The sequence below is a fragment of the Ischnura elegans genome, chromosome 9, assembly GCF_921293095.1.
Source record: "Ischnura elegans chromosome 9, ioIscEleg1.1, whole genome shotgun sequence".
Lineage (NCBI taxonomy): Eukaryota > Metazoa > Arthropoda > Insecta > Odonata > Coenagrionidae > Ischnura > Ischnura elegans.
Genome location: NC_060254.1, coordinates 74,904,705 through 75,859,718, shown reverse-complemented (window position 1 = coordinate 75,859,718; position 955,014 = coordinate 74,904,705). Strand labels below are relative to the sequence as shown.

General features: G+C 38.1%; 4 protein-coding genes and 3 non-coding genes across 11 annotated transcripts in view; 3 read left to right on the top strand and 4 right to left on the bottom strand.

Moving 5' to 3' along the window:
• Window positions 1-6,810: 6,810 nt before the first annotated feature.
• LOC124164957 (protein no-on-transient A) lies at window positions 6,811-504,201 on the bottom strand. The gene is made up of 4 exons (XM_046542195.1): window positions 497,777-504,201; window positions 122,774-123,298; window positions 11,460-11,547; window positions 6,811-7,075 (listed from the first exon to the last, which is right to left on the bottom strand). Exons 1-4 carry the CDS (start codon window positions 497,898-497,900, stop codon window positions 6,811-6,813), a joined length of 1,002 nt encoding a protein of 333 aa, XP_046398151.1. The 5' UTR covers window positions 497,901-504,201.
• A 283,389-nt stretch (window positions 504,202-787,590) lies between these two features.
• Window positions 787,591-791,640, bottom strand: LOC124165303 (MAPK regulated corepressor interacting protein 2-like). Its single transcript, XM_046542655.1, has 5 exons — window positions 791,361-791,640; window positions 791,109-791,221; window positions 790,967-791,026; window positions 790,828-790,881; window positions 787,591-790,522 (listed from the first exon to the last, which is right to left on the bottom strand). Exons 1-5 carry the CDS (start codon window positions 791,363-791,365, stop codon window positions 790,446-790,448), a joined length of 309 nt encoding a protein of 102 aa, XP_046398611.1. The 5' UTR covers window positions 791,366-791,640; the 3' UTR covers window positions 787,591-790,445.
• Window positions 791,641-791,848: 208 nt separating this feature from the next.
• On the top strand, window positions 791,849-791,919 carry Trnag-ccc. Its single transcript has one exon. It is a non-coding gene; the product is annotated as a tRNA-Gly (tRNA).
• A 5,508-nt stretch (window positions 791,920-797,427) lies between these two features.
• On the bottom strand, window positions 797,428-826,186 carry LOC124165140 (mpv17-like protein). 2 transcript variants are annotated; one of them, XM_046542444.1, is made up of 7 exons: window positions 826,090-826,186; window positions 825,805-825,964; window positions 825,629-825,720; window positions 822,524-822,636; window positions 814,069-814,139; window positions 805,742-805,908; window positions 797,428-797,944 (listed from the first exon to the last, which is right to left on the bottom strand). In XM_046542444.1, the coding sequence occupies exons 2-6, from the start codon at window positions 825,928-825,930 to the stop codon at window positions 805,771-805,773; spliced, it is 540 nt and encodes a 179-aa protein (XP_046398400.1). In that variant the 5' UTR covers window positions 825,931-825,964; window positions 826,090-826,186; the 3' UTR covers window positions 797,428-797,944; window positions 805,742-805,770. The 2 variants fall into 2 exon arrangements, with proteins under 2 accessions (XP_046398400.1, XP_046398401.1); XM_046542445.1 differs by lacking the exon at window positions 825,629-825,720 and adding an exon at window positions 825,295-825,386.
• A 919-nt stretch (window positions 826,187-827,105) lies between these two features.
• LOC124165736 (rab11 family-interacting protein 4B) overlaps window positions 827,106-955,014 on the top strand; it is a 569,850-nt gene continuing 441,941 nt past the window's right edge. For all 4 annotated transcript variants that reach the window (XM_046543222.1, XM_046543223.1, XM_046543221.1 and 1 more), the window contains exon 1: window positions 827,106-827,243. In XM_046543222.1, coding sequence (XP_046399178.1) covers window positions 827,121-827,243 — 123 coding nt within the window. In that variant the 5' untranslated portion in view covers window positions 827,106-827,120. The remainder of the gene's footprint in view (window positions 827,244-955,014) is intronic.
• On the top strand, window positions 895,962-896,032 carry Trnag-gcc. Its single transcript has one exon. It is a non-coding gene; the product is annotated as a tRNA-Gly (tRNA).
• Window positions 896,613-896,683, bottom strand: Trnag-gcc. The gene has a single exon. It is a non-coding gene; the product is annotated as a tRNA-Gly (tRNA).

The following is a 955,014-nucleotide window of genomic DNA, read 5'->3' as shown; positions in this document are numbered from 1 at the left end:
TTTGAGTTGGTTGGTCCAGTGGTGTCAAGGCAAAATTAGAGGTTCACTTTCCCTAACTTTTTTACATGAGAATATTACTCTGAGTGTTTTTCATTGCGAGTTACATCTGCATATTTTAAAATGTGTATGCCTTTCTTTGATCAATATTTAAATTCTGGATATGATAATTTTTTGCTTATAATTAACACCATTCCGGCACCATGACACCACTGTTTGGTTGGAACTGGTTAAGTCCCAAATCAAAGCCACCATGGTTGTACCACCATGGAAGCGCCACCACGAAAGTCATTGAGCTATATGTACAACAGCACACTAGGCCACTTTGGTGGCTCGGTCACGCTCCTGATAGCGCGGCCAAATTTACGGTGGCCAGAGCCCCCGACTTTGCTCACCACCTCGAACGTGCCGCCAGCCGAAAAGCATTGAATCATTTGGAGCACTGCACACTAGCACTACTCTGTGGCGACACCAGTAGGTTCGTTTTGTTTTTCTTCAGTGTAACTTGTGATCATGGCGATGTTTGATGTGGAACGTTTTATCTTAGAAGTGCATACCATGCCAGCTTTGTGGGACATGAGTTGTGAAGTGTACTTGGACAGAGATGTAAAGCGTAAAAATGGGTGTATCCAGTATTTTCCTTTTTTTTCCTTTTACTCCGCAAGTAAAAAACGTATAAGCAAACCCACAAACTTCTTCCATATCCATCACGATTAATAGGAGTAAGTAAACTGAGCAAGCGTGGTGGCTGATGAAGTGGCTCACCACTCAAGGTTACTCGCCATCAAACGCGCTTCCAAAGTGGCGCTACTAAGGTGGCGCCACCATGGTGGCCTAGCGTGCAAAGGCACTAAGGCTAGGCTTAGGCCCGTTTCACATGGACGCGGACGGTCCGCGTTCCGCGCTCGGGGCGCGGAGAGCGGTCGCCGTCGTTCACACAGTCGCGGACAAAATCCCTCCGCGTCCGCCAAAATGTCAGCAGTGTGTATCCAAGGATTTGATCGCTGGGTTTTTCTCTTTAATAGGAAAATCCTCCAAAACGTTGGCACATTAATGGCTGATGCCGGGTTTCGCTAGTAAGCGGGCCCTTTCCGCTTCTATAGCGGTAAGGTGTTTTACCCCGTCCCTTTCCTTCCAACCCTATCCCTACCCCAGAGGCGTCATCGGGCTCCTATAGCGGCGGCGCCTCTTTCCTTGTTCCTTCCCATCCAAACCCCTCCCCGGGAGTGCGGGCTTATAAGTCTCGGACTTGGTTCCCGGCCCCGGTCTGTTGTATCCTCCAGAGGACCCACCTAGCAGGGGCGCAGCTAAGAATTAAGGCTAGGAGGGGTTTTAGGCGCAAGTAATACTTAGGAGTGTGGGGGTATTGCATACCCACCATGGTAAGCAGGATTTGCGGGGGCTCTTCTTTCGAAAAAAATTAAGAATAATGGTTCAAAATGGCGACTTTTACGGCTTTCTGAGGGATATTAGTAATACTGATCCAATTAAGTAAAATGGATCAAACTTTAAAATTTCTCTGAGCTCTGGGGGGGGGGGGTTTATCCCCCAAAACCACCCCTCGCTGCACCACTGCCACCTAGGAGTCCTGATCTCTTTGTCAGCTGTGTGTAGCTTGTCAACGCAGAAGTACGTCATACGGCCAAGTGCAATTCAAGCCATTGCTGTACATGCACCAGGTTAGAAAAACGGAAGAAAAGTGTCCGTCAAAGGAAGTTATGGGTGCACCCTATTGTGGCACGAAGAACATTAAAAGCCGCTTTAGTAACCTTATTTTCTGAACTACGCGCTGATGAGTATAAATTTTTCAATTATTTTCCAGGTCTCAATTTCACTATCCATGGCGAAAAGACGCACTCGCACTGATATATCTAAGCTCACTCTATTACTACAGTGAAACCTCGGTTAGCGAACGCCTCTGATAAGGAACAATTCGGATGACGACCAAAATTTTCGCTAAAATTTGCCTCGAATAGCGAACAGATGTGTAGCGGTCATGTTTGTGTTCAGTGCTGTGCGCTCTCAAATGGATACAACGTAATACAATGTCTACAATAGTAAGTCTATAAGTAATACAATATAATACAACACCTATATACCCTGTAACTTTCATATAATAGCTAGTCAGTAGGAGCTAGGAGCCAATTATTCCTATTACCTTTATTTCTTATGAGGAAAATTGTTTCGAATAGCGAACATTTCGGATAACGACCAACTTCCTGGGACGGATTGTGGTTGTTATCCGAGGTTCTACTGTACTGACAGATCTTCTGGGTCCGCATCAGCCGTCCGCGTTCATGTGTAAGCAGAAACCTGTCTCTGTGGCCCGTACGCGCGCGGATGATCCGCGGGGCGGAGGGGCCACGGGGATGGCTCCTCCGCGTGCAGATGGTCCACACTCATTGTAAGCTTCCATTTACGTCAATGGAACCTTTATCCGCACACGGAGCGCGGACCGTCCGCGTCCATGTGAAACGGGCCCAATGGAATTCCACCCCAAAAGAGAGCATCATAGAGAGATGTTTAAAATATTATTATGCCACTGTTAGCAGTGGCGCAGCGAGGGGGGCTTTGAGGGATAAAACCGCCCCAGAGCTCAGAAAATTTTTAAGTTTAATCCATTTTACTTAATTGGATTGATATTACTAATAGAATAGGGTAAGGATTAATAAAATATCCCTCAGAAAGACGAAAAACTCACCATTTTGAACCATTTATCTTAAAATTCCGTATTTTATTAATCTCGCGCCTACCGCTTATCCTGGTTGGTATTCCATACCCCCACACACCCCGGTATTAGTTGCACCTAAAACCCCCCCCCCCCCCAGCCTTAATTCCTAGCTGCGCCCCTGACTCTTAGCATGGAAAGCATTTTCCTCTTTTAGGCGCTGGCAGGAAATTACCCTTAAGGGTTAATATCCCATCCAATAGGCTGTATGCTATACTTGATGTGCCCTTCATGAAGGTCTACAACTGGGATGTGGCGGTCAGTGAAAAATCTCTACCATGCATGAGACTCGAACCTGGGCTTGCAGGGCTTAAGGCCCACACTCAAGACACCACAACAACTTGATCTGAATTGAATCATTTTTAGGCAACAAGCGATGCCATAGAAAATTCTCCAGCTCAAAAACTTGTAAATTATTAAGAGCTTTTTTCTTCGCTGCATAGAAAAATAGTACATGTGCTCCATAGAAAATGAGCATATATGCGCTCATTATGATATATGTGCTTCATAGAAACACTTTAAGTACCAAGATGAAATCAATGCATAAAAGAAGTACATAACAAAACACTTAGGGATTACTAAGTCACAGACGTTAAATGTACAATGAACCTCAATAGTTATCAGCAAATAGCCTATCACATTGATCTTCATGGAAGTGGAGGGGTGAAAAAAGAACGATTAATGCATGAAAATATGGCCACTATGGCCCAAAATATGACTATGGCCTCAGGAGGGAAGAGGTGAGTAATCTCATTTTTGGGGATTCAGTTACCAGATTTTGGGGTTTAAGCCATAAAACCAAGGGGTTTAGGCACCCCTGCTTCAAGGATAAAGAGAGAATTTTGAGTTTCATTGAGTAGTTATAGTTTAGAGATTAAAAAAACTTTGCAGATGGAGGTTGCAGAGAAGGCATTCATAAAAAATAGTTTCTCAGTAAAGGGTTTCCTTTATTCCACTTAAGTGAGGAACAAACACATTATAGAAACTTGTTTCATTCATTTTGATCTACAAAATCAACATGCATTAGAGTTTGCCAAATAATAATTTACAGATGGAAATTTGGTGTCTAAGACCCATTCACTTTTGAATAGTGCCATTACCTTTGAGACAACTTAGGTGGGATTCACATCACAACCTAACATAATTGCGATTACTTACAGTTTTATACTTGGACACACACATTACTGGTTATATAATCATAAGTTAACATGGATACATAAATGGTGTCCCCAACCAGTGGGATGATAAATAATTTACACACAGTTAATGTCATCTTGAGGCGATTTTTCAAACTTGCGCCACTTTCAAAATATGTGAGCGCCAATTTTTGATTTCGTATCTCAAAATTACCAAAAATAATTCGCCGGTATCCAAAAAAGCTGGAATTCATTAATTTTTCATTCGTCATCCACCGACATGGCGGACATTTTGGTTCTGTTCGTACAATTGATTGAACAACCAGCCACCTTCTTTCCACTCATCGAACCGGTCAAAAGTGATCGATTATGAAAATATATAACAAGATGAGCACCATTTCTTTCACTCACTTTTCGACCTCGAAGTCTTTTCAAGTCCGTACGTGGAGGATTAAATCAAAACACTTCCACAGGTATTTTCAAAGTTGAAATGACGAATAACTTAACACAAGCACTAGTTCTGCACATTCGGTATCCAATTCCCATTGAGATGGAAAATAATACCTTAATTATTAAGAATTAAGCTTCATCGATGCATAGGTATCTCAGGATTTTGACCAATCCAGCAACGGTTGTTTCCGTGGCAACAGTTTCATTTTCGTACGATCACATACGACTCCTTCAACACTAGAGAAAAGATTGAAAACAAAAAACGATCATATCTCCACACGATCGCCAGAAGGAAGGGCAAATTGCCCCGGTCCCCTGACTCTTGGAGGCCCCTGGGGATCTGAAAAGGGGCGAGGTAGGGCCCCACATTTCTCTGGGTAGCCCTGACGCCTTTATCTCCAACCCAACCGCTTCGTAAGCCACGATGATCTAAAAGAATACCTGTGATAAAGCATCAACTTTGATACCAAGATCTTTTAATAACATCGGACACATACAAGGAGTACTTTTTTATTTTCTTCTCCAAAACCCTGATTATCAATCCCATTGCCGAATAAAGTGTATACCGGGAGAGGGAAGGGAAATGTATGTTATTTCTCCTTTTCACTCTCACTACCGATATTCATGACCATTCCCCACCCTAACAGAGACTTGGGTGCCTTTTCTTTTTTCCCAAACAACCATGAATTCGCAAGCAAGGGTCAGTTGCGGGTCAGAAAAGGGTAAGAATTGATGATGAGCCGATGGTATCTGGGGAAATATCGACAGCACGAGGGCATCGGTGTCTTTCCCAAAGGGTTTTTTTTTCCCGTACGCCCTAAGGGAGCCTTGAGGAGAGTGATTTCCCTGGACACGGAATGCGTGCGAGTCCTTCGCCACCACTCTCGGCTGGAGAACTGTGCATGCGGTTCCCAATCAATCTTGCAACAGGCGAAAAAGGGTTTGCATGCATTTTTAATGTTAAAGAACACCCCAAGAAAAAAAGAAAACCGCGAATCCTGAACCGTAATGGGTCAGGCACACACGCCAGCTCCATCTCATCAAACATTCACAAGTAGGCCAAAGTTTCGAGGCACACAAATTTCTTTGCCCCATTGCCCCTAAATGGGTGGAATGGCCGTAAATACGCGGCAACGATCTTTCCTTCGACGAAAGTACACATTATTTCAATGTTTAACATTTTTTTAATCTTCTCTCCGCCCTCAAGGATACAATCCACCTCATTCAAGATGGTGTTGGTCTAAACCTCAGGTGACTTCTATATTCACATTGTATTCAACCGTGAGAGGTGATCATACATATGTACAAAGCTGTAACGAATGGGTGGGGAACTTAAGAAGTTCAAACCCTTCCGAAATTTTCGGAAATCGATCCTCCAAGATGGTATCCGCGGAAAATTTTAGTTATAAACGTCCACCTTGTTCAAGTTGGTTTCGGTCTAAGCCTCTCTTCCTTTCTATATTTACGCCGAACCCACGCGGGTGGGATGTTCACGTGCAAAGCCGTAGCTAGTGGGGTGGGACTCAAGAAGTTCAAACCTTTCCGAAATTTTGGAAACGCTTTCTCCACGATGGTTTCCGTGGACACTTCTAGTTAAAAATCGATAATCTTCCATGTGCCAACGGGTGGTATGACCTTTTTGTATTCGCCAAATTCACGCATGTGATTGCTCAACTGTTTTCTCTTTTCCATCTCCATGGCCAACCACGGTCGGAAGTGCAGCTTAACCCCACCAAATGAGCTCCCCCCCCCCGAAATTCACCACTGTCAATAAGAACCCCCTCGAAAAGAAGTTCAAACCTCATGTTATTTCTCCATCACTCTCACTGCGACGGGAGGGAACACCTTTAGATTCACCTAATTTTACGCATATAAAGGTTGAACCATTTTATTTTTTCCCCCTCTAAGAATACAATTCACCATCTCTAGGATGGTGTCGGCCATGTTATCCCCATAGCAACGGGTGGGTTGACTTTTTTTTCCACCAAGATAGTTTCGGCCCAGACCTCTAGTTATCTTTCGATATTCCCCCATACCAACAGTTGGACTAACATTAATTTGATTTACCCAACTTGAGCAACAGGAATGCTCACCTTTTTTTTAATTTTCCAATCCACAAGAATATACCATTCACCTACTCCATGATGGTTACGGCCCAGACCTCTACTTATCTCTCGATATTCCCCCATACCAACGGTTGGGCTGACATTTATTTTATTTACCCAACTTGAGCAACAGGAATGCTCAGCTATTTTTTTATTTTTCCAATCCACAAATATATATAAATCACCTCCTCTAGGATGGTTTCGGCCCAGACCTCTAGTTATCTCTCCATATTCCCCTACGGGTGGGGTGACCTATTTTCTTGGCCCGACCTAAGTATGTGAATAATCTACTATTTTCTCATTTTTCCAATCCTCCAGAATACAATTCACCTCCTCCACGCAACGGTTTCGGTCCAAATTCGGTTCGGTCCCTCTCTTGTTATTTTTCTCCGTCCTACAGTAAGAGCCTCTCGTGTTCCTCGGAGATGGCGTCCTCATCTCGATCGCCCTCCTCGTCGTCTTCGGACCAGGCCCCTCCGCCTCTGCCCGCCCCTCGCCCTCGGCCCCCCTTGCCCCCTCCGCCCCCCTTGGACCCAGCCGCTGCGTCGGAGCCGTCGTCCGTGAAGGCGGCTTCCTCCGTCTCCGACCAGTGGTCGAACTCCTCCTTGTGGTGTTCGAGGGCCATCAGGGACGGGAAGAGGCTGTCGCAAGCAGAGCATCTGTGCGGAGAGACGAAGAGAAAGGAGATATACTTCAGTGAAAACCCCACAGAGAGTTGTAAGAATGTCGGTGTCTAGCAACAGTGGTGCAGCGAGGGGGGTTTTGGGGATAAAACCCCCCTCAGAGCTCAGAGAAATTTTTTAAAGTTTAATCCATTTTACTTAATTAGGTTAATATTACTTATAGAATAATGTAAGGATTACAAAAATGTCCCTCAGAAGGCCGTAAAACTCACCGTTTTGAACCATTTATCTTAAAAATTTTCTGGAGGTGGGCCCCGCACCTCCAGCTTCCCCTGGCGGGTATTCCATACCCCATAACTCCCCAGTATTATTTGCGCCTAAGCCCCCCCTAGCCTTAATTCCTAGCTGCGCCCCTGTCTTACAAGACCCTAGCAAGAAAAAAAAATTCGGGTGGTGTAGGGCAGTGGCGGATCTATGGGGGGGGGGGGCTAATGGGGCTATGGCCCCTTTGGGTATCCAATTTACACTAGATAGAATGGTAATTTTTTCCGATCCCCGCTACTGCTGGAATTTTAACCCCCTCTTAGCCCCCTTGTCGCTATCCTGGATCCGCCACTGGTGTGGGGGTAGTTATGGCCAAATTACAAACGAAAGATTCCAAAAAAGCTAATTAGAATACATGTATACCGAAAAATTTTAGAATTGCACGCATATTTACTTCACTGCTTGGAATCATCAGGCTTCACAAAAGTTTTTAAGAAAGATATACTATAGCTATAACTGAGGACTAGACACGATGAATTTATCTGACTCTCGTTTCTTAAGTACAAGTGTAAAGGCAGTTTAACACGGGGCACGTCATTGCGCAATCTGACATACGTGCGAAGGTCCAGTCAAAATTGCGTCCTGGAAAGTGGTGAATTGCTAGAAACACGAATATTTCAAAAGAGTTACACGGGAAAATTTGGTATAATTAGGGGCGTCCAACGAAATTTACATTCATGACGATGGTATCAGTCAAATTCATAACTTATCAACACTATTCCTCGCAATTACAAACATTACAATGCTAAAAATTGGAAAAAAGTGGATCGCATTGCACTCATCACCACGGCTTTTTTGAAAGCCGATTAAAATGCGATCGAAGTGGTACAGAAATATACCTTCCATGGAATGGAATTGGGCCTCCTCAATGCAGTCCCCTTGACTTGAAAGCATACGATAATATATGGATACGAGGTGGTAAAATAGCCCATGCTATAATTCCGAGCTCTCATTCTCGCAATTTCAAAAATATTTTCAGTGCTAACCTGCGCAATGGCATTCCCTGTGTAAAGCGGCCTTAAGGGATAATGAAGCTCCTTATTACACCAATGCCATCCTTATTCCGTACTCGTCAAATACATCCTCTCTTTATAATACTAAAGCATGAGTAGCGATGGAAAATTTTTGGTCAAAATTGATTTTTCGAGGGATCGACTTTTTAAACCAAATGAGAAGCTCGACTTTTTAACAAAAATGGAATTTTGAACCAAAATATCGATAAATAGAAAGAAATGGACGGTTCTTATTTGAATACATACCGATTGAATAAAAACATGTTTATCATTCATTCGAAAAACAGACAAAATACACATGTGAGTGGGTTTCATAACATGATTACATCGTCACTGACGACTATATTATGACGCCCGGGTCGTGCTTCTTTTCCTAGTTAGCAGCTTTGCTAATGCAATTGCATCAGAAATCTTGTTACCATAGAGGAAATAAAACGCAAGGAATTATTCCACTATATTTCCATGATTCTTTCAAGGTCGAACCTCCAAATCAAACTCCCATCACAAGTCTGCGGTCAGTAGCGGATACAGAAAAAACTAAAGAGGGGGGAGCGCAAAAGATATCTTGAGTTACCTTTACTTTTATCGTAATAAAAAATAATCAAGTCACATGCAGAGCTTCAGAATTTTTTAATTAAAGTGATTATTCACATATTCAAGAGAATTATTTCCTCTGATATAAAAAAGCTACAATTGTGGTTCTGCTGTGTTTGGCAATACGGGGCCCGCGCCCGCTGCGACCCCCATTAGTATCCGCTACTGTCTGTGATGAAGGAATTATTGGCATGGCAGGAAGGCAAGCAGAGAAAGAAATCAAGAGGAACGCATAAAGCGCAAGATAGACTGAAAATAACATAAAAGTACAACGGAGTATAAATTAGATAGTTCGGAGGCAAAAATCGAAAAGGTAATTCCAGAAAAGGATTTTGAATCTAGTGATGTTCACGACGAGAAAATCATCCAACTGGACCACAGCGTTCGGATCCGAATTACTGGATTTTACGCCGGGCGGTTTTCAACCAGTCAGTTGAACTCATAAGCTCGACTCCATCCTCAAAAGCTCCATTGGGACATTCACAGCGGAAAGGAATTCGATTGGCTCAAAATCTCTCGAGAAATGTTACAGATTCGAATCATAGAGCAAGCTTATCTTTCTCTCAGTGATAATTGTGGACTAGAGAGGATGAATTTATCAATATCTCGCTTTATAAACACAAGTGCGAGAGATAATGAAGGTCCTTGTTACACCAACACCATTCTTATTCTGTACTCGCTTAATACATCAAGAACGAGCCGATACTAGCGATAATCATTGTGAAGAAATAATAGGCATTTATTAGAAAAACCTGACTATGAATTTCGGCATATTTTGGAGGACTATATTGAAAAAAAAAATTATCGGTATAATGGCCAAAAATTCATTTAACGGAACTAGAAATAAACATTTGTGTTTATAACAGTTAACAGTCCAATGCTACCATTTGGGAACAGATTTATAAAAATTCAAGAAAATCATAATTCGTACCAGTGAATAATTTCATAGCTTTTGTTATGCAACTAAAGTATATATTTATATTTTAAAGTGAATTGCATGACCTGTGTATACTTACATACTTGTGGTCGTCAATTGTACATTTTCAAGAGTGGTTATTTTCATCAACTCTGAGGTGCGTATGCGGTTTATTCGATATTTTTTCTCTACACCATTTAGTAACAAATGCTCATTTATTCAAAATATCAATAGATCAATAGATATTTTGAATAAATCAATAGATATTTTGAATAAATAATTAAAATTAGTTTATTAGTCATGTGTACATTTATTTTTCAAGTAATAACACATTTTGTGGTATGTTCCCATTTGGGAGCATGCTTAAAAACGCGTTTAAAATTTTTGGTCGGTTTTTTTTTCATAATATCCCTTAATTAGTTGTAAAAGAAATAGGATATGCCAAGAAATACTAAAAATCAGTTGGCAAGTTAGTTTGGTCTTTAAAGCGTTAAATTCTCCAAGGTCCGATAGTCAGTGTAAATTTTTACATCGCATAGTAATGTGCTCTAGATGATGTAATATGTTATATTCGCCTCCTGAGACAGGCGCGTATCGTAATCTAACATGTAGTATATCATCCATGACACATTTGACTTGCTTATACAAATTGACACAGTTTGCAGTCGTAAACACCTTTTTAGGTTAACAGTGGATTTATACTAAAGTTTTCAGCCAAGTTATCACAATCCGATCATGAAAAATTCAATTTGAAATCACTTTTCACTTCATCGATCACATCAAATCCACCATGCAGCCGTTTCTTTTATGATCGAAGACATCACGTTGAGAAACTTATGCGTTAGTTAAGATAAAGCGTGGAATTTTGATATTTAAAATCCTTTCAGTATGGAGGAATTCAAAATAATATCGCTAAGCTCAGCTTCGTTTTATTTTATTACCATACTCACGGATAGTATGAAAATATGCTTCAAAAATTGTACCAAATGAACAGTGGTGGAACAAGGAAAAGGGGGATGGGCCTCCTTAATTTCTGGAAAAAAATTAATAGATATCTTTAAGGTTGCTCTCCAACATAGGCGGATCTAGGGGGGAGTTACGGGGGCACGTGCCCCCCCCCCCCCAGACCCATAAAAATATGCAAGATTTTTAATACAGTCCCATAATCATTGCGTTCGTTTTGTATTAAGAGATATTCTTGTGCCCCCCAGAACAAAATCCTGGGTACGGCCTTGCTTGTACCCCCCCAGAAAGAAACCCTGGATCTGCTTCTGCTCTCCAATGAAAATATATCTGATAGCCAGCGTTATAGCGTTAACAAACAATGCTCAAAAATAATTGTTGAATATCTAAAAATCACTTGCATATCATAACAAATATGAAGTATCGCTGAGATTTCTTTCATACTACCAATGGGCAGCGGAAAGTAATGAAGCTCCCCTCCGTCCCCCTACCCCCCTAAAAATAAAACAACCGATAATCCGCCCATTCAAATATCACTCCACTAAGGGAGCGTAAAAATAAAAGAACATTTTCTGGGAGATATTTGCAAAATAAAAAGAAAGTAACTCACCCGAAATGCCTCTTCTTCTGCTGGTGCTGGGCAAGGAGCTTCATGGTGGGGAAGTACCTGTCGCAAACGTTGCACGTGAGGGATTCTTCTGCAAAGAAAAAAAAGATGTAAAATATAAGATAAGCATTTTGGGCTGAGCTGGCAACCAGAGTGAGGTCTACCCTTTCAAGTACGACCAAACCTGAAGTTGAGGCACTGAATGACTCACAATCAGTTGTATTGAGTCCACTGTGACTCAAAAGAGTCCACTGTGGATCCATCTAGAGTTAAAGTAATCTGGAGTATTGAGGCTTCTTAGAATAATTAAGAGGTATGATGCAAAAAACTAAACTCAATGGTGATCATAAAGTAAATAAAACTTATAAACATGATAAAGGGAACAAAGTATCACTTGAATCCCTAAACAATAAAAATTTTATGGCACTCCGGTTGAAATGAGTCAAAATCTAGTGTTATAGCATGATCATAGAGAGCGCCATTTGGCTTTTTAAAGACTTTATTCATTGTGCCAAGAATAAATCAACTAAGTAAGTACAATGAAACATTTTTCATCATACTTTATTTATCTATCGTTTGAAGTCTTTGCTTTCACACCAAAAATATTCTCACTAATCGTTTGACACAGGAAAAGAATCAGGTCCCCTACCTCGAATGTCTAATATACATGGGTGTACCCAGCGGGGGGCAGTAGGGGACATCTGTCCCCCCCCCTAGAAGCACGAGTATATTTAATACAAAATTAAAGTTTTGAACAAATTTTCTTTAAATCTAAGAAAAGTGACAAAGGTATAAAATATTTTATTAAAATGAAAATATTTTTTCACTAATAAAGCACTTACAATTTTCTTGATATTTTGATTTCCTTAACCTTTTCTGTGATACAACTTTAACAACCGCGGCTTGCCCCCCTCTAGTTTTGACCCTGGATATGTCCTTGCCAATATACACAAGTGCATGGCTTAGCTCTACTCACACTTATCCAACCAAACCTCAAGTTGAAACACTGCATTTATCAATTAATTTTTTTACACTAGTTTCAAAGCGCTAAATAATTGGATTCGGCAATGAACTTCTCATGGATTTGAAAGGGAAGGGATAGCCACTTCCCCTCCTCTCCCAGGACCACCCACTTAGTGTAACCCGATCGTTTTGACAGTTGAGATACGTCTAGTAATCTAATATGGGTGTTTTCCTCTAACCAGGCCAATTAGGAGGTTGAAACATGAGATTTTACGCAGCATAGTGATGCCTGGTTCAAAAAAAACATTTCAAGAACTCAAAACGCAGCTGCGTTGCCACCCGAGCTCATGTTCGTTCGAACGATGAAGCAACAATCCAAAACGCATTCTAAACGCCACTATACACGGTGAATGATCATGCGAATGATCATGCCATCATTCGCGGGATCATGCGAGCAAAATAGAACATGGTCTAATTTTCTCTGAATGATCATGCGCATTACGGTTCATCCGCTAATTTTCCTACTATACACGCCGAATGATTCAATTCGCATGATCGTTCAGCATGATGATTCACCGTGTATAGCCACGACCACCGAGAGAGAATCGCCTACTCTTCTCTTTCGGTGGTCGTGGTATTGCGGCCTTAAAATCCGACGCGGACTATGGTGGTGCGAACGAGACCATTTTGAATAGTGGGGTGCCAGACCTTATTAATGAGATTGGTCCTCGATACGTCATTTTCCTGACATTTTCCAAATGTATTATTCTAATTGTACCAAATAGATTAGAATTGTACCACTCGAATGTGCCTTACGAATTGTACCTATCGAATCGTACCTATCGAATCTTCGAGTTGTACCAAAAGGTCTCAAAATATAATATTTCAATGCCGTTATTTCTGGACATTGCAAGAAAAAATACGCAGTATTATACAGACCAAATGATGACCCAGAAAAATGATATTAGTATAAGACAGGGAACTGAAATAAAAATAATTATTTTTTCCAGCAAATAATTATAAAAAACTAATAAATTGCTGTCATAATTTCTTTAAAATTTTGGTTTTATTAACCTTTTCTGTGCAATAACTTGAATGACCACTGCCACCCCCCTCCCCCGCTAGCTAGTTTTGATTCTGTCAGGGATGCAAATAAATGTGCGTAGAGCCCTTGGATGCGTTCGTTCACGTGGACCATTTCTCGGGACACTCGAGCTACGACAATGTAAATCACGACTGACAGGAGAGGGGAAATGGAAGGCTTTAGAGTCGAGATAACGGAGGGCAAAATCACTCGCCCTTCCCTTACCTAGGTTGCGGGTCAATCGTTCGAAATGACGCCGGGCGAGAGAGGGCATCGGGCCGTTAAGATCGACGCTGATGCACACGGGAACACTTTGTGACAGGATCGATCGCAACCATGAACGCAAATATCGCATCCAACTTGGGCATTAAAGAGAAACGACAGAGCCCAAAGTGACTTACGAGTTTGTTCCGCACCTGAATATGTAATATGTCAGCCCGCGAGCAGGAAAAAAGTAGCATTTCCCGTTTCGGTGGTTGAAGCGGTGAATGATTACCTGCAGTAGCTCGCGTCCATAAAACGCTAGGTCCATGTTAGATGGAAGAACAGATAAGTGGACTTTGTGACTCATCGATCTCATATCAGCGGAAGGTAGAGAATAGTTTTATTATAATGTTTTTCTTCTTTAAATTATGGCTTTGATTACTAATGGCCAGTGGCGTCGGAAAGATAGCAAAAAACGTGTTTACCGTTAAATGCGATGGTGGGTGGCGTAATCTGGTGGAACTCCTTCATGATGCACAAAGGGTAAAAAAAAAAGACTTTGCTGTTCTACAAAATAAAATATATATTTGCGACCGGTTTCGATACGGCGATGACGATACACCGTATCGAAACCGGTCGCAAATCTATATTTTATTTTGTGGAACAGCAAAGTTTTTTTTTCTTACCCTCTGTGCATCATGCTTACCGATATATATTTAATCAGTAAGAATGAACTAGAACGATTAACCCATTATGACCCAATGTTGCTTCTAAGCAACATCAAAAATGTATACATCATATGTTCTATTTAGGAAATGTCTAAACCACGTATTATTTTGTGGTGTTAATTGTAATGACGAAATATTCAGCTGCCACGATTATTATGATTGATTGCAAAATTTTCAAGTTTTCATAATGAAAAATCTTGACACTTGAATTCTCCCAAAAGTAGCTCTGGGTTGGTAAGGGTTAAGGCGTGATATAGTGGAAGTTCGACATTTTAAAATAATTATGGAAAGGTGCAAATAAATTTCATTTTAATTAATCATTAAGGTTTATTGGTTTCTCTTCGAATGATTTTTCATTAAATTTCACGGATACTATGTTCCTAATACGAATACCTGCATGCTTTTCATTGAATTTTAAAATTATTTATATCAAGCTCCATGAGACCACCAGTAAAAACGCTAATGAAAATTCTTATATTCTTAAAAACTATCGTTCTAGTATTTTTTCACATTTACCCAGAGATATTACGAATTAAACTCGTGTGCCGAGTTTCACACAAATATGGAAACATATTGTAAAGAAAACGACTCTGTAAACCTACATCTACCAACCTAAGATATTTGCAAAAAATTGAATAAAATTAAAAATTGATTACTGGCAATAACCTTAACCGCGAGAATGATGAATGACGCGATTTTTTAAATCAAAGATTCACTTAATAATCGTGTTCCCTTTCGTTTATTAGGTTTTAAAGATTTTTATTTAAAGAGACAGAATAGATCCGAGGGAATATGTAAAAATATCGCGGAAAATTTGGTACCAGTACAAGAAAGCCGATCAAGCAAAGTTTTAAATAATCTTAGAAGTACCTTGCCCCCAGTTTCCTCCCCTTTGGCTTATCCAGCGGGGAGTAGGGGGGGGGGGTTACTGTCCCCCCAAGAAGCGAAAATAAATTTAGTGCAAAACAAAAGTTATGAACAAATTTTCCTTTTAGTATAAGATATGGTACTAAAATAAAAATCAATGTTTTTTCAAGCAAATAATTTAAAAAAATTATAAATTGATGTCATAATTTCCTTAAAATTTTGGTTTCATTAGCCTTTTCAGTGCAAAAAATTTACAACTATAACGACCACGGCTAGTTTGCCCCCCCCTCCCCCCACAGTTTTGATTCTGGGTACGCCCATGGGCCTTCCATCTGCTATTGTGAGTGCCCCGCCATTACGAGGACTTGAAACAGGCAACTGGGCTCACCATTATTTGAGCCCATGAAGATCAGAGATTTACACGTGGACGACCTGATATCCTTCAGCAAGGACATTGGGCTTTGCTGGTAATTAATTATAGGTGGAGGGCACCATGGACCAACTAGGTCTAATTGCTCTTGGCGACCTCCGCCCCTCTTTAAAATTCAATCAATCAAACCTTGCTCCCAAAGTGTTTTTTTCATTGCCATATGATAAAAAACTTGTCCCACTAAAGCGATTTAAAAAAAAGTATTGAAAATATATTGAAATAACGGGTATGAATGTTTATTGAATTTTGTTTTTACGTTTGAATATGTTACGCGGTACAAATTTTTCTTACAAATCATGGTTTTCTTATTATTTCATTGATAAAATTGTTAAATTTGTAAATACCCTATTATTGATGGTAAATACAATTTGAAATATGCGTATATTCGGAAGAAAGAGAAACCTGCGGTGACAGTTTATCAGCAGTTTGTCAACGACAAAAACATTCTGTCTAATGCGTTACTAAGCTATAACCGATGGTGATGCTGTCAGATAATGTAACGCGATAAAAGGATTGCCAAATTCTTATTTGTAAGATCGATTCACGGCGACTGATATTGTGTCAACAATGGAAGACGCAATTCAGACGCGCCAACGGAATAAACAGTGCAGTTTTTTTCGCAGCGAACAAATTAAAAAAATTCCACCCTGGCTTCACAATTCCATGCAGGCCGTTCTTTCCCTCAATCTTGGGCCGCACAATAAATTCAGTCATTCGTCTCCTTCTCAGCCATAAAAAAGTGCTATACTCCGTGGCTCGTACATCCAGCTTTGCGATAGAAGTGACAGATGAGATGTAGTATGGTACGTCAATACTTTCGGGCCTTCCTTAAGTGAATAATGAATGCCAAATATTTTTTGGCGCGAATAGTATAATGCTATGTGTCCTAATAAAAGATGGGTTTCCAGATTTCAGTACATAGGTATAGATTTATTTATAGATATATTTACTTACACATGAAATTATATGCATATGAATTTTTTCAATGAGGAAACCAAGTCAAACTTTGTCAAAGGCACATTACGCTTTTCAGCGTTTTCATGGCAACTGCGAAGTGCATCCAATAAAATGTTTGCGTTGCCATAGCTCAGTAACTAAGCGGTTGTGACCCCGTGTTTATAGAACAAAAAATTCTTAAAATTGTCTCCCTTATCACCTCTTGAAGTTTTGCATTTACCTCCGGAAACACCATGTTTATAAATTCATAATCAGAAGTATACAAATTAAATTAATTATGAAATAATAAATATCTGGTGAAACATTGCTATGGATAATTAAATCGGAAGCATACAAATGAAGAGGCACGCATTGGGATAGATAATGTTTTTCATGATAAATTTGCAAACTTCCGAGTGAAAAATGTTATGCAGGTCTGTGAGGTATTTTATTTGCCTGATTAATACAATAACGCAAGCGAAAAACAATTTCTCTTTTAAATTTGAATTTCGAGTTGGGGCCGGAGTAGGGGATCGTGGTACAAGCATTGATTTTCATGTTAAATGTACCTAAACTTCAAAATATGTTGGGCGGCGAGTACAAGCATACAATGTTGGAATAATGGCGTTCACGATGCTACCTTCATCAGGGCAGGATTTTCCTATAGGCTAACCAGGCCATTCAGCCTTTGGCCTCAAGAAAAGAGGGGCATACATTCAAATTGTTAGAGAAATCAAAATTACACCATTCTAAAAACAGGGAACACCATTATTTATTTTTATAAAAGTTTGTGCCAATCAAAACATTTTTCATGTAATATGGTGATGGATATCATAGTAATCCTATATTTCATCATCTTTCATATCACTATATTATCTTTACAATGAAACCAGTGCAATCACATACTATTAAAATAACGGAAAATCCAGATTGCATAAGCCAAGTTTTTCTCGGGTCCTACTCAAAATCGAAGCAAAAAATCACGCCCAAATCGAACAAATATGGTAAGGTGGTACCTAGAACTCCCAACAAAACTTTTAGGAAGCGCCATTTATTGGTTTCAAATTTAAAAGTCACGGCTTACGGAAACCCTTTACTAAATGTGAAATGGCCTGTGATAACATTAGATGGCTTCCAGAGAAATATCCTCTGGATTAAAAGACAAAATGAGATGGCCAACTATTCCCAAAAGCTATATTCATCCAGGTTTATTGCTTTCTTGACCTTTTGCAAGACCCAAGAAGAGGAAATATCTGCATTCGTAGGTATCAAAAGAAGGTTTGGAAGAGCTAGTGTACCCCGTCCGCCAACATTCATTCGCACGTCGTTCCTTTCAGCGGGAGCTTTTCTTCTCACGAGGAGGAAGATTAATCACACTTCAACCCTCGTGTCTAAAATGGAGGGTATCCTCGCGTGGGAAGAAACGCGCGTCATGCAAGCAGGCGAGGAATATTTTTGCGAAAACCATTCATTCATCTATCCGATGGCTCGTGTGACGTACGATGCAGTAAAATTGTGATACAACCCTTCTAGCTCTCTTCAAAGCAGATGTTGGTTACACACGCCACGAAAAAAAATGAGAATGGAAAGATATAATTCAGGGTAGCCACTCGAACATAGAGCTGAAATTCGTGATTTATTCAGGCTGCGTTCACAATTTTACAGACCACTCGATATTGCATATATTACCAAGTAACAGTGGCGGATCCAGAGAGGGGCAAGAGGGGGGCATCCAATTTACTCTCGATAAAACGGTAATGAACCTCTTATAATAAGGAAGAAAAACATAATGCTTAATAGAAAATTACTGTGAGGTAAAATTACTAAATATTTACAAAAATTTACGTTTAAAAAGTTAATTCTTTGGAAATTTATCAATGAGACAACCTTAAAGTGTTTTCACAAGCCTCAAAATTCTCAAATGTTCCATTTCAACCTGCGTTCAGGTTAACCTCTCAGCAATACAATTACTTATCGCAATCTGACTCGTTGATTTTTGGTGATGGGTGCGGTCGCGTTTCATCAACGCGGAAGTCTGAAATGAAAAGATTCTCCGCCGGGGGCGTGAAATGGGAGTTATCACCCTTATATCTCATTTATCAAGGCAATTTCTTTCCGACCCCTTCACTAGCAGTAGGATCTCAACATCTTCATGGTAAGGTATTTGGAGGAAGCGACCGATAGCTAGGGTCATTTGCCCTATGTGGCAGAGGCGTAGCGAGGGGAAAGGTCCGGGGTGCCCGGACCCCCCCTCCGAAATATAAAAACATAATTTATTTCCTTGATAAAAGAAAACAAAGTATTAAAAAATTATGAATTCACAAAAGATTTCGTCGACAAATTATGTTTTTCCGAATATGAAAAGTGTTAAAATTAGTTTAAAACCATCAGAACCCTGTTTTTTTTTAAAGTAGACCCCCCCGAACCAGGGGCGGATCCAGGATTTATTTCTGGGGGGCACAAGCAAGGCCGTATCCAAGATTTATTTCTGGGGGGGGCACAGGGATACCTCGTAATACAAAACGAACGCAATGTTAACGGAACCGTATTCAAAATCTAGCATATTTTTTAAAGGTCTGGGAGGGGCACGTGCCCCCGTGCCCCCCAAGATCCGCCTATGCCCCGAACGAAATTTCTGGCTAAGCCACTGCCATGTGGGAAGGATATAATACATATTAATTATGCTCTGGGCGTCATAATTGCAGCAAAACACAGTTTTCAATGATTGGCTCAGAAAAAAGCTGATTAAGTCCATGAAAAATCAAACATTTGTACTAACGATATCGCAGTACCTACGATTGCGTGGGATGGCTGCGTCATCAGTCAGCAATCCAAGGATTGGTTTGACGCAGTGGCGTGGCCAGGTATTTCGTTCGGGGGGTGAGGGTCCAAAACCAGGGGGGATAATTTTTGAAAAACAGGGTACTAAGTAATGGGTTTTAAATTAAATTTTAATAATTTTCATAATCGAAAAAAATTCATTTGATAAAGAAATATTTTGTTCACGATTACTAATTCACGATTTTTTTACATTATGTTTTCTTTTATGAAGGAAAATAATTATGTTTTGATATTTCGGGGGCGGGGCTGTCCGGACCCCCTGACTCCCCCTGGCTACGCCACTGACGCAGCCCTCAGCTTGATCCTCATTTTAGTAAATCTTTTAACACCCACATAATTCCCCTGCTTTACGTACTCCATCACCTGCCCTGTGTTTCATCGGAGATATAACTCTGTCGTTCTTCCCTTTCACCTTCAACGATAACTTTCATCAGACCACCGTGTCTCATTATGAGGCTGATTGAATTGGCCCGCCCTCTACCCAAAGTTTTCAAAAGACATCTCTTCTCCCAAACTCTTCTTGGAGTTTCCACATGGCTCACACCCACGCCTTGTTATAGGCATTTTGAGTATAAGCGAGCAACATCTCTCACAAATAATCTGAGAGATGATTTGGGATTCTCTCTGGATACATTTTAAAATAAGTTAGAATACTTTAGACGAATAATGGTGGAGACTTAAATATCAACGTGAATGTATAACGTGCCCGCTCATATACATCCATGGATCCATGAACTGCAAATTGACAATGTGTATGTATATGAATAGGCAGATCTAGGAGGGGAAGCACGTGCCCTCCACACTCTTAAAAATATGCGAGATTTTTAACACGGTCTCATTACCATTGCGTTCGTTTTGTATTACGAAGTATCCTCGTGCCCTCCCAGAACAAAATCCTGGATACGGCCCGGTGTATATGTGCATTACGCCACTCACTTAATCACCCTTTAAAAGCTTTTGGTTGGGGACATAAGTTTCCCTGATATTTCAAAACATATGATCTCTTACCCCCATTTTGACCTTCAGAGGTCAAAAAATCAACAATATGGATCCATAAACTGCGAAACTGACTTGGGCAGTGCCCAATGGGCATCCTTTAAAACCTATGGTTCCACACGTTGGTTGTCATGATGGCCCGACGTTTAACTCTATGACCTTTGACCTCCGTATTAGCCTTGGAAGTAAATGAATAGATAAGACGGGCATTTGGACAATACCAATGACTTGGGGACCCTTTAAAACCTAAGGATCGAAACCTTTGTTGGTATGCCATTCTTTTTGCCACCTCTGTGACCTTGACTGTGACCTTACAGGGTCAACGGATGAATTTTCGTAAATTAAAGTGTTATTTTCGGTTTTATCGTGTCAGAAAACCTAATAATTGATATCTTGGTCAAAGAAATTCAGACTTTTTTCTACCTCGATTTTTTGTAACATTGAAACCCCATAAGGCAAATTCAAAATTTTGGTTTGGACCCACATTGTGAGGTAAAAAGGTCAAAATTGTGCAATGTTGCTTACACTTAACAAAAATTAGGACCTTTCCCCATAAGTTTGCCAATTTTAATGAATATTGCTCGAGAAAAGTTACAAAAATGACACACGACCTGTGGGACAGTCTATACTGAATGTGATATTTTTGGGCTTAAAAACCAGCGCTTAGGCGACCCCTTTTGCTTGACACCTTACGCGGCTGCGTTCTTCGCTTGCAGCTTAAACCGGCCCTGCTCACACGACCTATCCATTGGACCTTCATCGTTCTTCTGTGACAGCACACTTGACTGCTACATGATGTGGGATAAGCGATTCTGGAAAAGTTCAACACATTCTGTAATCTTCTTCAACTTCGCAAACAATTTCTTCGAAGAATCCTACCAAGAGATACACTCGTAGTGTTCTATTCAAGGAAAAAGCGCAGAAAATGCACCGCGATCTCAATAGGCTAAGAAGTTTGAAAACTCAAGTAGGTTAGAACTTAAGGTCTAACTAAAGACACACTAAAGATTTTGTGAAGCATCCCAGCGAAGCCAAGAAGTTTGTGTGAACCGAACTTCAAGTTGCCGAATCCCCGCGGATAAGAAAAAAAACGATAGGTTCACGCCCGGAGAACTTATCTCGTCTTACTTTAGACGTTCACATCGAGCAGAGGTACTACAGGAGGTGTTGGTTTACTCTAAGTAGCACTACAGGGCGTGAGAGAGTAGTAACTTATGGAGTCTTCCCGGAGGAGGCATGAGCGGGAAGATGTAGTTAAAAAAGTAGATAGCATTTATACAAGGAATACTACAGTGTCTGGTTAATATAACCGTTTTTGTTATACGTGAAGACCAAATGGTTATACTCCGCTTTTTTAATATCTAGGAAATTATTCGTTTAAATTCTGCTAATATCCATAGGCGGTGGGCGTCAAGTTATACAGCTCCGCTATGATTCTATTTTATTATTTGTATATACTGGTGAAGGCATATCAACTTTAACTATATAAAAAGAATACCTATTTCTAAAGCATCTAATGCCTTGAACATTTCTCAGCCGCCTTCCAAATATAAGAACTTAATGATTCATATTTAAATCTGTTGATAACATAGTGACTTCCTGAGAAGGTAACGGGTTTAAAAAATCATATCATGTAAAAATGTTTTCCTATTAAAATTCTATTCGTTTATTGGATGAGGTGTGGATTATAAATTTATTAGAGTGAATGATATTCAGAGTTGATATTTTTTATCCTCTTTAATTTACCTTTATAAATAGAATATCATTCTGTTCGCCGATTTCCCATGGTTTACATCTCGCGGTCATGAGAATTGAAATATCATGTCAATTCCTGAAGGTAAGGTGTACTGGTAAGGTATTTCAATATAGATCCTTCATTAGGAAATTCCCCACGATTAATGTAAAGGTACAACAACTTGAAAATGCTACCTTAAGTATTTCTTTTATCCGAAGAATAGTCTCGTTAGAAAAGAGAGGTGAGAAATAAATTTTTGGAATAAATAACCTCCCACTGCTTTGCATTCTACAACAGCAGCAACAGTGACTTCTGACCTACGAATATCGTGCGCTGCTCGATGTAGACCCAATAAGGCAGGTCACCCGGGATACACCCAGGTTGCCTCACCACTGCATTTTGAATACCTGCCCACGTCTCTACACTGGGGGGGGGGACTTGATTTGCGACTTGGCACAACGCGACGGGTGGAGATCCGATTCAAACACACAGGGTTCCGGCGAAATATTCCAAAATTAACGGATCCACGGAAACTCAAATAAAAGGTCAAAAAACTTCACTACCTGAATCCAATGAGTGGTGATCGCGTTATTGGCGATTGCGTCGATAATGACTCACGCGATAGGCAGGCAAGTATTCTGTGGCGGGATTACAGGTCAAAAAACTTCACTACGCTGAATGTAATGCAGTGGTAACCGCGCTACAGGCGATTGCGTCAATTATGGCTCGCATGTCACGCGATAGGCAGGCAAGTATTCTGTGGTGGGATTGCAGTACTTACTACGTAACACCATAATTCTCGTCATACCCACTTTTTCTTTCACGGTTCCAGAAAAAGACAAAAAACTATAAAATTTCTTGAACATTTGCCTAATTCACATCGCTTTTCATAACCTCTATTCAATAAATAGCCCGACATCCTCTAATGGCTAAATAGAGGGTTAGCCCTGTGGTTCACAGGAACTTCACTGCAAGATGGTGACCAGCAGAATTGCTGCAGGAAATATTAGTAATTATAAGTATCTTGGAACTTTCACTATTACTTATACCACTGCTTTTTGAAATAACGCGACCCGGGTTTCATTGAGTTAGGTATCATCATTTTCAAGCGTACATCATGATCTATTTATTTTATCATTGTTACCTAGTTACCTAACGGAGGAAGAGATGAATATTAAAACGGAAGCCAGAATAGGGGATAAGGATGGGTAAAGATATTCGTTTATCAGAGTGCTGTCCTGACTTAAAACTTATAATGGAATACTACAAAGTTAATAATGAGTTAGAGAATTTTATAATAAATTGGTTGAATAACAATTACTAATAACTTATATACTTAAAGTTACATATGAATATATGCAATTTTAATGTAATATATTATTTATGTAATAATTTATAAACAGCTCGAGTAGCACTTTTAGCAAAACATTTTCCTTCGATATTCCTTACATGTAATTCTTTTTTCTAATTGATTTTCTAATGATGTAAAATTCATCTACAGTAATTTTCATAAATATTTAACCGTTAACTATATAAGACTTGGCGTTAACAGAAGTTGAAAAAAAAGCAATATTTTGTACGCAATACAATTCACGGTTCGAGAAAAATACTTTGAATTCAAGATAAATATTTATTGACGAATATCACCGAAGTAATCAAGGAATTCTGCATTTGTTGCCCGTTGAATTATGTAAAAAAAAATGTTCCTAGAAACAAGCCAATTTTTTTTAATAAGGAGTAAAATAAAAAATAAATCTTGACATTTTTCGAACATGTTCCCGATTTTTGACATTTTTGTGTCGCCAAACGGATACATGAGTCCTCATTTGGCACCTTTAAAAGGTAGCGAAAACTTCGAAGTCTAAGCTTCTTCGCCTTTATGCTCCAAGGATGAAATCTGCAGTGGCATCTAAACAATCGAACCTCGAACTTTGACTGCATTGTTACTTGGAGTATCATACAAGGTGTGTTAGAAAAGTAAGGGGACTGATTTTGCACTAACTTAAGTTTTTATCTATTTTTTTGCAAAAAATAGTGTTATCCCCTTTTAACTAGTTTCCTTAGGCAGCTATATACCGACGGAGGTGTTGTTCCCACTCTTGGTAGCAGCGCTGAAATTCTTTAAATGGCATAGCTTTTAACCGGTCGGTCACTTTCACGGTCACTGTCTTGTCAAAGTTCTCCATAGTTCCAAAATGATGGATGTCCTATGAGGACATTTTTCGATTTCAGGAAAAGGGAAAAGTCACAGGGACTCAAATAAGGTGAATAGGGAGGTTTAGAAACAACAGCAATGCATTTAGAGGTAAAAATTCACCTATGCAAATGTCTGTGTGGCACGGGGCATTGTCATGGTGAAGAATCCACTTGTCCGCAATGTCTTATGATGGGCTGCCCAAGCCACCCATCCAACGATTTGATCTATGGATTTTTCTCTTTTATAGAAAAATCTTCCAAAATCGTTGGCGCAACAAATTATGGCTACGCTAATAGTGGGCCCTGGTCGCTTTCATAGCGGCGAGGGTGTTCCCTCTCCCGCCCTTCCATTCCTATTCCTACCCCAGAGGCGTCGACGGGCTCCTATCGCGGCGGGGCCTCCATGCTTTTTCCCTCTCATTCCACTCCCCTCCCCGGGTGCACGGGCGTATCTGTTGAATTACTCGGTCCCGACCTCGGTGCGTTTTAACCATCTAAGGAACCCCCCTTAGGTCCTCATTCGTTGTCCAAACTACCCTTCTCCATTTACCGAAGTCTCCTATTTTGAAAGTGAACCTTTTTTTTTCCTTCGCGGCTTCTTCATAGTAAATACTGAAAACTTCAAAATATTTCGTCGTCTTTTTAATTTAATTTTGTCTAATGCAAATCTGATTCTTTAGATGTTTGAATATTTATTTTTCTTCCACAAGAAAAGCTTCTTTATTTTTACAATAAATATTTCACAGCTTATATTTATTCAGTTTTTAAGAGATTTTAAGTATTACTGGCGTTATTTGGGATATTTTTCCGCAACAAAGAAAGGCGTTTTAATATTCGCTAATATTCCATTCCTTTTATATATTCACACAATCCAAATTCATGCTATAATATTTCGAAAATGTTTTCCTCATTAAAATGTTTTTATGCCGACACAAGACTATGCAGTATTAATACGAAGGTACTTTTCAAGAGGAAACTGTTCACAAACAGTGCGGTGTACAGAATTTTCAGTGGTGTATTCGAGGATAGTTGCGTGATATGTTGCTTCATTAACTTATTCAAAGTTACGCAGAATAATTACCCATATAAAAAGTTATGAAAATTTGTTAGCACTATCTTCAATTTCGTATTCGGTGAAATAAGAACGGTAGCACAAAGGTCCTTGCGGTAATCCTATTTTGAGACAAAACTCGAGCGTTTTGTCCGTTAATATTTTAAATAGCACCCCTTCCGTTTTTATACTCGACCCGGTAATACCAGAATCGAGAAAAAACCTTTGAATCAATTTGCTAAAAAATATTTAATAACTTTTATTGAAAAATGCCCTATGCAACCGTTATTGGAGGGCTTTTCCCAGGAACATTACCTTTTCCCTCAGCAAGCGTGTAAAAAATTAAGTTTATCTTGTTAGCTTAATATTGATTAATAATAATTATAGAATAGCTTAATAATGGCTTTCCAGGAATTTTAAAGGACGAATTAAAAAGGATAAATATTAAAAATACTTTTAAAAACGGAAATAAGTTAGCTGTAAATGAAATTTCATCTTTTGTGAGCATTCAACTCTTTCATTTTGTAACCAATTAATTCAGATATGATGAAATTATCAAGGTGTGCAGTTGAACCTCGAGCATTCCTTAAAAATTAAATCCCATACCAAAGGGGTGCTCCGAAGAAATATATCGTTGGTCTAAGCACGTGGCGAATCTGTCAGTAGGTTTCACTGAATAGGTTTTCGCAGTTTTTTCACGTCCCCCTTCTTCTGTGGGCGTTTTCCTGGAGTGGTTTTTTTCACTGAAGGATACTACACCCTTTCCTCATGTTTTTTTGCTCAGACAGAAATCTTTTTACTTACACAAAATTTTCACATATACTTGTTTATCTTGTTTGATATTTCAAAATATTGTATATTTTTGTACTGTAAATGTTTATTTACCGGTTTTAAATATTTTTGCATTGACGCTATCGAGGGGTTAAGTGGAAGAGGGGACTTATTGGTCTCAACCTCGCCCGAATAAAGACATATTATTATTATTACTATTTTCCTTATTGCATTTTCCACAGAGCAAGGGTTTTCTAACAGAAAAAAAACTAATAAATAATAAAATAATACACAATAAGATGCGGGGGAAATATTCATGAAAGTTTCTCAATGTCATTGAACAGGTGGATAATAAAGATAAAACTACAACTTTAACGAATATTTAGGGAGTGTACAAAGAAAAAATAATTAAAGAATGAATAAATTATACATTAAGGACAAAACTGTGTCGAAACTCTGCGCGTACGAGTCGAATAGAGGACAGAGCGCGTAAAGGAATTTTAGATTTAAAAAAAACAATGCATAGTTAACGAAGGAGCTCATTACGTGATTCGCATTGTTATTGGGATAAAAAAACTACCTACTTTCGCAATTTCTCGTTCTAAGAACTAGAAAGGTCGCACTTACTGCTTCAAATTCCTCAGCTATGAAACTACGATAATATTCAGGTCGCTTCGCAAATACAAAGCCAATCGTATCTTCGCATGCTTCCTCGTGACATCAAACTGTGAACTACACGGAAAAACTAAGGCATTTTTCCCTTTGTAATACCATTTAGTTTTCGGCGCGAAATTTCGATAAAATTATATGCCAAGCACACGCATGCGTGAAAAATGTTTAGCTATTTATTTCACTGCCATTAAAACCAAAATTAATTAACTTTTATGGAAACTGGAAAATGAAAAACGACTAACGCCAAAGTACACCGTGTAATCTCCCATCTTCTGCGAATGGAGGGACAGAAAATTGAACCTGTCCTAATTTAATTTATGAATTTGTATATGCTCCGTTCCGATCGACAAAAATCGTTCCTGCAATCAGATATCTACTCATACGCGTTAATGTATCGTAGAAACAGACCTTAAGTCGTGATATCTAACAATTAACTCGGCAAACTAAAATCATAAACTCGTACATTAAATCAATGCTGAAACAAACACTTAATTACGGGTTTGGCCAACCCGTGTAGATTTTTGTACTCAAACACGTTAAAGTACCTATTACCAGTGTTTGTTTAAAAGTGAACCCATAATTCTCTCACAAAGCGACGCCAAAAACGATTTCCTATATTTTTGTATAAGAATTTAAATTGAAAGTACACAGGACGGAAATGAGAGACATTTTTTTTACATGTGCGGCACATAAGACAATTAGAATAATTAGAAACACTAAAATGAGCCGAACATCAAGTTTAATCAGTCCTTAATGTTTTAAAAGTCTAGGAAACCATGTTGCATGCATAATTGTATTTGTTTTTAATTGTATTTTGTAAAAAGAAACCGTTATTACCAGTTATAAATAGGGTCAATGGCTGTAAAACAGAGAAAAACCTTTAACCTATTAAAGATTTACTACGGAAAAGTAACTGACGCGATCCCCAGCAACGACCGTGTGCTAACAATGATAATTTTACGAGATCTACCACCTGAAATGTGCAACGACCAACGTATGTATCATATTGGTCAATATTTCGCTCAAAAAACGTGAGACCTCTTCAGCTTTTTCCCATGAAGCAAGAGTCAAATGACCCAAATGGCTTTACTTTACACCAAACAGTCCTGTATTTTTTTATTTGAAGGAGACAAACCCTCGCACAGGAGGTCTAGCACAAGGGAAGTGGTCCTCATTATAGTAGGTAAAAACGATGTCATTTTCAATAATACAACTTTAGGTGTAAGAATACTTGTGAAGCAATATTTTATTGTAGATTCTTGTTAAATAATGATTAATTAAACTTGATAATTTCGACCAATCATTCCATTTATCACACTCAATAAATGTGAGAATTAATCAGCCTTTTCCCTAGAGGCAAGAGTAACACTGACCTAGATGGCCATTCTTTAAATAACTATCCCAATTTTTTTATTTGAAAGGAGACAAATACACGCACAGGTCTTCCACAGGGGAAATGGTTCTCATTATAACAGATGAAAATGGTGTCATTTTCAAACAGTACAACTTTTGATGCAAGAATACTTGTAAAGTGATATGGTATTGTAGACTTTTACAAAATAATGGTTTAATAAAACTTGATTTTCCACCCTATTTATTATTACTAATTATTATCATTATCACACTATAAACGTGAGACCTCCTCAGCTTTTTTCCTAGGAGGCAAGATTCACACTGACTTAGATGGCCTTCCTTTACACCTAACTCTGTATTTTATTTATTTATTATTTCAAAGGAGGAAACTCCACGTACAGGGGGGTTCATCGGGTGTAGGAGAAAAAAAACAGAACTCGCCTAGGAGCCTTGAAGCGGAAGGTTACGTGAGCGTACAGTAGCTTTTAATTAAAATCCGAGATAAGTAAGTAGGTAACACACTCACACCCTACTAGGGCGCTAGCCTCGTGGTATCTGGCGCGTACTTAGTAGAACTCGCGGATCCTCCTGAACCCTGGGGCTTAATTGTGCCTCTTAAATCTTCCCGATGCGTAAGGGAGAGCCTGCGAGATGCTGCAGAATCTTCACTAGCCCTCTAACCACACGCTGCCGGGTGCATGGGACTATGTAAAGTATATTGTATTCCTACAAACGGAACCTCGTGGGGATTTGGTAGCATTTCCCAGCATTCATACTTAGCCGTCGCGTTTTCGCGCGCTTGAAAATATTCACTTTTAATTTGAACGCGAAAATAGATATCATTATTCAAAAATCTAAAAGCGCGAAATACGTACTGCAGGAGTAATAATCTTTCGATTTAGGCAAAGGAAACAACCCTATTCAAGCTCAACGCTCCGTCCGTCGGATGGGACGTTAAGCCGTGGTCCCCTTGGCGCCTTTCGTCAAGAGCAGGCTAATGCCAACGCCGGGTTTCTCTTCATCCTTCCTTCCTTCCTTACCCTTCCCTCACGGCGCAAATGACCTCAGTTGACGGTCTCCTCCTCCAAATACCATACCCAGCGAAACCTCGACTCTAACCTACAATCCCTGGCTTCAGTGGCGTAACTAGGAATATGCTTTGGAGAGGGGTGAGAGGGGATGGGGAAGGGCGACCTCCCACCCACCACCCCTCCCCCTTTTAGGAAAATTTTGGATAAAATAACATGCCTGCAAATACATTTTACATAACTTTAGCACTTAAAAATTTGGGTTTCATTTAAAGGTTACGTTAAAATTTACTATGAGTCAAAACTAGACAATAGTTTTGAATAGTATTTTTATTCTCTGAGGCTTTGGGGGGGATCTATCCCCTTCATCCCCCTATAGTCACGCCACTACCTGGATTGAAATTCCAGAACGAAATACCATAGGCAAATGAACGCACAAGATTATTTTTAACGACGTCCTTGATGGAGATCTCACATTCCATCAGCCTCGAAATCACAATATATTTTTAAAAATTGAGGATATAAGGGAAAGATGAGTTACGACAAAGAAAGAATCTTCCCTATTCTGTCACTCTCTCATTAATTTAAAATAAAAAATTGAAGTTGGAACACGGAAGCCTTTCGTTTAGAGCAGACTGTTTCTTCTCCACCCATCCTTTCCTTAAGCTTCTCTCTAGGTGCTAATGACCCCAGATGCGGTTCGCCTCGTCCAAATACTAAGCAACACCAACATTTATTACGCTCAGAATGAATTAGTGCCTTAAAGTTTTTATTTTATGAGAAATTAGGAAGTTTTCTACAACCCATCGCATAGAAATTTCATGAAATCACGCCGCAAATTCGTTTTCAAGTGGAATGGAGATGTGAGGAGGAGGAAATATACAAGAGAGAAAATGAAGCCGTGGACAAATACTGGGAGGCGAGGAAGGGCGAAGGAATAAAAAGCCTTCAATTACTGATGGAATTGTTGGTCAAAATCGATTTTTTCAATTCCAAATGAAAAAATCGATTTTTCAACAAAAATCGAATTTGGAACCAAAATTTCGATTTATCGCCAATTTCGACGGTTCGTATTTAAAGAAAGGGCGAAGGAATAAAATGCCTCCTATTACTGATGGAAAAAGTTTGGTCAAAATCGATTTTTAAAATCTATATGAAAAGATCGATTTTTCAGCAAAAATCGAAATTCCTGCCAAAATTTCGATTTATCACAAATTTCGACGGTTCGTCTTCGAAAAAACTACAGTTTTAACAAAAAAAGTTAATTATTCATTCGAAAAATACTCAAAATCATGTGTTTCGATCTCGAGTTCCTAGATCTTTGAATGTAAAGAGATGTGAGGAGGAAGAAATATACGACAGAGAAAATGAAGTCTGGTGGAGGGCGAGGAAGGGCGGAGGAATAAATAAGTCCCCAATATGCACCACCTCGGCCCATTGAGTCCTGAAACCCCTGGGGGAATTCCGCACGGTGCTAAAGGTTGAGGCACGGTGGGAGATGGCTGGGCGTCATGGGAACTGTGGGGGTAAAGGAAAGGCAGAATGGAAAAATGAAAAAAAAGAGCTTAATAAAAACAGAATTTGTGAGAAAAAGTAAAGGGGATTGAGAGGAATCGAAATGAAAGAAAAACGAGAAGAAATAACAAAATGAGATAAGCATGAAGATTAACTAAGTCCGCACAAGAAAAGCGAGATTAACTCAATCTAATTATATCTAAAAATGGTTAAATTTCAACACAAAAATAAATATTACACTCGTCCGACTATTTTAAACTCTTCAGTCCTACTGTTATTTCTGGCCTGAATTTCATATTTTCTAGTGAATTAGGTGTTAACGAACAGCAATAGCGATTTCTGTGAGCCATGCTTCTGTATTTTGCTGTCATCGGTCAGGAATCACTCAGCTAGCTGCAATAAAGACATTTCACTAGGTCCAGCGGGGAAAAATTAAACTTTGATGTAATGTATACAATACACCAAGACGTAGGAGGATAAAAATTCAGATAAAACACGTCATTTTTAACCCGGTAACTCCTAAATTAAAAATTTCACAGAAATATTTCGTAATATCCAATTTTAAAATCAATTAAATTCTGATTAATTAGCTTCAAATTTAAACTTTTAGCACTAATACTAGTGAAGATATAGTCTGATACCATGTGGTACCGCTTGGCCCTCAAGGGGATAAAAAACTGGAAATAAAATAAGCATTTCGGATTTCACATTTAAATGTCAAAATCGTTAAGTATTTTCCATTTTTCGCAAAAAGTAAGATTCATTTTCATCCAAAATTGCTCAAAAATGTCAAATCTTGCTTTTAAAAAAACAAACATTTCTGAAAAACGTAATTACAAATATGCTTAACCGGTTAAAGCTCACAATATGCCAAACAGATTACAATAAATAACAAAAAAAGGTACGTTTAGTATTGCACTACCAACTGCTACCATATGGTACCGCTAGGCCTTAAGGGGTTAACCGATTTTTAGAATTAAAAACGAGTAAAAATAGCGAGTAGTCACTGTTTAGGGCAATTCGGATAATATAGATTGCGCATTCACCTTTGAAATAGAATAAAAGGACATGGATGAGGAAAGGAACGCGAAAAACGATAGAGACTTCGGCAAGGGTGAAAAGAGAGGGCCGTAGTGATAAGGAGAAATTCGGAGGGGAAAAATGGAATAAATAAGAGTGGAGAGGGAAACGAATATAAAGGCCTTGGAGAAAATACGACACCTTCCCTCCGTAACAAAAGAAACGAATTTTTTTGGGAACGAAAAGGAAGATAGGCCATCCGCTTCGGAATGAAGAGCCAAGGGACGCTGAATAACTTTCCTTCCAAACGCAGAGGCGAAAAAAAACCATGCCGCGTAGATTCAACGCTTGAGAATTTTGTAATCAGCAATATTTGTAATGGGAAAAAGGAAATGTATTAGATAAATATTACCACTGAAGTTTTCTACCAATTATGGTAGAGTTCTATTGAGAATTTAGTAAGCATTCTGGTAGCCTCCCCTTCCTTCATGTGATTCCCTCTTAAAGTCACAATAAGGCCAACTCCCTAACATTTTATAAAAAAAAATCATATTCTCTACCTTCCTCTCCCTCGTTTACCCAACATTCCACTCTCTAACGCTGTTTTCAACATCCCCTTCCCACTAAGTACCCAATCCATCCATACCTTCTGTCTCCTCCGTATCTCATAAAGAAGTGTCTCTCCTCACCCACCATGTCCAGCACTTCGTCGCTCCTCCTCCTCTCCGTTCACTTCACCTCCACATGATATCAAACGAAAATGTGTTCAGCGGCAACGTTTTCTCGACTATATTTTACCTACATCTACAAATGGAGTATGTTTCTCTATGGAAGCAAAGCTTGGACGTTGACAGCAGCAGAGAAGTCAAGAGTGGAGGCATCCGAAATGTGGTGCTACCGAAGAATGATGAAGATAAAATGAATTTACCGTGTAAGTAACGAGGAAGTGCTAAGAAGAGTGGGAGAAAAGAGAAGCCTCCTAAAAACCTTAAGGAGAAGACGGGATAACTTAGTTGGCCACATTATGAGGAACGATGGCTTGATGAAGACTAGCGTATCATCATTAGCCAACAATCCTAAGATTGGTCTGACGCAGCTCTCCATTCCTCTCTCCTATCCGCTAACCTTTTGTCGCGACTGGACGACACTGCTACCTACTGGTAGGTCTTCTGCCTGGATAAGGTCCCGAAGGGAGAGCGAATCAAATGCTCATTGGGAGTAATTAACACAGCTTTTATTGTTCGTTCTTATTCAGTTCTTGCACTTGCACGGGGGGGGATTTGAGGCTGGCGCGCACGGAGGTGGAATGCTTGGGCAGAGAACTTACGTGGCGGCGAGTAGGGAGAGGCGGTGCCGATGTATGTGGACCTGGTTGTACCCGGTTCGATTCCCACTCGAGTCGTCGTTCGAGATCTACCGCAGCTCCCGCGTCAAGGTCCCGAAGAGTCCCCGGAGGAGAGTCGCAGCAGTCCCCGAACGACGAACTCGCTCTGCCCAAGCACTCCGCACTTGCTGTACTGCCACGAAAAACTGTCCACCGCGGGCCACAATTTCTGCCCTATATAGCTATTTTCTGGGGGTGCGGGTGGAGGGAAAGGGGTCGCAGCGGGAAAGGGTAGAGTACCCTCGGGCGTGGTCCGAATTCTAAGAAATGCTACTTGGACCCACGCACCCTAGGGCGGGAAAAGTAGCGTCCCGCCTCCTTTCCCGCCACGCAGAGTATCTTCCGATCACCACACTTTTCCTAGAGACGTATTTCTTCTCTTTTACATCCTTTATAACCTGTACTATGTAACTCATTCGGGGCCGTCCCTTACCCTTCTTCCCTTTCTTATAAGGTTGTTTTTTATCAGGCCATCATGTCTCTTAGCGGCGCAACTAGCAATATGCTTTGGGGATGGGATCGCCCATGCATTCGGGAAAAAGTTTGAAAAATGACATGCGTAAATAAACATTTTACATTATTTTGGCACAAAAAAATAAACTTTACGCAGATGCAGTTGTTATATTTCAAAACTGGACAATAGTTTAAAATAACTTGTTTATTTCTCTAAGGCTTTGCGTGGAACGAGATCTATCCCCTCATCCCCTCGCATAGTTAACGCCACTGATGTCTCATACATGTTTTGGATTAGATAAGTGGTTTAAAATATCCCACACGCGAAAATAATTTCAAATCGACTAATTCCAACGCTAACTTAATGTACAAGGCCGAGCACTAAAGGAGTGGAATTCTCTAGTAAATTTGAGCACCCATTCCACGAGGTTAACTCATGCCCTTGAAGCTGGTGAGAGGTAATGGAAAGGGAGGGAGGGGAGGAAGTAATTGCCCTAGCAATTTCACAATACGCGGCCGTCAACGTTGCGGGGACTACTCCCATTTCCCATTGATAATTCATGCAGTTGGCGGGATAAAGTTCAAACCGGAGTAATTTCGCCCCGGACAATCTAGCACGCCAGGGAATCTACGAAATGCCATTCCATACAGATGTGGAATTCGCACTTGGGCTCTTAAATGCCAGTCATAACAATTTGGGCGGTAGAGAATGCTTAGAGGAAAGTATATTCGTTCTCGGAGCAATTAGGTCCACGCCGCCGTGAAACCAGCAGCTGCTGCTGTGCATAGTCAGGTCGCTATCTCTCGTGATTTACATGGAAAGTAACTGCTTTGCGTCGACTTGACTTTGGGAATGCCAACTAACGACGACGAAAGACCAGGTTATCATAAAAAATGGCGCGGTTTTGACCATGGCTTAAATGAAAACAGAATTAATTACAGATTATTAGTTTTTTCGAATTAGTTGTATCAAACAGTTTTTTTACATAATTAATAAAATTATTTACGTGCGCCTTTAGTTACTTGACAAGAGAGATGGATCCGAAAGGAGTTGTTTAAAATAAATTTCCAAGGAAGACTGTGATTAATTAACAAATGTTTGTGCTTCTTAATATCTTCCATCAAATCTATGTTTGGAGTTGTAGAAGTGTTTGCTATAATTTCCCTGATCCATTTGTTTTTCAGGAGTATTTTCAAAATTTCTTCAGTGAAAGGCAGGGACAGAAGGTACCCCCATTTAAAATAGATTTTTTACATAATTAATAAAATTCTATGCATGCGCCCATCGTCGTTCGACATGAGAGAAAACTAGCGTCGACATTAGCCTACTATTACTAAAGGCGCCGAGCGGACCACGGCTTAACGTCCCATACGACGCGACGGACGGAGTGTAGTTTTTTTAAGTGTCCTCTTCAAGGAATTCAGGCAGATTTCGGGCAGCCGCAGTAAGATCTCTGGTACTACCGGGATTTGAACCCAGAACCAATGCGTGGGAATTCGGGAGTTCATGAGTAGGCTAATGCCGACGTCGGGTTTTCCTCTTGTCGACGACTGAGGGCGCATAAATTGAAATTTATTAATTATCCAAAAAAATGTTTTCGACGAAAAATTCGAAAAATTAAGTACGTACACTATAATTAATTCTTTTTTCATTTAAACCATGTTCAAAACCCCACCATTATCTTCCGATAACCCTGTACCAATAGTGTCATGGTGCCGCAACGCCGATCCGGCACTCGTTAAGAAAAGACACAATAGTCAAATAACACTTTCATCAATTTTGTTGCCTCAAAATATCATATACGAACAATCGCAACCAAATCAAAAAGTTTGTAACAAAATGTATATAATAACTTGTAATAAAAAAAACGCAAACGACAATATTTCACTCGTAAGAAAAGTTAAGGAAAGTGCGTTCCGGCACCGCTAATTTTTCCTTGACACCACTGAAATCCCGAATAGCATGCCACAGCATTCTTCCATTATCATAACTGACGTAAGAACGATTAAGCACATGCAGATTTTTGGAATTATCTTTGCGAGATACTTATTTCCAATCATATACTCATTCCAGCAGTTAATCACGAGAGATGCATATGTATCAGGAAAATGTATAATTTGCATGCAGCACAGCGGTCGGAGAAACTATGATTCCGTGATAAATTGATTTTCAAAACTGAGTCTTAGGTGGTATTCAGTGGCGCCGACTCCATGGGGCCTGAGGGGGCCCGAGCCCCCTCAAAAATTGGTTACGGGTGAGACGAAAAAATGTGTCAGGCTTGTCGATTTTCCCCGGAGTGTCCAGATATCGAGATTCGAGTTATCAGAGTTCTAATTTTGATCATATGGCTCTTCTAAAATGCTTAAAAAACTAAAAACTCACTACTTATAAAATTTCCTGGGGCAACATCCCCGGTTTGGGCCTCCCCAATATTTTTTGTAAGTCGGCACCCCTGGTGGTATTTACATTAGCCGACAACGTGCGCGTGAAACATTGTCACGGTAGAGTCACCTTGTTCTATTTGGATGCGAAAAACCCGGATACTGACGGATATTGCCTGAGATCACAACAGTCCATCGCCCTTCACCCGTTCCTCAGAACGATTAATTATTCCAAAAACGAGGTCGACCGCTCAATCTTTTTTTTTAATCACCGATTTTTTTTTGCTGGAGGTAAAAATGACAATGAAAACCCATCGCTGCTCACCAGACCCAAACAATGATTGATCTAAGCCGAGCATCTCGGTGACCATAACTGCTTTTGCGGTGACAACGCGGTCTCACGGATGTGCCGCCCTAAATGTAGATTGATGAGAGAGGCAGGAGTATGGGTGGGATGGGGGATACCGCAACACATGTGTGACACAGTCCGGTGCGACAGGTAGTCCAGGGCAAAGATTGATACTATTCGCCCAAGGTTCAAGATCGGCGTGGTAGAATATCCGGCTTGCAACGTGCAAACAAGAATACGGACTTATATATAGGGCGTTTAAAAAATATTTTAATAAAATGCAATACAGCGGCAAATTTCAATTAATAAACTTTGTAATTGTAACCCAAAGCTTAGCTGCTGTTCTTGTTATTAGATTTAAGTTTCTTATTCCACACAAATAACATATTACTCTGACAACCAGTGGCGCAGCGAGGGGGGGGGTTTTGAGTAGATAAACCCCTCCCCCCCCAGAGCTCAGAGAAATTTTTAAGTTTAATCCATTTCACTTAGTTGGATCAGTATTACTTACGGCATAATGTTAGGATTGATCAAATATCCCCCAAAAAGCCGTAAAACTCACCATTCTGAAGCATTAATCTTAATTTTTTTCTGGAGGAGGGCCCCCGCAACTCCTGCTTACCCTGGCGGGTATGCAACACCTCCATAACCCTAAGTATAGTTGTGTCTAAAACCCCCCTAGCCTTAATTCTTAGCTGCGCCCCTGCTGACAACGATACTTATGCGCCATTTTCATTTGCTTTTGTCAACTGCCTGGTTAGGGTGAGTTCTGACTCACCGTTGCAGCCAGAATATTCGCGGTGATTTCGTGACCAGAGGAATCTGCAATACTTCAGGAGGAGGTATGGGAGACGTTTTTAAGCATTTTTTGTCCTATAAACAAGCGGTCTCAGATCCTTAGTCACTGAGCTATGGTAACGTACACATTTTTTCGATACACCTTGCAGTTACCATTAAAACGGTTTTTCTTAGGTACCTATCCAGACTTTTCTAAATTTTATTTATACTGTGGATTTTTAAGAAGATTAAATAATTAGGATTGGTCCAAAATGTGCCATTATATACGTCTGAAATCTTTGAGCTTAATTAAGCGAGAGCTTTGAGCGAGTATCACCAATACGATTGCACAATCTCACTCATTTTGAGATGAATTGTTTCATACAATTACAATCAAACATTTTCGGCCACAGCAAATGGGTGCGGGCTGAGTTTAACGAAATAAAAGCAATTATATACGCATATTTTGCCTCTAAGTACTGAAAGATATTTTCCTCGAGTGTTCATTTATTAATGTACCATAAATATTATAAAACCTATGACTATGACGCTTCTTAGAAGATATTTTCTTCGTCGTTTGAGTAATTAGTTTATCTTGAATACTAAGAAACAGACCAAGAAAGGAATACTGTAACATGGATGCAGATTCTATTTTACAGAGCTGAATATAATTACAATGCAAATATTCGATAAGGAAATTGCAGTGTCAAGGCACTAAAAAGGTGGTAGGTCATACGGCTTTCAGCTCAGATCGAACAATTTTCTTTGAGGAAGAGTAATTTCCACACTGACTTCTTCCAAAGTAGGTAATTCCTTTACACCAGCCTGCAATGTAAGCTATCAGGAAGAGGAAGCTTCCAAAATGATTCATCTTACACCAACACACACGAAATGAAAGCTTCTACCAAACCAGCTCCGTAAGTCTGATGAAGAGGGCTTAAAAAGTTGGCTTCTATTAGATTTCGAAATCAAGAAATATAAGGAGATGAGTGGCCGAGAGAGCTGAAACTTCTCCGAGGGAATAAATTGAAACTTGGCGTAGTTGGAGCGGACGAATGAAGCACTAGCTGATTCGCACAAAATTGTAGGACTCGCAAGTTGCCTCTTCGCGAAATGCACGGAGCTCTTTTTTTGTACAATTTTATAGCAAATTCACTTAGCAGCACGATGTAACTTCTGAGTAAAAGGGAGCGAAATCGACGAAAATTGATTCCAGTTGCATATTTAATAAAATATCTCAGACTTCTGTGAACTTTGCCGATCTACTCGTCCAGTACTCCAATTTACACCGATGAATGTTTAAGTTTGGTTTTATATTCAGAAATAAATATGTAAAATCACTAAACGGATTCTTTTGGTCCAATGCGATTCATGAATCCCAGTTTAATATCAAATCACCTATGTACAGTCGAATGCAAAAGTATCGCAATGAATGAGCCTTTTCGCTTCAGTTCGAAAATTAAGTTTCGGTATTTTCTGGAATACCAGTAGGAGGGAAAATTTGAAAAACATTCCCATCTCCCGCAATATATTTTATTATTTCATCATTAAAGGGAAATAGTATATACGGTATATGTCCAGTATGTAATATCACATGAATTGTGCAGCTCCTGCTAGATAATGAATACACCTCTAGAACATCAATTATTTCCTTTCGTAAATTGGCCGATCCGTCGAAATGTATTTTCTTGCAATTATCGTTGTAGTATTTTGATAAGATATGACAAACGTAAATTACATAAAAAATCTACCGCAATACCACTCCAAATAATGCCATTATGTGTTAAATTCAGTTTCATTCAGTGACACTAGAAGGCTGGTTCGTTCTTGTGCATGATTCTTAACGAAGGAAACCCAAAACGAAGCACCTTCGACATAAATGAGTGAGTTGGCATAGTGGCAGAGCAGCGGCATTTCCAATTTTGCTCTACAAACATGTTGGTTCGAGTCTCCTTGAGGGAATGTTTTTTTCAAAGACACAAAGTTGCACAATTATGTATTTCTTATCCACTTTAATGCATGAACTCCACTGCTGCCGTAATAAAATTTGTACGGCGCAAATTCATTTTGTTGCCTCATGTACATATATTAGTGATGTACGAGTACTCGAAAATTCGAGTCGAGTCGAGTAGTTGGTACTCGACTCGAGTGCTTCGAGTAGTATTACGAATTTCCAGTCGAGCCGAGTAATTTCGGTTACAGAGCTGCCATTAAGTTCAGAAATCTCCATACAGGAGGCGCTATCAGAAAATTCATGTAATAATACTGTTTTTAAGGTCGATAAGTCGTTATAATCTCATCCTATGAGATTCAGCTTGTTATATGCGTAGCAATCAATCAATAGTTGTAGAAATGGGCACCGAATACTTTTTTGACAGACGCGGTGGCCGACTGTCTTCCGACCCGGCGCGGCGGCGTTATCGGAGTGGACCGGTGTATCGTTCATATTTTTCTATGCGATAAAATTGTATCCTATCATAATCTCTTTACTTTCCCAATTCTGACACGATTTACATAATCGTTCCTCCTTATCTTTTCCTTTTTACATCAAACAAAGCATTCAGAATATAAAATTGGGGATAGGAAAATGAGAATGTGTTGGAGCGTGATTTGCTGTATCGCCTGGTTCACAATTGCCGTACTCGACTCAATACTCGCGATTAATTTTCAACTCGACTTGAACTCAAAAATTACTACTCGCACATCCCTAATGTATATAATCAATCAATGGAAAATATTAATCATCACCCTGAACGATTTCTCTGCTACGGCAAAAATTCTATCCACCACCACTATTACGCATAAATATTTAACTTATTATTTTTAATGGAAACAGATGAAATACTGATGGATCACGTGGGAATACCATGACAACAAATGGGAGATTGAAGTAACTGTGAACACGGCAAACGGTGCGTTAGGTCCATGCCTCTCCACTTCCTTGACTTCCGTCGCCATGGCAACGAACCCTTGACAAGCGAAAGCCATTCCCCGATCCCTGACGCCGTCCCGTAATGCATTGCGGCTAATCAGGAAGACTTGGCCGGAGGAGAGATTGTGGGAAAACACGAAGAGGAAAAGAGTGGGCTATTGGACGAAAGATACGGTTAAAAGGGAATGAAAGAGGATTAAGGGAAGGGAAACTGCTATCCACCATGGATGGGCGCCAGATGGCCAAGGGAAAAAGGGACAGACACACAAGTGGGTGGCCAATTATTTTCCGAAAAGAAAATAGGATAGAAAATAAATCCCCGTAAGACGAATTACCCCCCTCCCCTCCCATATGGGAGGATGGGGACAAGATGATTGTTCCCGCAGACACAACAGGCTCCGCTCTTAACGCGTCATCCCACCAATCCTGACGCAAAAAAAGTTCTCCTCAGAGGCTACATAAAGCCTCTTGAGCTTTTAATCTCTCTGCGTTCGCCTGCGCTTTTTCGCACAAAAAATTTACAACAGCGAACGAATATGCGCCGTGTTTACTACATGCCAAAACAAAAGCACGGGATTAAAATGGTCTAAAACTATGATTTCCAACTCGTCCCATCACCCGAAGATTCTTCCCTCAATTCCACCTCGATTACGGAGACATTGGAAAATGTTAACGGTAGTTGCATTTCGCGAAAACAGTTTGTTTTTCTCTCTCTTTAGCATGCCAAGTCTATCTTTTAACCCTACTTCAATACCCGAAGCATATTTCTAATTCGTGGAATGGTTCCGACAAATATCCAATCCCAAGCATTTCCACTCGAGTAACGCGTTAAATAGTCAATTCGGTCGATCCAAAATCCTTGTTAATGTCATCAATATAGTGTTTTAGGTCATTAATGACTAGGTTCTGTGCTTAAAATGACGATTTTCAAGAATAAAGTTTCAAAAAACTTGAAACATCGACCTCGGTTACCGAGCCTCAGGGTCCCGCGGCGTGTAGCTCAGCCTTGACTCGCGATCGAAAAATCGCTCTCATTACCTTCGTCGCAGACTTTTTTCCAAGATTTCTGCTTAGTATTCTTGAGAAATCTCTACTTTACACCGTGATGTGAATTTCCTGAGTTATATATTTCGTAAACGTAAGATAATGTCTACTTTATGTCAAATTTCACGTGAAAAACGGGTCCGCCATTTTGCGTTGTAAAACCAGTCACATGAGAACCAAAATCTTCAAAATTCATGGAAAGTATAGGCAAAACATCAATTCATAGGAATATTGCGTTTTTTATTCCATAAAAATCATGCCAATGCAACACCACCTGCTTAAATTCAAAGGTTTCTGAAGAAAAACGAGACCGCGCGTGTTTTTAAAAAGTTGGTCATGTTTGGGCCACTGTATCTCAGTAACGGATCGTATTGATGTAAAATGGCACATAAATCTATAGTTGGTAATCATTTATACGTATTTAAACCAAGTTTGAAGTCTCTATCTCAAAAAACGTCATTTTGGACTTTTGTCCAGCTTTTTTCGATTTCAGCCCACTGTGCGCAGACGTTTACGATCCATTCCTGAGTTCGATTCAGTAAACTTAGGTGAGTAAAATTGTTTATACATTTGTGCAATCATTAATAGGTTACCATGGGTTCAGTAATGACTAATAAATTGGTACATAGCGTAAAAAAATTGTTTAATACTTGAAGGTGGTCAAATTTTCTACGGCAGCGATCACATATGATAATCAATCTAATAAATCTTCGGTCTACCTTGAGATTAGGGCGACTTTTCGTCCTAATTAATTCTCTCCCGACTGATACTGATCCCTATTCTTAAAAAATTTACTGACTGGCATCATCTCATTTAATGCAAAATTATTATATAACTCGCTAAATACTGTGATGGAGGCCAACGTGATCGGTTTGTTTTTATTCCCATTTGTTTTGTTATTGCTTTATTTGTGACTGTAGTCAGCTTCTTTTTTTTTTAATTTATGGTTATAAGTGCACTTTAAATAGGCATCCTTATGAGAGTACCAATTTTTGTGTTTTATTTAAAGAATAGAATAATAGAATTTTATTCCACTCATATTCAATACATTACATCGAGAAAAATAAACTCTGTAATAATTGTGGAATATATAGGTACCCCTTTGTGGAAAGGTTTTGGGGCTACCATCATACACTATTTAGAACATGACTGGTGCTAACATACATAAAAATACATTTATTTCGTTTAATTGAGTGATTTGTTTTCTTGACAATTGCATTCGATTGTGAGGTGTAAATATAAAGTAAAATATAGAAAATAAATAATTGCCCAAATTCACCGAAAATTGTGACTTCAGTGCATTTTATACAAGAGCCTACCTACCTCAATGGCACTTTCTCGGTTAGGGTTAAAGGGGAACCATTTCTTAGTTAGGTGTGAGATCTATCCATGCCTATCCAAACTTACATTTTAGACCGCAGAACCGAGTGATCGACAAATGAATCTCTAGCTGCATAAAGGCATGATGTCCGAGTGGACGATCTTTTTTCTTCATTTAAATTTTTGTTACGCGCAAGTCCCAACGTTCCTTCTAATAGGAAACATGCCATGCTAATAACACCGAGCTCACTTGTTTCATTTCAGTTGGAAACGTTGAGTCTTGCACCAAGTAACATTTTAAAGATAAAAAACTGAAAAATCGTTCAAATTGTACATGATGCCTTCCTGCAGTTAGCGATTCAAATATCGACGGTACTAATGCAGTGCCTTGGAGTGTAGATCTCGAAAATAAAAAATGCAATTTTTACCAATGCTTCGGATTATTTATACACCTTCAGCGAGGCTTTTTGCAATGCTAATTAATGGTAACAATAAGTATTGCAAAAAGCCTCGATGAAGGTACATAAATATAGCGAAACGTTGGCAAAATTTGCATTTAAAAATTGTTCAAGACTTGCACTCAAAGACGCCAGAATCAATATTATATATAGAGGTCAAGACAGAGAGAGGTAAAACTCAATAACTACGGTTAAATTACAGTTACATCCATATTTTCTCGTTCTCCTCTTCCGGATCTCAGTCGAATCATTTTCCCTTATCCGGGGAAGGTTCCTATTTCCCTCGAAATCCTTTTTTTCTTCTTCTTCCGAAAAATTTCCTTCGCATTTCTCCTCATTCCGTAGAAACCGTTGCGACGTCCTGCACATACGCTGAAAGCAGCTTCACGCATGTATATGAGGGGGTGGACCACCATTTGGACCGGCCGACGACGCGCCGAGGCAGTCATTTGCGTCACCCTACCAAATTCCCTTTCGCGCGCCATTTCCCGAAATCTGCGTGATTTATATAAATATATTTTTTTCGCTTCTTCCTATTCCCCAAGAAAGGGAAAGAAATCTGAATGCCTTAACCAGGGTTTACGGACGGTAACTGCGTTCAGCAGACTGTTAAGCTTTTCATTTCATTTCTCTGAGGAGAAAATTTTGCGTGAAGGCAACTTCTAGAGTGAGCGTATGAACTCGTTTCAGGTTGGACGTGGTAGAAAAGCGAAATATCCATATATACATGAAAGAGGAGGTATGCTTGTCTCTCCGCTATGCGTTTCCATACGACAGCGCGGATTGCAGCCAAATATTTAATCCAAATTTTACCCTTGATCGGTTAGACTTGGCCATTCTAAATTCCTAATTCATTCGATTACCCTAGCATTTGTCGTAACAATTTTCGGCATAAGTGAAATGGAATATTGTAGACCGTGATAGTAAAATTCACGCGTTGAAACCTTGTTCTGTCCAATAAGTTGAAAGTGCTTACATTCGACGTTCCTTTACTCTTGTTAGTCTAACTGACCTCTTAGATAAACTTGGATGGGAATCCCTGTAAGACCGTAGATTGAAAAATAGACTAAACCTATTAGATAAATTCAAGAGCCGAGTATTTTCTGACGAAGTTAGCCATCCTAGTAATACTAACGCCAACATACTACGGTAGATAAGGTCATATAAATAAAATAACAGAGATGGACTGTAGAATAGACAGATTCAGAATGTCTTTTTTTCCACGATCAATTAGAGGCTATAACGGCAGCGGTAGAACTCACAAATAGATTAGATTACTTGTATTGAAGCTTACTAACGTATATACACCTCAAGGCATGTTTCTGAATTTTCTTATTATTTCTAACAGCATATTTTGTGTGTTCTTGCTTTTTTGGCAGAAAACTTTAATGAGCAGTCGGCAAGTTTTGCCGTTAAATGAATGTGGTAGTATTATTTGTTAGCATTCTGAACATTTTTTGGACCCTGTGGTGTGCATGTGGGAATCCTATTGCATGCTGGTGATTGATCACTTCCTGCCAAACACTCTAGAAGTGGCTCGCACGGTATTATGGAGATATAGAGAAGCTAGTACGTAGGTGCATCTCATGCTTTCAAGCTCCGTAATGCTTCTGGTTGTCTAAGATGCGTCCTTTGCGTCGTCATCTAATTAGTAGTTTGTTGAGTCATGTGCTTAACTTCCGCATTTGGATGTACTGTTGGGTAGGTACACCTATTCACTCGCTCAAAGGGCGAACATAAATTATACTATTACAAATTATACTATTTTTATCTATTAATCCTCTCAGTCAAACCTATTTGCTGAGGTATGAGTTCACAAGACGCTTTTGGTCTGCACACATACCTGGTCCATTTGGTCCACTTTGGGTACAGACACACATAACGGTCAATGTTGTGGAGCTGGGTGTAAGGTGCACCCCTGCCCAATATACGGAAATCGTTTTTTTTCATTGATTGCTGTTCAGCGTGCCTAAAAATTCACTAATTCTTTGTTAACTTTGTGGCATTCCATTATAATTTTTCTTGGATATTTCACTATTAATTATACACTACTTTTAATAAATAATGAAATAAATAAATGAATTTTTGTAATAGTAAAATATCCAAGAAAAAATGTCGCTCAGAAAAAAAGAATAGCTCAGCCGAAGAGGCTGCAGGAAGCTGTGGTGCAGGGAGTGGGAGTTTTGGGGGATAAACCGCCCTCCAGAATCAGAGAAAGTTTAAAATTTAATACCACATTTCGAATGCTTCCACTCTTGACTTCTCTCTCGCTGTCAACATCCAAGCCTCGCTCACATAAGTAAACATGCACCATATAAAGCATATGGTTAACTGTTTCCTTACTTCTATGGTTGCATTCTCAGCTGAAAGAAGATTATTCTGTTTTATAGACAGCCTTCACCCGAGCTATCCTGTTGATTATTTCTTTCTTACTAATTTACTAAAAATACATGATGCAATAAATTCGAGAGACATGATTTTTCCACCGAGTTAATCGATTCAGATCTAGCAATAAGAGCTACATGCCATATAGACCGGGAGGGGAGACCTACCAGCGTTCATAAGAGTTTATTTCTACGCAGAAAAAATAAACTCATTTCCCGCCTCCAGTTGATTTGATATCGCGACACGGACCACCATGGACAGAAATTAAACGGTTCTGAGTTATTTATAAGCATGGAAACGAGGTCACATCAACTCAGCAGCCGAGATGGACCTTGTTAATAGGTAACTTCACACCGGGTTCGCGTCACACGATATTAACTACCAGAAGCAAGGGAATGGAGATTGCACGAAATATTTCATCGTCACGGTAGAAATGGATATCAAAGCGATTAATTTACGTAGGAACGTATGCCAATACCACGATGCGAGGAATACGCAATCAGATTCGGTCGAACGCACGGACTATAGCAAGGGGACAAATGTAAATTTTGTAGAAGTCTTGTTTTATAAATTTGAATTCGCATTATTTGCTAGCACCAAATATTTTTTTTGAAAACGAAAAATAATTAGGTGCTTGAAAATTTTGCGTGTTACTTTAGACGTATCCAGGGCTGGTTATTGATGTTTTTCTAGTGTAAGCGGACAATATTCGGGCAACCCCCTCAAAAATAACCTGAGAGGTAGTAAGGATTCTCTCTGGATATATTTAAAAATTAATTCAAATAATTCAGGAATAAGGGTCGCCACTTAAATATCAGCGCGAACTGATAACGTCCTGGCTGTTATATATTGAATGTGATATTTTTTTGAGGTTAAAAATCTATAATATATAAAATGTCAGAGTGAAAAATGCAAATAAATCAATAAAGAATCTCCTTATTTGACTCGCACTGAACAATGGACTGAGCGCTTAGGTGCCCCCATTTGCTCGGTACCATACGCGGCTGCGTACTTTGCTTAAACCGACCCTGGACGTTTCCAAATACCACCCAATACTGTTTATAACTCACGAATTTAAACCTCAATTTAAAAAATAATACAGTAGTCTGTCATGTAACAGGTATAATTTCAAATAGGCTGGAAATATAATTTAATACTAAACACGTGTTTGTGATACAAATCCGAAACATCAGACAAGTTTAAACCCACCGCAAATTCCAATCAACCTGTATTAACCACTAAATTTCCTGGGTGCGCCGCAAACACGTATTAATTAAGCCTAACTTGATGCCGCATAACGTGGTATCCTTGGTCTTCAATCTTCAGATTTTGTGATTTTTGTAAGTGCGGATTGTTGTAAGTTGAGATAGAGTGACTCACCGCATAAGGATGCAGGCTAATAAATAGAGGGAAAAAACAAGTTTTAAACACAAGGTAATGGAAAAAATACTCTAAATATAAACGGAGACACTGGAACTTTCCTTACTTTTACTCTCACACCAATCACCCGAGGATTGCATATAAGGAGAATAGGATATAGTTGATCAGTAGATCAGTATAGTTAATCAGATTGTATTTCAGCATGGATATTCAAGTTACAGCCGAGACAGTTCTGTTGATCAGAATCGTCGTTGAATCTTGGAATAGGGAGGAATAATAACGACGTATTCATTTTCATAAAACAGAAAATATGTTCCATCGACATAAATGAGCCAATATATCATGATAAAGGAATTGAGGAGCAACAGAAGAGTTGTACATGGGCTCACAGTAAAGTGGACCAGCGGGTCGTATGGAGAAACCAAAATACAATGACAAATGATCGCTTTATGACCGGTCCTATAGAAGGCATAAGCACAACGATGAATCATCAACTGAAAGCAGAAACAAAGACTTATGAGAACGTCGGGAAGAAAGAAATATCAGCATATCATGCTTTACTTCAACAATTCCGAATTACTCAACGCGATGAAACATATTCCAGGCTTCACCGTAAACGGCTTATGAAACATTTACATTAGGAAATTTTTATGGCTACGTGTAGCTACGTGAGATTCACCGCATAAGGATGTAGGCTTCTAAATAATCGGAATTATTAAGTTTACATTAGGCAATGAAACAAAAAAAGTCAAACTTAAAATAGAGACGCTGATACTATATTTAAATAAATGGAGCGGAGAGGGATGAAAATGGTGTATTATTGACTTCACAATTGGCTGATATTAGGAACTTTAAAAATATGTTACATAAATATTTTGATATCATGGACGACATTCATCGAGATTAAAAAGCAAAATAAATATGCAAATAATGTAGATTATTTTGTTGTTGTATTTTCCTACATATCGATTTATCGTTGATAGGACAATTTTCTTATAACTAATATCATTTGACTTCCAATTTACTACAGCATCAATTTGCGTACAACTCAAAAGGTAGGCCGGGGGCAAGCCAACGTTGCATGTTTTTAACGTGGTTCTTATGGAACAACGAATATTATAACACCTTCTTTCTCAGAACCACATCTATATTCTGGCGACAATGAAAATATTTCGAGAGGTTATGCAAGTTTTAATTCACTCAAAGGAAATGGAGATTTTGAAATAAATTTTTCAGAAGATATCCCATTGAGAACCTGCTCATTTTAGCTGCTGGGGAAAAGAGCTATAATTAGAAGAGCATGTATAAATTTTCAAGAAAAGACAGGTGCTTCGTTTTTCGGCCCAGCCAAATTGAATTAATTAGTTCTTACTTAGTCCAGTATTGCAGAAACAAATCCGTGAGAATTTTATATATTTTTCTAATATGAACAAGTGACTCATTACGTCATACTTAGGGGGGTTGTATTATTCTGTCCTTAAGAATGCTAATGTCCACATTCAGAGAACTGCTGGATCTTCAAATGAATCGTTCAATGAGTCATTTATTGCCAGAGGCAACATAGACGTCACTATGGAAATGAACGGTAACCGTGTGAGTCGTTACTCGCGTTTCGTTGGCTGCGAGCTTCCAAACAATGACCCGTTCTTGGCTAAATATGTGAAGTCATCTGAATTTGAGTCCAAAATCGGAAGTGCAGAATAACAACCATGTACGAAGCTTCCATTGCATGTAATTCTAAAACTACAACCCTCTCCACTCCACAGCTTGATCGTTGGATGGACCGAACATTGACGTCACCCTTTGCTAGGCAGAGGAAATATCTTTGCAGAGAAGTCTTCGATTAAATAAACACGCGAAATAGTAGGTCTTCATGGAAAAAGATAAACAAAAAAAGCATATTGAAACAGGTTTTCCTTCACAACGGAGTACAGCCCTTCGAATTCGATGGCAAATACTCACGTTTCCTCCACATATCCCTAAAAAATACAAAATCGCTTCCGATAGCAGGTGTATCGATGTATCGACCCATCCGGATTGCGTAATCTGTTTGCCGATTTTGAAAGGAACCAGGAAGGGGAATGTTTGCTTAAGGAGGCAGATGGAGAGAATGAAAGCATCTGAAAAAACGGTACTGGAAGAAAATGTAGCTAAAAACGATGACGGTGATTTTCCAATAATATTAAAGTGAAGCGATTCAAGTAGAAAAATACAATTATTTAGGCAAAACGATTGTATCAAATTTTTAACTTGGTGAACATAAATAGTATTAAAGACAGGCTACGAAAAATATCCTATCAAAAAATACGTTACTCCAAATTTCCTAAAAAAATGTGTCATATGCTTTGATTGAATCGATGATAAAATAATATGATCTGACAGTGTAGGTCAACACTACAAAAAGTACAAAAAATCTCTTATTAAATCCCTAAATAGAATAGTGAAAACAGTATGAAATTGCAAATACAATTCAGAGAACTACGCGGAGATACCAGATATTAATTTGGTATTTAAGAACAAATATGTACCTACTGCCCATACACAAACTTTTTGAATATCATAACGCCAAACTAATTTAATCCCAATCTCTTGTTCTGCCGCGCGGTAAACGGTTTTTTGGAAAATGGCGCATTTTCGTTCGCTGGTGTAACTTTTTTTTAAGTAAAAGTAAAGATGAATATTTGCTTTTAAAATGTTTGCTATGCTTTGGTTGAATCGGTGATAAGATAATATGATCTGACAGTGTGGGCCAACATTGCAAGAAATACAAAAAAAAATATCTAATTAATTCTCACAATAGAATAGTGAAAGCAGTTTCAATTTGTAAATACACTTTAGAGGACTATGTGGAGATACCAGATATTAATTTGGTCTTCAGGGACAAATGATCACTGCCTATAAAAAAACTTTTTGAATATCACGACGCTAGACTAATTTAATCCCAATCTCTTGTTCTGCCGCACAAAAAAAGTTTTTTGGAAGATGGCGCATTTTCGTGCGCTGGTGAAACTTTTTTTTTTAAGTAAAAGTAAATATGAAACGCTTTTTTGAAAAATAAAGCCATGGTGTGCCAACCAATCAATCACTCACCCATTAGGCTCTTCTACAGTCATTTCTAATGAACCTAATCTGAACCAACGGTATATTCTTCAAGTGATTTTTTTTACTATTTAGTATAGTGCATTTTTTATGGGGATGTGCGGGTAGTATTTTTTGATCTCGAGTCGAGTTGAAAAGTACTCGCCAGTGCCGATTCGAGTGGAGTCAGGCAATTCCTGAACTTGGAAATACAGCAATGCATGCTCCAACCAATTCTCTTTTTTCCTACACCCTTGTGAATTTTCTATTCTGAATGGTTACATTGGTGTAAAAGGAAAAGATAATAAGGAACGTAGTTGTTAATTGTTTCAGGATAAGGAGATGAATGAAAATTAATGTGTTCCATAAACAAAATTGAAATGAATTAACCTGTAGTAAAGTGTCGTCAATTTCATGTGTATTTAATTAATATATATATCCACTCTGCTCAGTAAAGCCCTCAGTAAAGGAATTTCCACTATTTTAATAAAGATTATATAAGTCAATGAATCATGTAACATTTGATTCTTTCAAATTCTCATGCGGAAAAACCAATTGTTCTACATGCTCAGGCAACAGGTTTTGATGCCTCCATGTCACAGCATTACCGCTAGCAGAAATTTGTCTTTCATAACACACTTGTGTGGTTGAAAAAGTACTTTCTTTCAAAAGTTGTGAGATTTTTAGAGCCTTGGGAATTTTTATTAAAAGATATATCAAAGATTTTTATGGATCTTGAATGAGTTTCATGATAGCGCCTCTATTCGGCTGTTTTCTTAACTTACTGGCCTCGACAGCTCTGTAACCGAATCTACTCGACTCGTCATTCGTAATACAACTCGAAGCACTTGAGTCGAATACCAACTACTCGACTCGACTCGAATTTTCGAGTAATCACACATCCCTAATTTTGCCTTTTATGATAATTATTTTTTTTCTTATCTTGACCTCGTTTAATTCATAGTAAAATAGTTCTCGGAGTAGGGGTCAATGTATGTGATGCAAAAACGTTTTAGCCAACGTTTTAGTTTATTTTAAACTATCATCAGGGCTATGAAATAAAACATGAGAACAATTTTTCTGATGCTTTCTTTCATAGCCCTGATGATAGGTTAAAAGAAACTGAAACGTTGGCTAAAACGTTTTTGCATCACATACATTGGCCTATACCCCGAGAACTATTATACCTTTTATGGAAAAAGCGTGTTTAAATTTTTTTACTTCATTTCTACGAAGTATTTCCATTTGGTTATAAAAACGCTATGGGAGATTTTCAGAGGTCGCAATATGGATTCAGGGTCGACTTAGACTCGCGTATATATTGCACTGCACGTGTACCGATTCACTGCTTTTATAAGAAGGGAGACATTTTCATCGCTTTTCCACACGCCAAAAGCAATGAAATCCCTCTCACATCTCCGTATAATTCAACAGCTAGATGCACATGGGATCCGATGGAGCACGCGCGAACTGTTTATGGTTCTCTCATTTTCTTCATCTCCAAAATGCCAGCCAGATTCCAAAGATGCGATAGTATAAACTATTTTCGCGTTTACTGCTTCGTGAAGTGAACTTTAAATGCTGTACGAGTCGCTTCTCCAGCTGGGAACATCCTCAGGTGGCTGAACGAGATAATAAACGAGGGCCATTTTTTTTAATCCTACGATATCTCAGAAAAAAACACCATACAAGCGACAGGCGGGTACTGCGCGGATAGGGCAACTGCGCGTCCTCCGCACCGCACGCTCAAGTCATATCTGACCGTAAGTTATCAGTTTATTGTTAGTAATAATCTCATTAACTACAATGCCTCAATCGATTCTCGCACGAAGTGTGCAGCGCGGAGGGACAGCCAGGAAACTCGTCGAATGGCTTCAGTCTTGACATGTCTTCACCTTAATGCCGATATAAGAGAATTTTTTACTGAAATGCGGCTAGAGTGTGAAACATTACGTCCATTACCATTTAAAACAAAGGAAGAGACATGCTGACTTCTGAAAGTGCTCTGATCCATGACAACGACCGTCATCTCAGCGCTGATGCAGTCCAACTGCTCCTTGAGCCATTTCAATGGGACATTTTCGATCACCCACCGTGGAATGCCGACCTAGTGCCGTGTGACTTCCATCTTTACGCTGAAATGAAGATTTCGCTTTGAGGGAAAAATTTTCAAACGGGCGATGAGCTTTAGGACAATGGCAGAATTCATTGGAAGTTATCGGCGGAAACATTCTATGAAGAAGGTATGGTAAAGCTTGTCCACAGGGACGACCAATTCCTCGATCTCGGAGGCGATTATGTCGAAAGGACACCACAAGTGTACTAAATATTTACCTATGAAATAATTTTTAATCAGTTATTTCGTCTTCTGCTCATGGCCCATCAGAGCTTGAAAAAAACATCCCTCGTATAATGTAGTACTTATTTATTTTTCCTTACATTTATACACTTAAATATCACACATAAAATAAAAATTGAGGAGAATTAGGTGACCCCAGAGGCCTGTTGGAGCGATCACTTTCAGAAATTACAACCGTAATGGTACTATATTATACAATAGAGATACATCAAATAAAAATCAGTGGCATTGAAATGAAACCGTTAACAATTTTTAACCTGTACGCACCATTGTCATTCCGACCATTGTTGTCTTGCATAAAAAATAATAAAACCCCAACTATAAAAATATCGAATATAAAATAAGGAAATGTGTCAATGATTGGTTATCATATGCATATAAAGGGAAAGGTATCTTTTCCACACGCTGTATAAATGATAACCATCATCACCATGAAAATATGAAGGCCGCTTTGAAAGGTATTTTGACTGCCTCTCTGATGAGTCGTGGATAAAACGGAGCAGATAATAATTCCGTCCCCTGACGACGCTCTCTATAATAGGAACGAAATATTGAGTATTTGCCGTTCGTTCCACGAGGCAGTAAACCCGAAAATTCTAAGATTCTAGTGTTATTTGATTCTGCGAAAATCAAAAGACAAAAATAAGATACCGAAAATGTTTTCATTTTCCTGGATGATAAAACTTCAACTCCATGCAGGTATTAACATTTCTCTAACTTTCATGAGCAGAATCTGGGACAGTGAATCAAAAGCTGTAGCAACTAAGACAACTTGAAAGTAAAAGACCCCAGACAATATGTATTTATGAGGAGAGATGGTATTAACATAGAAGGAAGAAAATACGTGTGAAAAAATAAAAAAGAACGATGATCAGCATATTCGCTCACATTTTCGAAAAAAATTGGAATTCCCGACGTATTTCCTAAAAAAACGCTTTTGCGACGTAAGGATATCCATGAGAAAACCTAATGCCACAAAAATGAAATTTTTTCGTGATGAATATTCACGTGAAAAACCGTGAACATTATTCCCAAAGTTTATTAAAAAACTGTAGTTAAAAATTGCATATCTGTTAAAATATTTAAACTGATATATTACAGTATTATAATAATTTACTTTCTCGAGATTAGACTAAATTGGTCTTATTTTTTTCAAATTTGCGTTCTTGTTATTATGGTTTCTTTTCTGCTGTACCATTTTTTTATTCGTTGAGTTCAAAATTAAACAGTTTTTTGTTTTATACCAATCCGGCTTGGTGTAAAGCTCCATTTTCCGTTTTTTTACCTATATATCATGCAGTTGCTATGTTTAGTTTAGTTATGAAATGGGAAAACATTATACATAGACATAAAAAAATAAAAAGTTTATCTTTTTTGAAATAATATATCTTTAATTAATGTGCCTGCAAACTACACTACATTAATTTTGTTCTTATGGATGTTTTCCTTAGCAATAAATATTTTTCTAGACATTTAAAAGTTGTGAAAAATTCATCGCCAAAAGTTTGGAAAAAAATTAGGAGCGTAGAAGATGGAATTTCGGTAAGGTTCTACATCATCAACTCAAGGTATAATGGGAGGAACAAAATGAGAGTACGGTGTACCCAGAGAAAAGCCTCGGGCACAGACTTTGCGAGGTAACCGCGCCTCAAGAGACGAGTACGCAGGAAAAAGGAAGGGTTTTCAGAGGAGGTCGCCGTTATTTATTCGATGACATCGCGGGAGTGTAAGGATATTGGGAAAGGAACGGTAGGGGTCTGTTGAGGGTTCCGCACAAAAAAAGAATAATAGATACATCTACATCTATATACTACCCCGCAAGCGGTCTAAAAACGGAGTGTGACATGGGGTGTTAGGACACCAGCCGTCTACATATTAAAAGCAAATGCTCAAGCCAAATTACGACTAGCATCTATTAAATTTTTTTGGTTTGGGGGAAAAACGATTTCCCATATCAAACCGTTCGGCAAAATATCTCTCTTAATTTATCGTCTCTTTCGGACCTGGAATAATAGTGGGGCTCCAAGATGATGTTCTCCGTGTCGCTCTTAAAGATATCTATTGTCAATTGCTTAAACAATCTAAGCCTAGCGCGCAGCCTCCGAATCACAAGCGGCTCCCAGCCTAACTCGCTTAACATCTGGGTTACGCTGTCTGTCCACCCGTAGTAGTTTTTGACGAATCGCGCAGCTTCCCAGCTTAACGAGAGGTGAAGTAAATACAGTCACTATATACTTTAGAGAGTGATCCAACTTTGAAGAGTGATCAAGGGGGCCTTTTTAGTTTTTCAGGTTGGCTACCTCTCGATGTAAGCAGTAGGAGTGCACATAGTGGCATCTATTGCTGCATCATGACACTATCTTCAAAGGGTAATGTTGATGCATTGCATTTTTTCTGTAGTCCACTTCTTCAGGTAACTGTTAAATTTTAATAAAAAACCTACATAATATATATTTCTTGGAGTTTAGGTCATTTATAAAATTTGTTTCAGCCAACGTTTGGATTTATTTTTTAAATCATCTTCAGGGCTATGTAAGAAAAAGTGTGAACAATATGAAATACAGAGAATAAAACGATACACAATATTTATACATAAAAAAGTTACAATCGGGTCGGGGTCGGGTTTCTGTATTATATATTGTTCACACTTTTTCTTACATAGCCCTGAAGATGATTTAAAAAATAAATCGACACGTTGGCTGAAACTTACTTTATAAATGACCTAAACTCCAAGAAATACTATATTATATATTAAACAAGGTCAAGAAAAGGGGGGAAAAAACCTACTCCAATGTCCCAAGTTTGGGTGCTTTAATTTTAACGTTGTACAGACCATTGACGTCGAGGCAAAAATAAGCAGTGCCGGAGCGCACTTTACCTTTCTCTTTAGAAGTGAAATTTTACTGCGTGTTTTTTATTACAAGTTATTATTTACATTTTATCACAAAATTTTTGGTATTGGTTCCGAATGTATTTATTAGAAAATTTGAAGTAGGAAAATTGATAAAAGCGTTACCTGACTATTATGTCTTGTCTCTTGTGCTAACTAATGCCGGAACGGCGTTCAAGCACCATGAAATCACTGGTACAGAAATTGTAAAACAAAGGTGTCCCAAGTAAGGGCGACTAATCCCTAACTTGGGACAACATAAAGAATATATAAATAAATAAAAAAGAATGGTGTGTTAGCAACTCCTTATTTTCAAAGTGCAAGCGCTCTTAAGATTTTTTGTTAACATTTACAGTTCGTGGTTATTTCCAACGGTATTTTTATTTCTGCTAGAACATAAATTCCGTACCAAGTATGGGCTACTGGCAGTACCTAGGGAACTGTACCTAATGTGTTGGATATAAAAGAAAAATGAGCTGATTGAAAAGCTTTTTCACTACGCGTGAGTGAGTTGAGGTGATGATTCATTGTTTCCAAAGTTGCTGGAGAAAGATAGAGCGCATATTTTCTCGTCGTTAAGTTATAGGCTACCCGTGAAACGTACGGGTCCCTATTAAAAATGCTAAAGCTACGTACTTCAATAATCAAATAATTTTAATGCCAGCATGGAGAAGACACGCAATTTAATGCCGAAGAGATGGGAAAAACCAGATATATTTCCTTAATTTTTCATACAATCATTTCAAAAATAAGAAATTTTCTTCATTATTTTAATAAAGAAAATATTTTTCAATGTCCACTTGGAATTTTAATTAAGTACGCTACCCTCTCATCATCAGGTACACTCTTTGAAACACGTCGTATCAATGTTGAAACTCGTACTCCATTAAAAGTACAAGTGGATATTGCAAAATCTTTCCCTTATTAATCCTCGTAACATGTTCCACGCGAAATATTGTCAGATACCGTTGAATTCATTCATTATTTTAATCAACCAAAGGTTTTCGGTACAGGAATTCTCTGCAAATTACTACACATGCCGGCCGAAATAAATGCAAGGTCAAGTAGTCTTGCATATTGACACTCCATGATATTTTATATTTAAGCGTGAAATTAACAAATAAGAACGTGCGTGTTATTATGGTAAGGAAGAAATACGACATTTCTAAGTAGCAGGAAGTCAACAGCTTAAACGACGCGACAGCCACTAATTTTTTCTCTATTTTCAAAATTTTCTAAATTTTGGGGTTGGCCAGGCTCCCTGATCCACCCCTCCATACATTCGCCTCTGGAGGGCATTAATGAAAATATATATTGACCAATTAAGTCCCGGTACGAACTAATGAACATCCCTTGAGACGAAGTTTGGCGAAGAGCCCATCCTTAACTGAAGCAGTAGGCATTACGCTACCTACAGGCGAGCCACCAACGATTCAAACTGAGAGTACTTATGCAAACTTCCAGCACCTGCTCGCCATGGGAAAACCTTCCCGGAGGATGCCGGGAATGGATAATAGAACCTAGTTGACCCCGCTTCCAAAACCCGAGGCTGCAAACTCCAGCGTTAGATGCAAGGGTCGGGTTGAAAAGTGTAACTACCCATGCTTTCAGTGCACCAATGGACGTTATGTAGACGGTCGAATGGGCATGTTGCAATTTTACACGTCGGTGATTTGCACACTATCGATTTGGACCCCGTGTTCATTCCACCGTGACGTCGAAAGTCTCGTATCGATCGCGCTATCTCGAACATTAGAGTGTAAACCTTGACTTCGGCCGGCAGAAAAATAAATAATGGAAAATGCAATAGTTTGTTGGATCTATATGCACGAGAATTTGTTCTGATAAAAACCTACGCGCTGATTGAGAAAGGTCCAATAAGCTCGTGAATAACTAGGAAACTAACTCTCGTCGCAGCTAATTAGAGAACTCCGTGATTGGCGCACACAACAATAGTGTTGCCAGGCCAACGACGCGTGGCAACGATTAAAAATGAAACGCGCGTTGATAAATAGCAATCGACATTTTTAAGCTATCCTTGCATGGAAAAATACTGCTGTTTCATGCCATACCGATAATAAAGCATAACTAGGGATAACTGGTTGTTGATAATGGGTTGGAGATATTTCAATTTTGACGTCAGGTGTTGGGTTCTATTGCCTTCTTCATTTATTTCACACGAGATACCACTTCGAGCTAGCAGTGTGACGACACACTTTTAATATATTACCTAAAATGCTCACAAAAGTATAATAATATTGTACAAAAAAAGAGACGAATTTGTTATTTTCCACACATTAAAAAGTTTTTCTCAACCGATTTCATCGCATTTCACCTCATCTCTAGAGAAGGCTAAATGACATAAGAAAAAGTATGAAAAAATTATCAAGTTTTTCCTTTGTTGCTGTTGAGATGAATTTCCACAGCGTAAACTCGTCGACTATAGAACTGACTACTATCAACGCAAAAAAGGTAGAACGCTGAACTTTAAGCATTGGTATAAAATCCAGCCTGAGCACCATAGGGTTGTGTAGTATATAGTTTTACTCATCGTTTATTCGACTACAGCAATAAATCATTAAACATTGTTTAAACTTAAACCTTTAGCTTTTACGGTCGAAAGAGTGAAGAAGAGCACGCGAAAAATCATGACAACGGCGAAACGATCGTCTCCTTCATCTCGTCACGGGCAAAATATTTGATTGGTGTATTTCATTGCATGTTTTATGGAGAGAACGGAATCTTCGCATTACTACAAATAGCTTTTTTAAATTAAATTTTACCAATTCTTTGATTTTTTAAATGGCCGAAAGGTAGATTTCAATTCCCGAAATTGATGGCGTTATTTTCTGCGCCGATAGTAGTCTAGATACCGAGACGACACGTGTCGCGACGGCTTTGCAGGATGAAAATGTAACGCGTGGTTCATGTGGATGGTTTATTTGAACGATTAAGTAGAATATAACATAAATGACAATTTAAGTTTGTTTTTATTTTATGCCACTGAATCTCGGTGGAAGTGAGGTATAGCACTCGTCTAGGAAGGCCATTGGATTGAACCAAGTTTATAAAGGTTATCCATGACACGGCTTTTGTTGTAATTGATAGAACATATTAGAATGAGAAGGAAGCTTTTAGTCTCAAATACGCTGTAATAAATTCGACGTATTCTTTATTATTATTACGTTAACTTAAATTACCACAACTCCACGTAAATAACACACCTAATTCATTAATCTCGCATTGAGCTGTTTATTCTCATCCAGTTAATTACGCAATAGAAGATGAAAACGATGAACTTTTCAAGGTTAAAATGCAGGAGCAACTCAATTAAAGAGATGAAATTAACACAGAAACCTGAAATCTAAGAGAGTCATCCACTGCGTACTCAATATTATTATTCCACTCCTCTTTGATACTCCGCAGTCAATCCATGCCGAATAAATCATTATATTACACTTAATTTTAACAAGTTAAACATTGAATGAAACGGATCAGGTAAAATATTGAAAATAAATGTGTGAAGAAATATGTAAACGGGCATTATTTCGGAAATTTTGAGAATGGAAAACTTAAATTTAATACTATTCCTGCTTGGTATATAAACGATTTTTTATGACAGTGTCACACCCGACCAATAAATATTTCTTGTAGCCGCGGTTTTCGTAAGCATTTACGTCATCATACGATCGTATTACATCGTGTGGAACAGTGACGTCATGGTTATTAGCAGTGCCGGAACGCACTTTCCCCAACTTTTTTTTAAGTGAAATATTACTCTATGTGTTTTTTTATTGCAAGTTATCATTAACATTTTACTATTTTTTGTTTTGGTTACGAAATTATATTTGAAAATTTGAGACAGCAAAATTGATGAAATTGTTATTTAACTATTACGTCTTCTGTTCACCAATGCCGGAACGGCGTTTCCGGCACCATGACACCACTGATCTACATCTGCATAATACCCTCCGAGCCACCTCTAGGGTGTTTTGCAGGGGGTGATCAATCAGCAGCATGCAATTGGATTCCCACATGCACACCACACGGTCCAAAAAACGTAACTCATGCGTAAAAATTATACTACCACATGCTGTTAGAAATAATAATAAAATTCGGAAAAATGCATTAAAGTAAACATAAGTTAGTAGGCTACACTACAAAGTCTGACACTGATGTGGACTCATCAACGGCCGGAAATATTCATCGGACCAACAAGAGTTAATACGCATCCTAAAACACTAATTTATTGAATTATATCCATTAAGAAAAAAGGCAAATAGCCAAATTAAATTTCAGTATCAACACAAAACAATATGGAAGTTTCCTTCTTCAAAGAAAACGAAAGGAATTGATTGCGATTCGTTACCCACCATTAGTGTATTCATAATATACAAATTATTTGGTTTTACAAATTCCAGTTTAGACGAATGGCAATGGTCAATTTTAACTGCATTTGAAAAAGGCCAGATTGGCGCCCAAGCGATGCCACTCCACGCGACGTCATAGGGACCTAGTTTCTATACGAGTAGATAGAAGTTTTACATCGTCTGAGATTACCAATGCATGCATGAGGCCAGGGGCGGATCCAGGATTTCTTTCTGGGAGGGGCACAAGCAAGGCCGTATCCAGGATTTTGTTCAGGGGGGGGCACAAGGATACCTCGTCATACAAAACGAACGAAATGATAATGGGACCGTATTTAAAATCTAGCATATTTTTTAGGGCCTGGGGGGGGCACGTGCCCCCGTGCCCCCCCCCTGGATCCGCCTATGCATGAGGCACAGAGCTCAGGGACACATCTCTTAATAATCACCAATTAAAACTGCCCATGGACAGAAAGTTTTCTGCGTTTGATAAGGCATTAATAATCCTTTTCTAAGCCAAGCGCTACCTGACAGCAGGGTACTCAGCTACGTGCTAGCAGCCTGCATCTCAGCGACGCACATACTCTCGCCCCAAGGTCACCTCACTTTGCGGCAGCGGGAACCAGAAATACGTCACACGGGCTTTTCCCATCATTCATACCTAGCCGTCGCGTTTTCGCGCGCTTGAAATTTTTCCCTTTTCATTTTATCGCGAAAAATAGATATCTTCATATAAAAATCTAAAAGCGTGAAATGCGTACTACAGGAGTAATAATCTTTCGATTTAGGCAATAAGAAAATATTTGGAAACCACCCTATTGTTTGCTCGTGAATAGTCCTCAACAAAGTTTCCTGAACGCGGTTGTTTTCTCCCTAATGGTTTAATACACCAACTGCAAGTAGTTGTATTCCTTGCACAGCGGGCGTCGAGCGGCTGGGCCTAGAGTTTCCATTGTGAACCAATAAAAGAAACTAAACAATGGCAACGGCGTGGAGGGGTTAGAGGATTTCAGTTAGTAATCAAAGTGGAGCCCTGAGGCAAGGCAAACGTTTAGCGGGGTCGCAAAGCGGTGGCTGTGTCTCCATGGGAACCAGTGGGACGTGAGAGGCAAGCAAGCCACTACGATAGCGCGGGAGAGTGGGTACACACACATCAAATGCAATTGACTGAGAAACGGTGGGACGGCCCGTGAATTGGGGAGGAGAGGAAGGAGGGGGTGGGAACTTGGGTATTTGCCGCTGTCACTCGCATTGAGGAAGCAGATCCTCGTCACTATAACGACGAGATCGAGGGGTCATTTTTGTACCCGGTGTGTGGGTTGAAACTAAACTGTTCGAAGATAAAGCACGTGGTCCCTCCGATGCGAAGCATTATCTTCGTTTCGTTTCGTCCCAGAGTTTTAGTTTAGTTTCGACCCTAAGTAGTTTTGACTCCCATTTCGCTTCGACCCTGAGGCATTTTTTGTCCTCTGAACATGGCGTCGCAACTCCTTAGTTACTCAGATATGGCAACATAAACAATCATTTTGATGCACTTTGCCATTACAATGAAAACTTTTTATCTTGGTTATCCAGAATTTTCGATATTTTATTTAATACTTTGGATATTTAAGGATATTACATTACTAAAGTTGGATGAAAATATGCGATCATAATTGTTGAGAATAATTTATCTTTGAGCTTAATTAAACGAGAGCTTTGATGGAGTATTAACGATACAATCTCAACCAAATAGAGATTAATTAGTTCAGACAATTACAGCAGCAAATTTTGGCCAAATGTTAATTATTTACTGCCCTTAAAAATCCAGAGTGTTAATGAAACGTAGAAAATGCTGGATATCCAATAAACACTGTTTTTAATGTAACTGTAAAGGGCATTCAAAAAAATTGTTCGCGTTTCCATAGCTCATCACTTAGGAGTGACGAGCTCAAATGGACATAATTTATGGGCAAAAAATTCTTAAAATTGTCTCCCCTACCACTTCCTGAAGTATTTCAGATCCCTCATGAAATACCCTGTATTTTGGAGGCATGCGAATATCACTCTGCTAAAACAAACAGTTTTACGGGTTATCTAATCTCATGAACTAACACATATATGTAAATAAATTGCATTTGCTATGGTGTTTACCCACAAAGAAATGCGCATGCAAGATAATAGTGACACATGGGTGACGTAGAGAGAAATATGTGGTCGCGTGCGCCAAAGTTCGTAAACCCTATGGCATATTAGAGATGAAGTTGCGACATAAGTTGGACACGCTTGTGAACCTGTCAGCCCCTGCCGTTTGAGAAGCGTCACGAACGACGCCTTTGACGTCAAGAGTGAGTGGGAACACCACATTTCTACCTAAATGAGTCAAGCGCGCTTCTAGCATGAAAGGAGACCTCTGCTAGTGGCCTCACAACTACGACTAAGAATGGTGCGTCTAAAATTGCCAATATAATTTCAAATGCACCTAAAGGCGTGGATGGGCCCGACACATGTCCGACGTCGCATGAGGATTTACGAGATTACATGCGGATTAAACGAAATAGTGGTAAACTCGGTACGTGACTTTCTCAGTGATCGTAAGCAAAAAGTAGTTCCTGACGGCATTAGCTCTGATATAGTAAAAGTTACATCAGGTGTTCCACAAGGACGCGTAATCGGCCCCCTTTTGTTCATTGTATACATTAATAATATCTGCTCCCAAATTAGCAGTAAAATACGTTTATTTGCTGACGACGCAGTCATCTATCGAGGAATTAGTATTCAGTCTGACTATGACATTCTATCATCGGACTTAACCATTTGTGCCCATTTGTGGAGCCATGAGTGGAGACTCGAACTTAATCTGAGCAAATGCATATCGGTACATTTCTTGCGGAATTCGTCCAACTATAACCATGTTTATGCTCTGGATGGTATTAACATAAATGCCACAGACGAATGAAGTATCTGGGAGTTACGATGACCTCGAACCTCTCGTGGGGAACACATATGAGGAATACTTGCGGCATTGCCCTGAAGAAATTAGGATTCGTCAAGCGTATTTTGGGAAGATTTTCGGATGAGAAAGTAAAAGAAAGGTGCTATTTCGCGCTCAACCGACCGCACCTTTAATATGCAGCGAGCGTATGGGATCCGGTGCAGAAAGACTTAATCCGCGGACTGAATAAAATGCTAAGTAAGGCTCTGCGTTTCGACAAAAACTGCTACGGGCGTACAGACAGTGTTACCCAGATGTTAAGCGAATTAGGCTGGGAGCCGCTGGAGACTCGGAGGCTGCACGCTAGGCTTAGATTGCTGGAACAATTCAGAATGGATATCTTTAAGAGCGACACGGAGAACATAACATTAGATCCACACTATATTTCCAGGCCCGATGTAAGCGATAAATTAAGAGAGATTTTTTGCCGAACGGATAGATATGGGAATTCGTTTTTCCCTCGAACCATAAAGGACTTTAATAAACGCTATTCCCAACTTCGTTAGAGCACGTCATTTTTAAACGCTAAAATAGAGCACGTTATTTTTATGTGCAAACGGCTGGTGTCCTAACACCTCCTGCAACACGCCTGTTAGGCGGTTTGAAGGGTTAATGTAGATGACTTGGAACAGAACTTAACCCTTCCAAATGCGCGACCGGTTTTCGGCAAATACCGCGAATCGCAAACCCCAGGGGTGGGTGATTGCATCCTCCCGAAGCGTTCGGATAGGTCATTAGGCACGCTTGGCTCGTGCCACTGTTTGCCTCCTGAATAGGCCGATTTGTGTACCCCGAATCAAGGCGTCTAGTACTGGGACAGAAGGGGAAACGGAAGAGGGGAGGGGCTGGGGATGGACTGGTAAAAGTCGTCAAGTCACAGATTGCTCTCCATTTGTTTATTTTTTTGTTTAAAAACAATCTTTCTCGGCCTCTCTTAACACATTTCCGTCCACCTTAGTCATATGGATACATCCTAACATACTGGCCATATGTATGAGGCTATTGATCCACACTACTTTTTACAGTCGAACCGTCACAAGTATGTTGTTGAAGCTTGCAATAACTTAATGCACTTGTTAGTTTAATTTTGAAGCCGTTCGAAATAGGCTCATCGACGGAATGAGACTGGTGCGAAACGGGAATTCAATATGACTGTAAATGGCATGGAAGTGCCATGAAAGTAAACAATAAATGGCATTGTATAGTAGTGTCATCATGGCAAAATTAGCAATCCTGGAACGCACTTTAACTAACTTTTTTTAGAAGTGACATATTACTATGTGTGCTTTTTCACATATTGTTATTTACATTTTATTATATTTTTTGGTTACGAATGCATACATCAGAAATTTTGTGGCAACAAAATTGATAAAAGTGTTATTTGACTAGTACGGCTTTTGTTACGTTTTGTCATGGCACCACTGCTGTATAGATTATTTATAATACCCCCAAAACCTCAGAGAAATAAAAAAATATTTGAAACTATTGTCTAGCTTTGATATACATAATAGCTGCATCGGCTTAAAGTTAAATGTTTAGAGCCAAAATGCTTCAAAATGCATTTCCAGGCATGTCTCTTTTCAAAAAATTTCTCGGACCCCGTTGCCTAAGAGGGGGGGGGGGGGCGCCACCCCAGGTCATCTCATCCCCCCCAAAGTATGTTCATAGTTACGCCATTGATGCGGATAGATATCTCTGAAAACATTTCTGGGAGGTTTGAATCCCTAAACAAACCCTCCTTTCTCCCTTCGCTCGCGAAGGCTTTTTATCCCAACGAAATTGTACGTTATGAGCCACACCTGAGGGAAGTGGAGCGGCCAAGAGGCGCCTGGCGCCAGCGCCAACCGTCCGTATCCCAAATGGGCCCGTATTTTCGGTCCGCTGCGGACCAAAGACCTTGTTTACTGCGCGTGGTGACAAGCGAGCGACAAAATGCGGGCTGTAGTAGTACTTCACGCCAGGCAGGGCCGACACAAACCCGCCGCAGGGGCAGGTAAAAGCGCCGAGGACGCGACGACACCTGCACGGGAGGGGACTATCAGCTAGAAATTCACCTCCGTCCACTTCCATATGTCCAAGTTCCGACTGCCTCGGGACAAACGCTCGCATTAATAACGCCTCCTCCCACTTCATAAGGGTCTCCCTGAAGAGTTATAGGTTGTCTGCCGTTTGATCAAAGCGATGCAGGAATTATTGTGCCATCGTCGCGTCACGGGCGCTGATGCGTTTGAAGACCGAAGATAACGCATCAAGTCACAGGATGTCCAGGCTTTTTTTCTTTGGTGTCCGACGTTGATGCGGAGAGTGTAGTTCAATTTGAGATGTGTTGGGGGAAGTGTATTCCGCAAAATGCTCCACGTGAGCTTACATTGACCTTTGAATTAGCTTTTAAGCCCTCTAGAATTAATTACACATGTCATTGGAAGTACTAGATGTTGCATCTACGCATCGAGACCCACGCTTATACATGTTGCAAAATTTGTTGCCAAAATCCCCTGTGTACCTGCACCGTACAGTGTGCATCTACCCATAGGCGGATACAGGGAGGAAAGACTTTCTAAATCCATCAGAACTACAGTCTATCTCTCTTATTTTTTTGATCTGATCTAACATAGTAAGTTGGTAATCGTAAAATATGGTTAACTTCTGAATATTTTATTCTGATTATTTGATATACTTCTGAATTTTTTACATGGTTAACTTCATTTGGAAAAAATATTGAATATCAACTTTAATCGTAAAATACGCCTTTGAAACCTTCCGTGATTCATAGCATATGCCATAGGAAATATTTGCTATCTAGTGTCAAATACCGGAGAAAAATTTAATTGTAGAGGGAATTTGGAGGGGGACTAGGCCGGGGTGTTTCCCTAAACCCTCCTTGTTAAAGTTTTAATATACTGGGACAAGCCGCGGTGATAACTTCACTTTATTACTATCCAGCCCACAATGCACAAATGTGCGATATTCTAGAGAAAAGAAAAATCATTCGCCTCGACCGGGATTCGAACCCAGATCAAACCAGTGAAGACTATAAATTGCCTCTGAGGGGATTGGCACCTCAGTAGCTCAAATGGCTCGCCCGGAAATAGAGGGATTCGCGTTCGAAACCCGGTCAAGGCGAATGACTTTTTCCTCCGTGTAATTTCGCACCTTATTATTAACTTACCCGAATCCGTAGACTTCCTTGAAATTCCTAAAACATTCATAGGGAATGGCGTGTCATTGGAAATATTTAATGTTGATTGAATGAAAATTGGCCATTCTTTAAGTGAATTTGAGAGGGAAGTTAAATGTGGGAGCGCAGGCATGCCGGGGTGGTTTTTTTAAAATTTTCTTGATTAAAACTACTTAAAGTGTGAGTAGAATCAATACGCTATAAAAATGAGACCGATGGTTTTGTTTTCAGGTACGAACGATTTCCTTCGTTTTGATCGATTTCAGGGTAGAATCATGATTCAACTCATTCGGTTCATCCTAATGAATCATTCAAAATGAACGAATCATTCATGAACGACGCAGTTCTAGTGCAATCATGGACGGCGAAAGGGTAAAACAAGCCGTAAAGAGAATAATTATGCAAACTTGAAAGTTTAGCATTATAATCGTAATAAGCGCTTTCAAAAAGCAAGTAATTAAGCAGAAGGTTTATTTTATTTGTAAATCATCTTCCCGATTTCAAACCTGATTTAAGTCCAACTCCAGACATCAACGAAAAAATTCCATTTCATACAAAAGCCTATTGGAATGGAATACAAGATGGCGATGTGACGAGATAATTTGAGAAATAAAAATAGAAAATCATCAGAGTGAACCCAATAAAAATAGTGGATAGTGAGCCACTGGTAAATAAATATTGTGATAAAGGTTAAGCAGAATATGAAAACTTACCAACGAAGTAGATTGTTGAATAGATGATGCGCCATTACCAGTGGCTGCCATAGTGTTCTGCACGCGAAATTATAACTGGACTGCGCTACGGTTCAGACTGTGTTGCACAGCAGCGAAAGATTAAATGAAGACAAAAATATCTTCTAACATGGACGGTTGCTACGTAAAATAATTGGTAAGTGAAGCTACTCAACCATACTCAACCCACTTACTCATCCACCTCAGTGGGAATCCCAGCAAATAGCAAATACAGTCGAGGAACTTGGAATTACCGGAATAACCGAAGCGGAAGAGATGATGATTGCAGAGAACGCCATCTAACGCCGACCAAAGGTACTCTTTGAAGGGCGATACACCTTGCGGCGGTGCCTGCCTATAAAGACATGCCGACTCCCGCGTTGATCTGATTTGGAATTAATTATCCTAAATGACCACAACCGTCTCAACGGCGTCTTTATCAGCCCATAAATTTTTCTAGCCGATTTTTATTTATAAATCACTGCCCTCATTCGGATAAGGGTTACTATAGAGCGTTCCACATTTAGTTTACAGTACGGGCCTTATGGATAACAGTGTTGCCAAGCTTCCGCTCCGCCGGCAGGCATCCTAACAGCGTATGCAACCACACATAATAATTGCGCCAAAATGGTTTAGTTCAAAAAGGAGTTAGGAATCGCACGAAAGACGGCGTAAATTAAGGAATATTTTAGCGTAAATTACAATACCATTGCTGCAATATAAAAGGAAAAGTCTTTTGTTCTTGTATGTATGTACTTATTCAATGCACAAGCTGAATAATGTATAATCTGTAATGTAAAAAATAGCAATAAATTGAAGGATAATAAAAATTATCGCCACTCCTGAATGAGACAAATTTCTATTCCTTCCATATTATGCAATATTTTTTGGCTCTGGCTAGTATTACATGAAAGGCGATGTTGTATAAGACATCATGAATCTTTAATTTTTCAAAATTGTCCCGTACTTGGTTTATTGTAAATCAAAGATCTCTTTTCAAGCTGACATCTTCAAAGCTAATTTCCTTAATGTTCTTTTTCCTCCACCTTGTAGTAGGCAAGAATTCCAATTTCCTTGAGTAATAAGAGGCATTATCTCCCACTATAATTGATCCTTCGGGTAAGTTTGCAAGAAGTGAGTACTCAAACCATCTCTCGTAACACTCGCCACTCACTTCTTCATGCTCATCCATTGAGTTCTTTTTGTACAGAAACACATGCGATGCTCCTTTTATGAACCCATTTTCCGTTCCTGCGTGTATAATTGCAAATCGTCCTCCTCGGGAAGTGGGGGCCAAGCCCAGTATTTATTCCAGCAAGGAAAGCTTGACGCGGATTTTCTAATTGTTTGTTTCGCAAACTAATGTTCACTTTTGTCCAACATTAATCCAACTTTCGCCTGTGAAGGCACTCGTCCTGTGTTCGCGACGATATTTTTTCAGCTGCCTTAAATAATTAATTGTGCCACCAACGAATAATATAATCCCTTTCGGTAAGGATGATTCTTTTCCCCCTGCGTTCGTACACGAAGCCTATGTCCAAAAGAAGACGATATAGTGTTGTCCTTTTGTAATCTGGTAGAATACTATCCATATTTACCAAGTTTAAGATGGATTTTAAAGCCGGAGGAATATTTTTCACGAAGAATTCATGTACCTTCCTTCTAATTCCCGATCTCACAACACCGTCGAAAATCACTGCTCTCGAATTTTTGTAAGGCTGTCTAATTTCTTTAGTTTTTGAAGTAGTAGTAATGGACCACGGGAGCTTTCCTTTCTCACTCTGTAAATAGTGGAATCCAAGCACCTAGTAGCCTTCGAACCTTCTCGGCAGGCCTCACTACTGCTGAGAGATTTCCTTAAGTAGGGGAAGACTTTGAGCACCAGCTCTGTCTTCGCGGCTTATGAGCTTCTCACCTTTTCTCCTCTTCTTTGTATCGCACATATTGATTAGGCGTGTTACAGCAGAGATAAGTGTAAAACACACTTCACAATTCTCAAATTCAGCAGACCACACAGTACTTGTTCACTCCAAAAAAATGCAATGACAAAGTGAACGCCTTCGTAAATTCTTCCCCCGGCCCCTTCGGCTAGGGGCGATTCTGGTGCAGGTTTTATGGTACCCTATGAAAGGAACTCAGGAAAAACCCAAGCCCCCTTTTGTAAAAGGCGTGCACTGGATGGGGTAGTGTTTCGCAGAGATTATGAGATATTCTCTTTCTTGGTTTCCGCGATGGGACCGAAACACCCAAGGCGAAAGCGTCTTATTTCCAAGCCGCTGGCTTACTTTCGTGTATCAATGTATTCAGATAAAAACACTGCTGTTACGACGTATGAGTATTCTCTGTTTAGGATATCAAACGAATAGATAAATACATTTCGTAGTATGCATTGACAAAAAACTCCTTTTCCGCTCGAGAATTTTCCCTCTGCGCGCAAGTAAAAGCAAGAAGCCCGGCCCAGCGGCGCCGTAATATTTTTTCTTAAGATCAAAACCTTGTAACTCGCTTCAGAATTAATTTAAGTTAATTATTTTTTCACCAAAAATAACCTTGTAGTTTTCTTCACATTTGATACGCAGCATATAGGGACCTACGACGTAATAAACGTAAGTTAGTAAGCAACTACTTTTTACCTTGCAAAAATCATAATTTTCTTGTCCCAAAGGGTGTTACGTCGGCATAACAACATTTTAACTCAATATTTGTACAATTGGTGAAGACCTTCAAAGAGAAAATAGTGTGAAGAATTTTGTGCAGAAGATTCAATTCAATACAGAAAACGGTCAGGTAGAAATCGCGAGAAGAAAATAAAGTAAAAAAATCCACGTTTCGGACGGAAATTTAAGGAAATGTTTTTTATAGCTTTTGTTATAATTTTTATCGAAAAACTATTGGCACCAATGAATGTAGCATCTTTTTCTACATTAGAATGCAATTTTTAATCAGTACATAACGCAACATTTATTTTCGTGCTGCTATTGACAACACCGCGCTCCTGGCCTTATGGAGATTAACATGGGAAACGATTCTCCATAAGAGCCCATACTGTCAACTAAATGTGGAACGCTCTATACAGTATCGTTCGTGATCGTTTGTGGTCGTTCGTTCACCGAACAAGTGGAACAATTATTCGGAAAAAGTTTCTAGTTATTAACCGTGAAGTGGAGGTTGCTCTGCAAGTATTACTATACAGAACATCACTCTTTGCCGATGAATCGGTGGGAGAGTGTTTCATTGCACGGAAAAAGACGAGACCGCCAATTCTGTCAAGCGTAAGGTTGATTACCTAGTGGATTTGTAACGAATGCTTCTTACCTCAGATCTTCGTGGACCTACAGGGAAAAGAGTGAAATCTTCGAGGCCAAATGTTGCTGTAGATCAATGCGTTTGGAACGAGTGCAAGTCTTTGCAAGCAAGTGCTTACCTGTTCACAGCCGAAGGTAGGGTGAGAATGGATTAAGTTGAATGATACGTGGGGAATTTATAGCTGCTTGTGTCATTCGTTATTTGAAAAAAAGTAATAGTTGTATGACTTGACTACGTGTGGAGGAACTGAGTTGAGTACAATTCAGCTTTTGAGTGCATTCTTATGTGAAAACAGAGTGATGACCATTTCTTTGTCAAATGCAAGGTTAAGGAGAGCTACTTCTTTTCCCTGGGCCAACTCGCTCTGCGAGAATTTTCTTTGGGGGTATGTTCAACCCGAGATCAACTCACCCTGAGAAGTTTGCTGGATATACCTTATCGTCATTTTTTCTTCGGTAAGTAGTGTGTCACGTCAAATGAAAGTGCTTGGTGTTATTATATTATCTTTGTCCGAACAAGAAATTGCATTGCGCGTGATCCCTTTGGTTAATGCGCTGTTAGTGGGTGGATTTTTGCTGTTTGTGCTTTCGTGAATCTTCTTCGGAGGCTTTACCTTCTGATCGCTCGCTTTCTAGATAAATTTGATGCGGATAATATGTGTGCAGACATTATTCATACGACTGCATTGAAATTAGTGCCTCTTCCAGGCGGAATGTGATTTCGCACGGCTATAAGGGATTTTTTTTGTATTCAGGTTGTCTTCGGTATTATTGCTTTTCTGTACATATTCTTTTCAGTTCAACATGGCGCCTTTTGGTTGATATTGGTTTCAATGGGGTTGTGGTGAACTTTGAAATCACAGTTGAGATTTGTAATTTATTTTATTTTTCAGGCAGCCTCTTGTTTGGAATATTATTTTATTGGTGTAAATTAGCATATTTTTATAGTGTAGTATGCGTACTTTAGTGAGGTAGTCTTAGGCTAGTTGGGGAAATTATATTGTTGTAATTTAATTTTGAATGAGGTTGCAGGATATGGCGCCATAACTTTATTATCCCTTCCCAGGAGGCCCCCGAAAGCGACCAATCAGATCGCGTCTCGCATTTTGAAATAAAGGAATCAGCAGTGGTCCTCATTGGTTGACGATCTGAGTTGATAACTTGGCGGTTTCAGTAGGCGCGCGCGTTCGGTAGGTGTAGGTGTGATAGTTTCACTTAGTTTTAGAGGGTATTTCAGATTATGCGTTTAGATGGATTTAAAGGCTCCCTGGTGTTATTTCAATTGAGATGCGATGAATTCTAGCCTTGGAGGTCTGGAATTTCTTCTTGGATGGATTTCTTCTGTAAGGTTGATTGCGATGGTTTTTCTATGGTTTCCCTTCTTTCTTATGGCTGGGGATCCTTGTCGTCCATACGTACAAAATACATTGCCTTAACGGTTGCTTCTTAAGTTATTTATTGCCGGTACGTACTCTGTTTCAATTAAAGTTGGAAAATCGACATTTTCCGTTGTTCATTAGCCAGTGATCCAAGTAGCTGAATCACCGTTACGAGTTGGGGTGTTGATAGTTGGGATTTAGCAGGTAGTTTTTATATGCGTTAGTTTTATAAATGGTTCATTCTTCCATCTATCCACCCTTTTTATTGCGTTGTATTACTTTTATAGGAATAGTTAATTGTATCGCTTATATGCACGGTGATTTTTCAGTTAGGTAGCTATTATTCTCATGTTGTTGTGGAATTTTTTCGATGCAGAGGGTTAATGAACGCAATTCATTGTGTATATATATCTTTTCTACCTTGCACTGAATATTTGAGATTAATCAAGATGTGTTTCTGGAATGAAATATGGTCCTCGTAGAGACGGGAAATGACAGTTGCCTCGTGTCAAGGTTGTGTCATGGCGCCTTTTGAAAATTGCCGTTACCATTGATTTTTTCGGTTGGGACCGATGATGTAACAGTTTGTACTTCGTCATTTTTACAAAATCTTCTTCAGATGCACATCATTGGTAATTGCTTTTACATTAATGTTGCACTGGCTCTTTCTGCACGAGAGAGCTGTTTCATTCAAATATTTTTTAAGCAGGGAACTATTTTTATGCATTACTGATTTTGATTTTCAAAAGTATTTTAATGACATTCTTTATGTATGGTGGTTTTTACAAATTCCAATCATGTGTCAAAAGATATTGGACTTATTAAGTAGCCTATTGCTCTTGCGTTGTTTTTTTTAGCTTAAGTGTGCATCATCTTCGAAGAAAGTGATTTGATATTGGTAATCTCTGTGCATCACTGATTTGAGAATTATTTTAATGTGTACGCGGTATCATAAGTTGTGGCGAAGCTGTTGTCAACAACAACAATGGACAACTGTTGACAACAACAACACCAAAACTGGACGCGCTATTTATTTATTGATGTTATAGTTTTCCCAACAATATTATTTATAATAATCCCAATAATTACGGGGAAAACACAATGAAACGAAAAAACCAAAATTTAAAAAAATTAAAACATTTAGTTTTTATTGATAAAATACCAATATTGGTCTATATTTATTTTATTTAACGAAAATAAAAAAATTTAAATTATAGAAACGGTAAATTCCAATTACTTATTGCCATTACGTATTTTATCACGTCACATTATTTTGATTCATTTTTTATCTTGCTGTTATTTTATTCCAGCGAACTTGGCTAAGTTTCGTAGACTTTTTGATCCAGAAGTGAGTGCTGTTGCTACGGACAACTTCCCATCAGGGGCCGGTTTAGGTGTTGTTGGTGAGTGAGCTGACCATATTTTTCATTTACCTGGTCTTGAATTAAATTTTTTCTTGTAACGGTAAAACTATTAGATCGGCAAATTTAGATGTCATAACAATTTTGAAAAACTAATAACTGATGGTTTATTTGGAAAAATTCTTTGATTTTTCATGCGCGAATACCTTCATATTTCATTTTCCCCAGGAGCTACTGAAATTTCATTGCTGTTGATAGGTTCTCGCAATATTCCTTTTTCCAGCGTGCGGTGTATACCGCGGTGGGAAAAATATTAAAACCCATTCTGTTCACGGTAATTGTCGACCGCTCATTCTTGCGAAATAAAATATCTTGGTACGTCCGCCAACTTGGTCATCGAGCGGGATTGTCCTGGCGTCCTTCCACTCGCGATGAAACGTTAATTTCTTGATAGAGACCATTTTTACATATTTTTTACGTATTTTGTTGTGGTCACCTCTTATGCCAAAACGCCTGGGAAACAAAAGAGTAACTACAGCGTGCTTAGCGAGACCGAAATTGATTTTATTTCCATTTTTTTTAAATGGGAAAATGCCTTCATTTGTGTTTCCAGCGCGACAAAATCTCAAAAGTTGCCAGCCACTGTTGCCCTTTCAAGAAAAAATTAGTTGCTTCGTTTTCTGTCGACAAAAAGGTTGGTGTTGAGGATTCATGGCCTGTTTAACACACATGTTTCCTGCGAACCTCTTCTCGATTTGGGGGAAATAACAATTATAAATGACGCACTTTGGGTTAATTGAAATTTAAGGTTAGTGCTTTTAAAATATGTTTCAATTACTGCTCTACCTTGATTGAATGGATCACTTGCTTCGCTAACTTTTCGTTTTTCTATGATTAAAAATTGGTGTTTATTGCATGGTAGCATGTTCGAGTCGTTAGCACTGGCTTAGTGTCTAGTCTGACTACGTGTCGTTGCCTTGTGTGCTTGGCCTGTGTACAGCAAGTGAGCGCGTTTCTGATTAAAGCAAGGATGAGTGCTGCGTTCCTGGTGTGAAATCACCCCGGGCTACAAACCCTTGTGCTAGTGTGCACGGTACCTCGTAGATGTAAATCCTCCTCTTTATTAATTAAAGTGATTGTTGTAGTATTAGTAAATGAAAGTAGATGGAGTAAGTTTCCGCTGATTTTTAAAATGAGATGTAGATTTGGCAAATAGCTAACGGGGCAGGAAGAGAATTCTTGCCATAAATAGCAGGGGCACAGCCAGGAATTAAGGCTGGGGGGGGTTAAGGTGCAACTAATACCGGGGAGTGTGGGGGTATGGAATACCCGCCAGGATAAGCGGTAGGTGCGAGATTTATAAAATTCTATTATTTTTACGATAAACGGTTCAAAATGGTGAGTTTTACGGCTTCCTGATGGATATTTCATTTATCCTTACACTATTCTACTAGTAATATCAATTCAATTAAGTAAAATGGATTAAAATTAAATATTTCTTTGAGCTCTGGGGGGGGGGGGGCTTAACCCCAGAAACCCCCCCTCGCTGCGCCACTGATGAATAGCATGATTGGCAATAGACCTTATTCAGTGGGGTAGCCAGGAATGTCATGAGGGGGGGGTCTAAAATCAGGGGGAAAAGTTTTGAAGAATAGGGTACAAAGTAGAGGGTTTTAAACTAATTTTAACACTTTTCATTGTCTGAAACACTTCATTCGTCAAGAAATCTTTCGCAAATTCATCATTTTTCAACATTTCCTTTTATTTAATGAAGGAAAGTTATTGTGTTTTCATATTCCGGGGGATCCGGACATCCCCCATCGCTACACCACGGACCTTATTCATATTGAGCCCATTTTTTTAAGAGAATGTCCTATTTTCGTTCCTCAGTGATTAGTTAAGATTGTACTGTTAACGTGCATTTACCGATAGAATACCTTTATAATGTTCTGCCATAGAATTAAAATCGAATGTACCCCTGGATGAATTACTCCATATGATCAGCATTTCCGCATTTACTAAGTAAATTAGTAGATTGAAACGATAAACAGAGAATTTAGGCCTGCGAACTGCACCTGATGTCTGTGAAGTTGCACATTATTTCCTCGAAGTCAGGGACATAAAACTGTTTAAATACAAATACCTCCTGTGTTGATGAATTCTCAACTCATTAATCACAGGAATATCTCCATGCAAAACTGATCTATAGTTTTTATATAGGATTCGTTTTATTTTAATTTTGCCCGATAACTGCTAATAGTGAATATATTTTCCTCGTTGTCCTGGATACCCTTAATCAAATCAATCTGAGCTGTGCCAACGCCACCTAAAGTAAACTTACTTAGGTAAGTTTCATTTCATAAATTATCATAAAGTTTCATTCCATTTCATAAAGTTTTATTCCATAATTTCAGTAAATTTCATTCACTTAAGTAAGTTAACTTTAGGTGGCGTTGGCAGTGCAATAAGACGTCATAACTGTTCAAATTACTCATATAAATCTATTGTGCTTGTTGCTTATAATTAATAATTTGATCCCTGACTTCCTCGTTGGAGGGATTTTAATTTTTAACTTAATCCCTTCCCAACCTGTCACGTGAATTTTCTGTTATGTAATGTTGGTGCTTATTGAGCTAATGTTTTGATGAATATCTTTTGGTTTCAACAGAAAAATTTCAGTATGGTTGGTCCAACATTTCCTTGAGTAATATTCCAATACTGGAGAAACGGCACTAAAGCCTCAAAAGCATGAAAGGAGAGACAAATTCTTTCGTTCTGTAAACATTGAATTTTTTTCAATTATTCGAAATTGTCGGTTAAGCGGGGGAAACGAACTGAAAAAATAATGTAATTTTAAGTATGAAATTAGAGCGTTACGTTTCTGGGTGAGGTCTTCTTTTATTTAGCTATCTATTATACTTATTATTTTCTGATACTTATAAGTTAATCATTATACAGCATAGAATAATGTTCATTATTAGTTTAATTTCGTTCATTATCAGTACCAAGTCATTCATTCGCAATGGTTTGACGCAACGCGATACTCGATCCCCCATCAGCTTATCTTTTAACTCATGCACAATTATTGTTTTTTTTTAAATCGGATGAAGCAGTTTATTTATGTGTAAATAAATGGTATTTATTTTTGTCGAACGAAACCACATTTGGTTGAGTGTATGTAGGAAAAAAATGAACAATTGGAAAGACGTGTTTATTCATTGAGTAACATGGTGTCCTTTCGTTGGGAATTAGCTGGGGATCTGGAGTAACGCTGGTGTGCTATCATGTTTCGAGTATGTCTGCGTGTTTCATAGCAACGCATCGCTTAGACCCGCTAACACTTCAGCGAAGAACACCTCTCGGTTTTCATCTCAATCTATCCTTTTATTTCCTTCGGAAGTCAAAGGGAAGCAAAACATGAATATATTCGTGACCCCGTTCATTACAGGTGGCTCGCGAAATGCGAGATTCCCCGTTATTCGTAGTGCAATGTTTTAACATACAAACACCCTCATTTTAATTCACTCCAGCGTCTATTCTAGCAACAACCTCAGGTTTCGGTCTTCTCCCCCGTGGTAGTGCTGCAAGCTGAAAGACTTAATCGGATGGTGGGGTTGGAGATGATTTTTTCATTTTCATTTTAAGTCTGGTATTACGGCGTGAGAAAGAGCCGGAGGTAGAATTGGCCGCTGGGTGATATAAATCCCTGCGCAATCTCCTCGCGTTTTGCATACGGGCCACTGGTTTCATTCCCCAACCTGGAGGAATATCCTACGTCTACGCGCGATTCCGGATGTAATGCTAGGGGAGCTCTAGCTCCCAGCAGAACTTGGGCGAAATCGATATTTTTGTCGGCCTCCAATATCCATCAGATTGAGCTAAACTTTCGGGTCAATTTACGGAATGTAACTCTTTACTGCATTTAGTTTAATTGCACAGATATTCCTCTACTGTCGTTCAATCGATAATTGCGAAACCAGAGAAGTAATTATTTTAAACAATATCTGTACTTCAAGATAGGCCATGTAGCATCAGAGGATTTCGATTTTTTTCGATAAATCGAACTTCAAAGGTCGATTTTTGTTGAAAAGTCGAGATTTTTATTTCGATTAATGATCGGTAGCTCAAAAAATCGATTTTGACCGACATTTTTCCCCTCAACACTTTTGTTGTTTTCTCTTTCTTGTTGACAATTATCAGATAGACTAACCTAGTCCACAATTAGATTTAATTACTTTCGCAATTTGATGTGCATTCGTTACGGACCAGTGGCGCCGACTCCATGGGGCCTGAGGGGGCCCGAGCCCCCTCAAAGATTCGTTTGGGGGGACGGATCCCCCTCAATAATTCAAGAAAATAATTAAGTTATATTATGCTTTGTGAAATCACAAAAATATATTGGTAATTTTTATTTCCCATGCTTGACGATAGTTACCTTTTAAAATAAATTCAACAATAGTTCAATTTTAAAATTTATCAGTCGCCGCCCCTGTTACGGACATGATACAGTGAACACCCGTGGTTGGTGAGTATATGGTAGTTGAATCGCGTAGTTGAAGTCTGCGCAATTATCCTCATGTTCGATATCTTTCTGTTGAATGGGAATTGGGGGTATGCGATACCCTTTACTAAACATGCTTCCTCACCCTCTTTAGCCCGCTCCATTCCTTCTTATTTAAGCCGTCGCGTCGCTCACGCCGCTGCCCTGCAATATCCACATGGCCGCTCTTTTTATCCCCTGGGTTGTTGGCCGTGTGTTTTCATTTGTGTATCCGAATGAGTAAATGAAAACGTATGCGAACGTACATCCCCCAACGCATGGACTATTTTCCATCAGGAGTGGAATTGTGCGGTCCTGGTCCCGTGGCAGGTTCGACTAGCATTGCAAGAATTACGAGAGGAAACTAGAATTTATTTTTGTGTGTAGGCAGTAATTCCGATTTAAGTTAAAATTTTCTATTGTTTATCTAGATCAGGGGTCTCCAGAGTATGACTCGCAGGCCACATCCGGCCCGCTAAACAAAATCCATGCGTGTTTACTTAAAATTCGTACAATTGGCTCATCTAATCTTGAACCTGATTTTAATGAATATTTGAAGTCAAAACGACTGTATCATCCGTCACACTAATTTGGTTGCATAAAAATAAAGGCAGGAATCTATTTAGCTCAGCCTGATTTTTTCCAACAAGACATTTTTATAATTTTTCCATGTTTATGCTCCATTTTGTTTGTGGAGATTAAAGCTTTGTTCGCGTCGAGTGCTCCATCTGCGACTTCTGCACCCGCGGGGGCAAGAGCGAACAGACGATGGCAGAAAGGTTCAACTCACGCGACGCAAACGCTTTTGAGGAAAAGATGGCGCGTAATGTGATTGCTAGAAATCTGCTCCAAGGACTTCCGACCACAACAATTTGGATGTTGCTGTCCAAAGATGAGCTGTATTTTTATTAAATCTTAAATCTATTATAATATTTAACCCTTAACCAGTGACGTGAAACATTTGTTACACTATCAGCGGCGTGCGGTCTGGGAGACCGCATTAAATGAAATATTCATAAAATGTTGCGACGGCATTTTATTGCTTAAGTTTATGTTTATCTTCTTAACTATTTCAAACTTTATATTTTATGCGTTACCAACACGAATAAATTTTTCGGTAAAAAAAGTAATTTGAAACAGGATCCAAAAACTGATATAAAAACACCTCAGTTATTATTAACTTTTTTAAGCGTCCATATCTCGCCATAATTCAAAACAAGGGCTTAAATGTCAAAGAAAGGTGGCTAACTAATAGGAAAAAATTGAATTTATCTCGTTTATTTATTTTCTTGATGCATTCTGCAGGGGTGGCGTGAGGTCTCTCAGACCGTTATTCGAATTAATTTGTAAATTTACAGTAAGTATTAAATAATAAAAACGTTTAATTTTAAAATTATAATATCCTTCTTACACAAAAATATGAAGCTAACGATGATTTTAGATATTTAAAACCAGCCAATTTGAAAACATTCATAATTTTTAAATCGCAGAGGTCTCTCAGACCGCACGTCACCGGTTAAAGGGCATGTGTTTATTGCAAAAAAACTAGCGGACAGTTTAATTTAACGTCCCTTAGTACGATATTAGTAAAGTTCATATAAACTTACATCTTAGTAGCGAGGATCAAAACCAAAATGTTACTTTGGTGAACAATAAATTTTTGGCCCAGGGGAGTTTGGATTTAATAAGTCGAACGGGGGTAAGGGTTTATAAATGATTCTTCACGCTCGGCCCCACCCATCCCGTATTCTAAACGTGATGCTATGAATATATTATTCTTTCAAACATCTGGGGGCGATAGGTTTAAATCAGAAGGCATTCATCGTCAATGCAGATGGTAGTGCGACAGGCAAAATTCCTCTAATTGTAGGAAGTGATTATTCATACAACGATAGATATTAAAATACCGTGTAACTCGGTGATATTTTTTCCTTGGAGAATGAAGTTCATTCAGAATCATTTTCTGTGGAAGTATATATTCATTATATTCGTCTTTGTTACGCTCAAACTGCAGATGAAAATGTTGAGATCGTCTGCTTCTTCAGTTCAGCTCGTCTGCTTTTTCCCATAATTCTCTCTGCTGCCCTCCGTGCCACTTTTGCCCTACCATCGACGAGGGCGCATAAGGGGCAGGCAGAAGGTGCAACTTTTGTACCCGTAACTGCGACGCGAACAGCGTTCTTCACTTGCGCCTTCTGCGACGGGAACGGAAAGGGGGGCAAGTAGTCGCACAAAAGTGCAGAGGTCGCAGCGACGCGTACAAAGCTTAAATTACTGGCACTGATTTGTTATTTTTTACGTGTAAATTCGATACCCAAAGGTGGGGATATAGCCCCCTTAGACCCACCTCCTCCCCATAGATCCGCCACTGCTAATCAGCAAACTCTCTTTATTTTCGGAGTGATGAAAAGGTTATTGAATGAATCACACGATTATTTTTTTTCGTCGCGAAAGTGATCTCTATCGCGATCACTAGAGTGATCACTCGTAAAATGATCGTCGCCGGCAATTGTTTTTCGCGATCGCGATGAGGATCCCATCGCTATTTTTCATCACTCGTCCGGTCGCTTTTTCCGTCGCTAAAACCGTCCCTAAAACCACATATCAGCCAATCAGAACGCATGACCGTAGGGTGTGATTGCAGCGCAGCGTTTGACTATTGTGGGAACGACATAGATAAACAAACGCGCTATATATTTTCGTGATGCGGGTCCTATGACAACGAGCTGTGATATCGGAAATGATGCGAAAAGCGACGGCGGGAGTGACCGTGAGATTCAGACAAATGATCACTAGAGCGATCGCTTTTCGCGACGGGAAAAGTGATCGCGATAGTGATCACTTTCGCGACGAAAAAAATGATTGTGTGATTCAGGCTTAACATGCATGTAAAAGTAAGCTCCGAGCTATAAAAGCGGTAGTATCAGCCCTCGTTCATCGGGAGTAACCGGAAAGAGGAAGTCGTAATCTCGCATCTGAAGAAATAGGGCACACTGCCACACTCATACCTCTCTACAGAACAGAATAACCCATCTTGATGTGAAGAATGCGAGTCATATTTGAGTACGAAACACATCCTGGAAAAGTGTGATAAATATCGCTCCCCCCGAGAGAAGCACAAAGTGAGCAGCGGTACCTTGAATCGTACCCTCGGCGATTCTCCGGAGCGTTTGTCACGAGTATTTGCCTTTTTAAAGGAAATCAACTTTAAAAAAACTATCAATTGATTTAAACAGGGTATCCACTCTACCGTGAAAACCTTAAAACCGTGAATAAGCCGTGAATTTTGTCTACCGTGAAAAAAAAACCTGGAAATAGCCGCGAATTTCGTCATAAAACCTTAAAAATATCTCAAACTTGATAGTAGATCTACGATTGACGGATAAAAAGAAAAATCGATATGTCGATCATATTTTAAGGTCAGTCACTCGCAGACACTGCCCACGCCTTTACCTGCACACGTCTCTTTCGGGTAATACACCGCGTGGGTCCATTGTTCTCGGACGACAGTTTCGCCGGCGTTACAGTCGGCTTCTTCAGGTCAGTGAAGTAATGATGCAGTGAATTGGCCGCCTTATATATCTGTCCGTAGAGGCTAGGTCATCTGTGATTGGCTGTCGCTGCTGTGTCTTTTTCCACGCCAAACTCGTTTCCAGGCATGCGGAAGGGGATAGCCGTCTTCCCCATTGAAATTATCTTGAGTCTTGCTTATTTCGATGGCTTCCCGTATCAGGCGTGGAAAATATCTCCTTTCTTCGGAAATAAGCTTCGCTTCGTCAAAATTGATGTTATGGGTAGGGCCTGTCCATATGTGCTCTGCTATGGCAGAAAGTCGAAATTGTCTGTTTTTAGTTGCCCTTTGATGCTCCATTAGGCGGCACTTGAGGGATCTGGAGGTCTGGCCTATGTAGCTACTCCCACAGCTGCACTTGACTTCATACACTCCGCTCTTCGACTGCGTAGGAACTCGGTCTTTTACTCTGACGAGAAGGCAAATTTGAAGCGCAAATATTGGTCCGTGTGCCATGACGACACAAAGACCTTAAGACTATGATTGGAAGACCGTTAGCCAAAGTGATCATTAACCCTGACGAGAAATCAGAAACCTCCTTACTTCCCTGTCACCATCCATTTTCTCACTCACAACCTTTAGCTGGCCCTAAATTTTGCCAACGATAGGCGACGTCATAAGTGCACTTTCATCGCTGTGTTTTGCATTCCTGGCGTTTATCGCTTTTGCTATATTTTTAGTTAACGTGCAGCCAGTGATTTTTATGTGATCAATATTTCTTCCTAAATGGCTTATCAACAGACCGTGAATTTGACGCAATTTAGACCGTGAAAACCTGGAAAAAACCGTTAATTTTATAATTCAGTTAGAGTGGGAACCCTGTTAAATAAATGCATGCATATTTTTTATTCGAAATATTAATACCCGTTATAATATGGCAGTAAACACTTAAAATCTGTTTTACATGAAGACGGTTGCGGTGCAAAATGTACTTTGCTGTCGACGCACCGAAAAAAAATAAAAAGACACTCATTTACAATAATGGGGAAGGATGCAATTTTCGATTTATCTAAGCCTTTCCCCAATAGGTAATTAATGGCTTCGTTATTTTATCTTTTATTATTATCGTTTTAGTTCTTACCAGTCGACGTCATTAAGAGTGTACCTGCCAGGTAACAGTTCTCTTTTTCGCAATATTGGTTTTGGCTTACATGTAAAATTTTATTATTCTTATCTCAATTGATTTTATTATACCGTGACGTAATGTTAATATATCAAAGTCTCATTTATGCCAATAAATTAATTGGTGCCTTTATAGGATTCATATCGTAATTCTTGTTAATGGGCAGCTCTGTCCAAGCGTTTAATTTATGGAGTGAAGGTGTTTTATGGCATAAATCATTAAGAGAAATGCGTCTCAAAAATATGTTTGCTCTCACAGTCGTAAATTATTGCTGCCCGTATTTTCAAATCAATTGGGAAGATTAACACCTTTTGCGTGAATTTGTGAAATGGACTGTAGGGATCCGCTTCCTGTCATTCTTTCGCTGTTAATGATCTATCTGGATTTAATGGTGTCATATTTCATCGCAGCGGATACTTTTTCCTTTTTTTTTGAGTAATATTAATTTGTAAAAGAAATTTTATTATGAGATAATGCAGCGGTTCGTTATTGATTTCCAATTTGTATAAACACGATGATTTGGTTTTTCAGTCAAACAATATTTGCACGCGAAGTATGGTATTTATAGGTGAGGGTAGAGCTCTTCCCCAGACGTAATCACACAGGCGTGAATCTCACTAATTTATTGAGGATAGTTGGGCCAGTTCTTTTCCTTGGGCCGCTCAGCACATTGAGGATCTAACATAAGTGGGGTCTGAAGACTTCATGAGTCATGTGACCCCATAATGATTTAGTCAGTGCAGAGGTCTTGTGGTAATCCGTTTGATATCGGATCAAAACTCAGCCTGATTACCGAAAGCGCCGATTTTTCTGGAAATCGCTAAAAATGACGCAATCAAAAGGCAGGAACTATCTTTTATTTCATGCATATATGTATTTAATTATTGTATTATACGCTACATTTGTACGTACTCGCAATAAGTTGCACATCTATGGGGGGGGGGTATTTTTACCCCTCCAACCCCAATTGGGTCGAAACCCACCCTAGATGAAATCGAAATTTTTGTAGGTGGTCACTTTGTACAAGTATTTACTTATATTTTCCTTTATATTTACTTACCGTATTTTCCGGCGTATAAGACGACTTTCTAGCACCTAAAATCTTTTTTAAAAAGTCGGGGTCGTCTTATACGCCGGGAATGTGGCAGCAAGGAGGAGGGGTGGCCGCACTGAACAAACACTTCACACATTTGCAGAACCCTAACCCTAACCCTAACCCAGTGCTGAGATCTAATATACCAGGCTTTGTGAACTTCCATGTTAAAAGGAGGCCAAGGGAGAACCAAGCAAGACAATTAAACCAACGGTCGGAGGCACTTCAACACAATCAGCAGAGGACAGTTGTGAATGCAATGCATTAACAGGCGCGTGAGCACGGAATATAAATCAGACAACTGGCTTTAACACTGACATACGAAGCAAAAGGCAGTATCAATATTTCTCTCAGATGGCGTTGGTGCAAGCTACCCGGAAGCCCCATAAGAGATCGCACTGGTTGTAATATACCGTATAAATGCCAAACAGTCAAGGCCCCAACATGGCTCCACTAACAAGAAGAAAGAAATATGAAGCCAGTTTCAAACTAAAAGTTGTAAACTTTGCCATGGAACATAATAACTGCGCTGCTGCAAGACATTATGGAGTAACAGAAAATATGGTTCGTGACTGGAAAGCAAACGAAAAAGCACTGAAGAATATGCCAAGGGGTAAGTGTGCATTAAGAAGAGGCACCCCACATTGGCCAGAACTCGAAAAACATGTAGCAGACATGGTGAATGAGCATCGCCAAAATGGTTACGTTGTAACACGCAATAAAATACGCTTGTTTGCACTTCAGTGGGCAAAATCTAATCCAGATCACAGCAACAGATTTAAGGCCACTGTATCCTGGTGTACTAGATTCTTAGAAAGGCACAATTTGGTACTGAGGCAAAAGACAAAAATTGCACAGAAATTACCTGCAGATCTTGATGCCAAATTAAATAACTTCCATCGATACGTAATAAAACAGCGCAATAAACATGGCTATGCGTTAAATAGTATCGGAAATATGGATGAAACCTCAATGAATTTTGATATGGTTGGAAATAAGACTGTCCATCTAAAAGGTGAAAAAACTATTTTAATTAAAACAACAGGACATGAGAAGTCCAGTTTTACAGTGGTACTAGCTTGCACAGCTGATGGCGCCAAACTGAGACCAATGGTTATTTTTAAAAGAAAAACAATGCCGAAACTCAAGTTCCCTGTTGGTTGTTTTGTACATGTGAATGAAAAAGGCTGGATGGATGAAGAAGGGGTAAAGCTATGGCTTGATAACGTATGGAGCAGGCGACCAGGTGGACTTATTAAAAAACGTAGCCTACTGGTGTGGGATATGTTCAGGGCTCATTTAACTCCCAGCACCAAGGAAAGGCTTGCGAGACTAAATACAGATTCAGCAGTTATTCCTGCAGGATTGACATCATTGGTACAGCCACTGGATGTGTGCCTAAACAAGCCGTTTAAAGATCGCATTCGAGAACAGTGGAATGAGTGGATGGTTAGCGGTGAGAAGTCATTCACAAAAGGAGGAAACATGCGTGCTCCACAGTTGGATGTTTTGTGCAAATTTGTTATAAAAGCCTGGAATGACATTGATGCAAAAACAGTAATCAAGTCTTTCAAAAAGTGTGGCATATCAAATTCGTTAGATGGTATGGAGGACGACTACTTGTGGCAAAATGAAGAGGAAGTCGAAGCTGAGGCCACACCATCTGATACGGAATTTGATCCATATGATGATTGCCTTACAAATGTAGAACAAGACGTTATTGATGTACTGATGATATCAAATGACGAACAGGAGGATTTTAAAGGTTTTTAAATGGAAACTGCGTTGCTGACTCGCAGTGACTTGCGAGCTCTCTCTATCGTTTGTTAACTTCCTTGTATCAGACTGCTTTAGGAAAAGTTTAATCCACTTGCACTGTTTTAGTTTTATATGTTTTATGAGGAACTGACTTATGTTTATTAGTGACCGTTTTCATGCTATCATGTCATGCCATGATGTCATAAGCATATTAATTAAAAATTTCTATATTGAAATCAAATCTGATGTTTTTTATTTACCGGTAGTGTGCGTTGGAAAAGGGGTAGTCTTATACGGAGAGTATAGCACGAATTATATATTTTAACAAAAAAGTTGGGGGTCGTCTTATACGCCCAGTCGTCTTATACGCCGGAAAATACGGTACTTTAACTAATTGAAATACAAATTAAATCCAAAGTTAGGGCCAATTTAACATGCTTTTGGTAAGTTGCAGTCTAGTGGCAGATCTAGAGAAGGGCTAGGAGGGATATAGCCCTTCCCTAAAGTATCTTATTTACACCAGATTTCTTTCGGATCCCCAATACTGCTGTGAGGTTACCCCCCACTTAACCCTCCCTCTTGTGTTATCTTGGATCCGCCACTGCACGTAGTTGAAGTGTTATCCTAAAGTTAAACTGTAATACTTCCCCATCCCTTTCCTTTTAAAATTAACTCTAAGCTGTTATTAAATTTCAAAACTAGACGATAGTTTTAAATAACATTTTTATTTCTTTGAGGCTTTGGTGGGGGGGATCTATCCCCTCTTCCCCCCCCCCCAACGTACGCCACTGGTTATTCCAATGATTTTAGAGAATACTCGTATTCTGTGTATCAGCGATACCGTTTGCATGATGAGCTACTTCATTCGATAAACTCCATATCTTTAATTAGATGCCTATTATTTCTTTTTAGTTAGTTTTTTTTGCCGTAAACCTCTATGTATTTCTTAGTAGATCAGCCCTTAAGTCCGTTATTCGATAATCGTTTTACCTAACGCCTTTCTGTCTTAGAATACACTTTATGGAATTATCAAGGATGTAGTCATTTTTTCTGCTTCCTCAATATTGTTAATGTATTCACTGAAAAAAATTATTATTTAGCTCCGCCGAGCAACTTGATCTTCAAAATCATTCTGCACGTCCATCATTCTAGAGCTTGCAGCAGTTTTCTTTCTTCTAGATTTGCCGTAATTTCCTCTGCCTTAAAGAGGAACACTCCATTTCATTGTACGTTCACTTTAAACGCATCCCAACCATCAAGGTTATCTTTCGGGCTTGTTATTTTATTTTGGTAGACTTCCCCACCTCAAAAGGACACGGGTATCCAATTTATGATGTCACTTTTTGTGACATTTTGGCTTTTCATCCAGATGACCACGGTTCAATTATCTCTGATGGGACACCCAATATATGAAACACCCGAGGTTTGAGTTTAAGTCGTCAAGAGCAGGCTTATGCCGACGCCGGGTTTTCCTCCACCTTTTTCTCCCTACCCTCCCTTATGGCGCTAATGAACTTAGCTGTCCGGTCGCCTCCTTCAAATGATACATATTCTGCATATGGCATTAATTTTACCCGTGAATCAGGCACAATTTTCGTTCCCCAGTACTAGCTCTTACCAAACCTATATTATCCATGCGGAAATGACTAAATTTCGTTTTTAATTTAATTTTTTCGACATAATTTTTGACCGATGCAATTTTTCCCCGGTAAATTTTAACACTTTTTTTCAATTTTGGGTGTTCCTTGAGGATTTGGCATAGGCTAGCTTGCCCTTTTAGCTAGAATGCGAGATTTTCACGGTTCTGGAATAATGGAATGGAAAATTTAACTCCAATCAGAGAACAGCGGTCACCTTTCACCTCAAACACATCGGACTCCCGGAATTTAAATGATGGATTCTGGCATGTCCTTATTATTCTAATTCACTCCGCCGTGAGAGTGGATTGGGATATCTCTCTTTCGCGCCCACGCCGCATGTATTTTCCTTCGTAGCTCTCTTGATTAAAAGCTGCACTTCCCGCCGAGTGAGGCGCCCTTCCACATCGCGAGGTTTTCGGCAACAATGACCCGATTCCAGGTCGCGGTGCGATGCTGTCTCCGTTGGAGAACTCCAAACATTCGCCCCATGGCATCTTTTCAAGAATGTACTTACATATTATACTTTGTTTTAGATAGATAGAAACTTTACTTGGTATGTACACATTTGTTATTCATGTACATCTAATGCTGCCACCAGGCAATAGCCTACTTGCAGCAATGTATAATAATAATGCAATAATATAATGGAAGTAATATAATAGATATAACAACAAAAATAATGATAATGGAAGTTGAAAGACGTCAGCATACATCCACTGATAATCTCTGCGGAGGGAGTCTTGTCTAAAAGATTCAAAAAAGAAGTCGAAGACCTGGGAATTAAAAAACAACTGATTAACCTCGGGGAAAAAAGCTGTTTTACTACAGACCTGCCAGATCGTGAGAAGATTCCTGGGTCGAGCTTGATCGGACAGTGTAGGATAGGGTGAATTCTCTTCCTTAACATCCGAGCCTAATCTTAAATTGACCTTGGGATAGGTGAATATTTCCAGCTGGTTTTAATCAGCTGAGAAAGTGCATAAACTCAAACAATAATAATAATAATAGTAATAATAATAATAATAATAATTGTTTGAGTTTATGCACTTTCTCAGCTGATTAAAACCAGCTGGAAATATTCACCTATCCCAAGGTCAATTTAAGATTAGGCTCGGATGTTAAGGAAGAGAATTCACCCTATCCTACACTGTCCGATCAAGCTCGACCCAGGAATCTTCTCACGATCTGGCAGGTCTGTAGTAAAACAGCTTAATAACAGCTACGGATAATAGTTCACATGACATAAGCACAGGAATGGGAAATCACCTTGAATGCGAGACAACAGGCGCGGCCGTCGGGGAGACCAACATCAGCGGCGAACAACAGGATAATATCGACACGGTTGTCATAGAACACCAAGCTTCAATTTGTGAAGAGGCACTGTACAAACGTGTGGAAGATGAGTTCAATACGTGCCTTATCAAGTATAGAGGACTAGACCCCACAGGCAAACCAGGAATACCCAAACAACAATCGTCTGTCAAGCTTGCAAAAATTATTAGTATAATAAATGAAAAACTATTACCGGTATATTTAAGTGATGAAAAAACATTTCAAGACCTACACGATTTTATATACTGCGGAGCAGCCACAGCTGTTTTGTGCAATGGTGGCAGGATTGTCCCGAATAGCAGTAATGGCAACAATGGGGAGGAGCCAAGACCGCCGATGGTCAATGGAGAACGCATTTGGCGCAAACCAAAATGGAAAGTCCGATTAGAACGGAAAGTGGATGCCTTAAGACAAGACCTTGCACGTTTAATCCAGTTTTCGACTGGTAATCCAAGTACATCATTAAAAAAAAAAGTTGAGAAGGCATTCATAAAATACCGTTCCCACACTCAATACGACAAGCCCAATGAAAATATAAAAGAAATTATTGACACCCTCAAGCAAAAACTTGCAGCCACAAAAATGAGACTCAACAGATATAATAAATGCACAAGAAGAAAACAACAGAATTCCCAATTTGAAAATAATCAACGAAATTTTTACAGAACATTGGGCAATAACAAACAGAAGAAATCTATTTCTTGTGAAAATAAAAACCAAAGTAATTCTAACTCTCAGGAAGTGGAGAAATTTTGGTCAAATATTTGGTCGAATGATACATCCCATAATGGAAATGCGCCTTGGATGAGAAATGAAAGAACAGCAGCGGAAAACATAGAAACTATGCTTCCCCCCATTATTACAATGGAAATTCTGGAAAAAATTCTTAGCCGAACCCATAACTGGAAAAGTCCAGGAAGTGATAATATACACAACTTTTGGTACAAAAAATTCACCAGCTGCCATAAGCATCTACTGAAATATATAAACGAATTTTTGAAGTTTCCAGAAAATATTCCAGTTTTTTTAATGGAAGGTAAAACATATTTATTGCCAAAAGAAGTCGCATGTAACGATCCATCAAAATATAGACCGATAACTTGTCTACAAACATTTTATAAAATTTTCACCTCTTGCATAACAGAAGTCATCAACAACCATATAGATGAGAACCACATTTTTACGGAAGAGCAAAAGGGGTGTCGCAGAGGAAGCAAAGGTTGCAAGGAACAGTTGATAATTGATTCAATTATTCTTAAACAAATACAAGAAAAGAATAGGAACCTACACAGTTGCTACATAGATTACAAAAAAGCTTTTGACTCTGTTCCCCATTCCTGGCTTATTGAAGTACTAAACATCTATAAAATTCACCCAGAAGTTATTAAATGTCTCCATACTGTGATGAAAAAATGGAGCACCATCTTGCACATAAAAACTGACGAGGGTCTTTTGCAGACGAATAATATCAAAATCAAACGGGGAATATTTCAAGGTGACTCTTTGAGTGCGTTATGGTTCTGCCTTGCGCTAAACCCTCTATCAAACCTCCTGAATAATACTCAATATGGAGTCAAAATAAAAGGAAAAGAACCAGGATGCCACACTCTATCGCATCTCTTCTATATGGACGATCTCAAGCTATATGCAGGATCTAATAATAATCTAAATCAATTAGTCCGTTTAACTGAAATATTTTCTAAGGATATAAACATGGAATTTGGAATAGATAAATGTAGAACTATCACAATATTCCGAGGTAAAGTACAAAGGAATGATATTCCACTACTGGATGGGCAAATAATAGAGGCCATGGATGAGGGAGATACCTATAAATACCTAGGATTCCAACAAGCAAGACGACTAGACCACTCTACGATAAAGCAAAAACTTTCGACTGAATTCCAAAATAGAATCAAGAAACTTGTTCGCACGGAATTGAACAGCAGAAACCTCACTAATTCAATTAATACCTTTGCCATCCCTCTCCTGACATACTCCTTTGGTATAATCAAATGGTCACAAACAGATCTAGACGACCTACAAAGAAAAATTCGATCCCAAATGACGGAGAAAAATATGCTCCATAAAAGCTCAAATATAGAGAGGAGCACGCTGCCCAGAAAATTTGGTGGAAGGGGTATCGTAGACATCAAGAATCAGCACAACTCACAACTTTCTCAGTTACGGAAATATTTTTTCAGCAAGAAATCTACCTCGGATCTCCTGAGAACTATCTGTGACGCAGACAATAAATACACACCGTTAAACCTATCTGACGAAAGTATGCAAGTTAGTGAAACCACTGTTACTATAGACAGTAAAATGTCAATATGGAAAGCTAAATCCCTTCACGGAAGACACCCTCATGCCCTGGAGGCCCCTGAAATCGATAAAGATGCATCGCACGCATGGCTCAGGCATGGGCAACTCTTCCCAGAAACAGAAGGATTTATGATCGCAATACAAGACCAGGTGGTGAAAACAAAAAATTATGAAAAATATATAATTAAAAACCCAAATTTGTTGGATGACAGATGCAGAAAATGTGATAATGCCTCTGAGACGATACAGCACATCACAAGTGGATGCACTAACTTATCTCAAAAAGACTACCTACACCGTCACAATCAAATATGCAACATCATACACCAGAAATTAGCTCTGAAGTATAAACTCATAGAAAATGGAGTTCCTTATTATAAGTACACACCTAAAACCATCCTTGAAAACGACCACTGTAAGATTTATTATGACCGTTCAATTATTACCGATAAAACAGTCCATAGCAATAGACCTGATCTAGTAGTACAAGATAAAACTCACAATGAAACGTACTTGATAGACATTACCGTACCTAATTCGCATAATATCACTACAGCCTACACCAGCAAAATGGAAAAGTATGAAGAACTTAAAAATGAAATCAAGAGATTGTGGAAATCAGATAAAGTACACATAATACCCATCATTATCTCCGCCACAGGAGTAGTGCCTCATTCACTCCATCAAGGTCTTCAAACTATTGGACTGCCGAAAAACTTGTTTATTACCATACAAAAAGCAGCAATTTTAAATACTTGCCGGATTGTCAGAAAATTTTTCAAAACAGAGTAAAGAGACGAGAGTACTTGGTGATACCCGTACCTCGCCTACAACCAGCAAAAATGCTGTGAAAACATAAAAAAATATATAATAATAATAATATAATCGGAATATACTATAGCTAGTACTGTAGTTGGGAAAAAATTTAGGCGGTACTCACCAAAAATTGCCAACAGCTAAACATATATAATACAACCGGCCGCGATTGAAATGTCAAACTCCAACTCTTATATAAGTTCTAAGTTTTGGCACGAGAAAACTCTGAACAAGTAAATAATCATTTCCGATTTTTCTTTCTGAAATCCATTGGACAATTTACAATAGGGATATTTTTTACAGATTTAAAAAAGGTACTTTAACCGCTACGGTTATAACGAGTTTGGATTTTAGGGGGTACGCCGTACCGGCCCAACTACAGCACTGACCATAGCTGGGTTTACTCGACGAAGGGTACCGGTGTGGAAGTCGAAGGTTAGGCTTGACTCGTCCGTGTGGACTCTTGGACATGGACTGCGAAGAGGGTACGAATCGATTGAGGTCTTATTCATTTAATGCAGTCCAAAAACAGCACGAGGCCAATTACAGAGGACTCACAATAACAAGAGAACAATTTACTAAGATCAAGCAAAACTTAGCTAGCAACGAGCGAAATAATATTCGACAGTATTTACAAATAAATAGCAAAGAATGGTAGACTTCATCGGGTGGTGCGGGGAATAGGGCAAAGTTACGAGAGAGATGGAGCAAAATGGATGAGGGATGAAAAGAAGGGTCAAAATCTGGAACACATTTGGAATTGGAGGTAATAGAAGAGGGGCTCAATTAGCGAAGTTGGAGGAAATTTATATGCAGTTGGAGTCGATAACTATGGATATATCGCAAGCGGAATTTGTTGGTTTAATTACGAAAGTAAATAATATAATAACAGACGAAGCTAGGTTTCTTGATTGTCCTCCGCTGATTCAACTATCAGTTGAATCGACGCGGAACAACTGGCCACGAAAGCGGAAAGAGATGGGTGCGAAATGGAAATTCTATAAGGACGTCCACTGTATGTATATTGCATGCATGAATTATAAAAGAAAACAGGAAATTGCGTTGAATGGATTACTTAATGTTCCTTTACAAAAAACATGCTTGCACTAAAGATTCGTCCTTTCTATAATGGTCACTCTTAGAAATTAAACAACATTAGATTCTGACCTCGTTACCAAACTTTATAGCTATATGACTTTTTGTCATTCTATATAAAAAAGTTGATGCATCAACAAATTTTTAACTGCATTGCTATAGACGACCATTATAGCAATGTATTCGAATATCTTCAATAAAAATTTTTGGGCGAATATTGGGTAAGTATTCTATCATAGAAACGTTGAAGGCTTTAAAACATCTCGTTGCGATATCTCTATTCCCTCTCATCTGTACCGCGTTTTCGCCACGCTGAAGTAGGTCTTCGCTACAAAATTATTGTTCATGTTATTCACTTCCTTTTGCTGTAATGGTGCCCTATATACTGTCTCGGGATGTGAAAAGCTTGCGCAATTAGTTTTGTTTATCCAAAATTGTTGTTATTGTCTCTTAAATTTAATTTGCTCCAAATATTATAGAGTGCTCTGCATTTTGTTCCCTTCATTTATCTTGCTTGCCATGACACATTTCAACTAGCGTTGCTCGTAGATGAAATATTTTGTTATCTTTCCATAAATTAATGTACTGTAAGATAATTAAGGGGCCAAAATTTACTAATCAAATGAGTTAATGGCTGGAATGGAGTTACCTTGGTAAACATTTCCGAGTCTCTAGGCCATGCATATATAGAATTTGCAACTTACAGTTCAATTTCAATGTAAAATTTTCCAGGTTCAGGCTCAACTGTTGTGACCATTTGTGTAGTGTAGTAGTTGTGACCAAGTGCTATTTTTGTGTAACTTTGAATGTGATGGAATTAATGTCTATTTTAATCTAAAACGACAGCAGCGTTTTAAGTGTTTGGCATAGCTCGAAAATAACTATATAAACGGCCTTCTCATTGGGACTTCCTTGCTTTAGTGTCTTACCTTAAATCTTCTACACCCATTTTTTCCACTGGAATCCAGACTCTACTCTGCTTCCTAATCATTGATAATATTTTCTGGGAAATGCCTTTTTGCAGAGCGATGTAGCTCTGAAATTAATTCCTCGGCGCAGTTTTTATTGTCTTGATAATAAATTCAATCTCCTGGAAAGCAAACCTTCCGCTTTCTCCCCTTAAAAAGGGGTGCGCAACAGGGGAAGAATATAAATTCCATCGAATTTCTTCCGGCAGAGGTCTGGATAACTCCACCGTCGCTACTCCAAAAAGTTTTCCTTTTTTTTCTCTCTAAATATTTTTCTTTCCCGGCGCAATGGGTGTTTTTCTTATCTTTTCTCCTGAAGTTATTTTCTCAAAAGCACTTTATCACCATCTAGGTGAATATTGTCTTGCCTTCCCCTTCAAATACTACTGTGGTGAGTGATTTTGAACAATGATTATTATCTTTGTAAGCGTTTTAACCTACTTTAAGTATATTATGGAAATTAATTGTTCTTCAACAAAATCCAGTCTACCCTGTAGACTCTCGTACTTTCCGCACTGTTTATATTACGCGTGCTTTACAACAGGACTTTTTGTAATATGTTTGAGACAAATAATGTTGAAAAATATTACTGCATTTTTACGAACCTTTGTAATTGAATGTTGAGGATAGGTTCTATCTCTAATAAGAGAAATTTAAGCATAGTTACTTATGATTAAATCCAGAGGACGAGTTTGACAGTGAGTTTCTTTTTCAGGCTATTTCTACGGTTATTTTGGCCAGTCAGTAATGGATAAATACGATATTTATTCAAGGTTTAAAATAGATTGTACGTGGAAATGTAGGCTACTTTGATTACTCAGTGATGGCATATTACTATGACAGGGTTCCCACTCAACCGCGAAAACCTTAAAACCGTGAATAAGGCGGGAATTTCGTATACCGTGAAAACACCTGGAGAAAGCCGTGAATTTCGCCATGAAACCTTGGAAATCTCTCAAACTTGATTGTTGAACTACGATTGGCAGATTTACCTTTTGCGCTGTTATAACGAGTCTAGCTCGTCATGAACTTTCGACGCCAAACCGCGCAATGACGAGTGTATCTCTTCATCGGATTTCCATAATTTTAGCACTATTTAGAGGAACAATAAAATTATTCTGAAAGCTTCATCATCATCATCATTAGTCAACAATCCTAAGATTGGTTTGACGCAGCTCTCCATTTCTCTCTCCTATCCGCTAATCTCTTCATAGCTACATCTTTATTCTCTTTTACGTCCTTTATAACCTGCCCTATATAACTCATTCGGGGCCGTCCCTTGCCCTTTTTCCCTTCCACTTGTCCTTCAACGATTGTCTTCATCAGACCATCGTGCCTCAAAATGTGGCCAACTAAGTTGTCCCTTCTTCTGCGTAATGCTTTTAGGAGGCTTCTCTTTTCTCCCACTCTCCTTAGCACTTCCTGGTTGCTCACACGGTCAATCCATTTTATCTTCATCATTCTTCGGTAGTACCACATTTCGAATGCTTCCACTCTTGACTTCTCTGCTGCTGTCAACGTCCAAGCCTCGCTTCCATAGAGATACATACTCCATAGCATCTGATGAATTGTTTCCTTACTTCTATGCTGGTATTTTCAGCTGTAAGAAGATTCTTCTTTTTGTAGAAAGCCCTCTTCGCCTGCGATATTCTACTGTGTATTTCTTTCTTGCTCCGTCCATCGCTGGTAATTCGGCTTCCCAGTTAAGAGAACTCGTTCACCTCTTCAAGCTTATGCTTTCTTAGGTTGATGTTTGTTTTAGCCTCCTCTCTTTTGCTGCAAAATAATATCTTAGTCTTTGTTGATTTTCAGCTGATATCTGGCCATTTTCCTTTCCATGTTTGTCAACGTCTTCTTCAAATCTTTCTCTGTCTCGGCTATGACTGCTATGTCGTCAGCAAATCGCAGCATACTAATTTTTTCTCCGTGGATACCCACATAGCATGTTAGCTTATGTCAAGCTTGATTTTTCCTTGCCATGTCAAAGTTGAATGTTTCAAGCCTGAGTCCAGCGTATGTCAAGCTGCCAAACTTGATTTTCCCTTGTCGTGTCAAGGTTGAAATATTTTCTGGTCAGAGCTTTTCAGAGATTCAAGCTTGAATCAAGCTAACAGGATTGTTTTTTCCAGGTTGCTGCAAGCTTGCAGCCTTGATCAGTCAAGCTTGAATCAAGCTAACAGGCTTGTTTTTTCCAGGTTGCTGCAAGCTTGCTGCCTTGATCAGTCAAGCTTGAATCAAGCTTGATTCCAGCTTGCATTGCTATCTGGGTATTGACACCCGAAGCTTTTGAAAGCTTAAAAATGTTAAAACATACATATTATACATCAATAATTCATATTTCACGAAACACGATTCATTGAAAGGATTAAAATTATTTTATTCGAGTAGCGATGGCTGTGTTCTCCATGTTTAATAATCACATTTTATTTCACGGTTCTTCGTTGATTACTAATTAAAAAATATAATTTCATTACCTACCATTTGATAAAGAACCACTGAAAAAATAAATAGAGAATAGGAGCACGATATTCGGAAAATAAATCGAAGTGGAAGGTTTTAAAAGAAAAATCGATATTTCGGACATGTTTCAAGGCCGAGTCACGTGCAGAAAATGTCCACTCATTTATCTGTGCACGTGTATTCGAAGCGCAATTATGCATTGGTCCGTGTGGCATGACAGCACATTGTCCTTAAGTCTGTGTTTGGAAGACATTAATCCTGTCAAAAAATGAGGCACTTCTTCACTTCCCTGCCACCCTGCTCCCTCCATTTCCCCACTCACAACCAGGCCCTGCATTTTGCTGACGATAGGTGACGTCATGAGAGATAGCACTTTGATTGCTGCGTTTGCGCTCAAGGCATCTGTCGCGTTTGTTATATTTTTAATTAACGTGCGGCCGATGATTGTTGCGTGATCAATATTTCTGTCTAAAATGCCCTATCTACAAACCGTGAATTTGATGACATTTAGACCGTGAAAACATGGAAAAAACCGTGAATTTTATAATTTAGTTAGAATGGGAACCCTGTATCACTTCTTGATAATCTTCATCCTTATATTTACCTGTTCCATGTATTTTGTTCGATGTCTTCATTTTCCGTACTTTCCATCCACTTGTCGCTCGACAATTGTCTTCATCAGGTCATCATGTCTCAAGATATGGCCTAAAAAGTTGTTCCGTCTTCTTATTAAGGTTTTCATGAGGTTTCTCTTCTCTTATACTCTTCTTAGGGCTTATTATTAAAATGAGACATTGCAATATTTCCACTTATATTTTTATTCTTACACAACGCGTTTCGTCGCTACAAAGGCTGTGGGGGGGAAGGGTCTTTTTTCCCTTGAATCTGAATTGGGAAGGGTCCCTAAAAAAGACCCTCCCCCCCCCCCCCCACAGCCTTCAATATCCTCACTTCTCGTCACCCAAATCCCATCCTCCACCTTACTCCCTCCCTTCAAGCACCAAGATTTATAAGGAGAAACCCTTTAAGACCTTTTCACACTTGATAGTGTCGTTTGTAACGAAGAAACGCGTTGTATAAGAATAAAACTATAAGTGGAAATATTGCAATGTCTCATTTTAATAATATTACGAACTTCCACCACATCGTGCCAAACATCATACAAGATATTCTTAGGACTTCCTTATTACTTACTCGGTCTATCCATTTGATCCTAATCATTTTTCTGTTGCACCACATTTGAAGCACTCTACCCTTAATTTCTCCGCCTCTGTCATGGCCCATACCTCTCTTCCATTAAGAAGCATGCTCCTAATGTAATTAATGATAAATAGCTTCCTTACTTCTATGTAAGCAGGTCGTTCTTTTGGTGGAATGCTCTCTTCGCTTTGCCTAATCTGCTGATAATTTATTTTCGATTTTCCCGTCGCTAGTTATCCAGATTCCCACACACTAGATTCATCAACCACTACCAATTTTTGTTTGCCTATCTTAACTTTAGTTTTTACTTCTTGTCTCCTGCTGCAAACTGATATCTTGGTTTTCATTCTGTTTATTTGCAGGCTGTTAGAAGGTTTGGATGGAGCAAGTACTTAGCGGGGAGGGAATGTTGAAAACGGTGTTAGAGGTTAGAGTGTTAGGTAAACGAGGGAAAGGAAGGAACAGAATAGGATTTTTACATAAGTAGATTGAAAGGGAGTAGGCCTTACTTTGAATTGAAGAAGGCAGTGATCGAAGGAATGGGAGGCTCCCAGTTTACTTCTTTAGTACTCTATGGAAACCTACCTTAATCGGTAGAACACTATAATAATAATATACACATTACCCTAACCACATTAACTCGAAAAGGTCCAGTGTGGAAAATTAATAACAGGAGTTAAGGTTTTCCTTCGTGTTGTTCTACTTTTTTCACACCCCTTTCATGCGCCTGTTTCCCTCTTTGTAGCATTATGGCACTCATTCTCTCCCGCAATGCGGTTTTCCTCGGCGTCGAGGTATCTTCCGTCCATCACGATGCTTTTAGCCATCCCGCCAATCACTCGGTCACGGAAGGACTGCGGCTTTCGAACTCTCTTCGAAGTGCATCCCATTATCACGCGTCTTGCGACAAACACGCCACCGTCGTTCGCTAAGCTCGGGCCCCTTCGAAGTGCACCAGCCATAGGTGTATCCAGAAATCCAGTTATTTCTGTACCAATGTCATGCGGATCAAGTGTTCAAACTTTAGGGAATGGAGTTCCTATTTGCAAGGGTCGCAGTTGTGCGATGACCGGCCTACCAGCGAAACATTATATTTTGAAGTAGTCAATCAAGTCGTAAAGCTTTTTCTGTTGCGTGTATTACCCCTTTTAGTGCCAAACGATTTTCTAGGTACTATGCTAAAAGTGCCAAGACATTTTTGCTGATTTTGAAGTAGGTTTCGAAAAAAATAGGCCTCAAAAACAACTCAACGTATATTTTCAAAAACTTGAAGAAATCTTTATTAAATGTGGCTTAACCTTTTAAGAGGCTGTAGAAAAAAAACAGGGGAAGATACGACCAACAAACCAATGGAAGAGAGTTGGAAAACCATTAGAAGTGGTCTGCAGGCAGCATCTGAGGAATTTCTTGGTAAAAGAAGAGTCGTTATGAAAAAACCATGGATCACGCAGGAAGTATTAGATCTCATTGAAGAAAGAAGAAAATACTAGGCTACGAAAACAGAGGAAGGACAGAATCGTTACAAGAGAATAAGGATCGGAATATGTCGTAAAGCGCGGAAGGCTAGAGAAACGTGGATGAAAAGTATTTGTGAAGACGTGCAAAACGATCTTAAACATGGAAAAGTAAGTGAGTGAGTAATTACCACCATTAGCCCTGAGGATGGAACCCGACTCGTGTTCCGAAACGTCGGCAGAATGGAGGGAGACCACCCGGCTGGAAGCCCGAATAGCCTTATTTGAATCCTAGGATTGTTGACCAGGGATGATGATGATGAACCTTTTTAAATTATCATTTGACAAATTTTTGGCATTATGAGTTGATTTTTGTAATTTAAAGAAAATAGTTAATGTGAAAATGGATTAAATATTGACTATTGAATGATTAGTGAACTATCAGCATCTAAGAGTGACATTGCAGGAGGAGCGCTATCGCGATCCTGGTTCTTTTCACGAGAGATAGGAGGAGAGCTATAGCGCTCCCCAGCACTCTAAGGGTTAAGTAATATATGCTGGTATGGTAGCAATATTTTCGAATCGATTTTGTATTATCAAAAACGTTCTCTGTGCGCTGGTATCAAACAATGGAAATGCTGCTGCTGGTATGAATTAAATAGGGTAAAAAAGTCTCTTAAGGACATCTTATTCCTTCAATATTGTTTTACCTGTTGTTTCCAAATATTTTTCAATCACTACTTTGCATAGGGTGACTTGCCATCTATTTATTTTGGATTTGACGTATTCATTTTATTTTTTACGTGAAAAAGTCATAAAAACCACACGGCGGCTCATTTAATTGACCAGCAAACAAATGCATTAAAGGAAATGACAAAATGTATGTATATAATTTACAGAAAATAGAAACAAGTAGAAATAACAATTTGGCGAGAAAATTCACGATACGATGAGGGGTTTGACGTGGAAAGTAAAGCACGTGAACATGAGGCAGGATTTGAAAACAGTTTGCGGAAAAGTAGAAATGGTGGACGCTGAGAATTTGAAAGCCAAATTTCAAGTAAGTATTTGGAGAATATATGTCGTAAGGATATGCTAAGCTACATATCGGTGCTGCAACAATGGCATACTCATATTTGCTGGAGAATATATCTTCCTAAGCAAGCACAATCACTTTCGCTATGACAGTATTAAGGCTCAAATCTACATGAATCGTAAACTATGGACTGGCAATGACAGATGAAATGTCTATCATCATCACTGGTCAACAATCCTAGGATTGGTTTGACGCAGCTCTCCACTCAATTCTTCTATCGGCTAATCTTTTCACATCTAAATATTTCTTCTCTTTTACATTTTTCTTTACCTGTTCCATACATTTTGTTCGATATGTCTTCCTTTTCCGTTCCTGCCATGAAATGTCTATAAAGACCTGTATTTCTATGAAACATATTATTCGGTAAATACGAGCAAGGAGTCGACAAAGGAACTGAACTAACGTAGGACTATGCGCTAAATCGCTGAGTAATTCCGTTGTTGTGGCTGTAATCAGTATTTTATTGCAATAAGTCTTATCACATATCATGTTCTTCAATGGCGTATATTTCATTGAATCAATGCATAAATCCGCATATGGCGTAAATAATGGCGCACATTATATATTCTTCACTGGCGTGTAATTCCTCGGCGATAATCCATTTTAATTTAATGAAATTCATACGCATAAGCCTCTAACCGCTCTTTTGGAAGTTCAGTGATTGTGGTGCTACTCATTTGTTTGAAAGTGCCTGGCGAAAATACAAAAGCGAAAGCTGTCGTCATAAAAAAAGCTTTTATGTGGCAGATTCATTTAATACCGTCCGATGGATTTGGCAATAATTAACCGCAGGGGCCAATGATCTCCGTCACTGATTAATTCTAGCTACGCATTCTTAAACGTATGGTGCTGATGAAGATGTAAGTATAGGTTTCTTTTATTTATCGTTGATAAAAATTGGCTTAACTATGTGAAACATTTCCACTATGGAAAATAAAAGAATAAAACGAAGTTACGTCCATGATTGAAGCACTAATGGTTAATTCCAAACTTTAATTAAAAAGTGAACTATGGACCATGGTTTCCCAATTTATGTTATGGTATTTGGAGGTGGCGACCGACAGCTAAGGCCTTTTGCGCCATGAGGGAAGGGTATGGAAGGAAGGGAAGGACACCCTTCTCTCTGGACAAAAAGTTATTTCGGGCGGTCTAGATAAATGGGACACCCTGTATAATTGCCATGCAGGTCGGAAAATAGTATAAATTGATGGTTTGAGGCCAAACTTTGTGAGAGCGATTCATTATGAAAAATGAAAAAGAAGAAACTTTGTGCTTTCCCATGAAATATTTATTCACACATCTACACGACCTCGGTTTCAACGTAAGACGTCATCATCAGGTCTTACGTTGAAACCAGGGTCGAGTAAATGTGTGAATAAATATTTCATGGGAAAGCACAATGGTACTTCTTTTTCGTTTTTCATGAGGAAAATAGTATATTATAAAACTCGGGTAAAGTCTATTTTTAAATATAAAAATAAACCTGACAAAGTTTAATTCTCTTATTTTCCATCGTTTATTTGGTATCCAAGACAATGGTGAGGAAGCCTCGGTTCGCAAACGTTCGGAACCTGCAGCTGTTCTACTGTTCCGAACTCAAAACATTCTGGAGTGTTATCCGTCCCTTTAGCGAAGAGAGGAGAGATGTGATGAAAGGGATGATGATGCAGTGAAAGTTAATACTCAGTACGGATGAGAGGGGATTGTCAAACACCGTTCATCCCTCCGTCGTTTCTGGGAAATTCACACGGAAACTGGAAAGTTTGCCACAGAGGACGAAGCAAGATATGAATGGTCGGTAGAATAGCGCAGGCGGAAAGGGGCTAAAAAAAAGAATCTTCTTATCCCATCATATCCCAATGTTCTAAGTAAATATGCTTCTTAGTAACTTCAACAAAATTAAAATTTCAGCCCGATATAAGAGAAATTTAAACTACGTGTTATTTTGTGCTGTAAAGTTTAATGGCGAAATATGTAGCTCCCACAATAATTATGATGGAGTAAAATTTTTTTAACTTTTTTGTAATGAGATTTCATGAAATTTAATTTCTCCCAGAAGCAGCTCTATGTTAGAGAGGGTCAAAGCTGAGAATACAAGCTTAGAAGTAAGAAAACTATTCGTCATATGCAACGTATGAAGCCAACAGTGGTCAAAATATGGTCCTACCGAAGAATTATAAATATAAGATGTATCCACCGTGTTACGAGGAAGTGCTAAGAGGAGTGGGAGAATAGAGAATTCTTCCAGAAACCTTGTAGGGAAGACAGGACATCTTAAAAGAACTCATTGTGAGGCATGATGGCCTGATGAAAACAATCGTAGAGGGACAAGTGGAAGGGAAGAAGGACAAGGCACGGCTTCGAACGAGTTGTACAGACTGTCCCAAGGGTCGTGTGTCATTTTTGACCTGTAATTTTAGTAACTTTGCATCGAGCAATATTCATGAAAATTGGCACACTTATGGGGAAAGGTCCTAAGTTTTGTTGAGTGTAAGCAAAATTATACAATTTTGACCTTTTGACGTCACAAAGTGGGTCCAAACCAAAAATTTGAATTTGCCTTATGAGGTTTCAATGTTAAAAAAATCGAGATAGACAAAAGTGTGAATTTCATTGACCAATATGTCAATTCTTAGGTTTTCGGACACGAAAAACCCGAAAATAACACTTTTATTTACGAAAATTCAACCGTTGACCCAGTGAGGTCACCGTCAAGGTCATAAGGGTGGCAAAAGGAATAGCATATCAACAAAGGTGTCGATCCATGGGTTTTATAGGGTGCCCTAGTCATTGGTATTGTCCAAATATGACAGTGTATAAAGATTTTTAAAGAAAAGAAATATAACGCTAAAAAAGAGGCAAGCAGATAGGAAAGAGGTATGGAGAGCTGCGTCAAACCTATCTTAGGATTGTTTACTAATGATGATGATGAAAGGGATGATGGAGCGGTGAAAGTTAATACTCAATACGGATAAGAGGGGATTGTCAAACGTTGTTCATCCCTCCCGTCGTTTCTCGGAATCTCGCGCGGAAACTGGAAAGTTTGCCACAATGGAGAGTGGCGCTGCTGAGGGTTATTTTCCCTTAGGCATTCAATCTCTGAGCACGTACTTGTCTTCCCCGTCGCTCTTCACTCCGGAATCCGTCATTAGTTCACATTTCATGTGCCTATCATGTCTTCCTACTTTGGATACCGTGTAGCGCCAGAATCGCTTCAGGTAGTGCGGTAGTAAACTCAATAAATATTTAGGCATTATTGTTGGAGATTTATTTTTAATTTTTTTAATTTTATAATGGCCTTTATTTGCATATACAAACTTGGTCCTTCTAAGCCATATGGCTTGTCAGAAGGTTCCAGTTATTCAATACAACATGCGACACACTGAGAGCATAGCATTTATATTATAAGTTTCAACTTCAACTTTAGGGGCTTTTAAACAGAACTATGATAATTTAATATATTTTTTACATTTCAGATTAAAAGAAAGAAATTACAAGTTTGCAATATCACTTACAAATCAATCTTTCACTTTTCTTTTAATGCCGGCCAAAGATGGCATATATATATATATTATAGGTATTAAATATTTCTAGATGAGTTGCTGAGGAGTCAGAAATAATGGGTAGAGGGGTACTTTGCGGGGAGGGGATGTTGAAAACGGTGTTAGAGGGTAGAATATGGGGTAAAACGAGGGAGAGGAAGGAAGAGAATAGGATTTTTAGATACAATGAAAGGGTGTGGGCCTGACCGTGCATTGAAGAGGAGGGAAGGCTCCCAGAATGCTTCTTAAGTACTCCATGGAAACTTACCTTAATCGGTAGAATAATTTAATAAAGTTTACACCCTCTTCATTTCTAGTGTATCTTATTTGATGCATGGTTTTTTGTCATTTCGATATCTAAGAGCTGTCTCCAAGTGCTGAGCTTTTATCGTATTCTGTAAATTCTGTAAGATTTCACAATCTTTTAAGGGGATTACTATTTTCAGTTCCATTTCAGTAGAAAAATGAGAAAACGCAAATTTTTTGCGGATTATACTCTTTGAGGTCTGAAGAAGATACAGAGAAAACGACGCTTATCCTCATTAGAATCGCTCGCTTGAAATGTGAAGAAATATTCGCCTCTAGAAAGTTGTGTACATGGTTGGCAGAGATAACAGTTAGTAAAGCAAAACTTTTCGTTTTTTTTTAATTTATTACGGTAACTCGCTGTTCACTATACCTCGGATTTTCAATGAGTTTGATTCCTAACATCACCATGTATAAAAAAAATCACGTCATCTCCACTTTCGCCGGAAATTTTGGGTTTCGCCATAAAGATTTCATCGCAATGTACACTTTCCCGTCGCTTTACAATTCGAAATCCGTCATTTTTTCGGATGTGCGAATCGTGCCTTCCAATTTTACGATATCAAGAAGCGCATTGTAGTTTGTGAAGATGCAATTATAGCCATGTCAAGGTGGCATTATAGTTTGTGAAAATTCAATTGAATATTTTATACTGCGTAAATATAATAATAATAATTTATTTACTCCCAAAATTTTGATTGTAAACACCGGTAATAACAAAGGAGATGGAGTTTAAGGTGATCTCAAAGATCATGAGATCAGAATTGAGCCACCAGCAAATAACTAAATGTATGCCAAAAATACATGTAGTAACTATTACATAAGTATTGTTACAATGAAGGTATATCTAAAATAAATGTTGAATTTTTATAGATATAAAAGCTTTTCTTTGGCAAGTTTTTATATTGTATTTGAGGATAATTTTTTTTTAATCCAACAGTACCGCGACTAATATCCTCCTCAGCATCAAGCTCTTCAAATGTGAAGCAATTTTTTGCGAAGTCGTGCATGTAATAGCCAGTACGCCAAAAACTTCTGTTTTTTTTTTAAATTTGAACTTCTTACTATGACTCACTAATCAATATTACTCGGATTTTCAATGAGTTTGAATGGTAACATCACCATTTTAAAAAATCACGCCCATTTCCCTTAAGAAATCGTCATTTGGTCACATTTAATATGCCTATCATGTCTTCCTACCTTAGCATACCGTGATACGCCATTCAAGCACCACATTCGCTACAGGTAGGGCAGTAATGAACTCCTTAAGGATTCAGGAATTATCGTTTGGATACGTAACATCTTCGAAACCGAGTCAAAGTCCGCGGGCCTTTACTCTTTTTCTTTGACTCTTTTTCCTAGTTGTGAAGTATTTTTTGGATTGTCGACTTTTTTCTAATTTTTCCGACTTGATTTCTCAGTTTGAATGTAAATCTTGGAATTATGGTATACTTTAACTGTAATATTGAATTCATTGGGATACTTTACAACGTGTGTATTGATAGCGCATTTTATAAGTGATATTTATAGTGTTTAATGAGTATTATTGTACGCAATAATATTCCTGTAGTTGAGTATTGATGGTCATGGGGTCAACTATTGGAAAGGGTCGGATATCTTAATAGTAATGGCTGCCTACTTAGTTAACATGCGATCCATATCAGTTACGCAGACGCGTCCGACATGGCGATAAATCGCCAAGGATGGATATTGAGTTTTTAGGAAAGGATAAATATCCTTTTTCGATAATATCAGAGTTAAGTTGTTATAATATCACTTTTATTCCTATTATTGAGAATATTTATATTTTATCTCGCGCAAGGGTTATGTTTCTCCAACGTAGGGGAGAGTTGCCTAAATCGCAACGCTTCCCAAATCGCACCACCATCCTAAAAAACCAATGTATTACATATATATATGCAATCTATTGGCTGAATTTAGAACTTCCTGCATCATTAAGCACACCACACTTCAATTTTGGCCACCAGTGTAGTGACAAGTCAGGAGCGTTAGGTATTAAGAAATGAAGCGTCTCTTCTGCCATTTATTTCGTCATTTTACGAGAATATTGAAAACAAATAAGTTTTATTCACATAGTTTTAGCTAAATATCATGTTTTAGAAGTTTTTTTTTGTTTCATTTAGTGCTGTTAATAGCATGATCACGTGTTAGGCAGTGGAAATGATTTCATATAAAATGGCGGTCGCTCCCAAATCGCACCACGTCTCTCTACACCTACGCAATGTAAGAAGTCTTAAAAAATCTGACGTGGAGAGACTATTCCAAAGTATAGGCACTTCTACAAAAGACTTGTAATTTTTGTTTCAATTATTGCATATTTTTATCACGCAAAAAAAACCACATCTATCATTAATGTCAATGATATGACTTATTTAACTTTTTCGTTCCTTATGTTACGGGTTATTTTAATGCACATGTTTGCTCAGATAAGGGATCTAAAAAATAACCTCAAATAACTTGGCTCATTGACTTTCATTGTTGTTGAAACATCATTTCCTAAATTTGACCTCCAGTGGTGCGATTCGGGAAATCGGTTGCCTAAAACGCACCGTTTGCAGAGGTTTGAAATGGAATTTATATATATGCGTTCAACTTGGAGTTGATTGTCCCCAAAAATTGTGAGAGAAGTAGACATTCCTCCTCAAATTAAGAAGCATTAAAAACTTATATTTCGTCACTTATTTTTGAGTTAATTCGTATTTTTCCAAAATTGGTGCGATTTAGGCAACCTTCCCCTATGTAATCTATTCAAACCATTACATACCTATAGTGGTGCGATAGTTTTATTAAATTACGTATAAATATATCCGATTAGATATACCAGGCCTACTGTCACCGTTTGCGGCGTCAGGACGCGTTTCCAAGGTAGCTCAATCTCATCAATCAAGGTGCTCGATCACGTCTTCTCTTCGCCCTCTCTTCGCGGAAATGGTTTTAAGTCATTCACAGGTGGAGGAAATGCGGTAAAATAAGACCAGATTCCGAGAAAATTTCAGCCGTGTTCCCCTCGATCTTCCTCCTGTAGCAGCGGTGTTTACCTTTCCTCTTCCGTAAGCTCTACGTAGGAGGCTACGGTATCCATTTGAATACATTACGCCCAGGTAGGGCACCTTGGTCAATTATTCCGTTGTGTTTCCTGCTTCCCTACTCGACCAGGACGGAGTGCATTAATTTCGCGTGTTTATACGGTGAGTTTGAAGCTTTTGTTATTAAGACACGTGGAGGCGCTTCGGTCAAGTTAAACAAAGTGTTCATGTCTTGAAATTTTGGGAAGAGGATCCCTTATATGATTTTATATTCTATAACAACACAGGTGCGTACACAAATGGGTGGGTTTTCTCTGGGGGTCGCCCCGTCCCCCCCGAAATGAGGGTATTATTTAATGCTCAAAGCCATCCACCGCCCCTCACTTAGAACTATCTTGGTAATTACTATTCATCTTCTAGTCTATCTTCTTCCATTAATTTTTAATATCACATATATTTTAGCTGTAAAATATCCAGAGATGTTCCTTTAAAATTACCCCATCGAACCTAAGATTGATCTTGGCGCCCAAAGATATGCATAAAAGCTATGCTGTTTCAGCTGTTTTTTGTGTTTGTTATGGTGACTTAGAAGTAAATACGCTGTTGTGACAATGAAGAAAATCATAAGAGGAACTAGCAACCAACTTCAATGATTTTCCTCTATATGCGTCTTTAAACTGAATTAAACCCTTTTAAAAGCGTTTTATACTTAATATTGAGGGATTATTATTTAGAATGCTTGTTGGAACTCAATTACGTTATGATATTCTGTTGGGAGCTTAATCTTTTTCCTCCAAATTCCTAACTTTGACTGCTTCCGCTTATTCTTCATGGAAAACTGTATAGTGTTTTTGTCAATAATCATTGGTGTTAGCATAACTATCCTTATTCATCTTATCTCTGGGTGTTAATTGCTTTGTTATTATTATTTGAAACGGTGAATGAAATTTTCCGTACTTGTTTTTCGCTGGTATCATTCGGATTTTCCTTCTCTACAATTAATTAAAATGAAACTGCCTCAACGAGCATCAGTTTTCCTCCTGTGTTCAATTTAAAGGGTTAGGTTATTGGGATGAATTTCCTGCTGTTTAGAGATACAGGACCAACGTTGGCTGCTGACTCTTTTTTATTAATTATCGCAAACCTTGCTATGTAGACTTCATTATCGGGGTATAGAACATGAATGGCAAAAAAATATTTGAGAGAAGCGGTTTGCAATTTATTCGTAACCGCTTCATATCGTTCATAATTATACCTTAAATATAAACGCATGTCATTTAAGAGCGGCATGCGTATATATTTATATTTTTTAGATACGAGGGCGGATTTTTTTTCAACCTCCGATCGCTCAGCAATAACACCATACAAGCGACAGGTGGGTACTGTGCGGATAGGGCAACTGCGCGTCATCCGTATCACACGCTCAAGTAATTTCGAACCGTAACTTTTTAGTTAAAAGTTAGTGACAATCTCACTAGTTACACTTCCTCAATTGTTTCTCCCGCCAAGTGTGTACTGCGGAGCGACAGCCAGAAAACTCACCAAATGGTTTCAGCATTCACTTGTCTTGACCTTTATGCCGATAAATAGAATTTTAACTTTAATACAGCTGCTCAATAACTCATCTCAGCTTCTCAGTATGAAACATTACGTCCATTTCCATTCAATTCAAAAGAAGAGACTTCTGGAAGTGCTCTGATACATGGCAACGCCCTTCAGCTCAGTACTGATGCAGTCCAACTGCTCCTTAAGCAATTTCAATGGGACTTATTAGACCTGGACTGCTAGTCGCATCATATGCTCAGCAGTCCATACCACCTTGTCCGGTATAGTCCACAAATTTCCACAGGGCAGAATGACGACTCGGTAGCTTAACTGGCTGAAGCAATCGGCCGGAAATCGAGGGATCCGGGTTCGAATCCCGGTCAAGGCGAATGATTTTTCCTCTGTGGATTTTTCGCAACACTTCAATGGGACATTTTCGATAATCCGCCGTGCAATGCCGACCTAGTGCCGTGTGACTTCCATCTCTACGCTGAAATGAAGATGTGGCCAGGAGGGAAGCGTTTTCTAATGGGCGGTGTGCTTCAAGACGAAGGCAAAATTCATTGAAAGTCATTGGCGGCAGCATCCTCTGAAGAAGGTGTAGAGAAGCTTGTCCACAGGCACGACCAAATCCACAATCACTGAGGCGATTAATTCAATAGGACTCGACAAGTGTGCACAATATTTACCGATGAAATAATTTTTAGTTCGAAATATTTCAAGATTCCTTGCGACCATCTTATGAAACTGAATATTAACTATATTTATTCCATACTGAATCGTTTTTCTTCTGGAAAATCTATACTTTTCTGAAGCTATTTATCATCTTTTCCTCCGATTAGCGGGTCTGAGACAATAGATGTTTCCATTTAATATTTTGTCCTATCGTTCATTTTTCGTGATTAAATTATCAATCGCTCTAAGAAGCTGCGTTTTTTTTTGCTTTGTAGCTAAATATATTAGATCTGGGGGAATTAACACCTCAAACAAAGTGTACTCTCCTGTATTATAACAATGTATATTCTACTACTTCATTGTAAAGGGACTGTCGGTTACTGCACTTGAATAATCAATTCCTTACATTTTTTACAGCAACATTCACCGTACGAGTATTGAAGGTGCAGTGGTAGAAAAAAACCAATTGTATAATAAAATAAAACTCAGAGAACGGGAGAGCAATTCAGTGTTTTAATAATTGGAATCCGTCCTCATTAACGTGCATTACAATAGATAGTTACGAAGTGCGTTCAGAAATTAACAGGTAATACGTTTTTCAATTTAACGCAAGTTTGGAGAATCCGATTATCAAATTCTTTTATTTTGATGGTGTGTCTGCCCCTGAAGTATCGTAAAAGTTTCAGCTGTATTCATCAATTACTTTACGTGTGGCAGCCGTTAAGGTTAGACGTGTTTTTATGAGCTCGGCGATTTTCAGCTCACACTTCACCGCTTTTTCGCGAATTTTTGGCCAAAAACAATGCTTCAGCAACGATGACTCAGCCTTCATATTCGCCAGGTATACGACCCAATATATTATAAGAAGTAACATTATTCCTTATACTTTGATAATCAATTTATTGATGAGTTAAATACTGATGAAGTGGGATCAAATACCGAAAATAAGTTTGTTGTCATTTTCAATTTATTGTCTTTTTAATAAAAGTTTTATCTTGTTCTCTATTTTGTAATTTGGGAATAAATAAATAATAATTAATTGTTATGATAATAATTAAAGATGAAGTAAATAATAAAAATAGAGTTAAACATCTTATTGGGGCTATTTGAGGAATCAAAGAATACTAAATATTTAGTAATTTTAGTTTGAAATTCTAATGTTATTATTTAACTAATTATTTTCACTAGGAGTATTTCGTTACTTTACTATTAAGATTTTTGTGACTTTTTCCTATTTCAAAAAATGAAGAGAACCATGAATTGCTGTCGTTTTACAGGGGTAGACACCATTAGAAAAATTGCTGACAGACCTACAGGCTATCACAAAGACCGAGTGTGAGAAGTGCCTGGAGGATTGGAAGAAGCGCTGGAATAAGTTCATAATACCTGCATCTAATGGGGAGTATTTCGAAAGCGACAGCATTAATGAAGACGAATATAAATATTGTGTGAAAACAACTAAAATTTTCGTTACCTATTTTCCAAACACACCGTGTAGCTGGTATCAGTTCAGTTAGCCAGTGTAGGGTTAGGAATAGAATGTTATGTGCTTTGAGAACTTTATTTGAGCTGAGTGTGTTTCCAAGTCATTGATACAAAAGTCTCGTCTAATCACCACTAGTATTTTCATTATCACCTGCGAAATTAGAAAACTGCGACTTGGGTACCAATGCTCCGCTTACACAAATAGGGGTGTGTCGCCTTGATCGGTATGTATCAAGAAGGTTGAACATATCTGGAGTCGCTATTTCCGAGTTTTTAGCGTGATCAAAGTTGCGCCGTCTTGGTTTGACAATTTTTGCACTTACAAGTCGGACACTTTGTACAGGTCTCCGACTGATACTTTGAGGAGGTTAAGTTTTGTTCTAAAAATGAACTACATTAAGTGGAAAATGCTACCATAATCATTAGTATTAGTATTAGCCGGCGATTTTCATCGGGTTTTTCCCATCATACTTCTAAAAATGTATAAAATCTGTATCTTTTAGCCGCTTTACTGGTTGGGATATCCTTGAAAATATACTTTTGTACAGTAATTTTTAGATTTACGTTGGCTATAATAAAATTAAATACCAGTATAAGTTCAGGCAAATGACTAGTTTACTCTCGTAAAATTTTATTTCGAGTTGAACTGGTTGTGGAACGTAACAGTGGTGATTGATAGTAATATTTCCCTGGGAAAAGATGTTTGAGTCATAAATTCGCGAAGCCTCCCAATAAAGTAAGAATAAAAGATTTTCGTTGTGGCTACCATAGGTTATTTTAAGGTATTTACGAGTTATGACCAAAAATTTCACCTAATAGTAAGCATTGACCCAAATTGAGATTGTCAATGTCTTGGTCAGAGTGGGTGTGGCTTGTCCTACCCAAGCAACCCCATTCCGGCCACTTTTCGCTCCACGGTCGAAACCAGTGGTTCCAAATATTTACAACCTCCTTGGTATTTATAGAATAAGGCGTCATTGTTGTCAGGAATTTTCCGGGATCTATGAATTAAAGGTGTGATAGAGCAAGATAAGGTATTCTTAGTTTCATTTTGACACTCATTGACTTCTTTCGGAGACAGCACGTCCATTTTTTTGCTTCGGTTTTATTGTAGAGACATTAGGCGCCTACGATTTGTGATGGTCGTGACCGTCGCAGTCCAGGCGCGGCGTAAATAATATATTTTTGGGGGTCCTATTGCGTGTTAAGAACTAACTTTTTGTCTGGTTGACTGGTTCATCGTAAATTGCTGTCCTTGACCTTTTCATCTCCATGAATAATAATTCTACTTGGCCAAATCATATGGGATGTCCTCTGATCATGTGATGAATTTTAGACTATCTTGTTTTCCAAGTTCCACTATTCCTGCCGCCGTGACCTTAGGTGACATTTCTAGCCAGGTGTTCCTGACGGCGCCTAAAATAGGAAAACGATTTCTGTGCTACAAGTAGCATAAGAATATTTGAAACCTCTTTCTCGGAAGTTTTTCTGGGTGGATTTACCCTGGTATTCTCGTCATTCCGATTTGGGACCCAACTCAACGGGGCGCCCGCCCTTTACCCCGACCACTGGACTAAACCGTCCAACCCTAACTCCACGAATCCATGGTCAGCTTAATGCGTTACCAGCGCTTTTTTTTCGACCAAATATTGCATTTGATTTCAATAATTTACCCTTCTTAAAGATTTACTAACATTTTTTCAAAGCATTGTGGAATTTTAAACGAATTTCAAGCGTTTATAACAACAAAGTTAGTGAAAACAAGGTACTAAGGTATAAATCCAGAAGTTCGTTATTTTAAACGAAAAATTTTCATTTAAAAGTTGCTAAGCACAAAAAAACGAAGAATTCATCCCAAAGTATAAACAATTGTAGTATATAACAAAATATATCATTGCAAAAACCAATGGTAATATAACCACTTCGCAACAGATTCCTGCGGTGAGGTTTATCGTTAATGAGTGAGAGGGTCGGGCTTAATTGCCGAGGGGTGGCCCTATGGTCTCGCTAAGGTCACCTGGGGTCTTAGGTCGGGCCTAAATGCATCCGAAAACTGCTACATCAGCGGTCACTTCCCTTCGCTCACGTCGGCTAGAGCCGACGTCCTTTCGTTTGCGATGAAAAATGTACGGCAGCTATACCCGACGTCAGGTCTTCTGCGTATGAAAATGCCCGTCGGCTTCACCCGACGTTCGTGGACGAAAGGGCGGGGAATGGCCTGGTCCTCAATTTTATTCATGAAACTCTAAATTACTGTGATGATGATATTTTTCTTTTGGGAGTGAATCAAAATAGCATGTTTTCCTACTTGAAAGCTGAAAAACCATTTGTTTTTAATCTACTTCTCGAAGAGACAACTCGGCTATTTCCACCGGAAGATTCATGCATGCAGCATGTACTGTCACCATTTTTTCTCTGATATTTTTAAAGTTTGTGCTTTCGTTACACAGTTTCAATCGAATGTGGTTACGAGAGCCAGTTGAAAATGCCTCAGCCTTAACAGTGCTGTAATGGAATATGGATATTTGATGCTTTTTCTAATTTTTGGTATTGTGACTTGGATCGCGAAACTTATCGTGGACAGTGGGAAAGATATCTCACAATTGTCAGGTTACAATAATATAAAAATTGGAGTATTATATCGTTGTAAAATTGGAGAAAATCATATTTCGCTTAGACTTCCCAGGAGTGGATGAAATTTAGACATGAGGTCTTGCACTGAATCGGAATAAAACATGAATCATTGTATCATTGGAGCCTGCGTTTTCGATGGACTGATATTTAATCTAGAAAAGGGATGAATGAAATTTAGACATGAGGACTTGCGCTGAATTGGAATAAAATTATTCTGATTGTGAACAATATTTGAGCCTGCGTTTTTGATGAAATTTTATTTAAGCTTGAGTACTGTGTTTGGTTTTCCTTCTCTTATCCGTAGGACGAGCAGCTCTCTGCTGTACTGGAGCCCCGAATATATTCCCGAACCAGTGAGTTCATTCTGCTGGAATGTTTTCGCTCAGTAGCTGGTTTACAATGGGCGTCTATCTGTTCTGGCGATAGCGGCATGTTTTCTGTCATCCGAACTCTCCGTCCTTGAGTTCCGAGTGTGCTGCCCTCAGTTGTGCATGCGGGCGGGAGTCCAAACGAATTGTGATGCGAAGCGGAATGTTTTCCTTTCCTTGTTGGACTATCGTACGATCACACGGCAATCGTTCCTCAAGAGATCTGGTATGTTTGTAGCCAGTGTGGTGTAAGTACCTTTTTTGCTCTGCAATTTACGGAGGAGTTGAAAAGTTAAACGTGACTGGAGGAGGAACAGAAGGCGTAGATGTATATCTCTGTTTTTCCTTACTTAAATATACGATGGGAAATTTTATTCCATGGTCGAGCTAATAATACTTCCTCCTCAGTTTTTGTCCATCAATTTTTTCACTATTTATTCTTAAAATTTAGAATAGAATAGAATAGAATAGGATTTTATTGTTCGAGGACTAGTGTCCTATGGAACAGGATTACAATTTACATACATATACACTTATATAAGTGCACTTTCTTATTAATACAAAAGGTAACACACATACCAGAGTATACCCAGGTAAACATTAACAAAAAATAAATTATACACGTCTTCAGAAAATGAATAGTTACAAAATATACCAACATAACATATATACACTTATTATTATACATTGGCCAATGAACCAGATGGTTTTTCATTAAGGCTTGCGCGGAAAATTTGATACAGGTAAGCTGTCATAAGCCTTTTAAACTGTTTAATGTTATTGGCCTTAACAATATAATCTGGGATATCATTCCATAATCTCATAGAAGTATTTAGAGGGGATTGCAGGAACGAGTTTGTTCTGCATTTAGGTATTTTAAAACGTCTCCGCGCCCTAACAACCCTATCACAATTGCTAATGTTGACCATTATTCTTTCATATAAATAATCAGGAGTCTTGCTTGACAATAAATTAAACATAAAAATAGAATACTGTAACTTTTTTCGTTCTTCAAGTTTTAGCCATTCGATCTTTAAGTAGTAAGGAGTAATGTGTTCATGTAATGCCACATTAAATATAAATCTTACACCAGCGTTTAACAATATTTGCATTTTATTAGACAATTCATTAGTTTGATCAGACATTACCAGCGAGCAATACTGAATATGAGGAAGGTACAACGATTGAATTAACTTTTTGCGCAATTCAAGAGGTATTAAATGCTTAAAATGCTTAAGCTGGGCCAACGTTATATAACACTTATTTGAAATATGTGCTACTTGTTCCTCCCAAGTGAGTACATTGTTAAGAGTAACTCCTAAGTTTTTAACAGACTGAGAGTATTGAATTTCAAAGCCATCAACACAAATTTTGGGTAATGCATCAAAATTAAGTTTATTAATAAATTGTGGGGCGCCAATTATAATCCCTTTCGTTTTTAGAGGATTAATTTTCAACAAATTTTCACGGGACCAATTACAAATACGGCTGATATCGTCATTTACTTTTTCAATGCCTTTAAGCAGGTGAATTGGATGGCAGCGGAGATATATTTGTAAATCATCCGCATATAATTGATACATAGAATGAATTAAGGAACAAGGCAAATCCTTAATAAAAATCGTGAAAAGTAGGGGGCCAAGGATTGACCCCTGCGGAACACCACAAGATACATTAGAAAAACTAGAGAGTTGGCCATCACTACCTTTAACTGCTTGTTTTCTCTCTGACAAATAAGATTTAAACCATTTTAGAACAGGTACAGAGAATCCAAGTTTTTTCATTTTGAGTAGGAGGAGGTCATGATTGACACAGTCGAAGGCCTTGCTAAAGTCAAAGAGTACCAAAATAGTAACTTCCTTATTATCTTTGCCGACACGGATATCTTCTGTTACTCTTATGAGAGCAGTTTGAGTACTGTGGGTGCTGCGAAAACCAGATTGATATTTATCGATAAGATTCCTTTCTGCTAAAAATGCAATTGTTGAGTTGTACACAAACCTTTCCAGAGGCTTAGATATGGTACACAACAAAGATATTGGGCGAAAGTGAGAGAGTTCAGAGGGATTGTGGTTTTTTTTTGATAGGTTTGATTACAGCCGTTTTCCAGCTGACGGGAAAGGATGAATAGTTTAGGGAACAATTGTAAATGTCTAATATCACTGGGAAAACTACTGGCAGAATATTTTTTAGCGTTTTGTTGTCTAACCCATCTATTCCGGCTGAATTTGATTTGATGCAATGAAAATAATTCAACATGAGTTCAGGAGTAAAATAAGGAAAATAAAAGATGTCATCACCGAACTCCTGATTATCTCTTGGGTTAGTATAGTTGGAAACAAGGGGGCATGGGCCTCTCCCTGACAGGCTGGAGGAGCTGGGGTTAAGTGAGTCAAGAAAATATGCGTTTAACTCCTCAGCAGAAAAATTCATTTTTTCATTTTCTTTACTAGTCTTAACAAGCCCTAGCCGTCGAATCTCATTCCAGATTGACCTTGAATCCCATTTACTGGAAAAGCATTGATTATAATACTCGCTCTTCTTTTTTTTCATAAGACCTAGGGTCGCATTCCTCAGGCTTTTATACTGATGATAAAGTTCTTCCGTTTTATTTCTTTTAAATTTACGCCTCGCTATGTCCCTTCTTTTCATCAAGTCCTTGATATCAGGAGTCACCCATGGAATAAGATTTCTCTTTGGTAGTGTCTTTCTTAAAGGGGCATGCTTTTCTAGCAGTTTATGCACATTGGCTATGAATATGCTCAATTTGCAATCAACTGTGTGGACAGACAGAAAATTGGCCCAAGAAAGACCATCAAAATCCTCTTGAAACTTCGTCAAATCGAAATTTCTGAAATCACGTAAGAATATAGCATTGGTTTTACCTTTAGGAATGTTAAATCTAAATTTAACATATATCAAGTCATGATTTGAAAGAAATGGAATAGAGTATTGACCATAATCAATAACTTTAGATAAGTCATCGACAATAAATAAATCTAATAAAGTGCTTGTGGAAGGGAGGTGATGGGTAGGTTGCAGCGGTACAATCGACATATTGCAACGGTAACAAATATCATTAATACATTTGCTATCATGCGTGACTTTAAGCAAGTCAGAGTTGAAGTCACCGCACACAATTACATTTTTATAATGAGGTAGTACACTGTACAACGTTGACTCGAAGTCGTCATTAAGATAACCAACTTTAGGAGGTCTATAGACAACTGCCACTACAACTTTTCCGAATTTACAAGATAATTCTACAAACAGGAATTCCGGTTTAAAATTTTCACTGCAGCTAGATAGCACTTTACAACTAAAGTGATTTCTTACAAATAAACATACACCACCACCGGTTCTGACTGAACGATCATTTCGAATCAATGAAAAATGGTCCAAGTTCACGTATTCATTCGGGATTGAAGGTTTTAGCCAGGTTTCAGATACTGCAATAACATGATAATTGCTGCATGAAAAATAACTTCGGAATTCATCAATATGAGCTGATAAAGATTGAGCGTTGACATGGCAAATATTCAAGGTCGAGCTTAAAAGACCTTCACGTGAGAAGCCTCTTGGCCCCATAGATTTTTGTCATTGGAAGACCATGAGATCATTTTTTTTTTCATGAGAGAGAAAATTTATCGCCAAGTTTGGGTTTAATTCTATTAACCCCTTCCACTTTAATTTATGTTATGAATATACTTAGTGCTCCTATCCTCTCTTTATTTTTTGTGGTTCTTTTTAAAAGGATTGGTAGGTAATGAAATGATAATTTTCAGTTTGTAATCAACGTAGAGTAGTGAAGTAAAAAGTGAAAAAGTAAACATCGCGAATGCAGAAATCACTACTCATATAAAATCATTTATTCCTACCAAAGCATCATGTTTCGTGAAATATGAGTTCTTTAGGTACATCATGGGTGTTTTAACATTTTTTGAATTTTCAAAGCATTTATGTTGTTCGTCTAAATAGTGCTAAAATGATGAAAATCTGATTACGAGATAAACTCGTGTGCATTGCCAAGGTTCCCACACAACCTTGACAACCTTAAAACCGTGAATTAGCCGTGAATTTCGTCATAAAACCTTAAAAATGTCAACGTCGGCGCTCTCATATTATCTTACCCGCGCGGTATCCCGAAAAGATTTTTCAAAAGTTTGGAGTTGACTTTTCGCTCGCCGCGAAAATTTTTGCGGATTCGCTATGATTTGATCCAAAAATGCATCCATCTGCGACCTCTCTCGTGGTCGCTTCCCTTCAAAACCGGGGATTCGATCGAAACTAATTGCAAAAAGAAACAAAAGTGCTTCCAACGGGATATAAAAGGCAGACTTTGGGGCGGATAACTTTGAGCTGTTGTTTTTACTGTGATTGGCGATCAGTTGGAATTCTGTTTGGTTGCACTGCCCGAGCTTTGACCCAACCTCATCCCAAAGGTGTTGATGTTCAGAGGCATGTCGGGCGGTGATTTATCACCGAATGAAATCTGAGCTTGCAGAACGAAGGAATTTAGGGGTAACAAGGCAGAGCATGGTTTTTATCCGAATATAGGATTCAGTTCCCTTTTAAGGGGTTCGAAAGTTGTCACTTGGGAGTTAATATAATTCAAAACTTCGCCAATGTAGAGTATGTTAGTATGAATCACGTTTTTATTAAAATATCCAATGAATATGCTACCGCTAGTGATCGAAAAATGTCTGTCGAAATCGATTTTTTCTAGCATTTTGTTTTGAATCGAACTAAAATTTTCGTCAAAAATCGAAATTTGAATCAAAAGTTCGATTAATCGACAGAATAGACGGTTCTTTAAAAAAGCAGATGGTAGAAAAACATTTTTATTTTTATTAATTAAAAAGTTTTGGGAAAGATCAACTGATTGAGATGCTTTCTAGATGATCGGGCCCGCCTTTCTAATTTTACCGGCCTTTGAGAAAAGTCTTTCACGAGGGACGGATGACGTTATCATAGGCCGGTCGTGACGTTACTGAGATCAATCGAAAAGGTGAAGATCGAATATGAAACTCAAATATTAGGCTCCATTTCGATTTCCTCGATCTTTCACTTTTGAAACTCGATTATCGATTACTATCGAAATTAATTTTTCCATCACAAATCACCGCTTGCGATTAATGATGTATTGATTTTCTGATAAACCCAGAGGAGAAAAGTAAATCTGGATACAGTTTACGTTCTGCTCAAAAATGCAATAATTATGAAAATATTTTAAAGCAATTAAGAGTGATTAAACACAAAGATCCAAACATAAATCAAATTAATCAATCCAAATATTCATACAACCCTAAACAACAGCCTTACGGTTTCAAATCCGCTTTAAGTTTTCTCATAGAAGATTTCGGGGTGGAAGAGCTTTTTATTGATGAGGGTAGTGAATTCATTGGATGTAGTAATCAGGAAGGCATCCAGGTATTGGTCACCTCGGGCTTGTAGTAATATGTGGAGAAGGTTAAGATCTGACCGTGTTTTCTGAGGGAAACACCACTCCTGTGGGTGATGAAGTTGTAAAATTATTCTGGCATTTGAGTATGAAAAATAATTATATAAAAAGTAATAGGATGTGAAAAAAATAATGTCTCATTGAAGGGGAAAGTTTCCCTAAAATTTCGTCTTATTATTACACTCATCAGTTCAGCTTTTTTTGATGCTATACCTTCGCCTGGCACATTTATAAATATTAACCCCTTTTGGAAAGGGTTAGGAAACTACTTATATAGATTCTGATCGTTTTTTTCTGCAGTAGCGTTTTACAAATCAAACTGCCTTTGATATATCCATTTCAAATCTGCAATTAGCGCTGGCAGCTGTTTAGGTAATTACTCACTAGCACCATAAATACATTTACCAATTAAGGCTATGATTTTCAAAATTTTAAATATATCTTTTAGTTATCTATTTACTCAAGTAATTAAGATCAATTTGGTGATACTGAACGAGGATAGCCGAATATCTATAGGACCTCATATCAATTGCTCGAACATCTGTGTTCCTTATTTGCAGTTACGTAATGTGAAATTGTTTTGTGTATAAATGGTGGGTTCAAAAATACCTTCTATATATTCCAAAACTATTTTCGGGAAGAAGTTCTTTTTTCCGAAGAGTTCGTGGAAATAAAAACGACAACAATGACCACATCGTCGTTGTCAAGAGAGTATGGGCGTCGTTGGTCACGGTCACTAACGACACCCGCGTTGCCAATCAAAGAAAAGCACGATCGGAAAAAAAAACAAAAACTTTTATCATCCCCAAAATTCTACGTTCCCCAAAAAATCCCAATTTTCGATAGGAAATGTGAATCAGAGGGGAAAAAATGAAAACCGCTCGGCGATAACAAGGAAGGTAGTTGGGAGGTTGACAAAGATCGTTCTGGGATGCGATTTTGATGCTCTTTTTTTCCGAAAATTCCGGAATGGAGAGAAGTCCGTTGATGATCATTCTGGGCTTGGCGAGTCGGAGTCAACATTTGTTACCCCTTTTCTCATTGCCTTTCCACCCTGCAATGCCTGCTACGACGGATCCAGGATAGGGACAAGGGGGGCTGCGTGGGAGGTTGGGGGGTAACCTCCCTGTAATAATGGGGGTCCGGGAGGTTACGAAAATTTTGATGCTTGTAACAACACTTAAGGGTTTTCTCGGGACTATACTGTTCTGTATATATTCGACAGCTGAATAAAATTAGCAGTTTATCTGGTATAAATTGGATACTACAGGGCAGGGGCTATAGCCAGTTGTAATCAATACATAGGTCGAGCGAATTATATATTATTCGAGGTCATCGCTGCCTATCTGACCGTGATTCGCCGTTCAACGTTCGCCAGTAGTTTTTTTGTTTTTCCCTTCCTACTTCCCGAATAATTTTTGGTGGTATGTATTAGGAAAATGCGGAATATATGTGGTAATCAGTTGTAAAATAATTTTAGGAGCTTAAATATCATATAATCCTTTAGTCATGTCAATTTCAGTAGGTACGTGTTCCAACACTTCTCATTATTAGGCATAAATAGTGATGACCCCATTAAGTTTGGAAATGCATATTTTACTTTAATAATGGAAGAAATTAAGTGTCTATTTTTAAAATTTTAGTTTAATGCCAGCTTTTAACGGTATATTTTCTTTATAATAATTGGATTCGCGGACCTTGTAGTGATCCGAACCCCTCCTACTCCTTTCTTCTCAAGTTCGCTGTTTCCCAGCACAGCCTTTATAAAAAATGATCGTGAAATTTAAAATAAATAATCGTGAACTTAAAAAAAATAATCGTGTATATAAAAAATAAAAAATGATTGTGTGCTCATAGGGGTGGCAGAAAAAAAGAGCGTGCTTTCATCCCTTCACCGCCATACATATCTGTATTAGAGTCATTGTGTCCACTCGAGTAAGATCATTATTTTTGTATCGACAGGACAGCTTTTTTTTTGTAATTCCGAACAAGTTAGAAAAAATGCATTGAGTATGCGGAAGCTGTGAATACGTCTGTGATGTATCCTCATAGTCATGACTTGACTTTAGGGGCTATATATGGTTTGTGGCTGAAGTCTAGTGTGTCCTTTTGCCCGCTATTTTGTAGGAATAAAGTTGTTTTCCTTATCATTTTTTATGAAATGAATCTCAAACCTTAGATAGGGGTTTACATCATCGAAATCTGTTTGACTTTGAAATATGAGTCGCTTCAATGAAGTTTTTGTTATTGTAGAACAACAAAGCAATGTCATTTAAAAGATGCATCGGTCCTATGAAGTCACGTCAGAAACCGTCAATTATTCCTTTAGATCACTTTCTAAACGAATTATAGATCAAGCGGTTGGACTCAGGAGACCATTCCGGCTCTATTTTTTTATTTTATTTTTTTCTTTCCCATTGGCCTAGATCGCTACCTATCTGACCGTGATTCGCCGCTCAACGCTCGCCTGTAGTTTTTTGTTTTTCCCTTCCTACCTCCCGAAGTCCTCACGCTCACGTGATTCTGGACTTTCCGAGGACTTGAAGCGCGCTGAAGAGCGAAGGACAACGCCGCATTGTCGATATTCCTTTGTTTTTTTAATCTTTTTTTTTACACCCCTTCACTGCCTCCCGATTCCGTCCATCCTTCCGTCGAACCGCGCTCTTCTTTCTTCATTTGTTTCCTGATTCATCGATCTGGGAGGGTACAAGAATAGGTTTGCGTTATCCTAGGGCGTTCTCCCATGCTGTTATTGCCCGCGGTGCCTCGCGAATGGGAAGTTCGAGTGCTCGCGTCCTCTGCTAGATCATCAAAGTAAACAGATATTACCTTCGCATACTTGCCGTGGTGGCATTTTGCTGCATTGGTTTGACGTAGGGTTGGATCGTAAGGGGGTTTGGGTTTCAAGCTCCTCATTGATAAGATATAAGTTTGATTGGGGTTGCAATCTCCCCATTCATAAATGTGTTTCGAAATATTTTGGAGCTAAAAATGCAATAGCTAAGCCATTTTCTTGGCTCTGACCACTCTCAAAACGTAATTTTTGATACGCATATTTTTCAAAATTCTCGGAACCCAGTTTTATATGGGCGGTATTTATTACTCCGCATTCTCCAATGTGTTGATATTAATGGAAGTGTTGACGCTTCTCTTTGCGCCTGTGATTTGACGTGGTAGCTGGCATATTTGTTTAAGGGGATCGGGTTGGTGTGGTGGTTAGAGTGTTGGCTTCCCACCCGGCGGGCTCGGGTTCAAATCCCGGCAGTGGCAGAGAATTTCGTTAAGAGCAGGCTGACGCCGACGCCGGGTTTCTCTCCACCGTTCCTTCCACACCCTTCCCTCATGGCGCAAATGACCTCAGCTGTCGGTCGCCTCCTCCAAATACCATACCATATTTGTTTAAAGATGATTTTATGTGAACTGCTATCTAAATGAATAATATGCCTTTCCTTGCGTACTGGCGAAATTATAAGGTACTATTAATGGTAGCAAAATTAGCCATAATTATAACAACAGCGAGAAATCAAACCCATTTTTGTCGAAATCAAGGTGGCTGCTGTTGGTACTTTGCCAAACCAGTGTAGCGAATATGGTCACAGCATCAACTAGGGAGGATTTTTCATATGACACTTTTAACAAGCATTATATAATTCTAAAATAGTGCATCTCAATATAGATGAGTTAGTTGGTGTAATTGTTAGCGTCGTCGACTACCACGAAGGGGGCCCGGGTCTAGGGCATCGTCACGGCATTATATTTTGTAGTCTTCGTTTTGATCATACGGCGACAAGTATTTCGTTAATTTTAATGGCAGCAAGCACATGCATGAGGTAAAATTTTTATCATCATAATGGGGTTCAGGTTGTTAATCGGTGTCGTTGCGAACGCGGAGATATGGCGACAACTCTAGCAAGGATTGTGCGCGCTAGAATGTTAATTTATGTTATTGTGATCAACGTCAAATTAAAAATTAAAACCACTTCTTTCGAGAGAACATGCCATTAAGGCTCGCAGCGAGCAGCAATATGCGTTCAGGTGTAATAAATTAGAACACAAAGCGGTATTCCAAAAACATTCTTTATGCCATTTTAAGACCGGACTTGTTCCCCTTTTGCAGTTTCAGTCGGGGCCTTAGCCGCCGACGCACCATAAAAAATAGGGTAGTTTCCTTCGTAAAAGAAAACGAAAGGCATTGATTGCGATTCGTTACCCACCATTAGTGTATTCATAATATACAAATTATTTGGTTTTAGAAATCCCAGTTAGGACGAATGTGAATGGTCAATTTCAAAATCATTTGAAAAAGGCCAGATTGGCGCCCATGCGATGCCCATCCACGTGACGTAAAAGGGACCCAGTTTCTAGACGAGTAGATATGAGTTTCTCAGTTCAGACACAGATCTCAGGGAAACATGTCTTAATAATCGCCTATTAAAACTGGCTAAGGTCGGAAAGTTTTCTTCGTTTGTTAAGGTATTAATAACCCTTATTTATGCCAAGCGCTACCAGCTAGCATGGTACTCTGCAACCTGCTAGCATCCTGCATCATATCAGCGCTCAAAGCCTCGCCCCAAGGTCGCCTCACTTGCGGCAGCGGGAACTAGAACGACGTCACACGGAGTTTTCCCGGCATTCATACTTACCCGTCATGCTTTCGCGCGCTTGAAAATTTTCACTTTTCATTTAATCGCGAAAAATAGATATCGCCATTTAAAAATCTAAGAGCGTAAAATACGTCCTCAAGGAGTAATAATCTTTCGATTAAGGCAATAAAAAAATAATAGGAAACCACCCTATTACCACTACTACAGGAAAGGTCGAGAGTATTGTTTCCCAAACTTTTTTGAACCACCGTCCCCATAATCTCAACTTACTTTTTACACTACATAATATAAGCGAGTACTCACCATAATCTGAGTCTTCCGATATCTCGTAGTCTGTGTAGCAGAGCGAATCGTTGGCCAGGTCGTCCTCATCGTCATCTTCGTCCTCGTCCTCTTCAAGAGATCCGTTCTGCTCCCTGTGCTGCTGCCTCAGGTGGTCGTGGTTCAGAAGCTGCTGAGTGGCCGTGCCCCCGTCTCCACCGCCCCCGTCCATACCGGGGGCCACCCCCACCACTCCACCCCCTGGCTCGTCCTCTCCGCCCCCGAGCAGGAGGCCACCAAAGTTTAGGGGCCCGCCCCCTCCAACGACCGGCATTCCTCCTCCCCCGGCCGCGTTGGTGCCTCCTCCGGCTATTGTTGACCTCTTCCCCTCGGCAGCAGCGGACCCAGCCGTGGATCTGTTGTGTTCCTCGTCCGGTCCACCCATGCTTACGTCTTCCTCCTCTACTCCGTCTTCCTCGTCTTTCTCTTCCTCATCATCTTCCTCGGGCTCCTCCGGTTCCTCGTCTCCCATCAGGGTGGACAGCTTGTTGTACCCCTTGCGGCTGACTGTAAAAATTAAGAAAATAGCAAAAGTTAATGAAGGTGACGTAACGTTGAAAGAGGACGAGAGAAGACTCGAGGCGTTCTAGATGTGTGTTTAGAGAAAAATTGAGAAGGTGAAGTAGACGGAATGGAGTTGGAACGTCGATGTGTTGGACATGGTGGGTGGTGAGAGGCAGCATCTAGATGAGGTTGAGTATGCAGCGTGTGACGATATATCGTATCACATATGGAGGAATAAAAACGGATGCAGTGGTAAGGACATCAGGAAGAGAAATGCGTTAGTAAAGGAAGCGTTCAAGAACAGATAGGAGCTAGTGAAAGGATCGTTATGTAAGAGTTTAGAGAAAAGGCTAGCGGAGAGTCTGATTTGGAGTGTAGCGCTTTATGGCGCGGAAACATGGGCTTTTAGGGAGGGGGATGAGAGGAGCCTGGAGGCGTTCGAGATGTGGGTCTTGAGAATACTGGAGAAGGTGAAGGGGACGGGAAGGAGGAGGAACGACGAAGTGCTGGACATTGTGGGTGAGGAGAGGCAACTTCAAGATGAGATACGGAGGAGACAGAAGGTTTGGACGGAGCGAGTACTGAGCGGGAAGGGGATGTTGACAACGGTTTTAAAGGGTACGATGTTGGGTAAAGGAGAGATAGGAAGGAAGAAAATAGGATTTTTAGATGGAAGGAAAGGGAGTAGACCTTATTGTGAATGGAAGAGGGAAGGAAGAGGAGACTGCCATAATAATTCTTAAGTACTCCATGGAAACGTACCTTAGTCGGTGGAATACTTGAAAAATAAAATTCATCAAATTGGGAGGAACCATGTGGTGCCCAAATAGAAATTCGTATATTTGAACATTAATCGTTCATGCTTAACGTATGGGAACCTTAAAACATAGACCTACTGAAAGGATGCAGTGAAGGGAATTACAACACAAGACTCAGTGGGATCTGAGGAAATTTTACATCTCTTTTATCATAATCTTTTAATCGTACGGAGAAATTATAGAATATAAATAGTCCTTATTGTGAATTGAAGTTGAAAGTCCTTGAAGGGAGGAGAGACTGCCAGAATTCTTCGTAAATACACCATGCAAACCCGCCTTAATCGGTTGAATACTCTGATAAATGAAGATGCTGTCGCTTCTCATTGTGAAAAGTCACCAGTAATTTTTTATTTTATTAATATTTATGAATTACACTGGAATTGGCTTAATAAAATTTCGCACTTCCTATAATATTCAGCACAGAATACCCGATTAAAGTGATACCCGATATATTTAGAGAATAAAAATATTCTATTTTTATTTCTAAACCTTTAACCTTTCTTGTCACTTATTAGAGGAGATAAAAATATGCGTGGTATGAACAGATATATCGAAATTGCATGAATTGTAAAATTAAAGAATTTTACAGTCGATATTAGCTTGACAATTAATTTATAGGAATAAAGATCAAGAACGCCGACGACGGAGCAGTTTGGAGCGTATCAGCTAAGTAAATCAATTAGGAAGGGAAGTGTATCCGATGATTTACATTTGAAAACATTTACATTTGAAACGAATTTCAGTCCGTGGTACGAGATTACTTCTAGAGTTCTGGTTAAAAAAAGGTGAACTGGGGATCAATCAGAATCACGATGGAGCTTTTACATGTTACCCTCCTCTGCCTGCCTTCTGTTAATTCAATTATCAACGGATCCTAGATTACGTTTGTAATTAAGTTTTCTCGTCCCTGGGGAATTGATTATATCATCCACTTCCGACTAGAGAGTGCTTTAATAGTAAAAGTCATACGATCCATGGAAGCGAAGAGTGCATCGGTTTTTCAAATAGAGTACTCATTCATTATTTTAAATGTTGATTTTTTTATTATCTCTTGTTGAAGGTTTTCTCATAGTTTTCTATCGGTCATAGTACGCCATCAAGTTGACGATAACGATGTATTTGTTGACTTACTGGCTCTACTAATTGGGATTTTTGTCGAATAAAATTCTGCATCTATGTATACTTCATTTGGCTAGATTTTTAAAAACTCGCAAATGCCATACGACTTATGTTGATTAAAAATAACGCTATTTGAGGAAAATTGATTTTGATAGATGTATTTCTGATAGTTAGCAGTTAGCTAGCCTCTATCTAATGCAGAGACTTAGCGATATTTAGATTTCCTTGAAGCCCTTGAATTAGTGATTCCGATTACTGCTTCTCTTTCTTTCATCAATTTTTAATTTTTTTAAAGAACTTGTCAACCATGATTGTCAACCATGTTGGATAGTTTTATCACAAAACCATTCAAATAAATTATTTTCCGCATGAGAATTCGGTCTCGTGAGAAGCCAGCATTCATTTGAAAACTTATGTATTTTTTTCTTTTCAGGAAAGTGATTTTGCTTTATTAGGCAAATAGTCGAAATTCTTTGAATATGTATGCAGTGAAATTGTATAATACTGCCAATGTTCCCTAACCATAACCATACCATCCGCCCATGGAATTTCTCTAGGAGTTGTAAATTTGGTTTGCGCGATGTTTTCCTATCCCTTTTTCTTGCATTTCTATCCTAACCGTAGAGCAGGACTTGGAAATCTACGGCTCGCGACCCTTCCCGCTCTTTCTATGTCAAATTGCGGCCTTCCAGTTCCTTTCGCAAAAAAATTATTATATTATTTTATGTTCACAACAAAAAAATTTCAAACGGGATAAAACCGTGGATGTAGGAAGGAGAGAGTATTATGCGTTCCTGTAACGAATATTTTGCCGGTAGTCAAATCAAAGCACTGTCAATATTGGCTGCGCAGTGTATATCAGCACAGATTACATAACGTTTGGCTCTTCTTTCTGAAAAGCATGCCCTAAAGGTATCTGTGGCCTCGCCATCGCAGAGATTTCTCTTACTTATTTGCCCTTCCCAACTCCATCCCCTTTTGATGTATCGCGCTTGAACACCTGGTTTCATGATTGTAGCCCCGCGTATTTCTTGCAGAGATAGTCTTCGATCTACCTGTCTGGCCATTGAGAAACGACGTAGACGTTGAATCTTCTATTTAGGCACTGATGAACTAGCAATATAGCTGTACAGACTACATGTACGCGCTCCGGGATGTTTAGCTATCCGTTTTAATTGAAGTCAACATTTTCCGGAGAGATATATCGTGGAACAGCATATCAAATGGTAAATAAAGATAATGTCCACTTAATTTTAATTTCAAAAACTCTACTACACCTATTTCGATTGGCTTGCAATGGTCATCAGGTACTGTCAGTATTAGTACCTGATTCGTTATCATACTGTACGTACCTCAGCGAATCATATTGATTACAAGCCAACCAGAACTCTTGTATTAGATTTTTTGGACATTATAATTAAGTGGACAATTTTATATATTTGTGTAACATCCTTTTTTATGATAATGTGGACTTCGTTTAGCTGATCTGTTCGAATCACAGGTTTTGAATTTCCCCATATAAATTTAATTAAAAATTTATATTTTCATTAAACAAACCATTTTTATTAACACTTCGTCGTTTGAAATTACACAGTGTTCTCTTGAAGTCAAAATGTGCTTGAAAAAATCAACTTAAAAAATATATGACGTCGCTCCATATATTAAGGTTTAAGTCGTCCTATGGAAACATGCGTGAAGAGTATTCCGTCTTGCGTCACCCACTCCATTGACACGTAAATAGTGCAATGCATAAGTGTGATTTCCTTTCCTTCCTGCGCCCTAAATTATCAACTTCACCTTGCCTCCGAGCCAGACACCACTGTGAGAGAACTTTCCACGAAGTTTTCGTTTTGAAATTCCGCGTACATCTCACGCGAAGTTTACGACATCACCGTCTACTTCTCGAAGTGTCAACTCATTCTCTAAAACTCATCCCTATTTCAGAGTCTGAGAAAGCGAAATATTGTTTTGGCGAAAGGGAATCCGTATTCAAGTCTTGCGCCATTGGTGAGGGTGTATATGAGTAATTCCACGTCAGATCATTCACTGAGTTTTAGAAATATCTCTGATTTTCACAAACTTTGGCGTGATGAGCACTTGCAACTATTTAAGCATGAACCTCAATTTCAATCAAAGTCTACTGTGGAAATTAGTAATAATTGAAACAGCTGTAGTAATTTTCCACACTTTTATAATCTTTCTCGACCGTTTTCAGTGCTTACGCATCATTTTCAAGAGCTTTTTCTTTAAGAATGACAGCTCTTAAAAATGATGCGTAAGCATTGAAACCGGTCGAGAAAGATTAAAAAAAGTGTGTAAAATTACTACAGCTGTTTCGATTATTACTATCTATGATCTTCCACAAAGTCAACTCGTCTACAATCAGCCTGATACTATGAAAATTGTCATGACATATTTGCTTTACGAAATACATATATATTTGTTAAAGAGCTTGTTAGAGTGCATACTTAGTCTGTAACTCTAGCTATAATTAAAAAGTAGCAATTCAAACGTTGTTTTAAAGCTAATTCATCGATGAATATACTGCTTAAACTTGTGCTTATACCTTCTCAACCTCTCCCTGTAACTTAAAAATTTAATTTGTCCAAACTTATCACATCAGATTTTCACGGAAAAAATATATATTTTATTGCTGCGTGCGTGATATTTGTGGGGTCCATGGAGGATCCATGGCTTCGACATCCATATTCCTATGCCAAAGTAGGTGTGGAAGAAATTGAGGTCGTAGAGCAAGTCAACTATTTTTCAGTACATTAGAGGAAAACGGACACTGCCGTAAGGACATCAGGAAGGGAATTGCGTTCACAAAGGAGGAGTTCATGAACATGAAGGAGCTCACGAGAGGATCGTTATGTAGGAGTTTAAAGGAAAGGTTAGCGAAGAGTCTGATCAGGAGTGTAGCGCTTTACGGTGCGGAGACATGGACACTCAGGATGATGGTTGGGATTGAGGAAGGGAAGGAAGAGAATAGGATTTTGAGATAGAACGAAAGGGAGTAGGCCTTATTGTGAATGAAGGGGTGGTAATCTGCTAGAATACTTACCTAAATAATAATAAAAATATTTTAATAATAATGATAGTTATATTTGGTAACCGTAAAATAACTCTTATACTTATTTTTCTACGTGTTTCGTAAATACCAAAAAGAGTTACAAAAATCAGTGACCGATCCGACATGAGATGACTCGTATGTAAATCTTTATATTTCCCTTTGCCTCCTTTAGCTTGAATTTGGTCAGCGTTTGAGGAAATTCCTTCAAAAGTGATTTAAAGTCGAATTATAGAACAAAGAGCATGTTACGAGCCTCATCCATATCATCGCTCTAAATTGCTGCAACGTTCTGCTTGGTATGTATGTATACTCGTTAAGTATAAATGGCTTCGGGTGGGGCATGCTCGACCTCTGACATGCAAATGCGTCCGCTACGTAGGTATTCGTAATCGTGGCAGATAGCCAGAATATGTGGAACACGCACACCGTTCACTCTTCCTTTAGGTACTTGTGTTGCTCGCTAACATTGGTGCGACTCTTTTGGAATTCCTGGAAATTCGTGGAATTTGAGTGACTGGAAAGTCACGGGATACCATGATGAATGTCGTACATATCGGGAAAAATCATATTTTCCGTGAAATTCATGCAGTAATTTTCGTTAAATGAGTTTTTTTATTTTCCTGAACTATTTATTTAACATCAAAAGTGAATCTTGGGATGTATAGGTCTTATATAAATTCAAATGCAAGATTTTCCATATTTTCGTTTATTGAACGATCATCAAGGCTCATAATGAAAGTACTATTGGCAGGACTATTTTTTGTTTCGGAAATATATACCATTCCTTTAAATAATCGTTTTCTCAGTTTATTTTCGGTCTAAAATTGTGATACTTATTTTTCGGAGGTATAGCTATTGTTTAAACTGTGGTTTTCAGTGATTTTGTTCATCAAGTTGTATAAAGGTGTATTTTATTTAATTAATTCGTGTTTCTAAAGCCGTTTTCGACTTTTTGTTAGCCCCTTAAGTGGTTAAATAAATGAATCTAAACGTTTGCGTAGAACATTCTTTGATCGTTCCATTAAAATATTAATAATTCTCGGTGTAAATGTATGTATAGGTATGTATATACCTGTCTGTATATCTATGACATCAGTACCGCCTATCCTCAGTATGAATTTTAGGTGGTGCTTACAATGGCAGTTAACATTTATTTTTATTTGGTGAATGTACTTAATCTCCTCTGATGTTACTAGTATACAACACTTAATCGAATTTTTATCTCTCATGAGTGTTCCGCAGAGTACATTCTATTCAATAGCTAGGAAATGAATTTCTGTGTGATATTGAAGAGGATACCTTGGGGTTTGGCTTTTATGACATGATATGAATCCACGCAACAGCCGTGAGCTTTTACATTTACATCCATGCTTGGCTAGATCGTGTTTTAAAGGCACTCAACTCGTTGTAGCTTTTTTAAGCCCTTTACTCGACGTCGTTTTTGGACAGTTACAAAAAATATCATTATTGAATGAATTTTTGTGAAATTGTATTGAGAACTTAGAATAGGGTGGTTTCCTATTATTTTTTTATTGCCTAAATCGAAAGATTATTACTCCTGGAGTACGTATTTCACGCATTTAGATTTTTAAATGACGATATCTATTTTTTGCGATTAAATGAAAAGTGGAAATTTTCAAGCGCGCGAAAACGCGACGGCTAAGTATGAATGCCGGGAAATCTCTCCGTGTGACGTATTTCTCGTTCCCGCTACCACCCTGTGAGGTGACCTTGAGGGGGGCTTGAGCGCTGATACGACGCAGGCTGCTAGCGGGTAGCCGAGTACCCTGCTAGCTGGTAGCGCTTGGCTTAAATAAGGATTATTAATACCTTATCAAACGAAGAAAACTTTCCGACATTAGCCAGTTTTAATAAGTGATTATTAAGACATGTTTCCCTGAGCTCTGCGCCTCATGCATCCATTGGTAATCTCAGACGATGTATAACTCCTATCTACTCGTATAGAAACTAGGTCCCTGTGACGTCACGTGGAGTGGCATCGCGTGGGCGCCAATCTGGCCGTTTTCAAATGAGGATAAAAATGGACCATTGCCATTCGTCTAAACCGGTATTTCTAAAACGAAATAATTTGTATATTATGAATACACTAATGGTGGGTAACGAGTCGCAATCAATGCCTTTCGTTTTCTTTGATGAAGGAAACTACCCTATTCTGCGTAGTGGTTGACTTAAATACCCTATTCAGTTAAATATTTTTTCAGTACGAGAAACATCCAACATTAAAATTTGTTTGCAGTTTAATTGAAGTAAAAATTAGCGTCCTAGGAAATGGACTACATTTGTGACAACATCAGAGATACAACCTTGCCGAGAGAATGTCTCGTTCTTCTAGAGGCTAAAAGTACCTTGCTGAATCGCTCGCGCTGAATTTATTTCAATCTTTTACATTTGTGTATTATCTACCTATGTCTCGTGTTTTTTTTTTCGATGCTAAGATGTCCTTGTTCAGTATAGTCTGTCCTTTTTTATTAAATGTTGGGAATCAAGAGAAACGATTTGGTATTACGATGATTGAATCGTTTATAATATATTTTTAAGTAAATCGGAATTGACTGTCTGATTTCGTCATGGAACAGGCACATGATAGCAGTTATTTAAAGTTTCCTTGTCGATTTTTTTTCAGTGTTTCTTACCTTCACTCCCAAGCATATAATTGAAGAATGATGGTTCTTGGTCTTTGAATAGGTCTGTACTAAAATTTTGACTGGGTCAGTAATTTGAAATTAATTAGATATCCTATGTGTCATACAATGTGTACTATGTAATTAATACATTCATTGTGAAACTACATATTTTGCACGCTTTAAAATAGTCGTTGATTGGGTGAATAGAGAAAAGGGAACTAAAATTACTTAGTTAAATATTTTTGGAGAATCCTGACCAGAATTGTTTTTTTGTCTTCGTTTTCGCACACAGGCACAAAATCGTAAATTGTCGCCCGATCTTTTATTCATTAAGAGGTCGTTATCATTCCAGTTTATCATTAAGCACTTCATAAATTGCTAGTGATACATAGCTCAAATAGTTAACATTGGTTCATTCATTGACTATAATTGGTTTCAGAAACCCTTATTGAATTATCCATGGTTAAAACACAAATGGTAATTTCCACACAATTTAATTTAACACTAAACGACCGACCATGGTTTCGACACTTTTTTTCATTTTCCTTCCTTGATTTCCATTTCCTTTCAAAGAAAACGACAAAGTGTTGAAACCATGGTCAGTACCAAACGGAAGATAGTGACAAGGCTGAAAGAGCATGAAAGGGCGCTGAAGGCAAGGCAATGGGAAACTTCAGTTGTCGCTGTTCATTTTATGTCGGGGCCAGGACACAAGATCCTCCTGGATGAGGCCAAAGCCATTGCAAGAAAATCTGCATATTATCCACGGCTTATTAGAGAGGCGATAGAAATTTCTAAACGACCTATGAATTTTAACAGGGATGATGGATATAATTTAAGCCATGTGTGGAAGAGATATATTTCGAAAATTTAATAACAATATTCCACTTTTCATCTTCCTTTTTTATAGTAGATGTTTTAAAGAAGTTGGCTTTTATTTTATTTTTATTTACTTTTTTAAATACCTTGACAACAATGGACCAGTTTTTCCAACGGTACGATAGATGTTTATATTTTCATTCTCCTGACGACGTTCCCAGTAAGTGGAATGAAACGTTGAGAAATATATTAAGCACGCAGACGTACACCCGAAAATGGATTATAATAGTGCATGGTCGGTCGTTAAGTGTCAAATTAAATTGTGTGGAAATAACCATTTGTGTTATTCCACAAAATTAAGCCTGAAACGATTATTGAATTTTTGATACATGTAATAACCTGACGCTGTGGACTCGTATTTATGGGATATCTTACAATTTTTCGATTTTACCAGGAGTTAAACGAAATTTTCTAAAACTTTTTTTTTAGTTTTTGGGAGCCCGTAGCCGTTGGAACTTCCGAACTAGAAAGGTTGGAATGCATATCCATTCATTCCTTTTTATGCATTGGTCAGTTCGTTTTAATAATGCTAATATTTCTTCCTTCTTGCGAGATTTTCTGTCATGTTTGTTCCGATGTTTTTCCTTTTAAGTCTCATTATCCCTTTAAATCGGGGGCTGTGTACCCTTTCGGGCATTTGCAAAACTTTTGGGCATGATAATAGGAAAAGCGGGTTTTTCTTCGGTTAAAAGCCTACTAAGCCCCACTCACGGGCGGCCTAAACCTAATAGCACGAGCGATCTCAGCTGCCGATGGCATCTACTAATGGCCATTACTGGGAAAGGCTTTCACGACCGACAGTGCTGCTCTTACTTGGTCTTTCCGTTAGAGAGAGAAGGTGAACCCTGGTCTGGAATCCGACAGGTGCCATTTGCACGTATAACCTTCGTGAGGAAAGATAAAAAGTATACCGCTTAAATACTTCGTCAAATGGGGATTTTGTTATCTCGTATTCATCTCATGTACGTTTTTTTGTCTCTCGTATGTATATTCGTGGGTATTTCAAAATTATAAAAATGGGGGAAAATATATGTATCCCTTAAGCCCTTGGTCTCTTACCTGCAACATCAATCAGCCTCGGCGTCAGTCAGCATCGAGGGTGATGGATAAGTATTCTATGGAAACGTCGACGAAAATGGGGACATTGACTCTATCATGTGGACTAAAATAACGTTGCGTTTTTAAAAATTAAAATCAAATGACACGTATAAAATCGACCGACCCTTGCCTCTGGTAGAGGACGCACGTGTGAGATTGGGTAGGAGAAGTATTTAAAGGATGTCGTTAGGCGGCACTACTTTTATATATCTTGACGAAACCTTAAGCACGCTACAAGTATCTTTCAATCTTTATACGATATGGAATAGGGTGGTTTCCTACAATTTTTTTACGGTCTAAATCGAAAGATTATTACTCCTGGAGTACGTATTTCACGTTTTTAGATTTTTAAATGACGATATCTATTTTTCGCGATTGAATGAAAACTGAAGATTTTCAAGCGCGCGAAAACGCGACGGCTAAGTATGAATGCCGGGAAAACTCCGTGTGACGTCGTTCTGGTTCCCGCTGCCGCAAGTGAGGTGACCTTGGGGCGAGGCTTTGAGCGCTGATACGACGCAGGATGCTAGCAGGTAGCAGAGTACCATGCTAGCTGGTAGCGCTTGGCTTAAATAAGGATCATTAATACCTTATCAAACGAAGAAAACTTTCCGACCTTAGGCAGTTTTAATAGGTGATTATTAAGACATGTTTCCCTGAGCTCTGTGCCTCATGCATACATTGGTAATCTCAGAAGATGCAAAACTCCTATCTACTCGTATAGAAACTACGTCCCTGTGACGTCACGTGGAGTGGCATCGCATGGGCGCCAATCTGACCTTTTTCAAATGCGGTTAAAATTGACCATTGCCATTCGTCTAAACCGGTGTTTCTAAAACCAAATAATTTGTATATTATGAATACATTAATGGTGGGTAATGAATCGCAATCAATGCCTTTCGTTTTCTTTGATGAAGGAAACTACCCTATTGTTGGTTATTTTAACGCAACAATTGAGATCTAAGAAATTTTAAATCCTGGTTTTATAGTAGAGTATAAAAGTATCTGAAATTCATGAAAAATGCAAAAGAATCTTCGACGCATTTCAAATATTAACTATCTGAATTCTATCAGTGAAGCCGATCAAGTATTTTACAGTTTAATATTTAGTGGAGCGAAAACTACAGTTAGCATAGATTTCATGGGAGTTAATTGGAGCAGTCATGCTATTTCAAACTTCAAACGTTTGATTCTTGGTTCCTCGAAGCGGTATGCAGTGACGAGTGAAAACGTACAAACTTCGTTTTAATTACGATGACTAGAGTATGAGCGAGATATAACGAATAATATATTATCTTGATCGTGTTAGTATATCTGTGCTGTGTACCCTGGATTTTCGTTGGGATAAATGTGTGAGCTAGAGGAATTACCTGTTTTAATGGGTCACTGAGTTGTTGAATCTCACGGTAGATGGAATATACTTCAACCTGTAGATTTTTATTGAAGTTTTCGACAAAGTTCGACGAGTCGGGTTTTTTTGCCTACAGTGTCTCATGAAGTTATTGCGACTACATCAGCCATTTATGAGCCTATACATAGCTTAGATAATTTAATACCACCGAAAGCCTCGTTGTACAAGATGTGTTCAGGAAGTAAAGGGAATTTTAGTTTTTTTTTAATATTTATTATATCGTCGACATAAGTCTTATCGTTGTCACCTCATTAAATATTCATGAAATTGGATATACATTTATTTCAATTTTCCTACGTTTTCATCGGTTGTTGATGTGCTGGTATGTTCATATTCAAAGTCTTTACAACCATCTTGGAAACGTTAACGCCAGTGGTAATTTTTTGTTTTACTCGTAGCAGACTCAACACGGTCCTTCATTTACACTTCACATCCTCATTTGTACTTAAATTGTTGTTAATTCTTTGCTTTGCAATCAATCTTTGGTTGATTTCTTCACCGAGCTCATATGAACCGCTAACTGTAGAAAGGCATCATACCCAATTTGGCAAATTTTTACAGTAGAGAGAAAAAAACTCAAGTAAAACCGTATACACCACGTACATAGCTGTTTACCGCAGAAAGGGAACTAGTCCTGGACTACATAATATTGAAGGCGTTGTCATGCTAATAAAACCGCGCGGACATATTTCATTTTTGTAGGAAACATTGAGTCTTCCATCTAGCAACAACTTTAATTAAAAAAAGAAACATGTTCCAACTTGGACATGATGCCTTTCCGCAATTGGCGATTCATATATTTACACGTCTAATCCTGCCACAGACAAAGTAAACAATGAATTTAGCGGAAACTTTTGTCATAGCACAGAGTAGGGATATACAGAGAGGACAAAACGGCTGAAGGCGGTAATCAGCTCATTGCGCATTTCACCATGTTCTAAATAAGGAAACGTGGCTTGAGTTGCTATTTGGTTGCTACCGTTGCTATCATTCGCGCTTGGCGCGGAGTGTTGTCGCACAAATATTTTTTTATTCCTCCACTCTTCAATGCTTTCACGTAGTGTGCTAGTGTTTTAAAGAAACGTGGAAAATAAGACGAGAAGAAAAGGTTTTGCTTGGTGTTCAGCCATTAACTGCAAAAACAATGCGGGCATGACGGAAGCAAAGTTGAGTTTCTTCAGTTTCCCTAAAGACCCTGTGAGGTAAGTAATTTCATATTTTTTCTGAGTTACATTGCTGATCGAAGAAACTAAACTTATATTCGAGTATTATTTTGCATGCGAAATGAAATTGTCGAAAAAGTTTAATAAGAACTTGTGGTGTTGGCGCAGGTCCAAGGAATGGGTGATTCGATGTCGTCGGTCGGATTTAGAAAACAAGACTGTCAGTTATTTACATAATAACTGCCGGATTAGTGCGTGCAATTTAGCGTTCCTTGCTCTACCTTTATTAGAAAAAAAAATAATTAGGCTACTTTGAATTTTAAACCCTCTTTTTTCGGTGCATGGTAAGTCGTTAGCACTATTTGGCTTGAATTTACCGCATAATTTTACTTATTTTCAATATGGCCGCGTGCGCATTTTTCATTACAGAGAAACCTATGGTATTCCAACCTAATGTCCCCTCTGTATATATCTACTCTGTGGTCATAGTACAGGGGCGTGTATACCAGCATATTAAAAATATTGACGATCGGGCTCTCTGAACTCTCGAAAACCCGTGATATGAAAAATGCGATATTTTCTGATCACACCTCGTATATGCCATGAAATGGTTACTGTCGAGAAAATATTTTTGGAGCTCTCTATGTATGCTCTTTTTATACCATAGGGCTTATTTAATATTTATAAAATTCTGGGAAAGAGGCAGAAATAATCATATTTTAATAAATATTTCTTTTAAATTTCAGAATTTACCTACAAGGAAAAATGAGATGATTGTCAGCTAGATCTAAACCCGAGGTTTTTCTTTTCTCATCGAAAGCTTTCTCTAAAATACGAATTTTATTATAGTCAAAAGAATATAAAAGTGTGCAGAACTTTTCAAAATGTTATCCGGAGTTTTTTCCATTGCACTAAATGATGTGCCATTTCGTCGCATTCTCTTATTTTTGTCAAGCACATTTCCGGAGGGACTTAAAAAAAATGCTTGGGACTAGGATTTTGAAAACAAAGGTTTGAACGTGCGTTGTCCATTGCATTTTCGTTGTGACGTCTGTCGTGGCAATGCATTAGCTTGCTTTTTAAAGTTTCAATGTGGGAGAAAATGTAACAAGATTATCATCCTGCATCCAAAAACGTATTAAATGAGAATATTCACGCATAGGTACTCGCTGCGAGCGTCTGTTTACCCTACTGAATTCGGTGGTCCATTAAAACGGGGTTGCTTAGCGCGGATGCATAACGACATTGTCTGCGCTAAAAGCTCTGGTTCGAAGGATGAGTCATCAATGGCGATAACGGTCCAGTGCTCTTGGGCTTAAGAGAGTAGGCCTTTTTTTCGGTTTTAAAGCATTGCATTTGTGTCCTAGAGGAAAAAAAATAAGAGAGAGGTGAAACTATCTCTGATGGAGGACCTCCTAGTGGAATCATGCTTTAAAATCTCAAGCACAAGCAGCGATTTATTATCTAATCGTATTCTATATTTTCTCCGTACGATTGATTTTGTACGAAGTTTTTGGATAATGATGAATGAGTTGCTGAAGTTCCTCTGACTTGACTGAGTCTTGTGCTATGATTTTTTCCCTTTGTTGCATCCTTTTAATAGGTGTATCCGTTAAGGTTCCTTCTAACCATAATCGGATAATTTTCACATATGATTTCGAATTGCTGTTAGGGAACCACTTGGCCTCTCTCTATTTAAAGAATTTTATTATTTAAGTAATCGATTTGCGTGGAGCATTTAAGAAGTTTTCTGTCAGTCCCATGGGCTCTCCACTTCAATTCTCAACAAGGTCTTCTCCGATTCACTCTATCTGAAAATCCTATTCTCTTCGTTCCACTCCCTCGTTTACGCAATATTCTCCCCTCTAACGCCGTTTTCAACATCCCCTCCCCGCTTAGTACCCACTCGCTCAATCTGTAACTTCTGTTCCTACTCCTCTCCGTCCACTTCACTTTCTCCATTCTTCTCCACAGCCACATCTCAAACGCCTCCAGTCTTTTCCCGCCCTCCTTCCTAAGCTTCCATGTTTCCGCACCTTAGCACTAGAATGCCGGGAGGGTGTCTATTCTGACACCCATGTTCTGTGTTATGTTGAGGATTATTTTTTTCTTAGTCGCTAGTCTTTTTACGCTTATGTTTTTTGTACGCCGTCGTGTGTAGTGTATAAAAAAATAAGTGTCGTCGCGGTAAAATGTGGCTGGTTTCAAAGAAAATCATTCGCAAATAGAGCGGAATATACTTGTCTCACTAACTAATAAATTTTCGAAAAAATGATGAACAGCGGATACCTATTTATTGAAATTATGTAAAACATAAACAATCACGAAGGTGTACCATGCTAAAATACTAATTTGGCTAGTGATAATCAAACTGCATCCCGCGATGCGCCTAAAACCGAACGAAGAAATGATAAAATATACTGGGTGTCAAAATGATACCGTCCGGCATCCAAGGTAAATTTGATTTTTTTAGGCCGGAAAAAAGAGAGGGAGGTATCCCACACACTGTCGTCTCATTGAGCCTTAAAAATGATTAAAAGTCCCGAAATATTTTATTCTACAACAATCTTTAAAAGCCAGCTTTGAAAAAAATGTTCGTGTAAGGTGTCAAAATGACACCCCTCGACATTCTAGTGTTAAAAAGATGAATGGATATTTGCGAATAATGCAAAATGAATTATAAGTCCATTCTGAAATGTAGAAAATTTCAACGTAAAAATGTATCATAAATATTATATTAAATAGCGAACTGAACAATAGATGGCGATAATTTGTGGAGCATTATAACACGTTACCATATGATGGAGAAACTGTATGGTTCTCAAATTTTTATGATTTACTGACTTAGGTTTCGTCAACTTATTTCGATCTTAAAAATAACTTCAGTTGTCGAAACTTAAGTCGGCAAATATTAAAAGTCTTTATTTTATCATTCGGGTAAAACCTATCTGAAATGGTAGCAAAGATTCACAAATGTATTAGCAGCATCGAAAAACGTGATATCAAAGCTGGTTGTGCACTGGAAGCGTTTTCAGGCGGTTTCGCGCTCACACGTCACAAGCGTAAACAAGCAGCTTCGCGCGGCAAATCCCAATACCCAGAATCAGGCATACCCGCGTCCGCTGCAGACACGGAGCGTGAGTACACCTGCGCGGAGCTTCAGGTGTACTCATGCTCGCGCTACACATCCTGTCTGGGTTGAATCCGTCGCTCGTAGACGCTTGAACTGAGACCTCTTTTATGTATAATTTTCTCTTTACCATTCAAAATGCAACGAAAAGTGCCCTGAGTCATCCGATGGTGGTAAAATAATATCAATTCAATTTCATTTCAAACCTCCAATTCTCCAAGCTTCGGAAGTGAGCGCTCATGCTCCGGGTACTACCAGCTGAGCTATTCTCTAAGAAAACTTTCGCGGATTAACCGCGCCGAAGGAGTGAATATTATGCTGTACTGGTGAGCCTCGGCTCACCCCAACCAGCCAGTTTACAATAAGCAATTAATGAATAGCGTATGTGTATCGTTGTTTGTGTAAAGTGTTGTCTGTTTGAAGTAGAAACTTAAAACTAGAATTTTGTGACGTGTTACAATAGCAGTTCAGAACAGCAGATAGTATACAATTTTTATTATTTTTGTTGGAATATTTATTATTAAAAAAAATGACCATTCTGGTAATAAGTAATTTTTCTTTTATGATTTTTTCCATTTTTGTTTCAAAGCATTATCTGCGATTTTTTTTCCTTTTTCCAATTATTACAATTTTTAGTATTGTTATTATTATTATTTTTTTAAACGATTTTTTAATATTATCTAAAAGAATGAATCTTAAAACCTTTGATTAGAAGGAGTTAAAGTCGCATAAAATACTCATAGAAGAGTGACTTAGTGAGGCAGTGTATGTGTGGTTGAATACATGGATCGTAATCCCTGGTGTCTGTAAGGAAAGTGTTATTAGTGACCTTCAGCCTGGACTTAAAGTTGAGAACTAGATGGGAAATAAAGTTATTTATACCGTGCCTCACTGTACGCTATCGGTCGAACAGCTTGGCGGGTGGTGAAATCCTCCGCCAAAAGGAAATGGCCTCCGGTCAGTAGGGGCCTAACATTGGTGGTGACAAATGGGCCCAAACCTATATAAAGGAATGCTTGTCATTATTTTTCAAGAATTCTTGTCGAGTGTTTGGCCCTGAGGAGAGCTGCTCCCGGGAGCCGACCAAAGGCACCTCTTTTTTGACCACCGCTACCTTGCTACTCTTGCTACCAAGGTAACAAACATCCCCGTTTCCTACCTCGCCTTTTCCCCGAGTCATTAATTTTATCGTCGCAACCACAGTTCAGTAAGGAGATTTTTTTGTTATTCGACCGCTTTTGTTTCTAATTAAATTTTTGGTACTCCGTTTCACCGTGCCTTTTTCTTTGAGCTTTACACTCCTACGCATCCCTCCGGGGCTCCAAGTACGTCTCAAAGTTATTCATGGGGGGGAGTTTGTGAATTGAAAGAACATCTGAAATTTTAGCTTCGGAGGTGAGGTTTAATGCTCCGTCTGCTGCCAAATGAAGATTCGTATTGTTGGGCTACTACTGTCGGCGTCAAAATGATGTGTCGCTGTACTTTGCGAATTTATATCTGGGATTCAGTGCGTGCTATAAAAATTTAATAATTAAACTAGATAATATTTAATGCTAGATAATTTAGTAATAGATAATATTTAAACATTTTCGTTGATTAACTACAAAATATGCGTTCAAACAATACTCAAAAGCCATTTTCTTGATCTACATAAATGTTTACAACTTATTTTTGGAAGTTGAATGCTGTAGACGTAGTAGTTTTCTCTACGTTGAGTTACGAAGTTCATGAAGTTGACAAAACGTCTAATTTTACGGTGCGCAGAGTCATTTAATGCGCTGGTGTGTCTACATGTTTGAAATTTTCATAAAGCAAAAAATAAATCTGAATTTAGAATAAAATTTTCTTTAAAGTGACGTATTAGTTATTATTATGGCATGCTCTGAAGTCCAGACATAAATTCGCAAAGTACAGCGGCACATCATTTTGACGCCCACAGTAGATGAGCGGATTTGATTCGGTAGGCGGTTGTTGAGCGTTGGTGCAGTGGAGGTATCGCTTTGCATTCTACCATTCATCATTGACTAGCAAACATTAGATGATTTTTCTCTGTGACATCTCATTTTGCATTCGACGCAGATTCTGAATTTGTAATTTAGCCGGCGGTCGAGTCAAGCCGTACTAACGATTAAGATGAGGATGAAAATCGTGTGCATTTGTTGCCATTTTACTAGAACTGTTTATGAAAAAATGGAAAATCATCGAGATTCATATCCCACTGCAGAATTTTTCTATTTGCACAGATAAATTATTCGTAAATAGATTTCCGAGTAGTGACTCCGCATTGAATGTTTCTCTGTGAAATTGCAGTTGATATTTTGGAAGTATACCCAGAGCGTAATTATCTGAGTGAGGAACGTAGTGCGTGGTGTCTTCTGGAATTTCTCTGAGCACTCAGGGTCGATCACTAATTTACATGGAGAGTGGTCGAGCATGAAAATTTGGCTGGCAAGCACCGTACTCGATGGATGAGCGGGTTCAAATTTGTTTTTAACGTCCGGGCGGAGATAAAATTAAAACATGTGAATTTAATGGTAAATCGAACATTTTTGAAGCTTTTTCGGTTGAAATTTTTTTAAAGTTTTTGAAGGGAACGTTTGAAACTCAGGAAATTTGGTATTCTAGTAGAGCTCAAATGAAAAATTTTGAACGCTCGTCTTTGTTGAGCTAAGATGAGAAATGAAGTGGAAATCCCGGAAAAAAATATTAAAGGATATGCTCGCTTTTAAAATTTGAAAAGCTCGTTCAAAATCCTATTTTAAGAGCCAAAGGAAAAGATATTAGGTTTCTTTTTATGGATTTACATGGAATATACAAGGACTGCAAAATATCAGCTTGTATTGTTAAAGCTACGAATTGTGCTATCGGTTATATTTTTATTAACTATTTTTTAGTTATCTGAAGTCATTATTGACATTCAGATTAATAAATGCATTGTTTCTAAGAGAAATTTATTTGATTGATTGAGGTCCATAATTTTTAGTAGCCCAATAAAACAGTTATTCTAAGATAAGTCATACCAATGGGATAAATATCGGATTAACGGAATTTTGTTGAAGGGCTAGTAGTGGTGAGAAAACCGAGTACGTAATGAACTTACTCTAGGGATATGCAATGACACTACGAGTAATTAATTTATTTATCTTGGGCGAAGGTTTATAATTGAGACTTCAGAGAGCTACAGACCTTGCTATTTACTTGTTCTAACTCAGGTTCATAATTTTTAGTAGGCCAATAAAACTGTTATTCATAGATAAGTCATGCCGAGAAGACAAAAATCATATGGAAAGAACGCTATTTTGTCGAAGGGCTAATACAGGTAAGGTAAAGGTGAACAAAAAGACGTATCCTAGTAGCAGGATATGCTATGGTACTTCGAGTTATGAAGTAATATATTAAGGGCGGAGAGTATATCTGTTTTTTTTTTCTTCAAATTAAGCCTTTCAGGATATCATAGGTCTTAATGGGCACCTTTATAGAGAAGCCATACCTTTTTTTCCAGCCTTGACCCAGCGGACCTACCGGTGTAATCCTTCTGCTCCTCCTACTCAATTTCTCCTTTTCGAAATACTGGTGAGCGTGTTTGTGGTCTTACATTTTCCTCTTTGAAGATCGTAGGTACACTTTTCTTCGCTCGAAAAGGCTTCTAGGGAGACGAGCGAAAAAAAAAGAAATTTCGCAAATTGGGTTTCATGGAGCTGAAACCGCAGCGACTGACTGCTTCTTATCTGCCCCATTAATAATTTCGTCTTTATCCCCGCAGTCAAAGGTGACTTAAGTGGTTTTTCCTGCTGAGCCATTGAAGTATCAACTGCTTTAAGTTAGTGGTTTTCTCTGCTCGTTTTCAGTTGAATATGAGGGATTAAATGCTCTTTTGGGGGAGTAATACTTAATGGTTACTTACGAACTCTACACATTTGCTATGTATAAAAATTTAAGTTGATTTTGACAATTTTCTCCTTTAAACGCACTGAGAACGAGATGATACTTGTGTTTAAAACAAGCACAGTAGAGCCTTGTTTATCCGGATAAAAACTGGATCCGGACCTGATCCGGATAAACGAAAATCCAAGTTTAGCATTTGTAAAAAGAAATAGCGACCATCATACATATTCGGCATATGGAAATCCACAATAGAAGAAATTATGTCCATTATTTCTGAACGATTCTCATTTTCAAGCCTCGTTATACATTCAATAAGTGATTATGATAGGGTGAAACCTCAGTACCATAGGAAATTATCATTGTAAATACGAGCCAGAGAGCGATTATATCACATTCGAGAACAGTGATTTCATTTACGTACCTAATTTAAGAAATAGTCTCAGTACTTAAAGGAAGTAGTTAATCTTCGTAATAAAACTCAATTGTAATGTCCACTCGTATTTTAATGCCTGCCGATCCGGGCTTTGGCAGCTCAGTGTTTTTAGGCCTAGAAAATGATACTGAGTTGAAATCTGTGACGATTTTTAAGTTACGAAAATTTAATATAAATGTGAAGTGTACCATTGCTTTTCGCTAGAAGATAGACATATCTAGAATCCTATTCGAAACACTTGCACTCGTTTCAAACGTTAAGAATGGGTGTTTAAATTAGGAGCTCCCGCCATAATTCCCTCATTCCCCAGGCGTAGCCATATAGTCCATTTTGGATCCGGCACACGTTACTACATGCATAATTTCTTTAAAAAAACAAATTTTGCCAAACAAATGGCTCGCGTATGTAACACCTAGCATAAAACAACACCTAATGAAACAAACTGTCGTTATTTCCATTTGAAAAAGTTGCAAAAACAATTATAAATTGGTCAGTTATTATCACAAAACCCTTTAATCGATTCATCTCAAAACGGTGTGTTTGTAGATACTTTTTTATATTCTAAATGGAAAGTTTTCCGTCTCGGCTGGGAATCATGGCAAAACCAGCGATCCATTGAAATTTGTCGCCGGGCAGCACGGTGATTTTTCTTTGTATGCAGCCAGTCCGTCAACATCGCCCGGCAACATTGTCTGGCAACATGTTTTTGGCGATTATCGCCCTGTGTGAATTTACAATTAGCTTTATGCATATGCCTGAATATACCGTATCAGAACAATTCTTGGTGCTTTAATCCGAAAAACTATTTACGTCCATTAATTCCGCGAGGTAATTTTGGCAATTTTTGAACCTCCTTAGTGAGATATCGCGAGATTTGCTCTACCCCCACCTCCTCCCTCTTATCTCATCTGAGATTGTTCAAAAAGCGTATTTTCAGTGTAGATACGATAAAATATGCTTGCTTTGCATTGCGTTTGATCAATAAAAAAAAAACAATTTTTTTAAATAATCCCCTCTATTTAACCCAGTTTTCTATCAATTTTACGATATTTATTGCGGAAAAAATGCTACGCGGTACTTACCAAGACCCTCCCACTCCCCCACGTGAGATTGATAGAGAATTGGCTTGGCCCCCTTCTACAGTCATGTAAAGAATGCATGTCCCCATTAAATCCTTCCCTACTCGGTCATATTATGAAGCTTTGTAATTTTTTAAATTTCTATATTTGTGGAGTGATACGAAGTAAGTATTTACCTGATCATCATTAAGTGTCAACCGTATAGTTTGACCCAACTGTCCATGTTGCTCTCCTAGTAGACTTAACTCTTGTAGATACAAATTGACTTATTTGTACTAACTTCAGTAGGTAATTTCACCACAAATATCTATATAAATTATAATGTGATTATTGTTTCACTAGTAATATCATGATTTGGTTTTCAAGCTGGCTGATATGGTTTATGTTAGAGTGCCTTTCGTTTCCCAAAGATAATTCTAAACATATCTATCAGCCTAATAGTATTTATATTTGCTTATTGCTATTGGCGGATTAATGGGGGGGGGGGACTAAGAGTTGGCCACACACTAGATAGAATTACAATTTTGTTCGGACCCCCAATACTGCTGGTAAATTAACCCCCACTTAGCCCACCCCCCCCCCTTTGTCCCTATCCTGGATCCGCCATTGCTTATTGCATGTCTAAAACAAGAACGTGTGTAATAATTGTAACGTTGGTCTTTGTGTATAATGTTTCGCTACTAAAGATTCAAAATCTAATGCAAAAAATAAATTAATGAGAGGTTTTGCCATAGGTGACGGCGTTTGATTCTTCCCAAAATGGCGTTAGCAGCGAAGAGACCCCGCCAACGCCCAGCGGTGCCATGTGGCACCGGCATGTAACTCTGGTTCTACGTAACATTTCGAGATAAAAATTAAGGAGCATTCTTCAATGGTAATATGCATCACATTTTATAAAAACGAACGATGTATGATTAAAGAAAACTATGGGCGTTGACGGGTTAATTTCTTGCAGCTTATTAAGTGTTGCCCGTTTATAACTAGGGAAAAAGGTATATTTTTAAGATGAATTTATCTTCACATATCGGTCACATTACCACGGACGTAATTGGGAGATCCTTTTTTTTTGTCATATTCTCCGCGAACGTTTTTTTTTTCTTCAGCTGAATTATCAGGGATGCCATTAATAGCCTACTTGGGTATTTTAGTCGCGAAAAAAATATCTTTTTATCCTCCAAAGTCTACGGAATTTATTTTATATTCTATACACTGCATGCACATATACTGCTTACGGCTTCTTTTCCTAATGCTTCTTCTGTGAATTGATGGTCAAAACTCATTCTGCATTAATTGGTCTTCATTATTGTAGTCGACGACCTGAGTGCATTGTGAGCGCAAGTCGTCTAACATTATTCTTCCTTCATGTTTTATTCATGTAAATTCTTCATTCTTTTTCGTGTTTTGACCTCAATTTTTGAAATTCCTGCGCCCTCTGCTATCCAAATCCCTCTAGTAAACAAGCTACATCTAATTCATATAAAGGCCATCAGTGTAGAGAAGTCATGCAGCCTAGTCTTCATTCATTTGGATTTCGAACTTCCATAGGTTAAGTATATACTTACTCTATGGTACTTCAATATACGTTAACTCAAGAACTACTTCAAAAAGTCTACTTTCTTACATGAACATACCAATTTGGCCATTTTTTTAAAATCCATTCCGTGAATGACTACATTAATTTCTTAAAGAATTTTGTACCGCGGACTATCAGCCCTCTACTTTTCTGATAAGGAAGTGCCTTGTTAAGCTTGCTGAGTAATGCGGCTTTTTCTGGTCTCTCTGCCAGTTCTGACATTTTTTAAAAACCCTACGACGCAACACTGTACCTACCTCCGCTGTTGAGGTAATAATTTATGAAAAAGATAAATTGCACGATTCGGCCAAAATTAAAAGTGCTCCGATTGGTCTAAACAAAGTTTATTTCCCGATGTGGTTAAGATTCGAAAAATGACATTTCTGAAAAATCGATTTCTTTTACCCCTAAATGCTCCCAAAAAGTAAAGGTAGTTGGCAACGCTGTCATAGATGGAAAATTTAGCCTTTTGACGTTTTTTCGTTATTTCCAGCGTTGTCATGGTAACAAAAGACAATAGTCAAATAACACTTTTATCAATTTTGTAGCCTCAAAATTTCTAACTACGCATACAACCAAAACAAAAATTTTTGTAATAAAATGTAAGTAATAAATTCTAATAAAAACTCTTCATTATTATTTCACTAATAAAAAAGATTAAGTTAAGTGCGTTCCGGCACTTCTAATTTTGCCGTGACGTCAGTGGTTATTTCCGTTTCTATTATATTTCCGTTTCCACAATTTTTACGTCGATTTAAGAGAAGGTCGATTCTACGAGATTTTTTTTGTATCTTGTCTCGTTCACTCCAACCATTTATGTGAATCAGTCAGCGGTCGGAAGTAGGTTTTATATTATTTAGATTAAGTATTGCAGCCAGGGAAAGTGGTAAAACTCGGTAATTTTTATTTTTACATACCGCACAGGATCCAATAAATGTGCCAAATTTTTTGATTGAGATATTAGGGGCTCAGGTTGGGGGTTCTTTTCAAATAATTAATAATATTTCATATGTAACACATTTAAATTACTGTCATACTCTAAAATTTCGGTATTTTCAAAGTCAAAGGTATGGAAATAGTTTACAATGTGGTTTCAAGGGCAGATAGTGTAATTCTATTTTTCGTGGATGATTTATTTTAGGAGTAATTTCATCAATTTTGAGAGGCAGGTAAATGTTGAACTGGGTCTACTGCATAAATAACTGATTTAAAGGTTTTTGAACAATTTATAAGAGAATAATCTATCACTAAAATAATCCCGTTCCGAACAAGGCCAACGGAGTCCCTAATATTTAATTGCGCATATAATTACTCTATAAGGTTTTGATTTTCTACTCAGCCTTGAATATTACGTGTTAAGTTTCTTAAACCATCTTTTCCAATACGAAGGGATTTTTAACCTTTTTTACCCGTGATTTTGAGGTTGGCACCGCCTTTGTGACGTCTTACTATGTCGTCTCATTCTCTCGTACCCCACGTTCATTTCGCTGTTATTAACACCATGCTCTACATAATGGTCCAAATTGTGTAGTTTCCTTCTAAGAACAGTTTAATGAGATGACGCATATACAGCATACCATATATTCTTAATATTCAGTTCCAGCTACAATAAAAAAACTGGTTAGGTAAAATGCAAAAATAAGAATAACATGGCAAACAGCAATTGCAAATTGCCATGCTTTTCTTATTTTTGCATCCTTATCTCCCACTATTTTTTGAAGATATGCTGGAATTTGAATTTTTTGTCAGTTTCTTTGGTACTTCAGGATAATTGTATTACAATCGAAACACGTGCAGCACTCGGTTAACAAATTGTGGAAAATAAGATATGTATCTACATTTATCATTATCATTAGTTGTGTTCCGCGACATCTCTCCTAAAAAAGTTGATTAATTTGCTATATTAACTCGGTGAAAACATTATAATAAACTTTCATGCCTTTATGTATCAACTTAATGTAATCATATTCATTCATAGCCATGGAGATGGTATTTAAATATACCGAAACTATAGCCAAAAACATTGCATTTGTTTATTAAAGACTCACATACACTCCAAGACGCCAGTCAACGTTAAAAATCGAAGTCTAGAAAAAGATAAAAATTCAATCTATAAAAACACCTCGGTATTAACAATGAAATACACTTTGTTACTTCCACAAAATTAACAGAGTTTCTATTTATTGCCGGTTTCGGCTATTACACCATTTTCAAGTACGGTATTTTTTTCGGTATTTGAAAATGGTGTAATAGCCGAAACCGGTAATAAATAGAAACTCTTTGAATTTCGTGGAAGTATCAAAGTGTATATCATTATTAATATGGAGCAGCTTCAAGTTTCGATTTAAATACACTTCGGAATATTCTAAGAATCAATTTCGCTATCGGAGAATCAACTCTCTCTTCCATTGCGAAGGAATTTTCCACCGCTATATCCATTTGTTTTGAGGCTGGCTACTCCTTTGTGCCTACTTATTAAGTCGTCTCTTTCTTGTGTGTCGTTCTCTTGCACCCTACGTCCTTTCCGCCCTGATTAACACCGTACTCTACCCTGGGAGGACGTTGCTGGCGCAATTTTCGAGACTGCGTAATTGACCTCTAGCCCTAGGTACACAGACTCTCTCTGTCCCTCTCCGATGTAATGTTCCTCATCCATCCTCCGAGACACCGCCAGTGCACTTATCCTTATTAGTAGAAGCTGCACTCCCCCAAGTTCGTGACGTGGATAAAGCGGGAAGGGATGGGGAGGAAATGGTTAGACCAACCACGGGGTTTTCGCGATGGGGCTGGCCTCTTAAGCCTTGGAAACGGCTTGACCTCCTCGCCACTGCCTTAACCACCACCGCTGACGCAATCGACTCCTCTCTACGAACCGCCCGCGCAAGATGTAGTCTTGCCTTTTCCTTTTCATCTTCCTCTCAGCCTATCCTGCGTCTTGGTTCATTTTCCTCCGACTTGCGTCAGCTATACGTATCATCGAGTGTGCCTCGTTTATCCCACCTCTTCACCATTATCCGCTGGTCTTATTTTCCTTGAGATTAAGAGAACGCGCACCGCCTGCTCTGCGGGATTATTTTGGCGATAGGTTTTTATCTTAAAACAAGTTAATTTAGCTTGAAATTATCGGTTTTTGACTTATGAGCTTTGTTAATTCGTAGGATAGAGATATCATAAGGGATTTCAATTCAGTGTATTAAACAAAATCAGGTTGCAATATTTTTATTTGTCGGAAATAAAAATTTAGTTCACGGAAACGTCTATGCAAGTAAAAAATTCTAAAAAAGATAATTAAAATTGCATTTATTTACCCAAGATACTGAATCAGAGAGCTTGGGGGCGATATGTTCTTGAACGAGCGCGTATGATACGACAGGAACCTTCAGTAGTAAGTTGATTAAGCAAAAATTGAGCGTAAGGGGTTTCACTTATTATGTAATAAAGAGGAAAATGTTTGGAGGTAAAAATCTCAAAGTCGAGTATTTTAAGTTACATTGATCATAGGGCATAATAGAATAGGATGAAATGTATTTTTTTAAGTATGAACGAAAACTACGGTTTTTTACAGATCGTGAAATCTCTCTTGAGCCACCCTAACGAAAAGTTTGAATTGAATAAAGAAAAACCTAATAATCTTACGGGAAGTACTTATCACCAAAAAAAGATGAGAGAGTCTGGCTGGAGTTACCGCCGTACGTCTCCTTCAGTCACAGATGAGAAAATTCAGCCGCTATAGAAAGCAAACTTGAACCCTTTTCTGGGACTTGTCTTGCGTGCGAGAAGAGGGAAGAGCGAGGGAAAGACGAATGACCGAAAATCTATGAATTGTAAATGACATCGATTACTGTAACCTCATTCAGCGGTTTGGATCTTGTGAAAGAGCAGTTTGAAAGTCATCATACTTATCGAGAGTGCTGTGCTAGTGGACATTATTCTTAGCGCTAAAAACGAATAGTTTAATGTCCACAGGCACGTTAAAATATTTCCCAAGTTGATCATTTTCATGGTTCAACAATCCTTAAATTGGTTTTAAGCAGCTATTCAATCTGCTCTACTATCCGCTAGCCTTTTCACTCATGACGTATTTCTTCTCTTTTACATCCTTTATAAACTGTCCTATGTAACTAATACGGGGCCGTCCTTTGCCCTTTTTCCCTTCCACCTGTCCTAATACGATTGTTTTCATCAGGCCATCATGTCTCATAATGTGGCCGACTGAGTTGTCCCGTCTCAGTTCGATGCGCTCTGTAAAAATGTCTAGGCTTTCGCCTGTTTTTCTAGGAGGTTTTTAATAAACACCGCACTAAAATAACTTTAATACCACACTAAAATTTACTAAAATAGGAGATTCGTGAAATATTGTGTAACACAGGGATTCCACTCAACTGTGAAAATCTTAAAACCGTGAATTAGCCGTGAATCCAGTCTACCGTGAAAAAAACCCCTGAAAATAGCCGTGAATTTCGTCATAAAACCTTAAAAAATCTCTCAAACTTGATTGTAGAACTACGACGAAAACTTTTTTCATATGGGCCATGAAGGAAGGGTGGAGAGAAACCCGGCGTCGGCATTGGCCTGATTTCAACGAGAGGCGCCGAGGGCACCACGGCTTAACGTCCTTTCCGACGGACGAAGTGTTGTGCTTGAAATGTCCTCCATACAACATTCAAACAGTGATCGGGCAGTCACTGAAAATTCTCTGCCACCGCCGGGATTCGAGCCCGAGCCCATGGGGTTGGAAGCCAACGTTTTAGCCACCACACGAACACAATCCCATGATATTTCCTCCCCTGCACAACCGTAGTAAGAGGCGTGGATGGTTTTAAATATATTATATTCGCCAATATTAGAAAAATCCTAGTGATTGGAGGAACCTGTTAAAATATTTTATTTGATAAATTGGTATTTTTCATTTTAGCATATGATTAGAGATACGTGAAAATCGCACTTTCATTTTTATTTTATCGCACTTTCAATAACAGTTTATCGCATTTTGAAGCGTATATTTTTTATTTTCATAATGAGGTGGATGACGGTAAAATGTAGTGAAACACAGTTGTATGACAAAATACAGAATATTTTAAATAATTATGTTGTAGCACAATAATAAATTAAGGAATAAGACATATAGCGGCGGAGGTGTAGCTTACCCGCGCCCTTTTGTAGTTCGCGGCCACGTAGAGTCCCAGCCCACTAGCAGCTGGCCAGTCGCTCACATGCTTTAAGCGGCGAGTGTCAGCGGAGCATTTAAACTGCGTATGGCACAAAATGCAGGAAATTTTCCCGTCGAAAAGGAAAATTTTCGTAAAAATATCATAGAAGTCCAGTCATCGCGTCTATATCGCATTTATTTGCGCACATCGCATGTAAATCGCATTTACGATTTTCACGCATCTCTACCCATGATTAAAGGCGACCAAAGGTTTAATAATGCTTGATTCAGATGCAAAGTTAGCTCATGTGGTCGAATAATTGGCCAGAGCCACCACCGTATGTTTCCATGAAAGACAGGGGAGAAAGGTCAGATGGTGTAGAAAGCAAAAATAAACCATGGGGAAGCGGAGAGTGGCTATAGAAGTAGAGAGGTTGGGATGCAAAATGGCGAGGCCTTGGGAGAGAGGCGGAAGCGACGTCCAGCGCTTAATGTGAGGCGTAGTAAAAAGCGAATCGAAGAGTGGAGCATGCAGGAGGGTGGTGGGGGTTGAATGGGGGTAGGTAGGGGTGGGGATGGAGGGTTGGTTCTTTTTTTTTTAATTTTTCCTCGGAGAATAGGACCGAGCACTCCACTTCCGAGATAGCAAGGCCACCGTGACCTTGTGTACTCCGTGCATTACACGAGCCTCGCCCTTCGACGAAAATGCTCACTAATACCTCCACCCATATCCCAGCCACACCCGCTAGCTTTGCATTTAAAATCAAGCGTTAACCCTTTTCCCTTCGTAACAAATGATTTTTTAACCATCACCGTCTCGAAAACAGAGTATTTAACACGTATCAAACCCAGCATTTTCAGTGAGGAAAATAAAATTTGAAAATTTAACTGCTATAAAAAACCTGTTATGAATTTACAGTGAAACCTTTGTTCGAGGACATCTCTGACTTACAGTCACATCTGACGCAAGGGTAATATTCAATTCCCTAACAGCAGGATTGAGTGCTGAATCGAGCTAAAAAGGCACCCATATCTTCAACGGCGGGCCATTAGATTTGATGTTGCTTAGAATTAGCAATGAGTTAGACTAAGTTAAGGCCTTTACAGTGAGGGAATCTAACGAACAACAACGTAGGACGATGGCAAGCATCCATGCCCTGGATTGGGCATTCCAACCCGGCGGGACTCAAACCCGCGATCATCGGTTCGGTAGACAGGAACTCAAACCTGCCGCTATTGGGGCCGGCAAAAATATCGTCACTCGGATTCGAACCTACGATCTTATGTCCAATACATGTCCACCGTTGACACTGGACCAGCTCAGTCAGATGAATCAACTTGACTAATACGTATTAGTAATATGTGTATGTTATGGTATGTGGAAGACGCGACCAACAGTTGATGTTGGACGTTCTTCATTCACTTCGCTATCGAAGTGGAATTAAGTATTTCATGTAAAAAAAATTGATTTATACGCGTAGTTATCAATACGTTTGCAACTTAACTACCTTTAAAGGCACCAGTTAGACCCGTGGTAATTAAAAAGAGAGATTAAAAAGTGAAGTGATTGCTGGATATGCTTTGCCGTAAGTGTAGTTCACGTTGTAACGTAGAAATTCAGTTCGCGTAAATGTAAACTGTTTTCAATCTATGTAATTCAATGTATAAAAGCTCTATGAATTCAAGTTCTCTCCGTTTGTTTCCAGATTTCTGATAGAATTTAGGTGGAATTGAGTATATTTTTTTCGTCTTTTATTAATTTTAGAATTATGATGCTTGCGTTTGCTTTTATTTAAAAATCTCTTTCTCCCTTTTTCTCAATACACCGCGACCTTGAGCTCTGTGCTTAACACGTGCCTCGGATTCCGCCGAAAACGTTATACCGACGCTAGTATCCCTGCCACATCCACTAAATCTTATCCCCATTTCTCCCGCGAAATTCTCCATTAGAGCTGCCAACTGCACGCGTCTGCGGGAACACTGTCCTCTCCGTGGCTCCATTGAGCTGGCCTTCGAAGCTCCCTTAACCACCCATTAGGACCGCATTTCGCTACATATTTCATTGGAATTTAAAATCCCAGACTGCGACCCACACGCTGAACTCACAGCACTGGTATCCTGGTTGCTATGTACCGCAAGTGGAAACAGTTGAAAGCAAGGCTGAAGCCAATCCTGGACTTCCAAACATGGACGACTACTGTGGGTGGTCATATTTTGTTGGGTTGTGTAACTGGAAACGTAATCACAGGTACACTAGTATTGTATTCTACACACATTTTTTAATTCTCTGACGCAGGTTTCGACAATATACTACTAGCCTAAACACTATGTCATTTATACGGTATGAATAAGCTCGCAAAAACATACTTTATATATACATACAAGGTGTAAATACTGTGTACGATAAATAACACGGTACTGTAAAACAGTATAAATTCTGTGTATGCTAGATGCGAATATACGTTAAATTGAAAATGAGGACAGTGCACTTCATGAATTACGTTCTGAGGTCTTAATATAAACAGCATGACGCTAATGATCCGCTTTGTACAAACATGATTTTCGGTTTATTTTTATGTCTGTTACAAGATTTTATAAGTTCTGTTTTTTTTTTATTTATTAGTCTCACTCATATGAAGTTAGATTGTATGAAATATTTTTCTATGAATTCTAGTTGTATTATTGCTTCTGAAAGTTAAAGGAAATAGCCATCGTATTTCAGATAGAGTAAACGTATTATTAGAATATTTCACTCTAATATTATAAAAATGATTGGCCTTTACTATACGTAGTCATATCGTGCCGACCTGGGAGCTTAGTATTCATCCCTTAAGAGCGTACATGTCGCGCTGCTCGCTTCCTTGAACTCTGTGGATGCATTGTGGCCGAAAATTCGTTTCTTCTTCCCTAAGTGTCTAATACCAGATAGGATTTTACTCTCGTGACTTTTATTTTATATTTCAGTCAAAACAATTTCTGTATAAAGTGTTGGAGTGATTTTTTCTAGTAAAACGTTATTTGAATGATATCAAAATGTATTAGCTTTCTGTTTAAAAAGCATGCCTTTACTCTCCATTCATGTATTCGCCCTGGATTTAATGTAAATTGGTGTATTAAGAAACAACGTTATTTAGAGTGGAATGAATGATTGAAATATCCTCCGAAACAACTTATCTGCCATTAGCCATAGGTTGATTTATAATTTCAAAAGATGGATACGGTAATAGTGATATTTAAAAAGAAAAAATCCTTTTTAATTAGGATATGAAATAACTTCTATCGGTAGGAAATCTTAAGTTGAATCATTTTGGGATAGTTTCCTCGGTGGAATCGTGGCGATACAACGACAGTGAAAACACGTTGCATTACAAAAAAATATTTGAGACAGTTTTGCTTTCTCTTGAAAATGCCCTGAAGAAAACGAAACCAGTGGAACATCTTAAATATATTTGGTTACGCTGTAATGTGTTTTCTTTTTCACTACGTCGGGAAAATCACTGGGTGGGCTAGTTCATGGAATCTCATCATGTACTGTGCACATGGCGTGTGTCCTTGGCTCTCGCTCAGCTGGCCGTAATACCGCTAACCCTCCTCTGTGGAATAGGTCCTTTGGAAACCGCCGCCCGCCGGGGTCAGTCCCAGGAAATGAGAGAGGTAGAAGGGATGAAGGCGCAGGGAGTTACTCGTGTGAGAAAACGAGGGAAAAAAACATAAAGTTGGACAAATTTGTGAATAAATGCGTTCCCTCGTGATAATCTCTAAGATGAGCTAGTCTAGCAGGAAAAAAATCAAATGGAAATAGAAATAAATGAAAAAAATAAACTTTTTCCAAAACAGTACAAAAAATCTTTGTAAAGAGCTGTTGTGTATAAGAAAGCGAATCCAGCGTCACTTCACGGAATTGCCTCATGGTTAACAAGTGTGCCGAGTAGTGGAATATGAACTAAAAAAGATAAAAATAAGCTTTTAAAGAAATATCAGTGTATAATTTGCTAAAAAGTATGAGATAACCATTTCATGACTCTGAAAATAATGCGTGAGTCATGATTTGGTATATCATAATAATGTGTGGAAGAGCCTGAGAAGTGAGTAAGGATTGGCACGCAATAGATATACAAAAATCTAATCAGCATTAAAGTCTCATTCTCTGATTGATGGATAGGATATTTTTTTAACTTTGAAGTTGATTTTATAACATTTTTGGAAAAAGTATGTTTTTTTATTGTTTACTTTTGAGTGGCGAATCGATTGAACCAAATCTGTCGAAAATATTTCCGCAAAAAAATTTACAACCTACGCAATGTATTGTGCAAAGTTTTAACTATATTTTCCACATGAAAATTTAGTTGATTAGAGCTCCAACAATATACAACAATAGAGAGTGGGGTAAAATTCAATTAAGACAAATCGTTTTATAAATAATAAATCCGGATACGGAGGAAAATAATGACGGAATTAGGATTGAGCTATGATAAAGATAATAATGGGTATATTTATTGTTCCGTAGTCACTCCCTCGTTTATAAAATCTGGTATATATGGTAGGCTAGTGAACATGGTTTGAACTACTAAGGGACGATATGAAAAACCAAAAACGCTGTTTGACAAACAAACGAAGATAACTAAGAAACTGTTCCGAAGTCCGAACAAACGGAGATAGCTGGTCCATACTTTTTCGCTCGGTACACTTGTTCGTCAGTTTCACGTGGTAACGCCCGAGACCGTGTCTTAATCAGAGATAAATTAGTGTGTAAGTTAAATTTGAGACAGCCAAATGTTAAGTATTAATAAAATTTATTGCAGGGATGAATAATTATTCTTTGCGTTACATAAAAATTATCCTAATTCGAAACGTGGTGTACACGCAGCTTGGAACGTGGCCTTCATCCTTTTATATTTTCCTAATTTATTGATCCATGCTGATGAATGGAACATGGAATTACTAATTAATTTTAATGATAACTTGTTGCTCTAACGGAGAAAACTTGGTGAATTACCTGGTCAACCTTGAAAAGTTACTTTGATTTATTTCGTTCCTCAATGCAGGCAAATGTTTTCGTCATTTAGTCTTTTCCTTTTTTTTGAGGGCTTAAACAAGCCTGGGTATGATTAATTAATCCATTAAGGCCATTTGCGTTTGAATAAAAGCTCTGCTCCATCTGGAATCCAGAAATTTTGTGTTGTATTCATTATCAATCACGTTTGCGTGTTAAACAAGCGTTATAAAAGCTAAAGATTCAATGTATTCCATGAATGCCAAAAAGAATGGAATAGATTGATATATGGAACGTATTAAAAAAATATCCTTATCCGACGAAACAATGAAATGACCCAGATATGATGGTGTATGCCTTTCCCTAGCTTTTAAATGTTATTGAATTGGTAACCAGACACATTTATTTCATAATTTAATCATGGAAACTGCCCGAGGTCTCAGAGAACAATAAGTTACGTATGGAAAATATTAGACAATGGTGGCCTTATTGAATTTGAATTCCATGTTCGTTTCGTAATAAAGGAAAAACTAATCTCGTTTTGTACTGCTTTCTCGCTGGCTCCAAAATCGAGGAAACTAATTTGTTTGGAAGGTATTTCGGGTATTCATGACTCTAACGCTTTCCATAATTAGTTCATTAGTATGTGCCACTTTGCATGTGTATACAAGCTTTTCAACTATGAGGAGCTCATAGAATTCTTATTGCTGAAATATCTCGGTCTGGAAAGGAATAATTTTGCGTGTTATGCGTATAGCTCCACGCTATATTTTAACCATACGGTTTTGATGATGGTCATATGCTAGTGTTTTTGAAATATTAATTTATAAATTGCTAGTGTGTCTTGTGCCCTATGGCTGCTAGAAGAGCTGGTTAGACTGACACATATGGGAAACTGCAGGAAGCTCAGATTACACAGAAGGTGGGAATTTCATTTTATAGAAGCTACATTTTTAAAATTTTATCTGGTAATAATATGTTTACTGTTGATTTAGAGTTGTTTTGAAGTTAAATGACCTTATTCTTTTTGAGTTTAAACAAGGAGCAATTGGTAATTCCGTCAAGGTAATTCCGTCACGTGTTTATTTATGACTGTGATAAACATATTATTAATTTGTAGTTTTGGCAAATTGTGCTATCATAAGCGATGACTCAAACATTGTTCTGAGCCTTATTAAAAGTTTTCAAATTCCACTTAGATTCACAGAGATTTGAAGATGTTTGACATCATTACACATAGGAGGTTGACAAGGGAGTAATTCCGTCACATTTTAATTTTGGGCATATTTAGAAGGTATTTCTATAATTTATTTCATTTCTGTATATGAAAATCACCTTCATAAATGGTTTTTGATCTTGCACTGATAGAATTTTTGCAATTATTATGTATTTTAAAATTTTATCGAAATATCCAATTGCATGTTTTTCTCTAAAAGTAATTCCGTCACAAATGGAATTGCCCTTATCTTAGTAGCTCATTTAGATATATTATTAACAGTTTCATTTAAGTATTCTTTTAGCATCCACATTTAAGCATCTTTCATTGCTGCTGCTCAGTATTATTTTTATTTTACAGCATGTTAAACTATGCTTTGTAGTGATTACCTGAATCTATTACGAGTGTTGCTCAATGAGAGTTTTTTATACGTCGAGAGTGTAGAGAAGTGCAGAATGCTACGCTATATTTTAACTCTTGCATTAGGTTTTTTTGTGTTTTCCTATTTCAGGCCTGTTATATCCGCTGCTCTTGGTAAATTACATTTCGCCATGGGTACACCAAATCTTTTAGGGTATTTATTTAATATTTGTTGCCACTGGTGAATTTGGCGTTAAATAATTGGTCAGGATGTAATAATAATGACAAAACGTAATTATTATTACATCCTGAAGTGTACGCAGCGTGTCCGACAGCGTTGGTAACCGGGTCACCTATCTCTAGGCGTTATGCGTTGGAGCGTTTTCAGCGACAATATGGTAATCTTAATGGGATTCTAAGCGGGTTAATCCTAATGTATGCTTGACCTTAGACGGCTAAATTACCTGTTTAATGTGAGGAATATGCCTTGAGAAATAGTTGTTATTATGATGCAGTTTCCTTAGCGCATTTTCGCCCATTATTTGTGAAGATTTCTCTTTCTTTTAGAGTAAAGATGATATCTACGTTTATCGAATTAATTTATTAGAGCTTATTATAAAATTCCCCCATGCGATTTCAGTCCATGCCTTAGTTAAATAGCATAAAAAATCAGCAAGACCTCCTTGGCAACAACATAAAAGATGATGGCACCATATACGGTCGCCACATATTTTTAGCGCAGTCATTTTTTTTAGAAATTTACTACTTAAAATTAATTGAGAAAAGACATCGTGTTCATAATTAAAGCCAGGTGTTATAAAAATCGTGTTGAACGTTCCCCTTTTGGAATTAGTAAAAAACTCTTCATGTGAAGTGGCTCGGGAAAAAGTAAAAAAAAAAAAATGAAATGGTATTTTATCGGTGCTAACAAATTTATTTCACTTTTATATCTTTTCATTTTGTCCTTGATTGTTTAAGTCAATTTGCATTGAACCACAGCTCTTGGTTAGATTAGGTGGACGCGTCAACACCGCTCATCACCTCCTTCTTCGCGATATTTTGCATGAAAGTTACACTATCACCTTGAAATTTTCAGGGCCCAAAGAGTATAATACTTTCTTTCACCATCCTCAATATTAAATAAGAAAAATCATAAGTGCTTTGTCAGCATATTGAAATGAAAGGTAGTTGCACTGTTCCAATAAAATGTGATACTTACGACGCGTGTCGGTTAAACTTATTTTCTAAGCAGCTAAATTCTTATGTAAAGAGTACTGGCACACGTTACCAAGTGTTTACTTCCTATTCGCCGAATATTTTTAAGGTGATGGGGAAATTTTTATGGTTTGATTCGTCGCAAAAAAAATTAAATGTGACCAATGTAGCGAGCGAGTGTGTGAGGAAGGACATGTGTCTAATAATTATTATAAAACGTATTTTGCGCGTTTTTGCTCAATATGGTGTACTCTGTAGCATATCAAACTTTCTCACCCAAATGTAAATTATTCTAAGTTTGTTCAGAAAATAACGGAGATTATAGTCCTGTGAAAAAATATTTATTTATCCATCTAGATTATTGTTGTCGTGTTCAAATTGTATCTATTAGATAGCCATTCGATTAGATACTCAATACCATTACTTTCACCTTTTCGGCGTTTTCATATGTTGGTGAGATGCTGGGGCGTCATGTTCAGGGTCTTCACAGTCATCTTGAGAAATCTTACACCACTAATAAATTCTTGTTTTACTTATAGCGGACTTACCATGAGCTTTTTTTCAACATTTCACAAACTTTTTTACTCTTTACCTTCTGATCATTCTTTGCTTTGCTATCATTCTTTGATCCATTTATTTTAAGAAACGAAGATCGTCGAGCTCATAAAAACACGTCTAATGTTAGCGGCTACCGCAGACAGAATAACAAAAAATGAATACAGCTGAAAATTGTATCGTAATTCAGGGGCATGCATGGCAACATGATAAAAAAATAACAATTGGACTCTCCAGACCCGATAAAATGAAAAGTTCCATGTATTTTCTGAACACACCACGCATTAATTATTTTGTAACGTGAATATATTCGCTGTCAGATGATCTAGCAGCGCAGCTAGCTGCGTGAGCAAGTTCATTCATGGTCCCCCTAAGCACCGGAAACAAGGAGGTGCATTCAAGCAGTTTATCGGAAATGTCTCCGGTGTTAGTTCTTCTTGTAAGATTTCAGGTTATTAAGCTTCACGTGGCACCGGTTTATTGGTGCCATAATTTCCCATTTCTCCAGTAGAGAACTTCCATATCAAGTTCATTGGTAAGCTGATGTGCTGAGTCAACGGAATATAAACTCAAGTTCTGCTGTTATAAGGTTAGCTACCAAATTTGTATTTCGTAACATCCATTCAATTCTTTTATAATCGTGGGCCTTTCCACCAGAAGTTGCACTACGGGCATAAAAAGGAAATGCTTAAACAAAATTATGCCGTTCGTTTATTAAAGTCCTACACTGTTCGAGGGAAAACAAATTTCCATATCCATCTGTTCGGCAAAATATCTCTCTTAATTTATCGCTTCTGTCGTACCTGGAAATATAGTGGGGTACCAAGATGGTGGTCTTCGTGTCTCTCCTAATGATATCTGTTCTCTATTGCTCAATCAATCTAAGCCCTGCGCGCAGCCTCCGAGTCTCTAGCGGATCCCAGCCTAATTCGATTAACATCTGCGTTTCGCTGTCTGTTCGACCGTAGTAGTTTTTGGCGAGCCGCGCAGCTGTCCTTTGAATTTTATACAGTTTACGGATTAAGTCTTTATGCACCGGATCTCATATGCTGTCTGCATAATATATGATCATCCAAGCACATGAAGAGAATTGCTGAAGATAGTTGGTAGGAAGTCATGGCTCCAGCAACAAGGACAGCCTTAGGAAGAAAAATGCGAGGCAGCCATGGAGAAGGAGTAGAAAACTATCCCTTGATGACCTTAACTCCTGCATGCCCGACCTATCCTAACACCCTTTTATGCCATAGTGGGTCAGTTTGACCCAATATGACCAGGTTTGCATATTTTACTCAAAATACTTAATTCCTTCCCAGTTTACTTATTAATGTTGTTCAGAAAGCATTTGGAGGGGTATGAGAAAATTTAATTCGACGAAAGATGTTAAAATTGTAGTTGTTCAACAATTTCTATGGTGTTATGCGAAAGTAACTTCCAAAATTTGTGAATTGTTATCACTTCTCCTCTGATGGGTTTGGGAGGTACAATGAATTTTAATGGTATCAGGTTAAAAAAATACGGCAACATTTGACAAAAAAATCAGTATAAAACACACCGTTACATTGAATACAAAGGAACAGTAGAAAAGGCTTCAATTTAATTTGATAGTTTGGATCAAAATGGCCCATCCTGGCGTGGCAAGTATAAGTGATGAGAAAAAATAGAAAAAATAATAATATCAGTCTTAACTTTTGCACTGTAGTAAACCAAACTAAATAATTAAAAGTCATAAAATATGAGTCTAAAGTTTTTCTTCCTTTCAAAATAATCAACATAAATATTCTCTTTTGGGTCAAATTGTCCCAACCGGACACTCTAGTGTTAAGGAGACAGAAATCCTTCTCACATTAAGATCGCATCACCTTGTCTCCTCCTCCGACGCCTTCCTTAATCCTTAATCGTCCCCCGCGCGTCGACACTTTCCTGCTTCTCCCGCTATAAGTGCGGGACCCCAAGAGGGGTGGTAGGTCGGAAAGGGTCCAGATGGGACCATTTCGCCACTTCTTACCCTCAACTTCTCTCTCTTGCTCCCTCTCTCCACCTTGCGCGCAAACTCCAGTAATCGATTTCATCCATAATTCAATCTCGGGACCTTAAGCCCCTCACCTTCCGTCACCCGTATCCCCTGCATGAAAAGTTCACGCCTTCAACTCCGTATGTGTGTCTTCCAACCCAACCCCCTTGGGCCTAATCCATCTCTTTGGAACAGGCCTCAACCTTCCCGTATATATTCGCATCCCATTGCGTAATATTTGGGCGCGGAAATGTGGAAATCCACTTCTGTTGGTAAACTTATGTTGAAAATGTTTAAAATAAAAAGTTAAAGCCATGACGAGGTAGAATGGATCTTCAAAGTACAGTAGGCATTAATCCGGAGCTCAGTGACTGCCACGGGTGTGGTTCTTAAATTTTATTTCTTAGGATATGCTCTTGTCTGATATTCGAAATGGCTTCGAAATGTGTTGCGGCAAAAGAATGATTAAAATTAAATGTATTGACCTTTGTAAGTAGTGAGGAAGTTAAAGTATACCGGGACTAGCCACGGTGATAAATTTTCAGAATCATGCGCAATGCAAAAATTGTACGAAAAATTCACCGAGGAAAAAAATAATTCGCCTTGACCGGGATTCGAACCTGGACCTTTCGATTTCCGGCCAAGTGACTTAGGAGAATAACGCCTCGGTAGCTTAACTGGTTAAAGCACTCAGCCGGAAATCGCGGGATCCGGGTTCGAATCCTGGTCAAGACAAATGATTTTTTTCTCTGCGTATTTTTCGCACAATATTGAGGAAGTGCTATGAAGAGTGGAAGAAAAGATAAGTCTTCTAATAACCTTAAACAGAAGACGGGACAACTTAGTTGGCCACATTATTGTTAGAATACGTTATTAACAAAATAAGCAGCGCCTGGGTGGAATTCGAATAGGCGTTGCCAAGGTATTGTTTATGTTGATGTAACTGTTTCTCTTGTTCGCAGTGGATGTGTACGTTATAACCTCTTATATATAAAAAGTGATTGTTGTGCGGCCTTGGGATATAGAAGACGAATAAAATAGTTTTTTGTAACGAAGACGTAAAGAAGATTTTTTCTTCCGTTTTTTGACAATTATGAGTCATGAAAACAAACGTGGAAGGAAAGGTGGAAGGGAAGATGGTCGAGGGACGGCCCCGAATGAGTTACATAGGACAGGTTATAGAGGATGTAAAAGAGAAGGAATACGTCGCTATGAAAAGGCTAGTGGATGGCAGAGAGGGATGGAGAGCTGCGTCAAACCGATCTTACGGTAGTTGACTATTGATGATGACTCTTGTCTGCAAGAAGGTTTATCAATAACCGATTATTTTGAAATTGAAACGGTGAAAGTCTCTACACTATTACTTATACCCAATTACTTATATTATATTTATGAAGTACACTCGGATATCTTAATTTCTCTTCTCTCAGCTCCACTGGCAATGTTTTTGCTAAGAAGTCATTTCGCTATAATTAACTGTCTCTACAGTCTATTTAATTATCATTATTAATATTATAGTCATGAATTACCCTTTAATATCTGAATTTCTCTTCCACTAGAGTGTACTGGTAATTATTTTACTCGAAATTAATTTCGCTATTCCGATCATATATCAAGCAGGATAATTCCGAAACAGATGACAAATTAATATTCTTACACTGTTAGATTAATAATAAAAATAGCCACCACGATTCAATGGCGGCGCTGCAGCTATTAAAAGGAGGAATAATTCTGGAAAATTACAACAAAATCTGCGTCAAACTGTGGTGAAAATATTATTTTAACTATCAATTTATATAAAAAATAAAAGCGAAAGAAAGATGGAAGAGGGAATGAAAGTGAAATAGGCTAGAAGTGGAAAAAATAAAATAGTGCAAAAGGCGAGGCAAGAAAAGAAGAAGACGATCAGAAATAATATTGCAAAATACAAATTAATTATCATAAAAACGTGTTTCACGCTAACTAAAAAGAATAAAATAATTGTTTTTTGAGCCTGACACTCTTCAATTAATTTGCATCGTATGCAACGAAAAAACGTTGGGCGCAGGTACTAGCACTCTATAGCGGCTATTATACGAGTATGTGCACACACCTTTCAGGTACCTCATCGATGCTAAGCATAAATTGAGTGTTATATTAGAACATGAACCCCACGTTTTTCGTTTTGTATGAAGCAATTTATTGAGAGACTCAGTGAAGCTCACAAAAGATGTCTTTTATTCTTATTAGTTCAGGTGAAAAACTTTTTCATAAATATATTTTCATGTTTGTAATATTATTTATCGCTATGTATTGATTCCCCCCGATTACCTTGCCTTTTTCTTGATTATGAAAACCGGAGTGTCGAAACCATTCCGTGCACATTAAATATTACAATTGTAATATTCGACGTTCCATTTTAATTTTTATTTCCATATGAATTTCCTATTAATGATAGACTGGTCGAACGTAATGATTTCATTCTTATATATTCCACCCTAAGCGTTATTGTATTCCAACGGGACAGGTGAATCACATAAGCACTGAAAGTTATCTGAGTGGGTTGGAAGCCAAGAGGTACAAGTGATTTCTTTTTTTCTATACAGAGTTGGGTACAGAAATTAGGTATAGAAGACAAACGAGATCGACTCGATATTTAGTAGTGCATTTGACTTTCCACTCCATGTCAGCACAGTACTGAGACTCACTCGTATCCCTTGGCAACAAATTTCTAGTCTTTTTCTTCTAACAATTTACTTCTACTAACTCTGTTAAGAAAAAAATCACTTGCATCCCTTGTCTTCTCACCCTTTCATTCGAAATCGGGTGTGTAAAAAATCTCATTTTTGTAGTTGCAGTATGCTAAACGGAGAAGCTATAACCATTTCACCATGGCTCTGTCATTCTGGATGGAAGAAAAATTGTATGTTTTATTTTGCTCTACCTGCTCGTTTACGGTGCTTAACTCAATTCTCCTCTTGTTCGGACGGGCGTTTATAATTTGGTGACCGTCGATTTTGGCCAGCGACTGATTAAAGCTTTAGAGCATGCAAGATTAACCACCCCTTTGACTTTTTTATTTCATGAGACTTGTTTTAAAAAGGAAGATATCCCTCGGTAAATTAATCGCGAGTACTAAAAAATTGCGTGTGGAATAATGTAGTCAGTCAGAACTTTTAACCTGGCAAAATTAGTTTCCATTGGTGCGTAAAACGAGAAGGGGAATTTTAAAATATTTATTCCTAGACAGAAATTTTCGGGCGGAATCGGTGTATTGGTTTGACAGCGACGAGTAGGTAGCATGCAGGAGATGAGTCCTTCATTATCAATCATTGAGTCTATAATTTTAGTTTCCCCTGCTCCTAACGTATGATTGTACAATGCAGCAGTTGAAGCGTGTCTCTGAGGCCAAAATGCGTGTGAAAAAATCATGAATATGTTAATTATCGCATGTTCGAGTTAGTAGGTTCGGTGTTGAGAGAACTCATTTGTAAAGCAAAGTGTCCTGACCGAGTGGTACAATTACGTTACTTTTCATCTTACGGCCCAAAGTACCTATTGAAGATACATCCGTGAAATTTTCTGGATTTCTTCCTTGTGTCATGTATTGGTGCACTAAGAAATTATTTTTGAGGAAATAATGTATGAGGATATTATTTCCCTATAAATATTTTATCTAAAACTCCCATATTAAATAATTGAAATTCGCGCTAAATATTTACCTAAGGTTTTTTTGTAGCACTCAAAATGTTTGTTTAAAGTTGGTATTGTTGCGTGGAACAAAAGATGACTGTAGTTAATTCTTTGTTCAGTTTTTCAGTAAGCTTCGTTTTCATCTGTTCATTGTATTTTTAGACATTATATAAATGTTTCTTCAATTTCCACAATAGAATTCGCCGTAGCAACCAGGGGAGAAAATGCGTTCAAAATAGTTAATCTGCTTTCCCTGCTACTAACAAAAAAGAGTAATCATTGCCGGTCCTTTTCATCGTAAATGTAGTTACTGTTTAAAATAAACAATCCCTGCTAACATTCCAAAAATGACATTTTTGAAAAATAGATTTTTTTGAATTCGAAATTCCGGAGAAAAGTAGAGGCATTGGCCATAGAGTCAGTTGGCAACATTGTAATATATATGAATATGTAAAAACTGTACGGATAGAAAATAGATATGAACATTGGAAACATTGTATAGAAATAAAAATTAAGTTTTTCTAGAATTTTTCCTTGGTTTTCAGACGATGTTAGAGGGATTGATTGTATGACTTTTTGTCGTATCTCGACCCGTTCAACCCAATCATTTGTACGGATCAGTGAGTCATTCAGTGCTTGAAAGTGGGTTTTGTGGTATATGGGTAACTACTACAATAACAGCACGAAAAATAATACAACAGAGAATAATAGCTCTGTAGAACGTGTTTGGAAAAATGGCCCACACGGGTCTTCCAGGGTAAAAATCTTTCAAAATCCATCAGATGTAAGTAAATAAATTTCGGCTCAACTGCACGGCACACAATTAAATCACGGAAGAACTTTTCTCTCTTAATTCCAACGTGAACGATGATAAAAAATGATTAGGGGGTCAAATTACTCTAGCGGTTTACTCAGTTTAATTGGTATTTGGTGAAAGTGACGCCATTGGGGCCTCCAGTATTAAATCGGTACATTTTCCCTGGAAGTTGGGGAAACTAATTCTTAATGAAGGCGTGATATCTGGGCACTGTGCTTGCACACCCGAAATAAATTTAATTTTAAGGTGAATTCAATCCCTTATCACGTCAGGTGTATTTTGCTTGCCTCTCGCTTATGCTCCAAATTGTTTTGCCTGCTTGAGTGGAAATTCGATAATGGTTGCCACTCTTAAAAAATCAAAAAAAGATTTACGGGCTGTAATGGAATAGAATTCATCCCATGAAATGCGATTCTCTCCCGTCGAAGTAATTGGAAACGGTGGACGGAAGAGCGCAATCCATTTGTTTCGAGTGTGCGACTCCAGGATCGCGGTGGAATTCTCTTCCATTGTCAATTGGTGCCTCGAGGGGAGATTCAACCGCATATCTTGTAATGGCCGTGTGTAGGAATGCCGTTCGATTTGCGGAGACACGTAAAAAGGAAGTGTGAAAGCAAACTCCCAAATTTCACAAGGTAAAAAATATATCGCGCAAATAAAAAAAGGAATCGAGAGGTCACGGGTCACCGCTTTTGATTGCGTTACCTCCTTTAATTAACGATCTTCACGCTGTTTTCCCTGTAATCAATGATATAACCGTGGCATTATGTTACTAATTACTTCCCGCATTAGTCAATCATATTGCCAACTCTATTCGTGCTCAGATAAAAGTGTTGAGATCACTATTTCTTCCTCACTCAACCGCCTCGCATCGTTCTCAACTTATGGGCGCACGTTGCGAGGACAATTGAAATATTTTTTCTTCTTTTTTTTAATTATTTCCCTAAGGTAAACTTAGCCTTCATCTTTGTCTTTCACTTTGTTAACCGTGGCTGACATGGATATCCGAGTTAGATGTAATCGCTTTATTTTCGTAATGATTTCGTCGCAATTTTCTGTTTAATCAATGATAATTCTCTTGTGATATCGGCTAATTAATTCCCACATTAGTCTATGATGATGCCACCTCTGTCGGTATGCGGCAGAAAGTGTTGAATTGCTACTTCTTCCTTACTCAAACCTATTTAATATTCCACAAATTTCTGGTTCACGTTCCTGCTTGATCCGTGTTTGATCTTATTGCTCTCAAATGACTTCGCAATTTGCTCTTATAATTCACGGCATTGAAGCTCCTCCTCCTCTAACCGTTGGCATAAGCATGTCATATCGAGTAACTTATTCCTTCATAGGCCTTTGATATTTCAACCTCAACCCGTGTTGGGAAAAATATCCTCATCCGATATCTATTCCTTTCAACTTCCTGGATCTAGTGGAATTATTGTACTACATGTGTTGCTGATTTTTTAGGTTAACTTGCCCTTTATCCAAATACATACGGGTCATTCTACCTCAAATCTACCAACCTTTTCCCTATACGGTCTCAGATTTTCATAACAAGGTCTGCATGGGTCTCTTTACACCTAAACCTAAATACCCCTACGCTTTTTTGTGAAAATAAAACTTTCTGCTTTTTATTCGCCACTAAATTTACTTTAACAATATTATAGATAGTTACGTGGCAGGGGTGTAAAAATTTGTCTCATTTCCAACATAGGATGACTGTTTTAACTAAGCCAGAAAAATAAATTTAGATAGTCTGATAAGGTGGGAGGAATAGGTTTTCCCGCAAAAAGTCTTATGCTTGGGGATTATTTCGGCACAAACCAACGCGACCCACGGCTTTTAACTTTTGTGTATCCGAGGAGTCTTCTATTTCTCCTTCGTTCCCTGTATTTTTCTCCAAAAGGAGGGAGCGTATCTTCTCTCTATCGATTCCTCGCTCCTTTTATAAATCATTGGCGCGACTTCATTCTAAGTCCTTTCAGAAAAAGGGACATTCATTTCGAAGCCAGACGGAAACCATGCCTTTGGCGCGGTGAATTAAATTTGGAGTTTGTTGATTTGGTCCCTTTTTCTCCCGCTGTGCTTTTTCCTTTATCGATGCCCCAGGTTTTCAGTGCCGCCTCTTATTTTGCGGAGCTGCCTTTTGTTGGTCGAAGAGCTTTAACTCAATTACTTATTTAGGTAGGTTTGCGTCTGCGCGATCCAAAATAAATCCAGTCTTTGTATGTTATTAATTTAATATCCCTCACAGAAAACATCGCTCGTGATTGAATATCAAAATATGGGTCCAGGTAATGGAAATAATTTAATTCTTTAAGTATTAACCGTCATAGTGCCTCCTTAGTGTGGAACTGGCGAACATTACCAAAGTTATTGAAATAAAATGTAACAACTTCGAGGGAAAAATGTCAGTTATGCCATTTTTTTGGTATATCAACATGTTTTTATTTTTTAAATTTTACTCTAACCATACGTTGTTTCAAGGTCTTGGAACATAGCTCTCGCAGGATTATAAGTGAAAAGTTATGCCAACGTTTTTGTATATTTATACACCTTCATCAGGGCTTTAATATGTACCAATGGTCCTCTTGGATTATTGATAAAATTTTACACGTCTGATGCTCTTAAAGACTCTTCTTATATTAATTGTTAAATTTTGTTAACCTCATTAATCCTGATTTTTTTATTCAAGATTTTAGTCGCTGTATAATGATTAATTTGAAACAATTAAAGCTACCTCAAAGCCAACATTTCCGTTCGCGGCACTTTTTGGCTGACAATGAGAAGCGAAGGCCCACATATCGGCCTGTGGCAATGGGAGGGGTAATATATTCGTAATTATCAATTTTTCAGAGTTAGACTATGGTACAATCATCAAGGTGAAAATGCCCAGATAAAAACTGAAATGTGTCGAATATTGGTTCCAGTAATCTAGTTGATAAAATTAAAATCAATTTGCTCATCTAATGCAATGAAACAGCACCAGCAAGCCATACGTCTACATTTCAGAGCTTTAAACAAACAGTTTTGCTCGGAAAGTGTTTATTATAGCTAAAATTAGTTTAAGTCATTTAATACATTCCACTCTTCATATGCAATAGAGCCGACTGGCGCCATTTTTATGCAACTTATACTATTTGACAGCAAGTTCATTTGTGCATAGGTAAAAAAAGTCAGTCGAAATTCATGCGACGAGGAGGTTTTCTTTTAATCAGGATTCTAATGATATTACGAATATAATATCAGCCTTTTTTCAAAACAGCACGTATCATTTTTTAAAAATTAGTGTTAATTAAAATTTATCTGTGATTGGCAAGCAATACCGTCATGCGAGCCTGTGTGGATTTGTGTGTTTTTTAACAGAATTACCATGGAAAAAAACAAAAGAATAAGATTTAAAAGGTACAAGAATACGAATCTCCCTGATGCTTACAAAAAGCACATTGACTTCAATCATAAAAGAAATACTAGCGCGGATGAAGTGTGAATTTTCAATTCTAACTTCTAGAATTTTTAGTCCGGAAAATTCTTTATGGCCATCGGTCGATTGGGTACAGTTATAATGCCATATTATGAAATGTTTACTAAATGAAAATGTTATTACTCATTACTTTATAAGTTTTTAGGTCAAAATTCGCATATCTAATTCCGGTTTGAGAATAATTCCGATTTAAAATGTTGAAAATTCAATTTAGGAACTTAATTCTCCTTCATATTAGTTTCATCTGCATAAAATGCAAAACGCCTCCATATGAAATCATAAATGATCCAACCGCTTTCATTTTGTAATGAAAAAATACAATTATGATTACACATAAAATATTTATAGTCGTCTAATTAAGACTGATGATATTTTCCTCAAGTTGTCTGAATTTTTCTAGCCTTCTCTGAAAGAGGAACCGATTTTCCCATGTATAACGTGGATCGTAAGTGCTAAAGAATTATACGTTAGTATTTCTTTTACGATTTAAGTCAACGCGCTTTTTGTAAGCATCAAGGGCATTCGTATATACCAGCACCTTTAAATCTTTTTCTTTCATTCGTTTCCATGGTCATTCTGTTAAATACTCTATCACTCGCTTTATCGAATGCCATGAAATTTAAGATCGTTGCATTGTTCAATCCTCCCATCACCATTTCAAATCGTACCACATTTCCTTCGGGATCCAGTTGCGGCAAGGCCTGGGATGTGAACACTACCGTGCAATGCACTATATTACACTGTCTCTGTGGGTCTATCCGTCGACGTTGCTAACTTTAACGGCCGCGAGAACACCTCGTTGGTATTTATTGGGTGCTGGAGAATTTTATGACCTCGGGGCAAGTGCAGGTATTCGCGCGAGTAAGGGGCCAAAAAACATATGTTTTGTCTTCTAATTCTTATGCAAGCATTAATGGTACCATTTCTATCATGAATTTAAGCTCTCCGGGTTACCCTCGTTTTAAACATTTTTTCAGGAGATACATTAGCGGCTTCCCGATAAAAAACTTACATTATTTAAAAAATATGGGTAGCCATAGAAGATGGCATCCACCGACGTTATAAAAGCAAAAGTAGGTTCTGGAAAGTGGGCATTATTCACAGCGGCGTAGCTAGGATTTTGAAAATTGGGGTGGGGGGGGTTTTACCGGAAATGTCCGGGATGCATCGAAAACACCCCAAGGGAATGGGGAGTCCTGGGATCCCTCCCTGGAAAATTTTTGGGATTTTTGATTTTTAAAACGTGATTTTTAGGACTCAAAAAAAAAGTTATTTTTAAAAACAGTAACATTTTGCTCGTTTTTAGTGCCTCTTTTAAAGAGTTAAGGGCGGGGGGAGGGAACTCCCCCCTGTGGCTGTTCCACTGATTGCTCATACCCTACGTGTTTAATTGTTTATCCAGCTACTTTATCCGAATGTAGGGTACATTTTACGTGAATAGGATTCAAATTGTAGCATTTACTAGCTAGGGAGTGAAACTTGTCCGTTTTCGCGCCAATCTCATGTTTAAAAAAAATCATACATCTGATGCTAAATTGAAAATTATACCATTTTTTGTCATGGATACAAATATATTTCACCGTACTGGTATTCGTGTAAGTAAGTAGTGGCTACTAGCCGAAAATATATTTGTTCCGTCCTCTCAATCTTTGGCGGACTTTAATGGTACCATTCCTTCTATTAAAATATGATCATGAATTTGATCTTTCCGGCTTGCCCTTCCTTTAATTATTTTTCAGGAACAATTTTAGAAAGTAATGCACGATTCAAAGCAATATTTTTCGCACATCTTATCAAAGTAAACGGTGAACGGCTACCTAAAACGGCATCCATAGATGTTTTAAAGGAAAATGAGGGCGCAGTAAATGCGGATAGTTTAATACAGGTATTTTATCTGCCCATGGTCCTCATTTTACTAGCCATTCCTCTTGTTTTAATTTTATTACGTGTTTACGCTCATCGATTAGCTTTTAAAGTTTTTTTATACTGCTGTCCCATTTATCCACGAGGCTGGTTTTTCATTGGCAATGCTTGTTTTCGTAGTCTCCCCTCTAATGATATCCGGTGCAAATTGGGATTATTCAATTATTTTTTGTAGACGCTGCGCAGTGTGGCGGATATTAACAATGTCCTTGTGGTCAAAATTGAAAAATAATCTGATTACCTTGCTATAAGTTGGAGTTCGTTGGAAAAACCTCACAAGTAATAGATTACGATATAGGTTCCATGTAAGTAAATTATTCACGTAACGGGCTGTAAAAGTGCTCGGTGAGGCGGATATTAACAATGTACTTGTGGTCAAAATTGAAATATAATCTGATTAGCTTGCTAAAAGCTGGAGTTAGTTGAAAAAACCTCACAAGTAATAGATTACGATATAGGTTCCATATACGTAAATTTTTCACGCAACGGGCTGTAAAAGTGCTCATTAGGCCTTTTTACACGGGGCGCGCCATTGCGCAGATAAACAAAGAATACGTGCTGAAAATGCGAGCTTGTAAAAGGAGCAGGGGCTATTTCGCCGTCTCGCATCCACGCATAATTGCATGTTTTGTGGCCGCTTTACACGACGAAAATATGATTGCGCCTTCGTACGTACCTCAGGATGCGCAGTGACGTGCCCGGTGTAAAACGACCTTCTGAATCTGAACAGCGTGAGAGTAGTATGCCTATCTCTTAAGCGCGCCAAGTATTTTTGACCTCTTCTAATCATAGGAATTGAAAGGAATTATCAGGTTACGTGAAGTGAGATCGTTAATTCCTAATTTTTTATTTCAATTTTTATTTCGCTAAATGTGTTGGCTCATTCATCCATGGAGAGCAATATCAATCTTTTCTTCCCTTTCTCGATTCACAACATTATTATTTTTCATCAGTTTTCTATTCCTTCAAAGAAGAGAGTGAACTCCGGCCGTCTGTTCTCAAGAACGAACTGTGGGGCAAATCGAAGAATGAAAAGAAAAGAAAGGCGTCCAACACGCGGTTGAAGCCGAACGGGTCAGGAACCCTTTATCGCGCCGTATTTCGTGGGCTCTCCACTCTCTATCTCCAGGACAACGGAACAAGTGAAGCGCGATATTGCGATCGAAAAAGTCTTTATGTATGTGCGCACCCGAGACGAAACCGCTATTGCATTTCCTTGCTTTAGTCAGGCCCGAAAGACTCTCGACAGGTGAAAGAAAGAAAAAGGGGCATGGTCGAGTTCCAAATGCTCCATGTACTCTAGGTCGTCGGAGGAAACACTTCTATTTCCATTTTGAAATGCCCTCCTCACCTACTTCTTCCTCTCCGGAACCCTTCCTTTTTTGACCCTCCGAGGATTCAAGGAACGTCCATCAATGAGAAGCATTAAAAAGGGCTCAAACCGCACTATTGGCCCGTGTTTTTCGGTGACGGGTTACTAGCTTAGAACTTCGCCTATCATCTTGAAATGTTAATGGTTGTTTGGCGTGGACAATGATCCCTGGTCAACAATGTGAAGACTGGGTTGACGCAGCTCTCCACTCAATTCTGCCATCAGCTAATCTTTTCACATCCAAGTATTTATTCTCTTTCATATCCTTCCATATCCTTCTTAGCCTGTTCCATATATTTTGTTCGAGGTCTTCCTTTTCCGTTTCTGGCATCTACTTGTCCCTCGATGAATGCCTTCATCAGGCCATCACGTCTCAAGATATGACCTACAATGTTGTTCCGTCTTCTGGTCAAGTTTTTCATGAGGCTTCTCTTCTTTCTCTTGTACAGTCTTCTCAATAATTTTCACGGCCGTAGAGTGTTCATTAATTTATTGAATTACTACGGTTTTTAGCTATGTGGTACCTACGTGTGGAGAGCAGAGAGGAGTATATCTCGATCGTGTAATCATTCATCAGAAAATCATCGTGGTAGAGTTCCCAATGCTCCGTGTACTCTGGATCGTTGGAGAGACCTCTATTTCCATATTGAAATGTCCACCTCAACTACTTTCTATTTTCTGTAACACTTTATTTTTTGCCTCTTCCAAGATTCAAGGAACGTCCACCAAAAGAGAAATATTAAAGGGACGCGTACCTCCCTCTCGACAGGGCTTCCATAGGTGACCGATTACTTGCAAAGAACTTCGCCCTTCATTTCAAATTTTCGTGATTGTGAGGCATGAACGATGGACAGCAGCGAAGAAATCAAGGGTCTTAGCCTTCGAAATAAGATGCAGAGAAGGATTTGAAAAAGATTGTGTTAAATATGAGTAGGGTAATGAGTAGATACCAGCTGGAAATATGCACAAACAAAACCAAGATACAAATATTTAAACTTTTCTCGGGTTTTCGCGCGGGTAAAATATTCGAAGAGTGCCAACGTTTCGGTTTTCAACTCGTCACCCATTCTCAAGGCTCATTCTTTAGTAGCCTTGGAAAAGTAGCCTTAGCTTCTTTAGTGGTCGCCGGGAAAGTGTAAAATCATACATAAGATACTAGTAATTAGCAGAAAAGAAGAAGTCAAGGCCAACATAAAAATAGGAATTAATAAAACTTTAAGAGGTGAATGAATTATTCTGTTATTTGGGAAGCGGAATAACTAGCGATGGAAATGGAAGAACAAAATAGAAATTTTCAGCTGAATAGCTTTGTCATAGAGAGCATACCTCCGAAAGAAATATATGCTTATTATACAGCAGGAAATTTAAGCATAAAAGTAAGGAAACTATTTATTAGAACTGACATAGGAGTATTCTTCTTTACGGAAGTGAGGCATGGACGATGGCAGCAGCAAAGAAATCAAGAGTGGATGGCTTTCCAAAAGTTGTGCTACATGAGAATGATGAGGGTCAAATGGATCGACCGAGTAAGTAATGAAGAAGTCCTCAGAAGGGAAGAAGAGAATAGAGGCCTCATGACAACCTTGATAAGAAGTCGTCTCGACCTTGAGCTGACCAAGCAAACCAAATCTTGAGACATGATGGCCAGATGAAGACAATCGTCGAGGGACAAGTAGATGGGAAGAACAGAAAAGGAAAACCTCGAACAAAATATATGGAACAGGTAAAGATAGGATGTTAAAGAGAAGATATGAGTAGGTGTGAAATGATTATCTGATAGGAGAATTGAGTGGAGAGCTGCGTCAAACCAATCTTAGAATTGCTGGACACTGATGATGATGAATTTCAAACGTTATATATGCAGAAAGGAGTTTGATTTGTTACAATCATGTTCACTTTATTAGATGAACTACGTTAGAAAGAGGGAATGCAGAAGAATTCCAATTATCCGAATTAATTGGGACCTTACTCCATTCGTATAGTTGGATTTTCCCGTAAATTGGGGCATTTTAGAGAAGAAGATATAATTTTTATTTATATAAATCAAAATAGAACATTTTTACGGGTCATATTGCACATACAAGTGTTTTATATAAGTTTTATAAAAGCAAACGCTTCACTAGCTGATGGTCCCGTGTCTGCTTCAACTTCCGCATTATCGTCGTATTCTGCCTCAACACTTTCTTCTCTCTCTTTTAGAAAAAGTTCGTCATCACTTACGCCTATACTAGCTTCGTGGAGGGAAGAGGAGGCAGAATCGTTAATTTGCGAATATAATTAGTTTTCGGGTTTAAAAATATTTTCTATGAGCGATTCGGATAATCTACGATTCGAGTGGTTGGAGTTCGGATAATTTGAATTCTGCTGTAAACTACTCTTCTTATCAACATTCTGTAGCCTAATGTTTTTTTGTTTTTAGAGTGCAGTGCGATTTTTAAATTTCCGGAGAAGGATTCGTAGGATACACGCGACTGGTTGAGGTACATGGGTGATAATGAAAAACGCTGTGAATGCAAGTCAGGATTGGCACCGGTTTGCGTTGTTCCGATCGGGGAGGGTATGTAAAGGGGTTTGGTCTTGTCTGGAATGGACAGTGATTTATTGAACGAAATGCTGTGCCTTCCCTTTTCTGGAGCCGTAATGGGGGTTCGAACACCGTGCACGGGTGGTGGGCAAGGTGAGTGGTGCACGAGGTGAAAATTGAAGTCTGGGAGGGAAAACCCTCAAGTTTCCTCAATGGGAGGATAGATATAGGTATTAGGAGAACTGCCATTAAAATGTAAGAGAACAAAATTCAAACAATAGACTCAGGTTATATTTCGTGGGATCAGGTTATATTTTCGTGGGTTATCATAACGATGGAGGTGCACGAAATCCTTGTAATTTTCTACCCTTAAAAGTGTATACGTTGATTTAATAAATTTTATTTGTGTTGTGAGAGATGCGATTTCCTGAGTTCGACTTATTGTTATTATTTATTAAAGCCGTTCATTGTTGCGGGGGAAACGAAATCAAATACCTTTCCGTTTTGAAAAATATTTTTCGCCTTTCTGGGAATTCTTTGCGATTCCCAGTTAATGTATCTCTGATTAGTATTGCTGAGATTAGTATCTACTCGTGATGGAGTCGGTCACTGCCACCCGAAATCGTAATTGATTACAAGAATTTGGTATATAGAGGGGCTGTAAACAGGCTTCGACGAAATGAATCTTCCTATTTTGGCCGTCCTCTCATAAATTTCAAATGAACGAAGGCAAAATCTGCAGTCCACTACTCACTAGTAAGTGATTCATTTATTTATTAAGCACAAAAACAGCACTATGTCCTTACATAGGGTTTTATAAACAAAATAAATTATGTAAGTATAATGTATGAAACAATTATAAAAATAATCTCATAAAAACAAATCATTTTTAACACGTACAAGACATACAAAAGATGGGCATCAAAAAGAAAGTCTTTGAAATAGCCTATTGAAATTGGTGAGGGAGGCAAAGCGGTCAAGAGAAGAATAAGTATTTGAGATGGAATTGAAAAGAGAAGGTAAGCGGTAAGAAAGGGATCTATGGGATATTGACAGTCGGAATTTGTGTAGAGTTTCAGAATTGCGGGTTTCGCGGATTTTTGATGGCGCACAGTGGGTTGAAACCGGAAAAATCTGGCCAAAAATATTTTTTTTCTCTTTGTATTTAAAAAATTGATATTTTCTAAGAATAGAATAATCATTGAAAACATTACTGAAAGAATTTTATTTTTTAGAGCTCCACCACAGTCGATACCGAAATAATTGGTGAATAAGACAGTTGATGATAGCAATCTGAAGCCGGGCATTGTCATAAAATCACTGTCGTCAAATTTAAAATTGTACTTATAGGATTTCGGTTTCTCTGCTAAGGTGTTCTCAGTATGCGACGTGGTTGCTTTCCACGGAAATTATAAGCCATGACTATCGGGAAACTCGCTTAGCGATTCCGCTTTCAAATAACCTTTAGTAAATTGGGGAAACTCGATCTCAGAACAAATTACATTAATACCATCGCCATTAATTACAAATAAGTTACATGTACAATAAATAAATAAAATGAATAATAACATATAACATTGTTACCATCGCCATTTGGGTAAATGTTCTGATGCTCACGTTTGATTAGCGGCGTTCACTACGCGTCTTGTTTCATTTCAAAGATAATGGCCTTCTCAGCTTGTCAAATTCACGTCATTGCAAATTTAATCAGGGCTGAATAAACTTGCAGGAATTTTCACGCGAGTCGCCTTTGTTTTAGCGGAATAACGTTAGCGTCTCCCTCCGAATGTTGAGGCTAGCAATATCCCCGAAATGTTTTGTCTGAAAACGTAATGAACTCGGTGTTGGTACCGAGGGAAAAGGAAGGCCTCGCAGAGACACTCTTGTTGGGCCGTGCGCTGCGAAAGAAAAAGAAGAGCTAAACATGAAGTAAGCACGTCGAATAGTGGATTGCACGTCTCAGGGGCGTCACAGAACAGGAGTCCCCCAAGGCGACGAACTGGGTCCCGAGAGTTTAAAGCAACGTGTCGAATTGAGGGTCCCTTTTTTTATTATCTTCTTTTCCTGCCGTTCATTCCGCTTGGTTGTTTACCTTCGTATTTCTTTGCCCACTTTTTCTTTTTTTGTACGGCCGCGAGCGTTTAAATTGTTATAAAAAAATCGAAAATAAAGGTCGTGTGACCCACCTTTGGGAATGTGTGTAAACTTGGGAGGTTTTTCTCTCCGCTGCTTGCTTCCAGAATTCTATTCCCTCTTATTTTCTGTGTCAAATTTTATTTCTCGATCAAGTTTGGTGGCGTAAACAGAAATTAGGATGAGAATATAAGTTTGAGACATGACTCGGAAACGATGGAAAGGCATCAGCTGGAAAACATAAGAAACTGAGGTAATTGATTAAAAAAATAGAATGCATTGAAAACACAAACTATTCAAGGGAATCTATTTCGCAAATGTTGTTATAAATTCAGTTATCATTGTCTTAACCAAATAATATAGCCCTTATCCCCCAATAAATGCCAATATTCCAACAAATAAATAAATCCATTAGTAGTAGAATATGAATAAATATATATCCTATCTCTACATCCACACGTTGATGGTGGTTAAATAGATGAAGGACATACATTAACATTTTTTGTCTGAATACCATCCCTACATTTATTTTTACACAGTTATAATTAAAAAAATTTCATTATGCATTTGGATAGTTCCAAGCACTTTTCCTTGTTGATTAACAATTGAATAAATTTTCTCGTTTTGAATTCAATTTCTCTATGATTAAGGGGTCAATTTGGCAAATAAATAGACCTTTTCGGCTTTGTATTAGTTAATTAAAAATGCTCAAGCCGTGATTATGTAAAAGCAGAATATCCAGCGTTGGCAAGATACATGTTTAGCTAAAAATAAATTGTTATCGACTCATCTCTGATACATCAAGGTATACGTCATCGTTAAGGTTTGATCAGCCCTTTTATGTACCTTTATTGTATCTATTTACTATTTTTTTTATAGCTTGTGAAACGCCACGAGTCTCCTTTGATAGTATGCGAAAGGATGGGATATGGACGAGGAAGACGGTGGAATGGGAATGAATTTAAAAGAAAAAAAACACTTACATGAAACGAATCAAGGTTGGATTGCTTCGGTCCAAATTGCATTCGGACGAAAGTCGAACACGTCGTAACGGAAGTCATGCGCATTCAATGAGAATTTTCAGCGACGTGCTAGTTTTCGCCATTCCTATTCCCCTTAATGCCTTTCCACTTCCATTTCAACCTTCTCCGCCTTTATCTCCGCGTCTGTCCTCTCTCTCAATGCTCGCCCTCCCGTCCCGTTCCATTTGCCTGGGTTCCTTTCTTTCAGGGAGGGAATAGAAAGAGAGTGGTAAAGGTAAGAGCTAGTACGGAGAGAGGAAGAGATTTTTTTCATCCGGAGAAAGGCCCGTTGTTGTCTGCGATCCCATGGTGATAAGGGCGCGGCAGAGCTAGTGTTGGAGGGAGGTTGAGGAGGTGGAAGGAGGCGGGCGCAAGCCTTTCATTAAGCTAATGAAATTGCCCGGGAATGGTGGAAGGGAAAACAAACTGTCGAAACACCAATAGTGGAGCAATGGAGGAGAAAAAAGGCGACACTTCCATCCCTATCCTCTGATACCGACGCCCTTTTCGCATAGATGACCAGGAATTTCACGTTCGAAATTTTTCTGAAAAGACCTTCCCCCCACCCTCTTTCAATATTTTATATTATTCCTCTCAAGCGTGTATAAAAAATGTTATTTAAATTGAAATTGAATTTTTTAAACATTTCTTTATTCAGCTTATTTAATGAAAGCGAGGACCGAAATTCTTAAAGTTACTAAAAAATTGAAACAAATTAGGAATCATTCAATTTTTGATGGAAATATTTCAGAAATATTAGTTTTTTTATTATTCCTCTAGAAATGACGGGGAATCATCATTTCAAATGGAATTGAATAAAGCATCAACTTTTATTTTCTCATGTCAGTTTAGTTTATGTCTTTGAGATGAAATTTAAGGATTAATGAACCGGTGAATTTTTGGTGGAAATATTGAAGCACCTAATCTTATTTTTTTTATTATTCCTCTCGGGAATACATAAAAAGAACATTTCCAATGGAATTGAATTAAATGAAAAATTTTCTTTTTATTTAATGTCTAGACATTTTAAGAATAGGAAAGAATTTATATACATAATTTGTTTAAAAATTTAAAGAAGCCATGAACCAATGAATTTATGGTGGAAATATTGAATTCATCTTCGTGGTTCTATTATTCCTCTCGTGAATGAAAAGAAAAGGTTATATGAAATGGAATTGAATTAGATTGTTACATTTAAAAAATATAGCTTAGTTAATTCTAATGCCGATCATGGAAGTAAATACCGAATATCATAACATTTAAAAAATTTAAATTTTTAAAATTTAATTCATGAACCAGTATATTATAAGTATTAAGAGCCACTGAATTTCTGGACGAAATATTAAAGCTATCTTCGTTGTGTTACTATATCTCTCTCAGGCATGAATAAAAAAGTTATTTAAAATGGAAATGAATTATATTTTAACATTTATTTAAATTCAGCTTGAATTATTGAAAATTTAAAAAGTTCATGAACCAGTGAATTTTTGGTAGAAATATTGAATTCAAATTATTTTTGTATTATTCCTTTAAGGCATCAACGAACATATTCCGCAAAAACTGAAATGTGATAATAAAGAACCTCGCTGGTACAATAACGATGTCAGAAGGGAACTTAGGAAACAGAGATAACTATACAACTTGTACAGAAAATCCATCACGTCACGTAATAAATCTAAGGAACTTGAAGCTAAAGAAAGTTACGCTGCACAACGCTCAATGACCAAGAAATCAATTCGAACGGCAATGCGAAAGTTTAAGAAAAAAGTACTCGGTGAATTACTCGAAGAAATTCCGAAATCCTTTTGGTCGTACGCGAGAGAGCTTCAGGGAAAACATTCAACCGTAGATTCTTTATTTGATAAAGATGGTAAACTTGTCACCGAAAATATTGACAAAGCTAACACTTTAAATTTCCACTTTGAAAGTGTATATACTACTGACGATACTCAGTTCAATTTAGATATCCCATATACTGAGGAATCGATGGAAGAAATATCTATACAACGTGATGGGATAACTAAACAACTACAATCGATTAAGAATAGTAAATCTCCGGGTCCGGAGGGAATACCCGCGCGTGTCCTCAGGGAGTTAGCTCCACAGATCGCACCTTATTTAGAGATCATATTCAAGAAGTCACTCTCCGAAGGGAAGTTACCGCCAGACTGGAAAATTGCAAGCGTTACACCCATATTCAAAAAGGGAGACAGGCATAACCCAGGCAACTACCGTCCGATTTCATTAACATCGATTATAGGCAAGATACTTGAGCATATCGTCGTTAGCAATATCATGACTTTCTTGGACAGACGTAACTTCCTCCATGACTGTCAGCACGGATTCCGAAAAGGTAGATCATGCGAAACACAGCTCGCGTTCTTTCTTCACGACATTATAAAATCTGGTGAATCGAAAAGACAAGTTGACGCACTGTTTCTAGATTTTAAGAAAGCTTTCGACACTGTACCTCACAACAAACTTTTATACAAATTACAGTCATGCGGATTAAACGAGACAGTTTTAAACTGGATACGCGACTTTCTCAGAGATCGTAAACAAAAAGTTGTTCTTGACGGAATTAGCTCCGATGTTGTAAACGTTACATCAGGTGTTCCACAAGGAAGCGTAATCGGCCCCCTGTTGTTCATTATATACATTAATGATCTCTGCTCCCGCATTAGCAGTAAAATACGTTTATTTGCTGACGACGCTGTCATCTATCGCGAAATTAGTGATCACTCTGACTATGAAATTCTATCATCTGACTTAAACAACGTTCATTTGTGGAGCCAAGAGTGGGGACTCAAACTTAATCTGAGCAAATGCATGGCGGTACATTTCTTGCGGAATTCGTCCAACTCTAACCACGTTTATGCAGTGGATGGCATTAATGTAAAGGCAACAGACGAAGTGAAGTACCTGGGAGTTACGATAACCTCGAACCTCACGTGGGGAACACATATAAAGAATATTTGCGGCACAGCCCTGAAGAAATTAGAATTCGTCAAGCGTATTGTGGGAAGATTTTCGGATGAGAAAGTAAAGGAAAGGTGCTATTTCGCTCTCGTCCGACCGCACCTTGAATATGCAGCGAGCATATGGGATCCGGTGCAGAAAGACTTAATCCGCGAACTGAATAAAATTCAAAGGAAGGCTGCGCGTTTCGTCAAAAACTGCTACGGGCGTACAGACAGTGTTACCCAGATGTTAAGCGAGTTAGGCTGGGAGCCATTGGAGACTCGGAGGCTGCGCACTAGGCTTAGATTGCTTGAACAATTGAGAATGGATATCTTTAAGAGCGACACAGAACATAATACTAGAGCCACACTATATTTCCAGGTCCGATAGAAGTGATAAATTAAGAGAGATGTTTTGCCGAACGGATAGATATGCGAATACGTTTTTCCCCCGAACCATAAAGGACTTTAATAAACGCTAGTCCCAACTTCGTTTGAGCACTTAATTTTTTCTTTTTTTTTTAAGCTGTAAACGGCTAGTGTCCTAACACCCCCTGCCACACGCCTGTTAGGCGGCTTGCGGGGTATTATGTAGATGTAGATGAAGGCATTTATGAAAAGTGTTTCAAACGAAAATGAATTAGATATAAAATGTTCTCTTCTCGATTTATTCATTGCATATTCCGCTCAAGAAAGGAAAAATTGTGGTATATACATTCACTAAAAAATTCATTGACCAGTCTACTTGAGTGAAATTATTGAATTATAATTCACTACCAATTCGTGTCGAATAGCAAAAATCTTAAAGAATTCAATAAACTCGTCTTTATGCAGTGGAAATATTGAAGTACATTTCTACTCCAAGTTCCCGCCGACTAGCATCCGCAGACTACCAATGTCAATGCTTACGGCATGAGGGTGAATTTAAGTATGGCTATCCTTGAGATATTATTTTGCTATTTCTCTCTCAGCGTGACCTTACACATGCGTGTTGTTTTAATCATGAGAACTTTTATCTTGGATTCATTGAAATTGCGTCAAACACTGCCTCAAGGGTTGGAGGGCAGCATATTCCCCCAAAATACTTCAATGTATATCGACTCAGCATGTGTATTTGATTCCATATCTGTAAGTTCTATATTTGCATTCAACCACGAAAGCCCTTCGCGCCATGAATGCAAAGAATTTATCGTATGGTATAGTCATTCCTACCATTAGTTTTTACATTTTGGTGTTATCATTCTCTCATCCGCAAAATTGTGAAAACTAATTTCTATGAGCATTTCTATGAACGAGGTGTTCTGATAACCAACAGCCATGGTCGTGAAAGTAGGAGACTTCAAATTCACTTCGGGAAATATTTCGGAAAAAAATGATAATTTTAATATATGCAACTATCCAATTTCCAAACTTTAATTTATCCTAATTCCGAAGTAAATTTTCAGTGCATAAATTTTATATGCGTAGGTGCATAAATAAATTGGTTTTCGGAAAGTCTCATTGTCATCCAGTTGAATTATTTTCTCTGAAGGAATCGCGAATGGAGTGACCTTTGAAAATGAAATTTCGACGCCATGATATCATCGCCATATCGACGACTAAGTTCTAGCTACACGTCATAACAAAGATTCGACCGGTTTGAGACAGGTAGATATCTTAAACAAAGTGTAATAACATTTAAAAAAATAAAAGAAAAGCAAAAAAAACAACTTTTTTTTTTGCAAATAAATGCCTCTTTTTCAGTTTTTTGAAATTTTGATTTTTGATTTCAGTGTACAAGTAAAAAGAAATAATTGTTTTTTTTCTCTACTTAAAAGTCGCTATTTTTGAGATATGTGTTGTTAGAACTTAGCCATCGATTTCCATTTTGATGGCTATTTCCCACACCTAATGTCGTGAAGATATAGCGTTCTTCATTCAGCAAATCAACGCCGTAATTTCCATCGCCACCATTCACGATGAAGTATGGTTTGAATACTTGAAATTCTACGGCTTGCGGATCAATTTTGCTTTGGGTTTCCGCGATTCTTAATTGGACAGCCAGTATCCAAAAGATTTGGCTCGGCCCTCGAGAGCGTAGTGCAATGATGATCGATGCGAATTGGATTCCCCGCATTGACTTATTGCTTTTTTTTCTTTCCCTTTTTTATCTTCTCATCACAGTTGTTTATGCTTTTCGACTACCTCTTCTTCATCGTTTTCCGAGACAAACCTACTTTAGAAGCTCACCGGTAAATCAATTTATCCTTGACCATCCCGAAGGTGGAAGAGGAATTGGGAAATGTTTCTGTAATAGGTAATACGGTTCGACCGGTTTAGTTCTTGTGTAAAATGAACGCATTCAACATGCAAGGTGGTTGATTCAAGGCCCTGTTCCAAATTAATTATTGTAAGTATGATAACATTCTTACAAGAACACGTCTATCATTTTTCATGGATATTGCAGCCACAATTCTGCAGTTTTCAACATGTTTTTCATAGCTTAGAGGAAAAATTCCTGATTAGGGTGTTAGCTTATGCGTTGAAGCAGATTATTAAAGGTTTTGATGGCCAAACTGTACACAACACAGTTTATTTGAGGTTATGTATTATATATGAATGGGGTAATATCTGGCGTAACCGTATTTTTTACTGTTTTTATGAACAACTTGTGAGGGTTTAAGTAAAATTAGATTCAATTTTCGTCCATTTGATTAAAACTCAATTTGTCACGGTTGGTTATTATTAAAATAAATTTGGAGAAATGGCGTCGGGAAACATAAGATGGAAGGAATCGCGGAAATTTTTATTCAAGCTGAGTCAAAATCCTATTATCATTATACCAGGTTATGCGGCTTTTAGTACCACTGGTATTAATTAGTTGAACCAACGTATGTTTAGACATTACCAATGTATGAAATTTTCGGAAATGATCTGTTCGAAATTTGAATTATGATATACTTAGCAGAAAGTTGCAGAAAATAGTAATTCCATCCCTGTAACGTCTTTTTTTGCTGTTGCAGTAGTATTTCCAGTACAGTGGCCAATATATATATAGTTTTATTCTCTACGTACTACTTCATTAAATAGTATTCTGTATAAAGAAATATAATAGTCGAAAATTCTTATTTGAATTTTTGTTTGTCTTATAAGTTGGGTAGCGGTTACGACCTATTGTAATGATTTTTAAGGTGCACAAAGTGCATTTCGTAAAGCCAATTATTTCTAGCTTCTTTGTCATAAATAAATTTGTCGAATTTTATTTAAACTTTTACCAAGGAGTTAAAACGTCATGTAAATATTATTTCTCTAAATCAAGAAAAGTCCGATGATTTCCCATGGAGAGTAGGTACTCAAGTATCAACTTTTCGATGTCTTTGTCGCGTGAGCAATTTTTTTCCTGGAATTTTCTGAAGTTGAAGGTGAAGTTAGTTTGCTGTTTTCATGATAGAGCCGATTAAAAAAATCATGCGGATGTACCAGAGGCAAAAGTCGTATTTCATAGTGTTATTTGCATCAATGCTTATTGTTTTAGGTGTAGATATTTTGATACAATGAATACTTAAGGCCCTTCAATAAAATACGGAGACCATAATTGTTTTGTTAATTCATTATGTTTGGATCTCCGATCGTAGGTGCGGCTTTACTCACTGAATATAGGAACATATCACCGGAGAAAATCCTCAGTCATACGATAGTTGCGTAATTCTCATCCGTGGAAGCCAGTTGATTACACGTACCTGAAAGTAAATAAAATCTTTATTAACTTACTTTCTTATTTATTATCTATTCTATGAGACATAAACTTGAAAATGAGAGTGGTAATGGCTTTTTAAAAATGTATATACGTTTTGAAGTGATAGGTAGGTAAATAGATAAACGTTCATACCAGGTGGCGAAAATGGAATATGTCAAACAGCTATCCCATAGCTATATACTATAGGAAACACATGCGGCTGCATTAAACACCGCTTTGCAGCTATGGATGGGCGTATAAATATTTACTACGGTTGTAGTAATAGATATTGGGTCAATTTTATTTACCTTCACTTAATTATGTATCTTAAAAATCGATAAAAATTGCCTGTTTAACAAAATTTCCGCGAAATCTTGTAACGAAAAGTACAACCGCTAATGGAGTATCCAATGTTCTTAAACGTGATATTGCTCATTGCGACACATACTCGGAGCTACGCGTTCTCATATTTCGGTGTAAAACTTCACAATGGCGACATAATTTAAACTCATGTCTGCTTTCAGTGCTTTTAAATTAGCAATCTCCATATTCAACCAATAGTTCTTTAAATGAATTCTATTCGACCTTATTGTGTATGTGATTAACATTCATATGACCTATATATTGAGTTCTAACGCCTATATTGTTTTTGTAATGTGATTATCCCATGCTCTGTAATTATCACAGGTGGGTAATATGGTGCTAGCTTCCAAGTACCTACTTCTACTTCGCTTTGTATGAAAAGAAGTTTTTTGGAGCCAATTAGCGGATAAATGGACTTAAAGGTGCCCAAGTTCGCCGTGTGGGCAGTGCTTGTCCTCCATCGTATTTGATTTCGTCACATACGCATATCCGCTTCTCAACAGCTGCTTCCATTCGAGAATACACTATTCATTCATTAATGTACAACTAAAAATTGTTCCGTTCGATAAAATTTATGTCTTGCTTGATTGAAAAAATTTCAAAATTTGTTCGTCAGTTTTAAAACTCGTCGTTCTCATCAACATCATGGTGTCATACGAATTGTACTCGTTAAAATAATCTCGTGCTACATTTATATATCATTTACTTGTGTATTTCATTGCTTCCTTTTGTTTTCAAGGAACAAAAGGATCATTCATTCGCTCCTGTCCGAATTCAATGGCAACGCAGCGTGTGGAAGGAAGTAACTGAGCCCTCCCAGGTGGCGCGATTTGTTCGTCTTTTTTTCAACTCTCGATTCATTCTTACCCTTCATTTCACATTGTTCCTCTGATCCCTCCGTCTCTCTTTTGTGTCATGAATTTTGCTTGATGTACCTGTCCGTGTGCAGCATGAGCGAACATGAATGGTCAAGTCTCCCTTAAAACCCCTGAATTCCTTACTGGAAGGCAGAGTGGTGTTTTGGATACGTCCGTCATTCCAAATGAAACGCCATCCCTTTTATATTGTTTCGTTGTCGTCCGGAATATTTTAAGGCTTATTATTTGATGTAGTGGTTGCAGTGTTCTACGCCGTCTATGGAGAATGTGAATTGAAGTTATCTTTCAAGCGTGTATTTATTCTATTCGTAGGTGGGTATTATTGGTTGTATTTGACTTTTAATGCGCTGCGATCTGGCCATTTTGGTTCGTATCTGGCGCGGTGGATAATCTGAAGAGGGCACCAAAGGGTTATTCATCGTAAAGCAGACCTTAAAGGTTATAGCTTAACATCACCCTTTACCACCTGACATTATTGAATTCTAGCTAAAATAATTTGCTGTGGCCGTAGTGTCCTTCCTCCTGGCTGGCTGTAATTATGATCGAATCTTTTCTAATTGCCGTCCGGGTTATATTCATAAAATAGCTCCATAAGAAAGGCTAATTAGACATTCATTTTTCCAAAAATCTAATAAAAAGAGAAAGAAGTAGAACTACTCAAAAGAGACAATACAAAATGGAATATGGATGCCTTTAAAAAAAGTAACTATGTAACGAGCCTATTCTTGACAAAGAATTTATTTTTTCCATCCCTCAAGGGTTACTGCCCGCTGGCAGAGGACAACAATAGATTCATCAAGAATTATGAGAGTGAAAGGATTAATGTTTTTCGGAAAAATCTATTTTAAGGGTGAACATTTCCGCCGAGGTATCTTTACCAAAAAGAAAGTTCAGCAATACAAGTCATTCAAGAGATTAGTTTCTCCGTCGAAGGTTCTCAATTACGCTGAGAGAGAGAGAGAGAGAGATGTCCGTGAACATATATAAAAAAGAACAAATACAAAAAGCTAAGGTGAGGCAATGGAGGGAAATACAGTCGTAAAAATCCGCGTGAATGAAATGGAGGAGAAAAGGCTTTTAGTGGCCTTTTATTTTATTTTTTTAATCACGTTGACTTTCCACTTGCATTATTTGCTGCCACTTCCTTTTATATATCTCGCGTGGAATATTTTCTCGGCTTTCGTTTTTATTTTATCTGTTTTTTTTTCGTGCACTACCCGATGTACTCGTGAAAAAAAGCCCGTGCAGCAATGCGGTTTTTTTAAATTATTTTAAATGCAATTTAATTCGGATTTTGAACAGCCCTATGCTCTTTTCTGTGTGATCTCTAGTGAATTTAGAAAAAAAAGGTTTTTAACGTACCCATGAAAGAGGAAAGTAGTAGTGAGGGAAGCTTGCATGTGGAAGCCATTACGATAGAATTTTATTATTTCGCTGCGAGCGCCTCTTGTTAAAGGGCTTCTCTTCTCTGGTCGATTTTTCAGTCAAATAATGACAGGCCTTGCATTGAAAAAATAAAGTGGGTAGCCGCTTACACGCGAGTGGTCGAACGGCCTCTATTTTATTTATAACTCCTTACTCAACTCAATCCATTCTGAAAAAAAATTAGTCTTTATGCATATTCAGTGAAATAACGGGGGCACAAAGGAGCTGATAATGTTTATTCTTGAATGACCAAAGGTCATATAAATTTAGCGTCGTAGGTATTGAGCGGAAAAAGTTTTAATGCCCAAAGTAGGCTGAACCTTGAGCAAATTATTGCATCTCTTACATCTCTGGGCACATTTTGCTTTGAAATTCTGATCGCTCATTTGTTACTTTTCTGAAATTTCAGGAAAAATGTCTTATGATTCAATGATGTTAATTTCTCGATTCCCACGAGCGTTTACTAAATTAGAAGGAATTTTTTTGTTTTATGGTTGCGAAGAAATTTTGTAGTGGGATTTTTTTGCTTACAAATCGGTCTTAGTTCTTGAATGTTTCCCGATAAATAATATTAAGGAATGGGGTTATTTTATTAAATGGAAATTCCTCGAAGTGTCGTTGTATTAATGTGGGAGCTTTTGAGACGGGTAAAGGAAAACCATAAATACTCTACACGTGATTCTCCACTCCCTTGGTTCCATTGATCCCGACCGGTCGCAAGAAATAGCGGCGCCCCAGTCGCTAGGATACCAGTCAACATACGTATTAGCCCGCAAGAGATACGCTACGTGTTGAATGTGATCGTTTATTGCTCAAAGTCAAGCTCATTTAATTAATATTAAGCTCTATTTCACATCTAATAGTTTATAAAACGCAATTAAACATTTACAAGTGAAACGTACTCCCTTCAAAACATCAATTAAGTACTTGAAAATGTGGCCCAGTGGCTATGGTCCCGGAATACCATTCTTAAGTTCTATGTTCGATCCCCGTTAGTGGTTAATTCTTTTTCATAATCTCATTCTACTTTTTATTTTGCTGAAACTTTCCATTCAAAATTATATTCTTGGTTTTCACGGAAAATGTCAATTCTGTGCGAGGAAATGATTTTGTGCACTTGCGACGTCTGATGGTTTTCAATTTTTTTTCACACGGAAGCTTCATTTCATTTCATTTTCGCCAAATACATTAGCAGCTACCGATCCTTGCGCCACCAGTGACTAAAATTGGAGTGCGGATTAATGCGCGGAGACCGGTTTCACAGTAACGCGGCAACTGCCCCCTGGTGGAGCCTCCTGTAGTAATATAAACTCTGTTAGGAATATCATCCTGGAGAAAATACAGGGAAATTTGCTTTCAAAGGCATATATATCCTTTGTGAATATTGTTCGAATGACTTGATCATGTCAATTTTTTAGTCTTCTTGGAGTGTTGACCAAAATATTTATCGATGACCTAAAATTCCTGCTACTTTGCGCTGTTTCAAATTGCTTTGAACAATAATATTAATGTTGCATCTGCATAGTTTGTTATGATTGCATAATATTTTATATTTAATGCTATATAAAATCCTAATGGAGGTAGCTCATTACGAACGATGCCATAAAAATTTTACCTTCCGATATTATTGTTTAATCCGGAATGAAAGAACTAAGTATGTACACACACTCCAATTATTTATATCCAAACACCTACGTGAGTGACGTAAAACCACCTCGAAATACCAGCGTAAAATCAAACTCAGAGAATGTGATTTTCAAATTTATTACGATAACTTCGAGCGTGAATGCTATTTTAAAATTAATGATAGATTCGTTGATATAGTAATTATCAAATAAAAGTCCTATAAGTAAACACTAACTCGGCAAAAAAGCATGAGCTTCCATTTCATTTTGACTCGCCAGTGATTCCCCAATGTTTCAGGTTTGTAATTCAAAAGGGAATTGACGAGATTAGGGAGTTCATCCTTCACCATACCTAATAATCTTCGTGAACATAATTTGAAATGTGTAAAATCAAAGTTACCGTAATGAAGCCGAATAAAAGCAGCTGAATCATCTTGGCTAAGCGAAGAAATTTAAATAAACATGTAGATAAAATGTAATTGAAATGTTTGCTATTACAAGAAAGCGGCGCTTGGTGAACTTGTTTAGAAATTGAATACTTGGATTTTTTATGATCAATACATTTTTTTGAACTCCGATACGTTTAAATAAGGTATCATTGGTTGCAGAGTATTTATCAAACAAATCATAGAGAAAACGTTTGATGTCCCGTTTGGTTATTTAACCATGAGGCAATCCCTTCCAGTTTTAATGCCCATCAAAAGCGTAATGTGATGGTTTTGACAGCTTCGAGAGAGTTGGTAATAATCCGCAGCCGTGCCTATTCACTCGGTAGATTCACATATAATTGGCAATCAAAGAGCAAATGGTCTTCAGTTTCAACAGTTTAATCTTATTTGATTGGAACTTTGCTCTGCTTGAGTTTCCAATTGCCCGTGGCTGTCAGTTACATGATAGGTTTTCGTTTCCGGGATAACATCTTTGTCCTTTTTCGCACAATGCAATGATGCGACGATTGTCCATTAGACCTGTATAGCTATTGCATTTGTCTCTTGGAGCGGCAGTGCTTATTGCGGTGGAAAAGATAAGCGTTGATATGCGACGTGGAACGCTCTCGAATGTCTATTATTTGTTATCATTTTCTAATTAAAGTGGACGTAAATGAAGATAGCAAAGAGTCGCATTGTGGTATTATTTGCACTGTCTGGTGGTAACTTAGTGTGTTCGCTGTACGCATTCGCCCTGATTCACGTATTATAACTTCAAATGAAAAGCTTCTCTAAGCAATCCTATACCTGATTGCTTGAGCCAGATAATAAACAAAAGGTTTATTTCGAGAAAATTAAGTTAAAATAAATGGAGAAAAGAGATAAAAAACGCATTTCATAAAAAAAAGCTTATTATCTTTACTAGAAATTAGTGTAAAATAGCCTGATAGATGTGTTAGGATTAGTACCAACGCTTTAGTCTCCGAGTGGCAAAAAGCTTATATTTTTACTATTTCGTGCATTTTTTACTACTTTTAATGCGTTTTTTTAATATTCTTAATTTCCATTTAATTTTAATTTTTTTTAACCGATTTTAATATTATTTCCATAATTTTACATAAGTGATTCCCATGAGGCTAACAAAAAATTCCTCATATAAAATGCGAAATGCAACTTGAAATAATTCCGTCGATTATTGCAGACAAACAAAACGAAGCAATTTGCGAATAATTATGTAAATAAAAAAATAGTTATTGCGCATCTAGAGGTATCTTCAACAATGGCTGCTGAACCTATTTGGAATATATTGTTGAAAAAAAGAAGACAATGTCTACTGTTAAATAGGAATAGGGGCGTCATAAGTACATATATGGAAATATCATTTTTGCGTTAATTTGTTTATTATCTGGTTCTTACCCTCATGTCTTCAATTATTTTCACTTGTGTTTACTTATTAAATTATTGTTCAATGCATAATAGAAATTATATGCCATTTTAACCATTATGTAGGATGAAAGGAAAAATATTTCCTAAGATGTATTTAGTAAATGATCTTGGTTCGTGAATTGTTATTACTGGTATCTTTTTCATTGTGGAATTGGGTTCTTTTCTCTCCTACCATCAATGAATTTGTCATTGAATGCCGCATAAAAAATATTTTACACGCAGCCTTGCACAAATATTTTCTAAGGGTGAAATTCGCCAGGAAAAAATATGTTTTTTGATTCGAAACGAACGAAATGGAATCGATGAAAATATAAGATTCGAACTCGGATATTAATGACGTGAATGAAGTCAATGAAACGATGTGGTATTACTGAATTAAATATATATTTTTTCCTGATCAACACGTTTTCTGCGAGAACTTATCTAAGGCCGAATAGTGGTTGACAATACACGGGATTATCATAAAAGAATCGTGCGGTTTCAGTAATTCATAGGAAGATAGTAGGGTAGGCAAGGCAGATATTTTTCAGCGGCTGGCCAATCCCTGCCCGAGTGCCTTGAGGAGGGCACTTCAAGCGCAGCACTCCGTCCATCGGATGGGACGTTAAGCCGTGGTCCCCTTGGCGTCTTTCGTCAGGAGTAGGCTAATGCCAACGCCGGGTTCCTCTCTTACCGTGCATTTAAGGGCGCACATATTGGACTTTATTAATTATGTATAAAAATCTGTTTGAGACGAAAAATTAGAAAAAAAAGGTATAAACTCTAAGTAAATGAGAGCCTTACTCAGAAATGCTGTACTGGAACAGTGGAGGGAGTCGTGGAGGACTCTGAATAATAACAAACTTCGTGGTATCTAGGGCGTAGCAGTAGCGTGGCCCTCCTCTTCACGGATCAGTCGGAGTGAGGGGGTAGTAATCACACGGTTGAGGATAGGCCATAGCCCTTTGACTCATGCGTATCCCTTTACCGAAGAGAAGGAACCACCCCAATGTGATGATTGTAGATGCCCGTTAAACATTCGACATTGTAACTTTTTTGAATATCCACTGCTAACTTAACAAATAATTTCAGTACAATTCAAAAACAAGCTCTATATTTTGAAACTTGGGGGCAAAAAAACAACATCAAAAAGCCACCATGACTATTACAATACCATTTGTACTACCCGTACTACCACTCACTGAGCTAATGCCATGAACTGCACCAGTGTGGGGGTCTTGAGCTCTTCGTATCCCTTTCCTCCGGTCTCTCTCTCTCTCGTAGACGCCTCCTTCTTCTCCGCGTCCTTTAATTCCTCCTGCCGATCCTGGGTTCTTCCGTATTTCTTCCTCCGGTCGCACAATACACCACTCTTTAATTTTTCTCCCGATTCTTTCTATCACGTCTATCTCTTCCTTCTCTCCATACACGACTCCCCTTTTTCCATTCACAACAATCTCCCCGTCCCTCACTACCATTGTTAGTTTTAAATTATTTACAAACAACATGGTGGCTTGTTTACATTGTGTTACAACATATCCTCATTGGTTGTGATAAGTACCGCGGCGCGCGCAGACGCATTAATCTAGCGAGAGACCTAGAATCCATCCTAGGAGACTACCCTACCAATTTAAAAAACACCATTATTAATATAATTAATAGTAGCGGGCGTAACTTTGAGGAAATCCTTAATCGTAGGAATGGATGGAATCCCACTTACTCATCCAACCCTCCACCCACAGTGACGCCTAACTCAGCTCCAAACCCAACTAACTCCACCTAACCAACAGCTCCCGGAAAATTCCCCCACCCAACCTCCTGCTATATATACTTGTCAATTTACATGTTATTCTTCACCTTCACAATGTTACGTTGTAACGAAACCGTTGTCGGTCTCAATAAATTACCATGTGGAAATAGAAAAGTTATTAATCCATTCATTCCTACAATTTCCTCAAGTAAATAAGTATTTTTAATAAAAATTAAGTTTAGTCACCCATTTTACGAAGTCAAAATGTACAGTGGCTATCTTTCTATTTTATTTCCATTGAAATATCGGAATTAAGTGATAAAGTAGCGGTGCGAAATGACCTAGCCGTCGACGCACCCTAAATCACAATAGTATTACTACTACTGTAAGTAATTTTGTTTTCATTTAAACCATGTTCAAAACCGCACCATTCTTTTATGATAACCCTGTATGATAATATCATGACGCAAATGATGGCAATTAGCCGTCGTGTGATTTCAAACGCGGAAATAAGGTACGAAAATATATATCCTTCCCAAAAATCGAGGAATCATTAGGGTCTAACCTTGGAAGTTCTTATCCGTGTTCGTACACCCATGAAATTCGCTTGCTTTTCGCGTGAGCGCCTCACCTACATTCACCGGAAGGTTCGATAACACCGCCACTGAAGCCGGAACTAGCGAGAATCCCTGAAAAAGGAGTTCTTCCATTTAAGACAGAAATGAGGAGAAGAGAGCAGGGATGGCACTAGTACAAAAAATATGTTAATGGCTTTAGTTATTTTAAAAAATCTTTTAATCGCATACTAATTTAACTTTACAATTTTCCTTTACAGCTAGACCCTCCAAAACAACTTCCAAGCACCGTAAAGTATACTTTCCGTCGTTAATGGGGGATATGCGATGGGAACGGTTTATTAAAGGTCGAAGTTTTGGGAACCCTTCCCGCGAAACCTAAGGGCCTTCATGAGGAGGTTAAATAAAATTGAATTATAAGGGTCTTTTCGTTTCCGTTTAGAAATGAAAATCAAAATTGTTTTTAGGATAATAAGAATCAAAAAATTCATTTAATGATGAACAGAATTTTTCTGAGAATCAAACGAAATGTACACGAGTGTGTAAATTTTATATTATATTTAAAAAAATCCAATTATTTCTAGAAAACAGAGCATATTGGTTTACAGTATTTATAAATCATCACAGATATTAATGGAGAGGTCCAAAACGAAAGTACTTTAATTAAAAGTAAAATTACAGTTACTTTTCGGACAATTTAAAACAATTTTTTATTTGACTATCATGTATTTTTTTAACTAATACACTGTGCCACTGATAAAAAATCTCACACGCACCACTGATATACAAACCATATTCATTGCAAAAAAGCTCTGATGACAATTTTAAAAATATTTCGACAGAATTGACGAATTGAAAAATGTTGACAGAATTTTTTATTCAATTCTTTAAGGACTACTCTCTAAGACACTGATCAACGTTGTGTATGTAAACAAAATGTATTCGTTACCGATAACCAAGTTACGTTCGCTCATTTACTCGCATGACTCTGGATACAATTCTTAAAGACCTGCACTCCAAAACTCTAATCGACGTTTATGTATATAAACGAAATACAGAGAAACTTCTGTTCACGGACACCTCTGACTTAAGGACAGCATTAAATTCCCAGGCATAAGGATATGCATTTTTTTAAGGAAAGAACCTCTAGTACACGTACTCTCCCACGTACGGACACTTTTTAGGGACATCTTTACTCTTTTACGGACATCATTACCATGCGTTTTCTGTCCAAACTGTCAAAAATTGAGTATTTTTAATAAAAGTATTTCATCCAGCCGGCTTAAATTCCTAAACTACAATACTTGCGGGCAGTGATGTCATGGAAAATTTAGCAGTGCCGGAACGCACTTTCCTTTACTTTTTTTACTAGTGAAATATTACTCCGAGTGTTTTTTAATAGGATACGTCTGTATATTTTAAATTAATTTTTGTGTTGGTTACGAATGTATGTATTTAAAACACTTTTTGAAGCACCAAAATTGATAAAAGTGTTACTAGACTTTTATCTTTTCTTACCCAGTGCTGGAACAGTGCTGCGGCACCATGACAACACTGCTTGTGGGTTAATACTAAGCGTAAAAATGACGTTTTCTTTGGGTCATTATTATACATTATAAATACATAGTATGTATACATAATAAATACATTTTTGAGGACCGTTTGTGTCCGTAAATGAGAAGTTTCACTGTATATTCGTTACTGATAACTATGTTACTTTCGCTTAGTCTCTCCACATCTCTGGGAAAGGGATCTCATCCCTTTTAACCCTTCCGTGGCTGTGCCTGGAAAACTTACGTGAACGACTATGTGAGGTATCTCATGTACCGCATTCATTATTCATAAATTAAATTTAGTATTTTAGTCTTCCCTGTAATTCAACACCATGGCTCTTTTTATGATATAATGTCTTGTTTTGCATAATTTATAAATGCATTGTGGGCTACATTTAGGTTTTTACATTGACATTTGGCGAAATTGCAGGAATATTTCATGTTTTGCTAATATTGTGCCTGTATGTGTACTTTGACTAACATGCTATGAAAAAAACAAGTAGGTACAAAAGGTGCCATCTTGTAGAATATTGGCGTTATTGAAGTTATAATATTATAAAATTTATTGCATTCAACTTTTATCCGTGCACTCAAGTAACAAACAATTTTTTATTCCTCTCGCCAACATCTGCGCGGGGTTGCTCAGTTTCCCCACCAATAAAACAATAATTGAAGTTTTCAAAAACAGTTTAAATGTAAGAAATATATTCGTCACTTAAATAACGACATAGTGGCAGAGCCCAAATACAAAAAAAAATATCAAAGTGACAAAGTAAAAAAAATTGTACCAAATTAACATAATTTGGGGTAACTTAGTTACCACACACAGTCACGGAAGGGTTAAAGCGAGAAAGAGCATCTTCCTGTCCCCAGACCCTTTTGCTTTTCCTCTTCCGTAAGCGAGCGTTTCCTTTAAACGGGAACCTCCAGGGGTTGAGTGGGGTGAGGGTGGAAGATAGGTTTCCCCTTGAGCATTAACCTTCCCTTCCTTCACACTGTGGGAGGAATGAGGGGGCGAAGCTCCCCACGTTATACTTCGTAAATTTTTAAACTCGTTCTAATGGCCTCTCTAAAGGCTGCTACCGTTTACCCTTCGCGGTCGTACCCTCGCTCTCCAGACCTCAAAAACCTCTCCTCCCATGCTTCTGCTCTTCCTCAAAACTGGAGTGGAAGGAAAAGTTAATAGTCCCCTCTTTGTGTGATGCCCTCAACTTTGCGAATTAATTACCCTGATAGATCTTGGTAGGTGTCGTTCCGACGCTGTTATTCAGTGACCCAAGACCATCTCGTCCGCCGGGTGCGATTCGTTCACTGGGGAGCAAAATTACGCACGAGAGATACATTTTCGTCAGGGCTATGAGTGAGGGGAAAAAAAGACTTTAAAAGGGTTAATTTAGTAGTGGGAGGGGCCTTCAATTTTTTTTCGCGATTCGCATCGACGAATTTTCGCATTCCCCAAATTCTCTTAGTAGGTTGACCTTAGATGGTTGTTTTTCATATGTGAGGGTAGAGTCCACCCTGGTCTAATCCACATGCCCCTTAATATATGCATTGAAAGTAGGTTGGTTTGCCACTTTCACTGGGATGCATACTATTTTGAGGGCTTCGTCAAATTTTCGTTTTTGTTGAGTTTACTAAAACCAAAGGTTGATATGCATACTCTATTTTTCTATTTGTATCCGGTGTGATAAAACTCTATACTACCAAATAAGGAGTTCTTGGATATTTGAGTATAAAACTAGAAACGAATACGGATATAAATTACCATTGATATTTATTTACGTCTGTACTAACTTACCTCACATGTCTTAAATATGATTTACCTTTTTATTGGACAATTTTAATCTTTAGTTGGTAATCAAAATTAGTTAGCAATCATCGTATATGTGGAATATAGGATTAAATTCGGGGGCATATGTAACTTGCAAATGATGTGAAAGCATCCCAACGCGTCGTGTTGAGTAGTGAATAATGTTTTTGGGTGAGACTTGCTAGATCTCTTTCATTTATGAACGGTTCCTCCTTTTATCACATTGAACTACCAGTTAAATTGAATGACGCTAACATTTCACGAATGATATTCTTATTTATCTGCAATTCCAATTTTTGATACTATGAGGAATTTCATCCGTTCCATTCTTCACATTTGAGGAAATGGGTAAAACTATAGAATCAATAGCTATCAAGAGATGAATGTTGTGAGCGATATTTTCTGAGAGCGGAATTTAGTTATTAATTTGGCTAGTTGAACGATATGAAAAGCTGAATAGCTTTACTAAATAGAGTATTGGATGGATAGTCATTATATCCATAAATACAACTCACGGTTTGAAAGACGAGTATACCGATCCGTAACTTGCAATCGTACTACACTCTTGGTAATAATACCAGGGACCTCATTCACATGAGTGCCAGGTATGAATGGGATGTTGCTATGGAGAAAGAGTCAATGGAATTTGTTTCAAAGCACCCCAAGGATTCATGAGGCGATATTTTCTTTCATTACCAAGCTTCGCTACTAGATTCAGCTCAGCCTATTGGTTCGGACGCTAATCATTAGCTCGCGGAGTGTATAATATGATATAACATGCGGGACGCATGTCATGATAGCATCTAGCTGCTAGTGTATTGCAGCTCGTCTTGTCTGAGAAATATAATATCATTTTTAAATACCTTACGATGGTACGTTTTCGGGGACTTAACAATACAGGAGTGACGCACTGTTGCTTCTTCAGCATGGAGACCCGCTAGGTGTTTATAACATAGGGCCGTATTCTTAGTCGACCCTGTAGGGTCAACCGACCCTGGATACGTCATCAGCCCCTACATAAAGCGATCTCGCCCTACATACGCCAAATCGAGCCCTACATATGGCCGTTTTTGGAACTAAACGGGCCCTACTTGATGTAGGGTACCCGAACCAACCCTACACCCTACAAAAACATGGCGGCCAAATATCGTCTGCTGATCACTTCGATTAAAGAATCTACGATACAATGGATATTAAGGGAGACGACCTCACACAAGCCATTTTAAAATGTACAGTAACACAGCGGAAAGGTAATAATACTACCACTTTATAACCACATAGTTAATTAAATTATAAAATTGGCTGAACTAATAAGAACGATATAGCGGTATACATCACCTTGTTTCTACGAATATATAATAATATTTTTCACGTTTGGCACTCGGTATACTTTAGGGAAACCAATACTTCGTTTACGTATATACATAGAAAACGTATTTTCATGCCACTATTTGCCACATAATAAACTTAACTACGGAAGGTGAAAACGAATGACGAACCTTGATGATGCAACGTAAGTTCCCACGTCAATGCTCATATTTGCTCCGTACTTATTACTGTCTTGTGCATACCGCTTTCGAAATAATTTAAAGACAATTAGGAACTACTTTTGGCTCCATATGAGAGTATTCGTAGCGATAATTAAGGTACCGACTCGACCTGGCGGACGACACCTATTGTTTATTTACCTTGAGCCGTTACCCTAACAATACGCCCGAAAATTATCGGACGTCTTTTCATAGTTTCATAGTTAGTTCCCATTACGCCACCAGTATGGAAAATTGGCGCTGCGCCATCATCTACGTCATTTCAGAGAACTTGACGACGGAATTACCCCCCACCACTTATGTAGGGTCGACTGAGAAACGCATGTAGGGGCCTTTTGTTATGTAGGGACGGATATGTAGGGTCGACTAAGAATACGGCCCATAGATTCAGTGAATTATTGATTATCAGTACCTTCTTGTAAATTGAAAAGTGATAAGATCTCCACGTCCATCAAATCTATTTATTGGAGCCTTTTCTAAGGCCCACTCTAATTTCGACTCTTTCAATAAAGGAACTAGCAAGGCCTATTTGGCAACAACTTTACATATGAAAGATGGTTTAACACCTTTTTATTACGGTCGCTACATTAACTCCGGCTAAGTTGTGGCGTCGATGGATATAGAAATCTTCTTCCGGACTTTGTCTTTTGTTCTTCGCTTGTCGTAGTTGAGAGATGAAGTGCACCCTTGTCTTTCGTAGCTGCAGGGTGGATTTAATTGGTTTTTAGGCCCCAAGAACATAACGTGGAATTTGTTGTAGGATTACATCACTGATACCCTATCGCTGAGCGATCACTTCAAATGTTAATTGTCAACAATCAGGGCTCCCACTCAGTGGCGTAGTCAGGGGAAGTCCGAGGGGGTCCGGACACCCCGAAATATAAAGACCGTTAAGACCTGGAAAAAACAGTGAATTTTATAATTTAGTTAGAGAGGGAATCCTGAAAATTGTAGCTCATACTGCTTCTGAAACTAGTGTAAAAATACTAGTGTAAAAATGCAATGCCATCTAGGTCTGACCTGCACTGAAAATTAAAGTCGATCCGACAATGGCAAGTGAGTTATGGATTTATTACAAGATTCCATGGATTAAAAAGAAAAACAGACGAAGCGAGTCCAGAAAAATCTTTCAAAAATATAACGTCCGTCATTAAGGCCGTTTTACACGGTAAACGGAATTGCGCAGTCTGACGTACGTGTGAAGGCGCAATCAAAATTGCGTCGTGTAAAGCGGTGAATTGCTAGAACACATGCGAGAATGCGTGGATGCGAGACGGCAAAATAGCCCCTGTTCTAATTTCGTTCATGCATTCGCGCAATTCCACGCCATTTTAGAAATTAATGCAGCTCTAACCTGCGCAATTCCGTGTACCGTGTAAAACGGCCTTTAGTGTTCGTCAACCGTTTTGTGACCTTCACAGCAATTGTACCGTTATAGCGCAAAAAGTTAAGATTTTCTTCAAATATTTCTATTTTCTGCTCTTTATACCTTAAAAACTTTTGGTAATTACTAACTGTATTCTAAACTATTGTGCTATTTCGCTGGAATCTTACTGACCATTTCCCCTTTGCGTTGTCTTTCATATAGTACGTATACATTTTAATTAGCGCATCATACTGTCTTCATTCTTGGGAATCATATGGTAGAAATACATAACATTTGGTATTTTTCATGATAAACTCTTTTAAAAGGTGTAAGTCGTTTTCATTTCTAGGTATTTAGCACAATAATTTTCCTCAGTATTTGACGTTAAGAATTATTAGGATATTAAGGAAACGTCAAATTAATATTTTACCTCTGAACTTCATAGGGACCTTTGATACTATCGCGCAGCGACTGGGGTTATTTTGCTGTGAACTTGGTGGCGTGGTCGTTGGTGCGGACCTAATGCAGCACTCTTGGCTTGTTATCGTGTTTCCTTGGAGGGCAACCTCATTTTGGCCTTGCTGCCTAGTTTACCTATCCACCCAAAGTTTACTACGACCTTAGGCCAGTCTCGACTCGCGACCTTGAAGTTAAACAAGAGAAGATGCGCCGCCAAGCGATCTAACTTGGCAGTTCGGAGTAACAAGGTTATTTCATCTCCCCGATATATATCTTCTCCCCAGAAAATAGTAGAATACATGCCATCGCGCCCAGTAATTCTTACGCTGTTGGTACCTACTTGAAAATTAATTGTCAAAGGGTGCTCAAATCATGCGCCAAGTAGACTAAAGCAGGAAATCCAGCTGAAGTGTTACGTTGTCACTTTGAATCAATGATCTCTAGAGCTCCGCATGTATGTCGTCGATTAAATTTAATTATTGCGTCACTATGGGTGACAAAGTTGGCGTCGGATCACGCAATTGCAGTTTGGAAACTTAAGAGTCAAGTTACCAGTGGCGTATGGAATCTACTTGAGCCCAATGGGGTAGGTTCCCAAGTGTCACCACGGCTATTCAAACTCCTAGGTGAATCTGCTCCGTGATGCAACAATGACACAATAAAATGGCAACATAACCACATTCACATCCATAGAGACTCTTCTTTCGTTGCCATTATGTTAGTACCTACTGCTGCATCGTGGGTTGCAAAATTCTAGGCAATTTTTTGTCTCTTTCTGTAGATAATAGCTCGAAAAATGAGATCCGTTGAACGCTTTAGAATTTAAAACAAGTGCTAGGAAAATGAAAACGCACTCAATAAAGTCACCACGAAAGATGTAGCTAAATATGATGGCGCCGTTGCAATAACATGAACTCTAAAAAATTAATTTACTAGTGAACTGAAACTTTCATGGCTATATTTATTTCAACATATTTATTTCTCTGATCAGAAACCTCGATTAAATAATAAATGCTTTACATTGAATTCCACATTATCATTATCATTATTCCACATTGAATAATTACGGTGGTGTAGCTTGTTTTTAGCTAAATAAATTAATTTGAATAAGCGATGGCTCAAAATAAAATGTGTCGCAGTCTAAGTTATGCAATACCTACTGTAACTCTTGGATTAAGTGGAAGTTGGATGAAAGGAAAAGATACATTTATCTTAAAAAGTAAAAATTTCGCTGAAGCTCATGTTTTCAATTACTCCGGCTTGTTGTCGTCACATTTTTTCTAACTACCCCGCCTTGGTGATGGTTATGAATTAACGTAAACGTTTACATAATCATTAACTTAAATAATCTTACATCTGTGACCTATAAACCTTGGAAGAAGAAAATATAAAAAGTGGATAGTTAAACGCAACGCGACCTTCGTCATTTTAAAACCTACTGGAATTCAAAAATTGTCTTGGAAATAATTTAATAAATAATAATTCTGTGACAATAAACCTTTACAAAAGCCGACCTGCTTGAAGTGACAAGCAAAGCCGAACTACCGTATTTTGCATTGATAGCTGCTCGGATAGCTACGAAAAAAATATCCAGGAGGTAATGCTGCGATAGAAACGCGTGGCGAGGAAATTATAATATCCTCAACAATAGGTCTTGTAGGAAATTAATGTGAAGAAATAATGATTCGTCATAACTCGTGTCGTAGTTTGGGTCGTGTAATGGATGAAGCTAATTATTATTAGTTGATGTGGTAACTAATTGTATACTTTATATTTTATTCTAAAAAAATAATTATATAACAATCCCATTTTTATAGAAAATTAAAATAGCATGCATAAAATTTCATACAGGTTAAATTAATTGTCACTTATTAAAAGACTTAATTTTTAGGTATAGGAAATTTTTTAGAAAATTTTAATAGGTATAGGAAAAAAAAGTTGCTAAAAACAATAAAGATTTCTCCTGAGGGTAGCGCTCATCTACGGGCTCCGGTGATACGTATCGGAACTCCAGGATTCATTAAAAATATCGCCTCAAGAATTTCGCTAACATCATGTTTCTAATTCTTCCGGCCTGCTTCCGTCACATTTTTTCCTGACTTCGCCTCGATGGTGGTTTATGACTTCAACTGAAACGTTGATGTGTGCTTTTATTTAAAAAAACATTTGACAGAAAACATCGAAGGAAACGTACGAAAACTACTCTATTATATTGCACCCCTTTATCTATCTTACAAAATTGACTTTAACTCGAAGTTTGCCTTGGAATGTATGTAAAGAATCATAATTTTGTGGCCTTAAACCTCGAAAGAAGCAACCAATCTTTAAATTTCATACTATGCAAAGCTGATTACCGTGATGTGAGCAAGAATGCTGTTTGGATAGCTGCGAAAAAATGCCTGGAAATAAAGACACGTGGCGAAGATGGTATGTTATCCTCAATGCCGGGTTGCGAAAGAAATTAATTTGAAGAAATGATGGCTAATCATAACTCGTGTCGCGGTCTGCGTCACGTAATGTATGAAGCTAATTATTAGCGACAGTATTAGCATATTATAGTATTTAAAAAAATAATAACAAAAAATCACATTTTTATATAATAATTAGAATGGCATTTACAAAACTTTTACAGGTTAAATTATTTGGGGCGAATTATAAGAAATAAAAAAAGAATCTTGAAAAAAATATGTAAAAACACATTAAAAATTTCTCCTGAGAGCAGTGCTCGTCAGAGGGTTTCGGTAATGCGCACAGGAACTCAAGGATTAATTTTAAAATCGGCTTAAGAATTTCGGCAATGCTCATGTTGCTAATTTTCGCGGCTTCCGGCTTGCCGCCGTCACTTTTTTTTCTGACTACGCCTCGATGGTGGTTTATGACTTTAACTGAAACGTTGATGCGGGCTTAATTTAAAAAAGTGAATCTTTTTTTAATTTAAAGAATTGTTATTCTATGAAGATAAACCTCGAAATGTGCAAACATGCTTGAATAGGCATCCCCTATAAAGTCGATTACCGTGATGTAAGTAAGAAAGGTGCTTGGATAGATGCAAAAGAAGATGTGTGTAAAATTCTGCATAGCAGTGTCCTTCTAAAATGTACTGGAAATCGGAGTGTGTCTAGGAATTTATTCAAAGAATTATAAATCCGTGACAAAAAAAAACTTGGAAAAAAAGGAACCATGCTTGAAATGTCATTCCATGCAAAGTCGGTTAACGTGATGTAAGTAAGAATGGTGCTTGGACTGCTGCAAAGAAAATGCCTTTAAATAAAGGCACGTGGCGAAGATATAAAGTTATCTTCAATACCAGGTCGTGGAAGAAATTAATGTGAAGAAATTATAGCTCATCATTACGCGGTCTACGTCGTGAAATACCTTACCGGAACTCTTGGATTTCTTTTATGAAAAACTGGACGAAGGGAAAGGATTAATAAAAAAAGAATTACGACGGAAGAATTTCGCTGATGCCCTTATTTCCAATCCTTCCGGCTTGCTGCCGTCACATTTTTTCTGCCTACGCCCGCGTTCTTCGTTCCTGCCGCCAACCCTCGCCTTCCCAACCTACCCCTCATTCAAAAAAATAGCCTGCCCTCTTCCTCCCCTTTCAAGGACAGGATGAGAGAAGCCTTGAACTATGACCTTCTCACTTCAACACTATAAGGAGATTGCATGCGGTGTTAAAAAATTAGTGAAACGATTAAGGTGTTCCTTGGTGACGCAGTATTTGCATAGATTGTTTCTATTCCCGTGTACGGAGTCGTTACAACCTAGCAAGTAATTATAACCGAGTCATGCCCGAAACGGCCTTTAAAGATAAAGTTAATTGTTCAATTATCTCAGGATTGGTGTTCAATTTTTCTAATTTCAAAAGGCATAGTTTAAAAAAATGATATTTGAGTAGTCTTTTTACAAAACGGTTTTTTTTATGTTCAGGGCGATTTTTCGAGGCTTATCGTCCCAGAATAATGATTCGTTATTTTACTTCCAAGACAATCTTCGATTTCCTGTAGGAGACGGAGCATTATTAAGTCATCCACTTTTGATATTTTCTTCTATCAAGGTTTATTAGTCACATTTTTTCTTTATCATATCATTATTCAATTCTGGCTACTGTACTATTTTGGTAACGTTGTTCATAACCTTTGATTTGACATTTAAATCCGGCAGGTACCTAATATGATGGACCTGTTATTCCTGTTTATCAGGAAAAATTCAATTAATAAATATTTCCACTTTTTCCTTATGAGTAATCTTGTAATTTTCTTTACGCATGATCTGTTATTTATTATATAGCTTTTAAAAAATTTGTTAAAATTTGTCGATTATTCACATCTATTTAGAAAAAATGGGGAAGTCTACGAGACTAGGATCTCGAGAGTTTTGTTCGAGAGCTGAATATCTCATTGATTTGTTTATCTTATGAAGTGTTATGAAGTCCATCTCCTAAACTTAGATGGAAAAATATGTTTAAGTTTCATTCGCTAATACAACTCATTATGATCTCGTTTCATTTTTTCTATATTTTCTTTCAGCGAAAGTAAATGTGACTATTTTTGTGGTGCAAAGCTTTCCGACGAAGACCGTCGCCACTCTGTCATAACAGGTGTATGTCAACGTGATGCAGGTTGGATCAGGACCTCGAAGGGCGTGAATGATCCTCAAATCCTATGCGGTGAGTACTGCAAATTTCGCTACTGATATTTTTTTGCCTAGATCCAATGTTATACCTACGGTTTTATTTATGACTAGGGGATTAGCTATTAGCATTAGTTCTTAGGCGTGCCATCGTGTTAGATAAATAGATTTCTATACATTACTTTTTTGACACTGTTGTAAGGGCTTCATTGCTTGACAATCACAAAAATGATTTCATTATTGTGAAAATGGGCTAATCCGCGTGAGAAACCCTAAAAGGTATCAGGAAGTAAAAATATGTTTCATTACATTCTGGAAATATTATCGTAGCGGTAACTTGTTGTAGCTCTCAGATTTTAACGAAAATGTCCGTATTGATTAAAATCCATCTCAAACTAAACTCCTCGATATAATCTTGCGACGAAAAAAAGTGTTCGTTTAATATGCATTTTAGTTTTCACATTTTTTTCTTATGATTTGATTCTTTGATTCCTTATATTTCATAACCAAACTATCGTAGAGCCGTGATTGGTAACTTATTTTAAAGCTAAGACGTAGAGTATAAGACATTGAGTGTGTAAAAAATCCATTAAATGGCCTTTCCTATTTTTTAATGCGTAAATGTGTAAAAAATTGCTTATAAAGTTTCCTCAAATACTCAATCACGGATCGCCCAAAATTTTACTTTATCATCTAAATACGTCTACCTTTTTATTAAAGAAAATAAAATTTATTGGCAAGTCATAAATGAATATTTGTTAAACATTCAAGCATTAATTTTTTTCTCACGGGCAGTGTTTCGGCTCGTCCATGAGAAAAACATAGCGTGGGCTTATAATTAAAGTATGTAGATGTGATAACTGCTCCAGACCATAGTAATTTGGCCCACAGCTTCAATTATAAACTATCAAATATCTCGTGGTTTTAGTTTGAGGTGCATATATGTCCATACAGAAATTTTCATCAAAATCTGAGACTCGTGGAAAAACGTTTTTTTTATGAGTTGGAATGACCCCTAGATTGATTGATGAACCGCGAAAACCCGTGACGTATTCCACCGTTCTGCTACCTGGAGTGAAGTAGACTACACGGCCATTTTTCCTGCGATCAAATTAAGTCATTTTTGGTCCCTTCCTGTATTCCTAGTTCATTGGAACATCCTGCATTGTTACCCCACATAGCGTTAAAAGATTCAAGCGTCTAAGGGAGTTAAGCCATCCGTGTATTTGTTGACCCTCCATCGTGGTCTTCCGGAAAGAATCTCGTTTAGAAAACTGCTCAGTTTGCGGGCAGTCTCATCTCGTGAGGATTTTTTACGGCTTGTGGTTCATGAAATATTCACCAAGTGCTTGCTGACTAGCGCGGGCAAAATATCAACTACTGGAAGAGTTAACCCCTGGTAGCCAGAGAAGATAGCTTTTGAGCTTCAGACGCGAGTTCGTGTTTATGCACCGACGTCGGTTAGACTCCACCTCTCGTAAACTCTTACAGCTGCGAAATTTATCAGTACAATCCCCAGGATGAAAAGAGACATACGCGGATGTCTAGGAGTGAATAGGAAGGACTTAGAGCCACTCGTGGGAGAATAAAGGTTTCGCAAAATTCCATTGCGATGGCTTCTGTTGCCTCACCTATGAAGATTGCGTTTCGCTCCTGAGGGTTTGAAAGGCGCCTCTCAACAACTCACCATGAAATTATTTACTCTATCAGTTTGTCTCCAGCAATAGTCGGCTTGAAGTGTATGAAAAAAATTAAAATCTACCAATCATAGTTTGCGATTTTATCTTGCAAAAAAGCTCGGGCCTCTGTCCCCGTCTGCCAACTTAAAGGTCGCGGGTTCAAATCCCGCCAGAGTGGATTTACCACCGTCCAGGGCTTGGTTTTATGTGACTTTCAAACAAGCAAATTGTAAGAAAGGACTTATTAGTGCTAAATTATCGTGCGACATTTCTTAGCGTCCCATACGACTGAAGGAGCGCTGCACTTGTCCCCGCCACAAAAAACACAATCAGGGTATTTCTTGAAAAATCTCTACCTATTCTATTAGTCTTAAATACTAAATCTATTAGTTTTAAATCGCTATATATTTGAAAATTGCTTCAAATCTAATATTTTATTGCTACGTATTAGTTCATTACTTAAGCGTAAGTTGTCCATCATAACTGCTCAGAAACATCCACGTTCTCACTGTATATCCCTATGGTTTTTGCCAACATTATCAATATATTTTTAATGGCTGTCCTATTAAATTTGAGATGCTTATATTACAGTTTGTATGCCCACCTTACTCAGGTATAATAATATTGACTTAACTGTGAGGAATTGACGTTACGTCATGCATTTATACGCTTTATTTTTATGCGTAAATAAATGTAAATTCTCAATACTTGTCCATTCAAACGTATTTATTACGAATAGAGTTGGCTTACTGGCGACCTTATTCCTTGTCTAGAAAATTATTACTTTTTCTTTTTTCATAATAACGATTATATCTCAAATTGGCCGTAAAAGTTTACTTCAATTTATGCTATATTAATTATTTGATTTTTTTTTCTAATTTTCTCACTCACTTTAGTATGTGCTGGGAGTGTCTGACCTTTTATTATCATTTTTTTTTTCGCAACTTCGTTCCAGATTTATTGCATTTGTACGTAACGTAGATTAGTGTCTTGGTGTATAGGTCTTGAAGGTTTTTTTATGCAAATTTTTGCCTACGTTTCGTTATAAATATACATCTTCATCAGGGTTATAAATGAATGTGAGTACAGAAAGGCATAAATATTACGGTATTACAATGTTTTTGGTATAATAAGATAAAAAGGAGGAAGAATTCAATTGTAAATTGATGAAAAAAGACGAGACTAAAATTTTGACAATAATCAACGTTAAGCATGGAGTTCAAGGGAAAGAAAAAGAAACTCAATTCATTCGAAACTAAACATTGGTTTGCACTGTTCTCCAATCCACGGGTATCGTTGGAGTGCCTAGCCTCACTCTGCTTATTCCATGCTATCATTCGTCCATGACCGTATATACGTGTCCATTCGAACATATTTATGGGCCAAAAGTTTCTTTTTATAGCCTAGGATCGTGTGACGAAACCTAATTTCCATCCTTTGCGAGAGGAAAATTTTCCTTCATTTCTCTTCAGTGTGCTGATGACGCCCGTAAATCAAACATGGGAAACACCCACGAAATAGGATACCAAACGTTCGCTCGCCCCTTGCAATTCTCCTAATGGAACGAACGGAGGAAGCGCCAATCAGAGGTTCAGGATCAAATTTTCCCTCCAAGGGATCGTTCGTCATCTCCTTTTGGGCGGAGGAAAAGAAATTGAAAAAAAAAACAGTAGTCCTGCTAATGACCTCAATTACCTGCGTAACATGCTCAACCATTGAGGGTCTCTTCATTTCTTCAATTAAGCTCTGTTTCTTCTTCGTCCGTTCATTTCGTTCTTGTATTCTCGAACCTTTGATTCGATGTCACCCTTCTTCCATTCACCGCGCGAAGATAGAAAATATCTCTCAGGGAAACCTTATTCACCATCTTCTCTGTTTGCCAGAAATGAGGTCTTCTCAAGGGAGAAGTAATACCGTGAAGAGAGAGATATATCCCTCCACTAATTGAGACACTCGGCTATGATAGGTGGAACGGAGTGCGTTTCATTCATTGACTTCGCTTTTCTCGTAACGAGGACTCTATAGACACTATTAGTCAGGGATGGCAAGTGAAACGAAACGACAATGTTTCGTTTCGACACGGAGGGAAACGAAAGTACGAGACCTGAGTTTAGTTTCGCTCCCGCGTGAAATTAAAATCACCAAGGAGTTCATTTTCGACCAGGGACGAAACTTTACTCCCGGAAACGAAACTAAATTAATCGAAACTCCGCTGCTCATAGTTTAGTTTCGATCCCAGAAGTTGAATGGAGGGGGATAAGGGGGAATACTTTCGACCCATTACGTTTGACATACGTGTGGTGAGGTTAAATCATTGAGCTTAAAAATCGAATGGCCAGTTTGCGTTCACCGTTCTCCTGTAAATGGTAAAAGTATGAGTGCCCCATGCATTTAGTGGGGGTAGGCCGAACCTTAACTTCATTCAACCACACTTCGCCCTCGGTGCCTGGGTCGAAACTAAACCGTTCGAAGGTGAAGCTCGTGGTCCCTCCGGCGCGAAACAGAATCTGTGTTTCGTTTCGTCTCAGAGTTTTACTTTAGTTTTGACCGGAAGTAGTTTTGACTACTATTTCGTTTCGACCCTGACAATGAGTTTAGGTCCCCGGGTTTAAATCCATTTCGTTTCTACAATTCGCTCCCGGGAACGAAACTATTCAACTTTTACTAGTTTTGACATTCGTTTATTTTCTATTGCCATCTCTGCTATTAATACCTTTCTCTGTGCTTTATCTATGCAATTGTTCTCACCTTGGCCTTTCATCTAAAGCTGTTAAGTCTTTAAAATAAGTTCCATACATATACAGCATGTTATTTCTTTTAATTTCTAAAGGCTTGTGCTCGTTTACCTCTGCCGGACTGAGTACGCGGACAGTGAGACGTCTACGGAAATATATAGAGTCGTTAGCCCATTTCAGACCAAGTTCTGTGTAACTTATTTAAAATGCAACAAAATATTAATTTTCCATCTACCGCTGATTCTTCATTCTTAAAATTTTATCTGCGACTGATTTTAGTTCACTATAAAAGTACTATAAATTAAGTGAATATTTTTTCCTTCAAGTGGCTCTTGATTTTGAGGCCATTTCAACATCAGCACTCTGGTATTTCGTGGGATTTCGACTCACACAATTTTATTGGAGGATTAAGAGAAGATTTTCAATGGAAAATAAAAAAAAGAGCTCTAGAACTTATAGAATCCGTATAGCAGCAATGATTGCACGATATGGAACTGTAATTTTCACCTAAATGTTGCGTGCCACGTTTAGGACCATTAACATCTATATTGTCATTTTCCTTTATCTACCAATGTGAATGTGGAAAAAATCATTTCCTTTCATCTTATTCTGTCAAAGTAAATAATATACTTATAAGTTATTAAATAAGTTATTAAATGTAGTAAATAAATGCAGGAAAGTACGTACTCTTCGCAACACGTAAATTACGTATGTCAAATTGATCAATTTCGTTGTACAAGATAATTATTAATCACATGCTGTTTCAATGGGGTTTTCGAAAGGAATGAAGGAGTTCAGGCAGTAAACAGTTGTTGAGGAGAAAGATGTAATACAATTATGTGTTGTTACGGAGTGCTATGAGGGCACAAATCATGATAGGATTTGTTATGAGGAAGAGAGCTTACCGAGACAGAAATGTAAATGTGTCAGAAACTTCTTTAACTGTCTTTTTTAAGGGAGCGTGAAAATGTAATATGGGTGCTTTTTTCTATCCTGACGCGTGACGGGGTGCATTTTTTTTTTAAAGAAATTTATTATTTTCTGGGTCGAAAACTCAATGGCAAGACACAAAAGACAAGCGCCTAGAGATTTCTTAATTTAATATCCTCGGTCGACCTCTCAAGGGTATTTTCTACCTTTCTGACTCCTACTCTCGTTCGTAAGAGATAAAAATGATGGTAACATTTAGAGTGGAAACGTAAAACCCACACGTGCGTTGCTTGGTAACAATCCTCTTCACTGCGTCTTGCTCTGCGAACCTAACTGCGCGCCCCTGTTGCCAGCGTCCGACTCAATCCAGAGCTAAATGGATGGTGGTGTTGCTGCTTTTCTGCCTTTCTTTCTTTCCTTCTACGCTCGGAGTAAATTTGCTGCAACGTGTTTATGTGACCGTTTGAATTGAGTTAGGGGAGGGGGGATGCCGGAAAATTCCCCCTGCACCTCAGGCCACCCTTTCACCACCCTAGGCTACCCTGTTCGGTCGTCTCGACTTGTTTGCGTTGATGTCGCTTTGTTCCTACCCAGAGGCGTGCACTTACTTTTCTCTCTCTAGCGTTCTGATTTTTCCCAGGAACTCTTTGTGCGCGAACTCGTGCTCCGTGTTTGTGCTTCATCTAACCCCTTTGTAGTACGTGAGTCTGTTCGGCGCCCCGTTGTAGTTGATAGTTACCTGTCTGGCGTGATGGCCTTTCCTTATTTTGCACTTAGCGCGAGAAATTCAATTGCTTCCTGCATTCCGGATGGAAAATTCAATTCGAGCTGACCAGAGGCATTCTGTTGAATATCACTTTGTCTTCTCGTTGGGTAAATGTAAAAAGTTAACTCTTCTTTGTTTAGTAATGCCTTGTCTTCTCGTAAGGAAAGAGTTAATTGGTCTTTACTGATGTGAAGGGGTAAGAAGCCGAGGTTAATAAGAGATTTTCTTTCTAAACTAAGTCAGGTACAGAAATAAACTAAAGAAAACAAACGAGGTCTACTAGATATTAAGTAGTGCATTTGGTTTTCCTCTCGATGTCAGCACTGAACAGAGATTCAATCGTATCCATCGGCCACCATGGAATTTTTTTATATTTCTTCCATTCATTTCTGTACCTAACGCTGTTTAGAAAAAAAAATACTTGTGCACGTTAGCTTCTCACCTATAAGGACTCCAAACTATAGGATTTCATGAAAAGTTCCTGGTTTGGAATAAAATTCATGAGCGTTGAGAAATTTTCGAGTTTTCTACCATTTCATGAATTTTTAGTGAATAGGGATAAAATTTATGAGGATTACATAATGTTGGTAAACTATTTTATGATCGACGTACTCTTACCTTTGCCGACTGATATGAAGCACAATTGTGACATCTGTCGTAATATTTATTGGATAAAGGTTATTGCAATTTAATTTTTGGTCAGATTTTTTGAGAGGCCTATTTGGATTGTTGGAAGGACAATATCCATATAAGGCTCTGTAAGCACGAGGAATAGCATATTTTTTATGTGTTCGCGTTAGTATATATACAAAATTTACCATCGTGGTGATTGCTCCTCTAAATGTGATGAATTCATCGCTTTAAAATCAATTATTTGTGTTTTTTTAATGATTTCTGCCGTATAGAAGCATTTGTCTTGCAAAAATCAAGCAGTTACAAAAATTTGTACGCAAAAAAATATGCCTCTTGAGATTTTTCATGCATTTTCACCATATTGCCTTTTTAATTTTATATCGCAAAATATGGCGCAAGAAAGAATATTTAATATCATGTAGGTAAATAAAGCAGTTATTCAAACAGTCTATTGAAGATGCTAGTGGTATATTTTCTATAAATAAATTCATAACACTTTTTACGTTCTACATATATGATGCTCTCTTATAACTTACTGTGAGAATCAATCTTTCATCAAATTATTAATGGATATAGCGAAAATACGTCTACATTGTGTCTTTTATTGATGGTGTAGTTAAGAAAACTACGCAGAGAAATGTATCTTACTAAACTTGCAGGGAGGAGATTTATTGGTTTAATGGGATTGAATTTTCCTGTATCCTATACTGCATTTAAAATAATTGGATTGCACGGTTATTTTTATCTTCTGATCGTTGGGAGAAGAATTTTTTCTAATGCTTGCTAATAGATTGCGTTTTCATAAAGCATCTGTTTATTTTTTTCCAATTTCCTTGTGTTTTCTTTCCATTATTAATAGCTCCAGGCTTGGAACCCTTTTCCGAAGTTTGTCTTCCTTTTAATGTTTAATGCGGTTTTCTTGCGCACTGATAAATTATAATATTAAAGGTTCCGAGGTTTACAATTCTTATATCTGATCGCAATTTCCTTCAGAAAATCCTTGAGGCAACGTTCAGATCTGGGAGCTTTTGAATGAAAAGCAATCTGATTTTGTATTGCATAAAATTAATTGCTTGCATAGTGAAAAAAATGAAAAATGTGATCCGGTAAATTTTAATTCGAAAAGGCCCTTCTTATTATAATTGCTGTCATAACCGTAATGGAAATCGCCAATTTGGTTATGGTAACATCAATTCTCCTTGTAATATTTTCCTTTTATGAATTCGCAGTTTTTTTCTTTTGTTGAATCAATATTTATCACGGCTCCGTTAACTATGCTTTAAAACCTTTCTTCATTTTGTTGGTTTTGTTTAACGTAATTTATCCAGTTATTTTATCACAAACTAGTTAAAAACTACTGCTATATCTTCAATCGTGTAAACAATGGATGAGTTGCTAGGACCAAATGTTGATCCTTGCGTCGGGAAAACGTGCCGCATCGTACTAAAAGTTTCGAAATTTTGGTATTTCTGGGTATTTTTCGGAATTAACTGAAGATGGCGTCACTCTCAGATTATTCTATCAATTTTCTGTTTTTACAACGACTCGTGCGATATCCCGGGAGCTGAAGGGCATAAATGAAAGATATATGAGGTGATGAGGTCAGTTATGTCCGAAAAACATCCAAAAATACCAAAATTTCGAAACTTGAAGTGCGATGCGGCACGTTTACCCGGTATCCGATTGCAAAAATAATTTTCGCGATTTAATTTCTCTTCAAACTAGGGGGCGTCCCAAAATAAACTCGAAAAATTTGAAAATGAGCACCAACCTACAATTACACCCTTCATGAGCCGTGCTGAAAGAATTTTGCCTTCTTTAAAACGTGATTAGATTTACCCCTTTTGCGAAAGAAAATAAAAAAATGTTCTTCTTGTACTTTTCATCGGCAAAGTTACGTTATTCTTCTCGGGATCCTTGATATATTTGGTATTTATGTAGTACCTAATCCGTAGAAGAAGATCATGTACGGTATCATGCTCCATAATACTGCATGTTGAAACGTCATTGGATATTTAAGAAGCGAAGTCGATGAAATACTTTTTTTGCGCTAACCTTGGAATATCACGAAATTAACACGTTTTCGAAGTTTCGCAAAAATCAAACGAACGCCTCAGGCGCTTAAAAAAACGCATGCAAATTTAAGTTGTGCAAACCTATTTTTCTCTGAATACGCAATCGCATTTTTTTTTCTAACCTATCGCATTATACAGGCCCTGGTTAAAAGTGAATTTACCAAATAGTCGCAGCGATAAAATTTTGTGCGTTGCCTTAATATGTTTTGCGCAGCCTTTCTGTCCAGTAGCGGATTTAGAGTGGGTCGCAGTGGTCAAATTTGCATACTATTTTGCTAATCCTTTTTAATTTTCATCATTTTAGTACTTTTCGTTCCTTAAATGTCAAATGTTGTTCAATTTTATCTGTTGCTAAGAATAACAATGAAATCTTTGGCTCCTTATTGCCGAAAAAAATGGGTACTTTTAAAAATTCACACTGTAGAACGCTCTCACGGGGGGGGGGGGGGGTGTTCCGTACTCCCCTAAACTAAGTAATGACTCCCCCCTTCCGAATTTGATGGTGAATTCACCCCTGTTTCTTTCTGGTATATTAGTATTCGTTCTGTTGAGGAATGTTGTGCAAGTTAGCGCAGGCTATTTTTATTTTTGCTCACGACACGTCCGAAGAAGAACTTCTGTTTGTCTTTTTTTCCATCCTTCCGCTTTACTTTTTACGATTGCCCTCATGTTTTTCGGGCAAGAATTCTGAACTTAATCATGTCCTTTCCGTGTCCACTCTCCTCTTCAAAGTGTCAAGGCTCCTCCATCTTCACCAAATGTCTTGGGATAAGGACGGGAATCAGTTTTCCTACTCCACAAGTTTTTTCTATCTCGCACGACTTCCTCATGGGACGCGGTGGAGATAAATCTTCTTTATTTTATTTAACTGCACTGACTCCAACTCGTTTGGAAGTCCTTTTTGAAGTTTATCGCGCATATTTAAGTACCACATGGCATGAATGTTCAAAGTCATTCAGGCCAGTTTTCATCACATCTGCGGGCAAAAAAAAAGAAACTCATTTCCATTTATTTTTTTGTAATTCCTTTTTAGTACTATGCGGAATCGGTGGATCTTCCACCAGCGACTCGAAAAGTTTTGGTGGTATTCCTACTGCTGACGTCCTAAAGAAGTTTGAGTCCGTGAATTAGTTCTCCATCATCCCAGCCTTACTTTGCCCTGGTTCTCGCTTCCTCCGTCTAATTCTCATTCAGCTTATCTCTCAAACACCTCTTACTCTCTTATTTTCTTGATTTTTTCCCCTGGCCTATAAACGAATCTCTTGTTCGGAGGCAGTAAAGAATTTAAAATTACCTTTTTTTTAACTTTGAGGCTCACGGCCCGAGTCAAGAGAAGGTTTTTTTTAATCCTGTCACTTGCCATCGCGCAATCTGTGGGCCTAGCTGATTTAAATTGGTTCATCTTACTAACCGTAAGCCATATTTTTTTTTTCGTGTGCCTAGTATAAGCGAAAATTCATTTTCTAAGCTTGTAAGAAGTTAGGGAATGAATTTGACATTATTCAGCAAAATTTCAAAATTATTAACTTACAGTATTTAACGGTGTTCGGCGAGATTTTGTGGAACATACACAAAGTTTTTTCATTTAAAATTACGATTCTAACAAATAGTACTTGGAGATAAATGATGTGCACAACTAATATTTGAATGAATAATAATTAAATGAAAAAGAGGGATGGCAATTATTACATAAATTTATTAAGTAATGTTCAACACGTTTTGATCTTTAGGTCATTATAAAGTACAATGTGAAACGGTTGAAAGCTTTACCTTTGGGTCGAAGCGCGTCGTACATTATTGAATAAATTTGTGGGACACATAATTGCCATCTCTCTTTTTCATTTAATCAGGATGTCATTCCCCTACATCTCGTCTGCTTCGGGTAAACTCAAAAAATAATACTTCGCCGATTTCGTTTTTTTTTCATGCCTATGCAGTTTTAGCATGCAGTCTTCTACTAGCCTACAGGTACCTTTTCCTCGCTTATTTCCCATAAAATGTTACTGCTATGGTTTACAACCTTTCTCCCAATCAAAGAAGGTGGAACTTATACACAAACTTTTAGTTGTGTAATGCGCGTTTCGGCAATCAAATCCACCGTAAAAGTGAACTTGATGATGATTTCCCTTCAAACACGAAAAAAAAAACTTCGCGGAGAAGTGTCATCTTGTTTGATAGGCGTTGAGCTGTCTTTCCAGTGCATCTCGCCTATCACAGTTACTTTCATTCCCAGCCTCTTCAGCAAGTAACGAGAGAGGTTTAAATTTTCAAGCGTGATCTTTTCTCAAGGCACTTTGCTTTTGGCGTGAGTTGCGATGCTGATCGTTTGATTAATTACTTTCTATGCTGTACGTGTAAGACGCTCATTTCGCTAATTACGTTTGAAATAGGGTAATTTCCTTCATCAAAGAAAACGAAAGGCATTGATTGCGATTCGTTACCCACCACTAGTGTATTCATAATATACAAATTATTTCGTTTTAGAAATACCGGTTTAGACGAAAGGCAATGGTCCATTTTTATCCTTATTTGAAAAGGGCCAGATTGGCGCCCATGCGATGCCACTCCACGTGACGTCACAGGGACTTAGTTTCTATACGAGAAGATAGGAGTTATACATCGTCTGAGGTTACCATTGCATGCATGAGGCGCAGAGCTCAGGGAAACATGTCTTAATAATAACTTATTAAAAATGGCTAAGGTCGGAAAGTTTTCTTCGTTTGATAAGGTATTAATAATCCTTATTTAAGCCAAGCGCTACCTACCAGCTGGGTACTCAGCTACCCGCTAGCAGCCTGCGTCGTATCAGCGCTAAGCCTCGCCTCAAGGTCACCTCACAAGGCGGCAGCGGGAACCAGAAATACGTCACACGGAGTTTTCCCGGCATTCATACTTACCCGTCGCGTTTTCGCGCGCTAGAAAATTTTCACTTTTCATTTAATCGCGAAAAATAGATATCGTCATTTAAAAATCTAAATGCGTCAAATACGTTCTCCAGGAGTAATAATCTTTCGATTTAGGCAATAAAAAATAATAGGAAACCACCTATTAGCCTATATAATATTAGCCTAACCTTACAACAACGACCTTAAGCCTACCCACGCATCAATTTTATCGAGGATAAATTACCTCAATATGCAAAATATAGGGTTGTGCAAGAAGCTCGATGGATGGGGAGGGAGGGGAATGATACAATGGAAGACATGATGGGATGCTTGTATTGGGATTTGCAGCAGAGTAAGCGGATAAATTACCATCTATGGCTGTGTCGTTCATGAATGAATGATTCAAAACGAACGATTCGGTCATGAATCGCCTACACAATCGCTTATTACATTCGCTTGAATCGTTCATAAACGAACGATTTAACCGAATGTAATAAATGAATTGAATGATTATTCTCTGGTGAAGTGGTTGAAAATGAACGAAATATTCATATTGTGCGATCAATGTGTTGTTTGCGGTTGGATGCGGTCATAGAAAATAGATAAATACAGCTACAAGCCGGATCCGCCGTGCATAAATCGTTTATTTTCCTCGGATTTATGATTTGTAAATATATATATTTTGATTAAACAGTGAACTGGAAATCACTGCACTACTAGTTCATCTTTGGTTATCATCTTTCAGAGGCGGGTTGAATGTGGCTATACAAGGTTTTTTGCCGAAAGCAATCAATTTTTATGGCCGTGAACTGATCATGAATCCTTTCGGTTTACATTCGGCTTTGATTGAAATAAAATACGCTGATTTCCTTGAACGTTCGTCTATTATGAAATCGATTGCCGCCAGGATTCACTACTCACACACCATGGATTCATTTAACTTGGTTAAACGCAAATAATAGGGTGGTTTCCGACTATATTTTTATTGCCTAAATCGAAAGATTATTACTCCTGGAGTACGCATTTCACGCTTCTAGATTTTTAAATGACGATATCTTTTTTTCGGGATTAAATCAAAAGTGAAAATTTTCAAGCGCGCGAAAACTCGACGGCTAAGTATGAATGATGGGAAAAGCCCGTGTGACGTCATTCTGGTTCCCGCTGCCGCCGAGTGAGATGACCTTGGGGCGAGAATATGTGCGCCACTACGATGGATGCTGCTAGCAGGTAGCTCTTGGCTTAAATAAGGATTATTAATACCTTATCAAACGAAGGAACTTTCCGACCATAGGCAGTTTTAATAGGTGATTATTAAGAGATGTTTCCCTGAACTCTGAGCCTCATACATGCATTGGTAATCTCAGACGATGTAAAACTCCTATCTACTCGTATAGAAACTAGGTCCCTGTGACGTCACGTGGAGTGGCATCGCATGGGCGCCAATCTTGCCTTTTTCAAATGCGGTTAAAATTGACCATTGCCATTCATCTAAACTGGGATTTCTAAAACCTAATAATTTGTATATTATGAATACACTATTGGTGGGTAACGAATCGCAATCAATGCCTTTCGTTTTCTTTGATGAAGGAAACTACCCTATTGCGTATTTCTATTGATTTCGTTCATCATGAACGATTTGAGGAATCGAATCATCGTTATGAATCATATCACGTGAATCGAATCCTCGAAATGAACCGAAGGGCCTACGTCTACCTTGACCTTCTCCGCCCACCTGCTATTCCTGCCCGCTCGATCGCAACATCAACTTATCCCGTTCGGATACAATCGGGCCGCGGAATAGGATTAGCCACTATCTGTTGCCGCTATCACTCCGGGGGTGTAAAACGCGAACCCGGCCGTCAAAACCATTCTGCGTCACATCGTCGAAGAGGTGTAGTGTTGTCTGGTGCAAACATCGTCCCTCTACAGTGGTGCTTGGTGCTGTTATGAACTCGCGATCACAACATGCAACAGCGGATACTTACATTACTTATATGTTACATTTGGGGAATCCTGATACGATTGTATTGTAATGTAATCCTTAAGACGTCGTAGACAACTTATGCCGTCCGTAAAGTTTTTCCATGGACACCAGTTCTCGCAAGATTTTTTATTTTTGCATTGCTTATTTTGTTATTCCCTCACGCTTAAACCTATATAGTTTTACCAATTACGAAAAATTTCTCTCTTCTTTTGAAATAGCAAGACTTTAGAAATATCATATTTTATACATATTAATCTCAGATATTGCTTATCAATCACTATTTTAGCATTCTATGCATTGAATGAGCACTGTTTTAAATATCATTAATAGGAAGATGCTGGAGTATTATTCGTTATTCACTCCGATCAATTGAGAGTTACATATATTTGCTGCGACCACATTACTTCGTCATCTTATCCATCGTTAATAATAAGAATAATAATGAGATGTCTTTATTTGGGCGAGATTGAGAATAAGAAGTCCCCTATTCCACCTAACCCCTCAACCCCCATCGTTGGTGTTAGGCTACTGTCGTTAGGCGAAATGCTTTGGTGTTCGATGAAGGAGAATGATTTTTATTCTGCGAATTTCTGCGAGGCCTAGCGTGATTGCATGGATTTCTCCCAATTGTGCATCTGGCAAAGATATTATTCAACTGTATTTTATGTGACATTTCGTCACACATAATGTACTGTATTATCTATTACGTTCTCATTTTTAGTTCTCAAACTTAATTACTTTATTTATCACTTGCCTGCAATTCATGATTATCAGTGGTGTATCCAGGATAGAGACAAGAGGGTTAAAATTCCAGCAGTGGTGGGTGTCGGAAAAAAATTACCATTGTATATACTGTTAATTGGATAGCTATGGGGGGCTATGGGCAATTAGGAATCCAATAGCCAATAGATCCGCCACTGATGATTATCATTTGCTTTTTTCATAATCATCATCATTATTAATATTGAACTTTTATACTTGCCCCATTTTGTTATATTTTTATGTTCCTTTGAGAATTACCAAGTGTTCATGATTCTTGGCATGTGATATCTGCATTTGACGGAATATTTTCCAGCAAATATCAAAGTTGGACTCTTAGACGCCATAAATTTTGCATTACCAACCCAACGAAGCCTGTTTCTTTTTCATTAGAAGACGTAAATTAAGAAAAAAAACGTTCCTTATATTTATTAGTGACTTTGGATTGTCTTTGAAAACTTGTTTTATAATAGGCGATACATTTTAATACGATCATTGTAGTAAATTTTATTCTCATAATAAAAATTGATATATTTCACATTATACCTAAAAATTATATGTATTTAAATTATGTTTCCTTCTCGGAATTCTTTGGCTCTATCCTGCCTCTCTCTCTCTCTGCTCGCCATTCTAAAGTGCGTCGTTGATTAAAAAATTCATCCGCTGTTAGTATTATTTTATGTGTTTCGTGTAATTATTAACTTTTATGCTTCCCCGGTGAATCCCACAATGTGCATAGTTAATTTTAATGAGAATATTTTGAAACGAAACCTCCAAGTGGTTCAAGTCCATGGTGGTATGACTTGTATGACTTGCTGTCGTGAATTCGATTTTTTCCTTGATGCATTTTTTTTTCAATTTCCGAAACTTTGATAACCAGGTTATCAAACCTATTTCGAAACCGGATCAGAAAGACGTCACACTCATGTACATAATCCTCTTGCCCTTATCGCACCGATTGTTTGTGCATGTGAAATGCTAGACTGTGATGTCAGCGTATTTCATCCGCTGTTTTTTTTTTGTATTTTACCTAGGCATATCTTAGTAGCGCAGCGTCAGCTTAGGTTCAAACCACCGGGGATCCTACCCATCGTTTCCTATTCCTCCAGATGCCCCTGCTCGGGAAATTCCCAAGGGCTAAACCTCGCGGAAGGCGCGTTTGATCAAGTCCACGAGCGCGCTAGGGCTAGATCCTCCGCGCCTTTGTCAGGGCTTAACGATTTCGCTGGCGTCGCATATGTCAGAGGGTTTGTGAGGGCGATATATCCTTACTCTCTTGAGCGTTGGACAAGTTTGAGTGCTTCGTTTGGCATTAAGGAGAGGCATAGACTATACAGGGTATTTCTGGAGATCTCTGCGTTACTTCAGGAGGTTATAAAGGAGATAATTTTTAGCATTTTTTGCCCATAAACATGGGGTCGCAACTCCTTAGTTACTGTGCTATGGCAACGCAAACATTTTTTGGGAAATGGGTTAAAGTTACTCACCGATACGGCCAGCTTCAATGCATGGAATCTGAACATGGAACACGTCATCGGCAACTTACCTGCAACGAGAATAGAAATGGAATTGAAACAGGAAAATTCATTCATACTATCAGTGCGCATAATTTTTGACTAAGGACTGCTTAAAAGTTTTTTTTTTAATTTGTCAATCTGGCGCAGTTTTTATGGCTAATTTCTCCCGGCAGGTCTTCCGAGGAAAAATGTCAGGGAATCAATTGCCAGTTCTGACTTATTGCATACTTTATCTTAACTTGCAACGTCATTTAGTCTGTTTCATCGATGGAATCTTGTAGTTGTTTGTTAACCCACATCCCATTGTGAGATTGGCTTGAAATTTTGTACACCCTCTCCTAGTGATGAAAACCTTTTTTTTATTTATGAATTCAATTTATTCTATTTTTATTTTTTGGAGTAATCGTGTTATTTAACTTTTTTATTTTATTTCGAGTGTTTTTTGTCCTAATTGTCATGTCAATTACGTTTAATTATTGTTGAGGGAATACACTTCTTAGTACGACATTAAATGCGCCGACCGTTGGCGTTAATGTAGCACAAAGAACTTCATCGTACCATCGAACAATGAAGTGGTATTCATTATTTACTGACTTTCATTTTGGTATTTGATGAATGTGCTCATAAACTTGGCAAAGCTAGACATCTATCTTGGGCACTCAATCACTAACTCAGCCGGGTACACCACGATGGTTAGTTTCATTTGGTGAGGGCAGAATTCTTCCTGGAATAACCCCATTATTAAAGTATTCTACCGATTAAGTTCGATTTCTAAGGAGTGCAACAAGCATTCTGGCAGCCCTTTCTTCCTTCATGTACTTCCCTCTTCAATTCACAATAAGGCCTACTCCCTTTCATTCTATCTGAAAATCCTACCTCTCCATCTTTTACCCAAACGTCTACCCTGTAACGCTGTTTTTAACATCCCCACCTCACTAAACACTCGCTCCATCCATACATGCATCTGAATCACACGCCTGAATCGGTATAATTTATTCCATCCATACCTTCTGTCCACTCCGTATCTCATCTAGATGCTGCCTCTCCCCACCCACCATGTCCAGCACTTGGTCGCTCTTCCTCCTCTCCGTCCACTTCACCTTCTCTATTCATATCCGTACCCACATCTCGAACGCCTCCAGTCTTCTCTTCTCCTCCTTCCTAAGCGTCCACGTTTCCGGAACGATCCTCTCACAAGTTCATTCCTGTTCATGAATGCCTCCTTTGCTAACGCAATTCCCTTCCTGATGTCCTTACTACTGTACCCTATAACGTGCTGCCCAAATAGTTGAATCGCTTTACCTGCTCAAGTTTTTCCCCACCTACTTTTGTCTTGAGTCTAACATTCCTCGCTCACGATTTTTTACAAAACCGTATAACCTTAGTTTTCTTGTGATTAATCCCATACTCCTCGTATCGGTTGTCTAACACTTAAACTATAGCCTTCAGTCCCCTTGCTGACTGACCAATCAACGCCTCATCAATCGCGAACCTAACTGATTTAAACATCATTTCTCCCAATTTTACTCCGGATTCCAACTCATCCCACGAATCTCTTACCATCTCCTCAGCGGATACGTTAAAAAGCAGCGGCGATAGTGGACAACCTTGTATCACTCCTCGGCCAATGATTGCCTACCATGATTCTATGTCCGCTCCCCTCACTTGCGCAGTCTGGGCCATATACAGATTACCAATGAGTCAACTCTCCTTCCAATCTACAACTATTTTTTGAGAATATCGTTTAACAGAATTTCTCTTGGGATAAGTTCTCAATAAAAAAATCAGGCTTTATGTTTCTTTCTCCATTCTTATTCTCGTCCTTCATCTGTTGGGAGTGGACGAAGTCGTTAGTGCAAAAAATCGCACCGTCTCGATGACGAGCTTTTTTCCTGTATCTATCGCTCTCAATTCCCATGATAATGCGAAGCGACAAGGTAAGGTTGATGTGTGTGTATATCCCTGAATATCCAGGTCAAAAGGCTGCAGGCGTGTCATCGGACTAATCAAACAAGGTCGTCGAATCTACCCGGGGCAGGGGAGGGGTCTCCTGAGCGGGTGTTCCCGCAGTAATTTAATTGAATCCGAGCCAGTGGATTTAGAATTGGAGATCCCCTAGCGACTCTCTTGTCAGCCAGGAAGAAGAGGCTACGAAAGACAAAGCTACGGTGCATGCTCGCGAGGATGAATTCTGCTTAAAAAAATAATGATTGCGAATCGAATTATCTTTGCCTTCTGCGCGGATGACTTCTGCATTAATTAGGGGAATCGCTGACGAGGAGTCCTTCCTTGTTTGTTCGGAGATTCAGAACTCACACGCTCCTATACGTTTACACTCTTGAACGAGACCTTGAGTAGAGGTCTTTTCCCCAGTGGGTTAAGTCAATATCCATATATCGTAGAAGCATGGCCATTCTATTCAAATAGGGATAATCCGATAGCTGGAATTGACCTTAAGGAAGTAGTCGCACTTAAAATTACGCGTTAACTATCATGGCCGACTTCTCTGGTTTACTTTCCGCATTGACTTAGTTTCTATGGACTAATTGCTCCTGGAGTTTCAAATTTGATCCCTGTTCCTGAGGAGGAGATCCATCCGCTAGATGGAGTGATTGTCATTTCCTTGATACTCAGGCTAACCAAATGAGTAGGGTCTTCAATCATTTTTATTGCCGCTTTTGGAATGGGATGGAGAATACGGACAAAATTAATTTTCCGTTTTTCAATTCGTCCCTATTGGCGTCTTTCCTCTCAAACCTTCACTCAAATTCAAATAAAATTTTCATGTGGTTAATTGCAAGAATGGACTCTTTAATGGAAGTAATATGATACCTTTACCCATTACGAATGCTAATTACCCGCGAAAGTGTTTTTAATTCCATGGAACACAATTTTGGTAAACTTATGCGTTATTTCCGTTTTTTAATTGCAAGCTGTCATTTATCACCGCAATTATTACGCTCAAAATCATTTAGTTCAGTGTAAATTGTGGAGTAGTTGTATTTTTGTTCCAAAATGTGCTAATTGTAAATAAATTGTCGTTCAATTGTAATTCATAGGATTTGAATCAAGTCTTTCAAATCTTTTAAGGTCTTTCGCCATTAAAAGCTGTATTTTTTAAACTGATGGAAGAATTTAATACCTCTTTATAAAGAGCATGGTTAATTTTTTATTTGATTTAAGTTATTTATGTTATAATGGTTATTTTATCGATTTTTAAATGCGGTGATTATTTTTATTAATTGCTAAGGAGCTATTAGCGGGTTTGGAATGGAGTACGGCACTCTGTTGATTAAACGATTGTAAGGTCGTCAAAGCTTGTCTGATAAACATATAAATTTGAGATGCGGAATTGGAAATTTATGAAGAGGAGTTCATACTAAAGAAAATTCATCTCCCGGGGAGAGCTTAATAATGACTTTTAAATAAGACGGTACTTAATTAAACTTATAATGACTAATAAAGTAGGCGGGTGCACCGCATTGAAAACCTTAAGGCACAATAGGGTGGTTTCCTGTTATTTTTTTATTGCCTAAGTCGAAATATTATTACTCCTGGAGTGCGTATTTCACGCTTTTAGATTTTTAAATGACGATTTCTATTTTTCGCGATTAAATGAAAACTGAAAATTTTCCAGCGCGCGAAAACGCGACGGGTAAGTGTGAATGCCGGGAAAACTCCCGTGTGACGTCGTTCTGGTTCCCGCTGACGCGCTGTGAGGTGACCTTGGGGCGAGGCTCTGAGCGCTGATACGACGCAGGATGCTAGCAGGTAGCAGAGTACCATGCTAGCTGGTAGCGCTTGGCTTAAATAAGGATTATTAATTCCTTATCAAACGAGGAAAACTTTCCGACCTTAGCCAGTTTTTATAGGTGATTATTAAGATGTATTTCCCTGAGCTCTGTGCCTCATGCATGCATTGGTAATCTCAGACGATGTAAAACTACTATCTACTCGTATAGAATCTAGGTCCCTGTGACATCACGTGGAGTGGCATCGCATAAGCGCCAATCTGGCCTTTTTCAAATGCTGTTAAAATTTACCATTGCCATTCGTATAAACCGTTATTTCTAAAACCAAATAATTTGTATATTATGAATACACTAATGGCGGGTAACGAATCGCAATCAATGACTTTCGTTATCTTTGATGAAGGAAACTACCCTATTGATATAGCAAGAACGTATTGGAGGAAAACATGGAAGATGAAAGCAATTTTTTGAGAAAATTACTGAGGATAATGAGACGAGAAAGGCCCTAGACCTACAGGGTTAAGAGTGAGATCTGCCGTCGCTAGTCAGCCTTAAGATGCCCTCTCACGATTATCATTCTAGTAATCGAAATAGGAGTCAGTTGACCGCTAGTCCATTGTTGTTCTCTGAGCAGCCTTTCTAGTGCGTCAGCTGGTATGGAAGTCCTCCAACGTACTTGCTAATTTTCTTAAGGGAACCGCTCGTAGCAGTTAGAGTTGCACTTACACCACTTATACAGAAGGGTGCAATCCTATATAAAGGTGGCGAAAGACATTCTGGGCTCACTAAGGTCGTCTTTATTAGAAAACAAGCAAGTACCAAGAGAAAAATTTAAGTTCAATGCAGTATAATTATTTTGCAGGCAAACAATGCTGTTATCGGGCAGTTACAACTTTGCTGGTTGGCTGGTAAACGTTTTTCTATTGAAGACCCATGTTGAAATACACTTAATGCATTAAGGCACTAATATAGGTGTGCAACGTAGATCACAATCTGCAATCAATTTATTTTCATTTAATCTTTCCAAATCTTCGTAAACAATCCCATTTTTTTATTCTAACAAATTCCCGGCAACCCGACATATTCACAATCTGCAGCTTGACGTTAAAACAGCAATTATTTTCGCAAAATTTGCGTTTAACACCTACATTGACAGATCTTCCATCCACTTCCTCAGTCTGTCATCAGTGGATACCGTGCCGTGACGTCACGCGCGCACGCTCCGATGACATCATGTTTTCAAGCAGTCGATAAAGATTCATTTTTAAAGACTCTTAACTCAAGTAAAAAAAATGATCATCCGCGAAATTTTCAGCGAGTACATTCGAGGTAAGGACCTTCTTATTCGAGTACTTTAAAAAAATTGTGCTTGTTCCCCATTCTTAGTTGATTATGATTGGATTTTTTCCGTTTCCCCCAAGTACGTAATTGATGGATCTGTAAATGCTGTTTACGACATTAAAATTCCTTCAAAGAGTTCGCGGTTGCTGGAATACGAAATTGAATTACTTGCCTCTTTGATGGAAAGCGACGCGTAGAATTTCCAAGAGCACGGCACCTGTTCGTTAATCTGGGATTTACTTGTCAAGCAAGAAATGGGTTTGTTAATGCATGTGGAAAAATCTCTGATTGTTATCCAAGAATTTACTGGGAATCCCCATTTTATTTCCCTTAGTGATGGAAAAAGTCTTTAGACTAATTGAATTATACTTCTCCGTTATCTTGAAATTTTTTTGTGTAACCTTAAAATTATCTTGGTGTGTGAATCATTGATGAAATAATAGACAAATCTAGGATACTGGACTAAAGGAACATCATGGAACGATATATATTTTTCTATCGTAGAATTAGACTCATTTATATGATTACAGAAAATATTACCTTGCGATACCAAGTATATTGCACTTATCACCTCATTTAATAATTATGAATTTTAGTTGGAAGCAATAGAAAATTCTCACTAAATATCACTACTTGCATTTACTTTACGTAGTGAAACTTGAATGAAGATCTTTCAGGAAAAAGTATAGTTAGAGCTATAGGTGTACTACCTCGAAAATTGTTTTAGTTTAAAATTTTGCCTCTGAAATTGTACAACGTTGAAATGTTCTCATTCTCGGGCAGCGAAATTTATGTGGGCGTTTTGTCACTGCCGGGTCTTTTCGCATAAAATTAAGTAAAAAGGGTAGTAATGGGACGCAAATTATTAAATTCGTGTTTCTTTTTTTTTTCGAGGAAATTCTTCAACATTGCCATGTTTTTTTGATTTTTGATTAATTGACAAATCTCTTATACTCTCGTCTAAAATAAAGAATTAACAAAACCTATCTAGCCATTGACTAAATATCAAACAAGTTATTGCTGCTATTGAGAGATCTTAGGCCGAGAAGAGTTTAACGGAGATCAGTGATACAATGTGTTTCGAGGTAACTTGCAGAATGTTTTGGTATTAGAATTATACTAGACACCAATATATTATATTATAAGGAAAAATAAAAATGTTTTCAATGAATTTCGTCTAGTTACGAATCCCTTTTCTCGATGAAAGAAAAAATGTAGCGGGGAAGTAGATGTTGTGTGGAAAATACAGTTATTTTCCAAGGAACCAATCTGCATTTCTTTACACTTAATTTGATTCCACTGATTTTTTTTTCTTGCTGAAAAAAACTGAAAAATAGCCCCTGCTCTAATTTCGAGCTCGCATTCTCGTAGTTTCAAATGTTTCTTTCAGTGCTAACTTGCGCAATGACATGCCCCGCGTATAACGGCCTTAACAAGCATCGGGTTCTAGAACCTCTGATTGATTGATTTGCCAATGAATATTTTCTTGGAAAAAACTTCAAAAACCAAAAACTTACGCCTACCTAAGTTTTTCAGTCCTATCCTGTGTACGGGAAACGCTGAACCCCCTGGAGGTTTTGCGCGGGGGCTCAGGTTTAATTCATTTCTTCGCCTGCACTGCTGGCGAATGAATTGCGGTGCGAATCCGTCGGGGTCTCCTGGCCCTCTGGGGATCCGATGGACACATCCGCTCGGTCGCGCGCTGGTCGTCGGATCTCCTGAATAATTTTCTCTCCATCAGAGCGACGGGATGCGCGATACACTTGCCATGCGCTAGGACGAAGCTGAGGACGCGTTTTGATTACCACGTTAACTCCCACGTTGCAATACCCTTCCGTCTGAGGTGGATTAATTCTGAAATGACGGGACTAGTTGGCGTGAGTAGTTGAATCGCTCCCTTCCGCAGCACTTCTTAAATTCATTACGGTATCATGTCATCGATAATATTTGCAAAACAGGGTACTAATTAGAGGGTTTTAAATTAATTTTAACACTTTTCATAATCGAAAAAACTTCAATTTTGAAATAAATATGTTGTAAATTCATGATTTTCAAATAGTTTGTTTTCTTTTATGAAGAAAAATAATTATGTTTTTATATTTCGGGGGGAGGTCCGGACCCCCTGCGTCCCCCCTGGCTACGCCACTGCCTGATGTTCAAGATATTTTGATAGAGCCTTATTCTACATGAACATAATATCATAATACACTAACAAGACCATCGTAACGACTTTCCACGAACCAGACTCTTCTTTGCACGCGATCTATGTTGTTAAGTCTTTTTCACGAGGGTCCCAAACTCTGGCAGCGTATTTTAAATGGGGTCTAATTAGGGAGAAGTTTCTAATTTCTCTCTCTTTGTCGTCGTACTTTCCTTTAACAAAACCCATTTTACGATTAGCTTGACATGTTATTTCCCGAATATGTTTATTCCTCGATATATCATAATTGAGTCCAACTCATAGATATTTCTCTGATTCAATTATTCTCTGATTGGGTACCCCGAATGATACAGCTATGCTGTGGGGAGTTATTATAATTCCAGAAATTCATTACTACGTATTTTTTTCAAATTTAATTCTAGCTGCCATGCATCGCACCACGCTTGTAAGTATAGCAGCAAGGTCGTTCGTTGGTTCATCCCTATCTTTGATGGAACGGATACTGGAACTTTATTATTGCGGTAGAAACAATCACATGGATATGATAATGGATTTAGACAGCAGAACCGATAGATGTAAGATATTTTTTATTCCACGTACAATAAGGACCACGATACTTGCGATAGTTTAGCTCTAGGATAACTTCTCTCGAATGAAATCAACTGATTTTGGCGTGACTTGGTGGAAAGATGAGGTATTCATGGTGAAGCAAAAAACCCAATACTGTTCTAGAAACTTCTATTTTCTTTATCATAGCGATTATCGCTACTGTTCTTTCATTATAAATGTAGCAAATGGCTCAGTTAATAAAGGACACATTTTTGTAATACATAGATGAATTTTAGGTCTTTTATGGTCCACCTTCAGATGGCAAGGAAGGAAAATGTGTTTTCGTTTACACTAAATACGTATCTTCATCAACTTTTCCGGGCTTTATATTTGGCGGACTACAAACGAACAAGTCATAATGCTCAACTACCTCTCGTTTGTGAGATGTGTCTATACAGAAGATTAAGGTCATAAAAGGCTCTTTATGCAGTAATTTTATTTTTTTGTACTAGAAAATGACACCTCACTGTCGAAACGCCTTTTACTGACTAACATTCTGTGAATATTTACAAAGGTTGTAGATGTTCATTCATCATGAATTTTCAACTAGTGAAAGCCGAATCGATCGATTTTAATTGTTTTGCTACTTAGCGAAGGAGATGATGACATCAAGTACGTACACTATACGGGCAGCCCTCCTGTTCACCAATACTTGGCGCTTTACTCAGTAAAATCTCGACCGGTTTCTACAATCTCAACTCATTGTCTTGAGGAAATGCCTACGTCGGAAAATATTTCGTTATGAGATTTGCGCGAGGGCGTAGAAGCTGCTCGAGGTTTCACCACATCGATGGCTAAAATCTAACAACACGTATCTCAAAATTTGGCTGCTCTGAGTCAATACTGCTAATACTGTTAATAACAAATAAAATTTAAGCATAAAACAATTCTTTCTTTGCAAATGTATGCTTCTTTTTCAGTTGCATGTATTCTTGGTTTTTAATTTCAATTAAAATTATATACAATTAAAAAAATAAATCGTTTTTTTTGCTCTCCTGAAAATTTGCTATTTTTGAGACACGTGTTGTTATAACTTAGCCATCGATATGCAGCTGTGTAAAATTGATCCATGCTAGAAAATTCAAATCGTAACTTCCCCAATCTTTTGCAAAACTCATTTACAAACCATGGTTTCAACATATTATGTAATTTTCAAAGTTAAAACTATTTCTTTATCACCTTATTTTATTTTTTACCAAAAATGTTTTTTAGGTGCCTTGAAAATGGCATAATATTTTGAAACCATGGTCGATAGTTGAGTTTTGTATCAAAGTGTGGATATTACCGTTTCAAGTTTTTATCATTGATAGGTATATCGAATCTCCACCAAATTAAGCCTTAAACGATTTTATGCGTCTATAAAATTAAAATAAGTTTTCAATACGTATCAATTTATTTAGCCATAAACTCATGCATATTAATAAACATAAAAATTTCACAATTTTAACTCGCAAACCAATGAAGATATTGCAAGTTAGTACTCTTTGCTAAATATTCCGCGTGAGTTGACCAATTATTGCTCATACTTTCGATTAGGATTAGTTGTAGTTAATATGATCACATCGTTTTCTCTTCAGAACTTTCCTCTCCAGGTTCTCCGATAACAACATTTGTCACTAGAAATAATAGGAGCAAAGAATCACGCAGTTGAACAATATGAAATAAGAATTAAAGGGCACATGGCCTTTTTAGTCTGTAAATGTGTCTTCCCTACCTTTCCGCACCCGTTAGTCCATATGAGAGGGACACAGAACCCTTAGCGCCTCTTCTCGTAGCTAAGCACTGCACCCCTAATGACCTCGTGTAGGTCTGAGAGTTAAAAAAAGTTTCTCGACCCGGTCCGAAGAATATTCGCCATGTGCGAGGGATTCCCTTCCGCGCGTCCTCTTAATCTGATACGCCATTTTGGCTACTTCCGCGAATGCTGCGTAGGGAGTGAAAATCAGTGTAATGTGAGACGTCATTTGAGAGGTCCCAAAAGGTGGCTGAAAACACCACTCCTAAGCCAGCGAGAACGTGATACCAACTAAGACTCTTTCACAACAAAGAAAAAAAGTTGGCGTAACTGAAACGTAGCTCCACAGTATACTTTTCGAGTAATTGATTGTTTAACCCTACAGTAGTGACGTAAATGTCAGCGGCGCAAGTGCCGACTTCGGTCTCCTGGATTGAGTGTGCATGATATTTACCTAGTGAAAAAACAATTTCCTTCTTTAGTCTAAAATAAAATGGTCTCACATAGTTTTCAATTGAAGTCTAAAAGTATATACACATCATTTTCATCGCGAAAGGAATACGGAGAAGCAAGGTATGAGAAGAAATAGAATCGGATTTGTATCGTATAGAGAAAGTAATCGCCTTATTGTGAATTAAAGTGGGAAGTTTATTGAAGGGCGGAGACAGACCTGGGTTATTTGCAAGATGCCCTACTTGGAGCGATGCTTAAATGATGTAATGAAAACGTAAAAATGTCACTTATAAAAAATGTTTTTATTGAAGTATACCGGGACTAGCCACGGTGATAATTTTTACGGAGTCACCCGCAATACAAAAATGGTGCGAAAAATCCACAGAGAAAAAAATTTCGCCTTGACCGGGATTCGCATCGGAAACAAATGCATTTAAAGTCAGCTATATATTTCGTTTGTATAATTATCATTGCTAAACGCATCGTACGTTATTGCAGACATTATGAAATGAAATTACATACTGGGTGTTTTGGGAAAAACCTGCAATACTTCAGGAGGTGGTAGGGGAGATGATTTTTAGCATTTTTTCGTCCATAAACGTGGCTTTTCTTTGAGCTTGAAATTAATTAAGCGAGGGATTTGAGCTTGTATCAACAACATGGTTGCGTAATCTCTCCCATTTGGAGTGTGTTCGTATTGTTGACATTTGCTCAGAGCTTTGGCTTAATTAAGCTCAAAGATTAATTGTTTCAGGCAATAACAATGGCACATTTTCGTCCAACCTTAATTATTAAATGTTCTTAAAACTTTTTATTTTTAAATAAAATGTCTTAAGGCTTAATTCTTAAAAAAAGGGTTTTCGTGGTAATTACAAAGTGCTCCCAAAATTTTTTTTTCGTTGCCATAGCGCAGTAACTATGGAGTTGCGACCCTATTTTCATGGAAAAATGCTTAAAATTACCTCCCTTAACACCTCTTGAAACACCCTCTATGTCGAAGATTGGTCATCGGATAGATGCCGCAGGGTTAGTGGTGTCCTCAGCAGATGTTTCGTGGGTAGTCACCGCAAGGGGAAACATTTCGGGTGAAGGAGGAGTCTGATTCCTGCCTCTTATCCCCTCACTCGGCTACGTGTGTAGGTGGAACCTACATTCTAGGGAGGTATAGCGAAACCTTTCATTAGCGAGATCTCTCGGACTCATAATTTTTTTCCGGATAAGACAATATTCCGCTTAGTCCGGCCTGACAATTCCAAAAAGACCGTGAAAGTCATATCACGACTATTACATCTATATCTACATATTACCCCGCAACCCCCTCCAAATCCTCGAACGACATCAACCCGATACTCAAACGCCTTCCACACTCTCGATAGCATATCGGATGTTTTACAGTTTGGACATTTCGACAACGACACCTCGGCTTAATCACGTGTATGCCCAATTGTGTTCAGGTGTCCAGCGGATTCTCGTTGCCCCACATGCGCACGCTGTGATGGCTGACTTTCTGGTTAGTGTGGAAAGTTTCTTCATCGCAATACAAAATCTTTGAAAATATCGATTCGCCTGTTTCCGTTAGAGAAAAGAACAAATTGTGGAACTAGTTTGAGTGTCGGGTTCATCTACATCTGCATACTACCGCGAGGGCCGCCTTATAGGCCTGTGGCAGGGGGTGTTAAGACATAAAAAGGAAGTGCTCTAAGGAAATTACGACTAGCATTTATTGAAGTCCTTAATGGTTAGGGGGAAAAAGGAATTCCCATATCTATCCGTTCGGCAGAACATCTCTCTTAATTTACCGCTTCCGTCGGACCTGGAAATATAATGCGGTTCTAATATTATGTATGCTCTCCGTGTCGGTCTTAAATATATCCATTCTCAATCGTTCAAGCAATTCCCAATCGTTCAAAAGCCTAGCACTCAACCGCTGACGCCTTAAAGGTTAGTTTGACTCAAATAGGGTAGTTTCCTTCATCAAAGAAAACGAAAGGCATTGATTGCGATTCCTTGCCCATCATTAGTGTATTCATAATATACAAATTATTTGGTTTTAGAAATCCCAGTTTAGACGAATGTTAATGGTCAATTTTAACCTCGTTTGAAAAAGGCCAGATTGACGCTTATGCGATGCCACTCCACGTGACGTCACAGGGACCTAGATTATATAAGAGTAGTCAGGAGTTTTACATCGTCGGAGATTACCAATGCATGCTTGGGGCACAGAGCTCAGGAATTTTCAAAAATTTCTTAATAATCACGTCTTAAAATTGCCTATGGTCGGAAAGTTTCCTTCGTTTGATAGGGTATTAATAATCCTTATTTAAGCCAAGCACTACCTGCTAGCAGGGTACTCTACGCTACCGACATGCTCGGCAGCAAGCAGCATCGTAGCAGCAGCGTTCATAGCCTCGCACCCAGGTGGCCTCGCACAGCGGCAGCCAGACGTCTCACGAGCTTCTCCCAGCATTCATACTTAGCCGAAAATTTTCACATTTCATTTAATCGCGAAAAACATATATCGTCATTGAAAAATCTAAAGCGTGAAATACGTACTCCAGGAGTAATAATCTCTCGATTTAGGCAATAAAAAAATAATAGGAAACCACCCTATTCTACATGTAGACGAAATTATGATGAAATATTAAAAAAAACATCATCGCACAGTGGTTAAACTTGTGAACGAATGACACCTTTGGCTGGCTCCGTTTTTAGGATTGTTTTCTATAGTCTGTATACCATAGGGAGGCTCATTTTAGGATTTATATTTCCTAACGGTAAAAATTGTCCTTGGAATTGTATTTTTACAATTCCGCCAAACCAAGATATACGTGTGCGGGAATCGATATCGCTTCTCCGTTTGATAGTTTCCGTTTAACAGAAAGCACCAATATATATATATTTTTTTTAAATTTTGCGACCACCAGGACCAACAATATTTTCCGCATAAGACACGTTTCCGCTCCACTCAGTTTCAGCTAAAGGCAGGTTTCCCTGTAACACTTAGAAGTTTTTCTTCTGCTTTTTTTTTCCTGCATGAGAATGTATGGAAACAAAATTGAGATGCCGTAGTGGCGCATGTGATTTCGAGATCTTTAGGAAAGCTATTATATTAAAGGGAGTTAAAACGTCGAAGTTATTCTTATGTTTTTATTTTTTCCGAAATTAAAATGTTTGACAAAAAAAATAAAAATGCCGTTCAGGTGCATGGGAGTCCGAGGTTACTGTAGAAAAGCTATTCATTTCTCATCTCCTAAATTCGAAGCAATGAAAGAAAAATGAAATGCAGCGCAGAACATTTTCCGTTCCGTTGAAAAACCTTCAACCACACGTCTCTCTGAACGCCCTCTAAAAAGAACGCCCTCTGTTGACTTGCGGGATTAGCTCCAACACCTCCGCGGCGTCGCCTTAGGAGGGGAAGGGTGTGTATCTCGTATCCAGGTCGAGAGAATCTTGAAAGCGAGTGCTTTGTTGGTTGAAGTCACATTTTTTTTAAAGCAGCACATCTCGGAGTTGTCACGTTCACGCCGGCCAGGACGACGTGAGTTGCAGAAAGTTCTAATTACCCACCGTCACACTGGTGGTTGTGGGATGGGAGGGTTGGAGAAGAATGGGCGGGGGAAAAAGTTACAGTGATGTAGAGGGCGCTAATTTTCGATTTTTCTCGGTGGCCGTCAAAAATATAATTATTGATGTTGTTTTTAAGTATACTGAATACTAGCCACGGTGATAACTTTTACGGAGTCACCCGCAATGCACAAATTGTGCGAAATTCCACAGAGGAAAATATCACTCGCCTTGACCGGGATTCGAACCCGGATCCCTCGATTTCCGGCCGAGTGCTTTAGCCATTAAGCAACCGAAACATTATTCTCCCCTTTTTGGAAATTTGTTGGCTTGTCCGGTTAAGCCCAAAAATGTCCACGGGGGAGAATGATGTCTCGGTAACTAAATGGCTAAAGCACTCGGCCGGAAATCGAGGGATACGGGTTCGAATCCCGGTCAAGGCGAATGATTTTTCCTCTGTGGATTTTCGTACAATAATTATTGATAAAAAATTAAGTCTCCAAACTTTAATGAGGAGTTATTATCAGTATCAGGCATCAGGACATTGCAGTAATGGCCTGTTTACGCGATACATTAACACGTACAATTTAATGCCTGTTTGCATGAACGATTTTTGTGGAACGGAACGGAACATTTACGAATGCATGAAACAAATCAGAACAGGCTCTATTTTCTGTACATGCATTCGCATAAGTTGCGTTGTTTTTCAGTGCATCATCTTGTTTATCCATGTGTTCTTAGATTTAGGCATTAAATCGCAAGGATTAACCGTTTACAGTTCAATGTTCCCATACGGGAACAGATTTATAAAAATTACGTTTCGTGTCTGTGATTACTTTTATAGCTCATATTAATGTAAATAAAGTATTTTTAGAGTGAATCGCATGACTTGTGTATACATTGGAATAAATTGTGTGTGTAGAAATTTTGAATTGTACATTTTCAAAATTGGCTATTTTCATCATCTCTGTAGTGAGTATGCGATTCATTCGATATTATCCTCTAAACTCGCTCTCCAGTCAGTGGCGTCGCCAGGAATTTCGTTCGGGAGGGTCCAAAACCAGTGGGGAAAAGTAAAAAAAAAACTGGTACTAAAAAATGGGTTTTAAACTCATTTGAGCACTTTTCATAATGGAAAAAACTTCATTTGATGAATTCATTATTTTCAATATTTTATTTTATGAAGGAAAATAATTGTTTTTATATTTCGGGGGGTCCGGACCCCATGAACCTCCCCCCCTGGCTACGCCACTGCCTCCAGTGACAAATGCTAATTTATTCTAAAGATGAGTTTATCATAACTTTGTTGAAATTAGTTTTTTTATCAGGTTTTTATTATTTCAAGAATTTATTTTTCAAGTTATAACGAACTTTTGTGGCGTGTTCTCGTTAGGAAACATGCTTGAAAACGCATTTAAAAATTTCTGTTTGGGTTTTATTTCTTAATATCTCTTAATCAGTAGTAAATAGGATAAGTGAAAAATTAAAAAAAATCAGTTGGTAAGTTACTTCAGTCTTTTAAAGGTTAATGTACCGTGTAAACAGGCCTTCTGAGAGGGATAGGTTCCTACAAAAACTAGGCATTGGGATGTCTACTATGACGATCACCGAGGAGAAGAAGGAAGCAAAGACCTCACATCTACAGAGTGCGTCGTTATCCTGAATTGAATCCATATGTGTTTTTGAGGGAAATTTTGGAGACTTCAGTGTTACTTCTAGCCGTTTTCTCCACCGTATAGCATTCATAACATTAGGCTTTCCACTTGCACGTTTTAGGATATTGAATAAAAAAATAAAATAAAAAAATTGCATTCGAAAAAATTGAACGTAAGTTTTCCAATGTAGTGTTTCCTTGAGTTATCGCCGAATCTATGCTGTTAAGGAAATCACTAACGTTCTCTGCATGACAAAGGCATAAAATTCAACTGCAAAGAAAAAGAACCCGTAATAATTTATCAATCTACGTTTCATTTTTTCGTAAGGAGGAAAATGAGGCAAGCTCGTTATATTTTTTCGGTTCGCTGTCATATTTTTTTCTGTGTATAAAAATCGTCAATATTCTTAAAAAAAAACCTCCGTACCAAAAGTGTTTGTGGCGCAATTTATTTCGTATCGACGTATATCTTGCATTACATTTATGAATTCCAAATGAAATTTTTGTAATTTAGTGTATTTTTAATTGGATATTACTTTCTCCGGAAAATATATAAAATTTTGGTATTTACATAAGCAATAAAATTCGTATATAAAAAGAGATGTGGTTGGAAATGGTCTTTCTATCTCGGGAAATTATTTTCTTTCAAATTATTTCTCCTCCCTTATCCTGCAATTTTTCTGTCAAACTTCTAATTAAATCTTAGCTACTAAGAATTGAAACCCATACGTACGTCTGCGTTTCCATCTGTTTTGGTTCGGGAGGCTATCAAAAAGGTCGATAAGGACTACTAAAAGTTTTAAAATCTGATCACCAAGGGATGACTTATTTATAGGAACTTGAGTGGTCATGAATACGTATATAATTAAAATAAGTCCTCCTTTATCAATGTGATTTCTTATTGTTAGTCTGCTGATTTTGTTTACTCTATTGGTGTGAAATGATTGCAATAGCCAAGTTATGGATGTTTTGTGCAGATTTTATGAAGCCGAAGCAAATTCAAAAAAGATGCATTTAAGTATGTAATTACTTATGAAAGCTAATTAGGAGCCCTCAAAAATTTTCATTTCGTGAAAGGGCCTCATGTGGAAAAATATTGCCTTTCTCGTACTGCAATTGTAGGCACAATGTATAAATTGATAGTTACTTTAAACACGATTATGGTGCTTTAATTGAGTTAGCTTGCTCAAGGATGCGACAGTTTTATGTATCTTACTCTTTACACTTTGAAAACTTGGGGCAAAACAGCGCTTTGATTGACCCCTTTTATATGTGAGTAAAGCTATTCGGAGATATTTTCTTCAGTCGCTTTTCTTACGATTACGTCTCCACCTCCCATCTCTGCGTAGTCATATACGTTGTAATGACCAATAATAGTAATCGCGACGCACAGATGGTTGAAATCGAAAAAAGCTGGCCAAAAATCAAAATATCGACTTATTCATTTCGGACCGGAAATAGTTTTATCATCATTTTATAATGTCCAGGGCATGTAAACCTGAAGTTAAATTTTTTGAAAATATTTTGTTTTTCATTTTCATAGCTGGCCAAAAATCAATTTAAATCTACGAAATCTTGAGTGTGCGATTTTCACAATAAAGTCCAGTGTTTGTTCCCCGAACAATGAAAATCAATTGATAATTCGGATTTTTTGAGGATATTTATTGATAGTACTACTCAATTACTTAATTAAAAGCGAACTATTGTCACAGTCAATGGTTTTTGTATTAACTTTATGATTTGTTTAAAATATCAAATAATTTTGTTTTTATTCTTTATTATTACGCTTCAATGACCAAAATTTCAAGTTTAAAATTCTAAATAGCAATTTTCAAACATCGCTTACCTTATGATAAGATATTAGATAGCTAAATCGCTGTTGACAATAGAATAATTTCTATCGTTCCCTCTATTCTCCCACATCAAAATGTCGAGGTGCCCCTGGCAACAAATGGTTCCCGAATCACTTATCCTATTTTAAATTTTTATAAGCCTCCTCAACAATATTGTGGACACCCTATTAATACGCAATTCGTAAAAGTTTCATTAATTTAACAATGAATAAGATTACAGCGATTTTTGCCCACCTTTTTTCAATTTAAGCCCACTCTTCGGCGTCGAAATCCTCCTCACTCTAAGAAATCAAAATTCCTAGTGAAGCAGTTTCTTTAAATTTTCAAGTCCCCTTATATTTTACAAGAGCGAAACTCCCGTTTGTGACTCATTATCTCGCTTTCATTCATAGGGGTGCAGGTGTTGGGGAAACAACGCATATTCTTTGCTCTAGAACTGAAATATGTGATAAAGAGTAGAGATTTCCGTGTTTTTACAAACCGAAAGGTGAATGAATGAATATTGGATTTATTAATTCAGTAAAAACAATGTTAATCCTATAGAATTCCTTCTTCGCCCTCTAAAAACATCATTTTTCCTGAAATATTAATTTATTTATGTTTTACAGCGAAACATCTGCTCGTGGAACCTTTTCCATACCTCATTGAAGTGAAACTCAATATATATTCCTCCTGGAATAACACCGAAAGAGTTATAAATTTAATGAAAAAGGATCATTGTTTTTATCTTTATTAGCCCTGTGACACTAGCAGAGTTGAATAAATAGATTGAGTTTTTAGAGGACGTTTTATTTTGTTGGAAAGCAGTGAGGAAGGATAATTAGGGATCAGATATTCTCTTGGAATTCGAGTGAAATAATGTACGTTGAGGCAGGGGAAGGCAGAATTCCACGTTATCAACAATGAGGAGGAGATCGTGGAGGAAAAATACTGAGGGGAAGATATCACAAAATTAATAAATTCGAGGAGTCAGTGAAGGTATTTATAGTGGAGGTTAAAATAAATGGACCATCAGGTCCTTTTGAAAAATATTGTCAACGCTGCGTTTTCTCGGCGTAGTAATGTTAGTTTTCCAAAACAGAACAACAAACAAACAAAATTGTTGCAAAATATCTTAGGGTAGATCCGCACAATGACAGTATGAGGAACAATCTACATGTCACACAAGCAAATCAGGAGAAAACTGAATTTAATGTTAGAATATTAAATGCCGACCGATGTTATTGATGTTATGGGGTTTTACAGGGACTTTTAAAAAGCAAAATATAATCAAAAAAGACCAAAAAAATGGGCTTACAGAACCATAATGCCGGCCTAGGTGGCGGCGGGGTAAAGTCCTCGCCTGCCAAACCGAAGGTCGCGGGTTCGAGTCCCGCCTGGGTAAGTTACCCCTATCCAGGGCATGGATGTTTGTGATTTGTGATTGTTAAATGTTAACAACCCCGATGTAAAGGCCGAACAGTGCTGTTTTCGGTGGTGTGTGAAATAAATAAAAAATAAAATAAAAATAAATAATACAACCAGTCGTCTTGTATGGGTCTGAAGTGTGGATAGTGTCAAAGACAAAAAAAACGTCGAAGTCGAAAAAGTCGAAAATAAAATTTTATGCTGTATTTATGGTCCCATATACGAGGAGAATATGGAGAATCGGAAGACACAAAGAGCTACGAGAACTTTATAAAAAACCCAGACATAATAATAATAGCAGATGAAAAGTAGAAGACTACGATGGGAAGGCCGTATAACTAGAAGAGAAGAGGACGCAATGATAGTATCAGATGGTGTACCAAGGGGGAAAGCAACCTCCGCGACGGCCACGTGTACGCTGGAAAAACCAAATTGAGAAAGACATAGCGAGGACATAGGAGGGATGGTAATCGAAATAAGAGAGATGTTTTGCCGAACGGATATATATGTGAATTCGTTTTTTTCCGGAACCATAAAGGACTTTAATAAACGCTAGTCCCAACTTCGTAAGAGCACTTAATATTTTTATGTGTATATGGCTGGTGTCCTAACACCCCCTGCCACACGCCTTTTAGGCGGCTTTCGGGGTACTATGTAGATGTAGAAACGAGAGCCAAAACCAGTAAAATTTCAAATTTTTCGTTGATGTTAGTTTTCGTTCGAGCGAAATAGAGAAACGAAATGGATTTAAATCCGGGGCGCTGTATGGAGCACTCATATTTTTACCATTAACTGGAGAACAATAAGCGCAAATTCGTCATTCAATTTTTAATCCCAAGATTTTAACCTCTCTACACGTATATTAAACCGAGTGCACTCCTCTCTGGACATAGGAGGAATGGAAATAGATGCTGGCCGGATGCAAGACCAAGAGAGATAGCGTGGCATTGTTGCTAAGGTCGAAAACCTCCTAAGGTTTGAGTGGCCTATTAGGTAAGGTAAGGTAATATTTGTTTTCCAGGCGTAGCCTTCTAGAAGCCTTGTCAATGTCGTAGGGTCGTCCTGTAGGAAATTTGCTCCATGTGTCTCAAGTCCACTGGAATCCGTGTTTTTTGTTTTTTTTTTGCCTCCATTCCTCCGACTCGGTGCACAATTTATTTCGTAAACCCCTTCGTCAAGAATTTATAGTACGAGACTCTGAATTGCCCATTTTGTGTCCACCGCAGTCGTCGCTGAAATTCGCTCCGCGAGAGGAATGCATATAAATATATTTCTCTTCCCCTAACATGCCTTGTTTCGACTCTAATGTTCACCCTCTCATCCGCTGGGATGTGAGTTTCGTTTTCGCATGGTCATGTTACAAATCATTCTTCGATTAATGACGTTACGTCAGCCTTTCGTTTTATTCAATCGATCTCTTTCTTTCGTACATATTCACACCTAAGGAAACTAAGCCATTTGAGAAATTATAGTCTCAGTGGCGTAGCCAGAGAGAATATAATTTCGGGGAGGTCCAGCGGTCCGGACCTCCCCGAAATATAATAACACAATTACTTTACTTAATAAAAAAACAAAATATTGAAAAATCATGAATTTGGAAAAGATTTCTTTAACCAATGAAGTTTTTCTAATTATGAAAAGTTTTTAAATTAGTTTTAAACCCTTAACTTAGTACCCTGTTTTTAAAAAATTTCCCCCCTGATTTTAGACCCCCCCGAACGAAATTCCTAGCTATGCCAAGGTATATTCTTTATTACCCACTTCCCAGCTCTGACTGACTGGTTCATTGATATGTTTGGTATGATCTAGAGACGATCCCCTCACATCGCATAGCTTGTTTCCCTATGTCTAGAAATTGATTTTTTAGTTAAAAAAACTTTCTGTGCGGACTCACCGAGAAACCCTCCTGTAGCGCGTTAAAAAAATCGACCATATGTAATAGCTTGTATTGCGAAAAATTTATTTATGAAGAAATTTAACGTTAGTTTTCGTGCCTTTACGAATTAAGTTTTTTTTTAAGCTCATTTTTCAATTAAAAATATTTAGTTTGGGGGGGAGGTTCAGTCACTAGGTTGTAATGGGTTTAGATGAGCCGTTAAGCCTGAGTGATCTTGGGGCGCCTGATGATAAACTCAATGGCTGACGATCTTTCAACACGGTGATTTTTCGACGACTCAACAGGTTTACTATAGGAGGCTAAAGTTTTCGTCACTGGCAGAAGGAATTAGGGAGAAATTTCTACAGGGATGGAAATTTCAAAGAAATTTCAAGGCTGTTCTATACATCGGTGAAAAACGGCTACGCGGATTCGTATTATACCGCCAATTGCGAGTTAAATGTGAATGCTAAACTTATTCTGTTTTCACAGATCGTAGGAGAAGAAATGAACGACAAAGGGTATTCTACACTTTCTATCCATTCACTCCAATTTAATTTGTTTTGCTCCTAATTACTAGATGGGCGGCGTCAAAGAGAAGCAGATTTTTTTCCACCTATTAGTGTAACGTAGAAAATAAAAAAAATATTTCAATACTAAATGCTAGATTCGGATTTTTCGGTTGTATCACACTTTGACGATAATCTGAGAAAGTACGACCGTAAACGTTTTGCGTGACCTGGACAAAAGGCATTAGAATTTCAACGTTGCATTACGCGCAGTTTATATTGAATTTTAGTGCACAGTTTTCGGTTGTTTTTTTTTTATGTATTTTACTTGTTATTACTAAATAAGCGACGTCAAAGAGAAGCAGATGTTTTCCTACTATTAGTGCAAGGTTAAAAAAAAAAAATATTTCAGTACTAATTGCTAGATACGGATTTTTCTATTCTGTCACACGTTGACGATAACCTGGGAACTTGCGATCGTGACCTAGACGAAAGGTATTATAATTTCAACGTTGCACTACAATAGTTTATATTGAATTTCAGTGCACATTTTTCGGTTCAGATTCTGCTGAGAACGGATCCAAAAGGCAGGGAAAGAATTCAGTCTTCTCTCATCAATCCATACTCTCTGACCCTCTTCTTCTTCTTCCTTTCCGACCGAGAATCGATTATCCAGTCCCGAACACGTCACCAGTCGACCTGAAATTGCCGTGGGCATTCCATCTTCCCTTTTATCCAGTGACGTGTTGGAAATGGAACGAGGATGGGAGCCTGTTCCTTGCCTTTTAGCTGGTCCACTAGTGAGCTTTGTGTGTGTGCGAATAACAAATAAAATAGGTTAATGCATTTATGTAATTATATATCAAAACCGGGCAGCTGATTCCATGCCTACGTATAAACTTACAACCTTAATATACTGTGTGTTTCAGGAGGAATCTGAATTATTTCAGAATGAGGTGTAGGGGAGTTAATTTTAAGCATTTTTCCCATTTAAATGGGGTCGCAACTCCTTAGTTACTGATAAATGGCAACGCAATTTATTTTTGGATGAACTTTGCAGTTACCATGTAAAATATTTTTCTTGGGTATCCAGCCTTTTTGACATTTTATTTAATACTCTGTATTTGTAAGAACATTAAATAATTATTAAGTTGGATTTTTAAGGCATTGTATAATTAGGGTTGGACGAAAATATGCGATTGAAATTGAAAGTAACAATCGATATAAAATGGATGAGTTCCTGCAATCGTATTGTTGCTACTTGCTCAAAGCTGTAGTTTAATTAAGCTAAAAGATAATTTTGTTTCAGGCAATTACAATTGCAAATTTTCACCCAAACTCAATTATTTAATGTCCTTAATTATCCAGAGTAGTAAACAAAATGTCGAAAACGCTGTATCCAAGGAAAAGCGTTGTCATGGTCACTGCAAAGTGCATCAAAAAAATGCTTGCGTTCACATAGCTCAGTAACTAAGGAGTTGGGACCCCATGTTTATGGACAAATAAGCTTATAATTGCCTACCCTTACACCTCCTGGAGTATTGCAGATTCCTCCCGTAACACCTTGTATATAAAGGAAATTTACAAAAGAATACGTCAGAGAACGAATTAAGAGAGAAGAAACGAAAACTGATTTTATTGGGTGTAATGCCACTCCACGTTCTATACGAGTTTCTATAGTTTCTATACGAGTTGATAGGAGTTTTATATCGTCTGAGATTACCAATACATGCATGAGATACAGAGATCAGGGAAACATCTCTCAATAATGACCTATTAAAACTGCCTATGGCCGGAAAGTTTCCTTCGTTTGATAGGGTATTAACAATCCTTATTTAAGCCAAGTGCTACCAATGTAGAAGGGTACTCTGCTACCTGCTAGCATCCTGCGTCGTATCAGCGCTAAAAGCCTCGCCCCAAGGTCACCTCACTTGCAGCAGCGGGAACCAGAACGACGTCACACGGGGTTTTCCCAGCATTCATACGTAGCCATCGCGTTTTCGCGCGATTGAAATTTTTCACTTTTCATTTAATCGCGAAAAATAGATATCGTCATTTAAACATCTAAAAGCGTGAAATACGTACTCAAGGAGTAATAATCTCTCGATTTAGGCAATAAAAAAATAATAGGAAACCACCCTACTGCTGAGGCTGCGCAATCGGAAGCGCTCCTAGCGCTCGTTTGATTAAGCTCTGACAATGAGTAAAATGTTCGAGACAACTATACTAGACTACTTCAGAGAGTTGGTGATGTATCTTGTGTGCCAATCCTACAGAGAAGTGAAAATTTTGGCCCTAAACGTGATTAAGTGGAAGACTGGAAGATCAATCCTTAACGGTACATATCTTAAAGTGTATTCTTTAGGATGGTAACGGGAGAACCTGATTTCAAAGTTATTACCAGGGTAGTGTGTGATAAGCTTATAAGTATATTATATCCTTAAGCGATAGCACTCCAGAGGAACAAATTAACACTTAAGTGGCTGTGATGAAATGATGTTAACGTTGTACAATTTTGATTTTGTCCCTTTGATATTTTTTGAATTTGTCTTCATTTAAGTGAGGAATTATTTTTTGACATTTCAATTGTTTTTGAAAACTTAAATTTTTATGGATGGGGTAACTCGGACAATTGAAATGTCAAAAAATAAAAAAATAATAACCCGCACAGCTGTTGGCGGGAAGAAAAATAACTTTGTTTGATATATGAGTGCAGGGATAAAAGTTGAATGCTATGAATTTTATAACATTATAACTTCAGTAACGCCAATACTCCACACGATGGCACCTTTTGTACATGTTTTTAGAGCATGTTAGTCAATGCACAGTTACAATATATGAAAATATGAAAGATTCCTATCATTTTGCACAAAATCCATGTAAAAACCTAAATGTTTCCCACAACGTATTTATAAATTATACAAAACAAGATATGATATCATTAAAAAAAGAGCCATAGTGTTGAATTAAATGAAAGACTAAAAAACAACACATAATTATAAATGGGATACCGGAGATACCCCATACAGTCGTTAGAGTAAGTTTTCTCGGCACAGTCACCAAAGGGTTAATGGAGACAGTTGAAAGCGCAATCAATCTCCTTCATTCACTCGCTGAACTTCTAATTCCCTTATCTCTTACGGTCGCTGAGATAAAAACATTCCTTTAAAACACTCGTCCGGCGTAAATCTCAAGCCCATCCATCGTTTACGCCACTGCTTGGCTCAGACCAGTGGCGGCGCGTGCGTATACGCATGTTAGCAAGTGCACACCCAAAGATGAATAAATTATAAAAGAAAACTATTCCTTTGCAACGCGAAGGATAAAAGTAATGTCTGCATATGCAAGAAACATGAGCCTCTGAACGCTACAGCTATCTCCTTTTCGAATTCACCGCTCTACAAGTGTGCGATCCCGTGGCATCACCCCGGGTGCATTTTCGATCTGTGCGATCGCTTTAGGGAGCTCTGGCGGGACGAGGTAAGCGGGGGGGTGTGTGCTGTTCAAAGGGGCGATGGGAGCAGACTCAAAACCATGCGAATGCGCACGCGCATGTTTTTGGTGACTGACTAGCAGGGAGTGTAGTGGTGTAGCCGCCACCAACACTACCTGCGCCCAGGATCCTAGTCCGTCTACAGAGCCATCTGTATAGCCGTTTTCTACACTACTTCCTCATAGGGTGTAAGGAAAAGAGAATGAATTTCAACTACCGTCACTTGTAAAGGTGTGTTGAGAATAATTATTTTCATACATGCTAATATTATTTCCATTCATGCAATTTTAAGGGTAGAGTGTACCAGTGATATGTTTTGCTTGCTATGTATTCTATCACGACGAAATATGACGCTCATGGATTAGGATTAACATAATATAATTAAATCATCCTATATCTGCTCCAATGCACACCCTAGATAAATTACCACCAGCCGCCACCGGCTCAGACCTAAGCAAATTTCATACTGAATCTTCCATAATCTCGCAATGCATTCATACTTTTTTTTTACAGTATGTCCTACAACAGCTTACTTCTGCGTCCCCTAAGTTAATAAGTTAGCATGACGTATCCATTCTTCATAGTCAGTACATTGAAGTAGGAATAAAAATCATGTCGAATATAAGAGACGCATCTACATAAAGATTGCTGATCCAAAAAAAAAGTTGTTTTCATCCATGAAAACCTTCAATAATACGGCCATGGTATGCAGGCTAAAGTTTCTGTAGTGTGGTTGTCATGGTAACTTACAATGAACTCTAAATTCCTTCGCATTGATCTTATTTTATTAAACGCATCAAAAAACAAATATTTAAATATTATGACAAAAAATTGTCATAACATTTAAATATATCGGCAGATACGTTGGTTGAACTCTATAGGCCGTTTTACACGGAGCATGGAATTGCGCAGGTTAGGGCTGCATTGATTTCTAAAATGGCGTGGAATTGCGCGAATGCATGAACGAAATTAGAACAGGGGCTATTTTGCCGTCTCGCATCCACGCATTCTCGCATGTGTTCTAGCAATTCATCGCTTTACACGACGCAATTTTGATTGCGCCTTCGCACGTACGTCAAATTGCGCAATTCCGTGTACAGTGTAGAACGGCCTTATAAATTAGGAGGAGGGTTGAAAAGTGACCCTCTTTTTAGTTGAGAAAGCTGCCGGTAGAACGAGTTTCTGGGTTGATGAATTCGCAGATTCACCCGTGCGAATGATGGGTGATGAGGCCCCCCCCCCCACCGAGAGAGGAGGAAAAGGCCTTGAGAGAGGAATAGAATAAGGAAAAATATGAGGATCGCCGAATTTGCATAAAAATTCGGGTCGAGGGAAATATATATAGGTATATATGGAGAGAGCGAAGTGGAGGTGGAGAGGAAAAAAGGGGAAGATAGATTTAGATCCAGAGGGGGACATTCGGAACGTCAAGATCTATGAAGCGACGGGGTCTCGCATTCCGGCCTCGAATTGGTTTTTATTTCCCCTCGCAGCATGATAAGGGTTTTTTGTGAGGGGGATCGATGGCTTGGTTTTCTGATAGAAGGATTTCATTCGTGAAGAGAGGTGTTTATAATAGTGGATCTCCGTCTTAATTTTTCTCGGTTCCGTGAAATCATTTTGATAACTTTTTTATGATTTTTTTGGTAGCTTGTTCGCTTAATGTAGTTGATTCGTTCAGGATACAAATGAGGTCTAGTCTAGTTCTCCCCTCAGGGGCGCAGCAATGACAGTGTGTTTGGGGGGGCAGGGGGATTGAACCCCCCTCTGGGGAAAATTGAGAAAATATATCTCTTTAGAAATCATATGTTATGCTATTTGGCCACCTAAAATTACGCAACGAATGAGTCGTGGGAAAGCTGTTTTGCAAAAACACATTGGTGGAGCAGAATAACATTTTTTAATAGGTTAATATTTTTCTGCTAAAATTAAACGGTTTGGGGGGCACGTGATCCCTGTGTCCCCCCCCGTGACTACACCACTTTCTCCCCTAATAGTTTTTATTCCCGCTACTGAACCTTCCACTATGGTTGTGACCAAGCCTTCATGTCAGAGAATATGATCGTTCCAGGTGTTCCTTCTCTTATTTAGCATTCTAATAGGAAACTGTCTTTAGCCTAGCCTCTTTCAAACAACATATCGTGTGTGACTCTTGTTACGGAGCAGGGTTCCTCAACCGTGAAAACCTTAAAACCGTGAATTAGCCGTGAATTTCTCTACCGTGAAAAAACCTTTTAAATACCCGTGAATTTCGTCGTAAAACCTTAAAAACCTCTCAAAATTGATTGCAGAACTATGATAGACAAATCAAAAGAAAAATCGATACTTCGATCATGTTTCAAGGCCGAGTCACGTGCACATACTGTCCACGCATTTATCTACATACGTATATTTGAAGCGCAAATATTGGCCCATGTGTCATGACGACACACAGACCCTAAGGCTGTGACTGGAAGACCTTTAACCAAAGTGATCATTAACCCTGGCGAAAAATCAGACACCTCTTCACTTCCCTGTTACCCTCCATTTTCCCACTCAACAACCTTTAGCCGGCCCTAAATTTTGCCAACGATAGGTGACGTCATAAGAGCACTCATTGCTGCGTTTGCATTTCCGGCGTTTATTGCGTTTGCTATATTTTTAGTTAACGTGAAGCCAGTGATTGTTATGTGATCAGTATTTCATCCTAAAATGGCTTATCAAGAGACCGTGAATTTGACGCAATTTTGACCGTGAAAACCTGGAAGAAACCGTGAATTTTATAATTTATTTATAGTGGTAACCCTGCGGAGGGTATTATCAATCCTTTTCCGTCGCACTACACATAAAATACCTCTATTCATTCCCATTCACTCTTAACCAACGTCTAGGTACCACTGCTTTTACAATCCCCTCTTATTTGGTACAACTGAGCTCTTTAATTGTCTACATATTTGAGCAAGTATCGTTTGCCATGAACATTTTTTAAAAGATCTTCGTTAGTTATCTCCTTTAATCGATTTCGGAAAGGATGACTAATTGGACTCAAACGTGAGAATCCAATTGAAAACGTAATGAAACGATCCACCTGCTATTGAGGAAACTGAAATAAACTTCTTTTTCAGGAAAAGTTCCCTCTTTTGGCGGCTGAGGGATACCGGAATGCTTCATTGAAATGTATCGCATAATTTTTCACACCTCGCGTGGCCAATGAAATTATTCGATGGAAGGTGGTATCCATCATAAGTTACCATGGCAACCACAGAACATAATGCTAAGCCTGTATACCACGGCCAGTGGTGCAATGCATTTAAATGGGATATTTAGAGGGTTCTTCTATCCAAACGCAGAATTTTGCATGCAAACGAAAATAAATTGTCTTCCTCTAACTGGAAATGTAAGGTAGGTACACGTGAGTTTTTTTCACGGAAACTCGCGAGTCCAAGCGATTAAGCGTGGCCAAATTTATCTGCCTACAATATCCGTTAATCCTTTGACACAATCTAAATAAGTTTGTACTTCATTCTGTGCGAACTCTGAATTAATTATGAGTTGCTGAAGTTGTTAGGAAATTATTAGGTTGGCAAATAAAAATACCCAGTTCATTCCCCGTTCATATGAAATTTCTTGACGAACAAGAGGCTTTTTGGCAGCTTACCTTAAGGGAAAGTGTTTCATGGCTTTAAACGAGCAGTCGATTACAGGTATGACAAAAGAGCTGCCCATTATCCTCTAGAATACACTCAAATAATGAAACACTGATGAAAAATTAGGCTTCGATTACAAAGTCCCCTACTACACAGAAATTATGTAGCCTTTCACTGCCAGTCTTAAAATCTTCAATTTCGAAATTTCCAAGAATCCCTCAGGAAAGGGAATCTAAGGGATAAAGGTTATTGGGGATTTCAATATTGCCAATAAGGCATTCTCCCACGGGAAATTCATTTCGGTTCTCCAGATTACAATCATCCCCTTCACTGGCTTGGAATGGTATCGTACTCATGTGACAGCCTGGGATTCGCTCTACCCTCACCTATCCAAATGAAACTCAGGTTGATACACTGAAAAGGGACACCTCTGACCTCGAACTGCGCGAAACAGCGCTCGTAACAACAAGCAGTCATGAACAAAACACTGCTGTGCGTCATTATCATGCAGAACGTAGAATTCCACCTCAAGTGACATTTTAATAGGCTGACACAAGGTAACAAGATATCAATACCATAGGAAGGTAATAATTACATGCTTCGGATCACTGCAGTGTACACAGTTTATACAAAGCTCGCTTGTGAACACTCCAAGAGACAAATACGTTCCGCAGCTTGTAACAATCACTCTGCTTCGATGGGAGTAAAACAATTGAGTCGAACAATAATGGACGAAAAATTAAAAATGTACGACAATTGACGACGCGGAGCGAAGAGTATGGGAGTATTGTAATGAAAAAGAGGCGTTCGGGAGTACGTGTCGTCGCTCAAAAGAACTAAAAAAAAAGCGTTTGCAGTTATTATTCACTAAATTTTTGAGGCTACGGTGTAAAACCTACTATTCATGAAACTGGAACATTGGTTAAGTCTGAATCACACGCTAATTTGTTTCGTCCTTCTTTGTGATCACTCGAACGATCGCTTTTCGGGACCGGAAAAATGATCGCTCGAGCGATAATTTTTCTGAATCACACGGTCCCTCCCGCCGTCGCTTCGTGCATCATTTCCGAAATCGTAGCTCTATGTCGTTACCTACGTCGTTCCCATGATTGTCGAACGTTGCGCTGCAATCGCCCCATACAAGCGTGCGTTCTGTTTGGCTGATAAGGGGTTTCTGTGACGGTTTCAGCGACGGAAAAGCGACTAGACGAGTAATGAAAAAAGTGATGGGAATCCTCATCATTGGAGTGATCGCGAAAACAAATTGCGCCCGACGATCATTTTCAAGGTATCACTCGACTTATCGCTGGAGTGATCACTTTTCCGGTGATAAAATGGCAAAAATGATCGTGTGATTCAGGCTTTAGTGCAGCTACCCTATGCCACCGTCTAATGGAGCTAGCAGACAATTGCGGAGTGTTGCATGGAAATGACTCACACCACTGTTTTGTTTATGACTACTCGTTCCGAGCGTTGTATTGAGCGGTTCCGTACGCTCGAGGTTCGAGGTGCCCCTTGTGAGTGATTTGTGGCGACCGCAAATGGTGTCATCATATTCTGTATTGTTGCCAAGGAGACCTGGATGTTTTTTACGTATCTTATTGTAAGTCAGACACTGTGATTGTAAAGGACCTTTTTAGTAGGTAAGCTCTAATATAATAATCAGATAAATGTGGAGTTGTTCGGAAGATGTCTACGTTTATCTAATTAATTTTTGAGCTAATTAAGCAAGGCCCTTGACAATCACTGTCTCTGACGTAGACTCACAAACAACTGGCCTCCTTGGCAACAATACAAAATATCATAGCACCATTTTCGTTCGCCAAGGATTGGTAATTTATTGTTGAGGAAATTGCTACTAAATATCACGCTTGTGATAATTTTCCTATCTCTGTTTTCAAATTGGTGGCAAATAGAAAAGGTCTATTGATCATAGATTTGCTTTGTGCGGTTATTCGTTGAAATAATCAGTTTTGCAAATCCTTTTCACTATCTTCCTTTATTTAAAGATTATTAGTTCTCAAAATTCGCAATCTCGTCGGGGTAGTGGATCGAAAAATACCTACTTCTTTTTATATAAATCTTTCCATCAATAAAATCATCTAATTATCTTCTTAATTTACTTCTTTACTTGTGATCTGATTCACTCTGGGCATGAGATAGATTAAATCTTTTGGAAGCTTGGAAATTGAAGATGACATTTAAAAAAATTTCAACTCTTCTTATAATTTACAGACTTAACTATTTTTCGGCAAATTTGAATATTATGGCAACTACTCTAAAGTTTTTAATATGTGTAAACACTAATATTGACGGATTTATTGAGGTAAACTACTTTTTTTATTGGCAACCACATTTTTGCGAAGACGACAATATTATAAGACATGATTTTTATTATTAGATCTGTGTACTGAGTAAGAGAGATATGTAGGAAAAGCCGACTTATAAACTTTGTGGACGCAGAAATAAGCTCATTAAGAACATACCTACTTTGAAAAAAAAAGCATTAATGCATCGCAAGTTTACAGGAGATTCAGTAAAGAAATTTTGCTTAGGTCTGAGCCAAGCAGAGTGGCTTTAACGATGTATGGGCTGGAAAATAGCGTGGGACGAGTGTTATAAAGGAATGTTTTTATCTCATCGATCGTGAGAGATACGGGAATTAGAAGTTCAGCGCGTGAATGAAGGAGATTGATTGCGCTCTTCACTGTCTTCATTAATTTGTTTCTACGGAGTGCTTTCGCTTGAGGATATAATGCACTTATAAGCTTTCCTTCGGATGCGGTGTCATGAAGATGTAAGCGTTCATGAAGATGGATGATTGTAAACGTTGCACGTGTCCCTTGAGATTAGGGCGACGTCTACATGGGTCGCGCGGAATCATTTTTCGAACATTTTTCATGCTGAGGAAATGAATTTAATACTTTGGTTTCAAGTGAAATAAAAGTCAGCATCACGGTGCATGAGAAGACCAGTAAAAACATAACTATGTTCCTCAGCGCTAGAGATTTCCTAGGTGATAGCGCGATATTATTTATGATTTCAAAAAGGTAAATGTCTAATGAAGTTGATGGCTGGTGAATTTACTTTGTAGAAGTTATACTTGATAAAATAAAATCACCATGTACTCATCACACAATTTTTAATGTTTTGCGACCGGTTTCGACGTGTTGTACGTCATTTTCAAGCTAGTCGCCTTGCTTGAATCTGGCGCAGAACATTCTAGCTTGAACATGACGTAGAACATAGCTTGAAAATGATGTAGAACAGTCTAGCTTGAATCTGACGTAGGACAGTCTAGATCGAAAATGTCGTAGAACACGTCGAAACCTGTCGCAAAACATTAAAAATTGTGTGTTAAGTACATATATAGGGAATCTATTTTAAGGTAAAGGTCTACCCATTGCAGAGTTTTTTTTTAAAGAATAATGATTAATTTATTTATCGTACTATTTGTAATTCCTCAATAACTAGCGGGGAATTACCTTTGGAAAAATAATACTTGCCACGGTTTCAAATTTAAAATAGCATATATTTTGGATATTGGCTGGAATTATTTTAATTAGACGTTAAAATTTTCATTGTGATCAAAAATAAAAGAACGATTAATGTAAAAAGTGGATTCACAAACAGTGATTCTTTCACGTTGTTTTTCTTGCAAGATTTTTTGTTCGATTCAAACTTTATAAACTTTTCCTCAGGTGTGTGTAGGGATCGAGAATTCGGAAGCTGCAAATGCAGTTTTTCATAATGTTTTGCATCATACTGGTTTTAATCATTGCGTTAATCCTAACTTCTATTTTAAATAAACCAGGGCTGACATCGTGCTGGTAAATAGGCTGAGATACGTTAAGGGTGTGATGTTAGAGTATTGTATGTCCTATATTGAATCTGATATCTCAAAATATCGGATGATAATCCTTTGTAGAAACTCAAGTGGCAAAGTACTCTGTCAGAAAATTGATTGTCTGAGGGATATCTGAGAATTAGGATGTGATCCTCGCTCCTCAGCATATCTTAACACGTAGCACGTCTTAACTTTAGTGACGCTGATACGGTCTTCTCTATCTTGTTGACACATCTCGGGAAAACTAACCTAGTCCAAAAACAGATTTAATGACATTCGCGAATCGATGGACATACGTTGTGTATACGATTCAGTAAACGCCTGTGGTTAGTGAGTATTTGGGAATTGAATATGTTAGTTTCCTTCAACAACAAAACGAAAGGCATTGATTGCGATTCGTTACCCACCGTAGTGTACTCATAATATACAAATTATTTGGTTTTAGAAATGCCGGTTTAGGCGAATAGCAAGGGTCAATTTTATCCTCATTTGAAAAAGGCCAGATTGGCGCCCATGCGATGCCACTCCATGTGGCGTCACTGAGACTTAGTTTCTTCACGAGTAGATAGGAGTTTTACATCGTCTGAGGTTACCAATGCATGCATGAGGCACAGAGCTCAGGGAAACATGTCTTAATAATCACCTATTAAAACTGGCTAAGGTCGGAAAGTTTTCTTCGTTTGATAAGGTATTAATAATCCTTATTTAAGCCAAGCGCTACCAGCTATCACGGTACTCTGCTACCTGCTATCATCCTGCGTCGTATCAGCGCTCACAATCAGAGCCTCGCCCCAAGGTCACCTCACTTGCGGCAGCGGGAACCAGAACGACGTCACACGGAGATTTCCCGGCATTCATACTTACCCGTCGCGTTTTCGCGCGCTTGAAAATTTTCACTTTTCATTTAATCGCGAAAAATAGATATCTTCATATGAAAATCTAAAAGCGTGAAAAGCGTACTCCAGGAGTAATAGTCTTTCGATTTAGGCAATAAAAAATTATGGGAAACCACCCTATTTATGAGCAAGTAAGTTAATAGACTTTTTATTTGTTACCTTCTTATTTAGCGGTAAGTTTGCATTAGATTCTCGAAACATAGACATTCACAAAAAAAAGAAAGTCAGCAATGTTGCTTTTCAACGGCGTCCATTGAAAATTTATCGCATAAAGTCTTTCAGATTGTTGAACGTGATGGGTGAAACTGTCGAGAGGGGGCAAAGACCTCAGTTATCTCACTCGTCGACGAAGAGAACCACCCTCTTGTTTCCTAACTTCTCTTTATTTTTAGAAGACTCTCAAGGAAAGGTTTCACCTTCTCATTTTCGTGACTTATCTCCCGCGAATCAATCATTCAGCTCTTCTTGGGAAGAAGCTAATATTCCGCTCGCCACTTTGGGAGTTGGTGGATCATTGTGGAACGCGATAAAGCGAGGATGGGAGGTTAAGAGGAAACTCGGAAGTTTATGAAAGGAAATATATATAGAAAAACGAATGTCACATCAATGCTGGTTTTTGGAATTCATTTTGCGTGGTTTACCTGTCGGATTGAGCAAGTCTTTTATTTTTACTTTGAGTCCTGATGAAATATTTTGGTAAAAATGAAAATTGGTTGTTATTATACACGTACATTAAATATTTTGGCATTGATTTCTACCAATTTTCATGCGTTTGTTTCTGAGAATTGAGGTTTGAATTGAATCACTTATTACAGGAACCCCATCAGCAATTTGTTAATTTTATAAAAATAAAAAAATTATCTTCTTTGATGTGGGGGTTTCTCTCTAAATGAATATTATGATGATTATGATAGATTATGGCATCCTAAATAAGTGTTCAAGGTGAGAAAAATGATACCAATTCCAGGGCTTTGGACAAGGGTTGTGCTAACTTAGCTGTCTAAATTTACGTTCAGCGATATGAGATGACTCCAATGGCAAATATCTCTCGCATGAATGTAATTTTCCATGTTCCACGATGTAATTGGAATAGACTAGGGCCTGAGGATATTCTGAATTCCATCCCGCTATCCAGTACGTCGCGTCGTAACGCTAGGAATGTAGGATCCAAGCAATATGCTTCAATTAAGAAGGACCATAGGCAGTAGTACATCACTCTCAGAGGCTGTTTACCCCCATATCCTTCGTCACAATCTCGAAATGAATGTAAATGCGAGGTCAAGTCAATTATTATCTGCAATTTAGTTACATCTTTGTTTATTTCGGTAGTACTGTCGTTTCACGTTGATGACGCATGCTTTGTTTATTTGTTGTTATGTCTCTGTAAGTTTCAAGTGCTAGGTTAGTTTCGGAATCGATGTCGTGATGTTAATCATGGCTGCTCCCTTTGTTTTGGTTTTGAAGAATGACAACGTTCAGTGATCCTTTTTTGTGACCGGTAGGCGTTCCAGGGGCAGAAATTCATCGAAGACTTTCGTAGGCGCGGAAGAAATCCGTCCGCGTCCGGCACAATGTCAGCTGTGAGTAGCTTGCCAAGGTAGAAGAACGTCATACTGCCTGGTGAAATCCAAGTAAATGCTGTGTACCAGATTAGGAAAAAAACGGAAGAAAAGTGCCTGTCAAAGGAGGTTTTGTGACACGAAGAACATTAAAAGCCGCTTCAGTGACCATATTTACTGAACTACGCGCTGATGAATATAATTTTTTCAATTATTTTCTCAGTGTCAATTAGACTATCCATAGCGAAAAGACTTACTCGCAATGTTATCTCCAAGCTCGCTCTAATTCTACTGACAAATCTACTTGGTCCGCATCAGCCGTCAGCGTTCATGTGTAAGGGAAAACCTGTATCTGTGGCCTATCGAGGAGCGTCCGCGTCCATGTGAAACGGGCCTTTCAGTTCGGGAACAACATTTTACCATAACGGAGTGTCTACTAATGGTTTCAACAATTCCAAAATGGTCGCGCTAGTGTTACACACGATGAACGAGCCAGACGACCGTTTACCGCCACAAATGAAGAAGATATTGGAGCGTTCACGTGAAATGATTCTCTTATTGTTGGACGGACGAGTAACTATTGACAAATTGGCACATGGTCTGCAAATTAGTCACGGTTCTGCCGACGAAATCATTCTCAACAGACCAGGGTTTCGTAAATTTGATTACAATAAAATTGTACGACTACATTGCGGACAATAATCGACTTGCATGTGCAACCGAAATGCCAGAGAACCGTCCCCTACAAGTTAAATGCCTTGATTATTACGTCACCTAGGTAGTAATTTCATGGTACACTATATGCAGATAGCATTGCAGAAAATTTCTAAGCCGGAAAAAATTTATCAAATTTTCCGATAAATTAATTTCTCTTTCTTAGAAATTGTCTATATCGATTTTGACACAACATTGTGGCATTTTTGGCTCTTTTATCACTCGTAACAACAATTATTAGGGAAATAAAAAAAATGATTCATGAGGGGTTGAGAATAAAACTTACTACGGTCACTTACTCAAAGTTCCTCGTAAATAAGTCCGACACTAAGTTTCCACCGACTGTATTATAAATTAATACTTTTAAGCGCATCGCAGAGGGAGATCAATTTATTGCGAGATGAATCATACGAGAATTAGTCAAATAAAACGGATTAAAATCCGCCCACAATGACAACAAAATGCCCACTCAATGTAATCCCTTTGTATCTTGCGGTCATGTTAACATAGAAAAAAATGAGCATAGAAATTCTAATAATTTTTGCTTGCGATTATGTAGCTACTCTGGTACGTTTCTGCAATGATTGTCTGTAGTATTCCAGTGAAATCTTGTGGTGATACGTCTACTTGTTTCTTCAGATTGTCCTCATAGCCATTTAACTACATTCTGCATTAACGAAGTCAGCATCAAAAGTTTTTCAGTTCCTACGAGTGATGGAAAGGATGAATCTTCTGGGTAAGCGTATTTTTGAAAGGTAGAAAGTTAAAGTGATCAATGCAATGCCATTTTCTGTTCTCTCTTACGCAAGTTGTAATTGACACTTCGTAAGCTTCCATATTGAATTTCCGTTTCGCACCCGTCTGTTTCCGTCAATGTGTTTATTTCGACAGGCTTCAAAAATAAACTAATAAGTGGATCAAGTTATTGCAAGCTTCAACGACAAATTTGTGAAAATTCCACTGCAAAAAGAAGTGCGGGTTCTCTTCAATAGCCTCATATGGTCAGAATGGTAGGATATAGCCATATGGCTACGGTGGGTGGAAATGGATTAATATATATATATAGCCTTAGTACCGTAGTCATTATCGCTGTGTGGACCGCTAGGTGGCTCCTACTTTGTAAGTTAGTTAGATTAGTGTCACATTGGATCACTATTCGTGGTAATGAAGTGAACTCGAAGCAAAGTTAACTTAATAATGTGCATTTTCGATAACTTCTTCGATGAATATTGAACCTACGAAGTGCAAAACTTGTGTTTTCAATCGAGTATCTGGAAAATGGTTAGGAGAATTTCTTTTAGGTGAGGGATTTACTTACGATAGGCAAATAGTTGTAAACAGCCTACCTATAAATGTTAAATGAGATGCTCCAAAAGCCGTAACAGGTTACACTTATCCGTTTTACATTGAGCCGGAATTTGCTGAAATGGTTTGCGAAGATGGAAAGGACTGCAGTGACCAAACACAGCCTCTCAACCGGTAATCCATATGTAGGATTTCGCGGTGTGCTGAGGATTCAGCAGACTGGTTTTCGGGGTTACTACCGCGTAGATTCATCTCTGCAGACGACAGTTTCGCCGGCATTGCAGCAGGCTTCTTCAGGTCAATAAGTCATCGACCTGAAGACCTTCATTGACCTGAAGAAGCCTGATGCAATGTCGGCGAAACTGTCGTCTGCAGAGATGTATCCACGCGATAGTAACCCCGAAAACCAGTCTGCTGGAGCTCTCAACCGGTAAGCATATGCACTCACTCACACACACACGAACGCCACGCTGAAACTGCCGGGAGAATAAGCTCAAGAAGAGCGGTCAAGATGTATAATAGGAAAGTGAGAAGCGTACACTTACAATTTTACACCGACCCTGGTTTGCTGCAATGGTTTGCGAAGATGGAAAAGGACCATACACAGCCTCTCAACCGGCCAGCCTTGGCACTCACTGGGTCAGTGTAAAACGGATAAGTGTAACAGTAAATATAAAATAAGTGTAACTTGCTACGGATTTTGCAGCATCTTAAGCCTGAATCACACAATCATTTTTTTTCGTCGCGAAAGTGATCACTCGCAAAATGATCATCGACGGCAATTGTTTTTCGCGATCGCGATGAGGATTCCCATCGCTATTTTTCATCACTCGTCCGGTCGCTTTTTCCGTCGCTAAAACCGTCCCTAAAACCCCATATCAGCCAATCAGAACGCATGACCGTAAGACGTGATTGCAGCGCAGCATTTGACAATTGTGGGAAAGACATAGATAAACAAACACGCTTTATATTTTCGTGATGCGGGTCCTATGACAACGAGCTGTGATGATGCGAAAAGCGACGGCGGGAGTGACCGTGAGATTCAGAAAAATGATCACTAGAGCGATTGCTATTCCCGGCGGGAAAAGTGATCGCGATGGTGATCACTTTCGCGACGAAAAAAATGATCGTGTGATTCAGGCTTTATTCAACATTTACTTGTCAAGGCCTTAGAGCTAATTACTGCATATTCAGCCTACATATGGTCCTCCGTAATAGAAGCATATTGCTTGAATCCTACATTCCTGGCGTTGCTTTGCAGCGCAATGGATACCGGGATGGAATTCTAAATATCCTCCGACCCTAGTCTGCGTTTCTCGGATTTTCTTGGTTCTAGCAGTGCAATTGGAAGAGGTTTCACCACGATGAATTACCACCGCATATGACGTGGTATAAGTCACTTGGCGTAAGTATCTACTTTTTCTCTACGTTTATGTAAAAAAAGGGCTAAAAAAAAGTCCGCCATTTTGTTATATATCTATAGTTAATTATAAAAAAATTTGAAAACCCTTTAAATGGAAGAAAAAGAAGTGTTAATTAAGATGTCATAACAGTTTTGTCGATAAATCTTTTTATGAAACCACTGCACGGTGATTAAGTTGGCAATTCTCAGAAAAAATCGAGGGTGGTCGTTTTTCGCTAAATTTTTTCAACTTTGACCTCAAATATATTGTTAACGTGAAGACACAGGAAAAAAATAAGCTGAAAAGTTATGCACAATTTATTTGAGAATATGTATACGAAGTTTAAACTTCCTAGCTGGAAAAAATCGTTTTTCAGGTTTGGCCAGCTTTTTTCGTTTCTAGCCCAATGTGCGCCGGTAATATCTTGAAGGACCACTCACAAACCAGGTGAGCACGCATTGCGAGTGGCAGATTTTTGATGCGGTATCCTTCTCCGAGTTATCGCGATCGAAACGAACGCGATGGGTCGAAAATGGCTGACATCGCACCCAAAGAGTCTGCATAAAACTACACTGCTTCATGAGGAGGCTCTCGTCCACCCCGTGAAAGTCTTGATGCATGTTGTGGCCAAGGGTGCATTTTATTTGGTTTCCAAAAGTTCCCGCAGCGTTGTGACGGGTTTATTCTCAATTGGGTGGTTTCCTTTTATTTTTTTATTGCCGAAATCGAAAGATTATTACTCCTGCAGTACGTATTTAACGCTTTTAGATTTTTAAATGACGATATCTATTTCTCGCGATTACATGAAAAGTGAAATATTTCAAGCGCGCGAAAAGGCGATGGCTAAGTATGAATGCCGGGAAATCTCCGTGTGACGTCGTTCTGGTTCCCGCTGCCGCAAGTGAGTTGACCTTGGGGCGGGGCTTTTAGCGCTTATACGACGCAGGATGCTAGCAGGTAGCAGAGTACCCTTCTACCTGGTAGCGCTTGGCTTAAATTAGGATTGCTAATACCCTATCAAACGAAGGAAACTTTCCGGCCATAGGCGGTTGTAATAGGTCATTATTGAGAGATGTTTCCCTGATCTCTGTGTTTCATGCATGCATTGGTAATCTCAGACGATGTAAAACTCCTATCTACTCGTATAGAAACTAGGTCCCAGTGACGTCACGTGGAGTGGCATTACATGGTACGACGAAGGATGCTAGGAGGTAGCTGAGTACCCTGCTAGCTGGTAGCGCTTGGCTTACAAGGGGAATACACGACCTTCGCATCGCCGATCGAGCTCAAATTTTGCGATTCGGTAGTTTACGGGTACAAATGTAATATGCCGAAGCGAGACGACGCACTTCTCGTAAAATTCCGAGAAAAAAGCAATTAAAAATCGTAAAAAATGAAGGTACGCTATATAAACTGTTTTGAACGCCTTTTTTAAACAATTGGGCGGCAGCCCAGTGGATACGGTGTCCGACTGTGGAGGTGAAGGTAGCGAGATCGATGCTCGCTCACGGAACTTTTTTTGTTAATTTTTAAGGATTTTATTATTTAAATTGCCGTGCCGTTTAAGCCGTGAATTTCGTCTACCGTGAAAAAACTTGGAAATAGCCGTGAATTTCATCATTAAACCTTAAAAATCTCTCAAACTTATAAAAAAAAGAACTACAATGGACAGATCAAAAGAAAAAAAAGATGTTTCCATCATGTTTCAAGGCCGAGCCACATACAGACACATTTATCTCCACACGTATATTCGAAGTGCAATTACTGGTGCCTTGTGCCATGACGACACTTTGATCTTGAGCCTGTGATTGGAAGACCGGCGTACAAAGTTTCATTTACCCTGGCGAAAAATCAGACACTTCTTTACTTCCCTACCTCACTGCTCCCTCCATTTTGCCACTCACAACCTTAAGCTACACCTAAATTTTGATATCGATAGGTGACGTCATGAGAAATAGCACTATCATTGCTACGTTTGAATTCACTGCGCCTGTCGCGGTTGATTAACTTTTAGTTAACGTGTGGGCGGTGATTGTTACGTCATCAATATTTTGCTTGAAATGGCTTATTTGAATGAAGGTGAAATTGACGACAAACGACCGCGAAAACCTGTAAAAAACCGTGAATTTTATAATGTATTTAGAGTGGGAACCCTGTTAAATAAGGGTTATTACTACCTTATCAAACGAAGGAAACTTTCCGACCTTAGACAATTTTAATAAGTGATTATTAAGATATGTTTCCCTGAGCTCTGTGACTCATGCATGTATTGGTAATCTCAGACGATGTAAAACTCCTATCCTCTCGTGTAGAAACTAGGTCCCTGTGACGTCACGTGGAGTGGAATCACATGCGGGCCAATCTGGCCTTTTTCAAATGAGGTTGAAATTGACCATTGCCATTCGTTTAAACTGGGATTTCTAAAATAAAATTATTTGTATCATTATCATTCTTTCGCGATTTCGATGAAAATGCATAAATTAAGTCCCACCCTTTACAAACAATATCGTATACATATGTACTAATGGGTAACAAATAGCAAGTCATAATACTACCTACCGCAAATGTAACTTCCTTATTTCATTTCCAATAAGTATAAAGGTAACATTTATATATTTCTACACTTGCGGTACATCTTAGAATTTTTTCATGTGTAAAGTAAGAAATGAGTTTGGTGTCGCGAAATGTGTCAAAATTCTACCTAACAAACAGAAAAACCTGCTCGATTTTTGCAAATTACGCAAGTATGAAATGCTTGGCAGTTTCTAAAAGCATTTCAGTGAATACGAAACCACCGGCGATATTCAGAAACAATCCTGTATTTCGACCCCGTGAGCATTCTTGGCCAATTTTTTTGAGTGCCCTTTCGGAAGTCATGGAGAGGCCTAAGGTTTTCTGCGAAATAAAAAGAATATGTCTCTTTATAAGACGCGCGTGATTTAATGTCGTTTCGGAGGGACAGAATTCTCTTCTTATCTTCCAAGTCCTTTTTTTCACCCAACTCTTATGTCTCTAATCTTCTTTTCCTTTCCTTTTTCTCTCTCTTCGCTCCGTTGTGTTATTTCACGGTCCTCTTCTTTGCAAGTCCGTCGAAAGGAGAGAGGGTCACGTTGGGGGTGAGCGTCCCGTGGAATGGGCGAGCGGTTGATTCCTGGAAGATAGGGATGCCTAGTTCCGGGGTCGGATAGCAACTGAAATGGTGTGAATGGGAACTTCGTTCCCGTCGCTTCCTCAGGTGAGATAAGGTCGGATGATGCGGTGAGCATGGGGGAAAATAATGTCGGCATTGACCTTTCTATTATTCTGGTTAAACTTCCCTCGGTGGTAAATGGTATTATCGACGTTTTAGATGCCAATATCGAGGCTGTTAAAACCAATTTCTTTACCAAAAGTGAGGGCAAATGCGAATATGCATTCTATTCTTTTCAGCGTAGAGAGTTTCACACGAAAAAAAAAAATATTTTATTAAAACTATCAAACTGGTATGATAGGGAGTATATTTTTTTAAATATATACTTAAACTTCGATGTAAATTATTAAGCACTTGATTTATTTTAACAAACGCTCTTGATATATTTCATCAAACATTTTGATATTTCATAATTTGGTCAATTGTACGATAGATTTCGGTAAAAATAACTGAATTAATTCAACACGATTCAGAGTTTGGTAACTTTTATCGAAGTTATTATTAATTTTACGAAGGTGCTTGCTTGTTTGGTAAAAATTATCAATCTCTACATTGTTTTGCAAATTTGGTTTGATAGAATTTACTAAGTTTTTCGTAATCTATCGAACGACCTGTCGTTCCTCTTTTGTTTATATCATATATATATGTATACATATTTGCAGTTGAAAGATTCTGGTGCATCAAAGACGATGATTGAATAGCGTATTATCATGGATACTAAAGCTGTAAGGAGATTTTTGTGTATTTCGACACATTAAAACTTTAATTAGTGGTATTCCTTGGTTGGGAACCGCTGCAATAGGTCGTAAACTATAAACTCGGAAAATAAAGGGAGGGTGACGATTTCTCTGATATTACGAGGCATATCCATAAAGTTAGGGTAGTTTGCTTATATTTAAATATTGTCGCTTCAGAACACAGTTTTACTCTTGCAGCGCCATCTACTGATTCATTGAGAAACTATTGCAGCATGCTTTATGTTTCAGAAGTCGTTTTGCCTCATTCACATTACGATTGTTCCAGCCAATGTCGGAAATGGACGGTTAGCAAAGCTGTTGAGGTATGCAGGGTCAAGATAATACTGTGTTCAACGTGTATTTACCGAATAAATTTCCTTCCGCCCATATTCTTCCTTCCTAACACAAATACATGAAAAAAATAGATATTCACGAGCGTTTCGTCTTTCTCTTGTCGCTTCCGTTTCCGGTCTCCCAGCGCCTGTCGTAAAGTGGCAACGTTCGGAACTACGTCAACTATTGTCAGGACATACATTCACACGGCTAGTTCGGGCAACTATCGTTACGACGATCGCTTGAACAATCGTAATGTGAACGAGGCATTTGCTTGTCTGTGCATGCAAACAACAATGTCCGCGACAATCGTTGATCCCGCCAACTATAAAGTTCGTTCTGTCATACGATTCTTGCATGCAAAAGGATTTTCGTTGGGAACTCTTAGATAAACCACCGTACAACCCTGACCTTGCACCTGGCGACTTCTTCCTCTTCTTCCACTTGAAACAGTAGCTTGGTGGACGTACCGAAACCGAAAAGAAACTCAAGAACGGCGCACAGTGGGCTAGAATCGAAAAAAGCTGGCCAAAACCTCAAAATCGATTTTTTTGAGCTAGGAAGTTGAAACTTCGCATACACATTCTCAAATAAATTGTGCATAAATATCCAGATTATTTTGGTCCTGTGTTTTCACTTTAACAATATATGTGAGGTCAAAGTTGAGCAAATATAGCGAAAAACGACCACCCTCGATTTTTTCTAAAAATTGCCGACTTTATCCTCGTGCAGTGGTTTTATAAATAGTTTAATCGACAAAACTGTTATACCATCTTAATTTACACTTCTTATTCTTTCATTTAAAGGGTTTTTAAAGATTTTGTTTCATCAATAACCATAGATACATAGCAAAATGGCGGAGCCTGTTTTCAACCCATTTTTTTACATAAACGTAGAAAAAAAGTAGACATTGTCACCGGCTTACACTAAGTAACTTATATCATGTCGTTTTTTGAAGCTTCTATATTGTGAATATAAAGTCAAACCTTGCACCAATTTGCAACCCCGAATTTTAAATCGTTTTTTCGAACGCACGGACGACTCCGGTTCTGGCCGGCGGCGGCGGAGAGTACGGCGACGCGGCAAGCGGGAGGATGCAATACGGTCTCATTCACTTTTACCTGTGGATAACAGATATATTAGTGACAGAAAATAATCACCAGAAAGTAAAATTAATAAATATTGCTACGAATGACTCTCATTATGCGATCGCTGGGCACCGCAAGAGGTGCACTGAAAGGTTTCTTTCTTTGAGTGCATTCCATGGAGAATGGACTTAAATCGCGTGCTTCAAGTGGGGAAACGGACTCTTTTACTAACTAATAAACTTTTTAACAATAACAATTAATATATTTCTTAAACGTGATGGAAAATGGCTTAATACAGTACTTGATTTTGCCGAATTTTCCCAAATCAAGTACTGTTTTGGTGCTTGAAGAGTTCATTATTTTTATCCAGTAAGTTTATTTAGTTTATATTCTTGATTTAAAGCAATTAATAATTATTCCTTATGCAGCACAATTTACATGTTGCTCTAGTTTAGCCAGTGCAGATGGACGTCAATTCATGTTTTCAGGGCAGGAGAGAACGAATAGGATGAAAACGAATGCAAAAGGAAGATACAGTGACCATCCTCGGAGGCAAGAAGAACTCTTGCCAAGTGGATAAAATGCAACCCCGAGTATTATGTTATGTCAGATTAAGAGGCTCTCTCACTAAGTAATTGTGTCCATGCAGCTCACAAAATTTCGGTGCAAGGGTGTTCGAAAATCTGAAATGCCAGGGATATAATATTAACCCCAGCGATGAGAGAGTGACGCGAGCATATGATTTCATTTACCCGAGTGAAATTATTGTAGCAGAGGTTATATAAGAAGTTTCCAAAAATGGTTCTGCATCTTACTGCGACTCGAATCTTAACGTGCATTTCCACAGATCCAAGTTTCGCGTCGCATATAAAGTGCACTTTAATTTGCAAACACGGCTTTGACAGCAGTTAGGGCATGCGCAATATAATCTCACGTGGGAACGAGGGCCTATGTCTCATGAATTATTGCTCGTGAGCACCTTTGTGCCTTCTTGTTTAGGTAAAAAATGCTGTTCGTTAGGCGAAGCATGAAACAGGCACGAGTATTCAAAAGTCATCACAATTATTCTAGATTTCCTCTCCAAATAATTTAATTTTCTCTCTCTCTCACTGACGCTTTAAATACAATTATGGTATATCACCAACCGTACATAAGGTCTTCATTGACGGAGCTGACTTTGCAAAAGAGTCCATTCTTCATTGCGACAACTGTCAGGGGAAGCAATATAGGCACGGTATAAGGACGTGAGAAAGTTCCGTGAACGGTTGACTAGAAAAATGGCACGAGTGGCCACAAATAGGGATTTATTCCGAAGAACATTCCTGATGTAATAACTGATAATGACAAAAATTACGCCAATTAAACTGGAGGAAACACATACCTTGCCGAAAAATGTAATGGATCTGTTTTTGAAAAAGGAAAACAATGCTTTAGCTCAGACAGTGAAAGTGATAAAAACTCGTCAGATAGTGAATGAAAAACAGTAATCTTTTATTGCTGACAGTGCTAATTGCAGTATGTTAGTTGGGAAAAGTGTAAATTGTGTTGCTTTTGTTTATGTTGCAACGCACACACGTCGCGAGAACGAATTGACGAGAATATAGGTGGTTAGGAGTGAAAAATTAACAAACAATATGGTTGATTTCCAACAGTAATAATACATTTAATAACCAAGTGAGCTTTAGGAGCACAATACATAAAATACTAAATTGCCTGAGGATAATGTACTCTTGCCGATGGGAAGAAGCCGGGCACGCAAGAGTTCCTTCCTTGTCTGAGGTCAGTAGCAGAGAGAGAGCGCCAGACCGCTTGCAAGATTCGCGGCGGCGCTCGAAGCAGGCGTGAGAGGGGAGGTGTAGGCAGAGGAGGGGAAACAGGTTTCAGGCTGACGATTCACCTTACAATTGGGTAGACGGTGGCGGAGGGTAATTGAAGTACACACATGCCGTAAAGAGGTCGACACCGTTGGGGAATTCACTATAAATTGTGAGCAGTTCACAGGACGCGAGGATCAGCGGCCCGCGTGGGTCAGCCAGGCACGACGTACTCTGGAGCTTCGCGAGACTGGTACTCAGGAGCTCGCGAATCGTCTCCTCGTGGTGAAGTCTCAGAGGGGTCAAGTCTCAGAGGGGTCGAGTCTCAGAGGGGTTGAGTCTCGGAGGGATTGAGAAAGTGCCCATTATGGCACAATGTTATGTCTGTATGGTAAAGAATTTCTGAAAAATAACCATTTTGTCAGCAGCGCAGTTTATTAAGAATAATGACGTTTATATATAGGTAAGAGATTTAAATCAATACTTTAAATTAAGCATAAGGCATAGATTAAAATGAACTGTATTTCTTAGAACAAATACATTATTCGATGTGAGTAATATGCCTTCCGAAACTTTTAAAGCTAGCAGGAGTTCAAACCAAAAACAAGTTCGAAGGGATCGGTACACTACAACAATACTATAAAACGACTGTTGTCAGAAGGCCTTTAAATATGTATGGCAGGTTAGAAAGAGGAGGACATGGATCATCGACGGCTCTTGCCTAGAAATTGAGCTTGTTTGTTAATAAAAGAGTCCGTTTCCCCACTTGAAGCACGCGATTTAAATCCATTCTCCATGGAATGCACTCAAAGAAAGAAACCTTTCAGTGCACCTCTTGCGGTGCCCAGCGATCGCATAATGAGAGTCATTCGTAGCAATATTTATTAATTTTACTTTCTGGTGATTATTTTCTGTCACTAATATATCTGTTATCCACAGGTAAAAGTGAATGAGACCGTATTGCATCCTCCCGCTTGCCGCGTCGCCGTACTCTCCGCCGCCGCCGGCCAGAACCGGAGTCGTCCGTGCGTTCGAAAAAACGATTTAAAATTCGGGGTTGCAAATTGGTGCAAGGTTTGACTTTATATTCACAATATAGAAGCTTCAAAAAACGACATGATATAAGTTACTTAGTGTAAGCCGGTGACAATGTCTACTTTTTTTCTACGTTTATGTAAAAAAATGGGTTGAAAACAGGCTCCGCCATTTTGCTATGTATCTATGGTTATTGATGAAACAAAATCTTTAAAAACCCTTTAAATGAAAGAATAAGAAGTGTCAATTAAGATGGTATAACAGTTTTGTCGATTAAACTATTTATAAAACCACTGCACGAGGATAAAGTCGGCAATTTTTAGAAAAAATCGAGGGTGGTCGTTTTTCGCTATATTTGCTCAACTTTGACCTCACATATATTGTTAAAGTGAAAACACAGGACCAAAATAATCTGGATATTTATGCACAATTTATTTGAGAATGTGTATGCGAAGTTTCAACTTCCTAGCTCAAAAAAATCGATTTTGAGGTTTTGGCCAGCTTTTTTCGATTCTAGCCCACTGTGCGGCGTTGTCAATCGGCTTAACTCTCAGGCGGCGAGCTTCTATACAAAGGAGTTGAAGAAGCTGCTGCAGTGGTACGAAAAATCCTTAGAAGTGAACGGCGATTATATAGGGAAGTGAAGTAAGTTTGTAGCCAACTAAAAGGGCTAATAAAATGAGTTTCATTTGAATGTATTTTTTTCCTGTGACCAAACGGCCCTTTCTTTATGACTTTTCCTCGTTTTTCCTTATGGGAGAGTGCTCTAAAACTTCGTGTTATATCCATCACTTCAAAAGGCGACGTACGGAGGTATATTCAATTATAGTAATAGAATTTTCCTGAGGAAGTTCCGAATAAACCGTGAACTTCATAATTTTGTTCGAGTGGGAACTCTGAAAGCAGGTATGATGATGGAATACATATCGATGACTAAGTTCTAACAACAAGTATCTCAAAATTTGGCCGGTCTGAGCTAATACTGTTAATAAAAAATAAAATTCAAGCAAAAAGCAACTATTTGCTTGCAAATGTATGTTTCTTTTTCAGTTGTATGTATTTTTGGTTTTTAATTTCAATTAAAATTATATTCGATCAAAAAAAATAATAGTTCGTTTTTGCTCTCCTGAAAAGTTGCTATTTTTGAGATACGTGTTGTTAGTACTTAGCCATAGATAGGTAACAATAAAAAATGGGAAAAATTATTTCCGTATACCGTACACGGGATCAGCTTATACCCCACTCTACAACATTGATCGTAAGGTGATCGTACGTGCATCTACCAAAAACGTCGTGTGAACTTATACTCCAGCAAAAAGGTTTGCATCAAGAGGATTAATAGTTAAGATTAATAGTTAAGTGTAGAATCCATTGTGTTATTCTTTCCCTTTGAAAGCGTTGCTTTCCCTTTGAGCGTGTCAATAGGTGTGCCTACCCGGCAGGATGTCAAACCACAGAAGTTGTATGACATGACGTAATAAACGGTAACGCGAAAGCGACGCAAAGGACGCCACGTACACAAATATGTACCTATTGATTATTTTTACTTTTTAGTGCATTTCATGCTGTTTTTGGAAGAAGTGTACTTATTTTAATCTTATTGTATTTTATAGTATTTTATTTGATTCCCGTTCAACGTGAGTATAGTGGCATCGCTTGGGCATGCGCTATTGGAATCCGTTGTGAGGTAGTGGTGATTGAATGGAAGAGGAAACGGAGATGCGTAGGAAGCGAGCGAGAGAGGAGAGATAAGTTTGAGGCTGTCCTTTCCTTGACTGCATCCGACGGTGGAACGATTGGCAGTTGAAAGGGAAGAAGTTGGCCAGGCCTCTCAAGCTCTCTGGGGCCTTCCTAAAGTTTTCCTCTACCTTTCCGCGCGAGAGAATCCCATTTTCTTCCTCCCTCTATGTAGAGAGCTTATTTCATTGTTTACCTACAAAACCTATTAGATGATATTCTGCCTGCGAATATTTCCGTAACAATATTTTGTGTGTAAACGTTTTTGAAGGTCTTATCTTCCTACCAAAATTTTAGTTTATAATTTTTAATTTTTTGCTAATAGCTTTTTTTTTAATTTAACGCATTTTGAGTGCCACTAGCTTGGCTACTAAAATAAAAAATGTGGACATTGTTTCCGTGACGTTATCTCGAATACATTATCATTTTTGTTAAGCGAATGTAAGTGCTACTTTACCTTGTTTTCTCGTATGTTTTAATCACTTTTTGACAAAAAAAGGCGATCGAGGACACGAGGAATGCATTTTTTTTTCTTTTTTTAAATTTTGATACCATTAAGTGCCGGCAGCTTGCTGACCTATAAAGAAAAATGTTGATTTTTTTACTTAGTTACCGCGTGAATTTAAGAAAGAATTTCTTTTCCATTATTCTTTCTTTTATTATAGTTTCTTGAAAAAGCCCTTTAAAGAAGAAATTTGGGAAAAGATTCAATCGTTATAATTAAAACTTATTTTTATTTACTGCGTAAACATTTGAGAAAGATATAGATCAAAGCACTGCAGGAACAAGTGACTTTGTACGCAGTCACGCGCACGGGTGCAAATTTAAATACACCAAAGGATGAAGTTCCCCATGAAAACATATTTGACTTAGCAGGGATTCGAACCCGGATCTATCGATTGCCGGTCAGGCGTGCTACCAGTTACACCACCAAGCCATTTTCTTAGAGCGAACTTCGGGATGGGTTTTACCGAACAAGATGTTGGCGTCACAAGAGGGTCGTGCTTGTTAAGCCACTGTCGGGGTGAAAACCCCTTACATTGCCGCTGGTCTGCGACGATAAATTTCAAAGCACTTCAGGATCAAGTGACTTTGCACGCAGTCACGCGCACGGGAAATTTTTCGTTTGATTTTTTTGAAATTTTGAAATCGGGAGATCCGGGTTCGAATCACGGCTAAGTGAAATATTTTTTCATGGCGAACTGCATCCTTTGGTGTATTTAAAGATATAGATGTTTACTACATTGTGGTAAGTAGAAACTTAAATATGTTTACACGTTTTATTTTTGGTGAAATTCGTAGAGAATTCTCCTGGCAAGAAAGTACGAAGATAAGGTTTACGCTTTCAATTCCTTGACTGCTTCCGGCGCGTGGAAGGATTGTCAGCTAGGTTAGGCCCCTCATGTCCTCGAAGGCCCTTATCACTTCCCTCGCCCTTTCGCTGCGACTGAACCCCATTTTCTTGCTCCTCTCGGTGCTCTCTATGGCATATTTTCTTTACGTTTTTCCAACTTTCGCTCAAGAATGCATATTTTTATATGCTGTTCCATTTTTACCTTATAGGGTTGTAGGCTTTAGTGGCCCAAAGAAAACTTTTCATTTTAATGTTTGAAAGTGCATGCAAATAATTTTATGCAGTGTGATTGTCAACGAAAGTGCGGAAAAAATGAACGAGATCGCAAACATTTTGTCCTATGGGATCGTGTTTTTAAAATTTCAGCAATATCTACTAAATCGTGTTGTTAACATTTCACCATTATTTAACCGAATTTGGATACTTTACTGGGGCTAACATAGGGCTTCACGTGTATCTGCAGCAGACAGCGGTAGTTATTGTCGAAAACAAATTTTGGTGATAAACTTTATAGTTTGCTGTTCCACAGAGTAGAATATTGTGAGAAAAAATAATTTTCTGTGATTTCTTTTTTAATGAAACTACACCAAAATGCACCTACCCGAACTTGTTGATCCGAAAGAAAAGACTATCTTGTGCCACCCAACACTTGGCTGTTCTTCGCCCATGCGTGATTTTTCCTTCAAATGTCTCTCTCGGTTTAAAGTTACGTTAACGATGAAACAACCCATTCTTAATCCCTCAAAGAAATTTCCTAGGTGTAATTTAAGGAAATGTTAATCGTCCTCGTGTTTTTTCCGACGCATTTTCATTACTTTGGCGGATCAGGAATTTCAAGGTTCTTAAAACTGACATTTTTTAGCTGCTTATAAGTAGCGTAAGTTAATCGGTTTGGAGTAAGGTGAATAATATATTCAAGTTCGAAATTCCCGTACAATCAAAACTATATTATGCGATGTAAGAGTTTGAAGTGTCGATTGTGATATTTATATTTATGAGTGCCATATCAATTTGGGTCTAAAAATGTCTCTTGGCGAATTCTGATGGAGTTGATTTTTACAGTCTATGTAATTTTTAAGCGATGTTTTTCGTATACTGCTTACTTGTATCCATTGTGAGCACTTGGATCATCTCATGTACGTAGGGGTACATTGTAATCGAAATTCAGTCGTTTATTCCCTGAAATTGGAAAGAGCGCAAAAAATGGAAGAATTCTTTATTTCCACTTCTTCCCCGCCACATTCGCCGGCCGAACAAGCCCTCCACCGCATCCGCGAGGCCGACTTAGGCCGGTAAAGGCAGCATGCGAGGTCACAAGAGCGCCCTGCGTGGGTTAAGGATGAAGGATGGTTGGAAGAGCGAAATTGAAAAACCATCAACTCCCAAATGCCCGTTCCATGCGCATGACCTCCTCATACATTTTTCAGGGCGAAATAAAAGAAGGCTCTCAATTCCTTTCCATTCTGTTCCGATCTGCTTTGAATGTCCCACGGAACCCCAAGTTCTTTTTTTATTTATTTCTTTTCTTCCGAACCTCGAAGAGAGCAGTCGAGGAGGGGAAAATTTTTGCTCCCTCCGAATGCTGAGGTTGGCGTTTTAATCAAATACAAAAACTCGCGTCTTTGTGAGAATTCTTTTGTGGAATTGGTCAAAAATATTCGCCGAGTTTTCTTCGAGACTCCTTCGCAATTTTGGGAATTATCTTTTATCGAAAAATTTTCCCAACTCTGATTGCAGGTGGCGAAGGAGGGTAGAGTTGTGTGTCTACCACAGACACGAAAAGGAAATACACGTTTTTATATGTTCAATTACCATATTATTCTGGGCTCGCAAGTGGATATGAAGCTAGGAAGAACTTATCAATTAATTTCAAAACATCGTTCAATAGGGAAGCAGATTATTATCTCAAAGCCTTTTATTATAAATTTACAGTCGTAAATATGCATTATAGAGCATTTTTAACCTGATTTTTTCGAAATTTAGAGGTTGAATTCTCTACTTATTTCCCATTTCCCCGTAAACAGCACATTGCGGCCTTTTCAACGGGATTTCAACATCAGCAACTCACAACAAACATCCATGCCATGGTTAGGGATCACCCACCCAGGCGGGATTCGAACCCGCGACCTATGGGTTGGTAGGCGAGGACTTAACCCCACCGCCACCGAAGCCGGCGATATATTATCATTTTATATTATTCTTCATCGTTGTTTCTTCAATAATGCTGAGCTGCTTTCTTCTATGAGCACTTATTAAATTATACCAGTTGTGTTAATGTTCTATTATTTCTATTATTTATTATTTTAGTGGTCTATTACTAATTAGTATCTACCTTGAAGCATACACACGAGGTAGTAATTACACAGACTGTCCCACGGGTCGTGTGTCATTTTTGACCTCTAATTTTAGTAACTTCACATCAAGCAATTATCATGAAAATTGGCATACTTATGGGAAAAGGTCCTACATTTGTTGAGTGTAAGCAAAATTTTACAATTTTGACCTTTTGACCTCACAATGAGGGTCCAAGCCAAAAATTTGAATTTTCCTGATGGAGTGTCAATGTAAAAAAAATCGAGATGGAAAAAAGTCTGAATTTCATTGACCAAGATGATAATTGTTAGGTTTTTAGACACGAAAAAAACGAAAACAACACTTTTATTTACGAAAATTCAACCGTTGACCCAGTAAGGTAACAGTCAAGGTCATAAGGGTGGCAAAAAGAATAGAGTATCAACAAAGGTAGGTTTAAAGGATGCCCAAGTCAATGATATTGTCCTTATACCCGTATTAACCATTAATTGACCTCCAAGGTTAATACGGAGGTCAAAGGTCATCGAGGTAAACGTCTGGCGATCGTACCTACAATATAGACTTCGTCAACGCCTCTCAATTGAATAAAGAAGGCCGCTATTGCCCAAGGATCATCAGGGAGGCAATTGAAATTGCCAAAAAACCCAATAACTTCAACAGTGAAGACGGCTGCACTCTCGCGAGCGCGTGGAAACGAGTCTTCAGAGATCTCGACCAAGTCGGGCGCACCTCTAACAAAATAGGCGCCAAACAGGTATACAGGCATCCCCCGAGTTACGTATGTCTCGACTTACGTAAATCCGTACTTACGTAAGCGATAACCGTATTTCAAATGATTACGTTAATTTTCGAATGCGAGCGCGAAGAAGTAGGTATTCGCTCGTACAACCTATGGTAGAAAAAATATCGAATAGTTATCGAGTTTTTTACGTGCTAAAAATAACAAAGTGACCCATTTTTGTCATTCCTCGAAGGAAATTTCATTAATTTCTGTAGAAAAATCGCTTATAAATCCCAAGTCAGCAATCAACGTGAAAATTTGCAGTTCTAGCGATGGATGTGGTGGCGTATGTGGTTGCGCTCATTTCTTTACGATACAACTTGTTATACAGCAATCTCTGAAGCGCCAACGCAAAGGTTCGACTTACGTAAATTTCGACTTACGCATAGTCTGCCGGAACGCATCTCTTACGTAACTCGGGGGATGCCTATAAAGACGACCGAATTAATGCTGAAGAGGCGTAAGCCTAAGCAGCTTCGCGAGATGTATATTTTTGTTATCCTGTTACTTGTTATGTATTTTATATTTTATGTAATGTTATTATCTCGCGAAATAAACTTTGTTGAATTTCAACTCTGCATCGACACTTCGGTGAACCTGAGGAAGCCAACTGGAACTTTGGCGAAATATTGTCATGTGAAATGAAATAAACGCGGAAGGAAATCATGAAGAATCGCTGCCTAAGTCATCGGAAAGATAGTTCTTGGGAGAGAAAGCTTGAAACTGCTGAGTCTTGGGCTAGGAAGAACCGCCGCGAGTTTCTGAGGACGACCGCGAGAGGGAAGGACTTCATCGGTGCTCACTCTGGGACTCTTGGCCTTCTCTTCCGCGTGGAGAATGATAGGGGTATCCCATTCCTACGCCGCCTCCACGATGTGCCATTGCCATCTCAGAAATTGTCCCTTGGTAAGGCGAACTTTGGCCCGAATCGATTTCCTTCCCTACCTTCTTCCTCGTAAAGATAAAAAAGCGTGTGCCGTTCTGGAACTTGGCGGGAAGCGCCCTCTAAAAGCCTCCTTCGAGGAGTCGAAAGACTCTCCTAAACTCGACCTAAAGGTTAAGTGTATTGCTTCGAGGCGAAAATGTTATCTTCCCTCGTCAATCGAGTTTTATGAGTGTGCTATAAGGCATAGTGGAGGCGATGGGATTTCATTCACATTTTTGTTGAGCGTGGTTTTCTTGAGCGTGGAGCCGCGAATATTACAGAAGAGGATCTTCAATTAGGCCTCCTTATGTATTGTCAACCACAACGCATTTGAATGGGTTTACAAAAGTCGCCACTCGCGTCGCTGATGGACAAATTGATCCGAGTTTCACGGGGAAATAAGGTAGGGGAAGGTTGCCTAAATCGCACCACAGTTGGAAAAAAAACGAATTAGCTCAAAAATAAGTGACACAGTATAAGTTTTTTATGCTGCTTAATATGAGGAGGAATGCCTACTTCTCTCACAATTTTTGGGGGATATCAATTCCAAGTTGAACACATTTATAAAAATCCAATTTCAAACCTCTGCAAACGGTGCGAGTTAGGCAACCGGTTTCCTAAATCGCACCAGAGGAGGTCAAAATCAGGAAATGATATTTCAACGACAATGAGAGGCAGAGAGGCAAGTTATTTAAAGTTAATTTTTTAGATCCCTTGACAGCGCTAAATTGTGCGTTAAAATACCCTTAGCATAAGAAACGAAAAAAGTTTAATTAGTCATACTTTTGACATTAATAATAGGTTTAGTTTTTTTGCTTGATTAAAAATCTGCAATAATTGAAATAAAATTTTCAAGACTTTTGAAGAAGTTTTTATGATTTGAAATAGTCTTTTCACGGCACCTTTTTTAAGACTTCTCAAGTCGCACAGGTATAGAGAGGCGTGGTGCGTCGTGGGAGCGACCGCCATTATATATGAAACAATTTCCATTGCCTAAACACGTTATTATTCCACGCTGTCAATAGATCTAAATGAAGCACAGTGTAATTCAAAAACATGATATATAGCTAAAACTATGTAAATACAACTTATTTGTTTTCAATACGCTTGTAAAATGACGAAAGAAATATCAGAAGAGACACTTCATTTCTTAATACCTACGCTCCTGACTTTTCACTACAATGGTGGCCAAAATTGAAGTGTGGCGCACTACTTGATGCAGGAAGTTCCAAATGCAGCCAATAGATTGCATATACATATGTAATACATTTGTTTAGGATGGTGGTGCGAATTTGGAAGCCTTGCGATTTAGGCAAATCTCCCCTACAATTAAGTGTGTTAACCGAAATTTATGTAGAAGATGATGTGATCTATCAAATTCGTAACTTTTCAATGCTTTTCCTTGCAATTACAGACATTATACTGCAAAATATTGGAAAAAGAAGCGGATTACACTGCACTCATCACGGCGCTGCGGACATTTATGAAAACAGATTAAAATGCGACCGAAGTGGCTACAGAAATCAGCCTCATTTACATTACAATTAAATACAAAATTTTTAAGCTCTGTTATTCTTTTTTAATCACTCTGTAGAAGTGTAGTCCGAATCACTCTGTAGATACCTTGAATGGAATCGGTGAGAGGCCAAGGGGTACAAGTGATTTTTTTTTCTATACGGAGATAGGTACAGAAATTTGGTATGGAGAACAAGCGAGATCTATTAGATATTTGATATAGTGCATTTGATTTTCCACACGATGCCAGCACAGAACACAGACACACTCGTATCCCTTGGCAACCAATTTTTTGTGTATTTCCTCTGACAATTAACTTTACCTAACTTTGTTGAGAAAGAAATTAATTATACCCCTTGCCTTCTTACCTCCTCAATTACATTTATAATTTTTTTTGGACCACCTTCTAGCCTTAACCCCTTCGCTTACAGGACTTCTGTACACTTATCCAGGGCTCACCGGACGTCTGGGGTAGGGTTTTTTGTAAGGGTTAGCGAGGAGTAGGAAGGGTCCGGAAGGGAGTGGGAATGGGTCCGTTGTCGAGGGGACAACGACCATTCAAGGATGCATTCAGAGCGGAGAGCGGTCGACGGTTGGCAATATCGATTATTCGCGAAAGGGTGTCGGGGACGAGCGCAGTGCGCTGTTGTGCTTTTTTATTTTTAGACTCCTCCTATTATTTTATTTTTTTGTAGCGTCAACGTGCGATGCGACCTGGAGAATGTGGTTTTCGAAGCGGAAGAGAGAGAAATGCCTTGTTGCCTCTATGGCTTGTAACGGTGGTAGCAATCGCTCTCATTACTAGCTTATGTTCTTAACAGCTGTATTTGACGTAATTTTATAGCTCTGATTAGTGTCTTGGAGTGAAGGTCTTGAAGAATTTAAATTCTAATATTTAAATACCTTCATCAGGTTTTTTGCGATGAATTGGGTTTGTTTATGTTTGTTGGGGTAAAGCCAACGTTTCACTATAAATATATCAAAACTTTGGCAAGTTTTGCATTTAAATTCTTCAAGACCCACACAATAAGACTCTCATTAGCGTTAATAATAGAGGTAAAGAGAAAAAAAAAGTTTTTTTTTAAGAGGAAACATCTTCAGGTACACAAAATGCTACTGTAACCATATGACAGTATTCGCTCTTAATGCTAACCCGCGGTCTGACAGACTTTTTTTTCAATTATTTTGACCACCATTTTTTTTTGGAGTCATCTTTTATTGCGGCATATTTTTATGCACCCGCGAAAATTTATTATTATTATTTTAAAATTTGACACCTCTGACGAGTGGTGTCAAATATGTTACGGCCATTTGAGAACCACCTTTTAAATCGCCTGTATAAAAAGCTGTTGGTCGTAGGTTTAATGATCGCCTGGACAGGAAAAGGAGTGCTACATATGCTGCACATGAATTTTTATATCCCTGTCTGGACAAGGGAGATTTTATTGTATAGCGTGAGTGCATTCTCCCAATTTTATTACAGCTCTCGAAAATAAAATATATTTTAAGCCACCCTGAGACCAGGGTATTGATGCTTAAAAAATAATATTAGTTATTTACCTTGTACAGATAATTTTTTTTTCAAAAGCAATTCAAGCCCTGTCGTCTCCAAAATGCATCCGTATGAACTAATAAAATTTCATTCCGTCGCAATTTCGAACGAAGCGGAATTGAATCCCATGGAAATACTGTAATATCATCAGTCTTTTCAAATGGGGAATATACATATCGTCTATTATCCCAAGGATTTAATATACGCCTCGATATGAATTTCTGAAAATTATAGATGAAAACCTATACGCACGTTTAAGCTCTTCGCATTGGGGAAATAGAAGAGCCATTGCAACGGCTTGATGAAAATAATTATTTAGTCCTTGATCCTTATTTTATGTAAAACCAATTCAATCATGGAATTGAATCGGTCAATTTAGTATATTTGTAAATAATTTACTAGTTATATTAACCTGCTCATCTCTAGTCAATATTTATTGTGGGGTTTCGAATGGAATTGTTTGCTGATTTGCCGTTGAAATTTCTTCAGTCCAGAGGCATAGGCGATTTTTCCTGTTTTTTGTAGAATCCGAGAAATGAGTAGATATATCATTCAAAAATACCTGCTTTCTATGGTATGTCACGATGGAATTAATGAACTTTAACCCTTCCGTGACTGTGCCTAGAAAGCTTACGCGAACGACTATGAGTGGTATCACAAGTAACCCATTTATAAATCATTAATTATACGTTGTAATTTAGTCTTTCCTGTAATACAAAACCGTCGCTCTCTTTTTCAACGATATAATACCTAGTTTTGCATAATTTATAAATACATTGGAGGCCACATTTAGGTTTTTACATTGATTTTGTGCGAAATGGCAGGAATATTTCATATTTTGCTAAATTTTTAACTATACATTGACTAGCATTATATGAAAAAAAATTACAAAAGGTGCCATCATGTAAAATATTGGCGTTACTGAAGTTATAATATGATAAAATTTATAGTATTCATCTTTCATCCCTGCACTCATATAACAAACAAGTTTTATTTTTTCCCTTCAACAGCTGTACTTTCCCTTCAACTCAGTCACTCCACCCATAAAAATTGTAGTTTTCAAAAACAATTTAAATGGAAAAAAAATCATTCGTCGCCTAAATAATGAAAAAGTGGTTCAGCTCAAATGAAAAAGATAAAAAAGACAAAATAAAAAAAATTATACTAGATTAACATAATTAGGGGTAACTGAGTTTCCCCGCACAGTCACGGAAAGGATAATTAAGTATTTACTACAGTGTGACTACAGGCTTCATCGAATTAACCGTATATTTTATTTAAAACCGCACAATGGAGTAAAATGGGATCCTTCCTCCAAAAATCAAATAAAATACCAAGCACTGTCTTATAGCCCACCAAAAATAATTAAAATGAGCTTAAATAAATACAAGATTTACATGTTCACCTAAATCAAATAAGTCTTAAATTTCAGTTGAATTGTCTGCGGCTGTTTCTGAAATGGTCTAGGGCTATGACCTCAACGCATTTCAACACATTGTTGCTTAATTAAGTAACATCAAAAGTGTATAAAAATCTTCAGCTATATTCAGGAAATATTAAAACTATTTAAACTATGTGTTCCTTTATGCTGTAAAGTTTAAGGGCGAAATGTTTAGCTGCCAGAATAATTGTGGATGAGCACAAAATTTTAACATTTTTAAAATGAGAAGTCTTGAAATTTAATTTCTCTTAGAAGCAGCTCAGGGTTGGAAAGGGTTCACTTTTGAAGCATTGGCGGCTAATAAATGGTCTGCCGTGAACAGTAGCAAGTGTGGAACTTTTACCAGCGAGTTAAATAGTTATTAACAAAATATCTTTGAAATTTAAAGTCTCCTCGTAAATATAATGTCTTTTTTATGTACTTCGAGTAAATAATCGTTTTGTAATCTGGCGTGATGTTTTGGATATCCTGTTTGCTTTCAGTTCATCGTGCGGCGAATGTTAGGATGCTTGGCTTTTCCTGTGTTGTGCTTTTCCATGGGGGAATTAAAGAGCTTAAATTCAGGTGGCGAATCTTTGTCGGGTCGGGTGTAATCCAACAGAGGTCCTGCTATGAACTTGTGAGGGTTTACCGAAAGGACAAGTTTGGGGATTTGGATGAACATCGAAATTGGAGAGGAGAGATAAACCGAAAAGGGTTTAACACCGTCTGGAGTTAAAAGGTTAATCAAACAGCGGCAAAGTTTTTGGGAAGCTCCCCGTTTCAACCAATTGTCAGGGACGGAGCGGAATCAGGCGCCGATCATGGCGGTGCGGCGGAGTGATACTGAGATTAGTACAGGACTATTTGACGCAGCGTAATCCTTGATTTCACCGATTGATTATTGTTCATCGGTCGCCATAGTCAACGCTCAAGGGTTGCTTTCACGATTTAAGTTTTGCTTTTAATCTTATTTGCTAGTGTTTTACTTTTTATAATTCATATGCTCACACTTGGTCATATTTTCAGGAGTAGAGGTCGATGCTGTATGAAAATATGCTTCGAAATATAGGGTTATCGCTAAAGAATGGAGGGGTTTTGAGCATTGTTTAAATGAAAACAGAATTACTTAACAGTATATATTTTGAATGTGTTCATGTCAAGCAGTGTAATTAAAAGCATAAATGGTTAGTAATTCTGTTTTCATTTGAGCCATGATCAAAACCGCACCGTTCTTTTGTGCTAATCCTGTGATATTTTTTGGACTGATAAAGAAAATGAAGAATTGACAACGAAGTTGATTAACATGAAATTTTAGTCAAATTCCGCAAATAGAAATATTCAGGAAAATTTTATTTTTAATTGAACCACAGTTTATACTAATCGTGATACTCAACTGAGTAATATTTTCCATGTGGTACATAAGCTCATTTATGAAACGCATTGAAGCAATAATCATGCTTTGTTGATAAAAAAGACCTCAAAGTTGATTTTCGCGTTCTTGTAGAGCAAGTGGAGAGGAAGAGCCTATATAAACCGTTTTTATTATGAACGTGTTTAACATCCTCTAAACCAAGCTCGTATTAGTTACCGATGATATTCGCTATTTTCTCCTTCAAACTGATCGATAGAACCTTTCCTAGAGATGATTTTCTCTTCTTTCTCTAATGAAGCCTTGCAATAAGAAAGGCCGCCTTCGAAGGGCTTAACCGCTGGTTTGTGGAAGGAACGTTATTTGTTTTTGCGTGGAAATGACAGCACCACTTAAATCTGTACCTCATACGGCCATGTGTGGGTGTGACAGCACCATTTTAATCTGTATTTGCCCATAGAAGTGTATTTCCCTTTTTGTATTTTGATTGACATTTTTGTGGCGAAAGCCGTTCGAAGAAAGTATATTTTTCTCCTTCTTGCGGAGGAATTTCTGGCTGGAAAACTTGAACGCTCTTAAGGGAAAAACTATAGCTGCATAGGACAAACATCGCAGAATTCAAAGAACAGAATTTTCCAACAAAAATCCTTCAACGTGAATGAAACACAACTACAAGAACTATGTGCCCTTGTATGCCACTGTTTAAACAATAGCTTTAATTTCGACTTCGAAGATACCGAAATTTTAGACACTGGAAATATTTTAACAAAAATAAATGGTACATATTTAAAAAAAATTGTGATAAACGATCATGCATCGACGATCAATGCAAAATTTATAATTATCTAATTAATTTATCATTATTATTTAAAATTGATACGTAACTGTGAACTGTATTGGTTTAGTTACCGTCAATAAACAATGAAAAAGGAATTTCCAAATTTTAGTCTCTCCTTTTTTGTTAATTTACAACCGAATATGTTCTTATGTTATTATCGTAAAAAAATGATTATAATATTTCATGAGGCTTATGTATCAAAATTATGTACTTCTTTCATTTCAAGCCCTGATTGACGTACACTAATATGCGGAAAGGCGTTGGCAAAAATTGAATTTACATTCTTCAAGACCTGTACTCAGACACACTGAATCAATATAAAAACTGCAGCCCTTTCGGTACTATTTATATTTCTTGCTCCAGAAGTTGTGGAGCCCAAGTTGAACGCTATTGTACTAATATGCTAGTCAATTTAGTCAATAATTTACTTTGATATGAAACTATTGATCTTTTGTCAACTTTTTCAGTGAAATGTATTGTTGTACATATATTCAGTTAAACCAGCCTTTTTAAAAATTCAGCCGTTTGGCTAAATTTATTTTGACTCGTACATCTGAGTGAAACAGTCACCAGACCTCGGCTAAAAGAAAAGTACAAAAAAGGTCTAACAACCCAAAGTAAATAAATTATATACATTTATGAGGTGTTTTCAGATGAAAACGGGTACTGAATTTTTGATTTTCTGACGAGTTTGTTTAGTGCGATTGTCAAATTTTGTTATTATATCGGTGTACATGCCCCTGAAGCATGATAAAATTTTCAGCTGTATTAATTGTTTACGTTGCTTACGTTCGACGTGTTTTTACGAGCTCGGCGATTTTCGGGTCACACTTCATTGCTTGTTCGTGAATTGGCCGAAAATAAAAGGGTAAGTCTATTCCATCCTTCTAATTCGCCAGTCTTTAAGGATGGAAGAATGTGCTTAGGAAAAGTTTTTTTACCAACTAAAAAGAGGTCGAAATGGTTTTTGGGTGTCCTAGATCAGAATCCCAAACGTCCCAAAATATCCCACTTACGGAACATGCCTCCATCTTGGAAAATCGGCCTCCATATTGGATTGCCTACCTTGCATCCTTTCAAACCATGTAACTTGTGCGTAGGACTGCTTGAAATACAAGGTTTTCCTCAAAATAATTGTTAGAGTATAGAAAAAAATATTCTCACATCGCCGTACAGTTACTACGGTACAAATACTGATGTGAAGCCAAAGATACACTTGATTAAGAAAGATATCGATTCCACCAAAGCATTTGAAGACAATTTACGACCTTTTCCTTTAATCGGATTGAAAAAACACCTAAGTAAAAGTTGCATGGAATATTAAAAGTGAGTCCATTCATGCCATTAGAAGTCTAAACCTAAAAAAAATGTCATGTTAGAACATACCGAGAGTAATATTTGAACCCAGGATGTGTTGCATTGCAAAGTGATGCTCGCCTACAAGTTTTTGGAGCGTGATTTTTGGATTGATTGTTCATTTTGATCATTAGTGAAATATATTTTACTTGAACGAGTGAATGTACAAGACACCTGATGACGTCACCGGCTCATGAAAAGTGGGCGGCCACTTTTAGGTTGGCTTAAGGCTGTATCACACAAATATATTTTTTTCCCTCCCTTCTGAGGGAAAGATCCAGCGAAAGCTTCAATGATGGCGGGAAAATTTACCGTTTCACACGATCATTTTCCGCGATAGCTCCAGGGACGGATATCCCATCCCTTCATCCATCACTAGGCACGTCCCATTTTTCCGTCGTTGAAATCTTCGCCAAAACTTCGTCCTTCAGCCAATTAGAACGCATGGCCGTTAACAGCGATTGTTTTGCCACGCTTGGCTTTTAATTGAAGTACAGTTCTAAGTGCGGAAAGTGAGGGAATAAATGAAGGAAAAAGGGACGATTGGAATGACAGTGTGATTCGGAAAATGATAGGACGAGCGATCACTCTTTTGGTCTCGTAAAACCAGGGTTGGAAATCAAAACGAAACGAAGCATTTTCGTCTTTTTCGTCCCAGAGGGAAGCGAAAATACAATGCCTGGGTTTAGTTTCACTCCCACACGAAATTGAAATGGCCAAGGAGTTTAGTTTTGACCCGGGACGAAACTTTACCCCGGGAACGAAACGAAATTAATCGAAACTCCGATGCTCATAGTTAAGTTTCGATCCCAGAAGTAGAATGGAGGAGTGTAAAAGGGAATAGTTTTGACCCATTACGTTTGACATACGTGTGGAGAGATACTACTAAACTACTGCTACTAAACCCGTTTCGGTAATAAACACTGATAAATATAACATTCAAGGTTATATTGACGAAGTTTAAAGTTTATCTAAATGCCGGCCTCGGTGGCGGCGGGGTAACGTTTTCGCCTGCCAAACAAGAGGTCGCGGGTTCGAGTCCCGCCTGGGTAGGTTTCCCCGGTCCAGGGCATGGTCGTTTGTGTACGTTTACTTGTTAGATTGGTTGAAAACCCCGGTGTAAAATGGCCAATAAGAGCTGTATCCGGTGGTTTGGGAATAAAATAAAATGAAAAATTATATGCTTTTAGGACGAGTGGGAATGATTGACAAAAATTGAGAGTATGCAACCCGCCTCTTATATCCCTCCACTCAACCAGAAGTTGAGTGAAGGGGTATAAGAGGGAATAGTTTCGACCCATTACGTTTGACATACGTGTGGAAAGGTTAAAACATTGAGCATATAAATCGAATGGCCAGTTTGCGTTCACCGTTCGTCTGTTAGTGGTAAATGTATATGAGTGCCCCATGCATCTAATGGCAGCATGCCAAACCTCTACACCATTCACCCATACTTCGTACTCGGTGTGTGGGTCGAAACAAAACTGCTCGAAGGTGAAGCACGTAGTCCCTCCGGTGCGAAACACTATCTACGTTGAAGAAAAATTTTTCTTCAATCTATACGCCGGGAAAACCTAAAATTTTACTATCTACGTTTCGTTTCGTCCCAGATTTTTAGTTTAATTTCGACGCGAAGTAATTTTGACTCCGATTTCGTTTCAACCCCGGGTTTAAATACCTTTCGTTTCTGCATTCCGCTCCCTGGAGCGAAGCTATTGAAATTTTACTGGTTTTGACTTTCGTTACGTTTCACTTGCCGACCCTGCTTAAAACCACTCCCTTGAGCTATCGCTCTAAGGAACGGAAAAAATGTTCGTGTGATTTAGGCTCTGCTTCAACCTTTCGGGGGAATGACTCGATGGAGGAGATGATTTTTCGTCGTAGCTTCTTTTCGCCGAAGTCTATCGGCTGGATTTGGCTCTTGAGTGACCTTTCACGTTAGGGCATATACACACTCATTCATCCACGCGGGTTTCGCGTTGCGGAATTCGACGTTTGCTTTTGGTTTCTATGAACCCTCAGATGTTTTCCCTTTTGAAGGGTCGACTCGTCGTCCCTAGTGGGGGGGAGAAACATTTTTCCCGAACCAATCCCTGAGTGTTTGGTTACGTATTTATTTCTTCTCTCCCTATACTCCCTCTCTGAATCCTCCCTCGCTTTATATAAAGGTGAGCCGTGATGTGGGAGAGAAAAAAAGAACTCGAAACGTAGAGCGTAAACGGGAAAAGGTGGAAGCCTGAAGGGTCTCGTGTGAGACGTGACAGCACAATCTGGAATGTGTTTCTGTTTTGCTTTAAAGCTGGATGTGAGGTCTCCTGTTTTTTGCCGATTTTTCTCTAATTTTTTACGAGGAGAGAGAAGTAGGTTTAACTGCGCAGCAGGGGTTGACGGTAGGTTGACGCTGACGGGGTGGAAACAAGGAGGCAGTTAGCCCTAATAAAGGTAAAAGGGTAATCTGAGTATATGTTTGGAATGATATTTAATGAATTTTATTTTAAATTCATTAAAAATTGCTTTCTTGATGCCGATCAAATTTTTGTATTTAATCGATGACCTGTAGATTTAATTTTTATCTAAATGTATGTTGTAGAAGCACTGCAGGAACACGCCTGACCGGCAATTGGGACATCCGGGCTCGAATCCCGGCTAAGTCAAATATTTTTTCATGGCGAACTTCATCCTTTGGTGTATTTATTTTGTAGAGCCTTAGGTAGGTACTGGCGATGAACGAGGAAAAACTCAAGAATATATCTGCATCGAAATTATTTCAATGTAGCTAAAATAAATTAGCATTAAACATTTGGAATGAATACCTCCTCGGACTACTGGAACCTTCGCGATGCTTTCAAAAGATTTTCATGGATGACTTCAGATTTGGAGGAAAGCTATTCACTTCGCGTATGAAAATCGTTGCTTGAGAAGTAACGTTTTCGAATATTTGACAAAAAATGTGCTGTTTTCCGAAATTATACAACCAAATCGAGTTCATATTATTTAAACTGTCAGATGTTTTATTATTTTCACTTCAAAATTCTTGTAACTATCAGTAATGCTCTGAAAAGTTAATTATTCTTTAATTCAAGTTCTACACGATAATCATGGCACGGTGGTTAATTATATTTCGTTAATGATAGTAATAATAATGAATAATAGATATCATGGTGATCGAATGACATTAAATTCGGCCTTTAATGTGTATGCAATTGACATTCCATTTCAGTATCTCGTCCCCCAGTTTTCATTATCCTGTGAATCATTTGTGCATATCCAATTTTACTGATTACTAGGTGATTTGACTGTGTTCTTGAAAGTTTTGATAGGAACTGGACAGCTCGCATAAGAATTTCATTTCAGTGTACGAGTGACTTGTGACAGAGTTTTATTTCGCCTTTGGTGATGAAGATCTTTCGCGAATCTGCCGGTAAATGAGTCTTGCAGTTTTATTCCTCTTATTTTCAAGTGTATATTATCGTTTTTATCGTTATTTTTTTTACTGAACCCCATCGACCTTTTCTACTATTTTTAGATGAAAGTACTACGAATAAATGCCGAAGGCGTTGACGGTACTGACGGGGGTGAAAAGAAGTATGTCGCCTTAATGAAGGAGAGAAAAACAAGCATGCTTGCATCGCATATGCTAAGCATATCCATGGATTGATATTTATGACTTCCATTTGAAATCATCGTAATGAGTTGCGATGCATTTTAAAGCCTCGCCATATTGGTTATTTCTATCATTGCACTAAAGTCTGGTGAAATTATTTACATTGGTTCCATACTGATCTATTTCATTGATTTAAATAATGGCCTAAACAATTATTTTATTTATTGGTGATCGGTCATTCAGGATATTAAGTATAAGTAAATATAATTAAAGACAGGCCATTTGTTTTTAAATTATGCTGTTTTAATTTCATTCCTTTCAATTTAAAATATATGAAATTATTTGGCGTTCCTCCAATTCTTTTTTTCAGCTTTCGTGGCTTAAAAACTAGGTGTAGCTGCGCATGGTGGTTATGGGGGGAAACGAGGAAGCAGGTCATCTTAATAAAGGAGAGAGAACAGTCGCTCTTGGGAGATTTCCTCGGTATAAAAAACACGTAAGCATAGAGGAAAGAAGTATATGTTCTCTTGGTTCTTTCACAATTTATCTCTCTCAAACTTAAAAAAGGAATCATTGGAGGAATCGTATTTTCCTGAATCTATGACGTATAAGATTCTAAGACAGCCTTTATCTTAGCTTCACTGGGGAAAAATGTAATTTCGAAGATTTAGAATATATATCTCCAAATGTAGTCTCTGTTATTCCAAAATAAATTGATTGGGGGGCTATATCATTGCCTCCTGTGATAATAGAGTTTAGGTTTAACTGTCAGGCAGCTAACTTGCGTGTCCATAATGATGTGGAGAAGTTTTACATTGTTAGGCTATTTTACAGTATTTGGGAGGAAAAAAAACCTTGTTCTAGATTTGTGCAAATACTGTGCTTTAAGTTTGGAATCAGCGAATAAAACGTATGAAAATTATCGCTTATTCAGAATACATATACTTAAAAGTAACAGCGTCAGCCTTTTTCGATTTGGGACCACTATGAGGCATGCTTATACCGCATACGCTGGGGGTTGACGCATCGGCTAGGATTGGATCTGCGTTTAAATCCTTTACGTCGTTATGGATACCGTAACGAGCTAAACAATAGAAAAGATAATAAAATTTCATCGGGACTTTGGGACTGGCGATGAACGGGCGGAGATTCAGGAATATTTCTGCATCAAAATTATTTTAATAAGAGCTTAAAAAAATTAGCCTTATTTTTCCTCGGACTCCTGAAATCTTCGCGTTACATTCACAATGGATGAATTGAGATGCGGAAGTGAGCCTTTCAATGCGCGTTAGGAGTACGTCACTTGAGAAATAAAATTGTCGAGGTTTTGAAAAAGAATATGAATGAAATAATGCAGGCATTTCATTTGCGGAATAATTTATCTGTTCATTTCGTACTTCTCCTTCAATTTTTATTTTAGATCATTGTATTTGCAGTTTCTTTTTCTATGTTCGTCAACCTAAATCTCACAAAGAAAAAGAGCTTTGCGTCACAAGAATCTCGTGAAAACAAAAAAATGTACTGTTTTTGCCGGAATTATGCAACTGAATCGTGTTCATATAGATGCTCTCAATGACAAGACTCAATGACAAATTATTGTTTTTATCTATAAAGCTCTTGTAACAAATGGCAATGCTCTTATAATTCGTTATTAGTAAATTCAAGTACTACGCGAAAACATATGTTATGCTGATTAATTTCTTTCATCAATGATAGATAAGATAGTACAATAAAATTAAACACGGTTAAGAAATCGAAATTTAATTGATGTATCTCGTCCTCTGGTTTTCATGATTCTGTGATAGTTCTGAAAATCTCCAATTTTCCTGAATATTGTGTGAAAAAACTGTGTTTTTGAAATTTTCTTATGAACTTGTAAGCTTGCAAAAGAATTGCATTTCAGTGTGCGGGTGAGACTTATGAGAGAATTTTTTGCAAGTTCTTTCGCGAATCTGCATCGTGAAGAAAGGAATAATGCTTGCATCTCCACAAGGAGGAATTTCTTTTCCGCGACAGAAATTCGTGCACCTTAATTCAGAGTGTCGCTTAGCGCCCGTCTTTTTTTTCTCCAAACAGACAGAATCTCTCGTGACGGAGAGAAACGCTAGCATTTCGTCCGCGGATTAATTGCTCCGTTCATTTTGTGCTACTACTTCATTCTTTTATTGTAAACCGTGGCGCTCGCCGTCTTTCTTTTTTTTTAATGTGCTTCAATTTTAATCTCACTAAGAAAAAGGGATTTTTGCTTCATAAGACTCACGTGTGCGTTTTTATTTCACTAAGCCGTAGTTTCTTAAAGCCAGGAAGGAAAATTCCATTCTTTTAGGTTTTATTCCGGGAAAAAAAAAACACGGGGAATAAAAGATATCGAGAAAAATGTGAAAGAGAGATGGACGCGTTGGGAAGAGAAAGAAGATTACTGCCCTGGTGATGAGTGTGAGAAAGGGAAATAAAAGATTTAAGCTTTTTCCAGGTCTTTCCCCCCGTAAAAAAAAAGAGAAAGAAAGCTCTTCTCAGATTGTCTCAGACTTTGGGGATTGTGTTGGGTGTGGGGAATTTTTTTTTGGGGAGAGTGGAGGAATCTTAGCGTTACACCAGAGGTATGGCGGGAGCAGTGGAAAAGATATGAATCAAAGAGTGGAGCATGAAGATGGAATCTTGAGATTGGAGTGCGAACGCAAAATTTTCTTCCATCGGTTCTCGCAAGAGCGTGGATTCCGCCAGCGTTTGTATTTAAAATTTCTAATAATATAAAAGAGGACGTCTGTTTTTCTGTCCGATATGCATTTCCATAGCGATGCACGGGTTTCAACCGATGTTATTACAAAAGGTGCCACTCATGCTCACAAAGCCCGTAGTGCTTACTTCTGATTGTGTCCAACGCATTCTTCGCGTCGTTTTCTCACTATGTATAGATACGGACCGCGTACAATTTGATTTTATTATATCCAAAGAAATATTAAAGAACCTTCTCTATAAAATGTATGTATCTATCGAAAAAAATGAATCAATTTTGTAGAAATCGGAGACCCTTGAAGTTCCCCATTTACTTAAATGATACCTACACTAGAATGATAAAACTGTCACGATCACTTGGATATTTATTTATTTAAAATGATCACTTTGATAGCATCATTCTACTGTAGTTTTTATTACATCTGGGGAAACTCACTAGCGTTCATTTAATCAAATCATTACCGTTGTGAATTTGATAAATAACTTTGAGAACAGACGCGTTGAACAGTTTTAAAGGAACTGGTGGGGAGAATGGAAATATACATGTTTGCACTGCATCCCTTTCAGAATGCCACATTTCAGCCTAGAAAAATAATTCGTGCCTCACCGTTCAAATTTGGGTTTGCATGTGCATTGCATTGCTGCAAAACGGGGACAGGTTTCAGTAAATACGAGTATGGGGTAAACGAAATGTAACGCGGAAGGCTGCAAAATATATGTATGTAACTGTGTAATTTGTCACATAAGGGAAGCTACAGAAATATAGGGTGAACCTAACGAGACGCTCATCAGTAATTCATCTCAGATGACAGAGATCCACATAAAATAAGTGGATTAAAATCATTAAGTGGCTGAGTTAAGACTATGAAATATATCTTCTTTTGGGAACTTCCTTGTGATATGATTTTGCAAAATAATGTATCATTTATTTCTTCCATTCACATGGATATTTCTTTGCAAAGTATCCAGCAGTTTTATAATTTTAGTGGAGCATCCATTAAAGTAAATTACTAAACCAAAGTTTTTGGTCTGACTGCACAATTTTTAGAATGGAATTAGAGTGAAAAAAATTCGCATGTGAAGAACTACATAATGATTGTAGATACAGAAAAACATTTTAAGCTAGTTTGGATATGAAACGGCTTTAAATACTTGTTTTGATTTAAATCAAGCTCATTTTTCTCGTTACTAAGATTTTGTAGTCCCGTCGAGGCTGACATTTAAGTGTGCATCTCACCATGAACAACACACACAATTTACCCAATTGCCAAAATTTTAACTGTAATTAATTTAGAAGCAAAACGGTAAGAAGTTGTAGAACATTAAATTGGATGAGTAGCTATGGCGATATTAGTATTTGCCGCGCGAAGCGCCTCTAGTAAGTAAACACAATTTATCTCTTCATTAATACAAGGCATAAAATACGCTGCATTATTTTTTATTTAATTTACGCCTTTCAGGCGTATACATTACCTAAGGTTTCTCAATACCAACTCCACTTGTTTTTGTTTTGTTTACTTGAAACTTGACAATGAGGAATGCACATTTTTTAAATACAAATTTGGTGGAAACTATTACCGTGTATCGCAAGTGGTGTAACGGTGTCTCTAATTAACTTAAAGGCAAACAGATGGATTTAGTTTAACTGAAGAATAAATCGTTCATTCTTCGTAGAGATGAATCTCATAGTCGCCTTTTTAAACACACTAATTGTGTGATTTTGGCTAGTTTTCTCTTTCTCTATTTGTGGGTTTATTGCAAAACATATAATGGTAGAATAATGGGAATCCTCTGCGCTGCATTTATCGGTTAAGCCTAACTGGAGGGAGAATATCCTTCGCAATCATTTGAAATAATTCCTTATCCTCCGTTAATTTCCTCCCGTGGAATCCTCTCGCAGTAATCCGCTTTCAATTGAATATCTGGAATTAGGGAGCCATGAAAAGATTTAGACTAGAAACGTATTAGCGCTCCAATATAACAGTATTTTTTCTTTTGTATCCGTCGTCTTCCAATACCGTCTCTCATTGTTAAGCGGAATCAGGAAAAACAATGTCTTTCATTCCACCACTATTAATTCAGTTCTGGAACTGCAAGTATTAATGACTCCTGTAGAATATAATGACGGATGGGTTTAGCGGGTTGGAATTTTTCACCTAGATTCCGAAAATTACATTTTCCATGAATACCACAGCTTAAAGCGACTGTTTTCATCAGCATTCAATTCATTCCGGGGTTAATATGCGGATTTAGGGGGGGGGGGGGACGAGGATACGTGTCCCCTCAGACGCTAAAAAAAATAGACAAGATTTTTAATACGGTTATCATTATTTTCGTTTAATTTATTGTATTACGGAGCCTCAATAATTTAATTTAATATTAATATCTTGAATGTCAAAATAAAGAAAATATGTTCCACAGTAATTGTTATATTTTCTTTTTAATCTAAAATAAGAAAAGATCTGTGAGAACCTTGTGCCACCCAGAAAAAAATCCTAGATCCGCCCCAACCGGGGTTCATGATGGCTTAGTGGGTACACCTTTAGGTTACCACCCGAAGAGTTCGGGCTCTAGTCCCGACATTATCGGACTTTAATAGAGGAGGCTAGAAGCCAAGGGGTACAAAAGTTTATTTTTTAAACAGAGTTAGGCACAGAAATTAATATTAAAACCTGGTGGTCAATGAATACGAGTGAGTCTCTGTTATGTGCTGACCTCGAGTGGAAAATCAGATACACTACTAAACATCTAATTGATATCGTTTGTTCTCCTACCTAATTTATGTTCCTAACGCTATGTAGAAAAAAAATCACTTGTACCCATTGGCTTCTCACCTCCTCAATTAAAGATAGGCGGAACTCCGGCAGAGCTTTTACTTTTTATTTATTAACAGCTGGTGTCTAAACACCCCCCTCCACACGCCTATGGAGGAGGCTTGCGTGGTGGTATGCAGTTGTTAAACATCCTCAGTGAAGGTGTAAGAAAACCTTGAATAGATAATTTAGAAAAAAGTAAATGGAAGGCATGAATTGGGAATTCTGTAATGGGAAAGGTCGGAGGAGCAGAGAGATAAGCAGCCAGACAATATAAATTTCTCAGGGTAGCTGTGGAGATGTTAGCGTTTGCCGCGTATAGATAGCACCCTGAATAAGTAAACAGACTTTATCTCTTCATAAATTCACGGCATGAAATGGACTTCATTATTTTATTCTTGGTTGGAAATTGATTTTGAGAATCAGCTTAATAAAAAGTTGAGTGTGGTTGATATAATGGAAAATTTCATTTCGCTGGAGGTTGAGGGTAAATATTGATTCTGGAATATTAATGTGTGGTCGTAAGATTTTTCTTCGTGGCCCTCAATATATTTTTTCCTTTATTTGTGTAGGGACTTTGAATCAAAATTGGAATTTGATCATAAGAAGGAAAATTATTGTTTGGTTTTACTGCAGGTATTAACTGAGCAAGAAACTATCTCGGTCGTGACTGTTTGGAGTGAGACCACTTTTCGTCATTGCGTTGCCTAGTCTGTTTTTTGTTTATGCATGGTCTCATATGTCGGCTATAATTTCCTAACGCACTTTTGAAAGGTAAATGGGGACATGACGTGACAAATATGTGGTATGCGTACCCAAAGTTCGCCTTTAGTATGGTAAGAGCGGCCAAAGCATAAGTTTATTACTCAAATAAGGTCCTTGTTACCAGGATGACAAATTTTCTCCACGTTTCTCTCAACATAACCTTCGACATAATACACTTCCTAACTTAATCGGTTGTGTCAGTGGTAATTGATGAAAACTGGGAATTAACATCTAAGACACGCAGCGCTGTCCAGAAATGTGTGGTAATTGATATGTTTCATGTACTTGTTATGGAGCCATTCAAAACTATATATAAATAAGTATACAATATCATATTTATTATTGTATACAAATTATAAACTTACCGAGCATATAATTATCACTCATTTCTCACGTAATGTCCCCTCATGCCTTTCGAAGGTGCGTTAAGAAATTTTAGCTTTATTATGGTCTTATTTCAAGTTATTGCTCAAAATTCACGAATCATCATTTCTTAATATGCCTGAAAATTAACTCAAGACTATTTAACTTTAATTTCATGAATGATCTCCTGTTTTTTAAGGTGAATTAAATAATAATGTAATAAATGCAAACTCAAAAGTTGTTCCCCTGTTCTATCGTTCAACCTTGCAGCAACTAACATTGCGGAATTTTCTAGTTATCATCGCCAGTTTTGGTCTTATTTAGTGTGTAATAAAAGTAAACTTTATTAGGGTTTAAACAGCACTGAAATTTGGCCTCAAAAATCCTTCCTCAGTGCTACTATAAATCACACAACAGATATGTCATGAAATTTTCAAACTTATATCCATTTATACTTTGGACTGTGCGTTTAAATGTGAGAGAATCAGTCAGTCGGTCAGGGGAATTTCTGATTATCGTTACCAGTGTCATGTAAACGATCATGGATGCTTCCAACCACCTTCCCGTCAACTCGTTCGCTGGAAGCAGTCTCGCCTTCCCGTAATAGTCACTTCCTCTGATGGTTTCCTTCAATATTCTGCGCGACCCATAAATATTTTCTACAGCGCTTTATCCATATATTTTAGATATGAAGAGCACTAGGGGAAAATGAAAATTCATAACTCGAGTGAGCTTCCATGTTTTCACTTATTCATGATGATGATGCATGACCATCGATAATCACTTCATGATGTTATATAACACAGGGATCCGCATTTAGACCAAAATATCTATTGGTCTTCTTAAATGGGAACATCCGTAATTCGTAAGAATGAAAAAAATCCATTGTTACTTTTCGTGCCTAGAAAAGTATGTAATTCAATTGATCCTAATTTTTATCATAATAGACACTCAATATGCAAAGAAATTGAGGTGTAACCACAACAAGAATTGCAGATAAATTAATAAAAACAGGTTGGTCTTACCTGCTGCATTCTTTATTATTTAACCAGCTAATTTACAGAGTAATTATCTACAGGGAATCACATTTGGACCTAAACATAGGTTAAAAATGCTCTTTCGAAAGTACATAAACTCGGTGAGGAATAGCTTTTCGGTGTTACAGTTAATGGCAATAAATTTTGATAGAGTTTTGATGGACACTATCCAGATAAAAGGCAAAAGGACATCAATTACGACTTCCACCATTGAATTCGCCTTAGTTCTCATTAATGATTAAGGGGACGAATTAGTCTGCATCCCTCTCTGAGTACCGCTTAATGTCACCCCATATCGCGGCCATCATTTCTCTATCATATTCTCTCAGAAAATGCACGGTGGCATTTTATCAATATTTATTTGGTATCTTTGAGCTATATTCGGAATTTTTAATTCTCTGTTAGATCCTTCTTCCGGGAATCATAGATTTTCCTATCACCTCTCGCTGTATACCCTTCATTATGTAATGAATAGACGTCCAGGTTGTTAATGTATGTTGGTAGTTTTTTTTCTGTGTCGCAAATGAATTGACTACTCCACATTTGCCCTGCTGCAACTAATATTTGTATCATAATTAGGTATAAAATTAAAATGGTCCATTCAGGACTTTGTTGTATTCTAATTTCAAATTAATTTATGATAGATAGTTACGTAAACAAGGGGAAAATTAAAATTCATTAATTGAACAGTTTCTATGTATTTAATTCTCTTTTTTTCATCTTTTTCTTAATTTCAGTTTCATTCTTTCATTTGATGTATCATTTATAGCTGTAATAAATATTACACAGCGTTAAACACCGCTATTCATTTGAAACACCCTGAATAATGAACAGGTGACCATGGTGTAAATTTATGTAGGTATTTTTTTCCATTTTGCAAATAAATTGATTGTAGCACATTTGCGGTGTTTCAATTAATTGTTTTATTACTATTATTATTGTTATTACGCATAAATTATATTACTTTACGTAGGACAGTGCTGTGTACTATAATTTCGGTTTCATTTGTGATCGATATCTACGCAAACAAGGAGAAAATTAAAATTCATTACTAAAACAGTTTCTACGTTTTTTATTCTCTTTCTTCATATGTATTTGGTCATTGTTACATTTGTACCTGTGTGAATGGCACAAATTTGGTTTCTGACGGCCAATAACTTAGTAAACTATTAACTCCGATGGATTTTGATGAGTCATATCTGGATGAGTTAGGCCTTAGGACCTAAATTGCGACTCTTTCCCTTCAACTCGTTAACTTACGTTGTTCGCTTAGGGGGCGAATAAGTCCGTAGTACCTCTATTTATATGGCTTCATATTTCGGTCATTATTTCCCCAAAACTACCTGTCCTCTCGGGGCACCTGCGTGGTGACATTTATCGCAAGGTACTATTACGCTATGGTACCGCTTAATATCACCCCATATTTCGATCATCATTTCCCAGTAATATCCTCTCCACAACTGCAGTGTGACATTTTGCTTTTACTTTTTGGTATTTTTGAGCGAAATTCGGAATTATTTGTTCTTCTCCGTGTTAGGTCCTTATTCCGTTGACTCATAGGCTTTCCTATAAATTCTAGCTGTATGCACTCCTATGAATATTTCATAATGAATAGCGGGTTAATATTCAAATAACAGATAGATGGCACTTTTGCATTGGTTTATTGATGAAAGTACGATGCGTTTCAACCGTCACATCAGTATCAGGTACAACTTCCTTTTGTACTTGATAATGACTTGATCAATAAACCTGTGGAAAAGTGCCATCTCTATGTTCTTTGAATATTAGAAGGATGTCATTCCACTTTATCTCGCCTGCTTCTGTTACTTTGATGAATAGCGGAGTTTGAACTTTTTCCTATATTTATTACGCTAAACTTACTGCTATATATCATGAAAGAGAATTGCAAACGTTTTACATGAAAGTCTACAAGCGTGCAATGTGAGCTGCATTCGTCACACGTCAATACTATGCATGAGTTCTCCCCAAACGTTGATCAGTGTCTCTCGAGTAATCGTTGCGCCACGTGCTTCAATGCTGTTTCTTGATTCAAAAACGATACCTCCATTGCACAAACACTCAACAATCGCCCACCGAATCAAATCTGCACTCCTAGAACTATTGGGGCTACTAGATGAGCGGATTTGATTCGGTGGGCCATTGTTGTGCAGTGGAGGTATTGAAAAGGCCATGGAGGCACGGATGTCATTATTGCCTGGAGGAACACAACCGAACTTAATAGAGGAACGTGCGTGGCCCAGTAACTACAGACTCCGTTTTTGCTGTCTGTAAAGCAGGAAAATCTTTGTTCACCAGTAGCCATCTTTATTTCTAGCGCTCTCTAATTATGCCGACGGAAACATAGGATGGACATGAGGATTGTTGCCAACAAAGACAACTATTTGAGTTTTTTTCTTTTATTTGATGATTTATTCATAGCTGTAATAACTATTATACAGCGTTCAACACCTCTATTCATTTTGAAACACCCGTTTTAATGAACAGGTGACCAGGGTGTTAATTTATGTCGGTACTCTTTTTCCATTTCGCGAATAAAATTATTACAGCACATTTGCGGTGTTCCAACTAATTATTTTATTATTATCTTCATCTATATATATAAAAGAAAGTCGAAAATCGTGTTAGTTAGAACACTTATAACTAGAGAACGGCTGCACCGATCTTAGTGACATTGGGCTCTTTGGATTCGTCTCAGCCCCGGATAACATATAGGCTATTAAAAAATAGGAAAAGTTCCCAAAAAAAATTCATCTTTATCTTAGAGATATGTTTTTAGGAGTTGATTGTTAAGACGGTCAAAAAATTAAGATTTTTTTTCGTTTTTACTAATGTATTGACTGATCTTTTTAACAATATTAAAAAAAATTTAAATGTTCAAACATGTGAAAAATATTAAAGTAATATTAAAATAGTATTAAAATAATTGAATTAGAGGTAAGCTCAGCTCGAATTGAGTTGTCAACAAACACATAACTACCGTGTGTGTAAACAAATCTCCAAGCAATTGTTGATTATCAGTAATGTCCGTGTACTCTGCATGAATTCAAATCTTTTAACTTTGTAATAAACGAAGACGAAGTCACCAACTATCTATCTGAATATTTAAAGTCCTTGGACGCACCTGACTTACCACGGCACGATTTACAGCCAAAGGTAGGCTCTGTGTTCATGATCTTTCGAAACTTAAACCAACCAAAACTATCCAGCGGAACGTGTTTGGTTATTAAAAAACTGATAATGAAAGTGATTCACGCCACTATACTCAAAAGAAAATTCAAAGATGAGGAAGTTCTCAATCCAAAGATTCCATGATCCCAACTTATATGCCCTTTTGAGCTTAAACGTATTCAATTTCCAATTCGTGTTGCATTCGTGATAACGATTAACAAATCGCATGGTCAGTCTTTCAATTTTTGTGATGTTTGTTCTCATGTGTCAGTGAAAACCCATGATTTTCTCATGGTAAATAATATGTGGTATGTTTACGAGTCGGTAAACCATCCGCTGTATTTTTTCCTTCGCTTCAAGGGCGCAGCTAGGAATTAAGGATAGGAAAACTCGCCAAGGTAAGCGAGAGGTTTGTGGGCCCTCCCAAGACATTTTTTAGGATAAAAGGTTCCAAATCGTAGGTTTTGCGGCTGTGTGAACAGTTAAATATTTTGTGACTCATCCGTTCCCCTAATATTGATAACCAAATGATTTATAAAAAGATTCTCTGAGCTTTTGGGGGGGGGGGGGTTAACCCCCATCGCTGCGTCCCTGCTATGCTTCGCTATTTTTATTTAGCTTCATTCGCTTTATCTTGCGCCTGATAACAAAACAAAAACTGTTGTTTATCAGAAGGCGCTTGACGCAAGACATTAAACCCGAATGTGTAGGGCACACCGTGGTGCGTTTACGCATGCAGCACGTTTACGCAGTGCATTTTTTCCAAACAGAGATACTATAACTGGCGCGCCTAAAGTCATTTGATACGAATGCTGCTTCATAGGGGCTTTTCTTACACTATTTTGAGCATCAGTCAAGCGTCGGTCTAGCGTTGCGTTAACCTGCCCCGTGAACGAGCCAAGTTTACGCTACGGACTTAGACCTAAAAACATTCTTTTACGATTAATAACACAAATAGCCAACAACTGAAATTTTTATTTCGTCAATATTTTCTCATTTAATTTATAATAAATCAAATATGATTAAAACGAAACAGCCGCTCTTTATTTATAAATGGTGCAACTAAACTATAAGTTCATTAAATGTTAGGCGGTACGAAGTTCGCCGGGTCAGCTAGTTACGAATAAATTAAAGTATTCCATTAAGGACAAGTGTCAGATTCATTCGTAATAGATATCCACGAAAACAAGGAGAATATTAAAATTCATTACTTGAACGGTCTCTATGTTTATATCACTTTTAGATTTTACATTTGTTCATAGTTACAATTACATGGATGGAGGGAGTACTTAGCGGGGACTGGATGTTGAAAACGGTGTAGGAGGGTAGAATGTTAGCTGTACGAGGGAGAGGAAGGAATTGGATAGGATGTTTAGCTAGATTGAAAAAGAATAAGACTTTTAGTGAAGAGAGAAGTGCTTGAAGGAAGGGGAGTCTCCGAGAATGCTTCTTAAGTTGAAACCTACCGTAATCGGTAGAATGCTTTAATAATTAAAATTATTATTACGTTTGGGCTTGTATGTATAGTACGAAATAGGTTTTTGACGGACCATAACTCGACAAACTATTAACTCCGATGGAATTTGATGAGTAATATCTGGATGAGTTAGGCATGAGGACATTTAGAATTACGACTCTTGCCCTTGAACTCGCGGATTTACGTTGTTTCCTTTATTGGTATAAGAGAACGAATAAGTCCGTATCCCTTTTAAGTACCCCTATACATAAGGCCATGTATTTCGGCCATCATTTTCCCAAACGTACCTGCCCTCACGGCAACTTGGGTGGTGACATTTATCGCGCAAGTCCGATAATTTACGATGGGTCCACTCTTCCTCGTCAACCCTCCACACAATTTCCAATCATCCGAGAGGAAAAGTGGGTATTATGTGACTTTCTTCTTTTTTTATTATTATTAATCGCTCTCGCCAGGCCTCTCATTTAAGGGCTCGGCAGGATCCAGAAAAGAGGTTCACTTCAAGGGCTTTTTCATCACGCCATTCCTCAGTTTCCTCCTCTTTTGATGATCTCGCGAGGGTGGTCGAGATAAATGGCAGTTAAAAAGGGGTCGTCATCCGACTTATCTTTAGCTCATATACTTTCTGGTCCATTCACCTCAGCGTAGGGGCTATGCCGGGTACCGTAACTTTAATTTGGCGAGTGCGCCCATCTCTTCCGTTGATCTGTTTCTTTATTGTCGCAGCATTCGTATTTTATTAGCATCGCCTTATCTTTTCAAGCACTCATGCAGTAGTCTCTAATGAAAATCAAACGCGCTTCGATGAAAATTTATGTTCACCGCGAAATCACTCGCGTTCTTCTCTTGCTCGATTCTCAATGCACGATATTTTTTCCCACTACCATCATATCATCATCAATTTCAGAATTCAATCGCGCAATCCTTCTGGTTATTTCACCGACGTGCTGATATTATTCCATATCAAACTAATTTTAAGCATTGAAGGATCTCACTTACGATGCGTTACCCTTTTCTCGAAAAGGACTGGCAAATTTTGATTTTCTCCATATTTTTCCGCAAAAATTCTCTCCCTGAATTTGCAGATTACCGAGCAACAAGCTGTAATTTGTTAAGCTACTTCAGATCTACTCTCAAGAAAATTAAGTCACTACTGGACTTGAAATAAAGGCATTTAAAGTCTTTAGTTTTATGAACAGAACCTAATCAAATCTCCGAATATAAAGTTGCATAAAAAGCTGCTTTATGAGGATTGAAAATTTTCTTCTGCTATTTGTAATATTAAATCAGTCTTGGAGTATAGGTCATGAAAAAATTGAAACGCAATTTTTGCTAACTTTACTTTTTAAACCTTCATCGGGACTTGAAATCAAAATGGATACGTAATTTTGATATGCAAAAAAATAAAGAATTATGACAGTTTTTTCCCATGATTAATTTATAATCGAAACAAACAAATTCAGAGATAAATTTTAAAAAATGAGACCAGTATATTGACATATACCTTTTATGCAATGTTTAATTTTAATGGTTGCTTAGCTAATAAATGTATGGTAACCTAATAATTTAGATGAAATTATGTCAAGATACCGAGTTAAAATTAAATATAGAGGCCAAGAAAAGAAAAGAAATATCTTTTAATTTTTTGTGAAAATGTTTAATTTCCTTCTAAATTATTCTATTTATGTTACAGTCGTTTGGGATATCGTTTCGGGGGTTTCTAGTACGTTTGGCGAATCGTGATTTTAAAACCGATTTATTGCTGCAATATGAGTATTAGTAGCGCAGCGAGTTGATTTTGTGACTACGCACTTGGATGAGAACGTTGACGTATGCTATTATTGAAAGACAAAAATTTCGCATTATTTCCAGTAATTTCCGCCCGTTAATGTAGAAATGGGTACTTAAACGACGTCTCCGTTGTCTTTGTAGCTATGAGTCCTTAATCCAGCCCGAATGTGCTCCATCAAGACTCTTATTCGAGTTTATTTGACATCGAGAGTCATATATAAAGCCTTTATCACTTGATCATTTTTTTCATCATTTTCGAGTGATCACTGGAGTGATAACTCGGAAATGATCGTCGCGCGCAATTTTTTTTCGCGATCACTCCAATGATGAGGATTCCCATCACTTCTTTTATCACTAGTCTGGTTGCTTTTTCCGTCACTGAAACTGTCACTGAAACCCTAATTAGTCAATGAAAACGCATGCCCGTATGGAGCGATTGCAGCACAATATTTGGCAATCTTGGGAACGGCATAAGTAAACAAAATCAGGCCTGAATGTGACAAGTAAACAATCACAAACCTGATGAACAGAGCGATACCTCAATTCATAAATACTCGACACTATAATGCACAAACGCTCAACAATACCCCACCGAATCAAATCCGCTCATTTAGTAGCCCAACAATACAAATGCGCTCAGCTGGCGGTAGCCATCTTGACATTGTCATTGCCTTGCATCCAATTTTCACTCTAGTTATTTAACATTCATATTTTAATATTTGAAAATATATTTATTCTTAATGCACCATATTGATGAGTCCGTGGCCAGTATCTCTTATTTGTAGCTATTCTCTCGCCCATAATCTACGACACCGTCGATTATTTCGTCGCCGATGCTGCTGCAGCCACCGATACAGCAAAATATAATGTGAAAAAAGCAGTATACGCCGATTTAAATCCTCAATAGTGGCATTCCCAAATTAAAGTGATATCAATTTTAGGATTTAGGCTCCAGATTTTCAGGACTCAAATCCTTCGGCAACGAGCTGTAATATCGGAAATGAAGCGATAAGCGACGGCGGGAGGGACCGTGAGATTCAGGAAAATGATCACTCGAGCGATCTTTTTTCCGGTCCCGAAAAGCGATCGCTCGAGTTATCACTAATTGTAAGAGGGACGAAACAAATGATCGTGTTATTCAGGCTTAAACGGCATCATATGGATAGTTACGCCGTCGTTTGCTGCGTGGTCATTTGTTCTCACCTACTTGTGAGTATAAATGATAAGAGATATTCGATCCCCACGTAGGGATAGTTTTGTGTAAAATTTATCCCGGGGTTATGTTGCCTTTACTGTAGAAACCGATTGCAAAGTGCACTCATTTTGCAAGTGGCTCTTAAAAATGAGTCTAGACATAGATTTTATTTCATTAGCATCATTATTCTACCGTGCGGCAAACCCGAGTGAATTTGAGATCAGCCTGTAGATCTGAGCGGTAGACAGACATGTCCAAGTCTTCATTTGTTTTGGTGTAGTTATTCTGATACATAAAATAGGACTTATATTGGTGAAAATTTTGTTTTCAAATATTATCGAATGGGTATGCCGCAACTATTTCGTTGATTTCAGCATATTTATTTTGTTCGCAGTTTAAGTGGCCTCATAAAACTCTAATGGAAAAAATATTGAATTCGGTTTGAGGATCGCGAAGTTACTTATGTTAACTACTTTTGCATAAGGTAGAGGACAACATTTATCAATGCTAACTGTAAAGATAATTTTCTTCTCGTTTTTTAATTATGCTCGGTATTTCTTTATATGTTAAATAAACACCCTTTTTTGCTACAATGCCGAAATAAATATTTATGAGGAATGGGTTTTAGTGTCTGTTAGGACCAGTGGCGCAGCGAGGGGGGGGGGTTTTGGGGGATATAACTCCCCCCCAGAGCTGAGGGAAACTTTTAAGTTTAATCAATTCTACTTAATTTGATTAATATACTAATATGAGGGTAAGGGTTAATAAAATATCCCACAGAAAGCCATAAAACTCACCATTTTGAACCACTTATCTTAACATTTTTCTTGGGGATGGCCCCCGCACCTCCAGCTTATTCTGGCGGGTATTCCACACACCAAAGTCTTGTTACGCCTAAACCCCCCCCCCCCCCCCCCGAGCCCTAATATCTAGCTGCGCCCCTGGTTAGGACAATATTACGACAGCGGCAGATTTTTGTCTCCCCAATTGAGTTCAACAACTTCAAGTCGCTTTTTCATAATAAAAAAACGGTAGTAAAAACAGTGAAAAACTTCCAAAAAATTAGTGTTAAATTTAATTCGTTGTACATCATGGTTACATTTGAGTGATGACCTAATGGAAAAACCCATTGTCGCTATTTCCCTGAGAGACATTTTTTTTTATTCATGACATAAATTCAGTGTTCGATACAATGCATCTTGTCCATTTTGGTTACCAGAATGAGTGAATTAACAAATGTGCAGCAATGTGTAAGCCATAAAAATGAGAGTACCCTGTGGTATTACTTACTCGACTATTTTTTCTTCACAGAAAGTTTCCACTCACCTGGAAAAAATGAGAAAACATTTTTATTACATTGTTTTATTCATTGAAAAACCCAATAAATTCGGTGACATATACATTTACCTCCTTTTTTATATAAACTTTTCAATTATGAACAGCCTGAATGTATCATGCAATTTTTTCATCCTAAAGAGAAAAATTGAAATGCTGCAACTCGAATGTCACCAGATTTTTTTAATTGTCCCACTTATCGAAACACTACATTTAATTCATCCCTCTGTGTTATTGGGACAAGGATTTGGAAAAGTACTCCTTAAGTAATGAAAAACTCCAAATCACGATGTCTTTCAAAAATATCTATTGCTAGAAATTATCTCAAATGCTGTTACTAGAAAAAATTTCATTTTACCAAAACTCTTGTATTTTCTGTTACCATTATTAGATAATTAATGGCATGTATCCAATTTTTCTGTGAACTCGAGCCCTAATACTAATGATATTCCTTTGTATATTCTTAGTGGACCAAGGGTCCAAGAAAAATAAACATTTATCTATCTTTATCTAGCATTTGGAAGAAATATAGTTGTTATGATAACCAGAATTCAGTTATTTTTGGAAAGCAAGAAAGTTTCTTATTGCTAAGTTAGGGTTCTCCTTTTATGTGCCCTTTCCCATCAGAGATCTTGATTACATTTATGCTGAAAGAACGGTATTATTATTCGTCATGATACTAGGAACGATAAAGAAAAATAGATGTAAGCGAATGATCCACAACATTTTCACCAGCATTCAACAAATTTCTATGGGATAACTAAACAACTTTCTAGCTCTTTCAATCAGCTGCATCACAGCTCATATCACCAAAATTAAATTTAAGAAAAGAGATTTTCACTACAGAATGTATTTTGAAAATATGTCAGCCAGATGCAGAACGAAGAATTGCTATGCATTGTACCATATATACAATTATAAATTTAACTATTAAAAAAATAATTAAATAAGATTTTAAAAACAAACTTTTTCAAAAACTGTATTAAAGGTGCTGAAAAGTAATAAATTTAGCGTTTCATTAATCGGAGAGCAAAGAATGGGTGCTGATTATGTATTTTAGAACTGAGCTTAGAAGAGCTTGATAGGTGAGTGAGGATTGAATGTTTCAGTAACGCTGTCATTGCATTAAGATATTTGAACCCTTCCATTCGTTGAATTTCATTTAAATTCCTGTAACGCCTTTTTTTTGTTTAGAATGTAATAGGTGTAATAAGTCTTTAATATAAACAGTTAAGTGTCTTTATACGTGATGAAATTAGTCTAAAGAGCCGCGTTTCTCCTTTCCCACGTGGCATTACGAATCCGTTCCCTTCTTTTTTGCTTCTTACATTGATGCCCTCTTTTTCATCACACAATTTCCTAAGAGGACCAAGTTGAGATGAAAGGCAAGGAAATTAATGACCCTGGGAAGCGTCAAGAAGTCAAGGAACCTTATTAAGTGTTCTTATCTCCCCTGGCAAATGAATTGGTGGTATCTCTTTCTTTTGGCTGTGGAGGAAAAGATTAAGACTAATTCATTGGTGGCATTATAATTGATTGAAACAGAGGAGGTGGCAACCTTAGAAATTTCTTGAGGTCGATGAACCTTATTTTTTTCAAAACAGTGGCGTATTTACTATCCAGGACAAGGAAAGATTGTAGGTATTGTGTTTTTAATTTTATTTCGAACCCGGCCACTCTTCCTTACCTGGTACTTAACCATCATTACTATCGTTATTATTAAGTATGTATTTTCGTATAATTTTGTATTGTATGAAATTGAAAATTTCTTTTGTTTGTAGAAAGTGATTATTAACTGATGTTGGAAATCTTATCAAATGATGTATTTTCATTTGTTTCAACTGAAATTTATTTTTAAATTTATTTTTAATTATGATTATAGTTACTCAATTCGATTATAATTAAATTGTACGTAAACTTTTTAAAGCCTTAGCGAGTACTCAACCACCATTTGGTGGTATGTTTTCAATTTTTTTTAAGCAGCAGCGATGTCGCCGATGATCAACGTGATAAAAATAATAGCAAATAGATAAATTCAATTTGTGAACTTACACATTAACTCCTACAATACTTTCAACTACTCTCAATTGAATACGGGGGCTAAGAATCGATGGTGTATCTGACATTATGTTTGGTTGACATATGTTTAATGGTGGAGGTTATCCATTGCAATGGCGTCTGTAGCGAGATTTGTAAACAGTGTGCAAAAGATTCTAGGGTCATATGTATACCATGATTATAATGATGTTTTTTGTTATTTTATTTTTGTTATAAATTAGTCATTGGATATTTCATTGACTGGAAAATGAATCACCAGGGCAAAACGTTGTTGGTTTATTTATTTTGATAGGATAGGATGCAAAATTGCGATTTTTTTCTTGTACTGCAGTGGGATACATTGTAATTAATAACATGATATATGTGATAATGCATTTTATTTGCCCTGGGAAACTCTGTTGGAGCCTACAAGAGTTAATACACCCTCAGACTGTAAAGTTAATGCACAAAAAATCATAAAAACGCTCGTTTGGTAAACAGGAAAACGAAGAGTAAACTTTTTAATGACAAAAGGTAGTTTTTAGTGTCTCCAGCATCATACTTTCCAATCCTTCAGCATACTTTCAGTATTGCAATGGTAATTTTCAACATCATACGATAAAAAAATTTACAATAATCGAAATAGATTCGGTAAACAAGAAATCACGTAAAAAACAAATTCTTCGTGCTAATAAAGTTGTCAAGATTCATGAAACGTAAATAATGTACTAAATAAATCACACGTTATCGATAGCATTTCATTGATTATATTAACTTAATGTGCACGTAATTTTAGAAATATCACTCAATAATATTAGGGTTAGCCGACTTTATATCACAAGTTGTAACGTTATCTATTAATGAAAACAATAAAATCATTATCAGGCTAGTATCGGTACCAAGTGGCCCTTAGGACAAGATTTTGCTCCCTATCCTGAAAAAGTGGTATTTGTGGACGGCTAGTGTCCCCGCGTGTAACACCCCCTGCTACACGCCTTTTTGGGCGGCTTGCAGAGTAGTGTGTAGATGAAGTGATATTCACTCGCCTGTAGCTTAGCATGGGATGAGCTCTATCCTCACCTATCCTGAGCAACCTTCGCGATAAAGTTCACTATTCAGAAGGACCTATACAGACTTGTAAGTGGTCTAATATTTAAAAATATATATCCAGTTCATTTGGTTCACGCATTGTAAATGAATCACTATACGCTTTTAGCATTAATGGTAATAGATAATACAAAAAATGGTAACATAATGGTAATAATTGATTAATTTTAAATCCCTTTTAGTCAACTTACATCAACTTAGAGCAAACTTACACCAAGTAGTCCGACTACCTCCATATTTTTGAAATTGGCATTCACTTATGAATAATTTGCTAATTAATTTCTGTTATTTGTCACTTCACAATTATTTTGGAGTTGAAAAGGCTTATAAATTAATTAGGTATTCCCTTACTCCGAGGAATCGCTGGTGTGTGTTCCTCTTTTGAGCTTTTGGCCAAATGCTCTGCCGGTGAAAAAATATTCCTTTGGGATTGTAATTTGTACTGAATTACATTATCGAATCAAATAGACGGAAGTCATTTCAATGTCGAGTGCTGAATTAATTTTTAATTAATGGCTCCTAACTATGTGATTATATTAAGAGTACCGTTCGCTGTTTATGCCACCGTACTAAATATTTTTTTAAATAAATTGCCTGCCCAAAATAATGAGGAAGTTTTCAAGTGAATCCTTTTAACCACTAAATGTGCTGCTAATTATTCGCCATTGACATGGCTATTTCGTAGTAACAGGGAAAATAATATCCATTTTATATTTTTCTTAATTTTTATGCATTAACGATAGAATATAACTTATGACTTTATGAATTACTATATTTCCATTTCAATTTGACTGATGAAGTGAATAATTTATCGATTCATGCTATTCATGTACCACCAGGGATTTAATATCGTCTAAAAACTGTTTGTTCTCTTTATTTTTATGTTTAAGCTAAAAGACTATCTTGATAGTCAAATGACTAACACCTACTTAATATATTTATGTTATGAGAAATTAATTATTCCCTAATAGATAGAAATAAACATTGTAACTTTGATTTTAACAGGGCCTTCATCCCATTAAACGCTTGTATTTTTCTTCGTTAAAACTTTCGCGGGTGCTCGTCATTATGATTGAAAACTTTTGGGCTATGTCGCCGCGTCAATGCTTTGGGTGGCCCCTACGTTTCCCGACCGATGCTGGTCGCTTTTTTGCACTACATCGGCGAAACAGGCAGGTCGGTCAAAACACGCCTAGAAGAGCACGAGAGAGCGATTCGACTGGGGCAACCAACAAAGTCCGCGGTAGCCGAACACGCAGCGCTTGGCCACATCATCGACCTCAAGGAAGTCAAAATCCTCGCCAAAGTTAAAGGTTTTAAACAGAGACTCGTCAGAGAAGCCATTGAAATATCCAAAGAAGATAAGAATAATTTCAACAGAGACACCGGCATTAAAATTAGCCGTACTTGGCAACCCGTAATAAGAAGAAACAAGCAGCAACCCACTCCCCCAACCTTCGGCTCCCCTCCCTCCACCTCCTGACAAGGACACCTATATAAAAGATCTTAAATTCCCATCTCTCCATAATCCCTTGAAAAAGCGACCAGCATCGTTCGGGAAACGTTGGGGCCACCTAAAGTATTGACGCGGCGACATAGCCCAAAAGTTTTTAATCATAACGCTTGTCTTTTTTTCAATGGGTATTTTCTTTTTGCAATTCCATCAAGGGAAATTATTTATGATACAAGTAGGATTATTTCCGTTTTCCGCGTAAATTTTCCAAGTATTCCACAAAAATGTGGAAAATTTATGTGTAACTACAAGGTTTTCTTTACTTTTCATTATGCTGAGCGAACTCCATCAAGTTACGCCTTAGACAACTAATTATAACCGTTTGGTATTGATTTCCTCAGGTAAGACTTTGGTGTGATTTTATCATATTTATTGCACTTTCATAGCTCCGAAAGATTTTTCCTTTGTAATCTCAGGTCTGACTCCATGTCATTTTAATGCATATTATTTTTACTCTTATCTTAGCAGGGAGAGAGCCTCGTCCCCTAGAGAAGGCCTCATCCGGGTGGGCAGTAAAGCGGAACACAGGTAATGGATGCACTTAGTGTTTTTTTATTCTAGTGAATCTCTAAAGAGGTTTAATTTGGAATTAAGCGCTTCTTCACTTCAGTTTATATTCATATTATTGCTTCTGCGGTGTTATAAGGACCGTAGTGGTACATCCCTATAGCGTAGTCGAAGGAGGCACGCATTGCGGCTTTGATTAATGAAACTCCATTACTCGCGCGTTAATTTGAGTTAATAGCAATGCTTTTGGGTAGTTAATGTCGATGAAAGTGTATTTTTCCAATAGAAGTGTTTCATTTTCATCTAAATCCGTAATAATGTGAAATGTTTTGATTTTAGTCGTTTTAGAAGAATATGTATTTATCTCTATCTATAACGATAATTTGTATTTTAAAATCAATTGTAAGCTAACCTAGTGACCTGCGGCTTTGTTAGACCGTGGTAAATGATATATTTGGCTGAATATATTCCTTCATAGGTCTATGATATAGAGAAATATATAGAAAAGGATTTTCTTGCATAACATCAAAATTATTGCGATTATGGTCGAATATTTAGCATGGTTCAATATCTCACCAAGGTCTACCGTTGGGGCAAAATGTTTTAAAATATATATCGATGGCTGAGTTCTAACAACACGTATCTCAAAAATATCAACTTTTCAGGAGAGAAAAAGGAACGATTTATATTTTTAATTCTACGCTGAAATTAAAAACCAAAAATTTATAAAACTGAAAAAGAAGCGCACATTTGCAAACAAAGAGATGTTTTTTGCATGAATTTTATTTTTTTAATGCCATTACACTTTGTTTAAGATAACTGTCTCAAACCGGCCAAATTTTGAGATACGTGCTGTTAGAACTCAGCCATCGATATATCTCTCGGGGGCCAATACACCTTACTTATCCTGCCATACCCGCTAAGCATGGAAGTTAGGAAACAGTTCACCAGAACTTACGTTTGAAGAAATGCTTCACTAAGTAAGTGAGGAATGGATTATTACATCGGCAGAGAAATCAAGAGCGGAGGCTATGAGAATTCCGTCAAACCAATCTTTGATTGCCTATCGATGAAAATGACGAAGATAAATATTCTTCTTAACCGCCTTCCTATCAGGCCAGGCAAGAAGTGTTGTGCTGGTAATTGCTCACTATCTGCTAGCTATTCCTGCTCGTTGCTTCAAAAAGAGAAAACTCCCCGGATCCGTATTGAATGAAGGTTGTTTTTTTTATATGGTTTTGTTGTATATTTTCTCACAAAATAGAAGCCTTTTGACTTCAGTTCTCGTTCCCATGGTAACGTTTGAAAACCCCTGCATCCCTCTTGTCTCCCTTCGGGATAAAAATATCTGTGCGGACCGATGAAAAGACGACGAATAATTATTGCCTATGCATGCCCTTCTATCCAAACCTATTGTTGTGGCTCAGGGAGAGCGTAAAAAAGTTTTCACGTTTTGTCACTGTTGTTTTTTTTCCCATCGTTGTCGTACCGTAATGAGTGAAATATATTTTTATCCTATTTTTCCATCATTAATAATTCTTTGTTGAGTCCGTAGCTCTCTTTGGTGCAAAATATTTTGATATTATCCTTTCTCCGCGTGCAGCAGTTGGAACACAGAAATTTTCTTTAAGCTTAGGTACTGGGTTATAAAAGAAAGGTTTTGTTTTGGAGACGGTTTAAATGAAAACAGAGTTACTTACAGTTAATATATAATTTTTTTATGTTTCTCAAATTTGTTGTCTCAAATTTTATTTAACGTATTAAGTAATTAATAAATGTCAATATTTGCGCCCTTGGTTGCTCGACAATGGAGAAACCCGGCGTCGAAATTAGCCTACTACTAAAGGAAGGCGCCAAGGTGACCACGGTTTAACGTCCCATCCGACGGTCGAGGTGTTGCACTTCAAGTGCTAACCACAAGGCACTCAAGCAGGGATCCGGCAGCCTCTGAAAAATCTGTGCCATCCTATCCTACTACCCTCCAATGAATTACTGTAGCAGCACCGTTCTTTTATGATAACCCTGTACAGTTGATTATCGAATCTTCGTGTATTTTTAATGTCAGTTTATAATCGCCTTTATTTGTTTCGCCGGCGAATATTTTTAGCAGTGGAGCACGATAATCATCATTAGTCAACAATCCTAAGATTGGTTTAGCGCTACTCTCCATTCCTCTATCCTATTCTCTAATCTTTTCATAGCGACGTATTTCTTCTCTTCTAAATCCTTCATAGCCTGTCCTATGTAACTAATTCGGGGCCGTCCTTTGCCCTTTTTCCCTTCCACCTGTCCTTATACGATTGTTTTCATCAGGCCATCATGTCTCATAATGTGGCCGACTAAGTTGTCCCGTCTTATCCTTAAGGGTTTTTGAAGCATACAGCGTTACTCAGATGTTAAGCACATTAAACTGGGAGCCGCTAGAGACTCGAAGGCTGCGCGCTGGGCTTAGATTGCTAAACAAAGAGGCAGGAGCAATGTCCACATTTTTAATTTTTTTTTATACGACCGATTTCGCATATAGTATCATCAGGTGCTATAAGCGATAGGACCTGATGATGATATAAGCGAAACCGGTCGTATAAAAATTTAAAATTGTGGAAATTGCTCCTGCTTCTTCGTTATGTTCCGTTTCCACTCTATCTCGCCTGAAACTTCAGATTATACTTAGATTGATTAAAAAATTGAGAAAAGATATCTTTAAGAGCGACACGAAGAAGTTAATATTAGAGCCCCACTATATTTCCAGATCCGACATAAGCGATAAATTAAGAGAGATATTTTGCTGAACTAATAGATATGTGAATTCGTTTTTCACCAGAACTATCAGCACTTAAATAAATGCTAGTCGTAATTTCGGTAGAGGATTTCCTTTTATGTTTAAACGGCTGGTGTCCTAACGCCCCCTGCCACACGCCTTTATGCGGCTTGCGGGATAGTTAGTAGATGTAGATACTGTTGACACTACCTATCATTTTTATGAATATTCAATCAATGAAGCATCTCGGCTAAATTTATAAATGGCGGAATGCGGTCGCGCGAAGTCATTCGAAGAAGAAAAGTCTTGAAAGTGTTCTTTCCTCTTAAAAGGAGCCGCAAGCGAACGACAGCCGAAATTACGGAAGCTTGGGTTGCTCTGCAGGGGGGGTCCAAAACCAAAAAGGGAGCCCTCAAATTCCTTTCCTCATTTTCTCTTCTTCCTCAAATTTTGACACCTCAATTTTCTTGATGGCATCTCGCGAGGTTGGAAGTCAGAAGGAGTTTGTTTGGGATCGATTACAAAAAGTCCTCCTTGGTCCGTTGCTTGTGTGTGGGCGTAGGAAGGCTGTTCGTCGCAGACACCGTGATTTGATGATGACTCTGGTTTGTTGGCCTGTAGGTTTGAGTAAGGGACATATTCCAGACCCTGACGCAAACTCGATCGACTTAGGTGGAGTCAATTTGAGTTGGTATTTAATTTCTGATTAATGCCTTGGACTGATACCTAAGCATCATAAAAAGTTATTACAATATTTTTTTACGATAACAAAGTAAAAAATATATAATTCAATTGTTAATCAACTAAAACGAAGAGACAGGAATTTCGACACAGGTTATCTGCAGTGAATATGAATTGTTTATTGATTGTAATTAAGTTAATACAGGCCATAGGTACCTCTCAATTTGATTTATTAAATGAAAATATTCTTTTCTTAAATTTTCGGTATTACCTATTATTACAGCTGCTTTTTGATTATGTAAATATGTATCATTTCTTTAAATAATCTTTTTTATTACTATCAAAATCTATAGTTTCGCTATTTTGGAAGTCAAAGTTATGGCGAAGGGATTTAGGTATACAAATATACCAAAGCGTTGGCCTAACACTTTACATTTATATTTTAAAGACCTACATGGCATTAATCAACAATAATAAAAACAAATCATCAAAAATTGGAGTCAAGAGAAATTAAGAAAGGAAATTCAATTTGTATTTAAGAATATAACCTCGAGAGCTTTGATTTAAATCTTACTTCTATTTCAAAAGTTGGGTTTTTACGAGTAAAGCTCACTTATTACCACAGATTGTATGAGTTTTCAAGGCTTCTTTTTAGGCTTCAGCCCCTACAGATAGAGTCTCCTACTGTAGAACGCCTATGCCTCCAGTGAACATATGAGTTTAATTGTACATAAATCTGGAGTAAGTTTGGAAACGCTCAGTAGTTAAAAGTTATAAAATAAGGCTCTTGCATTCCTTTTCACTCCCTGTTTCTTTCTCATCAATTAATTAGTTGAATGTAGTTGCATTGCTGGAGAAAAATATCGTAACCGGTAGTATTTTGAAGAGAGGTATTGCCTTTCGCTCGCTGCGCCCTCCTTGCGGTCAAGTTTTATCTGACTTTTGCTATTTTTGTTCCTTATTTCTTGTATTGCCTTTTCCAATGCCATATTAAAAAAGTGTAGGTGATGGGCCATCTCCTTGTTCCACACCAGTCTTTACTTCAAAGCTTTTGGAGTATTCATTTTCAACTTTTATTTTATTCATTCCCATACCACTTATTTTTCCGCGATGCGATTGCCTTCCGGCCACGCCTATATTCCAATTCTGAACTCCTTCTCGAGCTTACGGCGCGGGAGGCGGCTACGTCACGCCTTCGATCGGCGCACGCTGCCGTTCGATGGTAGACCGCTCTGAGCATTAGGCAAGCATGTGAAGAGAGGTTGAAACGGAGCTGTATGGCTCGATAGGCGTATGCAACGTGTATGGGCGTCAACCCGATGCTCAACGCGTGTGTCCGTCCAGCTTTGGGTGGGAGTGTAGGAATGGATGGAGGGACTCTCGGAAGTGTGTGTATCCCCTCTCTACGGAGTTTTAGAGGGGAGTGGCCACACGGAAAAGAAGGCGGGGGAGGGAACATTTGAAGGAGAGGAGCGAGAATTCCTCTTCCATATGATGGCTGAAATAGTTCGTGTTGGAGTTGCGTCGTTCATGAATGACCGTTTGTTGTGTCGTTCATGAGTGAACCATTTATTTTGTCGTTCATGAATGAACAGTTCGTTGCGAACGATTCATTATCACGTACCTAGTGGATTCCCTAATTCCTTTTAAATGCTTCACATACGAATATTTCAGTGGAGCATTCTCCAGTCGGTACCTAAATGTGTTCTCACCCATCGCGCATTTTAATGGGTTCATAAAAGTCGTCACGCGCGTCGCTGGCGGGAGGAACGATCCCAATTTCTTAGAGAAAGAAACTATAAATACTTAGGGCTTTTTACTAAAATGCCAAAGGTATTTCAAAACGAAAAGCGGGGTTTTAACGCTTTCTAACTTTTACCACTCTAAACTTACGGCTGTAGATCATACATCAAATGAAAGAGCAACCCAAACAATTTTACATAAAAGCCTACCAGTGTTCAATGTTAGCAGCGTTCTTCGGACTGCAGCACGTCAAGACGATAAGCCAGTTCTTCTCAAACGTTGACTTTTGTGTCTCGAGTAGTAATTGTTGCAACAGCTGCTTAAATCCTATTCCTCAAATTTGTAAGGTAGCTAGTAGTGTAGGCATGGATATTATTAAAATCTGGAGGATAACAACCGAACTTATGCGGAATGTATGTTACCCAGCAGCATTCCGTTTTTGCAAATTTTGAACCACGAAAATTTTCTGTTCACCAGTTGCTATCTTAGTTTCTGTCGCCCTCTAACGGATTGCGGTGGAAACGTTGCGTGAAAATGCGCATTGTTGCCAACAAACAAAACTGTTTGAGTTGCTCTTTCATTTGATGTATCATTTACGGCTGTTAGTTAAGTATAAGAAATGTTAAACAAATATGGCTAAAATCCCTTCATTAATAATAAAACACCCGCTATGTATTTTCAATGATGTTTTCTATCAAATTCACAAATTTTCAGCGCTTTAATACAATTATTAATATTTTATGGTGAACATAAATGCATCGCTATCACCTCATAGCCGCGCTGCGGACATTTTCGAAAACCAGAAATGCACCCGAAATGGCAACAAAAATTTAGTGTTTATTTTTGTAATGCTCAGAAATGATTTTTTTACCCTTCCGTGACTCTGCGGGGTAACTCAGTTACCCCAAATTATGTTAATGTTGTTCAAAATTCACTAGATTCAAGAAGATGATGATAATTCATTGTAACCCGGGTCGCGCTCTGATAAAAAATAAGAGGTATAAGTAATTGTGAATATCCAGGAAAAAACTTATAATGTTGTTCAATTTTTCATTTTGTCCCTTTGATATTTTTTTATTTGAGCTCAATCACTTTGTCGTTATTTAGGTGACGAATGATTTTTTTTACATTTAAATTGTTTTTAAAAACTTCAATTTTTTTGGTGGGGTAACTGGTTTACCCCTCACAGCTGTTGAAGGGAAGAAAAAATCCTTGTTTGTTATATGAGTGCAGGGATAAAAGTTAAATTATATAAATTCTATGAAATTATAACTTCATTAACGCCAATATTCTACATGATGGCACCTTTTGTACTTATTTTTTTCATAGCATGTTAGTCAATGTACAGTTACAATAGCAAAATATGAAATATTCCTGCCCTTTCGCACAAAATTAAAGTAAGAACATTAATGTGGCCTATAATGTATTCATAAATTATGAAAAACAAGGTATCATATAATTAAAAAAAGAGTCATGGTGTGGAATTAGAGTAAAGAGTAAATTGCAACGTATAATTTATGAATTATAAATGGGATACCTGGGATACCCCACACAGTCGTTCACGTAAGTTTTCTAGACACAATCACGAAAGGGTTATTCTGTTTCTCACATCCAGGTTATTCTATTTTCATGGTATTGCTCATTAACATAATATCGATATCGATGAATGTTTTTCATGAAAATGTGGGAAGGGGAAGAAGAAAGACTTCGTTACTTCAGCCACGTAACCTTTAGTGACACTTTCTATATCACTTTCAATAATTTTTAAGGAGACGTAACTATCAGGAAAATAAATGTCAGCTTCAAAAAAACAATTGTGCTCATACGTTGGTGGGTAAGAGCTTAAGCTGGTATAGAAATTCAACTATTTGATCAGGGCATTAAAGGAAAACTAATTCTGCAGTGACGACATCAGGAAATAGCTTTTGCAACGGAGGCGTTCATGAACAGGAAGTAGCTATTAAGAGGATGGTTTAGTTAGAGTTTAAAGAAAAGACTAGTGAAGAGCCTCATTTGGGGTGTAGCGCTTTGCGGAGCGGAAACGTGGACACGCAGGAAGGGGGACGAGAGAATATTTGGGGATTTTGAGATGTGGGTCTGGAGAAGAATGGAGAAGGTGAAGTGGACGGGAATGAAGAGGAACGAAGAAGTGCTGGACATGGTGGGTGAGGAGAGGCAGCTTATGGATGAGATACGGAGGAGACAGAAGGTATGGATGAAGCGATTACTGATCGTGGAGAGGATGTTGAGAACTGCGTAAGAGGGTAAAATGCTGGGTAAACGAGAGAGGGAAGAAGGAAGAGAATAGGATTTTTAAGTAGAATGATAGGGAGTCGGACTTAATAGTGAATTGAAGAGGGGAGTTCATGAAGGGAGGAAGGACTGCCAGAATAATTCTTTAAGACGTCATGAGAACTTACCTTAATCGTTAGAATACTTGAATAAAATAAATGATTGGCATTCATGAGCATTGAAAGCAATATTGAAATTTTCAGTTTAAAATACAGAGAATGATATTTTTGCTGTCGCTCGCATATTTTCATGCACGATCTAATGAATTTATTGATTTCTCGTTATTTCATGTGTAATAGAACCTTCTAAACAATGAATAAACGTAATAATAAAGCAATGAAATAGCGTAAAGCAATATTTATAAAAATATTGAATTGTGATGTATTCTTGTGTTGGATTACTCAGGAATTTAACTTTCTGGAGAATAATGAATTGAAGAATACTTCTCAAGTACCACTTGCAAACCTACCTTAATCGGTTATAGTAATGCTTAAACTATCCTAACACGTGAATAATAATAGCAATGAGCTGTTTGAAAGAATGTTTCGTCGGCTTGAGCCAAATTGCACGAACCGAATCATCGAACCGAAAAGACCACCTCTCCGCTGTGTGGATTGTTGGGGCGCCATGCCAACCTCTCTCTCTCCCTCCTCCTCCCCCTCTCCTCCTCGTCCCTTCTCTTTCCCTCTCTCCCTTCCCCTCCCTAAAACGCGTGCGTGTGTGTGTCAAGGCTTTTTATTCCCTCCCTGGCTCCGACTCGAAGAGGGGGGATATCTCCTCGTCCTTATCATCGCCTGATCGCCAGCAGAGCCTCTCTCCTTTTATCACCATCTTCCCTACTTCTCGCAGTTTTTTCGTCGGTCTTCTTTCTTCCTTCTTTCTTCTCGCTATCTGCTTCTCTCTTTTTTTTTCTCTCTCTCTCTCCCGAGCACGACTGGTGTCAGTTCTGGGAACGGTCGCAATACACGCCCTTTTTTGGCCATTCTGACTGCTGTGAGCGGCGCCTTGTCCCCGTCGCTTGTTTTTCTCTCCTCGTTTTTTTTGCAAGAATGTTTTATTTTTAGGTAGGGTAACAAGTGAAGAACGCTTTCGGCAAGACGCCACTCTTCAACCGTTTTTTTTTTTAATTTAACTTTTCTATTTAAACAATTAAAATTCCACTTTGTTCGGTACGTAACAATTATAAACCCACCTCAGCCCAGAAAACTTTCTGCTTGAAATTGTTAAGATTATTTAGGAACGTTACTCCGTATTTTGTTGTATATAGTGAAATATATAGTGAATTATTTTGACTTTTTTTTCAACAACGACCCGTAGCCAAATAGCTTCCCTGAGTGGTGACGAGGTCAGAATCTAATGTTGCTTAATTTATAGGTGTAACCTTGAAAGAAAGGATGAATTATTTCTATCGTCTCAGGTTCGACCTTGTAGAATTTCATTTTATCGCAAATGAAAAGAAAACCTTTCTTTCCACCTATTTGTTTTTCAAGTCCAATTGGTTCCAACGTTACCCGAAGAAGACGCCGCTTCGTCGGAGCTAGTAGTAACTTGTAGTCTTTTTTTTAAATTTCATTTTGCAACGTTTTATTTTTTGTTTTAACAATTATTTCCATTTGACTGCCGGCATTGACAAGAATTCGGTATAAAGGAATTATTTATTTATTTCACACACGACCGAAAACAGCACTTCACGGCCTTTCACATCGAGGTTGCTAACATTTAACCATCAAGCGTTCACTATTATTCATGCCCTGGATAAGGGTAACTCGAACCTGCGGTCTTTGCTTTGGCAGGCAAGGACTTTACCCCGCCGCCTCCGAGGCCGGCAAAATTAATCTTCCTTTAAGATATCTTTAGCTTATAAGGTGGATACGATATCCAAATATACATTTAATTTGTAGCATACAAATATTTTGTTGAAAAATTTTGTTGTAATGGGTATTGAAACTAAGTTGGATTTTTTGGATGATGATATCCCATGCCTAATGATGTTTTGGAGTTGATTTCCTGTTGGTCGACTGATAAAAAATTTTTAAATTTTGCGGGAGTGGAAGAGGATTATTTGATAGTGCCCTCCTCTATTCTATCTGCCAAGGATAAAGCGCTCGTGGAATCTGGGTTGATCTCGTCCTCTTCCGCCTGCATTTTGAGATAAATGACTGTGATATGGCGAATTTTGAAATGATCCTGAATGATCATGACGTTTTCCCGCCGCCATTGAGGCCGGCAACATTGGAACTTGCTCTAAGCAACTAAATAGTTGTTTTATAAAAGTTGTCAGTACGCGGGGGCCCTTACAGTTATCACGGAAACGGTTTTTCTTGTGCTTTCTTTACGACATTTTATTTAATATGTAATCTGGATTTTTTAGGACGTAATATAATTAAGGTTGGACGAAAATGTACGAAACAATAAATCTCAAAATGGGTCAGATTACGCAATCGTATAGTGGATTCGCGGTCAAAGCTCTCGTTTCATTAACCTCAAAAACTAATTGCTTCACGCAATAATAATCGCGCATTTCCGGACAACCTCAATTATTTTATGTCCATAAAAATACAGTTTCAAAAAAAAATTTACTGGATTCCCAAGAAAAACCGTTTGTAAAACTAAAAAGTGCATCCAAAAAATGGTTTGCGTTGCCATAGCTATGTAACTAAGAAATATCGACCCGGTTTTTACGGATAAAAAATGCCTAAAATTGTAACTGCAAAGTGCATCCAAAAAATTGCTTGCGTTGCCAGAGCTATGAAACATGAATTTTGACCCCGTGTTTACGAACAAAAAATGCTTAAATAGTCTACCCTACCACCTCCTGAAGTATTGCATTTTCCTCGTGAAACAACCTGTGTAGTCCATTCTATCAGTCTAGCTTTTCTGTGTAGTTTCTTTCCTTATCAATTTCCTCTTTTTGAGTTAATTTATCCCTGGCCTTCGATTGATTATGAACTCATATCTTTGATATTGAAATCGTATTAATATTCGCCGGATTCCGTTAATGGAAGTTCAATTTAATCTCTAAAATGCTGGGATGAAAGCTTTTCTGTTTTCTTTTCTCATATAATGGCTGTCGCTTGTGATCGCCCATACCGAGAGAACCCATCTCCGTTGGTGGAAGAGAAAATTGATAAAAGGGAATCGGTATCTAACATATATATGCAATTTCATAGTTGGCGAGGACATGGTAAACCTGCCGCTGATGCTACACATCCATCAGCGAGAACCGATTTTTGAGAATTGTGTACACTTATTCAGTACGAAAATCGTTTAATAAGGAGTGTATATAAGCAATGCCGGCAAGGTATTTTTGAATATTGTCTACTGTCATGTCAAAACGCACATGATAATGTGCTTGATAATACGCTCCGTATGAGGTTGTAAAACAGGTAATCGCCCTCAAATTTTCAGACACAGTGTTCAATGTGGACTTATGTTAATAAGTAACTGTCATTTTGGTTTCAAAATCATTTTACCTCGTTTATAAAAAAATAAATGTGTTTCAGACCTAACATTCAAAGTTATCGTTGGTAACGCAGTATATGGGACAAATCTGCGTGGCTTGCAACTTAGTACAGAGTTTCAAACTAATTTTAACACTTTTCACTAATTTTAACACTTTTCATAATTCAAAAAAACTTAAATTTTCAAAGAAATCTTTTGTAAATTCATGATATTTCAGTATTTTTTTAATCTGCTATGAAGGAAAGTAATTATGTTTTCATATTTCGGGCGGGGGGGTTGGACCCCCTGGACTTCCTCCTAGCTGCGCCACTTAGTTTTAAAAGAACAATTCTGATATCAAAAAAGATAAATTTTCTTTCTCTTTATCGCGTAAAAAGATCATCCGTATTCGATCAGTGGATCACAAGTGGTATCTCTAGAAAGGGACGGAAAATGTTACATTATAAAAATATTATTTTTCTAGTCAAACCACGTTTTTTTATAAATAAGAAAATATCAGACTGCGGCCACTTAAATTATTGAACATTTCAAATATGTTTGATGACAAGTTACTAGGTATGAGTTTTATCAGTGTCGTAGTAAAGAATTTTGTTCAGGGGGGTCCTAAACCGGGGAGGGGTGGAATTTTTGACAAACAGGGTACTAAGTACAGGGTTTAAACTAATTTTAACACTTTTCATAATTAAATAAACTTCATTATTCAAAGAAATCTTTTGTAAATTCATGATTTTTCAGTATTTTTTAAAAATCATTTACGAAGCAAAGTAATAGTGTTTCTATATTGCGTGGGGGGAGGGGGTCTGGACCCCGTGGACCTCCCCCCTAGCTACACCCCTGAGCTTTAAAAGAACAATTCAGGTATCAAAAACAACAAATTTCCCTTCTATTTTTATCTCGGAAGAGATGGAAACAATGATCTTGTGTTTCAGGCTCTTATAGGATAGGATTTCTTTCTCTTTATCGGGTAAAAAGATCATCCGTACTCGATCAATGGATCACAAGAGAACAAAACAATTCAACAATGGTATCTCTAGAAAGGGACGGAAAATGTTACACTACAAAAATATTATTTTTCTAAACAAACCACGTTTTATTATAAATAAGAAAATAACCGACTGCGGCCCAATCAGTCCTGCGCCATCAGGCCACGAATTTTCTCGCGTCAATCACGCGAACCACGCGAAATCAGGCCATGATCAGTGCAAAGATAAGCCAATTCTATTGTGAGAGAAAAAAATCGTATGAATAATTCACTGCTAAAATTGTCTGTGCATGAATCAGGATTTATTGAAATGCATTTCATTATTCAATTGTTATGAATATATTTCCTTATTGCCTTATTGTTTTGGTCAAAATATTTGTTCTTTATTCATATAAATAAATGGGTATTTATTTGTATTGTTGGATATTGTAGGACATGCGTTCACAGGACGTTTTTGGTGTAACCACCCTCGTGGACACGTTACCATTAATGTTGTGTGTACGGAGGGTATGATATAGGACACGCATTTCCCGCCTTCGTGCGATACCCTCGTAGACTTCGCTTATCGATTGTCAGCACGTGTTCACTCTCGCTTCTACGGTTGGAATGTTCTCTCTTCCCAACCGGAGGCATCCCCTCCATCCTTCCTGAACTTCCCCTCCTCCCCTCGCTCACCCCTTCCGCCAACGCCGAAGTCCGGTTTCCCTGACTGGAAAGCCAAGCGCCACCTCCTGTGCGAGCATGGCGCCCTCTCCTGTTCATTCCCTCCAGAAGAGTCGAGAGAAAGTGGAAACACCTGTGAGCTGCGCGCGCCTGCCCATCACGCAGCACCTGCTGCTATGCTGCCGGCCGCGCCCAGTTGGAGAATCATACGTAACGGTCTGAATTTTATACCGGTATCCAAGGACGCTGGGTTCATGGATGAGCATTTTTATTTCTATTTGCTGCAGTCATCTGTTGTGGTATTAATATGGCTTATACGGCCTCGAATGAGCGAAAATAAAATACAATATTGTAACTTGATTGATTGCATACGTACTGGAACAACTTTAGGTAACCATTAAAGAGAACCGTTTTTAAAGCCATCATTGACAAAAATGCCAAACGCATATAGGAAAAAAAATTAGAGAGCATTTGAATTTAAAGTACGGTAATAAATTACATAGTTTTACATCTAAGTAAAAAACCGTGAATATTATAATTTAGTTAGGCTGGGGACACTGTTTTACCATTGCATGCAGATAGCATTGGTACCGCACGAGGTAACAGGTATTTATGTTCATTGAATCAAGGGGCCTACGATGAAAATTCGCCAAATCCAATCTCTAGCGAGTAGTTTTATGAGCTGCCGGTGATACGTGACCGTACTCAAGAATTCGTTCATTCCCGGGACGAGATCGAAATGACCGCGTATTGGTCGCTAAAGGGCCCCCTTCGCTCCTCACGTATGTCGACGGAATTCCCTAATATTCCTTCCCGGATCATATATTTGATGTTTGATCCTCGGAAAAGGTAGGAAAGGGATGCATTCCTGTCTTCCGACGCTCTCAAATTAAAATTAGGAAGTTCCCTTAGTGTATAATATAAAGTATTCCCTTAGGATTATAGAAAAAGCCGTTTTATAGTCACCGAAAATGTAAAATATCGTAATTTTTTTTAAAAAAAGAACAGAATTCCACCGATTTATTTTCGAAAGACTATATTGACGATGAAAGTAGTGATGTTGTAGTAGTCTTGATATTCATTGAACTGATAACAGCTCAGATAACAAACCTAAATCAGTGGATTATTTATAAAAGCAACGTTATAGCCTTGTAATTGAATCAATGGTTTCCTGCTCAACTTAGTGGAAGTTGAAGTTCACCAATGACTAAAGGACTTCGTTTTCTTCCACGGATGTATTTTCTTGGTACGACCTTGGTAGGTACTTGAAAATGATCTCTTGAAGTTGAAACATGTCGTACCAAGAAAATAAATCCGTGGAAGGAAACGAAGTCGTTTTGACATTTGTTCTAAATTGATGTCAGTTGATTCACAATATATTCACTGTAAGATCCTCGATTATACTAGAAAGGTTGTCATTTGGTGAAAACGTCACCAAATTGGCCAAGAAGTTTAGAATAATGTCAGGTAATCTTTACCCATGTACGAATTTCTTCTCTTTCTTAGCCTCCGTAACGTTTTAATTATATTTTATCCGAGGTATTCCTAACCCTTTCTTTCCATCTGCTTTCCCTCCGACGATGGTCATGACCAGGTCATCATCTCTTACATCTCATCGACCTTATCCAAGGGCCCAGGACGATGTATAGGGGGACATGACCTTGGGGATCTGGGGTGTGGAACCCGCCTCTGGTGAAAATGTGAACATTTTTATCCCTTAAAATTGCATCTCATGCTATTTTCGCACTTAAAATTACACAATTGATGGGTCGTAACGGAAGCTAAATTGATAAAATATATAGGTTGATTACAATAAATTTTTTATATAGTATAATGTTTTTCTGCTAAAATAAATTGGTTTGAGGGGGGGAGGACTGGTGTACCCTGTGCCCCCCCCCTGACTACGCCACGGACCTTATCGAACTTTCATGTCCGAATAGTGAAAACATTGTATTGTTAGATTTGTCAAGGTTTAAATAATTATTATCCAATACTCCGTCCATACTCGTTAGCGATGACTCTTACTTTTCTTTACCTGCATCTTACTCTTCCTTTTTTGTGGCCTTTTATTATTTTCCTCACTGACGCCTCGCCAGTTTAACCCCGTTACCCATGTCTGTGTGAGAGGCGATGTTTTGAGCCCGCCACGGATTAACCCTTACGTGGAATGAACTTTGCGCTTCAAGGATATTCAGTGACGCGGCTTCTTCCCCTTCTGGCACCTGCCCGTAGTTTTCCAGGAAGATGGGAATGTTCCGAGGAATTTCTGAGCGTGGGCTCAGGTGATGTTGTCAAAAGGGTTTTCCTTATCGCAAACATCCTCGAAGAATCGTACCCTCAGGGTTTTTCACGGGGTCTGATGCCAAAGGGATCCAACTATTTCCGATAATATCTCAATAGGTAGTGGGATTGGGCCCGAATACTTCTTAGAACATAAGTTCGTTGTATTTGTGACGGATGGAATTTGAGGTTTAAGCTTTGGAATGCGGTGGATTCATCATAAGTCTATCGTATGAGTAATATCATTGAGTCATATAAGTCAGGAGGATACATGGATACGCACATGAAACGCACCGTGAACGGCTGTGAAATTCACATTAATTGCCGTGAGAGAAAGTTTCATTAGATCAGGAATCGAAACGCGGACCTTTGGATTTCCAGATCACTTCTCAGACCACTACGCTATACAGGAAGGCAAAGGTCCGTGGTTTGATTTCTAACATCTGCCGTAGACTAGTTGTTATAAACTACGGATGCTGTGCTGAGGAGTCTCGGATCGAGACACTCTAAAAGCCTTTTTCAATGCCATATTTTCCCGGCCTCGGTGGCGGGGGGGGGGGGGGAGGGGGGTAACGTCCTTGACTGCCGAAGAATAGGTCGCGGGTTCGAGTCCCGCCTGGGTAGGTTTTCCCTGTCCAGGGCATGGTTGTTCCTGTAGGTATCTACCGATTCGATCGATAGATTTTTCTTCCTCATAGGAAAATCTACTAGAATTGGTAGAATATTAATAGCGTATATGCTTGGTTTTGCTGATGGTAGGACCTGCCCGCCTTGTGACGGTGCAAGATTCCTCGTCCTTTCCCTTCCTTCCCCGTCCTTCCCCTGGAGGCGTCGTCGGGCTCTCATCGCGGCGGCGCCTCCTTTCCTTGATCCTTCCCCTTCTGGTGGTAGAGGAGAAAAGCTAACGCTTACAGTCCCTGCCCCAGGAGTGTACCCCGCGAGCCCGTCCTAAGGGTTTCGTTCCACCTGTTCCTGTAGGTTTACTTACTAAATTTGTTGAATACCCCGATATAAAATGGCCAGCATGAGCTGTATTCGGTGGTTTGTGAATAAAATAGAAATAAATTAGCCCCTGGGAATTTTTTCTCACAGCAACTAATGTGAATCCTTTTTGTGTTGGCATTGTAGAACACTTTATTATTTAAGTAGTTAGGATTCTTTGTATTTCCCACATCGTGAAAGCATCCCGCGCCGTCTGCTCGCGGGATGTTTTCACGATCAGCTAATAAGTCCTGCAAGATCGTTACACGACATCCTACCCGCGACTTTCGTGGCAATGGCCTACGGAGGAATTTTCCTTGCAGCAGTGTAGTGCAGGAGAAACACAGGCAGAAATTAAATGATTTTCCCAAGCTTTCAGATAAAAATTCTGTGATTTAATAACAATTATAATATAACTTTATTCCACTTACCTACAATTACATTATAACCTTTATAAAAGCAGTTATCTGTATAGGTACTCCATATGAACCTATTTTGGGGTTGCCATCATATATTCTTCCAACAGAACTGGTGCTATCAGTATATCATAATTATATGATATACAAATTTCATTTAATTAAATTCAATGATTATTATTATTTTTTTAATCGTTTGCGCATTCAATTTTGAGAATTTAGTTATTACATACATGGAAAACTAACACATATTGTTGTGTCCCGACTTCACAGTGCGCACAACAGAAACGGAGAGATCAACCCGAGTGGCTAAGTCGACTCTCTGATAAGGGATCCTAGGTAGTTTAGGATTGAAATCCAAGTGATGCTAGTGGGAAAGAGACTTTTATTTTAAAAATAATCGCACTGTTTCCGGAACCCTGGAAAAACGTGGCCTCTGGCAGCGATCTATGTCTCTTCCCGTGAGGTCAATGGATTCGCGGGTTTATATACTCTGATTCGTAGAGAGGGTGGGGGGACTAGTGTCTGTCGCTGAAGGAGGCGAAAGATGAAGAGGGCTTCTCCCAAAACGGGCTTTTAAGGTTGCACCTGGGGTATCAACAAAACATTGAGGATAGGCGGCTGTCGATTTCTCGTCTAAAACAGTGAGGATAGGCAGCTGTCGCCTTCCCTTTTACTCATATAGACGTAATACATTACAACATGATAGCTAACTTGGTTTCAGAAACACTCAGGAAATACGTAAGCACAAAATGACTTAAACGAAGAGCATTTTATGTTAACTTTTTTTAGTTTAAAACTTCTCTTCCTCATAGAATATAGGCCATTTTTTGGCATTAGATGTGAGTCCTCATCTTTTCTGTTTCTTTGCCGCACAAATATACTGAGTCATGCACCATTTTTGAACTTGCCGTCGGAATAAATTGACAAGCACCTAGTATATTGCTGAAATCGAGAATTCGAGAGGAATTAAAAAAAAACACCTTTCTGTATTTGGCGCAGATGCGATACCTCATTCAGTCTCAGCCAGTGGCGGATCTAAGGGGGGAGGGGGAGGAGCTATAGCCACCTTAGACCCCCCAAATATACGGGTATACGAGTTACACAACATAGAATGGTAATTTTGTGCGGATCCACACTCTTGCTGGAAGGTTACCCCCTACTAGGTGGAAGAAGGGACTTCCTAGTCTCAACCTCGCCCTAGTAAAGACATTTTATTATTATTATTATTATTATTATCACTTAGCCCCCCCCCTTTTTCCCTATCCTGGATCCGCCACTGGTCTCAGCATATACACGCGAATGTTCGTTGAAATTATTTATATTTTTTTGTTTCAAATTTTCGTGCGTCATCGTTCTTCTGAGAATCCCCGACTTTCCGCTTGTCATACCAACGATACTTCCCCGAAAGTGTCGTGAATATTTTATTTGCTCTTCATGTCGTTTTTCCGCGACTTCCTGAGATTCTCCTCTTCCTCGTCGCTTGTTTTCTTCTTAACTTATAACTTCCCTTCCGTGCTTTCATCGTGGCCGTTAAAGTTTCTGGCAGGCTTGTCCTTCCGACTCGCTACGAGAAAAAGGGCTTTTCTTCCACTTTCTTACTCATCATCTTGGGGACAAATTTTTAATATTTTTTTATCAGTTTATGCCAGCATCCGTTTCGAAAATTTACGATACTATCGATTTTACCCTCTTCGCCTCACTTGCTAAAACTTCTGATCGTGATTATCCAAACTGGAAAGCAGTGGAATCATTCATCAACTTTAATTTAATCATAGGTTTTGGCCGGGTTCATCTACATCTACATTCTATCCCGCAAGCCGCTTAAAGTCCGTTGGATGAGACGTTAAATCGTGGTTCTATTGGCGCCTATCGTTAAGAGCAGGTTAATTTTGACGCCAGATTTCTCTAAACTTCCTTCATGACGCAAATAACCTTAGTTGTCGGTCGACTCCTCCAAATACCATGCACGGAAACATTTTTTACTTTGAGTAACATGTATTAATATTTTTGTAAAAACGTCGGGTAACAAATCGAACAAGTACGCGGGGCATGCCCGAAAAATGTCATCAAGAGCTAAATAAATACGAGGGTCGTTCAATAAGTCCTTAGAATTTCCGAGAGATTGCACTCTTAATGTCAAAAATTAATTTTTCCCATTAAGCAGCACTTGTTAACTTGGGAACTTTGATAACAGAAGACTGGAAAAGTGTAGGAGAAATAAAAAGAAGGATAGGAATAGCTAAATAAGTTTTTAAGAAGATGAAAAGAGTGCTGTGTATCAAGGGACCGGATTTAAAATGAGGAAGAGATTGGTGAAGTGTTATGTATGGAGTGTGTTAATGTATGGATCTTAAGGCCGTTTTACACGGTACACGGAATTGCGCAATCTGACGTACGTGCGAAGGCGCAATCAAAAATGCGTCGTATAAAGCGGTGAATTGCTAGAACATATGCGAGAATGCGTGGATGCGAGACGGCAAAATAGCCCCTGTTCTACTTTCGTTCATGCATTCGCGCAATTCCACGCCAATTTAGAAATGAATGCAGCTCTAACCTGCGCAATTCCGTGCCCCGTGTAAAACGGCCTTTAGACTTGGACGATGGGGAAGAGAGACAGGGACAGGATTGTTGCGTTTGAAATGTCGGTTTGGAGAAAGATGGAGGGAATACGGTGGACGGTTAGAGTAAGGAATGAGCCAGTGGTGAATAGGATAGATGAGGAAAGAACATTGATGGATAAAATAAATGAAAGGAAGGGTAACTGGCTGGGACATTTGATGAGAGGGAATGTCATTTTGAAGGTAGCCTTGGAGGGAACGGTGGAAGGGATCAGAAGTAGGCTAAGGAGGAGGCTGAAATTTATTGACAACTTAAAAATAGGAATATATAGAGAATCCAAAGAAATGGCCGGAGACAGGTAAGGATGGAAACAGCGATGGCACAAGGGACCTGCCGACGGGCAGCACTCCAGAAGATGATTATAAGCAGCACTCTTTACGAGTCAGCTGATAGAGTTTCAGCTGTATTCATGCCATAATTTCATTGTTGTTGCCGATTTTTGTGAACAACTTTCATTCGTTTAGAAAAATGGGTAAAAGTGAGTTTCGCGCGGTGATCAAACAGTTGTTTTTAAAAGAGTTAACGCATAATGAAATGAAAGTTGACCTGTGTGAAGTACATGTCACACCTGTTTTTGTGTTTGCTACTACTTACCATTGGTTAAATACATTTAAACGTGGCCAAACATCCAAAAAATGAACATCGTTCCGGGCGCCCTGTGGAAGTGTCTACCGCCGAAATGATTGGCAAAATCCACGATATTGTTTTAAGTGATTGACGAATCAAAGTATAGTTGAGCCCACAGGCATATCGCAATGACCGCAATGTCGCACAATGATCGCAAATATCGCAGGCTTTAAGTTAGCACGAAAAATTGGATGTGAAAAAAGTTTCGGCTGTATGGTTGCCGCGTTTGCCCGCAGTGAAGAATAAACGAAATCGTGTGGTCAACTCGGAGGCTTTTTTCGGCGCTTTTCCGCCACAATCCTGATGATTTTCCACGTCAGTACATAGCTGTTGATGAAATAAGGATTCATTATTACACTGCAGAGACTAAAACAGTCGAAACAATCGAATTCTCAAGGTAAACAGGCTCCGAAGTAGGCGAAGAAAGTGAAATGTGGCGATCAGGTCACGGCAACGACATTTTGGTATGCGTGCGGAAAAATCATCTACATCGATTATACTTAAGAAAGAGAAAAGCGATCACAGGAGAGTATAATGCCTCGTTATTGGATGGGTTGATGATAAAAATTATGAAAAGTCAAAAAAAAAAAAAAAAAATCATTGGAAAGAGAAAAAGTTCCCTCTTCAACAAGACAATGCACGGTTGCACACCAACGCAGTAGTACCCAAAATTACGGTATTAATGTTTCATTGCTACAAAACTTTCTGTACGCACAAGATATGACCCTCAATGACTTTCTCTACTTTCCCAACAAGCTCGTTGGACAAAGGTTTACGTCTAAGGAGTAGTTCATAGCCAAAAATAATGCCTATTTTGAGGAGATCCCGAAATTCTGCTTTTTGGACGGCTTTAAATGCTTGGAAAAGTGCCAATAAAAAGTTATAGAGCTGAAAAAAAGTAGTTGAAAAATATAAAAAAATGCACCCAAAATAATTTGTTTTCTACCTTATTCTGAAGACTTATTGAACCCTCGTAGATTGAAACTAGTGAACTTCTGGTACAGCGGATCCAGGATTTTTTTCTTTGGGGGGCACTGGGGTTTAACAGGTAAACGGTCGTTTGATATTTGAGATTAAAAACAACAAGTCACAATTACTACGCGAAATGTTCTCTTTATTATAATTTGAAAGTAATTAATATGAACCTAAATGATTGAGGCTCCGTAAAGGTGCGTTTACAATGTATAATATGTTGTATAAACAAGTTACATGTAAAATATTTTACGTGCCCTCGTGCCCCTCCCCTGAATCCGCCCATGACTTGTCGTATAGCTAAGCTCCGTCCGCGCGACTCGCTGAAAGCTGTCCACCTTCTCTGGCCTCATGCTCTCCGTCACTCCGCTCATGTCAACTGTTTCTTTCCTCTGTCGGCGACGTGTGATCGCTGGGCGCACGCGCACGAAAGGATGTCGTCACCAAGGAGACTGCTCACACGAGCCCCCAAGCCATGCCGTAGAAGCTCGTTTATTTTGCCATTTTGGGTGCATTTTAATCAGTTTTCAATACTGTCCGCTACGCAGCGACGAGTGCGTAAGCGACCCATTTATTCTCCGTACATGAAATCTGTTCTTTTTAATCGTCAGGAATAGCATTAACCCGGGAAAGGGTGCGCGGGGTGAAGATGACATCCCCCATGGCTCTTCTTCTATATATTGTAGGGGAGAGTTACCCAAATCTCACCGCTTCCCTAATTGCACCACCATCCTAGAAACCAATGTATTAGATATACATGCATTATAATGACTGCATTTGGAACTTCCTGCATCACCAAGCACACCACACTTTAATTGTGGCCACCAGTGTAAGAACAAGTCACGTGCGTAGGTACGAGTATTAAGAAAAGAAGTGTCTCTTCTGCTATTTCTTTCGTCTTTTTACAAGAATATTGAAAACAAATTAGTTTTATTTGCGTAGTTTTAACTACATATCATATTTTTTGAAGTCCATTGTGTTTCATTTACCGCTAATTACAGCGTGGAATGATTACGTGTTTAGGCAGTGGAAATGATTTCTTATAAAATGGCGGTCGCTCCCAAATCGCACCACGCCTCTCTATACCTACGCAATGTAAGAAGTCTTAAAAAATCTGACGTGGAGAGACTCTTCCAAAATATAGGCACTTCTACAAAAGACTTGTAATTTTTGTTTCAATTATTGCATATTTTTATCAAGCAAAAAAAACTTCATCTATCATTAATGTCAATGATATGACTTATTTAACTTTTTCATTCCTTATGTTACGGGTATTTTAATGCACATGTTTGCTCAGATAAGGGGTCTAAAAATAACCTTAAATAACTTGGCTCTCTTCCTCTCATTGTCGTTGAAACATCATTTCCTAAATTTGACCTCCAGTGGTGCGATTTGGGAAACCGGTTGCCTAAATCTTACCGTTTGCAGAGGTTTGAAATTGAATTTTTATACATGCGTTCAACTTGGAATTGATTGTCCCCAAAATTGTGAGAGAAGTGTACTATCCCCCGTCATATATAGCAGCATTAAAAACTCATATTGCGCGACTTATTTTTGAGTTAATTTGGTTTTTTTTTTTTCAAAATTGGTACGATTTAGGCAACCTTCCCCTACGTCCGTTGTTGTATTTACAGTGTTGTTAGTTCTTATGTCCTTCAAGTCTCATACATTACGAAAAAATATTGCCAGTATCCCATTACTTTCATTTCGCTTCGGGATCGGAATGAGTTAAAGTTCCCTGGGGTGTCAACTACACCCCAAGCGCCCTTCCACGTTCCTCTTCTGAGCCATTGGATTTCCACCGAGCTTTTTTCTTACCTTAGAGCTAATTATTTTTTCTCCTTTAGCATGGAGAACATTACATTCCATACTCCCCGAACCCTGGTTTTGACCCGCCCCCAAATTTGATGCTGAATCCGCCACTGATGCTATCAGTACTAACCAAACAAAACTCTTCAGTAGTCCTCTAGTTCTGTAGTTATTCACCGCGCATTTAAAGTCCGTAAAGTCCTCGCCTGCGATTTATGAGTTCGCGGGTTCGAGTGCCGCCAGGGTAAGTTTCCCTTATACAGGGCATGGTTGTTCGTGTACGTTTATTTGTTAAATTTGTTGAGTACCGCGATATAAAATGGCCCATGAGGCTCATCAGACCTTCACGCTTTCACTAAGAGACAAGTCTGGCATGTATTGACCACAAACTATTAAATTTACAGTATTAAATGCACAACACGTTTTTGATATTGGAAATGTTCTTCTAAAACTTATTTTAACTTTCTCATCAATCAAATTTGAAAATTTCAATAATTTTAGGTGCCGTTGGCCGGTATTTTCTGCTTTTTAATGAAACGCGGTTGTATATAAAATGCTATTTTTATACTTAAATAGTATTTTTTAATTAGTATTTCTGTAATCTTGTCTCTTATGTTTTGTTTTTTTTTATTCTACGCTTCGTACTTATATCCATTACTATCAGGTGATCGATTTGGTGTGGTAGCAGGAGTGCTTGCTTCCCACCCAGTCGAACCGGGTTCAAATCTCGACGGTGGCCGAGAATTTTCAGGGATTGCCCGACCCCTACTTGATTGTTATGTGGGGGGCATTCCAAGCGCAACACTCCGTTCGTCGGACGCTACGTTTAGCCGTGGTCCCCTTGGTGCCTTTCGTTAAGAGCAGCTTAATGCCTACGCCGGGTTTGTGTCCACCCTTCCCTTCTTACCAGGGTTTTTCCGGGGGGGGCAAAAAGATTAGTTTGCCGCTCCCCTCCCCAGATCACCTCTCCCTCCTCCTCTATTAAAATATATTCCTTCCATATGCTATTATTTACTAATTATTGTTAAATAATTTAATTAGAAAAATTAAACGCCTTTTTTTTTTTGCTAAAATTTTCGAATATTGCCGCATCCTGAAATCTGCCGCCCGGGGTACGTCCCTCCCTCCCCCTCCGCCATAGTTCCGGGTCTTCTCCTTACACTTACCTCATAGCGCAAATGGCCTCAGCTGTCGGTCGCCTCATCCAAATACTATATCATACCATTATTATCATGTTACTCTAAAGTAGCAGGCATAGTGTATGTGATCAACTAATCGAATACATAAATGAAAAGATCTTTGTTAATCTATAAGAAAAAGGCGTACATCAAGGAAGCATTCGAGGTCGCCGCTAACTGGGTGTAAGAGAGAGTGTTGGAATGTGTAGCGGATGGAAATGGAGCGGCGCGGAATGGAGGACACGCCCACGCGAGTTGGAGCGCGAGTATATCGGCGACGAGGTTGTTTTTTCCTCCCCGCGAGGGGGCTTCGTTTGTTGATGTTGCTCTGCCGTGGATCGTGCGTGTTTCCTTCACTCTCTTATTGAGTCATGTTCTCCCGATACCTCGCGGACGTCCACCCCTCCGCTTCAACTGGTGTCACGCCTCGCCGCCAGATGTCGCGTCGTCAGCAGCCAGTTGTTGCCGCCGGCTCGTTAGTTAAACCACGTGCGGCGGCGGCGCCCGAATCGCTGCTGGCTCCAGTTCGCATTACTATCGCGCTCACGATGATCCGGGCGGAAGTCGTGGTGTTAATTCATGTTCGGACAATCGTAAGACTCCTGGATACGGATTAAGATGAAAAGAGACCCTCGGCGATTCCATTTATGAGTCAGTTTCACATCGCATTTATGAGTAGGTAAATTACATGAGAGATAATAAAAATACATCATTATTCCGGTATGCATCAGTGTGCTAAATAAATCATGTTGTGATTAACACTAACCTAATTAAGGTTTTTAGAACAGTGGAATTTCAATTTTGCTAACAACTTGAAAGTCCTCTTGATCTAGGCTGAGAGCTAGATCTAGGCTGAAGCCTAAGTATATATTTTATATTTTCAACGGAATCCACCTTCAAAAGGTTGCCTAAATTACGTGATTGAGTTACAAATTTTTTGAAGAATAAATGCGTGAAATTATTGTAAAATACAACTATTATTATTATTTTTTTTCCTTTTCTTGACCTTATTTAATATATAATATGGTATTTCCTGGAGTATAGGTCATTTATACAAAATTAAATAAATTATATATACAAAATTAAATATTTTCTTAAATCATCTTCAGGGCTATGTTAACATAGCCCTGAAGATGATTTAAGAAAATAAATCGAAACGTTGGCTGCTAACTTTTGTATAAATGACCTATACTCCAGGAAATACCATATTATGTAAAATACAACTGTTTAATCGTATTTATCTGGAAAATTAAATGCTCTCAGCTCTTAAGATGATTAATTTTTAGTCCCATCTCCGAGAAAATTTCAGCTGTGAAATTTCATATTTTTAACTCAACATTACCATTCCATTTACTATATATTTCACTTAGGTTATATATATCACATTTTTTATTCTCACATGTGGTACATTATCCGTCTTTTCGGCATGTCTTGTTAACGAGTGCTGGTGAAGTTTACGAGGAACTATTCACGGTTGATAAAATCCGCGAACAGAAGTGGTGGAGAAAATGAAAATGGTGATCCTTAATGGACCACTATGCATGATAATATGCATGAAAATGTTAGTTTTCTTAATAATTACTCCAACAGTTGCATTTATACCATGCTGATGATGTGCCAAGAAACATAGTATTACAGGTCATAATATTCCTTCGTTTATTTGGGATCTCGCGTTCAATTTGATTTCGTGTTCATTTGAACATTTGCGTTAGACGAACAGGATGTGATGGTACAGGTTCGCGGTCAATTTACGGGTCGGTAATCTGCTCGTAATTTTTGCGAGGGTTCAAAGTTAATTCAAACATTAGGTCAAAGCTTTATTTTGATTAATTATATTAATGCAAAAAATGGTTTCAGCAAACAGAAAAGTTGAACAAAAATTATTAAATTATTTTATATCCACTATTTTTGTCATTATATCATCGCGATGATTTTAACTTTTAACTGGGTTGGGCTACATTTTACACCGCGTTGCTTTTGAGTTCTGAACGGATGATATGGGGAAACACTAACTTGGCTCCAACATTCCTTAAATTACTAGTTCCTTGTGTAATCAGGCATAGAAGGGGAAGGACTTCATACTCTTTCGGAGAAAGTATCCGAAGTATGCGAATTCACATTTCCATCGAGAAAATATTTTTTATGTTTTGGTACAAAATTAAATAAATGGCAAAGCGGATCGGGGATAAAATAATATTTTATTCGTAGCGGGACGCTTTACATGAGTAATATCAATTTGAAAAGATGTTTACATTTTATTTCTTAGAATATTTATAAAGTTAAGAACATTTTAGAACAGTAGGCTGCATATAAAAGTCTAAGTCGCTCATAAGAGCTTAAGTAGAGCAGTTAAAAATTTTTTTGGCGCTAAATACGCGAATAACATCAGACGCTGAGTTGATAAATGTAAATTCTGGCTTATTGTACAAGTGGACAGCAGATATTTTCCGGCACTCGTATAACCAAGTAAGGGCCCGGGACATCATTTGGTCGAAATGACTATAACACGCTGCACAAACCTTATGATACCAAGCTAATTGTAAGATTTAAACCTCCGATAAACAATATGTTCTACCCGAATGACCCTGAATGTTCACTAGGAACAGATATTTATAACTTCTTTTCTTACTGAACCAGATCAAAGAGAACGTGTCATCAAAATGAGCTGTTTAAATCCCCCCTCTTCTCTCTATCCTACATCTCCATATTCTTTCAGATTTCACCGCATCTTCCATCTCTCTCCTTGCATGTATATTCGTCTTCCCTTTCATACTCTCGCCCTATCCCGTACTTCTCTTCCCCCTTGTCCTCCTCCATCCGCCCCGTAGACCTTATGAAAGGGTGGCCAATCTCTCAGCAAAATTAACCAAGCCGCTACATGTAAGGGGACCGTCCGGTGGTCCATCATATCCCACCGCCTCCGTTCCCATTCCTTCATGCAAAACTCAATCCTTCCGCTCAGTTGAATCCCCTTGGCGACGCGTCCCCATCATTCCCCCCACGCGGCTCCAACCGTTCACTCGCACGTATGTATGTATATCTCTCTCAGACCCTCTTGAAATCCTACTACGTGTTCCAACCCTCTTCAGCTCAATTTCGTCTTCCAAAAATCTATCCTGAACATATACGTATCCCTTTGACACATTTTATATCATTCCGTCGTAAAAAGTAGTCTATGGCTAATTTTTCACCCGAAATTTTTTAAACGTAAATTTATTTAAATTTAAAAATGCACCATTATGAACAGCCGTCAATAGCTTCTCCTGCAATGTCACTCTTAGATGCTGATAGTTCATTAATCATTCAATCGTCAGTATTCATTTTATTTTAACATTAACTATTTGTTTTGAATTATAAAAATAAACTCATATTACCAAACGTTCGTAAAATAATGCATTAAAAAGCTGAAATCTCATGATTTCCTAAAGTTTTTGAATGTATACATTTTGCTGTTTTTGAGACCTAATTTTTTTCCTAACCTACGGAAAAATCAGTAAAAATGTCTCAGTACTTACAGCATACTACCTAGAAAATCGGTTGGCATTCAAAGGGTTGATTTTTTTTAATCTCTATCTTATGGTGTTGATTTTTTCTCCTTAAAGTTTTAACGGTTTGACATACTCTTTCTGTAGTTCGTTGCAATAAAAATATTCGCATCGTATATATTTCTTTTTTCTCTCCGTTGAGATTATTATCAACACTCTCTATGCATTTCAACCATCTTCAGCTCCATTACCTCACAAAAATCTATCCAGTCATTGGCTCTCCCTTTTAAGTATTCATGTTATCGCGTTGGAAAAAAATTCTAGGACTTACTAGTCACATGAAAGATTAAATGCAAAATTAAAATTATAAAAATTCCTAAAATAGGTATATATTTATTTTTAAAGCCATTTCAATGAGTGTAGATTTTCCCGCATAAATATTTATGTTGAGACTTCATCTCACTGAACACCGATGCGAAAAAATGGTTGTAATACCAATGTTATGATATAATTTTTTATGCCAATATAACGGAATGATTTTAGCAGAATATTTACTGTAAGACTTTTAAAAATGATCTGCAGTAATCATCATGCCAAGTGTAAGTGAAAATTCAAGTAAATAATGACCTATATATTATTTTGGAGATTGCATAAATACGAATAGAATTATTGACGTATAATTGGACTCGGTTTTTAAAGCATAAATGTGATTTTGTGAAAAATATAGGTAATCGTAAGGAAGAAACGAAAAGTATATGGGATATGGACTTTTTCGTGACGATTATCCTAATGCGTGAGAAAAGTTCCTTAAATTATTAGTTAAAACGCTGGTGAATTATTTCGTGGGCAGAAAAGTTCATGAAACTAAAAGAGCCGCAAAAGTCTTTGCCTCTTTGGGAAAACCTCATTTTGAGCTGCGGGACAATAGAAGTAGCTTTAGCGGAAAATAATTTTGGTTCTCATGAGTGCCCACATCCAAATTACCTTCGGGCTTACCAATTACCCTCATCATTGTGCTTTGAACCCTAAACGAACTTACACAACCAAGTCGTTTGCATGAAACATTCACTAATCTACGATTTAATTTTTGGACAGGGCGGAGTTAACAAAGTGGATTAGATACACGGCTCACATTTTTTTTCTCGAATATTTATATCTTTCCTTTTTCTTCCTTGATATTTTTCTCTCCTTTTTCTTCACATCCCACACTACTATTTTTCCTTCCTCAAAGAAAGAGAGGCTTTCCCTTTCGAAGTGCGTGTAGCACCAGGCGGGAAAAAGTCTTGGACTCATCGGAAGATATGAAGAAAAGATTTCGAGCGTAAAGACCTGTATTGAATGAAATAAAATACCTTTTTTATTCCACACTTTATTTTAAATAGCACAACCCGGGTTTCAACATCATCAGGTAGTGTTATCACCTGATGATAACACTAGATGTTGAAACCCGGCTCGTACTATTTAAAATAAAGTATGGTATAAAACAAAGTTATTTTATTTCATTCAATAATGAAGCAATTCCACAAAATAACGCCTGAGACTGTGTCTTATAGAATAGACCTGGTTACACGATACAATAACACGCGCGTTTTTTGTCTATTTCTTTGGTGTGAGTGGATCACAGGCGTAAGCGGAAGCTTCGCAAACCTGAGTGTGTGTGTGGTTGAGACCTACGCGGAAATTTATTCCTTTGAGCAAATCCGCGAGAGGCGTAAGTGTGAGCGAGATTTTCCAAGTTTTATGTTTTTTTTTGTCTTTTTCTTTGGTGTGAGTGGGTCACTGGCGTAAGAGGAAACTTCGCAAACCTGAGTGTGTGCGTGATTGAGATGCACGCGGAAATTTGTTCCTTAAGGCAAATCTGCTAGACACGCACGAGTTAATGTTCTAAATGTATGAACGCGAGAATGAATGCCAAAATTCTCCGTGTAACCACCCAACTCGTGCGAGCGAATGAACAGATAATAAAACCTGTTCTAATTTGGTTCATTAATTCGTACATGTTTCGTCCCGGTACACAAAAATCGTTCATGCAAGATGAAATTTACTCGTAGGTGTTCATGTATCGTGCGAACAGGTTTTAAGAGAGTTAATTGATATATTTATTTATTGCCTTTATTTGCAAATACAAACTTGGTCCTTCTAAGCCATATGGCTTGTCAGAAGGTTCCAGTTATTCAATGCAACATGTGGCACATTGAGAGCACAGCATTCATATTACAAGTTTCAACTTCAACTTAGGGGCTTTTAAACAAAACTATGATTATTTAATATATTTTGTATATTTCAGATTAAAATAAAGAAATTACAAGTTTACAATATCACTTATTAACCAATCTTTCACTTTTCTTTTAATGTCGGCCAAAGATTTGAGATTACGTAAAGACTTTGAATAAAATTAAAGGTATGAGATACAACATTCTTCGGCAACCTTTTGCCGTACATGTATATATAAAGATAAGTTTTCAACAAAGGCCTGTTGCGATTGTCCATAGAATGTGTATTATTACATTTCATTTTGTGCTCATTTTTGAAACATTTCTCTATAATAATGAGCCAATTCAGCATTTTATTCACAGTTAATATATTATATTTAGTACGGAATGATTTTAGGTCAGAATTACAAAAATAGTTCAAACCATCTGTATCAATTAACTTCAATATTCTCTTTTGGTTCTTTACAATTGTGTTTAACAGAGTATTTGACGCCATTCCCCAGACAGTGATCCCATATCATAATATACCGTACTCTCCAACATTGCAAAAAAGTATGTTTTTTGTGTAGCCACTGATAAATGTGATGCTTAAGTCTTACTTGATGAAACTGGAGACCCATAAGGTATATTAGGTATAAGACATCGAATACAGAGCCTAGTTTGGTTCTTCCAATCCTAGAAGATTCCGTTGCAATTATCGAATATTCACTACTGAGAAAATAGATATTAGCTAAATATGTCCATGAATACTTATGAGCCTGGGTCGGCGTTTACTACAAAACTCAAATTATTCCACTACCCCTACTTCGATAGAAAACACTTAGCATTGAGTAGTATAGGTCTTGAAAATTATAAATAAAATAAATTAATTGTATCCATAGGGTAAAAATATAAACGTTGTTGACGTTGACTTCAGTTAATATGAGATATTTACTTATGATTGCGCCGTCGGGAGAAGATTGAAGTGCTGAGTGAGAGTTCAAAAGAGCTGTTAAGATGATGAATTTAGGTGTGTCTGCCTCAGGGCTTTATTGACATAAGAGAAGAACTGTTTTGGGGAAAAGGACTTGAGAAGATTGAGGCTGTCACTTTCAAGGAAATTCCGCGAAATGTGTGTTGCTATGGATGTCCTTGATGAAAATATAAAATAAGTTTTCTCTCTGCCGTTCAAATACGAGAGCATAGGGAGAATCTTCGGCTCAATGTCTTGTGTAAAAGTGACAAATGTTTGCTTTAAATAGAACTGTATCGCCACGTTTCGGCTGAATCCGTCAAACCCAGTTGTGTATTTCTCTCGTGTTACTAGTTTCTTTCATGTAACGACGTTGTTCTGAATGGAGTATTTAATTTTTATGGAAATTTCCAAATATGGTCACTTAATAAGTACTATATGGACTGACTGCCGCAGCGATAGGCCTCAGCCTGCTATTATTTTTGGAATTGCGGTTGAAAGCCCTCACTTTACAGAGGTTCTTATTAGGGATGGTCGGATCAGATACCTCCGATACAAATATCCGCGGATATTGCCCTTCATCGGATACATCGGATCCAAAGTCGCGGAAGACGTCGGATCTGGATCCGAAATTTTATATAATATCTTCAGTGAATGCAACGCCCCATAAAGCCCTGTACACACGGCGACATTTCTGGCACCATAGATGGCTTGAAATACTGTGCCAAATCTTGCCAGATGGCCTGGCGGCAATCGATGGCGCAGTGCCTGCAAGCAATGTGTACACACGAAGCCCTCACTTGTGCCAGTGGTGGAAACAGTTGAGCCCGAGTGACCGCAGTTCTTCCAAAATGGCTGACATTCGAGACGTTCAGGATGTGTTAGGAGTAATAGCAGTGGTCGAAGCAGTGAGAGTGGTTAGGAGAGAAAGAGAAAGAAATAAAAGGTGGAGGAATAGAAGGTGGTGGACGAGGCCGTGGATACAGCCCCCGCCATATTGTTTAATACGGGCGTTCAAAACAGCTTATATAGCGTACCTTCATTTTTAACGATTTTTAATTGTTTTCTTCTCGGAATTTTACGAGAAGTGCGTCGTCTCGCTTCGGCATATTACATTTGTACCCATAAACTACCGATTCGCAAAATTTGAGCTCGATCGGCGATGCGAAGGTCGTGTATTCCCCTTGTTAGTTATTCAAAACACCTTAGTATGAAATTATGCCTATCAATTTCTAATACAAATCATTTCTCTGAAACTACATTTAAGTTAATTATTATAAGAATAATAAGAATTATATCTCACCACGTTAATATATACCGAATACATATACAAAAATTATCACTGGCCATCACAATAAAACCACGCTATGGAAAACAGAAGCATGAAAAAAGACTTCGTGACCGTGTATTTATGCATAGTCTAATCAAGATTTGCAATAATTTGTTTGTCTATAACAAAAAATAGGTGCTTTACATTTACCTGAAGGTCTTTTTGATGTATAAACTTTAATCTTTAAGTATTCTGTCCTCCCAACTTCTCTCTTCTCAAACAAAACACAGCGGAATTTCGCCAGATATTGCTGCCAGATCGCTTGGAAAATAGAACGTGTTCTAATCCTTACCAGGGCCAGCAAATTGTATACGATTATCTCGCATACCAGCAGATGGCATGCGATGTCATTGTACACACGGAGAAATGTTCACCTTGCCACCACTTGCGCCATTTCCGGCGCCAGAAATGTCGCCGTGTGTACAGGGCTTAAGGGTGGAAAGAGTTCCGATTCTATCTTCGAATGCGCCGTCGCATGCGATTCTTGTCCTACTCATGAACCGCTTTGTTTAAAAGCTCTCGCAGAGGTTACTTAGGAAAATTTCAGCCGTGGAAAACAAAAAAAAAGCAAAATACGACTGGCACATAGTGTGACTCTTCCTAAGTGATTGAACAATCATCGGGTGAATCTCAGCGTCAGGAATTTGAAAATGTATTTGGATCCGAAAATATCCGATCCGAAAGATCCGGCTCCGAAAATCAAGGATCCGATCCGAATGCGGATCCGAAAAAAATCCTGGATCCGTCCGTCCCTAGTTCTTATTGCTTACTTATCTTAGGAACTCGGACGCTTTATATTTATTCTAAAATATATTTGTTATTTGTCAAAAGAAAAAATCTGATAACAGTTGTGTTTCAAAGCATTTGAAATATATGTTCAAGCATGCTTTACCATGTATGGCTTGCATTTTAAATTGCGCTTTATAAGAATACATATTTATCTATTTTAACTCTATTAATTATGACAAATGTCTTGAGGTTCCAAGTGAGACATTCATATATTAAGTGTAAAATTTCCATTGCCAAGTGTGCGTGCGAGTTCTTAACTTAGGAACGTAAAATAATCCATATATTTAATATTATTGAGAAGTATGGAAGTGATTTTGGGTGTTTTAAAATTGTTATCTATTGCAGTCATCACGTAGGATTAACCCGAAATTTTGTAAAATATCCCTGGAAAACTTCCTATAATGATGATTTTTTCTGCTTTGATCGGCCGGACATATTGTTAATCTCTCCCAAGTATGGGCTGTACGGAGAGTACGTATTTTATTTTGAACCACGCCGTCTCGAACCTGCCTCCATAACCTTACATAACGAAGTGGATGGATGAGGCAGATACTTTGTAGATCCATTATGAGATATGAAGTAAAACACTTTGCACTTTCTACATAAAAAATTATTAAGCTACAGTCGACATGTTTCGCTGCACTGCAGCATTATCAAGACTTAACCAAGAAATTAACCATACCAATATACACATGCAAAACATACAAAAATACACACTCGCAAACCATTAGTAGGAAAGATGTTATTACTAATGACCATGTCCCCTACCTCACCCCAGATCAAATGTCAGTTAAAATTTCCCTACCCTCCTTTCCACCCCACTTTCCACCACCAATTTCTCAAATATTTGCGAGTGTGCATTTTTGTATACATATTGGTATGGTTAATTTCTTGATAATGCTGCATGGCAGCGAGACATGTCGACTGTAGTTTAATACATTTTTATGTGGGAAGTGCAAAGTGTTTTACTTCATAACCCTACATAACGTTGGCTGTTTCCGTTTCCCAATTCTCGTTCGTCAATATTTTCCATCTCCATGGAAACGGTCGCCGTACCGCACTGGTGAGTATCAGCAGCATGGGTTGCGTACTCGATGTCGCCATCTAGGGGCGAGGGAAGGAGACCGAGTGAGTGACAGGTCGCTAGGTCTCTCGTGTTTGACGATGTGGTCCCAGATGCTTAGACCCTTCTCTGACTGAGCAGAAGGGGGGGGGTCACGTATGATATTGCGCGTATTGCATGCCTATCTCAGTCTGAAGGGCTTGGCGTGTACGTTTGTGGCGAGGTTTGAAGTGCATCGCACACACAGACTCGCGTCAAACCTACTCTATCCCTTTCACTCGGCGTCTCTCTCTGAAGTTAGTGGTCTCAGAAACATCCCCACGTCTCCATCTAATTTGTAGCGTGTCAACCGTAAATAAGGCATTTTGGTGAGATGTGAGTTTTATCCCCCATCAAGTTCGGCGTTTGTTTTATTTTTTATCGTTAGTTACATGTAGTAAAAGCCTGTGAATTATACCGAATGGATTGTAAATAGTAAATTTATTTAAATGAATAATATCGTAGCACTTTTCCACACTTTTATTTATTTGAATATGCCTAACTTCCACCAATTGAAGCCTGAATCTGTTGAACTTAATCGGAGTAAATTTATTGCTTCCCAAAGCAACGTTTCACTAATGAAATACATATGTCCATGCAAACATTTTTAGGGAAAACATTATTTGGTAGCCTTAAGAAAAAAAATATTTGAGGTTACCTTCACAGAATGCAAAACTGCATATTTTTACTAAGATACTGAAAAGTAATAATGATAATTTTTTAATAAAAAATATAATTTCCTACAAAGATTTGCAAAGAGCCAAAACTGATGAAGAATAACTAAGGAATTTGGGTTAGGGAGTGATTTATATCCTTCAGGTTTTACATTTGTAATATATTTACCGTCAGTTACGAAAGCATATGAATTATTCCGAGTGGATTAATAAGTTTACAACTTTTCACAAATAATGGTAAAGATTCCATGCAAAAATTTTCAGGACAAACATATTTAGGTAACCCCTTAGAAATTTTTTTTTTAAGTTACCTTCACAAAATGCTCAGCTTTATATTTACTTTGTAACAATAAAAAAGACAATTTTTTAAGTAAAAACAATTTAATCGAAATGTATAGATGAAGAAATGTATGGATAGTAATAGTGTCACTATAAATGTGTGGATGTGAATTAGGTTCTTCCATGATTGATGGTTTTTCTTCATACTTGAGGTAGCCAGAGGAAAATAAAAAGATCTCTAAGTAGTGAAAAACCTGAATTCCCGTGTTAACCAGCTTAGTTGTGGTAACGGGGGATATTTTGTGGGGATAATTTATGACAGGCGTTGCAGAATCAGTAATTTTTAACTGTGAACTTAGCTTCTTCTACTTTAAACCATTGTTTTCATAAAACTTGTGTATATAATATGTATCAAATTCACTATCACTCAGGTCACCATAAGCGAGTGTACAGACATAAATATAAATTCTGGGTGAAAAAGATAAAGGAATAATTTTCACATGACGTAACACAGCGGTGACAAGGAGATTTAATGATGGCGAAAGCACATGGAAAAACCTTCACTTCGACCGGTAGATATGTGTGCCTTTCTTTCTGTTTGTCGAGAAATATAATATAGTAATAAGTACTAATTCCACATATAATTACACCTTTTAGTGGTAGGTATACGAGGATATCAAGGAATATAAGTATCCAATTGGAATTAAGACTCCGTTTTGGGGTTATCGACTCGTTTTACATTTGTAATAATTTGGATGTGTGGCTACATATTTGAGCAAAAGTGTATCAGTGCTGGCTGTTACAAGAGAAAAACACGTTTTGAATAGACAAATTCGCATTTCCATCGTAAGAACATAGCGTATGAAAGTGCTAACCTAGGACATTCGTCATTGCACTGATCTACATCATTCCATACCAGTGGCGTAACTAGGCTTATCTTTGAGGGGGGTGGGCGAGCCCCATTCCAGAGGGAGATTCGGGAAAATTTAAAAATATAACATCCCTGGAAATACATTTCACATCATTTTGGCGCTTAAATTTGAAGGAAACTTTTAGCAGATGCAGTTATTATATGTCAAAACTAGACAATAGTTTTCAATATTTTTTTTATTTCTCTGAGGTTTTGGGGGGGGGGGGAATCTATCCCCTCAGCCCCCCTCCATGGTTACCCCACTGTTCCATACATTATCTTATTAAATGCGATGCATCATTGAAGGTAAAAAAAACAATTTTATTACACTTCTACAATACCTATATTCATTCTTTGCGTCAGTTACTTTAGGAAACGCAAAATATATTTTGGGTCCCAGGAATTGGAAACTTTGCTTAAAGTTTTTTTTCCTAGGTCTGGGTACATCTACAATGTTGTAAGATCGTAGATCATGCATTCTTGGCCTGTCGAGAGCTGTTTTCAGTCTGTCTGTGAAGGTGCGATACTCTTGATTTTTATTTCCTGTGTATTCTGCACATGCAGGCCTGCGTTGTGAATATGGCGTGTTTCACCCTGCTCTCATTCAAAAGGATACCTACCCTGTCTGCTGACTCTCAGCACGGGAGCATTGAACCCAGAATCCCATCTTGCTCTCAGTTGCGTCTTTTATTAGCTCACTATTACTTTTTAAAGGAACGATTTCCGTGCGAGAGAGCAAGTGCAGCGAACATTTCTTTCGCAACGCCTCTGCTGCTCCTCGGATGGCTCTGGGGACTCGTTATATTTTCAGGATTCCAATTAACCTAAAACCTGGGTGCCATTTCGCTGACCTGGAGATAACGTCATTGTGCTTGCGCGTGAACGTTTAGAAGAGTAGGTCTCAAAATGGTGACTATGAACTTTGCAAAGATATTGTTTTTTTGTGAAATTACTAAATTATGGCATATTACACCACCCAAATAGTGAAAGTGCTAAAAATGCAGTTCAAAATTCTCTTATTGGTTGGTATTCATATTAACTCTAAAGGCCGCTTTACACGGGGCACGGAATTTAGCAGATTAGAACTGCATTAATTTCTAAAATGGCACGGAATTGCGCGAACGCATTATTACAAGAAATTGGAACAGGGGTATTTCGCCATTTCACGTCCACGCATTCTCGCACGTGTTCTAGCAATTCACCGCCTTGAGGCCGTTTTACACGGGGCACTAAATTGCGCAGGTTAGAGCTGCATTATTATGTAAAATGGCGTGGAATTGCGCGAATGCATGAACGAAATTAGAACAAGGGCTATATCGCCATCTCACGTCCACGCATTCTCGCACGTGTTCTAGCAATTCACCGCCTTATTGGACGCAATTTTGGCTGCGCCTTCGTACGCACGTCAGATTGTGCAAGTACGTGCCCCGTGTGAAACGGCCTTAGCGGTATCTGGCAGTGACGATTTCACGGTTTTCACACCGGGTAAGGTCTTCCATATCTCCTTCCAACGTTTCCATGTACAACTCGCCCGTCGTCATCAGAGGTTTAGAGACCAATGCCATTGTGTTCATGCCTCGGGTTTGTACCTGAAGATTCGGTGGCAAAACACACCCACATCTAAAATGATAAATCTCTGAAGCAAATATCGTATCATTGTAGATGATGAATGTCAGAAGTAAATAAAATTCCTTTTCACAGCGTTGAATACGTGTTTATCGTAGCAGAATGACAAAAATTATGTGCTTGTCATACAAAAATAATGTACTTAGCTCTTTCAAGTGTATTTACTTTAAAGCTCCCTAGTAAACCCATTCTTAAGAATGAAGATTACACCGTCTAGGCTTAAAAACTATCAGGCTCACAGTAATTGCTCTGATAACAAGGTGACTGTAGATGGTGGAGGCAGTTAAATTTGTCAAAAATTAGAGAGATTTGCATTGAAATCGGTAATGTCCAGAAATACGTTCAGATGTTTAATATCCATCCCCGTGGTAAGAGAAGTCTTAATGGTCACAAGATTGATACTAGCGTTGAAATTTGACGATTAATATTACCATTACATCTTCCTTTCATAGCATGGTGCGAAAGTTGAGGGAGAAAAAAATATTTTCTTTTGACAAAGAAGGTGAAGTAATGCTTCTCAAATACCTCTCCGTTTCAAGGGCAGAATCATTTGGAACGGCAAGCGCTATAATTAACCCTAAGTGCAGCGTATTATTTCGTAAACCAGGTCATAGCGTTAAATTATGAATTCTACCGGGTACTCGACTCGGCATTTGGGTAGAATTTAACTCCAGAGCCGTATTTTAAATGTCAAATAAGTAAAAATTTTATTTCATTTTTTTTTAAATCCTCGAGTGAATATTAGGCTTTAAAATCTTGTACGTCCTCGCGAACTCAGAAGCTAATTATAGGGCGCATTCGAGCGAATTATCCAGCGAGCGTAACGCATTTTAAAGAAAAGAAATGCAGCTTTTATACTAGTTTTATTATCTCCAGTTTCATACTATCTTTTCATTACATATTTTATGTCAAATTCTACTGTTATTCCGTAGTTTTATTATTATTCTTTGCAACACGGAGGTAATAAAACTGATTTTCTGATAAATTTTCCGTTGCACCACCCGTTGACCCTGCAAAAAATGTTAAACGCGATTTATAAAAAAAGTTAGGGCATTGTAAATTAAGAACTTTAACAGCGCTCATCTTCACATGTAGTTTTGTAAATGTCCAAGTTGGTAAATGATGTTCTTTGGAGTTCATATGTAATTCTGAAATCAGAAAATATTGGCAGAATTAAGAGAGTGATATCACGGAGTAGGTACTGTATTTAAAACCAGTCATTAAAATTATCAGTTGATCTACGCTTACTAAGTTATAGCTTATCTACAAACTCGCGAATTGTGTCATCCATTGTAAAATATTTAGTAATTAGATAGTAAAATCCCCCTTTTTCTCTCTTTCGTGTATCTTCTCTTAATCTAAACTTATTTCATTGTGTGGTTAACAGTTGTGTGTAGCTAGGTGAATAATTACTATTGTAACTGAATTTAAAGGGCACGTAAAACTACATTAAATTTATGAGTATAAACACAAGGTACCCTTTAGGGAAAGGAGAATAATCATGGGGTAGTAGTGAAAAAAAATGGTCATTTTTTATAAATAAGTTTCTAGGCTTAAAGTATTACTTGAAATTATTCATTTCTGGGATTTCCTCTTCTAGCATCTTTGCAAATCTCATGTGGAATTACGGTGTATTATTTGAAATATTATATATTATTTGATATGTTCCAATATACAATATTTATGTGCAAATACGTTCACAAGTAACTCTTGGGTTTTAATTAAAGCCTGACATGTTGAAATATTTAATCCATGCTTCAAAGTATTACGTGATCCTAAAAAGCGTAAGGCGAAGGGGATTTTCACTGTAATGAATTTAACTTCCGCTGGTCTACTATGGATATTAATTACCTTTGCAAACTGCAAAACATTGCTTGCCTGAAAATCCCAATCGTCAGCTCATCATTTTTCGCAAGCTGTATATTTTGAAACAAGCATATTATGAAATTCATATTAACAGGCTTTAACTAGAATTCTCTTTCTTGATTCCTTGTCCATCATTTGTCCATATTAATTATTTACGCGGCCAAATACCGCTTAATTCCATATTTGCGATAAACAGGTGGAGTAAATTTTAGGCTTAATAACTGAGTTAGAACGCGTGCAAAGAAGAGCTGCCAGGTATGTGAAAGGTCGTTACGATAGTCTTGTTAGTGTAACTGACCTCTTAGATAAACTCGGATGGGAATCTCTGTCTGACCGTAGATTGAAAAATAGACTAAACCTTTTAGATAAATTCAAGAGCAGTGTCTTTTCTGACGAAGTTAACCATATCTTGCGGACGCCAACGTACTACGGAAGATCAGATCATATAAATAAAATAAGAGAGATAGATTGCAGAACAGACAGATTCCGAATGTCATTTTTTCCTCGATCAATAAGAGATTATAACGGCAGAAATAGACCTCGTAAATAGATTGCATGACTTGTAGTGTAGCCTACTAACCTATGTAAAACTTAAAGCATGTTTCTGAATTTCTATTCTATATTCTATTTCTAACAGCATATAGTAGTATAGTTTGTTATTATACGGGACGTTTTTTGGACGGTGTGGTGTGCATGTGGGAGTCCAAATGCATGCTGCATGCTGGTGATTGATCACCCCCTGCCAAACACCCTAGAGGTGGCTCGCAGGGTATTATGTAGCTGTAGATGTAAATGCTGGCGTTACCAATCTCAAAATGCTGTTTTGAGATATTACTCATATGGCTTAACCATTTTTCTAAAATATTTTTCGCTATATCGGTGAAGCCTCAGGAAAGATTAGTTTAATTCCTTGATAAATAAGAAATGGTGAATAGTTTAAAGAATGCCTTTGGTAGATTCATTAAAATATCTCATAAAGTTTATGTGCGGGGATCATCGATCTAGTTGAAGTGTTACTGCCTTTCATCCACAGTTTTTTCCGTCTTGTGAGAATAGAGAAACACAATTAATTACTTTCAGTTTGCTTTCATTAATCAGAACTGCCGTTGTTTGATATTTGAGGGGGCCCAAAGACTCGGGGTAGGTCTTTGGTAGTGGTGGCAACGCGAAGTCAGCGTCTCGCAGAAGAAGATGTTTCCTTAGTTGGTATTTTAGTAAGTTTACTGAGATGAAAAGAAAGAAAATACAAGAAAAGCATTCTCGGGTTCTCCACCGCGTAATTGGCTCCATGTTTCCCGACGCTTCGATGTAAGACATGTTCTTCATCCTCAGGGGATCGTTCGAATGTCGTCTACCAAGGTGGTCCGTTCATGGGTTATGCGTAATGGAATTGGATCTGGCTTGTTTTCCTTTTCCCGCTTTTTTTTTATGCATCATGGTGGTGAAAGCAGCTATTATCCGGTGAAGAACCCGGGAATACTTTCTGCTCCTTATATGACACACGGAAAATTGTAGAAATTTCCTTCGTCGTAGGAAATGTTTTCTTTTCTCTAGAAACATTAAATCATGGTTTCGCTAGTAGTAGGACCCGCCCGCCCGCCTCTTTGACGGTGCGGGATTCCTCATCCCTTCCCTTCCACTCCTATCCGCTCCTTGGAGGCGTCGTGGGGCTCCTATCATGGCGGCGCCTCCTACCTTTCTCCTTCCATGACCTCCCCTTCCGTGGATGAGGGTGAAAAGCGAGAAATTACAGACCCTGCCCCGGAAGCGTAACTCCGCAAGCCCGCCCTGGAGTCTCGTTACCACCAGGGTCGCAGCTAGAAATTAAGGCTAGGGGGGGTTTTAGGCTAAACTAATACTTAGGAGTCTGGGGGTATTACATACCCACCAGAATAAGCAGGAGTTGCGGGGGCTTCAATAATGGTTCAAAATGGTGAGTTTAACGGCTTACTGCGGGATATTTGATAAATCCTAACACTATTTTATAAATAATACTGATCCAAATAAGTAAAATGGATTTAACTTAAAAATGTCTCTGAGCTCTGGGGGGGTTTTATCCCCCGAGGGGGGGGTTTATCCCCCAAACCCTCCCTCGCTGCGCCACTGGTTACCACTGCTCTTTACACGCCGAAATCTAAGATCTTACATAGTGAGATGAACAATTGAGTTTTCCTTGTTTAACTGCACCATATTTGCTGAAGGCCTTTCAGGTTAGGATAAAATCTCAGTTGATGCTTTATCCCATATGGTTCGCTGCTGGTTTCAAAAAAGTTGAGTTGTTACGTTGACAAATGGCTCATGTATGATTCAGTCCATTGCTGTTCTGTCTTACCCTCTATCGCATCCCTTATTCTTCTTTCTTGTTCGGTTTCAGGCAGTGTGCACCTTCTCATTCGATATTGATTCAACCTTTTTTTCTTTGCGAGTAGACTTCGGAAGTTTATGGATAAAGTTTTTGAATCTAAGAGAGAGGAAGAGAAAGAAAAAAGTCTTTTTTGCTTTCTTTCTCTTGGTTTCCTGCCCTAGAGGAAGAGGAACCACAGTCGCTCATCCAGTCCTCCAAAGCGAATCTTTTCCTTCCCCTTTTTTGCTTATTAACTTTTGTATTCTCGCAGAGAACTTTTGATAGGGTTTTGATCAAACAAACCCGTGAAATATAACCCTTCAAAAACCCGTGAAAATAATATAACAAGCCAATTTTCATCGCAGTAAAAATCTCCTTCGCCTTACATGTTTCAAGTTCACGCAATACTTTTAACTATGGATGAAAATTTTCAACTAGCAAAAATTTCGTTACAATCCATGACTGGTTGGTGATAGTTTTTCGGGTTCATTCCGCGTTGACTCATATTTTGCGGACCAATTATTATTATCATTTGTTCTATTTTATTTGTGACTCATTTTTTTGTCCGCAAAATATGAGTCAACGCGGAATGAACCCGAAAAACAATCACCAATTAACTAACCACGGAAACCTCCGTTATAATCCATAGCTAACTTGCGCACACATATTGTATGTACATTGGCACTCTATATATGATAGTTCAGCCAAATTCGTTTAAAGTTGTAAGCTTAAGGTTTCAAAAGATGCTAGTAGAATAAAACCCAGAAATGTAGAATTTTAATGATTTATCCGATTGAACGAATAACAACCCCTAATATTTATTTGAAACCTCTGAAGAATTTTTTTTCTACTTCAACTTTTTTCCCGTTAGGGCTGTATTTTTACGTACGATCCATTCATTGTTGCTTTAATTAAATTTAGGGGAATTACATCAACACTTACTGACATTCTCTTTTCCTTTAGTGCCGTGTGAAATAATTTTTCCCATTTTTAATGCTATTTAGGCGGGACTTAATATTAATGATATACTTGACCGATTTTTCCTTTTCTTAGGAAAGAAATTGATACCATTCAACTTCACTAATATTTTCATTTGGACCTTTTTCATTTCTAAAAATACTCCCCTTTTCCGTAAGATACGTGATGGTACAAATTTAGCGTTTTGTAATATAAGTTGGGATTCGGGTTGGTGTGGTGGCTAGAGTGTTGGCTTCCCAATCCGTGGGCTGAGGTTCGTACCACGACGGTGGCGGAGAATTTTTACCCTTTCTAACCCAAAGCTGCTTATGGGAGAAATCAAATTTCTAGATTTCTCATTTTGAAAACTTGAAAATTTTGAACTAAATCATAATTATCGTGGCAGGTAAACATTTTGTCATTAAATTTTTCAGCACTAAATAAAAATTAGTTAAAATATTTCCAAATTAGATCCTAAAATTTATCATCAACACTGGTCGACAATCCTAGGATTGGTTTAACGCAGCTCTCCACTCAGTTCTCCTATTAGCTAATCTTTTCACACCTACGTATTTCTTCTCTTTTACATCTCTCTTTACATGTTCCATATATTTTGCTCGAGGTCTTCCTTTTCCGTTCTTGCCTTCCACTTGTCCTTCGACGATTGTCTTCATCAGGCCATCATGTCTCAAGATGTGGCCTATAAGGTTGTTCCGTCTTCTTGTTAAGGTTTTCATGAGGCTTCTCTTCTCTCCTACTCTTCTGAGGACTTCCTCGTTACTGACTCGGTCGATCCATTTGATCTTCATCATTCTTCTGTAGCACCTCATTTCGAAGGCCTCTATCCTTTCTTTCTCCGCTGCGGTCATTGTCCATGCCTCACTTCCGTATAGGAGCATACTCCAAATGTAGGTTCTTATAAATTGTTTCTTTACTTCCATATTTAAGTTTCCCGCTGTAAGCAGGTCTCTCTTTTGGTGGAATGCTCTCTTCGCCTGAGCAATTCTGCTGATAATTTCTTTTACTTACTTCTCCCGACACTAGTTATCTTGCTTCCCAAATAATTGAATTCATCCACCTCTATTAGTTTTTGCTTCCCTATTTTAAATTTATAAATTTTTGATTTAGTTAAGGATCAACATTGGGTTATAGTGGGTTAAGATATTACCGGAACCCTGCTTAAAGGTTGTGTGCAGGATGTAAGCGCAACACTCCGTCCGTCGGATGGGTCGTAAAGCCGTGGTCCCCTTGGTGCCTTCCGTGAGGAGTAGGCTAATGCAGACGCCTGATTTCTCCCCTGTCTTCCCTCCATACCCCTTTCCTCATGGTGCAAATTACCTTACCTGTCGGTCTCCCCTTCAAATACCATACCATACTAATGCAAGTTAGCCTATTTTCGCAACCGAATTGATTTTTAATTTTCCTTTTCCACAATTAAATGCAATAGGAAGGTACCTTTGATCCATAAGCCTTTCAGGATGTAGTATTTTTTAATCTATAGTATTTAGAAACGTTATCTTATTCTGTAAATTACTATCCGCTCGATCAGTACTGTAAAAAATCTTTTTCGTTTCACATTTTAGCGCTTAAGTGTGATGGTGATTTTAGTAAGCAGAGACTTAAGAAAAAGGAATAAAATCTTTATCACTTGTGTCATGCGTAAATAGGAATATTTAGCTCGTTTTTTTCTCTTTTTTCCAGCCTTTATATCAACTCACCAACCTGTCTGTTTGTTTGTCTGTTTGTCTGGTACAAATCTTGTAACTCAAATTTGACTCACTTCCTGTGAAGCAAAAACGCTGAAATTTTGCACACTTCTTCATTTCCGATGACAATACATGAAAATATAACTTTTTCTCTCCAACCCCCCTTTAACCACCCCCCAGTCAACCTATAGCCCCCCAAAACATGTTTTTGATCTAAGAAGTTCCAAATGGTCGATTTTCGTGTTTTTTTTGCTTTGTGTCATATATAAACGTTGCTCATCCCCTGTAATCTAAATATAAAGGCTGGTTTTTAAAATAAAAAAAAATTTTTTATAAGAGCTTATTTTAATGATTAAGATGTAGGCCTGTGTTGACACGGTTGAATACTGAATTTCTCAAATACTAAATTTTTGTTCTTGTGATACAGACCATGGTATACATAGATGTATACAGCATAGAAAGTTTTTAAAATCGCAATTTTTAGTTAATAATATATGTCACGAAAAAAGACAAAAGTACTACTGGTCTAGCGGTAGTTATGCGTCCACGTAATTAACAGAAGTGACTTACCATCGCATTAATGTTTTACTCTGAGGCGCTTTTTCGTATTTAATATGATTTTTATTCTACTAATGAATAGCATAGAAACCTAGGTTTTTTTTTGAAAGTCGGCTGAAACATCGTAATAGGTAAGAGACGCTCTGTAAAATTTCAAAAGGGCTTGGTATTAACTGTTGCACAATTCAAAAGGTAGTAGGGAAATAGTGTTTTATACTCATAATATTACTGTAATTTTGTCAGCTATCTCACTTTGAAAATGGTGATAAAAAGGCTTTTATGATCCCTCTCTAGCAACGCTGTTCATTTTCGAAAAAAAACAGCGTGGAATGACTCCCAAGGATGAAAAGACTGGCCTTAAAAATTTGAAATGCAGCATATAACAACGTAGTAGCGGCCGTCTGAGGATAAATGAATTTACCTGGCATATAAATTTTGCTTTACGTCTGCATGAAACTGTTTATCCCCTATTCTAATCCTCGTATTTATTATGCATCCGAATAAACTAAGAACATCCATTAGTTCTGTTTAATTCGTTCCTAATATGTAAGCCACTCGATACTCGGCCATTTGCTCCCGTATTGTGATGAAAATGAAGAATTGTAAGGAAAAGATTCACATGAGGAAATGAAACACGGTTTACCGCCCATTAACTTTGCTGATCTAGACAAGTGAGTGTCCTGCCCTTAATTGAAGGCACTGTTCTTGGGCCATTTATAACCCTCCCCAATAAAATATATGTACTGTAATGTGCGAGTACGGTAGTCATTGAGTCATGTAGTGAGTTTTATGGGTTTGGTTATTTACTCCAATCCGCATTCGCTCTTCCATTAATTAATTTTTGCCAGATGAATGGCGAAATAGATTTGCAGGTAATATTTCATGCAGCATTCAGCTATCCAAGTGTTGCGTTAAATAGAAATATTTACGAAAAACAATGCCATCACGTTTTAAAGAAGTTATGTGGTGAGTTTTTTTGGGATTGTTTTTTTATCTCGAATCCGCATTCGCTATTCCTTTCATTAATTTTTGCCAGATGAATGGCGAAATGGAATTGCAGGTAATATTTCATGCAGCATTCAGCTATCCAAGCGTTACAGCAAATAGAAATACTTACGAAAAATGCATTCACTTTTTAAAGAAGATGATGATATGGGAGAATTTAGTTCGTTAACTGATTCACCAACCAAGGCAAGTTAGTTATTTCACTGCAAGGTAACCAGTTTTTCTCGCCTGATTTTCGCCAATCATGGTGAAAGTTGTCATAATGATCCAATCTATTATTTTTGTCGCATCATATGGTTTAGCTCAAATATTAACATTCAATTCTGTTCTCAATAAGCTAATGTGTTCAAAATAACTAAAAGATATCCGAGTGATTGTCAATTGCTCCTAATGTATTGCATTGGGTAACATGAATACGTTTCCTTTCAGTTAAAATGATGAAGGACTTTTACATGTTACCATCAATGACCCAATATTTTCTCTATGAACTAATTGGCAAAAAGTGCAGCTCTTTTCATTATTCAAACCAATATCTATCTTTGGCTAAAATTATTGACGATCGAGTCATAATTCAAATTCAGCGTAGTTAAACAAATAGGAGAAATTATATTTGTTCACTGCTCATAAATGTTCAGTTTTGATTAACCCAATGATTTTATATATCAAAACGTGCGATAGGGATTTTTATTAAGTAAGCTTTCTGTTAGTATAGCTTTTACGATCCTCTATAATGCTCGAAAATGGAGTGGAATTTGAAAGCTATCCGAAAATGTAAATAATATATTTTTAGAGTTTACGATTTCACTGGAGCGTTGGCAGGCTTGAGTCCATAGTGCGTTTCAGCTGATTAGTTTGCGAATAGTCCAAAGAAGCGGAACAGTTGGCGCAGGACAAATATTGTGAATGAACACTAAAGGTCAGAAAGCCTACTATGGGAATCACATTAGAACATCGCTTAGTTTCGTTGTTTTTTTCTGAATGTATTTGTGTATCTTTAATGTAAACTTGACTTTATAAAGCGCATAGGTGCATGAGGGGTGCAGAAGTGAAACTTTGATTTATTTCCAGTTTGGGAACTGTAAATATTCCTAGAACCTGAGCTTTCCGATTTTATGGCAAATTTTTCGCAATATCCAAAACAATAGGTTCGATGAGGCTCGCAGTTTATCACTCAAAAACGAGATTTAGGAAATCCTGATTTCCAAGGAATTTATATTCTGGCTTGATGCTCTTGATAATTTTTTGCTGTAGTCTTGATCCCTAAAAAAAACTGCAATTTCCTCCCCGATTTGATTTTCTCGGTAAAGCCCACCTACGCGACGGTCCGAGTTAATTCCAGGCGAAGGATAATATTTTTCGTAAATATGCGAAGATACGGCTGTATGTAACAATTTTTTCCTCGGACACAGAGATATTTAGGGATTCAGCTTATTAAAACAACTTGTCTGTTTCCACACTTTTATTTTCACCGACCATGGTTTCGGCAACTTGTGCCATTATCAAGGCACCTTCAAATACTTTGATAATGGCACAAGTTGCCGAAACCATGGTCGGTGAAAATAAAAGTGTGTGGAAACAGACAAGTTGTTTTAATAAGCTGAATATCAAAGATTTCCACCGTATCACGAAGGACCCTGTATCTGATATTTAGCGACTTCTAGTTTTCACTAGGCTAGTTTTTATTTGATAATTTCTCATTTCTAAAATGCAGCAATAGTTTCAATAACAGCCAAAATTTCTAATATCGTCATCAGCAGTCATTGGTATTGTCATTGGTTTTACCCAGCTTTCCAGTCCTATCGGCTCCTATATTTTAACAACTACATATTTCCTCTGCTCATATCATCTGTATCCTACCACTGCCCTTCTACCGGCCCTTTAACGGCACCTTTCAGAGACATAAACCTAATAGATATATCTTGGAGGTTACATATGCAAATATGCAGAGATAGTTATGAAATCTGTGAATAGCGTCACATTTCCCTTCATCAAAAAAAACGAAAGGCATTTATTGCGATTCGTTACCCACTGTTAATGTATTCATAATATACAAATTATTTGGTTTTAGAAATCCTTGTGTACACGAATGTTATTGGTCAAATTTAACCTCATTTGAAACAAGCCAGGCGGGACTCTTTCCTGCATCCACAAGTGTGGCAGGGAAGGACTTTACCCCACAGCCACTGAGGCGGGGAAAAATTTTAAGATGTTATAGGCTAAAGTGGTCCCACAATGTTTTTGGGTGCCTTGATTCATTTGGGTTAAAGATATTCCAAAAATCCCTTCTATTTGGAGGATAATCTGCTAGAGGTCATTGCGCTGGAAGCCTTTCTCCGGAACCAGTGGGGCACGCGAAGGTGATTCGTCTCGGAAAGAAATTTCTGAATGGGGTGAGTCACGCAATTCGCAATGCGGAAGAAAAGAGGGTGTGAAAAAATGCTTCGGTTTATGGCACGGTTTATAGCTTCCTCCCGTGTAACGGTACCTTGAAGAGATTGGACTGATTCTCTGACGAAAGTTTTCTTATAATGGCCGCTTTTCTTTAATTCATCGTATTCTGATGCAATTTTTAACCATTTCCTGGTATTTTCCCATCATTTTTCCCCTTTCCGAATCAATTTTGCTCGAGCTTACTCTCTCAGTGGTTCTAACTCGTTTGGGTAGCTAAGGGTAGAGTTCTTTCCTGACTCAGCAAAGGCATGTTCTGAGTATCGGGCCAGTCACGTATGCCTCTTTATTTTAGTAAGGAGCCTTATACTTATGCCTGGGCCACTTGGACTTTGATTTTGGGCGGCTGGCGAGCATTGTTGCATGTCTTTGCAGCTGCTGGTAGAAGAAGCGGGAGGTATTTTTTTATTTCCGCCAGGTTTTACAAAAGACAATTTACAAAAGACAACGATTATCGTCTTCTGAAGCTTCGAGTGATTTTATTATAACACATTGCAATTTTATTTATCGATTTCCTTACTGATCCATTTCACTTTTGATTTGTTCTTAATGTCAGTTTATTTTATTTAGCGAGAATTTATTTGTGAAATTGCAAAAACGTTTAATTGGTGTTGTTTTTAATGTCCGCGATATAATAATCGGCGAAGTTATGAGTAAGATGCTTGGCTTTCCATCACTTCATTGTAATAATAAGTATTAATAAGTGAATATCTAACGGCTTAGAGGCATCATGTCTTAGTTGGACGATTTTTCTTTAAGCTGTTACTAGGTGCAAGACTCAACGTTTCTTACTAAAAGGATACATGTCGGTTCGGTGTTATTAGCATGACATGTTTCCTTTTAGTAGCAAATGTTGAGTGCTGCACCTAGCACTAACTTAAAGAAAAAAAAAAAGAAAAATCATCCCACTTGGACATGATGCCTTTCTGCAGTCAGCGATTCAAGTACTGGCTGTCCCCAATTGCATTACAATTTAGTTTCCAAACCTCGTAAGAACCAGTGCGTTACCCATTACGAGGCTTCATTGTCTAAATGCGATTCTACAAAAAAATGACGTAACTTTTGTGATACTAAAACTGAGGAAATAAGTTTTAATATGTGGCTGTAAGTGAAGTACACATGGCGCAAATGTGATGTAAAAACAAATTCTAAACGTGGCAGTAAATGAAGTAAATTCTGCACTTTTTAACGGTTAATTGTACGTCGCCACTTAACCCTTTCTAACCCAGAGCTGTTTTTAGGGAGAAATCAAATTTCAAGATTTTTCATTTTGAAAATTTGAAAATTTTGCTCTCAATCATAATTATTGTGGCTGCTGAATTTTTTCTTTGCAATTTGCACCGCAAAATAATGCGTAGTTTAAATTTATTATAAGAAGAAAGTAAAATTTATGCATTTTTGATGTTGCTTAGAAGCAAAATTGGGTTATAATCGGTTAATAACCCAAACTTTACAGCAAACTGATTATGGTGTTACATTTTATTGGCCGTTAAATGCTATGAAAAATATATAAACTTTAAGCCATTTAATCATTAATTCTTCAGGATAGAAACTATGTAACCCTTTGTCATCATCGCTTACCGTAGTACTTAGCTTTGGCCGTTCGAATTTCGTATCGCTAATCCGAAGGGAAATTTCGAATGCGAATTAGTTTCATGTAGTCTTTTCTTCACAAAACGTCACTCGTCGAAACTTATTGCATTAAGGGAAGCGATTGTTTGGATGAAAACACGGCACGGTCGTTTTATGTACTCCCTGTGGCGTGTCACGGAGAGGTCAATAAAAGCGTTTCTAGAGGGACCTACATAAATCCGGCGCACACGAGTCATTGGCTTACCCCTCTTGACCCGGCATGCAACGGGTCGGGGGTCAGGAAGAGCATCAAACCGCGGCGCGGCGGAACAGAACAGTTGAATGGCGAAATTGGTGGAAAATAACGCGGGATCAGCAGGGCTCCACCACCGCAAAAGTACCTCCTTTTTTGCAGAGAACCAATGAAAATGATGAAAATCTCCTTATTTTTTTTCTTGCCGTCCTCCGTATCCTACATGAAATTTCATTGCGGATTGCGTGACCGGAAATATTTCCTATCGAGTGACCTCATATTTTTTGCACAATCATGCTTTTACTTTTTTTTAAACCCTATTTAGCGTTACCGTCGGAAAAGTGCACTTGAGTGTTTTTTTTACTCTACATACATCCTCCTGGTTTTAATTTGCCTACGATTTCTGTGATTGATGGGATGAATGCAAAATTATGATTGGTCCTGCGCGTGATATTTTTGCAGTAAAACAAAAACCTCGTTGCCCGCATTGTACTAACTATTCTGTTTTTATTTTCTCTGATCTCGGAGAGAGTGTTTAATTTTTCATAGCGATCAATACTGAATCATAATGTGATGCGTGGAGATGACTTTTTTAAATATTTTTTCTCCTATATCTAGGAAATATTTCCAATTAGGGGCTTTTCTTTTTGTATGTCATGGTTTTAAATATTTAATTTATTTCAAAATCCATTTCGCTTTGACGCTGGGAAAGTTCGCATGTGTAGTGATTCATGCTTCGTGGTAAATAACCGCCCTATTTCATTGGACAGCGATTTATCTGGTTGCGCCATTGATGGTCTAAATACGATAGTAAAGTTTCTCCTGTGCACGACGCATAGAACTAAAACAAAGACTTCATAGTTAAAACAAAACTCACCTTTTGTCTTTAATTTACCTTACATACAGGACTGCACTATTCAAAACCTATATTACTACACTACATTATTCACACGTCGGCCTCGGTGGCGGCGGGGTTAAGTCCTTCCAGGCCATGTGTGTGTGTGATTGTCAGTTGTTGGTTGTTTGAACTCCCGATTTAAAGGCCACTTTGTGCTGTTTTAGGGGTAATTTTTAATAAATAAATATGCTTTTCCCATCTTTTATTTTAAAAAACAGATACTTTTCTAGAGTAGACGGCATGTTTAGAGGTTAAATATAATCGGGTGTTTTCCCGGCGTAGGTGTTGGATGAAAAGTTCTCGGGCTTTCCACCGGGTAATAAAATCCTTCTCCGCCGACGTTTCGATGTCCATCAGGGGCATCATCCTCAGGGCAATTGAGTCATGTCTTCAGTTGCCCTGAGGATGATGCCCCTGATGGACATCGAAACGTCGGCGGAGAAGGATTTTATTGCCCGGTGGAAAGCCCGAGAACTTTTCATCCATGTTTAGAGGTTAAAAACTGGGTTGATTGATTTCAATCACTTGATGTTTATTTTAAAAAATCAGGTGATTTAAATCATAATGTGATCTATATGTTTGATTTTTAAAAGAGTCAAGAAAAGGAAGCTGTAAGTGTATAGTTTTGATTTTTATTTCTTAATTAATACAATGAATCGACAGTTATCAGCACAATGGTGGCTCTTAAATAGAAATGATACTGTAGGAATTCATGTAACATGAAAATTTAAAAAAATGGCTTTGGTTAGAACACTAGTGTATCCGTTGAAAAAAAAATTGTTTTCTGATTTAACTTCTAAGCGCAGGCAACATACAAAGTTGCAATTACAGAATTTTTCTAAATTTCATATGCTTTAGAACCGCATAATATAGCACATTTGATACTTCCAATGGCAATTTTATATTATGCTGGTGTAATTTTTAATTTGATACCATTGGCATTTCCATAGTTCTCTCCCCTGATTGACTAAATGTTGTATTAAGTTTAGAGTTTGTTGCCTCTTATTGTTTCTGCAAACGATCATTCTCCAATATGCTGCCCAAATAGTTAGTTTTGAAAATAACTGAATTTTTGATGAATGGAGAATCATAAAAATCTCATTAAAATCAATAAAATCCGATTTAGATCAAAAAAATCAACAAAAATGATTTTTTTTGAAAAAAAATCATGATTTTTATCAACCCTGGTTAAAAACCTATATAATTGCAAACAAAATGTTAATATTTCAACCATTTTATTTTTTATTTTACATTTGTCAGCTCTCATTCATTTTAATCTTTTTACCATGCTTGAGATTTATCTTATAATAATTCATTGTCTAATACATTATGAGGTAACCCAATGACATCATTATTATTTGCTCGTTTTGTCTTCGTTTTTTGTGTAAAGAAGACACACATATTCTAAGAATAATCAGCATATCCTTTTTTTTAGATTGGTTTTGCCCTAAGAGCTTGTACCTATATTAAAATTTCCAAATGCATACACACAGGCTTTTTTAAGGCCGTCATTCAATGAGGTACAATTAAAATGTATTAATTGATGTTAATTTAGTTATTGGGAAAATTCCTCTGATACTTTCATTTTAAATACCGGTTTCAATACAATTTTCATTATCTTCAAGTGTATCACCTGTTCTGCAATTTTTTTATTATCTAAATTACTTATAATGGTGCTAGAATTCCTCCTTTTAAGCCTGAAACAACGTATAATTTGGAATTTTCATGAAAATGAGAAATGATTCGTACATCGCCCAAACTCGAAGTGCAATTCACAGTGAAACTAGCTCTAGAAGGACTATGTGCTTTTTTAATGCATATGGAACAACATTTGGCCATTAAATATGATTTTAAATGAAAAAATATTGAATGTGCCTGAGAGGGTGAAAATGGTGGATTAAAAAATTAGTACAACTTCATTGAAAAATTATTGTATGTGCATGTGTAGGTGAAAATGGTGGATAAAAATAAGTAAGTTCAGCTTCATTGAAAAATGTACTTAATGTATCCACCTGTGAGTTTCCGACTAAAGAAGAAAATAAACATCCTACAGTTGAGATCCAAGCGTAGTTTTTCTTCCAGGTGAAAGGCCTGAGTGCTGGTTTTGTATTCGTACCTCCCTCTTCAGTGCTTTATTTTAATCCTCTGAGGGAGCCGAGAAGACTTCGGTGTTTCCGGAAATGTTGGTTTCTCCCTCCATATCTTTCACCCAGAATGTAAACAATAAGCTTTCACCCTGGAGGGAAATACCTTTCGGAGCTAACAAAAAAAACCTTTGAAAGTTTTTTTTTGTTGGTAAGAGACCTCTGGGAATCTTTAAATATTTAAAAGTCAAATTCATCTCGTGAATTATGGCTAAATTTGTTTGTGCCAGGTAGAACTGGAGTGTGTAAGTGCCTTTGGCAGAATTGCCCTTAGGTACGTATCATTTAAGCAGAGGGGTGAAACTACCGAGTTGGCCAGCTGTGGCCCCAATTGCTTCTTATGCTATCAATTGTATTTTCCCTAGTTTATTTAACTAAATTATAGCTGGCATCTTAACATAAATATAAAAGATGTGGTATAAATTAATTCATGGTAAAATAGTTCTCGGAGTATAGGTATTTGACCTATACTCCGAGAACTATTTTACCATGAATTAAACGAGGTCAAGAGAAGAAGAGGAAAAAAAATTAATTATAAATTAATTGTTAAGTAAATGATAGGTTTAATATTATTACAGTGGGGTCATCAGGAAGAGAATTCTGTGCCTACAATTTTTGTGCATCTCTCTCCATCAAAACCATTGTTAAAGTCCTTAAAAACTCTTAAACAAGTATCCAAGGTGATAAAAACGCTGAGTATTCGATGGAAAATTGACCTTTAAATATGTACGATTTCAATAAAAACTTAGGCGTGTTCTCTCATTTAGTTCTATTGTGGGGTCATTAGCGCACTGGCCCCGTGCTCATCGCGTCAGTTTAACTCATTGTCAGGGGAAGTATAAGCCTTTCCAATTTTCTTTCTCCTACCAAACATCTTGTGAATAAAGAAGACGTAAGAATGTTCGTATGTGTATGATGCCGTATCCATGGAATTTAGATTGCTGTAGTGCGAAAAAAAATTAATTTAACTATTCTGTTGCTACGACTGAAACGACGTGGTTTAAAAATATCATTCTGTTCTACAGTTCAATCTCTTCTCGGCATTTAGTCCCATTGTCTTTATCGTATCGAGCCAGAAAATCCATTTCAGAACGGCTTACAAAAAAAGTCGTGGTAAAAATAAAGCGAGGTTCTCGTTTCATAAATATAGTTATTACTCTTCCGACCTCGATAAAACCTTATATGAATTAGTTTCACTGCTTCAACCTTATAGCAGCTATTTTTGGCTGCCGGAGTAGGCTAAACCGTAAAAACTCCTCACCGTTAATAATTTCACCCAATTTTTTCCATCAATCGATTCTCACAGTGGGAATTTGAGGTGGATGCTATTGATGAAGGTTGAAGGACCCCTTCTAGATAACGGGAGGGTGTATTTAGGGAGTATCCTTGAGTTGAGTTGACGATAAAATGTGAGGAGGGAACTTCGTGCCAGATTTAGCTGATTGACAAAGAAATCTGCGTTACTGTCTACACATTTATGGCCCTCGGAACCGTTCCACCTGCATCTCAGTTGATAATTTCCTCACGGATAACATAGCATATATTCCATTTATGGAATATTAGGGATCCTTTTCTACCGTTGATCAGGTCAGTCTTCAATGCCATCTTCCCTTTTGCTTGAACCATCGTAAATTTTTTAACCTTTCGTCAGGCGCATTATTGGAATTTCTGCGTTCGTGCGCATAGTTCTTAGCAGGCACAGATGTAAAATAATAATTAACTCTTAGTACGGTGGTACACCTTTTAACGTAAAGCACCATTATTAGTGTAGTCTAACACAGAAGTTATTTCTTATTTGCTATGTATATTTCCCCCTATGCACAGTTAAATCCTGCCCCGGACCGATCCAGCAAGGTGCGAGTTAATCTGCTCTTTATGCTATTAATTATTATTAATAGCATTGTATTTTAGGATGTGAATTCTATGTGATTAGGATTTTTTATTTTGCTATATTATACATCCAATAATGCTTTTATTTCGCTTAATTTTACCATTATTTTGCTTAATTATGCTAAATAATCCGCAACTGATCTGTCGGCATAAATGCGTAAGGCAAAAGGCTGCATATAGCGTGTCAAAACAAACAGCTACTATGAGTTGGGTCTATGACACCTATTGGCATGGAGAGGTGAAAAAACACTTGCGCTGAGCCTGTCCGATCCATTGCGCCCGACGGAAGGTTACAGGCATTGATATATTGCAACTTAATCATCTCTCTTGTAGTATTTTACACTATCCTTTTGCTTCAAGCGATATTTTTGCGATCGATTGCTGGTATGACCGCTACGTAATCCCCGAATATTCATGAAAAGTCTGCGATTAAGCCTAAACCCTGCCTACCTTTAGGGTTGTAGCAGCACTAAATTTCGGCCGGAATGCACTGGTACTGCGTTCGGGAACCACAACGGAAATTTGGGTTTCTTCCAATAAGTAATCGTTTTTTATGTTTGGTAAAACATAAATCCTCATTGTAACTTTTATTACGATTTTTAAAAAAATCGGAAGATTTAAGGGGGCGGCGGTTAATACTTGAAAATCATGCCTGGATTAAATAATGTTTGGGTATGCTTTCAGGTACCTAATTTTTTAGAAACTAATCACTGGGTTGAATCGCTTAGTGAGTGAGTTAGGTTACGCTATAGAACGTCACGAAAGAAAAATGATGCGTCACTTTTATGCGAGAAATTATCTCTTCATCGTATCTTCCCTCATCTTCCGCTTCGCTGTTAGGTATACCTCTGAGGCGCGCGGCGTAATTCCTTGACGGAGCCGTTCTTTGAAAGGAGCGAGCGAGCTAGACGCCCCTTAAACGTTTTCAGAGGGTTGTTTTCTTGTGTGGATGAGCGAAGAGCTGAGGGCGGAAGAAGAGGAGAGATAGGGTTTGCTTTGAGGAGGCAAGAGTGAGGAGCGATAACGGAAATTGGCCTTCTAACCATCCCTCAAATTCCACCCTTACATATACATATATATTGGCCGACATGGTCTCTTCCTGAAAAGGTGGTGGAAATGGGTATGGAGTCATCAAAGAGGGGATATATAATTACGAGAATGGGAGGGTGGTGTCGGGCAAGATACTCGTGATGGATGAGATGCTCAGTGGATTTAAATAGGAAGGGTGACGAGGTGCTTTTGATGGAAGCTAGATTACTTGGCTCTGATGTTTGGCTGGTTGCGCAACTTATGCTATAAAATTGAATAAACTAATCTTTCAAATAGAAAACTGAGAACAAATCTTTAAAATAGAAAAATGAATACAAATCTTTAAAATAGAAAATTGAAAACAAATCTTTAAAATAGAAAATTGAAAACTAATCTTTAAAATAGAAAATTGAAAACAAATCTTTAATATAGAAAATTGAAAACAAATCTTTAAAATTGTATTTTCCGGATTAAATTGATGGAAATGTTGCAAATGCATGTAATTCTAAAGGACATTTTAATTAAATGTGATTCTCCACATTGTGGTAAATTACAGTGCGCTGCCCCAGCGCAACGTAGCTTTATGCGAGCGTGCTGGCATTGGGTAGAGATCATGCTTCTAACCTTGCTGACCTTTGAAAATGGCATAGGGTACATATCAAAACCTGGGTCGGTCAAATAAACTTTTATGGAACATACAACACAGTGTATCTTTTATAATGTTACATGTAGATAGGATGGTAAACATACGCCGGAATTCGCAATAATTCAAGGTTATATGACCACATATCTTATGAAAGATATAATATCCTGAGATAAAAAGTGATTTAGAAAGATTTGGCTCCAAAATCACCCTCTTTATTTTTCTTTCGATATTTTCTACGTCTCTTGGCTTCAATTTTTTGTGGAACTGAGCTTTTTCTATTCTGTACCTCAGTATTGCAGTCCAATTTAGTATTTTTGGACACACGTGCGCATTCTCCGCGTCCATTTAATTTCCTCATCATGAATCAGTTTTTTGACCGAATTTTAAGGCATGAAAAATAGTCGCAAGCGAAAAGGTGCTCTTGTAATTAAAACATCACTCATCAGTTTCGTAGACTTAGTACGGAAACTTTCTCTTTATTTCACCGTAACCCAAATTAATTAAACCATCTAAACCCTTAGGTGCACGCTAAGCGGGGATTTTGCCGCATTTTTCAAAAATTCGAAATAGCGCGTTTACTGTGAACTGTGAACTGTGTGGAACATGGATCACTTGTGGAACACTTTGTTATTCTATTACTGTACTTTTCCCTCCACCAAGAACATATGTTTCCGTCAATGTGACGACCAACGATGGCGTTAGAATATTACAAAGTGAGAACGACGCGACGTAACTTTGCGTGATTTGCCGCTAGATGGCATTCACACGATACTAAGACCAAGGCCATATATGATAATCTGTCGTTACCGTGGAAACTTGGAAGCATAATCCTTTTGGCAAACACTATGTCAATATGTTGTCTCGTATTTATCATATTTTTTGTAAGCATTTGCATTATCATTTCTTTACTATTATTATATGTATAATTTATCTCAACCTCAAACCACATGTCGTAATTTAAAAATTTCGTCATCATACTAAAATATGCATTACATTTGTGTAAAAATGCGTTGCATACACTTTACTAGTAACCGAAAAATAATTTATGCGCGTTTATTATAATGCATTATGCATTGGAGTTTTAAGGTTTTAAGTTTTTAGTTCGTTCAAACGAGCTCTTCCTGGCATGGGTATAATTAACAATTAACACATTTTTATGACATAAAGTTTGGAAGTAGAGAACGATAAAATCATCAGACGATTTATAACCATGATATTCCTAAATTTATTCTTAGAAAGCGAGTCGTCTGATTAATAATCATAGGCGGATTTAGGGGGGAAAGGGAGGCACTTGATCCCCCTCCCCTAGAAGCTTAAAAAATATACAAGATTTTTATTCGGTTCTCATCACGCTCGTTTTATTTAGTGTATGACGGAGCCTCAATCATTTCATTTTTCATCTATAATTTTCATATCAAAATAAGGAGACTATTTTCTACTGTAATTGTTGTATTTTGTTTTTAATCTCAAATATGAGAAGATCTGGCAGAACAAAATCCTGAATCCGTCCCTGTACATAATGTTTGTAATTTATTTATACCGGAGTTGCACTCTTTCAGCCATTTTTCCCTGATACAGAATAAGATCATCGTTTGACATTCAGCTAGCGCGCCACTCAGACGGCTTTGTTATTTTTCCATACAAGTCAGTTTCGGATATTGCAAGAATGACGAACGGTTTGTTTTATCCCGTTCTCAGTCGCTAGGTATTGTTTCATTCTTCTTACAAAGCGGCGAACTTCCGTTACAGCTCTTTTGTCTTCGTTTGAATCTCTTAGTGATTTTTTTGTTATGTCAGAGCGGACTCACAAGAAGGAGAATATTCTTTGAGTATCAAGTCAGAAGTTTGTGACGAACTAAACTCTTTCTTTCCCTTCTCTCGCCTTGAAACTTCGAGCTTGGCTCGAAAGATATCGATCCCCCTTCCTGATACCTAGCTCTAAATCACCGAAAAAAAAAGATTTTCTTTCAGGAGCTAATTTACCTAGTATCGCTCACTGTCCCGAGGAGTTTCCATGTTACGGGAAAGTTTTATAAACTACCTATTGTAGATGATAATCAAAAATGCATGAGACTCTTTGTGCTGAAAAAAACTTGGAGGAACAGATGATGCAGCACTAATTCGCCTCTCCCGTGAAGTAATTGATACAGGCGCTACAACAAGCAGATTTTCCAATTTATCTAACTTCGGCATCAAATTGGGCATAAATCATGCGTATTAATAACGAAAAATCTCGTGTTATAATTCATCAATTGACCCATTTATTAACTGTGTCACTATGAGCTTCCATTGCACGGAGTGGTGCGCAATTGTCACCGAAAAGCTTTTTTTATACGATCCTTCTCTGAATTAAATATACTAATGTTTGTAGTTAGATTTTGAACTCGGTCGAATCGAGTGGGGGAAAAACCTACATCCTCTTTGAAGCCCAAATAGAATAATGTGTCGGTAAAAATTGTAATTAAAATTGAATTAAATATTCTGATGTGTCACGAAAAATATTCATCTTTAGTTTCCTGTGCGTAGTTTAATTTTCTGTTTACGCATAGTAAAACAAATACTTCCCTTGAAAAATATTTATTATTTCCATGCATCCATTTGATCCTAGTTTTCCAGTATTGGAACACCATATTATTTCACTACTTAATGTAGTGGGAAATTAAATATGATCTCTACGTTAAATGTGTATTAAAAGCAACAAAATATTTTTTTAAATATGAATGAGAATTTATGCAGAGTGAGGAAAAAATTAAGTTGGTCAAAATGGGTTTAATTAGCGAATTAAAAGCGCAGATACGCATGCTCCCTTTGAATTATAATTTCTTCTTGGAAACAAGTAGTAGTACATTCTTTACCCGTTCCATATATTTTCTTCTAGATATCTCTTTACATCTTTCGCCATCTAATTGTCGCTCGACAATTGTCTTCATCAGTCCATCATGTCTCAAAATATGGCCAATATGGTTGTTTCGTTTTCATATCAAGGGTTTCTCATGTCTCCAACCTTTCTAAGGACTTCCTCATTAGTTACTCGGTCGATCCAATTGATCCTCATCATTCTTCTGTACGCCACATTTCGTAAGCCTCGATTATTGATTTCTCCGCTTCATGCAGCATGCTCCAAATGTATGTTCTGATAAATCGTGTCATTATTATGGATAAAGGGAATAAATTATTATTATTATTATTTGCCTACATATCAACAGTGGTGTCAACGCCGCGGTGTGCCGTTCCGTCACTGGTTAACAGAAGGCATAATAGTCAAATAACACTTTTCAATTTCGTTGAATAAAAATGTCTCATATATACTGTAACGTTTTCTTTAATTTTCCACTTCTCTTACTTAACAAATGATTTTTATAACACTTTATAAAGAAATTTTACAATTTAAAACTGGTGAGCATAAACAAGATAAACAACATCAACAAGCCGCCATGACTATTACAATCCCATTTGTACTATCCGTACTACCACTCACTGAACCACTGCCATGAACTGCACCAGTGGGGATCTTGAGTTCTGCCGTATCCCTTTCCTCCGGTCTCTTTCTCTCTCGTAGACGCCTGCTTTTTCTCTGCGTCTTTTCTTCTTTCTGCCGATCTTGAATTCTGCCGTATTTCTTCCTCCGGTCTCTCAATACACCACTACTTTAGTTTATCTCCCAATCTTTTATGACACGTCTATCTCTTCCTTCTCTCCATACACGACTGCCCTTTTTCTTTTTGCGTCCCTCACTACCATTATTACCTCCCATTATTGCTTCCTCACTACTATTGTTAATTTTAATTCATTTAAATAAACAACATGGCAGCTTGTTTACAATACTTTTTACATTAGTTACCAAAGCAAAAAAATATTTGCTTTAAAATGTAAATAATAACTTCTAAAAAAACACACAAGAGTAATATTTAACTTCTAAAAAATGTTACGGAAATTGCGTTCTGGCACTGCTAATTTTGCCATGACGTCACTGCATACCAAAGAAAAATGTTCAAATTTGAGATACAGGTTGATGGTGGAAAAATAAGATTGTGAACATTGCTAGGTAATTGATTAAGTTTTAAAATGAGAGATGACTCAAGAGATTATCAAGCGGGAGATACGCATTCTCTACAAGTCACAGCATCACGGAACGAAACTCGATTTATCTAAGTTCGATATCGGATCGGCCATGCGTATTAATCAAGAAATACTTATTCCCTTTGCTGTCATTAACTGTCCCATTTTTGTCCAGCGTTATTAGGTGATTCCATTGTTGGGTGTGGTGAGCCATGGTCACTAAATGACTTTTCTATACAGGATACATCCGCATATAAGTAAATATTCTTCAGCAGTAGTTATTTCAAGGCAATACGTGTATTGCGTAATAAAATATGCCAGAAATTAGGTAAGAACATAATTAAAAGTGGTTAACATCCATCGAAAGCAAAAATGGCTCTTGCACAATATAAGGAAGATGCTCAGAATTATAAATAATGTAGCCAACAAAGCGAGGACCAAGTAGGTTATAATTACTTTTCATAAAATAGGTAAGTTCCCGATATGGCGCGATTTATTAATTCTGCCATGATAGCAATGATTCTGTAGCCTCGCCTCGTTTCCCATTCAAGCCGCATAGTGTTCTCTCTCTACCGGTCGTTAATGAATTTTATTTCTGGAGATGCCGTTCCCAACGCTTGCTCCCACCGTCTTGCAGAGTCTGAATTCGTTTTAATAAATGTGTCTCCATGATTAAAACTCTTGTGTGGCCATAATTGCGCTCGGGAAGGGTGCTGCAAGAAATAAAATTATTTTTTTTAGGGAGGAAACCTATTTCTGAGAAAGTGGCTCTGGTGGTTTTTGCTCCCGCGAAAACATAAATATTTAATATTTCCCGCGCGTTTTTTTTTAATTCTATTAACTCCTTTCGGGTTTAATTAAGGAACGTGGTCGCATTCTGCGAGAGATATGCAACATCCTTTAGGTTCGTTTCGATGGGGTAGTTTTTTTCTTCGGTCGAATTTTCATTTTTTTAACCACTTCACAATGAATGCGGATGGACCATTCTTCCCATCCTTTCCCTATGGAGCTCATGAATAATTAATGAATTTGAGTATTTCGAAATTTTCTTTGATATCTCTCTACTGATAGTTAATGTATGGAGAATTTTCATACTTCTGTATCTTTGGCGTATTCTCATAATACTAACGTCTCAACGTTCGTACTCTTTTAAGCCTATTGTTTTTTCTAAGCGAAGCCACTGATTAGCTTTAATGTGATCCTCAACTTGATAACTGCGTCAGTTATTAAGGAATTAAGCTTATATTTAATTAGCTTTGAGTGCAAGTGAAAAAAATAATTTTGCTTGTTTCGAGTAGAAATTATGTTTATTCAGTGATATCTTAAAGACCTCAGTGAAATTGCTTCATTTATTTTATATTTTCAATATATTTTTTCCATGAAAAAACAGTGGAATTAAGAATATTCGCCATTCTCCTTTGATTATTTCTTTATCTTTTTTATTTCAGGAATGTGTGGAAAATAAGATTTATTCTTTAATTGTTGCTAATTTTATTCTCTATCTTCATGAATAAGTAGTGTTTTTTTAGTTTATTTCTTTCAAGATTTATCATTCCTACTCTCATAAATTATTCGTTACAGGATATTCAGGTTTCAGTTTGAGTGTATATTGGCTGTTATTAATGTATACTTTATAAACTGCTCTCCGTCTTTTTTGACCTTCCATTGTAGAAATACTGAGTTGCTGTCAATGAAAAACGAGACTCTTGGCTAGCTTCATGCCAAGATTGAGCCAGTACTACGCCACCATCAATGGAGTGAGAAACTCGGACACTAACAATTATTTTACACACTCAATAACTGATGTGGAAAAATGAAAATTATTCATTCTAAAATACTATGAAAAATCTAAATGAGTTCTCACAGGAATTTGGAATCGTACTGTAGAATATCTGGTTTAGGTAACTTGAAAGTATCATTTGGGTGAGTTTTTTCTGAACTGAATTTTGCGTTCCAGTTTTGCTTTTTGATACCATTTTCGTCGTATTCTTTCCGTTGGGATTCGTAAACCAAGCTAAGCTCACGTTAAATTTGCTGTAATAGAATCGGGAGTGACTATTAGAAGGAATTAAGTTGCCATGCGTATCTCTAAAATAGGGCGATATTTTGCTTTGGAGACCTTCCTTGTCTATATTAATGTTTGAATGTGTTGGAGCATATTATTGTACGCGTGGATCAACCTTTGAGATTGTGCTTATAGAACAATTTAATGCGTATATGTTTAATTTTAGTTATATGTTGTATCTTGTGAGGGCCATAACAAGAGGTGGATAATAAATCATTGAATTTTATTAACAATTGTCAGTGCTACAGCGCTACGACAATGAGCGTAGTTGCGTACTCGCAATGCTGTTGTCGTTGCTAACCGGTGATATCGTAATAACTAAATGATTTTATTAATTCATGATACTAACCTTAGGACTTCCGGGAGTATCACGAGTTTGCTATTACGGTAAGGGGATCGTAATGGAGGTTTATCGGAGGCTATTTGATGTTACTTTAGTAAAATAGTGTTGATTTTCACTATGATTCTTCGCCAGTATAGACATTTGCTCAAGAGGCTTTTAATTGACCTCAAATTCAACTACACGGTGTAAGTATTTCCTTGTGAGAGAATACTGTAAAGCTTCGTGATTTATCAATCTCTTCAAAAGGCGACCTAGGAAGGATATATTGCATTGCAGTAGTAGAATTTTATTGGGATTTCCAAGAGGAAGTAACTATGCCGAGGAGATCATGGGAAAGTATAATGATTGATTTTCAGTAACTGTGAGTTTTTTAGGCTGCGCTTAGACATTTTCTGCTACCGTGGAGGGTTTGAGATAAATTTAATAGTTTAAGTGGGACATACTAAAATATCTTCCATGAAAAGCCCATTGGGTTTACAAAGATGAGATGGCGATTTAGTTGCCTACTGAATATCCGAGCAGTGCTGACGAGTAATATTTGGGAGTATGCAAAACAACTAAATGAATATTTGATCATTACATCCAAATATTCCTCGGCAAAATCGCTGAACATTTTCTACATTCTAAAAAAATTACTAGTGGTTTTTGGATTACACTAGTTTTATGAATTTTCAGACTAGCGTTATTTAGAATTTTATGAGTTTTTTATGGGAATATTTTCAAAGAAGTTGAATGCTAGTAGGGGTCGAAAAGTCGACTTTTAAGTGATAACTCTTGAAAACGACTCACATGACTAACTTCACTTATTATGGGAATTATTCCCAATATTGTGTGCGAAGTCGATTATCGAAAAATTTCAATTCTTTGACGATAAGAATGGATCAATGTCTTATTCCAGTCGAGTCGACTTCGATGGTTTGTCTATCATGAATTTTGGAGTATCAGAAAGTGCTTCAGAACTTACCGGTAGACTCTAAAATGCATATTTTAATCCCCATACTAGACTTCGGTTGAGTTCCGTCATATTCTTTTCGTCAGTTCATCTGCCAAGGAAGGAAATTTTCTCACTAATTGTAAGACAATCTGCGGCAAGGTTAATTTCAACACTCCCGGATCGAGTTACTCCCAATTATGCCGCGACCTACTTCCTCAGTGGAAAGGATGAAAAATAATAGTCGACTCTTTCTTATTGTTTGCTCTAGTGGGTTTGATGCATACCTTACTGAAAAGGTAACTTTGTAAATGATAGACCAGCAGTATTCTCTGAGAAAAATTTGTTTTCCTATTGCTTGGAATCCGCGCGGCCTTCAAAGTTACACAGTATCTACTAAATGCTTTCCGCTACTCTTTTTATGCGATCCTTAATGTAATAGTTATAGCAGGAATTTAGGAGTACCTTAATGGCGTCCATTGCATAAGCTGGGCCCTTGGACGATATGGATGGAAAAAATGTTGATTTTTCGAGCGATCGATTTTTAATCGAAATGAAAAGCTAGACTATTAAAAAAATCGAAATTTGAACCGAATGATCGATTAATCGAAAAAAAACAAAAGTTTTTTTTAACAGTTTGGACAACCAAAATTTGCATTTTAAAATTTTCTCTTGTCGCTCAATGAAACTCTGTCATGGAATAAACCTATGCGTGTGAAGTCCCTAATCTTACTGATTTCTCATGACCTCCGACTTTTCCTTTAGCCCCTTTAGTTTCCGATTGATCCATCAGGTGTTGAATATTCAACCGCAACCTCTTCTCATCGATAAACTCTTCACTGCTTAACGTCTCCTTCCGCCTTAAAATTTCTTCGTGTATACCTACTCCCTACTCCTCGTCGTTCATGGATATCCCGAGGGAGAGAAGCGTGGTCGATAATGGACGCTAAATAAGTTGAGGAAAGGAGAAGGAAAAAATAACCGCTTAGTTTTCGAGGCCTTAAAAAAAAAACAACCCATAGGGGGCTCCTTCGCAAGATCAGCCGCGTCAGCGAATACCAATTTCCCGGTCGAGAGAATTTTTCATCGAGTTGTCGTCCGCTTTTTTTTCCTCCTCATCTTTTTTCCTCATTTTCTCATACCTTTCTCCCTTTCCTCTCCTCTTCCTGAGCGAGGTACGTTTATCAACCCCTTACTTCCCCCCACAGCCTGCATTTCCAAATAATTCCTTGTGGAAATATAGAAAAACACAAAAATAGGAAATGGTCGTGGAGAGAAGTACTTAAAAATTGTGTCCATATAATTTATGTTCAGTCATAATTTTGGTCCGAATGGGCTGCTACTTTTACGATTTTCCCTTTGAAAATTATTATTTTTGTTGATTTTCTAAGAAAATTAATTTTCTCTCAATCGATAAATTTTTTTAGTTTTCATTGTTATTTAATTCCTCGAGGAATTGTAGATAAATTAAAAAAATATCTATGTGAATGTGTGAAGTAGTTCTTAAAATTATGTTGATGAAATATACGTTTTTTAACATGTATTTCATGAACATAATTCTATTCACTCCGATCCCTATATTTTCTTTATTCTTTGCAGCATCGTTCGTTTCTTTGTGGGAAAGCGGAGGAAATGGGTTTGTTTCCTGTATCACCCTTCATGAAATACATGTTTTTTTTACATTCTTACATGCATCTAAAGTTATGACCCTAATGGGTTGTTAATTTTAAGTTTTACCTTTTGAAAATATTTTGTTTTTGTAGATTTTCTTAGAGAATTAATTTTCACTAAATAATAAAAAAATCGATCAAATCGGTAAGGATATAGCTCACCCCGGTATAGGCCACAGGTATGTGAACGTTTTCAGGAACACATTCAGGGTAGGGGGGAGGGCTCATTTCCCTGAGCCATATCGCATTGTATCATTTTTTTAAATTTGGGGTTGTCCAAAGGCTTCATCCAGGGTTTGAACCTTGAACTCTTCGATCCCCAGCCAAATTCTCTACCCACCAGGTTAACACGCTCTACCACGCTTCAAGGCTTATTTAAGTAAAACAATTTTCATTTAAGGCACACAGGGAAACCTTAAAATATGTTCAAATAAATCGATCTCTTTTCTTTATCCAATCGTATTACACACTATATAAGGTTCGTATAAACAATCTAGAATAAGTATAAACCCAAGCTACACCTTTCCTTTTTCCCGCAAAGCATAAACTACATTTATTTTCCTGGAGCTGGGAAAAGGCGGATAAAATCTATTCACTCCGCTCCCTATATTTTCTTTATTCTTTACAGCATCGTTCGTTTCCTTGTGAAAGCGGGGGAAAGACGTTAGTTTCCTGTATCACCCTTCATTTTTCATATTTTCTTCCTGCTTTCTGAAACGTTCTTTTCCTTGGAGGAAAGATTATGGAAGTTTAGGTAAATTGAATGTGTATGCATTCTGTATTCTGTGTTCACAAACTCAGGGGCATATTATGCCACATTATGCAAGTCAAATTATGCCACGAGACACTACGTTCAACCATATTGTACCAAAGTCATTGCATCGGTAAATGTGACAGACATGTATCAAATCATTAATTTTTCTCTGTGAAGAATTCGCGTTTCTTGCACATTTGCCTGTGACTTAGTAAAAGCTCATCTATGGCTACTATATATCAATTTTACTCAATATGTCGAAATCTAACTCTTATGGCTTTCACTGTTTTTACTTAACTTCAGTACTGTGATGCGATTAGGGTAAAAATAGTACCTTGTGGCATAATGTGCCTTGGGGAAATGCCTTACTTGCTCCTCTGCTGTCAGCGAACCCACACAGGGTAATGGATATGCCTTTTTAAACCAAGTGAAATTTAATTCTATTGTGTGGTTGCATGCTGGCCAATTCGCTTTTATTAATTGTAGTCGATAAAGAAAAAAATATAGTCTCATTATTGCTGAGCAAACTTTTTTAAATTCAAATCCTGGCGATGGTGGAAAATTTTCATAGACCGAAAATCGTTAAAACCATTATTAGACTAATTTCTTTCTCTTCATTAATGAAATGAATGATTTCTCGTTTATGACTCTTATGGCGTATTATAAGGAATACAGTTATTACTCTTAAAAGAAGAATCATAGTTTTGTTTTAATGCTTTACTGAAGGCTTTACCGCAAGAAAAGGGAAAGTTATTGCTAAGCAGATAAATAATGCAGATAACTAAGGTGTGTGGGTTGTTTGCAGAGGTGAGAGAAAGGGTTGGTTGCCCTGTAACGTTTAGCCATTGCTAAAGCCACAATTTTTAAAGTATTTTTTGGTCGATTAACATTAACTTGCATTCAAGGTGTTAAGGGAATATAATTAGTACTCTTAGAAGAAGAGTCATAGTTTTTGTTTGAATTCTTTGATGAAGGCTTTTCAGCAAGAGAAAGAAAATGTTTTGTTAGGTAGAGGAAGAGTACAGATAAGTTAAAGTATGTGCGGTTGTTTGCACAGAGAAAGGGTTGGTTGCCATATAACGTTTTTCGTATCTTACCTTCGTGGTACCAGAAAGGTACTCCTATTGACCACAGGATTCCCCATTTGTCGTGTTGGTAGAGAGAGAGAGGGAGGAATAGGAGAAAATAAAGTTAAAAAAATGAGAGGCTTGCTTCCTTCGTCCTCTCGGATGGATTCTGCTAAAGAACGGTTGGGTGTCATGGGGAGGGAAGATGAGAAAATTTTCGTCGAGGGCTGGCGAAAAGGGTGAATGGAAGGATATGGTGGTGCAGAAGCAGCGGGAAAGATTTCTGGGTGCGGCTGGAGATGCCACGGATGCACCATAACTACACTGATACCGATTTCGGAAAAACTGGAATGAATTATTTGCATGCACGGAGAAGAAAAAATTGGTTGGTTACGGCTGAAAACATTTGTCGTATATATGAATTTCATGGTTGCAACCATTTAACTCTGCACATAAGTGTTTAAAAAAATGTCCAGATAATAATATTAATTAGTTTAGTCCACACGCATCATTTCTATAATTCAGTACATTATAAGTTGTGGAATATATTTATATAGGTCCCCCTTTGAAAAAACTTCATTTTGGTGTCACCGGCTCATTTCCTTGCGTAAAAATTCTTTAAGTATGTCGCTACACAACCAGACGACAATACTAGCTCTGGCAGATGCACAAAATAATCTTAAACTGTTGGAGACACCAACCGATCGAAACTTCTACAGCAGTGAAATGAGAAAACAAGGAATAAAAGAATAATTAAGTCTTATATTAAATCTTAAAGGTGTGTGATACGATATGTGTAGCTCAGGGCAGTGGCACCTTTCTTGATTTCTCGTTTTTCTTTATTTATTCGGATTGGCTGGTTTCTTCGACAGTGTTGAGTTTCTTTAGTGGATCTGCCAACGCTTATATTGTAGTCTGGTTGTGTAGCGACACTTTTGAAGAACTTTTTTTCTGATAACTCGTCGGTGAGCCTAACAATGAGTTTCTCCGAAGGGGCACCTATTTTCCGCAATGTATGCTGCACTGAATTGTTATTGTGTTGTATGTGAAATACACATTATCTGAAAAATTCGAAACGACTATTTGCCTAAATAACCTAATTTAATACATGATTATTCGCGTTGATATCTTGAATTCTATGTGAAAACGCTAGCTAAGGGTTACTGGTGAAATTTTAATTATTTTGGAGATAAGTGCAGATAATAATTGGTGGGGTAGGAAGCGAATTACTGAATCTATTAATGTATTTCAGACTTTTTCAGAGATTCAGTTTTATTCCTTTGTTTCAACAATACTGTGCGCACCACCAACCCCATTATCTGAACTCATCTCTAAAATTATAAAAATTACATTTTTACCCCTCAGCTTCTAGGGTCCTTTTATATTGAAAACATGATTTTATAGCGTCATTATCGATACTGAAGTTTGCAAAAAAACTAAACGTAAGCATTATCCAGCGTAGACTTCCATGCAGCTAGTGGCCGGGGGAAAATGTTTCATTTTTATCCCTTAGCTTAAAGGGTCCTCATCTATAGAAATAATAATTTTATAGTGTAATTATTGATACTGAAATTTACAAAGAGCTAGGCATAAACCGATGGTTTTTCCTATAAATTAAGACTTCACGCAGCGAGTGCCCAGACGAAAAGGGTATAGGAGGTAAAGGGGTGGTGTTGCTAAGACTATGGGAAGGATATTTGGGCGCGTCTGAGGGAGACTTGTTTGAAAAGGGAGTGGTCTCGGCGCGTGGATCTCGAAGATTCTTCCGGGAGAGAAAGAGGCGAGGGATTTAAGGAGGAATAAAGAGGGCGTCATGTGTGCATGTGTGCCTATCCAAAGCGGAAGATGGGTTAATTTGACGGGCAACCCCCTTCCCACCCCTCCCGCCTTCCATCCCTGTCAACAACCCACCCTTAAATTTTTCTCCACTCTTCCTATAAAAAATTATTTTTCTCACCGAAAATCAGCGTTTGGAGCCATTAACGATCGATTTTTTTCGTGTCAAATCATGCTCTGCCGTTAAATCCATTGTTCGTTAATTACATTCAAAACACTAATGAAATGAATGATTCCTCGTTTAGGACGCTAATGGCATATTAATCGACTGTATAATCAAGGTTTAAAGGGAATACAATGAGTACTCATAAAAGAAGATTCATCCTTTCATTATCATTAATGTGGGCCTGGAGAAAGTATTGATGTGAAAAAAACACACACACACAAAATATGTATAGAAAATATCTGTTCAGCTCTACGTATACATGATGCTCAAGATACATTGAGGGTGCCTTTTAATTTTGGTAGAATCTATTACGTGGGGAAGATTAGGAAAATAGTCTGCAGAACCAATAGATTCAAGGTAACGTTTTTCCTCGTATAACGAGGGACCATAATACTTGTGATAGCTCTAGGATTGGTCGACTTAGACTGGGTAAAATAGGCTATTCATGTGCGATTAATAACATATTATGTTTGTAAATGCTAATAATCGGCATACTTTTTTGCCATGTTATAACTCGTGCATGAATAACTTACTGAGCTAACTTTTCGTTTTTCTATCACTAACTTGTATACTAATATAACTATATTTGTATGTTAGCATGTTCGTGTCCTTATCACTCTCTTAGTTTCTGGTCTGACCGCGTGACATCCTGATTGCTTGGTCTGTCTCTGGCGAACTAGCGTGTTTCTGATTAAAGCTAGGATGATTGATGCATGCCTGGTGTGGAATTACCCCGTGCCACGCACCTTGGCGGGGACTTGCAGGGTACCTCGTAGGTGTAGATGTACATTTTTTAATATTAGGTTTATACTTCAGTTTATCTTAGAACTCGTTACAGAAAGTCAGTTAACTTCTCCATTAGCATTTCTTTTTTGCAACCCTTCAAATTGAGAAAGTGGTCAATTGTTTTTCTTATCTTTATCCAACAATTGAGAATTGGTGATATCACAAAGGTTTGTATTCGATAGTAAATTGTGTTGGTTCTCTCTCTATCTCGCGTCGCATCGCAAGTGAGAGGAAAGAAGAAAATGTCATTGATAGATAGAACGGAAAGGAATAGGCCTCACTGTGAATGAAAAAGTGAATTAAATATAAAATTGGGAGGTGAAGCATTCTGACCGATTCTTGAAGGTCCAGAGCAAATCTCGATTTCATTATTTGAAATAAAGTTATAATACCGGGTAAGTGAGTTTTAGATCTAGAATTTTTCCGGCCTATCTGATCTCCCATATTGTCTTCTCCATCCATGCCTATCGATAGTCAGCTTAGAAGCGATCATTCCGGATATTTCCTTTGCTATTGCCACACAAATTTTCTGCGAAGCGCAGGCTCCGGGAATATTTTGGGAGCGCGTTGTAGCTTCATCGTTGCAGCTTCAGATAGAGATCTTCCGCCATCATTGGATCGATACCTGTCGCTTTCCGTCATAATGGATGGAAAAAATTATCGTGCGATTCAGGATTAACTTCATTCCATCCCCACCCTCCCTTTGTCAGCAAGCCTGACCTTCTTTCCCTCTTGATTCCATCACTCTTCCTGCTCCTCTCAAAGATTCCCTTACTCGGTAATTTCTTTCGCGCGGAACGTCTTTTTTTTTACAACTTGCCGTCTCACATTCCCTTCTTTTCCTGCCTTTAATGCTTCCTGAAAATATTCATCCGACGCTTCACTTTTTAATCCGCATCATAGAAGCGAGGATGGCGGGTATAGGGGTTGATGGGAGGGCGGTCTGCTGGGGGACGTCGGAGGGGTTGATGAAATTGGGTGGCTGGAGGAATGAGCGAGCTCAAGTCTGGGAGGACGTATAAAGAGGGAAAACTTAAAGGGAAGGGAAAAATGTTGGAGGAACCGCCGCAGGGATTTATCTTGTTTTCGTTTTATGTGTTTCCCTGATGCTTTTTCTCCTCCTCCTAGTCTTCCCATTCCCCGTTTGTTTAAAATTCAAGTTTTCCTCCACAATATGGCTGAGCTATGCCCAAACTCATCGATTACCTTTGTAAATTTTGTACCTATAACATAATTAAAATTATTAAAACAGTTCAGGATTCTAAGTCAAACAGCGCATTGCATCCTTAAGCATTATTTTCAACCCGTAATACCGTCGTTGGGTATTCCTTACCACTACTGCATTGGAAGCAGAGCATATATAATTCTGCAAGTATGTATAAAGGAAATTCAGATGGGCAAATTATGTGTATTCGGGCGTAGCACTGCCTTCTAAATGATAATGTTTCAATCCAACGGATACTAACAAGTTTTCATCTGAAGATGATTTCTTTCTTTCCGTAAACACCCTGTTTTCGTCTTTCGTATCAAGATAGAGAGCATAGAATGTTTTAGCCGAAAAAAACATACCAAGAATCTTCGATAGAGAATAAACCAATAATTTTTGAGGGAACAACTATTTCAGCCAAGGAGAGCATTACAACTTTTTCAGCGACAACTATGTCCTGAGTTCTATTATCACCGCCATTGAGTTAACATTGTATTTATGATCACCACCTTGAAATGCATTCTTCCCCTATCCTCACGCAGCATGCCATTCTTATTATATGGTCCCAAGACCCTAGAAATATTAACAATCATAGTCGTAATATCAACTGAAAATATCCAGGCCCAAACTGGTAATAGGACCCGCAATACGGTACTTGGTGTATTTTTTACCCCTGCTGCAGTGGAAAGAGAGTATACGTCACCAAGTGGGTATAAAGGAAATTCTGAAGGACAGAAAATGTGTTCTATGGCGAAACACTGCCTCCTCCAAGATAATGCCTCGTCATGCTTAGGGACGTGAGTAAGAATAATGATTCTCCTCAAAGAGCCTTCTCCTCCAAATCCTACATTCTCCGACGAGATTCTTCCTTTTAGATTTTCTCCGCCGAGGTCTGCGCGACCCTGCCTGTGACTCCTCCTCTCTTAATACGCGAGAATAAGTGGTGGGAAGTGTCTCGCGGGATCCCAACGGGCGAGTTGTGATTTATTTTGGGAGGGAGTGTTGTAAAATGATGCAAAGACCATATTTTTACTCATTCACGTCAGATGCCGGTTCAACGGAGCCATTTTATGACAAGGAGAGCTTACAGACGGTATGTAACTCAAGGACAGAAGTGTAAATGATCTTACTCTTGAAAACATGTATATATCTATGCTTAATAAATGCTAGGTACCCCGTGCGAAACTTTTGCACCGTCTCACTTTAAATGTAAATTCATAATATTCTCTAGTTCTTAACATTTTGAGTGCCGGTCACTAATTTAAAATCCATTCTAAAAAATCCGGCCATATCCTACACTGGGTTTCAGGTATGACTTCTAATTATGCCTGGTGTATTTCAGTGAAAATTTTCGTGGAAAATCGTAGACGAAAGCAACTTTTTCCATCCAGAAAACCTTATTTTTCTTACATACATCAATTCTTGCCGCATGCATCAATCGGTATTTGTGATTTCGATAGTTGTATCTGGAAGTTCTTATCTCGCTTGTATTTCCTCTTACTTCTAAAAGTAGGTACAGAATGAATGGTTATTCCATGAAAATAAATACTCCTCTAACAACTCTTATCGGTTGAATGTATTTGGATAAATTTGTCGGTAAATTCTGTGGGCTTATTGGTCCAAATTAAACGCTAAACAATGAGAAACATTATAATTAATTCGGAGAATAAACATATTCTTGTCAAGTTATCCTGTTTAGTTGTTTCCATCTGTTGATGAAGTTGTGGTGAATAATACCTCCCCAATATTTTAATGCCCTACACGTGCCATATAATTTTCACAGTTTTTTCGATGGAAATTATTTGTAACTAATTATTACGGAGAATATTCTCGTCCAGTCCACGAGCACGTACTTCCCTTGCATGTCGTAATTCGTCATAATTGACGTGATCCCGAGTTTTTTATTTCTGTTATTTAATTTTTTTACTTCCACTCTGAATGTAAAATTAATTGAAGATTTTTTAAATTGAAAAATCCAAATGATAACGTGAATAACATTTCATTTTACGGGATAGCATTATTTTCCCATTGAAACGATAAGATTTTGTTCTTGTATACTAGGCACCTTTATGCAGTTTTAATTTTTGGAATTCCCCACCCCACTCCAAAAAATTTGTTCCATCTTTTACCTTTATTTAGCATTATAATCTTGAGTTAGAAAGACAAAAATTAATCCCGAAGGAATTAGATTTGAAATATTATGTCTAAAAAATATTAAAATTGTCTATCAAAAGCACGGGTAACTATTGGAACACCCTACCAATTTTTTTCTTCCCTAAGTTTAACGATAGATATGCTTAGTTGTACATTTTACTCCATCAATAATACCCACGTGTTGCCGTTGATGCATTTTTGTTGCATCATACTATAAAAAATACTTGAGGAATACCATCCGTATTGGTTAATTGAGGGTTTATTCCTAAACCGTGGTTGCAATTCCAGGTATTAACCTTCTTGTTGTTATTAATGATGTTACAGAATGTTGGATCTCGCTACGTCATCTGGTCCAAGTCGGTATCCTTATGAACGAAAAATCGTCAAAAACCAATAAAAAACTGATTGAGTTGCTATTTCATTTGATGTGTCATTTGTTGTCGTAAGTTAAGTGTAATAAGTCTTATAAAAAGTGTTAAAATCCCGAAATTCAATTTTAAACATCCGGTAAGTACTTCATAGGACAGAAAAACACAGGATAAAAATAATTATATACCGAAGCGTTGGGCACACATTTTGCATTAAGTAAATTCTTTGAGACCTATACTCCAAGACGCCTATTCACGTTATCAATTAATATATTTAACTTTGAGAAAATTTTATTCGTTTCGCCATTGGCAATTTCCACAAATTTAGCCCCCAACATTTTAAGATTAAAGTACGCGTGTTTAAAAATCGGGGAGCAATGTTATTTTTTCCTCTCTTCTGACTTATACTGATACTCTCTTCATTCGATCAATTCTTTCGTTTGAGCGGAGAACGTTATAGCCATTTCTTCCCTCCGCGTGCTGTCAAGTCGTAAAAATCCAGCTTCATCCACCTTGGAAGATCAAACGAGTGGATAGATGCATAAAATCCTCGTCGAGGAATCCAGCGTGCATCAAATTCTCATGTAGGTCATGGGAAATTACTTTATAGCTCCTGAGTCAGAGCTACGTCAGTCATCTCCGCCTGTAGACGAGATATCGATGCTCTTCTTATACCCATCTCATGTCTCACAAAATGAATGACACGTAGATGTGTTTGAATTGATTTGCGTTTGTGAAGTGTAGCCGCCTGTTTTGCTTTTCATCAATCGTAATGATCTGTGGTAACGTATTTGTATTGACTCTCTAATATAATCTTGTTCAGTTTATCAAAAGTCTCAACCATTGATGGAATATTCTGTACCGATTCTGTACCTGTAGATGTCATACATAATGGCACATAGGTGTGCTTAAATTGACTTGCGATTTTGGAGAGTACCTGCTCTTTTTGCTTCTCATCAACCGTAATATTCCGTGCCAATGTACTTTTTTAACTTTCTCTCATAATCTAGTACAATTAACAAAAATTTTCAATCATTGACCAAATACTTTGGTCCGAATGAGAGTATATGACACATAAAAAGAGGCGAATTGAAATGATCTGTCTATGGTGAAGGTTTTATGATATTTCAAGGTTATGGAGATAAAAGTGTAGTATTATTAGATTCGATCAGGAAATCGCATGGATGCTGGTTACAAGAAAGATCAAGTGATGAAATAAACCATAGAATTAGTGCTTATAAATGCTGTAGGTGTCATTGATGGAAAGGATAAAAATTTAAAACCGATAATCCTTTTTCTACATTCAGTTGTAATGCATAAATTTTAATATTTTTTTAACAACAATGCAACTATTTCCAAGGTTGGTGTGGATTTTATTTAGTTGAAAATTTATTTTTATTCGTTGTGCAGCCTCGGTCGTGAAGATCGGACATACATGTATATTATACTTTCACACAGGGTGTCCGGTTATCGGTAAAATCGGGAATTGTGTGTGAATTTAAGTCCCTCTATTTATGCATGAATTTTTGCATCAACCCGTAATTTCAATATCTTTTACTACAAATTAATTTCACATAAAATTTTTCCAGTTCAACATCCATTTTCTGGGAGATTTTATTTACATGTTTACGTAAAATGTATTGGTTACATTTTTTAATGCACCATGACAACATTTATTTATAATTATAACTCTTCAAATTATGACGAATGTCGAGGTGTCAAGTGAGGCCTTCGTAAAGGAATTGTAAAATCCCTATTGCCAAGTGTTTGTCTTTAAATTATGGACGTAAACTAATGCATAAATATAATCTTATTTAAAAGTATTGAAGTACTTTTAGGTGTTTCAAAATTATTATTTAACGCAGTAATCACGTAATATTAACATGGAATTTTTAAATTTTCACTGGAAAATCTGAAATTATGCATGAATTTCTCTAATTTTATTGGTTGGACACCATGTAATAGTAATACTGTATTGAGAGAACCCTGATCGTATCATTTGCCCATTTATCTCCAGGCTTTTGCCTCTGTATTGTAAATTCTATTGTTCAGGCATATTCTACTAGATAATAATGACAATTAAATGTGTTTTTTTTTCAGAGAAACTCGCAGAATCGACCGCAACAAAGGAGCTCGGTGAACAGCATTTTGGTGAGTGATTTTTTTCTTTGCCCTTCAACCATTAACTAGTTAATGTTGGTGTGTATTACAATCGGTTCATTCTTATTAAAATTGGGTAACATATTATTCCTCCCACTAGTTGAAAATGGTAGTGTCATGTAACCGTTAGGCAAATCGTAGCGATGACTGCAAAAATTGCGTGCATAAAACCGGGGCGGCTACTTCTTGAGGCAGGGTCTCTGTTCTGAAATATAGAAGAAATATTAAACTTTTCTTGAAAATGCCATTTACACTCATAAGGCTAGCAGGAAATATTTATATTAAATCAGGCGTGACATTTACTTGACTTTATCTCTTATAATACTATTATATTTAGGTCCGTTTTTTATATCTCGAGTAACCCAGTTTAATGCTTCATCACTACTGGGTTCTATTTTTCAGCAAGGCCCATTTTTTTCCTACCCAAAACGTTTTGCTCAAGTTAAAGCATTGGATATTTTAGGGTGAACAGAGAATGCTATCAATTAAATCAATATGGAAAAATGTTTTAAACGACGAGGTCGACTGACCTCCTTCATTGGTTCACTTCTGGCCTTTCTTTATCTAAACGTCCTTTTCCATTCAGACTCTTCAAAATTGGTGAGATTACGTAACCATATTGTCAATACTCGCCCAAAGACTTCGTTTAATTAAGTTCAAAGATTTTTTTAGACAACAATAATAACACATTTTCGTCTATCCTTAATTATTTAGTGTCCTTAGAAATCCAAAGAATTAAATGAAATAACGAAAGTAATGGATACCCAAAAAAAACTTTTTCGAGGTAACTCCACAGTATATTAAAATATATATACTTGCTTTGCCATAGCTCAGTAACTAAGGAGTTGCGATCCCATGTTTATGAAAAAAATGTTTAAAATTGTCTACCCTACTACCTCCATAATTGTTTCAGTTTCCTCCTGAAACACGCTATAGGTCTGCTCTGAGCATAGGTGTGGACCTGTCTAGTAAGGCGTAGATTAGACCTCTTTTCCTCCTCCTGCTTCACCCGTTTCCTCCGTTTCATTATTTCTGGCAAACCCTCCAGGGGGAATGTCATGGGGCAAAAAGTGGGCTGCTCCCTTAAACGACCGCGCTCTGAAGAAGGACGGGCTTACGTAACCCCAACGTGAAGGCCCGCTGCCCTTAAGGGCAGAATGTCCCGAAAACGGGTGAGTGGTTTTATTATCGACGGCTTGCGGCAGCCCCCTTCCTCATCTACCGAATTGAGTTCAGTTGACGTAGTGGTTCGCCAGGCTGATGGGACATGGCCCGGGTTGAGTGAGGTTTAGGTGTGGGAGGGGTGGCAGGAGGTTAAATGGGGCGGTTAGATGGTGTCGGTCGGAGGCGTAGGGTGGATGAGGAGGAGCGGTTAAATGTGTTTGGTTGGTTAGCTCTGAGGCATCGCGTTTTAGCTGGAACAGGACTTGGGGCTTCCCTCAAAATCAAATCCTCCCTTTATTTCTCTTAATCCCTTGACCTTGTTCTTGCCGCGTAAAATCTTAATTGCGACGAAGCACCGCCTAACACGGTGTATTCCATTTATTTTTCATCTTGAGCTTTTTTTTGTCCTGTGACAGGGGTCTCCAAACTTTTCTATGTAAGGGCCACGTTATATATATTTCTCACATTTTCGCGGGCCGAAGGAATAAAAAAAATCAGTGCCAGTAATTTAATAGTATAAACATGGAGTAATTAAAAAACATCTTGTTGGTAAATATCAGGGCAATCTAAATAGATTCCTGCATTTAGATTTATGCAAAAAATTGATGCAACGGATGAAACAGTCATTTTGACTTCAAAATTTCATTAAAATCAGGTTCCAGATTAAACGAGCCAATTGTAAGAATTGTAAGTAAACACGCACGGTTTTTATTTTTTTGGTCCGCCGGATGAAATTATGTGTCGGGCCGGAGCGAGCCATAGATCGGAGGCCCCTGTCCTATGATGTAACGGGTGTTTCAAAATTGATTACGGCATTTAAATTCTTTATAATATTTATCACACTGAACTTAAGAACTACAAATCATGCATCAAATGAAATAGCGACTAAAACAATTTAACATGAAAGCCTATTATTTTTCAATGTGAGCGCCATTCGTCACACGACACACGTCAAGACCATATGCGAGTTCTTCCCAAACTTTGATTCATTTGTCTCGAGTAATTATTGCAGCCAAAAATATCACAAAAGAGGATCCTCAATTCAGTCTCTAAATGTGTACCGCGCATTTAATTGGGTTTACTAAAGTCGCCGCTCGCGTCGCTGGCGGACAAAGTGATCTGAGTTTCACGGTTAAATAAGGTATAATCAGGGGTGTGAACCGAAATTTATATTCTTGGGAAATGTGATCTATTGAATTCATAAATTTGCATTGTCATTCCTCGCTATTGCAAAGATTTTACTGCAAAATATTGGAAAAAATTGGATCGCATTGCACTCATCACCTGGCCGCGTATAATTTTTTTAAACCGACTAAAATGCAGCCGTGGAAAGTGGAACAAGTCCAAAAATACGAATCCGCTGATTCATACATCCGATTTTACATTTACTTGGCACTTGTGTAATAAATTCACACCGGAAATGTTGAATTATATATTTTGCTTTCAATGCTTTTTTCATTGGCTATCAGAATTCCATTTCGTGCATATCTTACTCTAGTGTCTATTTATTTTTAATATCAATATCCTTTGCTCATCGTTTTTCCTATATGATGAAATTCTGCGTATCGTGTGATAGATTTTTTTTGTCTTCGATACAGAATTTTTTTCTTTTATACTCTTTGAACTCCACTCGGTTTCCGTTATTATTTCCCTAACAAAAGACGTACTTGTTTGCCTTGCGGTAGTGGTTTCCTTGCAAGATTTCTTAGGTCGCCTTATCTTTCTTCCACGATAAAAATCCGAGTGCGTTTAGTTTTTTTCCTATAAAATGTGGCCGGGTCGCATCAGTTTTTGCCATCTAAAGACTCCTTCTAGACAATTTGTCCACCTCTGTTTTTTATTTATTTTATCCACATCTGCACGGGGATAAAGTATGCCATAATCATACTTTATTTCTTCGGAAAGAGAACCCTGTTGTAGATAAATAATTTTAAAGAAAATTCTCTGCTTGTTTACGAAAGATTGCTATCTATTCTTGGTGTTTGATATGGCAAAAAGAGAGCGTAGTTATTTTGTTATTAGCTGAAGGAAAAGATAGATCATTATAATGAAACACGTGTACTCATTTATCTCCTGAATGGAAGCAATCTTGTTTTGTGATTCTAACACTGACAAAATTAAAAACGCACTTATTTAGTTATATTTATGGTAAATTCCGATGAGTTTGCTAATCAGATATTAGGGGCTACCACTACGGACAAGTCTACTAGAAATAATCCAAAGAATTGGGGTTAGTCCTGAGTTTTCTACGGTAAATTCGTACCGATAGCGGGCTTAGCGTGGGCGGTATTTTCCCAGTAACTACCTGAAATTATGCAAATTTTTAAACCGTAGAAACCCATTTTGTTGTCCCTGTCTCTCCGTAGAGTAATGCTAAATATATATCATATTTTATCCTCTCTTTTACCGCTCCTTCCAAGTGGGGAAAGTTTGTGCAGAATTAAGTTTGAAGTGCTTCAAAGTAGGTGCAGAGTTGCATTAATTCAGATTGAATGTGATTAGAACGTTGATAGATCGTGCAGGGGTCGTTCCCGGCGGCGCTAACTTTGAACATGTTCAAGGTGAACATTATAAGCATATTCACTGAACTAAGTTAGGTAACTATGGCGAAGATAGTTGATTTAGCACATTATTTGACTGATTTCCGTGGGTTGTACGATCGAAGATGCAGGTGGAGTGCTGAAAACACCTCCCAATTCACGTGAAGTTCGAAGATTATTTCATATTCTCATTCCAAATGTCTACTTAACATGAGAGCGACGTTCGCATAAATACTTCTACTTTTATTACTTATTTCACGGAAATTCTGAATGCGAAATCTTAAAAAAATATTATAAGCGAAGTTTTATATTTGTATTTTTTATCCGTGTAAAAAAATTGTTCATTTTTCTTAACACGATAACCGAAAAAAAGGCGGTAGGATTTGAATCCAAATCAGGCAAAGATGATGGTGCAGAAGACACGGAGTTGAGGCGAGGAACGGCTGGGCGGAACCCTATGGGTGAAGGTGACTTGGCGACGGGAGTGGTAGGTGGGGAGGATGGTTAAGAGGGGAGAATCCTTGCGTTGGATGGGTAAATCCCTTTACCACTGGCTACACGTGCGTTGAACTAGCGTAAGAATCTCACGTCAGCGTCAAAACAAAATAGTTCGAAGTTGATTATGCATCGTGCTTTTTAACGCTCAGCAAATTTTCGATTCCTAATGACTAAAGTAGGTATTATTATTTTAACGTACACCAGATTTCTTCATGATTAAAGCACAATTTTGTAAAGAAATAGTTTTCTTCGCAGAAGCATACCCAAGACACGGTGTTGCGACCTATAGTCACACTAGGTGACTAAATTCCAAACTATCGCTTCAGATAAAGGTCCAACACCATGCACATCCTATGAATAAACTTTGGACCTTCTCACTGTATAGCCGGAGGTAGTGCACGATGTATATCCAAAACACATCTAAAATATATAAGGTCTTATAAAAGTCCACCACCATGAGCATCCTATAAAGCAATTCTGAGCCTTGGTGCTGTAGGATCTAGTCAGTGGTAGTGCACGGTGCATAACCAAATAACATCCTAAACACCATGTCTGATGAAGGTTCACCACCATGCACATCCTATAAATAAACTTGAACCTTCTTACAGCACGATACGGCCAAGGGTAGTGCAAGATAAATATCCTATGAACCAATTTAAAACCTTCTTATAGCACTATCTGGCCGAGGGTAGTGCAAGATGAATATCCAATGAACATCCTTTGCACTTCTTCAGGAGAATGTACTTTGAACTCGGATAGTGCGCCATTAGTGGATTCTTTGGACGTTCATGAAGAATATTCTTTGCACTAAATATGCTGCGCTGGAGAATATTCCTTGCATATCTTTAAAACAATTTTTTCCCCACTGGGTTATGCCATGAATGTTCATTGAACACTCATTCAATGCTGGGCAGATGAGAGGAACGCGTATAAATTTTGATATACTGTCACAAATTCAGATAAAATGTAGGAAATCTTCAGCCTCATATGTTATTAAATAAAAAAATATAGTAAGCAAATATTCGAATCCAAGGAAAGTCGAAATGATATTTTTCGCAGGAAAATCGATCAAGGCGATCGTGAACTAATGTGACCTTCTGAACAAGGTTTATATCCTTATAATTTCATTGATGTCGTTCAAAAGATATCAGTGCTACACTTTTTATTTCGTGCATCATACATTCATCAAACTATGTAACAATGAGGAGGCTCTTTTCACTCATTCCTAAAAGATAATAAATTTATAAAGGAGGGGGACAGAAGTACTATTGGATCCCTTGTGTAGGCTTTGTGGAATTATATTATATCTTTATTTCTTTCTGGAATTAAAGCTGAGGAAAACGTCTATAAATTTTGAGCTACTATCAAAAATAAATAAAATAAATGTTTTTTATTTAGGTAGTTTATCATTATTATAACGAAACTTTTACGATAAAACGACAATAAGGCAGTATAATTGTCAAATAGTCTTCGATGTAAAAGACCAACGTCTATTTTTATGTGTTCACGTAATGCTTCGGAGAAATTTGAGCGGCGCTTAATTTGGAAAATATATAACGTCCTTTTGTATCCCAATTAACCGGAATGTTCAATATTTCCTTTCTTTCTCTCTGATTATGACCTCTAAGATTGTTCCTTCCACTGAGATGAATTTATCTCCCTGTGGATTTCCTGCACATTTTCCTTCTTCTGACCTTTCACTTCGGCTCGTGTGAGTCCGTTGTTATCATTTTTTTTTACTTGCTCTCGCAAGATTGGCGGAAAGAGGTACTACACGGTTTAACTCGTCTCCTTCTCCGATCCTTCCCTGACGTCGCGTCGTGTGCAATACTCCACGGGATCGACTCCGGCGTCATTTTTCGTCGTTCATCTTTTTTTTTTCTATCCGCCATCTACTCGGAAGCGAGGGATGATGATGCCTCTGGGATCTGAGCGAAATACCTCCCCGTGCCCTGCGGGGTTAGAGATCACTGCCCTCTGCGAAAAATATGAACTGGTGACCGGTCCTGATCTTGACCACAAGATAGATCGCGTTTTATCCCTCCGATCCCTTCCTACGCGAGGTCACAAGCTTGCGATGCTCCAAACATGGCTATGAGTATTTTTGCTTGCCTCCCTACGTATAAGTCGATGGCCGTTATTGATAAATACATTTTTTTCACTCCAGTTGTTTGCTCTTTCTGATAAAAAATGAAAAGCCGGCGGCATTATTATGAAGGTATGTTCTTGAAAATAAAAATTTCAGGGACTATCAGAAAAGGAATGGTAAATCGCAGGATTCTATTAAAGATACCTAAACAACAAAAATATGATGGATAAAACGACTACATGTGAACGTCGATCCGGGCTTCCACGCTCCGAAGTCGTCCGCTGTAACGTCCGGGCTTTGTTGCTTTAAAGGTCGAAATAGTCTTTGTCACACCGATAATAATTTCAGCGCCTCCCTTAGATTTATATCGATATTTTTTCATAAATTTATTATCAATTTTGTTCCACACTCAATTCCTTTTCCTGAATATTACAAGTAGAAGGTATAGGTACATATAGGTAAAAGTGCCAGAGCATTGCATCGACATCCAGTTATGAACTATTTCCTGTTAATTTCTGCGCCCTAGCCAATCAGGAGGTGGTCGAAATTTGAGTTGCAAGATTTTTCCCGGAACGAAAAACAAGAAAGCCAGTATACTATTAACGGAAAAAAGAACGCGAAGAAAAATCAAACGTTATCGCCATCACAAACAATGAAAATATTAATCAATTTTACCTACTTACCTATTAAGCAAGGTTAGTTTAGAAATCTTACTACTGCAATCGTATATATGCAACAAGGTAGGAGCTACAGTCAACAGCACGAATCATCCTTTAAGAATGGCATTATGTGCACTTGTTAACTATGGAATTAATATAAACCACACTTTCGATTTTGTAAGACCGAAATTTTATATAGAAAATTTAATTTTTGTCAAAAATAATTTATAATTTGTATGCATAATTTATTTCTCATATTTTGGTTTCGAAGTTCCTAAAGCTTTTTGTGTCATGTTATTGTTTTTTTTGTTAATGAATTTGAAACTTGTAATGCAATATAATTACTACGCTTTCAATATGCCGCTGTGTAGGATAAATGGAACCTTCTGACAAGCCATATGGCTTAGAAGGACCAAGTCGTGTATGCTAATAATAAAACGTGGTGAAATTGCAAATACTAAAAAGTAATTAAATTAGAGATTCTAAAGAAAAATATTCCGAGGGTATAAAGAGTAATTTCAATTATAGGTTATAATCAGTAATGCAGTCTTTTTATCATAATCAGCACATAGTTAAAAATGAGTAACTTCAACCCTCTCGTATTATTCGTAAAGATTATAGAGAATATTTCATGCATGACTAAAACTTTATAAAATAATGTTTGTGTGCGTTAACTCTAGCATGCTTGCCATGCGGTTATACTTGATAATGATGCGAGTATATTCTCCTTAAATCTGCAAAACATTTGCCCTCGGTCACTTATGTTACCGTGCAATCAAGTGTGATAACTTATTATTTTTAGCCATAGTAAATAAAAATCTCACTAAGAAAAAAGGAAATAACTAAAAGGCTCTATGTCAAGATGTAGGAAGTAAATAAATGCGAGACATGGAAGGAAAAATAAACGGACAAACATTGAAATGCCTAAAAATAAGTTTATCTTTAAAATAATCAGTAAATATTGGAATCGCGACTTGATGAGTTTGAACATAATCTATTCAAATATAATGAAAATTTCGCCTGCGATGCACAGTGTGTCAGTCAACCTAGCAAAACGACATGGATTTCGATGATCAATGTTCGAGTCCATGGATAATTTTGTGGATAATAAAATTAAAAATATTTTATCATTGCAATCCAGATGGAAGTAACTGGTAAGCCTGTATAGAATGCAGTTCTATTGAAGGCTACTTTAAAAATTCGAAATCCATGTCACTTTTCCAGGTTGACTGACACACTGTACATCACAGGCGGAATTTTCATTATATTTGAATAGATGATGTTCAAACTCATCAAGTGGCGATTTAAATGTTTACTCATTATTTTAAAGACAAACTTATTTTGGGGCATTTTAATTTTTATCACAACTGAGGAATAATTTAATTTAACTTCTGTAGCCGTAACTGAACGTTTTTTTTTAATTTGTACGATTTTAAATGAACCTCATATTTCTTTTTTAAGTGGCGAATCTAAATTTACACATTCTCTCTTTGAGAAAACCAATTAGCTAATTCAATGATCCTTTGCCTAGTCGTATTCTTTCTTTCCATTCTCTTCAATTTGGGCAGAAATTGAGACACAGTTATGCATGCACAAGAGCGTCGCTATGAATATTCCCCACGTCGTTCAGCTCTCGCCGTGAATACATTTGCGTGATTGAATATATTAATCACAGACTCGCTGCGGGTTAAGTTAACGATTCTGGCCTGCCGATCGAAGCGAATCTACCATGTAGCTATCAAACGCCACCCGCATTTCATCTCATTGTTGGTGATAGCGATTGATGATGTGGTGTACAGCATTGTTAATGTTATAACAAGGCCGCCAGACTTATTGTAATTAACGAGAAAAACTCCTTTATGTAATGCCTTCAAGTCTATATGCTGTATTATAAGACCTTCATGTCTTAGATAGTTGGCATATGAGTGATGACTGCTAATTTTCGGGTTCTCCAGCCGCGTCTGTCGTTTATGGTTGACAACAGTTTCGAAAGCCATCCTGCTTTCGTCTTCGGTCGAAGGTGAGAAGTTTTCATTTTTTGTCGTCTTATATAGCACTGGCCGATCTCCCTCTGTGCGCTGATTGGTCAGCACTCTCTTCCAAACGTTGCTGATTGGGTAGCCGTTGTCCCTGTTAATATTTTGTGTTTTGTGAATTTCAATTGCTTCCCTGATTTGCCTTGGGTAGTAGCGACTCTCTTTTGCCACTATCTTCGCTTTTTCGAAATCAATTTTAAGGCCCGCCTCACTCCAAACATGCTCCGCAATGGCTGACAAGTGCAGTTGTTTTTTATTAGTGGCTCTCACATGCTCTTTCATCCTTGTCGCCATTCCTCGGCATGTTTCACCAACATATGATTTTCCGCAGGAGCATGGCACTGTGTACACGCCTTCGCATAGTGCCTGCGGGATACGATCTTTTGGTCCAGGTACAATGTTTTGCATCTTGGTCACGCAATTGAACCTTGTGACCACGTCATGCTTCCTTAGTCTTCGTGGACAACGCCGCGGAAAACTACGCACAAATGGCATATGAGTGCTTTGATTTTTTTTTAATTGCGTTGCGATTGTGAAGATAAAGGTTTTCGGGCTCTACTCGGCGTCGGTTCATTTCTTGCATTCGGTTTCTTTAGATCACTGTGTTGCCGGTGACCTGAAGAAGCTGATGCAACCACGGCGAAACGGTCGTCCGAAGAAATGGACCAATGCGGAGTCAAGCCCGTGAAACCTGTATCTTCGCGAACAACTACCCGCGGAAGCCTAGGCAAGGGTTTTAGGGTACTTTTGGCTCCCCTTCCTCCGGAACATATTTAAATTCTTTTATTAATGAGTGTAAAGCACATCCTAGTTGTTATAAATTTTGATAGAAATACAATGCCTATTCCTTCGCCAATCTTGGTTATTTTACGGTTTTATTTTACATTTTATACTGGATTAAATGTTCAATACTCTACCCAGTTCGAATGGAGATCGAGATTAATTTTTCAATGGCTAGTCGTTATAATCACTGGTTACCAAGGAAATGTGGCGTTGTTGATTGAAACTGAATTCATTCATCCTAATAGATGTAAAAATTATAACTGAATATCTAAAGAAAAAGTATTTCAATTACAAAAACAAATCTCTCGAAATATTCGTGTACGATTCGCATGACATAACTGTTTTGGGGTCACGAGTACTTAAAGAAGAACGTCCAGGCAAAAATTCTTGAGTGTTCTTTATGCATGTATAATTAACGGCATTTACTAGTTTTATATTATATATAATTATCGATAGATTGATGTGCTTTCGAGGCTACTTTTGCGCCCCTTGGAGATCAAACGTTGGTCCCGCGTCATGCAGTGTATTGTAGTTGGCTAATTGTAACATTATGATGACTTTTATAGTTCACAATGAATAATTAATAACGTTTTTTTCCACACTGGTTGAATGGTCAATGGAATGACGTATAACTACTCAACTAGTCGATGAGAAGAGATTAGATTTTTATAGGTCCCATTTGGTTAAAACGAAATTTTTTATATCACCGTAGGAACAAAGCATTCATATTTTTTATGTCGCTGGTTACCGTGACCAATTTTCATGCTTCGCGTAATAATTGGAGCAGCTAAAATAATCTCCGAAACAGGGCTAAACACCGGTAATTTTACATGGAGAAAAAAAATGAGCCGGCTTCATTTCACGAAATGCGCGTCCCGACTTTAGTAAATTAATTACAAACAAATGGTTGGCGATATCAGTCCACTGAATTTAATCCGCTAATACGTCGAAAGTTGAAAAATAAAGGATAACGGCAGCATTAACTACGGTACGAATTCAACCGTAAATCGATATTATTAATTAAATTTGCGATTTTGGAGCGAAGTCAAAGTGATGGATGCTTTGAAATGGGGAGTAAGCTGCTTCGGTGACATTAAACATGATGTTCAGCGTAAGCGCTTGACTATGATCTTTATTTTTATCATAATGATTACTTTATTGTACTGAAGTAATGGATATTGAGTCAAAAATAAAATTAGGTCGACCAAGTCTTCCACAAATAATTGGACTTGATCATTTAGTGTTAGCTATGGACCTTTAATTTTCTATTGATTTACTCCACTTTAATTTTCTCTTTACTTGGTTAACCTCACTGATTGGAAAATTTAATATTTTTTCTACCTAGGATGATTTTTTCAACTTAGCTATGGAATAATCATTAATCATGGAATAATGCACTGCGGCGGAAAAAATTAACGCAAAGCTCATTGGCGTTTGAAAGCGGCCAGTACAGGAACTACTTGTCTTCCAAAATTTCGCCATATAATGCTCTTATACATCCGGGAATTTTAAAAGCTATAAGTCCCTTCTGCCGGGGAAGTTATCATATTTGTCATAGTATGACAACGCGCAAAATATCCAGCTACGATTTCATCCCCTTATTCTCCGAAGTACGCTTCGCCCACGAATCTAATTATGAACCTGTGACTGCTACTCGTTACCTGTGACTGCTACTCATCAGTAACGGTGATCCTTAACTGTGATTGCGATCACCGAGGAGAATCACTCTTAAAAGTAAGCGGTGATTTGTGGCGCTGCTATTTCTGCTTCTTTGTCCAATTCCAATGAATGAGCTCTCCGCCAAAGGAACGAATAAACTAAATGAAAATTTGAAAATTAGGCAAAATATTTTTTTGTGGGAATAGTTCTGATTAGGAGTTTATATTACGATAATTAAGTAAATTTGATATGGTAAAGGAATTGATAAGTAGCAATCATTAAAATCCCGTCGGCATTTTTTTAAACATATTTTATATTCTAACTATCATGATTCAACCGTTAGCTGTATATTTCGTAAATTCATCTTTTATGATGAATAAGACATCCTTTATTATGCTGTTGGTAGCAGTGTTAGCAGCCGGAGCTATCTTCACCGTATTCGCAGTGATTTCGAGTATTTAGTGATTTAATCACCGACAGTGAAGAATCGGCTTCTCTTCAACCACAGGTAGCGATATATCGCTTATCACTACAAGAATCGCCTATAATGGAGTTTGCCCTGGTCGGGACATCCGTGAATACAGCCGACATATTAGGCATTGAGGCTGTCTTGGGGTACAATCGTTCCGGTGGTGTAGTGGGTAACGTATCATGCAACGAATCAGGGGTGCCGTGGATCACGTTTCAGTGACGGATGATTTGATGCTGCATTCACACTGTGGACATTTTTCTAAACTTTAAAGTTCGCAAAACCATATCACAAGGTCCAGAGGATATTGCATGGCTGTTGAATTATTACGCGCTTTTTTATTTGTTGAAATTCAACTCTTATATTGTATAACCATTAGGTCAGTTGACTGTGGCGTGAATTTTGACCACCTTTTCCGAGTCGTCCAGCCCCGCTTCAATGCCGCTAACATAAGCCGCATGTGCGATGTGTCACGGCCTACGCTTCTTACCACGTTCAAGGAAAAACTCCGTCAGTTCCTCAAAACAGAATGAAAGCATATTTTTGAGCCACTTTGAGACCTCCGAGAAATCGGTTTTCTGTTTTCCATTTAGTATTGCAATGCTTTTCTCACTATTTGATGTCCAATATTAGTTTCCCGAGGTTTACATTGAAACAGCTTGATAAACTGCAATGGAAAAGAAATGCGAAACCGAATTGATTTACGCTACGGAAAATGTTTATGCTCTATTTTACGTTCAACAATTTCTTTCATGTAGTTATCCGGAGCAATGGATCAATTTGGTCAGTAGCCGATTGCTCTCATGGTGAAATGAGAGGTGTACGTATATAGACGTTTGTGAACTTCGTTATTCCGTTGAAACTTTATTTTTAGCCACATAGATGACCCCTTGGAAAGTCCGATCCATAATTCCGTCCTCGTCAAAGATGTATCGGCCAATTAATTCTCCAAATTCACGTAACTAACGACATTTTAATGAAAATAGTGCAATTACTTCCTTCGACAGAAAAAGCTACACGGTTAGATGCCTCTCTTTAATGTTTATCATGATTACAATTCATAATGAAAATTATATTAGATAAGATTTTTTCGTAATTACTCTTGTAATCAAGTCGTAAAAAACATATTTACCATGTATACACCATCATCGCCGTAAGCTTAAAATTTTTAAGTGAAATTTAAAGATAAAGAGAGCTTGATAAATCCAATTTTTTATCGTCAATTGATGAATTTAATACAATTAGAAGAATTTACTTAGGGTGTTTAATGAAAATGACGTTCGCTTCTTTTCTTTTTTAAAACTTCCCTAGCGAAAGCTCCTGATCGATTTTTCGCTTAAAGCCAGCTGTGTTATCTTGTCGAGGGGGAAAAGACGTCACTGGGAAGATTGCGGGCATCGTAAACCCCTTTTCCCGTAAATATCCTTATATCAAATGGTCGTAAAAAAAAGAAAGACTCGTCGCAGAGTAAAGCCTTCATCGGATAACATCACGATAAGAGTTGCTGAGTTCGATTTTTTCCTTAGTTTTATGAAGACAGCGTCACTTAACCACTGCTTAGATCTGATAAAGGTTACGTACTCCACAAATCCAGGTTAAGTAACAAGTAAATTCAGTAACGCTTTATACTTTGAAGCTAGTTATGAGCTGGAAAATGAAAGAATAAAAATTTGTTAGGAATACTTGTAGCTATATATTTAACGTTTCATAACATAGATGCATCATGTAGCATAAAGTTATCACTTATATTTTGGTTCTAAGAATTTTGGTGGCTTGAACAGAAAGGATTTTTATTTTAACTTTATTTGGTTTTGGAAATACACGTATACTATTTCTTTAAATAATATTTTCGTTGAATTATTTTCATCATCTATCACTTTGGTATTTTCGAGGTCGGAAATATGTTAACGATGTTCTTGATAGTGTTAATCATAGCCGATAAGTAGGTGTAATCTCACAGTGGATCAATCAACTGCAATATCCCGCGACGCAGAACATTGGTGATGCATGTTATTAAATCTCCGACAGTGTTTGAATTAAGGTAATTATCCATTAGGCTTGATGGAGCAAACCCCGATGAGCGTTGCGAGAAAATGGCAGAAATTCATTTGATTGAAAGGGCATCTGTGAAAGAGCGTTTGCGGACTAGGGAAGCAGGGCATACCCTTTTTCCGTAAAGCATCATTTGGATGATGGAGCATGATACGACGCTTCGGGCACAGTCCAGCAGCGCTCGATGAAAGGCTCGTAACATCAAGGCCCGGGGCATAAATTTCTCCGACATTTCCTCCGCAGTACTGGATCGTCCACGGGCGAGTACACGTGCGAATGCCCCGGTAGATACGCTTGAACTCTCCGGGATGATCTCTACTACCCCACCGTGGATCCGTTGCAGGCACCTTTTCCCTCTATCAATATCCTCCATCCCATCTCTTTTCGAAACCTATCCACTTTAACTCACTGGGGAAGATACACCAAAGGATGAAGTTCGCCATGGATAAACTGTCTAACACAAAATGGCCGGCAATTGGGAGATATGGGTTCGATTCCCTGCTTAGTCAAATACGAGGGCGGTTTTTTTTCTACCTCCGAAGAGTCATGAACAGAAGACGAAGTGATTGATTAAACATTATTTCATTGCTAAATGTGGTGTCCTTTAGACATAATGGCCTCGACGATTGAGGAATAGGTCGTGACTTCGGAAAATCTTTACTACACCTTTGTAGGATGTTGCCGCCAATGACTTCCTACGAATTTTTCATTTGCTATGAAGCTCGTCGCCCGTTTGAAAACGCTTCTCTTTTAGCCTAATCTTAATTTCAGCGTAAAGATGGATGTCACATGGCATTATATCGACATAGCACGGCTGGTGATTGAAAATGTCTCATTGAAATTGTTAAAGGAGCAGTTGGGCTGCATCAGCGCTGAAATGACGGGCGTTGTCATGGATCAAAACACTTCCAGAAGTCAACATGTCTCTTGTTTTGTTCTTTATTTTTTTAAATAATGATAATCACGGGTGAAAAAAATTGTGGAAACACTAAATTTTCTATTTCCTCTTCATGGCTATGTTTTTTCAATCTACGATCGAAAGCGTGTAAGTGCAAATGAAAATAAAAAAACAAAAACACTGATGCGTAGAACCCAATGCTTAACATGGATCACCATAGATATCTTCGTTGATCATTACTCTCACATGTATTCATACCAGATACCATTTATGTTATCGGCCTTCATTTGTTCACCTAAATTATTCCCCTTCCCTTTTCCCTCAGGCCGCTTCCATATACCCCCTTCTGCCTATCATGGCTCTGGTATGAATACATGAGAGCGTTTCTGTCTCGTTACCTTGGAAATGACACAGGGTATCAAAACCCCGGTCGGTAGTGAAGTTCTGCATTAAAACGTGGAAATTGCTATTGGTGTAAAGTTGATAGTTTCCGGCGGCACTTTGTGGAATTTTCTAACCATTTTGAATGTTTAACTTCAACTCTCTTTTCCGCAGAATTTTTATAAAATCACGACCACGATTCCCATGGTTTAAGTCATCTTCTGGTCACCAAATATAACTAATATTGGTGTTTTTAACTTTTGTCATGCCATAAAAACGTCTTAAACCCAAGGAAAAATTGTCGAAACACTAAATTTTATATATATTTTATTGTTACTCGACGAAGTGCTGGATATGTTTGGCGAGGAGAGATAGCTTTTAAATGAGGTACTGAGGAGACAAAAGGTATGGATGGAGGGAGTACTTAGCGGGGAGGGGATGTTGAAAATGGTGTTAGAGGGTAGAATGATAGGGAAACAAGGGAGGGGAAGGAAAAGAATAGGATTTTTAGATAGATTGGAAGGGAGAAGGCCTTACAGTGAATTAAAGAAGGCAGTGCTGGAAGGAAAGGGAGGCTCCCAGATCACTTTTTGAATACTCCGTGGAAACCTACCTTAATCGGTAGAATACTATAATAATAATAATACACATGTACTACACATGAACAATAATAATAATAAAGTACATATAATACCTATCATTATCTCTGCCACAGGAGTAGTGCCTCATTCAATCCATCAAGGTCTTTTAACTATTGGACTGCCGGAAACTTGTTTATTACAATACAAAAAGCAGCAATTTTAAACACTTGTCGGATTGTCAGAAACTTTTTGAACACTGAGTAAAAAGACGAGAGTGCTTGGTGATACCCAAACCTCGCCTAAAACCACCAAAAATGCTGTTAAAATATTTTTTTTTTAAATAGTAATATTATTACTATCTACCTCTACGTACCTACTTTTTTGTGGAGGTCGAGCAATAGCGAGTTCTTTTGTTGCAAACGTCGGATCATACTTTTCCCAGGTGTCGAACGAGAACTTTAAGGTGGAATGATGGGTGGAAGTACTGCAGACTACATTCCTTTTCCGCGCGCCTTCAACCCGAAGCTCTGTCCCTTAATGATTTCACATTTCGTCCTCCCGCATTAAGCCAAGCGCGACCCGAAGTTCTTAACGAGGGCCAAAGGTTTTAAGGGATGGATTAGTGGCGGGGACTTTGATTGTCGGGGGAGGGAGGGAGGGTGGTAGACGTGAGACGGCCCTTTTGAGTGACGGAGGAAGGGTGGGGCTTGGCAGTGACAACGGGCTTTCGCGAAGTGCGACGAGAGATGAAGACAAATTAGTTTTTCGAACCAAGTTTAGCCATTAGCTAAACTCTCTTCCTTCATGGTGACAACCGTAATTTTTTATTTTTTTTATTTTTTGCCTTTCCCTTCTCAGTTTGGTAAAAATAAGCAAAAACTTTTCATTCCTCCATCCAATTTCTATTTCTTTTGCGATACACAAATAGGAGATCGAGATTGAGGATCTAGCGTGTGCTAAATAACCAACGCTTTTCCTTTGGTTTTTAATTTCTTATGCTTATGGTGGTTATCAGGATGAATCGCCGAAAGGTATAGGACTACACATATCTTTACAAGTGCTTTACTACTGTAGGTAATCAATGTAGCAAAGTGAATAAAGTTTCGGATGTGTGTGCGTTCATTACTGCGATAACTTCTTCATGGTGTCGCACATCATGTTTTATTCTGCTTTTCCTTTCTTAGCTGGGTAATGACGAGCGAAATATTTTCAATTCGCCATGGAATTTCTCTTTCTTTTGCGATACACAAATAGGATATCCAGATTAAGGGACAAGCGCGGGCTAAAAATCCAACGCTTCTGTTTTTTTATTTCTTATGCTTCTGGTGGCCATCCGGATGATTCGCCGAAAGCTATAGGACTATGCATAACTTTACAAGTGCTTTTCTGCTGAATCGACTAATTTCTACTGCTTCTACTTTTAACCGTTTTCAACTAATCAATGTAGCAAAGATAATTAAGTTTCTGATATTTGTGCGTTCATTACCTACTGTGATAACTTCTTCATGGTGACGCACATCATATTTTATTCTGCTCTTCCTTTCTCGGCTGAGCAAAATTTTTAAGATACTATGTCTTTCAAAAGTTTTTGAATACATTGCCGAAATACTTTTCTCATTTAGTTGACATTTACTCCTAAAAACTTCTCAGTAATTTTCGAAAGAAGAGGGTTATAAATTCAGGGTAAATGAAGATATTTGTCAGATAAAATTCGAGGATTTTCAAATAAATTTACAGTCAGATACCATCCCTTATCGTTATTCCCCGATCGGAAAATCAGAAGATTAGAAAGGTATAGCCATGTTTGATAAAATTAGAAGTTTATTTTCTTAAAGAAACAGGTATGTATAAACTGAAAGAATAACAGCAGTCTCCGGTCTGATTTGGTTACATTTTCTGTGAATTAAATCATTGTGAATGGTGCATTGCGATTCGATGCCTACTCTGCACAAAGGCTCAACAATCGCCCACCGAATCCAATCCACTCATCTGGTTGCCCTGGTAGTACAATATGAGCGGATTTGATTCGTCGGGCGATTGTTGAGCGTTTGTGCAGTGGAGGTATCGGATTGCAATGTTGAACTGCAGCCATTGTAAATGAAAATTCAAAAAGTACAACTAATAATATAAATAATCGATGAAGATTTTTCTCGAATTAAAGTCAAGGATTTTGAAAACGGTCGTGTTGTAAAAAATACCATGAGTCATCGCTTACGTCACGGATGGTGGCCGTTATATATCCTGGTTGCTCGAGCTTGTATCAGACGGAGTCATAGAATTTATTGTGCGAACCGCTTCGCGTGACTCTGATACCTTCCTCCCTCTGCCATCGTGCACCAGGCAAAGTTTATTATGCCTCGGAAAATGTGTTACGAAAATTGCTGCCTCCTAGCCCGTTACTACTACCGTGAGTTTTTCACTGTTTCCAACACACTGCCCTTTCATCATTTGCTTCCGCAATAGTTTTCTTCTTAAGAAATTAAGCGGCCCGAAACTCACCCCTCTTCCCCACACGGGGAGAAAGTAATGAAAGTTTATCGATGGCATCCCTGGGAATAAAGAATGCCTCTTATGAAAACGCCGCATGAATAATGCATCAAAGAGGAATTTAACTGGAGAAAGGAATGGGATAAGTTTGCACGTTAATTATCCTCGCTTAGTAGGGAGAGAAGTCTTCTCCTGGCTTGCTACAAAATCCTTTTATGAGAGTACTACACATCTGTCCGTAGCGTGGCCTGACAAAATTTATTTAATGTTATACTTACATTAAAAAAATATCAATTTTTATACAAAAATTAAAAAAATATCAATTTTTATACAAAAATTAATTTTTAAATAAAAATATTTGCATCACCGACTTCGTATTTCACATTTTGTTTAATTGCATTGGATGGAAGGAAATATAATAAAATGATGGGGAAACCAGGCGAAGTATGTTTTTCTCGCAGTTTTTTTAATGAAATAAACTCTTTAAAATATCTTTTGACGGACTCTTTGGATGTATTGGACGAAGGTTTGCCCTCGCAAAAGACCGTTATCAGTTAATACCTTTGTACAAGGCTGTAGGATTCCTTGAACCAAATTGTTATCAGCTGTTTTTTTCTGGATCTCTTCATCATCGACTTGTCAAAAATGGCATCAAAAATACACGAAAAACATGTCATTTTGGGTAATGACATGTTGCTTTGGCGAATGATAGCATTTCTTGTCCTTTTGTGATCATTCTTGTAGATAATTGGTTCTTGTGGATCAAAAGAATGAAACTTGTTTTTTTTAATCGAAAATGACATGTTTATCACCTTTTTAGTCGTCATCTTGGGTATAATGATATGGGAGAGAGTGCGAAAGAATAATATTATATTATTTTATATTACATTATTTCATTGAACTACCACCATCATGGGAATTCAACCCCTATCCATACCTAGAATTCAATGCCTAATTATGCTTCCGCTGTAGCCCATATCCTTATTTCATTAAGGGAAAACTCGAAATTCATCCTTTATGTAAAAAAATCATTTAACGCTCTATAGTTGACTTTGTCACATATTTTATATATTTATATTATTAATGTATTCAGTCGTTAATTATGCGTGCGCTTGGTAATTTTACATGTATATATTTCCGTTATGATAGCCCATGCGTAATGGAAGTCAAAGACACTCCATATATTCTAATCGATGTAACTATTTTGGGTTGATGATCGTCCCGGCCAAATGTCGAGCTTCAAAATTTGCTAATTACATGCTCGAGCTTGAGCGGAAAATAATAATTTAGGTACTTACTTCACCCTTCACCAAATCGATGAAAGGGGTCGTTTCACGCCACACATTCTGCTTACCTGTAAAAGATAAAAAATATATAATTAGACTTGTGCAATTTCATATTGCTCATCCATCCTTACAAACATGTACTAATGGGTTATCATCTAATGGGTTATCATTTTAGTTGGAGAAAATGCATTGAAAATTATTTTCCTATATCGTTTCCTCCAAGTTATTCACAGACAGTAATTATCTGCAACATATTTCTCCTGATATTATTCCCGTCAACCTCCAAACTTCCTCGTTGAAAAGGAATTTCGCTACTCTGTCTTACATTCTCCTATGTTCTTTTCACTGTGAAGTGTAGCGAGAGTTACCCTAGCAACAGACATTGTATACACCCCGTCAAAAAAGTAATAGGGAAATAAAGTTCAGTCTTCCTTCTTCGTCTTATGTAGCACTCGAAATTATGAAAAGCGATGTGAATATCCCTTCAAAGGAACAAAATTGGTGAATGAAATTCCTAGTTTCCCTGTTCCATGCACTAAAAAGAGGGAATGTAAGCTAGAAAGCATCTCTTAAGAGCAACGACTTTGCTATAAGTCAAGCAAAGCACTTGTTTCGAGTTATTTTAATCCATGAAAAGTTTGCTGCGGTAACGTTTCACGATTAAATAACTGTCGAGAGCAATATGTAGTAGCGTATTATATTCATCACAGCACATTGACACTTTTGGAAAAGTAGGAGAACAAAAATTGCATACTAACGGGTAGATATTTATTTTGGGGAATCGATTTTAGAGGAAATAACTTGACGTCGTCAACCATTTTTTTATTTTTTTTATTTTTGCTAATCGAGATTAACAGTGAAGAAAGATCTGAGGTTTTCCCGGCGTATGATGTTGTTGAAGTTATTTCGGGTTTCCCACCGAATAAGGTTCTCCATCTCTGCCGACGTTTCAATGGTCGTGTCGTCCATCGTCATCAGGGCTATGATGATGCCCTGATGACGATGCCCTGATGACGATGGACGACACGACCATCGAAACGTCGGCAGATATGGAGAACCTTATCCGGTGGGAAACCCGAAATAACTTCAACAACGAGATTAACAGTGATACAACTAGTTTTTTTAGTATTTGTATGGGGAGAGTTTGACTGATGCTTCATGCAGCTTCATTTATCTGACGGGTGCTGGTAATGCCTTTAATTTATGCCATTTAGCATTGCTATCGGATAATGAGCTGTGTAAAGAATCGCAATAACTGTATAAACGTTGACAATATTGCAATTGCGAATAGCATCTTGAAAAATGTGGTCATGCGCGTAAAACTCGGTACAAAGAAGGATCTTGTAACACTTATTGCAGCCTGCAATTTTTAAAGAAATTTTATAATTTGTCAAAGTGAGCTTTTGATTGTTATTGCAGAAAGGATACCGCTGCAATCAAATATCATAACAACCTGTAAACTAAGACGTCTGTCTGTAAGATTAATGCATTCCATAACCATTATGATGCGCCAGTTCACATAGGTGAACAAAAGTATGCATTTGTAATGGAAGGGGAATGAAAGGGAAAAAATGGAGGTTAAATTTTATATTTATTAAAAAAACAGGGAGAGGTTATTCAGCGGGATATCTAATTTTATTCGGAAATAGCTACCGCATGTAAATTAATACAGTGTGAGCAATTTTTAAGGTTATGCACAGTCAATTGTAGCTTCACATACATCATTGACTGATTTAAATACATGCTGAGCGATATTATGATTTTAAAATGAAATCTGTTCGTAGGTAGCCGAATAATCGTGAAATATGTCTCATGAGGCAGGTATCTTGAACATGAGATGAACTTCAAGTGAAATCGTTGGTGTGCACCTTTTTTCCTTTATACATCCAAATATATAACTTTAAAGTGCACCTTTGCAATGTTTCAAATAGACACGTTTGTATTTTTTTATTTGAAAATTTTTTACCTTCGAATATTTTTTTCTTCAAAGTATTTTTTTTTTTTTTATTTTGTCTGAAGATTTTCGCATTATCTTTTGTCTATCTAATATGTTTCTATCGGGAAACACTGAGCGAAAATCATTTTACTCAGTGTTTCACTCCTGTTACTTGTATAAGGGTCTTAGTCTTAAGAGAAATCGCAGATTAAAGTTTTTACGTAAATTTTGTATAGTTGCTTTTATTATCTCTTCTTCTCGGTTAATTTACTTCTATCTCTCTATTTCTGCCTACGATGATAATGGAATATCTAATGTGAATGGCTCATATTTAACTAAGAATTGTCTAATACAACTAAGAAAAATAATAAGGCTTGTTTATTGTGCTGAGATGAACAACAATGTGTCAAAAATTACATTTAAAATTTGAGGGAACGTCTACCGTGCGAAGCACGGCTGAATTGTATTAAAAAGTTTGGCTAGCACATAGATCTCCTCCTTCGAATGTGGTAACCTGTATACTATTTATAGTAATTAACCCATTAAAACCCAGTGTTGCTTTCAAGTAACATCAAAGTTTATTTTTCAGCTCTATTCAGGAAAAAATATAAGCTAAGTGTTCTTTTGTGCAGTGAAGTTTACTAGTGAAATATGTAGCTGCCACTATAATTATGATTGAGTAAAAAAATTTCACATTTTAATATGAGAAATCTTAAATTCTGATTTCTCTCAGAAGCAGCTATTTGTTAGAAAGGGTTAAAGTCACCAAGCCTTCCTTTGAACTTACTGTTTATATTCATTATGTCATCGATAATTGAACTAATAAATACTTTTAACATTAACGGCAAATACAAAGATATATTTCCTCTGTATATCTTCTAATACCTAGATTTCAATCTTGGCAGCCTCTCGGTGTAGGTCAGCAACGTAGCTGTCGACCATGCTTATGCGAGTACAGGCGTCGGCACACCTGCTGACAAGCCATTATGGCTTAGCTTGACCCCGATGTGTATTGCTGCGTGTCCCGACCGGATTAACGCGTAGGAAGGGGGATGGGTGGGTGGGATAGGCTTATGGGGAAGGGTTGAGGTTTCTCCGGGATTGCGGTAACCATCCCCGTCGGGGTGATATAGATTTGCCTCCAGGGGTTCGCGATAGTACGTGTAATCAATTTGTTTCAATTCTCCATCCCTAGACACAAAAAAATAGATCAGTACACACCGCTGTTAGTGACTTACAGCGCTTTTTCTCCTGTATATATCAGTTTTTTTTACTACATTACGATTATCATATTAAACTGCGATTAGTATATTGAACTGCGATTATTAGATTAAACTGCGATAGAAATAACTCTAAAAGTATCCGAGCAATTAAAATTATTGAAGTTATTCCGCAAATTCGCGAAAAATCGCAAAAAAAACATCATGCCTAATCAAACAAAAATCCAGTCTAAGACCGTGGATTCGAGACCTAGGTATCATCATACGTTTTTGGAAAAGGCATTCCATACCAAACCTAGAGCCACCATCGAAATTACGTTAATTTCCATGGTGTTCTGTAAATTGACGTGAAAGTGAGGACAGATATGCAGAAAAACCGATGTACTTATACTGACAAAGCGAATACAGTAGCGTCTTTTTTCCCTCATATGGGAAAATGCACTAAAAATAGATAAATAATGATGTCAACGTACCTATTTGGTGGTTCAAAGTTACTATTTATTTCATTGATTCGTCTCCATTGCTCCAGCCTATCGCGTGTAAGAAGGTAGAATTTTGGGTAAGCAAAGGTGAGGAAGGAAGATAATTTCACTCTTAGATGGAGTGAAAGAAAGTAGGCCTTATTGTGAATTGAAGACGGAAGGGCATGAATGGAGAGGAGACTCCAAGAATACTTCTTAAACGCTACATGCAAACAGATGTGCTTCTCCGAATGCGGTATGGGATTTTACAACATCTACAGTTCACGTGATCCGCGAGCATATTAAACCTAACATGTGGTGGTAATTAAGTCGTTCATCGCTCTTCCCAGAGCATTACTGATTTTTCATAAACATCAGTGACAAATATTATTTGAATCAGAACTCGTGCTTTCCATGTTTATTATTTTTATTTGCTTGCGCGCAAATCATTGAACGCAGGTTTTATCCCTGAATTGATTTTATGGACAGTATAAAACAGGCATGGCGTTACTATGGACGCATGGGCAACGGAATAGCTTGCAGGGAGGGAGATTCTAAATTTTATCACCTGATCACTTTCAAACTTAACAGTGTGATGGATGCGTGTTTTTGCCTAAGCGCACATTATGGGCCTTATTTTTCGAGATATTATCGATTTGAAGATTAAAAATGAAAATGCCTCGACACAATTAATGCAACTCGCGACGCAACAATAACGCAATGTAATGTAGCCCCATTAACATTTGCATAATAGACTCTTCCTCCGTTGCTAGGCTCCGGGAAGAGCTCGGAATGGTGTTTATTGTCATTATGTGGCGGTATTGTTGTAAGCCGAATTGCATAAATCCAGGCAGTTGTTAGTTCTCTCAACGGTTAGAAAATAAAAATGAATCAGGGAGTAGAATTAATTGTAGACCGCATGATGCAAGGAGTTTCAGGAGGAAACTGCTATGCTTCAGATGGTGGTAGGGGAGTATCTTTGATTAATTAAACGAGAGCTTTGAGCGAGTATCAATAAAAATATTGCGCAATCTCAACAATTTTGATGTACATTGTTTCAGAATATTATAATCTCATATGTTCGTCAAACCTTAGCTATTAAATGTCCTTAAAAATGCAGGGTGTAAAATCAAGTGAGGAAAAGGTTGGATACACTAGAAAAACCGCACCGTGGTTTACCCTTAGCTACATGCGCCCGCGAGGATAGCGCCAGTGCACGTTTGCGGCTTTTTGGCCGCACTTAAAATTTTTTGGTTTTCCAAAATATACATTAAAATGATAGGGTTTTTTTTACACATTTAGATAAATTCTAATATTAAAAGCACTTCAAATATATTTATCTTTCATTTATAAAAAACAAGAACAAAGTATATTTGTTTGCAAATTTCTTCATAAATACTTCGAAAAAATTTTTATTAAGAAATTGCAGACGATAATGTTCTCGGTCGAGGAAAAAGTACAAAAATATAATACCAAAGTGTGTGCCACTAGTGATCTATAAGAAGAAAACGCACCATTTCGAATATTCGAAAGAATGCGGAAAAATCCCCGCTTAGCTTTTAACTAAGTTTTAACTGCGAAGTGCATCCAAAAAATTGTTTGCGTTGCCATAATTCAGTCACTAAGGAGTTGCGACCCCATGTTTATGGACAAAATATGCTTAAAATTGTCTCCCCTACCACCTGATGAAGTATTGCATATTTCTCCTGACACACCCTGTGTATCAAGATTTTCACAAGCATGACTTAATGGAAGCTAAGAATGAATTTTATGACTCATATGAACGGCCAGAAGACCCAAGAAATGTGATAACGAACGTGGAATTTCACCGAGGAGGACCTGGAGCCACCGTATATACGATAATTTTAGTTCTGGAGGAAAGCTGTGGTGTGGAAAATATGCGAGGTTCGTGAAGGAAAGAAAGTGCCCTAAATCATATTCTTCCTCTTGACGTCCCCTTCGCTGAATTTCGCGCATCCCACTTTTTTCCAATTTTATATATTCCACCCCAAATAATATGGTGGAGGATGAATGGCGCTTTTGGGTCGACAAGGCTTATTTTCTTGCCACGAATGTTCCGCGCCGAAATGACTTTACGCAAATTTTCTCCATTAATGCAAAGTCGACGCTCCGCGATCGTCATCTTCACCTGAATACTTAAAAAGGCAATTCTCCAGTCTGGCTTTTTACCTATCGCCGACCCGGTTATAGAGGGCGCAACTTTATCTCGCGCGATTGGGAAGTATCCTTAGGATCAGCTCATAACTAAGGGCATGCATGAAGAAGAAAGAGTGGCCTATGCCTTTTTTTGAACACCTATGTTTTATTGAAACCTGTGGACACAATAAAAATATTCACTACATATGGGATAGTAAGAACCATGTTACGATAGGGTACATGTATACAAATACGTACAAACTAGTGTTTCTTGTTCAATTTTGCGTCCTTTTAGGATTAATAAACATAAATTTGTAGAGACAAATTTTAACTGTTTTTACAACGTTGGCAACGGAGCCAGTACTTTTCCTTTTGTAGTGTTCCCGCGAACACCTAGAACTGCTATTTATATCCATAAATCAGAAAAAAAATATTTTGTTGCAACCAAAGAGTTTTAGTCAAGATTAGATTATTTTAGTCTTATTTCTCTTTGCATTTCTTGTTTTAAACTCAGGCTTTCATCCTTTTTTCAGTGTGTAAAAAGTCGAACGCTGTAAAATTTGCGAGCTTACCAAATTTGATAGTATAACCTTCGTATTTCATCACCTATGCAAACAGTTTTATGCTTGAGATGGAGTAAAATCCAAAGCAAAGCAAAAGTATGCCATAAAAGTTTCAACATCATAAAATAAGCGTAAATGAGAAATACCTCCGGGAAAAAGTAAAGTATTATTATGGGCAAGGGAATGATGGGTATTCTAAATGGAAATTTCAAGTTGATGGTATTGCTGACTTTTAAAATTTCCAAGTTTAAGGATTAGCTTTCTTAAGCCATAGCAAAATTTGTCGATATGTACCTCAATCTCTAACATAAAAAATGCCGTATATGAGTAGATACTGAGGTGAAACATTCAAGTCTGAAATCCAGTTAAATGTTTAAAGGTACTCTGAAGGTTATACTCTGAAAGGCACAAGATGAAGTGGCGTAGCGAGGGGGGAGGACAGGGGGTTCCTCCTCTCCCGAAACATAAAATCACAATCACTTTGCCTCCTAAAGGAAAACAAAATATTGAAAAATCTTGAATTTACAATAGATTTCTATGAAAAATGACTTAATTGATTATGAAAAGTGTTAAAAATAGATTAAAACCTTCTTCTTAGTACCCTATTTTTCAAAAAGTTTCCCCCCGGTTTTGAATGGTAATTTTTATCGCCATCACTGAAGCGATCGCTGTAACTGTCCCTCGCAAGGAATGAAAAAAATGATCGTGTGTTTCAGGCTTAAATTGCAAACATATTTTCGATGATGTAGGTATACTTTAATGTGCGCATAGTGAGAATTTCACATTGACAGACCAATCAAAGAATCATCACAAGGAACAATGAAAGCACTAACTAAATTAACTTTGCTAAATTGATTACCTACTCTATGAAGAACTTATTTAGTGATATATTGTCAAATCAGGTGGTAAGCCTTTTAATTTAAGGTTTTCGCCGTATTAGCGGACTTCCACAGGCAAATTTAGCGAGAATTTAAGACTCAGTCAGCCGACAGCACCGGATCACTTATTTTCTTAGCGTGTAGTCCGTCGCCAAATAAGACAAGTCATGCAGGAGGCACGAATAGGGTAGTTCCCTTAAACAAAGAAAACGAAAGGCATTGATTGCAATTCGTTACCCACCATTAGTGTATTCATAATATACAAATTATTTGGTTTTAGAAATACCGGTATAGACGAATGGCAAGGGTCAATTTTATCCTCATTTGAAAAAGGCCAGATTGGCGCCCATGCGATGCCACTCCACATGACGTCACCTAGTTTCTATACGAGTAGATAGGAGTTTTACATCGTCTGAGATTACCAATGCATGCATGAGGCACAGAGCTCAGGCAAACATGTCTCAATAATCGCCTATTAAAACTGGCTAAGGTCGGAAAGTTTCCTTCGTTTGATAGGGTATTAATAATCCTTATTTAAGCCAAGCGCTACCAGCTAGCAGGGTACTCTGCTACCTGCGAGCATCCTGCGTCGTATCAGTGCTCAGAGCCTCGCCCCAAGGTCACCTCACTTGCGGCAGCGGGAACCAGAACGGCGTCACGCGGAGATTTCCCGGGATCCATACTTAGCCGTCGCGTTTTCGCGCGCTTGAAATTTTTCATTTTTCGTTTAATCACGAAAAATTGATATCGTCGTTTAAAAATCTAAAAGCGCTAATTACGTACTCCAGGAGTAATAATCTTTCGATTTAGGCAATAAAAATAAATGGAAACCACCCTATTCTCTTTAAACTCATGTGTAACGCACGAAAGTAACACCGTATTTCAGGCTCAATGAAATATTATTTATATCATATTACTCTGATTCTATCTGCGAATAAAAATGCTCTCTCCCGCGGCCTTAAGTCACATTTTATTTCCCTCTAACAGACGAAAGCTGGTCCCTTCGCCTGTCACCTCCTTCCGGAATAGAATTCCTTCTTCCCACGTAAAACAAACCTCGTTTCACGGGAAAACGGAAGGTTTAAAGAGATAAGGGAGTGAGGGCGGTTCTTTATTGCTCCATTATTCTGTAATCAACGCTGTAACCTCTAGGGAGCAGTACCTATGTATATTAGTATGAGTATGTAATAGAGCTGTGCCGTTGTTGAATGAATCGTTCACTGTGAACTGCGGTTCTTGGGCATCAACAGAGTGCATTGAATCACAAATTTCAAGTTGAAGTTAAAAGTGAACGCTTTGCGTTCGATGATTTAACACGGATTAGTCTCCAAACCGTTCTTAATGAGCTTTTTTTTTAAATTTTAGATTGGAAGAATTAGGCGTGGGTATGAGGATTTCATAACATTTTAATCACGAACCAATAAGATTAGCTTATGAAATCTTAAGTTAAAGTTAGTTGGCGAAAATAATGCTGTATAGTTCCTATGAAGTACTATCTATTCGTCAAAAGCTAAATATTTTATGCATTATGCAATGGTTTCTAAGATATAAAATAATGTGCAATGGCATAGAATTTACTGTGACTGGTAAAAGTATAATATTTTGTTGCCTCATTTATGTTGCTATAATAAGATAATTGCTATATTCCCAATAGATCTGGATGCATAAGGGGATAAAATAAAACTTCAAAATCATTAAATGACGTGTATCTGAAAGGATTTACGGTCATTTCAAAGGATCCGTATCGTGAAAATAACTGTTGTAAGATTTCATCACATCAAAAAAATTATTTCATAAGGAAGATACCCGTATTAATCCCGTAATTCATATAATTCATTCGGCATATGCTTTGGAGGGATGGAGGTACACAGGACAGGGACCTTCCCCAGGCAACCAGGTTTCCAAGAAAAAGTCATGTGGAGCCATGTCGGGGCTGTAAGAGGGTGAGGCAATGTCAATACGCCGAATTTCGCTAGCAGCAGCCACAAAATAATTTCACTGTGGCACGGTGCATTGTCATGGTGAAGTTTCCAATTCTTGGCAATGGCTGATTACACGCGCGTTACGCGATGTCGCACCAGCTTCGCGCATATTTCCTCATCGCAAGATCCTCCGTTACAATGGTGTGGACGGTTACGACTGAAAGGCCGGTCTCCTCACTGATAAGGGCGATGGTTAAACGCCTGTCAGAGTCCTAAACGTTTTTCACTTTGCCCACCTGAGCATCTGTTCGAGCGGTCGTCGGACGCAGTCAATGGTCATCTACTATATAATTCCTGGTCACCAATGCTCGTCGATGTAAAATTCTAAATGTATTAGCAATTCGATATTATTTAGTGAAAACTAAGATTCGATATATATCGAGTGTTTTATACACTTGGTGCCTGGATAATTTTTGAAAAATGTCATGTCTTCAAATACATTTTACATCATTTTCACACTTAAAATTTAACTTTAAGCAGGTTCAGTTATTATATTTCAAAACTGGACTATAGTTTTAAATAATGTCTCTATTTATCTGAGGCTTTAAGTAAGTATGAGGGATCTATCGCCTCATCTCCCCTTTCCCCATTCATACCATCATTATTTTGACCTCGTAAATTGGTTCTTGGATCCACTGAATTGTGAGTTGCCGTCCAGTTGTTCATAAGGAACGAGTTGAAGATTCGAAACACTATCGTCAACTGGGTCACTTGATCCGAGTCGCCGAAATGAGCAGAAATTCCCACCGCTAGTGTAATTTATTTTCAGTTTAGAAGGAAAATTGTGGAAAGAAAGGGTTTCTTGTTCCTCTCTTCGTTTTCCGCCTCCTTGAGCCGCCCTCTTCTTATTCAATTTCCTCCTTTAAAGCCGCACAATTTCACGCACGGTTCAGAAATTTCGTATCTCATTGTTACCTTTGTCTGCCGCGGAATAAGGAAAAACGCTGCCCTTTGATCCGAGAAAACAATTTTGCAGGTGGTTTTGTCGTGTACAATTACTTTTGAAAATGTTGTTTCATCCGTACTCGTAGTAAGTGGTCATTATAACATTGTGCCCTTTGCTTGATGTGTCATTAAGTTGAGAATTTCCTCGTAGTTGTTTTCGAAATTTGAAATAAAAATTATATTTTTAAAAAGGTTGAATTAAGACTCACGGAGGGAAATATTATTTACATATTTCCTATAAATACCAGTTCATGATAAACAGGAATACCGAGACTGGATTCTCCCATGAAATCAAACGAAAATATAACTTACACGCAACGAAATGTTTTAAATGCTACGGCTAATCTATTTATTTACTGGAAATATTAAATAACTAAATGACACCGATGCTGTAGCTTGTTCCAAAGATTGGAAAAAATATTATTAATTTATAATTATTTCCATATCTGTTCTGATAGTAGTTTGTTATAATTTCAATGATTTATTAATTTAATTATTGGCAAATTATGTTGGACATCAAGGTGACGTATCGTGATTTATTCATATTCGAACTAGAAAGCAAGAATTAGTATATACCAACCCACGTGTTACGAAAAAGGCTCAAAATTCAATCACACCATCGTGGTCAGCTGATGTGTGTTCTCCTGATCCATATTTTGCCACTGCTTACGGTTAAGTCATGAGGATAATATTTTTTGTATGTTGTACCACGCCCCCCCCCCCCCCGCTTCACATATCAGCTTTCCATTTTGCAATGCCCTATTTCCACGGTGCCGTACATACCAACTCCTACTTGTACAAGTATGTGCCTAATTGATACGGTGAGTAGGTAGATTTTTTTGTTCACTTTTGAATGCGGTAACGTAGAATGGAAAGATTCAATAATTGTACGTCTGATCTGAGGAAATTATTTTTGTTTATTTCATTTGGGTGTCACGCCCCCCCTGGACTTTCTCCACGCCCCCCACTGGGGGGCGCGCCCCCCAGTTTGGGAACCCCTGGCTTAGACCTTCCGTCAAGTTTTTTCATACCTAAGCCGCATTTTACTTCGATTTTCGTCGTAAATTAATACTCATACTCACCAAATGAATACTCTATATATTTCATGCAAGTATTACAATTGCATTCGTAGTGGTCCTTCATACAGCATTCGTGTCCTATATTTTACTTATCCCCTTCGCATTTTTCAAGTTATCATCCAGTAAAATATAATAATAATAATAATAATTTGGATAATAAATACTCATCAATCAGTTTTGTGAACTTCAACTTATTGCATTCTGATTATCCCGTCCCATTCCTAATTTCGTAATAAGGAAGACAGATAGCAGAGTATTCGTTGTTTTAACGAAAGTCTGGTAACATTAAGTATGAATTTACATCTAGTATTCAGAGAAAAGTATATTCTCTGAATACTAGGTGCATGAAGCTGCTTAGTTTGGTCCTAAAATGACTTAATGGAATGAATAAACTAAAAGAAAAATTGGGCATATGGTAAAAGTCCAAATATTAGCGAAATAAAAGTTTATCACTACAATAAATAGTTTAATCTTTGACGTAGCAGAATTCTAAATCTTTCAGTGCTCTGATGGGAATAGCGGTTAATATTTGAGAAACTAATCGGGTATGTGCATGAGAGCACTCATTGAATTTTCACCAGGCATTATGCTTTGATGTGCTCCCTTAGAGCATTAACTACGTGTATTTCCATGATAATGAAGCTAATAAAAAGGTACGCGGATACTCCCACCCACCGATGGACACACGAAACGAAATCCGTGCTCTGTATAGCATCGGGACTCATTATAACTGGGCTCAAAATTGTGCCCCAGAATATATCAAATGGACACTGAATCGGTTCATCCATAGTAATTGAATCATTTTAATCGTCTTATGAATACGACAGAGACATCTGATTTTGACGAATTTTCCATGAAGGCACTATTTGCTACGTTTCCAAGAATGACTCCGATATTTTATTCCGACTCTATTATTTGTGCAATTCCACGATGTTTTTCCTCCTGTAGGTTCAATATGTACAAAAATGCTTTCATGTGAGAGGATGGATGGGTTTCTTGGCTCTCAATAACCGAGAAATTTTATGGATGTATCATAAGTAGGCTTTAACCCATGATTCTCGACATTCACGGTACGGTTTTCGACTGTAGTATCATACCTCAAGAAACATTAAATTCCATTGAAAAAGCATAAATAATATAAATTCTGGTGAGAAAAATATAAATTCTTTTAGAGGGAATTGTATATTTTAGTAGTATATATAGTAGTAGTTTAAAAAGCATAAATAATATAAATTCGGGTGAGAAAAATCTAAATTCTTTTAGAGGGAATTGTATATTTTAGTTAATTAAACGCATTCGACATAAGATACGGGGTCGCTTCTTTCAGTTTTTGATTGACAAAATGGTGTTGCATCAAACGCTCGGTCCAATGAAATATTTTGAGAAAATATCATTTAAACGACTTAAATCGTGCAGTATTTCATTATAAACATTAACTTGTTTCCTTGGTAACCGATTTCGTTTAACAATGACATGTTCCCTTGGTAACTGGTTTTGATTGTGAGGCTGCGATACCTCCACTGCTCCGGAGCAGAAACGCTCATCTCCTATTCTCCAAGCTTGGAGGTGAGCGTTTACGCTCCGGACACTGCCAGCTGAGCGGATTCGTGTTGTTGGCCTAGTAGATGAGCGGATTTGATTCGTTTGGCGATTGTTGAGCGTTTTTGCAGTGGAGGTCTCGAATGGGTAAGAGGCCTCTTCGAGCGATCACTCTGCCTGGTATAAGTGCGAATTGTAGAGAACTGCATAGTTTTAATAATGAAACCTTACTTATGATGAGTTATTCCCAAGGCAAAATAGTAACCTATATCATAGTTTCATTAGCTTTTGGAAGATAATTTGCAAATATATTTTTTGCTCCCAACATCGTTTTTAATGATGTTGATTTTTTTAACTTAGGAAAACATTGGCGCACGTACAGCATTACTTGGTCCTCTACAGCATTATTTTCAGCCGAGTTCAGATTTTTCCGCGGCACTTACTGTAACTGATTCCCTTTTGAGGTATACGAAGTTGTGATGACACCCGCAGAGCCACTTATTTTTTAAATTCCATGTTTCCAACGGGTTATTTGCCATAATAGTGGGATCTTATGAGATTTACGCATCCCTTCACAATACCGCGCTGTCACTGTGGATGAACATCTGGAGTCCCAACACCTCCTGCCGCACTGTTATTTAGACAAATGGTGTGTTATTATTCAAATTTAGACGAATGAACTAATTACAGATGTTTTTCATGAAGATGCCAAAAATAGCGTATTTACCAAAAATGTCAATGTACAGATGAGCACCTCGAAAATATACGTTTTGAACTGTAAAGAAAAACTATTCTTTCTTCACTGGATTTGGAAACAGCGCGAAGAAAAGTGTTTTTTACGAAGTGAACTGATCGCGTTTTTCATATTATGTTTCATTAATTGAGTATATTAAGCGACTTTTTTTCGATTTACCTTCTTTAATAGCTGATAACGAGTAAATTCTTTAATTTGAAGTAGATACGAAAATATAATTGGTGTTTTTATGTTTGACTAGGCTGGTGCACTAGTTTAATAAACTTTGGAAAGTTATCGCAAGTAATTATGCCCTTTACTCACTGCCTGATGAAATTGAAATTGATGACCAACTTGAACTTGCTGTCCATAGTATCTTTAAAGGTCAACGATCTCTCTTTTATGACGTAGGTGTTTACTTAACATGATATATTTTACGACTCTCGAAGCTACCGACCGGCGATTCGTTCGAAAATGGCTATTATAAGTTGCGGAAAGGAATATACGAAATATCTCAATAAGTTTATAAGGCACCCACGCGGATATCTTTCGAGTCAAATGAGCATTCCTGGGGCACGACATACTTCGGCCCCAGGGGGTGAGTTTGATCCTTGCGGATCCTTTTGCGAAGAATCTGTGGGTGGGCGTAACTTGAACGAAGGCAGGGGCGGGAGTTACAGAGAATGAAGACGATAAGGTTATAGGGAAGGTTTGCGGGAGAAAGGGCTTGTTGAGCTGAGGAAAGGTACTACGTGGAGGTGAAACTTTCGCTCTCGGATCTCTCAAACGGGTTCTTCGGAAGAATTTTTTTTTCTTGTCTTCAAAATGTCTTCCACCCACCGACACGTAACTACAGGACCCTCAGGCGGCGTCAGGGCCCCCTCTGTCATAACACGGGGATAAGGAGTGGAAGGAGGGATATTTTCAGCGAAATTAGGGTCATATCCTGGAGATTTCCTGAGTCGATCCTCCTCCCTTTTCCAGTTCACGTGACCCTAAAGGGGTCATGGAGGAAACCTAGGGTCGACATTTATGGTTGAGATATAAAAAAGTAGTTTTTAAATGGGTTTGTTAAAATTCTTCCACGAGCATTAATACGACGCTTCACGTGAGTGTAACTGAAGATAAGAAAATTCCGTCCCTCGGGGCTTTCATTATCTCCTATTTTTTGTTAATTTTAACCTTTTACATGCCCTATCGTCCATGAAAATAGGGAGGTTTCCGTACGTATTTCACGCTTTTAGATTTTTAAATTACGATATCTATTTTTCGCGATTAAATGAAAAGTGAAAAATTTCAAGCGCGCGAAAATGCAACGGGTAAGTATGAATGCCGGGAAAAGTCGGTGTGACGTCGTTCTGGTTTCCGCTACCGCAAGTGAGGTGACCTTGGGGCGAGGCTTGAGCGCTGATACGACGCAGGATGCTAGCAGGTAGCAGAGTACCCTGCTAGCTGGTAGCGCTCAGCTTAAATAAGGATTATTAATACCTTAACAAACGTAGAAAAATTTCCGACCTTAGCCAGTTTTAATAGGCGATTATTAAGACATGTTACCCTGAGCTCTATGCCTCATGCATGTATTTGTAACCTCAAACGATGTAAAACTCCTATCTAGTCGTATAGAAACTAGATCCCTGTGACGTCACGTGGAGTGGCATCGCATGGGCGCCAATCTGGCCTTCTCCAAATGAGGATAAAATTGGCCCTTGCCATTCGTCTAAACCGGTATTTCAAAAACCAAATAATTTGTATATTATGAATACACTAACGGTGGGTAACGAATCGCAATCAATGCCTTTCGTTTTCTTTGATGAAGGAAACTACCCTATTGTTGCTCAGTTATTGACGTTCCCATTCAGGACCTTTCTTTGCTAAAGGCCGCTTTATAGAAAATTAGCTATGAATATAAATTGGCACATCATCACTGGTCAACAATCCTGAGATTGATTTGACGCTGCTCTCGACTCAATTTTCCCATCAGCTAATCTTTTCACACCTAGGTACGTATTTCTTCTCTTTCACATCTATGTTCCATTTATTTTGTTCGAGGCCTTCGTTTTTCATTCTTCCCATACTACTTTTCCCTCGACGATTGCCCTTATCAGGCCATCACGTCTCAAGATGATGTTTATAAGGTTGTTCCGTCTTCTCGTCAAGGTTTTATGAGACTTCTATTCTCTCATACCCTTCGTAGGACTTCCTCTTTGCTGACTTGGTCGATCCATTTGATCCTCGTCATTCTTCTGTAGAACCACATGTTGAAGGCATATACTGCTCTTGTCATTGTCCTTGCTTTACTTCCGTAAAGAGGCATACTCCAATTATTAGTTCTCATAAATGTTTCCTTAATTATATGTTTAATATTTCCTCTGTAATGTGATCTTTGTATTGGTGGTATTTTTTGTGGTTGTGTCTTATGCCTATCCCCTTCAGTTCTTTACACACTCGCGTATTCGTTTATTTTAGTATTTTAGTGGAACTTTTTTAAAACTATGGATACATATGATGATGTAACTAATGCCTTGTTCAACCACGAAGATAGTAATCATCATATTTTCCTGACTAAATTTAAATATAAATCTAATGAAACGCATTACATATACTTTTTCCTCAGTCCTTTGATATGAACCGTTCTACGGGATTTGCTGCTTCAAGTAGACGGTTCCACTTATAATTATTAGATTGTCTTTCCATGTGAAAAATACATAGACAAGTTTAAGGTTTACTGAATCCCGCTTATGCATGATGCTCGAAAAAATTGTAAAATGCTGATGTAGTAGTTGTTAGTCCCCAACAAAACAAAAAATAAATGCCCAATAGACCTTGCTCCTGAAACGCGTACTACTTTCCGAGTTATTTACACTTGTTCATAGCGGCTAAAGATGCTTTGAAACACATAGTTTCTCCAACGTGCAGTACACTTGCTGGGTACCACTACCTTTCAAAGTATTGGACACTTGTGCGAAAATTCCTCAGAGAATGTATAATTCGCCTTGGCCGGGATTCGAACCCGGATAGCCCGATTTCCGGTCGAGTGCTTGTCCAATTAAACCACCGTGATGGAAATTTGTGGACTATAACGGACAAGAAGGTTTGGACTGCTGAGAGTATGATGCGAATAGTGGTCCAATTCGTGCGCGCTGCTCCACAGTCGGAGAGCGAAGCATGAACTTAAAACACTACGTAGTGTTCGCTCTTGGCTAATTAAAGTATTCCTACTGGGACAAGCCAGGGTGAAAACTCTACAGAGTCACCTGCCATGCACACAAAAAAAAGGTTCGAAAATTTAAAAAAAATCCAATACACCTAATTTGGACATATAAGACACTGTCTCCGGGGTTACTTTGTAGAAATGTTTCATGTTAAAATAAATATACCTACTTTGTTGTATTCCATACTTTATTTCAACTAGTACGACCCGGGTTTCTGCATAGCATGCTATCATCAGGTACAATTCAGTGGGTGGCTTCAATTTATACCTATTTAAGTGCAAGCCACCCCCTGAATTCTGCCCGATGATGGCATGGCATGCAGAAACCCGGGTCGTACCAGTTGAAATAAAGCATGGAATGCAACAAAGTAGGTATATTTATTTTAACATGAAACAGTTCCACAAAGTAACGCCGGAGACCGTGTCTTACATGTCAAATTAGGTGCATAGGACTTTTTTTTCACACTTTCGAACCTTTTTTTTTGCATGGCAGGTGACCCTGTAGATTTTTCACCCTGGCTTGTTCCAGTAGGTATACTTAAATTAGTCAAGAGCGAGCATTACGTAGTGTTTTAAGTTAAGCTTCGCTCTCCTGTTGTAGCGCAGCGCGCACGAATTGGACCACTAGACGCATCATGTTCTCAGCTGTCAAAATCATCTTGTCCGTTATAGTCCAGAAATTTCCACCTCCATACTTTAACTTGCTATGCACTCGGCCGGAAAACGGGATATCCGGGTTCGAATCCCGGCCAAGGCGAATAATATTTTCTCTGAGGAATTTTCGCATAAGTCTCCAATACTTTGAAAGGTAGTGGTACCCAACAAGTGTTCTGCACGTTGCCGAAACTATGTGTTCCCAAATATCTTTAGCCGCTATGAACAAGTGTACACAACTAGGAAAGTAGACTATGTGTTTCCAAACATATTTATCCGCTATGAACAGGTGTACTTAACTCAATACATAAGTCATAACTCATAACAAAGTATATTTATTTCAACTATTTTGGACTTTTTTTGGAACACCCTGTAACTAGAAAGATATTATTGAATCAAGGAAGTTGTGAACGTATTTTTAATTTGCATATGAAATACGTCGGTATGACTGACTGATTGTGAGATGTATGATGTGAGCGACCGTCCGAGAAGTTTTACCTCGGACTGACCATGTCGCGCTACCACTGGTATTAGTCTCTCCAACACGAGTAACGCATATCCCGCTGGGCTCGATTCTGCATATCAAGCGTCGTCGGGTGTCGTAGTGGGTCGTTATAATCCATATTGGAGCCGAAAGGGCTTTCTGACGTAATGCATTCGCTTCGGGTTACGGCCTTTGAATCTCAATTGGTCAAAATATGATCCGTTTTAGAGATTTAGTGAGAGGCGAAGCTTACTCTGACCCTCCTGGCCAAAAAGTCACAATTACGTACGTAATTTTTATATTTTTATTTTCTGAATCTATATTTAATATCAAATTTGCATCTTGGAGAATATGTCATTACATTGAAATGCAATTATTAGTGACGTTTCGCTTCATTTATAAGCCATCATCAGGACTTGACATGAAATGAGTGTAATTTTGATGCATAGACATAATGAGAGATTATAAGTGTTACAATAATGTTATTTTTACGATAATATAATCGAAAAAGGAAACATTCAGTTAAAACTAAACGAAAAAAAGAAGACAGGAATTTTGACTTACCGTTTTGTAATGTTTATTGATAGTAACTAAGCAATTATAATTCTTGGTTACCTGTCAGTTTCGATCAAATTTGTAAAGGGAACATTATTTTAGTACTTTACCATGTTTATGTATCAAAGTTTTCTAATCTTTTTCATTTCAAACCCTGATGTTGATACATAATTAAAAATCTAAAAGTGCGCAAATATTGCATTTCAATTCATCATTTCATTTCATTGCCTACTCTCCAACATTCAAATTTAATGCTATCTAGGTTTTTAAGTTGAAGTATTTCATTAGTTACGTCACTGCTGCTCGAGTTTTTCCCCGCCTACTTTTACCTAGCACGTGAACTAAACTTTAATCATCGAGTCCATCGCGAAGTTTGACGGAAAAAAAAACAGTCGTCAGCATATAATGCATACGACCGTTTTTACCCTATCACTACGTTTGAGCTACCTCCATCTGCTATTGGATCCATGTGTAATTGAACAATTTGCATTTCATGATAAACTCAAATTTGAAACCCAAATTTTCATCGTTTCCGATAGAATATAAGATTGAATGGCTTTGTGTTGTTGTCTCAGCGTTGATATTCGAGAAGGGCATTCCCCTGACTAATTTCTGTGCCCTCTACAGCTGCGTTTGCCCTGCGCTTTTGGCCTTATATTTCAATAATTGCATTACATTGGAGCCTTCTCATTTTTTCTCCCTTTGCACAGCAGCGGATGGACATGAGGTCTGTGGCTAATGAGAGGGTTAACTGGGTCGACTTTAGCGGGATTATTCCGTGTCCGAGAACGCGAGGTTTTCCAATGTGGATTTTGCGCTGCTAGGAAAAAGAGGGTTGCTCTGCAATGTAAATTTAAGTAGTTTCCATTCTCTCTGAATTTCTAATACCGCCGCATAAGAAACTGAATGAACCCTTCTGTGTAATTTGGGAAATTTTCTTTGCACAAGATTATTTTTTGTTTCTCTCAGAGACGTTTGCATTGTATATATTACATACTCTTTATTAGTATGGAATGAGTTGATACTAGTATTTACCATTGTAGAATTGACCATTTCATTCGTAAGGTTATGTTCGCAGGAGTTCATGGTGCTTCAGTCCATGGTGGATCAAAAATTGGAAGAGAAAAATCTTTTGTGTGGTCATCTAAGAATTTCCAGTGTGGCCAAAATTCTCCGAAGTTTCTCCCAACCGATAGAGCTTTTAAGAAAAGGAATGATCCTTCTGTGTAATTTTGGGTTTTTATTTGTCTAAGGTATTTTTTCGGGACGAATCCATTACATTTTATGCCCCATACCTGGAGGCAGCAAATTTAATTTATACATAAGAAATTTAAAACATTGAAGCAGTATTTATTATTTCCTTGCATTCTCATCCCAAACGTTTTTTATAACAATCTATCGAGAGTGAAGGTAAACGAAAGAGGGGAAGGAAGAGAATAGAATTTTTAGAGAGATTGAAAGGAAGTAGGCATTACAGTGAAATGAAGAAGACAGTGCTGTAAGGAAAGGGACACTCACAGATTACTTCTTTAGCACTCCGTTGAAATCTACTTTAATCGATATAATACTATAACAAATCGATATAATAATCGAGAGTGAAAGTAATATTTTAAAAAGCACTTGAGGGAGCTAAAGATGATAAATGTTTTAAACTAGTGCTTCTACGAGTAGATGTAAGCTGCCGAACAACCCTTTTGAGTTTTGCGGAGCAAAAGGACAGTTTAATCCCCAGTATCAGTTGAGTTTAACAGGCCGAAAAAAATGCTATAAACAAGTGTAAGAAGTTGGCTGATTAGCAGTATAAGGAAACATGAACGATAGTTTTTGCCTTGTAGATGACCTAATTGCGTCTTTGTTCTCACAGTATCTCTTGATGGAATGTCTGTGGCATGCTATGGAAGCTCTTTTTGGAGCTAATTAAAGACCAATGCCGTGGGAGAGACGCAGGTAGTTTTTCTACCTTCCGGAGGAAATGAACAGGGGTAACCGCATTTAAACTTTCACGTGCGAATAGAAGCGAAAACCTATAATTGGAGTGCTCAGTGTTGTTGAATACTTTTCGGAAACGGTGTGTTCGTTACCGGGATGGAAAAAATGGAGCGAGTGAGGGAATACTAGCATTGCCAGAATAGATTTTGGGTTCGTTTCCTCACGGAAACTATTGATGGGGAAGTAACTCGAAGCAGTCTGTCCCTACCGACCGTATATAGTTCTCTCATCTTCATCTTTTTACACGCTTTTTCTTACCTGGCCTCGTCTGTTTTGTTTTGTCTATATATAATTCATTAAGGGGCAAATTGAATACTGTACAGTATTATTTTATTTGCTTCCCAATTCCGCTATCACGAACCGTTTTGCCTCTGTGGAGATATTTCGATTCAAATAACTGTAGCGAATTTCCATTTTTGAGCTACCATCAATTGTAAACTCGGACGTGTTAACTGAAGCTTTGCAGCCACGAATATTACAAAGGAGGATATCCTCAAGTTGGCCTCTGTATTTGTTATCACCCGCCGCGCATTTGAATGGGTTTACAAAAGTCCACACTCACGTCGCTGACGGACATAGTGATTCTAGTTTCAAAAATTAGGGTTGTCTACCGATATTCATATACATGATCCATCAATACATACATATCTATCAAATATATAAAAGCTATTCCTCGCAATTGCAAACATTATAATGCAAAATTTTGGAAAAAAAGTCGATCGTATTGCATTCATCACCGCGCCGCGGACATTTATGAAAACCGATTAAAATGCGACCGAAGTGGCAATAAAAATCAGCCTTCAATGGGATGGAATTGGGCCTTTTCTGCTTGGGGGACTTTTGTAAACACATTTAAATGCGCGGTGGGTGACATATAATTGACTATATCTAATTTCAAGAGCAACTTGACCATGTAATTAGCTGCCATAATTTAATGTTTAACGAGGGGTTAGGTGGAATATGGGACTTTCTAGTCCTAATCTCGCCCAATTAATACGTGGTATTATTATCATCTTTTTCCTTAAACTTTATTCAGATTTGACTGAGTTATTTTATTATAAGAGCTCGGGTTTTCACCAAGGTAACTCTTTTCTATTGTATTGCGTTGAGAAATTTTCTCGTGATATTACAGGTTGAAATTATTACAGCCTTTTGCAACTTGATGTATGTATTTGGATGAAAGTTGAGTATTTTGAAACTGTTTTGGGATGTCACCGGTAGTTGAGATGACAATTGGAGCTATATAAACCTGTTCCATATTCCATATTCTTTTTATTTCCATTGCCAATTCTTGGTACTAATTTATTTTTCAGACTATTGTCTTTTCGATGATATGTGACAGTGGCACAGCAATATCAACTGTGTAACAAGTTCTGTATTTCTTGACAATCAACATTATATCTGGTCTGTTATTAACTATAGTTTTATCCGTTTGGATAGGCAAATCGTAGTAAATTTTAAATGCGCTGTTTTCAAGCACTGATTCGGGGTGGTACTCATTGTATGGGGTCTTGGTATCTATTAACTTGTGTTGGTAGGCCAGTAAATAATTTTTATTCATCTCCTAATTCTGACACAATTACCACCAACGTCCCTCATTACCTTTTCCTTTTTACATCATGCGAATCATTCAGAATGGAAAGCATTACAAGGTTATTAGAAAAATGACAGTATTTTGGACCATGCATTGTAGTATTGCTCTTTCGCTACTTATTTGTGTGACTGGACACGTACTTTCTTGTCATGATAGTTAATATTATCGTTATTATTATTATTGTTATTATCCAACTTGTATATTTTGTGAATTTATTTTTAGTCATTTTTGTGCATACAGTTTTATAATTGTAAGTATATCCATTGGTGTAAAAATCTGGAACCTGCTGATAAGCAATTGCTTAGCAAGACCATGTGATTGAAAGTTCTTTTTCTTTTAATTGTTCCAATGAGTGTTTTTATTCTTACGAGATTTCTTTATACAGTTTCTATTTATGGACATTGAAATAATTTATTGAAAAATTTTTGGCACTATTTCCAAGGAAAGGTTTATGTACCTTCTTTAATATTTTCTGTATTATTATTATTTTTCTACGATTTCCCGTTGCTTACAGCGCTCATGTAACTAAAGGTGGTTCCTGACTATCGCTAAACGCAGCCTTGTGTTTGAAGAGAGGCCACCTGTGGTTTGACTGGGGGATGGTTTCATGTTAGGGATACCCTTATAGAACCCTTGTGTGTGGTTCGTTGGTCGGATCTATATCGTCCCCTTTCCGTTCCAAGCCACCTTGAAAGAGGGGGTGGTAGGGAAGAAGGTAACTGACTTTCCACCGCACCCTACGGGCTCCCGCATTCTCCGAATATTAATGAAATGCAGACTCTCGTTAGTTTGGTAGAGAGAGAGAGTTTTCGTTAAAAGGAGGTTGAGGGAAAAGCCATCAGATGCTCCATCCCGTAGGCTTACGATGGGAGAGACTAAGGATGGTGGTTATACTCAGAAGGGCTTGTTCCAGGAATGGTTTTCGTGGGACCGGTCGGGCTTGGTAGGTTGGGTAGGCATATTACATAATTGGAAAGTAATGTGTCGTTCAGGAGCACGTCCTCTTAGAAGAAGGTAATACTGTCCAGTAGGGATGTGCGAGTAGTACTTTTTGATCTCGAGTCGACTCGATTATGGTAATTTCTGGAACAGGATACTTCAATGCATGGTCCAACGTATTGCCATTTTTCTAATCCCCTTGTATATAAACTTTCTATTCTAAATGATTCGCATGATGTTAAAAGGAAATGATAATGAGGGGTGTTGGTGGTAATTGTGTCAGAATCAGGAAATGAATGAAAATTAATGTGTCTGAAACAGTTCCATTAGCATTATTTAAATGAAGAAACCTCTCGTAAAGATTACATGCGTAAATGCATCATGTGATATTTGATCCTTTCACATTCTCATGCAGAAAAACCAATTGTTTTACATGTTCAGGCAGGCGGTTTTGACGTCTCTATGTTACAGTATAGCAGTAATTTGTCTTTCGCTACTTATTTGTGTGACTGGACAAGTAATTTCTTGCCAGAATTGCAAGGTTTGAGAACCTTGGGAATTTTTATTAAAAATTATATAAAAAAATCTTATGCATCTTTATGGAATTGAAGTGGGCAAGTCAAACGAACTATAGAACTTCGCTTTACCTATATGTTGAGTCAAAAAAGTGCTTTATATATTACCCACTTCCGTTCATTAACCTCAGCAACTCATTTTGTGAGTTCAAGAAGGAAACTAAACAAAACAGAGGAATAAGCGTAAATTAACATCGGGCGTACGCAGTGCTCAAGAAGGCTAAAAATGGTACCACTTGTGACGTCAAACACCGGGGAAAGCAGTGTAGTTCGCTAAAACCTAAAAGTAAATTTTTTTTCATGGCAATCTTAACAATGTTTACATATTTTCTCTGCGTTTAATAAAAAGAAAGTCGTTTCAGTGTAGGGTATAAAATTATCGCACAAGAAAGTATAAATGAATGACACAGTGATCCACTCCGTTTACGCTGCCGCGGCGCGCCGGGTCAGAAGATGAATGGGGACCGCGGCTGACCATCTCGGCGCCCGCGTTGACTAATATAGTGATTGACTGCTACGTATACAGCAAGCTGAAACTCCCAGGACAAGGTATTAGAACGACTTATTGGCATTGAAAGCAACATCGTTGCATGAATTTCATGATAGCGCCTCTTGTCGGTCGTTTTCTGAACTTATTGACCTCGACAGCTCTGCAACCGAAACTACTAGACTCGACTCGACATTCGTAATGTTACTCGAAACACTAAAGTCGAATACCAACTACTCGATTCGACTCGAATTTTCGAGTACTCGCACATCCCACTATCCAGTAAACGAGGTGTTTTCTGAAAAATAATGGAAATAATCATTTAATTACTAATCTGCATTAATGTTGTCTCCTTCAAAATAGTCCTTAAGAGACATAATGAACTCGTGCCAGCGCTTAAATGAATTGCCAGGGATGTGAATTTGAAAGTAATTTTTGTAGGAACAAGTCTACTTAAAACAAAAAGGTAATAGGTAATTTCCAGTATACGAGGCGTTTTCTGAAAATAATGGAAATTGTAGTTAAATGAAAGAATTATTTATTTATTTATTCGCCTACATTAATGTTGTCGCCGAGAGCGAGGGGCAGGAGGGAAACGGATCATTACAGTATAACCCAGGTTGGTGTAAAATGGACTAGTGCAGTTCGTTGCGGCTTTAGGAGCGCTTCATTACACCATTTCTATTCAAGGCCGTAGAGCTCAGATCCTCAAATTCATAGCGTAGTCATCTTGAAATTTATTGGGTGTATAGACCAAGTTTTTTTCTGAATTTTCCACTATCTCAAATATACATATTTCTCAGCTGAGGAAATGCCTGGGAATTTTTTCAAATTCGAGCGATAGAGAAATATTGATCAGGGCCGAGGGCAGGGAACATTGCTAAAAAACCTTAAAGGTGATAGCAGAAGCTGTAAAATACTTATCGCAAAAACACCTATCGAGCGGAAGGTATGTGTCGTCTTAATTGTGCAAATTCGCGCTCAAGATACGATTCGCGTGGAAGTCTCGCTTTATTTGGTTCATTTTGCGAGGCCAGTCTCCATTTGGGAACATAACTGTCCAACATCGATTTATTTTGGGTATCGTTTGGGCCCTTCGATGGCAGTCAAATATAATCAATGAATCCTTAAATAATCGTCTCTCTTCTACCTTATTTAAATGACCAAGTAGTTCAAATGTGACTGAAATACTTCTATTTAAGCTTACGATGGGATTTTTTCTTGCGCTTTAGCGGTAAGGTTAATCAGTAACTTTTCATTGTATTTTAATATTGCTTCAACCTGCGTAAATGAGTAAAATATGTCTTTCTTTACTTGTTATTCCTTCGGTGAGTTTCTTGTATTTAATCCTCGTAGATCACACGCCTTGCCCTTTTTCTTACGTTATAGCTAATTTAAACAATTTTTCTTAAAGTAATATAGTTTATTTTTACCTTTCTTTAAATTGGGAAATAATATATTTAAAGGGTATTTTTTAGTTCTAAAATGCGTAAGAGTTTTTGCTTTTTACAGTATTTCAACCGAACAGACACAATTGAATAAGTTTGTCTCCTCCAGCTATAGCAAACATCGGCTGAAATCATTTCGCCCTGGGGAAAATTTTTGTCCACGGAAGCGGAGAAATAAGTATCGAAATCGTTGGGAATTTTTATTGTCTCCTCTCGTCAACCGGGTAGGTTTTTTTCTGTTAATTATTTTTGCAGCCGTGGAATGTAAAAGTCATCCAGAAAAAAAAACATGGACCAATTCTTCACAATAGCTCCTGAATCGTTATTTCCCTTCGTTTTTAATAGGTCGTTGAACCATAGTTCGAAAAGGGTGCTTTGCGTGTCAATTATTTTCTGATTGGGGTATTCGTCATTATTTGAGGGAAATTTTCGTTTCAGATAATTGAAAAATTAACTAAAAGAGGAAAATGAGAAAATAATTAACCTATTGCTTTAATTGTATACAATTCCAAGGATACATTTTTTACGTTGAGTTATTTTTCAGTATTTTTATCAAGAGCTTAATAAATACTTATGAATACAGATGTATTCAGTTTCTTACGGATCTGCAAGCACGCTGGCGGACTGTGATGGAAAAATATTTTGTATTGATCTACTCAGTGAAACCTTCATTTTTTATTGCTAAATCCGGCCGGAATTTTTTGTGCTGAAAATATGAATTTGATTATTGATTTAGATGGTCGGTTTTTCTTATATTGTATAATCTGTTTTATTTTCTTAATTTTCCATTCAGAGCCTTTTAAGGTAAGATAGTTTTTGCGTTTGGTACTTCATTTTCTGGAGGTACAATGGGAACACAATGTATTCATATATGCCCAAATTTTGCGCATGAAAATTATTTGATTACTAGTTTTCCCTAATATTTGCTGTTTTCTGGGTTGCTTAGAAATGTTTATGATTGAATATTTGATTTTCGTCTATTTTAGTTCGTTTCTGCGATGTATTTCCAATTGAAGGATGCTTTTATGTTTTTACGACTTGCTTCCCACTTAATCTTTTTATCTCATGGTTAGGCTATCCTTTAATTACGTTAGAAGTCGATTCCAATCGAATGCGGAAGGAGTGCTTAGTTCAAATTTTCCTTTGGCCTCTCCGCAAACCTACAGTTTGGAGGGGTTTACCTTTTGAATCATCTTTTTCCACACTTGCAAACAGTCACGAAGCTAGTGCATCAGATTAGAATTTGATAAAACTAGGAATTTCATTTTAGAGTATTCTTCTTCCCATATGTTGAAATGCAAGGGCCATTCAACCTTTCGCCCGTTAAGGGCTTTAATTTATATTATTTACGAATACGTTTTGACCCAGTTTTCAGTAATTGTGGAGGCTTGAAATACAGAACTTGTCGAACGATAACTTCCAGCGTCTGAAAGAATCACAGTATTTCAGCCATTCGACAGATCAGTGCTGGATATCGAAATATTTAGTGAGTTAAATATCGAAAAAAATAGATAGTTATTTTTAGTCTATAAGGCATGAACTATCTGCACGTGTTCCATTTGGAAGTTGAACGCTCGACGATAATCCCTTGCAGGGAAAGAAATTGCGTAACTTTTTAATTCTTGAAAATGACATGTTTATGTTAGAATTAATTATTTTGCTCTTCATGTGCAGCAGCGTGAAAACTTAAACATCTTATTTTTCGTGCGATTTTTTACGCTCATAAAGTTTACCCATTAAATTTATCGAGCCGAGTATTTTATTTTAATTCATATTATTTTTATTTAATTAATGTTGATTTGAAATTAATCTGCTTACTTACTTAAGCTCACTAGATATTTTTTTCGAAAATCATTCGCCTGTAAATTTATTAATAAATATCTACTAGATCGTGAAACAGAGAACGGAATGAAATTTTCTACGGCAGAGTTGAAATGAGTTGAGAAAGGAAAAGCTCGCAAACACGCACGCGTATCGTAATCTTTAAAACTCCCTGTTTTTTAGATCACGAACAAAATGCTTTAACGCGCAAGAATCCCTGCAATGTTCACGGCTAACTTGAATTTTTTTTACGGATGGCGTAATATTTTCCATAAATTTAAAAAAGAACAGGGGCATTCTTTCCAGATATCCATGCATAGTTTCTTTCCACAAGAGAGATAGTTAAGTTTCACGTAACAGTATACAGCACGAAAATTCCCGGGAAAATACGATAAAGTACGTAGTTATCTCTTTTTATTTCTCTCTCGTTCAGGGGTGAGTGCTCTTCTTTAGCTTTTGAAATGGATGCATCCGAGGAACCGTTAGCCTGGCAAGAATGTTTCAAGAGGGCTTTAGAATGAGCCCTCGAAACATTAAAAAAAGGACTAAGCAGGCATGCAGCACTTTCTAGTGGTTGGGAGAGAAAAATCCGTGGATTTTCGGATATCTGTGGCACTTTTTCAGTGGAAGATCATCATTCTCTCACTCTCCGGAAGCGGGTGGCGCTTGAAATTTTTCGCACGCTTATTAAGCTCTCTCTTGTTTTCAACGTGAGGAACGAGGAAATGCAAGCATTAGAAAAAATAAAAGTTCGTTTTATTTTCAAACAACTGTCGAGTTTAATGCAATTTCCGCTCGTTTACTCTTTTACTCCGGGGTAAGTTGAGTTCATTCTATTCCTTTTATTTTGTTTTTCTCTCTCTCGAGTTGCTAACCAAAGAATTTCACAAATATTTCGAAGTTCACGTGACGGTACCAACTACCTTCGCGAATTGTTGCGGACCTCGAAATTTATTCTTTGTTAAACTAGTTGAACTTATTATTAATCCCAAGGCTAAGCTGGTATCATCACATGAACTTCGGAAGTGAATTACCTAGAATTGTAAGATTAATATGAATGATTTTTAAGTGTACCGGGACTATCCACGGTGATCACTATGCGGAGTCAACGGCAATGAATGACGCTATGATAGCTTCACTGAAAAAAATATACTCGACCGAAAATTGGGGTGTCCGGGGTTCGAACCCTGGTGAAGACGAACGATATTTTATCTGGAATTTTCGCATAATATGAATAAATTGTAATGATGATGTAAACATAAAAATGATAATAGCTAAAATTGAAAGAATAATGTGAATGATGGCGAAGAAATGAATTTGCGATTTAGAAAATCTCGGGCCAAATTTTCACTCCTAATGTTTCTCCGTTCTAATTCAAACGCAATTTTTGTGTGTAGTATTTCGTAGTCTCATCGATTTGTAGTATCTCATCGGTGGAGGATCAACATTATTTCTTTGAGCGTGTGATAGTTGAAGGTTTCATCACTAATTTAGCTCTAAAGGAATTTAGCGAGTAATTTCTCCTGATTTCAACGTGTGTAGCGAGGAAATGCAAGAATTTAAAATAATGAAGTTTCTTTTTTTATTTTTTTTTCAATCAACTGCCGAGTTTAATGCTGTTTCCGCTCGCATACTCTTTTGCGCTGGGGTCAGTTGAGTTCATTCTATTCCTAACATTTCGTTTTTAACCGCTCGCCTGAGTACGAGTTACTAACCGAAGAATTTTTAAAAAATATCCGAAGTTCAAGTGATGATACCACCCACCTTCGCGACCTCAAAATTCACTCTTGTTTTGAGCCTCAAAATATACTCTTTGTTAAACTAGTTCCACGAATTCATCAAGGTTTTTCTCAAGTTGAAATTTTTAAAGAGAATAATGGTGTGTTTGGCTAAGCTCGCAGAAATACTTGCTGAATATTTTGTGTTGCTGAGTTTACGGAAACGGATTAAAATATTTTTGAAGGAGGGAGTAAATAAAGAATGGCCAAGATTTTATGACCGTAGTTTTATAGCTATAGACACAAACTTTTGGCTTTAAAATGATTGAAGAGGAATTTTGCGTACAATATGAGTAGAGGCTATGAAATCAATTTGTATGTTAGAAATTATTGGGGCTGTATAGCGTTAATTTTAATATGCATGCATCGCAATTTCTGGATACTGTCGTAGTCTATACTTTTTTCAGGCTCTCATCATGACAAAAAGTTGCTAACCGTATTATTTCATAAATGTTCTTAATACTTGTGATGACACCACCCACTTTCTCTCATTATTGTCGTTAAAATTATTTTTTAAACCTATTATTTCCACGTGTTTATTAGGTAACTTTGAAATAGCCCACAGGAATACATCTGAATAGGTTTTGTCCCGGACTTAAAATAAACAGATAAAGAATAAACACATGAGAGTATGTTGAAAGAAGAATGATGATTATCATTCTTCTTTCAACATTCTCTCATTGACAAGTAAACGATCGCCTTTGTTTTATGGGAAAAGGTGCCAGGTTTTAGCTTAAAAAATGAATAGCTGTAAGAATAATAGTAACGGTGGCAAATAAACGGATTTGGCTGACATTTTTATGGATACAATTCACTTCTCGCGGCTTTCCGTTTTAGATCACGGAGCACAATTTTCAGTTAGTACGTTATTCTTTACAATGCGTAGGCTCTCTACAAGAGTTTCGAGGGAATGTATCAAAAATTATTTTAAGTTCGTTTTATGGAACAAATACCGAAATTCTCTTCTTGCCACTCTCGTAAGCTCTTACTCCATGGTTAGCTGAGCGGATTCTATTCCCAATATTTAATTATCCTTCCTCACGGAGAAGCACAAGCGGTAAACCAAAGAATTTCACAAATTTTCCAAGGTTCACGTCATGATGGCAGGTCATCCGTGAACATTCAACTCAGCTTTGAACAGTATAGGAATTCTCGCGCGTTGAATTATCACATTTTAAAGATAAGCCACACCTGTGTGCTTTGTTTCTCGCTTCAAATCGTTTCAAATTTACTCGTAGGATAATTCGTATAATTCTGTTTTATGATCTCTTTAAAAATCTTTAAAATTTCCGACGAAAGAGTTTTTATAAAAATCAGTGGGTTTGCGCTTGTTATCGGATTAATTTCAAAGGAATTACTTGGCTCGATGAGTTTAATGGCTAAATTTAATGAGCGTGTAAAAACATCGTAAGCGTATTCAAGTTTTCGGGCTATTAGATACGAATGGTAAAGTAATTCAAAGAAAAACATATGTTTATCAAGAATTATTAAGCAACTTAAAATATTTCATGAAAGGGATTAAAGTTTTTAAAATCTGTTTAAAAAAGTAGATTTCAATGTTTCTTATAATTTTTCAACCAGGCAAATGGCCTACTTGTAGCGATTTAATAATATTAACAGCAACAAAAAATAATATTCATCGAGTGTTCCATATCCACTATAGGTAAAACGGAATACGTGCTCATAGTTCATGCCTAATGGACTTAATATAAGTATCTATGTATTTCGATATTCGATCCAGCATTAATCTACCGATTGAGGTTTTTACTCTCAGAAATTTCTCCGTCAACATTAATCTTTTTAAACTTGTTTCTATATGTTAATTCGCATGATTTTGCTGTCGTTGTACATGTTGGTGTTCCTGTAACTCGGAGAAAATGCAACAGAAATCCATGCTATGTTGTTCTTTTAATCTAATTTTACTGATCCGGATGAAAGGTATATATTTGCTGAATAGGGTGATGGAAAAATACTGATGGTTGGGGAAGCAATGACCTTGGTTTAACGAGAAGAGACCTCATTGAATTTTAACCAGAAGAGAGTTCCACACAAAAAGACGAATGCACTTCATCGATATAGCATACATGCTGGATAGTTTTTGTACATACTTAAATTTAATCATGCGGATGAAAGATATGTATTTGAAGGAAAGGGTGAGAAGAAAATACCTATGGCCAGGGAAACAATGATCGTGGTTTAATCAGAAAAGACCCAAGATTTCCACCTAATAAAAAAACTGATCAACTTCATCGGAATGGCAGAAATAAAACATTTATTTAGTTTTTGTAGCCTTAATATGATGGGCGAATAATTTATTGCATTTTTAAATCGAATTGTTAGATAAAAGCGTGTGATGGTGAAGAAATGAACTAAGCCCTTGACATAGTTTACATTTTATTCTACTGTCCTAGTTTCACCGTTCTAATGCATGGAATCCAATTAATGGTTAGCTAACAACTATCGTTAGCTCTGTAATGCGGTTAACTTTGGGTGAGCTGCTTCAATTATGCTCATTGTCGACCAACTGTATTAACACTTTAAGTGCCGGTTACTAATTTAAAAGCCTTACTGAAAAATCCAGCCATTTTTACTAAATTCGTATGTTTTTTAACACATCAAAACTATACTTATGACAATGTGTATTCCAATAAAAATGAACTTTTCTCTTGTTAGTGAATGAGTTTAATAAAATTTATTGCTAACTTTTAAATATATAATTTAACAATGAAAACCTACTGTTTTTGAAAAATAAAAAAGTTGCAAAAAATGATGCACTGCCATAAAATGCATATTATTTTATATGACGCTCAATTTGAACTCTTTAAACCAAGGAAATCATAAAAAAATCATTGTTCCAAGCAAAGCATTCAAAATTCCGGATGACAAAAAGGTTCACTGCACCCTCAACGAACGGTTCTTTCCTCCAAAGAATGTGGGCTAAGATAAGGGTAGCTACAGAGGAATTTTCGTCCTCAAGACTTAAAGTGAACTCTTTTTCCATCGGGGAGTTGATTTTTGAAATAACAGAACCACTAAGTGGTAAACGGGAAAAGTAACACGGGCGAAATATTACGGATTCACGCAAACAAAGCCAATAAAATAGAAATACGTAATGGCAGTCTTCAGAAAGAATAACAGGACGTAATATTACTTCCATGGCACGAAAAGTGTTAAATGACATACCGAGTTGCTTTCTAGCCCCGCATATCCATTTCAGCAACTGCCAAGATGGGCTCTAACAGATGTTGCACCAAGGATAGTATTACGTTGCTTAATTGACGCCTACTCGAGATGAGTGCTGGCGGAGTTGCCTCACGCGGTCAAGTTTATTAGCGTGAAGGCAGTAAATTCAATGGTACTTGAAAAAAATATTTTTTAACCTGAAGAGTCTAAATAAGCTGTATATTACCACTTGTTGGAGTGATTACTGTAATATCTAGGTTGAAAATTCATTTTGGCTATTTTAAAGCGTTCCCTTCATTTTCATTCTAATTATTTATGTGTAAAAAAGGTGTTAGTGAAAGGAGCAGAACGTATTCAATCCGACGCATAAAACGCATTTCATTCGAGCATATGTTTTATTCAATGACGCGATATTCTACATGCCTAAAAATTTCCCCTAAGCTTCGACGAGTAAACCAAGATCCGAGTTACTGTCTTCTCCTAGCGATGAGGTCGAGCCTTTTCTATCGCACGGCTCTCTCCGATTGCATTAGTATTGACGTTTTAAACTTTACTATGCAATCATATTGCTATTACATGTTCATACAGGGTAATTGGAGAACTTGTGAGCAATCCTCTCTTCAAAATATCCTTTTTTCCTTTTCCCTGCCTCTATGTTAAATTTGAAATTTGAATCTCTAGAAAGTAAGTCTTAAAATTGAAATGCAAGTTTGGCCGACGTTACAGTTTTTAAATTAACCATCATCAGAGCTTGAATTTAGAAGTGATAAATACCTTTGACACGTAAGCATAAAAAAAGGTTTCAATAATGATTTTTACGACGATAATAATAAAAAAATTTATTTAATTTATTTTAATTATTTAATCAATCGTAAATTAAAGAATAAGAGGAGACTAGAATTTTGACCTGCCTCTTTTGCAATGCTTATTGATGGTAACTAAGCTCATGCAATTTATAGTTTCCTGTAAATTTCGATTAATTAAATAATAATAAAAGTTACTTATAATATCTATTCTGATTATTTATTACAACTATTTATGGTTTTGGAAATATATACCATTCTTTTGAACAATCTTTTTGTTACATTATTTTCAGTAGGTATCTATAATTTTGCTACTTTCTAATTTGAAAGTGTGGATATGGTTTAAACAGTAGTTTGCGAAGGCACATAGTTTCTATTTGTTTGTATTATAGTTACCCCAAAGGAAGTGAGCGGTTGATTGCAGTTCTGACTAATAGCGCACGTAATTGAAGCATGCATTCAATGCTGCAGAATGCTACGCGAAGGAAATGTTGATTCAGCAGAGCCTACTACGCTTGTGTACCACTCAATGAAAGCTAATACAATGAGCTAATGTTTGCGGATGTGACTCGAGAGAAGACAGTAATTAGGGAAAGGTATTGCCGAGTCGTCTTAAATACCAAGGCATTTTCCAGGGCGGAGCGCACTTTAGATACGCTGCTTGCAACCAAAAAGCCTACCTGGAATCAGACGTAGAAAAAAATAAATGCTCCAAATTCATTTGTTCCGGAAAGCAAACGACTTTCGAAGGTGATTCCATCTCACGAGTTGCGTTTCCCTTGTTCTTTGTTTGTCGTGGAGTACTATTTCCTTTGCAAGCTTCAATTGAAATTCAATTTTGGTAACGAATATTACTTAACCCACTTCCGCCCACCGTAATCGTGTTGCTGCACCACACCGTTCTGGGAAAATAAGGGTCTTGAAGATAAACGGTGCACTGTTTTCTTTTTAAATTATTAGCAATATGCTCTTTTGTGTTTTTTTTAACCTAATCCGTCTCTTGGTTTATTTTTTAAGCTCGTAGCATTTATATCACGAGCTGAAATTGATCGAAATTTCAATTAAGACGCCTACTGTCTGTAGAAAAAAGATGCAATTGAAACAGTTTTGTATTTTTAAAAGTTCTATAGCAATACTATTTTTACTTAGAAGTAAAAATAGTATTGCAATTACTTAGAAGTAAAAATAATATCGCAATATAAAGCTATTTTTTACTAAAAAATTTTTCCTCGCAAACAATTTGTTTGTTAATTTTAGTTCCATAAATTTCTCCGTATCTCAATGTGTTGCCGTGATTTTTTTATCATTCTCCTTCCTTTTAATGGTCGCCAATCTGCCATTTGATTTTTTTGACCACTTCTATGGTATCTTCTGATTATTTCTAGGGAAACGATTGTAATTATTTTTTGTACTTTGGACTTATAACTTGTACGATATACAATATCTCCAGAATACTTTCTGATCTCGCGTGCCTATGGGAAAGAAGGGTTATGAGAAGAATATGAGAGCCAGTAAGAACTTTTAAATCTGTTTAAAATAATTTGAGCATAATTTTATAGACGCCAACCTACCCAGGACTATTGGATACTTTATTTTCTATCCATAATCTCAGTCCTGTAATATGGGTCAAGAAAAAAGGTCTATGCTTGATTTCATAAAAATTGAATGCGGACTTAAAAACTGTCACTTTTTAGACGCAATATCGCTTCCACGAGTCGTTTGCTAGGAAATATTTTAAATCCTTTATTTTCATCAATCTTTGAACTGCGAGGCGTGTTTTTAAAGTAAGTACCGTTTTGACATTAAAAAAAAACAAGTAAAGTTTTTCCAAACATAATTTATTCACTTGAAAGGCCATACTTTACTATACTTTTCTACATAATTCCCATTACTATTGAGGCATTTATCGTATCTTGGGACCAGCTTTGGTTTGCCATCGTCAAAGAAGCTTGCCGCCTGATAAGACAACCACTGCTTCACGGTCGTTTTCACTTCGTCATTTTTGGCACCCAGTGTGAACACAATTTCCGATAATTTAAACGTTCGGACACAATTTCGTGAAGAACACTTCTTGAGACAGCAGGAAACTTTTCAGCTAAGGACGAAATGGTGAATCGTCTGTTCTCTTTCACTATACAGTCCACTTTTTGAATCAGTTCATCGGTAATGACTGAAGGTCTCCCACTTCGTTCCTCGTCGTAAATGTTTGTGCGGCCATCTTTAAAGGCCCTAACCCATTTCCGCACCATTCCACCACTCATAATGTTTTCACCATACACTTCACTGATTTGGTGATGAATGTGAAGCAGTGGTTGTCTAATCAGGCGGCAAGCTTCTTTGACGATGACATACAAAAGCTGGTCCCAAGATACGATAAATGCCTCAATAGTAATGGGAATCATGTAGAAAAGTAGAGTAAAGTATGGCCTTTCAAGTGAAAAAATTATTTTTGGAAAAAATTTACTCGTTTTTTTATGTCAAAACGGTACTTACTTTAAAAACACGCCTCGTATCTGCGACGAAATCGACTGGGAAATATTTTTAAATTCCTTATTGCCCATACTATATGCGAAGAAATTGCTTGGACGTCTGCTATGGAGTAAAAGAAACGTCAAAGTTGTAATTTTTGTGAATGCTTTGGACATCTATTGATCAAATTGAAATCATGGAGTGCATCCTTGCTACGATGCAAAAGGGATACCTTTCATATATAGCAATCAAACGTCTGCACGGGAGACCACAAGGATTAACGAATGTTAAAAGATCAGGGATTTTCTTTGATCGTAGCGGAATCGTCAGAGGCGACGTTCATTTTTTTTCGCAGGAATACCTTCCTTCCGTTTCGGTGCAGAATTCACCCGGCAACAATGAATCTTCACTTTCACTACATTACCCCGGCAACGAGCGTAATGACGTAATTAAGATGCTCCTCACTCGTTCTTGTCGAACGGTCGAGGGTATTATAATGCGAATAAGGAAAGGCATTTCTCATTCGTGAAATACCCTTTCTCATCGGCGCGTAAAGGGTCATCATTTTCCCCCATCTAGTGCCCTTTTTCCCTATCGACGTTCCACTCGGGAAAGGTCTTTCGCGAGAATCGAATTAACTGCCCAATTTAACGTCATTGCTCTCGACGCGAAAGGCCCCTTATACACCTATCTCTACCCAACCACCCCCCCCCCCTCGACAATCGATCGGAAATGTGGCTCATTTTCGCGGTAATCGTCTTTCGCAACGAAGGCTATTCAGAACGGAAAGCTCGGAGTGAAATGGTGGGTGGGTGAGGGTTGGGGGGAACCACGGAATGTAGAATCGGCAACATCGCAAGAGTTTAATGTACTGTGAGTGCGAATCATTTATTTATGGGCGATCGTCCTCACTTCGGAAAGGGAAGGAGAGAGAATAATCGTTTGACAGGCGAAAGGGGACTGCATAGAGGAGGCCCAATTCCATTCCATGTAAGGCTGATTTCTGTTGCCATTTCGGTCGCATTCTAATGGGCTTTCAAAAATGCCCGCGGCGCGGTGATGAGTGCAATACGATCCCATTACCTATACCCATTATTTTGCAGTGCAATGTTTGACTGTGCGAGGAACAGCATTGAAGAGTCATGAATTCGATAAGTAACGTCATCGTGAATGTAAATTTCGATTGAGAACCCCAATTATATCTTATATCCCCTTGAAACTCGGATCAATTTGTCCGTCAGCGACGCGAGTGGCGACCACTGTAAACTCATTTTAGGGTGGGCAATGGGACACGTGTCCCCCCGGTACGCTTAAGAAAGAGACAGGATTTTTAATATGGCTATCATTACGTTCGTTTTGCTTAGTGTATTATGTAGCCTCAATCGCTTAATATTATATTAATAGCTATCGTATTAAAATAAAGAGAATATTTCGTACAGTAATTGCTGCATGCTGTTTTTAATCTCAAATACGAGAAGTCCGTTTGCCTGTCATAACGTTGTGCCGCCCGAGAAAAAATCCAGATAAGCATATGGTCGCATGAAATACAGCGTGAGAACACACCGTTGTTGTAGCCTTGGAACACGCAACAACATTGTACTTTTATTCGTCTGCGCGCTACCCACGTAGAGGGTATTCAAATGAGGGTAAGTACCAAATGACATCGAAAATAGTTGGGAATTTAATACGAAGCTTTAAGTACGTCAATATTGCACGTTTGCTTATTTTTCCTGCCGGAATCTCATTCCTGTAATATGGATCGTGAAAAAAAAGTTTTTGCTTCATTTCATAGAAATTGACTGCGAGACTTAGAAAATGTATTGTTTTTTAGTTTCCGGATGTATTATCGCTTCCACGTGCCGTTGAATATGAAATATTTTTTTTTAATTCCGTTATTTTCATGCTATCTGCAACGAAGTTGTTGGGACGCCAGATATGGAGCACAAGTAACGGCATTATTGACAGTTTTTGTGAATGTTCTTTGACCTCCATTGATCAAACACAAATAATTTGATACATCATCGTTTCCTGGATACGTTGTCAAAGGGATGCCTTTCTTATTCCGATATTTCAGTCTCTCGGCAATTCCCTTCTTGGTAATACAGGAAATACCTCTGATAAACTTGACGCACTTTCTTCTGCTCGTTGGTCTGAGAAAGCAAGACATCGTTTCATTAGACGAGGAATCTACGCTGTCTGAGACTTTGTTAAACGCTAATTAGTTTAGTGCATGATATTCGGTAGAAAGCTTGGATTCCTAATGAGCGATTCCTATTGACATTTAGAAGAGGAAACATGGGCCTTTTGCTTCATCTAGTCTTATTTGACTCTTTTGATGCTTGGATTAGAAATGTCGCATTGGAGGTAAGATACGGTCGTGAGCGAGACAAACTTAGCGTTTTCACATGTAAAGCATCCGTTAGCTTTAGTTAAAAATTCCTTTTTCAAGCGCTTAATCGTGATATCAGTATGCTTACGTTATTCGTAGCGCTTATTTTTTTCCAATAGTTTAGTTAATATTATTCAATTTGATACGGGTTTATACATGGAGTATTATTAAAATTAGACATTGCAATATTTCCACTCATAGTTTTATTCTTACACGACGCGTTTCGTCGTTACAAACGGTATTATCAAGAGTAAAAAGGTCTTAAAGCACCAAGATATATAAGGAGTAACCCTTTAGGACCTTTTCACACTTCATAATGTCGTTTGTAACGACGAAACGCGTTGTGTAATAATAAAATTATAAGTGGAAATATTGCAATGTCTCATTTTAATAACATTACCAACTTCCACCACATCGTGCCTGGCATCATACAAGTTATACATGGAGCTTAATTCGTCATTAGACAAGCTGGTATATTTTTAGTCGATATGTTATCGATTTTCTATATACTTTTGAAATTAATGAATTGACTTCGGAAGAATTAAGGGATCACATTTTGGCGAGAGGCAGCATATAGTCCGGCTGTCCAATGGCTTTCGTAGCGTGGTGACGAACAGCTTGTTCAGTTTAAATCGTTTGGGAGAATTGGATAGATTGGTAATTTGAATGTATTTACTTACGTTTATGTTCAATTTTTGTTTCGTTTTGCCATTGCCTAAGGTAATATAAAATTGTGAACCTTTTACGGCCGTACAGTGTTCGAATATAATTAAATCCCCGAGGCCATACTGTTCATTGAACAAGTAAATGGATTAGGTAATAGAGGAGATGGATTAATAGAAAGGTAATCTAGCAAACCAATGTGCCAAGCGCGCATTAAGGATAGAAGAAGAAGGAAAAACAGAAATAATACTATACTTCATCATTCTCTCATATTATCTAGACAGGGCCAGATTTAGATGACGAGAGGCCCTAGGCTATACCACTTATGAAGCTTTTTTTAGCCCAACTCGTTGATCTTAACCAATGCATTTTTATGTTTGTTTATTAGTCATACGTGTCGAATTATCTTATGCATCTACAAGGTGCTAAAGTTATACCACCTTCGCAGTGGTGGTAGCATAAAAGTTTTGGATAAACCCCATTCATTATCTCTATGGGCAAATACTTCATATGTATTACCCGAACCAAATGTTAATTTGTTTTAACGAAATTCCTTTTTTTGACTTAGCATTTATTATAGTTTGCCAAAAACAATCGAAGAGAATAAGAACACATATACCTTCCTGTAGCATGTGAAACCGTGGCTATTTTCTACCAAAAATGTTATAGGGAATATCTCATGGTATTTTCAAAACATGTTCCTTTTTTAATTTTGTTACTGTTATTTCAGTTCCATTCTTTATTCTTTGGTGTATCCTTATCTTATATTACTAACGTAACAGAAGTTCATCTGGAATATATTTTTGTAAGCAACAATAAGCACAGTGTAAGGATTGTATTTCTGAAGGTGATTCCTCCAACTGGCAATAGCCTCTGGGGTCAACTAACGGTCCAAAATTGGTGTAGTATCTATGGTATTTTAATGTTTAAATTGATAAAGGACCAATAAATATATTATTATTATCATTAAGTTTATTATTATTTCTCCTTGTTTTCGGTTCATAATTTTAGTGCTCACTGTTTTTGAAATAGTGTAACTTTAATTTTCCCAGCAGTTAGAATGAAGGCCTCTATTGATCTTGAGGCCCTAGGCTGAAGCATAGTTACCTGCATCCAGCAGATTGTACCCTACCTCTATTGAAGGTTAACGTGGGGATTGGAATTGAAATCTTCATTTTAGTGAAATTTGATTTTCGTGTTGATCGTTGCGCCTTCGTTAAAGCGGGGAACGGAATCCGTGGGTAACATGAAATAGATTGAATCATCCAAATATTTGGCATCGCCTTCGGTTGGAAATGCAAGTATAATAAACTAGTGAGTGCGCGTTCATTAACTAAAGACGCTCATATGCAATATCTGGCTCGTAACCGCGAAACGCTTGATATGGTGCGAAGCTGAGTCATCTGATAAGCCGGTTATTAATCTGGAAACTAACCCACTGGTCCTATCCCATTAGTTAGGAGTGATTCGTGATGTTAAACAGAGATGTGGGTATAATTGTGCTGCGTGTACCTTGAGATACCATCGGTATGTTTGCCCCGAAAATACGATGTGAACTCCAGTATGCCTTCATTCACTACGTACCGCATGACCTGGTCTCCTTCGTATTGCAGGTGAAATATAATCAATCCATCACTAATGTAAATTTGAGCATCGCAAGATGGGATGAGAGTATGTACCTCAATGCTGGATTTGCCCAAGAAATTAATCATCGTGAAATCTATGATATTTTCGTTTGCTCATTCTTCCTTGTAATTATTAGCATTTCATGATTTTACAAATGTAATTAAAGGGAGACTAGATTATGGCTCTCATCAATTTGCTTGGGTCGCAAATCATGATTTTCGGACGGTTCCACCAGAATACTTTGATTATTTAGCCTATTTAAAGTGGGAGAAATCCAGACATTGTCCCAATTTAAAAGTAACTTTGCGCGCAATTCTGAAGTCTCATCTCGAAAATCATGGATACCAGATAGTATCAGGTAGTTTTATTTAACATATTTGATAAAATAGAGGCCTCATAAATGCCTTATTTCAATGATTATCTCTGAAATTTATTTTTTTAATTATTTCCTTGGTTCTTCTACCAATATTCAATGCTCAAATTCTGAATTTATGTCTACCCTGCCACATTTTATTATTTAAAAAAGTTATAAAAGTTTTTGCTCGCTTAAAATAGTTATAAAATTATTTTGAATGTTTTAATTAGCATTCTTCCTCTTTAGCAGTAATTTTGTTTTTCTCCTACTTCTATCGTATAGTCCATTTGCAGATTAGCGGGAATGTGTTATCTATAACACTTTTTTACTTTTACAATATATATTTTTTTTTAATTTTTTGACCGGTTTCGGCTGTAACACCATTATCAAGTACAGATATTTTCTGTTCTATATAATGGTGTATCAGCCGAAACCGGTCAAAAAAATTATTTTTAAAAGATATATTGTGGACATAACAAATTGTCTGCTATTGATAACATGGAACCCTTCCACCGCGTACAAACTTCACGTTTCGATTTATTTTGCTGGAATAATTCCAACTTAACTGGAAGGCGATTTCCTAATTGAATCCTGTATTTACCTAAAACCTTAATTACACGAACATTTTTTTCCTTTTCTCAAAATGATAGCTTCAGGGATAGGATTTAAGTGATCGAAAGAGTGATGGCATGACTAATCTTTATCTGAATCACACTATCTTTTTAGCCTTTTAGATAAATTTAAGAGCAGTGTCTTTTCTTACGAAGTTAACCATATCTTACGGACGCCAACATGCTACGGAAGATCAGATCATATAAATAAAATAAGAGAGATAGATTGTAAAACAGACAGATTCAGAATGTCTTTTTTCCCACGATCAATAAGAGATTATAACGGCAGCGATAGCACTCATAAATAGATTGCATGACTTTAAGTGTAGCCTACTAACCTATGTAAAACTTAATGCATGTTTCTTAATTTTATTATTATTTCTAACAGCATATGGTAGTATGATTTACTAGCAGACGTGACGTTTTATGGACCGTGTGGTGTGCATGTGGGAGTCCAATTGCATGCTGCATGCTGTTGCTTTATCACCCCTGCCAAACACCCTAGAGGTGGCTCACAGGTTATTATGTAGCTGTAGATGTATCATTCCCACCGTCCCTTTGTCCATCGCTTTTTCCATAAGTTTCCGTATTTACAATTGTCATTCAATTAAATGCTAAGCGTGGCGTTACAATCCCTGTTAGCGGCCGTGCATTTTGATTGGCTGAAGGACGGTGCCAGCGATGGTTTAAGCGACGGAAAAAAAGGATGTGACCGAGTGATCGAAAAAAAAAATTATGAGTATTCCATCCCTCGAGCTGTTGTAGGAGTAGCATAGGGGTTGTATTAGGTATTTGTAAACGGATGAACAGACACACTCAAGAATCTTTATTCCGTCACTAACCCATTATAACCCAATATTGCTTCAAAGCAATATCAAAAACGTACAAATTTCTAGCTCTATTTAGGAAATATCTAATCTACGTATTGTTTTACGGTGTTAATTTTAATGGCGATATATTGATCTGCCTCGATAATTATGATTGAGTGCAAAATTTTCATCTATCCAGAATGAAAAATCTTAAAATTTGATTTCTCCCTTAAGCAGCTCTGGGTTATAAAGGGTTAAAATGAAAGCACGCTCATCGGAAGGATAGATATGCATGCATCAAAACAAGGACGAAAAGAACTGAATGATGTATTATCGCAATGGCGGGGGATATTCAAATGCATATCGTCATTACATTTAAGATAGTTATTCAACACGAGACGTCGCAGGAAGCGATTTCGAGAATTGGTCATTTTTTTCCTTCATCATTAGAGCGATCGCTATAGCTGTCCCTCGTAAGGGATGGAAAAAAATTGATCGTGTGATACGGGCTTAAACCTCCCGCGAGGTGACAGTTTCCCTCGTCGTCAATTATTCTGCTCGGCTAAAAAGAAAGTGAGGAAAAGGCGATGGACCAAGGAACGGGCGGAATGATAGTGTGATTCAGATAATGATGGATCGAGCCATCACTCTATCGGTCCCTGAATACCTATCGCTGGAGAAAAGGAAAACATCCATAGGTATCAGGTAGGTTTATTTAACATATTTGATAAATAAAAAAAGAAAGAAAATAAATAAATAGAAATAAATAAAATAAATAGAAAGTGATTTCGAGAATTGGTCATTTTTTCCTTCATCATTAGAGCGATCGCTATAGCTGTCCCTCGTAAGGGATGGAAAAAAATTTATCGTGTGATACAGGCTTAAACCTCCCGCGAGGTGACAGTTTCCCTCGTCGTCAATTATTCTGCATTTATGTCCTCATTAACCTTTCCCTGGCATTACTTTACTTCCTTCGTGACGATTCTGTGCACGTTGTGAACTCGTTTTAAGGGACCGTTCGCCGAATCGACGCGTTGAATGAATGGCCAAAGGTCTTTTCATTGGGAGCATTGAAAAGACCGTGAAAAGGCGGAATTGGAAATTCAGTTGGTGAATTTTTTTGGGAATTCTTCTATCTTGTTTGAGCTCGTCTCAATCCCTTCCGTGCTGCGCCGGCCTTCATACTCGCTTTAGCCATTACTTACGTCCCTACTTTCGTTCTGCGGGCACGAAAAAGAGAGATTACGGTGCATCAGGAAGGAACGCAGTAAAGCTCTCTCAATTAGTTCAATTCACGGACTGCTCGTTTGTGAAGAAGAGGCCAAAGACTTAAAATAATCTCACGTAAATGGGCTTTGCCTCCAGACCATGCATGAGTTCGCTAATTTTCCGTTTCAGGTCAATAATGAATGGTACTTTTATTTCATGCAAACGCATTGAAAAAGAAAGTTAAGGTACGCACTAAGGTTAATGTGGTGGATTGGTGGTAAATTGTTTAAAAAGTCTGGAAAATTGCATTTCATTGACAACAAATGTCTATCTCTGTAAGAGTCAGAATGCAGTTGAGGTCACAAATCAATGTTACATTTATTTTCTGCAATTGCATCAAAAAAAAGGTAGATACTATGGTTTTTGTGGTGAACTATTGGTAAATTGTTTGAAAATTGCATTTCTTTGGACATTACGGCTTTGAAAACAAAACCTGATATCCTCTCTTTCTCTGTGAAGCCCGATTTACAAGGGGCACGTACTTCCACAATCTGATGTAGAGATAGAGATTTGTTGTCAATGATATGCAATTTTATAGACTTTTTAAACAATTTACCTTAACCTACCTTAAACATAACTTTCTTTTTCAATGCGTTTGCATTCAATAAAAGTACCATTCATTATTGACCTCAATCCTACAATACTACGTGCGAGAGTGCGTTAAAAATTGCGTAGCATTAAGCGGTGAATTGCTAGAAAATTTTCGTGATTCATTGAAGTGTCTAATTTCTCTTCTGCTTCATGCGGTAGTCTGGGAAGCTCACTTACAAGTGGATTGCATAGAGGAGGCCCAATTCTATACCATGGAAGACTGATTCTGTTTCCACTTCGGTCCATTTTAATCGGTTTTCAAAATTGTCCGCGGCGCGGTGATGAGTGAAATGCGATCCACCATTTTCCAATATTTTGAAGTATAATGTTTGTAATTACGAGGTATAGTATTGAAGATGTATGGATTTGATAGATCACATCGCCAATAGTATAAATGTCGGTTAAAACCGCTCATTACACCTCATTTCTTCATGAAATTCGGATTAATTTGTCTCTCTGCGACGCGAGGGTTAACTTTTGGTTTTTAATTTCAGCGTGCAAATAAAAAATATTAATCGTCTTTTTGCTATCCGCAAAATCTGCTATTTTGGAGATAGGTGTTGTTAGAACCTAGCCATCGATATGGCGGAGCGTAGGGAAGGAAGGCTTTTGCGATCGGCTCTTCTTATCTTCTGATCGGCACCTGATACGCCTGATACAGGAAAACCTAAGATCATACATATTGAATCTATGTATCAAAAAAAAACTTGCATAGCGTGCGAATGAGATTTTTCGATGGGATTGTATCGAGATGGTGGGGCAAGTACGCCGAATACTCTCGCGGGAGAGTTGAACGGAGAAGTTTCACGTAGAGCGAAGGAGAGTTAGTTTCACGGAGAAATGACGAAGTTGACGTGGAAAGTGTGTGGAGAAGATGGTGGGCGGTTCTTGGCGGGAACTTGGAGGTTGCCGTGGTCGGATATCGTTGAGGATTCTGAAACGATGAGTGTGGATCTTGGATTTTGCTGAGGAGTCAGGGAAAGGAAATTTATCCTAAGAAAATATCTTCATACTCCTATCAGTGCATAGTAAGAGGTTTATGCTAGAGAAATCAACAATGTGATAAAGTTTATACTGTGCGGAGTTTTTCATGGAAAAAGTTGTAAGTATCTGTACAAATTACGAAATCTGAGAAGAAATTAATGACGAAATTGCACACTTAATTCATAACTATTAAAACAAGCTTCTTCACACAAAAATAAAACCAGACACCCCTGAAAATCTTTAAAGTTATTATAAGGTATAAAATATCATGCCTCAATTATAACGTTTGCTACATAGGACGGAATTCACAGTATTTAGAGGAAATAAATTTCCAGCACAAATCATGCACAAAAAATAATATATTACTCTCTGCCCATGCAGATCACGGTTTAAGCTATAGCCATTTTTTGGACTTCGAAAATACCGCATTTTTTTATTCTGAAATTAATTTTACAAAAAGATTATTCAAAGAAATGGTACATATTTCCAGAAACAAAAATATACGTAATAAAAGATCAAAGACCCCTTTGACATCCCTTTTCCTGATATTACTATGAATGATCTAGGGCAGGAGTCTCCAATTTACTAGGGCCACATTCCAAGTTCCAAATCGCCCCGCGGGCCGGATAGCAAATTTGCCGATTACCGAATTATACGATATTCAATACGATATTCGATAGGTACTTGAAACGAGTGCGCGGGCCGTATTTTGGAGACCCCTGATCTGGAGTGATAAAAAAATATTCCATTTCCTAACATAGGTCGAGAGCTTGTGACTGTTTTCTTAGCAGGAATTGAGGAACCCTTTGGAAAATAGCTGAGCAGAAGTTCTCATCTCCAGATGAAAAGACAGCCGCCCGAGCATCGCCTAATCACCCTCCTCTAAGTAATTTTCCAGCTGCTAGCGTCGCATCCCATACCCGTCACATCACAGACCCTTGGAGTTCGTCGCATTCTTCCTTTCTTCTATTAAAAGGGTCGGTGTACTTCGCTTTTCCCAACAAAGTTACACACTTTCCTACAGCCACGTATGATTCGACTCAATTACTTCAGCGTGTTTTTTATTGAAATAGTTCCGGACGATTTTTTGCGGACGGATTTTCAAAAGAAGTGCGTTGCGATAGAAACGCACGGAGAGAAGTTCTGATTGTGAGCTATGGCTATATCTGAACTGAAATACTTCGCTAATTAAAGCAACCATTGCCCTCTATCTTTTTTGCAATGAATAGGGTGGTATCCTATTATTTTTTTATTGCCTAAATCGAAAGGTTATTACTCCTGGAGTACGTATTTCACGCTTTTAGTATTTTCAATGGCGATATCTATTTTTCGCGATATAGTGAAAAGTGAAAATTTTTAAGCGCGCGAAAACGCGACGGGTAAGTATGAATGCCGGGAAAAACTCCGTGTGACGTCGTTATGGTTCCCGCTGCCGCAATTAAGGTGACCTTGGAGCGAGGCTCGGAGCGCTGATACGACGCAGGTCGCTATCAGGTAGCTGAGTACCATGCTAGCTGGTAGCGCTTGGCTTAAATAAGGATTATTAATACCTTAACATCAAACGAAAGAAACACTGACTTTAGGCAGTTTTAATAGGTGATTATTAAGACATGTTTCCCTGAGCTCTGTGCCTCATGCATGCATTGGTAATCTCAGACGATGTAAAACTCCTATCTACTCGAACAGAAACTAGGCCCATGTGACGTCACGTGGAGTGGAATCGCACTGGCGCCAATCTGGCCTTTTTCAAATGAGGTTACAATTGACCCTTGCCATTCGTCTAAACCGGTATTTCTAAAACCAAATAATTTGTGTATTATAAATACACTAATGGTGGGTAACGAATCACAATCAATGCCTTTCGATTTCTTTGATGAAGGAAACTACCTATTCTTTCCGATTAAATACTACTTTTTGAATTCTTCCTTATTTTTACCTACCTATATATTTCATTCCCATCGCGTCCAATATACCAAGTTTGACTTTATTTTTCAAATGCTACTTACATCATACGGAAACTAAGTATAGGTAATGAAATATTCTTTGCGAACATAAATCCATTCGTTAGAATCTCTCTGTTTTAAATATGTTGTTGATGTTGACAGAATCTTCAATGAAGGTACTTCCCACAAAATTATTTAAATATAGTTATAATTAACCTTATATAAAAATTACATTCAGTAGTCCGGATCTATCTAATCATGTGTTTTTTTTAGTAACTGAGGCTGCTGTTAGGTTTAGTCGAAGTCTAAACGAGTAAAAGATCATACAGGCAATCTCGAAAAGAAAATACACAACCTTGGTAACTTTTCACAGGAAAATTTATTGGTACGACGCGTCATTATCAAGTACACTCTGTATAATATCGACAATCCAATATATACCCAATTCTGACAGGGGGGGAAATTTGGGGAGGAATGGGAGGGTTGGTGAGGGAATGGTTGGGATGCGTGACTAAGCCCACGCTAGGAGAGGCAGGTAAGGTTCCTGAGCCGGGGGAAAGGGTTGGTTTGGAGCGGGGTAAATTGTTAAGGTTAAGTGCAGTGGTAATGAGAGGTGAATTTCTAAGGAAGACGATGTCATGTCCCAAACTCAAATTTCTTTTTATCTCCAACTCCTCCAGGACGTCCATCTTCCTACCCTTCTTGACTTAGTGTAGAATGTCCGGTTCGAAGTCACTATGATGCCCTTCTTCCCACAGGTGCTTTGCAAAGTGGGATTGCTGTAAATTCCCCGTGCGTAAACACCTTTTGTGTTCTTCAGTTCTGGTCCGGAACGCCCTACCCGTCTGCCCCACACTGCGTCACAATCATTACACTTGAGTTTGATTATTCCGTTGCATTCCCACTTTTTCACTTTATCTTTTGTTCTGTTGATGAGGGTTCCTTAAGTTAGCGTGGTTGTAAAACGCTGGTCTAAATTCTTTGGGGAAGACACTGGATAGTTTTTCGGTCAGCCACCCGTAATACGGTACTTTACACCATTTAAACTCACTGTTTTTTTTCCTTGTTATGGTATAACATGCTGTTGGTTCTTATGGGGGGGAGGGAGAAGGGTTATACACCGTCCCACTCCACCCTCAATTTCCCCCCCTGTATAACCCTTCTCCCTCCCCCCCTGCATTGGGTATATATTGGATTGTCGATATTATACAGAGTGTACTTGATAATGAAAATTTTCCAGTGAAAAGTTACCAAGGTTGTATAATTTCTTTTCAACATGGATTTTCACAAAGTTAATGCCGAATCAATTGAATTCACAGGTAATTCACTTACTGCTGTTAGTTCTTACCCACCCTAATTTAAACATTCGACGGACACAATCGGTTTTTCACTCAGTTCTCTTGCATATGAAATGTTTTTTTTCTGCCTTGTGAGTAATTTTTTAGCCGCTCTTTTGTTGATATATATTTTTATTCCCAATGCGTACATGACTCGAAGTTTGAAGATTCATCGCTTTTTTATCGCTTTCTTTGTAAATATAACCCAATTGAACTCAAATTGACCTATGCTACTCTTTAGCGCATCTTCCACGTAATAGGTTACTTTAAAGCCCCTAGGTCGAAGCACTTGCCGGTGGTTCCTAGTGTTCCTGGGTACACTATGCCCCAGGTAAACCACCCTCCCTACGTATCTCGTACTCATGGGAAAGGTAGAGGTTAGAGAGTGAAGTGTGAATTAAGGTCATTTATGGTCATAGTCGTGTAGGAGAGCGGAACCTCGTAAGCATGCTGAAGGAGAGGTAGGAGCAGGGAGAAAAGGATGATATGTCGGGGAATCTCGCAACTCACGCGTTCATAGTGGTTCCCTGGGGGAGAATACGTACCTACGGGGCTGGAACGTATATATAAACTTCTCCCTTGCACTCACGAACGGTATCAACCCCTCTCCCCGTCTCTCTCAAAAGCTCCTGGGCCCGCACGGGGCACCATTAAAAGCCCTGACGCATTAGGAGTAGGTAGACGCGAACATCGGCGGTAAGTCAGCCCGAAGTACCAGCCACGTTACGGTGGGAATGGAAGCGGATTGTGAATGTGAATTTATTACCCAGTGAACGGAATGAGATGGAATGTGGGATTGTGTTCACGTTGAGAGAGCGAGAGAGAGATATGCGTGTGGAGATCATCACATCGTTCCGGACGGGTTTGGCTCGTTGATTATGTAAGGAAGTGCGTTGAGATGGAAACGAACAGAGAGACAGAGAGGAGGTCTATATACATATTTCACTAGGGTTGGCAGTTTCGGTTCGTTTAAAGGTTTCAGTTCTCGTGATTTGGTTCATTATATTAATTCGAATCTTCGAGTCGTTCATAACGAACGTTATCAATAATGATGGGCTCTACGGAAAAATAACTAAAAGTATAAAACTTTTTTAACGTTTGAAAAAACAACGTTTTTCATTCTAGATTTTAAAAAAGTAACTAAAAAGTTCCTTAAGAGTTAAGAGATATTTAGTGATTTAATTCTTCTGTTTTGTTTCGACTGATTTACTGTCGTGATTGGTTAATTCCGCCGCTCGCCAGCGTCAAATCTTATAAAGAACGTATTCTTCTCTTTCTTTAACTCATTGTTGAAAAAATTCATGGTGTTTATTTGTTTGATAGGCTTATACTATAGTATTTTGTCCTTTAGGGACGTTCTTTCGGATAATAAGATGCTGATCTTAACGCCTAAATAGATAAATACTAATTACCTTTACATTTAAACTGCTGAAGCTTCCATATTATTTCTACCTGTATACTTTTATGAGCCCCAGGAAGACTCCTTTCACTTAGTAATCATTTCTCAGACATCACAAACTAAAGTTTGAGAGACTTCGCGCTGCAATTAAAATCTTCCGCGAATATGACTACCGCGGCCACCCGTCTGAAAACAGCCTGTAGAACTGTTTCTTAAGTTAGCCCCATATGTTTCATTGGTGGCCGAAGTTTCATGTTCCTGAGTAGGTATAAGTTAAAGTGACCATATCTTGGAAGGGACAAAGCGAGACACATAGCGCACCTAAGCATTTTCGCGCGTGAAATTTTTGGGGTAGGGTATTTAAATTTTAAACATTGCCCTTTAAAATGGTCAGGTGATTTAACAATGGGAGACTTTCAAATATTCACTTTATTGTGTTGTTTACGGTTAGCTACATGTAGAAATTACAAAAAAGACTCTAACATCGTAAATGTTGGATACCAGTTTTTTCCCTTCCATATTCTTTCGATTCAGTATCAGAATAGAGACAGTAAGATAGCTCACTAGCACCATTAGTGGCATAATTATTTATTGCTTATTGTTGTTTTTGTCATGGCAACACATTTCTAAAAGGACGCAAAATAGTAGTTCCAGTATTTCACACAGATGCAAGTCAAAAACCAGGACATTTGCCTGTCCCGGGGAACATCGCGGGGACACCGGGACATGCGTTCTGAGAACGGGACTGTCCCGGGTAAACTGGGAGGTGTGGTCACTTTAAATAAGTTCAAGATGAGCGCCTTGAAAAAAATGAAACGCTTTAAATGTTGGAAACAAAATGTTTTTTTTCATTTGATTCGAAACGAATGAATTTTCATGAAATAAACTTTCTTTTTTCATTAATTAGCCATTTTTACGGCATAAACTGTTAATTGATGACCCTGATTGGGTTCTATTGCCTTCAATCTGCCTTAGTAGTCAATTACGACCAAAAGGTATGTAATCTACATTCGATTTATAGATTCGATTCTTTTAAATCGATTTATATAATTTTAAATTTCGAAATCGATTTCAAAGAAACACTTTTGTAATTATATGTCTCCTTGGTTTGGTCGATAATACTGAAAGAAATTCGGTAGACGGCCTTGGCACTAAATTCCCTTCTTGAGGAAGATTCCCTGCTTACGTTGCCTTTAAATAGTCAAAATGCTTTGCTAAAAATGCTATGCTATTATTAATTTCGAAAAACGCTTAGGTTATCTCCATCATCAACCTGCATATGCTTCCTGTCATAAAAAAACTAGTCCCCTTGCTAGGAAAAATGAGCTAGATATTGAAAATTTTGTATAATGCCCTTTCGCAAGATTTTTATCGATCCGAAGTAGATCCGTGCCTGTATGGAAAACTTTTATCTCTGTCCTTTGAATGTGAAAATCAGCTCATTTCTTTTCTTTGTCCTGGCAACCGTTGATAATGAGGACTTTTAAAAAAAAAAACCTTGGTGATTTCCGAGCACTTTCCTATAACCAAATCAACCGTATTTTGAGCGTCACCGAGGCAACCATTCCCTTCACCATTAAGATCAATGCTATTTTTTTATTGCAATTTATATTTTTCCTTGACTGTATATCCCTTAGCGTACGAACTCTCTCGTGAAACTCTTGGAAAATTGAGAATTGATTGATGGGATGTGACAAGGACCCTTACGGTCTCGGAAATGGCCTTGACACGAGTGAAAGGAAGACGTAGGAACGGGAAGGAGGGCAATATGTTGAACTGGGGTATAAGAAGCTTTGCAGGGCAATGATGCGAATGGAGAGTGCTTAACTCGAAGACAAAAGTTGAAAATAATCTGAAAAATCTATTCGGAGATATGAGACAGACGAGTTGACTCAGTGCCGCACGACTGGTTTTTCGAGTGAGTTCCTCACGCGAGATTGAACGGATCGAAATAAAAGTAATGACATAAAGTAGGTCCCAATGCGAATTTTATGGGTCGATACAATACGCTACTTGTCAAAAAATTCTTTCGCGCTACATTTTCACGGCAAATGACGCCAGTTTTCGATGCGGAAACTTTAATTTTAAATATTTTCGCTACGTTAGCGACCTTATTATCTATATTTTACTTTTACATACCTAATGGTTTTATATTTTGGAAAAACTTTTCGAGTAAGTGTGCCGTGAATTTTTATTGGAATTTATCGTGTTTTCTCACAGCTATTGCAATATAAACACGGGATGTAAAATGAATCGATCACTACTCTTTTATCACATAATATTTCCTACGCAAATGTTACGTTCACAGGTTTAATTTTGATAAAGTGACTTTTTTAAAGAGTTTCATAAAGGTATTTTCCTTATTTTTTTTGCCTAATTTTAAAAATAAACATAACAAGTTTGGGTAGCTTAAACAGGAAAGGCTGATGTAATTTGTTATTTAAATGACATTATTAGAACTTCATTTCGTTATTGGTCCTGGGGAAAAGAAATGTATATTTACTCGATGTCATGTTGCAACCTCTTTTTCTCCTTATAAACTCTCATTTTCAGAATTTTGATGTGTTATTTGTCCTTTGTGTAAACTTCTAATTGTTTCAAGGGATTTTTATTTCTCCTTATTCTAAGAAAAAAACTAACACGTGTTTTTGATGTCCTTGAACTGCTGAGGATGTAAACGTTAATGCCGTCCCCGAGCAATATGCAACCGAGTGAACAAAATATGCATTATTTTTACCGCACTATTCTGAGAAAACGGAATCGTGATGCACCTCCTGAACACGGGAAAATGCACATTGTGCATGTGATAACATGATTTGAGTAGGCTAAAATTTACTTTGAGCCAACATCGAAGCTCTTAAATATTCTCCCGCTTTGAGAATGTTCAAAAATGGATGTGTAAAATTTTATATAATGCACAAAATTTGTTCTTTTTCGCCTCATAGTATATCTCAAGCTGCAAGGGCATACCCAGGATCAAAACTGTGGGGGAGGCAAGCCATGGTTGTTCAATTTGTAAGATTTAAGCATGGGAAAGGTAAATGAAACAAACATTTTAAGAAAACAGTAAGCGCGCTTTATTAGTTTTTAACGTCATTTGCTTGAAAAAAATTATTTTAGTTACTAAGTTACTAGTATAAGCCTTTTGCTAATATCATATTTCGTGGGTTTTAATAAAATTTGTTGAAAACTTACGTTTCAATCCAGTACAGACTTTCTTGAAAGAACAAAATTCACACACTCATTCTTAAGTGTGTGGTATTCCATTATAAGTTTTATTGGAAGTTTCGCTTTTGCTTAAGCCACTACTTTTTTACATAACGCGACCCGGGTTTCGATGGGTAATAATCATCCTCAAGCGTAAATTATCTTGTATTTACTTATTATCGTTACCTAGTTACCTAACGGAGGGAGAGATGAATTTTAAAACGGACGCCAGAATAGGGGAAACTGATGGGTAAATATATCCGTTTGTCAGAGTGCTGTCCTGAATTTCAATATTTTTTTTAAATTTCCAGCTGCTCTCTAGAGTCTAATTCAGAGGCTAAAAGACTTTTGCAATTTTTTCTTCTAGGGGGGTCAGCTGCCCCCTCCTGCCCCTCCCTGGGGACGCCCATATCAAGCTGTATTCCATATTTAGAACTCATTCCTATTCCTTCTTGCGTCCGCTTTCAAATTTTCATTCACACAGGTAAGCAGTTATACGAACGTTAATACAAATAGATAAAAAAGAGATTTGAACACACGACATTTACACGGCGCACAGTTGATTGAAATCGAAAAAAAAAGCTGGCCAGAACCCAAAAAAAAATTCAAGTATTGAAGTTGAAACTTACCACAGTTGATTTTGTCCAAACATTTTGTGCATATAATGACGTATACCATTTTTCATAAGTTACTTTTTTAAAAAATGTATGGCATGTTGAAAAGTAAAGAGAACTTTGTAATTCCACATAAATATTTAATGCACGACCTATTTTTCGACGTGGCACGTTGTCGTCAACCAGTCATATTTTTGTGTAATTACAAAGTTTTCTTTACTTTTCATATGTTGAGGATATTCCATAAAGTCACTTCTGAAACAACTAAAATATATGGTTTCCAAGTTGAACACATTTCGCAAAAATTTCCCACGTTGAATTTATTTCGAAATTCAGCACGTCAGAACTAATAATGGCAAACTTTTTGTATTAATTCAATGGTAACAAATATTGGCAATATTATTAAACAGTTTTTTTATTTTTACGACTTAATTGTTGTACTTCTGGCCGATACGATGCAAAATGGCGGTCCCTGGTTTTCGTCGAATTTTTGTGATAACGTATTATTACAAAAAAGGATCACCGAGTTGCCCATTGAACGTCAAAAATACGCATTGTTCAGAGAAAGGAAACACCGCTGTAATCGTAAGCTTTTGAAATATTTTATCGATCGTATTTTTCCCTCCCCACTGAGAGTAATTGAGTGTTATTGGAGTGTGATGCGAATGCATGAAGTTGTGAAATAAGAACATTGATGGTTTAAGAAGTATACATAGTAATCTATTTGATCAAAGCACAGAGTCATGGCCACCCTGTGAAGTGAATATGCCCTAAGGCACGTAATCGAAATGAAAGTTTGAAGGAAAATATCTTCAAAGCCGGTTTTTCGTTTGTCTTTTGTAAGAGGACAAGATGTTACGATTACCTAGCCTAGCACTCGGTGGGTTCTTCTCAATCTTAACATGTGTTCTCTTCCCTGACAATGACTGATAGATATAATAGAAAAAAAGTGATTCGGATATATTTTCCTTTTAACTTGAAATGGCATTTCGATATTCCATACGTGTTCAGCGACAAAATCGCTTCAATTGATCGAATTCGTGGCTGTAATAAGACTCAGCGTAATGATGAATCCAATCGAGAAGATGACGTATTAAAACGTATGCTTGATCGTCGAAATGAGCTATCGCTTTATGTTGTGGTGTTATTTCGGTATTCTGTCAAACAATCTATGGACTTACTCGCGGGGTGAAAAAGTGCGACCTCATATTTGTTCTCTTCTCTGTAGATAACAGACAAATATAATTCAACAACCGGTTTCGAATATATTTTTCTACCACCTTCAAATGGTATTTTGATATCCTATACTTATTCAGCATCAAACTCACTTCAATTAACTGTTTAATCAACGTAATTACGAATCCAACACAGGAAAAACCTAGCGTACTCTTGACCATTTAAATAAGCAATTCCTTGATGTGTTTTTTTTATTTCGCTACTGTGTTGTACAATATTCTGACTTCATCCCAGGATGACATAAAATGTGCGACTTCGGGGCTCATCTTCCGACATTTTTTTAGTTTTAGTACGGAATATTCCAAAGTGTTAGTCATTCAATAATTTAAATCAAATCAGTCACAGTTATTGGCTGTCTAAGCTCAAGATTTTCCATACTTCTATGCATCGACCGAAGGCAGGTTATCGAAACGCCAATGAAAGTTGGAAGGAAAAAATCTCCAAGACCGGTTTATCGTTTATATTGGGCAAGAGGACAAATTTTTAGAATACCTAGCTTAACACTCGGCTTGTTCTTCTTGATATTAACATCTGTTCTCTTCCTTGTTAATGATTAGTAAGTATATTTGAAAACCCGGTTTCGGATATACTTCCTTCCAACTTTAAATGGAATTTCGATATTCCATGCATATCCAAAGGTCTCAACAGTCTCACAAATGTAATGCGTCACACACTGGCAAATTTTTATTTCATCAGAAATAAATGTCCAGAAAGCTTTCTAAAGAAAATTTATAACGCCTTAGTACATACCAGACTAAGCTATGGCATTTTGTGTTGGGGTGGCGCATGTTTAAACTCCTTGAAACCTGCCGTTTTTTACAAAAAAGAATTGTATGTATTATTTTGAAAAAGGACAGATTTGAAAGATCCTTCCCACTTTTTCTTCATTTGGGTTTGCTTCCGTTGAGGCATCTATATATTTATAAGGTCCTAAGATGTTTTTATGCTAGAAGTGGCAACTCTAAAATATTTCAGTCCCCGCCTTCTCCCTTTACCCAGCGTAAAATAAGTGTGCCCTTACCACATCCAAATTTGACTTTGTTTAAAAGATGTTTTTTTGTACGTAGGACCAAAGGTTTTTATTTTGTTACCCCAGTCATGCTTTATCTCAAAGTCTTTCAAAAAGTTTTTGCAAAATGCACATTCTTGGCTTCACACTAAAGAAAAGTGTAGAACAAATATTGTTATAAAATATTGATGTAAATTAATTATAAATACTACTTTAGTTGTTTTTTTCATGTACGCACTTAAGCTTTGTTAGTATAGATTATCAAGTTAACACAAAATGAGCTACACTATATTTAAAGCATAATGCATTATTATTTTGGATGGTAGCCACAAACAGGTTATCCTTCGCGGCTACCTAAAATTACTCAATTTTGCAATTGTCATGTAATTTGTGTGTGGAGTAAAAAAATTATTTATTATTTATTTTATTATTAATATATTCGGCACCAAATTCCCTCCTATTAACTCTTTCCCTGGCTGTAATAATAATTAGCGTAACGACAAATCCAACTAAGAATAAACCTATCGTACGCTTGATCATCATAATAAGCAATGCCTTATTGATCTGTGGGTGTTATTTCGCCACTCTGCTGAGCAATCTTCGAGCTTCCTCGCGAGTTGATGCAAAGTGCGTCTCACGGTGGGGTTCGTCTTCCGGGATTCATTATGCATGGGAGCCTATATAGTCGGCGAAGTCGGGTAGAGAGCTGGTTGATTCTCCATACGACGCCGCGCCGTTTGCAGTGCATTGACACCGTACCCATTTATAACCGACTACATCTTGCGGAGCAATAACCACCGCGGTGAGAGATCACAATAATTGGCTACTATGAATCCGTCTCCCTCTCTCTCTGTATATGTACTGTAGGCAAACTCATGGAATTCTTTCACGGTCTAGCGATCAGCTTCCTCATACTCTCACCGACGCGAATTGGCGCTCCTAGACGGCCTACGAGTGGCTGAGCCAAGGGGACTGTATAGAGGAGGCCCAATTCCATTCTACAGAAGGCTGATTCCTGTTGCTACTTCGGTCGTATTTTAATCAGTTTTCAAAATTGTCCGCGGCGCGGTGATGAGTGCAATGCGATCAACTGTTTTCTAATATTTTGTAGTATAGGGTTTGTAATTGCGAGGAATAGCATTATGAAGTTATAAAATTTGATAGATCACAGTCGTCGTGTGTATAAATTTCGGTTAATACCGCTAATTATACCCTATTTCCCAGTGAAACTCGGATCACTTTGTACGTCAGCGTCGCGAGTGTCGACTGCAATAAACCCACTTGAGATCTTACAGTACAATATCTTGGTACAGTCTTAATATCACATGATCTTAAGACTGTACCAAGGCCGGAAGACCGGTAACCGAAGTGTTCATTAACCCTGGCGAAAATTCAGACACTTCTAAATTTCCCTGCCACTCTAATCCCTCCATTTTCCCAGCCCTGAAATTTGCTTACGATAGGTGACTTCAGGAAATATGTTTTGGCATCATATTAGATACTTTCATTGCTGCTTTTGCATTCACGGCGTCTTTTGTTCGTTTAATTTTTGGTTAACGTGCGACCGGTGATTGCTACGTGATCAATATTTCAGCCAAAAATGGGTTATCAACAGATGTCATGACAATTAGGCCGTAAAAACCTGGAATAAACCTTGAATTATATAATTTAGCTAGACTGGGAACCGTGTATTAGCTCTACACTACGAAGAAAGCTCACGTATTTACGATAATTTTAGGTGAAACACTGATTGAATGAGTTGAAACAAATTGAATGAACGATTTGGATTATTTTTACGTTAAATTTATATAAATACTTTGTCACCGATCTACATCTACATATTACCTCTCAAGCCTCCTTATTAAGGCGTGTGGCAGGGTGTTTTAGGATTAGGCCGTTAATTATAAAAAGTAAATGGTGAAACCAAATTACCACTAGCATTCATTAAATACTTGCATGGTTCGGGGGAAACAAGAATTCCCATATCTATCCGTTCGGCATAACATCTCTCTTAATCTATCGCTTCTGTCGGACCTGGAAACATAGTGGGGCTCTAATATGATGTTCTATGTGTCACTCATAAAGGTATCCATGCTCGATTGCTCAAGTAGTTGTCTAGCGCGCAGCCTCCGAGAGTCTAGAAGCTCCCAGCCTGATTCGCTTAACATCTGGGTAGCGCTGTCGGTACGCCCGTTGCAGTATTTTACGATTCGCGCATCTTTCCTGTGTATTTTACTGAGTTCACAGATTTAAATATTATCTACTATTGGCTCTGCATTCCTGGAAAAGCTCAGGTATTTACGATACTTACAGGTCACGCGCTGATTGAATGAGTTGAAATCAATTGAATAAATGATTTAAATTATTTTTACGCTTATTTTACATAAATTCTTTGTCACTGATCTGCCGTGGCTGACATTTTTGGCTAACTCCATCTTTTGGAGAGCGTGAGGGAATTTGAAAAAAATCTGAGAAAAAAAATAAGTGTGATGATAGTGATTATGTAAGACGTAATCCATTTCAAATCATGCCTCAGTTGACAATATTATTTGTAAATTTGCTAATGGTAGCAGTGGTTGTTTTTAGCATAGTTTTCGTCTTTAATTCAGAAGTTTTAAATTTCATGTGATTTTAAGGTCTTTTATAAAATATTGAAGGTATGATTACCTCTGATAAATACAATAGTTGGAACAAGCAATGGCTAGCACGAGTTGGCATCGCAAATACGCATTCGAGTCATTAATACCGATTTCAAGAATTAATCTTATTTTATGTTTAATGATTTGAAAAATTGAAGTGATTGTTTTTTTAGGGAAAGTCATTTATTCGTAATAAATTTTAATGAGTCGGAGAGTTGATGATATTAAATTTCCTAGGTGATGCATTCCAATGCGTGTTTCCACGAATATATTCCCTCGCGCACCTCGAAAAACCGATTATAATTTAATTATAATGGAAAAATTTCATTAAAAATATTCATCAGGTACTAATGATAAAAAATTTTATAATTGTATTTAATTTTAATCCCATGAAAAGTGGAAAATTAAATCCAAATAAAAAACATGTATGTAGTGAAATAGCTTGTGAAATAGAGATTAATTATTATAATTATTTGAATCAATTGCTGATACACTGTTTTGGAATATAAAATGCAAATGAGTGCTGGACACGAAAGTTGAGGTCGTCCAAATTTGTGCATTGTTTGGGAAATTACGAGGAAAATGGTTCCGTTGTATAATTTATTTTTTGAAGATTGCTTCTTTATCCTCGTCCGCAGTGCCCCTTAGATGGTAAAAGAAAGTAAAGGCACTCTGTTCTTTCCACACTTATTGTAATACTCGGCAACCGGTTTCGACGTATTCTACGTCATTCTCAAGCGCCACTGCCATCTCCAAAGAAGCCAGAATTCTTTTTATATACTTCAAAGGGGGGGAAGAAGGTTATGTTAATAAGGACGTCGTGTGAAGTTTGGTGGTTTGAGTGGTATAGGTCACGTATCTATTGGGATACGGGTGTGGTTTTGGGAGTAATTCATGGAGGGGGAAGTTAACGCTGAGGAGGGGTGATGAGTTATTAGGTGGACTGCTAGGAGCCGTTTCGTTGTCATAACGATCCGTGTAAACCACGCCGCTGCATGATAAATATGGTAATTTCGTGGAATTTGAAAATATTAATTATTTAATAATTATTTTTGTCTACTGTGGAAAACTTTGTATCTGACGAAATAATGTAAGCGAAAGGTACTAGATTCGATTCCGTCTGGCTGATCACGATAATTAAAAACACAAACTACAGGTTGATACTTCGTATCGAAACAAAGCGAATGACTCTCGGATAAAACCATTGTATAAGACTTCCTGCACTAGAATACGTGGGTCAGTGTCAAAATATGACTTACTTAGTTAACAGAAGAATAACCTTTGGTGGGGATTCAAAATTGATGATAAAGATTTCAAATAATTCGAGGATATTTCCTAAAACGTTATGAAAGAATTTACCAATGAAGCCGAATTACCAACGACGGTTGAAGCAAGAAAGAATTATTCAGTGGAGTAGTGCAGGCTAAGAGGCCTTTCTATGCGAAGAAGAATCTTCTTACAGCTGAGAATACAAGCGTAGAGGTACGAAAACAATTCACCAGCTGCATAGCAGTAATAGCCGAGGCGGAGAAGGATTTGAAGAAGACTGACAAATATAGAAAAGACAGTTGCCAGATATCAGCTGAAAATCAACAAAAAGAAGACTGAGATATTAGTATGCAGCAAAAAATAAGAAAGACAAATATTAACCTAAGAAAGCATAAGCTTGAAGAGGTGAAAGAGTTTTCTAATCTGGGAAGCCGAATTACCAACGATGGACGAAGCAAGAAAGAAATAGTCAGTAGAATATCGCAGGCGAAGAGGACTTTCTACAAAAAGAAAAATCTACTTACAGCTGATAATACAAGCATAGAAGTAAGAAGACAATTCATCAGCTGCTAAGTATGGAGCATGTATCTCTGTGGAAGCGAGGTTGGACGTCGACAGCAGCAGATAATTCAGAAGTGGATGCATTCGAAATGAGGTGCTATCGAAGAATGATGAATGTAAAATAGATTGACCGATAATGTAATGAGGAAATGCTAAGAAAAGTGGGATAAAGAGAAGTACAGTGGAACCTGGATAATTCAAAGGTCTATAATTCTAAATATTCTTTAATTCGAATATTTCCCTTTAAACTTTGGTGTAGTAATTTACTTTAACGATAGCTACACTAGAATCATAAAACTGCTCGATACACTGCAAAGAAATATCCGTACAACTGGAAAAGATAAATTATACATTATTTTACCAAATCATATCTCAAGGAAATTCCTAGTAGAAGAGATATTTCATAGTCCTAACTCAGCCAGTAAATAATTTTAACCCATTTTTTTTACGTGGATCTCTGTCATCTGAGATGAATTACTGATGAGTTTCTCGTAATGTTCACCCTATCTTTCTGTTGCATCCATCATGTGACAAATTACACGGTCACATACATATAATTTGCAGCCATCAACGTTACATTTCGTTTACCCCATTCTCGTATTTACTGGAACCTCTCCCCGTTATGCAGCAAAATAATGCACATGCAATTGCAAATTTGAGCGGTGAAGCTCGAATTATTTTTCTAGGCTGAAATGTGGCATACTGAAATAGATGCAGTGCAAACATGTATGTTTCCATTCTCCCCATCAGTTCCTTTAAAACTGTTCAATGCGTCTAGGTGTTCTCTAAGTTACTTATCGAGTTCACAACAGAAATGATTTGACTAATTAAACGCCAGTAAGTTTCTCCAGATGCAATCAATACTGCAGTGGAAGGATGTCATCCAACTGATCGTTTTAACTACATGTTTTTTCGATAGGTACATAAATTTTATAGAGAAGGTTCTTAAATATTCTTTGGATTCAGTATAATCAAATTTTACGAGGTCTATATCTATATATAGTGGACCCTGGATATTTCGAACTTCTTTCATTCGAATATTTCTCTTAGTTCCTAGCATTTTGTATTCAAACGATGCTTTAAAAAATCGTTGATAATTCGAATTTTATTTTAAATAGTTCGAATTTTTGTTGTGTCAAATTAAGGTATGAATTATAATCTGCGACTCAAAATAATTGTGAATCCATCAGAAAATATGCTTTACTAACGCTATTGTCGAAGGGTTTGTGTTGGACAAAATGCGTGACAGCGTAGAGTCTGATGACCCACCGTTCGTATCCAGCCCGCCGCGCCGACCGGGCGCAGCAGTTCAGATGTCGCTGAGGACAATTTAAGGTTAGAAATTTGTTGAAATAAATATTCCTGTTTTGAGGTTACTTTCATCATCATTAGTCAACAACCCTAAGATTGGCTTGACGCAGCTCTCCATTTCTCTCTCTTATCCGATAATCTCTTCATAGCTACATATTTATTCTCTTTTACATCCTTTATAACCTGTCCGATATAACTCATTCGGTGCCGTCCCTTGCCCTTTTTCCCTTCCACTTGTCCCTCAACGATTGTCTTCATCAGACCATCGTGTCTCAAAACGTGGCCAACTAAGCTGTCCCTTCTTCTGCTTAATGTTTTTAGGAGGCTTCTCTTTTCTCCTACTCTCCTTAGCACTTCATGGTTACTCACACGGTCAATCCATTTTATCTTCATCATTCTTCGGTAGCACCACATTTCGAATGCTTCCACTCTTGACTTCTCTGCTGCTGTCAACGTCCAAGCCTCGCTACCATAGAGAAACATACTCCATATGTAGCATATGATGAATTGTTTCCTTACTTCTATGCTGGTATTTTCAGCTGTAAGAAGATTCTTCTTTTTGTAGAAAGCCCTCTTCGCCTGCGCTATTCTACTGTGTATTTCTTTCTTGCTTCATCCATCGTTGGTAATTCGGCTTCCCAGGTAAGAGAACTCGTTCACCTCTTCAAGCTTATGCTTTCCTAGGTTGATGTTTGTTTAAGCCTCCTCTCTTTTACTGCAAACTAATATCTTAGTCTCCTTTTTGTTGATTTTCAGCTGATATCTGGCCATTGTCCTTTCCATGTTTGTCAACGTCTTTTCAAGTCCTTCTCTGAGGTTACTTTAATCTTGTTAATATGCGTTGATCAAAAAATTTATATTTCAACAGTGTCAATTTGCTAAAGCGTTTTGATTGGAAGTATGAATTTCATTGTTTTGGGCCTATTTATTAAGGGCTTCTTCAATTCGATTTTTTGGATGATTCGAAATTTTGAACTGGTCCCTTGATGTTCCAATTATTGAAGTTCCACTGTGTTATAAAAACCTTGCGGAGAAGACGGGATGACTTAGTTGGCCACATTAAGAGGCTTGATGGTCTGATGAAAACAATCGTTGCAGGACAGGTAGAAGGGCCCCGAATAATAGGACAGATTAGGATTTTAAATAGACGAAATGCGTCACTATGAAAAGGCTAGCATATAGGACGGAAGAATGAAGAACTGCGACAAACCGATCTTAGAATTGTAGGCCGGTGATTATACGAAGGAATCTGCTGAAAGCAAATGTCAGAACTAATTCCCCTGAACTAAACTTCTTCTGGTAAAAATTAAAAAACAAATGACAGTTACGCCAATTCTGCCGCATTCTGATTTTGGCATCCGTGGAGCGATGTTTTGTGGTATTCAGGAAACCACTCGCTTCACCCGTTTCAGAGATATCACAGCAGAATTAAGGAATTGCGTCTCTCTGGCGGAGGGTAATAATCTTCGAATATGCAGGGCAACCCTTACTGCGTCGGTTTAACGATTTTCGGTATAAAAATCCCTGCTTATGGGGCATAAAAAGGTCTTTTGTGTTCTCTCCCCAACTATGGATATTCCGCACTACTCCTCTTCCCCTTAATGCGTTTCCATTGAAGGATGTGAGGTCACGTTCCGACCATAAAGTTTGCTCCATTTTGCTTATCGAACGGGGATCGCGTACAAATGGAATTTCCTCACCGCAAAAGGGATGATTCCTACCTACTAGGCAAGAGGGATCTGTTGGAGGAGTGAATGTTTGCAATTCTTGAGGCTAATATCCGTTTCGGGACCGTAAAGTTATCCATTTGTTCGGTTGGGGTCAGTTTTTTTATTTCTCCTAATCTTGCTACTCAATAACTTTGATGCTTAACCCCACGTGACATATGCACCCACCATTTGTTAGTTTTTAGTGGTTTGGTAGGAAGATGGAACTCGGTCACAACTTTTTTGACATAGCATACTTTTTTATCTAAATCTACATAATACCGTGCGAGCCAATTCCAGTGTGTTTGGCAGGGTAGATATTACATAGCATTTATTATTAGTGGATATAATGTGAGGAAAATGAGGAAGGAGAAGGAAGAGATTAGGTATTTTGTATCGAATGAGAGGGAATAGGTCTTATCATGGATTGAAGGGGGGTGAGACTACCAGAATATTTCTTAACACTAAGCGTGCCTATGACGTCAATTGACGGAACGCTAAAATAACTCGAAAACTGCTTTTTACGTTAATTCAAGGAATAGGGTGGTTTCCTATTATTTTTATTGCCTAAATCAATAGATTATTACTCCTGGAGTACGTATTTCACGCTCTTAAATTTTCGCATGACGATATCTATTTTACACGATTAAACGAAAAGTGAAAATTTTCAAGTGCGCGAAAAAGCGACGGCTAAGTAGGAATGCTGGGAAATAATATAAATTATATTAATACATAAATATAACGGAGACATTTATATTAAATATTAATATAAATGTCTCTGTTCATTCCTCGGTAAAATGAGTTCCATTCTAAGTTAGCGTAAGCAGAAATATAATGTTTTCAGTTATCGTGAGTTGAGTGGTTATTTTGTAATGGATTTTTGACAAGTAGCAAAAACGGCCGGCATACAGGGTTTGACGACCAGCGGTTTTTGGGTCAGCATGCTACGTATTACATACTCCATGAGGATAGTGTAGTTTTTCTTTAAGCTACCAACGCTCAATATTTTTCAAGATATTAGCGACGGAAAGTAGCAGGAAAACGCCTGACTTTATGCAATCCGCAACAGTACATCCTTATACTCCGTTGCTACGACGAAGAGCACTGACGGTGTATTGTTGTGCTGTGGGTTGGGCATAGTTATAGAAATAGTAGATTTAGGTCGGGGACCTTAAACCTAACCTAACCTAATAATAACTATTATAGTAATTTGATAACTGCACAGTAACTGTTATGCATCCAATTTTCTCAAATACTTTAAAATTCTGAAGCCATAGTGACCATCCTTTTCAAACGAATTTCTAGACATGAATATCGGTGGCTAGCTTGATTAGCTAAATATTGTGATTGGTGTGGCTTATTTTGAGTGTGGTTGCTAATATTCCTATTTTATTATGTGTGTTCCTATATTTTTTTCTTCCTGCACCAAAAACCTGGCGGGAATTCCGAACGCGTGCATCGGAAGGGTGGATGTAAAAAATAAAATATCGATCCCTCTTAATACACGTGACTGTCATGCTGAATTTTGGAACCGCATCCGTGGGGATAAAGCAAAGGACACCGACTGCGACAAATATATGGGTTCCACGAGACTTCATAGCATGCACGTAAGACCACCAACTGTTATGAGGGTAGCATACGCTTCCCCGCTAGTAAATCAAGGGTATCCGGTGAATCATAATATAAAATCCGTTGGGAATAAATAAATGAAATAAAATAAATTTTTAAAATGTTATTTATTTTATTCCCAAACCTCCGAATACAACTCTCATAGGCCATTTTAAATCGGGATATTCAACAAATTCAACAATGAAACGTGCACAAACAATCATACCCTGGATAAGTGAAATTTACCCAGGCAGGATTCGAACCCGCGGCCTCATGTTTGGAACAATTTATGAGGATATAATTTTTAAATATGCTTATCTACGGGAGTGAGGCATTGCCAATGAGGGCAGCGTAGAAATCAAGGGTAGAGGCTTTTGAAATTTGGCACAACAGAAGAATGATGAGGATCAAATGGATCAACGGAGTTAGTAATGAGGAAGTCCTAAGGAGAATGGGAGAGAGGAGAATCCTCATGAAAACCTTGATGAGAAGGCGGAACAACCTTATAGGCCATATCTTGAGACATGATGGTCTGATGAAGACAATCGTCGAGGGACAAGTAGTTGGCAAGAACGGAAAAGAAAGGCCTCGAATGAAAGATATGGAACAGGTAAAGAAAGATGTGAAAGAGAAGAATTACGGAGGTGTGAAAAGAATAGCTGATGGGAGAGTTGAATGGAAAGTTGCGTCAAACCAACCGTAGGATTTTTGACCAGTGATGCTGATGATGAAGCTCTCATGATTAGTTGGAGTTTCAGCTAAATGCTAGAGATTGTGTGATACTTAGGTATAGCTATCGTGAAGATATTCGAATTGATGGATTTAGGAATGAAAGAGATTCATGTTAACATTTTAACTTTATGCTGACACAAAATTGGTTTGGATATTACCGCATGGTAGGACTGTTGTATAAATAAATGGATGTTATCCACCATTTTTTGAGCCTTTACCTGTACTTGTGTGGTTCTCAAATAAGTGCGGTTAACCTCTAATTCCAATTCCAGCCTCAGCTACGTTGACGAGTTTTGGGATGAAAAATGCATTCACCTGCCTATATACAAAACTAGCCAAAGGAGTTATGCGGGCAGTGGAGAATACAATGTGGTTTTACCATCAATATGGCGGTGCTTGACTGTTTACGCTAGGTGCAGGCAAAAGTAATGTGGCCTTTGTGTAAGTTCCGAATGAATGTTTACGCGTACTTCTTACGATAAATATCCTTTGCTGAATTTGAGAAAAACAGATTAACAAATATCATGAGTAAACGAAGCGTGCTGAAAAATTTAACAATTGCAGAATTCATTATTGCATACTTTTTTCAACACAGTGGTGAAACATTTGAATCAATGTCTAAGGTAATGTAAGTAAATGAAGCTAAAGGAAAAAAGGACTCCAATATTTCTAATTTGACTGGAATATTTTTTGCTCTCAACTTATTTATTTAAAATTTTCATTAATTAAATTTGAGGTAATTTAATGTTTTTTTTCTCGATGGTGTTGAATGAGCACAGATGAGTGAGATGAAACTTGTATCTTCCGGATCACTTGCCAATGTGTTACGTAGAACCATTTTCGCCGACGTAAACGTCAGGATGTAAGTCAGTAAACGTTTATTTAGGATGTCCTTGGAGTGTTTTAACAGGCTTAATTTATGGCACTGTTGGAAAGAGGGAACTGTTTTTCGAATAAGGTAGTAAAGTTCGATGTTTAGGAGCAATGAATTCTAGCTCGAACTGTCTTAAAATGCAAGTCGAGCTCTTAAAACTCTTCCACTTATCAGTCCGGCCACCTTTTCTTTCGCTGAATCACGACGCCTAGGTTTAGTGCTATTCTCTTGGGAACGGGTCTGGATTTGTAGGCGAGCGAAGATGCGTTTAGCTTGGATATCGGGTCTACTTCGAGGCCTTACTCTGTGGAAGAGTACTAAACTCTAGCGGGGGAAACGAACCGATCGAGAGATTCGAATGCACGAAGCTTTTTACTACACTGTTCCCAGCGGAATGAACCGATGGCGTAAACCTACCTTCGTTGCAATTCTTCGAGTACCCTTTCTTCTAAGTCAACCTCTTTTCACGCTGGTACCACGAGCAAATTTCCCGAAGCCAACCATAAAGACGTAATCTTCTAAAAGATTTTGAGAGTTTCCTTTGTAAAGTGGGTTCATAAGGTAGAATAAGCTTTTACAGTGGGTGTTTCTAAATTTAGCGCTCTGCGTTAGGCGCAGTCATTAAATTTAAAATCGAATAATATTTCAGTCACTTCACAAGGTAGAGGTGTAATCATGATAATTTTCTCTATCATTCACCGTAGTCTTTTCTTTCCTCCAACATTTATTTCATTCCAAGATTCATTCTTCTATAAGGTTTTTTTTTCATTCCGCACCTGTTTCTTCCTGGCGCTTTCTGCAAATCTTTAATAATTCAGGATTTATATTTTACACAGTAGGAGAATTTTAAGGGGGTAAGACTGAGCCTGTTTATTCGAATATCGTATTCGATTGGGTGAATTTGAAATAACGGTGAAAATTTTAATAAATTGAAATAAAAAATTGGATTGAAGCATGGGAGGCTCATAATGGAATTATACTGCACTTAGAAGGTGGTAATGAAAGTGATGGCAATGGAAAATAGGCAAACTTTCACGTTCAGAAATTCTCGTTCTCCGTTAATTATTACCTTTCCGCCTTTAAGGGTTTTGCTGATCATATGCCTTAATTTACATTATGTCGATGGAATGAATACATTACAGAGTACTCGCTTTATCCCACCACCCAGGCCGAACTTGTTTGCCGATTTTCCTTCTCTTACATTACCGCATTCAGTGTTTTACAGTTCCATTATTAGCCTCCTATTCTTTCGGCCAAAATTCTTTAATGTCAGTTTATTAAAATTTCCATCGCACATTTACTCCCGTAAATTCTCCCTTCCACTGTATTCTTAAAATTAAGAGTCCAAGTAAAGCTGGTAGGAAAAAGGGTCCATTCAGGTACTTTTGTGGTTGGTAGGTAAAATATTTTGGGAAAACTAACCAGTTGCATTCATCAAACGAACTTGAAATACTCGTGATGCGACGAATTAAGTAGGTATACGTGCGTTCCTCGCGAAAGCTTTCCGCGGTTTTCATGTGGCGTTTAGGAACTGGAAGGGTATATTAAAAAATGGGTGTCGCAGGTTCTTACGAAAATTTTACGATATTATTTCCCAGCAATTTTATTTTTCATACTTTTTGTAACTATGCCTTTCATAACTTTGAATGGCCTCAGTTCGTCGATATTCTTCGAAGGTATTTTTGTAGTTAGAGAGATAAGGAAAAATAAAAATACCTCAATACCTCATGGTGCAAACTCTCTGGCTCATTATTTCATATTTTTTCCCTTTTAGATTTTGTTGGTAGTATCATGACAAATTACGTCAGTTTTGATTTGGGGATTCTGCATGATGTGTCATATTTGGGAATTCTGTCAGATGTAACCTGTCAGTTAATTTACCAACTTTTGCCGATTTTTTGAAAAAATAAATCCTTTCCAGACGGAGTGCCGCTACATTTCATTATAACTTATCGAGTTTTTTAATGAAATTTAAATCTAGGAAATGAGATAAAGGGATCACCAAGTTTTGTTCACTAAATATTTCTCGTGCAAACTTCATGTTCTCACATATAATTTGGTTTCCGTGATTTTAATTGCTTAAATAAAGGTACTTCTCTTGTGTTTCATCTATTTAAAAAGATTTAAAATACTTGCGCCAAGTTCGGGTGGCATAGAAAAAATGGACGATGATAATTGTTGTTTTTAATAGATATTCTGAGAACGACAATTCTAAGTTAGTCTGGGGATGAAGATATTAATATTTTTACTCATTCCATGGTACAACCGCTTTTCCTCCTCTCAGGGTCTGTTATTTGGAGTTTTGCTCTTTAATATTTTGTAAGTGTGCATTTTTAGAGAGAATAGCAAGAAATTTTCTTGGTTATAATCGTATAATAAATATTAATCTGCTTTTATGATGGGCTTGAACAGCTAACAAAACAAACGGCAAGCCTTCCTACCCTCTCCCACAAAATGCGACTCGGTGAATAACGGATACATTATTTCGCCAACTCTCTTCGAGTATATGCTGCGCGAAACATTCAACAAAGTGAAACACTGATGCACCTCTCTATTACGGAATTATGCATTTTGTGTTAAAGCGGAAATCGAGTTGGCGAAAATTTTGTCTGAGCCAGCAACGAAGCTCTAAAAAATATTTTCTTTGCGTTCTGGGCATGTTCAAAAATAAATGGGTGGAATTTTTCATAGAATTCATCCCATGCGTCCTCTTTTTCCCCTTAGTGGTTTTCTTTTAGCTAGATGTTTTACATTTAAGTACTTACTCCCTTGGCCCGTGCTATACATACCTTAATACCTATTTACCCAAGGTAATGTTAAGCCTCACCAACGCAGTGCCTGGCATACTCCGAGTAGAGGTTTCCTTGTTAATTCCTCACAATAGCCTGCTGTTATACATCCCAATCTGCATCTACGAGTTACCTTGCAAGCTACCGCTAGCGTTAATGGCACGGAGTGATTCCACTTCAGGTTTCCGGTTCTGCAGTCTGTTTTGTGTTATCTTATCCTTGTGATCGTTTATACAATAATAATTAGGCTCTCTCTAAATATCTAGAGCATTAGTATTCTAATGAAAAATTCAGCAAAAGATTTATTCTAAATTTTTCCCTTCGATTGGTTTTAATTTTCCAATCTAAATTCCCAATTAATATATTTACACTCCTATGCTTTTCTTAGCAATTTCTAACAGAGTTTGCTACTCCCTTCTGTATTTTATCTGCAACCGAAATTATTCCTCTTTCCAGTTACATACTCTGACAGCGTACTGCAAATTGGGTCTCATTAGAGAATAAAAACTTCGTAATTTTCCTTTTTCCTTGAATTTTCCAAGAATTCGTTTAATAAATCCTAATATACGATTTTCCTGCCCGCAAATTTGCTGAAGGTTCTTTCCCCTGGATAAATCCTGGATAAGAATTAATCCTAAATATTAATCGACTCAACATTTAATAGTTTTCCTCGATTAATATACGTATACGATACGTATCGCTGGAAATTTTCTTTTTCCAAAAAATCGTTAATACATTTGTTAAGATGTAGCTCACATTGCCAAGTACCAAACCAACTGCTTAAAGCAGTGAGATCTCTCTTAAGCGAAGTGCTATCGGACTCATTACTTAAATCTCTATGATACGCAAAAAGAATAATGAGGGGCCAATAACACTTCCCTGTGGTACACCACGTGTAAAATTTTCGAAGAAATAATACTAGTCCGGATGTTTTAATATTTCACATTTTGTCGTAACATTATGTTTTTATGCTTTGTTGAGTTCAATCTGGTGATTTAGAAGCACTTCAAGTGAAAATCGAAAAAATTTTGGATCGTGGATTTCACCCCTTTGAATCATAATTGTTTCTGCTGATATGAGATCCAAAATAAAACAAAGTGTAAAATATAGAAGAGCATCAAAATGAAAAGAAGTCGGTGCTTCTCTAAAACTTTTTTTCCTCCTCTTTTTTTCATTCTCGTTTAAATACTATATTCTTCATAAGATGCCATTTCTGGACCAAGTGGAATGAAAGCATTCATCTTTGTAAGGTCGGGAATGCATAATCCCCTGCGCCCTATATCAAACCCTTCTTCTCCTCTTCAGACAAAAAGAAACTGGATATCCCGCGAGAGGACGGCCCCTTTCAAGTCAGATGAAATGGGAGGCCGCAATGAGATACGGACCACCGCCCGCCGCGAGAGAGCGAACTTTTTCATTCACTCGCCTCAAGTATCTCATTCTCCTTCATGGTCAATCTTTCTTTCTCTTTCTGGAATAATATTCCATCCATTCCATGCTGGGGGAAGTGCGTACGAGAAAAGACTTTTGGGAAGTTGAGAAGATGAGCAGGTTTGGGAGATGGACGCACCGCGCACTTAACCGAGGATTTGAGGAATTCTTCTTTCGCGCATTTTCAGAGGATGTGAGGCAGTTCTTTTTCTCAAGTACTTTTTATACGTTACAGCTAATTGCACCGGTTTTACATCATCAGTACGCTTCCGAAGTATTGAAATTGCTCTACATTAGAAGTGGTAACAAACCTAAAGAAGGAGCAAAGACCAATCAATTCAACTTAAGATCTCCAAGTATGTATATATTTTGCATATAATTTGACCCTGTTCAAACGCTCATTTATCTATGTAGGGCCAAAATTATTTACTAAATTTTTATCTAGTGTAAGAGGTTGTAATGGTTTAATATCTTTTATGAAGAGATTTAAAAAATGTTTACTCAGTGTACAAAATCCAGATGATTTTTTTTGTTAATAGTGCAATTAATACCTAATGTATTTTTCTTTGCATGACAAGTTAAGACTAAACAACACATTGTTATCTTTCATGCATTCATTTATGGTGCGTATCGCTATCTCAGTATCTCAGTTTAATTATTTTTTCAATTGATATTTTAATTCATTTCGAGGTGCCGAGCAGAGGCAATGCCTAAAGGCCGTTTTAAACGGTACACGGAATTGCGCAGTCTGACGTACGTGCGAAGGCGCAAACAAAATTGCGTCGGGTAAAGCGGTGAATTGCTAGAACACATGCGAGAATACGTGGATGCGAGACGTCAAAATAGCCCCTGTTCTAATTTCGTTCATGCATTCGCGCAATTCCGCGCCATTTTAGAAATTAATGCAGCTCTAACCTGCGCAATTCCGTGCCCCGTTTAAAACGGCCTTGAGAGATTCCAAATTCATCCATTTTTTATTGGAAATATAAATATTGTTAGTTATGCTGATTGCACGTATAAATAAATTTATTATTATTTAAACTGTTTTACTTTGTCGCTTTAGCGTGAAATTACGCGGGTGCATTAACTGAATCAAAGTAGGGGCTATTTTGCCATTTCACGTGCACGCATTCTCGCATGCGTTCAAGCAATTCACCGCTTTACAGCAATTTTGACTGCACTTTCGTGCACACGTCATATTGTGAAAATTGCGTGCCCCGTGTAAAACTTTCTTCTTAGCGACTGCTATTTATAGGTCAAAACAATCCGTGGCGAGATTTTTTCTTTTCTCTCTTAGTAAACTTAATTTCTATTTCTGTACACAATATTTTATCTGTGTGTTTTAATGTGTCTGTTTTTTAATGTCATTTAACCTGTCTGTTGTGTGCACTTTGTTTCTGCAATCCAGAGCTAGGGTGAAAGTTTTATAGAAAGAGAAAAAATGTATTAGCAGGGCCAATTTAAAATTTGACATTAGGGATTTATTTGTTAATGAGTGAGTCGGCTACACACCCTAAAGCGAACAATAAGTCTCAAAAGGTGTTGCATTCCAAATCTTTGTTTATGCCTATTTTCATGTTCTATTTGTATTCAGGGGAATTAAAATTATTAGTATTATCATTTATATCAAAAAGAGCATTTTATGCTATGCGAAATTATTGATAGGGTACGCTTTGCGAATTAGATTCGCATAGCGTGGAAATTATATTATCTTTATCGTTAGTTTCGTGACGAAGCTTCAGTGGTACACTTTCGTCGCCATTACTATCGAGTCGTTATTACTTTCGAGTTTACTTGCATGTACACTGTACTTGTGCGCACCTGTATCATGTTTGTGTTCATTTGCAATCTTGAATTATCCATTTTCTGTTGGAAATATTTTCAGTATCTCTGAAAAGATTGAGGGATAAGATTTTGAACTGTAGCGCTAAACATTTTTCAACTACCTTGAGGCCCATCAAAATATAATCAAGAAACTTTCATTTTGCCTGTTTCTTCCACCTATTACTCAGGTACGAATGACTTCCAAAAGGGTCCAAATAAATTAAGCAACTCCTTGAATAAATTACAAGGCGGAAATCCATTCCAAAAATTTGAATTTCATCATAACGCATTATACCTAAAGGCGGATGAATTCTAAAACAATAAAGCATTATATTTTCAGAGGAGTCCCGCGTAGGGTCTTGGTGATACGCCTGTGGTAATAAGTTCCACTATTCTCCGTCTCATCGAAACCCTTATAACGCTCGAGCACGTTAAAAAATAATTAAGAAAGGCTTCGTCACGAAACTAACGATAAAGATAATATAATTTCCACGCTTTGCGAATCTAATTCGCAAAGCGCACCCTGTCAATAATTTCGCATAGCATAAAATGCGCTTTTTGATATAAATGATAATACTAATAATTTTAATTTCCCTTAATACAAATAGGACATGAAAATATGTATAAACAAAGATTTGGAATGCAACACCTTTTGAGACTTATTGTTCGCTTTAGGGTGTATAGCCGACTCACTCATCCCCGCTAAACCGGCTGTATTTTGAAAACTTTTTGGCGTATTAATAATGTAAATCTGACTATCGTCTTGAAATTTTCAGGGTAGGCAGAATAAATACCTGTCAATATTTACATGTTACTTAACGCTTTGAGTGTCTCGGTAATTAAATGTAGACGATCGTAAAACGTATTTCGAGGTGTCAAGATTGAAAACATGTGTCGATTTCGGCGAGATTCCTTTGGTTTAAACATCGTTAAGAAGCTAATGTTGAAAGTACAACTTAACGTAATCAAGCATTGCGATACGTCCATTCCTAATAAGTAACGAACAACCACTTAAAACGTGCTACGAAATGTCTAGAGTATGATTTAAAATAGTTTATTTTTCCTGACAGATAGAAATGAATCGCTAACTGCAGGAAGGCATCGTGTTCAAGTTGGACGATTTGACTTTTTTTCCCTCAAGTTGTTGCTAGGTGCAAGACTCAACGTTTCCTACTAAAAGGAAGCATTAATGCTAGTAACACCTAGCTGATGTTTCCTTTTAGTAGGAATTTTTTATTGATGATTGATTAAAAATTATTTCATTGTTAAATGTTGAAAAATAAACGGCCCTCGTATTATAATTGTTGAACCTGCCATGGTTTTCCTTTTGTACTGTCGATGAGGTACCTGTCCAACTTTTACTACCTGAAGTACTTTTTCCCATCCAATATGCTTACAGGCAAATATTGAACCTGATTGCGTTGACAAGTCCCAGTTGGCAGCCTGAATTTCAAACAAATAGCACGAAATAAATACGACCGGCCGGGTGGGAGTGAATCGCTCTCTTTAATTTTGGGTCAGTTATTTTTTCAAGGAATCGTTTCAGGAGTTATCGAAAGAAAAAATAGTGGAAATTGATGAAGGCAGTGTACACAGTGGTAAACTGTGATGATTAAGTTGTGAATGAGGAAAGGAAGAATAAAAAAACAGTCGAAGACCGAGGAAAGAATTTGTGGAAGGTAAAAAGGAGGAACGAATGGAAATTTATTCTGAATTCCCTTGGGGGAGGTTCTCCCAAACTCACCCGTGGCGAAAACTTCTAAACGGCTCAGAAGAAAAGGTTAGTTTTCCCTGGCCGGCTAGTTATGGTGTCTTTCAGTGCTCGTCTGAATTTTTAGCAGGAAAAGTTATCTTCTCCCCTGAGACAGGTTTTTAGATCCAGCCGAAATTCTATTATTATCTTTTTTTTGTAGACTATTATCATTTTCTATGGTTTCAGTTGCCTCAATACGCCAACGATATGTTGTTATGGATTATCTGTATGCGTTCTTCATTATTTTTGCTTGCCGGTCTCCAGGTTTTCTTTGTTTTTCGTTTCGTTTTTGTTTTTCTTTGTAGCGCACATTTATCCATAATGTACTCTAGCCTTTCAACTTTCCAGGTATTGTTCAATGGTTTACTATAATAATTCTTCATTGTTTTCATTTTGCGATGCTCATCCTAGCGTATTTTTCGCCCGCTCAACTCATTTCTAATTATATCAACATTTTTCAATTATGTTTGGACTGAATATGTTGAACGTAATGGTGCCGGATCTGTTGGACCGAATCACAATGAGCTTTCAGTGACCATTTGTTTTCATAGTAGCTGCATAAAGTTTGCGCATCAACTACGGTAATAGCTACTCAATTTTCGTTGATAGGACAAAGCATACTTTTATTCATATTTTTTCGAAGCATACTTTTATCATTATATATAGGTTTTTTGCTTGAAATTCAAAGCCATATGCTGTTATGGCTTATCTGTGTGCGATCTTCATTATGTTTGCTTGCCCATCTCCATGTTTTCTTTGTTTTTCGTTTCGCTCTTTGTTTTTGTTTGTAGAGCACATGTGCCCATGTCATCCATTGTTGAGTTTTAAAGGTGTGAGCGTCGGGAGCGTACTTAATAGAGGATAAAGAGAAAATCATATTTGTGAGTTATATCAGTTTTTTATCGCCGCTAACCATGGCTCGCTCTTTATAAATTTCCTTCAGTGCAAATTATGGAGCCATAATGCCATCATGATCTTCAGAAAACTAAAAAATCCCAATATTTCTTTGGATTTTATCTATTTTTATGTAAAAACTTTCGTTTTTTGTTACTCTTGTGTTTTAATGTATATTGCGTGGTGAGTAAGAGAGCATTTTTGTTGCTTTTATGCCTTAATTAACACTTGAGGATATAAATCGAAAGAAAAATGGTTGTTTTGAAGATCCCTTAATGACTTTTTCACTTGAGTAAATTGTATGTGTTACTTAAATTCCCAAGATAGACGCCTAAATGTTCCAATTTTTGAACGCGCATGATATATCAATTCTTCAAATAATAGAATCATACCTTAGTGAATATTATTGGTTCTAGCAAAGTCCGTGATCAGTATTACACCAGTGTTTTGATTTTTTAAATACTCATACTTAAAAATATTTATGCATTTTTGGTGCAGTGTAGTCCAAGGCAATGGAAACTCTAAATTTAGACTTGAATCAATGTTTCGTCTGCCTCTTCAATTATTATTATTTTATTCTCTAGACATTGAAAATTGCGTATGTATGCCTTGTTTAGCTAGTCACAAATTAATGTCGTTAACGGATAATAACCGAGGGCGGGTACTGCGCAGATAGAGCAACTGCGTGTCCTCCGCACCACTCCCTAAATTCATGTCTGACCGAAAACTGTTAGTTTAAGGATAGTAGCAATTTCATTAATTGCACTGCCTCAATTGATTCTCCCGCCAAATGTGCACTGCGGAGAGAGAGCCAGAAAACTCCCCGAATGGCTTCAGCATTGACATGCCTTGCCCTTAAAGCCGATAAAAGAGAATTTTAGCGTTAATGCAATGTGGCTAGAGTGTGAAACACTACGTCCATTCACATTCAAAACAAAAGTAGAGACTTGCTGACTTCTGAGGGTGTTCTGATCCATGACAACGCCCGTCATCTCAGCGCTGATGCAGCCCAACTGCTCCTTGAGCAATTTCAATGAGACATTTTCAATCACCCGTCCTGCAATGTCGCCATAGCGCAGTGTGACTTTCATATTTATCCTAAAATGAAGATGTGGCTAGGATGGAAGTGTTTTCAAATGGGCGATGAGCTTCAGAGCAAAGGCTGAATTCATTGGAAGTCATTGACGACAATATCCTACGGAAAAGGCATAGTAAAGGTTATCCACAGGCGCGACCAATTCCTCAATCGCCGAGGCGATTATGTCGGAAAGACACCACAAGTGTGCACAACATTTAGCAATGAAATAATTTTTCATCAATGACTTCGTCTTTTGTTAATGACCCATCGGAGGTTGAGAAAACAACGGCGCTCGTAATACGAATCCCATTGCCTTTGGGTGTTTGATTTCGAGGACAGTTAATTTACGACTTTTTTTGCAGGAGAAGAATTCTTTTACCACATTGAAGTATTCACTCTTTGGCTCTTTCGTAGTCAAGTGAGCTCAATGGTATTGTGAGTGGCTTGTGCATTTTTATTGCCGTAGATAGTTGGAAAAAGGAATATTTTCATCCTTTTGAATGTTGAAACTAAGTACTTTTCGCCGTCTCTCATTTTTTTTTAACCCTTTCATTCGTACTCTGGTCTGAAATAGAATCGAAAAAACATGCTATCCGATTGGAATATTTTTTCAAGGAAGGGAAGTATTAATTTCGGTTTTTTCTCCAAATAGTCCGTTGAGGGGGTTGGCAAAGAGAAGTCGACTCTAAGCGTTTTTCATTGCAGTGAATATTGCCTTTGATGAAAGAGCCAGTCACTATTGCTTTGTAATAACTATTTATTCAACATAAATTCTTTTTTTGAGCTATCATGGCATTTTTTCACGTTTTTTTAATGCTAAAACTGTACTAAAACCTATTTTCAGGGCAAACATTTTCAAGAAGCTTCACAAAAATTATACGCAGGACAGTACAATGACTAGAGATACGTATAAATATCACTTTCATTTTAATTTTTTAGCACTTTTAATTACAGTTTATAACATTTTGTGCCATCTTTTTTCTCTTTATTTTCATAATTTATCATAAGTAGATGAAGGCAAAATGTAGTGAAACACATTTCTTTGTGAAAATGCGGAATATATAAAATAATTATGGGGTAGAATTATAACGAATAAATGAATAAGATGTATAGAGTAAATAATTAAACATGAGCTTAGTAGCCTGAATATCATTTACACTAAATGCTACGTACTTTCCAGGAGAGGATTTCAACAGAATTCGGCATAAATTACGAATTTTACCGTGGAAAAGGCAATTTGCGGTGTAAATATCATTTAAGTCCAGTCATCGCGCCGATGTCGCATTTATTCACGCACATCGCATCAATATCGCATTTATTGCATATGCAATTTTCACGTATCTTAAACTATGACTTATTGCCCCTCATACATTTGAAACATGGACCAAACTGCTTGCAAAAAGGAGAAATAATCTGACTGTAGGAAATAAAGATTCTCAGAAATAAATGTGGCCATGTAATTGATTCTGGGGCTGGAGGATACATATGTGCTGAAGTTTAAGAACTTTAGGAGTTGCTCAGAAAATAGCGGGAAGTATATTGCTGAATTGTAATAGCTGAACTTGCATATTTACTAATAAACTATTTAAATATTTTTAGAGAATTAGCTAGCGATATTTTGTATCCTTTTCTGTCGTAAACAAGAATTTTTAGGACATTCCATGGAAAACATTCAATGTACAAACAAATTATTTTGTAAAAATGTATTTGAATGAAGAAAAACATTGTTTGGCTGAATTATTTCAGTTTTCGTATTCTTTGCATGCTGTTGTCGTTCGCCATGACAATATCAAATTTTAAAAGTTCAATTTTTATTCTGGTATGTATAACTTTGTTCTATTGAGGTATTCCATTCTTGTATGTTAATTGGAAGTACCGTTGAATGGGCTTTTTTTGGTAGGAGTACGGATCGACTCTTCTGCGTTCCTTTGTCTAAAATAATCCGTTGCCTAGCCGGCGATGTTCGTGTTACGCTGCACTTTCCCAGGCGAAACGGAAGTGTTGAGGAAGTGTTGGGGAAGCGTCGGACGGAGTGTTCGGGAAGTGGCGGGCAAGTGTTGGGGTAGCGTTGAGGAGGTGTCGCGGAAGTGTTCGGGAAGCAGATTATGGCCCACTTGGAACGCTTCCGCGGAAGTGTTTCGGAAGCGTTCGGGGAGTGTCGACAACGGTCGCGGTCGAGTGTCGGGGAAACGTCCAGCGAGCGTCGAGGAAGTGTTTCCCACGCTTCGGAAGCGTTCCGGGAGTGTCGGGGAAACGTCCGGGAAGTGTTTCAACCACGAAGTGGCGAGGAAGTGTTCGGCAAGCGAAGGGTCGACAGTCAGGTAGTGTTGAGGAAGTGTTCGGGAAGCTGCCGGGAAGCGTTCACGTACCGTTAAACGCTTCCTGAACACTCCCGCAACACTACCCGGACACTTCCCCGAACGCTTCCTTTTCGACAGGGTTGTGTTGCTTCTCGGATGAAAATATCATTTCTCTGTATTTTGATTTGGAAAAAGTCCTTTTGGTTATTTTTATTTTTGATAATTTTGTTTTATGCACCAGTTCAACAATATATACACTTTGTAAGCCCCCTTACCGCCATCACCTTCATGATAGATATAAATTATACTTTCCTTCGCTGAAAGATTATGCACACCAAAGACTGGCTTAATAGTGAGTTGTCTGAGGAAATAGGTATCTTTCACAGGGATACAAAGGATACAGGATGCAAATCAGGTGAACTGGATGTTAGTTCACGCGTCTACCTTGGCTATCGGGCAGCTGTATACCACAGTGAGGGAGCAAGTTGTGGACTACACAATATTGAAGGCGTTGTTATGCTAATAACACCGAGCGGGCATGTTTCCTTTTAGTAGGAAAAGTTGAGTCTTGCACCTAGCAACAATTTAAAGGAAAATGAAGAAAAATCCAAGTCCAACTTGGACATGATGCCTTGTTGCAGTTAGCGATTCTTTTGTTCACGCAAAAACGAAGTATTAGCGGTGAAATGTCGAGGATAACAAAATGAGTAAGGGAAACTAAATTTTCTTGAGAAGCAGAAGTGACGCCACTTACTTTTCCCCAAAACTTTTGAAAGTGACTTTAAATCAACTAGAGGAAAGCAGAGCAGTCGGAACAGCTTATCGGTGGAAATTAAGAAGGGAGGAGAAGCATAGATAGGCTATGAAATCCGCTGCTAGGTGATGTAGTGGATGACTAGAGAAGAATTAGCGTGAGAAAATAGGGAAAGAGCTTTGGAATATTGAGATGAGTGGATGAAGGTTGTTTTGGATTGCAAAGCTCTGAATGGGCTTCGGCGCTAAAGATGATGATAAACATGATGCTGAAATCAGTCGTAAGTTATTTAGTATACGTTAGTGGGCAAGTATTGGGAGCATCCTCTTGTGACAGAAGCTAAGCTCTATTATCTTTTAAGCCGTACTATGTTAGTTACTCAGATTTTCTCAGAAATAATTTTTACTCGCGGTTTATGCTTGCGTTAATGGCTGGTTGAGATCAAAATGAATTAGCTGTAGCTCATGGCTAGGGAGAAGTATCCTATTCTACCTCTCTTAACTGCCTATTTAGTCGGAGGAAAGCTGATACTTGTTTCACTGGTAACAAGTAATTCCTTCCTAGCGTAAAATCAACCATTTTTTCAAAGGAGCTCATGATACGATCCTCGAAATGCGTTGGGGATTACGTATTGTGTGGCTGAGAAAATCTTTTCATTTCATTGTCTTTTAAATCTTTGACATTATTTTTCTTCCATAAACTTAGGTGGAGAACACTACAATGCCAAAGAGTGGGCGAATTTAAAATTATTCCGCGTCTGAAATACAATTTTTTAAATGAATTATTCACCCTATCTCATGTTGCTAGGACTCTCCTTAATCGGTTTTTGATCTCCATACTCGTGTAAATATTGAGGTTTAAGGATGTCTTTTTTAAACATGTTAATTGTGGCTTTTTATGCATATTTTAAATTATTCACTGGTATTCGCTGGAAATGGTGGCTGAGATAAGGCAGCTTCCAGATAAGATACGGAGGAGACAAAAAGGAATGGATGCAGCGGTTACTGAACGGGGAGGGGATGTTGAAAGCAGTATTAGAGGGTGTTGGGTAAACGAGGGAGAGGAAGGGAGAGAATAGGATTTTTAGATAGTACGTAAGATATGGGGCCATATTTTGAATTGAAAAGGGAAGTCCATAAAGGGAGGGGAGACTGACTGAATACTTCTTAAAAATACTCCATGGAAACCTTAATCAGTCGATTACTTCAATATTATTATGGCAACCAACAATAATGGATACCGTGGGTAAACTTTTCTAAGCCTGTTAAAAATGATTTCAAAGATTTAAAACAAATTACTACAAATTTGGAACACTGGGAAAAATGGGTTAGTCGTCAGAATACTTTAATAATTATAATTGTTATAATAATAAAGCCAATTGCACTCTGCTGTCTGCTACCGGTATCATCCCAAAACAAAGAAGTACACAACAGTTATACAATTCTTAACCCTAATCCAAATGCATGTATCAAACTGCAAAAGATCATAGTAATTTCAACTGAATATATCGCGAGAAAATTTCTCATATCAACACAACGGTAAAGAGCTTCTTTGGTATGAACCCGTATTCAATACATAAAAAACTCATTGAAAACTTACTTAAATTTAATAAAAAATATATTATAACAATAGTGACACCTGTCAATGGTGAGCAATGAAAGTAATTTTTAAAAGTTACCGTGTAAAATACAGTCACAACGTAAGAATGGCTTTGAGTGTCCTTCACGGGTTTCATGCATTATATAACGAATTTATGGATTTCGCTTAATATCATGCGGAATAAAACCTTGTATTAGTGCAAAGCAATTTTTTAAATATTTAGTGGTGATGCATTCTTCTATTCCATTACTAGGGAATTTTACTTTTCCAAAATCATGATGATGGGATTTCATTGGACGAGTCGTATTACTTCCTGCGTGATACAACATTCTATAATGCAGTAATTTTTTATAGCTAGATGTGATATATTCTTAAATTTGATTGCTGGGGAATTTTTCTCTCCCAAAATTGTGATGATAGTTTTTCGTTGGGTGAGTCTTTACGTTTTGGGCATCCGGTTTCTATTCCATAACTGGGGCAGAACGGGGCAAATGATATAATTTTTTGATTTTGTGGGAAAAAATATACTTAAGTTTTTTCTACTGCATTATTGTGTTTTTGTGTTCAATGCAATTCAAAAGGTCTATTTAAAATGTGAGGTAATTTTCTTACACCTTACTGTGCTTCTTTTTTTAATGTTTTGAACTTGATACCTAATTCTGTCCTGGGGTGTCCTATATTATTTTATTCGATTGCGTAGGGATCTTACTTTTCCAAAATCGTGACGATAAGGTTTCATTTGTGGAGACTTTTCGTCTAGTGGATCCGATTTCTATTCCATGGAGCATTTGCGTCCAATTCGCGTGCTCCCGATGATCTTCTTTCTCGGGAAAGAAGTCATTTATAAGAGAGAGGAAGGTAGAGAGGGCGGTTGGCGGGTAAGAATTTCGGGCGAGGTTTACTCGGTGGGGTTGAAGGAGGAGTTCATCTGATCGCAAACGCGAGAATTCAATTACGTGCGGGGGGTCGTATTCAATTAGAACTCGAGGGGATTTGAAGAAGGGAATGCCCTCGTAGAGCGAGAGAGAAAATGAAATGTGAGGAAAGACCCCACAAATGGACCCCTTGATTGAGGGGGTACCCCAAGGAAAGGGTCGCGAGGTCGCTGACTCAGTGGAAAAGTGTTGACGTGGTCGGTGAAGTGAGTGATGAGCCTGAATGGAAATTAATTTTTTCAGTTTAATTTTGTTTTCAATCTTCTTTTTCGGATTGCTTGGCTCTTGATTATTCCAAATCCCCATAGTCACATTCTATCCATGAAGTTTTCCATCTCTTATTTCTTCTATCATCAATGCTCGTAAAGTATTCGAGATAATTCCTAAAAGGCTTTTATACAACTGTACTCTGTCCTCAGCGATTCAATCCGAAGGTTGGTTTACAGAGGTGAGGGTAGAGCTCACTCCTTATCAGGCAACAGGCGTGTGAATTTCACAATGTTTTTGGATTGGTTGGCCCTTGATTGTTCCAAATCCCCATAGTCTATCATTCAAGTATTCTTTCTTCCGTTTATTTCTGTAAACTTTAACCCTACTGGTCGCATTTGATCGTCGAGATAATTGCCAAAGGTCCATACAAATACTCAATCACTCAGTGATTCAATCCTTTCAATTTTCAATTCAGAATTCAATAAAAGTTTTTTTCAGATGAGTGAGGGTAGAGATCGCCCCCAACTAAGCTAAAGGCACGTGAATTTCACACTTGCCCCCTCAAATGGGTCTATCAACTCGTCTTGATTGAGTGAATAAGTAAACGGTCGCGAGGTAGCTAACTCAATGAAAAAGTGTTAACGTGGATGTGGAGATGAGATAGGGGCTGAATAAAAATGAACTTTTTCTAGCTAAATTTTTTACAACTCTTTTTTTAGGTTGGTTGGATCTTGATTATTCCAAATCCCCATAGTCGCAATTCTATTCTTGAAGGTTTCCATCTCTTATTTCTTCTGTCATCAATGCCGATAAAGCATTCGAGATAATTACAAACGGTTCTTATACAACTATACTCTGTCCTCAGCGATTCAATCCGTGGGTTGGTTTACGCAGGTGAAGTTAGAGCTCACCCCGCTACACTTAGCTACAGTCGTGTGAATTTCCCTTCTTCAGAGTGTGGGGGCTAGTTCCTTTCACCTCGAGAGATTATTTTTCTAGCTTTTTTATCTTTTTTAATTGGTTGGCTATTGATTATTCCAAATCCTTTTTGCCACAGTTCTACCCTTCACGTCTTCTTTCTTTCTGCTCCTTCTGAAATTTTCAACTCCACGGGCTGCAGGCTTTGATCGAGACAATAGGGTGGTTTCCTATTATTTTTTAATGCCTAAATCGAAAGATTATTACTCCATGAGTACGTATTTCACGCTTTTAGATTTTTAAATGACGAGATCTATTTTTCGCGATTAAATGAAAAGTGAAAATTTTCAAGTGCGTGAAAACGCGACGGATAAGTATGAATACTGGGGAAACCCCCTGTGACGTCATTCTGGTTCCCGCTGCCGCAAGTGAGGTGACCTTGGGGCGTGGCGCTGAGCGCTGATACGACGCAGGATGCTAGCAGGTAGCCGAGTACCCTGGTTGCACATAGCGTTCGGCTTAAATAAGGATTATTATTACACTATCAAACGAAGGAAACTTTCCGACCTTAGGCAATTTTAATGGGTGATTATTAAGGGATGTTTCCCTGAGGTATGTGCCTCATGCGTGCACTGGTAATCTCATACGATGTAAAACTCCTATCTACTCGTATAGTAACAAGGTCCCTGTGACGTCACGTGGAGTGGAATCGCATGGGTGCTAATCTGGCCTTTTTCAAATGAGGATAACATTGACCATTGGAATTCGTCTAAACTGGGATTTCTAAAATCAAATAATTTGTATATTATGAATACACTAATGTAAGGAATCGGAATCAATACCTTTCGTTTTCTTTGATGCAGGAAACCACCCTATTCCAAAAGGTTCGTTCCACTGCATCTACTCAATCACTGAGTGATATAGTCCGAAGTTTGTTTAGGTTTGAGCTCGCCCTCAACCAACCGCTGGCATGTTAATTTCACACTTGCCCCCCAAATGGGTCCCTTAACTCGTCTCGGCTGAGGTAGGAAAGACACGGTCGCGACTCAGTGAGAAAGTGATGACGTGGATGGTGAAGTGAGTGATGAACTGAATGAAAATTAATTTTTTTGCTCATTTTTTTAAGTCTTTTTAGATTGGCTGGGTCTTGATTATTCCAAATCCCCGAAGTCACTGGTCTACCCTTCGTCTTCTCTCTTTCTGTATCTATTTTATGGAGTCATCATTTCTCATGCGGTCTTAGAGATAACTCCGAAGGGTTCGTATACAACTATATTCAGTCCCTCCGATTTTCCAGTTCGAAAAATCATTCCTTACTCCTTCTGACCTCAATCTTGTAGACGCTATAAATGGCGTACTATATTAAAAATGCCGCTTTTGAATTTTGAGACTCCTATTTCGGGTTCAGTTCAAAAAGATCTAATTTTTATCATATTCGTTGGGACTTCGTGCCAAGCAACTATGTAAGTAGGCCTTTGTAGATTTCTTCTGGTAAAATAAGTTCCTCCTATATAAAATTCACGACGGGAATGTTAATCCCAATTTAGTGGAAAATTATTTTTATTGATCTCCCGTAGGATTTAATCCTCTCATCAGTGGGACGTAACTAGGAATTTGCTTTTGGGGGGGGGGTGGTATGGCCTGGCGACCCCAGGCAGCAGGAAAGAATACTCCAGCGAGAGAAAAAAAAGCGACTCCAGGAAAGGTTTTGAAAAATAACAGCCTTGGATGTACATTTTACATAATTTTGGCACTAACCCAAATTCCTCACATTGTATGGTCATTGCAATATTGGCTAGATTGAGGTGTGATGACGTGTTTCACAAGTCTTCGGCAATGTCCCTTGCCCAACATACCGTTTGTTCTCCTCTCTCTTGACCCTTTGGGAGAACGGTCCATGGGAGTCGAGTTTAAATGGAGTCGCTGGAAATTGATGTCCTCGTTTGAGATTTATGGGATGCATATTGGCCGCGTTGAAACCCTACGCTTACGAAGAATTTATGGCAGACCCGTAGGCGTCGACGTATTCACGGGAAAAGAAGGCATTGAAGAGACATTTGCAATTTTTTCGGAGAGGTTGCCAAGCCGTGAATTTACCATCTGTAAGCACATTGGAAAATTTAGAGGCGTGGAGGAAATAAATCGTCCATGGCAACCGTTTAATTTCTCCGCATTCTTGGTAGGAATTATGTAGAGTATAAAAGTTTAGTTTCCGAATTTACCTTATTTTGAAGCGAACATAGAGCGTGAATATTGGTTCATTTATCTATTTTTGACGCGCAATAAAATAGCAATCTGTGTATATTATTCACATGAATTTAGTTTTACCGTTATTTTTTAAGGTTGAATGCATTGTTAGTTTTACTATCATCGGTGTCCAGATGATTATTATGCAACCCATATTTATTCTTACTAAAACCGTTTTCACCCTGTCTCACGGAAAAAAATGTCAGTGCGACAATCTCTCTATGGAATTCGATGTAAATATAGATAGAAATATTGTTATTTTTCAATGAAGTATGCAATCAGTGAGAATAATATGGTCTCTTTCAAGTACAATGCTTGCTTTTTGTAGAAATCATTAAATTTTTAACCGTAAACCCCTTTCTATGTAAAAATAATTGACGAATACTCGTAAGTGTAAGTTCATGACAACATTAATTTAAAAAATGAATAAATCCTCTTGAAAATATAATTGCAAATAGGTTAAGGAATAACTAATTTCTTTTCCATTTTAAGGAACCGTTATGAAACAGCTTTTCTAATATCCTACAGAATTTTTCTGTAAGTTGACTTATTTAACTGATGAGAAGTAAATGCAACCAACTGGCTTTTCTTTTCGCAGCCGTTGTTTTTTATGAGTTTTTTTACTATGTGGCCCTGTGGCGTCTTCGAATCACCACGCAATCTTGCCGATCGTAAACCCGTATCTAAAATAATTGGCGAATACTCCTAAATAAAGGTTCATAACAACATTAAGTATTTAAAAATGAATAATTCCTCCTGTTCCATCTATGCATTTTATTTTATTCAGATACATAGTAGGTACGTTTTATTAATTCATGATAGCTCAATGCCACCATTTAAGGAGCTATTTTTCATTTTATTATTTAGGCCTATTAAGACGCTTTGTCATAACTAGCTTCGTCTTTTCGTCTGTTTCATCGATGGAATCTTGCAATTCATTTGAAATTTTGTTCCATTATCATCTAATTAATTGAATTGATATCCATATGATATTATAGTTTTCAATTTTCTCAATAGATGGCGTTAATTATATTGTTTTCAATAAATTTCTTAAACAGGTCTGCTTTAATCCATATCATAATTCATCAATAAGTAGTAGAAAGTGAAAATTAAATAGCGAGTGTTAATAGAAACAGTATAAAATATAATAAAGAGTATAAAAACAGTATTAATTGCAATAAAAAACAGTATATAATACATAAAAATCCTCTTGCTCCAAGTTTGGATTTTGTCCTTACTTAGCGTGTATAGAGGGTATGTATTTCAAATTCATGCTGAGCTCAATGCTACCATTTGAGGAGCTATTTTCCGTTTTTCTATTTAGACTTTTTTACACGCTACGTCTTAACTTGCTTCGTCTTTTTGCCTGTTTCAACGATGGACTTAGTTTAGATATTTATTTTGCGTGCTAATCCTCACTCACCGATGAAGCCCTTCCACACTCATTTCTAATAAGCCTCATCAGCACCCACGCTTTAGTCTCCTAGTAAAGAAAAAGTTTGTTTTTTTTAGTTTTAGTGCAGTTTATTATGTTTTTTGGAAAAAGCGTGTTATTTAATATCTTATCATTTTTATTAAATAGGAAAGTTTTTTTTATATTTTCCTAGGTATTGTATGACGTGAAATTAGGAAGTGGAAGATTATATTGAGGCAATTACTTCACTGATGCCCTAGCTCCTGTTGCGTGAAAATAAATAATTTTCTCCCGCAGACCTTCTTCTCTCGCGAACCCTCGTGTATTCCTTGGGGAAATTCAAGGCTGGATACGGGCTTCAACCCGACTCTCCCCTACCGTTTTCCCCGCCGCGAAAATTCTCCTTCCTCAGCGGAATGCCTGTGAAAGGGTCTCTAAAGAACGCATCGTCAACGCTTACATTTCGAGAAGGACTCAGCAAGAAAGGTGACGACAATAAAAAGGACGGCGAATCTTCTAGACGCTGAGTTTCGGATTACCTTCGGAGGGGAGTCAACGTATTTCGGCCATATTTGTTAACTTTTGGTGGATTGGGAAGTCTTTGATAGAGACCTTAATACTTATAGTAATTGCGAGTTTTATGCTACACTACAGAGAGAGCGAGACACCAGGGCGCAGCTGGGAGTTAAGGCTAGGGGGTTTTAGGCGCAACTAATGCTGGGGTCTGGGGGTATGGACTACCCACTAGCTAAGCGAGAGCTGCGGATGCCCTCCCCCTCAAAATTTTTAAGTTTAATGGCTCAAAATGGTGAGTTTTACGGCTTTCTCAGGGATATTTTTATTAATCTTCACAGTATATTGTTCCAACGAGTCGATTGGGCGCTTGAATTCATCAAGCGGGTAAATAGGGGGGGGGGGGACATAGTTGTGTCACATGTTTCCGAGTCATGTGCCCATAAGTGGTTCAAAAAGCGAAAGAAACACCCCAAATATCGTTTAAATGAGTGAAATATGCGGGCAATACGCTCATTCACTGTCAACAATACTTAAGACCATCTTAGTAACCACGGTGATCAATGCTTCGGGGAACCGTTTTATTATGAATGATTTACGCAATATAAAAAAAATATAGTGTATGGTAGATGAACTTAAGCGATTTATCGTATTTCAGCCATTACCCTAGGATTGTATCACCTCTTGATTTACTCACCTATTTTTGATTTATAATGTTTGCATACAGCAAACTTAATGAAATTAAAAACCGCATTTTTAGAAAATAAACGAACAGAGACTAATGAAATGATTATCCCAATAATTATGTCTCGAATAATGAAGTAATGTTCGGATTTCTCTGACGATGTATGTCTCTCAATGGTGTCAATTTTTGGATCTAAGGAAGGTTTATAACAACAAAACGCATTGATTACAATAAATATATTAATACGGTTATGAAACTTGAATTGGAGAAAGAACCGAAGAATGTTCAACTGTCCCCGTTGATGTTATATTCGGTAAGTAATAGCAGTTCGATATATTTTACAAAAACGTAGATTCGATATGTGTCGAATGGGAGCTTGGAAAGCAAATATATTTAATTGGTGCAGCATGAACAATGCTATAATAAACATATTCATAAAATGTCTTCGGTTTAACATCAATAGTTAGACAGATACGAAAAATTGCATATTTGCTACCGTAATCATCGAATTATCAAGTATACTGACACGTGAAGTTAAAATGTCGTAATCCTATTGATTTATCTTCCCGTTTGGTCATCTACCCTATAATTCATGGTCAAATACGCCCGCGGATGTAAAATCCTGCATGTTATAGCAATTCGACATATTTTAAGAAAACGCTGAATCGATATATATCTAATGAGACAAAACATACAAAACATATTTCCATTGGGGTTTGTGAAGAATACCAGGATGTGCACATTCACCAAATTTCATTGGTCCAACGGATATACGAATCAAGTTATGCCAATTTGCGTATTTTCTATAATAATTGAATTGATATTTCGACTATACTGCATCTTTAATATAAAATCCTCAATGCTTTTGATTTTAATTCCGGTATATGGCCATTTACCATATAATTCCTAGTCAACTTTGCCCGTTGATGTAAATTCCTATGTGTTATAACAATTCCATATATTTTAAGAAAAAGCAGATTCGATATATATCGAATGAGAAACTATACACAAAAAATGTTTCCATTGGGCATTGTGAGGAATACCAAGTTGTACCCATTCACCAAATTTCATTGGTCAAACGCATATACTACTCAAGTTATGCGTATTTGCGTATTTGCTACAATAATCGATTCGATCTTTCGATTAAACTGCATCTGCACTGTGAAATCCGCAATGCTGTATATTATAATTCCAGTTAATAGTCATCTACTCTATAATTCCTGGTCAACAATGCCTGTGGATGTAAAATCCCAAATGTTAAGGCAAATCGATATAATTTGGAAAATGAAGATTCGATATATATCGCATGTGAGACCATATACAAAACATATTTCCATTGGGCATTGTGAGAAATATCATGATATACCCATTCCCGAAATTTCTTTGGTCCAACTTATATAGCAATCAAGTTATGCCAATTTGCGAATTTGCTATAATGATCGTATCGATCTTTCGATTATACTGACATCTGTACTGTAAAATCCGCAATGCTATTGGTTTAACTTCCAGTCTACGGGTATTTTCTACATGATTCCTGGTCAACTATGTCCTTGGATGTAAAATCCTATATGTTATAGCAATTCGATAAATTTTAAGAGAAAGTCGATTCGATATATATCGAACGTGAGACTACATAAAAAATATATTTCCATTGGGCATTGTGAGGAATACCAATATGTACCCATTCACCGAATTTCATTGGTCCAACGGAAAAACTATTGAAGTTATGCCAATTTACGTATTTGCTATAATAATCGACTCGACTTTTCGATCATACTGACATCTGTACTGTAAAATCCGCAATGCTATTGGTTTAACTTTCAGTCTATGGGTATCTACTATGTAATACCTGGTCAACTATGCCCTTGGATGTAAAACCCTATATGTTATAGCAGTTCGATATATTTGAAGAAAAAGTAGATTCGATATATATCGCACGTTAGACTACATACAAAACATATTTCTATTGGGCATTGTGAGGAATACCAAGATGTGCACATTCGCCAAATTTCATTGGTCCAACGGGTATACTTTTCAAGTTATACCAATTTGTGTATTTGCTATAATAATTGAATCGATTTTTCGATCATACTGACATCTGTACTGTAAAATCCGCAATGCTATTGGTTTGAAATCCAGTCTATGGGTATCTACTATTTAATCCCTAGTCAACTATGTCCTTGGATGTTAAATCCTACATGTTATAGCAATTCGATATATTTTAAGAAAAAGTAGATTCGATATATATCGCATGTGAGACCATATACAAAACATATTACAATTGAGTCTCCTCCTCTTCTTCTTCTTCCTAGCGTTTGTCCCGCGCTATTGCAGGGTCCGCTTTTCTGCAAAGCCTTCTCCACTTGGCTCGATCCAGGGCGTCTACTGACGTGGCGTTGATGGTCTTCATGTCCGCCTTAATTTTGTCGAGCCAGCGCATCTTTGGTCGTCCTCGTGGTCGGCGTCCTTCAGTACTCAGCCGCATTGCTGTTTTGGCCACGGAGTTCTCATCACTACGCACCACATGCCCATACCACCGCAGTCGAGCCTCCCGCATCTTGAATTGAATTCCCGCATATTACAATTGAGTATTGTGAGGAATACCAAGATGTACCCGTTCACCAAGTTTCATTGGTCTAACGTATACGCTAATCAAGTTATGCCAATTTGCATATTTGCTATACTAATCGAATCGTACTTTAGACAATAGTGACATCTGTACTGTAAAATCCGGAATCCTATTGATATCCCTTCCATTCTTTGGTCAATGCGTTTTCCCTACCTTCTCTACTATCCCCGCTTTCAAAATTTAGCCTATGTTCTTATATTGGTGACGTAGATAGACGGGATGCGTGTATTTCTTACGGGGGCCTAATACAAAAAGGTATAAATTCATATCGATGTATCTTCATTAGGAAACGTAATTCATCTAAATAATTTATGTGTGCGCATAATTCATTCTTTTCCTTACATATTGTTAAAATTTTTATCCCCGTAACTATGTAAATAAGCCCAAAAAAAGGCTCAATCGAATACAACCTTGTATCGATCATAACTTCGAGTCTAATCAATCGATCCGCTTGATTTAACTTTTGTCGGATAAAACACATTATCAGTTGTATTGTGTATGACTTCCATGTTCAAAACTTGATTAACAAAAAAGTTATTAGCGATTAAAGCGTATCCAAGGAGATTGGTATCGATATAACTCGCACATGAATCGATCGAGCGGAATCATCACCATTGCAAAAGTTGACTATTTTAATGATGCTATTACCCTGAAAATTTCATCCATCTAGCTGAAATGGTTGCTAAGATATTTAAGGTTGTATGCTCCACAAAAAAATGGCGACAATGATTTTTCGCGTGCAGGACATCTTTCGGAATTTAATTATTAATTAACCAAGAGGGATACGGAGAAAGTGAGCTCACCCTTTACCGCGAAGTACCCTTTACCGTTTTTCTAGGAGATTCCAAATTTTCACATGGCACATGTCTCAAGGCCGAAATCCGAATTTGAATATTCGCCCATCACGACAATGTAAAATCGAAATCGTTTATTCCTCGGAATTGTTTCGACATATGAAAATTCCAAGATAGCCAAAAAATCAAACAAAATATTTTCTACCAAATAAGTCAAGGAATTTGTCGTACGATTATTGAAAGTTGGTCAAAAAAATTCCTAAACTTTTTCCATAAGAAAAGCATAGAAAACGTTCAAAAAATAATAAAAAATACTGAATATCAATTTGTCGCTATGGCAACTATACCAAAAAATCGACCAAAAAATCTACTTTATGTCCATTGATTATCATGTTCCTCAGACGTTTAAAAACATAGAATGAAAGCGAAAAAGTTTTAGTCCCATAAGGCTCCCATGTTAATTCAAGTCGATATATCTCGAAAACTAATCGACTTTTTCAAGTTTTCAGATTTTTTCTCCCGATGAATTTTTTTTTACTTTTGCGTCCAATAAGCCAAATACCCACACCTATCACAGTTTGGGCTGCGAATATTGATGAGTCAGTCAGTGGCATATCGATTTGCCATTATATATTAGCTTAATTAATTAATTAAGTAAAATGGATTAAACCAAAAAAAATTTCTCTGAGCTCTGGAGGGAGGGTTTATCCCCCAAAACCCCTTCCTCGCTGGAAGGCGCCGCCGCGATAGGAGCCGGACGACGCCTCCAAGGAGTGGATAGGGATGGAAGAGTTGGGACGAGTCCTGTACCGTCATTGAGGCGGGCGGGCCCACTACTCAAGAAACCATTTCTTGCTGTTTCTATAGAATAGAAAAAATTCCCTATGAGGAAAGGTATTTTCCACGATTTTCGGTTGATTGTTTTATGACTTATTTGTAATACTTCTAATGAAGTCCCAGATCTACAGGAGTGTTAGAGGAAAGTACAGGGTGTTTCAGGAAGAATCAATAATACTTCCGGATTTGGTAGGGAAACAAGTATAAGCATTTTTTGCCCATAATAATGGGGTTGCAAATTCTTAGTTACTGAGCTATTGCAATGCAACATTTTTTTTCGGTGAACTATGCATTAACCATTGAAACTGTTTTTTTATGTACCCTTTTGGAATATTTATTTAATGCTCCGGATTTTTAAGGGAATTGAATAATTAAGGTTGGATGAAAATGCGCGATTACAATTGCCTAAAAAAATAATATTTTACCTTACTTCAACGAGGGGTTTGAGCGAGTATCAACAATACGATTGCGCAATCTCGATCATTTTGAGATTCTTTCTGTAGCCAAACGCTATATTGCAATTAAAAGATGAAGAAAAACCTCCTAAAACCGTAAGGAGAAGAGGGGACATTTAAGTTGGCTATATTTTGAGGCACGATGGCCTGATAAAGGCAATCGTTGAAGAACAGGTGGAAGGGAAGAAGGGCAAGGGACGGCCCCGAATGAGTTACATAGGACAGGTTATAAAGGATGCGAAAGAATACGTCAGAATAGCTGAATAATGATGATGATGAGATGAAGAGGAGTGTCTCCAATGGCTGTAAAATTTTGTACCATTCGTCAAACTAAAAAAAAACAAAAGAGCAAACGACCAGAAAATCCTACTGGGTAAACTACTACTTCTTGTATCTCAAACTTATGTTCTATTGCAATATATATAACCATGAAACTTGGCTCAACTGAGTAATTTATCAATCTATTACCTTGCAGGTTAGGGAACTAGTCGTGAATGTGTACCATTTTATAACCAGAGTGGAATACAAATTTTTTTCAACCACTTCTCTGTTGTGAGTCTCTTTTACGTTACCATGGAGTTGCACTGTACTCAACTCCTGCACACACTACTGTTAAATATTTTGTATTTTCTTTGATTCTTGTAGCTGCAGTAAAGCAATTTACGTGCGTGGTGAAGAATTGTATAGGTCACCGCAGGGGTTAGGGTATATTATTTCGAAGAAATGCGGACCGAAATTCTCTCTGACATGGGAACACAATGCAGGAGTGACGCATTTCGCCGAGTGTTCCTCTTGTGTCATGTCCCTTGAATGCCTTCTGTCCCGAGAATCCACAAACGAAAGAGTTCTTTTCAGTGTCTTGAGTGACAAAGAAGAAGAAAGGAAGAAAAACGTGCACACTCAGATCACTACTCTTTTTTTTCCCTACCGTCTTGAGACGTGAGGTCGCCATTATTTATATTTTTTAAGGCAATTGCGTTGTTTTGTTACCACATTCGTGACCTCACCCAGACCTTTCTCTAGAAGAGTGTGAGGCGTTGTGATTTTGTAGGATTTCATTGATTGCCTCTATTTGCTCTTTTATATACTCGATGGTGTAATGCGGTATGAATTATGCCCAGTTATGCGGACATTGCGGCAACTCAGTATTTTTTCATTTTATAGTGGCTCTGCAATTATTCTGCGTGGATAAGAGCTTGCATGTCCTTACTTTCTCTCATGAAATCGTCATCGACCAAATGATTGCATGGTTTTAGCTCTTATTATTTATGATTTATCGAGCAAAGGTCATTTATGTGTGTAATGAACCAAAGGGGGCCGATTATATAGAGTAGTGCGGTATAAATGTCCCAGTTCTGCGATCATAGCGACAACTCAGTATTTTTTTCATTACAGCATTGTCATTTGCTGGCTTTATGATTCTTTTTTACATATGTGATGGTAAGAGATTGAATTTCCTCACTTTCTTTCATGAAATTGTCGTTGGCCAATTTTCGTCGCATTTTCACAAAGCCTTACTTTGACTGCCTCACGCAGGATTTTGCTATTTTATTTACTTGAAAGTGCATTGCGGCATGAATTATGCCTAGTTCTGCAAAAATAGCGACCCACATCACAGTAGTTTTTTTTCATTTTATGGGTTCTGGCTTTGTAATTCTTTTCCACGGATATTATGGTAAATGCATGAATTTCCTTGTTTTCTCTTATGAAATTGTTGTTAGCCGAATGATTATATGGTTTTCATTCTTGTTATTTATGATTAAATTAATGAAAAAATTTAGCTTGCATATTTATCATATGATTTAAATTCTTGTTAATTATAATTAAATTAACGTAAATAATTAAGCTTGTATATTTATTGTGGTTAAATACTTTCTCCAATGGAGTGTATTTACCTCCATGACTACAGTTCAATTTGTTATTTGTTTTCAAGCTTTTTTAACCAAGTATGATGAATCAATGTATGTAAAATGGAAATATTTCACTCTAGACATTTCGCCCGCAAAATATTTTCCATTCTTGTGCACTCGAGTTTGGGGAAAGAGGAACATTAGAAAAGAAATCAAACGCAGAAGAATTGGGAAAGATAGAAAAGGAAAACGCACTAATGAAGTCGGAAAGATTTCGTATTGGTCTTTCAGATAGTTTTTATAGTCTTTCTCTCGATAAAAAATACTTAACTGAAGGGAAGATAGGAGGTAATATTTTATTGGAGATGTTGGTGAGTGGCGACCCTATTCCAGAGACTGGAAATGCTTTAACCAGGATAACGCATTTTACCACTCCCTTCCACGGAAAATTCCATACCCCTTTACTTGTGAAACCCCACCTAAATCCACATGAAACACGTTTCCCTTAAGAAGTTATCCCAGAGGGTAGCTGTTGGCAAGGAAGAACGGGGAGGAATTCGCCAAGGGACGAACTAAAGGGCGCCTCGAAATAGGAGAAGATCGGGGCACTTCGATTACTGCTGTCACTAATGTACTTGGGAAGGTCAATTATTATCCGAAATTTTGTTATATCTTTGTTTATTTTGGTATTAATATCGTTTAACGTTGATGACGCATGCATGCATGTTTATTTGTAGTTATGTCTTTGCAAGTTTCAAGCTGCTAGGTTAGTTTCGTTATCACTGTCGTGCTGTGAATCATGACTACTCTGCTTTCTATTCGTACCAAAGATGAGCAACGTTAATTGATAAGTTTTTTGTGGTCGGAAGGCGTATAGGGGGCCAAAATTCATCGAATACTTTCGGCACAGTAGAACAGTGTTTTTCCACAACGGAGTGTCTACATATGGATTGAAAAAATCCAAAATGGTCGCACTAGCGTCACCCACGATGTCGGATCCGTACGACTGTTTACTGTTACAAATGAAGAAGACATTGAGCGTTCACGTGAAATGATCCTCTTAAATAGACGAGTAACTATTGACGAAGTGGTACATCGTCTGTAAACTAGTCACGGTTCTGCCTACTAATTTTATTTAATATTCCTAGGTACTGTTGTTGTCACATGCATATATAATTTTATTGCTACATTGCGTACAAAATTTGACTTATCATCGCAATAATGTAATCGTTTTAAACTTACCGTTTGATTGGTTTCCGTTCCTGTTGTTGAGGTAACCGCTCCCACCTCCGCTTCCCAGGTTGTTGTTGATGGCGTTGAAGAACGCCCCGCTGGACAGCCGGGTTCGCTTCAGTATCCAGAACATCTTGTTGACGGGATTCGAGCAAGCTCTCCACAAAACAGGCCACACCCTATGCTTCTTCTTGCCCCAGCCCTTAATATCGGCGTTGGCCTGTCCCGAAGGACCTTCACGAAATTCACTATTCAGCCTTCCTTCTTTGGTCACGTTATCTATAACTATATCACCTCTTTACACTCACAGACACTTTGAGAGAGCACTTTGTCCTACCAAACACTGTGGATTTGTTTTACTAGATACAAAAAACACTATCAACGAAGCACTTCAAGTCTCTTGTAGTATAAAACGGATAACACTTAAACGGAATAGGATTTGATTTTGGGGGAACTGAGAGTTGATAATGGGATCACACAAACAACACTTGATGTGGACTATAACTTTCTCGGATACAAAGTGTTTGCTCCCTTTGATGAATACACTATTTATTTTACAGCTTAGTCTGTTGTGATGCTGCACTACCTTTGTCTTGAAGACGTTGATGTTACTTCGGCTATCGAAGTAAGTGATCAGGAGGAGTGTATCGCCTTTACAGCACTGGATATTAAGATAAGACCTCTGGGAAAATTTACGCTTTTGATAGAAAAGTTCTTTTAAAGGGACACTTTTCGCCCTCCTACTCCCTGGAGGTCACATTCGTTGCACTAATACCAGTGTGTGAAGGCTGTTTTTTATTTTTTAAATTACCCCTGATCTTTGTCTTCGAATTTTTCGGGATATGTTTGCTTTGCACGCCGTTAACGTAGTAAAGTATAGCAATCCCTATGGCAAAGTGGATGGTAGAAAAATAGGACCTAAAAATGAATCCCTTTCTAATGATGATGGCAATCACAATATCTGTGCGGGAGTACTCCTTGACTGAGAATCGATCTCTTTAAGTTAGATGTATTGTCATCACGATATGCCAATTTTTTTGCCCAAATATTCGTCCTCCAGAATCGGTTGCTCGAGTTCTAAGCAACTTGGATATGTGATATGTTGTATATCACACTGTAAAAAAAATAATAATTTTAAGGATGCCTTTGCGATGAAGGAGGATCCACACCTCTGAATAATTTTTGTATAGTTAGTTCTTAGCGCTCTTTGTAACTTGGTGATGTGATATGTTGTAAATCACACTTAAAAAAAAATAAATTTTAGGATGCCTTTGTAATGAAGAAGGATCTACACCTCCGAATATTTTTTTATATAATTAGTTCACAGTGCTGGAGGTGTTCTGTAGCTTTCAATTGGTCATTCACAGATCCCGAAACCTCGGGTAGACCATTCCAATTTCAGCCCAGACGCAGAAATGTTTATCAGTGGACTTCTCTCACGGTTTCGCCAGGGTATGTGTGGGGATCCAGCGTGTGGGAGTAGCGAATATTACGCCCTCTTCTCCGGTGGCACTTGCAGAACCCTCGCTGATCTCCTGGTTCGGTTTGCCCCTACTCCCCTATGTCGGTGGGCGAATGAGATATGCTGTTTGATATCCTTCCTCGCCGGCTGTGGCGAGAGTAAACTGACTGAGTGAGGCGGGCCGAAAGAAGGGAGATAGCCTGTGAACGACGTACTGAAAGGGACGTTTTCCACGTTCCGTTTCCACCCCTTTTGAGTCGTGGAGGCGTCGATTTGGAAGTATACCACCCCCACTGGACTTCTTCTTCGCGAGGAAATCGAAATGGGGTCGCTATCACCCTTATATATTCTGAGAGTAAGTTACTGAGAGTAATTTCTTTAGCAACAACGTCGAAACGATAGAACCGAAATTTTGATGGATGCTTTTCCTTTCTTTCTTTCTTTATGCAAACCTGCCTAATTGTGATCCAGTTGTTTTAAATGATGCTTGTTGATCCAAGTATTCTCATCCAGGGTAATTACCAACGGATGTACCCTTTTCAGCAAACCTGATATGTGTTTTTTAACTTCAACTCAACCCTTTCTTTTTTTCAAAGTAACCCTGGCCGATGTTGGTCAGAGACGGGTGTTGTTTGGTGTTAATTTATGATATTTTCCTTCTATAATTATTATATTTTAATTTTGATGCACTTTATTTTGAGTTTATTTCATCTGCAAGGCGTACCGGAATCTTTTTCGACAATGGTGTGAGCAAGAATTATCGAATCGGGTGAACGTAGGAATTTTGATAATTATTCGTATATATTCTCTGATTTCTTTTCCCTCTCGATTTAACTCTCACGACACAAACTTTTCCGATTCTAGCCAAGGATTGTTCTTGACTCAATCAACGTATAATCGATAAGTAATGTATATTTTTACGCATCCAATGAAACTAATTTGATGCACCACCTATGCTCACTTTTGCGGCAAACTCACCGATACCTTTCCACTGCCTCTGATTAAAGTGGACGTTGACCTACCTGATGGGTAAAGTGGAGCTATGACCTCTCTCTCTCTCGTGATCGTATCTCCTCTGTCTTGGTGCATAAAATGGGTTTTGTTCCTTGCTTTTAAGGTCCTCGCGTGAGTTTTGAAAGCCTCAGTCAGTTAGATAATGACCGCCTTTTCGCGTGACGGCTGTCGTGGCAACAATCTCCGCTTTTAAGTGACCTTAATTCAGCTTGCCCATTGGTTCTACTGATCCCTCGTTTATACCTTTTGGATTTTCGCGCGCTTTTTTTTCAAAAATTAATTACCCCGCAAGAGAAATGTGGACGTGGTACTTTTCAACCCTAACGTCAACCAACCAACGGGTCACTGGGTCGCGTCTAGGAGGAAGATCAGAGTTCTCCTGCTGGAAACGATTTTTTCTTTTTTTCCAACTCAACGACGTTTCACGATTTTCACTCGTTTTATTTTTTCCGAAAGGAACTCAGTGTTATTTTCCTTTCTTCTCCTCTTTCGGGGCCTTTTGTTCCTTCCTTGACGGATTCCTCACCTTTCTCCTTTGCCGGCAGCTACCCTCTGGGGGTAACTTCTAAAGGGAAAAGTGTTTCATGTGGATTAAGGTAGGGTTTCGCGAGTATAGAAGGGGGTAGGGAATTTTTCCTTGGAAAGGCTCTGGGAAAATGCGTTATCCTGGTTTAAAATGTTTCAGGAAAAGGGTCGCCACTCACCAATACCTCCGATAAAATATTCCCTCCTATCTCTTCACTTCAGTTTAGTTTTTTTTAAGCGAAAAAGACTATAAAAACTATCTGAAAGACTCAGAAGAAATCTTTCCGTCTGCGATGTATAAATTATTCCCTTTTCACCTTTTTTTCGATTCTCTTTGTGTTTTATTTCTTCTGTAGTGCTTCTCGTTTCTCAAACTCCCCTTTCGTTTTGTTCCTTTTATATTACTTCCAGCTAACTTTTTCTGTGCTCTTGTAGGAAGGTACGTCCCTTATTATATATATATACTATTTATATGCGGACATATACGGGCAAGAAGGGCAAAATTATGATAAATCCCGGGGCGAAAATTTCGTCATCGAAACTTTTGAGGCGCTGCTGGTCTTAATGTAAACTTTCGCGAAAACTCAATGGTTTGTGTCCTCAGGGGAGGAGTGATGAATCATTCCATTTTCACGCGCCCCTGGTGGGTAAATGCATGAATCTTAAACAGTTGAAGAGCACTCTTTGCGGTCTGGCCGGGATAAAATAATGTACGAGATGTGATCCTCACGAGAGCACTGAGAATGGATATGTTCGGTTCAAACTTTTACGAGTTTTTTTTATTATTTCTTTTGTTTCCGAAACTTTAAACTTTTTCTTATTATCGCCGCCACAAGTTTATTGTACTTCGCCAGATTTCAGTGACTCCTTGGGGCAAGATTTAAAAAATAAAATAGTTGAAACGGATATTTTTTTAAAAGAATGTTCCTACAGTTATTTTTTTCTAAAACTTCCTCCACAAAAAGCAGCAGCAGCCAGCAGTTGACGTCAGAAGATATGTTCCTTTTTTTGTGTTCGCGGATACAACAGAGCTCTTGTACAAGCGCTATATGCTCCTACCTTCTCTCTCTTTTGCGCTGGATATGCCTGTGGCTTTATAGATAGATATCCTTTTTATATGTGCGTGTGTTCACACCTGGAATGAAATTCTGCGGTATAAAAATGTGAGTTGAAAAAAAGAAGGTCGCGCAAAGTCGGAGCAAAAGAGAAGGATACGCCTATTCGGAGCACTCCCCAACCTAGGCCGACCTACCTGCAATCGATATTATCCTCCTCCTTTTCCCGCTTTGACGAAATTGAGATTCGCCGGGGGAAATTGAAAACGTAACCTCTTTCCTTCCGTTCACCTCTCCCGAAAACTCTAATGTTCCGATCGTTCTCTCAGTCCTCGATACCTTTCGATATGTGTTTCTCTCTATCTCTATGTACCTGTGTATATATATGTGGCTATATCCTTGTGTAAGCGGTTGGTTCAAGTCCAAAGATAGAAATTTTGTGCCAAGCGGAAACTTTGGCCTCTTACTAATCTTATCCCTATTCCTTGTATCAAATATAGTACAATACCTATCGATGTGTTTCTCTCTCTTTATATACCTGTATGTATGTGAACAATATCCTTATATTACGAGGCTCAAATCCGTAGATAGTAGGATAATAATTTTATGCCAGGTGGAAATTTTGGTCTTCTAAAGATAGCTTTCCTAACCCTTGTCGCTATTTTTAAGCTTCTATCGTCCACTCACCTATCGATATGTTTTTCTTTCTTTATGTACCTGTATGTATGTAACAATGTCCTTCAATTAGGTGGCTTAGTACCGCAGATGGTAGTAATGAAACAATTTTTTGCCAAGCGGAAACTTTGGCCTTTTACTGATCTCCTCCCTATTCCTTGAAGCAAATTTTAAGCTTCTAGAGATACCTATTGATTTGTATTCCTTTCTCTATCCAAAGATAGTAATTTTGTGCCAAGCGTAAACTTTGGCCTCTTACTTATCCCTATTCCTTTTAGAAAATATAGTAAAATGCTTATCGATGTGTTTCTCTCTCTTTTTATACCTGTATGTACGTAACAATATCCTTATATTAGGAGGCTGAAGTCCGTACGTACGCTGAGTCACGTACGTATTTGACGATATTCTTCAATTTAGGCTCTGCTATATTGGTGGTAGGTATTGGAGGTGAATTGATTTTGTGCGATGCGGAATCGATATGTCCTGGTTTATTGGAGAGTTTGGCCTTTTACAGACCTTCCTTGATGTTAATGTCCTCTCCGTTTCCCGTTTTCACTTGAGTGTGATATGGCTCCACAAGGAACCTTTCTGGGTCCGCTTTCCTTCTTCAAAAGGTTTATGAATAAATGTATGTTCTCCTCTCGAAATTCGTTTCAACTCAATCCTTCCCCTCAGTCTGTCTGTCTGTCTCGCTGAGAGAGCCCTGGCTTATCCTAGTACGCTCCTCCTGATATCACCACCTTCTACTCCTCTCCTTAGCGGTTCAATTTGGAGTTTCTTGCCGATGCTTCTAAGGGTGGCTGCTTGTACGTTGGAGAAGTGATGAGTATTTCAGATGACTTTGGACCTCTTAACCGAATTCTATTCCGAATGGGACTCCTGAGGTCGTATTCGGATGCTAATCGAGTGTTTGGTTTTTGTCTTTCAGTTTACAACTCTCTATTTCTCTCCTTCGGGCTCGCTATCGCAATAATATCCCTCAAAAATACCAATCCTTGGAAATATGTTTAGAAACCGATTAAAAGATTGATTGATTTTCTGTTTTCCCTGATCTTGTGAAGTTTGAGTCGTGTACTTTGTGGTTTTTACAACGTAATTGTTGTATCGTGGTGATATTAAACCTGTGCCGTTTAATTTTGCTTCATCAAAGTTTATTTTTTGTTATTTTTTGCGTAGAAAAATATGTACTCAGGTATATTATTGATTGGTTACTCTTTGCTTATGGTAGGATATGTCCCTGGGTTAGCTCTTAGAAGTAAAGGAGAGAGCTGTTTGTGATCACGCAGGAAATGAAAATTAAATATATATTATTTTTCTTCCGTACCCTTTATTATTATTAATTTATTTTTAAACGGAGGCTAAGATCCTTATCTGGCCCTCGGGGCGATCTCAGTGGTAAAAGGGAATGTGCACTCTTTTAAACCGTTTTTTTTCTTCCCTCGCTCAGCAACTCACAGAAAAAAATAGCAAGATTCTTCTGCTCCTTCCCTTCGCTTGTGTTTGCTTATCTCGTATTGGATTTAACTAACTGCTCTCCTTCCGAGAATTCCTCGGATGTGCGGGTGGTGAGGCTCGCAGGAGGATTCGCGCTCTCGTGAGTCCACACGTATATATGGAACGGCGCCCCCCCTGGAGAGATCCAGAGCTCCCTCTATGACGTACTGCGAGGGAAAACTTAATCCACCTCTCCCGCAGGATTCAAGTTTCGGTCTGATAGCGGGTAAAACCGTTATCTCTCTCTCTCTCCCTCTAACTCTATGTAAATCCCACTTCTTGCCCCCCGTCTCGCTCGCTCGCTGTTAAAATTTTATATTAATCAGGATCTCAGCATGTGTCGGCTACACCCCCTCTCCTCCGAATCGGGTACGTACGTGCTCACTGATGGAACGCGGTGTAATTAGTTTTCCGACCTTCCTCTCACTTATACCAACTGCGTCAGACTCCTCTTCTGGTTTATACAGGCCTGCGTTGTGCGTCGGAATTGAACCTGCGTTTTAGAGATGAAACGAGATACAGAAAGGAGTAGGAATTAGATTATACTGTCTTTTTGTACTCTGCGCGGAGGGGAATGTTTGGATATGTTTCCTTGGAGCACTACAATGATGAAGATTGCTATCACAAAATAAAATGGTTTTATCTGGATTTAGAAAACGATTTCAGTCGAGTTTCAACGAGAAAAAGAAGTATGAAAACTATCTATTTGGTCCGTTTTGGAAAAGGAACGAGCTCTCTGCAGTTAGATGACTAAATACTCGGCGATGAAAATTATTTAAGTGATTTAACCTGTGAGAATTGTGGAGCTGAAATTCTATTGGAGTTTAATTTTATTTTCCTTTCCCTAGTGTCCTTTGCTTTATTGGATATTTACGCGTGCGCGCTTACGTACTTCGAGAAGATTGGGAAATCCCTCGAATCTGTTGCCGAACGCGTGGTAATTGAACGCCAAGGACGAGGATCAGGTGCGGCGGCACCTTCCTGGGAATGTAATTCTCGGACTGACACGTGGATCCAGGAAGGTTGTGGAGTAAATGCTGTTTTCCTCGCCTGTCCCGTACCGGAAAATCTCACCTCTATGCTTGCGAGAAGCGTCTTGAGAGTGTAAAAGAAATGGAGACTCCTTTATACTCTCAAGGCGGAATAAATAAGGTATTTTTATTTTTATCGGTTGGATTAAATTCGATAGGAGTCACAATAATATCCCTCTCTGATGGCTTCCCGCTTGGGTTAAATACCTGATTTTTTATGGACTCCTCTACACTCTTCAAAGGAGTAAGGAAGGGATTTTTATTTTTATCAGTTGGATTTAATACCTGATTTTTTTAGGTTGACTCCTTTATACTTTGTTGGCAGTGTAAAGAAGATATGTTTATCGGGTTTATGTAATTCGATAGGAGTCACAATAATATCCTTCTTACTAAGCCTGCTCGCATGGGTTAGTTACCTGATTTTTATATTTGTATGGGCAAGTTTTATGTCCCTTTTTTCACCCGATAGTGTCCACTAATGACGCTTTTTTCTGTGCCAAAATTCTGTGGTAAAGATCTGCCTATCCTCACTTATTTTCTTGGCCGACTAAAGAGTTCATGAATGGTAGGAAGTCATCCTCTTTCTCTCACTTAAAAGCAGCAATCTCTCTTTTTATAGCCCTTTCTCCTCTCGCCAGGAAAGACCACTTCAGGTTCTTAGCGGAAATGGCTACGGTGGATTTTTATGTATGTACTTTACCCCTTTAAAAACCTTGTGTGAGGGGGTAAAAAAAACTTTCCTTTCTCTCTTAGTCTCTGATATGTGCGTCTTCCATGGAAAGACTGAAAACGCAATGGAAGAGCGAGAAATATATTCAGATATATAAGCAGGAGAACTTAAATTGACCTCTTTCGTGAGTTTTCCTTATGGTTCTGGACTCTCTCCGACTATTTCTCCTCGATGTCTTTTTTAACGTCCCGCTTTATATTCTCGACTGCCAGTATACGCGCCCTTTCCTATTCCTCCCGCTCTTTTCGCCAAAACTCTGTCCGTAAAAGAGAATATACAGGAAGGTCTCTTTCTCGAAGTATTCCCTCTGATATTCACGTAAATTTAAAATCCTGAAAAGTGGTTTTTCCTTAGAAATAAATATGGTGGCTGTATTTCATTTCAGTTTTTGGTCTTTTTAGTCGCAGTAATTCACCTTTTTATGTTTCCCTTAACGTTCTACTTTTTTATGTTGCTCAGTTTTAGACCTTCCTCCCTCTTCACTCACATATGTTGTGCTCTGATATGTTTGGTTAGAGTGGGAAAAATTCTGTAAAAAAAATGCTTCTCTTTTGGCCTTGCCCTTGCCCTGATAAAAAAAGGAATTGAAAAACTGAGCCACCCTTGTTGTTTTCAGAGCCCTAATGAACTTTGCTTCCTTTGATCCAACTTCCCTCCCCGTCGGCGTTCATTTGTTTACCAACCCCTAACCCCTTTCTACGTTGTTGTCTCCCTACAACAAAAGTCTGTTCTCTTTATAAAAAAAGGTCAAGAAAAAACTTTCTCTTCACTTTCGCTCTTTGTGTAGCATTGGCAGTTTTTTTTCCCTACACTGCTCCGAATTTCTTCCTTCCGTCGTTTGTGCTGTTTATTTTTCTTTCGTCCTTGTTTGTTTTAGTTCTTCCTTTTTTATGTTTACACCTCTCAATGCTTTTTGCCCGTCTGCTTTTTCGTTTCTATTCTCCTATTGATCTTATCTCTATGTCTTAGTTTATTGTCGAGTATATTCATAGACTGACTGTTTGCATATAATATTTCCTTTCTATTTGATTTTTTCTTGTTTACTGCTTTTCTTGGTGCGTTATTTTCTTTCCTCACTACAAATCCTGCCAGTGCAATACCGATTTTTACTCCTCTATATATTCGTTTTTTCTTTTACCTGTTATTCATCGCATGGATTATATTCGATAGGAGTCACAATAATATCCCACTCTGAAGTCTTCCCACTTTTTTTCCGTGAAAAAAATACTGTGGTAAAGCCCTTCTTTTAAGCACTTCTTCTCTTGGCTAACTAAACAGGGCGTTTATTCAACTAAAGCACACTCAAAAATTTATTTTACATGTCTTTGAGTACTAACCTCGCAAGTATTCGTTTTTTCCTATAGTTCCGTATTCATATGCAGTATTCAAGCCCGCTCAAATGTACCTCAGTATTTTTTGTGTTTCAATTCAAGCCGACACACATATTTCCATCTACTTTTATCCCCCTATATTGTCCCTTTACCTCTGTTACACACACCTCTTCATGGGCCAATGTATCCGGCTCTTTTCGACGTACTCCCCTTTCCCCGATGTTTAAAAGAAGAGTCAGAAAAACTCGCACGCGAGCTCACGAAGTTGTCCTGGAACGATCTCTCCGCCACAGAGAAGAACGCTTTTGGTTCGCTTCTTCTTTTTTTCAGCCGCTTATCTGGTCCGTCCCAGTCTCGCAACCAAGTCTCTTCCGCTTGTTCTCCTATCACCGGAAAGAAACGAAAACACACGATAAAAATATATGTATTTCCGATGCCTTGCTATTCGTCTTCCATGGAGGTGTAAACGTGGAAATATGAGTGTATATTTATGTGTGTACAAGGTTATCTTTATTTAGCGTTTTTTTTTGTGGCTATTGATTTATTCTTCACGGCTTATGGATATCAAAATAGGAGGGAATGGTGGTTTTAGGATGACGGAGTATTCATATTTCAGTCAGTTCATGTGTGCAGCGTCCTCTAAAAACCTTGGCTCTTAGCTATATCCTTCTTTACGACCTTTATCTTGCTTCTTTTTTGCCGAGTTTCCAATTTACTTCTGAGGATTCTCTCCAATCTCGATACCCCAGTTCTGCTGACTCAGAAACCTTCCTGCACGAAGCTTCTTTTTACTAAACTGTTTTTTTTGTTTTGTTTTACCTCTTCGTTCAGCCGATGTACATCTGCACGTTAACCGTTGCACCTTGGTGGTTAACTTAGGTATATTTTCCCCGGCACTTCCAATTGTTTTTCTTCCTTTTGCACGACACGAATCACTTCCTGACGGTGTGTGGTCTCACTGCTGTGATTTCCGATTGAGATATGTTATTAGCATGAGACAAGCTTTCAGATTTTGATTTTTGAGCTGTATGTTTGGTGCAGTGGGAATGTACTGTGGTAGTTTCCCTTTTTCAAATATTTTTGTTTGTTTTTTTTGCCAACCCTTTCAGTGTAATTTCTTCTTGTCACCGGTTTTCTGTTATTTTTTAGGTTGCTTTTTCTTTAGTGCATTAGAGATTTATTGCTCGGCCTGGTATCTATCAGATGCTCCCTTATTTTCAAATTCCCCCTATTTATGTTGCTACTTGCTCGAACAATTCGTTTTGTTTTGCCTGAGGTTGCTTTCTTCAAACTACCAAGAGTAAAACCGTGCAAGACGTAACTTCAACTCAGTTTCCGTGCGGCCGATCAGTGCACCCTTTTCGAGGAAAATATAATCTTAGTCTCTCTCTCTCTCTCTCTCTGCCTTTTCGCCCACGTGGTCCCGGTTTTTTTTCCGCACGCTCTTTAAGTCAAAAGTGAAGGTGAATATGGAGGTAGAAGGGTTCTTTTTCTTTATAATGCGGCAGGACTCTTGCGTGTAGTTCGCTTCTCGCTCCTCTGTTGTTTTCCTCTCAGCCACCACCCACTTTCCCTATCTCTTCCGGCTCAAAACCTTCCTCTTCCCAAACGCCACTTTGTACTTTGACCGATCCTCTCCACTTCGCCTCGCTCTGAGATTCCGCTTCTGCCAAGAGCCCCTCCCTTCATGGTCTCGTTTGAGAGGGTTATATTTTTTTATTGCATGGATTCAAGTTCCCTCTTTCACGCCCTCTTCTTTATAACTCTCAAGCACCAACGCTTACACTTAATATCCGCGTGAGTAGGCGACGACCCTACTCCTGCTCCGAGCTGAATTGAATGAAAATAATTATGGCCCCACTCCTTAAAAAAAAGGGGGCGCTCACCTTTAAAATGTGAGAAGGTGCCTCGATCCCTCGACTTCCGGAGTTTTGGGTGAGGGGGAGAAATTTTCGTCCACTCCTGAACCACTTCCGTGAGGGTTTTGGTGGAGGTGTTCCTTTTCAAAATGCCCCTTAATCCTTACCACCCACACAACTCTCCCTTACTATGTGGTCAGTGAATATATGTACGTATGCGTGTGCGGGTAACTTGAGATGGGTCGGTCAAGCTTATTTAGAGTCCTCCTAAACTTCAGTCCTCCTACTCTTTGGTCTCGCCGTCTCCCGAACCAAATTGTTGGGTTTCCCTTGGGGACGCTGGTGGTTGAATTATTTCCAAACGCCGAGTGAAATTCCTTTTGAGTCCTCGTGGGCGTTGAAGAGTTTTGCTTGCCTGACGCTTTGATTATGGCTCGGGAGTATGCCACGCCCAGGTTCCCTTTTGGCTGGCCTAGAAGGTAGGTAGGCAGGCACTCAAATCCTCTCCCCTTTGCGCTAAACTCGAACTTGGCCGTATCTCCGTTGGTCCTGAGACTGCAAACTCTTTGCTTGTTTGTCCGCTAGCTCGGATTATTCCTTTCCCCCCTTCTCTTCTCTCTTCTTCTGATACTTTAATCGTCTTCCTTCTCTTCCGTTCCCTTCTCAGTCAGAAGTTATCTCACCGCTCGCTATTCCCTCTTCTTTCCCTTATCCTCTGCTTGGTTGCTGAGACCGATCTTCTCTTTCTTTCCCACTTAAGCCGCCTCCCTCGTTTTGCGTTCAAAACCGACTTTTTACCGTTTCGGTAATCTGGAGTCCTCTTCCATAGAGCGTCGCTCCTCTGAGATCCTTGAGCCTGAAAAAAAAGAAAGAAAGATGAATTAAAGCACTGCAGGAAACAAGTGACTTTCTACACTGTCACGCGCACGGATGTAAGGCTGTTTAATACACCAGAGATGAAGGGTGTAAGCATACCGCTACTAGCCACGGTGATAACCTTCACCCGCAATGCACAAATTGTGCGAAAAATCCGCAGAGAAAATAATCGTTCGCTTTCACCGGGATTCGAACCCAGATCCCCCGATTTTTGGTCAGGTGCTGCAGCCAGTTAAGCTACCGAGGTGTTATTCCCTTTGTATTCAGCTCACCAATGGCGCTCCACTTCCAACAAGAGATGGCAATGACACTAAACAAAATTCCAAACCAGTAAAATGTCAATAGTTTCGTTCCCGGCAGTGAAATGTAGAAACGAAATGGATTTAAACCCTGAGAACTAAACTGAGGGTGTAAACTAGTGTCATTCCCGAGAGATTAAAGTTTCGTCCCGGGTCGAAACTTAACTCCTTGGTGATTTTAATTTCATGCAGTAACGAAACTAAACCTAGACCTCATATTTTCGTTTCCCTCTGGGTCAAAACGAAACATTTTCGTTTCGTTTCACTAACCATCCCTGCTTCCAACAGCAATTGCAATGGCGCTCACCAATGCGCGATTCCACAAATATCCACAGGGAGGAATGACGCCTTAGTAGCTTAACTGGCTGAAGTATTTGACCGGAAATTGGGTGATCCGAGTTCGAATACCAGTCAAGGTGAATGATTTCTTTCTCTGTGGATTTTTCGCACCAAGGATGAAGTTGGCTATGAAGATATTTGGCTTACTCGGGATCCGGATAGGGTAGTTTCCTTCATCAAAGAAAACGAAATGCATTGATTGCGATTCGTTAGCCACCATTAGTGTATTCATAATATACAAATTATTTGGCTTTAGAAATACCAGTTTAGACGAATGGCAATGATCAATTTTAACATCATTTGAAAAAGGTCAGATTGGCGCCCTTGCGATGCCACTCCACGTGATGTCACAGGGACCTAGTTTCTATGCGAGTAGATAGTAGTTTTACATCGTCTGAGATTACCAATACATGCATGATGCACAGAGCTCAGGGAAACATGTCTTAATAATCACCTTTTAAAACTGGCTATGGTCAGAAAGTTTCCTTCGTTTGATAAGGTATTAATAATCCATAATTCAGCCAAGCGCTACCTTCTAGCATGGTACTCTGCTACCTGCTAGCAGCCTGCATCAGCAGCCTGCGCATAGCGGCGCACACGTCCTCGCCCCAAGGTCACCTCACTTTGCGGAAGCGGGAACCAGAATGACGTCACACGGGCTTTTCCCGGCATTCATACTTAGCCGTCGCGTTTTCGCGCGCTTGAAAATTTTCACTTTTCATTTTATCGCGAAAAATAGATATCGTCATTCAAAAATCTAAAAGCGTGAAATACGTAATCCATGAGTAATAATCTTTCGATTTTGGCAATGGCAAGATTGGAACCCTATTGGCGGTCAGGCGTGTTAGCCAACTACCTCAACAAGCCATCTTGTTGGAGTTAACTTTAGGATGGGTTTTACCGAACAAGGTGTGGCAATCGGGAGGTCGATATCGAGAGATTCGATATCCGGTGATGCCAAATATTTTTTCGAGGCGAAATTCATCCACGGTGTATATGAACATAATTTAGCATAGGTAACAAGATTTTCGCATTTGAATTGGTCGCGATTATGAAATAATCAACGCGGGCCCAGAGAGCGAGCTGAAGAGTAGATTTTAATTGCCGTCATTTATGAATACCGTATCTTAATCCACAGGTGCGATTTTAAAATACTCGCTAACGAGATGCTAATGAAGGCGTGTACCCAACCTTCACCTCCAGATCGCATTCACAACTTCTCAGTGTGGTATAAAATGAAGAAGCTTTAAGACATTAGTGCTTGTGCTGAAACAACCATTGGGCCTTAGATCTCGAGATATTATCGATGAAAAGGGCCAAAAAACTCCTTGGATAACGCAACTCGCTATACAACAATGTAACAGCGAAACGTAATGAAGGTTATGCTCCATTCTTATTTAGGCTATACGCTAGGCCGTGACAAGGCTCGGGGAACAGCTGGGAAGGGGATATATTTTGCAACTGCATGTACTACGGTTTTTTTATCGAGAGTTGCTCAAAATCTAGGCTGTTTTCTGGTACTTTCTATCGATAATGTCACGAAAACGTTCGCCCATTGGTCGCTGAAGCAACGGTAGTTACATGTCTCTTACAATATTATGTACATGTCCATACATGTCTCTCGGTACATTGAGGTGCATGTACGGGAGTTTTCTCTTAGAATATTCTATTTAGTCACAGGGTTCCCACTCAACCCTGAAAACCTCAAACCCGTGAATAAGCCGTAAATTTCGTCATAAAACCTTATAAATTTATCCTACTTGCTTGTAAACTACGAATGACAGGTCAAAAGAAAAAATCGATGTGTCAATCATGTTTCAAAGTCAGTCACTCTCAGACACTGTCCAAGCATTTATATGCACACGTGTATTCTGAGCGCAATTATCCGTGTGCCATGACGACACATTGATCTTGAGCCTGTGATTGTAAGACCGGTAACCAAAGTGTTCATTAACCCTGGCAAAAATTTATACACTTCTAGAGAGACTGGGCGCCTGTCCCGACCGTGACCAATCTGCAATACACGACCGTCAGGTCCAGTAATCCCCGGCTTTATATAGCCCAAACCGACCAAGATGGCCGGCCTAGGCTAATAAGCTGCAGGGAGTACTGTCCTAGAAGGACGGTCGGCCAGATTGGCCTCGGTGGGGACAAACCTCCAGGACGCGGACCGCGTCGCATTCTTTATTAATCTGATCATCAATATACAAAAATCATCGTTATCAAACAGTAGGCCAGAGCCCTTGCGTACAGCGTGTAAAACCGCTTGGTTGTCAACATAAAGGGTAACATCACTAAATTCAGGAACATTGTTGAACATATACAGCATGCCTTTCAAGGCGGCGATTCCTTCTGCGTAGTAGATGGGAAGTTGGTGCGGGAACGCCTCGATGTGCTCTAAGGAGAGCTGTGGGGACACCACAGCCCACTGGAAAGGGGTTGCATCGGCGTAGCCTATGTAGGATACACGGAAGGGGGCAACACGTCGCACTTGCTGGAACACACCGTCGTCATAACAATAACTTTAACATAACATTAACATGTCTTTAACTTCCCTTCCACCCTGTTCCCTCCATTTTCCCACTCACAACCTCTAGCCGGCCCTGAATTTTGCTAACGATAAGTAGGTGACGTCATAAGAGATAGCACTTTCATTGCGGCGTTTGCTTTTACGGCGTCTGTCGTATTTTTTTTAAATTTTAGTTAAAGTTTTAGCGGCCGGTGATTGTTACGTCATCAATATTTCTGCCTAAAATGGGTCATTAGGAGACCGTGAATTTGACTACATTTAGACCGTGAAAACCTGGGAAAAACCGAGAATTTAAAATTTTAGTTGGAGTGGGGAACCCTGTCGTCAGAAATCAACTAAAAACTCACAAAGCTTGAAATTCATTAGAACCACCTCTGAAGGAATGTAACTTCTGATTGTTTTCCCAAGGGTTCGGAGGAATGTTTACTTATTTTTTCTTTTCAAACTCTCCCTCAATAAAGATGGAGGAGTCGTATTTTTTATCGAATTTTGGAACACATGAAGTGTCAAAATCTTTCGATGGATTTTATCTTAAGCATCGTTTTTTTTAATCATTATTTTAGCCGGAAAATCTGACTATTTCCTCTGAAAGCATGCACAGAATATTTCCTTGACTACCAGTGATAATAATAATGCTCCAGCGTCAAATTGTTTTGCAGTGCTATATCTATTTCAATTATTTTGAGTGCTGGAAGCTTATAGGAGTAGCATTTCCTGCAAAGATTGCATTTTTATGCCTAAAGGAAAACAAAAAATGTATACAGGCAGAAAAACGTCCGGCTTGCTTCGCGAATTCCATTTATATTCCATTTGCATTTAGATTTTTATTGTTGATAGCGCAAATTTACCTCTTTTTTATGCTGTTCGCTTAATTTTGTCAGAAGTATAGTATATATATTAAGACTCTTACCCGTTTTCGTTGCCATGGTAGCGCCTTTATTTTATTCTTTGTGTGATGTATTTTCTTGCTATTTATTTTATGAGCTAGGGAGTAAACTTTACTCGTTTCCATGGGGCGAGATAACTCCACGTGTATTCCTCAACAGGAGACATTCAAACATTTGGAGTTTCGTAAGCCCGTGGCGTTAATTTTGATGGAATTCCGGACCTTAATCCGAGGTTGCTGTTTTAATACGAGAACAATAATTCCGTGAAATGAGGATTGGCAGTCGTACCTTCCCTCCTATTTTGGCGTCGGAAATGGCAGCTCAAATTTGGAATTCTACTTCCGCACCCCCATAATGCTCTGCACTCGTGTAAAGCCGTTGTATAGCGCTCTTAACGGCGTTGTATTAGCATACGAATGGAAATGGTTCAGCCCCTAAAACTACCTAGTTTGACTGCGCCACTAGTTGACTACCTTAACGAGTTAAGGGTGTATAATCACTATCCAATTTTTGAGAGTTGAGGGCACGTGTATTGCCACTACGGCTATCTGTTGATTTCTTCTTGTTTCTATGGCACCGATTGTTGACCAATATAAAGAAAAAATACGCCGAGCCGGTAGGTTTGCGGTTGCGTGGTTCAAAATAATACTTTTTGAGTACTTAATTTATAAAATTGCTTTGCTCTCATAGACGACTACCATCGAGGCTCAAAATAAGCGATTTGATAAATCCTAATAATGTTACGTATAAAATTTTTCATCTGCTTGAGCCGACCGCAGCGATTGTTTCATGTAATGAATTTAAATTTAATCCTAATTTTAGCATTATTTGTGAACACCTCCAAAAGTATTACGGTAACCAGATTAATTTTTTATCACGATTATTATGGCATAACGGACATTCAATCAGTGAATGGACAAAATGACGTATATATTCCAGGGTTTATAAACATTTTTCGTAAGATAAATTAGGTATAACCATTAAGGAGATAAATTGGCCTTTTTCCTCGCGCATATTTCCAGAAAATATGGTAGATAAAGCCCATTTTTTGTGATCTTGAGTCAATTAGGTGTTGAAAGAATAGCATGCTTAGAAATTGTCGTGCAAATGACGTATTCCAAAACCAGGGGGAATTGTTTTGAAAAACAGGGTACTGAGTAGAGGGCTTTAAACTAATTTCAACACTTTTCACAATCGAAAAAACTTCAAATTTTCAAAGAAATCTTTTGTAAATTCATGATTTTTCAGTATTTTGTTATATAATTTATGAAGCAAATTAATTTTGTTTTAAACTTTCGAGGGGATCCGGATCCCCTGGACTTTCCCCCTAGCCACGCCACTGGGTACGCAATAATTTTGTGTCAAACATAAATGCATTCTTTTTGTTTACCACTTATGACTGTTTTATTTCCGTGTTCCCAAGAAATCCAGTCTTCCCTTCTCCCTTCCAAATTTTCACTCTTCTTTTTTTGACCCCCTTTTGGCGGTTTTACATGAGCGTCTCATGCACACAACGCCACTCAAGTGCTTTGCTCCCATTCTGCTCAGAGCTCCATATATATATCTGTGCATGCACTTCGATGCAGCCTCTCTTTGAGAGACATATTCGGTCTTCCATTCTCGCATCGGCGTCCCCTTTCATCATCAGCGAAGGCCAAAAGTGGAAGTGAAGCGAACCATTTCGGAACTACTCTGGCCTTCTCTCCCTGGGATTCGCTGGAGGCGAACATGGTCTTGGAGGAGCACTTGAGTTTTTTTTTTATTTCCCAGCAAGCCGCTGCAAAATCTCCTCTCGACGGATACTATTTCACCCTCATTCCTCTCATAGATGCATTTGCGCGATGTTAAAAAAATATGGATTAAAAAAAGCGGCAAGAAATGAAATGTACGGTGTGGACTATATATTGAAATTTTGTCAAAGAACCTTGCCCATTCTTTTGATTCCATAACTTTTAGATATTTTTTTATTTATTCCGGAGTATTATGCATTCCGATTGTATTAAAAAGATAATTGAAACCGCAGAGAGAAAGGAAATGTACCTAGAGTATGCAATGAACAATCAAATTTTTTAAAGGACCTTGCCTATTCTTTTGATTTCATTGTTTATTAAATCTATAACTATTATCATATTTCCCAATTATGATAAAAGGATTAATGAAAAACACGGTAAAAAGGTAAATGTATCATGTGAACTGAAATTAGAAGTTTTTAACAAAACCTTGCCTATCTTTTTAATTACATTTTTTTATTATTTAATTACTTCCATTACTAAAAAAATAATTTTACAACTTCACCCTCACTTGATTCACTGATGAATTTGCGCGATGATAAAAAACTATGGATGAAAAATGCGACGAGAAATTAATTTTTCCGTGAGCACTGAATATTTAAATTTTTAAGAGGACCACAGCCATTATTTTTATTCCATTTTTTAAATTTCTTATTAATTCCGGTGCTATAATAATTTAATTTTACTATTCCATCCTCAATGGACTCACAGCTACATTTGCGCGATATTAAAAAAAATTAATTTAAAACGCGTCGAGAAATGCAATTTACCGTGTGCAAGGAATATTTATTTTTTTAGAGGACCTTAACAATTTTTTAAATTCCATTTTTCTGTAAAAATAATTTTTTATAAATTCTAGAGTATTATATGTTACTCCCTCATTTCTTCCCGGCGTTAATAATTGCTTCAGCAGGCTTTTCCTACTAAATTCTCACGATTTAATGTACCGGATGTTGCGTGGGTAGTGGATAAATCCAATTTAGACGCGATATTCTGGAAATATAGAATTTCATTTTACTCCCACCAATATGAGTGGGGATGAAGATTTTGAGTGCATTGCCTCTCTCGGTTTTTGTTTTCTCTGTTGTAAGAGCCAATAATAACCCATTATAATTTTGCTAAGATTTTGTAATTTTGTGGGTAAATTTCTCTTGGGATTTCCAATGGGTTAGAACCTCCAATTTGTGCCAATGTTCACAATCCCGACTCGGGGCTCATCCTCAGTGCTGCTGAATGTAGGTGCGAGCAAATTGGCCAAGAATCTTCATCTATCTTGAATTTTGTAATATTAAAACTCTAAACCTTGAAATATCAGGTGATGCATGTCTACAGTAGCTCAAAAAGGCATTTTCAAGTGTTAACGAATGTAATTAATTACGAAGTTAAAAATGTCCGAAATATTATTGAATCAATCTCCCTGAAATTTTTCCACGATTCAAGGGTTGCAGTAACTAACAAATTTTTCTGAATAATTTTCAGAAAAAATGGTCAATTTTCCCAATAGTTAAATGTCTCATAGCAGTTATCATGGATAAAATGAGGAGGTAATGGTTAGTAATAAATCATCAGAGATTGCGCCAGCGACTGACATAATATTAGCATGAGAGACATCTTTTGGGAGTTAATGGTCACAGGATCACATCGTGCCTGAACAGTCGGTCTCACATATTCCTGCACTTAATTGAAGCGTCCAAGTTAAAGGACTGATATCAGTTAATTTCCCAAGCAGTTTTCGTAAATTGAAATTCTTAAGCACCTATAATTGGGGATGGTACCTGTGGTAATTGCAATCAATACGAGGGCCACTCCATAACTAAATTTCCTGATACCACAACCTTTAATTAGAGGCACTTCCAATTTTTACAGTGTGTTAACACATGTTTTGGGAACACTATGTCGCTTTTCAACATAATTGCCGTCGTTTTCAATAGTCTGACGCAACCTTGAAACTAAGGCCTCCATTAGCCGAGGCAACCTAGACACTTCACCGGACGTTCCACCTGTGTGGAGTTGCTTGGGTTTACTCCACCAAGGTCACCGGTGGCGCCACTAATATTGGTTCTAAAAATTCTCATTCTCATCAGATAAATTTCTAATCTTCTGTCCCAAATTACTGGGTTCTTCTCCACCGCGCAAATCTAATCCTCCATATTTATCTTGTTGTCTATGGATAAATCTCTAGGTTTACTTGGTTGCCCTTCATTACTGTTCTTTAATAAGTTTTCCTTTCTTAAGGTTGCGTCACTTGGACGAGTTACACCTTCACCTTGCAAATTGCGATCACCATATTCATTCACCACCACCCCCGGCGAAAACGTATTAACACACACAAGTTGAATTCACAAGAGCGAACAACTCACCACTTGTTTGGACTGTGAACTAAGATTATGTGTCTGCCTGGAGCGTCGTGGTCAGGGTAGTATGATGCTCACGCATGCAGCGTTCAGTCGCCGGTGGCGCGTCTGGTCGCCTCGACTAGTATGAGCTACATATCGATGGCTAAGTTGTAACAACATGTATCTCAAAGATAGCAAATTTTCAGGAGACCAAAGAAACGATTATTTTTTTACTTGAACAGTAGGGTAGTTTCCTTCATCAAAGAAAACGAAAGGCATTTATTGCTATTCGTTACTCACCATTAGTGTATTCACAATATACAAATTATTTGGTTTTAGAAATACCGATTTAGACGAATGGCAATGGTTAATTTTATCCTCATTTGAAAAAGGCCAGATTGGCGCCCAAGCGATTCCACTCCACGTGACGTCACAGGGACCTAGTTTCTATACGAGAAGATAGGAGTTATACATCGTCTGAGATTACCAATGCATGCATGAGGCACAGAGCTCAGGGAAACCTGTCTTAATAATCACCTATTAAAACTGGCTAAGGTCGGAAAGTTTTCTTCGCTTGATAAGGTATTAATAATCCTTATTTAAGCCAAGCGCTACCTGCTAGCAGGGTACTTTGCTACCTGCTAGCGCTCAAAGCCTCGCCCCAAGGTCACCTCACTTGCGGCAGCGGGAACCAGAACGACGTCACACGGAGTTTTCCCAGCATTCATACTTAGCCGTCGCGTTTTCGCGCGCTTGAAATTTTTCACTTTTCGTTTAATCGCGAAAAATAGATATCGTCTTTTAAAAATCTAAAAGCGTGAAATACGTACTCAAGGAGTAATAATCTTTCGATTTAGACAATGAAAAAATAATTGGAAACCACCCTATTAGAGGTATTTGTGCACTATGGGGTCTACCGCGACGTCCACGATCTTCAACATTGCTGTGCCCCTTCTCGCGAGATACTCCTAATGCCCACTGACAAACTTTTCTGCGATCAACACCATCTTCTCTTTACGCCCCCTTCAACCTTTCGTGAATGTTTCCGACCGTTTCATTCTCACAACAAGGTAACTAAAATGCAGCACTTTGTTTTTGACGGGCATCAAGTGCATCCGCCATCTTATAGACATCTGTCACATCATGATCGGCGTTACGTTCAAATATATTTTAATGGAAGTGGGAAGGATGCTTCTATGCACTTTATGAATTGGAAGTGTATAGAGTAAATTTGTGGTCTCAGGAAATTTGTGTCATTTAGTTTTGGAGTGCCCCTCGTAGAAGTAGAAGTGAAATAGGAAAATGAGTAGAAAGCAAGTAGAATGATATAAAGGGGAGCGGTAATACGGGACACGGTTTATCCACCCATTTCGACGAAATGAGTGCTGTGGTTTTTCACCTGACTAAGTAGAGGTTGTGGGGAAAATAAATGAAAACGGAATCTAAGCGGAAATCCAATAGAATCGGTTACATCACCAACTTCGTCACCCTTACGGGAAGGAAATGATACTTTAAAAATAAATGGAAATGGAATTAAAAATTGCCCTGCCGAGTATCTAATGTTTCTTTGTCTCCCTTATCTGTTCTCCATAAAACATGCGGGTTTAAAAATCGTTGTTACCTCCTACGCATCGCAAAATTTGAAAATTATTATCTTTTTTCCTAATTCTTGGAATGAAATCAGATCGCCGCATGAAATGTGGGCACGGCTGGGATATTGCTTTCTCCCGCTGTTATGCTTCAAAAGATGAGCGGCATAAAAAATGATCATTTCGTTCCTTTGGTTATTCAACACCCACGCGCTATATATGGCTAGGACGAAGAAAAAACCGCGACTACAGTCAAAAAGGGATTGTCTCATGTTTCAAAATGAGAATTTTCCGATTATTTTTTTTAATTCCTCAGTTTTTTATGACTCAGGTGATATTTTTGAATCACTTCTTTGGCGAAGTCACCGTACAGAAAGACTTATATTTGTGAGTTTGCCGGAAATTTAATCGTTTTGGCTTTTTTTGTCTTCCTCCAAGATAATTATAAATCAAAGATAACCTACGTGTTGGCTTAACCTTTTAATGCTTTTCAATCGTGACCAACCGCTGAATACAATCCAATAATATCGTATAGCTTTATTACCACGTTACTTCATAGTGCAGTTGGTATACGTTCGCATTTACATGAATGCTCGTTTTCACTCTCGAAGATGCAACACCGTGTTTCCCTCCGTTGTAATCTTATGACACAACACCTTTTCTCCCTGTTGAGATAATTTAAGCCAGGATACAATGAAATTGCACAATGAGGCCAAAGTTAAAATCCCTCCAATTGATCTGAAAGTTGGTGTCTTTGCGCATCACGTGGCAGAGGCTATGGAGATGAAGTGGGGATGAAGGGATAGATACCCCCAAAAACCTCAGAGAAATAAAAAAATTATTTAAAACTATTGTTTATTTTTGACCCGTAATGACTGCATCTGCTTAAAGTTAAATTTTAAGTGCCAAAATGATGTAAAATATATTTCAAGGCATGTATTTTTTCCCGGAACCCCCGTTTTCTGGTGGGGAGGTCCCCAACCCGGGTCCCTTGTTCCTCCCCCCCCAAAGCATATTTCTAGTTACGCCACTGTCACGTGGTTTAGATTAGAAAAATGACATTTTTCAGAGATCAATTTTTTTGTCCCCGAAATGTCCCCAAAAGGTAGAGGCAGGTAATAAACAGATAAATTCAAATCACTTGAGTAGGCAGAAAATTTTGTGTTTCGACAATTTTTCCCTGTGTTTCAGACGATTTTGGAGGGGGTAGGTCCTATGAATTTTTGCCGTATCTCTTCTCGTTCACCCCAAATTCCCCCCTAAAAGTAGAAGTATGTAGACAGATGGCAAAAATACCATAGATATGACATAGAAAACTTCGTGTCTCGAAAATGTTTCCTAAGGTATCAGACGATTGTAGACGGGGTCAATGGCCAGAATTTTTGTCGTATCTCGTCTCGTTCACCCCAAACATTTGTACGAGTCAGTGAGTCTGCCAGTGAATGATCAGAATTTGGTTTTATAATATATGCACAATGTGTGTTCAAAAAGAGACCGGACTGGTTTTATAACTTCTTTATTTCGACGGGTACAGCTTAATCGAACATGTCACCCTCAAAGTCACCCGCATGCCTTGGCTCACGGCACACCTTTGCCAACGTTTCTTTCAGGCTTCGAATCCTGCCGTGTAAGCCGCCTTGGGGATCCTCTTCAGGTACGCCATACAATTAGTTTTAATTACTACGTTTTATAATACTCTCAGTCTTGTTTGTCTAACAAAAAAAATATAGCCACTCAAATTTCCACCACTTCTTGATCACATTCGCTTTCGCTGGTAGAAGAATCGTATGCATATTGACCAGCAATTGTTATTTTTTTAATCTCGCATACGCACCACGTTTTTCGTTTTTGATGCCTGAAATATTATTCTAAAACTTATTTTAGTTTCTCATCGATCATATTTGAAATTTTCCATAATTTAAGGGGCCGTAGGCAGTTATTTACTTCTCTTTCACAAAACGTGGTTTTTATAAAAAATTTATTTTTATACTTTAATGTTATGTCCGCAATAGAGTTTAATCGATGCCCTTTCAAGACTGACTTTAACTTTGGAAACGAAAAATAGTCTGATGGATCCACGTCTGAAGGATAGGGGTTTATGGTGGTGCAAAACCCCATCATGAGAGACGAATTTTGATGCGACGTACGTCATGCCCAAAAGGTCTTTCAAAATTGTCTGACAGGATCCAACACTAATGTTCACTTCTTAGGATACCTCCCTATTACTTAAACGGAGATTTTCCCTTACCAATTCGTTCACCAATTTGAAATAGTTGCGGTCAGTAGATGTGGAAGGCTGCCCCTGTTGCGAATCTTCATCTATCGAGGTTATTACCAATTTAAAATAACTATATCACTCAAAATGCTGGCTTCGATTTATAGTTTCTTAAAGAAAGACTTACTGAATCATTCTAAACGTCTCAGTATCACTTTTTCCAAGCTTGAAACAAAATTTTCGCGCGCACGCTCTTCTTCTTCATTGCTGCCAATGTACGCGGCGACGAATAGACACGTACCGCTGCTGCTGCGTAACAACTCGACGTAAACAAACGCAACACCTCTTGTCTTAGTCGTCAGACGTGTCGCAAGATGGTGCACTTTGTTTTGCTTCGATGCGTTGAACGGTTTGCGCGGAATAAAATCAATCCGGTCTTTTTTTTATCACACCTTCGTACAAAAATTTCAAAAGAGAGTCTTCTGACACCTTCTCGTTGTCATCACCGGTGCAAAAATGGTTTTAATTCAAAAAGCATGAATTAACGCTTGAGAACCGAGTATTGATCGGTGGAAAAACAATTAAATTTTAACGGCCCACCTTCTTGTATCTCCTCCTGAGATTTAATTCACATTATCACCCTTTTCGTAAGGAACGAACGCCCTGTGGGTTATTAAAGAAGAAAGGAACGTTTGGGGGGAGAAATTTGATAATTCTATCGTGCGGAGGAATTTTGTAATTACCTCCGACGTGGAAGACTTTAAGCCTCAGGAAATGGGAAATAAGATTTTAGGTGCCTGGGCAGAGATTGTCTCCTTGAGTCCTTTTTAATCATTTTCCTGGGTCCAACCTCCTGACCGCACTAATGATTTTTATGTCAAGTTATTCTGTCGCCATGGAGGAGCGTTTGGGTCTTCAAGTGGGCGAGAATGGGGTTAATGTTATGGTGCCTAGTTTTTTTAATTCCTGACAATATTTTCCCGACACAAATTTGGGTACACCTTAAATTTATTACAGAATTAACATTTCGATATCATTTAAAATGTATATTTCGACCCAAAAATTACGTATTTCATGTTGAGCTCCATGTGTAACAAAACTTAAACATTTTTTTTACTGCTATCGACTTCACGTATTTCATTTTTCAGACACAAAATTGGGTAAGCCGTTACAATTATTACTACGCTACTGCATTAACATTTATATATAATTTCAAGTATATATATTGACACAATAAATTCGTATTTTATATGGAGCTCTATGTATAAAAAAACTTAAGCATTTTTTACTACTGTTGAATTCACGTATTTGATTTTTCAAACACAAATTTGGGTAAGGTGTTACAATTATTATAGCGCTACTGCATCAAAATTTATGTATAATTTTAAATACATATTTTGACCAAATAATTTCGTATTTTATGTGGTGCATGTATTACAAAACTTAAATATTTTTACTACTGTTGGATTTACGCATTTAATTCATTGCGTTACTGGTAATTTATAGCTATTGTGTCACTATTGCATTAACATTTTGATATAATTTTAGATTAGTTTTTACCCATTAATATCGTATTTTATCTGGAGCTCCCTGTTTTACTAAACTCCAAATTTATGACTGTTGAATTGACGGTTAAATTAATGGTTATAAAGACAGACTGAAATTAAAAAAAAATATTCAAGCATAAAAATACAGCTGAGAGAATTATGGAACAAGTATAGTATTTAATATTTATAGCCTGAATGGTAATTAACGTTCAACCCGTTATAACCTAATGTTGCTTCTAGGTAACATCCAAAATGTATAAATTTTCAGCTGTTTTCAGGAAATATTTATCCTACGTGTTCTTTTCTGCTGATAAGTTTAATGGGGAAATATGTAACTGCCACAATAATCATGATTGAGTGGAGTATTTTAACTTTTTTTAAATGAAAAGTCTTGAGATTTAATTCCTCCCAGAAGCAGCTCTGGGTTAGTAAGGGTTAAAGCCGCTATGATGTGTGGTGAGTATTTATATTTCAGATGAAAGGTTACTATAACCAGTGATTATCGTGCGTTTGGGTGAGAAATAATTATAGTTTTGTGAGAGATTCTCCGGGTTATTCCTGATATGTCTGCGTGGAATGTGGAAATCAATTTATCCGACGAGACAGGAATAATTAATATCATTATGAATTAGTTTGTGGAGAAATAAAATACCAGCAATAGATCTTCTTGCTAATAGAGTGTGGAACTCAAATATTTTCAATAGTAAATTATAGTTAACGTGTTGAAAATAATTAGTGATTAAATACATCAGTAATCGCAGGAATTTCTTTTGAACATTTTCAATTCGGTTTCCATGATTATTATCGAATGGGTACCGTAGAGAGTTGCAAGTAGTATATATACAAGTATGGGTTTTACAAGTGAGCAGCACAGACAAATGAAACCTTGAGGTTGTCGAAAATTTATGGAAATACGAGATGTGAATTCCAAATTTTTATAGGATTATATTCATAGGATCCTTTAAATATATTTTGACCCAACAATTTCGTATTTTATCTGGAACTACATGCATTACAAAACAAAATGTATGACTACTGTTGAATTAACGGCTTCAAACTCCAGGTTAACACGACCTAGCCTGAAATTCGAAAAAAAAACAATATTTGATTCATTGGGAAGCGTTGCTTTTATAGGTCTTGTATTTTCAATTCCTCTAATCCACATATTATGTTTGCGTGAGGTTACAATTCACGTTACTTTCTGTCGGTGTTTTTATAATCATCTTGTCAAGCTTGTAAATTTTGTGTGAACTTTTGTGCAGAGTAAACACGTCTGTGTTAAATAGTTAAATGTTGCCAAAGGACTCCGTCATAAAAAACAAAACGCGATGCGAGAAGATTGGAAAGCTTATATGGTTACGGTTTTTAGTGTACGTGGCCTCGACAACGTGCACTGTCTTCTTTTCATTGTGACGCGCTGAATGAAACTGTAAACACTGCACAACAGGTGACGCTGCCAACATTATTCTATTTACCCGCAAAAGTTAGGGGGAGGGATAGAAGCGTGTTTCATGGCATCGATTTTCTGTCCAAACAAGGACCGCATCCAAGTAGACTGACGATTTTCACAAGACCACTGAAGAAACCCATGTAGAGGTGGTGTTGGGTTTTATGAGGTGTTAGTTATTGAAGACATTGCAATATTTCCTCTTTATTTATTTAAGTACGACGCGTTTTGTTGTCATAACAACATTTGCAAAGGAATTTGTTCGATTGGAAATGGACTTGTCAAGGAGAACTTTCGTTCAACTGTTTCTTGATTTCACCTCGCATACCCCCTTCTATTGCAATGCTTTCGTTCTAGTAGTGAGTTAATATTAGAAGTATTCCTTCTCATTGTTATCTGATATGACTGCGGAATGCGTAAAACAAATCTTAGTAGTGTTGACTTATGGTGATGATGAACTTCATTTTAATGTAGTTCCTGCACTGAGATTAATGTCTTATTTTAATTGGCAGTATTAATTCCAAAATTCACTGACTCATTACTCACTTTGTGGCATTCCATTATAAGTTAATTATAAACAATTATTATTATTTATTATCAACAATAAAAAGATAAACATCATAATTTGCGCATGAAGATGATGATAATTCATCGAAAACCGGGTCGCGCTATCTAAACAAGAAGTGGTATAAGTACTAGTGTAAAATCCAAGAAAACATAGTATTAATTCCGCTCAACAGGTCCTGTAGGGTCTTTTTTCGTTGCATATTACTTGTTTAAAACTTGAGTTTACCTACTACAGAACATCAGGCTTGATTATAAATTAAACGAACAAAGAAGTTGGAAATTCTACAGTATTTGTTCCAATATATGGAATCAGGGTTAAAAAATATATTATATTTTAACTGGATCACGATGGAAAATTAAAATTTAGAACGACAGTTAGGAATTTAACTGTATATTTATGAAGTTAGTGTATGGTAAAGAAGAGGAATGGGTGAATTATTTCCAAAGAGTTCTTTCTTCGAAAATGGAGAAATGTCACGTTTTGAGAAAAAAAGCATGTAATAAAAAGACTCATTTCGCTCTGCATTCAGGGAAAATTTATCAGAGCTGCATTTCTTCCTCGGAGAGCAGAATGCTGTGGAGAATATGACGCGACTCATTTCGTCAGAGTACCGCCACTTGCGGGATATAACCCGTGAGAGAAATGTGACTGCGGAAAGTACTACTCCTGAATCCTTCCTTCATTTCCTCTCGGCAAGCGTTCAACTCCCTAGCGACCCATCAATAACGCAAGATGAATGCTTCCTCGGAAGACGCTCGTCAACTGTTTGGAGATTCATGTATCAACGGAGACATGCGAAATGCTGCTTGCGCTGCCGTGGGACTTGAAATTGGTGCATGGTCTCCAGGGGAATTTAAGATATTACACCCTTTCGTTCCCCCCTCCAAAGCACCACGCAAAAAAAATAAATTGGCGCCGGCTCATGGGAATTACTACTTTTTCTCGCGGTTATTTTCACAGATATTAGTCCCGCGTTTGTTTTCAATCGAGCCACATTTTTTTGAAAGGCTTGAAGAAGTACATTGATCAAAATTTATGGTTAAAACCTTTATTTTTGTCACGACTCTAATTTGCTGTTAACCCGTTAACGCCTGAATTAAAAAGTTTCTGCGATTTTTGTGGTAATCATGTAACTAAATGTCGATGAAATTCTGAGTCATTAGGTGCAAAATTTATTCTTTACCCACTAATAGTTACGCCCATTGGTACCATATGGTACCAGCGAAATATTTTGCATCATAAATATTAGGCTCGCATCAAATAAACATACTTTATATGGTATAAAAATGTTATAACAATCATAATTACATAATAAAACTTTTATTATGTAATTACTAAACTATTAACGGTATATAAGGCAAAAGTAAAGAAAATTGAAATGCTTGCTCTAAAAATTCCGTTTTTTTGGGCTAGTTGATAATTCTCAATTTTCAAAACGGCTCTAAATGCGTTATTTACAGCTTTAAAATAGCCAACTTTTCGGAAAATTTTTAAGTAAATATTTTTATTAATTTAAAACTCTCAAAAACCCTAAAAAATTACGATAAATGAAAAAAGTTACGTTTAGCACTGCACTACCAGCTGGTACCATTTGGTACCGCTAGGCGTTAACGGGTTAAATAATGAGTTTCGATGCTTTCCTCGTAAATTATGTGGGTAAACTTCTCTCAATATTTCCGCGAGGGTAGGATTTAATTTCGTTTCGAACTCCGATCCGCGTCTCCAAACGTTGGAAAAAATGGAGTTTCTAACCCGGTGAGAATCCCGAGAGAAATGTATACAACTTGCTAATTAGATGAAATTAGTATGAAAATATTACCGAATTATTGTTTTGTTTACAGTTTAAAAAATGTTATCGTAATCTACTAATTGGTGGAATATTAATAGCATATTGCGTTTTATGAATGTTTTGAAAAATTCTCTCTTTCTTACTTTTTTTTCAGTTATCTATTACGTCAGTCTCTACCACTTCAGACAATTTTGTTTGCAGTTTAAAAAATGTTATCGTAATCTACTAATTGGTTAGGTATTAATGGCAAATTTATATTATAGCGTTTCGTGGTGTCAGTTAGACCAATCGGCAGGGCCTTAAGCAGAAGCTTATCATAGATTTTAATATTGAAATGTAACAGGATTTGTTTTGAATAATAAAGGCGAAAATAACTTTTATCATTCAGGGCGTTCATGCAAGATTACTTAAACCAGGCCCGGGCTGAACCGCTCCTTAGGGTGGTGGACGGCTATGGCCAGAGGGCGCCACCACTATGCAGGGGGAGGACTGCCGGAATGATGCAGAATTATGTTAATTTAAATTATTATTTTGTTTACCCAAGAAGGCGTTTGCTGCGCTGTTAAATGAGACGTAATCGAAATCAAGTTAACTGCCCAATGTTGGTATTCTGAGCGAAAATTTTTGTCATTTTCGGAACGGGAGGGTGCCATAGATTTCCAGGCAGGAGGGCTTACCGGGATACGTCCCGGCGGCCCAGCTAACCCATGTTAATTAAAGATGACATTAACCCATATCACTTCCATCATCAACCGTATGTAACATTGTTTCAGACCATTGAACCTAGATGAGCCTAGATAATGTTATGATCTATTTTGTTCATCAAAATATCATTCGCATAGTGCAAATATTTCTTTATGAGAGAAATAATTATTCGCAAACACCATTGATTCGAGTGCGTGAAGGTTTTGTCGGGGTCGACACTAAATATTTCATCATTGTTATGAATTTGGAAGTTATTCGCCACATAATTCCACCGTGAGTAGAACTCGCTCTGTTTTTTCCGCATCAATACACGAATAACAAATCGTAGAAATAAGCTTGTCTTTACAATTGGTATTTCTGTTCTATATCATCGTCCTGGCGTTGCATCAACGGTATGAAGAAACGTCTAAAAGTTATTTTTCAACCTTTTTAGGTGGTAAGTTATGTGGGTAATCACTTGTCAATGTGGTCGAAGCGGTAATAGCTGGTCTCTGAATGCCCATGCAATAAACTGCGTCCAAAAACTGCTACGCGAGTAGAAATTCCCACAGATTTCGTACCACCGGAAGTCACGAAATAAATTCACTTTTTATTTTTGTCTTTCTTTAAAACTTGGTTGGACTAACTTTTATTATGCCATTTGATTAATTTAATCTGCAACGTTCGTAGTTTTTCTAGGCATCTGTGATGAGTCTACTTTATGCAATGTAACAGTAGCGTAACTACGAATATGCCTTAGCGGGGTTGGGATCGCCTGGGGTGGCGGCTCCACCTCCCCCTCCCTAGGCAACGGAGTGCGGGAAATTTAAAAAAAATGGCATGCCTGGAAATACATTTTAAATCATTTTAATTAAATTTAAAGATTTTCTCTTAAGCAGATGCATTTTTTACATGTCAAATATAGACGATAGCTTTAAATGATGTTTTTATTTCTCTGAGGCCTTGGGGGGGAGGCGATCTATCCCCTCATCCCCCCCCCATAGTTACGCCACTGCAATGTACACATTTATTATAACAAATTATGCATGCTCAACACTGATGTGTTAAGCAGCATCATAAAGAAAACGCTTTACCCACCTTGAATGAATTTTAATGATAATACTTGGGCGTTTCGCTGCGTATCCACGAAGGAAATTAAAAAATGTTATCTATGCACGTACTTAATAACGCTGCCACGCCGTGTAATTTCATGCCCGTAACAGATATCTTTTAATTTTCCCTAAAGGTTACATACACCTTAAATTGAGTGAACTTCCCTTTACTGTTTAACCCAACTTCCCTCTATATTCACGACTGTTCTTCCTACATCTTAATTAACGAAACATGATTAGCTGGTCTGAAAAGCAGGGATGGCAATCGAAACAAAACGAAAGTAAAAACCAGTAAAATCCCAATAGTTTTGTTCCCGGGGTCGAAATGTAGAAACGAAACGAATTAAATTTAAACTCGGAGAGATAAACTCAGAATCGAAACGAAATCGGAGTCAAAACTACTTCAAGTCAAAACTAAACTAAAAGTCGGGACGAAAAGAAACGCAAATAATGTTTCCCACGAGCGAAATGTAAAAACGAAATTGATTTAAACCCGGAGAGCTAAACTCAGGATCAAAACTAAATCGGAGTCATAACAACTACTGATCGAAACTAAACTAAAACTCTGGGACAAAATGAAGCACGGTATGTTTCGCACCAGAGGGACCAGGTGCAGTTTAGAACAGTTTAGTTCTGACCCTCACAACGATTACTACGAAGTATGGTCGAATGAAGCACTCATTTGTTTTACCACTAACAGGAGAAAGGTGAACGAAAACTGGCGATTCGATTTTAAAGCTCAATATTTTAAGCTTCGATTCGATTTGCTATTAAAGCTCTACACATATTTTACACGCAATGGGTCGAAACTACTCCCTCGTATCCACCTCCATTCAACATCTGGTATCGAAACTTAACTACGAGCAGTGGAGTCTCGATTAATTTAGTTTCGTTCCCTGGAGTAACGTTTCGTCCCGGGTCGAAACTAAACTCCTTGGTGATTTTAATTTAGTGCGGGAACGAAACTAAACCTAGGCCCCGTATTTTCGTTTCCATACGCTTCGAAACGAAACATTTTCGTTTTGTTTCACCTGCCATCCCTGGTGAAAAAGAGCAGCTAGTCCTCCGCGTCGATTTATCTTCGTGACGACAGGTTCGTAGCAGCAGGCGTCCTCTAGGCTTGAAGATTATTTTGCCACCGTATAGGCGGTTGTACATGTGGATTAACTCATGTCAAGGTGGTTGTAACGGTTATCGATCGTCTCTGATAATATATTTTTTTATTCAAACGTGAACACGCCTGCTGCAACGCCGGCTAAACTGTCGTCACGAATATGAATAGACGCGAGGGGCAACCCGAAAATACTACTGTGACTACTGTAGCACTCCGCAGAAGCCTCCATCAACATTAGTATTAAATGGCTTACCGGCTCACATTCAGGTCTGATTTTGACTCTTATTCAAACGTTTAGATGCTGTGCGGAAAACTTTTAATCTGTTATCTGTATAGTTAAGGATAGAGTAGTTTCATTCATCAAAGAAAACGAATGGCATTGATTGCGATTCCTTACCCACCATTAGTGTATTCATAATATACAAATTATTTGGTTTTACTAATCCCAGTTCAGACGAACGTTAATGGTCAATTTTAACATCATTTGAAAAAGGCACCCATGCGATGCCGCTCCACGTGACGTCACAGGGACCTAGTTTCTATACGAGTAGATAGGAGTTTTACATTGTCTGAGATTACCAATGCATGCATGAGGCACAGAGCTCAGGGAAACATGTCTTAATAATCACACATTAAAATTGCCTAAGGTCGGAAAGTTTCTTTCGTTTGATAAGGTATTAATAATCCTTATTTAAGCCAAGCGCTACCTGCTAGCATCCTGCGTCGTATCAGCGCTCAAAGCCTCGCCCCAAGGTCACCTCACTTGCGGCAGCGGGAACCAGAATGACGTCACACGGGGTTTTCCCAGCATTCATGCTTAGCCGTCGCGTTTTCTCGCGCTTGAAAATTTTCACTTTATATTTCATCTCGAAAAATAAATATCGTCATTTAAAAATCTAAAAGCGTGAATTACTTGCTCTAAGAGTAATATTCTTTCGATTTGGGCAATAACAAAATAATAGGAAACCACCCTATTGTACGGCCCAAGAGATTAAATACCCTGTTTTCTTGATAAAGACCTCATGAATATATGTTCATTAGGTACTAAAAGAGTCGAGTGGGATCTCCGATCGCTTAGATAAATATTAATTGTTATATTGTCTTTCGTTTCAGGGAATCTGTTTAATAGTTGGTGTGCAGTGTGATATTCCTTGGATTCGTCGTGGTGGATTTCTCTGAATTTTCTCAGTAAGTTGATTATTCAAAAATCATTCGTTTCCAACTTCTCTCTGGACTCTGCATTCTCTTTGGGATTCGTGCCTGCATTAGTTTGAACGTATTCCAGGAACTGGGTCAAGGATGAAATCGTACTATCATTACGCAACCTAATCCCCTTCAGGCTTCATTTGTTTGCGATAATGGTTTCCTGTTTAATTCCTTTTTTATCACAAAGTGATATGATCTTTATTGAATAAGAGCAGGCTTTATATTCTTGTCAGTATTAATCTTCTCTTGGATAATGGGATGCGTAATCTTTTCCTCTTTAATTTTCGCACCCCTTTTCAATTTGTGGTACTTTAGTCGCTATGCAATTGTTAATTGCGTTTATCAGTGGCTTTTTTGTCCATAATTTGGTCTTATGCGTTTGTTTTATGGTTGGAAGGAAATTTCTTGGCTTTTCTACAAAAACACACACTTTAATGCCGACTAGTTTCGGTTACACTGTACCATTTTCAAGATTAGTGTTGAAAATGGTACAGTGTAACCGAAACTAGTCGGCATTAAAGTGTGTGTTTTTGTAGAAAAGCTAAGAAATTTCCTTCCAACCATAAAATATGGAATTCTACAAAGTAAAGGCCTCAACAATTCAGTGCACTTATGCGTTTGTATGAAATTACTAAGTACACTGATAATTTTCTCTCTTTTGGCAGATGTTTTCGTAAAATAAATTGCAATTTTGGACTCTAATTCGTAAATATAATTTTAAAAAATTTCGGAGAGATTATCACATAGAAGGCATGTTTAAGTGGGACTTGAAATTTATTTGTTAAATTCCCTTTTTCGAAAGATTTTTAAAAGCTGCTCATATTTATGACAAAGCAACGTGGTCCCTAGAACCAGTTTCGTAATATTTTCTCTACGGTCGTTGTAACTTCTTAAAGGACAAAAATACACCCTGCTCAGCTGGTCGTATTTCTTTTCTTATGTGACGGACTTAATAGCCTAAAAATTTTTCTATCATCTTTAGGATTACTTTGCATTTAGCAGCCTCTTTCCAGTGTTTATCTAGCCCTCAGATTTAAATTTTTATTATCTGAGAAAGAACTGAGATAAAATTTTCAAGGCATTACATGAAACAAGTAATTTTAGGACCTTTGCACGAAGAGGTCGAATTTCGATTGCGAAATATGTCTTCAGTAAACTGTTAGAATATTGGCATAAAATGCTTTTCACAAAATATTTACTATGTAAAAAATAAACGCCAATTGGGTTCACTAAACGAAAATTGAATTATTGGCAGAGATACGGCTTTTTGTGCTGATATTCTGAATTACAATTTTATGGACGATATTTCAGATACAATTTATTTTATTTCTCGACTTCGAAACTACATGTATATTATTTTATTTTGCAATTTATTTCATTTTCAAATACGATATTTTACGATTATACGGCTCAGGTTTTACACATTCGATTTTGTGGACTAGGAATACACGATGCGCCCGAATAGAATAATGTTTTGGGATATTCAATGCGTATCCTATGCTCGACGGATCTTTCGCTCTACCGTCCTATGCTTAACTCCGTCGCGAACATAAACTTCTGTTCGCTAAAACTCCCCCACGCGCACCCATCCCACCTCTTTCTAAAACCTTTTTCCACGTACTAACCCCTTTTATATTAACCCTCCGCTGTTTGCGGTAAACATTCGCGCTCCCTTTTGAGCCGATCTCCGCACGCTTTCCCGTCTTTGAATGCTTTTGATTGTTGAATGCCGCGTTTTTTCGCTGCACGATCCTCCTACACTACGGGTTAACACTTGTTTATTTTCCCTCAAAGGGAGGAGGGTATGTTGTTTTGAGAGGGTTGTGATGTTGCGATTTTTTTTTGCTACCCCGTACGCCGATTCCCTTTGTAAAGGGAGTAGCAGCATTATGGCCGGCACGAAAAGCTATCTCACCTTCTTTATTCTTCTCTCACTGAACTCGATGAAAACGCTGTGTAGTCTGTATAGAAAGAGGCGAGCGATTTTTTTGAAGTCATCGCAGAGTGAGCCTCGCGCGTGTTGACTACGTATATCTCTTTTCCAGAATTGCATTCAGGTTTGGTGTGAGCCCAGCTGGGCCGTAAATTGAGCTCAAAGAATCCTCCTGCATCGCGTGGTCTGACATTAAAGTGAAAGTAGTGTTAAATTGTACCAATATAAATCAAATCGAATATTATGGCATTTTTGACGATGAAGAGTCTGATCTGGAGTGTAGCGCTTTACGGTGCGGAAACGTGGACGTGCGTAACCAATGGAGGCGTTCCTGAACAGGATGGAGCCTATGAGAGGATCGTTATGTGAGAGTTTAAAGAAAAGGTTAGTGAATACTTAATATGAGGGATCTTCGCAAACCATTTTCGCAAACAACTGCAGCGAACCCGGGTCGGTGTAAAACGGATAAGTAACGGTAAACGGTGTAACGGTCGGTGTAACTCGTTACGGCTTTTGGAGCAACTTATTTTACATTTACCGGTTAGTGAATAGCTCTCGAGTGAATAGCTCTGGAGTGTAGCTCTTTACGGTGCGGAAACGTGGACACTTAGGAAAAAAGAGGAGAAAAGACTGGAGGCATTTGAGATGTGGGTGTGGCGAAGAATAGAGAAGGTGAAGTGGACGGAGAGGAGGAGAAACGACGAAGTGCTGGACATGGTGGGTGAGGAGAGGCAGCTTTTAGATGAGATACGGAGTAGACAGAAGGTATGGATGGAGTTAGTGCTTAGCGGTGAGGGGATGTTGAATACGGTGTTAGAGGGTAGAATGTTAAGTAAACGAGGGAGGGGAAGGAAGAGAATAGCAATTTTAGTTAGATTGAAGGGAGTAGGCCTTATTGTGAATTTAAGAGGGAAGTGGTTGATGGGGAGGAAGGATCTAGAATTCTTCTCAAGTACTCCAAGGAAACCTACCTTAATCGGTACAATACTTTAATAATAATAATAATGTTATTAAGTATTTGCATACTCAGAGTGTACTTTTTATGTAGATCAAATTGCTCAGTTTCAATACCTAACCACCTGTTAATTCACGGAAAGGAAGCATAGTCGGTCACAGGGGGTAATCACCCCTGATGTATCAATTTATTTCGCAAAGTTACATTCCAATCCGATAATGTGTTTCCTCCTATCCCGTCATTATGAATTCAACTTCCATTAAAGGACTCTCTGCGATAGAATTTTAGCTTTAGCGTGACTGATAAATCGATGGTCCTGATTGATTTGGCGAGTGCATGTCTGTATAAGGTTTCCTCCAGTTACAGTACATATTTATATAACAGGTTGTCACGGGCGTGACTAAATGGAATCGACTTAACATAATGAAAATTAAAACTTTGCCATTCCATATAAATTTAGTAAAGGACCACTTAGATGTCTCCGCAGTACCAGATGATGACGTGTCATGGCGAAACCTATTTCGTCCATTTACAGATTTACGTGGAATCACAAAGATTGATTAACTTAAATGATATTACAATATATAATTAGAAGGAATGTGAAGGTTTTGGTGCTTTCCCGGCGAATCTTACTGATGAAATCTTCTTGGGAAATCAGCCGGGTCAGGATATACATTGCTGCCAACGTTTCCATGGCATGATGACGATGACAGACAAGGCCATCGACACGTTGGAAGCAATGTCCATCTTGATCCGGCTGATTTCCCGAGAAGAGTTCATTAGAAGGATTTTAATTTTGACCTAGCAAAAAGAATCATTTCTTTGAATGAATTTTCTTTATTTCTCGAGTGGCATTGCGATAACCGCATTGGTTACCTTTTCATTTTGATGCAACATATTTAGGAGGAATCGGCAATACTTCAGGAGGCGGTAGGGGAGGCAAGTTTAAGCATTTTTGTCCATAAACATGGGTTTACAGCTCTTTTGTGATTGAGCTATGGCAACGCAAACATTTATTGCATGCACTTATCCATCCTTTTCGACATTTTCCTAGGGTATCCATCCTTTTCGACATTTTTTTCAATAATCCGGATTTTTACGGACATTAAATAATAAATTTTGGACGAAAATGTGCGATAATAATTGTCTGAGACGATTAATCTTTGAGCTGAATCAATCGATAGTTTTGTGCGAGTAATATCAATACGGTTGCGTAATCTCACCTATGTTGAGATTACATGTTTCAGGCACCTATAATCGCACATTTTAGCCAGCCTTAACAACATAATGTTCTTTAAATTCCAGAGTATGAAATAAAACGTCGAAATGGCTAGCTAGATGCCCGAGAAAAAATTTTCATGGTAATCAAAGTGCATCCAAAACTCTTTACAAACATTTGACTACTACTACTACACCGAAAGTTGCCTCAAAATATTCAATGCCGAATTTCTTTCTCTTCAGCGCAGTCTGCATCCATGCTTCAGTTTTGCTCACAGGCGGATTTGAGGGGGGGTGATGGGGCACGTGCCCCCCCCCCTCCAGACGCTTAAAAATGTACTATATTTTTAATGAGGTTATCATTATGTTTCGTTTTATTTTGTGTACTACGGAACCTCAATCATTTTATTTAATATTAATATCTTTCATATCAAAATAAGGAGAATATTTTCTACAGTAATTGTTGCATTTTGTTTTTAATCTCAAATATGAGAAGAACTGTTAGATCACCCCCTCTCCAGAAAAAAATCCTGGATTTGCCCCTGGTTATGTTTTTTTTCATTAGCATTAAAATGTAATCTTTCTGGAGAATACTGGTAATTACCATTAGTTGGTAATGATGACGTAATGAAGGTAAGATATCATACTAAAGAATGTTAGTTGGAAGCTTCCCATTTCTCGAATGTCTTTTTTCCATATCGCGAAAAAAAAATTGCTGCAAGTTATAGCGATAAAGGCATCCAAGTATCCGAGGGGGGGTACTGAAGATTGCGGAACTCTCTCTCGGCATACTGCGTGAAAATGAAAACCTCTCAGGAACTCGGACGAGTTTTTTAATATCCTGACCACTGCCGTAGATGCTTGTATCCTAGAGCATTACGCACTTAAACGTATATATATATATATATGTATGACTATTTTTATTCTCCGACAGTAAAATAGTCAACATTCTCGAAAATCCGTAGGTTAGAGGCTGGGAAACGGACTGTGCGATCCGTAGGGCGAAAAATACCATTTATTCCGAACCGAATGGCCGCTCGTGGTTGAGGTCACTTGGAGTCATTCATATCTCGCCAGACGCCTGGAATTCTCCCCCGCCAAGAAAATGTGGGGAAGAAAAAATATAGAAGCGGGGAAAATTATGGAATTTAATGGTTTCTAGTTGGCCGCGTAACTGGGATGGGGTTGGACAACATAAATCTATATCTACATAATACCCCGCAAGCCGCCTAAAAGGCGTGTGGCAGGGGGTGTTAGGACACCAGCCGTTTACAAATAAAAAGGAAGTTCTCTAAGGAAATTACGACTAGCATTTACTGAAATCCTTTATGGTTCTGGGGAAAAACAAATTCCCATATCTTTCCGTTAGGCTCTCTTAATCTCTCATAATTTATCGCTTCTGTCGGACCTGGAAGTATAGTGCGGCTCTAATATTATGTTCTCCTTGTCGTTCTTAAAGATATCCATTCTCAATTGTTCAAGCAATCTAACCCTAGCGCGCAGCCTCCAAGTCTCCAGCGGCTCCCAGCCTAATTCGCTCAACATCTGGGTATGTGATTATTCAGGATGGATATGGTGCTGATAAACTCTATGGTGGTGGGTTTGGAGGCTTTACCATCATCAGTGGATTTTGGTAATACTGGTTGGTACCTGACATACCCGCGAGGTTTGAAACGAATACGGAGTGTATTGTTGTCATCTAACATCATTGGGGTTAGAAGTGTTTTGTATAATGTGCGTTTGTTTACTTTTACTTTTAATCCACGCCTAACGGAATGCCATTTTTATTTCACCTACGTGATGCGTCTGTAATCACATTTATTCTTTGCTAATAAGTCATGAAGATTGTAGCATAATGGCATTGATCAATACAATATATTCCCGCTTTGCGGTTAGTTCGACGTAACGTTGGATTCGGCGTAAGATTTGAACTTGTTTTTCGCGTGCAATTTTTTTAAATTTCGAATTTCCTCCATTTTTCCACTAACATAATATGTCATAAATTATTCAATTTTTCGCCTCACAGTTTAACGAAAGACATTTACAGCACTTCAAAATTTCCACGCGCTGATGCTCCTTAGACTGAAGTAATAGCGATTGAATATGCGATAGAAATCGCTTTACGATCGGTCTTCTGGAACAAATCAACAATGCATAGCGAGGGTTCAATGTACCACCTTCCATAGTAAATAATTGTTTCTGGCTTTAAATAGTGTAGCAAATAGAAGCAGCATTACTGGAGTATGCTCCCAAGTGGTTCTCTCAATTATTTAACATTTTGCATCCACTTAGTCATTCATTGCAGCGGATAGCAGCTTATTAAGTGGGTTGTAACACATAATAAGCCTCTCGAAGTTGGTCAACGTCAGGCTTCATTTATTTACTAATTGCTATATACGTGGATAGCATTGGCTTCACATTTCAGTTGGAACACAGCCATTGGATTGTCATTTAAGTAACATATTTTGACTTCAATCACAACATCACCTTGAAAGTAACTTAAAATGTTGTTTATTATAACGTTTCTAAGTTTACTTCTATCATGATTGTGTCGTTATGACGTACAGCCATTTTCACTGCAATTGTGACACATTCCATTGGAGTGCATTGTCGCTTGCATGATGTAGGTCATTATGTTTCTGTGGGTGAATCATCCCCTTGAAAGACCGAAATAGATGATCAAGCGGAGAACAGAGGATGGGCGATAAATGGAGGGAGTACCTCAAGGGAGAGGCCTCGGTCCACGTCCCTGTCGAAAACTCGCCCATGCGGACAAGGCCATTTTAAGCCGGAGCCGTGTGAAATGAAGAGATGCATGAGATGAAATTGGCAGGACGAGAGAATTGCCGTTCCGATGTGAGTGAATTTGGGATAGGACCTATCTAATGCCCCCTGTCCTGCAATTGAGATTGTAGGATATTGAGGAGGTTTTACTGCGAAAATGGGAGGCAAAATTAATAATACAGTCAATCATATCGCGGATGTTATTGACGGGAATACCGTAAGATTTTTATGTATTTTTAATTGCATTTTTTGATTGTATTTTTTTATATTTTCAACAGAGATAACGTTAGTGTATTTTGGCCCAGGAGGGATATTTTACCTCACGCACTTAAAAAAAAGAGATTATAATATTATCAAACAGTATTTTCAGTCAGCAAATTGTCTTATTGGATACTGTTACCGTTAGGTGGCATAACTAACTAGAGATTCCTACAGTTTTCTTGGTTCAAAAGTATGGAAGTGTAATGTGATGGGCAAGCTTCGTTATTGTGGTAGCAATGATCCATCAGAAAAACAAACATCATAAATATAAAATTTCAAACGTGGGTTAAAATAAACCCCCGGTTAGGTCATCACTGGTCCAATTAAAAAAGTAAAAACAATTACAAGGGAATTTTTGTATCTCTGCTGCATCTTAAAATAATGTTAAGGCCGTTTTACACGTGGCACGTACTTGCACAATCTGACGTGTGTACGAAGGCGCAGTCAAAATTGCGTCGTGTAAAGCGGTGAATTGCTTGAACACATGCTAGAATACGTAGGCGTGAGCTGGTAAAGTAATCCCTGTTCTAATTACGTTCATTCACTCGCGCAATTCCACGCCATTTTAGAAATTAATGCAGTTCTAACCTGCGAAATTCCGTGTCCCGTGTAAAACAATCTTTACATATAGTTGGAACCCCAAAAATCAACGTGAAAAATATTTAATGTCAAATAGGACCAAGTTTACTGTTTTAAAAATATTTTATGAACGTAAAAGTATTTTAAGTGGGCCAAGGTACTTTTAGGGTACTGCTTTTACGCGTGACATCGTTCTAAATCAGAAAGAAGTATTTCACTAGGAAGGCAGTGCTGTGGACCTTCGCTCTACGATATTAATCCGTTCCCGAGGACCGTACATAAAGTGAATTCCACCATGTCCACCATTCCACCATGGTGAGTCGTCATTATTTCCGAACTGAAACCAGTTGAAGTAGCATCAGCGCACGGAAATTTTTTCTGTTAAAAAATGTATTCCTTTAACAAATAAGGCGTAGAATTACATAAATTGTGACATGTTGTGTGAGTGGGAACAAAGTGGACGAAATCTGAAATTTTAAAAAGTGTAAGCGAGAAAAAGTTCAAATCTTATTCCGATTCTATCTTTACTTCGAGCAGATTGCATAGTAGAATCTACTTTTTATTGTATATTCAATGTCACTATGTTGCAAATGTCTTCAATTATTATCAAATAATAAGTGTGATAGTTGACAGATTTCGTAAGTGAATTAAAACTTGCATTCCGCCAGCAATTACCTCGAAAAATAATTGTGTACTTTAAGAATATTGGAATTACTTGTTCTACATTCCCTTAAATACGATATGCCTTTTTAAGAACGATGAATGTCATTCATAATAGCAGAAATAACCACCACATGCATTTGTGAAAGCATTTTCTGCAAATTGTTCGCACATGACGTAAAATTAAAGAAAATCTAACGTCGTACAGTGAGCAATCTGTGGATGAACTTGAAAAGCGTTACTGAACATTCTCTTATTGCCAGGGTGATGAGGGCATGGAGGGAAATTAGTTGTCATAGAAACGAGCAGCAGCATTAAGGGGTTGTCTCAATTTAATTGGACTAGAGCCAATCTTGAGTGCATTGTCTTCAACAGGTGTCCCAGAGGTCGTCGATACGAATAGCAACCCAGAGTGAGGTCGTAACGTGTTATATGGATTGTTGCGCAACTTTTTTCGGAGTCAGAGATCTGAATGAGATTTAACTAACCATTGTCACTGGTAGAAAAAAAAACGGCTGTTATACAAATAACAGTCAGTACATTGCACAGGATAGCCTCACAGAGGCTCAGGTAAAATGGTTCATTTAAAATACCCTTGCGGCCTGGAGGCAGGCCGAAGTTTTTCGGGTCGGTTGTACAACAATTAATCTCAAAATGGGTGAGATTGGTCAATCGTATTTGTGATACTCGTTCAAGGCTTTCATTTAATTAAGCCGGAAGATTAATATTTTCAGATGAACAAAATCGCTCATTTTCGTCCAGCCTTAATTATTTGATGTCCTTAATAATCTAAAGTATCAAATACAATTTCGGAAAGACTGGATGCCCATGAAAAACTGTTTTCATAGTAACTGCAAAGTGTATCCGAAAACATATTTGCGTTGCCATAACTCAGTAACTATGGAGTTGCGACCCTATGCTTATGGACAAAAAAATGCTTAAAATTGTCTCCCCTACCACCTCCTGAAGTATTACAGAATCCTCATCAAACATAATGTAGATTCTACAGTTTAGAAGGAAGTTCTCCCTCTGCTTTTTCCTATTACTGGGACTCGTAAGGTATTTGGAAGAGGCGACTAATAGTTAAGGTTATTTGCGTCATTTATAGAAGTAGGTGAGGATGGTTGGAGATGAAGGCGCGACGCCTTCAAGGCTACTCTAAACGTAAGGGGTAAGACGAAGGCTTAACCTCCCATCGGACGGACGAGTGTTGAACATACAGTGCCCTCCACAAAGCACTTCAAGCAGTGATTGGGTAGTTTCTGAAAAATATCTGCCACCGCGGGGTTTTGCACCCGGGCCCACGGGGTGTGTTTCCAAAACTGTTGCCACCTCACCAACACAAACCACTTGTGTTTAATTCGTGATTACACCGTAGAGTTTCTTCCTTCATGTTCGAGTTTTGTGAATCAATGAGACGCGATTAAGTATAGATAAATTTTATGGGCTCTTAACCGTCCTTGTCTAAATTTTTAGGGTGTAGTTTTGTACATTGCGTACGGGGAGTTACAAAATGTTTTTAAAAACCAGAAAGAATGTTTTGTGATCAGTGTAGTGAGGAACGATATAGTTTAATTCGATTGTACTATTGATGAAAAAGTTAAACTAATTATGGGATTTCTGTATATCTTAAATGGACCATTATTTTTCTGGTGGCAAAGACTACGGTCACAATCTACGTACGGAAGTGGAAAGGCTTAGAGAAAAGTGCTCTGATATTTCAATTTTTTAAATAATTGTTGGCAAAAACTTTTCCATTCATGCATTAGTACAATTTAGCTTTGCAGTCTTTGCAGTTTGAAGTAATGATTAAATAATGATAGTTATGCTTACAATCAACAAAACATAGGACCTTTCTCCATATGTTTGTCAATTTTTATCAATATTGCACTAGTCCAAGTTATTAAAATTAGAGGCCAAAAATTACACACGACCTGTGGGACAGTCTGCATTTTCATTCCGTATCTGAGATAAAAGCGCGAAAGTCGATGATGTTCACAAAAGCCGCAGGAAAGGGATCAGAAATTGAGTGTTTCTTTGCAATCTCAGGGTATGTTCTAGAGCATAGATGGAGAAGTTAAGCAAATGATCCCGTCTCTTAATGGCCTCGACGAAACAAATGATGTGAATCAGGGTTTTAAGGCTGAGTTCTTGATGCAGAGGAATGAAATGTGGGAGGGCGGGGAGTCTTAACAGCCGAGCGCAAGTCAAGGAAAGAAATCAATATGGGAGGAAAAGGAAGCCACTGATTTATCGCCATTTGATGCTCTTCTTGTTCATTGAATCTCTTGGTAGCTAACTACACACGGTATTTTTGTCAGCGTTTCATTCCCGAAAGATATCGGTCATTCAATGATTCTACCCGAAGGGTAATTTGAATGTGTTTGGGTAGAGATAACCCCGAATTAACATAGAGGGTGTGATTTTCAAAACTTTATGGGAAGGGAGAGGGCATCTTTGTCAGAGTTTTATTTTCATTATATATAGGTTACTCAGTGATTCTACCTGAAGGTTGGATTTCATATGTGAGGGTAGAGATCACCCCGAAATAAGCCAAAAGCGTGTAATTCTCATATCTTCAGGTAATTGAGGGGTGTATTTTTGTCAAAGCTTAATTCCCGAAAGTTATCAGGCACTCAATGAGTTTATCTGAAGGTTGTTTTGAATAGGTGAAGGTCGAGGTCACCCCGAATTAAGCCAATGGCGTAGGAATTTCACATCGTCAGGAAAGGGAGGGGGGATTTTTTTCAGCGTTTCATTATTGGAATATATCGATCACTCAATGATTCTACCTTAAGTTTTGCTTGAGTGGGTGAGGGTACAGATAACCCCGAATTAAGTCATAAGCGTTTCATTTTTCACATCTTCATTGGAAGTGGGGTTACTTTTGTAAGCGTTTCATTGCCGATAGATATCGGTCATTCACTGATTCCACCTGAAGGTTGGTTTGAGCATGTTAGGGTAGATATCACCCCAAATTAAGCTTAATGCGTATGATTTTGACATCTTTAGGGAAGGGGGGCATTATTGTTAGCGTGTCATTCCCGAAATATATCGCTCACTCAGTGATTCAACTCTAAGGTTGGTTTAAAAAGGTGAGAATAGAGATTATCCCCAATTAAGCTAAATGTATCTCATTTTCGCGCCTTCTGGGGAAAGGTAGCATTTACTTTACCAAGGACTTTCGAGGATTTTTCTATGGGGTGTACAATGGCTTTACCCGGGATTTGAAAAAGAACCCCTAATTAGAAGGCATAGGCTATGCCCCGCGTCAATGTACTCAACCAAAACGACGGTTTTCATCTTTTTAGTTTATTTTAAGTAAGAGGAAGAAAATAAAAATTTCCTTACAAGAAAAGTTATTGGAATATCATTACATATAGCATACGTAACTTCGATATTCATTTTCTTTTCTACGCCTCGGAAATTGAAATCTACCTTTCGGCCATTTAAAAAAATCAAAGAATAGGTAAAATTTAATTTTTGAAATTTATTTGTAATGCGAAGATGTTTTTCTCTCTATAAAAAATACAATGAAGTGCATCAATCAAATATTTTGCCCGTGGCGAGATGAAGAAGACGACCGTTTCGCCGTTCTAATAGTTTCTCGCGTGTTTTTTTTTCAATCTTTCTACTAGGAGCTAAATGTTTACGTTTAAAAGAAGTTTAATGATTTATCGTTGTAGTCGAATAAACAATGAGTAAATCGATATATGACACGACCCTCTGGAGCTTCCTACAAATGTCATACAAATGCTTAAAGTTCAGCGTTCAACCCTTTTTGCACCGATAGTAATAATAATTTAATAATATCGTTTATTTTCGTAGGCACTGGAGCCCATGAGAAAGTAAAGATACATCTTTCTACATTTCCATTTTGGTAGACAAATAGAAGTAAAAAAGGAAATAAATATAATTACAGACAAATTCAACCAGTGCAGATCGCCAAGAGCATAAAAAAATACAATACATTATTTTCAACAAAAAAATAAATAATCGCACTTAGATATAACATACTAATTACAAAAATTTAAGGTGACAATACGTTACGACAATTATGTCAAACAAACATTTTTTTAAAGAAACCATAACATTAGGATAACACGGTGATTTTGCACAATTCTAAATTTAGTTGACCATTTATTCACATATGTATCAATAAAAAAATAATAATAATAAGAATTAGGCTAAACAGGATTATAAACAAAAGAAATTCAACTTGAGGTTAAGGATGGTAGTCAACATTGTATGCTTTTTTGTATGTCATTCCTCTCATCCCACACATGTACCGCTTGGAACCTTAGGGATTCACTAGTATTTATAAAAAAGATCATCTGATTGAGACGCATTCTTCATGAAGAAGGGCGTGCCTTTCCAATTTTACCGGCCTAATGAAGAACCTTTTTACATGGGATGGATGGCGTTATCATAGTCCGGCAGTGTTGGGCAGTGACGCTGATGGTATCACAGGAAATGGTCAAGAACGAAGTCGAAAAATCGGATTTTGATCGAAACCCGAAGATCGTAGCTCCACCTCGATTTCTTCAATCTTTGACTATTAACGCTGGATCACTAAACCCTCGTAATTTTTACGACTCGCCGAATTAAAATTCCAAAATGGTGTAAAATGCGTTTTGACGTATTTTTTGGTATTTAAAATATTTTTTTCTCCAGCACCTTGCATCAAAATTTTTGCTGTAGATCAATAATAGTAAAAGAAATTATTTAAAAAAATGTTTTCAATGAAATACGTATGACTTAAAGTTCAGAATATACTTTAGCTATAATAAAAGTTTTAAATTGATTTTAAGCTCAAAAATAACCTAATTGGGAGGTAAAAAAATAGCGTCGTCAAACTAACGAGGACTTAGCGACTCTGAGCCAGATTTAGTATTCTATGGTTAAAACTCGATTTTTAGTTAAATGGATTTTCGCTTTTATTCGAATCGATTTTCTATCCTAATCGAAGAGATTTTCGATGAAAATAGACTTGATTTTCGACTTAAATCGATACGATTTTCGATTTTAATCTAATACTTTTTAACCTGATCGATTTTCTATTTTATACGAATCGATTTTCGATTTTAATCGAGTTCGATTGTCTATTTTAATCGAATCGATTTTCGAATATATCTAACCGATTTTCTATTTTAACACTTTTTAACCCAGAGCTGTTTCTGGGAGAAATCAAATTTCAAGATTTTTCATTTTAAAAACTTGAAAATCTTACGCTTAATTATAATTATCCTGGCAGCTAAATATTTCGTCATTAAAATTTTCTCTACGAAATAATATTTAGTTTAGATATATCCTAAATATAGCTGAAAGTTTAAAAAATTTTGATGCTGCTTAGAAGCAACATTGGGTTATAAAGGGTTAACCTAATCGATTTTCGAATTTAATCTAATCGATTTTAATCGTGATCGAACTTTCCAATACCCCTCTGGGAGACGCGGGACGGGAAGAACTCCCGCGTGTGGAAGGGACTCGGGTTAGACTTTCAGGCGATGGGAGTGGTGGACAAAGGGGTGAGGGAGGAATTGGGAATGGAGGGTTCTTCTGCCTATACCACGAGGTCGTTCTCCCTTGGGAGGGTGAAGGGAAAATTGAGGCATGGATTCGATTTGACGGGAAGAATAGGGGTGAAATGGAATGACTCGCATGACTTTTGGGTGGGAAATTGAGGTATCGGAGGTCTTTCGGTGAAAGCCTTTAAAAAGATTCGGTAGCTTTACCCACACAGCTAGGGGTTGGATTCCCTGATACATTAGGCACGTAATACCCAAATATGTTTATAAGAGAAGAAGAGTTGGTAAATTTAATAGAGTGTTCTCTGGGTCCTCAAAAAGTATAAGATATTTTTCTTGTTGGGGAAAGCTCGCAATAAAGCAAGATTCCGGGACGATATATAGTCATTATGCTGAAATAATAAGTTTTGAGAGTTTTGATCGTCAATTTTAATTGTCACCCAGGCCATCGATACAAATTACCTATACCTAATATAAATTACCTGATATATCAATTATTGTTTTAAAATTTTATAATTATTACTGACCAGGAGGCAGTCTGCATATTTATAATAAATGAGTTCGTTTAATAGCCGGATGTCACGTACAATTTTATTTAGAATCGTTGAATCATTAATATATAAAAATAAATTGTGTACCTTATAATGTGAAAATAATTTAAATGCATTGTTTCGTCTATGGTTAGGTAATTACCAGATATTTTTTATTTTGCTGCGCATAATAGTCTTATAAAGTGTGTTTTTGACAAGCTAAGTTTTTTTTCTTTTGGCTGTTGATTCGGGGTATTTTATTGCTCAATTTAACGCTGTACGTAGTTTCATTCTTCTATTAGATAGTTTCTGCACGCCAAAGACTTTATTTGTTTATTGTGTAAAATATATCGATTAAATTTTTCACTCACCATCAATTTTAGTTCTTTGTTGAGCGTAGAGCGTCTCTGTATTTCCATATCTCTAAATGGTATAATTTTGTGTTTGAAGCTTGGAAAACCTGCTGTTACATGCTAATTAATTTCCCTTCTAAAACCGTTTCCTTGCTCATGGAGTATCCGACATTATGGACGGTTTCATCTTAGTTCTGAAAGGGGTTTTTCACATTGCAGTTAATACCTTACCGTTTTATAGTATCTCGAGAAAAGTTATTATCACTATCATTAATTGGAATAAAAATTGTGCTTGACATTTTAAGCAGAGACGACCCAACTGAAGGAATAAATACAGTCGTAGGTTAACTATGTCGAGGATGTGAAAATGTTACGATTGAGCGAGGAGAAAATGTGGTTAGCACATCGGTCCATCGTTCAGCATCCTGTTTGTGAGCTTGTCACAAAATCAATACTGGTTGCTATTTATGAGTCACACAAATAGAATGTTGGCCTCATTAAAAGGCCCGTGCCTGGCGTGTTGAGTAATGGTTGAATTGGAAGCTAGTTCTTCAATTATTCACGAAATCGAATCTACTCCTTATTTTAAGAGCATTTATTTCTTATTACAGTGCTGGTCATGTGCTTACGTTCCCGGCGATTATCGTAACCGTTGGAAAACGCAGTGATACGTAATCAAATTGTAGTGGGATATGAGTTTATACCCCGGCCGATAGTGTGGACGGAAAACGGTAACGGTAAAAAGTTTTTTTTACTTATATGAAGTCTCATTGAAATATTTATTCTATCAGTTTAAGTGATCTGCAAAGGGAACAATTATTATCAGTACAATAAAAAAATATTGCCTTTAGAAGGGAAATTGTATTATTTTCTAGAATAAATTATCATAATAGCCTCACTTTTTATCTGGACGGAACTTTATTTTATTAATTCCATATCCGATAGACCATTTTGGGTTTGGTAGACTCTCATACCTACGAAGCTATTTTTCTATCGTGGGCAACTTTACGTCGAGGCGTGGTTAACGGCTCTGAATACGGTTGAAAATAAATTATTGGAGTGCAAGCAATTTGGTACTTAAATTATTAATGTATAAGAATAAATTGTGTACCTTATAATATGATAATAATTTAAATGCGATATTTCATCCACGGTTTGGTAATTACGAGAAAAGCCACAAAGATGACAGCCAGCATATGCTGGAACTATCCATGGTATCCATCCCCAGGAGCTAGAGACTTAGCATTTTTATGATAGCATACCAACTGCGTCCAAAAGCCGATTCGTGGAATTTTATGAAGTCGAAATTAACTGAAAATGGTGACTAGATACCGAAAAGGTATTTAGTGTTTGCGAAAGATAACTATTTAAAAATGAACAAGGGTCTCAAGGAATTTGTATTCCATGAATCGAGGAAACATTTAAACGTTTTAGCATACCGATGGCATTTCTCTACAAGGATACAGCCCAGTGGCGTAGCCAGGGAGGGGGGGTCCAAATAATGGTTTTTAAACTAATTTTAACACGTCTCATAATCTAAAAAACTTCATTTGTTGAAGGAATTCTTTTAAAATTCTCGATTTTTCAATATTTTGTTTTCTTTTGTGAAGGAAAACAATTGTGTTTTTATATTTCGGGGAATAGGGGGTCCGGACCCCTGGGTCCCCCCCATGGCTACGCCATTGATCCAGCCCAGTGGATAAGTGATGAGGTGTCTATAAAAAGATAAAATATTTCTAGGCAACAAAAAGTGGCGAATGATTCCGCAGAAAGAGAGGTAAAGTTGGTGGAGCAATTCTACGATGAGCTGACGAGAAACGAAAGCCAAAAAAAAATTTATAAGTGGTCAAAGGCAACGTGATAGTTGGATGCTTCATTCGAACTCATTCAATTTTGGAGTTTTATATTGTCTTTCAAATACACCTACCAAGTTTTCTTTTTAACCTTATCCGCGAAAGAGACTGCCGTCTTCAAGTTTTCTGTTTCGCAAATGTGTCGCTAAAAATGAACGCAAATTTGCTATGCTAAAATCTACATCTAAGAGCAAGAGCATCTACCGTGGCGCAAACCACCAGACTGTATCGCACGGGGTGATTCCACACTAGGCATGCAGCACTCATCCTAGCACGCATTAGAAACGCGCTCGCTCGCCGAACACAGGCCAAGCACACAGGACAAGGATACTGGATCAGACCAGAAACTAGCAGAAATCAAAGTATACGAACATGCTACCATGCAAATAAATCTACTCTTTAGTACTAGAAAACGAAAACCTAGCATAGCAAGTGATTCTTGCGTGAGTTATACACGGAAAAAAAAGTTTAGGTAGAACTATCGAATTCTGATGAAATTTATCAAACTTTTGGGTTCATATGGCACATTGAAAAATTCAGTAATTATTACCAAACCAGTTGGATAGATTTTATCAAACTGGTTTGGTAATTGTTACCGAAATGGCCCCAGCAGTTCGATAAAAACTATCAAAATCGAAAGGGTAATAAAACCGACGTAGCGTGCACATGTGAAAGATTTTCAACCCAGAAAACACTCTTCTGATTGAAATTTATAAAATTAGGAGTTTAACGTAAGTTTCTGCAAAATAAATACAAAAAAAGTAGAAAAACAACAATCCTGCATGAAGAAGCATTGAACGTGGGCCCCCCGCGTGGTAGCAACGGACTCCTAACAACTAGTCTAAATCGGTTGCCATAATATTTGCTTACTTAAACGCTCTAATATATTATTATTGTGAGTATTAAACCTTAGTATTGAAGTGTGAATTAGGTGTGACTACAGTGTGCCTTTGTATGCTTAAGAGGAATACTTGATGCACACAATTGCATTACGTAGTTACTCCATATGAATATCTAGTACAGATGCGTAAGAAAACTTTATTTGCAGGCTTTTTACATCAATATCGAGATGGCTTTAACGTTCTGGGTGATATCCTTAGCATGGTTTGGGTCTAGTATCACGGCTTTTATCACATGTTCTTCAACATGATCGCGAATGATTAAACCGTTATATCGTTAAAATTAAAACGTTATCGCCATCACAAATAATGAAAACAAAATCATTTCTACCAACCTATCTTTTATGTAAGGCCTGTTTAAGAATATTTCAACTGTAAATGTGTATTGGTATAAACATAAGAGGAATGACAGCCCGTTCGATAGATTACGAAACACTTGGTAAATTCTATGAAACCAAATTCGCATAGCAATGTAGAGTTTGATAATTTTTACCAAACAAGCAATCACCATCGTAAAATTAATCATAACTTCGATAAAAGTTACCAAACTCAGAATCGTTAATTCGGTTATTTTTACCAAACTCTTCCGTACAATTGACCAAATTATGAAGTATCAAAATGTTTGATGAAATATATCACGAGCTCACGCTAGCGTTTGGTAAAATAAATCAAGTGCTTAATAATTTGCATCAAAGTTAAAGTATATTTAACAAAAATACTCCCTATCACGCCAGTTAGATAGTTTTAATCAAATCTTTTTTTTCCGTGTAGGATTCCAAAAATGTATGAGGATAGTTATTGTTAACAAATATAATAACTTATTAGCTATAATGCAGAGCCTATTATACCAAATCCAAGTCAAGCTATCCTAAAGCTAAATTATCGCAGGTATAATGATCCCTTATTATATACGCGGAAAAAACGACCCCTTAACTCTTTAACGTCAGATATGCCGAATTCGGCACATACCTCCGGAATCATTTTGCCTCAGTAGTCAAGTAAATTATTTCATTATTGCCCATTGTGACGTTTTCGGGACTTTCTTATCTACCGACAGTAAGAAGTTTTGACACCAAGCGAGGAAGGCAAACCGCGTTGAAGATCGTCTACTTGCTGTGTTTTTCTTTTAGTTTTTGGCTTCCCTAAGTAACTTTATATGTTTTTAAAATTTATTTCACTAAACAACCTGATTTCATCACACAAGATGGATAGGCACATTGTTATTTGCTGTTCAGAAAAAAATAACTTTTTTTCTCCTGGCATATATTCTTTTTTGCTGCCAACTGATGTTTGATTGTAAATGAGTTATCAATTATTTCCACAATGCGCATTGAAATATATTGTGGAAGGTGGAAGGTAAAATTTGAGCAGGGATGTTCCAATGTTTTTGGTAGTAAGACTGAATATTGTAAATTGGCAGTTTATAGCATCAATTTCCTTTTTATCTAACAAATTCTATGGCAGGTTGCCCACCTACTGGTGGAACCTAAGAGTGACGGGAATGCACAATGTACCGATTATGCACATACCTAAATTTTAATCAGTTTTGAGAAAAAAAGTAAAAATGCGTGGTGATACTTTCTATGAAGTCCCTTATTTGAAATTTGGAAAAAAAAAATTTCCGTAGGTAAAAAAATTGATGTCCAGAAATGGTTAAATCTATTCTTCTGCAGTCTATTTCCCTAATGTCATCTCTGTGATCTTTCTACCACATTCATTAGGCTCTCTTAATGCATCTTGAATATCAGGCACCAAGTATTCTAGACTTGAAATTTCTACAAAGGATTTATTTAAAACTACAAATGCTAAAAAATACTAATATAAACATCTATTACCATGAGCCACGGTTCAGTTGCCATGGGAATTCAGGAACATGGATAGCGTAGTCGTCTGCACAGTAGCCCGGAAAGCCAACGGTCTATTGTTCGAACCCCGGTCCACGGGAATTTTTGCTAATAGCAATTCATGTATAAATACGAAAGATTAAATTATGCTTCCCGAAACTACCGCGTAGTCATGGTGGCATTTTAGGTGCAATCGGCAGTTTTGCCTACTCTTATTTTTTTGCACAAGTTGATCTCTACGCTTGGAATTTCGCGGTTCATTTGTTGCCTTGAAGGCAGGCAAAAATATGGCAGGGCCCCCGGAATTTCCTGTGTCGCCACCTGGTGTTTGGGAGGCAAATACGCAGATGCGCAGCCCTACTATGTGTGCGTGGAGTCGGCCTCAGTTAAAGAGGGCGAAGGGCCAGAGAAAATAAAAATTCGGTCGCGAGGGAGACCGTTCATCTTCCATTCCGCATTGTTTTCCCTCGAAATGGAAAATATTTCCGACGACAGCGGAAAGGCAGAGAGAATAGCCATGTCCCCCGGACCGTATGGCGAGGAACGTAGGAATGAGCAACGGGAAATATGGGATGTATGTATTATGGCTGCTGCCATCTGTAATATTTCCCAATTCTTAAAAAAAAAAGAATGAGAATGGTTCCCAGAGCAGAAATGTACCTACATGTATGATATTAGGCCAAGAAAATTTTTTCATAGTCGCCTTTTGAGGCCGTACTTTTATCTATGTTTTTGCTATATTTTTTACGTGATCTACAGGGGTAGAAGCAAGCAATTTGGACCGTCAAATCTTTTGCTTATTGTACGGCTGAAAGTAATTCACTATCATAAGACTTTAAGTGCATAAATTGGAGGTGGGTCGGCTACCATGGACTGCTTTGCCTAATTTGTGGGTTTTCAAACTCATGAATATTTTCGTATTTCTTAGATTTCGAGTATAAATTGCTTTTGTCTCAGACTGAAGTGTACGTAAACATATATTCATTCTATCATTGCATTAATCATGTTGTATTAACAAACTGTGCCGAAGTATTGGATATCTATCGAGTAGATAGCTCCTTTGACCTCTTTGTAACATTCATAAAATATCATGAGCACGTATTGGCCGTTGGTTTATGCCTTTTTCTTCAACCCTTGTTTCCATAAGGCGGAGAAAAGGGTACAATAGCAATTAAGCGACATGGAAAAACCGAGTGTAACCCCGGCGAAACTGTCTTCCAAAGAAATGGAACGACGCGGAGTCAACCCAGAAGGCAGACAACCACCCGTGGAAGCTTACATCTGCATGTTACCCTACAAGCCAACTACAGAGGTGTTTGGTAGGGGGTGAAGCATCGCTAACATTCACCAGAGGATAAAAATTTGCTTCCACTAACATCCACTACGCAATATGCATGCTCTGTGCCGGAAAGGTGTGTCGTGTCCCTGGGAACAACAAGGGCAGTAAAAGAAGTAATAGTTTTCTTTGTATCGGAGCACTATTGTTGCTGAGAAAATTTCATCCTACATTAATGAACAAATTCTAACATTGATAAAATTCACTAACTCTTGATTAACTTTGTGGTATTCTGGCGTTCGTTTAAAATTCATCAAGTAACTAGGTAACAATAATAAGATAAACAAATCATAATTTGCGCCTGAAGATGATGATAATTCATTGAAACCCGGGTCACGCTCTGTAAAAAAGTAGTGGTATTAGTAATTGTGTGATATCCAGGAAATCCTTACATTGATGACTAAAGCCCACTATAATAAACAAGCCTACATTAATATCAGAAGATTCAAGCGTGAAAGAGTGGAATTTCACCGTATTAAAATTAATACTTTCATTTTTCCATGGAGAAAAATTTATTACGGCCTAGGTTTCAATGTTACTTCATCGTCTTTAAGATGAAGTCTTAACTTTTAAACTTAGGTCCTAATATATTTTTTAACTGTGGAAAATTTGCAATTATTTATTTCAATGAGCCTACCTCAGTAAACAAACTTGTTGTACGTATGAAACTCGTCGAGAAAATCGCATCCTACATTATCAGCCAAAGTCTGTGTTAATAACTAAAGCGTACTGCAATAAACTAGCCTACATTAGTAAACATACTTATTTTCCGTATGAAACTCGTTCAGAAAAATTTATCGTACGTTAACAAACAAAGCCTACAACAATACGCAAGCGTACATTAGTAACCATACTTGTTTTCCATATGAAACTCATCGAGAAAATTGTATACTACATTAATAACCAAAGCCTATATTAATAACTAAAGCCTACTACAATAATCAAGCCACATTAGTGATCGAACTTGTTGACCTCGTCGAACTGCAGGGTGGTACAATTTTTTTCAGCGACAAAAGTGTTTAGATACGAAAAGAGCTATTATTTCACGGACTGCCCCTTGATGTACACGACACACATTCCCAGCACGGAGAGATGGACGAGTAGAGGTTATAAATGTATTTTATCTTTCGAACCATAGCGACGAAAAAAAGAAGTAGCGGAAATTGCGTCTCTCTGTGTCCTCCCTTATCGAGGGGACGGTCAAACGAATAATGAAAGGGGTTGAAGGGGGTGCGTGGGGCACGGGGCTGACAAAGGCGTGCGCGAGGAGCATTGTGCATTGTGTGGGGGTTGATCGATAGCAAGGAAGAATGTTGGACGGATATGATACATGGGTGTGTGTGGCTCTCTCTCATATAAAAAAAATGTTGTATCAGTTTTATGAAGAATTTTCGTGGATTCGCGTCGGAGGCGGTTGACTGTCATATACATACATAGCACGATGGCAGCCCTCCATAGCTTTCTTTCCCAAGTTGGTTCTGCAATTTCCTAATGTTTTTTTTCCTAGCGAATGTCTTTAAGGAAAATAACACACAAATTTTATAGCACTTCGATACTGTAGTCATGAATTTGGCCTGCTGAAGCAATTCATGTCTTCCTTTCCCGAGCTAATCCCTTAAGTTCCATTGTATTCTTTTTCAATCTATCGTTCTTTAAGAAAAATTACATACTCAAAATCTATTAATTGTTGTTGATTTAAACGATTATATTTCTGGAATTAATGTGGGAATCGAATAGGAATGGTGCCTTAGATGTTGGCTTCCCAACATGTGAATCCGGATTTGAAATCTGGTGGTGGTGGTAGAAATTTATTAGATGTTGCCCAAACCCTGTTTGAGTGCCTTCCGGAGGTTTCAATGAGTGCAAACAAGATTTCTGTAATGAAAGTTTACTTGATGGTGCGACTTATTGGTGAAATTTGTTGTGCAAATATCAAAGTTTTATGGGAAAGTTCAAATATAATTATGAATATAAATATTATCCACGAAATAATATTCATTGAAAAAAAGCCCTGATGAAGGTATAAAAGCACAGTGAAACGTTATAATTCTCCCATAGATATAATTCTCAGAGAAAACACAAAATCTTGGAGAATAAATATATGTACAACAACATCAGGCATCTTTTCTGATGTTGCTATACATTTATTTGTTATACATATATTTATTCTCAAAGAATTTGTGTTTTCTCTGAGAATTATATCTATGGGAGAATTATAACGTTTCACTGTGCTTTTATACCTTCATCAGGGCTTTTTTTCAATGAATATTATTTGTTTTTTTAACAAATCGTTCATTGCAAAAAAGCCCTCATAAAGGTATAAAAATAATAATAAACTTAACTTAATATATAATTGCCACATTAATATTTTAAATTATTTAACGACCACTGCGAATTAGATTCTAGAGAACAGTTATAAATTTAAAATTTATTGGAAATTAGGACAGCACTCTGATAAACAAACATGTTATATACAAACCCATCCTTTTCCCTTATCCTCCTGACTTCCGTTGCAAATTTCGTCTCTTCCTCCGTAAATTAATTAGGTTAAATAAATAAGATAAATACGTAATAATTTACGCCTGGTGGGGATCGGAGAGGTTTGGTGGCTAGAGTATTGGATTCCCACCCAGCGGGCTCGGGTTCAAATCCCGGCGATGGCAGAGAATTTTCGGAGACTGCCCGATCCGTGCTTGAATATTGTGTGCAGGACATTTCAAGAGCAACACTCCGTCCGTCGTATGGGACGTTAAACCGTGGTCCTCATGGCGCCATTCGTTAAGAGCAGGCTAATGCTGACGCTGGGTTTCTCTCCACCCTTCCTTACCTACCCTTCCCTCATGGCGCAAATGACCTCAGCTGTCGACCGACTCTCCCAAATACCATGCCACAGGGGCACATGTAGGAATTAAGGCTAGGGAGGGTTTAACGTGCAATTAATTCTGTGGAGTCTGGGGAATATGGAATTCCCGCCAGGCTAAGCGGCAGCTGAGGGGGCCCTCCCCCAGAAAATTCTGAAGATAAATGTTTAAAAATGGTGAGTTTTAAGGCCTTCTGAGGGGTATTTTATTAATCCTTATATTATTCCACAAGCAACATTAATTCAATTAAGTAAATTGGATCAAATCTAAAAAAAATTCAGGCTTTGGGGGGGGGGATTTTATCCCCAACCGCTCTCGCTGCGTCACTGCCATACCATACCATTTACGCTTGGCGACTGTCGCAACCCGGGTGGTTTTATGTATAAAAAAGTACCGGTATATTTAAAAGTTTACTAACCAAGAAACCGTGTAAAAATATACCGAAACTTTGGCCAAAAAATATTGCATTTAATTCTTGAAGACCTACATTCCTGGACGTACAATCATCAACACGAAGAACTGGGAAGGGGTTTTGGATTGGCAAGGCTGGGATGGCAAGTGAAAATGTTTCGTTTCAACCCGGAGCAAAACGAAAATGCGATGTCTAGGATTAGTTTCTTTCCCACACGAAATTAAAATCACCAAGGAGTTTAGTTTCGACCAGGGACGAAACTTTACTCCCGGGAACGAAACAAAACGAATCGATACTCCGCTGCCCATAGTTAAGTTTTGATCCCAGAAGTTGAGTGGAGGGGAGAAAGAGGGAATAGTCTCAACCCATTACGTTTGACATGCGAGTAGAGAGGTTAAAACATAGGACATAAAAACCGAATGGCCAGTTAGCGTTCACCGTTCTCCTGTTAGTACTTCATTCAGCCATACTTCGGACTCGGTGTGTAGGTCGAAACTAAACTGTTCGAAGGTGAAACACGTGGTCCGTCGGGTGCGAACCATTATCTGCGTTTCGTCCCAGAGTTTCGACCCGAAATAGTTTTGACTCCGATTTCGTTTCGACCCTGAGTTTAGCTCCCCGGGTTTAAATACATTTCGTTTCGTTTCTACATTTCGCTCCTGGGAACGAAACTATTAAAATTTTACTAGTTTTGACTTTCGTTTAGATTCTGTTGCCATCCCTGGGTTGAAGGAGAGGGGTTGTTCAAATATGGGCAGCGTATAGGCGGGACGTGCGACACAAAAAGGGTTGAGGATATTTCCGCCTGCTTTGACACTCTCCCTTTTCTCCGTCGGCCTTGTATTCCATCACCTATACACTCCACCGCCGCTTCGTCCGTGTCAATATTTAGCGAGAAGGGTGTGGGGTTGAAAGATAGGGGATCCATTCCTCCCCTCCCGCCCCCACACCACGGTGACGTCAACGCCACAGCCCAGAATATATTTATGATAAATCCCGTGTAATCACCAGTGTTATCAGGGGGCAGGAATCGGGTGGTGACGCGGAGATATTACTTTTCTGTTTCTAAAATAAGTCTCCTAATTGAAGAATATCCTTCACAGGCCACTTTTTACGCGCTTTTTCTTAACTTGTCTCGTCTGTTTCATCGATGAAATCTTGCGATGATTTTTAACCCACTTCTAATCGGCTGGAAATTTCAAATTTTGCACACTTATTTCCTTCTGATGACAATACAATATTCAATAAGCATGCATTTTAAATCTGACAGAACATAAACATAAATATAAAATGCAGAAAAGTTTCTCGGGTTTTCCACCCGTTGATGTCGTCCATGTCTCCCGACGTTTCGATCCGCGTCTTGCTGATCAATGATTCGGAAGATCTCCTGAGGATGATAAGCAAGTCGCGGATCGAAACATCGGGAGACGTGGACGACATCAACCGGTGGAAAACCCGAGAAACTTTTCCGCAACTGATACGCCAGGAAAACCTAAGATCACGCATAAATATCAAACGTTACATTCAGGGTGGAGGTTTTCGGGGTTAGCACCGCGTAGATTGGTCTCTGCAGACAACAGTTTCGCCGGCATTGCAGCAGGCTTCTTCAGGTCAATGAAGTGGAGATCCGAGGTATCGCCCGTCTCTTATACACCCCGTCGGAGGCCGGTGTCTTCTCATTGGTTGGTTCATGGGGCTCAGTTGGCTTCTTATTGGTCCGCCCCTCTTGGTGTTGTCTTGTCTCTCTTGGTTTCTTTCTGAGGACTCTTTTCCATGTGTTTGAAAGCTGGTATCCGTCCTCCCTGTTGAGATTTCTCGGTGTCTTCATTATCTCAATAGCTTCCCTGATCCCTCCCCCCCTGATCCCTCGGATCTCCACTTCATTGACCTGAAGAAGCCTGCTGCAATGCCGGCGAAACTGTTGTCTGCAGAGACCAATCTACGCGGTGATAACCCCGAAAACCTCCACCCTGAATCTTCGCCACACCGCGAAAGCCTACACAAGGAGATCAAACGTTACAGTATAGTGCCGAATCAGTGCGGGTCTGACTATTAAAAAAAATTGGGGAACATGCAACATCAGTGTGTGTAATCACGTATCCTGTCACACAGTTCCACCAAATATCGCCATCCACAGTTGAGAGGTTGGATAACAGAGGGGTCTAGCGAGGTCGTGAAACCCCGGGATATCCCTTATTTTTCTTTAAAGGCAAGGAGGAGTATCACATGGAAAGGGTGAAAGGAGAGGGATAGTGTGTGAGAGAAGATGGGAAGGGCTCAAGGAAAAGTTTCTGGCCAAGTGAGGAAGGGTGAGGGAAGAAAGAAGGTTAGAGCAAATAGTATAGGGGGGGTTGGGTTTTATATAGGGTTAGGGAGGTGGGGTGTTAAGGCAATAGGCAAGGGTCAGGGTCGCAGGGGAAGATGCCACGGATGATAAAGGAGATAATTGGAGTCTTGGGGGTAGAAAAAGAAGGGTCGGAGAAGAGAGGCTGTGGGGATACGAGGAGGATCTTCAGGGTTGAGTAGAACCCCGTACACTTTTTGGAAGAGAGCATCGTTCTCCCGCATCTGTTTTCGGGCCTGACTTGAGTCTGTTGAAGATGTCTGATGGGTGATAGAGCATGGAGCGTGAAAATCGAAAGCGAAACGATCAGGGAAGAGCGATACGTTAAAGTTAATTTTTTTTCGGGACAAGTTTTCTTTCTTAGGGTTAGGAGCGTGTTTAAACGCGTTTTTATAAGGAATAATGAGTACTCTACATCTACATGGTACCCCGCAAGCCGCCTAAAAGGCGTGTGGCAGGGGATGTTAGGACACCTGCCGTTTACAGATAAAAAGGAAGTGCTCTAAAGAAATTACGACTAGCATTTATTGAAATCCTTTATGGTTAGGGGGAAAAGGAATTCCCATATCTATCCGTTCGGCAAAATATCTCTCTTAATTTATCGCTTCTGTCGGACCTGGAAATATAGTGCGGCTCTAATATTATGTAACGGTACAGTCTACCCTAAGCTTGGGAAAGATTTTATGTTCTAACGTATATGGAAATGCTTTAGGAAATAACATCAACCTGTAAGTGTTACGTAAAACTCATAAGAGCACTTTGGATATAAGGAATTGTTTATCCATCATTATATTTTATTTATTTTTATCTTGTTTTTTTGTGTCGACCCAAGTTAGGGATCCCTCCCCTTTGCTTGGGACATCTTTGTTTTTTGATGCATGCACCACGTTAAATCTAATTTGCTAAAACTTGGGACCCTGCAGATGGTTTTTTATTTACCTTTAACGGTGATATATTTTGCCTACAATGAGCACATGAATTTGAGAAAGAATCAAATAAATCAACACTACTCTTTGAAGACAGTATAATTTTGCAATAATAGATACCTCTCTGAGCTCTTGACTGTTTACATCACGCTAGCCAACCTGAAAAACTAAGAAGTCCTCTTTTGTCCCGAGTTGAATCCCAGTCCTACGTATCGGTTACTGGCCTTACCTGTTGCAAATTTATCCCCGGTTTTAAAGGCATTTCAGGGTAATCTTCTGGTTGTATGAAGAAGGGTTGCTTATGCGAATGTTTTTCGGTTCTACTATAGTTTTTAGAGAAATTTATAAGGATCATAAGTAGAGCGGTATCTAAGGCAAGTGATCTTTTCTCTTGAACAATGAAAAATTGGGAACTCTTCAAATATTTGCTACAGCTTTGTGTAACGGTTTGTCGTGCCACCAGTGTTGATAGTGTTGCTTTAAAAACTTAAAATTTGTATTAAGGTTCCTCTGGGCTTATTTAGAATCTTTTTTAGAAATATCATTATAGTTTTACGCTCGGAAAGTGTTCTTTCACAATTGACTTGAGTCTGCTGAAGTTGTCTGTTGGGCGATAGGCCATGAACCGTGAAAATCTGAAGAAAGGGAGATACGTTAAAGTTTTTTTTTTCAGGCAAGTTTTCTTTTATTTGGGTTAGGAGTGGGTTTTTATACGTGTTTCTTGGGAACAAGGAAAAAATGGTACCTGTTGTGATATATATCCGAGGTTTCAACAGCTTTTCAGGGTAGTCTTCTTAGAAATGGTTGCTTATGCGTATGTTTTTCCATTTCTACTATAAAATGTAAGAAGAATTTTTAAGGATCATAAGAAGAAGGGTGTCAGAGACAAGTGATCATAAAACCTAGGTGATCTGTTCTAAGCAGGGTTCCCAGTCAACCGTTTGCATTCAAAGCGTCTGTTGCGTTGGTTATAATTTACGTTACGTGATGAATATTTCATCCTAAAATGCCTTATCTACGGACCGTAAATTTTACAACATTTAGACAGTGAAAACCTGGCAAAAAACGTAATTTTTTAAATTCAGTTAGTGTGGGAACCCTGTAAGTGCTTTTCAGAGTAATCTTTTAGTTTTTTTAAGAATGGTTGTTTATGAGTATGTTTTCTGGTTCCGCTATAACTTTTGGAGAAATGTAAAAGGATCATAACTAGAGCAGTATCTAAGGTAAGTGATCTTTTCTAGAGAAATTGGGACCTCTTAAAATATTTTCTCTCTCTTTTCTCCCACTCCTCTTATCACTTCCTCGTTACTTACACGGTCGATCCATTTTATCTTCGTCATTTTTAGGTAGCAGCACATTTTGAATGTTTCCACTCTTGACTTATGCGCTGCTGTCTACATTATTTCTCTAACATAATAAAATATATCAGTAATTTTCTGTTCAGCTTCTTACTGTTACTCATGGTTCCTCTTGTTTTTTTTTTTTTTTGCCTGCGTCAACAATGTGAGAATCGCGAAATATGAACTCTGAGAAGGGCGTTACAATGGCCTGTGATATCTACGCTACTCTTCCCTCCTTAACGAATTTTATAGCTTTTTGAGCCTTTAGATGTCATCTGTTGAGAGACGTCCGTATGATAGAGCACGATGCCAGAAGATCAAATCCCATCTTTCGAGAAAGTATAAAAGAGGCGTAGCGTGATTATTCATCTCAGGAAAAATAATTTACCTTCGTGACCAAAGCTTGTGATATTTTTTTCGTTAATATTAGATATTTTCGTGCTGGTGACTCATTTATATAATAGTTGTGTAATATAATATGAAATTTAATTATAAAAACGTTTGTATAGCGAACTAAAAGGAATGGAAGAACGTTTTTGTTCAATTAGTTTTTATTGAAATTTGATGTTAACAGATTTGTTTTTATGGCTCTCAATTGTTCTCATTCCTTTAAATAATCGCAGCTCTACCATCAGATTTTGGTGGCCATTTGTTCAACTAATCTACCTATATTCTTAATTTTAAATTGTTACTAACAACTGAGTGACAGTTAAAATCATAGTAAAAGTGTTATAATATTGTATTGTCTTCTGGTTCTGAGTTATCCTGATGATTTCAGCTTGATAGCTAATCGGAAAGTGGGTTAAAATTGAATCGCAAGATTTGTCCCAGACAAGATGAAAAACAACAAAGGGAGTATATAAAAACGATTTAATGATGGGAATTTTAGTTTTTTAATAAAAATTATTAATTTATCCGTCTTCATTAATGTTGACACCTACAAAAGAGTCCATCCCCTCTTGTGCCAGCGCTACTTCCAATCCTTGAAAGACTTCTCAAACTCGATCTTTGGGATAGCCTTTAGCCCTGTCAGTGATTTCTTTTAATGCCATCCATGCTTGTAATAATACCGACCTTCAAGGTTCTCTTAATTTCTGGGAATAGAAAATAGTCACACGTAGCCATGTCTGGCGAATATGGTGGAAAGGGCAACGTTAAAGCACTATTTTTGGCCGAAATTTCACGCAAAGGTGAGCCGTAAATCGCCGAGCTCATTAGAACACGTCTTACCTTAGCGGCTTCCACAGACAAAGTAAACAATGAATCAAGCTGAAAATTTTTTCACGCTTCAGGGGCATGTATACCAACATAATAAATGAATTTAGCTGGCGGATTCTCCAAACTCACAGGAGATAAAAAAGTTTAGCTCACGTTATTTGCTGAACACACATCTCGTATATGTATGTGTAACCGTGTGTGTGTAAATTTTAATATATACATGTACGATGTTGTTTCTAAACATTTCATTGGCAATGCTATCATACATTAATCACTTAATTAAAGATATTAATGTTTTCTCGTTAAGGGCTTGCTGTAAAGAGTTACTTCAGAAGAAAATCAAATCCATTAATACTTCGGTCTTCTGATGGTTGAACGGTTAACACGTTTATTATTGAATTTGGCGATGTACTTCGTTCCATGACTAAAGTGCACATGCTTAGGCTTCTGTAACAACTTCGCTTGCTATGTGGCGAGACAATGTTAATGCATCACTGTTAAAGAACATTTCACGGAATGTAATGGAGTTCTATTCCTTGAAATGTTGTTAAAATATTTTTATGTCAGCCAAAGTTCTATAAATATATTTGTGTCGTACCTATATGGAAATGCGCAAATAAAATATTGTACTGTCCGCTGGCTGGATGTGGTGAACATTAGCTTACCGAGTCATCATCTTTGCGCGCATGCGGCTGGACCAGTAATGAAAAGCCGAAGGGATAGAAGAACCTGTGTAACATTTTTTGAGGGCTATTTTCTAAGTATATTTTTTCTAAGTCTAGCCAATCAAAGCGGTTGCCCATATGAAAAAATTAAAGGGTGTTATGAATCATTTTAATAATTAAATGATCAAATTCATTCTGACAATCATTGTCAATCAGCCGCAACTTTTTTCTGATGTCTCAATAAACGTGGGAAAAACAATATATCTTACCGCCTTTCCTCGCTTCAGGGCAAGCCGCAGTAACTCTGAATGTAGCTAGAAGTAATCAAAAATTCTAACCGCAACTCAACGATTCAGAATGTCGACCGTAGGAAAAGTCTGACCGGGGAGTTTTTTCATCTTCTCCGTCTCTCCTCAATAATATCCTTTCTCATCATTGCAGGAACTTCATTATGACGTCGTGAGACGAGAGAAATGTTTGTGCTCACTGTTTGCAGAAACTGGCCTCTATACCGTGGAAAGGATACTTATCGGAAAGTAGATCTATCGTTTCGGAAAACCGAGTTTTCCGGAGTGATATCCATTCCAGTTTTATTCGCAGAGCATCGTAATGACGACGTTCTCAATCTGTAATTAGTAACTTTCCGATCACAAAGTCGTGATAAAAGAGAAAAAAAATTAGAAGTCAGCATGCGTTACGATTCTTTTCTTGCGATTAATTTTGACTTCTTAACACGCATAATTTCTGAAACAGTTCTCTGATGATCTTGAATATCCAGCCAGCATATGGGATCCTGTACAGAAAGACTTACTCTGTGAACTTAATAAAATGCTAAGGAAAGCTGAGCGATTCGTCAAAAACTGCTACGGGCGTACAGAAAGCCTTTCACAGTGTACATATGAATTAGACCTGGGGCCGCTTGAGACTCGGAGACTGCGCGCTAGGCATACATTGCTTGAGGAAGTGTGAATAGATATTTTTAAGAGCGACACAGAGATCATCATATTAGGAACCCACTATATTTGAAGGTCCTATAGATGCGAATAATTAAGAGAGATATTTTGCCGAACGGATTTGATATTGGACTTTCTAGGCGGCTTGCGGGGTAGCATGCAGATATTGAAGATGCGTAAGTTTTAAGAAGTCTAGGAGGGTTTTTATCTATTGGAGGAAACTTGGTTTTATTAAGAAGTCGCATTACCTTCGTGCGACTGTTAAGGTTTTTCGGCAAATAACTTATGCAAAACTTGAGAGGTTATCATTTGAAATTTTGTGTGTGTATTTAGTAGACCCAAGTCCATTAAACGAATCGGGAATTTGAAAAATAAATCACCATGTAGGTTAACTTCTTTTGGGATTCCCTCCGGGTTAATAACTATTTCTGCCGATGTTTCGAGCTCCGACTTGGGGCTCATTCTCAGGGCTGATGCATGTCGTTTAGAGGGAATAGGCCTTTTTATCCTGGAGGTATTTGTATTGTGGTTGCTGTGTCATATTGTTACAATTAATTTTCTGCGTCAAACTATAATAAATTTACTAAAATTTAAATTGTCAGTTCCTTCATCGCAGCTATTTGTGTTTCTTTGAAGTAGGTATAATACATTTTTTCAGATAAAATGTTTTGCAAAATTATGTTATGTACATACCTAGAATTCGAGGACATTTTTGAGGTGCCTCAGGATTGGTTCGTTCTGTGGTGCTTAATAGTTTTGGCTCCAGATTTGCTTGTCTGACGTCGTGCAATGACCCTTGCAACTGATATTTTATTCAGAACTGGTTTTCCAGTTGTTGCTGATTGATTGCTCAGAATCCGTAGCGTAATTACTATTCTCCAGTTTAACTTAGGTAAACCACACTATTTTCTTAGAAGTAAAATGTATATGTTTGAGAAAAGTTGAAAAAGGTCTGCTCTATACTCGAATCGGGTGCGAGTGGGTCGTCATTGTCTTCATTACTGTGAACGATTTCTTCCCCCGTTGAGCCGTTCTGCCTGAACGGGTTTATCCATTGGAACTGTATTGACGTCACCGACTTGTGAAAAAAAGGAAGCAGCTTTCAGGTTTTTTTTAGATTTTAAGGGAAATACTGAATAGGGAGAAATGTTATTGTGTCGTAAATTATCTTTGCCAAGCATCCAACAAAATTATCATCATCACTAGTCAACAATCCTAAGATTGGTTTGACGCAGCTCACCACTCAATTCTCGTGTCACCCATACTTTTCACGCCAACGTATTTCTTTTCTTTCATATCCTTATTTCACTGCTCATTATTTTTCATTCGAAGTCTTCCTTTTCCGTTCTTGCCACCTACTTGTTCCTCAACGATCGACTTCATCAGGCCATCATGTCTCCTGGTAAGGCCAGTAATATTGTTCCGTCTTCTTATCAAGGATATCACGAGGCTTCTCTTCTTTCCTACTCATCTTGGGACTCCCTCAGTAATTGCTGGGTCGATCCATTTGATCCTCATCATTCTAATGTCTAATATCACCAGCCTTAATATCACCGCTGTTGTAATTGTCCATGCCTTTATTTCAAAGAGAATCATACTCCTAAGGTACTTTGTAGTACTCAAAGGTATACTCAGGGACGCCGACTTACAAAAAATATTGGGGGGCCCAAACCGGGGATCTTGCCCCGGAAAATTTTTTAAGTAGTGAGTTTTAAGTTTTTTAATCATTTTAGAAGAGTCATATGATCAACATTAGAACACTGATAACTCGAATCTCGATATCTGGACACTCAAGGGAAAATCGACAAGCCTGAAACATTTTTTCCTCACACCCATAACGAATTTTTGAGGGGGCCCGGGCCCCCTCAGGCCCCATGGAGTCGGCGCCACTGGGTATACTCTGAAAAATTGGTTCGTTGCTTGTAGGTTGAAATGTCATGCGGTAATTAGATCTTTCCTTTTGATGGAATGCTTTCTTCATCTGGGCTATTTTGCTGATGATTGCTTTCTTGTTTCTCCCATTGTTAGTTATCCTTCTTAAATATCAGATTTCATTAACATCTTCCCTTTTTTGTTATCTTCTCTGTATGCTAGTTTTCACTTCCTCCATTCTCCTGCATACTAATATCTTGGTTTTCTTTGTGCTTATTTTCAGCTGATATGTATCCTACCCCTACCCAGTGGTGGATCACTGGGGGCGGGCTAAGGGAGTTATAGCACCCCCCTCCTTCGTCCCTATCCTAGATCCGCCACTGCCCCTATCCATATTAACTAGAATCTTTACAATCCCTTCTCTGTCTATGTAATCCCTAACGAATTCGTGTAATGAATTTTGATTTTGGGTTTTGAGTGGACGACCGCATTTAGGATAGATAAGTTATAAATTGCCTCCAATTGTGTACATGGCTGAATTGTGGACTTTGACCTTCGCGAAACTCATTCATGCATAGTATCTAGCTCATTCGTGCGTGGGCATACTAAAATTGACTCCGCAGTGCTCACCATGAAATGGTAATTCTTTGCACATTTCACTCTACTTAATTACAATTACCTACCGCGGTTTCAGCGACTACTTTTCGTAGTCATTGTACGCAAATAAATGGGCTATTGGTTTATATGACCACATTGCACGTGGACCGCATTGGAATAGCACAAGTTAATGGTCCATTAGTGTGCGTACCTAACCTTTTCTATGACGCTGCGTCGTTGAAAACGTGTTCTGTAATTTTGGTGAGTATGTGTGGAATACATACGGAGAACCATCATTGGGTAATGAATATGTTCCATTATGTTTCGCGTGATGGAATCTCTACGATCCTACGTGCTCTTTATACTCCGAATGCTATTATTGACCCTTCAAGTACTCTATTTATATGTCCAGCCCTTTTCCAAGCGTTCCAAGTTCCTGGAACAGACCGAATAACTCATTTCCAGCGGCGATGTATAGTCTGGATGAAGTGGTCTGCCTACGGCCAATTCAGCAACCGGAATCAACCAGGATGACCTCCGACCGTAACTAATCCGCCGCCCCTTGTTCATATTCGTGCCGCCCCTTAATTTCACGGTCGACAATCCAGGGGCCAGCGTCCAGAAAAAAAATTTTTGAAGCGGAAAAAAAAACATTTTCACCGGGATTCTCGTCAAGAGTCCGCCTCGCTGCCATCCTGGTTTTACCAGAACGCCGTTTTGAGAACGTTCTGCATATATTCATTGCTGAGTCCCATCGAATGAAAATATGTGGCGCTCTAAGGATACTTTTATGCTGTAGCTATATTTTTGAGGGTAAGAAGAAACGGACGGATCCGTTAAAGGAAACGGAAATATTGCAATGAAGACGGAAAAAGAGGGGTAACTTGAAAGGGAAGTCCCCCAAAGAAAGGCCAATACATGGGGCAGATGAAGAAGAACACGATTTCTACGCTCTAAGAAGTTAATTCAAAGAAAGAAACCCTATATTTCGGTACAAAACGATGACAAAAGGAATAAATATTTAACCAGACATTTCATGATAAACTAAGCATGATTTTTACTGTACCGTTGACGAGAAACTCAAACTTCAAGCGCGGTAGTAGCGCAGCCCGTTTTGTTGATTTCAGTTACGACATTGGTATTCCATCATAAATACTCATCCTTGAGACGTCACACAAAGAAATAACTTATGAGGATAAGATGAAACGGACGGTTCCGTCGACGGAAACGGAATCATTGAATGGAAGACGGAAAGAAAGGGATAAATTGAAAGATGAGTCCCCCGAAGAAGGCCTATACATGGGAGAGATCATGAAGAACATGATTACTACCTACTACTAAATTAATTTAAAAAAAGAAACACTATATTTTGGTATAAAACGATGGCAAAAGGAATACATATGTAACCAGACATTCCATGATAAACGCCGTGTTATTTAGTTTTTTTCATGTCAATCTGCTGCTTAGTTCTAGGAGGAGGATTGGCTCAAAGCGGAATACCACTGAAAATGGATGGCTATGCGATAAAAAATTATCTAACACGCTGAGAATTACATTGAAAGCAGTTCTTCTATTACCTGCGTATTATTCGTAAAATTTCACTTTGAAAAATCATAAAGTAATCTTGCGCTCTAAATGACCCATCGCCATGTTTGCTGAGCGTGACGTCAGAGTCCAGTAAAAAATAAGTTTCCATAGTGGTAGCGTCCTTTTAAGTAACAGGGTATTTTCCTTCATCAAAGAAAACGAAAGGCATTGATTGCGATTCGTTACCCACCATTAGTGTATTCATAATATACAAATTATTTGGTTTTAGAAATACCGGTTTAGACGAACGGAAATGGTCAATTTTATTCTCATTTGAAAAAGGCCGATAAAGATAGGAGTTTTACATCGTCTGAGATTACCAATGCATGCATGAGGCACAGAGCTCAGGGAAACATGTCTTAAAAATCACCTATTAAAAGTGGCTAAGGTCGGAAAGTTTTCTTCGTTTGATAAGGTATTACTAATCCTTATTTAAGCCAAGCGCTACCAGCTAGCAGGGTACTCTGCTACCTGCTAGCATCCTGCGTCGTATCAGCGCTCAGAGCCTCGCCCCAAGGTCACCTCACTTGCGGCAGCGGGAACCGTGACCGACTTCTCACGGAGTTTTCCCAGCATTCATACTTAGCCGTCGCGTGTTCGCGCGCTTGAAAATTTTCACTTTTCATTTAATCGCGAAAAATAGATATCGTCATTTAAAAATCTAAAAGCGTGAAATGCGTACTCCAGGAGTAATAATCTTTCGATTAAGGCAATAAAAAAATAATAGGAAACCACCCTATTGTTCAAGCAATTTAGCATATCGCGCAGGATCCGAGCCTCTAGCGGCTCCCATCCTTGTTCGCTTAACATCGGGCTAACGCTGTCTGTGTGCCCAGTTTTCGTTTTTGATGAATCGCGGAGTTTTCCTATGTATTTCATTAAGTTTACTAATTGAGTCTTTCCGCGTCGGATCCCAGATGCTTGCTGCACATTAAAAGGGGTGTAGAGGTGACCGACGGCTTCGTCCGGGTCTTAAAACCGGGCTCTTTGATCAACGGCCCAACTATAACCACAAGGCAACCACGCTCCCCTTATAACTTTTGTACGCGAATTAAATTTTCCTAGAAGCAGGGAGTTACTTAGGTTAAAATATAGGTAGGTTAAAGGAAGCGTTCAAATATCACAGAGGCATTCGATGTGTGTTCAGGAGTAACGGGATTGAACAAATTAAGATTTTCAGAAAATTGTATGGTTATGTGATCAATTCAGAAACTGGAGGATAACAGCTGAAGTTTACGAGCTGTGCAAGGTGTGTCCAGAAAATAGCGGAAGCTAATTTTTTAAATTTCTGGCAAGTTTGAAGAGCTGGATTTTCAAAATGTTTTTATTATGCGGGTAGGTATACATACCCCTGTGGTGTATACGTCAACATCGCGGAGCTCACCCTCCGATTATGCTACGTACATATCCGTCGTGATTACAGGAGTAGCCTACCTTTCAGGAACTATTCTTCCTCATCTGGCATCCCGCACGTCCCTTACTTGTTTCCAATTATATATTGTCTTTATCTCTAGGAAATATTGTATGTTAATACATTCCATTTCCTTCGAGTTAAAAAGTTTGTCATCATGAGGTATTAACTGCCTTAGACAATTAATCTCCGTATATCCCAGCAGGACAAATTTGTGCAGAAGTCTGTCTCATTCGTTATCTTTTATTGTCCTTATTATCTGCGAAACTAAAACGAAGTCACAACAAATTTGAAGTTTTAATTCGCAACTATAACAACATACATGGTAATCAGAATTAAGTGGGTGAGAAGGCAAGGGGTACAGGTGATTTCTTTTTTCTATGCAGTGTTTGGTACAGAAATTAGGTATAGAAAACAAACCAGATCAATTAGATATTTAGTAGCGCATTTGATTTTCCGCTCGAGGTCTGCGCAGAAGAGGGACTCACTTTTTTTTTACCAAGTTTTAGTGTACTTCTTCCAACAATTAACTTTACCTTACGCTGTTGAGAAAAACATCACTTATACCCCTTGGCTTATCACCGTCTTAATTAACTTCGACTATGTACGCTGTGGATGCGTTGCCAGGGGTAATCCTTTGCCGGCCCTAGTTTTCGTACTGTTTGCCGCACACAATACCGAAACCGTCGGCATGGGAAATATTTCCTCCCTGTGCTTGCATTCGTTTTAACTGCCTTAGACAATTTATCACCGTATTTCCCAGCAGGACAACATTGTACAAAGTCTGTTTCATCCGTTAAATTATCCTCCTTATCATCCGCTACACTAGAACGAAATTACAACAAATTATTAGAGATTTAGTAGTGAATGTAATTTTCCACCCCATGTCAGCGCAGAACAGAGACTCACACGTATCCCATGGCAACCAAGTTTTTGTGTATTTCTCATAACAATTAATTTTACATAACTCTGTTGAGAAAAACATCACTTGTATCCCTTGGCTACTCACCCTCTCGATTAACTTCGACTATATACGCTGTGGATGCGTTGCCAGGGGTAATCCTTTGCCGGCCCTAGTTTTGGTACAGTTTGCCGCCCACAATACTGAAACCGTCGGCTCTGGAAATATTTCCTCCCTGTGCTTTGCATTCGTTTGTACCAATATTTCTGCCCTCCATTTCTTTCCTAAGACGACTCAACGAATAACTCAACTCCATCCGGTCCCTCCTACGCGGGGATCCGAATCGGAAAATCAGTTAAGCCACTCTCTTGCTCGCCCGCCCGCCCGCATACATATGAATGCGAGGGCACCAGACTTACCCGCATAACGTTTTTCTAGGAAGTGGCGCGCAGTTTCACGGCAGATGTCGCGTGATAAATGAAGGAAGTGGAAGCGTAGCCCGTTTCGGTGATTACAGTTTCGACATTGGTATTCCATCGCAGATACACATCCTTGAGACGTCACACGAAGAAATAACTTATGAGGATAAGAAGAAACGGACGGTTCCGTTGAAGGAAACGGAATTATTGCATTGAAGATGGGAAGAGTGGGAGAACTTGAAAGAGAGTTCTTGAAAGAGAAACGGGATATTCCGTTGAAGGAAACGAAATTGTTGCATGGAAGACGGAAAGAGAGGGATAACTTGAAAGATAAGTCCCCCGAAGAAGGCCAATACAAGGGGCAGATGAAAAAGAACACGATTACCACGCACTACTAAATTGATTCAAAGAAGGGTACAAAATTTTGGTTTAAAACGATGACAAGACCCTAAGAAAGCCTATACATGGGAGAGATCATGAAGAACATGACTACTACCTACCACTAAATTAATTTTAAAAAAGAAACACTATTTTGGTATAAAACAATGACAAAAGGAATAAATATCTAACCAGACATTCCATGATAAACTGAGCATGATTTTTACTGTACCATTGACGAGAAACTCAAACTTCAAACGCAGTAGTATCGCAGCCCGTTTTGCTGATTTCAGTTTTGACATTGGTATTCCATCGGAAATACACATCCTTGAGACGTCACTCCAAGAAGTAACTTATGAAGATAAGATGAAACGGGCGATTCCGTTGAAGGAAACGAAATTGTTGCATGGAAGACGGAAAGAAAGGGATAACTTGAAAGATAAGTCCCCCGAAGATGGCCAATACATGGGGCAGATGAGGAAGAACACGATTACTACGCACTACGAAATTGATTCAAAGAAAGAAACACTAAATTTTGGTATAAAACGATGACAAAAGGAATTAATATGTAACCAGACATTCCATGATACACATGCCACAAGACAGGCACCAAGATACACATGCTCGTCGAATTTTTTAATTCTTCATCAGTATCTTCGGAAATAAATGTGAATAATTAGGTAGTTTTATTTTTCCATACTACGTAAAATTCCAGTTATATTCTCGTGTGGCTCAGTTCAAAAATAACCTGCTCGCATTGAGCGAACAATATTCGTGGGAATTCCCCCGTGGGCGAAACCTTTCAAAATTTATTGTTTTATCGCTGAAACGAAATTTTATCGTTGTCAAGACATGAAATCAATGCCATGCAAGGCACACAGTCGTGAATAAATAAAATTGAAGGTCAATCCGTTCCGCTAGTCCCCGGATTGGAACAAAATATTTGACAGCACTAATTGAATAGCTATCAAATGAAGTGTAGAGTTTTCATGGGGAATGACTCTTGTCAATGGTACTATAAATTCATACTCAATTTATCATGTAATATCTGTTTACATATGTTTTCCATGTTTCATTGTTTTGTACCAAAATATAGTGTTTTCTTCTTCGATTCAATTTCGTAAGCATCGTATAAGGCGAGCTCATTGCCATTGTAACGATCTGCTCTTTTTTAAGGGAAATAATAGTAATAATAATAATCTGTCGTCAACTCCAAATTAGCTTTTCTTTTTCTTCTAGAAGTACATGTTAAGGTGAAGATTTGTATACATAGATCCTTGTCTATTGCTTGTTGGTCTCTTGTTAAGTCTCATAACCCTTGCCTAGTCGTCTGTCGCCAGTATGTGTTTGAGTTTCGTGCGTGAGGGATGTAGTTTGCAGTTTCGGAGGTCTCGTGCAAAATTGGATTCCTCGTGAGAAGACCTCGCTGTTTGTATGCTTTAGTAAATGGCGAATCACTTCACTTGATTTTAGGTGTCTCGCACAATCTGTTTCTCACTTCCTCCCCCTCTTGTTTATATATCTCTCTCTCTGGGTGTTATCGTCATGGGAACATCATTCCGCAAATGCTTTCATTAAAGATGAATCGTGTCCTCTCAAAGGCGTTTTCGCGACATCACTCGACTCTGTAGGAAAACTTTGACGGGTCCCTTAGAAAGTTTTAAACGACCATGATACTTCTCGGAAGAGTTGATTGATGCGAGACGCTAGAAGACGGTCGTTTCAATTGAAGCTGAAACGTTGGATTATCACGTCCTGAGCGCTACATCAATTGTCACTTGCTTATATTTCGAACGGTGAATTAAATATGCGCTATAAGAAAATGAAATAACCAGCTCTAATGTGATGGCATAATATTTTTACACAAGCCTTACCAATAGACAGACACGTAACAATGAAAAACAATACAATAGCACAAAACGAGGTCATGCATTTTCGAGGGTTTTAATGAATTGAAGGAATCTTTGCTTGAAAGAAGACCGAGACACAATCTTTTGCATTCTTTGGAATGCTGTTCTACACACGTGCTCCAAAAACAGAGAAGGATTTTTCATAGGTGGTGGTTCTGTGTTGGGGGGTGATGAGAAAATCTAGTGCCATTCTAGTCATGATTTGAGATTTTTTAGTAAAGTAGTAAACGACAAAGGTATATGCATTAATTGATTAGTTAGTTGTTCATTTTTCTTGAACAATTAGCTTTAAGCAAAGTTATAAACAACAAAGGAGAGTACCTTATTGAGTAATTCATGAAAAAATATTTTCAAAGCATTTTAAAAATGGCGGGGACTTAGTTTTCAACATGTTAATTCCCTATAGACCTAATAGAGGTTTATACATTAGTTCAACTTTATGATTGTAGTGGGTCTATTGTTTCTCTTGTGTAAGCGGAGAACTTCGATCATTAGTAGGCGAATTCATTTGCATTATTCACCCAGCGAAACAACTTGTTAGCAATCACATGTAATCATCCAAATGGTTCCTCTTTAAAGAAATTTTTTAAGGGCTTCATCTTTGGAACGATATCCGCCGCCGTAAAAGAAGCCGTCTTGACAGAATTTCCAAAGTTTTAATCCCGAGCTTGATCATGAATCGCTAAACACCGCCTTCATGTCGGTGGGGTAGGTTGAACTACTAAGTGTAATTAGTTCACTGTTTTCATTAAGGCTTTCTGATATTTTTAATACCCACTTAAAAGTTTACGAATTAGATGGTACAAGATACGATTAAAAGCGGGCAGTATTCGCTCCGTTTTATAACTATAGAACTGATTTATTTTTATCCTTCTTTTCAAGTGCCCCTCCTCAATGAATGCCCATTATGCAGATTGAATATCATATACTCGCAAATTTGTGAGAATTTTTTCGATTCAAGAGAATGCTGTCGAATTTCACTTGTGGAAATTAATTTTCTTTTATCCCTTTGTGGCAGATAGTTATGATAGTTAAAGTTCCTCTCGTTACTTGCAGCAAGCCTATTTTGAAATATGTTTCTTTGGTGTGAATCTTTCCGCAAAAATACTAACAAGATTGAGAAAACCCCTTATCCAGGGCATGGATGTTTGTGATTGTTAAATGTTATCAGCCCCGATTTAAAGGTCGAACAGTGCTTTTTTCGGTGGTGTATGAAATAAATAAATAAATAAACATTCCTTCATTATTATTTCAATCATCGTGTGTCTTTCTTTCAGCAAGGCAATTGCACATTTTTATGGCCTCATAATAATGTTTCACGTAAAATAAGGTCTTGTATAAATGCTTTTTCCAGTAAAACTAGTAAATCTTCGATGTTTTCTTTCTGCTTGCGACTTAACGGTTTCTAAAGAATTGTACATTTTCACGCCAATTTTTCGCAAAAATGCTGTGAGCATGACGTGATTTCCATTATCGGATCCGTGGCAAGTGCGATAATTGTCAAAGGATTGCGTCGCACACACGACAATTTCACTTTACACCACCTTAAAATAACTCCACCCATATCTACGTAGGTGTGAAAAGACTAGCTGATGAGAGAATTGAGTGGAGAGCTGCGTCAAATCAATATTAGGATTGTTGATCATTGATGATCCACAGTGATTGGTAGAACATTTCGCTAATTATCTGGCCGATAATAAGCTACACCACGCAATTACCGATACGTTCGCTTAATTAATTCGTTACGAACGTCCTCTCAGTTCATTAAGAATTTCTCGGAAGTACTTGATTCACTCCTCGCACTCAAAAGGTGAATCTATTCAATTCTCACGAAGACGTTAAACTATCGAAATTTCAATCAAATCTATTTTATTTGTATGTTTTATTAGTTTATATGCTGGCTCCACCTTTTGTTTTGTGCGCAACCACCTAGAGGGCACTTGTTTACATTCACTACAGCCGAGAAAAATATATGTATTCACTCATTGCCTGCGCAGAAGGTGCGTACAATCCAAATTGTACCGATGAGTCAACCTCACTTCAACCGGTCAGATTACAAAAGCATAGAAGCATATTTTTAATTATTTTGCAATACAATTGTTTAATATAACAATTGAATATTGTATTATTATTTTTTTATAATTATTTTTTTGTGATATTTCACTCTTATTTCTCTTTCTCCCTCTTTTTTGCTTTGTTTAATTCACAATTTCTCAACAGTGAATTCAAGTCAGCCAAGCCAAGCGGAGTTTTCTTAAGTAATGTTGATCCGAGCTCCCAGCCAATCAGCTATCTTCTTAGGGTTTCTGCAACTGGGTGGTGTCTTATACTATAGTTGACTTCTCTCTTGAATTTTCAGACCGAGAATTGCGGGGGTTAAGCGGGTAAGGGAATATGGGAAGAGTTTAGGGCATATCTGGGTGTTTTTAGTTTGGGTTTGATAATAATTACGTAATCCCATAGATTCTTAAGTAGTTCATTATTGGTTTTACTAAAAGAATATTGAAATTTTTCGACTGCAGCCTTGAGGAAAGTTAAAATGGGGGTGACTTTTAAATCATTTCTAATTTGGCGGTTACTAATGAACCATGGGGCTCCTATTATTTTCCTAATTATTCTATTTTCACATGTCTGAATGCGTTTCAAGTGCGTCGAGGCGGCATGAAGTCAAACTTGAGAGGCGTACGATAGAAGCGGTTTAATGGATGAAGTGAATTCAAGTATTGACAATGAAATGCATTCTGAAAGACCTGTGATTGAAGGAGGCTCAGATGGGAACTCCTCAACAATGTATTCGACGTCTATTAGAGGTCTGAACTGTGATTGGTGGAAAATTTCGCTAATGATCTGAGCCATACTAAGCCAGGTTAGGCCACGTTAAGTACCTGGGAACTAAGCTTCAATCGTTCGCACTACAAGATGCGGTAATTACCGACACGCTCGCGGTATTAATTCGTAACGAACTATAGTCCTCTTAGCACGCCGTTCTGAGAAATAATCCCTCACTCGTCGCGCTCAAAGTGTGAGTACAATCCGCCGCTCCGCTATGATATCGGATGGAACATTCCATTCGTGCACATGGGCGCGTTATTAAATTTCCCCGCGGCGCATAAATTTTTCGGGTCCGCGCGCGGGAAATCACAATTGCGCGAATTTGCATATCGTAATTGCCTCTCTCGTATTCGATTATACGGGCTGAAGACGCCCTCCGAGGGTCAAACGAAGGGAATTCTTCAGCGTAATGGATTTCGGTGTGGTGAAAATTTTTATCCCTCGCCCCCCTAAACTTGGAATATTTTTTTCGGCCGGCAAAAATGAGCTAGGGGCGGCCATCAGAGGATTCTGGGATCGTGCATTGAGGTGGGATCGAATTGTGGCTCTCTCCTTTTCTTTTGGAGAATTAAGTATTCGCCCCCTCAACGAAATCACTCGCTGGGTGGCGAGTTTACACGTGAAGTTCAACAATCGTGTGAAATATGATCCACCGGGAAGTCCATTGTTAGCCATTTTGCTTAATATTTAAATTTTGCAGTTGTATAAATTTCCTTTTATTGATTCTTACAGAATTTTTTCGGATATTGGCTGTTTAAAAGCAACCGTGTGGTAGTCACCATTTTGTTTGGGTTATTTCGATGCTTTCAATTATCTTTGTATTCCTGTGCAATCGGAAAGAGCACCATTCGTCTATTACATCGGGGCTTTTAACTTAACAATCAAACGTTTACGAGCATCCATGCCCTAGATAGGGTCAACCGACACAGGCGGGACTCGAACCCGCAACCTATTGTGTGGCAGGCAGGCTTTACCCCGCCGACACTGAGGCGGGCTTTTCGTAATAAGCCTGCTTGTATGGAATATCAGTACTCACGTGGGAGATATGTACATTATTCTATGCGCACTTGTCTTTAGGTATTGTTTTTCTTGAAATTGTCCATTTAACTGTCTATTAAATTAATCTTACTTCAGCTGTTACGGTCATTAGCTAAAAATCTTTTTTAGCCCTGTAGTTCTTAAAATCTCTCGCCAATACAAATTTTGGTATTTTTAAAACTTTTTCTTAAGATTCTTGCTCCACGTATGTATTTTAAGTAAATAAATGCCGTCTACTATGTCAGATATACTCCAGCTAGGGGCAATAATCTGCCTTACTGCAATTGTAATTAGTTTTTTTTCTTCTTGGTTGGGCAGGAAATAAAAGTTGGGTGCAGGCATCAGAAAATTCAGGTATCAACGGAATCACTCACTCAAGGGAAAGCGACTTTATAAGTGCAGCTCAAAAATCGTTTGGAAGATGATCCGTCTTCTTGATTCGCCGAAAAGCCCATTGTTTGCTATTGTTGCAGGCTTTCCAATCATTCTATTGCGTAAATTTCCCAATGGGACATATTTCCCTTTGTTGTTTACTTATGGAATGTGCACGAGTATTGTATTTTTTTTCAAAATAAACGCGTGATAGCCACCATTTAGATCGTGTCAGTTTAGTTTATATGTGTGACATATGTGCATTAATCGATATCCACTTGTTTCCAAGTAGGCTTCCGCGAAGAATATGACGGTAGGCAGCGATTCTTCCGGGTTTCATCCATTTTATTGGACAATATTAGGCCAACATTCCAGTTGGCTTGCTCAGGTCCACTGAAGTCAATATTGTCCGGTAAAATGGATAAACTCGGAAGGAAACCCGGAAGAATCGCTGCCTACCGATGTGCACATGTGTTTTTGTATTGTATATCACGAAAATGACCATGTTGTGGAGTCCTTTCTCTAGAATAGTTACTATAGCTATCGCAGCCATTAACTGAACAATGCTAAAATGCCTATAATTATGCTCGTAAACTTCGATGCCTATTTCCAATGAAAATTATGTTATTTTTCAAGCCTTTTCCTTAGCTTCTTGCTGTAATATGCTCAGTATGTTCATTTTAAGTTTATAACCGCCGTCTGTGATGTTAATTATAATTGCCAGTTGATAAAGTTTTCCCGTTTCGTGCAGCTAATATAAAAAGATATTGGATTAGTGCGTTCGAGTAGGATGAAATTATAGCTCCCTTTTTTTAGTGGATTAACCATTCGCTTCCTCACAGTAATCACTTTCTTGGGAGGAGGCGAGTTTACGCGAGAATCTTAACAATCGTTCGGAAGACAATCCATCTGGTTAATTAACCCAGAAGTCTATTGTTAGTCATTGTTGCTTGCTTTGTAATGAGCATCATTGCGTAGAGTTCTCAAAGGTACAAAACTCACTTTTTATATGTATTTGGAAAGTCAGTGGACCCTGACTGGTTTAGAACAGCTACAGGAAATCCAAATTTGCATTATTAACATACTTTTGCTTTATTATGGCCTATGTGGTATATCAATTATTAGTACACACATAAGAAATGCGTGCTTTGTTTGATGTGCAAATGCATTTATGCCTTGTGTTCACGAAAATGTCCACTTTAGATCAACATCGAGTCTTTTCTACCCGATATTATTTTAAGCTTTGGGGCTAAAAACTAAATGCTTGGAGAGAAAAAAGAAATTCGCAGGCCTGTACACTGTGATACCTATTGCTGATGTAATTTTTTTTACATTTTTCAGACTTTTCCACCCAGCTACGTTTTCAAAGTCTCATTGGGATAAATTCACCTGTAAATAAATTACTTGTGCAAATTCTGCCATCCTTTCTTTCTTTACCTGAAAACCTCTCGCTGAAGCTATAACACTGGAGGGGCGAAAAAATGATGTTGTGATTAAGGATTTAGACTAGGATTAAGTAAAACCTCTTCAAATCTTCCTTATTTCAACGTGTGTGTGGTAATAGTGTGTATTAGCTACTGTAAGCATAGCCACCGATAAGAAGGTTCCCTTCATTATAATTTTATCCCAAGTGGCAGAAAAGTTTCCACCCTAATTTTTCGCTTCGTACCCAGGCGTGAGCAAGCAATTATTCCTACCAACTCAAAGATAATAAATGTAATTTTTACGTGTCATTTAATACATTTTGTCCCCATCTAAAGTGCCGAGGGAGGGAAAATATTAAAACGCTCCCACATTTTTTTTTACTCGCCCATTAATAATCCGTGGATTCGCCGGGAAAATTACACCGTCGCGTTCCATTTGTGACGTGCCTTACTGAGAGTCGGACATGTGTATCGTGCACATTTTTCACGACTCGCGCTCAGCGTATTTAAAAAAATTAATGGTTCAAGGAGACGGAGAGGCGAAATGTTGCGGATAATAAAAAAATGTCTGACGCGCATTTTTCAGCGTGGAAGCGATTATATTGAATGGAATACCGAGCTTATTCAAAATTCTCGGTACGATTTGTTTTACAAGTAGCACCCGAATAGCCGCTGTTCAGAATGGTACGGTACTTGGAGGAGGTGACCGACGGATTAGGTTTATAAATATAAGGCTTAAGATTATAATCACGGCACTTAAGCGCCATTAGCGGAGGGTGGTGAAGAAAGGAATGAGAGAAACTCGGCGTCGGAATTAGCGTGCTCTTAACTTAAGAGGGTAAGGGGTCCTACACCGTCACGGAAAATTAACATAATTTATAATTTTAAAAAATTAACACTCTCTTTACAGACATCTGAGATTGCGACCCATGTATCCCAACCACACATACACTGCCTCACCAAGTCGCTCCTCTTTGAGTCTTTTCTATGTCTTTACCTCCTTCTAATCAAAGGTTTCTGCATCAAATTTTGTTTCAACTAATCACATTTATTTTATAAAACAAAAACGTAATAAAAAAAGGAAATAGATTCGTAAAAAAAAACTCTTGCTAATCCTTGAATATCAGCAAATAATAATGGAAATAATAAAAAAGCAAAAAAATGGTAAAATAAAAAATAGCACTAAACAAATGATATAAAAAATTATTCCAACGATTGGAAAGCATACATATCAAATGCTATTTCTGAATTTTAATTGTATTAAGTATTGTCAAATTCTAGTTTTAAATTTCTCTTTCTCGCAAAAAACATTACACACCAACAACAGAATAGGTGCGACATTGTTCATTATTAATGTAAAATTGGCTAGTGAGTCAAAGCACACCGGTACGGCGTTTATTCGCGCCCTCTGCGCGGTTATGCCGTGGAAAGAGGACGGACGGACTCCAAGCATTGTTGATTTGGAACCCAGTGTTGATGTTTTAGCGGTTTGATGCGGATGTGAATGGCTTCCTTGACAAGTGGACCGGTGGAAAACCCGAGAAACTTTTCTGCACCTCATACGAACCTAAAATCTTACGACAAAATGATAGCTATCATTAATTATTTACTTTCCCTACTCGTGGCGTATCATCATACTCAGATCTCTGTGGGATGCAATGGCAAAAGTTTTATACTATTATAAGAATGATACACCGAAGGGTCATATAATCTACTAACCCTGCTTACCGAAAAATTAGCCGAAAAAAATTAAATCACCAAAATATTTTCCTCCCAGTATTCTAAAAACCACCCCGACGGTTTCTTGCTAGGTCTGATAGCATGTGTATGGTTTCGATACTTTTGTTTCATTACCGAGGTTAACACGGGCTCGATAATGACAATAGAGCAGAAACCATGCTCGCGGATTTAATAAATAGTAAGTGAAGAAATTACGAAGTGAATATCATTTTCCTATTACAGTGGCCCTCACTCCGAACTACTACGCAAAGTAGATCGGTAAAAAAATTTCCGTCAAGAGTTATTAGGTCGGGTATAATTGCATTTGAAAACTAATTATTCAATTAGGATCAGTTGTAGACGAGTTTACTTATTGCTAGTGGAAATTCATGGTAATGGGATAGAAACAGCCGTAGTAATTTTTTTGCACGTATTTATTTATCCCGACCGGTTTAAACACACGTCATTTTCTATCACAACCACCACAAAATGTTATTCTATAAAATTTCATAAAAATTCTACTTCTATATGTTACCACACATGACGGCGTCGCCGGTAGACGTCTCCTAATTGTTGAGAAAGAAGTCAATGACGTCGAAAGCTCCGGGTATTATTTTCCTGTGTGTATTTTCTTGTTAAGCGTTTTTCAAACAAGAATTCTGACTTACTTCCGGGAATTGAACCCGGGCCCGCGGGGTGTGAAGCAAATACTAGCCACCAAACCAACCCTCATGCTTCTTTGCTGTATATTTTACGATTTTGTACGATACATTTTTTTTCGGGAAAAACATTTTCCTGAAAGTTGAAGCGACACCACAATCGCTTTCATTGCAAATTTAGTTTCTCTTCCCATGGAATATAATCATTCTTGGTGCGACAACACCTCGGCGGAATTTAATTCTATTACAGGTAGGAACGATACAACACGGTAGGGTCATAAAATGTAGTTAATCAGCTTACGGAAACAATTTAGTGGAAGCAATTTGTTTTCACCACTCCAAAATGTTCGCTCCAGCGTATTCAAGACCGCTTCGACGGTTTTTTGCTATATTGTAATGTACACAAGGCTACAAAAAATTGCTGCGATAAAAATAGTAGTGTAACTGAATAATTAGTATTTTAAAATGGGAGGTTCTGATCTATCTAAGGGAAAAATTTAGATTATATTTTGCGGAAATTTTAAGCAGATTACTTTTTACCTGATGTTCAGGATATTTTGGGAGAGCCTAATTATCATTATGGAAACGATTACATGTATAAGATTAGGGAAATTGACTGCAGAACAGACAGATTGCATGTTTTGGTAACATCCTCACAAGAGATTTATTGTTACACAGCACGGAAACGCCGTTGGAAGTTAATTAGTTTGCTTATCACTCAACAATTTGGGCACGGAGAGTGTGTTTTTTCATTGACTGCTCATGATCACGCCGTATAAAATACATTGTCTTGAAATTTTAACAATTTTTCGCTTGCTTGGCCTTAAACAGTAGACATAATGATTCTCGGGTCAGGAGATACTACTTAACGAAGTTCCAATTTCGATCATCAAGATTGTGATATTTAATTTTATCACTGTTTCGGGAAGTAATGGCACACGGTAGGATGATATTATGTAGTTTATCGACTTTCCGACACAATTAGTCGAATAGTGCCGAGGCTAATGGTTATAGGTGGTAGGCTCTTGCGGTCCACCCAAGATGGCAACGCGACGGAGATGGGAATTCAACGGAGACGCAGCTGGTCGAGAGCCTCAAACCTGCGCTATTACCGCGATTGGCGGTCGTGTTTAATGTATTTCGAATACTGTAAAATTAAAAAGAAGAATCTTCTTACAGCTGAGAATATAAGCATAAAAGTAAGGAAACAATTCATCAGATACTACATATGGAGTATGTTTATCTATGGAAGCGAGGCTTGGACGTTGACATCAGCAGAAAAGTCGAGAGAAGAAGCATTTGAAATTTGGTGCTACCGAAGAATGATGAAGATAAAATGGATTGACCGTGTAAGTAACGAGGAAGTGCTAAGAAGAGTGGGAGAAAAGAGAAGCCTCCTAAAAACCTTAAGCAGAAGACAGGACAACCTAATTGGCCACATTATGAAGCACGATGGCCTGATGAAGACAATCGTTGAAGGACAGGTGAAGGGAAGAAGGGTAAGGGACGGCCTCGAATGAGTTACATGGGACAGGTTGTAAAGGATGTGAAAGAGAAGAAATGCGTAGCTATGAAAAGGTTAGCGGATATGAGAGAGGAATTAGCTGCGTCAAATCAATCTTAGGATTTTTGACTAATGATGATGATGAGATGAAGAAAAGTGTCTCCCATGGCTGTAAAATTTTGCACCACTCGTCAAACTAAAAAAATAAAACTATAAAAGACCAGGAAACCCTACTGGGTAAACTACTACTTTTTGGATCTCAAGTTATGTTCAATTGCAATATATAACAATGAAAACTTGGCTCAAATGAGTAATTTATCTATTGATCACCTTGCAGGTTAGGAGAACTATGAATAGGGGAATGATGATTGTAAAATTAGTCCCAGAAATCTTTTTTTTTCACCAAAGTATTCTTTCTAGCGTACTCTTGAACGCTACGATGTTTCCGTGTTCGAATTTTCTCCTTCATTTTTACTACCATAGAATATCATCCAATGAAAGAGAATGCTAACTAACTATTGCCTGAAATCATAATTTTCGCCAATCTAATTTCAACCGATTCATTCGTGATATAGTGGAATTTCGTCTTATTGAAATAAAATATAGTTGCACTTTTCTACAAGTATTATCTATACTACTACACATCCAATGATGTCTGAATTATCATACTCTTACTTGTACCAGATGATCTCTATGGAAAGAGTTATAATGATAACTCTACCTATGACATGATGTAATGTACGATAGATATATTTCACCATAAGTTTGATTGTTTCATATAAGTTTGGTGCCTCACTCTTCGTAAAATGTTACGGTCTAATTGATTATTATAAGTAAAATAACTGTGGTAAATAGTGTAAAACATATCAAATGTAATGGAATGTAATTTAATGGATTGTAAAACATAAGAAATATGATGGTGACAAGAGACTAGCCGATTGGAGTATTTAATGAAGAGCTGTTAAATCAATTTTCGGTTTTGGTCTACTTTTTCCGATGAGATATCCTGGAATAGCGCACAATGATAAACAAAGATATCATCAGGCACGCCGACTTACAAAAAATATTGGGGGGGCCCTAACCGGGGATCTTGCCCTGGGAAATTTTATAAGTAGTGAGTTTTAAGTTTTTTAAGCATTTTTGAAGAGTCATATGATCAACATTAGAACACTGATAACTCGAATCTCGATATCTGAACACTTCGGGGAAAATCTACAAGCCTGACACATTATTTCCTCACACCCATAACGAATTTTTTAGGGGGCTGGGGCTCCTTCAGGCCCCATGGAGTCGGCGCCACTGCATAATATAACTTAATTAATTTCTTGAATTATTGAGGGGGCTCGAGCCCCCTCAGGCCCCATGGAGTCGGCGCCTATGGATATCATCCTGTCCTCTTCATTTTAATTACACACATTAATATTATTAATATATATACCCATCGTATATGTACTGTCTCCTAATATATAAAATTCTCCTGATAAAATTTTATAAAAACTAAGCTTCCTCAAGTCCAGATATCGTGTGTTAGCTCTCACACTTTAATTACCGATGTGAGTTATCCCATCCGCGTGGAGCAATTTTCTCTTTCAGACCAAAACTTTGTTGTGCAATATTTTTGATGTTAAATTGCCGCGATTAATTTTTCAGTTTACGAGTTCGCGTCACTTTCCTACGCCGTGCAATTTTCCATCATTCTCTTACCCTGATCAAGTGGAACCAATTCCGGAATGCATTTGCATTTTCCGTATCCCTGGCGCTTCCTGAAACAATTTGTAACCCTCTTTTTCTCTGTACCAGAAGAGCACTAAGGAGACGAGGTAAAAAATTATCGCTCTCCCTATCACGTGATATAATGTACGATAATGTACGAAGTTGGATTATTTCGTATAAATTTGGTCTTTCTTAATTCGGTAAATTATATGGTCTAATTATTGTAAGAAAAATTACGAAAGGTCTGATGAAGAACAAGTGGAAGGAAAGAGCATCCATGGGAGGTCTATGAAGAGGTAAGCGGGGTAGGTGATAAAGAATGTAAAACATAAGAATTATGTCAGTGACGAAAGATTAGCTCATTGGAGAAATTAATGAAGGGCTATTAAATCAATTTTCTGTTTTGGTCAACTTTTTCCGGTGAGAAATCCTGGAATAGCATCGTAAATGATACACAAAGATATCATCCTGTCCTCTTAATTTTAATTATACACTTTGCTCAAGTGTTTCTATCGCCTTTCACCTGGTGATAATTGCAAGCCAATCGCAACACGTGTGATAGAGTTTGTGAAATTAAAATTATGTGGGCGGTAAGATATGTGTGTATCATTCAATCTGCGGGTTGTTGACTCATGATAATGATGGCACGAATAGGTGATTAATATATCTTATGAATCCTGGAATAAATTCTAAAAATCTAATATACAAATACCGTGTATTAGACGAGGATGGGGATGGTTAATATCTATCGCCGCAATTTTTCTGCACGCGTGAAAGGGTATTAGAGGAAACTCCGGCCCAAACTATTGTTTTTTAACGATAACTTCGTAAGATAAAACATTCACCATCCTACCGAAGGGTTTTCTTCCCATCACTCTCTTACCTTAGGTTCTGGAGCAAGCTCCCTCCGGTATATCTTCTTTCCCCGCCGGCTTCTTGTGCGACATCAGGCTTATATCTCCCCTTGGTGGACTGGTTTTTTTTATAAATAAATAAATAGTCACTGTTCCTTTCACTCACAAGATATGTGGGATTGATATCTTTATACCATAAAGCCTTGTCCGTCACTGTCACCGAAGAGAAAAAACTTTCACTGCACGGACGTCGAAGGATTCCCCGGCGATCGACCCTGCAGTTTCCGCTTGGGGTCACGACGCGCGCACCCCTTTACTTACGATGGGATGTCGTTGAATGTGAGGCCGCTCTCTCTCTCTCTCCACGCGCGCGGTCGCTAAGGTCTGAACTCGGCGGGGAGCAGACCACGACTGGCGCGACGGGTCCCGCGCCGCACCCGGCCTGTTCATCCCCTCTCCCGCACCCCCGTACTCGGCGGCAGGTCGTTCCCCGTTCGTTCATGGCTTGCCTTCCCCTCCTCGACGTAGTTAGAGGCGCCCTCGTCTCCTCTGCCGGCCCTGTAGAGCGTAAACTCGGCCCGACCCTGCTTCCACCATATCCAGCAGCTTTATTTATCTAAAGGGTGGAGAAAAATTATGCCAAGAAATATAAACCCCGGTGAAATACACCAACGAATGAAGTTCGCTATGAAAAAATATTTTACTAGGCCGGGATTCGAACCTGGATCTCTCGATTGCCGGTCAGGTGTGTTAGCCAGTTACACCACCAAGCCATTTTCTCAGAGCAAATTTCGGGATGGGTTTTAACGAACAAGATGTTGACGTCACAAGTTCTCACTGTTTCAGATTTGGCGTGGGTCGTGCTTACTAAGCCATGTCGGGGTAAAAAACCCTTATTTTGTCGCTGGTCTGCGACGACGAATTTCAAAAGTACTGCAGGAACAAGTGACTTTGAATGCAGTCACGCGCACGGGTGCAAGGTTGCAACCAACGGATGAAGCTCGCCGTGAAAAATATTTAACTTAGCCGGGATTCGAACCCGGATCTTCCGATTGCAGGTCAGGTGCGTTAGCCAGTTACACCACCAAGCCATTTCTCAACGCGAACTTTGGGACCTCACATGAAATGTCGCGCCGAAGGCGCGTTTACGCCGTACCGATAAACCATGTTTACCACAACCAGCCAGATTACAGTACAATTTATTTTGCGCACTTTTTCGTGTTGTTTGGGGTAGTGCGGTGTTCGTGTTAGCAGAAACGTACGTACTAAACAGCTGTCGAATTTTTTAAAAGTCTACAGAAAATAACCTTAATAATTTTTTTCCATTGAATATATATATTTTTTTATTTTGATAATATTTTATCATTTTTTATTCATTTTTTATTCATTTTTTATTTGTTTTTTCCATTGTTTTGTTTTCATTTTGTTTCCCTAATTAGCTGATGCCTGTAGGAACTTTTCACCTCTATATACATAAGTGGGTGAGAAGCCAAGGGGTACAAGTGATTTCTGCTTTTAAACAGAGTCAGGCACAGAAATAAGGCTAAGTTAGGCACAGTGATTCCGGGGATATAGCACCAAGAGTGAACGCGCGCCAACCCATGCAGACATTTTTGGTGACACGCAGGTTGCCTACTCTCAATATTTGTTGATCATTCTCATCCATCGTAAAACCCTATAATTCTTTAGACAAATTTAAACTTAGTCAAATATGCCAAACCTTGAATCAAACCTTAGCCAAACTTTGAATGCCATATTTTTAACTGTTTTTTGCCAAAACTGGCTTAGTAGCTGGACAATGAGGCAGGAAACCTTCGGAAATATTCGTATATATTTAGGAAAAATTCATTTTCCGCATAGGGTATATTTGATCATGAATAAAATCATTTTTCGACCCACTCTACGCTATTGGCCGCTGGTTTGCCCTGTTGTCGGATGTTCTGGGCAACTGACGACTTCGAGTGGCTTGCCTGCTGGAAATAGCGATTTATCGAAGGCATCCGGCAAAGGGTCAACTGGCGGCTGATTGGTGCGCTTTGATTGAAGCATCTGTAGTTTAAAAATGGTGCGTTTTCGGCCGGAATATCATTGGTAACTTTGGTTCGCCATAAGCAAATGCTATCATCTTGAAATTTTAAGCGCATGTTGAGTATACCAATTTGTCTCAAATAATAAATTAGCTACCTGAGGTTCAGTATTCGAGGTAAATTGACATGGGGGGATCGGGTTGGTGTGGTGGCTAGAGTGTTGGCTTCCCACCCCGTGGGCTCGGGTTCAAATTCCGGTGGTGGCAGAGAATTTTCAGAGACTGCCCGATCCCTGCTTGAATGTTGTGTGGAGGACATTACAAGCGCAACACTGCGTCCGTCTGATGGACGTTGAGCCGTGGTCCCCCTGGCGCCTTTCGTTAAGAGCAGGCTTATGCCGACGCCGGGTTTCTCTCCACCCTTCCTTACCTACCCTTCCCTCATGGCGCAAATGACCTGAGCTGTCGGTGGCCTACTCCAAATACCTACCTACAATTGACAGAGAATGACAGCCTTATTCCATGAAAATGATATAGAATGTCGAAACCATGGTAGGTGGCAGAGTTTGAAACTATAGTGTGGAAATTACTATTTGGTTGGGTAAGAAGCCAAGGAGCATAAGAGATTTTTATTTTCTATACTGAGTTAGGTACATAATTTAGGCATAGAAAACATACGAGATCACTTAAATACTTCTTAGCGCATTTGATTTTCCACACGATGTCCGCACAGAACATACACTTGTAACCCATGGCAACCCAGTTTTTGTGCATTTCTTCTAACAATAGGGTGGTTTCCTATTATTTTTTATTGCCGAAATCGAAATATTATTGCTCCTGGAGTACGCATTTCACGCTTTCAGATTTTTAAATGACGATATCTATTTTTCGCGATTAAATGAAAAGTGAAAAATTTCAAGCGCGCGAAAACGCGACGGATTAGTAGGAATGATGGGAAAACTCCGTGTGACGTCGTTCTGGTTCCCGCTGCCGCAAGTGAGGTGACCTTGGGGCGAGGCTTTGATCGCTGATACGACGCAGGATGCTAGCAGGTAGCAGAGTACCCTGCTAGCTGGTAGCGCTTGGCTTAAATTAGGATTATTAATACCTTATCAAACGAAGAAAACTTTCCGACCTTAGCCAGTTTTAATAGGTGATTATTAAGTCATATTTCCCTGAGCTCTGTGCCTCATGCATGCATTAGTAATCTCAGACGATGTAAAACTCCTATCTACTCGTATAGTAACAAGGTCCCTGTGACGTTCCGAGGAGTGGCATCGCATGGGCGCCAATATGGCCTTTTTCAAATGGGGATAAAGTTGACCGTTGCCATTCGTCTAAACAGGTATTTCTAAAACCAAATAATTTGGATATTATGAATGCACTAATGGTGGGTAACGAATCGCAATCAATGCCTTTCGTTTTCTTTGATGAAGGAAACTACACTATTAACTTTACCTAACTTTGTTGAGAAAAATGTCACTGTACCCCTCGGCTTCTCACCCTCTCAGTTAAAAGAGGATGTCCATTTGACTTTCCGCTTTGCGTTTTCATACGGCTTCGCGAATAGCGGCCAGATTAGTAAATAGGAGCATCTCATACTTCCAAAGCCCGTAGTGCATCTTTCGGTTGCATCTGACGCGTCTTCTGCGTCGTTATCTCATTACCGTTTTTGACGTCACGTCACACTTCAGCGGTTGGACATTTTGCCGGAAACAGAAAAACAATTTTTTTACTGGACTCACCAACAGAAATCCAAAATACGCCCTTGACGTAAGCATGCCGATTTAATTGTTATACTTTCAACACCATGATTGCATTTTAAAACTATGGAAACGCTGAAGAATAAGCCTTGGATGGTACTAGTAAATTCCTTATACTTAGATCAAAAAGACCCGCATGCTGTTATATAAAATTGATTATTACCTATTGTGATATCATGTTTTGCGTTGCTCTGATTTTGTATTTGTTTATCTAAAATGAATGAATTTATGGGTGAAGGTAGTTCTATCGAAGAGCTGTGAAGACTGTATTTTTACGCTCTCTTTAAACAATAAATAGCTTTTTCTTGTTCTTGATATAAAGGCCGTTTTACACGGTACACGGAATTGCGCAATCTGACGTACGTGCGAAGGCGCAATTATAATTGCGTCGTGTAAAGCGGTGAATTGCTAGAACACATGCGAGAATGCGTGAATGCGAGACGGAAAAATAGCCCTTCTTCTAATTTCGTTCATGCATTCTCGCAATTCCACGCCATTTTAGAAATTAATGCAGCTCTAACCTGCGCAATTGCGTGCCCCGTGTAAAGCGGCCTTTAGTAAGCTAACCCTAATAGTCTTTAACGTAGAAAAAATTAGAATATCTGGGCTAGAAAAAGTTATTTTATACGTTGCCTTGAGTGAAAATGGGTTAGAGAACTTCTTTGAGCAAAACCCGAGTGTTTTACGATCAATCGGAGGTGAAAACGTTTTATTTTTTTCGTGTTAGTGTTATTCGTCCGTGCCGACCATCCATAGAAACTTCTCTTTTCACTCGCTTCGCTTCTCCCATGATTTTATTTCCCCTCTACTGATCCCATTTCCGCCTGTATATAGGCTTTTCGCCTTTCCGCACTATCCAATCTCGTGAAGAGTTTTGTCTACTCTTTATATATCTTTTTTGGGTCTTATATACATTTATCCAACTCATCCTTTTTCCAAGTATATGATGGTAACGTTGTAAACACGAGTGACGTAGTTAGTAATCCTTCGCTGGGCATGGCTCCCACTAAAATTTGTAAACCTTTAAACGGTGAATAAGCCGTGAATTTCATCTACTGGGAAAAGCCATGAATTTCGTCATATAAACCTTAAAAATCTCCCAAACTTTATTGTAGCATTACGCGCAGATACGCATTTGTTTGCACACGTATATTCGAAGCGCAATAACTGGTCCGTGTGCCATGAAGACACATTGACTTCATGCCTGTACCAAAGCCTGACCGGTAACCAAAGTTTTCATTATGGTATGGTATTTGGAGGAGGCGACCGACAGCTGAGGTCATTTTCGCTATGAGGGAAGGGTAGGTAAGGAAGGGTGGAGAGAAACCTATCGTCGGCATTAGCCTGCTCTTTACGAAAAGCGCCAAGGGGACCACGGCTTAACGTCCCATCCGACGGACGGAGTGTTGCGCTTAAAATATCCTCCACACAACATTCAAGCAGGGATCGGGCAGTCTCTGAAAATTCTCTGCCGCTGCCGGGATTTTAACCCGGGCCCAACGGGTGGGAAGCTAAAATTTTTCATTAACCATGGCGAAAATTCAGGCTCTTCTTAATTTATTATTTTTTAAATTTATTTATTTCCATACCACCGAAAACAGCTCTATAGGGCCTTTTACATCGGGGTTATTAACATGATAACAGTTGACCGTACACAAACAACCATGCCCTGAATTGGGGTAACTTACCCAGGTGGGACTCGAACCCGCGACCTCAGGCAGGCGAGGACTTTACCCCGCCGCCTCCGAGGTCGGCAAACATCCCTTCCCTGCCACCCTGCTCCCTCCATTTTCTCACTCACAACCTTTAGCCGACCCTGAATTGCGTGTGTACACCACCAGAAACAGCTCTATTTGGGCTTTACACGAGGGTTGTCATAATATTTCACAATTTTTCTATTATATTTCACCCGGCGTTGCTAGTACTGTACCCAGGGAAGTGGGAAATTTGGAACTTTGATTTCATGATCATAATAGGACTCTTATGTTTTTTTTCTTTGGGAGGGTAAATAGGTGTGCCGAACAGTATTGAGAAAACAACGCAAAGGACACGTCGGTCAAATGAGATGAACCTACGCACGAACTTTGATCGAAATCCGTGCATCCATATAGAAACGCATAGCGGGAAGTCAAACAGATATTCTCATTTATATATGCAGAGTAAACGTACACAAACGTCCATGCTCTGGATAGGGGTAACTACCCAGGCGGGACACGAACCCGCGATCAACGGTTTGACATTCGATGACTTTACCACGCCTCCACCGAGGCCGGCAAATTTAAAGGTTCTTGGATATTTCGCTTGTACTTAAACCACTAGTTTCTGCATAACTCCGCTAATGCCGACGCCGGGTTTCACTCCCTCCTTCCCTCCCTACCTTCCCCTATGATGCGAATGACCTTAGCTGTCGTCCACTTCCTCCAAATATCATATCAAAACTTAACGAAACTTAGCGAAACATCTAGCGAAAGGAACACTTAGCGAAGAAAATCTAAATAGCTCTTCGGCTTTTACAAAGAAATCGACGGGCACTCAACGAATTCTACGTCGTCAGCAAACTTCGGGGCGATAAAAGTTAACCACTGCAAAACCATATGCAGATCCGACCCAATATAACAAGCGTGACAAACTGATAACAAAATTCACTAACTCATTATTAACTTTGCGGTAATCCATTATAAGTTTTTATTATATTTCAATATTAATTATACCACTACTTTTTTACAGGCAGTAATCAATATATTCAAGCGTAAATTATGATCTATTTATCTTATTATTGTTACCTAGTTACCTAACGGAGGAAGAGAGGAATTATAAAACGGACGCCAAAATAGGGGAAAAGGATGGGTAAAGATATTCGTTTATTAGAGTGCTGTCCTCACTTTCAATAATTATTAATAATAATTATTTTCTCCAAGGAGGTTATAAATATTTGTAGACGCTGTTTCGTAGTTTTTAGAGTAGTCAAAATTCCGCCATCTTAGTTTGACAATTTTTGGGCTTAGTCTCCGACTGATATTTTCAGGTGGCTAAGTTTTGTTCTAAAAATGAACTCAATTAAGTGAAAAATGCTACCACAATCATTAGTAGGTATTTAGCCAGTGGTTGTCACCGGAGTTTTCCCATCATTCGCAATACTTCTATAAATATATAAAATCTGTGCCCCGATAGCCACTTTTTAGTGGTGATATCCTTTAATATATACTTTATTACTGTATTTGTTAATTTCCGTCGGTTATAATAAAATTGAATACCGATACAAGTTCAGGGAAATGAGTAGTCTACAATCGTAAAATTTTATTTTCTGCTAAGCTGGTTGTAGAACGTAACCGTGTTGGTTGGTAATAATTATTTCCTGGGAAAAGCTGTTTGAGACATAACTTCGCAAAGCCTACCAATGAAGCAGGAAAAATAGGTTTGCTTTGTGCTCTCCATAGTTAATTTTAATATATTAAAGAGTTATGGCCAAATATTTCACCACATTCTAAGCATTGATCCTTATGGGGTTGTCAATGTTTTTGTCAAAGTGGGCGCGGCTAATCCTACCCAAGCAAACCCTACACTTCACTCCACGCTCGGAACCAGTGGTTCCCCCTCTAGTATATTACAACATCCGTGCTTCCTCCCTCGCCGCTCACTACTTCCACTTCGATCCGACCATTCCAGGAACGTTTCCGTTTCTGTTCCACCCTTACCCGCATCTCTCCACTGTCTCCTGCTTTATCGCCGTCTTTCTTTCCCGTTGTATACTCCCACCTCTATCGTATCCCGTAACTCCTCAGATCTCCTTCGGAAGGTCGGACCACCGAAATCACTTTCCGCTCCCCCTTATTCCGTGCCGAATGCCACACAACTCTTCTATTCCCTTAGGTGCAATGTTCTCCGACCGATTATCTGCTTTCTGACCTTCTACATTTACCCTGTCCACCAATTCCTTTGCCCATTTTTGCGGGAAACGCCGCAATCGGATATAAAACGGGTCAGATAGACAAACCGTGGCCATATTCTAGTACCGCCTCTTTGAATCGAATTTCCTCCTTTACAGTGAATGAAATAGGTCCTTATTACAGAAATTGAAGAAAAAAAAGCTGTAAACAAAGAAGCTAGAATTCATCAAGCGTGTCGTGGGAAGATTTTCGGGTGAAAAAGTAAAAGAGAGTTGCTATTTCGCATTCATCCGGCAGTATTTTGAATATGCAGCGAGCGTATTGAATTCAGCGCAGGAAGACATAATCCGTGAATTTAATAAAATACAAAGGAAAGCTGCGTGAAATTAAACGACTTAGGCTGGGAGCCGTAATAGAATCGGAGGCTGCGCGCTATGCTTAGATTGCTTGAGCAATTGAGAATAGATATCTTTAATAGCGTCACGGAGAACAACGTATTGGAACCGCACTATATTTCCAGATCCGACATATATGATAAATTAAGAATGATATTTTGTCGAAAGGATAGGTATAGGAATTCATTTTCCCAACGACGATAAATGGCTCTAATAAATCTTAGGTGGAGCTTCGTTAGCTATTTCATTTTTATGAGTAAACGGCTGGTGCCCTACACCCCCTGCCGGACGCCTACTAAGCGGCTATGCAGATGTAGACGAAAAACCAAACCCCGCGTCAAAGAACTGAATTATTTCTGATGATGACGCCTTACACATGTACCATATCCTATAACATACTCGCATGTTGTTGGCAAAAGACTAGCCTATTGGAGAATTTTATGAATACGTGAGGCTGGTGCGGTTTTTTGAGGCGTTAGTACTGGCGTGTGGACATACCAGATCCCCAAATTATATATCTAATTCCTTAATAACAACTGATATTTTGCGATATTATTTAAATAATTACTGATATACACCACCATGCATTTTTGAAAGTTTTATTTGTTTTCAACGGTTGTAGATTATTAGAATTTGATATTTTCAATATTTAATAGTTTTTCATATTTTTAGAAAAAAAAACTTGCAGTTTTTGTGAAAACGTAAACTTATATTTAATTATCTCTTCATTCAGGTCCAGGGAACTCATAATTCAATTATTTTAACAAAATGCAAAATAAATTAATATACATCACTTCAATTCACAATGGAAATTACTTCAATGCAAAAAAATGAAGGATCTATTTAATGCAACTAGTGGTGCAGGGACATACCGAGTACCCACATCACTTTTCACAATGTGTACACTTCACAAGTGTGAAGGCCGTTTTACACTGGGCATGGAATTGCGCAGGTTAGAGAATTAATTTCTAAAATGGCGTGGAATTGCGCGAATGCAGGAACGAAATTAGAACAAGGGCTATTTTGCCGTCTCGCATCCACGCATTCTCGCATGTGTTCTAGCAATTCACCGCTTTACACGACGCAATTTTGATTGCGCCTTCGCACGTACGTCAGATTGCGCAATTCCGTGTACCGTGTAAAACGGCCTTGAGATAAACTGACAAAAACCAGTTCGGTGGGAGGGGAGGGGGAGTGGACTTGATGCTACTAATGTAAGTAGCTAAGCGATGTTGCCAAATCACGCTGGAAGTAAACAACAAATTTACCTGCCTGGGTATCCACCATCACCCCCCGCCAGTAGTCAAGGGTTAAATCAATTTTCGGTTTAGGTCAACTTTTTCCGGAGAGATATCGTGGAATAGCATATTAAATGATACACAAAGATATCATCCTGTCCTCTTAATTTTAATTTCACGCTCTACTGTATGTTTTTCGATCGGCTTTCGCTTGGTGATAATTGCAAGCCAATCGCAAAACGTGTGATAGAGTTTGTGAAATTAAAATTATGTGGGCCGTAAGATATATGTGTATCTTTCAATCTTTGGGTTGTTGACTCATGATAATGATGGCACGAATAGGTGATGAATATCTTATGAATCCTGTAATAAATTTAAAAAATCTAACATATAAATAGCGTGTATTAGACGAGGAAGGGGATGGTTAATATGTATCGCCGCAATTTTTCTGCACGCGTGAAGGGGTATCGGAGGAAACTCTTGCCCAAATAATTGTTTTTTAACGATAACTTCGTAAGAAAAAACTTTCACTATCCTACCGAAGGATTTTCCTTCCATCACTCTCTTACCTTAGCTTCTTCGTATAACGGATTGCTTGGTGTCTCGTTTACGCAGTTAAGTTTTTAAGTTTTGGCCGTTTTTTTGCCGATTTTCCCGGTGCCAGAGTAAAGTTGATTTTGTATTTCGAATATGGGTTCGATTGATGCGTGAATCTATCAGAAACACGCAAAAAATAACCCTCAAAATGCGGGGTTACCAAGGGAACGCAACCCTTCCCAGAATGTGTGCACGAGTCGTGAGTGTGTGTCGTCATTCAAACCCGCCTTTTTCTTATTTGTGGTAAGCTTTACTCTGGTCTAGGTTCAATACAAACCTCGGGTAGAAGCACTGAGTGATATCTGGTGATTACTAATACGAATTAATACGAATAATTGCACGACTTTTTAAATTGCGTTAAAATTGTTTTCTTTTAAAAATCTTATCACCAATACCTCTTAGGACTCGATTCTGAGTACATTATCATTCTCACGCATCGCAAAGCCATTAAAGTCTTAAGATAAGCTCTAAAATTCGTCTCCGTATAAATTTTCGTATGCATTAATTCATTGATTTGACAGAGGTATAATTTATTTTATTAATAACCTTTTTCTTATGGTGGAGTAGGCAGGCATCTTTGTAAGCATTGATTTTATACACTTCCTTAGAAACTCTTTGTAAGAATATTTATAAGAGGTTTACAAATAACAGCTACATCAGATTTTCATCGGTTTTTTCACCCTTGTACTTTTTCTGGTGGAAATGATCGTGCGATGGGAATCGGTAGATTTTCGTTCTCAATGAGTTTGTCGGCGATCCCGTGTTAGGATATTTTATGTATGCAGACAGTTTTTAAATATTTTTCCCCATCTTGTGCAAAAAAATGATAGAATGCATTATACAAGCCGTGTGTTTATTCGGTTTCAGTCGTCAATTTTAATTTACTTTCGTTGATGCAATATCACAAATTCATTTTGTTTTGCTCAAGCATTATAAGACATTGCCGGCTTGTTGCCGATCTTGAAGTATGTCGTGAAAAAAATGTACAATTTTGTGAGTATCATTGGGAAAAAGCGCAGTTTCTTCGACCATGGTGTTTTCTTTTTGCTATTACAAGTTGAGACTGGATCTTCTTTGTTGTCTAATCTCATTATGTCTCTCTTTCACATGAGCAGAGAATAAATAGATTTTTTAGCAATCCTACCAAGGGCTGTTTGTATCATAACGATCTGGAGTAACGATGAGAGCCATGAAGCTCATTGCAAACGTTCCTCATTGTTATGCTGAATAATAGGGCATTTCAAGCCTCCTACGTACAATGCTTTCAACTATCATTCAGCTCTGTGGGGAGATTATGGATCATTAGAGTAGTAGGTAGGCATCATAGTATCAAATCGTCGTTGAACTCTGGACTAATGCGATGTATACATTGAATCTCGAACTCTGAGCGGCGATAAGCTATACTACAAAACTGATGTTAAAAAAATTGCTGTCTTTTCTTTAAAAAATATATTAAATTGAATCAGGTTGACTATCTCTAGTAAATTCTTGAGGAGGACATAGGTCGTATTTAATATGTAGATTATTTTCCCAGATGCGCCGATCCAACGTGATAAAATATTTCTTCGTGTACAAATAAGTGATATTTACCCGAATATCAATTTTATTCTTTTACTTCGTTCTTTACAAATTCGATGTTGCTTATTTCTTAATTGCTGGTACAGTTGCAGCATTTCCATGTAAATCGTAATCGCAAATCGTAATACTAAAATCGGTTCCCATAGAAACATAATGAAAACTTATAACATCCGTTCTGGCTTGATGTTGTGGAATTTCGACATATCCATCATAAAAGAACACAAATGGTAGTTTCCACACTTCTATTTCAAAACTCAACAACCGACCATGGTTTCAACACATTGTGTTTGTGTTTTTTTAGCAATCCTACCAAGGGCAGTTTGCATCATAACGATATGGAGTAGCGATGAGAAACATGAAGCTAATTGCAAAAGTTCTTCATAGTTATGCGGAATAATAGCGCATTCCAAGCCTCCTACGTATAATTCTTTCGACTATCATTAAGCTTTTGGGCTTGAAAATTGAGAAGAACATAGGACAGATTTCATACGTAGATTATTTTCCCAGATGCGTCGATTTGTTATTGTCGACCTTGAAAATGACTCTGTGTGGAAACCATGGTCGGTTGTTGAGTTTTGAATTATAAGTTTGGAAATTACTATTTGTGTTTTTTTACCATGGATGATGAATACTTTCGAACTTATATCAAATTTATAATCTGTTCGTGATCTTAAATAAATAGTTATCGGTCGCCTCCTCTAAGTATCATACCGTGCCTTTCCAATATTGAGTGTTAAAAATGCGATGTGTCCATGATAAAAATTAAAAAAAGCAAATTGTAATTCCCTTACTTTAATATATAACTCCACTACCGACCATAGGTTAATGAAAGTTATGAGTTATAAAATGAAATGAAGGCACATTTATTTTAGTATTCTGCAACCGGTTTCGACGTTTTCTACGTCATATTCAAGCTAGATTACCAAGACCACCTTTTGAACATGGTTTAGGCACTCTTATGTCATTTTTAACCTTGGTCTAACCTTGAAAATGCCAGAGAGTCTCGAAACTATGGTCAGTAGTGGAGTTATATATATTAAAGTGTTGAAATTACCATCTGTAGCATTTATTATATCTTTCATATTTTCTATGCTCGCTGTTCCCTATGTTTTCGTGTACAAAGGCGGAATAAATTGACACAGATCTCACGGGCGATTGAATTCGGCCAGCTCAGGAACTAGTTGAAGACAGCCGTCCTTTAAAATTTTTGTCTGAAGATTTTCGCACCGGAATGCGATAGCCGTTGGGCATTAGATTTGACCAGGAACCATTTCCATATGCGGCTGAGGTTATATCCATCCTCCCGTTGAAATTATTTGGCCTTTTCGCTATTTCGACGGCTTCACGGATAAGGCGTCTATAATCTTCCGTTCTCGCCAATACCCGTACATGGTTAAACATTATTTTATGCCCAGGGCTGGAGGCTTAATGTCCAGCGACCTCTGTTGCGTCTCATTTATGAAGCTGCATCCCTCTTTCTTGCTCTTTAATTCTTTGGGAGATAGATCGCTTGTTTTTTTAGCTTTGCAATCGCGAGCCTACCTCCCTATCCCGAGGGAGTAATGAACACGTGTGATAGTAGGCATAAAAAAAGAGTTAAGCTATGAGGAGGCCAGCGTGGTGGAGGGCCTGTTTGATGCGAGACACGTGTGGCGACAGTAAAGGGACCGGGCGTCATGGAGATAATAATTAAAGCAGAGTTATCTGGTAGTGCCTCCGTCGGGAATTCCTTTGACATTTCTATCCCGAAGTACCTACCTGTCCGATGGAATGCAGCGGTGTCCCGTGGAAAAGGCTTTGGGGCGTTTCAATGAACCCTAGAGCGAAATCGTGTGGAGTAGCGTCAAGTTTCCCCGCAAGTAAAGCACTTGAGGGTCATTGGACTGCTAAGGGTTGCGCCTAGTTGGAGACAGGTTTCACTGTGGGCGCTAAGCGAATGTTTAGTCCATGAGATAGTGTCACGATGGAATGGACTTGGTATACTCTACTAATTACCCCTTCTCTAATTACTAACCATGAAAGTCGACGTGAAGGTTATGAGTTAGAGAAAGACTACAGCATTTTTCGGAAGCAATCCGATACGAACAAAAATTGGTATTGAAGCTCAAGTCATGGAGCAAGTGTCGTATTTCCAATACTTAGGATGCGATATTACATAGAATATTAAAATAAAGTTAATACTTTTCGGTGAATACGTGGCACAATTAGGAGAGCTCTGAAAAATAAAACGAGAAAAGAAACACAAATAAAATTTTATAAAGTGATGGCAATCCGTACTGAACTCTACGGAACAGAATTTTGGGTACAAAAAAAGGAATGAATTAAGGGAGATAGAACCGACGAAAATGAAATTTTTAAGATCAGTGTAAGCCCTCCCAAGATAGGATAATTTTAGAAATACTCAAACAAGATACGAACTGGGTGTCCAGGCAGTTACTGGTAAATTACAAGAATACATAGAGGAATAACGATGAACAAAATAGGTTCTCTGATTATAATATAAGAGTAAATACGTTGGTACTATAGCTATTTTTTTTTATTCCGCGTATGGTAAAAAATGGAAAATTCCGATTCCGCATAATGAGACTAATTGGCTGACAAAAACGACAGTAATTGTATTTTTTATTTCGATTTTAAATTTAATTCTCAAGAAGTAGGAAAATATACACCATTTTAATAAAATCTATTAATTAAAGTAACTGGCACCCCACTACCAAGAATGCGTGATATTCACATTCCTGTGGCTTAGTCTCGGGTGATCTCTACCCTCACCTAGCCTTGTAAGCAAAGGATGTGTCATTGTAGGACACTTCTGGGGGCAAAACAGCGTGATGTGTAAAATCTTGCGTGAGGTAAGCGGGATTATTTAATACATTCCATTTTTCTGCTTATATTTCGTGCGCTGGGTGTATTTATTAAGTTTCATATGTATTCACGAAAACAGTAGCAATTCCTTGGTAGTTTTTTGCAGTTTATTTCACCCTCATCCTTCTCTGTGAGTTTTTTCAAGCAGTATTTTTTCCAAAAAAACAGGCCAATCAAAATCCTTAGGTTTTCCCACTAGTGTACTTACCTATCTTTTCACAGATTATATTACTGTTTTGTACTATTTCTGCAGGTTGTCATATTTTCAACAACACAGTTAAGCAACACCAATCAAATCAAACAGTAGTTATAGTTATTGCCGCTTGCGCAGCACCTTTTTTCGCACTAAATTGCTTACCCCGTTCCGCCCTAAATGTGAACGATCGATGTTTTCATTCTAGACTGTATTATGGCCTGGTTACAAGGTGCATTAACCCGTACATTTAGGCATTAACCCGTACGGGTTAATGTCTAAATGTATGAACGCGAGAATGAACGGAAAAATTCACCGTGTAACCACCCCAAAATGTACAAATGCATGAACGCGTGAACGGAAAATAGAACCTGTTCTAATTTCGTTCATGCATTCGCACAAGTTGATAACAGAGCCACCTGGTGGGAAACGACACATTTAGTTGTCATCTGCAGGGCTATTCCACGGCCGTCTTGGCTATTCAGTAACTCTTTACGCGTATTTGTTCATTTGTACTGTATCGTAAGTGCTTGAATCCTACCACAAACTCACCATTTGCATCTACACTAATATTCGTATAGATTATCCCTGTATGTATGCCGGACATACCAAGTTTATGCCTATGGTATCTTATTGGTTGTATTATGCCGGAACAAAACAATCGATGAGGTTGTCACAGAGTTTTCAACTCGACATTTGTGAAATACAACGGCTATCATACGACTTATAGAACACATTTAAACATAATTAATATCATACGAATTAGCGACAATTCTACCTTTTATACGTCCGAGGTGGGAATGCGCTGGCCCACCACAAAAATACGACTGATATTACGCAAGTTCATAAATCGACAAGACCTCTAAACCAACATCTTTTCCATCTACAGCAAATATCTTCTTAACTTTATAACCGTCCCGGACAAAAGTAGAACAAAGTATTAAAAATATCTACTCTCATACATCATCTACACTCAGTGAAACAGATGACAGAAAAATGTCTAGTAAACACGGCTTAAAAACAAGATGCGTCTACAAATTTTCAGCCTAAGTATTAACTTTGATAACGGTTTGAAATAAATAGAGTACTATTGAGATATAGCATTAAGCAAGCGGTAACGATAAATATTAAATATAAATAAATATTACTGGCACGAAATGAAACAACTTCGGCAACTACAATGAAAACCACTCTTTCCACGGCAGCGCAAATATATTACCAGTATGTGAAATTTCCTGGTCCTACAGGAAATAACGAAAAGGGAATTATTTTCTGGTAGGTATCGTCTGCTTCCTACCTAATGATACTGTTTTCACATTTAAATTTTGCGCACTGTAAAGGGAATAAACAAAAACTAAACGCCTCGCGTTACGAGAAAATGTGTGAAAACTTGTGCGAACGCATGTACCGTGTAACCACTCATTCATGCTCCTCGTTCACGCAAACGTCCGTGAATTCAGACATGCAAACAGACACGCATTCATACATTAATCCGTACGGGTTAATGCACCGTGTAACCAGGCCTTTAACGCTTTTTCGCCCACCGCAGCCATGTGGCTACACCCTGCCGGGTTGGGCAAATAAGGCTCTTGATCACAAATATTATAATAGAGGATCATCAACTCGTCCTCATATTGTGTTGCCGTCCACCGCGCATTTAATGGGTCTACAGAAGTCGCCACTCTCGTCGCTGATAGACAAATTGACCCGAGTTTCTCGAGGAAATACGGTATAATAAATAAGGAAGGGGTGCCAACCGAAATTTACATTCACGATTATGTTATTTATAAAATTCATAAATCTGAATACTACTCCTCGTAATTACAAATATTATACAGAAAATATTGGTAAAAAATAAAGTTGATCGCATTACACTCATTACCGCGCCGCGGACATTTTTGAAAACCGATCAAAATGCGACCGAAGTGGCAACAGAAATCAGCCTTCAATGGGATGGAATTGGACCTCTTCTATGCAGTCTCCTTGCTCTTGATAATGAAAAAATGCGCAATGCTTTATTTTCAAAGTGGAACTTATAGGTTATCACCGAAATTTTTTACAATCAACAAAACAATTAAATAATAATTCAATCGATTCTTTAATAAATTTTACCTATTCTTTGATATTTTTAATTGCCGAAAGGTAGATTTCTATTTCCGAGGTGTAGAAAGGAAATTGAACATCGAAGTTAAGTATTCTATTTGTAAAATATATCTCTAAACTTTTAATGTTAAGGGATGTTCATATTGCTCCTTTTACTTAAAATAAACCGAAAAGATGAAAATCGTAATTTTTGGAGGAGTGCATTGTTGTGGGGCGATTTTCGTCTCTTTAGTTTGTTTAATTTTAATTTTAAAAAACTAATTGCAACGCGAAGATGTCGTTTTCTCTATAAAAAATACAATGAAATGCACCAATTGAATATTTTTCTCGTGACGAGATGAAGAAGACTACCATTTCGCCGTCCTCATGGTTTTTCGCTTGTTCTTCTTCACTCTTTCCACCCTAGAAGATAAAAGTTTACGTGCAAACAATTTTTAACGATTTGTTGTAGTAGTGAAATAAACAATGGGTAAAATTATACATGACATGACCCGTTGGAGCTTAGCCAGGATTTTATACAAATGCTTTATGTTCAGCGTTCCGCCTTTATTGCGCCGATAGCAAGGTGCTAGTGGGTAAATTTTTATTTTTTTTGGGAAAAAATATTACTTCCTTCGTTCTGACCTATTCATAGACCCGGAACTAGGGTGAGGCAGAGGGCCAGGTAGGAGGTTGCAGGGGGTGGCTAAATTTGAAAAGTTGATTAAAAATAAGTTATGTAATTTTTTCTAAATTATAATGCCACAACAATATTGTTTGATTTCATTTCACATTTTATCAAATTTATTACACCACCACTTCATACCAAATTATTTGCAATTAGTTACAATACAAATAAATTATTAGTATTTTTCATGAATAAGTGTATTGGAGGGTATTAATATAAATGTTATTAACAAGTGTTTTTCGTGAATAAAACTTCATGAAAGGCTTTCGGTGCGTGATTTCAACTACCGCATATCAAAACAAAAATTTGGAGGAATAATATTTTAGTGCTGGTGGGAGGATAAGGGAGGAGAAGCTGGGGGAGGGAATGGCAAACTGAATTTTGCCCTCCCTGACAAAACTCCTTGTTCCGATCCTGCCTATTCATGAATCAAATTGCTATTTGAAGTCCGAGTTAACGACCCCATTTATGTAGTAAAAGATCCTTTAAGGCCCGAGGACGTTCATTAAATCATTCTCCCTCTCCAAACGTAAATTTTCCATTCTGAAAAATTGTGTAATAGATGGGGCAGAAAATTTTCAATAATTCGAGAATAAAATTTGAAAACGGTCCACTAGACCCCAAGGCTCTTTCTTTCGCCTTCGCAAGGGTCGTTGCTCTGCAGGATTAACTTCTCTTTGTAAAAAAATTGACCTTGGTGGAAAACTTTTTGTGATCTTTAACATTTGACGTGAGTAATATATTTCTCCCCAAATTATAACAATTTTGTAGATACTGTCATTTAAATAAATGTTTGATTCTATTTTAAGGTTAATTGAAAAAATAATATCCTTAGTAAGAGTTAACTTTATTTATGGCATACGTTTAATACAGTCAAGAGTGAAAACATAAACTGTTCACAGATATCCTGACGAGAATAAACTCCATTTTAAGTGGCTCGTGGACGAAAGCATAGTTCGGAAAATTATAGGAAGAATTCTTGGTTACTGCGACGCATGTAATCAAATAATTGCTTATGAGGGTTGCAAAAACTTAAATTATGCATCTTTCTCGATCAGTGATTCAACCCAAAGGTTTGTTTGGGTAGGTGAGGGTAGAGCTCAGCTGGAATTGATTACATGCGTGTAAATTTCGCTGATTAAGAGTAGGGAGGGGTCCGAACATTTCTATAATTTCTCTACCTTTCCTTGTACACCTTGCAGTTTGTGGATATGTGTGTATAGGGGTATGCGATGGCTTTCCCCGAGAATTGAACCCGGAACCCTCTGGTGTATCAAGCGATTTACCCTCTAGGATACTTTTCTCTCAAAAACGTATGCCCTTTCACCACATTTAATTATGCTCGCTTTCTTGTTCGTCCTTCCGAGCAAAATCTTGCGACTCAAATTTCGACCACTTTCTGAGTAGCTAGAGCGCTGAAATTATAGGATAGCTGGAAAACTGGATGAAAATATTGTTAAAATGTGACAAGGATAATGGAATCCTATAAAATTAATAAAATTGAATTATGAATATCATCCTTGTCTCTTAGCCAAAGCTAAAATAATCTTAAATGCGCACCTTTATCTTTATTGATATCTGAAATGTTTATCTAATAATTATTGTAACTTTCTTATAAGACAAGAATTTTAAATTTTCAATAAATCAAGGGGCCGTTATGATATTCATTTTAATAAAACGCGGTTTGTTATAAATAGTTATATTTGTATATTGTAATTTAATTTTATCTTCGTAAGCTTTGTACTCTCTTATGTTAAATATTTAAAATGGAGCATTTACGAATCATTCAAGCCTGTTGCTTTTCCCTGGTCGAATTTTCCTTCTTCAATTCGGCATAAGGGCTAGTTCACATCATTCTATCCCAAATATTATCTATCCTATATCTTCTCCCATTCGAGCGATATTGAGTGAACAATTTGAATGAAAAATTTTGAGCCGAAGTCTTCCCACCTCTAGGAAACGCTGCATTGTTAATCATAAACACATGTAATGTAATTATAATTTTTTTCTTTCTTTCCATACTAAATTTCAATTTTTGGACACTGTATTTTCGCTGTTTTATATGTGTTTTATGTGTCTGTTCTTTATGTTTTTTTCAAACTCAAGCAATTGGTGAAAGTTTAAAATAGAGAAAAAAAAATGAATGCAGCTCGGGCTACATTAAAATTAGAGATAAGGATATATTTGTAAATGAATGTAAAATAAGAGAGATATTTTGTCGAACGGATTGTGTATAGGAAAAACCTTTTTGCCCCGAATAATAAAGGATTGTAATGGATGTTTGGTGGGAGTCCGAAATAAAATATCTCCAACGAGCACAATATTTTCTTTTACTGTTGACGGCTGGTAACCTTACACCACAGTCATATTGAGGTGCTTGCTTGCGGCTTAGAATTCATACACAAATTAGCTGATAGCATGGGGAGAACTGTGATCGCGGTGTGAGTATGGTCCCATTGAATGAATCACGAATTCAACGGAGCGTTAAAAAACACCCTAAGTGATTCTGCAATTTCTCTCACTCAGTTGATTGCCTTTTAAAGGAAATTCAACTTATGGACAAAATATGAGCTCGTTTTCACATGTCGGCTGGGATAGATGTATTGAATTTTCATTCGGTTAGTGAACAAATATCTCTTTTTTCTATGTTTATTTAAATTATACTTTTTCTCATTTTATCTGTGGATGCAGCTATTTGAGTGTGGATACTAAATTTTAATTCAGGTGCTAAACAAATTACCCTTTTTACAGTTATGAGTAACCATTTCCTCTTTTTATCTGCGTTTGCATCCTTTTGCTTGTGGGTATCATCGTCGCCTTTTCAAATAAGCGTTAAAAAAAAACTGTGTTTCATTAATCAATAATGCGTTTGAGATTCATCTCCTGAAAGCATGGAATGAGCTGTTTTATTATACTTGGAGTATAACGATACTTCCGCAGCAGAAACGCTCAAAAATCGCCCATTGAATCAAATCCGCTCATTTAGTCCTACTAGTTGAGCGTTTGTACAGTGGAGGTTTCGATATTTAATAGTAGCGGGCGTGACTTTGTGGAAATCTTGTATCGTAGGAATAGAAGAAATAAAAACTTGGTTATTTCCACATCCCATATATTTTTGGGACATTTACTGATTGTAATTTAAAGTATTGAGCGGTGAGAAATGATCTTAGCCGTCGACGCATCCAGAACCCAAATTACTACTTCTTCTTGGAGAGAGAATTTCGCCGAACCAATCTTCGGATTGCTGAGTGGTTGATGATGATGACGTGTTCCATCGTGAGAGTTCCTCACCATCATCATCACTGGTCGAAAAACGTAAGATTGGTTTGACGCAGCTCTCCGCTCAATTCTCTTATCAGCTAACCTTTTTACACCTACTCATATCTTCTCTTTCACATCCTTCTTTTCCTGTTCCATATATTTCATTCGAGGTCTTTCTTTCCGTATTTGCCACTTACTTGTCCCTCGACGATTGTCTTCATCAGGCCATCATGTTTCAATATGAACAATTGAGAATGGATATCTTTAACCCTTTCTAACCCAGAGCTTATTCTTGAAGATATCAAATTTTAAGACTTTTCATTTTGAAAACTTGAAAATTTTGCACTCAATCATAATTTTCATGAGAGCTAAATATTTCGTAAATAAAATTTACACCACAAAATAATGCTCAGTTAAGATGATTCCTAAATATAGCAGAAAATTTATAAATTTTTTGACGTTGATTAGAAGCAACATTGGGTTATAATGGGATAAGAGCGACACGGAGAACATAATATTAGAGTCGCACTTTATTTTCAGGTCCGACAGGAGCGACAAATTAAGACAGATTATTTGCCGAACGGATAGATATGGGAATTCGTTTCTCTCCTGAACGAAAAAGGACTTTCATGAATGGTAGCCCTAACTTCCCTCGAGAACTTTTTTAGAGCTTAGAGCAATTTTATGTAAGAGCGGCTGGTGCCCTAACACCCCCTGCCACACGTCTTTTAGGCGGCTCGTGGGGAATTATGTAGATGTAGATGAATATATAATCTAAAAGGTTGTTCCGTCTTCTTATCAAGGTTTTCATGAGGCTTTTCTTCTGTCCTACTCTCCTTGGGGCTCCTTTGTTAATTACTCATCATTCTATCTTCTGTAGCACCACATTTCTTAGCCCTCCACACTCGATTTTTCCGCTGCTATCATTGACCATACCTCACAGTGGCGGATCTATGGGGGGGAGGCTAAGGAGGCTATAGCCCCCCTTGGATATCCAATTTACACTAGATGAAATGGTAATTTTTCTGTCCCCCACTACTGCTGGAATTTTGATCCGCCACTGATGCCTCATACTTTCTAAGAGAAGCATACTCCAATTATAAGTTTTGATAAATCGTTTCCTTACTTCTAAGTTTAAAATATCCCGCTGTAAGTAGATTTTTTTTCGGTAGAGTGCTTTACATCGGGAAATTCAATCGCAGAAGTAAGGACGCAGTTCATCAGAACTTATACTTGGAGTATGCTCCTATATGGAAAAGAGGCATGGACAATGATAGCAGTGCTGAAATCGAGGGTAAAGGCCTTCGAAATGTGGTGCTACAGAAATTTATTTCTATGTTCTATTTGGAAATTTATTGCCGTTAATTTAATGTGTTAAGTGGTGAGAAATGGTCGTAGCCGTAGACGCATCCATAACCAAAATTAATACTTCTCCTTGAGGAGAGAATTGCGTCAAACCAATCTTGGGGTGACTGACTGGTTTTGATGATGATGACCTTCTCCATTGTGAGTGTTCCTGGTGAAAGAAATTCTCTCGTGCCTACCCCCGACGTGATACAGCAAGCTCGCTGGGTGCAACCGTTTGCCTTCGGATGAGCCCGGGTTTGATTCCGTCGGCGATGTATCGATTTTCCATGGCGGGGTGAACCGTTCCTGGGTTGAGCGCGCGGGAAACACTTCGCTCGACTGGATAACGTGAGGCAAGGCGGGATGGGAAACTACGTATTCAATCTGCCCCCGCGCCCGTGTGTAGCTGAGCTGAAATTGCCATGTAAACATCACCTCTGCATTGTCGCTGAGGAATCCAGCGCAGTGCAATAAGGACTCAGTATCTATCTTTGGAGATTGAATATTCCTTCCCCAAGGGTTGACTTCCACTGATTATGTTAATTGCATATACTCTTCTATTTTATAAAAAAATATTTTATTTTAATTTTGTTTTAATAATTTCCTCTTGTTCTATTTTCATTGCATTTTTAATGGTTTCAAAGTTATTACGCCCACTTTTATTTATAATACATTAAAATATGTCACTATTAGTGTTTTAAATATGTTGATTTTATTTTAATATAATTTTATTTATTATTATTTCCTATTATTGTATTTTTATTGTATTTTTTCGTGGTTTTTTAATTTTTTCGCCTACTTTTATTTACAAAACATGGAAATATGTTACTATGATAAGTTGTGATGATGAAGAAATAGATGCGCTATTTTTGTTTGACATGATGTTTTTGTGACAATATATGTAAGTTAAACCTTACTTTGTCAAAACTTACTGTTGCCTTACAAACTTAACATAGTAATGTTCCAAATATGTTTACAAATAATTTAATATTACACAGAATAAAAACAATTTTTAGTGTTATTATACACACTCTCGTTCACTTGATGGTTTTGGTGTACCTGTTTCTTTTTTGAAATGACATTCTATGTATTAGTCCTAAAATATAGATATAACAAATGAAAAATGAACATTAATGGGGAACATGCACAATTTTTTTAAAGTACTGGAATAAGAAGGCCTCTACCTCAAATGTACTCGTCGAAAATTTCGCGTATGAATTATGCTTTTTAGCTGAGTTATGAGTCTTTAAAAATTGATCTTCATCGGCTGATTGAAAACACGACGTCATCGGAGCGTGACGTCACGGAACGGCATCCACTGATGACAGACTGAGGAAGTGGATAAGAAATCGATCTACGAGGGCTCAAATGCAAATTTGGCGATAATAATTGTAATTTTTACTTTAAATATCTTGCATTCAAGCCTCTAACACTCTACTCTCTTAGCGAAGTGAATGGTGTTCCGTGCGATGACGTCAGACGGCGTTTCAGGTCACGTGACTTCAAGCGATATTCGAGCGTTTTTAATTAGCATTTATTGACGTTTGTGGAGTACCAGGAGAGTTTTGGCTTATATATTTGGACTCGTGAGAAAATTTTCTATTCAATGGGACTAACTAGGATGATGAACAAATTCCATGCATGTTCCCCATTGAGGCAAGAATAAATTGTCAATGTCAATCCTACAAACTTATAAAAAAATCAATATATTTGCGGCGAAGATGTTGCCTTTGCTATGGCAACCGATGCAGTAGTAACCGAAAATTTAGAATTTCATCGCACTTCGCGGAAATATCCGTTCTCACATTATGTAAAAAAATAAATACTTAACAAATTGAGAAAAAAATAATAACTACAAGGAAAGAAACGTGTATATGGTACGGAAAAGATGACGAAAAATGATGTTCGTTTTTTAATATTTTCTATAATTTCTATAAAACTGTTTTGCTAAAATAATTTGTTAATGTAAAGTTTACGAAATCATTTCCTCCACGTTTCAATTATGCAATTTAATTCTATCCCGGAAGTAGACACACGCCGTGCAACGTTTTGGAATTGCTTATCCCTGTTCGTATACTGTTATATGTCTTTTTCCTCAATTTAATTTTTGTTATCTCAAGCAAAATAATAAACAGCAGCTGACGATGATTCGGTTACGTGAACACAGACTCGACAAATATTGTGGCTACAGTGGGCATCACGTAAAATGCACAGAAAAAATTCTAATTGCAATTAAGGAATCTTGAAATACACATTTTAGTAAAAGAAGCAAATTTTAGCTAAAAAAAGCCATGCGATCCACTGGTGAATTGTTAGCATTATCGTTCAAAAATTATCATTTAGTTTTCTTTTGTTTCCAGGCGAACCTGTCCGCTGAGAAGGGGTTTTACCGAAGCTGTGGTCCAGACTGTTCCTTTTGACATTGGTTCGCGGCTAACGCCGTCGCCTGCCCCAGAAAACCATGGATGTCAACGACATCTACTGGTGCTTCACCTGAGGTATTCTCTTCATTGATTCTCGCCATCTCTTTGTGTGGTTCGTTTTTGAAGTGATTAGTGCTTACTAGTTGGAGAAGATTATCTCCACAAAATTTGGCACCAATCTTCAAACTAACTATTAAAAAACCGGAAAAAACCGTCCTGTGGTATTTTACGGCAATATCACTTCCTCGCCAGGGACTACCAAAGTCGCATGCATACAAGCCGAATGGAAAGCTTTGCAAGGCTGTAGAGACGTTGCCAAGGTAACCTTGGGTTGTTACCTTGGATTTATGAGACCCCTCTGAGGCTGTTAGGTCATTACCACAAACACACTTCTGTGGCGGTTTACGGGAATGTTACTTCCACTCGAAGTTCACCACAGACCACGTGCACCACCCATATGTTATTCTTTGCGAGGCTGTAGTGACCTCGCTAATGTGACCAGAGTTAAAACTTGTGGTCCTTAGCAGAGCTAATGGGCAGAGCTAAATTATCTTTTTTTGATTAGTGCTTGTCTTTCGTGTTCGCGAAAGTGGATTAATTGATTTTTGCCAGTAATTTTTGTGAGTGAAATTGTGTGAAGTGATCAGTGCCTGTCTTATTTTTTATTCATGAAAATCAGTGACGATTAGTGCTAGTTTTTTTTGTGTTTTCGAAAGTGAGTTAAGTGTTGAGTTTCTTGAAAAGGGTTTAAAGTTATGAGGATATCCGTGTGGGCAAAAGCGAGTTAAGTTATAAGTGTTAATGCTTTGTGTTTTTGGAAGTGAGTGAAGTGTCTGGTATGTCAAGAAGTATTCATCTGGGTATTGGCTGCCATCGGTTGACACCCTGGCCGTATGAGGCGGCGCTGATTCTTAAGGTGGGAAAGTATTTTTTTACTGCACAATCTTTCGTAGCATGATGTTTACCCTGGTTCAAATAATTTTTATTAACACTCAAGAGTACATAAAAACACAAGCTTTCAAGGCGGCATCGAAATAACGATATGCTGAAACCATAATTGCAGCCCCCAACTTCAGCATAGTCATAGAAAATAGAATAAGGTAGCAAATGGATAACTTAACGATGGAGTTTATGGGAATACTGCTACTTCTTTTTTTTCTTGGTAAAGTTTAATGGAATCGAAATTATAGCGACTGCCGAAGCCATAATATTGTTATCCCCGACTGCGATATTTTCATAAAAAAATTAAATTAGTTAGTAAATGGATTACGTAACCTCGAATTTCGTTGAAATACTTTTACGTCTTCATCTTTTTAGCCTTGGTACCATTAAATGGAATCGAAATCCTATCTAAATGGCTGTCGCCACCTATGAACAAGTCAACGCGGTGGAACGCCCGAAAGACGAGACTCATTACTGTTGAAATTGCGAGAAATCGTGCTATTTTGCCGTCTCGCATGTATTCTAGCAATTCGCCGATTTACACGACGCAATTTTGATTGCGCGTTCGTTCCTACGTCAGATTGCGCAATGACATGCCCCGTGTAACACGGCTTTCAGATTAAAAATCCAGCTGAGCATTGTTGAATCGAAACACAAGTGTAGTGTTCTCTTGGTAGGTACTGCTCGTCTATGAGTAATTTTACGATTTCTATTGTTGTAACGTTAGCTTAGCGAGAATATAACACATCACTTAATGCATGAAGCTGTGGTGACGGATAAGACAGCCTGTTTATCCTTCCTCCTTCAATTCAATGTTGATGTGACGTCTATTTCTTTATATCCCGGTTGTATTTTAACATCATGCCTCAATTGTCCGTCCATTTCGACTCCTTTTATTGCTCCAGGGAATGGACAGGCTTATGTGATGGTTCTCTCTCTCTCTCCATTGGTTTTCAACTCAAACCTAAGGGAATGCTCGGCAAAGTCCCTTAAAGCGTAGGATGCGTGGGAGTATCTGTTTTATCGCCAAGGAGACGGCCATTTCGGAACGCAATAAGTGAATTCTTTCCCTAGATTTTCTCCTGTTCCCTTTCATCAGACTCACTCGCGCCAACTCCGATGTTCACTTTTTCTTGTTCTTCTTCTGTTTCATGACGTTTCTTTTCTCCGGCTCTAGCTTGACTTCGATATTCACTTCCGTGGCCACTGAATTTTCGTCTACTTGGTTGAAGTTTATGCATTCAATTCCACTCAATCCTTAACCTTTTCTATTTCCTGGCATAAAAGAGAAAATGTACCGTGCAAAAGAATTGCTCCACGCCATGCAGGTAAATGTAAATTCATTCGTGAATTAAGAATTCACTTATGTGATGCAAATTTGAATTTTAGCCATCCCCTTAGTCACGGTTTCTTCTTAGCCCAATTATCAATTCAATTCAATTTATTCAGTCACCTTAAGCATATGAATTATGCATGGCTTTGTCAATATGTTACATGTTTTTTCACTTCATATGAATAAAAAAAACATTATGCATAATATCAAAACAATATTAAAAATACAATGCATACAGTTTACAATTTTTTTGGATTAACACATTTCAATTATACACTTAAATTAGCTTGCATTAGAAAAGCATCTACACTACTGAACAATTTACATAAAAGTAGTTTTTTCACGGCACACTTGGATTTAAAGGAACATTTGATATTTTTATTATTAGTTGGCAATTTACTGTACATAAGTATTCCCTGTTGATCTATCCCTTTAATCATTTTATTTACTCTGTGCTGACTTACATGGAATGCATTTTGGCTTCTCTAATTATGACTATGAAGGTTATCTACTATCTATATACTACTATATACCTATGTACCTATATATCTATATACTACTGTCGGCGTCAAAATGATGTGCCGCTGTACTTCGAAAATTTATGTCTGAACTTCAGTGCATGCCATAATAATAAATTATACGTAATTTTTATTCTCAATTATGATTTATTTTTTGTTTTATGAAAATTTCAAAAATCAAGACACGCGAGTGGCAGTAAATGACTCCGCACATCATAAAATCAGCCGTATTGTCAACTTCATGAACTTTGTAGTTCAACCTAGGGAAAACTACTTCGTCTACAACGTTAATCCTCCACAATAAGTTGCAAACATTAATATAGATTAATAAAATGGCTTTTCTCATTTTTAGAAGCATATTTTGTTGTTAAATATCGAAAATGTTTAAACACTGTCTAGTCCTACAGTTTACCCTGAAAGAAAAAATAAAACCGATAGAATCGCTTTTTAATTTATTTGAAATTTTTCTATTATCCGAAAATAGACGATTTTTATGTGGTATAGATTATTTACGGGCATTAAAAAAATAAGACGGAGCGAACGAATGCTGCGTTGCCACGTCTTGCTCGCGAAGCTTTGCTCCTTGGTAACCGTCACTGGCCCAGCGTGGCCCCGTTTGGCAACATGACATTAATAGTAGTTAGTAGCATTCACAAATATCAATATTTTTATAGATAATGGATTATTTTATTACCTGGGTCAGTTCGCCCTCAGAGGATTTCGTTTGGGGGTTTCCATGGATACATCCGGCATTTGAACCGGGGACCCTACGATAGGTAGCGAATCTGTACCCGTTTGCACACTTGTTCATCTAGATGGGGCTATAAGACGTGGCGTGATATGTGTCTGTTTTGGTCTTACTCCATTAAAACACAAAGGTTTTTATCTCGGCTTAAGCATAATTGTGATTATCATTAGTTGACTGTATCGAGTAAAAAGTATAAAAGTGAATTTTTAGTAGCAATAGTTGTTTTATTACATTTTACAGATATGTTTAAAAAAAGAGAAATGCAGGAATTGATGATGTACAAATGAGCCCTAACTGAGATATAATGACGATATACTCGGTGGAATACTTTAATAATCGAAAATATGGTACTTGAACACTTCTTAGAAAAGGAATCTTACTGATGATGCATTAGTTGATTTGATGGAGAATGTTTTGTTTTACCCCACGGAGAGGCGCCACAGGTGGGAGTTCTCAATTAGAGAGTGGTGTCAGATGTAGGCTATTCGCTTGATTTTATTGGGGGCGAGTGGAAAAGGTCATTCATTCCTTGATCCTCTTCGGCCGGCAGAAGTCTTTTGTTTGGACTCGATAAAGGGATCGTCTGGGTTTCTGCGGCGTCCGTGGGAGGAAGAAGAGGGAGAACATTTTCCTCCATGAAAAAAGAAGCTTAGAGGCTGCGAATGGATCCGTGAGGGAATTAAATGAAACGTTTCGAAATGGTGTTTGTATAATAGTTTCCGATGACTGGGGTTATTTGGATCGGAAGGCGGAAAATAAAATTACCCGCAGACGTTCGATTGCGAATAAAAAATATAAATTAGCTCTTAGGAGCTGTTATGTTTTTTTTCGATATTTCCGAGGGTTCTACCTCTCTCTCTCTCTTTGTTTGTATAAATGAAAGAATATTTATTCCTGCACTAAGGATATCCACGAGAACAAATCTAATAAATACGCTTTTATGAAGTTGCTCATTTTCTATTACTACCGCGTCGGTCGCTGCACAGCGACCGCCACATGCCGAAGACAACAGTTCCGCAGGCAAAGCTGCCAGCTTCCTTAGGTCGAAGATAAGAACTGTTGTCTTCACTTCAGCAACCGTCGCGATAGTAACCAAAATTGAAGAACTTCATGGCATACAACGCAAATCTCCGTTCATGACAAACGTTTGTATGTTCTTCCCAAAATCGTAAAAGATTCGCTTAAAAACAATATTAATTATTGATAGCATTGGAAATATTATTTAAATGTTAATTTTAAAAATTTGTGTGGATATTAATGTATAGTTCATCAAAAAAAGTCACTTCTAAAAAGTAAAATTAAAAGTATTACACAAGGTCAAATATTATTAGCCCTACGTTTAGACACCCTAAGAATATATTTTTACTCATATTTAAGCTGTACTGATAAACCTCATGTCTTGAGTGTCCTTAAAATTTTGAAATTTTACGTTTTTATTTCGCTTTTATCCATTTTCATGAGCTGTGTGCGAAAATAAATAGTTTTCCTGTTGGGGTGTTCAAACACTCCGCTGCACTAACGAAGCGAAGGTATAGAGATACAAAATTGCTATTTTTTATGCCTCCTTATCGTTTTTCTCATATTGATGTTTTGTTTGTGCTAAGTAATGACGTAAACCATGGCATTAATATCGAAGATTTTATGCTTGAGCTCTGAAAATAAATAAACTACCGACGATACTCATTACGCCATCTATTTTCGATTTTTGAAGTGAAGGTTGATTTCAGCGTACGATGAGTAACTTTGAATTGTTCAACTGAATTAGTTCTTAGTTCTGAGACAATATTTTGCAAAGCGAATTGATTACTACAGTATCTGAAGAATTAACCGAAGCAGAGGTCTAGCACTCACTGACTTCAAAGTCACCAAGTCCCTTGGTGTGTCCACACTCCACCGTACCAACGGTGTGAGCGAACCAACGCAGGATCAATCGAATAACGATTTCATTTGAATGAATACAGTCTGTTATGATTGGATGTTGGGTATTTCCAAAATTTAGTGGCGGTAACTTGAAAGAGTTGTTTTCCACGAGATTTCACTTGTCTTTGTGTGTTTCTCTAATTGATCCCTTGAGGGTGGAACTACGGTAATTCAGGGTTTTCGAATATAAAATTGATAATCTCCAAAGCGCTTTTTGATTTCGCTGAGAATTTTTAAAATTCGATTTCGGAAATACCATAATTTATACATTTTTCCCGTTAAAATAGGCATGCATAGAGAATTGGGTAGTTGCCTTCATCAAAGAAAACGAAAAACATTGATTGCGATTCGTTACCCAACATAAGTGTATTCATAATATACAAATTTTTTGGTTTCAGAAATCACAGTTTAGACGAATGTTAATGGTCAATTTTGACCTCATTTGAAAAAGCCCAGATTGGCGCCCATGTGATGCCACTCCACGTGACGTCCCAGGGACCTAGATTCTACACGAGTAGATAGGAGTTTTACATCGCCTGAGATTACCAATGCATGCATGAGGCACAGAGCTCAGGGAAACATTTCTTAATAATCACCTATTAAAATTGCCTGTTGTCGGGATGTTTCCCTCGTATGATAGGGTATTAATAATCCTTATTTAAGCCAAGCGCTACCTGCTAGCAGCGTACTCTACGCTACCGCCATGCTCGGCAGCAAGAAGCCTACATCGTAGCGGCGTTCATAGCCTCGCACTTAGGTGGCCACACACAGCAGCCGCCTTGACTAACGCAATTCTCTTACTGAAGTGCTGAAAAAAACCCATTTCCCTCCAATTAAAGAGAATAGATTTTTTGGGATTTTAATTCGTCCTTACGGAGAGCTTCCAGAATGCTTAAAACTGCAGCGTTGAAATAGCATATAATAATATTATAAGGAGTACGATATACCCCTCCTTAAAGACGCTACACGGGCTTTTCCCAGCATGCATACTTAGCAGTTGCGTTTTCGCGCGCTTGAAAATTTTCACTTTTCATTTAATAGCGCAAAATAGATATCGTCATTTAAAATCTAAAAGCGTGAAATACGTACTCAAGGAGTAATAATCTTTCGATTTAGGAAATAAAAAATAATAGGAAACTACCCTATTTGGCGAATCACCTCGCTTTATCCCTCTCCCAAACTTGAACACATATCTCCAATAGGGTGGTTTCCTATTATTTTTTTATTTCCTAAATCGAAAGATTATTACTCCTGGAGTACGAATTTCACGCTTTTAGATTTTTAAATGACGATATCTATTTTTCGCGATTAAAAGCAAAGTGAAAATTTTCAAGGGCGCGAAAACGCGACGGCTAAGAAGGAATGATGGGAAAAATTCCGTGTGACGTATTTCTGGTTCCCCCTGCCGCCTTGTGAGGTGACCTTGGGGCGAGGCTTGAGCGCCGATACAACGGAGGCTGCTAGCAGGTAGCTGAATACTCTGCTGCCTGGTAGCGCTCGGCTTAAATAAGGATTATTATTCCCCTATCAAACGAGGGAAACTTTCCGAAGTTAGGTATTTTTAATGTGTCATTATTAAGAGATGTTTCCCTAAGCTCTGTGCCTCATGCATGCATTAGTAATCTCAGACGATGTAAAACTCCTATCTATTCGTATAGAAACTAGATCCCTGGGACGTCACGTGGAGCAGAATCGCATTGGTGCCAATATGGCCTTTTTCAAATGAGGTTAAAATTGACCGTTGCCATTCGTCTAAACTGGGATTTCTAAAACCAAATAATTTGTATATTATGAATACACTAATGGTCGGTAAGGAATCGCAATCATTGCATTTCGATTTATTTGATGAAGGAAACTACCCTATTCACAATAATAAAAACATTTCATTCATTTTCAAGTCTCAGTTACGACCTTGACAAGTTCTCTCGCCGGGTGAATTATTGCTTTTTGGCAAAACCTTTTTCGGCTAAAATTAAAATAATGCTAAACTGTGTGAATAGTGTCTTACTAGTTGAAGGAATTTTTTTTTTCAAGTATTATTCTTCCCTCTAGTATGTATTTAAAAAAACCTCCCCGCTCGGTACTCGTTCCGTCCATACTTTCTATCTCTTCCGTATCTCTTCAAGAAGTGACCTCTCTTCACCCTTCATGCCCAGAACTTCGTCGTTCCTCTTCCTTTCCGTCCACTTCACCTTCTTCATTCTACTCCACTCCAACATCTCGAAAGATTCCGGGTTTTTCTCGTCCTTCCTAAATATCCACGTTTCCGCACCCTAAAGAGGTAACTTCCAAATCGGTCAAGTTCTTCTTTATACTCTTTTATACAGGTCCTCTCGTCAGCGTATACACGAATGCCGCCTTGAATAACGCAATTCTCTTATTGAAGTGCTGAAAAATGAATCCATTACCCACCGATTCCAAGAATGGATTACTTGGGATTTCCCTAAAGCATAAAAGATTCGCTTAAAAACAATATTTATTATTGATAGCCCTGGAAATATAATTTAAATGTTAATTTAAAACTTTTTATGGATATTTATGAAGACTTCATCACAAAAAGTCATATTTAACAAGAAAAAATAAAAGTATTATGCAAAGTGTAATATTATTAGCCCTACGTTAAGACACCCTAAGAATATATTTTTATTCATATTTCAGTTACGCTGATAAACCTCATATCTTGAGTGCTCTCCTAGATATATTTAAATTTTATATTTTTATTTCTCTTTTATCCATTTTCGTTTTCTCTGTGCCAAAATATATAGTTTTATATTCTTGTTACTTCCTCCTTACGGAAAGCTTACAGAATGATTAGAATTGCAGCGTTGAAAGAGTGTTTAATAATATTATAAGGAGTAGGTACCTCTCCTTAAAGAATTTACTTCATTCCGTGATGTTTTCCCGGCTTCGTTCGCTGACCCGTCCTTCCAATCTTTTATCTTTCACCCCGCTACAGTCTTCTACCGCTTTTGTGTGTGTTTTAGCTTTTATGCTCGAGAAAGCGTTCTCTCTTACATTGCATTCATTAATTTTAATGCATATTAATCCTAGAGATCGTCGTCATCACAGGTCAACAAACCTAATATTGGTTTGACGCAGCTCTTCACTCAATCCTCCTGCCAACTAATCTTTTAACAGTCGGGTATTTATTTTAATTTACATCCTTCTTTACCTATTCTCTGTGGTGTCATGGTGTCAGAACGCGGTTCCGGCACTGGTAAACAAAAGACATACTAGTCAAATAACACTTTTATCAATTTTGCTGCCTCAAAATTTCTAACTTATACGTACGTAACCAAGACAAAAACTTTTATAATAAAATGTAAATAATGACTAGCAATAAAAAAACACACCGGGTAATATTTCACTTCTAAAGAAAGTTAAGGAAAGTGCGTTCTGGCACTGCTCATTTTCCATGACGTCACTGCCTATAATATGTATTTAATTCGAGGTATTACTTTTCCCTTGTTGCCATCTACTTGTCCCTCAACGATTTTATTCATCTGGTCATCATGTCTCAAGATGTGGCCAATTATGCTGTTTCTTCTTCTTATCAAGGTATTCATGATGCTTCTCTCCTACTCTTCTTGGGGCTTCCTCATTATAAACTCTGTCAATCCCCTTGATCCGCTTCATTATTATGTAGCATCACATTTCGAAGTTCTCTATTTGCTTCCATACAAGACATTATTAAATTAGATTGTTTAAATATTATAATTAAGGTATTTTACAAATCATCTCCGCTTCCTCTAGTTTTTTTCCAGCTTCCCATATTGAATACATCCTTCCAATTTACAGTAATGCTCATTTCCTTTCTTTCTATCCATAAATCATATCCTCCTCCTTAGCCTCCCTCGTTTACCCAATATTCTTCCCTCCAGAATTTACTGACTGTCCCAAGGGTCGAGTGTAATTTTTGACCTCTAATTTTAGTAACTTCCCTTAGTATTTTTAACGTTCCCTCCCCGTCCGGTACTCCCTCCATTCATTAGTTTTGTCTTCTCCGTATCTCACCTAGAAGCTTTCTCTCCTCGTTCACATTTTCACCTTGTTCACGGCGGTACATTTTTTGCAGAGTTTGTCCAACTATAACCATATTTATGCTGCGGATGGTATTAAAATAAAGCCAACAGACGAATTGAACTACCTGAGAGTTGCGATAACCTCGAACCTCTCGTGGGGAACACATATTAAGAATATTTGCGGCAGAGTCCTAAAGAAATTAGGATTCGTCAAGCTTATTGTAGGAATATTTTCGGATGATAAGGTAAAAGAAAGGTGTTATTTCACACTCGCCCGATCGCACTTTGAATTTCAGAATGTGAGTAAAAGCATTTTATTCAAAATTATAAAAAAAACACTGCTTTATGAGCCGTGGTTCCTTTCTTAGTAGCATTAATGTGATTTTTCATATTTTACTCCGCGGCCTGTCTAGGCAATGTTCAAAGGATAATAACTCTATATTGGTTCAGTTCTGAGAGATAAAGTGATCATAATTCATCGTAAGAAAACTGCTTGCACACGAATAGCTTATAGAGAAATCGATGATGGTCACCTGACATGATTTTTCTCTATCTACCTGATTGGAGATTAACAGTGTTCCCACTCAACCGTGAAAACCTTAAAACCGTGAATAAGCCGTGAATTTCGTCCACCGTGAAAAAACCTGGAAATAGCAGTGAATTTCGTCGTAAAACCTTAAAAACCTCTCAAACTTGATTATAGGTCTATGATTGACTGATGAAAAGAAAAATCGATACGTCAATCATTGTTTCAAGGTCAGTCACTCGCAGACACTGTCCATGTATTTCGCTCTCGTCCGACCGCACCTTGAATATGCAGCGAGTGTATGGGATCCAGTGCAGAAAGACTTAATCCGCGAGCTGAATAAGATACAAAGGAAGGCTGCGCGTTTCGTCAAAAACCGCTACGGGCGTACAGACAGTGTTACCCAGATGTTAAGCGAATTAGGCTGGGAGCCGTTGGAGACTCGGAGGCTGCGCGCTAGGCTTAGATTGCTTGAACAATTAAGAATGGATATATTTAAGAGCGACACAGAGAACATAATCTTAGAGCCACACTATATTTCCAGGTCCGACAGAAGCGATAAATTAAGAGAGATTTTTAGCCGAACGGATAGATTTAAGAATTCGTTTTTCCCCCGAACAATAAAGGACTTTAATAAACGCTTGTCCCAACCTCGTTAGAGCACTTCTTTTTTTTTTTTTTAAATAGCTGTAAACGGCTGGTGTCCTAACACCCCCTGCCACACGCCTTTCAGGCGGCTTGCGGGGTATTATGTAGATGTAGATGTATTTATCTGCACACGTATATTCGAAGCGTAAATATTGGTCCTGGTGCCATGACGATACACAGACCTTAAGCCAGTATTTGGAAGACCGGTATCTTAAGTGTTCATTAATCCTGGCGAAAAATTGACTTCCCTGCCACCCGTCATTTCCCACTTAGCCTTTAGCCGCCACAACATTTAGCTGGCTCTAAATTTTGGCGACTATTGGCGACCTAGAAACACTTTCATTGCTGCATTTTCATTCCCGGCGTTTATCGCGTTTGCTAAATTTTTAGTTTAGTTAAAAGTGCGGCAGGTAATTGTTACGTGACCAATATTTCTTCCTAAAAAGCCTTGTCAAAAGACCGTGAATTTGGCAAAATTTTGACCCTGTAAACCTGGAAAAAACCGTGAATTTGATAATTTAGTTTGAGTGGGAACCTTGATGAAATGGCCCAATTTTTATTGCATATTAATCCGAGAGATCCCCATCATTACCGTTCAACAATCCTGCGACAGTTTTGACTCGGCTCCAAAATTTCCAAATTTATTTCGTAAACGTTTTGGAAGAGTAACTTTGATTTATCAATGTTATCAGTGGTCGACTTTCACGTTGTTCCGCTCCGATTTTTCCTGGTAGCATTCCAAACCAATGTACGTGCACAGTCGCGCTTTAGTTCATCCCACCACCGAAGATCAATCCCCTTGTCCCGTCCATGCCCTTTCACCTTTCAACTCCGGCCCTTCTGGGACCACCCTCAGGCCACTGCCCGCACGCCGAAGTCTCAATCACTCACCCGGATCGAACGAGCGGATTTTCCTCGTCGTCTCTGCGCTAGCAACCAGGGAGAAGGAAGGGAATAAAACGCCACCTACCAAACACCCCCCACGTAGCACGTAGATAGATGGATGGGGTAACTATGGGGGGGGGGGGGAAAGAGGGGATAGATGACCCCCGAAAGCCTAAAATAAAATTTTAAAAATATTTAAAACTATTGTCTAGTTCTTACGTATACTTATAACTGCATATTCTTAAAGTTTAAGGTCATTTTTGAATGATGTAAAATGTATTTCCAGGCACGTCATTTTTCAAAAATTTCCCCAGACCCTCACACGTTTACACAAAAATATACATTTTACATTTTATATTTTTTTATTTTTCGAATTCGTCGTTTCAAGCAGTTTTTTTTATAGACAATTAACACATTTCAATATGTGCGCCCTTAGTCACTCGACAGGAGAGGATCACGGCGTCGGCATTAGCCAACTTCTGACGAAAGACGCCAAGGGGACCACGGATTAACGTCCCATCCGACGGACGGGGTGCTGAACTTGAATTGCCTGAGTGTGTGGTCGCCCCCCCGGGCCTCCCCATCCCCCCCAAAGCATAATCCTATTCACGCCTCTGGATAGATAGATTTATTGCTTACCAATATTACGAATTGAAATAAGACTTAGATGTCATGATTGCAAACTAGCTTGCCTCGGAAGAGTAACTTTGTTGTGTACAGTATATACATTGCTAACATTGAGGTGTACTACATTATAATTTGCATGTTAATAATAATATAATATAACTTTATTCTACTCCTATGCAATTGCATTATAACAGAAAACCTTTTAAGAATGGTGGAATGTATAGGTACTCCTTGTGAAATCGTTTTGGAGCTACCATCATACTCTCTTCATACAGGACTGGTGCTAGAATATGGTGAATACATTGTAACAAGAAAATAATGATGCAAATTAGACATAGGATTTAATAATACAGTGCAGGTGATGCCAAATAGATAATATGACTAATAACTGGGTAGATTTTTATAAAATCTAGCTATATTTTCACCAGCCAAAATCCAATATTTCGATAGGTGCAAGGATACTTTACTGCCTTTCCTACTTTTTATACAATCAGGTAGCATGCTATAGATTTTGGTCCCATTTACAAAAAACATCGTTTGAAGATAGTACTTAAGATTAGGTTTGATAAAGTTTTCCTTGCCCTTTCTTGTCTCTCGTCTGTGGGGAGCAACAGGGGCAGACAGGTTGCGATTGTTAGCTGTTAATTTGTCCGTTATTGCGGTTCAGTGGCGATGGATGGAGGTGTGAGGCTGGGGCTTTGTTCGGAGCCTTGGAGGCCTTGTGATCGTGTTCAGAATCTAGCCGACAATACCCCCAACTAGATCAATCAACGAGATAGAGGGTGACTGACAAATGAAGGCTAGCGTTCGCAACATGTGGGAGGAACGACGCGAGTGGAATACTTTTTCTCGACGGTATAGATGGATGCAGCGCTTAACTGTGGCATCGTAAAGTAACTTGCGCCAGGAATAGAGTTGAGCCCTCCATTACGCATGTAAAGGTGTGAATAGTATTTGTTCACGGAATGCTTCATTTTAATACATATCTCGTGCCTTTATTTGTACTTGCTGCCTGCATACTTACTGAAGAATGTCCTATGTTGCTGTTTTCAGCCAATTGGTAAGCTTAGATAATATTTCTAATAAATATAAGTCGAGTAGATATTGTGGAACTAATAAATTTACATCGTTCTAATCATGGGATCATTTTAATATGTAGCATCACCGTCGCGGTAGGAGTAGAGAGGAATACTTTACCACGCGGCAAAAAATAGATGCTGCGCTTAACTCTAGAATCGTATAATGACTTGTGCAAGGAAAGAGCTGAGCCCTCTGTTTAAGTAGTTAATAGAGGGCTCAACTCTATTCCTGGCACTAGTTACTTACATTTATTACATAGATTTTTGAAACTCAGCAAATAATTTACAACGTTAACATCGTACTTTGGTATACAAATGCATATGGGTTTTACCCACAGGTACAAATGAAATAACGTGAGATATGGTAAAATTAAGTATTAAGTAAATACTACGTATTGCACGTAAAAGTACGAACAGATTTCGCTGAATACTTGATTTTACTGCATCCCTCGTGATTTCATTTGTACTTGTGGGTATGTACTCCAGCATACTTGCTAAAAATAAGCCAGATTTTGCTGTGATCAAGCAATTGTTGAGCGTCGAATACACATTTTTCTAACAAAAATAAATCGAACCGATAGTAAATTTTGTAGAACTAAAAAAATAAATCAGATATAATTTGAATATGTAGCGTCACTGTGTTTGCGCGGTAAGGGTAGAGAGGATATCATTCCCTACGTGGTGATTGATATGTGCTACGCTTAAGTCTGGTGTCGCAAAGTACCTAATGCCAATAAAAGTTGGACCTTTTATTTGATTAGTTAATATTTAGTATGGAAGCAAGATAACTAGTGACGGGAGAAGCAAGAAAGAAATTATCAGCAGAATAGCCCAGGCGAAGAGAGCATTCCACCAAAAGAGAGACCTGCTTACAGCGGAAAACTTAAATATGGAAGTAAAGAAACAATTTATAAGAACCTACATCTGGAGTATGCTCCTATACGGAAGTGAGGCATGGACAATGACCGCAGCGGAGAAAGCAAGGATAGAGGCCTTTGAAATGTGGTGCTACAGAAGAATGATGAAAATCAAATGGATCGACCGAGTTAGTAACGAGGAAGTCCTAAGAAGGGTAGGAGAGAAGAGAAGCCTCATGAAAACCTTAATAAGAAGACGGAACAACCTTATAGGCCACATCTTGAGACATGATGGCCTGATGAAGACAATCGTCGAAGGACAGGAAGGTAAGAATGGAAAAGGAAGACCTCGAACAAAATATATGGAACAAGTAAAGAGAGATGTGAAAGAGAAGAAATACGTAGGAGTGAAAAGATTAGCTGATAGGAGAACTGAGTGGAGAGCTGCGTCAAACCAATCCTAGGATTGTTGACCAGTGATGATGATGATGAATATTTAGTATATACTAAATACTTAATTTTACTACAACTCACGTTATTTTATTTGTATTTTTGGATAAAACCCCTACACACCTGTCCGTCCGACATTTGGATGACTTTCCATTAATTGTGGCCGGTAAATTGGGAAGGCACACCCTCTATCATTAAGGAAGCATCTCGATTAGTTGATCTTCCTTAAAAATATAGGGGAGGCAGATTTTTTTCAAGCGGGAATACCAAAACTTTAATATGCGTGCATTTGTAATTTCTTACCACTAATATAATTGAAGCATGTAAGTACTGTATGTAGATTTTTTACTCAAAATTGTAGTTTGAGTGCTTTACGAGTGATAATAAACATATTTTTGTGTAAAATTTCATTGAGATTTTTTCGATGAATCCTTCTTCTGGTTCAAAAATCTGATCTGGTTCAAATTCTGATCAAAAGTCGAAAAATCGATTTCGGCCTACAGTTTTCCATCAGTAGCCGGAAAAATTTGCTGGAGAAATTGAAATTCACTGAAAATTTTATTTATAAACTAACTTAACTATCTTGTATGACATGAAGTATAAAGTTCTTTTACATATTCCCCAAATATTCCCCACTTAACATTCTTGCCATAAATAACAAGGTAAAATGATTAGTAAACTTCATCGTGTTTGTCTTTACGTTATCAATGACATCAGAATTTACATTTTTACCCAATTTTCTTCAAATCTCCGGCATTTTCCTGTTCGCTTCTGCCCTCGCTTCCAAGAACCTCAGCCTTTACCTTCATTATACTTTTTTCATCCGTGCCGTTTGCCTTCAGCTGCGATATTTGGGCCAACCAAGCGTTACAAGTTCAAACACATTTAGTGAACGGAGATCAAAGACTTCGAACGTTTCCGATGCAGCACTTCCTCATACTTTGAGTCACTCATAGCCTCGACATTGTTAGGACCGACCTGGATTCTTTCTATTATGGAACGCATTGCTCACGCTAAAAATTGTCGTTTTTATCAATTATTTTGACGTTCTACTTGTGGCTTTCGTCTTGGAATCCTCTGTGCACGTAAAGTATTCAGCTGTATTATATTTACCCATCTCATTTACTCATATTTACCCATTTTTTTACTTAATAATAAACGCAAAAACAGTACATAAGACCTTTTACATTGTATTTTTAAACAAATTGTTAAATAATAAAGTGTAACAAGAAACAAAAATAACAAAAAAACATGATTAAATACACTCAGATATCACGTAATACTTCACTTCTATGAACGCCTCATCCGCTCATTTGTTATTTGGGAAGGGCGGAGAAAGAAAAGAGGGATTTATAGAGGACGTTTCCTGATGGCGGTCGTAATTGATGAAATTGATGATGTTGTATCAACAGAAGGAGCTTTGATGGAATTGTAGGTAAGAGGTGTATGTAAGGGATCTCTGGGTCACAGATAAACGGTGGAAGTAGATGGAAAAGAGATGAAGAGGGGGAATTCGTTTTTCCCCCGAACCATATACAACTTTTATAAATGCTAGTCCCAACTTCGTTAGAGTACCTCATCTTTTATGCGTAGACGGCTGGTGTCCTAACACCCCCTGCCACACGCCTTTTAGGCGGCTTGCGGGGTATTATGTAGATTTCCTTCAATCATATATTATATCTGTGTTGCTTGTGCATAATGTGTTAAGTCCAAAAACCCCAAAAATGGGACTCTCTCCTAACCATCAAATGAATCATATAGAATCGTTTGTGGATAATGTGATATGTCCAAACCTAATAACAACATGTGTTTTCATTCACCACACTATGCACAAACGATTCTATATTATTCATTTGATGGTTAGGTGAGATAGTCCCATTTTTGGGGTTTTTGGACTTAACACATTATACACAAGCAACACAGATATAATCCTTCCGCCCCGTGTGGCCATTTACATTCGTATTGTTTTAGTTCTTCTAAGGGAACTGCGTAGAGGAGTCCCAATTCCATCCCATAGAAGGATAATTTCTCGTGCCATTTCCGTCGCATTTTAATCGGCTTTCAAGAAGGTCTGCGGCGTTGTGATGAGTGCAATGCGATCCACTTTTTTCCAACATTTTGCAGTATAATGTTTGCAAGGAATAGGGTAGTCTCCTTCATCAAAGAAAACTAAATGCATTGATTGCGATTCCTTATCTACCATTAATGTATTAATAAAATACAAATTATTTGGTTTTAGATATCCCAGTCTAGACGAATGGTAACGGCCAATTTTAACCTCCTTTGAAAAAGGCCAGATTGGCGCCCATGCGATTCCACTCCACGTGACGTCACAGGGACCTAGTTTCCATACGAGTAGATAGGAGTTTTACATTGTCTGAGATTACTAATGCATGCATGAGGCACAGAGCTCAGGGAAACATCTCTTAATAATCACACATTAAAAATACGTAAGTTCGGAAAGTTTCCTTCGTTTGATAGGGTATTAATAATCCTTATTTAAGTCAAGCTCTACCTGCTAGCAGCCTGCGTCGTATCAGCGCTCAAGCCTCGCCCCAAGGTCATCTCACACGCCGACAGCTGGAACCAGAAATACGTCACGCGGACTTTCCCCATCATTTCTACTTGGCCGTCGCGTTTTCGCGCGCTTGAAAATTTTCCCTTTTCATTTTATCGCGAAAAGTAGATATCGTCATAAAAAATTCTAAAAGCGTGAAATACGTACTCCAGGAGTAATAATCTTTCGATTTAGACAATTAAAAAATAATCGGAAACCACCCTATTGCGAGGAATAGCATTGAAAAGTTATAAATTTGATAGACAACACCATATAGATAAATTTCGGTTAATATCCCTAATTATACCTTATTTACCCGTGAAATTCGGATAAATTTGTCCGTCAGCGATGCGGGTGGCGACTTTTGTAAAGTCATTTGAATGCGCAGTGTGTGACACCACTTTTAGAGGCCGCCTTCAGGATCCTCTTTTGTAATATGCGTGTGAGTTCTTGCCTCGAATTTCGGCAAAACTTTCTACTCCCAACGTTGTTTCGATTTCAGCCGCTCGAGCTTCGCAATTCAAGGCTCAAATCACCGATGGCGGCGCTGAAAGCAGTGACGTAATTTGCCAATATGGCTGACGCATCGAGGATATTGTTGTGATGATAACATACCTAGGTGCAATAGGATGAGTTGTCGAGCCACTGCGAAAATTAAAATAGAAAATATCTAAGAAGATTTTCTTGGTTTTGAGGAGGTGTTTCAATTCCCATGGGCAACGACAAATAGCAGTTAAGATTAAGGAATCAATCATTTTTAGCTGAAATATCCTCTACTATCTCACGGGCATTACTCAAGGGGTTCCTAATGACCATAAATGAGTGACTGCTATAAAAATAACATTATTCTCAGCCGGCTAGAAAAGAAAAATTGCAATACGTCGGTTACCCCAAGTGCATTAAACAAACAAACCACCGACCCAGTAAATGATGAATTGTAGCAAAAAATGGCAACTGAAAAGGCATTTTATATTAACATGAATGCTTAAAATATATTACTTGCGACGTTATGATGGCTTAATACCAAAACTAAAATTATAAAAAAATCATTAAATTTCCAGAAATACCGGTGATTTGTCAACGTAGTATCCTTAGGGAATGGTATCCCCGGAGCTCTCCTTCCGAATTCGGCCAACAGTTGGCGTATTGCTTGTCTGGATTCTCGAATCGTAGCTTGTCTTTTGGGAATGATTTTGTTTTAATACAGCGGCATCTAGTTATGAATCCGTTTCCTTCTCCGACGTGATTTGAGGGTTTGGCGACGGAGATAGCAGCGTCGCTCTGAGGAGCATGAATATAAGCATCATTTGGAGAAGAATTAAAGCCTTCGTAAAACAGAGATAAAGTGAAAAAATTGGGGAGGTTATAGGATAGCTTCATGTCTATTCCCGGAAATCCTATTTCAAGTACGGAATTAGTCTATTTTCCTATGGGATAGCTTCTATATGGGATAGCTAATTTTTTTGATGTTATAATAATAATAATGTTTTTTGTTCCACACAAATATAAATTTTAAAAAATACATGGCTACAGGAACATAGGTACCCCTTTGGAGTTAATACTCCGCTTTGGTGTTACCGACTCGTTCTTCAGTTATAGTGCTTTTGTACGTATTACACAAAAATGTTACCTTGCTGGATCATTCGTATAGAGAAATAATAAGCTCCCTAGCATATGAAACATATATAATATGTAAACATAATATATATAAATAAACACATAGAATATGAAACCACTAACTAACATAAAACAGTAATAGAATCTCATTCTATTCATCACATTACCTCATTCACCTAAGCAAATGTGAAACATCATTATGAGCAAACAACCACATCTTTACCCTTTTACAATATCTGTATGCATTCATTTCGTAAGTTATGTATTTTGGTAACTCACAGTAAATTTTCGGTCCCAAGAATAGGTCACTTTGTTTAAATAATTCTGTTCTTGGTCTGGGTATGTGAAAAGTATTACAATGTCGGAGATTATGTGATATTGGAATGTTCTTTTCACCACCTGTAATATAAAATACTCTAAGTACCTTATAAACAAATAAATACCTCAAAGGTAAGAGGTTTATTTTTTGAATAGGGGAAGGGAATGAGTTAATGGAAGCAATGATTTCCAAAACGACACATGTCCACTAGGGCAACAATAGTGAATAGATAAACAGTGTTTTGAGTATCTTTTGGACAAGTACAATTGTTATTACACCGATTTTTTTCTATCACTGAATATTTCGTAAGGCAGCATTCACTGGGAAAGGTTGAAGCCTCATTTTATAGCTTAGATAAAATGAAAATAAGTAACCTATAACTTTACTTTGTCACTTTGTTAATTTAGTTATGAGTCCGGTTTGTAATGCAAGAATTAAATCGCCTAAATTCAGAGTTCCCTCATTTGGCTTCTTAACCTTAGGCACATGCATTCTATGGTTATAAAACTTTTTTTAACTCATGCCGGAAATACTACTTATTACTTTAGGCAGTTATAGGGACTACCTAACGTCCACAGCCCATATTCACAGGTGTTATTTTGACCATCTTAGTTTCACATTAATGCTAAGAAATCCACCGATTATATAGGAAAACTGACGAAACTTTCGCTCGGTGCTTAGAGATTGGCCGAAAGAGTTTGTTTGAAAAAATAAACAAATGACTGGCGATATGTGACGTCAAGGCTTCACCAGTTGGTACCCTCGGTAAAGAAAGGTGCCTCGTTTCAAATTTTGTGACAATTGCGCACTTGCGGCTCTCGTCATGCTCGATTGAACGTGTCCATTCGACGTTCGCACCATCTGTCGCGTGGGTTGGATACTATTTGATTCCGAAGGCTCTACCGTCTTTTTTTTTCTGCCACCTCACTTCGCGAACTTCACTTCTCTCTCTCTCTCTCTCTCTCTCTCTCTCTCTCTCTCTCTCTCTCTCTCTCCTTTCGTTCTCACGCACACACTCCGTCGGCTCTCGTGAAATTTGCCAGATGCACGTGACGCCTCTGACGTCAGAAGTCTTCCACTCGAGTTGTGACTCGCTGAATCTGTTCCGTTATTTTTTTTCTTCCTCCTTCGTACCAAAAGTTGCGCCGTATGGTGGGATCGCCGGCAGAATGTATATCAGTTGAATAAGGAAGGACCTCAAGAGTCTTTTGGCCTTCACTTTCTCCTGAAAAGATCTTCAGGTAAAAAAAAAAAAGGAAGTGTATCTGTTCCTCTTGCTCTCATTGAATCTCTCTAGAGGCTCCCCGAATGATGAATGGCCACAGTTACGTAATTTTCTTTTATTGTCGATTGTTTATGATGATAGTAACATAATAATTAATCATTCTCAGATTATTACATAAGATTTGAAAATTGCTCCGGTCATTTCACTCCTCTGCAATCAGTGTAATGCCTTAGTATAGTTCAATAATTTTAATAATTTTTTCTCCACAAGTATGGGGTCGCAACTCCTTAGTTACTGAGCTATGTCAGCGCTTTTTTGGATGCACTTTTCAATTACCATGACAACAGTTTTTCTTGTGTATCATACAGACGTTTCGACATTTTATCCAATACTCTGAATTTTTATGATCTTTCAATAATTTAGGTTGGACAAAAATGAGCTATCATATAATTGTCTGAAACAATTAATCTGAAAATGGGTGAGATTGCGCAATCGCATTGTTGGTACTCGCTCAAAGAATAATTGTTTATTGTAATGCTATTGCTCATTTACTTGTTCTTAACGAAAGGCGCCAAGAGGACCACAGTTTAACGTCCCATTCGACGGACGGAGTGCTGAACTTGAGCTGCCCCTCACAAAGCACTCAAGTAGGAATCTGAAAAGTACCCGAAGCTGCCGCGATTCGAATCCGGAACTACAAGATGAAAATTTTACCTCCGTTATCTTCAGTTGCATACCTAGGAAGCCAATCGACCAATAATGGGCGAAGCGGGAAAGAAATCGTAAGTAGAATAGATCTGGCGAAGAGGGCATTCTACAGAAAGAAGAATTTACTTGCAGCTGATAATATAATCATAGAAGGGGGGGGGAATTCATCAGATGCTACTTATTGAGCATGTTTCTCTATTAAAGCAAAGCTTGGACGTTGAGAGCAGCAGAGTAGTCAAAGGTGGAAGCATTCGAAATGTGGTGCTACTGAAGATGAAGATAAAATGGATCGACCGAGTATGTAATGAGGAAGTGCTTGGGAGAGTAGGTAAAAAGAGAAGTATTACAAAAACCCTGAGGAGAAGAAACTTAGTTGGCCAAATTATGAGACATGATGACCTAATGCAAACTATCGTAGAAGGACAGTTGGAAGGAATTAAGGGCCCCGAATGAGTTACAAAGGACAAGTTATAAAAGATGTAGAAGAGAAGAATGACGTCACTATGAATAGGCTAGAAGATAGGAGAGCGTAATTGAGAACTGCGTCAAACCAATCTCACATTTTTTTACATATGATGATGATGATCTTCGGTTGTAGATATTTACGTTTATTCACCGTTGGTAATAATTCAAAGACCATAGTTAAACTTTTAAACGAGAAATATGCCTCTTGAAGACTATATGCAGCCGTTTGAGCGAAGTAATGAGTTCTCTTAGGTGTTCGATTAGTCCTTCGATTGGATCAAATTTCTCCTAAAGATATAGGTAGCACTCGTAACCTGCTATGCAATCAGCCATATTCGTCGAGGAATCACTTCAGTCCAGTGTGCCATGCATGTAGCTCGGTTTCAATGGGTAAAATTACCTCATTATGGTACACAATTTTTGGGTGATGCATTTTTTTGTGGCACTTAACCTATTTATTGCCCTTCTCAACTTCGCAATCAGATTCAGAATTCTAGTTATATCTATCACCCTGAGCAATACGGTCATTCTCACACCCAAGTGAGCTACGTGACCCATTCAAAATCTGATTTTCCGATATTTTTGCGATAGTGTCGATATTTTTCGAGGACCGCGTCGAAGTATTTCTTAGCGCTTCAAAATGAAGCCATTTTATTCCAAATGGACCACCAAATTCCACTCTAGAAGGGTTTAGGATAGGTATTTTTTAAATATCCTCTGGTTACTAATGCTGTTTCTTCGATTTTTTTGCCGTAATTGAACAGTGTACACAGTAACTTATCCATTGGACACAAATTCAGTCCGTAATAATTTAGGATGGACGGTTTTATTTTAGGGCTATCAAAGCTGCTGAATCGATTGTTTTTAACAATAGTATATTGCCATGATAAAATATAAAATACAAATGAAGAGGTTGAGAAGCCAAGGGGTACAAGTGATATTTTTCTAAACAGAGTTAGGTACAGTTAATTGTTGGAAGAATTACACAAAAACTTGGTTGCCAATGGATACGAGTGAGTCTATTTTCTGTGATGACATCGAGGGGAAAATGAATTGCATTACTAAGTATCCGATTGATCTCGTTTGTTTTCTTTACCCAATTTCTGTACCTAACTCCGTTTAGAAAAAGGTAATCACTTGTAGCCCCTGGTTTATTACCCACTCAAATGGTAATTTCCTCACTTTAATATAGAACTCCATTACCGACCATGATTTCGAAATGCTATTTCAATTTCTAGGTATTAAGGTGTCATTATATGATAATTTTTCTTGAATATTGAGCATCTGTTAGGAGATAGATTAATTTAATATTCTAGACGCAGTCAAATTTTGAAATAGGTCTACTCTGGATACGCAGAAAATTTCAAGATGATAGCATTTGCTCTAATACATCAATGAAAATGGCGGGTGTACAGGGGTGTATGTATAACTAGCAGGTCACCCGGCGCATATTTAAATTAGTGACATTGGTTACACAATTATCAATCACATCAAACTAGTATTATTGGTCACAAATGCTCATTCTTACTCTTACATTTGAATTTCGTTTACCGCGTGATTTACGGTGAATTTAGAACAAAACATCCAAAAAAAAAGCTAAAATTTTAGCGTTTTTGGCCCACTATCCCCTTGACGACCGTCAGTATTGTTTATGTCGTTTAAAAATCTTTTTCTATCACCATGAATTATGAATGACATATTCCAACTAGATGTATTACTACCACGAATCCCTATTATTCCGACAGATGTGCCAATTGAATACAAACGGGTTCAATATCCAATTAGATTGGTATTCGCAATGACAAGTCTCAAGGCCAAACGATCTTTTTGTGTCCTTGAGACACACCGTGTTCTTCATACGGACAATTATGCGTGGCATGTTCACGCGTGGGTAAACAATCCAGTTTTTTTGCTTTGGCTAAAGATAGATTTACTAAAAATATCGTACAATCCACTGAACTAAGAGGCTGATTATGTTTTTTTAATAGTCATGATTTGTGATAGAGATGTCATTAGAAATTTATTGATTACTAGCGGGCCACCCGGCATTGCTCGGGAAGAAAAGTACCCAGAGAAGTAGGAAACTAGGAACTTGGAATTCATGATCTCATGGCAGGATTTATAGGAATAGGAACAAAGCAGGTATGATGATGGTATACATATATAAAACAGCAAATAATGGAAAAAATGATTTTCGTATATTGCGCCCGGGATCACCTCATACTCAGCTCCACAACATGAACGTTATGAGCGGCCGTATGTGCGTATACTAATAACATCGTGTGAACACATACCCAAGCAAAAGGGTTTGAGCCATGAGGTTTAACTTTCCGTCGGACGCAATGGATGTGGCACGCACAGTGCGAGTGTTTTTTTTTCATTTCTCTGCACCAATAGGAGGCGTAAACCCTCGGCGCTAATAGTAGCTGTTTGTTTTGACATGCTCTACGAGGCCCCCCACTTTTCTCATTTATGCCGACAGATCAGTGGCTGGTTGTTTAGCAAAACTAAACAAAATAATGGCACAGGAAATAAAAATAAAAGCATTATCAGCTGAATAAGTTAGAAAAATAAAAAAAACATTGACCTTATTGAATTAGCATACTGAAATACATTACGTATAATATTACTTAATAGTCGGAAGAGAACGTTAAATCGCAACTTGCTGGATCGGTCAAGAGCCGTAAAACGGCGTGCAAAGGGGTCTTTGCTAAGCACGTAAGATATAAATTAAGTGATAGACTACACTAATAACGGTTCTTTAAACTTTAAATTTGTACCAATGAGATATGTTAACCATGGGCGCACCCAGCGGGGGGAAGGGGGGGTAGCTGCTCCCCCCCTCCCCCTTGAAGCAAAAATTGCAAAAGTCTTTAAGCAAAATCAGTACTGAATTGAAACGAAAGCATTTAACAAATTTTCTATAAACCCACGAAAAATTATATGTATAAGTATAAGATATGTAACTAAAATATGACTATTTTTTCAAGGAAATAATCTCATAAACTAATGTCACAACTTGGTTTGCCCCCACCTAGACCATGGCTTGCCCCCCTCCTAGTTATGATCTTTGGTACGACCTTGATGTTAACAGTTAATAATATTTTTTCATATGTGTGCCTGTCAGGCACACCGCGCCTGAACTCAGCAATTCCTATATTGCGCCTGACAGAAGGTTAATAGTTAAGTGTAAAATGTTTCCCCATAAATGGGGCCAAGAGGTGTGTCTACCCGGCAGGATGTCCTACCGCAAAAGCTGCATGACGTGACGTAACAAGCAGTAATGAGAAAACGACCCAAAGGACGCATCAGATACAACCAATAGTAGCACTACAGGCTTTGGGAGAATTTTGAGATAGGTTTTGTTAAAATATCTGAGTCTTAGCCATCGTTATATATTTAGACATATTACATTTCCACCAAGTCAAGCCTGTACCGATATCATACGAATCAATCGAAGGCTAAGATCTAACGACACTTATCTCAACATCTGGCCGCTCTGAGTTGATACTGCTATTGCATGTTAATAAAAATCAAATTAAGCAAAAAAACAACTCCTTGTTTGTAAGTGTATGCTTCGTTTTCATTTTTATGTATTTTTTGTTTTTAATTTAAATTTAAATTATGTACAATTATAAAAATAATAATTTTTTTCTGCTCTGAAAATTTGCTATTTTTGAGATACGTGTTATTAGAACTTGGCCATCGATATACAGTAACGTTTCATTGCGCAAAGTTATAGTTAGGCTTACGTAGCTTTGGAGATATACAGGGATAGTAATTTGCCACAAAGTCACTTTTGCGAACGAGCTGTACCTTCCCAAAACATACTTGACGAATCCTCCTCCTTCGAATGCGTGTGTCAGATGGACACTTGCGACCTCATCTTCCCTCTCTCTCTATCTTCTTCGCTCTCTTCCTTCCCATTACATCCTCATTTTCCCTCTCTCTCTGCCATCTTCTCTCGACTACTCGCCGCCCTAAGGCCCTCAACTTCCGACCTCTGTAGATAGGGAGGAGTTTCCCAAGATCTCTCCCATTCCACAAGAGGACTTCCGCTTGGGTTGCCCTGGGGGGTTTTCGTTGTTTTGGGGGCGTGTCCCCTGAACGAACGAACTCGTCAGCGCACGTAAACCTCTCCGGAGTCGGCGAAGACGTTGGGAAGCGGTCGGAAACCGAACTGTGGCCGATGCTGTGACTTTGTGAAGTCGCAGGAAATGCTCATTGATCTCTATAGTTCAGAAAAGTAATATTCATTAACTTTATTTCTTAATTATGGCGTAAATATCAAACGGTTTCACCAAGTTTTTTTGTGTTGTTTTATGCGGTTTGTTTCAGCAGCTTAAAATTAAATGAGAGCTTCGAGCGAGTATCAACAATACGAATGACCAATTGCACCCGTTTTGAAATTGTTTCAAACAATTGGGTGGTTTGGAAGGCAAGGGGTACAAGTGATTTTTTTTCTAAGCAGAGTTAGTTACAGAATTAGCTATAGAAAACAAACGAGATGAATTAGATATTTTATATAGTGCATTTGATTTTCCACTCGATGTCAGCACAGAACTGAGACTCGCCTGTATCCCTTGGCAACCAATTTAAGTGTGTATTCCTTCTAACAATTAACTTTACCTAACTCTGTTGAGAAAAATCACTTGTACCCCTTGGCTTCTCGCTCCCTCAATAGGGTGGTTTCCTATTATTTTTTTATTGCCAAAATTGAAAGATTATTACTCCTGGAGTACGCATTTCACGCTTTTAGATTGTCAAGTGACAATATCTATTTTTAGTGGTTAAATGAAAAGTGAAAATTTTTAAACGCGCGAAAACGCGGCGGCTAAGTATGAATGCTGGGAAAACCCCGTGTGACGTGATTCTGGTTCCCGCTGCCGCAAGTGAGGTGACCTTGGGGCGAGGCTCTGAGCACTGATACGATACTGGCTACTAGCAGGTAGCTGAGTACCCTGCTATCTGGTAGCGCTTGGATTAAATAAGGATTATTAATACCCTGTCAAACAAAGGAAATTTTCCGACCTTAGGTAATTTTAATAGGTGATTATCAAGAAATGTTTCCCTGAGCTCTGTGCCACATGCATGCATTGGTAATCTCAGACGATGTAAAACTCCTATCGACTCGTATAGAAACTAGGTCCCTGTGACGTCAGGTGGAGTGGCATCGCATGGGCGCCATTTTGACCTTTTTCAAATGTGGTTAAACTTGACCATTGCCATTCGTCTGAACTGGGATTTCTAAAACCAAATAATTTGTATAATTATGAAAACACTAATGGTGGGTAACGAATCGCAATCAGTGCCTTTCGTTTTCTTTGATGAAGGAAACTACCCTATTATAATCGTATATTTTCGTCCAACCTTAATGGAGCATTTTTTGTCCGTAAACGTGGGGCTGCAACTCCATTATTACTGAGCTTCAGCAACGCTAACATTTTGTTCCACTCTGCAGTTATTATTAAAACGGTTTTTCTTGAGTATCCAGCTCTTCCGGCATTTTATTTAAAACTCTGTAATATAATTAAGTTTGGACAAAAATATGCGATATAATTGTGTGCAACAATTAATCTTAGAGGTTAATTACACGAGAGCTTTGAGCGTGTATTAACAATGCGATTGCGCAATCTCATCCATTTTGAGATTGAATGTTTCAGACAATTTTAAAGGCACATTTTCGTTTATAAAGGCACAAATAATCGTTTAAATATAAACAATTTTTGCTACTAATTACATCTCGTTATTTATATTAATTATGGTGCATAATACAAGAAAAATAATCTATTTTACGTTAAAACACAATTGTAGTCGCTTGATTTTTAATTTTCAAATGTAAACACTGAAAACGTGTTTGCAAACGTAGAAAATGCTATTTTGTCCCTGATACGAGGTTTAATATTTCGTAATATATTCATAGAGTCGAACTGGAGATGTAATATGTAGTACTGAAAATATTCGCATCACGACACAACATGTATTAAGTGTATATCCAAATTCAATGTCGAATTTGTAATCACAGTTTTCGAGAGTTATACATTTGGGCACTGCCCCTACCCGTTTCAACTAAAATTATGCTTTGTGTAAAAATTTAAGTCGGATCCATCGTCCCTGGGCTTGCCCTTAGCGACCTATGCTCTTAAAGCTGATCATCTCCTTTAGTTTAGGAATCGTCCCAGGAATGTTATCAATTAAAACTTACACAACCGGTCAATATCGATTTTCAGAATGCATTTCTATTAATTAACCTGTTCTTTTTCGTTTTTTTTATTCCTTTTGACCATTATATTTAAGGCTGAATCAGGTTCTTGAAGTACTGGTCTGGGAGAATTTTAAATGCAATTTTTTCCAACGTTATGGTACATTTATACATCTTCTTCGGGGATATGAATGAAATGATTAGATAATTTTGATACATGAAAGGCATAAAAAGTTATGGCAATGTTTTTCGCAGTGATAATATAAAAAAAGGAAAAGAATTCAGTGATAAATTAATTATAAAGAAGAGAATAGAATTTTTGTCTGCATGCATTGTGTATAGGTCCAGATTCAATGTTTATTTTACAGGAATAAGTCATAGATGTTACAGAGAATTTAACCTGTGGACACTATTGCTCCCCGTACCTTCTGAAATTATGCCTGTAATTACTATTACTTCATGTGTACGATTATGCATACACATATGTGTGATCGTATGCTTTCATAGCATACATTAAAATGTAACTACCGTGGCATTACTCTCAACATATTCTCGCAAAAAATAAAATTCTTTAGGTAGTAGCCAATGATAAATTAATCTTTATAGTTAACATGTAGCAGTAAAATTAAAAAAAAATATATTTTTAAAACACTGAAGATTTTGGCACCTTAATAGAATCTGCAGTAAGGCGTGCCAAATTTTTCCTGTTTCTAGGGGTATGATCATAACTACTAACTCTAAGAATCTACGAAGTCTATAGTAAATCTATGAAGAACAGTGATCCATAAAGAAGTTTGGAGATTAATTTTTGCCCATAGAGCTCGAAGACTGAAATCAACTATCGTCCAAGACTAATGGTTCTTCTTAACTTTTCTTCCCCTTCATCCGCTGAGGCCATTATCTTCGCATTTTCTGGCGATAACTCTCTCAACGTTTTCCTCGGAAGAATACTATCCTATTCTCCAATTCTCTTCGATTATTTTCTCTTACCAGCTGATTCCATCACACCATACGTTTCCCCTTCTTCCCTCACAAGCGCCTGATAAATCCCCCTCATTCATAATACGAAGGTTTGTTGTGAACGTGGGCTGTTGAAACAAATGCATCTGAATTCCATTACGTAGATCTTCTCAATGCGCGTGTGTTAGGACACAAGGTGCTCAAAGAAGAAGAAAGAACTGTCAATAAGCCGCCCCTTGCTTTTCATATTTGGATATTTTATGTTTTCCTAGTCTCAAAATGGCCTAAATTAAGTTTTTATTCGTATGCTGACATTTGGTTACTTCAAAATAACGCGAAGCCGAGCCCCATGGGCCCAAGTATCGAGGACCCGTTACACTCGGTAGTCTGTTTTAAGCATTTTCCTGTATTTCGAACATGAGTATTTTATTTCTATGCTATGAAGGGGATAAAGGGTATTGGTCCCCACCTCAAAGCCTCAGGAAAATAAAAACAGGGTTCCCACTCAACCGTAAAAACCTTAAAACCGTGAATAGGGTAGTTTCCTTCATCAAAGAAAACGAAAGGCATTGATTGCGATTCGTTACCCACCATTAGTGTATTCATAATACACAAACTATTTGGTTTTTGAAATACCGGTTTAGACGAATGGCAAGGGTCAAATTTTATCCTCATTTGAAAAAGGCCAGATTGGCGCCCATGCGATTCCACTCCGCATGACGTCACAGGGACCTAGTTTCTACACGAGAGGATAGGAGTTATACATCGTCAGAGGTTACCAATGCGTGCATGAGATACAGAGCTCAGGGAAACATGTCTTAATAATCACCTATTAAAACTGGCTAAGTTCGGAAAGTTTTCTTCGTTTGATAAGGTATTAATAAACCTTTTTTAAGCCAAGCGCTACCATCCAGCAAGGTACTCAGCTATCCGCTAGCATCCTGCAACGTATCAGCGCTAAGCCTCGCCTCAAGGTCACCTCACCGGGCGGGAGGGGGAACCAGAAATACGACGTACGGAGATATTTCCCGGTATTCACACTTAAGCGTCGCGTTTTCGCGCGCTTGAAAATTTTCACTTTTCATTTAATCGCGAAAAATAGATGTTGTAATTTAAAAATCTAAAAGCGTGAAATACGTGCTCCAGGAGTGATAATCTTTCGATTAAAGCAATAAAAAAATAATAGGAAACCACCCTATTTAGTCTACCGTGAAAAAAACCCGGAAATATCCGTGAATTTCGTCATAAAACCTTAAAAATCTGTGAAACTACGATTGTAGAACTAGGATTGACGGATCAAAAAAAAAATCGATGTTTGGATCATGTTTCAAGACCTAGTCACGTGCAGACGCTGTCCATGCATTTATCTACACACGTGCATTCGAAGAGCAGTTATTGGTCCGTGAGCCATGGCAACACATTGACCTTAAGCCTGTGATTAGAAGACCGTTATAGTGTTCAACAACCCTGGCGAAAAGTCAGACATTTCTTCGCTTACCTGCCACCCTGCTCCCTCCATTTTTCCACTCACAACCCTTTGCTGGCTCTGAATTTTGCTAACGATAAGTGACGTCGCAAGAGATAGCACCGTCATTGCTGCGTTTGAATTCTCGGCGTTTGTCGCGTTTTGTTAAATATTTAGTTAATGTGCGGCCGATGATTGTTACGTGATCAATATTTCTGTCTAAAATGGTTTATCTACAAACCGTGTATCTGACGACATTTAGATCGTGAAAACCTGGAAAAAACCGTGAATTTTATAATTTAGGTAGAATGGGAACCAGGGTTGATAAAAATCATGATTTTTTTCAAAAAAATCACTTTTGTTGAATTTTTTTATTTAAATCAGATTTTATTGATTTAAATCGGATTTTATTGATTTAAATGAGATTTTTATGATTCTCCATTCATTAAAAATTCAGTTATTTGCAAAACTAACTATTTGGGCAGCATATTGGAGAATGATCGTTTGCAGAAACAATAAGAGGCAACATACTATAAACTTAATACAACATTTAGTCAATCAGGGGAGAGAACTATGGAAATACCAATGGTATCAAATTAAAAATTACACCAGCATAATATAAAATTGCCATTGGAAGTATCAAATGTGCAATATTATGCGGTTCTAATGCATATGAAGTTTAGAAAAATTCTGTAATTGCAACTTTGTATGGTGCCTACGCTTAGAAGTTAAATCAGAAAACAATTTTTTTTAAGAGCCACCATTGTGCTGATAACTGTCGATTCATTGTATTAATTAAGAAATAAAAATCAAAATTATACACTTACAGCTTCCTTTTCTGGACTCTTTCAAAATCGAACATATAGATCACATTATGATTTAAATCACCTAATTTTTTAAAATAAAAATCAAGTGATTTAAATCATGATTTAAATCAAAGTGATTTAAATCAATCAACCCTGGTGGGAACTCTGGAAAAAAATATTGAAAACTATTCGAAAATGAAAAGGAGACCTCGTTGATTTCCACTGATTTATCTCGTCCGTACGACATGTTTCGAACCATAGACGTTATTGTCAAGTACTTGATAATGATAGTACTTGGTACTAGACTTAATAATAATGGTACTTGATAATGACCTCTATGGTTCGAAACATGTCGTATGGACGAAATAAATCAGTGGAAGTCAATGAAGTCTCCTTTTCATTTTCGAATATTAACTTCCACATAGTTGAACCTAATACCATCGAACGAATTGAAAACTATTGTTCAGTTTTGACGCTAAATAATTGCATCCAAAATCAACTTTAGGCTGGATGGCGATACTTGGTGAAAGGAAACATAATAAAGATACACTGCTGTAAGTTCCACAGAAGTTTACTTAACCGACCCAGGCTTCGACATTATAGTACGTCGTATTACACTATTTCTTATTACACTATGTAAGTCTCGACATTATTCTTACCTTTGAAAATGACATGGTATAATGTAGAAACCTGGGTCGGCTAAGTAAACTTCTGTTGAACATATAACTGTGTATCTTTTTCTATGTTTCCTGCATCCAAAATGGTGTAAAACGTATTTCCAGACATGTCATTTTTTCATAAAGTTTCCCGGGACCTCCTTGAGGGGAGTCGCCTCCCCCCCCCCCCCCTCCCCCACTCGAATCCTCGCCACCCTAACTAACAAGGAGACGTCGCCAAAGTGATGTTCAGGATCTGGATACGGATGTTATTTTCTGAAACTATATAGGTAAGGTAGAAAAAGAGTCACGGCTTTCTTCCACATGGGCCCGGGTTCGAGAGATATTCGCTTGTAAAGACTTCGCGCAACATGACATCCCTTGAGTAATCGCCGTGGTAAGGCACAATTCGGAGTTTCGTTTAAAATCCATAAATTGATATTAAATTTTAAAAAATCGCGAAGTAACTAAATAAAGCGAATGGGGATAAAATGTAACGGTGATTTCAAAAATTAGAAGAGAGGAAAACACGGCCGTAGTTAAGAGGTAGCGATTACTCAAGGGATGTCATGCTGCGCGAAATCTTTACAAGCGAATTTCTCTCGAACCTGGGCCTATGTGGAAGAAAGCCGCTACACTTTTTCCACCTTGCCTAAATAGTTTCATTTAATAACATCTGCATGCAGATCCCGAACATCACTTTGGCGATGTCTCCTTGTAAGTATATCCCTAGTTACGCCACCGTTTTACTTGTTGCTTGTAATTTTATTTTCTGGGACGAAATTTTTTATGTCAACGATAGCAACTGTTTTACGCGAGTGGTCCATCACCGAAATAGACCGGTCGATCAGAAGCCACGCGTCTCCTCAAGATCTTGGAGTCAGCTTCTACCATCCGGCCCTTTTTCCTTGTTTCTTCCGTTTTCCCCTTTCTAATTACGCCTGGAAAAAAAAACTTTTCCTTTCAGGTCCGCTGTCCCTAATATTCCCCTCTTGTCCCCACAATCCGTCTCATTTTGTCTCCTCCATCGCTTCGCCCGGGCAATGATCCTCATCATCCCGCCCTTCTCTCCACGGGCCAACCCCCCTTCCCCACCAACCAACCTTGTATCCGTCGTCGCCTCACCATTAGCCACATCAATCGTGAGCTCCCCCTTTTGTGTGACATCCAGTCACCAATTCTCAGTTGGGGGGGCCTCTTCTCTTCTCCCTCGAGGAACCTTTTGCAGGCTTCCTTCTGTTCTTCTTGCCTCGCATTCAGCATCCGGAGAGGTAGCATAGGGGCCGGACCATTCTGCAGCCGCGTTGAGGCGGGCATTTTCCTGGGAAATTAATAGCTTGCCATCCAATCTACTACCCTGGTGGGGAGGGGGTGGTTTTTCTCTCTCTCTCTTTTTCTCGCGTCAAAATTTCGAGGATCGTGAAACGAAAAGTAACTCTCAACTATTCTTCTGCTGTCGTTGGTACTTTACAAAAGAGGCTACATTGAGGAGGTTCGAGTCAGTCTCCTTTAAGGCAAAATTTCCGTTTTTTTTATCTTTGGGCTTAATTACACGAGAGTTTTGAGCGAGTATCAACAATACGATTGCGCAACCTCTTTCATACTTATTGAGATTAATTGTTTCGGACAAATATAATCGCACATTTACGTCCAACTTTAATTAATTAATGTCCTAAAAAAATTCAGAGTAATGAGCAAAATTTCGAAAAAGCTGGATACACAAGACAAAACTGTATTCGTGGTAACTGCGAAGTGCATCCAACAAAAAATATTTGCGTTGCCATAGAATGGAAACTAAGGAGTTGCGACCCTATGTTTATCTAAAGCTTGAATCGCGCGATCATTTTTTTCGTCATTTTCGAATGATCACTACAGCGATTACTAGAGAGATCACTAGCAAATGATCGTCGCCGGCAATTGTTTTTCGCTATCATTCCAATGATGAGGATTCCCATCACTATTTTTCATCACGCGTCCGGTCGCTTTTTCCGTCGCTGAAACCGCCACTGAAACACTATATCAGCCAATCAGAACGCATGCCCGTATGGAGCGATTGCGGCGCAGCGTTTTACAATCGTGGGAATGACATATATAAACAAACACGCTATATATTTTCGTTACTCGGTTCCTATGACAACGAGCTGTGATATCGGAAATCATGTGAAAAGCGACGGTGGGAGGGACCGTGTGATTCAGAAAAATGATCACTCGAGCGATCACTTTTCCGGTCGCGAAAAGCGACCTCTCGAGTGATCACTTAAAAGGGACGAAACAAGTGATCGTGTGATTCAGGCTTAACAAAAAATGCTTCAAATTCCTTCCCCTACCACCTCCTGGAATTCCCTGTGCACTCGATTATTGTTGCTGTTAGTCTCAATAATAACTCGGACCAGTGACATCTCACAGTTAATATTTTATAATAATAATAATTGCAATTGTTAAATACACCAAAGGATGAAGTTCACCTTGAAAAAATATTTGACTAAGCCGGGATTCGAACCCGGATCTCCCGATTGCCGGTCAGCTCTGAGAAAATGGCTTGGTGGTGTAACTGATAGCACACCTGACCGGCAATCGTGACATCCGGGTTCGAATCCCGGATAAGTCAAATATTTTTTCATGGCGAACTTCATCCTTTGGTGTATTTAACTTTGCACCCGTGTGCGTGACTGCGCGCAAAGTTACTTGTTCCTACAGTGCTTTGAATTGCAATTGGTTCTCCAAAAATACTAGCACTTTCATAGCGCATGCGAAACGTATTTAAAACCACCAGTTGGACAAGGATACCAAAGAGAGATACAAACCTGTGACCTCCGGGTTAGAAGAGGCGAGGACTTACCCCTGCCGACATCCAGGCCAGCCCCTTTTGTCCTCAAGAGCCCATTCATGACGTGGTTTTCAAGAAGTGATATCGAACTACGCCACGGTGTGACGCCTATGGTCAAGGGATAGCTCCTCATGATTCCTCGCGAAAGACTTTTGGTCTTTGAACAATATTTTGCTATCGTAGCACATTTGCTGTTTACATGCTTGAAGGTTGAAACCTCATTAACCACATCCATGTCCAAAATTACAATAGACTCCGAAATTGTTTCACGAGGTATTGTAAGTTCATTCCGTTGTGGATGTGTTAGATAAATGAGCGGCTTGAGCACTTTCCTTCCGACCAAAATGTCTCTAGTTTAACCCGCGGACACTATCAACGAAGATCTTTTGATGTTGGAGCCAATATTTCGACATATCCATTTATCTACTGTGTGCATCATAGACGAGCATGCGTTTCGCCCTTTTCGCATGTAGCACATTGCTATGTTCATCACAGAGTGTAATTGAAGAGGGCGTGGAAATTGTCGCTTCCTCTCACGCCATCACTCTTGGAAATATCTTGATAGTGAGGCTTCAATATTTCTAATGTCAATGTAAAGGATGCTTGCCGTTAGGTCAAAAGTCGTGCGTTGCATTTTGCAATGGGAATTTGAAACGACCCCAAGCAGATAGATAGCCGTAGATTTTTGCAGGAGAAAGTTATTTATCACAGTAACCTTTCATTTTGATAAAATTATCAATTGGGGCTCAATTATTCTTACCTTTGTTCTACATACATATCATCATTTGCTCTGATTATGGCTATTTCTTATCTAAATCTCTCTTTACTTGTGCAATTTTGTTTTTGTATGGATTATCTCTTGAATTTCCTCAGTAAAGAGTCATTGATCCTACTCCACATTTGAATTTGTATCCACACCATAAATACTTATTATCACCAGTATTCCGTTGGATGCTGCTTGAGTTATGTCCTATTGCTTCCCGTGAATTCGGTTGCGGTCAAAATTGACTCTAATTCTGATGCATTACCGAACGAACATAAATCTATAATCTCTGCCAAATTTCGCCTGAATAATGGCCTGAGGGGAAAAAGGTTGGAAAGTAGGTATATGCACGTTGCCAACAATTTTCCAAGGAATTTAAACTCAATCGATATTTTTAATGTAATATTTCCCTCGTTTCAAAATTACGGCAAAAATATTGCCAAAATATTGCAATCTCTGAAGAAAATTAAGTTGGCGTGGAGTATAATCTATTTCAAGATGAGATTCCTGATTCATCTCACGGCTGAAGGCTTATATGAAAAGCGTCTTTATCCTCCAAAAAATTGAATGCGTTCGAGGGTTATGTCCTTAAGCAAATCCCTAATTTAAATAAATCCCCTTCATCCTATATCCTTCCGCTTCATCATCTTGCGTAATCAAAAAGCAATCGAGAACTTACGCCTTCCGTAAAAAAAATTTAACCTATACCGTTGGCCATTCTTTGTGTCATTCCCCGTGATGGTATCTACGCAACCGCCCCTTCCCAACTATTCGGCAAGCCCCAATAGGCGCGTGAGTCAAAATTTTAGGACACTGGCTGTGACGTCTGTGCGAGGATGCTTAAAAAGTTTAAATGGGAGTTGTGAGAGATTTTTATTAACCTGAATTTGTTACTTACTTGAATTTGACCTAGGATTTTTAAAAGCGTGTATCATTCGCGGGCAAAATGAGTTCTTATTAATATTGGTTCGGCATGTAAGGAGACATCGCGAGAGTGATGTTCGGGATCCGGATGCCTATATGTTTTGAAACATTGCTGGTAATGTAGAAAAAGTGTAACAGCTTTCTTCCCCATAGGCCCGGGTTCGAAAGATAATGTCTTATAAAGATTTGGCGCGGCATTTCCCCCCCTCCAGTAAGCACATATAATAATATGAAAATAGAAGAATACGAATCTAACTGACTTAAATGCGAAGAGTTGCGATTTAACAGAGAATCATCTAATTTAAAGATAGAGAAATAAATTGACTTGGACGGGATTCGAACCTAGGGCGCCCGCGAAATCCCAGGACGTCCGCTTTAACCCTCTCGGATCTGCCGGCGGTTACTCGAGGGGATGATGCCGCGTCAAATGTTTAAATATAATTAATGGCTTATAATATTTTGATGTCAACTGCGATATTTTATATTAAAACTACCATTATAACAGAATAAAATTTGAAAGGCTTCATCATAGAGGAATATGCAAAGAAATATCTTTAAAAATATGCTTACAAAATATGGTTTTGATTTGAAAAAAACTTAGTGAAAATATCCCAAATTAGGCATCTTTCAAATATAAAATTAGGTGATCGTTATTATCCACAACATTTGGACAAAGGTTATTTGGGTATTATCGAATAATTAACTTTTAATGCCTTGAAATATTTAATTCTAAATATATAAATATTGATGCGTAGGGATACAATGCAATAATTAGTATCAAAAAGCCTTCCGGGCAACGTATTATGCATATGCCTCACTCATTCTATTAAGCTGTGTTTTATGGCCCATTTCAGAGCTGGATCAAAGGCCATTTACATTCATTTCAGTGAATTAATCTGTGGCTTTTTTGTAATGCCGCATTAAGTTATACGATAATGGAATGACGCGTTAAGCGAATTTCAAATTTGTTCCTGTTGAGTTGAAAAAGTCGAATCAGCTCAAGTATTTCTCTGCCGGCTCATCCTCTCAATACTTAACTCGGCTTGATTGTAGAATGTGGTATCTTATAAATATTGAAATTACGTTTCCATTGGAAAAAAAGATGCAAGTGTTTTCGTACCTTGGAATCCGAATAGCGAATAATATAATATTAATAAAAGTCCTTATTGAGCGAGATTGGGTTTAGAAAGTCTCATCTTCCATCTACGGATCAAAGAAGAATTCGTGAATAGATAAGCGCAGATGGAATGGAATTCTACATGAAAAAAAACTTCTATGTCGCCTTGGTTTCGGTTGGCTGTGAAATTGACATTGCAATGAATTGAAAAAAGGAGAGTTATTAGAGAGTTCACTCGAACGGGAGAGTTCATTCGGTTCAGTTTTCTGATATACACAAAACACACCTACAAAGTATGAATGAAATCAATGAGGAGGTAGCCCCTTGAGTAGGTTACTTGTTGAGTGGGGTTATTAACAGTTTGTCACGATTGCTATATAGGGGCAGTCCTGCATATAGTTTTGTAGTGATTATCTTTATCACCTTGACGTTTGCTGAAGACGTAGACATGGCCGGATCTAGGATTTTTTCTAGGGGTGGGAGGTACAAGGGTCTGAGAAGCAAACGATCTTGAGATTAAAAAGTAGATACAACTGCTGGCGAGCATTTTTGTAGGGAATATTCTCTTTATTTTAACACGATAGTTATTAATATGAAATTAAATAATTGAGGCTCCGAAAGTATACAAAACAAAACGAATGATAACCGTATTAAAAATTTGTCCATATTTTAAGCCCCTGTGCCCCCCCATAAAACTGCCTTTTGCATACAGATATCGTTGAGTGCCCGTTGATTTTTTTGTAAAACCCTCAGACCTATTAAGCGTTTTTTCGCTAACAAAAGTGGAGGAGGCGACCGACAGCTAAGGTTATTTGCGCCATAAGGGAAGGTAGGTAAGGAAGGGTGGAGAGAAACCCAGCGTCGGCATCTAACAAAATGCGCCGAGGGGAGCACGGTTTAACGTCCTATTCGACGGACGGAGTGCTGTACCTGAAGTTATATAAAAGGATATGCATGCATGATCAATGCACCTGAAGACAGTGGCGCAGCGTGGGGGTGGGATTTGGGGTATAAAACCCCCCAAAGAGCTCAGAGAAATTTTTAATTTTAATCCATTTTACTTAATTGGATTGATGTTGCTAATAGAATAGTTTAAGGATTAATAAAATATCCCTCAGATAGCCGAAAAACTCACCATTTTCAACCATTTATCTTAAAATTCCGCAATTTATTAATCTCGCACATATCGCTTGTCCTGGTGGTCCTGGTATCCCACACACCCAGGTATTAGTAGCACCTAAACCCCCACAGCCTTAATTCCTAGCTGCTCCCCTTACTGAAGATTTAACCATGTTACGAAACCATGGTCGTTTTTGTTAAATATGTTAGTGAACAGGGGCGGATCCAAGATTTTTTTCTGGGAGGGGCACAAGCAAGGCCGTATCCAGGATTTTGTTCTGGGTGGGGCACAAGGATACCTCGTAATACAAAACGAACGCAATGATAATGGGACCGTATTAAAAATCTTGCATATTTTGATCCTCTGGGGGGGGGGGGGGGGGGCACGTGCCCCCGTGCCCCCCCCCTGGATCCGCCTATGTTAGTGAACGTTGAAAAGTTCATTCTTTCATTTTCCATTACTCTGTAAGGTCTTTTACTACCCTCAAGAGTCAAATTAGCTCCCTTTTTGGGTCCATGACCTTCTCGCAACGTAGGTGCTTCGTGTTTCCTCTTCCCTTATCTAAAATTCTGTTTATCCCAGCACCAATTGCTCCATATTAGGCTTTCGACTCGCATTTTGTCTGTCTCTCTCCATAAATGAAGCTTGCGGCGCCTGCCTTTGACGATTCTCGTGCCCTCTGGCGTTAATTTCTGCCTACTAACCGCACTTCCCTGTGGCTCAGAGCCTTGTTCTGTATTCTCCAAGGTCGTGGGCGTAGAGTCGGTGCAAAGACGAATCTGAGCTTTGATCTGTATATTTAAAAAAAAATCCGCGGACGCGACTTGGCCTAAATATCGTCATTTTTGGAGTCGGTAGATTCCGAAAAATCTTCCTGCACCAGCGAGTCCGTTTGCATTTTGTAAGGAGCTGTGTGCTTGATTCACTTCGAAGCAATTCGCTTGTAATTAAGCCACTAGAGCATAAATATATTCGTAAGTGTTTGATGAGTCTTTCCTGAGTTTTTAAAATGGTACGCGTCAAATCCTGGGGTCAGATTACAATCACACGTAAGGATTTTCAAGAAGAGGTGTAAAATATTTATATTGGAAAATTAATTACATTGCATTTTAAATATTCACTATCTAGTTTCATTTTGGTGATGTATTTTTCTTTTACAATATTTTGTTTTATTTTATTTTGTAAAAACTGTTACCACCTGGCAAATAGCCAGCTTGTAACTTGTACAATATAATAATATGGCTTTGTATTTAAGAATTGGCTTTTAAAAAAATGGATGCAGCTATGGGAACATACTTAGATACTGTGGAGGACTCAGTCTCGAATAATTAGTAATAAAAATAATAAATTTTGTATCCATGGAATCAAATTTTAAGCGTATTTTACATTTCAAATAAACAAAGATAAATTTAGAATCCCTAATACGCCTGTATTGGGATATCTCAAGACAAATTACAATACGAATTGGAAAGATAAGTAAACTAAGGCCAGATACGATGCATGAATTAAATTCATGGAAAGATAAAAAATTGGTGTTGAATCTCAATCTGTCATGCACGCAAATTATATTGAGTATTAATCGGACCATTAACAAAAAAATGCACCATGATTTTCTGCATTGAGTTACAATTTTAGACATGAATATATTCGTAACTGATGGATTCCCTGGGTCTTAAAATGCTGCGCAACAAATTCAGGAGTTAGTTTACATTCTCACATGGCTGTACACTAAAGACTTGGCTTAAACAAAAATTGATGCAGTGTTGGGAAGTACTTAGTTAGCAAGCAGGTTACAGTCACATATATATCGAAATTGAATTATTTTTCTCTCACTATTATCAGTATTACAAACTAAGGATGAATTTTAACTGCTAAAATAAACGCTATGTGCGGCAATTCAATCTCTCTGAAATTTATAATGGCCCCCATTTAAACAAAATTAATTCTAACTATTATATCGCATTCCACATTAAAAGGTTCCAAAAAATTGTACCGACTGCCACAGTAGGATAAAATACCTTGATAAAATAGCGAAATAGTATAAAAAATGACGTGAAATATTAATGGGTAATTTCACTTCAAATCACCCAATATCAATAAAATTTGTTGCTCAACATTTTTAAGTACCCTGATTTTTTATCAATAGTACCCTACAAGTAGAAAGTCACAAATCACCATTTGAAAAAAAATTTAGAAGCCATACTTTTTTGCAGACATTTTTAAAAGGGCGGCTGGGCAAATTTAGATGAAAAATCTTTTTTTCAAAAAGTTTAATTTCGAAGCTATTTTATAAGATATCAGAATAATTTGATAGCCAGTGTGTTTATCATGAAAAGAACTCTTAAAAACCAGTTTTTAATTTTGCTATCAAAACAGATAGTCAATCAAAATTTTTCCGTTAAAATGTTGTCAATGCTAACGTTTTAATGCCATAAATTGTTTTGAAGGAAACGAGACTCACTAATAAAATATTATTTTTGAGTTGAATACTTGAAAAAATATTTGCAGTATAAGTTTTAGCGCTGAGAATGCACCGATTTCCATGACTAATATTGGTTAGTACCAATCACAACATGCTTCATTAAACATACTGATATATATCTCAGTAAATACATATATTTTATTATCTCCCGTGTAATTCACCAGCTTAACAATGGGAGGTGAAAGGGTCTCTTAAATTGAATAGCCTAGGGCCTTGTTGGAATGAGCAAACATTGTCCTTTTTTATTCTGTCATCCATTAAATTATTACTATGTTTTTTGTTTTGGTTATTTGATTTGAGCTGTAGACTTTGGAGTTATTGTTTTTCATTTGTTTTGAAATAAAATAACCAAGGGTTTTTTTTCTTTTGACCACATTTCTATTGACCAGTCGTGATCCAAGTACACGCTGCCACGAGTTGAGCTATAAGAAATTTGAGCAATAAAAGTTTTTTGCGACTGGAGCTTCACATTTTAATAGGCCTATTTTCATCAAAATCCGACCCTGTGACACATTATTATCTATGTGAAAAAATATATATGCCCTAAGATTTTATATGCGAAAGTAAAGTGAGAGGAATAAGGTTTGTAAGAACTCTACCTTCAACTATTGCCAACAATCTTGTTGTTATTCTTGTTCAACCAGGGGGCCCGAGCTCAAATCCCGCCGATGGCATAGATTTTTCGGTCACTGCCCGCTTCTTACCCGAGTGATTTGAGGAAGACACGGAAAATATAACAATCCGTCCGTTGGATAGGACGTTAAACCGTGGTCCCCTTGGCTCCTCTCGTTAACAGCACGATAATTCCAACGTCGGGTTTCTCTCCGACCTTCCTGCCCTGACCTACCTTAGAACGCAAATGACCTCAGTTGTCGGTCGCCTCCTCCAAAATGCTATACCACTCGAATATAATGAGCTTAATTAGGTGACTACAAACATCGGGTTTGTGTAGCGGTTATTTATTTTGATTGGAAATTTTTTCTCCAAAAAAATTAATGATTAAAATGAAAAGGTAAATGGCTGTAAAATGTATTACCTTGAATACAGAGGACATATAATATAATATCAGCAATGCATTTGCTTTCAATCATAAATTTTATGTAGAAAAGACTTGCGGTTTGAAATTAAACTTCGTCGCTGAACTCATGTTTTTCTTTATAAATACCATACGATCATGAAGATACTACCATATAAATATGAATTAGAATACCACACGAATATGATGAGCTTGATAGATCGACTACAAATATTGTGTTTATGTAACTCTTATTTCTCTCGATTAGAAATTTTTTTTCCAAAAAATTTAATGATTAAAATAAAAAGGTTAATAACTGTAAAAAGTATTACCTAGAATTTAGAGGAAATATAATGTAAACTATGCACTCCCTTCGATCTTAACTTTTATGTAGACGCTTGCGGTTTGAAATAAAACTTCGCTGCTTCGTTGCGCTGCTGTAATTTACAACATTTCCCGGTAGAATCCCTTATGTTTAAGTGACGACAGGTTTCATAGCGCTCTCAATAAATTTACACAGTAAACAAACAAGGCTGAGAGACAAACGGTCCAGACTATTTGTTTAAGCGACCGTTGGGCACTGTTACCAGTAGCATTTACACTTCATTGGCTCGTAAATTATTCAAACAAAACGTCCAATTCCATTTGCATTTTAATAAGGCAAGCGCTAATATTTATTCAATCTTGTCGGGGAAAGGGGAACTATTGGCATTATCGGTTGTATCTCTCGATAATAAATAATGAAACATCAATCCACTAGTCTACGGCCGGAGAAAAAAAACTCCTATGTGAAATATAATGAATTAAATATATACTGAAAATAGAGTAATTCCTGGTTGAAATCGATACGACAGCCTGCTGCCGGTTTGAGTCCTCCAAAAACTTTGAAAAAGAGGAGAAAGGGGTTTACATTTATATCTACAACTACATGCTACCCCGAAAACCACCGTAATAAGTGTGTGGCAGTGGGTGTTAGGACACCAATTGTTCACGAATAAAAAGGAAAAGCTCCAACTAATTTCAGTCTAGCTATAATTAATATTGATTCATGTACATATTTTATGGATTAGTAGCAGATGTAAACGCTGTGTCTCGTTTTTTTCAATATTATGGTGGAATTTTTGGGGGACTCAAACCAGCTGCAGCCTGTAATATAGAAATGAACCATGTTCCATTTAATTTTCAGTAGGTATACCTTAATATACACCATTATTCTTCCTTCAGTCAAGGAAACCAGATTTTTTGGCTGAAAATTTTATTTTGGCTATTTTTTCGATAGATTGATGAAAAATATTTTTTGTTGCCTAGGGGAGAGGATCGCCACCCCATCCCCCCCCCTCCAAGCATATTCCTAGTTAAGCCACCAGTGAGGGTGATAACGTGATAACCACTATACTATAAAACCCAAATTCGAACATTCAGTGACTGACTCCCTCATTCATTCATGCAAATGCGCCCCGGTGACCACGGCTGATACGACGGGCGAAGAGATGTACTTGAAGCGCCCTCCACACGAACACTAAAGCAGGAATCGGGCAGTTTACAAAAAATATCCGCTACCGCCAGGATTGGAATCCGGATCTACGGGGTAAGAAGCAAACATTCAAGTCGCCAAATCATCCCGAACCCCACTTATATCGGCATGCTGACACGCGACACTTTGTACCCATGGACGTACCCAGCGGGGGACAGGTGGGGGGAGCTGCCCCCCCTCTAGAAGTGAAAATAATTTAGTTCAAAACAACAAAAGTTTTCAACAAATTTTCTTCTAACTTCGAAAAATGATTGTATTCGTGTAAGAAAGGGAACTAAAATAGTTATTTTTACAAGAAAATAATTATAAAAACTTATAAATCGCAGTTATAATTTTTTCGAAATTTTGGGTCACAAACCTTTTATTTGCTTAAATATTACAACTTGAACGACCATGGCTTGACCCCCTAGTTTTCATCCTGGGCACACCCTTGTACGAACCTACTTCTCAAACCATTCTCGATGGAAACATCAGTTTCCTTGTAAATAAATCACAGTGAGGTGAATCAATGAAGAAAAATTTATTAGAACAGCTTGACGTTAAATGAAGATGATGATTAATGAACAAAAAATCAATGGAATATAAGAATTGTACATTTTTGTTCATATCACGAATGAGTTAAAACGAGGCGGAAGAATAGCGAACCAAAGTATCGATATCTTGCCCTTCGCCTGATGTGAGGAGCAATCAGGAAAGTAGAATGCCAGTAATAGGGAGAGAGAGAGAAAAAGGCGTACAGATCGACAAAAAAAGATAGCAAGCTTAAAAATCGCTCAGGGGAAAATGGAACTTCGATTTATAATTTTCAACGAACTTGTGTTGGCTCCGACCCTGGAAATCAATGGAAAAATAGTATTGCAAAAATGAGAGCGTTTCTCAAGTACCCCCTTCATCGTCGAAACGATAAAATGTGCCGTGATAAGATGAAAGTTCAAAAAAATTCGTTGTCTTGTAAACAAAAGATGAACTCTAGCCGCTTCTTGGGTATGATTAAATATGAACAATGGTTAGACCTGTTCAATAATAATTCAGGTGATCATTGAACTCATGCTTGCGAGAGAGAGAGGGAGAGTGAAGTGAAAAAATTCACTAATTCATTTTTAACTGTGTGGTATTCCATTTTAAGGATTCTTGGTTAGTTAACTTTTAATTGTACCACTACTTTTTTACATAAAGCTACCCGGGTTTCGATGACTAATCATCGTCTGCAGGCGTACATTATGATGCATTTATCTTGACCGAATTACCTAACGGAGGAAGAAATTAATTTTGAAACGGACGACATCATAAGGTAAAAAGATGTGTTAAGATATTCGTTTAAGAGTGTCGTCATGGCTATTAAAATTTCAAAAATATATAACTCTTCTCTAGAATCTAATTCGTGGCGGTCGTTGCATAATTTGTAAATATCTATTTTAAAATCACCCCTATGGTTACTTACTTGCTTAGCAAAATTACGTTTATATTCTTTGCTATTTCTATAAGTACTTAAATGTTCCTCCGTTAGATAACTAGGTTAAAATAATAAGATAAAAACGTAGAGGGATTGGTGCAAATGTGGAGGCATGTTAGTAATGTGGAAGCATAACCTTTAGGGCTTAGGAGGTACTCTAGGCTAGCGGGGACCGCATCAACTTCTTGGCCTGCTTCTTAAGTAGGTAAGCGTGTAGGAGCGGTGATAGTCAATTCTCCAATCAATATACTTGTTCCAAGTTTCTCTTCACTCGTAAAACTTTTGAGGTAATTTTTTAAGTTTTCTTTAATCACCTACTTCAACAAGCTATTTCTTGGTGCTATATTAGTTATTGTTAAGCATAAAACATGCTACAATCTGGTGTAATTAAATAATCTACTAGGTGGAAAATGTAGCATAGTTTTAGCTTCATAGTTCAATATGCTGATGCTAGTAATGTGGAAGCACAACACTGGGGTAAATGTGGAAACGTGTTCTGTCTACTACATCACCTTTTCGCCAGTTTCAGAAGCTGATGAAGATTATTGGCCCCAAGCCCAAGTGTAAATGGGAAAATCGTGATGTCCAATCTATGATAAAAGCGATTGTTTCCGTAAGAGAAAATAAGAACGTACTTTTTGCTCACGTTGTGAAAATGAGAACTACATTTGTGACTTTTGCAAGTGAGCATTTTATTAAAAATTGCTATTCCTTAAGCCTTTGCGTTGATTTTTCAATGAATTAAAGTGATATTTCACTTTAAAATCATTCGCCTTGACCAGAATTTGAATCCGGATCTCCCGCTCCCGGATCGCGTCGTTCTCTTCTGTGACAATTCGAGGACTATAACGGACATGGTAGCATATGACTCCTCAGTAGCTCAACTGGCCAAATATATCGAAACCCGGTAAAGGCGAATGATTTTTTTCCCCTGCGGATTTTTCGCACAGTTCGTGCATTGCGGGTGACTCCGTTATCACCGGGGCTAGTCCCGGTATACTAAAATCATTTCATTACCTACAACTTCATTTAAAAAGAACCACAATAAATAAATCGAGGGTGGAAGCACAATATTCTGAAAATTAATTAAAGCTGAAGGTGTTAAAGAAGACGGAAAAATCTTAAACGCATAATTTTGAGAGCAAAATGGCCTGATGAAGACAATCTTCGAGGGACAAGTGGATAGCAAGATCGGAAAAGGAAGGCCTCGAACAAATCTTAGGATCGTTGAGCAGTGATGATGAAGACCCCACTGATGGCTAATTTCATTTATCCTTGCTTAAACTCGCATATTGTCTGATACTCAGTCGTGTGATAAGTAATTGGGGTACTTTTTTCTTGTCAGAAGCGTCAAAATTATCCATCTCTTTTTCTATCTCTCTTTTTTGCTGTAGGAAATTACATTTACAGAGAGATTGGGCTGTAGTGAAGGCTCTTATTAAAATAGTACACTCAATATGGAAGAAGTTCATCACGGAAGCCAACGAAGGGAAATGTGTATGGATGTGTTTGTCAAGTTGGTAATTGGAAGCGTGCGCGAAACTCAGAAAACCGGAGCCGAGATTTGAGCTCTTTGAGAAGGATGTGAAGGAGAAGAAATACGTTGATGTGAAAAGATTAGCCGAGAGGAAAATTGAGTGGAGAGCTGTGTCAAACCAATCTTCGGAATGATGAACAGTGGTGATGATCATCCTATTCATGACTAATTTTATATCTCCTTGCTCAAGCTTGTCTTTTTCAGATGCGTCGCTGTTTTTTAAATAACTGGAGTAATTATTCCTCTCAGAAGCCTCAAAATTATCCATCTCTGATTATGTCTCTTTTTCTCTTCAGGAAATTACATTTATTTTCACGGTATCGAGCGACCGGGAAAATCGGGGAATTTTTGAATTTTTATTCCCCAGAATTATGCATGAATTATTCATGAATTTTTGCACCAACCGGAAATTTCGAAATCTTTTATTTCAAATGTGTTTCACAAAATATTTTGCCAGTTCAACGCCCATTTTATGGCCTAAAATGAGTTTATATCGTAATTGTAAGTGCAGTTGCTCAGTATAATTTTTACAGCCGCATCGAAACGTGGAATGTCAGACAAGATAGCAGAATCGAAATGTTTAGAACTCTTGACTCGAATAGGATTCAACAACACGAAGAATAATTCCAGATGACGTCAACATCTACTTAGGAGATCGAAGCAGATTCTTGGCTTGCATTGAATAATTTTAAATTGTACGTACAATGGGCGTTAACTAACATATTACTTGTCCTTTTAAATACATAAATATAGTATTATTTAAATGTGTTGAGGTTATTTTGGGTGTTTTAAAATTACTATCCATCGCAGTAATCACGTAAGATTACTGCGATGTATTTTTTTTCATTTGCTGAAATTCGTAAAATTTCCCTGGTAAACCGGAAACTATGCATGAATTTCTCTGCTCTGATTGGCTGGACAGTGGTCATCCTGATTTACAGGGAGATAGGGGATGTAATGAAGGCTCTTAATAAAATAAAGCTCTCAATATGGGTGATGTTTATTATGAAAGATAACGAAGGGAAATGGCTGTGGATGTGTTTGTCAATTCGGTAATTGGAGTCGTACGGGAAACGCAGGAAAACTGGAGCCGAGTTTTGAGCTGTTTGTTCCGACGGAAATCCCGAGTTAGATCCATGTCTTCTTTTCACGGGCCCAGTGCGGAATCAAGGTCGCCCTGCATCTAATGCCTTTGAGTTCGTGATGTTTTCCGGAAATTAAAAACTTATGTTGGTTTTTATTTACTGCCGGCGAAGATCCATCCGTTGATGCATGAAATTTCGTCCAATCCATGAGTGACTTCCGAAAGTTACGCTTATTGCACTTTGTACTTCACAATCTCAGAGTTAGAAATTAAATGATGCTAAGAACTTAAAATTGGGTATTTATTTGGATGTTTTAATATTTTTTTCGGAAGTCGGTTAGTCGGCTGTAAGTGACTTGATCCATGATGCTGTTGACGCTGAATCTCATTCTGACCCATGGGTGAATTCCGAAAAAAAGCTTATCACACTTATGATCTCGCAAGTTTGGATTTGGAATTAAGTTGATACAGTCAAAATGTAGTAGGTTATTTATTTCGATGTGGCGTTATTGTTTTCGAAAGTAGGTAATGCTGGGATGAAGAGTAATGCATGGTTTTTTTAATGATAAGCTAATAGCTTAGTAGATAATAAGATAAGCCTGTGCATAAGCTAAAAAAAATGCTATGAATATAAAAGAATAAACTTTGTAAGGTTCACTACTATAATTAAAATACCTCGACCCGTGTTTCATAACGCAGTTATATTTTCAGGTGGAAGAATTTATTATGTTATGAATCCCGGATTATGCTTTGATAAATATATTAATGAACCTTTAAAAAAATATTTATTTTCCGCAATGGAAAGTTTCCATCAGTTAAGCCTCAAGGTTTCAGTTAGATGATAAAGTACTAGTCTAATTCACTCTCGGAGAGACCATGTGTGGACGTTTCCCCTATTTGGTTTTTTCGCTGAAGGATACTGCACACTTATCCTCATGTTTTTTCCCACAAACAGATATATTTTTGAACAAAATTTTCGCATATGCTTGTTTATGTTTTTGGCATGTCACAAATAGCGTATATTGTATATCTCTTGTATTGTAAACGTTTATCTACCATTTTTTTAATATGTTTGCATTGACGCTATCGAGAGGTTAGGTGGAAGAGGGGACTTCTCAGTCTTAACCTCGCCCGAATAAAGACATATTATTATTTTTTATTATTAATATTCAGATTTCTTCCATAATCTCAGTGATGATTTGCGTAATTTGTGAGCATGCGAAATAAAATGAAATGTACACAAATCTGCGCTGCTAATATCTTTCGTGATCTTGTGTATGGCGCTATCCGTCTTATCTCAGTGAATTCAACCGAGAGACCAACAAATACATCATTGAATTACATACCACTTAAGAAAACCTCGCGGCATCACAGCTTTAACTTATCTGAGTTTTAATAGACCCCCAATCTAGAGGACTCTGCATCTGATATGCGACCGGTACAACTTTGATTACCCTAGAGCTGTTGCGCTGTCCGCAGTGATTTTTTTTGTGAGGTAGGTTTTTTTCAATACGCTTTAAAAATGAGTGACTCGAGACTATATGACTATTTTCTGTTCCCAAGATTGAAAAGTCACCTCACCGAACACCATTTTGGGACATTTGAGAATACTCAAACAGCCGTAACCGACCATCTGAAGGTTACTGTATCCTAGTTCCATCACCACTATGAGAAAAGGATGAATCGTCTATAGCGTTTTATAGCTCCATGGTAGGAGACTTTGCTGCGTTGTAATTTTATATGAATAAAAAATAGGGAAATAATCATTCTTATTACTTAATTTACACGCCTCGTAAGTTTTCGCTACCTAAGTCGGTTAATAATTAAGTTCTGTGGACCGTGGACAGGTGTTTATGGTATTATGTTACCTGTTAAATACTCCCACAAAATATCGCGTTCCACTCTTTAAATTGGTTATGAATCGATTGATTCCATTCTGCAATCACGTTTCCCCTTTGCATGTATAATATCGGTTGAGGTCAAATTAATCAGTGACTGGTCGTTCATTCATTCATCTGTTGCACACACTGTCACTGGAATACGTAACCAGTCCCGTCAATCGTTACATCCGTTATGGTAATTGATAGTCAGGCCATAATGCAGCTTTCCCCGCGATATAATTGGATAAATTGGCTATTTAAACCGAGGACATTTTTCAGTAACACGATAATGGTGTTCCCAATCAAATATCACACAAAATTCGGAGTGCGCGAGCTTTTATTTTCATGTTTTATGCCTTGTTAAACAGTATCACCCGGCAACGAAATTTTCACGCTTCATGCTACCGTATTGTTACATCTTTTTTTCGTTCCTGTGACTTTGCAAGGGACATCAATTCATGGCCGAAATGGAATTTAGGTGAGGTATGTGACTTCGTTGCTTTTATATTTTAATTTTGAGACGAAAAGAATTCAAGGGTTGGATATTAGGCATGGGCGGTACTTGAAAAAGTACCGGTATTTTTGTGATGAATATTAAAAAGCAATAAAAGTACTCTCCCAGAAGTAGCGGCGAAAAAATACCGGTATTCCGGTACTTTCATAATTGATAAAATATGTTAATAAGTTGATATTCAACGCTTCTCTTACCCTAATTATCCGGTATTTCGGCAAATTAGCGTAGCATACAGAAAGAATACACAGAAAAAATTATAACAGGATTTTTTACGAAAATTTATCGGAAAAATACATGGAGGCTAGATTCTCTAATAGTGAGAAGGGTGATAGCGATGAAGTTTTTAAAGGCAATGATTTTGGTGCATACCATTAAATTTTGGTGTTTTCCTTGCGTATTATATGAAGTGTGAAATTATCTTGGGAACTCTATGAGATGACTTGTTTTCCTAAAGTCACCGGTTTTTTTCGGACTCGACACCAAAATTACGTCTTCTGCCGTGAACTTATAATGAAAAGTCTTCTTATTGACAGAGCTTACGTTGTCAGTCTAAGATTACCTATAAAAAGCTCCTCTAATGTTAAGATATTTAATTTTATGATTTTACTCAACAAGAATCGGTGTTAGTTATGGCTAAAATACTGCTATCGAATAAAACTTGACGTTTAGGTCGCTGTTCCATTTATTTCAGAGGAAGAAATACATATGTGGAGTTCGATAACTTTGACTTTTCTTGCCTTATTTGAGTAAATAAATATCTTTTATACCAATAAATATAACACCTGTCTCGAACTCGCAGTTTTGTAAAAGTACCGTTAAATGATGAGAAAGCAAGAAAGAAACTAAGGAAGGAGGACAAATCTTAATAATTAAGAAGCAAAATTAATTTGTCTTCTGTTGGTGATGCACTTGATTGGTTGTATGAAAAAAAACGTGAAACGGATGAACACTGGTAATACATCAAAAAAGTTGATGACTACTGTAAACAAGCTTACGCTATAACATTATAGCATCGCTATTTTTCAGTCTCTTCCTACGTTGATCAACTATCAGTGCTTATACCATCAGTTTAAATTAAAATAAACAGATGGTATTATTTTTAGTGTGCTTACACACAAGTTGCGCACTTATTGCATAAGTCTGCATCTACTTTTTTTGTCATTTTTATGATTTCTTGAGAAATACCCGTGGCATTAATTAAAAAAATACTTCTTGCGGAAAGCCATTGTGAATTGGTGTTTATTTCTTGGAAATGGCCAAGGAAGTTGTCAATACATAGTATATTTACAACTTCCTTGGAAATGGCCTACTTCGATTTATATATTATCAACACACAATTTTTTAAGTAGCTGGTTAGGTAGTTGATTGATAACACATAAGATGGCAGCGCCGTCGAAGTACCGGTATTTCTAGTACCGATACTCCGGTAGTACCGCTAAAAAAATACTGGTCGGTACTACCGAAGTAAAAAAAAAAATAGTATTCGGTGCTACCGAATACCGGTATTTTTTGCCCATGACTATTGGATATGTCTAATGCTTTTACAAGGATACATTTATCGTTATTACATATCACAGATTAATTGGTGTTTCAATATTAAGAGAGGAGTAGAACGAAAATTACGGTGGAGTTGGTGCAAGGTAGATTAATGTTGAAAAAAGTACGTAATAGGGTGGTTTCCTATTATCTTTTAATTGCCTAAATCGAAATATTATTACTCCTGGAGTATGTATTTCACGCTTTTAGATTTTTAAATGACGATATCTATTTTTCGCGAAAATGAAAAGTGAAAATTTTCAAGCGCGCGAAATCGCGACGCGTAAGTATGAATGCCGGGAAATCTCTCCGTGTGACGTATTTCTGGTTCCCGCTGCCGCCCTGTGAGGTGACCTTGAGGCGAGTTGAGCGCTGATACGACGCAGGCTGCTAGCGGGTTTCTGAGTACCCTGCTGGCTGGTAGCGCTTGGCTTAAATAAGGATTATTAATACCTTATCAAATGGAGAAAACTTTCCGACCTTAGCCAGTTTTAATAAGTGATTATTAAGACATGTTTCCCTGAGCTCTGCGCCTCATGCATGCATTGGTAACCTCAGACGATGTATAACTCCTATCTTCTCGTATAGAAACTAGGTCCCTGTGACGTCACGTGGATTGGCATCGCATGGGCGCCAATCTGGCCCTTTTCAAATGAGGATAAAAATGGACCATAGCCATTCGTCTAAACCGGTATTTCTAAAACGAAATAATTTGTATATTATGAATACAGTAATGGTGTGTAAGGAATCGCAATCCATGACTTTCGTTTTCTTTGATGAATGAAACTATCCTATTGGGAACATATTTTGAATAGCAGTTAATGGAAGAAGGGATTCTGAATAGATAAGAACGGTTAGAGAGAGAAAGGCAGGGGGTAAAACAATGAAATAGGTCGCTAGACCTCATCGTGGGCGAAAGAACCAATGGCGGGAAACGAGAAATATGGTCGGATGCTGATCTGCACTTGCTATTATTAATATTTATGATTAATCTCATGTCATTGAATACACGGCGGTCTGCTAGAGTTGTAATAGCAAGAGAGGATGTATTCATATTGAGGGAATAGTTACGGAAAGGCTTGTAACGGAATGAAACAATAGACCTTTAATTGAGATTAAATTATTTATGATTTTATTATGACTGAGTTTAAAAAATTGGAAGGCCCTTTTGTATTCCTCGCTGAAAATAGATCAGCTTCCAAACGAAAGATTATTTTTTGTTATCAATCACCAAAAACATTTTGAGCGCTTGAATTAAAATCAAAATCCTCAAATGGATGTATTCTAAGATTTCAATGGATGCGATGGGGTTGATAACTCCATAATATTTATATTCTTTTCCTTTCATTACTGATGTCCTTTCCCATTTAATTTCCCATATCCACCTTACTTTATCATAGATCAGGTGAAATGAATGCAGAATTTTAGTAGGTACCACTCCAATTGAAATACTTACCTTATCCATCATTAATATGATTTAGAGGTTCATATATTTACATGATACTATGCATAGCATTCGCCTTATATATCATAATGGAAGGTGGAGGTTGGCAATTTACTCATTTTGTAGTGGGAAAGGACAACATTAATGAAATGAAAAGAATATGCATATTGTGCGATAAAAAATAGAATATGCAGTTATTAAAACCTCCGTATCCATTAAATTCCCAGTATACGTCCATGTTAGCATTTTGCATTTAAGTCAAGCGTTCAAAATATTCGTTGCGATCGATGACGAAAAATTATCTTCCGTTTCGAATCTGACCTATTTTCAACGAGGAATACAAATTGACATCCGGATTTTTTTAACTGCTCCATTGTCCATGCACGTGTGGCTCCATTTTTATCAAACTCTGCCGTGAGTATTGTTTTCCTGAATCAAAATCAACAAAAGAAGATCCTAATGAGCATATATCGTTATGCAATTGCTGAAATAAATTGTGTGTTTTGCTAGCGCGGCGATTAATAACAGTAGGTATCCACTTATTAATTTAGCGTCCGAGAATTTTAATGCCTCTTATCGTTACCTCCGTCCACGTATAATGTTTAACTTCTCTTGCAATGTACTAAAAATATACGTCGTTTAAATAAAAGAAATTGTCGCATGTATTTCATAATTGCTGAGGGTGTATGCAATGGGGTGTTTGCATTAAAATTTTTTGCGCTTAAATATTTCTTCATCGTATAGAGGAAAGGAAGTAGATAAAGAAAAAATAGGTTTTAATGCAGTAAAATGGAGAAATATATTATTAAATGAATAATAAAATCGCTAAAATGCCAAGGAAATCAGCGGGAGAATATACGGCTGGTGACGTCACTTGCCCGTAGTTACCAGTATGTGGCCTCATTGCGACTGGGAAAAGTGTCGAAAACATGGCATTAGAGGTAAATTTTGATAAAGGAAATACAAATAATCTACCAAAAGTAGATGTACTTATGGTGGCGGAGTATTTGAAGGGAAATGACGACTTCAGCATTCCGGAAGTTAGAGGAACGAAGGCACTTCGGTAAGTTACCTGAAGACTTCATCTCCATAGTACAATGAAAGGTATGGGAAGCTGCCTTTTTATAGTCACCCTATCAGGCCAATAGATCAGTTCCTTCAATGTGTGTGCCAGGATTGGCACAGTTCTGTTAAAAATTTACATGCATGGCCACATGATATGCAAAATTGATCCACGAGCCTTTCAAAAGAATCATTTACCTTGATTTTCATGAGAGTAAATACAATGTCTCTCTGGCCAAGTTTAGTGCATTTCATTATCAAAAGCATTGCATGAGGAAACCACTCATCTGGCTCGCCAATATACATTTTGGATTTCCTATTTACACAAGAGAGAATTGCATCAGGGTCCTGAAATTCATGAGCAGATTCATCACTGTCAGATGAGCATGGCTCATATTCACTCCCACTGCCATTTTCCACACCTTCAGTTGTTGTGACAGACACCGATTCCTCTTCATCCACAGCCCCACCTATTCTCTTCAGTAGAGATGTCGACACATCTCTCTGTAACTTGATGGGTGATGTGGCAATGTTAAGTACTTCCTTTTTTGTCATATTGCAATTAATACCCTTACTCCTGTGAGAAACAGAAGTTTGGACACTAGCATCACTAAATGTCTTAGTAAGAGTCAATGGCTTATAGTTGGATGCAGCATATCCACCCTCATGAGCTTCAGAGCAGTCTAGTTCTAAGCCCACTGACTCCTCATCCAAATCATGACGTCATTATATGGGGAGGGATATGTTTATCAACCCAAAAGAAAAGCATATATTTTATGAGTTGTATAATTCAGGCAATAATTTGCAAGTAACTGACATACATTTAACGAGACCCTTATCTCCATTGTACCAAGTTGATTTTTTTTAATTTGAGTACCTGAGCAGCACCAAACTCTTCACTTCAAATTTTCAATAATCACTTGAGCTTATATGAAAATATTTAAACTCCTAGTGGGCATATAAGTATAGAATTAAATATATGATTAACAACATTTCATTTCACTTTCAAGCTTATCATTTTGCTCATTTTATTTCAGATATGATGGGGTTAGAATCCAAGTACAGCCAATAGTTAGAAGCCAAGAGTATGGATGCCACATTTTAATATGAAATATTTTTCAGAAATATTAACTGCTCTTTTGTTATTAGGCTTCAATGTTGCACAGGGGCGGATCCAGGATTTTTTTCAGGGGGAGGGGGATGCACAAAGATACCTCGTCATACAAAACGAACGAAATGATAATGGGACCGTATTTAAAATCTAGCACGTTTGTAAGGTCTGGGGGGGCACGTGCCATCGTGCCCCCCCACCCGGATCCGCCTATGATGTGGCAGCATATCATACATTAGTCAGTCTATACCTGTAGAACACATTTATGTCTCTGTAACTGTTTCTATTTAGTGATTATCATTTATTTTATTCATTAATTAAAATATTAATTTATTTAAAGGGCAAATATAAGCAATGCAGTCTAAACTTAAAGTAGGTACCTATAAAGAGTTCCCATAATAAGACTGTAATATTCATCAATTCACTTTGAGGTTACAAATATCTTTAGAACCAGCCTAGGGAGGGCTGCATATGTATAACTTAAACTCAGTGCGTCTTCTATTAATCTCTGCTGAGTCCTCTTCATGGGTAATTTTCGGGTGGTTGACGCAAATGCTCTCTGCCGATCTTCCTGGCAGCCAAATACGTGGGGAAAAGCACATTTTTTCAGTAGCTTAAGGCCGTTTTACACGGGGCACGGAATTGCGCATGTTAGAGCTGCATTAATTTCTAAAATGGCGCGTAATTGCGCGAATTCATGAACGAAATTAGAACAGGGGCTGTTTTGCCGTCTCGCATCCACGCATTCTCGCATGTGTTCTAGCAATTCACCGCTTTACACGACGCAATTTTGATTGCGCCTTCGCACATACGTCAGATTGCGCAATTCCGTGTACCGTGTAAAACGGCCTTTATGCCCTCCTACCCTTTTGCACCTCATGAAATTTTCCATGTCGTCCTCCATCTATGAACAAAAGCATTAGGTATATATTTTTAACTGTACATACCAAAATCATAGCTCAAACTGTTTACTCCTGATCTACCATATGCTTCTTCCTAGGTTTTCTTCGTCAACAATTTACATCCTTTGAATTGCAGTTTTTTGGAAGCATCTACTTTTCTATTTCATTACGTTGGCTATTTTGTACGATTAATGGATTCATTCAGCAGATGTTACAGGCTCTTCATAATGAATAATTTACGTGTCATATACATACATTAGCATCTATTCAATAAGCGTCAGTCCTAAATATTAAAATACCTTAAAATGGTCCTCGCAATAAGTGGTTGATTTCCGAGAGACATTGAAGTCCCTTCTTGCAGCTCTAAACCATTTCTTCTTCCGTTTCTCTTCCTTTTGAACAGCGAAAAGTACTTTGTTAGGGTTCCTGCTGTTTGTATTTGTACACTCTGGTACAAAACACCATTTATATGCCGACATTGCGCACAGTTTATCTCTGACTTTCGTTCAAGAGAGCGCAAAACCATTATCTACAGCATACCCGTACGGCAAGTACTCGAAGTTACGGGCACGTGACGTCACTGGCGGCCATGTTTATTTTTCTTGTTTTCGCGGACGTTCAAACCAGGTAATTTTTTACGCAGCCAGAAATGGCCAAAATTACCCTAAATTTAAGATTAAATAGCATTTCCGTATCTAGGATGAAGTGAAGATTCCGCATTTATCGCTAAAAAAATCCATGCAAACACCCCATTATAAATGGCTTAGAAATGATAAACGATTTTTCTCTCCCGGCTGCTTTCGAGTTAGGACATAAAGTTGCAATTTGTGTATTTTAGCGATGGTGTGGAGTTTATAGATAACACTCCATAACTATAAACCATGGCATTCATGAAAGGCTATCGAATTATCAGCGTGAAATGTTTTTGTATATGCATTACCAGCTTTGATGTGGTTGCAGCATTTTCATTGCTGCTTTTAAGCTTTGATTATGGCCTTTTATGAGGGTGAGTTTTCTGAGTGAAAGGTGGAATCATTTACATTAATATATTCATTAATAACGAGAATAATTTATTATAAGTTGAAAATAGGGGATGAAGTAAATAATAACTAATAAAGTTCCTTTAAACTTCCATTATGAGGTCTCGGAACTTGGCTCTTGTTCGTGCTCATAGAATCATACTTTGTAATCTCTTCAGCAGAAATATTTGCACAAGATTAACATACTTGGCGGAGAAGAAATATTTTCATAACTCGTGTACGATAAATAAATACAGCTGGATCTTTTCGCTTTAAAAAAAACTAGGGGCGTTGGAGCGGCTGTTTTAGTATTTTGCATTAGTTATTACAATGTGCAGCGATGTTTAATTTTTTTTCAAAATGTTACACATGCGCATTAATTGGCATTTTTTATGGCCCTGTCTTATTCAAATGCCCCCTCAGAGAGTAAATGTTTCCAAATTTCAATAACCGTCGATGCGAAATTTGCGAAAACGTTTATTGGATGAATTCATTCATATTCGATGAAGCACTTCCGCGAATATTTAGGAAAAATGTTTTGAAATGTATTTTTTTCGCTATCGCTTCCCGAATATAAAATGGATGAATTCTTCGATTCGTCCGACCGGAGAGAGAGGGGGGGTGGGAATAAACGTTTCCACTCCTCGGCGCTAGATTACGTTAGTTTCCAGAAAATCCTAATTGCTTGGTGATCGTTTATTCCGTAACGAATGCAGCCTCCAAATTCCAAACGATAACGTTGGAATAGGGTAGTTTCCTTCATCAAAGAAAACGAAAGGCATTGATTGCGATTCGTTACCCACCATTACTGTATTCATAATATAAAAATTATTTCGTTTTAGATATACCGGTTTGGACGAATGGCAATGGTCCATTTTTATCCTCATTTGAAAAGGACCAGATTGGCGCCCATGCGATGCCACTCCACGTGACGTCACAGGGACCTAGTTTCTATACGAGTAGATAGGAGTTTTGCATCGTCTGAGATTACCAATGCATGCATGAGGCACAAAGCTCAGGGAAACATGTCTTAATAATCACCTATTAAAACTGCCTAAGGTCGGAAAGTTTTCTTCATTTGATAAGGTATTAATAATCCTTATTTAAGCCAAGCGCTACCAGCCAGCAGAGTACTCAGCTACCCGCTAGCAGCCTGCGACGTATCAGCGCTCAACTCGCTTCAAGGTCACCTCACAGGGCGGCAGCGGGAACCAGAAATACGTCACACGGAGAGATTTCCCGGCATTCATACTTACGCGTCGCGCTTTCGCGCGCTAGTAAATTTTCACTTTTCATTTAATCGCGAAAAATAGATATCGTCATTTAAAATTCTAAAAGCGTAAAATACGTACTCCAGGAGTAATAATCTTTCGATTTAGGCAATAAAAAAATAATAGGAAACCACCCTATTGTCCCGAAAATATGAATCTCGTTGAGGCCCTTTTGACACCATCGACTTGGTAGGCTTCGCGAAGTTATGTCTCAAACATCTTTTCCCAGGGAAAATTTATTACCAATCACCACGGTTACGTTCTATAACCAGCTCAGCTGAAAATGAAATTTTACGAGGGAAACCTAGTATATTACCCGCCCTTATACGTGTATTAAAAGAAAATAGAGATGGCACTTTTCCACATGTTTACTTAAAGTACGACGCGTTTCAACCGTTAAATCATGAACTAGTACAGGTTGAAACGCGTCGTACTGTAAATAAAACCGTGGAAAAGTGCCATCTCTATTTTCTTTTAATACTTACAGGATGTCATTCTACTACATTTCGCCTGCTTCTGTTACTTATACGTGTATTAAATTTTATTACACCCTTAGGAAATCTAACAATTACAGTAATAAAGTATATTTTCAAGGATATCCCCACTAGTAAAATGGCTAACAGACACAGAGTTATATACATTAATAGAAGCAGGGCCGGCCTTAGGGCGGGGCGACCGCCCCGGGCCCCGCGCTTTGGGGGGCCCCCGCGTTTGTAAAAAAAAAATTAAAATATACGATAGTTTTGAAAACGCAATTTCAACTATTACTGTATTGTTAAGTCCGTGCTAGACAAAAAATAATATCATGAAAAAGGAATAATAATGCAGTAATTCCAGCCTTTATATCAACTCACCAACCTGTCTGTTTGTTTGTCTGTTTGTCTGGTACAAATCTTGTAACTCAAATTTGACTCACTTCCTGTGAAGCAAAAACGCTGAAATTTTGCACACTTCTTCATTTCCGATGACAATACATGAAAATATAACTTTTTCTCTCCAACCCCCCTTTAACCACCCCCCAGTCAACCTATAGCCCCCCAAAACATGTTTTTGATCTAAGAAGTTCCAAATGGTATTCACATATACATTTAATTTGTGAAAACTATACAACAGCTAATTATGATCTTCATATATTTATTAACAATTGTAAGGTTTTGTAAATGTTTGAATATTGTTTTACCGTTACATAAAACGTACGGGGTGGCATTTTTAACATAGGGGGGTGGCATTTTTAACATAGGGGTAGGCATTTAAAAGCATAGGGGTGGCATTTTGAAACATAGGGGGCTTACCATTCACTGAAAATTTAATAAATATAGTGACTTTTTTAATACGTCACTTTTGGTTTTTCGGGGTCACTGAGTTTTTTTGCTTTGTGTCATATATAAACGTTGCTCATCCCCTGTAATCTAAATATAAAGGCTGGTTTTTAAAAAAAAAATTTTTATAAGAGCTTATTTTTATTGTGCAATTGCGTTTGTCAGTACAGTACTGTGTCGTGTGAGTGATAACAACGAGTGAGAGAACTTGACATGAGTGAGAGCGGGCGCGGCTAGGTAGTTGAGGGCGTAGTGTGGCGAGGGGAGGAGTGATGATTCATCGCAACCAGCAGTAATTGCTTTAGGCTTACAACTAATTAACTTTCATAATCCAACCTATAAAAATACGTACCTGTTGAAAAAGCGCGCTTTTTATGTTTATTTTACGTTATAATTTTATGAATAAATATAATTATAAATTTTATTTGTATTATACTATTTTGAACTCAACTGCGTGATGGTATCATAACGGCGTAATTACGAAGTCTGAATTTGGGAGGGGAACACATACTTAGCCAGAGAGTGGTAGTGATTCAAAATGCTCGAGTTTTTAGATGGGATATAGAGTTTAATATTTTTAGTGAAGGGCCCCGCACTGAAGGTTCGCCCCTAGCCCCGCACCTGCTAGGGCCGGCCCTGAATAGAAGTATCCCGAATGATGAGAAAAAAATCCTATGACAATCATCGGTGAGTAAATACTAGTGATTATGGTAGCATTTTTCACTTAATTTAGTTAATTTTTAGAACAAAACTTAGCCACCTCAAAATATCAGTCGGAGACTGAAACCAAAAATAGGGTGGTTTCCTATTATATTTTTATTGCCTAAATCGAAAGATTATTACTCCTGGAGTACGTATTTCACGCTTTTAGATTTTTAAATGACGATATCTATTTTTCGCGAAAAAATGAAAAGTGAAAATTTTCTAGCGCACGAAAACGCGACGCGTAAGTATGAATGCCGGGAAATCTCTCCGTGTGACGTATTTCTGGTTCCCGCTGCCGCCCTGTGAGGTGACCTTGAGGCGAGTATAGCACTGATACGACGCAGGCTGCTAGCGGGTAGCTGAGTACCCTGCTGGCTGGTAGCGCTTGGCTTAAATAAGGATTATTAATACCTTACCAAATGAAGAAAACTTTCCGACCTTAGCCAGTTTTAATAAGTGATTATTAAGACATGTTTCCCTGAGATCTGCGCCTCATGCATGCATTGGTAACCTCAGACGACGTATAACTCCTATCTTCTCGTATAGAAACTAGGTCCCTGTGACGTCACGTGGAGTGGCATCGCATGGGCGCCAATCTGGCCCTTTTCAAATGAGGATAAAAATGGACCACTGCCATTCGTCTCAACCGGTATTTCTAAAACGAAATAATTTGTATATTATGAATACAGTAATGGTGGGTAACGAATCGCAATCAATGACTTTCGTTTTCTTTGATGAAGGAAACTACCCTATTGTCAAACCAAGATGGCGGGTCTTTGACAACGCCAAAAACTCGGTAACAGCGCCTCCAGATATTTTACAACGTCCCTGGCTCTGAATTAGTAGTATAGTAGCGGTAGTAATTTGCTTTGGCGGAGCTAAGACCGCCCGCGATAGAGAAGAGACAATGTGCCTGTCGTTGGACGGTGCTGGTATGTTGTTTCCGTGGAATGACGCCAGGCCTCTAGAGGCGCCGTTGTGCTGGGCTAGGCGGCAAGGAGGGGATAACCACGCAGGAGGTGTTTCAAGATGGTCTCCCCTCTCGCTCTCTCTCTCTCTCTCTCTGTGAGCTTAGCTGTGCGGGCGGGGAGGGATAGGGAGGGTCTTAGGGGGTGGGGGTAGGCATTGCCTCACCACCACGTGGCTATGGCTGCCAATCCTCACTGCTGCTATGCATACGGGTGAAATACAAAGCGGTCTATGAAGGCCGTTTTACCTACATGGGGCACATACGAGGGTGGATCGATAAGTAACGCACAATTTTTTTTAACAAAAAGTTTAATCTGTTAGGCAATATAAATTTTATAGCATTGAATATACATATTTTACCTATTTTTTCATAAGATCCAAGTCCCTCGACTCATTTATCCTATCATGACATTAGTTTGAAAATATCCTGTTCGTAGAAGTACTTTTTTTTTAATACAACCATCTCCGCACAGTCGATTTGACTTCTTCATCAGCGTCGAAACGTTGCCCCCTCCAGGAATTTCTTCAAATGACCAAACAAATGAAAGTCCGAAGGTGCAAGGTGTGGACTGTACGGTGGGTGTTGGAGTACCTCCCAGCTCCAGCACCTTTGAAGCTCATCGCCCGTTTGAAAATGCTTCCCTCCTAGCCAAATCTTTATTTCAGCGAAGATGGAAGTCACACGGCACTAGGTCGGCATTCCACGGCGGGTGATGGAAAACGTCCAATTGAAATTGCTCATGGAGCAGTTGGGCTGCAATCAGCGCTGAGATGACGGGCGTTGTTATGGATCATAACACTTCCAGAAATCACCATGTCTCTTCTTTTCTTTTGAATGGGAATGGACGTAACGTTTCACACTGAACAGCTGCATTAACGCAAAAATTCTCTTTTATCGGCGTAAAGTTGGAGGCATGTCCAAATCCATGCTGAAGCCATTCGACGAGTTTTCTGGCTGTCGATCCGCAGTGCTCACTTGGCGGGAGATTCAATTGAGGCAGTTTAGTTAATGAGATTGCTACTAACCTCAAACTAACAACTTACGATCAGAAATGCTTGAATGTGTGGTGCAGAGGATGCGCAGTTGCCCTGTCCGCTGTTGCGCTGTACCCGCATGTCGCTTGTATGATATTTTCGCCGAGCGATCGAAGGTTAAAAATATACACAAGAGTGGGATATGGAAACACATTTTTAAGGATTATAAATTTCAACAATGCAAATACAAAATATATTATCATGAATTCAAAGATGAAAAGAAAAATGAGAAAAACTAATAATGATAATAACCTTTAAGAATGAAAACACAAAAGAAAAAAGAAAACAAATTGAAATCATCAAGATTACACAACGACTCCTAACCAATTTTCAACATTTTCATTTTCGTCCAAAATTTTCAGCATGTTGTTAATACGATCATAAACTATATAGTATTCTGGCCGCTTGTATATCGTGAAAATAATTTTATTGCGAGGACAAAAGAGCATTGTCCTCCCCATTCCATCTATTTCTCCTAATTTCTTCTGATTTTCGCTGGGTCTTTATTTTTTTATTTTACTAAGTTTCCGTTAACTGTCGGGGATTTTGTCAGTTGATTTAAAGAGTGAAATTCTTATCGTGCAGTACAAAGCGCAATCAATAGTGATTGTTTGCCGACATTTTAATCCTACTTTAGAGTATCTGTAAGCCTAGCATTAGCATTCACTTTGAGTGTGTAGGGAGACCTTTTACCGCGTATTAATTCAGTGTTTACTCTGGTAATCCTGGCTTAACGTTCAACACGAATTCACCAGAAGATAAATACATGGGTATTGTTCCCTTATTTGTATTCGCACGCCTTGTTAGAAATAAAAAGAGATTTCCAGTTTCACGACAGCCGAGGGAGCTGGAAAAGCTTTATTTATTTAAGGACTCAATCGCTTTTACTACTAGTATTACCGCCTATTCGTAGTGATTAAGTAGCAACTAACATGAAGTCCCTGAAGAGTCGGGAATGGAATGAACTCCGGCCATTATCGTTGTTTTTTTAGAGAACATTATCGAGGAACTTGAGTTACGTATATTTTAGTACGAGAGAGAGACCAGACATATGTACTACCCTTTTATGCAAAACTGTTATTCGGGTCCAATTGTGTCTACATGGAACTACCAGCCACTTATATTTTTTGCTGGTTTTGCAATAGATGTAACGCTAAAAAAAACATAATGGGTCATGACTTTCTTCTCAAATCCAAAACGAAATCAATTGAAAGCAATGAATAAAGTATTAATATACTTCAACTATATAATTTAACCATATAAATATGACGTGAATGTGCAATCAAAATTAATTGAGAGAAATATATTGAAAGATTGACCTGTAAGATTAGTAAGAACTTCACTCATTTTTAGCACAAAATCCCTTTCCCTCGTTCTTATTAAAGGAATATTATTTCATAATATTGTCTCACATAAGCAACGCGTATTCCCTAACTGGACTTACCATGAATCGGGGCAAAATTCGACAATTTTCCCCCGTAGTTGTGTACATCTTCATACTGCCCCGCATGCCGCCTAAATATGCGTGTGGCAGGGGTTGTTAGGGCACCAGCCGTAAACTTCTAAAAAGGAAATGCTTTAATTAAGTTCCGCATAGAATTTATCAAAGTCCTTTATCGTGCGCGGGAAGAACGAATCCCCATACCTACCCGTTCGGTAAAATATTTCTCTTAATTCAGACCTGGATATACATAGTATATGTATAGTGGGGCTCTAATGTGGTGATCTCCGAATCGCTTAAGATATCCATTCTCAATTGCTCACGTAATAAAAGCCTACCTCGTAGCCTCTCAGTATTCTGCGGCTCCCAAACCAATTTTTAAAAAATCTATGTACACTAAGCTTTCTTTATGCTCTTTTTTCAACGAATTGTGCAGTTTCCCTCGCGGCTTATTTCGACCGGCTTCAAATCTAAATTAACCAGTGGATTAAGTTATATAAGGCTTCAGCAATATATTGGTGACAACTTGAAAGCAAAAAGAAGAGCGGTTTTTCTGCACGAGCCAAAAAATATGCTCAGAACGCTTTTCTTCAACCTACGATGGATCATGATCAGAAGACAAAGTGATAGATTAAAAATTATTTCATTGCTAAATGTTGAGCACAATTGATCATCCTTTCGACATAATCGCCTCGGCGATTGAGGAATTGGTCGTGCCTGTGGACAAGTTTTACCATACCTTCTTCATAGGATGTAGCCGCCAATGACCTCAAATGAATTTCGTCTTTGTCCCGAAGCACATCGCCCGTTTGAAGATGCTTCCCGCCTAGCCAAATCTTTATTTCAGCGTTAAGATGGAAGGCACACGACACTAGGTCGACATTGCACGGCATTGAAAATGTCCCTTTGAAAGTGCTCTAGGAGCAGTTAAGCTGCATCAGTGCTGAGATGACGGGCGTTGCTATGGATCAGAACACTTCCAGAAGTCAGCAAGTCTCTTCTTTTGTATTGAGTGTGAATGGACGCAATGTTTCACACTGTTTGACATTCTGGCCACATTGCATTAAAGAAAAATTACCTTTTATCGGCATAAAGGTGAAGACATGTTAATGCTGAAGCCATTCGGCGAGTTTTCTGGCTCTCTCTCCGCAGTGCACATTTGGCGGGAGAATCAATTGAGGCAGTGTAGTTAATGAGATTGCTACTAACCTTAAACTAATAACCTTCGGTAGGAAATGACTTGATGGTGTGGTAGGGAGGACGCGCAATTGCTCTACCTGCGCAGTACCCGCCTGGTAATTGTATGGTGTTTTGGCTGAGCTATCGGAAGTTGAAAAATATCCATTCTCGTATTAGCGATAGCTGTGTTCTCGATTCATTTAATTAGATTCTTTAAAATATGAAATTATAATCACTATTCATTTCACTATTCCACAAAGATTAAGAGCTACAAAAAATATTATTTATTTACCTACCATTCCATTAAAAAGAACCTCAAGAAAAATAAATAATAATAGCAATAAGATGTCTTTATTCGGGCGAGGTTGAGACTAAGAAGTCCCCTCTTCCACCTAACCCCTCGATAGCGTCAATGGAAACATATTAAAAAACGGTAGATAATCGTTTAAAATACAAAATATATAAAATATACACTATTTGTGAAATGTCAGAAAAGATAAACATAAATATGTGAAAATTTTGTGTAAGAAAAAAGATTTCTACTTGTAGGAAAAACTACTTATGAGGATGAGGGTGTGGTATCCTTCAGCGAAAAAAAAACACTGCAGGAAAACGCCCACGCAAGAAGGGGGAGGTGAAAAAATGCGAAAACATACTGAGTGAGAGCTAATGTCATGTTACATGAAAAATACAACATTGTTAATGAGGTACATAGAATACACAAATATTACATATGCAATTAAGGCGTAAAATATTACACTAAATAAATAGTGGATAGGAGCATGATATTTAGAAAATAAATGGAAGTGAAACAGATTTAATTTCACGGATTTTTTTTTTACCAAAGCAATACCAGGCTTCACCAAATCCACTAAGGGGTGAGGCATGGAGGAATTAATGCCGCATTCGACCATCTAGTCAGTATTCACTAGTGAGTGATAAGTCGCTGCCGTTACGATCGATATTTCACATATTACAAACCAGAAACGTTTTTAGCGCAGCCGGTCCGGTTATCTACGCCATCTGCCTAGAGAGATTATTGCCCGTATCAGATGGCCATAAATTTCGAAACCGCAAAAAGAGTCGCAAGTTTACGACCGTTTTTCTAAAAAAGCAATTTCGATGTCACGGCGCGTGGAGTGCCGAGTGCAAAGGTTTGCCTGAAACGATATTTATTGGCAGAAATTGAGTTCCCCGAAAGATGATTCGGTATTTTTTCCGGTCTGGGTCTGCATTTGACAATAGGGTTGTTCAAGCCTATCAAAACGGTCTAAAAAAACGATTGTATATCACTTCTGATGTAATTTTATTTTGATTGGGATGAATGACAGATGCGTTGAAAAAGTAATGATGGAATTATTAGCAATCAAAATTCGAACAATTTTAAACGCCGCCAAAAACGGTCGGCCATCTTGAAATAGAGGTGATGACGAAACAAGCCTGTACGGCTGGCCTGTACTCTCGATCGCTCTATGCCAAGCTGAGCACTCTGCATGCCGACTGGACATTTGCCAAGGTTATTCCTTATTTTGAAATGGCCTATGTTGTGCATGAAGCTTCCGGATGGATCAAGGCGACATAAAATCCATTCTTCAAGTTAGGCAGGCAACGTATGTAGTGTAATTGTTGACAGGAATTGAAAGTTTTGTATAGCTGCATTTGCAAGGAAACTACCTACGTGCAGTGAACTTTCATTTTGCCGCTAGTGCAAGTGAACAAAATTTGTGCCCTTAATGTACCCCTGAGTGAATTGATTGCATATAGACGATGAAGGAAAGAGTGAAGCGACTAGTGAAGTGAGTTGTGAATGTAACATCTTCGACGAAATTATTTATTTCTTCCATGCTGGTTCAATCAACCCTATACATTTCGATCTAAGGTATCTAACTATTGCGAAGGATATGTTTCATATTTGAGCTAGTTGTACTTAGAGGATACAGCGAAAGTATATTAATTTTCATTCGTTTGTTCGCTTCTAAGTTCTGTTTGATTTTATTACTTATTGTCAATTCATTTGGAGCATTCGTCAGTGTTTACATTTCACGAATTTCGTTGCGCTGTTGTTTGTTTTGGTCATATTTGGTTACGGTAATAGTGAAAGTGAAATTCGAAGTTTTTTGATGTCACAATAACTGGTTTAGCTAGTTTAATAATTTGTTTCAGCCTATTCATTTCATTGTCTTCGCAATGTCAATGTAAAATAACGTAAACTGATTCTAAGTCGTTAGTGATGAGTGGTAAGTGAGGTGTGGAGAATCCTTTCGAACTTCAAGGAGTGCAAATTCTTTTGTGTGTGCAGAGTGATTGGAAAACCGATTGTCATGTTTTATTAGTGTTACATAATAGTGTTTTATATTTATTGTGAGCCAAGTTTTTTATTGAATCAGTTGATTTGGAATATACTGATTATACGTATTAAAAAGACAGCTCGTGAAATGTGTGCGTTGTAGTGCTATTTGTGATATGATGAGCAATAAATATGTACAAGTAGGGGTAATTTTGCTTATTATTACTCTTATTAAAGGATAAATTTGGATTTTCTTTAAACACTGATCTGGCGGCAGACGCTGGAGATCTTAAAAAAAGGGGAATAACCCTGCTGAGCCACTTAAACAACACTGCAGCAGGGCATCTACAGGCTTGTGACGTCACACATCAATTCAAGATGGAAGTAGGGCTTTTTGGCGTAACGTAAAATTTGTCACTGTTTAAAGCCTTCTCTAAACATGTACAATGAAGAAAATAGCGTAATATAATTGTCATTGCTCCTTCTGAGGCACGATCTTTCAATTTCTTAAATAAAAAAAATATGGTGAACAACCCTATTCACGGCGATAGCAAAAGTCATGGGATATAATAATGGAAACAAACAGCGCGTCGGAGATTCAATTGCGAGCACGTCTGGGGGGAATAAAAACTATTTTCTGCCTCAGAGCAGGTTTCAACGGCGGAAGCAAAAATAACAACATGTGAACTACGGGGAAAAAGTATTCAGCTGTTCGCGACGGGAATACACAAGGTGATGACATCGTAGCAAAACGGGGAAAAGTAAGCTTAAAAAAGCCTGCCAATTCGACTATATGATTCAACCATCACAATCAAGAAACATTAGGGTAGTTTCCTTCATCAAATAAAACGATAGGCATTGATTGCGAGTCGTTACCAAACAGTAATGTATTCGTATAATACAAATTAATTGGTTTTATAAATCTCAGTGAGACGAATGTCAATGGTCAATTTTATCCTCGTTTGAAAAAGGCCAGATTGGCGCCCATGCGATGCCACTCAACCTGACGTCACAGGGACCTAGTTTCTATACGAGTAGATAGGAGTTTTACACCGTCTGAGATTACCTATACATACATGGGGCACAGAGCAGGAAACATTTCTTAATAATCACCTATTAAAATTGCCAATGGTCGGTAAGTTTCCTTCGTTTGATTGGGTATTAATAATCCTTATTTAATCCAAGCGCTGCCTGCTAACAGGGTACTCCGCTACCTACTAGCAGCCTGCATCGTAGCGGCGTCCCTAGCCTCGTACCAAGGTGACCTCACACGGCGGCAGCCGGAACCAGAATGAGGTCACACGGACTTTTCCAGCATTCATACTTAGCCGTCGCATTTTCGCGCGCTTAAAAATTTTCACTTTTCATTTAATCGCGAAAAATAGATATCGTCATTTAAAAATCTAAAAGAGTTTAATACGTACTCCAGGAGTAATAATATTTCGATATAGGCAATAAAACAATAATAGGAAACCACCCTATTCAGTTGATTCTTGGATTTATTACTGCATAAATTTTTGCAATCAACTAAGGGTTTCATGAAATCTAGGGTTCGAAAAGCGTGTTGTGGGTACATTTTCAAACGAGAAAGTAAAAGAGAGGTGCTGTTTCGCACTCGTTCGACCACGCTTTGAATATGGAGCGGGCATACGGTGTCCATTTAAAAAAATACCAACTCCCGTTTTCAGTCTTATTCAATTTATTATTCTGGTCCATTATTGCTCCCTCATTCGACGTTTATATAATCCTCTTTCTCCATCGCTTTTAAGGAAGAATCTGGGCTTCGAATACCTGTTTTCGTATGATAAAAATTTTGTGAATTGATGATTTTATTCAGGTTTAAAATACTTTTTTTTATTAAGCTAGGACTATTGAGGGGAAATAATGGTAATATATCATGGTAAATGTGCAATACGAAACTTTTACATTCCTAATGTAAACTAAAGGTTATATTGACTTCGGTATCAGCAGTTATTACTTTAACATTTTAAGTCAAGAATAATTAATGAATTGAGGACAAGGAAAAAATATTTCATAATGCATGTATAAGGTTTTATTTAGAAGTATAATGCAATAATAACTTATGACAGAAATATGTGGCAACACTGTTAGTGGGTGAACCTTTGACTGTAACATTGCAACCCGCCCTGTGATACCTTATTTTGGTTGATCAAACGTGGTGTGTTGCATTCAGCAGACTGGTTTTCGGGGTTACTACCGCGTAAATTCATCTCTGCTGACGACAGTTTCGCCGGAATTGCAGCAGGCTTCTTCAGGTCAATGAAGTGGAGATCCGTGGTATCGCCCGTCTCTTATACACCCCTGACCTGAAGAAGCCTGCTACAATTCCGGCGAAACTGTCGTCTGCAGACATGAATCTACGTGGTAGCAACCCCGAAAACCAGTCTCCTGAATCCTCACCACACCGCGAAAGCCTACACAAGGGTGGTGTGTTCCAGCTTGGTGTTTTGAGGTTTTCAAGATCTTTTCTTTGCGCTTAAGTTATTGCGTCCATCATTTTAATTTTTAGCCCTTCATTTTTTATTTCAATCATTTGGCCGTGGTCTCTATCTCACCTGCATCCATTCACATTCTTCATTATCTCTCCTCTTCGCCGTCTACATATTTTCATCGATTGAATCCATTTTGTGCGATGGATACTCCCCAAGATCGTCACAGGGGCTGATTCGCTAAAGCAAAGAAAGCCAAACGATTTGAAAACCTGAAGATTGGTCCGGCGCGGGCGCAGTCAGAAGTTTCCGGTGCCAACAATACCATAGTTGAAGGAATATCCCGGTCAAATTATCCCAAAAAATAGGGTCACCCTTGCATAAATTGCCAACAAGCTGAAAATTTGCATGAACCTTAAGGATACCACTCTAATGAAATCCTGAAAAGTCTCCATCGATCCCGTGTGTGCAAAAACTTTTATTCGAGGTCAAAGGTCACAAAAATGGGTTTTTTTGCATTTTTTGGCCAAACGGTTGGTTTTATGATAAAAACTGCTCAGACCAAAAGTGTAGATCGGAAAATTATCTACTAAATTGTCATTTCACTTTTTTCTCTAAGACCGTTAGGCCAAAAAAATGCAAAAAAAACATTTTTGTGACCTTTGACCTTGAATAAAATTTTTTGCACGCACGGGATCGATGGGGACTTTTCAGGATTTCATTAGAGTGGTATCCTTAAGGTTCATACAAATTTTCAGCTTGTTGGCAAGTTATGCGAGGGTCAATGTCTATTTTAACCGAGCTAGAAGCAGAATTGTCGATATGATGTTCCTCGCGCAGTAACTGATTTGCTCGGGCTACGATAACGTGATATCACTCCTGGATATACAATCCGAGTGTGTAATTGGTCTTGCCAGCAAATGGACCATTAATTGCCGGCAATGCGGCATTGATAAACGGCTTTCTACCTCAAGAACTAATACCAATCCCGAGACGAATCGCATTACCTACGTGACCCAATCGCATGACCTAAGAGAAAAGTATATGGCAAGTGGTGAGGAAGATTTTGAAGACCTTATTCTAAAGAAGAAAGTGACTAAAATTGTTACCTTTATAAATAAATTGCATGAAGCTATCATGAAAAAATAATCCTCCGAACAAAAAGTTTAGTGAATATTTTATGGTTTATTCCTTTGGACAAAAAATCCCTTTGTAGATGCTTAAGGTGGTAAAACTGCTGTCACAACTCAAAATGGTGAGTTTTATCCTGTATTTCAATAATTGAATCCACATCATTCGGATTCAACAATGCGGCGGAAACATTGAGTGCAGCAGAGCATTGTTGCCAACAAACTTATTGAGTTGCTCTTTCATTTGCCATACTATTAAAGCTGTAATTTAAGTTTAATTAATATTATAAAGTGTTATAAATCCCGCTATTAATTTTGAAATATCCGGTATTCTGCTTTGAAAGATTAATTCAATGAATGCAGTCGTATTTTATGAAAGTGCGCTTGGTTGAAATATGTCGACGAAATAAAAGCTTCCGATTGAAGTTTTTTTGGAATGTTCCAATCGGGAAACAAATAAATAACGCTGTTAATCGAAGCATTGGAAAACGACGTGCAGTTCGTTCATTTCGTTCAAACGTGACGCGGGTCTCGATTTACACCTGATAAACATCCGAAAATTTGTAGGCACTGATTTAAAAAATTTCGCAAAGCACGCCATATTCTGCTAACTATGGCTGCATCATTTATGGCCGTGGCCGTGGGTTGTCTCTCGGTGGCTACGGTGTGACGCATTCTAAATTACTTGAATTCCGTTTCAACCAAAAATTTTGCGGAAACAAAAATTTATTACCATTCGCGAGTCCTGCATTCCTGATGCGCTTTTGTGTGCTTTGTCCGGCGCTTTCGTGTGATTCGACGAGATTAAAAAAATAATCACGTCCATGAAAGGAATAAATATGAAGTAATGGATTCATCTGTCCCATTTTTATCAAACTTGGTTTATCATTACCAAAAAAAATCTCAAGATATATTTGAAGATCTGAATTAAACACCACCTGCATGCCTTTCTATTGCGCAAAGTTAATTTGAATCCATTATAGAAATATTCTAACTTTAAATTCTGTTTGAGGGCATGATAATTTTTTTAGATTAAATAATATTTTATCATAAATATATAATCATGAGCATCATACATTTTCTGCACCTATACAGCCCAGTATGTTCCTTGACTTCCTCCATTTTTTTGGATGAAAAAATATTAAACTTGCTTTTTCCAGAAAATATTTTTTTTTAATCACTGTCTTGGTTTCGACGCTTAACGTCATCTTCCTCCATGATAACGCACCAATCATTTCTTCTTGCTTTCTTCCTCCATCGCAATTGCCCTCAACATCATCCTGCACATCTTTCAGACATCCCTTCCGTGCTCTGCCTATTTTTTTAGCCCCTTCCATCTTGCTATTAAGTATTACCTTGGGCATTACGTCATTTTCTATCCTTTCCACATGACACAACCATGCCAGCCGAAGTGACTTTGCAAATCCAAATATATCCTTCCTTCTCATATATCATATATCTCCATTCTATTTCTCTCCATCAATCCCTTTCTATAATTGAGCCGTATATTCTCAATATGATCTTTCCTTCAAGTTTTCTCCTAGGGTTTCATCCTGACTTGATAATGTCCAGGTCTCAGCCCCATAAGTTTCAAATGGTGTAATAACATTTTTTTCGATCATAAGCTTTGTAATATTTGATAGTAGATTTATCTGATTTTCCTGTAAATGTGTACTTTATTAATTTGGAGCTCTGTATCAGCATTTCGCCTCTGCATTTTCTAGCCGTGTAATTATTGCTTTCCTATTCCGCATACTACAAGTATAATGATCCCTTTTCTTTAGTGGCTTTTGCCATCTCAAACAAGACGGTTTTATTAACATCGCTTTATTCATGTATTTAGAGGAAAATGGACACGGCAGTAAAAGAATTGCGTTACCAAAGGAGACGTTCATGAACAGGATGGAGCTTATGGGGGGATAGTTATGTAAGAGTTTTAAGAAAAGGTTAGTGAAGAGAGTGATAAAGTGTAGCGCTTTACGGTGCAGAAACATGTACACTTAAGGAGGACGAGAGAAGACTGGAGCCTTTGAGATGTTGGTGTGGAGAATAATGGAGACGGTGGAGTGGACGGAGAGGAGGAACGACGAAATGCTGAACTTGGTGGGTGAGGAGAGGCAGCTTCTAGATGAGTTATGGAGGATACAGAAAATATAATGGATTGAGTGAGTACTGAGCGTGGCGGGGATGCTGAAAACAGTGTTAGAGGGAAGAATGATAGGTAAACGAGGGAGAGGAAGGAAAGGAATAAGATTTTTAGATAATTTTTTGTAATCCTTATTACGAACTGAAGAGGGAAGTGTAGGAAGGGAGGAGATACTGCCAGAGTGCTTCTTAAATGCTCTAAGCAGACCTACCTTAATCGATAAAATACTTAATTTTCATGTCTCTGTCGTATTCTCTCGACCTCTTTAAGTTATACGTAACCCTTTTAATGAATCTAAAAAAAACCTACGTCAATTTTCTAAAAATAAAATTATTCCAAAAAATATCCTCAAGTCCGCTCATTAAGAGCTTTTAAAGGAGGAAATGTATTCATGTATTCATATCGATGAGTTGGTTCCTCCAGATAATGCAAAGATACTAGATTTTTGCGGCGATTTTGCCAATTTCCACGTCACAGCCCGCGTTGTAACTCACTGATTGCGATCACGCGACGGGCAGTCTGGTGGCGTCGTGGTATCGCGTGCAGCCGATCGATATCTCGTGACTGGCATCCCCTGACGCGGATTGGTTCGGGGTTGTTGGGGGTTGGAGTGCAAATGGGATGGGTGGCTACAGTCGGATATCCTTTTCGTCTTCGCTGCCGTCACAACAACACTACGGCGATTCTATAGCTATCTACTGATTTATGTTCGCAGCCATTGAACTTTACAACAATGGAATATTGGTCACTATGCAACAACGCTATGAAAAAAGTTTTGGGAAAATACCATTAAAATCATTCATCACCTTAAATCAACAATGTTAAGGTTGACGCCGTTTGAGGTTGAGATTTAAGATTGAGATCGTTTTAGATTAGTTCGATTAAGATTGACGTCATTTGCGATTTAAGATTGGTTTGACTCAGCTCTCCTATCTGCTAACGTTTTCTTAGCGACGTTTTTCTTCTCTTTTTCATCCTTTATAACATGTTCAGTGTAACTCATTCGAGGCCGTCCCTTGCCCTTCTTCCCTTCCTGCACTTGTCCTTTCACGATTGTTTTCATCAAACCATCAGCTCTCATTATGTGGCCAAATTAGTTGTCCCGTCTTCTCCCTAAGGTAATTTTTCTTAGCTCTTCCTCATTATTTACTCGGGCAATCCAGTTTATATTCATCATTCTTCGGTGGCACAGCGTTGCGAATGCTTTCACTCTTGATTTCGCTGTACCTGTCAACGTCCTAGCTTCACTCCCATTGAGATACATTAGATGGTATGGTATTTGCAGGAGGCGACCGACAGCTGAGGTCATTTGCGCCATGAGGGAAGGGGTAGGTAAGGGAGGGTGGAGAGAAACCGACGGACGGAGCGTTGCGCTTGAAATGTTCTCCGCACAACATTCAAGCAGGGATCGGGCAGTCTCTGAAAATTCTCTGCTGCTGCCGGGATTTGAACCCGGGCCCACCGGGTGGGAAGCCAACACTCTAGCCACCACACCAACCCGATCCCCGAAACATTAGAAACATTAGAATCATCGTCATTACAAATACCAGCGATTTATGTCGTATTGGTGCAATAATAATCCTCTTATAAACATTGTTTTTGTTATTGCATTATTGGATCGATAGAAGAAAAATCTGGAGCATTTATGTGCCATTGATTCATGTTGTATATTCTCAAAACTATTCTCTTGTTTCCCGAATCCTGTTAATTTATTTCTTTTATTTTTATTTATTTATTGAATCATTCAAAAACAGCCATAATGGCCTTTTACATTGAATAGACGACTTAAAATCTGCAGCTTTAACAAATATAAACTATTAAAAAAAGCTATAAAAAGAATATTAAATAAAAGATTCAGATGATGGCTTTTCGAAGCTGCCTCTTGAATGATCTGATGGGCATTGAAAGATCCAGGGAAGGGTGAGTAGTCCAAATGGTATTGAAAAAGGTAGGGATCCTGTAAAAAAGTGATCACTGCGAGAGAGAAAGACGGAATTTCGGTTGGTGTAGTTAGTGATTATTACGAAAGGCGAAAATGGGAAATGGGAGAGAAAAGAAAGTATTTCTTAAGATCGAAATTTGCCATTTAAGGCATTGTTAATGAAGGAAAGATCATGAAAATTCCTACGAGAGGATAGTGGGACCAATCGTAGGGCAGACATTACTTCAGAGCGAGAAGAATTCCGGAGGTGAGGAACACGGTGTCGGACTTCTGTGTTCTCTGTTGAAAGGAATATTTTCTACTGTTACATTGTCTAAAACGTAGGAAATTGATCCAATGAAGAAATTATCTATGCTAGCGAAAATTAGTCCTAAAAAAACCTCATTAATTTTGCTCGGAACAGTGCCTATGTTGAGTTCTTAAAAAAATAACCTAATCCTAGTAAACTAAGGGTGTTTAAATGCCCCAATAAAGTAGTTATTACCTCTCATAGGTTATGGTGGCAAAAGTAACTTTTCTCTTAATTTTATTGCAGGTCCAAGACTGCCGAGGTAAGGAACTGATAACAAGGGATTTTATTAAGGTATTGAATCCGACTCTTAATGGACTGTGTCTACTCCGGGTATGGTACCACTTGTCACATTTTGCAGTGTTTTTTGCACGTTTTTATGCTGTCGCATTAAGTCTATCTTCAAATATCGTCTATAAAGTAGCTTACCTTTATCTTTGGGCGTTTCAGTATTCGATAAATATTTCACTGAAGAATAGGAAATGATGCATGAAATAGTATTTCGGTAAGGCGATTTAATACACATCAGTTGCACCTACGAATTGGTAGTTAACCTCATTACGTCTAAATTTGGTAGTGGGAATGCTTGATAATGACTACAAGGTAGCGAAAGATTGGTGCATTATTTGTTGATCTTTCACAAGTTATTTTAAGGTTCAACTTCACTAAACTACTTGCCACTAAAATTCTTCATTAATTAAATCCGTTGGTTTGATTCAACGAATTTGATTTTACATTTCAGCGGAATATAAGTTTGAGATAATTTTTCGCTTATCCATTCTACCGAATGTTTTGAATTTTTAAACGAGTAGTCGGAGTAATCGTTTCAAGTAAGAAGCTAACATAGTAAAAATACTTTCGCGTGAGGTGCACTCCGTACGTTCTTTTACTAGGCCATTCTTCTAGCTGGGCCAACATCCAGGTTAAATATTACTGCTCATTCTACAAGTGTAACTACAGAGGATTATATTAGACTATTATACTGATTCCATTATGTTTTTAGCGACACTTTCTTTGCTAATGTATTTCCATCGTATTTAAAATTAAATTACATTATTATCCCTTTTTTGGAGTCATTTTCCGTTACCAGTAGACATTTACTCGAAAAATTTACATTTTTTATCAAATCATAAATTTTCGTATTCTCCTTGTTAGCTATACTTTTTTCGTATTTCGGAAAACTTTTTACCAGATTTTTGAGGATTTAGCCTTATTTTTTGCTAATAAAACTAGAGTATGTTATTTATAATTAGATATTCCATCGCTAAGCATTATTGAAACCACATCACCAACCTATGAATCTGGCTCAGTCAGTGCGTGAACCTTTGTTTTTGATGCAGTCAAAAATATTTTAATTTTATTTACTATCATTACCCTGAAAACAGCACAATCAGGCCTTTTAGATCGGGAGGAGGGGGGTAACAACAAGTATACATGGACGATTATTGATTTATTTAATCATTAAAAAGCCGCCAATATGGTCTTTGCGTTGTAAGTTAAACTTATAATTTTGTTAAGCGGGCTAGGAAACTTATTTAATTATTCAAAAAACAGCCAGTATGGCCTTTAAATTTAATTTTGCAACTTAAAAGCTACAGCTTTAACAAATATAGACTATAAAAAGGATATAACGTAAATTTTCAGGACAAGTTGGCTTTTCGAAGCTGCCTCTTGAATGATCCAGGGAAGTTTAGATGGACGAAATGGTGTTGAACAAGTGGTAAGAAGTCTGCCAAATATCCATGCATTGAATAGTGGCAGTCTTTCCTGGCGGGACTCGAACCCGCGACTTTTGGTTAGTCAAGCAAACAGTTCACCCAGCCGCAATCGCGGGCAGTGAACCTCCGCCATTGCTTCAGAGCCCAAAGCCGGTCTTATCCTGCCGTGGTATGCAACACCGCACATCAACCATGCCGTCGACTCAAGCCCCGCCGCGTTTCCGAGAGCCACCTCCTGCAAACTCATGCTCGCCTGCCCCCAATACTTTCATTCCGCGGTTCCGTGAGCGCGGTGTCCCTGTCACCTCGCTGTGCTCTGCAAGGCTGCCAATACCTGAATATCGTAGCACATTTGTGGCAATGAAAACAATTGCTAATTGCACATTTTAATAGACGCTGAAGTAAAGGGCTCGTTCACTACGGAAGCCATGACGACCGAAACAACCATTCTCCCGCGCCAAAGCGGTTTTAAAGTCAATATATTTGAAGATTGGGGTTCAATTACAATGCCACGTGGTTTTGTTACAGATATTCGTACAGTCGGCGAGTTGGTAACATCTTTTATTCTTTCATTTCCGTCACAGAATGTGACAGTCGCAGAGTCCTGCCGGGATAAATGTTGGTCAAGCTCGATTTCATGCTGCAATGTGGAGGAAGTCGTATGTATTTGGACCCTATTTTGGTGGCGGTTTAAGTATTTCGAGTTTGGCGGCATGGTAACATCCCTTAAGCTCCTCTTGCAGGGACCGTTTCTTTTGTGGGGTGTCACTCACCCTCCCAAGTAAAGGGCTCCCGACTCGCGGGTCCCAGTCTGAACTCGGAAGACGCGCCTTCAGTAGCGCGCAGGCAGCTTTCTCCTCCGATGTCTTGCGGCAGGCCGTACCGAATAGTACACCTCTCGCGACCTCATGTTCGCCTGGCATCGGCCGCTCCCTATTCCGTCTCATTCTCGTGCTATACCGTTCTCGGAACGCGATTCCGTAAAATCTCGCACGGAATCGATTCCGAATGCGAGGAGGATGTTTATGTTTTGTTTATATTTTTTTCTTTCCCTTCCACTTCGTCGTTCTGTGGTGCTGCCTGCCCATTCGTACATGTCCCTTCCATTCCCTCTCCTACTTTTCTCTTGTCTGGTCCCTCCTCCATCCACCAAAAAAAAAATTCCTCTGACCGCCAGCGGCCAGAGACCGTCCAGTCCAGCCGTTCCGCCGCTGGCGCAACGGTGCTGCCACGCTGTGAGGGACGTGGGAAAACAGGGCTTGGAGAAACCGGGAGATTTGTATTTTCATTGTTGAGTTGTCGCCACGAATCACAAGGGGCATAATGTCCAATATAGGATGAAAAATAGTTTTCGGTTAGAATTAAAAATATTTATCGCTAACGAAATGAAAAACTTTGTTCTATTCCACCATTTTTATTTTTTTATAAAAATAAAAATTGGTTCATGTCATCAGGTAAAATAGAAAAACATTCCCCTGTTTGTATTTGTTTTGATCTTTATGAAGCGTCATGTAAGTATTCTCTATTTTCGAGTGCCACAATGGAGATAGTGCCGTGAGTACTTAAAAGTGCTACCAACTAAACCCAAGTGGTGATATCATCTCTCGACAAAAATTTGAATGTTATAATTGATTGAGAGACTTAAGGTCAGGAGCTGGAATCAATATTTTTCGACATGCCTTTCATCCATCCCAAATTTGATCTTTCTTTGTATCAGACCTTCCTCATCGCTTTTATCTTTAGTTATCATCTCTGATTTGTAAACACTTAAACATTGATTTGATGAGTTTTGTATAAATTATGATCAATGAAAATGTTTTCTATTTTGGGCGAATTAGATTAAATAGATTACACACGGAAAAAAAAGATTTGATCAAAACTATCAAACTGGTGTGATATATAGTATTTTTGTTAAATATACTTAAACTTTGATGTGAACTATCAAGCACTTGATTTATTTTACCAAGCGCTCTTGATATATTTCATCAAACATTTTGATATTTCATAATTTGGTCAATTTTACGAAAGAGTTTGGTAAAAATAACTGAATTAATTTAATACGATTCTGAGTTTGGTAACTTTCATCGAAGTTATGATTAATTTTACGAAGTTGATTGCTTGTTTGGTTAAAATTATCAAACTCTACATTGCTATGCAAATTTGGTTTGATAGAATTTACCAAGCGTTTCGTAATCTATCGAACGGTCTGTCGTTCCTCTTTTGTTTTACCAATACACATTTGCAGTTGAAAGGTTCTTAAACAGGCCTTACATAAAAGATAGGTTGGTAGAAATGATTATGTTTTTATTATTTGTGATGGCGATAACGTTTTAATTTTGTTTACGCTCATTTTTCTGTTTGTTCCTCGTTTAAATTGCAATGTTATCCGTCAGCTGGTGCATCAAAGACAATGATTGAATAGCGTATTATCGTGGATATTAAAGCTGTAAGGAAATTTTTGTGTATTTAGACACATTGAAACTTTAATTAGAGGTATTCCTGAGGTATATTCATTCGCTATCATGTTTACTAACATGTGATAAAAGTCGTCATACTAGACCCAATCCATGCTAAACATTTCACCCAGAACGTTAAAGTCATTTCTATATCGATTAAAAAGCCTGCAAATAAAGTTTTCTTGCGCATCTGCACTAGATATTCATATTAAGTAACTACGTACTGCAATTGTGTGCATCAAGTACTCCTCTTAAGCTTACAAAGGGAAACTGTAGTCATACCGTATTCACATTTTAAAACGAAGGTTGATTATTTACAATAATAATATATTAGAGCGTTTGTATTGGCAATTATTATGGCAACCGATTGAGACTAGTTTTTAGAATCCCTTGTTATCACGCGGGGGACCCACGTTCAATGCTTCATGCAGGCGTACTAATTTCCCACTTTTTTTGTATTTCTCTGGCAGAAACTAAAGTTAAACTCCTAATTTTATGATTTTCAACCAGAATAGTGTTTTCGCGATTGAAAATCTTTCGCATGTGCACGCTACATTGGTTTTATTATCCTTTCGATTTTGATAGTTTTTATCGAACTGCTGTGGCCATTTCGGTAACAATTACCAAATCAGTTTGATAGAATTTATCAAACTGGCCCATGCCCACTAACGCAATTCTCTCCTCCCTCTTTATCCTTAATATCACTACCCATAGGCTCACAGCTGATTTAAAACTTATTTATAAGATTCTCAATTCCACCATCGACTGCCCTGAATTGCTCTCTTTTGTCTATTTTAAAGTTCCCCCCCGCGCCACCCGTCCTCATCCCCTAATCCACATGCCGTTACCCAGACTTTCACTTGCTAAACGTTCGTTTTTCTACCGCATTTCTTCCGTGTTGAACTCACTCCCTCAATACATTGACCCCTTATCGCTTCCATTGAAAACCTTTGTAAGCCTTCTCCTATCCTATCCGTCACCGAAGTAGCTTCTACCTGCAGATTCTTGTTGTCGCTTGTTATATTGCTTTTTTGTCCTCTAATTTATGTATTGTTAAATGGCCACTATAAAATGGCACTGTATACGGTATGTGGTTCTCTTTCTTTAAAATTAAAAAGAAAATAAAAAATATTTACAATATTGGGCGAATTTACACGTATAGACGCCAATCCTTCCGCATAGCCCGCCTTTTTGAGGTTCCAGAGAGCTTCGACGACTCTACTTCTTGGTTGCTATGAGGAAATATACAGGGTGTCCCATTTATCTTGACCACCCGAAATAACTTTTTGTCCAGATGCAAATTCAAAAATGTGACAAGAAAATGTTCATGAGCCGTCAGGGGGACATTAATCAGCATGATTGCCTTCCTTGAAACTTTGTTATTTACAAAGATATGAATAGCGGCATGTCTTTCATAAGGGCACCCTATATTTTTTATTTGGCAATTCATTTCCTCTCCTAAAGACCTATTCAAAAATGTAGTACAGTGAACCATTAACATAAACACAACGTTATGAAAACATAAGAAACTCGTCCACTTACTGTGGACGAGTTTCTTATGACTGGTGTGCATTTTACTGTTTTCATTTGTTCACCGTCAACGTCAGCAAGTGGAGAAGTTCCAATACCCGCGTACCTGCAATAAGCGCTAGAGATTCATTCATTTTTCATAAAACTGTGTTTATGTTAACGGTCCACTGTGCTACATTTTTGAATAAGTCTTCAGGAGAGGAAATGAATTGCCGAATAAAAAATATAGGGTGCCCTTGAGAAAGACATGCCGCTATTCATATCTTTGTAAATAACAAAGTTTCAAGGAAGGCAATCATGCTGATTAATGTCCCCCTGACGGCTAATGAACATTTGCTTGACACATTTTTGAATTCGCATCTGGACAAAAAGGTATTTCGGGTGGTCAAGATAAATGGGACATCCTGTAGAGGACTCAGGCTCTACAGAGAGAATTTCCTGATGCCCGAATACCACCGTCTTCCGCACCATGAGAACGAAATCATTATCCCTGCCACGCATAGGACGTGCGTTCTCCCAATCAACCCGGATTGTCCCCGTCCTTGGCAGACGAGCCCTCCCACGTCACGAAGTTAACGCTGTTAAATTCGCGGTGTTGCGTTACCACCCCGCTGTTTTGTTGGCGAGGGTCCTTCCAATAATGACGATGACGGGAGGAGGCCGTAGCATCTCCATCTGAACATGTTCCTTCCCAGGATGGAGCCTTCCATCTCCTCCGGTTACTGTGTTAACCAATCAAGTTGCTCGCTTAGGCGTGCGGTTCCTGCCGCCCCCACCAGGGTAAAACTTACTTTCGGCGCGTTTCGATGGACCGCCGTCCTGCGGCCAAACTGAGTGTCTGAAGCAGCAGCCACTCTCGTATCGATCGCACGGGGCAACGAGACATTGGGTTCAGACAAGGAAAACCCTAACATCACCTCCGTGATTCCTGTATAACTTTCCAAGCTTTGGTGGGATAAGTTTTCTCGTATACATAACACTATTACTTATACCACTTCTTTTTTACATAGCGCGACCCGGGTTTCGATGAATTATCATCATCTTCAGGGGTGAATTATGATCTATTTATCTTTTTATTGTTACCTAGTTACCTGATGAATTTTAAAACGGACGCCAGAACAGGGGAAAAGGATGGGTAAAGCTATTCATTTATCAGTAAGAAAACCTTTAAATTTCGATATCTTTATCATCGGAAATTTTGCGCAAATTATTCTTTCATTTATGATCAGCTCTTTCATCGATATCATCCCACCCAGGAATTGCTTCGAGACGAAAATTACACTTTAATCACCTCCGCTATTCCTGTATAACCACGCAAGATTTGGTAGGATACCCATGGAACTTTAAAAAAAAATTATTTTAAAAAACTTGAAATTAATTTCAGTATTTTTAAGGACTTTTAAGGACTAGAAAATTTTCGCAATTTTTTTCCTTCCTTTATTAACAGCCCTTTCATCGATCCCCGTGCATTCATGGAAAAATAAGTTGTTCTAGATTTTGTGAGATCCTCTAGTCTGACTCAATTAGAACTAATACCATCTGTCGTTCGCTGATTCCGTTACCGTAATTCTGGGAAGAAATATTTTTGCCACGATTGTCATTTTATAAATGTCTGAGAGATGTGCATTTAATTTTCGTAAAAATATTTGAAATAGTAATAAAAATTTTAATTCCCCATGATACAAATAAAACATTAAATAAGTATAAAGAAGTCCTTGGAATTGGACACCCCTGAGACTGTCTACTTACTTAAGGGTTGCCGAATCACTCATTACCATATATATCCCAAAAGTAAAATGTTAATTTGGCCCTTGCTGCATACTTTTTCCTCTCTTTTTAAAACTTTCACCCTTCTGCTTGAATACAAAAACAAACTATATAAAGCGGGCAAATGAAGCACTTAGAGAAAATATAGTGTCCATAAATGGAAATGAACTCTAAAAAGATAGAAAAGAAAATAATATTACATCACTTTGCAACATTTTAATGGAAAATAAACTTTGGGTTAAAACTTTAAACATTTGTGTGTGATTATTTGTTTCCCGGCACCAGTGGCAAGGACCCACACAATTTAAGGCGTGCGGGCCGTACCATTACACTGTCTCCACTCAGTGCGCCTGTTTCCAACCCCTACTTCAAACATGTGACATCTTCCTCCACCCTTTTCTCAAAGGTATAAAGGTGATATTGACAGTGTCTTGTACCAGATGATGGTTCTGTTAGCCGAAACGCGTCGTACGCATTAAAATATTGTGTAAAAGTGCTAACATCTTTTATTTAAGTATGCCGAACGCCTGCATCTGTTGAACTTATTCTATATCTACACCATAAAGCGACCAATTTCCTACTGCTTTCATGAACTCCGTCCCACTAATTATTTCGGTCAGATCCGGTGGTAGTGAGCAAAAATTTTTTTGCCCCAAATAATAAAAGGATTAAGGAAATTTTCTCGGGCACTGCACCATGTTAATTCAGTCGTATTAGCCGACTTTTTTGGTAAAAGACTTGTCTTCCGTTCTCAAGGCTTGTCACCGTCTGAATGTCCAAATTCACAAATTTATGTGTGAATTAATAAGTTTTGAAATTTGACATTCAGACACTGACACGCCTTGACGCTGGAGGACAAGTCGATTTCCAAAACGTCTTGTCTTCCAGTGGTAGTGAACAAAATGTTTTTAGCCCCAAATAATAATAGGATTAAATGTATAAGTATTGTTTTTCACACGACTTGTCATCCGTTTTCAAGGTTTGTCACCGTCTGAATGTCCAAATTCACACAATTTATGTATGAATTAATAAGTCTGAAATTTGACATTCAGACAGTGACACGCCTTGACACTGGAAGACAAGTCGTTTTCCGAAACGTTGGTGAATATGACTAAATTAACCTGTTGTATTAATCCAAGAAGAATTACTGAATATTATTCACCAGAAAAAGTTGCAATCGTTTAATAAAATGATTATTTGCATAATTCCTTTTTTGGCGTAGTGATAATAAATAATTATTTCCTTTTTTCTGTTGGCCAGCCATAAGAAATGTTACTACCCTTACATGATTTTTTTATTCCCATGCTTTCTCTACTTTTCTTTCCTACAATTTTAACGCCTTTCCGATGTGCCCAGATGATCGACGTTCGACGTACATAAAATATTCAATCCCACCTTTCTCTTCCAACTCATCCATCTTTTCTCATCCAATCTCAGCATTGAAGGGAGCTGTCAATCTCACAGTTGACAGCGAATATTACATGTGTAGAGGCAGCGCGCGCCTTCCTGGGGCTCAATAGCAAGTAGACTTTCACACAAACCCGCCGTCATGCAGAAAAAGACACAAAGGGCAATCCCGGGCGCCCCCTGGTTCGTCCGGAACACCTACATTCACGAAAATAAAAAATTTAAAACACTTGAACACAATATCTGAACGACATCGCAAAAAAATTTGAACAATCTTTGAGCAGAACTCAAAGTACACTCCTGCAACCTCTCTAGAACTACAAAAAAATAACCCAAATTTCAGATACAATAGACTGAGAAAAGCAAATACACTTCCAACACGGAGATTCACAAAAAATAACCATTTAACGTATTAAATCCTTAATTAAGTAATCCCGCCAAAAGCCGATTATCAGCAACGGCTGAACATCGCGATGCGTAACCGTCAATGAAAGCAGTTACCAAAATAAAGCGTTGCGCAGCGAAGTTTGCATCCACATATCCTGCTGTGGTTCTTGTAGTTGTGTCCGCCGCCACAGTGGAATAAAATCGGAAAAAAGCTTGCCAATACCTCAAATATTATTTTTTTAGTACGGAAGTTGAAACTTTGCACAGCTATTGTCAATATATTGGTGCATATATTGACGCATACTGTTTTTCATAGATAATTTCTGTTTACATAATGCATGGACACAAAATACACTTCTGCAACCTCTCTCGAACTACAAAAAAAAAACACATTTCAAATACAATAAACCAATAATAACACATCCTACTCAGTAATTCACAAAAAATAACCAGTTAACACAAAAAAAGCCTTAATTAAAGAAACACGCCAAACGCAGATTACCAGCAACGGCTGAACATCGCGATGCGTAACTATGAATGAAAGCAGTTACCAAAATTTAGCGTTGCGCAGCTGTTTGCTTCCATATATCATGTTGTGGTGCTTGTAGTTGTATCCACGGCGACAATGGGTTGAAATAGAAAAATACCTGGCCAAAATACAGCAATTTTTTTAGTATCGAGGCTCAAACTTTGTACTGTCGTTGCCAATAAATTACTGCATATTTTGACGCATGTCATTATTCATAGGCTACTTCTGTTCAAAAAATGCATGGCCTCTGAGTTGAACTAATTTCGCAAAAATTGCGTTTGTTGAATTTTTTCGAAATTCAGCATATTGATCCTTATGTCAAACCATTTGTAGTAATTTAATGCAACCAAAAATTCGCAATGTTATTGAACGGTTTGTTTTTGTTATTTTTTTCAACTTTCATGTCTTTGTTGTTGTATTTGTGACCGATACGATAAAAAAAATATCATATCGGAAAAAACGACCTTTTTTTCTTTTTATGAAGGAATGTAAAAAAATGTGTCTCCGAGTATCCTCGATATATTTATACAAATGCAAAGGAATTGAATTTTAATAGTACAACATTTATTTGCAATTCATTGTAACCTGATTTCATCACCGTCCTGTAATATGTTTCGTCGATACATTACATGGCGGACACTGATTTCAGTAAAATTCTTTCTTGTTAATCGGAAATATAAAAAGAAGGACACCGAGTTTCTTTTCCATATGAAACGGTAATTACGGTCAGGTACGGTATGGCCCATGGTTAGGAACAGAACTTGGTTCCTCTAAAAGTAATGAAGAAGGTTTGCTTTTAACTATGAGTAATTTGATAGTAAAATGCAGCATAAAATTATTGAACATGTCAATAAAATATCGGAAGTTAAATCAATAAAATAAACCAAAATTTGTCACGCATATTTTGATACATCATTGAAAATTTTCTAATCCTGCTCCAAACTTGAGCCTTAGATAATCGAGAACTTTTTATTTGTCATAGAAACCAAACAGTAGAAGATCGATTTTTTATCTCCTATGAACTTCTGACGTTTTAAAAATTATGTAATCTAGTTAAGCTATGATGTAATTTGAGTTTTGAAAAGCTGCTAATTAAGTTATGATAGGCTAAGTTAAGATGCAAAGTAAGTTTTTGCGATTTTGCAAGTTAAGCTATGATGCCATGTCTTTCTCGATCTCTCTTATGCACGAATTTCTTCTGGAATAATCAAAGGGTATGCATCGTTTAATCCCGTCCCCGAGTCAATTTTCATTAAGATTTTTATCCACCAGACGATATCTTATGATTTTTTTCTGTTTCTTTTACCGACAAGATATTTATTCGTACACGACTCTTCCTTGTCCACTTGTATGTCTTTCCGCATTCTCTTCGGCTCCAAAATATATATATGGAACGTTGTCCACCCCAACTGTCTCTCAGCGAGAAACCTCTTGAGATGGAACCGAACACCATTCCATCCCCCCTCTCTTTGATGCGTCCCATCCGTCCGTTCCCATGTCAAAACGGCAAATATTGACATGTCTAAACCCTCTTTTCCCAACCCTCTTCTCGGACGTATATGTATCATCATCGTCGTTCGTCTGTCGCCCCCGTGGGATTTAGAACTCTCTTTATGGCCAAACTCTCTCTCTCTCCAACGTTTCAGTATTGTTTTTGCTCGAGATGTGCTCAAATCGTCGGACTCCTCGGACTGCCCCGTCAGACACGTTCCGATGCCCTCGGATACATAAACGTTCTGAGGACGTTGTCCCCACGGTCGGTCGGTTACTCAAGCGTTCGTTTGTGTACCTATCCTTCAAAAGTATACTGCTATAATAGCATTTGGGTCAAAAACGACATCTCGCTGCTATTGCCAACACTGAAGTGCCCCTTGAGTGGCAATGCGATTCGTGATGGCACGGGTAGAAAATCAAAGGAAATGACCGTTACGAAGAATAAGTGCAAGTCATATCGATATAGACATACTGGGTGTTGCTGGAGGACTCTGAAATACTTCAGGAGGTGGTATAGGAAACAATTTAAAGTATTTTTTGTCTCATGAACAAGGGGTCGCAACTCCTTAGTTACCGAGCTATGTCAACGTAAACATTTGTTTTGAGGCAATTCGAGGTTACCATGGCAACGCTTTTTTTCTTGAGTATTCAGCCTTTTCGAAAATTTAATTAATGCCCTGGATTTTTAAGGATATTAGTCCATTAGGTTTGGACGAGAATGTTTGATTATAATTGTCTAAATCAATTAATCTTTGGGCTTGATTAAACGTGAGCTTTGAGCGAGTATTATGACGATTACGCAATCTCATCCATTACGATTGCGTAATCTCACCCATTTTGAGATTACACAAATTCTTATTTTACCCAAAATCTAAAGCAATGAATTTATCGATGGTTAGTTATCAGTGCGCCTGGAAACTCGTGATCTCTCTTTTACCGTGTTTATTCTTTACTCTTTTATGCAAATCTTATGTCTTTTTAAGGGGTGATTTTTCATCTACAGGTATATCACCTGTCACTGTCACATGTATTCCATTTTTTGGAACTAACGCGTTTTGGTTCCTGCCCATATATTTGGCTGATGAAATCTGTCTATCTGAATTCCTGATCTGTCATTGAAATTAGGACCTGTAATATTTTCTTGCATTTTTTTAGGTGATGATAATTTTGTTTTCCCATTTACACATTTAAGAGTATTCTAAGTATTTATTATAACTCATTGATTCTCTTCAACAATTAAGAAAGTCCTCTTAAAATGGTTTTTATATGATTAGCCGGAACAGAATCGTAGAAACATTTAAATGGAATATATTATCGAGCGCTTAATTTTTAGTTCCTGATTAGGAATGAGATAAATGCGAATATTTATAGCAAATATGGTGAAATTGATTTCGCCCAACCTTTGCGAGGCTTTTCAAGACCTTTGTGGCCTCGATCGACGATCAGTTTTAATGAATCCAGTTAACTCTTGAAAAAGCGGACTCTTTTTACCATAAATTCTCTCTTGTGATTGGCCCTCTGTAGCCCTTTTGCAGCTATATCCAGTTTTTTTAATACCAGCGCCCATTCCATGCGCTTCCGAAGCTACTCCATCTGGATGCTTTTGACCTTTCCGTGTCGGGGGAGAAATCTTTGGCTCGTCAATTGAACGCAGATATGAAAAACCGATTTGTGGGTATGGCTGAGTGGTCTTCGTAATGCCAACTCTGGGAAATGGACCCCCAATATCAAAATTATGGTACTAAGCCCATTTCCGTGTATCGCTTATTATGGGTCAAATCATATTGATATTTCCAGTTCAACTCAAACCTACCCATAATTTATATACACTTGTATAAAAAAGTGTTTAAATGCTAGTACTTAACTAATTTTTCGTTCTGATTACCAATAACGAAGCTAATTCCAGTAATGGGTAACTTTCACCGTGGTATTCAAAATGATTTCACTTTTGGGCATGGGAATGTATTTAAAGAGTGACGTAAATACATAATTACCACCTAAGCCGTTACTTTCTTCATTTATTCAACTATTTTCAAGTCCTTTTGCAAAGAGTTTCGTGCAATCGAGATATATGTGCCCGTGAGGAATAAGTTCGTTTTCCACTATGTAACGGGCATATTATTTCCCTAAACAATAAGTGAAGCTTCTGCCCAATTAATATTATTCCGTGTCAGTTCACTATTAAGCGGATATAAAATTTTGTCTTTTGGAAATTAAAATATATCTTTATTAATCGGCTTAAATATTGATTGAATTCCGATAACTATGAAGATTGAAATTTAAATGTTATCCTGCAGTTCCGCCAAAATATAATTCGAAATTCCTGAATTTCAATGGATCTCATTGCCAGTTCCAAGCCTAATTATATTATTTGCATAAATATTTTTCCACAATTACTTAGCCACCTAGCCACATTTTTATTGAAATTACGGAAGAATTCCATCAGAAAATGCGATGCTGAACACAATTTTTTTATTCATGCTAATTTTCGTAGGCAGGTAAAAAATTCTCTAAATATATATGGTAAGGTTCTACCATAAATATTTAGAGAATTTTTTTCCTTGGCACCGCACTGAAATAAAAAAAATAAAATAACTTTTCGAATAACCCTTTCAAAAAAATCATCTCGTTCTTTTTCATCTTCTGACACCTTTATTTATTTTTCCATGATCTTTTCACACTACGTTGTAAAGAAAGGAACTAATGAAAACATAGAATTTAATAATTGCAAAAACACTTAGTTTCAATTATCTCAGTCTCTTTTTAATTACACCTTTCATATACCCAATACGATAGACGGGATCGTTGCGGGGAACCCCAAAGCTCGGGGCCCGACCAGCCGACCTCGCCAGACCGCCCCTGATACTGCCTATCTTTTCACTCTTTTTCTTTTCGTGAGGAATGTCGTATAAGTCCGTAGTTGGACAGAGTACCTACAGTTATACCGATTTCGCAAAGTCCAACATATTGTAACTGTTCGATTACGACCGTGAGGAATGATGACCAACGGGGATAAAATATGCTCTTTATTTAGCCGAGCTCAAATTATTTATTGATGTATTTTGAAGAATTTTGCGCCGGAAATCATCTTTTTAATCATGAAAGTACACGACACTTTATTTTGTAAAAGTAAACCTAAATGAAAAAGCTTTAACGTGAATTCTTTTGACCGATTAAAATGCTGGTGCCATCAGTGTTGATTTTATTCATCAAAACCCTTTTTTAGGTATATGTCTCAACCCGGTCGGACTAAAATATAATGCTTTTTCTCTGCTATCCAATATATTTAGAGAAAATGGAGAGGATAAAGTGGACGGAGATGAGGAGGAACGAAGAAGTGCTGGATATGAATAAAGTGCTGAATAAGTGAGGAGAGGCAGTTTCTAATTGTGATACTTAGGAGACGGAATGTTGATGGATGGACTGAGTCCTTAGCAGGGATGTTGAAAACGGTGTTAGAGAGAAGAACGTTGGGCACACGAGGAAGGAAGAGAATAGGATTATTAGATAGAATTAAAAGGAATAAGTCTGATTATTAATTTAAGAGTGACGTCCATGAAGAGAGGAAAGACTGCCACAATACTTCTTAAATACTCCATGCAAATGCACCTTAATCGGTGGAACACTTTAATAATAATAATAGTAATAGTAATAATGATCGAATATTTTGGAAACCATGATTTTAACAATTCTCTCTCCAGAAATAAATTCAGAATTCGCAGCCATCTCAACCAGTATAGGCATTATCACCCTTCGCAGTCATAGAGGGAAGACGTATACATTTTGTGACTGATACTAGAATATTAGATGGTATCCTAAGCGTTAATATGACTTTTGGTGTTAATGATACCGGCTGCATTTCAGTTTAAGGTGTACTTGTTAAATCGCTTTTAAGAATAATTATGATGACTACGAGGAATACCAATTTTTATAAGCCCTTGAGGATCGTATCATTTTCCATCGTGTCTGGTAATGAACAGTTTGGTCGACGCACCAGTCATAAAGGCCGTTTTACACGAGGCACGGAATTGCGCAGGTTAGAGCTGCATTAATTTCTAAAATGGCGTGGAATTGCGCGAATGCATGAACGAAATTAGAACAGTGGCTATTTTGCCGTCTCGCATCCACGCATTCTCGCATGTGTTCTAGCAATTCACCGCTCTACACGACGCAATTTTGATTGCGCCTTCGCACGTACGTCAGATTGCGCAATTCCGTGTACCGTGTAAAACGGCCTTGATAAAGATGTTTTATTCATTACATTTTTATGTATATTTTTCCCGTTTTTCTCATCCACTATTTGGTGACGTAGCGACCTTAGCCTCCCTGAGAGCAGTGGCGTTACTATGAATATGCTTTGGGGGTGATGGAGTACCTGGGGAGCGACCCCCCCTCCCCGGAAAACGGGAATTCCCGAAAATGTTTTGAAAAATGACATGCCTGGAAATACATTTTACATCATTTTATCACTTAGAATTTAACTTTAAGTAGATGCAGTTACTGTATATCAAAACTAGACAATTGTTTTAAATATTTTTTAAATTTTTTTTACTGAGGCTTTGGGGTGGGATCTATCCCCTCGCCCTCCCCCCCATATTTACACCACTGCCTGAGAATAAAGGGAGGCCTTATAACTCAACAGATGCGAGTTGAAAGATGTCTTGTACACGACTTGACCTAAATGCGGTGGATGCGATTATGGCTTCTGCGCCAGGAAATCATCAAGGCGGAATAGAGTTCACCTCTTCCCCGTGGTGCTGTGAGAGGATTTTTCGTTTAACCCCGAGAAATGATAGCTGGTAGCCAGAGATGACGTCTGTGATATATGAGATGTTCCGAGAAGAGAGACAGATAGGTGGTATATTTATGGAGGGAGAGACAGGGCTTTGTCCGTGTTATTGAATTTACCAAGGAGACGGAGGTCGAAATGCTGGATGCGAGTCTATAGAAGCGCACGCAACAATGGCCGCCGTTCGATTGGACGAAATTGGCGCGAAAAGGTAATAATAAGCCAGCTGGGTGGAGTCACACCTCCTTTTCATTTCTCCTTATCTGTCAGAGAACAAGACACAATGACCCCATTTCTCTCGCTTGAGGCCCCCTCCCACGCAACGAATATTGCGGTACACCAACGCCCTTTTGTGGGAATTCCTTTTCATGAGTAGATATCTATTCTAGGCGTGGAGGAATAAATCCATTCATCTGATAATATCATTTATGTTAATGATGAGATTTACTATTATGTCGCGTATAAAATCAAATGTTATGGGAATCTATCATCACTCGTCAATAATAATATCACATCACATTTTTACGTCTTCTTTAGCTATGTTCCATAGATTTTGTTCGAGGCCTTCCTTTTCCGTTCTTGCCATCAATGAGTCCAGGAACGGTCTGGCCTGGTCAGCTGGCCGGCAAACGCCGAGGGCCCCAAGCTTAGGGGGCTTTCATAGCACTCGCGTGTATCTTGATGCGTATATGAAAGGTGTTATAAAGAAAGACTCAGATTACTTGAACCAAAGTTTTCTTTCAATTAAAAAATTTTACGTTTTCAGTAGTTGCTTGACACTGTATGCATGATCGGTGTAAAAATATTATATAACAAATAAATAAAATAAAGTAAGTGTCAGAAGATTAAATAGAGTCTGATACTTTTTTGAAATAGTTATTCGAAAAGGTCATTTTAGAGTTATTTTTTTATTTAAGCGCAATTTCACGGAAAGAAATCACTAAAAAATACAAAATAGAACCATAACACATTAATAACTTCATAAGCCGTGAAATTCTCACTTTTCAGAGCATTTTTTCTTTCCGAAATTGCTACATTTTATTAACTTTCATCTGGTCTTTTGGAGCCAGAATAGCGTCAAAATCCTCGATGAGGGGGCCCATCGTTAGCCCCCCGAGCCCAGCCGAGGGCCCCAAATCACTCCAGACCGCCCTTCCACTAGTCCCTCGATGATTGTCTTCATCAGGCCATTTTGTCTCAAGATGTGGCCTATAAGGTTGTTTTGACATCTTATAAATGTTTACATGAGGGTTCTCTTCTCTCCTACTCTTCTCAGGACTTCCTCATTACTAACTCTGTCGATCCATTTGATCCTCATCATTCTTCTGTAGCACCACGATACCTCCACTGCATTAACGCTCAACAATCGCCCACCGAACCAAATCCGCTCATCTAGTAGCCCAACAATACTTATCCGCTCAGCTGGGAGTAGTTGGAGCATAAACGCTCATCACCGAAGCTTGGAGAATCGGAGGTGAGCGTTGATGCTCCGTCTGCTGCCAGCCGAGCGGATTCGTATTGTTGGGCTACTAGATGAGCGAATTTGATTCGGTGGGCGATTGTTGAGCGTTTTTGCAGTGGAGGTATCGACCACCTTTCGAAGGCCTCTATCCTTGCTTTCTCCGCCACTGTCATAGTCCATGCCCCACTTTCGTAGGGAAGCATACTCCAACTGTTAAGTTCTGATAAACTCTTTCCTTACTTTGTTACTAATGGCTTCCGGGTGCAGCTGCGTGTTGCGCTTTGTCGTGCAAGCTTTCTATCATCGAAGACTAATTCGGGAGGCTATTGAAATTGAAAAATGCCCCCAAAATTTCAACAGAGTGGACGGCGTTAAACTCAGTCAGACGTGGAAAACGATTTTCCGAAAGAGAAGACGGCGAATAAGTTACCAACAAGGTTATTCGCTAGATAAGAAGAGTCCGCTCGCCGCTCCAGGACAGGGGTGAGAGTTCTGCTGACGTCAGCTCCGCTCTCCTCCCCCACTACTCCGGTGGATGGGGGAGGTGGACGAGTATATTAATTGATCACCGATTTCCGTGATTTCATTCATCGCCTGATGATGCGTCCTGCAACGGTCGCGAAAGCTTGCACGACAAAGCGCAACACGCAGCTGCACCCGGAAGCCGTTAGCAACGATGCCTCTCGCTGCGAAAACCTACGTTCAAATCTTTCCTTACTTCTATGTTTAACTTTCCCGCTGCAAGTAGGTTTTTCTTCAGGTGGAATTCTCTTTTCTGCTGATAATTTTATTCTTACCTCTCCCATCGCTAGTTATCATGCTTCCCGTACAACGGAATTCTACCATCAACCTCTACCAGTTTTCGTTTCCTTATTTTAATGTTAGTCTTGAATATTTCACTTCGGCTGCATAATAATATCTTCGTTTTCTTTGTATTTATTTTCAGCTGATATTTAACTATTACCCTACCCATATTAAACAGAATATTTTTCAAATCCTACTCAGTCTCTGCTAAGACGGCTATGACATCGGAAAATCTTGGCACACTAATTTTTTCTCCATTTGGGAATCGAATCAAAATATATTGGCTTTTCGAACAAATACTAACAAGGGGAGTAAAACAAAAGTGGGTCTTACATTTCAATCAAATTTTGTAGTGGCGTAGTCCATCGTGATCTGTCCACGGATCCTCCCCCATATGGAGTTATATATATCATATAACCCCATATGGGGGACACGTTTTTGACTGAAAAACATCTCTATTTCGCGTCATTTATTGCATGCATAGCGATAAATGAGAAATGTTTTGCTTTCGGGGACACGATAAAAGGTCATTTTCTCAATAACTAAATGGAATAGACGTATTTGGTCTAAATCATCCACGAAAGACCAATGTCATATACCATTGGAAAAAATGAGTGCTTGATAAAACCAAATTTAAATTATTTAAATTTTTAACGTTTTTCGTTAAAAATTTCGAAATTTCAAGACAAAATGGCGAGCAGAAGATATTAACGGATTTTGAAAAAAAATCATATCTGTAATACCCACCCGGGTGCGCAACCTTTGTCGGGTATTAAGATTCGCTCCTAAAAAAAAGTGGCAAAACGAGTCACCCTATTATATAGCCAATAGTTTATACAAAAAACACAGTTAAACATTTACAGGTTCATTAGAAATAATGTTCCCTTAGAAATAATGTTCCATGTCTAATAGGCCGGCCCTTATTTTTCAGAACTGCGAAAAGTTATGTTTTCCTAGTCTCAAAATGAATCAAATGAGGTTTATATTCACGTGTTAAAATTTGGTTACTTTAAAATAACGGCAACCCGTGCCCCAAGGGCCCTAAGTACTGATGACCCTCAATTGAGTTTTTTGGGGCCAAAAAAGTGCTAATTTTATGTAAAACGTAAATGTAAAGATCTTTTGGGCCGATTTTCTGTTTGTTTTGACCTATCTCTAAGCGTTTACGAGATATCGTCCGTCGTGATGCAATCCATCCCCCAGGGCGCCACCTCGCACCGCGGCGCCGCTGAAGTACGGCCCGCGCCACTTACTAGAGACTTCCCCTCCACCCCCTCCCCTCCCTTGGCAAAGACATTGTCCAAGAACGCAACCTATTGTCGCCGCTAAAAAGGTAGAACGCTGAAATTTAAGCATTTGTATGACATACTGCCGAAGCTCCATAGGGTCGTGTCATATATCGTTTCACTCATTGTTTAGTTGACTACAACAATGGATCGTTAAACATTGTTGAAACGTAAACGTTTAGCTTCTACGGTCGAAGGAGTGAAGAGGAACACGCGAAAAACTATGAAAAGGGCGTAACGGTCGTCTTCTTCATCTCGTCAAGGAAAACATATTTGATTGGCGCACCTAATTTTATTTTTTATTGAGAGAGCAACATCTTCGCATTAAAAAGAGCTTTTTGAAATTAAATTTTACTCATTCCTTGATTTTTAAAACGGCTGAAAGTTAGATTTCAATTTCTAAAGTTTAGAAGAATACATGAATATTGAAGTTACGTATGCTATATGTAAAAAATATTTCTTAACTTTTCCTGTAAGGAAATGTTTATATTTTTCCTCTTGCTTAAAATAAACCAAAAATATGACAAACGCCCTGCTACAACGCACTCTACCCAAACAACGATTTTTAGTCTTTTTGGTTTATTTGAAGTAAGATAAACGGGCGCCGCTCCTAGTTGGAAATAGGTCATTCCTACTATCTATTACTTGAAATCCAGGGTCGGAATGGTACATTTTTGTTGTACAATACAAAAGTGAGTTATTTCGCGCTATAGGCATGAATTTCCTTTTTTCTGGAATTTTCTAATTTCTACAATGAAAGAGTGAGCAGCTTGAAACAAACATTCAACGTAGCACTCTCCACTGACAAAAAGCAAAGAAAATTATGAGAACGACACGGTTTAACTCTATTTTATGTTTACATTCTCTTGCTGGGGAGGGCCATCCCGCCAGTGGCGTAGCCAGGGGGGGTCCGGGCCTCCCCCCACCCCCCGAAATATGAAAACACAATTATTTTACTTCATAAAAGGAAACAAAATATTGAAAATCATGACTTTATAAAATATTTATTCAACAAATGAAGTTTGTTCGATTGTGAAAAGTGTAAAAATTAGTTAAAAACCTTTGCGTAGTACCCTGTTTTCCAAAAATTTTCCCCCCTGGTTTTCGACCCTCCCTTCCCCGAACGTAATTCTTGGCTACGCCACTGCATCCCGCGTTTACGAGTGTCCACCTCTCCGACGACGGTACGCCCTGATACAAAACTTTCCAAGTTGCGGAAGAGACCCGAGCCAAGGTCGCGGTAGTAGGTAGGGTGATGGTGAGGAAGGAGCAGAGACCCAAAGACCCTCCACGACATCCACTTCGAACATCCCACCAAGTAAATCCTCCTTCCTGCCTTTCTGGCCAAAAAGTTCCTTTGGATCATGGTAACATAGGTGACGAGGAGGTGGATACTGAATAGAACTCTCAACTTTTTCGCGCGAACGTGAGAACTAGACGAATTTATTAGTCGAGAATAGAGGCATAGTCTTCTGATACGGAGGGAAATACAGAGAGTTGCATCATTCCATAGCTTCTTGACGATTCCGTAGTAGGTGCGAACACACGACTACTCTCTCAGAAATGCTCTTTTCCTCTGAAAATCGAGATGAAAGCATCTAAGGCAGTTAACCGTGTTCACGTAATTTACGTTTCTGTTGATAGGTGGCAGTAGCATCGCCGAATTTCGCCAAGGTCCTTCGACACATTCAGTGGCCCGGTATGTACAAATTAGAGTCGGCAAAAGACGTAATTGCGCGCGTGGTAAAAATACGAAGGATGAAATAATCGAATCCCAATGGACCAAGCGCATCTTTATCTACATAATACCCCGCAAGCCGCCTCATTAGGCGTGTGGCAGGGGGTGTTAGGAAGCCAGTATACGAAATTAGGCCTAGCATTTGTTAATCTTTAATGGTTCGGGATAGAATGAATTCCTCTGTATTACCGTTCGGCACAATATCTCTTAATTTATTGTTTCTGTTGACATGGAAATGTAATAATAATAATATAAATAACAATAATATTTATTTCACGAGAGTAAACCCAATTTACAAATATTAATTCTAAGAAAATTACAAGAAAATTAATACACTTAAAAAGTTACAAGGAAGTATTTCATTACAAATTACATTTGAGTATAGGTACATACTTAAGAGGTTAATTCCTTTTACCATTAGATCAATAATATGGCTATTATTAATTAGCAAAATGGTAATTTTTGTTTTTATACACCTGACAGATTGTCAAATGGTTTTAATTTAATGGGGTCCGAATCTGATATTCCCCATGTTGCTCTAAAAATTCGCATCTCGTACACACGCGACGTAAATACGAATCCACGGTCCTTATTCATTTTTCTATTTTCTTTAATGCGTCTATGTTCTCAAATTCAAGGAACACTCCACACCCTATGAAAAAAACAAATTTTCAATCTAACGCAATTACTCATCCTATACTCCACGACGCAGTCTTTCAATGCATCAATGTACCACAAGTACACCCAGGCTAACGGCAAATTTTATTATGCTTGTTACAAACCACCGATGTTAAAAAAATTCATTACCTAAAATATGTACTAGACTATATAGGTCTCTCCCAAGTATATAAAACCTCGTTTCCCTCAGTGGTGTTCAATAATTTGATTGTAAACAGTTGAATATTGTTGATTTCAAATTTGAAAGCAAACTTGATAAAAATTAAAAACTGAAGGAAAAAATGTTTTATCGATTTTTTGTATTTTTTATTGAATCATGTGTAAAAAAATGTTTAGACTAAGTTTCTTATTTCACATAAACACTAAATTACGAAGGCAACACAAACAACTGTGCAAAAAAAATTTTGCTCTCAACAATCAGATTTCGATGCGGAGGCTAAAATTTCATGAATCTTTTGTCTTTATGCACGATGCAATAGTTGTTCCTAAACGGGGATGTTTTAAATAAATTTTTGCCCTTATCAAGGGATATTCCGCCGAATGGAAAGCGTGCATGAATATATGAAAGAAAAATACGTTATGAGAAAATTTACGCCCAAGCATTGCCTCCAAATTTGCCAGTCGAGCGGTAACGCATAGTTTTCTCCATGCATGAATGATATTTAATCAAGAAAAATGCCCACAGATAAATCAAGAAAATTCCTGCCTCAATGCATAGCTCAGTGGTCGAAATAACTATATATACCTGTAAGTTTGAAGGGCCAACTCCGGTATCATTTTTAGTTCACTCCTCCACTTTAGTTACTGCCGGCGTCCATAATATCTTATGGCCTATTTACATGAAACGTTAACTTGAACGAAATAATGTCCGTCTGAATGAATGACTTTTGTGGATCGGAACGGAAATTGTACGAATGCGTTAACCAAATTCTAATTCAAAAACATAAATATAATAAACAGATTCTAATTTCCGTCAATGCGTTCGCACAAGTAGGGTGGTTACACTGTCAGTAGCGGATGGAGAAAAACTAAAGGGCTGGGCGCAAAAAATTTCTTGAGCTACCTCAATCGCAATAAAAAATAAGTCGCATGCAAAGTATAAGAAAGTTTTATTTCAACTGATTATCCAAGTATACAATAAAATGCTATCTTATGGTATAAAAAAAGTTCCAATTGTGGTTCTGCAATGCTAGGGAATGCGAGCGGTCCCGCAAGGGGGGGGGGGGGCGCGCGCCCCCTGCGCCCCCAATATGTATCCGCCACAGTACACGGTGCATTTTCGTGTTCATTCACGCCTTCATACATTAGACATGAAATCGTACGGGTATCGTATATGTACCCTGTAAACAGGCCTTAATAGATGAAGTAAGAGATTTCTCAATTACCAAAATGACTGTAGAACCATGGCCGTACCCAGCGAGGGACAGGGGGGAAGGCAGCTGCCCTCCCCCTAGAAGCAAAAATCGCAAAAGTCTTTTAGCAAAATCAGTACTGAATTGAAACGGAAGTATTCAACAAATTTTATTAACACCCACGAAAAGCGATGTGTATTAGTATAAGGTATGTAACTAAAATAAAACTATTTTTTCTCGGAAATAATCTCATAAATCCCATGGCTAAACCCCCCTAGTTATGATCCTGGGTACCGCACCTAGGGTACGCCCTAGTGTAGGACAACAAAGGTACTGCGGTTATGAATGTTCAGATTGAAGATGCGAATATTCAATCATGTTTAATTTGACTCATAAAATGTACCAGATGGAAGCGACATGAATTATAAGCGTTTTCTGGAATTTTCTAATTTCTAAAATGGAGAAATGCGCAGCTTGAAACTGCCATTCAACGTATAGCCTTTCATTTTATTTATTTATTTATTTATTTATTTCATCACCAAAAACGGCACAAAGGCCTTTACATTGGTTGTTCCTAAATAAATAATATATAAAAGATAACAAACAATAGCACAGTAAATGAAAAGTAACAGTAAACAAAATTTTTAAACGTGAGAAGGGGCACTATTGATTAGACAATGGTGAATTATTGAGATGGTATTTTAAGGTGGCTTTGTAACTAGTAGCAGAGGAAAATAGGTCCAGGGAAGGGATTTTCGAAGCGATGGAGTTAAACAAGGAGGGGATTCGGAAGAACAGAGAGCGTTGAGAGATTTTAACACACTACGCAGAAAAGTGATCGCAAAAATTACGAGAACAACGTGGTTTAACTCTTACGATTTTTCGGATGAGATAGGACGGCCCGTCACGCGTTCACCAAGCGTCCACCTCTCCGACGACAGTCCGCCCTGATACAAAACTTTCCAAGTTGCGGAAGAGACGCGAGCCAAGGTCGTGGTAGTAGGGTGTTGGTGGCGTAGGAGCGAAGATCCTCCACGATATTCACGTCTAACATCCCACCAAGCAAATCCCCCTTCCTGCCTTTCTGGCCAAAAAGTTCCTTTGGATCATGGTAACATAGGTGACGAGGAGGTGGTTACGGCACAGACCTCATAAACTTTTTCGCGCGAACGTGGAATGTAAAGGAAGTCCTTCCTCCAGATTAGAGGCTAATTCTCCTTAAGGAGAGGGAATCGTGAATATTTATCACTCCATTGCTTTAGGAGAAATCCCCTGATGGCGCAAGTTCATGATTACTACCTCAGAAACACTTTTTTTACAGATAATTTCAAAGCAAAACCATCGCTGGTCGTGAAGCGTGCTCGTGTAATTAACGGTGCTGTTGATAGATGGCGGTAGCGACGCAAATTTTGCCATGGTCCCGAGGTCCATGAGCCCTGCTAGCGGCCCGGGAAGTATGAGATACAGGGCAACAGAAGCCAATATCGCAGAAGAAAAAAATCTTCGTCCGTCTTTTTGAGTACTGAGCGTCAATCGCTTATACGTGAATGACGCATTGGGTAACCAGTGGCCCGAATGTAGCCGTCAAACTTTTCAATGCTGTCCTGGAAACGATAATGTGAACTATTTCCGGAGAGATATCGTGGAACAGCATATCGAATGATAAACAAAGATATCAGATTGCCATGCAGTCAATATCCTGATGATAATTGTATGGCAATCGAAACACGTGTTGTGAGATGCCAAATAAAAATTAGTGGGTATTAAGATATCTCTGTTTATCATCCGGAAGCCCATGTTCACCCTGAACAGCTGGTTAGCAATAAAATAATTTTGGAGCGCATTTCTTTGTGTTGCGTGGGTAGAAAGTAGGGCATTGATCGGAAAAAAATTTATACATTTTAATATAAACATTAATAATGAAATAATTATCCTTTTTCTGCAATTTTCTATAATTTTGTCTGTTTTCCTTTTAAATTATTATTATTATTATTTATTATTGTTATTATTTTTTGTGATGTTTTCTTTCCTTTTTTTACATAATTCTTATGCAAAAATTGACAACTTAAAGGATTCGAGGAAGGGAAAAGTAATGAGATAAGGCAGTATGTATGTAGTTGGAATTGTTGGATCACAATACCAAATGTCTGATAATTGTGTGTTATTAGTTGCTCTGAGCCTGGACTTATTAGTATTACATTATTAACTAGCTGAGAGATGAACTTATGGGCTGTGGGGAGTTTATGGCCGGAAAGAATAGCTTGGGTTCTGGTTAATTGGTACAGTAAAATACGGAGTGATTTGCATTGTAAATGTTCTTCTTTATTTCTAATTAATTTTCTATGTGCAAAAATTTCGCAGCCGTAGAGGAGTTTGGGTTGAGGTAAAAAATTTAATTCTGGAACTGTGTGGGAGAAGAGTGAAGAGATCGCTTGCCTTACCGATATTGCTTTGGTGGTGCAACATTTTAAGTGGTGGTGGAATGTAGATTTAATATCTAAATAGACGCCGAGAAATATGTGAGAGGTTGCTCCTGGTATTCCTCGTTTGTTGATACGTGATGTCATTTGTTCATAGAGTTTATATTTAAGGCTAAAATTATAACAAATCAGTATCCGAAGACCAAACTCTTTTAAGATCACATTAATTCTGCTTATTCCGAATAATTATTATATCTTCGTATTTTAATATATATGAAATCAGCACTTGATGGCTGTATTGAGATTTTATGGATTGTGCCTAATCAGGTGGCATGATTTTTTCCTTTCTTAAAGTATTCGTAAATATGTTCGAGTTATTGATTCCTGTTCTGAGACATTTTTTTAAATTTAATTAAGTTACTCAAGTATTGTGGGGATGGAAATTGATAGGAAACAAATGTCTCGCTGCCGTAGGATGTATTTTTTCGTTCATGTTCTTTATTTACGTGTGATTATCCCGCCTGGGGATCTATAGCAAACACTCATTTACACAAACTCACAGTCATGAAGGACGAGTCATTAAGGACAATTACGAGCGCTCCCTGGTTTGTTCGCAACACGTTTGTACACGAAAACCTCGAAATTAAAACACTTACACAATATCTGAACGATATAGGAAAACTTTTCGTATAATCTCTACACACAACACAAAATAAACTATTTCAACCTCTTTGGGATTACAATGAAAAGCCAATCTTAACCCCTTGCGCTGGAATGACGAGTCTAGCTCGATATGAACTTCTGACGCCAAATCGCGCAATGAACGAGTGTAGCTCGTCATCAGATTTTCATAATTTTAGCACTATTTAGGGGAAAAGTATAAATATTTTGAAAGTTTTACAATATTTAAACATCCATAACATACATATGGAACTCATGTTTCATGAAACATGACGCATTGGAAGTAAAAACAAAATGATTTTATGCGAGTAGCGATGCCTGTGTTCTCGATGAATTTAACCAGATACTTCACAATATGAAACAATAATCATTTCTTATTTTATTGGTTTACGCTGATTACAAACTGCAAAATATCATTTAATTGCCTACAATTCCAATTAAAAAGAACCATAGAAAAAATAAATAGGGGATAGGTGCACGATACAAGTGGAAGTGAGATTAAGTGCGCAATAGACCGAAAGAGGCAATAATGCATCGTAGTCAGTAATACAAGAAATATCGCCATTCAATACAATACAGCCATTAATAAAATAAACACGGCCGAAAAAATCCGATTACTAGCGACATCTGAAAATCGCGGAAAATAACTGTGCAAATAGTTATCTATATAGCGTAGGGTCACTTTTTTCGTATTTTGGCCACCAAAAAACGTCACAATTTCCACCACCACCCTCACAATTTTCACCCCGGGCGCAGGGCCAGCTGCCGGTGAATATCTAGACCACCTCTTCAGCGTGGATTAGTGTTGCTTTAATCGTGCACATAGGGGACAATGGCACGACAAGTGTATTAGGACCAGGGTAACCTTTCCAGTGTGAATGAAGGATAGGATTAAAGACAGGCTACTACTGTCCGCGTCAAAATGATGTGCCCCTGTATTTTGCTAATTTATATCTGGACTTGTACGCATGCTAAAATTATGAACAATACGTCATTTTAAAGAAACTTTTATTTTTAATGCTTAATTATTCTTATTTTGGGAGAAATTCAAAAATGTAGACACGCCCGTGCTATAAATGACTCCGCGCACCGTAAAATAGGCCGTTTTGTCAACTTCAAGAATTTTGTTACTCAGCCTAGGGAAAACTACTACGTCTGCAGTGTTTATCTTCCACAATGAGTTGCAAATATCAATGGAGATAAATAAAATAGCTTTTTCGTATTTTTAGAACATATTAGTGAGCGAGTGCGATGCACACTAAAATTAGAAGCAGTAAGCCTAACCTACATCAGAAGTCGGTAATGGTCAAATTGGATGAAAACATTCTGAAAGTACAATGACACAATCGTTTCTTTGAATTCTATTTTTATCATTTTTGGTTGCTTTTTAAAGTTTTTTTGTTCATTTTTTGTTCGTTTTTTCCAATTTTGTATATTTTTTTATATTTTTGCAACGGTTTTATCTCTTTTTTTTTCTATTGAAAATTTTCAATTTTTTCTTTTAATTTTCCGAGTTTTCAATAATTAAAATTCCTGAAGTGGCTGAAGGCCACCTGCGAGGACAAAGGCGCATTGTTCAAACTTTTAGTGATGCCTTTTATTAGAATTTGGCAATCTGAATTCTTAATATTCCGGTTAAAAAAAAAAAAACACTCCGGAAATAATTGAACTTCAGTGATGCTGAAAGTGATTGCGTTGGCCCCCGTGAATTGGAGTCCTTCTGGGAACTGTGTTGTTGTCGGTGCTCGATGTATTGCTAAAAGCAATCGTTTCAGCCCTGTAGACTTCGATTTTCTATAATTAGCTTGGTTTTCCTGAGTTTGTGGGCGCGTATTCGTTTCGTTATGCATATATTCCGAGAAATTGAAGTGATTAAATGTGACATGTTAATCAGCGATCGATTTTATTGGAGTGATTATAGTTAAGTTTATTGCAGTGTGCACGATAATTGCTCGTATTTAGCGTCCACAACGGTACGTAATCAACTACTATCGCCGCAAAAAGGTAGAACGCTAAACTCTAAGCATTTTTAAAGCTTAAGGTTCGTCAATTATCGTTTTACGTTTAATTTTCAGAACCAAAAAGTATTTCCGCATAAATTTTGATATCTTAAATAGATTCCTTCCCTGTAAGGATTCGTGAAAACGCTACACACAAAATCTCAAATATTTATGATGAATTTATACCACTCTTGTGTCAAATTTTAAGCGAATCCGCGCCACTTTCTTTGTTTTCAACATGTACTTTTTTATCTTTAAAATTTAAACGTGGATTAACTTCTTGTTTGTATTATTAAAATTTTATTAACCTATTTACCATCAAAAACATTGCAAAAAGATATGTCATAATGTGTCAAAATCTTGTAGCTTCTTTTTTGTTAATTTACTATTGAATGTGTTTCTTTTTTAATTTTATTATTATAAAAAAGATTGTTGTAACCATTTATTTTGCTTGAGTACCACAATGATATGTTTGTTTTCATTTTATGACCCAGTGATTGTTTAAAAATAATCGGAAACGTTGGCAAAATATATTATTAATATTTGATATGAGAAATAGTCAGAAAAGACACAAATTCAGTCGTAAATCGACAAAAGTTATAAGAGCCTGTTTTTTCTGGTAACTGAGCTTATACAACTCATGAATACCTATGGATTGTGATTAATTAAGCAATATTATAATTAAACTCAACTGTCTGTCTTTTATTACGACTATTTTTGATTTCGGATTCATATTAACATAACAATTTTTTCAACACCTACACTTCAAGACTGATTTAATTTAATTCTTTTAATTTTTCGAAATAATTTTCATTTTCAGTGCATTTCCTATGTCTGACCTTTTATTAAGACTAGTTTTTGTTTCGGAAATATGTACCACTTCAATTTTTTCTTGGCCTACATTCCAAGATACTGATTTAACCATGTCAATACGTAAACACAAATGGTAATTATCACACATTAATACGCAACTCCATCTCCTACAATGGGTTCGACACTCCTATGTCATTTTCAGCGAAACTTTTGGCAGTCTTTGCTATTTTCAATGAAATTGACATGGAATGTTAAAGTTGTCAAACTGCTTCAAAATATAGTTTTGAAAAAGTGTGGAAATCACCAATCGATGATGATATTCTATCCTGGATATATCGAATTTCCACAACGTCCATCCTGAAACGAAATTCATACTGATATTATATATTTTATTCATTTTTTATTTCATTCGTCTAAAGCGCATGCATGCATCGTAGCATATTGTGTCCGCCGATTTAGAATGGTCTCGTAAATACAAGCGGGAGGAAGTTTGGCCCGCGGAAAATTAATCGCCATGGCGACCACTCGTCCTGATGGCACTCGGAACCTCTCCCTTACTTGACGGGTCACGTACTACACGAGGGCATATCAAGGGTGAAAAACTCGGCAGTCTCTTTCTCCCTTGGCTGAGGATTTTCATGGGGGTTTCTCTCGTGGTGGTTGAAGTGACTTTCCACTCGACCCCGTGTTAACATGTGACCACCAGAGCTCATTGCACCGTGTCCTGTTCAGCTCCCTATTCAAGCCTCGTTCAAAGGGAAAGTGGCCCCCAGCTTCGTCGGGATACTAGAGAAATGTGGAGAACAGCTATGTTTTCGAGCTGCGGTCTTGCCTTTTTGTGTCCCTGCAGATGGAAATTGCAGTCGCATGATGAAAACATATTATTTTCTTCGAACACGTGAACAGTGGACGCGTTGCTACGGCAAAATACAGGGTGAACATAAAGTCTTTCCTTGATTATAAAATTTTATTACATAATAACCGTTTGGAATAATAATTTTTATATTATTTTTTTATTTTAATTAATTGAATAGGAGTGTAGCTGCCTCATTGCGGCAAAATAATAATAATAAATAATAATAATTTATTCTTCCATGCATACATATTTTTTACAGATTATTACATCCATTCAAGGAAGTAAGGAAGCCTATAAGGCAATAAGCCTGTGTTTAGGCTAACTTCAAATTTCATTAATTGCGGAAATGATAACTCATACAACCAAAATACACAATACCTTGAGAAAAAAAACATTATGTGCGTAATAATATAATAAAAGAGCTGACCGTAAGATGAGATACGACTTGTTACGTACAACACATATGATGCCTAGGGTATTTTCTGCAATATACCGACCCTTTACCATAACTTTTCGATGTCTTCAAAAGTCATTATCCATTTCTTTATCAACCTTTTGTATTTACCAAAACAAATTGTCTCTTTAATTGTATTTGGTAGCATATTATACAATGTTGGTCCCATATACAAAAAACTCCTTTTATACATCGTTAAATTAGGCTTGTGCATAGGGATCGAGAAACCTCTGCGAGAATTAAACAGCACATTGCTCCCAAAAATTTTTGGGCTGTATCCACTACGCAAAAAAACATTTTTAACACTTTATAACAATACATATATCTTAGCGGGAGTATGTTAAGTTCAATGAATATAGGACGGGAATGTTCGTAACGCTTTTTAAGTAATAATAGTCTAACAATTTTTTTCTGCACGAAGTAGGCTGATTTTAAGGTGTTAAAATATGCTCCACCCCAACAAGTAAGCCCATAATCCAACTTGGAGTGTACCAATGCATGGTAAATCATTTTTCGGGCAAAGAGAGGGCATTTATTACGTAAAAAATAAAATTTGGTGAGACTACGCTTTAAAACAGCACTTACATTTGCGATTTGCTTATCCCATTTCAGGCGATAATCTAATGTTACTCCCAGATACTTCACTTCTTTTGTCATTTTAATAACAGGGCAAGTACAAGAGTGCATTGAACAGTCTAAGGTGTTATACTGTAATTTGACATCAAGATTATAATAGTCACAAATATCATAAAACATACATTGTGTTTTTCTTTCGCTTAATTCCAAGCCGTTATATTGAACCCAGTGTCGTAGACAGGATAAGTCATGCTGCATGGCATTAACAACTTCATCCCAAGTAGAATACACATAATTTAAGGCCACATCATCTGCGAAAGTTGTTATCTTACCATTTAATTCAAGGTTACATAAATCATTAATATAAGTTAAGAAGAGAATAGGGCCCAATACAAAACCCTGAGGTACACCAGTATTGATACTGCTAAAGGCACTAAACGAGTTTTTTACCTTTACACATTGTGAACGATTTGTTAAGTAGCTCCGAAACCAGTTAAGAGCTATACCTCTTAAGCCAGCCATTTCTAATTTCTGTAAGAGTATTTTGTGGTCTAATGAATCGAATGCTTTTTTGATGTCAATAAAAGTAGTCCCAACTCGTTTCTTGGCATTAATACTTTCATAGACATCGGTCATATAATTCATTAATGCGTGTTCAGTACTTTTACCACTTAAAAAAACAAACTGATTAACACTAAAGAATTTTACTTTATGGAGATAGCTAAGGAGTCTTTTTTCATCAACTTCTCAACTATTTTAGATAGTATGGAAAGTATTGAAATAGGCCTATAATTTTCTATATTGAGCCGTTCCCCTTTTTTAAATACTGGAATGACTGCCTTTTTCAATGGATTAGGAAATTCACCTTTCTAAAAGCTCAAATTGCAGGTATGGGCAAAAACAGGTGCTATATGAGTAGAGGGATCATTTATTATTTCTCCATCAATCTTTAGTTCCAAGTCCTGCTTGACAGCTTTGTCTTCTCTAGTTAATTCATTGAACAACTTCCATTTTTCTTTTATATTTGAATTGAGTAGGTACTTGGAACTTGTTCACATAGTACTGATTTAAGGCTATCTTAGTTTCCTTTCGTAATTTATTTCTAAATTTAAGGAAATGTTTCCTCAAACTTTCATTGTAAGGGTGGCATTTAGTCTTAATGAATAGTAGTTCTTTCCTTTTAGCTTTTTTAACAGGTTCCTGGGTCATCCATGGTTTTAATATTGGTGAACGTTTAGCATCAGATTTTACTGAATACCTGGATAAGCTAATGGAACGCTGAAATGTATCAATAAACATGGAGAACGCTTTAGAAGTAACTTCTTCTGCCAATACAGATGCCCAGTTTGTATCATTAATTAGCCCTTTTAATTTACACTGATCAATGCGTAGGTTGTGATCGTTCTTTTGTTTGTCGGTACCATAACTTATGATCAGATTTTTACGGCTAATTTTTACCGTTGTCAATGAATGGTCAGTTATGGCCATATGCATTACGTTACTTATGCAAGTGTATTTATGCGAATTTACTAGTCTCACAAAAATATGGTCAATACAGGTGGAAGACGATTTTGTTATGCGCGTTGGTTCAACAATTAGGCCCGTTAGCCCATATATGCACATAAGATTACTGTAAGATTCTGAATCTCCATTAGAGACAAGAATATTTATGTTAAGGTCTCCAACTACTACTAATTGTAAGTTACCTTTTACACTTTTCAGTTGAGTGATAAGTCTTACACTCAATACAAGTTGAGTGATAAGTCTTGCTCTGATTATAAACATTATTACAGAGTAACCGTTTGGAGTAATAACTTTTATTAAATCTTTTAACTCAAAGTTAAAAATTTATAAATTAAATTTGATGCTGTTAAATAGGCCAGTGTTGCTATTTGTTTTAAAGACCACTGACGTTAGTAAACTTCAACTTGTGCCCCCTTGGCAGCTCGGAGAATATAATAACGGTAATCTTTAATCCGGTTCCCGCCAGGTGTTTTTTAAGATGTGTTTTGTAACATGCTTTCTGTCACAGTACCTTCAGCAGCTTGTATCCTAGCCTTCAGTTCGTCGACGTCATCATCTGATGTGGTGAAGACTCTGTCCTTGAAATAGGCCCAGAAAAAAAAGTTTTTACGTCAAAAGGTTGTTCCGTAATAATTTTTTTTATAATCAGGGCAAGTCGTGATGCTCACCCTGTGTATTGGTGCCTACATCGAAAACTTTTCATGAGTAGTCTTTAAGAGTTTCCCCTGGACCATCGCAAACGACCATAGCTGAAAACCGTACATTAATGGGCTCTTTGGATGAAAATAGAAACAGTCATCCGAATAATCAAAATCTTAGTCAGTTAAAAAGTCCATTTTATTCGGTTAACGTGCATTCTAGGTTTACTAGCTAGCTAAGTTAACTCAATTATCCGGGTTGATGTCTCCGCTCATGAGACCGCTACATTCCCGTTCGATAAATTAAAATTTAAAAAAGCTAAAAAAATAAATTAAACAATAGCCTCAAAGTAAATATTAACTACAGCGATCTTCGGCTTCCGATGATAGGGGCCAAGATTGAAATGGTGAAATCCGAAATCACTCGACGGATATGTTTAGCTGATTCTCCCTCTGGTTTTCTGCGTGGATGTTTTATTTCAATCAAATATGATAGGTACTTACAGAGAAGGTGAAGGATCAGGATTTAAATAGTATCTATCTTCTTTAAAAGTCATCATTGGTCAACAATCCTACGTTTGGTTTGGCGCAGCTCTATATTTTGCTATCCTTTTCATAGCGACGTATTTCTTCTCTTTTACGTCTACTACAACCTGTCCTTTTTAACTCAGTTTGTTTATACAATAGTATTTTTAATGATAAAAAATCATATATTTTACTGTAGTTATTTATTAATATTTTTTTTCTTTTTTGTTGATATTTGTTATAAGTATTTCTTCAGTTATTTTCATTTTTATTTTTTTTATTGCTAAAATAATTTCATCATTTTTTATTTTTTTCTATAGATATTTAACTATTTTAAAATATGCTTTATTTCAATCAAATTTAATAGGTACTTACGGAGAGGATGAATCCTTTGCCCTTCTTCCCTTCCACCTGTCCGTCTACGATCTTTTCACCAGGAAATTACCTATGCCTCATAATATGGCCAACTACGTTGTCCCGTCTTCTGCTTAAGGTTTTTAGGAGGCTTAGCTTATCTTTCACTCTTCTTAGCACATCCTCGTTACTTACACGGTCAATCCATTTTATCTTCATCATTCTTCGGTAGCATCACATTTAGAATGCTTCCACTCTTAACTTCTCTGCTGCTGTCAACGTTAATGCATCGCTTCCATAGAGAAACATCTTCCCTATTTTCAGACTCATAGAAGAATTGCTTGCAGAGAAATTGGATATGTTGTTCGTATTTATGGATCATAATTTCAAATGTCCTGTAATAATTAGTTAATAGTTGCCCCGCGCTCATATTTATTTTTACCTTGGCAATGGCTTTCCTTCTTTAAGCTCTAAAAGGTCAATAAATTAATATTTTTAAATTTTTTACAATGCAATCTAACGTCCAAAGTACTAAAATGGAAAAAAAATCTATAGAGGAAAAAAAATAAAAAATGATGAAATTGTACTTGCAATAAAAAAAGAAATAAAAATTAAAATAATGGAAAAAATTAAGGGGAACCCGGGGCCGAACGGGGTAAGCGATTTTTTTATGTCCGAAAAAGGTGTTGCGCAAGAGGCAATAACTATATTTAGTCCAGATTGGTGTTGCTTATAAGTTAAGTTAAGGACTAGTTATAGTTATTGCCGCTTTTTTTGCACTTAAAAATCTCTTATCCCGTTCCGCCCTGGATTTCCTTATATTAAAAATATCAGAAAAAGAATAAAAAAATATTTACAATAACTACAGTAAAATTTCTGATTTTTTAGTAATAAAAATTACTTTTTTTCTGATGCCTGTCAAAACTTTTAATTTTTAGTTTCCGCTATCACAAACATAACACTACACCCACCCGCAGCATAGGAAAATGCGCACAATATTAGTCAAATTGATCACTGGCAGGTTGGGGTACACATGGTTTACGGGGATAGCTGCAACGCGGCTACGGCGCGACAAATAATGTGCGATCATAAGACAGCCAAAATCCCAGGATCCTAAGCTTTGCAAAGTTCTCAGTCCTCCTCACTTTCGCTGGCCTACTCGCGTGAGGCATGACGGACATGTGGCGCGATTCATTTTCTTGTTGCGAATATGGAGTTGAGAGGAGACGCGAAAGCCGGACGTCACACTGCAGATCCATTAAAGGCCGCTTTTCATTCGCTCGACAGCCAGCTAGCCATCCAATCGCTTTAATGGATGGAAGAGCTGGCGCAAAGTAGAAATATTTGAGGGAAAATCTGATGCTTTCCCGGCGAACATATTCGAAAAAGGCTATTCGGGCTTCCAGCCAGGTGGTCTCCCTCCATTCTGCCGACGTTTTCGGAACACGAGTCGGGTTCCATCCTCAGGGCTAAACCTGAGCTTTTGATTACCCCTGAGAATGGAACCCGACTCGTGTTCCGAAACGTCGGCAGAATGGAGGGAGACCACCCGGCTGGAAGCCCAAATAGCCTTTTTAGAAATATTAGACATTGCTCATATATATACGCTCGTAATTTTAAATTAGTAGATCAGATCATAAAAATGAAATGAAGGAGATAGACCGAAGAACATATGTACAGAAAAATATGTGAAATTTTTTTTTTTAAGAATATTCTTCTATTTCTGCAGGAACATTAAATAATGGTTTCGCTAGTGGTGGTCCACATAGAAATGATTATCAACTGACTAACCGCTTATTGACAATGGACTCACTATGTACAATTTAATTGATATAATTGGCACGTGAATCCCAGTTTTTTCTTCCAACTCACTGTGTGGTGATGTGGGTTCAAATTTATCTTTATTATATTATTGAAATAATATAATAAAGATAAATGAAATTAGAAAGAAAATTGCTATTCTGCTATGTGCAATTTAATTGAAATAATAGGCACGTGTATCCCAGTTTTTCTACAACATCACCGTATGATAATATGTGTTCAAACATATCCTTATTATATTAGTTAAATAATTTAATATGGTTAAATAAAGCTAAAAAGTAAATAGCTATTCTGCTATGTATGATTTATAATGAAATAAATGACACGTGAAAACCAGTTTTTTTTTCAAACTCACTGTGTAATGGTGTGGATTCAAATTGATTTTTAATATAATATTGAAATAATATAATATAGACAAATGAAACTAGAAATAAAATTGCTATTCTGCTGTGTACAATTTAATTGAAATAATAGGCACGTGAATCCGGTTTTTTTTCTTCAAACTCACTGTATTATGATGTGGGTTCAAATGTATCTTTATTATATTATTTAATAATTTTATATGGATAAAAAAACTAAAATTTAAAAAGCTATTCTTCTATCTACAATATATAATGAAATAAGTGGCACGTGGAACCCAGTTTTTTCTTCAAACTCAGCCGCCTCTGTGAGATTTTGGGCCGAAGACCCATTTGACTCCTAGGCCCGTATTCTTAGTCGACCCTGCAGGGCCAACCGACCCTGGATTCGTCATCAGCCCCAACATAAACCGATCTCACCCTACATACGACACATCAAGCCCTACATATGGCCGTTCTTGGAACTAAACGGGCCTTACTTAATGTAGAGTTACCGAACCAGCCCTACACCCTACAAAAACATGGCGGTCAAATTTCGTCTGCTGATCACTTCCATTGAATAATCTACGTTACAATGGATATTAAGGGAGACGAGCACACACAAACCATTTTAAAATCTACAGTAACACAGCGGAAAGGTAATAATACTGCAACATTATACTCATCACGTGAAATAAATAATAAAATTGGCTGAAGTATATTAAGTACAATATAGTGGTATACTTCACCTTGTTTCTGCGGATATATATTAATATTTTTCACGTTTGGCACTTGGTACGCTTTTGACAAACCAATATCATTTACGTACAACCATAGAAAACATATTTTCATGCCATTTGCCACATAATAAACTTAACTACGTAAAGTAAAAGCGAATGACAAACTTTGATAATGCAACGCAAGTTCTGACGTCTATCATCATATTTGCCGCACGTATCATTATCTTTTACATACCGCTTTTGAAGTAATTTAAAGACAATATGAGTCTACTTTTGGCTCGATATGAGAGTATTTGTAGCGATAATTAATGTACCGACACGACCTAGCGGACGACACCGATTTTTTATTTAAATTGAGCCTTGCCCTAACATTACGCCTGAAAATTATCGGACGTCTTTTCTTAGTTTCTTAGTTTGGTCTCATTACGTAACCATAGTGAAAAACTGGCGCTGTGCCATCATCTTCGTCATTTCTGAGAACTTGACGACGGAATTACCCCCCACCTTTTTATGTAGGGTGGACTGAGAAACGCATGTAGGGGCCTCTTGTTATGTAGGGACGGATGTGTAGGGTCGAATACGGGCCTTATAGTCTCCAGTCATACAAAAATGTCGTATCTTCTCTCCCAACTGGAGAAGTACCCACTGGATTCCTCCGCGTGCTACCCAGCATGCGGAGAAGTTGGGCGTCCTAAGTTCAAAACTCTTTTCTCGTCCCTGAGGCGTTGACGTTTCGTCGGTCAGTTCCCTTCGGCGCTATGGCTGAGAGGAGAGTATACGAAACATGTTTACGCGCGTTGCCAAAGCAAACGCGATTGTTTTAGAGGTTGCTGGGGTGAATTGTGACGCAAGTTGGAGGGCTAAATTCTTGCAAATGGCGTATGCATACGTAGTTTCCAACTCGAAATAGTCCAATTATGAAAACGAGGGCGCCTGAGTCCAAGTTTGCGGGTGTCGGCAGATAATGGTAGTGACTGTGAATATAGGGTTATATCGAGTTATGTGTTGAGTTGTACATTGGTATAGGCTTGTTTGTATAAGGTCAACTAGGTGTTATTAGAATGTTAAATTACCTCCTTTTACCGGAAGAAGATACTTTGGCCCTCTCCACTTCTTGTAGGTACGTTCAAAAAATGTGTAAATCAGTAAATTTGATGCTATATAATGCTAAATATTTTTCAAATTAATTTTTGAGGTTCTGACTATGCGTAACGTTACTTTTAGATGCAGCAATGATACAAAAATTCCCTTCTGATTGTTTTTCTTAAAGTTGGGCCAGTGATGACCCAACTTGGGGTCACTTTATCCCACGTTTGATATTTCACGGTTATGGTGCTTGCTTTTTCTGATGGGTCAATGTTACCCCAAGAAGGAAGTGTGCTAATCAAATTACATTTCCATTCTCTTGAATCAAGAAAACTGTAGGAATCTCTAATTAGTTCTGCCACCTAATTGAGACAGTATTCACTATGAAAGTATGTGGGCTGAATAAATTGTGTGATAATAACAAATATCCTTTTAGACTGCGGGGCAAAGTTACCCTGATGGACCAAAGTAATGGGATACGTATCTTAACACTGCTTGGTCCGATGCTTTTTGTATTTGACTGGCTCTGGAGGCGGGCATTTTTTAATTTTTTACGCAGAAGCTACAAGTAGACAATTAAACTCACTCAACTCGAGAACTACTGCATGTTTTTTGCATGAACATATACACGTTTTTATAATGAACATATATTTTTAATGCATATCGATGGCTAAGTTCTAACAACACGTATCTCAAATTCGGCCGGTTTGAAACAGGCCTCTTAAACAAAGCGTATTAACATTGAAAAATTAAATACAACCAAAAAACAACTCTTTGTTTGCAATTGAATGCTCCTTATGAACTTTTGGTTTTTAATTTCAGTGTGCAAGTAAGAAATGTTAATTTTTTTTGTTCTTGTGAAAATCTGCTATTTTATGTGTATTTATTTCTTTTATGCAAGAAAAATAACTCGTAATTCTTCGTTAAAACTTTCGCGGGTGCTCGTCATGTTGAATTAAAACTTTTGGGCTATGTCGCCGCGTCAGATTTTGGGTGGCCCCAACGTTTCCCGACCGATGCTGGTCGCTTTCTCAAGGGAATCTGAAGAGGTGGGATTTAAAATTGGTATATATAGGTATACGTGTCAGGTGGTGGGGGGAGGGGAGTGAGAGGTTGGAGGAGTAGGTTGTCGATTGTTTTTGCCGATTACGGGTTGCCAAGTACGGCTGATTTTAAGGCCAGTGTCTCTGTTAAAGTTGTTTTTCTCCTCTTTAGATAGAAGAGAAGCAATAGAAATATCTAAAGAGAAAAACAACTTTAACAGAGACACTGGCCTTAAAATCAGCCGTACTTGGCAACCCGTAATCGGCAAAAACAATCGACAACCTACTCAGGCCTCCAACCTCTCACTCCCCTCCCCCCACCACCTGACACGTATACCTATATATACCAATTTTAAATCCCACCTCTTCAGATTCCCTTGAGAAAGCGACCAGCATCGGTCGGGAAACGTTGGGGCCACCCAAAATCTGACGCGGCGACATAGCCCAAAAGTTTTAATTCAAAAATAACTCGGTCAAACGGTCCAAAATAATTCCTTAGACGGGAGTGACTAATCACAACACAAAAAAAAACGTAAAAATACGTTACCGGGTTACTACCGCTGTATGAGGAAACTCTTACTTTTACGTGAACGGACCACTATGTGTTAAAGCTCGTAGCCAAGGGACTTCATCGTCAACACATCAACTGACTAATATTTAGATTACTCGGAAGATGATGCTGTCCATTCAAAATCACAGGTATCCTTATTGCATTATTATATTAATTTCTGCTTAGTAAAAAATATATATTGAATCAATTGGCATTTGAAACGTGAAAAACCAGTATTTTTTCTTCAGACTCACCCGCCTCTATGAGATTTAGGGTCTTCGGGCATTATGAAATCCAAGTCATGAAGTATGACATACACTTCACTAGAGAGGCAATTGGTCTTAAAATCAACTCGGCTCTATTACGTAACTTTGACTGCGACAGAAAGGTTCCCCTTCTTTTAACATAATATGTGATTAAGTCCTGTACACCTACGACAATGAGCTCAGAGGATTTTACTGCAGACTCTTATGCTTTCTAAATGCCCCATCCGATTATAAGTGAGAATTTTTACTAGATACAAGCTTAATATGATCAACTTACCAAAGATTATCCTTCAAAAATACACCCTGATAAAGTAAAAAAAAATTCTATACTTTCCTTTGAAAATAAAAGAGGGTTTTTAACTCAAAATAAAGTGTGTGATAATACATTGGCTTGGGAAAAATACTTTTCTAAAGGTACAAGATTTTTTAGAAAAACTAAAAAGAAGTGTGTAATATAACAAAAACTTCGTATTTATGAGCTCGATAATATGAATTAATATTTCTATTATTTTTGCCTACTTTGACTAAGATTGTGAGATAACTAGATGTTTAGATTCATATCATTTTTTTGTTATTAAAATATATTTGTGACTAAGGAAGTAAAAACAACAGCAAAAAAATTTTCTGAATTCTGAATTCATTCCTTAATCTCTAATTAATTTAACACTGGGTATATCAGGGTGGTTATCATTAAGGTTGGACAAAAATGTGTGATTGTAATAGTCTGAAACTGTTTTTGAGCTTAATTCAAGGAGAAATTTGAGCGAGTATCAACAACGCGAATGCATAATCTCACCCGTTTTAAAATTAATTATTTCAAACAATTATAATCGCACATTTACGTCCAACTTTGATTATTTAATGTCCTTAAAAATCCTGAGTTTTGAATAAAACGCATTAAAGGCTGGATACGCAAGAAAAACTGTTGTCATGGTAACTACAAAGTGCATCAAAAAAATGTTTGCGTTGCCATGGCTCACTAACTAAAGAGTTGCCACCCCATGTTTATAGAAAAAAAATGCTTACAATTGTCTCCCCTACCAACTCCTGAAGTATTCAACATTCTTCCTGAGACACCTCGTACATCGCTGGTAATTTTTGAGAGAATAATCTAAATGATGAATCTAAATACGAATCATGAATATGCCTATCTCTATGACACAGCAACTTATATGTATATCGTCTGGCTGTTCACTTTCATTCAATATTGATTCTGCTGTTTCCGGTTCCGTCTTTCACTCGGAATTACGTCCTCGAGACAGTCTGTTTTCAGAGTTTGCCTAGTGTCATTCCATTCTTCGGAATATCGGTGGTACCGTTTCTGCAAAGTTTATGAGTTTCTTTCCGATTTCCTCGACGGCGTTTTTGCAGTCGCGTTCATATTTCATGTAAATATTTCACTTCCAATTCCCCAGCATGTTGATCTTCTCAAATTTCCCAGAATTCAAGAAGGAATGTCTTTCCTGTGCCCTTTCGGTTTTGTGTCTGTCCGTGTAATTCTCGAGTAAAAACAAAGAAACATTTTTAAGAAAAGAAATTAAATAATTAAAACATGCAAAATCAATACATAATTAAATAATTAAACAAAAACGATGGATGGCAATATTTGGTGGAACTGTGTAATAGGAAACATGGTCACGGACACATTAATATTTTATGTTCTACAAATTTTTAATGGTACCGCTTGTGTGGTTGATTCCGTAAAATATCTAGGAGTTAGACTCAATAATGATCTATCGTGGAATAAACATATACGAGAAATAACCGGTCAAGCTAATCGTAAAATGGGTTTTGTTAAAAGAATATTAGGAAAGTGCGATGACAAAGTGAGAGAAATTAGCTACTTCTCCCTCGTTAGACCCAATTTAGAATACGCTGCCAGTGTTTGGGACCCTCATCAAAATGGCTTAATAACAGAATTAGAACGCGTGCAAAGAAGAGCTGCCAGGTATGTGAAAAGTCGTTACAATAGTCTTGTTAGTGTAACTGACCTCTTAGAAACTCGGATGGGAATCTACGTCGGACCGTAGATTGAAAATTAGACTAAACCTTTTAGATAAATTCAAGAGCAGTGTCTTTTCTAACGAAGTTAACCATATCTTACGGACGCCAACATACTACGGAAGATCAGATCATATAAATAAAATGAGAGAGGTAGACTGTAGAACAGACAGAATGTATTTTTTCCACGATCAATAAGAAAGTATAACGTTATAACTCACAAATAGATTAGAGAACTTGTAGTGTAGCCTACTAACTTATGTATGACTTAATTTTATTATTATTTCTAACAGCATGTGCTAGTATATTTGTTAGTATGCGTGACGCTTTTGGACCTTGTGGTGTGCATTTGGGAGTCCAATTGCATGCTGCATGCTGGTGATTGATCACCTCCTGCCAAACACCCTAGATGCGGCTCGCAGGGTATTATGTAGATGTGGATGTAATATTTCTATGACCGTGCGGTGTGCATGTGGCGGTCCTCTTGCATGCTGCATGTTGGTCACCCCCTGCCAAACACCCTAGAGGTGGGTCGCAGGGTAATACGAGGTGTCGATGCCCTCGTATATAGGTGTAGATGCGTGTTTCCTTCTCCTAAATTTTACCACGCTGCTCCAGTCATTGTACCTCTTTCAAGTTCCTAACTTATTCTCAGGCAGCTATAGCAGTCTTAAACGTTCCACACATGAGGTGTTGGGTGAATGGCCTCTCTCTATGTACCCTAGGGTTCGGAGAATTTGCTTCATCACCAGAGTGTTCCGGAAATAGTGACAGCGGATATCTGAGTGTCCTGACACATCACGCCAATTGCATGCTGCAAGCTGGTGATTGATCACCCCCTGCCAAACACCCTAGAGGTGGCTCGCAGGGTATTGTGTCGATGTACGTGTGCATTCCTACCTTTTATCTGATTACCATCCCGTCATAATCGCTGGGATTGACCGTGGTCACAAAAACGGAAAAAAGATGGCGTACAATTAATGAGGGGTACCGGGTAGTATAGGGTGATTTTTCGCTCATTAGTTTGCACCCTTACAGCCGTTAATATTGAACCGTATATATTTTTAAAGTTGTTAGAATATTGCCTTTGGGGGGCACGTGTGTGGGGGTGCTCCAGTGTTTAGAGCGCTCGGCTGTAAATCGGGTAGGGGCATCGGGATCAAATACCGGCTGTAGCAAAATGCTATACAATATTATTGGATTTCCTTTCCGTTCCCATTCGATGTTTTTCGAATGCAAAAGTTCTGATTTTATTTTTGAAGTGAAAAATTCTTTAGCGGCGTTAAGCACTTTTTCGGGATGGGGAAAAGCATAGAATTCGCTTGAGCGTCACCGACCCGACACCGCGATCGCTACAACGAGATATACATATGTATTGTGTGTAAAGTGTATACAATGGTATAGGTTGCGTCACCGCTATACTTTTACATACTGAATACTGGCATCTGTCTGCTTCTAGTTCTATTCTGTACATATGTACTTTTTCTATACAGTGCGTATTATTTTGTAGACTGTTAATAGAGATTAATATATACACTTTGTTAATATATTGTTAATATATAGACTGTTAAAGTCTTTTTGTTTTAAAAATATTAAAATTGAAAATAAAAACCTATAGTGTATGTTGTATAAGTTCATTAAATATGAAGAGCTCGTTCATGAACGTGCAGAAGAGTGTACACGCTATAAAAATACAGGTCAGTACAATTTAAGGCAGTTTCTTTTATGTGCATAGCGAACAAAAATAGGTTTAAAGCATATTAAATAAAATAAATAAAAGCATATTATATTTTAATATATAAATGATGTTACTGCCTATTCATACACATCGTATTTTTAATATACATATTTAATAATAAACAGTTTGCTGAAAAAAATAATTTCAATTTTTGTTGAAAAATGAGTATCACTGGAAAAATTAGTTCTTTAATAATATTTAATCTATATAAAAAATAAATGGATAGTAATTATTTCAGTTTTCACTTCTGTCGGCCAGTCCCACGACTGCCCCGTTTTTTTTATTTTTGCCGTTTTGTGATTTTAAATTATCTCTTAAAACTCAGACTTGGGTCATTTTTAATGAAGTGGGTCCGTTTTTTTAATTCAGATTTAATCCATTAAAAATAAGTGAGCTTCATTAATTTAATAATTCATTAAAAGTGTTCAGTCTCAAAACGAATTGAATAGGGAGTATTTAATTTTTTCCTCCACTCGAATTATTTATGGTGAAAATCAGGGGAATCAAAAATAAATAAAAAAATACGTATTTTAAATCTCCCTGGAAACGAATGATTGAATTAATTGAGACTTTTGAAGCGGGATTTGTAAAAAATGAGCTAGTTATTATTTTTCGCTCACGTTTTCAGCCGTTAACGTTGAAGCATATCATTTTAAACTTTTTATAATATTGCTTTTTGGCTAGGTAATAGGTAATCATTTTTCTACCGACTAACAGGGGTTTCAATAAATGATAGGCGGAACAAATTTCACGTACTCATTCGTAACTACGTATGATTCCAATATAAGATTTCTTGGTTAGTTTAATTGCCACTTAGAAAAACTGAAAACATTGGCTATCGACCAAATATTTTCGGTGGACGAAAATAAAAAGGAGCGGTGGTACACAGTGACGTACCTCGATGCAGTTTCACCGAAAATGGCTCATCATTTACCTAGAGAGAAATTCCGCTTGCCTTTTAAACCTAATGCCACTCTGAGAAGACTACTTTTAAAATGTAAGGATCCGATAGATCAGTTAGACAGATATGGAGTGTATTCGTATAGAAATGCAGCGATTGCAATGGTGTCATCGTGGGGCAGGCAGGGAGAAGATTCGAAGTCAGAAAGAATGAACATTTTAGTGCGTTTAAGTTATTTTGCTAAACTCTTAACATGTAAATGCCATAGGAGTGATTTTGAAATGAATATTTCAAAATTATGCCACGACCGCCGCGAATTAGATTTTAGGGAGCATTAAGATGCTTGAAAAATTATTGAAAACCAGGACAGGACTCTGATTAACAAATGTCTTTACCCATCCTTTACACCTATTCTGGCGCCCGTTTCAAAATTCATCTCTTCCTCCGTTAGGTAACTAGGTTACGATAACAAGATAATGGGGAACATGCATGAAATTACTTCATCATGCTTTTAAGTCTCATTGAATAGACAATTTTTTCACGATTCCAAATATATAAGTCAAAACTCTCCTGGTACTCCACAAACGTCAGTAAATGCTAATTAAAAGTGCTCGAATATCGCTTGAAATCACGTGACCTGAAACGCCTCATGACGTCATCGCACGGTACACCATTCACTTCACTAAGAGAGTAGAGTGGTTGAACCTTAATGCAAGATATCGAAGTAAAACTCATATTTGAGCTTTGTAGTAGTTCATTAAAGGATCAATTGACTTAATTGACAGAGTGTACTTACGTTGAGAAATATTCCGTTGACAATGTAGGTAAAGTGTATAACTCCATTCTGGAGATCGTCAACCACTTTCTTCCATTACTTTTTTCCTTTGGGACACAAGCAAAAACCTTCTCCGGCGAGAAAATAGAGGTATTTGAGCGCCGGGGCACTATACACGATTTCACACGTTTTACTATTGCATATCCATGCCGCAATACACTTATTCCACTAAGCAAATGATGTAGGAGTGCAGCGTAGATCACAATGTGCAATCAACTTATTTTCATTTAATCTTTCCAATTCTCCCCAAACAATCCCCTTTATTTATTTCAACAACGCCTTGGCAACCCAATATATTCATAATCTGCATTTTGACGTTAGAACAGCAATTATTTTTGCCAAATTTGCGTTTTAGCCCCTGCATAGACCGGTTTTCTATCCACTCCCTCAGTCTGTCAGCAGTGGATACCGTGCTGTGACGTCACGCTCCGATGACGTCGTGTTTTCAAGCAGCCGATGAAGATTAATTTTTAAAGACTCATAACTCGGCTAAAAAACATTATTCATCCGCGAAATTTTGGGCGATTAGATTTGAGGTAGGGACCTTCTTATTAAAGCACTTTTAAAAAATTGTGCATGTTCCCCATTACATAGTATTTTACGCCTGAAGATGATGATAACTCATTAAAAACCCGGGTCGCGTAATGTAAAAAACTAGTCAAAGTAAAAGTGAAATATGCAAGAAGCCTTATTCTATTTCATTTCAGTTTTTCATCACACTTGTTATTTTCCCTTTTTATGACCAGCTTTTAAGTGATTAAGTATTACGTCAGAAATTTCTTTTTTTACTAATTCATTAACTTAATTAAATATTTAATAAATGCATTTGATAACCAAGAGATAGGCGGAACTTGTTACCTGCATTTCCGTATTTTTGTTAACGGCTGATGCCACGCGTCTATTGATGCAGTCTGCCGAGTAGTACGTAGATGTAGATATCAGGAAGTTGTGAGAATATCATGGAAAATCAGTCCTAGGCGGTGTTACCAAATGATACCGGTGAAATTAGCCTTTATCGTATCCTTTAAAGCGGTGTCATGGCGCCGGAACGCGCCGGCGCTGGTTTACAAAAGACGTAATTGTCAAATAACGCACTTTCATCAATTATGTTTCCTCAAAATTTCCAATATTTACATTCCTAACCGAAACAAAACTTTTTATGATAAAAAGTAAATAATAACTTGTAATAAAAGAACAAATATAGTAATAGTTCACTTCTAAGAAGAAACTGAACGGAAATGCATTCCAGCACTGCTAATTTTGCCATGACTTCACTGCTCCTATATCATCTATAGATGTATCATATGATAAACTATTTCATCATAACAATGCATTGCACATTTCGTGATTCACCTCATGTCGTTCATTCGAAGGAAGCTGTGAGATAATCATGGAAAATCAAAGCTTGGGGATGTTAATTAGTGATTCTGGTCAAATTTTCCATTATTTTCTCCTGTATCATCTCAAGACGTATCATAGAAAAAACTATTACATTGTTATCATTATAACAATGCATGGTTTATTACGTGATTCACCTTATGTCTTTTAAATTTCCGTGCAGCTGGAAATGAAGTTGGTTCGCGTCACTAAATGCGAATAATTATGAGAAATAAAACTAACATTTTAACCCAAGAAAGATTTTAGAACACGTTTGACACGCAGAACGCTCAAAACTAATTGTCAGATCAAGCAAATTTGGAAAAATCTGTTAATTAATTTCGCGTTTCCAGGGTCGGATTTCCCTATAGGCTATCTATAGATTCCAGCCTAGAGCCTCAAGATCAAGATGGGCCTACATTCAAGTTGTTTGCAGTTTTAAATTTAAACTATTCTAAAACCGGTAGACACCCAAACACTGAACCTGAAATAAATATGGAATTATACGCGTATGGAAAATTAGGAGACTTACAAATGTTATGGTTAAGATGAACGCGATTGGTTCATTGAGTATGTTACTTCGTATGTACTATATTGCACCAAAGTATAGTTTATTGATTCACTGATTGCTATGGCAATAATTAGTTAGTAACAATCACAAATTCTTCCATTTGACTTATCGATATATACAGTAATACGCGCATACATATTGATACACACAGTAGTGATCTATTTTATTATCGCATTATATTATAATACCATCATATTGATATAGTTTATTATTTACAAAATTAAAAATGGGAGGCTCTTTTCACCTAAATCTGGTCCTCGGCGTTCAAACATCAAGCATTCAAACGTTTCAAACGTTAACATTCAAATTCCCCAAAAAAATATTGCAGCATGAGAAAAACGTGTTCTCAATTGAGAACTTTGAAACCTCGACGAAGCAATCAATTTTTCTTTTCAAGCGGTGCTAAAAATTATCTTTTCCCGTTAATTTGATTATCATTACATTTACGAGGTTACAATTGTGAATCGCGTGAAATGGCTTTTCGTTCGAGGCATTAATTACCTTTTTTATTAATCCGAGGCCATTTGAATTGGATTCTAGGAAATGAATGAATATGCTGCATCGTTGAAAAACGTTCGCACGTGGAATCCTAATAAATGACCTCCTCTTAGAATTGGTTTGAATACCTACTTTGCTAATCAAAATTCACAACGGGTCCTACAGTCAACCACTGCTGCGCTCTGCTAAAACCTTGTCATTTCTTTTTGGAAAAAAACTGTCATAGGATCAATTCGCCGAGCATTTCTGTGTCTTTAAAAAAATTCTCATTATCGAGGGTTTGAGTCTGGGCTGTTTTTTACTGCCTGTCGAGGACACCCGTTACGCTTATTGATCTTCTTTTCTTTTCCTATAAAAAATTCCATTCTATCGCCAGCTTTGTTTCTGTCCCGCTGGCCTATCTCTTCTCAGATTGAAAAAAATTCAATAATCTCCTCTTCTTATACATTGAATGTAATCGAAAGGTTGAAAAAAAATCGTTTTTCTGAATCTTTGACATAGATATTGGTACCCGGAAACGCTAAATCTACACATAATTTCAGAAAAAAAACATCATCTTAGCCTATTTGCTAAGATATTACTTACTACTTCAATTATTTTCCTTCAGCATGTGTTTCATGGTTCAATATAGCTTCATGCTCATTCAAACTATGTCGATCGTAAAACTGCAATTTAAAGACTGAAACTTTTTGTATGCCCCAAGCAAAACGCAAACCGGAAACTAAGGATAGGTACCCTCTCAGCTGTTGAACTGTTATGCTGGGCTGGAAATTCATTTATACATACATAATTTACTTTTATAGCGACATACAGTAGTGTCAAATTATTTCACTACTTTTCTGAAGCAGAATTTTGCAGTCATTTCCTTGTGCGAAAGCCTGAATGCCTTTTTACACGGGGCACGGAGTTGCGCAGATTAGAACTGAATTAATTTCTAAAATGCCGTGGAATCGCGCGAATACATGAACGAAATTAGAACAGGGGCTGTTTTGCCATCTCACGTCCAAATTTTCTCACATGTGCTCTAACAATGGGGTAGTTTCCTTCATCAAAAAAAAACGAAAGGCATTAATTGCGATTCGTTATCCAATATTAGTGTATTCATAATATACAAACTATTTGGTTTTATAAACCCAGTTTAGACGAATGTTAATGGTCAATTTTAACCTCATTTGAAAAAGGCCAGATGGGCAGGCATACGATGCCACTCCAGTGACGTCAGAGGGACCTAGATGCTATACGAGTAGTCAGGAGTTTTACCATCGTCTGAGATTACCAATGCATGCTTGTGGCACAGAGCTAAGGGAAACATGTCTTAATAATCACCTATCAAAACTGGCTAAGGTCGGTAAGCTTTCCTCGTTTGATAAGGTATTAATAATCCTTATTTAAGCCAAGCGCTACCAGCTAGCATGGTACTCTGCTACCTGCTAGCATCCTGCGTCGTATCAGCGCTCAGAGCCTCGCCCCAAGGTCACCTCACTTGCGGCAGCGGGAACCAGAATGACGTCACACGGGAGTTTTCCCGGCATTCATACTTAGCCGTCGCGTTTTCGCGCGCTTGAAAATTTTCACTTTTCATTTAATCGCGAAAAATAGATATCGTCATTATTAAATTTAAAAGCGTGAAATACGTACTCCAGGAGTAATAATCTTTCGATTTAGGCAATAAAAAAATAATAGGAAACCACCCTATTCACCGCTTTACACGACGCAATTCTGACTGCGCCTTCTTTCATACGTCAGGTTTGTGCAGGTACCTACGTGCCCCGTGTAAAATGGCCTTAAGGAAACTTGAATGCACAATAAAGGAGTACTAAGTCTCCAACTGATATTTTGAAGTTGTTAAGTTTTGTTCTGAAAATGCACTACAATAAGTGAAAAATGCTATCATAATCACTAGTGATTAGCCAGTCATTGTCATCAGAGTTTTCTCATCATTCGCGGTACTTCTGTTAACGTATAAACTGTGTGTCTGTTAGCCACTTTACTGGTGGGGATATCCAAGAAAACATACTTTCGTACTGTCATCTTTACATTTCCATGGGCTACAATAAAATTAAATACCAGTATAAGTGCCGGGAAATGACTAGTCTACACTCGTATTTTTTCAGCCGAGCTGGTTGTTCGAAGGTTGCCCAGAAAGTTATGAACCATATTTTTTCCTTCGTCATTTATTTACTGCACATTATGAGAATTACACACACGAAAGAATGATGTTTCAGCTACAAACCCTATTTTTTCACGTTATCTCCGTCCCTTTCTGTGACCGTCAGCCAGCAATAAGCAAGGGCGCGTATTGGTAGTACCAAATGGTACCAATCCTTGTTCTGACCACGGAGCTATTTCTACACTGTGTGAATCAACTTCTCGTCATCCTCAAAATGTCTTCACGAATAGTATCCTTTAATGGCCCAAAGAAATGGACGTCTGATGAAGCCAGGTCAGGCTTGTAGAGTGGATGGAGTGACACTGCCCAACCCTGTTTTGCCATGTGTTCAGCAGTCCTCAAACTTGTGTGGGGCCGAGCGTTATCCTGTTGAATCAAAACATCTCCTGGGCTGTTATAATGCCGAAGTCGCTGGAAGCAACCATTAGCTGCTGATTGACCGATTTAGCACCAACTACCGAGTCTTAATGCGTATTTATCCGCAAATGGCAAAATCACCTCGGTGCAACATGTCACAGATGTGACAGCCGCGGATGGTCTCCCCGACTGCTGCAAATCTTGGAGCACCGCCGAATCCCTTTTTTATGTCCTCGTCCTCTGAGCCCAGTGACTAACTGTACTCCTGTAGACAGCATATGCTCCATTTTCTTAGCACAAACGTTTGTGAATATTTCCCGCAGTTTCTTTCTCTGCTTTGAGAAATTCAAAGGCACCATTGCTGCTTGTTACGTACATAACTTACAGATGCCATTTTGAAAGGGTCCTGCAGCTACGCTATCTGTTGGAAGAGCTAGAAACTTTGCATGCGCTTTCATGAAACTTCAGATAATATATACGTAATGTTTTTAATTCGCACCATCGCTTCCAATATATCAACAAAAACCAAACCATGTTGCTTTTAAAAAAAAACTCATACCCACTAGCTTTAAACTCAATTTACGATCTAAATTTGGTACCTAAGGTCATTCAGTTAAGGAGACTAGATAAATTACTTCGGTAGGTCGACTATCCGGACGGCATAACGAATAGGTTACGTTTTTGGCCATTTCTCAGCAATGGAGTTCGACAAATATATAAACAAAGAAGCCTATATATCACAAAGAGGGGGGTAGGGGGATTCAACCATCGCTTAAATTACCTCAGGTAAGTAATGGACGCCTCCAAAAGTAAATTAAAACTTCATTTTTCTGGCATTACACATTGCTTTTCGTACTACATATTTACTCTTTTACGTGTCTCGAATCGCAAGTACTGATCCTGATCCTTTGTAGCTTATAAAACTAGATTTTACAGCTAGAAACTTTTTAATGCCTCAATGTGAAGCCAAAGCAAAAGATAAAATCCACAATTAAAACAATATAAGAAAACTTTTCCGCCATCGCGTTCTAAGTGCAAAGCACCTCCGCAGTTCTAAATGGGAAAACTTTCTGAAAAGTGCTCCGTGTTCTGCTTCTCCTTTAGAAAAAAATCTATCGGTCCCGAATCATTTTCTCCGGCGGCATTCATTCTCAATGCATCTTAATGGCTCCTTGCGTTTTTTTTAAGCACTCCGCGCTCGAATGAGTAAAAGTTGCTTGTTTTGCCATTAGAGACCTTAAAACTCGTAATCCTAGCGTGAAGCGCCCTTGGAGATGTGGGAGCTACAGAGAAACAAAGAAATCCAATAGAAGAAAACGAAAGGCATTGATTGCGATTCGTTGCCCAATATTAGTGTATTCATAATATACAAATTATTTGGTTTTATAAACCCAGTTTAGACAAATGTTAATGGTCAATTTTTACCTCATTTGAAAAAGGCCAGATTGGCAGGCATGCGATGCCACTCCATTTGACGTCACAGGGGCCTAGATGCTATACGAGTAGTCAGGAGTTTTACATTGTCTGAGATTACCAATGCATGCTTGTGGCAGAGAGCTAAGGGAAACATCTCTTAATAATCACCTATTAAAATTGTCAATGGTCGGAAAGTTTCATTCATTTGATATATTCATAGGGTATTAATAATCAATATTTCAGCCAAGCGCTACCTGCTAGCAGGATACTACACGCTACCGCCATGTTCCGGAACCAGAATGACGCCACACGGTCTTTTCCCAGTATTCATACTTAGCCGTTGCGTTCTTGCGCGCTTGAAATTTTTCACTGTTCATTTAATTGCAAAAAATAGATATCGTCATTTAAAAGAAATTTTTCTATTTTTATTTAATTGCAAAAAAGGATATCGTCATTTTAAAATCTAAAAGCGTGAAATACGTACTCCAGGAGTAATAATCTTTCGATTTAGGCAATACAAATAATAGGAAACCACCCTATTACTTGGTAATATTGACGGAATTTTTCTCTATACAAAGTAAACACACTAAATAATACGCGTAGCTTATGTGAAACAAAATGTGATATTATTCATTTGATATGAACAAAGAAAAAGCATAAGATTTTCTCAGTAAATTATCATAATCATCCACTGTGATTTATTGAATTAATTAATGAGAAAGTCTTTGAAACTATTACATTGTTTAGTTTTTTACGTCCCTTTTTTATTGGTGGCTTTTCAAAGATTTCGCATTTTATTAGCGGAAAAAAATATGCGACGAAATGGTGGATCCCATTTTCCCGGAAGTCGGTGTTGTATCCGTTTTTAGCTCCGAGGCCCGGACAACTGGCTTCTCTCTTATTTTCATTGCTCGTTGCGTAGTGTGTAATCATGAAATCTCCCGGCGATCTGTGCTTTCATCAGTGGCTCTCGTTACGACGCGAAACACGACTCGAATTAATGGCGAGCCAGAGGATCGATGAAAATATCGCCGCGTTCGAAAAAAAACTGCAAGAGCTCGGAAGAATGGCCTACTACAATAGGGAAACCGGAAATTTTGAATTTTATCTTAGTAACCACGTAAATTTATATGTTGTAAACAATAATAATAGTATTTATTGTTCTTGGACAAATTGTCCATTAAGAACATAAAATGAATATCACATACAAAAGAGATCACAAAATAAACTTGTACAAAATATATCAAATATTTCCGAATGGAATTCAGCACAACTAACAAATCAGGTCATAGAAATGAAATTTTGAAGTTAACTCAATCAATCATAGCAAGAAAACCTAAGTATGCACATATACCCATCACAGCATTTAGGGTAGAACATGAATAAATAAATAAATAGAACATGAATAATGATAAATCATTTACTCCATCAACTATGGCATTCGATTTCAAACAGACCTGAGGTTAATGTTATAAAACATTAATTATCAATAGTTGAAATCTCAATGACGAATAGTTAAATGCATACTTAGCAAGTTTGAAAACCAGTAAATACTTTCCAATAGCATGGACATAAATTTTTAAACATGCTAATGGTATTGCAACCGCGATATATTATGTATTTCACGTTATTCAAGAGTTTGCAGGTTTTTTTAGCACCATTTTTTAGCTACCAAACCCACATCTATACAAACTAAAAATGTTTATAAATTACTTAGATAATCCTGGAGGCTCATGTGATATCAAATTAAATCCAGCTGTAATTTCCCAAATAAATTTCAGAAGCATGACTTTAAAAAAAACATGGAACCATTCCTACTTTTCTATATCAATGGGATGCATCATCCTATGATTTATCCTCAACATCAATGGTCAAGCATTCAGAGATTGGTTTGACGTAGCTCTTCACTAAAATTTTCCAGTGCGCTAATATTGTCACACCTACGAATTTATTCCATTTCACATCTTGTTTTTCCTGTTCCAAAGAAAACATTCTAGGTCTTCCTTTCCATTCTTGACATCTACTTGTCTCACAGTCAGTGGCGGATCTATGGGGGGGGGGGACTAAGGGGGCTATAGCCACCCCCCCCCCCATTGAGTATCCAATTTGCACTAGATATAATTGTAATTTTTTCGGAAGCCCACTGCTGCTGATAGGTTAACCCCCACTTAGCCTCCCCCCCCCTTCTCCCAATACTGGATCCGCCACTTCTCGCAGTGATTGCCTTCATCAGAACATCATGTCTCAAAATGTGGTATATACATCTACATACTACCCCGCAAATCACTAAAAGGTGTGTGGCACGGGGTGTTTAGACACCAACCATTTACGCATAAAAAGGAAATGCGAAATTACGGTAAGTGCTTATTAAATTTCTATATAGTTTGGAGGAAAAACGAATTCCCATAGCCACCCGTTCGGCTAAATATCTCTCTTAATTTATCGCTCGTGTCGTACCTGGAAATATAGTGGGACTATAATATTATGTTCTCTGTGTAGCTCTTAAAGATATCCATTCTCAATTGTTCAAGCAATCTAATCCTAGCGCGCAGCCTCCGAGTCTCCAGCGGCTCCCAGCCTAATTCGCTTAACATCTGGGTAACGCTAAGGTATAAGGCAAGTACTATAAGGTTGTTCCTGCTTCTTATCAAGTTTTTCCATGAGCTTTTCTTTTCTCTTACTCTTCTTAGGACTTCCTCATTGCTAACTCTGTCGATCCTTTCCATACTCCAAGTATAAGTTCTAATAATTAGTTTCCTTACTTCTGTGTTTAAATTTCCCGCTGTAAGGAGATCTCTAATTTGTTGGAATTCTCTTTCGCTTGGTCAATTCTGCTGATAATTTCTGTCGTTCTTCTCCCATCGCTAGTTATCCTGCGTGTTTGTTTCCGTGTTTTACAAATGTTAGCATTGAATTCTTCTCGTCTGCTGCATACTAATATATTGCATGATGTTTTGCGTTATTTTAATTTAAATTTAAATCCATATCCAGGGATAACTCCGTCGACAATTTAAAGTAAATTAGTGTTAAAAAAAGTTGAAAACAAAAAATGTCGAATTTATTCAAATTGAACGATAAATTGAACGGAATAGTGAAAATGAAGTCCAATTAATTCACGTAATTGAATAGTTCATTTTGAATCATTACTTCGCCAACTACTCATATCTTGCCTTCCAACTCCTGTAATGAAATTTTTCCGTTGTCAATTAACCGCCTTCCATTTGACCATATCGCACATTCCATTTTTCACTCGCAAAAACCCACGAAAGCCGGCTATGTCGTGAGAGTTAATGACTACTCGCCTGGATGCCAGGGGCTGTCATTTACCCTTAATTCCTTGGGATTCAGTCACGTTACTTTCCATAGCTTGGAGTATTCAAGCTATGCTTGTTTATTTTTACGAAATGTAGACGTGGTGGTCACAGTTTTTTCGATTTATCTTAAGTCATTAAGGTGAAGGAAAATGTGTGAGGAATTTTTTATCCTTCCAGCGAGAATATCATGGTATCAGAATATCATATGGACTTGGTAAAGGCTTTTGATAGAGTAAATTAGAATAAACCGATGGAAATTATAAAGCGGAAGAAATTGGACTGGAAGGAAGAAGACTAATGAGTGAATTGTATTTGGGACAAAAGGCAGCAGTAAAAGTGAATGAAAACATGATTGAATAGGTGGAGATAGGGAGAGGGGTTAGACAAGGATGTTGTCTGTCACCAACTCTGTTCAATATGTATGTTGGAGACATGATAAATGAGACATTGGATGAAAGAGAAGAAGGAGTAAGTATTGGAGGAGTAAAAATAAGATCTATAAGACTTGCTGATGATATGGTGGTTTTAGCCGAGGACACAGAGTCACTGCGGATATTGATAACAGGGTTGGAGGAAGGAATGGAAATATAAAGAATGAATATAAATGTTAAGAAGACTGAAGTGATGAATGTGAACAATGTAGATGGTATGAGAGTGAAGACAAAAGAAGATGAATTAGAGAATGTGAGAACCTACAGACAAACAGACATCCCCTTTTATGTATATTGATTGATATACAATTAGTGAATTTGTGGATTATACGGGTAGATAGAGAATACCATTGACTTGGGCACCCTTAAAAACCTATGCATCGACACATTTGTGGGTATGCTATTCTTTTTGGAATCCCTATGACCTTGACTGTGGGTCTGTGGACTGTGGGTCAACGGTTGAATTTTCGTAAATAAAAGAGTTGTTTTCTGTTTCCTCGTGTCCGAAAACCAAATAAGTGACATCTTGGTCTATGAAGTTCAGACTTGTTTCTATCTCGAGTTTTTTAACATAGAAACCCCATTAGACAAATTCAAAATTTTGGTTTGGACCCACACTGTGTGGTCAAAAGGTCAAAATTGTAAAATTTTGCTTACACTAACAAAACTTAGGACCTTTTCCCGCGAGTATGCCAAATTTCAAGAATAATGCTCGAGGGTAAGTTAACAAAATTATAGGGGTCAAAAATGACACACGACTAGTGGGACAGTCTGTATATAAGGGAGGATTAAATAAATTAATACGTCATTTAATTCGAGAAGTGAGATATTCATTTGAAAGAAATGCATCTATGTTGCATATTATAAAACTGGTCCTAAACCGTATGAGCGTATAACGGTCGGGAAGCTGTCGGAAAATGTTTGCGGCAGGTAAAATAGAGGCAGAAATTGCAAGATGGCATAGCAGAATAATGAAGCTGTTCCCTCTGTTGTCTGAGGCGGAGAAGTTATTGTTTTTTTTTGCCTTTTTGCAAGTCACGCGTTTATACTGCGGTAAGCAAACAGCGCCACGCCCTTTGCGGTGTAAATGAATTACTGTTTTATCTTCAAATGCATTCATCAGCGTCACGTGACGTTGCGTCACGCTATCGCCACCCTTTTCTTTCCTCCCCTCTCCATTTCTCCCTCTCTCCCTCCCTCGCCTTTCTCACCCTCTGAAAGCTGCTGCAGCGTTTTTTTTTCTTGGTAATGCACTGATTTGGTTTTATTTTGTTTCCAGGGTGACCGCAAACCGGGAAAATTGGGTGAATTACCGATAAAAAGAGATAGTGATGCAGAAAAAAAGTAGTGGTCACTCTAGATTCTTCAAGATAAAAGCGAAAAATAAATTATATCAATATTTCTCTTATGGGTCATGATAATGGGATAATTTATTGGATAATTAACTTTATAAATCAATTATTAACGTACTTCTTCTCAGTGATATATAAAACATAAAATGTGTTGGAGCATTATCTATCTTTCCTGTTAACGTCATGGGCCAATGGTGAGTCGTTTTAAATAAGGCAATAATGTAAGATAAAATTCTTTCCCGGCTCGACTGTTTGGGTCCCACATGAACCTAACCACCACGCCCTCTGTATAATGGGCAAACTCCAATTATTTGTTAGGAGGAAGGGGGTGTTGAAAACTGCGGTATAGGGTAGAATGTTGTGTAAACGAGGGAGAGGAATTAGAGAATAGGATTTTTAGATGGAATAAAACGGAGTAGGCCTAATTGTGCAAACTTCAATAATTTGTTAGGAGGAAGGGGATGTTGAAAACTGTGTTAGAGGTTAGAATGTTGGTTAAACGAGGGAGAGGAAGGAAGAGAATAGGATTTTTAGATATTGGGCCTAATTGTGAATTAAGAGGGAAGTCCATGAAGGGAGGAGATACCCCTAGGATACTTCGTAAATACTCCTAGGAAAACTACCCTAATCGATAGAATATTTGAATGCGATAACTCAAAAACTTGTTGTGGTATCACTGTTATATTTAAAACATAATAAATAACATATTATGGATTGTTTTTTGTGCATCATTAAAGGCTGAGAAAATATAAATAATCGTCGTTATTTCCCCTTTTGAAACATTGCACCTTTGAATCACAACTAACTTCTTAGAACTGTGAAAAATGCTTTGTTACTACATCAGAAACAATATGGCTTCACTCTTTCTAATAATATCGCTGTGTAGCATGAGTATAGTATCTTTTGGACATAGTATCTAATAAACATAGTTCTTAATAAGGGCTCTCAGAATAGTAGCATTTTTCTATCTATTCCCACTTTAACTCAGAGCGATGACATGGCAACCACGAAAAACGGTGCATCCCACTGCATTTTACTGTGGCGAAGTTTTAGCGGAGTATGTATAAAGTTCGCTCCTTTTTTTTTTCATTTTAATTTTTTTAATGAAAAGGTCCCCTCAGTCGCGTGGAAAGAACCACGGAAGCGGTCGTGTTTTGATTCATTTTCCGTCCAGCCTTCAACTACCCTCTCGCACGGCATCCCCTCGTTTCGCGAAGGAAATTTTCGTTTTGTAGAGTTGACGATATGCATGCGAATAAGTGAGAATGCATTTATTTTACCTTATTTTCTCCTCGTTAGTTTTTTTTACGACCCTTACCATGTAAACTACCACCGTAGAGAATACCTTCTGGGATCCTTTTTGTTTGTTCTATTTAAAAACAAATCACCGAGGTATTTGTATAATTTGTTCCGTAGTTCTGACGAATATTTCTCGGGTTTGCATCCAGGTTAATGCTTTTATACAAGCCTTTTTTATGCAGGCTTGTATAAAAGCATTAACCTGGCTGCAAACCCGAGAAATATTCGTCAGAAGTATTCACCAGGAAAAATTTAAATCGTTTATTGTTCCTTAGTTGTCCCTCTGTCTCTAAAATATACACTAGGTCTGATCCTAATATTGTGTTATGTTATTTTTCCCTGGGCATCGCACTACTGTTTACAGTAAATCTTTTCTCGTTACCGCTTGTCGGATTTGGAATGAGATACCAACTGATGTCATCAATTGCAATTCTGTCAAAACCTTTAAACTAAAATATTATGATTCTTTACTATCTCGATAATGGCATATCACATGTTGCTCTTATTTCTTTCAAATTTATGTTCTGATTATTATGGTTCAATTTTTTGCTCTAGCGTTTTTTTTTAGTTAAGAATATGTTACTTTTTTGTGTTTGTATAAAATCCGGCTTGAAAAATGGCTCAATTCGCCGTTTTTTACCATATTTCAAGCATTTTTCTTGATCGGTTATGTCATGAAATGAAATATCATTGTAATCATTTACAATGAAGTTAATGTAAAATGCTAGCAAAATGTAATTTATTTATGTCATTTAATATTATTTTGGTTCTCACGGTTTTTTTCCTGGACAATAATTATTTTTCTATCTATCTAAACTTACAATCTTTCTAAGGCATTTAGTGCCAGATAATGTTTTTAAAATGCTGAAAGTACGAGGGTGAGTCAATAAATACGTCGCAAACGTGTGTTTGCCGTTTGAAATTGCGCGTGCACCTTTTGCAAGCAGACGGCAGCATGTGTGTGCTTGTCGTGCGATAACTCGGAAGTACTCGGTCAGTCAGAGGCTGTTAGTTCTCGAAGGTACATGCATTGCATACGAGAATGAATATTACAAAATAGGATCCTAAAGTCGGCCTCTAAATGTATTATTACAAACCGCGAATTTAAATGGGTTTACTGAATTCGCCACTTGCGTCGCTGGCGGACAAATTGATCCGAGTTTCACGGGAAAATAAGGTATTATTTTGGGTACTAAACGAAATTTATTCACATGATGATGTGATCTATGAAATTTATTGCTTTTCAATGCTATTCCTCGCAATGGCAAGCATTGTACTGCAAAATATTAGAAAATATTGGATCGCATTGCAGTCATCACAGCGCCGTGGACATTTTAGGAAACCGATTAACCCTCTACAACCCAGAGCTGATTCTGGAAGAAATCAAAATTCAAGATTTTTCATTTCGAAAACTTGAAAACGTTACACTCAATGATAACTATCCCGGCAGCTAAATATTTCGGCATTAAAATTTGCACTACAAAATAATAGGTATTTTAGATAACTCTTAAGTAGAGCTTAAAGTTAAAACATTTTTGATGTTGCTTAGAAGTAATATTTGTTTATAAAGGGTTAAAATGCGCCCCAAGTGACTGGAGAAATCAGCTTTTTATGGGATGGAATCGGGCCTCCTTTACGCAGTCTCCTTGCATACGAGTATCGATGAACGCCCATCCTACTCTTGTTCACACGCGGGGGAAATAGATTCCTTGGACGTCACTCAACGTTCTTTCGTGCGGAAGCGGTGGAGGAGACGGCCAGAGAAGACAGAGGGAAAGATAGGAACGTTATTCGGAGATCGGTCGATCTTGAAAACTCGGCGAAATGCCTCACCCGCTTGTCAACTGCTCAAGTCCTTGTCCGCCGCTAGGCGACCGACACCTCGAGACATCAAGGGTGGTTGCCAGGGCACTTGTTGCCACGTGTTACGATCGTGTTTATCCTTTTTCCTCATCTCCTCAAGTATCTCCCTCAGGACGGCCCACTAGTGAATAAATGAAAAGACCTCGACGGTTTCTGGAGTAGCTCTCTAAGAGATAGCTCGTAGAAAAGGTCTTTAATACCGTGAAGAGCAAGCGAGAGGAGGGTACGATCAGGTGATTTTATACCAGAACGAGTCGATAGGCGCTTGATTACATCAAGCGGGTTCGAGAGGGGGGTGGGAACATGCTTGTGTCACGCGTATTCGAGTATTGGGTCCATAATTTGCTTAAAAACGGAAAGAAAACACTTATAATATCGTTTTAATAGATGAAATAGACGGAGGATACGCTCTTTCGCTCTCAACTATACTTAACGTCGTCTTAGTAACCACGATTATATAAGCGTTATGACCGTTTTGAAAAGAAAGTTTATGCCCATATAATCTCTTTCTGATTATGAAGATTTGAACCCAACATACTTAAAAAAATATAACAGCTTTTTTTTACTATCGGACTGAGACCAATTCAATGCACCAATACCCAGTTGATCAAGTTAATTTCGAAGACAGAAATCCAAAAAGCGCCGATCTATTAAATGTTACCACTTTTCAACCGAGAAAAGCTCAAACGCTCTGTCCTCAAAATTCAGCATTCGCATATTCCATGAGGTTTATTTATAAAAATTCGACAATTCATACACATCATAACTGTTCATCTATTCTTAAATATATGAGTGCGGAATAATCTGAAAGATAGCTATCGCCTGGCCTGTAAATTATTTTCACACACAGCCATAAAATTAGCTATTCTAAAACCTGCTCTTATTTGTGAGGTGGGAGATGGCAATATGAACGCGAAATATCGGGACACAAAAGAATCACCATGCACGAAAGTTTTTTTTTTTATTAACTATACACATGAAAATAAAATACACATGATATTCTAAAATATATTTTTATTATCACAGAATAGATGGCGCCACCAACGCAAATCTGCGTAACACGGCTTTCATAACCGGTCGCGCAAGGTTTTTTCATAATCATTACATATTCACAGCAAATTGTCTTCGCCGAATTAACTCAATTTTTGGTTATGGCATTCATTTGTCGTCACGCCTTACGCGAACTTCATTAGATATCGATTCCCGACTACTTGAATCCCATATAATGTAAAACATTCTTAAACGATGAATTACGTGAGGGTGTAGTCTCCGTAACCCCAAATTTCAGCGTTGGTAAAGAAGTATGCGAAAGGCATAACATATAGACCTTACGTATGCTAGAAAACGTAAGTAAATATTTTAATAGCAAACTATCCGTAATTTCGTGTGGTTAAATAACCACGGAAAAAAGCAACACTGGTATATAATGGTCAGTATTACCGGTTACTATGATTAAAATTATTCCGCACATTAGGCAATCAATAATGCGACTGAAATAATTTGATGAAAGAATGGGTAAGGATGCGCTTTGAATATTGAATTTTTCGTATTTCAATGATGCATAATGTAGTATGTAATTTTGGAAAGGAGATATATTATCAAAGGGAAATTAAAACTATTAAAACCAATCAAATATAAAAAATACATAAATACAGTTAAGCATTTTGAAATGGTGTAAAATATGCAAACGTCATTGAAAGTAAAGAAATAAGTCAATGTTTAAACCAAAATAATGAATTGGTTACGCTTACGTGTAGTAGAGTTGGTTTACCAGACATCAACAATCACTTCCAGCCTTAGCAACCACTTCGAAATCCTGAATGAAATCGTACGTAAAAACGATATGAGTGTATCGCCATTTACTTTACATTGAAAATAAATGTCGATATAAAATGAAAACTATGGTTGTCATGGAGCCCTTATTATAACGAAACATCTATATTACCGATCAGGTACTACCCTGAAAATATCAGAGAGGTACGGTCAATAGCAAAGGAGAAAATGAGTCCTATCGATATAATTTCATATCGATATATTTTCATTAGGAATCGTTATTCATCAAAATTATTTGCTTTTCTATCTTACCAATATATTAAAATTTATATGCCCGTAACTATGTAAATAAGTCTAAAAAAGGGATCTATCGAATGCACACTTTGATCGATAATTACTTCGGCTCTAATCATTCGATCCGCTTGATTTAACATTTGTCTGATAAAACACATTATTAGATTTTATATATCTGACTTTCATATTCAAAACTGGATTAACAAAAACGTTATTAGCGATTAAAGCGTAACTAAGGAGATTAGTATCGATATAACTCGCACATGAATCGATCGAGCGAAATGGTCATCATTGCAAAAGTTGACTTTTTTGATAACAGTAATACCCTGAAAATTTCATTCATCTAGCTTGTATGGTTGCTAAGATATTCAAGATTGAATGCTCCACAAAAAAATGGCGACAATGATTTTTGCGTGCAGGATATTTTTCGGAATTTTATTATGAATTAACCAAGAGGGTTATGGGAAAAGCAGTTAAAACGTGAGGATACGAAGTACCCTCTACGGTTTTTCCAGAAGATTCCAAATTTTCATATGGCACATGTCTCAAGGCCGAAATCCGAGTTTGAAAATTCGCCCATCACGACAATGTAAAATCGAAATCGTTTATTCCTCGGAGTTGTTTCGACGTACGAAAATTCCAAGATAGCCAAAAAATCAACCAAAAAATCTTCCACCTTATATTTCAAGGAATTTGTCCTACAATTATTGAAAGTTGGTCAAAAAAATTCCTAAAGTTTTCCCATAAGAAAAGCATTGAAAGCGTTCAAACAATAATAAAAAATACTAAATATCAATTCGTCGCTATGAAAACCACATCAAAAAATCAACCAAAACATCTAGTCTATGTCCAATGAATATCATGTTCCTCGGCGTCTAAAAGTACAAAATAAAAGCGAAAATGTTTTAGTTCCATAAGGCTCCCATGTTAATTCAAGTCGATATATCTCGAAAACTAATCGACTTTTCCAAGTTTTCAGATTTTTTCTCCCGATGAATTTTTTTTTACTTTTACGTCCAATAAGCCAAACACCCCCACCTATCACAGTTTGGGCTGCGAATTGTGATGATTCAGTCAGTCAGTGAGTGAAATCGCAGCCTTATATATGCGTTAAATTAAATATGCCCATGAAGAATAAAGATGGATTGGACAAAACGAGAATTATAATTAGTTCAATTGTGTCTTTTCTAAAGATTTGAATTCAAGTACACGAGGTTAAACAGTTTTAGTGCCGATGACGTAATATTACGTGTGTTTGAATTTGATCGTCTTATTGTGTTAATACGATCGGATATCTACCAAGAATTGTTTTTTGGACGAGTTATTGCATAGAAAATGCACTAGATGGTAAAGTCTTAGATATTTCTGTTTTTATTTCAATTTTCTATGCACTGGTGTAAAATTGCTTAAAATTTCTATGATTTGGGAAAAATGCCAAGCGATGGAGTAAGGGAACGATTTTTTTCATCATGCCTCATAATGTGGCCATTCAAGTTGTCTCGTCTTTTCCCTACGGTTTTTAGGAGGCCTATCTGTTCTCCCACTCTTCTTAGCACTTCCTCGTTACTTACACGATCAATCCATTTCATCTTCATCATTTTTCGGTCGCACCACATTTCGAATGCCTCCAATCTTGATTTTTCTTCTCCTTTCAACGTCCAAGTCTCGCTTCCATAGGGAAACGTGCTCCATATGTTGCATCTTATGTATTTTTTCCTTACCTATTTCTGTGCGTATATTCTCAGCTGTAACAAGATTTTCTTTTTGTAGAAAGCCCTCTTCGCCTAAGCTTTTCTGCTGAGATATTCTACCACCTTTAGGCCCATTTGAGGAAATTACTCAAGCAGACAATGGGAGAGTAGCTATTACTGGCAGTAACGGGGCTCTATTTAATGAGGACGAAAATTGTGAGCCGGCATCTTATCCTTCACACACACTGGAAAGTTCACACTGTCCCATTTTGAAATCCCATACCCTTTTCCGTGCTTCTAAACACAAGCGTAATGGCTGAAGTGGTTGATTGCATCGCACCGAAGCCGGTGAAACGAAGACTCGGGGCGGGCTCATGCGGGGTTCCACTCGTGAGGGACGGGTCTGTTATGCCCCGTTCATATGACGATTGTCCCAGCGATCGTCCTGACGATGGTTGGTAGAACTAGTTGTGTGAATGCATGTCCGGACAATAGTTCACGTAGTTCCTAACGTTGCCACTTTACGATGGTAAGGCGCTGCGAAACCGGAAGAGGAAGCGACAAGAGAAGATTAACCTCGCCGGCCTCGGTGGCGGCGGGGTACACGGTATAGTCCTCGCCTACCAAATAGGAGATACTGGGTTCGAGTCCCGTCTGGGTAAGTTCCCACTATCCAGGGAAAGGTTTGTTTAAGTACGTTAAACTGTTAACATGTTAATAACCCCGATGTAAAAGGCCCTATAAGGCTGTTTTCAGGATGAAAATAAATAAATAAACATTTTGTGAAGCTCCCATCGTTCAATTATTATTCATGGATTTGTCCAAGCAAGGAAGAATATGGGTGGAAGAAATATTATGCGTTAAATACACGTTGAACACATTAATATATTAACCCTCCATATCTCAACAGCGAAAGGCAAAACAAGTAAAATTTTTGTAGATTCGTTCCCGGGAGCAAAATGTAGAAACGAAACTAAATGTATTTAAACCGTCGGAGCTAAATTCAGGGTCGAAACGGAATGGGAGACAAAACTGCTTCGGGTCGAAACTAAAGTAAAACTCTGTGACGAAACGAAACGTAGAAAACGTTTCGCACCAGAGGGACCACTTGCTTCACCTTTGAAAGGTTTAGTTTCGACCCACACCCCGAGTACGAAATATGGTTGAATTAAGCAGAGGTTAGGCCTACCGCGATTAGATGCATGGGACACTCATATTTTTACCACTAACAGGAGTACGATGAAAGCAAACTCGCCATTTCATTTTTGAACTCAATGCTTAACCTCTTTACACGCATGTCAAACGTAATGGGTCGAAAATATTCCCTCTTAGCCCCCTCCTCTCAACTTCTGGGATCGAAACTTAACTATGATCAGCGGGGTTTCGATTAATTTAGTTTCGTTCCGGGTCTAAACTAAACTGCTTGGTGATTTTAATTTCGAGCTGGAATGAAACTAAACCTGGGTCTCGTATTTTCGTTTTGCTCCGGATCGAGACGAAACATTTTCGTTTCGTTTCACTTGCCATCCTTGGATATCGGGGATCGGGTTGGTGTGGTGCTAGAGTGTTGGTTTCCCACCCCGTGGGCACGGGTTCAAATCCCGGCATTAGCAGAGAATTTTCGGAGACTGACCGATCCCTGATTGAATGTAGTTGGAGGACATTTCGAGGACAGCATTCCGTCCGTCTAATGGGACGTTAGGCAGCGATTCTTCCGGGTTTCCTTCCGCGTTCATCCATTTTGTTGGACAAATATTTCGCCAACGTTCCTGTTGGCTTCTTCAGGTCCACTGAAGTGTCGTTGCAGGATTTTTCCCCTTAATATACCCACAGCGAAGCCTACTTGGAAACGTCGGATGGGACGTCGGACGCCGTGGTCCCCTTGGTGTCACTATTTAAGGGCAGGATAATGCCGACGCCGGGTTTCTCTCCTCCCTCACTTACCTACCCTCCCTCATTGCACAAAAGACCTAAGCTGCCGGTTGCCTCCTTCAAATTCCACCCACCAGGGAAGATATACCTATGAAGAAGAGAAACCCTACGATTTTCCGTAGATTCGCACCGAAGCAGCTGAACGACTAATTCGGAGCTCCAGCCAAAGGTGTCGCATCGTGAACCGACATCTTGGTCTGGCAGACGCTGGCAGTAGTAACTGTTGTCATCGCCACAGTAACCGGCGCGATAGTAACCGAAAATGGAAAACTTCATTCTACTTACTATTTCATTCTTTACTGTCTTCGCTTTCCATTATCATACTTTACTTTACTTTTTGCCGAAAGGATAGATATTGCAACTCGTTTTTCCCCCGAACCAGAAAGGACTTTAATAAATGCTATTCGTAGTTTCCTTAGAGCACTTTCTTTTTCTTTGTAAACGACAAGTGTCCTAACACCACCTGCTACACGCCTTTTAGGTTGCTTAAGGGATATTATATGGATGTAGATGCATGTCGATAACCGAACTTGGAAGAAAGTAAGTTATCGCACAACGACTCCTCCCCCCTACGGGACCAACCTAAGAGGTTGATTGAGTGGGGTTACGCAGTGTGATCCAACGGCGTGAAATTAAGTCCCATTGGGTGAGGGCGTAAATTTTCCGCCGGAGAGAAGGCGGTGGCCGGATTTCCTAAAATTAGGAGCCGCACAGATTTTCTGACCCCCATCCCTTGAATGGACCGCGCAGGATTGTGAGGAAGAGAAGAAAAGTTGAGAAGGTGGAGGAGGGTGTTTTTTTATATTTTCATGAGTGGCTGCTCGGCTAGAAACCTTCCACGATCGAAAGGATTTGGGGTTGGGGTGGGGGTACAAGGGTTCCCTAATTAATTCCTTTACCGTCTGTCGTTCATCCCCCTAATTCAAATCGATTTCCTCCCTGACTAATACCACCCTCTCCCGATCGGCTCACAAATCTTACCCCACTTGACCCAAACCAGTCCATGAAAATCGTTCCTCTTGAACTCAACCATACTAAAGGCTTTTAAAGGCCTTCGACATTTGGCAAGAGAAGAGATAATGCTCTTCAAGTATTAAACCTTTTTTATTACCAGCAGAATAGCTCAGAGTTTGGTCTTAGGTTGTTGGCTTGTGATCATAAATATAAACTCTATGATTTTTAGCATTGAAAAGTTTGTAGGCTGCATTCGCACAAGGCTATCATTGAAATAGGGAAATAAAAAATGGTGAAAGTGGATGAATTATCTTACTTAGGATGCAGGCTAACTAGCGATGGGAGAAGCAAGAAAAACATAACCTATCAGTAGAATAGCCCAGGCGAAGAGAGCATTCCACCAAAAGAACCAGTGGAAAATTTAAACATGTAAGTAAGGAAGCAATATATCAGAGCATTCGTTTGGATTCCATTGATTTTGGAAGTGAGGCATGGACAATGACAGCAGCTGAGAAATCAAGATTGGAGCTAAATGTGGTGCTACTTAACAATGATGAGGATTAAATGGATACACATTTAGTAAAGAGAAGGCCATCATACTTCATAATGTTGCCAAATAAGTTATCCCGTCTTCTCCTAAAGGGTTTTAGAATACTTTTTTTATCCCACTCTTGTAAGCCTTTCCTGATTTTTTACTCGGTCTGTCCATTCTATATTCATCATTCTTCGGTAACATCACGTTTCGAATGCTTCTTCTCTTGACACTCCTGCTGCTTCCAACGTCCAATCTTCTCTTCAATAGAGAAACATGCACCACATGTAGTGTCTGATGAATGTTTTCTTATTTCTATGCTTATATTGTAACCGTTAAGTTGATCCTTCTTATTTTGGAATGGCCTTTTTGCGTGTGCCGTTAAACTTGCGATTTATCTCTTGAACATAGTTGATCAATTGGCTTCCGAGGCAGCAGAACTCTTTCACCCCCTCGAGTTTATTAGCGGTACACAAACCTTCATTAATCACAAGGAGACCAAGGTAATGCTGTTTTGTAAAGCATTGCGAGCAACGAATGTGAACATCATAACATAATGAAACTACGAAATTCAGTGAACTACATTTAATTACATTTTAATTGAAGCCGCCATCCGATTTTATGAAGTAATATCCATGTTTAATTTTAAATTCTGAATAACAATCAACATACTGCGTTAATCATAATAAAAGTCTTAGAATATTGCTTTTTCATCTAGTTCTGAGTTATCCTGAAAAATTTAGCTTGATAGCCAATTGGAAAGTGAATTAAAATTGAGTTGCAAGATTTGACTCGGACAATATGACAAACAACAACGAGAGTTTACGGAAAATTTGTAAAAAAAAAGTAGGTGCACCTGGGTCGTGGTATCCTCAGTAAATAAATAGTTGGTTGTTGCCGCAATACAAAAAATTCGGGGGGTGGGAGGGTTGAGAGGGCCATCAAACATGATATGTCATTCCTGTCGAGTGAAGTTAACACTTTCAGTACGGGTGTAAATTTTGGAGTTCATATTCAATGGCGAATCTATTATTTCGCTAATTTCATTTTCAAAAGGCTGATAACCTTACAATTATGTCATATTATCATACTTCTGCGACAAAAAAAGATTTTTCTTAAAACATTTCTTGACTTCTTATGCAGTCATTCCCCATAGCTTATATTATATTATATTATATTATATTATATTATATTATATTATATTATATTATATTATATTATATTATATTATATTATATTATATTATATTATATTATATTATATTATATTATATTATATTATATTATATTATATTATATTATATTATATTATATTATATTATATTATATTATATTATATTATATTATATTATATTATATTATATTATATTATATTATATTATATTATATTATATTATATATTCGCCTTGAACGACTGCTTCCTTAGTGACTCTAAGGGTTCAATTGATGATAAAGGGCCGAAAAGAGAGCCCTACCCAGCGGTGATAGGGTGGGGGAATCGAAAGTACCGTCATAGGCCCCGTAACGTTATGATGATAATAATAATAATAATGTCGTCTTTATTTCACAAGCGAATTTAGGACTAGATAGTCCTCTCTTACAATTAACTTACTTGACAATCAGATACATCCATGCCCTAGGTGGTGGTCAAACAACCCAGGCGGGATTCGAACGCGCGACTTCTAGGTAAGCAGTCGGGGACTTAACTCCGGCGCCACCGAGGCCGGTAAGCAGTCATTCGCCATGGACTGGGAGGCACCTCTACCGCTTAAGAATTAATACGCATGGAAAGTGTTAAGACAGAGTCGACAGCTGTTTCAGGCGGTCTACTTCGTAGAATTAACCTTTTCTTTCCAGTTAATTCCATTTTTAAGTTTATTTGTGACGCCTCTCCACGACGAGGTGAGTTCATAAAGACTTTGTAAAAAAAATTAGAGCTCCCTTTAAAAACACAAGGTTCAGGATTCAGGGTGCGTACTGCTTCCCACGCAGAATAAGCTTCCATCGGGAATTAGGGGTCACTACTTCCTGTCCCCGGTCCAACACGCGTGGAAAATTATTTTTTGGAAGCTTTCGGGGGACAAAGCTTCCCGTCCCTTGAGAAATAGAGGGGTCGTGACCCCTTGATACCCTCCCTTTAATTCATGAAATCATCCACCCCTATACTTAATAATGAATTGTTGACATTTATATCCCTAGTCTGCCTTCCGTGAGAAGGTACAACGTGAATATTTTCAGGGCCCTACTGAGAATAGTACTGTAAATCATTGACTATTGGCGTAAATCTCATAAATACACAAATGTATTCGTACTTCGAATAAAATTTTAGCTGATAATGAGAAAATTTAACACCTTCCATTTCAATATATTTTCTGAACATTGCGCTCTTATCCTCTATTTTCCTGTGGTTCTTTTTTGATGGAATGGTAGGCAATGAAATGATCTTTTTTTAGTTTGTAATCAACGTATAACGGTGAAATGAAATGTGATTTTTATTTTATATCGTAAATCATCAAGTTAAATACATTGAGAACAGTTATCGCTACTCTATAAAATCATTTCATTACTTCCAATGCATTATATTTCATGAAATTTAAGTTTTTTCAGTGTACATTACGGATGTTTTAACGTTTTTGAACTTTGAAAATATTCCTCCGAATTGTGAAAAAATTTTGAACAATTCCATGAAAAAAATAGAGCGAAGGGAGCTTCACGAACTTCTCGCTTTTCTCTTGTCGCTTCCGTTTCCCAGAGTCCTCTAGATGGCAGTTCTCTACACTACTCCCTCATAGGGTCTTTGTAGTGTATTATCAACAATCCAGAGGACTCTGCCGTTTCCGGTCTCCCAGCGCCTAACCATCGTAAAGTGGCAACGTTCGGAACTACGTGAATAATTGTCAGGTCAGGACTTGCATTCACACGGCTACTTCGGCCTACTATTGTTAGGACGATCGCTCGGACAATCGTAATGTGAACGACGCATAACTCCGCGAGCCCGCCATGTAGTCACGTCTCCACTGTCTTATTGTACGTGTATAATGAGTTTAGATAAAACTTTCTTAAAATTTGCTCGTGGCTTGATTATTTTTTTCATCATCATCATCATCATTAGTCAACAATCCTAAGATTGGTTTAACGCAGCTCTCCATTTCTCTCTCTACTATCCGCTAATCTCTTCATAGCTACATATTTATTCTCTTATACATCCTTTATAACCTGTCCTATATAACTCATTCGGGGCCGTCCCTTGCCCTTTTTCCCTTCCACTTGTCCTTCAATTTTTTTATTACGATAAAAGTAAAGGTAGGTCAAGATATCTGTTGCGCCCCCTCCCCCAATGAGTATTTTTCTGTATCCGCTACTGCACACGTTCGCGGACAATTTTTTGTGAACCACTGTTCTAAATGCACGTTTGCAGTCCGATGACACTCCGTTTTTATAAGAAATTCCCATGAGAGCCTGAGTGACGCGAAAATATTGACGGAAGAATAATTATTAAAAAGCGATCCGGAATTCTCTGCCCCTCGCTTTCAATCGTAGTGTTGACAGTCTGGAGACAAACTAGACTTAATTGCCGGAACATGAAAGGAATTTTTTTATCGTACCTTTTCACTCTTCCCTCTTAAGGGAAAGCGCGAAAAATAAAATTTATCTCAAGGCTCCGACGGATCTTTCGTGTTTGCTCCATCGTCTTACATCACGTGATTATCTCAGCGTCTATCCTTCCACTCCAGTCCCTCCATCATCAACCCACAATTAAAGGGGAAACTTGGGCCGTAAGGAAAACGGTTGAGGAACCCAAAATCCGCGATTGTCCATTAAACGACGATGTGAAGTTAATTGGCCGATTGCAGGCCAAATATGACACCCATCGCGTTGTTACACCATTTAAAAATGTCATGTGTCGCAAGTGAAATTGCAATTAGTTATTTCTATGAATTAATCATTCCACATGTTTACTGCGATATTCTACAGTTTCCGATTGCAGGCCAAATATGACACCCATCGCGTTGTTACACCATTTAAAAATGTCATGTGTCGCAAGTGAAATTGCAATTAGTTATTTCTATGAATTAATCATTCCACATGTTTACTGCGATATTCTACAGTTTCCAGGCGGTCTCGATAGGGGACAATCTTGCAAGAAGTAGTTGCAAATGTAATTTTACCGACTTTCACTGAATTTCACTGGTGAATTCTGGCATCAGCTATCCCGAGTTAAAAATTCATGTCACAATTTTTCTCTCTGATGTACGAGTGCCGTAAGTTTTTTAGTTGCACGAGGGTTGTTTTTTTAAGTAAGGGCCGTTTTTTATATAAAATAGACCAACATTTTTTTTTTCAAAATTCTTTTATTTTTAGAATTTTCATACTTTTATTTATACTTCCACATAGTTACCTTGTTTGTTTAGGCACTTATCATACCTTAAAACTAAGTTTTGAAACCACTATTTAAAGAAGAAAAAATTAAATTATTACTAATCTTTACTCCCGATCGAACCACTCTTGAATTTTAACCATTAAAAAGTTTAAAATTATTATAAAATAATAATGTTCCATGGAAAAGAAAACGTGGAAATAATTTGATTGGAAAAGATTTGCTTTTTTCTCAAACGCAATAAAAATTGGTTTATTGTCGACCAGTTCAATTTGTATCTGCACCATTTCAGAAAAATAACCTCGTCTTCTTTGTTATATTAGCCTTAGAAATCAGATCAAATGTTAACCAGTTCACTATGTGGAAATTCATTGTAATAAGATACAAACAGCGTCCTCATCAAACATTTACAAACAGCCTCTACATCAGTTGCGGGCTCTAAATAGTCGCCTGTGAGCGGGGCCACTGTCAATGCCGTGTGCATGGCCGTATATAAGGGCCATGGCCGTGTGTTTCATTCGGACTTCCTCAAACCAACTAAATATTTGCTATGTAAAACTTCCAGTGCGCGGGGGCCCTTATAATTAGGAACTGTGATAGAAACGATGTGATTAGGGAAATAGACAGCAGAACTGATTTTTTTCCGCGTTTAGTTCTGGGATAGCTTGCCTCGGGGTAGACAAAATAAGCTCTTCATGAATAGTTAACAACTTAATATATTTGTAAACACTATCTCCATGCATTTCTTGGCATGATACAAAACATCCATGAATAATTTACTAACTTGTCGTTTATTATTATTACTTAATAATAATTTTATCTGCATGGTAACATGCTGGTGTCCATAGCACTCCAGTAGTTTCTCGTCTGACCGTTGGTCTTACAATTAGTTCCTGTGTGTTTGCGCTGCGTCCGGCAGGAGGGCGCGTGTCTGATGCTGGGCGAGCATGCGTGCTGCAGAACTGGAGTGGAATCACCCCATGCCACATACCAAGGTGGTGGCTTGTACGGTACTTTGTAGATGTTGTCACCCGTGTGGCATTGCACTGACTGATATTTGAGATCTTATTTGGCACGCCAGCGACCATTATAACGAGCAATGATCATAAATTCTCTCTATTACTATATTAGTAGGGCCGCAGGGTAAGTATGTAGGTATGTAGGTACCTACTACCACCCCCGAATTTATATAATATTTAATATTTCCTTTTAATTTTCATTAGTGCAATAGTTTTTGTATCAGGATACAAACAGCAGCAGTAATTAATACTATTTAATAGTATGGATTATTACGAAAGTGATTTGTATCTTATTGCAATGAATTTACACACAGTGAACTATTTAAAAATCCATCTGGTTTCTAACGCTAATATGACAAAGAAGACGAGGTTTTTCTGAGAAATAAGACATCCGATAGCCGTATGTTAGATTGCATTCACGAATGAGCGTAGATTATCATTTTACATCCACATCATCGGTCTCCAAAGTATGAAGGAAAACATTCCAATCCACGCTTGACAACGTCCAATTTATTGGCCTAACATGAACGGATCAATGCCAACCAAAAGATTGAGAAATCCCAACGCATTACCGGAGAAAACATAAAAGGTTATTTGGTAGCAAGAAAGATCTATTTTATTATTATTATCTTAACACTCAACTTACTAAACCATCGTGGTTGTAGCTGCACAACAACAGGTTAATCTATTTCCAAAACTATCAGATAGTTGGCAGCACCTCCTAGTCAACCCATACCCCTTTCTACCCCGTGTTCCCCTGTAGCTGTTCAAATTAGATCAGTGCTATCGAGGAAGATCAAATATCGGGATACATGAAATTTTAAAAGGCTATTCAACTCGATGCCATCACATTTGAAATGGATGGATATATATGCGCAGGCTTCTGATGGATCACCCTGGCGAGTAAAGCACGAAGCAAGGGACTCATTTCCGAAGTTACAGCCAATCTTATGCCAACCGAGGAATCAGGTTTTTTGTCCTATATCTTGTTCGTGAAATGGATAAGACTTGGAAAGAGTTCCGTAGATCTCGAGCGAGATTAAATATTCATGGAATGATAACGGAGAAGTCGCTTTTGCGCGGTATTTCTGCGCGCCCCCTGCGCGGAGAATCAAAGAAATTATAATAAAAGGATACGTACGCTCTCCGTGATCGAAAAATGCATAATTGATTTATAGCCATCGAATTCTCTGCGAGAGGTTTATCACTAGAAGGCCAGCTCCAGACTATTTTGATAGGTAACCTATACTCAGGGAAAAATACAGGCATGAGAGTGTTTAAAATACCGCTCCAGATGTATTTGAAATACAAAATACCTTTGACTTGGGTGTTTGAAAAAACTACAAAATCCTCTATATTATTTCTACTGTATAGATACCTTTTTCTCAACTTAAACGCATCCAAACTCTACAAATGAGGTACCAAAATGCACGGAATATCAGAGAACATGCGACGGCATATCTTACTTCCTAAAGACTCAGGGTCAGACTTTGCAAAGAGCTGGCTTATTCCTGCCTGACCCTGTATTCTCTCATGTTTGTACATGAATATTACAATTAAATTTGTACATAAGACCCTGCCTTTTTTTCTACATTTTAAAATTAGAAACGCGCCTATCCCTCTGTGGACCTGCATTGAAAAGAGCGGCGGAAGCCCGCTTGGAGCAGGCGCATCACGCTCGTAGTATTCTTTATGCCATCGAAAGTTGTTTAAGAATCGTTCCCTATGGGGTTACAAAACCAATATTTTAAGCAAAAAAACAGTTCAACATTTACAGGAAATGGATTTCAAGGAAATAATTATTAACAGCAGGCTTTTGTAAAATGAAAGGTTCCTAGAAACAAATTATGAAAAAAGTGATGTATCGAAGAATCGAACCTAGTATCTCAAGATAGTAGTATAATGCCGTACAAACCGGGCTACCGCTCATAGTTGACGAAAACTCATTTCTAAGAGAGTATAAATAGAGACCTGTAAATGTTTAACTGCGGGTTTTTGTTTAAAATATTGGTTATATAACCCCATGTAAGGGGTGATTCGTAGACAGCTCTCGATGGACTCCAGCACTTCAAAGTTTGATTGAAATCAGATACCCAGTTTTGTGACACTGGCCTTGTAAGTAAAAAACTGCAAATGTAGTTATGCACCAAGCCGCATTTGATACACACGCAGACAAAAGTCACGTATTCTTAGCTAAACATAATGGGGAACTTGCATGAATTTTTTTTATTTCATAGGCGGACAGAAAATTATTTTCTGAATACAACAAAGAAAACCGCATGTAAATCTGAGTTTTCCTTCGCGAGTTATTTAATGATAAATATAACGAATTTTAAAGCGCGGGAAAAACTCCCTCACCCCCCAAGCCACTGCCGACGAAGCCTCGATGACGTCAAAGGTGCCTAAACATCACGCAAAGCTATTGTTGTGATTGTTTGTAATAGTTGCCAGCAGTTGTGAGAGCTTCGTTTGTTAGACGTGTTGATTATTTTATATTTAAAGATAAATATCCGACGATAGAGGCTTGGAAGCCCTCGTATTTTGCATTATTTATAATATTAATATCTGAGTAAGGGCATAAAATATAAAACTGGAGCAGTTAAACCAAAAATTTGATAATACCTAAATAACATCGTTGTAGGAGTCTGAGCCACGGCCATTGGAAGGGGGGATACGTCAATTGTAAGTTGATGTTATCGACGGCATATCATTCATTTAAGTATGTAATTAGAACGATTTTGATGTTTACTAATGTCCGCTTAGCTTTTATGTACAATAACTTCATCCGTTTATTCGTAGGTACCGGAGAATTCGTCGTTTAGGACTGTCTGTGCTTGTATTATGGGGTGAATTCCAGTCAGTGCAACTTTCGCTCGCTGATTGGAGACATCTAGGAACATTTTTGTGCCAAAATAGTGTTATTTTTAACGTGACATCTCCCGTTAAGCTACTGCTAATAATCACAGTGCCAGTGGTTGTAATGCACAAAGTTTGACAAGGTTGAAAAATATCGGCCAAGAGTCATCAGTGTTCCATCGTGATTGAATTGTAAAAAGTGCTATTACGCTATCGATAAATGTCTAACAGTAGTGTAAAAATTGTCAGTGGCGTGCTAATCTCCGTTGTTCACCGTAGATATGACATTTCACGATCACGCTATTGAAATAAAAACTGGGTGTGAAGTTTGTTATTCCATTATTTCAACGAATAGTAGTGAGAAATGTCACTTGTGTGGGCTAATTTAAGGGTTTAAATCAGTGAATAAATAGTTCTATTCATCATAACGAGTTCTGTTATTGTAAGTTGTACGTGATGAATATAAGAATGTGATAGTGACATCCAGTTTTTGATAAGAGTATTTGCCTATTTCCCACTATATTTTTATGGTATATGCTAGTATATTTTTATGGATTTACCTATATCATTGAAATAGGTTGTAGCTTGTGTGTGTATTGGCAGCGGAACCGATTCGCGATCTCACATGTGGATTGTGTGCAGACTGTTTTGCTGTGAATTCGTACCGTAGGACAGATAGGACAACCTTCTCCGCTAATTCGGTGTTGCCAAATTCAGCAGCACAGCTTACTCTAATGTCAACAGCACAGCTTACGATCGTTATCCTCCAGTATTACAAGTTTCTTTTACAACTCGATTTGCCGCCGACGTATAGCAATAATTTGTCTTAACAAATTCCATGAGGGTCGTAGCATCAATTTTTGGTGTCCTAAAAAAAGGCTGGTGTCCTAACACCCCATGCCACACGTCTTTTAGGCGGCTTGCGGGGTATTATGTAGACGTAGATGAATTTCAGGTGTACTATTCGAACGAGTGGCAACGTTATCATCCATTTTTCTGATAACCAAAACACACGAAGTGAAACGCTTGTACTTCATCATCCCGATGCCGCATTATTAATATCCCAAGTAATAATCTAGGCACAATAGCAATAGGAAAACTTGCCCAAGAATAACAGAACAAAATAAAGTGACGATGAGCGGCTAAATACTCCCTCAAAACAAATTTTACACCATGCGCTCAGCGTATTTCCCTACTCCCAACGGTTGTTTAGGCACCTATGACGTCACGCCTGGCCTCGGCAACGCTCGGGTGTCTTCGCGCAGTGGTCGGCTCAGAGAAATTTTTCTCGATTTTGAATGCAATTTTTTTATTTCTTTTGATGTTGAATGGAGAAACTGAAGGTATTTTTGCGACCTAATGTATCCATTTGACTTATTCAAAATAGTTTTTAGAGCAATCTACGACCCATGCAAGTTCCTCATTAATCGTAGTGGGCGTAACTTGGTGGAAATCCATAATCGCAGGAATAGAAGGATCAACAACTTTGCTATTTCCACATAGTAATTTATTGACACCGACCATGGCTTCGTTACAGAGTAACATTATCAAGGAGAAAATTCAGGTAAATTGACAGTATAAATAGCAGAAGGTTGGATCCAAACCACAGTGACGCCAAAGCCAGCTCTAACCCCAACCCATACCTCCCCCTAACCAACGGCTCCCGGTAATTTTCCCTACCCAACCTTCTGCTATATATATTGTAACCAGCCCGTTCAATGGGTCCTCCCTTCCCCTGATGCCTACGTCCCAAGGAAGTGGTTATTTGCAAGGAATAAACAAAAATTGGAAAATTTTGAAATCCCAGATGGGTGTTCTCTCGGTGGCTACGGTTGGGGTTCGCCCACGAGTAAAATACGCTGATGATTCGGATGGAAATGACGGTTAGCCACCTTACAATACCGAAATAACAATTTATTATAACATCAAAAAAAATTGTTGAACAATCAAAGGACCAAGTTATAACAACCAAAGAGAAATCAAAAAAAATCGTTGAACAATGAAAGGACCAAGTTATAACAAACAAAGAGAAATAAAAAAAAATCCCTTTTCCCACACACGAACAGTGTTCACTGTATATGAGGAGGGGGGTCTTCACTGGGGGGGGAATGGAGTGCAGAAAAGGATAGACATCTGAAACTAAGAAATGGCACCGACAATAACCCCGAATCAAAAAGGGAAGAACAATATGAGGGTATTATATTATACAGGGTGTCCCATTTATCTTGACCACCCGCAATAACTTTTTGTCCAGATGTAAATTCAAAAATGTGTCAAGCAAATGTCCATTAGCCGTCAGGGAGACATTAATCAGCATGACGATACTTTACGTTCTGTCCTTGACGTTACTGCGTCCGTATGGCTCCGCGGTGTCGAACTTCCTTTCCTTGGTTTCAATTATTTCACTCACCACTAACTACAACATCGTTGCACTCCTTTTTCTGTCCTGAGTCCTCTTCCGCCGCACCTTTTTATGCCGTCCCTAGGGACGGCGGCGTGCGGAAACCAGCCATGCTATCGAATCATCCGATTCGATAGCCCGCGAGTTCAAAACAAAGCATACAACATAAAATAAAATGGTTGGTGGCTAACCGTTACAATATACTGTTAATTTATCTGCATTTTCACCTTGATAACGTTACTCTGTAACGAAATCATGGTCGGTGTCAATAAATTACTATGTGGAAATAGCAAAGTTGTTGATCCTTCTATTCCTGCGCTTAACTAAACAAGCAAAACAATTCTGTAGCAAAAAATCAACCATAATAACTAGAACACAATTTTGCAAAAAAAAGGAGAGAAAATTATGCTATTATGAAAATAGGAATGCGAAGTAGTTAAAACAGCTACAGAAACGGTTGTAGAAACATCTGAATCATGAAATGACAACCAGTATGGTTTAAGTACGGATCTGAAGATGAAAAAGTTTCGTATTAAGTCGATGTAATTCAGACACTACTCTATGCTCAAACCTAAAAAAATATTCGTTCGTTTATGAGTAAATGGATTTAGAAAATTCAATGTCAATTACCTGCGATAGGAATATATTATTGGTTATGAAAATATGACAATTTCTAGCGTAGAATGAAGGTAGATAATGGACAGATAAACACGAATTATAGTGGAATTTGCTTTAAACCATTCTATAGTTACGCACTTATTCCTTGTGACTCATACCACTCGACCCAGGAAAAACTATCAACCTTTCATTCAATGCTACATAGACTTGTCAACTAAGCCATTAAACTTAAGCAACTTCTATTGTGATCATATACTGATATATACTAAAAGATCGAAAATGAATCTTTACTTAGGAGATATTCAGTTTATTTTTTATGCATTGCGGAGAAATATAACCAAAAGTAAAATGCATTCGTCACGCAATTTAAAAATATCCCAATCGAAGTCAGAAGGCTCGGAGTTTTCGCAGGGTGACGTTGACGAACTCCAGCAGAACTCTCAACAGGGGCCGTTTTCCAATCCACGTAGTATGCACTCATTCACTTGATCCCTTTCTCCCTTGCACCCTGCTCCCTTACTAATGCTCTACTGGCGCCATAAAGTGTGAACGGAAATACTGGGAACTATTGACAGTAACGAAATGTGACCACGGGGTAGTGTTAGGACATTGAGTGTTTGATTTGAGAATCAATTTCACCTGTATACTTATATTTTTGTATTTGAAGGGCAAGAATTCACAATGCCGATATAATAGTACGTAGAAGAGCTCACATAATGTACACAAAATTACATAAAACTCCAGTTCAAGATTTCTGAGTTTTCCATTGCCGCCATTTTCACGTCCACTTCCCACGAGGGCACGTGAACGAGGGAGCATCCACGTTCCCTTGTTCACTTACCCTTCGTTCCCTTGCGCCCTCGCCGATTGGATCCACCCTTGCTGTCGTCACATCCGTAAGTTGACGATCGAAAAGTGCACGAAGGGTGAATAATTGCGAATTGGAAAACGGCCAGAACTTCCCCAGTTAAACAAGCGTGACAATAACCCCATTTGACTGTAAGCTCTCGCTGTTTGTCTATGGTTGGCTCTAGCGGTGATTGCTGTTCAATTTTGACCTAACGGAAACGTCAGGAATCAAACGTCTTTCTTCGTGAAATAAGAAAAACTATGTTTCAAAACGAACCTCGCCGCGCGCTTCCGGAAGATGTTCCGTTGAGTCCAAAATTCACCCCTACCAGCCTATTTACAAAGGTACATGATCAAAATGGCGGATGAATATCGTTTTCGGTGTAAAGTGATGTTTTTGTGAAAAAGAAGCTTTAACCTAATAATATTTTTACAAAATTGAGAAACAACTGAGGAGAATATATTTGCAGTTTAAGTTGAGATTAGATACATTTTTTTGTACCAATCAGGAAAGTTTATTATGTTTTTTTTGCATAATTTGTTTTAATTTATGCTGTAAATTTCATAGATTTTTGTATTTTTCTTGTTTTTGACATTTTTCTTACACATTTTACAAATCGAAAATGAAAGCATTCGTAATTACTATCCTATGAATCGAAGATGGTTAAGAATTGTAGAAAACTTACTTGATAAGGTAGTGTAAATGTATGTTGTTGGGACACATTGATCGTAATCCCAAATGTCTGCAATATATGAGTTATTCGTGTCCTTCAGCCTGGTCTTAAAGTTATCTACCTGATGGGAAATGAAGCCATTGATGGTGGGGAGTTTGTGGGCGGTTCTAACATATTTCGCCATCACTAGAGGGACTGGTGCAAATGTGGAAGCATAAGCTTTAGGACTTGGGAGGTACTGTATGCTAGCGGTGAGCGCATCAACTTCTTGGCCTGCTTCTTTAGTAAGCTTGTAGGAGCGGTGACAGTCAACTCATGGTTTATTGTCTGTGAAATACTTGTTCCAAGTTTCTCTTCACTCGTAAAACTTTTGAGGTACTTACCTAAGTTTTAAAGTTTATTTTAATCACCTAGTCCACCAAGCTTTTTTTAGTGCTATATAAGCTTAATGTTAAGCATAAAACATGCTACAATCTGGTGTCATCAAGTAATCTACTGGCTGGAAAATGTAGCATAGTTTTAGCTTCATAGTTCAATATGCCGACCCTGGTAATGTGGAAGCACAAAACTGGGGTAAATGTGGAAATGTTTCCACATTTCTGTCACCTAAATGTGTTCTGTCGACTACACCACCTTTTCGCCAGTTTCAGAAGCAAATGAAGATTATTGGCCACAAGCCCAAGTGTAAAAGGGAAAATCGGGATGTTCAATCTATGAGAAAAGCGATTGTTTCCGTAAGAGAAAAGAAAAATATACTTTTTGCTCACGTTGTGAAAATGAGACTACATTTGTGACTTTTGCAAGTGAACATTTTATTTAAAATTGATATTTTTTAAGCTTTTGCGTTGATTTTTCAATGAATAATAAGTAGATAACCAGATATTTCACTTTTCTATGGTATGAAAGCCAGAATACAAACGTTTCCACACTTCCAGTACATTTTGAAAACCTAATCAAAGTGTCAATTTATAATTTACTATTATTTTTACTAAGTAAACGATAAATTTAGCATAAAACCAAAATCAGTTATAAAGGGTAGTATATTTGTGGGTTTTTTTCTTGAATTTAGACAAATTCCACTCGCTTGTTTGGGTATTTCCATCGCGTCGCTCCTACGGAAACCTTATCGAACCTTCTCCAAAGCACTCGAACCAACCCTCTCATTACGGCAGCCTTTGAAAGCTTTCTAAACATCTCCTGAGTTTTTCAACCCCCTTCCATCTCTTCTAAAGCGGTCCATCCCCTTCATTCTTTTTATGGACCGTTGCCGGCTGAAAACGGCAAACCACTCCACTTCACCCCCTTTCCCAAAAAAACAGATTCCCCAATCTTCGCCTTACAAAACCCCTCCGCGTTTCCATGGGGATCACCCACTCCAAACATTCTTATACCCGGTCCTTAACCCTAGTGCGCTATCGCTCAATTCGAGGCCGAAACGGGATATCGAGTCGGCTTGTTTTAATGCTTACACGTGTCATAACAAATGTGGTGGCTTCCGGTCGATTGGGACACATCAGGATCAGTAAATTTTGGTCCATATGGTCACTTAGGAAGAAGGACGAGAGAGATTTTTCAAGGTGAAAGTGAAAGAAATGAAGACTTTCGAAGAAGACGTTCTGCGAGCGTATGGGATCCAGTGCAGAAAGACTTAATCCGCGAACTGAATACAATACAAAGGAAGGCTGCGCGTTTAGTCAAAAACTGCTACGGGCGTACAGACAGTATTACCCAGATGTTAAGCGAATTAGGCTGGTAGCCGCTGGCGACTCGGAGGCTGCGCGCTAGGCTTAGATTGCTTGAACAATTGAGAATGGATATCTTTAAGAGCGACACTGAGAACATAATATTGGAGCCACAATATATTTCCAGGTCCGATAGAAGCGATAAATTAAGAGAGATGTTTTGCCGAACGGATAGATATGGGAATTCGTTTTTCCCCCGAACCATAAAGGACTTTAATAAACGCTAGTCCCAACTTCGTTCGAGCACTTCATTTTTTTTAGCTCTAAACGGCTGGTTTCCTAACACCCCCTGCCACACGCCTTTTAGGCAGCTTGCGGGGTATTGTGTAGATGTAGATGAAGATGCGGATGTGGAAGACTTTATATGTCCTCTTCAAATAGAATAAACCCAGTTAAAACAAAAATTATGCCCATAGTGTGGCCGAATTGTGATTCACGTGTGGTAGTTATGGCTGCGGCTAGCCTCAGATGCCCATATTATGGGCTGACTGTGGATGCCATCCGGAAAGCCGTAGTTTGGCTTGCCAAACACATATGCAACTATGGCCCCACTTTGAATTGTCTCAGGAAAGCCTCATGTGATAAGTTTGGTTACGGTTGCCATTGATACAGGTTTGTTGATGAGATTTCAAAATGAGAGTCGGTTGATTTTATTGATATGAAAGCGTGTTAAAGAAAGAAGAAAATGTGGTTATTTAAAGAGAAAAGGCTCCCACATTATTTATTGATTTCACCAATTTTGGCGTGTTAACGTGAGTTTACTGTGAGTAGTGTGATGTTGAAATGTGGGGATGTTTAGATAGGCTACCGTAAATGTTGTAATGACTAAATATGTGATTTTACCTGTTACAGATTGGCCTATAGGCCTAGTTAAAATATCTGGAGGTAGAAGTTTAACATGTCTCATTCATTTCCTGTCTCAAACCCAAGGAAATATTGTAATACTAGCCTATCTACAATGTTGTTTGTTTTTTTGTAACTAACCTAGAAGATCATTAATGGTTATATTATGTTATTTATGGTCCATTTACTGCATTAATAAAGTACTTACAAACATAAAGGATACACCCTTATGTTGATGATAGGTAGGAACTTAAATCGGGTCACTAAGCCGATGTCTCACTGTCAAATTTGTATGAAAATTTTATGGGGGGCACCAGTGGTGTCATGGCGACGGAACGGCGCACAGTGGGCTAGAATCGAAAAAAGCTGGCCAAAACCTCAAAATCGATTTTTTTGAGCTAGGAAGTTGAAACTTCGCATACACATTCTCAAATAAATTGTGCATAACTACCCAGATTATTTTGGTCCTGTGTTTTCACTTTAACAATACATGTGAGGTCAAAGTTTAGCAAATTTAGCTAAAAACGACCACCCTCGATTTTTTCTGAAAAATGCCGACTTTATCCTCGTGCAGTGGTTTTATAAATAGTTTTATCGACAAAACTGTTATACCATCTTAATTGACACTTCTTATTCTTTCATTTGAAGGGTTTTTAAAGATTTTGTTTCATCAATAACCATAGATACATAACAAAATGGCGGAGCCTGTTTTCAACCCATTTTTTTACATAAACGTAGAAAAAAAGTAGACATTGTCACCGGCTTACACTAAGTAACTTATATCCTGTCGTTCTTTGAAGCTTCTACATTGTGAATCTAAAGTCAAACCTTGCACCAATTTGCAACCCCGAATTTTAAATCGTTTTTTCGAACGCACGGACGACTCCGGTTCTGGCCGGCGGCGGCGGAGAGTACGGCGACGCGGCAAGCGGGTGGATGCAATATGGTCTCATTCACTTTTATGTGTGGATAACAGATGTATTAGTGACAGAAAATAATCACCAGAAAGTAAAATTTATAAATATTACTACGAATGACTTCCATTATGCAATCGCTGGGCACTGCAAGAGGTGCACTGAAAGGTTTCTTTCTTTGAGTGCATTCCATGGAGAATGGACTTAAATCGCGTGCTTAAAGTGGGGAAACGGACTCTTTTACTAACTCATAAACTTTTTAACAATAACAATTAATATATTCCTTAAACGTGATGGAAAATGGCTCAATACAGTACTTGATTTTGCCGAATTTTGACAAATCAGGTACTGTCTTGGTGCTTGAAGAGTTCATTATTCTTATCCAGTAAGGTTATTTAGTTTATATTCTTGATTTAAAGCAATTAATAACTATTCCTTATGCAGCACAATTTACATGTTGCTCTAGTTTAGCCAGTGCAGATGGACGTCAATTCATGTTCTCAGGGTTGTATCGAGAGAACGAATAGGAGGAAAACGAATGCAAAAGGAAGATACAGTGACCATCCTCGGCGGCAAGAAGAACTCTTGCCAAGAGGATAAAATGTAACCCAGAGTATTGTGTTATGTCAGATTAAGAGGCCCTCTCACTAAGTAATTGTGTCCATGCAGCTCAAAAAATTTCGGTGCAAGGGTCTTCGAAAATCTGAAATGTCAGGGATATAATATTAACCCCAGCGATGAGAGAGTGACGCGAGCATATGATTTCATTTACCCGAGTGAAATTATTGTAGCAGAGGTTATATAAGAAGTTTTCAAAAATGGTTCTGCATCTTACTGCGACTCGAATCTTAACGGGCATTTCCACAGATCCAAGTTTCGCGTCGCATATAAAGTGCACTTTAATTTGCAAACACGGCTTTGACAGTAGTTAGGACATACGCAATATAATCGCACGTGGGAACGAGGGCCTATGTCTCATGAATTATTGCTCGTGATCACCTTTGTGCCTTCTTGTTTAGATAAAAAATGCTGTTCGTTAGGCGAAGCATGAAACAGGCAAGAGTATTCAAAGGTCGCCACAATTATTCTAGATTTCCTCTCCAAATAATTTAATTTTCTCTCTCTCTCACTGACACTTTAAATACAATTATGGTATGCCACCAACCGTACATGAGGTCTTCATTCAAGGAGCTGACTTTGCAAAAGAGTCCATTCTTGATTGCGACAACTGACAGGGGAAGCAATATAGGCATGTATACCATGCCTATATTGCTTCCCTGAGTACCTTGCTGGCTGGTAGCGCTTGGCTTAAAAAAGGTTTATTAATACCTTATCAAACGAAGAAAACTTTCCGACCTTAGCCAGTTTTAATAGGTGATTATTAAGACATGTTTCCCTGAACTCTGTGCCTCATGCATGCATTGGTAACCTCAGACGATGTATAACTCCTATCCTCTCGTGTAGAAACTAGGTCCCTGTGACGTCACGTGGAGTGGAATCGCATGGGCGCCAATCTGGCCTTTTTCAAATGTGGAAAAAATTTGACCCTTGCCATTCGTCTAAACCGGTATTTCAAAAACCAAATAATTTGTATATTATGAATACACTAATGGTGGCTAACGAATCGCAATCAATGCCTTTCGTTTTCTTTGATGAAGGAAACTACCCTATTTACCGTAACTGTATTACATCTCTCGCAGAAAGATGGGAAAGAGTTGTGGCCAGCGATGTACAAGACTTTGAATGTTTCATATGTAACAATATTTCACAATAAAGTTGTCATTGAAATGGCATATGGAACTTAGTTGCGCATACTTCCTCTGGTATCGAAACTGCCGCCGTGGCGCTTTACAGCAGCGGTGTCTCCCGAAAATATTGCGCGAGGAATTCGCAGGCAGGTGGAGTAGGTGTCACACCCTGTCGGTGGTCGCGGGAATCTCCCCTCCCGATGTAAGTATATAGGCTCACTTTTCAGAGGCGGCCTCGCTTGAAATCAATATCTTAGGCCAGAATGAGAGTAAATGACTCCAAACCAGCCAGCCCCTGCTCTGGTCGTTTTTCCCCGCCTTAGTCACGGCGTCGTCGATCGCCTCCTTAAGCGAAATAATCAATAAAGTTCTTAGATTCTCTCGGCCTATAAAGTGCAGAAAGGTTTCTCGGGTTTTCCACGGGGTAATTTGCTCCATGTCTCGTGACGTTTCGAAAAGCGACGTGCTCTTCATCCCCAGGATAAATTGATAGCCGCTGTTTGAAACGTCGGGAGACATTATGATAATTACCCGGTGGAAACCCCGAGAAACCTTTCTGCAATCGTTAAAGTCTTCCCCATTTATCGTTTCGGGTACAGTATTCCACCCATCTTTATCCGTTTCTTGAATTTTAACTTAGGACTCGACCTCATCATCATTCAAGGCATTGGGGGGTTGTCAGGACTTTAGTTCGGGGAGCTCCAAAACCAGAGTGAAAAAGTTTTGAAAAACAGGGTACTAAGAGCCTCATTCTGTACGGAATAGTACCGTGCTATTCGCTATAATTTCGATCACTAGTCACTATTGCCATGGTTACCGAGACCCGCTCGCTATTCCGTATTCTAAACGGCGGACAGCGACACGCTGGGTCGCTAAAATGAAATTGGGCTCCCCAGAAGTTTCAATCTTTCATACGGATTGCCATTCAACGAAAGTGAGATAGTGCTCGGTAGTACCTACATTACAAAATGGTTTCATATAAAAGCAGCTCATCAGTGATTCATCATAGAAGCAAGAAACATATGTCCTTATGCCGAGAGTAAAGAGAATAAAATGTATCAGAATAAAAAACCATAAAAAAATGCAATAAGAATAAAGTAATTAGAAATTATTTTTTTTATTTTTATCAAATTAAATGTAAAAAATAAAAGAGTATACGCAATAAACATAATCCAGTGAACATTTTCTTCGAGGAATATAAAGTTTATGTTCAAACAGAAATTCAACATTCTTGTGACGAAAAAACCATCCTCTCAATTTTTTTAATTGTGATGTGCACATTTCATCACATGATTTCACTACGAGTAGGTGACACTTTTAGTTCTAAATAGTTGCGTGAATAGAAACTTACTTTTAAATTCCTCATATAATATGTAAACATATTTCCTGGTTAAGACTTTATTTTTCACTATTTTAAAGTTTAGATTTTTAATTCCCCAGTTAACATTCATTTTTGTGTTTTATTGTCATCTACTTCAACTGCAACTGTCACATTTCAAATGCTTCCACTCTCGACTTTTCTGCTGATGTCAACGTCCAAGCCTCGCTTCCATCGAGAAACATGCTCCATTGGTAGCATAGACTGATGATTTTTTTTCCTTACTCCTATGCTTTATTTATTCTCATCCGTAAGAGGATTCTTCTTTTTGTTAATTTGCTCCCGTGCGCTTGACTTCGTACATATTCACTTGTTTCATGTAGTGCTTTAGCATCAAAAGGTTTAATCTAATCAATATTTTCATATAATTATTTAATATCTCCGAGAAATTACAAAAATTTCATCACAACATCACAGGGAATTATAAAATTGTTTACGATATTTATCGTTTTGCTGGAGTAGCGAAACTGGATTAAATATAGTGCCTGTTGTTTCATGGGTAAATTCATGGTAAATGAAAATGTTTGAAAAGAAATTCAATTGATTATCCACCTCATTACCTAAGAATATAATAGATAATAAAAAAATTGTTTCTTTTCATAGCCTATTCAGATCATCTGATAATAATCTTAGAGGAATTACGACGTGCCTAACCTATATAAAATTAACTCATCTTGCGGGTTAGCTTGCATAGAAGCAATGCGATTATTTTCACGCTAGTAAAAGAATGACACGAGGCACCATTTGCTGAAAATCAGTCATTTTATCGTAAGTTTATTGTTCTAGCGACATCATCGTGTTATCATAGCGGGTTGATTCCGCTTAAACGAAAGCCCAGGCTTTTCCCGTTCATGGTTGTCTGTTGAGAGAGAGATAAGATACGGTGAATTGACACGGGTAATTCTTGGAATCATTCGAGCTATATCATAAGTGAATTATCCCACAGCGATTTACGCTTCTACACTGTTCTTTTCCTGCGCAGAATACAGGGTGTTTTTGGAGGAATCTTCCATACTTCTGGGAATTTTAAGCATTTTTTGTCCTATAAACGTAGGGTTGTAACTCCTTAGTTACTGAGCCATAGCAACGCAAGTATTTTTTTTAATGCACTTTGCAGTTAAACCATGAAAACCGTTATTCTTGGGTATGCATCCTTATCGTCAATTTATTTAATGCTCTTATTTCTTAATGACATTATAAAACAATTAAAGTTGGGCAAAATATGCGATTCTAATTGTCTGGAATGATTAATCTCAAAATGGGCGACATTGCGGAATCGATTGTTGTTATTCGCTCTAAGCTCACGTGTAATATTGTCGCAACTCCTTAGTTACTGAGCTATAGCAACCAAACATATTTTATACACTTAGCCGTTACCATGAAAACGCTGAATAACGTGATGTGCATTGATGGATGGTGCAGCCCTGGAGAATCGAATTCACTGAGGATAATCACGTTCACGCACATCTTGTGTGTTTGTTCACAGGGAGTGTTTCCTTTCGGGCTCATTGTCGAGTTTTTCCCTCTCTCAGCATTCATATTTCGACTCACCGTTTACTAGTAATATAAATGTGGCTCCGTAGCTCAGTATCTATGTCTTACGCGCAATTGTTGCGCTCAAGTTTTGGGAGGGTTCGAATCCTAAGTAATTATAATTTTATTTTGTAAAAGAATCACTCTTAAACCTACATAATAGACACAGTTGACTCAGTCAATAATTAATGCCGAATTTTTAAAGGATTTAATTTATTAAAATAATTATTACAAATTTATTTCTAATTGTAAGCAGATACATTCACTGAGAGGAAATAAGCGGAGGAAGTGGCAGAGGTTGTATTTTCGTATTCTTTCGGCTAATTGCTAATCAGTGGATAAAAATTCCTACTAATATTAGTTAAAATTCTCACTGAATAACCAGGGACACTCGTAGTTAAAATCATTTTGATAACCCGAGAGTAAAAAATATAATTGGAATTCGATAGATAATCATAGTTTTCAAATTTCTAGATCTTGATTACGAAAAAATGTGGGAAGTTACATGTATGTAAGCACAAACGCTTTCCTAACAGTGGGTATGCGAACCACAATTAGCTACCCAGGTGGAATTTTTACCATTCTACCCCGAAGAACATGCATCACAGTAAAATCACGGATTATCCTGAATAAAATTGTTTGAAGACATGAGGGTCCATTATTTCGGTCATCAAGGTATAAAATTATTAAAATTCATCGGATTAATAAGTGTTAAGAGTTCATTTACAAATATATTTCTGCCTATTTCCACTCCGTGAATCTATCTGTTTAGAAATGAATGTGTTAACGTAGATAGTCATTTTTAAAAATTCTATAATAACTTTTTCTTGAGTCATTGAATAGAGTATGTTGATTTTAAGAATTCCTCGTTTAAAAAATGAAAAAAAAATATGATTCCGTCGGACTCGAACCCTCCCAGAGCTTCACCGCATCTACCGCGCACAGGCAGGGAGCCGTTAGAGACTCGGAGGCTGCGCGCTAGGCTTAGATTGCTTGAACAATTGAGAATGGATATCTTTAAGAGCGACACAGAGAACATAATATTAGAGCCACACTATATTTTCAGGTCCGATAGAAGCGATAAATTAAGAGAGATGTTTTGCCGAACGGATATATATGGGAATTCGTTTTTCCCCCGAACCATAAAGGACTTTAATAAACGCTAGTCCCAATCTCGTTAGAACACTTCTTTTTTTTTTGTAAACGGCTGGTGTCCTAACACCCCCTGCCACACGCCTTTTAGGCGGCTCGCGGAGTATTATGTAGATGTAGAATAGACCTAATCGTCTACGGAGCCGCGAATTAGTGACACAGAAATGGCGAGTCGAAGCATGAACCTAAAGATAGGAAAAACCTCGCCATGTAGCCGGAAGGAAAACACTCCGACGGCCCTGCATGGAGGTGAGACTCCTCAGTGCATCCTATCCGCTGATCTGAAATTCGCTGGGCCTTTTGCCCTAGACTCCAGCTTCGGTAGATCGGTCGAGTTTGCGTCCGATCACGTCGGCTCAGTTGCAAAATCTTTTCTTTATTAATTCTATTAACTATGCTTGGGCGTACCCAGCGAGGGAGAGGGGGGGGTCAGGGGCGCAGCCAGGAATTAATGCTGGGGGGGGGGGGGTTTAGGTGCAACTAATACCGGGGTGTGTGGCGGTATGGAATACCCACCAGGATAAGCGGTGATAAGGTGCGAGATTAATAAATTGCGTTATTTTAAGATAAATGGTTCAAAATGGTGAGTTTTACGGCTTTCTGAGGGATATTTTATTAATCCTTACACTATTCTATTAGTAATATCAATCCTATTAAGTAAAATGGATTAAATTTAAATATTTCTCTGAGCTCTGGGGGGGTTTTAACCCCCAAAGCCCCCCTCGCTGCGCCACTGGGGGGGCAGCTGCCCCCCCTAGAAGCAAAAATCGCAAAAGTCTTAAAACAAAATCAGTAATGAATTGAAAGGAAAGCATTCTACAAATTTTCTTTGAAACCACGAAAAATTATAATAATAATATAATAATAAGATTCATTTATTCGGGCGAGGTTGAGACTAAGAAGTCCCCTCTTCCACCAAAACCCTCGAAAGCGTCAGCGCAAACATGTTAAAAAATGGTAGATAAACGGTTACGATATAAAATATATACAATATGCATTATTTTTGAAATGTCAAAAATACAAACAAGTATATGTAAAAATTCTGTGTAAAAAATATTTAAGTTCATGGGAAAATACATGAGGATAATGGTATATATGGTATATATCCTTCAGCGAAAAAACCCACAGCAGGAAAACGCCCACACAAGAAAGGGGGGTGAAAAACCTGCGAAAACCTACTGAGTGAAAGTTAATGTCATTTTATTTTTAAAATACAACATAGTTATGATATGTATTAGTTAATGATATGTATTAGTATAAGATATGTAACTAAAATAAAACTATTTTTTCAAGGAAATAATCTCATAAACTAATGTCACAACTTGGTTTGCCCCCCCCCCCCCCCTTGACCATGGCTTGCCCCCCCTACTTATGATCCTGGGTACGCCCTTGTAACTATGCCAAGCTTTTACGATCGTCTGAGCACCACTGAGCTCTCTCATTCCTTTTGAAAGTGGAACCTTACCTTGTGATAGCTACTTTCGCACGGGACACGTTTGAAGCCATTCCGTGGCAGCAAGATTCATATTTCACGCAGTCGTCACTCGGAATCTGCCTAGTTGTCATTTCGCTGTCGCGACGAAGTGGTGTCAACAAAAGTGGCAGAAAAAAAGGAACGGCGCGACGTGCGCGACACGAGAGATCATGAGCACGACGCCGTGGACGGGGGGTCACGCGTCACATGATAATCACGTTAGCGGCAAAGGCACGAGAAGTCTAAAAGACTAATAGACAGCGCTCGTTCTAATTTCGGAGGTGTTCTCAAGGCCCCGCGAGGCTTTGAGCGTACCTACACATGAAAACGCGTAAAATCGTTAGCAATTCCTCCAGGTGCTACGTGTAGGTATCTATCATGTATCCGTTGGGCTATACGAGCAGCCGACAGTCCTCGTTATCCCTTGATGCATCTTCATTCCATCAAGATTTAGGGGAATGATCGCCAGCGTACTCAATAAGAGCAGGGTAATGCCCAAGGGCCTTAAAATATATTTTAAGGAATTTGGGTAATGCCTACGACGAGTTTCTCCCCACCCTTCCTTTCCTTAAGCCTGTGTTATACGGGGCACGTCATTGCGCAATCTGACGTATGCACGAAGGCGCAGTCGAACTTGCGTCCTGCAAAGGCCGTTTTCGACGGGGCACGTCTTGCACTATCTGACGATTTTGACTACGAAGGCGCAGTCAAAATTGCGTCGCGTAAAGCGGTGAATTGCTGGAACACATGCGAGAATGCGTGGACAAAATGACGTTCATGCATGTGGATGGCAAAATTTCGTTCATGCGTTGGCGCAATTCCACGTCATTTTAGAAATTAATGCAGCTCTAACCTGCGCAATTCTGCGCCCCGTGTAAAACGGCCTTAAAGCGGTGAATAGGGTAGTTTCCTTCATCAAAGAAAACGAAGAGCATTGATTGCGATTCGTTACCCACCATTAGTGTATTAATAATATAAAAATTATTTCGTTTTAGAAATAGCGGTTTAGACGAATGGCAATGGTCCATTTTTATCCTCATTTGAAAAGAGCCAGATTGGCGCCCATGCGATGCCACTCCACGTGACGTCACAGGGATCTAGTTTCTGTACGAGAAGATAGGAGTTATACATCGACTGAGGTTACCAATGCATGCATGAGGCGTAGAGCTCAGGGAAACATGTCTTAATAATCACTTATTAAAACTGGCTAAGGTCGGAAAGCTTTCTTCATTTGATAAGGTATTAATAATCCTTATTTAAGACAAGCGCTACCAGCCAGCAGGGTACTCAGCTACCCGCTAGCAGCCTGCGTCGTATCAGCGCTAAGCCTCGCCTCAAGGTCACCTCACAGGGGGGCAGCGGGAACCAGAAATAAGTCTCACGGAGAGATTTCCCGGCATTCATACTTAGCCGTCGCGTTTTCGCGCGCTTGAAATTTTTCACTTTTCATTTAATCGCGAAAAATAGATATCGTCATTTAAAAATCTAAAAGCGTGAAATACGTACTCCAGCAGTAATAATCTTTCGATTTAGGCAATAAAAAATAATAGGAAACCACCCTATTGTCAGAACGCATGCGAGAATTCATGAACGCGAGATGGCAAAATAGCCCCTGCTCTAACTTCGAGCTCGCATTCTCGCAATTTCAAAAATGTTTTCAGCCTGCGCAATGACGTGCCCCGAGTAAAACGACCTTGAGAACAGACTAATGCCTACACCGGGTTTCTCTCCACCCTTCTTCTCCTCAAACTTTCTTAATCGCGCGAATCACCTCTGCTCGTCCGTCGTATAGTCACGTACTGGTCGCGGTGATTTAAAGCTCTACCGGTGAGCCTTGGCTAACCGCAACCAGCCAGTTTACAATGAACAATTAAAAATGGCGCACGTGTTCTGTTGTGGGTGTATTGTGTTGTTCGTGTGAAATAGAAACTTATAATTAAAATGTTCTAATAGAGAAATATTTACTTTTTTTGTAGCCATTACATTGATATAACATTAATGATGTCATTACATTATATAAATTTTTTGTTTATATTTTATTATTATCATCACAATATATTGCCGGCCTCGGTGGCGGTGGGGTTAAGTCCTCGCCTGCCAGTCCGTAGGTCGCGGGTTCGAATCCCGCCTGGTGTAGGTGATCCCTAACCAGGGCATGGATGTTTGTGTTGTAAGTTTTTGATGTTGAAAAACCCGTTATAAAGGCCGCGAAGTGCTGTTTACGGGGAAATGGGAAATAAATAAATAAATAAATAAATCATCATCATCACTGGTCAACAATCCTAGGATTGGTTTGACGCAGCTCTCCACTCAGTTCTCCTATCAGCTAATCTTTTCACTCCTACGTATTTCTTCTCTTTCACATCTCTCTTTACTTGTTCCATATATTTTGTTCGAGGTCTTCCTTTTCCATTCTTGCCTTCCACCTGTCCTTCGACGATTGTCTTCATCAGGCCATCATGTCTCAAGATGTGGCCTATAAGATTGTTCCGTCTTCTTATTAAGGTTTTCATGAAGCTTCTCTTCTCTCCTACCCTTCTTAGGACTTCCTCGTTACTAACTCGGTCGATCCATTTGATTTTCATCATTCTTCTGTAGCACCACATTTCAAAGGCCTCTATCCTTGCTTTCTCCGCTGCGGTCATTGTCCATGCCTCACTTCCGAATAGGAGCATACTCCAGATGTAGGTTCTTATAAATTGTTTCTTTACTTCTATATTTAAGTTTCCCGCTGTAAGCAGGTCTCTCTTTTGGTGGAATGCTCTCTTCTCCTGGGCTATTCTGCTGATAATTTCTTTCTTGCTTCTCCCGTCACTAGTTATCTTGCTTCCCAAATAACAGAATTCATCCACCTCTATCAGTTTTTGCCTCCCTATTTTAATGTTGGTCTTGACTTCTTCTCTTCTGCTGCATACTAAGATCTTGGTTTTCTTCGTGCTTATTTTCAGTTGATATCTACTCATTACCCTACCTATATTAACCAGAATATTTTTCAAATCCTTCTCTGTTTCTGCTATAACGGCTATATCATCGGCAAATCTTAGCATGCTATTTTTTTCTCCATGGATATTCACTCCCAATTCCTTTTCTTTGGTTTCATTAATGGCTTTTTCAATGTAAACGTTGAAAATTACGGGTGACAATGTACAGCCTTGTCGCACTCCTTTCTTAATTCTTGCTTCTTCACAGCTGGGCCCTGATTTTATCACGGCTACTTGGTTTTTGTATAAACTGTGGATGATTCTTCTGTCATTATAAAGAACCCCAATTTCCTTTAGGATTCCAAGCATTGTGCTCCAATCCACGTTATCAAATGCTTTCTCTAAGTCCACAAACGCAACGAATGTTGGCTTGTTCTTTTCCATTCTCTTCTCTATGAGCAGTCTTAGGGCCAATATTGTTTCCCTTGTGCCTTTGTTTTTTTCTGAATCCAAATTGGTCCTCATCCAAGTACTCTTCTGCTTTTCGTTCTATTCTTCTATAGATGATCCTTGTCAGTATCTTTGATGCATGTGTAGTAAGGCTTATGGTCCTAAAATCTTCGCACTTCTCCGCTCTTTTCTTCTTAGGAATAGGGATTATAATGTTCCTCTCGAAATCCTTTGGTATCTCACCTGTCGTATACATTTCACTAATGATTTTGTATAGCTGGTTCAACGTTTTCTCTCCTGAATTTTTGATTAGTTTTGCAGGAATGTCATCAATGCCAGACGCTTTATTTATCCTGAGGTCTCTTACAGCCGCATCAAATTCCGATCTTAAAATTGGGGCTCCCATGTCATCGGCATCCACTTCCCTCTCGTTTTCGATAGCATTCGTTCTGAGGCGACTTCCTTTGTACAAATCTTCCAGATATTCCTTCCATCTCTTCCCTTTTTCTTCGTTTTCAATCAATAGTTCTCCGTTTTTGTCCCTAAGGGTATTACATCTTACGCCCCTTTCCTTAAAGTGGTTCCTCACTATCCTATAAGCGGCCTCTACTTTTCCATGTTTAAGATTGTTTTGCACGTCTTCGCAAATGCTTTTCATCCACGTTTCTCTAGCCTTCCGCGCTTTACAACATATTTCGTTCCTTATTCTGTTGTAACGATTCTGCCCTTCCTCTGTTTTCGCAGCCTTGTATTTTCTTCTTTCTTCAATGAGATCTAATACTTCCTGCGTGATCCATAGTTTTTTCATAACGACTCTTCTTTTACCAAGAACTTCCTCAGCTGCCGCCTGCAGACCACTTCTAATGGTTTTCCAACTCTCTTCTACTTGTTTGTTGGTCGTATCCTCCCCTATTTTATTTTCTACAGCCTCTTTAAAAGCCAGTTGATGCTGAAACTCCCTCAATTTTTCAACCTGCCATATGTTTTTCACGGCTTTCTTCAACTTTTTAAATTTAAGGTGGCATTTCATCATAACTAAATTATGGTCACTATCGATATCTGCCCCTGGATAGCTTTTGCAGTCCTTCACCTGGTTCCTGAATCTTTGTTTCACTAGAATGTAGTCGATTTGGAATCTTCTACGGTCTCCTGGCATCTTCCACGTGTATCTTCTTCGCAGGGGATTTTTGAATAAAGTGTTGGCAACCACTAGCCTGTGCTCCGTGCAGAATTCAAGTAGCCTTTCTCCTCTTTCATTTCGGTTACCCAACCCATATTTCCCAGTTATTATTCCGTCTTGACCTTCGCCGACGACGGCGTTCCAGTCACCTAAAATAATAAGATTTTCTTCCCCTCTTACCTGCTTGATAACTTCCGCTATATCTTGGTAGACATCTTCTACTTCTTCGTCTTCATAATCTGACGTAGGCATGTAAACCTGTACCACTACAGTAGCTACGGGTTTAGTATGTATCTTCACCATTACTATCCTTTCATTAAACTGCAGGTAGCTTTTAACACGCATCCCGGCGCTCTTTCTAAGCATTATGCCTACCCCAGCATTACCATTTAGCGATCCCGTGTGTATCGTTCTGTAGCTTCCACTCCAAAAGTCTCCTTCCTGGGGCCACTTCATTTCGCTGATGCCTAATACATCGAGGTTCATTCTTCGCATCTCCACCTTCAAGTTCTCTAGCTTACCGCAGGTACGAAGTGATCTGACGTTCCATGTTCCTATCCGTAACATTCTATCTCGTTTGACCGATGTACCCTCTCGAGTAGTCCCCGCCCGGAGATCCGAATGGGGGACTAGTTTACCTCCGGAATATTTTACCCGAGAGAATTCCATCATGTCATTATATAAATTGAGTGGAGTAGCTGTGACTCCTCGGGATGATAATGTGGTGGTTTCCCCTTGCCTTCCACATCGCAGTACTACAGCCGTTAAAGTAAATGATACCACGCCCGTAGTGGAATGTGTGTCGCTGTGCCGACCAATATGGTCTCCACCTTCGCACATGTGAGGAAGAGCTGCTGCCCTCTCCCCCGGGTGATGAGAGGCATAATTATTGGCGGCCCCCAGTCGCCAAGTCACGGTATCTTCACAGGTTTTGGTATCTTTTAAATGGTCTACCTTACCCAAGGGTAGCCCAATACCCCCTCAGAATACCGTCGCTTTTTGTCCACGACTGCTTATTCGACGAGAGAACTCGCTTATCTCGCAGCTAACCTCTATATCTAAAGGCCGACCCACCATCCGCAACCCGGTGGACGCACTCGGTGGCTTTAAGCTCATTATATTTTTTGATATTGCTTTTTAATATTTTCTTATTTTTTGCAATTACCTTCTTTTTTATGTATTTTTTTAAAATTAATCTTTGCTACATTGCATTAATTATCAAAAGATTTTCATTGTATTTTATACATTTCTTTAGCTCTTTTATTTTTTTAAATTACGGCCAAATATTTATCGTTGGAATCGAATTCATAAAAAAATGAAACCTAAGATTAGTTGCAACCGTTTTATCTCATTTTTATTCTTTTTATTAACCCAGTTCTCGGTCGCATCCTTCAAATGCCATACCATTTAGGGGAGAATTTTTACCAATGTGTTAAGTATTAGTGGTATTAGGTCTACAGGACCACGTGGAAAAAAAATAGCGGACCGTAGTAATAAAAATAGTAACCGAAATAAACCGTGTGGAGTACTTTTCGTGATATTAAATTGCTTGAAGGTCATACATAGTCGCGGCATACCTAGTAAAATGAGCGCGAAACATATGCAAATTAACGCACAGATCAGGGTAATGTTTGATCGATTTTTATTACAATTTTAATTTATTTCAATTTTCGTGTTCAATGTCGGTCATTACATTAATTTTTCTGCGATTTGCTTCCATATAAGTATTGCTTGCTCAAAAGGAATGAAGAATAACATGGCACTATGAAAATGAGCTCGTGACTTTTTCCGTGCCTTACCTTTAATTTAAATTGACCAGATGATACAGCTATGCGTCGAAGCGCGTCGTGCATGAAAAAACTCAATTAAAAAATGGACGGTGGAAATAGTTATATTAATCTGATAACAGTGAATTTTTAGCGTTAATGCAATGAAGTATATCGATTTCTTAAAGATGGGGGCATCAGAATTCTGCAGAAATTCCATCCGGATACATGGGCATACCCATGGGGCATACCGAGGGGCAGTTCCCCCCCCCCCCCCCTCCCCCTAAGAAGCAAAAACCGCAAAAGTCTTTAAGCGAAATCAGTTCTGAATTGAAACGAAAGCATTCAACAAACCCACGAAAAATGATATGTATTAGTATAAGATATGTGACTAAAATAAAACTATTCAAAGAAATAATCGCATGAACTGAACGCACTTGATTTGCCCCCCACCCCTAGACCATGGTTTGCCCCCCCTCTAGTTATGATCCTGAGCAGGGATGGATCCAGGATTTCTTTCTGGGGGGGCACAAGCAAGGCCGTATCCAGGATTTTGTTCTTGGGGGGCACAAGGATAAAACTAACGCAATGATAATGGGACCATATTAAAAATCTTTCATATTTTTAAGGGTCTGGGGGGGGGGGGGCACGTGCCACCGTCCACCCCCTCCCCCCCGAGATCTGCCTTTGATCCTGGGTACGCCCTTGCACTGATTACATATTTGATTTGCTCATCCTTGCATTTTTGGGCATTTACCTCTTCCCGACCCTCCTTAGAGGTCTTCAACCACCTCAAAACTTGTGAATAGGAGAGAGCTGAGTCCCTGTAAGCCTCACAAATCATTTTGTTTGTCTTCCTAGAGAGGTTTTTTTCAGTTTAGCACAAAACTTATCCTTTGCTAAATATGTCGATTCCATTTTTGTCGTGACACGGTCGGCGCGCAAAGGTTTACAATAACACTGTTCTGCAAAAAAATAGTTCAAAAAATGCCCTGCAACAATTTAGGGTGTTTCTGGCTAATTTTGCGTCGCTGAATCCGTTTTTTTCTATCACCCTCCATTTTTACGCAACCCCTAAATTGGGGAAAACAACCCCTTATCTAAACTTATCGCTTTTCAGGGGACTTTTACTAATGTTATCTGCTTCTGATTGAAAAAAACTGACGTTTAAGGCTATTAGGGTCAAGAGAGAGACAAACTTCACTGGGGTTGAAAAGATTTAGGGGGTGAAAATTGGAAAAAAAACTTTAAAAAACATTAAAATAATCATTTTTCTTCATTTTTTTATGACATATGATACGGTAGCTAATGGAAAAGTTTTTAAGGGATGAATACACTGTTCACCCCCTATTTTGTAAGGGATTAATAATTGACGTCCTGCCGCTTCCTCAGCTTGGAGAGCACTGAGACTGGTTTTGCGGCAAAGCTTAGCGTCCACTCCACCTACCCCGAGTGGTTTGATTCCTCCCCGATCGTTAGGAGCGGCACAGTAAATTCAATCGCATTACTTCCAGAATGCACCCAGTATTTTACCGATAAAGGTAGGTTTCCATGGAGTACTTAGGAAGCATTCTGGCAGCCTCCCCTTCCTTCATGTATGTACTTCCTTCTTAAATTCACAATAAGGCTTATTACCTTTCATTCTATCTAAAAAATCCTATTCTCTACCTTCCTCTCCCTCGTATATCCAACATTCTACCCTCTTACACAGTTTTCCCTCCCCGCTAAATACTCGCTCCATCTATACCTTCTGTCTCCTTCGTATCTGTTGTAGAAGCTGCCTCTCCTCACCCACCATGCCCAGAACTTCATCGTTCCTCCTCCTCTCCGTCCACTTCACCTTCTCCATTCTTCTCTGTACCCACATCTCAAATGCCTCCAGTCTTCTCTAGTTCTCCTTCTGTGTCTATGTTTCGGTATCGTAAAGCGCTACACGCCAGATCACACTCTTCCCTAGACTTTTCCTTAAATAACCATCCTATCATAAGCTCATTCATGTTCATGAACGCCTCCTTCTGTAATGCAGTTCTTTTCCTGATGTCCCCTCTGCTGTATCCGTTTTCCTCTAAGTATATGAATAAAGCGATGTTGATATAATCGTCAGGATTGAGATGGCAAAAGCCACAAAAGAAAAGGGATCATTATACTCGTAGCATGGGCAATAGGAAAGCAATAATTATATTAACTAGAAAATATAGAAGCGCAATGCCTGAGGATGATGCCGCTGCGTCGAAACTAGTTGTACCACGAAAATAAATTGGTGGATTAATACAAAGTTTGCTCGTTTTAATTATTGCCTCCAGTCTTCTCTTGTCCTCCTTTGTCAGGGTCCATGTTTCCTCACCGTAAAGCACTACACTCCAGATCAGACTCTTCACTAACCACCAAACGTACCCCCTCTCCAATAAACCTTCTCCCATGAATTTTTATTCTGGTCATAGTCCTTTAACTTGGCATGTTAGTAGACAACCATCCTTCAACCACTCCTGGAGGCAGATTTGCTCACTCGTAGACATTATCCCATATTCACCACCGATTCTTCAGCAAGATTTATACTTCAGGGCTGTCATTTTGCAAAAGATCAGTTGCACACCTATATGTGACTGAGATCAGGGGCGCAGCTAAGAATTAAGGCTTTTGCTCTGCGTAGGGTATTCGTTTCGCTATCCTTACATCATAACTTCCACCTTGTGCCCACTGTTCTCTTCAAGAGCTTGCACGTTTCCTGAAAAAAATCCTCGCTTCACCCCTGGTATATTTTCTACTAGTCCCTCATTTTATTATGAGCATATGGTCTCTCTGATATCCCAAGAATTTCCTTCATGAATCGTTTCCCAAAACCGGGAGAAGAGTGTTTGGTCAGGAATTCAAGGAGCTTAATGGTTAGAATATTAGAAGCCTTGTGGTGACAATAGCTAGTAGCAGTGGGTTAGCGAGGGGGGGGTTCACGACCCCCTCGAAATATAAAAGCACACTTACTTTTCACCACAAAAGAAAATCAAATATTGAAAAACCATGAATTCATACAAGGGCGTAGCCAGGATAAAAACTAGGGGGGGGGGGGGGAAGCCATGGTTGTTCAAGTTATAGGAGTTCACGACCCCCTCGAAATATAAAAGCACACTTACTTTTCACCACAAAAGAAAATCAAATATTGAAAAACCATGAATTCATACAAGGGCGTAGCCAGGATAAAAACTAGGGGGGGGGGGGGAAGCCATGGTTGTTCAAGTTATAGGTAAGATTTAAGCATGGAAAAGGTGAATGCAACCAAGATTTTAAGGAAACTGTAACAGTTCTTTATTAGATTTTAAATTTATTATTATTATTTGCTTGAAAAAATATTATTTTCCTTAAAGAAATTTGCAATTTTTGCTTCTAGCGGGGACGCCCATGAATGCACAAAGATTTCATTGAAAAATGATGACAAAATTTTCTGTTTTATTGGCAAAAAATAGATATCATCATTTAAAAATCTAAAATCATGAAATACGTGCTCCAGGAGTAATAATCTTTCAATTTAGGCAATAAAAAAATAATCGTAAACCACCCTATTTCTGCTGCCCCCGCTTCTTGTTGATAAGTCTTTATGCATTTTCTCAATACAGCCAGCTTAGCAATTTCATGCAGTTTTTACCCACCACACTCTTTTTCACAATCCATTCTCACCTTATTGTTACGCAACACTTTGTCTTAACAGGTTAGTATGTGGAACAAAAGTAACGAATGTTATCAAATTCAGAATGTTTTTAGCATATCCATGTAATATTTGCAGAGAGTAAGTTCAATCTATTTCCTTGATTTCTTCATTTCCATTGGATGTGATGAACCATTGACTATAAGTTTCATTTCTAGCTTGGATTTTTTACAATATGATAAATAGTCATAGTTTTTTCAATGAGAGGTGAAGGCCATCACTAAATTTTCTAGCTAGTTGGGAACTTTAGCACTAGTGAGGAGTATAGTGTTTGGGTTGATGAATGCTGATCATTAACTGTGTAGTGGATTGGAAGTAGTCAAGTTCTGTGACACAGAGTAGAAAGAGCATGAATTAATTGTGCCAGCAAACTCAAGACATATGGTCTTGCTCAAGAATCTTCAATGTATCATTGAGGAGCTTTAGTACTACATAACTTTTCTTGAGGATTCCTGAAAAAAATTGGTGATATTATTTTTCAAATTCAATTGCAACTGTCTCTTTGAATTATTAGACAATGTTTTCTGTTAAAAAATAGTTGAAGTTAAGATTTATTGTTTTTCAAGGGTGTAGGGATGATGTAGTTCAGTTAGACAGAAAGCCAGGTGCTGATTTCAGAAACAAACTTTTCTGCTGTTTTCTCCACCAATGTTACTTTTTGATGCCATCTAATGGCAGGTCTACGCATAGAAACATTGGCTTGAAAGTGTAACCTTGCTACCATTTTGAGAAAACTTCAACCATACCACCCACCAGAAAACGACTGCAGCTGATGGTATTGAAGTTAAGATAAATTTTACATATTACACTTTATGGCTATGTGTTAATAATTACAAGATTTACTATTTATGGCTATTTACCCCATGTGACAAATGAGCACTCAATTATTAATAGTGGAGCTAGTATTGAAGTTAAAAAGTATCATCAAACTTCACTTACTACACGTAAAAACCTAAGAGGATAGAAATTTTCATCAAAAAGGTGACATATTTTGATAGAAGTGTTTCCCACTTAAATACATTCCCTCACTAAGGCTTCACTAACACTTCTGCATAATTTCCGTGAGTCAAACTGAGAGGCACTTAATGGAAAACCAATTTACAAGTCTGAGCCTCGACTAGTCACAAAACCAATGCCACGAAATACTTCAGGAGAAAAGTGTCTCATGATCTGCATTGATCCATCAACTGCCTTAAATTATAATGTGTGCACCTATAATGTAAGAATGTAAACCTCAAAATTTACTTAGGTAATATGGTGTAATAATTAAAATAGCAATAGATATAACTAGTGCATTTAAGTACTCCTAATTTATGAGGAATAGATCTTAGGATAGTTAATGCAAATAAAAAATATTATTCAGGCTGAATATGTACTGGAGTTACTAATGGCTGTGGGTTAACCAAAGATGATAAAACCAATGATATATTTAACATAATGAAACCCACTACATCCTTTCATTAGAAATATGGATGGAAAGGAATGTTGCCCCTATCTATATTTAATCCTATAGGGCTATTTGATCCTGTTTGATGTAAAAACAACAAATTTACTATTAAAATAGCTGCTAAAATCAAAGATAATACAAAATGTAACGTGAAAAATCATTTTAATGTAGCATTATCTACTGTGAATCCTCCTCGTACACATTTACATTGTATAGTTCCTAAACATGGAATTGAAGAAAGTAAATTTGTAATATACTACATAATTACACACGGAGCGTATTATTATGTAAGGTAGTCTAAAGTGTCTACTTAATTCATCATTGCACATCATTGGTACAGCGAGGGGGGGTTTTGGGGGATAAAAACCCCCCACTGAGCTCAGGGAATTTTTTAAGTTTAATATTTTTTATTGGATTAATATTATTACTGATAGAATAGTGTAAGGATTAATAAAATATCTCTCAGATGGACGTAAAACTCACCACTTTGAACCATTTACCTCAAAACTTTTCTGGGGGAGGGCACCTGCACCTCCCATATTCGATACCCCAGTATTAGTTGCTCCTAAACCCCCCCCCTAGCCTTAATTACTAGCTGCAACCCAGTTCCACATCACTTAACTCCTACTCTAAACTCCCTTATTCAGCTGTCAGCATGAATCCTGATTCTCTCTATTCCATCAATGAACCTTTTTCACTCATTTCCGGCCAATAACATATCCTTCCCTCTATCATGGTGCTCTCAGCATTCCCATTCTCCTTAAGACATGCTTAACCATGCCTCCTCTATCCCTTCTAACAGATGTCTCTCGTAATGTTATCTCTATAATCTGGCCTTGCAGTAATCCAGGATGTAGGGCTGTTGACTGCCCTTCAACTAATATTATTTTGTCAGTTTCAAATGAAATATTTTTCAGTACACAGTATTTGTTTTATTATTAAGTACGTAGGTGTTTGTTGGTTTATAATTTACAAGAAGTTCTGGTTACATTGCCCAGTGAATCAGGAAAAGAAATGTTCTTTGCAGAGTCACAGTGGTGTCCAGGGTTTATTCTGCTTTTATCGTCAATAATCATAATTATTAATTTGGTTACCATCCTTGACTCAAACCCTAAGCAGTAGAGAAAGTTGGCATCACGATAGGTATATATTTAATTGCAAAATTATACCATAAAAAGCTTTTTGTGCATTGTGCTTGTTTCCGTTATGCTTCCAAAAATCTGGCGTTTTCAATAATGCAGCTATGCCACGGCTGCATATCAGGTTACCAAGATCACACTGCATATCTGGAACTTCCTCTTTGTCCATCTCACTTTTTCGCCCTGTTTGATACTTGTGTCGATTCTCATTCTTCATTCTCAGCTTCCATGTCTCCACTCAGCCTATATGGCTAAGCTACATGTCAGACCTGTTTCTTTTCCTCACACTATTGCACAATGATCCTCTCCTCCTCACTTTCTATTAATGGTTATCTCCTTTGCCAATTCTATACTCTTTCTGATAGCCCTCCTGCCGAGTTCAATGTCGTCTAACTTGCTGTCTTAATGGTTAACTTTTTCCACCTGGTCAAGTTGGTATCCATTTCAATTACGTCAGTCTATACATCCTTTCTCCTTTTAGTTTTCCAAAACTGTATGACTATTGTTTTCTAGTGATTCATCTCCGATACTTAAAAACTTGCAACTAGACATGCTTTTTGTGATAGAAATGAACTGAAAATGAACTTCTGAACAATTTATAAATAATGGGTGCGTAGTATTTTTTGAATGATACTATCTTTTCTTTTAAAATTATGGTAGTGTATTAAAATATCCATGATTAGTAAACTGTGATTAACATTTTCAAAATAGGTACACTTGAAGGTCACTAAAGAAATAAATATCCCTGCAGAATGAAATGGGTAGAACTTTTTATTTTCAATAAAATTCATCATCAATTGAAAAAACAGGCACAGAGTATCATCTACTAAGACCTCTATAGCCAGCGAAGAGAATTTTGCTTAAGGTCAGAGTTTTAAAAAACAGATTACCAAATTGCAACAGGGGCTTACAGCACATTAACTGTTTACCATGAAAGAAGACCTCACAAAGGACCTTCCCACAAGATTATTACATGTTCACTTTCCTTTTCTGAGTCACAATTTTCAATGTTGACTTGCCTAATTCAATATTTACAATTGCATTGAGGATCCACAAAAGAAATTCTATGCAATAAAAAACTCATGTGGGAAGATTACCCTAAAAGCAGTCTTCTACCAAGTTGCACATTTTCTTTCAGATTTGCTTACCAATCGTTTCAAATATCAAAGGATGAAGGCGTCAAAAAAAGCCTCAATCACAAACTTCCTCAGATTAACATAAATAATACAGTGCATCATCTGGACTCGCTCCCGACAATTCATTATTGCTTGGGAGGTCAGTCAACCTTAAGATCCAGATGACCTTTCAGACACTCCTAGAGTTGGTATTAAATAAAAAGAAAAATAATCGGGTTTCATAAATATCTTTGGGGGTTTATCAAAGGCTAGGAGAATCAGCGTAGGAAGTGGAATAAGTCGGGAGGCATCGACTAAACGATGCAATCCTTGCGGAAAAGAAGATCAGCCCATGCATTCTTGAATGGTAATCTAAATTTAGGGTCAAGGAATGCTCTCAAAAAAATAGGCAGTGATGATTTACAAAGCTCACAGCCTGCTCAGTTCCATTTTTTGTTCTCTCATTATCTCAGAAAAATTAGAGCACTCTAAAAAGGTGCCGACGTGTACTAAGATCGAGTTTAATTCTATTCCCAATTGGTAGAGGGGCTCGCATTTTCTTGAGGCAAAATTCAACAACTGTGGTTGGAACTTGTGCAAATCATTAGCAAGTAGAGCTTCACCTAATAATACTTTGAAACAGAAGATTCTAAAATTTCCAAAGTATTCAATAACTTGATCTTTATCCCGTTGTTCTACTGTATCATGTTGTGTCTCATAATGCCCTGAAACCCTAAACCCTATCAATTAAAGGAATGACTGTTTTCTCGACAGCTAAGGGAAAGGAAATTATTGCTTCATCCTCCGTAGCACTGAAATCCTTTTGCTGGCATAGCTTTCCAGCACGTGCCAATGGATTTATCCTATTGTATTCATCATTGTGATTTGGCTACCTCCATTTACACAATATCCACACAAAATTGAGCTCAACACAAAAACTCCAACATAAGATCATCATCGAGAATTAAACTACAAAACACACAAAAATAGAAATCAATGTCCCCTTTAGGTAACCAACCTATGCACAGCCATATTTTTTTATAGGTGTTAGACTTATAAATTTTTAAGTAACTAAAAAAAATCATAATTAAGCACCTTCAAGGAGATGATATCCATTTGCGTTCTCTATTATGGCTGAAATTAAAATTAGGCAAAACAAAATACGTCAGACGGTACAAAAATTCAAAAGTTTTCCGTGAATAACTGATAACACTAAATAAAAACATAGTCCTTGAACAAGCTTCTCGAAACACATAAACAGGATGCGTAGAAAAAATGTAGAAAAATACTTATGAAAATGAGAAGTCCAAATATTAGGCTCCCTCTCTAAATCATTACTGAGCACAAAGTGGAAATCAGTAATCTCAATCAAATAATTGCGGTCAAATAAGAAGCTTCAATAGAGGAAAAAATGAGAATAAGGTCACGATAGGATTTCTATGAAAAGTGCTCTGATTATTTTCATCGAGGCGACTTTTAAAACTTTGCCTAAATACCACAGACCAAAGTTTAAATGCCTTATCATAAATATTCTTTCTACCATGACTTGGCACGCAAAGTTCTATGACATACAGTAAAACTGGTAATTAATGGTCAGAGTCATTCGAACAAAATGAAATGTGTGTATGTGGAAGAAAAAAAATGCCCTGGTTTGGAATGTGATCAGAGGGAATTGAGTCAAAATCTGAGTGTTACTGAAGCTGCTAAGTATTTGGCCTGAGAAGTTTATAGTAAACAGTGAAAACAACTTTGAATGACAAAGGCATTTTAAATGAAGTTGCCTGTATGAAGTTTGTCATCAGATGGTTATTTTCAAGATCATAATTGTAAGATAGGCAAAAAGCCAAAGAGGAACTTCCTGTACAAATTAAGTGAAGTATTTCACACTAATGCCAAAAATGGCCCCAAATGTTTTCAAATACAATAAAAGAACTCAAAAAATCATTAAAACTAGAATAATTCACAATATGAAACATGGGTACAAAATTCAAACCACAAATCGTGGCTTGTTCAACACAAATATTAGATGTAAAGAATAACATGAGCTTACAAAAGGAATACATCTTGTGTGGCCGTAAGTATTTCAGAGATAGTTAACTCACAGTGACTCATTCAATGAATGCAGGGCTTGCAAAAGGATGGATAACTTCCAAACAATAGTTTAGTAATTAACTGTCTCGCATTGGCAAATTACATCTACATGAAAATCATAACACTGGTGTTCGTGATGAAAAAAAATAGATCTCATTGCTCATCTTTCTTAAGGTTCTGCACGCAATACTGAAGGTCAATTAATCTAAGTGGGATTGGGGAAAAGACAATTTTCTATAGTTTAATTATTCAATTTGTACGCTTTGAAATACTCATGTGCTTGTGTGCCCATGAAATAGTTGGTGTTACTCAAAAGAGGCTTCGTCTTGCTGTACACATGGCATATAAAATCTTCTCATGAAGTTCCACTTCCTTGTGCTCTTCCAGTCCCAAGTACTTTTCCTACATTGACTGAGTTCCAGTTATACTCTGTACAACCCGTTGTCCCCACCATGCTTCTAGGTCAAAGGCTTTAAAATCTGCAGAAATAAAAACGTGGATGTCAATAAGGCATATTACAGATTCGTACTTAAGTTTTTAATGTTGATTGAAAAATAACCCGAGGCTTTCCATTGTCAAGGAAAGGTTTCATGCATCATGCTCTTAGCAAGTAACAACGAAGATAAATAATAATATCAACGACTTTAAATCAAAGAGTTTGGCCATGGAAGCTGGACTAGTGCACTGCGTTAAGAAGCTGCACTCCATACGAATTGCTGTTTTCTGGTTGTATAAAGAGTATCTGAACACTTGAATTTAAACGTGTATAAAACTTTGAAATTACCTTTAAGTTGTGGATTGGTTTCCCGAGGTTGATAATAGGAGACTGAAGGCATTCCTGAGGATGAAAGATCATTTACTTAAAGAGGTCGATACGAAGATGGAAATCCAGTGATTAGCACGCCCAATACATAGGTACATACCTTTATTACTGCTAGATCCATTCTGTCCGATATCTGCTTCCCTAGAAACTTTGTTCCATGCTGAAAAGTAAGTTATAATCAGTTTCTTTCTTCACTGCATTAATAAGTACAAGATGCTGAATAGGAAGATAGAAACACTCACATTCATAAATATACTTGATTAATTCTTCATGCTGAGGACTAACATTCTCTTGTTGCATTCTTTGACTACTCAGTCTTTTCCCATTCATCGATTGAATCTGGGGTTTCGGATAACTGAAAATAAAATGTCAACATAAGGCACTCGACATAAACAAGTCACTTTTAGTGACGTATGACAAGCAATGATTTAAAATTCCAAAGGTTTTCACTCGACATAAGAGCTGTGCAGTCATAAAAACTAAAAACACATTACCTCATTTCAGCTAGAATATCTTCCTATTGAAGATACCAAGTGTTTCAGCGGGTAACAGACTATTCCTAGTTGTCTCCTGGCTAATGATCTTTGCAAAGCCATAAAACTGCGGCAACAATAGTTATCAGATGTATAAAAATTACTTTGATTGTACACACAGGAACTTCTTTAGAAATGCAGAACATACAATTCAGTCGATGGACTTGTTTACTTCAACACCCACAAGGTGTTTATTTTTTGCTCAACGCAGCCTGTCATACGCTCAGTACAGCAACCTGCAAAGTATCATGGGAATTTTGCGCGGTGGTTGTTTCCGCATGACCTTGGTATTCGGAAATGCATGATTAAGGTGTTTATCCTTTCTTGTATGTATATCATTTGGAAAAATAATTCCGGATAGCAATTTTAAATTTCCAAATCAAGAAACTAATCTGTTCGATTTTCTAAGGTCATACATAAGCCTTTACATTCACGACCATCTCCATAGCGCACTGCTGGTGTAGTGGTATCATGCAAGATTCCCATTCTTGCGACCCGGGTTCGATTCCCGGGCAGTGCACATTTTTTTTCTCGTCCCATTTCAGATAGTTGGTGGCATTTTTTTTTTACTGCTGTTAATATGTTGGAGACGAAGTTTTCAGAATTACTCTTTTGCAAATGTTCAGAGCAGATAAATAATTATTTTTTGTGGTGTTCTCCTCACATGCATACCTTGCTTGATGCTGCTCTTAATTATTAATATGCAAGGGAAACAAAAAAAGAGGTGAATGAGAGAAATGATACTAGAGGAAATCGTGTGATACAGCCATAATTTATCCTACAGTCAATGGCAATAAAGTAGACTCATGGAAACACTCTTGAAGCCTCAGATGACTTTTTTGTGTTTTTGTGGATCCCTATCTAAAGGCTAGAGTTGAGATATATACATCAAGTTTATCATATTTTCTATGAACTAAGAGAGTAGGTAACTTCAAAATAACGTTATTTTTACTTTTCATTTCTGCAAGTGGAAATGGGTGGGTGGAATTCAGGCATGCTGCCTCTCCTCAAAGTCAGGTATGGCAGCAATGCATATGATACAGTCAATATATATTGTATTATTATTTATAATATGTTGGCAAAAGGAGTTGCACCTTGCGTCAAATAATTACTGAAGGTATTGAAACCGTCAAGAAGGGTTAACCCTCCTTGACCCTTGATTAGCAAAAATTAATACATGTAAATTTACATGTATTAATTTTTGCTAATCACCTTAGCCTGACCACCTCCAATCAGTGGCAGATTCAACATCAAATTGGAGGAGAGGGGTTATGACTTGGATCTGGGGAGTACCTATGGAATATCCCCCAGGAGAGAGTTATGCTCTTGACAGGAGTGAATGAAGCGTCTATTCGCATCTGCGTCAGATGGCGTTTGGCTCCCTTGGCTGCCCTAAGAGCCTCTTGAGATAGCGATGAATAAATGGTTAAGAATAGGTAATGGTCCCATGTTTCCCAACAAGCCTTAGTCTGAAAAATAAAAGAATAAAACATTGCTAGGTTCACCTATTTAAATAGGTACAATCTGGGTTTCATAGCCTAGTCATACCTCAGGTCAGATTATGACCTGAAGATTTTACTGTGTTATGAAACTCAAGTTGTGCCTATCTAAATAGACAGGTAAACCTAATAAAGGTTTATTCTTTTATTTTCATTTGACTTCATAATGGAAAAGCTTTACCTCGTTAAGTCTTAAGTTATCAGTTATATTTAACCCTTTTAGAGCCAGCCCATTTCAGGTGGGATGTATGAAGACTGCCAAGGCTATTTTCCGGAATTAGCAACATTTCAGATTTAAAAATTTTTCAGCTACTTAATTTTATTTAATAAGTCTAGATTTTTTTCCCTATTCTTAAGATATATTTACATCTTATAACTATAGATATATTATGTGGGTTTCCATAAATTACAGCCGTTGAAAAGGCCACAATCACGAAAAAAAAAAGTCAGCCCCTGGCAGTTTTAGCTCAACCAGCGAGGGCCGATATATCGGCCCAGTGGCAGTAAAAGAGTTAAGGCTTAGTCTGTTTATTCCATGCTTATGAAATTAAAAGTGGTGGTGTACATTGAGATAAATATGTTTGATGTGTTGCTGTGGAGGAGAATGGTGTTGGTGAGATAGACGGATAGGAAGTTGAACAAGGGAAATATTGCAAGAAGCCCTGATTAAGGTTTGATCAATGATGGCAATGGGTCAGTCAGGTAGCTGGAAATTTGTCTCTTGTTGGTGCTTAGATGGTATGCAGGTTGCTTGCACTGGAAATTTTCTTCTCAATTCCCATGAATTTGAAATTAATAAATTTCATTCAACCGTTTTGAGATAGTGGAGTTCTCTCCTTAGCATGACTGCTGGACTGAGCCCCAAGAGATTCTTCGGTCCCCTCTGTACGAAGCATTTTTGCAGGACATTAGTTAAGAAGGGTCTCGTGGATAATCACACACTTTCAGCACCAACCTTTTTAGAGCCGTCTTAGTGGGTATTCCGCATTATCTCAGAGGACACGGGTAGTTGGGTTCCCTCCTCTCCGGTTTTATAGCCCTATCAGCAGCATTGGTTCATGGTCAACTTATGATTTGCTTATATGCAGGGGCGGATCCAGGATTTCTTTCTGGGGGGGCACAAGCAAGGCTGTGTCCAGGATTTTGTTCTGCGGGGGGGCACAAGGATACCTCGTAATACAAAACGAACACAATGATAATGGGACTTTATTAAAATCTTCCAAATTTTTTAAGGTTCTGGGAGGGGGAACGTGCCCCCCCCTAAATCCGCCTATGTTTATATGAATTAGCTACATGGATAATTGTTGCTTGTACGAAAAATTGCAGACTTCAAATTGAATTCCTCGCTCTTTTTGTTAGCATTGTCAACTTTCGAATGAAGCTCTATGATCAATATTATCGGATTTAATGCTTCATAATCTCTCATAGGGGTGGAGGGTATCCCATATTCCCTGAACCCCAGTAATGACACCCCCCCCCCCCCCCCAGATTTGATGATGAATCTGATGCGGGGATGAGGGCGGAAAACACATGACTTCCTGGAAACTGATCAACATGTGATCGGCGGAGCCTCTTAGAAATTCAGTCGCATCCATGATGTACAGTTTGTGAGACAATCAGCTGTTTCGCCAAAAGTCTGCCACCTTCGTTTGCTTGTTCTACCAAAGTGATTGATGTATTCAACGGTGTTCGGCGAGATGTTGTGGAACATAATGATACAATGATAAATGAAGAGCAAACTTAGTGCATGTCCACAGTAATTTTATTTGGTACGACGCGTTTCAGCGACCTTACTTCGCTATCATCAGGTACAAAATGCCATATTTTCGTCTCCAAGACACCAAATCCCAGCTAGCCACTCACCTTATCAACGAGAACCATTCATGCAGTTTCCAACCTAAAATACTGGCCTTCGAAGGAAAAGGACGTCGGCTCGACGCACTCGAGCAATGGGAGATCACCAGGAGGAGGAAACGCAAGGAAAATCTTTTGAATGACATTGAGTTCCTGAGTCATTCCCCGCTGTTAGCCCTCCCCCCACTCAAACCTTCAATCGAACCCCAAATCCTTACGTATCCCAACCACCTCACCACCCCCTTCCCCCATCCTTTACCCCCCAACCCCTCTCCCACTTCCGCCGACTCATAAATATACCCCTCCCATTTGCATGATTGTATATATATATATATGACTTCTTGACGAATATATGGCATTTTGTACCTGATGATAACGAAGTAAGGTCGCTGAAACGTGTCGTACCAAATAAAATTACTGTGGACATGCACTAAGTTTGCTCTTCATTTATCAAAGTGATTGATCTTCAACAGCCCTTGAAAATGGTCGAAATAATTAATCCAAGCTAGAAATGAAAGGGATGGGAAGCAGTGGCAGTGCCAGGGGTGGGCTGGGACCAACCCAAATTTTTTTCGGCCCCACCCAAATAGGACGGACAAATTTCAGAATCGAAGTCGCAAGTTAAACTTTATTTTATAAAATTAAAATGAATTGCACATAGATGAAGGCATATGGAAAACCATTCTGTAAATTTGATAACAATATTGTATTGTCTATATTAAATAATTTATACTTCACAGTTTTTTGCTTTCTTCTCGGTGGAATCAGTGTCGATGTTTTACATTTGAATATAAAATGAATGCACTCTCGAAAACGCGTTTAGGCATGAGGCACAATTTATTTTTGTTGCGTGGCATGTCGGGAAAAGGGTTCCATCCATGTAAGGTAAGTAAATAAATGTTATAAACTATATTTTGTCGTTCGCATTTATCCACGTTAACTCAAGTATAGGCCCACCCATGTGACACATGCTAAAGCCGCGGCTGATGGGAAGGGGTTAATCCCTTCGATCGATGAGCTAGCCAGGCTTCCACCCTTCGTAATGAGCCGCATGGAGGCTGATGGAAGGTGGGATTTTGAGACTATCTTTTGTTTCCATTCACTAACGAATTCTTCAGAGAAAACGTGGCAACACCCACTAGTGGCACAGCAAGGGGGGTTTTGGGGGATAAAACCCCCCCCCCCAGAGCTCAGAGAAATTTTTTAAGTTTAATCCATTATACTTAATTAATATTACTTATAGAATAATATAAGGATTATGAAAATATCCCTCAAAAGGCCGTAAAACTCACCATTTTTAACCATTTATCTTAATTTTTTTCTGGGGGAGGGCCCTGGCACCTCCCGCTTCCCCTGACGGGTATTCCATACCCTCTAACTCCCCAGTATGAGTTGTGCCTAAACCCCCCCCCTCTAACGTTAATTCCTAGCTGCGCCCCTGACACCCACCTTTCTCTCTCTTTACCCATTCAACATTGCTTGTGTTGCAGGTTCCACCTTCTTCCACAACCCCTTGAAAAATTCGAAGCTTGTTTGACTGGGCCTGTCGCAAAGATATTTGAAAAGGACGATGCATCATGAAACCCTCCCCTCCAACAACCCTTTTAGGATGCGTTCACGTAATATGCCATTTACCGGCCCCGATAAGGGTGAATAGGCGTGAGAAAAAGTTTGCATCGTTTGCATTGTTCATACGTGCCTGTTAACTGACGAAGGTAGTTCAGACTTGTCGGCACCAGCTGTAAGTGGCTACTGACGAACCAGAACGTTTGAAATGTTATTTCCAGCGTCTAGAGTGCCGGCAGACTCCAACTGTGTAGGAGTGAAGTGCGGTGCACGTCTACAGTGATTTCTTGAAATTTCATTGAAATGGTTGAAAATTAAAGAAATCTCAATTGTAATTGGTAAAAGGTGCAGAGTTACTTCTTTATACTTGTCCATGAGAATGACTAATAATCTTCGCTCTTTCAACAAACTGAGCTAAAATTTTTCTTCCAGCGTTAAAAAATTCACTAAACCAAGTATAAACTCAAACAGCTCAATATAGCTGACAATCTCCTTCTCTTCACACTGGTTGTTCAGGGCAGAACAACCAGTCCAACCCAGTGTTAGACTCATATCTGCAGTGAGGGTGGCACATCGTAGATACCCTGTAGATTGTTTCGGATATGATGGGGATTGAAAATTACAAAGATGATAGAACAACGTCATCAGGTCATTCTCCCGTAATTGTAGAAAAATATGTCTATGGACTGCCATAAAAAAGGCAATTTTGAAACAAAATTAGGTAAACTGGCTCATTATTTCACTCACCCTTTTACTACTTTTAGTGACAAATTAGTAAATGAAATAATTATATTTCCCAAATTTAATGTCCACAGACTATAAATGAAAGTGAAAAAACTTTGTGAATGTCCACAGTATTTATTCAAGTATGACGTGTTTCAGCGAATCATCGCTATCATCAGGTACAAATGCATGGTATTACGCCAAGAAGTCTTATATATGTACACGCGGAAAGGAGGGGGTATGGTTATGAGTTGGTGGAAGTGGGAGAGGGGTTGGGTTGATCCATTCCCCCATCCAGTAGAAAATGTATGTCTTCGGGAGAATGACCCCATCATTCAATCATTTTTTTATCCTACTTCAGTGTGAAACATAAATGAAAAAGCATATTACAAACAATATTTTATTACTTCCTCACAAAAACTATTCCAAAGGTACAATAACATGGAAGACAGTTGATTTTGAAGAGTAGCAATTCATATCCATTTAGGCAATCATCGTTACTCCAGGTTTACAATCATTTAATTACAACGATACAATGTCATGTACATTAAACAATCACAGACTTTGTAATAAGTTCTGAAACAACAATCGAATAAAACGTAGAGGAATTTTGAAAGTGATTTAATTTTTGGGTAAACCGGTCAGCTGAAAATGGTAACAGTACAACTTTCAAATTGTGCATCAGTAAAATTCTGTGCCCAAAGCTTAAACAATGCTTTTCAAATGGAAGATCAGATTTGATATGCATCAGGATGGATTTACATTGCAGAACAGACCCCATTCTGCTAATTTTTGCTCTAGCACCTTTCAAAATGTTGAGCAATGAATGCATTTTCCTCAAGCAGCCTAACATATGAATTCACTCTGGACTACAAACTGGGAGGGCCTCTAATGATGACAGTGCTGAAATAAAGATGTAAAAGTTGATAGAGAGGTAGAACCGATAGAGGCCAGGAATAACATTCACTCAAAGAAAATACATATGCATTCTGATTACCTCTAAACTTGAAGAACAATTTAGCCAATCGCTTATGTCATCAGAATATGGAATTAATTCCTCAATCAAGAAATGATTACAAATACACACATAGTCAAAGCTTCATCCATTCCAAACTTTTTCACTGGAACGCAATCATATTCTTTGTTAATTTGCCTATGAATAAATTCAGAGTAAGGTGGAGTCAACTTTAGATGTGCAAACTTATTTTAATCCAAACATTTCAGCCTATTATGAAAAACAAAGGAAAGTTTCTCCTTTTACTCTTTGGACTTCTTCAGTTCATCACAGATTTTATTCTTGGAGTAAAATATAGAATGCTCACTGTGACCATTTTGATCAGCCCATATACGTCTCTTAACAGAGTTATAATTTTGATTTGATAAATCTTGGAAGACATTTAAGTGAACAAGTGGACGAAATGATGATGGATCTACAAACCATCTGGATGGACCTGCATTGATCCAATATCCATCAGTCATTAAAAACCCAATCTTACTGGTTTCTCCATTTTTGAAAGAAAAATTTGTAATCTACGTTGCATTTACTGTTGCGTCTGCAGCTGATGTAGATCAATATGTTTCTGTGTCGATATTTATAAATAATTTTGAGATTAAATGTAAGTAAATGGAATGATAGATGAGGTAACTATCCAAGGACCTTCGCTTGAAAAAAATTTTATAGAAATAATCTTCCTGATAAAATAAGTAGAACTACTAGTTAAGTCATAACTTACGATGCAAACTAAACTAATTTTCTAGTAAAACAATATTGTAGCTCTATGTATGAAGAAAGACTATACCAAGCCTGCATTCCAATTTAAACTACAGTTGGTCTTGGAATCATAGACAAGAGGACAAGATAGGTTCATACATGAAAATATCCTCAAGTCCAAATTGTAGTACCAACATAATTCTGATTTGTAATGAATAGTTCTTGATTGTTTTGGCAACATTTGTATGGACTACCTGACCTATCAGTTTCATGATGTTCACATCAGCCTTTTTTTTCTTGAAATGTACTGTAAGGAAAGTTTGGTTTCAAGTTCCTGTCATGACTGCCATTATTTTATCACACATGTATTTACAGCCTTAAACAATTGAATTAACTTTAACTACTCTCATCTGGCCCCAAAAAGGAATGGAATGCCATAATTAAGGCCCTCCACAATTTTGGGATTGGCTGTATGTATGCATATTAAAACCATAAAAGCTGCAATTATTGGGATAACTGATGGACGAAGAATTTTTATGGAAGACTGAATACTATCACAGAATTGTCACCATATGTAATCCTTGCAAAATTTCATAAAAAAGAAAGAATTACACAAGTGCTATAAAACTGAGCCACAACAACTAACATTAAACAGTTGCACAAAGCGAAATTAACTATTTGACAATATCACATGCATGAAATTACCCAAATTGAAAAGCAGCTTACTTTGACTATGACTAGCTGTCAAAGAGCCTGAGTGTTTTCAAGAAGTGATCCTTCGAACAGGAGAAACCCTGGTGAACCATTATGTTGTTATTCAAGACTACAGATGATATGACCTCTAGCATTTTTCACTTTTACAATATGGAGACCACATTCAGGAACAAATTGGCACTTTATTTTACTGCCTAAAGCTGATGGCATGAGTTCATAAAACATTAACCACATCTTGTCTAAGCATCACATCCTTATTTGACAAATTCACACCCAATACGAATCAATAGCTGGTAGTATTTTAAAGGAGCAAAAAAATTTTCACACATCGCCACTAACATAACAAGCAAATTTTAACTTCCCACCAAAAAATCTTTTTCTGTTTGCTATTATTTAAATAAAATATCCAAAGGTAGGTAGTGACCTTCCATGGAAATAAATGTCTGAAATTAGTGCAAAGATCTGTGAAAAGCTTGGCTGAATGCCAGGAGATGTGAATTGTAGAAGTTTATAACAGAGACATTTCAACTTGTGATAACAGAAAATGCAGGCTTTTAAAAATTGAGTGAAAAAGAGGACATTTGGGAAGTAAGTTTTGCAGAATTCATGTTGTTGGTGCATACGACAACTTCTTTTGCTTTTTTTGCAGGTACATACTTGACTGGATGAAACGCGGAGTTATGAAGTAGAAAATTTTGAATGGCATGATCATGGATCACATGAAAAATTGACAACAGTAATAATTAAAAGTTGGACAAAAACAAAACTGCATAGAATTACTTATAAGAACTTAAGCTTTCTAATCGGGTATTTTAAATACATGAAGTATGGAGTTACTTATTACAACCATGTGAATAAAGAACATGCAACGAAACCGAAAGTGAGAAAGCACTGAAAAATTTAGCACACCCATCATCCAGAGAGAGGATTTTCAATGAAAAGACTACACTTAGCCGTGAGTTATTTTGATACTAATTTCACGTAAAAATAGACTTCAAGGTGAGTCAAACTAAAAGATGAGTGTGAAAGACCCACCATTATTGACTCAAGAGTACATTTCCTTTCTGAAATGAAGTGAACGTTGCTATAGCTATGAAGTGAACGTTGCTATATATGTATATGAGGAAAAGGGACTGATATTCTCATTCCAAGGGAAGTAGGCTGAGTGCCAAGGGTACTGCCAATCTGTGGTTCCCAAAAACAAAACTAATTATGAAATGAATTTGCTATCCTTTGTGATGAAGATTAGGTAACACGTGCTCCTGACAGCATTTTTCGTGCGGCATTATGTTGATTCTCTCACATGCCCTTGTGAATAACTATTAGTAGATCATAGTATTCACCGCAAAGAACTTTAAAACCTAAGCATCAAATGAAAGAAACCTTAAAATATGAATGCTTCATAAATATTCTCTATGACCCTATGCACTGCTTTAATTTTCAAATAAGAGAAGGAATACATTCCCCATAACATTTATTCGTGCTAATTCCTATCCTGCTTCCGTTACCTTCTGTCAGAAACCTTAAGAAATATTTTTTTCATGATTTCTCTTCATGAAAATCGCGGGTTGTGCTAGTCTAGGCCGATAAACATAATAAATAGAAAGGAATATCAGAAAATGCCACGCAAGTTGATAAGAAAATTGTTACGAACACCATACCAGTGATAAAAGTAAGTTGTGTGGTACAGAACAAAAACGGTATGTTATTGAATAAAATAAACTGGCTTCTAGGCATGACCATGGATCACTATCATTTTTTTGGAATTCAGTTTTTGGAATGATCAAGAGAGAAACAGCTTAGTCCAGTCCAATAGATTATTGTTTATCATCATAGTTAAGATGACTCCTGAGATACCATCTAAAACCACCAACCATACTTGAGAGCTTAACAAGCTAGAAAATATCACAATGAAAATGGTTAAATTTGGACACATCCTCTGCTGGTCACAATGTAATGAATAATACATATTAGAAAAATCAGTTTCACTGAGGCAATGGTATGAATGTCTTGAAAAACTCAACTCCACAAGAAAATTATTCAAAGATATGCTTCCAACGCTTCCTAGGGATGGAGAATTATGTGCACAAGACATTCATAGTTTGGAATTACTTTTCTTTAGACAGTCATGTTAGTTCTCAGTTCTTGCACTAACATTAAAAAGCTCACACGTAAAAGTATCACCTCTTGCTTTGCTAATTTTATTAATTCTTTGAGGCAGTGGTTTGACAACACTTCTGCCGGTAAGAATTTTTAATGTATTGATGCAATACAAGGCATTAGGAACACTAAAAAATAGCTGTATATCAAAATGCTATTTATTTTGGAAGACAAAATAGCACAACAATGGTTGAATAATGGATTATACTGAAAACTGAAAATTGAGCTTTGGAAGATATGTTCAACTGCTTCATGATGTTGAATTAAGTAAAGTCAACCTATTAGCTCAGCAAATGCATGATATTACACAATTACTCGAAATGCAGTTGATCAGAATGTGTTTTTGATAAATGCTTATTGTAGTCCTTTTCTGGAGGTGATTCTTATAACAGTTCATTACAAAATATCAAAATGCTACATCATTACAAGTACATCTTGTGGTGTGATTTAAAGTACTATTCTTTATGGGTTTTAATATTAGGAAGTCATTCCTACTTTCAAGAAAAGACATAGGTTTTTGGCATTTAGGATATCATTGTCTAGACAATTTCATGAGATTGACAAGATCTCCGGTCAGAGTTCAAATGATTCCAAAAATTTATCTGTCATAAAATCTTCAATTGAATAACTCTCCAAGTTTTTTGGCATTGAGGAATGTGTTTCAATAAATCGAATTGATAATTCTTAGATACAAGTTAGGAGGCTATTGCAGGGCACAGGAAGATGCACCATGGCTTACAGATGGACAACAAATACAAATCCACATTGAGCGAATAACAATAGGCTAATTCTTTTTCATGGCTATCGTTAAATAACAGAATATAAAAAAAAAAAGCCTTCGAGATTTTAAAAGCCATATTTCTCTTCTCTTGTACCTTAATTTAAGATGGCTCAATTATTAGTTATCCCAAAGATTCAATTTGAAGTACGTTAAAGGTAATAATCAGTGAAATTCATCAGGGATAACTGCAATTCTTACGTCGGCATTCTTTGAAACAAAGCGAAATTTTGCAACTAGATTTATCAAGGGGGATAAATTTCTTAAAGAACTGAAAACATACGTACGTCAATGCTTCCCCAAATTTGAATTCCTAACCATATTATTACTGCCTCTCATTTTATTTTTTTCCCACAACCTCTCAAACATTAAGCAATGAGATTGGTTGAGATGGATGAAAAAATATTTTTATCTCTCGACCAAAAAGTTTTTCAGTATTCACATTGAAAAATATTTTCACGTTAATATATTTAAAAATTCTACTAATAGTAGCCTGAGCAATGTTATCATATATACTTGCATATTTTCATAACCCAACGTGTCCAAATGTAACCATTGTAAGACTTATATTCTGAATCTTTGTCTATGGATCTCAGGAGTGATCTTTGTTGCCTCATATCCGATAATAAATTGAATTTTAATGGCCAAAATTTCAAGAACTGTATATACTTAAGCACAAGATGCTTTTGAATCAAATCAGTTCTCTCTTAGTCAAATGAAAATGTAGTGTGCACCAGTAAAGTTTTACCAAATAAATTTTTGCCTGCATCACAAGGCAAAGGATGTTTGAGCAAGACACCTACGTAGCTAGTGAAGGAAGTTTTTTACTCCTCATATTGATTCAAAATTTGGATGTATGTAATAACTTGTTAAAGTCTCTCAAAAAGGAATTTTTGGCAAGATGAGTTCCTGAGATGATAGTTAAATATGAATCAGTCATTGACACTATATTTCAAGTCAGCTCATTCTCTTGCAATTGTTTCGATGGTATTGTACCAAACTTCAGTAATAGATGCTAAATAATATAATAGTAAAATGTAACAATCTTACAACAGCATGTGGTCTGAACTCTGACAAAGCCATACCCTCTTCTTTTTGGTACAATCAACAAAAATAAGCTGCTGGATCCAAATTCCTTCCTATATTATACTTACTAACATTGTTATGACAACGCTAATTAATGGTAAAAATATTTTGAGAAAATCCTGACAGGAATACACTCATTTCTTAAATGCACCATTATGGTTCTAGGGACAATATTTTATGGAAAAATTGTTGAAAACCCATACTCAAAATGCATGTAAACAACAATAAATGCAAATAATTGTGCAATATTGGATTGGATTAATCGATTAGAAAGGGTAGATGGCACACTAGCACATGACTTCATCTAACACACAAAACAGAAAAATATTCAATACAATTTTATGTACAAGAACAGCATATTAAAGACAAATCTTTCAACAAATTAATGAAAATATACAATGACACAGCAGCACCTGCCATGTATTACTCTACTTTTTTACCAACATTAATACTCTTCCATGATTAAAAAAAATAATTCAATCATTATGATTATATAAGCTGGTACCTTCCATGAATTATTTCATTTTCAAGGGAGAAAATATCCAAATGCCAACTTTTTCGAAACATCTCCCTAGAGTTGTTCTTGAAAAAGACTCAACATCATCATTTTTCTTCGATATTTTTGATTGTCTTTCAAATTACAGCCGTTAGAAACTGAAAATATTCCCGAATTCCAACAGATTTTGAAGTTTATTTTTAACTCCTAGGTAAATTTCTCTTGAAAGATTTATCCGTGATCTTGACCTGCATGTTGATATCTTAATTTACGTGAGAGGGAACTAATTGCATTGGCTCTCATCCTCAATCTAATGCTTTATAGCACATACATCTTTCATTTCTTATGGCACACTCATGGTCACTAAGAATGAATCTTTATATCCAATATCTTGCCTACGCTGATTTACTTCAGTGGAGCACATACTTTGTGATAATATTTCATAGGTACATTTCTGCCTCAGGGGGATGGTATGTGCAACTCCAATTATTGTTAACATAATTTAATCAGTGTATGATAAATAAATAGGAAGATTAACCAAGAAAGTTCTCCAATCGGTTAAATAAGACAAGGCATGAGGGTGCATGAGAGAGATACTCACAAATAGGCTAGCTGATTGTAGAGAGTTGGCATCATAGGCAGAGAACCTTTGATGATGAGAAAAGCTAACTAAGAACTTAAAACATCACTGTTTAAAGTACAATTAATAGAGGCTACATATTAAAGACCAAATAATACCAGTCTTTGAGTACATTCATATTTTATTTCTTCTTGCTATGGTGAATGATAAACTAGAGCTCGTGGTTATCTATGTGTTCTCCTGAGACCTCTAGACTCATAACAACTAAATATCTACAATGCTGGAGTAGTTAGCACAACATTGTAGCATTATTCATCTACCCATATCAGGGTTTACGTTCTCATTTCTATGTGCTCAAGCAATCGTTGCCATGAACTTTTCTGATACTTGAATTTTTGAAGCAGATATTGCCTCAATAAATCGAAATGCTTTACTTGATTGCTAAGTTGCCAGCAAACCACACAATAACATACTAAATATATACCTCACCAGAGGCATGATAAAAAATAATGGAGTTAAATTTTCAATCACATATTACACCAGTCAAATTCAGCAAATCTCTCTTTCTTGAAGAATGAACTTTAAAGCACCTCAATTTACGCCCATATGACCTACTCTACTGCCTTTGATTAACTTAAAAAACAGCAAAAATATTAAACGAACAAGAGGGTAGCCATCTAGAATACCAGGAGCTTTCAAAAACTCCATAGGAGGTCAAGATGTACTCTATAACTTATCATTGTACGTGAAGAGAATAATTTTCCTATTATTGGCTGCATTTGAAACTAAAAATGATTAGTTTTGCATAAACCTTGGCTATGAATGAGCACTTCTTTGCAATTCTGCATGCCAGCTGTTTTCTAGAAAACATTTACATGCTCAACTCAAGCAGTTGACTAATGATCTACCTAAGGGCAGTAAATGGATTGATATATTTCCATATCAGGAAGAAAAATAATGATGGTAAGTCATACCCTTGTTTTGACTGGAAGAAACAGGTACATTGATTGAAATTGTCATCAATGCTCATATAGCATAAATGTTAATGGTAGCATTTAATTTGTACATGGTAGTTAAAAGAATAACTATCAGCAGAATTCACGCTCATTTAAAAATCAAACCTCAATGCATTTGAGTTTTGACACCATTTCTAGCAAGCATTGAATTCCGAAAACCTTGTCATCCAGCGTTAATGTAGTGCATTTTAATAGTCCTGCCTCTTGATCCAGCAGAGAATGTTGACCCACGCAAATGCGCATGTGCCCACGTAAATGACCCTCGCTGCAGGGGGGATCCACAAGAAATTCATGGTCTGGGCAGGAAGCCAAAAGACGCAGCTTGTCTGAAAAATGAAGTTTTAAAATCGAGTAAATTACAAATAATAATCGTATGCTTTCAAGCATCGATGATGACAGCATCATCACTGGCGAAGAAGTGATACAATACTAATGGTCGTACACTGGGTCGGATTAAGATGATACGAGGCACTAGCCTATTCCACTCGAGAGGCCCTTTCACCTCCCATTGTACAGTAGATTCCGGTTAATTGGGACATATCGGGACTTGTGCTCTTTGCCCCAATTAGACGAACTCTCTTTTATGTGGGCATAAAAAAAGTTTTAAATTGTAGAAAGAAGACTAAAGAATATTAATAATGAACCAAAGTTTATTCAAATATTAATTTAATTAATAAATCAGCGAGTTTAGCTAATTTATTATCATTTTTAAGGATTATAACATTTTTGTTAAAAATATTTTTCACAGCCTCGGGCGACGCTTAATGAATGTCTTTTATGAATGAAGTCCTATTAAAGAAAAGTCCTATCCTCTTGCGGATAGTATAACAATAAGAACTTTCAAAATAGGGAAAGAATAGGAACATTTGTGAAAAATAAGAGTATGTAAATCAAAGGAGGAAAATATAAAAAAATAGTACTCTGAAAACAAAAAAATTTAATTTCGTTGTGAGTGTAGAGTCAATGTCGCCGACTCATGGCCCAATAAAGCGGCATGCTGTCCCAATTAAGCGGAGCATACTCTGAGATATTCCTCTATTGGGTTCTGTTCTTCAAGATCTGCCCTTATTAAGCGGCTGCCCCAAGTAACTGGTGGACCCATTAAACAGAATCTACTGTATAATGTTTTTATGAAATTGCATTGTTGTTCATCATCCTGTGTGGGTCAAATGTTGCAACTCAATTTTAACCCACTTTCCCAATAGCAATGAAACTGAAATTTTCATAATAACTCAGAATCAGATGACACTGCAATACTCTAGCACTTTTTATTGTGATTTTAAACAGTCAAAAAACCAGCCACCAAAATCTGATGGCAGCACTGTGATCATTTGAAGGAACGAGAATGAGACGGAGTCGTAATGACAAATTTGTTCACAAATTGAGAGTTATAGTGGAACATGTACCCAATGTCATTCGTTGAATATGAAGCAAATAATTTAGAGGCAGGCTCGTAGGAAATTATTTTTATTCTTTTCAGTTTGCATGAGATAATTTTCGAGTATAATTGCATGGGTTTATACCTAAATTTATCAGTAGACCATTTTTCACACTGAGAATATTAAAAGGACCTGAGCTCCTCCAGTGATAGATTAAAAAGTACACCTTGTTGCATTTCACACAGTACATAATAAAAAAACTCAACCAGTTTCGACCTTTCCAGGTCATTATCAAGAGGTGAACAAAAAGTATTTTGTTCATCTCTTGATAATGAACTGAAGAGGTCAAAACCAGTTAGTTTTTTTCATAAATACCGTGTTGAATACAACAAGGTATCCTTTCTAATCTATCATGTCACTATTCCACAAAGTGAACTCGCAAACCATTTACAGTGCAACCTCGATAAAACGACACCCCACGGTGCACCAATAAACACTCGCTATAGCGAATTGTCGCTTTACCGGAGGTGGTGCAAATAATAGCCAATATACCTCATATTACTCCTTTATTTTTATTTTCTCGCTTAGACCTGTTTGGTGTTTTTTTGGCCATGGTGTGTTCCATCAAATGCTTTCTATTCATGCAACTCATGGACGTGCGGGTATGCTGACGACTGCTTTCTGCCGCCCGAGGAACAAAAGAAGATCAAGCATTCGCGAATGCTAATGCCACAATATTTTCACCAAAATTAACTACTTATTTATCGAACGATAGTTTACCACATAAATTTGACACTGAGCACTCCATTAACTTCATTTCTAACAGATCGCTAGCAATTACAGAGATTAAGGAGTCTTGGTGTAAGTTTTTCCGGTGGTGAAACCCTCGCTATGGCGAGAGCCAACACCAAAAGGGCCTCGTAAAAACGAAATTTTTAACATGCTTATTATAGGATGAATTGACGGTGCATCGGCTATCTCTCGTAATAGCGGGGGTCTCGCTATAGCCCGTACTCGCTTTAACGAGGTTCCACTGTATTTCAATTCCTCCAATGATTTTACCATTTGAGAATGCACGACATTGTCTTGGTCATTATCCACTGAAGCCAAAAAGGAATCTGTTTTTATCTGAAGAGATTTGGAGAATCTCTTCCCATCAATTAAGAATCTGGTTTGTTATCCCAACACATGAATTTGTTGAATACTCTTATTTAAGAGGGAATCAAAAATATCCCCATTATAACCCTAATATCATTAGGAGTAATTACTGTGCGTGGCTCGTTAGCAAAAAGGGCATACTTCACTTCATGAAAGGCAGTGACTTCCACACTGCAAAGCAGGTCTAGTGGTAGACTATTAATTGATAAGGCACGTGTAAAAATTGGAAATTATTGGATAAATACTGAAAATCTGAGTACCGTATATCTCCGAATATAGTCCCCCCTTTTTTTCCAAAAATGGCCGCGGAAAAGTAAGGGGGGGGGACTATAATCGAGTGTAATCCAGTTTAGCATACTAAAGGTGACCATAAAGTTATAAATAACGGCATAATGGCTAATGTTCTCGTAGTCTTTCTATTTGAGTATATTTATGAGGATTATAATCGGAGATATTAGTAAATACTGCCACGTTTTACCGGAAATTAAGACAATTTTTACCACAAATGTTGTACAGATACGATTATTCCGATTCAAATAGCATATCGAATATGCGTTTTCACGGAATCCATCGGGTAGCCGCTAATTTTTCTTGGAAAAGTATTATTAGAATAATTCAATCGACACTGATCACTTAATGACGCAAAACAGTAAATAATTAAAATGAAAACTAAACACACTATCATTACATTAATCGAACACTAGAATTGAATCAATAGTATATGTACCCGTCGCTCATTTAATAACTACACGATTTAAATAATTGCGAAAAATAAACAGATAAAGTGAACCTTTCGTGACGATTTAGCATTTCATTGCGTCCGTAGCTACTACGTCCATGTGCCCGTGCGGTTCGTGTTTACAACCACTCACAACCACTGTCTTTACCGCCTTCGCAGGACAAGAATGCGCAATAGGTGATGCATTTGTTTCTGAAAAGGCGCAATAATCGACGACTTTAAACCAGAAGCGCCGGCATTACTGCATTTGATCGAAATACAGCGACTCAGCACCGAAAGTGTAATCAATTTATTGAGGAATATCTTCAATTCGTCAGGGTAAATAGGATCGATAAATTACGTCGCATAACGTTTCGCAATTATTTCCGCGATATTTTCTTTATTAAAAATAATTTTACGTTCAACAGTGAGGTGATGGATCAAGTAGAAAGATGAGGATCAATCGTGCCGCAGATTAGAGGCCTTCAAAGACGGAGTTTCGATGCCAATTTAAAAATAGCCGTTGCAGAATACGCCGTAAATCATAGTATTAACAGCGCTTGCAAAGCGCTAATACATCGCGGAAGTCATTTTGGGGGTCTCGATGCGGCAGATTCAAAGAATTAGAGGAAAATATCGTCGAATTTGTGCGCAAATGCAGAGCAGAAGCTCTTTGTGTAACTTATGCAATGATTCGCGACGAGGCATTGAAAATTGATATAATTTTTTTTCAGTTTTAATGTTTGTTGGAAAATGTTTATTTCTTAATTTTATTACTTTGACATTTGTAAGTCCTGTAGTTTAATTGTTTTGCTTAGCAGGCATTTGATAGCAATATTTTATAATATTTATAATTTATTTAACACAATTTTATTTAGATTTCCTAAATTCTTCAGGTCACTTGGATTTGTGATGACTTGATGGGTGTGTTACACTGGATCTAAGGAAGTTTCAGGGCCAAATGCAATACTGTTTATGGGCTTTAAGTTAAAGCTTATATATTGACATTGTCTGTAGTAGTGATGAGCGGAACTGTGATTTTCGGATCACTTCGTTACCTGTGACTGCTACTCATCAGTAACGGTGATTCTTAACTGTGATTGCGATCACCGAGGTGAATCACTCTTTAAAGTCATCGGTGATTTGTGGCGCTGCTATTCCTGCTACTTTGTCCAATTCCAAGGAATGAGCTCTTCTCAATAGGAACAAATAAACTTATAGAAAGTTGTAAAATTAGACAAAATATTTTTTTGAGGGAATAGTTCTGATTCCGAGTTTATATTACAACAATAAAGTAAATTTGATGTGGTAGAAGAATTGATAAGGGGCAATCATTTTTTGTACGTATTTATAATCAAACCATCATAATTCAAAGCTTCAGCTGTATATTTCGCACAGAATGTCTTATTTATCATTAAATATGAATAAGACGTCGTTATTTTACTGTTGGTAGCATCATGGTAGCTGCCGAAGCTAACTTCACCGTATTCACAGTCGCAGTGATTTCGAGTATTTGGTGATTTAGTCACCGGCAGTGATTTCGAGCATTCGGTGATTCAATCACCGGCAGTGACGGGCAGTGATTTCGAGCATTCGGTGATTTTGTCACCGGCAGTGATCGGCTACTTCTATTCAATCACAGGTGGCGATATATCGCATATCACTTGTTAGTAGCCAGCGCTATCATCACCGAATCCAGTGATTGAATCACCGATCACGGTGATTTCGAATATTGAATCACCGACAGTGACTGCTACTTTTCAGTAACGGTGATTCAATCACAGTTAGCGATATATCGCTCATCACTAGTCTGTAGTCATTTGGAAATCAAAAATATTAATAATTTGTGAAGGTTTAAAAAATAAAATAGCCTTGGGTACTTAAAAAAATTTCTCATTTCTTCATTACATCTGGTTAAGGAACTATAAATTACTGATACATGCAATGGATCACAACATGTTTTAGGTATAGTTATTTTGTTGTGATGGAAAATATGTGAACAGATTTGTTCTTAATCTTCACAGAAAATAATAGTTTTTATCGAATCTAGAATCTTAACTTGCTAACCACAGAAAAATTGCCTTCCTTTACTGAATACAGTTTCTTCTCCTGACCTTCCTTATTATTACAACAATGTAGTGTTTATGGTCTTGGAGTATAGGTCATGATTTAAATTAAATACACAATTGGCCAACGTTTCTGAGATTTATTCTCCTTCCTCAGGGCTCTTAATTATAATGAATGTTTACAAAGAAAATAAAGAAAATAAATTAATTAAGTGGTTACAAAAATTTTGAATACAATTGTGCAGTACAAATTCATTGGTAAATTAAAAATTGTGAACAGAATTAAACAACATACCTGTGATAGAAAATTTTCGTTACTAGGCTAATCATGGTTACTAATAAATATTGATTCATTTGTTAACAAATGGTATCTAAATTATACTAAACAATTCTAATTTCGATGAATTAAATAATAATAAATTTTACTTAGGTGTTCGATGTCCGATCTTTTATTGCAACTGTTATTTGATTTTGATATGTAAAACATTTCTTGAAATAATCTTTTCTTAAAATTGGTTTCTATGTCTAAAATTTTGGTGTTCTCGAAATCAAAATGATGGCTATAGTCTAGACTGTGATTTGCAAGAGCAGAAAGAGTGATTTTATTTTTTATTGATGATTTGTGCTGGGATATTCGGTTTTTTAAATATTGAGAAGTTTGACCAATGTAACAACTATTACAATAATGCACACTAATAAAAAACAATGGCACTCCACCTAAACTGTATGGTTTAGTGAAAGATCATAAACCAAATATACCTCTAAGACCAGTGGTAAGTTTTGTAAATAGTCCTACATATGAATGCGCCAAATTTATTGCAAAAATTCTTACACATCTATCCTCAGACAAATACAACATTAAAGACTCCTTCCATTTTTTCAATAAAATTAAACAACAAAGAATTCCCCTAAATTATATAATATGCTCACTTGATGTAAAATCATTATTTACGAACATACCACTAGATTTATTAAACAACATTGTGATAGATAATTGGGAAGTCCAAAATTATCCAATCATACACTTCTAAACAAAGAAGAATTTACTGAATTATTTGATATTGCTGTTAATCAAGGCTATTTGCAGTATAAGGATCGTCAATATCGAATGAATGATGGAGTACCTATGGGTTCCCCGGTGGCGACCATATTAGCAGACCTGACTATGAATCACCTCCTAGACAATATTATCGCTAAATTACCATTTAATATTCCCTTTATTTACAAATTTGTTGATGATTTATATCTAGCATTACCCAGTGATATACACGAGAACACAATTTTAAATTATTTCAATTGCTTCCATCCTAAATTACAATTCACAATAGAATTTGAAAATAATAACACACTCCCATTCCTTGATATGTTGACAATAAGAAATCAAGATGGATCCATAAGTGTGGATTGGTGGAAGAAACCGCATAAATCAGACAGATATCTAAATTTTCAGTCTCATCATCCTCTACGACATAAAATAAATATAGCCAATACACTAAAATTTAGAGCGCTAAATCTGAGTGATAAAATTTTTCACAAAAAAAACTTAAAAATAATCGAGGACATTCTAATAAAAAACAATTTTCCAAAAAGACTCATTCAATGTATACTACAAAAAAACAACGCTCTATGACCACAAACACAGAATTCACCAAATAAATTAGCTTTAACAAACACAATAACGTCCCCATACCGTGGAATCATTTATATAAATAAATTATCTGAACAACTTACTAGAGTTTTCAAAAAATTAGATTATAAAATTGCACACAAAATTTCTAACACGCAAAGCAGACTTCTGTACACAAAAATAAAATCAGAAACCCCAAAAAAACTAAAAAGTAACATAATATACCACATACCATGCCTCGATTGTAATAGTTGTTACATTGGTCAAACTTCTCAATATTTAAAAAACCGAATATCCCAGCACAAATCATCAATAAAAAATAAAATCACTCTTTCTGCTCTTGCAAATCACAGTCTAGACTATAGCCATCATTTTGATTTCGAGAACACCAAAATTTTAGACATAGAAACCAATTTTAAGAAAAGATTATTTAAAGAAATGTTTTACATATCAAAATCAAATAACAGTTGCAATAAAAGATCGGACATCGAACACCTAAGTAAAATTTATTATTATTTAATTCATCGAAATTAGAATTGTTTAGTATAATTTAGATACCATTTGTTAACAAATGAATCAATATTTATTAGTAACCATGATTAGCCTAGTAACGAAAATTTTCTATCACAGGTATGTTGTTTAATTCTGTTCACAATTTTTAATTTACCAATGAATTTGTACTGCACAATTGTATTCAAAATTTTTGTAACCACTTAATTAATTTATTTTCTTTATTTTCTTTGTAAACATTCATTATAATTAAGAGCCCTGAGGAAGGAGAATAAATCTCAGAAACGTTGGCCAATTGTGTATTTAATTTAAATCATGACCTATACTCCAAGACCATAAACACTACATTGCCTTCCTTTACATTTTAAAATGTTTCCCAAAACTGAGGTCTCAAAATTGGGGGGGGGACTATATTCGGGGGGGACTATATTCGGAGATATACGGTATATTGCACCCCAACAGCAAATAGACCTCATTTAAAATTTATAGAGAATAAGCTCTTATAAAAAATTTTTTTTAAAAAACCAGCCTTTATATTTAGATTACAGGGGATGAGCAACGTTTATATATGACACAAAGCAAAAAAACTCAGTGACCCCGAAAAACCAAAAGTGACGTATTAAAAAAGTCACTATATTTATTAAATTTTCAGTGAATGGTAAGCCCCCTATGTTTCAAAATGCCACCCCTATGCTTTTAAATTGTCAAAAGATGGGAAATTTTATGGTGGATAACTTTTACTGTGGTCGCAAAACACGAAAATCGACCATTTGGAACTTCTTAGATCAAAAACATGTTTTGGGGGGCTATAGGTTGACTGGGGGGTGGTTAAAGGGGGGTTGGAGAGAAAAAGTTATATTTTCATGTATTGTCATCGGAAATGAAGAAGTGTGCAAAATTTCAGCGTTTTTGCTTCACAGGAAGTGAGTCAAATTTGAGTTACAAGATTTGTACCAGACAAACAGACAGGTTGGTGAGTTGATATAAAGGCTGGAAAAAGTGATGCAAGTATTTCAGTGATGGCTTACCTTAAATGTTGGAATAAGCTTATTCCGGCATTCTTCAAATAAATCGCTTTTCCTTTCCATAAGACTCATACCTGCGAACGAGAAAATTGTATGCATGAGCAACCACGAGCATACATAAGCATAATTTCTTCATTACTTTCTCGGATGAATAAATGAAAATAATGGCCGTACTGTATAGGCACATCTGCAAAATTTGGGAGTAAACTTACATTTACAGGCAAAGGTGTGCCCTCTAACGTCCTTTTGGCAAATTCAATCAGGGTTCCCACTCTAACTAAACTATAAAATTCACGGTTTTTTTCCAGGTTTTCGCGGTCTAAATCGCGTCAAATTCACGGTCTGTTTGATGAGCCATTTTAGGAAGAAATATTGATCTCATAAAAATCACTGGCCGCACGTTAACTAAAAATATAGCAAAAGCGATAAACGCCAGGAATGGAAAACACAGCGATGAAAGTGCACTTACGACATCGCCTATTGTTAGCAAAATTTAGGGCCAGCTGAAGGTTGTGAGTGAGAAAATGGAGGGTGACAGGGAAGTGAAGAGGACTCATTTCTCGCCAGGGTTAATGATCACTTTGGTTAACCCTTTCACTGCTGTGGACGTACCTAGTACGTCCGCACGGCAGACTGCTGTGGACGTTCTTTTTCTTCTTCCCTGCCATGCGCTCAGCACTTTCGCCGAAGCACTTCGAAGGGTCGCTAATCCGCGACCCTATCCTCGACCAGCTAACCCACGCTGGACCGTCTCCTCGACCCTACGAGCAGGCAGCCTACCTCCCGAAAAGTGACCGCTCTGACTGCAATTTGAAAATCAATCACTCAATACGATCATCAAAAACTTATTGTTTTCATCGCACTCCTGCCAATCATGCAATCAAGTACGTCTTTGAACCGTGTTTCTGCGATGAAAAATAACGGTTTTGTTAACTTTGCTAAAATGGCCATTTTTCCGGTTGTCCGCAGCTACGTTTCTAGAAAAGTTAACAAAATCGTTATTTTTCATCGTAGAAACACGGTTAAAAGACATGCTTGATTGCTTGATTAGCAGGATTGCGATGAAAACAATCATTTTTTGATGATTGGATTGAGTGATTGATTTTCAAATTGCAGTCAGAGTAGTCCCTTTTCGGGAGGTAGGCCCCCCGCTGGTAGGGTCGAAGAGACGGTCTTGGGTGGGTGAGCTCGTACAGGGCCGCGGATTAGCGACCCTTCGGAGGGTGTACCACACCCATCCTGGAAGTTCCTGCTCTATGGGCCCAGGAAACGCATTTTAACATTTTCGCCGCATGTGAGGAGTAGGTTTTCGGAGATTGAACAGCAGCAAAAGGGTTAAAGGTCGTCCAATCACAGCCTTAAGGTCTGTGTCGCCATGACACAAGGAACAATATTTTCGCTTCGAATATACATTTGCAGATAAATGCGTGGACGTTATCTGCGAGTGACTGACCTATTTTTATTTTGATCCATCAATCGTAGATCTAAAATCAAGTTTTAGAGGTTTTTAAGGTTTTATGACGAATTTCACGGCTATTTCCAGGTTTTTTCACGGTGGACGAAATTCACGGCTTATTCACGGTTTTAAGGTTTTCACGGTTGAGTGGGAACCCTGTCAATAGATTTGCTGATAAAATTATTTTGAAAATGAGCTGAATGATAACACCAATAATTATTATGCTCTGAGTCACCATTGAAATCACCATTAGAAATCACTTCTGACTTTGGTTGAGCCATGTAGGAAGCAAGGGGCTGTATAGAGGAGGCCCAATTCCATCCCATAGAAGGATGATTTCCTTTGCTACCTCAGTTGCATTTCAATCGGTTTACAAAAATGATAATGCGTGGTGATCAGGGCAATGCCATACATTTTTTTCCAATAATTTGCAGTACAATGTTTGTAATAGCGAGGAATAGCATTCACCATTTATGCATTTGATAGATCACACCATTATATCGTTGCTAACGGCTTTCGGGACTAGCTGCGTGTTGCGCTTTGTCGTGCAAGCTTTTGTGTCCATTACAGGGCGCATCATCAGACGATGAATGAAAATTCATCGCCTGATGATGCGCCCTGTAATGGACCCGAAAGCTTGCACGACAAAGCGCAACACGCAGCTGCACCCGGAAGCCGTTAGCAACGATGCCTCTCACTGCAAAAACTTACGTTCAAAGCACACCATTATATATTTATAAATGTTGGTTGAAACTCCTAATTAAACCTTAATTTCCCCGTGAAACACGGATCAGTTTGTTCGTCAGTGAAGCGAGTGGCGACTTTTGTAAACTCATTTAATAATAATAATAATAATAATAATTTATTTCACCGATTGGCAAGAGTACAATTGCATGGCTACGTCATAAAAAAGCTAATACAAATATCAAATAAAAATACAATGATGATGTGTCATCAAGATTTACAATTTACATGGAAACAATAAAAATAATTTTTCTAAATACATAAGAATTGATGAAATAAATAAGTACAATACAATAGTATGGACAAAATAAGATGTCACAACTAGCATCATGGAGATTATCATAATTACAAATTATCTTCCATATATTCGGAAATGCTGTAATAGCACTTTTTAGAGAGAAGGAGTTTCAGCTTGTTCTTAAATACATAAATTGAGGTGCAATCTTTTATTTCATCAGGGATTTTGTTAAATATAGCCGTGGCTGAATGCCTGGGACCCTTTAAACAGAGGGAGCTGGAGTACTGCTTGTGGTGTATATTATTACTTGATCTTGTGTGGTGATGGAGGAAGGTGGCATTAGAAGGAAATTTATCAAGGTTTGCTTTAATAAAGTTGGCACATTTAAATGCGTGGTGGTTTACCACACCTTATATCCTGTCTGATGTGAGGCACGATATGGTGGAAGTTCTTAATATTAGTAAAATTAGACATTGCAATATTTCCACTGAGTTTTATTATGACACTACACGTTTCGTTGTTACAAACACTTGATAACGTTGTTTGAAATGACGAAGCACATGGTGTCATAATAAAACTCAGTGGAAATATTGCAATGTCTAATTTTACTAAGGTTTACAACACATTTAAAGGCCGACTGCCGGCCTCAGTGGCGGTGGGGTAAAGTCCTCACCTGCCAAACCAAAGGTCGAGGGTTCGAGTCCCACCTGGGTAAGTTACCCTTACCCAGGGCATAGATGTTTGTGCATGTTCAATAGGGTAGCTTCCTTCATCAAAGGAAATGAAAGGCATTGATTGCGATTCATTACCCAACATTAAGGTACATATTCATAATATACAAATTATTTGGTTTCAGAAATCCCAGTTTAGACGAATGTTCATGGTCAATTTTAACCATGTTTAAAAAGGGCCAGATTGGCGCCCATGCGATGCCACTCCACGTGACGTCACAGGGACTTAGTTTCTATACGAGTAGATAGGAGTTTTTTATCGTCCGAGATAACCAATGCATGCATGAGGCACAGAGCTCAGGTAAACATGCCTTAATAATCACCTATTAAAATTGCCTATGGTCGGAAAGTTTCATTAGCTTGATAAGGTATTAATAATCCTTATTTAAGCCAAGCGCTACCAGCTAGCAGGGTATTCTGCTACCTGCTAGCAGCCTGCATCTCAGCAGTGCATATATCCTTGCCCCAAGGTCACATCACATGGCGACAGTGGGAATCAGAATGACGTCACATGGGGTTTTCCCAACATTCCTACTTAGCCGTCGCGTTTTCCGCGCTTGAAAATTTTCACTTTTCATTTAATGCGTAAAATAGATATCGTCATTAAAAAATCTGTAAGCGTGAAATACGTACTCCAGGAGTAATAATCTTTCAATTTAGGCAATAAAAAAATAATAGGAAACCACCCTTTTGTTAAAATGTTATCTAATACCCCAATGTAAAGGCCGAGTGGTGTTGTTTTCAGAGGTGTGGAAATAAATAAATAAAACTTGAGGATCTCTTTTGCAATGTTCACGGTATGAAGGATGAAACGGGGCAAAATTCCCAAGCTAATACTATAATAATAATAATAATAATACTGTTATTGGTCACAGAAAAGATATGTATATATGCACATGTATAAGGCCCATCAGAAAAACAACATAAAAAACTAATAAAAAATAAAACAAACTCACCGTATATTACAATACGTATATATTACAGCAATTGCAATGCATCCTCAAAGAATACATCAATTGAATAATAAAAATGATCTAGAAGACACTGTTTTAATTTGGCTTTAAAAAGGCCAGGTATGATTTCCTCTTTGAATGCTTTGGGTACTTTATTATAAATTTTAATACTCATATTGATAGGCCCTCTACTGTAGAGAGAAAGATTTTATTGTCTCACTGTGACCTCATTTCTACTTTTTGTATGATAATCATGAATAATAATAATAATAATTTATTACTCCACATTTGTTTTTACATCTTAATACAATGAAAAAAGAGAAGGAGCTTTAGGTGTTCTCGAAGGTCATGGACCAGAATTGAGCCACCATCAATTAACAAAAATGTATGCCAATAACATAATAATGCAGTACATGATACATTAGTTTTATGTAAATAACATCAAAATAAATTTTCAACTTTTTCTTGCGAGAAGAGCCAGTCTTCAGCAAGTCTCAACATGACATTTGTGGTTTTATTTTTTTAAATTTTAGCGGGCAGTAGATGAAATAAAGAATAGGATGTGAAGGATGTGGCTGCAGGATGCGGAGCATGATTTGAAGGCAATGAGAGTTAAAAGATGCCGCGAGAAAGCAAGAACAAGAACTGAATGGAGGCATATAATAGAGGAAGCCAAGGCCCACATTGGGCAGTAGAGCTGCAGATGATGATGATTTCAATAAAATTCAATATCACTTATTCTGCTTAATATCAATGCTGACCTAAACTGTGGCTAAGATATGTGGATGACACCTTCGTTATTTGGCCCCATGGAGAGAAATGCCTACAAGACTACCTCCGGCATCTAAACGCCCAACATCCTGCTATCCAGTTTACGATGGAAGTAGAGGACAACAACCAGCTCCCATTTTTGGACGTCCTAGTCAAAAAGAAGAAAAACAGAAAACTAGGACACGCTGTCTTTCGGAAGAAGACGCACACTCATCGCTATCTTCACGCAGCCTCCCATCATCATCCAGCTCAGAAACACTCAGTGATTTCCTCACTAATGCGACGAGCCTACGATATCTCCGACGCCGAGTCCATATCATCGGAGAAAAATCTACTCGTAAAAACACTGAGACGGAATGGCTACAGTGGACAACTGGTCCTGAAAAGGGCCGCTGAAGCGGAAAATCGAAGAAAGAAGGAGTTAAACGAAGACGTTTTAACATCTAATCAAAACACCAATGAGAAGGAGGATCAGACGGAAGCAAGGGCACACGCAGTAATTCCGTTTGTATCTGGCACCTCAGAGAAGATTTCTAGGATTCTACGACAGCACAACGTCGTAACAAGATTCACTTGTGTCACCAAGACTGGCGATGTGCTACCGGGTCCAAAAGACGTTTTGCCGCACGACATTCAAGAAGGTGTCTATAAGGTGCCATGTTCATGCGGCAAAGACTACATAGGAGAGACATGTAGATCAATGAAAGTGCGCATCCAGGAACACAGAAGGGCCACAAAAAAAATAAGCAATTTCAGCTCTCTGCCATTGCGGAGCATGCATGGAGCGAACCCGGACACCAGATACTGTTTGACGAAGCAACAGTTGTTGCAAAAGAAAATAAATATTATCCCAGGCTAATAAAGGAGGCTATCGAAATATTCAAGACACCGGAAAACATGAATAGAGAAGACGGCTACCCTCTCCACAGTTCATGGAAGAGGGTCATACGAGAGAAAAGAAGGTGGACCAATCAGCATCCAGCATGAAAAATTGGCGCCAAAAATGAACTATATAAGTCAGCAGAAATTGAATCCCGACATCGACCTGAAGACGCCGGTTGGAATACCGGAGAAACTGTCGTCATAAAGAAAAATCCACCCGGTGAAGCCCAGGAACATGGAGACATCAAGTAGTCATAGTTATTTAATGAAAAAATACTTCAAATGCGTACTCAATATGCAAAGTTTCAGTTGATGTGGAATACCAAGTCAATTTATACATAGAATATTAAGGCTTCACTTGGTGGAACCAAATATCTATAGTGTGAAATAAATGACTTATCATTAGTAATGTTCCACAAAAACTATAATTGTTCTGAGCCTGGGTTACAACTAATATATCAATGGCTAAGTTCTAACAGCACATATCTCAAATTCGGCCGGTTTGGGACAGGTATCTTAAGCAAAGTGTAATAACATTAAAAAATAAAATACAAGCAAAGAACAACTCTTTATTTGCAAATGAATGCTTCTTTTTCAGTTTTATGAAGTTTTGGTTTTTAATTTCAGTGTGCAAGTAAAAGACATTGTTTTTTGCTCTCCAGGAAAGTTGCCATTTTTGAGATATGTGTTGATAGAACTTAGCCATCCATATAGTCATTATCAAGGTAATTATTGATTAATTAAGTTATCATTAAATAACCTTGATGATCAGTGGCGTAACTAGGAATATGCTTTGGGGGGATGAGATGGCCTGGGGTGGATTGAAATACAGCTTACATCATTTTGGCACTAAAAATTTAACTTTAAGCAGATGCAGTTATTATACGTCAAAACTAGAAAATAGTTTATGATATTTTTTTTATTTTCTCTGAGGCTTTGGGGGGGGGGTGCCCTTCCATCTATCCCCTTATCTCCCCATAGGGTCGGAACAATGAAAGTTTTTGTGGAGCATTACCAAGTGACTTATTTCACCCCATAGCCAATTCACCTTAAACATGATCTCCCATAATAGTAAATTTTAAAATTTGGGCATTTTCATACTGAGTAAATGGATTCAGTATAAATGCTCACATTACTTACAGAATTCAAATAATAACTTCCATGCCTACTCTGCTAACTCTACTTTGACATCAATCGAACTTTAAATAATACTTGCCAAGGAAAATACAAACTAGGATTTGGAATAATGATTCTAGTTTTAGTTATCTAGTTCAACATCCCTTTTAAAACAAGAATTCCTGAACATGATTTACTCACATTCAGCTACTCGTCTCCTTAGCCCTCTCATAGATTCGCCACTGACTCAGACAGTGAACTAAATCAAAATTGTACAAAAAAAACGTAGTGGGGATCCAAACAAAATTACCATTCTATCAAATGTAAATTGGATACCCAAACGATAAGGCATCTCTGAATACAATTCATGTATTTGAAGTTGATATTAGTGGAGCCCTCTTTATCCGTGACATCAAGTTATTTAATCTTGCTATGGCACAAAATGATTTAGATGGCCAGACATAGATAGAGCAAAAGTTACGTGACAGTATAACAACCACCAGCAATGGCGAGCCATTCTGGTAAAATTCCCTTTCCAAAAATTGTCCAAATTGAAACGCATTTAAATCTTCAAAATGAGCTATTCTAGAGTGACGTCTGGCTGCCGCTGTATGAGGCCACCTGAGTGCAAGGCTATGAATGCAGCTACGATGCTGGCTACTTGCTGCTGAGCATGGCGGTAGCGTAGAGTGCCCAGCTAGCTGGTAGCCCTTGCCTTAAATAAGGATTATTAATACATCATCAAACGAAAAAAACTTTCTGACCTTAGGCAGTTTTAATAGGCGATTATTACGACATGTTTCTCTGAGCTCTGTGCCTCATGCATGCATTGGTAATCTCAGACGATGCAAAACTCCTATCTACTCGTATAGATCTTGGTCTCTGTGATGTCATGTGGAGTGGCATTGCATGGGTGCCAATCTGGCCTTTTTCAAATGAGGTTGAAATTGACCATTAACATTTGTCTAAACTGGGATTTCTAAAACCAAATAATTTGTATATTATAAATACACCAATGGCATAGGCGGATCCAGGGGGGGGGCACGGGGGCACGTGCCCCCCCCAGACCCTCAAAAATATGCAAGATTTTTAATATGGTCCCATTATCATTGCATTCGTTTTGTATTGCGAGGTATCCTTGTGCCCCACCCAGAAAAAAATCCTGGATCCGCCCCTGACTAATGGTGGGTAATGAATAGCAATCATTGCCTTTCGTTTTCTTTGATGAAGGAAACTACCCTATTTGCACCTTGTTTTGTGAATGAAACATGGCAATGTGTGAAAGTCAGTTCCTGAATCTTAATATTTATGTCTTGAGAGACAAAAAATCTTTTTCATGCCAAAAATATATTTTGTTGCACTGAAATGTTTGCTGCAAAGAGGTGTGCTGTATAGAGTTTTTAAATGCATATGCATAAAATGGTAGTCATATCAGAAACGACATTTTATATGCTGAACCGAGGTGTTTTGTCATACAGAGGTTTGTTATAAAAAGGTTTGACTGCATTAGAGCTTTGGATCTCTCAGAGAGCTTGGTGATTTGAAGAATTTTAAATCAATTACTTACTGACATAAAAAACGACAAGCAATGGTGGTGTGAGAACAAACTGGTCCAGCAAAAGCTTCTTCACGACAGTTTTCGCTGCTGTTCCAACATAACGTCCATCTAGCCACTTATACCTGAAAATTTTAAGAGTAAGTTGGTTTTTTGCATACAGAAAATGACATTGGCCTAAAAAAATCAATATGTTTAACAGGAAAAGGTGGGTTTCATCTTCATAAGGGATTTCAATGGAAAATACAAAAATTGAAGGTGAAATAATGGTCAAATGTCAAGGTCCAGTACAACCAGAAATTGAATTCTTAGTTTCATCAGTAAGCAGTTGAGTTTGGAAGGTAATTCATCAGCCAATTCATTCTTTTCAGAATAGTATCATTTTAAGTTATTTTTCAGCATGCGCTGGTTTTATCATTCAAATCATTCACTATGTTACGAATAATGCACTTCTCTTCATGGCATTGACTGTCATACAAAACGTACCCGTCAGCTGTTGGTGCCGTTGTCAGCACCCATCAAACTAAATTGTTAAACTGAAGGTATCTACTTGGCTCTATTTCAGGTCATGATTTCTCCAATGTATTCTCCACTTTGACTAATAATACAATAGCTATACTCATTACATATCATGCACTCTGACTTTCATTGGTGTTCCTTCTCTTGTCTGATTTATGTAAATCTTCCAATGGTAGCCATGGTTTCCAAAACAGCACTTGTCCATTCAGCTTAGTTGTGAGACAAATTTCTCTGTAGATTTTTAAAGCTACCAAACTATTCCTTCAGCATTTCTCTTGAATAGATATAATACCCTAAAATCAATTCCAGAAAAACACCACTGCAACTGCTCTAGTGGCTCCAAAAATACACAAAATAACTTCCTGAATCCATGCCGATTTAATTTTTTCTGTGTTGGAAATCATGGCTGCAATTCTCAAGAGCAAGATATCAATTAAATTATTTTAATCTAATTTTCTCAAAGCATAGTTCACATGTATATAGCTGTGTAAATATATTTAGATTCCAGCACATGCAGAAATTAACATATTCAATAGAAGAATCTGAGTTTATACTCAGTATCTCTCTTATAGCTCATGCCTCATTATTTAATACAGTTATTTAACCCTTTCGCACCGAATCCCGCACCTGTGCGGCGAGGATTTTTTTTCCTCAACTACGAATGCCACACCAGTGCGTCCTGAATGTTCTTACCCTAACCAACGAATGCCGCGCCTGTGCGGCACAGGTCCAAAAAAGTGACCGTGGCGGACACAATAGACCCACGGATGCGGTCGTCCCTTGTGATCCGCCTTAGCGCAAGCCCAGTCCCTTCTTCGGCCGCTCAGGTCGACCCTTTCCTATCCTCTCCACGCGGTCAACTACTGTTATTTGCAGTGTGTTTTCCAAAAAAATATTTGTTGCGTACTTTTGAAATTCAATGCTAGAAATAAATTCATCTTTTTTTGCTGACCACATGGAAATTTCAAACAAAATTCTAACGTTAATCTCAACGGAGTTATAGAACAACAAGTAAATACATTAAATCCGTCTAAATCAACGTTAGAACTTCGTTTAAAATTTCTGCACGCTCAGAAACAAAACACAAAATTCATTTTGAATGTAAAAAAATCGGTGCGAGCAACAAATATTTTCATATATTTTGCATTAACATTTTAGCCAGTTGACCGCAAACTCGTGCTAGGAAGGGTCTTATAATCCTTCTAGGGTCTGGGACAGAGGCAGAGGAAAGGGATCGGTGCCCTCTGAGTTGGGTCCAAAAAAGGTTAGGGAGGGACCCACTGCCTTTAGTCGACGCGGAAAGGCTTCGTACAGAGGAGTAAAGAAAACTTTCAAGAGACTCGTATTGAGGAAGAATTTCCTTCAACGAAGGTCCGGCGCGAAAGGGTTAAAAATTACCATTGATGAAGATGTCAAATTAATCATGAAAAGTTTTGATTTAAATTCATGCCATTTTAGTATTGACATTGACTTGTCTCTATTTATAGAACAAAAACCACTTATCATCCACTATTAAACCTTGATAGATTCAAGTAAAATTTACACAAATTGTGATACTGAAAAAAAATCATTGACTTTGCGAGTTGAAAGGCCTTTAAGAATTGGATTTACACAGCTAACTTACATATATTTCCAAAAGAAACTATCCTTGGTCTTTTCAAAAGGCTACCCGAATACATGCCGATTGAATTTTTTCTGCTATTTTTTTAATCATCACAATTATTTTAATCTGACATTTCCATATCCTCTGGGTTTGTCTACTTTAATGCAAAAAGTAAAGACAGCATCCTCCAAGCCCCAGGAGGCTGGTTGGGATACCATGAAACCATCATCACTTCTGAATTAAAATGGTGCATAACATATGGAAATACATTTAAAAAATCAAATTGCACACTTAGATTAAAAATTATTGCATGTAATTTTTGTATGTTCGCATCTTGGTTCACAAAATTTTTAGAAACTCAACTTCATCTATGATAGCAGCATTATTTTGAATTTATGAACCCCCAGGCATGCATTTATATCATTCACTGCACTGGAACCGAATGCCTCCAAGACACATCAAACAAGTCATCATTTTCACATCACAATAGCAGTTACCATGTACAATAACAGATTATTACCCATGCCACATTCCTGCATCACATAAACATTCTTCGGAAAGCTAAAAAAATTCACAAGACTTCACAGAGATCAAAAGCAAGCTTGAGGATTTTACTCCTGTTTGCATCAATGACACATTCAGCATGGAACTAATATCTCACCAGTAGTAGTAAACCTGAGGGAAGAATCCCAACCCAAGGACTCCATAATGGGTGATTACTCTCGCATCGTAAGGGGCAGGCTTTCCATTGTTCTGTGAGTGACAGAAAGCAGAAGAGCTTGGATAATTTAGCATCCAACTGTACGAAAGTCACGACACAGGCAACTATGCAAAGACATTCCTCATTCCAAAGCACAGACAAAGATCAATGTAGCATTAACGAAACACAGGGAGCCCAAAAGATTTGTACTAGAAATTGACAGAGAATTTATATGACTCTTGACCATTCAATTATAGCTTAAATAAATAAAGAACAAAAGAAAACGGCTAAATACCATGCGTATAAAACATTGGGATAAATTATAGTTCCAATCACTGCATATCTTTTGATGACATCAGTGTCATAAGGCTGAGGTTTATCTTTCACCTGGAAGAAACAGTTACGAAAAAATAACAAAAAAAAGTATATAAACAAGCGGTAAACGATACCAATAAGAGGAAGATCGCTCACTAGTATTTTTCTCGTCAGCGTTTGCTGCGAGAACTCTGCACCAACGTATAGCGTGCCGTAAACTAATGAGTTTACTATCACAGGATGTTTGCGGAATATCCTCTTGGCTGCGTTAATCGCTGCCATCGCAGCAACTAACTACGGTTCTCTCTTTGTCACGCTGAAACAAATGTGGCAAATCGTTGAGAAGTGAAGGCCAAACGATGGGAGATTTACTGCATCGGTAAATAGGACGATAAATGTGTCAAGTGATAAAATAGATAAGGCAGATACCACTCAACTTACAACTTGACGACGACATTTGGACCCCTATCTCTTGATGGAATTGACCTCTGCAGTGGCTCAATCGGCTCAATTCTCTTGATTGTCAAATCCTCAATGAATGCTTGCCGCTCGCGTGCAGTCATTTGTTTTTTTCCTCCCGCTAATTTGAATTTCCTGTTTTGCAGACCTTCTTGCCGCGAGTTTTGTAAAAGTATCACTGAGTGCATTTTATCGCTCTAGTTGCGTGTAGTACTTTCTCCTGTAATCAAGAAGAGGTCATTTCCTTATTATATTCCACCATCTCCTGAAATGGAAACCTCTCGACCAATTATCCTGTCAGAAATTGTCTGGCTTTGATGATTAAATTACATCCATAGCAGACAGTATAGATTTTCAAGCTTCGCTGGGGATAAAGATCTTTTGAGTAACCTCAATTTTTTTATTATTATGGATGCTTCATTTATTTTGCTGGTTATTAATTGACATTAAATGTTGAGTTAACCGATACGATATCCTTTTCATAGCTTGTAGTAGTTACCCTCCCATCCAGTAGATGGTGAAACGACACGTGGACAGCTGGACAAGGAGGGGTTCTGGACAATCGGCCGGATCTTGTCAACTCCCCCGACTAATGTGGTGAGCTCACAGGTGGATTTCGAAGTAGTGTTTGGTCGTTCGATGTGAAGGAAGCACGCAAGTAACGGCAGGTGAATCGTTCCAACTACCATGATGCATATCGGTGAAGGACTGAGCGTGTTCTTCGGTGCGTACGTACTGTCGCGAATACCTCTCCGTGAATGCCAATGTGCCAGAATTATTTCTCGCGAGAATTCTGGCAGTTAAATGTGCAGTCGAATGGCATGGGATACCCATAAAGAGTGATTTTTCCGATTACCCTAAGAGTGCAAACAACAATGAGAGCCTCATTAGTGTGCAGTGAGTGTTTTTTCCGGCAGCTACTCTTGGGAATAGCTTTCAGGAGCGATCAGTCGTGAACTATGATAAATGGTTGTCGTAATAAAAAGAAAGGCAATTACCTCTACGCGCTCCAGATGAAGGAATTGCGTCAGCACCTTCAATTTATTTTCGACCTTTGGGATACCAGCGGAAAAGGATTAGTGCCCGTCCAAACCATCGTGGATTCTGGAAATTACTACTTCCAGGGATGCAAAACGGTAATGAACAAATCCCTATTTCTTGTATTGTACAATTTTGATTCGGTCCACTGTCTTGGTCATTGGCGGATCTATGGGGGGGCTAAGGGGACTAGAGCCCCCCCATTTGGCCGAAACAAACGCTAGATAAAATTGAAATTTTTGGGGGTTGCAAAGTGAAATAATTAAATTTTCCTATATTTTCACCTACTTTAACGAATTGAAATACACATTATAATCTAAACCTACGGCCTATTTTACATGTTTTTGGTATGTTACAATCCAGTGGCAGATTCAGAGAGGGACTAGAGCCCCCTCCTTGGGAATCAAATTTACACTAGATAGAATGGTAATTTAGTTCGAACCCCCACTACTGCTGGGAGGTTACACCCCTCTTATTCCCTCTTCATTGTCCCTAACCTATATCCACCACTGGTCTCAGTCAATAGCAATCGCTACAGCTCAATGGTGCGAAGGAATGAAAATATGTGTGCTCTGCAATAGGGGCACAGCTAGGAATTAAGGCTATGGGAGGTTTCAGGCACAACTAATACTGGAGGGACAGAGGATGTGGAATATCCGCCAGGGTAAGCGGGAGGTGCGGGGGCCCTCCCCCAGAAAAGAATTCAAATAATTGATTCAAAATGGTGAGCTTTACGGCTTTCTGAGGGATATTTGATTAATCATTACACTATTCTATTAGAAATGTAACGGGCCGCGGCCGACCTCTAAGCACGGAGCTCACGTTGCGTAATTATGGCGAGAATTCTCGTAATTTTTTTCCTGAACGTTCCCGACGGATGACGAATATTCTCGTCATTTAGGCGCGTCAACCTAAACAATTTTACAGCGTACAATACGTATACGTTAGTACGTTTTCAGTTGTTGTTCATTATTCATAATGAATTGATGCATCATAACGTTTGATTGGGTAAAGTTGTATTCTAAACATTAGCTTTTTAACCATGTTTAAACCAAAGGCATTACGCCCTAATAGGCACATATTTCCAATCTCAACACCTCCACCCAGAATTCCCAGAAATTTAAATACCCTGGTACGCAACGTGTTAAGGGGAAACCGAGGAGGTGGGGGCGTGAAGGCCCTCAACGGGAGAAGGGTTTTGGCCTGTTGTATAAGAAAGAGAATATAGAGTTGAGTTTGGTACCTCGAAGAAAGTGGACGTTATTTCGAATATCCTTCTCCCGCGAACCGGCGCTACAGAAATATTAATCCAATTTAGTGAAATGGATTAAACTTAAACATTTCTCTCAAATCTGGGGGGGGGGGAATCCCCCATCTCTTAGCCACTGCCTGGCAGTTACCGTATTGTAATAAAGGATTGGCTTTAATATTTTTCCATTTGTAGAGCTATTCTAACTTTTATTGTTCTTCTTCGGTGCGCTATAGTGGATAATCCTTATTTTTTTTACTATCATTATATAAAGTATCATCATACACAATATTAGTCGAAGATCCTGAGAGGGGCTGAGGTAGACAATTTACTCCAAATAAAATGGTAATTTTGTTCAGTTGTCGAATATAAATATAAAGGCAAGGGCGAATCCAGGATTTTTTTCTTGAGGGCACAAGGGTCTGACAGGCAAGCAGTCTTCTCATATTTGAGATAAAAACAACATGAAACCATAGGCGGATTTGAGGGGGCACAGGAGCACTGCACCCCCCCCCCCTCTCGCAGACGATGGAAATGCATATGCGCGAACAGCTGAACCTTGAGCTCTGTGATCTTTCTCCACATTTCGTCGATTAAAAAAATCTTCGCGGCAGAGTGAAATAAGATCGTTTCAGTGGACTTGCTTTTGCATTTCAAAAATAGAAATTGTTTCTAATTCACATTGATGAAGTAATGGACATCTTGAGTAAGAAACATAAAAGAAAACTGTCCTTATTACATATTTGTCTTATTAATATTTTCATATTTAAAACTCTCACATTAAAATAAAGAGTGCATTTTGTGCATTCATTTTTGGATGCTTTTTTTAATCCCATGCATGAGAAGATCATTTTCCTATCTGACCCTTCGGCCCAGAAAAATTCCTGGATTCGCCCTTGCAAGCAACAATACTGTACGAAATATTCCCTCATATTATAATATGAAAAATCATAAATATGAGTAGGTAAATATATGTTCCTATCCCTTTATTTCCTTACCTCTGAATTTATTTGTATAATTATAAATATGAAATATTAATAAGTTACCAGCGGCGCCAACTCCATGGGGCTTGAGTGGGCCCGAGCCCTCTCAAAAATTCGTTATGGGTGTGAGGAAAAAATGTGTCAGGCTGGTCGATTTTCCCCGGAGTGTCCAGATATCGAGATTCTAGTTATCAGGGTTCTAATGTTGATCATATGACTCTTCTACAATGATTAAAAAACTTAAAACTCACTACTTATAAAATTTCCCGGGACAAGATCCCTGTTTGGGCCCCCCCCCAATATTTTTTGTAAGTCGGTATCCCTGTACGTTACATCGATAATAACGACAGTTGTCGGGTTCCTTTCTCACTTGGGCGATGCACCTTTTTTACGAGCGCTGTCTAGCGAATGACCAACGAGAGGCAAATCTGTATTCTTGACTTGGGCTCTGGCAGTGGCGCAGCGGGGGGGAGGGTTTGGGGGATAAACCCCCCCAAGAGCTCAAAGAAAATTTTAAGTTAAATCTATTTTACTTAGTTGGATTAATACTGCTTTCAGAATAGCGTGAGGATTAACAAAATATCCCTCAGAAGACCGTAAAACTCAACATTTTGAACCATTTATCTTAATTTTTTCCGGCGGAGGGCCCCCGCACCTACCGCTTACCCTGGCGGGTATACCACACCCACAGGCACCCCAGAACTAGCTGCGCCTGAAGCCCCCCCTAGCCTTAATTCCTAGCTGCGCCCCTGGGCTCTACAATACACAAAACAAAACGAACGTAATGATAACCGCATTAAAAATCTGTCAATTTTTCAACAGGCCTGGTTACACGGTGTCTAAATGTATGAACGCGAGAATGAACGGAAAAATTCACCGTGTAACCACCCCAAAATGTACAAATGCATGAACGCGTGAACGGAAAATAGAACATGTTCTATTTTCGTTCATGCATTCGCACAAGTTGATAACAGAGCCACCTGGTGGGAAACCAAACAATTAGTTGTCATCTGCAGGGCTATTCAGTAACTCTTTACGCGTATTTGTACCGTATCGTAAGTGCTTAAATCCTACCACAAACTCACCATTTGCATCTACACTAATATTCATATAGATTATCCCTGTATGTATGCCGGACATATTAAGTTTATGCCTATGGTATTATGCCGGGTATGCCGGAACAAAACAATCGATGAGGTAATAACAGTTTTCAACACGACATTTGTGAAATACAACGGCTATCATACGACTAATAGAACACATTTAAACATAATTTATATCATACGAATTAACGACAATTCTACCTTTTATACGTACGAGGTGGGAATGCACTGGCCCACCACAAAAAGACGACTCACATTATCAAATTCATAAATCGACAAGACCTCTAAACCAACATCTTTTCCATCAACAGCAAATATCTTCCTAACTTTATAACTGACCAGGACAAAAGTAGAACAAAGTATTAAAAATATCTACCCTCATACATCATCTACACTCAGTGAAACAGATGACAGAAAAATGTCTAGTAAACACGGCTTAAAAACAAGATGCGTCTACAAATTTTCAGCCAAAGTATTAACTTTGATAACGGTTTGAAATAAATAGAGTGCTATTGAGATATATTAACATTAAGCTAGCGATAACGATAAATATTAAATATAAATAAATATATTACTAGCACGAAATCAAACGACTTCGGCAACTACAATGAACACCACTGTTTACACGGCAGCGCAAATATATTACCAGTGTGTGAAATTTCCTGGTCCTACAGTAAGCAACGAAAAGGGAATTATTTTCTTGGAGGTATCGTCTGCTTCTTACCTTATGATACTGTTTACACATTTAAATTTTGCGCACTGTAAAGGGAATAAACAAAAACTAAACGCCTCGCGTTACGAGAAAATGTGTGAAAACTTGTGCGAACGCATGTACCGTGTAACCGCCCATTCATGCTCCTCGTTCACGCAAACGTCCATGAATTCAGACATGAAAACAGACACGCATTCATACATTAACCCGTACGGGTTAATGCACCGTGTAACCAGGCCTTAAGGGGGAGGGGGGCGGGTATCCCCGTGCCCCCCCCCTAAATCCGCCTATGTACACAGGAAAGGAGAGGCACGAAAACCCAAAATACTAAAAGTGTACTACCTGATTACTCGTATGGCATCTTGGTCCCTGTGACGTCACGTGGAGTTGCATCGCATGGGCGCCAATCTGGCCTTTTTCAAATGCGGTTAAAATTGACCATTGCCATTCGTCTAAACTGGGCTTTCAAAAACCAAATAATTTGTATATTATGAATACACTAATGGTGGGTAACGAATCGCAATCACTGCCTTTCGTTTTCTTTGATGAAGGAAACTACCCTATAGTTATGGAAAGGAATAGATCGCTGATGGGGAATAATCTAATGGCGACGTTCGCCTATGCGAAACCGGTTTGCCAAGATGTCAACGATAGAACGCCTAATCTGACGGACCAATGACTTCTATACTATACTTATATACTTACTATAAAGGCCGTATTACACGGGATTCGTAATTGCACAATCTGACGCGTGTACGAAGGCGCAGTCCAAATTGCGTCGCTTGAAGCGGTGAATTGCCAGATCACATGCGAGAATGCGTGGATGTGAGATGGCAAAATAGCCCCCGGTTCTGATTTCGTTCGTGTATTCGCGCAATTCCATAACTCAAAGAGAAATTAATGCAGTTCTAACCTGCGTAATTCCGTGCCCCGTGTAAAACGGCCTTTAAGGCTCTAAATTCCATCAAGAAACTTCCTAAGTAGATGGTCCATGATAAAATAATGGTGCTGTTTCATTAATTCATCAGATGATAGAAGGGATAGGGTAAGGGGCGAATTCAGGACATTTTTCTGGGGGAAGGGGGGGGGGCGCAAGGGTCTGACGGGCAAACGTTCCTCTCATATGTGGGATTAGAAAAAAGACAAAATAATTACTGTACGAAATTCTTTATTTTAATATTAAAGTTATTTATATGAAATTAAATTATTGGTGCTCTGTAATAAAAAAAAGGAACGTAATGATAAATGTATAAAAAAAATCGCCTGTTATTTAAGCGTCTGGTGGGGACACATTCTCCCATGCCCCCCTAAACCATCCAATGGTGTCAGAGATTTGTCAGAGGCTGCCCGATCCCTACTTGAGTGCCTTGAGGACAACACTCCTAACGAAATTCATTAACTCATGATTAACTTTGTGGTATTCCATTATACGTTTTCTTGAATATTGCACAACACAATCACTTATAACACTTATTTTTTACAGGGCGCGACCCGGGTTCATCATCTTAAGGCGCAAATTATGATTTGTTTATCTCGAAATTCACTAACTCTTGGTTTACTTTGTGGTATTCCATTATAAGTTTTTCCTGGATATACACAATTACTTATACCATTTATTTTTTATCAGAGCGCGACCCGGGTTTCAATGAATTATCATCATCTTCAGTCGCTAATCATGATTTGGACGCCAGAATAGGGGAAAAGGACGGGTAGGGATATTCATTTAAAAGAGTAACAAAGAATGGGGATTCTTTTACATGCTGCATGCTGGTGATTGGTCACCCCCTGCCAAAGACCCGAGAGGCTGCTCGCATGGAGTTAGCAGATGTAGAAGAATAAATGAAGTAGTGCAGGTCGGTGAAAACTCACACCCTGCCAAACACCTTTAAGAAACCTCGTCATCAGAATTCCTGGAACACGTGGACAAGCTAAAAATTGGAGTGGGGGAGAAAAAGGAGCTTTTCGCGTTCCCCCTTCCACTCACAAAATTTCGGCGTTGCCAATTCAGTGGAGGCCATCGGCGTAAATTTGACCACTTTTCGTAACATCCTTATTTCTCATCGTAGAATCTCAATCAAAAGACGCATTTAATCGCTCAACGGCAATGAGTATGATAACTGTATTTGTTTACCTCTAAGTATTGGCATTAGTAAAGTAAAAAATGTACTACGACAGGTCATATCGGCAAAGGTAACCTCATGCTGTGACGACCTTCCTTCGAAGACACGGCTTATCCCTGGGAGCCCGAGAAAAGGGTCAAAAAAGGGTTGCTCTCGAGCGTTGCTTCGGTCCACTATACCTGGCTATTTTTTGGCCCCAGAAAACTACCACTAACCCAATAATCTTATAAATGAATATGTCTACCTGTACTTTTCCCCTATTCTGGCGTCCGTTTTAAAATGCGTCAAGTAACTAGATAAACACAGGGTTTCTCTCTCGTAGAGCGACCGAGGTGGAATATATTGGAATTTATCGTTTTTGTAAAAAATACTGTTAGAGACGACAAATTCGAAAAAACAAACTAGTAATTCTATTTTCTTTGAAATTATGTTCAAAACTGTTTTATTCTTTTATGACAATCCTGTATATTTCCATTGTCGGCCGATTACTCTGAGACCTGCGAATACAGTAATGTGTTATAACGGTGTAGAAGTGGTTAGAAGTGGATTATGATCGTAAAAATGGAAAGCGCAAAAAAACTGAATATTCCACACAGTTTTTTGAGTACCGCGATTGGTTTAAATTACACGAAGCATAATTTTTAAAGAAGGGAAGCCAACCAATGAAGCAGCCTGAACAGTACAAATTTGTTTCATTTACACTGTTTCACGTTCGGTATTTCCTCGAAGAATCGCTTCGATCGATTTATTTAGATTATGGCCGTTTTTAATAAATATGTTTGTTTTTATTACTTTTTTCAACTATAAAATGGTTTTTTTTTCCTTCAAAAACCGATGAGATACTTCGTTTTTCGTCGAAATATTAAAATATTTATCATAGATTATCCACTCAGCGATTTTCTGCTCCATTGAGCCTTACGTTGCGAAAGTCTTGTTCTACGTTGTTAGGCGAGAAAATAGTCCCAAAGCCTTTCTCTGCAGCGTCAGCTGAATTGCTGATCTTTGTGTTTGTTGAGGATTCATTCTTGACCTTTTATGTAACTGCTGGGAAATCCATTGAAATTTAATTGTAACTATCCATCGTACCTGTATCATCCTTTAATTTTTCCGTCCACCGTATTTTTTTTCAAAATAGACGAGTTTGTCATCCACGCATTAATTGATGCTTATTGCTAATTGAAAAAGTACTTAGAGGGGCAATATAATTCATTTAAGTGTAATGATTCAAGAGTAGAGTAGCTTTAGTAGGTTCCTATAATGAAACACAGATGATAATCGATTTATTAGATTGAAAAATATTACGTACAGCGTTTCAAAGTAGTTGCGATACAATTAATCGAGTGATTACCCCTATGAAAAAATTGTATAAACCTGTTTCAAAATTTTATACAATCTTATTCATTGCCATGGCAATTGTATAAATTGTATAAAATTTTGAAAGAGGTTTATACAATTGTTTCATAGGGGTAAGTCCGTCGATAGAAAAATAAAAAAAGGTATCATATTATTTTCGGATTAGCTTGGTAAATTCGAATGTTTTTAACGGAAATATGGTGCAACGTTAGACGGTTATTGTATTCCAAATCCTCTAAATTAACTTAAAGATACAGTTTCCTTTAGCCTTTATACTTAGAATAACTTTCCATTTTTCTCTCCTCAACAATCCCTCCTCTCATCCCATCAACAACTCCCTAACAACATCAACATCTAAATATCAAACGTTTACATTCAGCGTTATGAATCGCCTACGCTGCTGTTTATTAATGAACTGGCTTAATTTTTACCATTGGCCCTCATCTACATCGTTTTTAAACAATTTCTGCTCGAGTCGTCTCAATGCTGAGTAATGAACTATGAGTTTACTCAACTTTAAGCTAAGCTAAGCTTCATTCTAATATTTATTTTCTCTATTCCTCTCTCGATGAGCCGTGTAAAAAATAACGGCTAATGGAAAGGTGTCAACACCATGTATGATAACTCTTATCAGACGACGCGGAAGCAGCTCTCCACATACTTCACACAAAGGGAGATAACCTGTCTAAGATCGCTTTTATAAAATCAGTTCTTATCTGGAGGCTTGAGGCCAGCTTTTTTTTACCCTCAACTATGCATAATCTTTATACAATAAAATCCACTCTCACCACTCACCCATACAAATGATTGGGGTGAACGAGACGAGATACGACAAAAATTCATAGAATCGACCCCTCTAAAATCGTCAGAAATCGTGGGAAAAATGTCGGAACACTGAATTTTATATTTTCTATCTATTACCTACGGTGTTGCCAATTGCCTCTATGCCACTTCTTTTTGGGGGTTAAAAAAAATCCATTTTTCAAAAATCTCATCAATTTCGATTCTAGACTACGTGATGCGTCGAGAAACCAATTTTCGGACTGATCGGAGGTCTTTTAATTTTGACCAAATCGTCCAATGTCATTATTTCGTGAATTATTACGTCAACTACGGAGGGAGATCCGGTGTTGCGTCATAGGTTTAGCAAAAATTTTAAGAACTGACAGAATGACCAGAAAAAGTCGTAGGCCAATTTGGGGGGGTATAGGAGACAGAGCCCCCCGCCCCAAGCTAACTAAAGCGAGTCCCGATTTAAATTTACCTGAAATTTTAGTCATTCCCCACATTGCACAAAATATCCTCTAGATATCTACAAAATATCTTCAATGTCTTGGATATCTTAAATATCTCCTAGATGTCTAGAAAATATCTTCAATGTCTTGGATATTTTAAATATCTGCTAGATGTCTAGAAAATATCTTCAATGTCTTGGATATTTTAAATATCTACTAGAAGTCTCCAAAATGCCTTCAATGCCGTGGATATTATAAAAATCTTCTAGATGTCTTTTTGAGCAGAGAATCTTTTCCATATGTCCAGTGAAATCAAAATTGTTAGGTAACTATGAGCAGTCTCAGCTTAGTTACCATCAGTAAACAAATCCAATTCAATGGAATAAAAGATATGTCAAAATTCTAGTCTATGCTAATTGTAATTGATTTACTACTATTTTTTACTATCCTAACAAATATTGTCATAACCTTTTATGTATCACAGTTATGTACTCATTCATATAAATATCATTCATTCATAGCCCTGATGATGTTTAAATACGTTGGCAAAAACTTGCATTAAAAATTCTTCAAGACTTATATTGCAAGACACTGAATCGACATTCATTGATAATGTTGCAGACTCCTTTGAGAAATCTAAAAGGAAATTGTAAGCTGCTTTGCTAACTTCAAATTTGGTATCAGAGGAGGAAGCCCCCATTAGGAAGAAGTGAATGCCAGAGAGGTTCCATATTCCCAATATTCAGGAAGAATCCCCAGAAGGCATCCTACCATATCACCTCATGCTCCACCAGTAGGCTGTCATTTGAAAATAAAATCTTGTTGAACCGAAAAATATTATATTTTTGTCATTTATCCTGAATTTTACTAATGGATCCAATTTGAATATGAATGTCTAGAAAATATCTTCTCAAAGATATCTTGTAGATATCAGAAAAGCGGACATTCAGATATCTACAAAATATCTAGAAGATGTCTAGAAGATATTACAAGATATTTTCTAGACATTAGCTCAAGACGTTCTAGATATTTTGTAGACATCTAGAAGATATTTTGTGCTATGTGGGTCTGGAGCATGGAATTCCAAAATGAGGTGGATTTCATTGTGTACTTGATCCAAATTGGTGCACCATCAGTGGCGTAGCCATGGGTAGTTTTCCGGGATACTACCCCACCTTGAGCCTATGAAAGAGGCGCTAAAAACGAGTAATGTGGCCTCAATATATAAGAAAATACTATATCCTAATGAATACTCGTATAAAATTTTCACGTTTTCAGCACCAAAAACCTCAAAATTTTCCGGGGGAGGACCCAAGGGCGTACCCAGGATCATAACAAGGGGGGACAAGCCATGGTCTAGGGGAGGGGGGCAAGCCATGAGATTTATGAGATTATTTCCTTGAAAAAATAGTGTTATTTTAGTTGCATATCTTATTCTAATAAATGTCATTTTTCGTGGGTTTAAAGAAAATTTGTCGAATACTTTAGTTTCAATTCGCGAAAAGCGACCGCTCAAGTGTTCACTTTTCGCGACGAAAGAAAATGATTGTCTGATTCAGGCTTTAGTTTCTTTAACGCGGAGTTGTAGAAGAAACTGGTTTCTTGTAAGTGAAAAATGTTACTTCAACTCAAGACACTTCATTTAATTAACATAAGATCAGAAGAGTATTGTTACTCAGAATAAACATAAATACATTTGGTTGCTAACCAGCGAACGTCTGAAAATAGCGACAACAACACTATACTCATCAATCAATATTCTGGTGTGGTTTTTCTTTCGGCTTGCTCCCGCGGATCCTACGTTTTGTTGTTCGATGCCATCGATTTGTTCTCTCTCGTGAGGTCAAAAGCGTTTCATGCTCGCAAGGCAGGTATTAGCTTGCCCAGGCATTCCTCACCCACTCCACCCGCCCTGCTCTGCATGACAGGAAGCCTCTCTAGTGCCCGTTCTTTCTGCATAAGGGCGTGTTACTGTATTTGGTTGGGTAGTTTGGAAGAGGTGTGGAGGGAGGGGGGTGTTGGGTATCTCCGCTTTATAGCTTCCACTCCCGGAGTGCGGTTACATCGGCACGCGGTGAGGAATCAACGGTGGGATATACATAATGGGTCACGGCCTTTGGGACAATGATCGGCTAAGTCCAGCGGTTCCCAACCTCTGTTTCCTCCCGTACCCCTCTATATGTATGTAACCATGGGCGGATTTGAGGGGGGGGGCAAGTGAGCACGTGACCCCCACCCCCAAGACCAACGCTTAAAAAAAATAGGCAATAATTTTTTACACGGTTATTATTACGTTCGTTTTTGTTAGTATATTACGGAGTCTCAATCATTTAATTTCATATTATTTCATTAAAACACTACATATATAGAATTCTATTTCAAATAATAAAATAGACGGAGGGTAATTACATTATTTGAAATCTACAGGACATAACGCAGATATATGATACGAATGGCACATGATATCGGGTTGTACCATTTCAATCTTTGTCGAACCAATTTCACGATTGATTGAAGATAACTTTAATGTCAAAATAAAGAGAATATTTTGTACAAAATTGTTGTACCCTGTTTTTAATTTCAAGTATGAGAAAATCGTTTGCTTGTCAGACCCTTGTGCCCCCCAGAAAAAAAAACCTGGATCCGCCACTGTATATAACGAATATTGTACTCCCAAAAATGTAACGTGCACATTTTATTGCATAATTTCACTACGGGTTGGTGACACTTTTAGTTATAAATAAGTGTATAAATAGAAACTTTGTTTTGAATGCCCCATATCATATGTAGACATATTTCCTGGTTCAGACTTCATTTTTCACTATTTTTAATTGCCCAGTCATAATTTATTTTTGTATTTTATTTTCATCCACTTCTACTGTAAGTATTCAAGCGTATAATATTTTAAATGCAAGACCAAATATTGATTGGGATTTCTCTTCAGATTGGGCTTATAACATAGACTTCGCAGAAATAAAAACTTTGCTTGCCTTTACAATTGTAAAACAGTTAGAAATCATGATAAATTCAGAAGAACTACAACAGTAATACCGTAGAACGGGGTGAAAAGAAACATTGGGGTGAATAGAAACGAAAGTTCTTTTTTTATGTATAATCTATTTCCTACATAGCTATGGGTAAATAGCGGCAACTATTATTATTTTTAGGTTGGTAAACTTTTGGCTGAAAGTGAAATAATGGTTTGTTTGGATGACAGCACTGGTTCCTGTTTCTTTGTCATGTTGAATTTTACCACGTGATTCTTGTTTTTTTTTATCCACTTTGAACTTTCCAGGTAAGTCAGAATACGTAGTGCCCTTAAAAGTAAATAGCTGTAAAAAACATAGTTTAATTATTCATATGAAAGATTCAGGCTTATTTTAAGCTTTAACTTTAACAATATTATTTCAAAAATTATTTATATTTTTTAGGTTAGGTTTTCAGAATTTATGGGGTGAATAGAAACAAATCATTTTTAGTGTTTCATTCACCCCGCAAGAAAACTTTTTCAAAGATGACCGGTCAGATCTCAAAATTTATTCATCATAATTTAATCTAGTTAAATACGGTAATTGTCTACCTATTCAATTTGTTTACTTACAGTTATGTAGCTTCTTTCGTTTATGTACTGAATTAAATCATTATGTTGAGAAATAAATTTATATTTATCCATTACAAATTAAAAATACCATATTTAACTGTTTCCATTCAACCCCGATTCGATTCAATAGAAAAAAACATGAAATTGAAGTACTGTTTCTATTCACCCCCATATGCGGGGTGAATAGAAACACCATGTTTTAATTTTTTTTTTCTTTAAAATCAAATAAAATTTAAAAAATTAAATACTATAAAAAAATAGGTCTAACAAAGACCTGTGTTTGGGCAAAAAATTGTTTATATGGTCCAACTACAAATATGCAAAATTCCAAACCAAAGTTGAAAATTGTTTCTATTCACCCCATTTTACCGGTAGTGAATTCAACAGAAAATAAATAATACCTTCCATATAACAGCAACAGCTTCCAGTCAATACAAAACTAAACCTGGAACAAAAAATTATGCTTTTTTACCTCTGTGATTTGCATCCCTCAATTTCTTCCGTATTTCTTTGAATGTTGTACTTTTGCAAAGGGGAATGAATTGTTTTATTTTTCTTCGACGTGATTCGGTGGCAGACATTATGAAATTAACTATATAGATAAAATGAAGTTTCAGAAGTACCCCTATGCTTGCGGTCTCCTCATATCGCGGGTAATCATCACTAGTGAAAAAATTTCGGGGGGGTAAGGGGATACTGAAGCCCCCTAAAACCCCCACCTCCACTCTCCGGCTACATTCGTGCGTCGTCTGTTTTTGAACGTCGCGTCGCAGCGCGTGACTCGGAGAAAAAATATAAAATTCTTTTCGCGTGCTCGCGGTGTAAGAAATGCGATATCGCGGCAATTCGATATTTCGACCGCAACTGCCTGAGGCCTTCGAAAATCCGAATCAGGCTGTAGTGCGTATTTTATGGAATCAGCATCGTTTCTTCACGTTTCATTCTTTCTTGCCAGACGGGACGTTAATAATCATACTTCAACAATCCTGAAATTGGTTTGACAAAGATTGAAATGGTACAATCCGAAATCACGTGCCATTCATATCATATATCTCCGTTATGTCCAGTAGATTTCAAATAACGTAATTACCCTCCTTCTATATTATTATTTGAAGTAGAATTCAATATATGTAGTGTTTTTATGATACCTAATGAGACATTTTTTCCCTTTGTGTTCATATTTTTATGTAAGGTCATCTGACACCCAGAGTATTACGTAAAATCTAGCAGAAATTTTCTCAAAACATAGATAGGTATCTTGCTTATATACTTCAACCTCATCTCTCGTGATGTACTATATAAACAACCTCTCGTGCGCTATTGTCATGGATGATAGCTGGATTTCTCGTAATAAGAATATTATATTTAACTAAGCGAATATTATGTTCGCGTATGAGGTCATATGGATGACTTTGAATGAGATGATATATTTTTATATTAAATTATATTACACTAACCTACAAAACTCTACATTACATGCTTTATATTATATTCATTTATGTTACATTTTAATTTTAATTACTTGAAATACGTATTGATATCAAATATATAATATATGATGTACCATGTGAACGTAATCGGTCGTTATTGAAAAGTAGATCTGTTTGTGAAAATTACATTGTAATTAACGCACGGCAGTAATGAAGAGATTCCAATCTTCAGACCCAAGAGCTATTTTATTCAAGAAATAAAAATATCCACTTGAGCTAACTTATAGATACATGGAACTATTTGAAGTAGGAGTTTTAAGAGAAATTCGGTGGGATCTTTTTGTGGGGACCTTATGAGCGCATAGATTGAATTTATCTCTCAGCATTCATTGGCTTCGAGTTTTATTCGACCTTGCTCCATTTAGATGGCAGTGCCACAAATTGTCGTGGCCGGAATGCCTTTGCTCCTTAGCCTAATGCCTTAGCTGGACATTCCAGCCCCCTCATCTGTCTCTCACGCTAAGTAGAATAAATTCGTTGAGAATACCCGTGTCCTATATACAAAGGCAAAATGTCTTTGTTCAACATGGGGATGGCGAAGGAATGATTGCTGCTGGACAATACGGTGTATTAAGGGCTCATTTATTGTGAATCATAAATAAGTTTTATGCATAAAGATGTCTACATTTTATAAATTTATTTTCTCTATAACAGTGCACGATATCCTCCACTCTAGAGAGATTAGAATTATTTACTTCAATGTCGGATATTACAAAATCACTTTTCTGTGCTTTTCACACGCTTATTATTCTTAACTTGCTCCGTCTTTTTGTCTGTTTTATCGATGGAATGTCGTAATTCAATTTTACCTTTACCCTTACCATTGTCGGATAGGCTTGAAAATTTGCGCTCTTGCTGTATTTTGATCACAATACAATATTCAATAATCGGGATTTTGAAATTTTGTTCCATTTTGCTCTACTTTGAGGAAAGATGTCCGATAATTTTCGAGCGTATTGTTAGGGCAATGGCTCACGGTAAATAAATAATCGGTGTCGTCCGCCAGGTCGTGTCGTTACATTAATTATCGCTACAAATACTCTCATGGCAAGAGTAGAAAACCATATCGTTTTTAATTACTTCAAAAGCGGTCAGATAAGTACCGGGTAAATATGATCATTGACGTGGGAACTCACGTTGCATCATCAAGATTCGTCAATTGCTTTCACCTTCTGTAGGTAAGTTTATTATGTGGCAAATAGCGGCATGAAAATACACTTTTTATGGTTATACGTAAACGAAGTATTGGTTTCTCAAAAGCATACCAAGTGCCAAACGTGAAAAGTATTAATATATATTCGCAGAAACAAGGTGATTTATATTGTGCTTATTATTCTTCAGACAATGTTATTATTTATTTAACTTGATGGGTATAAAGTGGTGGTATTATACCTTTCCGCTGTGTTTCTGTTAGCTGCATTTTCATGTTGAAAAATAGCTTTAAATTTTCACAGTACATGGCGTTAGTTATAATTTTTTTGGCAAAATTTCTTCACGAATGTAATGGGTTGATTACAAGAAAAATGGTTTTAGAATTATATCCAACTTTATTTATTATTTAAAAATTGTCATAAGTCTAGGAAACATTTCTGAAATATTTTCTAGACTCATGACAATTTTAAATCAAGTTACGCCATTTTAAGTTGATGTGATCCAACAGACGCGTTTTTGGGCTTTCAACTCCATGCTTATGCTCAGTAAAGTCTAGTTAAGTTTTTGTGAATAAGACTGAACAAAATTACTTTACTTTTAGTTTGTCTTTCCTTAAGGATGTGATTCTCAACATTCTCGAAACCCAGCTATTGGCTGGAAAATACTGCCTTGTATATCATGGCAACCTGTCTCCTGGCAACGTGGCTCCTCTTCGTGGCTTTATTTATTTCCTTTATCAGTGTTTCCTTGCTAGAGTTCCACGAGGGTGATACTGTTGGACGCCGCGATAACGCCTTTTAGAATGATTTGCAACCTCGTTGCAGAGGTTTTTCGCGGGTGGAGATTTTTTTCTCTTTTTTAAATCAGTATATCGGTTTGAAATTTTGCATTCTTGCTTGCTTCTGATGACAACTGTCAACAATCTGGCATTTGAAATTTTGTTCCAGTTTCCATTTGGAAACATTTTTTAATTTTCTCACTAGATGGCGGGTATTACAATTTTTATAATCTTTCATTCCACGTTCATGTTAACATAAAGGGACGTAACTTATTCGAGACTTTGATTTCTAGATGAAATCTTGGGGTTTTTGTGAATAATACAAACTATATCGATAAAAAATCCTGTTAAAATAAATTGGTGCTATGAAAAGAAGATTTAAAAAATCCTAAGAAAGCTAATTTATCATGAGAATAACTTTTGGAAACCTGGCTAAACCTTTCAGATAAAATTTGGAGGGCATTTCATTTATTTATTTGGAAAGATTTTCTCAAATTTTTACCTAGGATTGTCCATCAAAAAATTAACTATGAGAAAGGACAAAACGTAAAAAATTTGTAATCGGATTATATTATCATATAAGAATAACAATTTGATGAGAAGGCTAACGATTTTTAAGAGAAGTAAGATATATCAAACATTGGCCGAAATACGACTTTGTGGACTGACATTCTGGCATACGACTTTATGGACGAAATTTCAGATAGGATTATATGGCTGAGATTTTGCGTAGACGATTCTGTGGACTGGGAATTGAAGATATGCCAAAGATGGAATGATTTTTTGGGATACCACTATGCGGCTAGGAGCGGTCGATTTGAGACCGTTGTCCTACATCGTAAAGTCTCTGAACTCCAAAATCAACTTTACTTGATCATTAGGACTTAAATGGACTTTGTCTTATAAAAATCCAAAGCGTGTACACTGCGAAACCTATTTCCAGAAAAGTATATCTTCCTTGAAAATCAATTGGTTTTCACGGAATTCGCTGCTATTACAGCACAGGGATTAGAATTATATTGGGCAGTGGGTAAAAAAAAAGCAATTATCTGAAAGTATACAGATGAACACGTCAAGCAGCTTCATAAAATCACAACGCGAGACCTTTTCACAATAAAAGTAAATATCCGGAATCGATCAATTAATAAACAGGAAGTTTAGCTGATTGATGATCGATCAAAACATCGAACAAACGTGAATTCGAATTGTTTGACGATCGACTTTATTTTGCACAATGAATCTTGAGTCACAAAAGTAAATACTCAGAATCGATCACCTAATAAACAGGAAGTCTGGAGCATTGGCAATTGAGCAAAATACCGAATAAACCTGAAGTCGGACTGATTGATGGTTGACCTTATTTTGCGCAATGAATCATGAGTCATTTGTTTCACCCGGTGATTAAATCATTTTGAACGAATCGAATACGAACGACCCTTACTTACTGTCGGCGTCAAACTGATAATCCGCTGTACTTGGCTGGTTAATTAACAACAAAATATGCGTTCTTAAAGTACGCCAAAGGCGTTTTATTTATCTCGATTAATTTATCCAACTTACTGTGGAAGATTGATGCTGTAGCCTTTGTATTTTCATTATAGGTTGAATAACAAAGTTCATGAAGTTGACAAAACGGTTAATTTTGCGGTGCGTGTAGTCATTTATTGCTTTGGCGGGTCTACATTTTTGAAAATCAGAATTCAGAATAAAACTTTCTTTAAAATGACGTTTTAATCATTATTTTAGCATGCGCTTGAGCACAGATATACATAAAGTAGAGCGGCGTGTCATTTTGCAGCCGATAATAGTCTGAAGATAGACGGCAGTGGCGTAGACAGGAATTTCGTTCAGGAGGGGGGTGCAAAACCATGGGTGGAATTTAAAAAAAATAGGGTACCAAGTACAGGGTTTTAAATTAATTTCAACGCTTTTCATAATCGAAAAAAAAACTTCAATTTACAAAGAAATACATGATACTTCAGAGACCATGAGGGTTTTTGGTGAACCCTCTTAAGGATACAACACACCGGGGCCGGGAACCAAGCCCGTGGCTTATACGCCCGATCACCCGGGGAGGGGCTGGAGAGGTAGGAAAAAGGATAGAGGCGCCGCTGCGATGGGAGCCCGCCGACGCCTCTGGGAAGGGATAGGAGCGGAAGGGAGGGGACGAGGGAAAAACACCCCAACGCTATAGAAGCGAAGGGGGCACTACTAATTAGCGAAACCAAGCATAAGCTATTAATGTTCTACCAATCCTAGTAGATTTTTCTATGAGGAAGAAAAATCCATCGATCGAATCGGTAGACACATGATACTTCAATGTAGGTATTTTGTTTTCTTTAATGAAGGAAAGTAAGTTTGTTCAAATATTTCGGGAAGGGGGGAGTCCGGACCCCTCCCCTCGCTACGTCACTGGTAGTCGGCATGCCAACTCCCCACCCTTCATTCACGTAAATAGTTCCGGTGGTGTCAATTAGATGCAGCCATTGTTGTTCAGTGCGATGTGGAAATTCGCCGCGCTCCAGTGATGGCGAATCATGGTGTGTGATGTTGTGTCCGAGACCTTTTGTCCGCTTGCATACCTCGCGGCGTATATATGAGTCGTCACCCCGGATACGAACCGCTATGCCGAAACTTTCTCTGTCGGCGACAACAGAACTATTTCCGGCGAACGGACTGTTTTGAACCGTTAACTCTTTCATATATAGAGATCTCATATTAACCCTCCACTCTCTTTGCCAGTAGAATTCAAGGTTACACCGTAAACAAAGCCAAGGTATAATCAAATAAACACGCGTTAGGGCCTGGAATTCTGTTTCCATTTCAGGATCATAAGTTAGCAATCCGTAGAGTTGGACTCTCCATTTCGCTCTCATATGTACTAGTATTTTCATAGAGGCGTATTTCTTCTCTTTTACATCCTTAATAATCTGCCCTATCATCACGTATATTATCACAGAAAGGTCTGTATCTCTCATTCCGCATATGCTTCGTTAATACAGCACCTATACTGATAAATGAAAGTTCAATTAAACGTTGAATCACCGGATTCTGACGAAAAATACAATCTCAATTTCAAATTTCACCATTCACCTATTAATTTGAATTAAAAGATTCGATTTTTCCACGTCGGTTACTCGCACGAGGTGTATCGACTCCACACATTTTTTTAAATTCTTAACTTAAAAAAAAGTTTAAAAACCCGTTAAGTCCATAACTAAACCAAAGAAACGTAACATAAAAAGGCAAATATTTAAAAAATATCTTTGATGTACGAAGAAAGCTTAAAAAATTACATGTACCACGAATAAAAAAGCATAAGTAATCAAGAATTATTATCAAGGAGAATTGATGAAAAAAATGATAATAGTACAAAATGCACATAGTGATTGTACATGGTAAATGTCATAAAATTGTTATGTGTAAGAGTGGAAGACCCGTTTTTTCGCGTGGGAAGTTGTATGTAACATTTTCTAGAGTTCGCACTTTCCGTGATATTTATGTTTGTTATAAAGAAACTCATGACCAAAAAGTTACAGTCGACAACATTGTTATATGTAATATTGTCCTTAAGGAAGTTTTGTAAATTGCGTGCCATAATTCTGTAACAGACATCACGATTGCTCCAACTGGTACCAAACACTTTTACCTGTATTGTATTCATATGTTTTGTATATCTTTGCAAGAAAACAAGTATAAACAACGTACCTACTTCATGATACACCATCTTCTCTATTGAAATCTCTATCACAATGTTTCCTGAACATACTTATTCCTTGATAGCGTGAAAATACAATATTTTCGCCCGGGTTATCTAGTGTAACTTATCCGTAAACCTTCCATCCCCTTCTTCCTGTTTTTATTTTATTTTCTGGGTTTTTAGGTCTTACACCTTTACAAATAAACAAGGAAATTTTAAATGCAAGATTCATCATTATAATTGGAGTATTTTGACATCGCTAAGTTCACACATCATGCAAATAAGCCACTGATCTGCAGTTATCTGCAGATCTCTTTTTATTTCAATAGTCTGTTACCGTTTTAGTTTGCAATACGACCAACGTAACAAGTAAAATTTTTCCAAGAAACTTTACACGCATTTTAAAGGTAACAATATTAAACAACTTACAGAGGAAAACCACTTTGAAATTTCATTTTTAAAAATTAGCACTTGCAGCATCAGAACCGTTAATCTCCGTCACCTTCAATCGATTTATAATTTTGAACACATAATACCCCTGAAAAAAGAAGGCCTCGGTGGCGGCGGGGTTCAGTCCTCGCCTGCCAAGTAGGAGGTCACAGGTTGGAGTCCTGCCTCGATTAGTTACCCCTACTCAGGGCATGCCTGTTTGTGTACATTAAACTGTTAAAATGTTATTAACCCCGATGCAATGGGCCGTATAGAGTTGTTTTCGGTGGTACGGAAATAAAAATCAATAATTAAATATATCATATAGGAAAACCACTTGTCATTCGACAATTGCCTTCATAAGGCCATTATGTCCAATGGTGGAATATTATAATCAAGGACGTTCATATTTCCTATTTTTAAGACATGAATTTTTGTTCCATTAAAAAAATTCTTTTGTTTTTTGAAGGTGAGGTCGTTAAGTATTAGATATGTTTCATGAATGCCTCCAACCTTGACTACAACTGCTTTGGTTTTAATAAATTATGTAAGATGGCAAGGAAACGAATGCTGGTGAATTTCTGCGAGCCTCCTCTGGGTGTTTGGCAGGGGGTGATCAATCACCAGCATGCAACATGCAATTGGACTCCTACCTGCGCACCTCACGGTCCAAAAACGTCACGCATGCTAACAAAAATTATACTACCACATGCTGTTAGAAATAATATGAAATAATAATAATTCACAAACATGAATTAAGTTATGCATAAGTTATTAGGCTACACTACAAGTCATCTAATATGTTTTTGAATTCTACCGCTGCCGTTATAATCTCTAATTGATCGTGGAAAAAAAACGAAATTCTGAATCTGTTCTACAGTCTTATCTTTCTTATTTTAGAAAAGACACTGCTCTTGAATTTATGAGAAAGGTTCAGTCAATTTTTTTTTCTAATTATGGCGATCTATCTTCAATAAAATCTAATTTCTATAAAAATACATATCACATTTTGAACGACCATGGCTTCCCCCTTCCTAGTTTTGATCTTGGGTACGCCCGGCTTGAATATTTCGGAGGCAGCGCTGATGTCCGCCCTCCCTGCCTACCTCTCCGTTTTCTCCTTCCCCTACCACCTCCTCCCCTCTCTTCGCCGCCTGCTCCGAGGAGTCCCCCTGCAGGCCGCTCGGAGACCTCCGCCGTGCACTGGCACACCTCCTGCCGTTCATGTTCCCCGCGCACCAATGGAGGAGAGATGAAGCCGGTTCGCGGGTTAGGTCCCATCGTCAGTCGGCTCCTTTTAGGCGTCCTTCACCTTCTGCGGGAGATTTCAATTCGGACGTCGCGACGTCTGAAGGTATCCCCTATTCGCCATTCGTTTTGTTTGTGAAGGTCTTTTCGGCGTTAATTGGTCTGGCCCAACCTCTACATCCGAAGGAATCCTTTCATAAAATGGTGTTGCAAGTTATAAAAATTAAATGTTTTTACAAGTTGTCTTTGCGCGTCTTGCATCGTTTAAGGCAGAGGTCTTCAAACTTATTTAATTCAAGGGCCAAAAATTGATTTCACATCGTCTGGAGGGCCACAATGCTTCATGCCAAATGAGCGCCACATCAATAAAATTGAAAAATTTCAAAGTGCAATAATCTTTCTTAGTTAAAAATACCAATAAACTAATACGATTTTTGACTTTGTTTGTTGTTACGAGCATATCGATATTTGGGGTTAATTTTTAGCTGCGATAAATATTTTCTTTAACCTCTAGGGACCGTAAGAAATTAGCCGGCGGGCCTCATGTGGCCCGGGGGCCGCGGATTGAAGACCCTTGGTTAAATGGCTTTGAAATTAGGCACTTAATATGAAGAAGTTTTTGGTGGCCTTACCAGGACTCGCTTATATAAAATAAAATGATGAAAATAAAATTGAAGTGTATTATGAATCAATTTAAAATTCACATTTATATTCCACTTCAAAAGAAGAAATAAAAAATATAAATGATTAAAAAACACTCTTTTGCAAAAAAAGGCATGAAATGCACTAAATAGTAAAAAAATAAGCTTTTCATTAATAGGAGAATGAGCTTAGGCGCCAATCCTTACCTATCAGGGTCTTGCACACTCATGTCTAACTAACCTAAGCAGCAGCTTTGGGAAAAAGCGACTTTTTATTCTCTTTTTATCCACTTATATGATTTTCTTCAATATATAAGCTCGTCCTTATACTCCGATCGGAATGTCGTTTAATTTCCATTTATCTGGTTATTCTTTTCTCTATAATACATAGCCGCATTTATGTTTCTAGAGAAAAAGAAGTGGGAAATTAATATGATCCTTGATAATTTTCTATTTTTCTAATGCTAATAATTGTTAATGCTTCTTGAACTGTGTTATTAGAAGTCTTTATGAAGCGAAGCAACCTTTTTTATTGTTTTCTGGTAATCATTGCGTAAAATCTCGTCATAAATAATTCCAATACATCCTCTTGTTCATAAATATTGTAAATGAAATGGAATTGGCGCATAAAGTGAGGTGTGCGATAAGCAGTCTTTTGAGTCAAGTTAAGACTCGAGTTGACAGCTGTTTCGGAGCACAGAATAACTTGGCTATGACGTCATTTGATAGACCACACGATTATTGACGCTATATCAGAGTGGCACTATAAAAAGAAGGTTCAAAGGGTTACATCTACATAATACCCTGCGAGGCACTTCTAGGGTGTTTTTCCGGGGGTTATCAATCACCAGCATGCATTAGGATTCCCACATTGACCACACCACACGGTCATAAAAATGTTACGTATACTAACAACTTATACTACCGCATTCGCTCAAAGGCATTACTTGCCAACTACTAGTTAAGGTTTTCTACCAATATAGCTGGAGCACATGGGCGTACCCATCGACGGTACGAAGCAAAAATCGTAGAAGTCAAAGCAAAATCAGTACTGAATTATAACGAAAGTAATCAACAAATGTTCTTTTAACCCGCGAAAAATTATATATATTAGTATAAAATATGTAACTAAAATAAAACTATTTTTTTTTCAAGGCTTCATAAATCCCATGGCTTGCCCTCCGACCCCTAGACCATGGCTTAACCCCCCCCCCCCCCCTCCCCAGTTATGATCCTTGGTACGCCCTTGCTAGAACACACAAAACATGCTGTTAAAAATAATAAGAAAATTTAGAAACATGCATTAAGGTATACATTAGTTAGTGAGCTACAATCCAGGTCATCTGATCTATTTGTGAGGTCTAACGCTGCCGTTATAATCTGTTATTGATCGTGGAAAAAAGGACATTCTGATTCCGTCTGTTCTATGGTCTATCTAAGTTTAATCCTCCGTGAAATTTTGTGGAAGAGACTAACATTAAGAATTTACGATCGAAATATTCCGCGAGTTGGAAATTTCGAATTCCCGTCGTGTTCGACGTCATTTTGTTTTCCTCTGAGTGTGGGGTTGGAATGAGTTTGATTGTGAGTCGAGGGAGGAAGGGAGAATCAGCCCTGCCAAGAAGAGGATTGACTCTCTCCCTTCCTCAAGGCCGCACTCAGCCGTCTCTATTCCGGCTCCATCACTCCCGGGAACCTTAAGCAACTCCACAAGTGGACCTATAAGGGAGAGGGGCCAATAAGGAAGAAGGAGGTCGTTTTCGCCTCTCGCCGCCCGCTGCCGTTTTCCTCCTCGCGCGGGAGATTGAAACAAGTATTAACGCAGCAAGGCGCCTCAATATACGTGCAGCTGGAGGCAGCGGCGCAGCGTGGGGGGGTTTTGGGGGATAAAACCCCCCACAGAGCTCAGAGAAATTTCAAGTTAAATCCATTTTACTTAATTGGATTGATGTGACAAATAGAATAGGGTAAGGATTAATAAAATATCCCTCAGAAAGCCGTGGAAATCACCATTTTCAACCATTTACCTTAAAATTCCGAAGCAATTTATTAATCTCGCACCTACCACTTATCCTGGTGGGTATTCCATACCCCCACCCACCCCGGTATTAGTTACACCTAAACCCCCCCCCCCCAGCCTTGATTCCTAGCTGCGCCCCTGGCTGGAGGTGTTACGGCAACACATGTTGACAATAAAAAGGAAATAACGCCTGGCATTAATTATACGTGGTTACTTTTTTGATTCGTCAATTCATTTATGCGGAAATTTGTAAGCTACGGGCAAATTTTCCACAAGTATTCACATTTTTCTTTCACTCATCTACATCTACATACTACACAGCAAGCCGCATCATGAGGTGAGTGGCAAAGGTGCTTAGGCAATACCTGTTGACAGTGAAAAGAAATAAAGCCCAGAATTAATGATGCACGATTATTTTTCATTCATTCATTTATAGGATATTAAAAGCTTATAGCAAATTTTCCACAAATACTTACGTTTTTATTTCACTCATCTAAGTCTACATGCTACACAGCAAGCCGCTTCAACAGACGTGTGGGTGAAGTGTTGGTACAGCACCCGTTTACATGTGGAAAGGAAATGCCCTGGAGAAATCACCCCTCACATTTATTTTACGTGATTACTTCAAATTAATTCATTCATTTAGTAGTCCAGGAAATGAAGCTCATAAAAGTGAAAAACCTTGCAATTTTTTCAAACTGAATCGATTTGCACCAAAATTTGGGATTAGACTAATTATACCCCCTACTTCAAAATCTATATTATGCCGAAGGGCGCTTTTTATTTTTTAGGGGTGAAAACTACCCCTAAAAGCTGGAACTTAAAAACTTATTTTTTAAAGCTAAATACGTGTCAAATTTAGTTTAAATTATATGTATAATTATTTTTTTATGTTTGGAAAATAATTTAAAGGTGTTTCAACCCATAATAATCAACCCTTATTGGGGGTTAATGTAAAAAAGAATTTTCAAACTGAATCGATTTGCATACATAGTTGGGATTAGACTACTCATACCCCCTTCTTCAAAATCTATATTATGCCGAAGGGCGCCTTTTATTTTTTAGGGGTAAAAACTACCCCTAAAAGCTGAAACTTAAAATATTATATTTTAAAGCTAAATACGGGTAAAATTTAGTTTAAATTATTTGTATAATTATTTCTTTTGTTTGGAAAATAATTTTAAGGCGTTTCAACCCATAATAATCAACCCTTGTTGGGGGTTAATGTAAAAAAAAATATTTACCCTAAAAATAAAAATTATTTATCACATTGTATCTTCTTATTCACTTTCTAACTCCTTTTATTATGTATTCACTTTTTTCTCTCATGATTTTAATCACAGCACAGAAAAGATATAACAATAGGATAAACAGAAAAACTTCGTCATGGTAACATAAACAAATAAATGTACATTTATGTAGACATTACATGAAACACAATCAAACGGAGACTGTATGGCTTCCAGTCTTCCCACCACATGCATGCTCACAGGTCACTGTAAGCGAGAGCACACATACTCACATATGTGTATGTATATATACATCTTATGGGTATGTGTGTTTATTTTGTAGCAAATTTGAGTGTATCGTTAGCTTCTAACGTAAAGTACACAAAGTATATGCTGATTATTAGGAATATTATGCTCTGAATTGTGGATTTCGAATTTTTCGAAAATAAATTTGATAGGTATTTCAAACATAGCTCCTTTATTTTTTATGATAGAAAGTTCATTTAAATTGTATTTTGTAGGGTTTTTACTGACTACAAGGTCATGTGAATTAAATTTTTTTCGGGTCATTTATTTTTAAAGGGGAGGGATTTAAGGGTTTAAATAAGGTGGAGCTCCCTTGGAAATAGAGGTTTTAATTATCAATATCTCACCAAATATTTATTGTTAAGAAAATTAAAACACACCAAAATATTTGAAAGTAAAGAAGCTACAATTTATTACTCTTGCATTTTTTTCATATCTCCAGTTTTTTTTAGTTATTTTGAAAAAAAGAGCATTTTTAACGAAATTGTAGAAAATGACTTTTCACTTTTTCATCCATTTTTTTCAAAATTTAGAGCTATAAATTAAAACAACTTCTAGGATCAATTAACAATACTTAAATAAAGAGAAATACTGAAGGGCATTGATCAATTTTGTCTATTGTGGTAATAAGGAGTTGTTTTCTCTGATTTTTTCGTACAAAAAAGTAGGGACTGATCTTATTTTTAATCATAACTCGCTCAAATTTCATGATAAAAAATATTTTTTTCTCATTTTAAGAAAGTTTTTTAAAAACACTTTTAAAAAGATCACATACTTTTCCTCGAAAATTACATTTTTCCCGCTATTTGGCATTGAATCTTTCAAATTTAGCATATGAAAAACAATAGATAACCATCAACAAGTTGTAGCTCGGTCCGAATTGGTCATAAAGGAAATATAAAATAAGATTTTTTTAAAATTTTTTACAAGCTACAGTTTTGTAATTCACAATTTTCTAATTAAATTAATACTTTTCAAGTTATTTGCCTATAATCGATTGAAATCGTTGATTTTTTCGTGAAAAAACTGTTACTTTCAATCGCAAATAACTCGAAAAATATTAATTTTACGCAAAAAATGGAAAGAACATTTTATTCTTAAAATTTATTTTTCTATCGATTCCTGTAGTCAAAATATAATTAATATTTTCCACCCCCGAGATGGGGTGGAAACCACCCCCAGGGTAAAAGCGCCCGTCGGCATAATATAGATTTTGATTCTTGGTATATTCCCTACTTATTGTGAAAATTTCAAGAAAATCGATTCAGTTTGAAAAAATTGCGAGCCAAAATGCTTCATTTCCTGGACTATAGAGTAAGTTTAAAGTTTCAAGCAAATCTTCCACAAATACTTACATTTCGCTTTCTCTCATCTACATCTATATACTACCCCACCACCCATCTCTTAAGGCGTATGGCGGCAGCCATTCACACTTAAGAAGGAAATGCTGTAACGAAATAACGCATAGCATTTACTATAGTCATTTATCGTGCGGGGGAAACCCTTCTTATATAAATATATATATATATAAAAGATTATTAAGTATGCAAAAGGGTAGAAATAAGTCGCTAAGAAAAGTCTAGCTGATAAGATGTCGGAATGGGGAGCTTCGTCAAACCAACCTTGAGCCTGAATCATACGATCATTTTTTTTCGTCGCCAAAGTGATCTCTATCGCGATCACTAGAGTGATCACTCGCAAAATGATCGTCGCCGGCAATTGTTTTTCGCGATCGCGATGAGGATTCCCAACGCTATTTTTCATCACCCTTCCGGTCACTTTTTCCGTCGCTAAAACCGTCCCTAAAACCCTATATCAGCCAATCAGAACGCATTCCCGTTTGGTGTGATTGCTGCGCAAAGTTTGACAATTGTGGGAACGACATAGATTAACAAACACGCTATATATTTTCGTGATGCGGGTCCCATGTCAACGAGCTGTTATATCGGAAATAATGCGAAAAGCGACGGCGGGAGTGACCGTATGATTCAGAAAAATGATCACTAGAGCGATCACTTTTCCCGTCGCGATCGTGTGATTCAGGCTTTAGGATTGTCTATGATGAGATGCAGTGGTGTAACTAGGAATATGCTTTGGGGGAACGAGGGGGCTTTGGAGGAGGGATGAGGGTACTTTGGGGGGGGATGAAGGAGGGTGATGGGGGCTCCCCCCCTGGAAACGCGGAGTTCAGGAAATATATTGAAAAATAACATGCCTGAAAATGCATTTTACAACATTTTGGCAATTAAAATGTAACTTTAAGAGATGCAGTCATTATGTATCAAATCTAGACAAGATTTTTAATAACCTTTTGATATTCACTTTCACTATTCACTATTTCACTGAAATTAAAGACCCCCAGGCACTTCGAACTTTTTTTTCATCTATCATTCTTCCAATTCTTACCTACTCTTGTCCCATTTGGTCTATCTCTTCACAAACCAACCTCTCATCCCTGGACTGTGTCAGCAATTTCTTTGCCAGTATAGTAAAAAATAGAATACCGCATTTACGCAACATGTCCACTAATGCTATTCTCTCCTCCCTCTTCATCCCTAATCTCACTACCCATAGACTCACAGCTGATTTAAAACTTATTTATAAGATTCTAAATTCCACCATCGACTGCCCAGCATTGCTCTCTTTTATCAATTTTAAAGTTCCACCCCGCCCTACCCGTTCTCATCCCCTAATCCACATGCCGATTCCTATAGACTTTCACTCACTAAACGTTCGTTTTTCTACCGCATTACTTCTGTGTTGAACTCACTCCCTCCACACATCGACCCCTTAGCACTTCCATTGAAATCCTTCATAAGCCTTTCCCTATCCTATCTGTCACCGAAGTAGTCTGTCACTGCAGTTTCTTGTTGTCCTTTTGTTTTTGTAAATGTAATTATTGTTCTCTACATGTTATATTGCGTCTTCGTCCTCTAATTTATGTATTGTTAGCTGGCCACTATAAAATGGCATATGCTGTATGTGGTTATATTTCTTTAAAATAAAGATATCTCTGAGGATTTGGGGGGGATACATCTCTTCATCCCCCCCTCCCCATAGTTACGCAACTGCAGCCTCCAAATCTCTAGTATTTGTTCTGAATGACTTCGCATTAGATTCATTTTAGGTATTTTTCTTCCATTCCTGATTCTCGCCCGACGTGTTGACCGTATCCGAGTTTTTTTTTCTAATTTTATCTTACCATTACGTGCTATTTGGCCCGACAATTTTTTTTAAAGAATCCCTCAAACTTTGTTGGGTCCACTTGAATATTTAAACGGGCACGACCCTGGTTTCACAACGTAGTTCCTTCTTCATGTGTCTGATCATGCATGAATATCGTTTTATATCAAGTCGGGTGCGATAATAGGGACATTTAACAATCGGAAAGGAGTGGGGTGAGACATCTAACTCCCAATTCACCCCATTCCTGGCCGAAAGCTATTTGTCCTTATTGTTGGACCCGGCTTCATATAAAAGGATATGCTTGCATGATCAATCATCTGAAGATGTATTTACGTTATGAAATCCGAGTCTTGCCTATGTAAATATGCAAGTGAACCTATCAATTTTATATTCTTCTATTTTTCATAATGGAAAGGCTCCACATAGGTAGTTAAGCCTGAAGTTATCACTTAAAAATCTTTCTCCCAAAACTTCATGTTTGGACTTTTCTAACTCTCTAAATATGCACTGCTGTAGATCATTTTCACACCATGTAAGGTTGTGAGGAGCAAAAGTCCGCATGGGGAAAATTCCTTTTCCGAAATAGTTCTCATAATTCCGGAATGATGCCACTTATAGTCAGTCAGTTTCATTTATGTGACCGAATCGGGCGCTTTCATTGGAAGACAACGAACGACAGAACGTGATTTTTTTCTTATTTTTCATCTTTACGCGACGTTTATCCAAACTGTAATGTGCAATAGAAGACATATAATGTAATGATCGGGATTAAAAAATTATCTTTTAATTTCCGAATTTTAGGTGCGTTTTATTCGTAGATATGCATAATACACCCACATGTCTCTCCTGAAAGCATTAGACCACACCCAAAAGCATTGCATGCGCATAAGCGGCGTAAAAACTCAAAGCAAAACTGAAATTCTTACGAGCTCCCCCCTAACACCAGAAGCTATCCATGAAAATATCTTAAAATAAGGTTGAGGTGCTAAACGGCGGTTTTTTGGGCGGTAAACTGGGAATTCACTTCACCGGAAAAACAGGTTATCACTGTGGGGTCTGTGGAAAATTGTGCTCAAATCCACCAATTGTTGATTGGATAGCGTGTAATGAATGTAAAATATTAAGTAAAGAACCTTGCATCACGTATTCTGGAAAGGGAAAGTTCACATGTGAAAACTGATTAGATAAAGTGACCATATCTTGGAAAGGACAGAGCGGGACACATAGCGTACCTAAGCATTTCCGCGCGCGAAAGTTTTGGAGTAGGGTATTTAAATTTTAAACATTGCCCTTTAAAATAGTCAGGTGATTTAAGTATAGGAGACTTTCAAACATCCACGTCATTGTGTTGTTTACGGTTAACAGCATGTAGAAATTACAAAAAATACACTAATGTCGTAAATATCGGACTTCTTTGTAATTCCACATGAATTTAATACTGCGCGACCTACCTAGGTTTCGACATGATACGCCATCATCTGACTGGCCTGCCACGTCGAAACATTACTCCTATAGCATTAAATGTATTGGAATGACAGATTCATTTTACATTTCAGGATGTTAAGTCGATTCCATGAAGTCACGCGCAAGTCAAAGAATTGCATAAAATATCATGGAGAGCGATTCTTTAAAATTACATCATGCTTTGATCTTGGAGCGCGATAATTTTTCTATGTACGCTACGGATTAAAAGAGTAACTCAAATTTTAAACCCTATGGCCATATTTTCCAGGAATTTTTCTCAGAATATGTTTACCATGGTAGCAGCCGGTGGCTTGAGAGCCATGGAACCTGTTTGGGGGGGGTCCCTCATCGTGAGAAAGGGTTTTTCTTCCACGGAAATCGTCAGATTCGTAAATGCCATTTTACATGAGGCAGGTACTTGCACAATCTGACGTGTGTACGAAGGCGCCGTCAAAATTGCGTCGTGTAAAGCAGTGAAAAGGACGTGAGGTGGCAAAATTGCCTTTGTTCTAATTTCGTTCATGCATTCACGCAATTCCACGCCATTTTAGAAATCAACCCTTTCACTGCCAGCCCATTTCAGGTGGGATGTACGAAGACTGCCAAGGATATTTTCCGGATTTAGCAACATTTCAGATTTAAAAATTTTTCAGCCACTTAATTTTATTTAATACGTCTAGATTTTTTCCCAATTCTTTAGATATATTTACATCTAATAACCATAAATAGATTATGGGGGTTTAAATAAATTAAAGCCGTTGAAAAGGCCACAATCACGAGAAAAAGTGAAATAATTTGGGCCGATTAATCGACCCCTGGCAGTTATCGCTCAACCAGCGAGGGCCGATACATCGGCCCGGTAGCAGTAAAAGGGTTCATGCATTTCTAACCTGCGCAATTCCGTGCCCCGTGTAAAACGGCCTTAATAGTTTATTTATGTGTTCACCTCTGAGGTTACGACTTGCGACACCTCACTTTTAGCCCCCTTGCGCGAGGAGTGGTTTCGGTCCGAATGGCCGCCCTTCTCTTTCTCGAAAAGCTCAACCGGTCTCTCTCCAACTCTGTTGGGTTGGGAGTGGCTTAAAAAAAATAAAAGCCGTTCCACCTCCTGCGAGTCCCTCAGTTTTTTCTCTCTCTCTCACTCGGAGCAGTCGAAAAAGAAAAAAAAACCTCTTCTTTCCTTCTCTCTCTGTTTCTCTCCCTCTTTGCCTACCTATCTGTGAACTCAAAGTTGCGTTCGCATATATTTGTGAGTAGGTACCCCGCAACACCGCGCACGGCTAACCAAGAAATGCCTGCCTAGGGAATCTCAGACCCGCCTGCGGAATGTAGCGAAGAAGCGAGGGATAGCTACGAAGGTCGGGGGAACATGAGTGGACAGGAGGTCTCTGTTATTGTTGCGGTATACGAAGCCGAAGCCCCTTCGAGGGAGGAGAGAGAAAGTTAGTCGTGGGGGTGGTGTTCGCTTTTATGTACAGTCGTGTCTGAGCTCTGGGGTCTTCCCTCAACCCACTGCACTGTCTGTCGACTCGAAAGTCCTTGAGAATACCCCTCATCCTCCTATACCTTCTCTCCTTAGGCCATGCAGCCGAGGATGGAAGCAACAGGGACTTCTCCCCGCGCACTGCCACTGTTGCCGAGCCGGGTGAGTCCGTCGCTGCGCCCTGCAACGCGACGAACAGGCGAACATGAGGAGCGAGGAGTTTGCAGCAGGCGTCGCGTCGCCTGGCGCGAGAGAACTTCCTTTCACGCCGTCTGGTCGGCCCTCTCAATTCTACCCCGTTTTCTCTCTCGCCCCCTCTCTCTCTCTCTCTCATCGCTGAGAGCGCGGTACGTTTGAAATCGGATGTTCTCGTTTGCCGCTTGGAGTTCCGGCCGTAAAAAAATCTTTCGATCGAATTCCTTTCGGGTTTACAACCAGTTTAGCGTCTGCATGTTACATCTATCTGCATCTACTTGTTGGGCGACTCTCCCAGCATTAAACGAAACAGATGTAAACTGGATACGCGACTCTCTCAGTGATCGTAAATAAAAAGTAGTTCTTGACGGAATTAGCTCTGATGTTGTAAACATCAGGTGTTCCACAAGGAAGCGTAATCGGCCCGTTGTTCATTATATGCATTAATGATCTCTGCTCCCGCATTAGCAGTAAAATACGTTTATTTGCTGACGACGCTGTCATCTATCGCGAAATTAGTGATGACTCTGACTGTGAAATTCTATCGTCGGACTTAAACAACGTTCATTTTTGGAGCCAAGAGTGGGGACTCGAACTTATTCTGAGCAAATGCAATAAGGTACATTTCTTGCGGAATTCGTCTAACTATAACCATGTTTATGCAGTGGATGGTATTAACATAAAGGCAGCAGACGAATTGAAGTACCTGGGAGATACAATAACCTCGAACCTTACGTGGGGAACACATATAAGGAATATTTGCGGCATAGCCCTGAAGAAATTAGGATTCGTCAAGCGTATTGTGGGAAGATTTTTGGATGAGAAAGTAAAAGAAAGGTGCTATTTCGCACTCGTCCGACCGCGCCTTGAATATGCAGCTAGCGTATGGGATCCGGTGCAGAAAGACTTAATCCGCGAACTGAATAAAATACAAAAGAAGGGTGCGCGTTTCGTCAAAAACTGCTACGGGCGTACAGACAGTGTTACCCAAATGTTAAGCGAATTAGGCTGGGAACGGGATCTGTAAACGGCTGGAATCCTAACACCCCCTGCTACACGCCTTTTAGGCGGCTTGCGGGGTATTATGCAGATGTAGAACATCTTCAGCTTCGGATGGAACGGCATCGTTCATATTTTTCTTCTTCTTGATGCCGTACACTATTCAAGTGCGTTGGTTGCTCAGGCTGCTCGCTCTCTCGCCCGCTGAAAGAGGTCCCCAGTATCTGTAATTGCTGTCCAGTATTTTTTTGTGTCCATGTAAATTTTCTTTTCCCTCTGGGGCGCTTTCCGTCAAGTCTCCTTCCAAGATCAGACTGATTATTGCGTGATTTTTGTATCGCTGAATATAGCCAAGAGATGAGATTTTCCTCTTCCCAATTGACCTCCTTGGAGAGCAATCAAGGCCTTGCTCTTCACATTACCTCAGTGTTCGAAATTCTCTTGATCCATGAAATTTTGAGAAGACGTCTTAAGAACCACATTTCAGTTTCTTCCAGTATTTTCACTGATGATTTCTTGATCGTACAAGTTTTCACTCCATAGACTAGGACGGGTATTACGCAGCACTGCACCACTTTTATTTTGAGAGTCAAGGGAGTGCATCTATGTATCAATAATTATAAGTATATTATTTATCATTTACGCAATGAAATTCCACATAAATTCAATGCTATACGACCTTATTTTCGACTTTTCGCGTTCGCGTTAGCATCGGAGACAGAGAATAATGATGATTTTATTTATTTTTAACATCCCCGTTAACAGCACATTGAGGCTTTTACAACTGAGGATTAACAAAACACGCACGGCACAAACAAAGCACACACGCACGGAATTATTCGCACGGCACAAACATCAATGCCCTGGATGTTTGTGTCGTGCTACCCAGGATTCGAACCCGCGACCTACGGTTTAGCAGGCGAGGACTTCACACCACCGCCACTGAGTTCGGTCAATGATTTCTCTGTCTTCGATGAGAATGGAGATGATAACGTGCAACGTCGAAATCTAGGTCGTGCAGTGCTAAATTCATCGGCGTAACTAGGAATGTGTTTGCAAACACCCAAAGCACGACCATACCCGCACTAGCTTCGGAAAGATTTTTGAAAAATGACATGCATGGAAACACATTTTACATAATTATGGCGCTAAAAATTTAACTTTAAGCAAATGCAGTTATTATATGTCAAAACTAGAAAATAGTTTTAGATATTTTTTTTCTCTGAGGCTTTGGGGGCGGGGAGAATCTATCCCCTCATCCCTCCCCCATAGTTACGCCACTGGTTAAATTTACGTGGAAATACCGAGATTTTTAAAAATCTCATTATGTTAAGCCGATTCCATGAAGTCACGCCCGAGACTAATCTCATTACTACATCATTCATTACGCAGGATCTCTCTTCAATGTAGAAGACTTCCTAGAAATATCTCTCGTGGTAATCCTACGGAATTAATGATGTTGGGAAAGTCTCCCAACAAAACGGCGCCATAAAACATGCAGACCCTAACCCGGACGGGTACCCGAGAAGTATTCATTCAAGCCATTTAAAGAGAAAATTAGAATCTTCATCGCTTTCAATCCATTCCGTAAACATTAGTGATAGGTCGCGATTTATTCGTTCGAAGTGATTGAATCAATTGAATTACGTGTCATTTAGCGCAAACAAGTCGATCATCAATCAGTTAGGCTTTCGGTTTCATTAAAATGGATCATATCATCTTCCGGTTAATCTCTGATGGAAAAACTCTCGGGCTTGTTGATTAATTACATTTTATACGCACACAGAAAATTTGCTGCTTGGTATCAAAATTAATTAAATAGTTTGCACGATATGTAGCAGCAGTTAAATATAATTCTTGCCACGTAATGAAGTTATGTATGATTCTTAAATCTATCGAACTTCTTTCTGAAGTGGTTTCGTTTGTAGGTGGATACTTAAAAAAAAGACACCATTCAACAGTTCAACGCAATGATGTTTGCCTTTAAGGGGGCCTTATGCAAAGACTCGCTCAGATATTAATAACAACATTGAATCTGGCTGTATGATCAACGGTTTCGGGTCATCATCATCAACTAATCATATAGGATAGGTTTGACGTAGCTATTCATTCCGCTATCCTATTCGCTAGCCCAGGGGTTCCCAAACTGGGGGGCGCGCCCCCCTGGGGGGGCGTGGAGAAAGTCCAGGGGGGCGTGACACCCAAATAAAATAAATAAAAAAATTACAAAAATAATTTCCTCAGATCTTTGAAATAAAGTCTTTCTAAGTTTTCATAATTGTTTTTGTAAAGTTTCAATAAAGTTGTAAACTTTATCAAAAGAGGTTACAGTTTTTAAAACTACAAAACACACAAGAGTTCAAGGTTCTCAAAACGGTCCCCTTCCCTTGACCCGACTCCAAAACCGTCCCCGTCCCCGTGTTTCACCTTCTTAAATTGAAAATGTATCTGTGTTACAATGTTAAATTTTGTATCAGTAATTATATTCGTTTTTCATGTAATACTTGTTTTAATTTTCATCATACGTAGGTACAATTATTGAATCTTTCCATTCTGCGTTACCGCATTCAACAGTGAACAAAAAAATCTACCTACTCACCGTATCAAGCAGGCACATACTTGTACGGGTACAAGTACTTGTACAAGTAGGAGTTGGTATGTACGGCACCGTGGAAATAGGGCATTGCAAAATGGAAATCTGATATGTGTAGCGGGGGGGTGGGGGGGGCGTGGCACAAAAAAGTTTGGGAACCCCTGCGCTAGCCTTTTCATACTACTACTTACTACTTCCTTGGCACTACAGCCCGGTATGGGCTTTGGCCTCCCTTCTAGCCTTCTCATAGTGACGTATTTCTTCTCTTTTACATCCTTCATTACCTGTCCTATGTAACTCATTCGGGGCCGTCCCTTGCCCTTCTTCACTTCCACCTGGCCTTCTACGATTGTCTTCATCAGGCCATCATGCCTCATAATGTGTCCAACTAAGTTGTCCCGCCTTCTGCTTTAGGATTTTAGGAGGCTTCTCTTTTCCCCCACTCTTCTTAGCACTTCCTCATTACATACACGGTCAATCCATTTTATCTTCAACATTTTCGGTAGCATCACCTTTCGAATGCTTCCACTCTTGACTTCTCCGCTGCTGTCAACGTCCAAGCCTCGCTTCCATAGAGAAACATTCTCCATATGTAGCATCTGATGAATTGTTTCCTTACTTCTATGCTTGCATTCTCAGCTGTAAGAATGTTTTTCTTTTAGTAGAATGCCTTCTTCGCTTGCGCTATTCTACTGACTATTTCTTTCTTGCTCCGTCCATCGTTGGTAATTCGGCTTCCCAGGTACGAAAACCCTTTCACTTCTTCAAGCTTATGCTTTTGTTTAAGCTTGTGGTTTTCTTTTAAATGTACAGTTTATTCATGTCTTGAAAATAGAGAATATAAACGTCATTGATTATGATATCAGATATCACATCATTAGACATGATGGCCTGATGAATACAATTGCAGAAGAAATTGCGATAACCTACGTTCAAAGTACAAGACATGGAATTAAAATAAAAATCATTATTTTTTTCAAGCAAATAATCATAAAAATTAATAAATTGCAGTCATAATTTCCTTGAAATTTTGGTTTAATTAACCTTTTCTGTGCAAAAAAGTTATAACTTGAACGACCACATATGGTTTTGCCCCCCTTTTCCCCCTAGTTTTGATTCTGGTTACGACCATGACCAGAGAACAGCGAGAAAGAAGATGACATGGCGGTTGAGCAAGCGGATGTTTTTTACATTTTCAAAACTTCAAAATATTTATATTTTTTCCCTAAATGGAGCTAAAATTATGAAAATATGATGACGAGCTACACACGTCATTACGCGAGTTGGCGTCGGAAGTTCTTCACGAGCTTCACTCGTAATTCAGCGCGAGGGGTTAAAGACGGAAGTTTACGCAATAATCACCAGAAAAAAAGCAGCAAAACGCTTCGTCGATTCCAACTGTTATCTCGTATCGGAGTTCGAATACCGAAAATATTATAATTGAGGGGTTGAGAAGCCAAGGGAAATATACAAGTGATTTTTTTCTCAACAGAGTTATGTAAAGTTAATTGTTAGTATAAATACACAAAAAATTGGTTGCCAAGGGATACGAGTGAGTCTCAGTTCTGTGCTGACATCGAGTGGAAAATCAAGTGCACTATTAAACGTCTAATTGATCTCGTTTGTTTTTTATACCTGATTTTTGTACCTAACTCTGTTAAGAAAACAAAATCATTTGTACCCCTTGGCTTCTTTTGGAGTTTGCCTTAACGCTGGTTCCCTACGAGGACTTAAGAGCATCTCTAAGAAATGCGGTATTGGAACAATGGAGGGAGTCGTGGAGGATTCTTAATAATAACAAGCTCCGTGGCATCAAGGACATAGTAGCAGCGTGGCCCTCCTCAGCTCGTAGTAATAGGAGAGAGGAGGTAGTACTCTCACAATTGAGGATAGGGCACAGCCCCCTGACCCATGCGTATCTCTTTACTGAAGAGAAGGAACCTCCCCAATGTGATGTTTTTAGGTGCCCGTTAAGTATTAGACACATCATGTTAGATTGTGTTAAGTACCGCGAAGCACGGAGACGGAATAATCTAGGGGGAGACCTAGAAGCCCTTATAGGAGACCACCCTACCAACTTAAATAGTACATTTCGGTTCCTCAGAGAAATAAACATTTTTAATAAAGTCTAATGGTGCACACTCTTTGTACGAAGACATCATATGCAGTGGATCACTTTCTACATAAGTTTCGTAATCAAATCACACGCTAATAATTAAAAAATATAGGATGACTAAAGCCGCCACGAAGGAAGCGTTCAGGAATGCGTTCACGAATTTTAAAAGAAAAACACTAGTAGAGCAGTTACAGGATAACCCAAAAGCATTTTGGTCATATGTTAGGGAAGTTCAAGGTAAACGATCTACCGTATGTTCGCTGAGAAACGACAATGGAGATGTGTTGACAAGCAGTTACGATAAAGCCAATTTATTAAATTCCTACTTTAAGAGCGTGTTCACGGAGCCTTCCGAAAACTCACCCGAGACCGATGACAATCCCTGTATACATAAGATGCCAGCTATTGACATTAGTACGCTCGGAATAGAAAATATATTGAAATCGCTTAGTCCAAATAAATCACCTGGTCCAGACGAAATCCCTTCTCGCGTATATAAAGAACTAGCCTCAGAACTTGCCCCCTACTTGCAGTTAATATTCAGTAAATTCATCAAGCAACACGAAGTACCTAATGACTGGAAAATCGCTAATGTAACGCCAATATTTAAAAGTGGATACAAGGAACAGCCATCTAATTACAGGCCGATATCTTTAACGTCCATCTCTTGCAAAGTCCTTGAACACATCGTAGTCAGCTCGGTAATGAAACACCTAGACGCGCAAAACTTATTAATGGGAAATCAACATGGATTTAGGAAAAGCAGATCGTGCGAAACTCAGTTAGCGCTTTTCGCCCACGATATTTTAGTCTCCGGGGAAGACAACATTCCAGTAGACGCGATTTTTCTTGATTTCAAAAAGGCATTTGATAAAGTACCCCACGGAAAGTTAATAATAAAACTGAAATCTTATGGTCTAGACGAAGATGTCATTTCCTGGATTAGAGAATTTTTGAGCGACCGCGTCCAAAGAGTAGTATTAGACGGTGCAGTCTCCAATGAGGTTAGAGTCACTTCTGGCGTTCCTCAGGGTAGTGTCATTGGCCCACTCCTATTCCTTCTTTATATAAACGACATTGGCGAAGTAGTGCAGAGTAAGTTACGATTATTTGCAGACGACGCTGTAGTTTACAGAGAAATCCGTTCCAGCAAAGATATAGATGATCTAACGAATGACCTTGCTGCTATCCAAGCTTGGTGCGATGCTTGGCAGTTAGAATTAAATTTGGAAAAATGCGTCGTAATGAATTTATGGAAGAAGAATAACTCCCTACAGCGTAACTATATCATACGAGGCACCCAATTAAATGCAGTTGAATCCGTGAAATATCTAGGGGTTAGACTCAATAATGATCTATCGTGGAATAAACATATTCGAGAAATAACCGGTCAAGCTAATCGTAAAATGGGTTTTGTTAAAAGAATATTAGGAAAGTGCGACGACAAAGTGAGAGAAATCAGCTACTTTTCCATCGTTAGACCACATTTGGAATACGCTGCCAGTGTTTGGGACCCTCATGAAAAAGGCTTAATAACAGAGTTAGAACGCGTGCAAAGAAGAGCTGCCAGGTATGTGAAAGGTCGTTACGATAGTCTTGTTAGTGTAACTGACCTCTTACATAAACTCGGATGGGAATCTCTGTCGGACCGTAGATTGAAAAATAGACTAAACCTTTTAGATAAATTCAAGAGCAGTGTCTTTTCTGACGAAGTTAACCATATCTTGCGGACGCCAACGTACTACGGAAGATCAGATCATATAAATAAAATAAGAGAGATAGATTGCAGAACGGACAGATTCCGAATGTCATTTTTTCCACGATCTATAAGAGATTATAACGGCAGCAATAGAACGCGTAAATAGATTGCATGACTTGTAGTGTAGCCTACTAACCTATGTAAAACTTACTGCATGTTTCTGAATTTCTATTCTATATTCTATTTCTAACAGCATATGGTAGTATAGTTTGTTATTATACGGGACGTTTCTTGGACGGTGTGGTGTGCATGTGGGAGTCCAAATGCATGCTGCATGCTGGTGATTGATCACCCCCTGCCAAACACCCTAGAGGTGGCTCGCAGGGTAATTTGTAGATGTAGATGTAGATGTAGGTAGTGGTGCAAAATGACCTAGCCGTCGACGCACCCTAAATCCAAACACTACTACTACTACTACCTTGGCTTCCCACCCACTCAATAGGGTAATAATAATAATAATAATAATATTTAATGTTCTTGGACAAATTGTCCACTAAGAACATAAAAGATATTACATGCAAAACATATATAGTAGTTTTTTAAAAGATATAGGGTAGTTTCCTTCATCAAAGAAAACGAAAGGCATTGATTGCGATTCGTATTGCGATGCAATAGGCAAAGAGCTCAGGGAAACATTTCTTAATAATCACCTATTAAAACTGCCCATAGTCGGTAAGTTTCCTTCGTTTGATAAGGTATTAATAATCCTTATTTAAGCCAAGCGCTACCTGCCAGCAGCCTGCATCGCAGCGGCGCACATAGCACGGGCTTTTCCCAGCATTCATACTTAGCCGTCGCGTTTTCGCGCGCCTGAAAATTTTCACTTTTCATTCAATCGCGAAGAATAGATATCGTCATTTAAATATCTAAAAGCGTGAAATGCGTACTCCAGGAGTAATCTTTAGGAATAGGAAGGAAATAATAATAGGAAACCACTCTACTGTATGTGAGAAAATGGTCCGCTTCTCGCAGCATGCACGTCCGGCGTCCTTCGCTTGCGATGCGGGTGACTACAGTGACACCTCCCGCTCCTTTCTGCTCTCCTGTTTGTCGGACTTTTCGTTGTGGCGCTGGGGATGCACGCACGGTGCTCCTCCGCTCCGTCCTCCCACTGAGAACGAACGACACACCGCGTCAGGGGAAGCCGAGGAGGATGGATATATGCGTAGGGCGACCGTCATTCCTCGCAGCTCCAAGGGCGCAGCTAGGGATTAAGGGTGGGGGGGTTTAGGTGCAACCATGGTCCTTATATAGAAGGGCCATGGGTGCAACTAATACCGGGGTGTGTGGGGGTATGGAATACCCTCCAGGACATGCGGTAGGTGCGAAATATAATAAATTGCGGAATTTTAGGATAAATGGTTCAAAATGGTGATTTTTACGGCTTTCTGAGGTATATTTTATTAATCCTTACACTATTCTATTAGGAATATCAATCCAATTGAGTAAAATGGATTAAACTAAAAAATTTCTCTGAGCTCTAGGGGGGTTTATCCCCCAAAACCCCCCCTCGCTGCGCCACTGCGCAGCTCAGTAGGTGAATATAATCAGAAGACCACAGCCTGATGGAATGGAATTTTTCCATGTTTAAAGAAACACTTGCAATTTTCCACGGTTATAATTTTTTATTCCCGACATGGATTTCGATGTTATGACACCATCTTCAAGGTACAAAATAGTTCGAACTATTTGTCGCAGTAGCGGATACAGATGGGTGGGGCGCCCCCCCCTTAGCGGATCCGCCCGTATTGCCGAACATTGCAAAACCACAATTGCAACTTCTTTATGTCATAATAATAATAATTTATTTATTCGTACATTTTGTTTTTACATCTGAATACAAAAAATAACAAGAGAAGGAGCTTTAGGTGGTCTCCAAGGTCATAGGACCAGAATTAACAATTAACAATACCATCAAATAACAAAATGAATGCCAATAAAAAAATAATAATGCAGTAAATGATACATGAGTATTTTAAATAAATACCATTAAAATAAATTTTCAATTATTTCTTGCGAGAAAAGCCAGTCTTTAGCAAGTCTTAACATTACTTTGAGGATTGATTTTTTTGACTGGTAGGTGTTTGTAGTCTGTAGTAATGGTGGGGTGTGTAAATAATTTCTTTCGTATAAATATCTAAATCAATTGCAACTGTTCAATTGTTTTCCAACTATAGTTACGTATATCATGAGCATTAATTTTTATATGAAGAGAGTTAACATTCTTCATATAAAAATATTTACTTATGAAATACTTTAATAATAAATAATACGAAGTATTAATTACTTTAAAACTAATACTTTTTATATTTATAAATTTAAATTTCTTCATATAAAAATTAATACTTATGAAATACGTAAATATAGTTGGATAACAATTGAATAGTTGCAATCGATTCAGCTTTTAACATTTGGGAGAGACTGGACCACAAATTAATTTATGATGTGCCCATAGCAATGATCCCATGCGGGGCTATGAAAAGCATTTGAATATCCTGGCCACGGATTGTTTATACTCATTTAGTCCGTATTAATACCTTGCGAGCAGCCGTAAAGGTATTTGGAATGAGGAAAGTATCCATTCACGTACAATCTGGCATATTTGCACTTCATGATTCAGAATGCAAGCTTTCCGACGGTAGGTAATTCGTACATCCTGAGCCACTGGGCGGTCCTCAAGGACCTCGGCGAAATTCGGCGAAGCTACTGCCACCTATCAACCGATCATTACATGAGCACGATTAACGGCCAGCGATGCTTTCATCTCGATTTTATGACCAAAAAGGCATTTATGAGGTAGTAAACACGTATCTACGTCTTAAAGGGAGTCTTTCTGAAGCTAAGGAATGATATAAATCTCGGTAATTCCCTTTGCATCGAAAGATTCTGCCTATACTCTCGACCTGTAACTTCATCTAGCTCCCATGTTCGCGCGGAAAAATTGAGCGGTCTGTAACAATAACCACCTCCTCGTCACCTATGTTACCGTAATCAAAGGAGGATTTTTAGCCAGAAAGGCAGGAAGGAGGATTTACTTGGTGGGGTGTTGGAAGTGAATGTCGTGGAGGATCTTTGGGTCTCTGCTCCATACTCATCATCACCACCCTACCACATAACCTTGGCTCGCGTCTCTTCCGCAACTTGGAAAGTTTTGTATCAGGGCGGACTGTAGCTGAAGAGGTGGATGCGGGGTAAACGCATGGTCGCCCTTCCCTAGCAAGAACTCGAGAACCGAAAACCGTGCAGTTAAACCGTGCTGCTCCCGTAATATTCTCTATCATTTACTTGTGGAGTATGTTATAATGTATGAATGTAACGCTACACTTAATGGCCAATGAAGCGGCGCACTAATACATTTAAGAGATTATGCAACTTAAAAAAATAAAATAAAATTCATGTCGTCCTAATCTGCTACCGGGTATGAATCAAATTCTACATGGTTGAAATCTGAATATCCATAAGTACAGTGCCATTGAAGTCTTATAGTCTACATGATAATTAAAGGTTCTCTTATAGTTTGATGAACAAAGGTTCTCATAGAGTAAAAAAAGTTGAAGGAGGAACTAGATGAAATGCTTAAGTTGGCCCTTTGAAACTTGCTGATAGTTATTTATAGCACTGAATTATGTATGAACTAGGAATTTTCATGATTTATCAGTCGGCATTATTCTTGATTAAATATAACTCGTCGAGGAAGAACACACCGTTACTACACCGTTCGACTCTGTCCCGACTGTTATGAAAATTTATGGAGGCAATTCTTTTGCTCAAAGTTTTTCTAACGTACTTCTCCTTTCATATGTGCATCTATATAATTCATATGGCTCGATAATTCGTGATGGACAGTCCAGGAAATAGCATGATAGTGGGAATTTAGTCGATCACATTATTATACGGCATTTTTCCCATAATTTTCGATTTTATTTTTCTGAGTAAGGGTTAGATTGTAGCACTGCACTGTATGGCTGTTTCAAGCTGTGCAGAGTTACATTTAAAAATTAGAAAATACGATAAAATAGATAAATTATGTCGTTGCGTCCTACTAACTATAACAGCAGTTACTATTTTGACCACAGTGCTATGCTTAGATTATGAATTTGTCACATTTTAAGTATTTTACGCATATCTTTGCATTTTAGGTGCAATATAAGGTTTGCGTGAAGTAAGAAACTTAGTCTAAACATTTCAAACTAATGAATCTATTCTAAAAAATTAATAAGTATAAAAGGTATTATTTTTTATCTTATTCATTATGGCATGTGGCCATGATAAGCATGCATATGGTGGTTATTTTTCTCAGTAGAGTGTAGAATGTAACGCTACACTGACTGGCTGTTTCAATCTATGCACTATTCCATTTTAAAATTTTGAAAACTACTGGAAAACAGTTTATCTATGTCCTCCCTTCCAACTAAGCAGTTATTGTTTTGATCACAGGGTTACACACGCATTATGATTTTGCTTGCTTTACAAATCTGTAGGCAATGTTAGAAACTTAACATCATTCATCCAGGAGGAAAAATTGCGAGATCACACGACTGCCATATTTGTACGTAATTTTTGGACAAAAATGTTCATACTTACGTATTGATTGCCTGTGAGCATACGCAAAGGTATTAGAAACGTGGAGAGTATTCACCTACGCACATTGTGTCACGTTTGGAATTCATGATTTAGAATGCACGTATTGTATTAAACGTGCACTTATATGATTATATGAATGTAATAAGCATATACCTTGTGAAGGCCTGTTTACACGGTAGGTACATTAACACGTACGGGTTAATGTCTAAATGTATGAACGCGAGAATGAACGCCAAAATGCACCGTGTAACCACCCAACTTGTGCGAATGCATGCACAGAAAATAGAACCTGTTCTAATTTGGTTCATGCATTTGTACATGTTCCGTTCCGGTCCACAAAAATCATTCACGCAAACGTTCATTAACTCGTACGTGTTAATGTATCGTGTAAACAGGCCTTAAGAGTGTAGTCTAGTTCCTAGTGAGTCTGTTCTTATTGCACAGGATCACGCGCCGAAGGTAGCTGTCCAATCTACACCAAAACCAGTCAATGGAATTGTCAAATTTTAAATATTTTAAGCATTTTTTGCGTTGTCGGTGTAATGTAGGTAATATTTTCATGAAATGATAAACTAGTTCTAACCATTTTCAACTAATGAATCCATCGGAAATATACAATAAATAAATTTGGTATTATTTATACCTTTTTTCTGCTTCCTTTTTCATTAATAATATTCTTATCTAATAAAGAAACATGTTTTATAATTCTTTTTTTGCCAAAGAGCATATCTTAGAATTTTTTCATTTTCTTTTATTTTTATCATATTTTCCCTTAAAATTGAACATCATGAATGTTAAACTTTGAAAGGTTAAATTATTGAACACACCACATGGTGTGCGAGACTAATATACGTGGGAAAGAATCTTAGACGAGTGATTTGTTAAGGCCTGTGGCGCAACTTGGAATATGCCTAGGGGGTTAGGAGGACGGAATGGCCTGGGTTGGCGACCCCTCCCTCCCCAGGTAAAATCTTTGAAAAATGTAATGCCTGGAAATACATGTTACATCATTTTTGTACTAAAAATTGAACTTTAAGGAAGTACAGTTATTATATATCTAAACTAGACAATAGATTCAATTTTTTTTATTTGTCTGAGGCTTTGCGGGGGAATCTATCCCCTCATCCCCCCATAGTTACTCCACTGGCTAAGGCAGTAAATTTTTTTGAACATCAACGGTTTCTAACAAGTTTTACATTTGCTGTCATCCTGGACGTAGGTATGGTGAATTGATGCAATGAAGGCTGTGGTATGAGTTGTATAAGAAGTAATTGAGTCTTTATGTTTGTGTTTATGTTGGGGAGTTGTAAGAGATCATTGAATTTGACATCATGAAAGAATTAAAGAAGATGATTGGACGCATATGGACCGTAAATTACTATGAAATTAGTTTACTTTCAAAAGTTTTTAAACAAAGTTTTTGGCGCCTCTCACAAAATTAAAAATAAAATAACTTGTCCCTCAGAGCGCATACATACTCCCGCATAAGCGAAATATTTGGTATCCGTTACCAAGGATTTTTAAATAATTAAGGGGAATTAAGCATTCTTGGGAAGAAGTGGTGTCACGAATTTTGTCGTAAAACTTTTGAAAGTGACTGCACGTGCGAGGTGTGACTTTTCAGAGCGACTCGCAGAAAATCGTATTAGAAACACATTACATTTCAAGGTTCGGAAGAATAGATAAATTAAGAGAGATATTTTGCAGAAACGATATGTATGGGAATTCACTTTTCCCCCCGAAAATGAATACTAATAAATGCTCGGAGGAACTTCTTATGGTGGTGTCCTAACACCCCCGCAACACACATATAGAGACAACTTGCGGGGAAGCATGTAAATGAATATGCGCTAGGTCCATTGGAATTGAAACCTTTCATCCCTCATAGTTTTTACCTCGCGCGCGTTTTTACCCCGACTCTTTGTCGACTTGAATTCGTACAACCCGGGCCACTGAGCGGTCTTCGAGGACCTTGGCGAAATTCGGCGGTGCTACTGCCACCTATCAACAGTTCCTTTCATTACGTGAGCACGATTAACGGCCATCGATGCTTTCATCTCGATTTTATGAGGAAAAAAGAATTTTTGAGGGAGTAATCATGTATTCGCACCTACTGGGGATCACGAAGAAGTTAAGGACTCATACAACTCTCTGTAATTCCCTCCTTATCGGAAGATACTGCCTCTATTCTCGACTTGTAACTTCGTGTAGTTCCTACGTTCGCGCGAAAAAGTTGAGAGTTCTATTCAGTAGCCACCTCCTCGTCACCTATGTTACCATGATCCAGAGGAACTTTTTGGCCAGAAAGGCAGGAAGGAGGATTCATTTGGTTAGAAGTGAACGTCGTGGAGGATCCTTGGGTCTTCGCTCGCTCGCCACCATTAATACCCCACCACACGACCTTGGCTCGCTCCTCTTCCGCAACTTCGAAAGTTTTGTATCAGGGCGGACCGTCTTCCGAGAGGTGGCTGTGCATTAATGTGTGATGGGCCTTCCGAGGAAGAACATTTGAAAACAGAACATCCGTGTTATCCACGTAATTTTCGTTGACACTTTTTTGAGGGGATTGTTAGAATGTTACGCCGCAGTGACTGGCTGTTTCTAGCTGTGTTCTGTATTGCATTTAAGAAAATAGGATATTGGGGAAAATTCATTAGTTATTTCGTTCCTTCCAACTTGCCATTTAGTAGGTATTCAGACCAGAGAGCCATACATGTATTACGAATTACCTTAATTTGCAATTTGAATTACCAACAGATTTGAATTACCTTAATTTGCAAATCTGTTGGTAATTCAAAAAATCATATGTCATTCATTGACGAACATTTGAGACAAAAAAGCCGTGAAGTTCTCGCAATCATCGTTGTCACTTTTCCGTGACGAGTACTATAATGTTACGTTACAATGAACGGCAATATCAAGCTGCACAGTACCACATATTAGTAATTAGAAAATTCCAGAAAAACGATAATTCGGCCATTATGAAGCCTTTAACCCGGTGGGAAACCCGAGAGAAGTTTACTCAAAACGATAATTCATTTCGCCCCCATCTCTTACCATGCATGAGTCAAATTCAATATGGTCGAAATCTGAATATTCATGAATACAGTACCATTGATCTCCCACAATCTTTATGGTAATCGAAGGTGCTCTTACTTCATCTATCTTCAAGGCCTGGTTACACGGTACATTAACCTGCGCGATTTAATGTATGTTTGCGCGAACGATTTCTGTGCCCCGGGACGGAACGTGTTCGAATGCATGAACCAAATATAGTTGTATTTTCCCTTCATGAATTCGCACAAGTAGGGTAGTTACACGGTGCATTTTCGTGTTCATTCACGCGCTCATATTTTTAGACACTAACTCGAACGTGTTGACGCATCGTGTAACAGACGCCGGCAGTACCTATCTAAATTAGAAGAATGAATTAAAGAAGTTACCGGAGTTAGCCCTAAGAAACTTGCAGGTAGTTATTTCTAGGGCTGAGCCAGTGGCGTGACTATGGTGGGGGGATGAGAGGATAGATCCCCCCACACAAAAGCCTCAGAGAAATAAAAATTTTATTTAAAACTATTGTCTAGTTTTGAAATTTAATAACTGCATCTGCTTAAAGTTTAATTTTTAGTGCCAAAATAATGCAAAATGTTTATTCAGGTATGTCATTTTTCAAAAATTTTCATGAAAAAGTTGCATAAGTTTCATTAATTAATAATTATAATTAGTTTGATTAATTAAGTTGTTGATAAGTTTGCTGTTGTTGTTGTTCGCCAACCCAGGCCTTCCCATCCCCCAAAGCATATTCCTAGTTCCGCCACTGCGCTGAGCTATGTATTGAGAAACTTTTTCGGTTTATAGCGGTGCGAATGTTTCTTGATTTAATATCATTCATCCACGAAGGAAACTGCGGGTCTAGTCGTGTGCCATATTTGGATGTAAGTCTCATCCTAACGTACTTCTCCTTTCATGTGTTCAAGCACGTATTCCATGTGTCCCCATGATACGTAAAGGCCGTTTTACACGGTACACGGAATTGCGCAGGTTAGAGCTGCATTAATTTCTAAAATGGCGTGGAATCGCGCAAATACATGAACGAAATTAGAACAGGGACTATTTTGCCGTCTCGCATCCACGCATTTTCGCATGTGTTCTAGCAATTCGCCGCTTTACACGACGAAATTTTGATTGCGCCTTCGCACGTACGTCAGATTGCGCAATAAAAGAGTGGAATGACCTACCTGAAGTGATTTTTAAGATCTTCCCTTCAAATGCCAAAATTTTTAGGAAGAAGTGTGAAGCACTTAACTATTGATTAAGTACATAATGGTTCAAAACGAGAGTTTGAAGTTGGGTCGATGCTCATTTTTTTAGTTGTATTATATTTGAATTAATGTATTTAATGGATTGTTTTAAATTGTTTCATTGGGATAATGTTAAATTCTTAGTTGTATGAGATTAGAATAAGGGTATTATTTTTATCATGGATATATATTCTGGTTCTGTTTCTTTTTATTATGTATTTCCTGATTTTATGTTACCACCCGACATTATGGTCGACTTGTAACAATTTATGTAATAATAATAATAATAATAATAAAAATTCCGTGTACCGTGTAAAACGGCCTTAATGGACAGTCATTGAAATACCATGATGGCGGCAAAGAATTACTCAACCCATTAGCGTAACTAGGAATACGCTTTGAGGAGGTAACAGGGGGGTTTAGTGGGGGCTCCCCGCCCCCAGGAAACGGAGAGTTCAGGAAGTGTTTTTCAAAATAACATGCCTGAAAATGTAAGTATTGTATACCATTTTGGCACTTCAAATTTAACTTTAAGAATATTCAGTTATTATAAATCAAATCCAGACAATATTATTAAGTATTTTTTTTAGTTTTCTGAGGCTTTGGGGGGGGGGATACATACTCTCATCCCCCCCCCCATAATTACGACACTGACTCAATCGATCACGTACCTTACCCGCATTTTATCATTATTTTCGTTGTATATTTTTCTGAGGAGTGTTTAGAATGTAACGCTACGGTGAACGGCTGTTTCAAGACGTGAACAATTGCATTTAATAAATTAAAAAGTTACAGGAAACAGATTTTTTCGTTCGTTCGAATAAACCAGTTATTATTTCGAACACTGTGCTATGCATGGATTATGAATTTGCTTGATTTGCAAATCTGTAGAAATTTAAAAAAATCATATATCGAGGAGGAAAAACTGCGAGATCACACATTTGAACGTAATTTCTGGACAAAAATGTTCATACTTACGTATTGATTACCTGTGAGCAGCCGCAAAGGTTTTGGAACGTGGAGAGTATTCACCTACGCACATTCTGTTATGTTTGCAATTGATGATTTTGAATGCAGGTATTATATTACACGTGCACGTACATGATTTTATGAAAAAAAACCGTCTGGTGCGTGGTAAGAGTTTGGTCCAGTTCCTTGTGAGCCTGTTCTAATTTGCATAGGATCGCGCGCCGAAGGTAGCTGTTCCCGTGTGTCTAAAATTAAACCAAAACGGGAAATTAGCAATGAAAATTGGCAAAATTTTAAATATTTTAGCTGTTTTTGCTTTGTCGATGTATTGTAGTGTTTGCGTAAAATAATATACTAACTTTCAACATTTTAAACTTATGAATCGATCCGAAAAAAATACAATAAACAGAGAAGGCATTATATTTTTCTTGTTAACTACTTCTTTTTTTGTTAATATTGAAGAGGAGGACTCATCGAGAGTCTTCGCAACGGTTTTGTTTACAGGAGAGAAGGAAAATCAACAAAGGAGATTCGTAAATGGTGGGTTTGGGAAAAACTTTAATCTTTATACTGTGCATTCATTTACGGAAATAAATGCGTTAAAAGTGTTCCGGATTTGCAATAGTTGTTTTTGCAACCACATACGTAGCAATATTATTGTAATGTAATGAAGAATAATTTTTTTATTTCATATTTTATGCCACAGAGCACATTCTCCCATTTTTCCTTTTATTATTTTTTATCAAGTTTGGCTTGGAGTGTATGAGGAGTTGGATTGTAATAGTTGCGGCGTACGGTTATTTCTTTGCTCCCGAGTTTGTCTATAAAGTGCAATAAGAATATTGTGAAACATTGAAGAGAAAATAATAAAAAACGTTACACGGTAGAAAAGGAATGTATGGCAAATTGACTGTTGGAATTTCGGCTGGTGAGAAGTTTCAGTATTTCGGGTCGTGCTGGCTATAGTGTGGAGGGAAGAGAAAGACAGGAGATCAATGCATCTGAAGGACCCATTCATGATGCACTGAAGAAATTTGATGTCGGATGTCAATCGGCGGTGGGTGGGGTGTAATGATCCAAGTGAGTGTAGTAATTTTTTCAAGTGAAGAGAGTCTGATGTGAGGTATACGATGTCATACTATTGCTGGAAAGAAATTGAGTGAACGTTGACTAGTTTTAGTATGGTGGGAGAAGCAGATGACCAAATGGGCGAGCACTGTATGTGAATTTGTGATGTTAATTGCCTTAAAGAAGATTTAAGGATGCAAGCGGACCGTGGATTATGTTCATCATGTGTGTAGAAGATGGGACTTCTCAAAGCAACACGGAGAACATCATATTAGAACCTCATAATCATAAAAATAATTATAATTTTTTTATTCACGGACAGTAGTCTTTTTTACAATTACGTAGTCATACTAGATTTAGACAAACATTTGGAGAAAAAACGAAAAGCATGGAATACATGACTAATTATAGCAAATATTAGGACAATTTGGGCATTACCTAAGGTGTATAGCATTATAAATTAGGTGACACCATCGACTGTTCGAGACCACTTAAAAAAAAGCACATGGAAGAGTGAAAGATATCTGTATCAAGAAAATTATTATTGAAATACCAGTTAATAGTATTTATAGTTTATATTAGACCCATGAATTATATTTACCCATATTATATATTTACTTATATTATTTGTATAAGACATTCATTCATGAAATTATATTTACAGGTCCGGCAGAAACTGTAAATTAAGAGAGATATTTTACCATACGGATAGGTTTAAGGATTCGTTTTTCTCCGCACATTAAAATATTTTAATGAATGCCATGCGCAACTTCGTATGCTGGTATACTAGCAACCCCCGCCACGCGCCTATTGAGGCAGCTTGTGGGGTAGTGTGTAGGTGTAGATAGGATTTATCCGTTGGGATTCGAACCTTTTATCCCTGGTAGTTTTCACCTGGCGCGCATTTCCGTCTTTTCACCCATTGTAGTTCGCACACCCCGGTCCAGTCGGTGTCGAAGGACCTTGACGAAATTCGGCGATGCTAATGCCACCTATCAACAGCACCGTTCATTACATCAGCACGCTCAACAGCCATCCATGCTTTCATCTACATTTTATGAACAAAAATAGTGTTTTTAAGTAGTAGTAATGAATTTCCGCCTTCTGGAGAATCGTTCTGAAGCTATGAAATGATGAAACTCTATGCAATTCCCTCCTCATCGGAAGATAATGCCTCTATTCTCGGCATGTAACTTTGTCTATTTCCCATGTTCGCGCGAAAAAGTTGAAAGGTCTATTGAGTCGCCACCTCCTCGTCACCTATGATACCGTAATCCAATGATACTCTTTGATCAGACAGGCAGGAAGAAGGATTGGCTTGGCGGATGTTAAAAGTGAATGTCTTGAAGGATCCCCTTGGGTCTTTGCACGATCGCCACCACCACCCTGCTACATAACGGTGGCTTGCGTCTCTTCCGCAGCTTCGAAAGCTTTGTATCAGGGCGAACTGTAGTTGGAGAGGTGGTCGCTGGGTAAACTCGTGATGGGTCGCCCTATCAAGAACAGCGGAGAAGGATACAACCACATTACCAGTACGGGGCCCCAGTGTCACTTAACTGAGTCGCCCATGTTGGAGTATACGTTATTAACAAAATAAGTTCTTTTGTGTACATGTATAATGTGGTTGCAGCGCTTGGGTGGAAAGGCGTTGCCAAGGTTGCGTTTATGTTTGATGTAACTGTTTCTTGTTCTTGGTGTAAGTGTACGTTTTAACCTCTTGTGAATAAAAGGTTTTTTCCTGCGTGTGCTGACAGCCCAGTCATCTCGGGGGGGGGGGGGGGGGGGGAGGTTTGGCGGGGAAGGAAAAATAGGAGAAGCGCCGCGGCGATAAGGAGCCCGCCTACACTTCCAGAGAGAGGATTGGGATTGAAGGCTTTGGATCTAGGGAAATCCCAACGCCGTCATTAGGGCGGTTGGGTCACTATTAGCGAAACGATAATTTATTGTTTCAACGGAAAGGAAAGATATAGTTCAAGTATAAAATACGTTTATTCACGGGCAAAACAGATACAAAGAATTTGAAATAACAACAACAATAACAAAAACAATAGCTCGTGAAGCTGGTCGAGGCTTGCGCCTCTTCAGCGTTACTGGGAATTAATCACTGGTACGGGAGTGGTATTGGCCCGGCATTTGCCCTAAGGAGGTGGGAAACCCGTAAAACCACCGTCAGGCCATCACGGGACAATAAACTATAAATAATAAACTCAAAAACTGTATTCACCAACGTGCCAAGGTAAATTACGGTGGTAACTTAACAATATATAGATTCTGAATAGATCTCTGCAACAATAATATATACTTACTCTGAATAAATAAATAGGTACCTAAGTAAAAAATAAACCCTACGATTTTCCGTAGAACCTAGCATACAAAACGAGTAACCATGAAGTTTGACCGTGGTGTTCTAATAATTTTCGTTTTCACTTTTCTGTGGAGAACGGTAGAAAATTACGCTACGATGAATGGCAGTGTCAACCTGCGCCCTATTGCATTTTATAAATTAGAACTTTCCAGAAAAAAATGAAAGTCATGTCGTCTCCATCTGTTACATGCATGAGTCAAATTCAAATATGGTTGAATTCTGAACATTCATAACTTTAGCAAAGTTGATGTCCTACAGCCGCTATGGTAATTGAAGCTTCTTTTACATATTCTATTAGGTATATTAGTGAACTAAAGAGTATAGGTACCGGAGTTGGCCCTACAAATTTACAGGTAGTTTATTTCGACCACTGAGCTATAAGTGGATTAGGAATTTTCTTGATTTATGTGTTGGCATTTTTATTGATTAAATATCATTCTTAAAGTGAGGAAAGTGCTAGACCGCTCGACTGTCCATTTTGGAGGCAATTTTAAGTCCCATTGTGTCATCCCAACTTACTTCCCCCTTCATATTTATTTATTTCAATTACCCCCGAAAACAGCTCAGTAAGGCTTTTATATCGGGAGATTAAACAATCATCAACAGACGATCACACACACTTGTGTCCTGTAAGTGACAACCTATCCTGACGGGACTTCAACTCGCGATCTTCGGTATGGTAGGCGAGGACTTATCCCCGCCGCCCCCGACGTCCCAATAGGGTGGTTTCCTATGATTTTTTTATTGCCTAAATCGAAAGATTATTACTCCTGGAGTACGAATTTCACGCTTTTAGATGTTTAAATGACGAAATCTACTTTTCGCGATTAAATGAAAAGTGAAAAATTTCAAGCGCGCGAAAACGCGACGGCTAAGTATGAATGCTGGGAAAACGCCGTGTGACGTCATTCTGGTTCCCGCTGTCGGCGTGTGAGGTGGCCTTGGGGCGAGGTTTTGAGCGCTGATACGATGCAGGCTGCTAACAGGTAGCAGAGTACCCTGCTGGCAGGTAGCGCTTGGCTTAAATAAGGATTATTAATACCCTATCAAGCGAAGGAAACTTTCCGACCCTAACCAGTTTTAAAAGGTGATTATTAAGAGACGTTTCCCTGAGCTCTGTGCCTCATGCATGCATTGGTAATCTCAGACGATGTAAAACTCCTATCTACTCGTATAGAAACTAGGTCCCTGAGACGTCACGTGGAGTGGCATCGCATTGGCGCCAATCTGGCCTTTTTCAAATGCGGTTAAAATTGGCCATTGCCATTCGTCTGAACCGGGATTTACAAAACCAAATAATTTGTAGATTATGAATACACTAATGGTGGGTAACGAATTGCAATCAATGCCTTTCGTTTTCTTTGATGAAGGAAACTACCCTATTACTATATGTTCATGTATGTATTCCCTTAGGCGCGATAACGCGTGATAGGCAGTCCAGGAAATAAAATTGATGGAGGCAGTGAATCACTCTATCGATCACATCCAGGTATGTGAAAGGTCGTTACGATAGTCTTGGTAGTGTAACTGACCTGTTAGAAAAACTCGGATGGAAATCTCTGTCAGACCGTAGATTGAAAAATAGACGAAACCTTTTAGATAAATTCAAGAGCAGTGTCTTTTCTTACGAAGATATCTTACGGACGCCAACATACTACGGAATACCACATCATATAAATAAAATAAGAGAGATAGAATGTAGAACAGGCAGATTCACAATGTCTTTTTTTCCACGATCAAAAAGTGATTATAATGACAGAGATAGAAGTCATAAATAGATTAGATGACTTTTAGTGTAACCTACTAACCTATGTAAAACTTAATGCATGTTCCATAATTTTATTATTATTCCTAAAAGCATTTGGTAGTATAATTTGTTAGTATGCGTGGCTTTTTTGGACTGTGTGGTGTGCATGTGGGAGTCCAATTGCATGCTGGTGATTGATCACCCCCTGCCAGACACCCTAGAGGTGGATCGCAGGGTATTATGTAGATGTAGATATAGATCCTTAAATCGCATTGTCCACATAATTTTCGATGCTATTTTTCTGAGTAGAGAGATGAATGTAACGCTACATTCACTGGCTGTTTCAAAATGTGCACTATTGAATTTAAGATTTGAGAAAATTACAAGAAGCCGATAATCTAATTCGTTTCTTTCAACTAACCAGTTATTATTAGTTACTAACCAGTTTTTAACCAGTTATTATTTCAACAGAAATGAGCTACATATGGAATATGAATTTGCTTTATTACGATTTACAATTCTTTAGGCAATTTAAAAAAAATTAAATATCATTCATTGATGAGGAAAAACTGCAGGTTCACACGATGTCAAATTTCGAGTTTTTAATTTTTATGCTTACGTATTGATACCCTGCGAGCAGCCGAAAAGGTATTTGGAATAATGAGAGTATTCACCAACGTATTCTGTCATATGATGATGTAATGCTTCAAGGATCTCTTCACATTCAACGAGAATTACAGACTTTCAATCTGACTTAATAAATAATGTAATAAAAATAACAATAATAATTATTACTTCTACTATGGAGTTCTAACATGATGTGATATCGATTTCCAAGATCTCTCCTTACCGAGAAAAACAAAATTTCAATCAGACTCATTACCCATCCATCACTCGTCACAATAGTGTTTCATTGTATCCATTTACCAGGCCTTACATCTATACGTCCATGCTGACAGCAAAGGTCATTTCATTTGTTGCAAACCACTTATGTTAAAACAAATTCACTGCCTAAGTAAATTGCTCGCCTATGTGTCTTTCTTAAGTCTTAATCAACTTCAATGATTTAGAATACAAATATTCTATAACACGTGCCAGAATATTATTTTATAAGAAACTAGTAAAAGGTAATACATTCATAAATTAAGTCGCAGCATCGATTGCCAGATACCACTTTTAAAAAACGCAAGGAGTGACAAATGTCTACGTCAAGGCAATGGTTATTTTAATCCCTGGCAATCCCTTTTATAGTTTATATTATTTATTTACATATATTACTTATATCAAATTATAATGAACAGGACTTACATAATCCATAGATAAAGAGATATATTTTGCGGAACTTCGTATGATGGTGTCCCGCCACACGCCTATTAAGACGGCTAGCGGGGTAGTATGGAGATTTAGAAGCGCTTGGTCAGAGACTATGAGGGTTCTAGGTGAACCCTTCGAAGGATACAACGCACCGGGGCCGGGAACCAAGCCCGTGGCTTATACGCCCGATCACCCGGGGAGGGGCTGGAGAGGTAGGAAAAAGGATAGAGGCGCCGCCGCGATGGGAGCCCGCCGACGCCTCTGGGAAGGGAAAGGGACGGAAGGGACGGGACGAGGGAAAAACACCCCAACGCTATAGAGGCGAAGGGGGCCGTACTATTAGCGAAACCAAGCATACATATGCAATTAATTTTCTACCAATCCTAGTGGATTTTCCTATGAAGAAGAAAAATCCATCGATCGAATCGGTAGATGAGCGCTTTGTCAATTGGGATTCAAGCCTTTCATCCCTCTCATTTTTTTCCACGCGCGCAATTCTAACATTTCGCGACAGCAATTCGTGCACCCCGGGCCACTGGGCGGTCTTCAAAGGACCTTGACAAAATTCGGCTATGCTACTGCCACCTATCAGCAGCACTGTTCATTACGTGAGCACGATTAACGGCCAGCGATGCTTTCATCTCGATTTTAGGTCCAGAAAAGCGTTTTTGAGGTATTAATGATGAATCAGAACCTTCAAAGGAATCCTCCTGAAGCTAAGGAATGATACAACTCTCTGTAATTCCCTCCGCATCGGAAGATACTATCTTTATTCTCGACTTGTAACTTCATCTAGTTCCTGCGTTCGCGCGAATAAGTTCAGACGTCTATTAAATGGCCACCTCCTCGTCACCTATGTTACCGTGATCCAATGATACTTTTTGGCCAGAAAGGCAAGAAGGAGGACTTACTTCGTGAATGTCATAAATGAATGTCGTGGAGGTCTTCGCTCGCCCGTCACCACCACGCTTACTGCACGACGGTGGCTCGCATCTCTTCCGCAACTTGGAAAGTTTTGTATCAGGGCGGACCGTAGTTGGAGAGGTGGCCGTGCGTAAACGCGTGATGGGCCTTTCAAACAAGAGCTATTGAACCGAAAAACCGTTGAGATAAACTATGTTATTCTCGTTGGATTCGTTGCTTCATTTTCTGCGGGCAGTGCTAGAACGTAAAACTGCACTTAATGGCAGTTTTATGCTGAGCAGTACTGCATTTTTGCAATGTGAAAATTCCAGAAAAAAATAAAATGTTTGTCGTCTCCACCTGTTACCATGCATGAATTGTATTCTGTATTGCTGAATTTAAAATAGTAATAACTTCATTGACGCGGATTCCTACAGCCTTTATGATAATTGAAGGTTCTCTTACATCAATAAAGATATAATATACGCCGGCAGAAACTAAAGAATATGGCACGGGCCCTTCGCACTCACTGGTACTTATTTCCACGACTTATCTATACGTGGATTATGAATTTGCTTGATTAGCAAATCCGGAGGCAATTAAAAAAATTAAATATCATTCACCGAGAAGTAAAAACAGAGGGATAACACGACTGCCGCGGTTATCACAGAGGCAATGCTTGGATTGAAAAATTTAATATTGATGTATTGATAACCTGCGAGCAGCCGGAAAGGTATGTGGGGAGTTCAATAGGAATGAAACACATGTTGTTTTATGAAGCAGGGGTTGCTTTATTCATCATTCTAATTAATCGTTATTCCTCAATGTAATAGCTACATAGCACTATTTTTCATCGTAATTTCCATTCAATACTACGGATTGACGCCACCTTGAAGGGAGGGCCTGTATGCCTGCATGGTACAATTCCACTGATGAAAAAGTTATGGTTGCGGTAGGCCAACGTCACACTGCATCATTAACTTCTTCAACAACAACAATAACTTCAAAAATAACTTCTTTTGATTGAGAAGGTATTGATGAAGTAGGCCAACGTCACACTGCATCAATAACTTCTTCAACAATAACTTCAACTGATGAAGAAGTTATTGTTGCAGTAGGCCAACGTCACACTGCATCAATAACGTCTTAAAAAATAACTTCAACTGATGAAGAAGTTATTGTTACGGTAGGCCAACGTCATACTGCATCAATAACTTCTTCATCATCCCAGTAGCGGCGATAATGAAATACGCGTTTCCCAAAGACTCACTGTGCTTTTGTCCACTACCAGATCATTGCAGACACACTGCAAGTGCCAATGAATATCTGATACCGTCAGCCTGGGCGAACGTATGGTAAAATAATTGCTATGAAAGACTATGGTGTGGAGTGGTGGATGTGTAATCGTGTCAGATTGACAGTTTGCTTTTAACTTAGATCGTGGAGAGATACTTGAATTTTAGATAATGGAAGCATTAGAGAATATTCATACGGACCGTGGATTTGTATGCATATCGTGTGCTTACAAGATGAGACTTTTCAGAGCGGCGCGGTGAACATAATATTAGGACACTATAATAATTTTATTTATCAATATTGTTTAATAATTTTACAAATGTTTGTTCAATATTCGCCCAAATCAGCCAATTTGCAATGCATAAGGCCAAATTTGAAAAATTTTACGCATTTTTTTGCATTGTCGGTTTAATGGCGTGATCCCGCTGTTTGTACTTCTCGGTGAATAATGTTTTCAATAGGGTGGTTTCCTATTATTTTTTTATTGCCTTAATCGAAAGATTATTACTCCTGGAGTACGTATTTCGCGCTTTTAGATTTTTAAATGACAACATCTATTTTTCGCGATTAAATGAAAAGTGAAAATTTTCAAGCGCGCGAAAACGCGACGCTTAAGTATGAATGTCGGGAAATATCTCCGTACGTCGTATTTCTGGTTCCCCCTCCCGCCCGGTGAGGTGACCTTGAGGCGAGGCTTAGCTCTGATACGTCGCAGGATGCTAGCGGATAGCTGAGTACCTTGCTGAACGGTAGCGCTTGGCTTAAAAAAGGTTTATTAATACCTTATCAAACGAAGAAAACTTTCCGACATTAGCCAGTTTTAATAGGTGATTATTAAGACATGTTTCCCTGAGCTCTGTGCCTCATGCTTGCATTGGTAACCTCAGACGATGCATAACTCCTATCCTCTCGTGTAGAAACTAGGTCCCTGTGACGTCATGCGGAGTGGAATCGCATGGGCGCCAATCTGGCCTTTTTCAAATGAGGATAAAATTTGACCCTTGCCATTCGTCTAAACCGGTATTTAAAAAACCAAATAATTTGTGTATTATGAATACACTAATGGTGGGTAACGAATCGCAATCAATGCCTTTCGTTTTCTTTGATGAAGGAAACTACCCTATTGTTCCCAGATTTGCAAATCAAGCAAATTCATTATATATGTATATATCAGCGGTCGAAATAAGTACCTGTAAGTTCGAAGGGCCTCAGGTATCTTCTTTAGTTCATTCTTCTGCTTTAGTTACTGCCTGCGTACATCATATCTTATGATATCATCAAGAAGTAAGAGAATCTTCAATACCATAAACGCTGTAGGACATCAATGTTTCTGAGGTTATTACTATTCCGAAATCAACGACAGTTAAACCTATAGACCTTGATTATAACCTATAAACGATAGCCATTCTTTCTACCTTTAAAATTCCAAAATTTTAGATGTCGAAAATAATTTAACCTAAAGGTTATTTAAATAAATGGAAAATATTTCAAAAAGCGAAAAACAGTTGCAATAAATGGTCAGAAACAGGTAATTCAAGCAAAATTTATTATTGTATAATTAATCAAAATTGATCGTTAACCACGAATAGTACTTTACTTTATTATCATAGCCTTTACTATGCTATTTTATATCGTTTAGAGCTTAGTTACTATCAATAGACATTGGTGTGTCAAATTCTAGTCTCTACCTTTTTATAAATATTTGACATAAGTAAGAAATAAATCGGGAGCATGACCACACATTGCACGAATAGGACAATTTTGAACATAATATAATAATTAATACATTAATAAATTAAGTATTTTAAACAGTTTTGGAGAATACTTCTAAAAAGGCACATGGAAGTAGCGGACACAGAGAAAACTCAAGGGGGAGGGGGCGCAAAATATATCTTGAGTTGTCTTTACTTTTACCGTAATAAAAAATGATCAAGTCACAGGCAGAGTATAAGAAAATTTTAATTAAGTGATTATACGCATGTAAAAGACAGTGGGTTCGGGGGTCCCAGGGCGGGCTCCGCGAGGATACAACTCGAGGACCGGGAACCAAGTCTGAGACTTATTCGCCCGTGCCTATCGAGAGGGGGAGGACAGAGGAAGGAAAAAGGAATGGAGGCATCGCCGCGATGAGAGCCCGACGACACCTTCAGGGGAAGGATAGGAAAGGAAGGGAGGGGACGAGGAATCCCGCACCGTCACAGAGGCGGGCGGGCTCTACTATAAGCGAAACCAAGCTTACGCTATTAATATGCTACCAATTTTAGTAGATTTTCCTATGAGGAAGAAAAATCTATCGATCAAATCGGTAGATCATGTAAAAGACAATGCCATTTTATGATATCAAAAAGTTACAATTGTGGTTTTGCAATGTTCGGCAATACGGGCGGATCCGATAGGGAAGGGCGCGCGTCCCCATCAGTATATGCCACTGGCACATGGAGAAGTGAAACATGTTTACATCAAGGCAATGATTATTATAATCCCTGGCGATCGTATTTATAGTTTACCCAATATATTCACTTATATTACTTATAGTATAGTATATACTTATGCAATAAAATTGGCAGGTCCTAAATAAGCGATAAGTAAATAAAGATAAACATTTTGCCGAACGGATGGGCATAGGAATTCGTTTTTCCCAATAATAATAAAAGACTGATCAATGGTAGGCTATCAAAACACCTCCCGCCATACGCCTTTGAGGCGGCTTGCGAGGTAGAGTGTAGATGTAGATGCGCTGGATCAATTAGGATTCGAACCTTTCATCCATCGCAGTTTTTACCTCGCGAGCAATTACGTCTTTTCGCCCACTGCAATTCGTACATCCCGGGCCACTGAGCGGTTATCAAGGGCGTTGGCGAAATTTGGCTATGCTACTGCCACCTATCAACAGCACCTTTCATTACATGAGCACGATTAACGGCCAGCGATGCTTTCATCTCAATTTTCAGTCTTAACAGGCATTTTTGAGGTAGTAATCATGAATCTGCGCCTTAATGGGAGTCTTCCTGAGGCTAAGGATTGATATAATTCTCTTTAATTCCCTCTTCATCGGAAGATACTGCCTCTTTTCTCGACTTGTAACTTCGTCTATTTCCTATGTTCGCGCGAAAAAGTTGAGAAGTGGCCACCTCCTCGTCGCCTATGTTACCATGATTCAGTGATACTTTTTGGCCAGAAAGGCAGGAAGGAATTTACTTGGGGTGTATAGAAAGTGAATGCTGTGGAGAATTCCTTCGTCATAGCTCCTTCGCCACCACCACCACCCTGCTGCATAACCTTGGCTCGCGTCTCTTCCGTAATTTGGAAAGTTTTGTATCGGGGCGGACTATCGCTGGAGAGGTCGACGCTCGTAAACGCGTGATGGGCCGACCTAACATGAGCATTTGAGCCGAAAAACCGTAAAAATAAACCCCGTTGTTCTCAAAATTTTCGTCGCCATTTTTCCGTGATAAGTGTTACAATGTTACTCTACCCAGAATGGTAGTTTCAAGCTGCCTAGTATTATTGTATATTGGAAATTAGAACATTCAAGACGCAGCGAAAATTTATTTAGTCCCTTCAAACAGGATATCAGTACCTAGGAATTGGATCATAGAATTGTGCGTCGACAGTTTAAAAAAAATTTAATTGGTATTTCTAATAAAAAATTATTCCTTTTCGCCATCAGCATGTTGTTATTATTCTTTAAAAGACCTGAAAATTCTTGGAACTAGTTAAACACTTCGAGGATAATTTTGGACGTGGTAACTTCAAGGCTGACGGCTAAATTTCATGATTCATAAGTCCTTAATGCCAATAGTCTCGATAATTTTCAAAAACTCTCGGTCAAGCTTAACATGATGCATGTAAAGTCAGTATCATGGAGTGTATTTTCATGAAAAAATTGAAATGAAATTTTTGCCGACGCACGGTGGGCTAGGATCGAAAAAAGCTGGCCAAAACCTCAAAAACGATTTTTTTGAGCTAGAAAGTTAAAACTTCGCATACATATTTTCAAATAAATTTTGCATAACTTGCCAGATTATTTCTTTCCTGTGCTTTCGTGTTGTTCGGTCAAAGTTGGACAAAGTTTGCGAAAAACTAGACAATTAAATAATTTTTTTATTCCTCTTGAGGCTTTGGGGGGTATCCATTCCCTCACCCCCCGCCCCCCATAGTTAAGCCACTGTGAATGTTCGTGTAAGTTTGATAGTTAAAAGTTAAAAACCCCGATGTAAAAGGCTAATGGTGCTGTTTCAACATGGGAACAGCGAAAATAAAATATGAAACGACGGAAGAAGACGAATTGTATTGGACCTAATGAAACCCTTTTCTTAATAGATTGACCGCCTAGAGTGATACCACATTGTCTAATCACTAAAAATACTATCGACATAAGCAATTATACTCAATGAAAGGGCTCTATACCTTAATATCTGTACTCACACGCAATTTCGTGCGAGTTGGACGAATCAAATCAGAGATCAGCCCAGACAGCTACCAACACGTAAATGTGCTCAATCACATTACAAATCAATACTATTCGCCGATGATAAAAACACGGTGAAGTCATATCTGTCCCTATGACAAAAGTACCCAGATAGGAATGCAAGCTAGAATAAAGCTTACAACCTTGAAAACCCAAGCCTGCAAGATTCATTCAAGCAAATTAGTCTTCCCTGGTCAAGGTTCTTGAAAAAATAAATCGTAATAGGGTAGTTTCCTTCATCAAAGAAAACGAAATGCATTGATTGCTATTCGTTACCCACCATTAGGGTTTTCATGATATACAAATTATATGGTTTTAAAAATCCCAGTTTAAACGAATGGCAATGGTCAATTTTAACCTCATTTGAAAAAGGCCAAATTGCGTTGTATCAGCGCTCAAGCCTCGCCTCAAGGTCACCTCACAGGGCGGCAGCGGGAACCAGAACGACGTCACACGGACTTTTCCCATCATTCCTACTTAGCCGTCGCGTTTTCGCGCGCTTAAAAATTTTCACTTTTCGTTTAATCGCGAAAAATAGATATCGTCTTTCGAAAATCTAAAAGCGAGAAATGCGTACTCCAGGAGTAATAATATTTCGAGTTAGGCAATAAAAAAATAATAGGAAACCACCCTATTAAGGTTTTTACACCGTGATTACTTACAACTTCTTGACATATGACAATCCAGAGGAATCTGCCTTGGATTGCTCCCTACTGTCATCTGACGTCCAGCTTTACAAAAGTGAATCTTATAAGAACGTCAGCGCGAGGAGCTTGGATGGGTTGGACGTGTTTGAAGAGTAGGGAGGGTCTTACTTTGATCCCACCATCCTACCCCGACGGTGGCTCGCATCTCTTCCGCAACTCGGCGAGCTTAGTGACAGGGCGGAATGGGTTTGAAGAGGTGGCTCTGGAGAGACGGCGAGCGTGTTGAAGGGAAGTCAGCCACTCGGGAAGTGAGCGATCGGTGTCTGGAAATATCTTACTGCCCAGTGCTGTAGTCGGGCCGGCACGGCGTACCCCCCGAAATCCAAACTCGTTATAAGCGTACCGGTTAAACTACCTTTTTAAATCTTCGTTGAAAAATTCGCGGGTACTTTTCATGTTGAATAAAAACTTTTGGGCTATGCCGCCGAGTCGATTTTTGGGTGGCCCCAACGTTTCCCGACGTATGCTGGTCGCTTTCTCAAGGGAATCTCATTCTGAAGGAATTCCCTTTAGAAATCGACCAGCATCGGTCGGGAAACGTTGGGGCCACCCAAAAATTGACGCGGCGACATAGCCCTAAAGTTTTTATTCGAGATAACTTTTTAAATCTGTGAAAATAGCCCTACTGTAAATTTTCCAATGGATTTCAGAAAGAAAAATCGGAAATGGTTATTTACTTGTTCAGAGTTATCTCGTGGCACACCTTGGAACTAATGTAAGAGTTGGAGTTTGTCATTTCAATCGCGGTCAGATAATAATAATATTTTATTCCACATTATGGTACATGAAATTTTATCAGCTTAGTTTTTACAAGGTGGAGTATAGGTACCCCTGTGGTAAGGAACAGTGTTGGGGTTGCCACCTCTTAAATTAACAAACTGACAGCTGGCTGGTGCGGCCAAAATAAAAGAATATGCCGTAACTTATGAGTCAAAGTACGCTTTTCTTTGACGTGTGTTCCTTTAAGAATATTGTGAAAGATTGAAACATTAAAACAAGTGAAAACAAATGCATTGATTACCATAATACATAGAAATATTTCATACACTGTACAGAAATCAGATTAATAACATACAATTTTAAAATAATGTACAAAGATAATGTTTACAAGGGCTCTTCAATATTGTCTGTGGAGAACAACTATATTTTCAATTCACGTAAAAACTACGTAAAGGACTTTAAAGAGGCATTATGAAATGGTAGAGGTTAAAAATCTTACAATTATGATCTTAGGTTTTCCTGGCGTATCAGGTGCATTTGTCCAGTATATATACACCCCATCCGTGGTCAGGTGCAACTTAATTGGTTCACAATTGTTGTGCTTTTCCCGCCATTTTGCTGTATATAAGGGACTTCGGCGATCTGGTATCGTGGTTTGTTTCTTTTTTATAGGCAGACGCTCAGAAGCAAACCACGATACCAGTTCGCCAAAGTCCTTTATATGCAACAAAAATTGCGGGAAAAGCACAACACTCGTGAACCAAACAGGTTACACCTGACCACGGATGGGGTGTATACATACTGGACACATTTCGAAGAACGGCATTCGGAAGATCCTCTGAGGATGATCACCAACTCGCTGCTTGAAACGTCGAGAGACATGGACAACATCAACCGGTGGAAAACCCGAGAAACTGTTCTCCGTCTTACAATTAGTAGCACAATATAAATAAGATGTATAATACATGTTCGGCTCTCGGCAATTTTTTGTGAGTACCGCTCAATGTTTTTTCACAACTACAGCACTGTTTTTACCTAACCTTTGTAAGATATGTGAAGGAATGAGAAGTCGAGAGGCACAAGTGATTATCTGTTCTTAACAGAGTTAGGTACATAAATTAAGCTGCGTTTTCATGGACGGCTCATTCCTTCGCGTGCACTGTTCGCATGCAAGCGAACCTATGCTTATGCGAACTTGCGCGCTAGGCGCGAGGCTCCCGCCCGCAATCTGCAGCAGAGAAAAAACGCCAATAAAACAAATGAAACGTGTCGATCGTGATAATTCCACAGCAGCGGTGTTGTGATTATCTTTTGTGGATCATCTAACCCAAGTGCATGTGTAATTCTTCCATTTTCTCTGGGAGCCCATTACTCTCATCCACACTTCAATTTGCAATAGGTACAGGGTGAGATATTTGTCACGAAGAGACTTCCATCTGGCCGACACGTCTTTTGCTGCGAAACAAAGTGATGCTCAAGCTTCAACATTAGTAACCTTAACAGTGGCGGCTTGCCCATAAGGACTCTCGGACGCCGCCCCTCCCAAATATTTTAAAAAGTAAAAAAAAAATTAATATCCATTAATTTATAATTATACATCTAATTAATCAGAGTGTTTTTTCAGTCGCATACATCGAAAGTGTAGGAAAAACACGAAAAGAAATAGCGCGAGAAGTTCGTATTTGTAGCCGTGGGGCGCTGGCCAGAACGTCCCAATCCATCCCCATGCAGTTATATGGAGAGTGGTAGTGGTGGGGGCCGCTGGTGCTATGACGCGTCTAACGTTGTGTCTTATGGAAGTCTTGGGACGTCGTCCGAGAATGCGCAGAGCGACGTGTGAGTTGACATCGCTGCGCAGGCCGGCGGGCGTATAATCTGGCGTCTACTTGGTGCTGCCACAGAAAAGGGACGTACGGAATCAGAATGGTCACACTACTGGGTGTAGCTATACGATTTTAATTTTTAATTACTGGTAGGTATTGCTACAGAAAATAAATTATCTCATTATGCTTGCGTTTTTGGGTGTTTGAATTCCGGAGCACATAAAATCCAACCAGTTAAAGGCCGTATTGACGTAGGAAAACTATTCTCGAGTATTTGCCACAGTTCTGTTATGATTACGAATTTCAAGAACCTTGGGGAAACTAATATTATAATATTTAGGCCTTAACAATGTATTCATATCTTCCCGATGGTTAGAAATGCGGAACCTATTTTTCAGATGAATTTATCAAAAGGCCTGCAGTATTGGGAAAAATCAGTTAACATTCCCCACTGATTTATAATTTAAGAAATAGGTGCGTGCGTGATAGGGTGAAGGATTGAACATGATTTAACCCGTAAAACGTGACTTTAAATAGAGTTATTCAATGAATGCCAAGAAGTGCCGCGTACAATGCACCTTTTGTGTGTAGATTCATCATTTTTCTAGCCGTCCTTGTTCTATTAGTTCATGTTCACCTAATTCCTCAGCGGCAGAGCGGTAGCTGTCTGACGGAAAATGTCCACTTGGGTCTGATTTAAGTGGCTTCAAAGAGTTCATATCATGGTGCGGAGATCCTTACAGCTCCCATCTGTGGCTCAGAGTCGTCTTCTTTTACGATCTAGAATTTATTTTCTATTATATCATGGCAATTATTTCGAAGACATGGTTATTCCAAGTGCGACCCGTTGGCGTTTCGTGTGTTTACCACATATGAATCTTAGACTCAAGGAGATGGTCCGTGACGTCTTCTGTTTGCTTGAATGCCTTTGCTGACCTTAAATTCGTCCCTCAGCTGAATCAGCATTAGTGGACCACGACTTCTATCTCCCTTGAGCCGTCCTTATAGTATGATAGTAACGGCAAGACTCTCGGAAAGAACGGAGTAGTGATGGACTTAGTCGGTCATTCTCGTGATCCCAATCACGGTGACCATTCATTTGAGTGACTCTGTCATGAACGGGAGGTCATGATTGTGGAAAGTGGTCGGCAATCACGACCGAGTAGGCAATCACGACCGCATAGACAATCACGACCGAGGGGGCAATCACTACTCTGTTGTCAATCATGACCCGCTTATCGCTTTCTTCTTAAGGGCAATATCTATGTAGCTTGTTAAACGAGAGACGAGTTATCATTATTATTATTAATCTATAAAGTTTTTCACTTGATAAAACCAGAAACTAGTTCATTCTTATCTTAATTACTTCCAAAACATTTACAAATACAGAATGTTCCTTAAATGTTGTTTATTACACTCCTTTTATTGTTTTTCAAGATACAGAATCAACGATAATTTCCAATCATTCGTGGGGCATCGGGTTAGTGATCAATATTTTATTATGGAAAGTCAATATAAATAATGGAACTGATTGAAAGGCATGAGAGAAAACTGGGCTCTCTCAAAATTTTCGGCATATCACCTGAGATATGAAGGCCAAAGGTACCCTGAAATGTCAATTATAGAAAACTTTACAATTATTACGAACATTGCCCCTAAAAGTGATTGCAATACCATGCCAATCATCACCACGAGTGAAAGAGCAGCCAAAAACGGTCAATTGAGGTCGCGAGTAACGATCATCAACCGCGACATCTTAGAAGAATGATAGCGATTGGACTGTATTTGAGAATGACCTATGCAATGAGCAATCACGAATGACCTAATGGCTGGCGATTGACGGAGAACGACCACGATCACGAATGACCTGCGTCTAGAACAATCAATGACCTGCGTCTAGAACAATCGTGAATGACCGACGATCGCGACTGATGGAGAACGTCCACGGCGGTCCACGGTCACGAGCGACCGGTCATCTGAATGATCCCGTTCACCGATCAATCTCGGAGATGACCCTGGTCACATGATTCGATCGTTCATGACCGACCCATCACTAGAACGGAGTGAAATGAGTTCAGACATCATTTTCGAGGAGTTAACTGTGTGTAATTGCCGATTAAGAAGTTTCTTAGTGCTGTGTGTACATTCAAGAAGACAATTTTAATTAATCAACAGTGCTCGTTTTTGATTTAGGGAAATATAGGGAACAATTGTCCCAATTCTGTGTCCAGCCACCTTGTTCTTTTTGATCGTATTTTTCGTCGGCCTATTTTGTGTCGTCCCTTGTTTATTATAGACTAGTACCTTTGCCATGTGTTCAATCGGAAAGAAATTGTTGTCCGGCGCTGGTTTACGCGTAATTGATCACTTTGCTGGACAAAAGGAAAGAAGGATGGACTTCTGCAATATAACTAAAGGAATGTGAGTATTTCAGATTTTGTTAAAATTGTGTGTTTAATTATTGATTTTAAATCATATTGTATTCAAGAAGCAACGCGAACACCTCAATCAAAGTTTACATCTGCCATAGCAAAGCGCGTGCATTCTAGTAGTGTTTGTTGCCTAGTGGAAGTCAGTGACACTCCCCTCCCTCCTCAGGTGTTAAAAGTGTCATTGCTACATAAATCATTGCAAATATTGTATAGATTTGACAAATAACGCATTATGATTGCAAAACGAACAACAGAAGTGAATTGCGGGCATATTCGCACAAAGAATGTAGGCGCTAAAACCGAAAGTTACGTATTTTCGTCTGTATTTGCAAAATATCGCAGCAAATATATTTTTATCCTTCAAGATCATTGATCAGTATAATCGAGAGTCCGGACTACGCCGATCCGTATGACCGAGAGTCTTCTGCATTAAGTATTTATTAATCAAGCATTATTAGGAAAACTAGGTATTTTTGTTGAAAAAAACGGAACATATGGGATCACAAAATTTAATTCCTAGATTGTCGTAAAAACTTAATAAAATACACGAAATATTAAAAAATTATGACCCCCGGTGAAGTGCGCCCCCCCTAGCATTTGACTCACGAGCCGCCACTGAACCTTAAGGAACCATAAGAAATTAAAGCTCTCCTTATCTTGAAGAAAGATCTGAGGTTTTCCCGGCGTATGATGTTGTTGAAGTTATTTCGGGTTTCCCACCGGATGAGGTTCTCCATCTCTGCCGACGTTTCGATGGTCGTGTCGTCCATCGTCATCAAGCCCTGATGGAGAACGTCGGCAGAGATGGAGAACCTCATCCGGTGTTTGAAGTTATTTCGTGTTTCCCACCGTTCTCCATCTCCTAATCTCCATCTCACGCACTAATATGGCACAATGAACATAATTATTGACGTAAAACGCACCGGATCCCGTTCCCCAATTATTTTCTGAATTCCTCCGAACCTAACAAAAGCATCGGTGGTTCAGTGGTAGAATGCTCGCCTGCCACGCGGGCGGCCCGGGTTCGATTCCCGGCCGATGCAACTTTTTTTTGCCGGCCACGGTGGCGACAGGCTAAAGTCCTTGTGGCCTGTCACATAATAGGTCGCTTGTTTAAGTACCGCCTAGGTATATGACGCCAAAGGATATTGTTGTTGAAGTTATTTCGGGTTTCCCACCGGATGAGGTTCTCCATCTCTGCCGACGTTTCGATGGTCGTGTCGTCCATCGTCATCAAGCCCTGATGGAGAACGTCGGCAGAGATGGAGAACCTCATATAGGATAAGGATATAGAATACGACGTAGGTAAGCGGATAGGTGAAATTGAGAGCTGCGTGAAACCAATCTTATGATCGTTGACCAATGAGGATGAGATGTGGAAACAGAAATCCCAAAAATAAAGCGTGGAGGGATAAAGGATTTTTCGTTGGAATGGAAGATAAGAAGAGTTGTTGAAGTTATTTCGGGTTTCCCACCGAATGAGGTTCTCCATCTCTGCCGACGTTCTCCATCAGGGCTTGATGACGATGGACGACACGACCATCGGGACTCCAACAAGCGACCTATTATGTGACAGGCCACAAGGACTTTAGCCTGCCGCCACCGTGGCCGGCAAAAAAAAATTGCATCGGCCGGGAATCGAACCCGGGCCGCCCGCGTGGCAGGCGAGCATTCTACCACTGAACCACCGATGCTTATGATACCGAGGGTGGAATTCAGAAAATAATTGGGGAACGGGATCTGGTGCGAGTTACGTCAATAATTGTGTTCATTGAGCCATTTTAGTGCGTTTAGTGATGACTCCGCAGGCTTGACTTCTATGCCGAAACATAAAAATTAATGATTTTCCAGTCGGTCACTAAACGCGTTGTTACCAACCACGCATTTAAAAGGTTTTCAAAAGTCGCAACTCAAGACATTGATGGTGGAACGATCCGAATATCACGGGTAAATTAAATACAATTGTGGGTTTTTAAGCGGCATATGTTCGAGTTTTTTATATATGGCATTCATAACCTTCTTTTAAAAATTTAAACTTTTTTATGCCATACCACATTATTATAGCACAGTCGTAGAAAGAGAGCCACTAGTAAATATAGGTAAATTGACGAACGCGACTTCGAACAAAATTGAACAGGTAAAGAAGGATGTGAAAAATTTAAGCTGATTGGAGAATTGAGGAAGGAGACAATTTGTGCAATTTGAATTTTATTCTAACGGAAAAAATCGGTATCATTACTTCGTTACCACTTCCACCACAATTCATTTTCTGAATATCATGCTCCTATACTTTGTTTAATTTTCCTGTGGTTCTTTTTAAATGGAATGGTAGGTTTTGAAATGGTATTTTGTAGTCAGCGTAGGACAGTGTAATAAAAAGTGATTATTATTTCATATACTCAGGTATTTAGTCGAATAAATCGAGGACACAGCCATCGCTACTTGTATAAAATCATTTTAATACCTCTATTTCATCATACTCCGTGGTGTTATGGTGCCGGAACGCCGATTCGGTATTGGTTAACATGAGACATAATAATCAAATAACACTTTTATCAATTTTGTTGCCTCCAAATTTTTAATGTGTACATTCGAAATCAAAACAAAAATTGTAATAAAATGTAAATTATAACTCGTAATAAAAAAGGAGAAAGGGTAATATTTAACTTCTAAAAACAGTTAAGGAAAGTGCGTTCCTGCACTGCTAATTTTGTCATGACGTCACTGATCACGTTTCATGACATATGAGTTCTTTATGTACGAGGGTCGTTCAATAATTAATGCCTCTTTTTTTTTTCTCCGAACATATTTATAGGAAAGAGTCAGAATTTGGTGACAATCTGCATCAACATGTCTTTTCCATGCCCTATTTTTCTACGTAGTACCCAATACGTTCTAAGGCCGTGCACCAACATTTTGGGGGAGCATGTATTCCCTGGTGGTAAAAGCTTTTGTCTTGTAGGCTTTGCCATGCCGAGCGTGGATGATGATGGAACTCTGTTTCTGCATCTCCTGAGGCTATAACTTTCTTTACCCATAGCCCAACTTCACTCCTACCAACTTAAGCGTTGCCATACACTGCACACGAACGTTTATGGTTGTTCACCACGGTTTCATTTTATGTACTAAAAAATTCAATTACAGCACGTTGCTTTTAACGTGAGTCGTATGTAGACGCCATTTTGGCGCGGCACTATGGTTCTGCCAAAAGCTAGAACGGTGTCAAACTTCATCAGCGCAGAGAAAAAACATCAATTGTGAAGCACCGACAAGGACATTGATCTATGTATATCAATGGCTTTTTTTTAAATGTGGGGCATTGCTTATTGAACGACCCTCGTACGTTAGGGGGTGTACATTAATTATGTGAGGTGATTTTGGCGATTTTTGGACTCCACCTCCCCCTTAGTGAGGTATCGTGAGATTAGAATCGACCCCCTACCTCAAATATTACGTGAGATTGTTCAAAATGCGTATTTTCAGTGTAAATACGGTAATCTATGCTTCATTGCGTTGTATTTATATACATAAAAAAAACAATATTTCGAAATTATTTTTCCTTCAGATTAGTTGATAATACTATTTGATATTTCGTTTTGTTCAATTCAACCCAGTTTTCTCCCAAATTTAAACTGTTTCTTGCGGAAAAAAATTACGTGAGATTCTCCCCCACGTAAGATACAGTGAGAATCGGCTTGGACCTGACTGGTGGCTCCGGACCCCCTCACCCGAAAAATAAAAAGAATTATTTTCCCTCATAAAAGAAAACAAAATATTGAAAAATCATGGATTTACAAAATATTTCTTTAACAAATGAAGTTTTTCGATTTTAAAAAGTGTTAAAATTATTTTAAAACCCTCGACTTAGTACCCTGTTCTTCAAAAAAGTTTTCCCCCTGATTTTGGACCCCCCCGAAAGAAATTCCTGGCTACGCCACTGGTTTGGCCCCATCCCCTCACCCCCCCCCCCCCCCCCCCGTAAACGCTTCACGTAATTGATGATTACCCCCTTATGGGTGTTTTACCTTTGTCAAACTTTCAAAATATTCATGAGCTGCATTCGTCGTTGCGCGAGTTGCCATCGAAAGTTCATGTGTGATCTTCCAGTGATCCAACCACAGTGATTTCGAGTAGAAATTAAATCACCGACCGTGACTGCTACTTTTCAGTAACGGTGATCCAGTCACAGTTAGCGATATATCGCTCATCACTAGTTGTGGGGGCCCCTAAAGCTAGGGGCCTTCGGCGGTCGCCGACCAGCCGACCTGGCCAGACCAAAGACTGAACTGAAAGGGAGTCGGCCTCAGACGGAGGAAAGAGAGAGTGTGGAGTCGAGTCCGTCTCTGTCTCGTGCTCGTCGTCCGAACCGCACCTCTCGCCTCCTCATGTTCTCCTCTTCCTCGTAGACATCGCCTCGCTGACGGCTCACTTGTAGCGAACGCGCTATCGTCGTCACATCGCGAGGGGGGGGAAGGCCGGCGAGCAGGGCGGCCAACCTCACCGCTTCGCCGTGAACTATTTCCACCCGTCTCGTCTGGGCCGTGCCTCCCACCCACCTCACCTCGTCATCGAGGAGTTGAAAAGTTTTACCGCAGCGGGCTCCGCTCGGCGATGTCCCTTTCTCGCTCGCTGAGATATGAGAAATCTTCTCGTCTTCCGGTGGCTTCTTATATATTTTTTTATTATTATTACATGCTTTTTATAACTTATGAGTAGTGGAACCCGCGGCGGAACGGGGTAAGCGATTTTTTAAGTGCGAAAAAAGGTGCTGCGCAAGCGGCTAGTTCAGATTGGTGTTGCTTATAAGTAAAGCAACACCAATCTGGACTAGTTATAGCCATCGTACTGTAGTAGACGCGATCATGAGAATAAAATAAAAGAAATAGACTGCAAAACAGAGAGATTAAAAATGTCATTCTTCCCTCGTACTATTAAGGATAGCAACGTTGTCTCAATTGATAGGATTAATGGCATCGCTCGCTAGGATCACTCATTGCATGTTTTTTCATAGTTTAACCTTGCATGTATTTGCTCTAGGAATTACTAACCATTAGCATTTTTTTATGAATAAGCATGTATATTTTTCTAATGTGCGTAATATTTCTATGACCATGCGGTGTGCATGTGGCGGTTCTCTTGCATGCTGGTGATTGATCACCCCCTGCCAAACACCCTAGAGGTGGCTCGCAGGGTATTTATGTAGATGTACATGTAGTTATTTCCGCTTTTTTCGCACTTAAAATCGCTTACCCCGTTTCCGTCCGGGGTTCCTCTATGGAAAAAAAGCGTAGCTCTCTGCGGCGTAAAGAAATTGCTGGTTTTATAATTGAAAGGAGGGGGCTTAATTTGGTGGAATTCCTTTATCGTGGAAATTTAAGACATAAAAACTCGGCTTTTTCCACATGGTGATGGTTTGGACCATGGTTTCGTTACAGCGCAACAGTATCAATCATTATCATTACCTCGATATTGTTATGCCTCTTTCAGATTACGATTGTTCAAGCGATCGTCCTAACGATATTTGGCCGAACTAGTAGTGTGAATACATATTCCTGTAGTTCGAACGTTGCCACGGTTGCCACTTTACGATGGTTAGATTAGAAGATGAGGGACCTCTATGATGTTTAGGCGCTGGGAGACCGGAAGAGGAAGCGACAAGAGAAAGACAAAATGTTCATGAAGCTCCCTTCACTCAATTTTTATTCATGGATTTGTCCAAGCAAGGAACAATATAGGCGGAAGTAAAGTTATTCAACCAAATCGCGTCGAACACAGTAATATCTTGACCCTGCATACCACAACAGCTTTGCTAACCGTCAATTTCTCGTTCACTTTAGATGTCAGCGCTAGAGGGCAGCACAGGTTTTAACCATCGTGGTGTGAATGCACGATAGTTCCAACGATTTCTGGAACAATCGTAATCTGAATGAGGCATTACGCTGTAGCGAAGCCATGGTCGGTCACAAAAAAATCACCGTTCGGAAAAACCGAAGTTTTCATTTCTTCAATTCCTCGCTAGTATTGGTTTTCTTATTTATTCTCATAGTTGAGTATTTTTTTAAATTTAATTGCACATCAATTGGCTTATTCTTGCCTCGCTGATATCTCTTGCTACCATTGAGCGATTCATAAATCCTTTTTTATACCTAGGGAAAAACGCACCATTTTTGAGAGATTTTGGGTGAGAAAACCCATCGCAATGGTGTCCGTAAAAGAGGAGAATGGGGAAGTTGCATGAAATTTTTTTCATCGAAATAATATATGATTCCTTTAGCAATTTTCACCAGGAATCCATTTTCACCAATCAAACTTCTCGTAAACCATTGATTTTATCATGAAATTCATTTAAAACAGTGAAATGCGTCTGCAAACGCGAAGTTAGCTCTGATTGTTGGTGACGTCATTTCTCCCTACGGCGTTTTCGTTTTGCATGCACGGCCGCAGAAGCTACAATGAAGCAGTCGTTGAGTAAGTGAATATTTCGGGATTTTTTTAATCCGTGTTTTCTCTCAGACATTTTATGACGTTATTTAGTCACGTCAAGTATATTTTATCCATTTTCTGTATTCGTAGACCAAGAATATATCGAATATATGCGAAATGGAAGACGGTTTCGTGAAAAGGCTGTTGCGATAACCTCCCAGAGGTGGATTCCATAATGATGGCATCATATTTTAAAAGCAACCCAGACTTTTTGGATGCAGAATTTAGAGAAGTGAAGGCTTCGCGGTAAGTTTTTCTAGTTTATTATGGCATTACTGGACCAGCTTTTACGAATACAGTAAAAGCTACTCGGCCTCCGTTGAAAATTTCTGCATGAAATGTTGATGCATCTAGTTAGTGCAAATATAGTTTATATGGTACAAGTTATGATTTTTTGCTTTCTGTATGATATCAGCTTTTTGATTCAGTATGTTGTGAAATGCTTTCTGTGCACAGATTTAAGGTAATTTTTCTGTACACATTATGCACATCATACTATGTACAGTTTTAAGGTGTGTTCAGTATGCATACTGTCTGAAGTGTGCACAGGTTTTGACAGGTTATGAACTTTTGTAGCCGCTTTAACAGTGGCTGCTTAACGATAGGCATAAGCATAAGATAATACAGCTTTTAATGTTAGCTATGAAACTTCTATTAGAAGCCTACAAAATAATTATAAGCTATTTAGCAAACGTATGACAAAATTCAATCATTTATGTTAAATAGTATTAGGTGCGCAACTAATCTCTCGCTGTTTTTTAAATGAAAAATACATCTTTATTTAAAAAAGGTTATAAATGAATCATTCAATGTATTTTCCGTCGCTTCCTAAAAAATTTCCCCATCATTGAGGCAGAGCCCGAATATCGTTATGGTAGAAGTGATTGTCTTTTAAAGCTATCCTCTAATCCTGCTTTTTTGCACCAAACGGTTGTCAATGCAGGAAAGAAGGACAAGCAACTTGTATTCCCTGACATTTCTTATTACTCTCTCCACATGGGTCCTAAAGCTTTCTATTTGCTTAGTTAGCTTAACTTCATCTTGAGAGCTCTCTACATTCTTGGAAACTCTTGGTGGTCTAATTAACTCTCAAATTTTACCACTGAATGAGTGAACAGTTAGTTTGAACGCGCGATCTACTTTTACCTCACAGCCTTTTAGAATTTGCTCAAGAAATCCAGTCTATGCGAATGACACTATCTATTGCCCGGCCACCATTACCACTCGAAATGAAATTTTCTAAAGAAGAATCATATGATTTATTTTTTTTGATTGAGTTTAGATAGAAATATTTGAGCTATAAACAATTAATTGATTTTATAGTATTGTTAAAAATGATTCCTTTTGAAATAATTGCGTTTGAAAAAACATTATTTCTATTTTTCTTCACTATCAGCAGTAATGCACTGATTAGTAATGTAAAAAAACGGATTTAGAGTTTCCTTCGCAATTCACTTTTTTACTTTATACCTATCGCAGCGTAATAAACTAAGCGCAATTTGTTATACTGATCGCAGTAAAAAGAACTGATCCATACAATAGAAAATGTCACTCACTGCAGTGAGTACTGATCTATTTTTTTATGCTCCAATTCAGGTTAAACTTGGCCAAATTGGGTTACCTGGCTTTTCTATTTCTATTTCTTAACAATCTATAGTTGACTCTACATGTGAAGGCGAGCAGGAAAGGGAATTGGCATATTAAGCAACATCTTATTTTTGTCAACCCAAAAAACTAGATTTTTCAGAAGACTAGCCACCGGAATAATGGAAGCAGAGAAATATCGTGCCGCTGTCGAGGGTGAGACATTGAGATCTTCTAGGCTAAAATATTGAAGGATTTGTTGAGTCTAATTTTCCTGAACATAGCAATAACAGGTAACCCAGTCTTTCCTGATAGCATATCGCAATAAAATAATTTTCACAATCCACTGTTAAATACAATGTTGCCTTTTTTACAAGAAAAACACAATATATTTGACCCTTTGGCTATATATCTCCCCGTCTGATTCCATGTCAGTCACTTATCATATTCATAGGAGAAGTAGCAGCATTGGCGGAAACAGGTTTCTTTTCTGAATACCAACAATTTTTGATTCTGGTTTCAATTGGCATGACTTTTCCTGACCTCGACTTTCCACCACTTCCTCAGGTTGTATTTCCTCCTATGGCTCTAAGTCAGTTGGTTGTAGGAGGTAGTGATTATGCATCAGTGAATTTCTTACAAATTATACACTGCAAATATGGTTTCGAGGGAGTTCAGTTGAAATACTATGCATGTGAATCAATTGATTTCGGAGAGAGGGAGGGTAGCCTACTGTATGCACCCTTTAAGTATTCTTATCATGATTAATCATTGACAAATTCAAAACATACAATAATTATAAGACATCGGGTACTACGAGGGCCGTCGACCTACGATAACTCAGCAAAAACAGCATGCAAGCGACAGGCGGGTACTGCGCGAATAGGGCAACTGCACGTCCTCCGCACCACACGCTCAAGTAATTTCTCAGCATAATTCAGTCGTAATTACTTAAGGTAAAGTGATCTTAACGAACAAATCCCGTCGTTTTCGTCGACAGATCGTTCTTCCTCTTCATCGTCTTAACCCACTTCTTTCGTCTCGCTTTATTATTCGACATAAGGACGAATATTTTATTAGAATTTCGAGATGTATTTGAACGCATAGGCACCACGCAATATTTATTATTCGATATTATAAACAGCACTTCACGTAGGTAAACATACCGTCTTCCTGGCGTACGTATACCGCAACAATCTCGAAGCTCCACGCCTCGGACGTTAGCAACTCTGTTTGGGGAGAAATGACGTCACTCCTCTTGGACACACTACTTTCGTTCGCACCCCCCACTCCTCCACTTTGACCTTTAATATCTTGAAAACTAACGCTTGTATTGAAATTTCCCCCGGTAGATATTCTTTCCTAGAGGTTTACTACATTTTGACATAGTTTTCAAAAAATGTGAAAATTCCCCATTGTGCACAAAAAGATGTCAGTAAGTGGGAGTGACCGCATATTAAGGCCTGTTTACACGATTCATTAACACGTACGAGTTAATGTACGTTTGCGTGAATGATTTTGGTGGACCGGAGCGGAACATGTACGAATGCATGAACCAAATTAGAACAGGTTCTATTTTCTGTGCATGCATTCGCACAAGTTGGGTGGTTACACGATGCACTTTGGCGTTCATTTTCGCGTTCATACATTTAGACATTTACCCGTACGTGTTAATGTACCGTGTAAACAGGCCTTTAGATGTTTGATCCTTACTTAAATGTATTTTCTTCTGCTGGGAGAATAAATACTCCCCTAAACCTTTCCGTGACTGTGCGGGGTAACACATTTACCCTAAATGATGTCACTAATGTATTAATTTTTATTTTATCACTTTGATATTTTTAGTATTTAAGCTCAACCTACTTTAACGTTATTTAGGCGACGAATGATTTTTTTTGCATTTAAATTGTTTTTGAAAACTACAATTTTTATTGGTGGGGTAACTGAGTAATCCCGCACAGCTGTTGGAGGGAAGAAAAAAAGATTGATGTATGAGTGCAGGGATAAAGGTTGAATTCAATAAATTTTATTATGTTATAACTTCAATAACGCCATAATTCTACATAATGCCACTTTTTGTAGTAGATACTTCTTTTTCATATCAAGTTAGCCAATGTACTGATACAATGGCGAAATATGAAAGATTCCATCCACTTCGCACAAAATCGATGTAAAAACCTAAAATGTAGCCTACAAAGTATTTATAAATTATACAAAACATGATATTATATCATTTAAAAAAGGCATGTTGTTGAATTACAGGAAAGACTAAAAATGCAATATATAATTAATGAATTATAGATACGGTACCTAAGATACCCCTAACCTTGAATAAGGGAATGTTACCCCGGCGGGACTCGAACCCGCGACCTCTTTTTTGACAAGCGAGGACTTTACCCTAACGCCACCGAGACCAACTAATTTTTTCTATATGTCTTTTTCATTGATAGAATCTTGTAATTGATTTTTTTACTTATTTCCCATCGTCGGATCGGCTTGAAGTTTCCATAACATATCAGAATTAAATGACACTCATCATTATGACACTGCGCTATTCCTAGGTCTTCAGAGGTATGACCCACCTTTTTCGATAATGAATATTTTTTACTTATGATAAAAAAATCATTTAAAAATTCCTATTTGCAATAAAAAAAAGATTCATTTAAATGAAATAATTTAATTTATAGAAAATTTGGTATCAATATACTTAGTTTACTAACATGCTATAATTCATGTTCTCAATTTTGTGCATCGATGTCTAAGTTCTCGGAACACGTATCTAAAAAATAGCAACTTTTCAGGAGAGAAAAAAAAACGATTTATTTTTTAATTGTACATAATTTTAATTGAATTTAAAAACCAAAAATACACAAAACTGAAAAAGAAGCATACCTTTGCAAAGAAAGAGTTGTTTTATCTTCGAATTTTATTTTATATTAAAAATTAGCAATACTTACTCAGACCGTCCAGATTTTTAGATACGTGTTGTTATAACTTAGCCATCGATATAAGTTTCTGGTACCACAGAAAAAACTACCCAAACAAATAATAATAATGCTTATTACTCCATATTATTTACAAACAAATACATGAACAAAGAAATGCGCTCCATAATTATGATATTGTAAACCGGTTGGTTGGGGTTCACTGGTACAGTTGCCTGCGGCGTGTCAAATGATGAGAGATCTATGAAAATAGAAGACGGCTTGACCGCATCAACCTCGAAACTTGATTCTCACGCCTCCGTTGTCACGCGCTTGTTGGGGCTGTTGTCAACCTCGGCAGCTACTGGCTCAATGCCAGCTTTTTTTCCTCGACCTGTAAGCTCAAGAGTTCCATGGCTTCTTGTACTTAGCATTGGTCGTGCAAGTGGTAAAATGGGTTACAAAAAACCATTAAAGGTCAGTCGGCTTTATCCACGGTTCAGTAGGGTTTCTGAATGCATTGGGGCAAGTTACGTCAATCGATAACTTACGGCGAGAAAAAAATGATTTTTCGGCGATATTATCCTCACTGAAGAAAGATCTCAGGTTTTCCCGGCGTATGATGTTGCTAAAGTTTATTCGGGATTGCCACCGGATAAGGTTCTCCATCTCTGGCAGAGATGGGTATCTGGAATTTGCTCTCATTTCCTTGCGACTACAATTCCATCCATTCATTTCAATTCAGGGCCTTAAATTATTTAGCAATATTCTGTCGTAGTTTTTCAGGATGATTTCCTCCATCATGCTTGTGCGAGATGCGTAAGCGAGAAGAAATCCACGCTTATCGAATCAATTTATTAATGTTTGTTAAGCAATGCTACTTAACAATCTCAGTCCATAACTTAGATACGCAAACAAATAAGTAAGGCCTCTTTGACAACAATATATTAGATGGTGGCACAATTTACGGTCGATGAAGGAATGTACGGTCACCACGTACTATTATGCAATGAGCTAAAATAAGCTTACAGTCTTCGAAAATAAAATTCTACGAACTATTTTTAGCCCATTATGTGATCAAGGCATCTGGAGGATGTGGACCAACAGAGAACTAAGAGTCCTATACCAAGATCCCGACATAATTGCCCAAATGAAAAGCATAATTTTAACATGAGCGGGTCAATTGAACAGGAGGGAGCTGAACTCCACACCAAGAATGGTGGTAGAAAATTTTCATCAAGGCAGACGTCTACTGGGGCGCCCAAGGCTACGGTGGGGGAGATTAAGTAATTGCTGAAAGGTTAACAAATGCTCAACATAAATTTATTTCCCAATAGGGTGGTTTCCTATTTTTTTAATTGCCTAAATCGAAAGATCATTACTCCTGGAGTACGTATTTCACGCATTTAGAATTTTATATGACGATATCTATTTTTCGCGATTACATGTAAAGTGAAAATTTTCAAGTGCGCGAAAACGCGATGGCTAAGTATGAATGCTGGGAAAACTGCGAGTGACACCATTCTGGTTCCCGCTGCCGCTTTGTGACGCCACCTTGGTGCGAGGCTATGAGCGCCGATATGATGCAGGCTGCTAGCAGGTAGCAGAGTACCCTGCTAGCAGGTGGCCCTTGGCTTAAATAAGGATTATTAATACCCTATCAAACAAAGGAAACTTTCCGACCATATGCAATTTTAATAAGTCATTATGAAGAAATGTATCCCTGAGATCTGTGCCTCTTGCATGCATTGATAATATCAGACGATGAAAACTCCTGACGACTCGTTTAGAATATGGGTCCCTGTGACGTCACGTGGAGTGGCATCGCATGGGCGCCAATCTGGTATTTTTCAAATGAGGTTAAAATTGACCATTAACATTCGTCTAAACTGGGATTTCAAAAAAATAAATAATTTGTATATTACGAAAGCACTAATGGTGGATAACGAATCGCAATCAATGTCTTTCATTTTCTTTGGTGAAGGAAAGTGCCCTTTTGTAGCATTCAACAATTTCTTAAATTGAACCGGTTGAACCTAGGAAACACTTAGAAAACTTGGGCAACATGTTCCCGTTGAAATAATAATGGCGCCTGACGTACACAAATTGTTTCACATTCATATGCATTATACTGTTATTAGCTAACAAAATGTGGGTTAAAAGTCATCATTGAAATATCAGTTGAATAATTTTACTTGAGCTTAGCTTCTTGCGCTCTGTTTAGGGATAATTTCGTTGCAATATTAAAGAAAAATAAATTTTGGAGAAGCGCGGGGTCATTTCATTTGTCATATTGATGAGGCATACCTAATCTTTCCTAGTGATTACACCAATCTCTCCGTAATGGCTTTAAAAAGGAATTTCTGAATGGTATGAGCATTTCCTGACCTCTTCTGTTAATAAAATAAAAGTGAAAGAAACCATGCTACGCTATCGTGTAAGTGAAGGTATGTGATTTGCACGTCATGCGATTGGTAGTACTATTTTTTTAGCACTACTGGGTATTTCCCTAGAGTAAACCTATTCGAGAGCTGGTTCTCATTTTTCCAGTCGTTTAGTTGGAAGCACGAACGGTATTCTAGGATTCCTTTCGACCCCGGTGGCCTGGGTGCGCTGAAAAAAAGAATTTGCAAAAATGGTTTGAGGCTGCTTTAGGTGGCAGAACTAGTGGGACTTCTATGGGATCCAGAGTAGAGACGGGAATCAGATAAATGTAACCTACGGCCGGCGAAATAAAATCGTTCCTCAACGGTTTCAGTAACCTTGGGATAAAAATCTTGAATTGTGACTATAATCTAATTTTTATTCTTGGGGAGGTTCGGATTCTCGGACGTGATGAATGAAATAAAAAGAATTTTTACGAATGGAAGCGAGTTTCTGTGAAGTTTCTGAGGCTTCTGATACTGAGGTGGATTCAATAAATTCTTCTAATAAAGATCGCTTTGGTTTGTGTGCTAAAGTTATTTTACTGCTGAGATAATCTTGCGGCGACCGTAATTTGTGCCATCATATTTTGTATTGTTGCCAAGGAGGCCTGGATGTTTTGTTTATGTATCTAAGTCAAAGAATCTGATTGTATAGGGCCTTGATTAATAATTTGCTATGATAAATAAATTAGATAAACGTGGTGATCTTCTGACTTATCCATCTTCACATAAACTAAATTACCCTCAGTTGATTTCTTAATGAGAAACAAGAAAATAGCTTCAAATAACTAGCTTGAAAATAAGACCAGCAGATTTTAGCTTTCGCTCTAACAGTTCAAGCAATTAAAAAATATACTAAATCAGTACAAATGTATATCAAATATGTGATCTCATTCTTTGGGCACATTGGTCTATTACTTTAGATATGCCACTTATTGTCGTTATCGTACGATATAGGAGTTAGATTTGCATTTTGGTATTTTATTTAATAATGTTGTAGTAATTTATTAATCATGTCAATTCTAGTAATTATTTTTTTAATTATCTAATAGTGTGACTATTCCAATCATACATAATTGCAGTATACCTACCCTTTACGAAAGCAGTGCAATAGGGGTACTTCGTATGAACCACCTTTTGAACTACCATTATTCATTTTTCAAACAGAACTGGTGCTATCATTGTAAAAATATTATTCGATTCAATGCAGTGATTATTTATATTTTATTATCGTTTTTCCGTTCACTTTTAAGAATCCCGTCATTATAATTACGTAAAAAACTAGCATACAAGATCCACCTTGAATGAAGACCATTTTAAGTTACCTTACGTTATAAACACTCCTATTCCTCCTAGCAAATAAGACATTCTTTGACATCAGATGTGATTCTTTGATCCCGTATTTCATGCAATGAATTTGATGCAATGCATGACACGACGACTTTGAAAATTCGGAACTTTTCTGAGTTATATGTCCCTCTCAACTGCGGATAGAGGTCTTTGATATTTCAATTATTTTTCTGGGCTACTTATTACTTGTTTGCTGATTCTCCTCTATTAATTAATCCTGGAATTTTGTGATTATCCCGTTCAGAAGATCTCTCGGATCTTACCTCTTATCTAACTCATGCGAACCATCCATCGAAATAAATATTGAAATAAATGCTTGCAATTTTCCACGAGTATGAATAATCGTGGAAATTTGGTAGTATTTATTTCAATGTGGAAAAATTCTTCTCCATCACGCTTGATTGAATCTTGTGATTTTATAAGCAATAAATATCGATATTCCTCTTATTTCAGGATGAATCAATTTTAAACTGTAGTTATATCATGTTTTAAAATAAACTTTGAACTTATCTGTACCTTCTGATACTAGTTATAGCATCGATAAGCGAGTTAAATATTGTTCGGTTGGCACGAGACTAGGAGTGTGAGATGGGGAAGCCCCAACTTGTTGCTTCCTTGACCTACGACGATGCTTTTCTTATACTACTAGTCTGCGCCGAGTTCCGCGCTTTTTCCCCAGATGGCGATAGGCGACGGGTCGATGACTCGAGACTCCTCCCACTCAAGCCGGACTCCGCCCACCTCGCAGGGGCGCCTCGGAAATAGCGCCTCCCACTCAACGCGGGTATGCAATACGTAGCGACGCCGTGTCTCTTCTCATTACTAACATCAATACGATGGAGTGACGATCGGTGTACGCCGAGTTCGAGATCAGCTGAAGCCAGACCGGAACCTCCCAATTTGGCTGACCACCATGGGCAGGGGTAGCCTGCACCCCCTTCACTTAAATGATAAATTGTCCTTAAAAAGTACGAAACATGTACATTCAAGAAATTACAATAAAAATATGGCAGTACGAGAGTAATGGTGCAACGCATGGATATGGGTTGATATTTCTTTTTAAAATATCTTTATTTCCTTGCTTTATTAATTAGTTATTTTAGTTATAGCCGTGCACTGTTCGCTACGATGTTGGCACTCTGCTATTCTTTATTTGTGTCCATGATTTCCCATGCATTTATGTAACTCAACGCTCAAGGCTCTTCCGAAGATGGCGGAATGCGCAATTTCAAAGAGACGGAGAGTCATTCCATCGTATCGATCTCAGTGCTGCAAAGAGCGGGAGAGATTCGATTGTTGACGGCAAGATGGATACCTTCTGCGCGACCGTGTGCGCCGTGCGCCCATACTTTTCGTTTCGGTGGTAAAAGGTCTCGCTCCTGCCGAGCATTTTCGTGCGGTTTTGATCCTCCCGACCATAAATACGCCCGCGTTGCGTTAGTAAGTAGTACAGCTTCTCTCCTACTGCGAAGCCATCTTCTTCTTCCTCCAGGCAGCGGCGGCGGGCGGTTTGTGTACTCCGGCGTCCCACTCGCGCGGTCGATTTGCTTTTCAATGGCGAACGGAGATTCCTCGATAGCTTTGCTCCGTCCCAGGCGCACAGACATACCGAAGGGTGTCTTTTCCTCAACGCCAATGTGTCTGTATGTCTGACTATCTCTCTCTCTCGTGTTCTCTCTCTCTGGGAAGGCGGGAGCTCTGCGCCTCGCCTCTGCCTCCCTCTGTCTTCAGATGTTCGAGTTTTCGAAAGCGTGTGAGTCGAGACCTCTCTCAGAATCATGTTCGCCCAATCCTCGTAGCTCCTCATTCCTTCTTCGCCCGATTTCGTGGGCAAACTTCTCGCTCGATTTATTCCGTCTACTACTACTCTCGCCGGGTCGGAGTGGCGGGAAGATTTGAAAGTCCTTGGCCCTCCTCTCATTGTCGTCTGGCAACCTGCCGAATGATCGACCTGCATACAGGTGCCGAAGGTATCGAAATTTATTTTTGGGAATTTATGTGAAGAAAATGTGTCTAGTTATACGTTTTCCCCTGTACTCCAACGTAGCCGTGATTTGCCTAGCTATGCCCTAACAGGTTCACCAATTCTTCATGGGCAAATGAGATATCTTTGGAAATACGTACCGTAAGTCGAGTGATTGAGCAGCATTCGAGTGATTGAATTTTGTCTTGGGAATCGATTGAAAATAAATTATGTTTAACCTTTTTGTACGTTTCCCACTGCACTCCTACGTTGCAGTGACTTGCCCAGAATGTACCTTACTGGTTGACTTATTCTTCATGGATAAATAAGATATCTTGATAAATAAGTAATTTAAGTCGTTTCCGATACTCGGGTGATGGACAAACATTGTTGCTTCGAGTGATCGAAATTTGTTTGGGTGCCGGTTTAAAATAAATGTGTTGTTGTCCGTTCCCCATTTCACTCTAACAATAAGTAGTAGTGTTTGCCTATAGTAATTCCTTAATGGCTGGCGTATTCTTCATGTGTATGCAAGATATCTTGGTAAATGTGGTCTGAAAAACTATGGTGATTGGCCAGCAATGAGGTGTCGAGTGATCGAAATTTGTTTGGGAATCGATTTAAAATAAATTATATGTATTTGTTCGTTTTCCTCTGCACACTAAGTGCCGAGCCGATAAGGAACGATTACTTTCAGAGAAAGATGTGAGGAACACAAATTATAGTGACGTTATTTTGAAAAATGTAACGATTACAAGCGAAAAGCAATTTAATTCAATCGCCACAGGAAACTTAATCAACTTTATTCATATGTTTTATAACTTCAGGCTTAACTCCGTGGAAGTTATTTATATCCATAACCGTATTAGTACTTTTCCACTAAAATTTAACATTTTTATAACATGTTTCACCTCAAAGCGGCGTCATCAGCTACACTTACATTCTTGGTGAAAATGTCATTTCCTAAGTTTCTGATCATGGGGAAAACAATTGAACTACTTTTACTGCAAAAAAAATCCAGCCGTCACGTGGGTGGCCACCACAGATGCAAACCTGGTGGAAAAAAGAAGCTTGGCAAACCTTACATTGTAACATGCAGGCATTCAAAAAGAAAAGTGATAAATGCATGCATTGACAAGCACTGTACAGGTTCGAGTGATCGATGTTTGTTTGGGAATCGATTGAAAATAAATGATGTGTCGTTTCCCACTCTCAACTCTTTTTCTTACATCAGCATGTAATGCATCTTACTCATAATCCGGAGCATTTTATTGGGATACAGATATGTAACGTCGCGGCCCGCCATCTAAAGTCGCAGGTCTCGCACGTTATGAAGTGTGCGTTCTTGCCCTTGGTGTCGGGATGCGAATTATCACGCACGATTATTCAAAGTTTTTATACCCAAAGTTTATTTCCATGTAAAAAAAAACCCCACTGCTAACTGAACTCTGACGAGTCTACTGGTGACCGAGTAACTGCGTCAAGTAAGTGAGCGTGTGCCATATTGGGAAGTGGAACCAGAATGCTTTCATCAAAGAGAAAGGGGAAAAGGAAGGTTAGGCGTTCTTGAAAGCGAAAGGTACAAATCCCGAGGCATAGATTGACATAGCTGACAATTCTGACACAACACAACGTCACACAACAACGTGTTTATGCATATTTTGGAAATGGAAATCTTCCATTTCCGGATCACTACACTTGGATCACCTCGCGCATCTCCCCCGGGCCGATGGATCGGCCCGCTGGCACTACAATAAGCTAGAATAGCCAAAATTTAGGATATTACCAATGTCTCGGGAAGGAGAGGAGCTTTCTGGCGATGGCACGGGTGGATAGGGAGGCGCATCGGAAGCACGGGCCATACGGCCCGCGTTTTGACTCCCGCCGACGCATAGTGGGCTGATATCGAAAAAAGCTGGGCAAAACCTCAAAAGCGATTTTTTTAGTACGGAATTTGAGACTTTGCTCAGTTGTTATCAATGCATTAGTGCATATTTTGACGCAATCCGTTTCTCATAGGTTACTTTTTTAAACAAATTACTTGGCCTCAAAGTTGAATAAATTTCGCAAAAATTGCCCGCATTGATTTTTTTTTCGAAATTCAGCATGTTAAAACTGATGCCTTACCTTCTGTAGTAATTCAATACAAACAAAAATTTACAATATTATTATGCGGTTTATCATTGTTAATTCTTGAAAACTTTCACGACTCAGTTTTATTATTTGTGGCCGATACGATAGAAAATGGCGGACCCTGTTTTTCGTTGAAATTTTGCGTTCATGTAGGATTATAAGAAAAGGATCACCGAGTTACCTCGTAGCATTTATTTATGAAAACGAAGACATTAATTTTCACTTTGCAAATTCTCTACACTTGAGTAACCCCTGCTCATCACCCCTTCATGTAGGCGTTTTGTGACTCTCCGTTAACCGTACATGTGCACACCCCAGACAGACGTTAAGGACTCTGGTTCTCAAATCCCATTTGTCTCCTTCCCGAAGAACACCGAGAAACGGTCTAAAATTTGAATCTACACTTAAGAGTGTTAGTTTTATTGGATTTGATTGATTTTGTGGCCTTTCGTATTATTTATTTCTGAAAACGAATACATAAATTTTCACTTTGCAAATTCTCTTCACTTGGGAAATCCCTCCCAATCACCCCTTTATCTAGGCGTTTTATGTCTCTCCTTTAAGCGTGTGCATGAATCCACACTTGAGAGTGTTTTTTTAATTGGGGTGTTCATTTTTGCGGCCTTAAGTAGCATTTATATATGAAAACGAAGACATAAATTTGCACTTTGCAAATTCTCTGCCCTTGAGAAACCCCTGCCAATGACCCCTTCATCTAGGCATTTTGTCTCTCTCCTTTTTAAGCGTGCGCATCCACATCCTAGACAGACGTGGGCGTGGCCACCATACCCCCACTCCTCCGACACACGGAGAGAGAAAAAAAGAAACACGGAATCCGCCTCCTCCCCACTTTAATCGACTCCGTCCAGCCAAGCGGTGCGGCGTCTGGCTGAAAACTCTACTCACACTCTCCTTCGCTTCGATCAACTCTCTCTTTTCGTCCAATTGGCGAGTGTCGGAGTGGTTCGGGGGTGGGGGTGTTGGGTGGAAGGGGAGGTGTTGGTGAATGAAGAGAGAGAGAGAAGGATAGTGAGAGAGAGAGAGTGCGACGTGGGACCAAATGATTGATTGGGCCGCTCTTGCGAAAGACCTCCTCGCCTGATGCGATGGCCTGTCTCCGATACCCTTTCATATCGACGTCGTGGGCGCACGTCATTAACCCCTTGCGCCGAAATGACGAGTCGAGCTCGTCATAAACTTTCGATGCCAAATCATGCAATGACGGGTGTAGAGAGTCATCGGATTTTCATAAAATTAACACAATAGGGTAGTTTCCTTCATCAAAGACAACTAAATGCATTGATTGCTATTCGTTACCTACCATTAGTGTTTTCATAATATACAAATTATTTAGTGTTAGAAATCCCAGTTTAAACGAATGGCTATGGTCAATTTTAACCTCATTTGAAAAAGGCCAGATTGGCGCTCATGCGATTCCACTCCACATGACGTCACAGGGACCTAGTTTCTACACGAGAGGATAGGAGTTTTACATAGTCTGAGAATACCAATGCATACATGAGTCACAGAGCTCAGGGAAACATCTATTAATGATCACTTGTTAAAATTGTCTAAAGTCGGTCATTCCTACTTAGCCGTCGCGTTTTCGCGCGCTTGAAAATTTTCACTTTTCGTTTAATCGCGAAAAATAGATATCGTCATTCGAAAATCTAAGAGCGTGAAATGCGTGCTCCAAGAGTAATAATCTTTCGAATTAGGGAATAAAAAATAATAGGAAACCACCCTATTTTAGAACAAAAATATCAATATTTTGAAAGTTTAATAGTGTTAAGGAAGAACTTGAAGGACTTCGATTTCATGAAATATGATGTATCGGAAGTAATCAAATGATATTATGCGAGTAGCGATAGCTGTGTTCTCGATGCACGTGACTAGATACTTCACCATATGAAATTACAATCACTCTTTATTTCATTATTCTAAGGTGGTTAAAAACTACAAAATATCATATCATTCCAATGCCTACCATTCCTTTTAAAAAGAATCAAAAATAATGAAATTGAGGATAGGAGCACGATATTCAGAAAATAAGTTTAAGTGAAAGGGCTTAATAAAATCGTCCGTGAAGTTAACATACCCATTTCGCATTTTCTAGGCAACTTAAGAGTCCAGGCTGAAGGGCGCGAATAATACACTCGTTACAGACATTTCGGATTACGATCCTTGTATCCCAACAACATATCGATGGCTAATTTCTAACGACACGTATCTCGAAATTTGGCCGGTCTGAGTTAATAGTGCTAATACTATGTAAAATATAAATTTAAGTTGTTTGTTGTGGATTTTGGTGTGACGTGAACCGGGGAAGGTAATAATAAGCAGCAGAGGTGGAGGGAGGTGATTGTTGTGGTTGTGGACGGCGCGGGAGGAGGTGTATGAAAAGGGGAGTTGCATTGTAAGAGTGATGGCCGACGGGTGTCTCTCCCGAGATTGATTTATTTAAAGTGTATTTGGAAGTGGAGTAAACCAAAGAAAAATAAAAAACGTTACAACTATTATTAAACAATAAAATTCAAGCAAAAAACAAATATTTTTGCAAATGCATGCTTCTTTTTCAGTTTTATGTATCAGAGGTTTTTTTAATTTCTCATAAAATTATGTACAAATAAAAAAAAACCGTTTCTTTGCTCTCCTGTAAAGTTGTTATTTTTGAGATAGAACTTAGCCATCGATATACAGTTCCTCATCAAGTTACTCCTCTATACAGTGGCGTAACAAGGAATATGCTTTAGGGAGGATGGGGTGGTCTTAGGTGGCGCCCCTCTTCCCCCTCCCTGAGAAAATCCCGAGGCCTGGGAAAATTTTTGAAAAATGGCATGCTTGGAAATACATTTTACATAATTTTTGCGCTTAAAATTTAACTTAAAGTATATGCAGTTATTAAATGTCGAAACTAAACAATGGTGTCAAATAATTTATTTGTTTCGCTGAGGCTTTGGAGGGGAGGGTATCTATCCCCCTATTCCCACCATAGTTACGCCCCATAGAACTTTGAGCGAGTATCAACACTGCGAATACGTAATCTAACCCATTTTGAGATCAATTAACTCAGGCAATTATAATGTCACATTTTCGTCCCACCTTAATTACGTAATGTCCTTAAAAAAATTCCAATGTATCAAATGAAATTTAGGAAAGGCCGGTTACCCTAGAAAAACAGTTTTCCTGGTAACTGCAAAGTGTATCCATAAAAATGTTTGCGTTTCCATCGCTCAGTAACTAAGGAGTTCCGACCCCATGTAATTTACAATTTTATGTAAAGATTTTAGTCCGTCAATCTCGATAAATAATATCAATAATAATTGAAGTTATTTATTTATACAAAGATCATTTTACATGATGAATCAATGCCTTCACCCACAATAATAGTCTACAAAAATGCACTACAGTATCAAAATCCTGTCAATAAGCAGGCATTTATTTACCAAATAACAATGCAATGTAAATTTTACTGCATAACAAGGTAAAATGTGTTATTTAACCACATAGAAATGTCATAAATGTTTGCGAAATATGTCCTCCTGAGCCACTGGCTCGTCAGGAAGTGCTTGCATGGGCAAACATTGTTTGGTAGGTAGACGAAAGAGCATTAGTTGGTCAGGTACAACTGATGTTTTCTCTTATTATGAAGAAACTAATGCTAAATGACATACTTGTTATCAGTTTAACATACGTGAGAAATGATAACAATCCTTTTCATTAAGTTACAGTTGATTTTGAAGTTCTAGCTTCTTATATATACATTGAGAATAATTAAGTAGCCATGAAAAGGCTGGCGAATTGGAGAGAGGAATAAAGAGCTGAGTCAAGCCAATCATAGGATTGTAGGCTAATATTGATGATGAGCTTCTTACAATTTCTTTTTAATCCCGAAATTGTCGTAATGTTTGGTGTTCTTACATTTAAATTAATTATGATGATAATGATAGTAATAATAACAACAACAACTATTATTGTCAATAATTTAATGTTTCAACAAAAGACTTACCTCCCGAGAATACTCGGTCGTGCTTACCTTATGTGACGTCACAACAATCGGTCCCGAGCGTACGGCGCGAGTACACACTTCACGAAGTCACTCCCCGCTCTCGAGCCTCTTGTTTTCCCGGCGAGAGAGGCCGGCGTTCGCGGCTTGTGAGTTTTGAGCAGACCTCTCTCGCCCTCATGCGCGCCTGTCCCGATTCAGCCCTCCATTCCGTCTTGGTCGCATAAAAGTCTGTGACGGCACGGGGTTTTTTGTCTCTCTCTGCGTCCCATTTTGCGCCAAACTATCCCCCTGGATCGAAAATTGCGCACATTTAAGGGCGGCATGGTCCTTCTATCCCTCCGCGCGTTTTAACTGGATCGTATTTTTTTATCGCGGAGCGATCGTGCAAGTGTGTTTTAAAGGCTGGCGCGAACGGAGAGGCGCCCGAAAGCCGAGCTGCATGCTTTGTTTTATTTGTGTATCAATGAAAAGGAGATGAACGGACCGCGAATTTCTGGATAATCCGTCATAAAAGGTTTTATGGGGAGGGTTTAAGCGCCGAAAAGACTCATCCGTCCGCGTAGCGGCGCTGCTTTAAACGCGTAAAAAATCTTTCTCCGTCCCTCTTGCGGTGAAAGTGGAAACTTCTTTTATCGTTACCGTTGCTAGCGAAATGTGATTAATAAATTTCTTGCCCTTAAACTACTTAAATAATTAAAGATAAAGGTTCGTTATTATTCAAAATAAATTTGGGGTCCGGTTGCTAGGGGTGAATCAAATCGAAAACATGTGGATCTATCACGCCATTGTAAACTTAGGAATGATACGGAACCAACTTAACGTTGGTTTCTATGTTTTATTTTTAGCGAAGAGCATCTCGTGAATCATTGCGGCTTTAAGGTGGGGGAAGGGACATATTTTTCAGAATACAGTAAATAAGTGACTAAAAGGAAAAAAATAAAGGAGCCATGTGAGTGTATTAATATAGGAGTTATCGCTCACATATTCACCGCTGCCGAAACTTCGATTTCTTCCTTTCCCTGGAGAGGACTGTGATCTCGGTCACCTGCCTTTGCGTATCATTGATGCCAATGCTTAATTTGTTTTAAGATATAAGCTGTGGCCCTTTAATTAACCTATTTTTCAAACGTTCTTTTTTCTCTATGTATGCATGTTTTTTGTTACCAAGTTGTTCTGAGTCGTTAAAAAAACCATGCGGAGTCTTTAGTGATATTTTTTAAAACTCTCAGTTGCATACCGAGAGGGATGACTTTCCAAAATGTGTTGCCGAAATTCGCCAGTCTCAGTGGGCAGAGGGGTCCTCGCTTGCTTTTCAGAAGGTCGCGGGTTCGATTTCCGTAAGGGAAAGTTACCTTTAACCAGGACATGGTTATTCGTGCATGTACAGTTTTTAATAGTTGGCGGGATCCTCGATTTAAAGGCCATTGCGAGCTGATGTCGTGCAAATAAATGAAAAAATCATTAAGGGTGAGCAAGATCAGCGATAAGGATTGAGACTACACTTTCCGGGTCCATGGTGTATTGCACGCGGAGTAAGCTGGGGTTTAGATTTATTTTTTTGATACATCAAGGCGTGATACACCGACTTAAGACTCACGAGAAACCATCCATTGGCAGTTCGTGGTGTGAATCACGTCTTCTCAACTCATATTTTGGGCACCCTTTTTTCGCATGGGGGTTAAAACAAACCTTTTTCCGCCCTCAGTAACTCCAATAGTAATCGAGACATCTTTCACCCGTTTAGTTGCCGCGTTGTGTGTCATCTTTAAGAACTCAAGTGACGCTTGAAGGAGCTTTGGATGAACTTGTGATCTCGCTCAAACCTTTTTTATTTGATTTTCGGAGTGAACGCACTGAGGCGAATTCGCTATCTCTCATTGCTCCCCATGAAATGCACTCGAGCGGGCGAACTCTTTTCGTTCGCCGGGCGAAGGGCGCTGCGTTCCCCGCGGGGGATATCAGCGCCAAAGCCCGCACCAAACAGGCAAGACGATAGTGTGACTCCGTGCTCGCGCACAGGATAGGGAAAACGGCATAGCTATCGCCTCAGCGGGACGAGGAGTCTATGAGGACACCTCCTGCGAACCTATGTTTTCCCCTTCAAACTAAACCTAGTTCTACTGTTAAACTAACCTCATATGTGCAATGCGGAGCTGCATTTGTTGTTAGAAACTTTCTATGGAGTCTCTCCGAGCCATCCCATTGGCCCGCCGTTTCCTAGGAGAGCTATTATTGCGTGAAAAAAATGAGCGAGGGAGAGCGAAACGGCGGAAATGTGTTCGGATTTAGAAGCTCTCGACGAGGAGTCGGATTGTTAATCTCAGTCAACGTGACGTCACGCCGGGCTTCTAACATTTGAGTCGCAGCAGCACGAGTCACGCGGTGCTTAGGTTTAGGAGGAGTGGCCAAAGATGGCAGTGGTGGGAGATTTCTAATCTCACGGGAGGAATCGGCCTTCCCCCCTGTCCCCGCGTTCACTATCACGGCGTCCCACGTGTATAGAGTGAGCGACTAGTAGTTGAGCGCCCTCTGATATAGGCCTTGCCTCACTCAGTCCGTACGCGCGCGCGAACGGGATAGCTAGTGGGCGTGGCTATAGCAGATACGATGCGTTATAGATCCGCGTCCGCCCAAAAAAATATTAAAAAATAAAGTAAATATAAATTTAAAAAGATAATAAAAACAAACTAATAAAATAAAAAATACGAAAAAATGAATGATAAAAACAAAGAGATAATCATTGGAGAAAAATATATTTTACATTCTGTGGACTTTTTGATATTCCTTGATTAGTGTACTCTAAAAAAAAAAAAAAAAAAATCAATAATAAAAATCTGTTTAGTATGTAAGTTTCCGCTAACGCAAACACCACGCTACCGTAACAACACAAACACCTTCACAAAATGACTTGTATTGTCATCTGGTTGGTTGTGGTACACATAATTCAAAATTCACTAACTCTTGTTTACTTTGTGGTATTCCATTATAAGTTTCCTGGATCATCAAAATAATCATCTGGATTAAATTCATCAAGTAACTAGGTAACAATAATAAGATAAACAAATCATAATTTGTGCCTGAAGATTATGATAATTCATTGAAACCCGGGTCGCGCTCTGATAAAAAATAAGTGGTATGAGTAATTGTCTGATATCCAGGAAACTTATTGTGCTAAACATGGTTTACCGGTACGGCGTCAACGCGCCTTCGGCGCGACATATAATGTGATTAGATAGTTTTTCCAACAATAGAACCATTCGTAAAAAAAACTTGAATTATTCCAAAAACAAATCCCTCCATGTTCTCCTGAACCTTCCCAAGTCAATCACAGTGAAAGATGTCCTTTCCGCCCATAATCTCCCAGTTCATTTAATCAGTTCATGGCACAGTTAGTTAATGGTTTTAAGTCCAGGCTTGGGGCAACTAGAAACGCATTATTGACAGACATTTGGAATTACGATGCTTTGATTCCGACTACATACACACATCCTCTTCGAGCAGCTCATCTATGAGTGTATCCTCTGTCTATCCTTGTTCTAGTTTAAGGTTTTCATATTGAATTGACTGTAGGAATTAATTGCTGTTGAATAAGTCCAACATTTATAAAAAAAGGATACACGTTTAAAAAAAAATGAGAGAAAATAATCAAAATAACAGACTAAAAAAATAGAAATTCTAAAAGTTGCTTCTCGCAATGAAAATAAAATAAAACTATTTGAGTAAAAGAAAAAAGGACAAAATATAAAATCTGTAACATACATGATTTTTCTGATCAGATTCAATCAGTCGATATTTTCAAATGTTTTCAATTTAGCGGTTAAGTTCCTGGTAGTAAAAAGAACACAGAGAGAAAACTTATGCGTAGAATTTTTATTGTTTTTGTTAACTGGCTGTTAGTGGTGAACTAGGTTCACCGGAACGGCTGCAACGCCTTTTTCATAGCGACATGATACTTCTCTTTTAAAACCTTCATAACCTTACTGTGAGCATATTACAGAAATTAAAAACCAAGCTATGTCTGTCCTTGGCCGCCTCTACCGCTCCTCGGAAATTGCAGACCCGATTACATTACGCGCATATTTTTCAACTATTGTCGTTCCTGCTATAATGTATTGCTCCCCCATTGGGACCATCTCAGCCCCAACCATTATCTTGGCTCTGAAAAATGTGAAAAGTTTTTTCACTAAAATAGTTAAGTACAGAGTTCCTGGGGCGCAGCTAGGAATTAAGGCTAGGGGGGGTGGGGGTTTCAGGCGCAACTAATAGTGGGGTGTTTGGGGTGTTGCATACCCGCCAGGGTTAGCGGGAGGTGCGGAGGCCAAAACAAATCAAGATAAATGGTTCAAAATGGTGAATTTTACGGCCTTCTGAGAGATATTTTGTTAATCCTCACTCAATTCTATAAGTAATATTACTCCAATTAAGTAAAATAGACTATACTTAAAAATTTCTGTGAGCTCTGGGGGGGTTTTATCCCCCAAAACCCCCCCCCCCCCCTCGCTGCGCCACTGCAGAGACCCTCATCTTCGTATTATGCCAACTGATACTGTTTTACCTACACTCTCTATATCTAATATTCCAAATTCAATAGGGTAGTTTCCTTCATCAAAGAAAACGAAAGGCATTGATTGCGATTCGTTACCCACCATTAGTGTATTCATAATACACAAATTATTTGGTTTTTGAAATACCGGTTTAGACGAATGGCAAGGGTCAAATTTTAACCTCATTTGAAAAAGGCCAGATTGGCGCCCATGCGATTCCACTCCGCATGACGTCACAGGGACCTAGTTTCTACACGAGAGGATAGGAGTTATACATCGTCTGAGGTTACCAATGCATGCACGAGGCACAGAGCTCAGGGAAACATGTCTTAATAATCACCTATTAAAACTGGCTAAGTTCGGAAAGTTTTCTTCGTTTGATAAGGTATTAATTAACCTTTTTTAAGCCAAGCGCTACCAGACAGCAAGGTACTAGGCTAGCCGCTAGCAGCCTGCGTCGTATCAGCGCTAAGCCTCGCCTCAAGGTCACCTCGCAGGGCGGGAGGGGGAACCAGAAATACGTCACGCAGAGAGACTTCCCAACATTCATCCTTAAGCGTCGCGTTTTCGCGCGCTTGAAAATTTTCACTTTTCATTTAATCGCGAAAAATAGATGTTGTCATTTAAAAATCTAAAAGCGTGAAATACGTACTCCAGGAGTAATAATCTTTCGATTAAAGCAATAAAAAAATAATAGGAAACCACCCTATTCTCAAATCCGATTTAAAACTAATTCATAGCACTATAAACTCTGCCATAGACTGTCCCGATCTCGTCTCCAATCTAACTTTTAAAGTTCCATGCAGACCTTCTCGCACGCATTCGCGCCTCCATTTGCCCATTCCCAGACTGTCACTGACCAAACGTTACATCCTCTTCCGCCTCTCTTCCCTCATAAATTCTCTTCCAGACCACATTGACCCGTTGGCCATGAAATCATGAAGCGGCCGTTAATGATTCGGCGAAAAAAACTGAGGTCGTCACTAAGTGCACGTCGTCGTTGTAAGCAGCGGCGCAACTAACTATGGGGGGGGTGAGGGGGTAGTTCCCCCCCCTAAAGCTTCATAGAAACGAATAAACATATTTAAAACTAATGTCTAGTTTTGAAGTATAATAACTGATTCTGCTTAAAGTTAAATTTTATGTGCCATAATGATGTCAAATGTATTTCCAGGCATGCCATTTTTCAAAAACTTTCCCGGTACCTTCGTTGCCTAGGGTATGTGTTCCCTACCTCAGGCCCCTTCATCCCCTCCGTGTCCCTTCCCGTAAAACACGGAACTCATCTCTTTTCCATCTACCTCTCCACCGTTAATCTGTGACCCAGAGATCCCTTACCTACCGGCTATCTCTTACCTAAAATTCCATCTGTTGATAATAGGGTAGTTTCCTTCATCAAAGAAAACGAAAGGCATTGATAGCGATTCGTTACCCACCATTAGTGTATTCATAATATATAAATTAATTCGTTTTAGAAATACCGGTTTAGACGAATGGCAATGGTCCATTTTTATCCTCATTTGAAAAGGGCCAGATTGGCGCCCATGCGATGCCACTCCACGTGACGTCACAGGGACCTAGTTTCTATACGAGAAGATAGGAGTTATACATCGTCTGAGGTTACCAATGCATGCATGAGGCGCAGAGTTCAGGGAAACATATCTTATTAATCACCTATTAAAACTGGCTAAGGTCGGAAAGTTTCCTTCGTTTGATAAGGTATTGATAATCCTTATTTAAGCCAATCGCTACCAGCCAGCAGGGCACTCAGCTACCCGCTAGCAGCCTGCGTCGTATCAGCGCTAAGCCTCGCCTCAAGGTCACCTCACAGGGCGGCAGCGTGAACCAGAAATACGTCACACGGAGAAATTTCCCGGCATTCATACTTACGCGTCCCATTTTCGCGCGCTTGAAAATTTTCACTTTTCATTTAATCGCGAAAAAAAGATATCGTCATTTAAAAATTTAAAAGCGTGAAATACGTACTCCAGGAGTAATAATCTTTCGATTTAGGCAATAAAAAAATAATAGGAAACCACCCTATTACATTATCAATTTCATCATTTACGACCGCCATCAGGAAACTTCCTCTTAAAATCCTTATTTTCTTTCTCCGCCCTTCCCAAATAACAAATGAGCGGATGATGCGTTCATAGAAGTGGAGTATTACGTGATATCCGAGTGCATTTAATCATGTTTTTTGTTGCTGTTTCTTGTTAGGTACACTTTATTATTTAACCATTTATTTAAAAATCCAATTTAAAAGGTCTTATTTACTGTTTTTGGGTTTATTGCAAATAAATAAATAAAATAACCCTCCCCCAGAACTCAGAGAAATTTTTAAGTTTAATCCATTTTACTTAATAGGATCAGTATTACTTATAGGATATTGTTAGGATTAATCAAATACCCCTCAGAAAGTCGTAAAAATCGCCAATTTGAACCATTATTCTTGAAATTTTCTGGAGGAGGGCCCCCGCAACTCCTGCTTACCCTGGCGGTTGTGCAATACCCCCCAGACCCTTAAGTATTAGTTGCGCCTAAACCCCCCACCCCCAGCCTAATTCTTAGCTGCGCCCCCGATCTCCGCCCCTCCCAAAGCGTATTCCTCGTTACGCCACTGGTTGTAAGGGAACTACTTATCTCAATTTGGGAGAGGTTATCATCTGCAGTGAGGATTAATCACAAGAAAACTAAGGTTATGCGGTTTTGTAAAGCATTACGAGCGAGGAATGTGAGACTCAAGATAAAGGTGTGTGGTGAAAAACTTGAGCAGGTTGAGCAATTCAAATATTTAGGCAGTACGTTAGAGGAAAACGGATACAGTAGTAAGGACATCAGGAAGAGAATTGCATTAGCGAAGGAGGCGTTCATGAACAGGAAGGAGCTTCTAAGAGGATCGTTATGTAAGAGTTTAAAGAAAAGGTTAGTGAAGAGTTTGATCTGGAGTGTAGCTCTCTACGGTGCGGAAACGTGGACACTGATGAAAGAAGACGAGAGAAGATTGGAGGCATTCGAGATGTGGGTGTGGAGAAGAATGGAGAGGGTGTAATGGACGGAGAGGAAAAGGAATGACGAAGTGCTGGATATGGTTGGCGAGGAGAGACAGCTTTTAGATGAGATACGGAGGAGACAGAAGGTATGGATGGAGTTAGTGCTTAGCGGTGAGGGGATGTTGAAAATGGTGTTAGAGGGTAGAATGTTAGGGAAACGAGGGAGGGGAAGGAAAAGAATAGAATTTTTAGATAGATTGAAAGAGAGTAGGCCTTACTGTGAGTTAAAGAAGGCAGTGCTGGAAGGAGAGGGAGGCTCCCCGATCACCTCTTGCGTACTCCATCTCCATCCATCATCTGTTGTGAGATAATTGAGGGAGAGATTACGATTTTTTTCAGGGTCAAGGAAGAAACGAAGAGGCCTAATAAGAGCTTATGAGATTTGCGGGACGAGCTGAGGACCACGTGAGCGAACAATAATCAATCTTTGAAAGAGCACAGATTCCACAGAAAAGACAGATTTCATGCATAGAGGACTTCGTATTTCCGTAAATCTTTATATAATATTTCTAACCTAACGAATCCGAGTTCCGAGCACGGCATTCACATTAGCATGTCTTCCGTGACCGCAGGGATAAATTTCGCGACTTTTGGAACATCAAACTTGGGCGCTACTGCATTTTTCCCCATTTGAAATAGACCACTGCTAGCCGTCGGAATAACTCAATGGTAAAGGCACCAGAGGGGGTGCAGGTGCATGCCGGCGGTGGCGACTCCTGGCGGTAGAACCGCAAACCACCCGTTGTAGAGGAATCTCCGCCTGAAGGTGTGTCCGCGTGTAAACCTCTCGCCCTGTCATGTTCCCCGAGCGATTTCTGTCCTCCATGCAGAGGCGTCCATTTGCCGTAGCTCCATAGGCTCCGAATGGCGGCGCTTATAGTGGTGACTGGGATACCACGGCTTCGGGAGGAGGGGGAAGATAACGAAGGAACGCATATTTATCGACGAATCGAGAGCGGGATAACAAAAATTATCAATTTTTTAAATAAAATAAACATTTATTTTCGTGGACTCATTGGTCCTTAAGATATTGATAATGTTTATTATTACGACGTTTATTACAAATACATTACAATATTTCACTTTACCGCTTTTCATAAATACACTTAACATAAATATTACCTACAATACCGATACCCTTAAGTTCATATATTCACATAAATAAGATCACCATAACATAAAAATATTGCGTCGTTAAAAAGAACACTATTATATATGTTAAAAATATATTTCATAGATCCTTTTGTATGGGTTAGAAATGTATTGATTTCGGCGTGGTCCTGCCAAGCATTAAGCATACCAACATATTCCAAGATAATGATTTCCAGTTTTTTTTCAACTTACAGCTTTTCATAAATATACTTAAACACAAACACAAGGCAGCCACCCAAATTACTAGAATTGCCTATTTTTTTAAATGATAACAAACAATAATTATCGTGGACTAATTGGTCCTATAGATATTGATAATGTTCATTATTTCAATGTTTATTACAAAGATATTTGTTAAAAATACATTTAATAGATCCCTTTGGATTGGTTACAAAGGTATTGACCTCGGTGTGGTCGTACGCATGATGCTTATCAACAGTTTCCAGGGTAATCATTTCCAGTTTTTTTTCATTTTGCAGCTTGTCATAAATACACTTAACATAAATACCTACAATACAGATACCCTTAAGTTCATATATTCACATAAATAAGATCACTATAAAATAAAAATATTGCGTCGTTAAAAATAAATTCGTTAAAAAAATCCATGTTCATAGTTCCTTTAGGATGGGTTACATAGGTATGTGATGAGACGTATTATACAAATTAGTCACTCTTACATTCAAAATTCATATTAATATTATCCTCAAATAAAAACATAATAATATAGTTAACCTTTAAGTTAAACTTTTATTATTATCATTATTATTGTAAAGGCCATAATCATATATTTATTTTTGTTTTGTTATAAAAGTATGATAGAAATCGTCCATAAAGATAGGACGAAACATAAGAAAGAACATAATGGAAATAAATGACAGTTGATATTAATTTCATTTATGCATTGTATAGCCTGCAAGGTATACAGTTCTTTTTGTTGACATACTTGTTACATAAGTCGTAGAACTCATCTAGAGAATAAATTGATTTTATCAATAAAAATGTCTTTAATTTGTATTTGAATGAGTTGCTATTTATAATTGTTTTAATATCTGGTGGTAGGAACTAAAAAAATATTGATCCCTTTATGTTACTTATGTTTATTTAGTTCGACGACCTCGGTTCAATATGAGTGTCATCTTTTGATGAGTGAACACCCTAATAATGAATTAGCGCAATCAAAATATAAATAAAACATAATAAAAAAATACAACTCAAAGATTCTGAACGAATGCGTACATAATATTACATAGAGAGAATGAGAATGTGTCCGTGTTTGTGAATAACAGATGACAATCCAAAACGTATAACAGTTAATTTCTCTTTTCATTTCAATATTTTTGAATTTATTTTCATATTTTTCATAATTTATTTTGAATAGCCTTGGCGAAGTTTGGGATGGAGTGAAAATAGAAAATGGTGGATGATAGATAAGAGAGAGATAAATGAGTGATACAGGGAAGACTTAAAGGAAAAAAGTGTTAAAAGAATCAAGAGTATGAGAGGATTAAAGAATAGGTTTTCGACATGCGTTCATTTCAATAGGGACGCGGAGAACGGCTTAGCCAGCGGGGAAAAGGAGAGAGAGCGAAGTGGATAGCGAGATGGGGAGTGGATGGTGCGCGCGCAGACGGTTTGTAAACACGACGCCGTTGCCATGGGGACGGAGGGACGAGACCACGTGGAGTAAACAACTTCGCGGGGAGGCTCGTCGGAAAACCTCCTGCGGTACCGTACGCGCCGCGGACTTGTCATTTTCAATTGTTGAGTTCCTGCGCCTAACGCATTCCTTGCGGCTGCTACCTGCTTGGCTGAGCGTTCCTTGGCCTACTATAGGGCGACCCAGAACCCTCTTCCCGGCTGAGCTTGGAGGAAATCGCGTACCCCTGGCCGCAGATTTACGATTGCGCGACCCACTGCGCTGATAAAATCTCTTCCGGTTCCAAAGTTCTTCTGCAATTTCTCCCCACTTCATACCCCAGCGATCCTTAGAGCACCCGTTTGTGGGTACCGCGTGTAACAAACTGTAGCTTTCGTTTTTTTCGTCATAGCCAAACTAAAGATTAGGTTGGTGCATTCCACCCCGCGATCAGTGTACCCGTATTAGGAAGTGTAAATCTAATTGTGGGCTTCGCGTGCTGGGTTGGTCGTGAATCAGTCACTATTAAGTACTAACCTGATTTCATGTTTTCTCTCTATTCCATAGCGACTTATGAGCCTAATTTTGCCTTGACGGATTATTTATGCCCGAAGCACATCCTGCGATGCCTATATTCTGTAACTAGATAGACATATTCACGAGGAAAATTTTTAATCCACCTACATCTACCCCGCCTCGTACCGTCTAAATCCTGTCTATCTCTCGAGCTGATCGGATATCCATGTGAAAAGTATCTGATAGCAATACTCATCAGCGATTGTGTCACAACTATTGGTGGTCTCTCTTAATCGGATCACACAGTAATCCATCCCCATATGTACACGGTAAAAACAGAGGGCTACTCTGTATGGATCGCGCTGTTTTCATTTTCGACGGCTTTCCTGCACTTCGATAGATTAGAAACGCTTTTGATAAGATCATGCAGGAGGGCGTACCGACGGAGTTAGTAGCTGATGCTTGCTTAGGTAGCATTAGGCTATTTGAGAACGTACACAGGAGGAATGTTTCACGAGTACGCCTGTTCGCAGTTGCGTTCTATGCGCGAATCACACGCCCCCACTCTCGTGAAAGTTTTTCGTATTTGCAGGGACATTATGGGTCACGCGCGGCCGGGCTACTTCTCCCGAAGACTTCCTCCGTCTGCCAAGACCGGCGAAAGCGACATCTGCTTCGGCGCGCGCTTTCCCAAGCCGCCTTTCATCCCTTCTGCTCACAAACCTCACAAAGCCAACCCCTTCTGTAGGGCTCTTCAATATGGCTTCTCCTTGTTTGACATCCCCCACTCCCGAAGCTTCCTTTCCGAATCGGCTTTTCTCGCTTGAGAGCGAGGGAATCAAACGAACCGCGCGAACGACGGCTTGTGTACCGCTCCGCGAGCTGCACATTTCGATTACCAAATCGAACTCATCAGTTTCGTGGCTGTGATTGTTTTAACGCTGATTGATTTAATCCTGAAAAGCTGACCGAGGTCATCTAGCAGATCAAACTGACGTGGCTGATCGCTACTATGGCCATGTGGGATATTTCTTAGACTGCTATCTCTGCTTCTGTCCACTTCAGGTCTTTTTATGCTGGTGTTCCGCTTCCAAAAAATGTTCTCCTTTCAGAAGTGAATGTATCATGTAATAATGCCATGCGTTCTTTCTCCAGGCTAAGGTTCATCGCCTGTGCGTGATGTAACGTGTTGCCCCCTGATTTTTCATTCAGTCGCTACACCCCTCTCCCTGAGGTGGCATTACCCAAAAAAAAACTAATTCCTTGAATCGCTCTGGTTTCCGAACCGGTTCACATCAAAAAAGACCCATCCTGGAATCGTTCTTCTTCGTTTTTATTGGGACTATTCTTCCTTCACATCTTTAAGTGACTACATTCAGCCTGAATGTGGTCCTTGGTTGCGGAATGTCTCAGATAATTAGGCTTACTTGTAGAGGGAGAACATGAGTGCGACGGAGGTAGTTTTGCAGCCTCGGAAGAGAGAGAAGACCGCCGCCGACCCTCTCACTCTTGTAATCTCTCGCACACGGGAGGCGTGGCTTTGCAGGTCGTGGAAGGGGCTTGGCGCATTGTCGGGGAGGGGCTTGGAGTGTTGTGGGCGGGACTTAGCTCACTGTTGGCGCGGGCATCCGACCGCTCCCACACGGTGGTGGGTTCGACAATGACGAACACAGCTTGAGAGGTTGGCTGAAGGCGTGTGACGCACGTGGAGCGACGTGGAGGGGAGCACTTCATTATTAACAAATGCGTGTTCTCTATATTATATCAGCACTCACTCATTCCGCGCGAGTCTTCTCAATTGAGTCGCGACGTGCAAGGGGAGTACGCTCTCACAGGAGGTGCACTCTTGGCGGCCCGCTAATTTCCTCGACTCTGCTGCTGCTGCTGCAACGCTGAAAACACGCGGTAGAATCGTACGTATCGATCTCAGTTCCAGGGAGCTTGTGGAACGCTCGGGGTCGAACATGTTCCCCTATTACCTTGCCATTGTTTCCCAAACCCAAGCCTTAGTCCACAAAGGAATTTGTAGCGGCCTTGGGCCTTTCTCGAGGTCATATGTCGTGCCGGTCTTGGCGCGCGTTTGATTTGAACTGTGATCATTTTCCTAAGCCCTTCTGGATAGGTTCGCTCGCTCCCTCATTGGCTATGCTTTTCAGCTTGGATTTCAGCCTGCTGCTTAGGTGCATATTGTACCCAGGAATGGCAAGTGAAAGGAAACGAAAATGTTTCGTTTCGACTCGAGGAGAAACGAAAATACGATGCCTAGGTTTAGTTTCGTTCCTGCACGAAATTAAAATCACCAAGGAGTTTTGTTTCAACCCGTTAGTTTTCAGTTAAATACTTGGGGACAATGGGTACAGCTTTTTCAGTTATTTTTCATGACTTTAAATTTAAATATTTGGAAATAATAAGTTATTTTTGTCAGTTTTCAGTTAAATATTTTGGGACAAAAGGTACATGGTTTTCAGTTATTTTTAATGAATTTAAATTTAAACATTTGGAAACAATAAGTTATTTTTCGTCAGGTCAATATTTGGGGATTTTGCGTAAAGTTTTTTCAGTTATGACTCATGGATTTTTATTTAAATATTTGGGGACAATAAGTTATGTTTCATGAGTTTTCATTTAAATATTTTATACACGCTTGCACTATCAGAACATTAAAAAGAAGGAGAGGGCTCACTAGGCATGTGAACGGTTTTATATTTGCTGCTACCCTATCCAAACGGTACAGGAATATGCTTTTGGGGGGATAAGAGGGGTTAGTGGGTGCTACCGCCCCAGGAAAAATTTTGAAAAATAACATGCCTGAAAATGCACTTTATATCATTTTCGCACTTAAAATTTAACTTGAAGCAGATGCAGTTATTGTATATATCAAATCCAGGCCAGATTTTTAAATAATATTTTGATTTCTCTGAGGCTTTGCTCTGCGTAACAATGAGGGGATACATTCCCTCATTGTTACGCCACTCAATGCATTCCAAAATTTAAATTCAGGCAAGCATAGAAGACACTATGGCGTACACTACGGAGACACGTACTATGGTAATGCACCGTATCATCGTTTCTTCTTCGTCAACAAGCTAGTCAGAATATTTATCCATAAGCAGCGTCGAATTTTTATGAAAAGAGGCCGTAGGCTATTCTATTTATGAGGCTTTTCCACAGACTCAATGAGCCAAACGTGTTGATCTTAACTGATACATATTTACGTTTGTTTTGTATCAATTCTTGTCGACTTAGTGAAGGAACAATAATAGTCGCGTGATTATTGGCAATCACCCTTGTTGTCGACGCGAAACAAACTAAAGGGGAGCATGTTTAAAGGAAATAGTTTCGTTCGGTTGTACGCGTTGTCACTCCCGTTGTTTCGCCAGAAGTATTTATTAATTGTGTTGGAGATTTTTGTATGTAGGTTGGATTAGTGAAGTAATGGAACGTGTCATCACTCCCAATTTTCTTCGTGAATAATAACTGTGTAATTGTATTGGTATTAAACCCTGTATAATTGTGTTAGTAAAAAGTGTTATCATTTGATATGGTGAATAATTAAAGGGAATGTTGCGGTTTATTAACCATATGAGTAGAGTTTATCGATGTTTTCGTTTTAGTGTTTTATTTTTACCGTCTTTCGGTGTAGTGTAATTTTAATTTTGCTGATAATTTGAATTTAGGCCTCTCTTTATCTTGAAGGCCTAGGCTGAAGCGTAGTTAGTCTAAAGAAAAATCTGGCCCTGGTCATAAGCATATTTTAAAATAAGGTCTTGAAAAAATCAGCTTTGATTTTTTTAACTGAAATAATATCGCGCAAGGTAGCTATGTATTCAATCGGAGTTTAAGTGACGTAATAAGGCTGAGGGTGAAATTCACTCTCGATATCTCTATCGTACTTGCATTTATATAAATAGTGAGTGAAGTATGACAGGTCTTGGGAACACACGCTCGACTCGTTCTGTTGACTTTCGCGTATTGTTGCGCACGAACCACTGGACATAAGGGGGCAAATATTTTTATTGTTGATTTTTCACTTATGGGTATTAATTTTAACGAGTCATATAACGTCATGAAATATTTTTTGTTGTGCGACTTTGCGCGGAATTCCGTAGTTTGAACTATTGTAAACCTCCATATTATCGATAAATTACCTTTTCATATATCTTATAGTCTAGTGGCGTAACTAGGAATGCTTTGGGGGGGGGGGGGGTTGGGATGGCCTGGGGTGGCGGCCCCCCCCCCCCCCCCAATAAGACTACTTTTTCGGGAAAAGTTTTGAAAAATGACTTGCCTGGATATACATTTTTCATCATTTTGACACTAAAAAATTTAACTTTAAGCAGATTCTGTTATTAAATTTCATAACAAGAGAAAAGTTTTTAATAACTTTTTTATTTCTCAGAGGCTTTGGGGGGGATTTATCCTCTCATCCCCCCCCCCATTGTTACGCCACTGTAATAGTCAAATAACACTTTTATCAATTTTGTTGACTCAAAATTTCTAATATATGCATTCCTAACCTAAACAAAAAATGAAATGTAATAAAATGTAAATAATAACTTGTATCAAACAAAATACCCACAGTGATATATCACTTCTAGAAAAAGTTACGGAAAGTGCGTTCCGGCACTGCTAATTTTGCCCTGACGTCGCTCATCCAGAATTCAAGTATTGAGCAGTTAATGTGCTTTCAATAGTGTCTCATTAAACAGAATAATTTTAACATCGTCTTTAGTGAACAAAACAATCATTTAAATTAATATAATTCATTCTGGATCATTGCGGTTGTCCTCCCCCTGTATGTTGGCGCCCTGTGGCTATGGCCGTCCACCTCCCCTAAGAAGGGGTCCGGCACGGGCCTGTGCAAGTTAGGTAGAAAATATTTATTGTTCAGGAAATATTCCGTAATAACAAAAATAATATTAAATCACATAAATAAATAACATCTTGCTATCACATTATATTACATTAAATAAAATATAAATGATTACAATTATATTCCATTTCATGAAAAAACCGATCATAGCAAATGCAAATAAATTTGAAAAAATAAGAGCAAGTTATGCTATTATCGAGACGGTAAATAATCATAATATTTTCGTTTAAAGGTTTTGAAAGATATGCAATTTTTTACATCAGTTGGTATCTCATTCTCAAATAGGTGAGGAATGGAAAAAGGATAAAAATTTAGAATACATTTTGAAAAGCAGTTAATGAAAGGACGAAGTCTGAAGATAATAAAAACGTTTTGAGACGGAGAGGTAAAACAATGAAATAGTCACTCGAACTCGTCGTGCACGAAGGAACAGGAAGCGGGGAAAGAGAAGGAAAGTCAGATGATTTGCCTTTAATAATATTTATGAATCGTCTCCTGCCATTGAGGATACGGTGATAAGTTAGAGCTGTAATACCAAGAGAGGAGATCGAGTATTTAGCGATCCATTTTTCAAAATTTCCCGCAATAATACTGAATTTAGGTGTTTTTGTGTTAAGCTCAGCTTTCGGTTACGGAACAGCCACCCTGAGCGATCTTATTTGAGTGGGTTAGAAGGCAAGGGGTACTAGTGATTTCTCTTTTTTACACTGAGTTAGGTACAGAAATTAGGTATAGAAAACAAACGAACTCAATTAGATGCTTAATAGTGCATTTGATTTTCCACTCGATGTCATCACAGAACTGAGGCTCACTCGTATCCCTTGGCAACCAAGTTTTTGTGTATTTATTCTAGCAATTAACTTTACCTAACTCTGTTGAGAAAAAAAATAACTGATACCCTTTGTCTTCCAAACCACTCATTTATATTCAGTGCTGTAGTTCGGGCGGTACGGCGTACCCCCTAAAATCCAAACTCGTTATAAGCGTACCGGTTAAACTACCTTTTTACATGTGTAAAAAATAGCTCTCCTGTAAATTTTCCAATGGATTTGAGAAAGAAAAATTGGAAATGAGTATTTACTTGTTCAGAGTTATCTCGCGGTACAGCTTGGAACTAACATAAGAGTTGTAATTCAACATTTCAATCAAGGCCGGATGTACAAATAATACATGTTCAGCTGTTGGCAAATTGGGGCGAGTACCGCCTACAATTTTTCCCAACTATAGCTCTGTTTATATGGTTTAATCTGAAATCTCACCGCGGTGGAAATTTCAAATCAGCCGCCGCGCGCGCGGGGGGTGGAGTTACCAAGTCTCCGCCCAACCGCGACCACATGTTGGGGCGGGGCTGTAATGACTCCGCCCACATCTACGACCACGTGGGGCGGCCGGGCATTGTTATCGAGTTCTCTTCCCGAGACTCAGGCAGCAGTTGTGTCGGCCGGTATACACCCTCTGAAACCTCGTGTACGCCTAATACGACCGTGCTCTTATGAAGAGTCGAGCGACGGATTCCTATCCATCTCGGTCGCCGATCCGACCCGCTTTTCTCATCGTCTCCCGTGGTCGGCGACGCCGTCTCCTCCACCGCATCCATCGTCCCAGACGGGCGGACACCGTTCGAGCGACTTGAGGAAGATCGCGTCGCCGCCATGTTGTACCTCCTCCTCCTACTAAAAGGGCGACGCCCTCTGCGTGTTTACGTGTTTATCCCTCTCTCTCTTTCGTTCTCTTTCTCTCTCGCTCCCGTCGTCTGGGGCGCTGGCCTCGTTCGAATTCTGAAGCGCGTCGGAAACAAGCTAACCTCCTCCCGAGTTATGCCCGCCTCGGATGCCCGATATCAAATTGTTGAGTCTTCAGGTCCATTGCAAGCTTTCGAGTGTTTGCCGGGATGGGGGATATTCTCGTTCAAGCTTGAAGAGGTGTGTGTTATCTTTCAATTCCTGCCCGAATACTTACTCCGATTTTGGCATATAACATAGGTCATTATTTTCCCTAGAATGTCGTAAATATATTACGTAATCACCATTCATTTAAAGAAGATTTGTATTTTTTTTACTAACAATTTTCGCGTTGAAATGTTTTGTCCTTATGGAAAAAAGATGACCACATTTTAAGATTTTTTATTTCAATATTGGCCCGAAAAGTTTCATTTAATAAAGCGATATAACATGAAATACATATTGAGGCACGAAATACATTTTCTTCACCCCAGGTCACCGGGCCTTCAACGTCAGTATTGAAGTTTAAAACAATGTATTTCTGGTTTTCTTCCCAGCAAGCAGCTTGTGTCATGTTTCGACTCGGCATCGTTGCTAGGAACTGCAACTGGTTGATGTTATATCTGACTCGTAAGGAAACTACTGTATGCTTGAAAACATCTGTACTGAACACTTCAAACACGTCGGAACTAAAAATAAGTACCAATAATAGTACTAACTAAGTACCATATGCTCTCTGTGTCATAGGGAATTGTACTATATTACATACATTCGTTGATACGTATTTTAATATAATTTATATATGCGATACTACTAATAATCATTTATTATAGGGCACTAACTTATATGTTCATTTAATGTCAGTGTTGCCGTTGTTCATGTTTTGCATATTTAAATTAAACTATTGCAAAAGTAGACATTTTAGATACAGTTTTCATTTCTTTAATAGGGTAGTTTCCTTCATCGAAGAAAACGAAAGGCATTGATTGCGATTCGTTACCCACCATTAGTGTATTCATAATACACAAATTATTTGGTTTTAGAAATACCGGTTTAGACGAATGGCAAGGGCCAAATTTTATCCTCATTTGAAAAAGGCCAGATTGGCGCCCATGCGATGCCACTCCACGTGACGTCACAGGGACCTAGTTTCTACACGAGAGGATAGGAGTTATACATCGTCTGAGGTTACCAATGCATGTAAGAGGCACAGAGCTCAGGGGAACATGTCTTAATAATAACCTATTAAAACTGGCTAAGGTCGGAAAGTTTTCTTCGTTTGATAAGGTATTAATAAACCTTTTTTAAGCCTAGCGCTACCAGCCAGCAAGGTACTCAGCTACCCGGTAGCATCCTGCGTCCTATCAGCGCTCAGCCTCGATCAAGGTCACCTCACAAGGCGGGAGGGGGAACCAGAAATGCGTCACACGGACTTTTTTCCCATCATTCCTACTTACGCGTCGCGTTTTCGCGCGCTTGAAAATTTTCACTTTTCATTTAATCGCGAAAAATAGATATCGTCATTTAAAAATGTAAAAGCGTGAAATAAGTACTCCAGGAGTAATAATCTTTCGATTTAGGCAATAAAAAAATAATAGGAAACCACCCTATTAGAATTATATCCGCCAACATTCATTCGCTTCTGGGGAAATTCTTATACCATAATCGGCCGAACTATATGTTGATGCCGGAATACAGCAGTTTTCAGTGGGCAAACAAAACTTTTATGTTCCAATTTTTCGGAAATATTTCAAACTGAAAACCGCTGAAATATATCTTTTTAACGAAAAAACAACCATCCCTAATCCTAAACTTACGCGGAATCGTGGATAACAAAATACGTATCTATGATTGCAGTAATTCGAGTTGTAGTTTTATCCTTGAGGATGCTGGTAAGGAAACCGCGATATTTAATTTTTTGAAAAACAGGTCACTAAGTATTGGGTTTTAAACTAATTTTAACACTTTTCATAATCTAAAAAACTTCATGATTTCATTGAAACAAAACATTGAAAATTCTTGATTTTTCGATATTTGTTTCTTTCATGAAGAAATATTATTGAGTTTTTTTATTTCGGGGGAGAGGGGGAGGTCCGGAACCCTGGTCCCCCTGAAATATAAGTAATTCTGTTTTAATTTAAACCGTGTTCAAAACCGAACCATTCTTTAATGATATCCAGGGACGGATTTTTAGATTAAAAGATGCCCTAGGGCAGCGGTTCCCAAACTGGGGGTCGCGGGCCGTTAGGAAAGGGGTCGCGAGATGTATAAAAATAATATGGTGAACTATGAACTTAAACTTTGACCACCATTTTTAAGGGGTCGCGGCTAAAACGTATGGGCTAAAATGGGTCGTGGAAAGAAAAAGTTCGGGAACCGCTGCCCTAGGGTAATGCTCTTATGAGGCCTTTTTACTACCCATTTTTAAGTTTGTTAGTCACCTGTGAGATAATAAAATGCGTCATTACAGTGGGATAGATATGTATATTAATATTTTCAATGAAACATGCTATGATCGGTACCTACTAACTTCTACAGAAACGTGACACGGATTATACATTTAAAAAGTCAATAATGTAGAGTGAATATACACTTTACAAATTAAAGTTTGAAATATCAATTTCTGATCAAATTCATGGAACTTTTGGGTTCATACGGAGCATTGAATATTTCGGAAACATTTACCAAACCAGTTTGATAAATACTACCAATATATTCGCAGCAGCTTTGTAAATACTACTAAAATCAAAATGATGATAAAACCGACGTAGCGTGCGCATATGAAATATTTTCAACCAGGAAAAAATTCTTCTGCTTAAAAATCATAAAATAAGGAGTTGGACGCAAGTTTCTGCAAAAGAAATACAAAAAAGTGGAGAAATACCTGTAATATGCCTTCAGACGGCATTGAACACTAGCATGGAACTTGAACATGAAATGGAATCTAACGCCAGGGTGTTTTTTTTTGGAATCTTTAAATTGCAATTGTGTATTGGCTATAAAACAGTAACGATAGACCGACAGTCCGATAGATTTCGCAAAAGTATCAGTGAATTCGATCAAACCGAGCAATAGAGGTCGATAATTGTTACCAAGCAAGCAAGCACGTTCGTAAAATGAATCATTTCGATGAATGTTACCAAACTTGAAGCGTATCGAATCTATGCAGTTATTTTTAGCAAACTCTTTCGTACAATCGACCAAGTTATGAAATGTCGAAATTTTCCATAATATTTAGCAAGAACGCTTCATCAAATAAATCAAGTGCTTTATTATTTGCAACAAAGTTTAAGTATATTTAACAGAAATACTCCCTGACATGCTTGTTTGATGGTTATTAACTAACCTTTTCTTTTTGGTCTAGACCAGTATTGATATTGAGGCTCAAGGCTGGAGTCTAGTTAGCCAACAGGAAAAATCCGGCCCTTAAGATGACCCTGTACAATTGAATCGGCAAATCTCCCTCCAATGCTTCTGGCGGCAGTTAATTCCTTCCTCACAAGAGGGCGGGCGGTCTCTCCTCTCTCTCTCTCTCGCCGTCCACTCCTCCATACACCTCTTGAGACCTTATGGTCGCCTCACGTAAATAGTCTCCGACATGGAGTATCCTCGACCAAATGGCCGATTCTCTCTCGCGGAGGGAGGAGGAGGGCGATCCAAACTCCTCGCCCATTCGCGCTTCGAGTGACTTTGAGTCGATAGAAATCGCAATATCTCGAGATAGAAGAGTGGGGTGGGAGAGGGAGGAATGGAGGAGGACTTCTCCCTGAGAAAAAGGTGGACTCGAACCGACGTCATCGTGGGGATGGGAAAGGAAGGGGAACCAAACGTTTCCTCCCTCACTCTCTCTAATCCTCCAATGGCTTCCTCAGTAGGTATCTGTCACGTGGGAGTTCCCCTCCACAGGTTGCCGCGGCGACCGAGAATATTGTTGCGCGTTCGTTCGTAGCGCGTTACCTCCTCTCGATACATGTTCCCCGGCGCGATTGTTACGTATTGTGACGAGTTTACTCGTCATGCTGCACTCCCCGAGCGCCAGGAGTTCACTCCCTCTGCCGGAACATCCACATTTCGATTGTCATCTATTTGAAATTTGTTAAGCCTATTATTGTGTTCGTCCTTATTGCCTTGTCTACACTACACACTTAAGTGACTTCACTTAAATATAATCTTCAATGTGGTGCGGTAGCTACACTTGAGCTTTAAGTCGACTTCAGCACCGTGATTGTCTATATCGGGAAACAGTTATGTTGACAGATGAAGGTCTAGGAGAGCAATCAGTGATTCTTTGATTCAAAGCGACAATTATTTGAAATAAACTTCCAAACTCCGTGAATTTTTGGATTTAGAAGGTTAAAAGGAAAGACCGATTTCAGTTCCTGAGGGAACGCTATATGGCGAGAGGTGATGGAGCCAGAGGAATTTAGAATTACTAAGCGTGACTTCGTGGAATGACATATTCATTACGTAAAGTATAACACTTATTGCTAGTCAAATTCCACTGCTTTATTAAAACCATTGATGTTAAATTTCAACCATTAATTCCTCCCACGTCCAATGAAATCGCCATATCTTATCTCCCTCGGCATCCCTAGGACTAAAATTAAAGCCCTATACAATAGTTTCAATAAGTGTGTGGGATGTTACTGAGTGCATTCTTTTAAGTTATTTTCGATTATGACACCATGGAAAATAAACTGTTTTACCGGATCCTCTGCCGTCGTCTCATTGTCAGTCTTAAAATTCCTTAAAACGTTTCTAAGTTTTATAAATCGAGTTTCACCGTGAGCAACAGGCATAGCAATTAGTTTTCACGGAAATAAAACCAACAATAAGATGAGAAACGCTGCAAAATAAATTCGTCGAATTAATATCCCCAACACTAGAAATTAACTAACGAAATAGAACGCTCAATAACCACATCATACAATACAGCACAACTTAGAACATAATCAACGGGATGATGTGAGATGGGTATTATGTGCCATTTACAACACATGAAGAGCTTCAACCGTGCGGAAACAGTTACCTACGCAATTTAAGTTGGGTTCTAAGATGACTTAAGTGGAGGTGTACTTAAATGAAGCTGGTGACACCTACACTACCAACTTAAATACAGAGCCAACTTAAGTAGTCACTTAAGTTACTAGTGTAGACCCGGCATATGGGCGTATTGTGAAAATGTTTTGTACCATTTGTCTGGTAATTTTTTCCTTAGAATGAATGCAAGGAATCGCATTATTTCACAAAATGCTCACGTTAAAAAGCTGTCCCGGTAAACCTCCATCACCTCAACCAGCCCCTTAACAATACAATGATTGTTGGACGTTTTTGCCGTGTTGCGTGCGCAGGGTGCTGTTTGTGTTCGCAAAAACTTAAAAATTAACAATCAAAACAATAATGAGGACAAATTTTTTAATGACGATTTAATATTTCTATTATTTTATCCTTTTTTATTGCGAGTAGCATGTTTTATAATTCCGTATATATTTTTTTCTTTTTTCATTTTTTTTAAATTTTGCTCATAATACTGCAACATTAAAAATTCACAATATTCTCCCATTTGAACTTTACTAGGAAAGGAAAGACAGAAAAAAATACAGTAATTCATTGATATTATAAATATTTTGCCGTCCTTGGTGGCGGCGGGGTAAAGTCCTCGCCTGCCAAACAAGAGGTACGGGTTTGAGTCCCGCCCGGGTACTTTTCCTCTATCCAGAGTTTGGATGTTCGTGCACGTATAATTGTTGGGATGATTAACTAACCTCGATGTAAAAGGCCAATAGGTACGTGCTGTTTTCGGTGGTATATTAAAAAATTTATAATTTCCAGTTAACGTTATGCCGGCTACTAATAAACGGTTATTACTGTTAATTTCTGAATAATTATTATCGTAGTTATCATAAAATAGGTTTTGATGGCTCATGATCAGAATTTTATGTGATTTTATTCACGATATATATACCTACGTCTTTCAAAGAAAGGCAGAGATCACAATGTTTTTATGTACCATAAGTGTGGCTATTTTTTCCTATAGGATACAATAAGGCATTGATATTTTAAATGAAAGAGAATTGGTCCATGAAATAATCTTTGCGAACATAATTGTTTATAACTCGTGTACAAATGCTAATTTTATCTAACTGTGCCTTGAGAATACTGTAGGTACCGACAAAACTTTTTTTTTTGTTCCGGTAATTATCGCGTAAAGTTCCGTCTAAAAATAATTCTAATTCTTTTCCTGGCGCATGAATATTTTAATTAATTGTATTGGCACATGGAATGTAGCGTGAGACAAGATATAACAGTAAAAAATATATTGAAGCCTGCCAAAGCAATACCATTACCCTGGCTGGGGCGTTTTCTTGGGGCGCAAAGCCTCCTCCAAGTTTACCCATTATGACCGAATGTTGCTTCTGAGAAACATAAAAAATGTATACATTTTCAGCTTTATTCAGGAAAATTTTAAACTACGTGTTCTTTTGTGCTGGCGATGTTTAATGGCGAAATATGTAGCGGCCACAATAAGTATGATTGAGTAGTAAGTTTTCACATTTTTAAAATGAAACGTCTTGAAAATTCAATTACTCCCAGGAGCAGCTCTGGGTTAGAAAGTGTTAAAAGGACCGTCGCAAAATTCTGTCACCCGAGTAAGAAGACTAATGTCTCAAAGAAAAAAATCATTCTATTTTTTAACAATCTACGTCATATTATATCTTATATATTTCTGAATTAACTGATGGATTGAGGACTACCTTGATGTTAATTATAATTTTATTGTGCTAATAATTACGTTGCCGAACGAAAGGGATAGAGACATCATTTTTTTTACCGTATGTTGTATCCAAAGGTTTGCAATCTAGTCTTCAGAGGCTTCATATAATACGCTTCTTAGTATGTTCATCACCATCATTACCACTAGTCAACAATGCGAAGATTGATACGGAGGTTTCCGCAGTGATTAAATTGAAGATTATTTTTCGTGTAAATGCCGCGTCGACTCATTTTTGGCTCGTCAAACTCTCGTCCGCAAAAAATGAGTCGACGCGGAAATAACCCGAAAAATAATCTTCAATCCTAAGATTGGTTTGACGCAGCTCTCCACACAATTCTTCCATCAGCTATTCTTCTCTCACCTGAGTATTTCTTCTCTTTCACATCTTTCTTTACCTGTTCCATGTATTTTGTTCGAGGTCTTCCTTTTCCGTTCTTGCCATCCACTTGTCCCTCGACGATTGTCTTCATCAGGCGATCATGTCTAAAGATGTGGCCTATAAGGTTGTTCCGTCTTCTAATTAAGGTTTTCATGAGGCTTCTCTTCTCTCCTACTCTTCTTAGGACTTCTTCATTACTAACTCGGTCGAACCATTTGATCCTCATCATTCTTCTGTAGCACCACATTTCGAAGGGCTCTATCTTTGCTTTCTCCGCTTCTGTCATTATCCATGCCTCACTTCCGTAGAGAAGCATACTCCAAATGTAAGTTCTGATCAAACTGGGGGTCTCTTCTGCGCTGGCTTGCAGCCACAACCGTGAACTCCATGTATACTCCAAATGTTGGTTCATTTGTACGCCATTAACTGATAATTATTTAAGTATCCTATCGATCAAAGTAGTGGATTATTTGCGAATAAATCCGGTGGTCTCCCCTGCACTCATGGACTAACCTATTGAAATAACTATAAGGCAAACCCCCTTTCATTCTATCTTTTTTTTAAACCTGTTATCTTCCTTCCTCGTCCTTTTTAATCCGACATTCTACCCTCTAAAACTGTTTACAACGTCCCATCCACGCTGATTATTGGCTCCAGCAATATAATTTATAATAATAACAATAATATGTAATATAACAATATATAATATAGTATGTTATACTTTCTTCGTCCTATCTCACTTGGAAGTGGCAAAATGAAATTCCGTTACCTCCCGACTGGCTGAAGTCGAGAAAAACAGCAGCCTAAAAACTCTTCGAAAAATATTACTGAGAACTTCAGGCTTGACTTTGTGAAACCTCTCCATAGATGTAACTACGTTACGAAACCCGAGTCGTGCCCATATTAATGTAATAGTGAACCTGACAAAGTTTTGCTCCTTTGTTTTTACGAAAAATGTTTTTTTTTTAGCCCAGAAGTGGAAGCTTCGCTTAAGAACGTTGCCCCGGAAGAGCGTGTCATTATCACGAAAATGTCTAAATTTGATCTTAAGGCTGGGACACAATCAACGTGAACTCGTGACGTGATCTGTTCACGGGAATACACGCGGAGATGGTTGACGGGAAATCGTAGGTTACGGACACATCCAGCGTGAACGAAGACGCGACCGCGGAACATATACGTACGTGAGAGATGGCCGGCAAATAATCTCAATATTGGTGACATTGCGCTATCGTATTCTTGATACTAGCTGAAAGCTCTCGTTAGATTAAGCTCAAATATTAATTTTTTCTGGCAATTATAATCGCACATTTTCATCCAACCTTAGTTATTTGGCTTCTTAAAAATCCATAGTAATAAATAAAATGTCGAAAAGACTGGATAGCACACTAAAATTGTTTACGTGGTAACTGCAACGTGCATCCAAGGAAAAATTGCTTGCGTTGCCATAGCTCTGTAACGAATGAGTTGCGACCCCATGTTTATTGACAGAAAATACTTAAAATTGTCAACCCTACCACCTCCAGAAGTACTTATTGCAGATTCCACCTGAAACACCCTCTTAATTTTTAGCATATTTTTTAACTTTCTCACTTTGGTACTTTAATTAGAAATGAGTTTAGAGAATTTTTTCAGGCTTAATGTGGCGGAATTCCAACATATTTGTAAATTTAATTTTAGAGTAATTAAATGAGAGCTTTGACCGAGAGTCAACAATACAGTTGCGCAATCTCCCCCATTTTGCGATTCATTGGTTTAGACATTTATAATGACAAATTTTCGTCCAGCCTTAGTTACTTAACGTCCTTAAAAATCGGGAATATTAAATGAAATGTCGAAAAGACTGGATGCCCAAGAAAAACAGTTGTCATGGTAACCGCTATGTGCATCCAAAAAAGAAATGTTTGCATTTCCATAGCTGTGCAACTATAAGGAGTTGCGACCCCATGTGTTTTTGCGACCTATTATTAATTTTTATGGACAAAAAATGCTTAAAATTGTCTCCCCTACCACCTCCGGAAGTACTTAGGTATTGCAGATTCCACCTGATACATATGTCCTCTATATTTTTTTTAACGTTATCACTTTGGTACTTCAATTGGAAATGAGTTTAGAGACTTTTTTCAGGCTTAATGTGGTGGAATTCCAACATATTTGCAAGTTTAATCTTTGAGTTTAATTAAATGAGAGCTTTGAGCGTGAGTCAACTATACCAATGCGCAATCTCCCCCCAATTTGAGATTAATTATTCCAGGCAATTATAATGGCAAATTTTCGTCCAACCTTAATCACTTAACGTCCTTGAAAATCAGGAATATTAAACAAAGGCTCGATACAGGAGAAAAACCGTTGTCATGGTAACTGCAATGTGCATCCAAAAAAGAAATGTTTGCGTTACCATAGGTGAGTAACTAAGGAGTTGCGACCAGTGGCGCAGCGAGGGCGGGATTTTGGGGGAACCTCCCCAGACCTCGCAGAAATTTTTAAGTTTAATCCATTTTACTTAAATGGATTGATATTACTAATATAATAGCGTAAGTATTAATTAAATATCCGTCAGAAAGCCGTAAAAACTCATTATTTTGAACCATTTATCTTAAAATTTCGCAATTTATTAATCTCGCACCAACCGCTTATCCTGGTGGGTATTCCATACCCCCACACACCCCGGTATTAGTCGCACCTAAACCCCCCCCCAGACTTAATTCCTGGCTGCGCCCCTGGTCATGGTAACTGCAATGTGCATCCAGAAAAGAAATGTTTGCGTTGCCATAGCTGCGTAACTAAGGAGTTGCGACCCCATGTTTATGGACAAAAAAATGCTAAATATTGCCTCCCCCAACATCTTCTGAAATATTGCAGTTTCACCCTGAAACGCCCTGTGTAGTCCAACTCATATTTTATTAAATCCCAGCCGCTTGCACAGCGGAACTTCACATGATTTGGAGTTCTGGTGACGCGGAATGGCGATAGAGATACCTTTTCATCGACTGCGGGCACGAGGTTATCTCTTTTCCTCTCATGCTGCCCGTTCGCCCGCATCCCCTCAAGAATTGACGTATGTTACGCTATCCTCGAGTAAATCAATCGCCCCCAGTCGATAAGCGTAATGGCGGCGGCCGGCGCGCGCCACCGTCCACTGCATCCAACACAAATAAATCTCCGTTTAAATAATAGTTGAACTCGCGATGATGACATGCCCCCTTCCTTAGCGTAAAAATTTTATTTTAATTATCTTCTTCTTTTTTGTGAATTTTGATTCTGATGTAATTAAAAAGACTTGTATAAAAAACGCTTTTACCAAAAGCAATATAAAATGCACTGAAAAGGTATAGTAAAAATAAAATAAAAAAGGATAAAAAAACACCCTTTTTTCCGAAAATCTTATGAAGTGATATAGTAAAATACAAGCTTTTCCTCAATCGGAGAATTAAAGCGTTTCTGACTAGGTTTATTAGAAGAGTGTAGAATTACCTAATAGGGGAGTTAGGATTGGCATTCTCTCTTTATTCTCAGAGTGATGTAAAGCTTACATTTTACTATTTAGTGCAAGTTATTTTTATTTAGGATAAAGCGTGTTTTCATTTTTTTATTTTTCTTCTATTTAGTTAGAAAAGAAATGCGAATTTTAAATTGATTTATAATTTATTATAATATCATTTTCATTATTTTATTTTATAAAAGTTAGGACTATAAGGCTTCCAAAAAGTTCCTCATATATTAAAGAGCGAAATAACAAAGCCTCAAGCGATTTAAGACGCGTGAATTCAACTTGTAATCAACATTTTTAAAACTACTGTAAACAATTAATTATTCACGATTTGAACCAGTAATATCCTATGTACAGCATATTCCTTGTATTCCTCTTGTACCTTTTTAGGCACAAATCTCCTCTTTTACGGGCACCATCGCTTTTGGTTTCCTCGCCCATCCCTAAAAAATTGTACGTTTTTCCCTTAAAAAATAGCATATATGAATCGCTCAATCGTCGCAAGAGGCAACAGCGGGGCAATGAGAAGCCTATTGATGTACAATTTAATTTTTAAAAAGACTTGACAATGAAAACAAATAAGCAAACCAAAAACAAAGATTTCTCTACGCCTCCGGGAGCTATGCATTTTCCTATACTCGAACAGAAATGTAATGCTTTGAGAATTTTAAAAATTATCTCGTAAGTATGCGGGTAAATGCGAAATTTCACTATTTCCAATTTATTTTTAAATTATGCAGAAGTGAAGAGAGACGTGTCGAATGATAGAGAAAAGACGGAATTACCATCCGTCGATTCATGGCGGGAAATGATCGTGTGAAACGGTAATTTTTTCCACCATAATTGGAGAGATCGCTGGAGCTGTCCCTTGAAAGGGATGGATAAAATGATCGTTTGGTTCAGGCTTAACGAAGCGGCTGGGATATTTTACTGGAAGCTTATTCAGCATGTAAAGGGGTTCGGAAAGTGTTCATGAACTAACGGAAAATATCATATTTCGCGGGTATTGTAGTGTCCGATTGTCAAATTTATTTTTATTATTTTACGGTATTGTTTACCTTGCCTGTGTCAGCCGCTAATGTTTGAGGTGCATTTATGCGCTAAGCGATTTTAGTTTGCTGAAAGAAATAGACAGAAGAATTATTTTAAAGCAAAGAATGATCAACAAATAAAGTAATAAAGTGTTACAAATGATATTTAATGTTAGCAAAGACCTCATCGTCGTTGCGTGAGTCGATTCAATACTGATGCGCCACTGTTGGGTGGTAAAATCTTAGACCATATAAGCAACTGTATGCATTCTTATATGGTCTAAGGGTAAAATGAAGCGGTTTGACACAGGGGCGGATCCAGGATATCTTTCTGGGGGGGACAAGCAAGGCCGTATCCAGGATTTTGTTCTGGGGGAGGGGGGCACAAGGATACCTCGTAATACAAAATGAACGCAATGATAATGGGACCGTATTAAAAGTCTTGCATATTTTTTAAGGGTCTGGTGGGGAGGGAGCCCGTGCCCCCGTGCCCCCCCCCCCCTAGATCCGCCTATGGTTTGACAAAAGCCATCTGAACAGTTTAGCGCGGGACTTCTGCGCATGCGCGCGCGGTTCTATCGACCTCGTGTCGGTATCGTGGCCGCCTCGCCGCCGTCTCTTCCCGTCTAACAGTTGAAGACCTCCCGCCGCACCGTGTACGCCGCGTCCGCCTCATTTTCAAATGTAGAGTTCCTGGCGCAAGTGCATTCCTTCCATTCCATTCCGCGGGATGGCACGTGTGCGTGAAAACTCAAAAGAGTAAAAGGTCGAGTTTTAGGGGGAAAATAGCGAAAAATTGTCCTGAATGGCACATATTTAGTAGATATTAGCTAATTTTGTGGCAAAAGCTTAGAGCACATTCCTTGAATTGAACAAATGACGAACTAAACCACATTGTTGGCGTTATCCCCATGACGAAAAATTGATAAACTAAATCCCTCACATTCCAAATTGTTGCGTTCGCTTGAAATTATTGTGAGCTGACCTATGTGATTTTGAGTTTTGGATGTCGAAGAAAAGCATTTTCTCACCCTTAAGTTAATTAGAAAACCTTTTTGTTTCAGAAGGAGATAAAGGATAGTTTTCATTCGTAGCTTTATGCTAATATTTAGTTTTTCCCGTTTCTTTTGTTGTAATTAACTTAATTTGTTACAAAAGCTCAGCGTACATTCCATGAATTGAACAAATGATGCATTAAACCCATCACATTCCAAATTTTTGGCGTTCTTCTGCGATTGTTTGTTGATCGAAGTGATTTTGAGTTTTGTATGCCGGAGAAAGGCATTTCCTCATCCTTAAGTAAATGAGACAGCCATTTTCATTTAGGTAAAATATGTTTTATTATGTTTAATTCCTAGCTTTAGGCCATTAGATAGTTTTTCACATTTTTTGGAGATAATAACTTTGTAGATATTTTTGTAAAAGTTTTGCGTATATTAGCTCATTTTGTTGCAAACTCTTAGCGTGTATTCCTTGAATTGAACAAATGATGAACTAATCCCCTAACTTTCTGGATTGTTGCATTTTCTTGCAGTTGTGTGTTGACCAAAGTGATTTTTAGTTTTGGATGCCTGAGGAGAGGCTTGTATATTTTTATAAGTTAATTTAACTTCAAATTAATTAGACAGCCATTTTGTTTTAGCAGTAGACGAAATGGGGGTATTTTTTAATCGCAGCTTCAGGTCAATATTTAGTTTTCACGTTTCTTTTATTGATATTAGCTTCTTTTGTTCAAAACCTTAGCATGCATTCCTTTTTCGTAGTTGATAGTATTGTTCTCTTTATGTACTAAGAATAATATTCAGATTTCCTCATTTTTGCAGCAATTCACTTTCTGGTTTGACATTTTTAAGATCAGGTGTATTATTTCTCATTTCTAATGCTCAACAAATTTCTCCGTTTCGGTTTTTTTGTAGTTAAATGGGAGCCAAAGAGCAATATCATTCATACCAAATATTTTTTTTTGTTCTGAATTTCCATAACGATTTTATGTTTGTTCATCGTATTCATAACCCGGAAACTGTGAATAAACTCAAAGTTATGGGAATATGTTCGTAGATAGTTGACATTAACTTACTTTTTTTAGCAATAAACGATTAAATTCGCCTCGTAGCGTATCTCTTGTGGGCTAATACGTATATTGAAAATTATCATAGCGACGAGAGAGCCACCGTTTACGGCGACCGGTTGAGGTCATTGGAGTCGCGGGAGTGGAGAATTCTGTATACAATATTTATGTTCATATCCACGAATATTACATTAGAGTAATCTAAAACCGCCGCTACGTTTTTTGTCGCTCCGCGCACATTAAAATCAGATTTCAATATCGCCACTGGCGGCACTAATAGTCATCAATTGGACTTTTCTTAATGAGCCAAAAAATCATAGAAACCACACATTTAAAGCATACGAGACGATATTCATCTATAAAAGACCGCTTTCATTACGGTTATATGAGAAGGTCACACTGAACGAGATACTGTTGCCTAGCGGAGCCGCCGAACAACATGTGCGAGAAACGGCAAAAGATACAGCGCCTAACCGCCATGTTTGTGAGCCAGCCGGCGGGCGCCGTTCCGCACGGTGTCCCTAATGGGGACACCTGCTATCCGGATGGGATGAAACGCAGGAGGTACGAAGTCCTCCAGGAATGAGGGAGGCTTGCAAGAGGCAGACGGGCTGAGAAAGGGGATTTAGGCGGAAAGGTTTCTAACGCCCTTGGGCGGTGTGAGGTGGGTGGTGTCTGTCCTACAAAGCGCCGTCGTGGAAGGCGCTATCTTAGTCGTCGTCACATTATCACGTGCTCGCGAAGGCGTTACGAATCACCGCGAACCCGTCATTCGATCCCAGGCGAACATAGTGCCGCAGAAGGTGGTCAGACTAGCCCGACGCAAAGGGAAAACTCGTCGAGTTATTGTTTTCTTTTTTTCCCCCGACCATACCCCTGCAGCTGAGGTTATGATGAAGCGGCTATTATGATCGTCGGAGCTGGAACGATGTGGCGGGAAACATCCCGTTGTACGAGTGCTCCTAAACCAAATGCGCATGCGCAGTAGACTCTCTAAGCTTTCATAGGAGATGTATAGAGGAATAATCAGCTTTTGTGTTTTGGATCAAGATAGAAACGGCGAAATCCGAGTTGTGTGATGGAACTAATTGCCTGACTACGACAATAGTGTTTGTTTTCATGTTGTTTACTAAGATTTGAAAGTTTATTTAAGTTATATTCATGCTCGCGGAGTTGGAGAAATACCAAGATTTTGATCAAGTATGACTTCAATGAAAAATATTTGTAGTTTTTCATATTTAATTATTGATGCTGACATTACCAGGGATTTGTTGATAGTTGTTGATCAAAGTAGGAAGGCGAAAATCTCAAAGAAAATTAAAAGAATTTGGGACAACTAAAACAATTTGAGAAAAAACGTTTGACGTTACATAGTATTTACCTTCCTTACTGTTTTCATTTACCGTCACAACACGGTTGTTGGGGTGTCATAGCTGGACTTGGCTTTTGTTTACTTCACATTATCATATTCAGTCTTGCATACATATCCCCTGAATTATCGTTGCCCATTTATCCATCTATTTAGCGTGTTACTTCCCCTCGCTTACTGACGACGCGACGGTGGCGAGTATAGACCACATCTTTGAGGCGGGCCAATATCAATGTAAGGTTAAGTTTCACTAAATTTAAGTAAGGAAACACTACAATATTTTGTATTTAAAGTTAATTTAAACTTTTCAAAAGTATTGTGGAAATACAAATACTTATACTAGTTTATCGAGTACCTATTTCGCTGGTTCTGATCTGCGATTAAAATAATTCGGATTGTTTACTTAATATTTTCTTTATTTTCCTTATTTCGGTAGTTTATGCAATAATATTATATCCAAGTATTATTAAGCAATTAACTAGAGGACAAGCTTGAGGTCGCTCAACTTTATTGGCTGCTGTTGAATGCTGACACTCTCTGTCGCCTAGGTGACACTCATAGATACAATGGGTGTATTTTTATATATGCCACACTGCACGGGATGGGCCATCCATTGCCTTCAATTCCATCTTACATTCGCCCCTGACTTAGGTAATCGTGTCAAAAGAAAACTATTATTTTCAAATTCTACCTATCTCAAACCTTAAATTTTCTCATATTTATCCGATCTAAGCTTACGTACAAATAACGCAGCAATTCCACATAAAATAAATAAAAAATATAAACACGGAATACAAGGTATTCCAATATTCTGCATCGAATATTGTATCACTGCCGGAATCTAAGACAAAAAATCCTGTTATTTTGGTCAATAAAATTATATTGAATTTCGGTATCCATGTCCAAACATGCGTACAGAAATGTGAAAAAATATTATAAAGATGTGTGCCTGTAAACGATTTAAGTTTTTCCTGGTGAATACTTCTGACAAATGTTTCTCGGGTTTGCATCCAGGTTAAAAAAAAACATAGCTGTATGAAAAACATAAGGGTTAAACGTGAAGAATTTCAAAAGACCTACAGCCAATCGGACGACACCTGAGCCGTATTGTTGTCTCCGTAAACGGTCGATCCTGTTCAGTGTGAAATTGAACTTCATTCAAGTAACACAGCCTTGAGGATGGAAGACAAGTCGTCTTCCGAAACGTCGGCTTACATAAAAGCTTTAACCTGGATGCAAACCCGAGAAACATTTGTCAGATGTGTGCCTGTGTTTGTAATGCTTTGGGTAAATGCTTTACTGATGCTTTAATACCCTTTCAATCCAGCTCGTCAATAAAGTGTATCGATTTTTTTTAAATATTTCCCATCTTCTCTCTGGCCGTGAGAAGTTATACGGTTGGTGATTGATGTAAGTTAAGCTTCGTTTCGAGAAATGTCATAATCTCAGTAAAAAAAATTGCAAATTAACGCCATATTTTGAGAATGCGTTCTGTTCAACATCCGGATGTATGATTGTAGGACTTCTTGCGATCATTTATTTATTTATTTAAGGAGTCGCTCACATACAGCATTTCTGCCAATTTATAGTGACGCAGTAACAAACATAAAATTTTAACATAAAAAAATTTGAACAGAGAGCAGTGGCATAAGATAGTAAAGAACAAAATAGAAGGCACGAGGAAAGGGAGGTGTAGAGGGAGGTTTATTTACTTGCTGAGGAATGGGACATGGCGAGTTTGATAAATGAGTTTAAGGGCAGAAAAAACGGGTCAATATTGTCTGGTAATGAATTGAGCAAGGAGCAAAGGCGGTGTTGGAGGGATCGCTTAACGAGGGATAGTCTGGGGATAGGCGTATGGAGCAAGGAATGTGTACGAGTGGGTCGGCAAGGCACTCTGAAATTTATGGATGAAATCAAATCAGGACAATCAATGTGTGAATTTATCATGCATTACGTTAAGACGCCTTATTTCAAATATTGGATCACCCCACAATCTTACCCAAAGGTTTGATGTCCGCTACTTCTTCCCTGACATCAACCACCGACCATGACGTATATGGCTATGGTAAAAACGAGTAATTTATAAACTTTATGGCCGGGTAGGAAACTTGGCGAAACTAAGGCATTATAACGGCGTTGAGTAAACTGGATTAGTCCACATACTTCGCTAACTTCGAAGCAACCAGTTTCTACTATTTGAGTGCAATTTAAATGGTGGTAAACGATAAAGCGATAAGTTAGCTAAGATTTAAATTACTGTTGTAATCAGGTTCTAATTGAGGGACATTCGCGATTCAAATCGAATACTTTTCGTAGGTAGGTACTCAATAAACGTTTCACGTCAAGGTTAAAAAAATGCAATATAAAGGCAAATGAAATGTGAATAATGTAATACTTTTATTTTTAAAGTTTCTCTTTGCTTGCTATTTGAGCTCACTGTTACGCCATTTTCATTTTACTAACGTGTTTGGCTTCAATTGCAGCATTCATTTGGCTATAATTTGAAAAAAAGTCGCCATCTTGTTGTATTTCTATCACTAATCTTATGGTATAAAGGACTTTTGCATGTCCTTTCTTTACCAAAATTACGTATACATTCTAGTAGAAATAAATATTTCCCCTGTGCTGAGATACGTTCTGCCTTGAGAGGCAGTATAAACATGTGGATTCTCCGTTTCTATTTTCAGCACATGTGGGCGCGATAGTCTAATTTTCTTTCCCGTCCGTCGATCAAATTCATTGAGAAGAGTATATTGTAACAATTTCACCAAAATGACTATTAGTTCGTCGTACGTGCCAGTCTCCTTTAGGTATGAAGATCGCTTTCAAACGATATCACCAGGGCCGGATATAGATGAAAAGATTATTATTATTAGCATTAGCCTATCATACTTATGAGGCCATTCCACCTCCCGTTTTCATGTTCTTAACCTACATGAGATATAATAAAATATATCATAGTATCATACTGTATATCTATATGTTAAATGAAACAAGTTGCGATTAGTACAGTGGCGGATACAGATGGGGGGCGCGCGCCCCTCCCTTGCGGGTCCGGCCGTATTGACAAACATTGCAGAACCACGATTGTGACTTTTTTATATCATAAGATGGCATTGTCTTATATATGTGTATAATTACTTTAATTAAAATTTTATTTTACTCTGCCTGTGACTTGATTATTTTTTATCGCGATAAAAGTAAAGGCAACTCAATGTATCTTTTGCGCCCCCCCCTTGAGTGTTTTCTGTATCCGCCACTGGATTGGTACTAATCATAGCAATCAGTGTACTTATGAACCATACTTTGGTGCAATCCATTATATTCACACGAACAGATCCAATGATCCTAACGCGTTAATCTCAACCAATAAATATTTATATTTGTTCATTAGTCATATCAGGCCGGAAACTAGGGCGGGACTGGAGGTGCACGTTCCCCAGACGACAGATTTCAGGGGTCGGCAAAATTTAAATTTTTTAATTAATAAAAATATTAAATAAGTTATTTAATATTCCCGATTAAATTATTTATCAATAATTATTAAATTATAAATTAGTAATCAATAGTATTAATAAAACTTCTTACTGTCTCACATAAAGTGTGTAATTTCAAATACCGATTCTCAATAAATAGCTTATGATTATGGACTTATTATACTTTTATGATGGGGTAAGGAGAGGGAGGGATCGAGGGGGGATCAAGCTAGGGGGACGGAAAACTGATCTTTGCCCCCCCCCCCCCCCCCCATGACAAAACTCCAAGCCAAGCGTGATGGAGTGGAATATTTCCACATTGAAACGGTTCTTCCTCTCCACGATTAATCATCGTGGAAAATTGCAACTGTTTATTTCAAAAGTTTAATTTTTATATTGCTTACGATTTGAATGTAGACCCCTTTTGATCTCCAGGCCATAGGCTGAAGCATAGAAGAAGCATACAGGAAAATCCAGTTCTGGATTACGCTAATCGTGAGGAGCTGGGCAAGTGGCTCCCCAAGGCGGAAGAGTCCAGTGGCTTTTCAGGGCTAAACCTCTCCCTCGGTCGATCATCACACCACCATCGGCTCCTTTTGTCCCCCGTTGAGGACACGTGGTGCGCGGGGACAATAATCAAGCAGGAGGTGGACGCAACAATGCGCGCGGAGCGAAGCCCCTCGGCCGCAGGAGGCGCTGGCGGCGAGCGCACCGCGTACCCAGCCATTGAATGCGCTTGATACCACGCCGCGCGCCGATGACGACAAACACGTAGGCCTGAATTTCTAGCAGGGGCGCTTGAGGACGTGGTGTGTGACCGCAGCCGTTGCGGACTCATTGCGGAATTCTCTCCACCGACTGATCAGCGGAAAGCGGCGGTTACGCTGGCTCTCCGCAGCACCGCAGACGCGCTGTCGGCGCCCCGGCGAACATGATGGCGCGGGAGGTGGTTTCTTGTGGAGAGCGGCAACGTCGTGGGGAGAATGCAGACGGACGCCTGCCTTGTGTTCCCCCCCTTTCTCTCCCATAGGGGGCGAGCGTATTTTCTCGCGAAGTCGTGCTCG

Bases quoted from the DNA above. Each gene is read 5' to 3' on its own strand.
- LOC124164957 (XM_046542195.1), bottom strand. From the start codon at position 497,900: ATGTTCTGGATACTGAAGCGAACCCGGCTGTCCAGCGGGGCGTTCTTC. The intron at 123,299-497,776 runs GTAAGTTTAAAA...TAATTTTTACAG, and splicing joins GAACGGAAACCAATCAAACG to TCAGCCGCAAGGGGTACAAC. The intron at 7,076-11,459 runs GTGAGTTACTTT...CTCTCCGCACAG, and splicing joins CAGAAGAAGAGGCATTTCGG to ATGCTCTGCTTGCGACAGCC.
- LOC124165303 (XM_046542655.1), bottom strand. The intron at 791,027-791,108 runs GTGAGTGTTTCT...CTTACTTTTCAG, and splicing joins AATCAAGTATATTTATGAAT to CATGGAACAAAGTTTCTAGG. The intron at 790,523-790,827 runs GTAATTTCAAAG...TTATTTCTGCAG, and splicing joins AACCAATCCACAACTTAAAG to ATTTTAAAGCCTTTGACCTA.
- LOC124165140 (XM_046542444.1), bottom strand. From the start codon at position 825,930: ATGGCAGCGATTAACGCAGCCAAGAGGATATTCCGCAAACATCCTGTG. The intron at 825,721-825,804 runs GTGAGCGATCTT...TGTTTCTTCCAG, and splicing joins CGCTGACGAGAAAAATACTA to GTGAAAGATAAACCTCAGCC. The intron at 814,140-822,523 runs GTAAGTAATTGA...TCTCGTTCGCAG, and splicing joins GCTTGTCGTTTTTTATGTCA to GTATGAGTCTTATGGAAAGG.